At 48.0% G+C, this 1150437-nt stretch overlaps 13 protein-coding genes, 1 long non-coding RNA gene, 1 other non-coding gene and 1 pseudogene across 26 annotated transcripts; 10 read left to right on the forward strand and 6 right to left on the reverse strand.

The window, feature by feature from the left end:
- The first annotated feature begins 41764 nt into the window (after positions 1 to 41764).
- GAS7 (growth arrest specific 7) lies at positions 41765 to 245332 on the forward strand. 3 transcript variants are annotated; one of them, XM_060081685.1, is made up of 14 exons: positions 41765 to 42025; positions 164323 to 164443; positions 187731 to 187811; positions 198570 to 198655; positions 207213 to 207266; positions 213358 to 213447; positions 217591 to 217706; positions 220290 to 220364; positions 225417 to 225495; positions 232188 to 232316; positions 233109 to 233232; positions 237171 to 237250; positions 238528 to 238626; positions 239232 to 245332. In XM_060081685.1, exons 1-14 carry the CDS (start codon positions 41843 to 41845, stop codon positions 239343 to 239345), a joined length of 1431 nt encoding a protein of 476 aa, XP_059937668.1. In that variant the 5' UTR covers positions 41765 to 41842; the 3' UTR covers positions 239346 to 245332. The 3 variants fall into 3 exon arrangements, with proteins under 3 accessions (XP_059937668.1, XP_059937670.1, XP_059937669.1); XM_060081687.1 differs by lacking the exon at positions 41765 to 42025 and adding an exon at positions 99791 to 99926; XM_060081686.1 differs by lacking the exon at positions 41765 to 42025 and adding an exon at positions 149325 to 149403.
- TRNAG-UCC (transfer RNA glycine (anticodon UCC)) lies at positions 183640 to 183712 on the reverse strand. The gene has a single exon. It is a non-coding gene; the product is annotated as a tRNA-Gly (tRNA).
- Positions 245333 to 254006: 8674 nt separating the features above from the next.
- Positions 254007 to 261269, forward strand: RCVRN (recoverin). The gene is made up of 3 exons (XM_060082905.1): positions 254007 to 254387; positions 258133 to 258244; positions 261154 to 261269. The coding sequence occupies exons 1-3, from the start codon at positions 254007 to 254009 to the stop codon at positions 261267 to 261269; spliced, it is 609 nt and encodes a 202-aa protein (XP_059938888.1).
- Positions 261270 to 267721: 6452 nt separating this feature from the next.
- Positions 267722 to 313752, reverse strand: GLP2R (glucagon like peptide 2 receptor). The gene is made up of 13 exons (XM_060081932.1): positions 313564 to 313752; positions 307162 to 307249; positions 305112 to 305216; positions 302535 to 302656; positions 297042 to 297148; positions 294662 to 294815; positions 292030 to 292189; positions 290925 to 290985; positions 290011 to 290080; positions 280629 to 280717; positions 273437 to 273575; positions 269080 to 269121; positions 267722 to 268057 (listed from the first exon to the last, which is right to left on the reverse strand). The coding sequence occupies exons 1-13, from the start codon at positions 313750 to 313752 to the stop codon at positions 267722 to 267724; spliced, it is 1662 nt and encodes a 553-aa protein (XP_059937915.1).
- A 3660-nt stretch (positions 313753 to 317412) lies between these two features.
- On the forward strand, positions 317413 to 332417 carry GSG1L2 (GSG1 like 2). Its single transcript, XM_060081545.1, has 5 exons — positions 317413 to 317707; positions 325977 to 326024; positions 327051 to 327203; positions 328951 to 329062; positions 332159 to 332417. Exons 1-5 carry the CDS (start codon positions 317413 to 317415, stop codon positions 332415 to 332417), a joined length of 867 nt encoding a protein of 288 aa, XP_059937528.1.
- A 6073-nt stretch (positions 332418 to 338490) lies between these two features.
- On the forward strand, positions 338491 to 355194 carry DHRS7C (dehydrogenase/reductase 7C). Of its 2 annotated transcripts, none has more exons than XM_060082484.1 (6): positions 338491 to 338644; positions 346407 to 346519; positions 348732 to 348945; positions 350617 to 350709; positions 353820 to 353975; positions 354986 to 355194. In XM_060082484.1, exons 1-6 carry the CDS (start codon positions 338491 to 338493, stop codon positions 355192 to 355194), a joined length of 939 nt encoding a protein of 312 aa, XP_059938467.1. The 2 variants fall into 2 exon arrangements, with proteins under 2 accessions (XP_059938467.1, XP_059938468.1); XM_060082485.1 differs by having other exon boundaries at positions 348735 to 348945.
- A 6961-nt stretch (positions 355195 to 362155) lies between these two features.
- Positions 362156 to 416850, reverse strand: USP43 (ubiquitin specific peptidase 43). Of its 2 annotated transcripts, none has more exons than XM_060081519.1 (15): positions 416347 to 416850; positions 406722 to 406853; positions 399587 to 399690; positions 394291 to 394383; positions 392216 to 392351; positions 390084 to 390219; positions 388665 to 388800; positions 385986 to 386097; positions 382576 to 382679; positions 381378 to 381455; positions 380460 to 380586; positions 380028 to 380364; positions 377540 to 377698; positions 376415 to 376579; positions 362156 to 363573 (listed from the first exon to the last, which is right to left on the reverse strand). In XM_060081519.1, the coding sequence occupies exons 1-15, from the start codon at positions 416848 to 416850 to the stop codon at positions 362528 to 362530; spliced, it is 3369 nt and encodes a 1122-aa protein (XP_059937502.1). In that variant the 3' UTR covers positions 362156 to 362527. The 2 variants fall into 2 exon arrangements, with proteins under 2 accessions (XP_059937502.1, XP_059937501.1); XM_060081518.1 differs by having other exon boundaries at positions 380013 to 380364.
- Positions 416851 to 418879: 2029 nt separating this feature from the next.
- CFAP52 (cilia and flagella associated protein 52) lies at positions 418880 to 456973 on the reverse strand. Of its 3 annotated transcripts, XM_060081284.1 has the most exons (14): positions 456836 to 456973; positions 450055 to 450254; positions 449532 to 449668; positions 446272 to 446400; positions 443243 to 443342; positions 442080 to 442196; positions 439964 to 440064; positions 437333 to 437503; positions 432673 to 432821; positions 429490 to 429635; positions 426800 to 426951; positions 423179 to 423281; positions 420105 to 420216; positions 418880 to 419175 (listed from the first exon to the last, which is right to left on the reverse strand). In XM_060081284.1, the coding sequence occupies exons 1-14, from the start codon at positions 456912 to 456914 to the stop codon at positions 419000 to 419002; spliced, it is 1872 nt and encodes a 623-aa protein (XP_059937267.1). In that variant the 5' UTR covers positions 456915 to 456973; the 3' UTR covers positions 418880 to 418999. The 3 variants fall into 3 exon arrangements, with proteins under 3 accessions (XP_059937267.1, XP_059937268.1, XP_059937269.1); XM_060081285.1 differs by lacking the exon at positions 446272 to 446400; XM_060081286.1 differs by lacking the exons at positions 442080 to 442196; positions 443243 to 443342 and having other exon boundaries at positions 446253 to 446400.
- A 704-nt stretch (positions 456974 to 457677) lies between these two features.
- STX8 (syntaxin 8) lies at positions 457678 to 705316 on the forward strand. Of its 2 annotated transcripts, none has more exons than XM_060082510.1 (8): positions 457678 to 457783; positions 464913 to 465012; positions 471199 to 471293; positions 480183 to 480293; positions 504767 to 504891; positions 526272 to 526364; positions 608531 to 608632; positions 705141 to 705316. In XM_060082510.1, the coding sequence occupies exons 1-8, from the start codon at positions 457767 to 457769 to the stop codon at positions 705206 to 705208; spliced, it is 711 nt and encodes a 236-aa protein (XP_059938493.1). In that variant the 5' UTR covers positions 457678 to 457766; the 3' UTR covers positions 705209 to 705316. The 2 variants fall into 2 exon arrangements, with proteins under 2 accessions (XP_059938493.1, XP_059938494.1); XM_060082511.1 differs by lacking the exon at positions 705141 to 705316 and adding an exon at positions 701447 to 701565.
- On the reverse strand, positions 516278 to 516917 carry LOC132478431 (ADP-ribosylation factor 1-like; annotated as a pseudogene).
- An 8486-nt stretch (positions 705317 to 713802) lies between the features above and the next one.
- Positions 713803 to 905803, reverse strand: NTN1 (netrin 1). 2 transcript variants are annotated; one of them, XM_060082377.1, is made up of 7 exons: positions 905780 to 905803; positions 903932 to 905013; positions 780468 to 780656; positions 765455 to 765604; positions 762124 to 762177; positions 727923 to 727997; positions 713803 to 714238 (listed from the first exon to the last, which is right to left on the reverse strand). In XM_060082377.1, exons 2-7 carry the CDS (start codon positions 904947 to 904949, stop codon positions 713910 to 713912), a joined length of 1815 nt encoding a protein of 604 aa, XP_059938360.1. In that variant the 5' UTR covers positions 904950 to 905013; positions 905780 to 905803; the 3' UTR covers positions 713803 to 713909. The 2 variants fall into 2 exon arrangements, with proteins under 2 accessions (XP_059938360.1, XP_059938359.1); XM_060082376.1 differs by lacking the exon at positions 905780 to 905803 and adding an exon at positions 905480 to 905722.
- Positions 905804 to 989198: 83395 nt separating this feature from the next.
- Positions 989199 to 1012593, forward strand: PIK3R5 (phosphoinositide-3-kinase regulatory subunit 5). Of its 2 annotated transcripts, none has more exons than XM_060081880.1 (18): positions 989199 to 989301; positions 991065 to 991165; positions 993604 to 993672; positions 994478 to 994616; positions 1001879 to 1001948; positions 1004523 to 1004697; positions 1005258 to 1005411; positions 1006056 to 1006139; positions 1006417 to 1007137; positions 1007266 to 1007428; positions 1007764 to 1007889; positions 1008409 to 1008537; positions 1008715 to 1008808; positions 1009065 to 1009141; positions 1011463 to 1011556; positions 1011660 to 1011742; positions 1012230 to 1012342; positions 1012446 to 1012593. In XM_060081880.1, exons 1-18 carry the CDS (start codon positions 989199 to 989201, stop codon positions 1012591 to 1012593), a joined length of 2643 nt encoding a protein of 880 aa, XP_059937863.1. The 2 variants fall into 2 exon arrangements, with proteins under 2 accessions (XP_059937863.1, XP_059937864.1); XM_060081881.1 differs by having other exon boundaries at positions 1008412 to 1008537.
- Positions 1012594 to 1037687: 25094 nt separating this feature from the next.
- On the forward strand, positions 1037688 to 1072019 carry PIK3R6 (phosphoinositide-3-kinase regulatory subunit 6). Its single transcript, XM_060082228.1, has 19 exons — positions 1037688 to 1037700; positions 1046714 to 1046797; positions 1047401 to 1047492; positions 1048323 to 1048391; positions 1048859 to 1048991; positions 1049136 to 1049205; positions 1050201 to 1050384; positions 1055158 to 1055323; positions 1057404 to 1057490; positions 1058616 to 1059039; positions 1059389 to 1059467; positions 1060164 to 1060286; positions 1063080 to 1063190; positions 1064457 to 1064547; positions 1064836 to 1064906; positions 1065609 to 1065699; positions 1066899 to 1067014; positions 1071186 to 1071298; positions 1071866 to 1072019. The coding sequence occupies exons 1-19, from the start codon at positions 1037688 to 1037690 to the stop codon at positions 1072017 to 1072019; spliced, it is 2271 nt and encodes a 756-aa protein (XP_059938211.1).
- Positions 1072020 to 1074973: 2954 nt separating this feature from the next.
- On the forward strand, positions 1074974 to 1076886 carry MFSD6L (major facilitator superfamily domain containing 6 like). Its single transcript, XM_060082248.1, has one exon. It carries the CDS (start codon positions 1074974 to 1074976, stop codon positions 1076759 to 1076761), a length of 1788 nt encoding a protein of 595 aa, XP_059938231.1. The 3' UTR covers positions 1076762 to 1076886.
- A 16052-nt stretch (positions 1076887 to 1092938) lies between these two features.
- CCDC42 (coiled-coil domain containing 42) lies at positions 1092939 to 1109114 on the forward strand. Of its 3 annotated transcripts, none has more exons than XM_060081583.1 (9): positions 1092939 to 1093083; positions 1093705 to 1093851; positions 1095322 to 1095533; positions 1095828 to 1095933; positions 1096243 to 1096347; positions 1098957 to 1099154; positions 1103583 to 1103804; positions 1103943 to 1104101; positions 1108879 to 1109114. In XM_060081583.1, the coding sequence occupies exons 3-9, from the start codon at positions 1095451 to 1095453 to the stop codon at positions 1108954 to 1108956; spliced, it is 951 nt and encodes a 316-aa protein (XP_059937566.1). In that variant the 5' UTR covers positions 1092939 to 1093083; positions 1093705 to 1093851; positions 1095322 to 1095450; the 3' UTR covers positions 1108957 to 1109114. The 3 variants fall into 3 exon arrangements, with proteins under 3 accessions (XP_059937566.1, XP_059937567.1, XP_059937568.1); XM_060081584.1 differs by having other exon boundaries at positions 1095418 to 1095533; XM_060081585.1 differs by having other exon boundaries at positions 1093711 to 1093851.
- Positions 1109115 to 1109367: 253 nt separating this feature from the next.
- On the forward strand, positions 1109368 to 1111665 carry LOC132478729 (uncharacterized). The gene is made up of 3 exons (XR_009530412.1): positions 1109368 to 1109443; positions 1110848 to 1110941; positions 1111103 to 1111665. It is a non-coding gene; the product is annotated as an uncharacterized LOC132478729 (long non-coding RNA).
- The last annotated feature ends 38772 nt before the right edge of the window (positions 1111666 to 1150437 follow it).

The following is a 1150437-nucleotide window of genomic DNA, read 5'->3' on the forward strand; positions in this document are numbered from 1 at the left end:
GTCCGGAGCCTGTGCTCCGCAACGGGGGAGGCCACAACAGTGAGAGGCCCGCATACCGCAAAAAAAAAAAAAAAAAAAAAAAAAAAAAAAAAAAAAAGGGTGATAAAGGAGGAGTATAAGGAAACTAAAAACAATAGCAGATTAAAACTCACATCACCACTCCTTTCACAAATGGTAGAACTGATGTTACCAAAAATTTTTTTGAATCAGACAATACCATATATTGGTGAAGACCTAAAGCAACTGGAATTTTCCCACATTCCTTGTAAGAAAATGTGTAGAACGGAAGATGCACATAGCCTACAACCCAGCAATTCCACTCCCAAGCAGATACACTAGGGTAATGGTTCCAAACCTGCTTTCTAAAACCCAGATGCTCAAGTCAGACCCTGTACCAATTAAATCAGAATGTCTTGGCAGGTGGGAGGTGAGCCACACCTCAACAGGTTGTTTTTTTGTTAATTCCCACGTGATTCCAACGTGCAGCCAAGTTTGGGAATGACTACTCTAGAGAAATCCTTGTGTGTGTGTGCAACAGATGACATCTACTAGAATGTTCACCGCAGCATTGTTCGTAATTGCAAGAATCCATAAATTTCCCAATGTCCATGGGCAGAATTGACACAATGGGGTGCATTCACACAATGAAACACTACAGCACAGTAAACATTAATTGCAGCCATATCCATCAGTGTGGATGAGTCTCACAAACATTATGCTAGGAAGGGAGGGGAAGCGATTCACAGCAGAGCACATACAACTTGATTGCACTTGCATCTGAAAAAATGCATTAACTAGACAATGTACTGTATAAAGATACGCATGTTTGTTGTACAACTATAAAGAAATGCAAGGGAATAGTAACCACAAACTTCAGTATAGCACTTACCAGAGAGGAGGAAAGAGCATCTACGATACTGGGATTGTTTGATTTCTTAAGCTGATGGTAGTTTATATCTTTTTTTTTTTTTTTTTTTTTTTGCAGTACACGGGCCTCACTGTTGTGGCCTCTCCCGTTGCAGAGCACAGGCTAAGGACGCACAGCCTCAACGGCCATGGCTCACAAGCCCAGCCGCTCCGCGGCATGTGGGATCTTCCAGGACCGGGGCACGAACCCGTGTCCCCTGCATCGGCAGGCGGACTCTCAACCACTGCGCCACCAGGGAAGCCTGGTAGTTTACATCTTATATGTACGTTGTGAATATTATTTTGTCTGCTTTAATTATTTGGTTAAATATTTTTTAAACAATTTTAAAATTTAAAGAGGGGAATATTCATGTGTAGGGACCATCTTGAAAAAAGTTTTCAAAATTCAGAGAAAAAGAACAAAGAAACAAAAAATGATGACAGAAAAGTTTATCTATGGAGGACACTGAATGGCCATACTTATACCTTTTTTTATTATAATACAAAGAAAGTGGAAAGATTTTTTAAAATTCCACCACTTAAAAGTGAATTTATGTAAACTTAGATGAGGATAAGAACTCCCAGAACCAGAAACCATGAGGAAAAAGAAAAAGTCTGAAATACAAACAAATGTAAAACAGCATTAAGATTATTGGGTAAATGTGTTGGATTAAATTGGTTGTATCTAACCCTTTGCTCACGGCCTTGAATGTTTCCTTAAATAAATCATTGGAAGTAGAATTACTGACACATAATTGATGTTCAAAAAATAGTTGTTAGAAGCATGAATGGACAGAAAAGATTCTGTAAAAGTAACTAACATTCATACAGAAGAAAATTCTGTAAAACTATGTCAGAGTTTACTTTTGAAGGGTGGACTAAAAGATGACTTTTATCTGCTTTTTCACTTGTCTGTTTTGTTTTTCCTTTTCAACAATGAATACATGTTACTTATCTAATAAAAACAGATTTTATAAGTAGGTGTATCCACGGTAATTGCAGCAAGGACCCGTCCTGGGTCTTTCCTGGAAAAGCTCATGCATGGTGAAAACAACTTGTCTAATTCTAAAAGAACAAGTTAGGGACTTCCCTGGTGGCCCAGTGGGTAGGACTCCACACTCCCAATGCAGGGGCCCCGGGTTTGAGCCCCGGTCAGGGAACTAGATCCCACTAGATCCTGCATGCCGCGACTAAAGATCCCACACGTGGCAATGAAGATTCCACACGTGGCAATGAAGATCCTGTGTGCTGCAACTAAGACTTGGCGCAGCCAAATAAATAAATTTTTTTTTTTTTTTTTTTTTTTTTTTTTGCGGTACGCGGGCCTCTCACCGTTGTGGCCTCTCCCGCTGCAGAGCACAGTCTCCGGACGCGCAGGCTCAACGGCCATGGCTCACAGGCCCAGCCGCTCCGCGGCATATGGGATCTTCCCGGACAGGGGCACGAACCCGTGTCCCCTGCATCGGCAGGCGGACTCCCAACCACTGCGCCACCAGGGAAGCCCAATATTTTTTAAAAAATAAATAAATAAAATAAAAGAACAAGTTAAAAGAGAGCTTGATTTCCAGCTAAATTCTCACACTGGATGGATCTCAACATGGTAGCCAGCCTCCCTCCACCCCCAGCATCCCTACCTTCTGGTTTTCTCACCCTTAGGTAGCTCCCCTTCCACATTGTATGAGGGTTGGTCTATGAGACCAACAGGATATGACAGGAGAGATGGTATGGCACTTCTGAGATTAGGATATAAAAGACACTTCCATCTTGTCATTCTCCCTCTTTTGGATCAGCTGGTCTGGGGAAAGCCAGCTTCCTTGTTGTGAGCAGCTCCGTGGAGAGGCCCATGTGGGAAGGAACTGAACCTCTTGCCAATGGCCATGTGGGTGCACCATCTTGGAAGTGGCTCCCCCAGCCCCAGTCAAGCCTTCAGGTGATGCAGCTCCGGCTGAGATCCTAACTGAAACCACACAAGACCCCTTGATTCAGAACCACCTAGTTAGGCCACCCCTGGATTCCAGACCCCCAGAAACTACGTGAGAGAATAATAGTTTGTTGTTTTCAGCTGCTACGTTTTGGGGTCATTTGATCTGCAGCAATGGGTAACCAATGTACCCTTGTAAACTGAGTTAGTAGCTCTTAGCACCAAGGAGAAGTAAGGAAAAGGGTCGGGGGACAAAGGGGGATGAGGACCCTGGACAGAGACACAGTGCCGGGCCACAGTCTGTACCAAGCATCACAGCCAAATCCTACCTGGGACCCCATGTAGGTGGATCCAGACAAGTGCACAGCCAGCAGTGGACACTGAGGGCCTGGTCAGGCAGAGAAGCATGGCCTGGCACAGAAAGGAGAGGTCCTCCTTCTCCACCTCCCACGGGGACACCCTTGCAGCCGGCTCGAGGGGCTGCGAGGAGGAAGGTAAGGGAGTGCGTTAATAAACAAAGCTGTCTTAGGCTTCCCAAGCCCAGGACAGGGGCTCTCAACCGAAATGTGATACAAAATAGCAACATCTGAATGTGATGGAATGTTTCCTCGAACTGAAACTATTTTAAACTGGAAGCGGCTGGGCAGAACTGATATTTATAAGATTGGGCTAACTTCAGTTTTTCCACTGGTAAGCGTGAATAGGGTTTTTTGAGAAAAAAGGAAGTAAGTTATAAAAATAAAGCCAACCTCACTGGTGCATGGCTAAGTGGAGGCAGTTCAATCAGAGCTGTTCAATAAATGAACAATGAGACCTGAGGTGTGTACACTGCTTCCTCTTGAGCGTTAAGCTGGTCAAGTGCCCCATGCAGATGCATGGCATACTTTCAAGACCTTCCACCATTATCGATGAAGATATTTTAAAATTGTTTAGAATCTCCTGCCCTTATATTGATAAATACTATTCCTTCTTAGACCAGCTGCCCAATAGAACTTTCTGTGATGATGGACAGCCACTAACCACATGTGCCTATCAAGCCCTTGAAAGGTGGCCAGTGCAACTGAGGGATGGACTTTCAAATTTTATTTAATTCTAATTAACGTAAATGTAAATAATCACGTGTGGTTAGTGCTCCTGCACTGACAATGCAGTTCAAGATGTAGTTGTACACAATTCTTTCTACTGAACTTTTGGAAATCTGGTTTCCTAAATTTCGGGGGCAACTTTATTTGCTACTTCAAACCCCAAAATGACAGGATCACGTTGGTGCAAGGTTTCTGACACTTCCACACCAGCCACCAATTCCTCCTGATATATCCTCAGAACCAAATTTAGAATAGCATTTACAATAATGTTTACACCAGGAAATTCTGAGCGCAGACTGAATATCTGATACTATTAAAGAATTACTAAAATTTCATACTGAAATATTTACAGATAAAATGATGTGACATCTGCAATTTGCTTTAGATAATGGAGTGGGGGGTGGATGGAGGAAACAAGGTGGGTTGATAATTGAGGTGTTTGGTGGTTTTTTTGCTTTTTATTTGTTAATTGTTGGAGCTGGGTGATGTGTTCACAGGCATCCCTTAGATTAGCCTTGTTACTTTTTTTTTTGAAAACTTTAATAAGAGTTTTTAACAAAATGGGGAAGTTCTCATATTATAATATCCAGTGGAAGGAAGAAAAGCAAGCTATAAAATGATAAATATACAATCAAATGGGGAATTTATATCAATGGAAGAAATACACAGCATAGTGTAGTGGTTAGGATCCAGACAGCTGAGTTCAGATTCTATGATACCCACTTGGCTTAGGGGAGTTTTTTAGTTTTGCTAAACCTCAGTCTCCTCATCTACAAAATGAGGATCGTACAAGCATGGACCTCTTAAAATTGTTGCGGAGATTAAATGAGCCTATTTATGAAATACTTAGCCAGCACCTGGCACACAAGTCCCATCACTTAACACCTGGAAATAGATTTATAAGTGGTTGCTGTTGGACCACCCTATTATCCAATTTTTCATAAAAGGGACGTCTTCGGGCCTCCCTGGTGGCGCAAGTGGTTGAGAGTCCGCCTGCCGATGCAGGGGATACGGGTTCGTGCCCCGGTCTGGGAGGATCCCATATGCCGCGGAGCGGCTGGGCCCGTGAGCCATGGCCGCTGAGCCTGCGCGTCCGGAGCCTGCGCGTCCGGAGCCTGTGCTCCACAACGGGGGAGGCCACAACAGTGAGAGGCCCGCATACCGCAAAAAAAAAAAAAAAAAAAAAAAAAAAAAAAGGGACGTCTTCTTTTTATATTCAAGGGGGAAATTTTTTTTAAATAAAAGAACATCTTCTATTACTACTCCTGTGTTCTGAGAAACTGTTAGCAAATAATTATATCAACTATTAGCAGTAAAGCTAATAATTTATCAGATGGTCTAAACTTTAGCAAAAGGAGAATTCCAGTTTATGTCTGAATAAGTGGAATTCCCCATGAAAACCCTGTTTTGTGGCCTTTGTGATATGTGTTAGGAAAGCACGCTCTGGAATTTTCCTCTGGTCTGGGTGGGGGGAGGTGAAGCGGGGCCTTGTTCTGTGGTTCTCCTCATCCTGACCCAAAAGCTCTCCTCCCTGATGGACAGACCTTCTTTGCTGATGATGCTACATAATTTTCCCTTTCTATTAGATTTGCCTTTTTTGAGCAATATATATCCTTCCATTGTTACTTTCTAGTTAGGAATCCCCTCCAAGCAACAGTGATGTTTATGAAATTATATTTTTCTTCTTTGGGTACCATGAAAATCTTGCCTATCCATTCCCTGTACTCTTTGCATTAGGAGATAGACATACAGGACCATAAATAAAGTTCTGGCCCAGTTGTCATTATTTTTGCTTAAGAATAATAGTACTGGGCTTCCCTGGTGGCGCAGTGGTTGAGAGTCCACCTGCCAATGCAGGGGACACGGGTTCGTGCCCCGGTCCGGGAAGATCCCACATGCCGTGGAGCGGCTGGGCCCATGAGCTATGGCCACTGAGCCTGCGCGTCCGGAGCCTGTGCTCCGCAACGGGAGAGGCCACAGCAGTGAGAGGCCTGTGTACCTCAAAATAATAATAATAATAATAATAGTACTGTCTCTATTACTGTGTTTCTGTCTATATCACAAGTGTTATTTTCCATTTTCTCCTATCAGTGGTAGCAAGTCCACAGAAACTACACTAAACCGGGAGGCAGGGCTGGGGGCTGGGGGAGAGAATATTGGTTCACATAACTGAGAAGTCCAAGGGGCAGGGCTAGCCGCAAACATGGTTAAATCCAGGAGCTCTAATGTTTTCAGGAATTTCTCTCCATCATTAGGCTCGGCTTTCCGCTATGTTGACTTCCTTCTCAGATTCATTAAGACAAGGTAGCATTCCGCAGCTCCAGGCTTATAAGGTACCATCTCAGCCACTCTAAGCGAGAAAGAAGGCATACCTCATTACCAATCATTGGAGCAAAGTCCTGGCGACAACTCTCATTGATCCAGATCCGGTCACGTAGCCAAGTTCTGAAACAGCCTTTGAGATTGTGATTGACTTTTTCTGGAGCCAATGGTTGGGATCAACCCTCTTTAGCCACATGGACTGTGAGTTGAGGATGGATGGTTTCCCTTCAAAGATAAAGAAGCTGTTAAGAGAAGATTGCAAACGGCTGCTGAGCAGACAAAAACAGCAGCTGTCCACTCCACATCCCATGACGATCTTTTTAAATGCCCTTTGATACCATTTGGAAATTTCCTGCCAAACACATTCTTCCCTGTCTTTGTGACACTCTCCGTCCTTTGCCAGGAGCCTCCTATTCCAGTATCTTGGGTTCTTGCCCAGGAAACGAAACCCTCGTCAACACCATCAACATCACCAGCTGTTCACTCCCAGTATCCTCTCCTTTTTCTTCCAAAGTCATAGCCATCAGCTGGATGAAAAAATGGAATACCGCCTGTATACTCAAAACCTTCCAAGTCCTTCTCAGAACTTTAAAACTTCCAGAGACGTATTCCAGATTTCTTTTTATTGCACCATTTATCTGCACATGAATCACAAGAGGTAGGCCAGGGCTGGAGATTCTGAGCAAATATCCCATCACATCTTCTATCTGTGCTCCAGATAAAATCCTGTATCTTGTTCCTCCAAGCATGCCACATCTGGTCTCAGAAGGGAGTCACCTTGTTCTGGGAATGAACAAGTTTTTTGGGTTTTGTTGTTGTTTTTTCCCGCCCAGCTGTGGCTGCTTCTATACGTACAGAAGGATAGTACCTGGCATGGTGCTGAGGACACACTAGATGTTCAATGATGCATGTCCTGTTTCCACTCTTACCCTTTCCAAGTGCCCTTTAAAAAAAAAAAAAGCTGAAGATGGGATTAGGAAGGGAATACTGGGGACTTTATCTGTAATATATTTTTCAAGCTAGGTGGTTGGGTATGTGAGTGCTCATTGTATTGGGTTGGCCAAAAAGTGCCTTTGGTTTTTAAGTAAAAATAAAACACAAATTTTTCATTTTCACCAGGAACTTTACTGAACGACATAGTCACCATTTTGTTCCATGACCTCCTGCCATTTTTCAGGCAACTTTGTAATTCCATCTTCCCAAAACTTTTAACCTTTTGAGCAAAGAACTTTTCCAGGTGCCTTTTACAGTCTTCCAGGGAATTTGAAATTTTTTCCATTAAGAGAATTTTGTAAAGACCAAAATAAATGGAAATCCGAAGGTGCAATGTCTGGTGAATATGGCAGATGAATCAGAACTTCCTGGCTAAGCTGTAACAGTTTTCACCTGGTCATCAAAGAAACATGCGGTCTTGAGTTATCCTGATGGAAGATTATGTGTTTTCTGTTGGCTAATTCCCGACTTTTTTTATCGAGTGCTGCTTTCATTTGGTCTAATTTGGAGCAGTGCTTGTTGGAATAAATCATTTGGTTTTCCGGAAGGAGCTCATAATAGAGGACTCCCTTCCAATCCCACCATATACACAATATCACCTTCTTTGGATGAAGACTGGCCTTTGGTGTGGTTCGTGGTGGTTCATTTCACTTGCCCCACGATCTCTTCCATCCCACTTTACTGTACAGTATCCACTTTTCATTGCCTGTCACAATTTGTTTTAAAAACAGAACATTTTCATTATGTTTAAGTAGAGAATCACATGCGGAAATATGGTCAAGAAGGTTTTTTTCACTTAACTTATGCGGAACCATAACATCAAAGTGATTAACATAACCAAGCTGGTGCAAATGATTTTCAGTGCTTGATTTGGATATTCTGAGTATGTCGGCTATCTCCCGAGTGGTATAATATTGTTTGTCCTCAATTAATGTCTCGATTTGATCGCTATCAACTTCAACTGGTCTACCCGACCATGGAATATTGTCCAGTGAGAAATCTCCAGCACGAAATTTTGCAAACACTTTCTTTTTTAAATAAATTTATTTATTTTATTTATTTACTTTTGGCTGTGTTGGGTCTTCGTTGCTGTGCACGGGCTTTCTCTAGTTGCGGCGAGTGGGGGTTACTCTTTGTTGCGGTGCTCGGGCTTCTCATTGTGGTGGCTTCTCTTGTTGCGGAGCACGGGCTCTAGGCACGCAGGCCTCGGTAGTTGTGGTGCGTGGGCTCTAGAGCGCAGGCTAAGTAGTTGAGGCGCACGGGCTTAGTTGCTCCGTAGCATGCGGGATCTTCCTGGACCAGGGCTCAAACCCACGTCCCCTGCATCGACAGACAGATTCTTAACAACTGTGCAACCAGGGAAGTCCCTGCAAACCACTTGTGACACGTTCGATCAGTCACAGCACCTTCTGCATACACTGCACAAATCTTGTTTTGCATTTCAGTTGCGTTTTTTACCTTTCTTGAAATAATAAAGTATAATATGCTGAAAACTTTGCTTTTTTTCTTTCATCTTCAATATTAAATGGCTACACAAAAATTCACCAATTTTGATGTATTTTTTAAATGCATACTGATATGACAGCTGTCACATACAGTCTAACAAAATTGTTTTGAATGAAGTTAAAGACAACGAAGTACTGCTAGAGCCATCTTAATGGAGCAAACTGAACGAACCTTTTGGCCAGCCCAATACTATTGGCTGGTCTTCTGAAATACTTCATAAATGAAAAAATGTGCAGGTTCCAGCTCAAGCTGACAGAACAAAAAGCTAACCTGATCATGTCATCCCTGATTGGTTCCCCACAGCCCAGAGGATGACATCCAAGGCAAGGGCCTGGCACACAAGGTCCAAGATGTGGCCCAGTCTTCCTTCCTCCCACCTGTGATGGACTGAATGTTTGTGCCCCTGCCCCCATTCATATGTTGAAGCTCTAACTCCCAATGAGGTGGGGCCTTTAGGAAGTGATTAGGGTCAGATGAGGTCATGAGGGTGGAAGTTATGAAATTAGTGATGAAATTACTAATGAAATTAGTGTCCTTATGAGAAGAGGAGGAGAGACTGGAGCTTCGTCTCCCCACCAAGTGAAAACACAACGAGAAGGCGGCCTTCTGTAAGCCAGGAAGAGAGTTCTCACCAGGAACTCAATCTACAGGCTCTTTGATCGTAGACTTCCCTGCCTCCAGAATTGTGAGAAATAAGCGTCTGTTGTTTAAGCCACGCAGTCTAAGGTGTTTTATTACAGCGGCCCTTTCACAGCCACCACTTCAGGGTCTTGAATTGCCATGTTCTCTCTTGACTGGGTGCTTTGGAGTCTGTCTCCCTTTTTCCACATGGCTAGCTCCTATGTACTTACTGTATTTGGTAGAGTAGGCTAACAAAGATCCCAGAATGCAGCGGCTTAAAGAATGTAAGTTTCTTTTTGTTCAGGTAGCAGTTCTGAGATGAGCAGTCCAGGTGAGTGGGAAGCTCTGTTCCCTGTGGTCATTCAGAAACCCAGGTTCCTTCCAGTCTCCACTCTGCCAACCCCCAGGCCCTCAGGTCATCTGCATGATGGAAGCGGGGTCACCACCACATGTGGATTCCATGTGGTAAACGAGGAAGAGAGGTAGGAGAAGGAACCCTGAGATATTTTGCAGTCCAGACCCAGAAGTGGTCCACATCATTTCCACTCATGCTATTGGTGATAATATAGTCACGTGACCACAACTAACTGTCGGGGATGCTGGGAAATGTAGTCCTTAGTTAAGCAGCCATGTGCCTGCCTGTAGTTCTCTTAGAATAGAGTCATGAATTTCAACAAACAATTGAAGTTCAGACCTTGATTCCTCTGAAGAACCTTCTCTACCCGCTGACTTCTCTGTCTAGGTGAGATGTCCCTCTTACAAACAGTGTGCTCCATAGCAGCTATCTCAGTAGTTTCTTACCTCTCAGCTTTTCCCATCTCTCTGCCCCCAACTGGACTATGAACACATTGGGTGTGGCTCTGTATCCTCAATGCCTGGCACTTGCTAGACAGCGAATACATTTTGAGTAAAAGTATGGAGGACAGGATACTTAATTTGCAGGGCCCATTAAAAAATGAAAATGTGGGGTTTCTTGTTCCAAAAGGATTAATAATTCGAAGGAAAAAAGCATCAAGCCAAACATGGGGTCCTCCTGAATGCAGGTCCCTGTGCACCTGCACAGGTCACATGCCCATGAAACCAGCCCTGAAAGTTTGAATAAATAAATGCATTGAATTGAATAGCCTGAATCATCCTCCATAAGAAAAGCCACATATCTGTTGTATACTATACAATGAGTGGAGAAGAATCAAATCACGCTTGTGAATATTAGGAAGTCAACCTTTGCTGTCTCTACCGGCGAAACTGACTAGAGGTCATCTCAATGGTGAGGGCATATTCCTTGTCATTGAGAGGGTGGGGACACAGCAGCTGGAGGGCTGCCAGCTCCCTAACAATCCAGATGCAGAGCCCCTTGCGTTCTTTTCATCTCCTTTCAGCAAGTCATCGCAGCAGCAGTAGTCATCGTGGTAATTTTCAGAGATTCCTGGGGTTGGGGAGACCTTAGAAGTCATTGCCAAGCAGTTCTCCGGCATCTGCTCAAACACCTCCAGCAACAGGGAACTTCATACCTCCCCAGGCAGCTCCTTCTGTTTTTCACAGCTCTGTGGATGGAGCTCTTCCTATAGTGGAGCCAAAACCTCCTTGCTCGTGACTTCCACGCACTGGCTCAGAGCCACACAGAGGAAGTGTAATATGGCTCCCATGCCCTTCAGGTGTTTAAAGGGCTCTGACGTTCACCTGAAAGCAGGAGTTGCCAACGAGCAGCACAGAGATGGGATATGGGCCGCAGATGTATTGTGCTTGGCCCAGGCAAAGTTAAATATTTGTTTTGGTTAATTGCCAACACTGAAAAATCTGGAGGGCTCATAAAATGGAGAATCCAAGCTTGTAAAACTTGGAAGCTCTGGCAATACCGAGCTCATGATCCCTCAGTCCTACTTGCCACTAAGGATGCTGAAGAACAGATATTGGGTAGGCAACTGCCACTCTCCACCATGGCCTGTTGCTTTGGCTACTTGATATCTGTGCATACATACTTGACTTACTTTCAGAGTCCTTATATTGATGAGTATGTAAAGGCGCCCAGCCTCCCTACCACAGGAGTCACCAGTGAGATGTAAACCCAAGTTTTTAATTGGTTTCAGGTGTATTTATTTAAAGAGCCTTTTTTTTTCTTCCTGCTCAGAACGCAGAGGTGTTGGCTGGTGTTCCAGCAACTACCCTATGACCATGAGGTAATCTTGAGGATGGAGGCCACATGTAGGAATGTTGAAACAGATAGCAGGATCTTGGTTCAATAATGATTATAGAACTGCCATATCAGCTGTACCTACTTCTGAACTTCTTTTACCGAAAATAAATAAGTAAAAAAACCCAAACATATCTTGCTGAAGCCACTCTTATTTTAAGCAGTTGTTATTAGCCGCTAAACACAGTTCCTACCTGGTATATGATTTGTTTGTCATTGTCTTTTTTTTAATTAATTTTTTTTGTGGAAAACTCTCATATATACCAGCAAAGACTAATATCCACATGCAAAAGAATTAATTGGGCCCCCCTATGTAACATCATATCTAAAAATTAACCCCAAATAGATCATACACCTAAACGTAAGGCTAAAACTATAAAACTCTTAGGAGAAAACGTAAAGTAAATCTTTATGAAGTTGACTCAGGCAATGATTTCCTAGATATCACACAAAAAGCATAAGCAATAGAAGAAAAAAAAATTGGACTTCATCAAAATTAAAAACTTTTGTGCTTCAAACAACACCCTCAAGATAGTGAAAAGGCAACCCACAGAATGAGGGGAAATATTTGCAAATTATTTTCCTGATAAGGGACTTGCCCTCAGAATATAAAGAACTATTACAATTCAATTAAAAATATTTTTAAAAACACAATTTTAAAATGTGCAAAGGATGTGAATAGACATTTTCCCCAAAGAAGATATACAAATGACTAATAAGCACACAAAAAGATGCTCAACATCATTAGCCATCAGGGAAATGCAAATCAAAACCACAATAAGATATCACTTCACACCCACTAGGATGGCTAGAATCAAAAATAACAAGTGCTGGCAAGGATGTGGAGAACTTGGAACACTTGTGCATCGCTGGTGGGAAAGTAAAATGGTGCAGCTGCTGTGGAAAACAGTCTGGCAGTCCATCAAGATGTTAAACATAGAATTACCATATGATCCAGCAATTCTACTCCTAGGTATATATCCAAAAGAATTGAAAGCAGAAACTTAGATATTTTTATACCAATATTCAAAACAGCATTATTCACAATAGCCAAATGGTGAAAATAACCCAAGTGCCCATCAACAGATGAATGGATAAACAAAATGTGATGTATACATACAATGGAATATTATTCAACAATAAAAAAATGAAGTACAGATACATGCTACAAACAAATGAATCTAGAAAACATCATGTTAAGTGAAAGAAGCCAATCATGAAAGACCACATACTGTATGATTCCATTTATATAAAATGTCTAGAATAGGCAAATCTATGGAGACAGAATGAAGATTACAGGTTTCCAGGAGCTGGGAAGAAGAGGAAAGGGGAGTGACAGTTAATGGTATGTGATTTCTTTGGGAGTTGATAAAAATGTTCTAAACTTAGACTGTGGTGATGATTACTCAACTCTGTAAACATACTAAAAATCATTGGATTATACACTTAAAATGGGTGATTTTATGGTATGTAAATTATAATGTAAATTATAGCTGACTCTTGTTAACTGCATGGTCTTCAGCAACATACTGGAACTTTCTGGATCTCTGTTGCTTCATCTGTGAAATGGGGATCATAACCCATCATTTATGTGAGTTGAAAGGATGGCACGAAGATAATTTATAAGGCACCTCACTCAATGTCTGACATGGAATAGCCACTCAACAGATGTAGTTCTCACCATGCCTGCCACATTTATAAATACGAAATTGTGTTAGACCTTCAAGTGGCATCTTCTCAACCATAAAAGATTCAGCTCTTTTTGTTATTGTTGTTCTGATTTTAAGGAATGAGCTCATTTTCCTTTCTAAGTGTACTACTTTTATATAATAATGATAATAATGATAATGAACATTTATTGAGTGCTTGCTCTGCAGCAGATACTGTACTAAGGGTTTTTAGTATCTTATTTCATCTTCTCAGCCTCATTGTGAGTTAGGTATTATCTTAGAGAGGAGAAAACTCAGGTTGAAGTCAATATACTCCCCCAGGGACTTACCTGGTGGAGCAGTGGTTAAGAATCCGCCTGCCAATGCAGGGGGACATGGGTTCGATCCCTGGTCCGGGAAGATCCCACAGGCCGTGGAGCAACTAAGCCCATGCACCACAACTACTTAGCCCGCATGCCACAACTACTGAAGCCTGTGCACCTAGAGCCCGTGCTCCGCCACAAGAGAAGCCACCGCAATGAGAAGCCTGCGCACCGCAATGAAGAGTAGCCCCTGCCTGCTGCAACTAGAGAAAGCCCATGCACAGCAACGAAGACCCAACACAGCCAAAAATAAATAAATACAATAAAATAAATAAATTTATAAAAAAGAAAAATTTACTCCCCCAAGGTCCCACAACAAGCAGACAACTGGGCTAGGATGCAAGGCCCACCAGCTTAGTTCCAGAGCCTTTCCTGTGCTGCTTCCCTATCTGCTCTGAGCCCTGCCTCTGGCTGCCCAATTCCTCTCCTTCCTAAAGAGCATCACTACTCCCTGGACCCACCAAGGTCTGGGGTCATCTTTATCAGGCAGATGGCGTGTAAGAAGCTTCCTGGCTGAGGTAGCCATCACCAAGTTTTACACATTTCCTGCCCTGGGTCATCTCTGCTGCCTGGGCTGCTTGGGGCCAGGGGAATCCTTCCCGACTTGACCCAACACCTTGATTGGAATTCTGACGCCTGCAGATGCCTGATTCCGGGTCACCCCTCTGGTCCTGGCCCGTGGCTTTGCCCTAATAACAGGTCCCGAACTGCTTGCCTGGATGTTGACCCTCGGCCCTCCCTAGACCACTCACGGCCTGACTTTTGTGACCTGTTTGTTCCCTGATTTCAGCTTGACCACTGCAGCGGGCAGCTTCCGAAATGGCTCCCAAAGTTTCTGCCTCCTGGGACCCACCCAGTGACTCCTAAGGAAAAGAGCACCGCAAACGTGATGCTCCTGAGATACAAGAGACAGTGACTTCTGCTTCACTCACACACACTCTCTCTCCTGCTTGCCCTCTCCGCCTCTCTCCCTTTGTCTCCCTCCCCCTCTTCCTCTCCCGCCCCCCTCCACCCACCCACTGTCTCCCATGTTATAGGCTGCCCTACGGAAAGGCCCTTATGGCAGGGAACTGAGGGGGGCTTCCAAACAGCAGCCACTGAGGAATTGAGGTACTTAGTCCTGTAAAGAACTGAAGCTGTAAAGAACTGAAGCCTGCCAATGATCATTCACTAATGAGCCTGGGTGCAGGTCCTTCCCCAGTTGAGCCTGAGATGACTTTGGCCTTGGCCAAAATCTTGGCTGAAGCCTGTGGGACACCCTGAGCCGGGGGACCCAGCTAAGCCTCACCGGATTCCTAACCCAAAGAAACCAAAAGATAATGTGTGTCTTGAGTTGCTTCATTTCAGAGTAATTGTCATGGAGCAACAGATTACCAGTCCAACGACTGACTACTGTCTTCCTGGGTGTGCCCTTCATCTGCACCTTAACATCCAGCGCCAGATTAAAGGGCTCTACTAAACACCCCTCAGAAAAGACTGAAGGGCTTTACACAAGATACACTGGAGCACAGCCAAGGACCACCCTATGGCCAATCAGTGGGAAATGGCCTTATTCTTTTAGGGGTGATTTTGCCAATGAGGGACCAAAAATTTGTTCTCGGGAGGTGGGATAATCTTACCCTTTGTATGTATAAAGCACAGATACGTGTACAATACATAAGCAGACATACAATATATCTGCAGTATTAAAATTTCACGGGGTGGGGGAGGGTTGGTAATGGTAAAAAGGTTGAGAAACCACTGCTTCGGGATGACAAATCTGGCTGCCCTCTGAAGGCTGGGGTGCTGTAGGGAAGTACAAGGCATGAGAACAAGTATGAGAAAGCAGGACAGAGATTAGGAAAGCCCTAATAAGAAGGCTTCTAGAAGCCTGTTTGGGACCTGCCCCTCCTGAGGGCACTTCTGGCACCCTGCACTTCCCCATCCCGGAACTGAGCACACTGTTTTTTTTTTTTTTTTTTTTTTTTTTGCGGTATGCGGGCCTCTCACTGTTGTGGCCTCCCCCGTTGCGGAGCACAGGCTCCGGACGCGCAGGCTCCGGACGCGCAGGCTCAGCGGCCATGGCTCACGGGCCCAGCCGCTCCGCGGCATATGGGATCCTCCCAGACCGGGGCACGAACCCGTATCCCCTGCATCGGCAGGCAGACTCTCAACCACTTGCGCCACCAGGGAGGGAGCACACTGTTTTAATTTCCTTTTCACGGGTCAATAAATCTGTAGAGGGTATGGGCTGAGCCAGCCCAGGCCTGGCACAAGATAGAGGTCAAAGAAAGACCTTTGTCCACAGCTGGTAGTGCCCTGGGCTGTTTCTCCCCAGGCTCAGGGGGCTCCCCAGCAGCACCAGCGGCCCTGCCGCTTTCCAGCCCCGCACTAGCCGGCTCTGCTGTGCCCTGCCCTGGAATGCTGGGCTGGCTTTTATCTCCAGAACAGCTTGGGAAAGAGCTCTCCTCCTCACCGTTCCGCTCCCCGGCCTGGGATCACGCAGGGTTAGAGATGCTCCTTTACGTTTACATAAGACCTTCTCCCTCAGGGAAGATCCACGTGCTGCACCCAGAACCTCAGGCTCCGTGGCTGAGTCCTGCTCCTCAGGCCAGGCTCTCATCCTCTTCCCAGGGTCCCACGGTCTGTGCTAGGGTCTTCCTTCCACGCCCAGGTCACAGGACCTTCCTGAGCACAGCTAAAGCCCAGGTGTCCCACAGCTTGCTGTCCCCATCTCTGGAGACGATCTCTCAGCCCCCAGGTAAAGTGATGGGGGCAAATCCATCCCAGGATGAGTCGGGGTCGCTGACCTCACTGACCCAGTGAATCTAACCATGAGGTCCCCACCCCCCAGTGACCACCACAATTCAAACATGTAAATTCTGGACGATGTCAAAGATCTCATTGCTTTATGGTAATGCTTCATGAACATGACCACTTCTAAGATAGATAAATAGGTAATCAAACAACCACATGGGGCTTCCCTGGTGGCGCAGTGGTTGAGAGTCCGCCTGCTGATGCAGGGGACGCGGGTTCATGTCCCGGTCTGGAAAGATCCCACATGCCGCGGGGCGGCTGGGCCCGTGAGCCATGGCCACTGAGCCTGCGCATCCGGAGCCTGTGCTCCGCAATGGGAGAGGCCACAACAGTGAGAGGCCCACGTACCGCAAAAACAAACAAACAAACAAACAAACAAAAAAATCACATGACAACTCAAACCCACTGGACCTTGAGGTGAGATCAGGAAAAGCAAGATGTTAGAGGTGAGCTGAGCATCCGCCTGGGTCCTGCCGTGAAGACTCAATCTGCTCTGACTCAGATCAACATCTCAGCCCAACACTCATGTGCTGGGTAGCCTTGGGAAAGTTTATCAACTTCTCTGTGCCTCAATCTCCATGTTTATAAAACAAGAATAATAGCAGCTCCTCCTCATAGGGTTGTTGAGAGGATGGAAGGAAGTGATGCGTGTATAACACTTTGAATGATGCCTCGTATACAGTAAGTACTCCATAAATGCTACCTCCATTTAATGGGTCCCCTCATAGTAAGCACTCTCACGTATGTTACGGTGAAAGGCCCAGAATGTGTGTTTGCTACCCCAAAGTTATTCTTCTCTCCTTTCTTCCTTGCTGGTAGAAGTGGCTTCCCATGTTAGCTTTTGGAAATGCTGGACATTCATTTCCCCAGATTCCCTCCCAGCAAGAGATAGCCATGGGCCAGTTCTAGCCAATGAGATGTAAAGGGAAATCTGTGGGAGGTGTTTAAGAAATGTTTCCTCCTTGATAAGAGAGATGTCTGAATAGATTCCTCTCCTCTCATGCTTTAGATGTTCTGGTGTGAAGATGTGATGCTTAGCACTGAAGCAGCCATCTTGTCACCATGAGGGGAGAGTCACATGGAGAGCAGAGACTTGGACTCAATGCCTGATATCATTGATCCTACCGTGGAACCACCTACCTCCTGCCTTCTCTTTGACTAAAACAATTCAAAACCTTTCATTTTAAAGCTGCTATGTCTCACTTTCTGTTATTTACAACCAAAAGTTTCTTACGTGCCTTAAAAGTAGCTTAAGTAGGATCATAAGCTAAGGAATCCTTACAATGTAACTCAATTCTGTGACAGAAGTATTGTTCCTGTTTCATAGGTGGAGAAGCTAAAAGCAATGTTGCAGGAGTTTTGAAGATAAATTACCTAACTTAATCCTCATAAAAACTCTGTGAGGCAGGCTTCCCTGTTAGGGCAGTGGTTAAGAATCTGCCTGCCAATGCAGGGGACATAGGTTCGAGCCCTGGTCCAGGAAGATCCCACATGCCGTGGAACAACTAAGCCCGTGCGCCACAACTACTGAGCCTGCACTCTAGAGCCTGTGAGCCACAACTACTGAGCCTGTGTGCCACAACTACTGAAGCCCATGCGCCTAGAGCCCGTGCACTGCAACAAAGAGTAGCACCTGCTCGCCACAACTAGAGAAAGCTGGCGCACAGCAACGAAGACCCAATGCAGCCAAAAATTAATTAATTAATTAATTAATTAAAATTTAAAAAATATTTTAAAAAAACCTCTGTGAGGCAAGTCTTATCTCTATTGACAGATTTCTTCACAAGTTCAGAAGGTTAAAAAATGCCAATTTCATGCAATTAGTAAATGGAAGAGTCAAGACTTAAACCCAGATCTCTCAAATGTAAATACAACATTCTTCCCAATGTTCTCTGGGGCTATGGCTCAGCACCCAAATCTTTTTGGACATTGTATTCCACTGCCAGTGTTGAATAAGTAAAAATTCAGTAACACTGGGACCTCCCTGGTGGTCCAGTGGTTAAAACTCTGAGCTCCCAGTGCAGGGGGCCCCACTTCGATCCCTGGTCAGGGAACTAGATCCCACAGGCTGCAACTAAGAGTTCGCATGCTGCAACTAAAGATCCCGCAACTAAGACCCGGCACAGCCAAATAAATAAATAAATATTTTAAAAAAAAATTCAGTAACCCTAATTCAGTTCATGTCAACCTGAACATAATTATGTTCGTTGCTTAGAAAGTGCATTTGCTAACTAAATATTAGCCATAATAAAAAAGAATGGTGGCCACAGCTGGATGAAATTCACAGTCCTAAGACCCATGTGCCAATGTATATTTCTGTCTTTAGGCTCTTGGAGAATTTATATTACCAATCCGCACTTCAATTGGTAATTGTCCAGCGACTGTTCTTTTTAAATCTTTATTATTTTTTATTCTCTCCCAGATGTTGAGTTGAGCGGCAATGATTTCAGGACTTCAGTGAGAGGTCCAGCTGCCGGGTTTGGGAAGTGTCCATGTTTTGTTTCTTTTCAGTCCTTCAACTTGAATTTATGATGAGGTTTTGATGAATAGTACCCTTCTCTCAGCCCTGCCCTCTTTGCATGTGTCTGAGTCTGCGATATCGTTGGTCTAATTATGCGGATGTGTCTCTTGTTGGAAAATTTATGTGATGACTGTTGGCTAAGAACTAGGAACCAGAACCAGGGACTTGTGGTCTAAACATCCTTGATCCCACTCTTGGCAGTATATCCAAAGTGAAGTTGGGGAGACCAGGTAGCTTGTTAATTTAGGGCTTTAGCAGGTTGCGAGTTTGAGAAAGTGTCAGCCCTGTAGAGAACAGCAAACCTATGATGAGAATCAAGGATTTGGAAGGTCAGTCAAGATAGGAGCAAATATAGGAGCAAGATAGGTGGAGGGAGAGAAAAGGTGAGGTGCGAGGGTGGCTATATTTACTATATTTACATAGATAGGGCTTTACAGTTTGGGCCTTGGTCATCCAGACTGCTGGCACTGTCTAATAAACTTGGCTAAGTTCACTTACCTCTTGGCTTTTTTCCAACTCGATTTTAAGTTCCCTGAAGTCAAGAGCTATTCTAGTGATCTCCTGCTGCTCCTCCAATATTCAGCAGCTTAAAATAAAGATAGTCATTTCTATGAGTCAGGAATTCAGTAAGTTCTCAGCTGTGTGGTTCTGGCCTTGGTCTCATGCAAGTGCAATCAGACAGTGGCCAGAGCAGCTGAGGGCTGGCTGGGCCTCTCTCTTCAACTAGTCCATAGATGGGCCTCTCCATCTATGGGACTTTGGCCTTCCTCACAGCATGGCGGCCTCAGGACAGCTGTGCTGCTTATAGCTGAAAACCTCAGAAGTTTCAGAGTTTTCCACACAGGTGACAGCTGTATTGCTTGTTACGACCTTTCTGCTCTCCTCCAGAAGATCCCTCATTATCAGGACTCAATGAGAGAAGTCACTTTAACAAAATTCACTGTTCCGTTGGTCACCCTGGGGGCTGGCATTTGCCTGTGTCTTCTAAACGTTGGGGGTACAGACTGGTATTCTTCTGGGTCCTGGTGAGTGACCCCCTGGGATTGTACCGACATGGGCTACCTGTGAAGTCTTGGGGGGAGGGTAACCTGTCAGTCCAGTGGATAGTGGCTCAGGCCACAGCTGATGGGGCTGCAACCAGGGACCCTCTGCCTGGGTGGGAACAGAGGTCAGGAGATACGGGGGCGGGGAGATGCTTCTGTATGTACTTGGGAGGTTTTAATTCTCTTCCGTACCAACCACTTCCAATCTCCTTGACTAACACCATCCTAGTCACCTCCACCTGAATGCTAACAGCAGCCCCCTAACGGGACCTTCTGCCCCTGTTCCTGTACCCTACAGCCCACACAGCAGCCAGAACAATCTAGTCGAAAGTAACATCAGCCTCCTCGGAACGCTTTTGTGGCTCCCAGCCTACTGGAGTGAAAGCCTTTGTCCTTTAAGTCAGGGGTCCCCAAGCCGGCACCGGTCCGTGGCCTGTTAGGAAGCAGGGCGCCCAGCAGGAGGCGAGCGAGCGAAGCTTCATCTGCACTTACAGCCGCTCCCCATCACTCGCACGACCGCCTGAGCTCCCCCTGCTGTCAGCATTATAGGGAGTTGTATAATTATTTCGTTAAATATTACAATGTAATGATCATAGAAATAAAGTGCACAATAAATGTAATGTGGTTGAATCATCCCGAAACCATTCCCCTCACCTTCTGTGGAAAAACTGTCTTCCATGAAACGTGTTCCTGGTGGCAAAAAGGTTGGGGACCGCTGCTTTAGGTGGCCTATAAGCCCTGCTTGGTCCAACCTCCCCTGTCTCTATATATGCATCATAATTGGCTTTGTTAAGGGCTCCTTCTCTCTCCCCTCCCCCACCAGACCGTAAACTCCGAGAGGGCAGGGATTTTTGCTTATTTTGTAAACTGCCTTCACCACTGTTGCCAGGCAGAAGCCCAAGCTCAGTGCCGCCAGAGCTTCTGATTTTTCAAGAGAAATTACATATCTGGATTTTTATGTCAAATCTGATGTTTAAGTATTGGCATGTAATAAAATATTTCAACAACACTATGCTGGCCAAGTAAATTAGAGCCATGGATCTCTAATTTATGGTCTTTGGCCTTGTGTAGCGAGGCAGTGGCCAGGTTGGGAAAACATGCTCAGAAAGGACAAGGCACTGAGAAGGTGGGATGGAGAGGGGGTTGGTGGGGATGACAAACAGCCCCAAGAGGCCCCTGGTTGACATGCTTGGCGATGACCACTAGGGGGGGCTCCCCACTACCCCCCCTCAGATCACACCTGGCCAGTCTCCACCGCCACAGAGGAAACTGTTGATGGAACCCTAAAACACTGGCTGGAGGTCCCCAAAGGGAGGCGCAACTGGTGTAACAAGCAAAGTGTTCCAAGGCTCTGGGGTCCATGTGGCCAGGTCTGTTCCGTCTTCTGTTGGGACTTCTCTTGGGCCCTCCCTGTATTGGAATTTTTCTGGCTCTTCTAGTTGGATTCCTGCCTCTCCAACCCTAGGTGCCCAGATGCACCTGGACAATGTCCACCTGCAAAACCAGGCAGGGGCAGGGCGAGGCCGGGTAGGGAAGGGACAGGAAGGTCCAAGCTGGGATTGGCCACAAGCTTCAGCGAACACACTGGGGGGACTGAATGGCCACTTCGTGAACCAACATCAGGGGGCAGGCCGCTTGTCAAGACTCAGGAACCTGACTCAGGACTCAGGAACCTGGCCCAGTGTCCTTCTGTCTCGTAATTACCAACAACCTCACAAGGGACATGGTATCTCCACTTTTGTGGACAAGGACAAGTGACCAGTGAAGTGACAAACCCAAGACCGCACAGCTGTGAGTGGTGCGATTTGATCCAAACCTGGGGCTGTCTGATGCCAGGCTCTGTCCACCCCACAGCTCTGCCCAGGAGGAAGGCATGAGTGACTCATAAAGGAATCAGACTCCTAGGACTGGAGGGAATTTTAAAGTCTCTGACTTCATCACCCCACTGGACTCGGGATTTTTTTTTAATATTCTAAGTCAGAAAATAAATTTATTTTATTTAAATGCTGTTTGTTATAAACATGATAGTTTGGAGAACATTTATCAAAAAAAATATGGCAAATTCTATATGTTTCCAGTGGTGTTGGGAAAGTTGGACAGCTGCATGTAAATCAATGAAGTTAGAACACACCCTCACACCCTATACAAAAAAAAACTCAAAATGGCTTAAAGATTTCAATATAAGACATGACACCATAAAACTCCTAGATGAGAACATAGGCCAAACATTCTCTGACATAAATCATACCAATGTTTTCTTAAGTCAGTCTCCCAAGGCAATAGAAATAAAAGCAAAAATAAACAAATGGTACCTAATTAAACTTGTAAGCTTTTGTACAGCAAAGGAGACAATAAACAAAATGAAAAGACAACCTACAGACCAGGAGAGAGTATTTGCAAATGATGCGACCAACAAAGGCTTAATTTCCAGAATATACAAACAGCTCCTACAATTCAATAACAACAACAAAAAACAAAACCCAACTGAAAAATGGGCAGAAGACCTAAATAGACATTTCTCCAAAGAAGTCATACACATGGCCAACAGGCACATGGAAAGATGCTCAACATTGCTAATTATTAGAGAAATATAAATCAAAACTACAATGAGGTACCACCTCACACCATTCAGAATGGCCATCATTAAAAAGTCTACAGGGCTTCCCTGGTGGCGCAGTGGTTGAGAGTCCGCCTGCCAATGCAGGGGACACGGGTTCATGCCCTGGTCCGGGAAGATCCCACATGCCGCAGAGCGGCTAGGCCCGTGAGCCATGGCCGCTGAGCCTGCGTGTCCGGAGCCTGTGCTCCGCAACGGGAGAGGCCACAACAGTTAGAGGCCCGCGTATCGCCAAAAAAAAAAAAAAAAAAAAAAAAAGTCTACAAATAACAAATGCTGGAGAGGGTGTGGAGAAAAGGGAACCCTCCTACACTGTTGGTGGGAATGTAAGTTGGGGCAGCCACTATGGAAAACGTATGGAGGTTGCTTAAAAAACAAAAAATAGAGTTACCATATGATCCAGCATTCCCACTCCTGGGCATATATCCGGACAAAACTATAACTCAAAAAGATACATGCACCCCTATGTTCATAGCAGCACTATTCACAACAGCCAAGACATGGAAGCAACCTAAATGCCCATCGACAGAAGAATGGATAAAGAAGATGTGGTACATACATACAATGGAATACTACTCAGCCATAAAAACGAATGAAATCATACCATTTGCAGCAACATGGATAGACTTAGAAATTATCATACTAAGTGAACTAAGTCAGAAAGAGAAAGACAAATACCATATGATATCACTTATATGTGGAATCTAAAATATTACACAAATAAACCTATCTATGAAACTGAAACAGACTCACAGACATAGGGAACAGATTGTGGTTGCCAAGGGGGAGTGCATGGGGGAGGGATGGATTGGGAGTTTGGGATTAGCAGATGCAAACTATTATATATAGAATGGATAAACAACAAATCCTACTGTATAGCACAAGGAACTATATTCAATGTCCTGTGATAAACCATAATGGAAAAGAATACGAAAAAGAATGTATAGGGACTTCCTTGGTGGTCCAGTGGTTAAGACAACACACTTCCAATGCAGGGGGCATGGGTTCGATTCCTAGTCAGGGAACAAGGATCCCACATGCGGCTAGGCCAAAAAAAAAAAAAAAAAAAAAGGTAGTATATATATGTATAGCTGAATCACTTTGCTGTGCAGCAGGAATTAACACAACAGTGTAAATCAACCATACTTCAGGTAAAAAAAAAATTCTATATGCTTCCTGCATAATTTATAGTGAGATCAATCCCCATTTATTATATGTAAATATGTATATAATGTTCAAGCTTCTTTTTTAAAATTTTATTGTTTGAGGCCTATCTTTATTGCTTCTAACTATTGGTCACTAGTGAAAGGTCCTGCGAATAAATCCAGCAAGATGTCCCTCCCCACGTGTCTCTAACCAGCTGGGATCAGAACTCTGTCTCTCTGTAAGCTAGGACCCTAGCCTCTGTACCACTTCATCCTCTTTGCCTGAGGAGGTCTGCTCTGTGTTTGACCAAAGCCCTCAGGGCCCTCCTATCTTCCTGAACAGCACATCTTTCATTTAAAAGGACCCTGTGTAAGGAAAAGACCCCACCCTGGGATTTGAATCAGGATCGCTGGGAGCCCCAGGAGCTGAGCAGGAAAACCCGGGGTGTCCGGCGCCAGCATCTCTGACTCACATGGTAAGCCCCAAGAAGGTCAAGGTCAAAGAAAGGTCATCGGGGGAGTTCCCTGGTGGCCTAGTGGTTAGGATTCTGGGCTTTCACTGCCATGGCCAGGGTTCAATCCCTGGTCGGGGAACTGAGATCCCATAAGCCGTGGGGCGCTGCCAAAAAAAAAAAAAAAAAAAAAAAAAAGAAAGGTCATCTTCAGGCCTCTCACCTTTGGGGGGTTTAGAACAAGCTTCTTCCCTGGCAAGGTTCTCAGTCTTTGGTCTGAGGAAGAGCTAATGCCTAACACTGGTCTGGCTTTCTTCTCGCCAGCTGCAGACCGTCAGGCCTCTGCCCCGGAGCTCCCTGGCTCCTCTGGTCAGCTCTTGTCTGCTTGGCCAAAGGAGACGTCACTTGCTGGTGTCACTGGAGTCAGAGCAGTTACAGGCCCGCGCAGATGCAGATGCCCGGAGGGCGGCGGGGGCGTGGGAGTGGGGAGCAGGCCGGATGGGATCAAAGCTGATGGAGACAGAGACTGTCCCTCCCAACTTGCTGAATTACGGGAGCTCAGTTGATAAACCTTCCTTCCAGAAAGGCTCCCAAGAGCAAGCTCTCGCTGTGCACGCACTAATCAGATCCTACGAGAAGCTGTTCCCGCACCTTTCCCTGAAATGCCATCATCCCCTGTTGAATTTACTGATTACGCAATAAGAAGATGTCTTCGTTAATTTCACAAGACAAGGCCGTTAGTCTACTTCTAGAGCTCATGCTTCCTTGTGAAATCACGAATAGCATCAGTTCCTGTTAATAAATGGAAGGCATAAGGAAAATCGAGAATAAGTACTGTGTTTATTAACATTCGGTGATTAACATTTCAAAAGCAATTTAAATAAATACAGTGCAACTCTGAGAGGGAGCCCCAAGGTAGGGATCTGTATGGAATGAAACCACACTCATTGGAACCTGGGAAATTTTAAAGTCATATTTTTCAGGGTAGCTGTTGCCGAGGTGTGCACCAGGGAATCTGTCCAAGAAGCACAGGCTGTGGGGAATGAATGGGTCCAGGGTTGCCCCCACAAGTGTCTCTTCTCCAAAGGCAACAGGAGCCTGGAGACTGTCCTTCCCCCTGTACATCCCTCTCCTCCAGTGTCCTTAGTGAGAGGGAGATGGGAACAGAGGGCAACATCCATGGCAGCGGGTGCAGACCCGCAGGTGGGTGTATGAATTCTGCAGACAGGAAGCCTCATTTCTTAACTTGCTCTGTTCCAAGTTCCTGTGCCACTGTGATAGGCTGAATAATAGCCCCCTTCCCCCCAAAGATATCCACACCCTGATCCCTGGTGCTTGTGAATATGTTGCCTTGTTTGGGGAGCGGGGGAAAGAAGACTTTCTGTTTTTTGTTTTTTGTTTGGCTGAGCCTAATGGCTTGTGAGATCTTCATTCCCTGACCAGGGATCAAGTCTCCGCAGTGAAAGCACTGAGTCCTAACCACTGGACCACCAGGGAATTCCCAAAAGAAGACTTTGTAGATGTGATTAAATTCAAGATTTTTTTTAATTGAAGTAGAGTTGATTTACAATGTTGTGTTAGTTTCTGGTGTACAGTAAAGTGATTCAGTTATATATATACATATATTCTTTTCCATATTCTTTTCCATTATGTTTTATTATAGGATATTGAATATAGTTCCCTGTGCTATACAGCACGACCTTCTTGTTTATCCTAAATTCAGGATCTTGAGATGGGGAGATTATCCTGGATTATCCAGGTGGGCCCTAAATGCCATCACATGCATCCTTATAAAAGGAGAGGCAGAGGGAGAATTTGCTACACACAGAAGAGGAAGAGGCAATGTGACCAGAGAGGCAGAGATTGGAGTGATGTGGCCAAAAGCCAGGGAATATCCACAGCCACCAGAGACGGTGGGAGAAGCAAGAAACAGATTCTCCCCTACAGCCTTTGGAGGCCGTGAAACTGGACCAGGCCAGTGAAACTGATTTCAGACTTCTGGCCTCCACGACTGTGAGAGAAAAATTGTATGTTCTTGTAAGCCACTGAGCTTGTAGTCGTTTGTTACAGCAGCCATGGGAAATTAATAGAGTCACCTTCATGACTTTTGCCAAGTCTGCACACCAATAGTGTAATTGTTTGCTAACATTTGTCTTCAAATAAATTCTGAGCTAATAATATAGCTTTCTACTTTCACCTCGTGCAAGAAAAAAATTTCATGAAATCCTAAGTTTGATACTCATAAAATTTTCAGTTTAACATCATTTTAAATGCTCATCCCATGCCCCCTACAATTATCTGTTAAGTCACCAGACCACCAATAGAAGTGTCTCTCACTTATGAAACACTGACCCAGTTCTGCACAGCTTAGGAAGGACTCACGGTGCAGCTGGGCTTTCAAAACTGCTCCGTTAAGTTCAAATTTCACTTGAAAATAATCAGAAAAAAGAAAGAATCAGCCCCTTTAAAAATAGAAGCCATTTCTCCAGCAAATTTTCGCAGAGTCAGGTTTTAAAATGCAGAATTTAGCAGAATCTTAAATCATTCTTGGTAGAGTTACTAACATATAGATAAGGACCCTTAAAGGAGAGAGCCATAGAGTGTGCCAGCAGGAGGCTGGATCTGATGGCAGCATCTAGCTAACAGGAATCTTGTTTCCCCACCTCGAACCGGAATTGCTGGTCTCCATGTGTTTCTCTCACTTCTCTGCCTCGGGACAGACAGATACAGGAATTGCTGCACAAGGGAAGGGGCAAGGATTTTTAACGCTGAGGGATGGATGGTGAGGTGGTAGAATTGATAAGGTCCCCAACTGGAGAAGAATATGTTGATGATTGAAGTTTCCCATGACTCAAGCAGGGGAACAGACAAAGCAGGAAAATTTCATCACCAAAGTTGGAACTGCCCAAATGGGCATATCTGGGGAGGTCTCCAAGTCCAAAAAGAGAGTCAGGCTAATCTAGCTCATGCCTGGGAGTAGATATGGATGGATAAGCAGTGGGTACTGACAGTTAAATTCTAAACCGGGCCAGTCCTGGATTTGCACCTATATTTCCCCAGTTTTTTTTAAAGCATTGTTTCATCACAAGTTGTCATGGAGAGGAGGAAGTAATTCAAATGTGTTTGATGGAAAAGCTGATAAGTGGATAGATTCTCTCTTTTAGTTTATACATTACTGTTGGGAAAAGTAATCTGAAAATAAAATTCTCCTTTTTAATTCTAAAAGGTCTGTAGTTTAGATCACAAGCCTATCATCCAGGGTTCCACCAGCCAAGCCTAAGGGAAACCAAGGCCTCTGACCTCACCTAAGTGACCAGTCACATGTTTCCTCCTTTACTGCCATATCTCAGCACTAATCTGGCCCATCTTCTGATCATTAGCATCACCCCAAGGCTCCAGGAGGAACACTCTCCCTCCTGATTCAGTCAAATACTGCCTTGGAGCTATGGAAGACCACTGTGATTTTTACCTTTCTGGCATTATCCCTCTCTTTTCTGGCAACAGCATCCAGGACCTCCCCTTGGGAAGACTTCTTTGAAATTGCTGGATGGAGCTGAGCCAGCCCCCTTAGTTTCTAGGGGTGGCCATATATTACAGATTAAGCCAACCAGCGAGTCCCATCTCCTTGCCCCCAGCGAATGTTCAAGGGAGGGGTCAAAGAGAGTCAGGGTCAGAAGTTTTATTTCAAATACTTGGAGAATCTCCATACCTAGGCTGAATCTGAGAGTCAGTAAGACTGGAGATGCTGGCTGCCATGATGAGAGAGCTTTAAAGAATAAAGTTGACAGAGTTACATCAAATCAAAAGAAAGCAGAGTTAAGATACAGAGAGGTCAGGACACTGTTTGAGACCCTGGATCCAGCCATGCCTGAAGCTTCATATCCCTGCATTCTTCATTTATAGAAATCAATACCATACATTCTTCTTCTTTTTTTTTTTTTTTGTTGTTGTTGGATTCTCTGTTATTTACAATTGAAAGTGTCCTGATAAATTGAGACTGAGGCACAAGCTATACCTTTGTAGGAATAGTGCATGTACCTCTTCTAGAGAGGCACATTGCAAAAAGGCATACCTGCCTGCTCAGGCTGGGGCATGGCCAGCCTATCAGAGTTCAGCCTGGATTGCAATCCCCACTTGTCCCATATGCCTGGTGTCCTTGTGCAGGGATTAAGTTGCACAATATACTCGATAGTCCCATGACTCAGAAAGGATTTTCTCCTTGTTGTAGCCAGCCTCCAAGAGGGCCTCTGGTGAGCCTCCCCTCCTGGTATTCACACCCTTATATAATCCCTCCCAGCCCCACGTAGGGCTGTGTAACCAATAAGATAGTGTAGAAATAAGATGAATAACTTCTGAAGCTAGATCACAAAAATTACTGCGGCTCTGTCCTACTGGCTCTTGGATCACTCTCTCTGGGGGAAGCCAGCTGCCACGTCATGAAGACACTCAAGCAGCCCTTTGGAGAGGCTCCATGTGCTGAGAACAGAGGCCTCCTGCCAACGGCCACCACCTGCTCATCAACCACATGAGTGAGTCATCTTGGAAGTTAGTCCTCCAGCCTCAGCCAGGCCTTCAGATGATGCAGCCCCTTGCTAGTATCTTTTTTTTTTTTTTTTTTTTTTTTTTTTTTGCCGCACCACACAGCTTGTGGGACCTTAGCCCCCCGACCAGGGATTGAACTTAGGTCCACAGCAGTGAAAGCCCAAGTCTTAACCACTGGACCGCCAGGGAATTTCCCCTGCTAGTATCTTGACTGTAACCTCATGAGCGACCCCAAGCTAGAAGCACCCAGCTCAGCTGCTTCCGAATTCCTGACCCACAGAAACTGTGAGGTAATAGATATTTATCATTGTTTCTTTTGGTTTTTTTTTTTTTTTTTTTTTTTTTTGCGGTACACGGGCCTCTCACTGTTGTGGCCTCTCCCGTTGCAGAGCACAGGCTCCGGACACGCAGGCTCAGCGGCCATGGCTCACGGGACCAGCCGCTCCATGGCATGTGGGATCTTCCCGGACCGGGGCACAAACCCGTGTCCCCTGCATTAGCAGGCGGACTCTCAACCACTGCGCCACCAGGGAAGCCCCTATCATTGTTTTAAGACGCTACATTTTGCAGGAATTGGTCCAGAACAGTAGGTAACTAGTGCACACTTCTTTATCAGTCTTCTCTTCCCCAATCCATCTCTTCTTCCTGGCTAAATTCCCTGGTTTCTTCACCAGGTTACCCACCACTGCTCCATGCAGCCCTTCAGTCTCATCCTCTTTCTTCAGCTGCGGTTTTCTCTGTACGGATCACGCTTCGATGCAGCCCCCACGCTGCCCCTCCTCGCCCTCCATCCATCTCTGCCTTCCTCCTCCACCTGAAGAAATGGCTCTTTCTGCTTCCTACATCCCCACTCGTTTTCCTCTTGACAAACATCCTGGCAGCGGTTACGGTTGACAACCCTTGCTCTAAGAAAGTAGATGTCTTCATATATCCCAAGAGACCAGGAAACCTGGGGTTTTGTTTTGAGGCTGCTGTCCCCTGCCTCATTGCCCCATCTTCCCAAAGCACAAGGGCAAAAATCTCCCACATCCCCTTCCTGTGGAGAAGTCCAGGCAGCCTGAAAAGCCCTGTGAATTCTAATTTTTCACAGGGCTTTTACAGTGGCAGAAGGGGCTAGGGAGCAGTATGCCATGATCGCCATGGCAACACGCTCCCTGGCGGGTCCTGGGCTGCACTCCCAGGCAGGGGAAGCAGCTCCCAAGTGTGTCTGTCACTGTGGGCATCAGAAGGCGAGCTGCCCGGGAAATAGAAGGGGCTGAGGCAGCAAGGCTTATTGGGTGTCCCATCTCAAGAGGCACACAGCCAGGTGACAAAGCCAGCGAGTCCGGCGCTAGACGAACAGGTAAGCTTGACCCAGGCCCTAACCGGAGCCCCCCGTAGCCAGGTCTCTGTCCTCCCTGCACTGTCTTTACTCCCGGATAATGCGGTCAGTGCTGGGTCGCAGGTGGCTCCTGCATCTGCAAATAAAGGCCAGCAAAGTCCATCATTCACTGTGTCAGTGGTTCCCAAACTTAGCTCTTCATTGGCATCCCCTGGAGATCTTTACAAAATGCTGATGCCTGGTTCCCAGATACTGACTTACTGGGTATGGAGTGCAGCCTGGCCCTCAGGATAGTTTAGATCCCCAGGTGAACCTAATATACAGCAAAGGGGGGGAAGCCTTGCACTAAGCCAAGGGTCTCAGCCAGGTCTGTGCATGAGAACCACCAGGGAACTTAAGCATGCACACACCCCAGACCTCAATAATGAAAGTCTCCATAGTTAATCCCAGGTATTGGAATTTGTCACAAGTTCCCAGTGATTCCAGAGAACGGTTGGCGTTTCATATCATGAACCCAGCATAACATCAGGCAAAACTTTGTAGAGTGGAGGGTCAACAAGGAATGTGGGAGGAACGGGATGGATTGGAGACTTCTGTGGGCCTCACATTGCCTCTTGGGGGTAGGTCTGGCTGGGGAATGTGGCACTGAAACTGTGAAGTTAAGATTGCTATTTGTATAGACCAAAGATGATCTGGCATTGTTGTTTCTGTGTAGTTCAATCTAATACCAACTCACTAGGAGACAACTGTTTCCAGAGGCTTCTGTAAGGAGGCAGGCACGGTGGGGGCCTAGAGTTTGGTCAGAGTTCAAGGATCCAAGTAGCTCCGCAGGGTTATCTGCATGTGACATACATGCAATTTTAGCACCAGCTGGAGTCATCTTCCCAATGTTAATTCTTGATCCTATCCCGCGACCTGCATAGACCTGGATTCCCCTTCTCAGCAGCCGTTTGCTCAGAGCTTCAAGGCTTGATGCTCCTCTCAGGAGGTTAACGGTTCAGCCCCTATAAGGAGAGCATTGCTGGAAGGCAGGGCTCACCATGGGCTAAAGTGTCCAGATCCCCTACCTAACCTGGTGAAGGGCCACAGGTACAAAATCTCTGTTCATTATTCCCTTGCTTATTATGAGTATTTAATTTTTTACTGTTTTTTTTTTAGCTTTAGTTTATATGTCATATGTGCCCATTGTAAATAACGAAACAATGCCAAGATTTATAAAGAAAGGATCATCTCTGCCCACCCTCCCCTCCATTCCCACCACCTTTTCCCACAAGTGACCAAGGCTAACAGCCACCTCATTTAATTTTTGTTAGGAAGTGAATTGTTCCACATAAATGATTTGTCCAGGAATCAAAACTGTCCCTTTTTTCAAACCCTCCTACACTGTTGGTGGGAATGTAAATTGGTGTAGCTACTATGGAAAACAGTGTGGACGTTCCTCAAAAAACTAAAAACAGTTACCATGTGATCCAGCAATCCCACTCGTGGGTGTATACTCGGAAAAGACAAAAACTCTAATTTGAAAAGATACATGCACCCCAATATTCACAGCAGCACTATTGACAGTAGCCAAGACATGGAAGCAACCTAAGTGTCCATCAATGGATGAATGGATAAAGAAGAAGTGGTATACATATTCAATGGAATACTACTTAGCCATAAAAAAGAATGAAATATTGCCATTTGCAGCAACATGGATGGACCTAGAGATTATCATACTAAGTGAAGTAAGTTAAACAGAAAAAGACAAATATTATATGATATCACTTATGTGTGGAATCTAAAAAAATAATACCAATGAACTTATTTACAAAACAGAAACAGACTCTCAGACATAGAAAACAAACTTATGGTTACCAAAGGGGAAAGGGGAGAGGGAGGGAATAATCAGGAATATGGGATTAACAGATACACACTACTGGGGCTTCCCTGGTGGCGCAGTGGTTGAGAGTCTGCCTGCCGATGCAGGGTACATGGGTTTGTGCCCCGGTTCAGGAAGATCCCACATGCCGTGGAGCGGCTGGGCCCGTGAGCCATGGCCGCTGAGCCTGCGTGTCCGGAGCCCGTGCTCCGCAACGGGAGAGGCCACAACAGTGAGAGGCCCGCGTACCGCAAAAAAAAAAAAAAAAAAACAGATACACACTACTATATAAAACATAAACAACAAAGATTTACTGTATAGCACAGGGAACTGTATTCGATATCTTCTAATAACCTATAATGGAAAAGAATCTGAAAATCTGAATCACCTGAAACATTGTAACTCAACTATACTTCAGTTTAAAGAAAAACCCTGTCCCTTTTACTTGCAAACACTTGAAATAACTTGAGATAGTTTAAGCACTGTGGATGAAGTTTGCCATAGATTGAATGTGCCCCCCCCACAATTCATATGTTGAAACCTACCCCTAGTGTGATGGTGTTAGGATGTGGGACCTTTGGGGTGTGAGTAGGTCATGAGGATGGAGCCCTCATGAATGGGATTAGTGCACTTACCAGAAAGACCCCACAGAGCTGCCTTGTCCCTTCTGCCCTGTGAGGACACAGTGAGAAGACAGCCGTCTATGAACAAAGAAGCAGGTCCCTCACCAGACACTGCATCTGCTGACGCCTTGATCTTGGACCTTGGCCTCCAGCACTGTGAGAAATACATTTCTGATTATAAGCCACCCAGTCTAGGGTATTCTGTTATAGCAGCCAAAATGGACTAAGATAAAGATCATTCCAAAAAGTATTACACAGTGCCTTGACTTGGAAGGAAATGGAAGGGCTCAGGGTCATTGTCACTCTTACAAAGCTTTATATTGGAGAATGTTTTATAGTTCACCAGCCACCTTTCAATGCGTTTCCTACTTTGGTTTTTCCGACGGGACTGTAGGACAAGGCAGACGTCTTTTTTCCTGTAGGATAAGGCAGACACAGATGAGGAAACGGAGGCTCTGGCTAGAAGAGCAGAGCCTGGGCTACCATCCCCATCACTTGCTTTTCAAGCTTAGTTCAGGATCTGCTTACTCAGCTCTGCCCCCGCTGTCTGGGCTGCCCTGTGTGTCAATGAACATCCATCACCAACATCTTAGAAACACCTCTGGGCTAAGGCACTTTTTATTTCCTTGAGCCTTTTTTAGTGATGCTCCCAGATCCCTCTCCCCGCCAGTGTCAACTGTCACCTGGCACTTCCTCCTGCTGTCAAGATACTTGTCCCATATACTATGGACTGAAAAGCTAGGGAAGGAAAATTAGTTTGTTAGAATTGTTTGGAAACGGTGTGAAGATGCTCTCACTGAGATTCTGAAGGACTTTCCTAAGAGTTAGGTATATGGAAGAGGCTCGGGGACTATACCTCCTTTTTTATTATGGAACTTTTCAAACTTATAAAAAAGGAGAGAATAGAATAATGACACCCCACTCCCACCCCCGCTGAAGCAGCCCGCCTTCTACAATTAACATGGTACATGCATTTCTTGCCTTGTTTGTTCAAAATTCCATTTTGCTCAGTTCTTGTTGAATTCTGGATTCCTGAAGTGTCTGCATATTCCTGTACCATTATTATCACTTTGAATACCCAGAGAGGACCCCTGTCACGCACCCTTTCATTTCTTAGCTGTCACTCAAGATGCTGGTATGGGCGGGTCTGAAGGGCAGTTTGCTACAAGGTTCTCAGGAAGCAGCTTGAGTTCTGCCCCATCTCCAGGCTGCACCCAGGGTCCTCACAGAGCAGTTCAGCTTCTCAGGCTCTGACCTCCAGGTGACCACAGGAGAGCATTGGCCTGACTGGGAAATCCTGCCGGGGAAGTCAGGAGGAATGTAAACCTGTGTTCTGTTTCCTCCCCAAGGTTGCTCTGGAAGGAATTTTTATTAGTCTAGAGAGTAAATAAGCATGAATTCCACCCGCTTGTGACACCAAGCCTAGAAGTTTCCACACACCGCTCTCTGCCTTCTCAAATCCCAGATTTGGGTAAAGTCTCTTCCAGTCTGAACCCAGCCCAGGGCACACTCGCTAGAGCTGGACTCTTGACAGAGAACATTCACCAGATGGCCTCCTGTGAGCCAATCCTTCCCATGATTTCCTGAAACAGGTATCACCACCCACCCCATTCCCCACTCCCGTCTTCTGCAGATGAGGAAACAGAGTTTCTGGGAGGTGAAGTCACTTGTCCCAGCCATGTAATTAGTAAGCAAAAAAGTTGGGACTCGGATGAGCCTAATAATTATAGTCATTGAAGAGACTGTTCCTTTCCTGTTGTGATTAATTCCGAATTTATTTTTAGTCTTCAAAAGAATGGAGACTCGTGGTGGGGTTTTGTTCTGAGCCAGAAACTTGCTATTCCTGACAGTTTTCCCAGGCCAGCCCCCTTTCCCACGAGGAAACCAACAACCAGCAGCGAGGTGCATTTTTTCAAAGCTCAAGATTCCCCAGGGATTTGTGTCCGCCTAAGCGACTTTGGAGAACTATTTTCACACCTTGATAAGAGGGACAGCACCTCCCAATGAAAACCCCAGCCTCAGCCACACTGCTGGGGAAAAGGAATTAGGGTGTAGCTTGTCTTTGGGGTAAGAGAAGCAGGCTGGATGGTAATCAAAAGCCCATCCAGTGTGTGTGTGTGTGTGTGTGTGTGTGTGTGTGTGCGCGCGCCAGGAGGGGCAGCAGTTCTCAGAAACCTCTCAAATTTCTTTTCTAAGCTTCCAGAGAGCCCAGCCCACGTTGGGTGGATTTTTCCAGGCTTCACATATGTTAATAGCCGCCATCAAGTTAGAGGTGGGTCTTGGCCCTGGAGGCTTGCTGTCTCTTTAATGTGGCTTTGCCTCTCTCTGCTGGGCTCCTCCGTGGATATTTTGTTGTTATTTACTCCCAAAGGGGAATATCACTTCCTTACTTCCAGCTGCCGCCAGGGTCCTGTGGGAATGGGGCAGACACTCCTTTGCCACCCACCTGCCAAGGACCGATGTAAAGATGGACTTCTATTTCTAAATGTTATTTTTGGTCCCACAACTTACGATTTCTCTGTGGCCTTTCTTTTCCTCTCTCCTCCCCTTTCTCTTTTCTTCTCTTCATGCTTCTTTTGCAAATGAATTTCACCAGGGAAGCGGGGTCTGGCCAGAGTCAGCTCTGCCTTCAGAGCCTGGTGGGTGGGTGCATGTGGGTGGTGGATGGAGTGAGGGAAAGCAGGGCTGTCTTTTCTCTTCCGTCCTCCCTCCCTGGTCTCTCTCCCCCTCCCCTTCTCGCTTCTATCCCATCCCTTTTCTCTTATTCTATAGCCTCCGTCTCTCCCATTCCCCACAATGGCTTCCTCTCCTCATTTATCTATGACGTCTCTGCCTTCCATTTTCTGCCTGCCTCTGGCTCCGCTTCTGCTTCCCTCGACATCTTTTTAATTGGTGGTTCCTGGCCAAATAGGATGCAAATGCAAACGCTTCCGACTTATAAATTATAACGTTCTCCAGTGGTACAAAGACTACCTGAAAATGTGTGGCAACCTTAGTGTTAAGGATGGTGTTTCTCAAAGTACGGTGTAAGGACTCCGGTAGAATAATACAGAGGTTTTAATAAAAACACAGATTTCTGGGTCCTATCATAGACCCAGTAAATCAGAATCTCCAGGAATAGGCATCACTTTTAACATGCTCCTCCATGATTCTTTTCTTCCTTCCTTCCTTCCTTCCTTTCTTTCTTTTTCTCTTTCTTTCTTTCTTTTTTTATTTTTTTGTGGGATCTTTCCTTGCAGCATGCGGGATCTTAGTTCCCTGACCAGGGATCAAAACCGGGTCCCCTGCATTGGGAGTGCAGAGTCTTACCCACTGGACCACCAGGGAAGTCCCCTTGGTGATTCTTATACACACGGAAGTTTCAGAATCTCTGGCTGCACCTCTGGCTCAGACTCCACATGGGAGAAGTGGGGCGAGGATGGATGGAGCTCTGAAAGCTTTCTCTTCCTTGTAGGTCCAATGCCAGGTTTTTCCCAGACTCCAAGAGAACTGGACCCATTTATTTTTTTCCAAAGTCATGATTTCTAAATGCTTATTTTCAGTACATTAACTTTCTTTTCCTTCCCAGTGTCTTCTTAAAGCTGATTCTCAAGATCACCGATTCCCAAGAAATGCACAAAACATCCACTACAGTGCAGGAAGACAATGTTAGAACCTCTAATTGTGTATAATATATATTTTAATATAACTTTAAAATTTTTCATCTTGTGTATTATAAGACACATTAGTTTAGTGGTTCACGTATTTAATTTATAAATAATAGAAATACATATATTTGGGAGTTTTACTGATAGAGGTACACAGTCAATAAAGTTTGGAGAACACCGCTCTAGAATCAAGACACTATATATTCTTTGAGGTCAGGGACTATATTATTTTCTTTAACAAACTGTACTGAAGCATAGCATCCATACAGAAAAGTGCACAGGTAAGTATACAGCCTGGAGAATAGCCCTGTGTAACTCACACCCAGATCAAAAAGTAGATTATTACCAGGATCCCAGATCCCCGCCCTCAATACCCTTCCCTCAAATAACGACTCTCCTGACTTCTAGGAATTTCATATAAATGGAATCATGCTATATGTACTCTTTAGTGGTTTTTTTGGCCAACATTACATCTGTGGGATTCACATACCTGTAGCAATAGTTTGTGCATTCTCGAAGTGTAAAGTTTTCTGTTGTATAACTATGTCATCATTTTATCCACTCTACTGTAGATGGACACTGGGCTGTTTTCAGTCTGGGGCTCTTATGAATAGTGCTGCTATGCACGTTGTAGATGTCTTTCCACGAACATATGAACACAGCTCTCAGCTGGCTCTACACCTAGGAGGGGAATGGATGAGTCACAAAGGAGGCTCCCTGCAGCTGTGCTAAGTATCATGTTTCCCAACGGGCTCCTCTCAGCGGTGCATGAGCGCCCCATGTGCCTCAGAGCCTCATAATACCTGTTTTGTTTTTATAGTTACCACCTGGTGAGTGTATATTGTTACTTCCTTTTGATTTTGATTTGCTTTTTTTTGATGATTAATGAAGTTGAGCACCTTATAATGTTATTGGCCATTTGGATGTCTTCTTTTATGAAATGCCTGTTCAAGTCTTTTCCCTTTCCTCTATTGCGTCATCCACCTTTTTCTTCTTGATTGATAGGAATTCTTTATATATGCTCCATACTTATCTCTCTATCCCAGGCTCAACACACTGTCCATTTGATAGCACAGGCTTAATAGCTCTTCAGGTTGTTGCTGAATAAACTGGCCCCTGGTTATGGAAGAGCATCCTTGTTTTTTTTTTTTAATTTTAAAAATATTTATTTATTATTTATTTTGGCTGCTCCGGGTCTCAGTTGCAGCACGCAGACTTCTTAGCTGCGGCATGCATGCGGGAATCTAGTTCCCCGACCAGGGATCGAACCCGGGTCCCCTGCATTGGGAGCACGGAGTCCTACCCACTGGACCACCAGGGAAGTCCCAGGGCATCCTTGTTGAATGAATGAGGCCTTTGCATATTTTTGTTTAGTTTTTGGTTTATGTTAGCAGCTTTACTGAAGTATAATTTACATACCAAAAAATTTACTTGTTTTAAGTGTACAAGTCAATGATTTCTGGAACTGTGCAGAACTGTTACCACAGCCCAATTTTAGAACATTGTCGTCACCCCAGAAAGAAACCTCCTGCCCCTTTGCTTACTCCCTATTCCCACTTCCATCCTCAGGCAACTGCTAATCTCTTTACTGTCTCTATAGATTTGCCCTTCCTGGACATTTTATGTAAATGCATCACACAATACTGGCTTCTTTCACTTGGCATGGTGGACGTCTTTGAGATGCATCCGAGTTGCAGCCTGTATCAGTACTCCATTCCTTTTTGTGGCTGAGTGAGTAGTCCATTGTATGGGTATACCACATCTTCTCTGTTCATCAGTTGATGGGCATTTGGATTATTTCCACTGTTTGGCTCTTAGAAATAGTGCTGCTGTGGATATTCACTGCGAGTTTTTGTGTGGTTATTTGTCTTCCTTTCTCTTACGTAGATAACCTAGGACTACTGCTGGGTCATACGGTAAATTTATGTTTAATTTTTTTAAGAAATTGAAATCCTTGTATTTCTCTGCCATCCATAGGCTGCTGGCGCAAGGGCATATGAGACTGTCTCCAAGTAGAAAAGAAATATCCACCAGCACATCAAGTGCTCAGTGTTGAGAGAAAGCTAAGAAAAAGGGAGTAAAGCCTGATCTTGGGAGTTTACAGTCTAATCCAGATGTTCTAACACATGTGTTTATAGAGTAACTTGGCAATATGGAAAATCTGAATCTGCACAAAGGTCCAAACTATCTGTGCAAAACGAATTGAGGAAATACTGAATGCCTACTTTTTGCAATCTTAGGCTTTAGGAGGGATAGACGGAAATTTAAAACAAACATGTTATCCTTCCCCTGAGTTACTAAGCATCTAATCAGTAATGTAAGACTTAGTTATCAAATAAGTTAAATAATTAGAGATTTAAATACAAGTTCAAGATAATAATAGAAGATGTGGGGGTGGGGGGGGAGTGGGGGAGGAAGGCAAGGAGGAAAAAAATAAGGGAGAAACTCATCTTTCCTTCAAGATCTTGTGAGAAAACAGAAACCCAGAGTGTGTTCCTTTAAAATTTTTGGCATTCCAAAGATGTAAGGGTTTCCACTTCTATTACTGCCCTGGAAATCTTAGTTCAAAAAGAAGTGTTGAATAATAAATAAGCAGGACCATTGGGCTGGGTAGATAATAATGACTGCTAATATTTGAGTACTTAATGTGCCAGCCATTGCTCTAAACAGCTTACATTTTTACTCACTCAATCCTCTTAATAACTCTATGATAGAAATACTATTATCATCTTCTAATGATGAGGAAAATGAGGCTCAAAGAGGTTAAGTACATTGCCCAAGGGCACACAGCTAGAAGATGGCAGAACTGAACTTTGGATACAGAGTCCAGAGCCTATACATTTAACCACCTCAAGTCCTATAGTCCAGCTATTTGATTCAGTCTCCAATCACAGATGGGGAAATAGACCCAGAGGTGTCAGGGGATTTATCTGAGATCAGGGACAGGAATTCCATTGACTGCTAGCGCAGTCTTACTTCTATCAAGAGTGACATTGGGTATCACCAGAGGGCCCTTTAAGATGCTGTTTGTGGATGAGCCACAATGCATTTTCTGACTCCGGCAGAGTGGACCAGAGGAAGCAGTGCTCCATGTACAATAAGCCAGGTCTGACCTCTGCTGTTGACCAGCCATATAATGGTGGGCAAGTCATGCCCTCTGAGCCCAGTTTTTCTACTTGTAAAAAGTAGAAAAGTAGTACTTGTAGTTTTTCTACACCAGCTCATAGGACTACAGGAATAAAATGAGAGAACTGAAGAAGTTGACAGCCGTGATCAATTTTGGTGCTGCAGAACTGTTTGGGGCCGGTCATTTGGAACTGAAGTGTAGGGCATGCTGTGTCAGCTGAAATTTCACAAGTCCAGACTGGATCACAGATTGTTTACAGGTACCCCAGAGGAGTCTGGATTGCAGGAATGCTCTGGACCAGCCATCCTAACTTGAACTGGGCCATATCATCAGATATGAAACCTGAGGTCAGCCTGCACAAATGCTCCTGATATAGGGCATTTTAGACCCGTTTAAGACTTTGATTAGGTCAGTTACTTTTTTTAAAAATTAATTTTTTATTTTATTTATTTTTGGCTGCGTTGGGTCTTCGTTGCTGTGCGTGGGCTTTCTCCAGCATCCGTTGCGGTGCGAGGGTTTCTCACTGAGGTGGCTTCTCTTGTTGTGGAGCACGTGCTCTAGGCGTGCAGGCTTCAGTAGCTGTGGCACGCAGGCTCAGTAGTTGTGGATCGCGGGCTCCAGAGCGCAGGCTCAGTAGTTGTGGCTTAGTTGCTCCGTGGCATGTGGGATCTTCCCAGACTAGGGCTTGAACCCGTGTCCCCTACATTGGCAGACAGATTCTTAACTACTGCACCACCAGGGAAGCCCAGGTCAGTTACTTTTAGTGACTGTTTTCTGCATCAAATTTTGCAGCTCTGCTTTAAGGGACTCTTAGTGGTGGTGACCGTGGTCAAGAGTTTGTTTCTCCATGATTGTAGACAAGCAAGGGTTTGTGAATTTGCAATTGATGGAATATGATAAACAATCTGCATTTGTCAACTTGCCCATGGCCAGAGGCCAGGCTGAGGCTGCTAGGGCAGATGGCTTAAAGGCAGAATTTGGCTCAACAGTGATTCTCAAAGCTAGGGTGGGCCTGGGCATGAGCATTTAACATTACTCAGGTGACTCTAATGAGAACCACTGATTGAAAGTGTGGAAAGAGATCTTAAGGCTCTCGTAGCCCAGCTGGGCTGGTTTTGTAAAGGGTATCTATGGAAGCATAGTGAGAGATGAGGGTGGGGGAGGTATTGTGGAGGGCCTGAAATGCACAGGCTGAGAAGTCTAAGTTTAATGTAAAAGGTAATAGGGAGCCATGGAAGGTTACTGAGCAGGATGTAAGGGTAGGCAATTAGGAGTATACAGAGAGATTAAAGGGTTCGGCTATTTACAGTTTAGGAAATGGAATTTAAGTTTTCCTATAGAGTAGGAGAACAAAGAAAGCTTTCTTTTACTTCTAGGCCATCAGTTCAAGGTCAGCTTCCTTCAGCACCCAGGTGCACTGGTACCAGCAGAGCAGGAACTTGTCCCAAATGAATTTTGTAGGTACCTGGCACATGGCGTGGAACGTGGCAGCCTCCCACTAAATGTCCGTCGACTGAGTAAATGAGTGTAGACTCCTCAGCCTGGCCCATCTCGATTTCAGGAGAGCTGGTACCCTGGGCCACCCTCCCCTTTGCACGCACAAGCGACGGGGGCTGCTCCTCTCACCTTGCCCTCTTCTCCTTTTATCCGTAATGATCTCCTTCCAATTCTACCAGCTCGGATTCCGACTCCGTCGCCTCGCCGCTCGGTCCCTCCGGTGTAACCCGCTGCCACCTGGCTTCCCGGCTCAGGCGCCCGGCTTCAAATCTGTCTCTCACCCATTGTCCAGTTTCCGGTGAGTCAAGTTCAACCCCAGGTTCAACCCCTAGTGACGGCCACAAACACATTCCTTTACAGGCACCCCGGAGGAGGCGCCCGCTCACCACCGGCCACGAGGCCTACAAAACGCGTAGAGCGGGGCGTTTCTATCCCCGCGGCTTTCAGTGGTGCGGGTGTGAGCCCGGAGACCCCTCCCCAGTGACCCGCCCGCTCGGCTAGGGAGCGCCCGGCCCTCAGCGGGCGTGGCCGCCCCGGTCCAGCCCCCGCCCAGTCCCGCCCCCTCGCGCCGAGAAAGCCCCCGGCAGGCTACCCGGCTGCCAGCCCCTTCTCCACGTCCGCCGCCACTCCCTCGCCGCGGAGCGGGGCCGAGGGGGATGCTCCGGGTCCCACCTCCGCGGGGAGCTGCGCATTTCCGCGCGCCAGGGCGGCCCCGGCTCTGGCCGGCCCTCGCCTCGGCCGCCCGCGTTCCGCGTCCCCGGGAAGTTGTCTCCGGAGCCCGCGGCGCCTGGGTCTCCTCCCCCTGAGCCCCGCCCCCCCCGGCCCGAGCTAGGAGCCGCGAGCCGCCCGGCCCGGGGGCGTTGCCGCTCGCTCCGAAGCCAGCAAGTCTCAGCTTCCCTGCGCGGGGCGCGCGTCCCCCGCCTAGCCGGGGACCCCCGCGCACCCCCGAGACGGCGCGCGCCCAGAGCGCGGGAGCCCGGGGCGCCGGGCGCCTGGGACCCCGCGGAACCGCTGCCCAGACTGCGGGGCTCGGCAGGGATGCAGGCTGCGCTGTGAGCCCGGGCGCCAAGGCCATGTCCGGCGCCCGCTGCCGGACCCTGTACCCCTTCTCCGGGGAGCGGCACGGCCAGGGGCTGCGCTTCGCCGCGGGCGAGCTCATCACGCTGCTGCAGGTCCCGGACGGCGGCTGGTGGGAAGGCGAGAAGGAGGACGGGCTCCGCGGCTGGTTCCCGGCGAGCTACGTGCAGTTGCTGGAGGTAAGGGGCGAGGGCCCGGGCTGGGAGACCGGCGCGCTCGCATACCTGTTGCCCGCGCCCGGGAGGCCGGAGCCGCCCCTGCCCGAGGGGCGCCCCGTGGGCCGCAGCTGCGCGCCCGACCCAGAGCCGCGCGCTCCTGAGGGCGGCGGAGGCGGCGGGCGCCTCTCCGGGCGTGGGCAGCGCGGGGCTCGCCCTCCGAGCGTTCCCCGTGCCGGGCCTCCCGAGTACATCGTGGCCGCCCTGAGGAGGCGAGAACTTGTTGCCAGTGTGAGTTCGGGAGCTGGCGGGCGCGTCCCGGCGGTGGCCGGGGCCGCAGGAGGGTTGCGGCGTCCGGCGGTCCAGGGAAGACGCACGGAGGATGGGGCTGGGAAAAGTGGCACCGCTTGGGCCCCGGAGCCCCGAGCCTGCCGACCCGTGGACGGTCGTGCTGCGGCGGGTCAGCTGCCTGGCCGCCTCTGGGCCGCCCACTTACTGGTCAGCTGAGCATGGCTAGCCACCAGTCCGAGCCCCGTCAGCAGGCTTGATCCAGGGGTGCTGCAGCCCCCGGCCAGCGCCCCGTCCCCTGGCCCAGCTCCCCGAGGCCAGGGTTCAGAGCCTGAAATGTGGTTTGTCCTGGTGTTCTGGCCTGGCCCCGGGCTTCACAGGACCTGCTGAGCCAAGTCGGCTGGCTGTTTATTTTCTGGGTGACAGTTGGGAGGCCTCGATGTCCTCTCATCGCCGAGCTCATGGTCATAGCCTGAGTGGGATTCTAAGTTCCTCAAGTCCTTTGGTGGCGTGTGGGGTGGGCTTTTACAGGGTGTCCCCTTTAGTGAAAGGCTGCCCGACCCCAAGATTGTTGTGAAGGCTGTGAGTAGACGGACGTATTCTGGCAAAACTGTCCAAATCATAGAGACTGAACTGATTAATAAACTACCCTCCCCCCCCACCTACTTCACAAAGAACAAAGTAGCAAATTTTGACTGAAAATGCTCTGTGCAACTCAAAAAAGACAGAAAGAAAGCTAGGTAGCGGTGAAACGGTTATGGGTGAGTTTGCCTGAGAAATATCCTGTGGAAACATTATCAAAATAGAGCCTGGCCTCTTAGAGGCACGTGACGTTTCTTTCAGGTCCAGAGGACAAAATCCCTCCTACATGGATTAGTAGCATTTGACCAAGGTGAGGCTGGAAGGAGCCTTCCTGGGCTGTCAGCTGAGTATATTCAGGCACCTTCGTGGTTCTGTCGTTTGAGAGCCTGGCTGCCTAGGAGAGGCTCAGGTGTTCCTCAGCTTTGCTAGTTCCCTTCCTGAGATTCAGGTGTGGAAGAAAGCAAGTGAATTGCTTCTTACGAAGACCCGGAGCCTCCTTGTTTCTAGCCCAGCAGCCCTGGCAGAGACTCCTGTCGTAGAGTCCTCTGGTGGCCACGCTTTTCCAGGAAACACTGATGTGGAAATTTGGCTGTTGGATGTCTGGTGAGGAGTGTCCCTGGCTGGACTCAGCCAGCTGTGCGTTGGGTGGGGGTGAGACTGGTGGGTTTGTCGGCTGTGTTAGCAAGAGTGAAGCGTCTTTGCTTTTTCTTCCCGGGAGGAAAGGGAGGGTGAATCAGACCACCCAGGGGACAAGCAGAATGATCAGCTAGGGCAGCTGTGGGTGTGTCAGTCACAGTTCGTGGCATGTACGTTGCCTAAGGTGCTTTCAGACAAGTACCCATCTGTGTGAGTCGTACCCCTAGAGGGGCTTACGTTTGTTAAGCACCTACTAGGCACCAGGCATGGTCCATACAGTGTCACCAATTCCCCAGACAGCCCTGGGAAGGGGGAGGCACTATCCCCATTTTACAGGCAGGCAAACTGAATATGAGACAGGTGAAGGCAGTCGGCCAGGGAGTAATGCTTGCGTAGCTGGTTAGCAGCTCAGCTGGCTGAATGCTACTCTCTGTGCCTATGTCTCTTTTAAACCCAATATCCTTGGCCCAGCTGTACCAGAAGGCAAGTAAAGAAAGGGTTTGGATCCCTGTGGGAAAGGGCCAGTACAGCCCCCGAGGTCCGCCTGCCAGTGACCACATCCCTGAAGGAGGCAGGGATGCTGGGGCTCCAGTGAGGGCAGCTGCTCCTTCCTACTAGAACATCTCTCCTGCGAAGCCTGGGGTTTGATTTCACTCAGAGCCCGCTAGTTTCCCCACAGGTGGAGACAGGAGTGGGCCTGAGCTCTGCGACTCTTTTCAGGGCCAGAGCAGATGCATCTTCCACAGGGAGGATCACAGATCAGGCCCTTTTGTCTCTGGGAACCTCTTCCCTGAGCAGGCTGGACCTCAAGGCTGAGGCTGGGGAGGGATGGAGGAGATGCAGGTAGGCTCCCTTGGAATGAGGTGACTCCCCAAAGACAGGCTAGGTTAGGGGGAGAATGCAGAACTCCTGAGGGGGTTGCCGGTGGTGGACTGGCCGGCATATGGCACTGAAGGAGTGCCAGCCAGGTGTTAGTGCAGAAGCCAGGAGGCCAGAGAAGGGCCCACTTACTAGAGCTGGTAAGCCTCTGCTAGTGGGCGCCTGGCACTGAGCTTGCTGGGGGCATGGAGTTCAGAAGGCCAGGGGAGCTGTCGCAGATACAAGTACAGACAGAAGGGGCTACACCAGCCTCCTGCGGCAGGAGTGGGACGGTGGGTGCACAGCTGAGAATGGCACCGCCAGCGTAACCCCCACCCCAGCGCGCCGTTTGCTCTCTGGCGGAAAGAGTGACGTCAGGAAACCCCATCTTGGCAAGAGCGCGCTAAAGATTGAGGGCGGTGTGTGCAAAAGGCGCACGCCCCGAGGATTTCCTCCTCGTTCATGTGAAAAAAGGGGAACTGAGAGGCCCTGGTTTGCAGGAAGCATACCCCGTGGCGGGGAGTTGGGAGCTGAGAGGGCCCAAAGATCCACCCTGGTGGCCTGCCCCTGCGGAGAGGCCAGTTTGGTGGAGGTTCTGGTCCTGGTTCCTGGGGAAATCTCTTTGGTCAAGACCCCAAGGAAATGGGGGGACAGGGCAGAACATACTTGGCTTGCAGAGGGCGGCCTCCAGGAGAGAGAACCTGTGCCAAGCAGAGCTGGGGGGAGCCCTGGTGGGCAAGGACTGGCCACAAGGATCCTGCTATTCAGTGAGTGGGGCAGCCTTCCAGAGGGTGCCAGGTGGAGGGGAGCCAGCTCCTCCCAGAGAAGGGAGGAGGCCTAACTGATAAGACCCACAGCTGCCCACGAGTTATCAAGGCCCTTAGATAAAAGCAGCCAGAAACATCTTTCCTGAGGGTCTGTTCAGCCCTGAAGAGGTCAAGGATCTGAGAGAGACATGGTCTAGGAGGAGCTGAGGTGATGCTCTTCCCTCGAATGAAGAGAAGAAATTAGGGCTCTGGAAGATACTGTAAGGCATCTGCAAAAACCACCAGAGCTTTTGGGAAATAATTCTGGAGGGTAATAAGATTGGAATGCATACACGACAGAGCTTTCCTTGATGGAGGTGCTGTTCTCAGAATCCGCGATCTGGCTGCAAGGTCACTTGCAAGGTCCTCAAGAGGTACTAACAGAATATGACACTGCCAGCTGAACTAGTCAGCTGCAGAGGGTCACCCTTGCACCTCCTCCTCTTCACCTTCTGTTCTCCCATTTTGGGTTCAGGTGATGGTGCTGCAGGCGTTTACAAGGTGTGGCTGGGGCAGAGAGATGCGGGGCTGGGGAAGTGGGCTGTGCTGTGGATCGTTAAGGGATAATATTTTATCCATTGCTATGTAACAAGCCACCCCAAAACTTAGTGTCGCAAAACAACCATTTGTTATTATCTCACACATTTCTGTGGGTTGACGGGGCTCAGCCGGGCACTTCTTCTGCCGGTCGATCTCGGTGTCTCTCGTGCATTTGCAGTTAGATGGTGGCTGCAGCTGGGGTCCTGGAGGCTCAGCTGGGCTGGAACCTCCAAAATGGTGTCTTCACTCACATGCCTGGTGCCTTCCATGTGGCCTTTCTCTCTGCGTGGTGTCATCCTCGGGTGCCTTTCTGCATGGCCTTTCTCTTCAGCAGGGAGTTGGAGTGTTTAACATGCTGGCTTCTTAACACAAAAGTGCAAGTTGCCAGGTCTTCTTAAGGTGTAGGCTCGGAACTGGCGCATCACTTCTGCCACATTCCATGGGTAAAGTGAGTCACAGTGTGGGAGGGAGGTGCATACAGGTGTGTATACAGCGAGGCAAGGTTCATTGAGGCTGTTTTGCAGACTAGCTACCTCAGAAGGGTAGGGAGAACACCCTGGGACAGGTGATCCATTAGAGAGGAAGCGGTGCCAGGCCAGACCGTTGAGAGAGTCTCGGGGTGGGGGGGGGCGGGGCGGTAGAACGAACAGATTTGGCCATTCTGCTAGGAAATTCTCCATCGCCATCCTTGGAGGTTTTTGTTGTTGTTGTTTGTTGTTCGTTTTTGTTTTTAAAGACGCCAGGGATTTCTTTATAAAGGCCACACAATAAATGGTGCAGCTGATTTTGAAACTAGGTTTTCCTGTCCCTGAAGCCTGGGTATGTCCCCTGGGCCACTGACAGACCAGCCCAGCTTCTTCAGGTCGGGGCTACTTGGTGCTGGTTGTTAATGGACATGGTGTATCCGAGCTGCCTGACATCTAGTAGATGCTTGATATGTTATACAAATTGATTTTAATACAGGGCCTTTCTTTCTGTTATGTGGAAATTATCTAAAATGGGTGTGACCTTGTTCCTCATGCCCGTATTTTTTAAGGCGGTCGTCAGCTCTTTCACAAAAGGTATAATTAGGGATGGTGGTTTGCAGAGCATGTAGCTGTGATCGAAAAGATTAAGGTGCTTTCTGCCATCTTCAAGAAGTCATCCTGCCCTTTGATTTGGGGGCTGTGGCCCGCGTTTGTGGCTCCTGTGCCGTGTGAAACTCTACCTTTGGCCCATACTCTGTCTGCCTCTGATCCGGAGGGGCGTCCCCCCCTCTGCACTGCTCTGTGCTGGTCTGGTCAACTGGCCACCCCTCGGGACTTCAGAGCAGTCGGCAGGGCTTGTTGGATTCTCTGGATTCGGGGCATCTTCACAAAAGTTCCCTTAGCAACAAGTCGGCAGGAATCTCTGACATCTGTTAACCACCACGTGAATCCCTGCGGTCCATTACCAGCTAGAAACATGAATGAGATGCTGACCCGCTTGTACTCTCTTCCCAGCCTGAAAACGCCCAGCTTTTATCTGACAGCCTGGTTGACCTCGTCTACGAGGACGGATGCTGGTCCCTACGTGGCTGGTGAAAGAAGAGGTTTGATAAACCAGGAAGGCTTGGACACAAGTTAGGTGTCAGGATTTTTGTCGGGCCACTCCAGGGGACGGCGTTCTCCCAGTTTGCCCGCTTATTACTCCCAGCAGCCAGGCGGCACGTGACAAGCTTTCCAACAGAATGTCAGCACGGGTCCCCCGGTCCTTAATTGCAAAATGAGTAGATTCCGCTCTTTCCTACAGTGGCAAGGCTTCTGGGTGGTGTTTGTCCCCATGGAGAGAAATAGAAATGGTGGCCAGCAGGTCGGCCTGGCTTGTCCTTTGGAGGACCAGAGCATGGGTGACATTGTGTAGGTTCAGTTGCGACAGGTGTGTGAATTGTGCCAGGTTCGTGTGGATTCCTCAGAGGACTCACCCACGTCCTCCCTCCACATTTAGTGTCTCTCCTGTCTTCCATCTGGTAAAGATCTGTTTTATTAGGTTAACTTCCTGGTTCACTGTATTCCCCTCGGTTCTTTTTTTTTTTTTTTTTTTTTTTTTTTGCGGTACGCGGGCCTCTCACTGTTGTGGGCTCTCCCGTTGCGGAGCACAGGCTCTGGACGCGCAGGCCCGGCGGCCATGGCTCACGGCGCTCCGCGGCATGTGGGATCTTCCTGGACCGGGGCACGAACCCGCGTCCCCTGCATCGGCAGGCAGACTCTCAACCACTGCGCCACCAGGGAAGCCCCCCTCGGTTCTTGAGCTGGTCTCCAGACTCAGTCCCCAGGGACTTACCTGTCCAAACTAAACTCTTAATCTCTCCCCTCCTTTCACTGCCTTCTCCCCCCACCCTCCAAACCCTTGTGCGTGTCGCCACCATCCCTCTACCGTGTCACCTGACTCTGCCCCCCTCTTACCTTTTCTCTCCTGTTCATTTGGGTGGCGAGCCTGGTCTGCTCTGCCTTAGAAACATTTCTCAAAGCCTTCTCCTTCTTCACCTGCATTGGCAAACGTTTTCTGTAAAGGGCCAGGAAACATTTTAGGCTTTGCAGGCCAAGAGGCACACTCGAGTTACAGCTGCTTCACTGCGATGTGCAGCATGCTGCAGGCAGCGAGAAGCCGTGAGAGCGCCCATATGGTCTCTGTCCCAGTGGCTCAGCTCTGCCCGCGGAGCACGAAGCAGCTAGAGAGGAGCCCCAAACCAGTGGGTGTGGTTGTGTTCCGATAAAACTTTATTTATGGACACTGAGGTTTGAATCTGTGCCATGAGTTGTCGTCTTCTTTCGCTTTGTTTTCAACCATTTAAGATGGATAGGCCGGGCTTCCCTGGTGGCGCAGTGGTTGAGAGTCGGCCTGCTGATGCAGGAGATGCGGGTTTGTGCCCCGGTCTGGGAGGATCCCATATGCCGCGGAGCGGCTGGGCCCGTGAGCCATGGCCGCTGAGCCTGCGCGTCCGGAGCCTGTGCTCCGCAACGGCAGAGGCGACAACAGTGAGAGGCCCGCGTACCGCAAAAACAAAAACAAAAACAAAAACAAAAAAAAAATGGATAGGACATTCTTAGCTTATGGGCTGTGTGTAGTTGGCCAGTCCCTGTTCAAGAGTTGATCATTCAACAACCCCTAACTGAGTGCCGACGGCGATGGGCTGTGAGCACTGCTGGAGGTGAAGCAGTGAAAGGCATAGAAAAGACGCTTACCTTTTAGTTGGGGAGATGGTAAACTAGCAAAAAAAAAAAAAAAATATATATATATATATATATTTATATATATGTATACTTTTAAAGTGGTATGGGGCCAGTAAAACAGGGTACTGTGACAAATTAGGGGTGTGGGGTGCAGGAAGGGAGGGGTTCCAGAAACTGTCAGAGAAGGCTTCCCCAAGGAGGGTATGTGTGAGCAGAGACCTGTGTGATGCACAGGAGCCAGCTGTGTGAGGATCTGGGTGTGTGTGTGTGAGTATTTGCACTACAGATGCAGATAACCCTGAAGAGCAGCGTATGTTTGATAGATTTCAGAGAACCAGAATATTCCAGAGTGGTTAGAGGGCAGGGAGGAAGAGAGGTTGGGATGTGACAGAGAGGGAGGCAGGTAAGTTGGATAGTTGTCTCCCCCACCCCCCATATATGTAACTTGATTTTTCTCTACGAACTTGTATTTTGAGTCGCTATCCTGCATGGCGGAAGAAATGAACTGTCCAATAATTTGAGGTTGCTTGCCTTTCCCCAGGTTTGCATTTATGGTCTGGGGGACTTAACTGCAAAATCATCATTCCAAGGGCCCAGCTGTTCCTTGATGTCCTTTGGGCATCTGCTGAGCTGTGCTCCCCGCGTGGGTCTCTGTCTATCCATACTTTTGCCAGAGACAGTCTCCTGTCTGAAGGGTCCCTCCCTCTCCTCCTCCTCAGCAGTTTTTGGGAGGACAAAATTGGAGCGTCATTCTCTGACACCGGCTGAAGCTTCTTTTGCCTCCACTGGTGTGTTGGTAAATGTTTAACAATCAGCTTTGGCGGATGGAGGGTGGGAGGTGAAGTGAGAGAAGTTCTGATTTGTCGTGTTTGCCAATTTCTGGGGTGTAAGTACTCCTGCCGTGGCTGATTTGAAGCTACCAGTGGCTTCTTTTAATTGAATTCATTTGACATGCCATCTTGTGTAAAGTTAAGGTATACAACGTGTTAATTTGATACATGTATATATTGTAATATGATAGCAATATTTAGCACCTCTGTCACATTCCCTAATTATCTTTTCTTTTTAGTGGTTGGTAGCTTTCGGTTTGATTGATGGGTTGGCGTGCTCTGATTTGTTTTGGAAAGCTCACCTGGGCTGCAGTGTGGAGGATGGATTTGAAGAGTGTAGGGAGGAAAGCAAGCAGATAAGTTAGGAAGCTGGGAGCAGGCTGGTGGGAGTGTGGAGATGCTGAGAGAGAAGTGGATGGATTTGGAATGTATTTTGAGGGTTGAGTCAAAAGGACTTGCTGGTAGATTGACTGGGGAGGGCGAGGGGGCCTCACCTCTGCAGGTCAGTTGTGATGCACTGTCCCTGTGGTATTGTCCTCATCTGTGAATCGCCCATTCTGCCACCAGAGACCTCTTCCTTTAAAAAATGAAGTAAAAGGCAAATAAAAATTGTGAAAAAGTTAATGTCCTTAATGCAGAAAGTTCTAAGTTATTTTTTAAAAAAGCCAAAAAAGGAACACACCAGTACAAGAATGGGCAATGGACTTGGATAGACACTTTATAGTAAAAGATGCAAAGTCATCAGCACATTCAGTCTCACTAGTAGTCAAAGAATTGCACATTTTTTAAAAAGGTAGCTTTAATGAAAAGTGTCAAAAAAAAAAAAAAAGAATGAGTATTGGCAAGGGTGTAGGAAAATTGCCCTGTGCTTCCTGGAGTGTAATTTGGCAATATATCTTAAAACCTTAACAGTGTATGTGCCCTCTGATCCAGCAATTCCACATCTAGAAATTTGGATTCAGAAAGCATCTGGTAGGTAAGCTGTAAGCCTCAGAATACCCATTGCAGCCTGTTTCTAATATAGCTCAATTGGCCACACCCCACCTGCCTACCAAGAGGAACTGGTTAAAATAAGATTCACCTGTTCTTCACACAAGGCCAGCCATGCAAAAGGGGCTCAGCAGAAGTTTAAGAATAAAACATTTTTGTCAGTGATGCTAAGTGTTTTCATGGAGTTAGCATGGTTCAGATTTCACCTTATGACAAGGCAAAAAGAGATGGTGTTTCCAAGAATGAATTGCTTTTTAAGAGCAGAGACTGTGTCCCATGGATCCTTTTGTGCAAAGAACAGGTTGAAGGAATACTTGCCTGGCCCAGGGCCACGTTCTTTTAGATACCCTTAGTAACAGCAAATCTTTGTCTTTTGAGGGGTGAATTTGATTTTTTTGGAAACAGCCAAAATTCATTTGGATCCACGTCTGGTGTGTCTGTATGTGTGACTGTCTGTCTATCACCTTGTTGAGAAAAGGATGTAAAGCAGCTTACCAAAAAGCATACGGTATGGTAAGATAAAAGCATTAATATGTGGGGAAATCTGGGGAAAGGAGAAAATAAGATGATGGCTGGAGTGAAGTCTGAAGAGTATAGAAGGTAATTGAGTTAAGTAATGCTGTTTGGGATTTAAAAAGAGGTCCTATCCTCAAGTCATGTTGCGTTTAAGCGGATCTCAATGGGGGAGGAACAGAGATGCTCTGAAGATGGCAGTGTTGGGGGCTTACATGCTGTGTCAGTCAGGATGGGTTAGAAATGCTGCCATAACAAACAGCCCCCAAATCTCAGTGCTTAAAAACAACATAGGTTTGCTTCTTCCTCATGCTGCAAGTCTGTTGTGAGTTGGTTTGGGGCTGCAAGACCGTCCAGGACCCAAGATGAGGGAGCAACCGCTGTCTGTAATCTTTCTGCTGATCAACAGCACATGGTTCTTAAAGCGTCTTCCCAGAAGTGACACATGGCATTTGTGCTCAGATCTCATTGATAAAAGCCCAGCCACACCTAACTTCAAGTGGGTGGGGAAATGCAATCCTGCCATGTGCCCAGAAGGAGAGAAGGAGTGAGCTGAATGTATGTGGACAGCTCTGGTGACCACCAGGTGTGTCCTGACTCAGGAGGATGCCCCGTTTTTGTTCCAGTTCAATCTCAGTATTTTATGGCCATGCCTAGAGTGGTGCTTCTCAAGCTGATTTTGATGCCTCTAGAGCAAGGCTTCTGGATCTTGTTGGATGCAGATCCTGACTCAGTAGATCTGGGGTGAAGCTTGGGACTCTGCATGTCTGACGAGCTCCCTTGGACTTCAGCCTCAGCAGGTGCCCATGGCTCCTGAGACCAGGATGAGCTCTTACTGTGCTTTCAAATCAGCTCTCCCTCCCACAAGCTCTCCTGGCATCTAGCGTGATGCAGGGCACACCAGTGATACTTGGCCTGATCCCAGACTTCCTGTGATTTTTTTTTCTTTGTGGTAAATACATCTGTCAACGTTTGGTTCAACAAAAACAAATATTTATATTGGAGCACCTACTGTGTATGCCAGGCTCTCCGCAAGTCTCAGGGGATAAGTCGAGACCTGGAGCCAAGGTCTTCTCTGGAGTGTGCCTCGGGGATGTGCCAGCCCCTCCAGGTGACTCTGGCAGGTGATTTCTCTAAGAGACTTCAGTTTCACACTTGTTCTGTTGGAATGAAAGCCCTTCCAGACATTGTGCATCCATTGTTCTTTCTCAAATGCCTTGATTCCTCCACCTTTCTCATTTGCTCTTCAGATGCCCAGGGAACTCCCGGATTAGTCAACAAAAAACCTAATTAAGTTGTAAAAACTCTTTAGAGATGATATTTGAAAAATTCTACAGAAACGAGTCCTTGTCCTAATTTAATCATAACAGAGGCTCCTTATTTTAGCAGTGGTTCATGGAAGAGTGTCATTTGTTTTTGATTCACAATATAATGTAGAAATAGAAATAGGAAGTTGGAGGCCACTGTTCTCATTTAGCAAGTGTTTTATTGATAAATAGCTACAAGCCTTTGTGGTGTTTGGAGTGAAAAATAAAACCGTTGAGTTTTGGATAATCAAGGACATACTTCACACAAAATCTACTAATCTGGTACTCAGTCTAATATTTTCGTATTATAAAGAAGGTCCTGGATGCCTGGGGCCTCCCGCTTGGTGTAGGCACATAGAATCTACCTGTACAACATTACCATGTAGGACATTAAGGACAGCACATCTCACATATTAAGGTGCATGCAAATCACATAGGGTTCTTGTTAAAATGCAGATTTGGATTCAGTGGGTCTGGGGTGGGGCCTGAGACTCTGCATTGTCTAACTAGCTCCCAGGAGATGCTGATACTGCTGGCCTCTGAGGCACAATTTGAGTAGGAAAGCATTTGAGTACCCTAAGGGGTTTTAAAGTTTGCAAGTCATGATTAAATTCTGGAATTAGATTGGATTTAGTTTACCTTTCTTTTTTCTTCATGGATTATGTGAGGCTACGCAGGGTCATGGAAGGAACACGGGTTTTGGAATTAGACCTCATTTTGAGCCTGTTTAATCCGAGAAGAGAGGTATGGAGATGGTAAAAAGGTAGGATGGGTGAGGGTGGTAGCTGGTGTTCCAGTTTGCCCAGAGGGGTCCCTTGATCACAGTTACGGGGTGGAGGCGGAGCTCAGGCATGTTTTACCATGGCCAGATGAGGAAGAGAGGTTGCGGGCTGAGTGGTGAGTGACATGAGCATGGCAGTTGGCCCAGGGTCTTGACTGCAGTATGAACTTGATGGCAGAGAGAGAGCCCGGGGTGGTCTTGCCAGATACCAACTGTGTTAGGAAAAACATGCAGTGGGGTTGTGGCCACCACATCTCAAGGCAGTTTATTGGTTCCAAGGGGATGCTGGATGCATTGTGTGGTTTGGTTTGTGGGCTGGAACGTGAGCCCTGCGGCTACCACTGGTGTGCACTACTCTGACCGTGTTCAGAGACGGGGGCAGAACCTCCCCGCCATGTGGGCCGCAGAGTGCAGGGCAAGAGTCTGGCAGCTCTGGGTTCAAATCCTGGCTCAGCCCCTGCTGCCTGTGAGACCCTGGGCGAGTTGCAGAATCTTCCTAAGTTTCCTAGGGTTCCTGTGAGGGTAGCTGGCATCTTGTATACACTCTGTTAGTGGAGTTTACATCCCACATGTTCTAGGGATCATGCCAAGTTGAATGCTGAGAGCTGCTCGTTAACTGGGCTTCCATTGATGGGGTGCTGCTGGGTGAGAGAAACCTCTTTCCCTGGGCCCCTCTGAGATCAAGTACAAGGCTGCCTGGTTGCAGCACCGTGGTCAAGGCTTTCTGGACTTCCCTGGCCGTCCAGTGGTTAAGACTCCACGCTTCCCGTGCAAGGGGCAAGGGTTCTGTTCCTGGTTGGGGAACTAAAGATCCCAAATGCCGTGCGGCACAGCCAAGAAAATTAAAAAAAAAAAAAAGGCTTTCTGACCCATGGGTACAGATCACCTGAGCATCTTACTAAATGCAGATTTGGATTCTGAGGGTCTGGGGTGAGGCCTGAGAGCCTGCATTTCTCAAAAGGTCTGACAAGGAGATGCTGCTGGTCTTGGGCCCACACTTTGAGTAGCACGACTGGAGAGCACCTTTGGGGGTGTTTCAGGACACAGATCCTATTATTTAAAGCAAGGGAAGCTGCAGCCTCTGGCCAGTTCTGGTTTATTTGAAACTGCCGCATGACGGTTGCCACTGCTCAGGCTGGGCTAATTAGTCTTAATTGCTTCTTACCTGGGTCAGATGGGCCTCTGGCTGCCCGGACACACCCCGAAGAGGCTCTTACAATGAGAAAAAGGCTGTTTGTCGGGAGAGGGGACACGTAGGAGGTTGCTAAAGGACTCAGACATTCCTTTTCATCTTTGCTGGTCCTGGGCCAAAGGCAAGGTTTGCTTAAAGGGCCTGGATGGAAATTCTCTTCTGAAATTGTTGTTATGGGGCTCAGAACAACGGGGCCGGTGTTCTAGGGCTCGGAACCGGAGATGGTGGTTAGTGCCGCAAAGCTGGCGTCTCCCGCAGCCCCTGGGTGGAGCCCTCAGGTCTACGCTGTTCTGCACTTGGCCTCTCTCCTCTTGCCTGGATTACTGCCGTGGTCCCTAACAGCAGTGGCTGCTCCTTTGGTCCCTTGGTGATGTCCATTCTCCGTAGTGATGCCACAGTGATTTTTCTAGCCAGTTTGACCACGGAACGCTCCTGCTGAAGACTTTTCTTAGCTTTTTGGTTGCCTTTATGATATAATATGACTTAGCTTTGCTTACAAGGCCCTTTATAACCTGGCCGCTGCCTCCGTCCCCAGCCGTGTTTTTAGCATTTCTCCGTATGCGTGATGCTGGTTAGTAGGAGCGTCACCTTGTACACAAGGCGCAGCAAACCCTGCTGGGTCACCCTGAGACAGGAGGGAAGGGGGCAGGGCACAACTGTTAAAACAGTGACGCAGCCGTTGAGGATACGACGTAAACTGGCTAGAACCTACTGCGCCCAAGGTGGCAGATGATTTGACTTCCGGGGCTTAGACCTCGAGCCTCATTATGCACTCATTGTAATATTAGCATGTTAAGGACACGCCCACTGGCACCATGGCAATTCGAGGCCAAAAGTGGGCGGTGCCCCAATTCCTGGAAATCCCCATCCCTTCTCCAAGATAGAATATTCCTCCCACTCATTAGCATATGAAATTACCCAGCCCATTAAGAACTAACAACCCCATACACCCTGGGGCCTGTCTCATTTTCCAGAATGACCCCATTTTTCTGCAACAGTCCTGGAATCCTCGCATGGGACTGTCCTCAGTTTGTAGACAGTCTGGTGTAATGGTGTTCAGAGCTGAGCTGACCTGGGTTTGGGTGCTGGCTGTGTGAGACTTTGGGCCCCCTTGCTTACCTGACCTTGGACCTCAGTTTCCCTATCTTTAAGACCCATATCAGAGAGTTGTTGTGAAAGTTAGAATTGTGTCCTTTGTTGTAAATGCTCTGCAGGGAGCGTGGTGTCAAGGTTCCGGATATGCTGGTGGCCATCCATTACTCAGCGTTTTTGCCATTATTTTCTTAGTAAAAAAAAAAAAACCTGTTTTCCCCTGTCAGTCCAGAACTCTTGGTCACCATTTCTGGTGGAGACCTTGTCTCTCTGGCTCTTGTCACCTCAACTCAGTACCCGTCTTGGTTCTTCCAAGTAAGTCCCTTTCCGTCAGGTTTTGCATCATCACTGAAGATGTGTTTGCCAGAGGAAGTCAGGGCCCTACTGTGGATGGACCCACAGCTTTGTCCTGGTGTATTTCGACCACAAACTTAAGCCAGAAATTCCTTTTTTGAAATGTCAGGGTTGTCTGAATCCCCTCCCATCCGGACCCTCGCTGAGTGTGATAAACCTGCCTGGGTGTGACCAAGATTAGAATCTTAGCTGCAGGTCAGTAATTGAGGGGAATTTTATCTCAGAGCCTGTGGCAGATAAACCCGCCTGTAAAGGCAGATTTTTCTGCAGAAGATTGCATCCTGAGGCCTGTGGGTAGGGTACTGCTCCGAGTAGTCACAGCAGCTGCGGATATTTTCAAGTTGATGTGCTTGCGATGTGGCCGTGGGGCCCTTGGTTCCTTCTTTCAGCCTGCCAGCTGCCGAATTTCTGAGCGTGGCTGTTGTAGGTTCTTTGGGGGCAGGAGGGGAGCACAGTAGCGGGAAACTCTGCCTGTGCCTCTGTTCCCCTCTGCCCCGGCCCTATAATCCGACTGTTCATGGTGGCACTTGTAGGGCTTTCTGCTCGTCCTTGTCCGTCCCCCCTGCCCACCCACCCCCCAACCAGGGCACAGAGAAGTCATCTCTCTGGGCTCACGACAGCCCACCCAGAGGAGAGAGCAGGGAGGGTCTTCCTGCTTCTGACTCTCTTGTGAAAAGAGGAGACAGTCTGGTCTTCAGGAAAAAAAAATATTGGTGTGGATCTTTTTTTTTTTTTTGCGGTATGCGGGCCTCTCACTGTTGTGGCCTCCCCCGTTGCGGAGCACAGGCTCCGGACGCGCAGGCTCCGGACGCGCAGGCCCAGCGGCCACGGCTCACGGGCCCAGCCGCTCCGCGGCATATGGGATCCTCCCAGACCGGGGCACGAACCCGTATCCCCTGCATCGGCAGGCAGACTCTCAACCACTTGCGCCACCAGGGAGGCCCTGGTGTGGATCTTTTAAAGGATTCTTCTTGCTACTCAGGCCGGATGACTGATGGCACGCGGATTGGGAATTTGGGATCAGAGAGACAGCGAGCTGGGGTTTGGGGGGGTTCCTACGGATGGCGGTGGGATGAGCCCTGCTCCGTGTGTGCCCTTAAGGAGCCCTGCGGTGGGCGTGGCTGCGGAGATGCTGCGGGTGTGGAGGGTTTCAGATGGGCTTCCTCTGCTTCCCCCAGGAGGAGATAGCCAGAGTAGAACTGTAGCTGGCTCTCTTCCTCACCTGGGCAGAGTCCCCAGGGGAGCCATGCCGAGCACGTTTGGCGGGTGGGAAGCCCTGCCAGTGGGGCATGTGTGGCGAATAGCCTGACCAAAGCATTATCGGCCACTCCGGGGGGATTGTGGAGCCACCTCTGGCCTGAGCCTCTTGCCCTTTGCTTTTGACTATGTCCCCGGCCCAAGAAGATGGCTTGAATGAGGCGTGAATGGGGGCAGGGGGAAGAGAGCTGGCCTGAAGTCTCCAGATCTCCCAGACCCGGGGTCACTGATACCAGCTCCCGGGGGAGTCTGACACAAGTGCTGCTCTGCTGGCTCCACACGCCCTCCAGGGACCATGGCCGGGGGTGGGTGGGGACCTTGATCACTCTCCTGTGCAGATGACTCCGGGGATGCCTCCAGGAAACCCTAGCGCTCTGGGGGGAGATGGTTTAAAAAGCCCAGTATCGTGGTCCGCTGAATGCCAGCATTCCTCTTTGTCCATCAGCATGGCTCTGGGAGATGCCAAAGCGAGTGCCAATCTGGTTTGTTTTGGAATTGAGTGCCAGGGGTTGGTTGGGGTGCTTCGTTACTCTAGGTGCCAGGTCTGCTTTATTATTAGTCTTGGGGAGAGGATTCCTCGGAGAAGCAGCACAAGGTGTAAATTATGCTTCACTGCAAATCATCAAGACTATATATATTCAGCTACAGTGGCAAGTCTCTTGCAGATGAGGACCGATGTGAAATGCAGGCAAGTTGGAAAGGGTCACCGTGGGGACCTGCAGCTGGCAGAATGGACGGTCACAGAGTCACCTGCACTTGGCTTTCCCCTGGTTTGTCTGGGAGAGAGAAGAGGATAAACAACAGCTGTTCTCGGAGGGCTGCACCCCAAGGGGGACGGCTGCAGGGAAGCAGTTTGAAGGTGCCCGATACCCCCCTGGCAGTGGACAAGTTTTCCGTTAACCTGCTTCTCAGTAAATATTCCTTGTATTTCCACTGAGACAGGAATCCCAGGCTAGGGCCAGTGTCCCCACTGTCCCCTAGCCTTGCGTGACCATCCGCAGTGAACTACTAAAACCTGAGTCTGACAGAGCTCTCTGCTGACTCCCTGTCGTCCTGGTGTCAGGATGCTCCTTGTGGGGACAAACACGGGCCTTCAAGACCACACCTGGCCTCCCGGCCTGACCTCCTCACTTGCCCTCTGTTGGCACACACCTCTACACCCTGTGCCTTTGCATGGCTGCTCCTCTGTCTGGGGTCCTTTCCCCCTCCTGCCTGCCTGGGGAATGATAATCCTCCAGAACCAGCCCAAGCATGGCCTTTGATCTCTCCCCTAGCGAGCTGGTCCTTCTTCCTTGGCTTCCATAGTGCCTCCCACTGTGATGGCACTGACCACGCTGGGCTGCAGTCACGTCCCTCCTGCACTCTAAGCCCCTCCAGGGCAGGAAACCTGCTTCCCAAATCTCTGCGATGGCCTGGCCGGGCACAGCGCTCGGCATCCATGAGGTCTGGCTCGGTAACTATTGGATGGCCGGATGGATGGATGGATGAACTAAAAGGATGAAGAGAGAGCTTGCCCTAGAGGATTGGGCACATCTTGCTGTGATTTTGGTTCATGGCCTAAGCAGTCTTTCTCTGAAAAGATGTGAATGGCCTTGTCATGGTGTGAGGATTGGGGTCACGGGAAGGCCCAGGTTAGAAGGCGGATAGCCAGGTCAGCTCAGCACTGAACATCAAGGTCAGGCCACGGGGTCCTGGAGAACAAGGCACTTTGGGCCACAGGACAGGACACCCCGGAGTGGCAGGGGGAAGGGTGAGCAGGTGTCCCGTGGGCTGGTCCTCTCTCCCCGTCCTGCTTCTCAGCGGGGCTGCCGCAGGGACAGTTAGGCGTAGCTAGGGCTCTGTGGACAGCGGTCGGGAGGGCTGGGTTCTCGTCGTAGGACCCGCACACACTTCTTGGCTCTTTGACCTTGAAAAGTCGTTAAAAAATCTCTGACTTTCAGTTTCTTCACCTGCGCAAAAGGGAGGTGACACCCGCTCTGCTGCCCCTTAGGTTGGAAGACTTTTCAAGGTGATGGTGGGTGTGAACATGCTTTAAACCTCGGGGTGAGCTGGTGATGAGTGTGAGGCCTGTTATCAGAGGTTGTGCAGGAAGTGGTGGTGACGGGGGAGGGTCTGGATCTCCTGGACCCCGAAGTCCCGACTCTCCCTGGCGGCTTTGTCCCAACCGCTCAGCCCTCTGCTCTGGTCCTTTCTGCACTGGACCCTTTGAACTTTTTTTTTTCCCTCATAAATTTATTTATTTATTTATTTTTGGCTGTGTTGGGTCTTTGTTGCTGTGCACAATCTTTCTCTAGTTGCGGCGAGCGGGGGCTACTCTTCCCTGAGTTGCTTGGGCTTCTCATTGCGGTGGCTTCTCTTGTTGCAGAGCATGAGCTCTAAGCATGCGGGCTTCAGTAGTTGTGGCGCACGGACTTAGTTGCTCTGCGGCATGTGGGATCTTCCTGGACTGGGGCTCGAACTCGTGTCCCGTGCATTGGCAGGCAGATTCTTAACCACTGCGCCACCAGGGAAGTCCCCTTTTTTTTTTTTTTTTTTTTTTTTTTTTTGCGGTATGCGGGCCTCTCACTGTTGTGGCCTCCCCCTTTGCGGAGCACAGGCTCCGGACGCGCAGGCTCCGGACGCGCAGGCTCAGTGGCCATGGCTCACGGGCCCAGCCGCTCCGCGGCATATGGGATCCTCCCAGACCGGGGCACGAACCCGTATCCCCTGCATCGGCAGGCGGACTCTCAACCACTTGCGCCACCAGGGAGGCCCGGAAGTCCCCTTTGAACTTAGTTTTGAAGCCACTTCCTCATCCCCTGCTTGGGTGATTAAAAAAACTGTCAATATTCTTGTCCCAGACAAGCTTTAAGCATTTGGAGTAAGAGCTTCATCAGGTTCATCCCTGTGGCCTTTAATTGGGCCCCTCCGAGGCACCAGCTATGCGTGTTCTAGACCCTGGGGATGTAGCTGAGAATGAGACTGATTGGCGTCTTGTCCAAGACTCAGGGGTCCCTGTGGTCAGGGGGTTTGTCACCCATGGGGAACCAGGTGAGTGGCTAGGGAGGTATGCCCCGAGTAGTGAGGGGCCCTAGGAGGCAGTCCAGGGTGGTGGGAGCACTTGGGACCTGTGATGAGCTGCATTGTTCCCCGCCCCCACCAAACTCATATGTTGAAGTTCTAACCTGCAGTATCTCAGAAGGTGACTGTATTCGGAGATAGGGTCCTTTAAGAGGTAATAAGTTAAACGAGGTCATTAGGATGCCTTTAGAAGAAGAGGAGGTTAGGACACAGACACACAGGGGAGACCACATGAAGGCCCAGGGAGAAGACGGCTGTCTGCAAGCCAGGAGAGAGGTCTCAGGAGAAACCAGCCCTGCCGACACCTTGATCTTGGACTTCCAGCCTCCAGAACTGGGAGACAACAGATTCCTCTTGTCTCTTCAGCCTGTGGTACTTTGTTCTGGCTGCCAGAGACAACTCCTGCAGGGCCCTGAACCTGTATTTGGGTGGGAGACTTATTTGTGTAATAAGTTTGGGATCAAAACCTTGGACACTGTGCTTGTCCTGTTTTTCTCCTTCACACGTGTTCCTTGTGAATACGTTATGTTCCAGATCCTTCATTAGACTGTGAGCCCCACGAGGGCAGAGCTGAGCTTCTGGTTTGTTCACTGCAGGGTCCCTAAAATCCAGCACAAGTGAGGGCCCACGTAGGCATTGGAACATGTCTTTTGGATGAATTCTGTCTGAAACAATGGCCTGAAGTCAAATTCCTCACTCTGGGCCTAAAAGAATTTTTAATTAAAATAGCTGGTTTTCCATGTCCAGGTCTCTGCTTGGAGCCCACCCTGTGAGGTGGCTTCCTGCTCTTTCTACAGACTGTGTCCCATGTCTCTCCAATGTCTACCCAGCCACCAAATGTGATTAAAATATATTAAAAAATCAGAGAAGAAGAGTTCATTTATTAGTTTTTCTTTACACTTGGTGGGCTGAGCCACAGATTATATTAAGCTGGGTCATAACGGCCGATGGGTTTGAGCGCTGTTACCCTCCAGAGGGTTAACTCTGTGGGGCCAGGGATTTGATCACTGCAGCATCCCTGACAGCGGTGACAGTGGCTGGCCCAGTGTTGGGGACTTATATTTGGGGAATCAACAGTTCCATCAGTATAAAGTGCAGCAGCTAGTCTTTTTGCAGGAACCTCTCCTCCCCCCGCCCATTGCCTCAAAGCCCCTTTCCTCTCTGCTCACTGCTGTTTTCCTTCTCAGGCTGCTGCTGGTGGTTCTTTGTCTGCAGCCCTTGGTTAAGGCATCTGTTACCTCCTCAGTGTGAGAAGAGACGTCTCCTTTGATACAGCAGAGTTCCCCTGGTCTGACGTGCAGAGAGGGTCCCTGATTTGGAGAAAATCGTGACTTGCCCAAGAATTTCTGACTACTTTCTGTTCTTCCTCCTCTGCATCCAGTTTTCTCATTTTTCTTTTCATATTCCCACCTTTAAAAAAATTGTGATAAAACTCACATACCACATCACAATTTACCGTTTTAAAGTGTACAGTTCAGTGACGTTTAATACATTTTCAGTGTTGTGCAACCATCACTGCTGTCCCGTTCCAGAACATTCTTATCACGCCCCAAAGAAACCCCATACCCATTAAGCAGCCATTTCCCATCCCCTCAACACCCTCCCTCCCCAGCCCCTGACAACTACTCATCTCTTTTCTGTCTACGGATTTGCCTCTTCTAGGCATTTCATATCAGTGGAACCAAACACTGTCTGGTTTCTTTCACTTAGCGTGATGTCTTCGTGGTTCATCCACGTTGCAGCAGGCGTCGGGACTTCATTCCTTTTCACGGCTGAGTAATATTCTATCGTATGGATTCACCGCGTTTGCTTATCCAGTCATCAGTTGATGGGATTGTGGGTTGTTTGCACATTTTGGCTGTCGTGCCTCATACCATTCACTTCTTTTTCTGTCTCCATTTCTACCTCCAAATGCACTTTAGGTTTACATCCAGGCTGCACAGGTTACTGGTGGTGGAAAAAGCACTTGTAAAATGAGAAGGCAGGTTCCCGGTCCTAGCTCTCGCTCCATCTCTGAGGTTTTGTCAAGCCCCAGTTGGCTCATTTCCAAAATGGGGGTAGAATTCTCTGCCTGCCTTACTCAGCCAGCATGTTGTATGAGGCACAAATCATAGAACGTAAGTTGAAGCCCTTCCGAAGCTGCAAAGTCAGATGTCAAGTGAGAGTTACTGATGGTCCTCATTTTTCCTATGATTTTTCTTGCTTTCTGTTTTTCCCTTTGCTTCCTCTTTTCTCTTTTTTACTAATGGCTGCCCTTGGATTCCCTTTTCCTTTCTTCTCATTTCCTCTTTCTTCCGCTGGCCTGGGGATGTAGGAGGTGGTCTTCCGTCCACTGCTATACTGGAGATGAACAGGATGATGGATGTTGTACGGGCACCCTTGGGAAGGGTGGGATGGGTGACAGAGGCAGGCGGTTGGCCGCACTGGCTGGGTGATGGGGTGAAGTCAGCCACGGCTGGACCTTAGCAGGAGAATGTGGGCCGAGATAGCCCTGCCATTCCCTTGGGCTTGGCTTTAGAGACTTCATTTACAGTCAGTTTTGAGGCCTTTTGCAGTCCAGGAAGTAGCCAGCTTGATGGACACTTAAGCAGATATTAGAATCCAAATAAGCAGACCCAAGGGACAGTTGGAGGAAAGCAGCAGATGGAGGTGTTTGCTTTTCTTGGTGTTTTGCTTTGCAAAGGCTACATCCTCTGCAGTCCTGTGTGTGTTGTTTTCCCAGGTGAAGTTTAAGCTTCTTGAAGGCAACGGCGAGGGCTGTCTTTTATTTCTCCCCCCTTGTGCTTTGCTCACGGTGTCCCTCAGAGATTCTGGACATAAATAGAGTTGGATGTATGTGATAAGAACTTCGTTTGTTTAGCCCTATAATGGTTGCGATGGGGCTTCCACACAGGAGTTCTTGTCTGTCTTTTCAGCAGCCTGGCAAGGTGGATTCCGTTTCTCAAATCAACAGACTTAAGGCTCAGAGAGGTTAAGGAACTTGCTCTGGACACACAGCCAGCTAGAGGAGCAGCGGGGGGCGGGTCCCTGCTTGGGACCAGCGCTCCCCACTGCTTCCCGCTCCCTCGCAGGGGTTTTACAACGGATAAGAACCATGTGGCAGCACTTATTTAGGGAGATGAGAAATGAATCCTTGTACAGTTGGACCCCTTTCATCTTGGAAATCTTGTTTTTTTTTTTTAACCTGTTAGAATGTTCAGGTCCAGAAGAAGTTCTGTAGAAGTTGCAGGTGGCCTTCCCTATTACTCAATCAGTACAGATTCCTCTTTTCTCAACAGACTTCAGAGAAGCTTCAAGGATAGCTGATTTCCTGCTACCTTGGTGTGTTCCTCATTTGCTAGCAGAGGGTCTGATTTAAAGAACTGTTGTCTTTCCTGGTGACAGGCATGGGGCCAGCTCTGGATGACATTGCCGCTTGGAACTGGGTTCCGGGTTCACTGCCGGAGCTCTGGGTTGGACGAAGTCGCTGCGAAGTCTGGCTCCTACTGGGTCTTGCGGGAGGGACGGGTTGTGCTGGAGTGAGTGAGCCCGGGGAGAGCGTGCCCGGAGGAAATTGGGTCAAGATGTACGGTTTTAACACTTCTGGTTTTCTTCCAAATCAGAAAAGGAAAAGATTCTGACTTAAGGGATGAAGGAAGTTTGAGGGTTTTCCATGAATGGAGCTCAGAGCTCCACGGAGCCTAGATTCTTCACGGCTCGGGTGAAGCTGTGGAGAGAAAAACAGTGCCTGGCAGTTAGGAGGGGCCCTCTGCTTGGCTGGGCCCTCAGCAAATTGCTGAGCTTAGAAAACATATGAACCGGTGGTGTTTGCTGGCTCAGCCACAGAAAGTACCCACTGGACTTTGAGTTGTTCAGGGACATGTGGGTATGTGTTGGTGGGGAGGTGGTATTTTTAAGCTTAGAGACCTTCGCTGAGGTGACAGAACTGCTGGGTATAATAAAAAGGCACTTCCCTCCCATTGGAACCGTTTGGCACATTAACAAGATAAGTTCATTCATTGAGTGAGAGCTGAACACCTCCAGTGTGTGAGGTGCCACATAAAAGCTGGAGATACAGTAGTAAACAAGGCAGCATAGAGTTTACATCCTAGTTGAAGGCAACAGGCCATAAACAAAACTAAACTGTGTAGTGATTAAGAAGATTTGTAATTGTAAATGGGATGGGCAGGGAAGGTCTTATTAGGAGAGGACATTTGAGCAAAGGCCTCTGGAAGAGGGAGTAAGAGCATAGATTTCTGGGAGAAGAGCGTTCTAGCCAGAAGGCAGAGCCAACAGCCAGTGCAAAGGCCCTGTGGCCTGAGCATACTTTCAGTTCAGAGCAGCAAGATCTGTGTGGCTGGGCCAAGCGAGGGTGTGTGTGTAGGGGTGGGGAGTATTCGAGGGAGGGGTGGGAGGGGCCCAGGGCCAGAGGACCTTGGAGACCCTCAGGAGATCCTAACTTTTACTTCGTGTGCCAGGGGGAGCCATTGAACAGAGGATTGGTGTGACCTGATTTATTGTTTGCAAGGGTCACTCTGCCGCTTTGTTAAGAATGGATGGTGGGGGATGCAGATGGAGTGGGGGGTGAGGATGAAAGGAGGAGATGAGTAGAGAGATTATCGCAGTAACACAAGTGAGGGGTGATGGTGGCTTTGACCAGGGTAGTACAGTTGGATTTGGGCTGTATTTTGAAGGTAAAACCAACGGGATCTGGTGATGGACTGGATGTGTAAGGTTTGAAGAGAACTTGAAGATAATTCCAAAGTTTTCGGGTTAAGCAACTGGAAGGAAGTAGCCGGTACTAAATGAGAAGGTGAGGATCGGAAGACCTGGGTTCTGGGAGAATATCAGGAGTTCGTTTTGGCGTGTCAAGTTTCAGATTCCTACATAGAGTCAAGTCATGATATTGAGTAGGCATTTGGAAAGAGGATGCTTGAGTTCAGGGGGGAAGTTGGCTGCAGTTAAAATTTTGAAGTCTTTCTGGTGTAGGTCTTCAAGCTGCCATACTGGATGAGGTCACCCATGGAGTCCAGTGGATAGAGAAGAGAAGAGGGCCAGGGTTGGAGCCCAGAGGCAACCCAAAGGGGGCGAGGAGGAAACCAACCGCAAAGAAGATGGGTCAGCCACAGGGTGGGTGGGAGGGAAACCAGAAGACCAGAGCAATCTCCCTGGGCTCTGAGACAGCCGCTCAGGGTCATTGGGACATCAGGGCTGTCAAGGACTAGACAGCATTAAGGGACGCTAGGTACATCCCAAACAGTAGCTGAGATGAGACTTGCAGTTTATAGGATGGTTAGAATTTTCTTCTGGTTTTTGAATCCTTTGGGGATCAGCACAACCGTCTTCGTATGGCTAAAGTCATATTTGCATTTCCTGTACTCCCAGGCCTCACTGGCAGCCCCATCTACAAATAGTTTGGGGAAGGAACTTTTAATTATTAATTAAAAAAAATCTTATAGTGTTTAAAAAACTTATTTATTTATTTATTATTTATTTATTTTTGGCTGCACTGGGTCTTAGTTGTGGCACGCGGGATCTTTGTTGCAGCATGCGGGATCTTTGTTGTGGCATGCAGTCTTCTTAGTTGTGGCATGTGGGCTTCTTAGTTGCAGTATGCATGTAGGAACTAGTTCCCCGACCAGGGATCGAACCCGGGCCCCCATATTGGGAGCACGGAGTCTTACCCACTGGACCACCAGGGAGGTCCCTAATTGTTAATTTTTAACCACACAAGTCACATATGAATTAAACTATACATCCACAATGGGTGGGAGGGAATTGGTTCTTGGACGGCAAGGATGTCCTGGGTCTTACTTGTGGTTTGTGACCCTCCAAAGGGTCATAATACACATACAGACCAACAAGTATAGCTGAAGTGTTAAAATTTCATGGTGGTGGGGCCGTGATCAGGAAAACGTCCTCAAAGGCACCTAAGAGAGGGTGATCCTGAAAAAAAAAGAGTGAGAAACCGAATTAGACTAAAGCACCCCCACTTTGATGACCTCCCCAGCCCCTTGTGGAAATAGATCCTAATGATTTGTGGGTTTAGTTCCTCTTTTAAAGAACAAGAGTGTAGGGCCTCCCTGGTGGCGCAAGTGGTTGAGAGTCCGCCTGCCGATGCAGGGGATACGGGTTCGTGCCCCGGTCTGGGAGGATCCCATATGCCGCGGAGCGGCTGGGCCCGTGGGCCATGGCCGCTGAGCCTGCGCGTCCGGAGCCTGCGCGTCCGGAGCCTGTGCTCCGCAACGGGGGAGGCCACAGCAGTGAGAGGCCCGCATACCGCAAAAAAAAAAAAAAAAAAAAAAAAAAAAAGAACAAGAGTGTATTAGTTCTTTATTTCTTTTTCATTTTCACTCAATAATATATCTTGAAGGTATTTTCCTGTTGGTACATATACATCAATGGTTATTTATAAATGCCATGTGGTATTCTACAGTATGGATATGGTGTAGTTCATTTTATATTTTGTGTTGATAGATATTTAGGGTGTTTCTGAGTTTCTCTTTCCTTCTCCCCCGTCCCCCCCTTGTTTTGGCTATTAAAAATACCATGGTAATGCTCTTTTTTTGTTTTTTGGCGGTGCCTCGCAACTTTCAGGATCTCAATTCCCTGACCAGGGATCGAACCCAGGCCCCGGTGTGACAGCGCCGAGTCCGAACTACCGGACCGCCAGGGAATTCCGTCGTAGTGCTCATTGTTTGCACACGTGCCCATGCTTGATGACTCTTGAGGGTAGCAGAAGACGAGGACTTCCTAGGTGACAGGGCCAATGGTCCTCTCACAGACTGGAGTCTTAGGGACGAGGGATGGAGAAAGGGAAGGCTGAACACCCAGCTGGCGTCAGGCTGTGTAACGGGTCCTTGGAGCACGGTATCTCCTTAAATCTCTGTGACAACCCCAGAAAGTGAGTCTTTTTCATGCCCTACTCTAGTGATGAGAAAACTGAAGCTTAGGAAAGTGAAATATTGATAACTTGTCTAAAGTCTCACAGCAGATAGTGGAAAAGTGAAGACCTGGGGCTGAGCCCCTGCCCATTTCATGGGCTGGCAGGTGAGAAGGACTCTGGGGTCCTTGAGGTCTGTGATCACCTGCCGGGGGGTGCTGCCCAGGCCAGAGCTCATGGGAGGCTGGGTCCTGGCTTATCAAGATGCTTGTCTTTTTTGTTCAGTCAGGGGTTCCTTATTTTTTCAAAGATGAGAGTGCTTGAAGTTGTTTTTATTATCTGATGCTTTTCCCTGACTAAGCAGAATAGGCAACATTTTTCTTCGAAAAAAATTAGTTCACCATATATTCAGTTCACCGTATATAAAAGGCTACAAAATATGTACAGTAAAATTCTAAATTTGTGTAAAAAAAGATGTGTGTGTATAAAGTCTGAAAGAAGATTGATCGAAATGTGAGTGATGGTTATTGCTGGCTGAAGGGAATGGATAGTTGCTGAAGGGAATGGATAGTTGCTTTTTGGTCTTTTTCCAGTTAGCCCCTCTCCTCAATTTCCTTCAAATAATGTGCGTGGATATTGTAATCGGAGAAACACCTGAAAATTTATGAAAAGAGAAGTGTCAGTATTTCATTAAAAAGGTAAAGGAAGCTATGTTGAAGAGAGATCTGCACCCCCATGTTCATTGAAGCATTATTTACAATAACCAAGACATGGAAACAACCTCAGTGACCATCGATGGATGACTGGATAAGAGAGATGCAAGACAGACAGGCAGACAGACACACACACAGGAATATTATTTAGCCATAAAAAAGGAAAACCTGCCATTCTCCACAATGTGGATGAATCTTGAGGGTATTATGCTAAGTGAAATAAGAGAAAAACACCTACCATATGATCTCACTTATGTAGAATTGAAAAGAACAAAGCAAAACCAAAAAACTAAACTCAAAAGGAGATCAGATTTGTGATTATCAGAGGCAGGGGTTGAGGAAGGGGGAATTGGATGGAGGTGGTCAAAGGGTACACATAGTTATCAGATAAATAAGAACTAGGGATGTAATGTACAACATGATACCTATGGTTAACACGACTGTCACGACTGTATGATAATAAATGAAAGTTGTTAGTAGATCCTGAGTTCTCATCACAAGGAGAAAAATCTTTTTTCTGTTTTTTAAGTTCCGTGTCTACATGAGATGATGGACGTTCACTAAACTTGCGCGATAATCCTTTCATGTTGTATGTAGGTCACATCATTATGCTGTACACCTTAAACTTATACAGTGCAATATGTCAATTATGTCTCAATAAAACTGAAAAAAATTAAAAGGAAGGAAACCGGAGAAAGGAAAAAGGTATGTCCCTACCTTGGTATGGTGCAAACTCTGGTGCCCATTTGTACAATTTAAATTCTCCCGGGGAGTGAGATGATGGGGGTCCCTCAGAACCTCAGCCCCTAGAAAGGAGCCATGGCCCTGTGTTCCTGGATGCTTTTTGCTGTTAGAGCTCTGGGAGGCTGACCGAGGGCAGAATGGCCTTTCTGTGTGATATTAGGGTGTCTGGAGCCCCTGGGATGGGACAAGGTGAAAGGATGTCTGACCAGGCCCACCTGGGCGTCCTGTTTGCAGGCCTGGATTGCCACCTTGCTGGGGGCTGCAGTGGGAGGAACTGGAGTTCGGGGGCTCTGTGTGGGAAGGGTAAGTGTAGTACGAAGATGCAAGCAGTAGACCCTTTGGTTGTATTTACTTTTGGAGTGCACTTTTTTTGTGTGTGTGTGTGGTACGCGGGCCTCTCACTGTTGGGGCCTCTCACTGTTGTGACCTCTCCCGTTGTGGAGCACAGGCTCCAGACGCGCAGGCTCAGCGGCCATGGCTCACAGGCCTAGCCACTCCGCGGCATGTGGGATCTTCCCGGACCGGGGCACGAACCCGTGTCCCCTGCATCGGCAGGCGGACTCTCAACCACTGCGCCACCAGGGAAGCCCTAAAGGCACTCTTGATAAAAACTCAGCTGGTGGACAAAGCTTGCCGACATGATAAGCAGGCTATAGCATCTGATGGCAGAAGGCATTGCTAAGTAACGAAGACGCTGTGGAGGTCAATGGGGGTACTGCGTTGGTGCCACAAGGTCTCTTTAGCTGGGTGAGAACACAGTGTTTTCCTCGCTAATGCATTTTTTTATACCTGAATATTTTTATTTCTTTAAACCTTGTTCTCGTGTATGTTTTCCTATGTAAAATATTTTTTTCCTTGTCCATTTTTTTATCCATTAAAAAAAAGTGATACTATATACATAACATGAAATGTACTGTTTTCACCTTTTTAAACAGTTCAGTGGCATTAAGTACTTTCACTTGGTTGCACTGCCATCCTCAGCATCCATCTCCAGAACTTTTCACCTTGTAAAACTGAAACTCTGTACCTGATAAACAATAACTCTCCATCCCCCCTCCCCGCCTCCAGCCCCTGGCAACCACTGTGTACTTTCTATTTCTATGAATTTGATTATTCTAGGGACCCCTTATAAGAGGAATCATAGAGTGTTTGTCCTTTTGCGATGGGCTTATTTCACCTAGCATTCTAAAACATTTTTAATAGGTAAATAATGGTTTAAAAAATTCAGCTGAGTAAATTTGAAAATCTAATTGGTTTTTTTTTTTTTTTTTTTTTTTTTTTTTGCGGTACGCGGGCCCCTCACTGTTGTGGCCTCTCCCGTTGCGGAGCACAGGCTCCGGACGCGCAGGCTCAGCGGCCATGGCTCACGGGCCCAGCCGCTCCGCGGCATATGGGATCCTCCCAGACCGGGGCACGAACCCGTATCCCCTGCATCGGCAGGCGGACTCTCAACCACTGCGCCACCAGGGAGGCCCCTAATTGGTTTTATTAAACGATTCATAAATTGGGCAGCATCCTGATAGGTAGCAAATAGAAAAACACTCTGAAGAGCTGTACAAAAGGGGAGGTTTTTATAGGCAGAGTGTGCCTAGGACAAGGAAGCCATAAACGAATGAAAAGTGTTGTTTGGGGGCAAGGGCACCATCCTTTGCCGGGAGGGCTGGGGTCCGTCATGCAGATTACCTCCCTAGTGTTGATCAGGAAATTCCAAACTGATTGGCTGAAAATTCTACTCCTGGGAGAGGCTGCAACTCCATTTAGGTTAGGCATTATGTTTTGGTTTGTTGCCGTGGGGCTTAGCACAAGTGACTCCATTTTGGACCTGTTTCTTTTTCTTTTTGACATCCTTTGTGCTATTCTTTTATACCACCTTGTGGATTCATAGAAAAATACAGATTTGATCAGGTCTGGCTCTGTTTTTTCTTACTTTGTACCTACTGGGGAAAGCAATGTGACAAATGGTCAAAATGGTCAGTGACATGAAAAGATTGAACTTTAAAAAAAAAAAAAATGACCATGGAGCAAACTGGGACCTTTGCAGTTTTTTGAGGTTTTTTTTTTTTTCTTCTTTAAAAAAAAAGAAAAAAACAGAAGATATGAACTCCCCCAGGATGTTTGTCAAGAGTGCCTGGGAGGGGAACCCCAGGAAACTTGAAGGGTAAATTAAGCCCTTCAAATAAATTTAGGAAATGACAGCCAGGCGTGGTTTCACACCATTCATAAAATATGTAGCTCCTTCCTAGAGAGAGAGGATTCATGGGATTTTTTTTTTTTTTCTTCTGAAACAAGTCCCTCCAGCCCTCTGAACACAGACTGTGTCATTCTAACATGGCGCAGCGCCCACTCCCTTGGCCCGGCTGCCAGCGTAGGGATGGTCTTCGGCCAAGGCGCTGCATCAGTTGCATCCTCAGAGGGGCCAGAGTATGCCTGGGGAGTTAGTGCTCAGAGCGGGAGCCCACGAAAGACTCTGCGGGAGACTGGAAGTTGTAGGAGGCCGATGGGCACATTGCCTGCCTGTCTTGGCTTCCTCATCTCTCATTGGATGTTTTTGGCTAACCAGAGGGCATATTTGATTTACATGTGATAACTTAATCACTGAGTGGATTGACAGCTGAAATGTATGAGCCCCCCAGGAAACTCAAGTTCAAAGTCTGTGCCCTTCCTCCAGGGGCCGTGGTAGAATTCTGCTGTGATGCTTGAGTTTGGGGACAAAGATGCCAGTGACTATGTACATATCTGTTCTTTGTTGTCTCTTGTTCTTATTCTGGTCATAGCACCTCAGTTTGTCTTTGGAGAACCCCAGGTGCAGTGGAGGCATAGAAAACAAATGCTTTTGTTGGAGCTGGTGTTGCTACCCGTGAACCCTAAGAGGAGGGACATGTGAACCAGGCTTGACCTGACTTCCCTGCCATAGTGACCCGGGAACGGCCATGTGCCCCAAGCTGGCCCAGGGAGATCCCTCTCTCCCTGGGACCTTTTGCTGTTTCTCTACTTGGAACAGCAGTGTCTGAGTCCCCCTTGCTCCATGTCCTAGTCTGCGCTGGCCACGGCCTTTGGACTTTTAGTCATTTGGGTGAGTGTGTAGTAGTCTCATGTTGTGTGTTTTATTTTTACCTTTTAAATTTGAACAGTTGCAGTGTTTTACTATGAAAAATTGTAAACATACAGGAAAGTTGCAAGAATTTCATAGCGTGCACTCCTGCATCTTCATCTGGAGTCCACCATTAGCATTTTATTATGCTTGCTTTATCACGTGTCTATCCTTCTATCCATCTGTCAATCGTATTTTTGGGGGAAAGCATTTCAGAGTAAGCTGAGAACATCAGTACACCTCCCCCTAAACACTTCAGCATACATAGCACTAACCACAGTACAGTGTTGGCAGTTATTTCATTCTTTTGAGGTTTAATTTACATACCGTCAAGTGCATATATTATAAGAGTCGTTTGTTGAGTTTTGACAACTGCCTATACCTGTGCAGCCCCAGACCCTATCAAGTTACAGAACATGACTGTCACCCAAAGCTCCTTCCCCTCTTAGTCCCTGCCCCCACCCGCCAGAAGCAACCATGGCTCTGATCTTCTTTTCCACTCTAGAACCTCACTGTGGTTTTTTTTTTTTTTTTTTTTTTTTTTTTGCGGTACGCAGGCCTCTCACTGTTGTGGTCTCTCCCGTTGCGGAGCACAGGCTCCGGACGCGCAGGCTCAGCGGCCATGACTCACGGGTCCAGCCGCTCCACGGCATGTGGGATCTTCCCGGACCGGGGCACGAACCCGTGTCCCCTGCATCGGCATGCGGACTCTCAACCACTGTGCCACCAGGGAAGCCCTCACTGTGGTTTTAATTTGCATCTTCCTGATGACTAATGATGCTGAGCACCTTTTAATACGCTTACGGGACGCTGGGGCTTCCTCTCTTGTAACATGTCTAAAGATGACTTTTAATTTGGTGGGGGAAGGAAGGGATGAGGCAAAGAGCCCAGCTGATTGGCGGGGGTACCAAGAGTATATTCCCGTAACAATATGATTCCAAGGTGTCTGCCATTAATTTAAGGTCGACTCTCATACCCTGTAAGACTTCCCAACGAGGAAATGCTGATACGTTAAAAACTCATCCAAAAATCGGTTAGAGCAGTGAAAATTTGAAGCATGTCCCTCGAAGCCTTCTCTTCTAATCATTTCCAGTTATATTACTTTCCTTCCAATGAGTGTCAGTCTAGCAGGAGGACTCAAAATCATTAGCAGATTCATAAAGAGATTTGACCAGCAGCTGCCAGAGGAAGTGTGGCTCTGAGCTCCCCATGTTGGTGTCAGACGTGTCCTCATATTGCAAAGCGAGGGTGCTGGTGCAGGGGTGGAGCTTCTCAGGGCAGTTGACAGAAAGGGATTTTTTTTAAAAAAAATGAATTTCCCTGGTCAGGTCTTGTCCCACGCTTCGTGGGTGAGGACTCTGTTTTGCTGCAGGCTTGTAAGCGGTGGGTATTTCCCCCTCCTCCTCCTTGGCCCTGTCTGTCTAATCCTGCAGCTGGGCACGTGTGGCCTTGTCACGAAGAGTGGGCTGGACTGGGGGAGAAGTGAGGTCACCCACATCCTCGGTTAGCTTTTTGTTTCTCATCAGCCATCATTTTGTGAAGGTGGTGGTCACCAAAATGTTCTCCCAAGGACCCTGTTCTCGGTGGCAGTCGCGTCCGAATTGCGCCATTGGAGGGTGTATCAGGGTCTGGAGGGCAAAGAAACATAATTGTGGAGGTTGAGGGGAATTTAAAGAAGGGACTTTTTCCAGAGGTGTTGGTGGGGTTAGGGGATGGTGAAACAGGCCGAGGGGAGGTGAGGGGAGGGAGCAGTGACAGGAAGCTGGAGAGAGATGTGTAGCTGGAGGGGTGACCGGTGGAAAGATATTACAGCCAACCGCAGACTGCAGAGAGGGAGCAGGTGGAAATGCCTGGACCTCGCTGTCCTCCTGAACCCTCACCTCCCGCCTGTCTCCATCACTGGCTGAACCCACTTGTTAACCAGTGGACAAGGGAGTCGTCAGCTGCAGTCCATGCAGGCCGGCCTCCTGGTGCACAGAGCAGGCAGGAGAAGGGCCGGGTGTAGATCCCCATGGGCAGATGGAGAATAACCAGCCCGGAGGTGTTTCCAGAACTTTGTCCTATGTTAAAGTGGCAACATGTGTGCTCTCGGTGGAGGGCATTTAAAAACCCTCTTGGAGAATTTGGAAGGGAGCTTTGGCCTAGGAACCGATGTGAGATCAAGTGCAAATACTGGGGGGACGGATCTAGAACATAGAGATTCTTCCTCTGCTTGCCTTTAAGTCAGGGAATGGTGGCAGAGGGACACTGGTGGGCCATGGTGCCAAGGGGCTGGGAGAAGCAGAGGCACCTCGGAGGAATTGTGGGTCTAGGAGGTGGGGGGAGCCAGAACGAGCTCCCCGGGGTGGAGGTACCTGGGAAGTCCACTTACTAGGGAAGTATGATCACATTATAAAAAAGAGATGGAGAGGGACTTCCCTGGTGGTCCAGTGGTTAAGACTCAGCACTTTCACTGCAGGGGGCACAGCTTCAGTCCCTGGTCGGGGAACTTAGATCCCGCAAGCCATGCGGCGTGGCCGAAAAACAACAAAACAAAACACCAAAAAGAGATGGCGAGAGAGGGAGGTCGTGGCAGAGCCTAGGGTATACCGAACAAGAAGGAAAAGTCAGGGCTTCCCTGGTGGCGCAGTGGTTGAGAGTCCGCCCGCCGATGCAGGAGACACAGGTTCGTGCCCTGGTCCGGGAAGATCCCACATGCCGCGGAGCAGCTGGGCCCGTGAGTCATGGCCGCTGAGCCTGAGCATCCGGAGCCTGTGCTCCGCAACGGGAGAGGCCACAACAGTGAGAGGCCCGCGTACTGCAAAAACAAAAAACAAAAAGAAGAAGGAAAAGTCAACTCAGTGGAGAAGCAGCCAGGTCAGAGGTTGAGAACCCGCTCTGTAGGCTGGCTTGTGGAACAAGAAATACAAGGGCCAGGAGCACAGGCTGTGGAGTGGGCTGAGCTTAAGCCAGTTGCTGGTGGGAAAGGTTATTCCCCAGGATCTCGACGCCGGGTGATGCTTATCCATGGCTGTGGAGGATAATGGTCCAGAATGCTGGGTTCTTCTGCCACTTAGCTGTGGGATCATGGGCAGATTACTTAACCTCTCTGTGTCTCAGATTTCTCATCTGGAAATGAGACCGTTATAATACCCATCTCATAGGGTTGTACTAAAGTTCCAGCAAGTCAATAGACATAAACCTTAAAACAGTGCCCGGCATGGAGTAATCAGGCAATTAGTGTTACCTGTTAATATGATTGTCATTTAAAAAATATCATTGCTCGGGCCCTGTGAATTAAACCAGCATCCCCTGGAGGTGGAGCCTAGGCATCAGCATATTTTTAAAGCTCCCTGGGTGTTTCTAGTGAGTAGCCAGAAACCATAAGCCACTGTTTTGTGATTTGGTCTTCAGGTTCTCTGATGTTGTCCCAAAGGCTGCCTCTGAACTGGAAAGGACCGAGTGGAGCAGTTTTGGGGTGGGGGGTTGGGGAAGAGTGGTCCCACCAGAGAGGAGAGAGTGGGAGGAAGTCGTGATCCAAATTGATCCTTGAGATAGCGGTGGGGAGTGAGCCAGCTATTTGAAGCTCAGCAGTCATTTACACTTTAGTATGAAAAGGTACTAGGACCTTCTGGTTCTGAATAGGGTGCAATTGGGGGACAGCTTGAGGGCATGGGTAACAGAAGGAAGAGTGTTGGGGGGAGGGAGGTGAAGGAAGAGGAAAACTTTTTACTGAAATGTTTTGTTTCTCATCTTAAAGAGTCAGTGGTCAGTAGGATTTAGTGGCGGAGGTTCCCTGAAGCTTTGTGGAGATGGGTATTAGGGTGTGTGTGTGTGTGTGTGTGTGAGAGAGAGAGACAGAGAGAGAGAGAGAGACAGACCCGGGTAGGGGTTGATGGTGGCTCCACTTTTATGAAACAATGAACATCTCCTTTCAGCTGTAACAAAGACGTTTTCTAGGTGGCTTGGAGCATCACGGATCTGCAGCATCTTACAGTTGTTAAAAGCCCAGGGAACTCGAGGGGCTCAAACTGGGTTTGAATCCCTGCTTGGTCCCTCTGGCCTGCGGCAGGCTTCTCAAACCTCTCACTGCATCCACATCCTCATCTGTAAAATGGGCACAATAACATGGGACTTGTGTCGTAGAAGAGTGGGGAGCATTAAATAAAGGAGTTAGTATATGTAAATAATGTAGCAGTTCATAGATTTTCTTCTGTTATCTTTTTTCCTACTGATTTCTTTTGAGAACGTTCTGAAGCAGTCTAACAAGTGACCTCTCTTGGACCCTGGCTCGGCCTGTCTGGCCCTGCTCGCCATCTCCCTGCATCCTGCAAGGAAGGCCCTCCTCCAGGGAGTCTAACTGCTCATCCAGCCCTCGAGTCTCTCCTTCCTTGGGAAGGAAGTACCTAAGAGGCATCTGCCATACACCGCCCTGAATTGGCACTTTTAAAGCGTGTATGTTAAGATAGAGAGGTCCTCACTTGAAGGCGGAAGCTGTCTCTCTCCTGTGATTTTTAATATGGTCTCTTGTACTTGGGCAGTGTTGTATGAAGCCCTGAGATTCGAGGAATTTGTACTTGGGTTCACATCTTGACTGTGTGACCTGACTGAGTCACTCGGTCTAGGTGGGCCTTATTTTGTTAGGTGTAAAATTAAACTAACAATACTGAGTGCTGTAAGGGTTAAGAGATCAATGTATGGGAAACCACTTCTTCACTGCGAAGTGAAATTACAGAAACTCCAGGGTACTGTTATCCTTCCTCCTGTATTCCACCAGGATGCCTTAGCCAGTGCTGAGCATGTAATAGTTTCCCAGTAAAATCCTCTTGAGCAGTTGATTGCTTTCCAAAGTGCATTGCTGAAGCTTTTTTTTTTTTTCCATTTTTCTATTTTTTTAACATCTTTCTTGGAGTATAATCACTTTACAATGGTGTGTTAGTTTCTGCTGTATAACAAAATGAATCAGCTATACATATACATATATCCCCACATCCCCTCCCTCTTGCATCTCCCTCCCTCCCACCCTCCCTATCCCACCCCTCTAGATGGTCACAAAGCACCGAGAGCTGATCTCCCTGTGCTATGTGGCTGCTTCCCACTAGCTATCTATTTTACATTTGGTAGTGTATATGTGTCCATGCCACTCTCTCACTTCGTCTCAGCTTACCCTTCCCCCTCCCCGTGTCCTCAAGTCCATTCTCTACGTCTGCGTCTTTATTCCTGCCCTGCCCCTAGGTTCATCAGAACCATTTTTTTTTTTACATTCCATATATATGCGTTAGCATACGGTATTTGTTTTTCTCTTTCTGACTTACTTCACTCTGTATGACAGGCTCTAGGTCCATCCGCCTCACGACAAATAACTCAATTTTGTTTCTTTTTATGGCTGAGTAATAGTCCATTGTATATATGTGCCATATCTGTAGCGTTGGTTTTGATCTGCCTCTCATGATGCCCTTTCTCTCATCTTTTGGGGGGAGTCACCCCTACTCTCCCCCTCACCCCCAACCCTGTAGTCCTGGTGGGGCTTGTCAACCACGGTAGGTTGCTAAGCAGGAGGAAGTTACCAATGCCCCCTAAACTAGGGAGAGTCCACCCTCAGAGGAGAGCCAGTTAGAGGGGAGAGATGGCACCCTGTTGACATTGTGTGAGCCCCTGGAGCCAGTCATCTCTGAACTCCACCCAGTAACAGGAGCTTATAAGCCCTGTCCCCGCCCAACGCCCTCCCCATCCTTTTTGGCTTGAACTTGTGGATTACTGAAAGCCCTGTCTCTCTTTTCCTTCCATCCTAGAAGGCAATGATGGTCTCTCTTGTCCCATTAGCAAAAGGGAAAGAGAAAGGGTGTTGCAGGTAAAAAGTCAAAACTGGAAGATTTTATTTAACATGTTTCTACAATATCTTTCTATAATCAAATGCTATGCTGCCACTGAATGATGTAGAAAAATATGTAATAAGGCAAAATATCACCAAGGAACAATGAACATGTGTTAGTTTTGCAAGTAGAAAACAGTCTAACTGATGCAAAAGAAGTTTTGCATCAGGAAGACTGCTTGTAAGTCCAGTCTGGAGAACCTCAGAGCCAGCCCTAGCTGATAGGTTTCTTTCTTTCATTTTCTTATTTATCAAACACTCATAGAGCACTTGCTACGTGCCAGGCATTGTTCTAATTCTTTTAATCCTAACAGAGACTTCATGAAGTAGTTTCTACGATTGCCCCCATTTTACGGGTAAGGAAACTGAGGCCCAGGAGTAAAGTGACTTGTCCACAGTCACAGCGGTGCCTGATTGAAGCCCAACAGCCACTCCCCCAAGTCATGCTCATCAATCCCAGGATGCTGCCTTTCACAGGCATTTATTAACTGCTGTCTAGAAGGAGAGAAGTTATTATTATTTTTTAAAATAGTTCTTTATTTTCTTTATTTTTTTGGCTTCGTTGGGTCTTAGTTGTGGCACGTGGGATCTTCATTGAGGCATGTGGGATCTTTTGTTGCAGCATGTGGGCTTCTCTTTAGTTGTGGCGCGCAGGCTCCAGGGCACGTGGCCTCTGTAGTTGCAGCACGCAGGCTCTCTCGTTGAGGTGCGCGCGGGCTCAGTAGTTGTGGCGTGCGGGCTTAGTTGCCCCTTGGCATGTGGGATCTTAGTTACCCGACCAGGGATCAAACCCGTGTCCCCTGAACTGGAAGGTGCATTCTTTACCACTGGACCACCAGGGAAGTCCTGAGAAGTTATTTTTAAAAAAGCCCACTACCACCTAGATTGCATTCAGTCATTCATTTTTTTTCTTAAGGATGTAACCAGTTAAGGGAGAGAAAGAAATAGAAGAAAAACAGAGAAAGGGAAGAAAAGACAGATGCAGGAGGGAGGAGGTGGGAGGGTGAAAGGGAAAGATAAGGTTAAACGATGCCCAAGAACACGTAGGCTTAGGAGGTTGAAGGTAAGATGACATCAAGTGTATATGTCACACCCGATTTTCTCTTGGGCAGTAGTGAGTAACTCCTGTTAGGGCTGCCCTTTTACATTTTAATAAGTTGGTGAAGCACTATCCTAGCTCTTTGTTTTTATAATATATTTTTAGAATTGAGATATAATTCACATAACACAAAATTCACCCTGTTAAAGTGTGCACCTCAGTGTATATTCACTGTTTAATTCTAGGACATTTCTGTTACCCCAAAAAGAAACCCTATACCCATTAATGGTCACCCCCTTCTTCCTCCTTCCCTCGCCCCTGGCAACTGTTAATCTCCTGTCTGTCCAAATTTGCCTGTTCTGAGCGTTTCGTATAAATGGAATCATACGCTGTGTGGCCTTTTGTGTTTGGCTTCTTTCACTTAGCATGATGTCTTCAGGGTTCATCCATGTTGTAGCAGGTGTCAGCACTTCTTTCTTTTCTATGACTGAATACTATTCCATGTGTGAATAGAATACCTTTATTTATCCATTCATCAGTTGATGGACGTTTGGGTTGTTTTTGATTTGGGGCCATTATGAATAATGCTGCTATGAATGTTTGTGTACCAGTTTTTGTGTGGACAGTTTTCATTTCTCTTGGGTGTATACTCAGGAGTGGAATCGTGGGGTCACATGGCGACTCTTTGCTTAACTTTTTGAGGAATTGCCAAACTTTTCCTAGCTCTTTAACCTCTAATCCTTAAACGTCATTTATGGAAGGTTGTACAAATGTAGGCTGGTGCTTCATCCTCTGGCTGCAGTGTCCTAAATTCTATGAGATGGGTTATGGTATGCCCTTTAAAATGGCCCCTCTTCCGTTGAAGCTGACCTGCCATGTGCCAACCTTCTGCAATAGGGGGTTGGCTTGTGGGTTCCTCCAGGCCACCTGGGGATGCAGTCTCCTGAGGGGGGATCACTGCCTCCCCCATGGTGATTCGTGACCAGCAATAAAGGGTCATCAGAGTGATGGAGTGGAGAAGGGCCCAGGTTAACCCAAACCAACAACGCTACTCCCCATCCCACAAAAGTGACCCCCCAATACCAAGATGCAACTAAGACATTAAAAAAACCCTAAAACAGGTGATCCTGACTCTTTCCCAAGCTGTTCAGTCAAAAATGCCTGTTCTTGGCAATACAGTTAAGTCGCCTACGTACGAATGAGTTCCGTTCCAAGAGCAGATTCGTTAAGTCCAATCTGTTCGTTAAGTCCAACAGAGTTAACCTAGGTATCCAACGAACACAATGACTCTATAGGACTGTACTGTAATAGTTTTATAATACTTTTCACACACATAATACATAAAAAACAAACATAAATAAAAAATTTCTTTAAAAGTTTTATTTATTTTTGGCTGCATTGGGTCTTCGTTGCTGCGTGTGGGCTTTCTCTAGTTGTGGTGAGAGGGAGCTACTCTTTGTTGTGGTGCGGTGGCTTCTCGTTGCGGAGCACAGGCTGTAGGCGTGCGGGCTCAGTAGTTGTGGCTCGCAGGCTCAGTAGTTGTGGTGCACAGGGTTAGTTGCTCCATGGCATGTGGGATCTTCCCCGACCAGAGATCGAACCCGTGTCCCCTGCATTAGCAGGCGGATTCTTAACCACTGCACCACCAGGGAAGTCCCAAGATAAAACATTTTTAATCTTATAGGACAGTACCTTAAAAAGTACAGCAGTACAGTACAACAGCTGGTGCTTCTCAGCAGTACCAGCTACATCACCGCTGCTTTTACGCATGCTAACGGACAACCTGGGCCTGAAATAAAGATACTGTACTGTTGTACTCTATACAGTACTGTACAGTAAAGTATACCAAAACACAATCACTTGTAGAGGATGCATGCACATGACGGTGTACGCCAGACACATGAACTAATTTACGTGATTGGACATGTGACCGCACGTTCACATCTTTGAAAGTTCGCAACTTGCAGGTTCGTATGTAGGGGACTTACTGTAATTAAGGTTTGCGTGAGCCTTAAGGTCTATCGTGTTCTCACATGTAACTCACGGTGGATCCTCAGCAGGACCTTGAGCTTGGGCGAGCAGTGACTCCTCCCATCCTCCTGATTTTACAGCCCAGGACACAGGAGGCGAGGAATTTGCGATTTGCTCCAGGTTAGGAAGTGGCCGTTAGTCAAGAACAGACTTAGCATTCAAACCCTTTGACTCAGAGTTCTGTACTCTTTTATTACGAGCTCTTGGCAGTGTTCACACTCATTTTAAAATCTAGATAAAGGTACTCTGTTTGTTTTTTTTTTTAAAGAATCAAGTTAGAGAGTTCGAGCTTGGTTTGAGGAAGCTTTGATAAAATTCCAGTTGGATCTTTGGCATGAGGGAGAGGGGTGGCCGTGTGTACCCCCAGTCCCACCCTGTGTGTACAAACACAGTTACCCAATATCTTTTTACAAGTTTATTTTCTATGTTTATGTGTGAGGTTTCTTACCCTGCTTGGCTGGTCTTAGAGTCTCACTTTGAGCTCTAAGAGGAAATAGAAGGATGTTCCTGTTATTTTAACTAGCTAGTAAATTCCAAACTGGGAGATAGGTTCAGCTGGGATCAGACACCCTTTACAGAAACTTTTGGGTTGTTTCCTTTTGTCTGAGTGTTTTAAAAATCTACCTAATTGAGGTTGTCTGGGAGTTTTTGCGGGTTTCAGAGACGCAGCTGTATATTTATACTTTGCTGTGATTAAACACAGGGACACATACATGGCCCTCCCCTCAAAAAAAAACAAAACAAAACCAAACCTCACTGCTTGGCTTTGCCTGAAAGTGGGATAACAACTATTTATTCATGAGCCAAAACCCAGGCACATAGGGGATCTTGCACAAGTAAGATGAACAAAATACTTTCAAATGTTTTAAATTGAATTGGGAAGGTATGAATAAGTATTTTGCCATTAACACATTAACAAAAAATGTAAACTGGGTGACTAAGCATTTGAAGAGGGCTTTTTGGTTTCCTCCTTACTTGTAGAAATTCTTGACTTAATAGGTAGATCTCAATTTAGCGTGCCCAAAGGAGCATGGATTCTGGAATAGTAGGTCCTAAAATAAGGACTTTTTACTGTCTCACTGTAGGAAGGGAGTGCTCTTTAGGCTGTTAGCCCTTGACCGTGATGTAGCCTGTTACATACCGAGGTGGTCAGTTTCCAGCCGGGGTGCATCAAAGCAGAATGGGGCCTCGGAGCCCGTGGGAGGGCCTGGGAGTCTGCATTTCTGGCAAGTTCCTAGTGAGGCTGGTCTGTGGACCCCACTTTGAGTAGCAGGGAATCCACTTTCTGTCTCTTGAGAGGATTTTGCTTTGTAAAGCAAGATGTGAAGATCAGTCACAACGTGGGAGACTTGACTAGGACCCCATCCCGGGGCATCTGTTCTCGGGTTGACCCGGGAAGTAGGCTGGGATGGGCAAAACATTCCATTTCTTATCCATCCTTTCTATTTTAATGCGGGTTTTGGTCACAAAGCCTGCTGGTTCAAAGGGCCTGGGGCTCACACTCTGGGCCCTTCCCAGAAAGTCCTGGCTTTGGACCAGCCGGAGCAAGTTTTATCACCGAGGTGGCTGCTCTGTCCCACAGAGACAAAATATAATGTGTCTCTCCACCTCACTGAGCCCTGGGGCTTTGCTCCTTTGAGGGCTGGGAGATGGCCCTCATTTCTGGGGGTCTTAGAAGGCATTGCTCTCACACCCCCCTCCCTGAGCCCCGGCCACACCCACTGACTCCCTGGCTGCTGGTCCTGACCCAGCCACTGTCTGTCCAGCAGCAGGTGTGATGGTGTCCCCGGCAGGAACAGAGGACCCACGGGTGCCTCTCTTCCCCACACGAGGACCAGGCCGCCTATTGGACTGCTACACCTCTAGGAACTCGGAACGTGGTCCTAGGGGCCCTGGGCTCTGCTTCGTCTCAATGCCATCTATGTGATAGACCCCCCAGGGCCAGGGCAGGGCTTCAGCATCTGGTTTTATGGCCTTGAAGGTTTCTTCCAAGCCTCTGCTGCTTCCTCCCTTAACTAAGTTTTCTAATGATCGGATTGGGGGCCCTTCTGGTCTTCGTGCTGCCTGAGCTTCCCTGGGCACCTTTTCCTTGGGCTAAGCGGGGCATGGCTTTTGCTCCAGAGAAACCTGGGGGTTCTGTCATTCTTTCTGCACCCCCTTCCCAGCACTTCTCTGAAATACAGTTTGTTTTCTTTGCTTTGTGAGTGCCTTTGAAGATTCCTTACCAGTACTTGTCCCCATGCCCCTGGAAGATGGCTCTGGACATCAGGGTGTTTGCAGCCTTCAGCTGAGCAAGGCTTTCTGCCAGGGATGGGCTGAGGGTTTTCTTTTGGTCTCCCACCCTCTGCCTGGGGCAACCAGTGTTTCTTGCGCCATCTTGGTGGAACGGCCATGGAATGGCCAGCCACAGTTGAGAACTCCCTTTCGAGACCTGGCTGTGCATCTCCGGAAAACACTCCTGATCGTTGGTACCAAGTGGCTTCTCTTGCTGCAGAGCAGGGCTCTAGGTTGTGGTTGTGGGGCTTCAGTGGTTGTGGCTCACAGGCTCAGTAGTTGTGGCATACAGGCTTAGTTGCTCCGCAGCATGTGGGATCTTCCGGGACGAGGGCTCGAACCTGTGTCCCCTGCATTGGCAGGTGGATTCTTAACTACTAAGCCATGAGGTAAATCCCAAGAAGAGTTATTTTTGAAGCCACAGATAGATGTGGAATTTTATCAACTGATGCCTTATCAGCATCTCTCAAGATAACCATATTTTAAAAGGTTTTTAAATATTAATATGATTAATGATATTAATAGATTTTCTAGCAGGACAGTGTTGAAATCAGAGCAACTTGCTGGAAAGAGCATAGGACAGAGTGTCTGGAAAGCCGGATTCCGGCTCTAGTTTGGTTCTTGGTTACAAATTTGACCTTGGACCAGCCCATATGCTTCCTTATTCCCTCTAACAGTATCCCAATGTTTCCTTCTCTGTCACGTGGGCATAGTTCTGTTTTCCTCCCTTTCTTGCTAGTGAGTTGGAAGGATCGCAGTGGATCAATAATTCTTTCCTTTACATTTGTTTAAATGCTTTCTCATCTGAACCGTGACACAAGTGTAAAATGAGGGGCATCACCATGTTCCTTACTGGACCATCATCAACCAGGAATTCACGTGTTCATTCACTCATTCCTCCAACAGATATTTATGGAGCAACTGCAAAGTGCTAGGAATTGTTCCAGACGCTGGGAATGCGGCTGTCAACGAAGTAGACCAGTTCCCTGTGCAGTAGAGCTGACATCCCAATAAACACACACTTTCACACATATGTCAGCTGAGTGATACATAATGTGAAGCTATATGAAGCAGGGGGAGGGGGTGGAGAGTGAGGCAGATTGAGGGGGGAGGTTTACCTTAAGTGGGGTGGTCAGCGAAGACCGCTCTCATTTGAGCAGAGAATGAAATGAAGATGGGGAATGAGCCACCTGGAGATCTGGGGGAGGGATGTGCAGAGGCCCTGAGGACGGTTAGCCGTGCCCATGGAGCCCGAGTTGGGTGAGCTGGTGGGAGAGGGCGAAGATTTTGGGGGCTGAGAGGTCGAGGAAGGTCAGATGATGCAGGACCTTGTGGCTCTGTCATAGATGCTCTGTTCTTTTTTTTTTTTTTTTTTTTTTAAGTAAGATGGGATGCCCCTGGCGGGGGTGTGGGTGTTGTGAGCTGTGAGCAACATGGTCAGGCTTTCCATCCTAAAGGGTCACTCTGGCTGCCAGTGGAGGATGGATTGAAGCCGGTTGTGAGTCAAGGCCAGCAGACCTGAGGGGATGGAGGTCCAGCCTGGGCTGACACAGCGGAGGTGGTAAGGAGTGTTAGATTTAGGGTCCACATCAGAGGAGGCGCTGACGGATCTGCTGATGAATTGCAAGCCTCGTCTTAGAGACAGCTCCTTGGCTTTTCCTATGAGAAGGAAGTGTGTCAAGCTCCCCTTCTCCAAGACTGGAAATCTGGCCTGTATTTTCCACAGCATCATTGTGCTGAGTTGCGAGAAACCTCAGCGACTCTCCAAACTCCTGGCTGGACTGAGAGATGAAAATAACCCAGGGGTTCGGACGTCCCTACGAGAAATCCTGTTCTGAGGCCAAGCCCAGAAACACAGGCTACAGTTTGATCGGATCCATGGAAGAAGCCTCCGCCTCCCGTGGATCGTGGGAGGTTCATTTGGAAAGGAAGATGAGCAAGCTGGCACCACGCCCCCTGTTACGGTTGGCGGTGGTGGTCACAGGATACTCCGCCACGGGTGACATCGTCATTAATAAAGGACAGAGCGCGTTTGGGAGGCATTTGCTTTAATTCAGGGCGTCTAGTCTTCCTGCAGACGTCCCTTTGTGCTGTCCTGTCTGCAGCCACCCCGTGCTGCTCTGGGGCCAAGTTGCTAATTTATGTCCTTGCCCTTTAAACTCTCCCTGTGACTCTGAACCAGAAAAAGTCTCATCTCTCCTCAAATGTTGCGGCTTCAAGTCTTCCCCCATGGTTTTCTGTTAGTGTTCCTTCCTTTGATCTTCTGTTGGAAATTTATTTCCTTCCCAGAGTTGAGGCATCCAGCTCTGAGCAATGCAGACACCACCCCCAGCCTTGGCTGGCGGGCGCCCCCATCCCCACAACCAGTTCTGAGCCTACATCTTGTGTGCTGATGGGGCATGGAGCTCGGAAGGTGGTACCAGAGCTGTGGGCGGACAGGAAAGAGAATGGTGTCGTGCCTGCACTGCCGGGCTTGTTCCCGCCACGTGGAGACAGGGAAGCACACGTAAAAATCATCTTGAAAGGCGAAGTCGGAAACATAAACAAACGTAAACCAGCAGAGCGTGATGGAATGTTCATAGCTGCTCCCCTGCCTTTATGAGTTTAGGAGAAATCTGGCCAGCTCAGTCCCTGGCCTTCATTGTGGAGAACCTATCTGAGTAATGGGCAGAGAGGGACAGCGTTGGAGCAGTCTGGAAGGGTAGTTTTAGGAAGAAAAGAGAAAGGACTGACCTTGAGGGCTTGTGTATGAGCGTCTGTGAGTCTGTCTGTCTTTTGGAGAAGGAGGTCTGCAGGGGGGGAATGACCCAAGCCATGGGGGCGTGGGAGGAATTTAAAGTCCTCTGGAGAAAGTAGGAAGGAGATTCGGGCTTTGGCTGCTGCCTGCGAGTCAGATTGAAAGGGAGGAGGGGAAGATTTTAAGTTTTGCTACGTGTTGTGAATGAAGTCCTTTTCTTCCTTTTAAAAGAGACTTTAGTAAAGATCAAATTGCTTTTATAACAATTTTTGGTTGCCTGAGTGATGTTTCTTCAAACGTGATACCACGGGGAGGTCATGGCCGTGAAGACAAGGGATTTGATGGTGAGTGGGAGTTATCTGTGTGTGCACGCAAACATGTACATGGATGCACATACGCAGCGTGGGTGGGGTGGATGATCAGGAATTCTTAACCTTCTGAGGAACTGCCAGAGGATTTTCCAAAGCTGGGGCACAGTTTACATTGCTGTCTGTACAGGGTCTTCCCATCCTTGCCAACACTTGTTATTTGTTTCTTTGTTTTTTTTTGGGGGGGGGGTTTTTTTTTTGGCCGTGTTGGGTCTTCGTTGCTGCGCACAGGCTCTTCGTTGCGGTGCACGGGCTTCTCATTGCGGTGGCTTCTCTAGCTGCGGAGCACAGGCCCTAGGCACGTGGGCTACAGTAGTTGCCGCACATGGGCTTCAGTAGCTGTGGCTCACGGGCTCTAGAGCATAGGCTCTGTAGTTGTGGCGCACGGGCTTAGTTGCTCCGCAGCACGTGGGATCTTCCCGGACCAGGGATCAAACCCGTGTGCCTGCATTGGCAGGCAGATTCTTAACCACTGTGCTAACGACTGCACCACCAGGGAAGCCCCCAACACTTGTTATTATCTATCTTTTTGATTACAGGTCTTCTAGTGGGTGTGAAGTGGCGTTTCATTGTGGCTTTGATTTGCATTTCCCTGAAGGCTAATGATGTTGAAGATCTTTTCAAGTGCTTATAGGCTGTTCCTATATCTTCTTGGGATAAAGGTCTTGTCAAAGCCTTTACCCATTTTCCTCATATTGAGTTAAATAACAGATGTCTTTTTATTATTGAGTTGTATGTGTTCATGTACTCCAGATAAAAGTCCTTTATCAGAGAGACGATTTGCAAAAATTTTCTTCCATTCTATGGGTTGTCTTTTCATTTTCTTTGAGAGTGTCCTTTGAAGCACAAAAAGTTTTAATTTTGGTGACATCTGGTTTTTCTCCCTTTGTCCCGTGTGCTTTTGTTGTTTAAGAAACTGTTGTCTAAAAAAAAAAAAAAGAAACTGTTGTCTAACCCAAGGTCATGAAGATTTACGCTGTGTTTTCTTCTATGAGTTTTATAGTTGTAGCTCTTACATTTAGAACTTAGATCTATTTTGAGTTAATTTTTGTAAATGGTGAGAGAAAGGTGGCAGCTTCATTCTTTTGCATGTGGCTGTCTTGTCCCAGCACTGTTTGTTGAAAAGACTGTCCTCTCTCCGTTTTATGGTCTTGGCAGTTTTGTCATCGAGGCATCTTTTAACCATTTAATGTATTTAAGTCATTGGGTAAGGAAATGTCCCATGTATGTCTGTTGACTGTATGTATGACTCACAGGGAGAAATCAAATCAGTCAAGGATCACTTACATTAAAAGATGCCTTTCTTGGAATTTTAAACAAGATTTTGATGAAAACTTTCACTGCAAGTGAAAATAGGCAACAAACAATGCAGTTGAATAAATATGTCATGAAACGCAGAGTTTTGTCTTCTGACCCAGTTAAGGGTGAACAGGGGAAGCACTTGGCTTCGGCTTACTCTGGAATTCCATGGTCTGTGGACCGAAAATCAGAGCTGACTGCATCAAGTGTGAGTCCACGAGCACGAGGGCCCCCACGTCCTGCCACGCCCCAACCCCCCCCCATTTCTTCCTTAGCTACAGGAGGTCAATGCAGGGACAACCGAGCAGCCGTCGTCTGGCGGACTCTGTGCAAGTTGTTTCTTGGCCTTGATTTAGGAAGGGGATTAGCGAATTATTTCCTCTAGAAGCCTCCACCGCAGAATGGAATCCTGGAGCGCTGAGGCCTCTGCCTTCCACGTGTGGGCTGGGTGGTGGAGCCGCCCTGGAACTGCGGGTGTGGGCCAGGAGGATGCATGCATGGCCTTGTGGGGACTCGGGGCCCCGGCTTGGGGCAGGGCCAGGTGCAGGGCTCCCAGGCCTGGCCCAGCTCCCTGGAAACTGGACCCAGATCCCCCTCCGGCTTGGCTGTTTCTGGGAGTCCACCCAAGCTGAAGGCCCCAGAGCCGAGGATTAGCTAAGCCCCAGATGTTTAGAACCCTGACTCAGTGTTTGTGTGTGCTCTGTTGAGAGCTTATGTGGCCCCGGAGGTGGTCCTGGAATCACTCAGATCTTTGTGTGGTTCTCGTGTTTCATCCCTGTTTCTAGGGAGAGGCTCGGGGGTTCCAGAATTTGCTCAGAGCTTTCTGCCCTGGTCCGCTCAGCCTGGTGGGAACTTGCCCAGTCTTGGGGGTGGGGCAGGGAGGTGGAGGCTCAGGTCTTGGAAGGGAATCCGGTCAGAGCTCTGGGCTTAGGGGACTTCTCTGCCCAGGTGCTGTGTTTCCTGGGGTCAGGTTAGTGTCTTTAAGATCCAAGTTCTCAAGTAAGCGGCATGTCCTCCAGCCTGGAGTCTGTCCCTCTGTGAGCTGACAGTTGAAATGCTTTCGGGGGAGCTGGGTGGAGCTGTTGATGATGAGGGTTCTGGAACAAAGAAAAAGTGAGTATTTCATGTAGTGCTTCAAGCCCAGGTCTCCTCAAGACCACGGAGCCAGTAGCAAATGCCCCCCTACCAGCACCCCCCAGCAGCCCCCAACTGCGGGCTGTGCAGTCCCCCCACCAACCCCAGGAAACCACGAGTCCCCCCGATGTAAGCTGGAGCTGGGTCCAGAAAGGGGCTTATGTACAGGGTGGGGGTCACTGCTGCCTTCTTTCCAGGGCTTCCCGAGTTAACCCCAGTGTTCAGAGCAAAGAGGTGCCCACAGTCACGGAATGTTGCGTCATCTCAAGCGGGGGTGACAGATTCAGATGTCAGTAGGTCACTAAGCACCGAGGAATGATGTGCCATCGGAAACAGCGGCCACAGCCAATCGCAGGGAGCATGTGCCCAGCTGGAAATTTGAAATCACCCCGTTTTGTAATGTTGGTAATTGACTGAAACTGAAAACAACAGCTAGCAACCCAGTGTGCCGGCCGGAACTGAACCAACCTCTGCCTGCTTGCAGCCGTCTCCCTGCAGAGGATGTTGGGTTCTAGGGGCAGGGTGACCCGCCCAAGGTTGCCTGGCTGGTCAGGAGCCTGCACTCACCTGGGTCTAGACGCCCAGGCTCTGGTCTGTGTCTGGCCAACGCGGTTAAGGAAGATCACCCAGCTTAGGAAGGGGCAGGGCTGGGGTTTGAACCCAGAACTGACTGGCTCTGGCCATTCTGCTCTCACTGGGATGGGAGGTGGGGTCTTCTGGTCCCTGTCACATTCTCTTCCCAGACCTCCACCCTGGGATTGGTCCTGACCCTCAAAACAGGGCTGCTCTTTGACCAGCGAGCAGCTTCCCCGAACTCTGTGGACTTTTCAGGAACAAGAGGAGATCTTGAGGGTGTGTGTGTGTGCGTGTGTGTGTGTGTGTGTGTGTGTGTATATGTATGTGGGGGGCACGTGAATTCTCTCTCCCTCTTCTCCCTCACACCCATTTATTGTTCCTGGGTTTTCTCCCTGAGAACTCCAAGGAAGAGAACTGGAGAGTTGAAGGAGAAAGGAAATACAGGCACACCTCGGGTATTGCGTTCTTGTTTTTGTTTTTTTTTAAACCAATTGAAGGTTTGTGGCCACCCTGCGTTGTCAGATGATGGCTAGCATTTTTTAGCAATAAAGCCTCTTTAAATTAAGGTATGTACTTTTTTTTAGATATAATGCCATTGCACACTCATAGACTATAGTAGAAACATCTTTTATTCACACTGGAAAACCAAAAAAGAAAAAAAAAAATCTTGCGACTCGTTTTATGGTGGTGGTCTGGAGCCGAACCCACCATCTCTCCGAGGTCTGCTTGTACTTTTCTCTGTCTGGGAAGCGGCTCCCCCTTTGCAGGAAAGGCCCGATTAACTGTGGTCTCCCTGAGTCCCTGGGTCGGTCACTACTGGCGAGCTGGTGTCTGGGGAACCCGAGTAGTGTCACCTCAGGTCCCGCTGTGGGTTCCCCGCGGCTGAGAGGACTGCTCTGAGATGGAGAGGCAGGCGTCACGTGAGTCCAGGCCACAGACTGACAGCACCCTCAGCGGGCAGAGCCTGGGAGCTCACCGCGTCCACCTTGTCCAGGCCCCTCTGGCTCCGTCCGTGATGGGAACTGAGGTGGAACATCAGGGTGGGAAGGGAGTGGGGGGGGGAGTATTAATAAGTAAAGCAGGGGGCTGGGGCTTTAAAAGATTTACTAGTTCAGTATTTTCTGGATGTTTCCTAGTCCTTTAAGACTGGTCCAGAGGAAGGCCAAACAGGAGTTACTCTTAAGTTCTCTACCGGCTCCCACCCTCAGCTGACCCCTCACCGCCTGGTTTCGTTCCCAGCACCACCCTGACCTTCCCACCCCCGCCCCCATCACCCTGTCACCATTCACGCCTCTCTTTCGTCCTACTGGGAAAGGAAGAACAATCTCCTTGTTCCCCCCCCAACTTTTTAAAATAAATTTATTTATTTTTGGCTGCTTTGCGTCTTCGTTGCTGCGCGTGGGCTTTCTCTAGTTGCGGCGAGCAGGCGCTACTCTTTGTTGCAGTGCACAGGCTTCTCATTGCGGTGGCTTCCCTTGTTGCGGAGCATGGGCTCTAGGTGCACCGGCTTCAGTAGTTGTGACTCGCGGACTCTAGGGCACATGGGCTTCAGTAGTTGTGGTGCACGGGCTTAGTTGCTCCGCAGCATGTGGGATCTTCCCTGACCAGGGCTCGAACCCGTGTCCCCTTCATTGGCAGGTGGATTCTTAACCACTGCACCACCAGGGAAGCCCTTGTCCACCCCTTTTAATCATATTATATATGTAATTGTGCAACCTGCTTTTTTTTTTCTTTTCTTTTTTAAGGCATTTAAAAAATTTTTATTTTTATTTTTGGCTGCGTTGGGTCTTCGTTGCTGCGCACGGGCTTTCTCTAGTTGTGGCGAGTGGGGCTACTCTTCCTTGCGGTGTGCAGGCTTCTCATTGTGGTGGCTTCTCTTGTTGCGGAGCACTGGCTCTAGGTGCGTGGGCTTCAGTAGTTGCGGCACGCGGGCTCAGTAGTTGTGGCGCACAGGCTTAGTTGCTCTGCAGCATTTTTTCTTTAAACTTAATATATGTTAAATATCTTTCTGTATGAGTAGGTGTATCTAAAGCATTATTTTTAGTGTTCGCTATTAGTTCATCATTTGGATGAACTATTTATTATTTATAATCCCCTAGTGATGGACACTGAGGTTGCTTTCTTCTTTTTCCTTTTTTTTTTTTTTGGCTTTTGTTAAAATCGCTGAAGCCAGCATTCCTAGTGAGGCATCCTCTCCTGGAAAGAAGCATGCTCTGCGATTACATCTGTGGTGTACATTTTGACCCATGCTATCGTTGCTCTTCAGAAAGGTAGTACCAATTTACAGCCCTTGAGAATGCCTGCCACCCCCTTCACTGGCCAAGACTCGGGTCTGCAGGCCTAAAGGAGAAACGTGTGAAGGAAAATTGGTGGCAGTGCGTTCTACCAACGCCCTTATGCCTGAGACACCTTCACCCTCTCCAACACTGATCCTGCCCCTCCCTGCCACTCCCAGGAAGTGGGCTGCTCTGATGCAAAGAGGGCTGGAGTTGAAGGCCTAGGTCTGAATCTTGGCTCTGTACATAACTGCTTAAGGAAAATCTCTTGACTTCTCAGTGACTCTGTTTTCTAATCTTTAAAATGGGAACTCTGGGACTTCCATGGTGGCACAGTGGTTAAGAATCCACCTGCCCCTGCAGGGGACACGGGTTTGATCTCTGGTCCGGGAAGATCCCACATGCTGCAGAGCAACTAAGCCCATGCACCACAACTACTGAAGCCCATGTGCCCTAGAGTCCGCAAGCCACAGCTACTGAAGCCCGTGCACCTAGAGCCCGTGCTCCGCAATAAGAGAAGGCACCGCAGGGAGAAGCCCATGCACCGCAACGAAGAGTAGCTCCCGCTTACCACAACTAGAGAAAGCCTGCGTGCAGCAATGAAGACCCAATGCAGCCAAAAGAAAGAAAAGGGAACGCTGATACTTGCCTTACAGAATTACATACTTAGCACATAGTGGGTGATGACTAAATATTCATTTCTTTATTTTTAATCATCCCTCAGTTATTTCAGTGCACGTAACTTCTCTTCCATCCCCCTGACCCCTGGCACCTCCCTTGTCACCCTCATCTGTCACTTCATCCACCACGGGGCGCCTTTATACTTGCAGACTTAAGGTATGAGTGGTTTGAGTCTTTGAGTCCATGGTAGTAACCCAAGCTCTTCAGTGGGTTGTTTTTCGGCCCTCAGACACCTAGAAAGTTGGATGAATGCATGTCAGAATCATTGTGTTTCCTTCTGTCAAACTAAAGGGAGGTCTTAATGAGATCTGTTGCTACCTGCAAATGATGTTTTGGGCTAGGTGAGAGAGGGACCCGTATCTGCCAGCAGGAACTTGTGCCTGTGTGTGGGGTGCATAGGATATCTCGACCCTTTCCTTTGGGATTTGGTAACTGTGTCCAGGAGGCTGCATTTCCCTCTCAGACCCGTCCTGTTGGGTCTCACTTAGGACCCATGTGTGCAGGTTTCTGAGTCCTGCCGTCGGTGAGGACCAGTCTGTGCCGGGCTGTACTTTTCCTTGTCCACCTTCGGCCTGGCCTGTCCTTGTCAGAGGCTTGTGCAAGGCCCTGGCACCAGGGGCCAGTTGGAGCCGGGGGCCTAGTGGGGAGCCCTCTCAGGCACAGTGACGGCTCTGTTTCCTCTCCCACCTCGCCGGGGGTGGGGGGGGCGTTCACTGCAAGGAGAGTCACGCATTCCCCCCTTGAGATAAGAATAGAGCCCGACTGTGCCCCGGGACAGAGTCCAGCTTCTTCACCGGCCCTCTGAGGCCTGGCAAGGGCTCGAGATGGTACTGGCATGAGTGGGCCCTGGCCGTCTGCCCCGCCAGCCCCTTGTGCATTGTGTGGCCGGGACACTGGGTGCAGTGTGTGCGCCTGCCCTGCTCCCTGCCCCTCAGAGCCCACTGTCTCCAGGCTGTGCTCAGGATGGAGGGGCTTGGCCTAGAATCCGCTGCCCCAGGGCCCTGCTGTGCCCCGCCCCTTCCCTGGGGCCTAGAACTCCACCCTGGGAGGGAGGAGCTGGGACCAAGGAGAGGATCATCCAGAGGGCTGGGCATGGAAGGCAGCAGCCCGGGGACCCAGTGGTCTCTTTCTGCCCCACCCCCTCCAAGGGACAGGAAGCAGGAAGCAGCCAGGGCCACGCCTCCACCTTAGCCCCACCTGTGTCTGAGGTGGGAGCTGGAACAGGCTTGCATCAGGCCAACAGCAGGACTGGACCAGGAGCTGTTAACCAGGCGCGGGGCATGGACTGTCCCCTGGCTCTTCTGTGATCGTGTTGGGTGATTCCTAGTGTACTTTCTAGTCTTCAGATTCTAAGGCTGGGCTTCTCAAACCGTGGTCCCTGGACCAGCATCACCCCCCCCAGACCTGCTCCGTCAAAAAGCAGGAGTGGGGCGCCGATATCTGTGTTGAACATGCTTCCCAGGGAATTCAGTTGCATGCAGGAACCCCAGGACCCCTGCTCAAAATAGTTTTCAGTGCTTTCTGGGGTCCAACAGGTGACTCATGAGTGTTGAGGCTGTGGTAACCTGGGGGGCATGGCCCCATCTAAGGATATTCAGGTAAAGAGATATTAAAATATGTTTAAATATGGAGTCCCCCATTTAACCTTAAAATGATACAGATCTCAGCCTGCACCTTTACACGTATTTCAGTTAATTCTGCGGCGTGTCAGGTCGTGTTTGGGGTTTACTGGGTGAGGACAACCAGGGCTGATGGCAATCAGTAACTGGTTTGTGCAGTGGAGACGCGGTTGGGAGCCAGGGTTTTCCACTGTGAGCTGGGGGTTTTCCACTCTGCCCCCACCATGGCTGTTAAGCAAACCTGCCACACACATCACCCCAAGTGTTTGGGACGATGCCTCCAGTGAAGGAGGTCTGGGTCCCTATCTCAACACGTGAGGGTTTCTAAGAGATGCTGGCTTAGGCACTAGCTGCTTCTCCAAGGAGAAGGCACTATTTGCAAGTCTTCAGTGGGAGGGCAGGATGAAAGCAAGCACAGCGGCCTACCATTTCTGAGGCTGAACTGTTTGCGAAGCGCTGTCCTTGGCAGGGTGGGTCTGGGCGAGCCAGACCACCGCAGTTCACAGATGGGAAAGCCCACTCTTGGGGTTTGGGTCACATGGCTCATCATTAAGTGGTGTCCCCTGATGTTCTTTTCCCTCCATGTTGCCACCTGCAAGAGCCATGGTGCTGATGGCATTTGGAGCATGGGGCTTTGATGGTGCTGGTGGGGGGTGGATGTTGTGTGGCTACTAGCGTGTCACGTGCTTTGGGGGCTTTGTGTCAGGGGCCCACAGAGCTCCAGGCAGCCCTGGGTCCACTGCCTCCCAAGTCCTCCCCTAAGACAATGGGTCTCCGTGGATTCTGAGATGTCTGTGTTGTGCCCTGGGTGGGAGGGTTGCTGAGTTCCTTGCTGGGGTGCTAGAGGCACCCTGGAATCCCCTGGCCTTCTGAGACTTTGATGGAAAGCATGGGGTTGGAGAAGCCTGGGAGAGGCTGACGAGGAATAAGCAAGCAGTCTCAGTGGTACACGGTTAGATCGTCAGTACTCCCCCCATACCTATACTTTATTTTCTCAACTAATGAACGGGCCTGTGCCCACACAGGTGGATAGGCTGTTTTTTAATTCATTCATTTCAAATTAATTTCTGTGTTTGGTCCCTGACCAGGGATCAAACCCGAGCCCCCTGTAGTGGAAGTGTGGAGTCTTAACCACTGGACCGCCAGGGACGTCCCGTGGTCAGTTTATTTTAAAACAGATCTGTCCAATCAAAAATATTTAATAATACTAGACAGCATTTATGTAGCACTTGCTATTTTTTCAGGCGCCGTTCTAGATGCTGTATCTTTATGTACTCACTCATTTCATCCTTGCAACAAACCTATGAGTACTACCAGGCCCATTTTACCTATGGGGAAACTGAGTCACAGAGAAGTGAAATCATTTCTTCAGGGTCACCCAGTCAGCGACAGGGTTTGTACCCAGACCATCTCTCTCCAGAGCCCATGATCTGACTCACTGGTTGCTAGACCGATTCTGTACCGGCCTCCCACAGAGGGCCGTGGAGCCCCTGAAGCTCCGTGCAGCTGTGAGGTGTGGAGAGCTCAGAGCATCTCTGATGAGTGTCATCACTGTGGTCTGCGGATTGAGTCCTGGTCTAGCTGAACCACTTAGGGGAGACTCAGTAACACGGCAGGAAGGAAAAGCGATGGTGCCCCATCTTCTCAAGTGCCCCCCAGTTTTAGGGGGAAATAAGACTGGAGGGCTGGGCTTCCCTGGTGGCGCAGTGGTTGAGCACCCACCTGCCGATGCAGGGGACACGGGTTCATGCCCCGGTCTGGGAAGATCCCATATGCCGCGGAGCGGCTGGGCCTGTGAGCCATGGCCGCTGAGCCTGCGTGTCCGGAGCCTATGCTCCGCAACGGGAGAGGCCACAACAGTGAGAGGCCCGCGTACCGCCAAAAAAAAAAAAAAAAAAAAGACTGGAGGGTTTATGGCAGGGCAGAGGGAGCGAGACAGTGGCTGGGCCAGCTCCTGGTGGCCTCTCCTCCCCGTTGGTGGCTGTGTCGTCCACCCGGGCCTGGGGCCAGCACTGGTCCAACTGGCTCACAGCTGGATGCAGAGTGGGAGGAGAGGGAGGGTCCAGAGGCCAAAAGACTGTCAGGGATGTGCATCAGAGGCCAGCCTTGACTTTCCTCCAAACAGGAAGAGCCTTTGTGCTCAGTTCGCTTCTAGTTTCCCAGTGGTTAGCACCACTGATAAGAGAGTTGCACGTTGTGGTCAGAGGTGTGAGCTGCCAAACGCCTTTTGTCCCCGTGGCCCCGGGAGTGAGCACAGCCGGCTGAGAGGAATCAGAACCTGCCCGACAGAGGTGCTCAGAGCGGAGGGGAGGGCAGGGCCGGCAGAGCCCCCTGGGGGGTGGTATTAGGGGGGGCTGGTGCTCCTCGAGAAGATGTTGAGTCTGAAACGTGGAACAGACAAGTTCATCCAGAGGCCCTAAAACCAGTCGATGCTTTGGGATGGTGACCGGGCCAGGTGTAAGGACAGTCTATGGGCAGCTTCCAGAGAGACCACTGAGTTGTGGTGTCTACTAATCCAGGTCATGGTGGTGATGGGGACATGAAGTAGGAGGGAGGAAGTGGGTTGGGGACTTGGACCAAGAATCAGACGGTCTTGGGAGGGTCCCCCATTGTGATGGGCATGCTTGCAGGAATCCTGGGAGATGGTCACCCTTCTGGAATTACCAGCTGTCTTAACTTCTGTCTCCTTGAATAAAATGTATAATAAAATGTAATAAATTGTAAAATAAAACGTCTTCAGAGAGCGGGGAGCACGTGGGGCTGCCCTAGGGTGAGCACTCAGTGACGGTTGAAGGGGAAGGAGGGGAGGAAGGTGCTGAAGAGCAAGAAGGATCGTCCACTGTGACTTGGAAGCCTTTGTAACAGTTCGAACTATTAAAAGTTGCTGCCCACCCTCCCAGTCTACCCTGACCTCCTGGTTCCCCTTGCTCTATTTCTTTTTCCTTCATCACTTTCTAATACTCTTTATAGTTTACGTATTTATTGTTTTCATTGTGTGCTCCCCTTACCCCCATGCTGGAATCAATGCTCCACAAATGCAGGGTTTTTTTCCCCTTTTATTTGATCACTGCCATGCCCCAGAGGTCTAGAAGCAGTGCCTGACCCTGGGCAGGTCCTCACTAAATATTTGTCGAATGAATGAATGGATGAATGGATGAAAGTGCCCGGAAAGGGCTTGGCTTGTGCCGTTGGGCCATGGGAATCCAGCTTGCAATAGATGTTTCAGCATGTTGTCCCCTGGGAGGTGCCCCACAGTCTGGCCACCTGCCCTTGACCTGCTTTGTCCTTCTGATTTACTGGGCCCCTCAGGTAGGACCATGCTGATACCGTCCAGTAGCTTGGATACAGGAAGGCTTTCCAGGGCTCATGGGCAGGACACTGAGGGCCCTTGAGGGCCAGGCGGAGACCGACTGGGTAGTGAGGTGAGCCGTCCACAGCCAAGGATCCTGGAGCCTGGCGTTTGACGCCATTCCTGAATCCGTGCCCCGCTCCCCTGACCTTCCCCACAACTGGGATTCCCACCCTCTGGGCTGTGAGAAGTAGAAAGACGCCGGGTTGAGCAATCGAGGACTGAGATGCAATCCCTGTTGACTCAGCCTCTGCCTTCTTGTCTTGCAACTGGTGCCCGACCCACAGAATTAATCTGGGTCATCGTGGCTGGCTCCACACCCCGGGCCGACGTGGGGCCCAGGCGCGTCCCATTACTCTCAGGGTCAAGTCCAGACGCCCGTTCTCAACCTGGTGGTTGGACCCAGCCCAGACCCCTGGCAGCACCCCCACCCGCCGCCCCCATGCCTGCCACAGTGAGAGCCTTCAGCTGTGGTCGGCAAGTCCATTTCCAGTCTTTGCTCAGTTTTGCCCTTGACCTCCTGACCCATATCCAGTTGACATTGCTGTTCAACCTGTGCAAGCATCACGCCACCCGCAGGCTGTCTTGCTCAGTAAATGGGAAGTCCGTCCCTCCAGCTGCTGTGGCCAAAAACCTTGACACACACCACCCCCCCCCCACCGCCTTTTCTCTCACGTCCCATGTTCAGTTTCTCAGGTCAACATGTGGGCTTCTCCTTCCAAATTGATTTTTTAAAAATCCGATCACTCCTCACCACCCCCACTGCTTGTCATCTTGCTCCGAGCCACAGCCGCCAGCCCTGTGCCCTTGAACTAGTGCAGTTGCCTCCTGACGGCTCTGCCAGACCCCAGTCTGTTCTTTTCAAATGATAAGTCCGATCGTATCACGCTGCTCCTCAGAACATCCCGATGGGCCCCCATGATGGCAGAGTAAAAGCCGAAGAAGCCCTCACCGCAGCTGACGAGTGCGACATGGTGGGGCCCGTGACCTCCCTGACCTTGGGGGCCTCTCCTTCCCTGCACCTCACTCATCCCGCTGCTGCACAGTGGCCTCGCTGGCGTTCCTGCGGGTGTTCCAGGCATGCTTCCTCCTTAGGGCCTTGGCAGCCCACGTGGCTAATCCCTGTGGTGGGCTGAGTAATGGTCCCCCAGAGACGTCCACGTCCTAATCCACACAGCCTGTGGATGTTACCTTACGAGGCAAACAGGAGTTTGCAGGTGTGATTTAATTAAGGCTCTTGAGATGAGGAGGTGATTTTGGATTATTCAGGTGGGTCCAGTGTAAGGACAGAGAGTCCTTATAGGAGGGAGGCAGGAGGGTCAGGTCAGGAGTAGATGTGACAGCGAAAGCAAGAGGTTGAGGATGTGACGAGAGGGTCACGAGCCAGGGACTCGCGGGCAGCCTTGAGGAGCTGAACGAGGCAGGGAAGCGGGTTCTCTTCCAGGGCCTCTCGAAGGAACCAGCCCTGCTAATACCGTGACTGTAGCCCAGTGAGACCCCTTTTTAGACTTCGGACTCCAGAACCGGAAGACAGTACATTTGTGTTGTGACTTTAAGCTTCGTAGTTTGTGATAACTTGGTACAGTGCCACCAGAAGCTAACCCACTCTTTCATCTCTGTTGACTCTCTGGCTCACCTTGTCATGCCCACCCCTTTATACTGCGCTGCTCTTTTTCTCCATCACTTGTCCCCTTCCAACAAAACTGGGTCACTTACCCGCCTCTCAGGCTGTGGTGTGTCTGTACTCACAGGGGTGTAAGTTCCACTACATTACGTAGCGTTGTCGGAGTCTAAGGGACCCCATTGATCTCTAAATGCAACCTCTTGTTTCATCAGAGCAAGATGAAGATGACCTGGAGACGGGGAGGGGCCTGCTGAAAGCTAGGGCATTGCCTTGGTAGTTTCTAGAGCCCCCAGGGCTCAGACCTCCTGCTGCTTCTGCTCTCCAGCTGCCTTATCTCTTTGGGCCTCCTCCTCCCCCACTGCCACACCCAGGGACAGCAGGGCCTTGCTCGCAGCAGGTGCTTAGAACTTGAAGGCTGGGAATCAGTCTTGGCAGAGGAGTTGGTGGGTGAGGCAGTGTCTTACAGGAAGCTGGGAGGTTCTCCCCAGGGAGCAGGGATGGGGAAGCCGATAGGCTTGTCTTGTCCCCAGCAGCTTGTGTGGAGTATGGGGTGTTTAGAAGAAGGAAAGGAAGAAAAGATATGAAACGGTAGTGATGGGCAAGCAGGTAGGACAAGCGTCGTGTGCCCACGATGGGCACCTAGACTTGAGGACACCAAACAGCATGGCTCATGGCCAGGGGGGAGCAGAGACGGATAAGGCAGACCTTCTTTCAAGAGGGCCTGGGGTTTGCTTCCCCGGGACACGGCTGCGGGCTGTAGAGGGTGACTGGTTGGCTGTTAGGAAGACTCCTTCCTGCTGTCTTCTCCAGAGAAGACACATTTTGAAACACTTCCTGAGTTGGAGAGGGGAGGTGACATTTGGCCCCCCTCTCCCCAGGCTGCTGATGAAGTGTGGTTGGTGATGAACCTACAGCTGTGTTTTTGCATTGCTCCCCCCACCCACCCACCCACCCCCGCTCATCCACCCACCAGTCCCACCGGGGCTCCCCTCCCTCCTCCCCCTCCCCCCTCCCCCCTCCCCCCTCCGCTGTCCTCCCTCTGCTGGCGGGTGACTCACTCTGCTCTTGTGCAACGGCCCGGGCTCTCCGAGCAGAGCTGTTTTCCTCCGTGCCATAAGCTCCCCTCCTGATTTATGTCTTTCCATTTGGGTTAATGTTTTCCACATTTGTGTCTGAAGATTAGTGTGTGGTTCATGCCTGCAACCACCAAAACTCCAGTGCCCAGCTTGGGTCTGGCCTGGAGAAACCAGCCAGCCAGCCAGCCAGCCAGCCGAGGGCAGCTTGGAGCTTCACCTGGAGGCCGTTCTGTCTCCAGCAGGAAGAGGGCAGAGGGAGGAGTGCAGCCCTGTGAAGGGCACACAGCGTGGAGGGTGTGAAGAGGTAATTGCCCGAGCCTGTGACTTCCCATCAGAGAAGCTGCACCGTCTCGGGGAAGTGAAAGGGACAAGTTGTAGGGCGTGGAGAAGTGTTACGGCTGTGGCTTTGGAAGCTGTTGGACAACACATCGTGTGTGTGTGTGTGTGTGTGTGTGTGTGTGTGTGTGTGTGTGTGTGTGTTTCATTTTCTGTTTGTGGAACAATAATATTACCTTCGTTGCTATGGTGGTGTTGCAGGCGTGCCTAATTGGACACAGACCTGATTCAGGCTGGTGTCCATAGTGATTATCGGACGCAGCCGTGGGACTCGCTTGCATTTGCTCCCCTAGTGTGAGAGGCTGGCGGGGTATCATTGCCCTGGCAGTGGGCGCCCTGGGGTGGGGTAGCACCCCGGTCGGAAATGGACCCAGAAGCTGGGATTTAGGCAGGAGCAGGGCTCTTCCTGGTCATTTCCAAGTCTGGAGCACAGGCCGGGGTTGCTGAGGGCCAGGGCTTTGGCAACTCCTCCTCGGAGGCCCGGGACCACAGGGGAGGTGACACCTGCTACAGGGCGAGGAGACAGAGGCGCCCGTGGCACCCGGGGGCTCAAGGCTGCTGTGCAGCTGGTCCCCTGGGCCCACTCACCTGGCAGGTGCTGTCTTCCCGCTGGGGTTGTAGCATCCATGCAGAAGGGTGTTCACGGGGTAAGTTTTAAACTCTTTGTTGAGTGTACATATCCAGAAGTGGATCTTTGTTAATTTTACTCTTACTGAATAGGTCATGTACAGATGAATTCTGACATTCATTACGCACTAAAAAATATAGAGTGAACGTTGGCCTGCCTCCTACCGTTTGTCCTCTGCCTCTTAATTCCCTTCCCCAGAGGTGAGCAAGTTACCAGTTTCTTGTGGGTATAGAGGAAATCGTGCAGATATTTACGAATATACGTGTGCCTTTATTTCCCTTCACACCTGTGCTGGCTTCCTCTTTCTTCTTCACCTTGCTGCTGCTGCTGTGTTTTAAACCCTGTAACAGTATATCGTGGAGGTTAGTCAATAGAAGGAGTGTCCTCGTTTTTTTAATACCTTCCTGACTCATTTCACGGATGGGCATACAGGTTGCTTCTCATCTTTTCCTGTGACCTTTACCTGCTGTGGATACCCTATGTGTCCATTGTTCTGTACACGGCGGAGTGTCAGGGAAGGATCAGTTCTTGAAGTTGAAAGCCTGGAGCAAAGAGTGTTTGTAAATTTGACAGAAAGTGCCAGACAGCCTCCAGCGAGGCAAATCTATTTACCCTTCCACCAGCTACATCTGCGAGTGCCCATTTACCCACAGCCTTGGCAGCACTGTGCACTTTCCAGTGTTTTTAAAATATATAAATGTATTTATTTATTTTCGGCTGAGTTAGGTCTTCGTTGCTGCGCACGGGCTTTTTCTAGTTGTGGCGAACGGGGGCTACTCTTCGTTGTGGCCCGCGGGCTTCTCATTGCGGTGGCTTCTCTTGTTGCGGAGCACAGGCTCTAGGCACACGGGCTCAGTAGTTGTGGCTCGCGGCCTCCAGAGCACAGGCTCAGTAGTTGTGGCACACGGGCTTCATTGCTCCGCCTCATGTGGGATCTTTCCGGACCAGGGCTCGAATCCATGTCCGCTGCATGGGCAGGTGGATTCTTAGCCACTGCACCACCAGGGAAGCCTCCCACTTTGCAGTTTTTAATTTTCTGTATGGAAAAGTTCTGTGTTTTTGCATTCAGTTGATTTCCTCTCTCCATCTCTCCCCCCACACTATTGCTGCCCTATGGGGACGGTGAGTGGATACCAGGGTATCTATGGCAGATGAAGGTCTGTCCTGCAGACCCTTCTCTGAGCAGTGGTCCAGCCCCTCTGCAGGCTGGCTGTTCCTTTACGTGCTTTTAGATCTCCAGGGAGGCCTCCTTTCGGACATTTGAATTTTCTGCTCGTGATCACATCACTAGAGTCCATTTCCTACATGCTGCTCCCCTTACTTTCCCCTGCTTCTTCCCTCTCTAATCTCCATCCTCCCCACCTCACCCCTGCATGGGTCCGATCTCTCGTTTGCAGTTTCCTCAGCTGCTACTTCTCCTTCTCACTTTCCAATGATAGAGTCTTTTCAACAAAGAATCAGACTTGGACGAAAATCTCTGGACACCATTCCAAGCTGTGCATCTTAGGACACACGCTCAAGAATGAATTCCAGGGTAGAATGGGGTGTGGTGGCTGCATTTCTCTCCCCCTTAGGTTTTCTAGTTTGGGGTCTGGAGCTGCAGCCAAGCGTGTTTGGAGAGATGCTGTCAGACAGCATTGTCCAGTAGAACTTTCTGCGATGGTGGAAACGGTCTCTGTTTGTGCCATCCAATACCGTAGCCACTAACATGTGGCTGGTGAGCGCTTGAGTTGTGGCTAGTGTGACTGAGAGGCTGGGTCTTCATTTTCATTTTTATTTATATTTAAATCATTATATGTGCCTAGTGGCTACCATATTGGACAGCACAGCTCTAAGCCACACACTTTTCAGGATGAGAATAAGAGTCTAAGAAGAAGAGCGTATCTGCCTAGGTTTCCTCGAGTCAGAATACAACAGTAGTTCTTCCCCAAGATGTTCAAGCTTGGTGACCTATTTCTAAACTTCATGTGTTTCCCTTATTGGAAACACCAATGGGGTTAGGCTACCAGGAGCATCGGGGAAGGTCCCAAATTCCAACTTGGAATATTGGCCTTCCTTGAGGATGTGCATGGCAGATCCTGAGCTAGGCCTTGTGGACACAGAGGTGAACGAAGCAAGCCAGCCCTGTCTGAATGGAGCTTCTTGTATCTTTCAATAATGAGTTAAGTAGAAAGTCAGGATGCTTACAGAAAAGGAAGTGTATTAGTTTCCTATTGCCACAAACATAGTAGCTCAAAAGAACGCATCCTCTTCCATAGATCTGAAGGTCTGAAGTCTGAGATGAGTCACGAGGTTAAAGTCAGTGTCCCAGGGCTGGCTCCTTCTGGGGGATCTGGGGGGAATCCATTTCTTTCCTTTTGCATCTTGTAAAAGCTCCTTCCGTGGCTCATGGCTGCACATCCTGTTACCTTTTCTCCCCATTTCTGGCTTCACATTGGCTTTTCTTCCCTCTTTGACCTTGTCTCCTTCTTATAAGGACCCTTGTGATTATAGTTAGGGCCCATCCAGATAATCCAGCAAAACCTTCTCATCCCCAAATCCTTAGTTTAATTACACCTGGCAAGTCCCTTTTTGCCATATAAGGTGACAGTTGTAGGCTCCAGGGATTAAGATGTGGCTCCATTTGGGGGGGCCATTTTTCAACCTGCCCCAGGGGGTAGCTTTCGATACTTGAAGGAGAGCAAGTTTGTGTCAGAGAACGTCATTAACCATGCGGGGCCCTTCCCACGTGTTCCCGATTGGTGGAAATGGGCAAGGCTTGAACCACTCCTGTGGAAGATCTGATGTTGTAAATCAGTGTAGCTCACTATTTACAGTAGCCAAGACATGGAAACCTAAATGCCCATCGACAGATGAATGGATAAAGAAGATGTGGTACATATATACAATGGAATACTACTCAGCCATAAAAAATAATGAAATAATGCCACCTGCAGCAACATGGATGGACCTAGAGATTATCATACTAAGTGAAGTAAGTCAGAAAAAGAAAGACAAATACCATATGATATCATTTATATGTGGAATCTAAAATAGGACACAAATGAACCTATCTGTGAAACGGAAACAGATGCATAGACGTAGAGTAGAGACTTGTGGTTGCCAAAGGGGAGAGGGATGAGGGAGGGATGGAGGGGGAATTTGGGGATTAGCATATGCAAACTATTATATATAGAATGGACAAACAACAGGGTCCTACTGTAGAGCACAGGGAACTATAGTCAATATCCTGTGATAAACCCTAATGGAAAAAGAATATGAAACAGGATGTTTATATATGTATAACTGAATCACTTTGCTGTGTGGCAGAAATTAACACAACACTGTAACTCAACTCTACTTCAATAAAATAAATTAAAAGAAAAAAGCAGTGCAGCTTATATTTTGGTGGGTCTCTGAGTCACCCAGGGAACGTGGGAAAAGGACAGTGGCCCCGATCTTATCCTGCTCCCATAAGCCGTGACCTGTGTGCCCCTTATGAACTCTCCAGGTGACTCCGCTCCTCGGTAAAGCTTGAGAAGCATTGCTCTTAGGAGTCATCTCGGGGATGATCTGTGTGCGTGTACGTGGAAGGTGGAACGTCTTGTCCTCTGTGCGTGTGTGAGTGCCAAAGCCGGGCTGCAGACAGGAAGTGCTGGAGGAGGCCGGAGGAGGGGCCCGTGTCTGCAGAACACCCCCACCTGGGCCACACCTGGGAGACAGGTGAAGGTGCAGCCTCACCGAGAAACAGGGAGGAGGGTGCTCCAAGCAGAGGGAGAGACTTGACAGCAGCACCGAGGTAGGAACAAGCATGCCGCCTCTGGGGACACGGAGGCCGTTTGGAGCCAGAATGGACAGGGACAGGGAATTGATTTGACAGGAGGAGCACTAACAAGATTCACCTGTGGGTGTTTGCAGGCTTGAGGCAGGGCAGAGGCAGGATTCTGTCTGTAGTGCCGTCGGGGTGGCCTGGATGCAGACCCAGGCTGGGTGGTGGCAGGGAAGGTGGAGAAAAGGTGATTTGAAAGGAAGTATGAATGGCATGGGCCTAACAATCAGTGAATACTAATTGGGCCGGTGTGTCGGGCGCTGGAATGCTGTGAGCCAGACGGACAAGGTCCCTGATCTTGGAAGTTTGCTTTGGGGTAAGGAGGCATGTGGAGTTAAGCAATAAGCAGACAAACCCAAATAAACAAGAAGAATATTAGCCAGTGGTAAATGCTGTGCAGAATTAAATTGGTTCATGTGTGCTTGGGAGTAACTAAACGGTGGCTTCTTTAGATCGGTACTTGTGGGGGAACCTCCCGTTGAAGCTGATGTCTGGATCCAGCCGTGGGAATGAATTGCTGGGGGAAGGGCACTTCACGCAGAGGTGACAGTGAATGCCAAAGCCATAAGGCAGGACCAAACTTTCCCCATCCAAGGAACAGCTCAAACGGTGCCGTCCAAGCTTTTCTGTAGTGATGGAAGTGTTCTATATCTGCACTTGTCACGTGGCCAGCGGCCCCGTGTGACAACTCAGCACTTGAAAGGTGCCTGGTAAGACTTGGGAACCGAATTTCACGTTTTAGTTGTCATTCATTTAAATCTAACTTTAAAGACCAAGATACGGCTGTGGTCCACCCTGCGTTGAATGGCACAGAGCAAGAAGGTTGGTGTGGCCGGAAGGGAAGTGGTATAAAATGATGAAGGATCAGGTAAATAGAAGGCAGACTTTATTGCTTTGTGAATTAGGCTAAATAGTTTGGATTCCTTTTTTCAAAGAGGAGTGCAAAGCCTTTGGATGCTTTTAATTAGGTGATATAACCTGATTAATGTTTTGCAAGTTCGCTCTGGCTACCATGTTGAGAATGGATTGTAGGGGATGAAGAGGGGAAGTCGTAGACCAATTCGAAGACCGTGGTAATGGTACAGGGAGTGGTGGTGGTGCCTTGGGAACAGGGTGGCAGCAGTGGAAACGGAGAAACGTGGGTGGATTCTGGATGAGCTTTGGAGGCAGATGGACAGGAGTTGAGAGGGACTGGATTGGGAAGGTGGAGAAGCTGACGATCCTAGATTTGGGGCTTAAGCAACAGGATGGATCATGGTGCCATTTGCCAAAATGAGGCATGGAGAACAGGTTTGGTTTTGCTTTTTTTTTTTTGGAAGCGAGGAAGATGGGCTCTGTTTTGGATCTGTTAGAGATTCCTCCTGAGCATTGGTGTAGCGCTGGCAAGTAGCCAGGTGGACATGGGGAAAGGTCAGGGCCAGAGAAGTGCATTTAGGGTCATCAGGAAATAGAGGGTGTATAAAGCTATGGGACAGGAAGGGTCGGGCCACTAAAGAGAATGAGCAGATAGGAAAGAAGGGTAGGGGGCAGGAGATTGCTGGAACATTTAAGACTGAGCTCAGGGGAAGATCCAGACAGGCAGCTAACTACCTGAGAAAACGTGAGATGCCATGGAAGCCATGAGAAGTCACAGTTTCCAGAAGGAGGGAACGTTGAATGCTGCTGCCTGGCCAAGGACTGTAGAAGAGTCCAAGGTGCCCTTGGATTTGGTAACAGCGTGAAGGTCATGAGTGATACTGGCGATCAGGCTCAGTGGAGTTGGGCTGGAGAGCATTAGAGGTCAGAAAGTAGGGGTCATGACTATAAGTAAGTCTTTTGGTGAAAATACTCGCTGTGATGAGAAGCAGAGGAATAGGCAGGGCCTGGAGGAGTGGGGTCAAAGGATAGATTTATCTCTCTTTTTAAAAAATTTTATGTATTTTAAAATTTATATATTTTAAAGTTTATTTTATGGAAGTATAGTTGATTTACAATGTTGTGTTAATTTCTGCTGTACAGCAAAGTTGTTCGGCTATATATATATATATATATATATATATATATATACACATTCTTTTCCATTATGGTTTATCACAGGATATTGAATATAGTTTCCTGTGCTATACAATTGGACCTTGTTGTTTATCCTCTCTCTTTTTTTTTTTTTTTTTAAGCCAGGTGTTATATGCTGACAGGTAGAAAGCAGGTAGGTTGCCTTTGATAGGAGGAGGGCCTTTTAGCCACTGTAATGGGAGGGCAGGCTAAGAACATGGGTACTGACATGGGTAGGATGGAATTTGGGCAGTGGGTTGATGAGCAGTTGCTGTCAGATTGCTCTTGTCTTTCATGAGAAAGAGTGAAATAGTTGTTTTGAAGATGGAAAACAAGTCATTGCGTAACCATAGTAGGGTTGCTAGATGGCTTGAACTACGCTTCTCAGACACCAATGTGCAAATGAATCACCTGGGGATTTGTTAAAATGCAGATTCTGCATTTCTAACATACTTCCAGGTGGTGGTGATGCTCCTGGCTTTGGATCCCACTGTGAGTAGCAAGACTCCAGAGCACTTCTGCAGTGGGAAGCTTAAGAAGACACAATTTCTCATGTGTCCAGGAGATGCCTAAGTTGTTTGCTCATTGAATTTATTTTTAGGGCAGAGCAGCAAGAGTTGAGCGCCAGTTTGAGATTCGTGGCCGTTATTTAAAGTGGGTCTTCTCAATGTTAGAATTATCTGGAGGACTTAAAAACAAAACACCAGAGCCTGGGTATTTTGATTTTGATTGAGATTCTGAATTAATCTGTGTGGGGTGGATTCCAGGCACCCTACGTTTTAAAAGCTCCCCTGGTGATTCTAGTATTCATCCAGGCTTGAGAAGCATTGATTTAAAATAACAGATCAGGGCTTCCCTGGTGGCGCAGTGGTTGAGAGTCCGCCTGCCGATGCAGGGGACACGGGTTCGTGCCCCTGGTCTTGGAAGATCCCACGTGCCGCGGAGCGGCTGGGCCCGTGAGCCATGGCCGCTGAGCCTGCGCGTCCGGAGCCTGTGCCCCACAATGGGAGAGGCCACAACAGTGAGAGGCCCGCGTACCACAAAAAAAATAATAATAATAAAATAAAATAAAATACCAGGTCAAGGGGATGACCATGGGAGTAGGTGGCCAAAGGTGGTGGCACCATTGCCCTTAGGATGTGTGGGCCCCGTCTATATACACAACTTGAGTCACCCCAAATCAGCATGCCAAAGCTATTCTAGTCACCTAGTCTTACATAGTCACACCAGAGAAATTCCATGTCAGCCAGCAGGAGCAATCTGCTCACCAGGCTGTTCTGGAATCTTCATAGCGTCCTGGGATGACCGTATTGGCACACAGTTCAGAGCTCCTGGGTGCATCTGGTCTACCTCATGTATGTGCTTCATGGGTTGGGGGAGGGACACATTAGGGTATGTAGAGGGTGTTGCTCAAAGGTTCTACCAATCCCTGCTCGTCCCAGGCTCCTTAAAACATTTCGAAAAAGGCACTCAGATGGTGGGGTCCCGTGAGCCTTACAGCCTGGTCATGAACAAGAGCAGAGGAGAAAAACAGTTCAAAAACTGAGAGCCTGGGGGCCTCCCTGGTGGCGCAGTGGTTGAGAGTCTGCCTGCCGATGCAGGGGATACGGGTTTGTGCCCCGGTCCGGGAGGATCCCATATGCCGCAGAGCGGCTGGGCCCGTGAGCCATGGCCGCTGAGCCTGCGCATCCGGAGCCTGTGCTCCACAACGGGAGAGGCCACAACAGTGAGAGGCCCGCGTACTGCAAAAAAAAAAAAAAAAAAAAACTGAGAGCCTAACTTAGAAGATGAAACCTGTCATCCAGTTGCCAAAACTCATAACAGGAGTCATGGTGGAAGTCAGGAACTAAAGGATCTCTGCATGTGGCAAGCAACTAAAACCTAGACAGCCAGCAAGGACCCCAGATCTGCAAACACCACCCACACGAATGAACTTGGAAGGGGATTCTCTGCCAGCTGAACCTTGTGATGACCACAGCCCTGGATTGCAGCCTTGTGAGAAACCCTGGGTAAGGCTCAAAGTCTGGGTAAACTGTACCCAGATCCCTGCCCTGCAGGAACTGAGACCACACATTTGTTGTTTCAAGACCCTGAGCTTTGGGCTAACTTGGTACGCAGCAGTAAATAACTAGTAGCAGAGGTGAAGGCAGTCTCATCAAAACTCTCCATCTCTTGGCTTTACTTTCCTCTGTGTCGGCATCATTTTCTAGCTTAGTCACCTCTTCAGAAAGATTCTAGAAACTCTCAGTAACTCCAAGAGAAAAAAGGAAAATCACTGGGCAGCTTTCCAATGAAGCCTGGGATGGCATAGTTGAGAGATGGGGTCATCCTGACCACACAGACTGAGGAAGGAACAAGAGTGGTACCCAGAGGAAGATAAAGGTCCGTTGGTTCCAGAGGGTGGAGAATGGAAATCTACCCCCAAATGGTAACTGACGAGACGTGGCAGTGATGGAATCCTTGATGTGAGCCTGGATGGAATTTGAGGGAACAGGTCCAGCTCTCAGGCAGAGAGAGGACCAAATGGTTAGTGTCACCAACATCAAGGGAAAAATCTCAAGGAGCTTGGGGGAATGAGGTCTGGGAAAAGTCGTGTGAGAAATGGTGATCCCCGTTTTAACTGCAAGATTTCGTGTGCCCATGCCTGCGTGAGGACATTAAGAAGAGAACACCCTGGTGAGGTGCCGGGCAGGCAGGCAGAGACCGTTCTTTTGAGAAGTCCAGCGGCAAGATTTTGCTCCTCTGTGTTAATAGGAGACAAGGTTGCCGGTTGCAGGGCTAGAAATATAATGCAATTAATCACCAAAGGGCAAGGCTGCCAGGAATCATATAAACCACTCCTTTCATCATCTGTTAAACGTGAGTTATTCCCCCAAGTCTTCTTTTAACCTAAAGTTTCCATTTCCTCCTTCTGAGCCTTCAGAACTCCTAACAAGGAGAGGAATAGTTGGATCCCAGCCATCTCTTTTCTTCTCTCTTTCCTGGTCTCCTGTGAAGGTGCTAAGGAGCTGGACTAATAAGAAGCTGAGAATATTCCTCCAGTCCAGCAGGAGAGAAGAAGAGAAACGTTCTGGCGTGTCCCTGTCCCCATGATATGCCTTTTGGTATGAAATGGAGTCTGATCGTGAGTTTGGGAGGAAGTTAGCTGATCACGCTGTCAGATTTGTGCTATGCTTGGTTTGCAAGAGAATAGCTCTGGGAGAAAGATCTGGCAGAGGCCACCACGTGGACTGGTCACACTTAGGTAGTGCATCCAGGGTGACTAATCTTGCAAAAGTTATGAAGCTGCAGCTTTCTTTTCAAGACCAGGTGTCGTGTATGTAGGCACCATGGCGCTGTTGTAACTGCCTGGGATGGCGCTCTCCCCTGTTGTATCAGGTGTATCTCATAGGGCAGGCTTGCAGGGTGTTAGAGGAGTCAGCTCCTGTCTGACCATCCGACTTGGCCACCTGAGCAAGAAAACGGAGGGAAAAATATGTTGGAGGAGAAATTACGAAGTGCCGGAATTCGTTCCTCACGTCCAGCACCCACATGGGGAAAGCTGGCTGCCTCTACCTAATCCACCCCAGGGCAGTGGAAAGATGCCTCTCTCAGGTCACTTGACACTGTGACCCAGTTTAAACTTTTCACCAGCCAGAGAGGTTTAATACAAGGTGCCCACCTGCTCAGGCTGCCCACTTCAGCATGTGTGGTGGAAACCTAGCAGGGCTTTCTGCATTGCCTTTCCTGGAGCTCCGCAGGAATGCATCCTGACTTTGCAGGGGCTGGTAGAGCAGGCGCTGTTTGGTAAACAGGGGTGTGGCGGAGGGGGAGGGCTGGACGGGCGGGTCCCCAGCTCCCTCTGCTTTTTCCAATGACTCACAGGCTGTGATGTTGGAAGGGGCCTCTGAGATAGATTGTCTGATCCAGCAGGCTTATTTCACAAGCGTGATTTTGGAAACAGGGCTCAGGGAAGGTCCCGGAGAAGTGAGTGGAAGTGGGGGACACGGGACCCATCGCTCACCTCCACGCCCAGGGCCACACTCTGTCCCTCATGTAATCTTCTTTGATTTTATATATATATATATATATATATATATGGCAGGGATGGAGTGGGGAATGGAATTCGGATATGGACATGTTGAATTTGAGGTGTCAGTGGCCTGTGTCTCTGAAGCAGAATGTGGTTTGCCACATGAGTCAGAACCCAAGTTGGGGATCTGGGAGTGGTCCACAAGGATGCAGAGGAAGGGCCGCAAGAGGCTGATCTTGGGCTCATTGTCTTCCGTTAGTGATTAACAGCCTGCGGTCAGTGGGCTGTGTTCTCCTTGGTTTCATGGCTGCTGTTCTGGGCTGTCATCCATACCCTGGAAGGGGAGAGGCAGCCCAGAGTTGTCCCACATTTGCAAGCTGGTTTGATGAGCCCACATGCCCATCCCTTAGTCCATGGGTGAAGGACGTGTTCCCACTTCTCTGCAGAGGCAGAGATTAGAGTGATGTGGCCACAAGCCAAGGAATGCCTGCAGCCACTGGGGAGTCTGGAAGGGTCGAGGAACGAAGCCCGCTAGGACCTGCAGGGTGAGTGCAGCCCTGCTGACACCTTGGTTTTGACACAGTGCAACTGATTTCAGACTTCTGGCCTCCAGAATTGTAAGAGGAAAAAAATGGGTGTTGGTTTAAGCTGCCAGGTTTGTGGTTATTTGTTACAGCAGCTGCAAGAGACTAATACAGTGAGCATTTGTCAAAGTCAGCCTGTCAAGATGCCCCTTGGGGGGAAAAGTGATCCCTGGTCAATGAACTTTGAACGTGGAACAAATGAACGTTCATTCATTCATTCAACTTTTTTTTTTTTTTTTTTTTTTTTTTTGCCGTACGCGGGCCTCTCACCACTGTGGCCTCTCCCGTTGCGGAGTACAGGCTCCGGACACGCAGGCTCAGCGGCCATGGCTCACGGGCCCAGCCGCTCCACGGCATGTGGGATCCTCCCAGACCGGGGCACGAACCTGTGTCCCCTGCATCGGCAGGCAGACTCTCAACCACTGCGCCACCAGGGAAGCCCCATTCAACCCTTTTTTTGAGCACCTGTTGCACTTTAGATGCTGTTCTAAGTGCTGGGCATTTATAACACAGTCCCTGCCGACACTGCTTGGATTCTTCTGGGGAAATCAGACAGTAGAAAACAAATATGACATAATATCAGGTTAATGAGGTTCTGTTTTCCTCTCAGAGCAGAGGGTAACAGGAGTTGCTATCTTCTATGAGGTCAACAGGAAGAGTCGCTGGTTGCTAATATTTGAACAGAGACCCAAATAAAATAAGGCAACAAGCCTGTGGGTGTCTCAGGAGTGTGTGTCCCAGGGGAAGGAAGAGTTGACGCACAGGGGCTCCTCCATTGGGTCTGGAATAGAGGGAGGGAGGGGCTTTCACTCTGAGGAAGGTGGGCATCCACTGGGGAGATTTGATTGGAGGCATGACATGATTTTTTTTTTTAAAGATTGAGATAAAATTCGCCTAACCTAAAATTAACCATTTTAAACTGTATGTATGATTCACTGATATTTTAGTGCGTTTGCAGTATTGTGTGACCACTGCCTCTGTCTAGTTCCAAAACATTTTCATCACACCTGAAGGAGACCTCATGCCCATCAAGCAGTCACTGCCCATTACCTCTCAGGCCCCGCTCCCCCAGCCAAGGGCAATCACTGATCTACTCTCGGTCTCTGTGGATTATCTATTGTGACATGATCTTTGATGGGTTTTTAAGACGAATCACTGTGACTGCTGGGTAGAGAATGAGTGGGAGGTGGTGGCCCCAATTAAAAACCAGGAGAGCAGTTGGCTGAGAGAGGTGGCTGGCGTGAGCCGTGGCCGAAAGTAGAGGTGGGGAAGGAAGATGGTGTGTAGGCTTGGATTCAGGATGTTGTTAACATCATCACTTCAGGCCTCTGAGAAGGCTCGGGTTAATCTGAATTTGACAGCAGAGCATCATTTCAGATAGCTATTCAACGTGTCGAAGGGTCCGAAAAGACATGATATAGTGGAGAGAGTACTGGGTCGGAACTCTGGAGAAGCAAGTTCTGAGGTTACCGCCTCATAGTTTTAAGACTTCAGGCCTGTCTCACTTCACATCCGGGCATCCTCATCCAAAAACTGAGGACACTAACTAGCTGCCAGATTCCGCAATTCAGTGACTTCTTGCCCAAGGATAAATCACCGATATTTGTGAAGATGCTCCTGCATCTGGGGAAGGTGGGTGTCGTTGTGTCAGCACACCTGGATTTCTCCCCACCCCGCTGGCTCTGAAAGCCAAGAATAAACAGAGCTGGCGTAATCGAGTAGGAAGGAGGGCTTAACGTTCCTAGGCAAATCGAATTTCTATGAAAGTGGAAGAGTCAGGTGTTGGAAGCCTGCCTCGTGGCCGGCATCAGGATTTTATGGGACTGCTAGGAGGAGCGGTCCTCTGATGCGGTGGTGTGATGTGCTCGTGTCTCTCCTGGGTGGGAGGTGAGGTGCACAGAGCTGTTCCTAATAATTCTGAAGTTTGCGGGAGATTTACTTTTGTGTATAAGTTTTTTGTTTTTTGTTTTTTTGTTTTTTGGCCGCACAGCCTGCAGGAATCTTAGTTGCCCACCCAGGGATCGAACCCGCACCCCCTGCAGTGGAAGCGCAGAGTCTTAACCGCTGGACCGCCAGGGAGGTCGCTACTTTTGTGTATAAATCTGAGCAAACTCAAAGTTATCCCCGTTACAACACACTCTCGCTGGCCTTGCGTTCTGGCATGTGTTCTTTCCTCATTTTCCATGCTGTACGCTTAAAAGCCTTTGTTTTTATTTGGAGCAAAAGTAATAGCATACATGTGGTTAAAAATGAAAATCAAATAGTACTGGAAGGCTTAGAGTGCAAAGCAGCACACTCACACCCACGCCTCTCCTTTCCAGTCGCATTTGACTTTTAGTTCTCCTGGCAGCTACTTCCACAATTTTAAATAAAGTGCTTACGTGTTGTTTCGGAATTTGTTAACTTTTAACACTGTCTGTTGGTTCCCTGTTATGAAGATGAGGGGTTGTTTACACTATACCTGCCCTTTCCCCAGGTCTTCACTGACACCTGGGTGGTAGAAGCTACAGCTGGAAATTGATACCCAGGGATTGCTTTTTAAGGACCTGGTTCAAACCAAGGGTTAAAATGAACAGCCCTATGAAACTCATGGTCTTTTAAGATTTTTTTTTTTTTTTAACTGTCTTCTTTCTCTGAACCCCTTGGAGGAATTTCTTTCGGCTTTAGGGTAGGAATGGCGTTTCCCTTGAGCAGGTGGCTTATTTTATCTGAAGGACACAGAGGACCCTTTAGCCAAACACATTTCCCTCTTTGCTCTGGCTGCAAAGCTCTGTGCCAGATTTGCCCCCCACCCCGCCCCACCTTGTGCTGGGAGATTGGACTGGAGAGGTCCCTGACCTCAGCCAGATGTCACCTAATTTTTTCTGCTCCTGTTTTCTCTGGATCCAATCTGGCACTCTCGGGGTCTGCATCAGGGAAATGTGGCGTGGGGACTTTCACTAATTCTCTCCCCTCCGCGCCAGCCTCCCAGCCTCTCCCCGCTCTGAAATCAGACCTGCCGAACTTGACCTCCCTCCTCTGGGTTTTGTGCCCACACCGCACTCCCCCCCCACCCCCCGCCGCCCTGCTGCCAGCATGGAAAGCAACCACTCCAGAAATAGGACACGTGGCGGCCTGCCCTGGGTCATTAAGGGTGATTTACTTCCCTATTAGAGACACCGGGCTGGATGAGGATTTACCTGGAGTCCCTTCAGTGCGCCGGGCTGAGCATTGTAAAAAGATGCTCGGTAATCAGGGCCGCCCTGGGCCGGGCCTGTGCTGGTTTAACGCGAGTCGGCCAGAAGCCAAGGAGCTTCATGTTGGCGCGCTTGGTCCCCTTCTTCTGAACCCTTGTCGCCTCAGCTGAGAGGCTCCGGGTACCGGACTGTTAGAGGCGGGAAGGATGCCAGCAGCCGGGCTGCCTGGGATCTTGGACCCATCTCCACCATCCTTCCGACCCCAGCCCGCCTCCCTGGTACCCCTAACGGGGCCGCAGTTAGGCTGGCTCAGTAATTTATTCTTCCTTTTTTCTGTCTTTTGAAGCAGCACATGCCTTTCCCCGCTTTAATCTTACTAAGTTGTAGCTGGTGCGGTTGCCTCTGGACAGTGAGATGGGGGAGCTCCGCTCTGGGTGAAGCCCCAGCAGCCCCCCCTGCCCAGCGGACTTGTCTGCTCCTGGCACAGCCCATCAGGACTTTATTCCCTCCCCTCCTTCTGGCTCTAACCCCTAACAGGTGGTGCATTTCTTTGTTTTCAGTTACTTTCTTTTTGTGGTGGTGGTGGTTGCTTTGGCCCCCGATGCTCGGCTTTGTTGGGATCTTAGTTCCTTGACCAGGGATTGAACCTGGGGCCACGGCAGTGAAAGAGCTGAGTTCTAACCACTGAATGACCAGGGAACTCTCTCAGTTACTTTCTTTCTTTTTTTTTGTTTTTTTTTTTTTTTTGCGGTACGCGGGCCTCTCACTGTTGTGGCCTCTCCCGTTGCGGAGCACAGGCTCCGGAGGCGCAGGCTCAGCAGCCATGGCTCACGGGCCCAGCCACTCCGCAGCATGTGGGATCTTCCCGGATCAGGGCATGAACCCGTGTCCTCTGCATCGGCAGGCGGACTCTCAACCACTGCGCCACCAGGGAAGCCCCAGTTACTTTCTTAACAGAGGATGCTTAGGGGCCTGTGGATTTCAGAACTGGGAGGACCTCAGAATTTAGCCCTGCTTCCATTTCTGTGCCGTAAAGAAAGGGGCCCTCGTTTCCGAGCTCAGCGGGGGCGGGCTGGCTGCCTTCTGAGACGGTAAGGCTCGCTGAATCCGTCTTCTTTACGGCAATGAAGTCTTCCGAAATGCTTGAGGGAACCCTTCAGAAAGCCCTCTTCATCCATCCATCCATCCATCCATCCATCCATCGTGATTCAGTGAACCTTTATTGAATTTCTTCAGTGTGCAAGGCATGTCTGATGGGTGCTGTGGGCAGTGTAGACACCCAGTGTGGACACTTGGCCCCCTGTGTCCCAGGAGCTGACGAGCTCATTGCCAAGCTGGGGCAAGCAGGTGCCAAACTCCAGTATAAACCTTTTCTGGCAAGTGCTGTTGACATGGTGGTGATGATGAATGCCCCTCAGAAAACATCCTGGTCCACTTCTTTACCAGTAATCCCATCTTCCAGGAGAGGGCTGCCTGATTATCAGAAATCGGGATAGTTTATGTATACAGCCCTCCTGGGGAGGCCAGGCCCAGCTCCCTCTGAAATCTGGGTGGGTGGGTGGGATGTCTCCTTACCCTGGACTCTCCCCTCCCTGATAGATTTTCCTTTTTGGGTTTTCCCCATGCACACCTGAGCCTCTTGATGAAATCTCCTGAAACTAAGTGGGACCATAGGTGTTCTCTTTATGTTTAGAGGGGAAAAAAACCCTTTCATGTAACCCTTCGCTGTATCTGCTGGTGCCCTGTAGAGGTCCTTTGTTAAACTGATAGGGTCATTTTATTTATTTATTTATTTATTTATTGCGGTATGCGGGCCTCCCACCGCTGTGGCCTCTCCCGTTGCGGAGCACAGGCTCCAGACGCGCAGGCCCAGCGGCCATGGCCCACGGGCCCAGCCTCTCCACGGCATGTGGGATCTTCCCGGACCGGGGCACGAACCCGTGTCCCCTGCATCGGCAGGCGGACTCCCAGCCACTGTGCCACCAGGGAAGCCCTATAGGGTCATTTTAGTTACTTGGGAGCCGCTGAAGGTTTTCCAGGTTGGTCTGGAGGACTCTTTGTAGTTTCTAGGCCTCCTCTTCCTCCAGAGACTCTGGCACTGGGATCTCTTTGGAATCTAGGCTTCAGCTCTTAACCCTGCCCGCCCCCGCCCCACCCCAGTCTCTCTTATAGTTCAAGTAGCTGTGATGCATTCCCAGGAGCTAAGTATCTTCTAGGACTCCTTTTCCTCCTCCCTGGAAACGTGTATGACCGAACCCAAGTCAAGCTGAGATCAAGCTCAACCCCCAGCAGGATTGCTCAGGCCACCCTTGAGTATCGATTAACAAGTTTTCGTCTGAAATTGGAATTCTGCACCGACCGGCAGTTCTTACTTATTTCAACAGCTTGTGCAACCCAAGTTGATTCACTTTTCGCATCATGTTTAATTCCCTACCCTTGGTTTTAACGGAAGCCCTGCTCCCATCCCCTCTATTTAGAGAGCCCACAACAAACTCAGGTTCCTTACGATAGTTTGGGAGCAGGGACGGTGCCAGGTATTGCAGTTGCTGCGCAAAAACCAAGGAAATGTGATCCCTGCTCTCAGGGCCTCAGAAGGGTATGCAGAAACTCTATTTATTTACCCGCCTTCCGCCCGCCCCACCCCACCCCAAGAGTGTGTGCATTCTCAGCTGATTAGCTAATGACTTAGGACTGGGCTAGTGCAATGCCAAAAACGTGAGTCACTCACTTACAGGTATGGACAGCAGTGAGCATGCTCCGTTGCCATGGGAACGCGAACATGTATTCATCTCAAAGCAGAAAGAATTCACTTCTGCTCCTCAGGGATGTGGATGTTTCCCACAGTGTTCCCCAGGCACGTGTGTTCTCCCTAAGGCTGCAGTGTCCTCTTCAGCCCCGCACCGCATCACCACCACCACCCCATCCATTGTTAACGCTCTCCTGAGTGGGTGTCCTGGCCTACTGTGTGCGTTGCCTGCCCCCTCCCCCCCCACCCCCCACCCCCGCGCTACTTTGTGGATGCCGCCAGCATCCAGTTGTGCCTCTGATGCCTAATTTGAAGTCCCGGTGACCTAACTGTAAACTAGGAGATGCAGAAGCCTGAATGTTTTCTTGGGGCGAGGCAGCCTGATGAAGTGACCAGAGCCAGGCTTGAAAGTTGAACAGAGTTGGCTCAAGTTGTGGCGCTGTCACTTACGAGCTCTGTAACCTTGGGAAAATATTTTTCTTCCTCTTTAGTGTCCTCGTAGATAAAGTGGGTTAATCCCTACATTACCAGGCTGTGGGAAGGACGAAATTAAAGCATGTCAGAGCGCTTAATGTATCACTCAATACGTGATCACTTTCTCAGGCTATGTCCCAGCAGCCTCGGGGGATTGAGACATTGCCGCTGAGAATCCTGAGGCATTAGCTAGGTGGCCGCCACGCCCAGGGACATCTTCGAGAATTCAGAACTCTGGGCTGTGGGCCCCGTCTACCTTGCGCCGGTTGGGTGATGTGTCATGTGGGGTTCTTTGGTTGCACACTTCGGAAACCGATTCTGGCTGATGTCAGCCGAGTGGACTTTATTGCCAAGATACTGGAAGCTCACAGAATGGACGGGAGGCTGGGGAAACCTCCTGAAAGCAGATAGAAACCGAGATGCTCAGCTGTGTGGAGCCAGGCGGTAGGACTCATAGGAACGATCGTATAAAGCAAACAGCGTGTAGTCAGGTGTGCTTGGCTGTGATGGAGGAGCATCTCCCCAGGTGTCAGCAGAGACCACCTGGAGGCAGACACACCTTTGCACTGTGAAAGGGGAGGGACCCCCTGAGACCCCTGAGGGCTTGTAGGGGGAGGGCTGGCACCTGGATTAAGAGATGCGCGGAGAAAAAGGGCCTAGTGGGAGAGAGAGAATTCCCTAAAAAAAGGAGTGGGGCTGTTAAGATACAGGTAAAGGACACTGGGCAGCTTAAACAACAAACGTCTGCAACAGGGATCTTGGACAAATCTCACTTTGGGCTGCTTTTCTGGAAATGAGAGACTTGAACTTGATAATCTCAGAGGACCCTTGGGTTTCTAATAAGACTGCTCCAATGATGAAATAGACAGCTCTTCCACTGGGAAGGGTTAGGATTAGCATTAGTCGCCTTCTTAGTTCTTTATTCTCCCTCGAAACCCCCTGCTCCACAGTATATGCAGTTAATGATCAGAACTTTCTAAAATCCACTTAATTTTTAATAAAATTTGTCTACGAAAAACAGGAGATGATAACAAATGTATCTACTATCTCTATTTTAAAAATCAACTGTAATTTATACATTTTACCATAAAGTATATAATTGACCACAAATAAATAAATAAAATAAAATTTACCATAAGCTATAATTTACCATAAACTAAAATCCCCCCATTCTCAGTGTACAGGTTAGTGACTTGACAAACAGATACACCTGTGCCACTGCCACTGTAATGGAAGTCTAGGACATCTTTCCGGAAAGTTCTCTCTTGCCCATTTGCAGTCAGTTTCTCTCTCCTCCCACTCATCTCCTCAGGTCACCTCTGATTTCTACCCTATAGATTAGTTTTGCCTATTCTAGGTTTTCATAGAAACAGATCATGCGGTGTGTACCCTTGAATCTGGCCTCTCTTGCACAGGATAACGTCTGAGACTTACCCATATTGTTGTATCAGTTGTTGATTCCTTTTTATTGTTAAGTAGAATTCCACTGGTTGAGCATACTAGAATTTGCTTATCCATTTGTCAACTGATGGACATTTGGGTTGTTTCCAGCTTTTAGCTGTTACGAGTAATTCTGTGAACATTTGTGTATAAGTCTTTCGGACATGTTTTCATTTCTTTGGTGTAAATACCTAGGAGTGAAACTGTTGGATCATATGGTAAGTGTATGTTTATATAAGAAACGGCAAAACTATTTTGTGTACTTCCCTCGTCGCTCACAGCAGCATATGAGCTTTCAATTATCCTAGCTCCTTGCCAACTTTTTTTTTTTTGCCATTCTAGTGAGTATGAAGTAGTTTCTCATTGTGCTTTCAGCTTGTATTTTCCTGAGGATTAATGATGTTGAACATTTTTCATGTGCTTATCACCATCTCTGGATTCCACAAGTATCAACACTTGCCAAATGTCAGTCAAAAATAACACAATTACTCGACATTAAAAAAAAAATCCCTGTGTCTTCCTCCAGTTCTATTCCGCTTTCTCCTTCTCTCCTGGGAAGTAACCACTGTTTTGTTGTTGGTGTATCTTTCCCATGAGCATATTTAAAACTTTTATGAGCATGTATGCATCTAAAATAGCATTCACTAATGTCTTGTGTATTTTGAAACTTACATGAAATATATCTTTTGGGGATTGGCTTTCTTCACAGGTGTTTTTGAAGTTTATGCATGTTGGTACATGTAGACCTAGTTCATTTCAACTGCCCTGTAGTTTTCTAGCACATGTGTATCTCATAGTTTTTTCCTGTGGGTGGACATTTTAGACATTTAGAAACAATTGTGCATTTCTCCTTGTGCGCTTGTGTGAGTATTCCTCTGGGGCAGATACCTAGAAGGAGAATATCTGGGTATGAGTATGTACCTTAGGATTTTGCCACTATATTTTCCAAAGAGGTTTTGCAAATATACATATACTGCTACCCACAAATATTACAATATCCACTCCCCTTGCCAACAAGGCACGCTTATTTTTGCCATCTGAACGTGTAAAATATTGCACCTCAGATTTAACTTGTGTTTGTGTTTCCTTCATTGCTAGTGAGGTTGTGTATATTTCCATATGCGTATTTGCCTTTCAGAATTCCTCTCCTGTGAATTTCATATTCATACTCTGTTCACTTTTCCATCACGCTGTCTTTTAAGCATTGCTTTTTCATAATGGTATATTTTGTCATGTGGAATTTTTAAATTGTAGTCTAATCAAATGTATTTATTACTGCATAGACTGTGCTTTTTCTTTCTTATTTAGGAAAACTTTATTGAGGGCATAAGATGGTCCTTCCATCCCCAGGATTTGCTAATGTGTATTTAGGATTTTTATACCTGTGCTCTGTGAGGTTAGGTTAGGCTTTGAATTCTCACATTGTTTCCTTTGAAGATTGGTATCAGGGTATTATAAAAGGAACTGATGGTTTTTCTATTTCTGGGAGAGATTGTGTAAGTGTTGCCTTTTCCTTAAAGGTTTGAGAAAACTTTGTCAGTAAAACCACATAAACCCATTATCGTTTTTTTAAGGTAGTTTTTAGGCCGCAGAATCGATTCCTTTGAAGGTTATAGATCTATGCAGGTTTTCTATTTCTGCCTGCGTCAATTTGAAATTTTTAGTTTTTCTGAAAAATGATCAGTGGCAGGAGATAGCAAAAAACCAGGCGGCCCCAGGACTTGGGGGAAAGCAGCACCTTCCACTGATTCAAACTCCGGACACCTGGAAGGTCACTGGAGGAGATCAAAGTGAAAGCACTGCAGGGTTTTGTATTATGCAGAAGGAGAAAAGAGCTATTGATTAACTTTATGCTTGAAGTCAAGTGTACATGTTAAAAACGTCAGTGTAACCACCTAAGTAGTATAAATAGACTCTATAAATACCAAGTTTGTGGGGTTGGAGGGAGAATAAAGAAAATGCAATCAATCCGATAGAATGCAAGACAGGAGGGAGCAGAAAAAGCAAAGCGAAAAGCCCGGTAAAGAGAAAGCATGCGGTTATGATGGCCTGTAGGCAGCGTTTCCTCCGACGATGCCTTTCTGGACCCCTTGGGTTTTCCCCTTAGCAGTGCACACATCCCTCACTCTGCACCGTGACTGCCTGTCTGCCATCTTTCTCTCTTTGCGGGAGGCACACTCTTCCCAGGACTGGGCCGGGTCGTTTATCTTCTGCTTCTCAGTGCCTGACATTATAGTAGGTGCCCACTAAGTGTTTGAATGAGTACAGCAAAGAAGTAGATAAATAAGTGAACAGATGGGCAAATAAATCTGGAAAGGTTACCCTATCAAGTTCAATGGTTGTGGAGAAACATTGTAATCAGCGATCACCTCAGTTGATCTGTGAGTCGGGAACCGAGGAAGTAGCTGCAGCCTTGAATTTGATGGGGAAAAAAGTCAGTGTAAGATGCCTAAATGGAAACCCCCTATAAAGTTAGCTGTCTGTGTGATTGTTACCTGCTTGATCAGCACGTGGTTAGTGCCCTGAGAGGTACCTTGTGCAGCAGTAAAAGAACCTGTGCTGCAGGTAAGAGCTTCTCAAACATTAACCGAGCACAGTTCACCTGGGGTGCTTAGCAAACCGCAGATTCAGACGCTGGAGGTCTGGGGAAGGGCCTGGATGCTACGTTTCTAACAAGCTCACTGTTGCTGGTGCGTGGACCATGCTTTATATAGAGCAAGGGTCCGTGCTATCATTTTGTCATCTACACCATGGCTTTCCCCCGGGCCTCGGAGATAGCAGACAGACCCTATACTTAGAGAAGAGGCTCAAATGAAAACCATTCTGACTTCCAGGATTGTTAACCAGCGACTGTGAAAGATCCCAGCCCACGCTGGCTGGGGAGAGGTCTTGCTGGCCTCAAAATGTGTTTCACACTCTTCCCCATTTTCCTGTTTCTCAGGCTAAGCCACCTGGCCTGTTTGGACATGTTGCATCCTGGGAAGCTCTCATCTTTGTGATTCACATGTCACTTGTCACGGTTCTCTGGCCCTGTCACACTTTGTGCAATCAAAATCCCATTTCCTTGCCTCATTCCTGCAAGCTTTCGCCTTGCTGTCACTTGGTTCCCCGGGCAGGGAGCATCTCCTGTTACGTCTCCATTGTGCTTCCTGCCCTGGGCAAGACAGGGGCAGCGTCACTCCGTACACCCAGAATCATAATACAGGCTGGCAACCTGTGACATCCTGACACTGGCTTTCTTCTTTTTAGCCCCCGCTTTTTAGAGAAATGGCACAAAACCAGTGGGCCACGCCCCAGATTGCCTGTAAGCCAGTAATGCACCAGTCCTAGGGCCACACAGACCACGGGTGCCAGTCCGTCCCCGAGCCGTTGTCCCCCGGCTCTCCCCGTCACGTCTCAGAAACAGCGCTGGCAAGCAGTCCGCCCTGTTCTTTCGCTTACATTCATTATCGACTCCTGTGGATCCGGGAGGCTTGTGGACAGAAGGATCATTCTGTCAGTGAGTGATGGGACCTGGGGTTTCTGTGGGCTTGGTCTGGCTCCAGGGCTTTACAGAAAGTGTATTTTAAGACAGAAGAACCTCTTATCCAGCAGGAAAGTTGAAACCTGAATGCCTTTGGGGCCGTCCCCAGACCTTGGGCAGGGGAAACCTCCCTATGCGCTTTTCCAGCGTACTCCTGGCCCTCAGGAAGCTTCGGCCTTTGGCTTTTCCCAGGATGGGCAGAGGTGATGCAGCCCTGAGAGGACCCGGGGACCACCCCGGCCAGCATTGCTGCTGTGGAATGATTGGTGGTCAGAGCAGGGGCGGCTGGTGGGGTCTGCGTGATGGCTTTGTGTCCTGGGGCCCCGGCCTTTCCTATTATGAACCTTGGCTGAACAAGCTGTGGGCCGGGTGGTGTCTGATACCAGCCCCCGTGAGGCAGGTAGTGGCCATGAAGACAATCGGGCAGCCCTGTTGGCTGCATGTTAGAACCACCTACGAGCTTGCAGGGCAGCCACCTCCAGGTCTCTCCCCGGGACATCCTGTTTCATGGGCCGGGGGATTACTGGGCATCCAGGTGGCTTTAAAGCTTCCAGATGGGGAGTTCCCTGGTGTCCTGGTGGTTAGGATTCCGGGCTTTCCCTGCCAGGGCCCAGGTTCAATCCCTGGTCAGGGAACTGAAATCCCACAAGCTGCATGGCGTGGCCAAAAAAAAAAGAAAAAAATCTCCCAGATGATTTTCATGGGCAGCCAGGGTATAAACCACTGCATCAGAGGACGGCAGGGAAGATGGCAACGTTTATCTTCATCCTATCAGGGCAACTTCAGTATGACCTTGTTGAGTATTCATGAGATGACTTTATTTTTTCATGGGAAATTTCCTGGTTTTTACATGTAGGCCCCTGACCTGCAGGCTGAGCCCTCACCTCTCTGACACAAACACCTGTGGGGCTGGGCTCCACCTGTCAGGCTGTTCTCTGCACACGGGCGTGAGTACGCCCGCCTTCACACACCCTACCTTTGGCCGTTTCCTATTCTGGTTCTTGGCCTCAGACTCAGAGCCCAGCTCCACAGAAATAAGGTTCCTGAGGCCAGACCCTGGGGGCTTCCCGCTACCCCACGACAGGCCTATGGGGTATGTATGATTTTGATCCCATGTCTCAGATGTGGAAAGTCACTCAGCCAAGGGGATGGTGGAGTCAGGACTCGGGTCTCTTTGTCTCACAAGCCCCAGCTCTCAGCCATCCCACTGCCTTTCTGTGCTTAGGGGTCTTTGGTGCCTTCTGGGCTGCCACCCCTGGATGGCTTCTGAGTGGGACCCTCTGCCTCTGATTGGGTGACTCCTTCGAGCCCGTGGTGGGGCAGGACCAGAGGGTCATTGGGAAAAGGGGAATCTGGATGTAGCCCCCTGTTTGAGACGAATGGCACGTTTCCAACTTCCAATTGCTCTTCCCCCATCCCAGATCCACCCCCACCTTCCAGATGGTGACTCGCCCCCGAGAGTCCCTCTGCCTCTCTCTCCTGGCCTCCTCTTGATTTAGGAAATGGGCCAGAGGGACAGAGTCTTGGCTGGCATTTTCTCTCCCCAAGGTCAGGCCAGCTGAGTGGAGCCCATGGGAGCAGAAACTAGGAACGAGGGCGAACAGGGGGCCAGGCTGGGAGCAGAAGGGGCGGCTGACCCAGGTGGATGCCGATGGCGCGTGACTCCAGGGCACAGTGGCTGCAGAGGCTGGAGAGCAGAGAAGCCAATGGGGAGGAAGGAGCTGGAATATCCTGCATCCAGGTGCGGGCTCAGGGGTGGGGCACTGGAAGCAGGGAGCCCCTGCTTTCCTGTTACCTGACAGTGAGCCCGGCAGGGCAGGTTCCTGTAGTGCATAGGGAAATCGTGTAGCGTTTCCCAAAAGTCTGGGCAAAGGTGAGTCTCAGTGGTCTATGGGCAAGGCTTTCAGTACCATTGAATCAGAAAAGGAGAAGCGTTTTCCTTTTGCAGTGCTCTCGGTTAGGGAAAGTTTCGGGTGGCGCTGGGTAAGAACGGGCCTCAGCAGGTAGTACTATCTACCTAGGATTGAATAGCATTGCTTGGTTTTTTTGTTGTAATTATTTTTGTGCTGTGGATTTCTGGCAGATGTTACTCGTTTTCCATTCAGAGAATACTCTAAAATTTTCTGAGAAATAAAATGTTTTTTAAAGTAAAAAAAAGCGAGTCAACTAAAAATATTAAGTAAACAAGAGAAAGTGGTATGATGTTATGCCGAAAATGGTAATGTGGTCAGTGAAAGACAGGCTCCCAGGGGAAGCTATAGGGTCAAATAGAGCCGAGTTCACACCCATTAAAATGGAATCTTGGGCACGTCCTCACATGCCTCTAAGCCATCGTTGATGCCATGGTAAACCGTGAATATTATATTAAATGAGCTCATGTATGTCACGTGCTGGGCCCAGTGCCTGACATAGAGCGATAGTAAGTAGTGGTTGTTGTTATATGAAGGGTTCATCAACGAGAAATATTGCACTTGGAGGCCAGTGTTCCTGGGAGAACAGCGCTGTCGGTGAGCACAGGCCAACCATGGACCAGCACACTTTGTAAGGGAGTGAGCTCTCCATCAGCACAAGCGTTTCAGAGACTTGTCACCTGCCTAGGAGTCCGTGGCAGGAATCTGCCACTGAATGGGCCAGAGACAGCAGGGGAGGTCCCTTCTAAGGAACATTCTATCAGTATACCCAGTGTGCAAAGACCATTCACAGAGCCAGCCTGAGATTGCTATCTCTTACAAAGCTTGCTTGCATTGTTGGTCTTTGGCTGACGTCCGGGACCTTGAATTTAGGGAGGGTTCCCACCATTCCCAAAATGATAAGGGTGGCTCTTATGGAAACTGCTCTTAAAGACAGTGTGGTTTATGCTGAGCACCTGCTTTCCTTCTGGGAGTCTGGGGTTTTGCTGTGTGTCAGGCAGAGGGTGCCTATGGGACCAGCCCCCCACAAAGCCCCTGGACTCTGAGTCTCTGAGCGTCCCTGGTAGACACACTTCCTACCGCTGTCACAGCTCATTGCTGGAGGAATTCAGTGCGTCCCTGTGGCTGCACTGGGAGGGGGACTCCTGGAAGCTTGCGCCCGGTTTCCTCAGGGCTTGGCCCCAGGCACCATTTCCCTTTATTGATTTTTCTTGTATCCTTTTGCTGTAATAAATCATGGCTACATACCCAGTGCTAGGAGTCCTCCTAGTGAATGACAAGACCTGGGTGGTCCTGGGAACCCTGACACAGCCGGTCTCTGCCTTCCAGTTGGAGGAGAACCCAGGCTCCACTGGCCATTTGAGGGAAGGGGTATGGGGGCACTGATACCGCTCACAGGAAGAGCTGGGCTATCAAGAGTGTGTTGGGGGCTGCCCCTCCGGGGTGCTGGTGTGATGTTACTGAACTTCTCATGTGGCAGCTTAAGAGGTTTGGGAGGAACTGGTGGGTATTTTCATGTGAGGCCTCAGTCTCAACTGTGGGGTGTGTTAAATTCTGAAGGAAAGATCACAGGCCCAGACTAGTTCTTGCAGAAGTGACCAAGGTCAAGACCACTCTTTGGTACAGATGGTGTCAGAGACAACATACCCTGGCTCTTTGTAAAATGTGAGGTGACCACACCTCGGGATCAGCATCAAGACAAGGGATGTTGCTGTCAGCTTCCCTCGGTTACAGAATCAGCGTCTACTAATTGGGGTCTCTCTAAAGACTTACAGGGGATGGTTTCTTACCTCGGATGAAGGCCACCGCAAGCCAGGGCAGAGCAGGGCGTGCAGTACCCAAGTTGTATTTTCAAAGAACTGACATGATTGCGGGTAAACAGACATCCTGGCTTGAGGCTGGTGAGGGTGGCCCGGTCCTCTGTGTGGGTCTCCAGGGAGGTATTCAGCCAGAGAGAAACTCGGGGGCGGGGGCACTAGTCTGCATGGAGGAGTAAAGGGGAGGCTTTCAGTGAGCCCCACAAGGAACCAGTCAAAGCGGATCATTGCTGCCCGTGCAGAATGAAAGTGACCACACACTCCTTATGTGCTGGTTGTATATGGGTTTCCCTAATAGGCCTTAAAACGAGTACGGCACTGTTTAAAAACGGGCCTGTTAGCCCTTCCAGGTCATCTTGGGCACCACCTACGGAGTCGTCTTGGGTGTTGCTAGTGTTATGGGAATGCCTGCACTTTGGGGAACCCTACTTTGCCTCATGAGCCAGGTCTGCAGACCGCAACGGAAGCTCAAAAGTCCCTTTTGGTCATTGTGTTTCCCTAGAGATGTGGGCGTGTCCTGACGCAACTCCCCTCGTGGTGGGAGGCTGCTTCCGGTTGTGGTCAGGGGGGTTGGAGGACCTTCCCCAGCTGCCCGAGTCCTGTTGGGGGCGGGGGGGGTGCGGGTGGCAGCAGTGGACACCCCACGTGGATCCGGGTCCACCCAGACACCCTTATGGGCGAGGCCAGCCTCTGTTCTCCCGGCGGTGGGGCGCGGGGACACCCCAGAGGCAAGGCCCCACCCTTGCCCGGCTGGTGAGCACCTGCGTCCACACCTTCCATTCTCTCCAGCTGGTGGTCTTTCCCTTCCTTTTCTCTGGTGCTGGGGCCCCCTTGACAGCAGGTACAGGCCAGACTCACCGCAGCTGTAAGAAACAGCCCATCTGGACGTGGCTTTCCGTCACACATCATACTCCCTCATTTCCCCTCCATCCCTCCTGCTTCCGTTACAGAGGGAACCTCTCCCCCCGTGCCACCCCCAGCCCTCCTGCTCACTGGGGACATTGGAGCGCACGTGCGGGGTGTCTTCTAATTATCCTCATCTTGCTCTGAGGTCAAGTTGCATTTTACCGTCAAGCAGACAGGCCCCTGACTCCCGCTGCCCCACATGTCCCTGAACAGACCTCATCCTGGGGGCGCCAGCCCTGCCCGGCCATGCCTGGCACTCCACTCCCTTGCATGTCTTCTACTCTGACCCCGTTTTAACGACTCTCTGGTTATTTCTTCTCCCAGTGCCACTTGGTCTGCCGAGCAGACCCTGTGAGGCCTCGGAGGTGTGAATGGTGACCTGTCTCATTCGCATGCCTGTAACGGTCTGACTTGGCCAGACTGGGGGTGGGGTCTGGGGCAGACAGCTGAGAATGGCTCCCAAAGATGTGTCCCTATTCTAATCCCCAGAACCTGGGAACGTTATCTGATTTGGTAAAAGGGTCTTTGCAGATGTGACCAAGTTGCAGATTTTAAGATGAGGAGATTATCCTGGACGATCCAGATGGCCCTAAAGGCAGTCCCAGTTGCCCTCATTAGAGGGAGGCAGAGATTAGGTTAGATTTTGCTCTGCACAGAAGAGGAGGGGTATGGTCAGAGGCAGAGTGATGTGACCACAAGCCAAGGGAGGCTGGCAGCCAGCAGGAGCCGGAAGAGGCAAGGGATGGCTTCTCCCTTAGAACCTCCAGAGGGAACGTGGCCCTGCCAAAACCTTGAATTCAGTTCAGTAGTACAGATTTTGGACTTCTGGCCTCCAGAACTGAGAGAGAATATACTGCTGTTGTTTTATGCTACCAAGTCTGTGGTACTTTTTTACAGTGGCCATAGGAAACTAATACAGAGGATCTTTGGAAATGCATATATCTTTGGGAGCAGACTTTACCACAGATGGAGGCTGATGGAAGGGGCTGAATCTCTAATACTCTCTGCTTTATGTTGTTTAAATTTTGCTGCTGTTGAGATTATGCTCTGGCCTGTGCCGAGAGAATGTTAGGCACAACTCTTTCTATCACATCTTACAGAAACGCCAATCAAGGGCTTCCCTGGTGGTGCAGTGGTTGAGAGTCCGCCTGCCGATGCAGGGGACACGGGTTCAAGCCCCGGTCCGGGAAGATCCCACATGCCGCGGAGTGGTTGGGCCTGTGAGCCGTGGCCGCTGAGTCTGCGCGTCTGGAGCCAGTGCTCCGCAACGGGAGAGGCCACAACAGTGAGAGGCCCGCATACTGCAAAAAAAAAAAAAAAAAGAAAGAAAGAAAGAAATGCCAACCAAATTGGCTTCAGGTAAAAAAGAAATTTATAGGTTGGTGTAACTGAAACAGTCCCAGGATGTCAGCTTCAGGCATGGTTTGATCAAGGGGCTTACGCAGTGTCAGCAGTCTGATGTCTCCCCTTCCCCCATCCCCATCTCTTCCCTCTGTCCCTCACCAGCTCCTTTTCTGTGTGTCTTCTATTCTCAGGGAGGTTTTGTTTTTATTTTTTCCTGTAGGGTGTCAAGGTGACCATCAGCAGCTTCAGGCTTATATTCTATATAACACTGCTTCTTCTCTCCAGTAATTCCAACCGAAGTTCAGGGATTGAGCCTCTGGGTCACCTGCCCATCCCAGAACTCTAGTCACTTTGCCAGGGGGATAGACTAGGCTCCTTGGAGAGGTGAGGGCTACCTGTCCCCACAAACCGTGATGACAGAGTGGGGGAAAGGTGCACCCCCCCAAAAAAAATCAGAGTGCTCTCACCAGAAGCAGGGGTGTGTGTAGCTGCGGGACAGGCACACAGAGCAGGTAACTGTCACGAGTTGCCTCTGGCCTCGCAGTTCCTGAGGCTGGGAAGATGCCGTTGGAGCCCATGGTGGTTTCCAGGCCCCTAGATCACTGTGCTTGGAGATGCCAGGTCATGCCTTTGAGGCTTTCCCTCTGCCACAAGAATCCAAGTGTGAAAACCAGCCCCACATGTTACAGGAGATGGAAAAGCTGACTCCGGAGGCCCCAAAAGGTGGGGGATCCGGTAAGAGAGCGGAGAAGTTGAGAAGTTCTGTGTCCAGCGGCAGCAGCTGCTTGTATTAGAAAATCCCATTATCAAAGCATCTTTGAACTTCTCTTGGCATTTGCATGACTAATGTTCGATCTGGTGAAAGCCGTGCTTGGGAAATGGAAAAGGGAAGCGGGGGTGGGCGCTCCTGCTACAACAGGGCTCTCTCTTTGGCAACGGTCTGTGGAGGGAGGGACTGAACCACAGAGGAACTGCTGTGGCCGCATGAAACTAGCACTCCCCCTGCCCCCTCTGTACCCCTTGGAGGTGGGAGCCATAGGCCCCGGGTCTTGAAGGAGGCTTTTGGCCCGGGAGGATGCCCAGCAGTTGAGCTGTGCTGGGCGGTGCTCAGGAAGCTGCCGCAGTGAGCAGGTGAGAGGAAAGCTGACTGGCTGAGAGGTCCAGAGCCAGACGTGCAGGTTCAGCCCTCCCTCAGTGCCATGTCTTGTTAATGGTGCGACCTTGGGCTTGTCACCCTGAGAAAGCCTCAGGGCCATCTGGCGTCCAGTCCCAGCAAGCGCTGCCACTTGGGAGCTGCAAATGCATGCCCACCCCTGGGCAGATGGCTGTTTGAACCTCAGTTTCCTCTCCTGCCTGTTCCTGCCGGGGAATTGCCAAGAAACCATCACCGACTCGCTCTCTGCTGCCTCTTCTTGACTCTGGAAAACCCAGCTAGCAAATGGCCCACGCGGCGGGGCAGAGGTTGCCTTGGCTGGGGCGCATCCTTTCTGGGTGGCCCCTGCCATCTGCAGGGCTGGGTAGGGCCCCCCTGCAGCCTCGCCCATGTGGGGGTGCCCCTGGGTACCCACAGGAACCCAGGGGCTGGAGGGCATTTGGTGTGGGGTCTGAGACCTGCAGCTTCGTTAGGGATCCTCATCAGCTGCTGGTGGCACAGCCCTCCCTGGGGGGAGGGGAGAGAGGGCATGGGGCTGTGAGCAACTCTGGTTTGCTGTTTCAGGGATTTCTGAGACCAAACTGCATGCCCGACAGCAAAGCAGAATTAGCCATGTTATTTGAAGTTATTTACACAAAGAGACTTACATGATCTATGTCCAGTGTGTTCATGTGCCTTCAGTGGGCAAGATGTATTTTATTTGTTTTAAAAGCCTGTGTATATTTTCTGTGTAGCAAAGAAGAATCATTTGAGGATGACTTTGAAATAGTCACAGAATCTACTTTAAAATATTTAACAGGATGGTAAATATTCCTCCTTAATCACGTGTCAGAGCTTCTCTATGATCTCCAAAAGTCCTGCGGTTAGTCTCTCCGTGGAAATAGACTTGAGTCAGGTTCACTGGGAACCAATTAAGACCTGCTCTGTGGTAGGCTGTACCAGGGTTTCTTAGCCTCCGCGCTGTTGGCATTTGGGGATGAATCGTTCTTTGTTGTGGGCCTGGGGGTCCTGTTCATTGTAGGATGTGTAGCAGCATCCCTGCCTCTACTCATTAGATGCCCCCTGCCCAGATGTCCACGTCCCCGTGGACCTGTGGTAACCTGTGAGTATGTTAGGTCACATGGTCGGGGGACTCGAGGTTGCAGGTGGAATTAAGATTGCAAATCAGCTGACTTGGAGGTGAGGAGAGTAGCTTGGATTATCCAGGTGGGCCTAATATAATCACAAGGGTCCTTATCAATGGAAGAGGGAGACAGAAGAGAGAAAACCAGAGAGATGGCAGCGTGACAGAGACTCGACCCACCATTGCTGGCTTCGAAGATGGAGGAAGGGGCCAGGAGCTAAGGAATGCAGGTGGATTCTAGAAGCTAAAAATCAAGACAGGGAAACAGATTCTTCCCTGGAGCCTCCACAAGGAACGTGGTCCCGCGGACACCTTGATTTTAGCTCAGTGAGATCCATTTCTGAAATACAGAACTCTAAGAAATTTGTGTTGTCTTAAGCTACTAAGTTTGCAGTCATTTGTTACGGCAGCAATAGGGAACTGGTACGCCTGCCCATCTCTCCCACCCCCATTGTGACCACCAGTAAAGGTTTCCAGACATTGGCAGATGTCCCCTGTGGGGCAAAATCGCCCCTGATGCAGAAACACTGGCTACGGGGACCACCATGCTGTTTCCCTAGAAACTGGGAAAGAGTCTCTCTGTGATGAGAATGAGGCCAGGAGTGGGTGCACCCAGCACGGTTGGCTGTACACCCAGCATGGTTCTCTCTGGGAGGAAGGAACCAGTGGTGTAAAAGGGAGCGGGGGTGGGGGCCACAGCTGCTCCCCCCAGCCCCTCTCCGAGGCTCACGGAGTGGCAGAGTGTGCTTGTGCATATCTGTACGATACTAGAAAAGAAGCTGAACTATCTTCAACTGCACCATAAAAGAGGCTGTAAAAGCTCGATAAATGTCAGCCGAAGCAGCACTGCTCACAGAGTTCTCGGCAAGGAGGGCCAGCACGCCGGGCACCCCTGGCACTGTTTGTGGGTGTCATGGGCGGGAAGGAGAGGCCGGGGAGCTCAGCCCGTGCTGGGGGCCACCAAGCCCAGGCTCTGGGCCAAACATACAGCCCCCGGGTTTCTTCGTCCCAACCCCAATGCTGTAATTCTGTTTGTTTTGCCGACTATGAAATCCATATGGTTCTGATTTCTTCTTTGTGATCCGTCATCTCTGTGTGGCTTCGGAGCCAGAATCCATGCGAAGCGGCTTTGAAGTTGTTGTTCTGGGGGAAGCAGGACATGGTGCTTTTCCAGGGATTGATTCGAGCGGTGCTCTAGGAGTTGAGAGTTGGGAGGTGGGCGGCTGGGTCAGAAGGGAGGAGCGTTTGCAGAGCCTGCTGAGGATTTGTGCAGCCCAGGGTTGCTCCCTGGTCCTCAGCTGAGGTCACAGTGACTCTGCCTTCCAGGCATCTCAGCTGAAACAGCACGTGAGTCCATGTCAATTGCCGCCTCGGGGTGGTCAGACAGAGTTGTGGCCCCTGGCTCCTCCGTTCAGGGCAGCTGCTGGCCTGGGGGCAGAGTAAAGGCAGAGGCAGGGAGAGAAGAAAAAAGAGGGAAAAGTCAGTGAGCAAGCGGGGATATGGAGAAAGACATCACCTGTATCCATGCTTTTCATATTAAAGGGCCAGACTGTTCTGTGATGGGCTGGCCTTAGCTGGGTCTAATGGGTGTATGGAGGCCAGTGGTCCCCAAATTTCAGCCTGCATTGGAATCACTCACCCAGAGGGCTTATTAAAACAGATTGCGGGGCCCCACCCCCAGAGTTTCTGATTCAGGAGGGCTGGGGTGAGGCCCAAAAGTTTGTACTTTCAAACAAATTCCCAGCTGATGCTGGTGCTGATGGTCCAAGGTTGAGAACAGTTGGTCTAGAACAAGAAGAGTATCTTTGTAATTAAAAGTGGTACCAGCAGGGCTTCCCTGGTGGCGCAGTGGTTGAGAGTCCGCCTGCCGATGCAGGGGACACGGGTTCATGCCCCGGTCCGGGAAGATCCCACATGCCGCGGAGTGGCTGGGCCCGTGAGCCGTGGCCGCTGAGCCTGCGCGTCCGGAGCCTGTGCTCCGCAACGGGAGAGGCCACAACAGTGAGAGGCCCGCGTACCGCAAAAAAAAAAAAAAAGTGGTACCAATAACTAATAGTTCTCAGGACTTTACAGTTTATTGGTGAGGACCCCACTTTCTTCATTGAAGTGTAGTTGATTTACAATATTATATTAGTTTTGGGTGTACAACACAGTGATTCAATATTTTTATAGATTATATTCCATTTAAAGTTATTACAAAATAATGGCTATATTTCTCTGTGCTGTAGAGTATATCCTTCTTGCTTGTGAGGACCCAACTTTTGATCTGAATAATCCTATGAGGAGATAGTGTCATCATTTGTGATTTTTTTTTTTTTTACTTTTTCAAGGTGAAAATAGCATTTATTTTAATTTTTGTCAGACAGTAAAATTGACCTTTTTGGGTGTACAGTTCTATGAATTTTAACACATAGTATAGATTTATGTAACTACCACCTCAAGCAGGACATAGAAGAGTTTCATCACCCCAAGATCCTCCCTCCTACCTTCCCTTTGCATTCACACCCTCCCTGACCCGACCCTTCATGGGTCATCCATTCTTGTAGCTTTGTTTTTTTGAGAATGTTGTATAAATGGAATCATACAGTAGGTAACCTTTTGAGACTGGCTTCTTAATGTAATGTCTACGGGACGGATCCAGGTTGTGGCCTGTGTCAGTAGTTCGTTCCTTTGTGTTGGTAAGTAGTATTCCATTGCATGGATGTCCCATAGTTTGTTCCTTAGTCCCTGTTGAAATCTTTTGGGTTGTTACCAGTTTGGGGTTTTTATGAATGAAGCTGCTATGGGCATTCGTGGATAAGACTTGGTGTGGATCTGTATTTTCATTTCTTCTGGGTACATACCTGAGAGTGGGATTGATTACTGGGTCATGTGGTACGTGTATGTTTGACTTCATAGGAAACTGCCAGGCTGCTCTCCGGAGTGGCTGTACCATTTTTTTTTTTTTTTTCTTTTTGCGGTATGTGGGCCTCTCACTGTTGTGGCCTCTCCCGTTGCGGAGCACAGGCTCCGGACGCGCAGGCCCAGCGGCCATGGCTCACGGGCCCAGCCGCTCCGCGGCATATGGGATCCTCCCAGACCGGGGCACGAACCCGTATCCCCTGCATCGGCAGGCGGACTCTTAACCACTGCGCCACCAGGGAGGCCCGTGGCTGTACCATTTTGCATTCCCACCAGCAATGGATGAGGTTTCCAGTTGCTCTGCAACCTTGCTAGCACTTGGTATTGTCCATCTTTTAAATTTTAGTCACTCTAGATCATGTCTGATTTTGAAATGTGTAAACGAGTCTCAGAAAGGCTCAGAGGGTTGTCTAAGGCCCTTGGGCTCTTGGTGGCTCCTTGAATAACTAAAATCCAAACCTTTTGACTTGACAGCTGTGTACATTCTGGGTGATGGCTGTGCTGAACAGGACTGATAGAGGCTTATTCCACGTGACAGAGTAGGAACCAGTAGCTTCTGCGTGAGGTTGGGGGCTGCAGCAACATCAGGGCATATGTGGCAGGGTTAGGGCATATGCCCAGGGACTAGGGAAACAAGGAAGTGAAAAAAAAGGAAGAAAAAACAGAGAAAAGATTCACATCCTAGAATCACAGAGGTGGGAGGCACTAGGCTACTTCTCCATCCCTTGTCCCTCCTATTTTTTTTTCTGTTTTTATTGGAGTGTAGTTGATTTACAGTGTTGTGTTAGTTTCAGGTGTACAGCAAAGTGAGTCAGTTATACATATACATATATCCACTCTTTTTTAGATTCTTTTCCCATCTAGGCCATTACAGAGTACTGAGTAGAGTTCCCTGTGCTATACAGTAGGTCCTTATTAGTTATCTATTGTATATATAGTAGTATGCTCCCTTATTTTTAAATTGAGGCTCAAAGAGGGAAAGCAGCCTGCCAAATGTCACTCAGCTCACTGGTGCCTCTTGACTCTTTGCCTGTGGCCGACGGTTGGCAGAAACCCCCTTTGTTTCCAGAAGCATCCTTGGGAGTAACTCCAGGGCCACAGGCTGCTTCCTCTTGGTGCTTGAGGAGTAGAGGTTTTGCAAATTGATACACCTGGTCAGGGTCATCATACTCCTTCAGTGTCTTGGCCTCAGGTCTGTTCTGGGTAAGGAGTTGGCTTCAGGAAGGAGCTTGTGCAGGGGGCCATGGCCACAGCTGAAACCAGAGCTGGTGACTTCACAGGGAGGAGGTTTATGGAGGACCAGGCCCACCTACCCTCGCGGGGGAAACGGCGCGGCTGTGCTGGAAGGCAGTGGACATGCTTACCCGATTGCAGAATACTTCTTGCGCTTTGAATACCATTTGTTTGGTTGCCACAGCAACGTCAAGTCTCTATTTTAAGGCTAACCTGCGTGGCTGCAACTTTCTATATATAAGTGCTGCTTTGCACAGTGAATTAGCTGAAGCCACGGGGGAAGCAGTGGATGTGGAGACGGTGGCAGAAGATGACCAGTGGGTCAGCTTTGCAAGAGGAGGGACTGCGGGGCTGAGGTGAGCGGGCACGGGGGGCATTGCTGCTCATCCATAGGGCAGGTTGCTCGAAGCTCATTGGAGCAGGGTGAGAGCGGGAAAGGCAGCCCCGCACCTGCGGGCGGGCAGGAGGGAGGGAGGGAGGGAAGCCCTGCTCGGGTGGCCTCCTGCTGGGCCGGAGGGTGATTCTTCTGTTTCCCCACGGGTCGCCTCTCCTCACTCCTTCAGCACGTCTGGGCCGCCCGGGGACCCGAGGCTCCGGAAAGGGGAGCAGGCCACTGGCCAGGGTGGTGTCTGAAGTGAGCTGAGCGCGGAGTGAGTTTTCCTCGTTTCCTTTGACTTGGTTCCCCGGTCTGGATCTTCGCCTCCTCTGTTTTGCCTTTTCTTCCTTCCCAGGTGTGGCTCCCGGTTGGGGCCAGATGGCTCCACATGGTGCAGGTAGAATATTCAGGAGAAGCCTGGAAGGACCTTGGGAGTTGGTAGGTTCAGCTCCCTCCGCTCTAGATGAGAGAGAAGCCCAGAGAGGTGCACGCTCTGCCAGATGTCACACAGCCAGCCAGAGAGAGAGTGGGACGGGAACCAGGTCCCCAGGGGACTTCTGACTCGGGCCCCTGTGTCTCGTGTGGGCACTTGTGTGGTGGGGTCAGGAGAGCTGTGGGTGTATACCCTAGACTTACGGGGGCTGCAGAGAGGGTGGCCCACTCGGAGGCGCTCCTTTCTTGCGTCACAAGTTGGAAGGCATGTGAGGAACACAGGATTATGTAACAGGATCAGGAGCCATGAAGGCTTCTGGAAAGATCATGGAAGTTGGAGTCTGGAAAACGGATTCATGTGGATTCAGCCGCTTCCCGTGTGACAACGGTGTCCACTTCACTGAGGCTCAGTTTCCCCACTAAGTCCTGGAATCTCTTCCCCAGCACTGTGGTGGAGGGTCAGTGTCACAGCCAGTGTGAAACTGTCAGCAGCAGCATTTGGGTCCTGATGGGAGTGTGATGCACCTCAGGGCTTCTCTGGAGATTGGGTTTTGGGTGTGCCTTGAAATGCTACAGTTTTATCATCATTTAGAAAAGTCTCAACCGGCCTCCCTCTTCTATAATATCAAACATTCGACAGATATTTTAAGTGCACTGGCTCCAAAGACTTGGACCCAGTTTTGTTTTGTTTTTTCTTCTTTGACGTGCCACGTGACTTGCGGGATATTAGTTCCCCAACCGGGGATCAGACTCGGGCTCATAGCAGTGAAAGCGCGGAGTCCTAACCACTGGATGGCTGGGGAATTCCTGACCCTGTCTTTTTTTTTTTTTTTAATTTTTATTGGAGTATAGTTGCTTTACAATGCCGTATTAGTTTCTGCTGTACAGCAAAGTGCCGACCCTGTTCTTGAAAAGAGAAAATTTGTACCGTTGGAATCTAGGGCCTGTGAGTGGTGTACAGTCTGTGGGGCTGGAAGATTGGGAGCACTCACCCCTGCCTGGGCGGGCCAAGGAAAGTGCAAAGCGAAGGAATCTCTCGCAGGAATTTATGACGGAGAATGGGGGGAGGGGTATAAAGGGGGGCGTTTTAAAAACGGAGATCTCGGGACCAGATAAAGTGGTGTTTCTTAAAGCAGGAGTCACCAGCCACAACGTGTCTATAATCCGTATTAAGCGGCATGGAAAATAGAGTGGGAAAACAGCAGAGTGCATTGCACGTGGTAAAGCATGTATTGCCGCGTGAAACTTTTGCTTTGCATGTATATTGGGTTGTGAAGTAAAATGTGCTTTTTACCGTGGGTCAGACTTTGGGAACCAAAAAATGACACCTTCTGGCCTAGAGTGGTGACCCAGTGAGCCTGAAATCTCCTGTGGATGGCTGGGGATTTCCTTTCCAAGAAAAAAGCTGGAAGGAGAAAGGAAGGGTTCTCAGTGCGGGGAGAGCCTCACGCAAGCATCGTTGTTGAGAAGCTGGTGTGATGCAGCGTGCAGCTCAGACAGGGACAAGCAGGCTGGCTGGGAAGCATGGGGTCTGGGGACCAGGGGGGCCTCCCCTTCTCCCAGGGCCTGTGATTCTTCCAGCGACTGCCTGCTCCCCCTGCACCCTCCCCAGCGGTCCCCAAACACACATTCCCCTGCCCTGGAGCCCTGCACTGCTCCGATGAGGGATGGACCCAGCCATCCTCCCCCGCAGGCACTGTGCTCCGAGGGTGCTGGCTTCCAGCTGCTCAGCACCGGCGATCCCATGGGGATCCCTCTGCCCACTGCAGCAGCTGTGTCATCTTACCTTTACACCCCATGGATGCGCGTCTGTCCTCCGAGGCTGCTGTGCCCGATCCTCTTTCTCCTTGGTTCCCGCTCTGTGCACGGCTTTGCCTCTGACCACCTTCTCTGCCTCCCTGCCCAGCCGGTGGTGCATGCCTCACTCCTTAAGCTATATCAGCTTCCTCACGACCGCCCCCCCCCCTTCCAAAGCTTCTCATCAGCTGTTGAGGCACCACTCTTCCATAGACAGAGTAGGACAGACTCTCCAGGGTCCCTTCTGGCCCCCAAACCTTGTCCTATGCTTCCCTTCCAAGGAAGGTGGGACCCAGGCTGGGGCGCTCAGCTCCGGGGTGAGATGGAGTTGGCCACACATTTGCAGCCCTTGGAAGGTGTGTACTGATACCCGGAAGCTGGTATTCAGCTCACCCACCAGGAGATGTTGGTAGTAAGAGGTCTTAGCAAGAGGATGGTTGATAGAGGGTAAAAGTACTGATTGTACTTTCGGTCTAGGACGGTGGTATTCAGTTCTTTAACACGAGGGCGCCCTCTCTTCAAGTGACTGCTTATGCAGATCCCCAGCAATGAACACCAGGAGCTGTACACTGGTGGCCACTGGGAAAAATAAAGTGCAAAGCTGCAGGGGGGGTTTGGTGGTGGTTTTGTTTTCGTTTTTGCCCATAGTTTCATTTTAAATTTTTTGAGTTGGTTGCCAACCTCTAAAAATGAGCAGATGTCACATTAAAAATTCAGATTTCCAGCTTCTCTTGCAAAAATGAGTAGCTTTGGTGACACTGAGCCCACTGTCCTGCCCGGCAGCAGTATGCTGCTGCTGATGCATGGCGGGGTTTCCGTTTGCTACAGTCCCTACCCATCACCAGCGTGGAGAGCAAGGATGGAACAGTTGCCAATACTCGCATGATTTGTGATGTTTTTCTTACGGTTAGGAAATATGAAATAGACCCGGTGCCCATGTCTGTGAAAAGAGGGAAAGTGAGAGGGCTGCAGTTTTCAAGAAGATGTTAAAGAATCTCTTTCTGCAAGTGAATTTGTTGGTCTCCTAAAAATTAATTTTTAAGGAATAGTGGTAGATTTAGAACATGTGCTGTGTTTTTTTGTTTGTTTTTGCCTTGAAATCAGTGGTTCTCAAAATGTCATGCCTGAACCAGCAGCAGCATCACTTGGGATCTTGTTAGAAATGCAGACTGTTGGGTGCTACCCAGACCCGCTGATTCAGAAATGTGGAAGGTGGGGTCTGGCAGTCTGTGTCCTGACGGCCCTTCTGATGCAGCTGAAGGAGCAAAGGCTGAGAACCACTGCTCTGAGGCTCAGAGCACAGACAGGATGCCAGCACCCTCTGTTGTCCCTTTCCATCCTTTTAAGACCCAGAGGGGAGGAAAGGCCGGGATCCCTAGCCGAAGAGACGTTGAAGTTCTCACCCGACACCACTCCAGGCAGACTTCTGTTCATGTCTGAGGGCTGGCTACGGGAGCTTAGCAAATTCCAGTTCGCTTTAGTCCATTGCTTCCATCCGTGGGTCCTGATGGTGCAACAGGGGTGGAAGAGCCCTGGTGCCTCTGACAGTCCTGGGGAGATAGATGGTCACCAGGCTCTCTTCCCAGGGGAGCAGCAGTGTGTGACCCTAGCAAACAAGGCCGGGGAATGCATCACATGGAGAGGGACCAGGTTGGCTGCTCAAGCTTATCAAAGATGACTAGGCATTCATGGGCTAGGAGTTCTTGGGTGAAAATAATTCAAACCGGTTCTGTCTTGTTGGTGGTAAGACCTTGGTTTATTCGATTATAAAATAAAAATGATTTGATTATAAAATGAATACTTCTCTCCCAGGATTCTTGTAAATGTCAAATAAGCTACAACAGATAAAAGTTACTGGCCCACAACAGACAGCACTTCAGCAAGGAAGAACCACGGAGAAGATTAGGACTGATATCAGGTGAAGCACAGACAGTGGGAATCGACTTTGGTGGGAAAAAGAAATCTTGTCCTTTGTCCTCCTGATTATCCAACCTGTCTCATTTTTAGGAGCTTGAAGTCGGGGTTGGGAGTGTTCTGTTGGGGTGTCCTTGCTGGTGTCAACAATTCAAATGAAGTCATGGGCTTCCCTGGTGGCGCAGTGGTTGAGAGTCCACCTGCCGATGCAGGGGACACGGGTTCATGCCCTGGTCCGGGAAGATCCCACATGCCGCAGAGCGGCTGGGCCCGTGAGCCATGGCCGCTGGGCCTGCGCGTCCGGAGCCTGTGCTCCGCAACGGGAGAGGCCACAACAGTGAGAGGCCCGCGTACCGCAAAACAAACAAACAAAAAAACAAATGAAGTCACACGCGGGCTGCTTTAGGAAGGTTGCCAGGCTTTGCATTGGTTGGTTCACGGCTGTTGTGCACGGCTGTGTCTGTTTCTCAGTCTGGTTTTCAGGGGGTCACCAGCTTCCCAGCAGCCCCGGTGGATGTGGATGTTCTCTGGCCCCTTCTGCTGGTCCCCGAAACCCCAGTCTTGCCCACAGAGTGGCCTGATTCCAAGTCACATGCTGTTCCTCTTTCTCCGGTCTGTGTCAGGAAGGTCAGAAGGTGTCACTCTGAGAGGTTAGCCCACAGGCCGTGCAGCACAAGTGACTCAGCACTGGGGACCTCAGCTAATGAGTTTCCTAGAGGCTGCTCAGTGATTTAACGGAGACGGGACGGTATGGAGCACAGCTAATATTTACGGAGTTTCTTCCATCATTTCGGCCCTCGTATTTAGTCTTTGCAAGAATTTTGTGCAGTGGGTGGTGGTATTTGCATTTTTACATGTGGAAAAGAAAAAGAGGTTCAAAGCAGTGAAGTGACTTGCCTGAGATTATGTGGCTGGTAAGAGGTAGAACCTATACCTGAACTTCCTCTGCCCTGGCTGAAGGTTAGAAGCTGGGTTTGGAGACAAGCAAAGGGATGTCTGTGGGCATTCGAGTGGCTAGTGGGGCTTGCGTCTTCTGTTTCTAATCCCCGCCCACATCCCTTACGCATCGTGCATACCTTATTTTGGGAGCCCCTGCTGCAGAGCAGAGGCTGTGGTTCCTCGAAGCCTCTGGAATCTTCCAGGCCCCCTTGTTGGAATGGAGCTTTGCATTTCAATGAGTGGAAAAAAAATAAGCAGAAGAGGATTTGCCAAAAGAGAAAATCAAGTGCGTTTATGACTCCTCTTTGTGTGCACAGATGTTTCCTCCCTGGGTCACCCCCGCCCCCCTTCGCGGGGGCTCACTGGCCACAAACAGATGGGAAGTGGCTCATGGTTGAGCTGAGAGCCAGACTTACTGGCAAAGGTCGCCTTGCACTGAGGCTTGTGGGGGTCAGCCTGGGGAGGGGTCCTAAGTGGGGCTTGGTTTCTGCCATGCCATCTGGCCAGAGCTACTCCTCCAGCCATGATGGCAGCATCAGCACCAAGGTTGAGGGCCAAAGAGCGAGGAGAAGAAGACTCTGCATTAGGACTGGGAGACTTGGTGTCCAACCAACCCCCGTCTGTCTCTGAGCCTCGGTTTCCCCATCTGTAAAATGGCAACATGGGATCAAGTGATCTCTGCGGTCCCTTCCATCCCTAATTTTTGTGTCAGCGCTGCATTGGTTAAGTTCTTTACTGTTGATCATTTTGTCTTAATTCAATTTGTTTTCCTAAAAATAAAGCCCCCCCCCAGTCTCTGTGCCGTTTGAAAGATAATACAATGAACCTTAATCTGATAAACAGTGTTCATTTTAGGGGATGGCAAGTGAAATGGGATATGTCAAGGGGGATTTTATTAGCAAATATTATCTAAATATTTTACATAAGGCTATATGCATGTATTAGCTCATAATGGAATCCAAGTTAAAGATTTTTTTAAAAGAATGCACTAAAATGAATAAATGAATATGCTCATTATAGAAAACTTGGAAAATACAGAAAAGCAGAAATAAGAAGAAATATTTAGCATGCTTGTCTTTTTTTTTTTTTTTCGGGTCATATTTGTCTACATAATTGGGATCATATGGTATATTTAGAATTGTACATGCGGATTCAGGGGAAGGGCAGTATATACGAATACATTTTTAAAATAAAGAAAAATTAAAAATTTCATTTTTAAAATTAAAAAAGAACTCAAAAATTTAAACGTGATAAAAGAAATACAATTACAACAGCCAGAGGAATCCCACAGTACAAAGATAACTTTTGTTAACATTTTCGCGTGTTTCCTTCGTGCTTGGCTTGGGGCGGGGAGAGCATTATTTTCCATAGTTGAGATCATGCTGCGTACACTCGTTTCTAAAACAGGAACCACTCTTAGAAGATGATGTACAAGAGGGTTTAGAAGATGATATAAAAGAGGGTTTTGATGGCAGAAAGCATTGGCTACTGGGTGGTTGATTAGTCTTTCCTGTTTTGAGGGGGTGGGGGAAGACTTGGTTCATTCAGTATGAGTTTTAAATACACAGAAAATCATCACTCAAGTTCTTTGGCAGAGAAAGTGGCCGCTGTGATGTTCTGCATAGTGCAGCATTGCTCTGGTGGACAAAGGAAACAAAGACTTTTTGTTCGGTGACTCTCCCAGCACAGAATCCACAAAGCTTGAACAGTCCCTCCACGGTCGGCATGTTCTTGGACAGAAAAGGAAGCAGCAGTTACAAGTGCGCCCCACACATGGCTGGAGGCTTCGTCTGTACTGGCCTTGGATGTTGCAGGAGAAACATGTATCCTGGTTCCAGGATGGGAGGGGAGCAGCAGCGGAGGACCAAGGGAAACACTAGGCACCAAACCTCAACCCTAACCCTAACCCTAACCCTAACCCCAGGCAATACAGTTTGCTGGATTTCTGAGTTGGGGGAGTGCACTAAGCAATGCATTTATATGGTTACTTCCCCAGCATCATCTTCCTAATTTTGGTTTCTCTCAGTGTCTGAACAGTAAGTGTGTGGTCTCTTCACTTGCATGCCTACAAGAACCTTCCTGTTTCTTTCATGTCAAATAGTAATATGACTTGGCTGGATATGTATGTCTTGGATGTCAACCTTTTTGGACAGAAACTCACGTTTGCAGCTCAGCCCGTTCCACTGTTCAACAAACGTTTATAGACACCCACAGGGATGAACAAGATGATGGCCATGCCCCTGAAGCTTTGACGTCAGTGGCATTTGTCTTCTGGCACTTTCAGATGGGCGATGCCCAGTCCTTATGAGCTGTGAGCAAAACAAAGTCCCCGCCTCACAGAGCTTTTATTCTAGTGGGAAGTGTTCTCTAGCTGTTAGTAGGAGTAGAGGAAAAGTCTGAGGAAGGAGTGATTTCCTAGATAACTTTTCTCTTTGCCTGTTGGTGTGCATGATTTTTTATTATGTTTTACTATTTTTGTCATTAATTGTTGATTTTAGTGTATTTGATCTGGTCTTTTCTAATGGAATACTACTTAAACCTACATTGATTCATTATTTCCTTGCTTTTTTTAGTTTGCAATTTGGGGAGATACTTTTAAGTTTACTCTGTACTTTACTGATTTAACTTTTAGTATTTTTATTTATCCACAACTGTTAATGTGGCTTTAAATGAGCAATTTTCATATAATACTGACCTTATCTATTTTCTTCTTTATATCAACCTTTCTCTTTTGCCTGGTTTTTTCCATTACGAATTTTCTGTTCCTCTCTCTAAGAGGTCACAACTTCTTACATTCTAGCAGTTTCCTGACATTTTAAATTATATTCTGAATTACTTTCTGAGATGTGCTCTTCCTTTGAGCATTTAGGATGGTGTTTCCTCACTCATTTCCCATGTGTTCCGCCCCCCCCCCCCACTGGCTTTTCAAACTCATTCTTAACAAGGCAGGATCTATGTAGACACTGCATTACACAAGAAGAGTATAGGTCATCTGTCACTGGCTTTGGCACTCTGTGCACTTGAGGGAAGGTGGGTCCTTTTCACATTTGCTCACCTGTAGGTTCAATGGTACATACATCTCCCAGTCCTGTTCTTGTTTTCAAATTGACTGTCACCTGGTGCATCGTTCTTTTACTGCCTGGCTTGCTGATATTCCGAATGGGTGAAGTGCATGAGAAATCACAGTTCTCCTGGCCCCATCCCCACTCACTGCTGCCAGGACATTCTCCAGACTTGACCTGTGGGATCCGTACCTCTCTGAATGACTAACACCCCTCCCCAGGCCCTGCACCCACCTTCACTGCCCGCTGGCTTGTTTTCCAGGAATCCCTGTGCAGAAATGGGTGGTAGGGAGGGAGGGGCAGATCTCAGGCTGCTTCTGAGCCACAGGGGCTGGCTGTTTAGTGCTCGGGTGGTTGCAGATCCTGTATCTCACATCGGGGTCTGAGAAGGGCGAAGGTGCCAAGTGCATCTCAAATTAGACACAGAGAGCAGTGAAGGTGTGAAGTGCTGTTTCCCCTTTCACAATTAGTCTCCGTTTTGTAAAATTTTCTCCGTTTACTCCACTGGCCTTAAAGGTTCTGGAGGGTTGTTCACTCAGATTCTGATTGTCCACTATTTTTGCTTTTTTTTGTAGCGTGGTAAGTGTTATCTTTTCCTCTTACTGCCACTTTAACCAGGATTTGACAGAGGTGTCCACAGGCCTACCGCCCGGAGCCCCTTTCCACAGGAAGTCCCTCTGCACCCCTTTAACTGTCCTCTTGGTCCTCCCCGTGGTGATTCAGGCCCACACTGGGGACCTCATTCCTGCAGTTGTGGGTATGTGGTCAGTCACAAATTCAAGTTTGGTTTTCTGGGATTGAAAAAAGAACCTCGTAAACCATTGCCTGGATGCTGCGTGATAGTTTTACACATAGCCTGAGACTGTTGTTTCTCCAAGTGGGCTGAGTTTACAACTGAGGATATGTGAGATGATCTTAGATCACGTGGAGATAACAGTTTTTAAGTTCCATTTATTTTCGTGTGTAATAGAAAAAAAAAACCCAACCCAATCAAATCCATGGTTTCATAGATATTACTGCTTAGGGCCAGGCTTAATTCAAGTTCCATGTAAGTCAGTTAAAAAACAAGTAAATCATAGTGTAGCTGATGCATGACAGTGGGAAAGTTCTGAGAGCAGAACATGAGTGACTGAGGTCTGGGAGACGCTGAGGAGGGGATCCCATAGGTCTGGAATGGGGCCTGTAAGGAGGTTTTGAAACCAGGTGCCATTTCTGATATGTCCACTTGATCTTGGGACTCTTTTATGATGGGGACACGTAGAAACCTTATGAGGGGCCTTGGACCCCACCACGCTGAGTGCAAGAAACTGGCTGCCAGTCACTCCCAGGGGCCATCGCTTAGCTTGGTGGGCCAGATCCAGCCACTACCTATATACAGCCCCGTCCCTTAGTTTCTTTCTTTTTTTTTTTTTTTTGCGGTACGCAGACCTCTCACTGTTGTGGCCTCTCCCACTGCGGAGCACAGGCTCCGGACGCGCAGGCTCAGCGGCCATGGCTCACGGGCCCAGCCGCATGTGGGATCCTCCCGGACCAGGGCACGAACCCGTGTCCCCTGCATTGGCAGGCAGACTCTCAACCACTGCGCCACCAGGGAAACCCCCGTCCCTTTCTTGCTTTCTTCTGAATGGGCATCTCTCTGAATGTCTTCCCTTGCTGCCCTGTGCCTCTTCACACTCCCCAGCCCCTTGTGTGCCTGGGTTCAGATTTCCACACCCACCTCACTTCCATATTCCTTTCTGAGATTAGCGGAGGAAACCTCCTCTCTATAGTCAGTAAGCATTTTCTTCATTATCTCGTGTGGACACTAACTATGTATTTCGTCTTAAGATCCCATCCTCGTTTGCTTCCTGTGACTGATTCTCAGAACCCACATCTGTTCATTCCCCATCACATAGTCCCTGAGTATGAAGTACTGGACTGGTTTGGAGGGGAAACAGATTAAGACCTGGTTTGGGGGGTTCGGTTTTTTTTTTTTTTTTTGCCTTTAAGAGTACTGAGAGGGGCCCAGGAGGTGCTGCCTGCATGAATGGAGGGCCTAGGGGTGGGATGGATTCATTCTCCTGCTACTTGAATGCACTCACCCCCTCCATAGGTTCCACTGTGCATCCTTTCTGCATGAACTCAGCATTGACCTCTAGGATTTCACCACCATCTCCGTGCAGATGCTCCAGCTCCATGTGTCGAGGGCCAGACTCACCCCAGCTGCCCAGTGATCACTTTGAACTTGGATATGCAGGCAACAAACTCCACCACGTCCCCGCAAATGGCTCCCACCATAGCTGGATCGCTGGGCAACTGGTTCTAGCTTCTCTTGTTCCCTTTGGCGTTGACTTTTACTTTCTCCCATTCCCCCTGCGTCTCATCAGTCGCCAAGGCTTATTCTGCTTCTTACTTAGTGTCCTCCTGCTCTGGTCAAGCCCTTTCTTTTCATCCCTGCTGTCGGGCCAATTCTGTATCTTCTGAGGAACTGCCCCTGCCTGTCCCAACTGAAAAGGCTCTGCCCTCCTCAGGACTCTGAAAGCTCTTATTGTCTACTACTTATCAGTCAGCATTCCTTGCAGACTCCTCTGTATGGTTATCCCTCTTTTTTTTTTTTTTTTTAACACTTGTGTTTGTGCCTTGTCTTCCAAATTTTAGAAGTGAAGTCATATATATAAGACTTGCCAATATCTTCCACAGCATTCAGGAAAGCGGTCGTTAGTAACTTGATTCGTTATGAACTTGATTAGTTATTAGTTGCTGATTGATTGTGTAGCCAGGGGGCTGCGTATCAGGGGGTGGGGCTGTCTTTGAGACCCTGTACCCTGGAGACTGCACAGGCTGGTGAACAATTTTTCCCTTCACTCCTCTGAAGCATTTAGAAGAAGTGAGTCATCGCCATCCAGATGTTCTTTCTTAATTATCATTATAAGACAACACAATTTGTCCAACGGAGGAGGATGAGGTCCCACAGCAAACGTGGCCTATTTTTGGTTGACAGTTTTCAACTCAACTGAAACAAAGAATAATCAATCACAGGAGGGTTGGTTGCATCTGACTCCATTCAACTCGGGAAAAGGAAGCTTAGTGGAAATGATTGCCAGTCTTTTTTGCTTTTGGATCATGGGTTTCCTGATGTCTTTTGTTTGTCCATGTGGCCCCATAGTTAGAAACATACCTGTTTTCAGAGACAAAAAAGGAGGTGAACAATTTGTGCTTTTCCCCAGCCAACTGTAATGATAGAGGACTATCAGTAAAGCAGAACAGAAGTGACTTCTGGATTAGAACACTAGGATAACCCCAAACAGTAGACCCACTGGAATGTATATGCGGGTCTTAACACACCCAAAAATGTTAACTGGGTGAATCCTATAGAATAAAACCTCTGCAGTACTGGTTTGTTTTGCTTTAGTTCAGGTCAGCGCAGATCAGCCTCCTGGATTGTAATGGCCCAGAAAGGCCCCTTGCCATTGGCTGGAGGCCTTACAGAGAACCACCATGATGGTGATTTCTGTGTTGCCTACCACAGGGCATTATTGTCTATGATTTTATCTACTCGTCTGTGTGCTGCAGGGTCAGAGTGGTGTCAAGGCTGAACGGCCTGAAAACCGTCCCCTCTTTGCTATTATTAAAAACAAGAAGGCATGGGCTGTGAAAGCTTCCATCGCCATTTTAATTCCACAAAACCAGAGGGCCTGAAGATGAGGGTCTTGGCTGTCTAGATGCACATGAAGTTTTGTTCTCATCTTCTCCTGGGTGGGAGCCCATTTCCAGGAGCAGAGAAGGACCTTGCTGTGTATTCCAGGGCATGGCTGGTCCCACAGTTCAGGGTGTGAGCTTGCATCTGGCATCCCTTCCCACACCAGGGAGAAGATAACCCAGCAGCCACTGGAGGACTCTCACCTCTGGATACGTACGGTGCTCACTTCTTCTCTTAGTGGCTGGTTTGGGACCATTTTACAACTGTAGATTTAAGCGTATGTATAGATCTGTGTATAGACTACATTTTTTTTAATCCATTCATCCATCTCTGGACACCTGGGTTGTTTCCACCTTTTGGTTATTGTGAATGATGCTGCTATGAACAGGAGGGTACAGATATCTGTTTGAGTCCTTGCTTTTGATTTTCTTGGGTATATAGCCAGAAGTGGAATTGCTGGATCATATGCTAATTCTATGTTTAATTTTTGGAGGAATTGCCTTACTGTTTTTCACAGCATCTGCACCACCTTACTTTCCCATCAGCAGCGCAGAAGGGCTCCAGTTTTTCCACATCCTCATCAATATCTGTTCTTTTCTGTTTTTTTTTTTATAGTAACCATCCTAATAGGTGTGAGGTATTATCTCATTGTGGTTTGACTTTGCATTTCCCTAATGACTAGTGACACGTGACATCTTTTCACGTGCTTATTGGCCATTTGTAAATCTTCTTTGGAGAAATGTCCTTTGCACATTTTAAAATTGGGTTGTTTGTTTTTGTTGTTGAGTCTAAACTTTTTTGAGTCCAGGGAAACTGCAGCACCTACTCTTTCAGCCCCTGCAGGTAGTGACAGCAGCAACAGTCATAACTCACGTCACCCTCGCACTATACTAAGTGTTTACATGGATTACTTTTTTCCCCTTTAATCCTTACAACAATCTTTTGGGAAAGATCATCTCCATTTTACACTTGAAGAAACTGAAGCTTAGAGGCCTTGCCCTACGTATCACAGTGGTGAACCAGCAAAGCCCTGACCCTGATCTGACTCTGTCCCTGAATGACAGTACTGATGGCCTGGCCCCCACCCAAGGAGCTGGCATTGAAACCTTCCTAAGCAGACACTTCATCCATGCGTTTGAGAGAAGTGGTAGTTTATAGGAAACCACGCAGTCCTCAGGACCTCTGTTCCTCCAGGACACCGTATTTACTTCGATGTAAAGAATCAGTTCCTAGGGGCTTCCCTGGTGGTGCAGTGGTTGAGAGTCCGCCTGCCGATGCAGGGGACACGGGTTCGTTCCCCGGTCCGGGAAGATCCCACATGCCGCGGAGCGGCTGGGCCCGTGAGCCATGGCATCCCAAAGGTTTGCATCTGAAAGCAAACCCAGAAATGCAGGGCACTTCAAGTGCTAAACCTTCAGCTGCTCCGAAAAGCTTTCTAAGCGGCGGGATAGGATATATTCACCGAGGAGCCAAGTACTTGCTGAAACTCATTTCCTTGGTGGAGGCAGTATTGCTCTCAGGGTCCAGTCCTTTCTTCCCGTGAACCTAACAGCTTTGTGATTCCCCAGCCTGTTTTCACCTGAAATGCGCGGCATTGCCTCCCCTTTTCCTGCTGTCTGTCCAGGTTTGGAGGTGACAGGGGCTGAGTGAGGCAGGGGACCCTCATGTTGCCCTTTTGGGAGCGGCAGCTTTCCAGCCCTGGACAAGTCCAGCACAGTGGTTCTTTGGGGGAGAATTCTCCATCCTTTTTATGTTGGTTTTTATCTGGCCTTGGGTTCGCACAGCTGGGGCCAGAGCCGGGGCCAGAGCTGTGACTTTGGGATGGGAAAATGTTGGCGGAACATTCCCCAGCAGGGCTTGGGCAGGCCCAGGGAGTCCAGCCTAAACTACAGTGGACAAAGGAGCTCTTGTCCACAGGCCCGGGGGTGGAAGGCATCTGGTCAGTGACACAGGCTTGGCCATTGTATGTCGTGACCTCAGCCAACTTTTTTTAGCTGAGGAAGGAGAAAAAGAGAGCGTGCAATAAAGAAAAAAGAAAGAGAAAGAAAGGAAGAGAGAGAGAGAGAAAGGAAAGACGAAAGAAAGAGTGAAAGAGAGAGAGAGAAAGAAAGAAAGAAAGGAAGCCCCCAGATCCTTTGTATCTGGAAAGTCCAGAAGGCATCGTTGATTTCCCCACAGGAGCTGGAGCAGATTTGGAAGGAACTGTGCAATGTAGTGGGTTCTTTGTGAAAGAACAGCGATGAGAAAAGCCACAGAAACATCCTCCGGGGTGCCCAGAGCCCTGACCCTGGGGTAGCTGTTCGCCTGGGCCTCATTTCCCGCAGAGGGGCCTGTGGAGAGGAAGCTGGCAGGGGCCTGGCCAGCAGCCCGGGCACTGCAGACAGGACCCACGACTCTGAGTTAGCGGCCCCCAAAGAAGATGAGCCCTCCTCCAATGGTAAGAATCGTTCTGCTTACCTGCCAGCGTGTGTGCAGCTTGCCTTTCTCCGCATGCTCCTAAGATGGCTTTGGCATTTTAAAGAGGCACTTCTGAGAACCCTCTGAGATACGGGCTCCCAACTGCTGAGCTTACAAAGTCTGGTGTGTTGGGGGCACCTTTCCCGGGCCCGAGGCAAGAGGAGGGGAGAAGATGTGGCCTGATGTTGGAGAAACCAGGAAGGGAGGGGGCAAAAGACTGAAAATGTTTGTGGAGGGAAAGGGTCTTGGGTCCCCCTCGGTTACCTGGGGAAGCAGTTAAGTTCAGTGTGACGGAGAAGCAGAGTGGTGACATGTGGATTTTTCTGTGGTGGGGATTGGAGTCCAGATCTGCCTCTCCCAGTAACTTGTCCCACATCCAAAGCTTGGCTTCTTCCCACCCACCTACCTTCTACTCCACGGCCCAGTTCCAGATGGGACACTGGATGGTGAAAGCCCATTAAAGGACACAGTTCCCCAGAAGGTTGTTGAGTATCTGCCCAGTTAATCCAGTATCTGCACTGGGGTTCCAGGCTGGGCTGGATGTCTCTGTCCAGTTTGGTGGTGGCAGCCGTGGCAGCCCTAAAGGTGATGGACGCTCTCCTGAGACTCAAGAGGAGAATAGCCTTACTTTGCCAACCGTCCTGCCTCTGGAAGTTAGACTCCCCCCTTCTTTGGAAAGAGGGACCAAGAGGGATCAGCTAAGACTTTAGTGGCCGCTCTGTTGAGGTTCTGGACAGCTGAAGGAGGTCCAGTTTCTGTGGCAAGTCCCGTCTATCTCTGCACATAAACCTTCCCCCAGGACATTCTATCCCACTGGCTGGGTCAAAATCAGCCTCTCTGATTGTGGCGTGGCTTCTGATCGAGGCCTGAACCTGTACCAGGAGCAGAGATGGTGCTCATCCTCCTGCAGCATCCTCTGACTCCCAGCTGGGCTTCTCAAAGAGCCTACCGTGCATCTGAATTGCCCAGAGACCTTTCAGACATAGAGCCTGGCTGTAGGGTGGGGCTTGGGACCCTGCGTTTGAAACCAGCTTGCAGAGGACGCCTGGGCTGCCGGTGCAGGGACCACACTGGGATGATGGCTATTGTAAAGAACCCAGACCAGTCAATCCAGTGCTGACAGTTACAGCTGCCCACGACGTGGCTGCAGATCACTGGGCAAGTCTGGCCCTGGCTGTGGATGGCGGCCGGGAGGTTTACGGGGAAGATGGGATTAGCAAGGGGATGAACGCTGAGGTGCATTCAGGGAGCAGGGAGGAGCCCGGGGAAGCTCTTGGCAGAGGCTGAGGTGTATGGGGTGCGGGCCGTTGGCGGGGTGCAGCGTGAGTGGTGAGCAGAGGCGCTGTGTGCCAGGAGGTCTGGAACTGTTCTTCTGGAGCCTGCCTTGGGTGTGGGGAGAATTCTAACTTCGGATACAGGGAATCCCAGGACGCCAGGTGGTCGTCTGGTTCTTGGCAAAATAGAGAGCAACCGTGCGTGGCTCTGGGAGTGACAGGGAAGGGGCGGACACAGGTCCTCAGGACAGAAGAACTCACCAGAACTCCCCATGGTGAGAGGCGGAGGCACTGAGCTCCAAGGTAGCGAGGCAGAAGCCCAGGTGTTTGGGGCCCAGGCAGCGTTCCAGGACCGCCTCTGAATCCTGTGTCTGCACTTGAATGTGCCTTTTTTCCCTCCGACAAAAATGGCACGTCCTTAAAAGAGAGATACTAACATCCAGAATCATTGAGCATTAGGCTATACCTTTCAAACAAAAAATAAACAAAAAAACAACCCTGGAGACCATCTGGTCCAACTTCCGTATTCTTGAGATGAGGAAATTCTGTACCAGCAGAGATGAAGTATGTTGCTCAAGGTTCACAGCAAGACAGCGGCAGCTCTTGTGTCCGTGTTCTCCGCATGGTGCCCCAGAGCAGTGGTAGATCTGAAACCTCGATGGCCATGTCCTCGGCTGTCCCATTTGTCTAAGTTTTTTTTTTTTTTTTTTTTTTTGTTTCGTTTTGTTTTTGCGGTACGCGGGCCTCTCACTGTTGTGGCCTCTCCTGTTGCGGAGCACAGGCTCTGGACTCGCAGGCTCAGCGACCATGGCTCACGGGCCCAGCTGCTCCGCGGCATGTGGGATCTTCCCGAACCGGGGCATGAACCTGTGTCCCCTGCACCGGCAGGCAGACTCTCGACCACTGCGCCACCAGGTAAATCCTGTCTAAGTTTTATACGCACCAGGAGCTCAGGCTCCAGAAATGGCAGCTGACTTGGGTTGGTCGGAATCGCACCCTTTCTGACTCATAGAAACAGTACCAGTCTCTCTTAGTCTTAATCTCCCTCCGGTGCTCATGGTTCAGGGCCAACTAGGGATCTCTGGGAACCAGCTCGCAGAGTTAGAAGTCTTTGATTGGAATCACTGGGACCCCAGGCCGTTGGCACTGCAGAGTAACTGGAATGCGTCTCCATGGTGAGAAGACTGGCCGCCCCTGGTTTCTTTTGGTGCCTGCAGGCCTGCGAGTAGCAGCCGTAAAGCTGGATCAGCTGGATCTCGGCCAGACACCGGCCGTCAGAGACACCCATCTTTGTGCCCTAATGAGCTCTAGTCTGCCTCCCTTTAAAACGGTACCCACTGCCCACGAGGAAGCCTGCTTTTACTCCCGGAGCAGCTGTGGACAACAGCTGTCTTTGAAGTTCCTTTCTGGCGGGCAGGCTGCTTTCCATGAGGTACCCAAGCCTCTGACTTCCCCGGGCTAGCAACTTTCAACTCCCTGCCTCCCTTCTGAGCTTCTTAAATCCCATTTCGAACAGAACATAATGCTTGGGAAATTTGGTTATGGGGTTTTCTTCAGAGTCATAACAACTTATGAAAGTGCCAGAAATGGCATAGGCATTTTGGGGTTTTGCACCTTAATACTAAAGAAAGGCTGTGTTTCTTTTTCCCCTCCCAATACCAAGCGTTGGCAAAACTCTTATTCCCAGCCTTTTTCCTCTGCAAAGGGAAACTGGACCCGGAATCATCTAGAGGGGTCTTCACCCTACCAGGAGTTCCCTAGGGAGAGTGTTTCTGGTGACTGAGCCTCAAAATGTCCTGCAAAAAGCATCTTCTAAGGCAGGATCATTGATACCATTATAGAGGTAAACTAGTATAGAAAATCTAGGATGCGTTTTTTTGTTTGTCTTTTTTTTTCCTCTCCTAGGATGTATCTTGAGATCCTTTACAACTATGGAAATGGTGAAACTTTACCCCAAGTCCTTCCTCTCACAGATAGGGACATTTCAGCCCTAAAGAGGCCAGAGCAGTGCCCTGGAGCAAAAGGGAGGAGAATTCAGTGTTCAGTCTCCCCACAGTGGTTTGAGGTCTAATGCCCACAATTTTTATAATAGTATCCTGGTTTGGGCATAAACTTAATGATCTACAATGTTTGTTAATCACTTCACTGGTGTCTTTCCCACCAATCCTGAGTCTGGAGTGAATGAAGTGGTATCTCTAGACCAAAAGAGTTTCAGACTGCTTCCTCTTTGGACCCCAAAAGAGTTTGGGGGAATCATGCAGAAAAAAAAGGGTAATGTTGGCATGACTGTTTATGTCCCTCGTCAGGAGGTCTCTGCTACCTCTTTATGCAGCAGCTGCTTTTGCAAGTTTGCGCTGGTCATTTAAATGCCTTGAAATTTCTCTCGTGGAAGTTTTGGGTTCTGTTGTGAAAGACGTGCCTCAGGTTGTGGAACCCCAGTGGTCTCTTTTATATAAATTTATTTAGTTAGTTAGTTTTGGCTGCGTTGGGTCTTTGTTGCTGTGTGCGGGCTTTCTCTAGTTGCGGCGAGCAGGGGCTACTCTTCGTTGCGGTACGTGGGCTTCTCATAGCAGTGGCTTCTCTTGTTGCAGAGCACAGGCTCTAGGCGCGCGGGCTTCAGTAGTTGTGGCACGCGGGCTCAGTAGTTGTAACGCGTGGGCTCTAGAGCGCAGGCTCAGTAGTTGTGACGCACGGGCTTAGTTGCTCTGCAGCATGTGGCATCTTCCCGGACCAGGGCTCGAACCCGCGTCCCCTGCATTGGCAGGCGGATTCTTAAGCACTGTGCCACCAGGGAAGTCTGCACCCCAGTGTTTGAGGGCTGGCAGCCCTTGGTTTTATAGACGAGGAGACACATCCAGAGAGGCAAAGAGGACTGCGTAAATCACAGCTCGTTGCCTGGGAACACAGTCTCTTTAAGCCTAGACCCCTGTGCTTTCTGCCGATGCTCCCGACAGTGGAGGTAGGATGTCAGAACAGCCCCTGCTATTTTTATCTGCTAGGGGAGGGGTAGGAGGAAGGGAGCCAACATTCTCAACAGCCCATCAGGAAGCTGAGTCTGAATAAAAATGTCTTCGTTAATCACAAGTGAGCAGAATCACTTGGGTTTTTCCTGCTCAGAAGCCAGAAGTTGGAACGGGCTGCCGGGAGCTCACTGCCTTTTCCTTTATAGCTCCGAAGCATCAGGATCAGACACACCTGAGAAACAGGACAAAAGTTAGGGGCTTTCTCTGGGGTTCCCCAAGCCCCTCCAGACTCCAAGGTGGGGAAGCAGCTGTGGCTTCCCATCTTACTCCCGGAGCCGTTCTCTGTATTTCAGGAACATCCACGGGAACCCCTTTCCCCCTGTGGCCCTCAACACGGCCATGAGGCCTCTGAGTACCTGCTCCAAACCTCTTAAACAGCAAGAGTGACTGTGATACTCGGTGACATGTTTATGCTGTTTGGTCAACGTGGAGATTCTCCCAGGAGATGCTGAAGAGAGGGCATCTCTCAGATCCATGTCATGCTGGATGGTGTCACCAGGAAAAGTACCAGCCATCCAGAGTTCCTCGTTCCTTGCATTGTCTCCTCTTAAACCCTGTTAATTGGCCCTTCTGTCTTATATCTGTAAGACGGTGCAACAGTAATAAAATCTCTTTCCTCCAGGGTTGGTGAAGTGGGGCCCATGCAGGAATGTGTGCCAGGCCCACGTAGAAGCCACGTTCTACCCTCTACTGCTTGGCCCCCAGACACTTCAAGGCCATGAAGTGGCCTCTGAACCAGGAGGGTTCATTCATCCAACGCTTTCTTGTAATTCGCAGTATCACTTGCAAAGCTTTTCATCCACCCTTGCCCCGCTGGAGACCCCATGGTTTCCAGTTGAGCAAGTTTTCCTGCAGAGGGTTGACTTCCTGTATCCCTGCATGGGCTACATTGTAATTGTGTTAATCAAAATTCCTGGTTCACCAGATCACTCCCTTCCTTTTCAGGGTCAGAAAATACAGAGTTTATTGTTCTGTGTCCTCTGCCTAGTCAATCCTAAGAAACATGCCCAGTGAGTTGACTGGCCCCCAGGGAGGCACTGGGGGGCTTGCTGATGGATATTCAGAGTGGCCAGGACTTGCGCTGAGTCTTCAGGAGCCAGACACGCCTGCAGTGCTCACAGCAGTTCAGCCTCCAGGCCCAGGGCTGACAGCTTTGTGGGTGCCAGGAGAAAACCCCCATGGCACTGATGTCCACCTCTCAGAGTGGATACCAGTGGCAGCCAGGATGTGAGGCTTCCTCTAGCAGCATCGTGGATGGAGGACAGTACTGGAGCCAGTGGGGGCATTGCGAAAGGTCGCTGATGCAGTCAAGGAAAAGCAAGGCAGACGCCCATGGGGAACGGGGCTGGCGAGTCCAGGTGCGTCACCCTCTGGCCACTGGTAGATATCATCCTGGGAGCTTTTCGGGGATGGGGTGGGTACAGGTCTGGCATGATCAAGCAGGGGAGTCCAGCCAGAGGGATGTGGATCATTGCTGTGAAAGTTACCCCATCCATCTATCCATCCACCTACTCTGAGCAATGAGGCCTGAGGACACTTGGGTATCAGGTTTAGAAGAGTCCTGGGGGCTTTTGCATTTAAGTGATTAGAGCCTGGTTTGGAAATTTCCTTTAAAATGGACTCAGAGACACAACATTGTAAATCAACTATACTTCAGTAAAAAATAAATTTAAAAAAAGAGTAAATGTGGTACAATAAAATAAAATAAAATGGACTCAAAGAAGCAGCCCTGCCAACCAGGTGATTTCTAGTAAGAGGGGTGTGAGTATACTCATGGAGAATTCTGGCAAAACCTCTGACGAGTCGGTCACATTTACCGAGAAATTCTGCACATAGAGAAGTGGAAGGGAGAAAGACATCCTGTGGCTCTGTGGCTCCTGACTGGTAAAAGCTAGAGGTGAGCCTTATGGTTTGACCCCCTTTCACACGGGGTCCAACCAGAGTGGATCAAGGGAAGCAGAAAATCTCAGACTCAGGCTGGGCAATAGTGACACTCTTCTCTGAGTGCTGAGCCCAGCTTTGGCCTTGAGGGCTTCCAAAGGCAAACAAGAGGAACAAATGAGATATTCTAGAAGCCCTGGGTTCCTGAGCTTTCCCTCATCCAGCAAAGTGCTTTGGGCCCACCCTGTCCGCCTTCATGGATTTCAGGGCTCAGGGCTCCCTGTGGAAGAAAGTTTGTGGTCTCCAAGGACCCTTCCCTTCTGCCGTGGTCCCTCTGGCTGGAAAACCCGTCCTTCTCTAGAAAATAGAGGAGGACAGATACCAGATGCCAGAGGATGGTAGCGAATTGCGCAGGTACCTGAAAGTCTTGGCAGGAGGGAGGAGAGGAAGAAGGGGACTTTCTTTATCAGGAGGGGAAGGGAGAGTGGGATTCTGCTTCCTGTCTCTCGGTGTCCACACTTTTTTTCTCCTACCTCCTGATCTTTTCTAGTATTTTCTGGAATTTGTGATCCGGGTTTTTATTTCTTTTTTTTTTTTTTTACACTATGTATTGAGAATAGTCACCCTTACACATGTTCTGTAACTAGGTTTACGATGATTATTTACACATTTTTTATAAGCTGCTTTCAGTGTTCAGCCCTGGTCCTTTTTACCTCGAGGCTTTCATTCTTCACCTGTAATTGTTTTAATCTTTCAGGCAGTTGGAGTACATCTTTCAAGCACTTGATTGGTAAATATCCTGAACCCTTGTCTGTAGAGCAATGTATTTCGCTCCATTTCACTCATGAAAGACAGCTGTGGCGACATAGAATGGGCTCAGCATTTTCTACCTAGCGGTCCAGGGGTGTCTTTGGAAATGTGGTCACAGAAGAGCCAAGAGCAGCTTTATTTATGCTCCTTTATCGGAGACACCCTCCTCCCACTTAAGGGGTTGTAGGACCTTTCTTTGCTGTGCAAATGTGTTGTTAGAGGGTGTCAGCTTGTTGTTGGGCTTTTAAAACCCATTTTGCCTGGAGCACTGCTGGACCTTCCTGTGTGTCTCTTTGAGCTGAGGGAGGTTTTCTTCCCTGGGCCCCCCAATCAACCTTTGTTTATAGTTTCTTTTCTGCTATGGCTTTTGTTCTAGTTTCTTCTTCAGGAACACCTAGCATCTTGGCCTGCTCTTCTGTCGATTCAGTTTTCATGTTTTCCCATTTCCTTTGCATTCTGGGAAAAAAATTCTTCAGTTTGTTTTGTACATAACTGACTTTTTTTTTCTTTTTACAATACTGATTTTATATTCTATTGCAACCAATGTGGATATTCCTTTTATCACTACCTTTTAAATTTCCCTACAGTTTTGAGCACATCCTGTCCTTTTTTTATATCATTTTTTTAAACCAACTTGCCTTTTTTCCATTAGTTTGTTCTCTCCTTATGACTTTGGCGTTTGTATAATAGATGCTGTATCTTCCTGTCCTCTTTTGAGGTTGCTAAATGGTTTCCTGGAATTTTTCTTCTGGAGACCAGATGAGCTCATGAGTAGAAGTTTGTGCTGCTCCTGAGGCTTCTGGATGCTGTTCCTCAATTTAATTTCTGCACTTAAAGAAACACTGTATTATCTTGTGTCCCCCACCTCCCTGTACTCAACGTTGAACAGTCTGTTCAGTCAGTCCATGAAGAGCTGGGATTTATTCACAGGTGGGGCACATGCATTGCTTGGACAGCCATTCTCTGTTTACTTGTTTGGGGAAATAGCCTCTCAAATCTGTTTGAAGCCCAGTTTCTATTACAATTCCCAGTTTCCATCCATGCATCCATCCATCCAATATTCTGGATACTGAGCTGAGACTAAAGCTAAGAACAAGATGGACATGGCCTTGCCTTCCTGAATCTTATACTCTGTTTCTCTGTTGTGTGGCGCCCCCCCTCCTCCTCTTCCTCTGCCCTCTGGCTGGATCTCCAAATCTCTCACCCCTAGAAGAACATGAAGATGCTGTCAATGCCCATCCTCTTCCCACCAGCCTATGAAACTACTTGGGAGGACTACACTTCCCAGAATGCACTGTGCTGTTGTCATGGGTCCCCTCCTTCCTCCCCAGCTATTTTCTCTCAGTCGCTCTCCATGGATAGAAGGGCTGCCAGAGCCTGAGAGAACAATACTTTCACCTGTGAGACAGAGGAGAAGCGCCCAGTATTCTTGTGGACACAGACCCTGAGGCTGGCGGCATCAGTGTGGGAAGTGGGGCCCTGCTTCATGTCTTCTCTCTTACCCTGTAGCCAGAGATGATCTTTCCTTGGGTAGCTCTTCCCAGCTCTGTCTGGGAATCTCTCCACCCTAAACAGGTGTCGGCAGAAAGGTGTGGGGTGGATGTGGGTCTCCAGTCTCCAGCCCCGCTGGGCCTTGAGCTTACTTTTTTTTTGGTTTTTTGTTTGTTTTAAGTTTATTTTTGGCTGCGTTGAGTCTTCATTGCTGAGCGCAGGCTTATCTCTAGTTGAGGCGAGCTGGGGCTACCCTTTTAAAGCCCGTTGCGATGCACGGACTTCTCATTGTGGTGGCTTCTCTTGTTGTGGAGCACAGGCTCTAGGCATGCGGGCTTCAGTAGTTGTGGCAGGTGGTCTCAGTAGCTGTGGCACGCAGGCTTCAGTAGTTGTGGCTCACGGGCTCTAGAGCACAGGCTCAGTAGTTGTGGCGCACAGGCTTAGTTGCTCTGCAGCATGTGGGATCTTCCCGGACCAGGGCTCGAACCCGTGTCCCCTGCGTTGGCAGGTGGATTCTTAACCACTGCGCCACCAGGGAAGCCCCGGGTCTTGGGCTTCTTGGTGGCTCCCTTGCAACCCTGTCCCTAATTGGTTGACCCATACTGAGTGACAGCGGAAGCCGCTTCTGGCCTCCGGGTCGGGGACTGCTCAGCGAGCACCTGTAACAAACTGGTTCCCGAGGGCTGATGGCTCCCAGGCACACCTGGCCACGTGCTGGCTGCTCCCGGGTGTCCCAGCTGGCTGTGTCATTGGGAAGGGAGAACTTGCTGGCGAGTTCTTTATGGAGATACCTTCAGGCGCTGCCAGTTAGGCACCAGACTCATTAGCAGTCATTGCCATGGCAACGGGTCTGCCAGAAAGTGGCTCGTTAGGCTGACAACTTCAGCGCTGTTATATATAGATCTGGGTGTGGGGGAGGGGGGCTGTGAGGGCTGTGGAAATGCCTTTCTTTAGCGCTCCTATTGCTTCTGGGTTTGGGGTGTGAGAAGACGCGGAATGGGGGGACCTTAAAACCGTCCGATCCGGCAGCAAAATCAAGTGTCTGACGGCCCCCCATTACCACCGGCGAGGACCGTTTGCTCACACCTGCGGAAGGTAAGAACCAGGTGCTTCCGGAAGTCTCCTAAGGGGCAAGGGGTCCTGGGTTGAACTTGAAGAAACTGGGGGGCGTCTGAGTGTGGGGTTCGTTCTGCCTGGAAGCTGCAGAGGCAAGATAAGTTCTCTTGGAATAGTCTATCTGAAGGGTCTGGGCTAGGGGACAGGAGTCTCTTCTTTGTAAGTAGCCAGGCAGCCAAACACTGTCTTTTTATAAATTATTAATTTTCTGTTCCCAGTTTTGATCTCAGAAGTGATGTTTTCTCTCCATCACCCCTTCTAAAGAAAGCTGCAAACCATCTCTTCTGAGTTCATTGAGTATGAGATTTAAGCATACATGTTAAAAAGCAGCTTTCTAGGCTCAAGGCTGATTTGGAGTCAGAGCCCCGGAATCTGCACTTTAACCCACATCGCTGGTGACGGACGGGGTGTCCCAGGGACCACACTTTGAGAAACACCACTGTAGGGGGATTTGTTTTTAATCTCTAGGTGACTTCCCTTTGTTTGTCTGCTCTTATTTTCCCCCTCCGAGGAGGGGATCAGTAGCCACCATTAAGAGGAAAATTTCTTTGCTTGTGCTGTTCTAAGTAAGGAGACAAGGAAGTCAGCCCACAGGCAGGGAACGTGACTGCTTGGACGTGGGCGGTGATATTTCTGCACGTCTCCTGGGAAGACATATGCTCGTTTGGAGACCGTGAGACAGGCAGGAGAAGCAGGCCTGAGTTACCATCCTCCTTGTGCGGGGAGCTGGGATGTCAGGTGGTCCAGGTGAAGATACAGAGCTGATCACAGACAGCTGGGGAGAGATGAGCTGAGGGTAACTAGGATTTGGGTAACTGGATAGAAACAAAGCTAATAGTTTAAAGTTCGGTTTCACCAGTTAATTAGCTGTGCAGTGTTGGGTGAGATATTAAACTCTCTGAGTCTCAGATTCCTCCTTGTAAAATGGGGAAAAAAATGGCATCTCTGTGGCAGGCTTGTGGTAATGGTTAGAGATGAGTTTGTGAAGCACCTGGCCCAGTCCTTGGTGCACTGTAAACATTTGGTGAAAGTCATTATCCATGAGGGCAAATGGGATCTGAGCTCAGATGTTTCTTGAGTACCTTCTCGACTAGGGTTCTGAAGTGGTCTGGAAACTCTTGATGTTCTATAGGAAATAGGGTGCGTGAGTAGGTGCACACATGCCTCCATTGTTGGGGGGCAGAAGAGCCATAGTTTTCTTTAGATTCTCAGAGGACGGGCCGTCATGTACAGTTGGGCAGGTTGTTTACTCAACAAGGGGGCCCAGATTGGGGGGAGTCAGGGGCAGCTGAAACCCAACCTTGCACTCAGGGGTCTGGCCCATCTGGGGAAGAGGCAGCGTTTTCTCATTCCCACAAAGCAGTCCTGTGCATGAGGTTAAGAATTTATTAGTTGGAAGAAACAGGCTTCATGTCCCCCGATTCACAGTCCTTCGGCTCATGTTCATTGTAGGTGGGGCCCCCAACCTCACCCCCCACCCCTGCTTCTAGTTCCTATTCCCATGGGAAAGAGCTGCTGAAATGGAAGGGGAGAAGCCACAGGACTAGGGAAGGCAAGGGAAGGATTTAAGTTGGAAGGAAACTAATTAGAAGAATAGGTTTGGCAGAGACCTTAATTACTGGGTAGTTACGCTGCATCCTCTTGATGGCTGTGGGGCAGCTCTCCCAGGAGGCCTGTCCCTCCATGACCACGAGGAATGAGGTAATGGTGGTAGTTTGGGCCTCTTAGATGAGGGCCTGCAGGTGGGAAGGCCAACTCTGTGTGTGTGTGTGTGTGTGTGTGTGTGTGTGTTAAAATACACCTAACATAAAATTTACCGTCAGTGACATTTATACCTTCACAGTTTTATGCAACCATCACCACTGTCTAGTTCCAGAACATTCTCATCACCCCAAAAAGGAATCCATGTCCCCATTTCCCCCTCCCTCCAGCCCCTGGCAACCATGAATCTGCTTTCCGTCTCTACAGATTTTTCTGTTCTGGATATTTCACATCAGTGAGATTGTATGATATGTGGGGTTTTGTGTCCAGCTTATTTCATGTAGCATGATTTCAAGGTTCATCTGTGTTGTAGCGTTTATCAGTATTTCATTCCTTTGGATGGCTGAATATTCCACATTTCGTTGGTCCGTTCATCAGTTGACGGACACTTGGGTTGTTTCTACCTGTCGGTAATTGTAGATAATGCTGCTGTGAACATGTGCGTACAATTCTGTGGTTGAGTGTTGTTTTCAGTTCTCTTGGGGATGTAGCCAGCTGTCTGCACATCTTTTTTTTTTTTAATATTTATTTATTTATTTGGCGGCTCTGGGTCTTAGTTGCGGCATGCAGATCTTTAGTTGCGGCATGCATGTGGGATCCAGTTCCCTGACCAGGGATTGAACCCGGGCGCCCTGCATTAGGAGCACAGAGTCTTAACCACTGGACCACCGGGGAAGTCCCTGTCCACGTGTCTTTGACTCCTGACTTACTACAGGCCAGCCAACAGGAGGAACTTCTTTCTGGAAGAGGGGAGAAAACAAGGGGACTGTGGCTGCCTGGGGGGCAGGGCGGAGGCAGAACACAGTCAGATGGTGAGCAGAGCGGGGCCCCGTGGCCATGCTGGAGGGGATGTGGAGACCTCTCTGCCACGTTGGCCAAATTAGGAAGTAGGCTCAGTTGGCCTGGGTGTCCCCTTCCCCTCCTTCAGCACCTCTTGGCCCTTCTGGGCTCAGCATCAGGGATGCCTCCCCCCGGTACCTTCCAAAGGGTCCTGCATTTCCTGGACGGAGGAGACCTCAGAGCCATCATGGCCCCGACCTGGTCATCAGTGTCCTCAGATGGAAACCTGGGCTTCTTCTGACCCTACAGAGTTAGGCAGATTAACCAGTCATTCTAAAGAGAAAAGCACCATGCAACTGTGGAGACAGGACAGATGTCACTGATGCTGTTTCACAAGGGGGACCCAGAGGGATGGAAGGTTCGGTCCACTCTCTCCACCAGTCCAGCTAAGGAGAGATCTTTTCACCAGAGTATGTGAGTCAGCATCTTGACCCAGTGGCCTCCCCTATAGGTCTGTGTTTGCCTTCTAAGTTGAGGAGTCCTGGAAACAGAAACCTCAGAGAAGGGACTGTTAATGGTGACATTTGAGCCACAGTGATGGGGAGGGTGGGGCGGAGGCCAGGTGTGTGCCCCTGAACTTCACATTATAGGAGGCAGGAGCTGTGTAAAGCCTGGTCTTGCTCAGCGTTCAAGAGACCCCATTCCGCTGGGAACGCCCATTGGGCACAACTGGTGACAGATACTGTCCTAGGTGACCAGTTTGTTATTAATCTCCATGGCATCTTCCACAACTGGGCTGATGTTTCACAGATGTGGCAATAGACGCAGCTGGTTGAGTCATTTCCCCAGGTCACGTGGCAGCTAAGGGGCCGTGTCAGGATTGAGTGAGCCTGAGGCCAGAGGGCTGGTTTTCACTGTGCTTCTGGGTGCCTCTCTCCTCTGCAACCTATTTCTGGCCACGTCCGTTTCTGAGCCTTGTTTAATACCTCTTAACAATTTCTCATTTTTTACCAGGTTATTTAGACAAGCTGTAATCTGGCCTTCCCTTCTTGGATGCTCTAATTTACCTGAACTCAAGCAGAAGCAACCTGGGTCTATTGATAGAATGTTCCTCTCTTCAGCCAACCTCCTGACCTCCCTGCTCGTCTTTTACTTCCAACTCCACTCAGCCAGAATGTCTGTCTCCTGCCTGTGGGATATGTTATCCACACAGACACTGTACTCATCACAGGGCTTGCATGTGTTTCGACCACCTTCCAATCTGGAAGAGTCCGGAGCAGTGTCTGGACGCCTAGGTAAACGTGCACAGTGGTGTGCTTGGGCTCAGTGGACATGCTCTGCTGGTGAGGACGCCTCCTGGCTGCTCTCTGGCCCCTGGTAGTTCTTTTAGAAGCCAGCGCACGGAATCAGAGAGGAGCCGTAAGTTAACAGATGTGGGGACAGAGCGATTGGGGCGTGGGGGGAAAGCTCTCAGTTAAATTGTGAAAATTCATAATGAAACGTACACCACCATTACTCAGAGGGCCACGGGGTGGCTGTGTTTACTCGAAGTCCCAGGAGAAGCTAGGATTGATCCCATCCCACTGAGGGTGTGCAGGGCACCGCAGGAAGCAGAAGCACGTGGCTTTGCAGCTTCAGAAAAGCTGAGCAGTCTGGGAGCTGTGTGTCTCTACTGCTCACTTTCAGTCTCTTATCTTCCTAAGCGGGGGTCATCAGTGATCAGAACCTGCCTCCATGGGCATGGCTGGGGGGTGCTGAGGGCACTTAGGAGCTGACGCGTTTTAATATTTCTGAACAGGGTCCAGCTTTGTCGAGAAATTCACAGCACCTCTCCTCGTGTGGCTGGAATTCTGATTTTAGTCAATTTACTTTCTTCACAAGGAACAGCAATTGTATGACGGGCTAACCTGGACCTTCTTTCCTTACTTTTCAATGTTCTTTAGCTAATAACTTTTGCTTTTGTGTTTATTGAAGAAAATTTAGATGAGAGAGAGAAGCAAAAAGAAAAGAATAAAAATTCCCCAGAATCTCACCACCACAGATCGCCTCTGTTTTAGCCTTTGTGTCTGCATCTTGTTTTTCTGTTCTATGCTTTTTCTCTGATTTTTTTTTCAAAGTACTACCGTGCATAGCTTAAAGAATTAAACCGCACATCAGCGCGTACGATGGAAAGGAAGTCTGTTTCGACTCAGATTCCCAGCTATCTTTGCCAGAGTGATTTTGGACACTTGACTAGAAAAACCCCACCTAGATCGTCATTGATTCCTGGCTTTATTATGGAAGGTTTAACATCTCGCTGTGCTGAGACTTGCATTAATTACTCCTGGTCGGTTCCCACAGCAGGCCCTGGGCCTTGTCTGCTGCTGTATTTGGTGGTCCTGAGGATTTTCAGATTCCACAGTGGGAGCTGGAGAGTGACCCGCCTCCTCCAGGCAGGTGCAGCACCCCTGTGAGTGGTTTTCTGGGGGCCCAGGAGGAGAAAGCCCAGCTCTTGTGTTAACTGACGGGCATCTCCCCCGTCCTCTGGGGGGTGCTGTCCCTTCTGCGGTGGTTCTGAAAATCAAGGGCTGCTCACACCTCATGCTCAGGCAACCCCCGAAATCACACCTGCAGCCTGTAACCTCCCCCAGGGAGACCCGTGGGCCACGCGCCCCCGCCAGTGTCGAGCCATTCCAGGGAGACTTCATCTGCCTCTGACTTCCTGGTTGAAAGACAGTTGCAAAAATGCCACATGTGTGTGACCTTCTCTGTCTTCCTCCACAGAAGCCTGGAATGGTGCCCCCTCCACCGGGAGAGGAAAGCCAGACCATTGTCCTTCCACCAGGCTGGCAGAGCTACTTGTCCCCTCAGGGCCGGCGCTACTATGTCAACACGGCCACCAATGGTGAGTCCCGCTCTGGGCAGCGTCCTGCGCCAGCCCCGGGGTCCTGTCCGTCTGGAGGGGTGGTTCTCTCCTCCCTCCTTCACCTCCTGGGCTTTAGACTTTTCCTCCCGAAATCTACCTCAGAGGCTGCAGGGGAATCTTGCCTTCTTCACAGGGCTGGGTGGCAGGGGGCTGAGCCTGGGTGGGGAAAGCTGCCTTCAAAGTTGGGGTCATCCTTGGAACCTCACAACCACCCGGCATCTTTGTGGAACCCAGCCTCATGGTCTGGGGCTGTGTTTTCCAAACTGAGATCGCCAGAGGGTCTGCAGTCCACAGCTGGTTTAAATCGAATCAAACAGGTTACGCTACTGCATGATTTCTTGGAACTTGGAATGCGCTGATTGATACCCGAACAAGGGTTATGAGAGTGGGATTTCCCTAATTTCATCACAACATCGCTCTCTCTTCCCTGAAGTATCTCACTGGCTGGAGTTTCTTAGGATGTTTATTGGGAAATTCTGGGGCTAGTTATGGATTCTTTATTCTAACCGGTAATTGGAGGTTCCCTGTGCATTTCTGAGTTGGGTCAGGACCCACATCTCTTTGCCTCCGATTATTGTAGGCATCCTGAGCCTTCACAACAACTCCAGGATCCTAGCACGTAGGCTGTAGAATGCCCTGCAGGAAGTCTGGAGCAGGGTCACAGAAGGAGGTGTGGCGGAATCTATAACAAGGTGGACAGAGCCGTGTACAGGCTGTGGTCTTGGGCTGGGCAGAGCGAAGCCAGCCATCAGCTCTGTCTCTTGACCCCAGGGAAGTTGCCACCAGAGAACGGAGAGGATGGAAACCCAGAAAGTTCGATTTGGTGGGAATCACAGGTGTGTGTGCCAAGGCAGAACACGGATTCGGGTAGGATTTCGGCACCTCACTTCCCTCATCTGTGCCTACCTGGCTTACCTCTTCCCACCCGACAGGACCATTGATATGGTTTATGTTTATGAACCTGCACTTGGCTGGAGAGGGATGGGGAACTGGTGACAGGAGAGCCAGCTGCTGTTTAGAGGAAGCAACAGAGAAGGCAGCTGACAGCTGCCACTTGGGGCATCTGGTTTGTTTATATTCCCTGGCAACCTGGCCTTCCGCTCAAGAAGTGGGGTGTTCTTGTTGAAGAGGTGACCAGGGGTTTCTAGGAAAAGGGAAGTGAAACTATTTCTGACCATTCTAATCCGAAGCTTCCTCACAATAAGCATGTGAGCAGCTTTGTACTGTTATCAGACTTTGAAGTTTCGGAGGTGAGTGGTGTTTATCGGCGTGCCCCATCTGTAAAATGCAGAAGTTGGACCAAATGATGCTGAGATCATCAAGAATTCGGCTCCATTCTTGTCCTGAATTAGGCACTCTGTTACAAAGGGGCAGAAGGGTAAAAGTAGCTTCCTAAAATCTAACTGATTTTTTAAAAATAGCTGTGTAACAAACAGTCCGTTGCTAGTATATGCTCTCATTCATTTAACTAGCCCTCTCTTTAGTAAGGGGATAGTTAAATCCCATTTTATGTTACCAGGCAGTGTGAATTTCCAATAACTTGCATGTCAAGGAATAGGCTTCTTTTTTCAACCATTTAAAAATGTAAAAGTCGATCTTAGTTAAGGAGTTCCCGAGCTGTATGATGACATACATGTGTGGGCCAAGGGCCATATTGGTTGCTGTATTCCTGGCTCCTTGGTCTCGCATTCTAGACACATGCCAGCTTTTTTTAAAAAATCAATAATCAAACAATTACATTTATTGTAACTATATTATATGTCAAAATGCACTAAATTACCCATAAATAATTTTACTTAGCCTACTCAACAATCCAGTATAACAGCGGTTCTCAATAGGGACAATTTTGCTCACCAGGGGGCAAATCTGAAAAGCATTTTGATTGTTCCAACTGGGGAATATACTGGCATCTAGTGAGTAGAGGCCAGGGATGCTGATAAATATCCTACAGCCCACTAGACACATGCCAGTTTTATTCATTCATTGTTTAATTCATTCTTCATCTGGTTGATTGAATTGTTCATTCAACAGACATGTGTTGGGCCTCATGTATGTTCCAGGCAGAGTGTTGGATGCTGAGGATATAATGATAAAAAAGCAGCAGCCTCAGCCCTCAAAGTACTTAGCTTCTACTAATGGAAGCAGATTTTTTTTTTTTTTTTTTTTTTTTGTGGTACGCGGGCCTCTCACTGCTGTGGCCTCTCCCGTTGCAGAGCACAGGCTCTGGACGTGCAGGCTCAGTGGCCGTGGCTCACAGGGCCAGCCGCTCCACGGCATGCGGGATCCTCTCAGACTGGGGCACGAACCCATGTCCCCTGCATCAGCAGGCGGACTCTCAACCACTGCACCACCAGGGAAGCCCTATTTTATTTTTATTTTTGGCTGTACTTTTATTACATTGGCCATATTTTAAACTTTTGATCCAGCTTGCAGGGTCTTAGTTCCCTGACCAGGGATCAAACCTGGGCCCTGGCAGTGAAAGCGCCAAGTCCAAACCACTGGACCACCAGGGAATTCCCAGAAGCAGATTTTAAATGAGTCCATATTTGATTGCAGTCGAGAGCAGGGCTGTGAAGGAGGAGTCCACAGTGTTTTGAGAGCATGTCCCAGAGAGACCCTGGGGAGGTCAGGGGAGGCTCCTGGAGGAGGAGGTTCCCTTCAACTGCAATGAGAAGCATGACAACAATATTGGTCATGTTTGGAGGGATCGTGCAGACCCTGAACATCACGTTAAAGATTTTGCTTTTTAGTTTTAAGGCACTAGGAAGACCAGATATCTTTCTGATTCTCCTCTGGAATCTTAACCCCATTTTGTTTGGCTGCTGGGCTGCTTTGTAAATTTTTTAATCTGACTGCCTTTCTGCAGGAAGGTGCTTATCAGAGCAGCCTCTTGCTCTACTCACACCCACGTTTATCTGACCCCTGACTCCTGGAAGCATGTGTCTCCTCACAGCCGGGCCAGCTGCACCCACCTTTCCGCCCCAACTCTTGGATCTCTGCTGCCCTGGGACTCTGGCCAGAATAGCGCACCACTGCCCAGGAAGCAGACCCCCTTCTCGCAGGCGCCATGAGCCATTTCTTTCTTCTTCTTTCTGTCTGTCTACCTTTCTTCCAAGCTCTCCTGGTCTGCCTTAATCCCTAATTGCTTCTTTTGCAGAGGGCGCTGGGGTACCATAGACGTGCTGTCCCCGTTTTTACACCATGTACAAATGTAAGGAGTTGAAAGCCCAATCTACATTTGTATTACCTTGCTCTGGCTAATCTGCTTATTTTCAAATCCGTTTAGGATTTTCTGCATGGGGACTGTTACAGGGCTGCTGTGCTGGGCTGTGGGATACAAAATCAAACCAGAGGCCGTCTCCACCTTCAACGACTGCAGGTGTGATGGAGTCAGAAACACGGAAACCAATGAGTGTTTCGGGTGTTAACGTGGAAACCTGCAGGCTCAAGGAAGGGGGTCGCCAGCTTTATCTGGGTATCAGACAGGTCTTTGAGAGCGGGGATGCGGGGTCCTTGCCTTGGGCGTTCTCAGCTGCAGTGGCAGCACGAGCAGAGGGGCGGCAGCAGGGGGAAGGCTGATGTGGCTGGCGTGGGTGCGGAACAGAGAGGGGGGGACTTGGAGGGTCTGATCCACTAATGACCCCCATGGGGCAGTGTGAGGAGTTGGGGCTTTGCCCTGTGGGCATGGAAAGCGATGGAAGGGTTCAGAGCGCCAGCTTGACATCCTCAGAATATCGTGGCGAGATTGCTCGTGCAGCAGAGTGATGGGTTATAGGATGGTGAACAGGAACCTGACAGGCTCGATGAGAAGTAATGAGCTCAGCTCCGTGTCTGTAGTTGTGGCCGGAGAGGAGGAGATAACGATCTGTCAGACAGGATGTGGCAGGTCCAGGAAAGAAGAACGCACAGATTCCTTTCTGCCTTGTGTGCCGGAGCTGTTCAGTGAGAACAGGGAACTTGGGAGGAATGGCTTTGGAAGAAAGAAGATGATTCCACGTTGAGCATACCGTTCCTTGGGGAACATTCAGGGAGAGATGGGCAGTGTATGTTGGACGGATGGGTCTGTGACTCAGTGGTCGTCATCTGGGCTAAAGATGAGAGGCTGGGGAGCTGTGTGGGTGCACGACGTGGTGGGCAGAGAGCAGGCTGGGTTACACCCCCACTTGTCCCTTGGCCTGGCTTCATCATGCAGGGACCGACCTGCGCAAGCCCAGGTAGCGGCCCCGGAACTTGAATTTCATCAGCAGAGAACTGAAGTCAGGAGCGTGCAGGAGGTCACCCAGGGCAAGCCTCCAGGGGGAAGAGAGCCCTGCAGAACCACGCTTAAGGGAGGGGCAGAGGGGGCTTGGAAAGAATCGTCAGAGATGTGAGGCTTCCAGGAGCAGGCAATGTCCTGAATGGCAAAGGAGAAAAGATTGTCAAGACAGACTGAAATACAGGTCAGATTTATGGTGGGGGAGGGGATATTTTAAGTCTTTGGGGAAAGCACGCATTATTTAATAAATGGTGTTGGGCCAGATGGCTAACAGGAAATTTTGTTGGGTAAGTTAATGCAATGACACTATTGTTTTCGTAGAAACTCAGCAAGGCCATCAGAGCATGAGACTTCGGGAAGCATCTTTCCCCCACCCATCTCCCCTTATCGCCTCACGGTTTATGGCTCTCTGTCAGGGTGGTACTGAGTTCAGGCCCCAGGGTTCTGGTATCAGGAGATTGCTTGTGCTGCACTGTCCTGAAAAGTGCTCCATTCCACCCAAAGTTGACTCTATTGCCAAAAATGAGAGTGTGTTTAGTTTCTGATTATTGAGCTATTATCAATAGCCAGCCTATTCAGGGACCTAAGCTAGTGTTAAGCAGGACCTCTTATTTCCATAACAAATAATTGCATTTCAAGAAAACAGCACAAAGTTGTTTTGTTCCATTTATAATTGGAAGCCCAGATATGCACATTTAATCACTTAACAGCGAAAAGGTCAGAGATATTCAGGTCTTCTTTTTGGAGAGATGCTGGCTTTTTAGATATTATTTAAGATGTATTTTTACAATTTGGACCTCGAAGAGATATTTCAAGCCAGTAACGAAGGCCAAGATTAGTTTTGCTTAGTGTATAAGTCAGTATTTTATCTCTTATATATATTAATCTTTATATACTTTAAATCTGATAGTTTCATTTATCTGTCTTTCATTTCTAAAGAAAGAGGATCAGTTGAAGAGGGTGCTTTAGTCCTGTTTCCCTAGAAAGCAGAGCCTGAGGCAAGGATTAAATGTTAACACCTTATTTAGGAGGTATAAGCCCAGAATGGTGAGGGTGGGTGAGAGGGGGAAGGGAGGCAAAGGAAGATGCCATGTGATGCTTTCTAGCCTTGACAGTGAACTGACAGTGAGCAGGTTGCTCAGCAAGTGTGTTCACTTCTCTGGAACCAGGTTTGCAGAGAGGAGTCATGCCTTTGAGTAGTCCACGGGAGAGCAGAGGTGTTTTGTCTGCTCACCTCCTTCTCATCTCCTGTTTCCCATTGGCCACGCTTCTCTGCTTGAGAGCCATTTCCCCCCACTTTGGGGTGTATCATCTGACCCCCAGCAGCCTCTTGGAAAGCCTTATTCCACCCCCACAGAGTGATGCTTCAGCCAAGCCCAAGGCGGATGGTCAGTGGAGCATGGGTGAGGTACCAACCAAAATAGGAGGAGGCAGTCGATGGAAATGTGAGGAAGAGCCCAATGTCTGTCCCAACCTGGAGGCTCCTGTCCCACTATGTGCTGGGCTGTACATCTGTCTCCACTGTCAGACCTTGATGACTTGATTATTTACAGGGTTTCGGTGGCCAGTGACTTTTACTCAGTCATCCTAGGGGGAACCTTACAAATCATTGAACACAGCAGTTGGCAATCTACAGCCCTTGGGCCAAATTCAGCTTGCAGCCTATTTTTGTAAATAAAGTTTAATTGGAACACAGCCATGCTCTTTTCTTTTTTTAATATATATTTATTTTATTTATTTATTTTTGGCTGCGTTGGGTCTTTGTTGCTGTGCGGGTCTCATTGTGGTGAGTGGGGGCTACTCTTCGTTGTGGTGCGTGGGCTTCTCATTGCAGTGGCTTCTCCTGCTGCAGAGCACAGGCTCTAGGCGTGCGGGCTCCAGAGCACAGCCTCAGTAGTTGTGGCTCACGGGCTCTAGAGCGCAGGCTCAGTAGTTGTGGCACAGGGGCTCCGCAGCATGTAGGATCTTCCCCAACCAGGGCTCGAACCCGCGTCCCCTGCATTGGCAAGAGGATTCTTAACCACTGCGCCTCCAGGTAAGCCCCTCTTTTATTTTCTTATTGCCTAAGGCTGCTATTGCCCAAAGATGGCAGAGTTGAGTAGGGTCCATATAGCTCACAAAACCAAAAATGTTTACTCTCCGGCCTTTAAAAGAAAAAGTTTGATGATCCCCAGCCTAACAGATAGAACCCATTGATTTTACACACGAGGAAGGGAGTCCCCCATGGGGTAAAGGGACTCAGTCAAAGTTACCTGCCCATTCAAAGACCAAGCTATGCTTGGATCCCCTGTCTTCTAATCTTTTCCTTTTTACCTCAGTATACAGGTGGATGGGCATGGGGGAGGGCAGTGACTTAATCTGCAATAAGGGTAACTGAGCTCATGGATTAGTAGCAAAAACAATCCGAAATAACTTTTATTTTTAAGGGAAACACAACTATCTTCTGAGAGCATCAGCTGAAACCCAGGAGAGCTGGGAACTGTTTTTAAGCTCTTTTGACAAAGAATTCATATGTATAAATGTTTTATTATGTTTGTGAGCCAAATGTGGAGGATTAAACCGGGATTTGAGCTTTTGGATTCATTTACCAAATAATAGGCACTTTTCTTGATTTCTGGTTTTAATTTTTCTTTAAGTGAGTAGATTCCCATTTAACTTTATTACAGCAGGAGCTAATGTGAGTTTCTGGATAAGTTTTCCAGTAGAACGCTTTTTAAAAGCATTCCTTGAGCTTTTCTTTGTTACAGATAATTGGATACTTGAGAGAGCAGCCCTGATCATTCTCAGTTAATAAAAGTTGCCCTGAGAAACTTCTGCACCCAAAAACATCAGTCTATTTTCATCTGTCCATCTGTGTTGAACAAATGTGAGACTAAAACGATGCTTTTATTTGGCACATTCAGTTGATTGAATGTGTGTGTGCACGTGTGCGTGCGTGTGTGTTCATGTTTTTTATTTTAGCTGTATTATTTTTCTTTAATGGACTCTTTTTTGTGTGTGTGTGGTACGCGGGCCTATCACTGTTGTGGCCTCTCCTGTTGCGGAGCACAGGCTCCGGACGCGCAGGCTCAGCGGCCATGGCTCACGGGACCAACCGCTCCGCAGCATGTGGGATCTTCCCGGACCAGGGCACGAACCCGTGTCCCCTGCATCGGCAGGTGGACTCTCAACCACTGCGCCACCAGGGAAGCCCTAATGGACTCTTTCTTAATGGAAAGCTGTGAGACCTTAAATCTTACTATTCATCTGTTTCTGTGGGGTTGTTTTTTTCCCTTCCAGAGAATTCCTTTTAATCTGTAATATTAAGGTAACACTTTAGTACACAACACATCTCTCATTTCTCAGCAGTTTTTAAGCAGTTTTAAATTCTCCTAGAATTTTGGCAGGTGCCAAGTGGGTTAGAGGGTCATTCACGCTGCCAGGAAGTTGAAGTCCCATAAAAATCAAAACACAAAGGAGACAGAATTTTATTGTTTGCTAGTGTTACTTTGAAAAAGACGACTTATTGGTCAACAGTGTAAGAACTTTCCTCATTGGATGTTAGGTGGAGTCACCAGTTAGCAGCAAGTGGTTCAGATCTGAAATAAAATAGAATGTATGGCATAGGACCCAGCAGTTCCACTCCTAGATATCTACCCAAGAGAACTGAAAACGTGTCCACACAAAAATTTATACATGAATGTTCATAGCAGCATTATTCATAATGGCCAGAAGCAACCCAAATGTCCATCAGCGAATGAGTGGATAAACAAAATGTGGTCTGGGAATTCCCTGGCGGTCCAGTGATTAGGACTCCACGCTCTTACCCCCAAGGGCCTGCGTTCAATCCCTGGTCGGGGAACTAAGATCCCACAAGCCGCTCGGTGTGGGCCCCCCCCAAAAAAAAATTAATATCCAAAACAAAATGTGGTCTGTCCCTGCAATGGGAAGTTATTCAACCATAAAAAGGAAGCAAGTACTAATGGGTACATGCAACATGCATGGGTGAACCTTGAAAATATCGTGCTAAGTGAAAGAAGCCACACACACAAAGCCATATGTTGTGTGATTCCATTTATATGAAATGCTTAGAATAGGCATATCCATAGACCCAGAGAGTAGATTCGTGGTTCCAGGGACTGGGGAGAAGGGGTGACTTCTCACGGGTAAGGGGTGTCCTTTTGAGGTGATGAAAATGTTCTAAAATTAGATAGTGTTGATGGCTGCACATCTCTGTGAATATACTAAAAGCCCCTGTAATGTATGCTTTTAGAGAGTGAGTTTCATGGTATATGAGTTATATCACAATAAAAACAGGCATATTGAGGTAGGTGGGTGAGTTGGTGACTTTCCTGGTATCCTTCCAGAACAAGTCCTTAGATGCCTCAGTTGGGCATTCCTTCTGCCTGATTCCCAAACTTTGGTGGGCATTGAAGCACATAGGGAGTTTGTTTAAAAATATTGATACACAGGTCCTGCCGCAGGCCTACTGAATTGGAATCTACTATTTGGAGCAAGTAAAAATTTCTGCTTTATATTTTTAATTGTTTACTGATAGTCACCACCTATTTTTGACTTCTAAGGAGACAACAAGATTGATGATGGCAGGGTCAGTGGATCAAATATTCTGAAGCTGAAGAGTCCATTGAAATCCAGTTTTCTCTTTTGGAAATTCAATGAGAAAATACAATTTTCTTCGAACAAGTAAACATGCATTATAGTCCCAAGGTTAAATAAATGGTTTATGGTTTATTTAACCATAAACCATTGTAGTTAAAGTAGAATCTCGTGGAAAAACTACTTGAAGACAAATAACTCAATTTTACAGTGACAGGATATAGAAAGAGAATAAAACTACCAAGAAAGGCCCTTCACCTGGCTAATGTTTATATTCTTGTGTTGTCAGGGTAGCAGACTTGCAGATATCTCTAGCCTTTATTCTTGTCTACATAACAGGATGTAGTGGCAGGTCTTATCATTTCAAAGCTTTTGAGTCAATAGCTCAAAAAAATTTTTTTTTGAATCTCAGTATTTTTGCCATTAAAAAAAAAAAGACGTATGAACTCTGGTGTCAACTTTGTTTCTAGCTGAAACTAAGTCAAAGGATTTGGGGCTTCTACTATTTTCATTTTCCCATTCTCTGTAGCACTCTGACATCTAGACAGCATGAACACCATGCTTGCCTTCAAGGAACTTGGAGTCTAGTGAAATAGTTCAGGCCTTGGAGATGTAAGAAAGCTGTGAGTTTTTCTTCCTTCATATTTCTCTTCTCTGGAGAACATTATCCCGGGATGTCCTAGCTTGCCTCTGCTTTGCTTAGGACATAAGTACCAGTGTAGAGTCACCGTGCCCTCATCAACACTTTGCAGAGCCCAGTGGCCTAGTGAGTGTGGTGGGATCGGATTGTATCCAATGACTCATCCAGCCCTATCACGCTAATCCATCCATATAAAGTGGTAGGATCTTTACCAGGCATTAGATCGACCTGTATTCATTACAGGCCAAGAAAAGTACAAGGTGATCGTGAGCTGTGTATCCATAAGGAATGATGTTTGCTTGGTTTGAACTCTGGTGTGTGCTGACTGCATTCCTAGGGCAGTCGTACTGCCCCTGGTGGCGGTGGGGCAAGGCAGGGTCAGGACCTCTAGATCCAGGTGAGCTGTCCTGCAAAGATTCAGGTAGAGTAGATGTCTCACGGTGGATTGTCTTGAGGCCAGAGGCTGTCCACAGAAGAAGTTTATTTTGTGTTCACCATCCTTAAAGATGTTGAATGAGTTGCCAACATTGAAAAATTGGGAAATTTTTCATAACCTCCCAGATACTTGTCTCCTGTTGAAATATTGTGAGGTATGGCCACATGCGACCCGCCTTCCTGCCTGAACACCACCGGGTGGATCTGAGCAGGTTGCCACCACTCCTGATTTTTCTTCTACTCGAGTCTGCTTCATGCAAGCATCTTACATGTCCAGAGCTTGTGGGGCCTTGAGCTTTGACCTGTGTTTGGACATAGCCTCATGGCTTTACAGCAAGTATTGCAGGGGAGAATTAGCATTAGGCATAAAGTCGGGAATCTATTTTATAAATGCACTTGGAAATAAGAGATTATGAAAGGGGACCAGGCAAGAGATGAAAGAATCGGGAGAAAGGACTGACCAGTCCACTTCAAGAAGAACTTTCAGACTCATCCCATACTCTGCCTTATTCCTGGAGCTTTTATGTGCACCCGGCCTATTAGTGCAGGAAGCATTAACGTTCGGGGGCTTCTGTAAAGCCTGTGTGTGTGCGGGGTGGGGGTGGGGCAGTGGGAGCGTGTGGCGTAGCAGGAAGTTGGGGTCCACAGGAAAGGGCAGTCTGGACAGGGATAGCCATCAATGCTGTTTAAAGGGTTAGGTCCCACGGAGTCAGTGGAACTCCTGGCCAAAATGAAAATTATCCATAGGTTATATTCTGATACGTGAGTGGGCCAGGACCACGTGAATTGATTATCAAGCCACAAGCGTCTGCTCAGTGCCTCCTCTGTGCCCGGCTCTCATTATGCACTTGGATGGCTCCTTGCAGGGGTGGTGTGGGCGAACACAATGCAAATGGCTTTGAGAACGCCTCCTGGTGGAGAGGAGATTGTTAAAAGAGACTTTCCTCGTGGGTTGCAGTCCATTTTCTTTCCTGCCTGAATAGACCTCTGAAGGCCCCTTCCGGCTCTAAAATCCTGTGCAACAGGGAGTCGCCACACCGCCGTGCTCATCACCCACCACTGCTGGGGAAGGTGCCTCCATACGGAGAGCTGGCGTGGTGTCCCGGCGATCAGATCTTCACTATTGGAGGAAGATCTCGGAGCTGAGGAACAGCTTTTTTGTAATTTCAGTCCAAGATGGATTCCGGAGTAGGCAGTGCTCTTCCAAGAGGTGTGGGAGGAGGATGGGGTGAGAAGTTAGTGGCGCGGGATGAGTGTTGATCGCGTGCGCTCCCCGGCAGCGGGGTGCTGGGCTGGGCACGGGGCTCTGGGAGCCTCCCCTGAAGGGTTTTGCTGTCCTTGGAAGGTCATGGGCTGGGCCTTGTACCCAGAAGGGCTCCTGGACATTCCTGTTGAGTGACACGCTGCCCTCTTGCCGGCTGTGCTTAGCGCCTGTGTACCCAGCCCGAGAAGAAATAGCCCCTATAATGGGTGAGAGCAGAGGAAGTTACCGAGCGGTTTAGCACAGGGATAGACTGTGGGAAGAACGTGCTGGAAGGGGATTCTGCCCCCCGCCCCCTCCCCAGGCATTCAGCCTTAATGGCCATTGTGGGGATCTAATGGGGTTGGGGGGGGTCTCGGGGACTGGGGATACTTGGGGTAGGGAGGTCAGAGCAGGAGCAGTTTTCCAACTGGTACAGAAATTTTTCACTGTTTGAACAAGCAGTCTGACTGCACTCGCGCTCTGCCTGGCTGCCTGCTGGGACATGTACTAGGGCTGGGGCTTAATTGTCCCCTGGTCCCTGGTGGTCCAGTTCCTTGCTGCCCCTCTGGGCCCTGCCACAGACCCGGACCCTCTGCTTCTGAATCCCTGGACTCCTCTGTCCAGACTTTCTGGCCCCAGATCAACACCATAGGTTAGCGTGACCTCCATCCCTGCTGTTCCCAGCCAGCTGCAGCCTTTTGCTGCCTGATATGGGTTGAACTGTGTCCCCCCACCCCCCGCAAAGGAAGTTTAAGTCCTAACCCCTAGGATCCTTGAATGTGACCTTGGACATAGGGTCTTTGCAGACGATCAGGTTAAGATCCTGGAGCTAGGGCTTCCCTGGTGGCGCAGTGGTTGAGAGTCCGCCTGCCGATGCAGGGGACGCGGGTTCGTGCCCCGGTCCGGGAAGATCCCACATGCCGCGGAGCGGCTGGGCCCGTGAGCCATGGCCGCTGAACCTGCGCGTCCAGAGCCTGTGCTCCGCAACGGGAGAGGCCACAACAGTGAGAGGCCCGCGTACCGCAAAAAAAATAAAATAAAATAAAAAATAAAAAAAGATCCTGGAGCTTGCTGGGTCCTCATCCAATATGTCGGATCCTTACGAAAGGAGTTTTGGATGCAGAGACACACACACATACAGGGAAGACGATGTGAAGACACAAAGAGAGCCCATCTATGAGCCAAGGAATGACTGAGGCCACCAGAAGCTAGGAAAGAGGCCTAGAGCAGATCCTCACAGCTCTCAGAAGGAAGCAATCTTGCTGCCACCTTGGTCTCAGACTTCCAGCCTCCAGAACTGTGACACAATACATTTCTGTTGTAGTCGAAGCTGCCTAGTTCGTGGTATTTTGTTAGGGCAGCCCCAGGAAACCAATACATTTCCCACGCCCAGAGTAACATGCCATTGTGGTCTCTTTGGGCACTGCTACGCCAAACAAGTGGTGTTTTGTCCTCCGCGATGCTGTGGAGAGGCGCAATCTGTCATCTGTGTGTCCGACACCTGGCCTACCGGGCAGTTAGCACCAGCAGCAGGAAGGGTGGCCCGCTTTCCTGTTACGTTGCCAGCCTATCAGTGAATGTGGGGTACGAGCTCCGGCTTAGAATAGCTGCCAGGGTACCAGAATTCTGGTAATTCCAAGAGATGTGCGTGCAGGAAAGCTTTAATACAAGCTGCAGAAAAGAGACACTTTTTTTTCCTTCCCCATTTAAGTGGATTTCCTACTACTTTTTTTTTTTTAATTAGAGTAGAGTTGATTTACAATGTTGGGTTAGTTTCAGGTGCACAGCAATGTGAGTTGAGACACTTAATAAAGCAGTTGATTTCCCGATACTTTTGATGCTTCTCTTGAATATACCAGAGAGGACTTGGCTGGAGGTCATGTTCTTCTCTGGTTTAGCCAGATTCTATGTGCGTTCCCAGCATCCTGGTCTTGAGCCCCCATCTGGAAAAGAGAAGGTTGGGCTGCTTTGGAAAGCCTTTCAAGCTTTGTATTTCCTAAGGACAGACCCCTGTGGCCATGCAGACAGGACCCAGCTCCCCGCCACCACCTGACCCTCTGTCCCTGATTCCTGCTGCCTGGGGTGCCCTCCACTCTCATGACACACCATTGCATTTAGATGTGGAGGGAGATCCTTGTTCGCAGGGGTTCTTTCTGAGCAGTGGGATTAGGGAGGATTTTTATTTTCTCTTTTGACTTTTCTGTTTTCCGGTGTTTTCTCCCTGGACCTGTATTACTTGTCTAAGTAGGGTAAAATTAGTTTCTCTGAAATAGAGGAGTGGATGGGAGCTGGGCACCAAGGTTCTCTCTTACTTTGCCTTCCCCAGCACAACATCCCCACCCTCCTCGGTTCCTCTGGAGAGGTGGTCTCATGTTCTGGGGATCCTTCTGGGGCTGAGATGCACAAACTGGAGCCTGAAAGGGCCCCGGTCTTTTTTATATGGCACAAGGAGCATCCAAGGATGCCGGGCCACGTGATCTCTGCCACAGAAGGAGGTGTGTTCTGGGCTGGGAGTCAAGGAGACCCCATCCCCTCCTCCCCCTCCCTTCTCTTCCTCTCCTCCACGGATAAAGACTTCACTTGCTTTCTGCTGCTGGTATGTAAAATTAACACGTGCCGATGGGGGAGACACTGCAGAAAAGGTACGGAGAGAACAGAACAGGGGCACAGCCTTGGGAGATAGGACAGAAGGGGCCAGGGAGCACACAGTGCTTTTGGACACCACGTCCCCACCCAGCTGGCTCAACTCTCTGTGCACAGAGTGTGAATTCCTCTTACCAGGTGTGCAAATGCAAAGCCTTCTTAGTTAGCGGGCTTTAGGGTTGGAGAGGAAATCCTCAAGAGGCTTGCATGACAACCCAAACATTTGTGGTCCCGGAGGATTTCTGCTTTGCTCTCAGAGCATCTGCCCCGTGGGGTTCGCTTTTCTTTCTCCGCATCTCTCGGGCCAACTTGACTATTTGCCGCAGTTTTCAGCCAACAACACCCGTTCAGAGGAAAGGGGTGAACAGTGGATGCTTTCAAGTCAGGAGTAATTCGTGGGTTGGTTTGATTGTTGTACCTTTCAAAAAAAAAGACTTATTTTTTATAGCCCTACCTCCAACCCCTGGAGGCAGGGTGAACTGTTGCAGAGAATGCTGTTCGTCCTTGTCTTTCTCTACGTCTATGGTTCTCAAAGTGGGGTCCCTGGACCAGCAGCATCAGTATCACCTGGGAATTTGTTAGAAATGCTGTCTCTCAGACCCCACCCTAGCCCTCCTGAGTCTGACCCTCTGGGGACGGGTCCTGCAATCTGTGGTTTAACCATCCCTCCAGGTGATGCTCATATGCTCTAAAGTTGCAGGAGGCTGCCTCTGTCCCCAGCATTTTAGCATTTCCCTAATTGGATGAGGCTTTCAGGCTTCTTTGCAGAGAGGGTTTTCTTTGTTTGTGTTTTTGCTTTTTTTTTTGTTTTTTTTTTTTTTTTCTTTTTGCGGTATGCGGGCCTCTCACTGTTGTGGCCTCTCCCGTTGCGGAGCACAGGCTCCGGATGCGCAGGCCCAGCGGCCATGGCTCACGGGCCCAGCCGCTCCGCGGCATATGGGATCCTCCCAGACCGGGGCACGAACCCGTGTCCCCTGCATCGGCAGGCGGACTCTTAACCACTGCGCCACCAGGGAGGCCCTGCTTTTTTTTTTAAACGTACTCATGCACTTTCCTAAGGAATCTTGTTTCATTCAACTCTACCCATTTCTTCCCCATTTTGTGTAGTCTTCTCTACCCAGAATGCCCTTTCTTAATGTTTGAGGAGAGCTCATTTTGCCCAGAATTTCTGTACCTGTTTTGCAGTGTTGGTTCTTTGTGCCTCGGGCTGGCCAGCCTTCCTCGGGGACCCAGTGGCCTTGGAAGTGCCTCTGTGGCCGCACCTCAGAGATGATTGCCTATTTCTATTTCCCAAAATAACCAGAGCTCTTTCTGACAGTTTCCTCTGGCTTGTGAAAAGCAACAGTCTCAGTGATTTTGAGCATTATTTATAAAATGTAAAGTCACACCTTTTACTGGAAAGTCTTCTAAATCTGGATTAGCGGTGCAGAGCGATTGAAGTCCATAAATGCTGAGTTTCTGAGAAAACACAACAAAAAGGTGACGTATGGGTGGAAAATACCACTTCGTGGGTAGAGAAGCTTCTGAACCGCTGAGCGGTGTGACTTTTTTCCCAGGAGAGGTTATGGAAGTCCTACTTGGGGGGAGTGTTTAGAAGTCACACTTCAGCCTGGTCACAGAAGGAGATTCCAGATGTGGATCTAATGGCCTTGGGGCTGGCGTTGACCATTACAGGGCAGTGCATTTGGGGGATTGTCCAAGGGCAGGGACTACCTTATTATAGGAATAGAAGCCCACCCAAACTAGCTTATGAAAAAAGGACCTTTATTAGAAGGATATGGATCATCTCACAGAAGCCCCCGCTTAAGGACCGGAAGGAAAATCAGCCGCGTTGTTTGTCCCGGATTTCTGGGATCTCCTGATGTCTTCTTATGCGCATTTCTGGGCCTGTTTCATACATATTTTTCTCTGCAGACTTGCCTTTTTTCTTTAGTAGCCCGTTAGCAGAAAATGATCCAATGGGTGAAAAAAATAGTGTCTTGTCATCTTCATTTGCACTTCTCCAATTTTGAGTGAGAATCAGCATCTTTTCTTCCTTATTGGTCATTTGTAATTGTTTTTCTGTGACCCACCTGTGTACGTTCTGGGCTTTTTTTTTTTTTTTTTTTTTTTTTTTTCTTGCGGTACGTGGGCCTCTCACTGCTGTGGCCTCTTCCATTGCGGAGCACAGGCTCCGGGCACGCACCCTCACTGCTGTGGCCTCTTCCATTGCGGAGCACAGGCTCCGGGCACGCAGGCTCAGCGGCCATGGCTCACGGCCACGGGGGATCCTCCGGCACCAGGGCACGAACCTGCGTCCCCTGCATCAGCAGGCGGACTCTCAACCACTGCGCCACCAGGGAAGCCCTGAGCTCTTTTTGGATTGAGCAGCTTGCTTGATTTCTACTTCATACTGTGTGAAGGGAATTGGTGATCCGTCTGCTTTCCCTGCCCCTTCTTTGTCTTTCTGTTGTCTGTTTATCTATCTTTTTATCTACACACACACACACACACACACACACACTCACTCACTCACTCACTCACTCACTCACTCACTCATCTTTAAAGTCAGCCATTGGCAACGTAACCAGACTTGCTGCTGACTGTGCTTTGAATCGAGCCTCCATTCATTCCTCAAACATCTGTTGAGTGCCTGCTGTACCGGGGGCCAGGGAGACAGAGATACATTTATCTGATACAGTCCCAGCCCTTAGAGCACATCTCCTGGAGGATTGGATTTGAAAGCACGTGTTACAGCTGAGTTAGGAAGAGCTCATCCAGCTCCCCGGCTGTCAACTCCCTGAGGCCAGGGACGATATTGTGAGCTCTCAGAGCCCCTCCCCAGCCTGGTGCCTGTTCACAGGGCTCAGAAAACCTAAATGATGTTGGCGGGGAGCGCACAGGGCTGTGAGTGTCCCAGGCTTTGATTTGATAAGTTTCCAGCTGAGAATATCCCACTGGCACTGACCTGTCTTCTCTGTCCGTGCCAACCACGTGGGACCAGGATTGCATAAAACTCATCTTTCTTGTCCTAATCAGGACTTTGCCCTCAGGGGCTTAAGATAAGGCCTTGTGCTGGAGCGCCTCCTCCTCCAGGCTGCCCACTCACTAGAACCTTCTCCTGATACCTTTTCCCTCTGGGCTTCCTTCACTGCAGTGCTTTGTCCCCTCTCTTCTTCATCAGCTCCTATTCTAGGAAAAACCCTAAGGACTCAGTTGTGCTAAAGGGTTTGTGACAGTCACTGTAATTCCTCAGGCTCCCTCAGGAACTAAAATAGATAACAAAGCCACAAGTCAAAGCAGAGGCTCTTGGGGACAGATGTTATGAAGCTGGTATTTTTAGAACATTGGGGTAGACATGGCACCTTGGAGGGTTCCTTAAGTCACCCTATGTTGCTGTCACACATCTTGCTTTGTACTATGCCTGATCCCATGTCTGATCCCTCCCCTGGGTTTTTTTTTTTGTCTCATCTAGGTCCCTCCCCGTCTGTGGCTGGTTCCCATCGTTTACTATGGACTGTACCCGTTTTTCTTACATCTGATTAACCCCTGAGACTGCTTGTTAAAATGCTGACTTCTGGGTTCCACCCAAGACCTGCTAAACCAGAGTCTTCGGGCGCAAGGTCTGGGAATCTGTAGCTTCAGATTGAATGATCTGATGAGAGACCAAGCTTGGGAAACAAACCTGGAGCTTTGCTTAATAGTGGTGCTTAGGGTCTGGATCCTGAGTGTTCAGGCTTTGATGTGATAAGATTTCCTTCTGGGGACCCATCTACAATTTTCTCAGCCATACAGCAGGGGTTGTAATATCTGTGAGCTGGCAGTCAGCTGCCCATACTTGCTGGCTCAATGACATGACCCCCTTTTTCCTATGTTGCATCAGCCCTCATCATTCCCCAGCCCAAGTTGGGGGATTCCCGGTGTGTTTGACCAAGTCTACACTCTATGGGGAGGTTGGTATGTCGGGGATCCTAAAGGGATTGAAGGACAGGCTCGGGGTGTTCCAGGCGGACCACCCTCCCTACTAGAATTTCTCTGGGAACTCCCCACCCTGCTCTTCCAGGCCCTTTGTGCCAGCTGGAGCCAGTCCAAAGCTTGGCTCAGGCCAGTATCCAAGGGCCAGGGCACTGGCGGGGCTGCTGCTTCATCCATTGGCATCACCAGCCTCTGTATCATCTGTAGAGCAGGCGTCAGGGCCCCTGCCCTGCCTGGATCACAGGGTTGCATAAGGATTCTGTGGGCTGCTGTGCAGGGACCCCCTTGCAGCTCAGACATGCTCACAAAGACCTTCTAGCCCCTCTTCCCCCAGCCCCCGAGAGGGAGCCCTGCCCTCCCTCTCCCTTTGGGAGCTGTGCTCTGTGAAGGCAGGAAGAGGAGGATGGGGCAGGGAGGCAGCTGGTGGGGTGGAAGTTGGGAAGCAGAGAGGAGGAAGGAAGGAATGGAGAGGGTTTTGTTTCCTTCATATTGTTACTGTTGTTGTTTAATGTGTTTGAGGGCTTCCCCTGTCTCCGAGACTGTGCTGGAAGCTGTACGTGCCCACTGACCGTGCATCCCAGGACCACGAGGCTGCAGTCGTGTTATCCCCACTTTACAGTGAGGAAACCGAGGCCGAGGACCCAGTAGTAAGGGGTGGACCTGGGATTCGGACCTCTGTCTGTGTGACACCTGAGCTCTTAGGAACATCTCTAGGCTGCCTCAGAATATTTGAGGGGTGTTTTAAACACCTGGTCCAGGTTCCTTTCCATTTCTTGCCTTTCTTGTGCCACTGGAGTCCTGGTATCCCCAGCTCTCCTATTCCTCAATGCTCAGGGAAGCACCCCAGGACTGTGTGTGCCGCCTGAAGGCTGGGAGTTGGTGGGGTGTTAGCTGCCACCTACTTACCCCCATCCCCCCGCCACCCAGGCTTGACTCCAGCCAGCATTTCCCGCTGAAGACCTCAGGTCTCCGAGCCTGGGGTCCGTGTTTGCTGAAGCTCAGGCAATAGACTAGATTCTGGGGCAAGTGGCCGTGGTGCGACCTTTCTAGACTGCCTGAGACTCAGGGTCTGGCCCAGGCTCAGAAGCCCTCCCACTGGTGATCAGACCTAGATGATCCTGCAGAGCAGTTCTTGCCCCTGCAAGTGGGTGTTGTGTTTTATCGTTTGTTTGTTTAAATGTACAAGGCTATATTTTATTCAGTTAGGTACAGTATTCTACATATCTCCAGTTTTTATGGAATTTGTTAATCCTGTGTTTCAATTCTTTGATGTCATTTTAAAAATTTTGTGCCTGCTTGATTTTTCAGTTTTGACAGAGGTGCTTTAAAGTCCTAGTTTTGGAGGCATGTCCACTGCTTGCAATTCTGAAAGTTTTCTTGGCCACACCACGTGGCTTGCAGGATCTTAGTTCCCCGACCAGGGCTCGAACCCGGGCCCTCTGCAGTGGAAGTGCAGAGTCCTAACCACTGGACCGCCAGGGAATTCCCTGCAAGAGGGTGTTTGCGAGGAGCTTTTGCGTCCTTCTGTTTCCACATGCTCTGTGCCTGCCAAGGGCATCCGGGGTGTGCGTGATCAGGACCCAAGAACCCAGTTCCTCCTAGGCTGGTACCTGTGGTTATTTCACCTGATAGCCAGTGGGGGCAGCAGAGAGCTACTACTCAACCAAGAAAACTGACCAATCATGAGCCAGGAGTCCACTGGTGGGTGGGGCAGAGTGTGGGAAGGGGAGGGGGAGAAGGGTGGGGGACAAGGCTCACAGATCCGCCCAAGGCAGATGAGGGCCAGGGGCTCGCTGACTTTCCCACTGCAAGCTCGTACCTTGTAAAGCATGAAGGATGTAGTCTTAACAAAGGGAAACGAAGTCTACAAGTGACTTTAAAGTTAATAACTCCTGCCTTGCTTACTGTTTTTTAAAAATAATTATAATAATAATTATTCTTATTTTAAGGAAGGGGCGTCTGTGCTCTGAAATCACAGTTACATCACTTTCCACCTTTCAACTATACTCTCTCTTTAAAAGTTTTATTCTACATGGGGCAGCCACTGTAATCCACTGATGGGGAAATGGAAATTTCTGGCTTCTCACGTGGATGGCTAGAATAGCAACCTCCCTTGGTCCGATTTGATCCACGGTCGACAGTCAGCTCATTTGTGTGTATCTGTCTCCCCTGGTTTCAGCGGAAGAGGTTCGAGTTGAGTTAGAGTTGCCTTTAGGAAAAAATGTGTTTCTCCTGAATTGGGTTGGACGGTCAGAGGCTTTCCAAGCACGGGTCTCATTCCTTCCACTCTGTCCTCACTGGTCCCCACCCCACCCAGAGCCTTTGGGGCCTGCATGGCAGTGACTGTTAGCAGTCTGGGTGGTCACCTGGAATGACCTAGAACCCCACCAGGATGGAAGCCCGGAGAATGCAAGGGGGCCTCAATCCAGGGTAACTTGAGCCCCGAGCTGCCACTTCAGTTTTGCTTTGGCTCTATCAGGGAGCCTGGTGTGCTGTAAATAGATTAGGGAGTCTTTTATTGAAAAAGACCTGGAAATGGTTTCCTGCCTGTGTGTGGTGTGGTCATCTGGGGTGATTTTTCCTGCTGCCGATGAGGTCACTCAGCCAGAGCCCCGGGGGCTCTCTGCAGATGTCCGCCTGGCCTGCCCCAGGCTCACAGTGGCTTTGTATTTTGGGCTGACCAGAGCTGGCTAAGACCAGGAGGTGGGCTGGGCGGAACCCTTCAGGCATCTGCATTGTCCCTGATGGAGTCCTGGCGGAGGTTGGATAGAGAGATGAGATACAGGAGAAGCGATTCCCGCCTCTGGAGGCCTGTGAATGACCCAGGCCGGCGAGTACAGGGCAAGGGGCCTTCCTTTGGGCCCCAGCATCTAGAGCGTGGTTCGGACTGCAGGCAGCATCTCCCTGTGATTTCAGAGCCTTCTCCCGCAGTCCGCTGGGAAGGCTGCATGGAGGAGGAGGCGTTTTAGTTGGAACTTGGCAAACGAACATGATCCTGACATGCAGGGATGGTGGGGGCAGGAGGTGGTAGGGTGTGTAAACAATCAGAGCAAAGACATGTTCCGAGACCAGCAAGTGAGTTACCTGGGCTGGAGTGAGGTCAGTGGGAGTCAGTCTGGACAGACAGACAAGGTTGCTGTGCTGGAGCCTCGCTGGCCGAGAGGTGGGCGTGGGGATGACAAAGCTTGGACTTTGTTCTCTGTGCTATGTTGGAAAGGAGGCTGCAAGGGATTCTCCAGGTGAGCGCTGATCCTGAGTGGGGAGACGCGTTAGGGGTGAGGTGGGGAGGAGGAGAAGAAGGTGATGGAGGGGGCACCTCCAGGCCCCGGGAACTGATTGCATGTGGGTGGTGGGACCCGGGAGGAGCTGGTGAAGCCGTGGAGGTTGGTCCCCGGAGCCCCAGGGGGCTGGGTTGGAGGGGAGAGCCTGAGCTGGGCGCTGTGGATGTGGAGACAACAGTGTGGCCTCCAGGTGGGGCCGATCCAGCGGGCGGAAGAGAGGCCTCTTCAGGAAGGAGATGGAGGCTGCAGGCTATGTCTGGTCTCTGCTGGAGCCCACCCCACTTCGTAGGAAGGCTGTTTTCTCATCTGACTTCCGCGCCCCCCGCCATTTCTACATCCAGCCTCTCTAGTCTGTTTGCTTTAGTTAACTCTGATAAGGCACTTACTGTGTGCCCCTGTCATCCTAAGCACCTTACATGTAATAACCCATTTCATGCTATTACAGCCCTATTTAGGTACCATTTTTATCCCCATTGTACAGTTGAGAAAAACAAAACACAGGGTTAGGTGGCTTCCAAAGGTCACTCAGCTCATGAGTGCCCAGGCCTAGGATGCTTTCCATTGCCCTCGGCCTCAGAGCAGTCTGGTGGTCTTCATGTAGATTCTCCAAGTCTTGGTGCTCTCAGCACCAGCCCGAGTGTCCCTCCTTCTCCAGGGAGGCTGCCCTCTGGTCACCCCTCCTAGAAGACCCTTCTGCTCTCTTGTTCCTGGTCACATCCTCCCTGCTGCTTGCCTTGCTCATCCTCCTTTTTCTCTCCCTTAAGACATGAAGGGACCGTATTACCACCCGACTCCTAGAGCCATAAGATCCTAAAACCCAAACAGTAGATCTTAAGGTTTTGAGACCACCAGTCAAAGCTGGAGGGCAAGAGTACTGGGACCTAAAGGACCAGTCAGCCCAACCCTTTCATTTTAGTTGAAGAATCAGAGGACCAGAGAAGTAGCATGACTTGCCCAGGGCTGCACAGCAGATAAGAGTCGGAACTGAGGGGAAACCCCAGTTCTCTCGAATCTTAATTCACAGAAGCCATTGAAAGATTGTGTTAGGTTTTGCTTTAAACATTTGAGACAATTGAATTTTCAGTAAGAGAATTTTGGACTAAATAATGTCATATCCATATATGGGACTAACTTTAAAAATAACTTGATGCTAAAAGCTTATAAATGGGCATTTGGCATGAACACAACAGCTGCCTTGGGTGGATGCCATTATTGATCTCATTTTACAGAGGTGGAAACCGAGGCACAAAGGGGACAATTAACTTGGTCAAGGTTAAACTGGTGGTGAGATGCAGAGCTGGGATTCAAACCCGGGCATCTGGCTCTAGACTCCCTGCTGTTAATCCTAACCCCTGTGCTATCCGGCCCTTTTAATGGTTTTGGAAAGATACCCACAGACGTCCATAGGTGAAAAGAATGTACAGTACGATTTTGTTTTGTTCCAAACATGTACATATGCCTAGAAAACAAATCAACACACAGGTACCCAAAGGTTTAGGGATGACCTCCGAGTTGTGGGATTATGGATGATACTTTTTCTTCTTTGCACTTTTTTCTGCATCATCACGTTGTGAATAGTGAGGAAGTATTATTTTTATCACTAGATAATTTTATGAGAAGTCTCTGCTCACAGCAGTGAGATGGGTAAAGTAGCGTTCGGGGGATGATCATATAGCTGCAATATTAGCTTTATTTCTGGCTGGGTATTGGAAGAGAGAGAAGTGTTCAATCAGACACAGCAGCTGTAATTCACACGAGATGTGGAGTTATAGAACCAGGAAGGAAGTCACCCCCCATCACCCAGGTCTCTGTACAGACCCCTGGCCGGGGCTCCTTCCTCTGGGCTTTGGGGTTTCAGATGACAGTGTGCATTTGGGGAGTGATGCCCGGTTGACAGCTGGGGTCCCAGGACAAGGGACCGAAGCGGAGATGCATGAGTTGGCAGCCTCGGAGGAGGAGAGGGGCCATGGGGACTGTTTCACAGGATCCCAGCCAGAAGGCCACCTCCTTCTGGTCCCAGCTGCGTGGAGAAGGGTCCCCAGCAAAGAGAAGCTTTGTCGTCATGGGAAGGCAGGAGAGGAGATGGATATGGGAGCAGAAGGCGGACTCCTGCTTCCCGGGTTTAGGGAGGGAGGTGACCCAGTTCTGCTCTGTGACACTCGGAGCTTCTGCCCTAGCAAATTCTCAGCGCGATTGTGTTTTTTTCTTTCTTTGACCAGAGACCACCTGGGAGCGTCCCAGCAGTTCTCCTGGGATTCCAGCCAGCCCTGGCCCTCACAGAAGCTCTCTGCCTCTGACAGGTACCATCCACGCACTACTTTGGGGCACCTTGGGGGTCGGCTGGGATCCACACACACCTTCAAGGGGGAGGCCACGGCTCTGGAGCCTGGGTCTGAAACCTGGCTGCAGATCGTATGGGCCAGACCTGGGGAGGGGTCTAGAGGGCTTGGAGGCCCCGTAGCCTGTTGCCCCGTGGGATGGCAGCACCCTGGTAGTGCCGGCAGCAGCTCTGGTCCCGCTCACTCCCTCTCAGGTGCTCAGGGAGGTGGGGGCGTGGCTGGGTGAGGTGAAGCGTCAGAGCTCTTAGCTGTCTGCCAGTGTAGGGACCCAAACCGAGGGCAGACTTGGTCCACCTGGTTCCCGAAGGCCTCAAGGAATAGGAGTTAAGGAGGCAGATGTTTACAGGGCAGCTTTCAAACAGAATGTCTGGAAAGCAAATGGATTCCTTGCAAGGATATGAGTTCTCCATCAGCATAGGTAATGACGCAGAGGTGGTCAAGGTAGACATTCCTGTAATAGGTGGCGGGTTTGTTACTCTTAGGATACATCTCCTTCTGGGATCCCAGGAGGTGGGTTGCAGGACACACACCAGTTGGGGGAACACCTTCTGCCTTCTTGTGGATAGACCTTGCATTAAATGTCACCTCCTCTGAGAAGCCTTCCCTGATGGCTCAGTTTACAGTCCTCTCCCATCACTCTGGATCCCCGCTTCCTGCTGTTTCACTGTCCTCAGAGTACCCCTCCCTGTTGGTTGTCACTCTCCCACCCCAGACTGTAAGCTCCCTGAGGTGGGGACTCTGTCTCTCCTTTTCTTTCGTGGACTCCTCTGTCTCCAAATGGAGCCTGGCCTCAGCTTTGAGTGAATTCACAAATGTGGCGTGTAAACCTGGAATTTGAACATCAGTAGCATTGACAGTGTGGGACAGAGTGGGGGGGCACGGGCTGGGGGAGAGGGGGTGGGCAAAAGCAGCAGTGACATCCTCTGCTCACGTGGAGGGGAGGGGAGATGAGAGCCCCGTGCCCTTCTTGGAACACAAATAATTTACCGAACGCATCACAGGAAACCAGAGGAAGAGCTGTAAGTCATAAGAGGACTCTTAAACCCTGGATTGGGAAGGGAGCCGTGCCCAGTGTGAGTGGGTCAGGCCCCACCTTTCCCAGTGGGGGGTGTCTTTCAGTCTCCTCCACCACTGAGAAATCAAAGTGGGATCCAAGCATGTTATTTAGGGCTGTGAAGATTGCCAGCCACAGAACTCAGAACCCAAGTGGTGGCAGAACAGACCTGGAGAATCCAGAGGTCTGGGAGAGGGGATTGGGGGGATGCTTCCCACGGAAAGTTCTTCTAGACTTTTAAAATGTTTTTATTTAGATTTGTGTGTGTGTATATGCATGTATACACACACGCACACACACACACACATTTTTTTTTTCGTTAAAATTTTTAAAAAGGAACCCCCTGTGGGGCAGGGAAATGGGACATTTCCTCCTGGTTTCCTAGGGATGCAGCCAGTGCTACATTCTCAGACCAAGTCCTCAGAAATGGGGCCGTTCGGCCTTCCTAGCTGTCATATGACAATAGGCATTTCCTGGCACGCTGCCTTGTCTTTTGTTGCTGTTCTTGTGATTTTTTTTTTAACAATAGAAATGCTAGTGTGAATAGTGTGAGGTGTGGCCCTCTATCCTGGCTGGCTCCAGGCCACCCAGACGCTAGAAAGAAAACCCAGCTGTCTTTTCCGGCCAGAGGGGTCCACGGAGCAGGACAGGGCCATGACACAGGCAGGGGGAGGCTGGGTCGTGTGAGATGACAGGTGACAATGGCCCAGCCTGCCACCCTGCACAGCCTGCTACACTGGGCTGCTGGGGCTGGTTAGGGAAGTTGCCCTCTGGTCAGCGGGGTCACCTCTCCAAAGCCTGCTGTCACTGTCACTGGCCCCAGCAACATCCTGTTGGTGGGTCCATCCCCCAGAAGGAGGACTGAAAGAAGCTGGCTCAGGTCACTAGCCCGGAGGCCCTGGCGTGACAAATTCCTGCCTTCACATCTAGCACGAGAGCCACGATAACCCAGCACTGCACTGGGTGCCGGGGCTCTGAGGGGCTGAGAAAGGTGGGAGATGGTGGAGAGGGTCAGATCCGGGGATGAGAATTGCCAAGGTGGCCAAGGCATTAGACAGACTTAGGTGGACCCCCAGGGGCCTAGGGCACCTGCTTCCCACGTCCCTGGTATCCCAAGTCTGTCCATTTCTCTGCGAGAAAGGGCTTTGTAGTCAAAGACAGTTGGAAATCCTGTCTACTTTCTTCCCCTTTGGAGAGCACACATCAGCTCAGAGGAGGCCTGAACTGAAGACCCCGTTTAACTTGGTGCTTCTGTCCTTGTGTGTGTTTGTCTGCATCACACGTACACACTTGTTAAGCCTCCCTGGCCCTAGTGCAGTGGTTGTCAACTCGGGGGTGATTTCGCCTTCAGGGGACATTCGTGGCTGTCACCAGTCTGGGGAAGAGCTCTAGGCATCTAGTGGGTAGAGTCCAGGGATGCTGTCAAACGTCCTACAATGCACGGGACGGCACAGCCCCACAGTAAAGGGCTGTCCAGCCCTGCTCATCAGCAGTGCTGGGGTTAGAAGCTCCGTTCTAGAAGGACTCAGAACCTCGACTCAGCACTGCTCTCTGTCGGATGATGGACGACAACCCATGACAGTGAGAAGCGGCCGCAAAACATGCAGGACCGCAGCTCATTGACTCTCAGACCCACGTTTTGTTTCCCAGTTTTCATATCTTGGAAATCAATGGTGTGTCCTAGTCTAATTGGAAGCATCTTTTTTTTTTTTCTTTCTCAGTACTTAAAATAAGGGTGACTCTAACAGTCAGTGACATCTTAGATTTGTGAAGTTGCAGCTCCTTAGACAGGGGCCTCGGGCACACCCCTTCTCCTTGCCAGGCCTCACTTTGTCCATTTATAATGGGAGGAAGGCCATGGCTGAGGTCCTGTTCCACCCTCCGTGGTTATGATTTGTGGTCCTCTGTACCCTGGGGCATGAACCCACGTGTCAACTCTCCATCCACCCTCTGGGATGGAAGCGAAGAGAACACACCTGTGAGGGTGTAGCAGGATCTGAGGTATTTTGACATCATCTTTTCTGGTTTTGGAACTGAACCTTCTGTCTAAAGAATAGAAGAATCACTGTGTTGGTATTTCTCTCTACAGGAGAGCACTAGGATTTTTCCAGCCATTCTTTCCTTCAGTTTTATAAGCAGCTTTCAGGAGATTGAATTTTATTGTGGGGAGAGAAATAGACTTGAGGAAGACATGAGGTAGCTTCAAAAACTGACTGTCCCCGTCCTTGGGCTCCCGGGGCTGTGGGCGCCTTGCCTGGAGACCACTCAGGGCCCTGGATCTCAGCCTCTTTTGTTCTGCTACTGCTTCTGCAAAGCAACAGTGGTGGAGTTGCAAACATTTTCATTCAAAAAATATGCCAGACATGGTTCTCAGCACTGGGGATACAGCCACAGACAAGCCAGTCCTTGTGTGGTCCCTGCTCCCGGGAACCTACATTCTAGTGGCAGAGTTGGACAAACAAGCAGACATGGAATACGTCAGATGTTCGTTGCATGGGCAGCAGGACAGAGTGTGTGACTGGGGCGTGAGGGGTGGCCTCAGTGAGGAAGTGATGTTTCGGTCAAGCTTTAAAGACAAGGAGAAGACGGTATGTGTGTGGGGTGGTGGTGGAGTGTTCTAGGCCAAGGAACAGCTAGTGCGAAGGCCCTGGGGCAGGAGTGACCTTGGCATGTTTGAGAACAGAAAGAAGACCAGTGTGGCTGGCGGGTGGGGGACAAGAGGGAGCGTGGTAGGCGATGAGGGGAGGGGGAGCCAGCAGGGACCAGAGGAAGGTGTTGGGATTTCATTCTGAGCGTGATGGTTGGGATGGGGGTGAGAGTGAAATGCAGTGGAAGTGTCTTGTCTTCCTGGGAAGCTGCCTTCCTGAAGCAGTTGGGTAGCAGTGGTGGGGTTGGGGGTTCCCTGCCAGGAGGTGGGGCGGGGAGGTAAGGACGATGTGGAAGGAAAACTTGACCACATTTATTAACCACAAGCATCCCATATGGTCGTTCCTGAAGATCATGGAAAAACAGGTCAAAAAGAACATGGGCGGGAACCACAAATGAACCCAGCCAAGCCAAGCTTAAGCAGGTCCCCTTTGAGGAGGCCGAGGGGTGGAGGGTTTACCCATGGGGCTCAGGGTTACTTTTGAGTCAAGCTTCTGGAGAGAGTTGGAAGGGCCACCCATGAACAGGACCGGTTCGTTCTCCTCAGTGCAGGTTTGTCAGATGCCTGAAGCACAGCCAGCCAGGTTACCAGCTGGGGAGAGAGATCTGGAAACACACCCAGTGCCCCCACAAATGGGATTCCACTCTCTGAATGTTGGGGTCAGCACTGGGCCCAGGACTTTCCCTACGTGGCTTCCTCTCAGATCACAGTGGGAGCTGTGTTTGTTCAGTAACTTTATTGGAGCCATTTAATGCCAGCTTTCTGGGGGAGGTCTACGTAAGTCAACTTGAAACCCAGACAGAATACCGAAGGCTCTATTCAGCACGTGTTAAAAACCTTCTTTGGGCCAGTTTAACATACACTGTAACGGTAATGATTTATATGGAGAGAAGTAGTAAGAGGCATATGGAAAGAAAATATGAGTGAAAAATGAAGTTCTGGGATTTTCATGTTATGTGTTACTGGGTAACACCAGATGACACCGTAGACCAGTTCTGTCCCCTAGAACTTTCTGTGCTAACAGAAATGTTCTACATCTACACCATCCAGTATGGTAGCCACTGGCCAGCGGATGTGATGCTCGGCCTGAGGAATGAATTTTTAATTTTATTTAACTAAGTACTTTTCAAATTTTGGAATAATTTTAGGTTTACAAAAAAATTGTGAAGACAGTACAGAGAGTTCTTATATTCCCTTTACTCAGTTTCAGCTAACGTTAACGTTTTACATAACCGTGGTCCAGTTGTCAAAACTAAGAAATCATTGTGGTACAGTGTTATTAACTAAACTAGATTTCATTCGATTGCATAAATTTTTCCAGTATTATCCTCCTTCTGTTCTAGGATCCCATCCTGGGTACCACCCTGCATTTAGATTCTATTTCAATTTCACTTGTTAGAATTTGAATAGCCACTTGTGACTAACAGCTGCCCCATCAGACCGGGCTGGGCAGGTGTAGAGAGTAAGTTCCTTTCTGAGCTTCTGGGCCTGGACGTGTGTTAAGTTTGCATTTGTGTTTCCCTTTGGGATGGAGGAAATCTATCTCAGTGTATTGAGTTCCCCTGGGAGTGGGGATGTCGGGGAAACCTGGGTTCCGAGGCTGGCTTTGCCTGGCCTGGGGCCTGACTCCGCTGAGGGCTCATGCTTGGAGAAACAGCCTGCCTCCAGGGAAGCCAGATCACAGGGGAGTGAGTTCTTCTTTTGGTCAGGGAGGGCCTGCCTTGGAATCTGGACTCTGTGCAGACAGACAGCTGTGCTTCCCCTGAGCAGAGCTCCCCAGGAAAGGGGCTCCAGAACCCAGGGCCCTCACCCACCTACTTTCTTCTCCAGATCAGGAAGCCCTGGCTACTCCCACATAGGAGCAAACAGGCACTCTCACCTACTGCAGAATTAGCAAGTTACCAGGCCCAGAGTGGCTGCCATAGCCCTCAACTAGGAATCACTGTTGACCCCAGGGAAGGCCATAGGGGGCCGCCTTTTCCTTTAGGGGCATGTGCCTGTTGGCTGAGGCCCCAGGGGCCCTTACAAAGGCCTGTTTAACCTTTGACGCCCTGGAGAATAGATGCAGGTTTCCAACTCTTCACAGCCACGCACACGTGTATTGTGAGTTCTCTTTGGGGGAATACAGTTTACATCTTAGACAACCAGGGAGGCAGCAGGGATTGGGCAGCCAGACAGACATTTCAAGACCAGAAGGATTTCCAGACCAGAAGGCTGTAAATGTAAAACCACTCCCCTAAGCAGACCCCGGCAGGTGCAGCGCACACCTGGGAAGGTGAATACGACAAAGAGCATCCTTCCAAGGCCCCACAGGGCGTGGTGGGGCAGTGAGGCAGAGATGGTGCCTATTGTGCCTTCAGAGGTGCTGAGTACAGGTCTGGCTCCGGTGTTTGCCTTGGTAGCCTGACTTCAGAACGTGCTTTCCAACGACCCCGGCTGCGTTTCCCAAAGTGGGTTCCACGGTACCCACTGCTTTTCCCGCCCCCGTCCGGGTTCTTTGTCCATGTAAGTGTGGACTGCCACACTGCTGCCTTGATTGAGATTCACAGAGCATGTCAGCATATTTTAAAAAGGCCTACCGTAAAGAAACCAAGTTAAATCTGAGCAACAGGAGGCATTTGTCCCACACTCTTTGGGCCATCAGACTCTGCCCTTTGCTGTCACCGCAGAACACTTGTAAGGAACGTCCTGCAGAATTGGTGGTTGCATCACATGCCTGGGGAGGGGCTCCGTTCCGCCAGGCTTAAATGTCGTAGCAGGGAGGGAAGAAGGATTTCCAGAACAAGGGCCCTGGAGCTCCCAGGTTTCTTCGAGTTGAGGAAGGAAGTTACTCGTCTATTCCAGAGAGAAGGGAGATGAGGCTGGACCCACAGGAGGCAGAAGGAAGGTGTCCAGAGCTGATTTTCTTGTTTGGAAGAAGAAAGTCTTGTCTTTGGAGTTTTTTAGAGAACAGAACCTAGACAGTGGGGCTTGGAGGATGGACTGTCTTACAGGGAGGATTGGAGCTGGGCGATGGGGCCAGAGCTGTAGGGAGCGTGAAGTCTGGGCAGCGAACGATGCTCTCTGTTAGTCTTCTTATTTTCCGTTTTTTATCCCCTCCGCCCACCCCTGCCCCCGCCCCCAGCAAATGACTTCTCCTTTCTACCAAATATCCGGCCCCTTCTCTCATTATGTATCTCCCAAGCCCTCTCTTTGTCTGTTTAACTGCCCATAAAGAGGAATGAAATGTGTGCGTGCGTGTTTTTATACTTGTATTTGAAGTTACTGAAGTTACGAGATAGAGCTTTCTGTTCCCTTTTCTTATCTTAAAAACAGCTGAATTTGGGATTTTACGTTTTTTTCTTGTATCCCCAACTGAATTATGGTCCTTATGGTTATGAGTGATCCTTGACCATATTTTATTTTATTTTTTCCCCTGGGAGGCTGGAGGCCTCTAAGGCACCCACCTCTGGCCTTGTTCATTTTGGGTCTCACCCTCAGTAAGCTGAGGGCCCAGTGGTGTGGGAGTGCCCATCAGGACCGTCGTGGGTGAGCTGTAACTGTTCAGATCCCCACGGAGGACTTTTCCAAAGGTGCCGGAACTATTGAAGTAAAGTGCAGGGAGACAGGGTGTCAGGGGAGAGCTGCTGTATGGGGAGAAATGGTTGAATGGAAAATTTGTTTTTCTTTCCCAGTAATTGTTTTGACATGAGCGGTAATTAGCCAACAGCTGACAGACCAGAACTGAAGTGAGAACAAGAGGATGGATTAGGGGCAAATGCCACTACGTTAGATGGTTCCCAGCAGCTGTTAGCATGGGGGCCGCCAGGCTGGGAGAGGCTGCAAATAGGAGAAGGGTGTGTTGAGGGTGCACTTTTGAGGTGCTGTGGAAGGAGAAGACGGGGGTCGAAGGGCAGCCTCTGCCCTCAAGAAGATAGGGATCACCTTGGGTTAGAGGGACCCAGCACCATCAAAGGTAGTGACTGGTTCTAAACTAAGGCCTGTTCAGGTAAGAACTTCGTATTCCATTTTCGTAATCAGCTGAACTGTGGTTGCATTTTTTGGGTTGTCGATAGATTTTAGGATCAGGGTGATGCTGGCTTTGTGTAATAAACTGGGAAACTCACCAGGTGTTTCTGTACTGTGCAGTCTGGGCCTATGTATTTCTTTTAAGAGTTTGAACCACTTTGCCTGTAAAACCATCTGGGCCTGGTGCCTTTTGGAGGGGAGGTCATTTTTCAAAGGTTTTACTCATTTTGGTGTTTCTGGTTATCCTTTGAAACCATTTTGATCATTTGAATCTTATGGAAAGTTTTGTATTTATTAGCATAGAATTATAAATAATATGCTCTTGCATTAAAAAAAAAACTCAAGTCTGTTTGCCGTGCGTATGTTTGCTCTCTAATTCCTAATTCTAAGCATTTGTGTTTTCTCTCACTCTCAAATTAGGATGATCTGCCTTTTTTAATCACTGTTAGTTTCCACTCCCCCTCACCACTGACCTGCCCTGAACCAGCCAGGGTTGCAAATGTTATCCTGTCTCCTAACTCATCAATTTCTCTTGCCATATTTATATCCTTTTCTCTCATGTTTTCCTTTCCTTTGATTTATTTTATTGGGTTAAAAAAATTTTTTTTCTAATTTCTTAAGTTGAATGTTTAGTCTGTTTATTTTTATTCTCTTGGCTTTGGTAATGAAATAATTAAGGCTATGGATTTTCCTCCAAATATAATTCAGGCCCTATCCCATTTGTTTTGATAGGTTTTTCCTCATTATTTTCAAAATATTATGTAATTATAGTTTTAAATTCCTCTTTGACCTGAGATTATTTAAGAGGGTGTTTTCTTAAATTTTCAAGTGTTTGGGAGTCGGGGGGGATGAGGACCTTGTATATTTTGTTCTTTCATTATTAGTATCTACTTTTATTGCTTTCTGGTCAACGAATGTGCCTTGTGTTATTTATGCCTTTTGCAATTTATCAATACTTTATTTGTGGCTTAAATAGTCCCAACATTTTTTTTTTTATGTTGCCTGGATTCTTGGTAAAAGATATTATCTCTGTTTATAAGGTATGATGTTTAATCCATCTAGTTCAATCAGCTTTTTAAATTAAATTATTAAGATATTCCACATCCTGACTTTTGTCCACGAATCAGTCCTAGACTGAAAGCAGTATATTAAGATTTCCTACTGTTGTCTTTAGGTTCTCCAGCATTTGTGTTTTATCTATTTCAGCGCTATGCTCCTTGATAAGGAAAATTTCTCCAATGTTTTGCCTGCCTTGTGGGTTGTATTTATCAGCAGTCTAGTGCCCTTCCTGGCATGGCCTGCGCTGACCTGAGTAGATTCTCCTTGGCAGCCACAGCTTCTCTGATGCCCTTGGAATCCTGGCCCTCCCTCCTCAGCCCCCTTTTAGCTAGAGGATTCCTGCATAGAATCAGCAGTTCAGCAGCCTCTTGAGGGCCCTGGGTGTAGACCAGGAGCGTGGCTGGCCACGTGGGGTTAATTTGTTGTTTCTCCTTGGGTCCCTAAGCCACTGCCCTGGGGGCCAGCTCTGTGGACAGTGTTTTGTTGTCCTGGTGTGTCTGTGCCCACCCTTCTTCCGGAGTGTCCGGCCAACGGGCAGATCGGGAGAAACCCAGCTACCCACAAGAATCTGCTGAGTGCGCCTCTGTTCACAGGTGGCCCTGGATTTTTCGCTGCAGTTGGGGGAGAATGGGGGGCACTCCCCAGCATGAAAAAGGTTCTCCATGGGGTGGCCTTCATACCCCATTGCTTGCCCCCAGCCCTTGCTCTGTAAATGGGTAGCTGATAGTAATTTCGGCCTCTCCACCTCCTCCCTCCCTGCAGGGTGGTGTCAGCAGGAACCACCAAGAGCTGGACGTGGGTCTGTGCATCTTTCTCCAGGCCGACCTGCAGTTGTCTGTGTTGTAGCAAATCCTCCAAGCCTGGGGCATGAGGAAGGCATGCTTTCCTGGTGTCCAGAGATCAATGCAGGCTTGGGGTTCAAGGCCAGGAGATTTAGGAGCAGAAGCAGTGGCCTTCCCTCTCTCCATCCTTCCCCTCTCTGTTCATGAAGTACTGTATAACTTTACAGATCTCTTTTGCAGTTATTGTCTCGTTGGATTTTCATCCCAACAAAGTAGAGAGAGACTAGGTAGAACTGTCCCCATTTTACAGATACAGAAGCTGAGGCTCACGTAACTATATCCGTGAGAGGGCAGCGCCACCTCTGGGAACTGAGGATGCATGGGCTGCGGTGTGTACGTGTGATGTCAGGACCAGGCAGCAGCGTCGGGGGCTTCAAATCAGCCCCGATGGGAGCCTTGAGGCCATAGAAATCGGCAAATGCTACAGACCAGAGCTTCCCATCCCCCCCTGGAAGGGCAGGTGTATCAGCTCATGTTGGGAGCATGAGTGAGTGTCATAGGGATAGAGTTTTAGAGGCTTGAATTTTTTTTTTTTTTTTAGACTTTAGGAAAACTGGGACTCAAGAAGGATGTCATATGATCCCCTGGCTATTAAATGGCAAAACCAAATTTCATGGAAACCAGTGAAGCCCATTCTCTTTCCATTATACTTACATTACAGTGGGTGAGGGTGACAAGGTCCTTGGGGGTGGGGCGGGGACAGGATTTGTAGGAAGCTGTGGGTGGGGCCACCTGACTCTGTAGAGAGATTGGACCCTTAATCAGCACCAGTGACCACAGCTGATGAGGTATTTTTAGCAATGGCTGTTGGACTATGATGACCTCACCTCCTACTAAGCATCTTTCTTTTCTTCTCTGGTTCGAAAAGAAACTTGGTCCCCCAAGAGATAGGTAGTTGGGTGCTGGGGATTAGAGAGATGCTCTCAACCCACCTCCAGCTCAGCAGATACAGATGAGATCCTAAGAGGTGGTCCTGGCCATGCATGACCCCTCAGAACCAGACAGTGTGTGTGGGGGGGAGGGGGCTGCAGCTGCCCCTGTGGTCTGCAAGGTCGGAGGGGCCTGTCTGTGGCCAGCGCAGCATCTGAGCGGTGTTTCTGTCCCTGCAGTGAATGGATACCACACGTCAGGGACCCCAGCGCACCCTCCTGAGACTGCCCACATGAGTGTCCGAAAATCCACCGGTGATTCCCAGGTAAGGGGTCCTGTTACGGGATGTAGGGGCAGCCATTTAGGCAGGCCCAGGGAGGTGTCATTAGGATGGGGATGCCATGGGGGTCCAGGTGGCTACAGCCCAGTCCTGCCCCAAGTAGAAAGTGGTCGGTATCTGGGTCATTCCAATGTACCATGATGTGGGAGAACAGGCGATTGTGGTTTGGTTTTCTCTAGAAGTTGAAGATGGATTTTTCGGTTGTTTTTTTGGCTGCGCCAGATGGCATGAGGGATCTCAGTTCTCTGACCAGGGGTTGAAACTGTGCCCCCTGCAGTGGAAGCACAGAGTCCTAACCACTGGACCGCCAGGGAAGTCCCTAGAAGTTGAGGATGGTTTTGATGGGGTGATGGTGAAGGGATTATAACTGTTCTTGGGGCAGAAGGTTCCATCCTGCTGTCTGGATTCCTAATACAGAGTCCAGATTTCCCAACGCTTTAAGAATATGGATGAGGCCAGGCCATTTTCCTTTTCTGCACGCCCTTTTCCCACCGCCTGACTTTACCCAGAATGAAACTGAGTCAGACATTTTACCACATTTAATCATCTAACAGAGGGACAGCTACGGTGTGGAAGGACATGGGAGGGTGTTTTAAGTTTCCCAAACTGCCTTCTCATTTGTCATCTCAGCTGACACTTGTGCAAACGCAGGAGGGAGTTGTCGGTACGATTCCCGTGTCACAGATGAGGTCACGGAGTCTCAGAACGGTTAAGTGACTCGTGAGGGTTGACACGATTACCAGGTGGTCAGACTGGACTTGATGCCGAGTTCTTCCGGTGTCATTAAGCTGTGTCTGAGGAACTGAGAACTGGTCTCATGTGGTCCATCCGTGAATTATCCAGAAGGTGTCCCTAAGCAGAAGCCTCCAAACCAGCCCTTTCCAGGAGTGAAAATGCCAGGCCCCAAGGATGGTGGTGGTGGTGGTGGTGATGATGATGATGATGATGATGATGATGATGATGATGATGTGATAACAATAGTTGCTTGTTGTCACCAACAGTGGGTTCTATGTGCCAGTCACTGAAAGAGAGACCTTGTGGTCTGTGACAGCAGGCGGCTTCAGTGTGACACTTAGCTTTAATGCAGGCAAGAAGGTTAAACCTCAGAAACCTAATTATGTTCTTGTCTTAGGAGGCTGGGCATTGGGCTCAGGTCAGTTCAGTTCGAACTCTGGAAGAGAATTGGGACGTCTAGGTGGGCAAAGGCTCCTTCCATGTTGATGGGTTGATGAATCTCCCGGGCCTCGTGTTAGAATGCAGATTCTGATTCAGGAGGTCTGGGGAGGGTCCGGAGGTTCCCTGATTCTAATGAGCCCCCTGGGGGATGCTGATGCTGGTCGGGGAGGGGGAGTGGACCGTGGCAGGACAGGCGAGGATCCGGGCACAGTTGGTCGTGCCAGCACGTGTGTGTCCCCTTCACCCCCTGCTCATGGCACACATCACAGCCCTGGCTCCGTGTGTTTCCTGCAGAGCCCCCCCCCTCAACACAGCCTCTTTCAGTCGTTTAAAATGAAGCTTCTTTGCCGCCTAACTATGGAGTGTTTTCTTAAGACGTCAGCCCAAGCTCTGCTGTGGTTTCCCAGCAACTAGAAAAGCTGGTCTACCCTGGGCAAGAATATGGGAAACAACCCCTTCCTCCCCGGACCCCCCCATCATTCTTCTCTTGTTCCCTAATGGAACATGGCTCCCCCATCCCGAAATGCTGTGAAGCTGTTTCTTAACCACATAAAACAAAATCTATCCTGATACATATAACATCCTGGGAAGCCAATTGGACAGTGTGCTGCCATAAGCCTTTGACCCATGAATTTCCTTTCCTGCATCTGTTCTTGGGATACATTCAGGGATTCTGATCTATGTATGAGGCTGTTCACTCAAGCATTATTTACAGCCCTGCCACCTTGGACCCAACCTAATTATCCAACAACAGGGGATGGGTAAAATGGATGGCACTGAACACTGTCCAGCCAGTGAGACCACGCAGCCGTGAAAATTCCACCTTCCGAAGAAAATGTCGTGATTCCGGAAAGTGCTGAGACATAATATTGAGTGAGAAAAGCAGAACAAAGCTCCACGTATGGTCAGTCTTATCTGGGGGGAGGAAATCTATCCACATGTGAAGACAACTGACTGGAAGAAAAAATAAACCCGAACATTGTTGGCGTTGCTGTCTGGTTCTCAACCAGGGGACGTTTGGCAGTGTTTGGAGATATGTTGGTTGTCACAGCTGGTCAGAGGGTGCTACTGGTATCTAGTCAGTAGGGGCCGGGGATGTCACTAAGCATCGCACCAGGCCCACGGCAGCCTCCACCACAGAGCATTACCCAGGTTGAAAAGGTGATTGGTGCTGACATTGAGCAACCTTGGTCTAAGGTGATTTTTATTCTCTTTAGACTTTTGGGTGTTTTTTAAATTTCCTAAAATGAACACATTTTACTGTCATAGAAGGCGTTATAAAAACAAGGAGTTAGAGGCGAGGTACTGGGGATGCAGGGAAGGTCAGCTCTGGAGACCCAGGCCACGCCTGGGCACTGCTTCAGGACAGGTGGAGTCCAGTGCATTGTTTTTGGATGATAACATCGAGAGGGGGAGGTATCATCAAAGTAACAAGAATACACAGTGCAGTGCATGGAGAGAGCAAATATGCATTCGTTCACTGGTTCCCCAGCTGTGAAAGCGTTTGGGAACCCACAGAGCTAGCTGGCTGTCCTAAAAGGCGCCAGAGGCCAGTCATAGAAGTGGGTTAAGAAGGGTTGATATTTCCATAGAGCACTACTGACAAATGGTCCCCAGAGTGTATATAGCACACTTCAGCCTGCATAGCATTTACTACCCCATCCCAGGTTGTCAACTCTAATTAGTGACAATTATCACCTAATAATATTGAACGAGTGAATGAATGAATGAACGAATGAACAGACACACGGCCATTGGAGAGGCAGGGTTGGGGGTGGATAAAGTAGCTCGTCACACCCCTGTTGTGCTCCTTTTCTGCTACCTGCCCCCTCCTCGAGCAAGCTAATCAGGAAAATTAGAATGGTGGGCAGGTAGGGGGCAGGTAGGAAGATTATCTACTCTTCATGGAAACCGGGAGTGTGTCTGTACCGTCGTGGGTGGGACTGATGGCTGGGTGCCCAGCACCCCAGGGGTGGTGCCCACCCAGTTCTGGGAGACCTGGAGGGCCAGGCACAGGTGATGGTGATCTGGCGCCACTCAGTGGATGTTTGCAAGTCTGCAGCTCTGGGGGCAGGCTGCCTGGGTGCTGGATGCACGGGGCCCACCTGATCGGAGGTTGGGGCATCAAAGCCTGAGGATAGTCTTGCTGGCCATGGCAGAAGCACATCTGAGCCTGTCCCCTGCCTGTCTGCCCGCCCGCCCGGGGCTAGGGTGGTGTGAGCCCCCTCTGCTCCCTGTGCAGGTACTGGGAGGGCAAGGAACCTGCCCACCAGAGCCCAGGCCGTTTTAGCTGTTTTAGATTCCCATGAACTGCCCCCCAGGAAGGCTATCTTTAGACACAGGAGAGAGGAAAGGGAATGGGACTGCGAGCTTGGAAACTTAAGGAACCCATTGGCAGTGAGATTCTGAGAGCTCATTTACTTAATTGGGCTCCCCCTCCCCTACTTGGTAAACAGCACATGTTCTATTGAGCATCTGTTTATTTACGAGGCACTGAGTCATAGACAGATGTAGCCCTTGTCTTTTTTTTAAATTAATTAATCAATTAATTTTTGGCTGCGTTGGGTCTTCGTTGCTGTGCGCAGGCTTTCTCTAGTTGTGGCGAGCGGGGGCTACTCTTCGTTGCGGTGCGTGGGCTTCTCATGGCGGTGGCTTCTCTTGTTGCAGAGCACGGGCTCTAGGTGCACAGGCTTCAGTAGTTGTGGCACTCGGGCTTCAGTAGTTGTGGTGCACGGGTAGCCGTTGTCTTGATGGAGTTAATAGCTGGGACTGGAGAAAGAGATAAATGTTTATTTCGTTTTGGCAGTGACAGGGGCTGGAGGGAGTGTGTGCTCTGAGGACCTGACCAGGTCGTGGTGGAAACATCGAGATGGGCTCTTTAAGAAAAGCTAAGACTGGAAAGATGAGCAAGGGTTTAGCTTGGTAAAGAGGTGGTGGTAGGGGAACAGCATTCCGGGTGGAGGGGACAGCATATGTGGATGCCTAGAGGCAAGATTTCAAAGAAGCCATGGAGTCCGAGTGGGGCTGTGGTTTACTATGTTAGCAGGTGTGGGGAGGGCACAGGAGGAGGCTGGAGGAGTCCTCAAGGCTGCTGTGAGGAGCTTGGGTTTTGTCCTAACAGTGCTGGGAGCCACTGAGAGGTTTCATACTGTGTCCCGCTTGCTGAGGGTGTGGGACCCAGACTCCTCACAGGGTAAGGAGACAGGGTCAGGAAGACATTGCAGAGTCCAGGGGCTCGCTGAATTGGCTGGGAATGACACACTGCCTTCTCCCAGGCACTGCCTCGTCTGTCACCACCCTCAGTGGGTCCTCACAGTGACAGTAGAGCAACCCAGGCGAGGCCAGGAAACCAGGCTGGGGAGGGGTTTTTAAAAAGAGGAGAAAAACCTTCTAGAATCATAGGAAAAGGAAATTAAAAAAAAAACAAACTTTTGTTATGGACATGCGTAAATGTTTATAAGAGTAGAAGGACTATTATAATAAAGGACCATGGACCAATCATTTAACTTCAATTATTCAGCCCATCTTGTTTCATTTAAACTCCCATCACAGGACTTCCCTGGTGGTCCAGTGGTAAAGAATCCACCTTCCAAGGCAGGGGACGTGGGTTCGCTCCCTGGTCAGGGAACTGAGATCCCACATGCCACGGGGCAGCTAATCCCTTGCGCCACAACTACTGAGCTCACGTGCCCTGGAGCCCACACGCCACAACTAGAGAGAAGCCCACGCGCTGCAACTAAGACCCAATGTGGCCAAAAATTGAAAAAAATCAGTAAAATAAAATAAATAAAATGAATGGGTTATATATTAAAAAAATTTTTTTTTAAATAAACTACCATCACCTCTCCCTAACTTCCCACTGGATTCTTTCAAAGCAAATTCCTCACATATTGTTTTAACTGTAAATATTTCAGAATGTATGTCTAAGGGCGAAGACATAACATAATACCATCAGTACACTTAAGAAAATGTTAGTTCAGGGCTTCCCTGGTGGCGCAGTGGTTGAGAGTCCGCCTGCCGATGCAGGGGACACGGGTTCGTGCCCCGGTGTGGGAAGATCCCACATGCCGCAGAGCGGCTGGGCCCGTGAGCCATGGCCGTTGAGCCTGCGCGTCCGAAGCCTGTGCTCCGCAACGGGGAGAGGCCACAACAGTGAGAGGCCCATGTACCGCAAAAAAAAAAAAAAAGAAAATGTTAGTTCATTAATATCATCCAATATGTATATATTATATCTGTGGGGTGATAGGGTCGGGCCACGTGCACATAGTTTCCTAACAGCCTTTGCACTCAGAGCTTTGAGCATCCCTGATGATTGGGCCTGAGTCTTTGACATTGGGGTTTGCCAGTGGTGGTTTTCCCAGATTTGGCTTGTGGGAGCCTCTTTGGGTTGGCGTCTGTGTCCTTTTGTTATGTCACATCATTTGTTAAACACTTTCTTACCTCCTCGCACAGATGTTCCAGGTCCACCTGGCATTTGGAATTAGCCAATTCTCCAAGGAGCCTGGGTCCCTTTTAGTGGGGAATCATATTAGAAACTACTTCTACCTAGTAGGTGTTCTCACTGTGACTGAGGTGTCGTTCCTTCTGGGCCCTTTCAGTGGAGTGCTACGGGGTGTGTGTGTGTGTGTATGTGTGTGTGTATGTGTGTGTGTGTGTGTGTGTGTGTGTGTGTGTGATAATGTTTATGTATATGGCATTCGAATAATGGACACAGGTCTTCAGCAGCAAACACAGAGCGTGAGAGCACCTGGAGGAGCCTGTGACCCCCGTGTGCAGCACTGCCTGAAACTGCACAGCTAGGAGAGCAGAGACTGGCACCCACACTTAGAGCATCACCCCCACCCCCACATGCTGTTACTTGCACTCCCGTCTTGGCCCAGATTATAGGGAGGAGGGTGACCTCTGTGTCCAGCCTCATTCCAGACAGCCTTGGACACAGTGGCCCCCAAATCAGTGTTTGTGGATGACGGAGATGTTTTCTGGCCCCTGCAGAGATACCTGGAAAAACAAGAGATTGTCCCAGGTCTCAAAGTGGAGAGATAGCGGGAGACAGAGAAAAGGGTCATTCAGGTTTGGGGATCAGTTTCCTCTGTTTACTTGCCTTGTGACCCTGGACACCTTAGTGTCTGCAAGCCTCGACTTCCTCATCTGTAAAATGAAGACGATGCCAGTAACTTGGTGGGGTTGTGAGGACTCAGTGAGACTATGGGTGTTAAATGCGTGCCTCATGGCTACCTCACAAGGTAGCACTCTGGGTAGAAGCTCTCCCAGTGTATCCTTCCCCTGGGAGTTCCCCTCCCCCTCCTCCCTCTCGTCCTCCCCATCAGCAGCAGCATTGGTACAGAGACTGGAAGGCGATTGCCAAGGCTCCCGGAGCACTGGTTGCACTTCCTAGGGGGTGTAATGGGAGCACTGTGGTGGGTCCTGGTGGTGATGATGTGTGTCTGTGGTAGGGAGGCCCCTGCAAACTGCAGAATCCATCCCAGGGACTTCCCTGGCGGTCCAGTGGTTAAGACTCTGCACTTCCAATGCAGGGGGTGTGGGTTCGATCCCTGGTTGGGAGCTAAGATCCTACATGCTATGCGGCCAAAAAAAAAAAAAAAAAAGAATCCATCCCAAAGGTTCCCCTTGCCCATCGCGGTGTGTATTTGCATGGACGAACCTGTAGGAGGAGCCCAGCACCTGTCTGTTCTCCTTGGAGACTGGTACCTGGGCCCCTGCCGTGCAGCCTCGGTCTGCCTTCCTCCCAGAAAGCCCAATCTTGGCAAGTGCCCTGGGCAGAATTGATAGTTTGGGAGGGTCCAGGGTGGGCAAGCTGCATGCGTTGATGCATTTAACACGTCTAAGGAAGCTATAGTTGGTCACAAGCGTGACGTTGCCCCAGAACCTGTTGGGTCTGCTAACAGAGGTGCTGTAGTTAGGGGGGCCTCAATGAAACGACAGAACAGACATCCTCCATGGAGGCCCCCAGACTCTTCCTTAAAGACCCTGGACCCCGGAGACCTGCTGGATCAGCAGTTCTGGGAGGTGGGCAGGGGGACCCGATGGAGGGGAGCTAATTCTGATGCACTCCAGAGCCTGAGGACCGTAGGTGACAGATGGTGAAACTGAGGCTCAAGTTAACTTGGCAGGATGTCAAGGCTCGCGAGTTCATCTTCTTGTCTGTGAAACGATGACATCTAAAGGTCCCTTTTAGCTGGACAGTCCAAGGATGTCAGTTTTCATTAGCTGACTTTACTTACCTGCCAAAGTAGGTCCCGATGGGAACGAGGGACTGAGGGGGCGTCTGGGCGGGGGAGGCAGGGAATGAGGGGACCATGGGCAGGAACTCCATCAAGCTTCTTATTTTGCCCGATGAGCAGTTGGGTGCCTGGGGATGGGGGGCTGCTGGTTCCCTGAGGCTTGCTGGAGAAGCCTCTTCATGCTTCTTCTGGGCCTTTCTCTGTAAAGTCCTAGCAGCCACTTCCTTCCCTCCCACTAGAGACAGAATAAGGCCACGAGTCCCAGGACACACATGCGATGCCACTGCAGTGCCTTAGGGGCGAGCCTGCTTCCCAGCTCGACATGTGTCTCAGGACAGGAGTGGGCATCCCACGTCCTGCTCAGGGACCCTATGGAGTCCCTGACGTCACTGCCGATGGGACAACAAAGACCCAGAATTGACCCTCCCCTTTAGGGTCATAGGCTCTTAGGACCCATATGGTGTTTTCAGCTGGCAATCCTTATTTTCCATTCCAGGACCATCCTAGGTCTGGGGCAAGCTGCTGCGGTCCTGTGGGCTTGGTGGTCCTTGGGACGATGGTTTTCTTGCTGGCAAAGGGAAGACATAAAAAGGCAATCTAAAGTCCGAATGGAAGCCGAAACAGAGCCTCCCTGCTCTCGGGGTTGGGAAGGTGACACGTCACGGAGGTGGCCGAGCACCCCAGGCCACACTGCACGTATCTGGGGTGTGATATGTCGGACCCGGGGGATTTGGAATAAGATGTCATGTTCTGAATCCTCAGTGTGAGGAGGTGGTGGCCTTAACTCTCTGCTCCCCGGGTGGATTCTGCAGGTTAAGGCAGCAAGCAGCGTGCAGAACCACTTACCAGCAGAGGGCAGCTGAGGGGTTAGCTCCCCCAACCGCCGACGGGGGCGAAGAGGAGGCAGACCTGCTCTGGAGCAGTTTTCTCAGAGCCTGTGCTGGAGGCACCTGCCTGCTCTCTCCCAGACTATGGTGACTTGGGGGTTAACGGCAGCCGGAGCATCCCCAAACTTCCCCGGCCCGAGGCTTTTCACCAATCCCTCCACCTTCAGGGAACCCGAATGAAAGAGGATGTCCAATATGGAGAACAGCTTTGACGATATTTCTCGTGTTTCTCCCCAGAACCTGGGATCCTCGTCACCAGGCAAAAAGCAGAGCAAGGAAAACACCATGACGGTAAGCGGCTCCTGCGGAGCGCGCACATGTTGGGTGGCAAGCTGGGGCTGTCTCTGGTCCGTGGCTCCGCTTTTGCCATGGCAATGCGGACCGCTGAATGGAAGCGTTGCCCAGCCTGGTACCTGGGAAGTTCCAAAGCTTGGATTTTGCCGAGGGCTCCCCCCTTGCCTCCCCCTACCCCCGGCCCTTCTTCTGTTGATTTCTTATTTCACTTTTTCTCTTGGGGCAAACAAGTAGAAGGATTGTGGTTGGAATGGTGCAGAAGCCATTTTTGCAGGGCAGGCAGGGGAAGGTACACGTGCAGGAGTGGGTTGGAGGGGGTGGGCTGTGCTCTGCGCAAGTGACATGACGTGTAAATTACAGCCACGGCAGGGTGGCTTTTGTGCAGGGCAACTTCTGGAAGACATCAAAGTTAAAAGGAAGAGAAAGCGCCCTAAGAATAGAGTTCCTGGGAGTTCCTGATGGGGAAGCAGGCAGCCTCTGCCCAGAGCGGCCAGACAGCCTCCCAGGGCTCTTCCAAAAGCCCGCCGAGTCCCCACGCCACCCTGCCTCCGGCTCCACATCAGCCCTGTGCTCAGGGAAGGCGGGCGCTGGACGTCTCTCCCCCTCCAAGTGGAGAAACAACTTGTCCATCTGCTCAGCTAAGAACCTGGAGCTGGGAGACGTGTGGTCCTAGGTGTGCAGTTTTGACCCAAGTGCAGCAGCTCTGGGGCCGGAGAAAGGCTCCCTCAGGCTCTGTCACACAGTCCTCGTCATGCTGCCCACCCCTACGGAGGTGGAAGCAAGACGGGGTCCCCTGCCCCGGCTCATGCAGGCTGCAGATCCTGCTTTGAAGGATTTGGGGAGGAAAAAGCGGTAGGCAAACAATGGCAACAGTCGTAATTGCTGCCCCTGTGTGTACATTTATTAGGCACCAGTAGGGTTCTGAGCACCCATTTCATTCTCCGCTCACTGAGAGAGGGCAGATGGTTGGACCAGGGTAGTGTGGGGACTGGGGACTCGGGCTCTGAAGCCAAGGGGGTCAGCACAGCACCCACCAGCTGGGCAGCGACCCGGCCTCTCTGGGTCTCAGCGTCCACATCTGTACAATGGGGAGACGATGGGCATGTGCACCCTAGGGGTGGTGTGGAAAGCACGTGGAACAGCCTGGCACACAGTAGGTGCTCAATTCACACTAGTCTCCTCATCACCGTGTTTATAGATGAGGAAACTGAGGCACAGAGCAGGACCTGGCACAGAGCAGGACCTCGCCCGAGGTCACACAGCTGGGAAGCATCAGGACTTGAGACCTGCGCTGTTACCCACCAGCAATGCCCCAGGTGCAAGTTGCCTCCCGAGGGTGGGACCAGGCGGCTCAACCCTGGGCCAGCAGCAGCTTCCTTGTTACCGGAGCTGATGCGGGGAGGGCGTGGACAGGCCCCCGGGGCAGACGTCCTGAGAACACAGTCCTCAGGTTCACAAAAAGCCCCAGAGTACTGGGGCAAAGCAGGAGCTCCCAAAGTTCCCTGAAAGATGGAGAAAGAGGGAGAAGAAACTGCAAGAGAGGGAATACATTAGCATTGTAGAAGGAACGTGAATAAGAGAAAGAAAAATTGAAAAGCAGAGTGTCATGCCTCCCATGGGTGATGGACCCCAGCTCACGGGGTGTGGCCTGGGTCACTGCTCTGGTCTGCCTTTCAGCCAGAGCCTGGGGCTTTGTCAGCGTGGGCGTGGCCCTGGGTCTCCTGGCAACACACCTCCTCCATCCCTGCCTCTCTGCCTTCCCTCCTCCTTCACGCTGCCCTACAGCAGTGCTTCTCATCTGAAGCCTTGGGGATACTTGTTTAAAATGCAGATTCCTTTGTTGGTCACTCTGGGGCAAGGCTGGAAAGTTTGCGTTATAACCAACACCCCCGCACCCCAGAGGTTTTAAATAAGCACTCAAGCCTTGGGGACTTTTTGCTGGGAAAACTGAGAAGGGGCACAGAGTGAGTGAGGACCAGAGCCCCGGACTTGAACCTGGGTCTGCTGACTGCCAGCCCATGCGGCCCTACTCTCCAGGCTGGAGATGGGCATCCTCGCCGGCCGGCCGACCAGTGGGGCTGAAGAGCTCTGTACCATGGTTCTTTCCTTTCCCCGGAGCAGTCACTCTCCCACTGCGGCCCCTTCCTCTGAGTCCTGATCCTGCAGAGCTCGTGGCTTCCCTGGAAGGAGATGCTGGGGGGAACGATGTGGGGAGGCTGGGGCCCAAGCTTCCCTCGCCCCGGTGTGCGGGGATAGGGTGAGCATCCTCTTACCTGGTCTCACCCAAGCAGCAGAGATTTGCAGGCGGCATCTGAGTCTGGCTCACAGTGTGGCCGAGAAGCAAGGACCGAGCTTGATTCCGACGCTCCGGCTCCCCGACCTGGGCCTGGAACAAGTTTTGAAGAGGCCGACACGTGGGCTGCTTGACAGCAGTGGGGCCCCGGGCAAGGCTGGCAGTGAGTGGGTTGCTTGCTTGATTGGAAGTGACGGGCGCTAATGGCAATTCACAGCCTCGGCACCAATATGATGCGACAGAATCTGGAGGATTCCAGAAAAGATGACAGCAAAGCCACCTAGCCACACTCCTGTCCTAGAAAGAAGAGTCTGGGGACTCCTCTAGTCTTCAGTCTGAGCTCCCCGGCATGGCCCGTCTGGGGGCCCCAGGTGGGAGCTCGGGGACTGGATGTGAGTGCTTGGGGGCATTTCTGTTCTGCTTCCACAGGTCCCAACTCTGGCTTTTGCCTCTGTCACCCCCTCCCAGAGTAGCCTCTCCCACCAGGAGGAAATTCAGGGCCCGCTTGGTTGTGAAACCACTTTCTCTTCTATGTTGCAGGGCGGCTGTCAGAGAGGAGGGCACATAGCTGCGGCCTCTGCCTCCAGGGAGGCCTCCGTGCTGCGCTGGGGCCGGGGCTTGCGCCGGGCCTCCCCACGCCAGCCCCCTTGGGTGGGTCACACTTGTGTTCAGCGGCTCTTGTGCCATGGCCAGATGCCTGAGTGGTGGCTGTAGCCCCCCCCCCCCGCCAAGAGAGTTTCTGAGGGCAGCTCTTGTGGTTCTGGCTGCCCCCATGCAGGCCGACCCTGGCAGAACCTCTGCTGCTCAGGGGGCCCCCTGGCCGTCAGGGGCAGAGCGGGTGTTACTCCATTTACTGAGGGCTGGAGAGAGCAGAGTTGGTGCCAGAACGAAGACGCTGTTGGTTGAGGATGGTCATCTTGGGAGCGAGAGTGGGAGGGGCTCCTGGAACTTCCCCCAAACAGTACATAGTGGGGGCATTCCCCCGTCTCCTGCTTCCTGTCCAGCACCCCTTCCTACCTGAGCCCCTGCCTTGGGTGGGGACATGGCATGGCTACGCCTAAGTGTGTTAGAAGGTAGCATGACATAGATTGAGTGTGACGTAGATTGCCTGGCTTCTGACCCTGGCTCCGCCATTATACACAAAGAATTGCAATTACATATTTACTTGTTTGCCTTCTTCATTAGGCTGTAAAACCGTCGAGGGCAGAGACTACACCTTCTATCTCTAGCCTCCATTCATTGTACCAAGAAACATTTACAGCTCCCATCCCATGGCTGTGCTGGGCCAGGTACTAGGGACACAGCGGGGAGGAGGTGGGCTTCCTCCCCTCCTGGGACAGACTGTCTGGCAAAGGAAGAGAGATGCTGAGTAAGCAGTCACGAGAAATACAAATGCACCTGTGCAAAGTGCTGGGAAGATCTAGCCTACTGCGTGGCACCAAGTAGCCGTTCAACAAACGTTTGCGTGGACCGAGCATGTGTTCCATGGCACAGCATCGTGGGTGAGGGCTCGAGCCGTCAGCCCAGACTAGATGCAGATATTTCTGTGATCCTCAGTTAATCAAATGAGGCCAGTGTGACCCAGCTTGTGGGGTTGCCGGAAGGATGAAGTGAGGATGCACGCAAAGCTTTTGCAGAAATTCTCCCAGGATGCCTCCCACGATGGGGCCGGTGAGGTGTAGTTCTCGAGATGCCCACCAGGGGGTGCAGGGCTCTGCCAGGATTCAGGGAAATTCCTATGGGATTGCTGGGGCTGCGAAATCCCAAAACCAGAGTTGACAGGGATGGAGACGGGCACCCTGGGGCCACTGGCCAGTCCATCCAAGGGCTGGTGTCCTCAGAGACTGACATAAGCCCCAAGAGGGATGAAGCCTTGTCCTCCCCCAACCTCTGTCCCCCCAGCCCCGCCAGCTTTCACCTTCAGTGGTTGTTATAGGGCCACTTGTGGTACGCCCCTCCCCTGTCTCCTAGACCCCAGACAAGGCACTCTAGAAGACCTTTGTATCCACTTCTGAGTACCTGCTTCCACGATGCTTAATGCCCAGTGTAATGTCATAGTTAATTTATCATTAAATTTGCTTGGAGTTTTCATGGATTACATTATTAAACCAAGTAAAAATAGGCTGTGGTCATCATTGTTTGTTGAGGCAAGAACAGCTGGAACATGAAATAAGGAGTATGTGAAACTGTGGAATCCAGCCCTGGTTTCCAGAAGGAGGCTCATCTCTGGACAAACTTGGGGGTGTCAGCCCAAAAAGAGGGTTTGGGAAGACCATTTCCTGAGCTGGGCATTGAGAGGCTGGCCACCCCCAAGCAGACTCCTGCAGGCCAGCGATACCTCGGGTGACTGGGGGGTGGGGCATTGGGAGAAAACATCTCATCCCAGGGGTTCCGTGGGCCTCTACCTTGACCTTGGTGGAATTCCATGCTCCCTGTCTCCAGGGCTCCCAGGGTCATTCCTGGCCCTGATCCTTCCTTCCTTTATTTTTATTTATTTTTATTTTTTTTATTAGTTTCTGCTTTATAACAAAGTGAATCAGTCATACATATACATCTGTTCCCACATACCTTCCCTCCTGCATCTCCCTCCCTCCCACCCTCCCCATCCCACCCCTCCAGGCGGTCACAAAGCACCGAGCTGATCTCCCTGTGCTATGCGGCTGCTTCCCACTAGCTATCTACCTTACGTTTGGTAGTGTATATATGTCCATGCCTCTCTTTCGCTTTGTCACAGCTTACCCTTCCCCCTCCCCATATCCTCAAGTCCATTCTCAAGTAGGTCTGTGTCTTTATTCCTGTTTTACCCCTAGGTTCTTCATGTTTATTTATTTTTTTAAAGATTTTTTTTTTTTGACTGCGTTGAGTCTTCGTTGCTGAGCGCAGGCTTTCTTTAGTTGTGTCGAGCGGGGGCTACTCTTCATTGCAGTGCACGGGCTTCTCATTGCGGTGGCTTCTCTTGTTGCGGAGCATGGGCTCTAGGCACGCGGGCTTCAGTGGTTGTGGCTCGTGGGCTCAGTAGTTGTAGCTCGTGGGCTCTAGAGCGCAGGCTCAGTAGTTGTGGCACACAGGCTCAGTTGCTCCGCGGCATGTGGGATCTTCCCAGGCCAGGGCTCAAACTCGTGTCCCCTGCATTGGCAGGTGGATTCTTAACCACTGCACCACCAGGGGAGTCCCCTCCTTTTTTTTTTTTAATTAAAAAAAATTTTTTTACACTAAGATAGCAAACAGTAAATACTATTCTACCTTTTTTCCCCCCGCCACCCACCTACTTAACACTGTATCCTGCCACACCTTCCTTATCAGTACAGAAGAACATTCTTGTCATGTCTTTCACCATGGATACGATGCCCATACATGTCTGTCTCATACTTTTTAACCATTCTTCTGCTGATAGACAGTGGAGTTGGGTTCCAGCCTTTTGCTACTACAAACCGAGCCGTGGTGAAAACCGTGTATGTATGTCACTGCACCCGTGTGTAGGTATCTGTAGGATAGAATCTCACAAGTGCAGCCTCTGGGTGGAAGGCTGTGGACATTTACAGTGTTGCTAGCTTCTGTTGCACTGCTCTCTAGACAGTTTGGACTGATTTCAGCCCCTCTGGGGTGGGGGTGAGTGCCGGTTGCCCCTCATTTGAAAGGCCGACTGCCAGAGCATCCCAGGACCCCAGTGCATGTTCTCTATCAAGCTAGCCCTGTAGGGGGACCTCTTCAGTGCCATGTCCTAGGACCGAAGCTTCTCCAGCTTCTCCCAACCCTCCAGCCAAGCCGTGTTCTTTCCTGTTCTGTGTCCTCCAGATAAACTGCGTGACATTTCCGCACCCAGACACGATGCCGGAGCAGCAGTTGCTCAAACCAACCGAATGGAGCTACTGTGACTATTTCTGGGTAAGTGGTGCCTTGGCATCCCCTGCACTGCAGCCCCGGGGACCAGGAGTGGACACCCGGGAGGGGGGCGATGGCTTGAGCTCAAAGCAGAGCGACCTCTCTGGGTGAAACCTAACGGGCTGGCAGTCGATTGAGCACTGGAGGCTGGAAACTTAAGTCCCACTTGGAGTCTAGATCATTCCATAAAGCTCAGAAAGTCCACAGGGCAATATGGAAACTCCAGGCAGAATGCAGGTAAGCTGGAGGGTCCCCTTGCCGCTCAGTGGTAGCAGGAGACCAGAATCAACTCCAACCTGGCCTCCAGACCTGCTCTGTCACTCTTGTAGGTGACCTTGGACAGTGCTTCTCCTCCTGGACAGCCTCCCTGTTTCCATCAAGGTCACAAGGCAGTCAGACACAATCTGTAGGGGACTCCAGTTTGAATAATTCTGTGGTTCCAGAGCTTTTGCCTATTGTTCCATGGGTACGGAGTTTCCGTTTTGCAAGATGAGAAAGTTCTGGAGGGGGATGTGGTGATGTTTGCACAACAGTGCAAATGTCCTTAATGCCACTGAACTGTGCACTTAAAAATGGTTAAGATGATGGGGCTTCCCTGGTGGCGCGGTGGTTGAGGGTCCGCCTGCCGATGCAGGGGACGCGGGTTCGTGCCCCGGTCTGGGAAGATCCCACATGCTGCGGAGCGGCTGGGCCCGTGAGCCATGGCCACTGAGCCTGCGCGTCCGGAGCCTGTGCTCCGCAATGGGAGAGGCCACAACAGTGAGAGGCCCTCGTACCACAAAAAAAAAAAAAAAAAAGGTTAAGATGGTAAATTTTGTGTGTATTTCTCCAAAATTAAAGAAATATCTTTTGACAGATTCAGGGTCCTACTCAGAAACTCTGGGAGTACTCCTGGACATTTGCATTTTAAAGTTCACAATGGCTTTTAAAATGAAATCACCCCGTTCTGGAATCAGACAGTGGTGATCGTTGTACGACCTGTGTATATATTAAAAACCAGTGAATTGTACACCTAAAAAAAGTAAACTTTGGCAGAGGCCCCAAGGAACCAGAAATTTAAAAAATCAAAACTTTTTTTTTAACCACCAGTCAGAATGGATTATCTACCCTTTTATAGATTTGCTAACCAAGTACTAGACAAAAATGCTTTTGTCTTTCTACCAGATCTCTTGCCCTTCAGAAGGTAGCCAAAGATTCCTATTGCTGTGTTTCTTCCAGATCTTCTGAGATACGTGCAGAGGCAGCAAATATTGTAGAAAGGGCTCTGGCTTTGGCGGCAGACACACCTCGGGGGCGGGGGTGAGCCCAGGGGTGAGGGTGAGCCCAGGGGTGAGGGTGAGCAGGGAATCCGAGTGTACGAGACCTCGCAGGCTCCAGAAGTATGCTGGGCTTTATTCTGTTTGCAGCAGGAAGGTGGTAGAGGGTTTAAGCAGGAATTGGATGTGATCTGATTTGCCTGTGTCATGCAGGGAAGGCTGTAAACAGGCAGAAGTGCCCGTGAACCTGTGGGAGGCCAGGAAAGACGATGGCAGCTGTGGAGATGGAGGGGAAGAGCTAGGTTGGAGACACCATCCTAAAGGGGGGTGGGTGCGGGAGAGACGTCATCCATAAAGAGGGGAGCAGGAAACAGAGCACGCGGGGGAGACCAGCTCAAGCCCCGGGAATGGGCACCCTGGGAGCCGGAGGTCAGCGGGTGGCGGATGGTGGGGGATGGTAGGGAGCCAGGGGGAGTGGGTCATCCTGCTGCCTGTCAGCGTCATCTGGGTCCCATCTTGATTCAAGCCCTCCTGGGACTCTGATGCTTACTCCAGGGTTTTTATCTCTCGGACCATCAAGGCCTTTTCCCCTCATAGATATTTTTCTGCTAACACGGTTATGAAAGCCCACTTCCTTGGGCTGGTTTTCCCAGTGTGGATAAATCACTCAGCATATACATCCTCTCAGGGAGTCAGATTGGGGCTCAGTATTTCAAATAATTTTTCTTTGGCCTTTTCATCAAGATGTAGCATTCATACAATGGAGGGCACACGTCTTAAATGTACTTGGAGTAACTTTTCAATGGCCAGAGCAGCCCCCTTGTGACATGGTGTGCCCCGTGTGGTGATGATCTCCCCATCAAGAGAGGTATTACAGTGTGGCTCAGAGGGCCCTGGGTCAGGGCAGCTGAGGAAGGGATCCTGCACCAGGAGGGAGTGGGGAGGTAAGTGGCATTCTCCAGGCGTCGCCAGCCCTTTTCTTTTCCCCTCTCGTAAAACAGCTGTTCTAACGGGATGTTAGAGGTGCAATCCATTCTTATTTTAGGGCGAGTGGTGGGAGACACAGCCTAGAATTGGAAGGACCTGACCGCTTTGCCCAGTGGCTGAGATGAGAGAGAGCCCAGGTCTTTCCAGATCCTGGGACAGGGTTCTCACTGATGCTCCTCTCTGTGGTGGCAAAGGACCTATTTTTTTGCTGTTCTTTTCTTGTTTTTTAAATTAATTAATTTATTTTTGGCTGCATTGGGTCTTCGTTTTGGTGCGCGGGCTTCTCATTGCGGTGGCTCCCTTGTTGCGAAGCATGGGGTCTAGGCGTGTGGGCTTCAGTAGTTGTAGCAGGCGGGCTCAGTAGTTGTGGCTCGCGGGCTCAGTAGTTGTGGCTCACGGGCTCTAGAGCACAGGCTCAGTAGTTGTGGCGCACAGGCTTAGTTGCTCCACGGCATGTGGGATCTTCCCGGACCAGGGCTCTAACCTGTGTCCCCTGCACTGGCAGGTGGATTCTTAACCACTACACCACCAGGGAAGCCCTATTTTGACCTGTTTTTAACTCCTCCCTTTAAGTATCAAAGCATTTGACTCTGGATTCCTGGTGGGAAAGGCTGCCTTAGAAGGGGGACAGCTTTAGGAGTGGCTCCCGCCAGGGTCCAGGAAGGCTCTGAGGGTTGATCTGCAGCCATAGCTGTGGGAACAGATGCTGGATGCTTGTCTGGCAGGGAAGGCCGTGCTCGGGGTACCAGAGAGGCAGGGAGGGCCGGGGGAGAGCAGGAGAGAGAGATTCAGGCGTCTTTGAGGAGAGTCAGGCAAAACAAAACAAAAAGCATTTAATTTTGAAATTTTAATATTTGCTTGCAAAATGAATTGGGTGCTAAATTCCCATTTCATTGACTTGGCCATCTTCCCCGAGTCCTGATGTTTCTTTAAAGTAACTAATTTAAATACCATCCACTGAAGACTTGGTATTTGCTGAACACTAGGCTAAGCTGTTTCCATGTGTCATTTGTGCTGAGATGACCACGTGAGGTGGTTGCCAGTATTTCCCCAGTTTCATGGAATGAGCAGCTCAGATTTAAAGTGAGGGAACTTAGGACTTCCCTGGTGGCGCAGTGGTTGAGAATCCGCCTGCCAATGCAGGGGACATGGGTTCGTGCCCCGGTCCGGGAAGATCCCACATGCCGCGGAGCGGCTGGGCCCGTGAGCCATGGCCGCTGAGCCTGCGCGTCCGGAGCCTGTGCTCCGCAATGGGAGGGGCCACAACAGTGAGAGGCCCGCGTACCGCAAAAAAAATAATAAAAAATAAATAAATAAATAAATAAAGTGAGGGAACTTGCTTGGGATCCCCCGGCCGGGATGTCAAGCCTGGAAGCGGGCCCTTTCCCACTGTGGCTGCCCTGCAATCCAGCTTCTCCCCAGAAGTCACTATGATCTTTTATGCATGTGCGTTGGAGGATGCCACTGCCCAGCCAGTGCAAGAGAGGATGGCATGGCTCAGGGCTGGGGATACCTGCCCCTGAGGTTACACACTGTCTCCCAGCTTAGTCAAGATGCCGAGACTCCACAGAGGGTCCAGCCAGCCCCAGCAGCTGCCTGGTGCCTGTGCTCTTGGCCACATACCCTTCCTCCTCTTTTCCAGGTTGTGGGGTTGAGGGGCACGGACATGGGGTGGCGGCAGCGATCAGGGCTTAAGCCTCAGAGAGCACGTGGGGACAGGAGCGCCAGGAGAGGCGTGAGTTGAGGCAGCCGATACTCCTGCCCTTGTCCTCCCTCTGGGGCTGAGGACAGGGTTACCCGGCACATCGGGGTCCCTTCTGGGGTCTGTCTTCCCTGCACTCCATTCCTTCTGGCTCCAGATGCTGATGTCACCTAAACGCTGCCGCTTCTCTTTCCTTCCTAGGCTGATAAGAAGGACCCCCAAGGCAACGGAACCATGGCGGGGTTTGAACTGCTGCTTCAGAAACAGCTGAAGGGCAAACAAATGCAGAAGGAAATGTCAGAGTTCATCCGGGAAAGGTGAGGCCTAGGCCCTCCCAGCTCCAGGGACTGGTGACAGCACCCACCTTGGTCCCTGAGCCCGAGGGAGTGAGCAGCCAGGGTGAGCACTGCACACCAGCACTGGGCTTGGTTAGCACTAAGGGGAGCACAAGACGGGAGTCACAGGCTTATGGCCCTTGGGACAAGTCTGGCCAGCAGTTGTGTTGCTTTGGCCTGTGTGATGTTTTTAAAGATTTGAACCACCAACAGCAAAAAAAAATTGGTGGATATTACATTAAAGTCTGCATATCTGGCATCTCTGGGGAAAGAAGAAAGTCTGGCTCCGTGGCTTTGCATCCCTCATGCAACAATTGGCTGGAGCTGAAGAGCAGCCGCCCCTGTACAGGGAGTGGGTGTTTCCAGTTTGCCACAGTCCCCACCGCTCCCTAATGTCTCCCCATGCAGACTGCTTGGCCCCTTTGCTTATCTACGGATGCGCCGCCCTCATTTGAAGCGCCATTCCTTAACATAACAAAAAAGGAGACTGTTAACCTTTCAGTTCATCTTTGAGCCAAAGCCATATCCCAGGCCTGGGCATCCAGAAACCCCCACCCTCCCATTCCTGCTTTCAGGGAGCTCAGCCTACTGGGAGAGTCAGATAAGGTCATTACGGTAAGTGCAGGGATTATAGTAGTGGCTTGCCTGCCTGTAGATGAAACAATAAATTCAGCCTAATGGAAGTGGGGAGAGCTACAGAGAGAAGTTCCTTCTTCATCACTCCCCTCCTCAGTCTCTCCAAGTTCTGAGACCCTGTAAAGCACATACCCACACACCTGCACACTCATACAGGTGCACATACCCCCCCCCCGTTCCACATGTGTGCACACACATATACACACAGCTTCCCGTCTGGAGTTTCCAAGGCAGGCACACTGGAAATATTGACAGTAAATGGCAATATATTTTTTAAATGTTTCCTTTTTAATTATAGCAACAATAATCCAGTAACAATTCTATGGCATTTTAAGGCATCTGTTTTCCTTAGGAGGCCTATTTTCTGTTGGTATAATCAAATCTTTATTTTATGACCCATTAAACTGGTAGGAGATTGAGAGATTCTGTAGCTCAGGTGTGAGAAAACAACAGTAGGAAACAGGCCAAGAGGAAAATGGCTAGAAAAGCCTAGTCTGAACATGCTTAGGGTTTACGCTTTCATAAAGAGGTCGTGTTAACAAATAAATGGAACCTTCCACGTGAGACCACTGGTCTTCCCCGGGATCAGGTGGACTCCTATGACTTTTCTCAGTCCACCTGGGGTCTTGTAGAGGGGGACCTTTCAGAGCCGGGAGAGGTGGGAGCTGAGGTGCAGAGGTGAGAGCTGGGCCGGTGCTAGGGAGTGGGGTGGGGAGGCATGGCAGACATCTGGTGAACCACGTGGCCACAGCTTAGGGGAGTGATGCCGGCTCTGGAGGGGACGGGCCTTGTGCCCGGTGTGTGCGGCTGGCATTGATGAGCCTTCGGGGGTTTGAAGCTGAGAGCGTGACATGGTGAGATCTGCTTTCTCCAGAGACCTCCTGGCTGGAGGCTGGCCGTCCGTGTCCTCCTGGGGAGGGGAGGGACTAAAGGCTGAGTGGATGGAGAGGAAGTGATGGAGGCAGGCGTGAGAGTATGTGAAGATGGTGGAGCTGGTAGTGAGAGAAGGAGCGAGACTGAGCCTCTCAGCACCGAAGCAGGAAATGACCATGACTCAGAACACTGCCCTGGGACTCTGTCAGGCCACGCTTCAGCTCCTGATCAGCCTGGAAGCAAATGCTGCAGCCTTGGGAGCATCTGTGGGGTTTTATTCATTTGCCAAGTGATGGACCAGGGGCCTCTCTGAGGCCCCAGCCCTCTGGCCAGCTCTGGTCGTCACAAGCACAGCTCCTCGGGGGACCACTTAGGCAGTGACTAATACCATGACAACACATTTTACACGGTTGTGCCAGATAATACAGAACACTCCCCGGAGAGCTGCCTTGAAAGTGTGTCAAGGGCCTGCCTGCCGGAAGCGAAATCCAAGGCAACTTCCCTCTCCGGGGAAACTTCCCTCTCCGGGGAAGTGGAATCCACCGCAGAGCTGGGCACTGCTGGTTTCCATGGAAATGCTTGCACCCTGCAGGCTTGGAAGTTGGGGGCCCTGGGGTCTGGGAGAACGTAGAGAGGGGTTCTGTTCCTGCTTCAGAGGGGCCAACGCCGCCTTGCAGGCTCTCAGCCCAGAGCTCTGGGGCTGGGAGAGGGGGCAGCCGTGGTCCATCATGAGTTACATTTCTTGGTTTAAGTGTTTGCTGTGTGTCCAGCCCTGTGCTAGGAACTGTGCAAATGACCACTCTTCTCTGCACAGCCTAGGACACAGGTGCATATGCCTCACTTTGCAGATGAGGTTCAGACAATTTCGTTCATTTATTCATTCAACATGTATTGATTAAGCACCTACTGTGTGTCAGGTGGACAGACAAGAGCCATGTACTTGCAGAGCTTATGGTCTGGCGGGTTCGTTTACATGGTTAATAAGTAGCAGGGCTGCAGGTCAGACCCACAGTCTAGTGCTGGGGAGCTGACATGTTGGATTTTCTCCCTTTGCAGGATAAAGATTGAAGAAGAATATGCAAAGAACTTAGCTAAGCTCTCTCAGAACTCCTTGGCTGCTCAGGAGGAGGGGTGAGTAGGGAGGACAGTGATGGGAGTGGGGAAGGAGAGGGGACACTTGGGGGGGGTCCCTTTTCACTGATCACTGATCGTTGCCATGGTCCCATATGGATGGAAAGGTCTCCATAGACCTGGCTGAAGGTGGGTGCCCATGATTCAGGGTGGGCATTCACGATTCAAGTTGGGCATTCATGGTTCAAGGTGGACATTCATGATTCAAGGGGAACATTCATGGTTCAAAGTGGGCATTCATGGCTCCAGTGGCCAGCCATGATTCCAGGTGTGAGCATTCACACTCAAGGTTGGCACTTCCATATTATCTACTGTCGAGCGGCCAAGGGCCTCCTGCCAGATGCTGGAGTATGTCAGGACCCCCTCTGCCCTGTCACCTGGTAGCTGGGAACCAGCCTCCAGATGCCAACCCCTGCTCCCCTTTCTCTGAGAGCAGGCTGGTAGGAAACTAGGTGACAGGATTCCACACCCAGCCCCCTTGTTTAGAATTCTCTCCTGTGGGCCTGAGGCCCAGGCTCCCCTCCCCCTCCTGCTGTGACAGTCCAGACCTCCTTGGGTGGGACCCGGGCTGGGAGAGGCTCAAGCCCACCCTCCCGGCCACAGAAAGATCCCTAGTTGGGGAAAGACTGTAGTCTTCTCCGCTCCATCTGTTAACAAAGGGTTTCAACCTGTTGGTGGGAATGCAAAATGGCACAGCCACTACGGAACACAGTTAGGCAGTGCCTCAGAAAACTAAACATAGAGTTACTGTATGATCCAGCAATTCCACTCCTAGGTTTATATCCAAAAGAATTAAAAGCAGATATTCAAATACATATACACGCATGTTCGTAGCAGCACAGTTCACTATAGCCAAAAGGTGGAAACAACCCAAATGTCCATCAAAGGATGAATGCATAAACACATTGTGGTCCATCCATGTTGGATATATGGATACATGATGGAATATTATTCAGCCATAAAAAGGAAGTAATGATCCACATTACTATGGGGATGAACCTCGAAAACATTATGTTAAGTGAAAGAAGCAGGACACAGAGGTTGCATACTGTATGATCCATTTATATGAAATGGCCAGAATAGACAAACCCATAGAGACAGAATGAAGATGGGTGATGGCCAGGGGGCGGGAGAAAAGGGGACTGGAAGTAACTGTTTAATGGGTACGAGGTTTCCTTCTGGGGTATGTGTTCATCTGCTTGGGCTGCTGTAACAGAATACCGTAGACTGGGTGGCTTAAGCAACAGAAATGTAATTAATCACGGTTCTGGAGGTTGGGGAGTCCAAGGTCAAGGTGCTGGCAGGGTTGGTGTCCGGTGAGAGCTCCCTCCTTGCATTGCAGGTGGCTTTTCCTCAGTGAGGAGAGACAACGAGCTCTCCGGTGTCACTTCTTCCCCACCCGTATGACCTTATTTAACCCTCATTACTTCCTTAGAGGCCCCATTTCCAGATAACAGCCACACTGTGGGTTAGAGCTGCAACGTCTGAATTTGGGCAACACATTCAGTCCATCACAGGGTGATAAAAATGTTTTGCAACTAGAGGTGATGGTTGCACAAGATGGCAAATGTAGTAAATGCTTATCCTCTTTATAAAGTGGTTAATTTTGTGTTGTGTGAATTGCACCTCAATACTAAAACAAATACAGAGTCTCAGGAGTTGAAAGGTCCCCCGAGGTCCTCTCTCTAGTCCGACCTCTCTCCAGTGCAGACTCTGTTCGAATCCCACCTATAAGGGGAAGTGAGCCCCCGGGGATGGAAGTCATTCTGTCATGGGCTGGCTGTGGTCGTCACAGAGCTGTGATGTTGAACAAGGCCAAATCTGCCTGCATGGCTTGAATCCTTCAGGCGATGGGGCTTTGCCAACCAAATGTGGCTTTGATTAGGGCCTCTGTGTGGGCTCGCTGTCTAGCCAAGAGGCCGCCTCGGAATGGTTTTCATTGACCCAGCAGGCCACTGGGTGGTCCTTCACGGCCAGTGTCTCTTCCAGGGACATAAATGAAGTTACCTCTGGCTTCCTCCTACTCCCTGCACCGGGCCTGAGACCAGGGCAGGAAGGGAGCTTCTCGGGGAGTCTCCCCTCCGGCCTGGGCAGGGGGCTTTCCTAAAGTACCCCCATGCCCCGCAACGCAGAGCTGCTCTGGAAGAGGCTTCCACCTCCTCGGCCTGAGCTGCTGCCAGGGACACTCCGTCCAGCCAACACGCACAGCATATGCTCCCAGCTGCACGAGCCAGGAGTCGGCCCTCGCCATCATGCCGTACACACGTGCACCCACAAACACGGGGCACCTCGCCACACGCTCACGTTCCGGCATCAGCGCAGCTCACGTGCAACACGGCCAGGAACACATAACCCCCCATCTCCCCTGCGTGCACGCACCACCCCCAGACACACGCTCCTTCTGGAGGCGCATGGGCCCGCCCCTGCTCACGACCTGCAGCTACACTGTTTTGCATTCACACACAGCTTTGCATGGCAGCCCGTCCACCTGAAACTTTCGAAGCGCGATGCCGGAGCCTAGAAATGTGGGGCAGCCTGGGGAGACGCGGATGGGGAGACTTGAGTTGTGCTGTGTCCAAATTAGATTCCACAGGGTGTGTGCACATTGGTAAATAAGCAGCAGCAGGTGATTTGTCCTGCCTTCAGTTTTGCTATCCTGTGGTGCTTGTGATAGTGACATGTGTTTTGATTTGGCAGGCTCAGACGGTCTGCTGGGACCGTGTGAGAAACGGTATCTCGGGTTTTGGGTTTTGTTTTGTTTTTTCATTAACCTCTTATCAGATGAAAAAAATCTCTCTTCAGTGAGAGAATTTCTAAATGGCCTTTTTTCTAACTTGTGACGTGGCTCCAAGGCAGCTGGAATATTGGGAGGGGGGAGAGGCCTGCTTGGGGCTGGCCCAGCTCAGACAGGCCCAGCTGAGTGTTTGGAGTGATGTCCTCCTACTACTGAGGGCCCAGCCTGGAGGCAGGGCCGAGGACATTGTCCTGAGCATGAAACTGTGCTTTCCCCTTTCCTCCCGATGACCCTCAGATGACAGTCTCAGGCCAATGTCACTGTCCCTGGGCCAGTTACTGACCACGTGCTCTGCTGGCAGCAGACTTACAGTCTCTCGGCACCACCAGGGCTTCTGGGCTCTTGTTTGTACCTCCTGCGGGCTGGCGAGTAGCTCAGCTGCAGGGAGAAGCCCCCTCCAGCCCCCTGTCATCAAACTCCCCCTCCTCCTGGGACTGCTTCTGTAAGCTTGTTGGCTTTCACTGTAGCTGTGTGATCCATCTTGAGATCATCTTTGTGTGTGGCATAGGTCAGGGGCAGGATTCCTTTCTTCCCTGTGGATGTACAGTTGTCTCTGTGCCATTTCTTGAAAGGCTGTCTGTTCTCCATTGAGATACTTGGCACCTTTGCTGCAAGCGCATCGCCTGTATCTGGGCGAGTCTCTTTCTGGACCTGCTGTTCTGATCCCATATCTGTATGACTATCATGACCGCTTCCACTCCCTCCTTCCCCCACCATGGACCCCCTACCCATCTGCCCAGTCAGGTAAGGAGCCAGGCCACCCAGTGTGGGCCCAGCCCAGCTCCCGGGAGCTCAGGCCCTTCAGGCCAAGACAAATGCCAGCAGCTTGGATCGCTCCGATTCTCACTCGTCTCTTCTCAGGTGGGCCCCCCAGCTGGGATCACCTGAGGGGACCTTTCTTTGCTGCCTGACTCCAAGATAAAATCAATCAGTTGTTTCCCATAAACAGCCGCCTCAGCCTGAGCCAGCACCATGACCAGACAGGCCCAGACTCTGACCACAGAGATCTGTTCTGTTCTGTTCTGTTCTGTTGGGTAATTCTCAGCTGCTGGCTGCTCGGCTCAAAACCCAGAAGCCTCGCAGCATGCTGTCTTTGAATCAGCTTTTTTGCCCCTCAAGTTTAATGAATTCTCTGGGGGAAGTGGCTTTTTTTTTTTTTTTTTTTTTTTTGCGGTACGCGGGCCTCTCACTGCTGTGGACTCTCCCGTTGCGGAGCACAGGCTCCGGGCGCGCAGGCTCAGCGGCCATGGCTCACGGGCCCAGCCGCTCCGCGGCATGTGGGATCTTCCCAGACCGGGGCACGAACCCGTGTCCCCTGCATCGGCAGGCGGACTCTCAACCACTGCGCCACCAGGGAAGCCCGGAAGTGGCTTTTTGATGAAATTAAGTCAACTGACCATTCAGCCCGGGTTTACCAGCTGGGTGGAGAGGTCTCAAGCAAACGTGCAGGAGTATCATTTTGAAGGTCATCAAGGTTCAAGAATTCCGAATCAGGGAGACTGGAGCGCGGGGCCCTGCATTCAAAAGTCTGGGAGACTTCAGGAGATTGCTTCTATTTGGAACATCTCCTACCAGTGGAAAAGTTATTTAGCTTAGAGGACTTTGCCCTTCTCTGGTTGGCTATGGGCAGCACTGGGGTTCACAATCCAGAACAAGTACTAGCGGGGGGTCATGCTCCTGAGGATGGTGATGGCGAGCCTTCTCTGCTGGGTGGGCATCCCTAAGAGGTTCCTACACCCAGCTGGTCCATTTTTGCCCTCCTTGGAAGTCAGGCCGCTGGAGGTTTACCTGCAAGCAGGGCTGTGTGGTGCCTTCTGTTTGAGAAGAACTTCTCCCTGAAAAGGCATCCGTTCTCCTTCCTTGGCTTGCCAGCAGGCATTTCCAACCCTCAACAGTAAACCAGGGAGGAGCGACAGGAAGGCCGGAGACAGTAATGGGCCAGGTATTAGGGTCCTCACGGCACTGTGCCCCACCTCCCTCTCACATCTCCCCGGTCCTCTGGGCTTCTGGATATTTCCCCAGGCACTCGACTGTCTGCTGCAGTCTGTTCTCTCAGCTTGGTTCGGGAAGGCTCCTCTGTGGTCCTCAGGTTTGTTTTGTGCCTGGCCTCTGCCTCATCCAAGTCCACGGTCTCTTGTGTCGTACGCTCCCCCGGGACTCGTGGTCAAGACCCACCATCCTGTCTCAGGGAGGGCCGTGGCCTCTGACCTGAGGTCGGTGTGGCCTCCCCGAGCCTCATCGACTCCTTGGTGTTGCAGCTCCCTGGGAGAAGCATGGGCGCAGGTGAAGAAGAGCCTTGCTGACGAGGCTGAAGTTCACCTCAAGTTCTCCGCCAAGGTAAGCCCTCCCTGGGTTGGTCCTACAGACCGGTGTGGTGTTGCACAGTTTCCATGGTGTAAATTTCAAGAGTTGGGAAGAGATGCTACCCTTAGACCGTGCTCCCCCTATACCAACAAAATAGCATCAGTAATCATACACATCCATCAAGAGCGTGGATAATAGTCACATGTAGTTAGGAGGGTATGAGGATATGTATTACCTTTGTTTTTAATGTAGTTTGTTAATTTTAAGTTTAGATCATTTAATGTTTAATACTGGCTGTCTTTAACAACCAACTCACAAAATGCCTCCAGATTTAACCCTGGGCCCTGATGAGCCAGTGCGAGTAACCCCAGCACACCTCTGTGAGGTGAGGGTAGATGCCCCTCAGTTTCTCGGGTGAGCCCCTGAGGGATGAAACTGCACTTTTGTGTGGCTTGGCTTTCAAAGGAATGCATTGGCATTTTCTATCTCTTCTTAGTGTCGGGAGAGACTAGACTCTTTCGAAGGGAGAATGTTTTTGTTTTGTTGTGTTTGTTGTTACACAGTTTCAGACTAGGTAGCTGACCCTTCTTTCCATTGGTCCAGAAGACTCTAGCGCCGTGCCCTCGGACAGTGATGTTTCTCTCCCACTCACTGTGTCTTCAGGACTCTTGAGTGGTGCCTGATACATAGTAGATGTCAATAAGTATTTTCTGAAGTTACGAGTGAATAGGACCTCTGACGATCTCCTCTCGACCCCCTAGTCTTTTCAGGCCTACTTTCTGCCAAGATTTCTCCGTGTTTCCCAACAACCCTCTCTTCCCCACTCCCTGTCTCCTGTCTCCAAATTCCCTCTCAGGCTCTTAGCTGCTTTCCAGGTGGAGAATAAACCAAGAGTCTAAGGGGGAAATTCACACTAACGTGTGCGTGACTGATGGGGCCGCCCACTAGGATGCTTGCCTTCTAAAGGACGAGAGCCCCTGGAGAGGGGTACCATTCCCGGTGACCTTTGCCTACTGGGTCTACGCTCTTTCTTCTGCCCTCCCACAGTCACCAGCCCAAGAGGACACTGGGACAAAGCGCTTAAACCCTCTGAGCCCACATTTTAACAGCAGGGTGTACACTGCCTCCTTTAACATCAGGGTGTCAAGGAGGAGGATGCCACTTGAACGTGGCATCCCACAAAGATGGCTGCTCCTTCCCGTGATTTCCACACTTAGCGCTCCCAGGTCCTGTGTCTTTTCTAGCGCTTCGTCCACAACAGTTGGATTTCTGGGCTTAGTGTGCTGTTGGAAGACAGGAAACTGACTTTGTATCCAGGTCTCCACCCGTCATGGTTCTCCGCACACCGAGGGCAGGGTGAATGACTCGTACGGCTGAGATGTGTGAAGGAGCTTTATAAAGAGCTGGGCTGGGAGGAAAAACAGTGTGTTACCAGCTCCCTGCTCCCGAAGGATGCTGGAGCCCCAAGACTGAGTTGACACCCAGATGCGAGTGAGAATTCCTGGGCCAGCAATGGCACACTAACCTCAGACACCACTTGGCAAGGAAGTTGCCTCTCAAGTACTGGGAGAGAAGGGAGCTCCGTGAATGGGTCTCTTTTGAGCCTTGCGTACAAAGCAGGGAGTTGTTTTGAAGCTGTAGATCATGGTAGTGTTCCCTTTAGGTCTCCCTTCTCCCTCCTAGCCCCCAGCAGCTCCAGCTTCTGCGGTGGTGGAAACTTCCGTTGACTGTGAGATACATGTAGAGGCTGCCATTGTGATGGGACTGGGAGCCGGGTCTGCGAGCTTCTGAAGGGTCGCCTGCCGGAGCCCCAGAAATCCTGGTGGCATTTGCTCTCCATCAGCAGGCCGCCTGATTCTCGATTGTTCGTAAGGTACCCAGCGGGTGACAGTACTCCCCCATGCAATGTTTTCCTCTAATCTTTCCTTTTACTACCGCTGCTCACAGCAGCACGTCTGGTCACCAAACTGGGTGGGTTTTCCCCACACCAACCAATTCCCTGACCCCAGCTGGGGGTCCTACACTTTAATTCAGCTCTGACACTAACTCCCCCAGGGTCAGCATAGGATCCTGCAGGTTAAGGACTCAGTGCTACAGGACCAACCCTACTTCAGATGGCTATCGTAAGTAGTGGGTCCCCAGGTTACCCACAACTTCTGTCCAACTTGGCTACAAATCAGGGGTTCCCGTGACCCCCTCCTCAGGTTTGATAATTTGCTAGAACAGCTCACGAAACTCAGGGGAACACTTATTAGGTTTACCAGTTTATTATATATTAAAGGATAGGATAAAGGCTAGATATGTGTGTTCACCAATCCAGAAGCTCTCTGGGCCCTGTGACTGACAGGTTGTAATGGAGGTATCATCACATAGGCAGAATCAATTATTAACTCAATCTCCAGCCCCTCTCCTCTCCCCAGGGGATGGGGAGGGGGCTGAGAGTTACAAGCTTCTAATCATGGCTTGGTCTTTCTGGTGACCAGCCCCCGTCCAGGAGCCCAGGCAGAGGCACCTCATTAGAACAAAAGACTTCCTATCACCCAGGAAATTCCAAGGGATGTAGGAGCTTGGTATCAGCAACAGTGGCTCAGAGACCAAATATTAGACCAAAGGATGCTCCTGGGACCTTTGTTGTTTAGGAAGTTGCAAAGGCTCTAGGAGCTCCAGCCAGGAGCTGGGGACAAAGACCAAAATATATATTAGTTATTATATCACAGTATCACGGTAATGTAAGTGTTAGGTGTAGGATATCATTCATCTCCCTCAATTTTATCAGCTACTGTTCAAGACAGCATCTCCGTTTCACAAATGAGTAGGAATAGAGGGGTTAAATCACAGCCAGTGGTTACACAGCCAAGTGGGCTCAGCTGCTGAGGAAGCAAAGGCGAGGACTGAGTGAATTGCAGCTTTGACCCCCAGACCTTTTCTCCGGGCAGACCAGTGGCATTTAAAACACAGAACCCTGTTCTGAGGAGCACTCTGCCCTCTCTTAAGGACTGTCCAGGGCAGTACAGTCTGGCCCTCCAAATGCCGGGATGTTTTAATTCAGGGCTGACTTCAGGTAGCTGATGGGAGGCTTCTGAGGAAATGTTCACACAAAATTCACACATAGATTTTTCTATAAGAATGTCTGCTGCCTCCAGCCCGTCGGTCAGTGTCGGTGTCCTCAGGCAATCATGGTGGCAGCCCAGTGGTTGTATGACAATTCCTTGAAAAGAAAAGGCTCCAAGGACTATCCGTCCGCCCTGGATAATACGGCTGCATATGTGCGAAATCCATTTTACCATCTGCTCCAAAAGGCTCGTTGAAAAATTCCACCCTGAATGTTCTGTGTCTGGGGCAAGAGCTCTTTAAGAAATGCAATCTCATTTCAGGAATCGTTTAGGCTTTTCTAGTCTCCTAGCTCCAGCCACTGTTCATAGCAACAGGCTGTTAAAGAAATAAGATTGCTATATATAAAGGAAGTTATACCCGCTTCTGGGTGCCGAAGGGAGAACAGAAAAATTCCTTCTGATGGGAGAAAATCTAATCCTGCAGTCGAGGCCGTGCGTTCAGCCAGAAGATTTCGGGGGGCACAGTGAGCCTCAGGAGACAGGACTTTTATGTCATTGCCATCACTAACAAGCTTTGTGACCTTGGGCAAGTCACTTAGCATCTCTGAGCTTCCATTTTTTTCATGTGTGAAATGAAGAGATTGGACCAGATCAGTGACTTGAACCTTACTTGACTGTGACCCACAGTTATACGTTTTCCATGGCCACCTGGAACACACAGGTATCCACATCCAGATATCCGCATACAGATACACATGCACGTGGCTAAAACAACTGTTTGTGAAACTACTTAACCTTCTGCCTAAAATGCACTCTGATATTTTCTCTTTGTGTCTGGGCTATGGTCATCTAAAAGCAGGTCCTGACCCACTAAAATGATTTCACAACTCTTAGTAACCCACTGGACTAGATACAGGCATACCTTGTTTAATATAACACTTTGCTTTAGTGTGTGTGTGTTTGTTTTGTTTTGTTTTAACAAATTGAAGATGTGCGGCGACCCTGCGTTGTCAGGCGATGGTTAGCATTTTTTTTAGCAATAAGTATTTTAAAAATTAAGGTATGTGCATTTTTAAAAACTTATTTATCTATCTGTCTATCTATTTATTTATTTATTTATGGCTGCGTTGGGTCTTCGTTGCCGTGCGCGGGCTTTCTCTAGTTGTGGTGAAGGGGGGCTACTCTTTGTTGCAGTGCGCGGGCTTCTCATTGTGGTAGATTCTCTTGTTGCGGAGCACGGGCTCTAGGCACACAGGCTTCAGCAGTTGTGGCACGGGGGCTCAGTACTTGTGGCTCGTGGGCTCTAGAGTGCAGGCTCCATAGTTGTAGCACACAGGCTTAGTTGATCCACGGCATGCGGGATCTTCCCAGACCAGGGCTCGAACCTGTGTCCCCTGCATTGGCAGGCGAATTCTTAACCAGTGCGCCATCAGGGAAGTCCCAGTATGTGCATTTTTAAGACATAGAGCTATTACACACTTAACAGACTACAGTATAGTGTACACATCACTTTTATGTGTACTGGGAAACCAAAAGAATCCATGTGACTCGATTTATTGCAGTCTTCACTGTATTGTGGTGGTCTGCCCCAAACCCACAATGTCTCCGAGGTCTCCCTGTGGTCTCTGAAATTCCCGCCAACTTAAGTTTTCTCTTACTCTCTTCTGATGAGTGACATGAAAGGAGGAGACAGGAATTCTGAAAGGCAAACCAAATGGCTTCAATAGCCTGTGGCATCCAAGCCAGGCCAGCTCAAGTTCATGAGGACAAGCTTCCAGGGAGGGCTTCTGCCTCCTGGTTAGCCAGAGATGCTTAAACGTTAAGAATGAGTATAAAAAAACACCCAGCCGACTTTCTTAAAGAAAAAATTAGCTTTATTTTCAAAGTACTTAAAATACAGAGGGAGAATCCATGGGTCTTCAATCCACGGGGTTGAATCGCTTCTGACAGCCAGTAGCGCGATGTTTCCAGAATGTCATTTGGAATTGGGGGAGAGCGTTTGGGTGTGTTGGCAGGATCCTGGGGCCCTTCTCCAGACCACAGAATCTGGGGCCGGCGCCCAGGACTCCTGAGTATTGATAAGCCTCTGCAAGGTCACTCCTGGGTACATGAAGTATGGAAATCCCTCAGAAAGAGACCGCGGAGTTACGGGGTCAACAGGCTGAGTTAACCCACGTAGAGCCCCATCAGGAGCCGGTTCCCACGGCAGCCAATTATGCAGCCCCTCCCCCTCCTCCCTCAAAGCCATTTAATCTGTGTGCGGAAGGTGTTTCCTTGTTCTCAGCAGCGCTCAAGTTTGTGGCATCTTACAGACTGCCACCAGATGGGGGTGTTTTCCTGTGCAAGGAAACTTCCAAGGGCTCAAAAAAATGATAGCAGACGTTACAAGCAACGGGAGGAAGAGAAGGGCGTTTGTGCAGCCCGCTCTCTGTTAGTCTTTGAAGGTTGTCCACCAACAGAGCATCGTCTTGTCACCCAGGGCATCGGGCCCTGAAGATCTAAGTAGAGAAGGATCACCCACTGTGCACCAGCTCCGGCCAGATGCTGCGGACACAGCAGTGACCAAGCCAGCGTGGCCCCCACCCTCCTAGAGCTCACAGTGATGTGTACTCGGTGCTTTAGGACTAGGAGCACCTCTGTCCTTGAGGTCTCTGGGGAAAAGATAATGTGGGAAGAAGGGGCCTGGTGAAGAGGAAGAGGGGAGCGATCACAGACCCCAGAGCTGGGATCTCATCCATCCAGGGAAGTTCAGCTCTGCTTCCCAGAGGGGCGGATGGAGGCTGAGGGGCCCTGGAAGGCAGATCGAGGGGGCCCAAGGAGGCCAGTGGGTGGGGCTCTGAGAGGCTGAGTCGGGGGGCTCTAGGCTGTGACTCTGACCACAGCAGGTCCACATTTATCTGTTTTCTCATCAGATACATCTCATGTTCACAACCCCCCCCAAAAAAAGTTTTAAGTAAAAATTCTCCTTCCAAAGAGAGTGGAGTGGGAAAGAGGGAAGGAATAAAAGCGAAGGAAAAAGCTTGAACACCAACCTCACCCAGCACCTCTCAGAGCATAAAGAACCCTTCTCTGTCCCTGGGGGTGCGAGGCCAGTTCGTTCTGGTGCGGTGGGGTTGCGCCAGCCTCCACGCAGAGACCAGCAGGCACAGTTCAGGAAGAGGGGGCCCCTGAGCTCCTAACAAGACCTCCTCGACATCCAGACCATGAGCAGATCCTCTGTGGTCTCAGCACCTGGCACGTGGTAGCTGTCCAATAAGTAGAGCTGACCCGAGATCACCTGATTAAATGTCACCCACGCAGCAGTCCCTCTGTTAAGTGCTCGGAGACACAGAGATGGTGGCTTGGGTTCTGCCCCGAGAAAGCTCCCAGGTTGGAAGGAAAGGGAGCCGGACACCCGAGCAAAGCCCTAGAGGAAGCTCTGGGGACTTAGCGCAGGAAGGGGGTGCCCGCAAGGGACTCGAAGGCTCCAGATGCTAACCTGTCCATCGGTGTGAACATTGGGACGTGGCCAGCTGAGGTGACTTCCTTGACTGCTACCAGATAAGCAGCCACTTGTCTCTGACCTTCCGGTGGGAAGGTCCCCCATCCTCGCCTGCAGGGTTGGGGGCAGCGCCCCCCTCCCATGTGCAGCTGACACCCCGGGGGTCCTGAGTGTGTCTCCCCCATCGACAGCTTCACAGTGAGGTGGAGAAGCCCCTGATGAACTTCCGCGAGAACTTCAAGAAGGACATGAAAAAGTGTGACCACCACATTGCAGACCTCCGCAAGCAGCTCGCCAGCCGCTATGCCGCGGTGGAGAAGGTGAGGCCCAGGATGCCAGGGCGGGAGGGTGCCGCTGGAGGACAGGGGGCTGGGAACCAGCAGGGGCTCCGTGTGCCAAGGCAGAGGCTTTTGTCCCCCCATGGCAGGATCTGGAGGGGTGGGGAGTATGAGATGCCCCTCCCCCAGCCAAAGGGTAGGTGGGCTGCTTCCCCCTGGTGCTCAGATTCTGAGTGGGAGTGGGTGTGGCTGCACCTGCAGTGGAGGGTGTAGGGGGCCTCCCTCCGGCACATGAGACAAGGTACACCCTGCTTTCGTGGGTCTCGGAGCCTGGACTTGCTGCCGGTCCACATGGGGCCCCTTTGCCTGGGTCTCACCTGGCAGATTCCCTCCTGACGGAATCCCCCACCTGCCAGCAGCTGCCACCAAAGGGCCCATCCTGCCCCAGAACGGGGAGCCTGGTGCTACCAGCCGATAAGCACTGCTGGGAAGTGATGTCGACCTTTGTGGTCCCTGCCACCCCGGAGAAGCTGTGATTTTAGGACCGCTTGGGTCCCCAGTACGTGTACATGCTCCAATGAAAACATGCTCTGAGAGGCTTGCTCTAGGCCAAGAGATGGGGATGAGAGGATGCTTGGCAGCCTCCACGTGGTCCCTAACTGGCCGGGTGATGCTGGTCTAGCTGCTTAGCCTGTCGGAGCCACTGTGACCTCATCCACAAAAGCAGGGAAAAGAAAGGACTCTTACCTAGAAAAGGGGAAGCCAGGCCCCGTGTGCCCCATAGGCCCTTCCTGGCTCTGAGCCCATGAATAGCTTCACGTCCTTGGACCCCAGGCCCGGAAAGCCCTCACGGAGCGGCAGAGAGACCTGGAGATGAAGACCCAGCAGCTGGAGATAAAGCTGAGCAACAAGACGGAGGAGGACATCAAGAAGGCACGGAGGAAGTCCACACAGGCGGGTGAGTGAGGCACCGTCGCCCGCTGCCCCTGTCCGTCCTCACCTGGTCACAGAAACACAGGAGGGGCTGAGAGATGGGGTGCCTGTGAACGTGCACCCCACAGGATGAGGCTGGGGTGTGGGGCTGTGGGGCGGGGAGCAGACCCGGCTGTGTCCAGGCTGTGGCAGGGGACAGGGCTCCCCACACCCTCCCTTTGGGCCAGAGGGCTCCTTCTGGTCCAAGCCCTGGGTCTCTGGCCAGGAGGTGGACAGACTCTTCCAGGCACCTGGAATTCAGGGGTCCTGTCGCTGCCTGGAGCTCCTAGGGGAAGTGCAAACCACACCCACCCAAGCTGTCCCACCTCCCCGGGGAGTGCTACTCCAAAGGTTCACCTCTGGTGATGGGCTTCTGCGCCAGAACAGAGGTCAACATTTTGTTTAAAGAAATAGCCATATTTCAGATTTTCTCCAAAAGATTTCCCAATGAGTCAGCTTCTGCTTCCACCTAGAGGTAAAAATTAGCTAATGCACAAGGAAGGGGGAGAAAAACCAGTGAGAAACAGTAATCTAAAAAAAAATTGTTAAATATTTCTAAAAAACCAGTTTCATGGTGTACAAGGACAGTGCGTTTTGCTTTCTGGGATTAAAATATGTGCTGTGGGATTAGGGTTTGGATTAGATGGTCTCTAAATCCCTTTCACCCCAATTTCTGGTGGACCTGGTATAATTAGTTCATTATAGGATGAAACAGCCACCTTAGTGACATTTTGAAATAAGGTGGTATAAAAATGTCATAACAAAATAGTGTAATATAAATACAGCATTTTATATAAAGAACTTTAATGCACAGTGGTAAAGTATTGGATGCAGAAACAGAAGGCACAGTATACTTGTTGAGAGTAGGAAAGGGATGGGAGAGGCACATTTAAATTAGTTTAATTTATTAAACTATTAAAAAATAAAATTATATTACAAAAACAATATTGCTGCTTGACAAAAAATTTTAATCAACACGTAAGAATATAAAATCTTATTCCCCAGATATAATCACCATCAACACATCCTAGTGTTTTAATTTTTTAAATGTTTTTTAATATGTAAATTTATAGGGACTTCCCTGAAGGTCCAGTGATTAAGACTCCGTGCGTCCAATGCAGGGGGCCCGGGTTCGATCCCTGGTCTGGGAACTAAGATCCCACATGCTGCACAGTGCAGCCAAACAAACAAACAAACAAAAAATTCATATACATAAAATCATATTATGCTGTGTTCTGAACTTATATTTTAATTGATATATCTTAGAGATAGCTCTATTCCATCACCCATAAATTTATTTCCCCATCCATTCATGTACATCAGACTTATTAAATAGTTGAATAGCGAGCAAGTGTATGATCGTATCCAGATTTGTTTCATCATTCCCCTAATTGATTTTTGTAAGACTTTTAGATTGTTTCAGAGTTTTTGCCAATGCCAGCGATGCTGTTACTATAAATGCATCTCAGGGGTGGGGGGAACAGAACCTGCATATAGACAGTATAGAGATGGGGTCGGGGTTTCTGGGTCAGATGCTTGTATTCATTTTGATGGATGTTTCCAAGTTGCTTTCCAGAGAGGGGTGCCCACCAATAGCTCTGTGAACGCTTGTTCCCTAAACTCTTGTCAGCACTGAATGCTCTCAGATTTTGACATTGTAACTATCTGGTAAAAAATAGTATTTTGTTTCTAATTTAATTTACACTGCCTTTTTTTTTTTTTTTTTTTTTTTTTTGTGGTACGCGGGCCTCTCACTGTTGTGGCCTCTCGTGTTGCGGAGCACAGGCTCCGGACGCACAGGCTCAGCGGCCATGGCTCACGGGCTCAGCCGCTCCACGGCATGTGGGATCTTCCCGGACCGGGGCACGAACCCACGTCCCCTGCATCGGCAGGCGGACTCTCAACCGCTGCGCCACCAGGGAAGCCCTACACTGCTTTTTGAGTGGAGTTGAGCATTTTAAAACTAGACTTATAAATCGTCGTGGCTTTTTTTTTTTATGATTCACTCATATGCTCTCCCCATTTTTTTTTTTTTTTTGCAGTACGCGGGCCTCTCACTGCTGTGGCCTCTCCCGTTGCGGAGCACAGGCTCCGGACGCGCAGGCCCAGCAGCCATGGCTCACGGGCCCAGCCGCTCCACGGCACGAGGGATCTTCCCGGACCGGGGCATGAACCCGCGTCCCCTGCATTGGCAGGCGGACTCCCAACCACTGCGCCACCAGGGAAGCCCAGCTCTCCCCATTTTTATGTCAAATGGCTGGTCTTGTTCTTATTGATTGATAAAGAAAATTAACTTTTTGTCATTTGAATTGCAAATACTTTTCGTAAGTTGTTTATCTTTTTATTTTGTTCTTTGTGTTTTCTTTTTTATTTTTCTTTTTTTGGGGGAGGGTGTGCTTATTTAATCTTCACCGTGGCTCTATGGAGGTACCATTATTATCCCCATTTTACAGATGACGAAACTGAGGCACAGGCAGGGTGAATCAACTTGTCCAAGGTTGCACGGCTAGTAAACAGTGGAGCTGTATGACAGCCCAGATCTGGTTCCAGAATCCATGTCCTTAACCTGTACTGTTCAGAAGGGCCTGATTTCAAACCCTTGGGATGCCTAGAGAAGAGACACACCTACCTTCACCTATACTATTTCCTGATGTTGCAGAAGTTCCTGAAGCATGTTGTCAAAATCAGGATCAACAAACAGGGCTTTGGGAGTTTCATATTGTTTATAGGGTGACCCCACCCACGGTCAGGCGCAAGCTCTTGGTGGGAATGCATCTGCAATGAAATATCCACTTTCTTCCCTATAGTTCAGTCTTTCTTGGGATCAAGGGCCCAGTCTTGGCCTTGAACCAAGGGCACAATGAACAGAGCCTTGATTTGGGTTCTGTTACTCAAGGAAGGCTTAGTTCCCAGCTAATGGTGTATGGTTCACTGGGGAGGGGGTCCTGAGCCAGGCCCTGGGTCATGTGGGCATAACTCTGCCCACTTTCTTTCACTCACTTTCATATCTGAACCCACATGAGCAAGGTGATGCCATTATAGGAATCCCTTTGAAGAGTTCATCGTTACCTCTGGGTTCACTCATGAGTTTTCCCATCGTGAGCAGAGACCATGATGTCTTCCTCTCTCTGGCACCCTGTGATGATCAGGAAACTACATGCAGACCAAGCTGTGCTTCTCCAACTGTGATGTGCACGGGGATCACCTGAGGATCTTGTGAAAATGGTTTTTGATTCACTAGGTCTCAGAAACATCCTGAGATTGCATTTCGAGCAAACTCCCAGGGCGCACTGACGCGGCTGGTCCAGGAACTGTGTTCCATGTAGCAAGGGTCTGGGATGCTGGGACCTTAGTAATGTTGCAGTTACTTGCAGTTTGTTACATAGTTTGTTTCAGATCTCTCTCTTATGAAATAAAATACTATAGAAAGAGCTCATTCTCTTCCCACCCACCCTTTGCTGCTGCATGTATGTACACACACACACGCACACACACACACACACACACGTGATTTGCAAACTTCCCTTCTTTAACTCTAACTAGTAGCAAGTTGCTTGAGTCACATGTTTCAACCAAGCAGGACTCTCCAATGTGAAATGAAACTCCCATCTTTAGAAGAGGAAGCATTTCTTGGGCTCATGATAGAGTTGGGGGTCCTAGGAGTACTCCCCCCACCCCTACCATACATACATTCTTACTGAGAAACCCCCTTCCTGAGTTTTTGGTGTCTGGAGTCTAGTTCAGATGGACACTCTGAAGCCGGCCTCTCGTAAGGCTGGGTTGCCCCCTTCTCTTGCTCTGCTCATCCTCCCCACCCACCAGCTTTCCGGTGGCCTCCCATCACCCTGGCTGTGGGGTGCAGGTGGGAGAAGGCGGCCATGGTGAGGACAGCTCAGAGTATGACAATGACCTTGGCCCTTCCAGGAGATGACCTCATGCGCTGTGTGGACCTCTACAACCAGGCCCAGTCCAAGTGGTTTGAAGAGATGGTGACCACCACCTTGGTGAGTGACCAGAGATGCATACGCTTGTCCATGAAGGGGCGGGCGCTCAGGAATCCCTGGGTGGATGGTGGTGGATGTGCAGGCAGTGGGGTGGAGGTGACCATGGAGATGGTCATTAGATCTGCTCTAGTGTTGGGACTGAGACCTGAACTCCAGACCAGCCTGTGTGGATTCAGATCCTTGCCCTGGCACTTCCTAGCTGTGTGAACACAGGCAACAATGGGCTCGTGCTGCATCCTTCTGAGGGGTCAGGGTCAACCAAGCAGACAGTGGTCCATTTAGGAAAAATAGCCAAGTTGAGTATTTCTGTGAAGTCAGCACCCACTGAGTGGGTTGAAGCGGGGTTGGCACGTGGGTCATGGGGCCAGATGAGAAAGGAGGCATCATGCCAGGTGCTTATCACACCGTCCCACTGCCCCCAAGCCACCGCCGTCCATCTGTCTGTCCAGCATGAGACTAACCCTCTGCCTTCCCCAGGTGCCAGTCCACCAGAGCAGATTAGAGGCCTCCCCCGGGGACAGTGACCTAGTTTTCCTCCTGGTTAATCTCCTAATTAAACTCCCTGCTTTACTTCCTACGCCCTGGTTAATCACCTGAACAGTGACCTAGTTGTGCACAGAATAGCAGCCGGATCTCCTAAATTCCAAAGATGCAGAGCCACCTAGGATCCAAAGGGCAAACGCCTTCCGCTCTTCCCTTTGACAGTGGCCACCCTGCTCCCGGCCCTCCTGGCTCCCTTGACCTGCCCCTCAGCGCTTGGGGTGGACAGAGGAGACGAGGCCGCTCAGCAGAGGCCCAGGGACAAAGCCCCAAGAGTTGGAGGTGCAGAAGCTCCTGCACGTGTTCCATCTCTCCACGCCATCAGGGGCTGGGGCTGGGCTGCACTGGTGCAGACGCATGATTAAGGGCACGACAGACCCTGGTGCAAATCCCGCTGCTCCCATAATTCCCTGTCTCTGTGGGCAAGCGATGTTACCTCTGTAGGTGTTCATTCCCTTGTTTGGAGAATGTGGGTAAGAAGAGAACCTCTTACGATTATGATGAGGACAATGAAGCAGTGCCCGTAAAGCTCTTAGCACCCACCACGCCTGGCAGAATGAGAGTCGGGAGACTACGGGGTGGGTTCCTCGTCAGTCCCCAGAGGGTCAGGCAGGCTGGGGGATAAGCGGGCAGCATGTGTGCTTTGTGTATAGGGGGGAGTGGGACCCGCATGGTGGGGAAGGTCCCCAGGTGGAAGGGACACCCCCAGAGGTCTCTGCCGCTTTCCTCCTCTGCAGGAGCTGGAACGGCTGGAGGTGGAGAGGGTGGAGATGATCCGGCAGCATCTGTGCCAGTACACGCAGCTGCGGCACGAGACGGACATGTTCAACCAAAGCGTGAGTTCCCCAGGCCGAGGCCAGCGGGGCCCCTGGGGGGCGTGGGGCCGGGGAGAGCCAGGGCCCTGTGCCGTGGTGGCAGGTCAAGTAGCCGCTACAGATGAATCTGTCCGGAAGGTGGGCACGGGCTCGGGCCTGCGGGTGACCTCTTGGGATGGACATGTCAATTACCCTGGCTGTCCATGTGAATCCATCCCGAGCGCGTCACATAGATGCGTCACGATAGTTAAAATAGCTGGAGATGTCCTTGCCTCCCCTGGCGAATTTCTTACGATGCTGGAACTATTCAAAACCTCTCAAGCCGACGTTCCATTTGACCTGTTCTCAGGTGGTGAATGTGGGGACTGATGGAAGGAGGAACAGGTCACAGACCCTTGGGCCACCTGCCCTTTCATCCACTCTGAGGTCTGGAGGGTCACATGCACGAGGGAAAGCAGGGCAGAGGCCAGAGCTTCAGCCCCCCGGGTCTCCCAGCCCCCCCCCCCACGTCTGTCCCTCGCACGGGCCTCCCCGGGGCCTCACAACCCTCTAGAGAGTGGTTCAGAGGATGTGTCCCTGGCTCAGCCGCTGCCTCTGAAGGTATCCCTCTTCTCCATCCCTTGCAGACAGTCGAGCCTGTGGACCAACTGCTTCGAAAAGTGGACCCAGCCAAAGACAGGGAGCTGTGGGTCAGAGAGCACAAGACGGGTAACATCCGCCCCGTGGACATGGAGATCTAGACACACGGCCTGGGGGTTCCTGCCGAGGAGGGGCTGGGGTCCCACGGAGAGGAGGTAGCACTCCTGCCAGGGGGGGACCTGCTCCCAAGCGGAGCTGCCCTCCCACCCGCTCTCCTGGTCCACTGAGGAGAGGGGACAGTGAAGCCAGAAGGGCGGCCCGGATGGCCCCATGGGGAGCTCCCCAGTGTTCCCAGGCCGAGAAGGTGGATCCGTAGCCCTGCCCTTGTCTCCGAGGCTGAAGCCCCCCAAGTCCCATGCCGTGCTTGCCACTTCGAGAACAAACCGAGGCCGGGACGTTGTGGTCCCTGCTGAGCACCAGAGAGGTCCCCTCCCCACCCAGAGCCAGCTGTGTTACATGCTTATGCCCCTGGAAGCCCCAAGGCCCTTCCTCCAGCCAGCCCACTTGTCTCCAGGGCTTTGGAGGGGCGGGGGAGAGAGGTCTCTGTCTCCAAGCCAAGTGTCAGGATCAGAATCATGGAGAGACGGCACCTTTCAGCGCAACAGCCCGCACCCAGAATCCTTTGCAGCAGCCCTCCCTCTTTGTTTTTTCCCATTGCATATTCTGGGAGCCCACATCCTGGCTCTTCTCGGCTACTTTTCATCCTTGGGAGTCTTGGGAAGAATGCCTGGCTCCTGTTGTCCCAGACTGACCCTGCCTGCAGAGGTCAGGATGGAACTACCTCATTCAGCAAATTCGCCCCAAGTCGGAGCGTTGAATCGCGTTTCCTATTAGATCAGGCATCAACGGTCATGTGCTCTCTCTGGGCATCCCCGTCCACCCAGCCCACAGCCGCTTCCTCGGGGGAGCTCCCTCCTCCACCCTCGCTTGTCCCGGGGGCTGGGTCAGTCCCATGTTGGAGATGGGTTGGGGCCAGTGTCTGTCACCCCCCAGATGGCTCCACCTGCCTACGCACAGCGGGGTCGGGACCACTGTCTCATGTATGGCTCTCACTGGCAGGCACTGCAGACTCCCGTGGCCGCAGTATGTGTCACCATCCAGGCAGTCTGGCACCGTGGCCTCTCAGCTCCTGCACGTTTCAAAGCCCCGCACGGAGCCCCTGCTTGGTGCTGCTACGCCCTTGCCCTTTCCCCATCTCCCCATTCCTGGGAGAGCCTGGTCTGAGTGTGACCTGGGAAGTTTGGGCACTGCCATCGGGTCCTCACTCATCACTTTCTCCCTTACATGTTAAATCTTGAGAATCAGCTCGAGGCCACGGGAAGAAGAAAAGGGCTGAAGGAGGTCAGACAACTTGCAAGGGGCACATTCTAGCCTGGAACCCACACCCTGAGAACCCATCTTTCTTGTTCATCTTTCCCTTGATTACTTTGGATTCACAGGACTCACATGTTTCTCGTAAGGGCAGACGTCTAAGAAGATAACTCCCTAGTCTTTCTCTCTGTCGTCCATGCTGGTAACTGATGACTTGTTATTCTTGAATCCTTTGGCACCTCTGCCTTTTGAGTCAGTATGGCGCCCTCATAGTTACAGTAGAAAGATGCCGAATAGCCTAAAGCAAACCAGCCTTTGCCAGTTTTCTTATTGAAACATCCCAACCAGAAAGGTCAACAGGAAGGCCTTCACCAACATGAAGGCCATCAGGACGGAGCTGTGTCTGGCATGGAGAACCACTCCTTCTGGTCTGCAGTTGGGCCATGACACCAGCTGCCAGTTTGGGGATATCATTTCTTTGGTTTCTTTACAAAAAATCGGTGCTAGTAGTAATTGCTTTGTGGCTTAGTAAACTAACTCGTGGATGATTTTCCGACATTCAAAGCCAATAGCCTTGTTATTAACACAGATACTTTGAGTGTGATATCGCTCATGGATTTTGTTTTCTCATCCCCATCTGAGGATTCCAGACTCTTCTGTTCTTCCCTGGGGCTCTCTTGCCTCTTTCAGGGTAGCCCAAGTCGGCCCTGTGTGGGCCAATCTATTTTCTGAAGTCATTCTTTCCCCCTCATCCTTTTCCCTCGGTTTTATTAGCCCCTCCACATCTTTTTCTTTTTTCTTCCCTCCTTTATTCACTCATCAAGCATTTAGCTGAGCCTGGGCAGTGTGCTAAGACCTAGGGACAAGGTATGGCCCTGTCATCAGGGAAGCCCGCAGTCTCTTGTTTTGTATAGACTGGTCTTTTCTCCAGGGGTCTTGCAGGTCAGTAACTTCGGCATTCACATACAGGTACTCTCTGCAGGATTTAGGTTTGCAGAGATACTGCCTGTTGTGCTGATAGCTCTTCTTTCATTCATTCACTCATTCATTCATTTAATCAGCAGACACTTGGGGCAAGCCAGGCATTGTGCCGTACTAGAAATGTAGCTGCATACCAGACAGGCACTCCGCCCCCGGCCCCCCTCTATTCTCCATGTGGAAGGGGGATGTTTTCAGACCTTTCTGGGGAAAGAGAACCTTGCACCCCTTCCACATTTAACCCACTGGGAGCCTGTAATCATAATACAAACTACTGCCATGTGGCATTTACCCAAGGATGGAAAAGCCAGGCAGCAACAAGAGTATAATCCCCTGGTCCGCCAGACCCTCAACGGCTTATATCCAACTCAACTTTCAGAGATTTGTTTTAAATAATTCTTCTCACTTTACAAAGAGGAAAAATGAAGCCGGAGGATGGCCAGTGAGAGCCATGAAATGAACAGCGAATTACAAGCAGGGCTGGAGTCCCTATGTTAACAGGACTCCGCCTGTGGGTGAAATCAGTTAGGATGAAGTCTGGAATACCTAAAAGCGTGCTTCGGAGGGGCCCTCGGCCCCGGTGGTGGTTTGGGTTTGGGCTTTGGCGTGTAGGTTATAGGAGGGTCTGCCTGGCTTGATTCAGGGTGAGTGGCCCCAGGCCATCCTTGAGCCCATCCAATTGTTCCATTTCTGAGGACAGGTGAGCCTCTTCTACCTGGGAGACACGGATGCACTTCGTTTTGTCTGTGATAGCCTGATTTTTTACAAAATAGTCTCTAAAACAAAAGTGAGTTGCCACGAAAACCTCCAGGAAAAGCTACTTGTTCCTCTCCATTTTTTTTTTTTTTCTGTTGCTTTTGATCAGTATTGCAAAGCCCTGGCCAGCTGAGCCACAGGGACGGCTGCCCTGAGGTTCTGCCCGTGGGACTGCCTTGGGCCTCCTTTCACTGGTGAGGGTGGATTGGGTTTCTGCAGTAGGAGACATTTCTCCCTTCACTGGGGCTGATTAATGATCGAAGCAAATAGAAACCCTACAACTCAGGAACCAGGGGTTTGTTTCTGTTCCCTTTGTGAAAACCAATCAATTACGAGATTAGGGGATGGGTGCAGAGAAATCTTGGCGGAGCCAAAGTCCCTTCTTGGAAATTCAAGCCATGAAATTCAAAGGACGTCAAAGACCTCAGCTTGTTTAAGTGATTTTACTTCCAGCTGTGAGTGGCCTTGACAAGGGGAGTTTAAACAGGATTCTGCAGACCTGCTTGGTGATTATGTAGGTAGGGAAAGCCTTGGACAAATGTTAAGTAGGGCACAGATCAGCCAGCTTCCTTAGCCAGCATGCTGTCTTATTTCCATAAACCTCCCCGCCCGAGTCCCCCTGCCTTTTCTTTTTACAAGTTTATTGCGATCTTTGACATTTGGTGTTGGGGGTTCACTGACATACAGTAAAATTTACCCTTTTGAAGTATAGTTCAGTGAATTTTGACAAAGGTACACAGCCTTGTAACCAGCACCAAAATCAACGTGATATTTCCATCATTCCAAAACATCCCCTCAGGCTCCTTTGATGTCCACCCACTCCTCCCACCCCCAGCACCTGGTGACCACTGATGGATTTTCTGACCCTGCAGATTTGCCTTTTCTAGAATGTCATAGAAATGGAGCCACACTGCAGTAGCCTTAGAGTCTGGCCTCCGTCACTTGGCTTATTGCCTCTGAGTCACCTTGCGGCTGGATGTCAGTAGCTTGTCCCCTTATATCGCCGAGTAGCGGTCCATTGCATGGGTGCACCCCGCTGCTTCCTTGCTTTTAAAGTGAGTTGTCTGCCCCCAAAGTTCCTGGCCTGGGGTCTTAAGCTCGCTTGCACGGCTACTTTCAGCCAGCTGCGTCCACGAGTGGTTCTTGGGGCTCACACTTGCATTTTCGGATCATTTTAGGTCTTTGACAGTGCAGAAAGCTGCTGGGGTCGGGGGGAGGGAGTGGGGAGGGTCTCCACTGCCCTCCACTTCTGCTGGCATCTCAGCTGGCAGTTCTACTTGCTTCTGGGGACCCTCCCTTCAACTTGCCCAGTCCCTGCCATTTGGTGAGGGTTAGGGGGTGTGGAAGGTGGGTGAAGGGGGCGTGGAGGAGAAGACAGGGAGCCCATCACCACCCTTTCCTGAATCTCTGTTCCTTCATCGGCAAACTGAAGGTGTTCATTCTAGACGGGTCTCCCAGGCTTCCTCCAGCTGCTGCATTCTGTCTCCTCCCCTTGTCACTTCCAGTTTTGTACCCTGTGCCCACGTCATGCCCAGTCTGTGTCCCGTCAGCACGGCTGTGTGTGATGTCACCTAACGCCCTCACGAGAGGCATACCCAGGCGCTTCTCTGTTCAGACACAAAAATGTAATTTCATGAGCTGTTGAGAATGAGGTAGTTCCTCTTTGGACCCCTAAAGAAAGCAGAAGTCATTAATTTTCATCCACCAAGTTTTGACAGCATGTCCTTAAAGTCACTTCCAAGGAGCAAAAACAGGCATGAAGACACAGCCCCCTCCGTTCAGGTTCTTGTCGCTGCCGGAGCCTTGCTCACCTGGCCTGTGCCCTCACCGTACTGGATGGTGGCAGAGAGAGGACCACACCCAGCTGACACCAGTCAGCTCTGGGCCTGACCCCCAAGGTAACAGCTCCTCCAAGCACATCTTGATGGTGCCCTGCTCGGTGAAAGTTGAGCCCCAGAAGGCAACCAACCAGGCACCTCTCCCAGCAAATGGAAGACATTCTTGGGTCCAGGCCAGGTGAAGGTATGGGCCATGGAGCCCAAGTCACAGGGTCCCACGCTGCCAGGGACCACGAAAGACTTTCACACCGTGAAAGTCATTTCTGTCGGGCCTTTGCTGAAAGTGAGGGACCCAACTCCCCTTTCCTGGTTTGGGTGAGACCAAGACAAGTGACAAAAACCAATGTTCCATTTCCCCTAACCCTCTAGATGCTGGGGCGTGGCTGTTGGGTGCCTTTGTTGGGAGGTGCCTCTGAGGGAGAGGGGTTGTGATGAACTTGGATCTCTATGCGCTGTTCAGGGGAATTGACCCTTTGTGTCTGAGGGAAATTCCTAATGGGATTGCAGCGGCGAGATGCAGGGGGCCAGGCACACGCGTGCTCTCTTGGGGACAGTATGACGTGGGGATGAGGAAGGAAAGCATATGGTACCAGGGCAAGAGCACCGGACTGGCCCTGCTCTGCTGTTTCATGTGTCCCATAACCTGAAGTCAAGTCACATCCCCTCCCGGGACCTGTGTGTTACCGAGTGGAGATGCTCCCTCTCTGGGGCCACACGCGGCAGCAGACTGGCTCTCGGGACTGTGGCCTCCAGGCAGCCATGTGGACCCAGGGACAGTCATTCAAAGGGACACCAGCCATCCTTGGTGACAGGGACCCCAAATTTGCCTCTCTGCCCTTAGGAAGGAGATGAAGGGGGCGGGCAGCCCTTTCACAAACATGAGCACATCAGCAAACCCCATGAAAGTGGAATTTTCTAACAAACTTGCTTGTTTGCTCTGTTTTCTGTAACTTTTGCTAAATACTTTATACATTTTTAACGTTTAAAAGCAGTGTCTCCTCCAGCATTCCTCATCCTAGAATGAATGTGTTTACTCCACATTGTATATCCTTCCATCCCCTGGCTGCCTAGATCAGTAAATAAAATGGATGTACTATAATTTATAAGTAACACTCTTGAAACTCTGATCCCTGTGGAGGCTGTAATCCACCCTTCCCACCCTGTCCCCACCCCACCCCACCCCACCCCAGCCCCGTAATAGCATTTGCGTGTATTAATGCTGAAAAATTAAATGTTTAAAGGGTTTAAATTTTGAAGGCGTTTGCTATATATAATTGTTCTGCATTATTATAAAGCGTTTTCAGGAAGTTAAATGCTCTCATTTTTTTTTTCTTCGGCTCTGTGTGTACACTTGAGATGCTTAGATTCATCCCATGTAAAATAAACTGTCCAGAGACACTGAGTCGTCCCAGTGGGCAACCCTCTTTCCTGGAGGACAGCCACACTCTCCTTTGTACAAATGGGCTCAGCATTCCTCCCATACTCCCAGGCTTGGTGATAATTTTACTCCCAATGACTTAGCAGAGGGATAAAGGGCACCTGGGCATTGACCCCCACCCCCGATGGGTATCACGCTGCCAGACCCACACCCCTGGCCCCAGTCCCCTCCCCTGGAGACTTCTGTCCTTGTGAACAGAAGAGGCTCCTGGCTGTTATTTCTTTTCTTATCCATCCATCCATCCATCATTACTGAACACCACTGTATGTCAGACACTGCTCTCAGTACTGGGGACACATCAGAGATGAAAACAGATCAAGAACCCTGACCTCATGGAACTTATTTTCTAGCTGAAAGAGAGTAATGAAATGATACAGTGTGTGTGAAGATGTTAGGTGTTACGGAGAAAGGGCGGGGGGCGGGGATGGGTAGTTTCAGGGGTGAGGGTGGGTGAGTTGCAACATGAAATAGGGTGATTGGGGTGGCCTCACTGAGAAGGTGACATTTGACCAACGTCGAGGAGACCTGGGAGGGAGCCTGGCAGGTAGCTGGGGGAAGCATGTTCCAGGCAGAGGAGGTAGCCCCTTTAAGGGCCGGAGGCACCTAATTGTTTGAGGCCAGTGTGGCTGGAGGGCGGGGCGGGGTGGGCAGACTCCGCAGAGCTTGGAAGGTCTTGCAAGGCCTAAGACTTTTACTCTGGGGGCGTGGGGTGGTCCAAACTGGGGAGCGCGCAGCCTAATTTCCTTGCTGTGGGGCTCGCTAGGGGGTCAGGGGACCAGGGCAGCCGGAATGTGGGCAGAGGGGATGGTACCTGCAGGGGTGGCCACGTGGAGGTGGAGAGAATGCTCAGGTTCTGGATGTGCCTTGAAAGTGGAGCCAGCACGATTTCGAGCCAGATTGGAGTGGGGTGTGACGGAAACAGAGGCGCTGGTGATGACTCCGAGGATGTCGGTCCAAGCAACCCTAAAGACGGATCTCTATTTACCGCGATGGGGACGCCCTTGGGAGGGGCGTTCCTTCCCATTCTCGGCCTCCCACCCGCCCTCTCCAAACCCCCTTTCCTCTCTGCTTCCTGGCCGGGGTCGAAGGGTCCGCTTGCCATTCAGCTCACGGCAGGGGAAGGTAGAGGAACGGGATGGGGACTGGGGGACTCCCAGCTTGGGGTGGGACAGGGCCAGCCTCTGGGAAGAGCCTGTGTCTTTCAGTGAAGGCCAGGCCGGGAGGGGAAGACACAGAGTCACTGGCCAGAGACGAGGACTTCTCCCCAGTGGTCTTGGGGGTTCGGGGGCAGTTTATGGCCCCGGCTCAGACTTAACAAATCCGTTCACAATACATCATCCCCAACAACTTGTTTGGCTAAGGAGCATAAACTCTCCCACTGATAGAAGATGTTTATTCAGGTTTTCAAACAAACCTCCAGGTCATGACCCCTCTCTCGGCAGCATCAACACAGCTGCCTGTGGTCCCCTCCCACGGTCGGGCCCCTCCTGGGCACAGCAACCTGAAGAACGTGGACAGTACCTGCTCCTGCCTCCTTGCCCTTGGGAAGGGCAGAGGGACTGGGGGAGCTCTGGCTGCCTTCTGTGTTAAGCCGGGGCCCTGCCTCCTTGCCCACCTCTTCCGTCGTCATGGCAACCCAGGTCCTCACCTTCAGAAATGCAGCTTCTTGCCTCCTCTGCTCAGGCCTCCTTGAGAAAGGAGGCGGCTGTAATGTCTTGAAAAAAATGTCATGAAGAACCTAGGGGTAAAACAGGAACAAAGACACAGACCTACTTGAGAATGGACTTGAGGATATGGGGAGGGGGAAGGGTAAAGCTGTGACAAAGCGAGAGAGAGGCATGGACATATATACACTACCAAACGTAAGGTAGATAGCTAGTGGGAAGCAGCCGCATAGCACAGGGAGATCAGCTCGGTGCTTTGTGACCACCTGGAGGGGTGGGATAGGGAGGGTGGGAGGGAGGGAGATGCAAGAGGGAAGGGATATGGGGACATATGTATATGTATAACTGGTTCACTCTGTTATACAGCAGAAACTAACACACCATTGTGAAGCAATTATACTCCAATAAAGTTGTAAAAAAAAAAAAGATTCACATCTCTCTAAATGGACTAAAGACTTAAATATAAGACCCGAAATTGTAAAATTCCTAGAAGAAAACATAAGGGAAAAGCTTCTTGAAACTGGTCTTGGCAATGATTACCTGAATTCCACATCAAAAGCACAGGGAGCAAAACCAAAAATTGACAAGTTGGGATGACATCAAACTAAAAAGCTTCTGCACAACACAGGAAATAAAACAGTGAAAAGGTAACCTAAGGAATAGAAGAAAACATTTACAAACCATTTATCTGATGAGGTTAATACCCAGAATATACAAGAAACTCCTACAGCTCAATAACAACTACAACAACAAAATAATCTGTTTTTAAACATGGGCAAAAGACTTGGATAGACACTTCTCCAAAGAAGACCAAAAATGGCCACCAGGTGCATGAAAAGGACCCAATATCACTAATCATCAGGGAAATGCAAATCACAACCACAATGCTATACCACTTCATACCAGTTAGGATGGCTATCACTAAAAACAAAAGATAAGTGTTAGCAAGGTTATGGAGAACAGAGAATCCTTGTGACACTGTTGGTGGAAACCTACATGGGTACAACCCTTATGGAAAACAGTATGGAGTTTCCCCCAAAAACTTAAAATAGAACTATCATGTGACTCAGCAATCCCACTTCTGGGTGTATATCCAGAATACTTGAGATCAGTATCTCAAAGAGATACCTGCAATCTCCTGTTCATTGCAGCATTATTCATAATAACCAAGATAGGGAAACAACCTAAATGTCCATCAAGAAACAAATGGATAAAGACAATGTATGACATACATTCAATGAAATATTATTCTGCCTTAAAAAAGAAGAAAATCCTACCATTTGTGACAACATGGATGAACCCGGATGACATTATGTTAAGTGAAATAAGCCAGTCTCAGAAGGACAAATATTGCATGATTCCAGTTATATGAGGTATCTAAAATAGTCAACTTTGTAGAAGCAGAGAATAGAATGGAGGTTGCTAGGGGCTGGAGAGAGGGGAAAATGGGAAGTTTTTGTGTAGGAGGTACAAAGTTTCAGTTATGCAAGATGCCTAGGTTGTAGAGACCTACTCTGCAACATGCACCTATAGTTAACAACATGGTATTGTGCACTTAACTTTTTGTTAAGAACGTAGATGTCATAATAAGCGCTCTTACCATACACACAAAAATGAAGACACAAGGAAACTTTTGGAGGTAATGGATGAGTCTATATGTTTATTACGTTGACTGTGGTGGTACTATCATGGGTGTGTGCATATGTCCAAACTCATCAGATTGTATTCACTAAACATGTGCAGGGTTTTGTGGGGTTTTTTGGTATAGAAGTTATACATCAATAAAACTGTTTTTTAGGGGCTTCCCTGGTGGCGCAGTGGTTGAGAGTCTGCCTGCCGATGCAGGGGACATGCGTTCGTGCCCCAGTCTGGGAAGATCCCACATGCCATGGAGCGGCTGGGCCCGTGAACCATGGCCGCTGAGCCTGCATGTCCGGAGCGTATGCTCCGCAACGGGAGAGGCCACAACAGTGAGAGGCCCGCGTACCGCCAAACAAACAAACAACAACAACAAAAAATTGTTTTTTAAAAGAAAAAAAAAGACAAGGATGTCCACTCTCACCACTATTATTATTATTATTATTATTATTTTGTGGTACATGGGCCTCTCACCGCTGCGGCCTCTCCCGTTGCGGAACGCAGGCTCTGGATGCACAGGCTCAGCGGCCATGGCTCACGGGCCTAGCTGCTCCGTGGCATGTGGGATCCTCCCGGACCGGGGCATGAACCCGTGTCCCCTGCATCGGCAGGCGGACTCTCAACCACTGCGCCACCAGGGAAGCCCTCACCACTATTATTCAACATAGTTTTGGAAGTCCTAGCCATGGCAATCAGAGAAGAAAAAAAAAATAAAAAGAATACAGATTGGAAAAGAAGAAGTAAAACTGTCACTGTTTGCAGATGACATGATACTATATGTAGAGAGTCCTAAAGATGCCACCAGAAAACTACTAGAGCTAATCAATGAATTTGGTAAAGTAGCAGGATACAAAATTAATGCACAGAAATCTCTTGCATTCCTATACACTAATGATGAAAAATCTGAAAGAGAAATTAAGGATACACTCCCATTTACCACTGCAACAAAAACAGTAAAATACCTAGGAATAAACCTACCTAGGGAGACAAAAAAACCTGTATACAGAAAACTAAGATACTGATGAAAGAAATTAAAGATGATACAAATAGATGGAGAGATATACCATGTTCTTGGATTGGAAGAATCAACACTGTGAAAATGACTCTACTACCCAAAGCAATCTACAGATTTAATGCAATCCCTATCAAACTATCACTGGCATTTTTCACAGAACTAGAACAAAAAATTTCACAATTTGTATGGAAACACAAAAGACCCCGAATAGCCAAAGCAATCTTGAGAACAAAAAACGGAGCTGGAGGAATCAGGCTCCCTAACTTCAGACTATACTACAAAGCTACAGTAATCAAGGCAGTATGGTACTGGCACAAAAACAAAGATAGATCAATAGAACAGGATAGAAAGCCCAGAGATAAACCCACACACATATGGTCACCTTATCTTTGATAAAGGAGGCAGGAATGTACAGTGGAGAAAGGACAGCCTCTTCAATAAGTGGTGCTGGGAAAACTGGACAGGTACATGTAAAAGTATGAGATTAGATCACTCCCTAACACCATACACAAAAATAAGCTCAAAATGGATTAAAGACCTAAATGTAAGGCCAGAAAGTATCAAACTCTTAGAGGAAAACACAGGCAGAACACTCTATGACATAAATCACAGCAAGATCCTTTTTGACCCACCTCCTAGAAAAATGGAAATAAAAACAAAAATAAACAAATGGGACCTAATGAAACTTAAAAGCTTTTGCATAGCAAAGGAAACCATAAACAAGACCAAAAGACAACCCTTAGAATGGGAGAAAATATTTGCAAGTGAAGCAACTGACAAAGGATTAATCTTCAAAATTTACAAGCAGCTCATGCAGCTCAATAACAAAAATACAAACAACCCAATCCAAAAATGGGCAGAAGACCTAAATAGACATTTCTCCAAAGAAGATATACAGACTGCCAACAAACACATGAAAGAATGCTCAACATCATTAATCATTAGAGAAATGCAAATCAAAACTACAATGAGATATCATCTCACACCAGTCAGAATGGCCATCCTCAAAAAATTTACAAACAATAAATGCTGGAGAGGGTGTGGAGAAAAGGGAACACTCTTGCACTGCTGGTGGGAATGCGAATTGGTACAGCCACTATGGAGAACAGTATGGAGGTTCCTTAAAAAACTACAAATAGAACTACCATATGACCCAGCAATCCCACTACTGGGCATATACCCTGAGAAAACCATAATCCAAAAAGAGTCATGCACCAAAAGGTTCATTGCAGCTCTATTTACAATAGCCTGGAGATGGAAACAATCTAAGTGTCCATCATCGGATGAATGGATAAAGAAGATGTGGCACATATATACAATGGAATATTATTACTTAGCCATAAAAAGAAACAAAACTGAGCTATTTGTAATGAGGTGGATGGACCTAGAGTCTGTCACACAGAGTGCAGTAAGTCAGAAAGAGAAAGACAAATACTGTATGCTAACACATATATATGGAATTTAAGAAAAAAAATGTCATGAAGAACCTAGGGGTAAAACAGTAATAAAGACACAGACCTACTTGAGAATGGACTTGAGGATATGGGAAGGGGGAAGGGTAAGCTGTGACAAAGCGAGAGAGAGGCATGGACATATATACACTACCAAACGTAAGGTAGATAGCTAGTGGGAAGCAGCCGCATAACACAGGGAGATCAGATCTGTGCTTTGTGACCCCCCGGAGGGGTGGGATAGGGAGGGTGGGAGGGAGGGAGATGCAAGAGGGAAGGGATATGGGAACAGATGTGTATGTATAATTGATTCACTTTGTTATAAAGCAGAAACTAACACACCATTGTGAAGCAATTATACTCCAATAAAGTTATTTAAAAAAAAAAGAGCCCTAAGTGGGGAGTCTCGCCTCCCTGGGCTTTCCTACCGGCTTCGCCATTTGGCAACTGTGTGACACAGGCAGGTGACATCCTTTTGGAGCTTGGTTTCTTCCTGTGACATCGGCCTCGCCTCACCTGCAGTCTCGGTGTGGATACCCAGGAGGCACTTCTAATCACCTCCCATGCCAGGTTCAGAGGCCAGGGTGAAGGCCTCTGGCCTCACTTTCATGGCCTGGGTTGTGTTTGTTTGTTTGTTTGTTTTTGAGTTCACTGACTGTCCTGTTTCTAACTGCTCTGGAGAACAAATGCCTTGCTGCAAGATAGCGAAAGTCTAGACAAAGAGAAAGGGCTCCTTTCGAGAAATAATATGCTGTCACAAACTGATGGGAAAAAATAATGACACATACACACACACCCCACCCCCTAACATTAAGGCCTCCTGAGAAACACTCTGGACCCGCAGTGGGTGGGGTGGGCAGGAGGGACAGGTCCGCACATCTGTGCCTGAACTTCTGGGGCCTTTCTGAGCAACATCAGGGGAGGCTGGCAGGTGGCTTTCTCCCAGCAGCGGGGACCTGCTTTCCCCTGCCATTAGCCTGTTACGAAATAGGATAAAAACCCCAACTCACCCGCCTAGACACTGTGGGCTTTATTCTTTATAGTTACCACCCCTGGACAAAGAAGAGACATCTCTCCCATCCAAGATGGCGATTCTGGGGTTCCAGGCGTTATGCTCAGCCAAGCAAGGGCACCACCGACCTCTCCTTTGGGTGATGAGATTTCAGGTGCAAACCTACTCACAAGGGCTCTTCCCTGTGGCTTGTTCTGGTGACTGAGCTGACCGCAGGGGTGGAAGCCTCCCCTGGTGGAGCTCCCTAAGCCCTACTTGTCCATTCACTCACTCAACAAGCATGTACTGCTGTCTGCCAGCTCCTGGCACCAGGCTTGGTTGCAAACTGATGACCTGCAGCTGAAACTGAGCCACAGATAAGTTATATTTATCCCACCCTGTGTTTCTGAAAACTTGGAAATGACTCTTAAAGTTTGGAAATTACAACTGAAAATCTGATTTCTGGATTTCTTTTGGCTTACCAAAAAATCTAGTAACGCCAGGCCATAATCCCATCTGACCACATCCAAATGGACTCGAACACTGGCAGCCCCTGCCATGTAGGCATGGGCCTCACCACTCCTATTGCCTCCCTGACCCCCCAGCTTCACTCACACACTCCACTTGCTGGCCCCTGTAGGCAGTTTAGTTTTTGATCCCTGTCGTAGAAGAATAATGGCAAAAACTAACATGTGTTCAGCTCTTACTACGTGCCAGGCTCTATTCTAAATGCACTGCACGTATTAACTCGTTTCAGCCTCACAATAACAGTGGGAGAGACGCTATTATGATGCCAGTTCACTCAAAGAATAGTCACTGAGGGCCCAAACCCGCCAGATACCCTTCTGGCAATGGAGATGCAGTGGGCAACAAAACAGATAGAATCCCCGCCTTCATGGCGCTTTCATTCTGGTGCGATCCCAGGCAGCCGGCAGAATAAATAAGCAGTAAGTCAGAAGGTGTACATGCAATCAAGGAAGAGCAATCAAGCAGGATAAACAGTCTGGGGCGTGCTGACAGTTGGGGGTGCTCTTGTTAACAGAATGGTGACTATAGGCCTGGCTGAGAAGGCGACATTTCAGGAAAGCCGTGAAGGAGGTGAAAGATTAGGAGAAGAGAATTCTAGGCAGAGAGAGGTTAAGAAACGCACCTGGGGTCACACAGCTAGTAAATTGCAAAGCTGAGATTTGAACCTGGGCTGGTTCCAGAGCCTGGCTCCTGACCCCTGCATTACAGGGCCATGCCTGTCGCTGAGACCCTCAGATTTAGGGCAGAAGGCAGGCAGGGAACATCGTTGCTCTTAGAGAGCTAGAGCTGGTGGGGTAAGTTGGGGCAGGGATGGATGAGGGGCAGTGGGAAAGGCCTCGGCTCAAGGCTTCGGCTCTGAAGATTCTGATCACCTGTCCTATCCTCCCAGAAGGCCAAGATGGATTGACCCCCTGCTGTCAGCTCTTTATTTTAATCTCAGGGGGCTTCTGGGAGCTCGTCTCCCCACTCAAGCTCCAGGCCCCTCCTTCCTCCAAGTACTGAGGTGAGCCAGCCACAAATCCTCCTAATCCACCAGCATCTCAGGGTGCAACCGCTTCCAGCAGCGCCCAGCCAGGCAACCAGGAGACCTCATTGCTCCCACACGCCCACCCACCCAGCGGTGACTGACCGGCTGGGCCCACACCTCCTCACCCATGGGGAACAGCAAAAGCGGAGCCCTGTCCAAGGAGATCCTGGAGGAGCTGCAGCTGAACACCAGGTTCACAGAGGAGGAGCTGAGTACCTGGTACAGGACCTTCCTGAAGGAGTGTCCCAGCGGCCGCATCACCCGACAGGAGTTCCAGACCATCTACTCCAAGTTCTTCCCTGAGGCCGACCCCAAGGCCTACGCCCAGCACGTGTTCCGCAGCTTTGACGCCAACAGCGATGGCACCTTGGACTTCAAGGAGTATGTCATCGCCCTGCACATGACCAGCGTGTGCAAGACCAACCAGAAGCTGGAGTGGGCCTTCTCCCTCTACGATGTGGATGGCAACGGGAGCATCAGCAAGAACGAAGTGCTGGAGATCGTCTCGGTCAGTGTCAGCCTCTGTGCTCCCGGCTGAGCTGGACGGGGGTCACCCGGGATCAGGACCCCCTCCCTGCTGCTGCTTCTGCACAGGGGGCCTGGCTGGGGGCGGGGCTGGAGGGGGGAGTGGGGAACCGCGCTTTGTGGGTCAGTGGCTCTGACAGCGTGGTCAGGAGGGGTCTCCAATAGACCAATATTAAGAGAGGGCTGGGGCCTCCCTGGTGGCGCAGTGGTTAAGAGTCCGCCTGCCGATGCAGGGGATACGGGTTCGTGCCCCGGTCTGGGAGGATCCCATATGCCGCGGAGCGGCTGGGCCCGTGAGCCATGGCCGCTGGGCCTGCGCATCCGGAGCCTGTGCTCCGCAACGGGAGAGGCCACAACAGTGAGAGACCCGCATACCGCAAAAAGAAAAACAAAAAAAAAAGAGAGGGCTGGGTGTGTTCCCACAGCTTCATTTTCCTCCTGAAGAAGAAGAATCTCGGTATTTCCTATTATTTACCTATATTGTTTCCCTCTTTCCCTCCCACCTTCCTTCCTTCCTTCATTAAAATGTCCTTCAAGGGGCCTCCCTGGTGGCGCAGTGGTTGAGAGTCCGCCTGCCGATGCAGGGGATACGGGTTCGTGCCCCAGTCTGGGAGGATCCCATATGCCGCGGAGCGGCTGGGCCCGTGAGCCATGGCCGCTGAGCCTGCGCATCCGGAGCCTGTGCTCCGCAACGGGAGAGGCCACAACAGTGAGAGGCCCGCGTACCGCTAAAAAAAAAAAAAAAAAAAAAAGTCCTTCAAAACCTTCCACAGGACATACTCAGATTCTTTCACAAGTCATTATATATATATATAAATATATATAAATATATAAATTTATAAATATATACATATATATAGATATATATAGATATATATATATATATCCACACGGCTTGTGGGATCTTAGTTCCCCAACCAGGGATTGAACCCAGGGCCATGGCAGTGGAAGCTCCGAGTCCTAATCACTGGACCACCAAGGAAGTCCCTCACAAGTCATTTTAAAGACACATGTTTCAAATACATTGGCCCAGGATAAGATCATCCAATAAGATTTTTAGATGTCTGAAAAATAGTTTCATTTAATATATAAGTAATCCATGCAATCTAGAAACCTACACAAAAGAAAATGAAAATTGCCTTTCATTATAGAGAGAAAACTACTGTCAACATATGGGCATATACCTTTCCAGTCTTCTATCTGTAGATTTAAAAATAATTTTAGAACTATGACATATTCACATATAGTTTTTAGTATACTTTTTTCAGCCACTATTTTATTATGAATGTTTTCAATATCAAACTGTTTTTAATAGCTGCTTAGAATTCCATCTTATGGACATGCCATAAAATTAGTTAGCCATCCCTATATTTTTGGACAATGAAGATGCTTCTATTTTTTCCTATTATATAATTTCTATTTCCCTTCATTTAGTATCGTTTTACAGGATCTTTTTTGCCCCACTACTCCATGCCATTAGCTTTATTTCTCTAATTCCATTCCTGTTAAGAGAGAATATTTTTCATATTTTTTTTTTTTTTTTTTTTTTTTTTTTGCTGTACGCGGGCCTCTCACTGCCGTGGCCTCTCCCGCTGCGGAGCACAGGCTCCGGACACACAGGCCCCGCGGCCATGGCTCGCGGGCCCAGCCGCTCCGCGGCACGCGGGATCCTCCGGGATCGGGGCACGAACCCGCGTCCCCTGCATCGGCAGGCGGACCCCCAACCACTGCACCACCAGGGAGGCCCTTTTCATATTTTTTGATGCATTTGCAATCCTGCTTTCATTTGCACAGTTCTTCCACCCTTATTAGGAGAAACCATAAATAAAATAGCTAAGCATGCAGCTTGTGGTTAGTGGACTCTGCTTGGGCCTCCCATTAGGGGCAAGTGTGTGCAGGAACCTCGCTGGCCTCTGGGCACGGCCTGTAGAGCAAGCTCCCCTGGATTGGCAGGTGGCCTGGGATGGGGACCACTCCCTCAGAACCACCTAAAGGATGCCAGGCCCAGCAGAGGCCTACAAGTTGGTGCTCCTTCAGGGAAAGGAGGAGCTGGGGGAGGAGAGAAGGAGGGGAGCATCCACAGCTGAGGCTATGCAAGATGATGCCGAGGGCTTCCCTGGTGGCGCAGTGGTTGAGAGTCCGCCTGCTGATGCAGGGGACACGGGTTCGTGCCCCCGTCCGGGAAGATCCCACATGCCGCGGAGCGGCTGGGCCCGTGAGCCATGGCCGCTGACCCTGCACGTCCGGAGCCTGTGCTCCGCAATGGGAGAGGCCACAACAGTGAGAGGCCCACATACCTCAAAAAAAAAAAAAAAAAAAAAAAAAAAAATGATGCCGAGCCTCTACTATTCACCAGGTTCAAGGTCACTGGCCTGGGAGTCAGAAGTTAGGGATTCTAGTCCCAACTACTTCACCACCAAACTGCATGGCCTCAAGAAAACCATATAATCTCCCAGCGCCCAGGGTGAGGATGCAATTGTTCGTTCTCGGTCCATTCACCAAGGCCCTGACAGTCCGTCCTTGGCGTTAGAAGCGGGGTTGGCCGGCAGCCAGTCACTCCCAGCCTTTAGCCGTCCAGCGTGCACATGGTTCCCTGGCTCAGGACAGACGGAGGAGTTAAGGGAGCTGCTGCACTTCAGTGCCAGGAACCTCTGGGCTCTGAGCGCTGTCAGCAAGGCTGCTGCCCCAGCTGCTGGGTTTGGTTTCCTTGCTTCTCTTGTTACAGCACAGGGAGCTGAAAGGGGGCTTCTAAAGCTGCTGATCTTCCCTCCAGGTTAATTTCACAGGCATTACTGCCCCTGCCTGGCTGGCTCCCCGATGTCTCCAAGGCCTGGTGGAATCCTAGTAACCTGGAGCTGAAAGGGCACATCGAGACCACCCTGTCCCTTTCCCTGATCGCAGGTCGGGAGGCACTTCCTTCTTTGCTGGATATTGTCCATCCAACTCCTTTATTAATGAGACTAGAGGGAGGTGAGACGGATCCTTGAGCTTTAGGCTAAATCTCTCTCTGGATCCCTCCCTGAGCAGGAGGGTAAATGAGGGGCTTCCCGAGAACTTCCCCAGCCCCTAGAATGCAAGTACAGAGGTTCTAGAACCAAACTCGCCTGGGTTAGAATCTCCACTCTTCTGCTTCTGGCTGGGTGACTTCTAACAAGTTAGTTGACTCAGTTTCTTCCTCTGTGAAATGGGGCCAATAACCCCCACCTCATAAACTTGTCATGAGTTTACAGGTAAAAGCGCTTAGAAAAGTGGCACACGTTGATCACTTAACAAACATTAGCCCTTACAACCAAGGTACCGCCTGGACCCAGAAGAAGCCGTTTGATATTCTAAAACTTCTGGGGAGTGGGGTTAAAGGTACTACCAGTTCCCAAACTGCAGCCTTGGGATTGCTATGGGATTATCATCAGTAAGTTTTTGATTCTTATCTTCATTTTTTTAATAAGATGAAAGTAATATGTCTACAGGAGCAGGAAATTCAAACAGTGCAGAAAGGGACAAAATAAGAAGGGAAAGCCATCTTCACCCCTCCCCCACATTCCCTGTCCCTTCTGAGGACCTCAGAAGTACAGATGCCCCTTCCCCATCCCCAGGAACTTGGATTCAGTAGGGCGGGCTGGGGCCTGAGCATCTGCATTTTAACCTCTGCTGTGGTGCATCCTGGTAAGCGACATGGGTTCCCCCAGAATTACTCCCTCTCATGGGTTCTCCCTCTTGATTCGGTGCAGGCTATTTTCAAGATGATCAGTCCTGAGGACGTGAAGCATCTTCCAGAAGATGAGAACACCCCGGAGAAGCGAGCTGAGAAGATCTGGGGGTTCTTTGGCAAGACGGATGATGGTGAATTACTTCTCCTTCCTAGGCTTTGATTTCACAGTCGTGGGCTGTGTCCTAGAGATCCCAACAAGATCGACCCTTCCGAGTCCAGTGCCCACGCAGGACCGAGGACCCCTCCTCCTGCTGCGGGGCTCTCGGAAGGGCTTTTGTGGGGAGTGAGCAGAATGGTCAGTGGGCAGTTGTGGGACCCCTCTGGAGCTGATGGGAAATGGAACCACGTCCCACCACTCATAAAACTCCATCCCTGCCTGAGATCTCTGGGGGGAGGAGGAAGGCTCTAAATGATGGTGTGCTTTGGAAGAAAAAAACATCTTTTGTTATGACAGAGTTAACCCACATTGAAGGAATAGTAAAAAGTCAAGGCAACAGCCCATTAGCAGTTTGTATGCAAACGGCAAGTTTAGAGGCTTTGCAAGCAAACCACTTTCTTTTTCAATGGAGTGCCTGTTTTTTTTAGACACTTTGGTTTACTTGTTTATAAAAATGCCTTCTGCACGGTTGGGACAGGGTAAACCTCACTTCAGAATAATCTGAAAGCATGGAGTCCCAATAAGTGGGATCTCAGTTTACATGGTTTTTCCTTTAGGAAGTTAGTTTGGGTCTCTTGAGAAGCATGGCCAGATGGGATTAGATTTCAATTAGATTTCAAGAGATTGATGGGGGGAAGGCATATGAGGGAAAATGGGGAGGGGTCTGGAAGAGGCAGGGATAAGCCATCAGACTGCAAAGCAGATGAAACATTTATGCGCAGAGGCAAGGAAAGCGGGTTGGGTAAGAAAAGTCTTAGACTGCAGTGCTGGGCTAGGACAGTCTTGGCAAAGCTGAGGGGGTGTCCTCAAGCCCCCTTCTTCCAGGAGCTGGCCTGTCTTGGCTCCCTGCCCTGTTCAGTCTGGCTGGGAGCAGCCTGTGGGGAGCACGGCCTTGCATTGTAAGCACAGATGGATTCCACAACTGGGCAGCGAGGGCTGCTGGTGCATGAGGCCCATGTCCAACTCGGGAAGGACACAGGAGAGGGGCTGGTGTCAGATGGGGGCTGCAAACTTGAATGACCACAGGGGCCGTGATGATGAACGAGACAGAAGTGGACAGAGGCCCTACTAAGTGATAGATAGGGACTGGCAAACAGTGTGGGGCCTGAGGGTCTGTCTGGTCTTACAGCCTCTGGTCAATTGTTGCCACACTGGAATACAGAGCCACTGGGGCCCCACATCTGATTTGTTAAAAAGAGAGGCCAGCAATCGAGATTTTTAAAATCCGAAGTGCCTCAACTGATGAAACACTGCGTGGTCCAAACACATCTGAGGAACCAGCATTGGCCCCTTTTGTGATCTCTGGGGCAGTCTCTTACCAAGGTTCCCAGGCACAGGCCTGAGCAGGCTGTTAAATAAGGACCTGCTAATCTGCAGTCTAGGAAGAAGGCAGATCAGCAACCAGATCTTTTGACGTTAGGGCCAGAACTAGGGCGAGGCAAGTGAGGTGCCCTGGCACAAAATTTAAGGAGGCACCCATTCTCAGGTGCCAGCCCTGTGCTCGCAGGACCCTAAAAGTGAGAGCCTCCTTAAATTTGGGAGGGTAGGCACCTCCCTTGCCTCACTCAGATGCCACCTCCCCTTTGAGCACCTTCTCTTGGCTGCTTAAGATGCCGCCTGGTGGCACCTTACCCCACTGGCTCTTTCACCTGCTGAGTCCCTTGTTCTGCTATGTGCTAAACTGAAAACTGACCCAGGTGAATGTCACAGGGGGCAGTGGTATTGAGAGGCTGAGACAGGACTCCTACCACGTGATTCCGTCTGGAGGCAACGCCTCACTCCTGGGAGGAGTTTCAAGCTATGTGTGAGGCTGATAGGGCAGCTGGGACTTCTTTTTTTAAATATATATACATTTATTTATTTATTTTTGGCCACATTGGTTCTTTGTTGGTGTGCGCGGGCTTTCTCTAGTTGTGGCGAGCGGGGGCTACTCTTCATTGCGGTGCCCGGGCCTCTCATGGCAGTGGCTTCTCTTTGTTGCAGAGCACGGGCTCTAGGTGCGAGGGCTTCAGTAGTTGTGGCTCCCGGGCACAGACTCAGTAGTTGTGGCGCACGGGCTTAGTTGCTCCACGGCATGTGGGATCTTCCCGGACCAGGGCTCAAACCCACGTCCCCTGCATTGGCAGGCAGATTCTTAACCACTACACCACCAGGGAAGTCGGTGGCTGGGACTTTAAAACCCAAATGTCACCATCCTGACCTGCACAGGGAAACAGCCTGGATCCTAATCCAGGAAGGATTAAGGTTGCCGAAAAGGCCTGGAACATAAGCCAATGGCGAAACCCTAATCAGCTCAGCCAAGCTTTATTGAGCACCTACTACGTGCAGGACTATGAGCATAGCCATGAGCAGGAAGGAACAGCTGCCTCATTTTAGGGTCAGTTCTACAGGTGACTGTCTCCCCATCAGACAAGCAGTTTCCTGGGCCAGGGGACATTATCTCACTCCTTTCCATGCCACACCCTGCCCTCTGGCCCCTGCAATGACCTCAGCCCCAAACACAGTGACTCTGGCACAGAGGAAGGGCTTAGTGAGTGCATTTCACTGGATAGAACTGAATTCAATAGTTGGGGACAAGGATCTCTCTTGTCCTAAATGGGAAGGTAGATGAGGGATGCAGAGAGCCTAGGAAAGGATCACCAGCCAATCAGAAGAGACACAGCACACTTCCTGGAGGCCCGGCAGTGCCTGAACTTAACCCTCTTGTTGCTGGTTTCTGGGGAGGTCCAGGGGTCCTAGGGTGGAGTCAGGGGTGGGGTTACCCTCAGGGGCACTGAGACTCAGTATTTTCATAATAGATCCATCTGTACTGGGTATGCTGGCCGACGTCAGCTTCATTGCAGCCTATCCTGACTGTAGTAATTTCTTCCCCCCCGTGCACAGATAAACTTACAGAGAAAGAGTTCATCGAGGGAACCCTAGCCAATACGGAAATTCTGCGACTGATCCAGTTTGAGCCGCAAAAAGTGAAGGAGAAGTTTAAGGAAAAGAAACCCTGACGTCAACTGCTCAGGTCTCCTCCCCGTCCCCCGCCCCAACATAAACACGCATGTGCACACGCGCCCCCCGGGGCGGGAGAGCCTCCAACCCGCAGCGCATTAACCCCGCAGCACATTAACCCCGCAGCAGAGCTTCCTGCCAAAAGGAAGTGTCTTTAGCAATTCACCAAGTCCCGCCCACTATACCTGCCTGCCTCCCCTCCACCTGCCCGCCAGCCCAGGCTTCTGCAGTAATCCCAGGCTTAGGTCACAGGAGCCCTAAATATCCCCACCCCCTACCTGTAAGCTCCTTTGTGGATTGTTGGGTAAGCAGGTTCCAATAAATGCAAGAGGAGCCGGGCACACAGCTGACTGGTCATTCTCGAACTGGAAGAAGAAATTATTTCTGTCGGCTCAGCCTCAAAGACAAGGATGTGTCGCAGTCGTAGGCCAGGGTGCGGGGACTGTGGTGCTGAAGGAGAGAGACAGCACAGGCCTGTTCTCGTGCAACTCAGGGCGCAGAGGTGACCACAGACCTTGAAGGAGTCGGCTGAGGTGATGAGGTTACCGCGGAGACACGCAAAGCACTGTGGGAAGGCACAATGGGAGGGGCCGACTAGCCTAGAGATGTGGCAGGTGTTCCTAATGAAGAGGCATTTCAATTAAGACCCAGCGGACTGTCGTGGGGGAAGGGTGGTGGTGGGAAAGCAGTGTGTCTCAGAGACCCTGAGGCAGGAATGAGCATTTTGAGTTCTAGGACCCTGAGAAGGCCAGCGTAGCCAGAGAGCAGAGAGGAGGGAGAGCGGATTGTGAGATAAGCATCCAAAGCAGACAGGGGCCAGAGCACGCAAGGCCTTCCCTGCAGCCCCAGGGAGATGAGGGTGGTGAGTACCGTGTGGGGTTTCAAGTAGGAAGGATTTATGTTTGTCAGAGGACCCTCTGGCAGGGTAGAAATAAATCAGAGGGGCAAGACCGAGGCCTGGAGATCACACTCTTACAGTCGCCCAGGTGGTCTGGGCCAGGGGAACAGCAGTGGGATGAAGAGAATGGGACCTGCTCAGGAGATATTTAGAAGGTAGAATCCACCTGACTGGTACAGGGGAGGAGGGAGGAGCAAGGATGGCAGCCAGGTTTGTGGCTTGGGTGCCGGGTGAGTGGTGACGTCATCCACCGAGATGGGAAACACCTGGGAGAGACGCTGGTTTCAGGAGATAATGACAAGGTCAGTTTTGATACGCTGCGAGGTGAAGACAGATGGCCCTGAGGCCCCTATTTTTAGGGACAAGGAAAAGGAGACGCAGAGACAGCAAGCAGCTCGCCCAGGGTCAGCTAACGAGCAGAGGCCAGGCCAGCGCTGCCCACTGGCCCACACTGCCTTATCAGAGCTCTAGGGCCTGGGACACCTCAGAGCTCCACTGGCGGGTTCTCAAGAGCATTGTGTTCATTGTTTTGAAAGTTCATTTTTTCTCCAGGCCTAAGTTCCAAGATGAGGTTAGAAAAAGGCAGGACATGCAGATGTCCTGGACACTTGAGCAACCTGTGTGCAACCCTCTGAGGCTGGGGCATCTCCATCTGCTGGCATGGGGGGGATCACCCCAGCTTTAGCAACAGCAATGGCACAATCACCGCCGCCAGAAAGTGCTGCTCTTTGTGGAGGGTGAACTGGAGAGTCATCATAACACTCAAGGATGGAGCGTTTCCTATGAGCATCCTGCCGGGTGCTCGGCATTATTTCACTGATGGAGGTGTTATTATCCCCACAGTATAGATGAGGACACCAAGGCCACGAAGTAAGAGTAGGATTTGGTACTCAAACAGGAGTCCCTTTGATTACACCAGGCTGCCTCAATAGTTTTCACCTGGACATGACAGGACAGAGAATTCTGGGATTGCACAGCATCGGAGCTGGAAGTGAGAGGGGACTACACAGCATCTGGTCCAGTGGTTCTGGGGGGAGGACAGTAATAACCTGCCCAAGATACCCCTCCAGTATCAGGCATAGCGGGCCACCCAGGAGCCACGTCGGAGGGAGACGAAAGACCCAGGGTGGTCTAGGGATAGAACCAAAGGGCTCAATGCCTCACTCCAGTGCTCTTTCCACACACACTGCCCCTCCATGACTGAATCTGGTTGACTGGGGTGTGAAGTTGGGAGCTTTTCACTTCTCTCTGAGGTCAAGGTATCCTTGTCACTCGAGTCTAAAAGGATAGACACTGCATAATAACCGTGTTGGTTTGTGGTTCAATAAGAGACATAAAGGGGCCACTGGACCTTCTGTTGGCCATGGAGGACCCAAGAGTCATAACCTAATTAGCACATCCTCTGTTAGCTTGGGGTGGCAGGGCCACTTGGGCTGGGATCCTGTACAGCTCTAGGGCACCCTGTGGGGAAGATGCTAAGAGAACTCAGAGGCAGTGTAAAGTCCAACTTGACTGAAGAGAAGAGAAGGAGGTAGGGGTGGTAATGAGCTATGTCATCAAGACTCTTCCAGATGCAAGGAACGGAAGACCCAACACCAGTTGCTGTGGCACAAATATTATTGACTCATGTAACTGAAATTCCAGGAGTAGCACCAACTTTAAGGTCAGGCTTAATCCAAGGGCTCCAGAAAGGTCTCAGGGCTCTTTCTCCATCTCCTGGTTCTGCTTGCTGCTGTGGAGTCTCCATTCCCAGCCAGGCTTTTCCCCCAAGAGGGGTACCAGCAGATCCAGGCTTACTTCTTTGTGGTTCCAATTTCAGCAAGAAAGAAAAAATGCTTTTTTTGTCAGGAGTCCCAGGACTGTCTTTCACTGGCTCTGATTGGTTCTACGTCCATCCCTGACCCAATATCTGGTGCCAGGAGGATGTCATGCTCAGGCTGGCCAAGCAGATTTTCATGCCCATCCTTGGGGCTGAGGATGGAGTTGGAATGACTCAAACTTCAAGGACTGAGAGTGGGAGATGTGTGATTTCCAAAAGGAAAATTTTGGTGCTGTTAGTATAAGAGGGGTGGATTGTAAAAATAGATGTCCACTGTAGAGACTTTGTGGAGGTCACTTCACATCTCTGAACTTCTGCTTCCTCATGTACATGGAAACTCAAGGGCAGAAACAAACTCGTCAAGAATAACCCAAACTGCTCTCACAGGGTCCCAGCCTCTTGTGCAGTGGCTCTTGGGCATTTCTTAGCATCCCCAGGAGGCACCCCAGACAGATTCATCAATAGGTCCCTCAGTGCCAGGTACCATTGCTGCCACCAGTCACATTTCCACCACAACCAAGGCTACAGTGCTTCTGACGTGTCCAAGCTGTGTGCTGGGCTGCTGGTGTGCTTTCTGGCCTCACCAGCCATCGATGTTTCTAGAAAGTGTCCCAGGTGATTGCAAAGCCAGGATTGAGACCCACTAGGCTGCATCTTTAAGGCAACAGTGAATGATCTAGGGAGTGGTCTAGAAGAAGGCAGACACTTGCCTTCCACCCTTTTGACCTCTGACCTCTGCTTCTCTCTCCGACCTCTCTGCCCACTCTTCTTGGTCCCTGAGACAATGGACCACCCAGGTTCCCAGGCTTAACACTGCAGCTCTTTTTCCCACTTCTGGCCAGGAACAGTGCACCAGATTCTCCAGGGGCAGAGACCTTCAGCTCCGGTGTGAAACCAATGTAAAAGAATCAACAAAATACAAATCAAATTAAATAAACTTATGTTAATCATTAGCAGAACAAGAGCAAGCAGCAGTGTGTGTGTGTGTGCCACCCCATTTGTGGAGTAAGCGGGGAGGCCATATTTACAAGTGCTTAAAAAAAAAGTTCCTTCTATCAGTGGCCGGGTCCTGGATAACTGACCCTCGACAGCATCTGATGCTCCCAAGACGCTTCTGTCTTGTCTCCTTTGATGAATGTGTTCTGAACCTGCTCTGAACTGGCTATGCTGGATACTAGCTGGGAATACGACACGGCCCAGCTTTCTAGGTGCTAATGGGTTGATGAGAAACAGCAGAGATTTTTGCAGAAAGGAAAAAGTAGGACATATATTTTAATGATTGAATTGTGGACAATCTGGGCACCAAAAAACAAACCTTTGCTTTGTTATGTACTTGCCTAATGTCATTGCTTCAGTTTCCCCTGTTGCAGAGCAGAGCCAGGAATGGGGGGAGGGCACCGGCCTCAGGTGCGAAATTTAAGGTAAGCGACAAAAAGCTCAGTAATCAAGATAAATAATATTTTCATGCAATCGTTTAAAAATAAAAATTAATGTTAAAACGTCCATGATGAGCAAAATATCAAAATTTTATACAGTCAGGACCAGACCCTTTATTTGCATCTCATGGCCTCACTTGCTTCACCCTCATCCCAGCCTTGGTTCCAATAAAATGTCTTTTTTTTTTTTTTTTTTTTTTTTTTTTTTTTTTTTTGCGTATGCAGGCCTCTCACTGTTGCGGCCTCTCCCATTGCGGAGCTCAGGCTCTGGACGCGCAGGCTCAGCGGCCATGACTCACGGGCCCAGCCGCTCCGCGGCATGTGGGATCTTCCCAGACCAGGGCACGAACCCGTGTCCCCTGCAGCGGCAGGCGGACTCTCAACCACTGCACCACCAGGGAAGCCTAAAATGTCATTTTTATAAGTGGCCCGTGGGCTGTAGCTTGCAGATTTGATTTTTTAAAATATTGCATTAAAATATTACTTATCTTGACGACTGGGGGTTTTTTAGTACTCTCTTAAATTTTGCACCTGAACTGAGGTCTGCTTGCCTCACCCTGGTCTCTGTCCTGCTGCAAAGTATCCTTGACAATGGAGTTGCCAGGACAACTCCAGGATGAAATACAGGATGTGCAGTGGATTTGGATTTCACGTAAAGTATATCCCGTGGGATATACTTAAACAATAATAATATTCATTTATCCGAAATTCAAATTTAACTGAGAATTGTGGATTTTTTTAACATCTTTATTGGAGTATAATTGCTTTACATTGTTGTGTTAGTTTCTGCTGTATAACAAAGTGAATCAGCTATACGTATACTTATATCCGAATTGTGTATTTTTAATTGCAAAATCTGGCACCCCTACTTGATAAGTATCATATCACGCCTCCCCCTAATATAGGACTTGGTCCCACAGCATCATACTCCAGCCACCCACGTACACATACATTTTACACGCTGTTAAAGTGACGCTCCTGAGAACTGACATCCTGTTTCCATAGAACATTCCTCCCTTGACCTTCCTCAGCCTCTTGCCTTAAAGTTGCAGCCACTGAGCCTGACCCTAATTGCCTGGGCCCTCCTCAGCCTCCAGAAGCACCCTCCACTCAGGGTCTGGGCACAACGTACTCCCCACCTGCAGACCGGGTCCACAGCCCCAGTCCCCTCGGTGCCTCCTCGGTATGTCCAGATCAGCCACAGTCCTCTCATTTCAGCTGGGTCCCCTCCAGCTCTCAGCATCCAGTTCCATACGAGTGGGACTCTTATCAGTGGGGGACTCAGGGCCGGGAGAACAGTGGGCAAACCTCTCAGAGCAGAAGGTACAGCCATCCAGGTATCAATGGCAAACCAAAAATGGCAGAGAATGGTAGGCAAGTAAGGCTTGAAGAAGCCAAGCTCAGAAAGGCAGGTGGAGCCAGAAAAGTGAGAAAATGACCAAGAGCAACTTTCAGAGGGGCCCTGGGTGCTGGGGCCAACCCTCCGAGGAAGGATGGGCTCGTTACAGATCAAACAGAACTGCTGCTGCCCACGGATGAGAACTGAGATGGAGAGAGGGAGGGAAGACTTGACAAGAGAGGAAGAAGAGAGAAGGGAAGGAGAGGGCTCTGGGGGGCGGAGTGCGGTCCACCCTGTCAGAGGAGGGCAGGCGTGTCACAGCTGAACTGCTGTATGCAGAACTCCGGCGGTCTCTCCCGCCAGCTCAGAGGGGCTTCTGGCTGCCGCGCATCCTGCCCCAGGTTTTCAAAATGTGGGCTCGCATCCGAATTACCTGCGATGCTTGTTACACAATTCCCATCACCGGCCATCGTCCCAGATGCACCCTCTTAGAATCTCTGCCATGAGTCAGACTCTGCATTTAAAACACTTCGCAGTTGGTCCTTGGACACACTGAACCCGACTTCAGATCGACACCTTGTACCATGAAGGGTAAAGGAAGGATAGCGGCTGGCCTCTATTTCATAGCAGACATCTCTCTGTATCCTAGGGCTCCATTCACTCGAATATGGGCCCAGCCCGGGAGGCTGGTGGCATTCTGGAAAACACACCTGCGGGGGTGATGAGGATGACAGGGCACGCAGAGGCGGTGAGTGTACGCAGCCTCTGTCGTACAGAGCAGGACAAGCCTGGAAGAGACGTCCAAAGTAGGCGGGGCGACGTCACGTCGGAGTGGGCGGGGTGCGCGGGAAGTGGGCTGACTTTGCACCCGCGAGGTCAGCAACGTGCAGCTTGTCCGCCTCCTCCGTCGCCCATCTCAGGAGTCTCCAGGGTGCGGAGCCAGAGATGTGGGCTCCTGCCTAGATCTCGCTCTCCTGGAGAATCTCCTCCATGGTGTGGACCAGGGTGAAGTCCCCCTCGCTGCTCTCCGACACGCTGCTGCCCCGGGGCCAGGCTGCGTGGCCTTGGCGGGGCAGGGCGCCCGCCACCCCCAGGCCCTCTGCAGTCAAGTGCAGGAGTTGCCCACCGTGGGGCGAGGGCCGCGCCTTCTGCAGCTTGCCGGAGCCGGTCCCCTCCGAGAGCTTCTTGGGACATTTCTCTAGGAATCGGAAGTTCTTCCCCAGGGCCCAGGCTCTGCAGCCCGAGTGGTGGGCTAGCAAAAAGCGGGCCCACTGCTTCCGCAGCTCGGCCTTCACCTGCCAGGTGAGAAGAGGGCGGGGTTACTGCCTGGGAGTCACTGAGTCCTGTGTCCACTCAGCAAATGTGTATCGAGTGGCTACTCTGGACCACCCTTGGGAAACCTACCTTCTCACTAGGGGAAACGAACAAAGAGAAGCAAACAAATACATGTGAGCAGAGCAGACGATAGTGACACGGTGAGGCCTTTAAGCAGGACAGTGGGGTGAGGAGACTAAAATCTGAGATAGGGTGTTCAGAAAAGGACTGTGTCGAGGTGACATTTGAAACCTGCCTGGTGGATCATGGGTCCCTGCTTGAAGATATAGAAAAGGCAGCAGTGAGCAAGACGGAAGAGGTTTTGATGTCAAGAGGCTTACATTCTAGCGGAAGGAGACAGAAATCCATATTTAAACCTGGGATGGGGGGAGGGGAAGATGAAAGGGAGCCAGAAATTCCACCAACTCCTCAAGTCAGGAGAAAACTGCTCTGGCCTCTTCCCCTCCCCCTTTCAAGCCTCTTTCTGGGGGAGCAAAGAGTTGGTTGGGGGCTCTGCAATAATATTAATAATAAAAATAATCGTTGTTACCACGCATAGGACCTTTACCATGCATCCCTGGGGTATCACTGCAGGGTAGGGACCATTGTTATTCCCATTTTACGGACGAGGAAACTGAGGCTCAAAGAGCCACAGTGACCTGACTAATGCAGATCTCCTAAGTGGGTGAGTCATGGCTTGAATGCAGATTTTTGGACTCCAGAGTTACAGCTGGTAACTGTATCACAGTTTGATACTCCCAGTGCAGCTCCAGCGGGGCCATGGTTGGGTTCTGGAAAGAAAACTCATCCCAATACCTTTCCCCATTGGTCTAAGATGCCTGCTGCTCTCTCTACTGGATGTCTGTGGTACCCATTTGTCCCAGGACGTGCTGGTCACTGCACACCCCCCCATGGCACCATCATGTAAACCGAACTCTCCAGGGGCAGTAGGATGCCGGCCCCAGCCTCGCAGGGAGCCAGGATGGCAGCATGGAAAACGTACCTCTCCATTGGCAAAGCAATACTGCAAGGCCACAAGAAGTCCCTGGAATGAAAGGAAGAGGTGGCGTGAAGCTTGACTCAGTAGAAGGTGTGTCTGACGGTCACTTGGAAAGTCCACAGAATGGCCCTAGTCCTAGTGGCCCCTACAAGAGGCAGGCAGCTACTTGCTTGTACTAACTAGAGTGAGTCATAATGATTACATTAACTCGGATTTCCATGGGGTCTCTTCCTACTTTGACACTCACCACCCACATCAGCCTAGGCATTTGCTTACATGCTCACAGGTCAATGATGATTAAACCCTAAAGGTTCTACATCATTCATTCAATTATATAAATACTGTACAAGGTGACTGTCCCATTTCTATTTGTCCACAGTGGGCAATGGCTAAATTTTTTTGCCTGATTTGCATCCTTTCCTGACCCTCCCCTACTCCCTGGGCTTCTGGCAGGGCTGTCAATCATTTGGTCCTCATGTTCTAGGAGGGCCATCACCACAATAAACAGCCCAAATGGTCATGTGACCCAAGCAGGCCCAATCTCAGTTCTTTTCACCAGGAAAGAAGAGAAAGTTGCACCCTCTTCCCTGCTTTTGCCAACTTTATAGTCAAAGTTAGTCTGGAGACACTCAAGGGCATCTTCCCAGCTACGTGGGGAGCACCTGTCTGAGGATAAAGCCAACATAGAGAAAAGCAGAGGCTGGAGATGGTCAGAGACAGATTTTGATGATATTGTTTGAGTACCTGGATCCAGCTATACCTGATCCTGAAATTTTCATTTTTGTGAGATAGTAAATACACTTTTCTCTTGTCAGAATATTTCTTTTGAAAAGATAGATCATTTCATGCCTGGGGTTTACCATCACACTTAGATTAAAATACAATATCCTAACCACAGGAGGAGCTAAGGTGATGTGGCCTTGTACAAGTCTGTGTCACTGACCTCACCTTGTACCACGCTTCCCCTCAGCTACTATATTCCAGCCACACGGACCTTCTGGGTGCCTTCAGCATCTCAAGCTAATGTATTAGGTTGCTGTATAACTAAGTGGATCAAAACAATAAAGATTTATCATCTCACATACTTCCTATGGGCCAAGAATCTGGCCATGGCTTAGCTGGGTATTCCCGCTCAGGGTCATTCTTCTGGTTGCAGTCAAGTTGTTGGCTGGAACTTCAGGTATCTGAAGGCTTGACTTGCTTCCAAGACAGCTCACATGCCTGGCAAGTTGGTGCTGGTTGTTGGTAGGAAACCTCCATCTCCCTCCATAGAACTTCTTATGTGTCCTCAGGACGTGGCAGCTGGCTTCACCCAGAGGGCGTGACCCAAGGGAGCAAGGCGGAGGCTGCAACCCTTTTTATGTCCTAGCCTCAAACATCACACACTTTCACGTCCACAACACTCTAATGGTCGCACAGGTCAACCCTTTTCTGTGTGAGAGGGCGCGACTTAAGTCTGTGAAAACCAGGAGGCGAAGATGACCGGGGGTCATGTTGGAGACTGGCTATCGGCTCATTTCTTCCTCAGGTCCCGTGGCCACACTTTCTGTTTTCTGGACCATTCTTTCCTCAAATCTCTGCCTAACTGGCTTCTCAAAATTCAGTTCATAGCTCAAATATCTCCTAAAAGAGAAGTCTTTCCCCACCACTCAATTTTTTGGTAGCCGTTCTAGTCACAATCACAGTTCTCTATTTTATAGTCTTCAGAATATAAATAACCAGAATTGTTCTTCATTTGTCAACTTGGTTATTATCTGTCCCTCCCTGCCCCCTTCCCCCAACCAGAAGACCACCTTCATCTGGTCTCTTCACTGCCAGATATTGGAAGGGGGTTGGCGTGCTTTCAGTGTGCCAGACGTCTCACAGATGAGTTGGGTAAAATAGGATTCCTCATCACAAGTGTGTCTTTCACTTCTTCAGGTTCTTGAGTCATGGTTTGAGGGACATCCTGGAGTCTGGTTGACTCTCATTCTAGATGAAGCGAGTGTGAAGGTAGCGGTCCCACGAACAGATGGCTGTCACTCGGTATGTCACCACCACTTGGCAGTCTCTCCAAAGATCCCTTGACAGCAGGAGGCTGGTGAAATACTCTAAGCAATAGGCCCTTGGGAGAGTGAAGGGTCCCCTAAAGCAGCAAGGAAAGGAAGCTGTTGGGTCCAGTGCTAATTTCTATGGTGGAGTCACTAAGATACGACCCACTGAACGTACACCTGCACACCTGCCCACCCATGCTCTCACCTCTGCCTGGCGGGCTGGAGGGGAACAGCGTGGGGGTGTTCAGAAGGTGCGTGGCCTCTGTCCAGGCACAAGCTCCTACGTGTGTTTCTAGCTCCATCTGCAGAGCTGCTCTGATTCCTCGCCTTCCTCGGTGGTGCCTGGTGGGGAACAGAGCTCAGGCTGCTGCAGGACCAAACGACCAGTGTGGTAGCTGGTCTCCAGAGACGGCCCCAAGGATTTCTCCCCTCCTGGTAGGCATATGGGACCCTTCACATCAAGAGATGGACCATAACTTCCCTCCCCTTGAATCTGGGATGTCCTTGTGACTCCTTCTACCAGCACAATGTGGTAGAAGTGACATTCTGGGACTTCCGAGCCTTTGCCTTAAGAGGGTTGGAAGTGTCTGCTTCCTCCCTCTTAGAGCACTTGCTCTTGGGATACTACTAAGAGTCCAGCTGCCACGCTCTGAGATGCACAAGATAAGTAGAGAGGCCACATGGAGAACTTAGGTTCCTAATCGCTAGCCCCAGCTGAGCTCCCAGCCAACAGCCCATGTCAACGTCCAGCCATGTGAATGAGCTGTCTCGGACGTTCTGGCCCAAATCAAGCCTTCAGATGTTTGCAGCCCCATTCAAAGATGACATGTATCAGGCTTCCCTGGTGGCGCGGTGGTTGAGAGTCCGCCTGCCGATGCAGGGGACACGGGTTCATGCCCCGGTCCGGGGAGATCCCACGTGCCGCGGAGCAGCTGGGCCCGTGAGCCATGGCCGCTGAGCCTGCGCGTCCGGAGCCTGTGCTCCGCAACGGGAGAGGCCACAACAGTGAGAGGCCCGCGTACCGCAAAAAAAAAAAAAAAAAAAAAGATGACATGTATCAAAAGGTTCACCCTGCAGAATCATTCAAGATAATAACATAGTTTCTGATTCAAGCCATGAAGTTTGGGGGGAGTTTGCTACACAGTAATGGGTGACCCAAACATGCTCCCTTGCCAGGGAGTCTTGATAGGCTAGGATCTGTCCTACAAAGAAATCTGTCCCACAAAGCTCTGTATGAGCGTCTTATCTTCAACTGGCCTTGGGTGTGTGAGATCAGCTGATCAAGGGGTCACATGACCGATCAAGTCCTCAGAGGAAAAAAGGCCACCAAATACTACTGACATAACAGCTGTAATTTTTTGTTTTGTTTTTTGTTCTTTCTAATTTGGGATTACTTTTTAAAGAAGATTAAGACCAAGCAACATAGGAAACCCAAGTGACTAAACTTTAGCCTTTGAAATCCCCCAAAAGACTGAAGTAAATTAAACATGGTTTCAAAATGAAAAAATGTTACCAGTGGGCGCTCTGTCTGCATTCAATTCAGCTCTAACAGAAGGTAAAAAGAGCCATTGTCCAGTTGACCCTACCATACCTCAGGCTCTGTCCCCTGGGCCTTTGGTGAGTGTGGGGGTTCGATGAAATTTATTTTGACCCAAATAAAGCCACTCCAGCCAGTCTCAGCCATCTGAGCCTTCACAGCTTAGGTTCCAGACATATGAGTGGAGAAGTCATCTAGAAAGTTCAGCCCCGGCAAGCATCCCTGGAGCAGAGGTGAGACATGCCTACTATGTCCTACCTGGATTCTTGACCCCCAGAATCATGAGAAATAATAAAAATTACTGTCGTTTTAATCTGCTAAGTAACGGATGACAATTTAAGCCCTGGATAACCAAAACACCAAGGTACCTTAACCACAGGTGGCCTCCTGTTTCTAGTTTCATCCCACACACATCTGTCAAAGTCCCGAGAGCCTCCTGGTCTCTACTCACTGTTCATTTTGCACAAACTGTGCAGAGAACCCAGCAAAAATAGGTGCTGAATAAAAGGCTTCATGCTGACACGGTGAATATGATTGTGAGTCACACCAACTGTTATAGTGCAGGAAACAAACCACTTTTCCCTTCTTAGTCACCGAGTCACGCTGGCAGGATTAAAGCAACATTTCCATCTCCACACCCTTCTAATGCCAAAGGCTCTCGCTGATCAATCCTACTGATAACCGGAGCTCTCTTTCCATCTTCGGGCCCTCGCAATTTCGAGTGTGTTTGGATCAAGGGCATTTTGTTTTCTCCAAAGCCAAAGGCATCCTTGTTCAGACGTCTACTTACGTGGAAGGAGCTCAGAGTCAGCTGAATGAAGAGTCGTATATATCTTGGAAATCCTTCAACTTGATCATCAGTGATGAAAGAGAAGAGAATCTCATGAACACCCAATAAAGGAATGAGGACCAGCGTGGACTTGGCCAATCTGCAAATAGCAATCAAATATGTGTCATGAAAGCCACCTTGGGAACAGGCAACATTTCCTGCTCTTCTGTGCATCCTTTATTGTAGCTCTAATGGCATTGATAAATAGTTGATTTTCCCGTTTGTCTCCTTGGCTACACGTTGAATGCCTTAAGGGCCAGTGTGGTCTTGTTCACTGATGCATCCCCACACCTGACTCATGGAAGATGCTCAGAAAACATGAATTGGATGAATGAATGAATGAATGGATTCCTCCATATAATGATATACCTACAGATCTTAACGTTTTCCTTGATGGATAGATTTCCATGCACATGGCTGTCACCATAGGACATTACATCCCTTACCAGGTTTGGCAAGTTTCCTATTACCTGGCTAGCAGGTGCCTCTACCTCTTTCTCTATTTGGGACTTCCAGTGTCAGTGCTTTACGAAGCCTAAAAAGAGAAAGAAAATGACTTGCCCAGGGTCACGCAGCCACTAAGTGGTACCTCCCAGCCTGGAAGGGGGGCTTCTGACCTCACACTCAGGCCTTGCACACTCCAAGCACGATTTCATCATCTGCCCCCAAGCTGCCCCCAACCCTGGTGATAGCAAGGGCAGCAGGAAATGAGAAACTGATCTTCCTCGTAAAAAGTGCTGTGTGGAAGCTTGCTGTTGTATACACTCTACACAAAAATGACAAACATTCCTTTGTACCACCCACGTGCAAATGCACAGCTGGGACCCAAACATCCCATACCGCATACTGGTGGTTCCCAAGTGGACAGACTATTAGAATTCCTTACAGAGCTTTTAAAATATATATTTTTTTATTGGTTGGCTCTCTCTATATATAGCTTCCTGAGCCCCAATGTCAACCCCCTGAATCAAAACCTCTGGGGGTTGGATTCTGGGAATGAGAATCCTTAAGGGACTCCCCACAGGATACTGACAAGCAGCCACGTTTGGGAACAACAACTCTTCACCATTGAGCTGCTTCTTGATTTCAAACTAACTACATCAGCAAAGGTGACATATTCAGGGCATAAACAAAGCTACTGTCTGAGATACATTAGGAAAAAAAGAGCTTAAATGTGATGATTTTTTTAGCCCAAGTCCTTGTCTTAAAGGGCCAAACTAGGAGAAGTTTCCTCCCCACTGAATAAAAACCCCGTGGAGTTAAAGATGTGGAAACAGAGAGGGTCAGCAGCCCCTCATGGGCAGTATCTTCAAGAAGGTTTAACTTTATGCAAGGGAAAGTGCTTACTAGGAAACTTGCATCTGTGAGAGTCATTCAGATGCAGTGTTATCCATGAAACAAAAAACCTCACCTTCGTGCCCTAAAAGGACCCAAAGCCTGTAACAGTTCAGCAGGAGTCACCAAGGAGAGGGACTCCCCCGAGCATAGGGGCTGAGCGTCCCAGGGCCTCGCTGGTCAAGGGGAGGCCGAGGAGTGGGGAGTCTGAGACACAGGCCCTGGTTACGTGGTTCTCCTGAGCCGAGCTCACACCTACTTTCACACCCACACTCACCCGTGCACACTCACTTGGCTGAGCAACATTAAGGTGTTCCCAAGGAGAGACTATTTCAAGAGTTCTGGGTTTTGCTTGTTTGTCTAATTTCCAGGAGTGTTTTAAAGCCCTGTAGCTCAGAGGTTGCCAAGTGGCAACCATGGGTTATAGTTGACCTGCAGACAGTCTTTGCTTATGCTAGGTAGTGATTTTTGCTATTGGAGCCATCCTTAAAAAATAAGGTGATTTCAAGCAAAGGGGTCCAGATCTTCAGCTTCCTTTGAATGGGGAGATCTGGCCATGCTGGGCCCCAGTTCCTGCTTGGCAATCGTTGGTTACAGCCTTTAGAGGGAACACGCATTCTCCAACCCAACCAGCCTCCTTGGCCCTTGCAAATCTGTGAGTCTGTGACCCTTGCTCTGCGTTATATGGGTTTTAATGACACATACTTACATGCAGACCCATGTCTTACCATCAGCTTATTCTTGGGGCCATGCTACTACATTATGCTTTTAAAATAAACTTTTCATTTCGGCATAATGTTAGAGCTACAGAAAAGTAGCAAAGATCATGTAGCGAGTTCCCACATACCCTTCACTGAGTTTCCCCTAATGTTAAAACCCTACAGAACCATGGTACCTTCAGCAACGCTAAGAAACTAACGTTGGCATATGGCCAATAACTATACTCCAGACTTTATCCAGATTTCACCAGTTTTTCCACTATTGTTCTTTTCACATTCCAGAATCCAATCCAAGATCTCACACTTAGTACAGGAGAATTTTTAAGGAATGATCATCTTTTTATGAGGTTTTGGGCCATTTTAGTAACTGCCACCTCTCTGGGTGGATGTCAGAGGAATTTCCCACTCCTCACCTGACTCTAAATTCTCCTTGGACAAAGGACTATTTGCGTCTCTGTTCAGATGAAAATCCATAAATATCTATAGGAGCATCCTCTTATGAACTCTGTTTATGCCTGTTTTTCATCTACAGTCATTTGTTTATTTAAATGCTTTAGTTTATTGCTGTCGGTTAGCTCTTCAACAAATATTGGGCATCTGCTCTGGACATATGAGCGAGTACAGTGAGGAGGAGGATCTGGGGCCAAAGGTAACGGAACATGGGGGCAGAACCTGGGGCCTGGGTTCAAATCCCAGCACCGCCAATGACTAGCGATGTGGCCTTGGGAAAATTATTTAACCTCTCTATCTGTAAAAATGAGGATTATACTACTACTAATATCATATGAAATGTTAAAATAATAATAAAAATATTAGTAGTAATAACTCCTGACAGTGTCATTGTAAGAATTAAATAACACGGGGCCAACCCTCAGAATAAATGGTACCCGATACATTATGTGCAATCAATAACACTTAGCTATCACCATTTTTAAAGAATCTGTCCCTGTCCTCAAGTTGCTTACAACCTCAGTGACTTGGATTATTTTTCTTCCATTTGTGACGTTTCTCTGAAAGTTCTTTCAGAAAGGGGTCTGGGGTTTAGCGTGTTAAGAAATGATTCTCCTTTATAAGTTCCTTAAGAGTTCTGCCCCGTGCATCACACGGAAAGTTAAGATCGTTTATCTAGGAGGAGAGCGCCACCTCCATGCTGGGAACCACAAAGAACAGAGAACTCCCTCCAAGCTGAGGGTCCACTGGTGTCTGTCCACAATCCAGGGACATTGCTCTTTCTCCAGGCTTGGCTCAGCTGTCCCTGTCCAGACCAGGCAGGCAGCTGGACTGGTTACGGTTTCCTTCTTGAATGACAGAAGCCGGGGCATGAGGGCTAGGACTACAAAAGTTCTCCAGCTCCTAGCCACTTGCCTCTTTGGCAAGGTCTAAGTGTGTTTAATTTAAACTTTCCCAAAATATACTCCTGGGTGGGAGGGGCCACAAATCTTGAGAACTACATTCTGAAAGTTTTCAAAATCTGGGAGAGTTGTAGGCCGGGCTGTTCCTACCAGTTAGGACAAAATGCATTTGGGCCCCATTGCCCCTTCCTCCTTACCCTAGCAGGGGGCCCTAATGGAAGGGGACGTGGAAGAGGAGAACCTCTCAACGTGGAGGAGGGCAGTGTGAGCTGGGGGTGCTCATGACCTGTTGGGGTGACGGGAAGCAGCCTTCCCAGAACTTAGAAATGAGGAAGTTAGCACTGCTGTGACAAGGAGATGGGCAAATGTGCTTCTCGACACTGTAGGATTCCCTGGCCCAGAGAGTAAAATAAGGTGGCCTGGGTGTGTCCTAAGAGACAGAGCCCTGCCTTTTTGCTAATTAATAAGCATAAGCTAATCAATTGTATTGCACTCTGCATGGAGAAAGAATAAACAGAAAGCAGATGGCCAACCAGAATGGCAGGAAAAGTCACAAAGCAGGAAGTTCTCGGTACTCATCTGGCCCTATGGGTGGAGACTCTGGGGAATGAACCTCCCTCTCACCGGGACGGGTGCACCACAGGGCAGTGGTGGTTTCTCAGTCCACCGTCAGTGATCCTTCAACACCAACCACCTTGCTTTGATGACATGATCACCAAGCAGCATTCTGGTGACTGCTTTGGATTTTGGGATCTTCTGGTGTCAACTTTACGAGGAGTGCAGGCACTAAAGCAGGAAGGTCCCACTCCCACTTTTCACAGAATCTAAGAATGAATAATTGTATAATCTGGTTTGTATATCAGTCTCGTGTGAGTTCAGTTAGACTTAGCCCTCCAAAGTCTCAGCCACTTCGGCCACTCTCAGCCAAAGTCTCCCCAGGACAGTCCCCAGGTGGTAGATATCAAACTCACCAAGGTGAGGTGTCTCACGCTGGGAGGCCTCCAGGTAGGCAGGCACCCAGGTTCCTCTTTTCAAGATTTTGCCTTGAATAAGGATGGGGAAGTTTCCAGACAGATTGTTTATGCCAGGCAGGGTTACTGTGTCTCTCCCCAAAATAGCTGGCCTGAATCACTGCTCAGCCATGAAGGTCTCCCCAGTATATTGATTTACACTTCCAGAGATAACTGCCTCCGAACTGGGTGTGCACACTTCAGGGCTGTACAAGGAAATCCATTTGGTGTTGGAAGAATATATAATAAGAGAGGATAATAGAAGTTCTGTGTATGTTAAATTTTTATCTATCCTTTATAATTTTCTTTATTTTGGTGTATCACATGTAATAGTTCAGTAGACCATTTATATATATGATGAGTGACACCATGCTTTACTAATAGAGACACGTGATCAGAAAAATTTGAAAGGGACTTCCCTGGTGGTGCAGTGGTTAAGAATCTGCCTGCCCATGCAGGGGACACGGGTTCAAGCCCTGGTCCTGGAAGATCCCACATGCTACGGAGCAACTAAGCCCATGTGCCACAACTACTGAGCCCGCATGCCACAATTACTGAAGCCCCATGCCTAGAGCCCACGCTCCTCAGCAAGAGAAGCCACCACAATGAGAAGCCCGCGCACTGCAACAAAGAGTAGCCCCCGCTCGCCGCAACTAGAGGAAGCCCGTGCGCAGCAACAAAGACCCCAACACAGCCAAAAATTAATTAATTTAAAAAAAAAGTTTGAGAGCCACCGTCTTGGATAACTCTAGAGAAGAGCCTGGAAAAGAGGATGTCAAGGCTGCTTAGAAACACATTTGCCATGACCTGACCAGAAAACTCCATGCATTATTTCACTAGAACATCTGGTCCCGTGGTGCCCCGACTCTGGCTATGTATCAGAATCTTCTAGGAACTCTCCTGTAAGAAGTCCCTGTGTGGGGCTCCAACCCTCAGTTACTGAATCAAACATCCAATAGAAGAGCTCACACATCAGGGCTTTCGGCCGGCTGTCTGATGATGCTTAAAATAGCCAGGATAGAAAACTATCGTAGGGGCCACTGTGGGTCTGAAGCTCGGGGATGGCCCCAGCAGTACATGGTGGGCTTTGGAGGCACAAAATGGCAGGGTTTAGGCTCTCAGTCTGTGTGGAAAGTGATGCCTTGGCGTTCGTCTTCCCCGTTTCTGTCTCTCGGGAGTGCTGTCCTCTGTTGGGTTTCCATGGTGCCTGGGTTTCCCCTGTGCCTGGTTAGTGAGAGGATTCCCTCCCTAAATGGACCCAGGCAGGGTAGGTGGGAGAAGCCCTGCTCTTGGCCCTGGACCTCCATCCTCACAGAGTGGTGAGAAGCTGAGCCTTGGGAAAAGGGCCAGAGAGCCTGTCAGCCACTTGGAGGCTTGGCCAGAGGCGCCGAGAAAGACAGCGTAGCTCTGTGTGGTCCAGGCCAGCCCGAGTGTCCCAGGGCCAGGGGCAGGTTGTGCAATATTAGAGCTGATACCGTACATATTTGCCTGGTCCTGAACGGTGTTGTTTACCCTTCTGGAACTCCCGGGGGTGGTGGGAGTTAGGTTGATAGAATTTGGGGTCTGGACACCTGGGGCAAGTACCACTCACCACATCTGATTAGCTTGGGGGAGGTGTAACTAGGACCTCCTTTAATCCTCATCACAGGCAGAGGATGGGTCTGGGGTGACGCTCCCATGTGACATACCAGAAAGCAGACCCGGGGAGGCCAAGCAACTTGCCCAAGGTCAGTCTGGGGTCAACGGCAGCATCAGCCCCCCTGACTCACGTTCCACACCCACATTCCGGTCCTTGGCGAGTTAGAATGTGTGATCCTCACAGATGGGGTCCCCCTCCTATTTACCTTTTGTTTGAAGCACAGTGCCAAGCGCATTTTAGACATTCATTAAATGTTTGTCAGATAAATGGAAAATCTACCTTCCCAGCACACCTGGCTCGGGCCCGTTCTGGCCTTAGAGAGGGAGAAGCTGAGATAGAGCCACCCTCACTCACACCTCCACCCCTACCACAAGGACTAAAATCTCTACCAGGGGAGAGGAACTCTGGGTTAAAATCCTCTGTCCCCAAGAAGTGCACACGTCCTACAGAAAGCAGAGTAACTGGGAAAGGGGGGAGGGAGCCCTTTCTCTCTCACTCATCCATCATTTGAGTGACAGCAATGCAGAGCTCAATAAACACCCATGACCTGACTTACTCTGCGATGGGACCGCTGTCACCATGGAAAGCAGAACCCGGGATGCAGCAAAGGCAAGTCGCAAAGAAAGCGTGACTGTGTGAAGAATGTATTCCCTTGGACTCCAAAAGTTTGTGGTTGTATTACTCCAGGTCTTAAAAATACCCAAAGACTCTCTTCTGAGTTACAATATATCCTTTATTCTGCTGCGTCAACTCCTTCCCGAAGGAAGGCAACTGTCAAACTCCCCTTCATGTGACTCGTTCCTGTCCCCGTAAAGCACCCATTCTTAGGAGCATTTGAACAGTGTCCTGCTGGGGAATGTGTGTGCCCTTTACTACTCACCACTGACTTCATTTTCATGGGCTCAGAAGGTCCTCATCTTTGGCAAAAGCCCTACATGATCCCACGACACCTTTTTCAGAGGGGCTCTTGCTGACACCCTTGTGTCAGGAGATAAACGTACTAATGCAATGTTCCCCCCTTCCTGGGACATTAGCCACAACAGCCAAAAGGGGTAAAAATAACCTCGCGGTCTCGGGTACTGACCTCAGGCCACTCACCTGTATTTATAATCTCTGAAGCACATTTGATGAGCTTTGAGCTTAGAAATGAGAAGCTTGAGAATTTTCAAGAAGATGAAGAAATTGACCTTGGGAAAAAAAAACAGATATGAGTAAGTGATGGACTCCATATGGCTAGGAATATCAAGGTCACCCTGGACCCGCCATCAGATCCGTGTCCAGGGAAATCAGGGGCAGTCTGGTAGTCAGCTGGTCAGGTGGCAAGTGGTCAGGGTAATCCCCACTCACCCTAAGGCCATCTCAATTGAGAGCCTAGAAAGGACCCTAAAAAGCCACCTAGTTTATTCTTCTGCCTCCAGGAGACCCAACAGCTGTCTGAGAAAGGCAGATGGACATTTACATTATTTTTTTTTATTAGTTTCTGCTTTATAACAAGTGAATCAGTCATACATATACATCTGTTCCCATATCCCTTCCCTCTGTGTCTCCCTCCCTCCCACCCTCCCTATCCCACCCCTCCAGGCGGTCACAAAGCACCAAGCTGATCTCCCTGTGCTATGCGGCTGCTTCCCACTATCTATCTACCTTACGTTTGGTAGTGTATATATGTCCATGCCTCTCTCTCGCTTTGTCACAGCTTACCCTTCCCCCTCCCCCATTATTATTTTTTAAATTTGTTTTGTTAACGTCTTTATTGGAGTATAATTGCTTTACAATGGTGTGTTAGTTTCTGCTTTATAACAAAGTGAATCAGTTATACATATACATATGTTCCCATATCTCTTCCCTCTTGTGTCTCCCTCCCTCCCACCCTCCCTATCCCACCCCTCTAGGTGGTCACAAAGCACCGAGTTGATCTCCCTGTGTTATGCGGCTGCTTCCCACTAGCTATCTATTTTACCTTTGGTAGTGTATATATGTCTATGCCACTCTCTCACTTCGTCCCAGCTTACCCTTCCCACTCCCCATGTCCTCAAGTCCTTTCTCTATGTCTGCGTCTTTATTCCTGCCCTGCCCCTAGGTTCATCAGTACCATTTTTTTTCTTTAGATTCCATATATATGTGTTAGCATACGGTATTTGTTTTCCTCTTTCTGACTTCACTCTGTATGACGGACTCTAGGTCCATCCACCTCATTACAGATAACTCAATTTCGTTCCTTTTTATGGCTGAGTAATATTCCATTGTATATATGTGCCACATCTTTATCCATTTATCTGTCGATGGACACTTAGGTTGCTTCCATGTCCTGGCTATTGTAAACAGGGCTGCAGTGAACACTGTGGTACATATATATATATATATTTTTTAATTTATTTATTTAATTTATTTGTTTTTGGCAGCATTGGGTCTTCGTTCTGTGCACAGGCTTTCTCTAGTTGTGGTGAGCAGGGGCTACTCTTTGTTGTGGTGCACAGGCTTCTCACTGCAGTGGCTTCTCTTGTTGCGAAGCACGGGCTCTAGGCACACGGGCTTCAGTAGTTGTAGTACGTGGGCTCAGTAGTTGTGGCTCGCAGGCTCTAGAGCGCAGGCTCAGTAGTTGTAGTGCACGGGCTTAGTTGCCCCACAGCATGTGGGATCTTCCCAGACCAGGGATCAAACCCGTGTCCCCTGCATTGGCAAGCAGATTCTTAACCACTGTGCCATTGGGGAAGCCCCCTCTTTGTGGTTTTGATTTGCATTTCTCTAATGATTAGTCATGTTGAGCATCTTTTCATGTGTTTGTTGGCCATCTGTATGTCTATTCTGGAGAAATGTCTATTTAGGTCTTCTGCCTATTTTTGGATTGGGTTGTTTTTTTGATATTGAGCTGCATGAGCTGCTTGTATATTTTGGAGATTAATCCTTTGTCAGTTGTTTCGTTTGCAAATATTTTCTCCCATTCTGAGGGTTGTCTTTTGGTCTTGTTTATGGTTTCCTTTGCTGTGCAAAAGCTTTGAAGTTTCATTAGGTCCCATTTGTTTATTTTTGTTTTATTTCCATTTCTCTAGGAGGTGGGTCAAAAGGATCTTGCTGTGATTTATGTCATTGAGTGTTCTGCCTATGTTTTCCTCTAAGAGTTTGATAGTGTCTGGCCTTACATTTAGGTCTTTGATCCATTTTTAGTTTATTTTTGTGCATGGTGTTAGGAAGTGTTCTAATTTCATTCTTTTACATGTAGCTGTCCAGTTTTCCCAGCACCACTTATTGAAGAGGCTGTCTCTTCTCCATTGTATACTCTTGCCCCTTTTGTCAAAGGTAAGGTGACCATATGTGTGTGGGTTTATCTCTGGGCTTTCTATCCTGTACCACTGATCTATATTTCTGTTTTTGTTGCCAGTACCATACTATCTGGATTACTGTAGCTTTGTAGCTTTCTGAAGTCAGGGAGCCTGATTCCTCCAGCTCTGTTTTTCTTTCTCAAGGTTGCTTTGGCTATACAGGGTCTTTTGTGTTTCCACACAAATTGTAAAATGTTTTGTTCTAGTTCTGTGAAAAATGCCATTGGTAATTTGATACGGATTGCATTGAATCTGTAGATTGTTTTGGGTACTATAGCCATTTTCACAATATTGATTCTTCCAATCCAAGAACATGGTATATCTCTCCATCTGTTTGTATCATCTTTGATTTCTTTCATCGGTGTCTTATAGTTTTCTGCATACAGGTCTTTTGCCTCCTGAGGTAGGTTTATGCCTAGGTATTTTATTCTTTTTGTTGCAATGGTAAATGGGAGTGTTTCCTTAATTTCTCTTTCTACATTATTATTTTTAATCAACAGGTACTGAGTATTTACCATGCCAGGCACTGGGCTAACTTTCCATACATTATTTTATTTAATCTTCACAACAACCCTCTGAGGAAGCCACACTATTTTAATGCCATGATACAATGAGAAAACAGAGGCACAGGGGAAACAAGTACTATTCCCAAGCTTGCACAGCTAGTAAGTGGCTGAGCTGGTAATTAATTAAATTCAGATTTGTCTAATTACAACCCTCCCTTCACTTAAACAGAATCGCACAATGCCTCCCACTGTAAAGAACTCCAGGTCTACTGGTGTTGAACTTGAGGACCTGTTGCTGCCACGGAATTCACTGGAAAGCACACGTTCTCCACCCTCTAGATGACTTTCCACAACTGTCATGAACTGGGAAAATTCGACCCTTGATTATCATCAGCTTTGGTAGAAATTTTTAAATATGTCTGCAGAGGACTTCCCTGGTGGCGCAGTGGTTGAGAGTCCGCCTGCCGATGCAGGAGAGATGGGTTCGTGCCCTGGTCCGGGAGGATCCCACATGCCGCGGAGCAGCTGGGCCCATGAGCCATGGCCGCTGAGCCTGCACGTCCGGAGCCTGTGCTCCACAACGGGAGAGGCCACAACAGTGAGAGGCCCACGTACCACACACACAAAAAAAAACGTCTGCAGATTCTTCGACACTTCTCCCTTCAAAAGGCAGAGCCTAATCCACCTTTTCTCTCTGGGATGTGAACTAGGTTTAGTTATTTGCATGTAATGAAAAGAGTATGGTAGAAGTGATGCTGTGAGTTCTGAGGCTAGGTCCTCAAAAGGATGGCTTCCACCTGGTTCTCTCTCTCTCTCTCTCTCTCTCCCTCTCTCTCTGGGGAAAACCAGCCACCATGTTGTGAGGACACCCAAGCAGCCCGTGGAGAGACCCATGTGGGGAGATTGAGTCCTCCGACCAACAACCAGCACCATTTGCCAGGATGTGTGTGAGCCCCTTGGAAGCTGATCTTCCAGCCCCAGGCTTCAAATGGCTGCAGCCCTGGCCAACCTCTAGACAGCAACCTCATGAGAGGTCATGGACCACTGGAAACGCAGAACAGCAAGTGGTCAAACGTAAGTAGGGCTTGGAGAATGAGAACAGGGTTTATGAGACGTGAGACTGGAGAGGGAGGGAGGGCCAGGTCCTGCAGAGCCTTTCATGGCCACACTAAGGAGTTTGGGTTTTCTTCTGAAAACAGGGATGACAGATTTCAAGCTGGCAAGTGACCTGATCAGATTTGCATTTCTGCATTTCAGAAAGCTCATTTTAGCAGCAAGCGTGGAGACTAGATTGAATGAAGGCAAAGCTGGAGGAAGGGAGACCAACTGGGAGGCAGTTTCAGAGTTCCTGGGGAGGATGATGGAGGGGTGACGTAAAGAGCAGCCCTGGTGGTTCAGTGATGGAGCGAGATGGAGTAGAAATTTTTAAGGAGTTTGAGTCAGATGACCTTTGTTACCGGCTGGATGGGAGATCAAAGATGACCCCAAGGTTTCATGGTAGATCTCAATGTGTGGTCGTGCCATTCCCCAAGAGAATGACCACACAGAGAAGGAACAGAACTCGGGGGAGAGGGACCTAGTAGTTTTGGACACAAGAGATGTCCCAAGGCAGTGAGATATTTACATCTGTACCTCAGCAAGGAGGTCCCAGTCAGAGCATGGAGCCATTGGAGTTGGTGAGATTGTCCAGGGAGGCTGTGGAGACTGGGAGAAAAAGAGGGTTCTGAGAATTACCTTGTAAGGAAGGGAAAGGTAGAGGAAGTGGAGACATCAAAGGAGATTGAGAAAGAGTAGCCAGGGCAGTCGGAGTGAACCACAAGGACGTGGTTTCCTGGAAGCTCACAATGGGTAGAATTTTAAAAAGGTTTAAATGCTACAATAATTTGAAGGCGAAATAAGACCACATTTAGCAACAGGGAGCTCACTTAAGAGAAGCTGCAGGAGACAGGAGACAGCAAGTGGAGACCACATTGAAGAGACTTGACTGCAAAAGGAAGCAGACTGATAGAACAGTAGTTGGCAAGGGCTGCGGAATGGAGATAATGTCTCTCAACTGAATTGTAGGGCTAATAGTGGTTTTGGGGTACAGTTGTTTTTAAAACTGAAAAGACTTAAAAATGCCTCTATGCAGTGGAGAAAGAGCCCATAGGGACGGTGGTTGGGTGACAATTAATGGAGTAAAGTCTCTACAGACATTGAACCAGCACAATACTGATGTCCTTGTCTTAAACCACAGATTGAAACACGAGCTGCAGAATCCAGCACGTACCTGTTATTACTTATCTTATTGGCCTCGGGAGAGTCAATGCGCAAAGCTAAGAGGATAGAGTTTCAGGCAAGAGGCTATTCATCCCGTCCACAAGCCAACGGGGATAATGGAGATCCCCAGCCAAAAATATTGAGTAACAGAACACTTAAATACAGACTAAGTGTAACCAAGTAATTTATCCCTTTAATGGGATATCTGTTTTCCTTAACAAAGAGAAAACGCTGTGTCCTTGGCTTCGTGACTTGTTGAACTCAGGCGCTTTTCCTACAAAGCAAGCCTAACACGGGAAAGGCACATATTTCAGTAAATTAATTTCAACCAGGACTGTCTCCTAGGAAACGAAGGCTTGTGATGAGAAGCGTGTTGATTCACTGCTCTTTGCGTCTTCCAGAGACCAGAGAAAATGGGCTAGATGGAGAAAGCACTTCTTCACTGCCATGGAATGAAACACCAGCCTGGTGGACCACAGAACCTCCATCCATCCAGGTGCCCCAGAAGACAGGGGTCGGCAATCACATTTGGATGGGGCTGTTCATGATTTGTGTACCAGCAGGAAAGGGGCTGAAGGAGGATTTTTTTTTTTTTTCAGCAAACAGAGGGTTTACTTGCAAGGCAGCCAAGCAAGGAGACAGGAGAACACATCTCAAATCCACCTCCCCAAGGCAAGAAGCTTGGGGTATTTATATAGGATAACCAATAAAGAAGCAAGGCGGTCTGAGGACTGGGGAGTGCACGGAAAGGTGATTAGAAAAAGGTACCAAAATCCTCGTTCTGCGCAAGCGTCGGAAAGTTTTAAAGAACCCAGCCAACTCCTCTTGGATTCTGTGACCAGATGTGGGGCACTTAGGACCCCAAACGTATAAGGCTCCTTTTCAGGTCCTAGATGATACAGAATGCATATGATCAGATGTACCATTCTTGGTGACATTTCTTCGGCACCACGCCAGCTGCCATGTTCATATCGGGGTCTACAAGTTGGCAGAGGTGGGTGCCAGCACAGTGGGGACTCAGAGGTAGGTCTCGTGTACCCCTAACTCCTCCATCTCCTCCCAAGCCCCTCCTCCCCTGGCCCGCTATATAGACAAAAATGCCTATATTAGAGCTACTCCTTTGGGTTAAAACCCTCCGTCCCCAGGAGCCCTGCTGAAGGGCACATGCACTTAGCCTTATTAAAGGGTTCAGTCTGCAAGGAGGAAGAGCTCACCAGGCAGATGCAGGGCCGTCAGGTGGGCATTCCAGGCACAGAGGCAGCGTGTGCAAAGGCACGGGAGGCATGAACATCAGCATGGATTGGGGGGAACTGTGCATTTCTCCATATAAGTGGAGCACGGGGTGCTTGTGGTTGGATGGGAACGACAATGTACCATATGAAGGACTTTGGAACCACGCCCAAGGGCAGTAATGAGCCATTAAAAAGTCACACGTAGAAGAGAAACATAGCCAAATTTTGCTCAAGAAAGACCACTCTGGCTGCCATACAGAGGATGCACTGCCCCGGGCAGGAATGAGGAAGGGAGACCAAACAGGAGGCTTTTGCAAAGGTCTGCATGAGAAACCCCAAGGGGCTGAAGAAGAACAATGACAATGGATTGAGGAGAAGGAGAAAGCTTGGAGTGACCTTCAGAGGAAGAACCGACAAGACTTGAAGTCTGGCTGGAGGCTGTAGTGAGGCAGGAGATAGAAGCTAGGAGGGTGCCCAGGTTTCCGGCTTGGGTGCCTGGTAGATGGATGGTGGTGTCATTCACCGTGGGGTGAACAGGAGGAAGAGGGGGTGTGGATGGGAGGACAAGGAACCACTGTGAGCTAAGGTGATTCTGGCCATTTCTGTGGAGCTGGCCACAACTGGAGTTGTAGAAGCAACAGCATGTGAAGGTCATTTCATCCAAGATGAAAAGACAGAGCATATTCTCTGGTCCTGGCAGGAGAAAAGGTGGCTCTAGGAAAGAGGAAGCACCTGGAGAAACCAGCACACAGGTCAGCCAGCCATGGACAACCAAGCAGCGAGGTCCAGAGCAGTTGTTCCAGCCCTGGCCACGGATTAGAATCACTGCCCAGGTACCACCTCCAGAATTTCAGATGAAATCCTCTGGGGTATGAGCCACCACGATGTTTCTAATGCACAGCCAGTTTTGAGAACCACTGGTGTGCGGGCACAGAGCTTCACAAACATTCTTGTGAAGCCAGTGCCCAGGAATCCTGTTACAATGAAGATTCTGATTTTGCAGGTCTGGGGTGGGGCCTGGGAACCTGAATTCAGAACAAGCACTCAGGAGACCACACCTGAGCTTCTCCTTACAATCCTTAAGCCACATCTGAGATCAACGAAACACAAATCTCGTGCAAGAAGAATTTTTCAAGATACCCAGGTGATCCCAAGAGCAACCAAGATGGAGAACCAGTGAGGTAGCCTCTGGAAGACTGCACGCAGGGTAAGCACCAGGGATCCAGCTGGAGCGAGTCTGAACTGCATCCTAGGGAGGGCCATCCTGCTTCATTCTGCCTGGTTCACGAGAACCTTCCAGTGCCCAGGAGTGTGGGTCACAAGCATTTACTGAGTAAGTTTCTGCAGAGCCTGCCGTATGCTTGGGCTGGCCGCCAGGATGAATAAAACACAGGGCTTATAGTGACAGCACACGGGCTTCAGACAAATACTTGCAATAAAACATTGCTGGGGTCATAGCAGAAGTTGGTACAGGATCTGGGAAGGACACAGAGGGGGGTGTGACCATCTCTACTTTGTGGGGTGGGTGTCCAGGTAGAGTGGCCAGGTGGATGAGATGGCGGAGGGAGGCGGTTCCAACCTGAGGAGGGTCCAAAGCAAGGTACTAATGCGTGAAAAGCCCACAGTCCTCCAGGCATGAGGGCTGGAGGCAATAAGTATCTGGGGGCAGCTGCACGATGCTGTGGTTGCAAGCGCTGGTGTCACCCGATCAGGCCGAGATCTGGCCCCCGCTGACTAACTCTGTGACTTCAGACCAATCCTCAGCATGCTCACCAATAAAAGAAACATAATAATAGCGCCTACCTCATGGGTTTGTTGGGAAGATGACATGAGTGAATACGCACAGAGCGCTCAGAAGAGCAGGTATGTAGGAGGCACTCCATAAATGTCAGCCAGCTGCAGCGGAGGTGGCCAGCCAGGAGCTGCGGCTGGGACTGCAGTGGGGCAGTGTGGCTGGAGAGGAGAGGATGTGGGGAAGGGAGGGACGGGGTGGGCGAGGCAGGGCAGGAGGCCGCGCCTGGAGCGGGCGTGGTCAGAGGTCATTCTGAGCATCCGCTCTCAGCTGCGTGTGGCAGGACCGGAGGGGACATCCCCAGTAACATCCAGGCCACCGCTTAGAGCATCTCTACGCTCTTGGTTTTCCTGCCCTTTCTACGAACATCTTCCCCTCCCAGGCACACTCAACGCTCAGGTCTGGGAGGAGAGGGCCCTTCGATTATTGACAAATATTGACATTCTTCTCTAAAAATAAGCCCTTTTGCTTTCACGAAACCACAAATGCCAGGTTATTTCTATAAAATGGCAAAAACGGAATGCCTGGCAACCCCTTGGAGAGGAGAGTGGGTGGTGCCTGGCTGGTGGGCGCCCAGGGCTGCTGGCCCTGCGTCCAGGCGGGAAGACCTCCAGCCTCCTCTGGGATCTTTGCTCATCCTTCCAACTGTCTGCTATCTCCCTGCCCCTCCCCCGACCTTCTTTGGCAGATGTCTTCCTCACATGCTACCATCTAAAGGAGCTTTAGGTCTCCGGCTTGGGCAGTCCCTCTGCACCCCCCAAATCCTGGGCCTTAAGGAATAAAGGGCCTTCTTCCACAAGGTCTCAGAGTAGCATCATCTCCTGACTCGAGCCCCCATCACAGCTCTGGGTTAATAGCGATTGCATGCTTTCCTCCTCTAAAAGACGCTTCCTTAGTCGCCCCTCCCTCCTGCTGATGGTGGTAAATCCAAGCCCATAGCTTTGCTGTCCCCGGGCTCGTCCATGACCGAAGGCACCTGCATCCCCAGGGTTTGTGCACATCACAGCCAGTTGACATGAGGTCACTGAGCTGATTATGGGTTTCTCTACATAGTTCGAAAACCCAGAGAAAAGGAGGCTTATAGTGTAAGCCTGGATTTAGGTACTGAACCAGAATAAGGAGAAGTTTCTTTTTGGGGGGTAGGGGGGATAATATGGCACACTTACTTCTGCCATGACATGACACCAAGGAGGAGTTTCTTACTTGCTTCTCATTCAACAGATCTTACTCACAGCTCAGCGTCTCCATCTCAAGGGATCTGGCCCAGGTTTATTCTGAGCCAGAGAATCTGGTGAGTGGCAGGGGAGGGGACAGGGTCCTCCACAGCTGCTGAGCTCAGAGAGGAAAAAGGGTAGGTGGGACGGTCCTCACCGTTACACAAAGCAGCATGGGTCCTCGGATGATCCACCAGATATTCTTATTCCTGTTGGTTCCCCAGCACCTATGGCAAAAAGCGAGCAGTAAAAGAAGACTTACATCTGAGACAAGGCTGAAGGTAAAGGGCCTGTACCCTCGGAAGAAGGATGCTCACACTCAAGACTCAGATGGGAGGGGGTGGGAGGGCCCAAATCCCTTCCTATTAGGTTGATACTGTGGACTATTTTTTTTTTTTAACCAGGAAAGTGGTCTTCATGCTAATAGCTTGGTGTGTATCCTTCCACATTTTTCTCTGTGTTCATACAAACATGAATTCTTAATTCTACAGGCACACCTCATTTTACTGTGCTTCACTTTATTGCACTTCGCAGATATTGCGTTTTTTACAAATTGAAGGTTTGTGCAACCCTGCGTCGGGCAAGTCTGTAGGCACTATCTTCCAACGGCATTTGCTCACTTCGTGTCTCTGTGTCACATTTTGGTAATTCTTGCAGTATTTTAAAGCTTTTCATTGTTACTATATTTGTTATGGTGATCTGTGATCAGTTATCTTTTTTTTTTTTTGCGGTACATGGGCCTCTCACTGTTGTGGCCTCTCCCGTTGCGGAGCACAGGCTCCGGACGCGCAGGCTCAGCGGCCATGGCTCACGGGCCCAGCCTCTTCACGGCATGTGGGATCTTCCCGGACCGGGGCACGAACCCGTGTCCCCTGCATCGGCAGGTGGACTCTCAACCACTGCACCACCAGGGAAGCCCTGATTCTTTTATCTACATACTTAAGTATATCCTGGATGGCCAAAATGGAAGGGAGTGGATATTCTCTTTGGGAAAATAGTATATTTCCTTACATTGGGGCCTATCTGGGAATGGCTAGCTCATGGAAATATAAGAAGAGGTGAATTACCTACCCTGTGTTCTCCAGCTGAGCACGGGCGAAGCTCCAGGGTACAACAAAGAGCACTGGGAAGGCTGGGAGAAAACACGGAAATGGAGTCAAGGGCTGGCCAACCAAACTTGCCTATTGCCTGCACTACCCTGATGGGCCAAGCACAACTGGTTGAAACTGATAAAAAACCCAAACATCATAGAACTGTGGACTGTGAGAGCTGGAGAGGCCTACGGTGGCACAGGGCCATTGACTGTTTGAGAAACCAGGAAGCAGAGAGGAGAACAGATTTGCCACATGTCACGGAGCAGCTTAGGGTAAATCCAAAGACAATGATCAAACCTCCTGAATCACCGGCCAAAGTTATGCCCTCTGAATGCCGCAGCCTCAACTTCCCCAAGAGTTTGTGGCAACAGGGGTTCCAGGCCTCATCTTGGAGACTTAGTTGGCACATGGACTGAATGTGTGTGTCCCCTCCAAATTCGTATGTTGAAGCCCTAACCCCCAATGTGATGACATTTGGAGATGAGACCTTTGGAGGAAATCAGGTTTAGATGAGGTGTGTGTGGCAGGGGTGGTCATCGTGATGTGATTAGTGTCCACACAAGAGGAGACCAGAGAGCTCTCTCTCTCGCGTGCTCTCTCTCCCCCCTCCGCCATGATGGGAGGCTACAGCAAGAAGGCAGCTGTCTGCAAGCCAGGAAGAGGATCTTCATCAGAACTCAACCATCCTGGCACTGTGATCTCACAGTTCCCAGCCTCCAGAAGTAAACATCTGTGTTTCAAGCCACAGAGACTATGGTATTTTGTTATGGCAGCCCTAGTAGATGAATACAGCCGGGGACAGGGTAGGAGGAAGGTTATCTGATTCTACCAAAACCTTCCCAAGTTTCGAATGTGTGCATTGGGTCTAGAGCACTTATGTCTACGTGCATGTACACATGTGCATGGGAGTGCGTGCACACTCACACACACACACCCCTCTTTTCAGAGTCTCTTGTGATTGAGGGGTTGTCTGTCCCAGAAACCTCACTCCAGTTGGTCCCTAACTCCAACCAAAAGCTCTATTGGGCTCCCACGTTCTGACAGGTCCCCAGGAGAAGAGGCTGGGGGTTCAGGTCACTCACCCCAACCCACCAGCAGGTATCTGGGCCACAGCCGCCTTTCCGAAAGCACTATGGGCTCCAGGAGCGTGTGGAGGTAAAGGCCTTCAACCAGCAGCCACGAGTAATTGGCACCCACGAAGTAGTGCAGGAGAACCTGGGCCGAGCGGCAGGAAGTGGACACCTGCAGAGGACAGAGCACATGGGGGTGAGTCCAGGCTCCCTCAGCATCTGGACCCCACCAGGGTGGAGAAGGGCCTCCACGTGCACAGCCCCTCCGTCTGAGCTCCCCTCTCTCCCAAACCCTTGCTGACCATCTCAGAGAGGTTGGCAACAATATAAAAATATGGGGGCTTCATGTAGGTTTTAAAGCCCAGCTTCTTGACATGCGAGACATTTTTAGACAAAGACAAGGAGAATTCATCAGCAGCAATTTCCATAAAGAAAGCACTGAAAAAAATTTTTTTAAGTTAAAAAAAGAGTGAAGTAAGTCAGAAAGAGAAAAACAAATACCGTATGCTAACACATATATATGGAATCTAAGAAAAAAAAAAAAAGGTCATGAAGTACCTAGGGATAAGACGGGAATAAAGACGCAGGCTTACTAGAGCACGGACTTGAGGATATGGGGAGGGGGAAGAGTAAGCTGTGACAAAGTGAGAGAGTGGCATGGACATATATACACTACCAAATGTAAAATAGATAGCTAATGGGAAGCAGCCGCATAGCACAGGGAGATTAGCTCAGTGCTTTGTGACCACCTAGAGGGGTGGGGCAGGGAGGGTGGGAGGGAGGGAGACGCAAGAGGGAAGAGATATGGGAACATATGTATATGGATAACTGATTCACTTTGTTATAAAGCAGAAACTAACACACCATTGTAAAGCAATTATACTCCAATAAAGATGTTAAAAAAAAAGAAAGTTAAAAAAGAAAGCACCGAAAGGTATGTCTTCTGATCTCAGTTCAATTAAGCAAGGTATCAATAATTTAAAAATCTTCATATGACTAGAAATGAGGACATAGACTTCTAAATAATTCATGAATCAAAGAAGAAATGATAATAGAAATTAGAAATTATTCCTGAACTGAATGTATGGAGAATACTGCATATCAAAACTTGGGGCACGCAGCTAGGATGAATTTTACAACTAGAATGAAACTTACCTACTCAAGTGCATTTATTAAGAAAGAAAAAGGCTGAAAGTCACTTACCTTAAATATGTCAAAAATGTTAGAAAAAGAACAGCAAAATAAAGCCAAAGAAAGTACGTGGGAGGAAATAATAAAGATAATAGCAGAAATCAATGAAATAGAGGACATAAAATAAAGAGAATCAACAATGCCAAAAGTTTGTTCTTTGAAAAGTCCAGTAAAATTGAGAAACTTTAGCAAGGATTATCAAGGGGGGAGAAAAGAGAGTGAGGGTACAAATAATCAGTATCAGGAATGAAAAAAGGAATACCACGATAGATGTAACAGACCTTAAAAAGATCTTAAGGCAATATAAACAGTATGCCAATAAATTTGAAAAGCTAGATGAAGTAGACAAATTTTTAGAAAAACACATTACTACAGCTGACGCCAGAAGAAATAGAAAATCTGAATGTAATAGTCCTAATTAATCCATAATTAAAAGACTAGCAATAAAGAAAACTCTGGGCCCAAATGGCTTCACTAGGGAAATCTATCAAACATTTAAGGAAGAAATAATACCGATCTTAAACAAATTCTTCCAGAGAAGTGAGAAAGAGAGAATTTGTCTTGAGAAGTCAGCATAAACTTTATGCTGATGAAGGCAGTACCTGATAAAACCTGATAAAGGCAGTACAAACATACCTCGTGTATTGTACTTTGCCTTATTGGGCTGCTCAGATACTGTGTTTTTTACAAACTGAAGGTTTGTGGCAACCCCATGTTGTCCGATGATGATTAGCATTTTTTAGCAATGAAGTATTTTTAAATTAAGGTATGTGCATTATTTTTTTAGACACAATGCTATTGCACACTTAACAGACTATAGTATAGTGTACGCATAACTTTTATATGCACTGGGAAACCAAAAAATTCATGTGAGTTGCCTTATTGCGGTATTTGCTTTACTATAGTGGTCCGGAACCAAACCACAGTATCTGCAGGGTATGCCTGTACAAGAAAAGAAAATTACTCCTGAACGTAGATGAGGAACTGCTAAACAAAGCACAGTGTTAGCAAACAGTCCAGCAGGAGGGGAGAGAGATTACTATCTGAGGACCTAGCTGGATTTCTTCCAGGAGTGCAAGGTAGTTTGAGAGGTTACTGCATTCGTTATTAACAGGATAAAGGAAAAACCATCTCAACAGATGTAGAAAAGCTTTACTGCCGTGAAACACAGTAATAATTTTAAAAGGTTGATCTGGTCCATTTCTTTTGTCTACAGGTAAAGCAATTTTCCACCCATTGGGTATAAAGCAGCCTCTCAGTGACATTTTCCGCTACTGATTTCCTTTACCTGCCCCATTCTCGGGAGGTTGAATTTTTTTTTAAGTTAGGTGATGCAGCTCTAACCAGAGAGACTGACAGTGCTTTCTCTCTCTCTTCTCCTCCCCAGCCTCACCTTCTTGCAGTTCCCAGTATTGATCCACCAGGTCGAGGCCAACGGTAAGGAAGGACATACCTCTGACACGTAGGACATCCACTCTTTCTCACTGTCGGGCCTCTTAGAGTAGGAGTTGTAGAAGATGACGTCTTTCACCAGCACAGCCAGGGCTCTCAGGATGAAAGAGGCAAACAAGTTCATGTGGATATAGTTGCGTGTGCAGTGGAGTTTTCTGTGCAAGGAGAAAACAGAGTGTCTTCCCTCAGAAAAGAACGGCTCAGACCGACAGGTGTGTGCCTGAAACCCGTGTATCTGCCACTGAAGGCAGATATGTTCAGAGTGTAGTCTCCAGAGCTGGATAGCTGGCTTAAAGGATCTTACCCCTCTGTGCCTCATTTTCCTCATGTGTAAGATGGAGAGAATAACAGCTATCATCTACAGCATGCTCAACATGCCAGGCTATGTTCCAAGCTACTTGCCTGTGGGTACTTATGGGTATCCTTACTCCTCACAGCTTCCGACATTACAAATGGGGGAACTGAGGCAGAAAGCTTAAGTCCAAAGTCCCAGAGCGGTAAGTGGCAGAGCTGAGATTTAGACCCAGAAACTCTGAGGTCAATATATGGCTCTCCGAGACCCTACTCCCTGTAAGAACAAGGGCACTCACCACAGAGGGCTACAGGAGGATTCAGCCAGTTAATGGGTGAAAAGTGCTCACACAGTACCTGGCACTCAAGTGCCTGGAAAATATCAGCTCTCATGACCTCCCTCACCCAGCTGGAGCCTCCTGTGCCAGCTGATGTAAAACTGCATCCTCGGGCTTCCCTGGTGGCGCAGTGGTTGAGAGTCCGCCTGCCGATGCAGGGGACGCGGGTTCGTGCCCCGGTCCGGGAAGATCCCACGTGCTGCGGAGCGGCTGGGTCCGTGAGCCATGGCCGCTGAGCCTGCGTGTCCGGAGCCTGTGCTCCGCAGTGGGAGAGGCCACAACAGTGAGAGGCCCGCGTACCACAAAAAAAAAAAAAAATCCTGCATCCTCGGTCTCTCTAGTGAAAGGACCCTTTTCCAGCACTGTGCTCTCAGAGCCCTGCCTGTGCCCCTGTGCGGCATATGTCCGTCCAGTCCTGCCTTGCTTTAGGGCTATTATTACTTTTTTAGTTTCCAAAAAGATTTGAGCAGGTCCTTGTGTTTTACTATTTATGCATCCTTCTCCCTAGACTGGGCCCAGAGCCAGAGACAAAATGGACACGTAGTCAACCCAGGCTCTGCTAAAGTTACTTCCTCCAGGGCCAGGCAGTTATTTTCTCCTGGCCTGGTTCTGGGACTTTGGGAAGATGAGTGGAGGAGGTCACAGATAGCAGTGGGCACAGGCTGTGGAATTCTCTCCCATTGTTCAATAATTGTTCTCCCAGCGGGGTAAGTGGTCATAACTCTGCTCTCTGCTCTAGGGCCTCAAGAGCATCATGGGATTGAGGGGTCAGGTGGGGCCAGCCCTGGGCCTCGCAGAGCCCAGGTGGGAGCTGCTCTAGAATTAGCATCCAGGTCTCCAGGGTCCCCATCCAGGCCTCCACATCTGCATCGAATGTTCATTCTGCCACATTACACTCCGTTATGTTCCTGAACGGACCAAGACCAGGAGACAGCCTTGGAGGGCTCCCTAGGGGGTCTATAAATATCTCACTTGGGTCGTTTCTAAAACCGTGATTTAGTAAAATGCATTCAGGTTTTGGATTCTGAAACACAGTAGAAGGGAGTGAAAATGCTCAGGCTCTGGACCGCCCGGTTGTGATCCTGGCTCCATCACTTGCCAGCTGTGTGATTGTGAGCAAGTCACGTCATCTCTCCATATTTCAGTTAACTCACTTATAAAATGGAGTAATAATAAGGCTAATCTCCTAGGGTTAGAATTCATCTTAATTCTGATTAGAAAGAGACTTAAATGACTTAATGCACGTAATGTGCTTAGAACAGTACCTGGCACCAAGGAAGCACTCCAATGATTGACGGCTAATTGGAGTCCGAGGGCCCTGGATTAAAACCCCAGCTCTCCCACTCACTCATTTGTTTGGGGGAAGTTTTTTAATCTCGTCCATAAAAACAATGCATCTGGTAGAGTTGTGGGGAGAAGGGGCTGTGGTAGTCATGGGTGTAACTAGGGATTTAGACCAGGGCTGGGCAGAGGTCATCTAATCCAAAAGAGGCAAAAGCAGAGTTAGGAGTCCCAGATTCCAGTCCTAGCTGTGCTTTGCGACCTGGGGTGACTCGGTGTCTTTCTCTGGACCTCTGAGATCCCTTTCCTCTGCCTACGAAATGGGATGGATGGACTGGAGACTCTCTCGGATCCCTTCCAGCTCTGAGGAGCCATGAAATCATCCAGCCCAGTCTCCTGCCTTCTAAAGGGAGACAACGAGCGCATGCCTGGGTACCTGTCTGCACACGTGACAGCAGAAGTTCCACTCACCGAAGAAACAGGAGGAGGGTGAGAGCCAGGAAGAGGGAGACAATGGAGAGGGAGTACCCCACAGTGTACAACAGCTGCAAGGTCGACAGCAAGGCGCGGTGGTCCACCTGAACGCAGAGAAAGAGCAGGTGTGACCGCCAAGCCGGGCAGCTATGGTGTCCAGCCCCCTCTCCAGGCCCCGAACCCTAGTAGACCTGTTTATACCACAGCTCTCTGGCACATCTCAGAGTTCAAGGAAGCTTCAAGAGTCAAGAGCCCACTGGGGGTCTCACCTCCATGGCTGGTCCCACTGCCCAGCAGTGATGCACGGAGATTCACGATATCATAAGAGCATTGTGCCCAGGACAAGAGGACATCTTGGGAATGAGGACAGGTTCTTTGCCCCCAAGCGTGCTGTCCCTAGAGCATCGGGGTCCCTGTCTCTGGAAGACAGGGCTGGGTTTCCATCTGGATGTCTCCTTCCTAAAGTAACTTTTCACAGATGATCTCTTTAACAAAGACCCACTTAAAACACTGGAATATTTCCCCTGAGTCCCAGGATACCCTGATTGCGAACAGAGGTTAGTTTACTGGCAATTCTGTTATTAAGTGTGATTTTCCAAAGGAAATCCCAACTTCTCACTCAATCCACTGTGCATATAGCCATCAAGATTATGTTTCTGAGTAAATTTTTGCACAAGAACCCACAGTAAATACGTATTACCTGCTAGGTTATGCCTAAACTTCTCTGCATAACTCTTTCATCAGCTTTACTGGAGTATAATTGGGGTACAATAATCTGCACATATTTAAAGTATAAACCTTGGTGAATTTGGACATGAATATATCTGTGATTTCATCACCACATTCAAGATCATGAACATTTCCATCACCTCCCGAAAGTTTCCTTGTGACCCTTCGTAATTCACCCCCTCTCACTATCCCTTGCCTTTAGAGGGTAGTTTGCATTTTCTAAAATGTTATATAAATGGAATCTTATAAGTATTCTATTTTTTGTCAGGCTTATTTCCCTCAGAATAATTATGTAGAGATTCATCCATGTCATAGCATGTACCAATAGTTCATTCCTTGGCTATTATCAAAAAGGCAAGAAATAACAAGTGTTGGTGAGAATGTGGAGAAAAGCAAGCCCTCCTGCACTGTTGATGGGAATGCAAACTGGTGCAGCCACTATGGAGAACGGTATGGAGGTTCCTTCCAAAAATTAAGACTAGAACTACCATTTGATCCAGCTATCCCACTTCTTGATATTTATCCAAAGAATACAAAAACACTAATTCAAAAAGATATATACACTCTTATGTTCATTACTTACAACAGCCAAGCTATGGAAACACCCTAAGTGCTCAGCAACAGTTGAGTGGCTAAAGAAGATATGGTAAATATATATAAGAATACTACTCAGCCATAAAAAAGATGAAATCTTGCCATTTGCAAAAACATGGATGAACCTTGAGGGTTTTATGGTGAGTGAAATAAGTCAGACAGAGAAAGACAAATACTGTATGATTTCACTCATACGTGGAATATAAAAAAATGAACAAAAACAAAATAAACGATCAAACCAAACAAGAAGAAACACGGGGGCTTCCCTGGTGACGCAGTAGTTGGGAGTCTGCCTGCCGATGCAGGGGACACAGGTTCGTACCCCAGTCCGGGAGGATCCCACATGCCGCAGAGTGGCTAGGCCCATGAGCCATGGCCGTTGAGCCTGCGTGTCTGGAGCCTGTGCTCCACAACGGGAGAGGCTACAACAGTGAGAGGCCCACATACCAGAAAAAAAAAAAAAAGAAAGAAACATGTATATACAGAGTAGTGGTTACCAGAGGGGGAGGGGCAGGGGGATGGTGAAAAGAGTAAAGGGGATCAACTATATGGCAGTGGATGGAAAGTAAATTTTTGGTAGTGAGCATGCTATAGGGTATACAGAAGTAGCAATAGAATGTTGTCTACATGAAACTTAAATAATATTGCAGACCAATATTACCTCAATAAATAGTAAATCTAAAATTCTAAAAAATTTAATAGTTTGGGGCTTCCCTGGTGGCGCAGTGGTTGAGAGTCCGCCTGCCGATGCAGGGGACACGGGTTCGTGCCCCAGTCCGGGAAGATCCCACATGCCACGGAGCAGCTGGGCCCGTGAGCCATGGCCGCTGAGCCTGCGCGTCCGGAGCCTGTGCTCCGCAATGGGAGAGGCCACAACAGTGAGAGGCCCGCGTACCACACACACAAAAAATTTTAATAGTTTATTCCTTTTTAATTTCTGAGTAGTATTCCATTGTGAATACACCGCAATTTATTTATGCACTCACCCACTGATGGACATTCGGATTCTTTTCAGAGTTTGGCTCTCACATATAAAGTTGCTCTGAGAATTTCTGTACAAGTTTTTATGTGGACATGGGTTTTCATTTCTCTCAGATAAATACCTAGAAATAGAATGATGCGGTAGCATGGTGTACGTTTTAACTTCTCACGAAACTGCCAAACTGTTTTCTAAATAAGTTGTTATCAACTGACATTCCCACCAGAGTGCCAGCTGCTTGAGGGTCTACTACCATTTCCTACAATCAGTCTTTTACATTTGCAAAAACAAATGTGTAGTAGTATCTTATGGTGGCTTTATTTGCACTTCTCTAATGATTAGTGATTTGAGAATCACTCTGTGTGCTTATTTGCCGTCTGTACATTTTGTTTAGTACAGTATCTGTTCAAATATTCGGCCATCTTTTTTTTTTTTTGCGGTACGCGGGCCTCTCACTGTTGTGGCCCCTCCCGCTGCGGAGCACAGGCTCCGGATGCGCAGGCTCAGCGGCCGTGGCTCATGGGCCCAGCCGCTCCACGGCACGTGGGATCTTCCCGGACCGGGGCACGAACCCGCGTCCCCTGCATCGGCAGGCGGACTCTCAACCGCTGCGCCACCAGGGAAGCCCTCGGCCGTCTTTTAAATTGGACTGTTGGTCTTAATTTTGAATTGTGAATCTTCTTTATATATTCTAGATATAAATCTGTCAGATACATGTTTTGCCAGTATTTTCTCTCATTTTGTGGCTTGCCTTTTTTTTTTAACAGTGTCTTTAAAAGAGCATAAGTTTTTAATTTTGATAAAGTCCAATTTATCAACTTTTTCTTTTACAGTCGTTTCCCGTTATCTGCAGTTTTGCTCTCTGTGGTTTCAGTTACCTGCTGTCAACCTTCGATCCAAAAATATTAAATGGAAAATTTCAAAAATAAACAATTCATGAATTTTAAATTGTGCACCATTCTGAGCAGCGTTGTGAAATCTCACACCGCCCTGCTCTGCCCTTCCTGAGCCATGAATCATCCCTCTGTCCAGCATATCCTGCCTGTTAGTCACTTAGTACCCCTCTTGGTTATTAGCTAGACTGTCTTGGTACAGCAGTGCTGTGTTCAAGTGACCCTTATTTTACTTAATCATGGCCCCAAAGAGTAGTGATGCTGGCAATTCGGATGTGCCAAATAGAAGCCACAAAGTGCTTCCTTTAAGGGAAAAGATGAAAGTTCTCGACTTAATAAGGAAAGAAAAAAAATCATATGCTGAGCTTGCTAAGATCTACAGTAAGAACCAATCTGCTATCAGTGAAATTTTAGAGAATCCTGCTAGTCTTGCTGTCACACTTTAAACTGCAAAAGTTACGGCCACAGTGCATGATGAGCGCACAGTGAAGATGGAAAAGACATAGTGTGTACAATTTTGAAAGACAGAGACACACACACACAAACACACACACAATCTCCTTAAAAAAGCACCAGTTAACACGCATAAGGACCCCCAGTGAGCTGTCAGTTGGAAGAACATAACATATCTCGTTTGCCAAAACTCCAAAGGGCATAGATTTACTAACACTAGCCTTTTTTGGGCAAAAATTCAACCCTCTACTAGAAACACAGGTAAACATGGCCAGAAACTTTTTTTTTAAGTATTTGATTTCTTGGAAATATGGCCATTTGCAGAGAGGGGGAGGCAATGCCCGTGTCCTCACTGCTCTAAAGAGAGAAAACTTTACTGCCTGTCTTGGAAAGTGCAGTTTTCCCATCTTGCTTTGCTGTCCCTGTTGGCAGACCTCAGCCCAGAGCAAGCAGCAGGCATCTCACACCTGCTGGTGAATTCGTTGTCACCACCTCTGTTTCCAGTCTCTTCAGAGTCACCTGGGGAGCTTTCCCATCAGTACTGACACCTAGACCCCCACCACACGCCCACTGACTCAGAATCTGTGAAACCATTCATTCAATATTTACTAAGTGCCCACTGTATGTAAAGGCTTTTGTGCACCTTTAGCAGCACTAGGCCAGGGGGTGGCATGTATTCTGATATAACTCTGACTCTGTCATTGTTCTCAAGCAGCTTCATCCAGGAGGGAAGATAAGAAATATACACAAAGTGCCCAGTTCACGGCATGCAGTTAGCATGAGTTTGGCACTGTGAGAAACGTCAGACAAATCCTTGAGATAAGCTGAATCCAAGTCAACCACAGGTATGATTTTAATACCTTTAAGAGGTGTGACCTGTCACATGGTCTAGGGAACACAGACTTCTGCCAACTCAAGTCAAGTAATAAAGTTAAAAAGAGGTTGAGAAAAAATTCCCTGCGGAGGTAGAGGTTCTGATGGAAGGTTCTTCATGCCTGATGGGAAGATGTGATACATAAGAGAGCCGAGGATGGGCCAGTTCCCACTGGGAAGGAACCATAGACATGATATGATGATCTACTGCCCAGTGAACAGGCTGGATCCTGGTGACGGAGCCGGCACTCTTACTTACGTCGTGGTGACGAGGGGTCAGGCTCTCTCCAGAGAACTGTATGTCTATCAACTCTTTCAACCCTCACACAGTACATGCAATAAATACACTCTGCTGGGGATGGACGGGGAAGCAGAGGCACAGAGCAGTGAAGGGTGGGGTATAAAGAGCTAGGGAGCAAAGACTCTGGACGTGAGTCGGGCTGCCAGGCCCTTGGCCTTGAGCTTGTACCCCGGCTGCTAGGTGTGTGTCCCTCAGGACACACTGTGTCCTGCCACCACCAAGTCTACATTCTAGGAGGGGGCGGATGCCAGAGAGTGTCAGAGTGACAGGTGCCGTCAAGGCTGGGGGGAGTGGTAGAAAGTGACCATGGAGACCGTTCCCCACGGGGTGGCCTTGGAAGACTTCACTTGGAAGGAGACATTGAGCTTGAAATGTGACTAATGCAAAGGAGAAGCCACAGAAGAGCTGGGGAAAGTGTTCCAGGCGGAAGGAACAGCAAGCACAGAGGCTGGGGTGCCTTCCCGGAGACGTTCACATCTCATCCCAGCAGCAGAAGAGATTCTGTGGCTGCCGTTCGGGTTGCTGTCTTGGGTGACGGAGGACCTTCCCAGGTGAGTCTGGGGCAGGCGCACTGGGGGTAGGCTCTTTGTGTGGCCCCTATTGCGGGGACCCCGGCAGAGGTTGGTTTGGGCCCCAGGGCCTGTCCTCACCGAGCCCAGCTGACTCACTTTTTGTTTGAAGCTGTGGTCCTCGGCGCATTCGGAGTTGTCCTGCCAAACGTCTGTGGAGTTCTCCAGCGTCTGCCAAGTGCCCTGAGAAAGGCAGTATCTGTAGGCCCTTCCTGAGTTCTCTGAAAGTAAACACAGCTCTGGGGGAAAGGTCAGAACACGCAGCCCGTTCCCCGAGCACGTGGGAAGGCCCTCATCCTCACCGCAAAGCTGTGGAAAATCCCAGGGAAAAGGAATTTTCACTTCCCCTTCTGGGGGCTCATAGCATCCTTGCTGTTTATTTAGGATGGAAAGAAAAACACGGAAGCCTCTACATCTCATAACAAACCATGTTCTGTTAATGTCTGCTGTGTTTAACCAAAGTCCCCGGAGCTGGAATGGTCCCTGGTGACTCAGAGATATGACAGCCCTCCAAGGTGTGGCCCAGCTGGGAGACGCAGACCTGGGGCTTCCTGATGCCCAAGAGGCCGTGCCATGAAGGAGAGAGGGTGCTGGACCAAGCCGGCTCTGCCACCTATGAGCTCTGTGGCCTTGGGCAGGGCCTTACCCCTCCCTGTCCCTCAGTTCCTGCTTCTGATGACAAGTCTTGACTATTCGACCTCCAGTAGTTTTCTTCACTCCTTCTTCTTCTTCCCAACCTCTTGCCTCTGCCTGTATCCGCATCCTCATCCTCTCTTTTTCTGGACCACTGCAGGAGCTTCCAAACTCACCTCTCCGATCCCCCTCCATCCCTCAGTTCATCAACCGCAGGCTACCAGCATCACCTCCCCAAACCACAAACCCTGCGATGTCCTTCTCATGCCGTAACACCTTCACTGGCTCCACATAATCTTTCTCTACAGAGGGGAGTTTAAAGCCTGTAGCATAAAGCACGGTCGGCTTGGCGATCAGGCTCCAGCCTCACGGTCAGCCTCCTGTGCCTGTATACTCTCTCGCTTCTCATATTCTGACGCTCCTTCCTCTGTTCTCATCCACAAGAACTCTGCTCCAGCCTTTCTTCTCCAAACCCCTCCACTGGTGCTAGGTCCTCCTTTGACATCAGGCACCCCACTTGGATTCTAAAAATTTGACGCACACAGTGTGGAGGGGAAGAGTAACTTCCTACCTTTTGGGACTCACACTCGCGTGAGTACATTTCAGGAGCCCAGAACCCCCATTTTTCTTAAAAGGCCTTTAACTCAACTTCTTTGTAAGTGTGGATTTTTGATCGCTTTTTCTCTTAAAGTGGAATCGACCTGTGTTTTTAGCTCTTGGGAAGGAACAGGTAGACGGTAGAGCTGGGCGATGCAGATCCGTTCCATGTGCCCTCAAGGAGTCGCAGACTTTCGGGTCCTTAAAGCCCTGAAGGAATCCAAGGAGTCTGACCTTAGTGGGGCTCGGCCTCAGCTCCCACTTATGAAGCACCTGCTGTGTGGTGGACCCAATGTGTGCCTTCCCATTCACGCCTCAAAATGCCCTTAAGAAGCGGCTGTTATTCACTTCACTTTACAAGGAAACCACAGCTTAGAGGGCTCTGGGAACTTTCCCAAAGTCTCTCTAGTATCTTCCCTTCAGCTTCACATCCTCAGGCCTTCTGGGCTGATTCCCACTGAATTTCCCCAGATGACAGTTCCATAGAATATGTCACTACTGCTCCCAGCCAGAAATGCATCTCCCTTCGAAATTCTTTCTCTTTGCACTGGAGGCATCAAAATATTGAAACCAAATTTTAACTGATGTGATGCTTTCTTGGGCTGAAATTAAGTACAAAATATCACCATGTTGCCTTCTCAGAAACCCATTCTCAGGAATCCCCTGGTGGTCCGGTGGTTAGGGCTCCATGCTCTCACTGCTGAGGGCCTGGGTTTGATCCCTGGTCGGGGAACTAAGGTCCTGCAAGCCGCGTGGTGTGGCCAAAAAAAAAAAAAAAGAAAGAAAGGAACCCATTCTCATTTTGCTTGGCCTGGAAATTTGTAATCACTGATGTTCCTTGAGAATAGCAGCCCGTTCTTAGATTTGAACTGTTTCACTCCCCACCCGTCCAGAATCACACAACCAGGAGGCTGGGCTGCTGGGGCAGGTGGAGGTGGGTTCTAAGTCATGGTCACTTCAGGGCAAGCTAAGGGTAAAATTCCCCATCCAAGTCCCATGGGGCTGAAAAGCACCAATTCCTCCCAACGCTATTGCAAGGGTAGTCTTGATGGCCTTCCTCTCCATCTGAGAAGCAAGAACTGCATGGATGTGAGCATCCCAGTCTTGCTCCCCATCTCCTTCTCCTCTCCACGATGGTGATAACTCTTATTCTCACTGCAGCAAAGTCTCTGGTGGCCAGACTCGGACTCTCAGCTCTTCAACGAAAAGAGGACTCTGATATAAACAGAACCTCCAGACACAGAAGACTTGCAGGAAGACAAGAGAAGCAGCAGAGAGGAAAAGGAAGATGTGTTACTGACAGCTTAGAAGGAGACCTTTCGTGGGAGAAGAGGGCTGGAGAAAAGAACCTGGTTGGAGCCTTCTAACCGCCCCCTTGGCCGGTCTGCCCAGGAGGGACCAGCCATAAAGGAAAATGTTAGAAACTGGTACAATAAGACTTATTACCTTTGCGCCACCAAGGTAAGTATGAAGGGCAGGGAACAGAGACGTTTCCTGCAGCGGAATGAGGCCAGCACACATACTGATCAAAGGTCCCGTTACAGACTGTGCCTGCAGAAGGAAGAGGACAAACTAAACGGAGGGAGCCCAGAACCCACCTCCCTGGCGTCAGAAGCTGGTGCAGGCTGCACAGGGCCCAGCAAGGGGCGTCACACTCTCCAGACGGACCAAGGATGAGGAGCCATGTGGAGCGGACAGGAATGCTTCATGCAGCCCCACACTGTGGCTCTGTCTACCCAATTTGACCCCTGGCGGTGGTCCAGTCTTTTATGTCAATGTGCACGTCACACTGATTTTGGTTTACTTTACATGAGCTGAACTCTCACAGAAACTCAGGGTCAGGAGGACACTTGGATGTTCAGCCAGCATCTTCTGTCCCATAATTAACTAAATAATTGTCAAACCTTCTCCAGTTAGATCCTGGAACACCCTTAATATGAAATGTGCAAAATGACCGGTGGATATAAGGGGATTTGCAGGATCCAGGTTCTTGGTCATGTGGACCTGACGCAAGCACTCCCTGGTCAGATTTCTCTGTTTGAAGATTAATCCAATGATCATTATGAAATATTTGGGCACCTCAAGCTCAGGGTATGATTTACACCCTGGCGCTTGGCAATGAGATATGACAAATGTGAGCCCCACCCTTATGGGCCCCCCAGAGTCAAGTGAGGGGTTTCAGGCTGGACCCCAAACATCCGTATTGCAAGCTCCTTACTCCTGGTTACCAAGCATCATTTCCTACCACTGGCTCCCTATTAAGCTAGAACTCGGGGGCCACTCAGGGTGAAGACCCAGGTTGCTGGTATCGGGACCTCTGCTGGGTTCTGGGCTGGCTCGGGGCACCCTATGGACCTGGTTGCCAAGTGTCAGCACCCAGTGTGTGGGCGCTCACCTGGCTGAGCTGCCCAAAGCATGGCACCTGATCAGGAGGACCTGCCCTACTTTGACCTCAGAAAGCAATATTCCTCTAGGTGGGAGTGGTTCCTGCAATGAATCAAGCCTTGGTGGCCACCCACCTGGCTGAAGGACTATTTAGAGGGAGGAGGGCATAGCTTGGAGGCTGGGACTGCCTTCAGGTCAGGAAAAGGCAGAGAGAGTTTTTAGTGTCCTGTCAACCTCCGGGTCCCTGAATGAAATGATCTGAAAGAAGCCAGGAGGACAAGGAGGAGGTAGCTTTCACCCACAGTCCCCAGTCTCAGAGGCAGTGGGCCAAGTCTCCTTATTCCTTTCTTTTCTTTAAAAAAAAAATAAAAAAAAAAAAAAGAATTTGCATGTACCCAAAGAGTCAGCATGTAGTAGGCAGGAGAGGCTATGGGCTGACCAAACTATTCACATATTAGCTAGAATGCTCTAAACCTAATGTAGACCTGGATAAGAGAAGTGTTAACACCATGGGAGACCGAAGGACACCCCCCTCAACACACAGTAGATTCCTGGGTTAATCTACAACAGCGGCTCATGTCATGTGATTAGGTGGTCAGTGTGCTGTGACAGATGGCTTTTATCACAGATGGCCACACACATATATATCCCATCTCGCATGCTCTTTTACAATGGAGGCAGGTAGCCTTTCTAACTGTCTGACCCAACTGAACATGGCAGAAGTGACTTCCAAGGCAAGGTCACAAAAGGCATCGTGGCCTCTGGTCATGTTTGTCCTTGCAACCCAGCCACCATGCTGTGAGGAAGCCCAGGCCATATGGAGAGACCACATGGAAGTGTTCCGGCCAACAGCCCCAGCTTGATTCCCAGCATCAACCAGCACACATGGGCGTGAACCAGGCTTCAAATGAATCCAACCCCTGGCCTTTGAGTCTTCCAGCTAAACTCCAGACATTGTAGAGCAGACACAAGCCATCTTCAGTGTGCTCTGTCTGAATTCCTGACCCACAGAAACTGTGAGAGATAATAAATCATTGTTATTACTGTTTTAAGCCACTAAGCTTTGGGGCTATTTGTTATACAGCCATAGATAACTGATACATGTACTTACCAGAAGTTTCCTTGAGTAAGTCTCTCAGACACTTCTCTTTGTACTGAGCCCACTTCCGAGTTGTCTCCTCCAGGAGAGATCCCGTAACCTGAGCGGAGAAAACCATGGTGACCCCCAGTTAGCAGCAAGCACAGAGGTGGCCTTGTTATCATCTCACACCATGATTCTCAAACCTTCCCACTGATGAGTCCATAATGGCCTGCACCTCGAAACCATTCCTTTGGTAACTTATGTCCTATCTTCAAGATACATACACATTTCACATGCACTCCATAATCTAGTCATATTGGGTTTGAAACAAACACAAAAGATTTTTTTCAAAATCTTCAATGAGCTTGACATTTCAAGAGGACGCAATGTGCCCATCCTGACGTTTCACAACCAACCAGAAGAATAGCTGCACGCTTCTAAGACCCTGTGGATCTCAAATAGAGGAGCAGCATGCTAAGAGAGCTCAGCGGTGGTCAGAGAAGAGCCAGAACGATTGCAGGGCCTGTACTGTCCCACCCAGCGGCTGTGGGTCCAGAGTTGAAGACATTGGGTCACAGATGTTCTGCTACTGTACCGAGGCTTCGGGATCTTTTTTCTTTCCAACATCCCATAGAACCTTGGATATACAGCATACATTTTGGGTCTTTCCAGATAATTGGGCTATCTAACAACTTCTAATTGTGTGGCTGAACTATTTGTTTTGGGTTTTTTTTTTTTTTTTTTTTTTTGCGGTACACGGGCCTCTCACTGTTGTGGCCTCTCCCCATTGTGGAGCACAGGCTCCGGATGCACAGGCTCAGCACAGGCTCCGGACACACAGGCTCAGCAGCCATGGCTCACGGGCCCAGCCGCTCCACGGCATGTGGGATCTTCCCGGACCGGGGCACGAACCCATGTCCCCTGCATCGGCAGGCGGACTCTCAACCACTGCGCCACCAGGGAAGCCCCTGTTTTGGTTTTAAAGGGGCTTTCCCTTCTTCAATTTACTCATTTTAATTGAGAACTTACTGTGTGCCAGGCTTTCCATTAGGAAGGAATTAAGGGGGTACAAAGATGGGCAAGACACAGTCTCTGCCCTAAAGGACTTAGCGTCTGCTAAAGATAAGGCGATTATATAAGCGGCTGGCCTAAGTCGAGTGACAGTCTCACCCTGTCTTCCTCTGCTTCCAAACAGGCCCCTCCCCTAGTGGCTCAGTTCTGGCACCATCGTCCTCTCAGCCACAAACCAGAAGCCAGGAGTCGTCCCCCACTCCTCCCCTCCCCCCCCACATCCAACTATGCACCCGAGTCTGTCCTCCTGCGTTTCTCTCCTGTCCAAGCCGGCCTCCCATTCCCTTCACCTCCTCACTGGTGCCACGTCCCCGCTCCATGCTGTTCCAGGGGGACAGGTCCCCAGGGCTGACCTGAGAACGGGGGGTCCCCTGCCTAGTCTTCCCCTCAGGACCCCTTGGCTCAAGAATGAACTTCTCAGCCACACCCATCCCAAGTCTCTCAACCCCCATTGATCTCCCACGACTTGGGATCTTTGCCCTTTCCGTCGGCACCTCCTTTCCACACTCACTTCCCCTGGCTCACTCCCAGTTCATGTGTCAATGCTCAATTCAAGCTTATGGCCGCTGGTCCCATCTGGCCACGTCTCTCACTGAAGCCTGGAGCTAGTAGCCCTCCGCAGTGCCCCGGGACCCCACACACAACCCATCAATTTGTACCGTCATAGGTGGGTCACACGTTCATCTCACTCACTACCCGTATGTTCCTGGAGGGCCGAGCTAGCCCTTCACCTCTGAACACCAGCCCTTAGCACAGGGGCTACTGTCCTCTTTCTCCCACATTTTCCAGCTAAAGAAACAGAGGCTCAGAGATGGGGTGAGGAGGGGGCTGGGATGAACCCGGCAGGGGTTAAATATGTGATCTGGGCTAAGGTCGCCCAGCAAATCAGTCAGCTTTGTGGCTTTGTCTCCTCTCACAAGGGGTAACAAACTCAGTGCTTTTCTGGGCCAGGTAGGTAACCTGAAAGAATGAGGTGGGACAGGTGATGGTGGGGCTATTGTAAATTGGGGAGATAGTCCACCAAAAGGCATTCAGACACACACACACACACACACACACACACACACAGAATGAAACAAACAAACAAACGAAAACCATCTAAGAGCCCCACAGGTAGCTAGTTTTCACCTCCTGAGCAATTAGTCCAATCTACCCCCTCCCTCCTCTGCCCACCATGCCCCCCTGCCCAATCCCATGGCATTCACATTAGGGTCTGTGAGTAGTTGCTTTGCAATTTTTCCAGAGAATCACACAGCCAACTTTCTGAAAAAGAGCTAGTATGGCCATCATTGGACAAGAGGTGCCCAAACTTTCTCAGCTCTCGGTGTCTTTCGTGTCTCAATAATTTTTCCACAGCATCCCCAGGCCAAAAGAAATATCTAAAGTTCCACTAATTAAGTAGGTAGGCCCGAACAAACTTAGTGCCTGCTGGGGACTGTAAAACGTCTCAGACCTGAGAATCAGATTGGCCATCACCACCTGTGCTCCTGTCCCACACTGATTTTTGTGCAGTGCTTGCTTTTTATCACAGCAACTGCAAAGAAGCCCAGCTTTGCAAAGACACAACATCATCCAAAGGAATGGCTAATAATAATGAAGCGCTGCTTCCCTCAAAAAATTAAAATATCTAACAGCACCCCTGCGAGTTCACAGCGGTGCCCTGGGGCACCTTAGCACACAAATTGGGAACCATGGGATTAGCCAATAAGTAGTCATCATGATGAAAATGATGACGAAATAATTGGCATTTACCCCTTGGTTTCAGTTTCCAGTGCGTTTTAAGTCTCCAGTAATAATCTCTCTCTCAGTTATGGCCCAAGAGGCACAATGGAACATAAGAACACATTGTTTAAAGAAATACACATCCTAATGGGACCATAACTGACTATATTATTTTTACAAATTCAGCAGAGATGTTGATAACCAAATCAACAGCTTCCACGTTCCTCCACGTCACCAAAGAAAGACCCTTTCTTGGATAAAGTGCTGTTTATATCCACCAGGACCCGGCAGAGGAAGAGATAATAAAATCAATTGTATATGTGAGCTGTCCCTGGACTAACATTCTCCTATTCCCCTACTCTTTGCCATGACTAATAGCCATGGTCAAAAGAAAAAAATAGAACCTAAGAAGCACTGAATCTGGTCAGTCTAGAAGAGCTGGACAGACTCAGACTGTCTTCCCAGGTATTTGTCCTAACGACACCAAAAACACAGGAGGCAAATCCAAGTTCAGTCACAGCCAAATCCAAATAAAGTAATGATGAGTGGATGTTTTCTAGCTGGAAAAGTTCAGCTTGATCTCGATTCCTCTTTTCCTTGCATGGGCAACCGGCATCACAACACACTTGGCTGAGAAGGGAGCAGGGAAAAGGGGGGAAAAGCCGCTGTTGACTTGCTTTAAATAAAACTTCTATTACTCTTTGTTACTGAAGGAATAGACTTCACTGTAAATAAAATACAAATGAACAGACAAGCAAAAAGGGGAGAAGATGGAATCTTAATCTTTTTAGTCAGAAATAACCATCTCCTTCCAGACTCTTCTCTCTGCACTCACATACATCCTTTTTCTTTCTTCTTTCTTTTCTTTTTCATTTTCACCCAAAAGGAAATCATACTGTTTTGTAGCCTTTTTTCCTACTTGAAGATATATTGTGACTATATTTCCATTTCAAGAACTACACTTCTAAAACACCATTTTAAGAGCTCCATAATCTTCTATGGATGAATGTGATATAATTTATTTTTTAAATCCTCTAGCATTGAACATCTACATTGTTTAGATGTTTGGTAATATAAATGATGCTGTAATGAAAATATTCTCAGCTAAAAATTTGAGCACATCTTTGTTTTCTTAAGAAAAATTCTTTGAGTTGGAATTTCTGGGTCATAGACTATACATTCTTAAAAGGTTTTGACAAAGTACTGCCAAACTATCTATCCTAGCCAAAAAAATAATTTTTATTTAAAAATATTCACCTTTTTACACTCTCATCAGCAAAATATGAAAGAGCCACACATTCACTTCTTAAAGAGCCTTAGAGCGTTTATATTTTTTGATGCCAAAGCAACTGCTAATTAACTGAGTTATGGGGAGGGGTAGGAGAAGTGAGGAGATAGCGCCATTTCCCAGCTCGAATTTAGAAACTAAACCATCCCTGAGACTTTCTCATCAAGTGAATTTTATGAAGACTTCCAGCCAAAAAGCACATCGCGGTCATTTATATCCATGCAGGGCCAGCGTCGATGAGCAAAACTCATCGTGGCAATCTATGCAAAGCCTTGTAACATAAACATCTAGAGAAAGAAGATGGGTTTTAAGATGGGTAACCAAGAGGAGGGTCTTCAGAATTATATACACACACACCACGGGACAGACAGAGGGAAGAGGTTCTGAAAACAGACGGGGTGGCGGAGGCGGGGAGGGGACACTCCTCACAGGCACGTTATCAATTATGAAAATACCAAGGTGTGGCTTGGTCAGTGTCATAAGCCAGCCTGGGGCACTGCAGATTCTGCTGTTGTCACATAGAAATATTCGTATGTCAACAGCTTCCAAGGAATGCTGGGGATGAAAGAACACAGGACTGCAAATAGATGGGGGTAGGTGCGACGGCTCCACTGCTCACAAGCTATACCATTGCAGGTGATTGTGTAACTCCCGTGAATCTTAATTTCCCCATCTGTGAAATGGGTTCAAAGGCTCATTATGGGAGTTTGGGCAAGATGATTTAGGATAAAATGCCAAGTGCTGCAGCAGAGCTTGGCACCTGATAGACAGTTGACACATGGTTGTGGATAGGAGGTGAACAAAACCAGGCAATTAGCTGAATATACTCCGTTTGAATATGAGCTAGAGAATTGAAGCAAGGGTGAGAGAACTGTATCAACTCTCCCAACAACGGCCCTGCCACTAAGTAAGTCTCGGGGCAGGCGGCAGGCCAGGCCACGTCCCCTCAGGAATGTTCTGGTCACTCACAAGAGGCAGCCACCATGGCAAGAATCCCATGAAACCATGGTCTGCGCTCACATCTACCATTTGTGAGGGTTTGAAGCCAGCCTCTGGGAGGACTTGGATACAGAGAATTTGGTAGGGGTTTTCTGCCTGTCTGGTTCTGGACCAGCACCAAAGAAAGTCTGATAAGGTGAACACTTATGAGAGCCGGCACCCAGCCCTCCCACCATGGGAGCAGTAGGCATTCAGAATTCCGAGGCTGCAAACAGAGCCTAACTCTGCCCATGGACCAAAGGAAGAAGAGAAGCATTTCTCAAGACACTTCCTTACTCAGGTGAATGGAACTGAATTTCCTTCACATCATGGCCCGGTATAAAAAAGGAACCTTGAAAAGGGAAGGGGCAAAGGTCTCGTCTCCTTGGATAAGAATAAAACAAACTACCAAGAATGCCCAACTAAAGAAGATAGTTACATACATTATGATACATCCCTGAAGACCTTAAACATCATGCCATGGAGCTACATTTTCTGACGTAGGAAGAAAGTTCAACCTCCTTGAGACTCAGTTTTCTCATCTGTAAAATGGGGTTAACAGGAGAACCTCCCTCCCCAGGGTTGCTGAGTGCATGAAATGAGATAATAAGGGCCCCGAACCTGGCACCAGACCTGGGGCATAGTAACTGTTTCATGAAAGTGTTAGTTTGTGATATTAGTGTATTTTGTTAAGGAAAAAAGCATAGTGCAAGAAAATATTTATAGGATGAGTCTATGTTTGTTTTAAAAAAAACTATACATAAATAAATGGTAGAAAAATGTCTTAAGTATAAGTCAAAAAATGTGAATGAGGGTGATCTCTGGGTGGTGGGATTACAGTCATGTGTAGTTTCTATTTATGCTTTTCTGGATTTGGTAAGTTTATTTTTGTAAAAAATTAGCATTCTGTATTTTCATAATAGGAAGGAAGGAAGGAAGCAATGAAGGAAGGAAGGAAGGAAGGAAGGGAAAAAAATTCCACCCATTCAATTTAAATAACTCAAACCTGAAAGAAAGATGAAAGTGGACAGGAGGAAACATGCAGGAATTCTAAATGCTCTTTGCAGAGTTCACGCTGACATGGGAAAATGCTTACAATATGATGTAAAGGGGAGACCAGGATACAACATGTTTTCTGCATCCTCATTCCAGCTGTGTAAAAAAAAATGCATAGAAAAAGGATTTGAGGAACATATGCCAAAATATGAACAGTGATTACCTCTGAATGCTTGGATTATGGTTGATCGTTATTGTCTTAATACTGTTTTACATTTTCCAAATTGCCTACAAGAGGCCTGAAGTGCTTCTACAGTCAGAAAATACATACAACTGATAATAATAACAGTAACAATAATAATACAAACGGCTCTTACTTGCTTGATGGAAACCAGAAGCAGCAGGGCCAGGAAGGGCCTTGCAGGGGTCTGGAGAGCCCGCTTCCCAGGGGAGGGGGGAGGCCTGGCCCCCCGGGTGGCAGGGATGCCCGTGGGCAGTGTGTGGGCTCCGGGCAGGGGTCCCACTCTCCTACTCCTGGGCCCTGCCCGGCTCGGTTCCGGCCTCATCTTCCTCGCTGTGTGATCACAAGTGCTGGCACATTGCTTGAACGGTCCAAGATGTACCACAGGCGGCCTCCTCTTGCATTCCTCTTCCTAAGGCGAGAAAATGTTTGCACAAACCCTCTGGACGCCGCCCCAAGAGCGTCTGCCCCCGTCTAGAGCCATCTACCAAATCTCCAAAGTTTCTCAGCTGTGACGACTCATCCCCCGTCCCGGCCCCCCCAAAAGGCAAGGCGATTTTTCCCAGACCTCCCCCAAGTCAGCTGTGCTCCTGGGACTTCCTGGACAGAGGCCGCCCAGGAGAAAAGGCAAAGCAGTCAGTGGGTTCCACCCCCGAAGCCCCGCTCTGTGCACAGGACCAGGGTGGGACCGGCTTGGGTTCGAGCTGCTGAGGACCAGTGGCAGGGAGGTTGGGCCCCTAGCCAGTTCTGAGGTGGGCAGCTTTGTGAGGGGGACAATTCTTGCTAAGGCTTTAAGTTTGTCCAGGTTGGGCTGAGCCCAGCCACAAAGGCAGAGTCTCCTCTGGGCCCTGTTTATGCCAAGACTTCCAGAAAGACAGCTGCCCAGCCCAGGAGATAGCAGCTCCTGACCCAGGGCCTGAAGCAAAACCTCACTCAGCACCTCGAGTTCCTGCTACACAACAGCCAAACAACATCCTAAAAATTCACAAATGTGCATGCCTCTGGATTGCCCCTACTTTTTGTGAGCAAAGGTTGCTCAGTCCACCTGGCAGATCCTTTGTCAGAACCCATGATCCACTATTGCCATCTAACGTGTGTGTACTTTCTCACCACACCTCATATATATCAAATGTTTTCGCCTGGCATCCTATTTCATTCATCCTCACGACAACCCTGTGAGGGTATGATTATTTCTCCACTTGACAGCTGCAACATTGAGTTTCAGAGAGGTTAGGTGGCTTGCCCAAGGCCACACAGCAAGTAAATGGCAGAGCCAGGATACCCAGGTCTTCTGACCAGTCACCTGACCACAGCTACTTGGTAAGGTGCCATATCTGACCCTAACCCTCTAGGTGAGTTCCTTTTCTCTAGTAGGCTCAGCACTGTGTCTCTGAGAGGCTCTGCTTGGCCCTTCTCACCCTCCCCTCCCTGTCCAGCTCCCGGCAGCCGCTTCCAAGTTCTTTCCAGCCTCCTGAACTGGAGTCCCAGCAGAAGGTGTCCTGACTGGATGAAACGCTGGTCAGCAAGAGACAGGAAGACCATGTTTCCATTTAGGGATTTTTTTTTCCACCCATAAGTTGAATGAGAGGAGCTTAACCTGGTTAAGTTACCCAGGTGAGTGAATTCTGAACAGGTGGAGAAAAACAGGTGAGCGTCACTTAATGGAAATTCTTGGAAATCTTTAAAAAAGTGGCAAGACTCTAAATGTCAGAAGTAAAACACTCATAATGAACATAGACGCCACCCCCCGCCAGATGGACTCATATAATGATGGGACCTCTGGCATCTATGTGCCCATCTCTTTGGGACAGCAGAGAGAGGGATGAAGTGACTGAGAGGAGGAAAACTGCTCATGTGATAGCGATCCTGTGTGGGGCTGTAAAGCTAGTCTATGATGCACTTTACAGACTATCTTCCTAGTTGCCTGCTGGCAAAGACAGTGCCTGTTTGATAAGAATATTCTATCTAACCTCTCTGAACTTTTTCTCAAAAACATCCTTTTTCTGAAGGGACAGGGGTTGGGGGACTGCACACGACTTCCCAACCTGTTGGATGGATGCCATCTAGTGATAAAACGAGGTAACTCCTCTTCCCACAAGACAGGCTGGCAACCAGGACAAACGGACACAGCTCAGAGGCCACCCACGCACAAACCACAGTCCTCCGTCTTTGCCAGCAGCAAAGTCCAGACAGAGTAATATGGACCCAAATGACACTGGCCTTTTTCTCCTACCTGCCCAGGCTGGCATATTCTCCATTATATCTGGGGGTCTTTGGAGGTGTCTAACATGGGATGGAGAACCTGTGTGCTCCAGATGCCATGTGGAAACTTCTGCTACCCTCCTCTGGCCCTCACTGTTTCATCAATGTCCTCTGCCCAAGAAGCAGCTTAAGTCTCCTCGGCAACACCGCTCCTGCAGTGCCCCCTGGGCAAGGGCATGAGTGATAATGAGACAGGAGGTAAGGGGGCAGGGTACAACCGTTAAAAGAATGTCACAGCCGTTGAGCATACGACAAAAACTGGTTAGGACCAAGATGGTGGAAGATTTTACTTCCCGCAGACTTTGAGCCTTATTATACGCTTATTGTAATATATTAGCATGTTAATGACACGCCAACCAGCGCCACGACAGCTCGGAGACAGACCATAAGAAGCCAAAAAGTGGGCAGTGTCCCAATGCCAGGGGAAATCCCCACCCCGTCTCCAAGATAGTTAGAATATTCCTCCCACTCATCAGCATATGAAATTACCCAGCCCATAAAAACTAATAACCCCACACCCCAAGGCCCTCTCACTTTCTGAGAAGGTCCTCATTCTGCCTACGGTATGCATGTCCCTCTAAATAAACCTGCTTTCATTTCACTATGTCTTGCTCTCGAATTCTTTCCTGTGCAAACCCAAGGACCCTAACTTGGCCACCCACCCCAGGGACTCCCCTGAGACCTGGGATGAGACCATTCTCTCGCCTCCCCCCCGCCCCCGCCCTTCTCCTGCAACAATATGCCAGGGCCTCTGCCTGCCAGCTTTGGAGGCCCCAGGGTGGTGCTGAATGCACCCATGTGGGGTGCATGCCCCCCTCCCCTCTGCGTAGCACTCAGGCCCTGAAGCAGGCTGCCTAGACTTGAGCCTCTCAGAGTCCCTGGGCCAGAAGTTGTCCTCAGCAGCAGCCCCTTTCTCTGCAGAGCTGTGCAGGCCTCAGCCTGAGGACCCTGCCCAAAGCAAAAGGCAAGGGTGGAGCAGTCTCACCCAGACACCCACCCAAACCACCCTGGACCTCCGTCAGAACCCAGCGTCCTTTATAACAGCCATAAAGTGGAAACAAGTCAAGTATCTATCCATCAGTGGATGAATGGATAAACAAATTGCGGTGTGTCCACACAATGGGACATTATTCAGTCTTTAAAAGGAAGGAGATTCTGATACCTGCTACAACACAAGGAAACTTGAGGACATTATGCTACATGAAAAAAAGCCAGTTACAAAAGACAAATTCCATGTGTAGCTAGAGTGACCAAATTCATAGAGAGTATCGTGGGTGTTGCCGGGGGCTGGGGGTGGAGGAATGGGGAGTTAGCATTTAATGGGGATAGTTTCAGTTTTGTGAGATGAAAAAAGCTCTGGAGATTGGTGGCCGAATGCAAATGTACTTAAGTGTGCACTTAAAAATGGTTAACATGGTCAATTCTGTGTTACGTGTATTTCACCGCAGTTGAACAAAAACAGAAAACTGGCGCCTCCAGCACCTCTCCACCGTGGGGAGGACCGAAGGGCTGACACTGTTAAAGCAGGCGCATCCCAGCGCTGTGCCTCCTCAGGGTACAGGTGCGCTGAGGATGCTACGCGCTGGAGAGCACCGGTTTCCCAGGGGGATGTGAGGGAAGATGTAAGAATGCCAGATGGTGGGCTGAGGAGGGGCAGGTGCCATGACAAGGCAGGGGAGGGGGGCCCCACTGCTCATCCTGCCTCTGCACCCCGCATTCGGCCATGGACCGGGCCAGGCGACAGCGGGTGCTGGCCCTCCTCCCCGTCTGCCTCGCCCTCGCCTTCTCCCTCACGGCCGTGGGCAGCAGCTACTGGTGTGAGGGGACCCGGCGGGTGGCAAAGCCGCTGTGCCAGGACCATCCGGGGGTGCTGCACTGCATGCACTACAGCAGTGGCAGCAGGGACAACGGGACCCAGGCCGTCCAGTACATTTGGGAGATGGGAGACGACAAGTTCATCTGGCGCAGGTTCCACCTGGGGCTCTGGCAGTCATGCGAGGAGAACCTCGGCAGCACAGGTGAGCACGGCCTGGGGGGCCGGGGGGGACAGGTGCGGGATGGCCACTAGGGTTTGAACCCCAGCTCTGCCGCTGACTACCTGTGTGTCCTCGAGCAAGGCTCTCCATCTCTCTGAGCCTCAGTTTTCTCATCTATAAAACAGGAACAATAGCTGTACCCATCTCTAGAGTTATCATAAAGATGAAATGACCGAATCCACTAAAACACAGCACCAGATACAGGGTAAGCGTTTATTACACATTAGCTTTTACCATTTCCTAGGGTCATCCAGTCTCTGGTGAATCTCAAGTGGCCCCCCACCCAACCCTAAACTGCATCCCCGCACGTTTAAGGGGTCTTGGAACAGAAGGTTTTCTTTGAAAACAAACTCTTATCATCATCGGTGGGAAGGGGATCCCCTGTATGGAGCACATACCAGAAGTAAAACCATGAACAAGTCAGACCTTTATCTCAGGCAAACTTGAAATAACCCAGCAAAGTAAATATTGTTTTCTCAGCTCACAAATGAGGAAACTGAGTTTCAAGCTACATAGCAGCAAGCCCTCCACCACCACCATTACTCAACCCTGATTCGTTGATGTCTTTTGAACTTCAACGGGCTTGACAGGGTGGTGGGGAGGGAAATGGTGAAGGAAGAGGACAGAGAAGAGGGAAGAGAAAGTTATAATTTGGAGGATGTATTTCAGAAAACGGTGTTTTTACCTCGTGAGCAACCGAGGAAGGAGGAATTCGGCAGCCTGGCTGCAAACCCAGCCCCATGCTCGGGGCCAGGATGTTCTTCCCTTCCTGCTGGGAGAACACAGCCCTCAAGGTGGAAAGGAGAGGACCCCCACCCCGCAACATGCCCATCCTGATCTCAGGCTTATTACATTACATCCTTGTACAGTTTTTTGCTTTTCCTGAAGTTTCTAATTGCCTTTTCTTTTCCCATACCCGTAGCATTAGTAGTTTATTCCTGAGGTCTAAGTAAAAGGCAACAAGCAGGAACCCTCTAAGATGCTGTGTGCCCCTCCCCATCACTGCCCCCGTGGTCACTGCAGAGGGGCAGTGCCAAGCCTTGCCCTCCCATGTATACAGGCCAGTGCCTGTGGTCTTTGCTCTAAGTGTGGTGAGGACGCTGCAGCAGTACAAGGAGCTAAGGCTACTGGAGGGGCTTTCCCCACCTCTCTCCTCTGGGAAGTGCACTCTCTTCCTGTCAGTCCACTCTCTCTACCCTCATGGACAGACACAGGAGGCTCATGACCCTGCATCCTGAAGGGTCCTCAAGATAGTCTCAGGTTTGTGCTTTGGAAAATACAATCATCATACCCCTAGGCAAACTGCTTGAGAATTACCATTCCCTTTCCAAGTCCCCATCTGAGGGTCGCCTATTTCTATTTCCACAGCTGCATATAAAGCATCACACCAGCTATCAAATGGTGCACATCACAATCACCCAGGGAGTTTGTAAAAATCCAGATACCCAGCCCTGGAGTTTCTGATTCAGCAGGTCTGGGATGGGGTCTATAAACCTGCATTCCTTTAAAAAAAATATTTAACCAAGGCTTACTACACACACACCCGTCTTCTCACGGGTCACACGACTGAAAGGTTTTTCGTATATGATCAGGAAGACGTGCTGAATTCTAAGGAGGGTTGATGTTTTCAGTGACTCATGGACAAAGCCAAGGAAAAGTAAAGAATGTATTTCTTGATGCTTTTCTGATTTATGTTTATCTTATATACTTGATGTCAAACCAGAAGGAGGCTTTACCAAGGGCTTCGCTGGGTTTCCTCAAAGATTACTCCACAGAGGTGTCGTTTAAGGTACTCTTTGTAAAATTAAATACAATGTTTTGATAGTCAAACAAATTCGGAAAATGTCATAGATTAACTTTCCTTCTTGGAAATTCACAATGCACATTAGCACATTAAAATCTCAATAAAGAAACCTGTTTATTCTTACATATCCCAGTGTTTCCTAAAATTAGTTGAACTAGTAAAAAATATGTCTGTGTAGAATAAGGATTAATATCCTGTGAGACTAGTGTTCAGTGGAACACTCTTTGGAAAAGGCTGATCTAGAACATCAGACTCATTTCACAGATGGGAAAACTGACTTCTAGAGGTAGATGGGCCCCACTGAGGATTGTATAGCTAGATTCTGATAGAGCTACACATGCAACGCAAACTTCTTAACCCTGAGCCCAGACTTTCCCTACAGACCCACAATACGCAAAACTTAACTGAAGGGCAATGGTCTTATAATTGTCAATGAATAAGTTTGCGCCCATCAATCTAAAGATAATACTCCACTCACACTTTTATATATTTGGGGGTTTTTTCTTTTTTTTTTTTTAAAGGCAGACTGCCACGTGCAGTGCCTCATTTGGATGTGTCTGGAGTCTTGGAAGCTTGACGACCCTACGTTCTTCTACAAATGGACCTTGAGAGCTTGTTTGGAGGTTCTAGCAGGGGAGCGCAGCTACTCGTATACCCTTGACCAAAGAACGGTCCTCCTCTATTGGGGAAGGTCGTCCTCTTCAACAGAGTGTGCAGCTTCGGGAGGGACACACGTGGAGCGGTGAGGGAGGAAGGGGACACCCGCCTAGCCAGCCAGATCAGCCGAATCAACCCTGGAGATCAAAGGGGTGACAGATGTTGCAGCCAGATCGCCCTCACATCCTACATATTTCTTAATATAATAAGGTCGTGCAGGTAAACTGAGGTGTTTAAATATTGTCATCACTTTATTAAGAAGGAAGAAAGGAGGACATTGTCCTCAGAACACTTTCTCCCCCCCCGGAAACGTGATCACTGTGCTACAAGATGCCCCTAAAACAAAAAAAGTTAGAATTAAATTTTTACTAGATAATAACTAAAATAGTAGCAAACATATAAGGAAATAAAGCAAAAGGGCTACATTAGGTTGCAAATAAATGCCTACAGAAGGTGGTAAGGGGGCCTCCCTGGTGGCGCAAGTGGTTGAGAGTCCGCCTGCCGATGCAGGGGGATACGGGTTCGTGCCCCGGTCTGGGAGGATCCCATATGCCGCGGAGCGGCTGGGCCCGTGAGCCATGGCCGCTGAGCCTGCGCGTCCGGAGCCTGCGCGTCCGGAGCCTGTGCTCCGCAACGGGGGAGGCCACAACAGTGAGAGGCCCGCATACCGCAAAAAAAAAAAAAAAAAAAGAAGAAGGTGGTAAGGGCTAGCGGGGAATGCCAGTGACCTTGAAGCCTCAGCCTTAGCTGAAGGGGGCACGTCTTGTTCAGCTCAGCCTTACGGGCTTGTGGGCTTATAAGCTCAATGTCATCAGTTCCTCTGGTTGTTCAAGGGAAGCAAGCTATCTGGCTTTCCATGTGAAAACACATTGCCCAGGCCCAAGAAAGCACGGCTGCAGCAGACCGCAGCCTGGGGCCCCCTCGGGGAGATTACTCCGTACAAACATCTGCTATTTAGTCTAATTTAGGCACCACTTGTGCCTGGGAGACTTGGGGGCAAAACAAAGGAAAAGACTGCAACTGGAGGTGGATGGAAGGCACCCACCCGGGACTTTAGAGAGAGGGTCAGGAGAGGTGAGGGGGGCTGAGTAGATCTGGCCGTAAGGACTCCAGCCTGGGGAGGATGCTCCTTGGCCCTGAACAAGCGCAGGAGAGGAGCCTCGGGCTGTCCGGCCACCCCCAGCTCTGCTGCCCCCTGAGGCTTCCTGGATATTTTCCTTCTGAATCAGCTCCATCTCCATCCCCCTAAAAGCTGACCCTCCCGGGATCCCCTACCTGGAGTGCTGTTTCAGGTCATCCTCTGTTACGTCACACCGAATAGCTCTGCATCTTCTTCCTAATGCCTTTAAAGAGAGACAGCACCTCCGAAATGAAGATTTAAAACAAACACTCCTGGGCCTCCCTGGTGGCGCAGTGGTTGGGAGTCCGCCTGCCGATGCAGGGGACACGGGTTCGTGCCCCCGTCCGGGAAGATCCCACATGCTGCGGAGCGGCTGGGCCCGTGAGCCATGGCCGCTGAGCCTGCGCGTCCGGAGCCTGTGCTCTGCAACGGGAGAGGCCACAACAGTGAGAGGCCCGCATACCGCAAAAAAAAAAACAAAAAAAAACCCACTCCTGGTTGGGGCAGCGCTTCGACTAAATGTTCTTTTTCTTGGACGAATGAATTAGTCAACAAAATGTGTTGATTTCCAATACTATGCTGTTCTGCTAAACTCAGAAAGTTCAAGGACAGAGGGACCTGGGCACCCCATAGTGGGCGGGGGCTTGGGGAGAACAGCAGACAGGTTTCCAGAGTCTGTCCCCAGGACTACGACACCGTTTCCTAGGCTGGCTGACTGTACGGCTTGGCTGGTAAACTTCTGTCAAGCTATGTAACACCTGCCTGTCTGGCTTTGTGGGATTTATAAAGATTTTTCCTTTTAATCCTGCTGGGCTTATTCAAAAGGAACATCATTTCTGAGGATTCATATTAATCAAGGGGTCACTGTGGTCTGACCCTTCGCCCAGGCTAAACTCACCCTCCTAAGCTATTGGGAATTGTCTTAATCTCCTTCGCCGGCCTCCATTTTCACTTTGCCCTGCCCCTGGCTCTGTACCGGGCCTCCTCTTTACTCCTGTTGAGATAAGGCAGCCCTCTTCAGAAGACAAGATAGACCCTTAGGCCTCCGTGCATTAAGTATAAAGACAGCAGGTGGTGATGTTGAAAAAGGCACTGGGTCTCGGGTGAGAAAATCCAGTTTCAACTCCTGATTCTACCAACCTGTTTGAGCCTGGCCTCCAAATCTGTAAACTATGGATATCTGTACTTGCCTTTATCAATAATTAAACACACCAAAAAGTGGAAGGCTGTTCTCAAAATACTTTCATAACTTTCTCATTGGAGGACTTTGATAATACCCATTTTGCAGATGAAGAAAGCAAGGCACAGAGAAGTCAAGGAACTTCCTATGATTCCTGACTGGGGCGGAACTGGCTTAGAAGCCAGTCCTGTTGGATTTAAATGCCACATTCTGTCCATGATGTCCATCTGCTACTCTCACTCCCAGCCTGGCTCACAGGGTTCTAGTGAGAAACTGATGAGATGATGTGAAAAAAGGACCCCCATCAGCCCCAAAGTGCCTTGCAAGAGAGCAGGTGTGAGTGTTGAGATTTCCCCAAGGCTGTGACCTCCCTAGTAGAACTGGGGCGACCAGGACGAATGTTGAGCTACCATGGCCATAACACTGCTGTCAACCAAAAAAAAAAAAAAGCACAACCTAAAAGCTGAGAATTATGTTTTATCTGGGGCATTACTGAGGACTTAAGCCTGGGAGACAGCCTCTCAGATGGCTCTGAGGGACCATTCCAAGGAGGTAAGGGGGGAGCCAGGATATATAGGAGTTTTTGCAAAACAACAGGTAATCAAACATTAAAAGATTACTGCTAATTAAAGTAAAACCAGGCGTCTCAAGAAAATGAATGCAGCACTTTTCTATGTATGGGAAGATGCAAGAGTCTGGGCTTAACGAAATTCTTCCTTTGATGTGCATCTTCACTATCTAGGGCCAGTAACCCGGTTTTCCGCAACATCCTTTGTTGACTGATACGGCAGCTGACATTCTTTGTCCACACCACTACTGCCACCAAAAGCAGAGAATCAACCAGGAAAAACGTCCCATTGCACAATCCAAAATGGACTTAATTAGAAGGCTGCAGAGGCCACTGTGGCTGTAGATTGGCAGATAGCTCCCTGATTCTGTAGCTCTTGGTCCCAGGCGGTATAAATACGCTCCTTCGGGCCACTTGGTGTGGACAGTTAGGTGGCAGATGAATCCCTGCTTCCGAATCAAGCCAGAGAGTATCCCAGCAGGGCAGCTCAGCCAAATGGTGGTATCATAAACCCAAACTTTATTTCTCTTCCTCCTATAGCCCAGCAGAGGGGCAACGCAGAAGCATGAAGGAATGAGGCCCCAGGGCACTTGGAGGTCGAGCGTGGCCAATCTCAAGGGTTATGGCCTTTGGGCATCTGTACCTTCCAAAGCATGCAACTGGCCATACATAGCGTCCTTGATGAAGCAGAAGGTGAATGCTGGCTTGCGCTAAGGAAGCAAAAAAAGGGTTCTGCATTGGGAAGTCAGCTTGCTGGAGAGAGGACATGAAAGAAGAAGAGAGATTTAGACGTGAGGCTGGAGGAATGGGGGGAGGCTGTATGAGGTCTTGAATAGGAAAGTGATCTGGAATTTTCTCTTCTATAAGAGAAAATATATTTTCTAAAGTCCAAAGATTCTCCTCAACGTGACTTCTCTTCCTGAAAACTTCCAGAAAAGTTGGCTGACGTGATCTTTGCCCTCAAGGTGCTTACAGTCTAGTAATAAATAATGATTTATGCTAACTATATGCAAAAAGGCCCCATTAGAACTCATTTTTTAAATTTATTTATTTATTTATTTATTTTGGCTGCGTTGGGTCTTCGTTGCTACACGCGGGCTTTCTCTAGTTGCAGTGAGCGGGGGCTACTCTTCCCGATGCGGTGCAAGGGCTTCTCATGGGGGTGGCTTGCCTTGTTGCGGAGCACGGGTTCTAGGCACGCGGGCTTCAGTAGTTGTGGCATGCGGGCTCAGTAGCTGTGGCTCGTGGGCTCTAGAGCACAGGGTCAGTAGTTGTGGTGCACGGGCTTAGTTGCTCCGCAGCATGTAGGATCTTCCCAGACCAGGGCTCGAACCCGTGTCCCCTGCATTGGCAGGCAGATTCTTAACCACTGAGCCACCAGGGAAGCCCCAGAACTCATTTTATTCCATTTAGGTTTAGTAACAAGGAGAGCAGCCTTCCTACCTAGTATCTCATTTAATCTTCAAAGCAAGGCTAGTGTGGGGACTGTTGAACAGATTTTAGAAATAGGAAAGCCATTCCTTTGAAGAGTTAATGATCTATGCCCCTAACTTCACCTCTTTTAGCTCCGACCAGCCCACACTGGGAAGAGCAGGATGCATCTCTGCTACAGCCGGCTGGGCTGCATTAAATCAGCGACATGGCTGGACCGCACAGGCGGGGCCCCTGCAAGCCCAGTTCTAATGCTGAAAATGCCTCTACCTGTGTTTTCTTTACCATTCTTTCCTCTCAGATGTCCTTGGATCCACTCTTCCTAACTGTGCAGAGAAGACTCGGGCAATTTCCCAGGCTCCTCCCACTCTGCCACCCACGATTCATTTCGGGGCTGAAGTATGGAGAAATTGGCACACCCACCTGGGACAGGATCCCAGAAGGTGATTTGCTGTGGCCTCAATCATCCATCTGTCACTCACCCCAAAACCAGAATTTGGTGACATCCGTCCACTCAGTATATATTTAAGGACTTAGCTCCTTCAAAGGGACTACGCATCAAAAGTAGCAACGCAAGGTTTTCTAGCCAATCTGTGCAACATGACAGATGATACAGGCAAAGGACAACCCCCAGAGCACAGAATAAGTCTGGTGGTGGGTTCTGCCCCGTACCTGGTACACAATCTGTGCAACGTGACAGATGATACAGGCAAAGCACACTCCCCAGAGCACAGAATAAGTCTGGTGGTGGGTTCTGCCCTGTACCTGGTACACACATAATAACTGCTTCCTTTCCTTTCCCTTCCAGAAAGCAAAATGGAGTACGAGTAATTGGCTCACTCGGTAGCAGAGATAGTTCTGATGTCTGCTCTAATTCATTTTTTTTAATGATTACAAACATTGTCACTTTCCCTCTACCCAGAAAGAAATTATTTGCGACCCACATCACCATGGATGCTGTTTGGGAACTCAAGTATCCCTGGTCTAAGGCTTGCAGCAACAGTCCAGATGGGCTAAGTTATGCTATAATAACAGACAACCCCCAAGTCCCAGCAGTTTAAGCCAACAAATTCATTTCTAGCTCTTTTGCTATTTGTACTTTTCAGGTCTGCAAGCAGCGTCTCCTCACTGGAGCCACTCAGGGATCTAGGCAGACAGAGACTCCATCTGGACTTGTGCTTCTGTGATCACGGAAGCAAGAAGATAAGAACCTTTAGACGACAAAACACTGGCTCTTAAAGCTTCTGACCAGAAGTGACCTCCGCCCCCCATTTCCACTCCCAATTCTTGGCCAAAGAAAGGCACATGGCCTAGCCTGGATTCACTGGAGCAGGACTGTATCATGATCCCCCAGGGAGGGACACCACCTGTTGGGGGGCAATAAAGCCACACTCCCCAATCCTTGCTCAAAGCGACCTGGGATCTAGAAACACAGTTTCCCCTAATAGTCAAGGTTCACCCTACTCGGGCTCTGTCCTCTTTTTCTTCTAGGTGAAAAGTGCAGGAGTTTCCAGAGTCTAATACCAGCTGAAGAACAAGGTAAATACCTTCCTCACGTTCTGTCCACCAGCCCTCCTCGCACTTTGGACAATTTCTATGGTTTTGGTTGGGTTGGGGGAAAAGAGGAAAGAGTTATGGTTTTTCTATGAAGTCAAGTCCAAAAGCCAGAGCCACTGGTTCTTTTCATGTGCCCTGTAGTCAGTAATGCTAGAAAATGTTAAACCACCAACTTTGCGGAGGAGAGGGGAAGCCCTGATCAGTAGTGTTTTCAACTTTCCAGGGTGTAAATGCTCCCACCATGGCCGACTTCAAGCTATCAGTGTGAGGTAACCACAGAACAGGAAAAAGATGAGTCTAGCTCATCACTTCCTATAGCGTTTTTTCTTCTCTATAACACTCACCAAATTTGTACTTACTTTCTTCGTATGTTTTCCCAGCTGGAACATAGCTTCTGTGATGGCATGGACCACATCTGTCTCATTCATTGCTGTGTCTACACAGTACCTAACTACCTTATAGGAGGCCTTTTGCAAATAATAGTTCCTCTCCCTGCCCCCTTTATTCACTCCCTTCCACATCCAACCCAGTTTCTTGAAGCTGCAGATGAGGTCCCACCCAAAGGGTAAATCATAGGCTCACACAGAAACAAATGAGATTTTGGTATCTCGAATCAGGGCTCTTCAATGCTCAGATTCCTTTGCCCACCCTGGTTAAGTGGATCCTCTCCTTAAAAAGACAAAGATAATGTCTTCTGGTGGAATCAAAATAACACTTTAACTTTTGAACTAGGCCATGGGACTTCCAGTATCCCTCAGGTCCCCACATCAGAATTTTGCTTAGTGCTTTTTCCCTTCCAGCTAATGACAATCTTTACAAACTTCTCTTTCAAGCCCCAGGACCCCCCTTTCATTCTCAGCTTTCCAAGACTCTGCAGAGGTATCTGTGGTTTTTCACCCCGCGGTGCTGGTTTTGTTATTTTTTGTTTTAGAAGTGAACTAAATCAAAGGACTAAATATCCTAGTACTTCTAAGTTCCCAGCGTCTCTGTCATCCTTACATTTTGCAGGTGTTTTGTGGCTGTGCATTGGGGCTGAGGTCCTGAATATCCTTCTGACATTGACAAGTGCCATTCTCCTGGGCTCCAGAGTGAGTTATCACAGCTCTGGATTCCACTGGCTCAAGGTGGATGCCTCTGTAGCCATCCTCATGGTGCTTGCAGGTACTTTCCCCAACAGCATCATCAGAACAGGCAAATTCCCCACAGCCTGCCCCAGAGGGAACTGGCAAAGCTCCAGGCTGGCTCTTCCTGTCGCTAGCCCATTCAGCAGGACACCTGGTCCACAGGAGAAGCTACTGAATTAATCCCATTGGTGGAAGCAATGGGTGACTGATGAAACAAAAGGGGGATAGGCACAAATGGAGAATAAAATTTATCAGTATGTCTTTGTCACAACCCTGGGAAGGGGGTCCACTGGCTCTGAGAACAGAGATTGCTTTGTTTAGTACAGTGGTTAAGCATGAGTCTGTGGAGAAATCCTCCCTGCGTTCAGATCTCTCCTACTTAATGGCTGTGTGACCCTGGGCAAGTGGCTTAACTTCTCCAAGCTAGCGACCTCAAAAGGCTATGGTGAAGACTAAATAAGAATGCACCTAGTATATAGTAAGTACTAAAAAAAATGGTAGCTTGTTAAAAATTATTATCCAAGTTTGGGGTCAATATCCCAAAGGAATAAAGAACTCCTCTTTTTGGTCTTACTTCTGTGCTCTCCAAGCAACTTTTAGAGCAACTTAATTTGGTCCCCTAAGTGGGCCTTTCCACCCAGGAAAGAACCCTGAACAAATAACTTCCTTCATTTCTCTGGCTGGATACATAAAACACTGTTAACTTCATAGTGTATCAGCCCAGTTTGTAGATCACTTCTGTGTTTGTATAACGCATCTCTCCCAAGTCTTATCATTAGTGAAAAAGATGATAGAATCCAATTTCTGGATCTTCATAGGAAAGAGTCTTGGAGATTTCTCCCCAGGTCCTAGCATCCTCCAAATCACCCAATCATGAGTACGCTTCTTTCTGGATATCTCTTTAGTTTCATCTGTGTGCATGTGACCTCAGGTGGAATGTTTAAGGATTTATAACTGCAGATACATCATAAGGACTTATAAATAACTGGCCCCACCAGTTAAAACTAGTTTCTATTTGGACCACTGAAGATGATCCCCAGTTGGTCACTGCCTGCCATACATTTATTAAATAAAAACATAGATGTAATGGGAGTCCCTGAAAAAGAAAGACAAAACAATAAGACAACTAATATTTAAAAGCAAAATTCAAGGAAATTTTCTGGACCAAAGACCAAAATCTGTATATAGAAAACTCCTTCCAAATACCTGAAAAAATTACACAGTACATTCAAGTCCTAGACATATCCCACTAAAATTGTTAAAGGAAAAAAAATCCTCTGTATCTCCAGGCAAAAAGATCAATTCACCTACAAAGGACAGAAAACCACATTGGCAACTGACTTCGGTTCCCACTAATTATTTGCCATGTAAGTCTACTATGGCCAGAATATATTCAGATTCTTATGCAACGTTTTTATGTGTTAGCAAACAATCCACATTCTAAAGAATAACGTGAAAGAACTTAGTAAAGTATGGCTTAGGGCCAAATGTAGCTCAAGGACCTCCCCTATGTGCTGGGAAAGAGAGGATAGAAAATTGATGCCTCTGAGCAGAGTGACACAGGGACATGATAAAATAGAAAGATGTGGTCTTGGGAGGGATGACATGGCAAAGGAGCCTATACCACTGCGTAGATCAGGGACTCTAAGAAATTAGTGTACATGTAAAACATGAAGGCTGCTTGGAAGGGCTCAAGGAGGAGGCTAGTGGGCTCTGGACATCCAACTCATGTACCGTAGAGAAACTACATTCTTCACTGTGGCTCACAAGCTTTCCTTGTGCAGGGCTCCTAGCCATGGTGGCCCACATGATGTACACAACCATTTTTCAAATCACTGTGAACATTGGACCGGAAGATTGGAAGCCTCAGACGTGGGACTATGGCTGGTCATCCTGGTGAGTTGCTGGCCATGGTGCTCCAGCCCCCAAGGACCAGCAGGGAGGCACACAGGTTTTGTAGGACCACTGACCTTGGTCATGGTTCTGCCACCTGCTACTCTTGGATTAGTTTCGTAATCTTTCTGTAGCCCAGTTTCCTCATCTGTAAAATGATGATACCTGTCTCAGTTGTGCTTATGGGAATATAAAGAGGTTATGTTTATAAAATTCTTGGCACAGAGTAAAGTGCTCAAGAAATAGAGATAGTGCTGTTACTTTCTTAAACACAGCTTCAGGGGAAAAGTCCTGCTATAATTCCTAATAAATACTTCAATGAGGAGAGACCCAGCCCCTGATTCTATTGGAAAGACAGGCCATGACATAGAAGTTCTAGCTCTACTAGAAAGACTCGACCATGTCACACAAGACCACAGGAGTTCTCTTTGATGTGGACCTCCGAATCCTGGCTGCATCTTAAAATATACATATACATATACTTACATTTTCCTCCTCTATAACAACCTCTCGTGTTACTTTCTCTTTGTAAAACAAGTGGCATGTTCAGGGCTCACTCCCTCATCCTACTATATTACCAGGGTTTGGCAAATACGTCTATGTTATGACTATCCATAAACTTCATGATGTATTAGGTTTTGAACTCTTCTTCATCTTCGAAATCTGAAGAAGTTAATTTTTACAAATGTTTCTCTTTACACCATTTCCTCCACTTGTTTGTCACTTTAGCTGTCTCCCTCTGAGCAGGTGCCATTGGTCCTGAGGTGACCTCACCAGCACTGCACACAGTCAGGAGTACAGCTGCTCTAGAGCTGAGAGGGATGTCAGGTGGGTCAGGATCTGTGGCCAATTTATATTGAGGTCCTACTGCTGTGGATGTAAGCAAGTCCCAAACATCACAGGAGTTCGAAAAATGGCCTGTTTCCAATATCATTTTGTTTCCTATTGCTTTCAATATCTTAATTTTCAATAAAAGAAATATACACCTAGTTTTTAAAAATCAAATGGTACGAAACGTAACAATCTCTCAGTCCCATCTCTCCCTGATCTACTCTTCCAACCCACCAAAACCCTCTGTCTTCCTGCTCCGCTCTGGAATGGAGCTGTCGAGTGGAGATTTCCCTTTGCTAGTCCCTTGTTTCCTTGTGTCCTAGGTCCTGTATCATTATCCTAGTTAGTTTACATCCACTTTTTTGTGGGAGCACATTCTCCAGTAGTTGTTTTTTGTTTTTTGTTTGTTTGTTTGTTTTGCGGTACGCGGGCCTCTCACTGTTGTGGCCTCTCCTGCTGCGGAGCACAGGCTCTGGACGCGCGGGCCCAGCGGCCATGGCTCACGGGCCCAGCCGCTCCGCGGCATGTGGGATCTTCCTGGACCGGGGCACGAACCCATGTCCCCTGCATCGGCAGGCAGACTCTCAACCACTGTGCCACCAGGGAAGCCCCCTCCAGTAGCTTTTGAAGAAAGGGTTCAATGAGAGATAAATTATTTTATTCCTTGCATGTCTGGAAATATATTTTTTCAATGTTCCATCTTGATTGATAGTTTGGTGGCATGTAAAATTCTGTGTTGAAAGTCATTCTCCCTTAGAATTTTGAAGATGTCTCTGTTTCCTTCCAGAATGTATTGTTTCCATCAAGAGTCCAATACCATTCTGATTCATGTTCTATTACAGGTAATCTATTGTTTTCTACTCTTTATTTCTGGAGTTCTGAAATGTCATGATAAGGTACCTTGAAGGGGATCTTCCTTCCTTCACATTCATTCTTCTTTCATGTGCTTGGTGAGCCCTTAAATTTGAATATTCACGTCCTAGAATTCTGAGAATTTTTCTTGTATTATGTCTTTGATTTTTCCATGCCTCAGTCTTCTGCTCTCTTTTCAGAGAATTTTTATGAGTTAGATATTGGGTCTATTGGATTAATTATCTAGATGTTGTTGCACCCCTTATATTTTCTATCTCTTTCTCTTTTTGGTATTTCTGAACATTTTCTTTCTATTTGTCTCCAACTTTTCTATTGAATTCTTATTTTGAATCTTATTTGACTTACCAAGATCTTCCTTGTTTTCCAGTTGTTCCTTTTTCATATACCCTGATATCACTTTATTGATGCAATATCTTCTCATATTTCTCTGAGGACATTAATCAGAGTTTTCTTTTTGTTGCTGTTTTCTTCTGTTCCTTGTGTTATCTTTCTCCTTCAGATTCCTTTCTTTCTTTTTTGGGGGGTGGGATTTGGGTTTTTTTTGGCCGTGCCCCATGGCATGTGGGATCTTAGTTCCCCAGCCAGGGATCGAACCCCGTGCCCCCTGCATTGGAAGCATGGAGTGTTAACCCCTGGACCACCAGGGAAGTCCCCAGATTCCTTTCTTTTCTGTTTGTTGTTGGGCCTTTCTCCTAGATCCTGGTATCCTTGATTGTCAAGTCATATTTAAGGATGATTGGAAACCCTGGAGTGGGGTTGGAACCTAATAACTGGTAGGGTTTTTATAGCTGATTGGATATGGAGCCATTTATTTTACCTGGGAATTCCACCCCATGAAAACATACACACACGTCAGTTTGTAGAGGTTCTTTCTCAGCAGCCACTCTTCTGGGTTCTGTGAAAGATGAAAAGTGTAGACTATCAACTCAGAATGCAATAGGCTTCCAGAGGATAGGGATATAAAAATAACCATGCCCAGTGCCAGTGTCCTAGGTTAGAGACAACAACAAAAAGTAATGCATGTTAGCAGATACTGTGCTGAGTACTTCCCATGCCCATGTGAATTCCTCACAACCATCTGGTGTGCAGCATTGCTATCATTCCAGTTTTGCAGATGAGGAAACTGATCCAGAAAGATGAAGTCACCACTTCAAGGTCACACAGTTAATAAGAGATGGGTACAAACCCACAGTGAAAACTCAGCACAATGACTCCAGAATCTGTTCTCTTAACCATCAGCACGTTGCCTACAACAACACATTGGCTGTTCTCTGAGATCTGTGCTGCAAAACCCAGGTCCAAATTGGGTAGAACCAGCAGCTAATGTTCCACCCCAGCAGGAAGCCCTGGAATCATAGCCCTACACCCTTTCCTAACTGTGCCTTTTGTTGACAGCCTCGCATGGGGTTCTTTTGCCCTGTGCATGGTTGCATCAGTCACGGCCACGAGCAGATACACGGCAGCCCGCGTAGAACTGGCAGAGAAGAAAAGTGTACGGAAGGGCAGTCAGCTCTCTCAACACAACTTCCAGGAACCCAAGTCTTCAGAAAGTGTTTGGGAAACAGAAGCTGCTCCCAGCCCCGCTGGCTGTGCCCTCGTCAATATATCTGAGCACCTGCCATCAGATGCCAAAGGCAAGGTGTCCACGTGCTAGCCAGGGTTCATGGCTGCCAGACCTGCACAGGCAGACAAGCCAGGCACTTATGTCCACAATGAACATCTTTGGAGTGGGCTTCACAAAGCTGTGGTCCAAGTAAACCTTCCACCTTCCATCTTACCCTTCACTAAACACCTTTGGCTTCAGTTTCTGATTCCTGTTAAAATGTCAGTATCTTTAAGTGACATAATATTTATAGACTATATCAACCATTGATACTCTAGTATAAATGAGCATCTCACGCTTTCCTGACGGTATAATAAGGGTGACAAAAAAAAAGGGGGGAGCATGTGTGTGCTAAGAGTAAGAGAAGCTGAAGAAAAGGGAAAACAGGCTTTGACTACAAAGGATGTAAATTTGTTGCCCACACAGTTTTGTTGATAGAAGAGTCCAGAAAGTTTTTTCCTTAACTGACACACACAAATTGATAGTGTGACTATCCCATATTTTCTTTTTTGCTTTAATCCAGAATAAATGAATTTAAAAATTAGTTTTGTGTTATTTTTAAAACATATTTTCTTCTAAACTTTCTAATTTCCACCTTCAGGAAAATCAGTTTGGAAGGATAATCAAATGATAAAACAAAATGAGAATGGTTGAATGGAATGACATCTTGTCACAGTTAAGTGGAACAAATATTTGAATTGGTGTGCTTAAATTAAATTGCCAGGCACTTCTGCTTCTAAAAATAAACATTGCAAAACATGCAAGTCTCGTGTGAAACAGTGGTGTGCTGCATGTTTCCTAACTTGTTCAGTTACAATTTTATATAAATTTATCTTGTATTTTAAACTAACATGTTATTGAGGCCACAGGTTGTTAGACACATAATTTGGGTTATTGAAAAAAAAAAAGGACTGTCATATTCTAACAACCCTAAATGCATCCTAGCTTAGACTCATTTTTCAAAACTGTATTTATGTTTAGTGAATATATCATTTCTGAAAAAAAAACCTGAATGTTTCAAATAAAATCACTCAATCTGCTTATGCTGAACTGTAACATTTATATTGTCATAGAATAAGGCACAGTTCAGCTAATTTCTTCATGTTTGGGGCTTCAGTTGAGTACCTGCCTAATGAATGATGGTCCCATGGAATTCTGTGTTTTGTTCAATCACGCATATCTAAAGTGATATTAAACGAATTTTCACTGGAATGAGCCCAATGCAGAGAAGCTGTGCTGAGATCCTCTGGAGCAGAAGGGTTTGTACACAATGACCCTTGCCCTCCACAGTGTACATGTTCTGTTATATGATTTGTCACCCCTGGGTGTCTATGGAGGTAAATCCTGTGTCGCTGATGTCTGGGGCTGGGGGAGTCAGTGATCAACTAGACCCCGGGCAGGGCAGGAGGCGCTTGGTTCCCGAAGCTCAGGTCAAAACCGATTCTTTGCTACATTCTGAGTTTCCAAGGCCCTCTGCTTCCTTTTATAGATATATTTTTTAACATCTTTATTGGAGTATAATTGCTTTACAGTGGTGTGTTAGTTTCTGCTTTATAACAAAGTGAATCAGCTATACATATATATATATCCCCATATCTCCCTTTATATTTTTGTGTTGATTTTATTCAAGTACAACATATATACAGAAAAGTACCCAAACCCTAAGTGTGCAGCTTAAGGAACTTTTAGACAACGAACACAGCTGTGTAACCATCCCTCAGTTCAAGGTGTCTCATTTCCATCTATCTTTGCTCTTATAAAACAAATTCGGGTGGATTTTAATTCCTCCGTATATTGAGGAATTACAGGTCTGTTCCCCTCTTATGAATTATAAATTATTTCTTTGCAACATGAACTGTCCTCTGTACATTCCAGCATCTAAAACAATCGCTGGCAAATAGAACCCCCAACACACGTATGTGTATATGTATGTGTATACATACACATGTATGTTTATACAAGTATGTGCACACACATTACCTGACTTAGCCCTGGCATCCTTCACCTCTGAATCCTGTCCAGAATCCTAAGGAACGGGTCTTGATATGCATTAAGGAAAGGCAACAAAGAAAACCAACACAGACTAGGAAAAAATTGTCAGAAAGAAGAGAGAAACCGAAACCATCAGGCACAGCAATGGAACAGACCCATTCTGGGTGTTGTCCACATGTCACCTCTTATATTCTAACTCTACACTGTGGTGCAGCGAGGAAGATAATAGCATTAGTATCCTCATTTCCAGGTGATGGCCATGACATTCAGAAGGGTTACATGTGTGCCTGAGGCTGCACACAAGTCAGAAGCAGAACTGAGGTTCAGACTCAGGGCTGTCCAACTTCAAACCCATCATGCTGCCTTTCTGGAGGCGTAGTGGGAGCAAAATTTTTTTCTCCCCTTCTCCCTCCCTAAGTGAGGCTGTCAAAGGGCAGGGCGCTGGGGCATTTTATGGAGGAGTAAAAGGGTTGTAAACGCTGTGGTGTAGCCATGGAGGGAACACTCTTCTCTGATTCACAGATGGATTAGGGCGAGTGCAAGCTACACTCGGCTTGAAACTAGACGTGGTTCCAAGTGTAGCTTCTACTTGGAACCGAGGAGACTGAAGAGGCCCCAGAGGTGAAGGCAGGCTGGGACTAGCTCTGATCTAGACTGTGACTTTCACATCCCAGGTTTCCCAGAATGGTCCCCGACCCCATAAATGCATTCATACTGGTCTTAGTTCTCAATTCTTGGACTAGAAAATACCATTATTTCAGGTGAAGGTTCAGGCATCTTTCTTAAGTGGGGCAGTAAAGTAGACAGGGATTTGGAGCAAGAATCTCTTTGTAGACTAAAGATTGTGTTTGGGTTGGAATAGTCCTTGTCTGTGGCAATTAAGTTGAAAGAAAAGGAAACTCCGACCACCCTTAGTGGATATGAGTTTTTGCAGGTACAACTGAAGCTCCCGTGAGAACTTTGAGTCCAAACTTAATTCTGCTCCAGAGAACCCACGCCCCGTCCTGCCTCTTCCTCATTACTAGGGCCATGGGGCAAAGTTGAAGCTGCCTGACATTATTCAACGAAGCTCTGAGGATCTTGTGGGCTGGTGGCTTCAAGCATCTTCCGGATTTGGCGAGGCTGTCGTCCAAGATCAAGGTGGAGAGAAGGTTGTGCTTTCAAAGTGTCAGATGTATGGAGTTGGGTGGATCATGGACCACCTTGCAGGGTTGCTCATTACAGAACCACTGACAATAAGTTTGAAGGAGAACTGAATCCTCATGGTAACCTTCACACAGACATTCCCGTCAATAGCACCAGTGACTCCACTTTGCTAATACCCTTGAACAACACAGGGGTTAGGGCTGCCAATTTTCTTCTTTTTTAAAAAAAAATTTATTTATTTATTTTTGGCTGCACTGGGTCTTCGTTGCTGCGCGCAGGCTTTCTCTAGTTGCGGCAAGTGGGGTCTACTCTTCGTTGCAGTGCGTGGGCTTCTCATTGCGGTGGCTTCTCTTGTTGCGGAGCATGGGCTCTAGGCGCGCGGGCTTCAGTAGTTGTGGCGTGCAGGCTCAGTAGTTGTGGCTCGTGGGCTCTAGAGCGCAGGCTCAGTAGCTGTGGCGCACAGGCTTAGCTGCTCTGCGGCATGTGGGATCTTCCCGGACCAGGGCTCGAACCCGTGTCCCCTGCATTGGCAGGCAGATTCTTAACCACTGCGCCACCAAGGAAGCCCAGGGCTGCCAATTTTCAGTGGAAAATCCCAACATAATTTCAAAGTTGGCTCTCTGTATGCACGGTTCCACATTCACAGATTCAACTAACTTCGGATCGTGAAGTACTGCAGTATTTATTGAAAATAAGTGGACCCACACAGTTCAAACCCGTGTTGTTCAAGGGTCAACCACATACGTTATCAAAAGTTAGAAAGTAGTCACCTTTAAGGCTGGAAAGAGACGTGATGGGGGGATGTCGGTAATGCTTTGTTTCTTGATGTGGGTGCTGGTTACAGGGATGTGCTCAGTTGGAGATCCAGGAAACTCTACACTTAGGATATATACATACTTCTATATGTATATCATGTGTCATTTAAAAAGTTGGGTGTTTAAAAATGTCCCTGGACATTCTCATTTCCAAGGAAGAAATGCAGTTTCTCTGTCCCCACCTCCAGTGTACTGTTCCTTGCCCTGCCTCCTGGTCCTCACCACACAAAATAGGACATTGTTATGACCTGTCTTCTGGTTTTTGACGGTTTGAGTACTTGAACTGAATTTTGGCTATTTATGTCTCTCCATTTCTTCTTCTTTTTTTTTTTTTTTTTGCAGTACGCAGGCCTCTCACTGTTGTGGCCTCTCCCGTTGCAGAGCACAGGCTCCGGACGCGCAGGTTCAGTGGCCATGGCTCATGGGCCTAGTCGCTCTGCGTCATGTGGGATCTTCCCGGACCGGGGCACGAACCCATGTCCCCTGCATCGGCAGGCAGACTCTCAACCACTGCGCCACCAGGGAAGCCCTTGTTTTTTTAATATAGATGATTTACAATATTGTATTAGTTTCAGGTATACAGCACAGTGATTCAGTTATGGGGTTTTGTTTTGTTTTTTGCAGATTCTATTTCATTATAGGTTGTTACAAGATATCGAACATAATGCCCTGTGCTATGCAGTAAATCCTCGTTGCTTATCTATTTTATGTATGGTAGTTTGTATCTGTTAATCTCATACTCCTAATTTGTCCCTTCCCCCCCTCCTTTGGTAATCACAAGTTTGTTTTCTAGGATTGTAAATCTGTATTGTATATACATTCATTTGTATTATTTTTAAATTCCACATATAAGCGGTATCGTATGGTATGGGTCTTTGACTTATTTCACTAAGCATAATAATCTCTAGGTCCAGCCATGTTGCTGCAAATGGCAATATTTCTCTCTATATATATATCACATCTTCTTAAGTCAGTCGCCTGTTAATGGGCACTTGGTTTATTTCCATGTCTTGGCTATTGTAAATAGTGCTGCTATGAATCTTGGGGTGCATGTATCTTTTTGAACTAGTGTTTTCATTTTTTTCTAGAGATATACCCAGGAGTGGGATTGCTGGATCATATGGCAGCTCTATTTTTAGTTTTTTAATGAACCTCCATACTGTTTTCCATAGTAGCTACTATCTCTCTCCATTTCTAATCCTACTGAGTTTCCTTAAGTAATTAAAATATTTGACATTTGGGATACATTCTTAGTATTCTCAATCACTAAAAATAACAAGAGTGATCTTCTCAGAGTCTGTTGTTGAGATCCAGTATATTATTTTGTTCTCCCAACAGTCCTGCAAGATGAGACTGTTGTGCCCATTTTAGAGATGAGCTAAGGCTCAGAAATGTGGAAGCACTTGACTGAAGAGGAACAGCTCCAAACTGCTCTTTCCCATAGTTCATGTCACACTTCCAAGTGTTTCGTTCTGCAACAGGCTCCATTCTGTTTAACAGATTTTCTGTGCTTTTCACCCCCAACCGGAAAGGGAAGGCCAGATGGCTCACTGTCACACCAGTCTGAGCTACGTGGAAGCTACCTGATAAGAGGGTTATAGGAAGAGAAGGTGAGGGTGTTTGTGCTGAAATCCCAGGTCCTAATCCCTAATGCCCAGCCCCAAACTGCAGAGGACTCTCTAATAGTGAGGCACCCGGGAGAGCTTTAAAAGGCTTGGCAAGAACTCTGAAATCAGACCCGGCCAGCATGTGTTCCTGAATATCAGAAGAGACACTATATTTACCCCGAAAGCCCTTTAGTGCACAGAGGGCTATAAATAGCCATTAGGACCCAAGCAAGTGGCCTTAACACATGGCTTTCCTTCCAAAAATGCAGACACATTTTAATTAAATTTGTAATTAACCTTTGGGAGGGCAGGCCGGATTCCATTTGCTTCTGGAGACACCGTGAGTAATTTTCTCTGCATTGACCATTTGGGGATTAGCGTGCCGGCCAGGTGTTCTAGGAAGCAGCCCTCTGGGAGTCCGCACAGAGCCTGGCTCCCTGGACAGCGGGCTCCGGGCTTGGGGCATGAGTGCGCCCCACAGCCTCAGGCCTCCCCCTGCCCCGTGTCCCGATCAGAGCCTCTTTGCAAAGCGGATTCCTTCTTCCCATTTTCCTCCAGCGCAAGATGGGAGTCCCAGCTCTCCTCATGCTGCCCCTGCTGCTCCTGGGGATCAGCGGCCTCCTCTTCATCTACCAGGAGGTGTCCAACCTGTGGTCCAAGTCAGCCGTGCAAAACAAGGTGGTGGTCATCACTGATGCCATCTCAGGACTGGGCAAGGGTAAGCGAGCTTTGCCCCCTCTCGTGCCCACTCCTGCCGTGAAGGACGAGAGGCAACAGGGTGGCGTGTGGCTGAGCCCGCTGGGCAGGTCGGGGGTGCATCGAGGCTGTGTTCTCTCCCAGCATCTGTCATTAACCAGCATGTGTCTTCTTTCTTGGAGGCTGCAGCTTTCTCGCCTGAGAAATGAGGGGACTGGAATATCTGGGGTTGCAAACTCACAGTCTAAGGGCCAAAATTGGTCTGCAGACATGATTTGTTTTGCCTCCAGGGGGGCTTCTAGAAATTTTGAAATGCAAAGCCCTCAGCCGGGCCAGTGAACTGGTGATGAGGCCAGACTTGGGGGTGGGGTTGAAGTCTTGGCTCCACCACTTAGCTGGTGACGCACTGCTCAGCCTTGGGTTTCTCATCTGAAAGCAAGGATACTAATGCTTTCTGCCTCATAACGCTGTTGTGATGAATCAATGAATTAATAGATGGAAAGCACTTAGAACAGTGCCGGGAACTAGAGTGGGCACCTCTCAAGTGTTAGCAACGGTGATAATTATGCAGAACGTGCAAACGCCAGTGTGCCACACACCCCACTAATCCCTATTGTCTCACACTCGGCCTGATTCTCTCAACCACATCATCTCCTGGCCTTGAAGGCATTTACGTTTGCAACTCCTGAATTAGATGGTCTCAGAGGGCCCTTCTGCTGGTGGCATGTGTGACATAAGAGACAGTCAATGCCCTCAGGTTTTTAAGATTCTCTCTCATCCCTAACAATGGTAGTGCAGCACCATGTGTCACATAATTTGGGTATCATTTTTGCTGTTGTTTTTGTTTTGTTTTGTTTTGTTTTGCGGTAGGCGGGCCTCTCACTGCTGTGGCCTCTCCCGTTGCGGAGCACAGGCTCCGGACGTGCAGGCTCAGCGGCCATGGCTCATGGGCCCAGCCGCTCCGCGGCATGTGGGATCTTCCCGGACCAGGGCACGAACCCGTGTCCCCTGCATTGGCAGGCGGACTCTCAACCACTGCGCCACCAGGGAAGCCCTGTTTATTTATTTTTAAAAGTCTCATTCTATTATAAGCAAACATTGTACAAATCAGGTGCCCAGGAAACATATCTCAGGAGCACAATGGCATTTTCAGAGGAATATGGTCTAGTCTCTGTCATGACTAGCATCACTGCTCTTTTTCACTGTCTCTTACGACTCACCTTAGAAAGAAATGCAAAGCAGAAAAAAATAAAGTCCGAGTATTTAGAAATAACTTGAGAAGCTGGGCGTGGGTGACCTTAAATCAACGCTTAGCCAGGACACGCTGCTGACTACAGCGATTCTGGGTTCAAACTGCTCCGTTTCTCAGGTCCAAGGCAAGAAAAAAGTGAGGGGCACCAAGCGGATGATGTAGGCTACACACAGCCCACAGTATATGCCCAGTCCACAGAACCTGACTGAACTCAGTGGGTAGCTCTGGGCAGCAGCAAGGAGCCCAGTTCCAAGCTGTCTCCTAGGGAAACCAGACAGATAGAGATCAGGACTTCTAACCCTCACCCCAAACCCGCACAATTCGGCCAAGTCAGGGATGGGGTCGCCTTGGACCCACTATGTCTGCAGCAAGAGTGACTCTCAAAATACTTAACCCCTGTACTTGAACTGCTTCAGAGATCACAGAGCCTGCCTGTTTCATCACCTCTAAGATGCATGGTTTTTCCCCTTTCAACGTTTCTGAAATTGAGCTAATTGTCTCTCAGTCAATGGTATCCTACAATTGTCATGGGCCATCCTTGTGCATTTTAATATCTGAAATCAGAAAGCCTCTTGCAGGTGGGTGGCATCTTAGGTTTGAGGAACTATGGAAGTAAGGGCTCCGTGTATTAATATGTTTGCTGAGTGAAAAAGAACAAGCCTGGCATCCACGTGCTTGATACAAGATATAGGTTGTGCTGAGCTGATAAAGAATAAAATAAGAACACCTGCATATTATACCTAATGCCTGGCCTTGGCAGAAAGGACCCATTTGGGAGCGTGGCTTTGGGCTGCACCAAAGCGGTGATGCACCACTGGGGTCCACCTGGCAAAGGTGAGGTGTCAGCAGAGAAGGGGGGGAAATGGGTGATGGTAACAAACACCCATGGCTGCCTCTCCTAAGGAGGTCAAGGCCACGGGTTTGGTCTGGCTCCTGGCCACAGACCCTCACCCTGCCCCAGTGGCCAGCCTGTAAGAGTGCCCGTCATCAGGGACAGCAGAGCCCCAACGTGCTCCTTTGTCAGCAGCGGAACAAGGGACCCAACGGGAATGTCAGCACTTGGGGTCCCTCCTGGCTTCACCACTGACCAGCGGCGGGGTGGTAGGTGACCCCGCTCCGCTCACTGAACCACGTCCCTCGGGTTTGTGAAACACGACCTCCACGAATGCCCACACCCAGCACAGCTGCTGCCGCCACTCAGAATTACAGCCCAAACGCAGGGAGGCTAGGCATTCTCCCTCCACGTGAAGTTTCTTTTAGCGAATTCTGTCATTATAGAAACCACATATATTAAAGAGGATTTTTCAAGAAAAGAGAACCGAAAACACACCCAGAACCCCACCCACTCGGGAACTCTTCATCCTATTTCCTTCCAGTAACTTTATGATGCTGAGATGTATAACCATCAGGGGGCAAGCACACATGCGGGGGGAGGGGTATAGGGAGACAGCCCACCCCGGTCTCTCATGCAGAAGGGAAAGTCTTCCTTTGCATCTTGATTAAAAAAAAAAAAATCAGATAGTCTCATAGCTTTTCTGATTACTATTAGATTATACCAAACCCTTTGGTCACGATAAATTCCCAAACATAGCTTTGATTCAGAAACTGCAGTGCCCAGTCCAATACATTGATAAACGTGTCCGTGTTCATTAAGTTCAAGTTTCCTTCTCCCTTCCCATCCCTGCCCCCAGCGAGGGCAAGTTGCCGGCCAGTTTGCTGCTCTTTCTGACCCTCTGGGGGTGGAGGGGCAGGAAGGAGAGGAGAGAAGGAAGACAGGAAAAATTCTCAGCTGACTGACACTCCTAGAAGCTTGCTTCGAGCTCCACGCCTGGCACACATTTAAAACCGAGTGGATTCTTTCTCTCATGGGCTCTATTGTGGGTCCTTCAGAGGCACCCCCTGGGATATTCACCCGCACTTGTCGCGGGGCAGGTGCACTCCCCTTGCTCAGTTCCCTTGCCAGCCCTGGTTTGGGGCAGTCTGCTGCCCGTATGCCCCGTGTTAGAGTAGTCCCACTGCCCTTCTCAGAGGTCTTCTTGGGCAGAATTCAAGAGCTCCCAGCCAGCTCATGGTTCATCTCTGGTCCAAGTGGTTGTGGTGGATGGCAGGGTCCTTCAGTAAAGAGACCAACCTCTGGGGCAGCCCCAGCTCTCCTCCCTCTGCTCTGGGATAGTTGGCGATGCTCATGAGATTTCCCAGGTGCAACTCAGACATCACTCCGGGCTCCCGGCTGCAGGGAATTCACAGCGTGTGTTCAAATGGTCCATCTCTTCTCTCTAGGATGGACATAAGGGGCAAAAACTCACCTAACAGTGTTCTCTCCACAAACACCCCCTTTCCAAGTCCCCTCTCTCCTCTGCCTTATCCGTTTGCATCCTATTAGGAGTAAAGGGTATTCATGAAACAGGGTTTCAGTAATTTTCTTTGAAAATCTGCATCTTGGACTGTCACTTTGGAATTTTATATCTGATCTTGGAAATCCCAATTTTAAATCTTGTTACATAATCATAGGTGCAATTTAATGACCAATAACACACACAGAGTCAAGTGTTATGGCACTGTGTTAGACACACTGTTTGAATCTTTTTAAAAAAACTTACTATATTGTGACATTTCCATGTCGGTAGACCCATTTCTGCAACATCAGTTTTAAAGACTTTGAAATAACTGATATATAGATACACCATCATCTACCTAACCAACATCTCCAACTCTTTATTATTACAATATTGAGAGAAATAATATTTTAACTATTCCATGCAGACATTCTTAATTATCTCCTTAGAATAAATGCCCATAAATAAAATAACCGGGCCATGCTGACTTCCAAGGATTCTTTTAATTTTTCTTCCAAAAGACTGTAGCAATTTACACTACAACCAGCAGTGAATATGTGATTATTACCAATTTTGTTTTGATTGTCATCTGTTAATTTGCATTTCTTTATTATTGGCATTGAACTTCTATCTTCTGTGTATTAGCTCTTTGTGTTTTTATGAATTGCTTACACATCTCACTAGCCAATTTCTTTATTAGGGCCTTTATTGATTTACAAGAGTTCTTTGTGGATTAAATAAATTAACCCCTTTTCCAACATATGTATTGTAAATAGGTTTCCTCAATTTATCTCCCTCTTAATTTTTATTTATGTTTTCTTCTGTAAGGAAGGATTTTTTTTTTAAGGATAAAAACCTGTAAATAACTTGTATTATTTCTTCCTTCAGTGCTGTGCTTAAAAGCTCTCTCCCCAAAGCAATATATCTCTATTTTCTTCTAGGTCTTTTATGGTTCTTTTTTTTTTTTTTTTAATTTATTTTTGTCTGGGTTGGATCTTTCTTTCTGTGCGAGGGCTTTCTCTAGTTGCAGCAAGAGGGGGCCACTCTTCATCGCAGTGCACGGGCCTCTCTTGTTGCGGAGCACAGGCTCCAGACGCGCAGGCCCAGTAGTTGTGGCTCACGGGCCCAGTTGCTCCGCGGCATGTGGGATCTTCCCAGACCAGGGCTCGAACCCGTGTCCCCTGCACTGGCAGGCAGATTCTCAACCACTGCACCACCAGGGAAGCCCTATGGTTCTATTTTTATGTTTAGTTATTTAATACATTTGGTATATTGTACCTAGATTTTTTCCCTCTCAAATAGTTATCCAGTGGGTCAAAAACCTCTTTTAAATAATATGTTCTTTTCCCGCTGATTCAACGTGCTAACTTTACCATATGCTGAACTCTTATGAATACTCGGCTCTATTTTTTTTTATAAATTTATTTATTTTTTTACTTTTGGCAGCGTTGGGTCTTCATTGCTGTGTGTGGGCTTCCTCTAGTTGTGGCGAGCGGGGGCTACTCTTCATTGTGGCGTGTGGGCTTCTCATTGTGGTGGCTTCTCGTTGCAGAGCACAGGCTCTAGGTGCGTGGGCTTCAGTAGTTGTGCCTCGCAGGCTCTAGAGTGCAGGCTCAGTAGTTGTGGCACATGGGCTTAGTTGCTCCGTGGCATGTGGGATCTTCCCGGACCAGGGCTTGAACCCACGTCCCCTGCATTGGCAGGTGGATTCTTAACCACTGCGCCACCAGGCAAGCCCACTTGGCTCTATTTTTAATCCGTATTTCTATCTATACTGGAAACACTAACAATGCTTTCATCTCTGCCGCTTTGTAATATATTTTAATAACTGATAGTCCACTTCCATTATTGTTTATCAAAATGTTCTTTGGTTTCTTGCATATTTATTATTCCAAGTAAAGTTTGTAAGTTATTCCAAATAAAGTTTAGGATCTGTCTGTCACTTTCCAAGACATGTTGGGATCTTGATTTACTGCATCAAATTCACTTGGAGATGGATTGACATCTGTATTGAATTTTGCCAGTGAGAATCATCAGGGACAGCCCGTTTCTCAATAAAACACCTACATTTAGAGAAATCTTCCATTCTCTATGATCCTAACAATTCAAGGTGCCATTGTTCACACAGTTATTTCTTTTTTATAAATTTTATTTATTTATTTATTTATTTATTTATTTATGGCTGTGTTGGGTCTTTGTTGCTGCGTGCGGGCTTTTCTCTAGTTGCAGCGAGCGGGGGCTACTCTTCGTTGTGGTGCACAGGCTTCTCATTGTGGTGGCTTCTCTTGCTGCAGAGCACGGGCTCTAGGCGCGCGGGCTTCAGTAGTTGTGGCATGCAGGCTCAGTAGTTGTGGCTCGTGGGCTCTAGAGCGCAGGCTCAGTAGTTGTGGCGCACTTAGTGGGCTTAGTTGCTCCGTGGCATGTGGGATCTTCCCAGACTAGGGCTCGAACCCATGTCCCCTGCATTGGCAGACAGATTCTTAACCACTGTGCCACCAGGGAAGCCCCACACAGTTATTTCTTGATTCAAGTTTCCCTCTGTCAGCAGAACTGACCACAGCTTCCCCCGACCACATCTGTTTCTAGACCTCACTGAGACCTCCCCTCCCTAGAGCCTTCTCCTTTCCTTCTCCATCAGCCCCTCCTGCCTTCACTTCTGCTCCCATCTGGCTTAGACTGAATGGTCCAGCACATCAATTGCTCCCTCTCCAATACCACAATTCCCCTGCCCACAATGCCCACTTATCAAACCCCTGCCAACTGTCCTGTCCAGCTGGCCCCCTTCTCTCCACCTGCTCCAGCTGTTGTGACTTGCAGGAGAAAATCACACAAACATAAGATCATTTAGAGCCATGGCACACAGGATTTCCAGCCCCTAGTGGGCACCCAGTGCTGCCCAACTACCCTTTGGCATCCCCAGGCAGCCCGGGTCACCAATGCTTGGTGTAAAAATGGGACAGTAATAGCTACTCCCCTGTAGTCGGTGTTGTTGGTACCCCTCCTAGATTCCTGTACCTGGCCGGTTCATTCATCCCCAGGTCCTAGGAGTGTTGGTGGCCATGGCTCATAGACTTGCCCTCTGCCAGTGGACACCCTTTGTACCCACCCCCGGAGGGAGCAGCACACCATCAGTGACTGGCTGACACACGTGTACGAAAGACAGTCCCCTTGCATCCAGGTGGGACAGTCTTGCAGCTGGGTTTACAGTCCAGAGCCTTCCTTGGGTCCAGCCAAAGCTAGACTTTATCCTTCCCCTTCACCTACCCCATGCCCTTACTCCCTGACAGATTTTCTCTGAAGAGCACTCCCTGAATTAATCCTGGCCACCGGAATCCCTGTCTTAGATTCTGCTTTTAGGGAACCCAACCTAAGAAACTGCTGCATGGGATGACTGTGAGAATTAAGTGAGGTAATACATGTAAATCCCTTTGAATAGCTACTCAAGCAAGTAAACGGTCAAAATCTGTTAGCTTTTATTGTTCTTAAATATCATTGTTATTGCCACATAAGAATACTTGTATCTACCAACTACTTCCCGGTTAAGAACACTGGGTGAGGGACTTCCCTGGCAGGCCAGTGGTTAAGACTCCACACTTCCACCGTAGGGGGCACAGATTCAATCCCTGGTTGGGGAACTAAGATCTTGCATGCCGTGCGGTATGGCCAAAAAATAATAATAATAAAGAACACCGGGACATTTGGTGAGTCAGAAATTCGTCCAGAGTAAAACTTACTAGACAGCAGGCAGGTTTCCTTTCTTAATAAAAAGAACCCTGGCTGGAGTATCGACCCACAGAGAAAATGTGGAGGAAACTAGTGACATTTGGTCTGAAAAAACATGGCAGCTGTCTCCAATATCTTCAGATTGAGATATATTTGGAGCTGTGCTCCTGGGGGTCTTGTTTGATGGAGTCATCTTTCTGTCCAGTTTAAGAAAGAATGTCCTAATAATCAGAACTACCCAATGGAGGAGGGGTTATTTCACACCCCTGTGAGGTGCCCTTCACAGGAGGCAACCATGCTGAGGCTGGAAACAAGAAGAAATTCCAGAGGAAGTTGAATGCAATGACCTCTAAAGGAACTCATGGCTCTAAGGCTTTTGAATTCTTTGAACCCTTGAATTTGTAAGAAGGAGGGGCTCCCCATCAGTGGTTTCACCCACAGCGTGTCCTGTCCTCCTTCCTTCTTCCCCTCAGAGTGTGCTCGGGTGTTCCATACCAGCGGGGCCAGGCTGGTGCTGTGCGGAAAGAACTGGGAGAGGCTTCAGAGTCTATATGATGCCCTGATCAGTGTGGCTGACCCCAGCAAGGTAAGGCCTTCTGGCAGCCGGCATGGGCAACCCCTGGACACCCTTAGCCTTCGTTGCTTGTTACAGAGCAGCTCTTTCGGTGAAATTTGGGTGAAATTTTGCTTTGGGGAAATGTAATTTTCTTAATGTATTTTTTAAATTTAAATTTAATTTATTTTTGGCTGCATTGGGTCTTCATTTCTGCACGGGCTTTCTCTAGTTGCAGCGAGCGGGGGCTACTCTTCATTGCAGTGCGTGGGCTTCTCATTGCAGTGGCTTCTCTTGTTGCAGAGTACGGGCTCTAGGTGTGCAGGCTTCAGGAGTTGTGGCTCGCGGGCTCTAGAGCGCAGGCTCAGTAGTTGTGGCGCAGGGGCTTAGTTGCTCCGAGGCACGTGGGATCCTCCTGGATCGGGGCATTGAACCCATGTCCCCTGCATTGGCAGGCAGATTCTTAACCACTGTGCCACCAGGGAAGTCCTGGGGAAACGTAATCTTGACACAGGTAAGTCTGCCAACTTGGGGGTTGGCTCATTTTGACCCCTCATCGTGCCTCTAGCCTCTGAGCCTCCTCCCACCCATTCTATTTAAGTCAGACTCAAAGAGGATCCAGAAAATATGGCATGTCACAGATATGGGCTCTGTTTATAAACACTCATGGCTGATTTTTAAAATAATACTTCAAATAATATTTCCTTCAAAGAGGGAGTTCCCTGGCAGTCCGGTGGTTAGGACTTGGCGCTTTCACTGCCATGGCCCAGGTTCAATCCCTGGTCAGGGAACTAAGATCCCGCAAGACAAAAAAAAAAAAAATTTCCTTCAAAGAAATCAGGGAAGTGAAGTCCCCTTCCATGAAGTTACACAGGAGGTGAACACATTTCAATGCAGCTGGGGTTTTCAAAGCATTTCTGGAGCATTGTTTAAGAAATTGCTTTCAGGGGCTTCCCTGGTGGCGCAGTGGTTAAGAATCCTCCTGCCGATGCAGGGGACACGGGTTCGAGCCCTGGTCCGGGAAGATCCCACATGCCGCGGAGCAAATAAGCCCCTGTGCCACAACTACTGAGCCCGCGTGCCATAACTACTGAAGCCCGCATGCCTAGAGCCGGTGCTCCGCAACAAGAGAAGCCAAGGCAATGAGAAGCCCATGCACCACAACGAAGAGTAGCCCCCGCTCGCCGCAACTAGAGAAAGACTGTGCGCAGCAACGAAGACCCAACGCAACCAAAAATAAATAAATAAATGACTTTATTTGAAAAAAAGAAAAAGACATTGCCTTCAGAGAGTTCTCTTCAGGATTTTTTTTTTTTGATCTTTTCCCTTGATGTTGAGTTTGATTTTGGAACTAGTCAAAAATCATTCAGAACTAACTCTGGTATTTGAGGAGATGGAGCAACCAGGATAACACAACATACTCCAAGGTATGTTTCTTGGGATCTTATTAGGTATTGGTTATTAAGTAGTAAAAACGAGGTTCTGAAGTCAACTGTGTGGGAAATACTGAGTTAGGCCAAGCTTGTCTGACTAATTTCTTTACTGCAGGACTTTTCAGGGCCTTTGCTATGCAAATGTGCATTGTGTTATCTCCAAGAAGAACATATGATAGTCTGCATCTCCTAAGCAAATTTGACCAGGGAAACTTTTTTTAAGGCCATATCAGGGCTAGTGTTTGTCAAACACAGGGATTGCATTCATCATATGGTAACATCAATTTTTCCATCTGTATCCCTTCGAATCCATGAGAATCTTGACGATATCAAATGTTTAGGGCTGAACACAAATGCCTGGCACATAGATGGTGCTCCAAAAAAATTATGCTGACTGTATGATTTTGGCCAAAAATTAAATGTGGCTACAAAGTACTGGGAAGATTCTCTTGTGGCTTGGAAGCCAGTTTGAAAGAATTCCCAAAAAGGAGCTCAGAAGTGTTACAAGAAATGACATCACCAGCAGAATCAATGCATGGCCTCCACTTGGATTTCTCAGGTCTGGCCCCTTGACCAGAAGTTCAGACTTATGACTGCATGTTTGCATGTTGGGAATGTTGTTGTTGCTCTGGTCCCCAAGGATGCATCTTCTCCATCAATTTCCTTCCTCCCAGAGCCATCTCTGCTTCTTCCTCATTTGTTTGTAGTCATTCCATGAGCTCTGAGTTTCAAAAGGGGCAGCTCTTAGACTGAAGGGTCCCAAGGTCTGAGGGGATGTACCCACATGTGCCTTGACTCTCTCATTGGTCCAGCAGACATTCACCCCAAAGCTGGTCCTCTTGGATCTCTCGGACATCAGCTGTGTCCAGGATGTGGCCAAAGAGGTCCTGAATTGCTATGGCTGTGTGGACATCCTCATCAACAATGCCAGCATGAAGGTGAAGGGGCCTGCCCATAAGATTTCTCTGGAACTCGACAAAAAGATCATGGATGCCAATTACTTTGGACCCATCACACTGACCAAAGGTCTCGTGAGTTTGACCTTCCCACTGGCTGCTAGAGAGGGCTCTGTTATATTTCCAGACAGTCACCCAATTCTGGATGGAGCCTCAGCCCCTCTTTCAGAAAAATCCCTGCTTATTTGGTGAAAGCTTTCAGCATCTGACTGTACATGTTGATGAAAGAAAAGGGATTGTGAAAGTCTCTGACTGGTATATTCCAACCTGCCTCTCCATTAAGCCCCCTCCCCACACCCTGCCCTTTTCTCCTCTTTTCTTACTCTTATCCATGGCTCCCCTCCAATCCCATTCCACATCTCTGGACCATTGTCTTCATCCCCTGCAAATCTTTTACTATAACGACCCTGTGGTTGATCTGCTCCTAATGATAACAGTTGGTCCAAGGTTGAGAAAGAGTTGATCTGCAAGAGACCCAGAATACTGTCGATCCCTTTGCAGAAACAGGAAGGCAGGAGGATGTCTTCCTTTTAAAGATAAAATGGTGGTTCCTGTGTGGAGATTTCTAAGGGTCAAGTTCAAATGCAGATCTGAAGCTGGGGTTAGGGGTGTTGCTAGAGATGACATGGAATAGAACCAAGAGTTGGAAGCCCTCCTCCCACCCCAAATAAAGCTTATCAAAGCAGAAGCACAAAAGGGAGAATATAAGCATGGAGAACGTCTACACGTAGGGAGCAGTGTGTTTGGCAAAGGCTGAGAAAGCATGATCTTAGAGCTGCCTTCTCTAGGGCCAGAATCTCCATGATAACGGGACTCTGAGAGCTGTGACAGCTGGAGGGAAAGAAGTACTGGGAGCAGAAAGATGACTCCCCAGAGCTTCTAAGATGATGCCCAGAGATTACAGTTTCCTCCAGCCCAGTCGCTGTGGACACACCAAGCAGGCCAGCCAAGGTGTGTCCTTCACTCAACCTCTGAGAGCTCAGGTTCCCTGGCACCACGGTGAGGAATGCAAACTTAAGTCTTCTGATATTTTTTGCCATCTCCCTATTCAATCTGTGCTATTATTACTCCATATCTTTTTCTAAATTTCCTCATTTGTAAATTAATTCAATTCAGGAGGAAATCTTTACCATAAATTAAAAACCCCTTTCCCTCTCCATCAATACAAGAAAACCTGAAATCAGAACAAAGCAGTAAGTTCTCCCAAGACAAAGGGCTGAGGTCTTTCTTCTCTTTTTTTAAAAAAGATTAGCACATGCAAGAGAATTATTAAAGACCCATTGGAACCAACTTTCCTACTGGAAGCAATAGGACAATTGAAAAGGGATTACCTTTCTCACTATTGAAATCAGTGTCACTCCATGCACATGGATGGGTCATTTAAAATCACCCAGAGACTCCCCTGGGGGTCCAGTGGTTAGGACTCTGCACTCCCACTGAAGGGGGCCTGGGTTCCATCCCTGGTCAGGGAACTAAGATCCTGCATGCCACATGCAGTGAGACCAAAAAAATTAAATAATAAAATAAAATAAAATAACCCAGCAATTCCCCAGTCGAGCCCAGCCCACTCTTAGGAAACACTGGATAAGTGGTAACCAGGGTCCATTCCATCTGTGTCCCACTGTAATCTAACTGTCAGGGAGGTAGAGGAGCCCTCCGTGATGAGGGGAAGGGCTCTGCCTGATGTTGCCTGACTCAGTCTCAGGTTTGTAACCGTGACTCTTTGTCCTGTGCTTTCCAGCCCTGCTCCCCAACATGATTTCCCGGAGGACCGGACAAATTGTTTTAGTGAATAACATCCAAGGGAAGCTTGGAATCCCATTCCGTACAGCCTGTAAGTTGCTAAGACAAACATGTTTTGTCCTATGTTATGTGTCTTTTTTGTGTGTGTGTGGTATGCGGGCCTCTCAGTGTTGTGGCCTCTCCTGTTGCGGAGCACAGGCTCCGAACGTGCAGCCTCAGCAGCCACGGCTCACAGGCCCAGCCGCTCCGCGGCACGTGGGATCTTCCCGGACCGGGGCACGAACCCGTGTCCCCTGCATTGGCAGGCGGACTCTCAACCACTGCGCCACCAGGGAAGCCCTGTTATGTGTCTTATAAGACAAGAGATGTGTGTCTAGGACTAGGCATAGGGTTATACTGGGGAAGAGGGTCCAGAGATGAAAGCATCTGTTGGCTTTTCTTTCATCCCTTCAGCTCCTATTTTTGACCATCTACAGCGCACAGGTGACTATGGGAGATAAAGATAAGCCCTCCCCTCAGCCCCCAGAAGCTCACGTCTCACAGGCGGTCAGGGCATGTCCTGGCTGGACACAATCAATGCCAGATCAAGGGCACGCTCCTGACATGGGTGCACAGCCCCAGCTCAGATGCCCCCTTCTCTGTAAAGATGCCCCTCGAGAGACAGGAACAATTACAACTGGGAAAGAAAGGAGGGGTGCACATCCCTAAAGGGGAGAGGGATGGAGAGGGTCTGAGGAAGGAGGAAGCAGAAAAGGAAAGGGACACAATTCCAGGGGAGGTGAGAGAGAGAATTCCAAAGGTGAGACTCCTCTAAAAAGTCCAAGGAGGAGAGGGACTTCTCGGTCTATGTTCCTGGGACCCAACTGGGAGAATTCTGGAGACATTCCCACCTCCCGTGAGGTAGGATGTGGGAGGGTGGGGGAACATGTCTCATACATTTCCTTATGGCCCAAAGTACCATGCACGAAACCGGAGCTGGGTAAGCAAGTGTCTGGTGGGTAGAAAGGTGAGAGGGAGAGAGGAATGAAGAAAGGGGGGTGGGGTAGCCTGACGTAGTCTTCTGGGGCCACCACAACAAAATACCCCAGGGACTTCCCTGGTGGCACCGTGGTTAAGACTCCCTGCTCCCAATGCAGGGGGCCCGGGTTCAATCCCTGGTCAGGGAACTAGATCCCACATGCATGACACAACTAAGGGTTCGCAGGCCACAACTAAGGAGTCGGTGAGCCGCAATTAAGGAGCCCACCTGCCACAACTAAGACCTGGTGCAACCAAATAAATAAATAAATATTAAAAAAAAAAGCCAGGTGGCTTAAACAACAGAAATGTATTTTCTCACAGCTCTGCAAGCTGGAAGTCAAAGATCAAAGTGTGGGCAGGCTTGATGTTTCCCGAGGCCTCTCTCCATGGCTTGCTAATGGCCTGCTCCCCGGGTCCTCACATGGTCTTTGTGTGTGGGCACCCCTGCCATCTCCTGCTCTTCTTATAAGGACACCAGTCCGTTGGATTAGGGCACCACCGTAACAGCCTCATTTTAACTTAATTATCTTTAAAAGGCCCTTATCTCAAAATACGGCCACAATCTGAGATACTGGGGTTAGGACTTCAACATATGAATTTGGGGGTGGGATACAATTCAGCCCATCATATCCCCCTAATAGTGTTTCACTTTCCTTTTCTCGATTGCATTAGTTAGGCCAAGCCGACGGTGCTGTAAAAACCTTTATTCCTCCTCCATATAACTGTCTAAATGGCATGGCCCAGCTCAGCGGGCATCACTGTTCCTCACGGTCACTCGGGGGCCCAGAGTCGTGCCAAGTCACAGCTTTGCCATCATTTTCCACGTGGTCAAAGCTAGTTCCCACCCCACATGGGTTCCTGCTGGCAAGAAGAGGGCGTCGTGCCCATACAGCACTGCTCACATCCTGTTGTCGAGAAGCCAGTCACATGCTTACCCCCTTGCTGCAAGGGATGCTGGAAATTGCAGTCTGCCTGTGGGCCCAGGATAGGGAGAGGAATACATCTGGGTCTTCACAGGGCAGTCTTTGCCACATACCTCATTCCGTCTCTGACCCAGCCCATCTAGAACCTCACCACTATTCCTCCTACTCACAAACATACTTGTCATTTTCAGCAGGTGGATTACTTTCCACTTGCTCGCTGCCTTCGTTCATTTAACAAACAGCAATCGAATGCCTAGAACCAGGTGCTGGGGACACAGACAGCAGTGACATGATACAATGTGGCGTGGGCAAAACAACTGGCCCTTTGGCCTCCAACTAACAGGGAACCCAATGTACTGCTTTCCTTGGAACATTTCTTTTTCTTTTTTTAAAATTTATTTATTTAGTTTTGGTTGCATTGGGTCTTCATTGCTGCCCACGGGCTTTCTCTAGTTGCGGAGAGCGGGGGCTACTCCTGGTTGTGATGCATGGGCTTCTCACTGCGTGGGCTTCAGTAGTTGTGGCTCGTGGGCTCTAGAGTGCAGGCTCAGTAGTTGTGGCGCATGGGCTTAGTTGTTCCAAGGCACGTGGGATCTTCCCGGACCAGGGCTCGAACCCGTGTCCCCTGAATTGGCAGGCAGATTCTTAACCACTGTGCCACCAGGGAAGTCCTAGCTCCTGCATTCTTAACCCTGATGGCTTCAGGACCTTGGAGAAATCACTCCCTCAGGGAATCAGCCTTCCTGGCTGAAATGTTTTATATACATTTTCTCACTTGGATAGGGTGATATTATCCCCACTTTATTTATTTATTTATTTAGCCCATTTTATTGATTTTTAATTTTACTGAAGTATAGCTGATTTACAACATTGTGTTAGTTTCTGCTGTACTGAAAAGTGACTCAGTTACACATATACATCCTCTTTTTCATATTATTTTCCATTATGGTTTATCACAGGATATTGAATATAGTTCCCTGTGTATTATGCCCATTTTAAAGATAAGAAAACTGAGCCTCTTCAGGTAAAAATGAGTCACTTGCCCAAAGTCACACAGGGGTCCAGTGGCTAAGTTGGATTCCGTCTCATCTCTGCATCTGTCCACTGCTTCACAAGGGCTCTCTGTCCTCAACTATGAAGTGAGGGGCAGGTGACTTGAGGCCTCTCCCAACGGAGCTCGCAGGGATGTGTGTCCCCAAGGCCCCTCCTGGGAAGCACAGCAGGACCCACGCCCACCCCCAGCTGGTTTCTCTTCCAGATGCCGCCGCCAAGCACGCGGTGCTCGGCTTCTTCGACTGCCTGCGGGCCGAGGTGGAGGAATACGACGTCACCGTCAGCACCGTGAGCCCCTCTTTCATCCGCTCCTACCACGTTCATCCAGGCCAAGGAAACTGGGAGGGCTCCATCCGGAAATGTGAGCTTTTGGAGCGAAGCCTGAGGGACAGGGGCTGCGGAGGGCTCTGGGGGAGGGGGGGTCCAGGGGGGTGTTCCTGAAGCATGAGACTGGGGACGGTGAGGCCCCTGCACCCAGCTAACAGTGGGGAGGGACCCCAAAACTCAGGTCCTGAGGCACCAGGTAGATGGAATCCTAACCTGCAATCAGCAGACCGAAGCCACGTTGGGCTCCGTCAGTCACAGGCTCTGTGACCTTGGCCACTGGGACTGCCCGCCTCTGGGCCTCAGTTTCCCATGTGGAATAGCCAGGATTTGGTCTTCGAGAACTTCCTGTTCCCCTTGCCCTAGAAGGCAGCACAGAGAAACTCAGAGTCTGGCCCCAACTGCCTGCATATGAAGTTCGCCTCAGTCACATATTAAGCAACTCCCTTCATCTCTCTGCCTCTGTTTCCCCTTTGGGAAAATGAGGGCTAATGGTAATACCTAACTTGTAGATTCACAGGGAAGACGGAAAGTTCCAGCTCATAGAGGGGTTGGAGCAGCGATCAGCACATCCTGAGTGGTCTGTAAATGCACCTATGATCAGTATTCTAGAATGCTCTACACAGAGCAGCTACCCCCTGCCCGAGGCTCTATCTACATTAGGGAATCAAGATGAATCAAGACGTGGGCAAGAGGTTCCAGGAGGCTCTGGACACACACAGCTTCGCAACAACTGTAAACAACAGCCCCTTCATACATCCGGCACTTTCCTATCTTCTAAGCTCTTTCTCATCCCCTCCGACGGCTCATAACCATCCTGGGATGTTAACGGGGCAGAAAACTGTGCCTACGTTACAGATGTGGTAGCTGAGGCGCAGCGAGTAAAGTGCATCCCCAGGGCGCACGGCCAGCAGACGGCAGAGTTGGTCCCGAGACTGGGAATCCAGAAGCGCACACCCGTCCCCACCCTCGGGGTGGGGGTGGGGGCTCTGACCACACCCCTCCTCCCGAGGCTATAAGCCCTGCCCCCTCCTGGGGGCTTTTCAGTCTTTTTCAGGAGACTGACCTACGGTGTGCACCCCGTGGACGTGGCGGAGGAGGTGATGCGCACGGTGAGACGCAAGAAGCAAGAGGTCTTCCTGGCCAACCCCATCCCCAAGGCCGCCGTGTACCTCCGCACCTTCTTCCCTGAGGTTTTTTTTGCCGTGGTGGCCTGTGGGGTGAAGGAGAAACTCAACGTCCCAGAGGAGGGTTAACTGCAGGGGGCCAAAGGGGTCACCCCGCGGGGAATAAAGGCTTCACGGGCAGTTGCGGGATCCTCTATTCTCTCAGCACTTGGGGCCCCAAACAATTCCCCAACCTGCGCACCAGCTGTGGGAGATGTGCACCGTCCCAGTGAGGATGGCCTGGCGTTCAGCCCGGTCGCCCTGGGCCCCTGGGTGTCTCCCACGTGACTTTCCCAGGACTCACTTCCAGAAGCTTCTAGACCCTATAGAGTGACAGCCCGGCAGAAAAACAGGAACCATAACGGGTCCAACTCCCAAATACTCGCACTCCCACTGTGGTCATCAGCCTGCCCAGGACCTCAGAAAACCACCTCCATTTTACACAAGGGTGACCTGCCCACTCTGCCCCCAACCACAAAAGCTGAACTTGGCAACTCCTTAGGGCAGCGCTGTGAAACTGAACTTTCTTGAATGAGGGAAATAGTCTATCATCTGCAGTGTCCAGTATGGCAACCACTAGCCACATATGGCTGTTGAATACCTGAAATGTGGCCTGTGCAACAAACAGAATTTTCAATTTTATTTAATTTGAATTAATTTAACTTTAAATAGTTGCATTGGGCCAGCGGTTCCCAGGCTGGCAACACAGCAGAGCTGTAATCCTCGGTCCTGGCAGAATCAGCCCTTTCCCTGGATTTAATTGGTCCAAAGAGGAGCCCAGGCACAGCTGCTTAAGGTGCAACAAATCTTGAGAACTTCTGCCCCGGGGCATCCAGCTCATTCAAGCCTCTTACATTCTCAAAGCAAAATTCATTTAAAACTGCCATCCTTGTTGTTGGTGGGTGTTTCTGTTAGTGTTTCTTAAACAAAACTGTTAATGATTCTTGAAATCTTGGAAAGGGTAGGGTACATTGTTTGCACTAATAATTGTACCTACTGATTCAAACTTTTCTAATATTTACAGATGAAAGAGGGCTCAAATTTCCTCCCTGAACCTAAGCCATTTACGAAATTAACACACATGGTACATGTCTGCATATATATATATATATATATATATCCCTGAATTTAAAAAGCAAAATGTCCAGGATCACATGATCACCAGGGAACCCAGGCTACCTCAGGATAAGGCTGCTGGTCGGGCTGCGTCGCCAGAACTTAGGAGGGACAGCTGAAGCAGGGCAGGCCTTCTATGTTATTACTGCTGTTGGGTGTTGGGACGCTAGAGGTGCTTAGGCCAGAATGATGGAGGGTCGGTAGGGGCTGGGAGGTGGGGGACAGACAACAGCATCGGGAAAACGACTGAAATGTGATAGGTGGCTAGAGACAGAGACGGCAGCTTTGGGGCAAGAAGGGCTGGAGCCAGGGCCGCAGGCAGCCAGTCCTGGGGTCGCACCAGGGCTGGGCTCCGGGTCTAGCTTCGCCACGCCCCAGCCCCGGGCCTGGGGTCCTGACCCGCTCTCTTTGGGGCCCTGCCTCCTCTCAGGTTGGAGCGGGGCTGAGGGAACCATCCTTTGGTGATGGGAGTAGGGGTGGACGGGCAGAGAGCGACTGCCTCTGGGAAGCATCCACACGGGCACCAAGCCGAATTCTGGGAAAGCAAAGACTGGAAGACTCCAAGGAGGGGGAAGACCTCAGACCCCTGGGATTCCCCCCAAAAAACCACGTTGAATGATGATTCAGGAAGAAGGACCTTCGTGTCAGTGGGTCTGCTCCGCTGTCCCTGCAGCCAAACAGGGTCAGAGACCTGCAGGTGGACGCAGCCACAGCAGGACTGAGTGGCTGGCCCCCCAAGCTCCCTTAAGCTGAATTTCCTGTCCGTGGACTTTGGTCTCCCTCTGACTGGATACCCCCTATTGCCTTTAGGATGTTCCTGTGTCCACACAGGCCCGCTGCCCTCTCAGGATGGGGCATCTCACCAGCCTAGCAAATGAGAAAACCTACAACCCTTAGGCTGAAACATATGGGAAATTTTATTTAAGTTGGGGGTGGGGAAGCATCATGCAATAAGAGGAATGGCCACCAGGTGTCAGTGTGGCTCCAAACCTATTTTATAGCTTCCTCCTCTGAACAGAAATCCAGCACAGCAGAGCAGTAACAAGCCCACAAAACTGCATGCAATTCATCATCTCCAACGAGCATTCCCCTCCAAGATCCCATCTGGTCTTCACATCAACCCTGAGTCACTGGAACAGCCGACAAATCTATTTCACCGATGAGAAAAATGAGGGTGGTCATGCTCTGTGGGATACTCTTGGCAGAAGGAGGGCAGCCTGAAGGCGGTTCATTGGCCCCTGGGGACACAGAAGGACTGGACCTCAGAGGCCAGTGACCATCCCAGACCACAGAGTGAACCAAAACACTGATTCACCCAAGTAACTAGAAAGTTCTATTTCAGGTATAGTTAGATCTAGGCGTCCAAAGGATGCCACCAGGATTCAGGGTTTTTGTTTTGTTTGTTCTTTGTTTTGTTTTGTCATCTCTCAACAACGTATTCTACTGGGCGGGCTTCATTCTCAACAGGCTCTCCCCATCTTCACGACAAGATGGACACTAATACCTCCAGGCTCACATCCTATAGACTGAGAAGCCAGATAGAAAAAGATTCCTCTTTCCCCCTAGTTCCAACGCCCACCTGGTCATGTAGCCATCTTGAAACCACCACGTGTGTCTGATTGCTCAAGCCTGGGCCACGTGCCCATTCCAGGGCTGGAGACGTGGGGCAGCTCTGTCTGATGGACAGAGTGGAGAGGGAGTGATTTCCCAAGAGAAAATTAAGATGCTCTTACAACGGGCTTCCCCAGTGGCACAGTGGTTGAGAATCCGCCTGCCAATGCAGGAGACACGGGTTCGATCCCTGGTCCGGGAAGTTCCCACATGCCACGGAGCAACTAAGCTCGTGTGCCACGACTACTGAGCCTGTGCTCTAGAGCCCGTGAGCCACAACTACTGAGCTCGCGTGCCGCAACTACTGAAGCCTGTGCGCCTAGAGCCCATGCTCCACAATGAGAGAAGCCACTGCAATGAGAAGCCCGCACACCGCAACGAACAGTAGCCCCCGCTCACTGCAACTAGAGAAAGCCCGCATGCAGCAACAAAGACCCAACACAGTCAAAAATAAATAAATAAATGATTTTTTTTAATTAAAAAAAAAAGATGCTCTTACAAAAAGAAAGGGAGAACATACTTTCGGGCAAAACAGGCCTTTCTATGTAAATGCTTATCTCTGGAGAAGACAAGGGAACTTCTGAGCATTTACCACCTACCTGCTACCTTATGAGGAACTTTAACACGTCACCTTATGCAATGCTACCAGCAAGCCTCCAAGACCGGTATTAATGGCTCCATTTCTACTGGTGAAGAAAATAGGCTCAGAAAGCTGGGTAGGTAATTAAGCCCAAATCACAGAGCTGGTCAATGGCAGAGCTGGGACGTGGCTGGAGATGGCTGGAGCCCTTGCAGCTGAAGAGGACCAATAACCTATCAGTCCCTTTCTTCTTAGAACTGGGTGAGGTTTCCAAATGTAGGGTCAGATCACCCCCACCTTCCTGGTGTACCCTGGTCAACAGTGGTATTGGGGGAACTCTGAGTTGCAAAGTCAGTCAAGGAGTTTCCATTACAAAGGCTGAGGTACAGGGGGGAAGTTTGGTCTGGATTAGGTGGTGCTCTGCTGCCCAAAGGGAAATGTCCAAGTATATAAACAGTAGAGGAATCGGGAGGATTTAGCAGATGCTTTTGGTGCCCTGTGACCCATCTCCCCACCCCCTGTCCCCAGTGTCAGCGGTAGCTATGACGGAAGGCTCCCACACCTGCCAACAGCATTCCAGCTCACCTCTCCACTTCTCTGCCCTGGGGGACTTTCTCTAAAGCCTGAGGGTCCCTTCAACCCTTGCAGGTGCAGTCCTGAATTGCACAAGAGTTAATGTCCCTGGGGGGGGCATTGTTCACCCAGCAGAGGACAGGAGTTGGTGGGCAATGACCCAACCTCTCACATTTCAGAGGACAAATCTGAAGCACCTTAGAAGAAGTGTTTTGCACACACAGCAGGTGCTATCGAAATGTTCGTTAGCTGCAACTATTACATGTTACCTTTTGCAGTAAGAGAGGTAATCAAGTCAGCAGGAGCTTGGTTAACTCACCATCCCTGTGTCTGTTCACGACAGGTGGTGTCCTGCTGACAGGATCTGGAAAGCAGGATGGAGCCAGCATATGCCTCTGTTTGTTCCCAGAACTGTAATTCTGTAACTTGTATAGATTACGATCTCCTCTCCTCTAGATGTTCTTTCTCCTCTGGCCCTTGGAGCTTCTGACATCGCCAGTATGACGTCCCAGCCCAAGATTCTGGACTTGCAAACCCTTCCTTCTGCTAGTGGAAGAGAGTGGAGGATAAAGCAAAGCAGTCTCAGACCTGGAGAACACGCTGGGAGCCAGGAGGGAGTTATCACCACCAGATCAGGGTCCAGACCTCAGGAGCAGGGAAAGGTCCAGGCAGGGTACCTGGGCTTCCAGAGGAGGATGGGAGACCATTTCTGCCAGGCTGAGCTAACTCAATCGCTGGCCATGCTCGTATCTGACTCAATGGCTTTCAACCTGCCTCAAACTCCAATTTACAAATGTCCAAAAGCAGCTCTGTAGTTTGAGAAAAGCATCCAAGTATTTCTGCCATGCTTCCTCCTGAAACATCCCTTGACCAGATGGCCACAGCGTACACTCAGATGCACGGTCAAGGTTGGAACCATGCCTCCAATCTGGGCAGAAATGTAACCCAATCTTTTCCATGCTGTGTTCTCCCAGCCTTCCCTACCAGGTCCCTGTCGACAGGGAAGCAACCTCAGGGAAAGCGTTACCAAGGAACTTCAGGCATCCTTGTTGAAGATGTGGGATGGCAGATATAACTACCAGAGTCTTTCGATTCCAAATTCATAGCCTAGGGCAAATGCTCCAATCTGTGGTGTATTACAGAGAAAGCTGCTAACAATTGGGACCTGCTCATGATATCCAAAGGTATTCGAAAGGGAGAAGCCTGGGGATGCACATCTGAGTCACAACCCAATGCCTTAGGGGACAAAGAAAGTGAGGCTGGGCTTAGGAAGAGCATGGGAGTGAAAGATGACACATGAATGTCAACAGAGGAAAAAGAACCAGATACAGCAGGAGGACTCCTAGACTCCCATCACCCAAGAGGGCACGGACAGCTACGTCCTCCCCAGCATCAGTTAAGACTTGAAGAAAACACGGACTTCTTTTGAAATGCAAGCATGTGGGTCTACTGATACACACATTGCCCTCTGGGGTCAGGTGGCAGGTCCCCCTGCTTTCTCCTTCTGTCATCTCGGTTCCTTCTATCTTGGAACTGTTGCTCAAAATTATGTAGCCTTTTTCATGGGGAATAAAAAAGAACCTCATTCTTCCTTCTTAAGAAAAGAACAGTAGCAGAGACACACCAATGAGTCGTGCCGTGCATATGAGGAAAAACTTAATTTTCGGAGTCGGGTGTCTTAAACAAATGGTTCCTATCAGAAAGGAAGTATTTCTAGAAAATGGACTGTTGAACTACAGACTCACCAGTAACCTCACCTATCGAGCCCCAGGACTGGGATCAGCCTTAGCAGCTTCCCTGTAAGAAGTGAGGGGATATTTGTTAGAAGAGCTATTGAAAAGTGTGCAAAGCTCTAGGAAACAGAGGACAGTCAACCTGAGACAGGCTGGGACCTGGGACCCTCTACTGCAGGGCTTGCACCTGGACAAACGTCTCCTCCAGCAACAGAATACAAAGAAACTATAAGAGACTAAAATTACCTGCACGCAGGCGCAGGTGGGGCAAATTATGAACAAGAAGATACAAAAAGGTCAAAACCCAACTGCCACTTCTGAGGGGCGGGGAGGAAAAGCAGGGTCCTGCACATGATCCCTGCACACGGCACCACCAAGGGGGTGGGCAGACCACCTGAGCCACCGCTCCGGCCTGACCCACTGATCTGCCCCCAGCCTCCCCCATTTAAGGGAGCAGCCCACCCTCCTCGGAGAGTGAGCAAGGGCACCTGTTGCTTGTTTTCGCTCCCTCCTGCTGCTGCACAAGTCCCAGTAAAGCCTTGCCTGAATTCCTCCTCTGGCCTCTCATCAATTTCTATTGATTAAGGAGTCCAAGGACCCTAGTCGGTAACAAAGTGAGAGTCCCTTGAGACAGGCTCAGACTCTCTAGTCCTTGAAAGTATATGCCCTCCAGAGAGAGACCTGGGGAGACTTCTGTTTCCTTAGAGAACAGCAAATCATTTTAATTAAAAGTACTTAAAATTTTCAGAGACAACTCAATCAATGGCTTTCTGATATCAACAGCAACGAGTTTAGATAACAAACAAGGACCTACTGTATATACAGGGAACTATACTCAGTATTTTGTGGTAACCTATAAGGGGAAAGAATCTGAAAAAGAATATACCTATCCATCTATCTATCATCTATCTATCTGTATAACTGAATCATTGTGCTGTACACCTGAAACTAACATGACATTGTAAATCAACTATACTTCAATGTTAAAAAATGGTTAAATGGTAAAAAAAAAAAAGCAATGAGCTAAGTTTATGCAGCAGAAACAAGATCATTTGTCTAACTTGAATAATTCAGACAGTCATTTGCATGTTTCACAGATGAGCTTTTATTAAAATTGTACATAGATCTCATAGTTAATTTTTTTAAAAAAGAACTTCCTTTTTTCCCAGTATCAAAATAGTTATCTTTTTTAAATACCTTGAAAAACTTTTAATACAATTATTTTGTTATATATTAAATACTCTCCTAAAATCTCAACCATTTCTCTCCCACCTCATTACCCTAGAATCCTGCTTTAGTGTCACTATCAGGTTTTTTTTTGGCATCCTTAATGCTTTATCCCAGAGAAGAATCAAGAGGAAAAGAAGATTTTCCTGTTAAGTCCGCTATGCCCCCCCCCTAAAAAAAGTTTAAATAGGAGAAACCAATAACAATATTTGATTTGATACTGAAGATTCTTATTAACGAGGCTTCCTCACGGAGTTATGCTCTATGTTTTGCCCACAACCAATCACTCCTTAGTAGTAAGTACTCAGGCCCTGAAATTTAAACAAAACAGCAGTTCTTGCCTCAAAATGGTTATGCTGACCCACCAACGCCCTCTTGTGGTTCTGGTGGCATAAAAGCAGCCAATAAGGTATTTTTGGAATTAGGTGTTGGAAATCTAGATGCGGAGACCAAAAAATTTTTATTTTCAGGGGTCACTAGACAACTGTCTTCCCCAAATCCCACTCTCAACACAGGCTGCCTACAGGTGCTCAGCGCAGAGTCACAAGGATACCAGCTCCACACGTCACTGGAACACACACCATCAGAAGCTGGACTCGGGCAACGTTTTCTTCCGACCTAACGAGAGCGTGTGGTACTTCACCTTTGGCAAGGTGCCGAAAGAAGTCTGCTCCCCGGGGACACTCCTCTGTGATGTGCCAAGGGCAGCGGCCCTCGGGAGCCTGCCGGCCTTGCGAGGGAGGCGCAGAGAGCTGGGCGCTGACCGGACGTCCCTCTCCAGGGGGCTGGTGGGGCCCCTGGCCGGGCTCTCTCGAATCCTGAGGGATGGAGACGAGCCCCGGGCCTGCTCATCCACAGCTGGGCTCTGCCGGCCACTCGCCGCCTCTGCCCTGTCACTCTTCCTGCTCTCCCTCTTCCAAAACACAGACCTCAGAAAGGTGAGGCTTCCCTGTGGGAATCTGTCTGTCTCGGGGTCCCTTCTCTCCACATTAGCCCTCATCTTGCCAAAGGTATTTGGGCAACTGTCTGCACTGTTTCTAGATAACGTCGCAGCGCTGGGAGCCTCCTTGGGAGAGGGTGTTTGGCCACTGCTCCCCGCCAGGCCACTTCCCTTACAGCTTGTGGTCCTCTGGCCCTCCGGCCGGGCTCGTTTCCCTCCGTCCATTGAGGACATCACTGTGAGAGGCAGGTCAGACTGTTTGGGCAGCCTGATATCCTGACTTGCGTTTTCCTTGAGCTTCCTTGCTGTGTTCGGGCCATGTGAGTTGCCAGGGACCGTGCAGCGGCCGGGGTGGCCCGAGGGGCAGGGCGCTTCGGCCAGCACTCTGTCGCCGGCTCGCCCACTATCTTCACCCTTAGCAGAGAGGGTGGCGTTTGACTTCTCATCCCCACCAGCAGTGCCCGTCAGCAGCGGCACGATGGACCGGCTCGTGGACCGAGGTCTCCGTCTGGACTCCAAGTACTCTACCAGCTCGATGGATGCACCCAGGGGTTTCTCCCTGGGGCCAAAAGACCACCGGAGGGGCAAGGTCTTGAAGGTCCCCTGCTTGGCTCGGGAAGGGGTGGGCACCTTCATGCTGATGCTGCGGCCTTGGACACCCCGTGCCAAAGGCCTGGACTCCAAGCCTCCTGAAAGAGACACCAAGAGCATCAGTGCCCTAGTATCCCTCCAGCTGCAATAAGAGTAGCTGCAAGGCCAGTCCGTCTAACAAGCACTGACCATGCACCTCTGATGGATCAGGCACTGTCCTGGGTGCTGGAGACACAGCAGTGAACAAGACATTATGGTTTCTGCCCTCAGGAGCATCACTGTTTTCACCCACTGTTCCACGGAATCCATTTATATATTTGAAGCCACAGGGCAAGCCAGTGCCAACGAAGGTAGCTGCATGCCAGGCAGTGCAGACTCCCGAGAAAACTCAGTCTCTGAGGCAGCTAGCCTAAGATTTAACATCATTTTCATTCATCTTTATATATGGCCATGAAACAGAATACTCAGCAAAAGTCCCTGCTTTTTCAGGTCAAATTAGGTGCTTGTACTTTTCCAATGCACAAGTCTCAGATATTCTACCTTGGGCTAAAAATAAGAAAAAGAAAAGAATAGAAAAAGAAAAGTATTGTGTGTTTAATTCTATCAGAACTGCCAGCTATACCTCCATTGTGTGTTTTGCAACATCTGTATATAGGTAGAAAGATGTTTTTGATATATATTGCTAAGGGCGAAATAGAGTCTAGAAAAACACAGAGTAATCCAACTTGCAAAAATATATATACACGTATATGTGTAGATGTGTGTGTATGTGCATGATGCGTGCATGTGAAAACATACAAAGAAGTATGGAGAAATAAATACTCCATACTTAAATAAATAAAATGAGAAGTGTAGAGGGAACCATGGGGGTGCTGTGTATTTCTGATTGTCTTCTCAAGTCTTTCTTAAATCTCAACATTTCTAAAGGGAACAGACATATACCCAGGTTGTGTATTTTTTTTTTTAAGACACAGTCAATCAGTTACCCCCAAAAATTCTATTTACAATAGCATCAAAAAGAATAAAATACTTAGGCATTAACTTAACCAAGGAGGTGACTTGTACACTGAAAACTAGAAAACATTGCCAAAAGAAATGAAAGACGACGTAAATAAATGGACACGCATCCTGTGTTCGCGGACTGGAAGATTTAATATTGTTAAAATGCCAATATTACCCAAAGCCATCTATGGATTCGATGCAATCCCTATGAAAATCGCCGTGAGGTTTTGGACAGAAATAGAAAAACCCATCCTAAAATTCATATGGAATCTCAAGGGACCCCGAATAGCCAGTCACCAAAAAGACACATACTATATGATTCCACTCTATGAAGTATTCTGAGCAGCTAAAATCAGGGAGACAGAAAGTATAAAGGTGGTTGGGGAAGGAGGGAATAGGGAGTTGGTGTTTAACACGCATAGTTTCAGATTTACAGATGAAAAGAGTTATAGGGATGGTGGCGGTTATAGGCCACACGACAACGTGAATGTACTTCATACAACTGAACTGCACACTTAAAGATGGTTAAGATGGCAAACAAAGTCTGTTATGTGTTTTTGGTTGGCTTTTTTCCCCTGGCTTGTGGGATCTTAGTTCCCCGACCAGGGATTGAACCCGGGAACCTCGGCAATGAAAGAGCAGAGCGCTAACCACTGGACCGCCAGGGAATTCTCTTTTATGTATATTTTAACACAATTAAAAAGAAAAAAAAAGTTAAAAAGTCATTGGCCATTGTACCATTAAGGCACTTGATTTATGAGATGCCTGCCACCACTGAGAAAGAAATCTTCAGCTGAAGCCCACGTGGCACAAGGACAGTCAGCCTGGGTCAAGGGCACCAGCCTCTCCACTCTCATCACGGAGCACAAGTCAGCTTCCAAAATGAGCCAGGACCACGACCACCAAAGCCAACCTCTGAGCTGTATGGAGAGGGACCGGGGTCCTCGGAGGCACAGGCAGGGGGCTCAGGAAGTCAAAAGAGCAGGTACAAGGGGTCCCCAAGGCGGCGGCAGGGAAAGCGCACAGATGTCAGCCAGTAGAGGTGCCAAGAAGGCGAGGGCGCAGAAAGCCCATCAACTCCACCAGGCGTCTGACAGCATCTCTGAGGTTCCGCGGATCTTGCCTTTCAGGTTTTTCACAGATAATCTTTGGTATTTTTCTTTTTCTTTAAAGTACTTCTTCAGATTAGCCATCAAGAGACACAATCTCACCCCAAATACTTTGTAATTCCAGTCCCGATTGACGTGGTTGCTCCATCATTAAATTCCCACACCTTGGAAGGAAAAAAAAAAAAAAAACTGTTCTGGGGGCTGAGACATGTGGGAAGGTTTTGTTCCTGGTCCACAGCCCTGGGAAGGGCAGAAAAAGAGGAGCTTTGTATTAGGAGTCACAAAGCGGTGACGTTCAGCCTTTCAAAACAGGAGGCCCAGCCTGCAGCCCGGGCAGGTGGCAGATGACTTGGCCACGGCCTCAACCCACTCTCCATCCTTCTTCCCGGGCACCCAGCACCGGGCAGCAGCTCATGTTACGGGAAACACAGGTGCCCAGCAGCACCCAGCTCCTGTTTCTCAAGATGCAGTGAGAAAACACCTTGGCCATCATGATTTTATTTCATCCTGTTTGTTGGATCTGAGAGGGAGCAAGAGCTTTGGCTAAGAGGAGAAACGAATGGGAAAGCACCCAAGCAGATGCAGCACTTACTGTTCACCGAGTATCTTGCTTCTGGGCGGGGGGGTGGGGGGGTGGGGATGGTAAGCCCTTCCCCTGGGGAGCCAGACCTCCAGGGAGGCTGGCAGCTAGAGGCAGAGGTGGAGTTCAGAGACCCCTGAGCTATGCTTCCTTTCCCACCATGGAATCCGTGGCCTTGCTCACCCCCAGCCTGGCTTGAGAACCAGCAAGGGCCTAGAATCTGAAGCCACATTGAGGACATGAATGGTTAAGTGCTTCCTGAGGTTGTATAAGCCCCAGGGAGCCAGGAGGAAGCCAGGAAGCCCCTAGGAGCTTCCCAGGTCCCCCAGAGCCCTGCTCAACACAGATGGCTCCGGGGCAGCCTCGGGGCACAGACCCCACCACACAGGGGCCCTGGAGCCGGTGGACGCTGTGCTGAGAAATGCCACATCTGCTCCTCTGTGACTTTTTCTCCTGGGCTAATGAAATCGGTCACCAACCTGTCCTCACTATGTGTGCTGTGAGCAGGGGGTGGGGGCTCTTCTCACCATCCTCAGCCCACCTGCAACAGGACAAGACTTTTCCTCGTCCCGTCAAGGGTGTCCCCGACTTATGCACTCAATAAATATTTAATGAGAGCCTACTGGGTGCCGAGGACTGTTTGCAGTGCTGGGGATACAGCTGTGGATAAAGTACAATGTGCCTTCCTTATTGGGCTTGACAAAAAAGCAAAAATAGATCCCATGGGATGTAGAGATAAGAGCTAGGATGAAGAAGAAGGCACAGTAAGGGAGAAATAGAGGGTCCTCAGTGAGGAGAGACCTGAGAGAAGGGAGGAAGCTGCGTGGAGATCTGGGGATAACAGGTTCCAGGCAGAGGGAGCAGCAAGTGCAAAGGCCCTGAGGCACAGGCAAGCTCGGCGGGTCAGGGAAGCAGCAAAGAGCCCTCCAGGGCTGTAACCAAGGGAGAGAAGGGCCCTAACTAGGGGCCTTCATCTTCTAAGCCCCAACCTGTATTTGGAGACATCTCTGTCTCTGGTTGCACAGTGCAACCTGCGGCAAGCCCGACCCCTAAACTTTTCTCGGGTCCCCCAGAAAGTAAGGAGAAGCTGCACAGAACAGAGCCTGGTCCACTTCTGTGACTGAGCTGGCAGGACAAGGCTGGCGAGGGGAAAGGTTGCCTCAGGAGCCAAGGCCACTGCCCCGTCCATCATTCCAAGAACCACGGCCACTCAGGAGAGGGTGGAAGGAAGCCCCGACAGGCAGAAACAGACAAATAAAAACACACCTAAGGGGGTCTGGCAGTCAGAGAATAAGAATAAGCAGAACCAGGGGCTTCCCTGGTGGCGCAGTGGTTGAGAATCTGCCTGCTAATGCAGGGGACACGGGTTCGAGCCCTGGTCTGGGAGGATCCCACATGCCGCGGAGCAACTAGGCCCGTGAGCCACAACTACTGAGCCTGTGCGTCTGGAGCCTGTGCTCCGCAACAAGAGAGGCCGCGATAGTGAGAGGCCCGTGCACTGCGATGAAGAGGGGCCCCCGCTTGCCACAACTAGAGAAAGCCCTCGCACAGAAACGAAGACCCAACACAGCCCAAAAATAAATAAATAAATAAATAAATTTTAAAAATAAATAAATAAATAAATACTCCTGTTCTCTGCTTAAAAAAAAAAAGAAAGAATAAAGAGAACCATCAGAACAGGGCCTTTTGAGCCATTAAAGAAAAACAGACAAAATAAAACTGTCAAGGAGATTCAAGTGTAGAACAACAGGAGACTGAAGAATGTGATTTTCAGGTTTTAAAATTCAGTAAATGAACTGAAGGCATGCAGGGTCACTGTGAAGACTCAAATCAGTGGCCTGAAATGATCTTGAAATTGATGACATTTGGTAAATTTCACAAATTTTATAATTGTGAAAGCAATGTTTCATGCCATAGAGCAAAATGACAAAGCAATAGAAATCACAGGGAAAAGCTAGGAGACTTCGAGGACAGATCTAGAGGACCCAAGAGGCAAATAATAGGAATCTGAAAAGTAGGCAAGACAGTAATTAAACAAAAACAGCATTTCCCTAAAGAAAAGTCTGCATCTGTAGAAGGAGAGGCCTCCACAAGTCCCAGGCAGGTTTGATGAAAAAACACAGACCCAGGCAAATTCTGGTAGAATTTCTAAACTCCAAGGTCAAAGACAGAATTTTAAAAGCTTCCAGCCAGAAAGAACAAGTGACTCTCATGTGAAAAAGAAGAACTTCTCACCTGCAACCCTGGGGCCTCATAGACCGTGGGAAAACATCCACAAATGCCCGAAAGAAAAGGACTGCAACCCAAGAGCCCTTCACCAGTCTATCTGCCCCTTCACTCCCCAGGAAAGGAAAATATTCCTGGCTCTGCAGAGGAAGAGCATGTTATGCATACCTGAAAAGAATTCTGACCAAACACTAAAAATCAGCACCGAGACCTGAAGACAGAAGGTGATGAAAAGAAGACAGACAGCGGTGTCCAGTGCAATCGTGTACCATCCACCCTCGCAGGGGACAGGTGGTCTTAGGATGTGTTACATGAAGTTAAGTTGGTGTGTTTGGGACAGGAAAGGGACAGCAAGAGTAATTCTGATTACAGTCTGGAACAGAGGAGGAAACCATCTCAGCAAAATCTAAGAACTGGGGACTGACGGGGTGGGGGCTGTTGCAACAGACCAGAGAGAACCTGGGAAAGCAGCTCAAAGCTCTCATTTGCGGGGAATGACACGGAAGCATTAAAAGGTCTCAGCAGGGGAAAGAGAGAAGGCAGTGATGAAACAGAATGACTCGCAGGAAATAGCAGGCTTCTCGTATCCATATAATAATTGGAAAATGCCTTTGATTTTAAATATAGGGAAGCATAAGGTAAGAATTAACAAGATGGAAAAGAACAGCACTTCCCACCGAACCAGGGGAAAAAAAGGGAACACACAGCAACATGATCAAATCAGTAAAAATAAGAAAAAAGAATCAGTGGTCGAAATTTTTTTTAATGAAATGAATGTATATACACTACTATATATCAAATAGATAACCAACAAGGCCCTACTGTATAGCACAGGGAACTGTATATTTTGTAATAACCTATACAGGAAAAGAATCTAAAGAAGAATATATATATATATAGGACTTACCTGGTGGCGCAGCGGTTAAGAATCCGCCTGCCAATGTAGGGGACACAGGTTCGAGCCCTGGTCTGGGAAGATCCCATATGCCGTGGAGCGGCTAAGCCCGTGCATCACAACTACTGAGCCTGCGCTCTAGAGCCCATGAGCCACAACTACTGAAGCCCCCGTGCCTAGAGCCCGTGCTCTGCAACAAGAGAAGCCCACACACTGCAACAAAGAGTAGCCCCTGTTCACCGCAACTAGAGAAAACCCACCCGCAGCAACGAAGACCCAAAGCAACCAAAAATAAATAAATAAATTTATTTTTAAAAAAAGAATATATATATATAACTGAATCACTGTGCTGTGTATACCTGAAACTAACATGATATCGTAAATCAACTCTACTTCAATAAAAAAAAATCTCGGGCTTCCCTGGTGGCACAGTGGTTGAGAGTCCGCCTGCTGATGCAGGGGACATGGGTTCGTGCCCTGGTCCGGGAAGATTCCACACGCCGCGGAGCGGCTGGGCCCGTGAGCCATGGCCGCTGAGCCTGCGCGCCTGGAGCCTGTGCTCCGCAACGGGAGAGGCCACAACAGTGAGGGGTCCGCGTACCGCAAAAAAAAAAAAGATGCTCAACATCATTAGTTATCAGAGAAATGCAAATCAAAACTACAATGAGGTATCACCTCATGCTGGCCAGAATGGCCATCGTTAAAAAGTTAATAAATGCTGGAGAGGGTGTGGAGAAAATGAAACCCTCCTTCACTGTTGGTGGGAATGTAAATTGGTGCAGCCACTATGGAGAACGGTATGGAGGTTCCTTTAAAAACTAAAAACAGAACTACCATATGATCCAGCAATTCCACTCCTGGGCATATACCCTGAGAAAAAGCTAATTTGAAAAGATACATGCACCCTTATGTTCACAGCTGCCCTATTTACAATAGTCAAGACATGGAAACAACCTAAATGTCCATCGACAGATGAATGGATAAAGAAGATGTGATACATATATACAATAGAATACCACTCAGTCATAAAAAAGAATGAAATAATGCCATTTGCAGCAACATGGATGAACCTAGAGATTATCATACTAAGTGTAAGTCAGACAAAGACAACTATCATATGGTATCACTTATATGTGGAATCTAAAATATGACACAAATGAACTTATTTACAAAACAGAAACAGACTCACAGACATAGAATACAAACTTATGATTACCAAAGGGGAAAGGGGGTGGGGGAGGGATAAATTAGGAGTTTGGAGTTAGCAGATACAAACTACTATATATAAAATAAACAACAAGGTCGTACTTTATAGCACAGGGAACTATATTCAGTATCTTATTCTATATTCAATAATGGAAAAGAATATTAAAAAGAACATATATATATGTATATTTAAAACTGAATTACTTTGCTGTACACCAGAAACTAACACACTATAAATCAACTGTACTTCAATTAAAAAACAAAAAGACATGGGGAAATTGAATGCAACAATCAACTCACCTAATTTAATAAAGCTCACATTCCTCAGAAGACAATGTACATTATTTTGTGTACACACACAGAACACTGACAAAATAATCATCATGTAGTTACTTGATCACAAAGAGGGAATCATTTTTGAAAACCACATTTTTGGATCACAATCCATAAAATTAGACATAAAGAATAAAAGGGTGACCAAAAACTCTTAAATACTTGATACCCAGATAACCTTTAGATCAAAGAGGAAATCAAAATTGAAACAACATATTATTTGGAAAGCACTGAAAAAGAAAAACAAAACCTTTGAGGCTCAATAAAGCCATAGAGGAAATTTACCATCAGGAACACTGACACTGAAATGCTTTAGTCCCAGGGCCCCTCCTCTGCAAAGGACTTTAGCAATTTTTTCACATGGTCATGTTTTTACAACAATTGCAAAAGTAAGGTATTTCTTTGTCCTTTTTCTTACAGAGCCTCTCCCAATACCCATCCCCAGTTATTTAAGTTGCATACCCCACAAAACTTGGATCTGTTCATTTTCGTTTTAAAATGCCTTCGTTATTATGAAGTCCCATAACCAGAGCTACCAGAAGGATGAAGTTGCCAAGCTCTCAGTGTTTCTCTACAGGGGACTGCTGGCATTTGGGAAGGACAGGTCTGTACCACATGGTACCATCCCTGGGCACTGCAAGACATTTAGCATCCCTGTCCCCTGGGGACTAAATGCCAGTCATGCCCTCTACTTATTTCGACAGTAAAAAAAAAAGTCTCCCACATACTCGTGGGGAGAGGAGTCAGTACCAATCATTGTTGAAAGCCTATGTGCTGGATTTTGATCTTGCCCTGGGCTTAGTATTAACAGTAAAATAAAGCTGGATTTTCAACCATCTCAGAGCTTCTCAAACAGGTTTCAAATCTATCACCATTATATTCAGACTCCAAGAGGGAATGCTCCCTTTGGAAGGGAGGCTCTGGCAGTGTCTGAAAGGAATAGCCTTGAATTTGGAATTTACATCTAAGAGCCACAGAGCCAGGACTCTGGCAGCCAGAGGGAGCCAGTCTATTTGCAGCCCGATTACTTCCCAGGCGAGCTTGTGACTGGTTACGTCGGAGGCTCAGCTTTCTCCTTGGTAAAAGGGCTAACATTTCACCTCTCCCAGAGTTCTGAATGAAGTAGATAAGTAACATGCCTGCAAGGGTCTGGAGGACAGTTATTCTGCAATATTACTTCTCCTCCCATCCCAGCCCTCTCTGTCTCTCTGGGGAGTTTTCTGGAGCTGTGCCTGACGCCTGTCCGAGTACCCTGTTGAAAAGTTGGCCATCTTTTGAAGTTGCCTTCTTAAGGGGTGTGAAACACATTTCTTCTTGGGAGAACTGAGAAATGGCCCAAGGTCCTACGCCTCTGGACAGAACTGGGATGAATTTATGAGCTTGTCAGTGGCTCATGCTGATGGGGGATGGACATGCTGGGGAAGGAATGCCTTTTTTTGTTCACCAGACGCTACCCTAAATGTGCAGTCATAAAAATGTGAAGGGAAAAGAAACGCCCAGACAGGGTGAGTCAGAATATAATGCATGAAATAGTACGCCAACACAGAGCAGATTCTAAGGAAATCAGACCACTGTGATTTGCAGGGGGCGGTGATGCAATCAGCATTCTGTCTAATAGTGAGATATTGGGAGCCAAAATACTGAACATGGAGGAATAATTCACCAAAATTTGATACATAAACCATAATAACCAGAGGGTTGGAGTCCATGACAATCTAAAACCACCTGCCGCTTTAAAATTCTATCATCAGGGGACTTCCCTGGTGGCGCAGTGGTTAAGAATCTGCCTGCCAATGCAGGGGACATGGGTTCGAGCCCTGGTCTGGGAAGATCCCACATGCCGTGGAGCAACTAAGCCCGGGCGCCACAACTACTGAGTCTGCGCTCTAGAGGCTTTGAGCCACAACTACTAAGCCTGTGTGCCACAACTACTGAAGCCCATGCACCTAGAGCCCGTGCTCCGCAACAACAGAAGCCACCGCAGTGAGAAGCCCACGCACCGCAACGAAGAGTAGCCCCCGCTCGCTGCAACTAGAGAAAGCCTGCCCGTAGCAATGAAGATCCAACGCAGCCAAAAATAAATAAATAAATAATTTTATTAAAAAAAATTCTATCATCATATTTATTCCCTCCCGAATATGTAACAGGAGCCTGGGACACACCAGGAACTGTGTTAGCTACTTTGATAGAACAGTAACTTAAAGTATAAAGAAATAAGTAACTGACGAATAAACACACAAACACCCCAGCAATTTCACTCCCAGGTAAATAGCCAACAGAAATGCAGACATATGTACAACAGAAAGGCATGAACAGAAATGGTCATAGCCGTACTACTAGAAATAGCCCCAAACGGAAACAACCCCAATATCCAACCACAATGGAATAAATAAGCAAAATGTAATCTATTCCTACAATGTGGGAGGTTTTGATGAGGGAAGTGGAGCATCCCATCAGGGTGCAGAAGGACACCAGCAGACGTTTCCCAAAGACACTCACTCTGTCATGAGTCTTCACCACAAAACTTGTGTGGATTTTTGGAGAATCCACAAATAACTCAAGAATCCGGAAATCTATAACAACTCAAAGTGCTTCCCCTGACAATCAAGCCAAACTTCGCCAGGTCAGCCTCTGAGATCAAATCCAGCCCATCCGTGAACCCCTCGGAAATACGGTGGTTCTCCCCACCCTACCCATCATGATTTCTTTTCCAAATGCCTGCTTTTGCTTTTTTATTGACAATGGTCAACAGTCAACAGACAACGATCTCTCTTTTTCTCTCTCATATGTACAATTAAACTTGCGTGCAGAGAACCTGTAACGGAGAACAAACATGACTCCATGTTGGATCTATTTCTTTAGCTGTAACCCTTGTGCTCTGTTGTCTATCTCAGTCATGCTGGCTCTGCACCTTTTGTAAAAGAATGTTGCCTAGAGCCTGAAATATACCTGATAGCCCATTTTCAAGGCTCTGACCTTTAAAGGTATAACACTTTCCCATTCATGTAGAGATAAAAAGTTGCAGAACAGAAAATAACAATTCTCTTGTTGGAGGTTTATAGGAACATTGTGACCAGACCTACCTGGGCAGCTGCAAGTACAAAGGATTCCTGCCCCGAGAAGTGAGCAAGGACCAGCCACACCCCCTCCCCTTTTAGTATAAGGAAAGCTTGAATTCTGCCTTGGGTAGATGGTTCTTTGGGGCACGAACCCATCATCTTCTCGGCCTGCTGGCTTTCCAAATAAAGTCGCTATTCCTTGCGCCAACACTATGTCTCTTGATTTATTGGCCTGTCATGCGGTGAGCAGTACAAGCTTGGACTCGGTAACAAACTTTATGTGTCTGAGTTGTTTTGGGTTGGTTTGCGTTTTTTTGTTTTTTGTTTCTGACAAATGGAATAAAATGAAAAAAGCACTGATACATACCACAAACATACATCTCACCAATATAATGTTGAACAAAACAAGTCAAAGAAAAAAGAATGTGACTCCATTTACATAAAGTTTCCAAAGAGGCAAAACTAATCAATGTGTTAGAAGTCAGAATAATACTTCCTGCTGGAAAGGAGGGAAACAGTAAAGATTGAGAAGGATATGGGGGTGGGGTGGGGGAGGTAGAGATGACCTAGAACTTTCTATTGCTTAATCTCAGTGATAGTTACATGGGTATGTTGTATGATAATTCATCAGATGTACACTTGTGATCAGTACACTTTACTGTATATACGCGGTACTTCAATTAAAATTTTTTTATTTAAAAAACCAAATCAGGAGCTAATAGGAAACCTGGAAACTAAAAGTAATTAGAATGCGCTGCCACTTTCTGATGGAAGGAACACAGAGGCTAAAGATGCACAGACAGACAGACACACACGCGTTTTTATGAAAACGTTTGTTTCTGTAGTTACTGCCTCTACCTCCTGCATGATCATCACATTTTCCCTCTAGTCGGGACCATCTGAATGCTAACATGCTCCATTATTTCTTATTTGGCAAAGAAAACCCCAAAGTGCTGTCAGCCCACGTTCCTCTGCAGCAACTGCCTCTTTAATCACAGTCTTTGATGGGACCCATATCCACTGTCAATTCTTTAACCCAGTCTCTTTTCCACCTGTTACTGACAGCTTCCATTCTTTCCAAACCATGATAGATGCTCTTGGCAAGTCACTGGTGACCTTCCAGCCCGATGGTCACGTACCCATCTTCATCCTACTCCGCCTCTCAACAGTATGTGACACAGTGGCTTCGTCCTCCTTGAAAGATTCCCCTTTTTTGCATCTGTGACCCATGTTTGCCCAGTTTTCTTCCTATTTCACAGGCCACTCCTTCTCTGTTTCTTTGCTGTTCTCTCTGCCTTTGCTCAACCTCTAGATGTAGGAGAGCTCCAGGGCTGGTCTTAGGTCTTTACTTGTTTCTATCTGTATAATTTCCCTACGAGAGCTCAGCCAGCCCCGTGGCTTTAAACTCCATCCGTGTGCTGATGACCCTCAAATATTTTTCTCCACTCCTTAGTTATCATCTTGATTTGGATGTCTTACCAGAGTCTCAAAATGACCATGTCAAACATTTGATTTCCCTGTAAAATTGACCCTGCAGCCTAGCCAACCAAGCCCTTCCCATCTCATGAACTGTACTACTACGGGTCACCTAGTTATGTAGACACCAAGCAAAGAGTCCTCCTTGGTTCCTCTCTCCCTCACACCCCAAACCAGCAAATCCTGTTAGCTCTATCTTCAAATATACCCCGAATCTGACCACCTCGTACCTAACCCACTAATCCAAGCCACCACCCGCTCTCGCCTGGAAAACCACAGCCAGACCTCCCAGCTGGCCTTCTGGCTTCTTACCCCTCCTGTGATGCATTCACACAGCAGCCAAAGTAGGCTTTGTAAAAGTATCAGATTGATTACTTGCTGCTCAAATTTCCCAGTAGCTCCCAGCCACCCCCGCAATTGGAATACAATGCAAACTTGGTACCATGTGCCAAAGGCACGCTCCCACCTACCTCCTATCACTCTCCTCCTCATTCACTGTGCTCTGGCCGCAGCTCTGGTCTCTCCTGCACCCCCCTACCCCCCACCCCACGCTCACTCCCACCTCACAGCCCTCACCCTGATAGCGCGGAGCACACGCCCAGACTTTACATGACTCACTCGCACTCAGGCCTCTGCTCCAAACTCACCTCCTCGGAAAGGCCTTCCCCACCCGCCCTACCGAACGGGCCCTCTGCATCCCTTCTCCCCCACCCCTGGCCTAGATATCTTCTTCCCTTGATGATTTACCTCTTCGCCCTTATCCCTGCTTTACATCCCGTCATGAAATTCATTCACTTGTTGACGTGTTGTCGGGCCCCTTGAGATGGTCAGCTCCAGCGAGCACAGAAAGAAGGTACCTGCAGCCAGAAGGTAGTGGGCAGGGGGCGGGCCAGGTCCTGAGAGCCCCGATTTGGGAAATAAATAAACCTCTCGTACCAAGGGACTCTATACACTCCGAGCCATGAAGTGCCAGCACCTTCCTAAAGTTGAGGAGTGACGGTCGTTACAGAAAATGAAAGTAAGATCAGCAAGTTTAACCGTGATCGAACGTACCCTTTCCTTGGCTGGGGAGGCTCTTGGTGCAGAAGGCGGGCCCAGGCAGCTGGGGCCGGGCAGGGCCGGGGGTGGAGCTCCAGGACAGCAGGCTGCCCCTCCTGCTACCATCACTGCTTCCAAGCCGGAGGAGCCAGTGATCGGACAGGGAGGAACTGGTGGAACCTGCAGAAGGAGCACAGAGAGGGCAGGCGGGACCTAACTCCAACCTTCGGGGACCCCCGGGCACCTCTCACGGCCCGATCCCCATCCCCGAGCCCGGAGCTACAGAACCAGAGTAGAATTACAGAAACGAGACTGAATCTCTGGAGGAGAACCTATAACTGACGAACCATGAGACCAAGCCTACACATTTAGAGAAAGGCACTTGGGCACAGAAAGGACAGAGTGTTGATGAGAACTGAAAGGCTTTTCGTGAAATTACTGGTCGCCAAGTCCAGTTTTCTAAATGTGGCATGTTTTTCACTCTCGCCACATCTACCTTCTGTGAAAAGAAGGCAGACTTTGCATTACGGTGGGTTTAGACCTGCTGGGGCATCTTGGTCTTACTTGGCCATTTTCCAACAATCTGGGCGCAGAAGATCTGAGTCATTTTTTTTAAAATGTTCTTTCGCTCCAAAGTAAGGACGGCTAGTTTGCAGAGTGAAATCTGTCATACCGAAAGGTCCGTTTTGACCCTTCTTTTCCATCTCCAGACTGCCAAGCAAGTGTGAGGTTGTCTAATAAACGTATCTCTGGGGTGTGGTTAAGTAGCTATTTCCTATTAAGGCCCCTCATCCCTTATAACTGCTCTTCCCTTTCTACCGGGACTAATGCAGGGTTATACTACACAAGCTTAATTAAGATCTGGCTCGATATGGGTGAGAGTGGAAATATGGAATCCCATGCTCCCAAGAGCCACCTGCCACAGATACAAAATCTTATTCCTTTTCCCTTTCTTGCATTTCAGTATGTCCCTCCCACGTCCTTGCAAATGGGACACTAGTCTGTAGGGCTCTACACACTCTGTAGCAGCAAAGCTTCCTCTTTCAGATCCTTGCCGACCTCTCCCGGTCCTCGATGTTTGATAGAGCATCCTCCCCATTCCCAATCCTCCCCTCTCCTGTAAGGACCAGCAAAACCTACCTCTCATGGAGCTGCTGGCTGACCAGGGAGGGATGCTGTTTCTCTTCTGGTAAAACAGGATGTAAGCCCCTCGCGTATTGACCTCATCTTCTAGAAGCGGTTCCACCGTGCTGTCGTCATAACTGTACCACTGGCCATCCAGAGAGTTCCGGCAGTAGGCTGCGAAGGTCCAAACCCCAAGTCCCCATTATTGGAGCCCCCCAAGGCAGGGAGACATTTCCCACTGGCATGGCTGAAAAACGGACGTTTGTAATAGAATGAGAAACATTGGACCATTTTTAGCCAGAAATGGATGGGGCAGAATCAGCAAGGATCACCAGTTACACACCCAGATGCTCACTGATCAAGTGAGCTGTTACCACCCAAGCTGAATCCTTACGTTGTAGAGCTTGTTCAGGCAAAATCTCCACTAAGAGGGAGTCCCGATTTATAATATTTATGGGAGTCCCAGGCAATAAGGCCAGTGTTCACCCCCGTTCTTTTGAGGACCTTGAAAATGCATGTCTCTGATTCAGTATGCAAGGAAAAATATGCAGTTGGGATTATGGTACACTTCTTTCCTACCTAAGAACTGCAGTCAAACATTTAAGAAAATGTTCATAAATAAGATTCTCACCACCTTCTAAACAAGTACGAGAAAAAGTCCTCTCTTTTCCCTCCACACCTCAGTAAATGGCTCCATAACTATTCCATAACCATAATTCGGAAGTCAGCCAACCTTTTTCTGTAATGGGCCAAACAGACAATGTTTTAGGCTCTGCAGGTCCCTGATGGCCACATACGGTCTCTGCCATGTATTCTTGTTGTTTTGGTTGGGTTTTTTTTAAATGTAAGAACCATTTTTAACTCATGGGCTGTACAGATACGGGTGCCAGACTGGATGTGGCCCACAGCCACACTTTGCTGGCTCCTGCACCAGCCCAAGGCAGGCACGGAGAAGTTCGTCTCTGCCCCTCCTTTTCTCTTCCACCCCACGCTGAGTCCAAAAGCCAGTCTCACTGATCCTCTTTCCAAAATATGTCTTGAATACCCTGTCATCACCCAAGTCCCAGCCAACACCATCTCTCACTTGAGCCCCAGAAACTTCCTCCTAAGTGGAATTCCCACTTCCACTCTTGCTCTACCCAATTCTCTGCTCGAGCTAAGACCTCAGTTTGTGAACTAGATTATGTCTTTATGCCTCTTGCCTAAAACCTTTAATGGCTTCCCATCACCCTCTGAAAAAAGTGCAAACTCTTGTCCGTGGCCCACAGGGCCTTCGGACCCAGCCCCATCTTATGTCACGTTCCCCTTCAGCCACAACAGGCTTTCATCAATTCTTAAACACGCAAACTCCACCTCAGGGCCTTCACACAGGCTAGTAGCTCTGCCCATGTTGTCCTCCCGTTATTCACACAGCTAGTTCCACCTCAGCCTTCAGCTCTTGACCTAAAGGTAACATCCTCAGGGAGGCCTTATCTGTATCTCAGACACATCAACCAATCACCTTTTCATGATACCAAGTAGGGAAAGTACTAAAGGGACAAGCACCTTTTTATTGTCTGTGTCTGAAATTAGTCCCATGAGGGCAGGACTCCTATCTGTCTTGTTCACCACTGAGACTCCAGCACCTAGCCCAGGGTTTGGCATAGAATGGGACTTCATAAATATTTGCTCAGTGAATGAACGAGTGATGATCCTGGATTTTTATACAGTCTGGTGCTTTCCAAATTGCAGGTTCATTAGTACACTAGGAATAGAGCAGTTTTCAAAAAAATGAAATATTTTCAAGCATTTTTTCACAAATGAAATACTTTATATTATTGTAGAAGAGACCAAGGTACACGATTATGAACAACTGAACGAGCTGCCAAGCTCTTTGTTTCTGTCCTTCCAGCCTTCATTCTCTCCAAGTTCCTCCGAGGCGTTAACAATTAAAGGTACCCCGTAGAAATAAAAAATACCAAATCTGGGGCTTCCCTGGTGGCGCAGTGGTTGAGGGTCCGCCTGCCGATGCAGGGGACACGGGTTCGTGCCCCGGTCTGAGAGGATCCCGCGTGCCGCGGGGCGGCTGGGCCCGTGAGCCATGGCCGCTGAGCCTGCGCGTCCGGAACCTGTGCTCCGCAGCGGGAGAGGCCACAACGGTGAGAGGCCCGCGAAAAAAAAAAAAAAAACCAAATCTGATAAGTAGAAGTCCCTGTGTTGAATCACAGACGTGGATAAATGGCACTCTCTGGGTTCCAACAGCTACCCTCTGGTATCCGACACAGTCAAAAACTCGGGCTATAACTAATTTTCTATTCCAACCCCCCACGGAACTCCGCTTGACGCTTGGACCAGACGCCACCACCCCACCCACGGCAGGTGCCCGGTGTGCGCCGGGTCAGGGGTGAGCTGGTGCCGAGTGCCCGAACGAGCTCAGCATCCCAGGGCTGCCCCTTCCCCGGGCACCTGGAGGCCCGGGCCGCAGCCACGGGCCGTGAGGCAGGCTCACCTGTGTAATGCCCACCTTGCAAACTGCCGTGGTGGTTGCAGACCGCGTACAGGTCGTACAGGAAGTCTGGTGGGTAGCTGGTGGGCAGGCAGGCCGGCTGCTTCCAGGAAGGAGGCCAGGGGTCCGGGGAAGCCTTGGGGCCCGTGCTTCTCTGGGCCACATGGGGAGCCATGTCGAGGCCGGCGAGCGGGAACTTCACCAGCGTGGAGAGCTTGTTTCTCCTCTCGCCCACTTGGCAGAACCGTTTGAGGTGGATGATGAGGATGTCGGGCAGGGTCCACAGGCTCAGCTTCACCACGCCCTGCTGCAGGGCCTGGCAGTGGGGACACCGCCACGCATCGTCCTGCGCCAGCTGGAAGGGAAGCCACCGGGACCGTCAGCCACTCCCCCGCCCCGGGGTCGTGACCCTCCCCGGGCCGGAAGGGGCGTGGACCCCCAGGGCGGGACCTGCTCCTCCTTGGTGTAGAACTGGAAACACTCGTCCAGGGTGCAGCTTTGCTGCTGGTGGGCTTGCTGCTGCCTGCACACGCTGTCCGCGTCCTGGACCCGCTCCTCCTGGATGCTCCCGAACAGGCTGCAGGAGCAGACAGAGGCCACGTGGGGTCTCACCCCTGAGGGGGCCCTACTCCCAGCTAACGGGGTGCAAAGCATCTGCCCGGGAGGCAAAGGCCCCCTTCCCAGGACTCCCGGGGCACCCACTCGCTTTTACTGGACTTCTCAGACCCCCCACGGACCCAGAGAGGGACCGAGCCCTTGGCTTACTCATTTTTGTTTCATGTCGTGGTGCAGGGCCCGGCACCTAGTAGGAGATTAATAAACACTCGCCGGCCTGAACAGTGTCCTTTCCCGAAGTCGGGCAGACGCACTCGGTGTTAGAGAAGCAGCCAAGCTGAGTGATTAAGCGCGTGGACTTGAGGCGACAGTCTGGGTTCAAAGCCCGGCTCTGCCAGGCACAGGCTGTGTGACACTGAGCAACCGTTTAACCTCTCTGTGCCTCAGTTTCCACATCTGATGATGTGGATTCGGGTCGGACCTACCGCACAGGAACTGATGCATGAAATAAACGGCATGGATGTAAAGTGCTCAGAGCAGTGGCTGGCACGGGGTGAGTGGGTGTCACCTCACCATTTCCAACTGTGACTGTTACCACCACTCACACCACCCACAGCCATCGTTATTACTACTCCTGTCGCTGTTGTTTATATACAGACAATTGCCATTGGGGCTTCTCTGAGGAATGGGCCACACGGCATCCGGGGGAGCATCATACACCCCACTGTCACATCAGGGGAGCTGGCACAGGAAGGTCCACTTGCACGGACAGGCCCTGTCTCCTCTGCCAGAGCTGGGCTCTGCTGGACTCACTGTTCCTTGGTGCCACTGTCCCACTCCACGGCCAGTTTGATGTGCGGGGGGCCTCCCGGCCTCCTGAGGTGCAGAGCCCTGATGAGAGAACAGGGAGCCCATCAAAGGCATGGAGGCTGCTTCCCACTCTCTCCTCCACCCCCAGGACTGATGTTCCCAACAGAAATGTCCAAAGCTACATGGAAACTGAGGTCGGAGGTCTGGGGAGGTGCTGTCTGCAGAAGACTTGGTCCTCAATCTACCCCTGAAGACTCTGTCCTTGCTCCCCTGGGAGCTGGCGAGCTCCGAGGATTTGGTGGCTGCAAGGCCACGACTCAGCCCTCCCACTGCAGCCCCAGCCATCTTCTCAGTGTCGAGGAGGCCGTTCTGCTTGAACGTCCTCAGCAAATACCCAGTTCCGATGATGCCTCAAATGAGCTGCTAGGTTTTCCTCCACTGCACAGTGAAAGGAGCACCTTCCCGTCCACCTCCACGACCTAAAAGGTCTTCCCCTTCCAGACCCTCCCACGCCCAGAAAACCTCAGTGTGAATCAACCCATTGCTGTTTCCAGCTGCTTGGGCTCAGCCCATTTCAGAAGAGGTTGTCTGGCCTTAATGCGGAAGAGACAGGACAAGGAGAGAGTGGAAGATGTGAAATCAACAAGACACATATGGGGACTTCCCTGGCGGTCCAGTGGTTAGGGCTCCATGCTTCCACTGCATGGGGCATGGGTTCGATCCCTGGTCAGGGAATTAAGATCCTGCAAGCCGCGCGGCGTAGCCAAAAAAAAAAAAAAAACAAACCAAGACGCATATATACGAGTGACAGACAGGAGGGTCTGCACCTAAAAGAAAGTTTTGAATGTACTGCAAGAAAAAAGTGGAGATGTCACATGCGTCCCTAACTGTCACCAAGATGATTCAAAAACAGGTTCTGAGTTCATGGAAGTACACAGTCCTTAACCAGCCGCGTGAATGTGCGTAAATTCACTAATCATTGGGAACCTCAGTGTCTCCCCATCTCTGAAGTGGCCGTCAGTCCCGCTCTAGACATGAGGGTTGAAAGCACAGAATGTGTATAAGGACCTAACCCAGGCACTGGTGCTGAAGACCAAGGGCAGCTAAGATTGTCATAAGTCTTACTGATACACAGCCTTGAAGGAGTCTAGTCAGGTAGGAACGTATGCATTCTCTTACCACGTCTGGAACATCCCCTTACCTGTCAACTGCCCAGTGATAGAGGGGCTGGCTGTCCTTTGGGGACAAGTAGCTGCAGGCCAGGGACAGCCCCACAACCCGGATGGAGAACAGTGACCCCAGGTTCTGCCAGGCCGAGAACAGGAAGCAGGTCATCCCACATGTTGGTGTGAATCAGACGGTTAAGTGCAAAGAAGTTACTCAAAAAATGTAAGCTTTTGCTTATAGTGTATTTTGGATACACCCTTAATAATTATTTCAAATCCAGAGATATAAAGGCTTCAGTTTTTTTAGAAGATACACCCTATACCTTTTAACATAGTGATCTAATACCGTGTAACACGTTAAATTCTCCAAAACAATGAACACAGTGATTTAAAATAACACAGGTTTAATTGGAGCAAATGTTGGCACAGTTAATGGGGAATTAAACCAATTTTGTTCATTAATTATTAATGCTAATTTACTTTATTAAGATGATTATTATCGTCACCAGATTACCAAAATGAGGCAATTATCTAAAAGCAAGTTAGTGTACATTTTACGTCTCAAATGCTAAATAAGTATTTATACATGTCAAAATAAGCTGCATAAAAGAAATACCACCTATGTTGTTATTCTAAGATGGACATTTTTTTCATATTTTAACTTTTCTGAAATTGAAGTGAGCCTTAAACAGCCTTATTCACAATAGTCAGCAGGTAGAAGCAACCCAAGTATCCATCAACAGATGGGTGGATAAACAAAATGTGGTTTATATGCACAATGGAATATTACTCAACCTTCAAAAGGAAGAAAATTCAGATGCATGATACAACATGGATGGACCTTGAAAATATTTTGCTTAGTGAAATAAGCCAGACAGAGGAGGGCAAATATTGTATGATTCTATTTATATGAGGTCCCTAGAGTAGCCAAATTCATAGAGACAGAAAGTAGAATGGAGGTTCTCACGGGCTAGGGGTTGGGGCAACAGGGAGTTGTTATTTAATGGGTATAATTTTTGTGGGTATGGTGAAAAATCTGGGGAGTATAGTGGTGATGGTTATGCAGCATGGTGAATATAATTAATGTACATTTGTGAACGTTTACAATACACATTACATACATTTTACCACAATGTCTAAAAAAAAAAAAATCAATGGTCTCTTCAAGCAATGGAAATACAGTTCTTAAAATTGTCACTGATGACCTTGGTCACAACTAGAAAAAAATGAAATGTTCTTACAAACTCTGGCAAAGATAAGTGGCAGAAATCTCTACTTAAAAAACACTAATGAAATGTAGGTTGAATTCAGGCAGGAGAAGAGAGGGAAAACATTATAATTCAAAGAAACAGGAACAGGGCAAAGACCGTGTGACCCAAAACATACTCAGTCAGGGAGCTGTGAGCCGACTCCTGGGCTGTGGCAGCTGATGGGGGGAGGGGCAATAAGTGTGACATTTGGGGAGTGTGGACGCCTCACTGGACTATACCTACACTCTAGCTGACCTGCCGCTTCAACAAACACAAAACTGATGGCTGGAAGCAAGCTGACTTCAGGGGCTTGGATTCAGGGCTGGCCACGCGAGGGTGTACTTCCCAAGAAGTTAGTTAAATCTGGGGGGGAAAGCTCTTTTTCCTGGCACCCCTAATGGAGCCTTGCTGTTTGGATGGCAACACAATAAGGCACCTACACTGCATAGAAGCAGCTCACCCTGCCTGCCCACAAAGAAAATTTACAAAGGAACCAGAAAAATTCCTAGGCAATGATCAATCTCTTTTCTTCATAATTCATGCAAATTAATCCCATCCAGCAAATTGGTCATTTTTGTAAGAGACATTTTCCTGTCCTTCATTCTTGGCTAGGGAAATTCACTTTGGAACCTTCAATATATGTTCACTGCTTTTAATCTCTTTGGTTCAATGCTGAGAAGGCTGACAGGATTCTTTCCAAATTATTACCAATTCCTTTCAAATTCTTTTCAAACTCTTCAAAATATAAAAGCCTTGGGAATTCCCTGGCGGTCAGGTGGTTAGGCTTCGGCGCTTTCACTGCTGGGGCCAGGGTTCGATCCCTGGTCGGGGAACTAAGATGCCGCAAGCCACGCAGAGTGGCCAAAACAACAACAACAAAAAAAACCAAAATATAAAAGCCTATGGGTTAGATGGGTTAGCTAACCTGGGAGCCTCACAACCACTTAGAACACATTATTCTTACATAAAACCATGGGCATCCACACATTTGTCAATGTATCTATGGACAAGCGGCCGTAGCTGAGTTGGAGGTTGCCTGTATTAGAATTTTGCAGGCCCCACTGACTGCTTCATCGGTCTCTAAAATTGAAATGACTGGAGAGATGCAGAGGCAAAAGCACATGGGAGACCAGGGGGAGAATAAGAACAGCTGAGTTCAACGTTTGCATGAAAGCCATTTCATCCACTCTCGACAGCCAGGAGCACGGGGTTTGGGGAAAGCTAAAGCTATTACTAGATATTCTGACCTACTTGGGGAGAAGTTCAAGTTTCTAATTTGGGCACCACGGCACATCTGCTGGGCAGTTCATGAAGCAAAAATCCTTTGGAGATAAAGATTTGGTGCAAATGTAGAAAAGGTCTTAAACAAACTGGTATCTCGTGTAAATCCCGAGTCAGATGTATGGTTTTCCCTAAGCAGGAAGGCACGTGAATTATGAAGAACTCTGCAGAAATCACTCTGAAATGTTTGGTACATCCCCCAAATGAAAAGTTCTTACTTAGAGTGTAGTTGGGGGAAAACAAAATTCTGAGACTACTGACATGTCCCTAAACACGTTAAAGTCTTCTATGCCAAGCAGCCATCAGAACAGTTTCTGATACTATCGGGGTTGAAAGGAATGGTTTTAGAATTTGTTGTTTTTATTTGGAAACTACCAGTCTGAGAATAAATAAGTGAGCAAGGCAAAAAGGTGCTTCCCCTTGAGTTTTTAACCTGTTTTTTGAAAACTGGACAAAATTGTGGTAATACCTAGGTTTTCATATTTGGACATAAACATCGATTTTAATTTTCCACAGAAGTTATACCTCAAGTCCCTTGAAATTTTTGATCCAAATGTATAAGTTACAGTTTATTACAATAAGCTCCCCTCCGAGAAGAGCTATGGGAAGCCATAAATATACAAAACTGAGATGAATGATGTAAATCCCACTCTTTCTTCCAATGATGTTTTGAAAGATTTAACGAGCAAAAGCTCCGTCCATGAAACGTATTTTGTAATGCCACAAAGAGAGGAACAGCACGGACCATAAAACAGTTATTTTCTTGCATATAAATCAAAGTTGTTTGACACGACAGTGGGAACACTGTCATTGACAGAAAATGCTTGTCTCTCCTGAGCTACCACTAGATTCCTACACCCCTCTCTCCACACCCCACCCCCCGACAACACACACACACACACACACACACTGACCTGTAGGGGAGCCTCGCTCTTCATGAGATAGCGGACCTTGCTGAGAATGCACTGATGGAGCTGGACCCATGAGATGGCTCTGTCTTCCCTAATCAGGAAAGGTGGCCCAAACCTGGAAATCCAAGGAAATGAGGTTATTTCGGCAAAAGAAAAACCAACAATACCCAACAGTCAAGAGCATTGGCTCTACTCATTGGCTTCTCTCAACTGGATAAGAGTTGAGCACAAAACACAATACAAAATTGCCCACCTGAGACCCTCGTTATGAATGGAGACATGACAGTGTAAAGAGGTGGCTGGGAAACCCTCTTCCCCAGAGAAAGAGCAGACTAAGAGAACACAGGACCCAGAGGAAAGCCAGGCAGAGGTAAGCCCAGTGGACACATCGATGGCTTTGTGTATCAGGAATATTCTCGCAGCTGGGAATGTTTTCCATATCCCGATCCGATGAGCACGCAGCAGTGAGCTTCTGGTGCCCAGACTGCCTGCTGTCAATTCCAGCTCTGCCCTGGGTGCCTCTGGACAAATCACTGACCTTTGACTGCTCTCTGGCCCCACCTGCAAGGCTGTGTGAAGATCCAATGGGGTGAGAATGTGCTACTGTTGAATTAACTTTGCGAAAGTACAGCACAAATACGAGCTGGTGCATTGGATGGGCAAGGGCACTGGGCGTCAATTGTTGAACAGACAGATGGGTTTACTTACCTTATCCTCTATTACTAGGCATTTGGGTTGTTTCCAATTTTTTATTTAAGCAATGCTTGCTCATGGCAGGAACTATACACGTTCTTTTGCCTACGCCTTTGGGTGCACATGACTAATTGTTTCTTTGGGATAAAGTTCCAGAAGTGGAAATAAGACCAAAGTTATTTATTTCCAACCTGCCCTCTAGAAAAGCCACACCAATTTACCCGTGAAGCATGTGCCCCATTCTCTTGACACTTGCCCAGAATGAGTATTATCAATTTTTTAAAGTTTTTTAATAGTCTGAAAGGTTAGGTATAGCATCTCGCTATTGCCATCAGAATTTCTTCTACTACTAATGAAGCTGAATATTTTAACCTATGCCTGTATTTCTTCTGTGAATTAATGTTCATCTCTGTGGCTCATTTTACTAAAAGAATACTACGTCTCTGCCTAATCTGAGAGCTAGGTTTTATATGACGGATATGCATCCTTCAGCTGTCACATGATGTAAATATTTTTCTTCGTTTGTGCTTTGCCTTTCAAATTTGCTTTTAGCTTAGCATTTTAAATGTATTTAAAACATTAGACTTTTCCTTGATAGCCTCCTGCCTTAGGTGTTAAAATAGCCCCCAACTCAAAGATATAAATATTCCCCTATATTACCTTCAAGTAATTTTATGGTTTCCTTTTCTGTAATTACCTCTCCAATCAATTTATACATGAGAATTTATGGTGGGAGTAAAAAAATTGATTATTTAAAATAAAAAGAAAGCAAAATATCAGTTAGCCCATGCTTAGTATTAAATAATTCATTCACTGCTTACTATTATGAAATACACCATTTTTATCATATAACAAATACTGAAGTACATACTCTTCCGCCTATATCAGAATATTTTAATAATTAAAACTTTATTCTGTTTTACTAGAACAATCCCTCTTCCTTCTTTCTCCTGCCCCCAATATTTTCTGGCTACTCTTACGAGTTTGTTCTTCCAGATAAATTTTACAAACATTTTATCCATCTAAAATTTTTTCATTGGAGTAGTATCTTTTAAACATTTTATTTACATTCTATAAGAAAACTATCTGGTTTTGTATATTTGTTATGCAACCAGTCACTTTCCTGAACTCTTTCATTAGTTCTAATTACTTTCAAGTTCTTGGTTTTCTGGATAGAAAATAATATAATTTGCAAATAGTGGTCATTTTACCTCCGCTTTCCAATAGCCAGTTTCTTTTTCCTTTGTCTTACTGCACTGCCTAGGCCTTACAACACAGTATAAAATAATGGTGGGCTTCCCTGGTGGCACAGTGGTTGAGAGTCCGCCTGCCGATGCAGGGGACACGGGTTCGTGCCCCGGTCCGGGAGGATCCCACATGCCGCAGAGCGGCTGGGCCCGTGGGCCATGGCCGCTGAGCCTGCACGTCCGGAGCCTGTGCTCCGCAGCGGGAGAGGCCACAACAGTGAGAGGCCCGCATACCACAAAAAAAATCAAATAAAATAATGGTGAGAGCAAAAATCATTGTTCCTAAAACCAATAGGGAAACCTCTGATGCTCAACTGTTAAGGACAATGTTAGCCATGTGCTTAAGGCAGTTATTTCTGATCCTCTTTTTTTATTTTTATTTTTGCGGTACGCGGGCCTCTCACGGTTGTGGCCTCTCCCGTTGCGGAGCACAGGCTCCGGACACGCAGGCTCAGCGGCCATGGCTCACGGGCCCAGCCGCTCTGCGGCATGTGGGATCCTCCCGGACCGGGGCATGAACCCGTGACCCCTGCATCGGCAGGCGGGCTCTCAACCACTGCGCCACCAGGGAAGCCCTTTCTGATCCTCTTGATCAGGAAGTACCGTACTCCCTACTCCTTGTTGATCAACTTTGAGAATGGATATTTAATTTTTTTCAAATTAGAATTATTCTAGTGCAAATTCCAAGTACATGTTGACACAACCCAGACATCATGTAAAAGAAGGATGAAGTTAAGCATACCTGCTGGCCTGCTGCCCTGAGCCCACCAAATTACAGAAGAGGATTAGCACCGTGGTCTCACTGTGGACGGGCGGGGGTAATCGCTGACCCTCGCGGACTGCCAAGCGTGGGGAGATGGGTAGACCAGATGGACGAGCTGAAGGGCGAGAATTACATTTGTGTTCTTAAAGGAGCTGCTGCGCTGGGTCAGAACCCTGGCTTCTAGCCCCTCTTCTCTTTGATCATCCATTAACCACCCTTGGGAGACACTGGAAGGCTTCAGGGGAAGTGATATTAAGGTTCATGGCACTTGTTCCATCAGGCACCTGGCATAAGATGATATACATGGTAGTGAATTTGCTGTTGTGGTCAGCCAATTTTAAAGTATAGGCAGGGATTTTAATTAATACTTTTCAAAGCCAATCTGAAAAATACACCAAAATGATTTTGGTTGCTTGTATGCTTTGATAAGAGAGCTGTAGAGTATCCGCTGTCTTAGAACGCCAATGTAAGGGGTACAGAGAGAAGGTAAGAATCTTTATTGTTGAGGAATTGGACCATCCTCAATTTCCAGTCAGCTCTGAAATTTTACTTTTAAGGCACAGATGTGTCCTGTGATTGAATTTGAAAAGAGGGCTATTTCACTGAGTTATCACATAATCAGGGCCTGTCAATGTCCTGTTCCAGGCCCAGAGTCTCTCTGTTGACTCACAGCAACTGCAGACACTTGGTTCCCACAGCCTGCCTGCCACCTAGGCTGGCCAAGGATATGGTCCAGGGCATAGGATTCATCTGGGGTATGTGTGTAACACTGGCACAAGGTCCTCTAAATATGAGCCTTACTGACTGGCTAATTGGACTAAAATGGATACTGACCTACAATGAAAGGCTGTCAGAAACTGACCATCTCTGCCTATCCAAAGTTTAGGAAAAGTTAACATAGGGAAGTGGGACTGTTAACAAAAAGTCATTTAATAACCTCTTTGGCCATCTATGCTCCAGTTTGTAACAGTTTTACTTCAGGCACTGACCTTGAACCATAAGAGTCCTGAAGACAAAGATTACCCCAGCACCTATTCTGAATAGTGGTTCTCAAAATGTGGTCCCAGGACCCGCAGCATCAGCATCACCTGGGAACTTGCTAGACATGTAATTTCTCCGGCCCCACCCCTGGCCTACGGAGTCAAAAACACTGTGGGTAGGGCTCAGACATCTGTTTAAACAAGATCTCCAGGTGGCTCTGATACTAAGCCTTCAAGAACCCCTGTCTTAGTTCATTAACTTTTATAATCAACCATCTGTACAACAAATATCAGAGAAAATAAGCCTGATATTTCCAAGTACTAAAATTAAGTGTCTTTTGCCTTAGCACCCAATGAGTATCCTCTCCAACCTATAACTCATAATATCCAAATAAAATTATGCAAAGCACTCTTGTACCTGAGAGCATCTCCTGGCCAGGTGAAGGAGGGGCTTGGAAGGCATACACATTATCTCCCTCTGCAATAGTATTCAAGTCCTCTTCATCAAAGAAAGACCGCTGGAGTCCACTGGGATGAAGTTCAACCAAGATCACCTGGAATGAGGAAGATCACTTTTCCTCTAGTTTCTCAAAGGGAACTTAACAAACACATCATGCCTTTTATTTATTTATTTATAAGTCTTTTTTTTTAAAATATTTTTTTATTTATTTTTGGCTGCATTGAGTCTTCGTTGCTGTGCACGGGCTTTCTCTGGTTGCGGTGAGTGGGGGCTACTTTTTGTTGCAGTGCGCGGGCTTCTCATTGCTGTGGCTTCTCTTATTGCGGAGCACGGGCTCTAGGGTGCGGGCTTCAGTAGTTGTGGCTTGCGGGCTCTAGAGCGCACGCTCAGTAGTTGTGGCGCACAGGCTTAGTTGCTCTGCGGCATGTGGGATCTTCCCGGACCAGAGATCGAACCCATGTCCCCTGCATTGGCAGGCAGATTCTTAACCACTGTGCCACCAGGGAAGTCCCCTATAAGTCTTTTTTTTTTAAATTTATTTTTGGCTGTGTTGGGTCTTCGTTGCTATGCGCAGGCTTTCTCTAGTTGCGGTGAGTGGGGTCTACTCTTTGTTGTGGTGCACGGGCTTCTCATTGTGGTGGATCTTCTTATTGCAGAGCATGGGCTCTAGGCACATGGGCTCCAGTAGTTGTGGCACGCAGGCTCAGCAGTTGTGGCTCGGGGGTTTTGAAGCCCAGGCTCAGTAGTTGTGGCACCCGGGCTTAGCTGCTCCGTGGCATGTGGGATCTTCCTGGACCAGGGCTCAAACCCATGTCCCCTGCATTGGCAGGTGGATTCTTAACCACTGCACCACTAGGGAAGTCCCCATCACGCCTTTTAAATTCCTGACAGTCCTTTTACTCTCTTAAAGTTTCAAACTCTACCTCTCTTACACTTCTCCCCTTTTGATCTTTTATTACTGCTATTTTTTCCCCCAAGACTCTCTCTCACCCACTCTCCTACTCTCTCCCTCACTATAGATTCCCATATAGCACTTTGGGTTTACAAAGCAAGATACACACATTTTTTTCCCCAGTTGAGATCCTCATTAAAATTGTGAGAGAGATCAGAGGGATTGACTGGGTGGGGGCAGGAAGGAGACCACTGGGGTGAGGGAAAGCCTCAAGAATCATGGTGGTTACACGTATGTACACGCATGCAAAAATTCAAGTTATAACCCTAAGACATGGACACTTTCTTGTACCTATGTTATTCCTTAACAAAAAGGTTAAAAATACTCTTTAATTAGAAAACAATCCCACGAGGTCACCAGGGAAGTGTAAAATTTCCATTTTACAGTTAAACAAACAGAGGACTAATTACTTTGTCCAAGGTCAGAAAACTAGAAGGGACTGAATCACAGTTAGAACCCCACTGCGAGCCCTTCTCATCATACTGCATTGCTTTTCACCACCATCACTTCTACCCTGTCCTTTCATGGGGGTCCCTGTTAGGAGTCTGCCCTCCAAAGTCAAGTGAATCCAAACTCTTTACCAAGACGCTAAAAAAAAAAAATTGGAGCACGTCCATCCCACTCTCTTCCAAATTGCCTCTCTCATATACACACCACAAGTTACTTCAGTAGTTCCTTATATTTCATTTATTGTCCCTTCAGTCTCCTGGCTTATATTCTCGGGAGTGAAAGTATAGAATAGTGGTTGTGAAATCAAACCATCTGCATTTGATTTCAAATCCTGGCCCAGCCACTTACCAGCTGTGTGACCTTGGGCAAGTCACTCAACTTCTCAGTGCTTGCTGCTAAAATGAGGATAATTGTAATATCTACCTCACAGGATGGTGGTGAGGAGTAAATTAGCTATAAAGTTCATAGAATGGTACTCAGCTGAAAGACAAAGGTGGTATCCTTTTCTGGTTACTCTGTGAAAATGCAGGGAGAGGTCAAGGCCCCGTCAGCACAGACACCAGGGACTATTAATCAAACGGAAACTCAGGAGCCACTCAGGAGTCACCGGGAGCCAGAAATTAACCTAAACACCCTAGACAGCCGGCCCAGTTAGCATCCATCATCCCATCACCAGGCCCCATCACACCTCATCCACAGGGATGCCACCTTCCTCTGCAACCATCTTCCTCAGGGCTGCCACCGTGCTGAGGATTGGCACGGCCAGGCCAACCCGCAGGAACCGCTGGCTCTTAGAGGGGAAGACCAAGGTGACGCTCAAGAATCTGGAAAATAGGAAGGAGGCCACATCCTTAAAGGACTGACATGGATTGTTGCCACCATCACTGATAATGGGTCAAGCTCAGCACTTAGGCAAATCTCTGCTTCCTGGTCGGGTCATTGCCCTTTAGGTATGCTGTCACCAGGTGGCAGTGGAGAGCCAAATCTCCAAGGGTCTCAGCTGAGTGTACTTTTCCAGCAAGTTAAAAATAAAAGATATTTGATTAAGAATCACAATACAGACCTTCCTCAACTTACGATGGGATTACATCCCGATAAACCCATTCATTGTAAATTGAAAACATCTTAAATCGAAAATACATTTCATAAAACTAAACTACCGAACATCACAGCTTAGCCCCGCCTACCTTGAACGTGCTCAGAACACTTACATTAGCTTACAGTTGGGCCAAATCATCTAACACAAAGCTTCCGTGCTAATAAAGCGTTGAATCGCTCATGTAATATATTGAATACTATACGGAAAGTGAAAAACAGTGATTTTCAGTGTATCGGTTGTTTACCCTCGTGATCACCAGGCTGGACTGGGAGCTGTGGTGCTCCCCTGCCCAGCCTCACAAGAGGACCATACCTCATACTGCTCATCTGGGAAAAGATCAAAATTCAAAATGTGAAGCACCGTTTCTACTGAATGCGCATCACTTTCGTACCATTGTAAAGTCAAAATATTGTATACCAAACCATCGTAAGTCAGGGGCCATCTGTACAGATCTATACAGTCTCAAGGTTCTGTTTGTTAAATAGATAATCTTAAGCAAAAGGAAACTTCGAAGTCTGAGAAGTAGAGCAGTCAAGCTTCTTCCAGGACCACTCACCACTGCTGATGAGGCTCTCCTTTCCTCCTGAAGTTCTCCCTTGGTGATGGGATACAGCCCTTCTGCCCCCCAACCTCTCTGGACTCTCTCTCTGGTTCTACTTCCTACTACCCCCAGCAGCACACCAGGGCTCACCCCTCCAGCTCCTGTTTCCCCTGCTCTATACTGCAGTAATTATCTAATTCATACAACTAATTAGCAGAACTGGGACTTGAACCCAGGCAGTCTGGCCCCAGAGCCAGTGGTCCTAACCACTGTACTATGCTGCATCAGGCCAGGTATCACAGCTCATATCTAACAGTAGCTGTCATCTGATGATAGGATAAGCCAGTGTTATATTTGTGGCATAGACAATCAGCAGCACAGGAATTCAGAGCAGAAAGGGGGATTAAGTTGCCAGGAAAGGCTTTACAAAGCCATCATGTCTTCACTGCATCCAAAAGATGGAGAATGTCAACAGACAGAGGGCAAGAGAAATGGTTTTTACAAAGGTGAGGAACCCAGAGAAGAAATGCCACCTTCTGTGACAGTGAAGGCGCCCCATATAGTTCGCTAAAATTCCATGAGACTGACACTGGCCATTGCCTTGACAGTCACTGCTAAGCCCTGGACTTCTGGGACACTTGCACTACGTGCTTCTTACTTTTGCAGTGACCACACCTCCTACCTAACCCTGCCTCCTCTTTTCTTTTTTTTCCTCATATCTCCCAACAGCCCTTTTCCTTTTTCTTTGCTCCTTAAATAAACCTTTTCCTACACCTTCACTAAGAAGAAAAAGGATTTGGAAATAAAGCAGGGGAAAGCAGAGGGTGACAGATTTTCTCCAGTTCGCCCCTGTCTGATTGAGTGGTACCAACTGGCCGGTGCTGGCTTCTAAATGGGCCAAAGACGTAAGCCTGGCAACAGGGCTGATAAACAAAAGCATGTTTATAATTCCTTCTTTGGCTAAAGAAGGGACTCTGTAACCTTTCACGTAAATTGTCACATTCAATCATTGAATGTCCCCAAGCTGCAAAGCTTGGCTGAGAAGCAAAAGAGAAAATGCAGCTGCAAGCCCAAAAGATTCCCAAGGATGAACATCAAGTTCACGGGCATGATGCTCACGTACCTCGTCTGTCGCAATGGGATAGGCAGTGACACACACAGGAAAGGATCGAAGGTGTTGCTCTGTTTCAGGCAGTGGGGACAGGTCAAGGAAGATCTGTGAGGGTGGAGGATACACATTAAAGTTTAATCACACTGAACAGTTTGGCAGTTCCTCAAAAAGTTAATTAGAGAGCCACCATTGCAATTCCACTCCGAGATCTATACCACAAAGAATTGAAAACAGGTATTCAAATCCTTGTACACAGAGGTTCACGGCAGCATTATTCACAATAGTCGAAGGGTGGATACAACTCAAGTGTCCATCAATGGGTAAACGGGTAAACAAAATGTGTTATAGACACATAATGATTACTATTCAGCCACGAGGTCCTGACACTTGTTACATGAATGAACCTCAAAAACATCATGTGAGTAAAAGAAGCCAGGCACCAAAGGCCACATATTTATGATTCCAATTATATGCAATATACAGAGTGGGTAAAGCCATAGGAACAGAAAGCAGATTGGCGGTTGTCAGGTGCTGAGAAGAGGGAGGCCTGGGGAGTGACTGCTTCATGGGTGCCAGGTTTTCTTCTGGGGGTGACGAAAATGGTTAGGAACTAGAAAAAAGTGGTGGTTGCACACCATGGTGGGTGTACATTCTGCTGAATTGCACACTTAAAATGGTTAATTTTATGTTATGTGACTCATCTCAATTTCTTAAAAAGGATAAAGTTTAGTCACATGTATGAGTGCACTGAGTATGGGAAGGGATGCTGTAACCCCTCCAAATCGAAAGATACTGTGCCAGCTTTCAAGCTTAAAGGTCTCAGCCTCACTGGGCCCCAGAATCACAGAGGATGCTTTTTTCAAATGCAGATGTCCAGGTCCCACTCCTCGAGATTCTGTTTCAAGGGAAGCAGGAAGAGAGAGGCACAGTCATCAGAATTTTAAAAGCTCCCCAGGTGACTCTAGTATTCAGCCAGGCGGAGAACCACGGATGGAATCCACCTGCCTTATTGTACGGCTAAAGGAAACAAAGTTCAGAAAATAGCAGCTAGTAGTAACAGCTAATGGTGAAAGAATTTACTAAAAACTGGGCATTGTGCATGGATTCACCCGTGTGCTAGCCATAATCACCAGGACGATCCCCATTTTACAGAAGAAAAAACTGAAACACAGAGAGGTTAAGTCACTTGCCCAAGGACACACAGCTCTTAAGTGTCGGAGCTGGTTCAGGTTCCAGAACGCCCATCATCATTCCTTCAGAGTCGTTAGTACAAGCAGATCCACATAGTTTATTTATATTCTTTAAGCTCTTTGAAATTTAACACTCCCATATTTAGCATGTATCTCTGAGAGGGAAAGGCAAGTTTTATACTCCACCCGGGTGCTCTTAGTTTATTTCCTTCATCATATAATGCTCCATATTCTTCCAAGATATAAGGGGTTTCTGGATGCTACATTCCTTCTCCTAAAATCTACATGAATTTCCTTGGGAATAGGGGAGAATACTCCGCCACAGGTCCTGCTCTCAGCACTGGACAGCCCTAGGGTAAGTCAGCAAGAAAACCGGAGCTGGGATCAGAATCAGGTTTCCTGAATCTCGACAGAAAGCACCAGTCCTGCTGGATTGGTTTTCCATTGAGCAGACAAAATAGAAAAAGCCAGGGCCCAGCAAGAACCCCTGAGGTTTCCAGGGTGTTGTCCCAGGCAACCCTCAGTGCTCTCTGCTCATAGCAAGTAGGCTTTCCTGGATACAAGTTAATAGAATGCCAACCATGACTTTAGAAAACAGACCGGAGTACAGACCGGAGTATTTAATGTTCAATCACTCTCTGGTAAATTTCCCTCTGGGAAAACCATAGCAATATTTTGGTAAAAAGAATGCATCAGACATCAAGCTCCAACCAGCAGGGGGACCTGCCATTTGTGGGGGTCCCTCTGCCACCCCAGCTTCTCTCCCTCCCCTCTCCTCCCCTCACCCATCACGTACCGTGGCGTAACATAGGCCTGACACATGTATTTTTGTCCTTAGGAAATTTCCAAATCCCTGTTTCATATTTAAGTGAACAAATGAGAAGGAATATTTTTCTTTGACTTATTCATTTTTTCTTTAAAGCTACTAAAACTAAGCGAGGCTGCATTTTTTCTCGCAGATACATCATAGTCAACTGATTCAGGGATATGGCCTTTAGATTAAGCCATGAATCTCTGGCAGGGAGCAAGAGATGTGTAGTTTGGCGAAATCACAGAACAGCCTAACTTTGTATTTAAAGAATGGGGAAAATATATTGTTTTCATAATAAACCACAGAGAGGACATGAAACGCACCTGTTCCTCAAAGGATGAGAAATGAGGACAGTGAGTGTGACCAACAGATCAGGGGGAAGGGCGGTGTCACTTTCACAGAAAACTCCAGATGTTACCAGGCTCCATCTACACCTCAAATGTGGCCTGGGGGTCCTTTCGTCCTTGCCGTCTCCCCCAGAGTTTCACGGTCCTGTCCTGCTATCTCCCAGGTACTCACAGAGGAAAGAGACAGAAAAGCACCCCAGTGCCCTTCAATGTTCACTTGCCCATCTCCCTGAGCTATTCATCCTCCTTGTCAAATTGCTTCTGTCCCAAAGCCAGCCTCTCACCTGCTGCTGAAACTCAGAACTGCTCTTTGCTCTCCACTGGTTACAAATGTCCCGAAATGGCACTGCTCGTGTCACATTCTGGCCTCTCACTGCTGCTGAATATACGTCTGACACCTCCAACCTGGCCAGCTTCACCTGCTCGCTGGCTGGCGAGACGGATGTCCAAGTCGGCAAGGTAATTATGATGACACACAAGCAAAATGTCACCTCTCCAAGATCTGTTCTGAGGAAGCCTTCCAAAACATGCTCTGCCTAAAAGGGAATGCTGCCTGTAACGGGGACCAGAGTAGGCTTTCTGTGAATAAAAGCTATGAAGAGATGAACACACACACACAATCACACCTGTAGCCCAAACTCCAACGTTGCAACAATCCTTGGCTATTAAACTTGCAGATGTTTCCAGGCTGTGGTAATCATCATATAGAATAACGAATTACTTGTCCTCTAGTTTATAACCTCCAGCACCCCAGTACTATTCTTCTTCCTTCTCTCCTCCAGCCAAAGGCAAAAACTCAGCCCCCTAAAAAGGAGGACAAGGGAGATGGAGGGAGAATCTCAGCGAACAGGGATCTCTGAATTAACCCATAATAACATTTCCAGCTTTCAATTTCATAAAGGCCGATGCCAGGGTGGCCCTCCATCCCAGGCAACCTCCCCCCGAGGAAAAGAGGCTGAAGAGGGTCCAGAACAGCAAGTACCACCTTCAGGGGCCCCAGTGTGGAGCTGGTGCCCACCGACGGCTACAGAAAATCACTTTTCAGACCTCAGAAGTCCTAGCCTAGATGGACGTCTCTAACTATATTTTTTCTTAACTCTGGACCAGCAGGCAGAAAGCAGCTATTTTTAGCTGTCACCAGTCTTTTTTTCCAGCATGAATATCTTGCTTCTTACTCATCATTCTATAGTAATCGACAAACGGTCCTTGCGGTCCTTAGTCTCGGATCAGCTCAAATGTCACTTCTTCACGAATCCTCCCCTGACTCACCTTACGCCTTATGATACTGTGATTTATAATAAGAAATATATAATTGGTCTCCAACAGTTGTTCCAGGCACAGAGCTCCTACAGCTTTTGGAATTTCCTAAGTGATAAGAGCAAGAATGAAGGTAAAAGGAGCATCTTTTGCTATTCATGACAAACCCCATCCCACCACACCTGAGTTTATGCTAACGAGGTGATACCTGGAAAGCCCCCAGAGAAAACCACAGGAGGGGGGCTGGTTGCCAGAGAGACCAAGCATGGGATTAGAGGGCTAGGACTTTGGGCTCCACCCCTACCTCCTGGAAAAAAAGAACGGGGTCAGAGGTTGAGTTAACCACGTATGGCCAATAATTGGATCAATCATGCCTACATAATGTTGCTTCCATAAAAACCCCAGCAGAAGGGGCTGGGAGAGCTTCCAAGTTGGTGACCGTGGGGAGGTGCTGGGAGGGTGGTGCACCCAGCGAGGGGTGCGGAACCTCGCCCCTTCCCACAGACCTTGCTCTATGAATCTCCCATCTGGCTGTTCCTGAGTTATACCCTTTCCAAATCAACTGGTAACCTGGTAAGTAAACGGTTTTCCTGAGTTCTGTGAGCCACTCTAGCAAATCATTGAACCTGAGGAGGGGGCCGTGAAAACCTCCAATTTATAGCCAGTCAGTCAGCAACACAGGTGACGACCCGGGACTTGCAATTGGTGTCCGGTGGGCAGGCAGTCCGGTGGGACTGAGCCCTTAACCTGCGGGGTCCGTGCCCACTCTAAGTAGGTAGTGCCAGAATTGAGTTAAATTGTAGGACACTCAGTTGGCGTCCAGAGAGAATCGCCGAATTGCTTGGTGTGGGAAAAACACCCACACGTCTGGGGTCAGAAGGATTGTGAGTGTGGAAGTAGTCAAGAGTAATGCAAAGGGAAACGAGTTTTTTTCCTCTTTCGCATCCATAATACGCACTTCAAAGCTCCCTCCGGGCTTCCCTGGTGGCGCAGTGGTTGAGAGTCCGCCTGCTGATGCAGGGCACACGGGTTCGTGCCCCGGTCCGGGAAGATCCCACATGCCGCGGAGCGGCTGGGCCCGTGAGCCATGGCCGCTGAGCCTGCGCGTCCGTAGCCTGTGCTCCGCAGCGGGAGGGGCCACAGCAGTGAGAGGCCCGCGTACCGAAAAAAAAAAAAAAAAAAAGATATTGGGACTTCCCTGGTGGCACTGTGGTTAAGAATCCGCCTGCCAACGCAGGGGACACGGGTTCCAGCCACTGTCCGGGAAGATCCCACATGCCGTGGAGCAACAAAGCCCGTGCATCACAACTACTGAGCCTGCGCTCTAGAGCCCGCGAGCCACAACTACTGAAGCCCGCGTGCCTAGAGCCCGTGCTCCACAACAAGAGAAGCCACTGCAAAGAGAAGCCCGCGCACCGCAATGAAGAGTAGCCCCCGCTCACCACAACTAGAGAAAGCCCACGCGCAGCAACGAAGACCCAACGCAGCCAAAAATAAAATAAAAAACACAAAAAAATGAAATACTGAGGGTCAGAGACAATAGAAGTTAGTGGTTAATTGGGATTTATAATGGGAGAGAGAAGGGTGTTTACGGTTTCTGTTGTTTTGTAATCTCGGGGTAAACCTGGCAAAGGGAGGTTAGTTACCAGCATAGCAGTTTGCTGAGCCCTTAAGGACAGATTCTAAACACACCCTATTCTTACCTGTACTGTGCTTGAAAGTGGCTTTGCACAAAGCTTTGGCCTAGAGGAAGCTGAGCTGATGGCGACAGGAGGTTCTCGGAGGTCTTCCTGGCTTCAGACTGAAGCTGCAAAGAAATGAGGAGAGGAAGCAATATCAGATGTGCCTCTCATCACTCCACTGTGTTCAGACCAGCGAACCTACACCTCCTCCTGGGTCCTCAGCACCACTCTATGGACCTAAACCTGCAGAACCAGGACCTTCCATGTTGTCTTACCGTAATCCACCTCTCCTTCAATCCGCTGGACCTCCCCAATTCCGAGACAGAGACAGAGAGACAGAGAGAGAGGAGAGAGAGACAGGAGAGAGCGTATGAGAGTGTGTGTGCGTGTGTGTGCTGAAAGGTCATGAACCTTGGTGGAGAACCCCGTTCCTTACCTCCATCCTTCTAGGCCCCCTGTGTCTAGATGCCTCCTGTACATTTCAATTGGGTGAGCTGCCATCACTTCAAATACATCCACACCAAATCTGCCCATCTTCTGCTAAGCTGTTTCTGTCCACATTTTCCAGGGAGCCAGTCTTCACACAAGCATTGTCTTTCACAGACAGACCAGGTTTGCACCTTAGAATAATGAATGCATGAGCCTCCTCCCTCCACAATCTGTCCTATTGTATCCTTCTCTACATTCCCTTATGTATAAGTGTCCTGTTGCTGCTGTAACAAACGACCACAAACCAGTGGCTTGAAACAACAGAAATGTGTCCCCTCACAGGTCTCGAGACTGGACGTCCAAAATCAGCATCATGGAGCCGAAACCAAGGTGTCAGCAAGGCTGCACTCCCTCTGGAGGTTCTGGAGGAAAACACGGTCGTTCCTTGACTCTTCCACCTTCTGGTAGCTGTGCGAATTCCATGGCTTATGGCCACATCACTCTCGTCTTTAAGGCCAGCATCCTCAAAGAGCCAGGAGAAAGGACCACAGGGGAAGTGTTTGGGGAAAAATGTACTGATGTCTGAAATTTAATTTTAAATGCATCCAAAAAAAAAAAACGATGAGAAAAAGATGGAGTGATGAGTGGACAGACGGATGGATAGGTAGATAAATACATGATAAAACAATTTTAGTAAAATGTAAATTATAGAATCTAGGTGGTGGGGAGGAGATATTCACTGTATAAGGAATTCAACTTTTCCATGTTTGAAATTTTTCATAATAAAATTTTGGTACAAATAAGAGTGACAAATACTAAGAACAGTCAGTCCCACTATTTCATTCAACCCAATTTGACCAGAATACAGGATGTACAAAGGGGAGTAGAAAACAGAGCTAGAGAGGAGAGTCTGGTACCATGTTGGATGGGGTCTTAAATGTCCTAAAGAAGATTCCTGGTTCAGTAAACAGTATAGTACCAGGGTTAAGGGTTAGACGCTGGAGTCAGACTGCTGGGGTTCAAGTCCCTGCACTGGCACTTAGCTGTGAGTTTCTCAACCTCTGATCCAGCTAAATCAATTACTTAAACTCTTTGTTCCATGGTTTTCCAATTTAATAAAGGGGTAATGAACGAGAGTACCAACGTGCTAGGGATATTTTGAGATTAAAAGAGTTAATATATATAAAACACTTAGAATAGTGCCTGGCACACAGCAAGCACTGTATAAGCGTTTGCTGTTGTTACATGATGGGGAGTGTCTAATGGGTTTTGAACCTAAGCGGTGGCTACATGCACAGAGACATGCTATAACCTGACAGGCATGGGCATGATGAAGGAGGGGGCGTCTGGAGTTAGGACACAAATTATGAGGCTCAAGAGTCCGGGTGCCAACAGAGTGAACTAGAGTAGCAGCCATGAAAATAAAAAGGAGGTAGGAACGCAATCAAGACACCCTGTGTGCACAGCTCATAACTGAGCACCTGATGGGGAAGGAAACGGAGACAGAGGGAGGGATACACAGGGCCAGCTCCAAGCTTCCAGTCTGATGCCTGGAGAACCACTTTCCATTAACAGAAGAGGGAAAGGCAAAAGGAGAAGTGGGTCAGGGGAGGAGGGGAGGGCAAGCCAAGTTCGAGGCAGAGACACGGCAGGTAAATGAAGGGCTCGGAGGAGAGAGAGAACTTGGATACAGAGCAGATACTGGCATCTGGGCCTGCTCAGGACTGACCCTTCTTCTTTGGCAGTAGCCTCAGTCCAAGGGGAGGTGGGGGAGGCTCTTTCCTCGGGGGTCCTGTCCTCCCTGACCAAGAGACAGGCAGGCACATGACCCAAGCTAGACGGATGAGATGTTCCTGCCCTGCGTGTCAATCATGGGCAGAGTGGCCCAAAGGCTGCAAACAGCGACTCTAGCAGAAGTGTCCAGGCTGGAGGATTGAGCTGTTCCTGCCACTGAGACACCCTCCCCCCAGAGCTGTCTGGTTCTTGATGGTTCCAAGCCTGGTCTTCTGCCTTCCTTTCGATTCTGCACACTCCCCCTTGGCCTTCCAACGAATCCCCTTCTTGTTTGGGTCATCTGGTTGGCTGCTGTTCCTCGCAACCAAAGACAATGATCCAGGCTGCTTCTGCATCCAGATGAAAAGGCAGCACGTGTTGAGAGAGGCTGTGGATGTGACCATCCAAGGATGGGTATGGAAAGTGAAAATCCCAAACAAGGCTGGGGTAAGAGGCAGCAGAGAGTCACTCACAAAGCATGGTCCATCAGGTGAGACCCGGCTGGCGCTACCCTGCTAACTAAGTGACCCTAAAACCCTCCCTGAGCCTCATTCCACATCTAAAAGGAATAGCAGTATTACATCCACCTCATGGAGCCATCATTTAAACCAAAAAAGATGTGGGTATCCTGCCTGGCACATAGTAGGTGCTTGATAAATGTTAGCTTCCTGGTCCTCTCCCCAGCCTCATCCCTTTCTTAATTCTGCAAGAGTGGCATTTCCTATAAGATAAACTACCCAAAAGGTTGCTAGTGTCACAGTGTCTACAGGATAGTAAAAAGATGCCCTATTCACCAGACAAAAACATTTATCGTTGCATTAACAGAGAAGAAAGTGGTCCTTATGTTTTCTATTCTAGTTTCAAATAAATCGAACTACATGGCTTTTATATGTTTTGAAACAGAAATAACCTCAGAAAAATTGTTCAGAGTTACACAGGGGACAGTCCCTTTCCTTCTTGGAAACAGAAAATGAAGTTTGTGCCCAAGAGTCCAATAGCTCTGCTCTTTTACCTTCAAGCGTTCACAGCCAGGCCTCCGCAGGCAGCCCGATTTTCAAAGGCGTCTTAAAGAAAGGTTTGGGGGTGGTGAACTGTGGTTGGGAGCAAAGGCTCCAGAGCAGAGGTTCTCAATGGGGAAACGCTTTTCCCTCCCCCCGCCAGGGGACATTTGGCCATGCCTGGAGACATTTTTGGTTATCAATCACAGTTAGGGGTACCACCGGCATCTGGTAGGTAGAGGGGCGCTACAAATGCTACAACGCACAGGACAACCCCCCTCCCAGTAAAGAATTACCCAGCCCCAATGTCAAACGTGCTGAGGCTAAGAAGCCCTGTTCTAGAGTTGAATTTTCTAGATCTAGATCCTGGCTCTCCGACTGACTTGCTGTGTGACTTAGGGCAAATTACTTAACCTCTCTGTGCTCTTCCTCATCCTTAAGTCCAAAGACCTTTCCCACAAAGGCGCAAAAGAGGAAGTCTGAAAGGTAATTGGGAAGGCTGTTTATCCTTCCTACTTTCCAGGTAGGAAGCACTGCCTGGCACAACCAGGGAGTGGAAAACAGGACAAAAAGCTTTTTTTTTTTTTTTTGGCTGTGCCACATGGCTTACGGGATCTCAGTTCCCTGACCAGAGATTGAACCGGGGCCATGGCAGTGAAAGACTGGAATGCTAACCACTAGGCCACCAGAAAACTCCCAAGAAGCCTTTCCTAGATGCAGCCAGAAGGAAGAGGCACCCAGGTCTCCTCCCTCCCTCTGGTGGGAAACAGAAGGCACAAGAAACTCAGGATAAGGAAAGGGATCCAGCGCACTGGCTTTGAAATAGACAGACTCAGGTTTGATTCTCTTTCCACAGGTAGAAGTTGAATGACCTTGGACAATTTAACCTAAAGTTCCATTAACTGTAATATATGAATTAACCTTATTATGAGTTACTTATTATTATCCTTATTATGAGTTATCAAATATTAAAGCATGATAACTACTTAATTTATTCAACCATTCAGGGGTTTATTGAGTGTCTCCTATGCATCAGTGAAATGAGTCATGAAAAGCATCATATGAAACGCCTGGCACATAACACACTTCAATAAACAGTATATCTTTTTAATACATCATTCTGATTTCAAAATGTGTTCACGCTAAGATTATGGAACACAGTGTAGTGACACACTTGTCATCTCAGCATTCCTTTCCAACGTGCCCCAGCTCTACAGAAACCTTCCTTACCCATGTGATTTGGGTGGAGTTCACCCCACAGGCATGGAACCCATGTGCCCAATCAGAATATTCCATCCTGCTGGCCACCTGCCCAGGAATGGACATGTGAGCCACGCTAAGACAATCGGACTCTTGCCTGGGCTTTTTCTGGAATCCCAAGTGAAAAAGGCTCTATGAGCATTGCAGGGGCCCCTCCTTCCACTAGATGGGCAGAGTCAGTCTGAGAATGAAGAGAAAGACAAGAGATAAAGAGACCTTGGATCCAGCCTTACCTGAAGCTGGATCAACCCTTGGACTCACAAGTTCTAAAAGACAATAAATGCCCTCTCCTTACGTTGGACCAAGTTGCAACTAAAAGGGTCTGAATTAGATAAACAGGAAATCATTGTACATATAAGAAAAATCACCCATAATCCCACAACCCAGAGAAACCACCATAACCTTTAAGTGTCTGGTCCTCCCAGGTTCTGTTTGGTGAAGTTTTTGCTTTGTTTCATTTGTGTGTTTTGGGGGTGAATGGAGTGGTTCTTTTTATTTTTCTATCTTTTTGTCATGCGGGATCTTAGTTCCCCAACCAGGGATCGAACCTGTGCCCCTTGCAGTGGAAGGTGAAGTCTTAACCACTGGACTACTAGGGAAGTCCTGGGATGGTTCTTTTTAAGATAAGAAAACAGGCTTTCAAGCCAGACCTCCCGTGGATTTGAATCCTGACTCTACCTCTTCTTAAGCTGTGCTGCTTCAGGAAGGTTACATAGCTTCTCTGATTCTTGGTTTACCCATATATAAAATGGGGATAATAACTCTAACAACACCCCACAAATGATAGTAGCTACTCATACTGTGTATAACACTCCAAGATGTGCTCTGAGGAGTACAGAATACTGTACAATCATTATCTTCCCTGTTCCATGCATTTGGCAACCTGATGTCTCAGACATGAGTACTCTTTCTGCAGCTCTGTCAAGCTCTTAGCTTCTACATTATATTGTTGTTTAAAAGAGGTCTATTCTTTATTCAAGACATAGATGGTTATGCCCTCCTTTTCTTAAAGTTGCCGCTTGTCATTTTTAAAAGGGAAAGAAACAAAGACAACAGCTGGCTGTGTGGACAAGTTAAGAAAAAACATGACTCAGCTTCTTGAGCCATTTTATTTTTAAATAAACATTGTATGTATTTAAGGAGTGCAACATGACGATTTGATACACATCTACATGGTGAAATGATTACTTCAGTCAAGCCAACCAACATATCCATCTCCTCATGTAGTTACCTTTTGGTGTGTGTGGTGAGAGGACCTGAAATCTACTCTCTTAGCAAATTTCCAGCACTCAATATGGTATTATTAACTACAGTCATCACGTTGCACATTACATATCTCGATTCATTCATCCTACAAACTGTGACTGCCATTCAATCTCCCCCATTTATTTATTTATTTATATTTTTAAAATTTATTTTATTGAATATAGTTGATTTACAATGTGTTAATTTCCGCTGCACAGCAAAGTGATTCAGTTATACATATATGTCCCTTCTTTTTCATATTCCTTTCCATTATGATTTTTCTCAGGATATTGAATATAATTCCCTGTGCTATACAGTAGGACCTTGTTGTTTATCCATCCTGTATAAACTAGTTTGCATCTGCTAATCCCAAACTCCCAATACTTCCCTCCCCCAACCCCCTCCCCCTTGGCAACCACTAGTCTGTTCTCTATGTCTGGGAGTCTGTTTCTGTTTTGTAGATAGGTCCATTTGTGTCACATTTTTCCATTCAATCTTTATTACTCTAGAATAATGGTCTCTGGGCAGATAATGTAAGGATGGGAAGGTAACGGGTGAAAGATTGAAACACTTCCAGAGGGCTTTTTAATTGATTCATGAGGGGGATGGGAAAAAAATGTCCAGAATTAAAACAAACAAAAAACAAGTAAAGCAGTTCTTGTAGCTGCATCTGGATCAGTTTTGAGACACATAAAAAGTAATATGCGACTGATTAATTACCAAAGCTTGTGAAACATTTTTTAAATTATAGCAGATTATTCATGGATATTGTTGTAATAACTTTGCTCACTGATGGAATAATAACTGCACTCGTTTTTACTTTCTTAAGAGAGAGAGAAAAGGATAGGATTAGAGTAGAACCCATCACTGATCTTTATTTAGCAAGGCCCCTAGAGAACACAGCTGATTTATCAACTAGCGGTGGCTACTACAAATGATCGTAGGGCTTTCTTACTCCCAAAAGTTTGAGGTTTCATCCAAATCTGAGACTGCTGAGTGCACACATGTAAAGATCATCCATCCTGTGTCTTGAGAAAAAAGATTGGGAATCGCTTGCTCTGTAGGATAAGTAACTAAAAAAGCAAGGGTGGAGTTAAAATGGAAGCATCTAAAAATAATAAGCAATGGCACTCATGGCCTCAGATGACCATACTAAGGCATAGGATATTGACAAAAAGGAGATTTTTTTTTTCAAACTTTAAACCAAACAGAAACCCTATTCACCATATCACTGGGATTAAAGAGGATGAGGAACAGCAATGGGAGGAAACGTCTGGTCTAAAACAAAAGAGGCAAAGAGGAAGGAGCAGGGAACGGTACCATGTGAACAGCAGCCAGAATACACAAAAATCTACGGATCCGAATTTCAAGATTTAGTTTTGAAGAGCTGAGTAAATGTGCAAGGGGAAAAAAGAAAATCAAACACAACGTGTTGTTTGAGGGCGACTGACCTTGTCGGACCCCAGCCCCCAGGCCGCGCCCTCCAAGTCCTCGTGCACACGATCCAGCAACCAGAGCAGGAACTCCAGGGCGTCGTGCTGGGAATTGCCTTGGAACTGAGAGCCGTACTTGGAGACCGCGTTCTGAAAGGAACAGAAGAATGTTTACATTAGCCAAGACATGGAAGCAAACTAAATGCCCATCAACAGACAATTGGGGACTTCCCTGGTGGCGCAGTGGTTAAGAATCCGCCTGCCAATGCAGGGGACACGGGTTCGAGCCCTGGTCAGGGAAGATCCCACATGCCGTGGAGCAACTAAGCCCATGCGCTGCAACTACTGAGCCTGAGCTCTAGAGCCTGCGAGCCACAACTACTGAAGCCCGCGTGCCTAGAGCCCGTGCTCCGCAACAAGAAGCCACCGCAGTGAGAAGCCCGCGCTTTGAGGGGCAATTTGGCCCTTCAAACATCCAAATAAGGGCCTGGAAGCACCAAGCCTACCCATGGTCGTGCTTCAGCCTTGATCAGGATGACAAGTCAGAAACAACGTGGGGCAAGAAATGGTCTTTCCTGCTAAAGCCTGTCATTTGGGGGGCAGTGTCCCCAAATGCTGTGAGGGTTCTCTGTATAGGAGGAGGCATCGTTTTTTCCAGAAAGACTACCATTGTATATCCTGTCCTTTGAAAACACACAGGGTTGTCTGTTGAATATATGTATATATATATTTTTTTTTAATTGAAGTATAGTTGATTTACAATATTGTGTTAGTCTCAGGTGTACAGCATAGTGATTCAGTGTTTTTGCAGATTCTATTCCACTATAGGTTGTTACAATATAATGGGTATAATCCCCTGTGCTATACAGTAAATCCTTGTTGCTTATCTATTTTATGTATGGTAGTTTGTATCTGTTAATCCCATACCCCTAATTTGTCCCTTTCCCCTTTGGTAACCACAAGTTTGTTTTCTATGTCTGTGAGGCTGTTTCCGTTTTGTTTTGTTTCTTTTTTATTTTATTTTATTTTATTTTTATTGAAGTATAGTTGATTTACAATGTTGTTAGTTTCTGCTGTACGGCAAAGTAAATCAGTTATACATATACATATATCCACTCTTGTTTAGATTCTTTTGAGTAGAGTTCCCTGTGCTATATGTTTCTGTTTGAATATAGATTCATTTGTATTATTTTTTAGATTCCACATGTAAGTGATATCATATAGTATTTGTCTTTGACTTACTTCACTAAGCATAATATTCTCCAGGTCCATCCACGTTGCTGCAAATGGCAGTATTTCATTCTTTTTTATGGCTGAGAAATGTTCCATTGTATGTTTATACCACATCTTCTTAATCCAATTGTTTTTTTTTTAATGATTAATAAGATTTTTTTTTAAGACTTAATTTTATTTATTTTTGGCTGTGTTGGGTCTTTGTTGCTGCATGCTGGCTTTCTCTAGTTGTGGCGAGCGGGGCCTACTCTTCGTTGTGGTGCGTGGGCTTCTCATTGTGGTGGCTTCTCTTGTTGTGGAGCACAGGCTCTAGGCATGTGGGCTTCAGTAGTTGTGGCAGGTGGTCTCAGTAGTTGCGGCACGTGGGCTCAGTAGTTGTGGTTCGCGGGCTCTAGAGCACAGGCTCAGTAGTTGTGGCAGACGGGCTTAGTTGATCCGCGGCATGTGGGATCTTCCCTGACCAGGGCTCGAACCCGTGTCCCCTGCATTGGCAGGCAGATTCTTAACCACTGCGCCACCAGGGAAGTCCCCAATTGTCCGTTGATGGGCACTTAGCTTGCTTCCATGTCTTGGCTAATGTAAATAGTGCTGCTATGAACATTGGGGTGCATGTATCTTTTCAAACTAGTGTTTTCATTTTTTTCTAGAAATATACCCAGGAGTGGGATTGCTGGACCACATGGTAGAATGTTTTGATAGAGGTGACCATCTCTCCTCCCAGAAGCTCTGGTCCTTGGATTGCTGGGGGGCATGCTCACCTGGCCCCCCACCCACACCCTCAGTCTATTTCCACGCTGTCTCTCTCTGTTCACCCCAAAGGTGGACAGCTTCTTGTCCTTCTCTCTCCACGGCAGTTTCCTTCATTCCCACAGCGTCAACTCTTTTTGAGAATGACCACATGGCCCAGTGAAGTGGGCTTCCTTAAATACCACGCATGTGGTTCCTTCACTGCCTCTTCCTAAAATGAATGAAACTTGAGAAGTACAAACATCTCCTTCTGTGGTTAGATCACAAAATGTTTGGGCCAGTCCTTAATCCCTTTAATAAATACTTATTTGTTGAGTGCCTACTAGGGGCCAGGCACTAGTCTAGGGCCTGGGGCTACAACACCGAATGGCGATATGATTCCCTGCCCTTGTGGCACTCACATTCCTGCACCCTTCACGCTGTCCTGTTAGACGAGGTGACAGCTTTGCCATTTTCTGGGTAAATGCATGTTCCAGCTTTCAAAAAGTTTATTTCAAAGGGTAATATATGTACCTACTTTAAAAAAAAATAATTCAAAATATAAAAAGAACAGTAACGAAAAGTCTTCCCAGGACTGGGTGCCCCTCCCCTCCCCAGAGGGAGGACACTTTGAACATTTTCTCACGTAGCATCCTTCCAGGGTCTTTTTTGTGCAAGCACGAGCATCTGAATGTAAGCAAACCCCCTTTTCTGTGTTGAGTGCACAGGGCAGGCCTTGTGCCCTGTAGGTCTGTCCTCTGCTCATGCCCACCCAAGGCAGCTGTGTGAGCAAAGCTGTGAACCCAGCAGATCTCACCAAGGCCAATCTAATCAAAGGCCCTGGGCTTTTTATTCTTTTCCTTTTTTTCATCTTTCCTTGGGACTTAAAGGAAACTTTAGGATGAGCCGAAGCGAAATTCAAGATTTAATTAACTGAAACGCTGGTTCTGAGTCTTTATTTGAAACACACTAGCTTGGGTGCACCGGAGGGTCTAGGTTTCTCTGCACTTTGACCCCCAAGCAGGGCTGCCCAATTAGCAAATAAAATGAACCTTGAATAAGCAGTAAATAATGGTAATGTTTGTGGTGTAAGTATGTCCCAGGCAATATTGGGAATGTATTTCTACTAACAAGTTATATTGCTTATCTGAAATTCAAATGGAGCTGGGCATCATGTATTTTCCCTGGCAACCCTACCTCCCAGCCTCCCTCAAACCTACACCCTTAGTCCCAACATTCCCTCCCAGGGGGGCAGCCAGCCCCTCCAGCTTGAAATCTCTAACATCAGCTCTTTCTCTTAGTGTCAGGGTCTTCTTGCAGCTTCCGTCTCACACCCACATCAGTCAAGCATTCTGAGTCTGCCTTCCCAACTGTTTCCATCCCACCCCTTCACCAGAGCCCCTTTCCCACTGTTGAGTCCTAACTCCCACTGATCCAGACTGCAATGCCTACCTCGAGGGGAGCCCGGCCCCCAGCACCTCCCCCTGACCACCCACTGCCTGCAGGACAGGACAGACCCTTCTTCCCACAGCCCAGCTGGTAATGTCGTGTCCCCACCCAAACCCTTCCCGGCTCGCTGACTCACCACCTAATAATCCAGATTCCTCCAGTCTGGCCCCATCCATCACTCACCACTCCATCTCATGTTTCAAAGCTCCAGGTAAATGAGCCACTCGGGTGCCCCAAACATACTTTCCCACTTCTATGGGCTATACCTTTACTTATTCTTCCTTCCATGTGAGAACCATTCCTCTCCTGCTAATCAGGCTAATCCTTTAAACTGACACTCTTGTCCTCTTAGTCTGGCCATAAAGCCACACAACCTTTCCAGAAAGAATATGACAACTTCAAGAAGACAGACAAGATAAGGCCTTAATAATGTCCCTCTTTATAAACATAGTGATTCCACTTTAAGGGGTTTAGCCTAAGGAAATGAGAGATCCAAGCAAAGATATCTCAAAGTTATCTTGGGAGAACTTACTGCACACTTATATCAGATGGCCTTAAAAATTATGCTTGAGGAAATACTAATGGGAAAAGAAGATAAATAATTCTGTCGTTAAAAAAAAACAGCAAAAATATATATTTGAGATTTTAAAAATATATTTATAGATAGAAAGGTAAAAGACCAGAAAATATATGGCAAAATATTAGCAAATGGTTATAGAAAGATGGGACCACAGGTAATTTTCTTTTTCATTTTAACTTGTACATTGCAAATTTTTTTAACAGTGAACACTATTCTTTATTGGTCTTTTCCCAATTATAACAGTATCTGTCAGGTATTTTACAGAGTTTTTTAAGATAACTTTACCTATTGATTCTACAGAAAACATTCCCATAGAAAGTCTACTGAAATGTAACTAGAACTGCATTAAAGCTAAATCCCTGGGATTTAACTTGGGAGAGATGAATGGCAATATTTGGTATTTCTACCCTGCAATATGGCATAGCTCTATCCGTGTGTGTGTGTGTGTGTGTGTGTGTGTGTGTGTGTATTTCTTCCTCTCACCACTGATAATTTATAACATATTTGTTTTAAGAAGTATTCCTACTTATTTCATACATTGGGTTGTTTTTAGGTATGAAATCTCATTTTTATATGTTTCTAAATGGGTCTTGCTTTTGACTGTCTATGTTGTACCTGAACCCATTAGTGACAGCAATCATGCTAAAATAAGGATTTCTACAATGATTTAGTAATTTTCCTTCTGTTCAACATATTTTTTTTCCATTTCCACTTCATGTCTTACTGGTTTTGTCCAGAACTTCCAAAACATACAAGTGATGAAGGTATCCTTGTTTTTAAAAAGCAATGCCTCCACCGTATCACTTGAGGCATACTGTATGTCTAAAATTGTTAGTCTAAAATTGATCCTCAAGCACATGAGCTATGATAAATTCCAGATGGCTGAAATTCTTAATATAGCCATAGAAAAACTAGAAGTACATAACATAGACTGTTTATCAAAAGGTATGAGATAAATAAATCTAAAACTTTCCATAGGGAGAAGGAGAGAGTTGGGAGAAAATATCTGCAGCAAATATGACTAGAGTTAAGGAACTTACAGAAACAAGAAAAAAGAACATTAAGACCAAGGCAGAATGGATAGACAAACCACATGAACAGACAATTCCAAGAGCAGTCTTACAACTAGTAAAAAAAAAGCATAGAAAAATCCAACACCTCACTCCTAATCAAAAAAACAAATGTAAAAACAAGATGCTATTTCTTTTTGTTCAATAAATTAATAAGAGAGAATAACCAATACTTAGGAAAATATGCATTGCTGGTGTATCTACAACTTGATATAATTATTTGGAAAGAAATCTGTCAGTGTGGGTACTAAAAATAATCAAGCCCAACAAAATTGAACTAAAAACTAAAAAACAATAAATACTTAAAATTGGGATGTGATTATAAAAGTACATACATGTCAAAACTCATCAGATTCTACACTTAAAATTTTTACTCAGCCCTGAGAAAAGAAATTCTGCCATTTGCAACAATGTGGATGGACCATGAGGACATTATGCTGAGTGAAATAAGTCAGAGAAGAACAGATAGTGTATAATACCTCTTACATGTGGAATCTAAAAAGAAATCAAAATTGGAAAAGCAGAAAATAAAACAGTGGTTATCAGGGGCTGAGAGTGGAGGAATGGGACAGATGGTGTGTAAGGGTACATAGTTGTAACTAGTAGATAAATAAGTCCTGGAGACTAATACATGGTACAGGCAGACCTCAGAGTTATTGTAGGTTCAGTTCCAGACCATCACAATAAAGCAAATATCTCAATAAAGCGAGTCACGTGAATTTTTTGGTTTCCCAGGGCATATAAAATTATATTCACACTATTCTGTAGTCTCTTAACACTACGATATTATAATGTACAATAGCTTTGTCTAAAAAAAAAACCTACAGACCTTAATTAAAAAACAATTTATTATAAAATAAAATTCAAAAAAAGGCAAAAATAAATAAGTAAATAAATAAATAAAACAATTTATTGCTAAAAAAAATGCTAACCATCATCTGAGCCTTCAGCGAGTCTAATCTGTTGCTGGTGGAGGGTCTGGCCTTGATGTTGGTGGCTGCTGACTGGTCAGGGTAACTGCGGCAATTTCCAAAAGTAAGACCACAGATGACATTTGCCGCATGGATTGACTTCTTTCACTTGAACACTTAGAGGCCATTGTGGGGTTATTAATTGGCCTAATTTCAATATTGTGTGTCTCAGGGAAGAGGGAGGCCCAAGGACAGAGAGAGAGGTGGGGGAACAGCCTGTTGGTGGAGCAGTCAGAACACACACATTTATTAAGTTCACTATCTTATATGGGCGTAGCTCACGGCAGCCCAAAACAATTATAATAGTAACATCAAAGATCACTGAGCACAGATCACCATAACAAATATAATAACAATGAAAAAGTTGTAGATACTGTGAGAATTACCAAAATGTGACAGAGACACAAAGTGAGCAAATGCTCTTGGAAAAAGGGCACTGATAGACTTGACCAATGCAGGGTTGTCACAAACCTTCAATTTGTCAAGAACACAATATCTGCAAAGTACAATGAAATGAAGTGTACCTGTACAGTGATTATAGACAACAAAACTGTACTATAAACGATAAACTTGCTAAGACACTAGATATTAATTTTTCCCAGAGCTAAAAGAAATAATAATTACATGACGAGATAGGGGTGTTAACCAATGCTACTATTGGCAATCATACTGCAATACAAATGTATCAAACCAATGTATTATATACCCTGCACAGTGTTATATCTCACATATAACTCAATTTTTAAAAATGGGTGCCTTTCACTGTACATAATTTATACCTCAAAAAAGTTGATTTAAAAAGCAAGAAAACATAAAAAGAACAAAACAGTCATCTTTGCTTTGACCATGTCGTTTCACTTCAAGGAATTAAGCTTATGGAAATGATCAGAGCTGAGGACAATGATTTAAATACAAGAATTTTCAATGTAGCATGATAGCTGGAAAATTGTACAGTGCATAAACATCTCCCTAGGGATTGGTTCATTTAATGAAATATTCCACAATCATTAAAAATTAAGTTTTATAAAACATTTTAATGACCAGGAGAAAGTCCTATGATAATACTTAACTGAAAACAGCAAGATACAAAACTAAAATTGCCAATTGTTTGTACACAATTTGAAGCACATCAACACAGTAATGATGGTTATCTCCAGAGGGTGGAGTTCCAGATCTTTCTTTTTTTACATTTTAACATTTTCCAATTTTTTATAGGTATATACATTGAATTACATCATTAGAAATCAAAGTATTATGAATAATACCATGGACAGGATTTTTTAAATGTATTTATTCCTTTGCTCTTAAGTCCTACTACCACTGGGACGCCGGGTGACTCAGGGCCCAGGGAGGGGGAACACCACAGACCCATCCTTTTTGCGTGGCTGGGCTGGAGTAACTCACTTATCACCAGTTCTAATCGTGGGTCCGTGGTATGACTTCACTCACATCCATCTCTCCCACTGGACCGTAAACTCCAGGAGAGGAGCCCCAGGATCAGGTTTTGCACTCATCACCCCACATGTGTTCCAGGCTCCCTGTATAGTATCTAGACACTCAATATTTGTTGAATGAATAAATGTTTCCTCATCTGTAAAATAAGAGGAGCTCACCTAGATTTCAATCCCCAAGGTTTAAAAGCACAGATTTTTAAAAATCCTTCCCCACTCTCTCCAAGGCTGCCTACCAGGAAAGTTCCAGGAACCCCTGGCTTATAACACCCTTACTAACATATTAACAGTTTGATTATCCTTCAGCTCCCCGAGGCTCACAGGGAGCTTCTTGGCTCTAGGGATTTGAGAGCAGGCAAGAGAGACAGGAAACGCCGGTGAGTCATGGAGGGTGATTACTAATTTGGAAGACTTTTCAAGCTACTCCTGTCTCTCCCATTGCTGCAGTAACTGGATGAGAATGCATGGAGCAGTAGAAAAGGTACACAGGATTACCTCCCTCCCTCCAGGTCTCTGCAGGTGAGGAGTTATGTAATTAGCTCATTTTACCCTCACAACAACCTATAAGAAGGTAGGTACCACTAGAGTCCCATTTTACAGATAAGGAAAGTTGAGGCACAGTTGAGATTTTAGTAACTTGCTCAAGGTAACCAAGACCTTGCTCTGAACCACTAAAGGATACTGCCTCTCACATTTAAAAAGCAAATGATGCCAAAAGGAGATATTACTGACACCCATTTGACCCACTGACGCCTGCAGAACAGTGCTTCACTAGTGGAAGCAGGAGAGAGGATGGCGGGGGTTGGCATCCTCGTGGGTCACATGGCAAGGATTGCTTTCTCAGGCTGAAACTCAAGAGCGGTGATGCTTGTGGAATGAACACTGACAAGTTCCCTCTCCCCCAAGAACAACAATCCCTAGTCTTTGGGGAGCTTCAGCTCTCTGCCCAGAACTGTGGTTTTTTAGCAGGAAGCCAGCCATGCGCGTCAATTATCAGCACTCTTTAATCCAACTGGGACCCCAAACAAATGCCCGGCTTTAATCCTGGGTGAAGTGATACACATAACTTCCAAAGCCTCATGACCCTGCAGCATACCCGGTAAGTAGACCGTGACCCCAGGAACAAAGGATACAAACCCACGCTAACGCATCCTAGGGGATTTCATTCACACTAAGCAAAAGGATGCCACCTCCAATATAGCACACCCACTGCCTCTCCCAGGCCCTCAGCGCAGTAGCCGGCACACAGGTTCTCAGCTTTCGATGGGCTTAGAATAAAAGCCAAACTCCTTACCGTTGCCTCCAAAACCTTACATGATCTGGCCAACCTCATCTCCTCCCCACTCTACTCTCCTGGACAAGAGCCACCCGAGTTTTTTTCATGCCTCCAGTTCTCAGCTCCTTCAGGCCTCTGGTCTTTGCACGTGCTGTTCCCTCCCCCTGTGGGGATTACTCCTAGATCTTGGCCTGGCTGCGTCCTTCTCATCATTCACCTCCTTCCTCCTAGACCTTGGCCTTCGAAGTCCGACTCCCCGCACCGCACTGGAAATTAGAGTGGAAACTCTCTATCCCTGGCGTTAGAACAGTCCTCCGATACTTCAACTAATGTTTGCTGAGCGCAGAAATGCTGAATACGCTCAAATCTACCAGCTCCCTGCACTCACCCGCCTCAAGCGCTGACACACTAACCAACTCAAAACAAAGGCGATGGGCTTCCCTGGTGGCGCAGTGGTTAAGAATCCGCTTGCCAATGCAGGGGACGCGGGCCAGAGCCCAGGTCGAGGAAGATCCCACATGCTGAGGAGCAGCTAAGCCCGTGCACCACAACTACTGAGCCTGTGCCCTAGAGCCCACGTGCCACAACAGCTGAAGCCCGCACGCCTAGAGCCCGTGCTCAGCAACAAGAGAAGCCACCACCGCAATGAGAAGCCCGCGCACCTTAACGAAGACCCAACGCAGACAAAAATAAATAAAAATGTAAAAATAAATTTAATTTTAAAAAGAAGCGATAATCCGAGGCTTAACTGGCAAATGCCATCTAGAGAAGTCCCCAAGAAACCCCTTTCCTGGTGGAGCACCCAACGGTCCAGAAGGGAAACCCTAAAGACCGGAACGTGGCTGCCGCCGAGCGGCCAAGGCTGGAGGCAGCCCGGCGCTGCCTACCTTGAACGCGGCGGAAAGTTGGGGCGTGTATTCGCGCGTCCAAAGCGCGCGCACCAGCGCCGCCAGCTGCTCGGTGACCTCGGCGCGGCCCGGCGCCGCCCGGTAGCGCCCCAGCGCCAGGAACTCGGCCAGCAGGTCGGTGTTGCTGAGACACTGCACCACGGCGTTCATGAAACAGGTGTTGCCGTGGTTCTTCAAGCCCTGAGCTCCCGGGATCCGCGCCCCGTCGCCGGCGGGGAGCTGGGGCTGGAGTCGGGGCGGGCGTTCCTCCCCGGGGCTTCCGGGCGCAGCTGGATCCGGGCCCGGGGGGCCAGCAAAGCCTCCCTCCCCGTCGCCATCGCCGTGTCCCGGCTGGGGCTGGGGCCGGGACGGCGAGTCCCCGGGGCGGGAGCGGCTGCCCAGCGCCAGCAGGAAGCGGCCAAACAGGCGGCGCAGGGAGCGGCGGCGGCGGGGCCGGGGCGCGGGCGGCCCCTCTCCGGTCGCGGCCCCCGCGCCCGGGTCCATGGCTCCCGCCGGCGCCCCTCCCGGAGCGGAGCCCCCAGCCTCCGGGCGCCGGACAGACGAGCAGCCAACAGGCCCTTCCAGGCTCGGAAAGGCGCCCGGGCGCCGGCTACCTGCGGGCCAGGTGTGCGGGGACCGGGCGGAGGCGGAGCCAAGGGCGGGGCCGCCCCGCCCCGCGCGGGAATCAGGCCTTAGGGCCCGCCCCGGGCAGCGCCCTGCCGCCCCCACCCCTGTCTGGTCCCGCCCCCGCCGCTCGGACCACGAATAAAAGCACTGGAGCACAGAGTTCAGGTTCCCGCCCCCTTCCTAACCCCTCCTAAACCTATCGACCTGAATTTAACCTCTGCTCCTAGTCCCCTCCCAGCCTTCAAGCTGTGAAAATAATAGAGGAATGATAAATGTGAACGCCCTAGTGGCTGTTGCTAAGTTTCTTGTAATTACCTCCAGGCGAAGGTGAAGAGAAGGGAAAGGAAGATTCCCCAGAGGGCAGCCTCCTGCGTAGCCAGAGACGCGCCCTGGGGGCGGTGAACGGGTGGAGAGTACCTTGGTACAGCTGGTTCCGCCGCAGGCTCAGGTGTGTGCGGACAGGTGGCGCCACCTCCTTCCAGCCCGTCTGCCCCGCAGGGGAGGCAGAGCCTTTGTGGGACCCGCCATCCTGGGACCCGAACTGGGAGGAGCGTGTAGAAACACCCGGGATGGTTGTGGTTTGCTTGTTTAAATTACAGACTAGGTTACAGAGTTTATCAAAACTTGCAAGCGAGACTTGACCGTCCTCGGTTTATTTGGTGGAGAAACGGGCTCAGAGAGGTTAACGCAATGGGCTGAGGCCACACGACCCGTAAGCAGAGAAGCCGGAACTCGAGGAGGGTCTGTGGACTGCCAACCCCGCAGCTTAGATCGTTCCAGCCTCAGTATTTGTTCACCAGGAAGTTTTCCAGCTCCCGGGCGCGCCCCCTAGGAGGTCTCACGTTCACTCCTTAACGCAAAATCCCAGCTGAATTGTTGCCCAATAAGAATTGACTTGGCATTGCCTTGCCCTTGATTCCCTGGGGACTTCCCTCACTTTATCCTGTAATTGTCACGTTTATAATTAATCCGGCAAAGTCTCGCAAAGTGAATTTCTCATCAATTTCTAGCTCAACAAGAGATTAGCAGGAGGCATTATCACATGAATGCCCTAAAATGTTACTTATTATTTGATGAATAAGTGGTCATCATTTATTAAATATCCACCTTGATATGTCAAATAGGGCAGCAGCAGGTTACCTGATGCAGAAAAAAAAAAGCATTAGGTAAAGGATAAAGAATATGCGCAGAATAAAAAAGACTGTCCTGTGAATTAGAGACTTGAAGTGTTTCTGGGAAATGCCGTTATTTACCCTCCCTGGAAAAGGACACCGTCCCTGGTTGGACGGTCAATACACAAGGTCCATTCCATCGCCCTTCTAATGGTAAGCAGAGGAGAAAGATTTTATGGTTAACTCCAGAAAAGCATCTATGAAATTTCACCTTTGATAATTACCCCCAAGATCCCCGACACACATTTTCTTTGAGAAAGCACCATAACTCATATTGAAGTTTCTACTCTGTGTCATGAACTCTGCCGATGCTTTAATACATTATTTCACTTAATTCTCACAATCACTTTTTGAGCAGGTATTCTTGCTTTACTAAACGGAGTATCAGAGAGTTCAAACAAAACAAAAACCCTACCCAAGATCTGAATCCAAACCCACGTCTTGCCCCAGGCAGCTTGACCAATGAAATGCTGATTAAGAAGGTAAATTCACCTTCCTTATTTTTAGAGACTAACAGCAATGGTTGTCTGTGGACAAATTATGAGGAAGGACTGTGGGTTTTGCAGAGTCATAGAAGGGAGATTATGACAGGAAACCAACAACTGGGAACTTATTCATAATAAAAAAAACTTTACAGTCTGGATGAATTATTCTTGAACACATCTCAGTTTTAATATACAATTCGAGAATGTAAAATGCATTCTATAAAGGAAAGGAGAAACTTGTAGATAAAATATTTTGACCAAAGCACAGAAACACAGATGTGAGAAAGAAAGACTAGTCGTGGAGTTATCTAAGCTCAGCCTCCAACAGGATGGTATTCAATGCTGTGAATCCAGGAGGTCTCCAATGCTTCATGAGGGAAATGGGTACTTCCATCTCAAAATGGCCCCATCGGCACTCACGCTAACGATGTACTGATTTCCTGGACTTATCCGGATGCGGGTGATGTTGCCACTGTGTCCCACCCCAACATGAGTCACTTCACCCTCATTGTAATCCCAAACTTTGACAAGACGGTCATTTCCACCTGAAAATGACAAAGCAGTTACATGGCACTGCTGCAACAGAACAGAGAGAAACAGTCCTGATTTTAAATTACTGGATCATTTTCAATACATTCCCCATGTGCTGATTTAAAGGAAGAAAGACTTATCTTTATAAACACTCTTTTCCTTGATTATAAAAATCTAGATCTGGTGTAGTTAATTTGGGGGGGGAAATGTAAAGAGGTGACATCACCCTTGATCCCACCATCCAGAGAGAACCACTAGTAACATCTTGGTTTAGTTCCCTCTGGTCTTTTCTCTGTAAGTTACACAGATATACATCTGAATATGTGATTGGAATCATACTGTGTCTAATTTTATAACATGCTTCACGTAAATGTGTTTGTGAAACTCTTATTAATTTGGAACATTAACTGGTTACTGTCCAGAAGAATCAAAGAGGCTGCAAGAAATGAGACTGATGCTGTTGCAATGGGCACATTGTGTGGCGAATGCCCCCTGGAAATGCTGACTGATAAGCCTGGCATTTAAGACTTCAGTAGGAAATAGCAGAGCAAGGCAGACTGGACAGCCCAGCCCATGTAAAGGCCCATTTCTTTCTTTCTTTTTTTTTAATTAATTAATTTGTTTAAATTGAAGTATAACTGGTTTACAATGTTGTGTAAAGGCCCATTTCTTTCATCGCTGCCCACCACAAAAAAAGCACGCAGTGGAAGCTTAGGTTTATATTTGTGCCCCTAAGGCTCGTGAGCAAATGTTTCCTCTCACTGAAATATGACTTCTGGATTTTTCTTTCCCAGCCACACCGGCTGCAGTGTTCAGGCCTGAATCTAACCACGTTGCCCTTTAGACCCTTTTGTGGTCACTTCCAGTTGCCTCCCACCTGGGAGTTCCACATTCCCATTTAAATAAGCTGGGCTTGGCTTTCTTCTCTTATCCCAGGACTAACCTGTGACAAAGTGCACTCCTTCCACGGTGATATCCATGCCATTGACAGCCCCAGACAAGGAACCATCCAACTCTCTGATTACTGACCCATCAAACACTTCCCAGTAAGCAATCTGGAATTCAAGAAAGAAGCATGAGGCAGGGTTCAGCTCAGTGAAATCATCCACACGCATGCTAACAAAAGAAGGTTCTACTTTATATAGCAGACAGCAAAAATACACCCTGGGATGATATACCAGCTGAAATTATAAATAGGCTAAAGCAGGGGGTGGAGAAATCATTTTAATATTTTTAGTAGTGGCTTTTAAATTTGCATTCAATTTAAAGAGGTGTTGATATGCTGGTAAACTGGATTGAGACAGAGAGTACTTTTGGTCAGATGGAGCAGATTGAGCCTGAAGGAAGCTGTAAAGGAGAGAAGAAAGCGGCCACGGCATCCACTTTCCCAATTCTGCTCTTAAGAGGAGGAAAGTGAAGCTTTCTTTAGGCCTGGCGGGAGGGGAAAGCATTTCCTGCCTCCAGCTTGGGGAATGAGTTCTGGAAAGTTCTGGAGACTGGGCCTTACAAAGTGAGTTCTCACCGTGGCTGGCCCTCCCTCTTCCTCACCCCACCCTTATTCCAAACCTTCTCTTCTGCCTCAAAGCAACAGAACATTCCGAAGGGCTGGGTTTAAACAGAGACTGATCATATTCCACCCCCATCCTCACAGCCCCCCCGCCCCCTCCTGGGCCAAGGAACTAGGTTAGGGGTGGAAAGGAGACAGGGGCTCAAGGAAGGAAGATTTTTCTCTGAATATACTGCTTTTATACTTTTTGAACTTTGAACTTTGTAAATGTACAACCAATTCACAAATGAAATTTATTTCTAGGGCTTCCCTGGTGGCGCAGTGGTTGAGAGTCCGCCTGCCGATGCAGGGGACACGGGTTCATTCCCTGGTCTGGGAAGATCCCACATGCCGCGGAGCAGCTGGGCCCGTGAGCCATGGCCGCTGAGCCTGCACGTCCGGAGCCTGTGCTCCGCAATGGGAGAGGCCACAACAGTGAGAGGCCCGCGTACCGCAAAAAAAGAAAAAAAAAAAAGAAAAAATTTCTTTATAAACATAGAGCCCTTGACCAGGAATCGGGAGTGGGAACTTGGGTATTTCACCCAGAACTTTCTCTCTGTTTCATGTTGATGGCAACTTGCTGTGTTCCTGTCATTATGCCAGGAATCTGTATTCCCCTGAATTTAGCTAGAAATGGCGTATGCTATTTAAAATTTTTCTTTTCTTTTTATTCATTTATTTTGCTTTATAATTTCTATCGATGCTCGGTCACTTTAACAATAAAGTTCTGATTTCATAGTAAAAACATAAAGGAGTATGAAAGCATGCCAAAATCCTAGTTTCTCAGGAATCACATCGATGTAAGTCATTGGTGCTTGACTACCGGCTTCCTTGACCAGGGAAGTCAAAGTGAGCCTCCCCTGGGCTTTCCCAAGTGACCTCTGCCAGAAATGGTCTTCCCTGAGATCAAAGCATGGCTAGGTCCTCCTGGCCCTCAGCCCTCAGCTCAAGTGCCACCTCCTCAAGGAGGCCTCGCTGACCATCCTTGCTAAGACAGCTTCCTTCTCCCAGCCACTATCCTATAGCCTGTTCTATATATTTTTTAGTTCCTTCACCATCTCGTATCATCTTGTTCACTTATTACTCACTGCTCTTTCATGGACTCATTTACATGTGTACTATCCAATTCCATCTCCTCCTACCCAAAATTAATACAGAAGGTAGGTAAGCTCCATGACAGCAGGGACACTGCCATGTCCCCAGCACTTAGAGTAGTTTGACAGATTTATGATTTATGGTTGGAATATTCTGGTCAAAATTCAAATAAGAGGGAAATAGACTGTTTCAAGCCTCAAAAGCTGAAACCTAGAATACGGCAGATATCACACTAATTTAGAAACAATATGAACCATCCATCAAAGCATTTATAGTGACGTGGTGATTAACACCCTAATATCCATCCCACCCCAGTGCCAAGAGGAAGCCCACTTAGACCACAAGTCAAGCACAGGTTGGGGGATGGGCAGGCATAGGCCAGTTTGGGCGGATGAGACACAAAGAAACCTAACAACCTACAGAGACTGGAACACAGAGGCAGTTCTTCACGCCCTCCCAGAACATTCTGTCTGTGTCGGGCAGATCCCGGTTGGACCAGGCAGCATTCCTTGGGTTTTTATGACAAAGTGTCTCAGGCAGTCGTTCCCAATCACCTGGGAAGCTTAAACAGGAAAAAGCCCCACTCCTAGATTCTAATCTGGGGGGTGGAGGTGGGGAGGGAAGATACCTTTTGTATTTTTCCCTCAATACTTTTAACTCCACTAACTTAGCCTGTATCTGGCAAAACAATAAATAATGCAAACTCTTCTTCAATTATCTCAAAGTCATCTCAAAGTCTACATTAGGGGTATTCAAACCCAGTAATTGGATGTGCTGGTCATCAGGCCAAGATCTGGCTGATCCGATGTGGCTGGCAGGGTGGAAGACACCCCAGCTTCCTTGCCCTTCCGTATGTCTCTCTCCTGAAGCCTCTTGCTTGCTCCAAGGGGGAAATGTTCCCCCCCCCCAAATAATGGCCAATTTTCACTGAAGGACATTGACGCCCTAGCTAAAGCGATTTTTAATATATTGATGAAGTAGGGTGGTGAGAGATGAGCTCTATTGTCATTCAATTTAAATTTAATCAAAGTGACAGCTCCTTTGGGCACAACACTTCCAGCCTTAGAAATGTCCTCATAATCAAAACCAGTACTTACTGAGTGCCAGCTATGTGCCAGGCTCCCTGCTTTTAGCATCATATTCAATCATGACTTTAAGCCCCACAGCAACTGCATGAGGTCAGTGGCGTCATCATTTCCATTTTGCAGACGAGGAAGCAAAGGCACCCCAAAACGTTAGGTAGCATTTCCAAACTGACACGGCAGATCACCAGCAAACCCATGGTTTGAACTGGCATGGCCTGACTCCAGAGCCAGTACCCTCAGCCACAAGGCTTCACTGCTCTTCTCTTGTACCAGAAAGATCTTGACTCTTACCTTTCTGTCTGTCCCGCTGGTGATGATCTGGAACTCTTCAGGGTGGTAACAAACACACTGGAATAAGGTGTTAGCCAGGATCATCTGATTCCTCCTAAGATGCCTGAAAAAATAGATTCCAGAGCTGTGAAACATGACTTTCTCTTCCTGAGAAACCTTATTCACTATTTTTTAAAATTTATTTATTTATTTATTTATTTATTTATTTATTTATTTACTTTTGGCTGCATTGGGTCTTCATCGCTGCACGCGGGCTTTTCTCTAGTTGCAGTGAGTGGGGTCTACTCTTCTTTGCGGTGCATGGGCTTCTCATTGTGGGGGCTTCTGTTGTTGCAGAGCACGGGCTCTAGGCGCACGGGCTTCAGTAGTTGTGTCTCACGGGCTCTAGAGCGCAGGCTCAGTAGTTGTGACTCATGGGCTTAGTTGCTCCGCAGCATGTGGGATCTTCCCGGGCCAGGGCTCGAACCCGAGTCCCCTGCATTGGCAGGCGGATTCTTAACCGCTGCGCCACCAGGAAAGTCCCCCTTATTTACTATTCAAACTGGATTTGGTAAAGCGTGGATATGGGTTAGTTGATTTATCCCCAGTAGACTTCCGGTGAGTCTGCCCACTCCACTCAGCATCCTCCCCTTGCACCTATTGGGAACAGTCAGAAGACACTGACAGGGGCCCTTTTCTAAAGACGAAGCACAGAACTCAACGGGAAGCCTCAAGTTCCAGTGAGAAGGAAGTAGGAGAAGCTGAACTCAGTATCAATCTTCTGTCTTCCACATTCGGGACTTTATTCCTGAGGCCACCATTCCGAAGTGAAGGTCCCTACAAGCTGAGTAGCAAAGTGTTGGGGAGGGCTTTTTAAAAATGGGTATTCTTGGGCCTTACCTCTCCCTAGATTTGGATCAGTCGGGGGGATGAGGCCAGCAGATCTGCATTTTTAATCAGCATCCCAGTTGATTCTGCTGTGCACAGTGGGTTGAGAGCCACTGCTTCAGATATGATACCGAGACATATGTAAATATCCCTTCTCCTTCCACAGACCAGGAGGCTGGGTGGTCATGTCACAGGCCAGGAAGTTTTCAAACACGGAAGCTGAGCTGAGCAATTCTAAAGATTTTGGCACAAATGAACCAGATATTCCTGCTACACACAGGGAGGATTTAAGGATTTGAGCTGGTCACAAACCATCCACAGAAACAAGTTCCGACCTACCCTTCTAGTTATATATTTTCCCAATGGGAAGTTCAAGTGTAGGCTAACATCTTCTGCAAGTGTGACCCTGGGACAAGCTCCATCACTTGGGAGCTTGTTAGAAATGTAGAGACTTCAGGACTTCCCTGGTGGCGCAGTGGTTAAGAATCCGCCTGCTAATGCAGGGCACACGGGTTTGAGCCCTGGTCCGGGAAGATCCCACATGCCACAGAGCAACTAAGCCCATGTGCCACAACTACTGAGCCTGCGCTCTAGAGCCCGCAAGCCACAACTAATGAAGCCCGCGTACCCAGAGCCCGTGCTCTGCAACAACAGAAGCCATGGCAAGGAGAAGCCCGCGCACCGCAACGAAGAGAAGAAAGAAAGAAAAAGAGAAAGAAAGAAAGAAAAAAGAAATGCAGGGACCTCCCTGGCAGTCCAGTGGTTGAGACTCTGCTTCCCCCACAGGGGCCGCAGGTTTGATTCCTGGCTGGAGAACTAAGATCTTACACGCCGTGCAGTGCAACAGAAAATAAATAAATAAATAAATATTTTTAAAAAAGAAAAATAAAGAAATGCAGAATCTCAGGCACCACTCTAGACCTACTGAATCAAAACCTACATTTAAACAATATCCCCAGGTGGTTCGTATGCATAGAAAAATTAGAGACACACTGAGCCAGAAGACAGAGCCTTGCTTTGGTTTTTGTTTTTTAATGTACTAAATAAAAAGTGTCCTGGGAATTCCCTGGAGGTCCGGTGGTTAGGACTCCACACGCTCACTGCCAAGGGCCTGGGTTCGATCCCTGGTTGGGGAACTAAGATCCTGCATGCCGTGTGGTGCAGCCAAAAAAATTAAAAAATAAAAAGTGTTCTGCCTTTGCCTTTTTAAATTTACCTTTCTAAAAATTTTATTGAAGCATAGTTGATTTACAATGTTGTGTTAATTTCTGCTCTACAGCACAGTGACTCAGTTATACATATATATTCTTTATCATATTCTTTTCCATGATGGTTTATCATAGGATAGTGAATATAGTTCCCTGTGCTACACAGTAGGACCTTGTTGTTTATCCATTCTATATATACTAGTTTGCATTTGCTAACCCCAAACTCCCAATCCTTCCCTCCCCCACCCCCTTTGCCTTTGCCTTTAGTTCCATTGTTTTCTCCCCAATCTAGAACATTTCATATCCTTTTGCAATATCTCTGTATAGACATCTATCTGTCTATCTATCTATCTATCTATCTACCTACCTATCTCTTTTCTCCCATCTCTGTACTTATTCAAGTCTCTCTCATGTAGTTATATACAGGAGTGAGGCATATTAGTGGTAGAGGGGTGCTCGGCTGGGAGAGGGGTCGGAGGAATAGGGTATAATTCTAAATAAAAGACACAGAGCGGGCCTCCCTGGTGGCGCAAGTGGTTGAGAGTCCGCCTGCCGATGCAGGGGATATGGGTTCGTGCCCCGGTCTGGGAGGATCCCATATGCCGCGGAGCGGCTGGGCCCGTGAGCCATGGCCGCTGGGCCTGCGCGTCCGGAGCCTGTGCTCCGCAACGGGAGAGGCCACAACAGTGAGAGGCCCGCATACCGCAAAAAGAAAAAAAAAAAAAAAAAAAAAGACACAGAGCAAACATGCTTATAGTCAAAAAAAAAAAAGCATCCTTGGAAATCCTGTGAATTACTCCAACAGCCACGTTCACATGCTTTGGTCCAGTTAGGTCAGAGTCAGGCAGTCTACGGGGGTGACCATACACGCACAGAACAAGAGGTCCCTGAGAACGTGGCAAGTAGACAGCACTGCCCCACTCCCACCCCCATGGCAAGCTCACTCTGGGCTCGACTGGACTGCGAGGAAGGGCCAGAGGAAATGCTTGCATTCTTTACATTATTGCCTTTCTCCCCCTTCTGGAAAATTCTTAGAGTTGCATTAATGTAGGTTAAACCATGTCTCACCCTGTATATCCGGAAAGCTACTTCCCTATCTGTCCAGAAACTTCTAACATCCAGCTCTTCCTGGAAACTCTACCCTTCCCACCAGTATCTGTGAACTCTGAACAGCCATGGAGATGAATGGCTTCTGAGGAACATCCCTTTCCTGTTGCCCAAAGTAAGATTTCTACCTTTTTTTTTTTTTTTTTTTTTTTTTTTTGCGGTACGCAGGCCTCTCACTGTTGTGGCCTCTCCCGTTGCGGAGCACAGGCTCCGGACGCGCAGGCTCAGCGGCCATGGCTCATGGGCCCAGCTGCTCCGCAGCATGTGGGATCTTCCCGGACTGGGGCATGAACCCGTGTCCCCTGCATGGGCAGGCAGACTCTCAACCACTGCGCCACCAGGGAAGCCCTCTACCCTTTGTTTGAGTCTTCCCTTGAATTCAATAAAATGCCGGGATTGAGCTCTGCATCACTTGGTCCTCCCCATCACTGGTACCTACACAAGGTCCCATATGATGCAGGTGCCGTCCGTGCTGGCCGTGACGCACTCCTCGTTGCTCTTCTTCACCCTGATGCAGGACACGGTGGACTTGTGTTCTTTCAGTGCCTCCTCCAGCTTCTGGGTCTGGTGGCCTATCTGCCACACCCTCACCTGGAAGCCACAAAGCACAGGCTCTCAATTCCAACTTGGGAATTTTTGAAGGAGGTTAAAAAAAAAATAAAAAGATGCCAAGAGCTTTCTCACCTCCTGGGCTGACTTGCTTTTCTAATTCCCTGTCCTCATCTCAGTTGAGTGAGGTAGGGATGCCAAGTTGCAAGGCGGGAATATTCTTCCATACCAGGGAGATGCCTACCAGGGAGCCTACACCTGTTTTTACTTTAGGGCTGAGAAATATATCAGACACCCGCTGCTAAAACCAGTAATGCAGGGCCTGCTGCTAAACCAAGTGAAATAACATGTCTGCTCACTTCTGCTGAGCATTTTTCTCAAATTTCTGCTGCCATCAGGGAATCTCTTGGGTACCCAGAGCCATATTTAAACTTTCACATCAGCTGCTCAGTCTCAATCATTTAAAATCAGTGGTTCTCAACTCCATTGAAGCCAACACCCACTTTCAGTAGCAAAGATTGTCTAATATCCCTTTGCTATCTTGAAATGAAGTGCAGAGGTGATACAACTACCTACACACAAAATTTCAAAACTGGCGGTATGATGCCCTAACTGTAATAAAAAGGGTAGGTAAAAAGGAAAGTCATTTGGTTCTAACAGTAGGTCCTGTAATGGATAAACGCTCTGTCACAACTATACCAGAGAACATAATAATGTAGTCAGATGCCTCTTATAATGAATGTGTTGGACGTCTGAAACATAAGAAGAGCAGAAATTATTTTGTGTAAGTGATATAAGACAACAAAGGAGCCATAGTCTAGCTGAACACTAAACTGGAAAATAGCATTGGGATCAGTAGTAACAGACTAACTTATTTGCACCTGACAAGAGGAAAATAACCTTAAATGAAGTAAGAAAAACATTCAAAGACACGTTCTTAGTCAAGAAGATGAGGAAGCATGAGGTTATCCCAAACGAGCCGGGCCATCTTCCTTGCTAGGGTGTTCAAATAACTCAGTATGTCTTGACATGGGACAGGGTGAGGACTATTGCCAGAGAAAACAAATCCCCAATCTTGAATGTATGGAGGCAGGCAGTGGCTCTCTAGCCAGGGTGAGATGCAGATGTTCTAGCCAGTGTGGTGTGGGCACCAGCCAAACAGCACAGGACTGGAGCCTTGGATGTGCCGGCCATTAGCTGTGGGATGGCAGGGAGGTTTGGGTATAAAGTGGTGGTATTAGGGTCTTCACAACTCAGGTAACAGCCATTTACCAGTGAAAATGGAAATAAAATACTTAAGAGTACCTTAGCAACCCCAGTATTCAGACCGGTGCACCCCTGCGGACCAGCAGCCCTGGTCTCTAGTACTTACAAAGACCTCGAAGACTATGTCTCTTGGAAGAAAAGGTCTGGAGTAGCTGTGGGGAATGGGAGCGGGCATTGTGAAAAGACTGCTGATCAGGGCTGGGGCGACGAATCCGTTTTGTGCGATTCCCTCCTGTAACCCTCCTCAGCAAGGTCGATGCCCCCAAAGGCTGAGGGAGCAAGCAAGGATGCTGTGGGTGTTAGCAACAGCGTGGCTGAAGGGATGAGGGAAGGGAACAGAGCCGCGAGGGTGGTAATGGGCAGAGAGCAGGGGGATGGTCTAGGACTAGGTGTGTCTGTGGAGCATCTGCAGGGTTTCGTCCACATGGAGATGTGCTCTGAACGTGAAATGCACACCAGATTCTGAAGACTTCATACAAAATAAAGAGTGTAAAAAAAAACCTCACTAATTGGAGTATTGCTATCTTCACTTTACACTTTACTTTCACAGGAAACTGAAGCACAGAGAGGTTAAAGCACACACCCTAGGTCACACAGCTGGGAAGTGCAGAAGTGAAATCTGAGCTCAGGCGGTGTGGCCCCAGAACCCAAACATTCAGCCACTAACAGGTTTGATCCAAACTCTGCCAAAGGCTACGTGAAGATGCTGTATCTTTCTTCTCCCTGGGTTATTCCTATGATAGCATGGGGAAAGGAAAGGAAAAGGGAAATGTCCTACGTTGAGAGAGGGAAGGCTTTGGGATAGGAAGAAAGCTGGAGAGTAGGGGAGGGGAGACACTGAGATGAATTTGTGAAAGATGTTTTAGGCTCCTTGAAATGATGGAACGAAAAGGTTGAGTGTAATAATTTTGAAATGATGGTCGAAGCATCTGGGTAGATTAAAGAATCAATTCTAAAAATAGCATCTCCCTTAAAAGATAAGATAAAGACAATTGATATAACTGGTTTTTGAAGGGGAAAAAAAAGTATTCTAAAACTCTGGCAAAACACCAACTTGGATTCCTAGCTCAATTCCCTGTAGAATGATTTCATGTCTGTATCCTAAACGTCCTTTCTGGGAACAAAAATATTGATATGTGTATTTATATTATTAGAACTTTAATTTATGATGTATTTCAGAGTTTCATCAAAAATCTTAATTTGGTCCTGCCTGATTCCTAGTACAGGTGAAAAACTCAAATTAGTGGCCTGCTATGAGGCAGTTGCTCTAAACCAAGGGTTATTTTAAAAAGATTCTGCCTTCGAGAATAATACCTCTCCTTCCCCACCGCCGCTGATGACCCTTTTACAGTCACGGGTGGTGGCGATGGCCGTCACTCCAATCCTGTGGGCGTTGTTAATGACATACATCAGTCGGCCTGTCTCTGGGGCGAAGGCTCGGATCTTACCGTCGTCCCACGCTGGCACGAAAGGGAAACAAAGGCAGGCAGGATGAGTATACTCATGGTCTCTGCAGACTGCGGCTCTCTTAAATCATAAGTGAGAGACAGGGCTGGGGGCAGTGGTGGTGATGGAGGCAAGAGGCCGATCTCCCACCAGCTGCCAGGAATCGTAGCCCCCTTTTCCCTGATTCCCCAAACTGGCCACACCTCCTGAGGGAAATGAGTGGCTTGCCTTAGTTGAACCTGCCTCCAGGTGAGCCCCATCCCAGGAGAGAGAAGCGGGAGGCCACCTCCCACCTCTCCCACGAGCCGCAAAACTCGCACATTCAAGCAGCTGGTTGATCATGCCTCTGGGATGCAAATAAATGTTGGCTTCCCACCCCTCACCCCCGCTTTAAACCTGATGCTTCTCCTCCCACTCCCATCATCTTCCCCGTCTCAATAAAAGTCGCCACCACCCATCCAGCCGCTCAAGCCAAGAACTTCAGAGCCATCCTTGATTCCTCTCCATGCCATCCACCCAGCCCAACCCAACCTCCCATCCATCACAAGTCCCATCAGCATTACAATTTGAAGACAGTAAATCTGGCCACATCTCAACCCTTCCCCTGGGACCACCTTTGTCCAAGCCACCAGCATCTCTCTCCTGGATTATGATAACAGCTTTCTCCCTAGCCTGAGACTCTTGCCCTCCTGCAATCAATTATTTTATGCAGGGGCCAGGGTGAACTTCTTAAAATCATGTCACCTCCTTGATCAAGAACTTTCAAAAAGCTTTTCTAGGTCTTCCCTGGTGGCGCAGTGGTTGAGAGTCCGCCTGCCGATGCAGGGGACATGGGTTCATGCCCCGGTCTGGGAAGATCCCACATGCTGCGGAGCAGCTGGGCCCGTGAGCCATGGCCGCTGAGCCTGCGCGTCCAGAGCCTGTGCTCTGCAACGGGAAAGGCCACAACAGTGAGAGGCCCGCGTATCGCAAAAAAAAAAAAAAAGTTTTTCCCACTGCACTTACAATGAAAACCAGCTCCTTAATTCTCTACAGTAACTAGTCTCTGCTGCCTACCTACCTCTTCAATTTCCTCTACTACCACTCTCCCTCAGCCCTGACCCCAACCTTACCCTCTAAGCTTCAGACACACTGGTCCTCTTTCTATCCCTCAAACACACCAAGTGATTTCCCACCTCAGGGCCTTTGCACTTGCTGTTCCCTCTTCCTGCTATGCTCTTCACCTGGCTGTCTGCTCCTCATCACCTTCAGCATCAGCTGTGGACCTCAGCAATTTTAAATAGGATGCTCAAGGTGGATCCCATTTCAGCCAAGACTCGAGGCAGTGAGGTGGTGAGGGAGTGAGTCATGGGGTTCTCTGGGGAAAGAACATTCCAGGCAGACTGAATAGCTATAGCAAAGGCCCTCTGTGTAGCATAGGAAGAGCAAAGAAGCACGTATGGCTCGAGGGGCTGGGCAGTAAGAGACAAAAGTCAGAGGTAAGAAGGTGGGGCTGCGGGGAGAAAGAAGTCAGGGGGGACCTTGCAGGCAATTGCAGGGACTTTGTCTTTTTTTTAATTTTTTTATTTTTGGCTGTGTTGGGTCTTCGTCTCTGAGCCAGGGCTTTCTCTAGTTGTGGCAAGTGGGGGCCACTCTTCATCGAGGCACGTGGGCCTCTCACTGTCGCGGCCTCTCTTGTTGCGGAGCACAGGCTCCAGACGTGCAGGCTCAGTAGCTGTGGCTCACGGCCCTAGTTGCTCCGCGGCATGTGGGACCTTCCCAGACCAGGGCTCGAACCCGTGTCTCCTGCATTGGCAGGCAGATCCTCAACCACTGCGCCACCAGGGAAGCCCTGTCTTTTATTTTTAAAAAGGAAGAGACCGTTGAGCCCTAGAAATGGCACGATCTGACTTAACACTTTAAAGAGTTTTCTGGCATCTGTGTTGAGAGCAGATGGGGGGAGAAGAGTAATGGGCAAGAGCAGAAGCAGGGAGTCCCGGTAGGAAGATACCAGAATAATCTAGGAGAGAGAAGGTGGTGGCTGAGACGAGGGTGGAGATTATGAGATGGATGGGATCTTGGATATACTCTGAAGGGGGAGCCACTGGGGGGAAATGGGGGTGGGGCATTAGCGGAAAAGAGCAGGTGATGGGGACTCCAAGGTTCTTGACCCCAGGGTTTGTTAGTTCTAAGTGTAATGTAAGCCAGGAGCTTCCGGTGACTGCTCTGTGGAAAAGACACGCCCCAGGGGAGAATCCAACACGAGGAGACACAGCCAAGAAAAGAGGGGATGAGATGGGTTTTATTTTATTTTATTTATTATTATTATTATTATTTTTTGGCTGTGTCGCAGCATGTGGGATCTTAGTTCCCCAGCCAGGGATCAAACCCGTGCCCCCTGCAGTGGAAGCGCAGGGTCCTAACCACTGGACCACCAGGGAAGTCTCCAGATATCACTGTTTAAATAGCTGCCCCTAAAGACCCACTTGACTTTTCATTCATGTGAACCAGTGAATTCACTTTTGACCACTGGGGAAATCTGTATATGGATTGAACATAAATAATATTAAGAAATTAGGATTTTATAGGAAAATATTTTTAGAGATGCATACTGAAGTATTTAGAGGTAGAATATATCATGGTGTCTCTAATTTATGTTAAAATATTTTGGCATCACATAATCAACTGAATTAAAAATAAATTCCCTTGGAGCTATAACTTAGTTTAAGTAGTTTTTAATCTCTTGAACAACAAAAAAGGTTCTCACTCAAGTGCCCTGGACTCGCTAAGGCCTCAAATCCACTTTGTAAATGAGTCACTGAATTTCCTTGCTAGAGAGAAAGCAACATGCTCTATGCAGCAGCGTGGGGGAAGAGAGATTGCTGCTTGGTAATTCCTAGCTCAGAAGGAATCCCAGCTGGACGGGAATTCCAAAGAGAGGCTAGATGAGAAGCAAGTGGACAGTGGGAGGCTGTTCCAGGTCATCCCCATGTCGAGCCTGGTAGGATAAGAATGACGAGAACCAAAGCCACAGCCAGAGCCCGAAGCCAAACCCTGGCACACCGACCTTACCGGAAATGATGCTCTTGCCATCCCTCATGAAATCGATGCCATGGCAGGTCATGTTGGGCACAGTGATCCGCAGCAGCTCCCTGTTGGACAGCGTGTGCCACACCCGGATGTCCTTCTTGGCACAGGTGGCAAAGAGCTCAGCGGTGCCACTGCAAAGAAGCCACCAAGAGGATAAGGGATGCAGCCATACGAGATGCACAGTGTTTCTCAGGTGCCGGTTTGACACTAAAATGGCCTTCACGAGGAGGTAGGGAAGGATGCCTATAGACACCTATTATCTCAAGCTTGATGGCCTTACAGATTTTTTGTGTAAAATGGCATGTGATACCCTCAAACCATCTGTGGACAATCTTTCATAGTCTTGGGACTTCCCTGGCAGTCCAGCATTTAGGGCTCTGCAATTCCATTGCAGGGGGCACGGGTTCAACCCCTGGTCGGGGAACTAAGATACTGCAAACCACGCGGTGTGGCCAAAAAAAAAAAAAAAAAATCTTTCATAGTCTTTTTTCTTACAAAGGGTTGGGACAAAGTTGCTCAAAAAGAAAATGCCAATTTAAAAGTCTTTCAGTGTCCTGTTGATCGCAAGTAACACATGAGAAGAAATACATCTGTGGAATATTTATATTAAAAGAGACCAAGGGCCTCCCTGGTGGCGCAAGTGGTTGAGAGTCCGCCTGCCGATGCAGGGGATACGGGTTCGTGCCCCGGTCTGGGAGGATCCCATATGCCGCGGAGCGGCTGGGCCCGTGAGCCATGGCCGCTGAGCCTGCGCGTCCGGAGCCTGCGCGTCCGGAGCCTGTGCTCCGCAACGGGGGAGGCCACAACAGTGAGAGGCCCGCATACCGCAAAAAAAAAAAAAAAAAAAAAAGAGACCAAACAAACCTTTTCCTGTAAAGGAGACAATCTTGTTAAAATTTCAAAGAAGAAAACGACAAGGGTTCTAGAATTCATGTTTGCAGACAACCCAAAATACTCTTTGCTTAGTTATGAGAAAATATGAGATTGTGAACAAGGAAGAAAAACCCATAGTAATTGGTCTGTTGGGGTTTTTTTCCCCCAACGGACAACTCATAAATATAATGAAAAATGTCCAAAAAATTACAGATTATTCCAATTTGAGAAAAAGGAGTCATACCAGGGTACAATAAAGACCATCTGCTTTATAAGTATGCATTTCTAGGGACTTCCCTGGTGGTCCAGTGGTTAAGACTCCCCGCTTCCACTGCAGGGGGCACGGTTCCATCCCTGGTTGGGGGAACTAAATTCCCACATGCCACAGGGCGTGTCCAGAAAAATAAAGTATGCATTTCTAGCTACAGTCCTTGTGGAGACTGGGCTTTTAGATTTAAATACTTCTCAAGAAATTCCTACCTATCAGCATAAGCACATCCATAAAAAGAGAGTCCCTCTCTCTTAGGTTAAGATCTACTCACTTTGGAATGAGTGGAAAAATAAGTGGATCTTTTCCACATATTTAGCTTTGGGGCTCAGAGGTAGAATTATGATGCTGGACTACTACCTAGAAACAGCAAGTTCTGGGACCCTCCTGGTGGTCCAGAGGTTAAGACTCCACGCTCCCAATGCAGGGGGCCCGGCTGGGTTCGATCCTTGGTCAGGGAACTTGATCCTGCATGCATGCCACAACTAAGACCCGGTGCAGCCAAATAAAATAAATAAATAAAATTAAAAAAAAAAAAGAAACAGCAAGTGCTGGAACAGGAAAGCAGGAGCTCCTTGCTCCAGGCAATTCTGATTAACAGAGATCAAATCAAGCCAACGTTAGAGTGGTAATATTTATTGAAATAAGAAATGTTTTATGTCAGACACTGCCTTCAGTGAATGAGCTCCTCCTTGGGGGAACATGAGCTCTTTTTTTTTTTTTTTAATTCATTTATTTATTTTTGGCTGTGTTGGGTCTTCGTTGCTGCTCGTGGGCTTTCTCTAGTTGTGGTGAGCGGGGGCTACTCTTCGTTGCGGTGCACGGGCTTCTCATTGCTGTGGCTTCTCTTGTTGCGGAACATGGGCTCTAGGCGTGCGGGCTCAGTAGTTGTGGCACGTGGGCTCTAGAGTGCAGGCTCGGTAGTTGTGGCGCACAGGCTTAGTTGCTCTGTAGCATGTGGGATCTTTCCAGACCAGGGCTCAAACCCGTGTCCCCTGCATTGGCAGGAGGATTCTTAACCACTGCACCACCAGGGAAGTCCCAACATGAGCTCTTAAAGAAGCATATGGACTCCTATGAAAATCAAGTATCATGGAATGAATCTACCTAGAGAACTTTCCAAATTCTCCCTCCCCGAGATGGACAGTCCACTTCCTCAGGAATTAAGCCTAGTCCAAAAACGTCCTGAATTTAAGATCTGAGAGGTTAAGGTCCAAATTGATGGGATCAAGATGGTACACTAAGTATGTGTGCTCCTTCCCACCCAGCTAAAATCCCACTCCTGGGGAGTTCCCTGGCGGTCCAGTGGTTAGGACTCAGAGCTTTCACTGCCGTTGCCCAGGTTCAATCCCTGGTCGAGGAACTAAGATCCCACAAGCTGCACGGCACAGTCAAAAAAATAAAATAAAATAAAATCCTACTCCTGGGCATATATCCAGAAACATATGCTTGTAATGTTGGAGCAGTGAAGTGGTCACACAAACTTCCCACAGATAACATTTATAAAAGCCAGATAAAATGAACAACAGTAAGAACCAAAAATCCTGAAGACAGGGCTTCCCTGGTGGCGCAGTGGTTAAGAATCTGCCTGCCAATGCAGGGGACGCGGGCCCGAGCCCTGGTCCGGGAAGATCCCACATTAGGCGGAGCAACTAAGCTCGTGAGCCGCAACTACAGAGCCTGCGCTCTAGAGCCCACGAGCCACCACTACTGAAACCTGCGAACCTAGAGCCCACGCTCCGCAACAACAGAAACCAACGCAAGAGAAGCCCGTGCACCGCAACGTAGAGTAGCTCTCCACAACTAGAGAAAGCCTGCATGCAGCAACGAAGACCCAACGTGGCCATAAATCCATAAATAAATAAATAAATAAATAAATAAATAAATGTATTTATTAAAAAAGAAAAAAGAAATGCAGGGACTTCCCTGGTGGTCCAGTGGTTGAGACCCTGCGCTTCCACCGCAGAGGGTGTAGGTTCGATTCCTGGCTGGGGAACTAAGATCTTACACGCCGTGTGGTGCAACAAAAAATTAATTAATTAATTAATTAATATTTTTTAAAAACTGCCCAAATTACTGTGTGCCAGCTGAATTCTACATGGAGGGGGAAACCTCAAAAGGAAGAAGAAGCAGGCAGAGACCAGAGAGGATACTATTTTTCTTTTTAAAAATTCTATTGTTTTTTTTTCTTTCTTTTTTTAATTTTAAGATTCTGTTTTTGAGGACAGAGCTCATGGGATCAATTGGAGAGTTTTTTACCTTTTTAAGAGAGTTTTTTACCTTTTTACTTTTAGCTGAGCACAGTACATTCACCAACTGTGCTCAGTTGGGTGGCTGAAAACTGAACCTTATAGGCTTAAAGTGACTGCTAGTATGTTTCTTTGGGGGATAAAAAATGTTCTAAAATTAGTTTATGGTGATGGTTACACAACCTTGTAAATATGCCCCTAGAAAAACCATTGAATTGTACACTCTAATGGGTGAACTTTATGATATGTAAATTAAATTTCAGTAGCTCTGTTAAAAAAAAAAAGAAAGAAGTATCAAAACCTAAATAAAGACTACATAAGAAATTGAAAAGGTATTTAAAAACTTACCCTTACAAAAGGCACCAGGACCAAATAATTTTACAGATTGATTCTACCAAGCTCCTTAGAAAAAGAGAGGAAACGTGATACAGAAAGGAAATGACCAATTTTCAAATAAAGATTCACCTAATGGGAGGCACCAGCTATTTTCACTATTAGAAATATTTGGAAGAACCTAATCACAAAGACTCATGGAACCAAAACTACATTTTGTGATCTTAAGGATCAAGGTTTCAAAGAGAGCCTTGCTACCTACAGAACAATGACTTTGAGTTTTGTAAATTCAAGTGAAACACTGAGGAAGTTCAGAGCAAAAACTGTGACCAACCTCATGGAACAAATCTCACCAAAGACAAAAGAGGTTTCAAATTCAAATAATGGCAAACTATGACTGTAGCTCTTTTTGATATTAAAACTGCTGATGGCTATTTGTTTCACTGGGTTTGTGAGGGATTTATCAAGATATACAGCAACGAGATCCAGAAGAACTCAATCTTATGACCACTGCTATCGAGCATGCCAAATCTGGAAGACCCAAGAGGTGCAAACAAATGACTTGAAAGATGTTTGAAAAAAGGCACTACTAAGCTTTTCTCCAGACAGCAGTGGGAAAACATAGAAACGTTTTGCCAGTCTGTTCACCATTTCCATGATGGATTTATTAGAAAAGCCAACATTCTAAAGAGGCCCAAATTTGAATTATGAAACGAATGTAGCTGCTTGGTAAAGGCAATAGAAAGCCTATTAAAATAATTCGCTACAATAGAAAAATTTCAGGAGAAAAAATAATTTATTATGACTTATCATGATCAAGTATGTTAGTTGGTATTGAAAGTATATTAATAAAATTACATTTGCTTGCACACAGCACCAAATCTCCACGTTCTTATCATTTTTACTGTCTTCTACTTACAATGGAAAGACAATGTCCTCAACAGCTTCAAAGTGACAAGTTGTAATGAGAGTCTCTTTGAAATCTGTGAAGTTGACACGATAAATGTGTGACTCTTCTGTTCCTACAAAGAACTGGTGTCCTTCCCCTCGAAGTGTGATAGAAGTGATGCCACCTTGTAACTGGATTTTCCTTTAAGGAGAAGCAAAAGGAGAAGCAGATTTCCTCAATCGATGAGTATTTGTTAACTGTCCGAAGCATTACAGAGGACACATATCAGACGTGTGACCTGGGACATGCCTTTGAGGAGGTGGCATAGTTGGAAAGGCAGGGGTTACAATATTAAGTGCCCATGGTCAGCAAAGGGAGAGGCCCACATGGCTGACTATAGTCAGAGGACATTGTCTGTGAAATGTGGTCTGAAATGCGTCATGTAACACAGGTTGGATTTAGATAGAGGGAACATTCCAGGCAAGCAAATGGGCACAAATGACCATGCCAATTAATTAAACACTTTATTAATTCCATTTCTGGGAAATAATCCTAAAATCAGGGGGAAAACGCTTTATGTCAAAGAATGTTAGTATAACCTTATTTAAAAGAGTAAAAAGTTGGAAACAACCTAAGTATCCAATTGTATTGGAATGGTTAAATGATCTATGGAGCAGTGACTTCAAAAAGTATTTGCCTGGCCACTAAAACCATGTTTAAAAGGTTATGGAGTATACATATTTTACCACCATAAAAGATCATGTAGTAATACTGAGACTATTTATGATGTTTGCATTAAGTAAAAGACCAGAATACAAAAGTTTATATATTAAAAAAGTACAATTCTTTTAAAATGTATATGAATAACACAGGCAAGAAGAAATAACAAAATGTTAATAGTGTATGTTTGCCAGAACTTTCAGGGGGTCTTTTTTCTTCTTCCACCTTTCAGATATTTCAGATCCCCCTGCTCCCCAAAAGTTTACTGAGTATGAGCTTTCTTAAAAAAAGAATATATAAATGAACGAGGCCCTCGAAACCCAACCTTGCTCTGCAACTAACTTAGTTTTGACAGTGAAAATACAGTGAGGGTTTTTGTGCAGGGAATGAGCATGGGAAATGCAATATTTTACAAAGAGTCATTTGTTGTTGGGACACAGAACAGTTAAGGGGGAAAGGACGGAACCCAAGTCATATCCCAGCTCCTTCACTAACTAGAGCTCTGTGACTCTTGGATAAGTTAGAAAACTCTGGGCCTCAGTTTACTCAACCACAGAATAATTCCTCCTTTACAGGGTTGCAGCTGGAGATAACGGAGGTAACCCTACATGAGCCCATACAGGGCAGCTGAGAAACACTGGCCCTTGGCATCTGGGCTGCAAAGAATACGTGGTGCTAGGGTTCCCAGGGCTATAGGGGCAAGGGCAGGACCTCTGACCCCCAGCCGTCTGTACAAGCATCCGAGTTCCCTTTCTAGCCTCCATGACCTCTCCTGGGAGCTGCTTCCTCAATCTACATACCCAAGGAGAAGGAAATCACAGTATCCAATTTGAGCCTTGCTGGCACACAGGGTTATTCTGGAAACATTTATAGCACCGACCTTGTAATAATTACTTTGAGTCTAATTATCTTCATTACAATGGGACCATTTGTGTATTAAAAACAAGGGGTTAAAAAATGAAAGGGTTAATTTCCTATACTCACTTCATGGGTCCAGAGTCTACCCAACACTGCTCTGAAGTTGCCTCCCCCTTTTTTTATTCCCCTTCATACAAACACAAAACTGGTCCCAATATATTCTCCATAAGACCTACACTGAGCACTGAATTTAAAGTTGCAACCTGTCCCATCTGCTTCAAAACCTAACCCCCCTCCTCCACAAGCTACTCATTTATCCCCATGGTACTCATCACTCTCTAATACCATGTACTTTACTTGTTTATTATTTATTGTCGTCTCCCTCCTGCTGGAATGTAAACTCCATGAGGGTAGGGATGGTTTTCTTCCTTCTTTTTCTTTGCTTTATTCATTGATTTCCCAAGCACCTAAAATAGTGCCTGGTACATAGCAAGCGCTCAATACAGATTCATCTGCATGAAAACAGGTGATGCTCGTTTCTCCAATGTATATCCATATACATAGAGCTCAGAGGCCATGTGGAGCATGTCTAGGGGTATCTGGCTTCTGTTGAAGCTAAGTTCAAGTGCTGCCTCTGCTCCTCTGGGAAGTGTCTTTCCATCCCAACAAGATCACTCCCTTCTCTGATCTTCTCTGCAACATTCATTATATATTTTACTTTATCTGGACCATGAGATTGTGTTTATATATCATCTTGTATTTTAGTGACTTTTTCCCCAAACCAGACTGTAAGTTCTGGGAGGGCAAAGACACAACTTACTTTTTCTTTATTTATTTTCTTTCTTTCTTTCTTTTTTTTAACATCTTTATTGGAGTATAATTGCTTTACAATGGCATGTTAGTTTCTGCTTTATAACAAAGTGAATCAGCTATACATATACGTATATCCTCATATCTCCTCCCTCTAAGATGAGATTCTTTAACCTAATATCACTTTGCCAATATCACTTAGTTCCCAGCTATAAGCAAACCTCCCTCTAGAAGGTCTCTCCCCATTCAAACCCTCTGGAGTCTGGAACTTACTTGATGGGTTTGTAGCTGGGGCTTTTACAGAAGACCAGCAATCCGGCTCCAGAGCCCACCAATAAACCCCCCATCTTCAGGCACGTGATAGCTGACACCCCCTAGAGGGAGAAAGAGCATTAAGAAAAAGGCCAAATGGTTTCATCATTAAGAATCTATGTGTGACCTGACACAATGGGCATGGCCAGGGCCATGCTGATGCTGCCCTGGATGAAGCTAAGGAAGGTATTGCCTGTGATGTACCCACAGGCTGGCTAAGACGCCTCGGTGCCAACAACAAGCTCGTGTGCCAGGAAGTAGCCCTCCTGGTCCTGCAAGGAGCAAACATGCTGCACCAAGCTTCTTGCCTTTAAAACCACCTGTGCATTCTGAATATATTAAAAATTAACACTTTATATCCACCCAAATGCAGTTAGCACAGAGACATAAGCACGGCCACAGCAACATCAGTTCCTCAGTTGCCACTGCTTTCACCAGAACTTAATCCTTAGAATGCAAAGAGACTGTATTTGAAATCCAAAGAAAGCACAGGAGACTCCTTATTGTTTGGTGACTATATTTTCTGAACTAAAGCATTCAGTTTGTAATCTTACCAGTAATAGGAAACACATTTAAAGTCAAATCCATCTTCAAAGTTTGGGGATGTATGATGGTCATTTTATATCGCCCTCTATGAAGTTCTAATCTGAAAATGTGCATGACCAATATCTTCCTTTTTACAATTTTTTTTTTTTTTTTTTTTTTTTTTTGGCCAAGCCACGCAGCATGCAGAATCTTAGTTCCCCGACCAGGGATCGAACCCATGCCCCCTGAAGTGGAAGCGTGGAGTCCTAACCACTGGACCATCAGGGAAGTCCCCCAACATATTATTTTAAAACACTCAATAATAATATAGCTAGTGACTTAAGAGGTTTGTGTCTTAATGAAGTTTGGATATTATAAAACAAATATTATGTCCCTTCAAGTTACTTTAAATTGAATTTTGCCTGTTCTGGCTCAAAAGGCATTCCATGACGCTTGAGAAGGGAAACCAAGGCTCAGGAATATGAAGGCATGAACCAGAATGGCATGCTGCCCTCTCCTGCATCCCACCCCTAGCTCCAAAAGTGCTGGAGCAGGACCATGGGATGAATGCCTGGCCCTTGAGGAGGCAACCCTGAATGCTAAATATTTTTAGCATTTGTTCAGGGACTTAGGGAAGCAAGGGATAGAGTTTCACAGAGCTTCGAAGTTACATATGTGTAATTTCTAAATAAACTTTTTTGAGACTATAGATGATATTGTTCAAGTGCACAGGTTCTGGAGCCAGTCTGCCTGGCTTCCAATAGCAGTTCTACTACTTGCTAGCCATGAGATCTTTTATTGTTGTTTTTTTTTTTTTGCGGTACTTGGGCCTCTCACTGTTGTGGCCTCTCCCGTTGCGGAGCACAGGCTCCGGACGCGCAGGCTCAGCGGCCATGGCTCGCGGGCCCAGCTGCTCCGCGGCATGTGGGATCTTCCCGGACCGGGGCACGAACCCGTGTCCCCTGCATTGGCAGGTGGACTCTCAACCACTGCGCCACCAGGGAAGCCCGTAGGCTTTTTATTTTAGTTTAAATATCAAAATCTCTCACTGGACTTTTAACCTGAATTGCTAGGAATTCTGCAAATATAAACAATGAACAATTTCTATGTCTTGCTCATGACTTAAAATGTCAGCTGAGGCTAAAATCTAAGATCTGGTTATTCGATTAGAAAATAAAATGATATACAGTCTTGTAAATGAAAGAGCACATGTCTCTTACACATGGCAACTAGGCTGCCCAAATGCTGGAACCAATGTGGTTACAAATCACAAAGCCACAGGCCCTGAGCTTTGAAGATAAGGGAAAAAAACGTGTGATTCTGATCCCTAATTGAGGACACGTAGGAATACCTCTGCCCTGAATATAAACCAGGGAGGAGGGCTTGAGCGAACTAATCAACTTAACCTTGCAAATTTAGGTGTGGCCTTGGGTCCACCACAGACTTGTCATTTTTTCTCCACAGACACTTAACAGAAGTCTGTGTTCACAGTGGCAGGAAGAAATCACTAGAAAATGTCAGGGCAGAGCAGACTTTGATGGTCTCTACTCACCAGACTGAATCTGTCCTTGGCAGGCCCAGTGTCTGCCAGCAGCTTGGTCCTAGGGCTCATCTTTAGAATATCTCCAGTGGTGGTGCCGAGGTAGAAAAAGCTATCATCATTGGCCATCTGGGGATCAGAGGGAAAACGAAATCTGAAGAGCTGGTTTTCCCCAGTGATGTGCAAAAGCCCCTGATCAGGGAGGGGATGAGCTTTCTCTGAACCCCACTGTGACCTACAAAGGGCACAGGGAACTCTGCTCAATATTATGTAACAACCTAAATGGGAAAATGTATAACTGAATCACCTTGCTGTACACCTGAAACTATCACAACATTGTTAATCAACTATACTCCAATATAAAATAAAAAGTTAAAAAAAAAAAGACCTACAAAGGTCCTTATGGCAACTCCCGTTTCCTCAGACTCAAAGATGGGTAAGAACAGCTTCGAGGGGAGCACAATAGGGCCAAACTCAGAACTGGAGGAAACATTAGACTCCAAGCAGCCTGTGCATTTCACTGGAAGTTGACCTGTGTCTGTTGTTAGCCTGCACATCCCGAGACACCTCCGAAGGGCTCCTAGGGAGAAAGTGTGCTCCTCCAGAGAGAATGTGCATTTGCTTTATCTCCTATTTCAAAGTCTACATTCATAAAATGAGTATGCATTAAACAAGAGGAACAAGTCAGTGGAGAATGGGGTTATATGCATGAATATTTGAATCCACCTTAAAAACATACGAATTATTCCTCCTTATGGAGGAAACTGCATTTCAACAAGGAGTTTCATTGTCAGAAACTTTATTTCCGGTGCAGAAATAACATAAGTGGCGAAGGGAGGTGCTGGGGGCTCTGAGTACCTCCTGGCTACGTTGCTTCCCTCCAGGTGAGGCAGGTTCCTGGGGTCTGATGGCAGTTCAGGTCCCACTGAAACAGATTTCCCCAGAGCTGCGTCTAGGCAGCCTCTCCAGCTTCTCACAGGAGCTCCCTCACCTGTGCCTCCTCAGTCAATGTCCCCCATGTCCAGACCTCACCTCCCCACCCCTAGCCCTAGGTACGTGTACCTACACACACGTACACACACATGCGTACACGCACAGACACCTATCTTGGTCAGTACTGTTAACAGGAATGTGTACTAACAGCTACCTAAAATAACACTTAGAGTAATACTCACTGAGATACTCATGACTATTCTTTTCATTTGTCCTGTTTGGCACTCAGTTGGCCAGATCTTTCTATTTGGGAGATCCAGTTCCCATACTCGAATTGTCCCACTGGAGAAAAGAAACCCACAATCAAATGGATACCCATTTAATAGACATGTCATCTCTTCTCTGTTTTCTGCAGTGCCTTGAAGGAGAAGCTGAAAGGAAGAGAACTAGGTATTTCGGGGGATTTGTTACAGCCTGGTGCTCTACCCAAGATACAGTCGTCCCTTGGTATCCACGGGGGATTGGTTCCAGGACCCGCCAGCGGACACCAAAATCCACGCATGCTCATAGCGCATAGGTGCTCCTCCTCGGTATCCACGGGTTCTGCATCTGCTATTCCGCACTCGCAGATTCTACCAACTGCAGATCTAAACATGGTACGTGACCCACAGTTGGTTGAATCTGCGGATGCGTAACCCAAGGATACCGAGGGATGATTGAATTCCATTCAATGCTCACAAACACCCTGTGAAGTAGGATTTATGATCCCCCCACTCTCCAAATGAGGAAACGCAGAGCCTACACACAGCAGAGCAAGGATTCACACCCAGCTCTCTCTCACTTTGAAGCGAATACTCTATCCACTGGTGAAAACAGAGACATACGAATAAACAAGTAAGTAAAGCAAACCAAAATTCATCAAGTTATGTTTCTTTCAAGGTATGGAGTTGTGAGGAAAAATTTTTTTTTTTTTTGCGGTACGCAGGCCTCTCACCGCTGCGGCCCCTCCCGTCGCGGAGCACAGGCTCTGGACGCGCAGGCTCAGCGGCCATGGCTCACGGGCCCAGCCGCTCCACGGCACGTGGGATCTTCCCGGACCGGGGCACGACCCCGTGTCCCCTGCATCGACAGGCGGACTCTCAGCCACTGCGCCACCAGGGAAGCCCTGTGAGGAAAAATTTTAAAGGGAAGGACTACCTTATGGAGAGTAGTCTACAAGGAAGGAGAAACGAGACAGGGGAACTAAATGCCAAACAACATCAGCACCTCAGATGAGACTCGGCACATACTTGCTATTTAATCATTGTATGTTAAGTTACTCTGAATACCTGTATAAAAATATCATGGTTAACATCACAAAGACTTCAGCTAATATCTTAAGGCAGAAAAGATTAATGCTAAAATATAGTTCATCAAGTTTAGTTTTTCTTTTTTATTTTTTTAGCACCCAGAGTCACACACATATTAGTAAGTGCTCAATAGTATTGATATTTTGAATGTACTTTGCAAACTAAGAAAAAAAAATCAGCTTTTCCATGGCCTCTCTGGTAGATGTCATTTGGATGCTGAAATACTGGAATTTGCAGGACATCTCATGAGGGTCAGTATAATGGAATACCTGAAATTGGGACCATCACGGAGAATCCAGTGTATATGGGTACATACCAGAAATATTATTTAAGAGTGCTAACTTTTTCTCAGTTGCCAATGTCACGAGAAATTAAAGCAGACCTATAATAAAGATGGTCCTAAAAAATTTTTTTTGGGGGGGTTTAAATTCAGGTTTTGACTCCTGGAGAAACATTATCAGCAGACATCAGAACTGGCTGATGCCTGCTGCTCAGTCACCTGTGGAAGAGCAGATAGACCCCCCCCCCATAAAAGTTTTAGGCAAATGACTCTGCAAACCTGAAGAGAGTTGAAGAGCTTCACGGCCACCAGTGACCCCCCGAAGTCAGGGTAGGACGTGGTCAGCTGCTTTAGGATCAGAGAACTGTCCTGATACGATTCTCCCCTTAGGGGCTTCCCTGGTGGCGCAGTGGTTGAGAGTCCACCTGCCGATGCAGGGGACGCGGGTTCGTGCCCCGGTCCAGGAAGATCCCACATACCACGGAGCGGCTGGGCCTGTGAGCCATGGCCACTGAGCCTGCGCGTTCTGAGCCTGTCTGCAACAGGAGGGGACGCAGCGGTGAGAGGCCCACGTACCGCAAAAAAAAAAAAAAAAAAGATTCTCTCCTTAGGGGCTGGCTTTCATGCCAGCCAGTTAGTTTCATGGCCTCTGAATAAACCCTTCCTCGTAATTAGCCACGGAACAGATGCATGCCGGATGTCACAAGGTGGGGGCAGGAAACAGCACAGATTCTTTACTCTGGATGGAAAAGTAACAAATGACGTGCGACTTTCACAGATGGGAAACCACAGGTGGGCTGAAAAGGATCGTTCCAACCAACATATGCTTCAACCCTACCTTCAGATTTCTGACCTATTGGTATGTGACATGAAAGAGGATGCTTTTATATAGGTTTAACCTTCATGTCCAACTCCAAACAGGGCTCTGATAGGTGAACCTGTAAATTAAGTTCTTCTGTTAGACAGATGCAGGCCTCTGTTCAGACCTTCAGCTTGGTACCCCACCCCGCTTAGCTTCTTGATGCTGACCCTACCAGAAATGATCGCATATGGCTGATAGTCAAATGTTTGAAACTTGCTGGTGCAGTTCATTCGCAAACTCTCATTTCACGAGATCTAAATTAAGCGCAGGTGGTAAGAAACATCAGCCAGTAAGTGAATCGGTGCTACTGGGCAAATGACCCTGGGAGCACTGATTGGGGGCAATGTGTTATCTGTAACAAACAGACCAGAGCCTGAAATGGGTTTAGCACATCGGCAGAACCTTTTCAGTAGGAAGCACAGAACGGTCAAATAACCATATTTAAAAAGACTTTCACGGGCTTCCCTGGTGGCGCAGTGGTTGAGAGTCCGCCTGCCGATACAGGGGACACGGGTTTGTGCCCCAGTCCGGGAGGATCCCACATGCCGCAGACCGGCTGAGCCTGCGCCATGGCTGCTGAGCATGCGTGTCCGGAGCCTGTGCTCTGCAACGGGAGAGGCCACAACAGTGAGAGGCCCGCGTACCGCAAAAAAAAAAAAAAAAAGCAAGTTCTTTTTCCAGGATAAAAGCCACGTTCACCCGAATTGGAATGACCATGTTTTCTGTGCAAGCAAATCGAGTGATTTACAAATTCTGGACACCTTGACAGCAGATGCATACTTTCCAGCAGTGACAAACATCTCATCGCAGCATTTGGAGAAGATGACCGTGGTGGCATTGCCGACGTTGGGGCCGGCAGCAAGGCTGCCACAGATGGCGTCCCTCTTGGCTATGCTCCACACCACCACACTGCCCAGAGAAAGGACAAAGAGAGTCAGGGGAAAACAGGCTTTCAAAATAAGAAACGGCTCTTTTAGCGGTTCTAGAGGGGAAAAAAAGGTTACTTACAGAGGAACAAAAGAATTACACTGCCCCCCTGCCCCCCAGACATCTCCTCAATCACACTGGGTTAGAAGATAAATGGGTGACATTTTAAACGTTTTGAAGGAAAATGATTATGAGGCTGGAAAACCATCAAGTTTGGTGCTAAATCTAAAGAGATTTTCAGACAAGCAGGGCGTAAAAGTTTACCACTCATTTATCTCTTGTAAAAAAATTTCCTTGGGGAAGTACTCCAGCAAAAAAAAAAAAATTCATTAATTAGAAGCAATAAAGGGGATGACATAGGCGTGTTTTCAAACTTGAACATGCAGCTGATTCCCCTGGAGGGCTTAGTAAAACAGAGAGTGCTAGGACCTACCCCCAGACTTTCTGATTCAGTAGGTCTGAGGTGGGGCCTGAGAGTCTGCTTTGCTAAAAAGTCTCAGGTGACACTGATGCTGGTGGTCCGGGGACCACACTTGGAGAAGTGCGGTTGTAGGTAACCTTTCCATCTTTCTGAGTACAGTCATAGTTTAGTCCTAAACTGAGTAGTGTTTGCTTAATGATATCAAAAATGTGTGTGGGGGGGTGTTACATTAAACACTGGGATCAGAGTATTAAAGAAAAAGAATGCAGATGGTACAAACCTGGTTAATGTAAAAACATGCCTACCTATGTTCCCCAAATTTTCTACATGTGGAATGTAGAAGTGGTCTACAGGTGGTCTAAATCAAGATATAACCAAGATCGCCAGGAAGGGGGAAGGAGGAAATAGTATAAGAGCTATGAATTCTTTTTCTTAGTAGGAAGTTGATAGATACCACCTAACGTGGAAAAACTGAGAGGCATGTCACTTAAAAGTTGTAAAAAACTAGAGGAACCAATATCAAAAAAGACTGTTAAGGGCTTCCCTGGTGGCGCAGTGGTTGAGAGTCCGCCTGCTGATGTGGAGGACACGGGTTCGTGCCCCGGTCCGGGAAGATCCTACGTGCCGCAGAGCGGCTGGGCCCGTGAGCCATGGCTGCTGAGCCTGCGCATCCGGAGCCTGTGCTCTGCAACGGGAGAGGCCACAACAGTGAGAGGCCCGCGTACCGCAAAAAAAAAAAAGAATCCAAGTGCCTCTGGACAGTAGAACTCTTCATGGTGGAGGGGATACAAATTTTGAATCCTTCTGCATAGTAGGACAACACACTTGCTTTATAAACCATGAACAGGTATAGCTTTAATTTTTCAAAAACAAGTTTAAGATTTAAAAATAAATAAAAGGCACCAACATAGATAGCTGGCCAAATAAACTCCAGCATATCCATACAATTGAGTAGCATACAGTTGTTGCAAAGAGTGATATGTATGTCTAAATATATATACATAGAAGATATCCTTGGTATAAAGTTAGTCAAAAGCAGGTTGTAGTACAACACTGATAGTACAATAACATTAATGCAAAAACTTCACAGATAGGTTACAAAATATTCAAAATGTATGCATATGCAAATTCTAGAGTGTCCACTCTAGCTCCCAGCATCCCTTCTGTTTCTCCCCCTCTGTGGAGACGTCAGGTGGTTTGGGTAGAATAGACCCGCCCACACGGTCAGGGTTGACCCATGACTATCCAAAAGCAGTCAACAGGACCCCATGCTCCTCACCACCGTGACTATTCAGAGATGGGCATGTTGCATTTTCCTAGTACAGCAAAATTTGTTTTTCTTTCGAGAAGAAACTTGCTTGAGAATGTTTTTCTCAACATCTCCAGTTTTCCGTAAGCAAATCTTCGATAGCCTAAAATCAAGCTTAAAATTACAGAGGAGATGACAGTTTTGCAGATTAATCTTGGTTAAGGAGCCATTTTTTTCTCCCCCCAAGGCCTAGCCTTGGCAACTCTTCGGCAGGGTCTGGGGTGGAGGTGATAATTACCAAGCTTAAAAAGCCTCTGGGGCTGGGACCCAGGCATCAGGGGTCTTATTTCCTCAGGTGATTTCAATGTGCACGCAAGATTGAGAACAACTGCCTTAAGTTGAGCTAAGAATGTTAATAGCTGATTTCTGGATGCATTTCTTACCAAAAAAAAAACCAAAACAGTCAAATGGGGATAAGCCAGGGAAGTCTGATTATTTACATGGCAAGGGAATGACTGTGAAAGGAGGAAATCTCGTGACGATTTTGTTGATTTGCTATATATTAAGAGAACTGTCAATATACAACGTACATACAAATGTAAATTTCCATTGTAATTAACCTGTGGATCTCAAACAAGAAAATATCTGTGAAAGTGCACCAAAGTATTAAATCCTACACAAACCTCAGGTGTTATTTTTCTTCTATAAATGATGTTCCTTTAGCATTAACACAGGAATATGTACTACATTGATTTTTATTCCTAATATAATGCTTTGAAATACTTCCCCCCCCCCATTTCATTTGTATGTATTCTCTCCCTACTAAACTTGACTGTGAGATCCTTGAGGGCCAAGATCATGTCTTGGTGAGGCAAGTTAAAAAATTTAAAATGCCACCTCTGGAGTCACACTGCCAGGGTTTGTCCCCCAGCTCTGCTACTTAACAGCTGGTGAGTTTAGTTCCTCATCAGTCATACAGTCCCAATAGCTCCAACCTCATGGAGTTGTCATGAGGCTTAAATGAGATAATGAAGTTAAGTTACTCAGCACACACCTGTCCCATAGTAAGTGCTCAAAAAAAAAAATTAGCTGTTGTCTAGGATGAGAATGATGGTGACAAGATGATGTCATCTTTTATAGCAATGGTTGTCGATTTAGTTGCACATTAGAATCACCTGGGAAGTCTTTCTAACTCTTAAAGCCAAGGCCAAGTGATCAAAGTCTCTGAAGGTGGAGCCAACCATCACTAATTTTCTAAAGCTCCCAGTTGATTTCAGTGCACTGCCAGGTGTGAGAATCAGCATCCCATGGTATTTTCGTCATAGCCTTTTCACACCACACACGCTCTATAAATGGGCAAACAGAATGTGAGAAAGGAGAGGGTACTTAACACATCTAGAAATATGCATGGCGGAAAATAGGTAAATATGCTTAGTTCATTACCTTCCATCATCCGGGCCTCCTAGTGATACTAAGTACAAATCATTTGGTGAAAAGGCCAGAGCTTCAATTTTGCCCTTGTGAAGTGATAGCCGAGCAATCAGCTCCCTTTTCTTAAAATGCCACAAAATGATATCCGCCTGGGGGCAAGAATACACTGTCAGATCATAGACAGGCTTTGAAAGAACTGGAAGAGATAGCTACCCCTCTCGGTGAGAAATAATCATTCATCACTTTTCTAGAAATTAGAGCAGGTCTTACAAACATGACAGGAACAAGATGGAAACAGTTGTAAGCAGGGACATTTGTTTCTGAGCATTACTGGTCACAAGTCGCAAAATCGGCTATAAAACCACCAGGTTCCTCTGCTCTCAGCCTGATAGGATGAAAATGAGTTCTGAGAGAGGTCAAAGGAAGAGGAGGAAGGGTATAAACAGGGTAGCACAGAGCTATTCTGAAGTGGGCAGTTTTTCTTGGGAGGCACTGCTAAATCTATTCAGAATGAATGATTTTTTAGTTTATTCACCTTGAAGCCCATGAATGTGACTTGTCCGGAAGCAATGTAAACTCCGCTCTTGGAGATGGTCACACAGGAGACATTGTTGCCATGACCATGTAGGAAATTCTGTTCCTGAGTATTTAGTGCCTGAATGAGGATGGTGCAACCCAGAGGGTAAACCAGATGCTCCTGGTCGGGATGGCATTTTAGACCAGTGGGGACATGTCCTAAAAGAGAGATTAAAAATAAGAGTAAAAAATTAAAAAATAAGTCAGGGGCAGAAGTGGCTGGTGGTTTTTATTTTAATTGAGCACAAAAGAACGCTTTTGAAATAAGCCTTAGTTCAGCTAAAATATGTGTGTGTGTGTGTGTGTGGTGTGTGTGTGTGTATCAGGGAGGGGTGATAGATAATTTTATTCCACTAACAAGAAGGTTGATCTAATAATATATAAGCTTCTCAAACTTTAAGGTGCATAAAAGTCCCCAGGGGCCTCCGGTTAAAATGCAGATTCTGATTTTAGGTCTCGGGAGGGGCCGAGATACTGCATTTCTGACAAGCCCCCAAGTGATGCTGATGTTGCTGATGCTGGTCCAGGAACCTCACTTCAGACCTAGGTCCAGTGTTTGTAATTCTGATAAGCACAGAGCACATGAAGCAGGAGAAGCCTGTCTGGGTGAGTGCATAGCCATAGGGAGAACGTGAATTCACTGCCTTGGGCAGAAGTTTGGTAAAGATAAAAATTGGGGTTTTCGTTCTAAGTCTCTGGCAGGCTGAAGAATCCCAGGACTTCTCATAGTGAGACCCCAATCCTCCAGATATTTGCCAAGAACCATCTCAACAATTATAAATCTTTGTAATATGTTCTAATATGAAATAGACATGAGTCCTCCCTTATTACTCATCTTTGGTCAGAATTGTTTTGGTTATTCTTCATATTTATGTTACAATATACCCTTTAAAGTCAGCTTGAGTACTTGAAAAACTAATGTTTATATTTAGGGGAGTGGCATTAAATGTATAGATTAATTTAAGGAAAAATAATTTTTATAATAATACATTATATTTCCTTTCTAAAAGCAGGGTATGTTTTTCCATGAAGTCTCCTTTTATGTTCCCTGGCGGCATTTCTAATATTTCTTCATAAAGATCTCACACATTTATTTTGTTTACTTCTTGGTAGTTTAACATCTTTTTTTTTTTTTTTTTTGCGGTACACGGGCCTCTCGCTGTTGTGGCCTCTCCCGTTGTGGAGCACAGGCTCTGGACACGCAGGCTCAGCGGCCATGGCTCACGGGCCCAGCCACTCCACGGCATGTGGGATCCTCCCAGACCGGGGCACGAACCCGTGTCCCCTGCATCGGCAGGCGGACTCTCAACCACTGAGCCACCAGGGAAGCCCTAACATCTTTTTTTTATTGCTATTTCCTTCCCCATCAAAAGAGTCACAGATATTTATTAATATAGTTTTCTGGTCCTTAATGAACTCAGCTTTTATATTTAACTCCCTCTGGAATTTAGTTTGATGCATAATGTGATTCCAGTAGCTAAACAGATTTTTTTTCTTCAAACGGCCAAATATATTAATTGAATAAATGATTTCTTTCACTTTAATTGTGATCATCGTTCCTTTTTTTATGCAGTAAGTTCTCATAATACTAAGGTTTGTGTCTGGGGGTGATCTTGTCCTTGTGAAATGTACACTTAGTTTTTCTCATTGCAGCCTCCTTATAAACAATCATATGACTGGCCATATGGTAAAAGTAAAATTAGATCCCTACTTCACACCATCCACAAACAATATATTCCAGATAGATCACGGACCTAAATGTGAAAAACAAGACTTAATGTACATACAAGTTGTAGGAAATGACTTGAACATGACGCAAAAGAGCAAATCCTAACAGAGAAGGCCAATGTGTGCATCCAGTTATGTTAAAAATCACAAACTTCCTGGGAGTTCCCTGGTGGCCTAGTGGTTAGAATTCTGGGCTTTCACTGCCGTGGCCCGGGTTCAATCCCTGGTCAGGGAACTGAGATCCCTAAAGCTGTGCGGCACAGCCAAAAAAAAAAAAAAATTAAAAACTAATGACAAAAGACTAAATGAAAAGAAAACCCAAACCAGGAGAAGATATTTGCAATGTCTGTAATAACAGACAGAGAATCATACCCAGCAGAATATACAAAGAACTTCCATGAAGCAATAAGAAAAACACAAACTGCCCGACAGAAAAATGAGCAAAGGCTATGAAGAGGCAATTTATGATGGAGGAAACTCAAAAGCCAGAAAACACATAGAAAGACATGCAGCTGCACAAGTAACCAGGGAAATGCAAATTATATCCAAAACGAGATACCATTTCATTTCCATCCTAATGGCTAAAATTAAGTAGGCGGACAATACCAAGCATTAGTGATGTGTAGCAAAGGGAACACTCACAGACTGCTTAACGGGAGGGTAAATTGGTAGAACTGCTTTGGAAAATGTGTCCGTATTGAGTATTGTTGAATATGTATGTATCCTAGGACCGAGATCTACCCTTCAGTATATAACCTAGAGAAATACTTGCAACTGTGCTTATGGGCCATGTACAAAGGTACTCACTGTGCCGTTGTTTATATTAGTAAAAAGGTGTAAATGAATGAAAAGCCCATCAACAGGGAAATAGATATTTAAAGCAAATTAAATCATCACCCAAGTAATGTTGGGTGAAAAAAAGCAGGTTTCAAATGTGCAATAGAACAGAAGATTAATCTTTTTAAAAGATTATAAAATATAAGAACACATAAACATATAAAATTTATATATAGTATATTTACTATTTTACATATATAGTGAAATTTTAAAACATAGCTGGGAAGGGTACACTAACTTCAGGATAATGGTTGTCTCTCTAGAGGGAGAAAGAAGCAGACAGTGTTATAGGAGAGAGAACTTAAAATGTATAGTAGCTGAGGGGCTTCCCTGGTGGTGCAGTGGTTGAGAGTCCGCCTGCCGATGCAGGGGACACGGGTTCGTGCACTGGTTGGGAAGATCCCACGTGCCGTGGAGCAGCTGGCCCCGTGAGCCTGTGCGTCCGGAGCCTGTGCTCCGCATTGGGAGAGGCCACAACAGTGAGAGGCCCGCGTACCGCCAAAAAAAAAAAAAAAAAATGTATAGTAGCTGGAAGATTCAAGCACACTTACATATTTACACCCTCAAGTTAAAACTCATAAACTATAATGTAACTCTACAATGAGTTCTAGTGTCACCATGATAAAAGGGGCTTTGCTTTTGCTTCTGATTTGTTTCCATGTGAGAGCTACTAAACTCCATTACCTGGTGTTTAAGGCCCCCAAAATTGAATCCCAGGCTCTCTTTACTGTATTATCCTGCCAGTCCACGACACTGAAGCCAGCCAAGTGTTTGCCATTCCCCAACTGACCCCACACTCTCCCCCTTCCTCCTTGGCTCACCCTATATCTGTTCCCTGGGATATTTACCCACCGACTCCTACCCAACTTTAAAGACTACTTGAGGGCTTCCCTGGTGGTGCAGTGGTTAAGAATCTGCCTGCCAGTGCAGGGGACACGGGCTCCAGCTCTGGTTCAGGAAGATCCCACATGCCGCGGAGAAACTAAGTCTGAGCACCACAACTACTGAGCCTGCGCTCTAGAGCCCTCAAGCCAGGGCTACTGAGCCCACGTGCCACAACTACTGAAGCCCGCACGCCTAGAGCCCGGCTCCGCAACCCGCAACAAGAGAAGCCAGAGCAGTGAGAAGCCCACACGCACCACGATGAAAAGTAGCACCCGCTGGCCACAACTAGAGAAAGCTGGCGCTCAGCAAGGAAGACCCAATGCAGCCAAAAAAAAAAAAAAAAAAAAGACTACTTGAATTAACCTTTGACCCCATTCAAACCTAGAATAGAAGCCCACACTTTCATAAAACTTTGGTTATTTTCTGACAAGTAGTATAGCCTTTTTACGTAAACGTGTTGCATTGAAGGCAAAATTACGGGAAACTCAGTCACTTTTTACCAACAAACCAATATAACTACAGCCCAGATCAAGAAGCCGATTATAACCACACCCCAGACATTTCCCATCTGCCTTCTCCCAGGCTACATCTCCCCAAAGGTAATTGCTGTTTTGACTTCTATTCCTGTAAATTAATTTTCCTCATCTTAGAACTTTATATGAATGGAATTACACTGTACAGTACGTATTCTGTCACATCTGGCTTTTTTCATTCAACATTCTTTGTGAAATCTATCCACATTGTTGCGTGTAGCACTACAGCGGTCCCTCTGCATCGGTGGAAGATTGGCTCCAGGACCCCTGCGGATACCAAAACACGCGGATGCGCGAGTTCCTTACATAGAAGTGTGTACTACAGTTGGCCCTCGGCATCCGTGTGTTCTGCCAACCGCGGACAGATTTTTCTGCCCTCTATATGTAGTTCATTCTTTTTCATTGCTTCAGAATAATCCATTCTATGAATATACCAATTTATTGGTCCTTTCTACTTTTGATGGACATTTTGGTTGTGGTTTTTAGCTATTTGAAATAATGCTACTATAACCATTCGCATATATGTCTTTTTGGTATGCATTTTGTATGGCATTTGGAGGATACATCAAAAATCTTTAAGATGTACTCAGAATTTATCCCAAGGAAAAAGTTAAAGAGTTAAAAGATTTAGCTGTGCAGGTGTTCTTTGTAGCATTTAAAAATAAATGCAAAAAATGTAAGTTATACTAAATTTTTAAAAACAGGACTGGTTAAATAAATGGGGCCTATCTATGCAACAGAATATTATATTAAAATATATTAAAATTATGGCATAGAGTATATTTACTGCTAAGGAAAGATTTGCATGGCATCCTAGGTGGAAAAAAATCTGATTATAAGAGAATATATCAGCATGAGACCACTTTTGTGAAAAAAATTTATATGTCAATGTATATTTGAAAGGATCATACCAAAAGTTTAACAGTGATATCTTTAGGAAATGCAATGATGGCTGATTTTTTTTCAGTTTCACTGTATTTTTCCAATTTTCTAAATTCTTGTTCTTAAGTATGGCTATGGATTTACCCCTGTATTACACTGTATTCTCAGTGCACAGCATACTATTTGGCATACAGTAGTTCTAGATAAATGCATATTTGACTCTATGAAAAAATATAAATTGTCACAAAATCAAGAAGGTAAAAACAATTCAATTAATTTTATTCAATTTTAAAAGGCCGAGATAATTGCCATGGGAGACACTGAGGTATAATTGACCATATATTTGGTCTTTGAGTGCCACAAAATATCATGAATTCAGTAGCAGGGCTCTCTGCTGGTCACCATTGTGACCCTTTGCCCTCATAGCAGGTCACCCACATCCTTTACCAATGACCTGGTGATCAGCTCTAAAGATGGCCAGTATCTCGGATGCACTAAATGCCCACTTTCTATCAGAGACTGTTAACCTAAAGTGAAGACTCAAGAGCCAAGTCCTAGAATGTGCTAACGCTTTAACCATTGATTGTTCTGTGTCTACATTACCACAATTTTAAAGATTTCAGACATCACAGTGCACTTTTTTTTAAAGTTTGCTTTTTTTAAAAAAAATAGATCTTTATTGGAGTATAATTGCTTCACAATACTGTGTTAGTTTCTGTTGTACAACAAAGTTAATCAGCCGTATGCATACATATATCCCCTCTCTTGAGCATCCCTCCCACCCTCCCTATCCCACAACTCTAAGTCATTGCAAAGCGCAGAGCTGATCTCCCTGTGCTATGCGGCTGCCTCCCACTAGCTAACTCTTTTACATTCGGTCGTGTACATATGTCCATGCTCCTCTCACTTCGCCCCAGCTTCCCCTCCCCGCCGTGTCCTCAAATCCATTCTCTATGTCTACTTCTTTATTCCTGCCCTGCCACAAGGTTCATCAGTACCATTTTTTTTTTTTTAGATTCCATATATGTGCATTAGCATACGGTATTTGTTTCTCTCTTTCTGACTTACCTCACTCTGTATGACAGACTCTAGGTCCATCCACCTCAGTACAAATAACTCAATTTCATTTCTTTTTGTGGCTGAGTAATAGTCCATCGACAGATGAATGGATAAAGAAGATGTGGCACATATATACAATGGAATATTATTCAGCCATAAAAAGTTTGCTTTTTAAAAAATGCAATCCATTGCTTGTTTTCATCCTTCTCAGAAAACCAAACAGCATTTCCCCCCTTCATGTTGCAAATAGGAGGGGGTCATAAGTCAGATTTAGGCAGAACAACCAGGCCTCCTCTGACCAAAGCATCTCTCCTCTCCAGCTCCCCCTGGCGTCCTCTTCGCCTTCTGTCGTGGACTGAAATCCTCACCATTAGAATACCCCCTCCCCGCCAGCCCCTTCTCATCAGTACATCAGCTGGGACTTTAGAAGGTAGTTGGTCCCAGGGGCCTACACGGATTCTGTAGGTGGTTACTGAGGGGCAGGCAGTATTGCGGGTTGTGTGGGGCTTAGAGCCAGGGGAGAGCTGACTAGTGGGAGAAGGCTTTCAAGTCACACTTACTTACCCTTAAGGAGGAGGAGGCATTTCGTTCCTTTTAGGTCCTGGCAAAACCCATCCCATTCTTTGAGGCTTGGAGTGAGGATGTGACTCTCTAAGATTTTTGGGGAGGAGAGGCTCTCTGGGTCCCCAGTGCTTCGCTCATGCCAGCGTCCCAAGCCGCCTTCCAGGTGCTACCTGGGGTCTCACTCTCCCTGTTTGCACTACGCGTCCCTGGGGGTTCCTAAACCGCCCAACCCAGACATGCTTGAGGTCTCACCATTGAATCCGATCACGGCCTCAAGCTCCAGCTTGGCCACCTCAGCCACCTCATCCTTGGGCGAAGTTTGGGTCTCCATCACCCGGAGACTCCGCTCACGTTCCTCTCAGCCTCCAGAGATGCAGCGTCTTCCGGCCGTTATGGTAACGGACTTGCGCATGCGCACCAGATCAACGCCTGCGCTGAAACCCAGCCGAAGGAGTTCGAGTCCTTTTGCTCTCTTGCAAATGGAAAGAGCGGTTCTTTTTACCTTCTAGTATTTCTCTGGAAATTTAAGGGGCACTAAATGCACAGAACTAATTCCCTGCTGTCCCATGTAAAGAGTCTGTGACCTTTGGAGTAACTATATAATCAAGCACCTAATGGCATTTAAAAATTAAACATAAAGGATTGCCTCTGATGGGAATGCTGCTGTAAGACAATATATAATTGATACTTCTTTGGGTCCCTTGTTTAAAGCAGGACAAAAAGTTTTTTTTAACTATACTGAGGTATAAATTAAATATAGCATTTACTTAAAGTGGGCTTTAGTAAATTTATATAGTTGTGCAACTATCACCACAATCCATTTTTTGTTTGTTTGTTTGTTTTTGTTTTAAGCAGGATAAAATTTTAAGTAACTGCTAGAGGTCTTGAGGGGCTCCCACCTACCTGGGAAAAATGCTTAGATTTTGTTCAAAAACAATTTTATTTTAATTGCACCCAACTGTTCGCGTCTCTTAGTGGGACCCGATTGCTCCAACCTACAGTTCCCCGGGGGAGCGCTTTCCTTTCTTCATCACAGTTTGGAGGCCTTGGGGTATGTATATTCACTGTGCAAACTCCTGGTTCCGGTCGCGCACGGGTCGAGCCGCGGGGTGTGAGCCGCGCGGGCCGCCGTAGTCAGCTGTTGCGAGCAGGAAGTGTCCGAGGAGTGGGTGGAGACTGCACCATGGCCCCGGACCCCTGGTGAGCTCGGGATGAGGGAGGCTGCACGCGGACCGTCCCTGGGGAGGCCGTGCTGCTGGGGAGCGGGCGATCGCTAGGCATTAGGGCTGGAGGCCTTTCGGGATGAGGGGAGGGGGAGCAAGGCCCCTTCCCCTGCTGCCGGGGGCGGGGGTTGAGGGGCTGGGCTCTGCCGCATCCCGACACCCTCGGTCCTGACAGGGGTGGCCGGGGCGGGAGACCCGGTGGACCCCTGGGGAGCTGAGTTCCAGTGCCGAATCTCTGAGCATTCCTTTAGCCCTTCTTGGCTGCATCTCCCGGATTCCCGCCCATCGTGGTTGCGGAGACGGCTGATGCAGTCTTCCCTGGACTCCTGCGAAAGTGAAGTCGGAGTGACCTTTTTGTGGAACGCCAGTGTATCTGGTGAACCTCCTTATTTCCCAAGTGGAGAAACTGAGGTTCAGAATTCATGGTTATCAGCGAGTTAGTAACCAGTTGGCGCTAGCATCTAGATCTTGTGGGCCCTTCAAAAAACCTATAGGAATCTGGGAGGGAAATTATGCCGTTGATAAGGTATTTTAGTACCAGGAAGACTGTTTCTACGGCAGCAACTTCTGCAGTAAAACAATAGGTGATAAGGGTCTTTTATTCAACAGTTAAGTCCCAAGGACTGAATGGTGAAAGACACAAGTTCTGATACGAGGAACCTATTCCTATAGCGTATTGGACTTGAGCTTTTTGTTTACTAATTTAAAATGCTATAGCTCAACACAGTTCTTTGGGACAATATGTCATATTAGTGCTTCTAACATAGTTTATTGTTTAAGTTGCAGATAGTCTGGATATTAAGAGATTAACTTTGCAAGATCAAACTTAATCTACCTGGGATCTAGATTATCTGGGCCAATGGCTTAATTGATTTAACACTAATTTTGTTTCACCTAATTTTAACACCCCAATAGAAAATTTAGAAAATATTGAATATTTGCAGAGGAAAAAAACCCCATCTTTAACTCTTATCATTTAGAATAATTGCCACTGTTGATTTTTTTAAATTAATTTATTTATTTTTGGCTGCGCTTTCTTTTTTGCTGCACGTGGGCTTTTCTCTGGTTGTGGCGAGTGGGGACTACTCGCGGGCTTCTCACTGCGGTGGCTTCTCTTGTTGCAGAGCACGGGCTGTAGGCGCGCGGGCTTCAGTAGTTGTGGCGAGTGGGCCCTAGAGCGCAGGCTCAGTAGTTGTGGTGCACGGGCTTAGTTGCTCCGCGGCATGTGGTATCTTCCCGGACCAGGGCTCGAACCCGTGTCCCCTGCATGGACAGGCGGATTCTCAACCACTGCGCCACCAGGGAAACCTGGCACTGTTGATTTTTAAAATGAATTTATTACTTTGTATAATATATGTGTGTGTGTATATATATATATATACACACACCCCTATATATTTTACAAAACAGGGAACATTCCTCCATATCATTAAATACTCACTGAAAACACAATTTTTTTTTTTTTTTTTTTTTTTTTTGCGGTACGCGGGCCTCTCACTGTTGTGACCTCTCCCATTGCGGAACACAGGCTCCGGACGCGCAGGCTCAGCGGCCATGGCTCACGGGCCCAGTCGCTCCGCGGCATGTGGGATCTTCCCGGACCAGGGAATGAACCCGTGTCCTCTGCATCGACAGGCGGACTCTCAACCACTGCGCCACCAGGGAAGCCCTGAAAACACAATTTTAATGGTGCTTAATAGTGCATCATATGAATGACCATGATGCACTATGATTTAATCATTCCCTTCTTTGTACCCTTTAAAAAATGTGAGGGATTTTTTGGCTTTTTTTTTTTTTAATTACAAAGACTGCCCTTTTGTTCCATCTCTTATTTCCTTGGCTCACTCCCTAGAAGTGGAACTACTGGGTCCAAGGGCTAAGTTGCCCTCCACTTCCTGGAAGCTAACTCCCTCATTTTACACATAAGGTAGGAAATAAAGCTTAGAAATAAGGTAGAGGCCCCAGGGTATCCATTTAGGTTGGTAGAAGCTATCACTGAACCCTAGGCCTCTTCCACAGGTAATGTTGAAAAAGCGCTGATAATTTTTCCTGTTCCTCTCAAGTAGTTTGACTCAACAGCTTTCTCATTTGTTGAAAGTGAAACAATGAGGGACTGTGCTGTGCTAGGTCAGCTTCCTTGCAAAGTAGGTTGCTGATCACGGGAGCAGGAAAGGAGTATGGAATAGGACTTTGAAAAATCTATAAAACAGACTTGACTACAGCTTTGCTCTCCTACTATTGAAATAGCATAGCTCAGTGATGCTTTACTCTTTTTTTTTTTTTTTTTTTTTTTTTTTTTGCGGTATGCGGGCCTCTCACTGTTGTGGCCTCCCCCGTTGTGGAGCACAGGCTCCGGACGCGCAGGCTCCGGACGCGCAGGCTCAGCGGCCATGGCTCACGGGCCCAGCCGCTCCGCGGCATATGGGATCCTCCCAGACCGGGGCACGAACCCGTATCCCCTGCATCGGCAGGCGGACTCTCAACCACTTGCGCCACCAGGGAGGCCCGATGCTTTACTCTTGAGTAGTGTTCTACTGTTCAGAAATGGAATATGGCTGTTACTATTTTAATGGCATATCAAAGCCAGTGGTAAGCTCACTGTGTACTAGAAGTAGCCAGTGGTGACTGTCTCCGAATGAGTTCTTTGCTAAAGTTAATCAGCTTTACCACTTTTTTCTCTCTGTTCCAGTTCCACAGCCTCTGTCATGGCATCACCATCCTCTTAGTCACTTAGGCCTAAGAACTCTAATCATCTACTTTTTCCTCACTCTTCCTATCAGATTATTCACTAATCTCCAGTATTTTTTTTTCTTTTCTGCCATAGTCCAATCCTTTATAGCCTTAGGGCTTACAGAGAGTAAATATTGGTGGTTGGTTACTGCGTTGAATAGCTGGAGAAGTCTTCTACTGGTCTCTTGCCATTCTTCTCTCATCCCCCCAGTGATTTATGTACGTGGAGTTCAGGTTACTTTTCCTAAACTAGTATTTTAGGTACCTGTGTGCTTGATTCCATCATGAGGTTGCCCATTACCACTAGGCCAGTGGTTCTCAAGCTTTGCTACAGATTGGAATCACCTGGGGAGCTTTACAACTCCTCACGTCCAGGTCAAACCCCCTGCCAATTCAATCAGAATGATGCCTGGGGTAGGAGCCAGGATTTTTTTTTTTTTTAAGTCTTCTCTGGTGATTCAACTGTGTAGCAAAGCTTCAGAAATGCTGTTTTAGAGCTCAACTGAGAACGTGAGGATTAGGAGCAAGACATCTGGGGTTTTGGCCATCAGCGTTTCATGTAACCTCTTCCAGGCCTCACTCTATGTGTACAAGTATCCCCTACACCTCTCAGATTCTCTGCTGAGTCAAACCTTGTTCTGCTGTTCAAGGCTCTTGCAGAAACTAGCTTCGACTCATCTCTACCATTTTATACTTTACCCTCCTACCCAGGACCACCACTCAGCCCACCATGCCAGGCTCTTACCCTCCCTTCCATCTTTGCTTGCTCCCTGTGCCTCTCACCTAGTCTAGAATGTGCTCCTCCCTCTTGTTGGAATGAGAAGCCTGCTTTGACCTTGTGGTTCAGCCCAAGGTGTAACCTCTTGGCCCAGCCTTATCAGGTCTGTCTCGGCCAACAGTAATTTCTCTCATTTCCGAACTCCAGAAATATGCACTTGCCATTTATACTCCGCGTTTGGCAGGAGGTGTGTTGTACCTTGTTATTGATTTTCATACGTGTGGTCTGGGACCACAGAGCCAGACCTCAGAACCTCTTTTCATAGATGACAATATGGAGGGAAAAAGGGGAAAATGTGGCAAAGCTGGGACCAGGACCCAATTTTTCTTATCAGCCTCCCTCCTACTTTCTTTTCCTTTCTTTTTTTTTTTTTTTTTTAATATTTATGTATTTATTTTTGGCTGCGTCAGGTCTTAGTTGTGGCCCCCGGGCTTAGTTTCCCCACGGCATGTGGGATCTTAGTTTCCTGACCAGGGGTCGCACCCGCGTCCCCTGCGTTGGAAGGCGGATTCTCAACCCCTGGACCAGCAGGGAAGTCTCCCCTCCTACTTTCTTAATTGTATATTGTCTTATATCACCTGCTCTTTTGGTATGCATGAATATATGTATATGAATGATGCTACTTTAGATTATAGTGGTGAGTTGCCAAGGATCCTACTGTTAGCAAACCGAACTTGGGTTGACTCGCCCGCATGCAGTAAAGCCAATCTACTGATACCAGGTTGTGGTGAAGGAAAGTGCAGCATTTATCGAAGAGCACCAAGCAAGGAGTCTAGTGCTAGTGCTCAAAACATCCGAATTCCCTGATAGCCTTCAGGGAAAGGATTTTAAAGACAGGGTGAGGGAGGGGCGTTGTGGGGTCGTGATCAGCTCGTGGACACTCTTCTGATTGGTTGGTGGAGGGGCAATTAGGAGTCACTTTCTGGTTCCAGTTGGTCTGGGGTCTACGTGCCTTTTGGGCAGCATACAGTTAACTTCTCCCACCCAGCGGGGGTTTCGGTATCTTCAAAGCAGCTCAAAGGACGCGGCTCAGAATATTATCTACAGCCCTTGAGGAGTAACCAAAGGTCCTTGACTTTAATGGCTAAACTATTATTATTTTGTTTTGCTTGACTGTTTTCCTGCTTCTCACTTCTCTGATTAAATTTACTCTTTGGAACTCAGGGAAGCCCTAGGAGACTAAAGCTTTTCTATAGACAAGAGGGCAAGAGGAGGACAAGGGGATGGGGGTCTGTTCCAGGAAGGCCCCACAGGGTCCTGCTCGGTTACACTATCTCATTGGATCCTTATTGAATTTAAAATGTACAGCTCTTAACATAGGACCTGGCCCAGATCAGGTACTCAGTTGTTAGCCACAGCTATAATTACTGTAGTAAGACTCGTAAGGGAAACGACTGGAGATTGTTTATTTTTCCTTCATTCAAAGACATTTGCCAGGTCCCCTCATTGTTCAAGTGATATGTGGGAATTCAGAGATTTTAAGAAATGGATTGCTTATTTTTTCCAACAAAAATTGGAACATTAGGTTAAACAGCAGATTTTAATATTTTTTTGAAACTTAAAAATATTTATTAATTCATTTATAATAACAATAATCAACCTATTACATGTCAGCATAAATCACATTTTTAACAGAAAATATCTATATTTTCCAAAACAAGAGAAAATAAGTGAGAAGAGTGGCATTGTTTTACATTAAGTTCTTTTTACATAAATTTACATCACATTTTTTTTATTCAAACAGAAAGCCACAAAAATTATAATCATCCTCATCAGTTCACTCAGTCCCATGTAATTAATTCTTTTTTCATCTTGATCTTTTGTTAGCACTTTTATGAATTCACCAGTTTTCCATTAGAGTTCTGAAAATGCTTATTCATTCAGTTCAGCAGTATAGTCAGTTACCAGAAACCTGTACTTGTCAGAGTCTTTTCCATGAATTCCTTGAAGATGAAACCCTTTTATAGGAACATTTTTGCAAAAGCATCAGAGTACACCCAGAACTGTCTGTAAATGACAAAAGACTTAAAAATGACCACGGTTAAAGATTTGATGAAAGTTCATAATAATGCAATTGACAAGGAAATTTAGTTATTTCTGAGATATACATTTTAAAGTAATAACTAGAATTATGACTTATAACATTATACCAGAACATATAAGATTTTTAGGAATTTCATGTAATGTCTGAAACATTTATATTAACATATTTCCATACAAATAACCCAAAGAAAGTTTAGTATTAGTTAAAAATTTTTTTTAATTTAATTTTACTTATTTTTTTATACAGCAGGTTGTTATTAGTTATCAATTTTATACACATCAGTGTGTACATGTCAATCCAAATCGCCCAATTCAGCACACCACCATCCCCACCCCCGCGTGGCTTTCCCCCCTTGGTGTTTAACATTAGGTTAAACAGCAGATTTTTTTTTTTTGTGGTACGCGGGCCTCTCACTGTTGTGGCCTCTCCTGTTGCAGAGCACAGGCTCCGGACGCGCAGGCTCAGCGGCCATGGCTCATGGGCCTAGCCACTCCGCGGCATGTGGGATCTTCCTGAACCGGGGCACGAACCCGTGTCCCCTGCATCGGCAGGCGGACTCTCAACCACTGCATCACCAGGGAAGCCCCTAAATAGCAGATTTTAATATTTTTTACTGGGCACTCCTGGAAAACAGGTTCGTCGTATATTTATAGTCCCTGCCCTTTAGGAGAGATGAAATGTGTGTACACACTTAAGTATTTTCTGTAAAACAGATAAAAAGTAAAAAGGCTGTAAGCGAAGGAAAAAATAAGGGACTATTGGGGATTGATTGTGAATCCTCCAAAACCCCCAACACTATTGAATAAGAAATAGAAGCTCAGGACCTGCTTTGAGAGAATTCTGGTAAGCTTAGGTGTCAGGTGGGTGTGTGTCCTTTGACCGCAGAGCATCGTGTTACCTGCTGATCTGTGTAGCTCTTCCCCAAATAGCTGCTCACCTGGCCTGTCACTCTCCATCCCTTTATCCTGCTTTATTTTCCTTCTTAGCCCATAGCAACACCTGACATACTATGTTTTGGTTTGTTTGATGCCTTTCTCCCTTCACTAAACTCCTTGAAAGCAGGGACTTCGTCCATTTTGTTCCCTGCTCTATTCTCCAGTGCCTGGAGCAGTGCTCAGCACAGAGGCGGCCCTCCAGAAATGTTTGCTGAATGTTTTGTGAATGAACGAATCTGTATGCTTTATCAGCGGCCAGATAGCACAGTGGCTAGGAGCAGAGACTCAGGGCCAGGCAGCCTTGGTTTGCAGCTGGTGGTACCCATAGGGCAAGTCGCTCTACCTCTTTGTGCCTGATTTTCTCACGTGTATGATGGGGATGGTGACCCACCTCCCAGTGTTCTTGTGTGGAGTAAGTGAGTTATTACAAAGGAAACTTTGAGAATTGAGCCCAGCCTGTACTAAGTACCGTTCAACCCCTGTTGCCATTACTGTTAAAATTATCATCCTCCCTTCCTGTTTGCATTTGTGACTAGAATTACAAACTGAAACTTAGATTATGCAGAAATTTCCTTTAAAGAACCTTCAACATTTTTCTCCCTTTATGACTTTGCTGCAGGTTCTCTACCTACGATTCTACCTGCCAAATTGCACAAGAGATTGCTGAGAAAATTCAACAGCGAAATCAGTATGAAAGAAATGGTGAAAATACAACCAAGGTAAGACCAGGAATGAGTACTTCAAATGATTTGTTTGAGCTCTGAGGTCTCAAAACCCTCCCCTTTCTGACTCTGTGTGTTTGTGTGTGTGTGTGTGTATAATGGCCTTTATGCTTACACATGTCGAATTGACATTACAACCAATCAGTTAATAGTTATTTAATCACTAGGACTAAATGAAGCATGGCATCTCTATAATTTCTCCTACTTTACCTTAAAAAGTTTCTAACAATTTCATAGTGTAGTTCCAAGCTTGGTACACTTTCCCCCAGATGGTAACTCTGTCAGGCTTTGCAGGACAAGAGGCCAAGTTCTCACCTCATTGAGTACCCATTCTCGACAAAAGAATAATAGACTTTTTTGGTTTTTGTTTGTTTGTTTGTTTTTGTTTTTGCGATATGCGGGCCTCTCACTGTTGTGGCCTCTCCCGTTGAGGAGCATAGGCGCCATACGCGCAGGCTCAGCGGCCATGACTCACAGGCCCAGCCGCTCTGCGGCATGTGGGATCTTCCCGGACCGGGGCATGAACCCATGTCCCCTGCATCGACAGGCGGACTCTCAACCACTGCGCCACGAGGGAAGCCCGACTTTTTTGGTTTTTTACATTTTACATTTAAAAATGTAAAAAATCATCCTTCGCTTGTGGGCTGTAAAAAACAATGGTGGGATTTGGCGAGGAAATATGGTTTTAGAAAACCATGAGTCCATGCCAATACTTTTGATTCTAATCCAACATTCACAGGTTTCTTTGTAACTTCCCCATTCTAAATTAGTATTTTCCTTCCTTCTCCCACAGTGAGAACCCAGGTTTCCAGAAGCATTGATATGTTTTTGCTCATTTGGTTTCTCTTAGAGTTTATAGAAAATAGTTTCAGAATCATTACACAAGGGCCACTACAAACAATAAGTAAAGTTTGAGTCTTTATTATTATTATTTTTAATTTAGAATATCCCCCAAAGGATGCTGAGGTTATTCTGTTCTAAAGCTATTAGAATTGTTTCTTTTTTTTCTGTCTTATGCTCTCCTTTGTATCTATTGATATTCATTTTCAGGGTTTGCTTTTCTTCCCTACCCTTGCTGATACAATTTTTAATATGTAGAACATTTACATAGTTCAAAAGTCAATATTATATACAACGGTATACTCAAAGTCTTGTCCACATCCCACTCTTTTCCATGCCTTCTTCACCTGCTTCTTAGAGGTAACCTTTTTTTAAAATTAATTTCTCATTTATTCTTCCTGTGTGACTTCTTGCAGAAATAGGCATTCAGGTGTGTGTGTGTGTGTGTGTGTGTGTGTGTGTGTGTGTGTATTCTCATTTCTGTTCCTTTGACACAAAAGTTACTCTTTTGTATCTTGCTCTTTTCATTTGATAATATATCATAGAGATCTTAATTCACTGAGATCTTCTCAGTTTTTCTTAGGGCCTTATAGTCCTCCATTGTGTATACTCTAGTTCATTAACCTGTCTCCTAAGAATGGGCATTTAGAGTGTTTCCAGTCTTTTGCTGTTATGAATAATGCTGCAATAAATAGCTTTGTGATTTTTTTTTTTTTTTTTTTGTATTTGTGGAGGTTCTTTTAAGGGTGAATTCTCAGAACCAGGGCATATGTGATTTTTTTTTTACCTGTTGCCAAATTCCCCTCCACAGGAGTTGTCACCTTTGGCTTCACAGCCTGGCCAGCAGAGGGCGTTGTCAATTTTCTGAATTTTTGCCAGTCTGATAAGTGAGAGAAAATATTTTAGTGTAGTTTTATTTTCTTCATTTTTTTAATTGAAGCATAATTGACTTACAATATTATATTAGTTTTGGGTATACAGCATAGTGATTTGATATTTCTGTACATTACAAAATGATCATCAGATAAGTCTAGTTACCATCTGTTACCATATGAAGTTGTTACAATATTATTGACTATATTCCCTATGCTGTACATTACATCACCTTGACTTACTTTATAACTGGAAGTCTGTACCTCTCCCTTACCTTCCAGTGTAGTTTTAAATTTGCGTTTTTCATACTCTGAATCAAGTGAAGTATGTGTTTTCACATTCTTAAACACTAGGTATATATTCTGTAAACTAACTTCTTATCTTTTGCCCATTTTTTCTATTGGATTGTTGGTCTTTTTAATGTTTAAGAGCTCCTCATATATTAGGGAGATTAGCTCTTTGTGATATATTGTAATTATTTCCTCTCCTTTATCATTTGCTGCTTGACTTTGCTTATGGTAGCTTCTGTCATGTGAAAGTTTTAGTTTTTTTTAAATGAAGTTGACTATCAATTTTTAATTGCTTCTGTATTTTCACTCATAGCTTTTGCTAGTTGTAGGTTATAAAGGAATTTATTTATGTTTTCTTCTAGCAAATGTATGGTTTCATTTTTTTACATTTAGATCCCTGATCCATTTAACCAGTATCATCTTCTTGGACTGTTAGATTGTTTCTAATTATAAAAATGAGTTTTCAGTATGGCTGAATTATTGCCCAGGTTAGAATAAATTCTGCAATGTAGGATTTCTGGCTTTAGGTTGTATAAAATTTAAGCATTTTGAAAATGTCTCAGAGTCACATTTCTACACCAATTCTGATTCACTTAAAAAAAAAATCTTTCTCTGTTAGGTGAAAGTATACAAGAGTTTAATATGCATTCTTAAAATCACTTATGCCATTGAAAGTCTTTTCATATATTTATTGGATGTTTGTATTTAGTTCTTAACCTAGCTTATTATTTCTTAATCTCCAAGTGTTCCTTATATATATGTTAACTAAGCTTTGATTAAGCTTTGATCTGGCATATTTGGTACAAATATTTTTTCTATTAATTTGGATTTTGATTTTATAAATGACTTTAAAATATATATATACACTTTTTAAAATTTTTATTTGAAATTATCACTATTTTTATTTATGGCCTTTTCTTATAGGAGAAGGGGAGATACTGCTTAGAAAGGCCTTTCACACCCAGGGATTATAGAAGTACTTTGCCTTATTATCTAAATTTTCATTAAGCTTTTCTCCTCTTTTTTATCTTTTTTAAAACTCATAAATCTTTATAATATTTGAAATTTATTTCATGTATTGTAGGCATCTAATTTTTTTCCCATTTGCTAAATTATTAATCCCCCCAAATATGAAATAGTCCATATTTTATTCACTAAGTTCTTACACAACTGCACTGTTTCTGGACCTTCTGTTCTGTTGCACTAACGAAGCCATTGGTAACTGCCAGCATCATACTCTTGTAGTTTTTTTTTTTTTTTTTTTTTCCTTTTTGCGTTATGTGGGCCTCTCACTGTTGTGGCCTCTCCCGTTGCGGAGCACAGGCTCCGGATGCGCAGGCCCAGCGGCCATGGCTCACGGGCCCAGCCGCTCCGCAGCATATGGGATCCTCCCAGACCGGGGCACGAACCCGTATCCCCTGCATCGGCAGGCGGACTCTCAACCACTGCGCCACCAGGGAGGCCCACTCTTGTAGTTTTTTGTAAAGATTTAATATCTAATTGTTTAAGGCCCCCTTTGTTACACATATCCGTGATCTTTCTATATGTCCCTTCATTTATCCTCCTTTTAGAGCAATTTTGCATAGCTTTATTAAAAAGAATTTTGTGCTGTGCCTCAGTTACCACCTCCTCTCCAATAAAAGGACTCCAAATAGCATTTTGGGTAGATGTGTAGTATATTTATAGACTAAACTGGGGAGCATTTACATTTTTGCAGTATTGCATGTTTCCTTTCACTCATTCCATCAGCAGTATTTCCTGCAGTTACTATACACCAGGCACTGTGCTAGATATTTTTTAGATTTTGTTGATATTGTTAATGATGTTTTAAAATAATTTTTGAAAGTTTTCCCTATTACTTGAATTTAGGAATGCCCTAGATTTTTTCATTTTGTGATTGATCACCATCCTGAATTCTTTATGTTTCTAGTCATCTTTTAGGAGATCCTCCTAACTTTCCCAAACAGACTATTATCAGTCTGCAAATAATGATAATTTCATTTCCTTCTTTCCAGCCCTTATGTATTTCTTTAACTTGTCTTATCATGTTGGTTAGAACTTCTAGACCAAAGTTAAATAATATTGTAGTTAAGGCAGCACTGACTGATTTTTAGTTTTCTTTGTTTTTGTTATGTTTTTAATTAATTTCTCCCATGCTGTATTAATCATATGCTTAGTCTGTTTTTAGTAATTAACACTGTTAGCTTTATTATTAGATTTTCTAACATCAAACTATTCTTAAATTACTCAGATAAATTCTACTTGGTGATGGTATATTGTCATTTTTAATGTAATTCTGAATTTGCTTTGCTAAAAATTTTTAAAGACTTTTACATTTATAACCTTAAGGGAGATTGGCAAGTAGTTTCTTTTTTTCTGTTATCTCTGTCAGCGCTTGTTACCAGGGTTGTGTTAGCTTAAAATATGAATTAGGCTTTCCATCCTTTTCTATGCTTTGGAAAGCTTCTGTTAAATTATCGTAATGGGAAATTTCTTCTGATTATGAAAGTAATAGTTTTCTTATAAAGTATTAAGAAATCCCACTACTTAGAGATAATTACCCTTGATGTTTTGATGTCTTTAGGTCCTGGGTTGTTTTTTCTCTATGTGGATGGCACTTCTTTTTATGACTTGATTTCTTTTTCTTTTTTTTTTTGCGGTACGTGGGCCTCTCACTGTTGTGGCCTCTCCTGTTGCGGAGCACAGGCTCCGGATGCGCAGGCTCAGCAGCCATGGCTCACGGGCCCAGCCACTTTGCGGCATGTGGGATCTTCTCAGACCGGGGCACAAACCTGTGTCCCCTGCATTGGCAGGCGGACTCTCAGCCACTGCGCCACCAGGGAAGCCCTCTTTTTCTTTGAATAAATTATGATGGGTATCTTTCTATGTTAACAAATATAGATTTCAGTCATACTTTTTTTTTTTTTTTTTTTGGCCACGCTGTGCCACATGTGGGATCTTAGTTCCCCAACCAAGGATTGAACCCGTGCCTTCCGCACTGGAGGCATGGAGTGTCAACTACTGGACCGCCAGGGAGGTCCCCAGTCATACTTTTTAATGGCTACATATTCTTTCATCTGTTGAATGCTTTTGATCTTTAATTTCGTAGATTCTTCTTAGACCTGGTGTGTGTGTTTGTTGTTCTTTTGTTCATTTGTTTGTTTGTTTTGCTCTTTACTTCTTGAATGAGGAGGGATCTGCTTTCCTTGGCATTTCCCCATAAACGTTGTGGGTGGTTTTTCTGTGGTTCCCAGAGGTATTAGAATAGTTAAGGTGAGATTTTTCTTGGCTGCTGATACCTTTGAGGGTTGCTTGACGTGTGTAGCCCTTGGCCAGCCTCTGCTGTTGCGCTGTATTTTCTTTTTGTGACCCTGCTAATCTAAGGAGAGAGCCCCTGCTTCCACTGCAGTTGTATAATTGCTTCTTTTAACAAGGTAGCAAACTTGTGAGAGTGCCTTTTTAAACATATCTCCAATTATATCTGTGGTTGACTATGTTTACTTTACATGGGCGATTCTATTTTTCATATTTTTTAATTCCTAAGAGGCTTCCTCCCCACCTCTCCACCATCCTTTAAGGCAGCACTTAGAGTCACAAACAAAACTTTACTCTGGGTTTGTAAACTGGAGAAAATTCACACCTCCTGGAAAAAGAGTCCTATGTGGTCAACATTCCTCTTGTATAAAAAGGACACCCTGCTCTAAAACTTTTAATGGGTTGTAAGTATACCAGTGTGTTTAGGGAGGACTGGCCGGGATGGCAGTGGGACTTGACGTCTTGTTCTTTGCAGCATGGTTGAGGGAACCGTGGGGCTTTTTCTGGTGAACAAAGACTGGGGACATGCAATTTCCTGCGTGGCTCCAAGGTAGACAAATAGGATCCGAGGGTAGATGCTCAAGGGACAGAATTCAGCTGATTGTGAGAGCAAAGTGACAGTTTCCAGTCAATGTCAGGGTTCAGGTATGGACCGGCTTACCAGCTGGTCAGGTCATAGGGCTGGGTATGAGCATTAGGTGGGTGGCTGGCCCAGGTGACTGTTAAGATTCCGCACAACCCTGAGGTTGTCGTTGCAGCCCTTCCTTGATTGAATCATAGTTTGTAAAGCAACGTGTACATAATATTTTTAGGAGACCTCACACCTTTGGACTAGCATACTCAGGCTGTGTTCTTTTCTTTTCAGCTTACGGTGACAATCAGAGCTTTGTTGCAGAAACTGAAGGAAAAGATCGCCCTTTTGAAGGACTTATTGCTAAGAGCTGTGTCAACACATCAGATGTATCCATGTAAACATTTCCACCTCTTGCTAGAGTGGGAGGACAAGCAAGCAGTCTTATTTTAAGAAAGGAAGGAATCTGGGCCACCCAGATTTTTCCACAGCTTGAGGAAGACCTGGTTTCCAAAATATTGCCTATAATCTCAATTTCTATTTTAAGCGTCTGTTACATGTTTTACAGTGAATATGCTGGCAAAGCAAGACACGCGACAGGAATTAACTTAGTTGGGTGTAACCTTAATAGTGCAGGAAGCTCATGCTTTCTGTCAGTGCTGTATTTACACCGAGCCCCATGTTGCTACCTGTCTAGACTGCCTTGAAGGTGGTCCAGCAGGAGAACTTCCATGACACCCTTGAGTTGTGATTCTGCTTCTGTAGTTCCCAGAGTTTTGAACGATTCATTTTCTTTTCTGAGAAGCCAGTACCAGTAGAAAAGATGCATTTTTCCCCCCAATTATGTAGATTATTGAGATGTGACTTCTTTGCCTTATTGTTCTAGAGGTCCAGACAGTACCCCTGTTTTGGGAGTTTTGGGGGGTGGGAGACACTTTTCTGAAGCAAGTTATGTCATCACCTCAGCCTCCCACCAACAATGCCAAGAATTAAAATATTTCTTTCTTTTTTTTTTGGCCACGCCATGCAGTGGCTTGTGGGATCTTAGTTCCCTAACCAGGGATCCGACCTGGGCCCTGGCAGTGAAAGTGCGGAGTCCTAACCATTGGACCGCCAGGGAACTCCCCAAAATATTTTTTCTTTCTTTCTTTCTTTTTTTTTTTTAGAAATTCATAATCTGATCAATTTAGGAAAATACACTTGACCTGTTACATAAACTAATCCTTTAAATCCGAGTTTAAAACTGACCTCAAGCTGGTCCTCTCTTACCATTCCTTTCTATTGTCTTTAGTTTGTACCAAACTTTGGTATCTCGGGAAATGGTTGTTATTGCCCAATTTTAAACATGGGAAAATGTAGGAATATAGCTTTTTAGATAAAACAATAGAAGTTGTTTTAAAAATGTTTTTCTCCAAGTATCACCACTGTATGTCACCAGGGAGGCTGGTTTAGATAGTTGCATGATTTCCAGTGTGCACTTATTAAAACACTAAGGTTTTAAATATAAGTTTAATTTCAGTAAACAATTGGGCCCTTATTTTTAACACAGTTGGAATATTCTGATATGTTTAGTTTGTAACTTTACCCTCCATCTGGCATCATTTGTTACTGCACAGTCTATTATATAAGGAGTTTTTATTTTATCAAAATGCACAAGTCTTAATATATAGACCTCAAGTTGGCAGAGCTGTGTTCTCCACTTTCAGTACTAAGTACTTGGAATTCTGCACATGGGATCAAGGTGTGCAAACTCATTTTAATATTACCTAAATCGCATGTATTAGAAACGTAGTTAAATATTGTTTCCCAGTGTAATATTAATAACTTTATTTGCTAACAGGTAACTGATTATTATGCATCTTATAATATTTATGTGCTAAACCTATAGGGCAAGAAGATATAAATTAATAACTTTTACTTTTTTCTATTAATAATTTCTGCTAGTTATTAATTATGGGGTGCACCAAGCACGCTACAGTAATAATTGACTTTGTTCTTCTAAATGCTTGCAGTCTGACCATATTTTGAAATCTCATAGACTCTGGCTTTGTGGTGATCTCAGAATTTGCTGAATGAAACACCAGGCATTTGAAAACACCAGAGTTATTAAATACTCTGAAAATATGAAATATTTATGAAAATATTTAAGGACCATCATGTGAATAATTTAGAATTTCCCAGGAGAAATCAAAAACTCGTCTGGAATATAACAGCTTTCTTTAAAATCTAATTATTTTTTTCAAATAATTGGGTCTATTTCTACTGGAACTGCAGCCAAAACTAGGAATGGAATTCAGATAATCCACCCCATGGGGGCGCTCATAAACCTCTGTATTTTCAGGGAGACCATTTCTTAGATAGAATGGAAAGGAGGCAGCTTCCACGTTACAAAGGCCTCTATTTACTTCCCCTCTTCTTCCTCACATCTTCCCTTTCCCTGACCTTCCTCTTCCCAAACGTATAAGATAATTCTGTGGCAGCTGTCATTCCAGATTTAAGATGTATCAGATACCAACTGGTCAGGCCTAATAACCTCATATTATGAAGTTGTTTGGGTGGTTCATTTCCTTCTTTACAAAATAGGTATTGAGGCCAAGGTAAACTTGTACCTCAAGTCACTGATGAAGTTGGAAAGAAAGGACAGCATTCCAGCAGAGGAATTTTTTCACACCGAGGAGGAGAATATTTAAGAGCTTAAGTAACTTACCCAGACCCCACTGCTAAGAAATGGAAAGCTAGGATTCCAATGCAGGGCTGTCTGAACCCAAAGCCACTTGTTTAAAAGCTGAATTCTACTTTAGTGATAGAATACAGTCCACTGTCACGTGGCCTGTCTTCAACTAGAGTTCCCTATTGCTTGGCATGTTGCCGTAATGCCAAGACAAATCTTGTTTATAATGCAAATCCTCAAGACCCTTCTTAATCATCAGAAAGATTAAACAGTCTTCACTATGGTTTATTAGGTATACTTTATGATGTTGTAATTCTTAGAAAAATTTGTGTCCATAAATCGCCAGGAGAGTGACTTTTTAATCCTTTTTCTTGAGGCATAATTAATGTTGGGTGACTTTTTTAACGTGAATATTTGAAAACCGCATTTCCTTACTGTGTTGGGTAGTTGAGTTTATGGTACCTTACTTAATAAATTTATGCCTTTCTGCATTCGTGAAGTTTTCCAGAGAACACTAGGAGTTGCTGGAAAGATAAGTCCTATGAAAATGCCTTCCAAACAGTTAAATTCTGGGAGGTTAGGCCTAAGATGTTACTGCTCTTTCCTGAAGAAGTATTTTTCTCTAGCAAGAATAAATGTGAAATTAAAATGAAAGTGGCGTGCTTTCAAATTGATTAACTTGCAATTCATAATTGAAAGTCCTGCAGCCAGAGAGTTGAAAATTGCTGAAAAACATTAACTTCTGTTCACAGTGCTTCTTGGAGATAGGGATTATAATGGCCTCACCAGCTGAGAAAAGGTGTGTTTACAGGAGGGCGCATAGGAAATTTCAGGGAATACTAAAATTATTCTTAGAATTAGCTTTAAATGAAGCTTGTCTTTTTGTTGGGGTTTTCAAAGGCAGCACTTCTGGTACTTTTAAAAGAATTTTTAAAAATCACTTTACAGAGGGGTTCAGTATCAAAAGGTATTTTGGTCTCTTGGGAGAAGTCCGGCAGAAATAGTAATAATTATTATTTTTTGGTTGTGCCATACATCTTGTGGCATCTTAGTTTCCTGACCAGGGATTGAACCCAGGCCCCCAGCAGTGAAAGCACCGAGTCCTAACCACTGGACCACCAGGAAATTCCCTAGAAATAATTTTTTTAAATCCATAAATAACTCTGCTCCACTTTGTATTTTTTTGGGAAAAAAAAGATGCGTAGACAGATAGGTAGATGGCAGGATAGATGCCCCAATCACCGTGTAACAAACCTGGATACATGGAGGTGTGGAGAGGCTCACTGGATAGATTTTAGGGAAAGCCCCTCGGGGCTCCAGTGGAGGTGAAATGGTTCTAAAACACTGCACCTGGCCATGAAAGTTTTCACTGGTGTCTGCTACTGTAAGAAAAATAAGGACAAGATAATTCTTATTTCAGTAGAAATTTTCTGATTTATAGTCTGTTTACATGGTTCTCCCTAGTTTTGGGTATTAACATCTGCTTGCTTTTTCACCATGATAGTAAAAGTAGATAAGACTTTTGTCTGTTGCGGGTTTTGGAATGTCCATAGATGGCAAAATGTATAATTGGTCCATATAAATCCCCCCATCGCCATCCCCACAGTTTGTTTGGAAATAATTCTGCTCCATGAAATCCAAAAGTCTGGGCACCGTTGGAATACTGGGAACAACACTGGCTTTGGAGCCAGACGGAACTGAGGTGGAAGACCAGCTCCATCACTTCCCCAAGGCCAGAGAGCAACGTAGCCTTTCTTGACCTTAGTTTCATTAATCTGTAGAGTAGGAATAATCATACTTGTTTTGCAGGTTGTTGTGAAAGTTGAAGAAAATATATTTAAAGCATCTCACAGGACAAGCCACCCCCATAATTGTGGGTGTTAAATAAAAGATAGTTATTAACCCTTTGTGGGCAAGTTACTTCTTTGTGCCTGTTTTCTCATTTGTGAAATAGGGATAATCAAAGTACACCCAGCTTATGGGATTGTTGGGAGGATTAAATTATATGCATAGAAGGTGTTTCACATAAAGTAAGCCCTCCTCGAGGATTAGCTGCTACTTACTATTTTATCATTGTTAAAATTACAGCCATCTTGGAGAATTTACACGTAGTCCTTTTATGGAGTTTATAATCAAGAAAGAGGGTATATCAAAGCACACAGGTAGTGATAGTATTACGATACTACTTGCAAAATATGATCAGTGCTTTGAGGAAGATAAGGACCTGGCCAGGTATATAATAGATATTCAGCAGAGTTTGTTAACTTAAAAAAAAAATAGTAAAATGAAAGGAATGAAGTACTATGTGAGTCAGAAAATTTTTCTGGCCTCTGGGACCTTACACTGTCTCTGTGCAGTCCTTCTTGCGGCAGTGGGAAGTAATTATGCTTCTCCAGAGCAATTAATCTGCACGTAAGACTTGCCTAAATTCTTAAGCCTTTTACCAAATAAGGAGAAACTCCAGGAGCTAGAGCGGGGGTGGGACGTCCCCTGGATCCAGCACCATCTTCAGCCCACTCCATCGTAGGTTGGAAGTGCTTCCCAGGTTATAGCAGAGAAGCTGGGCTGAGGCATGTTGGTCATGGGTATTGGTGATACGAAATCAGGACCCAGTTTCATTTGCAGCGTTGCATTGCCATGAACTGGTTATAATTACATGTAACATCAGCCTAGCCGATGAAAAAGTACTATGGTAGCTAGCTCTTCTGTTTCCTTATTTGTCTGTTCTCTGACCTTCTTCCTTGGTTACTCACCACGTTGGTGGAAGAGGAGGTCCCAGCTCTGGCCACTGACTGTGTGCCCTGTGTTCTGCTTGTCCTTCCTTACCCTGTCCTCGCCTCCCCCAACTACCATGAGACCACATCCATGCAGCGTCACCACTGCCTAGACGATTCTTTGACCTCTCGTTAACAACAGCTTCTGTATAGTAAGTGTGCTATGCAGAAGGGCTGTGCATCTATCTACTCTCTTCAACCTCCCCTACCCTCCCCCCATCTCCTTATGCTCTGTTCTCTTAATAGGTTAAAATAAAAACAGAACAAAGAGGTAGAGTGAGCGTTCCTAACTGGACAGTTTTCCAGTTGTCCCAGATTTACAGGGAGTCTCTGGGAATATTCTGAACTAATATTACCAGTATTGTTATTAACAGGATGCTAAGAAGTGGCAAAGTTAAGTGAGCAGTACTGGGGGCCTCAGGGTGGAGGAGCCTCTGGAACGTTTGGTGGTCAAGCCCCACACGAGGTGGTAGGAAAGCCCTGACTTAGACTGGAAAGAGCTGGGCTCTAGCCCACTATTGTCATTACCAGCTGCACAGGGCCCTGGTTTCCTGGTCAGAAGAACAAGAGACTCGGATAGGCCTCTCCTAGCATCAGCTGTCTGTGATTCTGTTCTTCACTTACTAATCTTCAAAACATAATCACCAAGTTTTATTGCTCCTAAAATTGATGTTCTTTTAATTTATTCTCAACTAGTTTATATCTAATACCTGCTAAATTTAAAACTTGCCTTTATTGTTTTTATTTAAAAAGTACTTTCTACCTGTATAGTTCTTATTTTTTCTTTTTTTTTTTTGCGAAACGCAGGCCTCTCACTGTTGTGGCCTCTCCGTTGCAGAGCACAGGCTCCGGACGCGCAGGCTCAGCGGCCATGGCTCACGGGCCTAGCTGCTCCGCGGCATGTGGGATCTTCCCAGACCGGGGCATGAACCCGTGTCCCCTGCATCGGCAGGTGGACTCTCAACCACTGCGCCACCAGGGAAGCCCTATAGTTCTTATTTTTAACCAATGACTCTTCTCTCTCTTCCCCATCCCCATCCTATTCCAGCTCATTCTTTCATAGTTAATGTGTTAGTGGTTGGTACCTGCCATCACAGACTTTTCTAGGCATGAACAAATATATACACATGTAAATATAAAATGCTTTTGACTACAGAGGGATCATATTATACGTTTGGTTCTGAAATTTTTTGTTAATTAGCATTTGATAGAGTCAAACAGTCCATAACAATATTGGATGGGAAGTAAGTCTCCCTTACACCCTGAATCCCCAGTTCCTGTTCCTTAGAGGCAACTCTTTTGTGTATCCTTCCATAAATTTTAAGTGTATATACAAACATATATGTTTCTCTGATTTTTTTTAGTGTATGCAGTGAGAGCATACTATTCACTGTTTAGCTCTTTGCTGCTTTTTGTTTTTGTTTAACACTATTTTGGAGATTATTCCATACCAAATAACTTATGTAGCACTTAGTAAGTGCTCAGAAATGTTAATTATCATTATCATCAATACATAAAGAGCTTTCCTCTTCTCTCTCTTTTTTGGGGGGCTGCAAAACATACCATTGTAGAGGTGTTCTAGTTCCTTATTGACGGACCTTAGAATGTTTCCAATATTTGGCTATTATAAATAATGCTGCAGTGAACATCTTTGTTCCTCCATCTTTGTATAGACATGTGAATATATCTGTAGGAGAAATTCCTGTTGAAAGAATGTGCCTTTTAAATTTTGTTATGTATATAAAAGGGAGAGTGGCAATTGGTTGAACCCATTTCCATTCCCACCAAGGATGTCTGAGAGTGCTTGGTTCCTTGCCCCTTTCCAGAATCGCCCTGTCATAGTTTCTTACCTGATGGGTGAAAGTGATAGCATGGTTCAATTTGCATTTCTTTTACTAATGTGAAACTGCATTTTTTTTCATTTGATTAGCATTATTGTTGTTTCTTTTTTCTATGCCCTGTTATATCCTTTGCTGTTTTAAAATTTGCCACTATTAATTTGTCACTTGTAATTTTACTTTGCAGATATTTAAAATTTTTATAGAGCCAGATTTAATGTTTCCTTCATGGCCTCTGGGTTTTCATTCTTTACTAGAAAGATCTTTCTTACTCTAAGAGTATTAGAAAGTTCTCCAAAGTCATCTTCTAATGATATGTAATTTTACTTTTTATGTTTAAACCCCTGAGCCAGTCAGATCTGTGCTTAATTGTAATATTGGATTATCGTTCAGCTTATGCTCGCTTGGATGGTTGGATAACTAAAATCCCAACAAAACCACAGATTGCCAGAGTAGGTTGAGCGTAGAACAGAAGACAAGGCTAATCAGCATTGTGATATAGTTAATAGTGTTCCATGATTAAAATTCAGTTTTGTCCTGTGTAATTCATGACATAGGTTCTGTCTCTCCCCACCCCCAGGAGCGTTTTTTTAGATAGAAGAGGCTTCTGCTTTATTGACAATTTGCCACTGATTTGAAACACATTGATATTTATTCTTGGCGTTGCATTGATCAGAAGGCTAATATTTGGCCCTTTTATTAGTACAGAGGAAGGACTTAAGCTCACTGTTTCTTAGTTACAGTTGCTACTTCATGGTTTCCAAGATGGGTTCTTAATGACTTTAGTCAAGCAGGAAGCGGAAAAGCGATGGTAGTCATTTTTCTCAGGAAAGTGTGGCATTCTGGAATGTTGAGAGAATGTATCCATTATTATTTTTTAAGTATTCAAAGTCACTAACACTCCTTAGTTACGTTGGTTTGGGGGGGGGTTTATGATTTTTCTAACTAATATCTGTTACTGGGGAACATTTTTGATGGGTTTATTTGCTTTTTTTGCTAGCTGGCCAGCTTTTTCTATTCAAAATTATCAACAAAAGTAGATTCACTGGGCCGTGGTTTTCCCACCCAGGGAAACTTATTTGATTCTGCCAAGTTCTCAAACTTCTGGGGCCTAAATGCAGGGTTTAATATCCCCTCTTGAAAGGACAAGTATCAATAAATCCAGAAATCCAAAGTAGTAGTCTCACTTTTACTGGAACCAGGAAAACTGGGGCCATGGATTATGCCGGAAGAGGTGTGAGAGATTATCTGGGTGCCATATAAAGGAACAAATACAAAAAGGTGAAGTAATTGGTTCAGGATCATAGGTAATGATCAAAATAGGACTAGCCGGCCTTTGGACTCCTAGTCGAGCATGCTTAGTAGATTAACACATTAAAATATGATGATTTCTTTGTAACTTTGTTGAGAATTAAAGCTCATGCAATGTATTTAATGAGCCGATGATAACAGCTTTTTAGAGCAAATCTGTTACATAAAGTAGCCCTTTACAAAATACATTCCACGTGTGTTGATAGGTGTTCATTAACATGGAAGAAAGGGGGCAACATAGAAAACTTGTCTTTCCCTTTTTCCTTTTTTAGCAGAGTATCTTAGGGTATTAGTGTCTAGGAAAAACCCTTGACCACTGTGACCTAAAACTCAAAGCCTGATGCCTTCCTGAGTCACATTGCCCTGTTGAGAGGAAGGACATTTCAGGGGTGGCCGCTGGGAGGAAAATCGTGTTGACCAGCTGTATTTCTCAGTGAAGGATCTCATGTGGCGGATGTGTCAGTGTTTGTAAGTCCCTCTGCGATGGTTCTGTCTAGGTCCTTTACTGGAAGTATCAGTGAAGTCTGAGGTTAGAGCAGGAGGAGAAGGTCGGTTCAGGCCTCTTCTGGGTAGGATTGATCAGAGTCTGTAACAGTCCTTTCTGACTCGGAGAGCTCACTTAATAACGTAATAGGTCAAATGAGGTAATTCACCTGCTCTTGGACCTTAACGAGATGCCTGCAGAACGCAGCTCGAAGGAGACCGAAGACAAAACCTTTTGGATGATCTTGTAACTCGAGAGAGACTACTTCTGACATCCTTTAAGAACGAGGGTGCAGAACCAGATGTCATCAGGTACGATGTTTTCCTTTACAGGGTTTGTGTGGTGGGTGAAATTTATTTGCAGAGATTACAGCTATGTCCTGAATGGCTTAATTTCTTTCTTTTTTTAAAATTTCTTTAACTAGTAAAATATAGTCTGTTCATTTATAGTGTTTGACTGTCATTTTCTATGCAATGTAGTTTTCATTAAATTTCTAGATTTAGTAAACCAGATATGTTCAGCTGAATCCCATCTTGGAGGAAGGCTATTTAGGTATAATACAAAGTCAGACAATGTCTTTTCATTCTTGAGGTTGAGTTTTCTGCTATGTTAGCTGCCTTTTAAACTCTGGAAGTCATGTTCTTATCTGTGTTGGAAAATGATTTTTTAAAGATTTTTTTGATGTGGACCATTTTTAAAGTCTTTATTGAATTTGTTACAATTTTGCTTCTGTTTTATGTTTTGGTTTTTTGGCTACGGGACATGTGGGATCTTAGCTCCCCGACTAGGGATCGAACGAACTGGCTCCTCCTGCTTTGGAAGGCGAAGTCCTAACCACTGGGCCGCCAGGGAAGTCCCTGAAAATGGTTTTTTAAACTGACTTGTTATTAAAATGTGTCCTAAAGGTTGTAGTCCATGGCTCATAGAATTAGAGGCGTGGGGCCATTGGATTCTTCTCTCTGTTCTTTGCTGGAGAGTAATTCACACTCTACAGAGTTGTCAGCTGCTCTGTACCCGGCTCTGCTGGAAGAACCCAGAGAAGCGGTCCGGCCTACCCAGATGAAGTTAATGAAGTATAAATTGTGACATCTTTAGAACTGGCCTCCCCCCGGCTTCTAGAACTCTCTTAAGGTCATTGTGGGAACCATCACAGATGAGATGAGGATAAGGGTGGTGTTTTTGTTTTTTAACGAGGCTCAGCCTCAGACAATTAAATCCAGGGGCCTGGAGGGCGTGGTCATAGAGGGGCCCCAGGTGATTCTGATCTGCAGCCAGGCTTGAAAAACCACTGCCCAAGGGCAAGCCGAAGAGGATGCAGCGGCTGCCTGTCGGGAGCGTGGAATCCAAAGTTTGTAGAAAGAAACGCTGAAATTCGGGAAGCTAGATGAAACCTTGGAGCTGTTCGTTTGGAGAAATAAAAGCCAGGAGTTAGGGAAGGAGGGGCTGTGTCCTGGGCAGGGTTTGTAAGCGGACGCGGAAGACTCCGGTGAGCTTGCTGATTTATTGTGGTGCCAGACACTGCTCGGGTGGATGCAGGAGTGAAGTGGGAGGGTGAAGGTGGTGATTCAGGGCTGGTGAAAAAGAACCGGTGAGCAAGGGGATCCAAGGTGAGGAGAGAGTACCCTCTGTCAGGGCGGGTCTTCACATTGAAGTCCAGAAATGTAGTAAAGGTATCGTGGGGCGGGAGAAGCAAATTTCGTAGGGGAGGAGGGGCCAAGTAGAGGTGATGGTTGGAGGAGGAGAAGACCCGGACATCCTCCTCTGTCGTGGAGGTGGCCGTTCTGACGACTAGTGATGGTGACTGTTGGGGGAGAGCCTCCTGTGTGTCAGGCTCTGCTTCTCTTCATTGTCGTTTAATGATATTGAGGGGCCCACTTGGGCCTTAGGTCTTTTTTCCCCCAGGTTTTAAAACTTGCATATTAAAAAAATTGTGTATTCCAATAATTAAAATCATTTGAACAACAACAAAAAATGGCACTCTAATTAAACTGCATTTTACAGCCCGCAGGACACCTTGGACCAGCTTACTCTTTATTCTAGATTTCACTGTCATCCCAGCCTCCTCCTTCACCAACATGCAAGTTCTTTTCCTTTCCTGCCAGCCAGACAGGTGGATGGGAGAGGCGGGCGCGGCCTTCGTTGTCAGTAGTTTTCCATCCTTTGATGTGAAAAGGGGCAGTACGGTCATTTAAACTTGATCCAGCCTCTTTGCATCTTACGAAGTTAAACAGCTAAAAGAAGTAAAATAAGAAGGTAGTGCTTGTGAAATGTACAGTGTATATTGGCAGCGCACGCCCCCTTAGGGCTCGCCTGCTTGCTTCTTCTGTTCAGTCGTTTCTTTTGAAGGCAGTGGATTTTTCTCTTTCGTTTCTGTTTTCTTTAATTTCGACTTACCGAATTTCTCAATCTCAGCCCTATCGAGTTTGTCCGACTATGGCTGCAGAGGAAGAGGAGCGAGTTACCAGCGGGCGAGGTGCGGCCTGCGCAGTGGTCGCTGCCGATTCTGGGCCTTAGGTCTTCCTGGGGGGTGTGGTTGATTTTTGGTCCCCCTCTCACTTGGGTCGACAAAAAATAATAGTAAGAATAGAAGAGTCTTATTGGAGCCCAACTGAGGACTAGCCTGGAAGCCGGCTTCCCAGATCACTCTGAGAAATAGCTCCAGAGAAGCAGGGTTTTTAGCACAGTTTTATATCTTGTTAGAACAAAGTACATTAAACGAGTCAGGGATACATTTCTTCAAGGTTTCAAAAAAACAGACCAGGATGTATACGTACGGCAGGATGGACTTGGCACCTGGGAAGGGAATCTTATCAAAGGAGGATTAACGTTGGCGTCCCAGAAAGAGGGGCCTTTAATCTTTATTTTTAACATGGACAGCCTTTACTTCTGGTCAGTGTGCCCTTTTCTTTAGTAATTAAAACAGGTGTACAATGTATGTTTGATAGGCCACAAACAGGCTGTTTTAGGTAGCGTAAAATTCAAGTTCACTCGTGTATAAGCCAGAATGACTTCTCTAGATCTCAGTATGTCAAAGTTACTCCTATTGTTTGTCACCCCCATCTCTTTTTGGTCACCCCTCTTCTCTCCTGTGATAATCTGTTTGCTATTTAAAGCAGGACCTGTTCAGGTTCAGCATCACCTGGGTTTGTGTTTAGAAATGTAGTCTCAGACCCCGCCCCTGCCCTACTGAATCGAATCTGCATTTGAACAGGATCCTCAGGTGTTTTGAATGCCCCTTCCAGCTTGAAATATTGCTGTATATTGCTTGTTCTTAATTGTGGCACTCAGCATCAGAATCACCCACGAGTCTTAAAAAAAAAAAAAAAAAAAAAAAAAAAAGAAAGAAAAATACAAGCGTCCAGACCATATACTTGCAGAGTCTGAACGAGTAGTCTGGCGGGCGGCCTGGGTAGCAGTAACACGGCGGGGAGCTCCTCGGTGGTGGGTGGCAGGGTGAGAACCACTGCTTTCTCTCACGAGGTCCGAGAGATGAGCGCTAACGGCTTCCATCTGCGTGTTTTCTGTGTGCCGGGCACTATGCTAAGCTGTATGTGCCTGCGCTTCGATTTTTATAACATCCCACTTTACAGGAGAGAAGCTGAGGCTTGGAGGGGGTCAGGTAACTTGCACATGATTCTAAGACTCATCAGTCTCAGAGTTTGGATTTTCTCTAGATCTGTGTGTCTTCAGCTGGGAACTCTTAACCGTTGCACCATAAGAAGAGCTGGACCAGGAATTAGAAGGACTCTGCTCTGTTGCTTCCTAGTCAGTCATCTGGGCTTCAGAATCATTGACTTGAAAATGAGGGTGTGTGTTCTGCCTCTTTTTCATTGTTTGGACCAGGTGAGGTGATTGGAATGTGAAGGGCTTTGTGAACTCTAAAGCCTTTACAACTACACGATGTTACTCCGGCGGGGAGCGAGCTCCTGTCACTTCCTCTGTTTCGCGGAGACCCCGTGTCCCTCCTGTCCCAGCCCTGAGTGCTTGAGGGGGACCTGGCCTCCCTGACCAGTCCCGTTTCATGTTCCGCACCTGTTCTCCTCCCTCCCATTCTCACCTCCCACGGCTCCTTCTGTGTCCCTTTTCTCAGTGGCCGGCTTGCTGGCTGTGGTCTTGATGGTGAACAGTCGCACATCCATTCTAGCAGTGGAATCCATGCTGGCAGTGACTTCCTGGACGTATTTTAGCTGAAGCCTCCTTGAGCCCAAAGTAAATAAAGCAGTAGGAAGATTTTAGGGAATTTAGCAGGTCAGTAGCAGATGTGTTTTGGATGGAGGCCCACCAAGGCCTCTGAAGTCCTATCACCAGGACGCCCCCTGCTCCTCCTCTGTTTAATTTAAGGCTGATCCACCTGGTAGGCCTGCAGGTGTTGCTTATTGGTGAATGGTTGGCCTGGCCAGGGACAGAAAGACCAGCCTGAGGGGAAACTGAAGCAGGGGTAACTAATTCCTCAGGGTTTGACATAAGGAAGGTAACCGGCCAGGCTGGTTTCCACGCTCTCAAGATGAAACTTTGAGGGAACCATATGTTTTATTCAGACACAGAAATCTAGAGTAATTCAAAGTAAGCTTCCAGAAGAGTTTAAAAGTGTGAGCCCTGTAGAGGAGACATGACTTCTGAGGATTGTCTTGATGAAGTAAAATGGATAGAACAGACCGTGATGGTCCATTCCAGGCACCATGGAATGTGCCCAAGAATGAGAAACCAGTGTGGCAGTTAGATATTGCTCACTGTAAAGAAAGTCTGTAAGTCACTGAGGTAGAAAGAGGAAAGAGAATGGTAGGTGGCCTGGAGGGTGAATTATTGGTGAATCCTAGTTGGGCTAGGATTGCTTTAGACCTGCTGGACCCATGTCTGTGTATACATGTCTGTATTAGTTTGCTAGGGCTACTGTAATGAAGTACCACAGACCGGGTGGCTCAAACAACAGAAATGTATTTTCTTACAGTTCTGGTGGCTGGAAGTCCAAGGTTAAGGTGTCACCTTCAGAGTTGGTTCCTTCTGAGGGCCATGATAGCAGGATCTGTTCCAGGCCTCTCTCCTCGGCTTGTAGATGGCCGTTTTCCCCTCTGTCTTCTCTGTCATACCCGTGTGTGTGTCTGCTGTGTGTCCGTGTCCAAATTTCCTTTTCTTACTGCATTAGGGCCCACCCTCGTGACCTCACTTTAGCTGCCTCTTTAAAGAACTTATCTCCAAATATTGTTCCATTCTGGATTACTGGGGGTTAAGACTTCAACGAATGAGTTTTGCCTGGGGGTGGGGGTGTTGGGAGGGATGGACACAGTTCAGCCCATAACTGTCCAAAAAAGTGTAAGTCCTACACACATTCTAGGAGAATCTAATCAGTAAGGAAATTCATACAAGGTAAAACCATTCTCAAATTCTTATGTAGAGGAAGCCCTGGGAAATGTACTCAAGGGCTGTGAAATGAACACCCAGATAGCACTGCCCAACCCCAGCTCATCAGGGAGGCTGGCAGCAGTGCGGAGTTGATAGAGTCAGGCAGTACGTGTATGGATGAGTGTGTGCACGAACACAGGTTAAAGTCGAGGAAATTGCTAGAAGTAGACTGTCTTAGATTTGAGGTCAGAGTTTCCAGTCTTTGATTTCACCCACCTGCCCATGTCAGAGTGTTATTTTTGCCTTTTTTTTTTTTTTTTTTTTTTTAAACCCTGAATCCCCACCTTTGAGGCCTCTCCTTCCTTCCCCAACCTCCCATACCCAAATAACTCTTGCTTGGACCTAGCCTTCTGAGGATCTGAATTCAGTTGTAGACATGAATTGGATTTGGGTTCCCAGTTCGACCTTGCCCTCCCACCTCCTGACTGTCAGGCTGCCCGGTCATTTCTGAGACCTTGTCGGGGACCTTACAGCTCTGTCCCTGGAGAAACCTCATTCCCTCCCCTGCCCGTCGGTTGCTCTTACGGTCTCCAGTGACTCGCAAAGATTTCTTCAGTCCTGTAGATTCCTAGTTCTGGGCTCCTCCATCGTTTTTGTTTGCTTCCCTAATCTCTGGATTCCTCCAATATTTTTGATGGCTTCTGTCATTCTTTTTTTTTTTTTTTTTTTTTGCGGTATGCGGGCCTCTCACTGTTGTGGCCTCCCCCGTTGCGGAGCGCAGGCTCCGGACGCGCAGGCTCAGCGGCCATGGCTCACGGGCCCAGCCGCTCCGCGGCATATGGGATCCTCCCAGACCGGGGCACGAACCCGTATCCCCTGCATCGGCAGGCGGACTCTCAACCACTTGCGCCACCAGGGAGGCCCTGTCATTCTTGATATCATTGTGGGTTGCTTTGTCACTGGGGGAGGCAGGGGATGGGGGGGTGGCTCATGTCTTGCTTTTAGGTCACAACCTACAGAAACACATTGGTCAGGAAGCCTTATCAGAACTTGAAAATGTTACAGACCTGCTCTCTCTGGCACATCTTGTCATTCATGCTAGATCATCACCACACATGCTGTTGGAGAACTGGGGGTGATCTGCTAATCGGTAGTTCGAAGCCCCATAATAACTGGCGGTAACAATGCAAGATCAGTTGACCCAACCAGGACTCCCTGAAAACTGTCGACCCTCTCTGTCCTCCTGAGCTCTTCCCTCTTCTCTGGTTTCCTCTGTGTCCTCCTCCTCTTCTCACCCCAAGTCTTTGCTTTCTCTCTCTTCCCCATCCCTCATTCTCGGGAGTCCTTCTGCCACCCCCTGCCCCCCAAAACTTTCCTCCTCTTTCCTCTTCCTCGTCATATGTGGACTTGTTAAGGAGAGGAGAGTATTGTCAAACTTCAGTCTGGATTAGCATTTCCTTTAAACAGGCACGAGTGTAGAAATCCCATAATTGAATGCGTAGCTGTCATGTGACGGAACCTGAGTTTTACCTTACGGATTACTGATCCTTATTCTAAAGCAGTAAGCCTTGATGTGAGACTTGGTCTCAGTAAGCAATGGTTGACTAATTGAGGGCATTTGGAAATGTGTTAAAGAAGTCTCTGTGTAACAATGTCTCTTGGAAGAAGATAAGCCCTAATTTATAAAGCAGTGACACAGCTTCTGATTGAAAACACTGTTGCCCTTTATATTTGAGAGCACTGCCAATTCTCACAATTAGTTAAATCTTTGTAAAGAGAGAAAAAATCATTGCATACTTCAGTGCTCTGTGACCATCTGAGATTATGTGATTAACTCGGCTGTAGTGGGTGGCTAATTGGGTGAGCTTTAATCTTCACACCACCAAGTATATTGAGGATTATAGGAAATCGGAAGTTATTTAGAGGTTGAGATGGTAATGTGTCAGGAATGCTCTATTAACAAGCAGACCAACTGCTAACTTCAAAAGAATAGAAGATAATGAAATGTTCACATTTTTTTAGAGTGAGCTTTACATTTAATTTCAGATATTTACTCTTCCTTGGAGCTGCTAAAATATATATATATGTATAATTCCAATTTATATTTCATTTCACTGTATTGGCAGCCAAGGGAGGCAAAAGAAATTTACATTGAATATTCCATTAAAAGTATTGCCCCTCTACCATTTTAGATCCTTGAATGTTTTATTTCAATTTAAAACTTGATTTATAAGGATGATTTCCATCTGATAGTACTGAGATTTCCTAAAAAATTATTCGTTTATACTTTGTTGCTTGAAGTTATGAACACATGACGAACCGACTCTTCCAGAAGTAGGAAATCTCTGAGGAATATACCCCTGCATCATTAGCTGTGAGACAACGGATAAGCCATAATAATTTATCCTTTTTATTTATGCCCCAGAAATACACTAACTTTCTGGGTCATGTGGCATGTAAAGGATATGCTGAAATCAGTAAAGATGTGCTTCTCTCTCTCTTTCAGTGACCCCAAGGATAATTGAACTAAGGTGGTATTAAGTGCAGTCAAGAATATTAAATTTTTCTGATAATTTAATGAAAACTAGTTAAGGAATAAAAAATGGTAAATGGAAGCTTTTCTTTTGAGTGCCTGTTATTAGTGGTGGCAAAAAACCCTAAACAAAACAAAACAAATCTAGTTTTTGCATTTGAGCTCTTTACAGTTCAACAAGAAAGACATGAATTAAAGATTCATACAAATAAGTAAAATCAGTTCAGCAGAAAAATATATTGTGCTTTGAGGGAATATTAGTGGGAGCTGATTTAGCTAGGGAAGCCATGTGGTTTTAATACTTTTTTTTTTTTTTTGCAAGCGTATATTTTGTTTCTCCATCTAAATTTTAAATACCTTGAGGACGGGAACCAAAACCTAACACAATGGTTAATAACTGTTTGCTCACTGAATGAAAATCTTTTGTTTTTCCAGTATCTTTTATAAATACCTAGTGGCAGTTTGGTATATAGCAGGCGCTCAGCAGATTTCTGTTGATTGAAAGGTAGACTGAGTCGGGATGTGATAGGCTGGGCTCTGTAAACAAACCTGGGACCCTCAGGGGAATACCAGATGAAAGCATTTTTTGCCTGCCTCATATAAAGCCTGGTGGTTCTCTGGGACAGCTCCCTTCAAAGGGTGATTCAGGGTTTCCCACCATGTGGCTGTGCTGTCTTTGACACGAGACCTCCATGCTCACTGTGAGAGCAGAAGAGAGAGGGTATGGAGGTCTCACCCCCTCATATGCCGTCGCCTGGAAGTTGCATATGTAGCAGCCCGTTGGCTGTAACCAATCACGTGGCTCCAGCCTGCCTGCGGGGGAGACTGGGAAATGTAGTCTTTGACTACGCTTACAAAGGAGCATGAAATGGTACTTGGGGCAACCCGTCGCTTTTTGTCTGCATCACTGATTATTTGGGGGTGGTTTGATGGAAAGATAAGTAACTTTGGTACATAGACTGCCTACTTTCTTAATTAGCGGAGATTAGAATCAGAAGTTAATAGAGGCACATGAGGTGGGCTGAGAGGCGACCCTGGTGGGGTTTGTTCACCTTTTATAATGCTCATTCTGAAAGAGTTCAGTCAGGCAGGGGAAACATAAACACAAGACAGAAATTCGGTGCAAATGGGTATATACTGTGTAGACTAGAAAGGGAGGTTGTGTCTGCAGCAGTCAGAGGAGAAGAAGGACCAAGGAAAGCACTAAAAAAAAAAAAAAAAAAAGGTCTGGAACAGACGGTGTTTATTGTTCTTACCCTCACCAAGGGGGTGCCTGGTTTAGCTCACGCATTAGTACTACAGTCACGATGCCCTCAGCTGCAGGGAACAGGTAACCCTATTCAAAACCACTTACATAAGGAAAAATACCTCCGTATAATAAATTCCAAGTTAGAGAATTGAGAGGGATGTTTAATTCTACAGTCGGTGACGATCCAGGTTCTGGCCATGTCTTTGTTTTGCCTTCGTCTTCAGACCGACTCCTCTTGGTCGAGAATACCTGTAGAAAGTTCCCAGCCACACTCCAAACCTCAGTAGGAGAGGAGGGTATGTCTTGCATAAGTAATGTATTCACGTGGCTGAGACTTTTTTTTTCGAAATTTTCTATTTTTTTGGGGGGGGGGAAGATGTTGGGGGCAGAAGTTTATTAATTTATTTATTTTTGCTGTATTGGGTCTTCATTTCTGTGTGAGGGCTTTCTCTAGTTGTGGCAAGCCGGGGCCACTCCTCATCGCGGTGTGCGGGCCTCTCACTATCGCAGCCTCTCGTTGCGGAGCACAGGCTCCAGACGCACAGGCTCAGTAGTTGTAGTTCATGGGCCTAGTTGCTCCGCGGCATGTGGGATCCTCCCAGACCGGGGCTCGAACCCGTGTCCCCTGCATTAGTAGGCAGATTCTCAACCACTACACTACCAGGGAAGCCCGTGGCTGAAACATTTTGAAAGCACTTAAGAGTGTTCAGTGAAAAGCCTCCCTCCTGTGTGCCCCCTCCTCAACAAATACCAGTGTTAATAATTTTTGGTATATATTTCCAAGGTTCTCTTGAATATATGCTAGCAAATAGGAATATTTTCTTATTTCCCTCCACCTTTTACACAAACGGTAGCATACTACACAAATTATTCTACAGCATTCTTTTGTCATCTAAATATCCTGGAGATCTTCCCAAACCAGCACATGAGGTTTTGTTATTAGTTTTGGGGTTTTTTTTTTTTTTTTTTTTGAAATATGAGGGTTGATGTTGTAATTGAATCCTCTGTCATTAGTTTTTTTATAGCCTTATATTTCATTGTATGCACTACTATAATTTAACTAGTCTCCTATTGATATGTGTATTGTTTCCACTCTATTACATTTGTATATATATATTACATAGTTTTTTTCTACTACAAAAATATAGTGGTGAATAACCTTATACGTAAGGGATTTCATATGTGTGAAGGTCTAGGTCTAGCTCTAGATAAGTTCTTAGAAGAAGGATGGCTGGGCCAAAGGATATGCATTTATAATTTTCATAGAACCAATTTAGCCTTGTGCTAGCAACTTATGTGAGTGCCTATTTCCATACAGTCTTCTCCAAAGAGTTATTAAATTTTGTATCCTATTTCAATCTAGTATATGAAGATAGTTCTGATGTTAAATTTTTGTTAAATTTGTTTACTCGGTTAAATATTTGATCCATCTGGAATTTGAAGAGTATGAATCACACTTTTTTCCTATTTGACTATTTTTGTGACTGACTACATTTTTTTTTTACTGAGTCATCCATCTTTTCACAAATTCTGAGATGAGATTTATCGTATAATACATTCCCATATATGTTTAGATCTATTTCTGGACTTTGTAAGGCATTTCATTGATCTCTGTGCTAATACCATTAATTTTGTGGCTTTATTATAAGCTTTAGTACATGATAGGGCTAGTCTTCTGTCATTGTACTACTTTTTTTAAACAATTTTCATTAAAAAAAAAACTCGGGCTTCCCTGGTGGCGCAGTGGTTGAGAGTCCGCCTGCCGATGCAGGGGACGCGGGTTCGTGCCCCGGTCCGGGAAGATCCCACATGCCGTGGAGCTGCTGGGCCCATGAGCCGTGGCCGCTGAGACTGTGCGTCCGGAGCCTGTGCTCCAAAATGGGAGAGGTCACAACAGTGAGAGGCCTGCATACCGCAAAAAAACCCCCCACAAAATCAGCTAATCTAATTCCAAAAAAGAGAAATAACTTGGTTTTTTAAAAATTGGGGTTACATGAAATCTTAATCCTTTATAATGTTGAATTTTCCTACCCAAGAATATGGGTTTTTTTTCTGTTTGTTCAAGCCGTCTTTCAGGCCTTTTAGAATGTTTTCAAATACACATTTCTGGTTTAATTTATTTTGAGATATTTTATAGTTTTGGTGGTAGTTTTAAATTCAGTTTTTCATTTTGTCATGCTTTTTGATGTTTATATGAAAACTGGATCTCTGGATGCTATTATATGTAAACAGTCTAATTCTGATTGTTTTCAGTAGTTTTTCTGTTGATTCTCTTGTATTTTCCAGTTATTTTTCTAAGAGGGGGAAAAAAAAACCACATCCTGGAAGCTTCACAGTAGACTTTGACTCAAAACAAATAGGCTAGGATTGTATCACATGCTACGTTATACCAAGAGCCATGGTGGAATGGAGTTGCCATGATTGGCTTGGTTTATTCAGGATAGATACATCCCTGAACTGAAACTGAGGACAGGCTTATGTTCCCTGAGCAGTGGAGCCTTGAACAAAATTGAATTCTGATAACAAGGGAGAAAGGACATAGAGATGTTGGTAGGACTGGTGTACCACCCTTCCTCCGTGTTCCCTTAGCAACAGTGACTCTTTTCATCTGGAAATTTCTTCTGACACCAGAGACTCCAGGTTCCTCACTACTGTGACCTCAGTAAGTTCTTGAAATCCCAGAGAAGTGGTAGCTCACTGGCCTTCTGGGTTATTTTATTTAGGTTCAAGGGGAACTTGGATAATTGCCTTATATCTCTAGTTCACTGTTTAAAGAAGCTGGGCTATTTACTCTTACCTGTATTCCTGAAGAGGTTTAGGGGAAGTGCTTTCGAGGTAGAACCCAGTTTCAATAGCAACACATTTATACAGTTTCATAGAACTGGCTTCTTCTGTAGACAGATGATCTTGTGCATTTTATGTTAATTATTGTTTAATTCCATTTGGGAGGTAATAGCTTCTGACTTTGTCTCCATGTTCTGGAGAAACATCGGTTAAATAGGTTAATTTGATGCAGGGACTGATACTTAGGGACAAGAAGGAGTGTTTGAAACATGGACCGACCTGAAAAATCTGCAATATATGTTGCCTTAGCACTTTTTTTTTTTCTGTATTAACTACTGGTCTGATACTAGGCATGCAAAGTGTACGGTGACTATTCTTGGGGAGAAAAACTGGATATGTCATATGACCAAGTATTTCTTTTGACTTCTTTTCTGGAAGAGGCAGTTTGGTTGATAGTGTCAGGCCAAAATGTTGATGCTTTGGGATATTCCAGTGGTTAATGGGAATGAATAGAATACTTGCTTTTGAAAAAATTTAAAACATAAATTTACTTTTAAAGATGTTTATCACATTGTAAACACCCAACTGTACAAAAAGGTTATCGAAGAAAACTGGAGTGCCCTCCCACTTCTGGCATGCATGTTCCCTTTTCCTCCCTGGAGGCAGCAACTTCTAACAGTTTTGTGTATCCTTCTAGAAAGGTAATACACATGTATAAGGATACACATACATCTCCAATCACTTCTCTCACCCTTTCAGTTTTTAATGGGAATTACAGTGTAAAATGTCCTCTTTACTGTGCGTTATCTTTTTTGTCTAGCAGTATATCTCAGGGCTTATGAAGTAGAATGTTTAAATAGTACTCTTAAATATCTTGAAATTGTCTCAAACGTGACAGAGTAGCTCTTTTGAAGTGTTTCAGTTATGTGTACTAACGAGACTGATCATCACTTGAAGGTCATTTAGCCCAGATTTTTTTTTTCTCCATGGGCTAGGAAAGGAAGCTCTGTTAGCAGCCTGACTTCCAAATAGATACTAATGGTAAAGAAGGATTATCCATTTGGATGACTGATCAAGGGAGTGAACCCAGAAACGTTGAGACCTAGGTCAATATCAGTTGTTGCAATCCCACACTGTTGCTCAAGTCAGTGAAGGTGGCCAGTTGTCACTGTGTGGATGTGATAAAGCATAGTCTGTCCATGAGCTCACAGCAGCAACCTGGTAGTTCCTCTCCTGGGAAGGTCTTGAAAGCTGGACAGCAAAGACATACCAAATTAAAACAAACTTAAAAGATGCTATTTATAATAGTATTTTAAAAACAGGAGATATGTAGGAATAAGTCAAATAAAAGAAGTATGGAACCTCTATACTAAAAACTATAAAGCATTTAGAGAAAGGAAGGAAAACCTAATAGAGGGATAAGCATGTTCACAGATTAGGAAGAGTCAATACTGGAAAGATGTTAGTTCTCTTAAAATTGATCTGTAGATTCAGAGCAAACCCGTTTAGATTCCCCAGCCGGTTTTGTTTTTTGTTTGTCCCTTAAGCTGATTCTAAGGTATATATGGTAATTTTGAAGAGCCAAGGCAATTTTGAAGAACAAAAGTTTTGAACACTCACGTGATCATTTATCAAGACTTAACCGTAAAGCTACAGTGTGGTATTGGCTCAAGGACAGGCCAATGAACCAGTGGATCAAAATAGTCCAGAAACAGCCCTCCATACACATGTTGTCACTTGATTTATGACAGGTGACACTGCAGTGCAGTGGAGAAAAGATCTTTTCAATAAATAGTGTTAGGTCAGCTGAATGTCCACATGGAAAAAAAAACAAATCTTAGCCTCTACAGTCAACCCTCCATTAAAATCAATTCCAGAACGATTGTAGACCTAAATGTGAAAGGTAAAATAAAACTTTAAGAAAACATAGGAAGATATCTTTATGACCTTGGGAATAGGCAAAGGTTTCTTAAACAGAACACAAAGACTGAATGTGAAGGAAACGCATGGTAAGTTGGATTTCATTAAAATAAGAAATTCTGTGTATCAAAAGATACCACAGAGAGAGTGAAAGCCAAGCCATAGAATGGGAATCTAGATTTGCAGTGAATATATCTGACACATAAGTCATATCTGGAATATATAAAGAGCCCCCATAAATCAAGAAAAAGAAAACTCTTTAGGGAAAAAATAGGCAGACAGCTTGACTTTGTACTTGACAAAAGAGGATGTCCAGTGGCTGAACACATGAAAAGGTGTTCAGCCTCTCCAGTCATCAGGAAATTGCAAACTAAAACCATACTGTCGTACCATTACGCCTTCCAGATCGGCTAAAATTAAAATTACAGATGTTTCAGGAGTTACTAAGATGTGGAGCCACTGGAGTTCTCATGTCCTGCTGGAGGGACCATCATTTTACAACCACTCTGGAAAACTCTCTCTGAAAACTGAACTGTACTGAACTCTCTGAAAACTGAACTGTACTAAGGACATGTACATGTTTATAGCATCCTTCTAAATAGTCCCACCTGGAAACAGCCACTGAACACCAACACTAGTGGATAAAAACATGATGGCGTATTTTATACAGTGATCCTAATGAGAGGAAACGATCTACAGCCACATACCACACACTGGATGCATCTCACAAACACAACACTGAGTGAAATAAGCCAGGCAGAAGCGTGTACAAACACAACACTGGGTGAAATAAGCCAGGCAGAAGCTTGCGTACTATATAGATTCCATTCCTATAAAGGCAGACCTTGTATATGGTGTTATCAAATGAAAGTGGTTCCCTTTGGGGGAAGTAGTGACCAGAAAGGGGCATGGGAGGTCCTGGGGTTCTGCTTATGCTCTGTTTCTTATCCTGGGTAGTGATTAACTGTGGGTGTTCACTTTGTGAATTCTTTGAGCTCTACGCTTTGGTTTCTTTGTCTATATGTTCTACTTGAATTTCAAAATTCGTAAATACACATGTATACACACTTATGTAATACATATGTATATATACTTATAAGTATACTTACATATACATGTATACTTACAATATATAACATAATGAATACATTATATATGCTTAGTGTGTATATTACATATGTATGTGTATGTATACGTATATAGCCATGTATAATTATGTATAAGTATACATGCATATATACACTGAGACGCATACGTATCCATCCGTACGTGTGTGTGTATGTATGTATGCACACACATACATAGCTATGTGTTGAACAGGCCACAAGATGGAGATGTAAGTCAATAGAAGGGGAGACATACTCAGACCTTCCCAGTTTCTAGATTTTTAAAAGTTAGCGTTCTCCTCCCTTATGAGTGAGGAGAGAAGGGTTGATTGCTTGGACTGTCCAACTTCGGAGGAGGAATCGCTTACCTTTCAGTTCTCTTTCATCTTTCCCCCCCTCCTGTGTGTCACCGCAAACCCATTTGTCATGTTTAAACTTCCTCCTCAGGGCCTCTCTGTAGACTTTTGCCCCATCCATCTGCAAGCTGCTTATTCTTGTTTCTCTCCCCCTCTTTCATCTTCCTTCCTTGACTTTTCCTGTCATATCTTTCTCTTCCATGACTCTTTTCCCCCTGGAAAAAGATGTTTGGTTTTGGCATTTCTTGGTTTTAGTTTCTGCTTCCCATTCTTAATTTTGAAAGAGAGGAACCCTTTCAGTGCTTCTGATAGTCTTCACTGAAGTGGTCTTTACTTTTGTGGGTCTTTGCTGCCTTATTAGCTCTCCTTCCCTGGTTCTCCCACCCTATGGGGAAATGACTCATCTTCTATTGGATTTAAAACAAATTATCCACATGATACACACTCATTATAACAAATCAGTCTACACTGAGGTATGACCCAAAGTTAATACCCTCTCCCCCGCCCTTCCCTCCAGTGTCATTCTCCTGATGGAACCTGTGTTAACCTCCCCACATTTATCTGTGCTTGTACAAATATTTACAAGTGTAGTTACATGAATATGTATTTTCCTATTTTGTGAAAAAAAGAATTTTACATATTACTCTAATTTAGTGTTTTTCATTTAAATTTGGGCATTCCTCCAACAAAAATAGATTTAACAAAATTCTCTTCAGTAGCTGCATTTATTTCACAATAGAAATAGGCAGTCACTTTTCCAGCCACTCCCCATTTGATGAATATTGGGTGGTTTAGTTTTTTGCCATTACAAACAATGATGTGGTAAATATCCATGAAGAATGTGGCTTCTACCTCCGTAGGACAGATTCCCCTAAGTGGGTTTATTGGGACAAAAGGTATGGGTGTTCAAAATGTAACAGGTTCTGCCATGTCTGTTTCTTAAAAGTTATAGTGCTTTATGTTTCCTCTGACGGTATATGGGAGAACCCATTTCCCTACACCGTAGATGTCGGCGGGTGTTACAGAACTGGTTGGGTTATGCTGATCTGATGGGTGAGAAATGGTATCTTGTTTTGAATTGCAGTCCTTAACTACTGACTGGTACAGTTGTGACTTTTGATGGGGAAAATAAAAAGATTTCCTACTTCTGCATGATTACTTTTATTATTTGTTTTTTGGCTGCGTTGGGTCTTCATTTGCTGGGTGTGGGCTTTCTCTAGTTGCGGTGGGTGGGGGCTGCTCTTCTTTGTGGTGCGGTGGCTTCTCGTTGCAGAGCACGGGCTCTAGATGCACGGGTTTCAGTAGTTGCGGTGCACAGGCTCAGTAGTGTGGCTCGCGGGCTTAGTTGCTCCACAGCATGTGGGATCTTCCCGGACCAGGGCTCGAACCCGTGTCCCCTGCATTGGCGGGCAGATGCTTAACAACTGCACCACCAGAGAAGTCCTCATGCATTACTTTTAAATGATAAAACTCACTTGGGAATTGAAAAAGGAAGCAAATTCCTGGCAGTGAATAAGCAGGAAGAAGAGGAGTTACCTATACACGCTGTATTGTAAGTTATGTTGATTTATTTTTTATTTTTTTTAATTTTTTTTTTTCTTTTTTGCGGTATGCGGGCCTCTCACTGCTGTGGCCTCTCCCGTTGCGGAGCACAGGCTCCGGATGCGCAGGCCCAGCGGCCATGGCTCACGGGCCCAGTCGCTCCGCGGCATGTGGGATCCTCCCAGACCGGGGCACGAACCCGTATCCCCTGCATCGGCAGGCGGACTCTCAACCACTGCGCCACCAGGGAGGCCCCTTGATTTATTTTTTATAAAGCCTATGTAATACTTTCCAACTTGTGCTTCTTATAAGTGAAAATTGTAAAGAAACTGAAGAAAAAAAAAAGGATTTTCTTGTTTATTAAGAAGAGAGGGACTTCCCTCGTGGCACAGTGGTTAAGAATCCGCCTGCCAATGCCGGGGACACAGGTTTGAGCCCTGGTCCGGGAAGATCCCACATGCTGCAGAGCAGCTAAGCCTGTGCGCCACAACTACTGAGCCTCTGCTCTAGAGCCCGTGAACCACAACTACTGAGCCTGTGCTCTAGAGCCCGTGAACCACAACTACTGAGCCTGCGCTCTAGAGCCCGTGAACCACAACTACTGAGCCTGTGCTTTAGAGCCCACCAGCCACAACTACTGAAGCCTGTGTTCCACGACAAGAGAAGCCACTGCAATGAGAAGCCTGCGCACCACAACCAAGAGCAGGCCCCGCTCGCTGCAACTAGAGAAAGCCTGTGCGCAGCAATGAAGACCTAATGCAGCAAAAAATAAAATAAATTTTTAAAAAAAGCTTTGTTTCTCCCTCCCCCTCTTCTGTATTTGCCAAGCACTTTCATACAGATTATTTTATTTGACCGTCATAATAATCTTCAAGGTAAGCAGAGAGGGATTACTTTTTTGGTTTACAGATGAGGAAACTCTCATTGTGCCCAGGGCGGGTTAATGGCAGAAGGAGAGCTAGAACTCAGCTCCTTGACCTTGGCTATGGGTTTTGTTTCTCGGGCCTCCCTTTCTCTGAATTTTGGTCCCTTGCAGGGACCCTCATCATCTGTTCCTTCTCACTAGCTTTGAGTACTTTGTCCTCCTGTTCGCTGCACTTAGTAGAATCCAGCCAAGGATGGCTAACTTTGCACACGTAATTCAGTGGATGGAGCAAAGGGTTTACAGTTAGAAAACCTGGGAGTGAATCTTGACTCCATTTCGTTTTTTGTAAAATGAAAATAATCATGACTCCTCAAAATGTTGTGAAGTTCGGATGAGATAAATATTTGTGAAGGTGTATATTTATGCTTTTGTGAAGTGGTCTATAAACATTCCAGAGCACTTGGCTGTCACTGATCTTAGCAGAGGGGAATTCAGAGGTGGCACATCTTTCTATCCTGCTCAACATAATTGGAGAACAGTCCGTGATGGTTTATAAGTAAGTGCTAAATGATGTGGCCTGGGCCATAAATGGTCCAGGAGATTGGAAAAGAGAGAGATCCATGTGAGGTGGAGGAAGTTGAGAAGAACTGGATGGAACGAGACTTGAGATCGCCCTTGTAGAGCGAGTAGGGTTTGTGCCGCTTACGGTTTCCCTCGTTCTTTAACCCTACTCTTTCCAGACCTGTAATTTCCATACCCATCTGTGTATTGGTGCCTGGCTGGTTGCATAAAAATCACCTGAGGGAGACTACAGATTTCTGGGCCTTGGCTCCAGAGGGAGAGGATGCCATGGTTATTATGAATTTGAGTTTTGGGATATGAACTAGATTAATTGATAAGAAACAAGGTTATTGAGGTGGAAATGATGACTGTATAGGCGGTGCTTGGCTTTTGTGCATCTTGAGCATATATACATTATTCGTTCACACCCTTCAACAGTCTCAATGCCAAATTTGGATTTTTGTACATCAGCTGACAAATATAAAATTCTACTAGCATAGAATTTTTAACACTGTAGAGCATTGTAGTGTTTAATCCTACTCCCTTCCAGCCAATAATTTCATTTTACTGGACTTGCATCTTTGTCCAGAGAACAGTGTTAATTTGCACAATTAATTGACTATTTTAGTGCCTTGTATCTTTAAATGAGTGAGAATGGAAATAAATATAAAGGGGAAAACAGGTTGAGGCAAAGATGGAAATCACTGGGCACTCCTAATGCCCAAATGCAAATTGTCAGCCTCATTGGGTTCTCATTGGATTTATCATTTAAGTGTGTTTGGTCATGCAGAACAAAGTGAAAGAAGGTGTAGAACATTTGTTATTGAAATGAGTGTCGAAAAGGCACAACAGAAACTCCCTTGTAATATGTAAGCATATTGTTGACTTTCACTCTTTCTGTTTCTAAATGTGTTTTCAAGACTCCACTGTGTAATAAAGTAAGGAGCTACTTGTAATAAATGGTAATTATTGGATTGCTTAACATTTATTTTGTACTTGAACTTTAATCGCTAACCAGCAGATGGCGCTCAATCACCAGACATCTGGCAGAGCAGCTAATTCATCTTTCACTTAGAAATTCTTAGGTTTCTATACACCAAGGTCGTAATATATAGCACAGAAAACTATACTTAGTATCCTGTGATAAACGATAATGGAAACATAAAAAGTCTACATGTGTATAACTGAGTCACTTTGCTGTTCGGCAGAGATTAGCACAACATTGTACATCAACTATACATCAATTTAAAAAATAGTCAAGGGCTTTCCTGGTGGTGCAGTGGTTGAGGGTCCGCCTGCCGATGCAGCGGACACGGGTTCGTGCCCCGGTCTGGGAAGATCCCACATGCCGCGGAGCGGCTGGGCCCGTGAGCCATGGCCGCTGAGCCTGCGCGTCTGGAGCCTGCGCTCCGCAACGGGAGAGACCACAGCAGTAAGAGGCCCACGTACCGAAAAAAAAAGACAAAACCTAAGAATTCTGTGGGTTTTTTTTTTTTTTCAATCACCCGTTCCTGTCCTCCTTCGACTTTTCAGGTACCACGACAGTGACATTAAGGTAAAAGTAAAGAATTGTTCCCTTTGGTTTTATTTGCTTGATTTTTAGATTGCCTGGATGACTCGAGAATAGCACACAGAGGTTTCTCAAATTCAGGTCAGAGGCCAAAATAATGACTTCTGATGGCCTTTTCCCCCCCTGCATTTGTGTTCTTCTGTGAACTGTTTTGTTAAGTTTTAATGTTACATTTAAAACTTCTTACTGGTAACTTTTAGCCAGCAGTGAATAGGGAGAAAAATGAGAGTAGTTTACAATTAAAAAATTATTTGCTTGTGGTAGATTTTAAAGATGCTGTTGTGAGACTTTCCTTGGATGACATGTAAGTAAGAGATTTTCCTTGCTTGAGGTCTTACTGTTCTGGACTAATACTAATTAGTCTAAACAAATTGAATAATCTTTATTCAATTAGTTAACAACAACAACCAAAAATTTGAGTACTTTGCAAAAGGCACAGTGTTAGGCATTAATTATCCCTGGAGTACCAGCTCCCTGAGGTCAGGTACTTGTCTCTCGTTCTCTTCCAAGTCCCTAGATTCATGCTGGCACATAGAAGGGACTCAGTAAGTGTGTGTAGGGAGGATGGTTGGATGAATAGGTGGATGGGATACAAAAACAGAATTGGACAGAGTACTGGACTTAAAGAAGTTAGCTGTCTAGTAAATATGGCCACAAGTAGCCACAAATCCATAGCTTATGATCTTGACAGTACTTTTACTTTGGGGTTGTTACAGGAGTTATGTCGAAATTTGAGAAAATCCCAAAAGGAAATGAAACATTTCCCTAAGTTGTGTCAATTCTCCAAGTCACCCAGTTTGGAAATCTTCATCCTCTGTCTCCATTCTACTCACCAGCACTTGCGGAGCTTTCCTTTGAATTGCTCGGTGAATTGTCCCTTCCCTGCCATTCCATCTTGTCATTTCCCTCATCCAGACCCTCATCCCCTTCTGCCTAAATTGCACTAGCCTTCTGGTCTACCTCCCTGACGGCGGCCTCTCCTCAGTGTAAGCCAGCCTGGATATTGTTGCCAGATTTTGCCTTTAAAGAATGTATGTCAGAGGAAACTATTTATGATTGAAATTTGAGCCTCTGTGCATCTTTATATTCATGGAAAGAAACTAGCTGAGAAAGCTTTGAGAAAGGAATCACCCTTTCAGACCATAGTAGCATTTTCACACCTACAGGCAAGTCTAGTTACAAAGCTCTGTAGACTCGATTCAACTCACTGACACCCTGGAAACATCATCTCTAGTCCTGACTGCAAACCTCTCTGTGGCCTGTGAATACTCAAACACTGATGTTTTTTCAGACAAAACAAACATTTTATGGTCACTTTGACATCTTTTGGAAATGCTAAGAAAAGCTGCTTCTTGGAATTCACTGCTTTTTCATTTCTATATTCGGTTGATAAGAACACCCTCCCTGTGAACTCTAACAAGTTTCAACTACATTTGTCAGCAGAAAAACATGGATTAACTGCATCCCCCCCATATTGTCATAATTTAATAATATGTATCACTTTCTTTTGGGGATAAAAATGAAATATTTTTAGTGTCAGAAGGGACTAAAACTTTTTGGTAAAATCTTTTTAAGACAGATATCTAACCTGTTTAGTAATGTGGCATTTATTTGATAAGTTCCATTTATTAGATAAGTTCCATCTTGAAAATATGGGTAAAAATGATGGATTTATTTTTTAAAACATTTCAAGTCTACCCTAACCTCAGAAGCATAGTATTTAGCATTTCCTTTCTTTAACTGACTTTTCAAAGGAGAAACACTCCTTCATTGTCCTTCCAAAAGTGGGCTTGAGCTGCAAGGTGTTTTAGTGACAGAATTCCCGTTCAAGTTAAAATTCTCTCCCATCTGCTTGAACAACGTCAGTCTTTGCTGCTAAACTCTTGAAGGCAGGTAGCAGTTAAGATTGCTTTTGCCTTTTTTTTTTTAATCTCAAGATAAATGTTAAATACTCATTTTGTCTCTCGCTTAAAAAGCTCAGTGGTTTTCTTAGTTCTGTTTCATAAACATGAACTGAATGCTTCTCCAGCATACTCAGAGGAACTGTCTTTCTGGTCCTAGGGATATAAACATGACTGTCATGTGGCCTCTTTCCTTCCAGAGCTCATAATTTAGGAAGGGAGACAGATGAGTAAATAACTAACTACAATCCTGCTTGATAAATGCCACGTTGGAGGTTTTGCACGAAGTGCCATGAGAGCACCAGGAGTGATTGATTTAAGGGAAGAGGGGGGTGGGGACGGGAATCAGGAAAGACTAAACAGCAGAAGTGACATTTGAGTTGAGCCTTAGGGGATGAATAGAATTTTGCCAGATGGACAAAGGGGTGTGGGGGTGGGGACCCTCCAGACTCATACAAAAACATGAGAGTGTGAAAGTTTGTGCCTTTGTCTGAGATGTGGTAAGTCTTAAGGCTGGAGGAAGAGTAGGGTATGGAAGGGGGTGTCAGGAGATAACGTTGCAGAGATCACTGGGGCCATGTTGTAAAGCTTAAGTTTGACCTGTAGCTTCTAGGGGGTCGTGACAGTTTTAATATAGGGGAGATCTCTGTTCTAGAAAGATCGTTCTGGCAGCAGAGTGTAAGGGGATTTGAATCGGGGTGGCTGGGAACAAGGAGACCAGTTGGAGGCTAAGAGCATCTTCTACATGAGAGATGAGGAGGTTCTGAGCTGAGGCAGCAAGAGCGGGGATGGAAGTGGGGCATGGGCTTGAGAACCAGCTCCAAGGGAGGTCTTGGGAATTGATGAGATGTGGCGGGGCGGGGGTGAGGGGGGATGACTTGTGAATACAGTGATGCCGCTCGAGAGGATAGGAGAAGAAACAGCTTATGAGGTGAAAGTAGTGAATTTGATTTTGGGTGTGTTGAATTTGGAGTGGAGTTCCCAAATGGAGAGTCCTAAAGGAAAATCCATAAATGTAGATAGAAGAGCCTGTAGGGAGATGGTGTGGGTAGAGAAATTTGAAAGTCAGGGATTTTTTCAATCAAGATGAGGGGTGGGAGGACCTGCCTCGCCTGGATTGTGATGTGTGGGGTTTCTTTTTAACTATTTGTATGCCATTCCTCCCCCACCGTCAGATTTCTGATAGTGCCCTGCCAGGGCGGGAGCCCCCAGGTAAGAATCCACCACCATGATGACTCAAGAGAATGTGGCCTGTTTCATTCGTATTGGGGCGTAAAAATGGTCTAAGCACTGCTAGCATCTGTCCTTACAGCCTGAAACCACAGATAAAATTGCCCAGGGAGAGACAGTATAGCAAGAAAAGAAGATCTAAATAGAACCCCTGAGGCACACTTCTATTTAAAGGGCAGATGGAAGAAGAGGTACCTGCAAGTTACAGAGGAGGACCTGCCCGTGGGAGAGTGACGTGGAAGGAGCTGAGGGAGGAGGGCTTTCCTGGATACTGGAAGGTCAGCAGTGGCCAGTGAGGCCTGGAGGACGGGTGAAGTGAGAACTGGGATGAGGTTTTGGTTAAGAAAAGTCTCAGCAGAGTGATGGGGTAGAAGTTGGATCACGGGGGCTAAAGAGTGAACCCCGAGGGCCAAGAAGTAGAGCTGGTGGGCACGGTCCGTTCTTTTTTTTTTTTTTTTTTAAATATTTGTTTGCTTTGCGTCTTTGTTGCTGCTCACGGGCTTTCTCTAGTTGTGGCAAGCGGGGGCTACTTTTCGTTGTGGTGCGCGGGCTTCTCATTGCGGTGGCTTCTCTTGTGGAGCATGGGCTCTAGGCACACCGGCTTCAGTAGTTGTGGCTCGTGGGCTCTAGAGCGCAGGCTCAGTAGTTGTGGCGCACGTGCTTAGTTGCTCCGCGGCATGTGGGATCCTCCCGGACAGGGCTCGAACCCGTGTCCCCTGCATTGGCAGGTAGATTCTTAACCACTGCGCCACCAGGGAAGTCCCCCATTACCATCATTTTAAAACAAATCCTATGCGTTATACTATAAAGTGAGTGGCTGTTCCCATCTGGGTAGAAATGGTCGGATATGGTTTCATCCACAAGATGGTCCTCACAGTTTGGACAGAATGCGGGCAGGTGGAGGCAGGAGAGGAGATACCTGGAGTGAGAAGGATCCTGTAAACATGGGACTGAGGCCAGAAGTGTGTGTTCTGTGTTCCTTGGCCAGCAAGGAGCCCAATATGTCTGGTGCAGAAGGAGCGTATGGGTTATGAGAGGGAGTCAAGATTAAGATAATTCAGAATTTATGTTATAAATGCTACGCTATATTCATAGAATTGGTTTTGAAACCCTGCATGTGTTTCTATCTGAGCAGCCAAAATACCCTCTAACAAGAAAGTCAGTGGTCTTTTTTTTTTTTTTTTTTTTTCCTTTCTGTACGCGGGCCTCTCACTGTTGTGGCCTCTCCCGTTGCGGAGCACAGGCTCCGGACGCGCAGGCTCAGCGGCCATGGCTCACGGGCCCAGCCGCTCCGCGGCATGTGGGATCTTCCCGGACCGGGGCACGAACCCGTGTCCCCTGCATCGGCAGGCGGACTCTCAACCACTGCGCCACCAGGGAAGCCCAGTGGTCATTTTTAATGTTATAACCTGTAGTGGCAACATTATATCTTCTCGAGAAATAATATTTGTGCCTTTGGTGCCACCTGTGAGACAGACTTTGTCCTAATAGAAAGGCCGCTTCCATTTGGCCTTGTGTTTTGAAATTTAAGACCTTCATTTATGATTATTGACTCAGATGTCTCATGGAGGATTAGTAAAACTATTATGCGCTGCCACAGTCTCCTTTACAGGCTGTAATTCTCCTGGGGACCAGGCTTGGGCTTTATTCATCTGCGTATCTCTTCCAGCACTGAACACAGTTGCTGGCATAAACTAAGCATGCAATAAATTGGAGTCGAATTGAATTTTCCAAGCAGGCGAGGCTAGCTCCCTCTGCACTCGTGGGAGTGAGTTGCAGCAGAGCTATATTTTTCGAGTTATGTAACGCCTTTAATCTTGTTCTCAGGTCCAGCCTGATGACTGGAGGGGCCAAGCGAGGAGTACCCAACCCTTGGCTCTTCGAGGAGCCGGAGGAGACCAGAGGCTTGGGTTTTGATGAAATCCGGGAACAGCAGCAGAAAATTATCCAAGGTACTAAATACCCCAAGAGCGTGGGCTCATAAACATTGTCAGATTTTTTACCATAGCCTTGGGTATTCCTTATACTCACTGAAAATCGGAGGTAAAACTGTTGGTCTTTGAGAGCTCTTGGCGCTTTTGTGCCTCAGGATACCTGAAGATTAGACAAACACTGTTGTCCATCCAGGTAGCTCATGGAAGTCGGGATTCTCTCCTGGGAGAGGGACAGAGCAGTTCTGAGTCTGATCCGTCCAGGTGACTCTGAGGCATGTGCCCCCTCCCTGTTCTCCACGATTGGGGATCATTCTCCAAAGAAAAAGGCTCCATTTTTTTTCATATATAAGTCAATTTGTTTTATTTTTTACTTTATTTTTTATTGGAGTATCGTTGCTTTACAATGTTGTTAGTTTCTGCTGTACAAAGAAGTGATTTTGGCTTTTACCTTCAAGTTCATCTTGCCCAGTGGCTTTTAAAACTGCTAATTTCTTCTCTGTTAATTTCAGAAGTAATGCACATTTGTTATACAAAGTTCAAACAATATAGGGATATATAAAATGAAAAGCTGTATCGTTTCTCTGATCTCAAACTGTAAACAGATTAACAATATATTTCCTCAGGCTTTGTTTCTATACATACATACTGTATATTCAGTATAAGCACACACATATTTTACATAAATGAGATCATGATATAGATAATTCCACAGCTTTTTAAAAAATGTAATATGTGTGATAGACATTTTTCATGTCAGTGTTACAGATGTTCTACTTTTTTAAAAACAGCGTTATGGAGGTGTGGTTGACATCGTAAATAGCACATATGTAAAGTGTATGCTTTAGTAAGCTTTGATACGTGTATACACCTGTGAAACCATCAGTATAATCCAAATAATAAACATAATCATTACTCCCGACAGTTTTCTTCATGTCTCTTTGTAAATCTTACTGTTGTCCCTCCCACATCCCCAGATAGCTGCTGATCTGCTTTCTGTTGCTATAAATTAGTTATTTTTGTGTATAAATGGAATCATACAGTATGTGCTCTTTTGTTGGGGGGTTGGGGTCTGGCCTCTATCTCAGTGTAACTATTTTAAGGTTCATCCACGTTGTTCCATGGATTAGTATTTCACTCTCTTACATTACAGAATAGTATTCCCTTGCATAAATTGACCACAATCTGCATATCCATTCACCTGTTGATGCGTATTTTGTATTATACAAATAAAACTGCCATGAACATTCATGTGCAAGTCTTTGTATGGACATACATTTTCACTTTTCTTAGGTAAATACTGGTGGAATGACTGAGGCGTATGTTTAACTTTTTTTTTTAAACATCTTTATTGGAATATAAGTGCTTTACAATGGTGTGTTAGTCTCTGCTTTATAACAAAGTGAATCAGCTATACATATACATATATCCCCATTATGTTTAACTTTTAAAGAAACTGCCAGACTCATTTCAAAAGTGGTTGTACAATTTTACATTGCCACCAGAAGAATTTATGTCCCAGTTGCTTCAGGTCCTCACCAGAGTGTTACAGAAAGTCTTTTTAATTTGAGACATTCAAGTAGGTGTGTAGTTGCATTTCATCGTGTTTTTTTTTTTTTTTTTAAAGATGTTGGGGGCAGGAGTTAGTAATTTATTTATTTATTTTTGCTGTGTTGGGTCTTTTGTTTCTGTGCGAGGGCTTTCTCTAGTTGTGGCAAGCGGGGGCCACTCACTATCGCAGCCTCTCGTTGCGGAGCACAGGCTCCAGACGCGCAGGCTCAGTAGTTGTGGCTCACGGGCCTAGTTGCTCCGCAGCATGTGGAATCCTCCCAGACCAGAGTTCAAACCCGTGTCCCTTGCATTGGCAGACGGATTCTCAACCACTGTGCCACCAGGGAAGCCCCATCGTGGTTTTAATATGTATTTCCCCAATGACTGAATCTTTGCATGTGCTTATTTGTCATCAGCGTGTTTTCTTCAATGAAGTATGTGTTCAAATTGTTTACCTAATTTTTTTTTTTTTTTTTTTTTTGCGGTACACGGGCCTCTCACTGTTGTGGCCTCTCCCGCTGCGGAGCACAGGTTCCGGACGCGCAGGCTCAGCGGCCATGGCTCACGGGCCCAGCCGCTCCGTGGCATGTGGGATCTTCCCGGACCGGGGCACGAACCCATGTCCCCTGCATCGGCAGGCGGACTCTCAACCACTGCGCCACCAGGGAAGCCCCTGTTTACCTATTTTTAATTGGGTTGTTCTTCTTTTATTATTGAGTTTTAAGAATTAAAAAAAAAATCCTTTTATATGTTAGATATTTATGTTTTAGAAATATTTTCTCCCCATCTGTGGCTTATATTTTTGGTTTTCTTAATGTCCTTTAAAGAGCAGAGGTTCTTAATTTTAATGAAGTCCAATTAGAAATCTTTGACTACCTAAAGCCACAAAGATTTACTGCCTTTTTTTTTCTAGGAATTTTATAGTTTTAGGTTTTACAATAGGTGTATGGTCTACTTTGAATTGATTTTTTTTTTAATGTAGCAAGATGAAATGCATTTCTTTTTTTTCATTTGCATATCTATTTGTTCCAGCACCATTTGAAAGAAAAGAGTATCCTTTCTCTACTGAATTACTTTACTGTTCTCAGAAATCAATTGACCGTATATGGTGTGGGCCTATTTCTGGACTTTCCATTCTGTTCCATTTGTCCATTTATCTTTACATCAGTGCTACACTGTCTCCATTATTGTACCTTTGCCACAAGTCTTTAAGTCAGGTAGTATAAGTCCTCCAACTTTGTTCTTTTTCAAAATGTGACTGGCAATTCTAGATCTTTTGCATTTCCATATGAATTTCAGAATCTGCTTTCAATTTCTACAAAAAAGCCTCGTGGGCTTTTTTTTTTTTTTTTTTTTTTTGTGGTACATGGGCCTCTCCCTGTTGTGGCCTCTCTCGTTGCGGAGCACAGGCTCCGGACGCGCAGGCTCAGCGGCCATGGCTCACGGGCCCAGCCACTCCGCGGCATGTGGGATCTTCCCGGACCAGGGCACGAACCTGTGTCCCCTGCATCGGCAGGTGGACTCTAAACCACTGCGCCACCAGGGAAGCCCCCTTGTGGGCTTTTGATTGGGATTACATTGCATCTTTAATTTGGGGAGAATTGACATCTTAACAGTATTGAGTCTTCTGACCCATGAATATGGTATATCTCTCCATTTATTTAGTCCTTTAATTTTTCTCAGCAGTGCTTTGTAGTTTTCACTGTACATCTTATACATCTTTTATCAGATTTATCCGTAAGTAATTCATATTTTTTTGTTCTCTTATTAATGGCATTTATAAATTTCTACTTCTGATTGTGGCTAGTATATAAAAATACAATTGATTTTTGTATACTGACCTTGGATCATGCATCCTTGCTAATAAACTCACTAATTTATTAATAGCTTTTGGGTAGAATCTATAGGATTTTCTATACAAATGGTCAATGCCATTTGTGGATAAAGACAGTTTTACTTTTTTAAAAAGACTTTTTTTTAAGAGCGGTTTTAAGTACACAGCAAAATTTAGAGGAAGGTACAGAGAGTTCCCATATAACCCCTTTCCCCACACATACATAGTCTTCCTCCATTATCAACCACCAGAATGGTATATTTGTTATGATTAATTAACCTACATTGATATTCTAATCGCCCAAAGTCCATAGTTTATCTTAGGGTTCACTGTTGGTGTTGTACATTCTATGGTTTGGACAAATATAAAATGACATATCCTTCATTACAATATCAGAGTATTTCCACTTCCTTAAAAATCTTCTGTGCCCTGCCTGTTTATCTCTCCCTCCTCCCTCAACCCTTGGCAACCTCTGATCTTTTTACCATCTCCACTGTTTTGCCTTTTCCAGAATATCAGTAGTTGGAATAATACAGTATGTAGACTTCAGATTGGCTTCTTTCACTTAGTAGTATGTGTTTAAGGTTCCTCCATGCCTTTTCAAGGCTTGATAGCTAAGTTCTTTTTAGCACTGAATAATATTCCACTCTCAACTTGTACCAAGTTTGTTTATCCGTTCACCTTCTGAAAGACATCTTGATTGTTTCCATATTTGGGCAATTATGAAAAAGCTGCTATAAACATCTGTGTGCAGGTTCTTGTGTACATGTAGTTTACCAACTCTTTGGATAAATACCAAAGAATGCAATTGCTAGATCACATGGTAAGAATGTTTAGTTTTGTAGGAAACCACCAAATTGTCTTCGAAAGTGATTGTACCACTTTAAATCCCCACCAGTGATGAATTGAGAGTTCCTATTGCTCTGCATCCTTGTCAGCATTTGATGTTGTCAGTTTCCAGGGTTTGGTCATTCTAATAGATGTGTAGTGGTATCTCTTGCTTTAATTTGCATTTCCCTCATGACTTATGTGGAGCATGTTTTCATATGCTTATTTGCCATCTGTATGTTGTCTTTGGTGAGGTATCTGTTAAGACCTTTGGTCCATTAAGAGTTCTTTGTATATTTTAGGTAACAGTCCTTTATTAGATGTTTCTTGCAAATATTTTCTCCCAGTCTGTGACTTGTCCTCTCATTTCCTTGATAGTATCTTTCACAGAGCAGGAGATTTTAATTTTAATGGAGTCCAGCTTATCAATTATTTCTTTCATGGATTGTACCTTTGGTTTTGTATCTAAAAGTCATTGCCAGACTTCTCGTTTCCTGTTCTGCCTGTAAGGACCTTGGAAGTCACCACTCCTTGCTAACAATCAGTAATATAATAAGCTGAACAGACTGAAAAAGTCAACAACTCTTCTTGGATCTGTAAGAGGAAGACACAGGGCAAATCACTTCCTGCAAGATTGGAGACAGGAGAATACAGGGAGTCACAGCTTACTGGAGCAGAGACTTCTGAGCAGAAACCAGTGTGGGAACCAGCTGGGTAGGAAGATCTGAACTGTAATTGATGAGTTGCTGGAGGCTCAGTGTGGACAAATCTGAGAATTAAAAACTCCAGGGGACCCAGTCATAGTGGGATCCTCACAATTGTGTGAGATTCACCTCTAGGAGCTCTACCAGGTTCTCACAGTAAATACCAGAGAAAAATCCCCTCTTGTTTCTGGTGGAGAGAGGGGAAAAAGGAACCTTTTTGGAATATGCCAGAGCACTCTGTTCTTCTTCTTTTTTTTTTTTTTTTTTAAAGAACTAGACAGGGTCTTTTTCTTTTTTTGGGGGGTGGGTGGGGGGGTAGGAGTTTATTAATTAATTAATTTATTTTTGCTGTGTTGGGTCTTCGTTTCTGCGCGAGGGCTTTCTCTAGTTGTGGCAAGCGGGGGCCACTCTTCATCGCGGTGTGCGGGCCTCTCACTATCGCGGCCTCTCCTACTGCGGAGCACAAGCTCCAGATGCGCAGGCTCAGTAGTTGTGGCTCACGGGCCCAGTTGCTCCGCGGCATTTGGGATCCCCCCAGACCAGAGCTCGAACCCGTGTCCCCTGCATTATCAGGCAGACTCTCAACCACTGCGCCACCAGGGAAGCCCCACTCTGTTCTTCTTAACAAGGTTTCATCCTCAGGAGAAACTACTTAACCAGGACCTAACTTGCTAAATTACATCAGTCTAACTGACCTGGGGGAAAGGAAATGCCTAACTCTAGCCCACTAGCCATCCTGTCCCACCTAAGTGGCAAGGGGAGGAAAAAACTTTGAAACCCTTGTGACGTTCAGAGCCCAGAGACATAGACTCACTAAAGACTAGGACCTAATGACAGGACTTTAGAACATTCCCTTAACACCCACACTTTACCACCACCTTTTACTAAAGGTCTTTTTACAGCAGTTCATTTTACCACATACATCCTGTCTAATAAGAAAACATTACAAGGCACACCAAAAGGCAAAACAACATAAGTCGAGGAGACGGAGCAAGCATCAGATCCAGACATGTCAGGGATGTTGGAATGATCAGACCAGGAATTTAAACCAATGATTAACATGCTCAGGATTCTAATAGATATAGTAGATAGCATTGAAGAACAGATGGGCAATGGAAGCAGAGAGAAGGAGCCAAAAAGAAATGCTAGAGGTCAGAAACACTGTAACAGACATGAAGAATGCCTTTGATGGCCTTATTAGTAGACTAGACATGGCTGAGGAAAGAATCTCTGAACTTGAGGATGTCTCAATAGAAACCTCAAAAAGTGAAAAGCAATAAGAACAAAGATTGATATAAAACAGAACAAAATATCCAAGGACATTGGGACAACTGCAAAAGGTGTAGCAGATGTGTAATGGAAATACCAGAAGGAGAAGAGAGAAAAAAAACAGAAAACATATTTGAAACAATGGCTGAGAATTTCCCGCATGTTAATGGCAGACACCAAACCACAGTTAGGAAGCTCAGAACACCAAGCAGGATAAATGCCAAAACAGTTACACCTAGGCATGTCATTTTCAAAGTACAGAAAATCACAAAGATAAAAAAAAAATCCAAAAGAATCTAGAAGTAAAACAACACAAAACAAACAAAAAAGAACCCCTCCGTTCTAGAAGAACAAATGTAAAGATGACATCTGACTTCTCAGAAACCATGCAAGCAAGAAGAAAGTGGAGTGCAATCTTTAAAGTGTTGCCAAAAAAAACCCCTCCAAAACAATCTTACCAATCTAGAATTCTGTACCTTGTGAAATTATCCCTCAAAACTGAAGGAGAAATACTTTCTTAGACAAATGAAAATTGAGGAAATTTGCCAGTAGACCTGCCTTGCAAAAATGGTTTAAAGGTTATTTAGAGAGAAGGAAAATAATATAGATTAGAAACTTTCTACATAAAAGAGCATGAAGAAGGAATGACGTGATAAGAAAAAAGTCATTGCCATACTCAAGGTCATCTAGGTTCTCTCCTAGGTGATCTTCTAGTAATTTTATAGCTTTGTTTTACATTTAGATTTATGATTATTTTGAATTTTTGTCAAGAATGTAGGGTCTAGATTCATTTTTTCACATGTGAATGTCCAGTTGTTCCAGCAACATTTGTTGAAAGACTGTCTTTACTTTGTTGTATTATCTTTGCTGTTTTATCAAAGATTGTTGACTGTATTTATAAGGGTCTGTTTCTTGCCTCTCTGTTCCATTGACTAGTACCACACTGTTTTGATTACTATAGCTTTATAGTAAATCTTGAAGTCGAGTAGTATCAGTCTTCTAACTTTGTTTTTTTCCTTCAATATTGTGTAAGCTCTTCTGGGTCTTTTGCATCTCCGTATAAATTTTAGGATCAGTTTGTTAATATCCACAAAATAACTTGCTGGGATTTTTATTGAAATTGTGTTGAGTCTATAGATCAAGTTGGGAAGAACTGATACCTTGACAATGTTGAGTCTTTCCATGAATATGGAATATTTCTCCATTTATCTAGTTCTTCTTTGCTTCCATTCATCAGTTTTGTTTTTTTCATTTAGATCTTGTACATATTTTGTTTGATTTATACCTAAGTGTTTCACTTTTAGGGGTGCTAATGTAAGTTGTATTGTGTTTTTAATTTCAAATTCCACCCATTCATTGCTGGTATGTAGGGAAGAGATTGACTTTTGTATATTAACCTTGTATCCTACAACCTTGCTATAATGGCTTTTTAGTTCCTGGAGATTTTTTGTCAGTTCTTTTGGATTTTTTACTTAGGTGATCATATAACCTGCAAATGAAGTTTTCTTTCCTTTTTCCCAATCTGTATGCCTTTTCTTTTCTTTTCGGATTGCATTAGCTAGAACTTCTAGTACAAGGCTGGAAAGAAGTGGTGAGAAGGGACATCCTTGTCTTTTACCTGACCGTAGTGGGAAAGCTTTGAGTTTCACATCACTAAGTATGTTGTTAGCTGTGGGTTTTTTTTTTTTTTTTTTTTTTTTTGGCTGCATTGGGTCTTCATTGCTGTGATCAGGCTTTCTCTAGTTGTGGCGAGTGGGGGCTACTCTTCATTGCGGTACATGGGCTTCTCATTGTGGTGGCTCCTCTTGTTGCAGAGCATGGGCTCTAGGCACGTGGACTTCAGTAGTTGTGGCACGAGGGCTCAGTAGTCATGGCTCACAGGCTCTAGAGCGCAGGCTCAGTAGTTGTGGTGCATGGGCTTAGTTGCTCCACGGCATGTGATATCTTCCTGGACCAGGGCTCAAACCCATGTCCCCTGCATTGGTAGACAGATTTTTAACCACTGTGCCACCAGGGAAGTCCAGCTGTGGGGGTTTTGTAGGTATGAAGTTGAGGAGCTTTCTCTCTATTCCTAGTTTACTGAGAGTTTTTATTAGTAATGGACGTTGGAATTTGTCCAGTATGTTTTCTGCATCTGGTGATATGATCATGTGGTTTTTCTTGTTTATCCTGAAATCCTATGTGTTGGTCCGTGGTTTCACCCATTAGCTGTTTGTAAACAATGCATCTGTATCCTGAAAAGCACCACATATCATAGCTGATGGTTGATGGGGAAACTCCTTTGATGTGGTATAATTTTGATGAGATGATTTTGGAGACATGAGGATGCCCTAATGACACTGATTGTCATGGTTGCAGCATTTGAACTTGTTGTATAAAAAGGAAATCTGTAGGTCTATAACCTGGCAACGTTTTATAACCCTGTATATGTTTGTTTGTTTGTTTTGATGGTACGCGGGCCTCTCACTGTTGTGGCCTCTCCCACTGCAGAGCACAGGCTCCGGACACGCAGGCTCAGTGGCCATGGCTCACGGGCCCAGCCGCTCTGCGACATGTGGGATCTTCCCAGACCGGGGCACGAACCCGTGTCCACTGCATCGGCAGGCGGACTCTCAACCACTGCGCCACCAGGGAAGCCCAACCCTGTATATTAAAGATGGCTTTCTCATAAAAACCAGAACCACACAGCCCTATGGTCAAATGCTTGTGATGTTTGTGCCTCTGCTTTTAAAGGTGCTGTGATGGACAGTTGGCATGCCAGGGTTTGAGAAGAGTGGATGGTTTGAAGTGCTTGCATATACCTGTGCAAAATCAACTGGCTGCCTCTGTTCCTATTTTACTGTAAATTTTATGGTACTGTTCCTGTTGTATTCTCCAGGGAGCTTCTCTGTAGACAGACACCCACACACACACACACCGCCCCTGCAAGTGGTGGAGATGCTGGTGTCTAAGTTTCCTGGTGTATCCAGGAAATCATTTTAAATCAACTATACTCCAATAAAAATTAATTTTAAAAAGTTGCCAGGAACGAAAAAGTGGACATCACTGCTATTTACAATGACGTGTTTCTGCTTACTTTTTCATTTCTGATTTTAGTTGTTTGTGTCCTTTTTTTTTTTCATAGTTGGCCTGACCAGAGGCTTATTGAAGTTATTGATCTTTTCAGAGAACCAGCTTTGGTTTCTTTGATTTTTTTTCTCTCTTGATTTCCTGTTTTCAGTGTCATTGATTTCTGCTCTAATTCTTAATATTTCTTTCCTTCTGCTTATTTTGGATTTAATTTGCTCTTCTTTTTCTAGTTTCCTGAGGTGGGAACTTAGACTATTGATCTTAGATCTTTCTTTTTGTCTAATATATGCATTTGCTGCTATAAATTCTCCTCTATGCACTGCTTTTGTTGTATGATAAATTTTGATAAGTTGTGTTTTCATTTTCATTTCAAAATATTTTAAAAGTTCTTTTGAGACTTCTTTGATCATGTGTTATTTAGAAATATGTTGTTTAACGTCTATGTATTTAGGGATTTTCCAGCTATCTTTCTGTTGTTGATTTCTAGTTCAATTCCATTGTATTCCAAGAGCAGAACTGTATGATTTCTGTTCTTTTAAATTTATTAAGGTATGTTTTATGGCCAAGAATGTGGTCTATCTTGGTGAATGTTCCATGTGAGCTTGAGAAAAATGTGTATTCTGCAGTTGTTGGATAAAACAGTCTGTAGATGTCCAGTACATCCAGTTGATTGATAGTGGTGTTGAGTTTAACTATGCCTGCTAGATCTGTCCATTTCTGATAAGAGGGGTGTAGAAGTCTCCAACTATGATAGTGGATTTATCTCTTCCTCCTTGCATCTCTATCAGTTTTTCGTCTCATGTAGTTTGCTCTGTTAGGTGCATACACATTAAGGATTGTTACATCATTTTGGAGAATTGACCCCCTTATCATTATGTAATACTCTTTACCCCTGATAACTTTACTTGCTTTGAAGTCTGCTCTGTCTGAAATTAATATGGCAACTCCTGCTTTCTTTTGATGACTGTTAGTATGGTTTATCTTTCTCCATCTATTTACTTTTATTCTTTTAATAGTTAAGAGATTTTATTCTAATAGCTGTAACTACAGTGCTTGTTTGTCAAAATGAAAACTGAAAACAAGTATACAAAACAGTTGATTACTAATTGTGTATTGAAAGCAGTAAGAGGTTCGGCAACACCACGTAAACCAGTTCTGAGGTTTTCCCCAAGGTAAAGGTTAACAGCTCCAGCTTCTTTAGTGTTTATCAAAATACAAAAGAAAAAAGTAGAGGTTATTTTCGATGGCAAATCTGACCCTTGCAGGCCAAGGGAGTGAAAGCACATGTAGACAGGGGCTCCGAGGGGCTGGGGTTCAAGGATGACCACCTGTGCTCATGCTGGTGGGACCCCAGAGAGCCCGGAGCAGGCAAGCAAGGAGACTGCAGGGCTCCTGCTCCAACCAGAGCATTCCAGCCAAAGTGCCCATGCTGACCCAAGAAAGGCTGGGGTTCCTCCAAAGGGTCTGAGAGAAGTGGCTGCAGCCTCCAGTCCATCTCCTGGGCGGCCATGTAAGCACAAATGCTATGTGGTGTGGGATGATCCGAGACAAATCAAATCACAGGGACCTTACTGTGACCATGCAGAATGGATCATGGCTGGTTCTGCCCCATTTCACATTCCCAGTAGGAGGTAGACCACCGGTGGACTGGACTCAGGCCATTACTACAGAACCTACACTAGGCACATTTCTCCCTTCTGTGTTCAAGTGTGCTCCTTATCTTGTAACTATTTTAAAAAATGCACCAAGTTTGGGTTAAAAACCAACCACCAAAATGGATCTCAACACAGATCTAAAGCCCAAGAGGAGGAGCATCCAACTCATCTGAAACAGCGACTCCTGGATGACCTGTGTGCCTAAAATCCTTTCTCAGTACTAAACAGTGGGTCGATTTTCTTTTTACAATAAAAAAAAAACTGAGTAATATTGCATTAGGAGTACCAGAAACTGCCTCATTGGAAACAAGAACTATTTAGATTAAATAAAAACCCAGTTGCAGGCAGCGTCTGCACATTTACAGCATGGTGTGAAGCACACTGTGGCTGACCATGGAGACAGCTTCTGGCACTCACACCCCAGGGGCACATTTGCCACATGAGAGTAAAGCGAGGGCAGAAGGAGGGAGTGAATGGGGAGGAGAGAGGAGTACAGCTCACTTCTGGTTCTGGAGCTGATTGGACAGCCAGTCCAGTCCCTCATAGAGCCCATCCCCACTGGTGGCACAGGTGACCCGAATGTACCAGTTCCTGTGCCTCAGAGTGTAGACCCAGCTTGTCCGTGACCTCAGCTGCATTCATGGCATTGGGGAGGTTTGTTAGCCAACACGAGCAGAATGGCATCCCTGAGCGCGTCTTCTGCCAGCATCCTCATAAGCTCCGCTCGGGCCTCATTCACATGCTCCCTGTCTTTGCTACCAACCACAAAGGTGAGACCTTGTGTGTTCTAGAAGGAGTGGCACACAGAGGCTGGACCTTGTCCTGGCTGTCCACGTCGCACACAGTGAAGCTGATGTGCTTGTATTCCACGGTTTCCACGTTGAAGCCTGTAGTGGGAATGGTGGTCACGATTTCACCCAGCTTCAGTTTGTGCAGGATGGTGGTCTTTCACGCAGCATCTAGGCCCACCACGAGTATGGGCGTTTCTTTTTTGCCAAAAAGGCCCTTGAAGAGGTTTGCAAAGATATGCCCTGTGCTGTAGACTGGTGGGAGCAACACTGGGCACAGAAACCCTTGGCGGCCGTGGCATAGCTGCTGCTCGAAGGCAGGCGTTGTTTTCGCTCCCACGCCATCCATTTACTTTTAATCCATATATTTCTTTATATTTAAAGTGAGGTTCTTATAGACCACATATAGTTGACTCTTGTTTTTTGATCCACTCTGACTGTCTTTGTGTTTTAATTGGTGTAGTTTTACTTCTTCATTTCAATCTGGATGCCTTTTTTCTTTCTTGCCTTATTACACTTGCTACAACCTCCAGTACAATGTAGGAATTATGAGAGCAGACATCCTTGCCTTGTTTCTAAATCTTATGGAGGAAATATTCATTTGAAAGCCAGATGTGAGTTTTTCTTTGTTCAGTTACTAGATATTTCTCTCTAAAAATATTCTTGAGATTTTTTTTTTTTTTTGCTGGGATACAGTTATTTGGGTCTTGCTTTGTCAGGTGGACCAGAGCAGTGTTTATTTTAGAGTGAGGGTCAGCAAACCATGACCTATGGGCCACATCTGGCCCACCACCTGTTTTTGTATGGTCTGCAAGGTAAAAATGGCTTTTCCATTTTTTAATGGTTGAAAAGAGTCAAAGAATATTTCATGACTTGTAAAGACTGTATAATATTCAAAGTTTAGTGTCCATAAATAAAGTTTTATGGAAATATTTCATGACTTGTAAAGACTGTATAATATTCAGAGTTTAGTGTCCATAAATAAAGTTTTATGGAAACACAACCATGCTTATTCATTTATTAGTTATGGATGTCACAGGAAACTGTGACAATGGCAGGGTTGGGTAGCTGCACTGGAGACCATATGAACCAGAAAGCCTGAAGTATTTGCTCTCTGGCCCTTTATAGAAAATGTTTGCAGACTCCAGTCAAGAGGTGATTTCCCTCACTCCTGTGCCAGAGCCATTCTGCATGCCCTCTCTGATGCCCTTTGAATTATGAGGTGACCTGGTGGGAAGGGATAGGAATTATGTGTGCAATTCCTGTGAGCTCAGAGAGTTATTCCTTCTAAGGCTTTCAGGTGGTTCTTTCCCCAGCCTTAACTTCCTCACACACTTGCCCGGATCAACACTCACCTGAAGTCTCAGGGTGGACCCTGTGCAAATCTCCAGCATTTTCTCTCTCTGCAGCTCTCTGGTACTGTGCCCTACGACTGTAGCCACCTGGAACTGTTTCTCGGATTCTTCTCAATTCGGGGAGACTGCTGGGCTCTACCTCGGATCTGCCTTCCCCACACCATAGCCTGGGAACTCTCTCAAGGTGATGGTGTGGGGCAGAGAGTTCATCTCATCTGTTTCCCATGTCTCAGGGACCACTGTCCTTCATTTCCTGATGTCTGCATCTTGAAACTGTTGTTTTGTATATTTTTGCCTGTGGTTTTGTGTTTTGTTCTCCAGTTGCTTGGGGCCAGAAGTAAATCTGGTCCCTGTCCATCCCTCTTGGCCAGAAGCAGAAGTCTAACTCTGTTTTGAACTCCCTTTTCACAGTGAAATTATCTAGTGAATGAAGCACTGTTCCTCCCATGTCTCTTGAACTCTACATATTTCGCCCGTTTTCTGAAGTAAAGTGAAGAAAGTTAGAACAAGGCAGATTTTACTTTTCAGGATTCATGGTCCTTGAAAGGAGTATCTTACTAGCCAATACTGATGAATTTTCTGGGCATTGTTGCTTTTTGCCAAGAAAAACTTTTCAGTCAGGAAAAGTATCCCTGCCCCGGAGGAGGTGCCTCATCCAGAGATTGCTGTAGGTCTAGGTGTGAGAGGACGCCACGTGCCACTGTTTGTATTGTCTCCAAAACCGAGAGCATCCTTACTGAGATGCCCACCCTTTGGAAGCCGGCTGGCTTTTGGGGTTTGGTGGAGGGGAAGTAAAGGAATGGAGGGAGAGGAGCAGCATATATTATAGATCAGGATGTTTTTCTACTCCTCCCTTTGTGTTTTGAAATGCTCTATTCCCACCCCCCCTCCTTGATTTCCTAGCAAGCTGTTTTTCAGGGATAAACACAAAAATGGAAGTCATTTTTACACGAAACCCTCATTCGTCCTTTCTCTGCCCCAGGAACCTTGGTGATGCGCTGAGGTTACCATGGCTTTGCTTCCTGGCCAGGTCCCGCACTGGAAAAAAAAAATACACAACCACAAAGGGTTGCTTCTAACTTCCCTTTTGCCCGTGGAATCTGTTAGCCTTTCTGTACTTTCGTTGACCTTTAGAAAACACTTGGAAGATCATCCTGAATAACAGTTTTTTGGTAGAGCTTAGACTCGAGGCAATGAATGCCTTCCTTCCCTGACCCGGAAGCTAGGCCTCGTTACAGCCAGTTAGCCGGCCTCAGCTTCTGTGCTACCTAAGCCATAATTTGAGGCGCAAATGGGCGTTCAGCAGAAGATGGGTGAGGTGATGACAATAACTGGATCACCTCAAAAATCCCTGTGAGGGAATTCCCTGGCGGTCCGGTAGTGAGGACCTGGCACTTCCACTGCTGGGGCCTGGGGTTCAATCCCTGGTCAGGGAACTAAGATCCTGTAAGCTGTGGGTTGCGGCCAAAAAAAAAAAAAAAAAAAAAAAAAATCCCTGCGCTAAAACAAGGGAAGGTGCTTTTTTGGTCTGTACAGACCCTTGTTTCTGAGTCAGCTGGCGGGTGGTAAACACTGGAGAATTGTTCTACCTCTACGCAGGAGGTCTCTGTTGCTGGGGCTTCTTAATTAGCTCCAACTATTCTTACCGTAGTCTATAGATGTTCTTTCTAGATTCTAGCAGAAAGTTGTGCATTAGTTCTGGGTTTCTGTGTTCTTAGGTCTCTAAGTATTTTCATAGAAATAGCGGTGGGGAAGGTGGCTGGCCGGGCTGCGTTGTACCCTGGCACATCTAAGCAACTCATCTTTGAACACTTGCAATCATAACCTCACAGATTTTTCAAGATAACCTTTCTTGCAGCTGTCACCTAGACCAAGATTCCTTCCCCCCAGATCTTAAAAACATCTGTTCCTAGAACTTGCTCTAAGAGTCTTTCCAATGTAGTGATTATCTTTACCCAGCTTGACCTCATCTACTTCCCCTTCTTCAAGGAGAGCTCCTATATATCAAATGTGGGAATTTCCATCTGGGCACTGGACAACACAGCATCAGCTACTTTTTCTATTACCTAAACTCAGAGAGCTGTCTAGTATTAACGAGAAGTCCTTCCGTATATATGTAGCAGAGATTGTATTTCTTCTGTCTACAGACCTAGAGAGTCTTCTGTGGTCATTCCTTGGCTTAAACACCTTTATTAAATACTTGTTCTGTACCACCAGTTGGGCTCTGAACCAGTTGGGCAAAAACATAGGAAAAGAAGACACAGCCCCAGCCCTTGGGGCTCTTGTCATGTGCTCAGTCAGGGTCCTGAAGTTGCAGTTCTTAAGAATGTTCCTTGGTTTTATTTACTTGTTAAAATGTTGGTAACTTGTTGCTTTTGACAGTTTCAAACATATGAAAGTGGAGAAAGTAAGATAATGATTCTGTCTTACCCATCACTTGTTTCAGCAATTATCAACCCATAGCCCATCTCGTTTCATCTATATGTCTACCCACCTACCCATCCCTGGATTGTTTTTGAAGCAAATCCTAGACATTGTACAATTTCATTGGTGAATATTCCAGAATATAACTCTAAAGCATGTCTGCAAAAGATAAGGACTGTTTTTAAAAAACAAAAACATAACCACCATGCCATTATTACCCTTAATAAGTTAACAATTCTTAATCTGAACACTGACTGGATATATGATTTCCCTGATTGTCCCATGATGGGTTTTTTTTCAGGTTGTTCAATTCAGGATCTGAATATAGTCTGTACATTGCAACTAATTGTTATGTCCCTTAAGTTTTGTGGGTTTTTTATTTTTATTTTTTGTGGTACGTGGGCCTCTCACTGTTGTGGCCTCTCCCGCTGTGGAGCACAGGCTCCGGACGTGCAGGCTCAGCGGCCATGGCTCACGGGCCCAGCCACGCCACGGCATGTGGGATCTTCCCGGACCGGGACACGAACCCGTGTCCCCTGCATCAGCAGGCGGACCCTCAACCACTGCGCCACCAGGGAAGCCCCCCTTAAGTTTCTTTAGTAGGTAGGTGCCTTTGCCAACTCTTTTTTCTTTGCTGTTTCTTTGTTGACGAAACAAGGGCATTTGCCCTACAGTTTCCCACTATCTAGAATTGCTATTTGTATCCACACACATTGTTTAATGTGTTCCTCTGTCCACATATTTTCTGTAAATTGGTAGTTAGATTTAGTGGCTTGATCAGAATGACGTCTGTTACTTTCGACAAGAATACATTATGATGACTGTCCCTTTATTTTTAATCTACAGCCACCAGATTGTCCTCCCACAATTACATGGTATTTAGTTAGAAGATGGTTTTTCTGCATGTCTTAAGATAGGAAGTAGTCAAACACCTAACTATTCTGAAGCGATTTTTCAAAAAATGATTGTATTGGTTTTCTACTGCTGCTATAATAAATTATCACAGACTTAGGGACTTAAAATACAAGTTTATTATCTTATAGTTCTGTAGCTCAGAAGTTCCGTACAGATGCTACTGGGCTACGATCCAAGGTGTTGGCAGGGCTGGGTTCTCTTCTGGAGGCTCCAGGGGAGAATTCATTCCCTTGCCTTTTCCAGCTTTTAGAGGCTACCCACATCTTTTGGCTCCTGGACACCTTCTTTAGTCTTCAATGCCAGCAAGTTGCATCTCTCTGACCCTTCTTCATACCTCCCTCTGACCACAGCTGGGAAAGATTCTCTGTTTTTAAGGACTCATGTGATTAAACTGGGCCCACCTGGATAATCCAGAGTCATCTCCCATCTCAAATTCCTTACCCTTAATCACATCTGCAGAGTTGCTTTTGCCATGTAAGGTCATATATTCACAGGTTCCCGGGATTAGGATGTGAACATCTTTAGGGGGCCGTTATTCTGTGTAGTGCAGTGGTCATCCAGTTTTTAAAGTCAATACCATTATAAAATTGAAGAATGATTAATAAAGTATGGTATGTTGCAAATGATCTATTGTGATATCATGATTTAGGGTATCGATAAGGTAGGATAGATTATAGTAATGAGCTGTGATTACAACATCGTAGTAGTTTTACATGGTTCTGGATGGCTGTCTGCATGGGTCTTGATAATCGTTGATATTTTTGCAAGTAGCAACATTTTATTTTGTTCACTGGCTCTAAGATGACCACACTGCCTCCCCTTAGAAATGCTGCTTTAAGACTTGTAGAAGCTCAGAAAATGGTACAAATGAACTTATTTACAAAGCAAATAGTTACAGATAACAAACTGTAACAAATTTATGGTTACCAAGGGGGAAAGGGAGTGATAAATTGGGAGATTGGGATTGACATATAGGCACTACTGTATATAAAATAGATAACTAATAACAACCTACTGTATGGCACAGGGAACTCTACTCAATACTCTGTAATGACCTATATGGGAAAAGAAGTCTAAAAAGGGGCTTCCCTGGTGACTCAGTGGTTGAGAGTCCACCTGCCGATGCAGGGGACACAGGTTCGTGCCCCGGTCTGGGAGGATCCCACATGCCGCGGAACGGCTGGGCCCGTGAGCTGTGGCCGCTGAGCCTGTGTGTCCGGAGCCTGTGCCCTGCAACAGGAGAGGCCACAACAGTGAGAGGCCTGCGTACCGCAAAAAAAAAAAACCTAAAAAGGAGTAGATATATGTATATGTATAACAGATTCACTTTGCTGTACAACAAAAACTAAACATTATAAATCAACTCCAATAAAAATTTAAAGACTTGTAGAAGCTCAAGTCATCAATATTATTACATACACAGCATCTCTGTTGTCTGGACCTTCTGTGTTTCTGAATTATAGGATGAAAATTTATTGTAGCACTTAAACATAGCGAGGAGATACTAAGTTCTTATAGAAATGATTTGAGTAGAGCAGAATTTTTAGGCCTCTTTCCGTTTTGCATTAGCAAGATAACCTTTAGGTAGTTAAGTCAGATAATGAGTCAAGGTTAAGTGAAAAGTGTAACATAGGTATTTTTCCTTCATAATCTATGTCTATACTAGGTAAAGCAACTTCAGGACTTTAATGATTTTTTTCCTAATCGAAAACCATAGAGGAATCTCCTTTTCTCTTTTTATATTGTTTTACCTTTTAATTCGCATTGACACTTGACCATCAGTTCTACAATATATATAGTTTATTTGGGGGATGCATTTGGAATTTTACTGTAACATTGGTCATCCTATAGCAGCACTAGGTTGATGATAGATTTTTCTTGGAGGCCATCCAAGAGGTTGTTACTAAAGACCAAAAGGACCTCATTATAAAGTGATTTTGCTATAAAATGGTCCCTTGGAATGATCCCTAGAGACAGCAGGTCATTTGTACAGTTAAAAGAGCATGTAGTGTCAAAAATCGTTACTAAGGGGTCCTTACTGTACACCATTAGTTTAAATAAATTCCAGATGAATTAACAAGTTGTGTAATGGCTTAATTCCATAAAAAGACTAGGAAAAACTATATAAGGAGATGTTAATGTGATCCGGGGCAAGAAGACCTTTATGATTTCTGCTTTTGTAGATAGCCCTTCATGTGAAACAGACATAAAAAAAAAAACCATCAGCAAGTGGAGCCACGAATGGCATGTTACCCTCACCCAGCAGAGTGCTTGGTGGAAAGAGTCGTTAGACTCAGCCTTGGAATGTTCTTTCTGATGCACCTGCAAGCAAAGGGAAAAAGTATTTATAAAGAGATTGGGACTGTCTAGAGTTTAAAAAAAATTTTTTTTAAATAAAGGATCTTGAGTAACTTGAGTTCTTTTTAAATTTTCAAAAATTTAGAAAGGTAACACATTTTTTAAAAGCAAAAATGCGGGCTTCCCTGGTGGTGCAGTGATTGAGAGTCCGCCTGCTGATGCAGGGGACACGGGTTTGTGCCCCAGTCTGGGAAGATCCCACATGCCGCAGAGCGGCTAGGCCCGTGAGCCATGGCCGCAGAGCCTGCGCGTCCGGAGCCTGTGCTCTGCCACGCAAGAGGCCACAACAGTGAGAGGCCCACGTACTGCAAAAAAAAAAAAAAAAAAAAAGACAAAAATGCTATTTTACTATACATTGTTTTGTATTCTGCTTTTTTTTTAACCCAATAATGTATCATGAACTTCTTTTGAAATCAAAATATACCTGTACGATATCACTTTTCACGGCCATGTAGTGTTTTACTCTATGGCTGTACTCTGTGTTTCGCTTGTTTGTTTTGGCCTCACTGCATGGCATAGTGGGATCTTAGTTCCCTGATCAGGGATTGAACCCAGGCCCCCCGGCAGTGGAAGTGTGGAGTCCTAACCACTGGACTGCCAGGGAAGTCCCTATACTCTGTTTTTTTTTTTTTTTTTTTTGCTTGTTTATTTTATTTTATTTTATTTTTTATTTTACAAATTTAATCAGTTATACATATACATATGTTCCCATATCCCCTCCCTTTTGCGTCTCCCTCCCACCCTCCCTATCCCACCCCTCCAGGCGGTCACAAAGAACCGAGCTGATCTCCCTGTGCTATGCGGCTGCTTCCCACTAGCTATCTACCTTACATTTGGTAGTGTATATATGTCCATGCCGCTCTTTCACTTTGTCACAGCTTACCCTTCCCCCTCCCCATATCCTCAAGTCCATGCTCTAGTAGGTCTGTGTCTTTATTCCTGTCTTACCCCTATGTTCTTGATGACATTTTTTTCTTAAATTCCATATATATGTGTCAGCATACAGTATTTGTCTTTCTCTTTCTGACTTACTTCACTCTGTATGACAGACTCTAGGTCCATCCACTTCATTACAAAGAGCTCAGTTTCATTTCTTTTTATGGCTGAGTAATATTCCATTGTATATATGTGCCACATCTTCTTTATCCATTCATCCGATGATGGACACTTAGGTTGTTTCCATCTCCGGGCTATTGTAAATAGGGCTGCTATGAACATTTTGGTACGTGTCTCTTTTTGAATTATGGTTTTCTCAGGGTATATGCCCAGTACCTATACTCTGTTTTTAAACAAATCCCTGTGTTTGGGCATTAGGTTGTTTCTAATTTTTCACTATTATAAATGTATCCATCTGGGTCCAATCAGGAGAAAGAAATTTGAACATGGAAAATGTAGTGTACGGAATTATTAACTATAACGGGGTTAGAGTAATGAGGGGTTAGCCAGCAGGAAGTAAAGAGACAGAAATAGCAGGTAGAAGGTGTAGTCGCTCCCCTGTGGAGACAGAGCGCCCACAGCAGTATCCCCAGGGTTGAGGTGCAGATCGAGTTGAAGAGGGCACAGCTGGGATTCACTGGATTTCAGAGAAGTCGCTGTGGTGCCGAGCTGGCGGCGCTGCCTGGAGATCGGTCCTTAGGGTACTAGGGAATACAGTGCACAGGGAGGCGTCTAACTGGAGGCCCTCTATTCCGAAACTGCCCAAGGAGGGGGTGTGTTGGGAGATGTTGCTGGCCTTGGGGTGCTGTTGGCCACTGCACACCAAAGGAGCTGTCAGCATGGCAGCAGTCTGTCAGGACGGCACTGGAGCCAGGAAGCAAAACCCGTTTCCCCTGCAGTATCTCTGCAGTCTCCTCCACCGCCCAAGCTGGCAAAGGAAAAATTATTTAAAGGACCCAGATCCATTTTCACAGAGCAGTCAAAAAAGGGTGAACTTGGAGCTGAGAGACGATAAATTGGAAAGCAGCAAAGGAAGCAGTGTTTCAAGGAGTATCCTTGTATATACATCATGGCATACCATCCAGATGTTTTGTTGCACACATTTCCTAGACATAGAATTGATCAAGAGGTAGGCACGATTTGCTCTCTAGAAAGATGTGTTAACTGTCCTCCTGTGACTTAGCACTTAGAGCTTCTTCACACTTTACTTAACCCTGGGTGTTAGCATTCTTTTTAATGCTTACAAATCTGATAAGTCAGAAAAAAAAACACCCCAGTATTGTTTTTTGTTGATATTTTTAAAAAATTAGTGATGTCAGAGCTTTTGTTTTCCTTTTTTATTCTTTTGTGCATTTCCTATCTATATCCTTTGCCCATTTAAAAAATTGGAAGATTAAGTCTTTCTCATTGATTTGTACATGCTCTTTATGTATCAAGTATCAGAATGTTTAAATGGTTATATAGTCACATCTTACATTCATTTGTAATGTTTAAAATGTAATTCATCTGGAAATCATTTTAGTTTAAGGTCTGAGGGTTATAAGTGTTTAACTTTTTAATTTTGTTCCAATTGTTCCAATAATGTTAACTATTTTCTCTTTTCCTGACTGATTTCAAATGTTACTTTGATCATATATTGAATTGTGTCTATTTCTAGACTTTAAATTGTTTTCCTTTGGTTTTTAATGAGTTAATTGTCTCACTTTTTCTTTCAGAACAGGACGCAGGCCTTGATGCCCTTTCCTCGATCATAAGTCGCCAGAAACAAATGGGGCAGGAAATTGGGAATGAACTGAATGAACAAAATGGTAAGAACACGTCTGAAATTGACCAGATTTGCCCTTTAATATAAATGCTAAAGGCTTGTGTAATTGTTAAATGATTTTAATATTACAAAACACCTGAAGTAGTTAAACGTCAATGGATTTTTATATTGATCGTTTAATGCAATTGAGGGTGGTTTGTGGCAGATTTAAGTTACTAAACACTAGGAAAAGAAATTTGGTTTAAAAATGTCCAGTTTTCTGTAGCTGCTTTTAAAAATGCTTTGTTTTGTGATCTGTTTATCCTGTGGGCTCTCCTTATGTGGTCACGGGGTGAAGTGGCTCAATGCAGAGGCAGGGCACACTGAGTTGTCCTCTACACACCGGGGGGCGGGGGGCGTTGGCTCCTCTCTGTCATAAATACCAGGCTGCAGGGCAAAAAAATACTTGAAGATTTTTTAATTCAGTGCTTGATGTGACAAACCTGCCTGGAGAAAGATTAGTTTGCAAACCCACAAGCAGGATGGTTTGGGAGAGACGGAGCTTTTAGTCAGGAGCCTGCCCAGATGGCTCTTGTGCTTGAGGTATGCGGTTGAGGGTACGGGGGCATGAATGGAAGATGCAGCAGTAGGAGTGGAGAAGAGGGGATGGAAGCAGGGGACTGATGGTGCTTTTACCACATGGACCCTGTCGGGGGAATGTGGGGGGGGTCGCTGGTTTGTGAGTGGAGATCCTAAGTCCGGTTTGGACCCGTCCAATGAGAGATGCCAGTGAGGAATCCGAGTCACAGCGTCGAGAGGACAGTGGGAGATAAGGTACTAGAGCTCGGTGAGAGGAGAGGACCAAAGGGAAGAGATGTGAGCAGCTTCAGCAGAGAGGTGCTGGGTGGAAGCAGAAGAATAGTTGAGTTTCAGTGAGGCGAGTGTTTATCGAAGGCCCCTGCTAGGTGCTAAGCCCTTTAATCTGTGCCATTTCATTTAATCAGCGCATAGCACTGTGAAGGTGATGTTATTGCTGTTTGTCAGAAGTGAAGCCCAGAGTGGCCGAGGGACCCCGTAACGTCACCTCAGTTGTAAGGGATAGAAATGAAATCTCACACTAGCTTCCTCTCCAAGGAAGACAAAATGGGGAGAGAAAAGTAAAAAGTAAAAGGTTTCAGCTTTTGGTCATGGTATCATGGAGGCTCACGGTGGAACGGCTTTCAAGAAAGGTTACCCTGTATGGGTGAGCATTGGAGCCCTGGGAGTGGGCACGTGCTCGCTCCAAAGGGGCGCTGCACCTGTCAGGTTGTACAAGTCCCACTTTTCTTCATCTCTACAAAGACTGAGTTCATCTGTTGCCACAGTACTATTCCATTCATCTGTCATAAATGAATATAAAAGTTAATTCTATCCATCTGCCTTCTGTCATAAATAAATAGATCACCAAAGCAAATGGAGAAACCCTCTAGCTTTACCATCCTAATAGAGGTTCTTAATGGTTTAAGGACAGGGAGGAGGACAATTCAGTCCTTTCCTGATAGTGCTGATGTGAATGTACTAATTCATGTATTTGCATCTAACTCAGTTATTGACCAGTTCCTTCCTTGAAAGACAGTATTCATAAGAAAATTAGCTCTGTAGGAAATCTGCCTGTCATAGGTATAATTGTTCTTTTATCCCAAGGAAACTTAGCCTGTTGAGTGGGTCAGTCTAGAAAGGATGCTAGCCACACACTGTAAAGCACGTCCATCCTGTGATGTGCTCAGATAAGCCATGTCTAGTAACCGTGGTCCGTGGTCAAGCATGGATGGTGCCTACTTTGGTGAGGTGACTTGCTGACTTCCCGGATGAAGTCTCCGTGCATTTTCTTGCATAAGCAATCACACTGGCATGTCCTTATCTTGTTCAGTAGCCACCATACTTTGCTGCGTATTAGAATCACCTGAGGACCTTCTCAGCCTCCAAAGCCCAGGCCGTACCTGAGCTGGTTTTCTGTTGTTGCTGTAACGCATTACCACAAACTTAGCGGCTTCAGACAGTGCAACCCCCTTCTCATAGTTCTGGAGCTCTGAAGTCTGCTGTGGGTCTCACTGGGCTAAAACCAGGTGTTGGAAGGGCTGCATCCCTTTCTGGAGGCTCTGGGGGAGAATTAATTTCCTTGCCTTTTCCAGTGTCTAGAGGCTGCCTGCATTCCTTGGCTTGTGACCCCCTTCTCCACCTTCAAAGCCAGCAATGGTGGATTGAGTCCTTCTCACATGGCATCACTCTGACCTCTAGCTTCTGTCTCCCTCTTCCTGTTTTAAGGACCTTTGTGATTATGTTAGGCTCACACGGATAATCCAGAATAGTGTTCCTATTTAAGGTCTACTGATTTAGCAACCCTAATCCATCTGCAACCTAATGCCCTTTGGCCGTGCAACCTAACATTCTCAGGTTCCAGGATGTAGATGTCTCTGGGGTGGGGGTGGGGGTGCTGTTCTGTCCAAGCATCAATACTTTTTTAAAGCTCCCCAGATGATTTCAGTAGGCTGCCAGGTTTGGGAACCAGTGCCCCTGTTGAATACGCTAAGGGAATGTATTTAGTACTGTACTTTTCCCTTGCCTCTCGGATGCTCACATGACAGACGGAAAGCCCACCCATGCACAGACCACTCGCCTGGTTACATATTACACATCTGCCATCCTAGTCAAGGAGATTCTCTCTTCCCATCACACGTTTTACCCCCATCCTTTTCACCTCTTCCTCCGTGCCTCCCCGGTCCTCATCTCCGTTCCAGACCCGGATGCATATATGTGTACATAGACAAACATGAGGTATTTTTCCATGACTTGCCAAAATAAGCTGGGTTTTCTCTGTGGTGGCCTCCCACTGAGATTGCAGCTATGCTGGTGGTTTTCTGTTGTGCACATTTGCTCCTCAGAAATAGGGCAGAGTCAGCCATTTTCTTTGATAGGAACAGAGAGGCTCTCTGAGGATAAAAATGATATCCCTGCTAGGACTGTGATCAGCCTTTATTCCTTTTGTCAAAGTCAAGAAGGCCATTATGTCTAAAGGTGTTGAGAACAGGCTTGCAGCCCCATCTGGATTTTTACTGTGACCCGAGTACATAATGAGGCGTCAGGGACCCGGGAGAAGGTTTCCACTTTTGGTTGTAAATATCTCTACTTGGTTTATTGACCTACTGAGTTATTCTTTTGGTTTTCACTAAATGAGAGAAACAATAGGCTAAGATAATGGCCAGCCAGGCCATTTTTGGAATCAAGTATCCAGACCTTACTAACAAAATACAATACATGGTACTGAGGGCACAACCACAAAGCCAAAGGGTCGAATTATCATCACTGTAGGAATCTTCTCATAGAGAGTTAAAAAGGGCCTGGCCCACACCAGTAATTACCCTGTTCCTATGCCAGTGACCAAGCCTAATGAGGAAGAGGATTGGCAGTTCAGTGAAAAGGCGGGTGATGGGAGACCTGCAGGTCTAATGGATTTGGGGGGTTGACAGCTGGTGAAGGTGGGGGGATGCAGGAGAAGAGGGGTGGGTGGAGGGCCGAGGCAGGGAGATTGCCCCATGGGACCACAGTTCACAGTGAACCGTACGGATGGCTGGGGGCAAAGGGTTCGTGTCAGGCTGACTGCCCAGATGCTGTTCCGAAGTGCAGCTGTGATACAGTTTTACTGAAAAATCCCTTAAAGCTCATGCTCAAGAGGACAAGGCCTTTGGGAAGGAACACTAAAACAAAATGAATGGGACTGACTTGACTGAAGTGTAGATACTTCTGCGACCTGATTTGGGCATTGGCCAAGCTTTGAAGTCAGCCCTGAGAAGAACCACAGAGGCCCGGTTCCGAGGGAGGAAACAGCACCAGGAACAGACTGTCATTAACCTCTGCCAGTGTGTGCTGGTCCTCCCCATTCTTTTTAATGTTCAAATATCCCGAATTCGGCCAGTCCTTTCGATGTTTCTCTGTCAATCTTTAAACCTTTCCTTGCTTTCTGGAAGAACCCACAGTGACAAGGAAGGCCACTCGTCTCTACCGATGCATAAGTACTGGGATTGAGGAGACCAGGGTGTCCTTTGAAAGAGCTAGACAAAATGATCAAAGATTTCACGTACACATCAGTGAATTACCATTGTAAGGGTCTGTTAGAGCTCCTAGCTGCATTTTCATGTTGAAAATAATGTGGCAGGCTGAGTAATAGCCCCCAAAGATACCCACATCCTGATCTCTGGAATCTGTGTTTCCTTTTATGACACAAGGGACTTGGCAGGCGTGTTAATCCATTGAGGATCTTGAGACGGAGAGCTTATCCTGGATTATGTTGTTGGGGCCTAAATGTAACCACAGGTGTCCTTCTCAAAGGGGGAGGCCAAGGGACTTCCCCGGCAGTCCAGTGGTTAAGACACTGCACTTCCACTGCAGGGGGTGTGGGTTCAATCCCTGGTCCGGGAACTAAGACCCCACATGAAAGAGGCCGAGAGAGCTTTGACATGGAAGCGCGGCCATGTGATGACTGAAGCAAGGTGCTATGATACTGGCTTCAAAGATAGAGGCAGGGGCCACGGGCCAAGGGATGCAGGGAAGACAGCTCTAGAAGCTAGAAAAGGCCAGGAAATGAACTCTCCCCTAGAGCATCTGGAGGGACACCTTGATTTCAGTTGAGTGAAACTGATTTTGGACTTCTGATCTCCAAAACTATAAGGGAGTGATTGTGTATTGTTTTAAGCCACTAAGTGTAATCATTTGTTAGAACAGCAACAGGAAACTAATGTAGGTAATCACTGTCTTTCTGTCAGTTGTCAGTGAACTCAGGTTAACCCTCTTACCCTAGAAAACATGTATTGACTCCTTCATGTGTCTGACTACTCTTCCCTCTTGAGGATCTTTCTTTGAAGCGGGCTTCACAGAAGGAAGTTTGCAGTTCTAGTGCCCCAGTCAACCTCTCAAACTGCGTAGCACTTTAATAACAGAATTTAATTGCAGACTTTAGTCTTGTACTGGTGAAATGTGTGGGCATTTGGGCGAAAGAATCTCTTTGAGGAATATCTGGTGTCAGAATTTCCCAGAGTCCAGTAGGCCAGCTGATTTGAGGTAGTATGGAGAGAAGCAGTTTAAACTTAAAATATGCAACTATTGGGCTTCCCTGGTGGCGCAGTGGTTGGGAGTCCGCCTGCCGATGCAGGGGACATGGGTTTGTGCCCCGGTCCGGGAAGATCCCACATGCCGCGGAGTGGCTGGGCCCGTGAGCCATGGCCGCTGAGCCTGCGCATCCGGAGCCTGTGCTCCGCAACGGGAGAGGCCACAGCAGTGAGAGGCCTGCGTACCGCAAAAAAAAAAAAAAAAAAAAAAAAGCAACTATTAAAATATAATGTGTGGTAGGAATAAAAGTGACTAGCATTTGAAATCTGATTTCACAGCATTACAGAATCTCCTTATTCAGTTAACTTGTGTGAGCAGGAAAATGATAGTGAGTTGATAAGAAGAAAAACATTGAGCAAAAATGGTGCAGGTGAAACATGAGCACGGCAGAAAGTTATGAAGGGGGCGGGGCACTTGAAATGCCGACAGTCGGGAAACACCGTTGTAAGAAGACGATTTGTTCAAGCCAAGGGCGCTGTAGAGTACTTCATTCTGGGCCTTGTCCTGGTTCGGTGCTCTGTGATGTAACACAGGCACCTTCTCCACTTGGCCCTCCCGATGGTGAGATCACAGACTAGCCGAGCTCAGGGATCAGAAGATGTGCTGAAACAAGGCCTCCCAGCTCTGCCAGTGTGTCAGATGGTGGTTGTGGCGGGGATGATGTCTGATGCTGCACCCCCAGAATTTCAGTATGCTTGCCCTTTGGAGGAAGGAAGACAGACAGAAACTGCTTTTCTTTAAAGGAAATGTACAGTGGTTTGAGGTCCAGGGAGTTTGTGGTACTGCTTGGCAAGTGGTAAGTGAGCAGGGCCACACCCTGATCCCACTGCCCAGAGCTCTATCCCAGGAGAGCTGAGCCTAGGACTTGGAGCGCATGTCTTTGTGCCATCAGGCACTTTATGGACCAAGCAGGCTTTTATGAATTGGCGAGGGAGCCTGACCGCGGCCCGCCCCGCCCCCAACTTTGGGATATAGACACATACCTGTCTGGTGGGGAACGGTTTTCTCCAAGTGGCTGTGCTGATCTGGGTTCAGATTTCCTTTATTGAGATTTCATTCAGCTGCTGGGATTCGTGGAGTGGCTTCTCAAGCCTGCATTTCATTCATAAAGAGATTTGTGAGTTCCTTAGTCTCAGGGACTCTTAGGATGGAGAGGAGCTTGTGAGGTCGCTCCCCTCCCCCGCCCCCTGCCATCTCTTCATCTTTGGGAAGAACTGCACTCAGTCGCCCCGACCTACGGCCATCTCTGCTGCCCTCTGGTCACTTGGAGGCACTGTGAACCCTCCTGCTGTGCAGAAGCAGCGGCAGCCGTAGCCCATCTGTACACACATGTGCACGTTTTACTCATTGGCTCCGTAACTTTATCTGGATTAAATCATCTTTTGTTCCTAATAAAAAGAGGCCTCATTAAGCCTAGTGAGGTCTGTCCCAAAATCCGGAGTAATATTTTTCCTTCCTTAGTACATTCTCTCTTCATTCAGCATACCGAGTGCCGACTATATGCTCAGCTCTGTGCTAGAACCCACGTATCAATCAGCTGTGGTGAGACTTGGTTTCTGCCCTCTGTTCTAGAGGGAGAGGCAGACGTTAGACAGCTAAACGCACAGATGCCCAGTTAGAGACTTACAGGGCGCCATTACAACATAGAACAGAGGACCCTGACGTGGATTAGGATTAGGAAAGCCTTCCCCAAGGACATGATCTATGTACTGAGATTTAAAAGACCATTTCTAACAGAGGGAACAGCGTATGCAAAGGCCCTTATATGGAAAGGAGGGTAACACGGTTGAGAAACGTGGGAGGAGGGCACTGATCCCAGAGTCCAGACAGCCTGGGAGATGAGAACTGTTAGCAGGCTGGAGGGGAAGGTGGGAGTCACTGTGTAGGTGTGACCTTCGACCTGTCTATACAGTGACCTAAACATCCATAGGGTTGGTGTCATCCGTTATGTAAAATTACTCAGTTTTCTACTTTATCAATCCTGTAATTTCGTCTGTGTAATTTACTTTTAAAAAGGGAGATACAGCTCTATCTCTATACTGTTTGCATTGTCCCGTAGCAGTTAATGCATCTAAACTGAGAGTTTAGCCACTTTTAGGGAGAAGAAATAAGTACATTGGCAGTGGGGCGTTTATTCATTCAGCAGATGTTGACTGAGTACCAGCTGTGTGTATGGCCCTTTTATATCGAAAAGCAACAATTACAACTCAAAACCAGAGCCCTTCCCTTACTGTGCTGAAGTCTAGCTGGGAGTGACAGACATGAAACGAACACTCCCCCAGATCAAGGTGTTTTCTCACATCGTGGGATGTGCTGTCAAGGCAGAGACCAGGCTGCCTGGGCAGGGGATGGCAGGGAGATCTGGGTTCAGTTGGTGGCTGAGGTTACAGGACCTGGGCCAAGGTGGGCCAGGGAAGGGGGGAGGGCAGGTGAAGCATTCCAGGTAGTGCCAGGACCTTTCGTGTGAGGCCTCAGAGGCTGTGGAGAGCCTTGCAAGTTTGAGAAATCCGAAGAAGGCTTTTGTCGCTGGTAGGGTGGGTGATGAGGCAGACGTTCCAAGATGAAATTGCAGAGGGAGGGGTTCAGAGCAGGGCTGGGATGCTTCACAGCGTGAGTACCTAGTAAGCCCTGAAAATTACGGAGAATTTATATTTTCCTGGGAAGGGCAATCAACAGTCTGAGTCAAGAAACAGTTATGTTAACAGTCATTTTCTTTTCTTTTTTTTTTTTTTTGGCCACACCATGCGGCTTGTGGGGTTTTAATTTTATTTATTTATTTATTTATTTTTGGCTGTGTTGGGTCTTCGTTTCTGCGCGAGGGCTTTCTCTAGTTGCAGCGAGCGGGGTCCAGTCTTCATCGCGGTGCGCGGGCCTCTCACTGTTGCAGCCTCTCTTGTTGCAGAGCACAGGCTCCAGACGCGCAGGCTCAGTAGTTGTGGCACACGGGCCTAGTTGCTCCACGGCATGTGGAACCTTCCCAGACAAGGGCTCAAACCCGTGTCCCCTGCATTGGCAGGCAGATTCTCAACCACTGCGCCACCAGGGAAGCCCGGCTTGTGGGATTTTAGTTCCCCGACCATGGATTGAACCTCAGGCCCTCAGCAGTGAGGGCATGGAGTCGTAACCACTGGACAGCCAGGAAGTTCCCTGTTAACAGTAATTTTGAACAGCACTGTGGCTCCATGCTAATTAATACCATTTCTTTTCAAATATACGAAAGCCTGTGTCCATCCTCCTTCAAATGCCACTTTTACCCTCCACAGATACTGATATTTAGTGCTGTTATTTTAATTTACTCTATTACATTTTATAATTGCCATTGATTTTGCTTTTTAACTCATTGTTTCTAAATTTCCAAACATGTTTTTTAAACCATCTTCTAAAATATTTTTCCACTTTTATTGAGATATAATTGGCATACAGCACTGTATGAGTTTTAGGTGCACAACATAATGACTTGAGTTACATTCATCATGAAACGATTACCACAGTAGGTTTAGTGAACATTCGTCATGTCAGAGAGATGCAACATTAAGGAAGCAGGGAAAAAAATATCTTTTCCTTCTGATGAGAACTCTTAAGATCTACTCTCCTAACACCTTTCATATACAGTGCACAGCAGTGCTAAGTATCATGTTGTATATGACATCCCTAGTACGTACTTAGCTTGTAACTGAAATGACTACCTTAAACCATCTTCTTTTTTTTTTTTTTTTTTGGTGGTATGCGGGCCTCTCACTGTCGTGGCCTCTCCCGTTGCGGAGCGCAGTCTCCGGACGCGCAGGCTCAGCGGCCATGGCTCACGGGCCCAGCCGCTCCGTGGCATGTGGGATCTTCCTGGACCAGGGCACGAACCCGTGTCCCCCGCATCAGCAGGCGGACTCTCAACCACTGTGCCACCAGGGAAGCCTGCTTTGTATTCTTAACAATCATTGAGAACTCCTAAGAGCTTTTGTTTACATTGGTTATATCTATCAACACGAATTGCATTAGAAATTTAAAACATTTAAAAAATATTTATTCATGTTTAAAATAACAATAATAAGCCATTACATATTAACAGAAATAAGTTAACTTTTATGAAAAAGAACCTCCAATTATAAGTAGCTTAAAATAGAAAACACGTGTTTTTTGTTTTTTGTTTTTTTTTTTAATCTTTCAGTATATTTCTGTTGTGGGGTCATTGGTGGGCACGGTTACTTAAGAACCCTGATGGATAGAATAGCCACCGTTTCAAACATTGATGGTCACTGTGCCGGAGAGTCGGAGAGCTCTAGAGGGTCTTGTTCCTGAAGTTAAGTGCTCTGGCCCAGAAGTGACAAGTCAGTTTTGCTCAGAGCTCCTTGGTCAGAGCTAAAACCACTAGGAGGTGTTATCCTACCCCTGCGTCTGGTTGAAGGGGAGGAGGACTGGACACACTGGGTGGATGACACAAGTGACCGTCACGGGGCAGTGTTTAGTAGTTAGGCGCCAAAGGGCCTCTGGTACTGACTAGCCTTAGGACCCTCCTCTTTCTCTGTCCTTAACTTCCTTGTCTAGAAAATGGGGATTTTAGTGCCTATTTTAGAGTGTTGTATGAAGGTGAAATGAATGGCCACGTGTGATGCTCCGAGAGTTGGGCCTCACACATTGTAAGGGATCTAAAAGTGTTTCCTGTTATTAACTCTTTATTCATAGTACAGGCTGTCAATCAAAATGGTAGACTGAGCTGATGGGGAGCCCCTTGCTCCCTTTCCCAAACACATGGAAATGTTAGATGAAACATTTTTTAAAATTGATTTATACTTCTTAGATGAGCTTGAAAGCAAGAAAGAGTTTCTCCGGGTGTCAGAAATGAAGTATTTTATTAACCCACAGCCATGAGCGGAATGGAAGCCTCGTGGCCCTCAGAGATAACTGAGCGAATATGCACACTAGGGACTAATGTTTCAACACCCAGGCAGAGATGGAAGCCGGGGCTGTGGTCCCTGTGCATTCTGAGCACCTGAAAGCGGGCTCCATACAAAGCCAGGGGCTGAGAAATGACCATTTTATGGGAAAACGAAATTCCCCTATCTCCACCCAAGAATGAGATGCTCAGCGAGGCCACCCACCTTGGGCCACAGCCACTCTTATGTTTTTAACATGTAGACTTAAGTTTACACATTTTTAACAAAGTCAAGAGCAAATAACTATCTCTGAATCAATCAAGTTTAGATTTCTTAACTTTGCTTCAAAGTCTTCCTCTATAATGTTTTAAACTGAAGCTCTCTTTTTTCTTTTCCTATGGTCAGTGTTTTTTTTGTTTGTTTGTTTGTTTGTTTTGCGGTATGCGGGCCTCTCGCTGCTGTGGCCTCTCCCGTTGGGGAGCACAGGCTCCGGATGCGCAGGCTCAGCGGCCATGGCTCACGGGCCCAGCCGCTCCGTGGCATGTGGGATCTTCCCGGACAGGGGCACGAACCCGTGTCCCCTGCATCGGCAGGCGGACTCTCAACCACTGCGCCACCAGGGAAGCCCCTATGGTCAGTGTTTTTATTTAGATTTACCAACATGTTTTACTGATTTCTGTTATTGTATCTATTCTGTGACTCAGCTCTTCTAACAGATTTTTTTTAAATTTTGAGAACAATACTTTTAAACACCATTAAAGCTTATGCTTTAATGCTTACGATTGCTTTTCCCCCCACAGAAGTATGTTTTTAAGGTTGTAAAGTCTTTTAAACCTTTGAGTGGTACTAATCAGAAGTTTACATTTTCCTTCGGCTCGTGGCGGTGTTTCTGTGTCCTCCAGGTAAGTTTTGGTTTGTTCATCTCAGTCTTTCTCACGCTGTTATAGGATGAATTATGTCCCCTCAACATTCACAGGTTGAAGTCCCAATTCCCAGAACCTCAGAATGTGATTGTATTTGGAAAGAGGTGAAGAGGTGATTAAGTTAAAATGAGGTCATTAGGTTGGGACCTAATCCTATAAGACTGCTGTCCTTATAAGAGGAGGAAATTAGGACACAGACACACATGGAGGGAAGACCATGTAAGGGCATAGGGAGAAGACGGCCGTCTGCCGGTCAAGGAGAAAGGCCTCATAAGAAACCAGTTCTGGGGGTTTCCCTGGTGGCACAGTGGTTGAGAATGTGCCTGCTAATGTAGGGGACACGGGTTCGAGCCCTGGTCTGGGAGGATCCCACATGCCACGGAGCAACTAGGCCTGTGAGCCACAACTACTGAGCCTGCGCGTCTGGAGCCTGTGCTCCACACAAGAGAGGCCGCTATAGTGAGAGGCCCGCACACCGCGATGAAGAGGGGCCCCCACTTGCCACAACTAGAGAAAGCCCTTACACAGAAACAAAGACCCAACACAGCAAAAATTAATTAATTAATTAATAAACTCCTACCCCCAACATCTAAAGAAAAAGAAACCAGTTCTGCTGACACCTTGATCTCATACTTCTAGGCTCAAGGATTGTGAGAAAATACATGTCTGTTGTTGAAGCCCCCGCTGCAGTCTTGGTACTTTGTTAAGGCAGATCCATGAGTCAAGGATCATATTGATGAGTATAGGTAGCTGATGTAGGCTTTGTTGGTATTTCAGCAGGTTTATTTACCCCCAGATCTTCTCTCTTGAATGTATTCTATATGGGCAGGCAGGGTATCCCAGCAGGCAGCTTTCCCTTTAGGGTGTGTGCTTAGGGTAGAAGAGGACACAGCAGGTTCAGGACCCTTTGCTATGTAACCCTTACCCCCAAATCACTAAAGGAAAGGGAACTTTAACCTCAGGGTGACGTCTTTTTATGTCTTTTATTTTTTTTTTCACCTCCGTGTCTATCCTAGAGGCTCCTCTTTGACTCATTTGCTAGCCTGGACACCAACACCATGGGCGCTCCTCAAGCAAACCCTCCTCTCTAGAGAGAGCTGTCCTGGGGGCTGCAGCTGGGATTCAGTACTGCAGACTCCAGTCCCCATGGGACAGGGGCAAGGGCCAGGGCCACCTGGCTCAGCTGTTCTCTAGACAGCGCTCCCCTCAGATGCCCTGGCTCCTGCCTCACAGCCATCTCTCTGTAGGCCATTCTTTGGCTCCCAATAGCCATTGACTCCAAGCTCAGAGCTTCTCCAGGGTTCTATCAGAAAGAAAGAGCTCCTATCTGTAGCCCTGAATGTGTATTTCAAGTTGCTTCCCCCACCCCCAGTTTTGATTTGTCAATACAGTCCCAACAGTCTTCTTTTTTGAAAGAAAGCCTTTCAAATGACTTATTCACTGATAGCACTCCTTCGTGTTTTCAGGGCCACCATGGAATGGATTTATTCTTTCAAAAAATATTTTTACTGGCATTTCATTGTGCTCTTGGGAAGGAAGCCATGTGTGCTTGCTCTGCTGTCCTGAGCTCAAAGTCTCTTTTATATATATATGATTTTTACAAGGTCTCAGTATCTATAGAAATCGTTTTCCTGAAAAAGCTAGTGTTCTGGAAGCTTCAATTAAACACGTTTTTAATACAGTCTGTGAAAGTTGTTTTCTAGGGCTTCTGTGATTGGAGTGATACCTCTAAGTTATCATCTGATGTGTTCATAGATGGATTTGCCTAAAGATAAGACAATTAGAGATACGGAAGGAAGGTGATTATTTTCCATGCACTTATGGTATTAAATACTTGGTGAATGTAAGATCAGCTCTTTCTCAGAACATTCATTATTCACCTCCAGGAAGGGGCTAGTTTATAGTAATGGGGCTAGTTGAGGGGCAGTGGGGGGAGAGAGAGAGAGAGGACACCAGTGAGAGCAAGTATGTTGTTCCAACAATAATTGTCCAACACCACCTGGTGTCCAATAATTTAATTCCATTTTGACACTGTTTATGTGGAGTTAACGTCACACTCAGACTCCACAGGTGTAGGGGCTCCATAGGACTGCCCTCACTTTCACAAGTCCTGAGGATCCCTAACCACTTCTGCCCCATTGGCTGCAAATACAGGGTTCCCACACCCCGCTCCCCCACCACTGTCAGGATTCCATAATTTGCTAGGCTGACTCACAGAACTCAGGAAAATGTTTACTTTACAATTTCAGTTTTGTTATGGAGGGTGCAACTTGGGAAAGCCAAGGGAAGAGGGACAGAGGGGTGTGGGTGGCGATGCCCACGGAGCACCCGTGCCCTCTCCAGGCACATCCCCCTCCCAGCACGTCCATGTGTTCACCAGTCCAGAAGCTCTGCAAACCTCATTGCTCAGGAATGTTTATCGCTGCTTCGTTATATAGGCAGAGACTTCGTTAAATAGGTGTGATTGATTAAACCTTTGGCCACGTGAGGAACCCAGATTCTTTGAATTTGCTGGCTCTGCAGAAAAGATACTCAGACACATGCATGATGTTTGTCATCTGGCTTCGCTGCTAGCTTTAACTCTGGTGAACTGGGCTGGGCCCACTTTGGGTCACAAGGACTTATTTTGTTGACTTCTCTCTGGTCTAGTGCCTCCTTACCCCTTTCTTCTAGGCCAATGTCTTGGTTTCTACCTGGCTGTGAAGTCAGCTGAGAGGTCATCTGATGAGAGAGAGGGGCGAGGATTTTCCAAAGGAAAAACTGTGGAAACACTTGTCGGGGGAAATGTCATTTATCCTCAGGCCCTAGGACAGCTGGCCCATGTGATTCATCAGGCTTCCCTTCCGCTGGGCTGCACCATAGTTCCTCGTTGACTTCCAAGAGAGGAGGCTGTCAGACCAACATTAGCAGCTGGAGTGGGGAATAGAGGACAGAAAGGCCAAAACCAGAGACCGGAGAGAATCTCAAAGGGAAGAGCAAAGCAGTCACAGATGCAGGAGCAGGTCACACTGGGAGCTCTGCCTTCTGCCACTTCGACCCAGGGATAATGCACTTCCTGCTCCCTGGTGCCTCTGCAGGAAAGGGGAACCCAGAGCTCCCTTCGGAGGTTATGCAGGTGGGGAGGTGTCTCAAGACCCTCCCCTCAGGTTTGGCGCTTTGCTAGGACTCACAGGACTCAGCAGATAGTTGGCTGCTCACTAAAATTTATGTATACCTCCGCCTCATCAATACTTGCAGTGCTTTTGCAGTTATTCATGGACATGTGTAAAGAGGTGAAAATTTGGGGTTACCTGATGAACACATTCCCAGCCAAGGTCAAACCAGGTGACGCTCTGCCTTTTTATTTCTGCTCGCATACGGAGGTGGCCAAAGGATGGAGACTGCGGCTCTGGGGCCAGTTGGATGGGGTGTGAATCCCAACTCTGGCTCCTGTTAGTGGGGCAGCCTCAGGCAAGTCACTCGACACTTCGGAACCTCATTTTCTCTCTTTTTTAAAAACTGAAGTATAGTTGATTTACAATGTTGTGTTTCAGGTGTACAGCACAGTGATTCAGTTACTCAGGTTCCTTTCTCTTATAGGTTATTACAAACCAGTGATTATAGCTCCCTGTGCTATACAGTAGGTCCTTGTTGGTTATCAGTTTCATTTTCTCTTTTGAAAAATAAAATAGAATCTACCAGGATGAGTTGTTTTCAGGGTTTAAGATACAATCTGTGTTATATCTATATAGAATATATATGCACGCGTACACATTTCCTTTAGGGACAGTGGTTCCGTATTCGTGAATTCAGTGTTCATGGTGACTTTGTAGAACAGAACTACCATGAATAACAAGAATCGACTCTAGTTATACTCACGGTTATTACAGTTGATTACAGTGAAAAGAGTACAAAGCAAAATCAGAGAAAAGTCACAAGGGGCAAAGTCCAGGGGAAACCAGGCACAAGCTTCCCGCGGGCCTCTTCCAACAGGAGGAGGCGCACAGGATGCGCCTGCGTCCCCGAGTTGTGACAACACCTGTAAAGTGTTGCCAACCAGGAAGCTCGTGAGGAAGTCGGGGCCTGGGGTTTTTTTTTTTTTTTTTTTTGAGGGAGTTGATATGTTCCCCGATTCCAGAAGGAAAGCAGGCGTTCAGCATAAACCAGACTGTTTATACAGTTCAGGACTAGTGACCACACTTATCAGTTAACGGTGGGAACCCTCCCCAAATCCGAGTTCCCAAACACCAGCCAATTTTGTAAGCAGGCCTTTCCTAAGAAAAGCAGTCGAGCCTGGCATGTTCACTGTTTTCCGCACAGAGGCCTCCACCCAATGTGGTTTGTTTATCGTATCACTACACTTCTCTTTGATTGGACGATCTGTGGGAGAGTGAGGACGCTTGATTTCTGAGATGGATAGACATGTGCTCTTCAGAAGGGAAGGGGGTACAGGAAGGAGGTGGAAGCTGCCGGGGACCCATCCTTGCGCCTCAGTTTCACCTAGAATGTGTGAGACTGGCTCTGATATGGAAGACCTGCTGAGCTTGGCCTGTCTTTAGGGGTCGCAGAGAATGTGCTTTTCAAAGTGGAAGTTGTTTAGCATCTGGGGTGGTGAAAAGGATTGAAGCACTTGGTAATAAAAACCAAAGCAGCAGGAAGGAAGTGGTCTGATTAGAACCAAGTGCTTGGGCTGGGGGAGACCGCAGGAAAGGAACTCAGGTTGCAGGGCAGTGCTTTTAGACAGTTCAGAGTCATTAAAGGAGCTGGAGCAAGAAGGTAGCCCGGTCGGGACTGTGTATTTTGGGGGAGGAACACGATGTTCTCCTTCCATCTGGACAGTCCTGCCAGGAGAGAGGAATTTTAGAGGAAACCTTCTCTGAATGCAGTGATAAAGACCTTCTATTTTATTTTTTATTGTTATTACAATAGTTTTAACTATTTTAACAGTAGTTTAGGAACTGGGTTGACATCAAAGGCAAAGTAGCTCTGTGAGCCAGTTTGGTTAGTTTGAAATCCATAAACACAACTTTAAAAACATTTCTATTGTGTACTGAAGAATTAACCAGCCTTTGAAGTGTGTTTCAGCGTTAAGTGTTGTGTACCCACCAATAAGTGAACTTAAGGAGACCCCAGTGTGTTTCTGTACCCTGGGGGTCATTCGGGTAGGATCATTTGAGGCCCGGTGTTGAGAAGGGACCCTCACTGTTTCTGGATTCACTCCTGACTCGTAGGATTTGTGCTACTAAACTCATCCTAAGCTTGGCCCGTCTTAGAGGTGGGAGTGAGCGGAATACTCATTTACTGCTTTCTTTCATCATCCAATCAAAGAGCCTAAGAGTAGCCATTTTTGTTTTTCTTTGTTTTAAAAAATAATTTTAAAAACTTGTGCTTTTTCTTGCGGGAAGTGGGCAGAGAGTCTGGGGAGTAGTAAGTAGTTGTGATTGTGAGGAATGTTTCAGCTGGGCTCATGGAGAGATTGGGCTTGAGGTGGTGGTTTGGGATGTAAATTGATGAGGTGATTATAATCGTGTTTCGCCTATCACTTATGTACATGTAACCTGACACCACTATAGTTAGGCCTCAGTTTTCCACATGAAGGAAGAGAGACATGGAGCATCTGTGTATGTGTGCGCGTACACGTCTGTGTACAAGAGAGACAGAAAGACGTGTGGACTTAGACTCGGATGTGAATAGGAATACTTCTGATGGTCTGGGAGTTCACAGCGTATTATGTACCAGGTGGCGATGCCACTCAGGGGAGTTTGTGGGCCGACCAAGTACCTCAGCTTGCCTCACCCAGAGTTCTGTTGTGCTGCTTTGTCTGACTGCAGTAATGCAAAGACCAACCCAGGGAGAGCTGCTCAGTCTTTTTCTAGGTTGAGTTTTAAAGGCCTCTGGAGTGTAGGTCACATAGAGGAGGGAAAGTACCAAGGTAATTATGAAAGCTTTTTTCCCAGCTTCTTTTCTTGTGTCACTTACCCTGAAAATTGGATATCTTTTTCTTCTCCATAGAGGTTTCGAGTCACAGGTTGGATACTGAGCAGCCTCAGGAGGGAGTTTACTATGCAGGATGTGTATTAGGGAGTTCCTGTGGGGTCAGCATCTGTGGGAGGGAGGGAGGCCACAGCAGCCGGATGGGTGGAGGGAGAAGCTGAGTTTTTGAAGACAGCCTCAGCCAACACCATGGGAAGCTTTGGAGCCTAAGTGGCCTGTGACAGTTGGCCCATGTTGAATTCACGTGACTGGGCCTTTAGACCCGCATCTTGATCAGTCATTGGATGTGGACTGCCCTGGGAGGATCATGTCCTTGGGCAAGACAGCTCCGTGCCCTTGAGACAATCCCTAAGGAGGCTGATGGCCAAAGGCCACTTGCTGAAAGCACTCCCAGTAGCTGGGGCACCAAGTCCTTCCTTGAAGGAGGACCGAGGTGGTACATCTCTGTTGGGTCCACCACACATTGGATCAGTTTTAAGTCTTTGAAAATTGTTAGGTCTATAGAATAAGAAATCAACGGGTCAGATGGGATATGTGTTAACTAGAATGCAAATCTCTGGAGATGATTGACCCATACCTAGCATTTTCAAATGATGTTTATAAGTCTTTGGAATTCAACCAGTATATTGCTTCTACCCTATTTCTAACCATGGCTTTGTTCGTACTTAGGATAAAAATATGGAACATTGTGTCTTTTCACCTTTTGTAGTTAAATGTGTATCATTATGGGAGCTGTATATTTTAGGGCCTTCTGTTTTTAAAAACTGTTGTTCAGTTATAGCTTGTTCAGAAATAACTGGAATCTGTCAGCAGATGTAAAGGGTTCTCTTCAAGAACTTGGGAAATAATAAACTCAAACCCAGTAGAAATGATGATTTGCTTTGTTTTATGTGCACCAATGTCCTATTAACTGCACCTTCAGCATCATACCTCTTTTACTTAAAAGAAGAAAACCAGTTGCAGACTTTATAGTTTTATTCTTTTAAAAATTTCACACTTCGTGGGTAATTCTTACTATTAACTAATTAATTAAGGGAAAGATGAAATGGGCAGATTTTTAATTGGAGAGAGAAACCACTTAAAGAACTCAGCTCTCTCAGTTCCGTGGGAAATAAGATGGTTTTCCTTGGGAATTAGTTTGTATGCTCTCTCTACCTTTTATGGGGCTTGTTTTTGTTTTGGTGGAGATGCCAGGGACCTACCTTTTAAAATAGAACGAAGTAATAACTCCTTCTCAAGAAGTGTTTTTTCTGTATCTCACATCAACTCAAGCTCCATCCTGAATGAACGTGGGTTAAAAGCGCGAGGGGGCAGTAATGACCGTGTTGGATGAAAGGCCTTGACGTGACCAGGACAGCTGGGAGGGTCAGTGCAGGTGACCCCTGGGCTCCAAGAACTGGAGTGGCTTCCTGGAGCCTTCCCACGCCCTGAGCCCCTCTGGAGAGTGGGGTCAGCACCGCGGCTTCCCCCTCCTCCAGGGAGGGGTGTCCTGCATTTCAGGGAAGCAAGAGGGAGTGGAACGTGTATCTTTATCTTTCCATGATGCTCACATCTGGAAGGGTGGGGCTCTTTCACCCTGCAGAGCCTGCAGTGTAGCCTTAGAGATTAGGCCAGAGACTTGGGCAAATGACCTAACTCCTCTCTACGCCTCAGTCATCTGGTTTTTAAAGCAGGGAGATAATAGTGCCCACCCCGCAGGATTTCTGTGAGGATTAAATGGGATAAAACACATGCTGGGCACACTGCCTCGCATACAGCAAGCGCTCAACAGCTGTTCGTCACAGTCGTCATTACGATGCCTCATGCTTCATAGGTGGTCAGTGAAGGCTGGTTGAAGTGAGTTTCTGTGGGTTCTCATGGAGCCGCCAGGCCACCCTGATCGCTGTCCCCGTTACCCCTCGGGCAGAGGAAGATGGGATGAGGGCGTACTGCACACAGGTCGGTGTCACTTTGCTGTTGGAAACCAGCATGGGGATTTAATCCCCATGGCTTTTTAGGATGAAACTGACTAGGAGTCTGTAATACCCCTTTTGAGTTTTCATTGTTTTACGTAGAATTTGAAGAGCTAGCAAATGTCTCTGCAGTGCTTGTTTCCACGCTCTCTGTTGAAAGGTCACTGTTAGAACTTCTCAGCAGCCAACATGTCTTTCATCTTGGAAATAGTACTTAATTTATTGCCCAAGGTGATTAATGTATTTCGTCCATTCTTTAGAAATAGGTGCTCCCCACATATTTTCCAAGACCATTTTGTACAACCTCCTTCTGTCCAGGTTTTGATATTTCTTAACGTCTAGTTTTCCTCCCCTCCCCTTTTCTACAAACATCAGGGCATGAGGAAGGGGGAGAGAATATTGAAGAGTACAGTGGTTAAGACCAAAGGCTTTGGACTTGGAGGGGGAGCCCCCCCTCTAGCTACGGCACCAAGAACAGTTCTCTTAATCTTTCCAAGCTTCGTCCCCCATATGTAGAGAAGGGATGATAACGCCTACATTATGGGCTGTGGGATTAAACTAAATAGGATCCTGCATCCGCGGGGCTTAGCCCAGCGATGGCCCCAAGCTAAGCCCTGGAAGCCCTCAGTCAAGGGCAGCCCTTGTTGCCCCGGCAGCGCTGATACCTCCGCGGGCCGCTCCGTTTTTCATCCTTGGTGATGACAGGCGTGCTGCCTGAAGAAATGTTTGAACTCGCCTTCTTGAAAGTTCAGTTTCTCCAGGTGATCCTGCACACCTGTGATGCGGCTGCTCTCAGGGTATAAATTTCTCCAGCGCACAGAATTTCCTTTTCACCACGCACAATTCATTCCCAATATTAGTCATTGAACTTGGAGCCTTCTGGTTTTGATTGGCCAGTCAGGGTTCACTGAGGCAAATTCTTTGCCGAGATCGTTCCATATGTTCTGGAAAGGGAGGGAGCGTTTGCGAGCTGCACAGGCAGTAACGGAGATGCGAAGCCAGAAGACAGCGTTATGTTGCCATTTTCAGCGACTCCCGGCAGACAGCCGGGCAGGATGATTAATATTTGAGCATCTTTGTTCTTGATGTTCCGTTAGAACATCAGCGCTGTTTAAATCACTCTGAAAATAACACGCCTGACATTTCTACAGTTTAAAAAAGAAAAACAACCTGGAGAAATAATCCTCTGCCTTTTACCGAGGAAGTGTTTTTGGTGAGAAAGGACAGAAAATTGGATGACTTAGGGGAGAAGACTAATTCCGAAGAGCTTCGTGGTGGAGAATACATTAAAACCTATACAGCTCAGAGGCGTGACCCAGTGTGTGTATTTAAGAGGCTGAGATTGGCATCAGAGGCACTTAGGCTCCATTGCTGGTTCCCGTGTCCGGCCACCGAGCTTGTTTTGAACATTTATTATGCGCCCACTGCTGACACTCTTTGCTTAAAACACGCACTTGAGATTTTTCAGCGCATAGAGCCGTCCGGGAATCTCAGCGTTGTACTGAGGCAGTACTGGAGGCCAGAGATCATGGTTTAACTTCATATTTAAGTACTTTTCTTTCCTTCTTGTGCTGCTTTGTAAATCTAAAGGAAAAATACAACCTACTTTGTGTAAGGCATGCAGCTAAGTTTGAGACTTGCTTTAAGGATCACACCGAGCAGTGGACTTAGAGGTATAAACGTTTGCCTTGTGTCATAGCTATATTCCTAAAATAATCGCATGCCGTAATTGAAGGATCATAATTGCAGATCCTAATTTAAATCCCTCAGCATACCATTCTATTTATAGGAATGCCTTCGTTGCTTTAGAAAAATGATTTTCTACTCTTTGATAATTGCCTCTTGTAGCTGCTGAGTTTTAAGAATCAGATTTAAGAAAGCTGTGGAGCACATATGATAAGTATCTCCAAACACACTGTCTTGGGCTCTCCTTTGTGATGCTGGAGCCGGCACTCTGCAAGCCACATTCTGCCTTGCCAGCTGGCTTCCTGTTAAGCTCTGCCAGCAGGAAGTGCTAGAAGGATGCTGCAAGGTTGGAGGACAAAAAGGGACAGGCACCGTCCATTTTACTTCCTGTCTGTTGCATCACACCAGCTATGCCTCTTCACCCTGGTAGCAGCAGCAATGCCTTCCTGAAGCAGCAGCTGGATGCAGTTGGCAGTTTCCCAGCAGTCACAGGATCAGCCTCTTCAGGTGCCCTCCAGACACTTGCACCAGCTGAGTGGCACCTCCTCCGCAGAACTTTGAGTTTCATTTCCATAGAGCCCACCTCTAGGCTCCTAATTTTAATAATCTTAACCTATTCCTTTTGCTACCGATACTGCTTCCGTGATACCTTAGGGTTGTGCTTTTACCCTTTCAAGTACCTAGTCCACAGGTTTCTATCGTGTTAACAGTTCTCTATATTAAATTCTCTCTGTTAAAATAACTGGTATGGTTTCTGTCTCCTGATTGGACTTTGACTGATAGACCTATAGAATTCAGACTTCTGGTGCTTCGCTGAGCTTCTTGTCCTCATATGCCATTGTCTTCATTCTCTAAGCAGTCTCTAAGGCATGCTCATACTGCATCGGAAATTTCTGACAGCCTTTGAGGAGAGAGAGCATGACAACGGACTCAAAGTTAGGACTTGGAGTCTGTTTTCTAGCAAGCCATAGGGTGAACTTCTTTTTTTTTTTTTTTTTTTTTGTGGTACGCGGGCCTCTCACTGTTGTGGCCTCTCCCATCGCGGAGCACAGGCTCCGGACGCGCAGGCTCAGCAGCCATGCCTCATGGGCCCAGCCGCTCCACGACATGTGGGATCATCCCGGACCAGGGCACGAACCCGTGTCCCCTGCATCGGCAGGCAGACTCTCAACAACTGAGCCACCAGGGAAGCCCAGGGTGAACTTCTTTAAGTCATGATTACTTTGGACGACACTGTCATAGCATCAAACTTGAAACACAGATTTCAACTCAACTCTCCTGTCCTTAATAGACAGCAAATCTACATCTACATCTCTATATAAAATAGTATAAACAGAAAATCTATAGTTAGAATAAATAGTAAAATTCAAACTGAGCCTTGGTTTTCTTGGTAAGATTGAGTTAACGCCTACCTCACAGGGTGGTTGGGAGATTAAGCTAGGTGACACGTAAAACATCCACCTCAGGGCTGTACCTTTAGGTGTAAGTGTTCTATACATAGTGATTATATTCCCTTCTAGGTATTTGCTACACTATAGCGAATATGATGGCTGACTCTGACAGCCATCCCAAATTATCAATCTATGCCGATTACAGTGAACCCCTTCCACTTGTCAAAAATTGGATTGATTGGGCTTCCCTGGTGGCGCAGTGGTTGGGAGTCCATCTGCCAATGCAGGGGACACGGGTTCGTGCCCCGGTCCAGGAAGATCCCACATGCCACGGAGCGGCTGGGCCCATGAGCCATGGCTGCTGAGCCTGCGCGTCCGGAACCTGTGCTCCTCAACGGGAGAGGCCATAACAGTGAGAGGCCTGCGTACTGCAAAAAAAAAAAAAAAAAAAAAAAAAAAATTGGATTGATAATGGGCCAGTGACTCGTCTCAGTTAAACATGAAGGAGAAGCACTTCTAGGGCCTCTGGCAAAGGTTTTCTCTCCCTTCTAAGAAAGAGGTGGCTCACTCTTTCCTTCCTCTGGAAGGTACGTCTGCACGTGATACTTGGAACTGCTCTAATTACCATTCTGTGACTCTGAGAGGAACCGGCTGGAGGCCGAAGCCCTCGCTGAGGCTGGAGGAGCAGAGATTGTGGCAGGCCGAGTAATGGCCCCAAAGATCATGTCCTGGTCCCTGGAACCTAAGACTATGTTACTTTTACACAGAAAAGGGGGACTTGGAGATGTAACTAAGGCTATGGGCCCTGAGATGAGAAGATTATCTTGGACCATCTGGATGGGCCCAGTGTAATTACAAGGGTCCTTAAAAGTGGAAGAGGAGGCAAGGGAGCCAGTGTCAGAGTTGTGTGGTGTGACAGGACTCCACCAGCCATTGCTGGAGTTGGAGATGGAAGGGGCCACGAACCAAGGAGTGCAGGCACCTCCAGAAGCTGGCAAAGCTGGGAAATGGGCTCTTCCCCAGAGCCTATAGAAACAAATGCAGCCCTGCGGACACACTGATTTTAACCCAGCGAGACCCAGGTCAGACTTCTGACCTCCGGGTCTGTAAGATAATGTGTTGTTTTAAGCCACTAAGTCTGTGGTAACTTGTTACAGCAGAGATAGGAGACTAACACAGAGATGGAAGGAACCTGGTTACTTAATGACTTTTCTGAACCTCTAATCAGCTGCCCCTGGAGGTACTCCTGAATTTCTCATCACGTGAGACAAGTTTCTGTGTTTAATCCAGTCTGAGTAGGACTTGCTGCCTCTTGCAGCCTAAGCTGTCCTGATTGACACATACATGCTTCACAGAATACTGTGTATAAGGTAGACTCTAAGTGAGCATTTGTTGAATTGTGAAAAAATGTTGGAGAAAACCCCCAGAATCCACATCTAAAGAAGAGCAGGGCTCTTTTCTGATTCATACTAAGTGTAATAACTTAGAACTTTTTTTTTTTTTAAATGAAAGACACAAGAGATGTTTGGAAGGATGGATGAATTATTTGAATACTGAGAGGGCCTGGAACTTCAGCAGGTGCACTTTCAAATTGCCAGACTCATTTCCTCCTGTGACCTCCGGGCATCCAAATTCTCGTTTCCGAAATAATATTTCAACAGACTCTGTGAACATGCCAAGAAGTGATTATTTTTACAAATCCAGATGACTTCCTAATTTAGGATAGCTCCAGCAGAGGTAAAAATGAAGGGAAACATAGGCTCTTTTTCCATCTCCACAGAGTGGGAACAGCCCCAGTCCTGGCTCTAACCAAATGTTGCTGACAACTATGAAAGCGGTTATCGTTGGACAGCTGCTCAGTGGCCCCAGTGAACTCAGCTGGGGGCTCAGCCCACTTTAAGATCAGAGAGGCCAAAGATCAAATGCTATTTCAGTTGGTTTCCCAGCCTTTTCTCCACCACTTCTGGGTTTCAAATTAGTGTTTGTAGTTGCTGCTCCGAAGACCATCCTGAGACCCACAACCCTCTGCACTCGCTTCATCCCCCCCTGCCCCCCGCCAAGTACACGTGCTTCCTCCTCCTCCTCCCCCCTTCACCAGTGAACTGGTTTTCTGTGGCAGATAAATCTCATCCACGGGAAAACAGTACTTCTCGTATCATGGCACCCAGCCCTGCCTGTCTAGCAAGGACCTCCTCTAAAGGTTGCTTGGTTAATATATTCAATACTTAACATCCTTGGTCATGACAGTCCTTCCCAGCATCTGGATTCTCTGTGGACCACCGTTGTATTGTTAGGGCAGTGAGGAGGCTGTGCTGGGGATAGTAAACTCTACCCCTAAATCCCAGATGGGGGATGGAGCAGTGTCCCCCAGAGGACTCTACAGTTTTTCATATGAGAAATGGTCAGAACCATAATGAGACATAGTGGTCATAGACTTTCCCTTCTAGTTGCAAGCTGTAAAGTTTTGTGAATAATTTTAAGAGCGTCTTGGATAAAAGGCTGCGTGTGTATAGTTATCCCACTTTGTGAACAGTGTTGTCACGTGGCGTCTGCAGAGTACATTGACTGTGTTACTAGAGTGTCTGTATTCCTGTCCACGTTGGGCTCCTCCTCCCGTATCCTTCCCTTCATGATACCATAGTCAAAATCGTCCTATTTTTTCTTCAACTACTATTTTAATTCCTTACTACATTGTGTTCTTTTCGTTTGTGCTTTTTTTTCCCCCTACCAACATGTCAAAATATTTTCCTCACCATGCCTTCTCTGGTGTGTCCCCCAAAGCTTTCACTCTCATTTATCTATGCTTGTATCCCTGAATATAAGATAATTCCTGTATTTCCAAAAAGAAGACCCCACCTTCCTACCAAATTTCTTGCCCAGCTTGGAATATATATTTTAGGGCTCTAGTTGAAATAATCAGTTGTCTACTTATGACATTAAATTTATTATATATATTTGAAATAATTTGGAAAAATATTTAGAAATGTCTTTTTCCCTTTAATTTCATGAGACAGTCTTATTCAAACTTCTCCATTGCATCTTTGACATCAGCGGTTTTGTCACCAAAAACCATATTAGAGCAGTGTCTTGCAGCCGACCCATTCTTCTTCAGTTGCAATTCACACTCCCCTGTATTCCCTCTTGGTTGGGACTGGCAGATCTTAACAGTCAGTCTTTTCAGGAGAGCAAGAGACTCATGGCACGTTTTATTTATTGATGCAACAAACATTTATCCAACATCCACTAGTCGCGCTGTGCTAAGTGCTGGGTACACAGATACATTGGAATATGTCCTTTTGCCCTTCTGACCCACATCCCCTCCAAGGAATTGACACTCTAGTGGCAAAGGCAGCATTGGGAACAGAGAATTACAGTATTTTCTAAGAAAGGAGAATAATAGGAGCTGTAAAGTGCTGTTTGGGGCTTCCCTGGTGGCGCAGTGGTTGAGAGTCCACCTGCCGATGCAGGGGACACGGGTTCGTGCCCCGGCCCGGGAGGATCCCACATGCCGCGGAGCGGCAGGTCCCGTGAGCCATGGCCGCTGAGCCTGCACATCCAGAGCCTGTGCTCCACAACAGGAGGGGCCACAACAGGGAGAGGCCCGCGTACCGCAAAAAAGGAAAAAAAAAAAAAAAAAAAAAAGTGCTGTTTGAAGGTTCTCTGTAGTGTCCATCTTCCTATCTGATTCAGATCTGAACATGTATATTTTTCATGGTCTGTATGACCGCTAGAGCATTGTCAGTGTTAATAGTGTTGATATTTTCTCCACGGAAGTCAACATTTCTTTCTTTTCTTTTTTTTTTTTTTTTTTTAACTATTCCTGTGGCAGCTAAGCTGATTCACAGTTACTTTTCTTGGTTTTCCCTGAGTTTTACAGTGCATTGGATGAACCTACACGATGAACCGGTATCAGTGATTTTCAGGGCTTAGGAAATTAACCTTTTGGATCCCCACCCCCATTTCTAGCCACATTGGGCCCTAGAAATGAGGTCCAGCCCACCCTGCTGGGAACCTTAGTGATTTAAGAGTTCCCGAGTCGGTTTTATTTTTTTTAATTAAAAAATTTTATTTATTTATTTATTTTTGGCTGCGTTGGGTCTTCATTGCGGTGCCCGGGCTTCTCATTGCAGTGGCTTCTCTTGTTGCGGAGTACGGGCTCTAGGTGCACAGGCTTCAGTAGTTGCAGCATGCAGCTCAGTAGTTGCACCACGTGGGTCCTAGAGTGCGCGGGCTCAGTAGTTTTGGCTCGTGGGCTCTAGAGTGCAGGCTCAGTGGTTGTGGCGCATGGGCTTAGGTGCTCTTTGGCATGTGGGATCTTCCCGGCCCAGGGCTTGAACCCATGTCCCCTGCATTGGCAGGCGGATTCTTAACCACTGCACCACCAGAGAAGTCCCCAAGTGGATTTTAAACTTGAAGTCATCAGCAGCTGAAGGGGCACAGAAGTTCAGACATCGGGAATGCTCGTCAGGGAACGGGACCTTGTACCAGCTGATCTTTCTACGTGCTCACTTATATCCAACAGGCCCTAGTTGTCTGCCGCTGTCATCCAGAGAGCCGCTGTCATCCAGAGAGCCACTGTCATCTGGCAGGGCCGTGTGCCCCGTGTGTCCATTTCTTTGCTTGTACTTCATCAGGCTCAGCATCAACCCCCAAAGTTGGGTACTCCCACCCATCTGAACCTTACAGAGCTGCAGTGTGTTTTAAAGGACTAATTCCCTCTCCCAGGAAGCATCATACTTGACTAAGAACGAGTGTTTAGAAATAGAAACATTTATATTTAACTTCTAGTTGAGCAGAGACATTTTTTCTTCTTCTGTATTTGGTATCTAAATTCCACTCAAGATTGAAGAGAATTTTTTCCCCTCTTATCCCGCCTTCTTCCAGCATCAGTTTTCTTCCCCACAAGCACTCTTGTGTTTGAAAGAAGGGAAGATAGAGCTAATCGTTTCAGGTATTTCTTGGCAAGACAAAGCCTCCACCAAGAAGCTGTCAGGTACAGGAATGTCTGGGTTAAAAATGATTTAAGATACTTAGAATAAAACATCAAAGAAGACACAAGATTGAGTTATAGTTACTGCTGAGTAACTAGAATTTGAGTCACATACCAGCCCGGTCATAATGATGAAATTGCCATCAGGACATATCTTATAGTTACTCATTATTATTTGACCCCAACAGAACAATTCATGCCCCTTGTGTTAAGAGAGATTGCAGTCAGTTGCTTCTGTATTTTAAAGGTGAATCATCAAGGTAACTTAATCGGGTTAAGAGAAAAGCATGCATCAAATATAGCTTGAATTAAACCAAATAAGAAAAAAGAAGCAAACCATCAAACTCAAATTGTCTAAGCAGTGAAACTTTAGTTTTTTTAAGAATCCAGGGATTCTTGTGTGTATGTATCTGTGAGTGTATGTATGTATCTGTATATTTAAATTATGCATTTGTTTCTTATGAAGTAATCAAAAGTCATTGATTTGTTTGGTGGAAAAACCTAACACCTTGGTTATTTTTCCATTCTTCCTTAAATACTCATTTTTCATTGAAAGGAAAACTTAGAGATGGGTTTGTTTATAGAATTATAAAAATAATTTGGACATATATATTATGGGAACTAAATTATAACTCTTGGAATAGAGGTTCTAGTTACTTTTACCTGTCAGAAAGTATATAATATTTTAAGTTCTACAAGCCACTAGAAACCATGAACTCTAGCAGGGGCCAGATACATGTCAGAGGCACCATTTTATTTAGAAAAATTATGAAAACCATTGTACCCAAGGGGAATTACTGCTTAGTTTGGAGATTACATCAAACATTAAAATAATACCTTGTGTAAGTTCTCAAACTGGGACTGTCTATCTCCATAGTGACGAAGTGTGAGATGAAAAGATGAGATGACATTGACTTGTGTGACCCTGTTTTTTCTCCACAAGAAGATGAATTTAAGCAGAATCAGCTTGGACTACTTTCAGTCAAACTTTAAGAAGTTAAATGGGATTACAGTGAGAATTAGATCTGGGAAAAGTGAATAATTCAGAAGATAAATGCTGGGAGAGATAGTATAAACAAAGGAGAGATTTCTAAAATCTAACGCCAGAAGTTTTGAGGGATGAAGGTCACCCTTGCTTTAAGATACAGTGAGGAAGTGAAAAAGGCAGGCTGTCTGATTCATTCTTGAATCCCCAGTGCTGAGCACAGGCCTGGTACACAGCCTCTGCTTCCAAATGTTTGTTCTGTTGTTGGAAGCGGGGCGAAGGTTTTTCTCATAGTGGAAGGCCACTAAGAGGCCTTGTTTCAGGGTGTGAGTTGGTTTTCCTCCATTGGCGGTTAAGAGCAGATACATGCACGAAATACTGAGGCCACCGAGAAATAAAACTGCTTCGTGAGAAGTGCTGCTGCAGGAGCTTAAAAAAGATGTGGATTTGAAGCTGATGAAAGGGGTCTTACCTTGCCAAATCATCATGCTGGTCTTTGCTGGAGTGGCAAAATGCATCAGATTTTTTTAAAAAACAAAGCATCCGTCTGTGTGATGCTAGGTAAAGTGTGCCTGTGAACACTGGTAAAAACCAGAGGAGAATTTGAAGGAATGTCTAATGTTAAAGCATTATTGTCTTTTGTTACCTTTGTGTGTGTGTTAGGTTTGTTGAGTACTGATTTACATATAGTAAATTTTGTCCTTTTGGGGGCAACAGTTCTTTGAGTTTTGATAAACATGTATAGTCACGACACGGAGCAGGTCCATCACCCCAGAACATTCTCTCGTGCCCCTTTATGGTCAGCTCCTCCTTCCATCCCAGCCCCTGAGCATCGCTGATGTGTTTTCTGTCCTTACAGTGTTGCCTTTTCCAAACTGGAATATAAATGGAATCATGCAGTGTGTAGCTTCTGTATCTGCTACTTTCACGGAGCATAAAGGCATTTGAGCTTCATCCGTACTGTTGCTTGTATCAGTAGTTTGTTCCTTTTCACTGCTGAAGAGTATTCCATTGTATCCCACTGTATCGCTGTACCACAATTTCTCTTTTAAAAAATTTATTTTTTTTGAAGTGTAGTTGATTTACAATGGTGTGTTAGTTTCAGGTGTACAGCAAAGTGATTCAGTTATATATATATATATATATATACACACATATATATACATATCTCAGATTATAAGTTATTACAAGATATTGAATATAGTTTCCTATGCTATACAGTGGGTCCTTGTTGTTTTATATATAGTAGTGTATATCTGTTAATCCCAAACTTCTAATTTATCCTTCCCCTCCCCTTTGGTAGCCATAAGTTTGTTTTCTGTCTATAAGTCTGTTGCTGTTTTGTAAATAACATTTACAAAAATTTATCATTTTTTTAGATTCCACATATAAGTGATATCATATGATATTTGTCTTTCTCTCTCTGATTTACTTAGTATGATAATCTCTAGGTCCATCCATGTTGATGCAAATGGCATTATTTCCCCTTTTATATGGCTAAATAGTATTCATCTGTTGGTGGACGTTTAGGTTGCTTCCCTGTCTTGGCTATTGAATAGTGCTGCTATGAAAACACAATTTGTTTTTTCATTCACCAGTTGAAGGACATTGGGTTGGTTTGGCAACTTTGAATCAAGCTGCTGCAAACATTTGCATGTAGGTTTTTCTGTGAATGAATGTTTTTACTTTTCTTGGGATTTCTAGTTTATACCCTTAAGCATATGTTTAGTTTTCAAAGAAACTGACAAGCTGTTTTCCAAAGTGACTGAACCATTTGCATCCCCACCCACAGGTGTGAATTTCAGTTGCACCTCATTCTTCCCAGCACTTGGTATTGTCTCTTTACAAAAATTTTAACCATTTTAAATGTCTTTAAACGTTGGTTTTGTTAATACTTTTTGTAATGTAGAGCATTTACCCTACCCTTCAAAGGCAAAACGTTTCTCTTAAAGGTGAAAATTTCGTATTAAGATCATTTCTCATTACCGTATTTATGGTGTTTGTGGTCTACAAAGTCACCATGAACACTGGCTGGTGATTACGGAACCGTTGCCACGGTGGGGGTGGGGGTGGGGGGGGTGGATACCAGGTAGGGTTCCCAGGAGACTCTGGTCTCGACATTTTTGTCAGCTGATCAACATGTAATATTGTCTTCAGTGTGTTTCTGTTTAAAGACACATTATTTAATATATTTTGTTCATTCATTAACATTGAACTCACGGTCAACAGCCCAAACAAAGCTGATCTAATACATGCATTTTCTCCAGAAGGCACATCACAGCCTACGCTTGGGGGCCATTCCAAACAAGCAAAAATCACCAACAAAAAGTGCAAAAAATGTGGAGAATGTGGCACTAGGTAGACCGGGATGCAGACGCTTGTTTACAGTATGAGAGCTAAAACAAGAAGGCAGAGTATTGTCTTGTTTCACTTCAGCTGGGGACGTCCATGTCACACGCCTCAAATTTTTCATTCTACGCATGTCCAGGAGTGACTGGGGACATGCCCTGAATATTGTTTTGGTGCAGGGGGTTACGAGTAAATTTTAGCAAGTGGTCAGATTCACCTATATTTTTATACTCTAGAAAGTGCTTAAATTTAGTTTAGTTTAAATAATGATTTGTAGTAATTACCAAACACAATTAAATTTTGCTTTAATAATTAACTTGCCAAACCAGGGCCATTCAGCATGAAGGCTACTTTAAAAACACCTCAAGACCTTCCTAAGATTTTTACCCCCATTGCGAAGACATACTCTTGATTTATGTTAGATTTTGCACACCATTCAGACATACTAAGCACACACTTCATTCCTGAAAAGTAATATAAAATGTTGAACTCGGAATTTTATCATAGTTACAGCTATAGGATATGTGTTTAAATTCACCGAGACAGATTAATGCACTTACCAAACCCCCATTGCCTAAAAGTAATTATAAGTTTTCTAGATTGACTGCCAATATGATATAGGCCCCAAAGAAATCACCCCTCTTTACTGAGACAGAACAATAAATTGTTTTTCCTGAATACAGTGGGTAAAGAATCCAAGTTCCTGACCTTGAATATTTCACTGGTAGTGTTCTATGCAGTAGGGAATGATCAGGATGACATTTGCTGAAATGTTTGAGATTTATAACATAATAGCTTGAGCATATGTGCCAAAAAATAAAAATCTTAAAGCCTATCCAATCAAGATTAATTACCTATTAAAATGCTAACAAATAGTATAGTACAGGTGGTGTAATAAGCTGTCTCTCTTCATATATTGTTACAAAACAAACTTTGGCGGTGACATGAAACATCATGTATCTTCTATCTCACTCTCAGTGGGAAAATGGAAAAAAAACGACTCGGTCATTCTCGGTGTGGATTTTGGCATTTCATGAGGAAGTGCTATCACAAACCTTCTCACCGAAAAGCATATGCAACTCTCTGGAAACTGCTAAATTTCCTGGCTTTGTACTCCTGCCAAAAAGCTGTTGCTTCTCCCCATCATTAACTACTACATATTTATTCCTTTCTATCTTTGTGCAGAGTAAACCCATGCAGCACTCCCATGAAAAGGAAAACAGTAGTTTGCTTCCTCCCTCTCACTAGCTTTGAAGAAATTAATCCCATGGGCTAAATGTCTTCTTTATATTCAGCTTTAATTTAGTAGTTTCAACAGTGGACCAAGTGGTAATAGCAGAAACGGTACAGTCATGACGGTGTTTTCTTCATTGAGATGGCTTTTGAAATTTGTGGGACAATTGCTGATGGAATTTTGTTGGTGAACCATCTATTAGTAAGTAATGGTGTTGTAAGTTGGCTTCCAGCAAATAGTCAGTCAGCAAATATTCAGTGAGGATCTACTACATGCCAGGCATTCTTCTAGGCTTCAGCCATACTCTGGTGAACAAGAGAATCCCTACCCCTGTAATGACAGCATTTTTTTGTGCTAATTGTCTTTGGTTAAAATGTCTGTTATTGGAAGCTGATGGAAAACAAGTGCAGGAAACAACTATTGAAATATTAAGGTACCTAAAGTATCATTGTGGTTTAAAAAGTAGTAGGTGGGAAGCATGTTACAGTTTTTTAAAAGTGCAAAATAATTGGAAAATTTAATAAACTTACACAAAATAAAACTCATCGCAGGTTGATCTGTTTTTCCAGTGTGTCACTTGGGTACCAGTTTTCTTAAACAAGTAAATATGCCTTGCCTGCTTGCTGCGTGGTGCTTTAAAGCTCTTTTTTGGGGGAGTTTGACTCTCCTCCCCATCCTTAAGGAATCACAGCAACGTGTGTTCTTTTTCGAGACCCTCGCTACAAAGGGCATAACAAGCTGTACTTCTTCATTTGTTTTTGCAAAGCAAACTCTTTAACAGGGACATGAAATATCTTGTCTCTTCTTTCTCACTCTCAGTGGGAAAAGGAAAAAAAAAAAACCTGCTCCTTAGTCATTTCTCTTCATGGATTTTGGCATTTCGTTGGAAAGTGCCAGTAGGTACTCATTTTTTTATGTTGCTCTGGAAGGCTGTAAGCAGCCTTCCAAGTCAGAAAGCAAACTCAGGCCCTCACGGTTCTCCAAGCCCAGGTCAGAAAGGTGGGGAACTTGCATTTTTCCAGGCAGGGAGTGCGTGAATAATACACTTTCAACCTGTGTAGCGTCCCTGAGTTCTCCTCTGTAGCCAGCTTCTCCGCTCGAAGAGTTGCATGTCAGTCTGTTGCTGATGGTCATCAGAGAAGCAAAGAGCCAAAGTTTTTGTGAACCTACAGCAGGATGACTTGCTTCCCAGCTGGTGATCAATCTGTGTTGGACGGCAGCATGTTTGCCTCTACAAATGAGCTGGACCCCTCTGCCACGTATCTCTGCCAACTTTTGAAAGAAAGAGTCTGTTTCCATTCTTTCGGGGGTGGGGGGAGACAAAAAGTCTGTCTCCCTTTACACAGCCAGCTATTGAAAACTCCAGGCAAATATCCATAGCCGGTATCCTAAGGAAATTGTTCTGAGCTGTCAGGAAGTTACCGTCAAAGAAGAAGAATCCATTTGTGTGTGTATTCACACACCAACGCAGCAAATACCTCTGTTTTTCTTTTGTCAAGATGATGTGCTCATGGTACTTGTTTATAGCATCTCTGGAGACTTCTCACTTCAATATAAAAAGAACCTGGGGTTTAAGATTTTAATTAACTTCCCCAGGCTCCAGGTGAAGCCAGGCTTTGTGATAATGCTGTGAAAATGGCTACAAAACTTTTGAGGTTTACTATTATTATTATTATTATTAATTAAGGTGGACTGACCAGGTCTAGGCAGCAAATAATTCCACTGAATCCATGCTAATCGAAACGATGTGTGTTAGCAGTTGTGAACTCTTAAGAGATTTCTTCAAGTTCACTTGGGCAAAGAGGTGCCAGTGTAGCCCAGAAACCAGGCATAGGAGCAGGGCTTTGAGTTGGCAGAACTGAAGAAGTAGCTAAGAATGTGTGAAAGGTTATGTGGATGAGGAACAGAGTGAGGACCTGTGGATGGAGAGCAGAAGCATTAGGAAGGTCTTCTGGGGTTGTACTAGCGATGCTACAATGCTATGGTATATTTAGGGTAGGTGTGAGCAAATGGATGATAACAGGGTTGAGGAAAATATTTGTGGATGGGGGAAGCAAAGTGGAAAACTTTGTAAAGAAGGGTGAGAAAGAAAAGCTGTCTATCTTTTGTGGGGGGAATTTAGTAACACATACTATTCTTTCTTGTCTACGATCATGCTAGCACACTGGATAAACAGATTCTGTGGCCACTTAGTACAAGAAGTATAAAGGAGTAATGGGGTGTTTTGCACCTTGGTCAGTGTAGGTGGGGTACCTCATTACTCCCTAGAGAGTAGGACACTCCAGACCCATGGAGCAGCTAGCAAAAACAAGGTAGATGAGATAGAAGGAAGGGGGCGAACTCTGGGAAGAGTAGAAATCACTTTGGCCTCAAATTTCTGCTCAGCTGGGCCATTCTCCTTGAGCCGTAGAGGGGCTTCTGGTACATTCCAGTAGCATATTCCACGTGAAACTGAAGCAGACTGTACCACGTTGCTAGATCTCATGTTCCTTTAGGGTAGAGACTGTGTGTGGCCCATCTTTGTTCTCTCCGCATACACATAGTAGGCACCCAGTATGTGCTTCATAAATGAGTGAATCAGTCTTTAGTTCTGTTTTGGCCAAGGGAAAAGAATCAAAGACCCTACAGCTGCTTTCAGTAGTTGATTTAATTATTCAAACACGAATATTCCCAACTCCTAAGAGGAGTGGTGTTGCCCTCTTGGGTGGGATATATGATCCTCCCAGTCCCCAAGCCTGCCCTCTGAAGGTGATGTACAAGGATCACAGAAGGGAATGATTATCTTCTTCAATATTAACTGCTGTGATTGTTAGTATCTTATCAAACATCCAAGTAATTCTCCATAGCCACATTGGCTCTTTCATCTATGGGATTATCTAAGCAGTTATCAGTCTATAGCCAGAACATCTCCCAATTTCACCAGCTTTTGAGTATAAATGAACTTACATTAACATTAATGTCCAAATCTCCCTCACTCCCATCTTTCAATATTTTGGTGCGTCCCAAGAGGATATTTCATGTCCTCAGGAACCTGATCCACTGATACACCACCACTGCTGCTTGCTTATACCACGTGGAGACAATGCTTACGTCCCACCACGCTGACTTTATTCCCTCTGTTGCTCGAAGATGACCATAAAGGAAAGATGATTTCTGGGTAGCATGGATGGTGGGCAGCAGGGGGTCAGGATTATACAAAGGGAAACCAGCTAGGAGATAGTTTGAAATAGTTTAATCATGAGCTGATGTTGGGCTGGCCTGGAATGATTGGGGTTGAGGGAAGATATTGAGAGAAGTGGACAGATTTGAAAGGAGGTAAAGTCAGCAGGACGTCAGGATTGATTGGCTTTTGGCTTGTGCAGCTGCAGAGAAGCCAGTACCGTTTACTCTGATCCAGGGCACACGGGAAGGAGAAGTTTCATGGAGGTAGAGGGAGAAGACATTGCGTTCCAAGGTGCTTGAGTCACTCTCAAGTTGAGGATGTCAGAAAGAGTATGAGCAGGCTTCCCTGGTGGCGCAGTGATTGAGAGTCCGCCTGCTGATGCGGGGGACACGGGTTCGTGACCCGGTCCGGGAAGATCCCACATGCCGCGGAGCGGCTGGGCCCGTGAGCCATGGGTGCTGAGCCTGTGCGTCCGGAGCCTGTGCTCTGCAGCGGGAGAGGCCACAGCAGTGAGAGGCCCGCATACCACAAAAAAAAGAAAGAGTATGAGTTTCTCTTGAGTCTGGAGCTCAAGGGAGAGCTATGAACTTGAAATTTACATCTGTGGGTGTCATTGTACGCATGGTGGTCAAGGTCACGGTACTGAACGTAGATAGGGCAGAGTTCTGAGGATCACTGTTACCTGTTGGGTAGACGGTGTGGAGCCGCAGCCAGAGAGGTTTGAGGAAAATCAGGAGAACAAGGTCCAATGATGATTAAATTTCTTTTTCTTTCTCTTTTTAACCTGTTCTATTCTGTCATACCCCTATTAGCATTTGCCTTTCCCTGGTCAGGATTGTTAACTATTTGAATATGTCTTTGTGCTTCCTTTTTGGTCCGAGGTGGAAATGTTGAGCCCAGCTTGGGGGTGAGGGAAGCAAGTGGGAAGGGTTGAGGCACAGGAGTGAAATCTGCCCCTGGGTGCTGGAGACGGAGAGGAGGTCAGTCGTAATGCTGTGAAGGAGGACGGGGTGATGGCTTTGGGAGGACTGGAGAGCACCTACGACATGGGGCTAATGTTTTAAGTATTGGGAAACTACTGAAGATTGTTTAGAGTGACAGTAAAAAAAAAAGGGGGGGGGTTGGTTATTGCGGATTTAATTGAGCAGTGTTGTGCAATACTGTGGACACCAGTGTTCAGTTGGAGATACCTGCAGTAAATTCGGGGTGAAGGATTAACTAGGATGATGGTGGTAAGAATGGAAAGAGGGGTACATTCGAGAGGGAGAAAAAGGAGGAATCCACAAGCTTTGATGATGGGTCTGGTCTGAAGGGAAGTCTAAGGGCAAGGGATGAATAAGAGATCACTCCCAGACTCTAAGCCCATCTAACTAGGTACGTAACAGTATTGGTGTCAAATCCTCACATTTCAGAGTTAGAAAATATCTTTAAAGTCATCTACTGCAGTGTTTCCCCCTTTAGGATCTCATGGAGCAACTCAGGTTGGGAAGCCATTAGATTGTGAAAGTAACTCTCAACTCTTTCCTTCCTGAGGTCCCTTCTTTCTGTCCCTTTCCTGCTGAGATTTTCCAGGGTTCTGGACATGGGCTAGTTTATGTTTGCACCATACTTAGCCTCCAGCTTTCCCTTATCCATCCTGACCAGGGTGTGAAAAAAATCCCATGTGCAGTGGAACTTAACAGAATACCCTTTGCCATGTGTCTTTATTTTTCATGGACACGGGGGAGACATTTTGGTGAGAATTTTTTTTAATGGTACTGTATGGCAGTACATTCCAGCTCCAGGCCTCCCTCTCATCCCATCAGGAAGGAATATCGATGGTGCTTTCCTGGTAAAAATTATAGAATTTACGTGGAGGAAAATATAGTCGTGATAGGAACTATCCTTTTTTTTTTTTTTTTTTTTTTTTTGTGGTACGTGGGCCTCTCACTGTTGTGGCCTCTCCTGTTGCGAAGCACAGGCTCCACCATCAATTATTATAGTGTGGAGAAGATATGACTGTTGAAGATAAAAGTGCAGTTTGCAAAATGATAAAAGCCTTTATCATCCAGCTGTGTTGTATGCTGCTATGTTAAAATAAGTATTGTGTTGAGCATTGGTCTACGTTAGAAGAAATACCTTGTTAGAATCAAAAGAAATAATGGCCTTGCTATTCTACTCTGTGTTGTTGACAGAATCATTCGTTGTATTCGATTGTTACACATGCCACATTAAGGAACTGAAATGCATTACCTAGAGTTGGGGACCACGCCCTGGTGGAACTGGCAAACAAAGTGCTGTGAAGCACCAGGGCACTGGGTAAGGCTCAGCAAACCAAGGCCCACTGCCCGGTTTTGTACAGCACACATGCTAAGAATGTAGGTTTTTATATTTTCAAATGGTCATAAAGACCCAAAAGCAGAATACTCTTTCATGACATGTGAAAATTATATGAAATTCAAACTTCAGTGTCTATAAAGTTTTTTCTATTTTGAATACAGCCTTGCTTGCTTGATGACACATTATCTGTGGTTGATTTTGCGCTATAACTACTCAGAGTTGAGTAGTTCCGACAGAGACATATGGCCTGCAAAGCCTAAAATATTTTCCATCTGGCCCATTGTAGAAAATGTTGATCAACCCCTGGGCTAAAGCAGTGTTTCCCAAACCTTAATGTGCATGTGGATTACCTGGGAATCTTGTTATTATTCAGGTTCTAAGTCAGCAGGTCTGGGGTGGGGCCTGAGAGTCTGAATCTCTGACAAGCTTCCAGAGATGCCAAAACTTCTGATCCTTGGATCACACTTTGATTTGCAAGGGCCCAGGTATTTAAGGGGGGTGGGGGTGGGGGGAGTGCATTGTGAAGGAGAGATTATCAACTTTTTAAAGTAGAAATAGGCTTTGTTTTACTTTACTCCAGAAGCCAGGGCAGGACCCGTGGGTACCAGCTTTGGTTTTTTACTTAGGAAGCACTTTCTAATGACTAAAGGTAATCATAGAATCATTGCAGTGGCTGCAAGTGGAAAGGAAGCTAGGAGCACTTGAGAGAAGATTCCTAGGTTCCGCAAGTGGCTGGACTTTCCCAAAGTTGCAAAGTGGTGACTCAGAGCTCTTCCAGCTGTTTCTTTGATTGACAGTGAAAAGGTGAAGAGAGAATATGGAATTGGGAAGACAGAACTGATTGCTCCTAGGTTCAAGGCCTGGTCTAACAGATATGGCATTCATTGGATTCATATCTCTTAAAGGGCACAGTAGCTAGTTTACCTGTGTAACAGGTGTGACATACTAACCAGGCCTAACGTAAAATAAATTTGTGAAGAGTAAACATTTAGCTATGATTTATATAACTTGTACTTAATATTACTTGAGTCAGCTCTGGTGTGTGCCGAAAAGGCTGCTGTTTTCAGACTCACACAGTTTTATTCGTTCACTGAAAAAGCAATTAAAAGGTCATCCCCATGCTTCTTACTCTCCACTTGGGCCCATTTCTCCCCACATCCCTTCCCTGTAATCCTTAATACCTTACAAATGAATCCATGCTTGCAGTTGGATCTCCCAGCTGCAAGTCATTTGAGGCCCTGACTAGTGAATCCTCTCGTTCATGGCTCCTCTAAGAAGTACTTTAAAAAAATAAATAAATAAGGAAAGAAACTAGCAGTTTTGAGCCAGCGGATAAATGTTGGGAGTCTGTAGCACATTTTGACCGATGAGTGAGTCATGGACCCTTGAAGCAACCTGATACTTAGCTATTGAGGAATATCTTCAAAACCATAAAACTCATTAAGTTAATAGTACAGCTCTATGCACAGAATTCAGTGAGGAGCTGTCGTAGTGGCCTCATTGTATTCTTCAACTTCTAACGCTTTTCATTTCAGCTTGTCACGGGCCTTTACAGACATGATTTATGCTTCCTGATACCCCAGGGAGGTTAAGTATTTTCATATTTATTGCACGGAAGAGCATTCTGTGCTTGCTTGCCTGTCCTAAAATCAGTTTGGCTGGAAAAGGACACAAGAATTCTGACCTCAGCTCTATATTCAAACCAGGAGTCAGCCCGTGAAAAATGTGAACCAATATCTTGCACAGACAGTGCATTTCATTTCTGCTAACGTGGGGGAGGGACAGATTTTAGGAGGCAGCGTCCACACAATGCCGGTTTTTCTTTCACAAGTCCGCTTGTATCCCCACGTCCCAGGGCTCGACCACGGTGATACAGGCCAAACATCTTTCACCTCTCAGACTTTTCAGACCATTCTTCGTCATCCACCGTATTATGTTCATTGCCACCATAATTGTTATCCTGATGATTCAAACCTGCATAGCACAAAGGGTCTAGATTCTGTCCTAGGCATGTAGGTGATCTTACCCTCAGCAGCTGTGTGTGTGTTGATATTTTTCAACATCATAATCATTTTAGATGCCCACCCCCTCTTCCTTCTATCCGTGTGTGTACCAGGTCTCTCTTACAGCTAAGCAGATATCCTGTTCCCATTCTTGTTCACCTTTCATGCAGTCCTTGGGTTTATTATGGTTATCTCTTTTTTGGCAAGGCAGAGGGTGGGATATGTTTTAAGACAAACATTTTGGGAGCTATGCATGTTGTTCTATTCAGTTAACTGGATGGATTATATCCCTTTTGGCTTTAGTTTTCCCTGGGACCAGTGGCTCAATTCCCACAGTTAATTCCTAATGGGTTCCGTTGCTACAGAATCTCTATTTTTCTTCCAACCTACTACCCACTCCCTCATAAATCTTTTAAAGCTACTTTTTTTTTTTTTTTTTTGCATTATGCGGGCCTCTCACTGTTGCGGCCTCTCCCATTGTGGAGCACAGGCTCCAGACACGCAGGCTCAGCAGCCATGGCTCACGGACCCAGCCGCTCTGCGGCATGTGGGATCTTCCCGGACTGGGGCACGAACCCATGTCCCCTGCATCGGCAGGCGGACTCTCAACCACTGTGCCATCAGGGAAGCCCCTAGAGATACTATTTTTGTTTCATGACTTCAGTAGTCAAAAAACTGCTTTCTTATTACCTGATGGATGACACTAAAATTCCCAAGGTCAATATTTAAGGCCCTTTTTAATCCAAGCCTAATTTTCGACTCGGTGTTAGTTTCTTCTATTTCAACTCCATATGTGTCTTTTACATACCTATTACTGTTCCGGGCACTCTTTAAGCAGTGGGTATAAAGCATTATGTTTTTAATCTACTTGGGGAGACAGTGTGTTTTCACGATGCCAATAAATAATGATAAAAGGCAGCATAGAATTGAGTACAGACTGACTCATACAGGTGAACATCCCTTAAATCCTGGGCTCTTCAGGGTCCTGTCTTTGGTTTTCTCTTACTCTGTGTGCACTTGCTGAGCCTCATCACCTCTTCCAATTGGCTAATCCATATCCTCCTCCATTCCTGTGGCTTCAGCCTTTCGTAGGTGCTGAGCGTGTTTCAGGCTGTATTTCTCTGCAGTCCCAGATCTGCATTTCCAGTGTCACCCGGCATCCTCACTGGGAGAGGTGCTTGCAGTGTAGTATGTCTGCAACTCAATTCATTTTCCTCCCCCACAAACCTCTTCCACTCCTTACATTCTTTCTTAGTTGTTGTTATCATCCAGCTTATCTTCAAGGTTAGACATCTGCAGCCAGTCACTAAATGCAGTCGATTTCACCTCTGAAACTGTCTCTCACATCTTTTCTTTCCGCCTCTACCAGCTCTGCTTTCTTCTGAGGCCCATCTTCTGCCTTTGAGAACAGCGATGATAGCCTAGCAGGTTTTCTTGCCCCCGGTCTTTCTGTGCTCCAGTCTGCCTTCCCCCTGCTGCCACAGTTAGCTTCTCAAAAGCAAGTCTGAGCGTTCTTCATGCTAAAAAAAAATCTCTAGTGACACCTTGTTACACTTAGGAGAGAATAGCGACTCTGAGAGGCTGGCACACTGCAGCCCGTCTCTGGCCCTAGGCAGCCTCACCTGTGGGTACCCACGGTGGCTACAGCAATCCATTTCACACCTCTGCCCTCTCACACATTGTTCCCTCTGCCCAGGGTGCTCTTCCTGCCTTCCTTAGCTACAGGCCACAGTCCTAGTTCAAATGTCATCTTCTCCATAAAACTCTTCCCCGTTGGCAGCTTTCTCTGGGGCCCCACGATATTCCCTGCAGCCACTAAAGTATTCACTATTTTGGATTTCCCCCTCATTTTAGTATCTGCAACCCTCAGAAGCTCTTGGTGTGATCCTTAGCAGAAGGGACTCTACCTGATTTGTCTTTTCCTCTCCAGGAAAGCCAATAGATGCACTGAGTGAATGAACGGATGTGTCATGAGCAACATTGTGGGAAAGGCTTTGTGATGGGCGATCTTTGACTCCATCTAAAACCACTAGTCGAGCATCTGTTCAGTGCAGGTGCTCACAGTAAACCTATGAGGGATGATTTCCGCAAAAGTATTTGCATTTTGCAGAGCTGGAAACAAAGCCTTGGGTTAAACGATTTGGTTAAGACTATGTAGCTCATAGTGGTCGTACCATTTGACATTCCCACCAGGGTTGTACAACAATTCCAGCTGCATCACAACCTTGCCAGCACTCAGTATCTATAATTTTAACCATTCTGATGGGCATCTAGTGGTACCTCATTGTGGTTTTAATTTGCGATTCCCTGATGACTAGTGATGGTGAGCAGCTTTTGTGTGATTTGTACCCATTCATATATCTTCTGTGAAGTGGCTGTCAGGTTTTTTTTGCCCATTCTCAACTGGATTGTTTGCCTTCTTATTGAGCTGTGTATTCTAAACGTGTATTTGTGTATTCTAAACAAAAGTCTTTTGTAAGGTTAAAAAAAAACCCCAAAAAACTATGTAGCTAATAAGCAAAGGAGTCATGATTTGAACCCAGATCAGTCTGGGGTCCAAGCTCATGTCTTGTCTTCCAACGTCAAAATGCTAGTGTCAAAAAAAAAAAAAAATCTTAGGAGGATGTTCCTAGGCCCTCCACGAGGATAGTGACTCTGATGGTAAGGCATTGGGAGCTTGCAAAGGAAACCCGTGGTTTTGTAAAGGACTAGAACTCTTTTTACAGCTGGTTTCCCTGACGGCATCCATAGCTGTGTGGCCCAGATATTGTTTGACTCTCAAAGGAATATTGTTGATCCAGAGTGAACCAGTTCAGTGGTTCTCCTCCTCCATCTCAAGAGTCTTCCAGGGAGGAAAATGCTTTAAACCTCACCTGAGCTATAAACAATTTATTTTGAAAGTAACAGTGTTAGTACTGCAGTATGTAAACCTTTAGCTAATAAAAATCAGAGTAGCCTCCTTTGGAAAGTACACAGAAGGTTAGAGGGAAAGCTTGTAAACGTTTTCAAAGACTCTGTATTTAATTCTATCACCAGCTAGCAAAATAAATAGTCCAGCTGCTAGCTCTGAATTGGACACGTGTTGGAAATGAATTGTTAATAGTTTAAATGCGTCGGTCATTAGCAATCAAAAGGAACACGAAGTACACTTTCTAGTTTATGAGAAACAAGGTGAAAGTTCCCAAAACACATTTGTGGTAACTGGGTTTAAAATTGCTTCCACAAAAAAAAAAAAAAAATTGCTTCCACATCTTTTATTTTAGTGGCTAATACTTACCATGGTGTATGTGTGACCATGAGGGCATTTTCCCCCCTATTTTGATGCAAAGATTTGGAAATAAATGGAGGGTGGAAATCAGGAGATGTTAAATTCCACTTTTCCACGTGTCCAAGCTGTCTGCTGTAGATGGCAAGCTGCGTGCCAGACTCTTCTGATGAATGGGAGGTTACTTTCAATATTGTGCTCAGATTGACCTGAAATATTTAGCCAACACATCTGCTTGCAAGTACTGGCCTGGTGTGAGGAGGTTATACTGGAATTAATTACCCCGGTTTGGTACTCTGACATGTTTTCTCCACATCTCGTTTTACCGTAATAAAACTTTAAAAAATCAATTGGAACTTCTTTATTTTTCCTTGAGAACTTACGAAAGAAAGGTTAGTGAAAAAAAGAATCTGTAAAGCAGCGTTTTCTTGCTTGAAGCAAATGTTAAAGAAGAACATTAGGGGCTTCCCTGGTGGCGCAGTGGTTGAGAGTCCGCCTGCCGATGCAGGGGACATGGGTTCGTGCCCCGGTCCGGGAAGATCCCACATGCCGCAGAGCGGCTGGGCCAGTGAGCCATGGCCGCTGAGCCTGCGCATCCGGAGCCTGTGCTCCGCAACGGGAGAGGCCACAGCAGTGAGAGGCCTGCGTACCGCAAAAAAAAAAAAAAAAGCATTAGAATTTGAATTTTATTTCTTCCCATCTTTGTTTTTAGCTTAAAATTAGAGTGGAGTTATATCCCTTTCATCCATTACAGTAATGGCATCTTTAAAATGTTTGATGTTATCGTTAGAAAACCAGGAGACTGTGTCTAGGGGAGCAGACAGTGTGCTGAGGTGCTCGCAGCCTTACAAAACACTTTGTGAAACTAGATGTTACCTTAGGAACTTTCCACCTTCAGAAAGGGGAAGGAAGGGAGGTTGCTGGGAAATTTCTGCCAGCACAGTGCAGCACCCCTGGTCCTGACACCGTGATGTTCGTGGCAGGATGTTTGGCGTTATTATTGCTGTTAGCCTCTTCATCTGAAGTTGACTTGGCCTTAACACTTTTCTCAGTAAAATGGAGAGGAGGCCCGCCTTCGAGGTGTGGATGGTTAGCGTTTCTGTTTGAGGTGATGAACAGGCAGTGGTAAGGATTGTACCACGTTGGGAATGTAATTAATGCCACTGAATTGTACACTGAAAAATGGTTAAAATGGCAAATTTTATGTTTTACTGCAGTTTAAAAAAAAGAATAATATACCAAAACCCATTGAATTGTACATTTTAAATAGGTGAATTTATGGTACCTAAATTATACCTTGGGCTGTTTAAAAACAAAACAGAACACCTGAGTGTGTTCTGCTTAACTGTGTGTTCAACGTAATGAAGGACTAAGTACATTTGCACTGAAAGTAACAAATGAAAGGCACCCTTTTGTGGGATATAAGAATATGAACTTGAAAAACATTTTTTGTTCTTCACTGGGTTGTATATTCTTTTAATTATGTGTCTTTAGAAATAAGTTCTTTTTTCCATTTTTTGTTTAAAAATTTTTTTTCTTTTTATTTTTTTCTTTTGTTTTTCTTTATCATTAGAAACATGACACTTTGCTCTCCACAGAGCATCTGAGTAGGACCGTGTTGTCCAGTGCAGTGGCCACCGACCACCTATGGCCATTGAGCACTTGAGACGCGACTAGTCTGAATTGAGATGTGCTGTATGTGCAGAGTAACAAGGAATTTCAAAGATTTGGTATGACAAAAAGAATGCACAATATCTTGTGAATAACTTGTATATTAATTACACATTGAAATGATAATAGTTTTGATATGTTGGGCTATATAAAATATACTGTTAAATATATTTCTGTTTCTTTTTACTTAATGTGGCTACTCACAATTTTTGAATTGCCTATGTGGCTCATATTGTATTTTTTTGGTCTTTTTTTTTTTTTTGCTGTTCTACTTTTTTTTTTAATTGGAGTACAGTGGCTTTACTCATTGTGTTTCAATGGGACAGGCTGGTCTGGAAATCACACCTACCCACTTAGGATTTACATGCTTTGAGACAAAGAATCACTTCTGATGATTAGGCAGAACGCAAAAGAATTCCCTGAATTGGCATGAGTGTCAAGGGAATTTACCTCCCAAAGGGTGGCTTCCTCTTCTCCAATGCAGAGGTTCTGGAAAGGGCAGACCTAGGGAAGGTCCTTCTCCAGCCAGGAGGAGCGCACTGGGGAGTCGGTGAATCCCTGGTCCCAGTACAGTTGATCTGCTCCAGCATGTGGATCCAGAACACAAGCTCATTCAGTTGAAAAGTAGAGCGATGTCAGTAGACCCTGGAGGATGGATTGGTTCAGAGGCAGTTTTCCTTTGGCCAGAGGAGCAGGAATACCAGGAGGAGAATTACAGCCTTCGACGAGAAGGGAAAGAGCCCTCACAGCCTGCAGGCGCCTCTCAACTGGATTTTAAGAAGATAAAAAATGAGCACCTGCACCCAGGGCCCCCTCCACAGGGAGGGCACCCTCGGCCTTGTAGGACTCTGGGCTCCTGGAAGGGGTACCCCTCTGCGTCCAACTCACCAGTGACCCCCTAACTCCGACCCTCGCTGTGTCTGCCAGCCAACCTCCCCACTCTGCTGTCCTGTGCGGGTTTGATATCCCCTAAGGCAGCTGCAGCCACGGCCGAGCTGCTTGCCTGGGCCGTCCAAGTCATTTTCCCCAGGTGTTTGTTCTTCCTTTGGTTAGTGCTCTGGTTACAAAGTGACATAGGTTTCAAGGGGTCTGCCCCAGTGGTGTTTTCCACCATCAGCCCTGTTATTTCGAGAGTGTGATTTTTGCAGGATGTGAGGTTTTCCAGGAACACGTCCATCACAGTACAGCAGAAACACCCACGTGAACTTTCTCCTGCTCCTTTGGTAGACGAGTCTCAGGATGCCAGGGTGACTGCCACTGCCACACTGGGAAGATGTGTTTCTGGCATTTCACAGTAGCCCCAGGTTGAGACCATTGTATACGGTAGTCAAGTATGGCAGGGTGAGTACCATTCCTCTTAAGATGTGGTGGATGTAAGTCTGTGGGCTGCCTGGGAACCGGTCTTTCAAACGTGCATTATCTCTATGGGAAAGTGTATTCTAGCATCCTTGACTTGAAAGCAATCAACTAGCTAATACCCTTCTGGAATTCATTCTCTTTGCAAGTTGGCAAATGCCTGTAAGCCTCTAGAAAACAACACTCACCTCCATCACCAGTGAGTAAGGAGAAAATAGGAGATGCGAACTTGGGGAAGCTGAAGGGAGTTGTGAAAATCATAGAAATTAGAAGATCATCAGTGGTAAAATATGAATTTCAGACTGCCTTCCCCACCTCCTAGCTAATAAATACATTGAGACCTAACTTACATTGAATTATTTTCTATTCTTAGGTCACAACCTCTGAAAATATTCAGGGAATAGATTTTTCCACCCCAGTTCTTTACTAACATAGGAGAAATCCTTCAGAATGTCAAAATTCAAGATTTGGGGTGCTTTGGCGCTTTATCAACTTAAATGACAGCTTGTCTGGGTTCTGCTTAGGGTGGATTTCAGTGGTTGGCTGATCCTACTTGAGAAGAGTGGGAACAAGTATTACAGGGTAAAGCCTGTGACCTTGAAGCTGTATTTCAGCTCCGTGTGTGTGTGGAAGTGTAAGAGAGAGGGGCAGAGATTGAGACTGACTTATCCATAGCAGTACTGGCCTTTCGGGGGATGTGCTGAGCCTTCCTGCAGGGGCCGACCTGCATCACCCAGGGGTGCTGGGCATCTGAGCTGACAGCCCTAGCCCACCGGGCTTAGTAGAGCGCCTGAAGCTGTACCATTTACCTGTCACTTAACCAGAAGGAACAATGAAATCCTGCACTACAATTATTTTGCAAGTATTACTGAAGGTAACAGCTTAATAAATTAAAACTTTGATCATAATGGATGGTAATGACGTTTTGAAAAACGGTTTACTTTTCACTGTGAAAACCTTTAGGTGGTAATGTTTAGCTGGCAGCTATTACCATTATTAAGTGCAGTTATTAAGTGCAGAGTTCCCCCGCCCCAGCCCCATTTCAGGCGCACATCTTTGTTTTCATGACATTCGGAGGAATCACGGCATTTATCATACAGATATTAACAGTGTACATAATTTAAAAATACAATGAATATATGAAATATAGTTAATTAGGCTGTTGAGAAGAAAGAACCCAGACGGGGGAGTGTGTGATAAATTGAAAGTTTTTGAGATTTCGTAAAGGGTTGAATGCCAACTCCCTAAAAGATTTTTTTTTCCTCTGTGCAACTTCAGATAGAGTGTCTCAGCTGATTAGAAAGAACATATTGACAAGAGGCCACATTGGCTCATTACTTATACACGGGGTTTGAAAAGTAGACTGGGAGAAAGTCTATTTTTCAAACTTTCTTAGAAACGATGGCCTGCATCCCACCCCGTAGAAATCTTGATCATCCATCAGTATCAACCGCAGAGGCTGCCTCATTCATGAATCTTTTCCTGTGCTTTCCCAGCCTGAGATGATCTCTTCATCCTTTATACCCCATGGCACTTTACACCTCTTTTGTGTCCTGGAGTATGCTTTGTGCTGGGTTATTTATAGTTATTTCTGAATTTGGTGTTTTTTGGGGGTTTTTTTTTTGCTAATTTCCAACTCGGAAGAGGATTGTCATATCTTTGCATCCTTAGAAAGAGAGACAGAGTGCCTTGTGCATATGCAACATCCAGAAAGGTACTATTTTCAGTTTGGGGTTGGTTCCTCAGTTCATTTTATTTGTAACTTTGAAGAAGATACACCACAAGTATCCACGGTGCCCCAGTGACGTGCGCAGAATGCTTCTGTGAGCAAGCTGATAACTAGGGCTCATTAGGGCTTGCTCCATAGTTGGTCAGGCTTAATCCAGAGGGAGGAGGAGTAAGGATTCAGAAAGCAGAGTTTCACAGTGGGAGGAGAAAGGAGCTCCTAGCTGTAGGCCAAGGGAAGAAGGCCGGCCGCTCTACTTGAGGCCTCTCACAGGGGACCCCAGGCACACAGAGATCCTGGGATGCACGGGCCGTGCAGTGTTGGTCCGTCTGGGCGTCTCTGGTGGCTTGATGGTTGACAGGGAGCTTCAGCAGCAAGTTTTGGGGACCTGACCAAAGGGAGCAGACTGGTTGGGAAACCAGGCACAGCTCCCGTCTCGCGGGGACCCAGAACAAAGCAGAAGCTTAAATCCCGGGGAATAAGGATCGGGCAGGCTCCTAACACCGGGGCACCAATAGCCAGGACTTGACAGGTGAGAAAGTGCCCTGCTGCTGAGCTGCTCCACTAATTGTTCTCTCGTCCAGGCTCAGGGCTGGCACCCAATCGGCTTCAAAACTTCGGGGGTTACCCAACCCGAGAGCCCAGGGGCGTTGCCGTAGGGATGGGAAAAATAGTCTTGGAGCAATTCTTTCACAGCTTGTGGTAGGTAGCAGTTTTATGAGGTCAGCACATCTGGAAAATGTTTAGGGCCCATCAGCATACAGAGAGAAACCCTACCAACCCACCTGTCAGGGCTGACTTGTGTGCTAAAGCCCAGGTCACCACCGTACCTAGCTCGGTGGCGGTAGAAGATTTCAGTGTCCTGTGTCTGACACGTATGGTATGCTTTCCAATAACTATCAGTGGAAAACTAGGATCAAACCTAGTGGACTGACATGGACGGCATCTGAAAAGATCATCTCGTGCAGTGTCTAGCTTTCTGGCAGATAAAAACCCAGCCTGTGGTAGGGGGTTTTTCTTTTTTCTTTGGAGGGTCACTGACCTGCAAGGGGAAAAAAAAAGTGAAGTCTCGTAAAAAACATAACTCATAACAGGTTTTAACATAGTATTTTGTTTTGATTTGTTAAAAATTTCCTCTTCAAAAAATGTTTTTGATCTTTCATTATAATATGTAAATAAAGAGATTTATAAAGAATAAAAATAAATGGGCCATAATTTCCTCTTTAGGAAATTACTTAGCATCTTTTTTTATTGTTATTATAATTGCTTTACAGTGTTGCGTTAGTCTCTGCCGCACAGCGAAGTGAATCAGCCGTAAGCATGCACACATCCCCTCCCTCTTGGTAGTTAACATCTATGGACAGTGATAATAAATGCATGTAAAAGGTTGGAAATTTCAGGCAGTACAGGAAGGTACAATATTGGTAAGTGAAAGTTTCTTTTGACTCTCAGGGAAGTTTTATGCAGATATGTATATATATATACGTGTATTTATGGCTTATTTTTTTAAGAGAAGGGGAGTATATGCTAGACATATTGTAATTCTTTGCTTTTTAACCTAATCAAGCACAGAGATCTTTCCCTATCAGCATGTATGCATTTACCTGATTCTTCTGAGGAGGTGCACAGTATTACATAGTATGGATTTACCATAATTACACCAGTCCAATGTCTAACAGTAGACATTTTGTTTCCAGTATTTCTCTGTTCCAAACAGTGCTGCAGTGACCATTAACAAACTGACTCTCAAAACCACTGCTTCTGAAGCTCAGGGCATGTATAATCTAGGGGTTGGCAAGTTTTTTTTTTCTATAAAGAGCCAGTTAATATTTTCAGCTTTACAGCAGGCCATACAATCTCTTGTAACTACTCACCTCTGCAGTTGTAGTACACAAGCAGCTCTAGTTGGATAAACAGATTATAGTGTATGCAATGGAGTATTACTCAGCTATAAAAAGGAACAAAGTACTGATACAAGCTGGCACGTGAATGAACCTCAAAAAAGTTATGCCAAGTGAAAGAAGCCAGACATAAAGGCCTTGTATTATGTGATTCCCTTTATATGAAATGCCTAGAAGAGGCAAATACGTAGAGACAGAACTCAGATTGATGGTTGCCAGGGGCTGGGGAGGAGAGGGGGCAACCGGAAGCAACTGTGCACGGGGTTTCCTTTTGGGGTGATGGACGTGCTTTGGTGCTAGATGGAGTGGTTGTGAACGTGCTAAGAGCCACTGAATTGGCCACTTTTAAATTATTCATTTTGGGTTATGTGAATGTCACCTCAATTTAAAAAAAAAATTCACACCTTAGGGGAAAAAAGTCACCCTAGTCAGTATATATGTGAGTGAGCATGGCTGAATTCCAGTACATTGTATTGTAAACTTTATGGTAAGGGCAGGCAGGCCAGATGTGCCAGCCTTTGGTATAATCTGAATAATAATCTTGATCGTAATGTGAAGGTTGGATTAGGTAGGGATCAGGTAGGTAAAAGGGCTGAGTGGGCGTAAGGACGGGAGGTGGGGAGGCTATTACCATAGTCCAAGAGCGATTCTTCACGTTGGGGGAGGGGCAGGTCATCAAGTCCCGAGAAGCTCGTGAAGCTATGGGCCTCTGGGTCCCACCCCACCCCCAGATTTGTTTATGTGCATGCAGACGTTTTGATCATGAAAATGCCTGTTCACAAGCCCATGTCTGGTTGGAGAAGGCGAGAGCTCAGACTCTCCAGAGAACCGCAGTGAGGAAGTGGGGAGTCCAGGCTTCTGGGAAGTTCACGTTCTGTAGCGAAGTCAATCGGGTGAAGACCGAAAAGAAGCCATTGGAGTCCTCAGCCCCTTGACTCACCTCAGCAGGAACAGTGTCCCAGGAGTCATGGTACCACAAGCCCAGCTGTGACGGGTTGAGAGCGAGTTAGGGGTTCAAGCCGTGGCGGCGGCCCCGTGGATGAACTTCTCGAGAGGGTTGGCAGTAAAGGAAAGAAGGAAGCTTTAAAAGCCTGAGCTGAGGGCTGGTGTTTGATAGGAAGGGAAGGATTTCAGCATGTTCGCAGGCTGCAGAAGGGGCCACCTTCATCTCCTTGAAAGGCGCTGGACAGAGCTGAGGGTGGGGCACGGTGCAAAGAAGGTGGATATATTGGGATCCAGCAGGTAGGGGGCAGGGCTCTCTTGGAGGAGAGTGGACGTGTGGACAGAACTGATGGGCGCCTCTGGGTAAGCGTAGAGGTAGAGGGGAGCGCTTGGTAGAGGTTTTGCTAAAGGACCTCTCTCTGTGGAATAATGGGTGAGAACCCCTGCTGAGAACGAGGAAGGAGGTGGGTGTACCAGCAGGGGCTTAGGGGAGTGGCAGAGGTTTGGGGCAACGGCTGTGGGCAGGAATTTCTGAGTGTCCCAGAAGCTGATGTCCAATTGATGAGTTCCGAGGATTCATCCAGTCAACAGACGTCTGCCGAGTGTGCAACGTGTGCCGCGTGCTTACCCATCTAAGAACACTGGATGCATGTTCTTAGGTGCTTTTCTAATTTTACATCAAAAATGTTGTGAGAGAGAATATAAGAATTGTTACTAATTCTTCATCCATGCCACCCAACTCTCTTACCACAGCAGGGGGTTCATTGGGTTGATTCATAATAGTTTAGTTCCTTTGTATACAACTACCAGAGCTTAGTCAATGGACAACAGGGCAGCCCTTACACAATTGTCAAAAAGTCCACCTATACTAAAACAAAAGATAATTCCTCATTCACACACAGATAATTCCTTTGCATCTGGAGTTTTGTGAAACCCATGAGATAGAGCAGCTAGAATGCACATGTGTTCCTCTCATCTCTCTCCCTCCCCCGTTTTGTTTGTTTGTTTGTTTTAGCAAAAATCAGGTCCCGTAAGAGCGAGACAGATGTCTGTGAGCTCAGAAACCAGTCTTCTCTGTGGAGGTGTGAGTGGCCCCTTAAGTTTGGGGTGAGGCCTGAGGGCCATTGCCTGTCTAGGGCCCAGTGACCAGATCTCTGATAACAGCAAGGTTTTCATTGTCCAGGGTGAGCATCCTTGGATAGAGCAATGTTAGTGCTGAAGATCCACCCCTGTTTGTTATCCCTGTTGCTGCTGGAATTCAGTGTCCTCCCTCCTCCTCCCACCTATGAATGATCCTAGCTGATGCCACGTATTTCCCATCAAGGGGGGGCAGTGCATAATCCATAGCACACCCCCCTTGTTAAAAAGGTGGTTGATTGGGCTTCCCTGGTGGCACAGTGGTTGAGAGTCCGCCTGCCGATGCAGGGGACACGGGTTCATGCCCCGGTCTGTGAAGATCCCACATGCCGCGGAGCGGCTGGGCCTGTGAGCCATGGCTGCTGAGCCTGCGCGTCCAGAGCCTGTGCTCCACAACAGGAGAGGCCACAACAGTGAGAGGCCTGCGTACCGCAAAAAAAAAAAAAAAAAAAAAAAAAAAAAAAGTGATTGATTATTAACAGGCTTTTGTAAAGTAAGCTAGACGCTGTTAATACTCGACAACTCTCAATTAAAACATTTTCCAGAAAACTGGGAAGAACGTGGTAAAAGAGCAAAGCTCTGAGGAGAAAATAGTCCATCGTGTTTAATTTCTTAAATAAATCCTCTTGGGTTTGTCTTTCCTGGTATAGTGCTAGAACCATCTCCTGACGTGGATTTGTCCTATACATTATTTTTTTTTAGTGCTTCATTTTTCTTTAGAATAATATTTGTTATATTGACTTGATTCTTAGAACTCTGAAAAAGTTGATGCTGCTTAGTGGAGGAATGGTCAGTTTTATCAATTATGATGTGAAAACTATTTTTCTTTTTCAAAAGAGACACTTTAAAAACGTCAGATTTCTCTCTGGGCGGGGGGAGGAATATCTACATTAAGATTGCTCTTCTAGATTCTGCAGCCATAGTTAATAATTAGTGTAAAAAAGAATTAGTGTCAAAAAAAAAAAACCACACAAAGAACCACGATAGCTATCACAGGAGAGAAGAAGTGTTCGATTCAGTTCTTTCTATCAAGAAATCTTCACGTAGCAAGGGGTTAGGTTTAATGCTGCCACCTGAAAAGGAATATGTAATTGTCAGTATGTGCTGAGTACCTGCTGTGTGCCTCGCAGGGTAGTTGACAGCGTGGGTGTTGGGGGAGAATTATAAAACGGGGTCAGAATCTTCCAAAAGCTTGCATTACAGTCAGGGAAGACTAGTACACTTAAAACAGCACGTTATACAGGTGCTGTACAGTTAAGCACAAAGTCGCATGAATTTAAACAAGATCACTGTAGCTGGGAAGTTCAGATAGAGTTGAGGCTCAAAGGGAAGATCTCAGTTGGCGTGAAAGGTGAGTTCAGATGTAGCACATTATCTCGGGCAGTGGTTCTCAACTTCTGCTGTGTATTAGAATCACCTAGTGAGTTTTTGGGTTTTTTTTAAATCCCAGTGTCTAGACTGCATCCAGTACCAAAGAGAGGTTTTTCCTCCTGACACCAAATACATGGTGTCTTTCCCAACCCCAGTTCTCGGATTCTCTGACCTGACTCCAACTGGGTGTCCTACAGTTCAGTTCTAACACTAATTAGCATCAGACCTCACAGGTTTAAGGGATCCGTCCCACAGGACTGTCCTCACTTTTAAGGCACCAGTTGCAAGTATCGGATCCCCTGGTGGCCAGCACTTCTGTCCAGCTTGGCTTCAACTTCGGGGGATGCTACAACCTCCTCCCACTCAGGTTTGATGATTTGCTAGAAGCACTCAGAGAACTCAGGATAAATGCCATACTTGCTATTAGAGTTTATTATCAAGGATACAGATGAACAGCCAGTTGAAGAGGTTCGTAGGGTGAGGTTTAGAAGGGTCTTGAGTGCAGGAGCCTCTGTCCCCGTGGAGTTGGGTGTGTCACCCTCCCAGCAGGTGCATGGGTTCACCAATCTGGAAGTTCTCTGAATCCTGTTGTTCAGGGGTTTTGATGGAGGTCCCATTACATAAGCATGATTAATGAAATCTTTGGCCATTGGTGATTCAGCTCAGTCTCCAGCCCCAACTCCCCCTTCCAAGGGTGGGACTGAAATCTAATCCCATGATTACTTCTGGTGACCCACCCCCATCCTGAAGCTCTGGGGGGCCACCAAGAATCACCTCCTTTCTGAACTCTGTGCCAGAAACTGGGGGCAAAAACCAAATGTCTTTTGCAGAGTAGGAACCAGGCATCTTTATTTTTACGGCTCCCCCAGATGATTCCACCGTGTGCAGCCAGGTTTGAGAAGCATTGTTCTCCGACAGTGGTTTTAAAAGCTTAGTGTTAAAGAAAAAAAGCCTAGCCCCACCTCCAGTCCCATTAAATCAGTCTCTGAGTGTGAGGCCCAGGGATGGTCTGCCTTCCAAGAGCCCCAGGTGCTTCTAACTTGCAACCAGGCCAGCATGTAAGAGGCAACAGTGGTACCTTCACTTAGACGTGGCTCCAGAGAGACTTGGAGATACAGGGAATCAGAGCTCAAGGGAGAAGACTGCCCGGAGTTTTCCACTTGAGGGCCATTGTCAAGTTGTTAATGAATCCAGGAGAGTCGTTACCATTGCAAACAAGAGGGACCCAGGACACAGACTTGGGGAAACACCAAAGGAAGACAAGGTGCCAGCGAAGAAGTTAGAAGGCTAAGGCAGACACACAGGTGGTATGTTTTCAAGGGGTTTGTAGAGGAGAGGTGGGCAACGGGATTGAAAGGCCGTGGAGAGGCGTGTAAAGTGAGGAAGAAGAGAAACCAATGCTTTTGTAATAGTTGTATCTCAAGGTGGCTGATGAGGGACCAGTTTCGCTAGCATGTGTTGGGGTAGAAGCCGGGTTTGGTTCCTTATCTGAAGAGGCCATAGACGTCACAGGAGTGAACCCCAGGGGCCAGGAACCTGTTAGTGCAAGGAAGGTGAAAACCAGGACAGGAGAGAGTGCGAGTGAAGGATATTTGAGGTTTGGGTGATCATAAGATTAAGACACAAGGAGGGGAACCCAGACCACGGTGGGCATCTACAGGCAGAAGGAGAGGTGCCTGGAGAAAGGAAAGGAAGATGAGAGATGCTAGAAAAAGAGGCTGTGGCCCACCAACCTTGTCCCAAGTCTGCACGGAGGCCTCTTGTCTTTCCTCGGTGTGGGAAGGGACGGATGCAGAATTCAGGCACCAGGTGACAACACGAGCGTCAAGAGCTGGGACAGGGGAAGATCTCAAAAGACGCAAACAGATCTGTGCCTCACTGGTTCTCACGGTCAACCTTGGTTACAGCTGTCTGTCCCCCTGATGCCATGATGTCAGCCGGAGTTCTAATCGAGCACTTTGGAAGTTACAAAGAGTGTTTTTTGTGTAAACTCGGCTTCAAGCGGGCCACCTCGCCCAAACTGTAGTTACGGGACCAGAGCCTGTCCTGCAACTGTTTGTTACCAGTGCACAGTGAGGTTAAGTACAAGAATTCAGACTTACACAGCATTTTGGCATTGCCATGATCTCCAAATGCTCTATTAGTGGGCTTGCATTTTGTGGATTTTTTTAAATTTTCATTTTACTTGTAATTCAGTTTTATTGTATTTTATACAAGCATTGGTCTGTGACAGACTGGAAATTTAAGAAAATTTAAGAATCCTACACCACAGGGAGCTTGAGAAGCAGAGTCCCAGCCCCTCCAATCATGCCCCTTTTATGGAAACTCTGTAGCTATCACTTATGTCTAGGAATTTCTGCTGAATTTTCACCACTTCTTGGATGTTGGCATTTGCTTTCATAGATGGATGGATGGATGGGTGGTGGATAGGTGGATGGAGGGCTGGATGGAAGGAGGGACAGGGGCATGACCCTCTGTCCACGTTGGCAGCCCCCTGCCCACAGCCCCGCCCTCACTCTTGTCCTTGGGCTGCTTTGTATTCATCTGTTCAGTCAGCACATATTCCATGGATAGATGTGGTGTTGGGGTAGCTTAGTTTGACCCATTGGAAACTTGGTGGCGGTTGCTCTGGGACTGAGACTTGTTTCTTTGGGTCTGGAAAGGCCCTGGCCGAGGTAGATAGGAACAGTAAAGAAAACAGCGGGGAGACCAAGGCTACCTTCCCAAACCCTCAGCTCCGTCCTGTGGAATTACAGTTTGAGGTTCTGGAAGACCCCTTCTGGGTGCTTGGATGTGACTGACCTCCAGATCTCTGGAAGCAAGTCTCCAGCCACAGCTGTGCTCCCTAGATCACGGCTCCGAATCTAATCTGCCATGCCGCCCACGCCCACCCTTTGGACAGTGCTCAGCAGTTGACGTACAGCCGCAGTGTAAGGGTTCCCAGTGCCTGGAAAAGATCCACTTAGCCTGGGTCAGTCTGCCTTTGAGCAGAGACTTTCTTCCCATTGTGACAAGGTGGGTGAGTTCTGCTCCCCATTCATTGGCCCTCCTCCCCCATCGCACGCCACTGGCCCGGTTCAGCCCTCGTTACTTCTCAGGGCTCCTGCTCAGCCCCTCGCTGGTCTGCTGCTCTCCAGGATAGACTGCAAGCTTCCTGAGGGCAGGGGTTGTGCCTGCCCTGGTCATGCTTGTAGTCCTAGACCTTAGTCCAGTGTCTGACACGTCGTTGGGGTCCAACACCTATTTATTATTCAGGTGCCGTTTGTCCTGGTGTCTTTTGTTTTTCTTCCTAGAACAAACATCTAATCACATCCTGAAACTCCTTCATGAGCTTTTCCATGATTGTGCCCTCTCCCTACTTCCTCTACACCCCTTAGTCTGTGGTTCAGCTGCTCTCAACCTATCTTTGTCACCTTCTGTCGAAACTCCAAAGACAAATCATGTTTGCATGCAAAGAGCACTCTACGAACAAACATCTATTTTGGCAAAAGCTCTCAGAATGCTCAGGGAAGTGGAGCTCTGAGATAAGACTAAATTGCCCCCATGAAGGATGCATTGGTTACGGTGATCTGTGACACAGAAGGGAAACGCTGGGTGTTAGGAAATGCAAGAAAGTGGCCCGTTTCAGGGCTAACCTCCACTCTGCTTTATGTAAAGTAATTTGCAAATTTTGGTGCTGTGATTAGTTACAAATCACTTTTATTTTAAGTGTTTTGTTTTCCACTAATTTTAGATTTATAGAAAAGTTGTAAAAACAATGCAGAGTTTCCTTAGATTCCTCACTCCACTGTCTCTAATATAACATCTTATCACTATTCCTTAGACTGTGTATTTGTGTGGTTTTTAACTCAAGTTCGCCGAAAGCTCAGTTATTACTTTTACAACTTATTTAATGTTTTCTTTTTTTTTTTTTCCCAAGAAGATGTTGGGGGTAGGAGTTTATTTATTTATTTATTTATTTTTGCCGTGTTAGGTCTTCATCTCTGTGCGAGGGCTTTCTCTAATTGCAGCGAGTGGGGGCCTCTCACTATCGCAGCCTCTCTTGTTGCGGAGCACAGGCTCTAGACGCGCAGGCTCAGTAGTTGTGGCTCACGGGCCTAGTTGCTCCACGGCATGTGGGATCCTCCCAGCCCAGGGCTCGAACCCATGTCCCCTGCATTAGCAGGCAGATTCTCAACCACTGCGCCACCAGGGAAGCCCCTGTTTTCTTGAATAAAGCAAAGATATTTAACTTTTAGACTCTTGGGTTACATATACTTGTATTCTTTTATAGGTAATCTACAATACATTGCTCTTAACACAGTGGCCTCCAACGTTTTTAGATCATGCATTGCATTAGGAAAAATTCTGAGCAACCCTCCAGAATTTGTTTTAATAACTGCATTTATAAAATTACATATACTTCTGTTCTCCATAAATATGGCTCCTAAAATTAGAAATTAGAAAAGGTTGAGGTTAAATCCAGCGTATTAATAGAAGTTTTAGTTTTTCCTTTCTACATTCTAACAAGTTGTTTTGTGCTCCCCAGTTTGTAGATTATTGGCTAAAATTACGGTCCTGGCTTAAATTTCTCCCTCCTTTCCCAACAGAAATGGAACCCAGTGAGAAGGCGATACGGTTTTGTATATTTTTTTTAACATTGACTATCTGGGACTGTGTAACGTAGGAATTTTCTGATGCACAATTTGGAAACAGCTGAACTGCTTCTGAGAATTGCACAAACGGAGAACTTTGAACTTGAGAACTTTGTGATTAATAAGGTAGAACTATTTCTCTTAAAGCAGAGCTATGGATTAAGTCTTTCTTAGGGTTAAGAGAACATTCGTCTTACAACCAGGGATTTCAGTGTCTTTATACCGGAACAAATGCTTTTTTTCAGATCTAGACACAGTATGAAAAATAAGACTCTGCAAGGTGCTTGGGAAAGTTCTAAGTAGTTCCCAAGTGGGGAGGCCTTTGTTCTGGAGGAAGAGGCCTAACTTCAGGGGTGAATCGGAGGGACGCTGGGCCCATCATTCACTGCTGGTGTAGGTCAGAGAGAAAAGTTCACATCTGGGTGTTACTGACCACCAAGCCCTTTCTTGTGGTCCTTTCAGAAGTGATATATTGTCAAGCATCCCAAGAGCACAAACCTCTAGTATAGATTTATTGGAGGAAAATGCCCCTTGTCCATATGATAAAGTTATATATTTATTTTCTTTGAAACTCAGGGTAGGTAACAATTGAAGACTTTGCGGTAGTTATTTGAAGAAATATACTAGCTGAAGTGTTTAAATTTGCACATAACACAGTGCCTGGCATATAGTTTGTTGGTTGCCTGGTTGAGTGAGTGACTTTAGATTTTTCTGAGGTTGATGGGTATTATATTGGGCGAGTATTTGAAGGTGATACAGTTTTTGCTTTGCAACTGTTAAACTGTACGTGTCAGTCAGTTGCTTTTTCTCTTTGTACATGGCATTTCATGATAAAAATGTTTTTAAACACTTTAGGAGAAAATGTCATGAAGTAAATAGCCATACGTGGACTTTGTTTCCTTTAGAGGTTTATGGGTATATGCTTCAATTTCCCTTGTCAAGTTGAAGCATAAACATTAGAGGGTTTGCTTGTCAACACGTGGAATTTGGTAATTAATTTATATTTAGAAAACCCTTTCCAATTTTGAACATTTTAGGGAACAGGGTTTCCAAGTGTGTCTCGCTAACAGCCAAGAACAGCTGCATTTATGCACAGTTTTCAACCGGCTTCTCTGTGACATCTGTAAAAATAGACAGCTTCAGTAACTACGCATGCCGTGATTGCATGGCACGTAACAGCGTTTTATGATGTATGGGGGGGGCAGAGACCCTCTGTAGCTGGACAGTATGCTGACCTGTACAAAAATACTTAATTTGACTTCCACCTGAATTCTAAATTGACCTGTGTTAAATCAACGGTAAGGGTGGAAACTTCAATTTTAACAAGAAGTGTAAACTGCAGTACTTAATTTTGGTTTATATGTGCTTAATTTGGAGAATAAAAAGATGATTCCTTATCAATAAATCTGATTTGGAATGGGAGTTAACAAATCAGTAATAAACAATGATGGCTTACCTGGCAGCATTGTTATGACCAGTATTAGTCAGAAATACAAGAGAAGTTCAGAGTCAGTGCCAGTCACGCAAGCGTGAAGCAAAACTGAAGGTATTTGGGTGCAAGGGGGGCGGGGAGCAACACCTCCACACCAACCGCTTGGGTCTGTTCTCCTGCCAAAGTGTTTTTGGGTTTCTTTCACTCGAGTTCCGCTTCTCCCTCCCCCAACCCCAGTCCTTCCGTATGTACATTTCCCAGGAAAAGACAAGATCAGTCTTTTAACGATCAGTTAGTTAATTAGGGGCGATCACGGGACAGTTTGTCAGTTTATAGATGTTCAGATTAAATGTGGCAAAGGAGATTTTCTCTGGCTCTTGTACAGACTCTCTTAGTTTTTACTAATAAAAAGCATTCACTGGAGAGAAACCACGGACCGATTCCACCCCCCCGCCCCCCTCCCGCCGCCGTGCTTCCAATTAGGGATCTATTATCTCATTCCAGATAATTGGAAAAGGAGATTCAAAATACTGCTTCGTGTAAATATGGCTTTTGCCTGCATTCTGTTACTAGGAGTTCCGAACACATCTGGAGTGAAGGCGGCCCCAGGGGCATTGAAGTGTGCTGTTTGGGTTGGCACAGTGACATTGTAGTATATGCCAATTTGTAATGGCTTTTGGAAGCAGGCAGTTTTAAACTCTCCCTGAACTATTCCCCCGAGAAATTATTCAATTAAGTACAACTAAAATTAATGTTTAGCATTTTTTGCTTAAATAAAAGAGGCAGCTATAAAGGGAAATCTGTGGTTCATGCTTGTGTGTTTATTTTAGTCTAAAATCCAGCGGCTAAGAAATAATTGAGTAGCCGGGAATCGGTGCATTTTCTAGAAGAGATGTAGTTGCCAGGCCCCCTTTACCACTTTTGCACTGCACACATGTCTCTGTTGCTGCCTGGGTGGGTTTAGACACCCGTCCAGCACCAGCCAGGGGAACCATGGGGAATACAAAGCCGGAAGGACTCTCTCTCTATTTTCCTAATCATTGCTTCTCAAACTTTAAATGGGCATAAGTATCACCTGGGGGTCCTGTTAAAATGCAGATTTTGATTCATTAGTTCCGAGGTGGGGCCTGAGCTTCTGCATGTCTAACAGTTCCCAGGGGATGATGCCCTGGCTGCTGGCCCGAGCACCACACTTGGAGTAGCCAGGTTCTAAGCAGTAGTGGGGTATATATTGGGAGTAGGATACCTGGACTTGACTTTGATTTCTAGTTGGTGACTTGGCTCTGTGTGCATTCGGTAGGTATGACTCTTACTTTTCTTCTTGGTATATTCTTACTTATTTCTCAGAATCCCTGATTCTCCTGGACTTTCCTAGGGCCACCCCTACTCCCCGGACTGTTATGTGAAATAGGAAACATTTCTGATTGATTAATCGCAAGAGATAATAGCTTCAGTTCTTCTGTCATGTGTCTTCCTGAAATCCGGGTATGTTGTCTACCTGGTCTTCTCTGGTCCATCTTTTTGTAGCCATGTTACAAAGAAGGGGGGAAAAAAAGTTAACCTGATGTTCTTTAGTCTCTGTCCCTAAAAATGGAGGCCAGAGCCCTGGTGAGTGAAAGGGTATATGAATAGATGGGGCTTTGTAGGTTTTAACCAGGCACTGTTACTTGCAAGGTTTGGTCCCTCAGGCTCTAGGTTCAGGGCTTTGATGGTCAGCTTTTAAGGGTGGTCTGATTGGGGCATGGTTAAAATCCACACTAGGTGAAATCTCCTGAAAGACTGATTCATAACCCAGGGTGGTTCTTTATCCTTATATGAGAGGATGTTCTACAAGGAAGACTCTAATATTTACATCTAGTGGACTGGCTCATCCCTTCCTTGTGTTGAATACTAATTTATACTCATAACTACCAGATAGAAAAGAATTGAGACATCCTTGTAGTGGCCACCACTTACACCCTTCTGATCTTCCTACCGCAAACGGAGCCCAGAGTGCTAGTATGGTGTCTAGTAGAAATTTCTCACTTTTTTGTTTGTTTGTTTGTTTGTTTTTGTTTTTGCAGTACGCGGGCCTCTCACTGTTGTGGCCTCTCCCGTTGCGGAGCACAGGCTCCGGACGCGCAGGCTTAGCGGTCATGGCTCACGGGCCCAGCCGCTCCACGGCATGTGGGATCTTCCCGGACTGGGGCATGAACCCATGTCCCCTGCATCGGCAGGCGGATTCTCAACCACTGCGCCACCAGGGAAGCCCTACTTTTTTTTTTTTTTTTTTTTTTTTAACCTTAAAACTCTCCCTCTTTCGGTCCATCCTTGGTTTTTTCTATCTCAATAACTTTCTTTGTACAGTTCCGATCATGTCACTTCCTTGCTAAAACCCTCCAGTGGTTCTTTGCCTAAGCAGTGTTTCCAGACCCTTCGGAAAATTTGTCACATTCACCTGTAGTGTTAGTCATTTAAAGTTCTTCTTTGGACTTAATTTTTTATTTTTATCAAAATAATAAATTTTGATTTAAAAATCAGAATTAGAAGGCTTAAGAGAAGCAGGACTCCTCCCCATCAGCCTTCCTCGCCTCAAAGTTCTATCCCCCAGATGCAGTGCTTCTAATTCTTTTAGGCGTTTATGTGTCAATATCTATAGTACAATATCTATATTTCAAAATAATGTGCTCCTGTTTGTTTGTTTTCAATCTTAGCCCCTGTCGACATCCTCCTAAGGAAGATGTTAATTGAAGCCACAGCAATCCTATACATACACACGTCCCCTCTCCCCCATTGCTCACACATTTTAGTTAAGTCAGTGTTGATGGAATCATGACTATGTAATTGTTGTTCATGACCGAACCACAGTGGGTTCTAGAATTAGATTTTATTTCATTATACCCTTTTCCTCTAAAGTCACTAATTGCCTCTTAATGTTTTATTTGCTTAGTTATCTTTATTGATGCTTTTTCATCCCTGCCCCCAGTTAACAGAATTTTGAAATTCCTTTCAATATAGACAAACTCTGTTGGTAGCTGTCTTAGTCTGTTCCAGCTGCTGTAACAAAACAGCACAGACTGGGAGGCTTATAGACCACAGAAATGTATTTCTCACACTTGTAGAGGCTGGAAATCTGAGATCAGGGTGCCAGCAGGGTCAGTGAGGGCCCTCCTCTGGGTCGCAGACTTCTCGTTGTGTCCTCAAGTGGCAGAAGGGCCCAGGGAGCTCTGTGGGGTCTCTTTTATAAGGCACTAATCCCATTCAGGAGGCTTTTGTCCTCATGGCTTAAGCATCTCCCAAAGGCCCCACCTCCTAATACCATCCTCTTAGGAGTTAGGATTTCAGCATATGAATGTTGGGGGGACACTACTGTTCAGCGGCTTGTCAGTTTCGTCTTTTGATTGGAGTCCTTTGTCTCCCTGCTCTGATCTGGGCTGGCTGTGCTCAGGATGCGTCCACACTGTTCTGGGGTGCCCTGCATCTCCACGCTGGGAACGCAGCGCCCTCTGCCCCTCCTTGATGTGTGTTCCCTGCTTTCTGGATCTCAATCATCCTCTTTCTTCCCCCATCCGCTTTTTGGTGCAGCTCTTTCTCCAGTAACTTCCAAGCAAGGATGCATGGGAGGTTAAAAAAAAAAAAAAAAAAAAGTAAGACTGTATACATTTGAAAATCACTTTATTCTCCCTTCATGTCTGATTGGAAGAATGACTGCATCCTGGGTTGGAGTTTGTTCTCTCGGCATTTTCAAGGCCTGCCTCCTTTAGCCTCCAGCCTTCAGCGTTGCTTTGGGAAGATCTGCCATTCTGATTCCCATTGTATATGAGCTATTTGTTTTACTCCCATCTCTGAAAGCTTTTAGAATCTTTTCACCTATAGTGTTCTGAAATTTCACAATGATAAGGATGTGACTTTTTTAAAAAATAAATTTATTTATTTATTTATTTTTGGCTGCATTGGGTCTTAGTTGCTGAGCATGGGCTTTCTCTGGTTGCGGTGAGCAGGGGCTACTCTCCATTGCAGTGCGCAGGCTTCTCGTTGCGGTGGCTTCTTGTTGCGGAGCACGGGCTCTAGGTGCGCAGGCTTCAGTAGTTGTGGCGTGCGGGCTCAGTAGTTGTGGCGTACGGGCTCAGTAGTTGTGGCGCGCAGGCTCAGTAGTTGTGGCGCACAGGCTTAGTTGCTCCGCGACATGTGGGATCTTCCTGGACCAGGGCTCAAACCTGTGTCCCCTGCATTGGCAGGCGGATTCTTAACCACTGTGCCACCAAGGAAGTCCCTTTAAAAAAAAAAAAAAAAAAGTCATTGCTCTGAGCACTTGGTACTTACTTTTCATCTGGAAACTTACCCTTAAATTCTGGGAAACCTTATTGTATTATTTCCTCCACATGATTTCTCCTCTCTCTCTCTCTCTCTCTCTCCCCTCCCCCCTTCCCTCTGTCTCCCTCTCTCCCTCTTTCTCTCTCTCTCTGTTCCTGTTGTCAGCGTTGGGCCACAAGAATTAATCCTCCATTTAATTTAAATTTTTTCTCTCATTTTTCATTGCTTTATCTGTTTGCTTGATTTCTTTTCTTTTTTTTTTTTTTTTTTTGCGGTACGCGGGCCTCACACTGTTGTGGCCTCTCCCGTCGCGGAGCACAGGATCCGGACGCGCAGGCTCAGCGGCCATGGTTCACGGGCCCAGCCGCTCCGCGGCATGTGGGATCTTCCTGGACCGGGGCACGAACCCGTGTCCCCTGCATCAGCAGGCGGACTCCCAACCACTGCGCCACCAGGGAAGCCCTGCTTGATTTCTTGAATAATGTCCTCAGCTCTGTCTTCCTTCTGTTTCTTTCCCCTCTTCCTCTCTCACTATCCTGTCTTTTCTCATTTTGAAAAAATGAAAGGAAGTTGTAAAGATAGTACCAGAGGTCCCATGTCTTTCACCCAGCTTATCTCAACTGTTACCGCTTATATGATTATAGTGCAGTATCAAAGCCAGGGATTTGACATTGGTACAGTGTGTGTCTGGTTCTATATCATTTTATCACAAGTGTAGATTCATGTAACCATTACCATAACCAAGAATTAGAACTATTATTGCTCTCCTAATTTCTGAGAACTCTTTCTTCTTCCCTGAAAGCTCCTATTTTACCCTGTGTGTTATAGTTTTGTACATACATTGTCTTCTTTTAACTCTCTAAGGAGGTGTGTGCATGTGTTTTGTTTGCTCCAAGAAAGATTTGCTTTGGAGTCATTTTTCAAATGCCTGATGATTCTAAATGTTCATGTTTGAAGGTGAGGCACCAGAAGTTGATTGGAAGGACTTTATGTTGGCTGAAGTTTAACTGGTGGGCCTTTACTTTAGGGCAGTGGAGGGGGGACCCAAACATTTCATTATAGGAGTTTCAAGTATCAGAGTATATCCATCTTTTCTCTTGGACCCTCCAGTCTCCTCTTGGGGGATACCTGCAGCTGGAGCCTCCAGATGCTGACTGGGGAGAGATTCAGGGAGAAGGGGTGGTGGGCTGGAGCTCATATCTCAGTAGGCACACTTGTATTCAGTACTCCTCTTTCTACTACACCACTCCCACTTCCTCAGTGGTGCCCAGCATCCCAGGCCCAGAGCTCCCCAAATGGGATTCAGGCCTCCCTGGAGAAGGTGTGGGCTTCTCCACAGCCTGCTGGATGGCAGAGGGAGCCCACTGGTTGCCAGAGCTGGTCCACAGAAAACGTTGCTCTTGGGGCCAGCAGACTGAGGAACCACAGTGAAGCTGGGCAATTAGGAAACACCCCTCAGGGCTGGGGGCTGGTGGGTGGACAGAGAGGAGTCAGGGCATTGGGAGTGGTTCCCTGGCAGGATGGTATGTGGTGTCCAATTCTGGAGGCCGGGACTCTGAGCTCACTTGAGGGGGCGTTTGCTCTGGGCTCACAGCTGGGACCCAGCACCACTGGATGTTGTCCGTATCCATGGTCACTGGGACAGGAGCAGCAGCAGGAAGAAGAAAAAACACTAGCACACCTGATCCTGGAGTGGCACTTGCCTCTGGCTTTGTCCCTCCAGTGCCCTCTGCCCTCTGCTGATAGGCTTAACATCACATGAACTACAAAGGAGAGATGCTTGGAGTTTAGCCCGCAAGTGCAGAGTTAGCACTGAAGGGTGAATCTGGAGCTGAGAGGCAGTGCACTGGTAACTGGCATAAAGGAGTAAAATATAATGCAGAGTATCAGTCTACTGATACATTGTATAAAATTGGGACATTTTCAATTTTAAGCTGTTATTTAATTAGTGGGACTCCCCCACCCCCCATTTTCAGTAGTGCTTTTAAAAAAATTTTATTTATTTATTTTTCCTGTGTTGGGTCTTCGTTTCTGTGCGAGGGCTTTCTCTAGTTGTGGCAAGTGGGGGCCGGCCACTCTTCATCGCGATGCGCGGGCCTCTCACTATCGCGGCCTCGCTTGTTGCGGAGCACGGGCTCCAGACGCGCAGGCTCAGTAGTTGTGGCTCACGGGCCCAGTTGCTCCGCGGCATGTGGGATCTTCCCAGACCAGGGCTCGAACCCGTGTCCCGTGCATTGGCAGGCAGATTCTCAACCACTGCGCCACCAGGGAAGCCCAGTTGTATTGTGCTTTATACAATACTTTGCATTTGGATTTCTCTTCTGTACTTGGAGAGTTTAAAAATACATATAGAGTAAAACACAAGGATTCTTAAAAATATATGAATAATCAGATAGCAAAGATAAGTGGGTGAACTGTGGCTCCAGGGGACCTGTCTGTAGATAACCTGCCTTGGACCTTTACACCCCCTTTTAAGAATGTAGATGCACACCTCAGATAGGTCCACAGTGTTAAAACTGATTGGAATAAAGGGAGGTAACTTTTTTTGTGAAGGAGGAATGTTCTCTTCTAAAGTGGAAACATGTTTCTTTTTCAAGTTATTTGTTTTTTTAAAACAAGAGTGCATGGTTAGCTTCAGCTTTCTGACTGATAGATGTCATGGTACCGAATCTCTCAGAATCTATGTCTTAACCGACTCTCTGGGCTTCATCAGACATCTCCTATAAGAAAGGGAAATACAGAGAAATCAAGGTGATGGTCCTCTGGAATGGGAAAAATGCAGACTATGTTTAGTCTGGAGGTAGACACAGACCTGAAATTTGAGACATAAGAGGCATGAGCTACCAAGTAAAGCTTTTGAATTGAAATCCAGAGACCCGTCTTTGTGTCCTACTACTTATTCGTGGGGTAATTTAGGCAAGTTGCATAATCTGTGTGGGCCTGTTTGGACATCTGTAAAATACTCTTAACAGTTTCCCTATCTACTTTTCAGGATTGTCAGGAGGATCAGACAAGATAATAAATGGTTACAGTTCTTTAAAACTGTATTACCATCATTAATACAGTATTTTTAAAACTCTTCATTTATATGAAATCAGACTGAAACAGGGAATGTAAGCCCTAACTTAGAAATAGTGCCATTTTATGGATTTTATAAAAAGCTTGTCTGTTTTGTTGAGCTCTAAGAGGAAGAACCCAGAAATAATGTTTAAGACTTTCTCCATTCCTCACGTTTTCTTTTTGGATTTATCTATTTTGTTCTTACTGTGCTATAAGAACTTGAACATGCTGTAAACACTCAGTAGCTGGGGCAGATATGGAAATGCAAGGCTGTGATCCTGTTGGCATTTTTGAGTCCCAGAGGAAAAGTAATTGCTCAGGCAGGCAAATCCTGTTGGATTTGAAAGGTAGGCTGTTTCTCAAAGGGAGCAAAAATCCAATGGTTTGGGTCTAGATATTTCATGAGAGACTGTCTAGAAGCTTAAGTGATAAAATGGAGGTAGGTAAAAATTATCCATGATTTTCTTTTATTTATTTATTTGTTTGTTTGTTTGTTTGTTTATTTATTAAATTAGTTTCTGCTTTATAACAAAGTGAATCAGTCATACATATACATCTGTTCCCACATCCCTTCCCTCATGCATCTCCCTCCCTCCCACCCTCCCCATCCCACCCCTCCAGGCGGTCACAAAGCACCGAGCTGATCTCCCTGTGCTCTGCGGCTGCTTCCCACTATCTATCTACCTTACGTTTGGTAGTGTATATATGTCCATGCCTCTCTTTCGCTTTGTCACAGCTTACCCTTCCCCCTCCCCATATCCTCAAGTCCATTCTCAAGTAGGTCTGTGACTTTATTCCTGTTTTACCCCTAGGTTCTTCATGACATTTTTTTTAAATTCCATATATATGTGTTAGCATACGGTATTTGTCTTTCTCTTTCTGACTTACTTCACTCTGTATGACAGACTCTAGGTCTATCCACCTCATTACAAATAGCTCAGTTTCATTTCTTTTTATGGCTGAGTAATATTCCATTGTATATATGTACCACATCTTCTTTATCCGTTCATCTGTCGATGGACACTTAGGTTGCTTCCATGTCCTGCCTATTGTGAATAGAGCTGCAATGAATATTGTGGTACATGACTCTTTTTGAATTATGGTTTTGTCGGGGTATATGCCCCGTAGTGGGATTGCTGGGTCGTATGGTAGTTCTATTTCTAGTTTTTTAAGGAACCTCCATACTGTTCTCCATAGTGGCTGTATTAATTTCCATTCCTACCAACAGTGCAAGAGGGTTCCCTTTTCTCCATACTCTCTCCAGCATTTACTGTTTGTAGATTTTTTTTATGATGGCTGTTCTAACCAGTGTGAGGTGGTATCTCATTGTAGTTTTGATTTGCATTTCTCTAATGATTAGTGATGTTGAGCATCCTTTCATGTGTTTGTTGGCAATCTGTATATCTTCTTTGGAGAAATGTCTGTTTAGGTCTTCTGTCCATTTTTGGATTGGGTTGTTTGTTTATTTGATATTGAGCTGCTTGTATATTTTGCAGATTAACCCTTTGTCAGTTGCTTCGTTTGCAAATATTTTCTCCCATTCTGAGGGTTGTCTTTTCGTCTCGTTGATGGTTTCCCTTGCTGTGCAAAAGTTTTAAGTTTCATTAGGTCCCATTTGTTTATTTTTCTTTTTACTTCCATTTCTGTAGGAGGTGGGTCAAAAAGGATCTTGCTGTGATTTATGTCATAGAGTGTTCTGCCTGTGTTTTCCTCTAAGAGTTTTATAGTGTCTGGCCTTACATTTAAGTCTTTAATCCGTTTTGAGTTTATTTTTGTGTATGGTGTTAGGGAGTGTTCTAATTTCATTCTTTTACATGTAGCTGTCCAGTTTTCCCAGCACCACTTATTGAAGAGGCTGTCTTTTCTCCATTGTATATTCTTGCCTCCTTTATCAAAGATAAGGTGACCATATGTGTGTGGGTTTATCTCTGTGCTTTCTATCCTGTTCCATTGATCTGTATTTCTGTTTTTGTGCCAGTACCACACTGTCTTGATTACTGTAGCTTTGTAGTATAGTCTGAAGTCAGGGAGCCTGATTCCTCCAGCTCCATTTTTCTTTCTCAAGATTGCTTTGGCTATTCGGGGTCTTTTCTATTTCCATACAAACTGTGAAATATTTTGTTCTAGTTCTGTGAAAAATGCCATTGGTAGTTTGATAGGGATTACATTGAATCTGTAGATGGATTTGGGTAGTATAGTCATTTTCACAATGTTGATTCTTCCAATCCAAGAACATGGTATATCTCTCTATCTGTTTGTATCATCTTTAATTTTTTTTCATCAGTGTCTTATAGTTTTCTGCATACAGGTCTTTTGTCTCCTTAGGTAGGTTTATTCCTAGGTATTTTATTATTTTTGTTGCAGTGGTTAGTGGGAGTGTTTCCTTAATTTCTCTTTCAGCTTTTTCATCATTACTGTATAGGAATGCAAGAGATTTCTGTGCCTTAATTTTGTATCCTGCTACTTTACCAAATTCATTGATTAGCTCTAGTAGTTTTCTGGTAGCATCTTTAGGATTCTCTATGTATAGTATCATGTGACAGCTTTACTTCTTCTTTTCCAACTTGGATTCCTTTTCTTTTTCATCTCTGATTGCTGTGGCTAAAACTTCCAAAATTTGTTGAATAATAGTGGTGAGAGTGACAATCTTGTCTTATTCCTGGTCTTAAATGGAAATGGTTTCAGTTCTTCACCACTGAGAACGATATTGGCTGTGGGTTTGTCATATATGGCCTTTATTATGTTGAGGTAAGTTCCCTCTATGCCTGCTTTCTGGAGGGTTTTTTATCATAAATTGGTGTTGAATTTTGTCGATAGTTTTTCTGCATCTATTGAGATGATCATACGGTTTTTCTCCTTCAATTTGTTAATATGGTTTATCACACTGATTTGCGTATATTGAAGAATCCTTGCATTCCTGGGATAAACCCCACTTGATCATGGTGTATGACCCTTTTAATGTGCTGCTGGATTCTGTTTGCTAGTATTTTGTTGAGGATTTTTGCATCTATGTTCCTCAGTGATATTGGCCTGTAGTTTTCTTTCTTTGTGTCATCTTTGTGTGGTTTTGGTATCAGGGTGATGGTGGCCTCGTAGAATGAGTTTGGGAGTGTTCCTTCCTCTGCTATATTTTGGAAGAGTTTGAGAAGGATAGGTGTTAGCTCTTCTCTGAATGTTTGATAGAATTCACCTGTGAAGCCATCTGGTCCTGGGCTTTTGTTTGTTGGAAGATTTTTAATCACAGTCTCAATTTCAGTGCTTGTGATTGGTCTGTTTATACTTTCTATTTCTTCCTGGTTCAGTCTCGGAAGGTGGTGCTTTTCTAAGAATTTGTTTCTTCCAGGGTGTCCATTTTATTGGCATATAGTTGCTTGTAGTAATCTCTCATGATCCTTTGTATTTCTACAGTGTCATTTATTACTTCTCCTTTTTCATTTCTAATTTTACTGATTTGAGTCTTCTCCCTTTTTTTCCTGATGAGTCTGGCTAATGGTTTATCAATTTTGTTTATCTTCTCAAAGAACCAGCTTTTAGTTTTATTGGTCTTTGCCATGGTTTCCTTCATTTCTTTTTCATTTATTTGTGATCTGATCTTTATGATTTCTTTCCTTCTGCTAACTGTGGGGTTTTTTTTGTTTTTTCTCTAATTGCTTTAGGTGTAAGGTTAGGTTGTTTGAGATGTTTCTTGTTTCTTGAGGTAGGATTGTATTGCTATAAAATTGCCTCTTAGAACTGCTTTTGCTGCATCCCATAGGTTTTGGGTTGTCATGTTTTCATTGTCATTTGTTTCTAGGTATTTTTTGATTTCCTCTTTGATTTTTTCAGTTATATCTTGGTTTTTTAGTAGTGTATTGTTTAGCTTCCATGTGTTTGTATTTTTTTACAGATTTTTTTCCTGTAATTGATATCTAGTCTCACAGCATTGTGGTCAGAAAAGATACTTGATACTTTTTTCTTTTCCCCTACCCAGGTACATGGGGAGTTTCTTGCCTTTTGGGAAGTCTGAGGTCTTCTGCCACTGTTCAGTAGGTGTTCTATAGGAGTTGTTCCACATGTAGATGTATTTCTGATGTACTTGTGGGGAGGAAGGTAATCTCTACGTCTTACTCCTCTGCCATCTTGAAGGTCTCCTCCTTAACATTTTTTTTAAGTAGATGTTTTTCTTGAAGGGCTAGGAAAACTGGTGAGGTCAATATTTTTATGCCTATTGTAGAGCTGTTTAATGAGTAACTTAAGGTAAGAAATGTTATGCTTTTAGCATTCTATATTCAAATTAGGACCAATGGTGCCTTCTCTGAGCTCTGCGGGACTTTATTTTTTTAATGACTTAAAAATTTTTTTCTCTCTCTACTATTGATAATCCAGAAAATCCTTTTGATTTTTAAATATTGTTGGGATGACCACTGTATTGTGTCTTGCCATGCAATTCTAGCCCACATTTGTATTTGTAATTGTCTTAGTAATCCTTGGCTGATGAGAGAAGAAGGTATACTTAATATGTAATGATATATTCACTTGCAAGAGAAGGCCAAAGGCTGTCACTGTGCAATGTCTGAAAGATGTCTCCACAATTGGAATAAAGACTAGCAGGACAACCCCAAAGGACCCATACTTTAGTCTGTATCATATTCATGTTTCAAGCAGCAATTTACTACTCAGAAAACAGACTGTCTCTGTCAGCATGAAATTATTGTTATTAAACAGAATTTTAGTTTTTATTTTTAATATGAATATTTTTAGAACTATGGAATAAAGAGATATAAACATAAATAATATATACTACCATTGATGTTTATATTTAATTAAATAATTTAAATAGAATAACATATTAATACTGTGGGGTATAGAAGAATTGTTTTTCACTTTATAATGAACTAGATACAACTCAAGATTTAAAAACAGTGATTTAGGGGCTTCCCTGGTGGCACAGTGGTTGAGAATCTGCCTGCCGATGCAGGGGACACGGGTTCGTGCCCCGGTCCGGGAAGATCCCACATGCCGCGGAGCATCTGGGCCCATGAGCCATGGCCACTGAGCCTGTACGTCCGCAGCCTGTGCTCCGCAAAGGGAGAGGCCACAACAGTGAGAGGCCCGTGTACCGCAAAAATAAATAAATAAAAATAAAAAAATAAAAATAAAATAAAATAAAATAAAAACAGTGATTTAGCACCTGGCAAGTTTTCAGTAAATATTAGTAGTTAGTGTTTTGGTTTTACATTATAAGAGTTTTCAGTAACACACTAGGGTCCTCTTACCATCTTCCTTTCCCCACACTTCGGCTGCATTCAGTCCTGCAACTCAGGCAAATTGCCCCCTTCTTCCCCCACCCAAAGCGGCTCTCAGCACAGTCCATGGCAATGGCCTGATTACCAGTCCATAGACATGGTATATGCCACCCTTTTTTCTGCAGCACTGCCCTCTAGGACAGCATTCTCTTCTGCTTTTTTAGCCTCCTCCTTTGTTTCTAGTTTTTGTTCCTCTTGTTCTTTAAACACTAGCATTCTCTGATGTTCTTCCTTTACCCATACCTCTCTTTGTTCATTATATCTTTTTTAATTTGAATTTTTAAATTAACATACAGAAAAATCGACTGTGTGTGTGTTTGTGTAGTGCTGTGAATTTTAACACATGTATAGATTTGTGTAACCACTTCCACAGACAGGACACAAAACAGTTCCATCACCCCTTGTGCTATTCCTTTGCCGTTGTTCCCTCCCCCATCCCTAACCCTTGGTGATCACCAGCTGGCTTGTTCTCCATCAGTATAGTTTTGTCTTTTGGAGACTATCATATAAATGGAATCACACATATGAACTTTTGTAGTATTCCATTTTAATTTTTCTGTTGAGCTTTTTGCTATATATCTTTGTACAGATTGTATTTGTGGTTACTAGGGATGACAATATATATACTTAACATTCTACAGTCTGCTTAGAATCAGTATTTTATCATGTCTATTGGGGGTATAGTAACCATACCACCATAAAGGTCCCTTTACCCTTCCCTCCCATCAGTATGGTGTATGATACTCATGTTCATTGAAAACCAGATGTTGTAAGTTTTGCTTTCAACTGTCAAATAATTAAAGAACTTAATTGGAGAAGGATCTATTATATTTACCCAAATGTTTATCATTCTGTTGTTCTTCATTTCTGATGTACCAGATTTTCTGCTGGTGTGATTTCCTTTCTGTCTGAAAAATTGCCTTCAGCAGTTTTTTTGTGTGGTGTCTGTAAATTCTCTTAGCACTTCATCTGAGAATACCTTTCTTTCACCTTGATTCCCAAAGGGTATTTTTGCTGGATATAAACTTCTGTGTTGACAGTTTCCTTTCAGCATTTTAAAAATGTTCTTATACATTCTTCTGGCCTCCATGATTTCTGGTGAGAAATCCACAGTCTTTCAAATCTTTGTTTTCCTAGAAGTAATATGTCATTTTGGGGGGTGGTTTTCAAGATTTTTTCCTTTGTTTTTAGTGTTCAACGGTTTGGGTTTGATGTGTCCAGACATGGATTTCTCTGTGTTTATCTTTTGGGGGGTTTTCTGAGCTTCTTGAATGTATAAGTTTATGTTTTTTGTCAAACTTAAGAACTTCAGCCATATTTCTTCAAATATTTTTGTGCCCCACACTCTTTTCCTCTCCTTCTGGGACTCTGATGACATGAATGTTTGACCTTTGGCCATTGTCCCGTAGGTCCCTTAGGCTGTGGTCATCCCCCTGCCTTTTCTCCTCATTGTTCAGATATGATCGTTTCTGTTGACCTGTCTTCCAGTTCACTGCCTCTTTCCTCTGTCATCTCCATTCTGCTATTGAGCCCATCCAGTGAGTTTTTCTAATTTTGATTCTTGTAGTTTTCAGTTTTGCAATTCACATTTGGTTCTTCTCTATATTTTCTGCTTTTTTAAAAAATTTTTTTCTGAAACTTTTGTTTCAAGAGTGTTCACTTTTACTTGTTGGGGCATTTATATTATAGCTGCTTTAAAGTCTTTGTCAGATAATTCCAACAGCTGTGTCATTTCAGCATTGGCATCTGCTGATTGTCTTTTCTGATGCATCTTAAGGTTTTCTGGTACTTCATATCCTGAGTAATTTTGGATTTGATCTTGATTATTATATTATGAGACTCGGGTTCTGGTTTAAGAGGAAAATTTATTATTTACTTGACCGCTGTTTCTCCTTCTGTTTTCCTGGATGTTTATCCCTGTCTCTTATTTTTTTCCTTCCATATTTTGTCCTCTGTAACCTCTTTCTGTGACTTCTGGGAGATTATTCCAGTTTGTTTTCTAACTAAATCTTTTATTTAGATTACAATCTGTTTAACTGCCTTCACTGCGGTTTTTAATTTGACAGGTGTGTTTCTACCTGGAGCACTGTTTCTAGTAACTTAGGTCGGTCCCTCATTGTGGCTCTCTGTTCTGTTGTATTGATTTAGTGTCCTCTTGAACCTTGTTTTAAAAACAGAAACCAGTTTCTCAAGTTTTGTCCTTTTCTGGAAGGAATTGTGTTTTCTAGGGCAAAAGGGGTGAGGGAGGGGGAGCAGATGCTCCCTCTTTATTTACACCTTTTGGCTCTTTGCTCATCTTCACACACACGTCAGTGTCTGTCTGTTGTTAGAAGTTGGGAAGGGTTCTAACTCAGCATAGGCCTCTGTTACACACGTTTCAGCCTGGATGAAGGAAGACTGAAAGGCCGTGGGGTTGATGGTGGGGAGGAAGAAGGAAAGGAGCCTGTGCTTTCTGCGCAGCCTGGCCCACCTGTTCCTGCTTAAAATGGGAGCAGGTATGGCCAAGGGGCTTTCTCCTAGGCCTCTGAAGCTTGAGTGCTCCCAGAGGCTCTGCTTGGGTGCCCTGCCATAGGGTGCCTTGGCCAACGTGTTACTTTTCCTTTGCTGAGTCACAGATTGGTCTATCCTTCTGTTCCTGGTTTCCTAGTGTACAGAAAAGTGTATTATTAGAGGTTATCACCCACCCCATGTTTAGTTTCCATTGTAGGGAATAAAGGGAGTTAAACTAATGCCCTCAAGAAAAGATCTTTATTCACCGTTTGGTTTTTTTAATGCTTGTCTTCAAATGTCATTAGCAATTAAGTGAAAGGCATAACAACATAATGACTTTGCAAGTGCCAGCATCCATTATGAGTGCAAAAGGCACCAAATTTATCTGAAAATATGCAGCACACTCTCTGCCCTTATATAGATTTTACTGAGACTGTAACTGAGCCTAGAAGAAAATTAAATATATTTGGAGCCAGCTATGTTGGCACTGTATAATATTTCTCACCGCTTTTTGATGAGAAAATACTTTCTATTGTCCATTTTTTTCTTTCTGTGTTGGAATGGCACTTGGTATCTCGAATTAACATGTGATAGAAACATAAGTTCCTTCTTGAAACCAAGTGCAAATACTTACCAGGAAGTAAAATACCAGTTGCTCTTTGGAGGCTGTACTTTGAGGGATCTGAAAGAGTCAGCTGGTTATTTCTTAACCTGTATTCTGAAACCTGTGTTTAATGTACTCGTAACTGACTGTGGTTGGGGGAATTCCCCCCCTTAGAAGCTACTAGGCTGCAAGGTGGGAATTCCCCCAGGCTCCCTGCTCTTGGAAATCGCCTCCTGAGGTCATATTGATGAGTGAATTTGATCAAACCAACCAACAGTAGTGGCAGTGCAAACCTTTTAAAAACTGACTTGGCGGTATGTTTCAAAGTCCATGTGGCAGTCAAAATCACGCTTAATTAAGAAAACAATAATATCACTGATGAACATAGATGCAAAAATCCTCAACAAAATACTAGCAAACAGAATCCAACAGCACATTAAAAGGATCATACACCATGATCAAGTGGGGTTTATTCCAGGAATGCAAGGATTCTTCAATATACGCAAATCAATCAATGTGATACACCATATTAACAAACTGAAGGAGAAAAACCATATGATCATCTCAATAGATGCAGAGAAAGCTTTTGACAAAATTCAACACCCATTTATGATAAAAACCCTGCAGAAAGTAGGCATAGAGGGAACTTTCCTCAACATAATAAAGGCCATATATGACAAACCCACAGCCAGCATCGTCCTCAATGGTGAAAAACTGAAACCATTTCCACTAAGATCAGGAACAAGACAAGGTTGCCCACTCTCACCACTCTTATTCAACATAGTTTTGGAAGTTTTAGCCACAGCAATCAGAGAAGAAAAGGAAATAAAAGGAATCCAAATGGGAAAAGAAGAAGTAAAGCTGTCACTGTTTGCAGATGACATGATACTATACATAGAGAATCCTAAAGATGCTACCAGAAAACTACTAGAGCTAATCAATGAATTTGGTAAAGTTGCAGGATACAAAATTAATGCACAGAAATCTCTGGCATTCCTATATACTAATGATGAAAAATCTGAAAGTGAAATCAAGGAAACACTCCCATTTACCATTGCAACAAAAAGAATAAAATATCTAGGAATAAACCTACCTAAGGAGACAAAAGACCTGTATGCAGAAAATTATAAGACACTGATGAAAGAAATTAAAGATGATACAAATAGATGGAGAGATGTACCATGTTCTTGGATTGGAAGAATCAACATTGTGAAAATGACTCTACTACCCAAAGCAATCTACAGATTCAATGCAATACCTATCAAACTACCAATGGCATTTTTCACAGAACTAGAACAAAAAATTTCACAATTTGTATGGAAACACAAAAGACCCCGAATAGCCAAAGCAATCTTGAGAACGAAAAACGGAGCTGGAGGAATCAGGCTCCCTGACTTCAGACTATACTACAAAGCTACAGTAATCAAGACAGTATGGTACTGGCACAAAAACAGAAAGATAGATCAATGGAACAGGATAGAAAGCCCAGAGATAAACCCACGGACATATGGTCACCTTATCTTTGATAAAGGAGGCAGGAATGTACAGTGGAGAAAGGACAGTCTCTTCAATAAGTGGTGCTGGGAAAACTGGACAGGGACATGTAAAAGTATGAGATTAGATCACTCCCTAACACCATACACAAAAATTAGCTCAAAATGGATTAAAGACCTAAATGTAAGGCCAGACACTATCAAACTCCTAGAGGAAAACATAGGCAGAACACTCTATGACATAAATCACAGCAAGATCCTTTTTGACCCACCTCTTAGAGAAATGGAAATAAAGACAAAAATAAACACATGGGACCTAATGAAACTTCAAAGCTTTTGCACAGCAAAGGAAACCATAAACAAGACGAAAAGACAACCCTCAGAATGGGAGAAAATATTTGCAAATGAAGCAACTGACAAAGGATTAATCTCCAAAATTTATAAGCAGCTCATGCAGCTCAATAGCAAAAAAACAAACAACCCAATCCAAAAATGGGCAGAAGACCTAAATAGACATTTCTCCACAGAAGATATACAGACAGCCAACAAACACATGAAAGGATGCTCAACATCTTTACTCATTAGAGAAATGCAAATCAAAACAACAATGAGATATCATCTCACACCAGTCAGAATGGCCATCATCAAAAAATCTAGAAACAATAAATGCTGGAGAGGGTGTGGAAAAAAGGGAACACTCTTGCACTGCTGGTGGGAATGTGAATTGGTACAGCCGCTATGGAGAACGGTATGGAGGTTCCTTAAAAAACTACAAATAGAACTACCATATGACCCAGCAATCCCACTACTGGGCATATACCCTGAGAAAACCATAATTCAAAAAGAGACATGTACCAAAATGTTCATAGCAGCCCTATTTACAATAGCCCGGAGATGGAAACAACCTAAGTGTCCATCGTCGGATGAATGGATAAAGAAGATGTGGCACATATATACAATGGAATATTACTCAGCCATAAAAAAGAAATGAAATTGAGCTATTTGTAATGAGGTGGATGGACCTAGAGTCTGTCATACAGAGTGAAGTAAGTCAGAAAGAGAAAGACAAATACTGTATGCTGACACATATATATGGAATTTAAGAAAAAAATGTCATCAAGAACATAGGGGTAAGACAGGAATAAAGACACAGACCTACTAGAGCATGGACTTGAGGATATGGGGAGGGGGAAGGGTAAGCTGTGACAAAGTGAAAGAGCGGCATGGACATATATACACTACCAAGCGTAAGGTAGATAGATAGTGGGAAGCAGCCGCATAGCACAGCGAGATCAGCTCAGTTCTTTGTGACCGCCTGGAGGGGTGGGATAGGGAGGGTGGGAGGGAGACGCAAAAGGGAGGGGATATGGGAACATATGTATATGTATAACTGATTAAATTTGTAAAATAAAAAAAATAAAAAAATAATTAAAAAAAAAAAGAAAACAATAGAAAAGAAGGAAGATGATAACGGAGGAAAGAATTCATTGACTCATTATATGGAAATATAAAAGAATTCTACATATACCATAATGGGCTATTTTTAATGAATGTTTATTTAATGGCATGAATATTTTGTAACCATTAGAAATTATAACTGAAGACTGTGTAACAAGATGAAAGCATACAAATGATATGTTAACAGGGGCAAAAGGCTTATATATTGCAATTATATAAAAATGCGTATGTGTATGTCAAATCTTAGAAGGGAATCCATAGGAGTGATTACTGGGGTGTGTGGATAATCTTATACTTTTCCCCCTCTCATTTATAAACTGCTATTAAATGATTTTATCACCTAAAAATAGAGGGATTTTTGTTTGTTTGTTTTTAAAGCAAACAAACTAGTAATCAGATGAGGTTTACCAACCAAGATGAAAAACTCTGTGTTTGGTCTGAGATTAAAACATTAACCCCTTCAGTGTTGACTGCTGATTTTTGCTTAGCTAATCTTCTACCAATTTTGTATTTACCTCTGTTATGAATATTTACAAATTTAATGAGAACTCTATCCAGAAACCCAGTTAACATATAACAGCTGACATATTGTATTTAGTATTTGACAAGGAATATTTTGCACTTGACTTTCTTATAGTGCTAGAAGCTTATTAAGTCTAAATTTTGTTACATGTTGTGACATTAAAACATATCATGCAATCTCAACTGTAATCATTTGCATGAGAACAATGGACCAAGCAACTCTAGGAAGCATAGCTGTTACTATGGAATATCCTGATAGGACATAAGGAATGGAACTTAAAAATACTGACTTTTATATATGCTACTCTGTCGAAACTCAGTGTGTTCTGTGCTGACTGGACAGAACCTGAAACGATGGATCCAAGTCCTCGCGTCACATTTTAGGATGAATACAGTGCATCAAGATGTCACAAGATCTAGAAATCGCTTCCTCTGACAATCTGTTAATGTTCAGAGCTAAGTGTCTGTAGCTGAGAAGACAAGACTAAGGAGTTATACGAGGAGAATTGTCTTCTGGAAGGAAGAACACTGGAATTGTGTTGTTCTAGAAATAGAAGGTGAAAGTTAAAAGCAGGCAGATTTTCAGCTCGAAATATAGAAACTTATAATTACAGTCCCCCTCCAGCTCAGCCGTGGAATTGATTTTCTCACGAGCTTCCCTGTTACTGGCACGGGGTTGGGTGGGGGGTTGTTAAGGGGGAGGAGGTACAAGATGATCCCCTGACTTCTTGCAGCTGGAAAATTTTGTTATTCTAAGTCATTTGCTTTGTCTTTCCAACAGGTCTCCCTGCCTGCCTGCCTTCCTCCCTCCCTCCCTTTTTTCTTCCTTTCTGGAAAATCCTAGAAGTATCATGATATTGTAAACTTCAATTTTTTTTTCTAATTTATATACATATGTATTTTTTTCAAACAACTTTTTATTGAAGTATAGTTGATTTACAATGTTGTGTTAGTTTCAAGTGTATAGCAAAGTGATTCAGTTTTTTATATACATATATATATATTTTTCACATTCTTTTCCATTGTAGGTTATTACAAGGTATTCAATATATTTCCCTGTGCCATACAACAGGTCCTTGTTGTTTCTGCTTTACATTTTTAATTGAGGTATAATTTACATACAACAAAGTGTACAGACCTTAGTGTTCAGTTCCATGCATTTTGACAACTGCATACATTTGTGAGAATATTTAGAACATTTCCATCGTCCCAGAAAATTCCCTCTTCTCCCTTTCCAGTCAGTCCCCTCCATCCCCACCCCAGAGGCAACTGCTTTCTGATTTCTATCTAGTAGATTAGGTTTGTCCTCATACTTTATAATGGAATTATTAAGTATATATTACTTTCTAATTTTCGCCAACAAAATGCTTTTGAGATTTATTTTTTTTATTATTTAGCCAACAAAGTAACAGTTGTTACAGTTATGAGAAGCTCTTTGTTTTTTATTACTGAACAGTACAGTTACCACAGTTTGCTTATCCATTCGCCTATTGATGGATATTAGGTGGTTCCTAGTTTTGGGTTCTCGTCAGTATCGCTGTTGGGTATATTTTTGTACAGGTCTTTTTTTTTTCTTCCGGTACGTGGGCCTCTCACTGCTGTGGCCTCTCCCGTTGTGGAGCACAGGCTCCGGACATGCAGGCTCAGCGGCCATGGCTCATGGGCCCAGCCGTTCCGCGGCATGTGGGATCTTCCCGGACCAGGGCACGAACCTGTGTCCCCTGCATCAGCAGGCGGACTCTCAACCACTGTGTCACCAGGAAAGCCCTGTACAGGTCTTTTTGAGAAACATGTTTCTATTCCTGTTTGGTAAATTCCTAAGGGTGAAATTTCTGGGTCATAGACTAGATATATGCTTAGCTGGAGTAGAACAGACAAATACTACTTCATTTAACTTTGTGCCAAATCATCCCCAACAATTAGTATTGTCAGTCTATTTTTTAAAATATAAATTTATTTATTTATTTACTTATTTATTTACTTATTTATATTTGGCTGCGTTGTGTCTTTGTTGCTATGCACGGGCTTTTTCTAGTTGCGGCGAGCGGGGGCTACTGATTGCAGTGCACGGTGGTTAAGAATCCGCCTGCCAATGCATCCAGGAAGATCCCACATGCTGCAGAGCAACTAAGCCTGTGCACCACAACTACTGAGTCCGTGTGCAACTACTGAGACCCATGAACCTAGAGCCTGTGGTCTGCAACAAGAGAAGCCACCACAATGAGAAGCCCATGCACTGCAACAAAGAGTAGCCCCTGCTTGCTGCAACTAGAGAAAGCCCGTGCATAGCAGTGAAGACCCAATACAGCAGGGAAAAAAAAAAAAAAGATTTCCATCTTGGGCAAGCAAAAATGAATGGTGGTGCCATTAACTGAGGCAACGAAGATAGGGGAGTCCAGTTTGAGGGAAGATGAAGAGTTTAGTTTTAGAGACCTTGAGAGTCAGATATTTGTAAGAATTTCAAGGTAGAGTTAAGTAGTAAGCAGTTGGTTATATGAGTCAAGGATCTTTGGGGCGCTATGTAGAGCAGAAAAAAGTTTTTTAAATTAAAATTTTAATATTTAAAATATTAAAAATATTTAAATTTAAATTTTAGATTTAAAACTGAAATAGAGTAGAAATATACAGAATTCTGGGGATCACCAACATTTAAGAGGAAGAGGAGACTAGACAGAGCTTACAGATAAGTGAAAGGGAAACTGGGAGAGTATGTCATTGAATACAAGGAAATAGTTATGAATGGATCGTTAAATAATAGTGAAATATTTTCTAGGCAGGTGTTGTACAGATAATATCGGGCAAATTTGGCTTAGATCCACTTTTCTAAGAAGCAGCAAATTATTCAATGCTTTGAAATTATTCAATGCTTTTATCTTTTACACTCCATTCACGGCCTTTATCTTGTAGTATTTATCTTGTTGTATATTAAGCACTCTCCTAGGGATGGGAGATACAGAGATGAATAAAAGTTAGTGTCTGTCATACTCTTTCTGTAAAAGAAAGACATGCAAACAGATAATTCAGTACCAAAAAAAAGGGTCTCTAAGTAAAAAGATTGTAGGAAGTGCTGTAGGAGCTGGAAGAAAGACCTCCCAACTCTTCTGTGCCTTTCATATGCTACTCTTTTTGCATGAGTCGCACTATTCTTGCTTCTTCACCCACATACATGGCCATGAAAACTGAGCTCAAACAACTTTCTGAAAGCTTTCTTTGACTTCCTTGTGGGTTTTATTTCATTCTTTAAGAAAAATGGTAACGTATTGGACGACATATCTCTAAAGCAATCACTAAAAAGGGAGAGAGGGAAGGAGGGAGGAAAAAGAACCAAAATTTTAAAAAAATAGTATATAGAGTTCATTATAAGAAATTCAGATAAAACAGATAATACAAGGAAGATCACCCAGGATCACACCACCTAGAAATAGTCATTATTAACATTAGGTTAACATTGGATATATCTTTACAGGTTCGTATGTATAAAAGGAGGGATAGAAATAATTTTACATAAGTAGGGTCATATTATATATGCTATTTTAATATTAAGTGCTTTATTTCATTATTAAAAGGTAAACTTCAGGGGCTTCCCTGGTGGCACAGTGGTTGAGAGTCCGCCTGCCGATGCGGGGGACACGGGCTCGTGCCCCGGTCCGGGAAGATCCCACATGCCGCGGAGCGGCTGGGCCCGTGAGCCATGGCCGCTGAGCCTGCGCGTCCGGAGCCTGTGCTCCTCAACGGGAGAGGCCACAGTAGTGAGAGGCCCGGGTACCTCAAAAAAAAAAAAAAAAAAAAAAAGATAAACTTCACATGAAGAGTTCTCTCCAGGAGGTAGTAGTTGCTAAAAGATCCATTTAAGGTTAACAAAATAATAACATAAAACATTGAAGCTTTGGTGATTTTTACAAAGCTGTAAATCTCTATGTTTTACTTTCCAACAGCTTGATATGACTCTGCTGTGAGTGATGAAGAAATTAACATCTTAGCTGTTGCTTACCTTTCTTGCCACCGCCCCCCAAGTGCTTCCTGATTTTCACTTATAATTCCATTGTCACTGTTTATTATGTTTGTCTACTTTTCTGTAACCTAATCTATATATTTATTTGATCTCAGCTCAGTATTTAAAAGGATTCAGTTCTCACCATCATCTCTTATGTCATGGCCTCTGGCTTCTCCAGCCCAGAGTTCTGTATTTTTATTCACCTCTTGGTTGGCTAGATTTCATCATCAAGTAGTTTTCTTAAGAAGGATCCCAGTGGTCCCTGAAGTCCTCTATACCGTCTGTCTGTCGTCTTTATACTCCAGTGACAACTTGGCTGGGCATAAATTTGTTGGGTCATGCTTTCTTTTCCCTGAACTTTTGACATTTCTCCTCTGTCTCCTGGAATTGTGTTGAACTCGTTTTTTTCTTTACTACTCCTTCCCTCCCGACCCCACCCCCAACCTTTCATGAATCAGAATTGCAGTTTTCAGAGAGTATACATGAGTTCTTTAAAACCTTCTCACTCACTGCAGTTGAGAGAATTATTACTAGGAAGGACCACCACAGCTATGAGACTCTGATGTGAGCCAAGGTATTTTTGGAGTATTAACCATGCATCTTTGTTTTCCTTTATAGAGATAATTGATGACCTTGCCAACCTGGTGGAGAATACCGATGAGAAACTTCGCACCGAAACCAGGCGTGTGAATCTGGTGGACAGGAAGTCCACGTCTTGTGGTAAGAGATTGCTGTAGCTACAGCTCTGCCTCTCTAATCATTTGCGGATAAGCTTCCCAGGTTGGTCTAATTTTACCGCAGGGATTTGGTTGCTTTTCTAGTACAGGCAGTTTCAAGTGATGAAGCATTGAAATTGCTAGAAGATCCCTAAATCTTGTTAAAATGAAATGAATTGTTATGAGGGCAGGGGAAGTATAATGCATTGTTAACTTTTTTTTAATTTAAAGTAAGAAACCTTCCTGTATGCTTACCGAGAATAATAGTTTGGGAACTTCTATGACATCATGCAGACTGGTGGTGGCAGATCTCATGGGTTCTAAAGGCGATCTTGCTTGTTTTGTGCCTGTTTTAGTCTCTTCATTGTTGAAGCTTGAGCCATAGAGCAGTTAAGAGTACAGATTCTACAGTTCAAATGAGTTTATATCCTGTTATTTAGTGAAGTTATCATTTCTTAATACCTTGTACGTAAAATGAGGAAACACAGGCCAAAATAAGAATCACTGGGAATGACTCTTAAAGTGCTGATTCCCTGGCCCTCCCGTCGAGATTCTGATTGAGTAGGGCTAGGTTGGGGTTCAAGAGTGTTCATCATTTAACAAGCGCACCAGGCAATCCCGATGTGGGTCCTTGCTCTTCGGCAGAAGTTCTGATGCACGTGTTTGTGGGGTTTCAATGATCTATTGCTTGTGCACAGTGCCTTGCCCACAGGTAAGTGACAGTGAATGGTGGCGACACTAGCAGTAATCACAGTCATTGTTATTTGATGCTTCATCTCACAAAGATAACTAAGTTTATAAGGCTAATAACGTTGTTATAAATAGAAGTGCAGTAGCACTAAAAAAAACCTAATGATCTGAGCACAGGCTTTGCCTGACTTTCAGCCCTTTCAATACGAAAAATACACTGGACCCCTCCCATCTATCCAGTTTTAGAACAAGGATCTCTGTGCGAGGGTAATCTGGGATGCACAGCTTGAGAAGTGTTACCTTCCTTGCCTGTGTGTGTGGTTAAACAGAAATCTAGAACAACAGGGTGGACTGGGCAAAATGGACTCTGGAATCTCAGAGGAAGTGGAACTTGGAGGCGCCCACCTGCTGCCCTTTTATCACCTGTCTGCTCCCCGTAACCTGGCAGTTCTCATCCACCAGATACCAAGCCACTCTGTGCTTCTGCGCCTGTAGGCATGCACTTCTTTCTACTTCCTGCGCAAAGTAAAGCCTCCTTGATTGTGCTTTACCAGCCTTCTCCTAACTTCTAGCCATAGGGATGTTCTTTGCACCAGATCCTGAAACTTTGGCGACAGAGATAGATGGGTTCACTCTCACCTCCATCTGTTATTATCTTCGATTCTTATATAAACTTAATCTTTCTGAACTTTAGTTTCCTCGGCTGTAAAAAAAAAAAAAAAAAAATGACCTGGTTATCAAAATGAAATTGTATAAAATATGTAAAGTGTCCACTCGCCAGCGTCCCTGAATTTCCATATTTTATTCAGAGAGGCGATAAAGCATGATAGTGAAGAACATGGGCCCCAGAGCCTGGGCTCAAATCCCAGCTCTACCATTCACTGGCTGTGTGACCTTGGGAAAACCCACTCCCCTTTGCCTCGATTTCGCCATCTCTGAAATGGGAATAATAATGGTACATACCTTAGAGGGTTGTTGCAAGGAATAAATGAGTTAATGTAGGTAAAGATATAGATGATATAGAGATAGGTAGGTGAGTAGATAGATAGGGATATACAGCACTTACAATAGTTGTTGGCACATAATAAGCAGTGAGCAAGTATTAGCCATTATCTTTATATGTTGAAAGTAGGAAGAATCTTCCAGTTAAGAGACAACTTTCCTGAGGTCTTTTTTTTTTTTTTTTTGCTGTACGCGGGCCTCTCACTGTTGTGGCCTCTCCTGTTGCGGAGCACAGGCTCCGGACGCGCAGGCCCAGCCGCTCCGCGGCATGTGGGATCTTCCCGGACCGGGGCACGAACCCGTGTCCCCTGCATCGGCAGGCAGACTCCCAACCACTGCGCCACTAGGGAAGCCCTCCTGAGGTCTTTTTCATGCACTAAGCAATCATGCACTAAGCAAGTAAGATTTTGTATTTGCAACATAGAGGCCCTCACCACATGCCATTTATGACGTCATAATGGAGAATATTGCCTCTACTGTTGCCAATTTTTTATTTTGTAGTTTTACCTGGTGTTGCTCCTTATAGCCATAAATGTCCATAAAATCTTCTGAGCTGAGCTGTTTAATTTTTTTTTGAAAACAGGAGAAATTTAGAGATGCCCAGAATTACTAAAATGCATGTTTTTTAAACATGTATTGGTATCTTAAAATGTGTTAAGTGTGAATTGATCTCATGCCCCCTTTATATTTACTTATAAGTGTATATATTATCTGTATTAGAATTATATGTAGCAATTCAGAAGGGGGAGGTACAACAGTACAACAGATGCTGAAAGAAGAAATTTCTCCAATTTTTTTCAATGGAAATACTTTAGAGAGAATTCTTTCTCTCATCCCTTCAATTTTTCCCCTAATATTTATTTAGCAGTTCTGTTGATAGTATAGCAACACCACATAACTATCCTTATATCATTTGTGGTGCCTGATAACTTTACAGAAAAATGTTTTGCATTTGTATTTGTTCAAGGGAACTTTGCAATTATGTACATGTTTGTCGACAAACACTGCTAGTTTTGCATATTGATGGAGGTTCAGCATGTGGCTCCAAAGGTCTAGGGAGGTTAGACTTGTATTCATGACCCCCAGCAATTAACTTCTAAGTCTTCCCCTGATCAGTATTAAGCCTTGGAACACAGGGTATATTGTGCAATTTACTGATTAGGTCTAGCAGCCCTTAGCAACATTAGCCTGACCTTTTAAAAAAAAAAAGTTTTTATTTTGGTAAAGTATACCTAACATAAACTTTACCATTGTAACTCTTTTTAAGCATGCAGTTCAGTGGTGTTAAATACATTTACATTGTTGTGCATTTACCACCACCATCCATGTATCTCCAGAACTTTTTCATCTTCCCAAACTGCAAGTCTGCATCCATTAAACACTAACTCCCCATTCCTCGCCCAGCAGCCCCTGGCAGCCACCACTCTGCTTCCTGTCTCTACAAATATGACTACTCTAGGTACCTCATATAAGTGGAACCATACAGTGTTTGTCCTTTTGTATCTGGCTTATTTCACTTAGTGTAATGTCTTCAATATTCCTCTTTGTTGTACCACGTGTCAGGAATTTCCTTCCTTTTTTAGACTGAATAATATTCCACTGTTATGTTTATGCCACATTTTGTTTATCCATTTATCTGTCAGTGGATTCTTGGGTTGTTTCCACCTTTTGGCTATTGTGAATAACGCTGCTGTGAACATGGGTGTACAATATCAGTTCCAGTCCCTGCTTTTTTGTGTACATACCCAGAAAAGGAATTGCTGAATCAAATTGTAATTCAGTTTTAAATTTCGTGGGGTAACTACAATACTGACCTGACCTTTTGTTTTGCTTTCAGCCTTTAAACTCTTAGGTACTTTCTAGTAGTTTCTTTTTTTTAATCTAATAAAGCCCATTTGCAGGCAGGAGTCAGGGGCTTCCGCAGCCTGAGAGGGATAGGCGAGTGGAGTTGGAAGGTAAGGTCCTGGGCCCACCCTAGTTGGGAAGTGTAATAGGAGACCCTTTTCCCGTTAAAGTGGGGCCCCAAAGAGCTATACCCTTGGGATAAAAGTGAACCAGAAATAAATTGTCCTTGGGGATTGTGGAGAAGGCAGCCTTGGCACTGAACAGATGAGAAGAAGAAAAAGAAAGGAAAAACTATCGTTCCTGACAAGTTGCGGTCACAGAAAGGCTCTCCTGTGCATTTTGTATCCTGGGTAGCTGTATGTACCTGTTGTAGCTCAAGGTGCCTGGCAGAAATAATGAAATACCTCTGTGGAGGAGAGCATGTTTATCCTTGGTCTCTAGGAATCAAGCAAAAATAAAAATTTCAAGGCAATGACCAGCACGCACTCAAAGATAACGTAGCATATTGGGAAACCACACAACATGAGCAAGGATCAGCAACAGACCACAGAAACCAATCTGCATAGACTTGCAGTGTTAGAATTATCAGATGTAGATTATAAAATCAATTATGATTATATTTAAAGAAGGACATGACAAGTTTGGAAGTATCTTCAGAGAATAGGAACTATAAAGAACAACATAGAAACTTTGAAATGGGATCAAACAGAATTTCTAGAAATAAAAGGTAACTGAAACTCAAGTCTCAGTGGACATATTTGGGGCCAGCAGGAGAGAAACTCAACCAGAGGACATATAAGAAAAAAATAAACCATATTCCCTTTCCATAAATGCTAACATTTACGAAAGGATGTCCAAACGCCATGGAAGTTAAATTACGGCCTGGGGGCAAAGGCTTGGTCCAAGAGCCTCATGACATAGCAAAGAGTTAATCACTTGCTCTTCCCTAGTGCAAGGCCAGGTTGATCACTGATATGTAAACACAGACACATAGTACATGATACTGCAAGCCAGGGTATGTTTTAACTATTTGGGGGGTGGGAATTAAGCAACTCACTCAGGGTAACTCAGTTACTGTTAACTCCATGACTGTTTAACTAAGAGAACGTGAGTGAGCTGAGAATAGCAGCAGCACATCATCATTTTACTCAAGGGAGGGCAAAAATAGGCTGTGAACCGTGAAATGGTCTTTTGTTTTCCTTCCGCCACCATATCGTCCTCGCCCATCTGATATATCAGTCATAGATGCTTTCCCAGTGAGGAAATTTCTCGTTAAAAGGACAGACCCAATTGCAAGGGGGCCACACAGAACGGCCCGATGATGAATTTGTTTGTTCAGTTGTTAACAAAGGATTCAAGCACCTCTTTGTGAACCTTTCACTCGGAAGCCTGGGCTTTAAAATTTTTTTTACTGGGATCTTTGGGTGGTTTTTCCTCCCTTTTCTTCTCCTGCCCCCACCCCAATAATAGCATCAAGTAGAAAACAGTATTGTCTCTCTCCAGCTTTTAAACACAAACTAGACTGATATTTTCCATTGGCACCTATATGTACTTTCAGATCTGTTATTTGTGTTAAGGACATCCACATAAAAGCAGGATCTTTGTAATTGCAGTTTAAATATTCATTGTGCCTCGTCCTCATTAGAATTCAAAATAGAGCCTCGTCTGAGTCTGAGGGACGCAGCCGATTGTGAAAGGCCAGACTAAGGGTTCTGAATGACTCGGGTTGAGGGACAGTGCTGCTTCTCAGTATATTGACTATTACATAATGTTGTCCAAGCGCAGTTACTGTGATTTTAGCAGCGTCTCATTGATGTTGTTAGAAATCAGCCCAACTGACATTGCATTGACACGATCTCTATCTGGAACCATTGGATTTGCCTTCCACTCCTTGGAATGGGGTCGTCTTAAGGAGGTGGAAGAGTTCAGTGGTTGAGAAAGGACAGTACCGCATGGGCGTGGAGCCAGGCAAAGGGGGGTCACAATCTGGGCTCAGCCACTTACAACCTGGGTGACTTGGAGAGCCGCCTGCCCTCTCTATGGCTCAAAATGAGGGTACCATGGCTATTCTGCAGACTGCATGAGAACAGTCTGGGTGGTATCGTGACTGCTAGTGAGTCCTCGGTAAATGCCAGCCGACGTTAAAATGTGGCTTTAAATTGGTCGTCGAGAGCCACCTTAATAAGTAAGACTCAGAGGCTCTTACCTCTCTTTGAAGCCAGCTTAGAAAGGTCTTTAAGGAGAATAGTGATGGTTTGAGTAAGTTATGCAGGAATATTACGGAGCTAGGAGGTTTGCATTCTCATTTAATCAGAAATGGAGTCGATTTTTTTTTTCCAAATAAACCGAAATTTATAATCTTGTGGATGAAGCCATTACCAGTCATGAAGTTAGTCAAAGCCACCTCTAGTGCATATGCGGGATGGTGGTGAGGCTGCCTTCCTTTTGTATTGCACAAAACTCACTTTTTCTTACGTTAGCTGTTTTGAACTGAACACAAAATAGGTAAGAAACTGAATTCCAAGTTGTCTAGCTTATTTAACTGACCTTAGAGACAACTTAATCTCTCAAGGAATTGTTTTCAAAACCTTACCACAAACACAAACAATCTGGAGCAAGAGAATAACTCTGCGAGTTCTTTTATTTATCTTACTGTTTATCAAGAATATTCTTAGCTATTGTTTCCTTCCTTCTTACCCTTCTTCGTTGAGATAAGCTAGTTTTGTTTTTTTTTTTTTTTTTTTTGCGGTACGCGGGCCTCTCACTGTTGTGGCCTCTCCCGTTGCGGAGCACAGGCTCCGGACGCGCAGGCTCAGCGGCCATGGCTCACAGGCCCAGCCGCTCCGCGGCATGTGGGATCTTCCCGGACCGGGGCACGAACCCATGTCCCCTGCATCGGCAGGCGGACTCCCAACCACTGCGCCACCAGGGAAGCCCTAGAAGTTTTTATGATAAGCCTGTATTACTTTGTAATTTGAGAATTAATTAAAATTTTAAGGAAAATATACTTTTACTATTAATATTTTGGTACTTTTTAAATAAACTTTTTAAAAAATTTATTTTGGGCTGCATTGGGTCTTCGTTGCTGCGCATGGGCCTTCTCTAGTTGCAGCGAGTGGGGCCTTCTCTTGTTGCAGAGCATGGGTTCTAGGTGTGCGGGCTTCAGTAGCTGTGGTGCACAGGCTTAGTTGCTCTGCAGCATGTGAGATCTTCCCAGACCAGGACTCGAACCTGTGTCCCCTGCATTGGCAGGCGGATTCTTAACCACTGTGCCACCAGGGAAGTCCCTTAATATTTTGGTACTTCTAGTCATTTTTTCTATACATAGTATTTTGACGAGATTATGATAATCCTGTATTTTTAACCATTCTTTTTAATGTTTTATTATGTATTTTTTAAACTTTTTAAGTTGAAGAACAGTTGATTTACAATGTTTCAGGTGTACAGCAAAGTGATTCATATATAGATATATACACATATGCATATACTTTTTCAGACTCTTTTCAATTATAGCTAATGTCTTATTATAAACCTATTTTTCTTTCAATACCGTTAGTACCATCCCATCAGATAGATGTACCATCATTTACTTAAATACTCTTGTTTGGGGGCTTTTAGATGATTTCCACAATTTGCTGTAAAAGTAATTCTGTATTAGATGCATAAAGCTTTTTTCTATATTTAGGACTTTTGGGTATTGGTTAGGATGCTTCCAGGGTCAGAATCAGAGACCAGCTCTGGCCGTCTTATATCAGCGGTCTCCTTCGTATATCAGCGGGCTCCTGAGTGGAAGATTGTTTGAGGCCCAGAGCAGTGACAGGGAGCTGGAGGGCCGGGGGCAGAGCTGCCGTCCCTGGGCAGGGAGAGCGAGCTCGGGATGCCACCGCCAGAGCTGCCGAGTGATGCCGCTGCCTCTGACCGTCTCTCCCTCTCTGGGTCAGTGAAAGGGTGCCGAGCTGGCCAGGCCTGGCTGCCAAGGCTGGGCAGAGGAAGAATCTGGCTGTGTTAGACTTCACATGATGGGCATTCCCTCAGAATGGAAATGGGGGTTGGAGCTGGACATCCAGGGAAAAAACAAAACAAAGCACATTATCTATTACAGATGTATTTCTCAAGTAGACTCATTTAGACCCAAGGTGGGAGCAGCGTTAAGCTTTTTTCAGTGTACAGGCGTACATCATTTCATTGCGCTTTTCTCTTATTGTACGTCACAGATGATGTGGGTGTTCTTTTGGTTTGTTTGTTTTTTTACAAAGTGAAGGCTCATGGCAACCCTGCGTTGTCAGATGACGGTTAGCATTGTTTTTAAATAGAGTGTTTTTTTAATTAAGTTATGTACATTGTTTTTGTAGACATAATGCTATTGCACACTTAATAGATTACAGTATAGGGTAAACATAACTCATATGCGCTGGGAAACCACAAATTTGCGTGACTCACTTTATTGTGATATTCCCTAGAGCAGCTATTCAGGCAGGATGGGACCAGCTCATGGAGAGCCAAGGGGCTAATCCTGTCCCTCTTTGTCTTTCTTTTTTTCCTTTTCCATCTTCTATGGAAGACATACTCAGGGCTCAGTCCTTTGCTCTTTTTGGGTGAGGGGGGGTGGGGTAGTTCTTCCTTGACCTACTCTGTCGACTCTTGGATGGTTTCGTGGGCACCTCACAGCTCTGCATCTCAGACCCCAACTTCACCTGAATCACAAGGTCTGTGTCTTCTTCCACTACCACTCAGTTTCTCTTGACTGCCCCCAACATGCTCTCAGTTTGTGAGTGCTCTTCATAGGCTCCTTATCTTTGGCCCCACATAAGCTCCCTCTTCCCATTGCTTCCCATTTCTTCAGGCTAAAAACTTCCTTCATCCCCTCAGACACTTTCGGAAGCCAGACAGGAAACCTTCATGAATGAAGTGGGCCCCTGTGGTTCTCTCCAGTGGCAAACGAGAGAGGAAAGAGCAGAGCTTTGCTGAGTGGGAATGCAACGCCAGATCATCTCTGTGTTTATTTTTTTATGGGAAGCCTGAAATCTGGATCTTTTAAGTGAAATCTCCCAATATTTCAGTGTTGACAATAAATAAACCTTGTTAAAAATTCCATGTGGGCCAAATAAAACATGTGGTGATGTCCTACACTTTGGGGCCTCTCTTTCACCTCTCTCTGGTCAGTCCCTAGGCCTGTTTGAGAATAACTCTGCAGTAAATCTCTCTCTTCCCCGTTCATCACTTTGTGTTCTCACCACTCTGTCTCAGGCTCTTGTCACGCTTACGTAGCCATTAAAAATAATAATGAAGAAGTCTGCTTATTGGGTGCAGAAAAATGTGCGTGATTGTAATGTTGATCATATTTATATAAGCCGTTGCTCCCATCTTGTCAATTTGGTGTCTGAATGCAGCTAACGTCTATCTGGCTACCAGTATTACCAAGATAAATAAGATGAGTCCCTCTCTTTAGGGCTCCCTTATTTTGTAAACATGCTCTTTTCAGTTGATTTAAAACTGTTTCCCTCCCAAGACATATCTGCTATAGATTTTAGAGAAATGACTTTTCTCCATTACAGAGATAATAGATACCAGGTCGTGAAACCATAGAGCATAAAATTCTTAGAAGACCTGCTTCTAAAATCCAAGCAAGTACTGGGGCGCTCCGATGAATATATTGGAATTGCTCGATATTCATTTTAGGAGCTGAAATGTACAACTCGCAGACCTGCCCTTCTCTTGGCACTTCTGAATACCCCCCTCCTGGACCCTGTGGGTGCTCGTGGTATTTGTATAATGCAGGTGTGACATGTTTGTGGTCAGATGTCTTTTGTATGTGACCACATCACTGTCGTCTGCTTTGGTGTTGAGTTCCTACCGTGGAAAAGCCTGGCTTTCTGCTAACAGCATTTATCTGGGGAGTGAGAATAGGAGCAGGGCGTTCAAATGTTGATGCTTCGGCTTAATCCAGGCAAAATGAAGCCTTTGAGAGAAGCACCAAATTGGAAAAGCTTTATTTAATGGAAAGTGATTGATAAGGGCTGACAGCCCCAGAACTGTCACCATGACCGCCTCTGAGGCCACCACACTTTTTCTAATCCGTTACGAGACAGTGACTTTTGCTATCATCAAGGGGTCAGAAATGATCACAAAGTAGAATCATTTTTTGATTATTGTTTTTGCTCGGTGTGGTTTGGAAAGATAAGGTGTGATTTCCAAGAGCGGCTTCTGTTGTTACGGAGTAATAATTACGCTGAGCAGGCTTGGCCGATACCACTCCCCCGTACGTGTTCCTGCGTGTTTTCTGGTAATATTGGTTCGCCACTGAATTCATCTGCTTTCAACCAGCTGTGTGGGACCAGCAAGTATCGGCTAGGTTTAGAAGGCCCGTCAGTGGGCTTGGGACAGAGCATGTTTTGCTTAATCAAAGTATGCTTCACCTCTGTTGTGTGTCTACTGCTTAAGCAAGTGAGAACCCCAATGCGTACTCAAGGTATTTTGCCACCCCAGCCTGATTTTTCAGGAGTTCACCATTATACTCCAGTGCTTCTCACTCATACATTGATTTGATTGTATTTGTAAATTGAAATGAAATGAAGAATTGGATTCTAGTTGTGACCGAAATTACCCAAATTGGGAAGTTGCTTGATATCTTTTTTACATGTGAAATCAATGGCTTGGTAATGTTGACCATAAACTCATTGGAGTCCAATTAGTTTATGGTCAACATTACAAGGGTTTATAATTGGACTGTAATCCAATTATAATTGGACATCCTCAAAAGAAGTTGGGCATTTTCCTTTTAGCTAATAAATTCATCCACATCTTCATGAGGTCATATGGAAAGGCAGGGGGGAAAAAGTTAATGGCTTAGACTAGATGGTCTTTGAGGTTCCATCCAACTCTCTTATCCTCTTTTCATACCCCTTTGAAGAGAATTAGACACTTCCTTCTACCTTGCACACGCATGCACACACACACACCCCAAATATGAGTCAGGGGTCTAGGCCAGAACTTTGTTGATCTCATTTCATACAGGGTGGTTGGCACCAGGTTAGATGCTTGCAGAGTTAAATCCTACCTGAACAGGGACCTTGACCTTCAATGTTATGTATTCCTGTTTGATTGAAAAAAATTTTAGCAGACATGTGTTAGAACAAAAACAAGGAAGATAGAGAAAATTTTTAATGGAAGATATAGAGAATGTTTGTTGGGTTTTAGTATGTGTTTCTTTAGGAAAATAAAGAAATGCGGTTATTGAGCATAACTCCTGGGTTCTTTGTTCATAAGTAGTTGGTAGAGATGCCTCGCGCTTTTCTCTCAAGTTGGTGTTATAGCTCTAGGGCTATTTTTAGTTAATTAGTTAATTTTTTTTTTAAGTGAGCTGTATTTTTTGGAAAACATCCCTACAATTTAAATTTTGGGTACAGGTTTTCATGCCTCTCGCCCATCAAAAATTGTAACTATAAAATGGAGTAAATGGACACGTAGCTGGTTTTAGGGTTATTTAAAGTCACAATGGTTCGCGAGTGGATTATTTTCTCTGTGTATTATCAAAATGGAAATTCAGATATCAGCTGGCCTTTCTGAGCTTCTAGTGCTTGCTACTCTGTTGAAGAGGCGCCCTAGCCCAGGCCAGTTACTGGTGTGTGCTCAGAGGATGAGATCGTTTTACTTCAACATCAGCTGTGATGCCCGTGTGCACGCTTCTGAGAAACAATAACCACTGGTAAATAAAGTTGAATAGAAACAAGCAAAATTAAAGGAGTTGTCATACCTTGGGAAATCGTTATAATTAATACTTGGCTGCAGCCATTTCTCAGTGTGCAAAGCATCTCTGTCAGCCCCATCTGCCGATCTGTCCACGGGTAAGTCCCTGCCCGTACTTCTCACCTTACAGCACACTTCACACTGGCACCAGTGTGAAAAGCTGCTCAATCGCAGGCAGTGCTTCCAGCCCAGAGCCCTGACATTTTTTAAAGAAGTTGACTCTGGACCTTGTTGCATTCATGAAAGTTTTTATCAGCCCTAGGGATCCATTCATTGGCTCCAAGAGAACCTCATCAGCCACATGGTTTTTATTTTTCGGCTCAACTTTTCTATCTGTCTCAGAGCCAAGCAGTCATGACACGTTTGAGTCATCGAACCAGCATTAAATTCCTGAGAAAAAATGATTTGGGGCTCATCTGAAATCACTGTTGGGTTTTCTCTGTCCAAGAGTGTGAACACTGAGATCAATTTCTCCGGATTAGCAGCAAAATGATCTCTGTATTGGACTTGGGCATCAGTGGTCCGTGACACGGACCTCTGTGCATGCCCAGTACCGAAGGCTCTCCTGCATCTCCCGTTGTGCTGCTCCGAGCCGACTGCAGCCAGCAGGACGCACTTCGGTGGCTTCGGGAGGGCACGTGTCTGCTGAACGGCTCCCCCCGCCTCCCCCCACCACCCCATTCTTCCACCAGCTGATTTATGGTGATAGAGCCCTTCTTTCTCTTTTGGCCCTCCAAGCGATCGTTCCTTTCAAAATGACTTGGATTTCTGAAAAGTCTTATGTAAAAAAATTTTTTTTGCAAATATGGAATTAAGATTCTTTGTCATTGTGTTGGCATTTGGCTGGTATAACTTCTTACCTGTAAATCCACAGAGAAATGGAAATAAAATTGAAAAGGGTCACTTTTTTCTTTTTTTTGGCCACGTAACACGTGGCATGTGGAACTTCCTCAACCAGGGATGGAACCCATACCCCTTCAGTGGAAGCGCAGAGGCTTAACCACTGAACCACCAAGGAAGTACTAAAAGGGTCACTTTTTTTTTTTTTTTTTTGCGGTACACGGGCCTCTCACCGTTGTGGCCTCTCCCGTTGCGGAGCACAGGCTCCGGACGCGCAGGCCCAGCGGCCATGGCTCACGGGCCCAGCCGCTCCGCGGCATGTGGATCTTCCCGGACCGGGGCACGAACCCGTGTCCCCTGCATCGGCAGGCAGACTCTCAACCACTGCGCCACCAGGGAAGCCCGGAAAGGGTCACTTTTAAAAATGAATGAATACAGTGGTGGTAGCAGCACAATAATGTGAATTAATATTTAATGCCACTGAACTGTTCACTTAAAATTAAGGTGGTAAATTTTATGTGTATTTACCACAGCAAAATTTTTTTCTATTTAAAAGATGAGTAAATACTTGGTGTACCCCTTCCCAGTAAATTATGGCAAAGTTAGAATAAAATTCCTTGGCATCTTTGTAAAATAACGTGCAGTATTGTTCCATACAACCATTTTTTGTGTGATGTGGTAACAGATTCTTAATTATATCTATATAGATTTGCACAAGCAAAATAGAGAAAGAGGAACAAAGATAGCTTCAAAAACTAGAGGGCATCTCAAAAATAAACATAAGTGAATTAAGCATTATGGTTGCTGTATATTATTCTTGCCATTCTTAGTAATACTAGCAAAGCACAGTTAACTGATCAGTGATATATTCCTACATCCAAAATATTGGCAGTTTATTTTTGAAACCTGGAAGGAGCGTTTCATGCTTGGAATATTTGATTTGCAGAGACTTCTCTATTCCTGTTATCAGCTTTCTGACACTATACTTTTTGTATAACTTCAGTAACATCTACTCTTTTTAGCATATTTATACCCATGATGAATCAGGTCCATTTTAATCCATTTCACTAGTCCTATTTCCATTTTGTTTAGAGATAATGAAGCCTCTAATAGTCCCTCTAGGGGGTGTGCTTTTCATTTTAGGTAGACAGCAGGCACATCTTTCTGTGACACTGGACTTGTTTTATATTTTCTGTTCCTTAGAAAGAAAGGCTAAGCTCCCAGTCTTTCCAAAAATGGTTCTTCCCTTTGCGATCCACATTGACATCTCTTTTCCCTGTTTTTCAACTCTGCTTTTCTTTCTTTTTAAAAAAATGTGATCCGGGACTGCTTCTTAAGTACTTCTTAAGCCGTGTCTTGCATTGATATTTTTGGTGGCCTGTGATGGCTGCAATCAGTTTAGTAGTCAGAATGTGCCAGTGGTGTAAAATGCCGTACCTTGGGCCCATTTTTCAGAACTAAAGCCTCTTTAGCCTATCAGTAGTAAATTATTTCTAAGCATTTTTACAAAGTGAAGACTATGATTACGATATAATTTTATATATAAAGGGAGTGGGGAAAGGAGAACAACCAACTTGTTACAATACTGTTGGAACGATCGAGAGAATAAAAAGAGGAGGGCAGAGTGATCCAGACATGAGTAGCTGTGTGAAGCAGCTCCCACCCGTAGACCCGAGGGAAGGAAGTGTGTTCCAGAGCCCCCTGGAGCATAGTCACTGCTGCGCTCCTGGGACCGCCACTCAGCCAGTGCTGGAGCTTCCTCGGAGGGGCCCCCTGGGCTGGTGTTTCGACCACATGGAGGTGCCCCCAGACCAGAGGAGGCCTGCCTTGCTGGTTGTGGGACGGCCAAAGAGAGTCAGTCGTGGCTGCAGCCGGGATCACTGAGGGAATGTGGACACTTGCAGAGACTCTGCTAGAAGCAGAGGGGGAAAGAGAGGAGGAAGACCAGCTTCATCCTTCATCTGGCCTTCTGGACTCCTACCAGGACCTTCTCCTGGCAGACGGTAACAGGGAGCTAGCTGGCGAGGGAGCCTGGGAAAAGTAGTTTGCAGACTCCAAGCCCCAGGATGCCGGAGCAGAGAAGGGCAGGTGTGGAGCTAGGAGATAGCAGGTAGTACCTGGTACACAGCTCTTCACAGGGGGACCATTGAGATGTTCTGTATATATTTCACTGGAAATCATCTGAGATGTTACCCCAGCCTTTGCTGTTTCTTTCAGAATTATTAGGTTCCTCATGAACTTGTTGAACTGGGAAAGGTTTGTACGTACTCTAAAGGACTGTTTGGTTAGAGCTGTTTATCCCAGGCAATATGAGCTTTAGAAAACCCAAAACATGTAGTTTGTCACTAACAGAAGAAACAGGGCTGTTGTCACCTTGAACCACTGGAAGAAATGATGCTGTTTCCACTGACTGGCCAATGGACTTACCACCTTCGCAGTAAATAATTACAGATATGAACAAATGTGCAACAGTTGGACTTAGTATTTGATAATTAGATTGACTTCCGGCCTTCAATTATCTCCTATCTGTTTGTGAAAGAAAGAACTATGAGAAGTCACCTGTGAAAAAAGTGACAAATAGAAAGGACCACTGGGCACCCCTGCAGTTTTAAAGTTTGGAAGGTAAAGTTGAAGAAATCTTCCAGAAATTAGAACCAAAAGACAAGGGAGCATATAAAAATTAGAGAATTGGTTCAAGATCCAAATAATAGGAATGTCACGATGAGAAAAACAGGACCAAGGAAATTTTCACAGGAAACAATGGAAGAAATTTCTCTAGAACTGAGGGACAGAAGTGACCATATTGAAAGAGTTCATTATGTACCCAACTTAAGAGATGAAAAAAGACCCATTCAAGTAGTGGAGGGTAGTGGAGTATTGCAGGAAGCTCCTAGCAGATGTACTTTCCCTAAATGAGAAAGCAACTCTAGAAAAGAGATCAGTGATGCCAGAAATGAGGGAGAGAAGTAAAGAGAATTCCCTGGATGATAGCAGTGGGAAGACCCAGGATATCAATTGTGCAACCGATTGAGAGAACCACCATTCCCGAATAGAGCTGGAAGTTAAGGGAGAAAATAGAATGATCTGTTTTCCTGCAGAAAAAACTGCACTGAGAGGCTGCTGGAGAGAATGAGATTTAGTAGGAGGAAATCTAAACAATGAAAAAAGAAAGGCAATTATTACCTCCAGGAAAACGAAAAGTAACACAAATGAGGAATCATAACACATTACTGATTTTGTAGGTAGCCAAGGTAATGTAGACATTAGCTGTTAATTAGTTGTTAAGATCTAACTATAAGGAAGACGGGAGAAGGAAGAGGTGTAGCGTAAAAGAGCTAAATCCCCATAATGAAAGAAGAAATGACAATGTATCTAAAATAGATGGAATTGAGAAGTTATAGTGTGAGCAAGTCATTTTAAAATGGGGAGGGGTTAGCGATGCAGTAGTCAGAAGGGAAGGGCAGAGATTCCTGTTTAATAATTATTATAAACCTTTCTAGAATTATTTGAATATTTGTCATGAATCATTTTGATGCAATAATTTTCTCTAATGTTGAGTTCTTTAAGTTTGTAGGTTCTGTTACAACTTGAGGGATAAGCTTGTAAATCGTAAACAGAAATCTGTGAATTGAAATAATAGTTTATTCAGTAAAAAAGAATTCGAGTAACTTTTAAGAAGTTTTTTTGTGCGTACCTTTAGTTGTATGTATTCCCAAGATGATGAACTGCAGAAATCTCTAACACTACTAAGCAGGTTTGTTGTCGGGAATGATACTGGTAGAGAAATTCTGAATCTACTGCGTGTGTTAAGTAGGAGAGGGTAAGTGAGTAAACATACGGGTGGTCTTAGGAACTAAGAAGAAACAGATAGCAAATGGGAAAAGTGAGAACGAACTTTATGGTGTTAGATCTGAATTAGAAGTATCATTGTAGATTTATGATTAAAAAATAATATCTTACCTTTAACCACTGAAAGAGCCTGGAAGCAATGATACTCCAGTATTTGAGCACAGTTAGCACCCAGATCTTATGTTCTAAATACTATTCACCACGAAAGAGAACCAAGGTTCCTTGCAGAAACAACTAATTCCAGGTCTGGGGCAGAGAAATTATAAGGCAAGGCCAGAACTTCTTGTATCAGAAGTCAAGCATGCAAACAATGATGCAGGCATAGCAAAAGGACACAGGTGCTGGCTTGGAGGGATTCTTAGTCAAATTTGGGGCAATTGAAGTAATAAAAATAATGATGATGGTAATAAACACTGAATTATTATTATTATTTTTTTTTGCGGTACGCGGGCCTCTCACTGTTGTGGCCTCTCCCGTCGCGGAGCACAGGCTCCAGACGCGCAGGCTCAGCGGCCATGGCTCACGGGCCCAGCCGCTCCACGGCATGTGGGATCTTCCCGGACCGGGGCACGAACCCGTGTCCCCTGCATCGGCAGGCGAACTCTCAACCACTGTCCCACCAGGGAAGCCCTAAACACTGAATTTTTAAAAATGCATTTATGAGTCCACATCAGTAGTGAAATAAAGGCAGAGGTGAGGCTGAGGGAGAGGGTCATCTTGCCAGTAAATGTGGAAGAGTGATAAAAGTGATCAAATCATCATTTTGCAGCCACCAGTGTAATTCTTCAGAACCATCAGTGGATACTAAACTGTTGGGTGGAAGGTTGTGGGAAGTAGGATACTCACAGTCTCAGAATATCAAATTACTAATATCAAGGGAGGGAAGAAACTTGCACAAAGTGATCCCACTCAGCATCACCAGCATGAGGGCCAACCTCGCATTGTAGAGCTCCAAACATGAAGCGACACATCATCACCTCCAGATCTAATCGAGAGAAACGATCAGACTAGTTCCGATTGATGGACAGTATATGAGACAACGTCCTGGGCCCTTTGAAAGTGTCATTGAAGAAAGAAAAAGATGGGAGGACTGTTGTAGATTAAAGGGGACTGAAGAGACATGACAACCAGATGTCTGTGGTTTTGACTGGATTCTGGATCAAAGTACACCCAGCCCTAAGGATGTTATCGGGATAATCAGGGATGTTTTTTCCTACTTTTCTGTAGGTTTTAAATCTTTCAAAATAAAAGGTTGGGATGGGGGAAAATATAAACAGTGGCGTTTCCCCTGGATTAGTGTCTTAGTTCACATTGTAATATGTTGTCTAAGGAGGGGGATGAAGACCTGGTGAAACGTCTGGGTGTGCCACCAGTAAGCTCTTTCCAATCAAGTGCGAAACCAGAGGAAGATCTTGAAAGATGAAGGCGTCTTAGTGTGAGCAAGATGGTGCATTAGGCGAACATAGTAGGTGCTGCACAAACAGGGTCATGAGGCTCCAGCTACGCAGGAAAGCAACACTGGTCTCATTGTGGCTTTTCTCTGAAGACCCAAGCCATCAAGGAGGTAAGAAGCAAAACCGAAGCATCGCCTACCTGCATATTAAGCTTATGTGCTTCCTCAGCTGGAATACCTGGTGAACTTGAAACATCACAGTTTAGCTTCCCATCCTGAAAGTCATCACGCTGTGGTGAAGTTGTTTGGATGTTTATCTTCTCACTAGACCTTGAGCTTCCTGAACTCTTTTGACTGTATCTTTAAATTCTGATTCCCAGCAAGTAGCACAATGATGGGCTGTGAATGGGATTTATTTGAAGGGGAACTGAAGTCATGTGGATGAGGATTTTCTTTATTTATTTTTTTTTTACTGAAGTATAGTTGATTAACAATGTTGTGTTAGTTTCTGGTCAGTTTTGATATCTAGAGCTATTAAAACGAAATGCCACCTGTCACATAGGTCCTTAAGTTTAGTAGCTTGCAGCTACAGGCTACCCAGCCACCATTATCCATTTTGCAACAGGTCCCCCACACACCATACAATGGAATAGTATTCAACCAGACACAGGAATGAAGTACTGATACATACTACACTGTGGATGAACCTGGAAACATTACGTTAAGGGAAAGAAGCCAGACCCTGAAGACCATTTATGTGAAATGTCTGGAACAGGCAAATACATAGAGACAAACCGCAGATTAGTGGTTGCCAGGGGTTCAGGATTTGGGAGGAAGCAGGAGAGATTGCTTGATGGGTATGAGGTTAACTTCTGGGGTGATGAAAATGTTCTGGAAGAAGATAGTAGCAGTGGTGGTTAGAACATAGTGAATGTAATTAATGCCAACGAATATACATGCTAAAATGGTAAATGTTATTTTACCACGATTATTTTTTTAAAAGAAAACCATTAAAGATAAGGAGTAATTTCTCTGGAATCATATGGTCTCAAGCAGCACAGGCAATTTGGCAAGGCTGAGGGTTTCCTGCTTTTATATAAAATGACAGTAGGTTATTAAAATAAACTAGGTTAAGTTGGGGCACATTTAACTTTTTTTTTAAACATCTTTATTGGAGTATAATTGCTTTACAGCGGTGTTTCAGTTTCTGCTGTATAACATAGTGAATCAGCTGTACATATACATATATCCCCATTTTTCCTCCCTCAATTCTCCCTCCCACTCTCCCTATCCCACCCTTCTAGGTGGACACAAAGCAGTGAGCTGATCTCCCTGTGCTTTGTGGCTTCTTCCTACTAGCTATCTATTTTACATTTGGCAGTGTATGTATGGCCATGCCACTCTCTCACTTCGTCCCAGCTTACCCTTCCCCCTCCCCATGTCCTCATGTCCATTCTCTACATCTGTGTCTTTATTCCTGTCCTGCCCTAGGCTCTTCAGAACCTTTTTTTTTTTAAGATTCCATATATATGTGTTAGCATATGGTATTTTTCTCTTTCTGACTTAACGTCACTCTGTATGACAGTCTCTAGTCCATCCACCTCACTACAAATAACTCAATTTCGTTTCTTTTTATGGCTGAGTAATATTCCATTGTATATATGTGCCACATCTTCTTTATCCATTCATCTGTTGATAGACACTTAGGTTGCTTCCATGTCCTGGCTATTGTAAATAGAGCTGCAATGAACATTGTGGTACATGTCTCTTTTTGAATTATGGTTTTCTCAGGGTATATGCCCAGTAGTGGGATTGCTGAGTCATATGGGAGTTCTATTATTAGTTTTTTAAGGAACCTCCATACTGTTCTCCATAGTGGCTGTATCAATTTACATTCCTACCAACAGTGCAAGAGGGTTCCCTTTTCTCCACACCCTCTCCAGCTTTATTGTTTGTAGACTTTTTGATGCTGGCCATTCTAACCAGTATGAGGTGATACCTCATTGTCGTTTCGATTTGCATTTCTCTAATTAGTGATGTTGGGCATCCTTTCATGTATTTGTTGGCAATCTGTATATCTTCTTTGGAGAAATGTCTATTTAGGTCTTGTGTCCTTTTTTGGATTGGATTGTTTGTTTATTTGATATTGAGTTGCTTGTATATTTTGCAGATTAACCCTTTGTCAGTTGATTCATTTGCAAATACTTTCTCCCATTCTGAGGGTTGTCTTTTCGTCTCGTTGATGGTTTCCCTTGCTGTGCAAAAGCTTTTAAGTTTCATTAGGTCCCATTTGTTTATTTTTGTTTTTATTTCCATTTCTCTAGGAGGTGGGTCAAAAAGGATCTTGCTGTGATTTATGTCATAGAGTGTTCTGCCTGTGTTTTCCTCTAAGAGTTTTATAGTGTCTGGCCTTACATTTAGGTCTTTAATCCATTTTGAGTTTATTTCTGTGTATGGTGTTAGGGAGTGTTCTAATTTCATTCTTTTACATGTAGCTGTCCAGTTTTCCCAGCACCACTTATTGAAAAGGCTGTCTTTTCTCCATTGTATATTCTTGCCTCCTTTATCAAAGATAAGATGACCATATGTGCATGGGTTTATCTCTGTGCTTTCTATCCTGTTCCATTGATCTATATTTCTGTTTTTGTGCTAGTACCATACTGTCTTGATTACTGTAGCTTTGTAGTATAGTCTGAAGCCAGGGAGTCTGATTCCTCCAGCGCTGTTTTTCTTTCTCAATATTGCTTTGGCTATTTGGGGTCTTCTGTGTTTCCATACAAATTGTGAAATATTTTGTTCTAGTTCTGTGAAAAATGCCATTGGTAGTTTGATAGGGATTGCATTGAATCTGTAGATGGCTTTGGGTAGTATAGTCATTTTCACAATGTTGATTCTTCCAATCCAAGAACATGGTATATCTCTCTGTATCGTCATTAATTTCTTTCATCAGTGTCTTATAGTTTTCTGCATACAGGTCTTTTGTCTCCTTAGCTAGGTTTATTCCTAGGTATTTTATTATTTTTGTTGCAGTGGTTAGTGGGAGTGTTTCCTTAATTTCTCTTTCAGATATTTCATCATTACTGTATAGGAATGCCAGAGATTTCTGTGCATTAATTTTGTATCCTGCTACTTTACCAAATTCATTGATTAGCTCTAGTAGTTTTCTGATAGCATCTTTAGGATTCTCTATGTATAGTATCATGTCATCTGCAAACAGTGATGGTTTTACTTCTTTTCTGATTTGGATTCCTTTTCTTTCTTTTTCATCTTTAATTGCTGTGGCTAAAACTTTCAAAACTATGTTGAATAATAGTGGTGAGAGTAGGCAGCCTTGTCTTGTTCCTGATCTTAGTAGAAATGGTTCCAGTTTTTCACCATTAAGAATGATGTTGGCTGTGGGTTTGTCATATGTGGCCTTTATTATGTTGAGGTAAGTTCCCTCTATGCCCACTTTCTGGAGAGTTTTTATCATAAATGGGTGTTGAATTTTGTTGAAAGCTTTTTCTGCATCTATTGAGATGATCATGTGGTTTTTCTCCTTCAGTTTGTTAACATGTTGTATCACACTGATTGATTTGCGTATACTGAAGAATGCTTGCATTCCTGGGATAAACCCCACTTGATCATGGTGTATGATCCTTTTAATGTGTTGTTGGATTCTGTTTGCTAGTATTTTGTTGAGGATTTTGCATCTATGTTCCTCAGTGATATTGGCCTGTAGGTTTCTTTTTTTGTGACATCTTTGTGTGGTTTTGGTATCAGGGTGATGGTGGCCTTGTAGAATGAGTTTGGGAGCTTCCTCCCTCTGCTATATTTTGGAAGAGTTTGAGAAGGATAGGTGTTAGCTCTTCTCTGAATGTTTGGTAGAATTCACATGTAAAGCCATCTGGTCCTGGGCTTTTGTTTCTTGGAAGATTTTTAATCACAGTTTCAATTTCAGTGCTTGTGATTGGTCTGTTTATGTTTTCTGTTTCTTCCTGGTTCAGTCTCAGAAGGTTGTGCATTTCTAAGAATTTGTCTATTTCTTCTAGGTTGTCCATTTTATTGCCATAGAGTTGCTTGGAGTAATCTCTCCTCATCCTTTGTATTTCTGCAGTGTCAATTGTTACTTCTCCTTTTTCACTTCTAATTCTATTGATTTGAGTCTTCTCCCTTTTTTTCCTGATGAGTCTGGCTAATGTTTTATCTATTTTGTTTATCTTCTCAAAGAACCGGCTTTTAGTTATTGATATTTGCTATCATTTCCTTCATTTCTTTCCGATCTGATCTTTATGATTTCTTTCCTTCTGCTAACTTTGGAGTCTTTCTGTTCTTTCTCTAGTTCCTTTAGGTGTAAGGTTAGGTTGTTTATTCGAGATGTTTCTTGTTTCTTAGGTAGGATCGTATTGCTATAAACTTCCCTCTTAAATCTGCTTTTGCTACATCCCGTAGGTTTTGGGTCGTCGTGATTTCATTGTCATTTGTTTCTAGGTATATTTTGATTTCCTCTTTGATTTCTTCAGTGATCTCTTGGTTATTTAGTAGTGTATTGTTTAGCCTCCAGGTGTTTGTATTTTTTACAGATTTTTTCCCTGTAATTGATACCTAGTCTCATAGCGTTGTGGTCAGAAAAGATACTTTATACGATTTCAATTTTCTTAAAATTACCAAGGCTTGATTTGTGACCCAAGATATGATCTATCCTGGAGAATGTTCCATGAGCACTTGAGAAGAAAGTGTATTCTGTTGTTTTTGGATTAAATGTCCTATAAATATCAATTAAGTCCATCTTGTTTAGTGTATCATTTAAAGCTTGTGTTTCCTTATTTATTTTCATTTTGGATGATCTGTCCATTGGGGAAAGTGGGGTGTTAAATTCCCCTACTATTATTGTGTTGCTGTCGATTTCCCCTTTTATGGCTGTTAGCATTTGCCTTATGTGTTGAGGTGCTCCCATGTTGGTTGCATAATTATTTAGAATTGTTATATCTTCTTCTTGGATTGATCCTGTGATCATTATGTAGTGTCCTTCTTTGTCTCTTATAATAGTCTTTAAGGTCTATTTTGTCTGATATGAGAATTGCTACTCCAGCTTTCTTTTGGTTTCCGTTTGCATGCAATATCTTTTTCCGTCCCCTCACTTTCAGTCTGTATGTGTCCCTAGGTCTGAAGTGGGTCTCTTGTAGACAGCATATATACAGGTCTTGTTTTTGTATCTATTCAGCCAGTCTGTGTCTTTTGGTTGGAGCATTTGATCTTTTACATTTAAGGTAATTATTGATATGTATGTTCCTGTTACCATTTTCTTAATTGTTTTGGGTTTGTTATTGTAGGTCTTTTCCTTCTCTTGTGTTTCCTGCATAGAGAAGTTCCTTTAGCATTAGTTGTAAAGCTGGTTTGGTGCTGCTGAATTCTCTTAGCTTTTGCTTGTCTGTAAAGGTTTGAATTTCTCCATCGAATCTGAGTGAGATCCTTGCTGGGTAGAGTAATCTTGGTTGTAGGTTTTTCCCTTTCATCACTTTAAATATGTCCTGCCACTCCCTTCTGGCTTGTAGAGTTTCTGCTGAAAGATCAGCTGTTAACCTTATGGGGATTCCCTTGTATGTTATTTGTTGCTTTTCCCTTGCTGCTTTTAATATTTTTTCTTTGTATTTAATTTTTGATAGTTTGATTAATATGTGTCTTGGCATGTTTCTCCTTGGATTTATCCTGTATGGGACTCTCTGCACTTCCTGTACTTGATTGACTATTTCCTTTCCCATATTAGGGAAGTTTTCAACTATAATTTCTTCAAATATTTTCTCAGTCCCTTTTTTTTTTTCTCTTCTTCTTCTGGAATCCCTATAATTCAAATGTTGGTGCATTTAATGTTGTCCCAGAGGTCTCTGAGACTGTCCTCAATTCTTTTCATTCTTTTTTCTTTATTCTGCTCTGCGGTAGCTATTTCCAGTATTTTATCTTCCTGGTCACTTTTCCGTTCTTCGGCCTCAGTTATTCTGCTGTTGATTCCTTCTAGAGAATTTTTCATTTCATTTATTGTGTTGTTCATCATTGTTTGTTTGCTCTTTAGTTCTTCTAGGTCCTTGTTAAACATTTCTTGTATTTTCTCCATTCTATTTCCAAGATTTTGGATCATCTTTACTATCATTACTCTGAATTCTTTTTCAGGTACACTGCCTATTTCCTCTTCATTTGTTTGGTCTGGTGGGTTTTTACTTTGCTCCTTCAACTGCTGTGTATTTCTCTCTCTTCTCACTTTGCTTAACTTACTGTGTTTGGGGTCTCCTTTTCGCAGGCTGCAGGTTTGTAGCTCCTGTTGTTTTTGGTGTCTGCCCCCAGTGGGTATGGTTGGTTCAGTGGGTTGTGTAGGCTTCCTGGTGGAGGGGACTGGTGCCTGTGTTCTGGTGGATGAGGCTGGATCTTGTCTTTCTGGTGGGCAAGACCACATCCAGTGGTATGTTTTGGGGTGTCTGTGACCTTATTATGATTTTAGGCAGCCTTCGCTGCTAATGGGTGGGGTTGTGTTCCTGTCTTGCTAGTTGTTTGGCATGGGGTGTCCAGCACTGGAGCTTGCTGGTCGTTGAGTGGAGCTGGATCTTAGTCTTGAGATGGAGATCTCTGGGAGACTTTTCACCATTTAATATTATGTGGGGCTGGGAGGTCTCTGGTGGACCAAAGTCCTGAACTCAGCTCTCCCACCTCAAAGGCTCAGGCCTGACACCTGGCTGGAGCACCACAACCCTGTCAGCTGCACGGCTCAGAAGAAAAGGGAGGGGGAAAGAAAGAAAGAACGAAAGAAAAAAATAAAATAAAGTTATTAAAGTTAAAAAGTTATTATTAAAAATAAAAAGTAAGGGCTTCCCTGGTGGCGCAGTGGTTGAGAGTCTGCCTGCCGATGCAGGGGACATGGGTTCGTGCCCCGGTCCGGGAGGATTCCGCATGCAGCGGGGCGGCTGGGCCCGTGAGCTGTGGCTGCTGGGCCTGTGTGTCCGGAGCCTGTGCTCCGCAATGGGAGAGGCCACAACGGTGAGAGGCCCGCGTATCGCAAAAAAAAAAAAAAAAAAATTAATTAAAGAAAGAAAGAAGAGAGCAACCAAACCAAAAAACTAATCCACCAATGATGACAAACACACATTTAACTTTTGAAGCTGCTCACGAAGAGAGGCATTTCTTTCTGAGGACATTCCTCCTTGTCAGTCAGAACATTAGGTCCAACTCAGGCTGTTCCTATGGTGTCACTATTGCCAGTCAGCAAGCTTTGAAGCTCCGGGGAGCCTGTTTACTTCCTGGCCTCCTGGTTTCTGAGTTTGTTTTCTTTTTCCTAAAATCCTGGATTTGGGGGCATGTGAAATCCACCCTTAGACCCGCATCAGCCAGAAGGCCCCCCAGTGAGTGTGTGATAAAGCTTTTGAGTTTTGTAAAGAACAGCAACCAAGTGCAACTAGTGTTAGTGGTTTGTGTTCATTGCTTGCTGAACTTTTTCTTCCTGTGGTGCTTCTCATAAGTTCTTCATTTTCCATGGCATACCAGAGTGCTGAGGTTGAGGTTCAGTGCTGAGATTGAAGTTCAGTAGCATGGATAGGCAGACTATGGGAAGATGTGTGCTCCTGCGGCAATGCAGGCTCGAGTCAAGGTGAGGGAGGGGGAGGGGGAGGGGGATAGAGATGGGGAGGGCAGGGTAAAAAGAGAGGTGAAAGAAAGGAAATTTAAGAGCTGAGCGATGAGGCGTAGGAAAGAGTGGTATTGAAAGGCCAAGAAGAGAGATCCCCTGTTTGGAAAGCCTCCTGTGCACCCCTTTGGAATCCACTTCCTGACTGTGATTCCTTTTCTTTGTTTTAGTAGTGGAGGAACCAACAGTTGTTTGTAGATTCCCTGAGTCAATTATAAATGTAAAATGTATGGATGTTTAGATGAGGCATTGCAGATGGCCAGGTCTGTAGCAGAAACTAGGAAAGACGGACCTCAAAATCTTCTCACTTTCCGTGAAATCCTTTCATTAGTTGTGCCATCATTTAGAATGCCATGAAGGCCACGTGTCACAAATCTAAACTCCAGACAGGTAAAGAAACAGAGAGTTGCAGTCCAGGTTATGTAACAGTTGGGAGTGACACGTACTGCCATGTGCTGGAGCACATGTGCCCGTCTGGACAGCGTGCTTGCCCTTCAGCCCCTGCAACTTGCTGCCTCTGAACTGTGGTCCCTGGGTGCCCAGGTCAGCTGCCACCTTCTCTCTCTCTCTTTTTTTTTTTTTTTTTAAAGAAAAAGAGAAACTGATTTTATGTGAAGTTTGCCGATTTTAAAACCTCTGCCCAGGTCAAAGCATAACTGCAGACCAGACTTGGCTCCCTGACTGCTGAGTTATGGCCAGTGATTTAAGTCCACAGATTACTAATATCAGGTGCAAAGGCTGGATATGATGTTGGTGGGGAGGGGAGATCAAAGAGTTCGTTGCTCACCTTTCAGAATAACATAATTTGATTTTTTTTAAAAAATCACTAGAAGTTATCCATTTTAGGGAAATTAGCACTTTGATGGAGAAATAATTTTGTACCCTGGGTGGGGGAGGGTGGGTGGAGCGGGCAGGCCTGGATGTGGTGGGACACTACAGACCTTAGTAGGCCAGGGGCAACAGCGTTGGGGTCTCAGGGTACCTGGGTGCTAGGCAGAGGAGGACCAGATGGTGGGAACAGAGTACAGAAAGGAAGAAGTTTGGTATCGAAGACAGACTGTCCGACTTCGCATTTTACCTGGAAACCTCCTCGTCATCCAGACCCCTGCTCCACCATCCCCCCCAGTCAAGTGGGAAACACATCCTTTGCTTAAAGATGAAACCTACACAGAATTGCAAAGGAGAGCCCTAGCCCTATAGCTGTGCAGCACAAATACCCGGGCATGAACAATTAGGCTAACTTTGCTTTTAGTTGTTATTTTTACATTGTGTAAGTTATTTCGTTGTGGCACTAATCAGTTCTTGTGTTGGGCCTCATCGTTTGTTGCTCATGTATGTTTATCTGCTCCTGAAAAAAAAAAATTTTTTTTGAACGTTAAGGGAACCCAAGTGAACATTCACTTCATTTTTTAATTAGATAGCATTGATTGTGATATTGTTCAAAAAAGAACCCAAACCAAGATGAAACAGGAGTGGAAGCATTGTTCCCCCAACACAGGAGTGAGCAGAGCTAGAAGTTGGTAGAGAGGCCTGGAGTTGGCAGATGGAGAGGGAGGGAGGGAGGGAGGGAGGGTCGGTCGCTGGGTGAGTGAGAATCTGCGGTGTGTGTGCTTATCTGTTCCCAGTTGGGGACCACACTTTGCTCTTCCCACCCCTGGTCTGACATCCATCACCACCAGGCCTGTCTCCCCTGATCTGATAGCAGAATTTATAGTTAAGTTCTGAAAATGTGGAAAGGGCATGGAAAGGGGGTTGGTGCATGGGAACCAGTTGTAAAATGATAAATCAGGGCCTCTTTAAGGTCTAGGATTATTTTGGCATCTTTCACTGTGGGGTTCTTTATATGAGGGGCTTTGAGAAGTAGGAATATGGCTTAAAATGTGTGGAGTCCCCCCCCCACCAAGAGAAAAAACCAGTTACAGTGATCAACTTGGCTGTTTAAGTAGTCAAAGCTTCATCACGGCCTCATGGTAGCTGTTTTGCACCCAGCAGTAGACAGCACAGCTGTCATTAACCCCTTCCATCTGATTTTACCGTCTCTGGGTAAACTGAGCCCCATCCATCATGCCAAAGGCTCGGTTAAAAACCTAGAGTGGTTTGGAGTCTCCAGCAGTTTGATTCGGTTTGTAAGGCTGCGTATGGAAGAATTGAATCTCCAGTGTTCCTTGAAAGGGAGCAGAAACAGTACATGATCCGTGGTGGAGATTGTCCTCAGACCTCTGTTCTCCTTTCTCAGAAATCACCTCTGCCCCTCGGTCCCAGTGGTCCTCGCCACTCCGTGCCTCCGGCGTGTGACCCCTTATCCAAGCCTCTGCCCCCCTCGACCGCCCTGTCCTTTCCCGGCACTTCACGTGTCTCAGACCACACTCATAATTTACGACCTCGTACCCACCACCTACAACACACACCACACACACGCTTAGATACACTTGACACCAAAACAAAGAGCCGACCTCTCTCCAGTACTTGTGTTCGTCTCCACTGCTCCTCAGCGGCTCAGGTGGACAGTCGCTTTCCTATTTGAGCCCTTCCTCTTCCTCCCAGGCCATCTGCTCCCCAGGCCACAGCCTTTCTCACGTGCTCGGTCGCCCCCTTCTGCATTCTCACCATCACTGCTCGCCTGCACCCGAGCTGCTGCCGCTGTACCTTGTTGCGTAGGGCCCCCAGCGTCCCTGCCTCTGCTCCCACCTCTCTCCTGTGTGGCTTAAGCTCGGCCACCCCCTTGATCACTCTGAAACACCGCTCTGTTTTTGCCAGGCCCTTGGTAGGAAACCTTCCGGAGCTCCAGCCTGCCCCAAGAACAGAGCACGCCGTCCTCGGCCCTGGACCTCAGGCCCTCCGCGGTCTGTCTGCCCTTCATGTCGTCTGCGCCTTCATCCTGTCCCCCTTGGGAACCACCCACTCCAGCCAAACCAGTTACCTCCCCTTCTCTGGGTCTCGCTTGTCGGTTTCTGCCTCTGGGCACTCGCACTGGTGGCCTTCCCTCGGCTGCTGTCCTCCTTCCAAGCATCTTCCTCCAGCTCCACTTAAGACTTGGGTCTGATTATAGCTAATACTCTATTTCCCCTTTAGGGCACGCATGTTTTGTTTTGTTTGTTTGGGGGCTGCGTTGGGTCTTCGTTGCTGCGCGCGGGCTTTCTCTAGTTGTGGCGAGCGGGGGCTACTCTTCGTTGCGGTGTGCGGGCTTCTCATTGCGGTGGCTTCTCGTTGCGGAGCACAGGCTCTAGGTGCGCGGGCTCAGTAGTTGTGACTCCTGGGCTCTAGAGCGCAGGCTTAGTAGTTGTGGTGCACGGGCTTAGTTGCTCCGCGGCATGTGGAATCTTCCCCGACCAGGGTTCGAACCCATGTCCCCTGCATTGGCAGGTGGATGCTTAACCACTGCGCTACCAGGGAAGTCCCCACGCATGTATTTTTACTCTTCAATTTGTGAACATAAGTCTTTCTGGGGAGGGAGCCATCCCTTCCTGTGTGTGGTCACCACGCAGCAGCGGGATCAGGCCGCTGCAGAAAGGAGCAAGCCTGGGCGCAAAGGGCTCTCTCGGAGGGCTTGGCCCGGGCTGAGACTGTGAGGTAGCCAGGTGGGCCCACCTTGATTTTTTTTTTTTTTTTTTTTTTTTTTTTTGCGGTACGCAGGCCTCTCACTGCTGTGGCCTCTCCCGTTGCGGAGCACAGGCTCCAGATGCGCAGGCTCAGCGGCCATGGCTCACGGGCCCAGGCGCTCCGCGGCATGTGGGATCTTCCCGGACCGGGGCACGAACCCGCGTCCCCTGCATCGGCAGGCGGACTCTCGACCACTGCGCCACCAGGGAAGCCCTCACCTTGATTTTTTTTAAGGAAAGCCAGAAGCCCCGAATTTCCATGTGAAATTGCTTAATTAACATTTTTCACGTCATGCTTTAAAGGTGGTGCCTACCAGGGGAACATAATCCCTTAAAATGACAATTTAAAGACTATTTCACATGCAAAATGGTTATGAAACAGTAATACATTCTGTGTACAAATACAAAATGGAGTTGACAGTTCGGCTTTTCGGGATGGCTTTGGGATCCGTAAAGGAGATTTTCTGGGAAATTAGGAATTGGGATCTGTAAAAGTATTGAATGTTCATCCATTGAACTTGGGATTTAAATGACAGGAGAAAAATATGACAGTGGTTTCACTCTTTTCTTTTACAGATGAACTTAGTAATATAACATTTCTGTTAATTAACGTAACCCGATGCCTTTCAGAGCTCCTGGTTATGTTCATTTTGTGAAAATATTCCAGTGCAACAAAGTTTTAAATGGAATTTTTCCAGATTGACCTTGAAGGAGCCAGGTCTGTTTACTGGCGTTATTCTGTGTCGAGAGGGTCGGTATGCTGGGGAAGATCAACAGCCCCTTCTAGGTTAGATGAATGAGGAAAGGTCACAGGCAGGGATGAAGCAGCTGCCCTGATTCATAGGCTGAGAAAACAGGAGTAGCTGGCCTCGGCAGGTGTTCAGAGAATTACCACACAGGTGCAGATTCCGAATGAACCATGATTTATTGCATTTGGGCTCCTGTGACATAGTCATCTGTCATCCATCTGTCACGTTTTTATTGAGTCCCTTCAGCAACGCTGAGCTACAGGGAGGATCCCGAGATGTATCGGCCATAGTCTGGCCTGCAAGTTGCTTAAAGTCTAGTGGGAGAGATAAAGAAACCTTACCACCACAATAGTACAAGAGAGAATGTGATTAGTGTTTCTTAGTTCCTAAATGCCCAATGTGAAAAGTTAATAGTAATAAGAGGAAGAAGTTTCCACAGTACTCTCAAAAATACATAATCTCTCTTACACTCCTTATGTCACCTCTGTGGGGAACTTTGATTCCAGTCTTGTCTCTCTTAGATCCATGATGAGAGAACCCAGACACATTCCTGGCTCTTGGGGGAAAATCCCCTCTGAGCACTGACCAATAGAATGAGTACAAATCAGGAATGATGGGGTAGTTCTCTACTGTATTTAATTAAGTTCCAGTAAGTTTTCTTGGTTTGTTGTTTAATCGTGAACCAGCAGACAGGGGAAGTGAAGACGCTTCATTTACTCATCCTCCTGACTCATGGCACGCCAAGGTTGTACACAGAGATGTGCAGAGTCAGGTGCTAGGATTCCTGAGATGGCCCCGGATCTCAAGGAGACCGTAGGCTTATACTCCCGATTCTCACCTCCGATGTCCTGAAATAGGTGGTCCTTGGGAACTGTTCTTTGAAAAGCTTTGGTCTACAAGTACAATGGAAGAGATAAGACAGTAGACAAAATAGAACTGCAGAAACAGCAGCTGTGATAAGGGCCAAATGGTGGTCCATCCATGGTGCTGTAGAAGGTGAGGGTGGGGAGAGAGCTCATTTTCAGCCTCGGTGCCTGGAAGGCATTTGGGTTAGTGCAGAAAAGATGGGTGGGATTCTGATGATTTGCAGTGAGTAAGGAACTTCAGGCTAAGGGAGTAGAATGGATGGAGCAGTGAGGCGGGGAGAGCAGTGGGTCTTCAGGGGAATCTGATCAAGTCTCTCCCCAGCTTATGACCCTTCAGTGGCACCTGGGCCTTCAGGATAAAGTCCAGACTCCAGAGCATTATTTCGTAGCCTAGCAGATCTGGTCCCAGGCCTTCAACCACAGTGCCCCCGCCCCAAGCACACGTGCGCATGCACACACACATGAGCGCGCACTCTCTTCCTCACAGAATACTTGTCCTTCCTGTTCCTCATTCTCCTTTGCTGCCTTGTTAGGCCTTCAGCATTCAGTGTTGATGGCACGTCCTCCAGAGCAGCTCATACGTAGCCCCTGGGGATCTCCTGAAAAATGCAGGTTCTGACTCCGTGGGTATGGAGAAGGGCTCAAGATTCTGCATGTCTAACTCACTCCCAGGAGATGTGGATGCTGCTTCTCCAAGGACCACGCACTGAGCAGGACGGGTCTAGAACAGCAGTTCCTGACTCAGCTACACATCAGAATCATCTGGAGAGTTTAAAAACTCCCAGTGCCTGGGTTTGTCTTCCCTATAAATTCTGATTTAATTGCTCTGGAATATAGAACATTGGGATTTTCAAGTTCTCCAGGGGATTCTAATGTTCAAGTTGGGAACCCGTGCGACTAGAAGGTCTTCCCTGACTCCCCAGGTCTGGGTTATGATGGACACCCACCGCGTGCTCGTCCTCAATCTCGTACCCACTGTGTCCCTCCTCTGGACACTTAGCTGCCTCAGAAAGCAGGGGTTGTGTTGTTTGTTCTTTCGTTCGTCCGTTCGTTCAGGAAGGGGCATCTGTTCTGTACTCTACACTGTGCAAGGTACCCAAGATGCAAAACAGACCTGGTCCCTGGGCTCAGAGAATCTACAGTATAGAAGGAAAACCATCATTCAGCACAGTGCGTGGCATGGTGGGCCCTTCATAAGTATTGGGTTGGCCCAGATGTTCGTTTGGGTTTTTGCAAGATGTTACAGAAAAAACCCGAACGAAGTTTTGGGCCAACCTAATATTTATTGAATGAAAGAAGGATGGCAGGGGGGTGCCTTTCATTGTTCTGGATTCATCTCCCTGCCTCCAGTTGTAGGAATGAGTGGCAATGAACAACAAGTGATGCTGAAGGGGAAAATCCTTGATGAGCAAATATTATCAAATGTCCCATTTCGCCCTCACGCTCTTTGCACCGGATATGGTCCCTGCCCCTCTAAGTGCCCGATTAGACATTTAAAGCAGTGTTCTTGCTACTTCCTGACTCGGTAGTGTGGGACCTGTAGGACTAAGTCTTTTTTGGCAGCTGGGTCTTTAACATCCCTTTTGGTTACCACTCCCTAACAGAAAAGGGTTTTCACCCTGGTTTGCACTCAGCCTTTGCTTTTCTGCAAGGTGCTGAATCCTCGTACTGAAGAAGTTAGAAGGGTTTTGAAATGCTAATGCACAGCTGTTGACAGGTATGAATACCCATCACCCTGGAATGTCACACCTATTCAAAGTAATTGAGCATCCTTGAATATAATCTCTTTTAAAACCCAGAAATGTGACACCAGGTTGCTTCCAGCTGAGAGAGAGAAGTTCTTCCAGACTCCTATAGCAATTTTGTCTCAAACTCAAAAATAAATAAATAACCACAGCCCCTCGCCCACCACACACACACACCACACACACACACACACACACACACACACACACACAATGTTTTTGTATAGCTCCAGGCATGTACATCTAGGGAGCGTGTATGTGTGGGTGTGTGTTAAGACACACCAATTGAGTGCCTGCTATATTAATTTATAACTTATTTTTCAAAACTCTTCAGGCAGATTTAGCTCATTTACTGATATATTTCCTTTTAAAAAATGCTTATTGAAGGTTTTTTTCTGATTTTAACTTTAATAGATTTACTGTAGCAAAATGGTAAAATAGAGAACACTAAACAAAATAAAAACCCACCACCTACAAACCATCACTATTAACATTTTGGGTATATCTTTCCAGTCATTCTTCTGTGCATACATGTAATATGTCTACATGTATTACTTTTTTAACCCATTTGGGATTATATTTTACATACCACGTAACTTGCTTTTCACTTCGCAGAGTCTGAAAAATTTCCCTGTCTTTACATAGTTTCCAAAACAACTCTGATGACTGTATAACTTTTTGAAAAACTGTGTGTATTATCTTTTTACATGACCTCCTGCTTTAAGCAAGAGTAAAAGCTTTCTAGCACTTATATTATTATATATTATCATGCACTTGTATGTATTATAAGATACATTTTAATTTGGAATTTGGGAACCACAGGAAAACAAACTCTTATATTCATTCTCAGTGGAGAAATACTGCCCTTGAAGTTCTGCATCTCATTCCTTTGGGGAGTGGCAGCTGAAAGCTTTTAAAGATATGGTGTATTTTCCCAAAGGCAGACAAAAAATAATATCAGCTCGTTTGGCAAGGGTCTTGGATTCTGGGTGCTGTGCTGGGTGAGACAAGATAGGACGGTGCTTTCCTCCGGGAGCTTATGTTGCATTTGTAGTGGAGGGTGGGGTGGGGAGGAGAGACAGTAAACAGTCAACAGACACATAAATGTAATAACTACCATTTGTGATAGTCTAGGCAGCCAGAAGTCCCTCTGAATCTAAAGGCTCTGAAAAAGGATCCAGTTCTGCATTAGTGATTTTATTAGCATCATTCAGATTGTCACCAGAGAGTGGTTTGGACAACACAAGTGCCTTTAGGTAATTATGACATGAATGAAATCCAGTACCATTAGCTCGCTTTGAATGTGTCATAAAATTGTCTCCAGCTCTTCATCAACGTGAGCGAGTGAAATGTCATTGACGATCTATAATAGATCGCTAGCAGAAGAAAGCTGCTATTTTTGTTCTTCCCTTTTGTGAATCTCATCCTCTTGCCTTCGTGGATGATGCTGTTTAAGTTAACCAAAGCTGGCACCTTGAGCTGACGATGTGTAAAATCGGTCCTCATTGTCCATTGGTGCTTTGGATGAAGGAAAAATGATGCGATCTCTGATTCTCATTCTCCCTGACTCCAGCCCAACCCGTATTCCAATTCACCCTGTTCCCATTATGAAGCAGAAAAGACTGCTTAAGGCCTGGTTTATTTACCTAATAAACTGGCTCTTGTATTGCCTGGGAAATGCTAAAATTTTTCAGCCAAGAAATCCTAGTAACAAGCAAACAGAGGTCCAGCAGTCAGGTTCTGAAGCAGCAACAAAATGAAGGTCAGCTAATATGGCCATTATTCTCCTTCCTGGTGGCCATGACAGCCCTGGGGTTTATTTGAAGATCCCAGACTTCGAATCCTTGCTCGCATTGTTAGCTGCCCAAGTATTTCAGGCTGTGCCAACAGTTTCAGATATTAATGTATTCGAGAGATCAGTGAATGAAGAATTCCTCTGCACTTTTTTTCCTTTTTAATTTTTTTTCCCCCTTGCCATACACTTTGTTTGTAGTGTCTTTGTCTGCCAGACGTTGCCGGGCATTTCTAATGAGAGAGCAAAGAATTGCAGAAGGAAAAAGGCAAGGGGCGGGGGGGAGGGGGGGCGGTGTAGGGAGAAGAAAACAGGCGTGGAGAGGAAAACAGGAGAGGAAACACAGGGCGTGTTTAGCACTTTAACGGCAAGGTGACATTTTTACAAGCTAGTCAGGTGCACGGGACTCGTTGGGGACAACAGCGTCCGGGATGCAAATGCGGAGTGGAGCGAGCAGTTTTGGGAACAGCCAAACTTATTGATGAGCTTCTTGCCACAAAAACGCACTTTTATTTTTGAGCCTCATTTTCCCCGCAGGACACCCAGCCTCGGTGCTGCTTTAAGCATTCATCCCAGCTGCATTATTGCGGCCACCTTACTTACCCACCCCGGGCAGCTGCTACCAGGGGGGAAAAAATTAAAGCCATTCCTACTCCCGGTGACTCAACTGCTGCCGAATAATTGGTTGCTGTTTGCAAAGAACATTATCACAGCACAGCCCAGGAAACAGAAAAGTCTGTCTGAGAGAGGGTCGCTGAGGCTAGGCTAGAAAGTGGGGAGTGCTGTGAAAATCACATTTTTGCAAAGGCAATGAGCTAATAATCAATTTTTTAGTATCGCTCGATCCACGGACTCGTCCTCCCTGCTGTCCGTACCGGGGCTGGTTTTGCAGCTCGTCCTTTGATACCTCATGGAAATGTTAATGAGACTAAACCAGCTAAAGGGGCTCTTTAGACAGCAGCGTTTGGGGGAAGGCCGAATGAAATGCAGACCCTCGGAGGGCTTCTCCTCCACACAAGAAGTCCCTTTGTTTCCTGTCTTATAAACCAGAGGCCTGTCTAAAATTGCAGGGAAAGTGAGAGGGGCCAGAGAGTGGGCTCCGGAGGCTCGGCTTTCTATATTTAAAGAGAGGAAAAATGGTTCTCCAGTTATTCGCGCCCTGATTTGATAGGCAGCGCAGGGTGTTTTTGAAGTTCCGAAGGAAGGTTCTCTGAAGATGTGAGCAGGATCTGTCTTTCACTTGGGCTTAATTAAGAAACTTGCTGGCTTTGTCTGCAGGGGGCCCATTACGCGCAAGCTGCAGCCCCCTCTGAATAGGGGCTCAGCCTGGAAAGTGTATACACGCCACGCCGCCTTTGTGTCGTGTTGCCAAACTGGAGGCTGGAGCGAGTGGGGACGGGGCTCTGCCAGAGGCCATCCCTTGTTGCCCTGCGAGTGCGCTGGCATCCCTTGGGGACCTGGACCGAACGAGCCTCTTACAGAGTGAATCTCGTGAGCAGACAGGTGGCTGGAGCCCCGATGACGGGCTGGAGGGCGAACGTGGGAGGCAGATGGCATCCTGGGAACGAGCGCTGGGTCTGTAAACCCGGGCTGGCGAGAGCCCGGCTTCGGGCACCACCTCTCCCCGGCTTGCTTCCACCCAGCCCCGGGAGAAAGTCGGCCTGGTCGCTGTTCTCGTAACCTTGAGAATAATTTCCCCCTGGTGGGCTACTGTGGCCGACCCTATTTAGAACAAAGTTGCTGAATGCTGGAGGATAAAGAACAGTGGGAAGGCTGTGAGCAGTGGTTAATCAGCTAATTCGCATTTCAAAGGACACTAATAAGAGGTGATCAATTCAAATAAAGCCCCGGGTATGAGTACTTTCCTCACCCTGGAAAGCCTGCCGAGTGGCTCTCCCTCCTGTTTCTCTCTCCCTGCCCGTCTCCTCCCTTTCCCTTTGAAGCTGTCGGGACCTCCCAGGGTACCTGCACCTCCGCCCTCGTCTTCCCTCCGAGCAGGGCCCGGCAGACCTTCGCCTTCCTCTGGAGCGCGGCCAGCTGCGCCCTCTGTGGCAGGAGCGGGCACCGCTGGGGCTTAGCCGCTCCCAGTAACCCCAGCCCCGGCCCTTGTCTGCCTGGACCCTCTGTCCTCCTCGCTGTCGCGCACCTCATCGACTCGATGAGAGCCCGTCTCTTCTCTCCCAAATGCACGATAACTGCCTTATTCACCCATCTCCGCCTCTCCTGATCTGTGACAGCTGGCAGCCTTTGGCCAACTCTGTCCAGTTGCCACTTGCTTGGCTGTGATGGGAGGGACCCTCCTCACGACTCTGGCATTAGGTGTCCTGCCCCGACACCCACTTTGTGATGACCTGAGGGGTCTGATGGGCCTCCAAGTGGCTCTGCATCTTGCCCACGTCTCTCACTGCAGCCCTTCTGTGCCCTCCTCCCATGCCTGCTGTTCACACAGAGCTGGGTGGGCTGCATCTCGGGCTTTCTAGTGCGAGACTCCTCATAACTGGGCCTTCCTGCTGTTGCAGACTAATGGCCCTGCCCTGGAACCAGTGTTACTCACCCAGTGACTGGAAAATCACCCAGACAGCCAAGTGGCACTGTAGAAATAGAGCTGTAGTGTCAGCGGTCATGTGATTTTGTTGCAGCCAGGAGTTCAGGTCAAGTGTTGGGAAATAAGCCTGTTAGAGCTTTCTTTACGCCTCCTCTCCCAACCCTTGGCAAAATGTAGAATATTGTTGCCATTGATAGAACACACCTGTAAAAGCGGGGGGAAATGTCCCGGAGCATCCTTGACTCGCATGCCAGAAGCAGCATCACCATGTTCAACACTTCTGTTTTTTTCTGCGGCCGTAATGTTCGTATGGGGTCTTTCGAATGTGGTCCTTGGTGTTCAGAATCCCAGAGCACTTTAGGCCCATCGTGCTCCAGAGCTCCATTAAGGAACTCAGCTGCCGTCTTAATTACGTACTCTGAATGAATGACATTTCATCTTCTGGCCATGAGTGATATGGAATTTCCCTGAGCTCCGTCCCTGACAATTTGACGACAGTTAGGAATATCCTAGCAAGTCCCAAGAGGACCACTGACCTGGAAAGGTAGGGGAGGTGGCCAGTCTCAAGGTTTGTCACCCCATGATAAAGGCTTCCTGCTTAGCATACGCTCTGGTTTTCAGGAGCATCTTTATTTGCATCTTATTTTGACTCTGAATCATTCTGAGAGGATCCCTGCTTTCAGAAGGAGTGTGGACCACAAGACCTGCAAGGTCCCTTCCATGTGGGCAGGCACCAGCACTCCTGTCACCACCAGGGGCACGTGTTCCCACAGGCTTTGCCTTGGGACACAGGACTCATGTGCTCTGTCAGCTGAGGGAGCATCGGGGTAGACTCCATGACGGAGTCTAGCTTAACAACAGAAAAAGCTCTGGGTTATGAGCAACGGAAACCATCTCTGATTACTGAAGTACAAAAGGAATTTATTTAAAAAGGATATTGAGTAGTCTGAAAAATCAATCATGGAGAAGGCTGAAAAATCAGGCTAGAACATGGGGAGAAACCACAAGTGGCTGGAACCATCACCACGGTCCCACCACAGAACCATCTAGCAGAAGATCTCATTGCCGCAGCTGCTAGACGGCTCCCCATTAGCTAGCCCGGCTGGTGCTGGCCAGCAGAGGCTGTAGCTACGAGGGCTGCCTCTGACGTCCCTGGAGTATCGATGTTGCTGCCACCACTACCAAAATGAGCCTGGCTGTGCCCTGGTGCTCTCAGGCAGGGCACTGCCAATGTTTGGCCCTTCTGGCCTCGCCTTCTACCAAGACTCATATAGCTAAGAATTCGTCCTTTGTTTTGTTTTTTTTTTAAAAAAAAAAAAAAAAAACAGAAAAAGGGTTCAGATGCTGAGCAGCTGAGAAACTAACTTGTATCCACTACAAACTTCCAGCTCCACTGGGAGTTATTTGCCAAAGATGGACGTCTTTTCCTGGATTCCTCTCATTGATCCACGGAGCTTTATCCAAGACAAGCTGTGTAATTTGTGGGGTCCAGTGAGAAATGAAAATGCAGGGCCCCTTGTTTAGAGATTATTAAAAATATCACCATGGAGTCAGCATGGGGGCCCTTCTAAGCATGCGACCCTGTGTCACTGCTCAGGTGGCTTTACGTGAACAGGGCCATGGGTCCACGGTTGGGTCTTGGGGCCCTTGTTAAGGTTTTGTAAATGCATTCTGATTAGTCAGTGTTATTTCATTTTATTTCCTACCCACAACTTGAGGTGTGATTATGATTTCCCCCATTTTCCAGTTAGAGCAGATGGGGCTGGATAACAGTGGAGCTGTGTTTCCAACCCAGGTCTTCTGACTCTTAAGTTCCCCTTTCTCTATACCGTGTCACACTGTGTACCAGGAGCTTACCAAGTGGAGAGCTGTGTGGCATTCCCTGGAATGTATGCCCTTGGGGCATCGTCTCCAGAATTGTTAATGTGAAAAAAAGACCACTCACTCAACGTAAAATAAAATTTGGTTTTTCACTTTCAAGAACTACATTATAGGGAGGGAGGGAGGGAGGAAGGAAGGAACGAAGGAAGGAGCAGTGCTCACCAGCCAGTAGCCAGACCACCACTGTGCACCAGTTCCTTAATTAAAACAAATACACCCAGGCTTTCTTTTACATACAAGTACATCTGTGTGTGTGTGTGTGTGTGTGTGTGTGAGTGAGAGAGAGAGATTGATGCCATAGGACCTTGAGCAAGTCATTTACTCAGCTTCCCAGGGCTTCAGTTTTCTCATCTATGAAAATCCTTGACCTTCTTTCACAAGGTAGGGTTGATGCCTCTCTGCGCTGCTTGCCCAGCAGACATCTCATTTTTGGGATCAGCGCCCCCTCCAGGGCCCACGTGCACTCCCACTCTTCCCTCTCCCATTCTGCCACCTGCTCTGGCCCTCAGTGTCCCCCTTGGTTCCAACCCCTTGAATGCCCAGCCTGTACTACCTGCCAGCTCCTACTGGTAGCGCCCCAGTGCCCCGTCTGTCCGTAAAGTACTCGGTGCAGGCTTCCTGTGTTCACAGGCCTGATGAACGCGGTCTCTTCCAGCTTCCTCCGCCTTCTCCCTTTCTCTCCAGCGTTGTGTGTGTGTCCTTTCCCCTCCTGGAGAGCCTGCCGCGGTGCCTTCTACGGAGTGGGGTCTATCCCACCGTGCTTATTGCTGTCTCCTCCACTGTCTCTTTCTCCTTTTCTGTTTTTTTCTACCCCTTTCTCAGTTCCTTCCCTGGACACAATGTGAGATTAAGGCTTTTTTTTTTTTTAAAGAATATTTATCATGTTTATAAAAATACAAGATTATTTGACGTGTTTTTAATTTAAAAATCATAGCTCTCAAACAAAATATAGCTGTCTTTAAAAAGCTATTATGAATTTGTTTTTTATTGCTATGTAGTCTTTAATTGATTTTTTTTCCTCTTAAAGGTTTTTTTTTTTCTATTTTAAACCCAGGGAAGGAGAAATTTCCAAGGATTATTAGTTCATTAGCTGTTAGAAGGAATAATTGATCTGTCAACTCAAAGGATTTATAAGGATTTGGCTCACAGGATTCATGAAAGCGGTAGCATATGTTTAAGTTCTGCCTCAAAAGAAAAACATTTCAGAAGGGGCTTCCCCTTACTTTCCACGAGATAAAAATTAGCATCTCTCTAGTGATGAAAAGGCCCCCTATTTTTTAAGATCCTCCCAATCTTAAGGCGCTGCAGCTGCGGCATTTGCACCTATACCTGAGATAATTGGATGTGTATTTCAACCAACCAAAAGGATGGATTATAAATAAATAGTATAAAGTTTTGAGTTTCTTCCAGTGGTTTTTTTCCCCCCTAGTAAAAGGAATGGAACACAACTAACATTTCTTCAACCTCAAATGGGGTTTTGCTTTTTTTTTTTTTTTTTTTTAAGGCAAATGCACCCAAATTGCTTTTGGTTCACAAAGGAAAGACTGACTGCAGAGCTAACAGACCCATCATTAGCCGTCCCTGCCCTCTCAAATGGCCCGTCCATTCCTCCGCTCACAATATGGGGCGAAGGCCGTAAACAAGGGATCCAAGAGAGCTCTGGACAAGAAACATACAATGGAGTGGGATAAATTTCTTTAGCATAAATAGCAGTCTCCAAGGGTGACTGGTGTGAATGGATTCCTGCTGTGAGGGTCTCTGTGCCTACAGAGGAGATCTGTGGCTTTAAGAGCTATGGTCCCACCCCCTGGGCTGTGGAAGTGCTCAGTCTCCCCTGCTGGGCATGGTCCGAAGGCCCCCTGTGGGCCTCCTCTTTCCTTTCAAGCTGTGAGTCCTAAGGAACTCTGTGACAGCTCCTCTTTCATTCTGCTGTGCAAATCCTTGAGCTGTTCCTAGTGCTTTCAAAAGGGAAATATAAGACATTTTACTTATTCTGTCCAGCAGGAGCATTGGAAGTCTGGTAAGACCCAGGGTTATTCCGGCAGTAAGCCTGGGGGAGATCTTCCTCTTTGTAATGACTCGAAATTCCCTAAGATGACCAGTAATCCACAGTTTATACTTCCTACCTCCTTTACATCATGCCCTGTGGGATGCCATCTGTGTTCTGTTCCCCCCCGCCCTCCACTGCCCAGGACTTGTGTACTGCTAGCCAATGTCTGGATACCCAGACAGAAACTAGTAGAATTAAGTGTATCCAGTAGTACATGTCAAAGGTTAATTTCTTAGCAGCCATGAGCCAAAATATTCAGGTTCCAGAGTAAATAATTACTTTAAAAGAATTAAATAGTGCATGTACACAGTTAAAAAAACAAAACAAAAAAAGTGTCCTGATGCATCCATTCTTATCTCCTGTCCTGATCCCAAGAGTCAGTCACTTTGAACCGTTTTTGCTTCTCCTTCTTCAGGTGATTACTTGCATATTACTAAATGATGTCTTGATACACACCATTTTTTATTTCTAAACTTCAGACATTACCTATTGATTTCCTGATCTGATACATAGGGTTTCACTCACTCTATATTCACCTCTCTGTTTCTAATATCATTGTTTTAATTCCTCTGTGTATTACAATTGTAACTTTCAGTAATGTACTTACATCTCCATTTCCAGTTCCATTGATCATAGACAGTATGTTTGTCTCACCTTTTTTCGACCTCTTCTCATCTCACGGCCCTTCACTTCTGTCAGGTGTTGATAATTTACATTCCATTTTGACCACAATTAAGATTTCTAAACTGGTTTTAGGTTGTTTCTAAGTTAAAAGCCAGTAAATAGCTTTCAGATTATTATATCTGATGAATACTGTACACTGAAAAACCAAGAAGTGCACTGTAGTTGATTATATTTCCATCTCTATAATTCCTAACTCATAATCCATGTGTTAGTCAAAGGAGAAAGTTCAAGTCTATTCTTCTTTCTGACATTCCATCATTGCTTTAAAACCATGCCACGTTTTGGCTTGCTAAAATTTTTTTCAGATTTTTTTTTCTGGTTATTTTTGTAATTCTTCTGATTTTTTTTCTTTTTTCTTGTCAGGAGAAGAAGCATGTCTTTTTCACCATACCCCTGATATCTTTTGAATCCATTCTTCTAAAAGCCCACAAACTTCCTGTTTTAATTGATTATTCTAAATTTCTTCTTACCTGCACCATACAAAATTAATAATGCCCTTCATATTTCCTGGAGTTTCTAATTGCCTTTTCTTTTTTCCTTACATTCTTTCCCTTTATTTCTCTTGAAGTTTTTCTAAACCGAATCTCCCTTTTTTCCTGGAAACCTACATCCTCAAGCCCTCAGGCTTCCTGTTCCAATCTGGATAGGATTATGACTCTGTAAGTAGTGTTTACTGCTGAATCAAGTGGTATGCCACTGCTCTATTTTCTGTTTTGTATATAACTTTTTGATTTCCCAGGTAATTGGTAATTTCCCTTTTTTCTTTTGTTCACTTTTCAATGCACTTGCCCATAACTCTTCCCAATATGTCAACATCTCTTTAAAATGCCTCACAATACTAATTTCCATGATGGAAAATTCACCAGATAATCTCTCAAGGTTTTTGTTCATTTATCTTTTGGTTTGTTGTTTGCTTTTTGTTTGTTGTTTTTCCTGGAGGTTTTCCTTCTAGATCCCCTTTCTGCTTTAATCTAAGCTAAGTTATTTTTGTTTTGTTTTTTTCTGGGCTTTTTGCCCTGTTTGTCATCATGGTATTTCTATTTGCTGTTATTCTGTGTTCTTATACTGTTTCTCTGATCTCTCTCTCTCGAAAATTTTAGCCCTCATTTTGCTGAACAACATCCTCAACTTTCTAAGAAAGGGGCAAAAATGGTATGCCTTATAAATTCTCACATGTAAAAATGCTTTATTCCATCTTCATGCTCAAATGGTAGCTTGTCTGGGTGTAGAATTCTAAATTCTAAATTACTTGAGAATTTACTTTAACATCTAGTAATACCCACTGTTGCTGATGAGAAGTTCACCCAGTCTATTCTTGTTCCTTTGTTTATGACCTGCTTTTATTTATCTTGTCATTGACATAGTGTTTATTACTCTGGAAGCTTTTAGGGTCTGTCTTTTACTGTTGCTAACAGAACAATGCATCTGGTTATGGGTCTTTTAATTTGTAAAAGCTCTTTCTTGACTGTTCCTTTTTTGTTGGATTCTGTTCTTGTTTTTATGGGTGCAATATCTTCCCCAAATCTCTTCAAGAATACTAACTAGAGTCTTTCATCATGTTGTGTTTCATTTTTAAGTTCTCTTCTTTTATCAGAATTATCTCTCTATCCTCTTGAGTCAGTTTTTCTGTTTATCTGTGCTTTCTTTATTATGCTATGGGCTTTGCTTAAATGCTTGATGAGTCTTGGGGATGAGTTTGTACGAATCTGGAAGTAGAAAGGCTGCTGGGAAGCTCTTTGTAAATGGATGGATCTGGTTGACTGATAAGCCTCAAAGCCAGGTTGCTGGGGAACCCCTGACCCCCACAATATGCCAAAAAGCAGAGGACTCTACTGTAGGACAGCAGCACCCACACTAGCAGCTCTGGTGCCCCAGAGAGCATTTTCTTGATTGCTTTTGAGAAAGCACTCCACTTTTTTATGTAGGTGAAAACACTTGGCTGCTGGTGGTTTTGTCACTTGGTAAGTGGGAGGGTCTGTATAAAGATCTTCAGTGGGTCCTGTCTTCAGCTCCATTTCTCACTCTCTTGCTGTTTTTCTGCCCGGAGCCTCCCAGGAATTGTGCTTAGCAAGTTGGCACCCTCTTCAGTTCTGCCTCCTCCTCATGTTTTCTAAGCCACTGCTTCCCCCTCAGTTTGAGTAGTTAGCCCTTCCCCATTTGTCTTCTGTCATCCAGAAATTTGTGGAAAGCTCTCTTTCACCAGTGGTTCCTCTCCATTTCTCCTCGTTGTGGTGGAGCTGTGCCTCTCTTATGCCTCTCCTCTTAAACAATATCTCCTCCAGAGTAAATCCGACCTGATGTCTGTTATTGCTATTCATCTGCCCAAATATATCATACAGAGATCTTAGTAAGTAGACATCTCGAGTAAGATAAAGTTCAGGGCCCATCCACATCTGGGACTTAGGTCAGCAAGCATTCTTTGATTGTGTACTACAGTAGGGGTTATGGGGTATATAAAGATGTAAAAGATATATTCCCAATCTCATAATCTAGAGGGAAGCCCATAGTTTAGGTAGGGCAAGGCCCAGAATTATGAGCATCTTTAGACGTTTTGCATTTTGGTCAAAATGAACCTCAAAGGCTTGCCAGGATCAAACCCGGCAATCCTTTTCCTCATAGAAATTGGGAATCATCAAATGATACACTGAAGGGCATGTGATAGCTCATTCATTCTTCATTCATCAAAGATTTTTAGAGTGTAAGGAACTGTACTAGAAGTTGATCAGATGCATACCCTGCCTCAAGGAGAGCTAGGACATGGATCTAAATGGTTCAGTAGAGGAGATAAGACACATGTCTAAGTTAACTCTTTAATACACAGCAAAATGAGGTAAATGGTATAAGAGGAATACAGGTAAAATGTCACAGGAATTTAAAGTAAAAGCTAGAGAGATTACTTCCTGCACATGGGCATGTAAAGGAAATTAAAACAGGCTCATGGAAAAATGGCTCATTGAAACACAACAGATTTAGACAATGGAGATGAAGGGGAGGAGAGGGAGTTACTTGGTTGAGTCCAGGGTACAAGGAGAAATTCATCTCGAGTGGAGCCAGAATTTCAAAGATGCTCATAAAATGTCATCATGAAGTAATATCCCCTCCCTAGAACATTGCTTCTTAATTGAAGCATAGATTTCCTCTGACCACACCTTGTTCAGTTGAGGGTCTTTATTCTTCCACCAGCTTCATGTCTCAGAACCATAAAAATACAGCCCTCCTGCCCCCGCCCCGGTCCTCCTGTTATTCCACCCAGGAGGTCTACGCCAAGTCAAGTCAGCATCTCCTTTCCAGCCTCCTCCCTGCCACCTCCGGCAGATAGTTTTGATGGGCTTCCCCACCACCCACTTCAGCCCCCTCCTTCCTAACTTTCCTCCCTGAATTACAGAGGTTGGAAAGTTAAAAGATACATTTCTCAGAGATTCCACACGTGGCCTGGCTTCCACCTTAGAAGACATGGAGATAGCAGTGACCACCATGAGGTCTCAGCAAAGCACAGGGAGACCAGGTCTTCTGGTGGGCGCAGGGGTTGGGAGCGTTTGGCTGTTGACGGGGAGCTCAGCAAAGGTTGTAGCACCAGTTCCTGTTGTCCTGCGTGTCACGTGGCAGGCCACTGCCACGGTGGTCCCCAGCTGTCCCCTTGTGTGCTTGGCTCTGTTGGTTCTGGTTGTGCTGAAGATTTGCTAAGCTCCTCAGGACCCTTTTCTAAAAAATCCCCCTTTGCCTAACCTAGCTTGAGTGGGTATTGTCGTCAACAAGTGAAACCCCACTGATGTGATGTGCTTGGACTCTCCAGTCACCCACCCTTGTCCCTTGAGGATTTGGATGCTCAATTCCCAGTTCTCGCTCACTCTGCTTCCTGCCATCCCGAGAGGGGATGAAAGACTCAGCCTTGGTGATCCATCCAACATTCTAGCTTCATGCTTTCTCCATCTCCATGGCTACAGCCCAGAGTCCACATATCTGGAGCTGATCACCTCTAAAAGTTCCTCTGTCTGACTCCAGCCTCCCCTTATCCCACTTTCCCACTCCGTTCAGACCTGCCCTCTAACCCCAGAGTGACCTTCAGTCTCACCAACCCTCTCTGTTCTGACAAGAGAGGGGGAGGCTTCCTTTCCCTGGAAACCTCAACCCTATGGGTATTCATTTCGACTACACTCTTACTAGTGCTCAGTTTCCCTCCTTTTGGACCTACCTGTACATTTATTGTCTCTTACGATAACCTTGAAAATGTGCCCAGCTGGTATGGGCTCCCCACTGCATATTTATTAACAAGAATATCATATCAGTTAATGCTTAGAAAGTGCTTACCATGTTCCAGGCACTGTTCCAAGCACTTTAATGTATTAACTCATTGAATCCACAGAACAGTCCAAGGAGATGGGGACATTTAATATCCACATTTTAGAGATGAAGAAACCAAAGCACAGAAAGGCTAAGTGATTCACCCAAGGCCACACAGCTAGTAAATGGTTGAGCTGGGATTCAGACTGTCCGTGTTCTTAATAACCATACTCTGTTTGCATTCCCTTAGTCTGTTTTAAAGGATGCCAAGATATCTGTGCATCTTTACATGGATATCAAGAACATTTTTTTTCTATTTAACCATAAGTGTGATTACTATCTCAATGTTAATACCACAAATTGTGGTTTCTAAAAGCTGCATCCCATTAATATATCTGCCAGGGTTTTTTTTGTTGTTGTTGTTTTTGGGGTTTTTTTTGCAGTACGAGGGCCTCTCACTGTTGTGGCCCTCCCGTTGCGGGGCACAGGCTCCGGACACGCAGGCTCAGCGGCCATGGCTCACGGGCCCAGCCGCTCTGCGGCATGTGGGATCTTCCCGGACCGGGGCACGAACCCGTGTCCCCTGCATCGGCAGGCGGACTCAACCACTGTGCCACCAGGGAAGCCCCTGCCAGGTTTTTTTTTAATGAAAAAATTTCCTTTTTCTCTCCCATGTTATTTCCTTGCTATGTATTTTGAGACTCAATTCTGTTGTGAAATCTAGTGTTGTACTATTGCAGCTAAGAGTTTCGGGCAGCTGTTGAATAGCTAGGGTGATGGATTGTCTATACTACCCTACTGACTCCTCTTCTTTCAAAATATCGATTCTGCTACAACCAGCAATGCATTCTCTTATAAATGAAGTATAGCAATTGGGGATATCAACTAGTACTTCTTTCCCCTACTGTCTTCAAGATAAGTCTAGTGTAGTAGGATTAGTCTTTGGGTTCCAGAATCAGACAGTGGAGATTTGAACGCCAGCTCAAGCATTGAGACACCTTGGGCAAGCTACTTAACCTCTCCAAGCTGCAGGTGTTCCATCTATAAAAATGGGGGTAGCCCTACTGTAAATTGCATGTGAACAGATTACCATGGTACAGCCCCCCAGCCATCCCCAGCCCACACACAGTTAATCCCAGCACATCATGCTACATTCTCCTCCCCCAAACTAACACATACCCATCACACACACACATAACAGCTTCAAGAGCTTTGATCAATTATAGAATTTACTGAAGGTTTCCTGTTGAGGCAGAAAGACAGGTTGCATTGCATTCCACAAAGCAGATCTTCCCTTAAAAAAAAAAAAAAAAAAAAAGGCACTGCTTTGTCATCCACTGCTTTTTCCCCAGAAGCCCCCTTGGGCTCCTTGGTTGTCACCCTCCTGGCTCACCCCGGCTCAGGCAGAATCTCTGCAGACAGGTGGGAGGGAGCCTAAATTCCTGGGAGTCAATGACTATTCATTGATAATAGGGTGAAATACATCTTCTCTTAAGTTATTCCACTGGAAGCTTGACTCAGAGAGTTTACAGTTCCTTGACTGTTTCCAGGAGTAAAGATGAGTGAGTACACTGCTCTGGTTTGGAATGCCTCTGGTTGCAGCTGTACTCCTCAAAGGGAAATGTCATGCCTGTTTATACCGGCCATTCACAGTTCAGTTGCTGAGAGCAGAAAGTCAGTACTGATGCTAACAGCCTCCACCACCAAGTTCTCTTATTTAGATTTTGGTTATCAGAGCTCCCAGTTGGTTTGTTGGTTGGTTCGTTTTTCCCTCCTGCCAGACAGTAAGGGTTCATTTTTGGCCTCCAGCTCATGGTTACATTTATTTACATTACTTTCCTGGGCAATTTTTTCTGAAACATCATTTCAGGCTCTTCATCAATTTGACTAATAATAATAGTCAACTTGGTTATTGACTAGTGTGTGCTAGAAGGAAAACTTCCAACAGGGAAGATGTATCTTGTCACAATAGACGTGAACATGGCTATTCATGGCTATTAATTGAATATGAAATAACTTCTACCTATATGGAGTTTATGAAGTTAATGCAAGGAGGTCAGGGAGACCGTATTTTCCTAGAGTAATCATTTCATTGGCTTTAGTGTCTGCCTCTACTATTTTAGAAATTTTAAAAAATCTTACAAGTCTGATAACCTATCCCCCTTTCCTTTCATTTGCTTCATATATGGTGAATCTCACCCATCAAAACTAAAGAACTCACTGTTTGGAAAGTTAAATGAAAATTCAGCGGAGTCGGAGTATTTATTGCTTCCAGCGAAGGTTCTTCATTGTAGATTATCCAGGAGCCAGTAATGAATGTGTACTATCAGAGGCCAGGGATTTCGGGGGATGAATTTCCCAGGGTTTAATCATTTCATAAGGCCTCTGAGTGTGACTTTTTCCCCAATAATCTACTTATCTCAGTAATTTACCCCTCCTACTGCCTTGCAAGGAAAATGAGTCTCCCAGGTTGTTTGCATGATAAGTAGCTGGGAATTGTGTGAGCCTTTCAAGAAGCAGCCCTGAGTTAATTGTAGCAGCCTGAGCTAATGGTTTCCCATGTTAGTTGGCAGGTTAAGTGAAGAAGAGGGCTTGAAAACACCCTTTATCACAAGTACCACGCATTTGAAAAGCTGAAATCTTAAAAATGTTTGCTTCGTGGAAGATATTTTCCCTTGCCGTATAAATGGGTGAGAAACATGTCCTTCCAAAGATAGGACTAGCAGTTTCTCACATAGCTCTGGAGGTTGGCGACTGGGAGGGGTTGGGAGGTTTTGGTTTTTGTTTTTCCAATGGATTGCGCTCATCTGCCCCCACCCCCTGTGTTTTTAGTTAAGTCAAAATTGAAGAATAAGCTGCTGACTGCAAGCAAACAACTAGAAAAAAATCACTTGGGAAAAAATAAAAATACGCTTCCTAGTATTTTCTGGTTGTATTTTTTAAGATATGTTTCACATTTATCTTTGAGGTTTTTAGTATCATAACACATCAGCTAGCAAGTACAAAATGGATTTTCTATTTAGGAAAAAAGTTACAATACAGTTTTGAAAGGAGGAGACCAGGAGGTTCTGCAGAGTATCCTCAGAGGACAGGGAGGGTTGCACGCCCTCTTACTGAGGGTCTGGAATTGTGATGGGATTGAATCAAACTTGGGTCAGAACAAAGATACTGTGTTTCTCACATTACATGACGACGAAAACTACATAAGTACAGAAAGTTTAGATGGAGGAGGGCAAGTTCCTGGTGAGAAGAAGCCCCCGGAAGAGGGAAGAACCAGAAACAACTGCTCTGCACTCTGTGCATCCGCTCTGCTTGGTCAGTGCCCTCCCATCCTTGAGATCTCTCTCTCACATCACTTCCTCCAGGAAGTCCTTTGTGATTCCCAGACTAGGGAGTCTTGTGCGCTCTTCCGTCTTTCTTTTATAGCATTTTCACAGTTGTAATTGCACATTTCTTTGTATGGTCCAATTATTATCTCTTTGTCTCTACAAAGTTTAACCTCCCATGAGTACGTAAGGACCATGTCTGTCTTTTACATACCATTATAATCTCAGTATCTGAATTCTCAAAAACTATTTGCTGCATGAATGGCTGGATGAATACGAGTACAGTCGTTAGAAGTATTTCAGTGAAGGGACTTCCCTGGTGGCACAGTGGTTAAGAATCCGCCTGCCAGCGCAGGGGACACGGGTTCAATCCCTGATCCGGGAAGATCCCACATGCCGCGGAGCAACTAAGCCCGTGCGCCACAACTACTGAGCCTGTGCTCTAGAGCCTGATAGCCACAACTACTGAAGCTCGCTCACCGCAACTACTGAAGTCCGCATGCCTAGAGCCCGTGCTCTGCAACAAGAGAAGCCACCGCAATGAGAAGCCCGTGCACCTCAACGAAGAGTTGCCCCTGCTCGCTGCAACTAGAGGAAGCCCATGCAGAGCAACGAAGACCCAACACAGCCAAAAATTAATTAATTAATTACTTTTAAAAAAATCTTACTTAAAAAAAAAAAAGTATTTCAGTGAAGGCTCTCTGGGGGAGTCCACGGGTTAACTGATGACTATACAGGAAGCATTTAAGAGGCTTGTTAAGAGGAAGAAAAGAATCACAAACCTCAAAAGTAGAAAGATACTTGGGGGCAAAAGAAGTGTGTGTGTGTGTGTGTGTGTGTGTGTGTGACATATTCCATGAATAAACTGGCCTTGGGATATAAAGATGAAAAAAGAACTAACTTGAGTGGTCTAAGAAACAGATGACTGGATATATCCGCCAGGTTTCCAGCGTGAAACAGATGGCATACTGCTCTGGGTGATTTACAGGGGTGTAGGTGGGGATGAGGGACCCAGCAAGAGGTACTGGGGCACCTAGGGACCAGCACTAGTGGAAAACTATTACCCACATCCGCCGACTCCCATCCCAAAGGAGCAAGGGGAGAAAACAGTGTTCCTGAAGCTTACTGAGTAAGAGCCAGAACCGTGGAAGAGGGCAGCAGACAGAGGAGTGTGGCTATAAGGGGATACAGCCATTGCCAGAACCGCAGTGCTGAAGCCAGGAGAAATACGCCAGCCTGTCTCCCCGACCTCGGATCCAGCCAGTGCCTCCGTCAGCCAAACCCAACAGGAAGCCAGAAGGCAGGAGAGCCCAGGTAAATGTGGTATGTGGAGATCACCGCCCCCAACCCCCCAATCCACAGAGTGCAGAGAAGAGGTGGGAAAGGGATCCAGAGAGGCTAATGGAAAATAACCAGCCTGGTGAGGGAATTTAGTCTCATGGTTTTTTGTTCACTTTTGTTGGTAGTGGTAAAGATCTTTGTAAGTTCAGAATTATATATTGTAGTGACATTGATTATTTAGGACTGTGTCAAATGAGTTTTTAAAAGGTCAACTTTTCCAAATACCTACCTGCAATTTTACTTTTTAACTTTTCAATTTACTTTTTCTTTTGAATATATATTTTAACCACCAATACAGTGAACAAGGTGTACCGTTAGAAATTTCACTCTTCTATCTGCTTCACTCCCCACTTCCCCACAGAGGTAGCCACTTTCACCTGCTTCCCATGTCTCCTCCTAGTGTGTCTTTCTGCAGATACAAGCAAATATGAAAATATATATATATATATATATATATGTGATATCCCTATTCCCCCGGTATCTAATGTACCTAACACATACATTGTTTTATTTGTGTATAGGTATATCTGTTAAGGACTGTATGGTTCAGTCTTTCCAGCAGTATCGTACGAGAGCATTTACCCACAGCCTTGCTGAAAGCGTGTGTTTTGGAATTTTGCTCAGCTTTTGGAATTTTGCCAATCTGATCGATTGGGGGAAAAAAATTCATCGTGTTAGGTTGAACAACGTGAAATTGCAACTTGCGTAGGTCAGAAATGGTAGTCCATCAGTAATTTCATATGGTTCGACCTAACAGCTTTATTGTGTTTTTTCTTATGAGTGAAACAACATATTTTGATATATTTTAACTACAGTTGTATTTCTTTTTCTTCTGACAGTCTGTTGATGATCTTGGTGCATTTTTCTATTGCTGGTCTGTTTCTTATCAATTTTAAGGAGCCCTTTATGCATTAGGGAAAAGAATCTTTTGTGATAATGAGTTTCAAATATTTTTCCTAATTTATTTGTCTTTTGACTTTGCTTAGGATTTTTTTGCCACTAAAAGTTTCTAATTTTTATGTAACTAAATATCAATCTTTTATGACATTTATGTTTTGAGTCTTGGTAAGGTTATCTTCACTCCAGTGACATGAAGGAATTCTATGGATTTTTTTCCTAGAACTTTAACGGTTTTGTTTGTTGCATTTAAACTTTTGATCCTCTAGTTTATCCTGTTAAGAGGTATAGGTTTAACTTTTTCTTTTTCCAGATGGCTACTCAGTTGTTTCAAAACCATTTATTTAATAAGTCCGTCCTTAATCCTACTGATTATGGAGGTCATCATGATCATATACTAACTTGGAAGATTAATTTTAAATCCTAGCAATTTATTTTAACTTTTTGGCTAGAAATATTTTAAGGAATGTCACAGGATTTATATATATATATATATATATATATATATATCTTATTTTACATGTTGTAAAATTAATATATGTTTGGAAGAATTAATGCATATTTACTGAATAAATAAGATGAACAAAACTTAGAAAATGAAATAACCCTAATTCTATTATTTACCAATGTTCATATTTTTATATGCATATGACATACAGGTACACATGCACACACACATGAAGTAAAGCTACTAGACAACCATATTGGAAGAATATAGTGGCTTATACAACATAGAACTGTGTTTCTGTTTCATGAAACAGCCCCTGAGTGAGCAGTCTAGCTTAGAAAGGGAGGTCTCTTCTCCATTGGGTCATTCTTTTTTTGTTTTTGTTTTTGTTTGGTTTTTTGTTTGTTTTTTGTTTTTTAGTCAAGTATATTGAGGCTTAACTTACATTAAAATTAAACATTTTTATGTGACCAGTTCTATGAGTTTTGACAAACATAATATAGCTGTGTAACCACCATCACAATCAAAATACCAAATATTCCCACCACTCCGAATAGTTCCCTCATACTTCTCAGTGGTCAGTCCTCCCCCACACCCCACCCCCAATCACTGATCTGAATTCTGTCCCTAGTGGTTTTTTCTTTTCATGGGGTCACTCTTGGCCCACTCCCTCTCTGTCTTATCTCTCCCCTATGCTGTATGGATCCTCGTCCATGTGGTCAAAGCAAGGTCATGGGCACATCAGGCTACACTTTAGAAGGAGAAAAGAGCATTAACATGCATCGCTAATTTCAGGCCTGGAAATGGGACCCATCACTTCTGCTCGTTTTCCATTAGTGAGAATTTAGCTGATGCCCACCTACCTGGGAAGTGTACTCTGTTACTATTGAAGAAGAGGAAAGTGACTTCTGATGGGCTGATCTAGCAGTCGCCCTGCAGCCTGGCCACCCACATGTCCACAGCCATCTGTTGTCCACACAGAGGACACACCCTCCCCACAAGGAGACAACCCCAGACCCCATCTAGTTACTGCATCCAACTCAAAGACCAGGGTTTCTCAAAGGCCAGTGATGGAAAGTCTTCTCCAGTAGGTTCGAGGTGGCTCCCTGTGGTCTTGTGACCTCAAAACTAAAACACAAGCTATTTGTCTCTCCCCCCACTGTCTCCTTCCCAGGATTATGGTTTGTTTCAAAATTGATGGGACTCTCGTTCAGTGTGCCAGGAACCACATCCAAGTTCCACTTCTGTACATAGTTCTGGCTGATTTTCTTTTTATTCTTTTTTTTGTTGTTAATAAATTTACTTACTTGTTTATTTATTTATTTATTTTTGGCTGCATTGGGTCTTTGTTGCTGCACGCAGGCTTTCTCTAGTTGCGGCAAGTGGGGGCTACTCTTCATTGCGGTGTGCGGGCTTCTCACTGCAGTGCCTTCTCTTGTGGAGCACGGGCTCTAGGGCATGCGGGCTTCAGTAGTTGTGGCTCGTGGGTTCTAGAGCATAGGCTCAGTAGTTGTGGCTCACAGGCTTAGTTGCTCCAAGGCATGTGGGATCTTCCCGGACCAGGGCTCGAACTTGTGACCCCTGCATTGGCAGGCGGATTCTTAACCACTGTGCCACCAGGGAAGTCCCTGGCTGATCTTCTGACTTCCAACTAGACTCGTACGGTCTTCCCCATTTGAAAAGCAGCTGCTTTGGGGTTACCTGAAATGATAGATTTAGGAGGAAGGGCAGTAAACGTTGTCTCCGCCATGGGGCTCAACCCCTTTCTTTGGCTTCATGGGAAAGAAAGGTTCTGAACACCCCCAGCCTCATCTCCTGCTGTTTGAGGTACAGCAGTACTTGGCTTTTCCAACCAGTTTTCTAGACTTTTTCCTTCTGTGTCTGCTCGTAAATTGGCCAGTTCTTGCCTGAGTTCATCCCTTCCTTGTAATGGCTTGCTAAAAGTTAACAAATTAGGTATAAGCATTTATCTCTTTAACTACTACATGTGCGTTACCTCGAAACATATAAATATTATTACAGCTATTTTAATAGAGAACTGTTAAGTAATTTTTACCACCTAATTTTCAGGATTAAGTTGGGTGGGTGTGAATAAATTCCTTAAAAAACAGACCTGTAAAATCAAACCTATAAGGGAATGTTGTGAACAGCACAAAAATCAGCACTGCCAGCACTGTTGGTGGGGGAAAGAGATATAGAATATTGACAGAATGGTATAAATGCACTATAAAAATGGGTGAAGACAGAGAAGATACAGTATTTACCAAGTCTTTTTTCTTTAGAGATTAGAATAGGTCAGATGAGATACAACAGCATGGAGAATGTAAACGTAATAATTCTCAGTCAGAAAAGGCTAATTGAATAGCACAGGGAGATCAGCTGGGTGCTTTGTGACCACCTAGAAGGGTGGGATAGGGAGGGTGGGAGGGAGGGAGATGCAAGAGGGAAGAGATATGGGGACATATGTATATGTATAACTGATTCACTTTGTTATAAAGCAGAAACTAACACACCATTGTAAAGCAATTGTACTCCAATAAAGACGTTTAAAAAAAAAAAGGCTAATTGATAGCTTTTAAGGAGGGTGACCATTCAGTGCATTAGAAAACATATAAATAGTAAATTTGTTAATATCAAACCTGTCTATTTGAAAAGGCTAATTAAATAGGTAAATGTATGTCAAGTGTAATGGCAAAAAAGAAAAAGCATATCTCCTGAAAGATGCTAGGCAGTTTTGTAGGCACATTCTTTCCAACTTCTTAGGAGAAATAACTTTCATGTTAGGTAACCTGTTTAAGAATACGGAAAAGAAGGAAAGCTTCCCGTTTCACTTTATGAAGTTAAAATAACTCTGATATCAAAACCCAACAAAGATATCGTATACTCACAGCTCCATTGGTCAGTCTTGCTTATGAATATAATTATCCTAAAAAGAAAAACCCTAAGTAAAACACAAGCAAATTGAATCCAGTTCTCTACTAAGAGAGTGAAGCGACGTGCCCAAGCCAAATTAATCTCAAGAATGCAAAGAGAGGTTAGTATTAGGAAATATATTAACATGATTCATCACATTAATAAATGGAGAAAAGCCATATGACTACCTTAGTAGACTCTAAAAAGATATTTAATAGAACTCAGTGTCTGTTCTCAGATTTTTTAAAAAGCAACTCTTCAAACTATAAATTAAAGGGTACTTCATTATCCTGCTAAATAATAACCATCACAAGCTAAACGCTACCATTATGCTAGAGGATAAAAAAATTAGAAGATCAGGTCAGTGGTAAAATCAGAATGTCACCTCTCACTGCTGATACACATCATTAATTTGAAGACCTAACCTCTGCAGTATGCAAATTAGTTATAAGGAGAAATTTAAATGACCATCATGTTTGTAAATATTTACAGTCTTCTACGTGGAACATTCAAGAGAATTAACTGGAAAATTAAAAAGAAAGCCCAGCCCTTTGCCCATTATAAAATAAATATGCAAAAGTTATTTTCTCATACAGCACCCTTAACCAGTTAGAAAATGTCAGAGAACAGAGAAAAGGTCACATTAACAAAAACTCAACAAGAAGTAGAACCTATGAAGAAAACTATAAAACATTACTAAGGTTCAACACCTAACTCTAACTAGCTTAAGCAAAAGGGGAGGAGGTATTATCATTCTAATTGGGGGAAGTCACAATTCAAAGGAAGAACTGCAGGCATCAAGTCAGCTCTGAGGCCTTAAGCAGTAGCACATGATTCTCAAAGCTCCCAGGACTCTTTCCGTTAGGACTGCAGGGTTCAGTTGTTCAGAGCGTGCACTGAGCAAGTCTAAACCTCCGGGCTTGCAATTCATAGGCAGTCATCATAGATTGATTTAGGACAGCAGATTTATGGCATGTTGTCATAGGAAGGAGCACTTGTTTCTAACACACACAAAGCCACCATTCGGATTAGTGATGGGGCTGCATCCCCCACCCCTCCTTCATGTCTGTTTTGGCTTCATCTTTCCAGCCACAGACTGGCTTTCTCCTCCTGGTGGAGAACATGACCACCAGCAACCCCACATTCAAGTCCTTCTCACTCTGTGGCAGGGTTCCTTCCTTAGAACAATGAGGAAAGTCGTGGAGAAAGTTTCTCTTTGATCTAGTCTTGTATCTATCCCCAAAACATGGGTTATTATGTTTGGCTTAGCCTATGGTCCAGAGCACAGGCAGGCTATTTTCTCTGAAGGGTGTGGAGGTTGGTTGGGGTGACTATTGCTAGGCAGGAAAAATTATAGCTACAGACAGAAAAGATTTGAATAAATGTAGGAATAGCTGTAGTCCCAGATCGATTGGCTTAAATTAAATTGCAGAGATGTAGCTTTTCCCCCAAGTTCATATATAAATTCCACATAATTTGATTCAGAATTCCAAAGGGAGTTTTGGGGCTCTTTGACATCACGATTCTCAAGTTCGTCTGGAAAAACAGACATACGTGGTGAGAATAGCTAGGAAAATTCTGCCCAATGAAAGGGAATCACCCTAATTTATATGTTTTCATCAGTATTATTTTATCATCTATCCCAGACTTAAAATCTGATCCAGTGTTGACACCAAATTTTTAAAGCTTTCTCCCTGAACAATTTTTATACAACCCAGGCAACTCTGAATTAGGTATCCAGAGATCTAATATATGATAGTCTTAACATCACTCAAATTATTTTGTGTATCCGCTGTGCACGAGGTGCTGTGGGGTTTCGTTAGACCCAGCAGGCTACTACTTATTAGACCCACCCATCACTACTTATATTAGTCTTTTCCAACCAAAGAAGGGTATTAGACATTTAAGTTTGTCATTCTTAAATATGATTCAGGGAATAAGTTTGCCAGAATGCAGAGAGCAGAAAGAAGATGGAAAAGATCCAATATGAAATTACAAGTATACAAAAAAACTTGGAGGTTGGTGGGTGAAGAGCTTTAGCTACTGCACACCGTTGAGTGGGGTGGTGGATAACGTGGGTTTTAAACAAAGATACTTGTGGAATTGTAATAAGAACCTGAAGTTGGGCAGAATTTTCAAAGATGCTGGAGCTGACTTGAGCAGGACAGCGTGTACTGATCACCCTAGCCAAAGGAGGGATAAAGAGATGGAGAGGAAATGTCAGTTCAAAAAGTGTTTGCCTGGGAAATAAATGCCGGTCAGAAAAAGTGACATTTGTGATTTTGTTTTGCATTTACAAACGGTGCTTTCTTGGGAAAGTAAACCCATGATTGAAAAGGAAAGCGGATGTGTAATGCATGAAAATGCCTTTGTAAATACATGTCAGGTCTCATTTCTTTGGCTTTTGAAACAACTGGGGACTTTTCAACTCTGGAAATTTGTAAAAATAGGCAGGATAAATGTTTATCTTCCGTGATTTATGTTCATACCATGCCTGGGTTCAAAGTTCTCAACTAGATAACCACTTCAGGGTCTCTTCATCTCCAAGTGTTGGCAAAGTTAATTGATGGAGGCAAACCTGAGCTTAAAAGTAAAGGAGTTTACATTACATTCAGGGTAACAAAGAACTTGAAAGGAGGACTTCTAGAAAGAGAAGTAACCCTGCTCCACTGGCTGGAAGCAGAAGCAGTGTAATCAGTGTTAAATAGCGTTAAGAATGAATACAGAAACGGGCAGCCCCCCTCCTCTTCCCAAACCCTGGGGGGGCGGTTTGCAGCTAAAACTCAGTTCCTCAGTTGTAAAGGAAGGGCAGATATGGTAAGATTCCGCATTTCTCTGGAGCATATGTTTGGAATTAATCCTGTAACCACATTTGCCCCAGCTCAAGTTGAAGATCAGGAAAATGCGGACAACCCTGGTGAGAATCTGAATCCAGGAGAAAAGGTCACGGGGCCTGTTCTAAAACGCACATCGGAGAAAGCCCTTGCCGGCCACCAGGCCACCTGAAGTCCCAGAGCAGATGTGAACGCAAGGTGGCCGGCCTCAGACAGTGAACCCCCAGGCCCCAGGGAAGTGGCTTTCTTCAGCTAATGGGGAGCGAATGAAAGTAAAAGCTCGCAAAACACGACCAGAGAAAACCCAGGTGGGGAGGTGAGCCCATCTGGCTAATTGGTCACAGGCTGTAAATTCCCAGGAAGCATCTTTCTCTTAGGCCGCATCTGCCCTCGCTCCTGAGAAGGACCTGGATCTTCAGAGGAGTGGCAGATGTTTGCAGGGATGGGTGCCATTGAGGCTTGGGGGGCGTTTTGGCTTTTTTAAGTTGATAAACAGAAGTATGTCTGCTCACAGAGAGGTACTTAGAAGGAAAAAACGGCAGGAGTGGGGCGGGGTGAGGGAGATGTCGGAAAGGCACTTAGGAAAAGCTGGCCCCGTTGCTCCACCCGCCTTTCCACGACCAGAGACTCTCCTGGGACCATGGGTTCCAGGGCTGGCCCAGGGCCAAGGACAGAGCAGGAAGTTCCTCTCCTGCATCCAGCCGGTCCCCACGCTCCTCCACTCACCCACAGACGCTCCTCCGTCAGCCGTTTCAGCCTGAGCCGTCCACCCTCTTCTGCTCTAGAGCACAGGACTCCTCTGAGTTCATTCACGCTCAGATTGTGGGGACGGAAAGTGTTTCCCTAGCTCAAATGGGAGCAGAGTGAGAGAAGGACCGTGACATAAACAACAACCCTCCGGTGGTGGGGTTTTGGGTACCCTGACCTGTGCCGAGAAGACAGCTGGGAGCAGAAAGGACTCTTTTTGCTCATCAGCCTCTCTACAGTCGGGTGACCCTTTGCCCTGGCCTTGTTAGGGACGTGAAGGTAGCCTTGTTGATAGGGATGCTGGTTAACATACACTGGGGTCCCACATGGTCCTTCCTTCGGGAGGGGTCTCTGGTCACCTTCCTGCTAGTAAGCGTGGCTGAGTACCTTGCCTGGCGCTGGAACCCTTGCCCTGCGGGGCTGAGAAGTCACGTGTGCTGAAAGGGTTTTCCTCTCTCACACACATACCAACCGAGGCGGATGTTCCAAGCCTATTCCATTGCCTCCTCTAGTCCCATTTATAGCTCTAAGCTTGCTTGGCATTTTAAGCAGCTGAAGAATCCCTCCTTTAAACTGGAGTGGCAGGCAGGGTGGAGGAATGAGATTCTAGCGCTCAGTTCTGCTGGTGAATTTCTCCATTTACAAGTGTATCGGAAGCAGGATTCACGTTGCCCCCCTTACGTCCAGGTTTATACTATCGGGCTGTATGAAAAATGATACAAGGTTTGAACATCTCTGCATCAAGGGTAGAATTCCGGTTAAGTGAGGCACCCAGAACTGAAGGACGGCTGGCGCTTATGGAGGCTTAACTGTGTACTGGGCACCTGGCTGCGTGCTTCAGGAGTGTTTTGTCATTAAACCCTCACACCTACCCTATGTGACAGATACTGTTGTTATCCCCCACTGACAAGCTAGGACAACTAGAAAATTCATTGAGTGCTTAACAACTTGTGTACTTTTCTGTATATGTGTTATACTTCAGCAAAATGTGTGTTTCAAACAATGAGGCCATTTCAGCCCAGAGAAGTGAAGTAACTTTCCCAAGGTCACCTCACTGGTGTCAGCAGAAGCAGCGTTCAACCACCACATCTCGCTTTGGAGTCCACTCAGCCCCTACCCTCCACCACCCTTCACATTTCATTGTAGATGGTAATCATGCCACATGGTAAATAGTTCACCCAAGTAACGTATCTGCCTGCTCTTACACAGCTAATCTTTCTTTTATTTTTTCCACAATTGATTTCTTTTATTTTTTACTTACTGCCTTCCACAAGCATGCACTCTTCTCCATAGTTACAGTCACGGTGAAGCTGACCATTTGGAACTTTCTACTCCCTTTTTTTTTTTTTTTCTTTTTGCGGTATGCGGGCCTCTCACTGTTGTGGCCTCTCCCGTTGCGGAGCACAGGCTCCGGATGCGCAGGCCCAGCGGCCATGGCTCACGGGCCCAGCCGCTCCGCGGCATATGGGATCCTCCCAGACCGGGGCACGAACCCGTATCCCCTGCATCGGCAGGCGGACTCTTAACCACTTGCGCCACCAGGGAGGCCCTCTACTCCCTTTTTGCATGAGGTTTTGAAGTAAGTCTCCTGTGGTTCTTGGAGACCACCATGCCCCTGGTCCTGTATCCTTATTAACATCAGCACTGTTTGGAAGCCAGAGGTGCCTCTCTGAGGGCTGGTTTCTTTCCAGGCAATAATATTTTCCCCTAAACTCTTCAGATTTGCCCCACTCAAGGGAGACTTTTCTCTGGGAAGGAGCTGGGCTGGTCTTAAAGAAGCAGGACCTACCACCCCTCACCCATCTACTCCAGCCCTCTCCACTCCCCCCGGGGAGCATCCTCCTTAGAATCCTCTTATCTCCCTCACAGAATCCCTCTCCTTCCTTCACTCTGGCATGGGTGGGACAGGGGTTTGCCCCAGATGAGGGGAAAGAGAGGTTAACACAGTTTAGCCCCGTCATCCACGCATCTTATTTGGTTACTTTCCTTAGTCCCCCAAAGACAGCTAATCCTTCATTTTGTCATTTCTTCGTTATCTAAGAAATGTCTCTTCTTTCAAGGGGTTCAGACGAGGGGCAGACAGACTTAAAAAAAAAAAAGTCAATAAAATGTTATGGGTTCTAAGAGGAAATCAATTTAGGTAGGGGGCACATCAAGGGAGGAAGTGGCCAGGGTAGATGAGCCAGACCTCACAGAAGAGGTAACTCTTGAGTGTTGAAAGGTGAATAAGTGCTGGCTGAGGGCCAGGGCGTGGCAAGGTCAAGGCTCCCTGTATCAGTCTGCTTGGGATGCCATAACAAAACTCCACAGACTGGGTGGCTCAGACAACAAAAATGTATTGTCTCGTGGTTCTGGAGACAGGAAGTCCAAGGTCAAGGTGCCAGCAGAGTTGGTGTCTGGTGAGGGCTCTCTTCTAGACTTGCAGACAGCTGCCTTCCTGCTATATCTTCATGTGGCCTGTCCTCTGAAAGCGAGCCGGGAGAGAGAGAGCAAAGTCCTCTTCTTCTAAGGACGTCAGCCCTTTGAGATTAGGGCCCCACCCTATGACCTCATTTAACCCTAATTAACTTCTTAATTTGGCCCGATCTCCAAATATGGTCACATTGGGGGTTAGGGTTTCAACATGTGGACAAGGGTGCGTGACACAATTCAGTCCATACCACCACTACCCACACATTCCCTGGCCCCCCAGTTCCCCCTGAGCCCTCCTCACTGAGGTACCCCAGATTCCCTCTATCCATGCCTCTTAGGAATCCTTTCCCATGCATCCTGCCTGCCCCAAGAAGTCTTTAAGGAGCAATGCAATGTTTCCAGTCTGCTCCTTGACGTCTGTTCTAAAGAGCATGAAACTGCCAAAACTCTTATTTACAAAACATTGGTCTTCAAATGTTCCACCACCATCTGACCAACTGCTGGAGAAGCAGCAGTTGCCCTTCCACCCAGGAGTCCTCTCTTTCAGGGATTCTGTTCTGTCTCTGGCTCTCCTGAGCCATAGGGCCCAGCAGAGAGTTTGCACGTAGCAAAAAGCTGAGCTCTCCTCCCCTTTCTCCTGTCACACCCCTCCCTAGGCCCTCCAGTTGGAGTTCTGGGCCCTTGTTTCTTGTGTTATGTCAGCCCCTCACTCACAGTTCTTTGCTGGCCCTGGGGTCAGGTCAGTGAGACATAGTGGCCAATAGCGCGCTGCACTAGGTGTCAGGAGACCAAACCCTGGTCCACCTTGGCCACATGATCTTCGTCTGTCAGAGAAAAGACTTGCAACAAGAGGCTGTGACAAATTAAAGAGTTAAACATGACATCCTGGAGTGACCGCAAAGCTCAAAATGGATAATATAGGTGAAGTAGAAAGTGCAGTATTCATTTCAAAACAATCCTAATGTTTTGTTTCTATAAGAACATTTTTGGGGTGGATTGTCGGAGCTTCTCACGTCTCCTGTCTCACTGCAGTTATATCGCAGGCTGCTGAGAATTCTCCGAAGCTGCCTCAGAAACCTAAACCATCCTTCTCCCATGCCCAGGTTTTCATGCTCTCGTTTTTTACAAGAGTCCCTATAATTCCAGGCCTCCTATGAAGGCTTCCTACGCTGCGTAGAGAGTAGTGGACGCCTTCCCTGGGAGACAGTGCAGCGTGGTGGTTACAGGTGAGAGTTCTGTGGTCTCTTCCTGGGTTTGACCTCAGCTCTGGGACCTTAGGTATTCCTACCTGGAAACCGAGGATATTAATGATACCCTAATACTGGGAGATTTGTAGGGAATTAAATGACTTAAACGTGTAGCCCTTGGAACAAGACTTGTCATGTAACAGGTGCCGACTGTTCCTTGTTATTTTCCACCTTCTGTCCGGTAGACATGGAGGCCTGTGGCTACTGTCCCCTAACGGTTATTTAGGGATTTGATTCAGTCCAATAATGTTGGGGAATTGAATGTGAGTTTGCTTAACCCACCAGCACCCAACATGAAAGCTATCAAACATTCACGCTTGAGTCCATTCTGTGTCGGATTACTTTCATCTGTCTTGAAAATAGTCTCCAAAGAGTCAGCTTGCTGGCCAAGGGTAAGGCCATGTGCTTGGGGAGAGGGTCGGGGTCGGGGGTGGGGCAGGGGGGGTGTGACCTTTGAATACCTAGCGGTGTCCAAGGATTTGGGGCACAGGAACTGAGAGAGAATTCTGAAAAAGAAAAAAAAAAAAAAAAAAAAAAAAAACCTGAGGATGGCCAGCAAGGGGAAGCTTTGCTGGCTCAGAAGGAAATTCTGCCTTTTCCAGACCAGCTTGGGGTAGTTAAGCGCGATGATTTTGCAAGCCCTGGTCAGCTGAAGCCAGCAGTGAGAACTGTGCTCCCAAGGAGTTCAGTGGCCAAGTTAAGGGGGGTTCTTTTTGGCTGGGGGTGGGAGGAGGAAACATCTTCCTGTAGGCCTCAGAATAAAGCACGAAGAGCTTAGCCCTTTGCAGGTAGCTCGAGAAACCTCTGAGTGCCTTCTCTTTATTGTGTCTGCTATATGATCATCTTTCCGAAGTCTGTGTTGTGTTATGGAAGAGACACGTTGAATAAACAGATTCTATTTTCGTCCGGAGCCACGGCTTGGGCAAGCGTTCTGAAATCTCTAAACCAAGATCCATCTCTGTCCTGCGTGCCTGTTAGTCTCTCTTCCGCCACACGGTGGTGACACACCTAAGCCACGGGGCAGGTCTCAAAGGCAGTTAACACGGAAGCCCCAGCACTGGGCACCAAGGGTGAGAGTGTGTCACTGACTTTCAAGATGCTTTTGCTCTTACCCTTATAAGATTCAAGTTCAGTGCCCATTTATTTGTCTCATGTTTTCCTTTGACCACGTAGAGGAATTGCCCAGTGGGCAGGGGCAGCCTCCATCCCCCGCTGGCCTGGTCCTGGAGCTCCTGGATTCACACTGCCTCTGCTCCCAACTCTAAGGCCCGTTCCCGGATTCTGGTTCTGGTCTGCTTAGCTGGCAGCACCCAGCACTCAGGAACACATAGACATGTGAGAAAAACAACCCTGCTTCCCCTGAGTTCAACTAAGGCAAGGCTGGAGGATTTCAAAAAGAACTTTTCCTTGGAAACAACAGCATAATATACACAACAGCTTAAAGAGGTGGATAAGTTCACAGAGATTGGCTTGCAGACCAAGACTTGGGGATAAAATAGCAAAAGAGTGAGCAGTTAAGACCGGCTGGCAAGGCTTGCAGACAATCCAAAGCCCAATTTCTTCCCCACCTTGGAATCTAAGAATCTTGTAGAGGAAACTCGAACAAAGATAGCCCAACTTCTATCCCAGGATAGATTTTATGTATAATTTGTAACCTCTGTTCCAAAGACGATGTGGAGTGGCTTACAATAAAATGGTGTACACAGCTGTGTAAAATCTTAAAGCTACTAAAGAAGAAATTAAAAATGTTCAAATGTAGATGAGAATATAAATAGAATATATCAGATTGATAAACAAAGACCATGTTTGAGCCTCAAATTTAGCACCAAGACTAGAATCCGGGGAAACCAACACAAAAAGGGAGACAGGATGTGTGACACATGGACGCCATCTAATAGAAAAGAAACAGACTTTTTCCAAGAAAGGCAAGCTTGCTCCTGGCATGGGATATTTATCACAGTAACCGGAGCATATAATTCAACCGTGATTTTATAGAACACACAGAAACTCTTCCATTCGGTTGATAGCTTAGATCTGACGAAATCCTCACATCTTCCTGGAATTTGTTTCCACGCCCACCACACTGTGTAGCATCTCCTTCTTGAGATCTCAGGTAAAGTGGGGAAACTCCCCAAAGCTCCGCAGCAGAGGACCCTGGAGAGGGATGCCCGGGAAGCGTTAGCACAGCCTGACAAGAAGGGTATGTGTTCTGGACTGTTTCCCATCTCCCCTTTCCCAAATGGGAGCTTTTGGTAGATGGTCAAGGTGTTTATCTACAAGTATACGTTGGACGTATGGGAGGTGATTAATGACAAGTCACAACATGGAGAACTGTGTATGGCCTAGACTGAGAAGATGCCCGTCAACCAGAAATCCGGGACTCCTAGAGCAGAGCTTCCATGACTTCTCCTTTGTGCACAGTAGCAAGATGTGATTTGAGATTTTTCTCCCTTTGGGAAGGAAGTGAATGCAGGTTGGGTTGCACTTGGGAGGCTTGTATTGTGACGTGTGTGGTGTTAGATTATTGTGATTTTATAGGTGTATGTGGATCTGTGTGCACAGGCACACATGTGGTGGCTGATCAGCTCAGGGGAGGCTGTCACGGACCTGTGTTTCTCTTCTCTCTCTCACCCCCAATACCTGCTTATTCCATGTGGTACAGATGCAGGTGACACTCATCCCCGTTGCATCCACACCTGCCCTTGATCCCTGTGCCAGGCCACAGTGGTAGGCATTTAACACAGACTCCAGCCTGGCGATGAGTCAAAATAACACCTAAGCGTAGTTTATGAAGACAAATAGTGGTACAGGGTGCATTTCACAGCAGGAATAGGAGACCACCCATTGCCCGCCCCGCTGGCCTTTCCACTCTTCCGAGGAAAGTACTTTCAGCTCTCTCACTTGTTTCTTCTGGATTTTACTTTCTTATTTCTAAATAATGTGCTTATACTAACATGACTTGATTTGATTGCAGTTTTGGGTGTTAGCTGTTAACTTCCTACTGTGGAAGACCTTGCACTTACACTTTCCCTCTATGCTACCAATAGAGTTCAATCACAGTTGTTAAATCGTTACTCAGCATTTTCATTTTGACTATATCAATATTTTTAGCTGAGCCATGTAGCTTACTAGAATCAGATTTCCTTTCTTACACGGTATTTTGTTCTTCCTAAACTTACTGTCATTTTTTCCCCTTTGCTTATCATAATTCTTGCCCTAACTTACTTCAGAGCTGAGAAATTCCTGTGGGTATGGTGAAAAGCACATCAAATGATCTGTCTTTATAATGTTTTCCTTGGGGGTCGGCTCTCCTGAAGTCATCCTGGAGCTGAAAAATATCTTTATTCTACTCCTTGCAGCTGAGTGATTGACTGCATATATAGAATTTTAGGTTGGAAACAATTTGTGATCAGAATTTTGAAGGCATTTTTCATCATCTTCTAGCTTTCCTTGTTGATATTGAGAAGTCCAGTGCCATTTTGATTCCCGAACTTTTTTATATGTCCTGCTTTGCTTTTGAGAGCTTCCCTTTAGCTTCAGTAGTCTAAATTTCACAAAGAGAAACCATCTAGTGACTTCTCCCCTCACCCTACACTATTGTGTTGGGTACTTTGTAGACCCTTCAGTCTGGAATTCATTTCCTTCAGTTCTGGGCATTTTTCCTTACATTAAAGCTTTGATAATTACCCCCTCTGTTTTCTCTCTTCTTTTCTTATGGTGCATTCCTTAGTTGGAAATTGGGCTTTCTGGTTTAGTCCTCTCGCTTCCTAATTATTTTCTCTCCTGTTTTTCCTCTCTTTGTCTTTTTGTTCATTTGGGGGACATTTCTTCAGTTGCACTTTCAAATCCTCCCATTGAATTTCTTTATTGCTGCTGTCTTATTTTTAAACTCTCAAGTTTTCTGATTTTTTTTTTTTTTTTGCAGTACGCGGGCCTTTCACTGTTGTGGCCTCTCCCATTGCGGAGCACAGGCTCCGGACACGCAGGCTCAGCGGCCATGGCTCACGGGCCTAGCCGCTCTGTGGCATGTGGGATCTTCCCGGACCGGGGCACGAACCCGTGTCCCCTGCATCGGCAGGCGGACTCTCGACCACTGCACCACCAGGGAAGCCCAAGTTTTCTGATTTTTAAGTTATTCTGGGGACTTCTCTGGTGGCGCAGTGATTAAGAATCAGCCTGCCAGTGCAGGGGAAATGGGTTCGAGCCCTGGTCTGGGAAGATCCCACATGCTGCAGAGCAACTAAGCCCGTGCGCCACAACTACCGAGCCCACGTGCCACAGCTACTGAAGCCTGCACACCTAGAGCCCATGCTCCGCAGCAAGGGAAGCCACCGCAATGAGAAGCCCGTGCACCGCAATGAAGAGTAGCCCCCACTCGCCACAACTAGAGAAAGCCAGTGCACAGCAACAAAGACCCAATGCACCCCCCAAAAAAATGTATTCTGTTCTAGTTTTATAGATATAAAACATTTTATATCTCTGAGCATATTAGTGTTTCTTTGAAGTTTTCTTCTGTTTGCATTGTATCTTTTTGCTGAATTCTTTTTTCTGTTTTTTTTTGTGGGGGGGGTATGATTGGGGAGTTTTCTTCTTTTTGGTCAAATATCCAGTGATGCTTGGCTACCCATTAAGTTTTTAAGAATGAAGCACTAAGGAGACATCTGGAAGTTTTATACGCATGGGTAGGATGTGTTGAGTTGTAGGTTTCACAAGCGATTATCAGACAGGAAGGACCTAGTCATTTTATTGGGGGCCCCAAATGCTAGTGTCTATAGGTCTTTTCTCTTTGGTTAGTCCCTTTCTGCTGAGAAGGGGTCCTGTGGTCTCCTGCCTGGAGAATAGAGGCTTAGCTGCTAGCATCTGGGAGCCTAATGCTGGAGGGGGCAGCAAGCTCACCATCCCATGTGAAAATATGTGTTTAGTCTCCTATTTTCAGCCTCTCGCCTTATCCCTTCCTAATTCTGCACCCGTTGCCCCACGTTCAGGGCTCCTCTGGTCCCATTCCTCCACTGACCCTCTTTCCTGAGCGGACAGTGCACAGGTAGCGTGGCTGGTTGTGGGGGGTGATGGAGGAGGTCTGAGGTGGAATTGGTTCTAATGTAGTCTTTAAGCAGTCCCCCTGTTTTGGGCTCTGCCCTCAGAAGTACCTGGTGCCTCCCATCCCTGAGCCTTGCCAAGGATCTGGCCCAACAGCCAAAGCCCTCTTGGATTCCCCACCCCCCCAACTTGTTTGTTTCAGCACCTACTCTCACTCATCCATCATTTACCCATGTGCTTTCTGTCTTCCAACGCTGTATTGATACGTCTGTTTGGATATCATTTTCTCCCCTATTCTTTCGGGTTATGGCTTTATACCATTTGTCCCCCTCGAGGTGGAGTCGGGGAAGGGGCACAGGTAACCACGGGTGTTTCATTTGCTGTGTTTAACGGAACCAGCATGTCGCATAATCGTGCCCTACAGTCTTCATTACAGCCCTGAGGTCGATGGTGTTATTCCCATAAGGCAGATAGGGAACCAGGACCCCCCAGAGGCGAAGGCCCTTTGTCAGGGTCACTTAGCTAATCAGTAGCCGAGCAGAGATTTCAACCCAGGTGAGCCTCAAACTCACACTCCTCCGCCCACATCACACTTCTTCTGATTCTCCAGGATTGCTCGGGGATTCCTTCTTAGCACACTGAACAATATTCATCAGGACTGCATACCGCGCACAATCCCAAGGGACAATGTAGTTCGGCTAACGGGGCTTTTTTTTTCCTCCTTCCCTTTGTTCCCCGAAGCAATTATTTCTTTATTTCATTTAAAGACTCGGCCTCCGCAGCTGCTGCGGACAGCTTAGAGTTGTCTGAAGGTTGAAGACAAGAACGAAGCCGTGAGCTTATGAGCCATCAAACTTGAAAGATGTATTGAGGTGAAATACCGCTGCAAAGCCTCCCCACCAAACCTTTTTCTTAAGTGCTTTTTTTTTTTCTTTCCAAAATGAAAAAAAACCATTTGTACTATACATGCATAAAAAACCCTCCAGCTCACACACATAAAAATCGTCAGCTCTGGTGCTGTTCAAGACAAGATTTTTTTGCTAACTGCCCACCCCACCTCAATAGAGCAGACAGTGTAGTCTTCCGAAGCCAAAATAATTGCGTGTCGTACACTGATATTTAGAGTCAAAGATCGGTATATGTGTGTGGGCCCAAACACCCCTTCCTTCTCTCCTTCGGAGAAGAATCCTGTGCTAACAGTTAAATAACTTTGTTTTCATACCGACTATTTAAGTTGCAAATGTGAGCCACACGGGCAGAGGTTTGAAATCAAGACAGCAGAACTGCCAAGGTTACTTTTGGAGTTCAAGTTCAACCGTTTGGATGAAACGTAAACTAACTTCACTGGGAAGCATTCAAGTGGAGTTTTTCATCCCATGTATGATCTTGCCCTATTTATTTATTTATTTTTCTTCCAAGCCTTCCTGGGTCTGGCATTTCCCTTGGCATCCTCAAAGAGGTCCGTATAGTTATTGGCCAGTGTGAAGCACGGTAATGCGGGGATTACAGAAGAAGTTCGTTGCAACTTTTCAGTATGGAGCACATTAGTCACTTTTGAAGGGAAAATGTGAAGGTATTGTTTGTGTTTAAAGTGTTTGTTTTCCTAAGCACAAGTGCCTTAGCAACTGTACGTGAAGACAGGTTTATATCGGCAGAATTTGTAGTAAATAAGGGTGTTCGTTTATGACCAGGCGATGGTACGTGGAATGGTCTCATTTGCAATTCGCAGGCATGATATAACCAGGCCACAACCTTTCTCAGAGAGAGTTTGCCACTGTGTGTTTCCCTAAGATGATTCCTGCTGCAGAGTGCCAGAGGTACACCATTAGGCGTCCTAGTTCTGCCTCATATAGGGACAGGTGGGCACCCTGTGGTCCAGAGTGCTTTGGGCTAAACCTTGGGTCCTGGAGGCAGGCCTTTGAGAAGTGGCCCATCAGGGTAGATGAGGAGCCTCAGGAAGCAGCCTGGGCCCGGGGAGACCGAGATGTCCCTGATATCCCCCTTTGAATCGTTACTTTGGTGTCTCCTGATTCTGGTTGTTTTTTATGTTCGTCCAGAGTCAAGTTTGGCAACTTATTAGCAACCAGAGAGATGTTTCTGTTGACCAGATGTTGCCTGAGGCGCTCATTAAAAATGCAGATTTCGGAGTCCAACCCCAGGCTTTCCTGAACCTGGCTGGCTCTCCGGATCCTGGGGCCTGGGGACCTGCTTAGCCCTCCCAGCTCCAACGACCTCCACCCCAGTTCTTAGGCAAATCCTATTATCCAGGGCCATATTTTCCAATTTTCCTTGATGATAAGGGTCACATGATGCTCTTACTAAACATACAAATTCCTGGGCCCCATCCCGGAACCACTGAATCAGGATCGCCAGGGGTGTGGGGCCTGGGAAGCAGGGAGAGCGGAACCTAGTATTCCAGAAAACTTCAAATCCTAAGGCCAAAGTTGCCTGCTGGAAACCATCAGAGGGAAGAAACCAAGCCCCATCCGTGCCTTTGAAAGACTTTGCATCTGTTAATTAAAACATAAAACCAGCATGAGGAATTCCTTGGCGGTCCAGTGGTTAGGACTCGGTACTTTCACTGCCAGGTCTGGGTTCAGTCCCTGGTTGGGAAACTAAGACCCTGCAAGCCATGCAGTGCAGGAAAAAAAGAAAAAAAAAAATCAAAACAAAACCAGCGAAAGACTGAGGACAACCCAGGGTCTTTGGGCCCCAGGCAAGTCACATCAGAAATTTTCATAAGTTACTTTTACCTGTCCCATTTCTAAGAACTTCTGAAGCTTTCTAATTCTGCTAAGTTGAAGTCAGGATCTAAAATCAGTCCTTATTCTCCTGGTTAAAAGATTAGGGGCAACTTTAAATTTATTTTCTTTTCACTAATTATTTCAAAAAGTGTGTTTCGTTTGCCATGATTCTTCAAAAGCAAGCATCGCTTTTTATGCTTTTAAAGGAAAAAATTTTTTCTATACCTGTCATCTCTCGTATCTTCTGATGTCTTCAACTTCATCAATATGTAAACCGTGTAAACCGTGAGCTTCTAAGTTTATTTTCTTTAGCTAATACTATCACAGTTAACCTTTTTTTGTGTGTGAGGCCTCTGACATGTGGTTGATTATTGGTTTATTAATTTGAAGATTTATGGGTGGCAAAATGCTGATTTTTCTTTTAAAAAAATGTAAAACTGAGAGACAAAACACAGAATTGTATATACCTGAAAAGAGATGTCCAGATCCCCTGTATCCTGCCGAGGAAATTTCATTGCATAAATGGGTTACTATTAGTTGATGGAAAAACTAAGTTAACTGGAATCCCCAGTTCACCAATCGTGCCAGTTAACTGAGGTATTTGTCCTGTTTAAACTCTCAGAGCTATTAAATTAAATGGTCATGACACAAAACCTCAGAAAAGTCTTATTGTTGTCTAGAAAGATTGTGTACAGGTGTTACTAGCCTGCTTTAGAATAAAAAAGGCTTCAGTATTCTCAAAAATCATTTCCTCTCCTGAGGAACTGCACCATAGTAAAATAGCCTTCTCCAGTGCGGTAATTGCTGGCTTTCCTCTTCAAAAGAAAAATCCTTGAATGTTATTCAGGTTACAGTTTCCATCAGACTTTTCTGAATAGATGATAATAATTTTGTGTTGGATTAATAAAATAATTCTAGAAAATAAAAGGAACCATAACCCCTACAGACAGAAGTTGTGGGAAACATCTAGTTGCTTAAGAACATCATTTTTAATTTTAAAAGATGAGTACAGTTGAAGCCTAGGAAGTGAAAAGCGTATATTCTATCCATTGTAAAAGCTCTACATTTGAAGCTGGTCTGGTGAATACTTTTCTTGTGTTTACACTTTAACACCATGAAATGAGAATTCTGTTTCAAACGCAGAAGGTTGACTATTGATCGAAAGGAAAAAACCTCCTTCCTTTAAGAAAAGTCATTTCTCATTATCCACAACTTCTTGTCAGAGTAAAAGATATTATTTGATGGCAGCGGGTTTAGAAGTTACTACAGGCAGTCATGTGAGCTTCATAAAATACATTCTCTCAGATGCTTATCACCTGGGGTCATGTTCCATTTGGGGGTCTAACTGTGCACCCCTTTTTCCCTATTGAGGATACCTGTCTGATTTCCTGGACTACCTTATCCCCTGACACCCCTAACTAGTTTCTACATCAAGCACCTAAGCTCTCTTGCTTCAGCCTGTGCTGGTTGGTGTCTTAGACATCCCTTAGGTACATGCAGTTCTTTATTTGGGTAAAGAAAGACAAATTCATCTCTATAAAGCTACTTTCTCATTTCATGTATTCGAATTTGCAAATTCGGCTCTTGCCCGGCTATTTCCTCTCCGAATCTCTCGTTTACCTGGTAGGCTGCCATAGGTGAGCCGGGGATCTCAGCTCTGCTCTTCTTGGCCAGAGAAGTTGGCCAGAGGCATGTGGAATAGAGAAAACAGCTTTCCTCTGCCTGACCTTTCTTCCCTTTTTTTTTTTTTTAAATAAATTTATTTTATTTTTGGCTGCGTTGCTGCATGCGGGCTTTCTCTAGTTGCGGCGAGCGGGTGCGGGCTCCTCATTGCTGTGGCTTCTCTTGTCACGGAGCACGGGCTCTAGGCACGTGGGCTTCAGTAGTTGTGGCTCATGGGCTCTAGAACACAGGCTCAGTAGTTGTGGTGCACGGGCTTAGTTGCTCCGTGACATGTGGGATCTTCCCGGACCAGGGTTCGAACCAGTGTACCGTGCATTGGCAGGCAGATTCTTAACCACTGCACCACTGGCTAAGACCCCGGCTGACCTTTCTTCACACTCTGATCAACAGCTAAGTCTAAGGATCAGGGAAATGTGGTGGATCGTTACGTTAATAAAACAGACACCTGGAGACACTTTCATTAATTAAAAAAAAGGGTAGGGCTTCCCTGGTAGCGCAGTGGTTGAGAGTCCGCCTGCCGATGCAGGGGACACGGGTTCGTGCCCCGGTCTGGGAGGATCCCACATGCCACGGAATGGCCGCTGAGCCTGTGCGTCCGGAGCCTGTGCTCCGCAACGGGAGAGGCCACAACAGTGAGAGGCCCACGTACCAGAGCAAAAAAAAAAAAGGATAGCTTACAATTACATGCTTTCCTGTTGAAAACTTTCTTACCAGGCTTTAAAACAATGTAATGTTTGAAGGAATGTAATGGAATGAGTATGTGTAGCCTAGGATGTCAAAGAGGAGGAATTATAGTGAGAAAATATCATCAAGTACAAACCGAAATATTCTTAAATGTACAAAAACATACAATAAATGTCTGGGAGTCTTGGGGTAGAGGGGAGAAAAGGCGGAAGCAGCTTGGGGCTTAGTTTCTGATGCGAGTGTGGGCAGGACCCCAAAGAGGGCTTTGCCAGGGGAAGGGGGTGGAGCTCTACCAGCCATCTATGCTAGACCCATACCTGAGCCTTTTTACTACTGTTAGAATCGCTCCAACAGACTGTATCTGCTTCATATTTGCAATCCTTAAAGCAGATTGTCGGTCTGCCTCCAAACCCCCCACCAAAATAGGAAATTTTCCCCAATGACTGGTGAGTCCAACAGACAAGTTTTATATAATCCCAGTGGAAGAAAAGCAAATATTATGCTGTCAAAACTTGCTTGAAATAATACCCAAGATGTCCAGAACTAGGCTCGTGATCTTCTCCAGCCCCGCTCTTCTTTCTCTATTTTCTAATTTGATGAGCAAGACCACCAAGCGCTCAGTTTTTCCAGCCAAATCCTCAGGAGTCGTTCCTGGCTCTTCCTTCCCAACCCCCTGCATCCAATCTGATGCCCGTCCCTGTCGATTCTGCCTCCTGAGTGTCTATGGAAAAGCCATGCACGTTTCCTGCAGATGCCTGCCCTCCTCTGGATCCCTCCTGTTTCCTGACCCATCTCCCTGTCTCCCTCCCAACCCACCCTCCACCCTGAAGCCAGGGCGTGCTTTGGAAAAATGTGAATTTGCTTTTCCCACCCCTTCCACTTCACCACCACTCCAAGGAGACCTTTCGGAGACTCTCTCCATTGCCCGGATTCCTTGTGACGACACTCAGGGCCCTCTGTGACCTACTCTTCCCTCATTTCCTGCACATGTGTGAGCGCACACACACACATAGCTCTGCAGCAGCAAATGTCGGGTGATGATTGTTTGTGCCTCCACACTGATTGCCTTAGATGTATTTCTTCACCTCTCTAAGCCCTGATTTCCTTATCTGCAAAATAGGGATAGTCCTGGTGGCCTCGCAATAATTTGGCAGGTTCCTGAGACGTCTGTTGCTGTTTTTATTATAACTGAATTAAATGTTTATATTGATTTGGAGAGAAGGGACATGCACACGGCATGGAATCTTCCCATCCAGGGATATGATTATGGCTCTCCTTTTATTCGAATTTTCCTTTTATGTCCCCTCAGTATTATGGCATTTTCAAAATATCAATCCTGTCCATTTTTACTAATTTCTTTGTTCTCTGTTTATTAGCTTAGTTATTGACCAGCTTTTTTCATTGTGTTTTCTGATTGATTGTGACTGGTTCCTTACGAAAGGGTTAGTATCAGTCTCTTTGTTAACCGGCCTCTTTCCTTTAGTTCATATAGGTTTTCTGTTGGCTGTTTAGTTATTTGCAGGTTAGGTGTTCTCATTTTCTGCAAGTGATAATTTTGTCTCCTTTAGTTCTTTTTTTTTTTTTTTTTTTTTTTTTTTTTTTGTGGTACGCGGGCCTCTCACTGCTGTGGCCTCTCCTGTTGCGGAGCACAGGCTCCGGATGCGCAGGCTCAGCGGCCATGGCTCACGGGCCCAGCCGCTCCACGGCATGTGGGAACTTCCCGGACCGGGGCACGAACCCGCGTCCCCTGCATCGGCAGGCGGACTCTCAACCACTGCGCCACCAGGGAAGCCCCTCCTTTAGTTCTTGAAGGAAAATCAAGAAATATATGTGGTTAAGCTTTGAATTCACAGTTGACTTGGGCAGCAAAGGGCGACTGTTGACCCTGGGTAGTTCTGGAGCGGGGGAGACAGCAGGGCGTCCACGATAGGCTAGTCTTTGTTTGTTTGTTTTTTCCCCCACACTGCATGGCTTGTGGCGTCTTAGTTCCCTGACCAGGGATCGAACCCCGGGCCCTCAGCAGTGAGAACGCAGAGTCCTAACCACTGGACTGCCAGGGAAGTCCCACGGTAGGTTAGTCTTGAGCCAGGCAACTGGCTGTGGAAGCAGAGAAGATGGTGTGGAAGTTGTGTTGTCGGTATTCTTAGGTCTTTCTGTACTTCTGTACAGTCTTAACCTTATTGCAAACTTTTGACCATGACCATTGGATAGTCAAACCTGGGTTCATGCCCAAGGCCCAACACCCAAGAACCTTGAAGCCTTAGATAAATTGCTTCACCTTTCCGAGCTTCGGGTTCTGTCACCATCAGCACTGTCGTCACGATAATAGTATCAGTTTACAGGGTTGTTACGGGGCTTTGCGTGTTGTGAAGAAGACAGTGAGCAGGGTGCCTGGCCCATGGTAGACCCTCAGCCGACGCTCCCCGTGGCTGCTGCCGCCGCTCCGTCCTCATCAGATCGAGGCGGAGCCAGACTTCCCCTCCGGTCCCCCTTCTCCGGCCCTCATCTGAGAAGTCCCTAAACCCAGAGTCCCCTTCCCCCACCCACCCGTCCTAACCCCCTCCTGCGGCTGCTGCCCTGCCCTGAACCTCCCAGGATCTTTCCTCTCTCAGCCTCCCTCTGGCCTCTCACCCTGTAACCACTGCGGCCTCGCCGACCAAGACCGTCTTCTGAGCTCCAGGTCCAACTGCTTATTTGGTATCTCAGTTCAAACCGCTCTGCAGTGTATCTAGAACCAACCCCGCCCCCAGTTTCCTCTGTTTCAGTAAATGACACCACTGAGCCAGTTATTCAAGTAGAAATCTTGTTTCCTCTCCTTGTGCCACCCCAGCCCCCTTTCTCATCAAGAAGGAAGCCCTGATAATTCTGTTCTAAAGTATATCTCCAGCCCCTCCATCTCCACTGCCGCCACCCCATTCCCCCTCACCCTATTGCCTGGGTGCTGTGATATAAGTCTCTCGAAAAGGACGTGTTGGCTTTACTTGCCCCTGGAGACTGGACCCTCCCGTCCGGTCTCCACACAGTGGTGTAAATGTCTGTGTAACGTAAATGACACATCACTGCTCCCTGCTTAAACCCGTCAATGGCTCTCCTATAAAATCCAGCTCCTTGCCGTGACCCCCAAGGCCCTACAGAACTTAGCTCTTGGTTCTCTCACTAAACTCATCTTGATTTCTCTCCTTCTCATTGGCCAGTCTAGCTACTGCGGCTCTCTTTCCACCCTGTGAAATCCCCAAGTGCTCTGTGCTCACTGCTCTCTCCAACTGGAATGGTCTTTGCCCACTTTTTAAGACTGAATCCATAACTTTTAGGTCACCAGAAGGAGGCGCTGCAGTAAAGCAGTTCTGATCCTAGCACCTTGTTTCTTTGTTTCCTTAGCACTTATCCGTGATTTGTAATTGTCTCATTGTGAGATCATTTGGATCTGTTTCCTCCATTAGCACGTAAGTTCGGCGGCGCGAGGTATCACGTCCGTCTTGACCGTTGTTGTAGTCCCAGCATCTGCCGTGGTATCCGGTACAGTGTAGGTTCGTGATGGAGGGAGGATGACTGGCTACAGTACTCTCTTTGCTCAGCCGAGACCCAGTCATGAGCCACGTTAAGTCCTGCCCTCGCTGGCCTACACTAGCTCTTCCTTCTCTCCAGAAAGCTCCACGATGTCTCATTTGAGAAATAGTGGTTAGGGATATTCTCCAGAGTGACAAGGAAGTTAACCAGAAAAGAGTTCGCTCTTTACTCATCTTAAGTCACAAAGACGTTAGTCCTGATTATACCTGCAGACCCTGAGAATCTGGATTGGAAATGGGGGTGGATGTTAAAAGGTGACTCTGATGAAAACCAGTTTTGTTCATGTCTTAGATATCTCACTGATGGCCTAAAAAGTCTAATTTCAAAAGGGACAGAAAGCCTTCCAGCCATCTTGCTGGTGACCCAAAATGTTTCAACTAGAAATGTATTCCTTTAGTCAAACTCTGTCCTTTGTTTAAAGTGCATATATCTTTAGTATGAGATATCAGTATATAGTAATTCAAACTTTTGTTCTTTGGGAGATCTTTTGGTTGGGGGAAAGAAACAGAATCACTCACATTATCACAATAATAAATCCAGGTGAGTTTATCATAAGGACCTGGGTTACTATTGTTAGGAAGAAAGGCAGACCTGGGGAGCCTGTATTGCTCCTAATTTCCTAGTGTAGCTCCAGAGAAAAGAACCTGTTTCCCAACTCAGCTTCATGTGCTGGGCTAAAATGGGTTAGGGGCTGCTGGCCAGCCGGTGAGTTGACTGACCTCTCTGTATGCTCATGCCACCGTGGTTTGATGTGTGGCATCATGGGGTATACACAGCTGACTTGGGCCACCCTTCCACCAGAGCTTTGGTCTAAATAGATCCTATTTGAAGGGGCTCTAGGCACACCAGGAAACTTGTCTGGTAAATCCGCAATAAAAGAAAAAGTGAATGTTTATCGTGCACTTACTGTGTTACAGATACTATTCCCAGGGCATTATATATACTACTCTGAATCTCATTTTACGGGTGAGACCCAGACAGGTTAAGTAGCTTGCCCATAATCACACAGATGGAAAGTGGAGTGGCTAGGATTTGAACCCAAGCAGTGTGGCTCTAAAGCCATGGGCTTAATTAACCGTTCCTTCCATGTCACTGACACCGTGGGTAGATACAAGGAGATGGAGCACATAAACGGGGAAGGGTGGGCAAGGCAGAATGACCAGGGAGAGGGCACTAAAGGAGGAGGCCTGGTGGTGCAGTGGTTAAGAATCCACCTACCAATGCAGGGGACACGGGTTCAATCCCTGGTCCGGGAAGATCCCACATGCCGTGGAGCAACTAAACCCACGCTCCACAACTACTGAGCCCATGTGCCACAACTGCGGAAGCCAGTGCATCTAGAGCCCATGCTCCGCAACAAGAGAAGCCGCTGCAACAAGAATCCCGTGCACTGCAATGAAGACCCAACGTAGCCAAAAATAAATAAATGAAAAATAAATAAATTTATTTTTTTAAAAAAAAGGAGTAGGCAGAGAGTAGTGGCGGGTCCTGGCGTCATGGGGCCAGGCCTCTGTTGAGGAGTGATGGGGAGGAGTTCAGCCCAGGAGGTCAGAGCTGAGGGAAAGAGGTCCCCCCAGATGCCTGCAGTGAGAGTGGGCTGTACTGAGGAAGAGACCCCGGGCATGTGGGTCAACCATTCAGTCCTGATACACTGGAGTAAAGAGGATGTCTGATCACCAGAAGCTGAAGAAATGGACGTTGTAAACAGCCCATTGACTGTAACAGTCAAGTAATGAAGGTTTTGGTGGTTCCTGACCTAGGGACCTTATAGATAAATTGTTGTGCTTTAGAGGACTTTGAACAATATGGATCTCATGCATAAATTTGTTTTTGTTTTCCTTTGGACACTTACTGGTAGAAGTGATGAACAAAGCAAAGCTGGTGTCAGATCCCTTCTAACACATTGGTCGAGACCTTAATGTCATCCGGTCCAGCGAGCAGGTGTGACCCATCTGAACAGGAAGGCATTTCTGTCCTATAACAAAACCCAGTTAAGTTGAAATGCGAAGTGGTAGAGTGGCAAAGTGAGATCGGTTGGCAAGTTTGACAATGTTAATGAGAAAAGTTACTCTCTTGCCCAACTTTCTCGTACAAAAGTCTCACGAACAGCCACTCACGGCCGTTTCCCCAGAGCCAACGTGAGGCCGTGATGATGAACGTGTGGGTTGTGGTTCATTTACTCTAGTCTTACGTTCGGTACCCGAATTCAGCAAGAACAGAAGAACAGCATCTCATATCCAGAAAACTGTCCAAAGGGACCACTTGGAGCAGATGGCAGAGGCTGCCAGACGACACACAGGCCGCCTAGAGGTCCAGCCACGTGAACCCCCAGTGGCTCCGCGGCCAGGCTGAGCCGCTGAGGTTTCCATCGTGAGATGAACGGGGCCTCCCCAAAGCAGAAAGGCCTCAGGCCAATTACGCAACTAGCCAACAGCCTCTGGCGGCCTCCGCATTTGTTTAGATAAAACTTGAAATCATCAGCGAGCTCTTGAGCCAAAGTCTGTCTCTGTGAGGAGAAAGTCAGACTGTGTAAACCTGCCTAGCGCCACGCTGTGTGGCCTCGGGACAAGTTCCGTCACTCCACCCCCCCGAGGCAGGAGCAGCATCGTCCTTAGAGAGACCTCTGGCTGTGTGTGGCCTGGTGTGGTCCTCCCTGGCGGGAGGAAGGGTCACACTGAGGGTGGCCACCGGAGCCAGACCCAGTGGCCCGGCTGCCTTAATCTCACTGCCTTCCCGGGCCCTGTCCCCAGCCCCATGTCAAGCCCCCGCCCCGCCCTTGAACCTGTAGAGGGGACGCTGATTAGCAGAGACTGGAGCTCAGGAGAGAAGGGGCATTGCTAGCCTCTCCGTTCCAAGAAGATGACCTTTTGGACCCAGAAAGGGTAACTGGGCTCCAGCTGCCTTTATTCAAGGTGCTCAGAGTGCTTCCCACGTATCTCGTTTATCCTCCTGATGCCCCGAGAGGTAAGTTTGTTTGAGATTTCTACACAGTTATGATTACGCCTATAGATTCGAGTTCCTGGCTCCGTGTCATTCTAAACCTGGAGTCTCATCCCCATCTCACTTTTCCTAACATAACTAAACCCTTTGGGGAATGAAATGTCTCAGGCCTTAGCCGAGCCAAAGGGTGATTCCCCCCCTCCCTTTTTTTGTTGTTGTTAAGTTTGATTTATTACTTCGCCTTCTAGCCAGGCTCAATGGATGGTCAGAATATTATAAATAATGTGGATGGAAAAGATCGTGCTGAAACGTTTATTGCATTCTTAGAGCACAGGGGATGGTGTGGAGAGCGTGGCCGTGGGGAAGGAGGGGCGTGGGGGGTGGGGGGAAGGCAAATCTTGTTCCGAGGCCGTGTTGGTGTGTCCACAAAAGACAGCGCTCTGAAGGGAAGGCTCGTATATTGCAGCCCGGCAATCAAGAATGCAGAACTGTTCCAGCGGGTGTAAAGAATATTCCTCAAGAATGCCAGGACCATAAGGAACTAATCATTAGACATCCCCCCCTCATTTCCTCACCCACAGTTCTCGAAGGGGGCTGCTAACAGAGCAGCCACCATGCTTTATAACTAGCTCCCCAGCAGCATCCTGGCTTTGGGGCGCCCTCCAGGATGGGGCAGCTGTGTGTGCCTGAGAAAGTGCCTCCTTTGACTGATTCAGCGTCCAGTGCTTTAGCATCTTGAATCTCTGTCCTTCGGGTCCACTAGAAATACAAATGTTATCCGAGGTCAGGACCCCACCCGCACACGGGAAATAAATGTCGCATCGGCCCATTGGCATCCAGTGATCACCTGTGAAGCTGAAATCACACCAGGCTCTTCTTCCTCTCTTGGGCCTTTCCTCAGGCTTCTGCGAGGAAGAAGGAGGGTCGAAGCTCCTTAGCAGCTAACACCATCTGGGTCAACCTGATTCTAGATAGAAAAGTCTGGCAAACTAGTGAGATGGTTCTTTGAGTTGCTCTCTATTCTGAGCAAGGCCGTCTTTGGGCCACTCCAGGTGTGGTCCCCCAGGTCTCAGAACGTGGCTCTCTCTGTCAAGAGGCCGAATAATACTGGTGTGGGACTGGGGGCAAGTGGGACTCGTGCGTCACATACATCCCAGGCTGCTCTCCTTCTTCACGAGGCTGTGTGTCGTCAGCGGGGCACCCCGACCCATCGTCTTTGCGGCCCCCAGAGAAAGCCATGGCTCTTCCTGTGCTGTTAACAGATGATACTTGACTTTGTGGTGTGGAGAACTGCCAGCGAACTTTTAATCCTGATCTCTAAGCCAGTGGTTCTCACATGTGAGCGCCAGAAGAATCACGTGTGGGGCTTGTTCACATCCAGCTTTCCGGGCCCCACCACCACCACCAGAGACCTAGACTCAGTAGGCGCAAGGTGGGGCCCCTGAAATTGCATTTCTAACCAGATCTCGGGTGATGCTCCTGAGATCATGCCATGAGTAGCACTGCCCTAAACATAAACGTAGCATTTCCGGCGTTAGGTAGTTTTTGGTAATAACTTTCTCAGGAATATCTACAAATGGCAGCTGAATAAAAGTTCCAGGGAATGAAGGAAATGTGAACTTGGGCTGTTCAGTGTGAAACAAAGAGGGTCCACTTGGCTGAAAATTGAGTCTAAATCATCTGTGTTGAAAGAGACCCATAAGCATCTGGTAAAATCCCAACATTTCACCAAAATGTAACTCTATTCATTTACTTGAAAGATAAGTATAGGATATATTCTCTCCTAGAAGTTTATATTCAGATCACTGACCACTAATGGGCAATATATTGATTTTGAGTTTGGCAGTACCAACTGCACTTACTTTACTCGTACCCCCTTGCAGTTCTTTAGAACCAGTATTTTATAATAGCCTGTTTTATTGAGTTTATACTCTTTAATGCATTCATTCACTCATTTCTTTTCAGCACACGTTGATCACTTACTATATGCCAAGTACTGTTGTAGCTGCTAAGATGTCCCCATTAGCTACCACCAAGTAAAAATGCATTTGAAATCCATACTACTGACTCTTAAAATACCAAGCAGTATTTGAATCTAAACAATGAGGTGCTATCCAGTCAACCAAAACAAAAATACGTACGTGTCGAGCACGTATTAAGTGACATCTGTCCTGGGCATCCGTGGATAGCATGCTGGGGACACAGACATGGAAACACAGGATCTGTCCTCTCAAAGCATTTCAGACCATCAGGGAGGTAAACCCTGAACCCAGTCAGTTGTTAATTTCCCCAAGTATTAAGTCAATTTCTTTAAGGCATGTGTTCAATATGCAGGAGCCGCCCAGGAAAAGCGGTCCACAGACCGCCTTGGGCACGGGAGAGGTGGTGTCCCTGGGGGAGGGGATGGTTTTGAGCTGAGGCCCAGCACCGGTGTCGGGGTGCCGGCGGCGTGGAAGGTGGCGGAGGGCTCCGAGGCGATGCGAACAGTCCCTGCCAAGGCGCAGAGGTGTGAGAGAGGGCGGCATGTTGAGTGAGAGGCCAGGGTGGGAAAACGGGATCATTTCTTTGGGAATGTGTCAGAATTCCACTTTTTTATTTTACTTTGAAATGATTTCTGAAGTATCTGACAGACCATGTTGCATGCAAGCCAACAAATATTTCAAAGCCAAATCCGACATTTTGAATGGCCTATTGTACTTTTTATCAGAAGAGTGGAGAAGGAGAAGTTGATGATATCATTTCAGTATTGTCCTCAAACACCTTTTATCATCTGCGCTCACAACACACAACTGAAAGGCAGACACCCTGTGTGTTTGTGGACAATGTGTGAGAGGCAAACACCCAGCACTGGCCTGAACAGGTTCATGACACTCCGTGGCCATCAGGGTGCCTTTCTGTGACTGCAGTTTTGTGGTCTCTTTAAGCCCCTTACACACCGACCACCTTCAGAGGAAGAAAGAAGGCGAGGACTTCTACCTGGATTCCTGGGCTACTGGGTTGCCTTATCCTTAAAACGACCTTGGGCCCCATGTCGTAGGCCACCCCTGCAGGCCGGTCCTTCAGATGAGCTGGTTCCCAATCTTTGGGCTCTACCGCCCTGAATCCTTGAGCCTCAGATACTTCTGTTCATTCTTCTTGCCAATAGAATCCTTGCTCAACAGTTTTTAGGCTGACCGTATTCTAGAATGTATGGCTGGGGATCTTGCCCATTTGTTTGTTTTTTGAGAAGTAGGATCTTTTCTTTATTTTTGGCTGCATTGGGCTCTGTTGCTGCCTGCTGGCTTTCTCTAGTTGCGGCGAGCGGGGGCTACTTTTCGCTGCGGTGCACAAGCTTGTCACTGCGGTGGCTTCTCTTGTTGCAGAGCACGGGCAGTAGTTGCAACAAGTACTAGTAGTCTTAGTAGTTGTGATTCGTGGGCTCTAGAGCACAGGCTCAGTAGTGGCGCACGGGCTTAGTTGCTCTGCGGCATGTGGGATCTTCCCGGACCAGGGCTCAAACCTGTGTCCCCTCCATTGGCAGGCAGATTCTTAACCACTGCGCCACCAGGGAAGTCCCGCCCGTTTTTGTTTTTTGTTTTTTGTTTTTTTTTTCAGTTGGCTGATTGGTGACCTCATTGACCCTGGGCACCTGTCAGAGCTGCTGCATAGGGGCTTGGAGGGCACCAGTATCCACCCCACGTGTTCACGTAGGAACCCATGGTTTCCTGCCTCACTGACAGTTGGCAGTACTGAGATGGCGCCTTCCATCTGTGAAGGTCAAGTTTTATGGATCCTCAGATGATACGCTGTTCTTAGAAGGATGTCTTGGTCGTGAAGAATGTTAGAGAACAGTCCTGGGTGGAGGGGGTGTTGTCGCGGGGGTCCCCAAGATGGCGGGGAGGGCACCTTCACTCCACAGAGTGAAGAGTCCTACGGTGAGACCGTGCCTTGGGTGTGTGAGCTCTGCATCCTGACTGGTCCTGGGTATTTCCTACATTGAACTGCAAGCCCAGTGCTGCTTTGGGGAAGAGGCCTTTTTCCATGACCCAGTGCAGAGTGGCTTCCAAGTCTTTGTGGTCCTTATACCACCCATCTTGGCGATGCCCGTGGGCTCACAACTCTCCTTCTACTAATGGGAAGCTAGCAGCTGACCAGGGTGCTGGATAGTTTTCACTCCATCCCTGCGGCCAAGCATCTCACTGCAGTGACAATTCATTAAATTCATGTCCCAAAGCTGAAAGAGGAGGCCATTGGGGGCACTCTGGGTAGAAGACGCACATCCCTTCTGATAGAGCAAATATGAGTTACATTTTATTGAAGAGCTCTTAATCTATTATTTGTTAATAAGTGTATTTTTATCTTTGTGCATATAGGCATACACGCTGTTGGAGAATTTTGCAGGAGCGTAAATTTCAAAATCTGTTTTCCTGGTAGATTCTCTGAAGAGTGACGTAGAGATTTTCAAGAACAGTGTGGGAGCCGTATCTGGGTCTCCCTGAGTGGTCATGCCTGAGGGCAGGTGGCTGGCCACATACCCCTTGGAGGCCCCTTTCTCCTGTGTGTCGGTGGCGTGCATTGGTGGGGGGATGTGGGCAGCACTGGAGGCTTCAGGGCTCACGGACGGGGCAGGCCAGAGTGCCTTCCATCCGAAGGTTGAGGACCGTGAGTGCCACGTTTGTAGCAAAGCCAGTCTCCAGTAGGTGACAACAGCAGCCAGCGTCGATTGAGCACATGCCGTGGGCCAGGTCGCGTGCTCAGCACTAAACGTTTTTACCTTGTTGCGTCTCCATGACAACTCGGGGAGCTCAGGGTTAGCATTCTTCTGATTCCAGGCTCGGAGAATTGGGTTCCTTCCCCAAGCGACAGAGCTGCGATTTGAACGCGAGCCATCTGGCGTCTCAGCCCACGTGCGGCTCTGGCTGTTATACTCTGCGGCCTCCCAAGGAGGGAAAGCGTGTGTTCACGCACACGCGTGTACACCCTCGTCTTCCGTCCCTTTGCTGCACCACTGGGAAGTGACACGCACGGTGCCGGGGGGTAGTGGAACAGAGAGCTTACGATCACTTAACGGTGATCACTTGAAAGCAGGGGTGACCGTCAGATCACAGTAGGGCTCGTTTTTCTGCCTCGATGTTGGGGACAGGCTTCACAGCCAAACTGAGGAACCAGGACATATGTTCTGGTTCTCTGGTAAAAGACTCGGCTCTTCAAGCGAAAGGACCACGTCTGGCTGCTCCCCTCAGCCCTTATTTTTCTTTTCTGCCACAGCTCTTAGCAGCCATCTTCCTTCTGCCCTCCCCACTCTGGCTCTTGGTTATATATAGTCCCTGTCACCTTGGGGGCCAGAGGAATGCTGAGACTAGGCAGGGGGCGGATACGGCCTCTAAGACACAGAGTGACTCTCCTCCCAAAGCACCAGGCACAGTGCTTGCCATCCCCACGTCAGCCAAAATGGATTTTACCGGCTCCTTCCAAACTTTGGGTGACATCTTGCGTCTACTCTGTCATCCGATTCCTACCACCACCCCCTGGCTTCCTCTCGCCTTCAGCCCCCAGCTGGTGGCCAGCGCTCTGTAAAGTGAGAGGGCCCCTGGTCGAGGCAACAGCCCTCTGTTTAAGAAGCACACTTTCCACTGGGGCGTGGAATCGTCAAAACCGGCCCCCCGAGGACGCGTGGCCACCCAGGCAGCAGTGCGCCGCCTCGTCACCCGACCACACTTCCCCGCAGACCAAGCAGTGGCAGAGCACGCTGACCAGGGTCCCCCTGCCCTGGCAGGTCCTTCCTCTCCAGCTCGCCTTTTCTACACCCCACAATAAGTCCCCTTTCTGTTTCCACTTGTCATTACATCACCCTTCATTCCAGCAAAGTCTCGTCATGTGTTATTTCTAAGCTTACATATTACTAACATTCAAGGATGGCAGTTTCCTGATGCCATGTAGGAAGGCACCTTAATCTCACCCGCAATAGGTTTCCAGATGCCACCGTGGGATGGCCGGTTTCTGGAAAGTATTAGTACCCCCTCCCCCGTGTGCTCCTGGAAGCTGAGGGAGAGGAGGGTATGCCTTTGAGGCCCCCCTTAGCCTGTACGACAGGAAGAGGTGGGCTGTGTTCCTCTTTATAGCACTTAACCCCTTCTAGCTTTGGGGTTTCATCTGTCTTCACCTGCTGCGCCCCCGACACACACACACACACACACACACTCTCCCTCTCCCCTCCCCTCCCCCTCCCCCTCCCTCTCTCACACACACACAAATAGCAACTCAATGAAGGCAGGAATTTCTGTCTGTTTTGTTCATTGCTGTATCCTCAGTGCCTGGTACCCTGCACATGTTCCATCAATGTTTGTTAACTAAATCAGAAGCCGAGAGAGAGAGAACCCCGAGGACATCGGCATCGTTTCTGCTTTCCTAACCAAATCGGGAGTAGGGACCATCTGTTTCATTTGCGGATTAAACACTGATGGAGCCGGCTCCATGTGGAATGTGTATAAAGGATACACATGCCCAGCAGCAGTAATGGCGGCACAGGTGGCTCTTGTTAGGACTGTGGTGGCCGGAACAATGTGTGCTCGCCCGGGACCTGCTGGATCCAGATGGCCCATGGGCCCTACATGATGTGTCTGGGGAGGAGGGGTCCCCAAGGGGGAGGCTCTGAACACCTAGTTCTCCCCATCCACGGTGTTCTTTCTTGTTAGCCTTGTTTACAGCAGGGGCTCTCCTGCCCTGATCTTTGCTCTAAGTACCTCTTGCCCGAGAACTTGAGGGCAGCTTTTCTTCACTCTGATTCCTCAAGACATCTCTAGCAAATCAGAGAATACTTGCAAGATAATAGGATATGTGACTGTGAAAGAGAAGAGTTTGGTCTCTTAATGGTGACAGCTGTTTCAGGTGGGACCTCGGCCCATTCAGAGTAAGGTTCTAGTTGCAGCACAAGACGGTAGGCTCCCAGGAGCTATGCCTTTGCACCGTCCTTTCAACACTCAGCCAGTAAGGTGAAATTGTTCTCGTGTGACTGATACTTTTACAAATAATTAGAGACGAACAGTTGTTTTTGCTGATGGTGTCTTTACTGAAAAATCTTGGTTACAAGTAAGAGGAAATGACTCTGGCTCGTTTAGGTTAAAGAACATGTAATTTATTTGAATGACGTTGGGTTACTTGCAAGAATCTAAGGGATGATGGGGCCAACCAAGTCTCAGGAAGAGTCGGAAGATGGGCAGGCCTGGGACCTTCCAGCCGGAGTTGGTAGAGTGCCCCTCTGGAGCGTCCCCTTGACTGTGGCTGAACCCCATCTCTGTCAGTCCAAAATCACAAAATTCCTGGAGAAGAAAGCGTGGTTCGCTTCACTGGCTCCACCGCTAGACCCACCAGCTGTGTCTGTAGGAGCAAGTTGAACAGACATGACCACTGCTTCCTCCCCTGCCAATATGTTCCTTTGAGGTTTGAGACTCAGACACTCAGTTCAGATCCACCACCAAGTAGCCTTTGCATCTTGGTCAAATGATTTGCTTTAAACAAAACACAACAGATGGGTAAGCATTTGATGTATTGAGAAAGCGTCCTCCTGATGGCCGTCCCTCCCTGCCTTTCTCTACCTGAGTTAGAAGTTCAGCAGCAGCACCTTCCTGTCACCTTGCCCGTTGTCCCTAATAGATGCCAGGTGATGTTTCCGAGTTCATAGGGCCCAAATGAAGGTGTTTGCAACGGTGAATCCATAGCCTGACTGGAGCCATCCAGAAATCTTCTGATACTTCATCAAGAGGGAATTGTCAAAACGAGGTATCCATAACCGAGCTCCTGACTGTGTTTTCAGAGACACTTGAATTTCTGCCAGACTCTAGCCAGATGCACATTCCCAGGGGTAACAGTGCAGCACAGTGAGAGGATATTGCTTAGCAAATGTTGATGCGCCAGAGAATTGGCATTAAATTATTGACTTGACAACTCATAATAAGCTGCTTTGGATTGCTGATATGAAGGATTATCTATTTACAGTTGAATCCTGTTGAATTATGGCAATTGCCGGGCTGAACTTATTTTGGGGACAGGAGATGAATAACACTTTAAGAAACAAAGATGGGACCTAGAAACTAGTCAGCACCTTCTGTGCAGGAAGCAACAGTAATGGCTGAGTTTTTACATAGCCCCTCCAGGGAACGGTGTCTTCTGCGGGGGTTTTTTGTTTTGTTTTGGGGAGGCAGGGGTGGGTCGATTTTCTGCCTTTCTCATGAGACCGGGAGACCCGTAAAGAGAGGACATGTATCTTTTCCCTGTCGGACCTGACCCGCAGTAAGGACTCAGTAGATGGTGTTGCGTTTGGTTCTGATGTGGGTAAATCTAACTCGCTTGGGCAGTGCCCTCTGCCAGGGCACTTGACCAGCAAGTCTGACCCCTCCATTGGGATCTGATTTGCCCCGGGCCAGGGAGATGAGCTCTCAGGTCCTCACGCTGGGTCTCCGTGAGCCGAGCGTCAGCCTTATCACTCCCATGGCTGTGACAGGGCCACCTGACGCCCAGCAAGGCCCTCATTCCTGGAGCCCAGACCCCGGGAGCCCGCCTTTCACTAGGCCTCCATCCGGCTCCTCTGCCCTGTCTCTGCAGTCCTAATTCTTTTTAATTTCCTGTTTCTAGGCAAGTCCTTCTCCCCTCCTCCCCACACCTCCTCTCGGGTCACCCTCCCTGCTTCCTGCTGAGAACCGCGCTGCCTCTGGCCCCCAGATGTGTCTCTGCACCGCTCTCCTCTCCCCAGTCAGCTTCCTACTCTTCAGCGTTGCTTCTTGTCGAGTTTTTCAATTTACACAAAGCAGGATCTCCTGTCCGCATTGAAATGGGGTGCCGGCCTGGGGGCGGATGAGCGCTCCCCACGGGGCCTGGGCCCTCAGAGGACAGGGGTGAGATGCCAGTGCCAGGAGGGTGCCTCTCCCCTTCCCATGTCACCTCAGCACAAATCCAGCCCAGGCACACCCAGGGGCACCAGGTTCATCTCTTCAAAAACTCACTTCGGAGAAGACCCCAGCTCTCACCCTCAGGAAGCTGGCACTTTCCAGAATGGAGGCAGTGTCAGCACCCATGTGTGCCAGGCCCTTGGCCGGGGGACGTCACGTAACCCTCCCTGGGGACACGTGTGTCGGCCCTGTGGACGTGGAACACAGGCATTGAGCGGCCAGCTCGCACGGGCCAGCGAGGGGCCGGGCTGGGGTCGGCAAGTCCTCCCCATGCCCTGCGCTGTGTGTGTAGGCTGTGACCTTGTCGAAAGGCAGAGACACAAACGCCGTCACAGACACATTCCGTTGGCGTGACATAAAGCCGCGGGAAAGTTAAGATCTGTGTAATTCCAGTTTTCTTTGTTTTCATTCAGAACCAAAACATAGGCACATCCTAGGCCTGATCTTTGCCTTCTGATGTATTTCTCTGACGGGTTGTGCCGTCACGGCTGGGTCACAAGCCCTGGCTTTCCCCCTCACGCGGTAGGACCTCCGAGGGCCCCCAGGTCGCCTCTTCCCACCCTGATGCTCTATCCCAGCCGGTCCTGCGGCTGCTCCCGCCCTCACGGGCTCTCATTCACCCCTGAGCCCCGACTTTCTCACCCAGAAACTGGGGGAAATTGTTGTTCTACCAGCTCATTGCCCAATGGTGAGAATAATATTGGGATCTGAGCACTCTAAAACTTTCAGAGCGGGCTTCCCTGGTGGCGCAGTGGTTGGGGGTCCGCCTACCGATGCAGGGGACACGGGTTCGTGCCTCGGTCTGGGAAGATCCCACATGCCGCGGAGCGGCTGGGCCCGTGAGCCATGGCCGCTGAGCCTGCGCGTCCGGAGCCTGTGCTCCGCAACGGGAGAGGCCACAATGGTGAGAGGCCTGCGTACCGCCAAAAAAAAACAACAACAAAAAACCCTCTCAGAGCACACGCACCCCGTGGCAGGACGGGAGCTCTGACTTGTGTACTTCCTGCCATGCTGTCATTTTCATCGTCGTTATCATCATTTGTGCCCCCACAGCTAGAGTGCCCAGGCTCCCCAGCCCCCGAGTCCCGCTCTGCCCATCCCACTGCATGGCAGGATGTTTCCCGATGCCGGGCACATCTTTGGAGCTCCCTTGGGCCCCCTGCACACCGTCTGGGTCCCCCTTTGGGCATGCTTTCACCGTCTCCCGCTGCTGCCGGCAACCCTGTCCTCAGCGCACGCCCTTGCCCTGCCCCTCCTCAAAGGCCTTTCACGTTCCACTTTCCTATGGCTTCTCTCGCCTGGTGCCCACAGCCAGTGTTTGCCCGGCACAGCCGCCCTTTGGCTAATAACCGACACGGATGCTGCCAGATACTCGCGTCCCACCTTTCCTGGATGCCCGTCATCGCCCCCGGGCCTCAGCTAGAACTGGGCTGGTTCTCAGCTAAATGCCACCCAGGCAGTCCCCTGTGTCTGCCCCGCTTCCTTCTCTTCTGGAACGAATGGCATTTTATTTCTGTTGTTAAGCCAGGAGGCCAGCTTGCTCATCTGACGCACACGAGGCACCAGTCTTGGGCCGTGGGTTGTACAAGGAGTCAGGATCACTGTCATCACAACCGTCATTTATGGAGTGCCAGTTATGATCTAGAAGTTTTATGTACCTCATTTTATTGAATCCTCACAGCAGGCTTAGGAAGTTGATATTTTTAGGCTTGTTCTACAGATGGTGGAACCGAACTCAGAGTTAAGGAACTTTCCCGATGTTTCATAGCTAGAAAGTGGACATGTTTGAAGTCAGGTCTCCCTGAGTCCCCAAAGCCGTGCCCCTTCCGCCACATCAGACTGCACAGTGCCTGCTTTTGTTTTGTTTTGTTTTGTTTTGTTTTGTTTTTGCGGTACGCGGGCCTCTCACTGTCGTGGCCTCTCCCGTTGCGGGGCACAGGCTCCGGACACGCAGGCTCAGCAGCCATGGCTCACGGGCCCACCCGCTCCGCAGCACGTGGGATCCTCCCAGACCGGGGCACGAACCCGCGTCCCCTGCATCGGCAGGCGGACTCTCAACCACTGCGCCACCAGGGAAGCCCCAGTGCCTGCTTTTGGAGATCCTGTGACCTAAGGAAAGAAGCGTGAATAATTAAGAATTGAAAGATGGAGGCCAGTCATTGGAAAGCAGTGGCCTGGCTGTGAGCGCCTCTCTGACCCCAGGGCGGCGAGGTCTCTGTGGAGGAAGTGGACTCCGCCCTGGGGTGGGGTGCGCAAGGGATGAGGGTGCAAGCAGAGGGGGCAGGAGGATGAGGAGGATGGGTGGAAGGTCTGTTGAGGGGATGGGGGAGCCCGCTGGAGCCGCAGAGGAAGGTTTACCCACCAGCGGAGAAAGGAGAGCCTGGCGGGGTGGGTTGAGTGCCAGATAAGAAAAGAACCCGATTCAGCAAATCAGAGATGACGTTTGCCACAGTATTTTGATGAAAGCATAGTTTGGGGAAAATTCAAATGTGGAACTGTGGTGTGAAATAGATTCACGAGCAGGGAGAGAACAGAGGCTGGTCTCCGCACGGTGTCTGTGCAAACGCAGGCCCCCAGCCCAGCCAAGTCGCCAGGTGGGCTGGAGGAAGGCGGCTCGTGCCCGCACCCCGCGGCCGACTAGACGCAGACACAGCTCCCAAGCGGGCGGGTGTGGGCCGAGGGGTGAGCTCAAGGGGAGCTGCCATTCTTCAGCCCTTCGGTTTAAAGTCAGAATGTCAATACGTTCACCCTCTCCGCACGGCCTCTACTCTTTTCTTAGCTTGTTTGCCTAGTAACGGGATTAAAGGGAACATTTACATGAACTTTTGAAAGCCAATATTCTAGTTTTGTCTTTCCTTCTGCTATTCCCTCCCTCAACTCAGGAGCCTGCTGCAGAAAAATCTGTTTGATCAGTGAGAACCCACTGGTTAATACATAAGCAAATGTCACCTATTGGTGGGCACAACTGGGGGGAAAAAACAGCTCCAGGAGTCTTTCATAAATGTCCTCTGTGGGTCTTTAGAGGCTGTGTGAGAGCTGTTTGTGGGCCCTGATGCTTCCAGTGTGAAGAACAAAGCAGACAATAGGAGGATATACAGTTTGGTTCCAAACAACCAACCACAGCTGGCAGCCAGTATGGCTTTCCTTGTGATGAGCAAAAACCAGATAAAATGGCCTTTGTATCCCCCTCCCTCCCGCCACCTCGCCCCTGCATCCCCCCTCCTCCCCTCCCTCCCCCTCCCCTCCCTCCCCCCTGCTCTCCCCTCCCTCCCCCCTGCTCTCCCCTCCCTCCCCCACTCCTCTCCCCTCCCTCCCCCTCCCCTCCCTCCCACCTGCTCTCCCCTCCCTCCCCCACTCCTCTCCCCTCCCTCCCCCTCCCCTCCCTCCCCCCTGCTCTCCTCTCCATCCCCCACTCCTCTCCCTTCCATCCCCCTCCCCTCCCCCTCCTCCTCCCCCTCCCCTTCCCCTCCCCTCCCCCTTCCCCCCTCCTCCTCCCCTCCCCCTTCCCCCTTCCCCCTTCCCCCTCCCCCTCCCCCTCCCCCTCCCCTCCCCCTCCCCTCCCCTTCCCCTCCCCCTCCCCCTTCCCTCTCCCCCTCCCCCTTCCCCCTCCCCCTCCCCTCCTCCTCCCCCTCCCCTCCTCCTCCCCTCCCCCTTCCCCCTCCCCCTCCTCCTCCCCTCCCCCTTCCCCCTTCCCCCCTTCCCCCTCCTCCTCCTCATCATTGAGCACCAGGAGCCGTTACCCACGCTCCGCTGTGGCAGAGGTGTTGGCATCACAGCCTCCGTAATTTGCTGGTTTCCAGTGTTTCACTGGAAAAAATATGGACCATGAATCCCGATGAACAATCTTCCGCAAACACAACACTGTCCCTGAGAGACCGTGTTTCACATCCTTTCTCCGTCTGCAAAGGAGTTTTTCTTACATCTTTTGGTAATTGCCATGAGCTGGACTTGTAAATATTATTAAGTGGTTGAGTAATACTCATCTGGTAAACTGACCAAAGGAAACGGACGGTGTTTTTCCACTCTTGGAACTCTGGCATCCCAGGCCTGCCCCTGAAAGGGGCACTTGGGGATTGGAAGGGAAAATCTGCCCTGCCAGGTGCCAGCAGGCCCCGCGCAGAGCTGAGTGACGTGTGCAGGAAGGCTGCCGGCATCCGCAGCCTCGCCAGGTGTTTGTGTGCTGGGTTTGGGGGCAAAGAGCATTCATTGTTTCAGAAGTTGGTAGGTTCCCAGAAGTTCCACTGTCTTTCCTGGGTCTGAAATGTCCAACATTTCCTTAGCGGGGGGGGGGGGGAATGGATGACTAGACCCCCTGAGGTTTGAGCCCTCCTCTGAGGCAAGAGAAAGAAGTTCTCTCTGTCACACACGGCGGAATGCTTTTCCTGTTCTTCCCTCCCGTGGCCAGTGGCCATCGGTGGCTTGGTCTCCCTCGTCCCCTAAGCTGGAACCACCTTCCTATATCTGAAGTGTTGGGGGCTCTTCCCTGCCTCTCTCTGTCTTTAAGGAATAGCAACCCCTCTGTGTTTTGCGTGGTGGTGGTGTGGTGGATTTTCTGATGATGCCTTTTGGTGATACTTACTGAAGCATCTGTAGATGAAACGTGTGGGAGTTGCTTCCAAAATATACACCAGGGACAGGGAGTGGGTGAGGGTATAGATAAAACCAGATTGGCCACGAACCGCCCCCTGTTAAAGCTGAGTGATGAGAGTTTATCACAGTTCCTTAGCCTCTGCCGTCTACTCTTGTATTTGTTTCAATTTTCCCACTATAAAAAGTTGCCCAGGGCCTCCCTGGTGGCGCAAGTGGTTGAGAGTCCGCCTGCCGATGCAGGGGATACGGGTTCGTGCCCCGGTCTGGGAGGATCCCATATGCCGCGGAGCGGCTGGGCCCGTGAGCCATGGCCGCTGAGCCTGCGCGTCCGGAGCCTGCGCGTCCGGAGCCTGTGCTCCGCAACGGGGGAGGCCACAACAGTGAGAGGCCCGCACACCGCAAAAAAAAAAAAAAAAGTTGCCCAAAGGAAGAAGGAAAGAAATGGGAAAAGGAAAAAAAAAAAAAAGAGAAGAAACTCTTTATCTCAGTTTTCCAGCCCAAAGACACCTGGGCCTCCCTCCCTCCCTCTCTCTCTCTCTCTCACTCTCTCTCACTCTCTCTCACTCTCTCTCACTCTCTCTCACTCTGACTCTGATAAACCCCATGCTGTGTCGGGAATCAGGATCCCCCCGAGACGGGCCCCAGGGGTAAGAAAGGGTAAGAGCGTGGCCCGAGGGGTCCGTCCCACCTGGATTCCAATCCCAGCTCTTCCTCTCACCAGCTGTGGGGCATTAGGCAAGAGAGTGAGTTTTCTAGAACTTCAGCTTCCTCATAAAAAAACAGAGACAAGAATTACCTATTGCTGAGACTCTGAGCAAGGCAACCTGGCCTGCTTTGAATAGTCCACGCACGCCGTGGCTTAGCTCTCCCTGGCTTTGAAAAGACCCTTGGTTTCTCTTTCTGAAGCATCCTTCAGAGGGGGGAGACTCCATTCAAGGAAGGTGCTAGAGCTCTGTTCACATTCCAGAAAAGCCCAAGTTCTACTCTTTGACCCAAACGAATCCACAAGGCTGCAGTTGGCTTTGGCTTATCCATGTCACCTGCCTCCTCAGAATGACTTCCTCAGTTGACCCAGGGCGCACCCCAGTGTACTTAAACCTGCTGGAAACCTCCTACCCAGAGGACCCCTGTTTGCTCTGAAAGGGTTTGAAATGTCAGTCTTATTTGTCGTTGATCTCAAAGTCCCACTTTTCATCTTCGGACAGGAAACCAGTTTATCACATATTATCAAGTTACCATCTCTGGTGTCGGCAGGTGAAGTGCGTTTCATTTTTCACAGGTCTTGTGGACCCCATCGTACCTTTCCTGTGGCACCATTTGTAGAACTCACGGTTTCTGTGGTAGAATAATCAGCGGCTGAAAGAGCAATCACCGTATTGACAATGGTTCCGATAGGCCTCCGCCCTCTGCCCACGCTGCGCTGTGAACTGTCTCCGAAGTGCGGGAGCTTTTCCCCGTCCCCCTGGGGTCTCTGCAGGGTTTGTAATTGGGATTGACCATCTTCTGAAGTTTCTCTTGGACTCCTCAGCGCATCTGCCCAGCTCCCCTCTCCCTGCCGCCTGCCTCTTCCGTGTCCTTCTCGTTGGCTCCTGAGGTTACTTCCAGATACTCAATGCATTTATTGGTTTATAGCAAAAAGAATGTCTCGTGCCTCTTTCGTGTGCCAGGCTCTGCTCCAGGCACAGGGGACGTGGTGGTGAACACAGTCCCTGCCATAGACGCTCACGTGCCAGTGGCGGATGCAGATAGTAACTGACTGAGGACCCAAATCGTGGTTTAAGAAGGGTCACTGCGGAGACAGAAGGAACACGGTCCATTGCAGGTCACGAAGGAGTTCCTGGAGGATGGGAAACTGATGCTGAGCTTTGGAGGATGAACAGGGATTAGACTGAGAGGGGCAGGAAAGACAGCACGGGTCCAGGCCGGGAGGCAGGAGGGTGCGGGGCACACCGGAAGAACCGAAGTCAGGATGGCCCGAGCACAGGACACCGTGGGGCTTCAGGGGTAGCAGGGGGCAGAGGACGCAGAGCCTTCAAATGCCATGAGGAGTGGGGATTTTAAGCCGTTGGACGGTTTTGAGCCAGGAAGCAACCTGGTCTGATTTCCATTCCAGCTCAATTGTGGGGAAAGGATTGGGTAAAGGGAGCGGCTGGTCAGTCCTTGCAGCGACCCAAGCAGGAGATGGTGGTGACTGTGATGCCTGAGGCTGCTTCCATCGGACCGCAGGCTCCATGCATAGAAACTCAAACCCAATGTATGGTTTCTCCTTCCCAGCCAGTTACTGCTCCTGATTTCTTTGTCCTGCTTTTCTCATAATCGCCCTGATTTGAAAATTCAGGGCCACTCATATGGGCCTCCCCTTGGGCCATCACAGCCTTGGTCCAGAACCCGGGCCTCACAGGCAGCCTCTCAGCCCCACGCACCCTCCCAGCCCCAATCCTGGCTGAGCGTCGCCGGCAGGACTTCTTCCTGAGCCACCACTCAGCCCGCCTTCTCCCCTTTCCTCAGAAACGCAGTCCTCCCCCTTGGCTTCAGGATAAGCCTGGGCTCCGTTGGGCCAGCAGTTGCCCCTGACGCTTCACCTTGGACTGTCTGCTTCCCTCGTTTTCACTGTTTTTTAAGGAAAAAGGTTGCACAATATAAACCTTTCCCCCAGCCAAGAAGCAGTGGGATTCCTGCCCAGGTGGAGCCTTTGGTCAACCTGAAGATGTTTCTGGAGGCAGAAATGAATGAAAAGATGTGTTCTTCTGGCTCTGGCAAGAAGCTGGACTGAGAGAATGTTCATTCAACAGCCACACACACCCCCACCGCCTTACTACAAGCATCTTGAAATGCTAGATGAAATATTACAACACCCCCTAGAGTGGTAACGGATGGCTGAATTTACAAGGAAGAAAGGAAATCCCAGATGAAAGAAATGGAGGGAGAGCCAGAGACCAGCACCTAAGTGACGCCATCCATGGCCACAGTGACATAGAGCAGGGTCGGCAGATTCTGTGAAAGGCCAGCCAGTAAATGCGTTAGGCTTTGCAGACCCCAGACAGTGGGACACATCTCCTTTTTCTTTTTTGACAACCCGTTAAAAATATAAAAACCACTCTTAGCTCATGGGTTATATAAAGCAGGCCACAAGGGACTTCCCTGGTGGCGCAGTGGTTAAGAATCCGCCTGCCAATGCAGGGGACGTGGGTTTGAGCCCTGGTCCGGGAAGATCCCACATGCCACGGAGCCCGTGTGCCACAACTACTGAGCCTGCGTGCCACAACTACTGAAGCGTGCACGCCTAGAGCCCGTGCTCGGCAACAAGAGAAGCCACTGCAATGAGAAGCCTGAGCACTGTGATGAAGAGTAGCCCCCGCTCGCTCCAACTAGAGAAGGCCCACGTGCAGCAACGAAGACCCAACACAGCCCAAAATAAATAAATATTTTTAAAAAAGGGGCACACTTGTGGCAAGGCTAGAGAAAAAAAATGGATGCACGAACAGGTGGTGTGAGAAATAAAAAGGACTGAGGTACAGCATAGTGTTTAAATTATAGGAGAATATAAGGAACAATCTTATACCAGTACTTTTGGACACTCAGAAAAAATGGGCAATTTCCCAGAAAGATATAATTTAACAAAACTGACTCAGGAAGAAGGAGAAGCAGAACTCCCAACGTGGGGAGCTGTCCAAGTGTAGCCTGAGTGTCAAAAACACCTTGAGCGGCTATTCATTCATTTATTCAACAATTGCGTATTAAGTCTCCACACCAGGCACTGTTGTAGAAAGCTGGCGATGCAGCAATAAATAAAATAATCAGAACTCCACACGCTACGTCCATTCTGTCCAGCAGAACTTTCTATGAAGATGGAGATGTTCTCTGTTGTCTGATAGGGTAGCCATTGGCCACAGGTGGCTCTTAAGCTCTAGAAGCCTGATGTGGCCAGTGGTTATCTGGTAGCCAATAAGATCAAGAATGTGTTAATGGCTTCCTATAAGAAAATAAGCTGCTGAACTCTGGGGACCCTGAGCTTCCCCGAAACAGCTCCTCAGTCTGACGTGGGCAGTCCTGGTGGCCAAACAGCCACGTGACCCTGACTCCTGTTACTTGTAGAGCATTTTCACGAGCTTCACCTCACCTCCTCACTCCCCTCTCGGGGCCTTCATTTAGCGAGCGCTTGCGCCGTCGTGGCCGGGCCCTGTGTCTGATACGCCACCACCGTGCTGGCCTCCGGGGTGTAGGAGGCACTCATCACCCACCAGGGAAGTCAGCGTGGAAGGTGGTGAGCGCGTCAGGCGAAGTGGCCGAGTCCTCCTGGGCCCTCCCTCTTCATCAGCGTTGCAGGGATGGGCGTGGTGAGTCCAGCCACGTCAGCGGAGGGAGACGGGGCGGGCTTGGCAAGCAGAGCTGGACACAGGGAGCAGACTGGCCAGGAGGGCTGATGCTCTCTCCTTTTGTGGTCCCCAGTCAAGAAGTTGAGGAAGTAAAACTAGAAAATGTTAATATAAAAAAATTTAAAGAAAAAGTCTCTCTCTCAGAATTTTTTACAGAGGGCTGACAAGTATCTTGGGCTCAAGAAGGAAAGCTAAAGCCATGTGGATAGGGGAGGAAATGGATTCTAGAGTCAGTATTTCTTCATAAACACCAAGCCCTTTGCTTTGTCAAGGCCTCATCCATGCAAACAGAAAACGGGGCCGAGCTGCGCACAGAAGCCGGAGCGGGGGGCTGAAAGGGGAGGCCCCAGCAGGTCAGGAACGCGGGCACTTTTCGGGCACAGCTCTCGAGGAGGCGAGATGGCAGCTCTCCGGTGTCCCTGGAGCCCCTCCCTTCCGCAGCCTCCAGCCCGCAAAACCAGAGGCCGCTGACAGCCCCCCACACCGGGGCTCCCTGGAGACCTGCATCCACTGTCTCTCGGAAGATACTTCACGGGAGGGGTGACGCTCGTCTGCTGTGAATCCTTACAGGGGGTCTTGTATGCTTCTGTTTTTCAGGGATGATAATGGTGATTGTGTTGCTGCTTGTGGCTATTGTGGTCGTTGCAGTCTGGCCTACTGACTAGTGGCCGTCAAGGGACCACCAGCCGGGACCCCTGCCAGTGATGGAGTCAAGCTCAGCATTCTCTTGGTGCCTGCAAGGCACTCTCAATAAATTCCCCCAAAGCTCTGAACTGCTGACGTGCGTTGCTTCGGCAAAGGCAGATCGTGTGGCAGCTCCAGAGGGCTGCCGGGGTATTGGGCAGGGTGGCCCTTTTGGGTTCTGCCTTGGTCATTGGGCTGCTAGCCCAAGGTCCCTTGGTGGTCACTGCCCTGTGGCTGCTGATGGATTCCAGCCATCCCACAGCGTGCTGGGCACCCTGGGGGGACGAGGCCGAATTCCTAGGCAGCTTGTGACTTCAAGTGTCTAGTCTGCTCGGGGAAGTCACATGCCCATGTGGGAGACCAGTGAACAGCCAAGGCCACGTGTGTCCAAGAGGGAGGAAGGAGTGACACGAAGGAGAGACATGCAGACAGGTGTCTCTGGGCAACTGCCGCCCGCCCCACTGCCCAAGTCCCCCCGCAAGGCTCGCCACTCCTACTGGTGAAATAGCTCAGGACTCTAGTTTAGGAACTACCTTCAGACCTAGAAGCATGTTCTTGTTTCCTCCTTCGGTGCAGCAAACCCGTCTTCCCAGGCTGAAACATCCCTATAAGCAGCCGGAATCAAGTCTGATGAATCTGATCAGGCAGGAAGGTACCGTTTAGGGTGCAGAGGAAGGTGTGATTGATTATGCAGGCAGGAGAACATGTACCTTTATTTGGCTCCTAAACTGGCCCTGACAACCTTGTGTGTGTGTGTGTGAGTGTGCACATGCATGATGGCAAGGGCAGACGCGTGGGCTAGGCCTGCGAAGGGTGCCAGGCCCGCAGGAGCGGCGGTGAGTCCGGGTTGGAAGGGGCAGAGGGCCAAGCTCCGTGCCCTCCCTCCTGGCCAAGTGGAAGACGGGCTGGGCCAGCGGGCCTTGCTTTGCCCTCCGTGGCTCCAGGGGAAAGAATTGGTGTTGGTGATGAAAACCTAGGGCAGTTTCCAAGCACAAGATTTCCCTGGAAGAGGAGAGATCGGGCAGCTGGGAGGGGAGTCCTGGGGGGGTCTCCTGTGGATTTCCTAGAGACTGTGGGCGGCTGCTCTCCAGAAGGCGTGACCTGACCCATCTCACCGCACCCCCCTCCCTGGGGAGCCGAGATAGACACCAGGAGGACCGCGCTGCAGCCTGGCGACCTGGAGACTCCAGCGCACAGGGAAGACCTGGCTCCAGACCCCAGGCCTCCGTCAGGGGAGTCAGGGCTCTGTGCTCGGTCAGTTGTAAGTCGCCGCAAAGGCTGGGTGACCCTATTCCCAGCAGCTCCCCCCTAGAGGGGCCAGGTCACTACCAGGCCACCTGGGCAGCCCCGCTGCCACCCGATGTGTGTGTGGCGGTGACACACGGCGCTCTTCCGGGAGGCGGTCTAGCCCTGGACTCCGCTCCGGCTCAGCCGGGACGGCGCTGCAGTCACAGTCACCCAAATCCGAACAACCTCGCTCCATCCCCAGCGTCGGTGCCTCCCTCCTGCTGCCCGTCCACGCAAGTCGGCTGGGGGCCCAGACCCGGGCCGCTGGGACAGCCACGCGGGCTGTGGCAGGAGAAAGGGGACTCTGGGAACGCTCTGCCCAGAAGGGAAGCTGTCGCCTCTGCTTGCAGCTCCCTGGCCGGACTCACCTGCCCTGCTCAGCGAGAGGACCAGGAGGCACCCAGAAGGTAGAGAGCCTGAACTAGGCAGTGACAGCCCCGGTGACAGCCACGCCCCTCGCCAGCTGTGCGAGTGCCAGCCAGATACCCTTCCCGTGCCTCCGTTTCCTCCTCTAGAAAATGGAGAGAATGCAGCCTCCTGCCTCCGGGGGTGACTGCGAGGGTCGGGTGAGCCAGCACGTGGCAGCACGGAGCACCCCGAGGGCCTCAGCTGACAGCGGGTTCTCCCTCTACCCCAAGCCTACAGCCGCCCCCCGGCCCAGGTGGCCTCCACATCCAGGGCTCGAGGATCCTATCCCCTGCTTCCGACCCGGTGCCCACTGACCTCCAGGGCTGCCAGCACGTGCAGGGCAGGCGAGGCCCTGGGAGCCGTGTTCAGACTGGCGGTGGCCCAGGGACGAGGGCGGGAGCGGGGCAGCCATGAGCATGAGACACGCTGTCGGGGGTCGGGTCGGGGAAGCACAGGAGAGAACACGGAGGCAGGCTTGTGTCGGGAACCAAGACGGTGTGCTCCCGAAGGGGCTGGGCCGGGCGGATGGGGGGGCCAGGCGCCTCTGCGCACTAAGGTGCCCTGGGAGGCACTTTCCGCGGCGGCAGGGCGGTTGCTAACGGAGCCCCCAGTGGAAGATCAGGCATCCGCAGAGCACAACGTTCAGTCTTGTGCCAAACCCCGAATCTGTATAAACAGCGTCTCCTTGGAGCCCCTCACTTTGGGGCTCACGGGAGGGGGCACTGGAGGTCTGTTTGACTTTCTCACCTCCCCTTGACTTGCTCAGCATGGAGCCCCGGCAACTCGTGGGGGGTCTTTGAACCAGAGCCACGGCGGCCTGGCTCGGCCACACGGAAAGGCCTTTCCGAGCCAAACACTCAGCCGATGTCCACACACAGCGGCTTCTGTTCTTTTGACTCAGTGGGCTCTAAGCATGGCCCAGCCCTACCTAGCTGGGTGACCTGGACCAGTGACTTCACTTCTCTGGACCCGCAGGCAGGGGAGGGGGTAAGAAGCTGGTCGGGTGAGACCGTGTGGACCTGCCGTCCAGGCCTGGGGTGGTGCCGGGCAGGGAGGCTCTCTCTTTTGGGAGATACCCACCCCACTCTGAACTGAGGGGCAGCCCAAAATTGGCAAGGCATCCCGAGCGGCTGGGATGGGCCACTCGGGAACTGTTGTTGCATCAGGAGCCACCCTGGGGTCATGTGGCATTTTCCAGCTGGATTTGGCCAGGCCTGGTTTCCCCCTCCAATGGCGTCAGGCCCAAGGTCCCAGGCGGCCGGCAGGGCTCTGGATCGGTGGTGTGAGCAGTTAGTGGTACCCCAAGCGTAGGGAAGAGAGGCACGACCCGTCACCTTGGGTGACTTTTTGATGAAAGTAAACTTTATTAAAATAACATCATAAGTACTGTTTAACTGAACTGATGATTAATTATAAGCATTTAAAGTCTGGATACTATATAAAGAAATCCAGATACCTGGTTACGACGGGTACTTTTGTTCCACTGAAACGTCATTATAATTAATAACTGTAACCAAACCTTAGTTTTCATTAGCCCCAGGACACTCCGCTGTGCTCCCGGCAGAGCCCTGGACCCTCCTCGCACGGGGCTGCTGCAGGATTCCCGACCGTCCCTCTGCTCCGAGGACTGTCAGGTTCTCTCCTGATCAGTGCTCTGAGAACCACCAGCCGGCCTGTAGCCGGTACTCCTGCCTCTCCAGTTCCGGGCAAAAGAACCGAGAGTTCTTTGTGTAGATTAGTGAAAGATCATCTTTTACCTAGTTGGGTTTTCTAGCCTAGCCCTGCTGAAGGTAAGTGTGGTTTTCCCCCCTTTATTTTGAAAAGTGGGCCAAGACTCATCTTTCCTCTAATTGCTTCTCACGGCTTCAGAGTTCTCCCACCTCTGTGCCAGTAACAGAAAGCATTGCCTCTTTCCAGAAGTGACTTGCTGTCCTGTTGAGTCTCCAGTCTGATACAGTACTTGGATGGATTAACTCATTGCTTTATTTCTCACACTGGCTCTGTCCATCCTTTTTTTTTTTCGTTTTTTAAATTATTTTTATTGTGGGGTGCATTGGGTCTTCATTGCTGTGCACGGGCTTTCTCTAGTTGCAGCGAGCGGGGGCTACTCTTCTTTGCAGCTCACAGGCTTAGTTGCTCCGTGGCATGTGGGATCTTCCTGGACCAGGGCTCGAACCCTTGTCACCTGTGCTGGCAGGCGGATTCTTAACCACTGCGCCAGCAGGGAAGTCCCTGTCTGTCCTTCCACGCCTAGTTTTTCTTGGCATATTTCTTACACGTCTTTATTTAGTCTCAAAAGAGTATAGACAGAGCTATCTGTTCAACAGAATCGGAAACCTAGGTGCGTCTCTGCCACGAGCCAGCAGCCCCCATCCCCAAGCGCCGTCTCGGGCCAGAGGGGAGGGATTTACAAACGCGGGAGCCTCCCCAAGAGCCAGCCCGACGCCGGGGGACTCTCCTCCAGCGAGGTCTGGATTTTTGACTGGACTCTGCTGGCCCCCGAGTCCCCGATGGGAATCTCTTGGTTTCCTCATACCTCGGCATTCCGGTCTCTAAAGTGGACTTTTCCAACCACCTTGGGTCAGGACTTGGCAGCAAGCTGGCTGATTTCCTGCACTGGGTTTGGCAGATGTCTTAAATCCTGCAAAGAGTCCAGCTGGGTCTGAACTGGCTTTGAGGGGAGCCCGAGGCTGCGGAAAAGGCTCGCTTTCGCCTCAGCCTGTCCAGCCACCTGAGGCCTGTAACCTGTCCCTGCCCACCCAGTGTCTGGCGCTGCCGCCCCTGGGTCTACCCACTGGGCTTTGACCCCTGGTTCTGAGAGCACACTTCCCGTTCCTAGAGCCGGACCCCCTGAGGAGGCTGGGCTAGCCCTGTTTCCTTCCTGCGCCGCAGCGAACAGCGTCTCAGCCTGCTCTCCACGCAGTGGGGACGGGCTTTCCGTGCCTTCCAGGGGCGGGTTGAATCTGCGTGGCTGAGACTTGTCTTCGAAACAGCTGGGTGCAGAAATTATAGCTTCCTGGTGACGATCGGCTCCACTTTGCATGGTAACGCAACATATTCCTAATGACTGAATTGTTTATTTAATAGAGAAATCACAACCATTTGGAAGTTTAAATATAGCCTCCAGAAAGCCAGCAAGCTCAGCTCCTGGTGGCTGCGTGGCGCCGGCCCCATCCCTGCGCCGAATGAAGCCTCAGCAATGGCTTGAAAAAAGTCTTGAACGTCACTAACCCTGGTGTCTTTGCTGGTGAGTCTCCCCTTAGTTGTGAATAGAAGAAACTGGTTACATGCAAGGCAAAAACTCTACTTGTAGGTTCTGAGTCAGATGCGGAGGTTCAGAGGTGCACTCTGCCCCACCCCTGGAGTCCCCCTGACCCGGAGCCCAGGGAGTGGCCAGGATGGGCCCCAGGGATGGTCTCTCGGGGACTAAAATAGAGACTGTCCAAATCGCATTTGGAGCCAGCCTGCCCCTAGGACCTTCCAAGCAAAGCTGTCCTTTTCCTGTTTTTTTTTTAAGTGGGTTGTTAGGGTACCGTCTCAGGCTTTGTGAAAAACCCAGGGCTCTGTCGTGCTGGGGAGTTTTTAAGACCAGAAACCATATTCCTTAAATGGCCTGAGGACTCACCATCCTCTCTCCCCACAGGCCGACCACCCGTAGCTCAGGCCACCAATAAAGACTGGGAGACGGAGAACAGTGTACAAGAGTTTATTTAATTGATATCTGAATTTAGTTCTATCATGTGGGGCCCATGTTACAAGTTCCATCTGGGTCCATTACAACTCTAACCAAAAAAAAAAAAAAACAAAAAAGAAACAAAAAATCCACAACTTTTTCCATGTCATTAAATATATTCATATATAATAACCATAATATATTAGTATGCATTGGAGAGGAACACTGACCCAAACAATATGTCATGGTCACAACTAAACATTTACAATTCTGAGTGAACAGAACTCCGAACGTAGGAGGCAGTCGGGGGGAGGACGGGAGGTGCCCTGGGGAGGGGGGCTGGCTTGGTTCTGGCAGGGGCAAGGCCCCACGAGCACACATTTCGATACCCCTAGGGTATGGCATGGCTGTGGCCATGAACCGTGGCCCAGTAACCCCATCCATGGGTCTGGTTTGTCCACTCTTCCTTTGAGCATTGAAACCCTAACATTTTTCAGTTTCTTAAAGGGACCATCTCCCGATCCCTCAGGGTCTCCTTGATTTCAGTCTTATTCCAACCTGGGGAGACCCCGAGACAGTCTGTACCCATTTCCTGCAGCTACTGTGGAGGCAGAGTGCCAGGCGGGTGCGAGGGGCCACCTGGGGCAGCTCCTGGCCTCCCACTTGCCAGGACCTGAGGACGCTGCCTCCTGCCCTGCTTGCTCAGGACAGAAGCCACAGCCTGCAGGTGAGTCCAGGGGCAGGCCCCCATCCGCCCCCCTTCCCTCTGCCCCAGTCTTCAGCATTACCGTGTGTCAGAAACGCAGGGACCCTGCTGTCAGGGGCTGCAGACCACCCAGCAGGTAAGAAAGTGGGCAGCTTGGATTTTTTTTTTTTTCCCCTAAAAAGACTATTCTGGTATGTTTTTCTTCAAACACCTACAATATCACAACTCTGGTTAATACACTTTTCAAAATCTAGTTCCATTTTATATCCTTTCCTAACTGTACAAGCCGGAGCACCTCAATTCCTATTTCCATATCTCCCCAGGGAGGGGGGTGGTGCGAGGGGAGGAAGAGGGCTGCTTTCCCAAGGATGGGTCCTCACCCCCAATTGGTGCTGGATTCAGAGGACCGGTGGGCTGGCTTCTGGTTGGATCCGTGAGGTGGGGAAGGCAGCCTGCAAGGACTGATACCCCAACAGCGTCCTCACCCCATGCTGGCTGATCTGGTCACCCTGGCATTCCCTAGAGGCCAAGCTACTTTGCTCTCGGGGTGCCGAGCAGGAGGGCGAGGCTGGGTGAATTTAAAGCAAGATGCAGTGCTCCTTGGCAGGCCGCTGGCTCCAGAGCCCGAGGGGCCTCAGAGACGACCAGTGCAGGCCCCTGGTGATGGGGGCTGAGACTCAGGCCCTTCTGGGTATGAATAGACTCCGGACAACTGGGCAGGGCCTCTCCAGGCCTGTGGGCCAACTAAGTGCACTCGGACCGCGCTGGACGGTGTTGGAGGGCCAACTGCGTGGAGAGGTCCGTACGCTCCCAGCCTTGGGCTTGGATTCAGGCAAGGCAGATACCCCTTCCCAGGGCAGTTCTGTCTTCCCCCTGCCCCTGGGGGCATCTCTGGAATCCCTCCAACCACCCCCAGGCAGCCTTTCTCCCTCCACCTTAGGATCAGCCACGGCCTGCCTGCCCACCATCTGGGGCTTCCAGGGGCTGCCCCGGGGTCAGTTTACACCAGGCCTCACCCACAGCCCTGGCTGCCACCTCTGAAGACGTGACTGTGCCCATCCCTGCCCCCACTTCCTGATCTCTGTGCTCTAGGCCAGATGCCATCACCAGGGCCAGCATCTCGGGTGACTCGCCCAGAAGCAGCCGCTGTGGCCTGCGAGGGAACCGCAGAGAGTCAGACAGCCCGGCTCTGCCACTTATCTGCACGGGGACACTGGGGGTGAGAACCCCTCTCTCAGGGCTGCCATGAAGATAACAGGAGATCCCAGGGCTAAAGTGCCTGGCGCAGGGCGGGTGCGCAGTAAACGGCAGTGGCGATGGGGGCCGAAGCAGGGAAGCCAGGCCACGGGGCCCGAGGTTCATCCTTGGTGTGACCCTTCTGAGCGGCCAGGCCCCAGCAGGGAAGATGAAACCCATTTCCTGGCAGAGGAGCCGGGCCTCGACTGCAGCGTGCGGGTGGTGCAGCGGGGGCCCCCAAGCGACAGGCGCTGGCCCCGTGGGAGGCCATCTTCGGGGGCCTGGGAGGCGTCCACAGAGGGGGCCGCCAGAAAGGGGTGGGCGAGGTGCTGCCAGGCGGTACCAGGACAGCCAGGTGGGCAGCCCCGGCGGGCGGCCCCAGCAGACTTCCCCAGCTTAGCGGCCTCTGTCCCTGCCCTGGTGGAGCCAGGAGTGAGGGCCGCAGCAGGCACTGGCTACGGCTTCCTCGGGACCCAGCACCCTAGCAGTTCCTGCCCCTGCCAGCCCGCGGCTCAGGCACGCTGGCACCTCTCCCCCCTCCGGCCAGCCCCCTCCCCCGCCGGGCGCAACGGCCTTACTCCAGGCCCTGCCCAGCTGTGGACACTGCTCGGGGCCTTGTGGGAGCTGAGGTCATCACACAAATAGCGTCACTGCCGTGAACCCTGCCCCTTCGCCGGAAAATGTCATGAAGGGGACGCTGCCAGCTTGCCAGAAAGGAGACTCTGGGAGCTTTCGCGTTCGCGACGCCGCCTCCGTCAGGCACCTCCGCGGGCTTCTCAGGGGTGGCCCTGGGCCCACCCGTCAGCTGGGCGGGGGCTTCCCAGCCGGGGGGGACCGAGGCGGCGCGGTGGAGACCACAGGCCGCCCGGGGAAGGCTGCTGGGATAGGCTCCTGCCGCCCCCCCACCCCCGCATGTCCCAAGCAGGGCTCCTGTGGGAATTCCCGAAGAAGGGTGTGGGTACAGGACGGGATTTTCTGTGTTGGGGGTAGCGGGAGGGGGTGGGGTTGGCCAGGCGGTGGGCCTGGGGGTTCACAGTTCCCCTCGTGTGCCCTTCTCTACCCATCGCTGCGGCCCACCTGCGCCCGCCTGCCCCGGCCCCGGGGGGATCGCCTCTGCTCTGGAGGGAGCCCGTGAGGTAGCTAAATCTCGTCCTCAAGCCGCCGGGCCGGGCGCGCGCGCGCGCGCGCGGTAGGGCGGGGCCGGGGCGGGGCGGGGCCGCCGAGGGCCCGCGCCGGCCCCGCCCCCACCCTCCCCCAAGCTAGGAAAGCCCTCTCGGGCCAAGTCCACGCCGCCGCGGTGGCGGGTCGCCCGCTCCCGCTCGCCGACCCCGGCGCCCAGCCCGCCCGGCGCGCCGCTGCCCCCCACCCCGCGCTAGGCCTTCTTGCACTTGCCCTTCTTCTCGCGCTGCTGGAACTTGCGCAGCCGCCGCGCCCACGTGTCCCGCCACTGGATCACCAGGCTGCTCTTGTCCGCCACGATGCCGCTCTGGTCGGGCGAGTCCTCCGCGTTGCCCAGCAGTAGGTACTTCTTGAGGGGCTTGATTTTGGGGCACTTGCAGGCGATGTCCCGCGAGCGGATCCACAGGTTCTGGTCACCGCGGCGGATGCGGCTGGTGCCCTGCTTGTACACGGAGATGATGTTCACCGTAAACTTCCACCAGTCCCCTGCCTTGTCTGCCTTCAGGATGTGGATCTGGACGGCTGCAAGGAAGCACAGGCAGGAGGGTGGGCCACGGGTGCCGCCTGGACCCCGAGCTCCTGCAACCAGGAGGGCCAGGGATGGGGCGGCCTATTTGATGGAGAAGGAAAAGAAGACCCGGAGCTGGGAAGTGACTGCACGCCGTACCCGACAGGGGAATGGGTATGTGGTGGCAAAGCTGATTCTGGGGCCAAGGCCGCTGTTCCAGGAAGCCTTATGTCCTGTGTTGAAGGTGCCACCCACCACTGTCTTTGGGGACAAGCCCCTTTAGGGTCCGGGAAGGTGCTGTGGGTAGGTACTGACCACATCCCCAGAATTCTGGGCAGAATCCAGCGGCTGGGGCAGGTGCCCTCCATGAGCATAGCACTGGCCCCTCGGCACAGGCTCAGGGAAATCTCCTCCGATGGTACCCCCTGGGCACTTCCAAAGGCCCCGTCACTTAACATCAAGCCTCATGACACCCCTAGACATACAACCTTGCCCTTGATCCAATCTCAGAAAACCAGAATGGAGTGTCAGTGCCCAGGTACAGTGCACGCTTAACAGCCCTTCAGGGTGGCTGCAGCTTCTTTTCCAGAGTCCAGGATCCTTGTACTGCCCGCCTCCCATCCCTGCCAGACTGCCTTATCTCCCTGGCCTCCTGACCCTCTCCCAATCCTCAGGCCCTTCCCCTCCCTTTCAATTCTCTGCTACTCTTTCCCTGAGTAGAAGGGGTTTTCAAGCTGGAGCAGGCATCAGAAGCCCCTGGAGGGCTTGTCAAACACATTGCTGGCCTCACCCCAATTTCCGATTCAATAGACATGGACTGGGGCCCAGGACCGCACACCTCACACATTCCCAGATACTGCTGATCCAGGGAACACACTTTGAGAATCAATGCTCTAGTAAATGTTAACAGATGTTCTTTCTGCAGGATATTAAGAGATACTTCATAAAAGGAGGACATACTTTTTTGTTTTAAGGGGGGGGATTTTGCTCAAATATGTGAAATACTGGCTTAAACAAAGGAAGTCACCTTAGTGCAGGACTTTTCTGAGCCTTTAATCTACAAACTGTGTGCACACACGCGTGTGTTGGCTTCCCAAACAACTCTGACTACAGGACCCTTTGGCTGGTGCATCTTAAGGCACCAGAGCCCCATGGAGCCTATCTGGGGAACTTCTGGTCGTGGGGGCACACACCCATTCCAGGGTAAGTGCAGAGGTCTCTGCTGTACTAACCCCTGTCCAAGGGAAATTTGGCCTCCTTCCCCACGGTCAGAACATGGTGCCTTCCCCTTGCCACCACGTCCTATATACCCCTGGACAGGCTGAAGATCGTGGACCGAACCCGCCTGAGAAAGGAGCTTGTCTCCCCACATTACAGGTGAAGAGACCGAGACAAGGTGCGCTCCAGCCACGAGGACATGTCCCCAGGGATGCCAAGAGGTCATCACCTGCCAACTTCGCTCTGGGTACTGAGCCCACCCACAGCTTGGCCTGGCCGGCCTCTCTCAAGGTCTCTGGGGGCCACTCTGCCACCTTCACTCCCCAGGCCCTCCCCGTTCCCCTCCTGTGCCCGCACTTAGCCCGGGGTGATTGGAAGGAGCAGGGACGGCTGGGCCCTCCATCGAAGGCCATCTGACTCATCCTTCTGGGGTGAGGGAAGTGGCGGATTTTCCCATATTTTCATTTCAGCTGTTCCTGGGCATCCTCAACTTTGCACTCCAGTCTGAGGGCTCCAAAGAATGGCTGCCATGGCAACCGTTTCCATGTTTTTGTCACCAAGGGACTCAACACTCAGTGTGAACTCTGAGGTGGGGGTGGGGAGCCCTCCAGCCTGGAGAAGTGGCTGGGCTGTGTGTGTTTGCGCAGATAGAGGTCACCGTGGCAACTGCGTGCCCCTCAGCTAAGCAAATGGGGAGCCGCCCCCAGCATCCCCGAGAGCCCCGGTTTCCTCTCCTTGGGACTGAGCTGAATACAGAATGAGCCTCCTCCCCTAGGATGCAGCTGTTTGCCTGTGCGGGACCTCAGACCCCCGGCCCAGCCACAGTGTCCCCCCAACCAGGGTGGGCTGGGGTGGCCAACAAGGATGCTGCAGAAAGCACCTCTGGCTCGGGCCCCGGGAGAACGTGGCTTTGATCATCTGTTGGTGTTAAGAGCTGAACTGTGTATCTCCCCCCGCCGGCAAAATTAATACATTGAAGTCCTAACCCCCAGTACCTCAGAATGTGGCAGTATTTGGAGATAACTTAATTACCTCTTAATGACTTTAAGAGGAAGTTATAAAGGGTGGGCCCTAATCCAATATGACTGGAGTCCTCATAAGAAGAGATTAGAACAGAGACACACACGGAGGGAGGACCACGTGAAGACACAGCAAGAAGACGGCCGCCTACGAGCCCAGGAGAGAGGCCTCAGAGGAAACCAACCCTGACGACACCTTGATCCTGTACTTCCAAACTCCAAAACGGGGAGAAAATGAGTATCTGTTGTTGGAGCCCCTCAGTCTATGGTACTTTGTTCTGGCAGCGTAAGCAAACTCGTGTCACTGGAATCAGAGACTCGGGATCTTGGGCCTCAGCTCAGGGCCAGGTGGGAAGGCAGAGCTGGTGAGGCCAGAGAGCTATCTGGACAAGGGCTGGCCCCCCAGGGGCCCTTCTCACTCCCCAGCCCTGTAGGAACGTGACCCTTCCCCGTAGGACCCACCTTCCCTGCCTGGTCTGCATTTCCGCCCCCCCTTCTCCCTGGCACATCCAGAGCAGCCGCCACCCTGCTTCCCCAGCCCAAAGGGGACCCACCTAATACTGAGGACGCAGCCCGGAGGGGGATCTGGCCCTGGACACCTTGCTGTCCTCAAGCATCCAGGGGCCGAAGCAGTGGACACAGGTCGATGGGGACGAAGCACTGGTCCTTGTCCTCCTTTCAGCGCCCTGGCAGCCGGCTGGGACGGCACGGGGCCGGGGGCAAGGGCGGGTGGTGGTAGATTCATGTGATTATGCTGGAAAAAGTCCACATTTCCGCTGCCCTTGGCAACACCTCTGCATATTACACAGCCCACCAAGTATGAGCTGCACACATAGTGCGCAGGCCAAGTCCCCGCAGTGCACACACGGCTGAAAATACTCAAAATACACATAGAAACTGTGACCTCAGGCAGACCTACTCGGCCCCCTCGGGGAGCATGCAGGGCTCGGCGGCCACCTCTGATGCCCTGCTGCCTGGGAGCCAGGAATGACCGGGGTCTCCTGGGGGCCTGTGGCACCGCCCAAACGGGGTTGGGGGGGGCACTTGGTGCGGCGGCGTGGGCCCCTGGTCCCCTAGGGTGTGCCCCTTACACCCACACGACGCTCACTACAGGCCAACGACCCTCAGTCCTAAGCCCCACATCCCGGCACCGATGTCCTAAGCTGGCCTCACAGGGAGGATCCCCCATCCCTCATTCAGAAACGAGGCAGATGAGACGACCCTCAGAAAGACGGACGGTGAGATCAGACCATATCAGACCGGGCGGTAAGAGGCGTGCCGAGACCCCCCCACCCCCTGCACAAAGCCACCGGGGCCAGACTGAAGCGCAGTTGAGGGAGTGGCTGAGGCCGACAGGCCCGGAGGGGAGGCTGCCCACACCTCCTGGGGCCCCGCACTCGGGATCAACGTCCCCGTCTCAGGGTCCACACCCTACATGCCTGCCCGCCCTCCCTCTGAGCCCTGCTCACCCAAACAGTGAGGGCTCAGGATGGAGCGGGCGCCCACAGGAAAGCAAGGGTGCGCGCAGCCTCCGGAGAGCAAGGAGTCAGCCCCTGGATCCCAGGGGCCAGGCTGCACTTAGTCTCCTGGCCTTGGGGTCCCTGGGCTGCCAGTTTCTGCAGGAAAACCTTCCTGCAGCGGGCCCCGGGGCTCTGGCGAGGCTGCAGACGGCCCTGAGCAGCTGCCCCCCTCAGCAATTCCGGGGCTCACGGGAAGGCCTCCTGTGCCAGGAGCCCTCCTCGGCTACCAGGGCAGGGCCGTGAGGGGTGATGGTCCCTGCTCGCCCTCCAGCCAGCCTCCTGGCTACTAGGGGCATGCACCTCTCCAGCCCTAGGCAGAGGCCTGGCCCTCGAGGGCGAGCCGTGACTCCAAAGGGGAGGGGGGGCACTGAGGGCCAGCCCCCGGAGGCCAGGGCCAGTGAGAACAGCTGGTGCCAGCACCGGGCTGGTTCTGGCCACGGGGCAGGGGGCTGGGAGGCAGGCAGGAGGCCTCAGCCAGCCCGGGGGGTCCTCTCAGCCCCATTCGTGGCTCAGCCCGAGGCCCCAGTGTGTCCTTCCATAGGCGCAGACCTCTCTGGCCATCCTTCCCAGGGTGCCTCAACCTCCACCGAGTCCCAGCGCTGGGAAAGTACCAGGCCGGCAAAAGCAAGCTGAGAAGTGGGGAGCTCCAGGGCCCATTGGGGCTTGGATTCCTCCAAAGGGGGCCACGCGGCCCCATGGCAGCCCCCTCCTCAGTCCAGAGCCCCTGTTCTTTCAAATCCTCCCTCCCTCCCCAGCTCCGGCCCAGGAGACCGAGAGTCTGTCAGCTCTGGGCCCTTCGAGGACCTGGCGTTGCCACCACCTTGGACAGTCTGTGACAGGCAGCGGCACTGGGCTGACTGATGCCCACGCCCCGCTTACAGGTCTCGGGGATGTCCCGCTGGGATCAGAGCTCCTGGCCAGCCAGGTTCTAGGACGGCTGCTAGGTCAGCGAGGAGTACACAGTTAGTGCACATCCATCGGCCGGCGCAGCCCGAGATGGAATGGATGACCTGCTGGGCGGGGCCTGGGGCAGTGGCCGTGGCTCAGACCCCAGGGGGATAGGGGGATGGCGGTGGGGGGGGCCACCCGTCGCCTCTCCCCTCAAGCTTGGGACACCTCTGCACGGAGGCTTCCTGCCTCCTGGAGGTCTCCCAGATTTATGGGCTGCTCGGCATGGGTCCCCGGGGGCTTCCCAGCAGCTGCCCCTCCCAAGGAGGCTTGGGTGGTCAGCCGTACCTTCCTGTTGGGCCCGTGCAGCCAGGGAAGGCTTGTCGCCCATCTGCCTCTGAGACGGCAGCCAGGACGAAGTGGGGGAGGACACTAGCCCCACAGAAACCATTAGAACCACGCGGCCCCATAAATCTCCCGGCACGGAAAGCGTGTCATGAGTTGCAGCTGCTTTCATAAAGTGCAGCTCTGACCACATGTTTCCCAGCCCCCCGTGCAGGTCAGAAACGCCGAGCAGGGCCAAGCCTTGTTCGCGGGGATGCTAACCTGTGGCGGGGTTGGGGGGTGGCGGGGGTGGTGGCGGGGCACAGCAGCCGCGCCCGGTGGAGGGCTGGAGGCGTGCTGTGGTCAGACCCCCCCCAGTCGGAGTCCTCAGGAGCCTCGGGGCTGCCCCGCCCACCAAGGCCCCACCTCAGACCTTGAGTAAAGTGCGGACACCCAGCTCGGGGCTGGTGAAGGCTCCCCCTTTCCCTCCTAAGCCAAAGAAGCAATGGTACGCCCCTCTCTCTGAGACCACCAGCAACACAGAGGCAGCCTCAGCTTCCCCTGCTGGGTCCCAGTGCTCGGGCTGTGTTCTGGGGAGGGGAGGGGGTGAGGTGCCTGGGACTGTCTGATGCCGGGGGCCCCCTGGAGGAGGGGCCCTCAGGAGAGCTGGGAATCAGAGAGCCGGGCTCCGGGGAGGCTATTGGCCCTCTGTCCTAGGAGATGGTCCTGGTCTGACCCTGCCAACACCCCTGGCCCCCAGGCGAGATGCGCTCAGGAGACTGGCCGCCTGGCTTTGCGAGAGGCTCGGGCAGGAGAGTGGAGCTGGGCCCTGCCCTGCCCCAGCGGGGTGCCCTCCTCTCGGAGGCTGGTCTCCCCTGCAATCAGCCCGAGGGAGAACGCCCCGGGTGCCCCCCTCCCAGCCAGAAGCAACCGAAACAGCCCAGGCAACTCCTGATGCAGTGCATGTGCCCACACCCATCATGGGCACGGCCCCAGTTGTCACGGTGCCACCCTGGAGGATGGCCGAGGCTCCCCGCCCTCCCCCGCGGGCCTCACACGCCTCAGGAGATGCCCCACCACCCACACCTGCCCCCCATGCTGCACGCGCGCACACACACAGCAACGGTGGGGCTGGGGAAGTCCCCCAGGTCGGTTCCCATCAGCAGTGGGGTTCGGCCTCTGGAGGAGGGCAGGCAAGAGAGTCAGCCTCCCCGCCGTGGCCTCGGCCCAGACCCCGCGCCTCCAGGGCTCACATCCTGGCTGCAAGTTCATACCCACTCCTCAGCGGGGCCCCCGTGCACCGGTTCTGCCACAGCCGTTGGCAGCAAACCCTCTACACAGAGCAGCACCCCATCCCGCGCTGGGCTGGCACCCAGGACACCGTGCGTGGAGCCCTGTCCTGGAGGGCGGGCGTCCAGCAGCAACTTTGGTCGCCTTGCACCCTCTGAACACGGCACTCGCTCGGCTCCGAAGGGTCAAACCACCCTCAACGGGTGTAAGCTGTTTCCCCAAGAACACCCAGAGAAGGGGCCTCAGGCCCGGAAACGGAGGCCAAACCAGGATCCTAACCAGAGCCCTGCTGGTGGAGGCGCCCACTCCGGGGGTGACCCTTCGCGAGCCTCTGAAAAGTTGTTCTGACCTTAGGCCAGGCCCGCCTCCCCGCAGGTAACCCAGGCTGCTCAGAGGCTGTGGAACACTCGGGGCATCCCCACCTCCTGTCAGCCTGAGCCTCACACAAGCAGGTAAAGCGGCAGGTGTGGGAAGACCCCAGGAATAGCGACAGTACTGGGGTCCTCGTGCCAAAGGCTCTAACCCCAGGGAAGTAGGGTGTCAAGACCCCCGAGATCCATCCCACTGGGGAATGATGCCCATCCAAGCCCCACATGAGTGGGAGAAGTGCTCTGTGATCCTGGAGACAGGTGGCTGGTGAGCGGGGACAAGTGTTGCCCGTCTGTAGGGGAAGGCGGCCAGTGTCCCCGGGCACCTTGGACAGATCCCCGCCTTCCCCCACCCCCGACTCCAAGCCTTGGTGTCCCAGTCTGTGAGATGGGAGGAGACGCCTTCCATTAGACAGCCTTCCCTACCCACACCTCCTTTCTAAAAACAGGATGTTCAGAGGAGAGGATGCTCCAGGGAGGGGGACAGACGGGGCGCCAGCAGGTCCCTCTGGAGCTTGGCACCCTGCAGCTGCTGGGGCGGCAGAGGTTGGAGGCCCAGGCTCTGGGCTCCCGTCTGTGGGGATGGGGAGGGCTGCGGCCCGTCATCCCCTTCGCGCGGCAGGAGGCCCCGATCGGCGCAGCACCTTGCGGGCTCAGGGGCCTTTGTCGAGCTGTCACCGGGGCCCACTGGCCCTCCCTGCCCAACCTGGTGGTCACCCGCATTCTGCGACCTCAGGCTGACTCACACCGACCCAGCTCCACATCTGGCCTCCATATGGGGCTGGCACTCTGAGGGGGAGGTCACATCTAGCTGGGGAAATCGGAGGATCCCCATGGGGCCAGTGACCCCCCCCGGGGAAGGGTCAGTGAGCCCCTGAAACACCATGCCACGTGCTGCCAGCTGGGCTGCGTCCTGCTTCCCGGAGCTGGGGACAGTGCTGGGGCAGGGGCGGGGGCAGCTGGCCTCTCCCAGCCATCACCACCAGCTGCCTTCCGGCCCCTGCTAACTGCCCTGAGGGGGACAGCCCCCAGGGTGCCCCTCTACCATCTGCCCACCCCCAGGCCCTGAAGTCACGGCCCGCTGCAGACACGGGAGCCAGGCCCCCAGGATGGGGTTGATAACCTGCCCCGTGTCCCGTACTTGAAGGGACTGATCCCGATCAGGAATAGCTATTGACCCCAAGGTCGAGAAAAGGAAGAGCACGGGGTGTCGAGAGGGGGAGAGGCCGTCATTTGCCTAGAGGCCCCACGTCCCTGTCGAGGCCTGAGTTGTGAGGCTCTCCGCATCACCCCCGCTCACCTCATCCCGGCCTGAGCAGCCAGACAACAGCCCACAAGGGCCGTGCCCACCACCTACACCAGCTCCACGGGAATCTGCGGTCACTCCACGACCAGCATCGTCTCCACTGCCGGCTCGGCCTCCCCAGCCTCCATCACAGACCCGCCCGTGACCTTCCTCCACAGCACGGGCCTGAGCCCACGGCTGAATGGCCACGCCCACCCCACCACTGTGCCCGATGTCTCCGCCCCACCATCTTGTCTCCGACAGCCCCACTTCCCCGACGCTCACCCCAACACCACGGTGACCACTTCTGCTCCTCCCCACGGAGATGTCTTTGCGGCTTCTCAGGAGCCAAGGGTCCCGTAGGGGAACCAGTCCATGAGCCTTCGAAGGGGGGCTGCACCCACTCTGCTGCCCAAGGCTCAGCGCCCTGGCACGGGGGGCGGGCTGGGAGCACAAGGACCTCAGGCCTCGGAGGCCCCGGTCTGGGGCGTGTCCTTTACCTTGTTGAGTCTCAGCATCCCGTCGGCAGGAATAAAGAGCCCTCCCTCACAGGTGTTTCTGAGGATTCGCTAAGGGTGAGAATGAAGGCTGTGAGGTGCCCATCCGGGGCCTGCAGGGCAGGGACAGACACCGGCCTGGCAAGGCCTCTTCTCTGGGGTTTCCACTGCCCCAGGAGGTACAGGGTTCTCGGGGGCGGGATCCGCTTAGGTCCCCAGGCCCGCCTCTGCCGGGGCCCCCAGGAAAGCCCACGCGTGCACGCCTGTGCACACACACAACCCCACGAACCCAGCTCCTTCCCACAGATGCCAACAGAACTTCCGCTTCGAGCTGTATCCTCAGAAATCATCCTTGAGGGATCGCGGGAGGAATGCTCGAGACAAATCATCTTATGAAAAGCATTCTGATTTTCCATCTGGTGGTGCCAAAATGTCTTTCAACAAAAGGGGTGACTAATAAACATTTCTGGGAACGAATCCTTTTTCCAAGAACTGGCAAAAGTGAGATGATCTCACCTTTCAGAATGCGAGCTGCCTGTCTCCTCCCGCCTCCCCCCACCGCCCCGCTTCTGCATCCCAGTGAGGAAGAAGAGACGGGTGGCAGCCCCCGTGTGCCAACGTGAGCGGGACTGGCTCTCGGTGGCCTCAGAGAGGCTCCTGCACGCAGACCTGAGCCCGGCTGCCGAGGCCCACAGCAGTGTCTCTCCCAGCCTCCCTGGCCTCCAGCCCTGCACCCAGCACCTCCACACTCCCTCTTCTCCCGTTTCCCCAGCCGGCTCCTCCCTCTGTGCTCAGACACTTTGCTCCCTCTGCCTGGGAGCCCTGCTTTGCCCCGTGAGCACCGGCTACCTGTGCTCCCTCCTCCAGGAAGCCCTCCCTCCACACCCTCCCTGGAGGAGGGACCAGGCCCCACTCTCGTCCCACCCCAGGCCGGACCCTGGCCACACGTCTCCCTTCCATGCTATCATTTGTGTGTGCACCTCCCCTCTGATTCCGGAAACTCCCGGAGGGCTGAGCCTGTGTCTCCTCCATCTCTGTAAGCCCAGCACCCGGGATGGGATGGGGCACACAGCAGGCTCCTAATTTGAGCGTCCGAGGAGAGACTGGCTGAGGTGGGGACGCCGTGTGAGGGGGCAGGACTTCCTGGGACGTGTGTGCGGTGCCCATGCAGAGTGGCCACGGGAGCCGAGGGGAGGTCACGCAAACACCAGGAGGTGAGTGGGGACCAGACGGTGCAGCCTCCCAAGGAGCACAGGGACCAGCGAAGAGGAAGCGGGGGAGGGAGGCTGAGGGGCAGGGGCAGGGGCAGGCCGGCCCCACCCGGGCCAGGGGTTAGAAAGTCCACTCCCCACACCAGCCGAGGGGTGTCTCGGCCTGAAGTCATTGCCAGGCCTCGGCCAAGAGGTGCAACATCCCTACAGTAAGTGCCCCGGGGACAGCATCACCTGCGTCCCGTTGCCTGACTCTGTACACACCGAGTTTCTGGAGCCCCGGGCTTCTAGGTAGATGCGCCGCGGAGCCAGCGACTCCAGGAGGGACACACGCGCTCTGCCTGCGTGGGCGCTGCCGAGCGGATGCAGCCTTCGTGGATACGCTCACACGTGCACGCTCATGCACGCACACACACATGCACACACCTATGCACGCTTGTTGGGAGCACTTATGCCGAGGAAGGGCCCCTCTAGGCTAGGTTTTCCTGGAAAGTCAGCAGGAAACGCTAACACGCTAACACCGTCTTCCATGTGCAACTGCCCCGCCCCAAGCCTTCCCACGAGCGCTTCCTCAGCATCTGCAAGGTGAGCCGGATTCCCCTAGAGGGCAACAGAGGACTGAGGTGGGCCCAGGAGAGGGGGGCTGTCAAGGACAGCACCACCACGGACCCCTGCCCCTTGGAGATGGCCCGGTGAGGCCACCATCCTTGCCACGTCTAGAAGGACGTCGTGTCCCCTTGATCTCACCACCACGGGACAGATCAGGAAACAGGCCCAGCCTGGTCCAAAGTCACACAGCAAGTGTGGAATCTGCCCCCGGATTCTGGGGCCAGTGCCCCATTCCCTACAGATGGGACTGGAACAGCTACCCTTCCCTGTCCCGGGGTCTCCCCAGAGCAGAGAGACATGGCGGCTCGGCCCTGAGGCCTCCCCCCACCTACTGGGCCCTGTCTCACCGGGAACACGGGCAGGACCCAGACCCCAAGCCAGCCTGGGTGATTCCTTGCCCACCGCTCCCCACGGCCTCCTGCCCACTGGCCACCGCCCAGCTCAGCAGAGACCCAGACCCAGGTCCTCCAGCTGTACAACATCAAGACTCCCGAGCTGGCCTCAGAGGAGGAAAGGGGCCTGGGGCCTGCTCTTCACTACCCACCCCCACCAGGTTCTAATTAGCAGCTTCTAGAACGTCCAAGTGCCCTGGCTGTAAAGTGAAGGAAATGTGTTTCCTAATTGGCTCCCTGCCGGGGTGTCAGTCCGAGAGCAGGGATTATGCGGCCCCTGTAGCCTCCCTCCCCGGCCTTCCTGGGCCGTCCTCCTGGTCACCTGCCCCAGGTCTGCTCGGGCGTGGAAGGGACACCTCCACTCACACCTCATCCAGGGGCTCAGGGGCCCAGCAGGATGTGAGGAAGATTCTCCACAAGGTCCGCAGACCCCGGTGGGAGACCTGGCCTCCGGCCTCAGAGCAAGGCCTGTGGCTGCTGCCGGGCTGAGCCCCCGATGCCCCCGTGGGCCCCTGCCCAGCCCCTGTGGGTGCCAGTCACTCCTCCCTCCACAAGCCTCTCCCTGCCTGCCCCCACCCTGCTGGGGTCTGCCAAGCCCTGCCCGGAAGGCCCTGTGATCCCCTTCCTGGCATCTCTGTGTCCTGTCTCCTGCCTGAACACGCAGGCCTGGTTGCTGAGCTGGGGTGGGCTGCTCCCCAACTCCGAGGCAACCCCAAGAGTATCACGGACGGTGCTAGGGACCAGAACGCCCCTCCGAGAGTCTTTGGGGGATGGGCAGGGGCAGTGCCAGTCCTGGCCTCGGGGCAGTGGGCCGGGGGTCAGTGATGAGGACATTAAAGCTGATGGCACAACAGCTCCGGACGCCGTCAGCGCTCTACGGGGGCACCCCGCTTCGCTCCTGCATCTGCTCTCCTCAAATCTCTCCCCGCAGCAGAAACGTGACGCCTGGGCAGTGTGCTAGGAGCAGTGCAGGGCCAGGAGCTGGGGGGGAAAGTGGCACGAAGCCGCCGTGAAGTCTGGGAAGGTGGGCATGCCGGGCGGCTTCTCACCCCTCTTGGTTTTGGGACACATGGGGCCCTGGGGATAAACGTGATGGCGGAGAGGCAGCCAGGGAGGCTGGGCCTCTGCTGGGCAAGTCACCTCAGCCAGCTGGGCTAGGGGCCCTACCTAGGACACCAGCTTCCCTCGGATAATCCAGGAGGAAGTCAGGAAGGGAGGACGGAGTCAGGCAGCAGAGGACAAGGGGGGGCCAGAGGCCGAGCCCCCTGCACCACCGCCCTCGTTCCCTGGGGGGCCCACAGCGGGAGCAGGGCTCAGGGGGGCCCCTCTGGAAATATAACAAGAGGGGGCCAGGCCCCCTCCTGCAGAAAGAGGGACCTGCCTGCTGCTGGGGGCCAGTACCCCCAGGAGACAGGAGATCTCAGAGGGGGCCAAAGTGTCCCCCACAACATCAGGGGTAGGGGAGGCAGAATTCAACGGAGGAAAAGAAGTCAGAGAGAACAAAATGAGTCCCACGGAACCAGGGGGCAAACGGATCCATTTGGGTAACTGTAAACAAAAGTCCTATCTTCCCTTTCTGGGGGTAGGGGGAGCTGCAGTCAACACCTCACACAAAGTCTGCGCGGCGCCCCTCCTCCCAGGCCCCTTCCGCAGCGTCTGCAGAGAGGATGCTTCAAGACCGAATTCAAACCACCCTCCCCCCAGGCGGCCCACCTGTTCCTTCCCACCCCACCCCCGCCCCCCTCTGGGTGGGGAGGAAGCATTGGTGGCAGAGTGACAGGCCCAGGGCTCTCCTCCGTAACCCTGGCTCTCTGGGCCTGGACAGCCTGGATGGGCCCCCAGCCCTAAGCCTGGGACACCGCACGACCCTTAGGCCCTCCCACCCGAGTCCCACCTCCCGTCCCCGGCAGACGCTGAGGGTCCTGGGCCAGCAGCGTGGACCACACAGGCCTCATCCAACGCCACCTGGGGCCTCTGGGGGCCGCTGTCACCCTGGGTCAGAGACAACGCTCCCTTTACCTTGACACCACCTCGACGTCTGTTTTCAAAATCAAGGGTGGTTTTCCCGTGAAAGTCAGAAGTTTCTGCACTGCCTTGGGATGCACGCACTTAAAAGAGGCTTTTTAGGAATTCACTGTGGACCCAGAGGGCTCCGGGACAGGATGCCCACGGCGTGGCCGCTTCGGAATTGACACGCCAAACCCACCAGCCGCTCCGACCTCATCCAGAGGGGAGTGCAGCTGGATCGTGGTGTCTGGCCAGCCCAGGCCTCCAGCCGGGTCGGACACCCTCGGGGCCCAGAAGCCACAAAGCCAGCTCCTCACTGCGCGGGGCAGGGCTGGCGAGGGCGGATTTGGAGAAGGGGTGCAGGGGTCCCCACCGTCAGTGCCAGGGTGGATGGCGCACGGGGAGACTGGGGGACGGACTGGACACCCTATTCCCAGGAAGGGAGCCTGAGGCCTTCAGTGACAGGGAATCTCTGCAGCCCCCCCAGCTCCCAGCTGGAAAAGGCCCTCAGGGATCCCGAGGCTGTGTTCAAACTTCAGAATTACCAGCGAGCCGTTTTAAATGCAGATTCTCGACCCAGCTCCACCTTGTGGAGTCAACCCTTGGAAGGAGCTGGCTTCTGGAATCGGCATTTTAAACACACCATGGACGCTCCCTCCCTTTCTCCAATGCCCGGAGGACCTCTGTTTGAGCTACAGAGCCTTAGGCTGAATGCCCATAAGTACGGATGAGGGCACTGAAGACCAGAGAGGTAACGTGACTGGTCTGCAGCCACACGGCCCCTCAGGGGTAAGAGTGAAGCCTGGGAATCCCAGACCTGTCAGGCCCCACTGGCCGGGATGCCTCCCTGCAGGGCCAGGGGGAGAACCCTGCCCACACGCCTATGACCCCTCACACCACCTGCCGCCAAGGGGGAAGAGCTGGGAGATTCCTGGACGTGGGACCCATCCCACTCGGCTCCCGTCCGGTCTCTGTGAGCAACACCCACGCAGGGCCACCTGCACCCCAACCCCTCGCTGGTCACGTGGTGCCCTCCCCTCCCCCTCCCCAGACAAGGGGCTCTCACTCACCGTAGTCCTTCTTGCAGTATTTTTTCATGTTAATCTTCAGCTTCCCTTTAGAGGCCTTGCAGTAGGAATCACAGTCTGCAGGGGAGGGCAGAGCACAGACAAAACCTCATTAGGCGGGCGAAGAATAGGCTGCCAGGCCGGGTGGGAGGCCACCTCCCTAAATACCCAGAAGCCTGTGATACCCAAGGGGCCGGGCCGCGCGGGCGGCCATTCAGGGCGTCCTGGCCTTCTCGAGAGGCGCTGGGACAAAGGGCCCCCGCCTGACCACCCCCGCCGGCCCCCTGGCCTCCGTGAGGGACTCTGGGGGGCTCCCGTATTGTGCCACCCAGGGCTTTGGAGCGCCACACAAATTCCCCCTGTTTTTAAGATGCACCCGGAGCCTGATGAAAGCCAATAGAGGCCTCATTGTCACCCCACACCCCGGGTCTGTGTCAGGCGCTGGCTTCCGTGGCGAGCAGCCTCTGGTTGGGGTCAGGCCCCAACAAAAGAGGTCACAGAGGAAATTAGCAGCCCATGAAGCATTAGAAAACCCCTTTGGTGTCCACTCTACTGGAGTGTGCAAATAAAATGCCCCACGAAGAAGAGTTCAGTTCTAATGGGCCCTGCTGCTGAGAGGCAGGGCCGCCGGCCCGCGTCCGCTGGGTGTCAGTTCGGGGACGTCCCAGCGTGAGCCGCGCAGGATGTGTGACGCCCTGGGACCTGCCTCCCCTGGGGGTGGCCTCTGTCGGCCCAGCAGATGCAAACCTCCAACACAGGTCCCCCCGGGCCCCCTCCCTGCCAGCTCTTGCTTCTCTTCAGATAAGGTGATGCAATTCCTTTGCCAGATCTGTGTTCACACATCAGCTTTTGGCGTGATGGCCAGCCCACGACAGAGGCCCAATAAATCACTCCAGCCAGCCCTGCACCACCACTCAACATGCTGGCTCACTGAATTCTCACAACTGTTCTTTGATCTGCGAGCATTATTCCCATTCTACAGACTAGGAAACGGAGGCCACCTGCCCAGTGCATCCCAGACAGCTAGCAAGTGGCGAGGCTGGGCCTTGCACTCGAGTCTGAGATGCCAAGATCACTGTACTCGTGGTTATGCTACGCTGAGTTTCAGTAAACACAGACAGGTTCTCCCTCGATAAGAATGAGGCATTCAGCTCAGAGCTGGGGATGCACAACGCCTGGCATTCCAGCAACTCCCAGACACGGAGCGCCAGCCAGGCCAGCCCCGGGGCTGCAGAGGGCCCAGCCTGTGTTAGGAGTAGTGACGGTGCAAACAGGCTGGGGGACTAGAAAGGGGGAGGGAAACACACACACACACACACACACACACACGCACACGCGCGCGCGCGCTCCAGGAGCAGGTGTCAGCCCCTCATCCTGCAAAGGGGAAAACCAAGGCCAGGGTGGGGGTGAGGAGTGATCTGTGTGGGAGCACAGGACAAGGCCAGGGCAGGAGGCCACCTGTCCCCCCAGACCGTCACTTAGATCTGTAGGGAATATTCAGAGATCACCCCAGAGTCAGCCTCTGGCCCATGGGAGGTGGCTGCCTCCTTCAAGGTCCTAATTAAAGCTGAAACAGCTCCATCCTGTTGCCCTGGGAGCCGCAGGCCTGGCAGCCCTCTGCTGCCCCCCCAGCCAGCTTCCTGGGGCACCCCACTAGGAACCAGTCTCCGGAAGTGGGGAAAAACAGCCCCCCTTGCTGCCCCCAGGGGTCAGAGTCCTTGGGCCGCTCCCCCCCACCCACCCAGATGCCCTGCCTGGGGGCAATGGAGTCCACAGTACCAGCCCCTCCTGCCAGCTGGGTGGCTTACTGGAGTCAGGACCTCGTGGAAGGCAGGGGCTGGGGCATCCAGGGAGAGCGGCCTGTATTCCACTGGGGCCAAGCCCGAGAGGTCGACGCATGAGGTGACAGTGAGTGAAGTGGCCCAAACCCACAGGCAGTGGCACTGCCCCCCCCCACCCCGCATGGCACTGCACTTCACTGCTGGGAACGGCCGCTCTCGGCCACATCTCTGCCATCCCAGGGGCAGATGGTGCTCACGGCAAAGCCACTACTGGGGCTGAACCCAGGCCGTACCTAAGTCTTGGCGTTCCCCAGCAAGCTGGCGGGAATCCCTGCCTGCTGTCTTCCACTCAGGAAAGAAGTGGAATGCCAGCGATGCTGGTGACGTCACTGCAGGGACGGCCTTGAACTCACTCTCATCGCTTTCTCATTATTTTTCTTTTTGGCCCCCGTCAGTACTTGCATTCCGGTCAATCACCTGCCCTGTCTCCTCTGTGGGGTGGAGACTCAGCCCTGGAGACAGCCCCTAACAGCACGTCAGCTCCTCCAAGCCTCCAGGCAGCCGGGTGAGGAAGGCACCGTGATTCCCATCCTCAGGACAGCAGAGCTGAGAAAGGTGCCAGGGTGCCAGGCCCAAGTGCACTGTGGGCTGGAGGGGAGGCGGCCCCTGGGAGGACCTGCCCTGCACCCCCAGCCCTCCCTTCCCTCTCCATCACTCTCTCCTAGCAGCATCCACAGCTCTTCTTTTCAGAGCCAAGTATCCACCTGGGCCAGAAACCATCCTCGAATGTGTGGCATCCATCACTGCCTAGTTAGATCCAGCTCCAGACCCCACGTGACAAATCACAGTTGCCCCCGTGAATATCAAGTCTGCTCCTCAATAACGAGAGCCACTCACAGGGCACTGAAGAGGCATGTGGCACTGCTCTCAACCCTGCCTGTGCTCCTAAGGGCCTGGTTCCCAACCCAAGCTTCTGGAATGACCCAGAAGCTTTAGGACAACACTGATGCCTGGGTTCCACCCCCAAGACATTCTGATTTCACTGGTTTAGGGGGCAGCCTGCGTGTCCAGATTTTTAAAGTTCCCCAGGTGAGTCTAATGTGCAACCAGGGTTAGAACCACTGTCTGAGCCGACTGTAGTCGGCTGGTGGGATGGTGGAGACAGTCTCTGCACCCAAAACTTATATGGAGGACCCAGGCTGGCAGAGGAAAGGCTCAGAGGGGTGACTGCTGACTCAAACTGGAGTCTTAGGGCAACCTCAAGCCGCTCGCCCTTACGGGCAATGGTGCCAGCCTCAACATGTGCAGATTTACAGCTGTATTTGGTTTGTTGTGGTGGTTGTTTATTTTTTATGTGGGTCTTATGTCTTTCCTTTCTGTCAGCCAGCAGTTCTCATCAGGTCAGTGTGCTTGTTGTAAACTGTCCCCCTCCCTTCCGATTTGCTGATTCTGATTTAGTTGTGAGCTAGGAAAACAGAAAGACTAAGGTTATTCGAACTGTATGTAAAGCACGGGTCAACAGGCCTGGAATGAGAGACTCAACTGCTCTCCTCTGGGTACAGTGAATAACCTGCAGAGCACGGACACCATGGCAGCTCTCTGGCTGCGTGCAGACCCTTTGGGTGTATTCCAGAGAACTGAGGTCACTGGACAAGAGGTCCCTGGATAAGGAAAGTGTTCCTGCATTTTCTTCTTTCATCAAATACACACACAGCTACAGAGACTGCCTCAAGATGGACCAAACACAGCTTTAAAATGCATCTTTGACTCCTTCAAGATGGCATCTACTTGCAGCTACCCACGTTTCCTCTCCTTGTTTTGTTCCAAAAAAGCTATACAGACAATGAAAAGAAAAAAAAAAAAAGAAAATTCACACTAATGTCAAAAACTAAACTGACAGATGACCCAACGCTGGAATCTGGGAGCAATCTCTATTAATTAAAGGCAGATGGTGGTAGAACAAGCAAAACCTGTCCAGGTTTTACCTCAGGACAGAGCTCTTTGTCTGATGAACAGAAAAATCCTGGGAAAAAAAGGGAACATGACAGGGAGACAACAACCGGAGAAAGAATGGGCAGGAAGTGGGTGGGGGCCCTGTGGTGGAGCCAGATCCGGAGAAGGGAGGCTTAAGGAAGGGGATGGATGGACGGGAAGGACTGTGTTTGCAGTGGGTACGTGAGCTCACGTTTTTATCTAAATGACTGATGCAGAGAACAAGAAAGTCAGGCAGTGGAGACAGAAGGACACCACCTCCACAGAGCAGAAGCGAATTGAGGAAAAAGGCTGGGAGGGATTAGGAATTGGAGAGGGAGCTGGATACATTCCCTTGCCATCCAGCTTGGGGCTGGAATGGGAATCCAGCTGTCACGCTAGGCCAGGGATCTGCAAATCTTTTTGCAAAGTCTCAAACAGTAAATATTTTAGGCTTTGCAGGCCATACGGTCTCTGTCACAACTATTCAAACTGTCGCCGTAGCTCAAAAACAGCCGTAGACGATATGAAACTGAATGGGTGTGTCAGACTAAAAAAATTCTAAAAAGACACAGTCTCTATGAAGTAGGAGAGAAAAAGCCATACGGGAAAACGAGGCCGAGCTGAAAAGGCCACGTGATGATACAAAAAGGGTGACACACGAAAGGAAGAAGAGCTGGAAAAACCCAAACCTAAAAGCCTAGGAGCACAATTAAAATCAACTTTGGAAGCAATCAAGAGAAATAATACTGTAGAAGACAGATTCAGAAACATGGAGAGTAAATTGGAGAGATTCTCACAAAATTTAGAGGAAAAGGATAAAGATGTGGAAACCGTCAAAGAGAAAATGATAGGGATAGAAGAGGGAAAGTGGAGAGATGGCATATAATTGGGAGAAAACTGCAGCAGAGACCAAAGATAGGATCCCTGAGCTGAAGGCCAACCTACGTATGAAGGAAAGGATGAACTGAATTTTTGGAAAAAATCAAGGAAAAAAGACCAACACACCCATGTACATCTTTGCAAAACATATGAAATACCAGGATGAGGAAAAAATAGATACAGATTTAAAATCAACAAGCAGCTGGCCAGATGACAATGGAGCAATGTCTATAGGTTGTGAGGAGAGAAAACGTTGAGATCCAAGATTTTTATACCTAGCTAGACTGTCTTCTATGTATGAAGGTCACAATAAACCAAAGACATTCTCTAGTGTGCAAGGTTTCAACCATGTATCCTTTTTGAGAGGAACACTGGAGAATGTTATCCAACCAGCTATGAAATGGATCAAAAATAAGAATGTAAGAGGGGAAAGTCATGGAATGAACACGCTGGTGATGAGCACGGAAACCAGCAGACATAGAGGTTTCCAATTTGGTTCTAAGAGTGAAGGCAAAGATCAAAATAATTTAAAATGTTTGAAAGGGAGCACCAGACAATGTATAGGAATGTATAAATAAGTATACAGATTTAATCTGCAACTTTAGATGATATTAAAAAAACTGAGAATGAGGCGGCGAATACAACTTTTTGTCTTAAGTAAGCAGAACACAAAAGATGCTATTTCATGCTTGACTCTGATAAATAAGAGCTATTAGATCAAACAGTGCTTTTGAAAAACCCAAAGATAAGCACAAAACACCAGAGAAGAGAAGAAACAGGGTATAGGCAACTGTGATAAATTCAAATCACAGAAGAGCCACTATCTCAAAGCAAAACAATGAATGTAAATGGATTCAACACCTCTATTGAAAAACTGATTTGAAAATATTAAATGACTGTTTAAGAGAGACAACGAAATAAAGCAAGTTTTAAAAAGCTTACAACTTTTAAAGAAGTTTTAAGTTTGTCACTAGGTGACAAAGAAGTTCAAAAGTTATAAAAAAATTTGTGTGGAATAACATGTTATTGAAACACGTTATGCAAAAAACTGTGAGAAAGACAAAAAGGAACAGACAAAAACACATAACTAGTAAAAGAATGCTAAATTAATTCCAAAGAGCCAAAATTACACAGGCCACATTTCCTGACCACAATGTAATAAATATTATTATTAAACAAAAAAGAATGAAAATAAATGAAGTGCATTCAATTCTAATTTAGAAAATAAGGAAAATAAAACCCAAAGAAAGCAGGAAGAAAGAATTAATAACAACAGGAGTAGAAATTAATAAAGTAGGATACTGAAAAAAACTCAAAACTTATAAACACATCCAAGAATTGATTCTCAGTAAAGCCTCCAAACCAACAAACTAACACAAACACACCCACACACACACACTGTCATGTCTAACTATGAATGAAAGAGAGAAAACAGACCCATTAGGAACTAATGAGAAAGGGGTGTAACCACAATCTAAAGAAGATTTTATAAATTACAAGGCTATTGTATACAGCTTTAGACTGAAATCTTGGACATCTGAATGAAATGCATTCCTTCTTAGGGAAACATAAGGGACCAAAGTGAACTAAAGAGATATCAAATCTGAATAGATAAAGAATCTTAAGAAATCTCTGGATCCAGATGGTTTCAGAGGCTGGCTCCATGTAAACATTGAAAGGATGTTTCATGCTATTTGATCTGGTTAGAAAACAGAAAAAGAAGGAACACTAATAGGATGAACCACATAAAAGTGCCTAAAATCGATCATTCTTCAACTTTAAAAGAAAAAAGCAGTTTCATATGGTTTGATCTTAAATAAGCGCTGGCATGAGCTTAGACACACACACACCCTGTGGACCAGTTGGTCAGCCTCACTGACTAATCGGATCCGATATTTTATGCCCCGAAGGTCCCCATCCTCCCTGGACCCAGGGCCCCCGCAGAGGAGGAAGGGGTGAGCAGGAAGCTGCCCCTGCTCTCTCAGGAGACCCTGTGGGGCTAGAATTGAGGGTGCAGGTAATACCAGAAGATCTGCTGGGGCCCCTGCACCAGGGTCACCCTCCATCTCACCCTCCTCCCCAACGAGAGGGGAGCTGCCAGGGACGGACGCGGGCACCGCCTGGCTGCCCACCTGGATGCACTCTGTCCCGGGGAGAGTGCAGAGACCCGAGGCCGCCATCTGCGACTCGCAGCAGGCCCATCCTGGCTGGCTGGCATCCTGGCTCCTCCTGGGAGCAGCCAGCCCTCCCTTTATTCCCCCCACCTGCTCCCCTGACCAACCCGAAGCCAAGAGCCGAGAGGGGGCCCCCCCGCAGGCCCGATCCCAGTGGCCGAGCCCCTCCCTCCTCTTCCTCCACTTGGGTAGCTTGCCCTCTGCTCCGCCTCCTGTGCCCCAGGTGCCAAAAGTCCTGCTGGGCGAGCCTGCTCGCCCGATCGAGGCTGGGCTCCGAGCATATGGCAGGCGGGGCCCAGCGTCCCCGGGTCGGAGCCAGGGGCGCTGCATCTGGTGCCTCCCCTGGAGCAGGGCGGGGAGCTGGCCAGGGTCTCACTCCCGGCAGCACCCCAGCCTCTCTGCTTCTGGGCTGTCGGCTCGGGAAGGTGGGGCAGTGGGGATACAGAACGAGGGACACCCAGCCACCGAGGTCCTTCCCAGGGCAGAGACCTGGAGGCTGGGGGGGTTTCGGATTCCGCTGGCTAGGCACAGGGGAGGGGCTCCTGGAACCCCTCACCCCAACCCTGCCGGGTGAAGAGCTCAAGGGGGTGGCGCCAGGAAGGACACCCAGCCGGCTCTGTCCATTTCGGCTGGGCCACCCTGCCCACCAGCAGGTGACAGATGACAGGTGAGGCCACTCTGCCCAGAGAGCCCTGGCTTTCCCTGACCCAGAGCCACAAAGCCACTTGGAACTCCTCAGGCCAGAGACCAGCTTTCCATGTGTGTCACTTTCACACACAGTGGGTCTCCGTGGGTTTCATACTGAGCAAGTTAAGGATCGAGGAGGCACGCCCCACTAAGCCAACCCTCACCTCCTGGTCCTAGGCTGTAGGTGACTGACCCACTCCCCCTGCTGAGACACCTTCTTAGAACCCCCATCACAAGCACTTTGCCCAGGAGAGAGCCGGGATCCACAGGCAGCTCCCGAGTGCCCACGCGTCTCTCCAGGCCTGTGCTGGTCTCACCCACCCCGTCACCTCCCAGCCCTCCTTGCCTCCACGGCATGACGTCCATTCAGCTCTGGGCTCTGAGGCAGAAAGGCCAAGGTCACCCCAGATGAGGCAGCCCCAAGCAAGGACGGGCATGAGGTACCTCGTAAAACTTTTGGGAGCAAAGCCAAAAGTGTTTGCAACATACAGAGCAAAGGGTGGGTGTCTTTAATATATAAAGAACTCTTCTGAATCAATAAGACAAGCACCCTAACATTCAAAGAAGACAAACAGGCAATTCACAAAAGATGGAAGAAAGCGGACACGGAGATGTAACAAGGCTCAACCTCAAATAAGCAAAGAAACGCAACCTAAATCAACAGGAGGGACTTCCCTGGTGGTCCAGTAGCTAAGAGCAGGGGACCGGGTTCAATCCCTGGTCAGGGAACTAGATCCCACGTGCCACAACCAGGAGTTTGCATGCTGCAACTAAAGATCCCGCATGCTGCAGCTAAGACCCAGTGCAGCCAAATAAATAAATAAATAAATATTTTTAAAAAAAATCAACAGGGGACTTCCCTGGTGGCGCAGTGGTTAAGAACCTGCCTGCCAACGCAGGGGACACGGGTTCGATCCCTGCTCCAGGAAGATCCTACATGCCACGGAGCAACTAAGTCCGTGCACCACAACTACTGAGCCTGCGCTCTAGAGCCCGCGCGCCGCAATGACCAAAGCCACCGTGCCTAGAGCCTGTGCTCTGCAACAAGAGAAGCCACCACAGCGAGAAGCCCACACACTGCAACCAGGAGTAGCCTCCACTTGCTGCAACTAGAGAAAGCCCATGCACAGCAACGAATACCCAATGCAGCCAAAAATAAAAAGAAATAAAATAAATTTATTTTAAAAAATCAACAGAAATGTAGGGCTTTTGCCTGGGGAAGTGGTAAAGCACACACACACACTCAGACAATGCAGTTGGGGGTGCAAATCAATACCAACTCTCCTGAGTGCAATTGGCTTCGAAGGTCAAAACCCTGGAGAACACACACCCTTGCTGGAGCACCCCGACTTCGAGGAATTTATCACCCCTTCATCCACTTAAGTTTTGCTACAAGATTTCCACGTGGCTGGTTCTGGGAGGTGTGGGTGTACCCTGGGGCTCACGGAACAGTCAGGGTGGCTTTATAGCAGGAGGGGACATGTCAATGATAGGAGTGTAACCACACTCAGCAAAGAGTGACACTCACAAAATGAAGACAAAGGCCAGCATGCGTTGGTAGAGGACGGGGACGGTGGGGGGGGGCAGGTGGAGACCTCCCTAGATGTGAAGGCCTGTCTGAGGAGGCGACATTTAGGAGGCCGAGGAGGAAGCTCTGTGAAGCAGCCAGGGCAGGAACAAGCCGGGCAGGTGTGAGGAACCAACAGAAGAGGGGCCTGGAGCTGGGGGAGGGGAGGGGTGGCCAGAGATGAGGCTGCATGGTTCATGGGGGTCCCTGGGTTCTTCTCAACCATGGCAGGGGTTTGAATTTTATTCTAGAAGAATATACTATGCACCGAAAGGTGGGGTGGAGGAAGTGTGGCTGGTTTTTATACTCTTGCTTTGTCTTGTCTGTATATTTAATTTTACTATAATGCGTATACCATTCTTGTATTAAAAGGAGAAAAACAGGGACTTCCCTGGCGGTCCAGTGGTTGAGACTCCGTGCTTCCATGGCAGGGGTGCGGGTTCGATCCCTGGTCGGGGAACTAAGATCCCACATGCCATATGGCACAGCAAAAAAAAAAAGAGAAAAACACTAAAAATATTCTGAGGCAAGTCTCTTCTTCAGTGAGGATGGGGATTGGATGGGGGGCCTCCCATAATGAGGTGACATCCCTATTCAGTGAGGTGATATGTGTATTCCTAATCCACGGGGCTTCTACTCCTAGGAAGGGCTACATCTTCCTAGGAGATGGCGGTGTGTGTGTGCGTGTGTGCGTGTTTGTTTGTTTACACCCTCTCCCAATTCCACAAACATTAATACCAAGGGACAAAAGAAGCGTGAGTGGTCAGCGAACTGTGTGTGTGGTGACGTGGCTAGGAGACAGGGTGCTGCTCTCTCGAGGGTCTGAGAAAGCTCCCTGAGGAGGTAACACAGCGCTGAGACCTAAACTGTGCGAGGGAGGCAGGGCAAGAAGATCTGCGGGAAGAGGGTTCCCGGCAGGAAGAACAGCCTGTGCAAAGGCCCTGAGGCAGGATCGAGCCTGGCAGAGTCCAGGGCTGAATGCAGGCCGGGGAGCCTCGCACAGAGTTGAGGTTGAGGAGGAACAGAGACGAAAACGCACACCAGCCAGATGGGCCAGGTGAGGCCGGATAAGGTTTGAAGTCTGTTTCAATGTAATGCAAAGCCACCCAAGGGTTCTAGCCAGGCCTGGGTCGCCCCCAGGGAAGCCCTGTCCTTTCTTTCTGCTCCTCCCCAGTACGGCCACCTTCACTCAGAGCTTCCCACACAGCTCGCCTTGCCGTGCCAGCCGGGGGGGAGGCAAGTTCCTGCAGGACGGCACGCTGTCACAGCCCACCGAGGGCCCCCCACTTTCTCTCAAAGAGCCCCCACTGTGATAGCTCCACCACCATCAGGCCTGGGTCTGACAGATCTGCTGAGGCCACCCCAGTATCCATCTTTCTTCTTCCCCAAGTAGCAAACCCCAGTGTTTCCTACTTCAAATCTTCTTCAAAGACTCCCCTGCAGCTCACATGGCCATGTCCCTCACTTCTTGCCCCGAGGGTGTGAGCGGAAGTCGGCTGCGAAGGGCTCCAGGGAAAGCAGTTGTGTCCTGTAAAAAGGGATCCCATCACCCGCGCTCTGATCTGTGGCCCTTAACCATTCCAAGCCTCAGTTTCCCCATCAGTAACATGGGGTAGTGGTGCCGATAATAACTGTCCTGCCCCTTCCTAGGAGTCAGGAGGAAATAACCTTGGTGCAGTGAGACAGGTAAGGGATGCTGGGGGTGGTCTCTCAAGGAGATGACCTTTCAGCTGGAACCTGAAGGATAAGAAGGGGCTGCCTTGGGCTTCCCTGGTGGCGCAGTGGTTGAGAGTCCGCCTGCCGATGCAGGGGACACGGGCTCGTGCCCCTGGTCCGGGAAGATCCCACATGCCGCGGAGCGGCTGGGCCCGTGAGCCATGGCCGCTGAGCCTGCGCGTCCGGAGCCTGTGCTCCGCAACGGGAGAGGCCACAACAGTGAGAGGCCTGCGTACCAGAAAAAAAAAAAAAAAAAAAAAAAAAGAAGGGGCTGCCAACAGGGTGTGCTGGGCTCCAGGCGGCCTCAGAGGCCCCGGCTCAGTGACCGCGAAGAGGGGGTGAATGACGGTGGAGCAGTGGGAAAGGTGGGGCCTCGCGAGGTGAGGAGGAGAGCTCAGACCTGAGATGCAGTGACCCAGCTCTGGTCCTCGGCAGAATCTATAAAACTCACTGAGATCTGGGCAACGGAGCCCTGTCTCCCAACAGGAGCACGTCTGCCTCCAAGATCCCTTCTTGGGCTATACTATGGACCCAGAGCCGGGCAGAGGGAGAAAGTGCCTGGATGCAGAGGATATCAGGCCCAAAGTTAGGACCTTGTTTTTGCCCGAGGCCCACAGTCTGGGGACATTTTTTTTTTTAACTTTATTTATTTATTTTTGGCTGTGTTGGGTCTTCGTTGCTGCACGCAGGCTTTCTCTAGTTGCGGCGAGCGGGGGCTACTCTTCGTTGCGGTGTGCGGGCTCCTCATTGCAGTGGCTTCTCTCATTGTGGAGCACGGGCTCTAGGCGCGCAGGCTTCAGTAGTTGCGGCACGCGGGCTCAGTAGTTGTGGCTCGCGGGCTCTAGAGCACAGGCTCAGTAGTTGTGGCACACGAGCTTAGTTGCTCCGCGGCATGTGGGATCTTCCCGGACCAGGGCACGAACCCATGTCCCCTGCATTGGCAGGCGGATTCTCAACCACTGTGCCACCGGGGAAGCCCGGGACATTTACTCCATTCTCTGTAACGTCTTCTCCTCCATGTGAGTGAAAGTGGGTAAACCCTATCATGCGCAGAGGATCTGGAAAGAACGAGACCTAACCCCACAGAGACTGGAGAAGCCAGAGGCTCTGCAGGGGGCCACTCACAGGTTCAGCCACCATGCCTTGGCCTTGAGCACCGGTCCCCTCGGCAAACTTCCTTGGACCCCACTCCTGGGTCATCTCGCTGTGTGGCCTTCCTCTAGGCTCCCAAGCACAGCGGGGCACCCTCTACCCTCTCAGAACCCATGCCATGGTCCAGAATTATCCGTCTGCCCCCTTACCCAGTGGGGAATCGGACCTTGGTCCCAGCACCTAGCACAGGATGGGTCACCACTGAACACCCAAGGAACACACTGGAACGTAAACTCTGGGTCCCCCCATGGCCACAAACATAGTGTAAAACAAGCTGAATGCAGATGCCCTGTGAGATACCAAGACTGCTCAGAAAGACCTACAAATCAGGCTCCCCAAACTAAAGACACAGCATCCCTCATGATTATTCTGGTGACACCCGTGAGAAAGCCCAGGTAAAGTGCTCAGGCATCTTTTCAATCTGCTAGGACCTTTGACAACAAAGAGGGCATGATTTGGGCTGGAGAGGGTTTGAGTGGCACCAGAAATCAGGATGCCTCTGTCGGGACTCGCAGCTGACACCTGGAGGCAGCATCCCGACCTCTGGATGTGCGGGCTTTTCTAAGGGTCTTTGCCTGCTTGCGTTGGGGTGTGGAGCGTCCATGGGACAGACTGCCTCCCCCTGGACCCTGGGATACAATCTGGTACACCGGTGGGAATGGCCTATCTCAAAACATGGATGGGAACACGGATGGGCTTCAGGGCTGTGGGATGGGGGAGCAGTTGGCAGGTAGGCTACAGAGGAACTCAAAACACTGGCTTCTCGACTCTTAAGCTGTGTGTCCTTGGGCTTGTGACTGCACGTCTCTGAACCTCAGATTCCTCATTTATTAAATGGGGTAAGAACATGTAATCCTTTGACGCTCTAGTGAGATGAAGCCTGACAAACTAAAAAATGTTAGCTGTCATTATCTTTCCTATAATTTAGGAGCCATGACAAGAAAACCAATCTCACTATATTCCTGGCATACCGATTTAAAAAAAAATTGTTTTTCAATTTCTCACTCGATGTATTGCATGTACCAACTGATGGTTGGCTGTTCCCAAAAGCAAACTCATCTTTAGGGGGTCTGGTTCCTTCCTAGCACCTTGTCACAGTGCAGTTTTACATTTTTTCAGCATTGTTTGTTTATTGTCTGCTTCCCTCCCTGATGGCAAGGGCCACTGCCCTGTCCACCGCTCTCCCCAGGGCCCGGGACACTTACAAGCTCTCAATACATATTTGTCGAATAAAAGGGGGACAAAGCTGTCCCCACCGTGTGGCAAAGTGACCCGACAATTCCCGCACCCCTCCCCCAGTCCAAGGGCGGAAGACCCCAGGCCCAGAGGAGCAAGTCTGTGTAAACAGCAGGAAAGCAAAGGCCTGAAGCAGGATTCAGAAGGGCGGAAAAAGAATTTTGGAAAATGCTGCGAAACACAGAAAGCCGCAGCTTGGCAAGAACGGCACCTCGCCTGGGGAGGACAGTGGAAGCCGGCAAACCTTCCCCTCTCCAGGGATGTTTGAGGGGCTTTGGTGTTTTGTTTGGACTTTAATAACAGAGATTCGAAATCTGCTGCCTTATTATGAAAATACATTTGCAGACTGAACATCCCGGGCCTGGGATTCTGAGGGCAGCCCTTGCTGGAGAAGCCAGGGATGCTGAGCTGGGTGGGGAGGGCCCTGTGGGAAGGAGCAGCCTCGTCCCAGGCCACTGCCTCGGAAGCCGCTCCTCTTTCTGTCCTGCCTGGAGCACCGGGACCCCCAAAGGGCACGGGCTGTGGAGCGGGGCGTGGAACAGGCAGGCTGGGCTGGGCTGGGCGTTCATGAGGGGGACCCGCAAGCCGGGCTTTTTCCCCTCCCGCAGCCGGTGAAAGCGGTTGACGCACCCAAGCTCCCTCCCTGCCGGCCAGGGCTGCCTGCAGCCTGTGTGGGGGTGGGGTGGCCGGGCTGGGGAGGCCGGGGGGCTGCACCGGCCACGTGAGGACAGCAGCTCCTCTGGCCCACTGGGTACAAGAGGTGCCAGGAGTCCCCAGCACGCTTTCTTCCTGCTGAACAAGATGGATTGGAAAACAAATTGGCTCAAATAAAGCATGTAATTAGATTAAAGCCTCTTGCCCAGAGCCTTGGGGACTGCAAAAGCCCTCCCGACTCGGGGCGGGAGACCTCGGCTGGCTCAACCAGTGCCTGGCCATCCAGAATCTTCTCTTGACCCTCAGCTGCCCATCCTCAGTCCTTCCCAGCTGGGGTAAACTACGCTGAGGGAATTCATTCTGCCCTGGAGATGGTCCCAGGCCCTGCTCGGCCACCAGCTCCACAGGCCTTGGGGTCCCCCTCTCCCCTGCCTGCAGATCCCGCCTCAGCCTCAGAGGGCGGGTGTGTCCAATCCATGAGCTCACACCGGAGCTCAGCACGAACAGCTGGGATGGTGATGTATACATCTGGGCAGCTCCAGCCAAAGCACTTTCCACCCACGACCCCATTTGAGCTGCACAATGACCGGTAAGGAGGCCGGGTAGGTAGCATTAGGACCACCATTTTCCATCACACACATGAGAAAACAGGACCACAGTGTTCACTGTCCCAGGTCATGGCCACTGGGGACACTTTCCCTATCACCAACCACTCCTCACTCTAGGCCACCCAGAGTGGTCTCTGCCCCCAAAGCCACGGGCAACCTGATGACTGAGAAATGAGCCTTAACCTCCCCCGACCCCAATGCAGGGGATGCCCCTTCTCAAGGGACCATCCTCTCAGCTTCCTGTCCTCAGGCATAAGCCCTGTGTAACTGCCCCCTCCCCCAGCCATCCTCCCATCACAGCCCTTCCCAAAGAGCCAGCTTCTGTCACCATGCCCCCTGTCCTTCCTCCCACCAGCCACGCCCTTAGGAAATATGGCTGTGATCACAGGCTGCCAGAGAAAGGCAGGAGCAGGTAGACTGCAGTCAAGAAGCTGCTGCACCCAGGGATTAGACTCCTCTTCCCAAAACTGTTTCTGACGTACTTCCCCACCAAAATAGCAGATGAGCTTCTGGCCCTTAGAAACGAACGACAGCCTGGGCAGAGAAGAGGAGGAGGAAAAGGAGGAGAGCTGGTATGACACTCTGGAGTCCTAGTTTGAAAGGCCTGATGAGGAGCAACTTGTCTCTAGAATAAAACACGATGGCTGCCGGAGGAGATGCTGACTGGGAACAAGTGTGGAGGCAGGAAAAGCAAGCAGGCAGCACGCACACGTCCAGTTTTCCAGTCGAAGCTCACGGCAGACATTACTAATCAACCTCAGCACCCAAGGGACCCAGAACTCAATCAGGTGCTTCTTGTGGCTCAGCGGGAAAACTGTCACACTCTTGCCATCCCTGGTTTATTCTGTCATTTGCCACCGACTGACAGACTGGACACAGGCCATGGAATCCACCTTCTGGGAGCTGAAAGGGGTCTTAAAAGGCAGTTCACCCTTGCACCTCCCTTTGCCATCCCACCATCTGAATCAGCCCCACCACTAACCCTAGGGTTGGACAGGACATCTATCACCTGAGCCTCACCTGCTTCTGTGACTTCCCCCCACCCCCAAGACATCCTTAGATCCATCGTCTGCAACAGCCCAGCACAAGTCTACCAACCACCTGTTTAACCAACAGATCAGCCCTCAAGACTTTCGGGGGAAGCGCCCCTCCTTCCCAAGCTTCTTGGTTCCTTCAAACTCCAAGGACATGGCTTTCTGAACCCCCATGATGCTGGTCCCACTTCTTAACCTCTCTGTTCCTCAGCCATCTGATGTGAGAACTGAAGAGGCAAATCCAGTATCCTCTACTTTACGGACATCTATGCTGAGTGTGGAAATGCTTCCAGACGGTAAAACCCTACCTACCTGGAGGTCCCTTGTCTGTTTCTTTCAGTTCTCTGGGATACAGGTGAGAAGCAGGAAGGAAGAGGTTAGAAGCAGCCAAGTAACTATCACAAAGGAAATCCCTTTAGATCTTCATTCACAGCTTAATTATCTTTTACTTATAAACACGGATAATAAATGTCATTATCACCATTCCCAGAACATGGTACACTGGGACCTATATTTAGGTGGGGGGACCTTCTGGTGAGCTACCCATTGGCAGGAAGAAGAATGGCTAGCAGAGAGCAAGGAAGAGGCAGAAAACTATGAAAAGCAGATGTAGAATACCTAAGGACCATTTTGAATAGAGGCCAACAGTCCTAAAACGGCTGAAAAAGCTTGTTTACAGTATAATCCCTTTTTTGCAATGGCTGCATCATCCTGAGGAGTTAAATCACGTTCAATGTACGTTGCTTAACATGGCAGGAAAGCTGGCAATACATTCGGGAAAGATTTCCATCCAAAATGGTTAAAAAAAAGTTACGTGGCATTATAACGAATTATGGCATCTGGAAACCGTATTTATGGGGGCCACTCATTCCACAAAAATGCAAGAACCACAGCAGATACGGAGACCCTCCCTGTCAAGTCCAGACTCCCTACCCTCTCAAGTGGAGAACGAAGGTACCACGTTTGCTTTGGGGAAGGAAAGAATTCTGGATATACTTCGGGTCACCATAGAGCCCATGTCCCCCAGGGAAGGTGCTGGAGTCGTCATGTTCCAGGCAGAGGCACGGCTGTCCTCCCCAAGAGCCACTGCAGGGCCTAGAGGATGATGGTCACCAAAAGGCCAGTGGACTTCACCCCTGCCCTGCCCTGCCCTCCCCACCTGGACATGTCTAGGTTTTTTTTTTTTTTTTTTTTACAGGCTCTGGACGCGCAGGCTCAGCGGCCATGGCTCACGGGCCCAGCCGCTCCGCGGCATGTGGGATCTTCCCGGACCGGGGCACGAACCCGTGTCCCCTGCATCGGCAGGCGGACTCTCAACCACTGCGCCACCAGGGAAGCCCCATGTCTAGGTTTTAACAAGACAGCCAAGGCCATCTTTTATACCAGGCTTCTGTTTCTTACTCATCTCTTCTGTCTCCAGGAGCCCCCCAGACACGAGGTTCCCAGCCGGAGCTCCAAATCTGTCTCACCATTTTACAGGGCACCCTCTGAGCCTGTGCTGCCCGAACTCGCACCCACCGTCCACAGACCAAAGGGTATCGGAGCCAGAGAAGGGTGTGTCTCAGGGGCTCGAGCCAGGCAGTGGCTCCCACACATCCCCCCAGGGCTGCCCTGACCCGCCACTGGGAAGTTCACACTGGGAGAAGCTTCCCGTACAATTCTGGTGGTCAACGGACTAACCAGCTCTCACCTGCAGGCGAGGCCATATTTGTGGGAGGCACCCCTCAGCTGTGTTCCCGGCACCCGCAAGCACCAGCTCCTGGTAGAAGCTGGGAAACAGCTACCTGGGCCCTGGGACAAGTTAACTCAGAACCTTCTAATCTCATGTGCCTCCACCCTTGGACGTCAGGCTTTACCGTAGCCCTGAGGTCCCAACCACCCGCTTCCTTCTCTCCCCACTACAACGTGCACGTTGAAACCCCGAGCCACATAACAAGTTCCAACACCTTTTGTCAAAGATCCAAACGCTTGCAGGAGGTGAAGCCTGTAAAGCCTGGTGGAGAACACAGGTAGAGATTTCTGCTCGCTGGCAGATGCGCTGCCCAGCTGGATGAGGGATGTCTGATTGGGACAGACGGGGGCAGGGTCCCCACCTCTATGAGGGAAAGACGTAGAAACCAAATCCTCATCAGAGCCAGAGGAATACAGCCCCTGGCCACTTTCCAAGATGCAAGTTCGGCCACTTTCCAAGATGCAATTTCTGCCACATGAGCTGGACCTTCCAGAGGTTTTGCTTGAGGACCCCAAACTTCTAGCTCTGCCACTGGTTCTCCCTATCTGCTCTCGGGGCCATTAGGAGACAGCCGCCCACCTGGAGGGGTGACGAGCCACCGGGGACTTGAGGCTTTGAATGGGTATGGAACAGACCCAGCAGGCTCTTAGCAGAGCCTGACATTGGGAGGCCTGGAGACAGCCCTGGGGGTATCTGCTGACACAAGCACACTTGGTTCTGCTCTGACAGGTAGCCATCTGACTTAGAATCATCTATTCGGGCATCTTTCTCACCTAGTAAACCGCGGTCCCTTGAACTCAGGACTCCACGTTCTATCATCTCTGGAACCCCAGACCCCCAAACCAGGCCCTCAGGAAATGTGCATCTGATGAATGAATGAAAAAGAAAATGTATAAACGGACAAGTGCACAAATCCTCATGTCGGAATTCCCAAGGAATGCTAGGAGCTGGGGGGTGGGGTGGGAGACTCAAAACCGCTCCCAAGCCTGGCTGAACAAGAAATCCCCATTTTCAGGCTGTAGCCCGGATGAGGCCAAGGGAAGGATTTATTGAGCACGGGATCAGTATTTCATAAACCCTTCCAAACTGCAGAAAAGGCTGCACCTGCCTCCGTCAGTCTGCGGCCGCTAATCCGCTGTAACAGCTCTGTGCCCTCCTTTCTGTCTCCCGCTCGGAGGGCAGGGTTAGCCTGTGTATCCGCCTTTAATAAGCTGAAGCCATTGGGGCGCTGCATTCACTGCTCTCTGCTCCCACAGGGCCGGCCCCACAGGGTCTCCTTGTCGGCTCTCCGAGTGAACAGGGGATTTTGTGTTCGGCAGGGGAAACAAAGCTGTCCCAACGGGGATCCAGTTGGCTATGGATACGCTTCTCCAGCCAGAGCCAGCAGTGGACACAGCCTGGAGCTGCCGTCGGCGCTGAAGGGTGACTCAGTGGCACGGGGGAAGGAGGCGAAGCTGGGCTTCCTGGGAAAGTCATGAAAGAGAGGGAAGCTGGCAGTCCTGCAGTGTCCACCCCACTGGCTGGTTGGCTGGTGAGCCCAGCTGGTTAGGCCAGTGCCGATGAGGTCTCACCTCCGCTGAGTTCCCTGGGTGGGCTACACCCCAACCTGGGCAGCTGTCGGGCAGGATGGCCACCCCCCGGCCAAGACTGCGCTAAATGGCTTCCTACATAGAGAAAAGGCCCTCAGAGCTCACCATCACTTTCTGATGCCAGTTAACTGTGGCACCCTGATGCCAGGTGGCCACAGACACCCCAAAGTCAGCAGAGTGAACAAAAGGTCTGTGGCGAAGACTGTATATAGTTTCCAAACCCCATTTTAGTTTCCTCCTGGGCTGAGAGACTAGATTACCCAGCCCCCCTTGTGTGAGGTGTGGTCGTGTGACCGAGTCCAGCCATGGGATGTGGGTAGAGGCGATGCAGACGCTTTCAGTCCTGCCCGGAAAAGGGCTCCCATAGGCACTGTCTTTCCAAACCAATGACTCCAAGGCCCCAGGGGATGGCAGAGCCACATGACTGAAGGAGCCCGGGCCTACTCACTGCCTGGAAGGGAGCCGCCCAGCCAGGAACACCTGCAATGGACCGTCGGGATGCTTCTTACAGAGCCTACCCTGACCAATACAGCATTGGTGAGAAGTAAAGAGAGTTTGACCTAGGACAGCAGCAGCAGTGTGTACGTGGCAGAGAAGAGAGATACGAGAGAGATCTCAATACTGTCTTTACTGAGTGACTGGCTTGGTGTCAGAGGGAGGACATGGGCCCCAGAGAAAAACCACCAGGCCTTTCCACAGCATAGGCTGTTGGGGAGTGAACAAAACAGAAATCCACAGGTGGTTCCCAAATCCCAATAAAACTTGCCTTCCCCCCCAAATAACTTACCAAGTACAGCAGACGTGGTGGGTGCCTTGCCCAGAGCCCCTTTCCTGGACCAGTACACCCACCTAGAGCTGCTATGGGAGGTGGCAGCCACCAGCCCACACTTGCCCTTCCTCTGAAGGCCTGCCCTTGGCTCATGGAAACTGCTCTGCTTGGAAACATCCACACGCCCCATCCCAGTGAGCAGGCCACAGCCAGTGGCCAGCTACGTGGGCAGGCACCCAGCCCTTTTGCTTGTAAGCAGGACAACTTCTCTGGGGTGATTCACTGTCTAGACCGCCCATGGAAACAGGCTGAGGCCAGACTTTTGAACCCGCATGTTTTCCTAGCTTCTTCCCCTGGCCTGCCCCCCTCACCCCCTTACTAATTTCTCCTGAGAACATCCTCTCAATAAATCATGTCACAAGAATCCCTGTCTTGGGGCCCCTGACAACCCAGATGAACGGCTGGCACTGCACCTCTTCCCCCATCCACAGCAATACCTTTGCCACAAAGAGGAGGAAGGACAGGGATGAAGTCCAGAGCCAAGACAATCCTAGATTATCGGGCCTGAAAGCACCGCCACCTTCTCAGAGGTCTCTCCATCTGGTGAAGATGTCCTCGCCTGCAGGGCGATTTTAGATGCTGGAGTACAACTTTCCAACCCTGGGACTGAAGGAGGTGACCTCACGGGACAGAAGGAATGCCAGGAAACTAAGGCTGTGTCCCACCTGCTGGGGGAGTGGGTAGGGTGGCCATAAGTGGAAATCTAACCCAGCCTGGCTTGGAGGAAATTTTAAAGCAGCTTTCACTAAATCTGCTGCCCCAAACACTTAGGAATTTCTCACCTCTCTTCAGCAAGAGGAATCTTTTCCAAGTCCCCATGTCTGATTTCTCTCCACAGGGCACCGCTTGAAAGGATGCTGGCTTGAGGCACTATGGTCCACGGAAACTTGGGCGATGGGAGACCTGGGTCCTCACCTAGGCTCTGCCATCCACCCACTGTGTGACCTCGGCCAGGTCGCTGTCCTCTGGGCCTCAGTCTTCCCATCTGTCAAATGTGGTGGCCACATCGGATGAGCTATCTCTAGGTTTCCTACTGGTATCAAGAGACAAAATTCCACTTCCAGGATGCCTTTCAGGAGAAACACTAAGAAATGTGTAACCACCTGCTCTCTGGGAAGAAAAAGCCTTGATTCGTAGCTTGTGCCGATTTCCAAGGTGTAAATATTCCCAGCGTGGCCAATTTCAAACTGCCAGCAGGATGCCCTGAGCACAGAGCTGGGAAGAGATACTGACAGTCAGCTCTTGGGAGCAGGTGTGCGCCAGCCCCAGCGCGCCACTGATTTTCAGATACCTCTTAGCACAGGATAAATTCGTTTCAGACCCCGATTTATTTCCGATCTCTGCAAACGAAACAGCTCTCTCCTTTCCTCGATCCTACAACACACTTTACTCTTGAGCAGAGCCCACAAAACAGTGCAAATCACACTGGCCATCATCTTCCCTGGGGAGAAGCTGACCTCTCCCATGGAAGGAACTGGAAGGAGGCAGTGCCCCACTGTGCCTCCCCAGATGCAGATCCACTGTTGTAACTGAGATAAAGCCCTGTCCTGGGGAGAAAAGACACAAGGCCCCTGATCTGTGTGGTCACGCCTCAGGGCAGAGTGGGACTAGTTTCATAGGCCACACCTATAGCTTTAGGAGCAGCGGGACAGGCGGCAAGAGAGTCCTGCTCCACAGGAGGTAGGTTGGGGGGTGGGGACAGTCTGTGCTGCGTATCACGTGGTAGGGGGCAGCTGGTAGCCTCGTCCACCTCAAAGCCACGTTGGTCCTTCCAACACTGAAGGTCCATGTCCACAGCAGGGAGGACGCCTGCATAGTGGGCAGACAACATTCCCCATCCATTCTCCTCTTCACCTTCCCTCCCCTGGGTCTGGGCACCATTCCTGGTCCAAATCCCTCAGGGTCCCCTCAACACAGCCCTGAAAGAGCCCCCAAGGCACCATCCGGGTTCTACGACCATAAGGCCCCGCGATCACAGTTTCCCAACCAGCCTTCCAACTAGCTGGGACCTGGAAACACTGAGTGGGAAGGGGCCGAATAGATCATTAGCCCAACACCTTCATTTCATTGAGAAGACTGAGCCCAAAGCTATCAAGTGGCCTGCAGGATGCTTTAATTGGGTCACTGGGGTGGGGGGAGGGTCATGAAAAACTCAAAATCCCTGCTCTTAACGATGGCATTTAACACCTGCTGTCATTACCACTTGCCATGGATGGAACTGTGTGCCACCAACACTCCCATGTTGAAGCCCTAACCCCCAAAGTGATGGTGTTTGGAGGTGGAGCCTTTGAGGGGTAATTAAGGTTCTATGAGGTCATGGGGGTGGGGCCCATGAGGATGGAATTAGGGCCCTTATAAGAAGAGACCCCAGGGCTTCCCTGGTGGTGCAGTGGTTGAGAGTCCGCCTGCCGATGCAGGGGACGTGGGTTTGTGCCCCGGTCCGGGAAGATCCCACATGCCGCGAAGCAGCTGGGCCCGTGAGCCATGGCCGCTGGGCCTGCGCATCCGGAGCCTGTGCTCTGCAATGGGAGGGGCCACAACAGTGTGATGCCCGCGTACCGCAAAAAAAAAAAAAAAAAAAGAAAGAAAGAAGAGACACCAGAGAGCTCTCTCCCCGCCAGGTGAGGACACAGTAAGAAGTCGACAGTCTGCAAGCCAGAAGGGGGTCCTTGCCAAAACCCAACCATGCTGGCACCCTGATCTTGGACTTAACACACTCCAGAACTTTGAGAAAATAAATTTCTGTTGTTTAAGCCACCATTCTACGGTCTTTTGTTACGGCAGCCCAAGTGGACTAATGTATCACTACTACTATTATTATCAAGTCTGGAGTAGTCTTAAATCCAGCAGGTATTTAATAAATCAAAGGGACCACCTCTGGGGTTGGGGGTGGTGGTCTTTACTAAGTTCAGTGGCATCTGAGGTTCTGCAGGGGCCGAGCCCAACAGCAATCCAGAGAGGGGACAGACTGTGACGCCGGCACAGTGTGTTACTGTGTGTCCTCTCCCACCAGCACCCAGCCCACGACCTGGACAGGAATCTCAAGGGAGGTTCCGGGCACAGCTTTGGGCAGGGGGCCACCCTGCAGGGTGGGGATGGGGTCTCGGCATCCACCCTGCCTCAGCCTAGCTCTGCAGCCTGCACGCCCCCAACCCCCAGCCTCTGCAGTCAAGGACCCTGTGACATCCTCGTGACACAGGGCGGGTCCTGGGGATTCCAATCCTCTCTCTCACTGACACCTGTCACTTGCCCCATTCCCATCTGCCATCCCCCTTGAGTCCCCGGTGGGAAGAGCTCCCAGAAGGGCTAAATATTCCTCCCCCAGGCTTCTCTGGCCTCCCAGCTCATCCCTTTATCCTCCTCCAAGGCTGGTGGCAGCTCCACCTGCAAAAGCCCAGCCACAGGGGAACAATGCGGGTCCCAAAACCCCCCATGCAAATGGCTTCCTTTGTGCTCCCCGGGGGAGGCCCCCAGTGGCTCTCTCCTGGCCCTGCTCACCCCAGCCTGACCTCTGCCCTGGCCCTTTGTGCAAGCCCCAAAGAGGGGAGGGAAGGGAAGGGGGAGGGGGAGGAGATGGGGAAAGCGAGGGAATAAGGAAGGTGGTGGGGAAGAGAGACAGAGACAAAGGCAGAGGGAAGACCCAGAGATAGAAAGACAGTCTAGAAAATCAGAGCGAGACAGACAGGCAGGCAGGCAGGCAGACTGACAGACAGAGGGAGAAACTGGTTCATGCAGGCTGCCCAGAGCAGGGTCTCCTGGCTGAGTGGATGGAAACACAAGTCATACCATGTGAAACTGCCGTTTCTGTGGGTCACAAATGGTCGAAGAAAATGACAATTCCATTTGGTCCAACCTAACACATACGGATCAGTCTGGTCTCCAGCCAGGGCGGGTGGAGTGGGCAGGTCCCGCTCGAGAGAAGAGCCTCCATGTGCCCTGGCTCGGCCTCTGCTCCTTTCCCGGAGGGTTCTGGGGAACTGGGCTGATGTCAGGAAATCCGGGCTTAACAACCAGAGGCTGTTTTGCCCCCAGAGCACATCTGATGAATGCAACCGTCTCGGGGACAGGCCAAGAATGCTGTGCCACACCAGAAACACAGAAGACAGCGCCACAACCGAGAATTCTCCGGCCCCGCTGGCACCTACCTGAAGTCACAGCTGATCGGCTTTTAGCTCCAGCACCCTCTGCTTCCCACGGAGGGAAGTGGCAAGGATTTATGATGGTGACTGGCTCCCTTGTCCCCTCTGCTGTGGAGGTGCCCCTTCCTTGGGGACACTCCCCTAAAGGAGGCCCGGAGCTCTCACCCCACCCCCAGCCCCAAAGCCCAAAGTTCAGGCCAGACGTGGCCATGCCTTTTCCTTTAGACCATGAAGTTAACAATGGTGATAGGTAACACCTGGGTAGCAATTTTCATCCGACACATCACTCCACGTGCGTTCTAGCCTCAGAAGCAGCCCAAGCCTCCCCACCTCGAGGACCCTGATGCGCTTCTAAATATAATACCTTGTGTAGCTCACGACTGCAGAATGCTTTAATAATTAAACCATGGAGTAGACCAGCTGTAAAAGACATTTGGGGGATGACCAAGAAAGCTGGAAGGTGGACTGGGCATCAGATGATATTAAAGAATTTTTGTTAGTTTCGTTAGGTGTAATAATGCTGTTGAGAAGATGTAAGAAATGTTCTTTTTCAGAAGAGGAATTCTGAACTATTTAGGGGTGAAATGTCATAACGTCTAAGCTTTTCTGGGAAGATATTTCAGCAAAAAAAAAAATTGTTGAAGTAAATGGGACACGATGTTAAATCGAAGTGATATGAATGTGGAGGTCTAACCACTCTATTCTCACCACTGCTCCGCGATTTTTCATGATAAAAATTTTAATAAACAATTAAATACACTAATTGAAAATACAGTAATATATAGTAAAGCTCAGAATTTTGGATAAATGTCGTATTAGGTTGGGCTAAAATTCACCATGGAAAAAGGACCAGGCAAACACTTGGCTATATGTGAGCACAGCACTTCCTGTGATCGTGCAGGAAACGTTTGCTGACTTCAGAAAACTTCACTTTCTAAGCCCTCAGCGGCATCTACTTCAATATGATGCATAGCTAATAAACGAGCGGGTCCAATGCAGCAGTAGCATCCTGCCTTAATACTTTTGGAGAGAGCACATGGATGTCATCCTGTAAAAATACACCAGGGTTTCTCAACCTCGGCACTACTATTAGCATTTGGGGCTGGATAATTCATTGCCATGGGGGCTGCCCTGTGCGATGCAGGATATTTAACAGCATCCCTGGCCTCAACCCACTAGATGCCAGTAGCACCCTCCCCCTAGTTGTGACAACCAAAAGTATCTCCAGTAATGTCCAAATGTCCCATGGGGGCAAAACAGCCCCAGGCTGAGAACTACCGGAATATATGAGCACAATGAAATAGTTTCTTTGAAATGCTCTGTAAGCCAGTCTTTTCATTAAAGTGGACCCTCCGTGTGTAATTAGATGTATAATCTGCTTTGGAAATATACTGTATCTTTTCATTTCATATTCAAAAATTCTCCTACAACATAATTATATGGATATCCCATAAGTGAGTCACTAAAATGCTACTGAAAGACATTTAGTCGTTTCCCTCTTTCGTTATTATGATCAATGCTGCAATAAGCTACCTCTGGAGCAAAGTCTTGCGACACATCACTATTCCCTTAGGCTAAATTCCTAGAAGTGAAAGGATGAGGCTAAAGATACATTTTGATACATGATGCTAAATCGCCCTTCATAAACTTGGCACCACATTGCCCTCCCATCACCAGAGCAGGTGAATGCCTGTTTCCCTAACCCTTTCAACACTGGGAATTACTTTTTGTTTTCTAAATAGTGTCAATTTAATAAGGTTTTTATTTTTTATTTATTTTTTAAATTTATTTATTTATTTTTTGCTGTAAGCGGGCCTCTCACTGCTGTGGCCTCTTCCGTTGTGGAGCACAGGCTCCGGACGTGCAGGCTCAGTGGCCACGGCCCACGGGCCCAGCCGCTCCACGGCATGTGGGATCTTCCCGGACCGGGACACGAACCTGTGTCCCTTGCATCGGCAGGCGGACTCTCAACCACTGCGCCACCAGGGAAGCCCTAATAAGGTTTTTTAAATGGTATTCTTGTTAATATTATTTCTTTATTACTAGTAAGTGTAATACTTCAGATGCTTATTGCCATTTGTACAAATTCTCTGAATTTCTAGTTCATTCTCTCAGCTCAGTTTTGTTTTAGGATCTCTTTTTCAGTGAATTGTAAAAGTTCTTTATTGAGGATATTAATCTTTGGTCATCCATGTTAAAAATTTATGTTTTTCAGCTTTTAGTTTGCCTTATGTTGCTTATAGAGATTTGAGGTATAGACGTTTTCTATTTTTATCTAGTTAAAATCTTTCCCTTTATGATTTCTTGCTTTTGTATCCTATCTAGAAAGCCTTCCTTACCCCAAGATTACACGGATACTGATATACTTTATTCTAGAACTTTCAAGAATTCATTTTATTTTATTTTTTTAATTATTATTATTTTTTGGCCACACCCCACAACATGTGGGATCTTAGTTCCCCAACCAGATATTGAACCCACGCCCCCTGCATCAGAAGCGCGGAGTCTTAACCACTGGACTGCCAGGGAAGTCCCAAGAATTCATTTTAAAGATACATTTCATACATTGGGATTTATGAGTTCACAGCATGAAGTAGAACTTTATTATTATTTTAAAATAAATAGCCATTTTCCCAGCACCGTTTACCAATGGACTCATCCTTTTTCTCACTGATTTATGATCACAGCTTTATCATACACAAGTTCTTATGTTTATATTTGAGTCTATTTCTGGACTTTCTACTCAGCTTTTGTGATTTCTCTATTCCTATGCCAGGATCACACTAACGTAAATATCCTGTTTACAATATTTAAAAAATCTGTTAGGGCAAGTCACCCGTCATCACTCTTCTTTTTAAAAACATTCTTGGCTATTAAGAATCACATCCTATCCAACTGAGATGTTTTGAGTAGAATTATGTTAAACTTACAGATTTCAGGGAGAACTGACATTTTCCAATTTTGAGTCTTGCCCTCCCGGAACATGGTAAGATCTTTACTGTCCCTTGGGAAAGTTTTACCCTTTAAAAAAAATACCATCTGTACTTTTATTGCTACATTTATTTCTGTTTATTTGATATTTTTGTTGCTGTTCTAATTGGGAGTTTGTTTCCATTATCACTAAAAAACTGACATTCATCGAACACTTAACTACAGGCCAGATATCCCATTCTATGCTTTTCACTTGCTATGACATGGTTCTGTAATTGCTGATACATAGGAAAAGTTACTGACCTTTGTATGTTAATTCTGTAATGGTCCCCCTGCAGAATTCTCTCACCAGTTTTAACAGTTTTCAGCTGATTCTCTATAGGCACGTTACAAGGCTCTGAGGAAGGCAGAGAGGCCCTTCCCACCTCCATCCTCCACCTGTTTTCAGGTATAAGCTGATCCATGTGCCCGTCTCCCTCGGCTGCCTTGTGACCAAAGGGACGGGTCACTGCTAATTGGTTCTCCCAAGCCCAGACCCTGTGGCCTCAGCCACGCCAGCGCCCCTAGCCAACCACCCTCCTTCCCAGGGGCCACTTTAACGGGCACCTGTGTAAGACAGTGGCTTTTAACTGGCTGTATCTCCATCTCTACCTTAGTTTCAGGTCCCCTGCGGACACGCAAGTTTGTCTTCTCTTGGTAGGATGTTACCATGCAGTCAGGTGTGTGTGTATATATATATATATTTATATATTTTTAAATTACCCTAAATTGACCAACCAGCATGACTACTGAGAGGCAGAATGATGATGGGGAGGTTAAGGTCAGTCACAGACTCTGAGGCCAGGAGACCTTGGCTGGAATCCCAGCTCACTGCCCTCTCTGTGCCTCAGTTTATCCTATGTAAAATGGGGTAACAACAGTATCTACCTCATCTGGGTGGAAGAAATGATTAAATGGCTAAGCATCAGGAAGAGTGCTGAGCACATAGCAAGCATTATATAAATGTCGTCTCCTCCTTCATTTAGCCAGAATCGATCTATCTTTACTCATGGGTCTGGTCCAAACACTTCCCGGGATAATACTTAGCTGACAGCCATTTATTCATACAGCTGATCCCAGACAGCCCTACATCCTGGGTCACACCATTTTTTGAAAACCAATCAGCACTCAGTCAATTAACAGTCCTCCTTCTTACAAGTGGCACAAGCTGCTTACCAGTGTTATGGTCGGTGATCCTAGCTCCCCCGCCATGGATGCACAGGTCCCTTTCTCCTATACCAAGAGTACCAATGGCTCCCTTACCTGGGACCCAGGGAACCACAACCTCCTCAGATGACCCTAAAAGGATGCAGGCTGTGCAGTCAGACCTTTTCAACCTAACACTAGGCAACACGGCCACTGCCATACGTCTGGAAGGCAACAGAGGGCGTCCGCCATTCCCCCATGTTGGCTGAACTATTTCTGCTTGGAGACGAAGTGGGGAGGTACTAAGTGGCCCCCCAGCCTCAAAAGTCTCCCAGGGAGCAAGAGGTCAGGAAGGCAAGCATGTCCCCCACAGTTGCCCAAGCCCCAGCGCCCTGTCCCCAGGGCTCCTGCTCTCCACCCAGTCCACCCCAAACAAACCAGATTCCCTGCACCCTTGCACTCTGACCTCAAAAACTCAACTTTTAAAAAATTGTAGTAAGGGGCTTCCCTGGTGGCGCAGTGGTTGAGAGTCCGCCTGCCAATTCAGGGGACGCGGGTTCGTGCCCCACTCCGGGAAGATCCCACATGCCGTGGAGTGGCTGGGCCCGTGAGCCATGGCCTCTGAGCCTGCGTGTCCGGAGCCTGTGCTCCACAATGGGAGAGGCCACAACAGTGAGAGGCCCACGTACCGCCAAAAAAAAAAAAAAAAAAAAAAAAGTAGTAAAACACACATAAAATTTACGATTTTTAAATGTACAATTCAGTGGCATTGAGTATATTCACAATGTTACCCATCACCACTCTCTAGGTTCAGAATTTTGTCACACCAAAAGGAAAGCCTGTACCCATCAGACAGTCACTCCCCATCCCTCCCGCCTCCCAGTCCTTGGCAACCACTAATCTTTCTGTCTCTGGATTTGCTTATTCTGGGCATTTCATATAAATGGAATCATACACTGTGTGGCCTGTTGGCCTTCACTTAGCATAGTATTTTCAAGGTTCATCCAAGTTATAGCATGTGTCAGTACTTATTCCTTCTTATGGCTGCCTGATATTCCATTGTCTGGATATACCCCATGGAGTTTACCCATCCTGCCACCATCCATTCTGTCCCAAAGGTAGACAATGGGCTGTTTCCACCTTTTGGCTATTGTGAAGTCAAGCCCTTGAATTGATTTCCAGTCTTTAACAGGGTCTTACAGTCTGTGAGGAGGCCATCTTCTGCCTTGGGCAGCCCCACCTGTTTCCAATCAAGTTCTTCTCACGAGCCCTCCCTCTGGCTGACTCTCTACACCTGTCCTCACGCAAACCCACATCCCTGGTGAGGGGCTAAGAGACTTCAGCTCAACCCTTCCATACGCTGCAGTGTTTGTATTTTCCATGGCATTCCATTGTTTAAAAAAAATTTTTTTTTCATTTTTATTTATTTTTGGCTGCATTGAGTCTTCATTGCTGCGTGTGGGCTTTTCTCTAGTTGCAGCGAGCGGGGGCTACTCTTTGTTGTGGTGCACAGGCTTCTCACTGCGGTGGCTTCTCTTGTTGCGGAGCATGGGCTCTAGGCACACGGGCTTCAGTAGTTGTGGTTTAGCGGGCTCTAGCACGCAGGCTCAGTAGTTGCTGTGCACGGGCTTAGTTGCTCCGCGGCATGTGGGATCTTCCCCGGCTAGGGCTCAAACCCGCGTCCCCTGCACTGGCAGGCGGATGCTTAACCACTGCGCCACCAGGGAAGACCCTCCACTGCTTTTTTACTGAGCACTTAGGATAAACCCGCCACTGAACCAAAGGCTTTACCCAGAGCATCTCATTTAATCCCCACAACAACCGTACACCACAGGGTTATCATGACCGCGGTTCACAGGGGAGGAAACAAGATCAGGCAGAACTCCCAGTTCAGTGCCCTTCCCCCCACCCCCACCGCCCGAACACTCGGCCAGTACTGCGTTCAACTCTTATCAGTTCGTTTCCTCTACTCACCCAACCTACCCCCTACCCTGGAAAACCAAAGCCTAAAATGAGAACAATCCAAGCTTATCCAGCAGCAGGTCTATAAAAACCTAATTGTCTTCCATGAAGAAAATGGAGGTGCTGCGAGGCCCCCAGAGGTGACATCTCTCAGCCCACTCCCACCCCACACCTGGGAGCACCTGAGGCGGGGCGGCTCCCGTAGGTTCAGCCGCCAGGCTCCCCCGAACGGCTGCCGGGGGGCCTCAGAAGCCACCCCCACCCCCCGCTGGACCACTGGAGCAGCTGGCAAAGGGCACCACTTGGGGCCCCAAAGGGGGTGAGTGCAACTGGGCCAGAGGGTGGCCCCCAGACCCAGGTGGGGGCGGCGGAGAGGAGCCGGTTGTTCGCTCTCGTACCTGCATCCTGGGTCCAGCTTCCACTCGGACGACAGCCGTGCCCCTTCCAGCCCAGGAGGCCAGCTCAAGTCAACAGCTTTCTGGCCCCGCTCAGAGGCGGCCCTTCCTCCCTCAGGCTTTCTACGTTCCGTGGGAGGCTCACGTGGGCTCCCACGTGGGAGCCGTTTACACCAGGGAGAGCAGCAAATGCTATACATCGGGCCCCGCCCCAGCCAGGTGTTAACTGTTTACCTGCGTGCCTCTGCTCATGAGGACCTGCAAGGCCCGTGGAAAAAGCTGGTCAGCAGAGGGGGGAGGGGCGCAAGCAGGCATTTACAAGGAAGCAGAAAGCTTATTAGCAGGAGAAGTTCAATCCTCCCAGGAGAAGCAGGGCGGGGAGGGCCCAGGACCGTTGGTCCCACCCCTTCATCCCTCAAGGAAGCAGAAAAGAGGTCTTTGCTCTGTCCAAGGCCTCACAGCCAGGGGAGAATCAACCCCAGATCTCCCGGCTCCAAGACGGTACTGCTGCTAAACCAAGGGATCTCCACAAACCAAACAATATGCCCCCCACAAACCGAACTCCGACAGCTACCTCGGAGTTGATGCAGGGCAAGGGAAGGCAGGCGGTGGAGGTCTCTACAACCACAAGTATTTAGTTTTAGAGCCAGTGGCCCCATCTGCCTCCTGGCCCCAGGGTTCCTTGCCTCCCTGCCCCAAGACGGGGTACCAGCCAGCTTAGCGAGCAGGTGGACAGCATTCCCGGAGTGAGCTGGCCCTTCAAGGGGATGGGTTCAGGGTGAGGTTATGTCCATCAGCTTTCAGGACAAATTCTTGGTTTATTAATTCTCCTCTGTTCCGCAGGCAAAAGTAAACAAGCTTTTCTCAGGCAGCCCAGCACGGAGGCCTTCCCTATTCAAACACTGCAAGAATCGACAGGCTTGGAAGTACTGAGCTCCCAGGCCCCGCTTCCCAGGGGGCCCCCTGGCCTCCTGCCCACAATGTCCCTCCTGCTGAGATGAGAGCAGGGCCTCTTTGTGGTGGCAGACCCCAGAGTCCCAGCGCCCGCAGTCTAGACCTGGCCCGAGTTCTCCAGAAAAAGCATCACAGATCCTGACCATTCGGAGACCCAGAGAAGGTCACAAAGGGTCTAGACAAGGACACAGCAGCCCAGCAAGAATCACACCTGCTCACTTAGCCCCTCTGTGGAGAAAGCACTTTGTTAAAGGGTGTTCATTTACTGTTTGCATCCATTTAAACCATGTTTTTAAACGTCCAGAAAGAAGAAAGGAAATAAACAGTGACAGAATCAAAAGGAGTCAGGAAAGTTAACTGAGTTGATAAAGACTTTTCAAAGAAAAAGGCTACAAGTGTTTGTTAGTTGCCCAGGAATCTTTTGTCTGGTTGAGCGGAGATCGTTGCATGTTTTATACCAGCTTCTTGTGGTGTGTACAGAAATCTCATGAGTTGTTTTTTGCTTCTCCTCTATTTTTGTTTCCATTTGCCCATTTCTAATGTGGAAGGAAAAAGCCAAAACCACTGCAAGAAACCTAAAGACAAGGTTGCAAGGACCAGAAAAATGGGAGGTGAGAGAAAGAGAGAGGGTGAAGATATGCCTTGGTCTTGGATGAGCTGTATTCTCAGCCCCGGTGAGTTCTGATGGGACTCATGTCACAGCAAGGAAGCAAGAATCGCGACGTTAACTGGAAATGTCTTCTCGCTTCAAAACTGCTCTACCCGAGGGCCTCCCTGGTGGCGCAGTGGTTAAGAGTCCGCCTGCCGATGCAGGGGATACGGGTTCGTGCCCCGGTCTGGGAGGATCCCATATGCCGCGGAGCGGCTGGGCCCGTGAGCCATGGCCGCTGGGCCTGCGCATCCGGAGCCTGTGCTCCGCAACGGGAGAGGCCACAACAGTGAGAGGCCCGCATACCGCAAAAAGAAAAAAAAAAACAAAAAAAAAACTGCTCTACCCGAGATGAACTAACTGGGCTGTTGCTTTTATTGTGTTTTTACCAAAGAGCTTCCTCATCTTGCCTCCCAGGCACCCGTGATGATGCTTCCTTCATCCCCTTCCCAGCACTATTTCTCCTGTAAGTGTCCCCCGGGGCTCAACCAAAGGTGACAGAAGACTCTGCCCAACAACCCAAGACCAAAATATCTTTGGTTTTCCCCGGTGTAGCCTCCAGCACTCCCTGAAATTTTCCATCCTCTCCTCTTTGAGGGCTGTTTGGTGATGGTGCACATCCAAGTTCTGAATCTGTTTTCTCTCAAGTTCCCAGGGCATGGCCAATATTAAAAAAAAAATCCAGTCTGTTCTAACGTATTCAGGTGGGGACTTCCCTGGCGGTCCAGTGGTTTAAGACTCTGCACTTCCACTGCAGGGGGCGCAGGTTCGATCCCTGGTCAGGGAACTAAGATCATGCAGGCTGTGCCACGTAGCCAAAAATAAAAATTTAAAAATTTAAAAACTAAAGTATTCAGGTGACCACATGGGTGCACAGACCTCCCCAACAGGTGGATCTGGGGAGGAGCAAAGGGGTTCCCAGAGCTGACACCAATGTCCCTGCAGGGCCCCACTGTCACCATTCCTGCCCCCCATTCCCACTCCTACTCCAAGTACCAGTACACAAAAGCCCCATGTGACCGCAGGCCCAGGGCGCTGGGTACAGCATGGCCTGCTCTCCTGGTGCCCCCTCCAGCCAGGCTCCGAGCCCTCTCTGTACCCAAAGCCAGGACTGGGTGACCCTTCTTGTACCAAGGACGTCCACGGACGTCACAGTGATATATTTACTTTCTCACAGTAATGTTTTTTTTTGTTTTTTTTTTTTTTTTGCGGTATGCGGGCCTCTCACTGCTGTGGCCTCCCCCGCTGCGGAGCACAGGCTCCGGACGCGCAGGCTCCGGACGCGCAGGCCCAGCGGCCACGGCCCACGGGCCCAGCCGCTCCGCGGCATATGGGATCCTCCCAGACCGGGGCACGAACCCGTATCCCCTGCATCGGCAGGCGGACTCTCAACCACTTGCGCCACCAGGGAGGCCCTCACAGTAATGTTTTTAAATGCAGAAATAAAATCCATAGGACTACAAAGGAAAATAATCAATACTGAAATACACTTAACCCAAATATTTCCAAAACCCCGGGTTTATGGTACAGTTACGTAATGTATGTGTTTCTTTATTAATGATTATAAATCAGGATCTAGCAGCAGGTCTAGTAACTTCCATCATTCTGAAGCAATTTAGTGAGCATAAATAATATTCCATGATAGCTGTACCAACTCTAACGTGATATGAAAATGGCTGGGATTTCTGCTGGTGGCTAAATCACTGATGTTGCTGGCCTGGCTATGGTTTGTGGCCCATCTTTGCAATAAAGGAAACTCTTTTTTTTTTTTTTTTTTAGGTCCCACCACACAGCATGCAGGATCTTAGTTCCTTGACCAGGGATCGAACCCGCACCCCCTGCAGTGGAAGTGCGGACTCCTAACCACTGGACCACCAGGAAAGTCTTTTTTTTTTTTTTTTTCCCCAGGAAACTCTTGATTTCAGTTAGAAGGAAGGGACAGTGAGGGGGTGAGTCTCTTCCTGTCCCAATTCATGCCCTCTCCCCAACTCTGTTTATGGACCCCAATGCTCTAGAATGCCTTTTTCATCCCCACCACCCATTTTCTTCCTTCTCTGCAACCCCGAAAGGAGTCACCCTCAGCTCAGGTGGCCCTGGGCTGGAAGGCAGCTTCTTACCCTCACTGGCTGAGCAGGAGGAACGTGGCTTTGAGGGTCCCAGGCTTGGGAGACAGGCTAGCCTTAGGCACCATTCTTGGAAGGGACATCGCAGAAAAATGCCCTGTGGCTTCATCATCCTCAATCCAGCCCAGGGGTACCACTCATACCAACCAGTGCCTCGATGGTGGTTCAGAGGAGTCTGGTCCCTCTAACCCCCTTCCCCAGGCCCCAGCCCACCCCATGGCAAAAGCAGGAAAGCAGCAAAGGGGGAAGCCTACCTTCGGGCTCCTCCACGCTGCTGGCTGCAGTGGTCGGTGGTGCCACGGGGATCTCTTTGTGGGGTTCAGGATGGGAGGAAGGGGAAACAATAAGAACATGTTAGAGAAGAATGAGCACAGTGCAGACTCCTCCCAACCTTCCTGGGCCCTCCCTCCCAGCCCCACTCCTCACCCCAGGAGAGGATGGTCAGGGAGGAAGGGAAAGCCGGTGTGAGGGCCCGGGCACCCTACCTGTTCTCTTCTGGAAGCCGTCCCTCCGCCTGGCAGGGACAGGAGCAAGGGGAAGGCAGGACCCTGACCCCTCTGCTGTCTGCGTCTTGTTGGCTCACCTCAGCCCCTGGGGCAGAGAGAGGGGTCCCCAGGCCCCTGCTCATCACGATGGGGCTGCGTGGCCCGGTCTGACCTTGACTCACTGGTGGGGAAGGGGTCCATGGCAGGGGTGGCATGTGAGGGGCTGGGAGGTGTCTTCCATGTGCAGAGAAGGGCCTGCACCCCTGGCCCAAGTTCCCCCGGGCTCACATCTCACATCTCACAAGCTAAGGCATTTTCTCGGCGGGCAGAAAAGACTGACAAGACAGAAAAACGTAGGGCCTGACAGAAGCATGTGCTTTTTTGTGACCATTCCTCTCCTACCTAGAACGGCAACTAGCTTCTCTACAAGCTCCTGCCCGGTGCTCAGAAAAGGTGAGGAAGTTCAGCCAGACTCTGGGAAGACCCAGGCTTCACGTCTCCGGCTTCCTCTTTCTAGACGAGGCCAAACCACGAACCGAAAGTCCCTGAGGGACAGGGACTCACCTCCCCTGCTGAGTGACCATGTGAACGGCGGGGGGGGGGGGGGGGGGTCACAGAAACCTCCACGAATCCCACTGATTCTGGCCACCATCTGACTATTAGGGGTAAGACCTCCCTCGGACCCCCAGACTCTAGATTAGCTGCGATCTGAGGCTTTGGGGGGTCGAGATGGAATACCCGGGCCTGGGGGCAAATGTGAGGGTCACCCACAGAAGCCAGCCTCTGCACGTTCAGAAGGAACAGGCAGAAGACCCAGCCCTCGATTCGGAGTCAAATCTTACTCTCGGGTGATTTTATCAGCGACAACAAGCCGCAGGTGCCCCGTCACAGCAGCTCATTAAGAAGCCGGGCCTTGTACCAGGCCCTCTCTAAGCCTTCATGAGCTACCTCGCCCAGCAGGAACATTCCAGAGGGAAATCCAGACAGCCCAGCCTAATCTTACAAGTCCAGGAATGGGGCTGGGGCCAGTGGCCATGGAGGTACCCTGGCTGCCCAAGCCCAGCTCCTTAGGCCCGGCTCTGGGACGTGAGCAGAGGGCCCCGGGGCTCCCAGAGCTGTTGCGAATCAGACACAAGTGTCCAAGGCACTGTCTGGGCACCTGTAGCCTGATGCCGGCAGAAAGAGCTCACAGAAATCCCAGGATGGAGACCCGGGTCTTCAGGTCCTTGGTGGGAATGCTCTCCCCAGCATCAGCCCGCCCTTTGCGAGAGGAAGGGAGAGGGTACAGAGCGTGTTGGAAAGTGACAGTTCCAGTCTCCCAAGGTTTCTGTCCCTAATTCTGAAACATCAGCTCCAATTTCAAGGCCTTTCCCCCTGGGGATTTGAAATGTTGGTTTCAGCCATTTCTGGGAAACCCAACAGCTCCTGACTCCCTTTAAAAGGGAGACCTCACTTGCTTCCTCCATGTTTTCATAAGCCCAGATGGTGGTGCTAATTTCCTCCCAGCTTTCTAAAAATGTTCACTGTGCAGCTTTTTGGATGGACGGAAAAGAAAGACTCTTGCAAGCTGCGAGACCCTGACAATTAGATGTCGTGAAAACTCATTTCAACCTTCTCTGCCCTGGATGGATCCAAGCTCAATTTCCCATGGCTTGAATTTAGGTTATCCGCTGTTACTGGACCCCTGCCAACAAGGAAACATCTCCTGATGTAGAAACTGGTCAGAAAAGCTGCTGGAACCCACACAGCTCGTTGTGTCCTGGACATGAAGCCGCACCCAAGTCGGGCAGCTGAGGTGTTGGGGGTTTAAGGCTCCTGCCTGGTGTGAGAACATTCCCTGCAAGATCTAGGGGGGTCACTCCAAGAACCCCAAGCAGCTGCCGGGCTGAGGGGTCCCCACTCTCCTGCTTCTGCCTCAGGTTGTTTGTTCCAAGCCCCTTGTGCCTGACCTGAGAAGCCAGTGCCCACCCAGAGCTACAGGACGCTGAAAAATCTAAAGCAGGGGTCGGCTGACTTCTCCTGCCAAGGGCCAGCTAGCAAAGATTTTAGGTCCTGCAGGTCGTAGGGTCTCTGTTGCAGCTACTCAATTCTGCCATTAGAGCCCCAAAGCAGCCACAGGTAGCACGGGCACAAGTGGGCATGGCTGGGTCCCATAAAACTTCATTTATGGACACTGAACTTTTCCTTTCATATCATTTTCACGTCATAAACTAGTAGTCTTTTAATTTTTGTTTCAATCATTTTAAAAAGGTTAAGAAAAAACCCCAAACCCCACTGAGCCACACAAAAACAGGCAGTGGGCCAAATCCCTGAGCAGAGCGTGCTAACCCCTGCTCCAGAAAAACAGCCTTATCCTTGGTGTCTGCCTAGTAGGCTAGGATTCATGCCTCCTTCCCCCTCCTTTCTGGGTGCGGGTCAGCCCTGCACACGAATTCAACGAGGCTGAGGCCAGGGGCCAGCACCCAACCAGGCCTGACTTCCATCCAGGGCTAATCCAGCTCATAACACCTGCGCAATCCTACCAGTTGTAAAATATTAAAACTCTCCGAGCCAAGGCCCCTGAGCAACCCCTCCCATCTTGCTCACGCCCCTCCCCAAGTTCCAGCAACTAAGGGGCCGACAGCTGGCCTGCCGGGGCCTCTAGGACCCTCACAGAATGCATGGGAGCCATGCCGGCTTCTCTCAAAAGCCTTGTGGAGCCCGTCCTTTCAGTTCTGAATCTGCCAGGGGCTGGGGATCCTGGAATTCCTGCAGCAGCAGTGGCAGCCCCTGACCCAGGCCCCCCAACCCAGGCCCAGGCCCAGGGTCAAGGTGGAACATGGGAACAGGACCTGGGCTGAGGAGAGGGGCTTGCTTCCCCCACCACACACACACCCTGGGAGCAGGAGACTCTGTCTTTTCAGGACAGAGAGCCACAAATGGGCTGGCTCTGCAGAGACCCCCGCAGCCTTGGGGGTCTCACACGGGCTCCCCGAGTGCAGAGGCCCACCTCAGTGAGCACTACCCCCACTGGATGTGGGTGACCCGTGTCCAGGAAAGGCCCCCCAGCCCCAAGCCCGCACCCCACCCCAGCCTGCAGGAGAAGGGCGCCCTGGCATACTTATGCAGGGGGCGATGGGGGAGCGGCTCTGTTGGTAGCCCTTGGCACAGCGGTTGCAGGTGATGCCGGTCACACCATCCTTGCAGGGACACTGGCCCGTGGTCTGGTTGCAGGTTTTGCCAGCAGCGCCCACAGGGTGGCAATCGCAGGCTGTGGAGAACACACGACAGGGGGGTCAGAGGCGGGGGTGAGGGTGGGGAGTGGCCAGAGCACACCCTCCCCCCAGGGTCCTCCCCACCCAGTGGTGCCCCGGACCCCATCCCAGGGGAAGAGCAAGGCTGGGGGAGCCAAGCCCGCACACATTCCAGAAGCTCTGATGCCTGACCACCTGCCTACCTGGAAAGAGGGGAATGAAAATCAGAATGGGCCGACTTGAAAGGACCATCTGGGGGGCAAGGGTGAAGTGGGGGAGCCCTTCCGAAGCCCCGGGAGGAAGGTGTACACAGCCCACGGGCTGAGCGTGAGTGCAGGAGTCAGAACTGGGGGTACGCCTGCCCCTCACAGGCTGCTTTGTGCCCTGTCACTCCTCCGCCCCAGCCAGCTCCTGACCCTCTGCGTGGGAGGGACAGAGAGTGGGGCGTGATGGAGCCCTGGGGTTTGCCAGGTCAGGGGAGTCACCGAGGGGGTGTGACCTCCCCCGCCCAGGCTGCAGCCTCCACTCTGCTCTGTCCATCCACCCTGATCTGCAGCCAGGCAGAGTCTGAGACACAGGCTTCTGGATCACAAAGCCCATCAACTGTAACGCTAGGAAGAGTCCCAGCGATCATGTAAAGACCCCCATTAAATGCGAAGACTCGAAGGTGAAGGAACCCCCAGGACCTTGCAGAAAAGGAATGGCCAAGCTGGGAGGTGCCGTGAGGCCCTGATTCCTAGGCCAGCCGCTGCTGGACCCCACACCCCTCCTCCTAATTTGGAACAGGCTAAAGAGCTGGGGTTGCCCACCCTATCACACTGCACCCTGAGGCTCCCTCCCTGTGTCCCAAGGACCCAATCCCAGTGAGGAAATGGCCAGAGGAGTTTGAGGGAACATCCCCCCTATTATGGACTGAGTGTGTCCCCATCTGCAGATTCATATGTTGAAGCCCTAACTCTCAATGTGATAGCATTAGGAGGTGGGCCCTTCCCTTGGGAGGTAATTAGGTTTATTTATTTTTTTAATTATTTATTTATTTATTTATTTATGGTCGCTTTGGGTCTTCATCGCTGCGTGCGGGCCTTCTCTAGTTGCATTGAGCAGGGGCTACTCTTCGTGCGCAGGCTTCTTACTGCAGTGGTGGCTTCTCTTGTTGCGGAGCATGGGCTCTAGGCGTGCGGGCTTCAGTAGTTGCGGCACGCGGGCTCAGTGGCTCGCGGGCTCTAGAGCGCAGGCTCAGCAGCTGTGGCGCACGGGCTTTGTTGCTCTGCGGCATGTGGGATCTTCCCGGACCAGGGCTTGAACCCATGTCCCCTGCATCGGCAGGTAGATTCTTAACCACTGAGCCACCAGGGAAGCCCCCCGGTAATTAGGTTTAGACGACGTCATGATGGGATTAGCACCCTTATGAGAAGAGGAAAGAGAAAAGATCTCTCTCTACACAGCAAGAAGGCAGTGGTCTGCAAACCAGGAAGCAACTGTCATCAGACACTAAATCTGCAGGAACATCGATCTTGGACTTCTCTGCCTCCAAAACTGTGAGAAATATGTGTTGTCTAAGTCACCCGGTCTATGGTGTCTTGCTATGTTAGCTAGTGGACTGAGATTGCCACCAACTCCGTGATGCTCGGGCAAGAACTGTGGGACCTGCAGACACAGGTCACCTGCCTCCCTGGACTAGGCAGTGGACTCAGCGCGGGTAGGGAAGCGGGGGCAGGATGAAGGAGGGCAAAGTTCTCCCCGGATCCCTGGGGTCCCCCTTGCCCTCCCCCCTCCCCCTCCCCAGGGAAGCCTGGAGCGGGTGGAGAGTCGTCTGCAGGAGCGCATCCTGCAGCAACTTCACTTGGTACCAGAGCTGCTCTGTTTCTTTTCCCAATGGGAAAAAACTATGCTAGGGAATCAGTGAAAGCAGAGCTCCCCAAGGAGCTAAACTAGCACCTCCCCAGCTGCACTGCTCAGCGTGGGGCAGGAGGCCGTGGGTGAAGATGTGGCCTCTCCCAGCAGGCCCAGGAGTGGCTGAGGAGGAGAATTAGGAAGAGAAAGGAGCGGGGAGGGGGCAGAAAGGAGAGGAATGTGAGGAATTGTTTGTCGAAGTTGTGTCTGGACACGTGAGAGCTTCCGGAAACTCTGGGAGTGGGGGGTCCCGGCCGCGGGGTGCTCCGTGTCAGGTGAGAGGATGGCAGGGACCACAGGCCTGGGGGAGGACATGGAACTGTCCCAGTCCTGCCCCTGTAGACAGCAGCAAATCCTTCTGTTAGAAACTTGTCTAAAACCTGCTCTAAGTTCAAGTTCATTTCCTACTGTTTTTTTCTTCTTCTTCTTCCCTTCCTTCACTCAGTCTCGATGCATGTTGTGAATGATAATGTGAGGAGAGGATGGTGGGAGATGACCTCTGACCTTAGATCCATCCCTGTGATGGGAAGGGTGATGGGGCACAGACAGCGTCTCTGAGCTGGCCTGGTGACAGCAGAGGGCCACAGCACAGGACCGCTGGCGTCCCAAGCCCCTGCCGCGGCTGTGGGCACCAGGCAGATGTGGAGTCCCGAGGCTCCTGCCGGCTGACCTCGCTTGGTTGGCCTCGCAAGCCTGCTGGTAATCCTAAAACCCAGGCCAAAACGTCCTCCCCTCCGTGCTGACAGAGCACAGCTGCGTGCCAGTAACTTCTGGGCCTTGGCCTTGGCTGGGAGATCACCAAAGGTTGCTTGGTCACTGGAGGGTCAGAGTCAAGTCACCCACGGGCCCAGGTCGTCTTTACCGAGGCAGGAGCCAGCCCAGAGCAGAGTCTGGGGGGAGCAGCGTGCATCACCCTCACCCGAGGCCCTTCGAAGCTGGTGACCCCTTAACCCCCCAGGCTGGTGGGCTGCCGGGGAGGAGCCAGGCACCAGCTGAGGTCAGCAGAGCTGAGGGCCACCCTGGGTGATGGCAAGGCAGAGTGTCTGCTTCATGGAGCAGGCACATCCTTAGGGCCATCCTTTGGTTAAAGGAGAGGGCACTTTCCACATCTTTCTCCCAGGATTCTGCAAAGACTCTGACCGACTGGCCCTTGGTCTCACAGAGGCAGAAGGCTGACTGTGCTTCCTTGAAAATCACTGTTCCAGGAAGAGAAGCCAGCAGGGTCCCACAGGGTGGGGTGCCTCAGGAGGCTACTCAGGTCACCTCCAGGGCGGTGGGACCATCCCCAGAGGTGGAGCGCTCCTGCAGCACTGGCCTGCCACCCGGACACCTGGGAACACCTGAGCACATCCACTCTCTCATATGTAATCCTTCTGGTCCTCACACCAGCCTGTGAAATCAGTAAGACCACACAGAGGAGGCCACGGACCGGGAGACAGAAAGCGCCTGATCTCTGAGCACATCACCGAGGGCCCTCACCCTCTAGACTGCCCCTCTGCGCTTTCTGTTCTGCAAGGAGAAATACACACTTCCCTGTTAAAACCAAGGCCAGGTGACATCCCTTACGTGCAGCCGAATGCAGCCCCAACACAGAGACTTGCACTGCACTCATTCTCAATTCCAAGCTAAACGGCCCCAAAGTAAAGACTTTTCCCAAAAGCCCATGAATAAGGAAAGCCTAAGTTATACCCTCTATGCAAAGAAAGGTGAGCTTCAAGGTGTGAGGAGAACGGATGGATGACAACAGCCCGCAGAGGGTCCTCTATAGCCTTGGACCAGGGAATCCAGCTGGCAGTGTCATAGGAAGGGGGCCTGAGCTGCCCACATAGGAGGCCCCAGCCCTGGTCCTTAGGGAGAGAAAGCCAAAGAGATCCTGCCGTATCCCTACAACCCCCAAACACACCCAGACATACAAACACACATAGATTCCTACAGGCTCTCACGCACACACACACACACAGCGCCACAGTGGGCAGGGGAGCAGATGGGGGCAAGCTGAGCTGGGAGGATGCAGATGTGAGGTAAGGGGAAGTCTTTTCCTTGGCAGGGGGTCTGGTTAAGGGGACAAAGTGAGAGTCTCTCTGATTCTTGCGAGAACGAGGTCTGCGTCAGAATGTCTTCTGCCACAAGAAGCCCATTTGGTGACTCCCGTTTCCTGGGAAGTCAGCAACTCCTTTACGGAGGAGGTCAGGCCCTTCCCCGGCAGGTCACCCGTGTGCACGCAGCAGGCAGCACCTGGTCCTGGGCAACAATCTACCGGAGGGTTTGTCCATGAAGAGGACGGTGAGACCAAGCGGAAGCCCAGGGCCCTGAGAAGGTGGCCGGATTAGGTTTCTCACGAACACATGGGCTGGAGGGCCTCTCCTCCATAGGAGAAGACAGACTGTCCTTGCTCTGGGTCATCGGCCAGAAACGGACAGCTCGGGACACACAGATGGTTTCAGATGAGTGTCAAGAGACCCAGGTCTGACCCTGCCCTGCCAGTAATGCTGTGTGACCCTGAGCTAGTGCCTCACTCTTTCTGAGCCTCGGGTGACTCATCTCTAAGGCAGGAGGTCTATACTTGCACTGAAGTTGCTTCCAACTCAACAGGCTAAGATCCAGGGTAGTGGCCTGTTCCCTGGGCCCGTCACCCCGACTGCCACAGTCCATTGCAGTGTCCTGGCCCAGGGGTCTAGGAAAGTGCTCTTGCTGCCAGGCACACACCAGGCCCTGCCTCCACACCCATGGGCCACCCCACCCGACACCATGACCTGCTGCACTGGACCAGAATCTCCTCTCTGAGATTCGGGTCGTCAGCTACGAGAAGTGTACCAGGGTTACCGAGAGCCCCTGCAAAGCTGACCTGGAGGAGTTATCAGGACCCCCGTGATGGCTAGAGACCCTCTCAGCTCTGATCCCTGGAGGCTGGTCCCAAGCAGCTGCCTTTCCTGGTCCCTCTGACGCTCTGTCCTGGATCCCTGAAGGCCCACAGCTCCCATCAGGAGGAGAGGCATGCCTGCGGCTGGGCCCTCTCCACTGCAGCTCAAGCCCTGGCTCTGGAAACCCATCCTGGGTTCCTAACAGGACATCTACCTATTTTTCCAGAGGACCTGGCTCCAGGGGCCCTCAAATGGCAGTGATCCCAGGACACATGCGTGTGGAGGAGAGGGGCGTGGGCCTGGCACCCAGACCCTCTGGAGCAGCTCCAGACAGCAGGGGGAGAGAGAACAACCGCAGCACCAAACCTCACCTCAGATGTCTTCACGGCCACCACCCAGGCCTCCAGCCGGTTGTGAACTCATGTTATGAACTGAATTATACCCCCCCACCAGAATTCAAATGTTGGAGTCCTAACCCCAGTCCCTCAGGATGTGACTGTACTCACAGACAGGCTCTTTAAAGGGGAGATTAAGGTAAAATTCAGTCACTGGAGTGGGCCTCAAGCCAGTATGACTGGTGTCCTCGTAAGAAGAGGAGGTGAGGACACAGACACACCCAGAGGGAGGCCACGTGGGGACACAGGGAGAAGACGGCCGTCTTCAAGCCAAGGAGAGGCCTCAGAAGGAAACAGCCCTGCGGCCACCTTGGTCTTGTACTTCCAACCTCCAGAACAGTGAGAAATAGATGTCTGTTGTTTAAGCTCCAGGCCTGTGGTACATTGTTCTGGGCCCCTGAGCACACTCACAGCTCGTGTTCAGCCTCAGGAAAGCGTCTTCTTCCCGAGGGGCTCTGCCCAGGCGCGTCCCGGGCCTCAGGAGAAGGCAGACCGTCCTGTCACTCAACCAACCAGCCTGGGGGCCCTTTCACGCCTCGGCTCCCCTGTGGAAGTCGCTGCCTCTGCTGGGGGATGGAAGCTTTCTCCAGGTAGGCCGCGTCTCTGAGGGCCCCTGACACCCCAGCAGGCCGGTGCAGCAGATATCAGGACCTCTGTGATGGCTACGGTCCCTCCCAGCTCAGATTCTACAACAGTACCTCACTGACGCCTCAACGTGAGGGCCATCTGCAAAAGGGCAGCCCACGCAGGCCTCAGGCGGGAAGCGCGCTGGGTGCCCGGGCTGAGCGGGAGGCTGGCACCGGGTCAGAGGAGCGAGGCTGCACCGTGAGCTTCTTCAGGGGCCCTGCCCGTGGGCGGCCTCGTCCTCGCCCGCCCCATGCGTGCGGGGAGCCTGCCATTCCCGTCCTTTAAGAAGCGCCAAACGCCAGGTGCTGGAAGCAGCGCTGCCCAGCCGGGGTCTGACAGAAACGCCCCTTCCGGTGCCCACAAGGCCTCGGGGCTGCAGAGGAGCGCGTTAGGGAGAGAAACCGCCCGGCCCTGAATCTGGGACACTGCCGTCCGTCAGCGAGCATCGCTAGAGACAGTCAGGGGGTCCCTGGGACTCCAAGGTCTACAGCCTATAGGCCCAAGGTCCTCCTCTGCCCGTGGCACTGGGTTAGGGTGAAACACCCTTCTCTGCTTGGAGTGACGCTTGTCTGTGTACCTGGACACCATCCACAAAGAAAGCGGGGGCAGGCGGGGCCCTGTTATGTGGACCAGGCTGAGCTCCTGCTGCTGTGGGGGGAGGCGGGGGGGGATAGGTGGGGGGAGGGGAAGGGAGAGCCACATGCTCTGCGCCGGTGAGAGTTTGTGCGTGAAGACAGAAAGGGCCAGAATCTCCAGAGAAAATCAAGTTCAGATCCAAAGGCTTCCCATATCTCTTGCATGTGTGCTGGGCCTCTTTGGGGAAGCCTAGTGGGACCCCCCAGAGGTGGCGCTTGGGGGAAGGACACACGTCAGGCACTAAGGGGTGTTCCCTGCTCCCCAACAGGGTGAGGAGGATGGACCCCGAGAGAAAAGGAATGTGGAGGCTGGCCGAGGTGGCTGGGGACTCCAGAAGGGAAGGGCCTCAGGTATGGTGCAGACAGTGGGTGGGTCTCAGAGAGGCGGGCTGGGGGCGGGGCAGGGAGGAGGAGTGAATGCTGACCCCAGGGGGACTGGTCCCTTTGTGAGCTCAGAGCCATAAGGAATGGGAGACAGGGGACCAGGAGGTCCAAAGTCAGCATCACAGAGCCCTACGGAAGCAGCTCGTCATCACCATCATCAGCAGCATTTCATTCACACACGGTCAAGTTCGCTTTTTGTGGTGTCCAGTCCTAGGGCTTTATCACATGCACAGGGTCCTGCAGCCACTACCACACTCAGGACACAGAGCAGCCCAACTCTCCCAGGAATCCCCTGCACTCCTCCTTTGCAGTGAGCCCCCCATCCCTACTCCTGGCAACCCAGGATCTATTCTCGGTCCCTACAGCTTTGCAGACCATCTTATTCTGGGATGTACTGTATGTAAAATATATGGAGGTACCGTATGTTCGGTGAGGTCATACAGTAGGTAGTCTTTTGAGACAGGCCTCCTTTACACCCAACGAATTTGAGATGCGCCCATGTTGCTGTGTCAATCAACAGCACATCCATTTGCATTGCTGAGTCGGATTTCACAGTACGGGTGCACCACTGGCTGTCCATTCACGCCCTGAAGCATCCGTTGGGTTGTTTCCAGTTTTTGGCAGTTGCGAATAACTCTGTTATCAACATCCGTGTGCAGGTTTTGGTGTGAACACAGATTTCGTTTGTCTGGGATAAATACCTAGGGGAGGCATGGCTGAGTATTATGGCAGGTCTATGCTTAACTTTGTAAGACACTGACAAACTGTTTTCCGGAGCAGCTGTGCCATTCTGAATTCCCCAGCCGTGTGCGAGAGTTCCGGTTACTACACACCCGCGCCAGAGCTTGGGACTGTCAGGACTTTTTATTTTCAACATTCTAATGGGCGGGTGGTGGCATCTCGCTGTGGTTTTAATCTGCATTTCCCTAATGCAGACAAATGATGGTTTGGGTATTTATTGGCCATCTCTGGATCTTTGCCAAGTAGCTGTTCAAGTATTCTGCCCCTTTCTAGCTCAGTGTTTGGTTGTCTTATCGTGGAGTTCTGAGAGGCCTCTACACAGCCTGTATTCAAGTCCTGGGTCGGATATGCGACGCACAAATGTTTTCTCCCATCTGCGGCATGTCTCACAGCAGGAGCTTCTTACAAGGTGAGCCAGACGCATCACTCCAGTCCCTGACCCTCAGCCCTCCGGTGGCACCCACTGCTCTTGGAACGGCCCCCTCCTCCCTGCCCTCGTCGCCTCCCTTCTGACAGAGAGCCCTCCAACCCTTACCTGCTTCCAGGCAATGGTACTGCTCCTCCCTCAGTGCCCCCATGGCTGTTTGTTTCTCACACCCCAGGTCTCATCTCAAAGTCCATCCCATCCCCAGAGGTCCTCCCGGGACACTCTGTCCTTCCACCTTATTTATTTCCTCCATGTGCCTCACCACAATCTGTAATCATCCTCTGCTTACTTTTTCTTCTCTATCATCAACCTCCCTCCAGAACACAAGCTCCAGGGGTACGTGTCTGTCCTGGTCACCACTGTACCCCCAGTTCCGCGTGGAGCAGGCGATCCATGAACGTGGGCTGAATCAATGCACATGCTCAGGGCCAAGGTGCCGCCCTCTCCGCGGGGAAGAGCTCCTTTCACGGACCCTGTGACTCTGGAGGAAAGTAGGAGGGGCACAAAGCAAAGACCTTCCCCTCACAACCGAGGTCACTGGCCACCTTGACGATGATCACTCCCCACTCCTAAATTCTCCGTGCTAATGAGGGGCCGAGGATAATTTAAATCCACAGATAATCCACAAACTTCATCTCAGCTGTTTGGGTCCGCCTCCTCCTCCGAGGCTCCGCTTTTCTTTCTCCCAGCAGTTGCTAACGAGGCACAAAAGAAACGTTTCAAGCTGCACGACCTCTCTTTCGGATCAAGGTGCAGACGGCAGGAAGTGGAAAGGGGGAGGGAGCCCCATCATCCCAAACTGGATTACGACCCTCCGTGATCTAGTTAACTATAGTCTTCCTGCACCTGATTTATAGCTGAGGCAAAAGGCACAGGTCCTACAGGTCGGGGTGTGTGTGTGTGTGTGTGTGTGTGTGTGCGTGTGTGCGTGTGTGTGTGTGTGTGTGTGTGTGTGTGTGTGTGTGTGTGGTCTGCATGCACAGGCTCAGGTAGGCGGGCAGGGGCTGGACAATGCAGTGGGGGAGGTGCTAGAACACCTGATGACCAACAGTGAGGACCAGTTGGGGCCTCGCATCCACCTTTCAGCCCCAGACCCATCGGGAGCCCCTCAGATGCTGCAGGTCTTTCTTAGCAGCACCTTCAGAACTGCGTCTGGATGCACACAGCCCTTCCCCACCTTCTCCGCTCAGGGCCTCCGCCTGCTGGCTGCCAGGCACCCATCTCTGCCGTTCCAGTCGTTTGTCAATTTTGCTCCCAAAGCGTGTAAATCCATTATCAAGGGTGTGCAACGGCATTAGGGCAAATCCCTGGGGCCCTGCCCAGTCTCTGGTGGGAATCGGTCTTCAAGTACACCCTGGGGCTGAGACTCTCAGGTGAGAGGGGCCGGCTCTCCTGTGCACCGCACTCACCGAAAGAACTAAGGCCATGGGAAGCCAAAGGAATGGTCTCCATCCACTTGGTGTGCACACTGGCAATGGCTGGGGCTCTGGTTACTCTCTTTTTCTCCGCTTGTACTAATAATCATAACAGCTCACCAGTGTGGCGTGCACGCCATGTGCTGGGGACCTCCTCTGCATCATCTCCTTTAAGCGACGCCATAACCCTAGGAGGGAGGAGGGACTATTATTATCCCCATTTTCAGATGGGAAAACTGAGGCACCAAAGACTAAATACCTTGCCTTGAGGTGGAATCTGAACCCTGGTCTCAATAACTCCAAGTTCCATGCTTTTAAAAGCTCTTCATCCCTAGCCCGTGGCTGGGGTAACCTGCTGCTCTTCTGGTAGCAGAATTTATTTCCCAAGTAAAATGCCCCCTGTTAACTGGGGGACTGCAAACATCAGGAGGCTTTTCTGTTCAGACCGGGGACCCCGGGGATCCTCTAGGAGAGTTCATGTAAAATCAGGATGAGAGCAAGCTTCACAAACAAGGAGACTGACACCCAGGGAGGTAAAGAAACTGGCCAAGTAGGCCCAGGGGAATGAGACGGAGGGCTGGGCCTGAAAGACCCCACTTCAGGGCAGGGCACCGCAAGGGCCAAGTCACAAGATGGGAGATTCTCTTCATTTGTAAAGACCTTAGGAGAAAACCACCTCCACCCGATTTTCTGGCTCTGCCAGCTTTTCCAAGTTCCCGGGTCACAAACTTCACTTACACAAGAGATTGTCCTATTGGATCAGGGACCCATAAAATTTTTTTAATTTATGATTTTTTTTAAAAAAAGAGGATGCGTTATGTGGAACGTCAAAGGTGTATGGGGCTCAGAGGCCGTAAATCTGAATATGATTTTATAGATGAGGAGACCGAGGTCCAGGAAGGTCCCATGACTTGCGTGATGCTCTCCGGGCTTTGAGCCTGGAGCAAATCTGGAGATCAGAATTCTGACCCCCACGTTCCCAGGGAACAAGGAAGCCTGCACCAACACAGGCCACAGCTGGAGCTGAGCCCTTCCATGAGGATTTCCTCTCCTCTCACTGTCTCTCTCCCCGTGGGTGCTGGCTTTGTGGTCTCTGCCCTCTGGGAGCCGCTCCAGCCACTGAGAAGCTTCCTGCCAAGATGACCAAGCCTTTTCCCTGTACCTCCCAAGATGATGCTAGGAAAAGGAAATGTGATGCCCACACATCGAAAGGGCGTCTCTGAGGCTTTCAGGCTTTTGTCCACTGCATGGACACTAGCTTAGAGTCAGGAAGGGGTGGAGGTCCCAGGTTCCTAGCTGTGCAGTGACTAAATCCTCAGACCACCAGATCTAGACATACACACATGTATATACACACACACACACACTATGAAGCAGTAATGACTGTCCAATCCCAGCCTTCATCTGGACACTGGAGCATCAGGCTGTATAACTAAGCTCCCAGCCTTACCAGCAAGATTTAAATTTTCACAATTTTAAACACACAGCCCCCTCTGCCCAGTTTTCATCAAGAGAGCCATTAAAACATAAGGCTCTCCCCTCTAAAGAATAAATCCTAGGTCACCTGTGAATATCCCCTTTCTCAACACAAGAGCAGATCACTGTACTCATTTCTTCTTCTCCCACCGCCCTGGTTCTCAGCCTTGGCTACACATCAGAGTGGTTGGGGAGGCCAGGGCGTGGCCCAAAATGCTCGATTCCTCCCCAACCCTTGGCAGAGCTGCTGCAAGAAACAGGGGTGGATGGGAACGGCAAGCAAGCCCTGGCAAAGCTGGTGTGGACCATCTCAGGCTTCTGCCCACTGCCGCCCGCATCTTCTGAGGACTCGGGCACCTTCTTAGCAGCCTGAGATCAGCCACGGTGACTGTGGACTTGAAGGGGGCAGGTCAACCAGGGAAAGAAGCAGGCCGCTCTGAGCGGGGGCGCTAGATGCGGTGGGTAATTTCTTCATTCTCCTCACAATTCAGTTCACGGGAGACTCCTGGAATGTCTTTATCCATCACAGATAGTTTGGGGAGATGATAAATTAATATCGTTTAAAGGAAGGCATGGCTGAAGTGGTTAAATGGTAACGTCTTCTTTGCCGGCTCTAAAGAGAAAGAGCCTCCAAGTCCATAAAGAAGACAAATGGTAAACAAAACCGCCTATCGTTTGACAGATTCCAGAACGAGTATCATTCACACACCCTTCTGCAGAGAAAGGGGAGAAATTCATCTCGTCTGACTTTGTATAGGACAACAGCCCACGCCATAATGAGGCCTTCCCAGTGCTGTGAAATCGCGCTGAATAGCGGAGAGTGCAGCCGCCTGCTCCCTGGGCATGTTGATTACAGCCCTTTGTGTGCACCGGCCCTGCCAGCCCCAGTCTGGTAAACTAGGGGAGGAGAGAAAGTACCCAACAAATTTGTTGCTATGAAACTTCGCAAATGGGGGAACGGCATTATGATGTTTGGGATGGAACACCCTTGCTCCAAGCTGTCCGTGTCTGGGTCCACCCCTGCTCTCAACTGAACAAGGTCGGGAGTCAGCCAATCACCAGCAGTGTATGGGTGGCCTCAGCCCCTGCCCGGGGCTCCTCCCGGACCCTGGGAAGTCGGGTCGGGGGTGGGGGTAAAGGGGCCCCAGTAGCCATTCCCAAGCACCCTCAGGTCAACGGCCAACTTGAGTCAAGAGGCACTGCTGTTTGTCCCATGTCCCCCATGAAATGCATCTGAAACAGAGCAAAGAAGTGCAGCCTTCACCCGAGAGCTACAATGGGGCCAGGGCTGGGGGTGACTCCGCATCTACATGATTTTGGAAGCCCCTGAGAGCAAACCATCTGAGATCAAAATGCTGGGACCAAATGCTTCCACTAAGGGAACCATTTCCTTAAACCATCCGGCCCTGGGAAGACAAGACAGTGGACTTCTCGGGGGCACGGTGATGGAGAGACGCCTGTCTGAAGATCTCAAGGGTACACATCCCCCTGCCGGCATGTGAACTCCTACAGCTGGTTCCCACCAAGATCTCAGGGTCTCTCTTTGGTGGGGTTCCCACATCCCCTAAGGGGGTGACACCAGGAAAAAAAGAGCTGAGGGGAAAGAGCTGGAACTTTCAACAGATGACTTTCCTCGCCAATGAAATGGCAAGACCTTTCAGGTCACATTCTTCTTCTCACCAATCAGAGAGCAGATCTTTCGGGCATTGTATTTTCTCACCAATCACAAAGCAGGGCCCTTCAGGCAATGCTCTGGCTCACCAATCAGGAGGCAGGATCCTTGAAGCACTGTCTTTCCTCACCAATCAGGAAGCACTGAGAGTCCCACCCTTTCCTGCCACATTTCCCCAGAAGGATAAGCGAGTGTCCTTCTGAGCAGATTCCATCCCTACATTCTCTCCTCTTCCATGGGTTCTTCTCCCAGCGTTACCACCAAAGCAGTTGCTGTCCGGGGCTGGGAGAAAGGACCCAGTCACCGAGGCTGGCCAAAGCATTTGAAATAAGACAGGACCACACCCTCATCTGCCTGCATCTGTCCCTCCTGGAAACCAGCAAAGGAAGCCGGCAGCTCCACACAATTTAACTAGAGTGGCAGAGCCCTGGAGGATGATCTGCAGGTTCCCAGGACCCCGTGGCCTCCTGACAGCTGGCTCCCAGCAGTGAAGGGCCACACACGGCCCTCATCCCTCCCCACGGCAACAGAAGAAAGGGAGAGCAGGCAGATGGCAAGATGACCAAGGTCCTGCTCCTTCCTGACTCTCCAGGGACATGCCTTTCCTGCTCTGACAGAAGAAACTGGTATGGCAGGAAGTGACCACTGCCTTTCCAGACACAGCCCAGACCTTCTCATCTGCGGGCACAGGGCTGCCCACCCGACTGGCCCCTGTTGATTAAATTTTCTTGGCCAAATTCCCACGAAATCTATGCAACCAGTTGTTTACAAGACCCTGACTTCAGTTTCTTCAGTAGAAGAGAGACAACAAACACTTGGGCACAAGGCGTTGGCTACCTTCCAACTACATTCTCTGAAAACCCAAAGCCCTCCTTCCATGGTGCCCCTGCCTTCCTGCCACCGTAGACGTTTCTTGGATCCCTTTGCCCAGGTCACTTTCTCAGTCCCTGCTCAAAGGCTCCTGGGGGATTCTCACCTGATCAGTTGTTTTTTTAATGTGGAAACAGCCCAGCTACCTTTACGCTTAAATTTCTCTCGGCAACCACCAGAGGCAGCCTTAAGTCCACAGATCTGGAAGGAGAGCTTGCTTGTGTGTTGGAAGCCATCCTATTCATCTCTGCTAATTTGGAATCCAAGGGATTTCTCTAGGAGACAGACTGGGAACCTGTTTTTTGGAGAACAGCGTCCTGCACAAGCAGGGCCGGCTCATGGGCCCCACACTCAGAAGGGCACGCGCTTGGTTGAAACTCTGCTTGCCATTTTGAAATTCTTAGCAATTCCCGAACAAGAAGCCCCGTATTTTCATTTTGCACCGGGGCCCACGAATTATGTAATCGGCCCTGCACACAAGTGCCCAACATCTGGTGGATTTCCTGTTAAGAGGATGATACTTTGGCTTCATCCAAGGCTAAGCAGTAGCCATAGGAGGGTTTCCCTGCTGCAGCTCATCATCTGGGCCTAAGTCTCCCATGGCTTGTGTCTCTCCGGTGTCAGGGTCTTTACAGGCCCATGTGAGGACCCCAGCCATGCTGGCTTGTGGCCCAAGAGCCCTCGGAGATAAATATGTTCTCGGGAAGCCATGCTCACAGGAAGCCGTGGCGCTAGGCCTCACGTTTTGGACCCGGAGAGTCCTGGTTCCTGGAATTCCCAAAAGCAAATGGGGGTGGGGGGAGAGCACTTCTCCCCTCCCCCAATGTCACTAAATTCCCTGGCATTTCATCAAGTCCTCTGAGTCATCTGACCATCGCTTCATTTTTGTTAGTGGGAGAAAACAAACAGCAGAAAGTTAAAACATTACTGCTTGCTTCAGTGAACAAAAAATAGAGTCCCCCATCTCCCTTTAATTTTTTGTCCTGAGAAGTGAAACTATTTGCAGGTGGATTAAATGTTCCTTCTGAGCCCCGCCCGCCCCCAGCCCCCCAGTTGCCGACATCACAGTGAAGGTGCGCATCTGTGTCAGTGTCGGGGGCTGGAGGCGGGGGAAGCGGTGCGCACACATCCAAAGAAATGCATCTGCTTGGTTTTGGTGAAAGAGAGTCCTTTGTGCCGACGGTAAGCCCGGTGAACATGACCCCCGCCCTGTGGTATGCGGCACACCTGTGCCGACGGAGGGGGCGGGGCGGGGCCCGGGAGCCCTGCACCCTCGCGGGGACCCCACCTCCTTTCTTCTCCCGGAGCCGTTTCTCCACTGCCCCTTTGTTCCGACTTACACCTCCAGATACCTGGGAGGCGTGCGTGCGTGCGTGCGTGAGATGATCTCAGCGTGGGGACTAGAAAAAAAGAAACACCGGAGGAGGAGAAGCGGGGGCGGGGGGGGGGGAGAGGGAGGGGCGGCCCAGGCCCGCCCCGCCTACCTTTGCAGGCCTTGCGGTGGGTGATGGGCTTGCCCAGGTCGCGGTAGTAGCCCTCCTTGCAGTAGTGGCAGTGGCGGCCAGCCGTGTTGTGGCGACAGTTGAGGCAGACGCCTCCGCTCTTGCGCCCCGACAGCTTGTAAAGCTCCATGTTGAAGCGGCAGCGCCGGGCGTGAAGGTTGCAGTTACAGGCTACGGGAGACAGGGACGCGGGTCAGGAGCGGAGTCAGGAGGGGCGCCGGAGACCCCGTCCCCCCAGCTGCCCCTCCTCCACTGCCCGACCCTGAGGCAGCCTTTCTTCCGGGAGCTTTTTCCTTGGCTCTCCTGTTTGCATTCATCAGCGAGTATTGACCACCTGGCAGTACCTGAACCGTCGCCAGCCGGCTGCTTCCCTCTCCAGTGGAGAGCGTTCACTTCCTTCAAAGGATCCCCACTCCCCCCGGCCCGCACACCCATCACACAAGTCAGAGCTGGGAGATGCAGCTGGCATCCTCCTGGCGCCCCAATCCTGCTTGCTGTGGGCTGAACTGTGTGTCCCCCCACCCCATTCATGTGCTGAAGCCCGAACCCCAGAACCTTGGAACGGGGCTGTATTGGGAGACATCTTGGTAGAGGACCTATCTTGGAGATGGGGCCTTTAAGGAGATGATTACATTAAAATAAGGACATAAGGGTGGACCCCAGTCCCATCTGACTGGCGTCCTCTTTTTATAAAGAGGAAGTTTGGACACGCAGAGAGATGGCAGGGGTGCAAGTCGAGGAGAGAGGCCTCAGGAGAAACCAACCCTGCCCACACTTTGCTCTTGACTCCAGCCTCCGAATTATAAGAAATAAACGTGTGTTGGTTAAGCACCCCGGTGGCTGCCAACTTATCACCGCAGCCCGAGCAGACACTTGAACTGCTTCTGAGCAGCACCTCTACCCGCGCACGCTCCCCACTTCCCTGAGCTCCAGCCACTGGGCTGGACTCTCCTTTTCCCACGCGTCCTCCTGCCACTGAGGGCTCGGGGCCCCGCTGCACCGTCTCCCCTCCCACCATCAACTTGCATGACTTCCCACGGCGTGGTGGCCCACACTCCTGGCTGCTGGGTCCTCTGGACAGGCCCTTAGCATCCTCCCCCGGGGCCTCCTCCTGACTAATCCTGCTTCCCTCTGCCTGTTCCCCACATACTCCTCTGGACTCAGCAACCCTTTTCCCTCTGCTCTGACGCTGTCCCCAGTCTGCCTCGTTCACCCCTCACGGCAGTGCCCACCTCTGTGCTCCTGTCTCCCAAATCCACATTGCCGGCTCCTGCTTTGGGGTCTCTATGTGGACCCTAAGGCGCCTTCCCCAAACCCATTCACTGCTCTCCATCCATCAGGCCTTGGCCCCTCTGTCACCTGAGCTGAGCCCTCCAAGCTCCCGACACTCTAAGCAGAGCAGGAGTTCTAAGCACGTAGCTGAAGATGTCCAGCACCTGTTTAAAATCTTTCAGGGGCTCCCCACTGAATAAAATCTAAATCATTTAACACGGCCTCCCAGGCTCTGAATAAACGGGTCCTGCTTCTCCCCCCCCCCCGCTGTCATTCTGATCATCCCCCTCTCTCCTCTTATGCTTCAAGCTGTATCAAACTTTGGCAGTTTCTGGAGCATGGCACGTGTGAGGACCCCTCACCTGTCCCCTCTGTGGCTTTGCATTTGCTGTTCCTTGCCTCCTTGGACCCTCTGCCCTCAAGCCCCCTCCTCATCGGCCTGCATCCTTCTCAACCTCCGTGTCTTGGTTTCAATGTCACATCCAGGCTCATCTTCACCTCCGGCCAGCCTGGCTTGCACACAGTGGGGGTCTGAGCTCCCTAGGGATCCAGCACAGCCCCTACACAGCCCTCTTCATACCACCCTGTGACACTGTTCCCTGCTTCCTCTTTAGGCTTCTGACTCCAGCTTCAATCTGGCCTAATCTCGCTCACTCTACAACACGATTTGCCCTTGCTTTTGTGCCAAGCTTGTTTTAAATCACATTTTATGTAATTGTTAAAGAAATACACGCTTAATACCAGACACTTGAAAAACAAAAGCAGAAAGGTAAAAAAAAAAACAAAAAAAAACCACACTCAAATCTCCACCAACTGCTGTTAATGCTGGGTCTCTCCTTGCAGGCTTTAATTAACATGTGCTCAGCTGTGGAGCTATTTAATTCTTTCCTACACACGTGGATCATACTTGTGCCTCGCTTCCAAGCCAACTTTCTCATAATGATGAACATTTTTTTATGTCAGATAATGTCCTTCATAGTTTTGAAAGTCCTCCCCTGTATGCATACACGAAATGGGCTCCTTGGAATCAGAAGCTGATGCAGTTAAAAGCAGGGTCTTCCCAGGTTGGGCAGTTATGTCCAGTTTTTCACTATTACGAACAACACAGTGGTAACCACCTTTGAACATGCACATCTGTACTCTGCTCTGATGAGTGTCGTACGGTAAATTTCTCAGGGCAGAATTGCCAGGTTAAATTTTGGTGTTCTTAACTCGGGATCTCAATTGCCCTCAAGAAATGCTGTCCTAGTTTACTCCCCCACCAGCAGGATATGAGAGTTCCTATTTCTCCACACCCTAGAAAAGAATAACAATATGCATTTGGTATCAGCATTCTTTTTTTTTTAGCCTTTGCCAATTCATCTAGAAAACACACACACACAATTTTAATTTGCATGGCGTGTCTTTGATTACCAGTGAGATCGGACATTTCTCCATGTTTGTTTTTCTATTTATATTTCTTTTTGTGTGTGTATGCATTGCCTGTTCATGCCATTTGCCCAAATTTCAAAAAAGGTGGGGGTTTTTCTTACGATGTCTAGTGCTCTTATAGACAATGGATTAAAAACCATTCGTCTTTTTTATATCCAAGCTGCAAATATTTTTACCAGTTTCTTATTCACATATTCCTTTTGTGATTTAAAAAAATTTTGCCTCTTTAATTTTTCTCTCTGATGTTATGATAAGCTTCTTTAAATATTCTTCCTAGAATCACCCTCCAAATCACACACAGTTTACAAGTAGAGATGGATGAGGGCTCTAGAGGAGATGCTGTGTGTGATACAGGAGAAAAGACCTCAGCTTATGCCTGAAGTCTGGAAGAAGCATCCAAAAGCCAAATTAAGCCAGATAATGGACTCCCAAGAGCCTTACAAGTATCCCCTCATCACCTCCGGCCCTAGGGGCTGAGTTCAATCAGGTGCAAAGAAAGTTCAGCTACGCCCTGCCCACCAGCACAGGGAAAGATGCAAGTTCATTGTCACTGTGGAATCACTCAGCCAGCCTAGGGTGAGAGGGGGCTGCTCAGAGGGATCAAGCAACCTAGGACCACCAAGCCAGTAAACAGGGGTCCAGGACAAGAACCCAGGTCTCCTGGCTCTTGGCCCACTGCCCCAGAGGAAAGGACCCACATCACTGGAAGGAACAGCTGGCCCTAGACTACAGCTTAGAATCTGGATCTTTCCTACTAGGACAGAAGTCACAAGGATCTGGAAGAATCACCGGGGCGTCACTTCCTCAGGCCTTTTGGGTACAGGAAAGGCCTCAGTAGCTGCATCTTTTGACCCTTCTCGGAGGCAGATGCTAAGCCTGCATCCACATCTGTCAAGTCAGTCCAGCTGTTCCCCCATTCCCTCCTCGGAGCTCAGCAACCCCCTTCCCCACCCCAGGGGGAACCTCTGGTTGGTGTCTCTCTTCCATAAGCACCTTACACCAGCAAAAGCTCTTCCCAAACAACTGGTCACACAAAAGAAAGCTCAGAGGCCGAACATCAAAAGACAGGGCTCCCCCCGCCCCCGCCCCGTCCCCCTCTTCTTGGAGCTGTCAGGGGACATCAGTGGCAATTGCCCACGCTCAGCCTTCTGCAAAGTATTTTACGGCTTGTTTTCTTTTCTCTTTGTTTTATTTTCTCTGCACAAATGGAAAAATGCATCAGGCAAAGCAGCTCACATCTGGATCCCTCGGCTCCACACAGAGCGTCGCCCAGCTCCCAGCCTGTGCCCTGCCCCTTCCTGGGAAAGACACCTTAATCCCTCACGCCTTCCTGTTTATCTGCTGCCTCTCTTGGAGGCAAAAATATTGGGTATTAGTTTCATGATCAGATTTCAAGGCGGGAAGGAAAGGGAACGAAGAGGTCAGCCCGGGAGAGGAGGGAGGGCAGAGGGCAGCACAGCTTGTAAGGAGCCCCTCGAGGTGCTGCGTCCTGTCCAGGGGTCTCCCAGCCACCCAGAGGGAGCTGATCTGGCCTGGCCCCCAAGCTCTGTGCCCTCCCCTTCAGCTGTCACGTGGGGATCGCCAAGGACACATCACGCGTGGCTGCATTTCAGACCCAGGGGCAAAAGGTGGGTCAGGAGAGACGGAAGCGAGCTCCCCATCCCCCCAACCAGGAACCTGGCAGGGAGATTTTCCTCTCCCCTCAAAAGGTCCTCTAAGTCTTCTTTTAACATATGCCCGTCACCACCATTCTTTAAGCGTCTACGAACGTCTCCCACAAACCTGGATTGTCCAACCCCTCACTACCCCCAGGGAGTTCAAGCAACACACATGCAGGCGCTCCGGCTTCGTGCCAGGTCCTGTGCCACAGGCCGTGACGGAGACAGGGGCTCCCAGTCTCACAGAGGGAGGGGCAGGTGAGCATTCGCAGCAGCAGCTCTTAGATAAAACGGGACAGATGCTCCCCTCAGCCGTGTTGGTTCCTGGAGGACAGCGACAGTGTTTGCCCTTATCCTCCAGGCCAGAGCAGACCTCGATATATTTTCATTATACAAATGAGAGAGAGTGCAAAAATAAGAAAGCAAGAGAGAAGATGGATGGGTGGATGGATGGATGGATGGACAGGTGGATGGAGGAGTGGGTGGCTGAGTAGATGGATAAATGGATGATGGATGGGTGGGAGGATAGACGGATGATGGGTAGATGAATGGGTGAGTGCATGGGTGGATGGGTGGATGGATGAACGGGTGGGTGGGTGGACAGATTAGGTTGGTAGATAGGTAGAAACATAGGACAGATGGAGGACTGTGTGGTCTGCCAGGATGCCACCCTCCACCAAGGCACAGCCTCGTGGCATTTGTGACTTTTTTTTTTTTTTGCTTTGAACTACTTTAAACTTGTCCTGCTGCTTTAACTCATTGATTTAGCTCCTGTCTGCTCAAGCAGACTGCAGGAGAAGAAGCCACATTAGGATGCCCTGGACTCCTCCTGGGACCCCGTACACAATGGGGACGGAATCCGCATCCACTGGTTTGATGAGTTTACCAGACACAGATGCTGGCCCTCTCCTGAAAGGCCTGATGAGCTAAGCCCAAATCCTGCCAGGGCTCTCCCAGGCCCAGAAAGAATCGGCAGACGTTGCTAAGCCGGATCCTGGCCGTGTCTCTCAGCAACTCGGGCCCTGACTCCCCTAAACTTCATGTGGCTCAGGGGTTCTTGTGCAACAGGACGGGCCTTGGGCGATGGGCCCCCTCAGAGCTCTGGGCTTGGTGCAGGGCCCTGCCCCCCCTCCCCGCACACAGGATCGATCCTAACATCCTCCCCTGCCTTCTAGGCCAATTCTTTCAAGAAGGTCACCCAGGTTAGTTCTGCCGCCCAGCAGGGAACTTTGGACTTCTATATCTGCAGCCGAACCGCCCCACATAACTGGCCCACGTTTGCTCCATCTGCAGGCTTGGGGGCTTTGTAGGCAAGAAACCAGCCCCCAGCCCTGGGCTGCCCGAGTGCCCGGGAAAGCGCAGCTCTCAGACCTACCGTGATCAGTGACGCATTTCCACAAGTCCAGTCCACCGGGGCGGGTGGGGACACAACGGGAGCTTACAGGGTGCGGGGCAGGGGCCGCTTCCCTCACCAATTCCTTTGCTAATTCGGTCTGTGGCTGCCGGGTGAGGGCCACAAGACCTCCTCAACCACACAGAATGTTCTGAACATTCTGGGTAAGGGATTAGAGCAGCGGTTCTCAACCACGGGCAGTTCTGTCCCCCAGCAGACATGTGACAATGTCTCTACAGACATTTTTGGTTGCCACAACTGCCAAAGGAGGTGCTACCAGCATCTCGGTGACAGAGCCCAGGGATGCTGCTGAACGTCCCACCAGGAACAGAACAGCCCAGAGTTACCCCGCCCCAAATGTTAATAGCGCCAATTTGGAGAAAGCCTGGGTTAGAGAGATCGTGACTCCCCCCCGCAGGGTAGGCAAAGCTTTACACCCTGTGCTGCCGCCTCTAAGAGCAAACTCAGCAGCTTCAAATGCTGCCCAGGGAGTGACAGACATTTGTTTCTTCAACAAACACCAGCTGAAGCCTTTAAAAGGGCCAGATTCTGGGAATTCCCTGGCAGCCCAGTGGTTAAGATTCTGCACTTTCATTGCCGAGGACACGGGTTCAATTCCCGGTCGGGGAACTAAGATCGCCCAAGCCGTGTGGGGCGGCCAAAAAAATAAATAAAAATAAATAAAAGGACCAGATTCTGGTGTGTGCATGCAGGGGATATGGCGGCAGACAAGACAGACACTTGCCCTCAGGGTGCTTCTGTCTCAGAAGGGAGATGGACAGCCGTCTGGGAACCACACAGTAGACCTGGAATTTCCAACTGTGCCCAGAGCTGTAGGGACTGATGGTCGAGAGGCCATTCTGCTGGAACCAGGTGGACAAGGCAGGGCCTGAGAAGAGAACCAGAGCACAGACCAATATTCTTGCTGGCCTTGCTCCAACTGCAACATGCAGATGGGACCCCTAGGAAACCTGTTCCAATGCAGATTCTGATTCAGAAGGGCCAGAGCGGGGGCCTGGGAGTCTGCATTTCTAACAGGCACCCAGGCACTGCCACTGGTGGTCCACAGACCAGCAGCAAAGGTTGGTGGAATTGGCACTAAATTGAAAAGAAATCAGTGGGAATGGAAGGCACTTTGGAGAGAGAGCCCACGGGGAGGTAAAGGGGAGAGTTTACAGTGGGGTGTACGTGATGGAGCAGTGGGGAGAGGTCTGGTTTCAAAAGAAACTTCTGAAATGATTAGTTCAGAATAACAAAAATATTTGGGTTATTTTTAAGAGTTTGGGGCCGTTTGTATTTCCTTTTATTTATTATTTTGCTACTCTACTTGGTATACTGTTTATTTAGAAGTTGTTTGACCCTTGTTTATAAATGTTAAGTATTCCGCCCCAGTGGTGGCTTCTCTGAGCTCAGTTTCAGCGTCCAGTGAGATGACCAGGCTGAGATGTCACCGCTCCCCACACACCTGGCTCCCGCCAGCACCTGCGGACACTGAACTGGGCTCTCAGAGGGCTCCTTTTGGGACAGGGGCTGAGGCAGGACCCACCCAAGCATTTCTGGGGCCCCTACCCTTTCATGTCTTACAGGTGAGCTGGGCATAAGAGAAATGATCGCTCATGTAGATAAATCTGCAAAACAGTCAAATCCCCGACTATAGGTTTCATTTTACTAATGGCAAATCTGGTAGCTCATGGGTTTATTTATTCACTCAGCTGATATTTACTGAGCACCTACTACGTTCCAAGCACGAGGCAAGGTGCTGGAATAGAACAGTGGGCAGGACAGAGGTGGCCCCCACCCTTACAGAGATACCTGGTATGAAAAAGTCCGGTTAATGCTGCTGTCACTGTCACTTCACTCCAAGGACTACCCCTTCCCCCTGAAAACAGGGCTTAAAGGTTGTCACCAGAGACATCAGCTGCCCATATAATGCAATGGTGACCAGCTGGGGTGAGCCAGGGAGACTGCGCGGCCGCTAAGACACTAGAAGCATCTCACAGGAGCCATTTGGTTCCAGCCAAGGCTCAAGGGCTTGCAATCATTTGTGGAGTGCCTCGTGTCAACTTCAATCTGAAATAGTGTTGGAATGCACCACCTAGACATGGCCAGGAGAACTGGACAACTCGCTTGTCTAGAAGAAAAGTCAACAAGTCCATGCTGGGTGTGACAGTGCCCAGGTGAGTTGAGGATGTGCCATGGGACTCCAGGGAATTCCCAGAGAGAACACGAGAGGAAAGACGTGACACCTCAAGGCATAAGACGGGGCCACCAATGATACCCCCCGACATTGCATGCTTCGCACGATTGCTTGTTCATTTCTTCATTCAACGAATATTAACAGAGCTCCTTCGATGTGCCTGCCTGAGTTGGGAAGCACAGCCGGTATAGGGCTGATATCACTGCACTTCACCCTTTCAAGACGATGCCCCCCTCTTCCTTCTCTCCACTTCTGGTTTTCAATCCAAGCCACCAATCCCCTCCCAAGACCCCACCATGGGATGGTTCTCAAACATGGGTGCGCAGAATCACCGAATTGCCTGCCCAAACAGAGACAGCTGAGCCCCAGGCCCACGGGTTTCTGGTTCAGTAGGCTGTAGGTGGGGCTTGAGCACCTGCACTGCTCACAAGTTCCCAGATGATGCTGATGCTGCCTGTCCCAGGGCCACACTTTGAGGACCACTGGTCCAGAACGTGCAGAGGAGAAAAAAGATGTGTGAAGGCAAGGACCTAGAGTCTCACACGTGAGTGTAGTTATGATTAAACGCAAATGGCACACAACTGATACAACATCACAAGGCTGCAAGGACGAGAAGCAAGAGAACTGGACCTGATTTGGGAGAGCTGGGACCTAAGCGCTAGTCCTGGCTCTGCGGCTCACCCAGGTGTGTGCCCCCGGAAAGCCCCCTTGGCCTCTCTGAGCCTCCGTGTTCTCTTTGGAAAATGAGGACATTGGGTCTGATGATCTCTGAGTTCTTCCCTGGCCCTAAAAGTCTATGGCTGCGTGACACCAAAACTCCTGGAGATAAGGGGCAGATTCTAGCCAGCAGGGAAGCTTTCAGGAGTTCAGGAGGAGTGTGCTCCAGCTGCAAACTAGCCACAGGTGTGGGACTGAGTGGGGCGGGTGGCAGGATGGCAGGAAGGACAGTTAAGACCATTCTCAGCTGGCGGGCAGGTCAGAGACGGGGCATATGATGGAACCACAGCCCTGAGGGGTCATCCTGCAGATTTCCACAAGTTCAAGGTAGAGATGGATGATGGGGGCCTTCAGCAGGGGAGCAGCCTCAGAAGGGGACTAGCTGATAGGAGTGCTGACCACCTGGTCCAGAAGGACTGAACCTCCAGGGTACTGGGCAGAGGAAACCATTCTGAGGGAGAAGGTGGTCCACCTCGGGGCATGTGGGTTGGGTGGTGGGTTGATGGGGGCACCTTGGTGAAAAGACTTCCGGGAGGGTAGTTAGCCAGAGGGAACTTCCCTGGGGGTGGCTAAGAGTCCCCCTGAAACCAAGTTCTCACAGGAGGGGCCCACCGACCTCTCTGGAAGTCTCTTTGATGGCACCTCCTCTTGGGAGACAGAAGGCCTGCAAAGCCACAACACTTTTTTTTTTTTAAGCTCCAACTTGAAAACAAAATCTCTGACTCCAGACCTGTGCTTTATCTCTGATATCAGAAACAGAATGGACAAGAGGTGGATCAAGGTGGTAGGAAAAATGAAAAGGAAAGAAAAACTGGGAAATGCTTTCAAAACCCAGTCCCCGGTGTCCGTCCAGGAGGCTGGAGCTCCTAGCAGCCAAGGAAGGCTTTAGATGGTTCCTGATAAAGTCCCAGGAGAGAAGTGGCCTGTGTTTGTCAAGGGCTTAGAGAGCTTTAGCCGAGCCTGCACACAAAGGGACCCTCTGTCAACAGTCCTTCAGGCCACTAATAGGGCTGAACAAACACCAGGGTAACAAGCTCTTCACACCTGTGGGGCTTGGGAAAGTCCCGGCTCCTTTGTCAAGACAGCAGACAAAAGAGCTGCTGGGAGCTGTCGTCCCCACCCAGCCAGACCCTCCTGGGCTTCTGGAGCAGGGACTGGGGCGGGAGCCGGGGGCGGGGGCGGGGGGGGGGGAGGGGGATGGGGGAGGGGGGGAGTGGACTACATCTGAGGTCTGCGAGCAGAAATGTGAACTACAGTTCACAGTGAGACGGCGGATGAACAGGATCCCCGTGCACAGGCGGCTGGTGAGCGGACGGGAGGGGGCGTTTCGTGGGCTGGGCTGGGGCCACGGCGGGATGCGGGGTCACAGGGTGAGAGGCCTGGTGGCTTTCTCCCCCGAGGTCTGTGCAGGCGACCGGCCCCTCCCGAGGGGACCGCACAGGGCCATCCCCCGAATCAGCTTGACCTCTCCGTCATTTTTTCCACTGACTTTTTTTCCTCTGTAAACATCGTAGCTTTTTCTTTCCCCTGCCCTTTTTTGGCCGCTGCACCTTCCCCGAAGGCGTCTCCTAGGCTTTTTGCTGCCGAGGGATAACTCAGGGCTCCTGCCGCACAAACATCCTTCTCTCGGTGGAGGAAATGCCGGGGACGCTTTGGTGAGCCGGGAGGAGCCGTCTCAGTTCTTTGTCTGCAGCCCAGCGCCTCACATCCTCCCTTCCCAAGGCCCCGCCCCGGGCCGCTCCCTCCGGGACCTGAGCCCCGGCCCACTGTGTGGCCTTCCCAACCCCAGTCACCCCACCCCCAACCCCAGATCCCTCTTCCAGCCCTCCTCTCACCTTGTCACTACCCTGTTCTGGAACCTTCCGCGGCCACCCACTGACTACAAGATGCCAGCTCCCTTGCCCTCAGGGGTATTGGTTTCCAAAGAAAGGTCCAGAGACTAAGAGTCTTGCTTCTCCCTTCTAACAGGGCCGGCCCTGCATGAACACCTCACCACCACACCCCCGGCCATGCCCAAGATCCACCAGCCCAGTAGGGAAAGGAGATGTCATCTTCCGAAGGGCTGCTGGGGGCTTCCAAGTTTTACTAGTTTACCCTCTTGTCGCAGAAGAAATGAGAAAAACGAGGCCCCAACAGGCAGAGAGACCTTGCCAAGGACCTGGAACTCGTTAGGGAGCTCTTTCCAGACCTCCAGTGCTGTGAGGTGGCATGGCCGTGGGCAGAAAGAAGCCCGATAAACCCCGTGGTTGCTGGAATTCAGTCCCCAAGGCCGAGACTTTTCAAAGGCGCAGAGGGTGAGCAAAACTCCCCCAGCAGCTCTGCTTGCTGCGTGAGACTCTCTTTCCTTGTGGCCTCCCCACCCTGCCCAGATGCCTGTCTAGCAGCACGGGGGCTGCCTTCCAACCCGTGTTCCCCAGAGGTGGTGTACACTGTCCCAGTACTTTATTAAACAGACGTATGAGGGCTGATTTGCCGGCCGCGCCAGCCAAGCCTGGCCCCTACTCCTCGGGGTCATTTCCCATCTGTAATGGGTCCCATCGCCGAGTCTGGTACATGCCAGGCTGCAGACTCCAGCGGCTGGCAGCAAGGCGGTTTAATGACTTGCAGCCGATTCTATTCCCCTGACACCAGGCAGCAAAACACGCGATTCCCGGTACACCTTTCCCACTTCCTTCCCCACCGTGCCACGGCCGTGCACTTCTCTGCTGGACCAGTTTCTGAATTCAACTCTACAGTTAACTTTGACTTGGGCTGGAAGCTCCGGAGACCAGCCTCGGCTGCAGCCTACACTGCTCCCAGGGATGCGACACTGCACGTGTGAGCCCAAGAGATGGAGGTTCCTCCAGTTTGTGGATGGATGGGGACAGGCTGAAGCCGGGGTCCCCGTGGGCCCCTTCTGGTCAACACAAACGTTATTTCTCGTTTCCTAATGCACTTTCCAACGAGGGTTGCCAGATTCAGCAAATAAAAACACAGGACGCCCAGTTCAACTGGAATTTCAACAAGCCCTTTTGAGTGAAAGTCTGTGCCAAGTATTGCAGGGTGGTCCTATCCCTGTCACCTTCCGGATCCCCATCAAACTTGTGCTTTGCCCAAGATATGTGATTCAGCACAACAGCTTTTTATCAAAGGTAGCTCTGATCTTCTTGGCACCTGAAAATCCCGGAAGAGGTTAAGAGGGTCCCTCGATTCATCAGGACCAGGAGGGAAGGGGACTGTTTGGGCTTTTCTGAACTCCAAGGGTTGTCTGATTCTCCAGTTCCTGTGTGGTCTGTGCCAGCCTGTCCTGCCCTAACCACTTCTCTTTCTCCATCAGCTCCGTGGGAACAGAAATCCCCTGCCTGAGACCACGTGGAGATGTGAGAGAAGGGAAAGACCCTGCCCATCTGAACCCCGACCAGGGTTCTTGGCCTCCTTAATCAATAGAATTTGATAAGAAGCCAGACAAGAAATGCAGACAAGGCATAGCACAGGGAGATCAGCTCGGTGCTTTGTGACCACCTAGAGGGGTGGGATAGGGAGGGTGGGAGGGAGACGCAAGAGGGAGGAGATATGGGGGTATATGTATACGTATGGCTGATTCACTTTGTTATAAAGCAGAAACGAACACACCATTGTAGAGCAATTATACTCCAATAAAGGTGTTAAAAAGGAAAAAGAAATTCAGGCAAGGCTTTATTGGGACTCATGCTGTAGCACAAGGGATGGAAAACAAGTAACAAGGGCCCTTGCTCGCTCCCCGAGAGGGAGGGCAGGCCGGTTCCTCATATGGGGTGAGGGTGGGGATGGGCCCAGGGGTCGGGCCAGAGGGGTGGCTTAGGTAGTCCTCCCATCCCTTTGGGGGTGCTGTGTGGAGGGGGCTTGTGCAGTGCCCTGCTTTTGCTCCCCACTCTTCAGAAGTGGCAGTTGGGTTCTTTTGGTCTTTTTGTATCTTACTGTCCATAATTTGCCCCAGCTGTGCATTCGTGCAGTTATTTTTAGTTCCTTATAGTTTCTTTGTATTTTGTTGCTTGAGGAGTCCAGATGCAAGCACTGCAGCAAAGGGTCCCAGGTCCCCAGCTGTCTCATGATGACCCAGAAAGTGCTCCTGATGGACACCACCACCAATGCTGAGCAGACAGGCCACCGCTCTGTCCCCACGAGGCTCTCCAGGGGCCCGGTGGTCCTCAGCATGCCCCAATATCATATGCAAAGATCCCACGTCGAATCTCGCCACCGTCCAGGGAAAAACAGGAGGAGAAGGCAGTTATGATCAGAATGGCTCAAACTCTTTACCCAAAAAGGTCCATTTTCATCAGAACATGCTTTGTGGTAGAACCGATTAAACTCTGGACCCCAATTCTGAATCCAGTTATTTTAATCAAACCAGTGGGTATAATTTGTTTAGACACCAGTCAAGAGTTGATGAGATCACAATTAAAGACTTTAAATAAACACCAGGTCACTGGAGGATGTAGGTGGCCTACCACAGGACAGAGGGAGTGACAGGGAACAGCTGATTCCAGCTGACCTAGAATGGGCCGCCCCCAGGAGGGAGTGATCTTGCTGTTTCAAGGCAAGTAGAGGCATTCAAGTAGAGGGACACAGTACAGGAGACTCTGGCTCTGAGGAGGAGGGCGAACCAGGTAAAGTCCCTTCCAACTCAGCAACCCTAAACGGAGACACAGTTCCACCTCTGGGCTTGGGAGATTCTTCCAGGTTTGAGGCTCCAACTGGACTTGTTAACGTTCTTTTTTTTTTTTTTTTTTTTTTGCGGTACGCGGGCCTCTCACTGTTGTGGCCTCTCCCGTTGCGGAGCACAGGCTCCGGACGTGCAGGCTCAGCGGCCATGGCTCACGGGCCCAGCCGCTCCGCGGCATGTGGGATCCTCCCGGACCGGGGCACAAACCCGCGTCCTCTGCATCGGCAGGCGGACTCTCAACCACTGCGCCACCAGGGAAGCCCATTAACATTCTTATGTGTGAGTTAGTGGAAGGGGTGTCCTGAGAAATCCTCCAGTCTGTAAATGATCCTGAGTCAGAAGGAGACAGCAGAAGAACTTTCAGCAAACGTGGGGGATTTATTTGCAGAAAACAAATTCAAATGGTCCTTCTGAAATGAGGTCCCATGTTATCAGCTATAGCTCGGTAAAACAGCCCGGGGATGACAGCCACCTCCTCCTCGCGGACAGATGACGGCTCCGCAGCTGAGCATCTTCTGAAAGGGCTCTCGGATCAGCACAACGACAGCAGGACAGCAAGGGCTTAGCTCAAAACCAGCCACTCTCTCGGGGTCTCAAAGGCTTTAGGGCAGACCGATCTTCTGCAGAAATGCACCAATGCAGCTGTCTGCAGCTGGCATCTCTGTGACGGCTGGTGCCAGGAAGTTCTTGTTGTTGAGCATTTTAAACATCTCCCCTGGATTTAGGAATAATCCATCCCAGTGGCTTGCTGGCTCTGTTGTGCTGAGGCTCCCAAGGAAGGATCACACAAGAGACTGGCCCTTACAGGAAAAGGGAGGGAGCGCCTTCTGTCTCCTCCTCCAAATTGTTTTCAGTGCCAGTAGTGTGGCCGAATGCCTAGCTCACTAACAAGCAGAGAGGTTCTGCTGCACCGCTCTGTCTCAGCACCCAGAAGGCGTGGCTGCTGAGGGTCCCCCAGATGTGTCAAAAACCCCTTGGGAACTCCAGCCCCGCTAACCAGCAGGGTACAGGAGGCAGGAGGTGGCTGAACTCTTTTGCTGCTTGGCTTCAGGACTGAGTCCCACAGTGTTAACACAAAAGGCTGTCCCCTCCTTCAGGCCTCACCCCCAGGTGGGCAGGAAAGAGGGTGCTAGAGCACTGATGTGTCCAGAAGGGGTGAGGGAGCCCTGGGAGCTCCAGAGAACAAATGCCAGGCCACGGCCTGAAGGATGAGGCGCACAGGCAGAGGGGCGCAGAGGGCAGGAGGCAGAAGTTGAGGGCGGTACTCAAAAGATGGAATGGCTTCCACCTGGCCATCGAGAAGCATTTTGGCCACTACGACTGTGACAGGGGAGTCTCCTGGAGCTGTGTCTATGCACCAAAGTAGCACCAGACACCCACAGCTGTCATGACTCTTCCCAACCTCCCCCGAGGCAGGGATCACGAAGTCCCTCCTGGCACCTTACTAAGCTGTGTCCCCCTTACTTCCTCATCGTGGAGCAGCAACACTGCCCTCAAGGCATGCCACGGAGGTGAGGGATGCGCGTGCAGGGGCGTGGAGGCCTCCAGAAGGGGCCCCAGCCCTAGACAGCCCAAGCTGCCCGACTAGTGACTTCAGAAACCATCTCCCTGAAAAGGGGACCCTCCAACACTGTTGGTGGGAATGTAAATTGGTGCAGTCACGATGGAAAACAATATGGAGGGTCCTCAAAAAACTAAAAATTGAGCAATCCCACTCCTGGGCATATACCTAGACAAAACTATAATTCGAAAAGATACAGCCCCCTTATGTTCATAGCAGCACTATTTACAATAGCCAAGACACGGAAGCAACTTAAGTGCCCATCAATAGATGAATGGATAAAGAAGATGTGGTACATATATACAATGGAATATTACTCAGCCATAAAAAAGAATGAAATCATTCCATTTGCAGCAACATGGATGGACCTAGAGATTATCATACTATGTGAAGTAAGTCAGACAGAGAAAGACAAATACCATATAATATCACTTACATGTGTAATCTAAAATATGACACAAACGAACTTATTCATAAAACAGAAACAAACTCACAGACATAGAGAACAGACTTGTGGTTGCCAAGGGGGAGGGGAGGTGGGGGAGGGAAGGATGGGGAGTTTGGGATTAGTAGATGCAAACTATTATATATAGGATGCTAAACAACAAGGTCCTACCGTAGAGCACAGGGAACTAAATTCAGTATCCTGTGATAAACCGTAATGGAAAAGAATATGAAAAAGAATGTATGTATATGTATAACTGAATCACTTTGCTGTAGAGCAGAAATTCACACAACATTATAAATCAACTATACTTCAATAAATTTTTTTTTAAAAGAAAGAAACCAGGCTTCCCTGGTGGCGCAGTGGTTGAGAGTCCGCCTGCCGATGCAGGGGACATGGGTTCGTGCCCCAGTCTGGGAAGATCCCACATGCCGCGGAGCAGCTGGGCCCGTGAGCCATGGCCGCTGAGCCTGCGTGTCCGGAGACTGTGCTCCGCAATGGGAGAGGCCACAACAGTGAGAGGCCCGCGTACTGCCAAAAAAAAAAAAAGAAAGAAACCATCTCTTTACCCCCCTTCCTCTCCACGGGAGGCGCGGATGGAAAACTAGCACAAACCTACTTGCTCTTCAAAACGCCCCACAATGTACAAAAGTCACAAAATAAAAAAGTGAAGGACTAGGTCCCTAATCTTACATACTTTATCCACCTGACATCTCACAAAGAGCACATGAGTCAGGCCCTCTCATGCCCATTTTACAGGTGAGGATGTCGAGGCTCCAGGCTGAGCCCCCATGGCTCCCAGAGGGGAACTGGAAGGGAACTCTGATTGGCTCCAGCTCAGAATCCTGGCATCGTCCTGCTTTCCCAGCTGCAAAAGGTGGGGTTTAGCTCTGCCCCCTGGACTTCCACCAGTGATTTGATTGGCTTTGTAACCAGAAGAGAACTATTTAAGGCACAAGCTAGGCTGGGCTGGGCAAGGGTTGTTTAATGACGATAGTTCCCCTCAGGTAAAGTCTTTTGATGTTTCTTCTTGCCTTAAAATTAGGGGGTTTGGGAACCAGACAGATTTCTTGTACAAGTGGGAGGGGGACCTGCATGTAAACACCCCACATTTCTTGGCCCTGTCGCTTCTGGCTGCTTTGGATTTGGCTAATTCCCCAGGCGTCCTCTGTAATTCCACAGTAATGTGGCTTTAATTGTCCCCAAAGCGGGGCATTCTTCCTTTATTGTGCAGTAAATTTCCCTCCAGAGTTCGGATTTCATGCGCCTGCTCCAGCCCGGGAGCTGGGCGCCCCCTCGGCCCCCGGGGGAGGCCGCTGTCCTCACACAGGCCCCTCATCCTGGCCACCAGCCCTTCTCCTGCCTCAGCTGAGCCAGGGGCTGGAGGCGGCCTGGGGTGGCTGTCAGACCCCCGGGATGGACACACTGGCAAGGAGGTAGGGACACTGGTCTGTGGTTCTGTCTGGAAAACGAATTAACTAACAAATGCAAACAAGCTGCCACACCGGGATTCATTAGGCCGGGTTGAGACTGGGTTTCATCCGTTTGTCTCATCAGCACGGAGGCAGAAGCTTGGGGTGCTAAGAAGGAGCTCGGGGTTTGCTCGAATCTTCCACATGGACCACCTGGGCCAGACGCCTGCATCCTTCCCGGCCAGCTTTGCCCATCTGTAATGAACAGTAATTATGAGCATCCCCTTATCAGATGAGATAAGGCTCATAAAACAGGTGAGGAGGGTGAGGTGCAGGAGGTCAAATCCCGTCTGTCACACGCTAGCACGTGTACTTGACAGTGGGCATGTGTGTTAAGCACTCTGTCTCAGTTTCCTTACCTGGATGAGGACAATAATGGTGCCCACCTGTCAAGAGCAGCTAACGCAGAGGGCCCAGTACCTGAAGTTACCGTTATCCTTCTGATAAACTGTTCCAGGCATCCATAAAAGATCTGGATGCAGGGACACAGGTTAAGAGATGGTCAGAGCCCTGTGTGGGCTCCTCATGGGGAGACAGAAACAAAAGCAGAGAGCAATATGCTCACACATGGGGTCACCTCAGGGGAGACCCTGTCCCTCGAGAAGCAAGGCCGGCTCTTCTCCAAGGGCCCCTGCGGTTTAAGGTACGACTGTTCTAGCAGTGGCCTGACATGGTTTGTGCCCAGAGTTTTAAGGGATTCTCATTGTGACCATCTTTCCTCTCCAGAACCTAAACCATCTAGAACAGAGCCAAGAACAATACAAAAGGAAAAAAAAAATCTGAGCAGCCAAAACAGTGGTCACCACTTTTCTCCACTAAGAAGGATGCTCTTTAGTTCCAGAAGGTCCCATCTCCAGATCCTCCTCTCTCTCTGTTTACACGGAATTCTATCACAGCAAGAAGAGGAGGGAGGTGGAGTGTGGCAGGCAGGCGGAAGACACAACAACAGGCAAGGTAAGAACCCAAAGCAGCATGAGGTGTGAGGGCAACAGAGGGGGGCTGCGGTATAGATGTACCACATCTTCCTTATCCATTCATCTGTCGATGGGCACTTAGGTCGCTTCCACGTCTTGGCTATTGTAAATAGTGCTATGAACACTGGGGCACACGTATCTTTTCGAATTAGAGTTTTCTCCAGATACATGCCCAGGAGTGGGATTGCTGGGTCATATGGTAGCTCTATTTGTAGTTTTTTAAGGAGCCTCCATACTGTTCTCCATAGTGGCTGCACCAACTTATATTCCCACCAGCAGTCTCATACTTTACATACTGATTCTGCTTTATTATATCATCTTACAGCACATACATGCTTTACATATTCATTCATTTACTACGTTTCCCACATCTAAAAGGTAAGTTCCATGAGGGCAGGGATTTTGTTTTTCCTTTTTTGTTCACCGAGGTATCCCCAGGGCCAAAACACAGTGCCTGGTACAGCGTCGACACACAGCCATATTTGTCAAGTCAATAACGAATGAATGAATGGATGGATGGATGAATGAATGGGCCCTAGAGATAGGTCAACCCTCTCTCCCACCCCTTGGAATGAGTCCCTTTTCCAAACACTCCCCACTGTCTTTAAACCTCCAGCCCCCACTATCTCCTTCCTCACCTCCACACGTGCAGTCGGTGGCCTCACCTCCTGCTTCTCAGAGGAGATGGAAGCAAGGACTCTCACAACCCACTGCCCCCCACCTAGAAGCCCCCTCCATCAGGGCCGACATCCTCCCTCCTCCCGCTGTGTCAAGCCAGTCACTGCGTTTTGGACCCTAACCCTTGGTGCCTCTGCAGGAAACATACACCATCAGGAGTCCCTTCTCTCTCAGATACTCAGCTTCTCCCTTCTGTCCGCCCCGTCCTCCCATCCTCCTGGCAATGATGCTCACATCCCTCCCCCTCGAAAGCCCTCCCTCCAGCCCACATCTCGCCGCAGCCGTCCTCCCTCTGGCCTTCGCAGCTCAGCTCGCCAGTGCTTCACCTCCCTCTCACTCTCCATCTGCCTTCTTTGTCCCCTTGTCCCACGGGAACACCCATGCTAAGGCCACCCACAACTGCTATACTGCAAATGCAATCGATGTTTCCATCTCTCCTATTCGACCTCTCAGCAGTTTTTTTGTTTTTGTTTCTGTTTTTGTTTTGGCCGCACCTCGAGGCATGTGGGATCCTAGCTCCCCAACCAGGGATCGAACCCATGCCCCCCACAGTGGAAGCGCAGAGCCTTAACAGTGGACGCCAGGGAAGTCCCGATCTCTCAGCAGTTTTGACAGCCCTCTCCACGTCTCCCCTGCAACCCTCTCTTTCTTGGATATTCACGGCAGCATCCACGCCTGGCTTTTCTCCTCCTCGACCTGTCTCCCTTCCAGGCTTGCCCTGAGTCAAAGCTGGAGCTCTTCCAGGAGAAGTGGGCCTTCTCTCCTCTCACTTGACTATTCTATCTCCCTTGATAATTTCGCCCACTCAATGATCATCTTCTTGGAGAGACGGCTCCCAGATTTATAGTTCTGGTCCAGAAATCTTTGAGCGTCGGATACGTATATCCAACTCTATGCCCCGCACCTCGGACCTCTTAAAGGCAATTCAAACTTAGCGTGGTCCAAGATTAAAGTCTTCATATTCCCTCCCAAATCCAGTTGTCTTCCAAGACAAAATGCTGTCATCCACCCACCAAGGCAAGCAAGACACGTAGGAGGCACCTTTGTCACCACCCGTTTCCTCAACGCACAGTCTAATCCATCACCAAGTCCTGTTTACTTTTTTTCTTTTTTTTGCGGTACGCGGGCCTCTCACTGTTGTGGCCTCTCCCGTTGCGGAGCACAGGCTCCGGACGCGCAGGCTCAGCGGCCATGGCTCACGGGCCCAGCCGCTCCGCGGCATGTGGGATCTTCCCGGACCGGGGCACGAACCCGTGTCCCCTGCATCGGCAGGCGGACTCTCAACCACTGCGCCACCAGGGAAGCCTCCTGTTTACTTTCGAATTCCCAAATCTCCCCCAGATCTCTCTGTTTCATTCCTTAGTGCAAGTCACCATCCTCCTTGACCTGCCCGGGGTCATGAATTTGGGCTTTAAACCCACCTGGGAGCTGGTGTGGGGTTATGAATTCTCTGGAGAGACCATCTTTCCCCTCCATCCAATGAAAAGGTCAAAACAGTCTGGTCTCCTGGGCTCTCCCCTCTGCACAGCAGGCCTGTGTCTCGTGGGCCTTTACACCGACCGACAGTGTAGCCCTACAGGGTCTGAGCTTCATGTGCATCTCCTGTTAGACTCCCTGCCTGCATCTCTGGTCCTGAGTCCCACGAAGCCGAGGCTCCAGGTCACGAGGGTTTGACCTACGCCTTCCATCCAGAGACAGCTCTGTACTCACCTCCATGATCCCACTTTCACTCTGTGGGCCTCAGCAGGTGCCTTTATTCTCTTGCCAGCTCAGTGGTGCTTTTTTTTTTTAAGTTTGTGTTTTCGTTTGTTCCTTTAAAAAATATTCCGTCCTGTACTTGTTTCCGTCGCCTTCAGAGGCAGGGTGTCCGTTCCACCATATGCAGTGCAGATACGCTGATAGACAGGATGCCACCGTGTGTCCGGCGAGGACCTTCCCTTTCCTGGTGACCCAGAGCACACACAGTCCGCCCCGCCAGACGGATCTTTTAAGAAGTGCGCAACTCTCCTAGACGCCGAAAACGCTGATGTTACAACCCGTCAGCGCATCACGAGATGGGCTTAGTGGGTTGTGGGACAGGGTTACAAAAACAAAAGCGAATAGGAAATATCAGGGTGGACTGCTCATAGCCAGCGTTCATTAAAGTTTTATTTTGGATGGACGGGTGGATGGATGGATAGAGGTAGTGGGTCATGATTCATATGGTAAATGTATTTTTACTGTGTGTCACAGTCCAAAAATGTTTTATTTAAATTCCGTTGAATGTGGTTATGCTTAGTCTGTGAGGACGAGGGCCGTGTTTTCCTCCTTCCCTATTCTCTTGCTGGGCATAGAAGCATGCTACGTGCATTGGAGACTCTTGGCAAACACAGAGCGACACGGGATTGAGTGAGCCTCTGGACAGAGCGAGGGAATCCCTGGGAAACTGACGCCCTGAGGTGTAACGTGGACCGTTTCTCTTGGAACTGGAATCTGCTCGGTCCCAGAAAGCCTTGCACCTGGACCTTGCCAGGTGAAGGCCAAGTCCAACCTTGCAACAGCTTCACCTTTGACCCCAAAGCCTGGGTTCAGTGGAAACTGAACCCTGGGGAGGGTGATAAATGTGGGCACCAGTGGCAGATCTGAGAGGTCGGGGCTGCCCATGGTGGGGGGGGGCTCTCCCTCTGCCCTCATTCTGCTCACCTCTCACCCCCGTGGTGTCAGGCCTGGGCTCCTGCCACCCCGCTTCCTCCTGTACCCACTGCCTGACCGACGGGTCTATAGTGGCTCTTCTATCAGGCCTCTTGTCTGATCAGAAACCTGCCCGGTTCCACAGAACCTAAAGGACAAGTCTGGACTCCTTAGTGCGGCGTTCAAGGCTCCTCGTCACCTCCCCGATCCCTGTGCCGGTGTCACCCCACGACTCCCCTCCACCGTGAGCTGGGTGCCAGCGCCGCCCACCCTACTTACTCCCTCTGAAGACCCCGCCCTCTGACTGAACCTTCTCCTCTGTGATGGCCACACACTTGACCCAGAGCAGCCGCTCAAACGCCTCCACCACATGCCACTTGAAGAAACAGGACAGTCAGGTGCCGGAGGGGGCTGGAGACCCAGACGCGTCTGCCCATCCGTGGGAGGCCAGCCGGGGCTCCCAGCCACCCGCCGCCTGGGGCACACCTGGTGGGAAACTCAGCCCTACAGGGTTCCTGGCTCTTCAACCTTCAAGACCCTCTTCAAGTCCCCAGCTTCCCCCTCCAGGTCCCGAGTTCTCTCCCCCCAACCCCCCACACTGCCCCCAAAGCTCCGACAGCCCGGCCCCGGGCCTGGCACCGAACACAGCTGCCTCCTCCTGTCCGCACTGCCCCCCACTCAAGGGTCTTATCTCCTTGCGTCTTTCGTTCCGCCGTCTCCCGGCGGCAGTACCCAGCTCCTGGCCGTCAGTATGACAGTCTCAATAAGTCGGTGCGGATGGATTGACTGATGGGGCGGGGATGCCAGGGCCCAGGTGGGAGCGAGGGTCCATCTGGCCTCTGCCTCCCTCCCGGGCAGGGCCTTGGGTGACCGTGTGCAGAGAGAGCGGGACAGGCCAAGGTCAGGGACAGCCGGGGCTGAGCCTCCTTCCTCGGCCACTCTTGCAGGAGCTGGTGCTGAGGACCCGGCCTGAGAAAATCAGCAGACACGCGTCTCGGCCAGATCGAGACCCTGCTGCCCGTCTCTGCTGCCCCATCATGAGGTCTGTTTGAGCTTCCCAGGCCTGGGGCAATCTCTCACCACTAAAATTGATGCAAATGAAATAACGAGCAATTCAGGGAAAGGAATGAAATGCCTAGCAGGATCCAAATCACCCCAGAAACGCGCCTGCAGGGGTTTGTGAGTTGAGCAGTCATTTTAAAGATGGTTTAAAGTCACTCACTGGGAAAAAAACACACCGGGATTCCTGCAAACCAGCAAGCCCTGTGGCTTCAGGGGGCCACTGGCCTCACTGTGGGGAGTGGGGGAGGGTGGGCTGGGAGGGGACGGGGAGCTGGACCTCAAGGGGGCCGCTGTGAGTGAACCACAGGGACGTGGCCCAGGCATCCCACAACGCCCAACTCCTACCAGAATCAGACTCGGGGAAAGATCCAGGTCCAGGTCTGAATGCCAGAAATGCTCACCGAATCTTGCTAGTGGAGACAAGCCCGCCCCAGGGATAGGGCCCTCTGAGTGTTCCTTCCTTCATTCATTCACTCATTCACTCACTCAATTAAATCTTCATGCACTGCCCACCAGGTGCAGGATCTGCTCTCGGTGCTGGGGACCCCTCAGGAAACAAATATTCGCTCAGCAAACATTCCCTGCACTCCAGTTTCATGTCATAACTGATCTGGGCTGGTGGTGGGGGGCGGATAAAAGAAGTGAACAGGAGACACTGTCACTGGCCTCCAGAAGCCTACAGTCTGGTGGGAAGGGGACAAAGCGTGGATGAAACTCAGATGCCTGGTACCGATTATGCGCAAAGAGGGCTTAGAAAATGCAGAGATGCTTTCCGGCGGGCCGGCTGAGAATCTTCCTGGAGGAGGTGTCATCTGAGCTAGGTCTGAAGGAATGGATAGGAGCTGGGTGTATGGCGGAGGGGAGGCAAGCTCTCCAGGCAGAGGAAATGGTACAGGAAAAATATAAAACAACATGGGGAGTCTGGACCACTGGCCTCTCTCCTGACCCCTGAAGCAGAGAATTAGATGGAGCCAGGAGTCACTGTATTTTTTTCTTACCATCCACGTACATTCCTTTTTGCACACTAAAGAGATGGGGTCTCCCTTTGCACACACTCTGCCCACTTTCTGCCCGCAAGTGAGGAGCAGGGCAGGGATGAGCTGGGAAGGAAGGGTTAGAGGGAGCTGGGCCGCCCCTGCAGAAGAACCCTGCCTTCTCTAAGGCAGGACTAGAGGGGAGCGCCTGCCCGCTGGTTCTGGGTCCTCACCCTCACCCCACAGTGCACGCCCCCAGCTTCCAAGGCTGGAGTCGGGGGTGAACGTGGGGGCTTTATCAAGACCAAATGCTTTTTTTAAACAAAGGGATAAAGCAAAAAAAAAAAAAAAAAAAAAAAAGCACAATGTTGCAATTTGATAAAGTTGGAGGCATTTATCACAGCATCCTCTTATCGTAACAGTGTTATTATCCTCTTAACTATTTCGGAGAAAAATACATTTCGGTTCGGTTGGTTTGGTTTTGTAAAGACTGTAGCATGGAGGTGAGTGATTATTCCACTGACCTCAGCCGGTGGCCTGGTGCTGGAAAACTTCCTGCCCCTCTTTTCAGGGAAAGCTGTCCCTTCCAGGGTCTATGATAGCTTCTCCTCAGGGGGATCTGGCTCTAGGGAGAATCCAGAAAGCAGCATGGGTCAGAGCAGCAGGAAGATGTGAAGAAACAGGCCCAGAGCTTGCAGGAGGGAGTGAAGAGAAGGGTTGCATGCACATATCCATGTAAACTCTGGAAGCCAAATCGATTGCCAGGGGCGTGATCTACAGGCAAGGGCTCCAAGCGAATACCCCAGGGGCCTGCAGAACCTCAACTGTGGATGGGACCATGGTGCCAGGACAAATCAGTCTAGTCTCCACAGACAGAATGGGCTCCACTGACTCCATGTAACCCAGCAGTGCCGGGGGTCTGTACCACCCAGGAGGAAGTATGATGACTCCAAGGAATCCTCTGCTTCGGGATCAGGAGGGAGTCTGATGGTCATCGGGAAGGACTATGTATCAACAGTTGGCCCCTGTGAGTTGCTAAGGAACTACCTACTTCTGCGAGGAGGGGACAAGCTAAGTCTTCCAAGAAGTCGGGGCGGGGGGGGGGCGGGAGGGGCGGGGGGCGAATGTGCAAAGGCTCAGAAGCAAAAAGCAGCCACGCGTGAGAAGGATGTCCGTGCTGTCAGCAGGAAGGCTGCATGGGGGCAGCGGCTGGAGACAGGCACAGAGGTAGGCAAAGGTGTACTGGGGCCCGGGCACATTCAGGCCCAGGTGGTAGCAGCTGTCACACACTTTCTGATGCAAGCGGTGCTCTGGTGACGAGTAAAGGCCAGATGAGGTGGGCGATGAGGGTGGAGATGAAAAGACCTGGCAAAGGTCAAGGAGTGGGGACGGAGATCGAGGAGGGACCAGGGGGAGTCAGGAGTGGGGACATCCTGCTCTCCTGGGTCCCTGTAGTGGATGGGGTCACCAGTGTCCAGGTGGAGAACTGGGAGGGTTTGGTTCAGGCTTTGAGGGTTAGAGGTGTTGGAAGGGAGCATGCGGGTGCAGTGCCCATTCAAGAGACAGCACCCCCTGAGCCTGGAGCCCCCCAGACTCGGCTGTCAAGTCCTGGAACACGTTTTCTCACCTCTCTCAGGACCCAGCACTGAGCGGTCCTGGCAAGGTTCATTTCAGGTCTGCAAAGACCCAGCAAGCAGACACCATGAAAAAGACCCCAGGCCTCAGGCTTAACCTCTGGGCGCTGTGATGTAGGGACTGGCGTGCGTGCTCCCCTCACACCCGGAACAGTCCAGGCAGGGCAATGGGCGCGAGCATCTGTGCACCGACGGGGACCCCTGAAGGCACAGGGCTGCACGGAAGGAATAACTGGGTTTTGGAGGAAAGCGGTCATCTATTCCGAGAGTTCTCCAGTTCTGCAGCGCATCACCATCACCTGGAAAGCTGTGTTTTTTAAGCGTGGTTTCCCCACCCCCCGAGACTCTGATTAATTAGTCCAAGTGTGGCCCTGGCATGGGTGGATTTTAAAAGCTCCCAGGTAATTTTAAAAGACAAGGAGTGAGACCCCCTGATCGTCCAGCCTTTGTTTCTCAAATGTGATCCAGAGAGATTGGTCCACGGGAGAGGTGGATGCCACCCCTAGCGGTGCAAAGCCCAGGGAGCAGGGTGTGCACACAGTGATCAGTCGCCAGGGAGGGGCTGGCAAGAAATCAGTCATTTGAGGGAGAGAGGAAAGCTCTTTTCGGGAACAAAGAGGTCCTGGTAAACGTATTTTAGGGAGATCTCTGTTTCCGGGATTGGTGGGGCTTTAAAAACATTTACTAGGAAGCCAGGGCCCAGCTCACAGGCCCCCCACGGTCACCTGGAGTCCAGAGGAAACCCGTGGAATAAACCTAAGGCCCAGGCCCAGACACAGCCAAAGGCCTGGGGATGAGGGGGGATGGCCCTGCCCCTGCTGGGCTGCCCGGGGCCTTTGGCACCAGGTCCTCAGGTGGGCACACGACTCAACAGGCCCGGCGAGTGAGCACTGCAGCCAGACCAGCTCCCCAAAGGCCGAGTCGGCACAGGAGGACACAACAGCTGCCGGCTCAGTGCCTGCACCTGCCTTCGCAGAGGCCCCCAGAGGACGCAATTCGCTGTATCCCTTGGACTCCGACTTCCCCACTGGAGAGGTGCAGTACCAGAGGCTCCTGGGGGACAGGAAGGGACTAAACAGTTGTCCAGGGCTTGGGAGAAGCTGGCACCCCTCTTGGTGGTGAGCGTGTAGTCAGCAGTATGGGAGAAGGGAAACTCCTCTCTGGCTATGAGCATTTATAATGTTGCAGGGATTCAGTCAGATCCCTTAACCAATGGCATTTCAAATACTCCAGGAATAAAGAAGATGTGGTACATATATACAATGGAATACTACTCAGCCACAAAAAAGAACGAAATGATGCCATTTGCAGCAACATGGATGCAACTAGAGATTATACTAAGTGAAGTAAGTCAGAAAAGGAAAGACAAATACCGTGTGATATCACTTACACGTGGAACCTAACATATGACACAAATGTACTTATCTATGAAACAGAAACAGAAAAACGGACATAGAGAACAGACTAGGGGTTGCCAAGGGGGAGGGGTTTGGGGAGGGATGGAGCGGGAGGTTGGGATTAGCAGATGCAAACTATTATGTATAGAATGGATAAACAACAAGGTCCTACTGTTTAGCACAGAGAACTATATTCACTATCCTATGATAAACCATAATGGAAAAGAATATTTTAAAAAAGGATGTATAACTAAATCACCCTGCTGTACAGCAGTAATTAACACAACACTGTAAATCAACTATACGTCAATAAAAATAATAATAATTAAAATACTCCAGGAGTCGGGTGGGACCACACTCATTCTGACCCTCAGTCACACGGAGCTTTGTGTTATCAATGTGGACGCATCATTCATTTCTTTGCTGATTCACTAAACATGCAGGTCAGCCTCATGCCAGATACTGCGCCAGGCCCAAGGCACAAAGGGGCACGGGATGTGGTAGCTGGCTTGAAGAGTTCATATTCTAGCAAAGGAGGGAGGCATGATCTAGGGAGTGGGCCCCTGCTGGGGGGACGGACGCACCGGAAAGAAGGGTTCAAAGCAAGTGAGGGATGCCTAGGAGTTTGCCAGGAGGCCAAGGGCAAGGGCATTCCCAGCAGATGGAACAGCAGGAACCAAGGCTTGGAGGTGGGAATGTATCATGTCCATGAAAGCACACAGCTTTATCAGTGGGCAAAGTGAGAGCATGATGAGCCCCGAGTGTGAGTGTGGGGTGCTGGGGGTGAGGGAAGCAGGGCCCCAGCCGTGGCTAGGTGCCAAGGGACTGGGTGGGTATACAGAAACCACCCAAAAAGTTAGCCTTTCAAAGACCAAAGTGGCATGCTCAGAATTCTATTCAGAGAGAGAATTCCGACAGAGGCGGCAACAATCATTCATCAAAAAGGCATCAAGGATACATGATGGCCAAAACAAACAGAACAAGGCCCGGCCCTTCCCGAGGCCAGAATCTAGTAGAGAAGCCAAAATGGACCATTTAAACATGGGCTAAATGCACGTCATTCATTCATTCATTCAGCAAGTATTTGTTGAAAGCCCACGTGCCAGGCACCGTGCCAGGCACAGGGTCAGCCGTGAACACACAAAATCCCTGCCACCAGGGATTCAGGAGACACGATCCACAAGGCACACGAGAGATCATAAGGAGTGTGAGAAAATGGTAACTGTTATGAAGGAAAATAAAGCAGGAAAGGACAGGGTGTCGGAGAGGAGTGCTGCGAGCACCACAGAGATGGTCGTGGAGGCCTCACCCAGTAGGTGACAGCTGGTGCGTGAGCCATGTAGCTACACAGGGCAAGAGCACTGCAGGAGAAGCAGCAGCCTGTGCAAAGGCCCTGAGGCAGGAGTGTGCCTGGCAGTTTGGAGGCACAGCAAGGAGGCCACAATTGGAAAACACACAAGGAATTCCAGCAGGGACAGAGGAGGGGTACCCAGCCCAGCCCCAAGCAGAGGGAGAACAGAGAAAACTCCTCAGTGGTTGTGAGCCTAGATTCAATATTAATGGGAGAATAAAGAGTTCAAGACACTAAGATAATGGGGATAACGCGGCCATGACAGGTGAGAACAACCACAAGGCCCTGCAAACTTGGGTGGGATGGTGCAGGCTGGGGGCCTGAATCGGGGTGGGACAATGGGGAACGGGGAAGGACAGCCCACTGTAGGGGTGGTTAAGCAGCCTTGGCGTTGGACGTCAGCGTGTGAAGAAGGGGGAGGATCTGGGATGCCCTGAGGTCTTCAGGGACCGAGGGGAAACCCAGAGTGGGGGCAGGTCTGGGGCAGCAGGCGGATTCAGCCCCAAGTGGCTGAGTTTGGGAGGCAGCAGTGGGAGGCCTGCCCAGGAGGCAGGTGGTCACCGCAGCTATGAGTTTGGGGGACAGACAGGTCTCCAAACAGGATCAGAAACTCCTGGAGGACGGGCACCTGCCCAATCTGTCACCACCTCCCCCAGAACCTAGGAGAGGAAGGGAAGGATGCACATGGCCCTTGTGAGCTATTACCTGTGAGCAAGGCACGGGTCTCCCTGCCTCGTCCCTTAGTCCTCAGGGTAACCTCCGTCTTATAGCCAAGGGGACAAGCACACGGAGAGCTGACCTGTGGGAATGGCAGGGCGGGGAGGAAACCCAGGTCTGTCCCACCCCAGCCCCTGCCTCCCAGAGGTGAGAAATCCAAACTTGCTAGCTTGACTCATGTCAAGATAGGGAACAGCAGAGACAGCCATCGACTGGCCTGACCCAGGAGTCCCCAGGCCCCCACTGTGGGTGTCCGAGCCAGCCCCCGATGGCTTTCAGGCACAAAGGCATAACTGAGCACCAGCACAAATATAAACCTGCTCACAAATGAGGCATCTTCTTCTAGAACCACCCCCAAGCAGCGAGGTCACTGAAGGAGGGGTAGACACCATTGCTGGCCCAGTGAAGTCACAGCTTCCAACTCTTGTTGGACCGAGATTTTCTGTATTCTGACAATCTGAGATGCACACTTTTCTACATTTTGGCATCTTTGGAGCCACCGTCGATCAGGCAGGAGGGGCGACTCCATAGTCACAGGCCACACGTGAGCGTCCAAACATGCCGCGTGGTAGGAAGGTGATGGTGTAGAAGATGGGGGCACCAAAGACCTGAAGTCACTGGAGACTGGGGGAGACAGACGCTGAGCAGGACGCTGTTTGCGGGGGGGTTCCCGATTTCATTTGCATTTTCCTGATTGCTTACGCACAAACCTTAGACCCAGGAGAACCTTAGCCGTGGTGAAATTCACAAGGTCACTCCATGCTGGGGCTTGAAGGGACCGTTTCCTCCCAGAGAGGAAAAGCGGTCAGGGGAATGAAAGTAACCAGAGAGCAGCAGCGCGGGGACCCCGGGGCACACCTGAAACTCACAATTCGGCATTCTTTCCACTGCGCCCGCCCACACGGCTCCACCTTCGCGCGCGTGCGTGCGTGCGTGCGTGCGTGTGTGTGTGTGTGTGTGTGTGTGTGTGTGTGTGTGTTACGCAGGCCTCTCACTCCCGTTGCGGAGCACAGGCTCCGGATGCGCAGGCTCAGCGGCCATGGCTCACGGGCCCAGCCGCTCCGCGGCATGTGGGATCTTCCCAGACCGGGGCACGAACCCGTGTCCCCTGCATCGGCAGGCAGACTCTCAACCACTGCGTCACCAGGGAAGCCCTCCACCTTCATTTCTGACTCTGCTCTTCCCTCCTCAAGGACAGGCTTCCTGGGGTCTTCCAGGTAAAGTGCCTTTTAATGAGGCTCAGGCTCCCTGGCCGCTCTGGAGCCTTACAAGTCGTGATCCCCTGAATGGTTTCTCCAGTGGACCCACTGTAAACCCTGTTCCACGCTGGCTGGAGTGTTTTTCAATTTCCTCAAGTCTGAGTTCTGCAGAGACGTAACAGGGTGTTCACCTCGGCCCTCGCTTTATGTGGCATCGGGTAGCGTTACTGCCAGAAGGGGCTGGGGGAATCACAGAGCCAGCACCCTGATTTTTCAAAGGGAAGAAACCAAGCCCTGGCTGGAGTCTCACAGGGCAGCATCCAAGACAGGGCTGCAAGCCCTTGGTTAAGTTTTAGATTCTTTTCCTTCTGGTCCAGAGCATCTCTGAAAATGTCAAATGGGATTTTGGTTGTTTTATTCTATTTCTTTCAGTGCCTGGAAATTCCATGAAGATTCTGATTTTGGTCACGATTCTGTGCTCGGTTTACGTAAACGTTAGCCACACAGCCTTGGGGAGAGGGTGGAAATGGAACATTCTAGAGGCTCTGTGGGATGGGTAAGAGGACTCCCTGGTGGTATACCAAAGGGACCAGGCATGCCAAGGCCCCTGGGTTCTACCTCCTCCCAAGATTTGAATCCGAGGAAAACCAGGTGCAGCCTTAGGTTTAGATGGAGAAAATTAGTCCCATAGCAAGAGTCTAAGGTGGGGGGATGTGAGAGAGGATGAGGAGTATTTCCTCTGCCTTGCACTGGGGACAAGCGGAAAATTCATGGCCAAGTTGAGATGCCAGGCTAGGGAGCCACCTTCACCTCCACTCCCCTCCCGCTGGCTCCCTCGGTCCAGGGCCGATGGCCAGGAACATCATGTTCACGGCCCATCCTTAGACATCCTTCCACTTCATCGGTGAACCGCAGGAACAGTGCTTGAGTGGGTGGACTGGATCAGAAGCTCCTGCTGCTGGACCACAGAGGCCAGGGCAGGCTGGGATACCCTTCGATGAACTTGGGCTTTCTCCTCCTGATTCTGAAAATTAACTCCGCCCCAAACCACTCTTGTCTCACTCATCAAAAAATCATTGGTGGCACGTTTTCTCAGGAGACTTTCCACCGTTCCCCAGGGCCGGGCTGCAGAAAGCCTGGGGTCCCTGAGACTTGCCTCTCCACCCCTGGAGCCCATAGTGGTTTTTAAGGTCAAGCGCGCCCAGTGGAGGCTGAGCACAGCCAGAGAAACTGGGTGACAAGGTCTGGTCTTCCTTCTCTGCATCTGCTGCCCCCTCTAACATCCTGCTCCCCAGCCTGCACGATGTTCCCAGTGCCACAAAATGGGGACAAAGAAACCAGTACTCTCGCCCTTCTGCATGGGACCCATAGCCTCTGACAAGTGCCACCAAGCTCCGGAGTCACACAAACACTTGAGAAGGACTCACGCACGGGTCCTTCTCTTTCCTTTTGCTCCCACGAGCAATCTGCCAAGTCCTGGTGGCATGACCGCCAAATGGACACGGGTCCCAAACGTGTCCACTTCTCCCTATCATCCTTTCTACACCCCAAGCCTCCATTATCTCTCACCTGGAAACCCCCAAGGCCTCGCCCCTGATTCCTCCAAAGCAGCCAGGTGATCTTACGAAAATGCAAACAGGATCTGATCACCTCTCAGCTCCACACACACCCTGAGCCTCCCTCCACACTTGGAATGAAACCCAAATGCCTTCTCTGGCCTCCCATCACCCAGCCCCTGCCCACCACTCTGACCCCGTCCCCCTGCCTGCCCTCCTTTTACCTGCTGCACCTGTGGGTGCCGTGTCCAGCTCCTCCAGGGTGTACGTGGGATGCACGCAGCCTGCTACATGGCCCCATTCCCCCAGGGGAAAAGGAGCCCCTCCGAGCCTTACCCAAACACCCACCCTGGCTTCGCACTGCCTAAGCACAAGCCTCCTCATCTAGCTGAGATCTGTGGCCTCTGCAGCGTGAAGCTCTCGGGGCTGGGACACCCTGATGTCCCCTCCTTCCCCCTGTGTGAGCTTGCCTCCTGTGGCTCCCGCCTTCCCGTCTGACCCCAGATCGCCTGTCAGTCGTCTGAGCCCAGCTCTGAGCTGTCCTCCATCCTCTCACCCCCCTACAGCCCCCATTCCCGAGCCAGACAAGCCCAAGTGGGGGCCAAAGTCACTGTCCAAGCCCCTTGTCATGCCAAGCTCTTTGCACACCCCTTGCTGTTCACTTCCCAAGCAAACCAAACGACGTGAGGTCCACACACCTCCCCTCCTGACTGCCCACTAGCCCTTCACCCCTACGACACCCACTTCACTAGATCCTATGAAATTCCTTCAATGAACATCATTCTCGACCTCTTTCAAACGTGTCTCCCTTGCTCCTTCCCCCCCCCACCACCCCACCCCTGTGCCATCCATCACCCATCCTTTCACCCTGACTCTGTTCTGGAACCAGGCTGACCACAGACGACTCCTGGCCCTGCCACTTGTCAGCTGGACAGCCTCTGGCCAGTGACTTAAGACTCCCCTGAGCCTCAGGCTTCTCATCTGTAAAACAGATGTAACACTTAATTTAAACATTTTGCGAAGATTGGATCAGATAATGTGATTGAGCCCGGCACACTAAGGGATGCCAATAACTGGCATCAGTGTTATCATTCATAGATATTTGCTGAGCATCTACTCTGTGGCAGGCTGTGTGATGGCAAATACAAAAAACAACAGAGGACATGATCCAGCAAGCCCACTCCTGAGCATATACCCAGACAAAACTCTAATTTGAAAAGATACATGCCCCCGCTATGTTCATAGCAGCACTATTCACAATAGCCAAGACATGGAATCGACCTAAATGCCCATCGACAGATAAATGGATAAAGAAGATGTGGTACATATACACAATGGAATATTACTCAGCCATAAAAAAGAGTGAAATAATGCCATTTGCAGCAACATGGATGGACCTAGGGATTATCCAATTAAGCAAAGTGAGTCAGAAAGAGAAAGACAAATACCATATGATATCACTTATATGTGGAATCTAAAATATGACACAGATGAACTTATCTACGAAACAAACAGACTCACAGACATAGAGAACAGATTTTTGGCTGCCAAGGGGGAGGGGGTGGGTGGGGGAGAGATGGATTGGGAGTTTGGGATTAGCAGATGCAAACTAGTATATATAAAATGGATAAACAACAAGGTCCTACTGTGTAGCACAGGGAACTATACTCAGTATCCTGTGATAAACCATAATGGAAAAGAATATGAAAAAGTGTGTGTATATATATATATATATATATATATATATATATATATATATATGAATCACCTTGCTGTACAGCAGAAATTAACACATTATAAATCAACTCTACTTCAATAAAGTTTTTTAAAATACAAAAAAATAAAAATAAAGGACAAAGGCTCTCACAGAGCCTGCAGTAGCTAGAAGTGTAGGAAAGACAGGCACATACACAACTACCACAATAATACTAACCGTAAACACGAAGCATGTGCCAGGTGCTGGAAAACGTCCACATAGACCAACCCATTTAATCCTCACATCACCCATTTTACAACCCTATTTTACAGATAAAGAAACTGAGGCACAGAAAAGTGAAGTCATTTGTCTGAGTATCACAGTAGAGGCAGAGTCAGGGTTCACACCGCAGGAGCCAGGTCCCAGGGTCTGGTTGTAGCTAGCAGGACCAGGCACTGTAAAAGCAGGTTTCTTTAACTCCCCACAACATCTCTCACTGTTAAGGGCACAGGGTGGTGCTCAGTCATTAAACTATGATCTGTGAACAGGAGGCCTCTGCAGGATTTCCTCTTCATTATCCGGCTACTGCCCGGTCATCACCGAGGTCACTGTCATCGTCAGCATCATTGTCGGAAAAGAAAGCAGGGCTGAGCGTGGTCGGAGTGTGGCCCAGGCCCACATTAGGCCCTGCCCAAGGTGTGGCCACAGAGCTCTTGGGAGTCTGGGCAAACCACCCAGCAGGCTTCCATCCACAAGCTCCCTGCAGCTCAGGAAGTGGAATCCGGAGAGAGGCTGCTGGGAGGAGGGCACCAGGGGACGGTATGCCCTGCCGACGGTCAGGGCAACGGCCCAGGGAGGGGAGCGGGGAAGGGGCATCCTTCACTCGCTGGACCTCCATGTCCTCCACCACATCTCCACCCTGGATTCCCTACCTCGGGAAGGAAAAAGCAAGGATGGTGCCCGGCACACCCAATTATGGAAGAAAAGCATCTAAGAGTCAGAGAACATGAGTCAGCGGAGTGGGACTGCTGATATTTAAGAAAAACGGATGTGATTATGAGATGTGGGAACTGAGGGACCCAGGGTGATACCGACCCGCCTTTCCTGGGGATCAGGCGCTGTGCGAGGCTGAGGGGCAGGGGACCAAGCGCTGCCAACACACTTGAGCCCTCGCTGGCTCAAAAGACAAAGTCACCATACTCAGGATCCCTGGAGACTAGCTTTACAAAACTACAGATGGTTTACTCTCACCAGCAAGGTTGGTGATTGTAAGTATATTCAAAAACTTGGTACAACAACATGAATAATCCTTTGCTTCTTGGTGCTGGTGTACAGATCACCAAGCCTCCCAAAGCCCCAAGAGTCAAAATGGTAATGAACTGGCATAAGAAGAGAGAAGAAAAACTAATCAAATAGAAGGTCTAAAATAAGATCTCTTTATATCCAAAAAAACGGGGAGAAAGTTGAGGCAAAAAAGACGGATGAGGTAGTGAGTGGTGTTGAGGCAACTGGCTGACCATCCAGGAAGTATAATAGCTACACTCTGCTCCCTTTCCTTCTACCAAGGTATCTCAGACAGATTAAGTTTGCATGTAAGAAATGAGGCTGCAAAAATTACTGGAAGAAAAAGTAAGTAGTTATATACTCTGGGGGTCAAGATTGCTTTTCTACAGGATGACACCAAAAGCAAACACTGCAAAACATGTATCTGACTATATGACAATTTTAAACTTGATGTCAAAAAGCACCACAAATTTTAAAATTTCAATACAATAAAATCAGTAACAACCTGAGAGAAATATCTATAAGACAAAAGATGGACTAAAAGTTACAATCTTTCGCATATAAAGAGTACATTAAGGAAAAAGATGAACTCTTACTGAAAAATGTATGAATGCCCCAATAGGTAATCCACAAAGTATAAACTTAGGGAAAATGTTCAACCTTTCTTGTAAGTTTTTGAAGACATACAAATTAAAACAATCAAATACCACTTTTCGTCTTCCAGGTTGGCCAACATATTTTAGAGTAATTGGTGCCCAATACATACGAGTAAATAAGGACAAGCACTCCACATGCTATAAACTGGGATGATTTGGGGGACATCCATGACACAGCACGTATTAAAACAACATGTGATACAACATGTACTTACTGTGGCCCAGCAGGTCCACATCCGGGAATTTATCCTAAGGGAACACTGAGAGTGGCACAAAGATCCACTCAGAAGGATACTCGACGCAGTAAAGCTTAGAGCGCAAAAAATCTGAAAACAGCCCCAAAGTCCAACTTTAATGCCTGATTAAGTCGTGGTACATCCACAGATACCAATACCATGCAGCCACACAAAACTACAGAGTATGAGACTATTCAACAGCACAGAAAGACAGCAACAACATATTAACTAAAAAGCAGTATGACTGCATATTACAGAAACATAGATGCATCGATAAAGGTCTAACAAGGTGGCAGACGCTCTGGGGCGTCAACAGTCACTCGGGCTGATGGGATTAACTGTCCCTTGCATGTCCTTCTTCCTTTCCTAGTCTCTGTCTTCCAAGTTTTCTACCATGAACAGGCATTGCCTTTGTAACATGAGTAAGTAAAACAAATAGTTTAATCAGAAACAACAGCACAAGACTGGGAGGCTGGGGTTATGCCCCGACAACCTGACCACTGCGTGGTGTGTAAGGCTCCCCTGGACCCACCCTCTCGCCTGCTCTCCATCAAAGGTCACAGCATCCTCACAGTCTGATCAGGAGGCTCACTGGGAAATAAAAGCCACTGTCCCGTCGAAGTCACCATTTGCTAGTTATGAACCAAACTTGAGGGGATTTCGGGGTGTGGGGAGAGTGAGTGTTGCTGCTAAAAGAATGTAATTCTGAAACTCCTTAGGAACCCAAACGCATACAGAACAAGAAAGACAACACGCCCTTGACCCTGACGGGGCCGGTCGTATTCCAGATCTGCCGAATCAAGAGAGGCACTGACACGTTAGGAGGTGTCAGGGGAGGTGACTGAGACCACGAAAGGTCTGGAAATGGTCACACACAGGAGGGTTGGTTTGAGGAAGTAGGTGCGATCGTGTCGGGTGGGGAAGCAGAAAAGCCTGGGGCGGTGGAGGGGAGGATGTTTTGTGAAAGCAGAGGCAGCTGTTCCGAAGTGTCCGGGGAAAAACGGTTCCTGACCAGAACTGCCAATCCTGGGCTGGGTCCTGGTGTGGCGGACCAGAGGGGTGGGATGCTGCAGACCGCATTCCTATAAGGGGACGGGGGGTGGTGCTGGCTGAATGACTCACAGGCACAAGAAGGAGTGGGGGGGGGGGCAGCAGAGCCTCTGCCGAGCACACGTGAGCAAGCACAAATTACCCCCGTGCCAGAATGATCGTGATCATAAAAATGCTGAGAGGTCTCAGAGAGAAAATGAGGGCCTGAACGGAGCGGGGGGAAATCAGAGAGGAAGCACGCTTGGAATAGGCACGGATGAACAGAGAAGATGGGGGAGGAAACCAAAAATAGGATGAGGCACAATTGTCAGATATTATACTGTGGAATGAAAAATTAACTCTCCCCAGCACTGCGGCGCTGCGGAGGTGCTAGTTCAAAGGGAAAAGGAGTGAAAGCCACGGGGAACTAGAATCTGAATATACATGGCCTCTAGGAAAAGAAGGAGAAAACCATCCTTAGGAGCAGACAGGAGTTTTATCACCAGTGGGGTCATTAACAAGCTGGCTGTGGGGACCTGGTTCACTCATGGGAATTTTAATTACGACATCCAGCTCTCTACCCGATGTGTCCATCTGGACCACTGGTGTCCTGATTTCCCCTAGCCCTACGTGGCCCTGTACTGAAACAGGACCGATCTCCCTCCTGGTCCCACCACCTGGGATGACGTAGAGCCTGGGGGCTTAATCCTTAAGGTCCCCGATGGGCTCCTCCCTTGAGGTTCACACAGGTCTCCAGGGAGGCACAGAGGATGTACTTGAAGTGCTGAGGTTAAACCAAACCTGACTTCAATCATCACCAAAGGGGCTTCCCTGGTGGCGCAGTGGTTGAGAGTCCGCCTGCCGATGCAGGGGACACGGGTTCGTGCCCCGGTCCGGGAGGATCCCACATGCCGCGGAGCTGCTGGGCCCGTGAGCCATGGCCGCTGAGCCTGCGCGTCCGGAGCCTGTGCTCCGCAACGGGAGAGGCCACAACAGTGAGAGGCCCGTGTACCGCAAAAAAAAAAGAAAAAAAAGAAAAAAAAGAAAAATGATCACCAAGGATGGATCAACTCTCGGAAAAACCTGAGTATTTTTAAGAAAGAAGAAAAGGAAAAGGGAAGCTTATACAGGGCCCAGCGGCCACCTGAGCAGCCAGCAGCTGGTACACAACAGCACGGGGATAACGTGATATGATGGAGGGGGATAGGGCAGGACTCGGGGCATCTTGATGGGGCTCCCATCACTGCCAATACCCCTACCAGCAGACTCTTGGGGGCTTGAGCATGAACAGAATCCAAAACCTGAGCAGCAAGGAAGTCACTGCCAAAGGCAGCAAGTGTGGGCAGCCAGGTGCCCTGCCAGAGGGATGTGGGAAAACCCAATTAGAAAGGGGCAGGTGGGTATTTGGCCCATGGCGAGTTGCAAATGTTCCAGCCTCTCCCCAAGTGGGGGAATATTTGAAGAAAACAGAAAGCCACCCACTACTGCACACCTGGCCATTTATGCAGCGTCACCACCCCACCTCCATCCCAAAATCCTGCTCACAGGTAGGTGAGGAGTCTGGCATGCCAAGCCCTGGGGACTCTCCCTAACAATAACTTCCACAAGCCTCCTCCAAGCACATCTAAGAACTAACTTACCAATTAAAATGGGCAAAGGATCTGAACAGACACTTCTCCAAAGAAAATGGACAAATGACCAATAAGCCCATGAAAAGAGGTTTAACATCGCCGGCCATTAGGGAAATGCAAACCCAAACCACAGTGAGATACCACTGCATAGCCACCCGGATGAGGCAAATATTAGCAAGTGCTGGCGAGGATAAGGAGAAAGTGGAAGCCTCCTGCATTCCTCCTTGTGGGCATGTAAAATGGTGCAGCCACTTTGGAAAACAGTCTGGCAGTTCCTTCAAAAGTTAAACATGGGGCTTCCCTGGTGGCACGGTGGTTGAGAGTCCGCCTGCCGATGCAGGGGACACGGGTTTGTGCCCCGGTCCAGGAGGATCCCGCATGCCGCGGAGCGGCTGGGCCCGTGAGCCATGGCTGCTGGGCCTGCGCATCCGGAGCCTGTGCTCCACAATGGGAGAAGCCACAATAGTGAGAGGCCTGCGTACTGCAAAAAAAAAAAAAAAAAAAAAAAAGTTAAACATAGGGTTATCATGTGACCCAGCAATTCCACTCCTGGGTATATACCCCAGAGAAATGAAAACACATGTCCACACAAAAATCTATTCACAAATGTTCATAAATAGCCAACAAAGTGGAAACAACCCAAGTATCCATCAGCTGATAAACAGATAAATAAAATACGGCATGTCCATACAATGGAATATCACTTGGCCGTAGGAAGGAATGAAGTTCTAATACATGCTACTGTACGGATGAACCTGGAAATCAGGATGGGAAATGAAAGAGGCCAGTCACAAAGGACCACATAGTATATAATTCCATTCATATGAAATTTGTCCAGAATAGGCAAACCTATAGACAGAAAGTAGATTAGTGGTTGCCTAGGGCTGGGAAAGGGGGTTGATGGATGGGAGAAAAAGAGGAGTGACAGCTGGTGAGTACTGTATTTCTTTCTGGGGTGACGAAAGCTGACCGTAGTGGTTGCACAACTCTGAATATACTAGAAGCCATTGAACTATGTACTTCAAATGGGTTCATTCTACGGTATGTGAATTCTGCCTCAGCAAAGCTGTTTTTAAAAAGAATTAACTTAATCCTCACATCCTTTTGAAGGAGGCACTATTATTAACCCCCTTGTACAGGTGAGGAAACGGAGGCACAAAGATTAACCTGCCCACCCACCCTGGTCACTTGGCAAGTGGCATAGGCAGGATTTGGAGCCGGGGGTATGACCCATGATCCTCGCTCTCAGAAACTGCTGGAAGCTGCTTGCAGCCTGAGATGTGACACCTACCCCTCTTCAGTTGCAACATGGAGGGGACAAAGCGGGGCAGAGCCCAGTCCTCTCAGTCCCTTCCAAAGGGGGTCTTGGGCAAGATGGCTCCTTCTGTGGACCCTGTTCCCCACCCCAAAGGTTTGTGGGTCAAGGGGGACAATGAGCCCTGCACAGGGAGGCTTCCCAAGGCCACAGTCGCTCCTCTGGGCACAGACCAAAGTCCAGTGGCTCTGTCTGAGGCTCTGCCAGTTCTCATGCTTCAGAAATGTGCAGCCTGACTCCTAGCATCACCAGCTATTCTGCAACCGCTCTACCCCGATGCCCGGCCTTCCCTCGGGGAGCAGAGTGCCCTTTACCACTTCCCCTCCAGGCAGCAGCCCGGCCTCTGCTGCCAGGCAGCGCCTTTCCTCGGCTCTGGATGACAATCTGCTTTATGTCCTCTCCGCCTCCCTGCCCTGTCCCCCGGCTTTCTCTCTATTCACGCGCTGTTTCCTTAGACGCTGCATTTTTTCCTATAACATCATGTCTGATCCAGACTTTCCGAAAAGCACCCTTTCAGGCCTTGCAGCTTCCCCAGTGTGGCTCCTGGCTGGGCTGGACCAAGGCCCCTCCTCTGTCAAGTGAGGGGGCCGCCCTAGCCTCTCTCCCACACCCCATTCAGGGAGCCACAAAACACATTTTCATATCAAAAGCCACCCCCTGCACCTTGGCCACAAATCCTTCCCGAAAGCAGACAAGATATCCTCCATCGACAATAAATAAATAGGATGTACTCAACACTTAAAAATATTGATATCCCATACTTGTATTTTAATATATTGGAATGTTCTCTCAGCTTCTACTTCTTGTCTAGCTTCAAAATAATACATTTCTAACACTTTTTCTGGGGAGGACAAGGGGTATTTTTCCACCAGCCCTGTGAAAGGCAGTCCCCCAGGCAATACAAATAAGACTCTGTACTGAGGGGCGATTGGAAGCTGACCTTCTGGGACCTTCTAACGTGACAACGAGAATGTGATGGATGGGGAACGTTTCCTGGCCCCGGTTTTCAAGCTGAGGCAGAGGCACCGTCTTCCTCGCCTCCACAGCACAGCCTGGGATTTCAGCTTCGGAAATAAAATAGGGGAAAGTCGGAGAGATGGGGTAGAGAAAGGGGGGCAGGGGAGGAGTGGGGCTCAGGAGGAAGCCTCCACCATCCCGGCGGCCCCTGCAGTGGTTCAGGGAAGCAGACAGCCAGCAGAGATGCCGGAGACCATCCAGCTGGACCTTATGGAGCAAAAGCGGGGCCGCCAAGGCCCAGGGAAGTGCAGGACCGCAGAGGCCACACAGCTAGTTGGTGGGCAGGTGGGTCATAACTCAGGGATGCTTCCCGACCCTGCAGGGGCCCTGCCGCCACGCCTCACGGCCTGCCCTCACCAGGGAGCACCTGCTCCCTCGCTCTGAGCTCTGCAGGGCCGCTTGCCTGTGCGGACAAGGGTCTGAAAGGCTCACAGCCTCTTCTCCAAAAACAACAGAGCCCTCGCCAGCACCAAGAGGCCATGGCGCTCGGTTAACCAAATGAGATGATCCAAATAAGATGATGAGACCCACAGGCGGCTTTCCAGGCCTCTGAGAAGCTTCCACGATCTGCCCCCCGGAAAAACAAATGCAGAGGTTGAAGGAAGGGCCACCCAGCCTGTCCCTGGGGCCTCCACCCATCAGCCCCTGTTTGTTTTGTTTACGAGCCGAAAATTCTCCCACTGTCCAGGGAGAGGAGGAGAGGGGCCCCTCCAGGGCTTAGGACCCAGTGGGTACCTGGCCCCCACTTGCCCCGCCGGCTCTCCTTCATCACTGCGTCGGAGGCTGCTGGGTCCAGAACCTCAGCACAGCCAGGCCTGTTGTCTCTGGGGGCTGCGGCCGCGGGAAATGTCAGAGCCGTGTGTCACCACCCCGGGGAGGCGATGAGTCAGCACGCAGACCTCACTCCCGCCTGCCTTCTCTCCCTCAGAGGCCTCCTGGCTGTGTTTGTGAGGCCGGTCTTTAACTGAACTCCAGCACACACGAGTGGGAGCATTTAGAGCATTTATCAAACCCTTGTCCCGATTTCAGCTGCATCTGTCCAGCTCCAGCAACTTCTGTGGACAAGGACACCCTTTCAGCATGACCTCCTGCTGAAGGTCATGACCTTCTCTCGGAAGCTCTGGGACAGGTGAGCAGGATGCCCGGTACCTGGGGAGGTGTGCTGAGCTGACACCAACACAGGGGACCTTTGGCCAATCCCACCACACGACCTCCAATTCCCACGCTCCATCCGAAACTCCAAAGGTTTTCTCAAAAGCCTTGAAGCAGCCGCTACACGACTTCTGGTCACCAGAATGAATGAGCTCGAGTCATTAGCTCCTCATCTTCCCACTTTGACTGGACCCACCCAGGTGCTCCCACTTGGAAGAAGCTCAGGCTGGCGGAGGGAGGGAGGGCTGTTGAGGCCGAGGCAGCCTGGAGCATCAGGAGGATGCAGTGGCGGGGGGGGGGACTCCTCCCCCAGGAAGAATGTTCTGAGCATCCTACACGAGCTGCCCAGTGTGTCGGCTTCTAGAAATACAAAGACTGCCCCCTTAAGTGGCTCACTGTCTAAAGAGGGAGACGGGCACAGACACAGATGGTCCAGCCATGGGATAAATAACTGTCAATCAAGCGGGAACCAAGAGATAACAGAGGATGAAGTGCTTCCCAGCTTTAATTTTTTAACCCAAGTTAATTAACCCAATACATTTATTTGCAATAAATCAAACACTACAGAAACATATGCATGTTATATACTAAAAGTAACCTTTATCCTACCCTAAATACCTTAATATAGTCACCCAGACCTTTATAAATAAGTACATATACATCTTTAAAAAATTAAGAATTATCATATGCTTATACTATTTTAAATACTCTCTTTTTCCCTTACTCCTTTTAAGTCAATAAGTAATATGATATAGTGTAATTTAATTATATTATATATACTATTATACAATAACTTAATAGCTGAATCATACACATTTCACTTTATAGCCATAGGAGAGTTGTTTTTTTTTTTGCGTTATGCGGGCCTCTCACTGTTGTGGCCTCTCCCATTGCGGAGCACAGGCTCCGGATGCGCAGGCTCAGCGGCCATGGCTCACGGGCCCAGCCGCTCCGCGGCATGTGGGATCTTCCCGGACCAGGGCACGAACCCGTGTCCCCTGCATCGGCAGGCGGACCCTCAACCACTGCACCACCAGGGAAGCCCCATAGGAGAGTTTTTTAACTCATCTATTGTTGGACACATTTTTTTCTCCTTACTGCATGCTAAATGGATTTGGATCCTGCAATGAACATTTCAGTTTTCTTGTCATCGTTCCTTATATTCCATCTCCACGTCCATCTTATCCTGCTGCCTTTTAATCTCAGACTGTCCCCGACTGAGGAGTGTTGGCTTTGGCTGCACAGAGAGTATCTTCTTGCCATCTGAGGGTGCCAACTTCCTGACATTTGCTCCTAGATCCTATGGTTTGATCCTTTTCAGAGGCGGACTCTTTCAGATACAATTGACTCTCTTCTTCACGGTGGTCACGCTTTGTAAGGTTGCGGGAACACTCAATGTGCAAACACTGAACCATTGCTCCTAAGGGAAACACAGCCTTAGGTTCCTACGAGCCTCTGGCCGCAGCGTTACTGTAGATCCATCAATGCTGAACCTTGTTGCATGTGTGTATCTGTTTAAAGACACCTATTTAAAATATAGTTGAGTCATTAGCCTGGAACTCACAGCCAACAGCACCGTAACTCATGCCTGAAGGAAGCTTATTCAACACACAGATTTTCTCCGTGAGGCTCATCTTGCACTTACAACACTAGACAGCACTTCAGCCCTACACTTGGGGGCCATTTTAAACAGTGAAATCGTCAACAAAAAGCTCAAAAATTCAAAAAATGTGGCACCAAGTAGACCGCAAGAAGGACGCTTGTTTACAGCATGAGCTGAAACAGGAAGGCCGTGCGCAGCCTTGTGCAACCTCAGCTGGGAATGTGCCCTCGGGGTGACTCAGATTCCTCCCCACTCTGCTCATCCCAGGGTGACTGTGAAAGGGCCGTGAGGACTGTTTCTGGGGGTACAAACAAATTTTAGCAAGTAGGTAATAAGGAATCCACAAATAATGAAGGTTGATCAATGGTACTCTTTTTTTCCCTTGGTTCTGCTCTGTATTTTCTATGGGTCCTGTTTGTTTTCTTCGATCTTCCAAAGGGCAGGATCTGGACAAGTTCGATATCTGTTAATGGTCAGAGTAGCCCGTGCTGGGTCCCGTCTCAGCCCACTTTTGCAGGGGTGTGGCCACCTGCTCAGCTCTGTTGTGGGCCAGGTTTTGATGCTCAGCCAGGGGGCATCCTCCTTTATACCCACTGCCTGTTTTCTGGGACTCTGAACAGATAGAAAATGTGATAAACTACGATGTCCAACATGTACGGCCACTCCTCTCTGGGGAATGGCACCTCACAGAATATACTGCTCCTCTGGGCATGTACTTTTCATCTTCTATATCCTCCCAACACTGAACCCTCTTACACACACACACACACACACACACACACACACACCCTGATCTTAACTGCTTAACCTAGCTGTTCTCTGAGATGTAGTGGATTGAATAGCCCCCCAAAGATACGTTCATGTCCTAATTCCCAGTCCTGTGAATATGACCTTATTTAGAAGCAGGGTCTTTGCACATGTTACAAAGTTAAGGGTCTTGATATGAGATCATCCTGGATTTAGGGTGGGCCCTAAATCCAATGACAGGTGTCCTTATAAGAAAGAAAAGGAAAAGACACAGAGTCACACAGAAAAGAAGGCCATGTGAAGACAGAGGCAGAGACCAGAATGACGTGGCTACAAGTCAAGGAATACCAAAGGTCTCCAGCAGCCACCAGAAGCTAGGAGAGAGTCAGGAACCGAATCCTCCCTCAGAGCCTCCAGAAGGAATCAACCCTGCCAACACCTTGATTTCAGACTTCTGGCCTCCTGAACTGTGAGAAAATTAATTTCTGCTGTTTTAAGTCACCCAGTTTGTGGTAATTTGTTAGGGCAGTCCTGGAAAATGAATACACCTAGACAGAGAAAGCTGTAGGGGGTGGGAAGGAGGGAAAGGAATTCTGCTTTCCCTACCTCAAGGAGCAGCTCCTAAAGGGATTTCAGGTTTTCTCACTGTTATAGACACTGAGGTTCTGAGTCAGGCAGCACCCAGTAGGGAAACATCAGTCTGCCCTCATTCAAGCATTTGCATGTGGCAAAACCACATCAGAGGATACAAAGGACAGAAGTAGAAAAGGACCACGACAGACTGGGGGGAAACAATGGCAGCGCACATAACAAAGGATTGGTATCCAGAATATATAAAGAACTCAACAAATAAATAAGAAAAAGACAAACCAATAGATCACACACATACACACAATAGCTATGAATATGCATGTTACAGAAAAGGAAACCTGAACAGCCAAAAAAAACATAGGAAAAGATGCTCAACCTCACTAATAAGCAGGCATATGCAAATTAAAGAATGATGCAAATGCAAATTGAAACAATACACCCACTGGACTGGCAAAAATATACAAGTCTGACAATACCAAGTGTTAGTTACGGCAGGGAGAAATGAAATCCTCCACGTAGAGCTGGGGGAAATTGGTGCAATCATCTTGAACAGCTATTGGGCAGCATCTAGTAGTGCTGGAAAGAGCCAAATAATTATGGGTTTTGGTGTCCATCCTAGAAAAATCCCACACATGACTCCAGGAAGTACAGACAAAGCTGCTTATTGCAGCAATGTTTATAGTAAGAGAAAACAGGGGAAAAGGGTAAATGGCCATCAATAGGAAATGGATAAATGAATTGTAGCTTGTCTATAAAATGTCATATCACATAACCTTTAAAGTGAATGAGGTAGGACTTCCCTGCTGGCACAGTGGTTAAGAATACGCCTGCCAATGCAGGGGACACAGGTTCGAGCCCTGGTCCAGGAAGATCCCACATGTCGTGGAGCAACTAAGCCCATGTGCCACAACCACTGAGCCTGTGCTCTAGAGTCCGTGTGCCACAACTACTGAAGCCCACGTGCCTAGAGCCCACGCTCCGCAACAAGAGAAGCCACTATGAGAAGGCTGTGCACCGCAACGAAGAGTAGCCCCCTCTCGCCACAACTAGAGAAAGCCTGTGTGCAGCAACGAAGACCCAACGCAACCAAAAATAAATAAAGTAATCAATTAATTTCTTTAAAAATGAAGCAGAGCCCAATGAAGCAACATGGATCCATCCTGAAAACATAGCGAGTTATAAAATGATACATTTAGCATTTAGATAAACTCATTAACTCATAAAACAACACTCTGTATTGTGTGTAGACACTTATACGTAGTAAAAGCTGAAAAACCATGGGAAGACAAATCAACTATACAGTTTGTCTCTGGGAGGAATGGAGTTTAATGGAACTAAATAGGAGAATGTAAGGTACTTCAAAGGTACTATATCAGCAATATTCTCTTATTTAAAAAATAAAGTCAAGGGCCTCCCTGGTGGCGCAAGTGGTTGAGAGTCCGCCTGCCGATGCAGGGGATACGGGTTCGTGCCCCGGTCTGGGAGGATCCCATATGCTGCGGAGCAGCTGGGCCCGTGAGCCATGGCCGCTGAGCCTGCGCGTCCGGAGCCTGCGCGTCCGGAGCCTGTGCTCCGCAACGGGGGAGGCCACAACAGTGAGAGGCCCGCGTACCGCAAAAAAAATATATATATAAAAAATAAAGTCAAAAAGAAAGACATGGAAGAAAAAACTCGGAAGCACATTAACTATCAAATAAAGGAGAATATCATAACTTCCTAGAGAGTGGGCAGATAAAGTGTTCTGAGAATGCAGAGGATAGAGACCTCCACCTTGGGAGGAAGGCTTCCTGGAGGAGGTGGCACAGAGCCTTGAAAGAGGGATGGTTGAGATTTGGAGATGGGTCTGAGAATGTTTTCCATACTACCCTAGGCCTGCTCTCTTGGGCACTCTGGGTCAGTCTATTTGCTATGTTTACTGAATAATGTCTTAAGTTCTCAAATTTAATATAAAAAGTGACAGACTTGGACACTTTCTGTTTATCTTTCAAGGCAAAGCTACCAAGGTGGTGGCTGTATATCTTCTGATCCACAGCCAGGGGCTGGAGAACAGGAACCCTTCCCTGACTCCCTTGCAGCTAGGCCTGTGTGTGATTTAAGCTCTGCCAGTTAGGCTCCCGTATGAATCTGCAGGGAGAGGGCCAGGGCAGGGGGCATCCTTCCATGGGGTGGGCAGTGCGGGGGAGGTGTGGTTCTGGGGCTGCAGCAATGCCTCCACTGCCTGGTTCTGCAACTTCCTGATTGTGGCAGAGACAGTGGCTCCCTGGTGGCTTGTTCTGGGAGAGATTTGGGGTCTTTGTCCCTGAAAGTCCACTTAGAATCTTTTCTTCAGCCCTCCCAACAATTCTGAGAGTTATCTAAACTCTTTAATGAATCCCTTTGTGCTTGAGTAGTGGATTCTGTTATTTGCAACTAAGAACCCTGCCCAATGCAAGTTCACCAAATGTTTCTTGGTATCAAGCCTAAGGACTTAGTTTGCCAACCGACCTCACCATAGGCTACAAATACAATAAACAATCAGCCCAACCTGTGGAGAAGTTGGGAGAAGTCAGTCACACCCTGGGCATCGATGTCCAGCTGAACGGGTCATAAATCTAATCCAATGTCTCCATGTTCACACAGGGCCCCCCCCACCCTAGACCCCCAACTTTCTCTTTCTCTTAAAATGTATAATCTGGAAACAGTCATAACTAGGGACATAGTACTCACATGTCCTTCACAATTTTTTTGGCAACAGCATAAATCACATTTTATTTGAGCACTTAGGATTCTTTTCTCTCAACTAGCTGAGATATATAGAATTTCCATTTCAGTCTGTAATTAAAATACAATTAAAATGCATTTGGAAACTTAAACCAACATAGACATTTGTGTTTATATTTTAAAATGTCTTGATACACTTTAACATACGGTAATAATAACAAAACAAATTTGGCACTTACAGGATAACTTCTGCCCCAGCATCACAGAATTTGGAGTATGTCACAAATACAAAAACATACTACAGTTTTACCTAACCTCCTGAGTTTGTAAATAAGTGTGATGTTGGAGTCACATGGGCCCCAGTCCAAATTCCATCTCTTCTATTTTACAGACGAGTGACTGTGAGCACATTACGTATATATCTTTCTGAGCCTCAGTTTCCTCAGTTTTAAATGAGATTAGTACACAGTTGGTGTGACAGGTGAGGTAACCTGTGTGTTAAGTGCAGGGCATGGATCCCAGTAAGTGCTTGATAAAGGGTCAGTGCTGTGATGATGATGGTGGTGGTGGTGGTGATGATGATGATGATAGTGGTAGTGGTGATGATGATGACGATGATGGTGATGGTGATGATGTTGATGGTGATGATGATGATGACAGTGGTAGTGGTGATGATGATGACGATAATGGTGATGGTGGTGGTGGTGATGGGGATGGTGGTGATGGTGATGGTGATGATAATGATAGTGGTAGTGGTGATGATGATGACGATGATGGTGATTAGTGGTGGTGGTGGTGATGGTGATGATGTTGATGGTGATGATGATGATGACAGTGGTAGTGGTGATGATGATGACGATAATGGTGATGGTGGTGGTGGTGATGGGGATGGTGGTGATGGTGATGGTGATGGTGATGATAATGATAGTGGTAGTGGTGATGATGATGACGATGATGGTGATGGTGATGGTGATGATGTTGATGGTGATGATGATGATGACAGTGGTAGTGGTGATGATGATGACGATGATGGTGATGGTGATGGTGATGATGTTGATGGTGATGATGATGATGACAGTGGTAGTGGTGATGATGATGACGATGATGGTGATGGTGGTGGTGGTGGTGGTGATGATGGTGATGGTGATGATGATGTTAGTGTGGTGGTGATGATGTTGATGTTGATGGTGATGGTGATGGTGATGGTGATGATGATGATGATGATGATGATGGCGGTGATGACAGTGATGATGGTAGTGGTGTTGGTAATGATGATGATGAAAGAACAAAGTATGTTTTGAAATGTCAGTGACTGGATGTCAACTCAAGGATCAAAACCAAGCCCACGGCCCTTAGGGTATTCAGCTCTGTGTGTTAACTCAGAGGCAGGTGTCCAACTTCAAAACTTTTGTCCCCAAGATACAAAATGCAAATGGATTCATCCAGGTGCGGAACCCTTAGCACCAAATGTGAGATACTACTCCTCCATCTCATCTAAACAGCAGGGAGAAAGTCCCATCTCTGCGGTTAACCACCAGTGGGCTCACAGACAAGCCATTTCACATCTCTGGGCCAGGAAATGTGGCCCAGTTAGTGTCCCCCCCAAACTTAAAGGCACATATGAATCACCTGGAGAATCTTGTTAAAATGCAAGTTCTGATTCAGTGGGTCTGAGAAGGTGCACAGTACTCTGCATTGCTAACAAGTTCCCAGGTGCTGCTCTTGCAGCCTGAGACCACGCTTTGGGAAACAACGGCCTAGAAGATTTCTCAGTTCCCCCACCCCAGACTAGCCAGCTTTGATCAGAACACAAGGGCCCATCTGCTCACCATTCATTCTTTCCTTTTTCCTTCTCTTCAACCCACTCCCCTCCACCTCTGGGCTGCCTCCTTTTCTACCCGACTCATGCGTTTGGGGGGGGGGTGAGGGGAGGACTCCCACAGTTCCTAAAGAACCAGAGATAGGTTATCTGTTCCCTATCAACAGGATGAATAGAAAAAGAGAGAGAGAGAGAGAGAGATACCAGATCCCAAGGAACCAAAAAAAAAAAATCTTTTAGGTGCAAATCCTGTTTCTCCTTAGCATGGAGTCCTCACCCCCAGCCACTTTCCATGCAGAAGCCAGGGATAATAACACGAGCACCGAAGACCTCCCACATTTCCATAGATTTATAACAAAACCGTCTCAGCAGGAAAAATTATTCTGGATTTATGCCTCCTACATCCACCTGCTGGCTGAGTGCGTTCTTTTGTATCCCAGAAATGTTCCTAAGCCTTTCCAGGCCACCAATGCCATACCTCTGGCTCCAGAGAACCCCCCAGAAAAGGCCGTGGAGAGGCAGCTGTCCTGGGACCGGGAGAGTGACCTGAGCTGACCTGCCAGGCTGGCTCCAGAAATCCAGGTGTCGGGATGCAGCTTTTCTGAGAACCCTGTCCCTGCTGGTGAATGAGTTATCACCACGCCTTCCCCCATTGCAAAGCGGACACTCAAAACTAAACACCTGCCCATAGCTCCCCAGGGTTCTGGCCCAGACAGGAAGCAGGAGTTCTGCCCCCAGGGGGCCCCCCAGCTCAGACCCAGAAGCTGGGTCTCTGGCCGCCCACACGGTCAGCAGGGCCTCTGCCCCACAGTGAGACCCAGTGATGGGTCACCACAGCCCTGTCCCACTTGGAGGCACTCACTGTGACCGGGGCCTGGGCCTGGCACGGTCCAGCCCTTGGGTGGAAGAACTTGACTCTGAAATGTCCTGTGGGCAGCAGGCCCTGGCTGTCACGTCAGGACTGTGGTTCCAACCTCTCACTCCACAGAATAAAGCCCACGTGGGAAATCCTGCCCTGCCACGGCCCAGATCGCCTTCTCGGAGGTCTCCCAGTCTCCAGGACCTACCAGGAATGCTACACCGAGGTCAGAACACGGCCAGACCCGGGCGCCGTGGGGGCTGACACTGGGCCAGATGTGCCAGCGAGAGGGAAGTTTCACTCAGGCTGGCACAAGCACCCTCCAGTGTGACAGTTTCGATCTGTCAGCCTCCTTGCCCGGCGGCTCTGACCCTACTACCACCTCCAAGGTCATGTCAGGCCTTCCCCACCCCGGGAGCAGTTTCCCAAGCCCCTCTGCGCTCAGAGCTCCCTTCCTGGGCCTCTCACGGGCCCCTCAGCTAAGCCAGCTTTGTCCTGTCAATCGTTATTTGCATCTTTTTTTTTTTACTGCGGTAAAATACACACCACATAAAATTGCCCACCTTGACCATCTCTGAGTGCACAGTTCAGTGGCATTAAATACATTCATAATGCTGTGCAACCATCACTAACCATCCCTCTCCAGAACGTTTGCACCTTCCCAAACTGAAACTCGAAACCCATGAAACAGTAACTCTCCAAACCCCCCTTGTCCCCGCAGCCCCTGGCAGCCATCCTTCTAGTTTCTGTCTCTATGAATTTGACTGTGCTGGGCACCTCATGTAAGTGCAACCGTACAGTATTTGTGCTCTTGTGTCTGGCTTATTTTACTCAGCATAATGTCTTCAAGGTTCCTCCAAGCTGCAGCATGTGTCACAAATCCCTCCTTTTTTAAGACTGAATAATATCCCATTATATATATAGACCACATTTTGCTTATCCATCCGTCTATCAACGGACACTGGGGTTGCTTCTACTTTTTGGCTGGTGTCAGTAACGCTGCTATGAACATAGGGGCACAAATATCGATTTGAGTCCCTGCTTTCAATTCTTTGGGGGGGTATATACCCTGTCAATTACGTTTTAACTTGTTCCTGACATACAGTATTTGTCAGAGAATTGCTCAGATAAGCATACAACTCCGGGAATTTTCTCAAACTGAAAACTCTGTGTAATCAGCACCCAGACAAAGAACCAGAACACCACCCTCCTCCTTAGAAGCCCCCCAACAGTCACTACCCTCCACTCAACCAGGGTAACCAATATCCTGACAGCATACATTAGCTTTCCCTGTTTTTTCACTTGACACAGTAGAATCATATAGTATGTGTGTGACTTCTCTTACTCAACATTGTGTTTTCATGACTGCTGCATGTAGTTGTGAGTTATTCACACTCACTCTTGTATGACCTTCCACTATATAATATATCACAATTGATTTTTCTATTTCATTGTTGATGGGGGTTTATGGCTAGTGTCCAGATTGGGACTATCACAGATAGTGTTGCTATGTACATTCTAGCACTTCTCTAGGTGAGCTTATGTACACATTTCTGATGATTCTATACCTAGGAGTGGAATTGCTGGGTCACAGGGTATACACATATCAGCTTTAGTAGACAAAGCCAAACAGTTTTCCAAAATGATTAGACCACTTTATACTCCTGCCACCAGAGTATTTTATCAACACTTGGTAGTCTCTTTTTTTATTTTGGCCAGTTTGGTGGCTATGTAGTGGGAGTGCCTTGTGGCTTTAATTTGCATTTCCCTGATGACTAATGAAACTGAGCACCTGTCATATGTACTATCTCGCCTTATGTTTTAGGGACAGGTCACAACCCCCAACAAGAAGACACAGCAGGGATCTCAACGTCTTACATGGCTGGGTCTCCAAGCCTCCCATCTAGCCAGGGCTCATGATGAAATCCAGGCTTGATCTGTGTTACATAAGATAAGGCTAAGTTTTCCACTCACCTGGCCAGGTCACTGTCATGGGCCATGGGCTGGATTAGACACGGCCGGCCTGCTCCTCAATCACTGTTTGCTCAAAACAGTGTCCCAAGGGCCAGGCCTCTTGCCAAACGTGCCAGATGTCACTGGGTTGGCACTGGCTGATGCAAAAAGCCAACAAATATAAATGTGCAATTCTTAGGGACAATGAGTTCCTCTTCGGAGCATACACCACAAATATGGAGAATTCCGCAATCAGTAAAGGAACTAAAAGTAACCCATGTCTGGTCTTGCTTAAGAGTCATTCCAGGGCCTCCCTGGTGGCGCAAGTGGTTGAGAGTCCGCCTGCCGATGCAGGGGATACGGGTTCGTGCCCCGGTCTGGGAGGATCCCATGTGCCGCGGAGCGGCTGGGCCCGTGAGCCATGGCCGCTGAGCCTGCGCGTCCGGAGCCTGCGCGTCCGGAGCCTGTGCTCCGCAACGGGGGAGGCCACAACAGTGAGAGGCCCGCATACCGCAAAAAAAAAAAAAAAAAAAAAAAAAAAAGAGTCATTCCAGCCAACTCCCTGAACTAGACCTGCTCTCTGTTGGTCCACTCAAATTCAACTTGATCCAATCTAGCAATTATTATTGAGGCCCTACTATGCACCAAGCACTGAGATCATGATGCTGGGGTCATAGACGTGGGAGATGGTTGTAGCCTTCTGACAGATTATAGTCTACAGGAACGTAACTATACCATAAGGCAGAATATGTTTGTTCTTTTTTTTTTTTTTTTTTTTTTTGTGGTACGTGGGCCTCTCACTGCTGTGGCCTCCGACGCGCAGGCTCAGCGGCCATGGCTCACGGGCCTAGCCGCTCCGCAGCATGTGGGATCTTCCTGGCCCGGGGCATGAACCCGTGTCCCCTGCATCGGCAGGCGGACTCTCAACCACTGCGCCACCAGGGAAGCCCAAGGCAGAATATGATAAATGTCCTAAGTCAGGTATGTACAGAATGCAGGTGGGACATCATGCATTTAACGGAGAGCAAATGTCTGGTTACAGAGAATCAAGGCGGCTTCATGGAGAAAGAGGAGTTTGAGATCGATTCTGAACAACAGGCAGGGTATCTCAACAGCTGGAAACTGGTAGGGAAGGCCCTCTGGACAGGGGGAACAGCATGAACTAAAACAAAGAGGTTGGGGTAGTAGAGATTGGCTAGAGAAAGTTTTAGCTTGGTAGTAGAATGACAAAGGCAAAACTCATGAAACAAAGTACTGATATGATATAAAAAGTAACCTCTATATTTAAAAAAAACCACAAACATAATTCAAAGGCAAATATCACACTAGAAAAAATTATTTGCATCATAAGGTAAACCAAGGGGGTTGTTTATGTGAATGCTAGCAATCCACACAATAAGCCATTAAAATGATGATGTAGAGCTTCTTTTGACCAGATATCTATGACATATCGCTGAGTAGCAAAAGCAGATTACTAAACGACATGGAGTTAAATGTATGCAAAATTACACACAGCAAGATCCCTTGAAGAACTTTGATCAAAATGTTAGTGGTGATTATTTCTAGGTGGAAAAGGAAGGATGGATGGACGGAAGGATGGGAGGAAGGGAGTCAGGGAGGGAGGGAGAGAGGAAAAAACTGGAAACAGCCTAAGTATCTAATAATAGGGACTTGGTTTTAAATAAATTATGCTATAGTTCTCATAAAGTGAGATTGTGTGAGACTACTGAAAAGTCACAGGATATTTAAAAACATGGAAAAAACTTCCAATGAAGCAAATAAAAAGCACAGATTACAAAAAGTATGTATAATTCTGTTCCGCTTAAAGATTCATGTATAAAGGAATAGGAAAAAATACCAGAAGAATGTATACCAAAATGTTATCAGTGTTTTTTCTCTAGAGGACAGGATTTCAGATTATTTTTTTCTTTGTATTTTCTATATTTTCTTAAATTTCTCAAATTAGCACTCGCTGCTTTTGGAACCAGAAAGAAATGAATATGAGTGGTTAACGAAAGCTGTCCTGCCTGAGGGAAAAGTGAGAGAAGAATTGCTTATCCATCAGGAAACCCTAATCTCCCCCACGACCTCGATCCCCAGCAGCATCTCACTAAAACCTCCCTGGTCCACATCCCAGTGATGGATGGTGCTTATTTTCTTTGTGTGCAGGTGTGGCTGGAAACACCCAGCATCATCTCACGAGCTGCTCCAGCCCAGGTCCTGTGAAGACATCTTCCGACCCCATGTCTTCGTAGATGAGGTTCCTGCCTGATGCTCTGGCTCCACCCGAGTCTCTCTGTTTGCACCTGCTGCATCAGGTGGGATACTCTGCAATGACTCTTCCCACATCCTTCAAGACATACTCCACAGTTTCCCCTTCATCCCGCATCACTCAAGGTTCAGCGCCCTGTGATTCGTGACTCTCCCACTGCACAGGTGCCTCCCAGGGCACCCAGCTGCATCGTTGGGGATGCTGCATGGCCAGGTAAGGCTCATCTTGCCCGTATATAATGCTGGTGGAACTGAGAATAAATGACAACTATGGTGGATGCAGGTCACATCCTGGTTGGGTCAAGATCGACCTCATCTTTGGGGATGGGGGTGGGAGGGATGATTTAACTGGCAAACTCAGAAGTAAACAAAGCCGGGTGACAATTTAAAAAATGAGTACAACATCCATTTCATAGTCACAACAAACAATACCAAGTCCTTGACTAAAATCTATTCACTTTGCTCAACAGACTCATCAGACCCTCATTCAGAACCTATTTATTCTCAGTTTACATTCAGTGTTGAATAGTTCATCTATTTCCTTTCCTGACGGGGTCAGAGTAAGTCAATTAAGAGCAGAAAATCAGGAAAGGAGAGAAAAGGCTTATATTTATACAGATGTTCACTGTAGCTGTTTTTGTTATAGCAAAAGACTGGGAAAACCTAGGTACATCAGGGACTATCTAAATAAATTATATCACCTGCATTCAGTGGCATAATAAGGGATCCATATGTGCTGGTTTGGAAATATTGTCACAACATATTAAGTGAAAAAGGGCACTTAATTGTATGAATAGTGTACTGCTATTTGCATTAAAAATACAAAGATATATATTCATAAATCTCTTGGTACATGCATCAAACATATCTGTAAGGATACAAAACATTGCCTTTTTTGGAGTGAACAAGCATTTGGTGTGAGAGGGAGACATTTTTTATTGCAGTGTTTAAAACTTTTGCTTTTGAATTTTTACTTTTGTAATGCTGGGAATGTTATTCCATGCTCATGGATTATGACTGTAATCAAAACAATGGTTTAAAAAAAGAAAGAAGGGGAGAGGGATAACTTTTGGAAGCAGAGCCAGTGACAGCAGAAATAATTGATAACAGACAGCTTGGGAACAAGGGGAGAGATCCAAGGAAAGTTTCAGTAAGTCAGTAAAGCTAAAGAAAGAGAATGAAGGTAAGAGAAAAGTAGAAGTTTGGGACCCACAAGTCAAACAGATAAGTAAGATCCATTGACCCCAGGTGATATTACTGTATTAGAGGATGATTTTTAATTATGTACTAACAATGCCTCTGAAACATCAAAATAAGATTAGGTTGCACTTAACACTCTTTAGGCAGAGAAATTTGAAACACTAGCGACATTCCCATTTATGTCAGAATAAAGACAAGGATGCCTGCTACCATCCTTACTATTTAAAGTTGTTTTGGATAGTGTAGCCAATGCAACAAGACAAGAAAAGAGACTGAATAGCAGAAATGCTGGAAAGAAAGAGACAAAAGATGCTATGAAGGTGCTATGATGATCTACCTGTAAAAAGCAGGAAGAGAGACTCTCTGTTCAGTGAACAGACCAATTACTATATAAACATATGAAAATCAATTTCTTTTATATACACCAACAGCAAACAATTAGAAAATAACTGGAAAATGATACCATTCACCTTTCCTGCAAACAATTCAAAATACCCAAGAATACACTTAAGAAATGTGCAGGGACCTACATGAGAAAACCATGTGAACTGCTGACGGACAAACTGAACTTCCAGGTGAGAAGATCCAATTTTATAAAAATTCCAGTTCCCTCAGCATTTATCTATAAACTTAATGCAATTTCAATCAGAATCACAGAGGAATTTTTTCCAAGTTGACCAAATCATTCTAAAGTTCATTTGGAAATAAAATGCAAGCACACAGCCAAAGAAATTTTATAATTGTGGGAAGCAGGCCCTAAAATAATTAAAATATTAAAACAGTGTGGAACTGGCAAAAGAACATAGATTCCTATCACTGGACAGAAAACTCCAGAAACAGAACCAAGAATATGTGAGAATTAACACATGACATAGGTAGTGTATGGAACCAACAGGAAAAGGACAATGTTCAGATAATGTAAGGCTGAATTCTTTACCTTACATTAGACATCAGATCATTTTAGGAATGGATTCAAGATTTAAGTGTGAAAAATTAAGCTATGAAAGTGCTAGAATAAACTAAAATGTAGATGAGTATCTGTAACACTGTACGTTGCTAAGAATGACACCAAAGACAGAAGTTAAAAAGAAAACATTTAGGGCTTCCCTGGTGGCGCAGTGGTTGAGAGTTCGCCTGCCGATGCAGGGAACACAGGTTCGTGCCCCGGTCTGGGAGGATCCCACATGCCGCGGAGCGGCTGAGCCCGTGAGCCATGGCCGCTGACCCTGCGCGTCTGGAGCCTGTGCTCCGCAACGGGAGAGGCCACAACGGTGAGGGGCCTGCGTACCACAAAAAAAAAAAAAGAAAAAAGAAAACACTTAGACATGTCTCTATATGAAAGTAAAAAGCTTTTTCTTAGTATCAACGAGCACTAAAAGCAAAACTTAGAGCCAAACGGCAAACTGGGGTAAAACTGTTTGCAATTGATATAACAAACAATTTACATCTTTGATATACGAAGATTCTTACAAATTAATAAGAAAATATTAATCCCCCCATGGAAAAAATACACAAAGGCCATGAGTAAGCAATTCCCCAGGGAAGGAATGCAACTGGCTAACAGATATATAAATAAAAAATGTTCAAAGAAATGCATGCTTTTTAAACCAAGATGCTGTTTTTCACCATTCAAATTGACAAAGATATTTTTAAAGGACAATACTCAGGGTCAGTGAGGGTATGGGGAAACCCTCTTCAGTGCTGCTGATGAAAATATAGATAAGCAAAACTCATCTGACAAGCAATTTGCCAATACACGTACATGACTCAAAAGATTGAAGAAACACGCACACCCTCTAACCCACCAACTGTGGTTTTAAGAATCTACTCCAAAGAAAGAATTAAACACGTGTGCAGGGACTTCCCTGGCAGCTCACTGGTTAAGAATCCACCTGCCAATTCAGGGGACACGGGTTCAAATCCTGGTCCGGGAAGATCCCACATGCCGTGGAGCAACTAAGCCCGTGCACCACAGCTACTGAGCCTGCGCTCTAGAGCCCAAGAGCCACAACTACTGAGCGTGCACTCTAGAGCCCATGAGCCACAACTACTGAACCCGCGTGCCACAACTACTGAAGCCTGAACACCTAGAGCCTGTGCTCCGCAACAAGAGAAGCCACCACAATGAGAAGCCCACGCACCACAACGAAGAGTAGCCAGCGCCTGCTGCAACTAGAGAAACCCCACGTGCAGCAACGAAGACCCAATGCAGCCAAAAATAGATAAATAAATAAATAAATATTTATTTATTTATTAAGGGGAAAAAAAAAACCACGTGTGCAGAGGTTTGGCTCCAAGGATGCATGTCGCAGGCTGCTGGTAACAGGGAAAAACTGGAAAAGTAGCAGGAAACTGGTTGGAATTTGTGGCACATTCATGTACTAAAATGCTCAGCAATTGTGAAAATTATGTTGCAGCCAGAATCAAGATAGCAGTAAGTTTAAAAAAGCAAGTTACGAAATAGCTTATGTTTGAATATAAAATCCTGTTTTTAGAAATTGAATGTATATATATATATTAATACGTGAAACAGAAGTACATATACTAAAATGTACACAGGGCTTCCCTCGTGGCGCGGTGGTTGAGAGTCCACCTGCCGATGCAGGGGACGCGGGTTCGTGCCCAGGTCCGGGAAGATCCCACATGCCACGGAGCGGCTGGGCCCGTGAGCCATGGCTGCTGAGCCTGCGTGTCCGGAGTCTGTGCTCCGCAACGGGAGAGGCCACAACAGTGAGAGGCCCGCGTACCGCAAAAAAAATAATAATAATAAAAATAAAATGTACACAGATGTACACCAAAAGTTTCCCTGGATTATGAAATTATGAGTGATTTTTTCTTTTAACTTGTCTACATTTTTTTAAAGTTTTAAATGAATGTATTTCTGAAAGGAGAAAAAAGATTTTTTAAAGTTTTTTTTTTTTTAATTTGTAAAAGAAAGCTTGAGTACACTCATATTCACAGCAGCCCTATTCCCAGTAGCCAAAAAGGTGGAAGCAACCCAAGTGTCCATCGACGGATGGATGGATAAATAAAATGTGGTATGAACGTACAAGAGGATATTATTCAGCCTTAAAAAGGAAGGAGATTCTGACGCCTCCTACAACATGGATGAACCTGGAGGACATTATGCTGAGTGAAATAAGCCAGTCACAAAAGGACAAATACAGTATGATTCCATTCATACATTCCTATGACATACTGGAGTGGTCAAATTCATAGGGACAGAAAGGAGAGTTGGCGGTTGCCAGGGGCTGGGGGAGGGGAATGGAGAGTTATTGTTTAATGGGGACAGAGTTTCTATTTGGGAAGGTGACAAAACTTCTGGAGAGGGATGGTGGTGATGGTTGCTCAGCAATGTGAATGCACGTAACACTACTGAAAGTACACTTAAACACGGGTTAGGATGGTGGGCTTCCCTGGTGGCGCAGTGGTTAAGAATCCGCCTGCCGATGCAGGGGACACGGGTTTGAGCCCTGGTCCGGGAAGATCCCACATGCCGCGGAGCAACTAAGCCCGTGTGCCACAACTACTGAGCCTGCGCTCTAGAGCCTGCGTGCCACAACTACTGAAGCCTGTGCACCTAGAGCCCGTGCTCCGCAGCAAGAGAAGCCACCGCCATGAGAAGCCCGCGCACCGCAACGAAGAGTAGCCCCCGCTCGCTGCAACCAGAGAAAGCCAGTGCACAGCAACGAAGACCCAATGCAGCCGAAAATAAATAAATAAATTTATTAAAAAATACAAAAACAAACGGTTAGGATGGTAACTTTTATGTGATGGGTAATTTAGCACAGTTTTTTTTAAAAAAAACTTGACACACAAAATAGCTCAATTTTTAAAGTTTGGGGGAGGCGCTTCCGTGCTTTAGAAAAGTCGCTGAGGAAGAATAGCTCACGCTCTGATAATGCCAAATAAAGGAGGTGTTATTATAGAAAGTGAGACATAACCAACACTCTAGAGACCTTTAATTTGGCACCAATGACTCCTCCGCCTGGCATCAAGTGCCCTGCTCGAGCTGGCATTTTTTCAACCCATTTCCCTTTGGTCAGCCCCGCCCCACTGGACTGGGGCTGAGGTCCCACTGGAGAGCAGGGACCCCCACCCCCCTCCCCGCAGCAGCCTCAGGATGGGCACCACCCCCCAGATGGGCCAGCACCCCTTCCCCCGCCCCCGGTGTGGCTGAGCCTCCGCCAGGCCCACCAGCCTCCCTGCCCCCTTCTCTTGGCTCCCATGCATAGGAGCATCTGACTTTCTAATTCTTTCCTCCTCACAACAAAAAGCTAAATGTTCCCCAGGCACTTGGCCTGGTTTCTGTCCCCGGGCAGAAATGGCCGATGGCCGGAGAAGGCAGGCAGCAAGAAGCCAGCCCCAGTGAGTTCCCAGAGCAGCGGGCCTCACACACCAGCCGCCTTCCTAAACCAGCACCGATAGGCCCATCCTCCGGCTCATCAACGGCCAGAGACATTAAGTGACTTCCTTGCTCAGTGACCCCGACCGAGTCCTTCCCTGCTTGGGAAAGGGAGAGAAATCAAGTCAGCCTAGGGCAGCGGCCCCCGGTTCCTACGAGATGAATCAGCGCCTGACATTGGAAGGAGGCAGGTGTTACCACCACCCTCTGCTCACGACCCTGGCCCATCCTGTGGCCTGGGCAGGTCCCCACCGTGTCCTCAAATGCCCACCTCCCCACTGGGCCTCAAAAGGATGGGCGGGCACGTGGGCTGCAGGATTTCTCAGCACAGAAGGGAGCAGTGTTCGTTTTTGCTTAGTAACTAGTGCCTGTATCCAGATAGCTTTGTTAGTGTTACAAAAAATCTGTTTGGTCACTCTAACAAGTGCTTGCCGGAAATGGCAGGAGGCTGGTTGCGGGGAGCCAGGTTCTAAAAGGGAGATGAGGGCTTCCCTGGTGGCGCAGTGGTTGAGAGTCCCCCTGCCGATGCAGGGGACGCGGGTTCGTTTCCCAGTCCGGGAGGATCCCACATGCCGCGGAGCGGCTGGGCCCGTGAGCCATGGCCGCTGAGCCTGTGCATCTGGAGCCTGTGCTCCACAACGGGAGAGGCCACAACAGTGAGAGGCCCGCATATCGCAAAAAAAAAATAATAATAATAAATAGATAGATAGATAGATAGATAAGAGATGAAACCCCCAACTGGAACAAGATGATCACAGGCAAGCGGCTTGTAGCTGTGAAAAGAGGCCCCCTCTCCGGCGCTGTGGCGTTTAGGGTGAGCGGAAGGAGAGGGTCCCAGCGTGGCTGAGGCAGGGGGGTGACACAGCAGGGCTTCCCAGAGGGGGCGATTAACACTCAGGGTCAACCAGCAGTGAGCAACCCACCAGGGACATGGAAGGAGGAGCATCTGAGAAAGACATCGGCAAAAATTTCATTCCAGTGTGTGTTCTCGACAAGGAAGGATCATCATCAGAACTGGCTGCTGCAATGTGTTTATCAAGGCATAAAACTGGAAAGTAACCCAACTATGTGCATTAATTCAATTATAAAGAATTGGAGCACAAATTGGACTTCTCGTGCCTGGTTTTCTCGGTCCTCCACAACGGAGGAGAGCCTGTCCCCCGGGCTGGGGGCCCCGACTCCACATCTGTCACCACCTTTCCGGTGGCGGCCACCCAAGATCCAGGCATGGGGCTGCAGAGAAATTAATCAGTAAACCCAACCGTTTAAAATAATTCAGACACATCCCGCTTTGCAGGGTGAACAGGTGCGAGAGAGGGTTTCATGATGGTTGGCCACACGGAACCCGGAGAGAGGTCGTTTCTCTGGATTTGAAATCGTTCAAACTCTTGGGAGGACAAGAGCAGATTTGCAACCCTGAGGTCCTCCACTCTGCTCCCAGCCAGCTGAGAAACAGTCACCATGGCTCAGCCAAGCTGCCAGCCGGCCTGAAAACCCAAAACCTGCAAAGAGGGTAACTGAAGCAGAAAAAGCCTCCATCTGCGACGTCTGAACGTGGTCCAGGCTTGTGGGCCCGCCCTGAGGTCTCAGTCCTCAAATGTGCATCACCCCCTCACCCCGAGAGTGGTGAAGGGGTCCGAGCAGAAGCCTGTCCATCCATCTGTCTGGGGTCGCCTACCTAGGACGGTCACTGGAGTGCTAGGAGCTTCAGAGAGCCTCAGAGGACTTCTACAGCCAACCCTTTGTTTCTCAAAAAGGCAGCTGAGGCCCAGAGAGCGGAAGGGTTGGCCCAGTATTACCCAGTGAGCCAGCATATAGCCTGGCCTGGGACCCAGAACTCCTGACCCCAACTTACTAGAGACCCCTCCAAGTCTTCAAGAGCAGGACGCCAGGAAATTTCAAGTCGTAGAACAGGTGGCTCTTGAGGCCGGCCTGCAGATGGACACCCACCTGGGGCCTGCGGGACCCCCTCGGCACGGCCTTCAGCTGTCCCCTTCCCCCTGCCTCCCACTGGGGCTGCCTGTTCACCACCAACGCCAGCCTGACGGAGCTGGGGTTCTGCTCACTCATCCAGCGAGGCTGTGCAGCCCTCAGCTCTGGACACAGCAGCTTCCATGCTCCTGCAGCGTCAGCCAAAGCCGTGCTGCAACCGCAGGGGTAGAGGGGACAGTGGCAGACAGCAAGGGACAAAGTGGCTTCGTGCAGCCTCCTGGTGTAGTGGGGGGGTTGCTACATCTGCTCCTGGGTAGAGGGTAAGCTCCCTGGGACAGGATGTCCAAGGAGCCGTCATTATTACCTGGGACCCTGGGGACTCTGCTGGGTCCTCCTGGGCCAGACCCTCAGCCTTCAGAGGAGGGGCTCAGATGCGCTGCCCTCTCCCTGGACCCAGGACCAGGTTCAAGGGTCACATGACCACAGCACAGGAGTAGCAGGGAAGTACCCGGATCTAAATCCTTCTCTCCCGTGTTCTACGAGGTCACCATCCTCAAAACGGTCAACTCTATAGGAAGCACGAGTCTGGCTCAATGTGGACCCTTTCCTCAGCCTTCACGAAGGAAGTTACATAAAAGGCAGAGCTATGGCTTTCTTCATCAGATGGTGAATTCTTTGGAAAGCTTACTGGGCAAACAGGGCACAGACCCAGAGCCCCATACAAAGGGAGGGGCCGCTGCCCTGAGAGAGGAGAATGGCGACCGGGACTCCCCAGCATGGGGGAGGACACCTGGACGGACTCTGAGGACGACCGCCTACTCAGAGGCGTGCCCCCTCTTTCAGCCCCAGGACTCTGGCATGTGGCAGGTAGACAACTTCAGACGCTCCCCCGACTTCCATCTCTCTGCCCTGGTCCCCCCATCCTCGGCTCCACTGTTCACTTGGCGACCAGGGTGGTCCTTCCACAGCACAAAGCCAGTCATGACGCCCTCTCGTTTAAAACTCTTCAGTACCTTCCGCCTGCTGTCATCAGATAAAATCCAGATGCCAGACACGGCCAAGGAGGGCTTGCGGATTGGACCCTGCCCTTCCGTGCAGCCCCATCTCTCATCCAGCCACACAGAGCCTCTGTGAGTCCTCACTGCCCCCAGCTCTCTGTCATCTCCGCACCCTGTGCCTGTGACTCCCTCTCCCTGCATTGCTCCTGACCCCATCCCACCTGGCCAACTCCCGCTCATCCTCCAAGCGTGGAGGGTCAAATAAGACCCCGAGGCAGACAGCCTGGGATTGAACGCTGAGTCTGACACTGACAAACTCACTGTGTGACCTTGGTCAAGCTGCTTAACCTGTATGGGTCTCATTATCCCCATCTCTGAAGTAAGAATAATAACTTCTTAGGGTGACAGTGAACGTGAAATGAGACAATGCCTGCAAAGAGCACAGTGCCAGGCATGCAGAAGATGCTCAATGAATGCTAGCTGCCATGGTGATGGTGAGTGTGATAGGGAGTGTGATGATGGTGATGAGGAGGAGGACAGTGATGATGGTGATGGTGATGGTGATGATGAGGACAGTGATGATGATGGTGGTGGTGATGGTGATGATGATGATGGTGGTGGTGATGGTGATGATGAGGACAGTGATGATGATGATGGTGATGATGATGGTGAAGGTGATGATGAAGAGGACAGTGATGATGATGATGGTGGTGGTGATGGTGATGATGAGGACAGTGATGATGATGATGGTGGTGGTGATGGTGATGATGAGGACAGTGATGATGATGATGGTGGTGGTGATGGTGATGATGAAGAGGACAGTGATGATGATGGTGATGATGATGGTGATGATGAAGAGGACAGTGATGATGATGATGGTGGTGATGGTGATGATGAAGAGGACAGTGATGATGATGATGATGATGGGGAGGGTGAGATGGTGATGATGGTGATGGTGATGATGATGGTGATGATAAGAACAGTGATGATGAGGAGGAGGAGGAGGAGGACAGTGATGATGGTGACGGTGATGATGAGAACAGTGATGATGGTGATGATGACGGGCAGTGTGACGATGGTGATGATGATGGTGATGGTGATGAGGAGGACAGTGATGAGGGCAGTGATAGTGGTGGTGTTGACAGTGAGTGTGATGATGGTGATGACAACGATGGTGATAATGAAGATGGTGATGGTGCTGATTTGTTTCATGATGCTTTCACTTCCTCCTGGAAGCCTTCCCTGATCCTGCCTCACAACTGGCCCAGGTGCCTCCTCTTCCTACTTCCCCAGTGCCTGTTCTAACCCCTCCTGTGACACTTATCACCCTCTACTGTAACTGCTGGCATGCATGCCCCTCTAGAGTGTGACTCCCATGAGGGCAGGCCCCATGTGGTGGTCTCCACTGTATTCCCATCACTAAGCACAGAGACTAATGCATGAGACAGATGCTTAAGAAATAGTAACTGAATGATTTTAATGTTTGTTTGTTTGTATTTATGGAAATACCATGACAATTCATCTCCTTACACCTACTTTCTCTTGCTACCATTAAAAAATTAAAAAGAGCCCTCATAAAAAGAATGAGGAAAATAGTGATTTTTTTAAATGAATACAAGTGGGGTGCTACCCGGTTTTTATGAAATGGCTTTAATAAAGTATCAGCAGAAATGCATCTCACATGGGCTCTATTACTAACTGCCAAAAACCACCTGGAAGACTCTTACAAGGAGCCCTGACTTGGATACACCGTGTTTGGTAACAGCGAGAGCCAGGAAGGAGAGTGGTTAGAAGAGCTGACAATTCTCCCCGACTGGACACCACTATCACCCCACTAGAATGTGAGCTCCCGAGGACTGGGCTTCTGTCAGGTTTGATGAATATCTAGAACCTGGAACAGATAGTAGGCACTCCAAACCTATTTGTTGATTGGCTGAATAAAAACAGCCGTAATGGCAGCTCCCTTCTGAGTACCCAACTATGCGTGGGCACTGGGCAAAGTCCTTTCCCATGTGTCATTGAGGTCGGCACTTTTTTGTTATTCCCATTTCACAGATGAAGGTACTGAGGCTCAGAGGGGTTGAGGCAAGGGCTGGAGGGACTGTGGGTGCTCCTGTGGACCCTGTGGATGCAGGAACTGGGGCTCTGTAGCAGAGAAGCCAACTGCCCTCAGTACCCATTGTGCCCCTTCTTTTTTGTCATGGAGGCACATGGCCACTCAGCTAGAGACCCTGCTTCTCAGAATACCTTGCAGCTATGTGTGGCCATCTGACAGAGTTTGACGAGCTGGGAGTTGAGTGGAAATGGTACGTAGACAGGGTGCTGGGGGACTGGTTCCCACCATGAAGGTGAGGGCAACACCCCACAGGAAGGTGGAGCAGCGAGACAGAAGGCTGGGTCCTGTCCTGGATGACGCCATGGAGCAGAACTGCCTGCTCAACCTGGCTCACCCCCTACCTCCAAGCAATTAAGTGAAAGAGAAAGAAACATCCGCTCTGCTTGCGTCAGTGTGTGCTGAGCTCCCTGTGCTACGGAAACCAAGCTCTCAGCTAAGCACGAGGTCCCTCTCCAGGTCACATAGCTCATCCCTCTCGTGTGTCTCCACAGCACCCTGATACAAGCAGCCACACTGCTCTAAAGGAAGCATCAAAGTGCAGGGAACAAGACCAAAGCCACAGAAGCCCACAGGAAGCCTGAGGAATGAGCTGTAGGACGTTTAGAGGTCTCCTCCCACCAATGCTCTGTAGCGTGGCAGAAAAGAAGAGCCAGTGGTCCAGGGATGCTACCCCCCAGATGGAGATGTCCAGAACAAGTAACTCCCCGCTCCCTCAAGGGCCACACGCTGACAGCGTCTTGTGAAAGCAACACTCTGGTGGCTGTTTCTACACTAGAATGATGACAGTTTGGGCTTTGGGCTTCCCTCCCACAAAATGACTAGACGAGATGGCTTCTTTTCATTCAAATCATCCCATGCCTTTGTGAAAACGTTCTCTTGCTATTCCCGGCATGTTCCTGGAGGCTACAAGTACATCTTGTCTCATGCAACACATGTTCTCCCAAAAAGCTAACAATTCCGCGTTGCTACAGAACCTTATCCTTTCAAAAAATGTATGTGGTGAGCTTTCCATTTAAAGAAGTGCTATTAGGAATCTACACATAAAAGTGGATTGTCACCCCCATTGTATATGCTTTTTAAACCTGGATTCCATATCCCTTCCCCAGCCTAGAAGCTCTTTATGAGCCACTCTGCACGCAGTTCCTCAATGTGCCTCTAAAAGACCAAGGCCCAGAAGCCAATGCAATATTCCACACATATGTGTCACCCCTGTAGGAAGCAAGGGCTCTCATCTCCATGGCAACTGAGATTCTCCATGTGCCAACTCAACTAAACTCAAAATGGCTTAAGAGAATGTTATGGGTTTGGGTGACTGAACGGTCAGGAGGTAGAGCTGGTTTCATTCAGGGATGTCATCAGGGACTATTTTCCTCTATCTGTTCTCTTGGCCTTTGTGGCATCAGTATCATCCTTGGGTGGGTTTCCCTCATGGTGACAAAAAAGATGCAGCAGCTCCGGGCTTCACAACCACACATCACACCATCCAAGGTAAGAGAGAGGGCCAGCTTCCAGAATCTCCTCCAGAAGAGGATAAGAGAAACAGGAGTAACCTATTTTAAAAATGCCTCCAGCCAATGTCCTCTCATGCTTCATTAGACCAAACCAGATCACCTGTACATTCCTGAACCAATTCCTACAGGCAGGGCAATTTTTTGTGTTGATGGATTATGTACCAAGAAGGATGGAGTCACCCAGATTGGATTAGACAAATCATGGACAATCTCCCCAGGGCTGCATGGCTGTACAGAGAGGAAGAGGGATGAACAGGTACTGGGGAGACGGTCAGTGATCGAAGATTACATTAGCTTCCTTGGGCAGCCACATCCCATGGGTGACTCACATCAACCTTTCCTTCAACTAAAATACTTAAGTCTCCCTGATAACATAAGTATCCCTCACAATGTAATGATGCCATTCATTTTTTAGACCTACGGCAAAGACTTCAGATTTATCCCCCAGATGTTCCATCTGAGAAGGTTGTCTCAGTTGGTTGTCATCCAAACAGAAAACAGAAAACCTCTCATGACCCATCTCAACTCAGTGCACTCACCAGCGTAGCCTCCAACCAGCATCCACGGCAAGGTGAGTGCCGCTCACGGTGGCCTGGTTCTCACCGGCCAGATGTGCAGGTTCCCCGCCCACTGAAAACAGCATGAGAAGGGCCGAGAACAGCTCAACTGGAAAGACTCACCAAAAGTAAGCCGCTACATTTACAAGAGAAGTGCTGTCAACTGAGCTGTGGAGGAGATATTTGGAAAAGACCGAGGAGCAGTTATAAAAAAACAGGAGATGCTTAACTCAGATAACTGCACAAGCTTCTCTGAGGCATGCCTTCACTTTAATGAAACTGGAGACGAGGTACCACGGGCAACGTCCACGCCAGAAAGAACGCAGGACCAGCAGACGCACCCTCAAAGAAAACGTCTTGGCCTCGCATCAAAAGCTTGGCAAATGGACGTACATTTACAGGTCTGAAGTTAAAATCAAATATTTAAAAGTTTATCTGACTTACTTGATTATCCAGCCAACTCCTGCCTTCCACTGTGGGACATTAAAGGACTTCCCCTATGGCCATCCCACCCCCAACACCCCGGCTTCCTGCCATTCATAACTTTACCAGCCTGGCATCCATCTTCTCCTCAAAGGAGTAAAAACGTTGAGAAAGGCAGGCTGAGCCCTAGAACTCTGTGCCAGCACGTCTGCTTCCTCGTTGATGTCTCATGATGGAAGGAGGTGCTTTATGACCGTGAGTGTGGATGTGGGGCCCGGGGGATTTGGTGGGATGCAGGGGGTGGGATGCCGGGGGGGGCAGGTAAAGAGACTAGCTGGGGGAGGGGTAGTCACATGTCCGGTAAACAGAGCTTGGGTGATGGCAGTGTGAGGGGAAAGGAACAGGTGCAGATGGGACATTACAAAGAGATAATCAACAAGATCAGGGGATTGCTTGAGGGGTCGAAGACCAAGATGGGGCTCCTGGGTGACTCTCGTTGGCAAAAATGGAGAAGACCACAGAGGAAGTACGTTTTGGTTTATGGATGAGATCTCAAATGTTCTAAGTTCAAGATAGCAATTTCTTATGTTTCAAGAGAGGCCAGAACATGGATGGATAATTTGGAACCATTTCTGTCTCAGCTCTAAGGATAAATGGAGTCTTTGCAATAAGAAGTATGGAGGGCTAGGTGGGAAGCAGGATTGACCTCAGGACACACCCAGGGGTTAAGGAACGAGGGCGACAAGGAGGGAGAGAGACAGGCCTGAGCAGGGGTGTGGGGAGAGACCGTGGTCATGAGGCCAAGGGTGGGGAGTTTCAAAGGGGTCGGAGAGGTCAAGCAGGGCCACCTGGTTTAGTCATCAAGGTCACTGGATTCCTCAGTTAGATCCAGGGGTCACGGCTGCCTGGGGGAACCACTCCTTCACCGCCCAGAAGCAGCTAGAAGGTGTGAGGGGAAGGGGATGGTGTTCATGGAAAAAGAAACACTGCTTACCCTGCAGCCATGAACACGGTGGGAGAAGCCACGCTCCCCAGCCAGCCTCACTATGCGGGGCACTCTTCGGAGGCCTTGGAACAGGACCAGAGCTCGAGGAGAAGCGTCTCAGACACTGAAGAGGCGGCCGGGGTGGGGAGGGGGAGGAGGAGGCGGGGGCGCCCAGTCGCCCTTGGCTCACCCCCAGGCCCCTGCTGACCCCACCATCCTCAGCAGGAGTGAGCAGCCCCAGCAAGGCGGTGGGGGCCTGCAGGGGAGGCCCTTCCATCAGGACCTCACTTCCAGCAGCACAAAGGATTTCACGAGCTGCTTTGCCATTTCAGGCCCTGCTTTGGGTGGCGGGTCTCCTCTCCCAGGGCCTGAGGCTGGTGTGTGGCAGTGGGAACGCTGGGGAGCCATTAAGACCACAGAAGCCACCAGAAGCATCCCTAGATGTGCAATTTCTTTCCAGCTGGATGTACCCCAGACCTCCTAAGTCAGTTTCTATGTACCCCCAAGAAAGGGTTCACAGGGAAACAGGAAGGGAGGGAGGGAGGGAAGGGCAAAAGTACAAACAGAATACTGAGTGTTGACAAAGAGAGCCTAACCACTGTCTGGGGATGGGCATGCCGAGTTGAGTAATGATAATAAAACCTGTTATGGAAAACATCTTCCTTGGGATGACTTCCACACTCCTCACGCGAAGCCCAGGGCCCCAAAAGCCTCCACAAATACTAACCACCTACAGCCCATGGCGGGGCTGCCGCAGCCCTGCCACACCCGCTCTCCTGTATGGGGGAGGGTTTGGATGACTTGTCTAAGACCAGAGAAATGGGTGGTTCATACATCATTTCTTCTGCCTTTAGATTTCCTTCAATGACCCCTCCGCCATCTTCCCAATCTTCCTGGATATTTTACTGGCCGTTAAAGCTCACCTGTCCAGCCTTTCCCCACTTCGTTTCTACCAGATACACTGTCATTATTATTACTAGTATTCACATAACACCTAAAAATAAAGTGCGTCGTCTTCATCTTCTCCCTCATGAAGGAGCTGGGGGTTCTTATCTCCATCTCACAGGTGAGGCCCCTGAGGCTCAGAAGGGTGAAGTGACCTGCTCAACATGCTAACATGAGCTGGTGGTACGGCCTGAGTCAGAAACCAAGTCTTCTGACTCCCAGCCCAGTGCTCCACCTCCAGTACCCTGTTGCCTCTGGATGCCCTCCCCGTCACCACGAATGCATCTGAACTTATGTTCTCCTGGGCCTGCTCCTCACACAGCATGGAGCCCAAACCTTGTGCCCCTTCCTGGCCAAAATCTACACCATTTCTTCCACTTCTGTTCTTTTTTTTTTTTTTTTTTTTTTTTCCATTTCCAACTCAAGAGTTGGGGCTGGTTGCCCACATTTCGGAGACAATTTATCTCCAGCTGTTATCAGTTCTTTCCTCTTGTCTCTCCCTTTGTTAATTCCAAGATGCCCAAAACAGGAAAGAAAATGATAACACCGCCGATCCTCTGTTCACCCAACTGTCTGATCATTGCCTACTGCAGAACAGACAGAGCAAGGAGCATTTCCAGGAAAGAGGGGGAGAAGCAGCAGTGTGGCCAGAGTTTCAGCTTCAAAAATGCCGCCTGCCCCCCACCCGAGTGCTATGCAATGTGAGCAAAACGCTGAGACCCACACCTGGGACACAAAACTCTGAATCGGGTACTTGAAATCACCACCGTTCGGGAAAATATGATGGGTCCACACCGGATCTCCTAGAACAAGTGCAGGCGAGCCTCATTCCCCAGCAAGAAAGCACCTCTGACAGTGTGAAGCCATGACACCTGAGCCCTAGCTTAGGGAAGCCCTGCCCTGGATGGTGGCAGGTGGTTGATAAAGTCACACAGGAGATGAAAATAACTGATTGTCAAAATACCCTAAAAAAATCACTTGAATCACCAATAATAGCACAAAGTGCACGGTGCTGTGTATTCACTTTGGACTCTATTTGTTAGATGCGCTGAAGGACGAGTAACTGTGAACTAGTCTAAAGTAAAGGGGATGGGTCTGAGCACTCCCATCACTACGCCTGGAAGGAATTCCCAGCTGAGGTCGGTGCATGTGCATGTGAGGTGGGGTGGACAGGGGACTCTGCAGGCTGCTCACCAGGGCTGATTCCATTCCACTTTGATATGAAGGACCCCTTTCATTCATGGACGATGTGGCCCTCACGAGAATCAAAGCACACAGTGGGGGGCTTCCCTGGTGGCGTAGGGGTTGAGAGTCCGCCTGCCGATGCAGGGGACGCGGGTTTGTGCCCCGGTCCGGGAAGATCCCACATGCCGCGGAGCGGCTGGGCCCATGAGCCACGGCCGCTGAGCCTGCGCGCCCGGAGCCTGTGCTCCGCAACGGGAGAGGCCACAACAGTGAGAGGCCCGCGTACCACAAAAAAAAAGCACACAGTGGGGTCAGGCATCATCCACAGTGTCAGGCGCCCCCATCAGCTCCGTGAGTGAGGCCAGCTGAGTGACCCTGGGAATCATTTCATCTCTTTGACCAGCAGTTTCTAAAATACCTCCAGGGGCCCCAGGATTTGCTGGCATCACCTTGAGGGCTACTCTGGGGTTGAGGGATGGCCCAGCCCATGGGGTCTCCCTAACTTCAACCTGAGAACTCTGAGTCACCTACCAAGGCCAACTCATCCTAATACCAAGCAGATAGGCCTCCTACAGAGCCTCATTTTATATGATGGAAACACTAGGGCACACAGAGAGGAGATAACTTGCCCAAGGTCATGACCATCGTTAAGTGATGGGGCTGGGATGTGAACTCAGGCCGTCCAGCTCCAGAGTCCACATCCTTAATCACTGTGCTACACTGCCCCTCAATGCGATTCTTGGTACACAAGCCAACTGGGCCCGACCACAACACGGTGAGGCCTTTTTAACAAGCCGGAAGATTCTACAATCACACATTCCTTTGAGTAAGACCCTTGGAGGCTGGGGGAGACAGAGTGGGGCCTGCTCATTTATTCCAACACTTGTTTTAGGGAGTTGCCCTCGGGGCTTCTGAGTATCCCAGGTGGCAGCAGCTTCAGCCCGGGACCTGGACAGCATTTTCACGTCCAGCCTCGAGCTCTGGGTGTCCAATCTAGTGAATGGGCTCAAGGGACCAAGCTTGGGTGATGTTGCTGTTGGATAAGAACTAACTGTGACTATAAAGGTGCGAAACTGGCTTTGCCCCACAGGGCCAGTCAACGGCTCTCCGGGCCAGTGGAAGAAGTGTGACTCCTCCTGGGGGGACCACTCCAGTGGACAGGACACTCCTCTGGACCTGTCAGCTCAGGTCTGTTTGGTGCAAAACAAAACAGTCGGCTCCCTCCTTAACAGTCACACCTCTCAGGCCAACGAGTCATGAACTTGGAGTTATTTTTCCAGCACTGGAGATGAATTTCCACTGATGTGCACACCCACTCACCAGCTCCACGGCTCGGCCTCATAAAGAATGACACATTTTTGAGAAGGCCGGCCAGGTGAGGGGTTCAGCCCAAGGCCGCGCACAGAGAGACACTCGGTGACCCTTGATGGGAATGAGTCACAGCCCCAAGCTCCAACCGGAGTGAGCTGGCCGAGGCCCATCCCTATTCCTTCTGAAAAATGCAACTGCTGAACTTACATGGCACCACCGTCGCCAGCCTCCTTCCTTCCTGTGCTGGTTCAAGGTCAATGCCACGAGCAGCCGGCACCACTGCCTTCTCTCTGATGCTCGCCCTGGTGCCTCATCGTTGCCCTCTGGCTCTCGGTGCCAGCAGACCAATCTCCTGAAGTCTGCACTCAACATTTCCACCGATTCCTGGGCCTCTCGGGCTGGTCACTGTCCCCGAACAAAGAACTCAGGGTCCTGGGCCCCTGGCAACATGAATCAGGAGTCTTCCAGGTCCTGTTTCCAAATGGCTTCCCTCTTTCCTGTTTCCCTTGCAAGACCGATGAAAAATGAGGGAGAACCAGCTTAGGAAAACAGACAGGGTGGGGAGTGAGGGAGCTGAACCCCCTGCACCAAGGAAAACTGAGAACCCCAACAGGCTGGCACACAGAAGACAAGGCCACGGCCACGTTCACGGCAAGCACCGACTTGCCAAGCACCTACTTGGTGTCAGTCCCTGATCACCCTGGACCACTGCGCCCCATGTTCCCGGAAGGCACACCCGAACCAACAGGTGCAATTCCCAGAATCTCTCTCCAAGAACTGGCCTCGGAAGAGGGCACACACACACCACTGGAGGGGATGAAGCAAAGCCTGAGCGTTCCTCGTTGGGGTTAAATGCAAAGGGGATTCCTGCAGTGAGTGCGAGGTCAGATGCTGGATAATCTGGAGCATCCTCTCCACCCCTAAAGTGTCACGAGTCTGTGAAAATCTAACCCAAGGAAAGACACATACGTGCCCCCAGCCTAACACCAACGGGACATCAGCACCTTCCTTGAGAAGACTGAGATTTCCATCCCAGGCTATCCCGGTGGGAAAGCTGCCCTCAAATCCGTGCCCTGATCTAATGAACTCCCAGGGCAGGAGGTGATGGAGAAGCCTCATGGGGACTTGCTTTAAGAGTTCAATTTCTTCCCAGATGACTCACTCTTGGGTTCAGCTCTCCGAACCAGCCCGCAGGCTCCTTCGGCCTCTCCCGCCCCCGTTCCCTGCACTCGGGAGGCAGGTGCCGGGGACCCAGGTGGGAGAGCTGGCCCCTCCAGGCCACTGTTTGCAGAGCCGGGCCCTGTGCACGGTCCCTGCAGCCTCCTCCTCGCCCGGCCTCCCGAGCAAAGCGCCGCTGCCAGCCTGCTTTCAATATCCGCTCGTCCCTCGCTGGCCTACCAGCCAGACGGTCCCCCCACCCCTTTCTCTTTGAAGAAAAGTGATTTAATTTCATGAGACTTTGGGGTAATCATGTTATGATCTTCAACATTAACCAGAACCAACTCCCTGCTATGGGAGGGTGGGGAAGGAAAGGGGAAGAAAAAAGTAAACAGTCCCACTCGGGATTGCCAGAAATGAGAGGAAAAAGAAAATCACAGCAGCTGCTTTGCTGGTTCCTCTGATGAGGACGGGCTTCTGCCAGAAACGGGGCCTCTGTGTCAAGGTTTCTGGAAACAGGGAAGTTGGGCTTGGCAGGGCCTCCATTTCTACAGGTTAATCAGCTCAATTCTGGGAGGGGGAAAGATTGGTTTTCACTCCTAACCTTCCTCTTGTTCCCACACCACCCCCGCTGCCACTCATTCCGTGGTGTTCCGCACCGACCCGTCCCCTGAAACTACCTGACCACCCTTCTCTGCCTGACTGCAGAGCTGCTGTGGAGCCCAGGTCAAGCAGCCACTCTAGGTTTCCCTGGAGGGCTTCACCTCCACACCCCTGCCTGCCTCTTAAAGCTTTTCGGACAACAAAAGGAGGCTTGATGAGATGCCACGTTGCGGAGAAGGTAAGTCAGGAAGAGGGGGGCTTAGAAAAGACAAGGAATAGCTCAGGGCCCAACCCCAGAACAGTGCATCTAAGGGTTAGCTGGAACTTGCAAGGAATTCTCATGAACAATGGTCCTTCTTGGCAGACAGTCCAAGGGTGTGGTGCTAGCTTGAAAAAACAGCAAAGAACCCAGGCTCCAGGGCCACTGGGAGGTGGCTGGTGTGAGGCTGGAGAGCTGGAAAGCTGGGGTGAGGGTGCAGACACCCAGGAAGTGACGGGTCACACGGAAAGGTGCTCCCCTTGGGACCAAGAGACACAGACCTTGGCTGGGTGAAGGGCACACAGCTCCGGGTCTGCCCTGGCTTCCTTCCCATCTTTCAGGGTTGCCTGTCTGCTCAGACCACACACACGCCCACCCCGAGGCCTCTCCAGGTTCTCTGATCTCTCCTCAGGGAGGATGCTGAAATGGCAACCTCTTCTAGGGGCTGTGACATAGAGGGACCACATAAGGCGACCTCTCACACCCCACCACTTGGTCAAACCTCAGTATCCATTCAGATTTCAAGCCGGGACTCAGAGAGTCTCAGGAATTCTGGAGGGAAACAAGGCCCAGACGTGACTTTGGAGACATAGGTTTGCAGTTTATGTCCCTTTCAAGGGTGCAGGGAAAACAACACAAGTGAAATCGGCCCCCGTGTGACTGCGGCATCGCCCCCAAACCTCCACACCAGGCTGCTGGCTGGAGGGCATGCATGGGGGTCTCCCTCCGCCCTGGCAAGCAGGTGGGCACATCCTTAGACTGAGAGTCGGGGCTAAGCAAAGTCTTTGGGCCTCTGTGAGGTATGACAGTGCCGGACATAGAAACTATCATTCATTTTAATACATTTTTGTCTTTGCAGGCACCTCAAAGGGGCTTTGTTTGTTTTCCCACCTCACAGAAAAATTTTAATTTAAGATAAAGGTCAAACAGAGTAGAACAGAGGGATTACGAAGTCTAATTAGTGAGAATGTGAAGATATCACTATATTAGAAAAGTGATCAAAACAGGCTTAGAGCAAACCTTGGACCACGTCCGGAGCTTAATGTGGTGGTTCCAGAGACTGCTCTTCACATGCTTGAGAAATACTAAAGAAAAATCACTCCGTCCAAGGGTATCAGTGTTCAGTCAATCCCTATCACATCAAAATGAGATCTGTGTCCCCCGAGAGCAGACTCCTTCAGGCAGCTGACGGAGGTGGAAAAGAGCTGGGTTCACGAGCCCTACAGCCATAGTGGTTTGTGGCAATTCTCTCCATTCAGAAAGTTCCAAGAGGTTGGAGGAGCTGAGGTCTGTGGGGTGCAGGGTAAGCAGGGGATCACAGGAGAGCTCTCAGGGGAAGCAGTGTGGCTGTCACATACAGCAGGAACATTTTGAAACAGGGCATCCCAGAAGTCTTGCGAGGCCCCGATGGTGGGTCTAGCCTCCACAAGGTGATACACAAAGCACCTTTCTCTTAAAAGTGAGCTCCAAATCCGTGGCAGCTCAGATCAGTGGTAAACACACTGGACGAGGAGGTAAGAGATTTAGGTTCTAATTCCAACTTTTCATCACAAGGCACTTTTCCAAAGTTTCAGGGGGTCAGGCTAAAGGGGCCGGGATTGCAGTGTGTCAATCTCCCTGTCTCTGTGACCTCTCTAAAGAGTGAAGTGAGTTAAGACAACACCTCCTTTCCGGAAGGGGGGAAACCACTACAGACGAAATTTTCTGAGTCGTCCTAGCCAACGGCTCAAGTAAAATCCACCCAGAAGTCTCACTGCCAACATTTATTGAACGCCCGCTGTGAACCAAATACTGTCCCAAGCAGTAACTCACTTAACTCACAGCAACCATCTGAGGGGGGCATTACTATCACCTCCAATAGTTAGAAGGAGAACCTGAGCCACAGCAAAGCTGAGACACTGGCCCAACATCACAGAGCTAGTACGTGACAGAAGTAAGGTTCGAGCCTAGACATTCTGGCACAGAAATCCTACCTCTAAGCCCACGAGACCACACAGCCTACTAAGAAGATGCAAGTATAACATTCCCCATGTGCTTTGGCCATAAAAGCTCTCGACCACGTGTGTGAGAACATAGCTAGACTAGCTCACTCTTTTCTCCCGAAAGGCTGCTGGCTTCTGTCTGGGTTACCCACCAATCCCTTCCCAGGAGGATGGTCCATTTTGCCAGTGGCATGACACAGGGTCTTGGTGCACTCAGCCAGGGAGGCAATGGTGGAACATATTAGGGCCATAAATAGGGGAGCAAACTTCAAACATTTTCTTAACGTTGGGGGGGTCAACCTCACCAGTCTTTCTTCCTCAGGAGTAACTGGGAGCCCCATGCAATACTTCTGCTTGGATTCTTAGACATTCTTTTTTTTATTCTATGTTAAGTAATTTATTTAAGACCATCTGTAAAGAAAACCAAAATATTCAACCTCTAGTACCTATCTTAGGCTTACTCTTTTTCTGCAGTTACTGGCATTTTTACAAATTGGTTCCAGCTTAAGAGCTAATACCTGAATTATTCTGGCTTTTCGAGAGTTCATGCATTTATTTTTTCTGTTAATATGTTTATTAATATTCCACAAAAGAAAAAAGAATCAATGTTCATCTGTTACGAGCAACACATTAAGCCTCATTACTACATAAGTGATTTTTGTCACTATCCTTAATATTTGGGGGGGATTGAATTCATGTTAGTAATTAAGAGTAGTATTTTCCTTTAATAATTTTTTTATTTCATACTTTAAAAAAATATTTTATTCATTTTTATTGAAGTATAGTTAATTTACAATGTTGTGTTAGTTTCAAGCGTACAGTAAAGTGATTCAGTTATATATATGTGTGTATATATATATACATATATACGTATATATGTATATATATACATATTCGTTTTCAGATTCTTTTCCATTATAGACATTCTTACTTCAAGATGCCTTTTGGGGAATCCCCTGGTGATCCAGTGGTTAAGACTCTGCACTTCCACTGCAGAGGGTGTGGGTTCGATCCCTAGTCGGGGAAGTTCCACATGCTGCACAGTGCAGCCAAAAAAAAAAAAAGATGCCTTTTGGTCCTTCTGTCCCCAAATCCCTGTTGGTGACAAGAAGCTAGGTTCCTGAGACGCAGTCAAGGCAAGACCTCCAACAAGGAGAACGTGAGAAGTTTCAGGAAGGATGCCACGCAGAACATTCAAACTCTTCTCAAAAAGGAAATGACCTCCTTGGCTCCATTATTTTGTTTGTAACAAAGTGAAAGTGATTAATCCATACTCAAACCAAAACAGTTTATATGCAGAGTCTGCTGAGGGCTTTTTAATTATGAAATATGAAAGAAAAAGAATGTTCATTCTTCTGCTTTGGAATAACAAGCCAGTAAAGTGGAAATTCAACTTATCTTTCAAGAAGACCAGAAAGAAATGTCCCAAAAACTTAATTTCCACTCTTTTTTTTTGGTCCATATTATTATCCCATTTTGTTTATTTATTTATTTATTTATTTTTTGCGGTACGCGGGCCTCTCACTGTTGTGGCCTCTCCCATTGCGGAGCACAGGCTCCGGACGCGCAGGCTCAGCGGCCATGGCTCACGGGCCCAGCCGCTCCACGGCACGTGGGATCTTCCCGGACCGGGGCACGAACCCGTGTCCCCTGCATCGGCAGGCAGACTCTCAACCACTGCGCCACCAGGGAAGCCCCCATTTTATTTTTTTAAAGTGATTTTTATTGGAATATAGTTGCTTTACAATGTTCTGTTAGTTTCTTGCTGTACAGCAAAGTGAATTAGTCATACGTATACATATATCCACTCTTTTCTAGATTTCTCCACTCACTTTTTAAAAAATTCCCATAACTATAACCTAGTTGAATACCCCTTTCAAATGTTTTAATAGGAAATTTCCTGGGAGAGGAAGTGAGGTTTTGGCGTCTAAGAGGTTCAAATTTAACAGTTGAAAAAAGTGTCAGCAGCCTAAAATTCCTAAAGGATTGTGAAATCCATCAACGTGGAGCTCTTGGTATGGGGTCTTCGCAAGCAGTGGAAGAAGCCAGGCTGGGAAGCCAGAGGCTGTTTGTTTATTTGTTTTATTGAAGTATAGTTGATTTTCAATGTTGTGTTAATTTCTGCTGTACAGCAAAGTGATTCAGTTATACATATATATCCATTCTTTTTCATATTCTTTTCCATTATGGTTTATCACAGGGTATCGACTATAGTTCCCTGTGCTCCACAGCAGGACCTTGTTGTCAGAGGCTGTTTCTGAAGATAGGAAAAGTCAGCGTCCTACTCTGAAAGGCAGACTCACTTACGCCTCTAGTCACGGAGAGGTGGGTACTTGTCCACATGTGGGGCATCAGCCAGAGAGAGAACTAGGCATCTGTCTGTATTGCAGCCACGTGATCTGGAAAACAGCCACTCCTCCTTCCTGCATCTCAGATCACCCTCTGAAAACTTGAGGTTGACACTCTGTTCTTCCCCAAGGCTCTAGAGTAAGAAAAGCCTATTAAAAAAGGCCTTACCCGTGAGCCATGGCCGCTGGGCCTGTGCGTCCGGAGCCTGTGCTCCGCAGCGGAGAGGCCACAGCACTGAGAGGCCCGCGTACCTCAAAAAAAAAAAAAAAAAGGCCTTAACTAGGGAATAAATCTGACTCTATTCACACCAGAGGTATTAACATAAGCTCATCAATCCCTTTTTACCTTGGCCTTTATCCAACCAATATGCCTTTATTACGTGTCTCCAATGAAACACTAAGACTTTGCGCTGGGAGGAGGACCTTCAAGATGGCAGAGAGGTAAGACGTGGAGATCACCTTCCTCCCCACAAATACATCAGAAATACATCTACATATGGAACAACTCCTACAGAACACCTACTGAATGCTGGCAGAAGACCTCAGACTTCCCAAAGGACACCAGAGGGCGACCTACCCGCAGAGGGGGGGCCAAATCCAAAGCTGAACCCCAGGAGCTGTGCGAACAAAGAAGAGAAAGGGAAATCTCTCCCAGCAGCCTCAGGAGCAGCAGATTAAATCTCCGCAGTCACCTTGAGCCGTGTAGCTGACAGGGTCTTGGTGCTCTGGCCAGGTGTCAGGCCTGAGCCTTTGAGGTGGGAGAGCCGAGTTCAGGACATTGGTCCACCAGAGACCTAGCCCCACATAATATCAAACGGTGAAAGGTCTCTCAGAGATCTCCGTCTCAAGGCTAAGACCCAACTCCACTCAACGACCAGCAAGCTCCAGTGCTGGACACCCCATGCCAAACAACTAGCAAGACAGGAACACAACCCCACCCATTAGCAGAGAAGGCTGCCTAAAATCATAATAAGGCTACAGACACCCCAAAACACACCACTGGATGCGGTCCTGCCCACCAGAAAGACAAGATCCAGCCTCATCCACCAGAACACAGGCACCAGTCCCCTCCACCAGGAAGCCTACACAACCCACTGAACCAACCATACCCACTGGGGGCAGACACCAAAAACAACAGAAACTACGAACCTGCAGCCTGCAAAAAGGAGGGCCCAAACACAGTAAGTTAAGCAAAGTGAGAAGACAGAGAAATACACAGCAGATGAAGGAGCAAGATAAAAACCCACCAGACCAAACAAATGAAGCGGAAATAGGCAGTCTACTACCTGAAAAAGAATTCAGAGTAATGATAGTAAAGATGATCCAAAATCTTGGAAACAGAATGGAGAAAATACAAGAAACATTTAACAAGGAACTAGAAGAACTAAAGAGCAAACAAACAATGATGAACAACACAATAAATGAAATTAAAAATTCTCTAGAAGGAATCAATAGCAGAATAACTGAAGCAGAAGAACGGATAAGTGACCAGGAAGATAAATAGTGGAAATAACTACTGCAGAGAAGAATAAAGAAAAAAGAATGAAAAGAATTGAGGACAGGGCTTCCCTGGTGGCACAGTGGTTGAGAGTCCGCCTGCCGATGCAGGGGACACGGGTTCATGCCCCGGTCTGGGAAGATTCCACATGCCACGGAGCAGCTGGGCCCGTGAGCCATGGCCACTGAGCCTGCACGTCCGGAGCCTGTGCTCCGCAATGGGAGAGGCCACAACAGTAAGAGGCCCGCGTACCGCAAAAAAAAAAAAAAAAAAAAGAATTGAGGACAGTCTCAGAGACCTCTGGGACAACATTAAATGCACCAACATTCAAATTATAGGAGTTCCAGAAGAAGAAGAGAAAAAGAAAGGGACTGAGAAAATATTTGAAGAGATTATAGTTGAAAATGACCCTAATATGTGAAAGGAAATAGTCAATCAAGTCCAGGAAATGCAGAGAGTCCCATACAGGATAAATCCAAGGAGAAATATGCCAAGACACATATTAATAAAACTATCAAAAATTAAATACAAAGAAAAAATATTAAAAGCAGCAAGGGAAAAGCAACAAATAACACACAAGGGAATCCCCATAAGGTTAACAGCTGATCTTTCAGCATAAACTCTGCAAGCCAGAAGGGAGTGGCAGGACATATTTAAAGTGATGAAAGGGAAAAACCTACAACCAAGATTACTCTACCCAGCAAGGATCTCATTCACATTCAATGGAAATTAAAACTTTTACAGACAAGCAAAAGCTAGAGAATTCAGCCCCACCAAACCAGCTTTACAACAAATGCTAAAGGCACTTCTCTAGGCAGGAAACACAAGAGAAGGAAAAGACCTACAATAACAAACCCAAAACAATTAAGAAAATGGTAATAGGAACATACATATAGATAATTACCTTACAGGTAAAAGGATTAAATGCTCCAACCAAATGACATAGACTGGCTGAATGGATACAAAAACAAGACCTGTATATATGCTGTCTACAAGAGACCCACTTCAGACCTAGGGGCACATACAGACTGAAAGCGAGGGGATGGAAAAAGATATTCCATGCAAGTGGAAATCAAAAGAAAGCTGGAGTAGCAATTCTCATATCGGACAAAATAGACTTTAAAATAAAGACTATTACAAGAGACAAAGAAGGACACTATATAATGATCAAGGGATCAATCCAAGAAGAAGATATAACAATTCTAAATATTTATGCACCCAACATGGGAGCACCTCAACACATAAGGCAAATGCTAACAGCCATAAAAGGGGAAATGGACGGTAACACAATAACAGTGGGGGACTTTAACACCCCACTTTCCCCAATGGACAGATCATCCAAAATGAAAATAAATAAGGAAACACAAGCTTTAAATGACACATTAAACAAGATGGACTTAATTGATATTTATAGGACATTCCATCCAAAAACAACAGAATACACTTTCTTCTCAAGTGCTCATGGAACATTCTCCAGGATAGACCATATCTTGGGTCAGAAATTAAGCCTCGGTAAATTTAAGAAAATTGAAATTGTATCGAGTATCTTTCCCAACCACAATGCTATGAGACTATATATCAATTCCAAGAAAAAAACTGTAAAAAATACAAACACCTGGAGGCTAAACAATACACTACTAAATAACCAAGAGATCATTGAAGAAATCAAAGAGGAAATAAAAAAATACCTAGAAACAAATGACAATGAAACACATGGGGCTTCCTTGGTGGCTCAGTGGTTAAGAATCTGCCTGCCAATGCAGGGGACACAGGTTCGAGCCCTGGTCCAGGAAGATCCCACATGCTGCAGAGCAATGAAGCATGTGAGCCACAACTACTGAGCCTGTGCTCTAGAGCCGTGAGCCACAGCTAACGAGCCTGCGTGCCACAACTACTGAAGCCCATGCTCCTAGAGCCTGTGCTCCGCAACAAGAGAGGTCACTGCAATGAGAAGCCTGTGCACCACAACGAAGAGTAGCCCCCGCTCACCGCAACTAGAGAAGCCCCGCACATAGCAACGAAGACCCAGCACAGCCAAAAATAAATAAATAAAATAAATTTATTAAAAAAAAAGAAAACACGACGACCCAAAACCTGTGGGATGCAGCAAAAGCAGTTCTAAGAAGAAGTTTATAGCAATACAACCCTGCTTCAAGAAACAAGAAAAATCTCAAATAAACAACCTAACTGTACACCTAAAGCAATTAGAGAAAGAACAACAACAACAAAAAACCAAAGTTAGCAGAAGGAAAGAAATCATAAAAATCAGGTCAGAAATAAATGAAAAAGAAATGAAGGAAACAATAGCAAAGATCAATAAAACTAAAAGCTGGTTCTTTGAGAAGATATACAAAATTGATAAACCGTTAGCCAGACTCAGCAAAAAAAAAAGGGAAAAGACTCAAATCAACAGAAATAGAAATGAAAAAAGAGAACAACTGACAGCGCAGTAATACAAAGGTTCATGAGAGATTACTACAAGCAACTATACACCAATAAAATAGACAACCTGGAAGAAATGGACAAATTCTTAGAAAAGCAAAACCTTCCAAGACTGAATCAGGAAGAAATAGAAAATATAAACAGACCAATCACAAGCACTAAAATTGAAACTGATTAAAAATCTTCCAAGACCTAAGTGTCCATCAACAGATGAATGGATAAAGAAGATGTGGCACATATATACAATGGAATATTACTCAGCCATAAAAAGAAATGAAATTGAGTTATTTGTAGTGAGGTGGATAGACCTAGAGTCTGTCATACAGAGTGCAGTAAGTCAGAAAGAGAAAAACAAATACCGTATGCTAACACATATATATGGAATCTAAGAAAAAAAAAAAGGTCATGAAGAACCTAGGGGCAAGACGGGAATAAAGACACAGACCTACTAGAGAATGGACTTGAGGATACAGGGAGGGGGAAGGGTAAGCTGGGACAAAGTGAGAGAGTGGCATGGACATATATACACTACCAAATGTAAAATAGATAGCTAGTGGGAAGCAGCTGCATAGCACAGGGGGATCAGCTTGGTGCTCTGTGACCACCTAGAGGGGTGGGATAGGGAGGGTGGGAGGGAGGGAGATGCAAGAGGGAAGAGATATGGGGACATATGTATATGTATAACTGATTCACTTTGTTATAAAGCAGAAACTAACACACCATTGTAAAGCAATTATACTCCAATAAAGATGTTAAAAAAAAAATCTTCCAAGAAACAAAAGCCCAGGACCAGATGGCTTCACAGGCGAATTTTATCAAACATTTAGAGAAGAGCTAACACCTATCCTTCTCAAACTCTTCCAAAATATAGCAGAGGGAGGAACACTCCCAAACTCATTCTATGAGGCCACCATCACCCTGATACCAAAACCACACAAAGATGTCACAAAAAAAGAAAACTACAGGCCAATATCACTGAGGAACATAGATGCAAAAATCCTCAACAAAATACTAGCAAACAGAATCCAACAGCACATTAAAAGGATCATACACCATGATCAAGTGGGGTTTATCCCAGGAATGCAAGGATTCTTCAATATATGCAAATCAATCAATGTGATACACCATATTAACAAACTGAAGGAGAAAAACCACATGATAATGTCAACAGATGCAGAAAGAGCTTTCAAAAAATTCAACACCCCTCCCTGGTGGCGCAGTGGTTAAGAGTCCGCCTGCCGATGCAGGGGATACGGGTTTGTGCCCCGGTCTGGGAGGATCCCATATGCCGCGGAGCGGCTGGGCCCGTGAGCCATGGCCGCTGGGCCTGCGCATCCGGAGCCTGTGCTCCGCAACGGGAGAGGCCACAACAGTGAGAGGCCCGCATACCGCAAAAAAAAAAAAAAAAAAAAAAAAAATTCAACACCCATTTATGATGAAAACCTAGGCATAGAGGGAACTTACCTCAACATAATAAAGGCCATATATGAAAAACCCACAGCCAACATCATTCTCAATGGTGAAGCACTGAAACCACTTCCACTAAGATCAGGAAAAAGACAAGGCTGCCCACTCTCACCACTATTATTCAACATAGTTTTGGAAGTTTTAGCCACAGCAATCACAGAAGCAAAAGAAATAAAAGGAATTCAAATCAGAAAAGAAGAAAAACTGTCACTGTTTGCAGATGACATGATACTATACACAGAGAATCCTAAAGATACTACCAGAAAACTATTAGAGCTAATCAATGAATTTGGTAAAGTAGCAGGATACAAAGTTAATGCACAGAAATATCTTGCATTCCTATACACTAATGAGGAAAAATCGGAAAGAGAAATTAAGGAAACACTCCCATTTACCACTGCAACAAAAAGAATAAAATACCTAGGAATAAACCTACCTAAGGAGACAGAAGACCTGTATGCAGAAAACTACAAGACACATGAAAGAAATTAAAGATGATACAAACAGATGGAGAGATATACCATGTTCTTGGATTGGAAGAATCAACACTGTGAAAATGCCTATATTACCCAAAGCCATCTACAGATTCAATGCAATCCCTATCAAACTACCAATGGCATTTTTCACAGAACCAGAACAAAAAAATTCACAATTTGTATGGAAACACAAAAGACCCCGAATAGCCAAAGCAATCTTGAGAAAGAAAAAGCTGGAGGGATCAGGCTCCCTGACTTCAAACTATACTACAAAGCTACAGTAATCAAGACAGTATGGTACTGGCACAAAAACAAAAATATTGATCAATGGAATAGGATAGAAAGCCCAGAGATAAACCCATGCACATATGGTCACCTTATATTTGATAAAGGAGGCAAGAATATACAGTGGAGAAAAGACAGCCTCTTCAATAAGTGGTACTGGGAAAACTGCACAACTACATGTAAAAGAATGAAATTAGAACACTCCTTAACACCATACACAAAGATAAACTCAAAACGGATTAAAGACCTAAATGTAAGGCCAGACACTATAAAACTCTTAGAGGAAAACATAGGCAGAACACTCTATGACATAATCACAGCAAGATCCTTTTTGACCAACCTGCTAGAGAAATGGAAATAAAAACAAAAATAAACAAATGGCACCTAATGAAACTTAAAAGCTTTTGCACAGCAAAGGAAACCATCAACAAGATGAAAAGACAACCCTCAGAATGGGAGAAAATATTTGCAAATGAAGCAACTGACAAAGGATTAATCTCTAAAATATACAAGCAGCTCATGCAGCTCAACATCAAAAAAAACAAACAACCCAATCCAAAAATGGTCAGAAGACCTAAATAAACATTTCTCCAAAGAAGATATACAGATTGCCAACAAACACATGAAACTGCTCAACATCACTAATCATTAGAGAAATGCAAATCAAAACTACAATAAGGTATCACCTCACACCAGTCAGAATGGCCATCATCAAAAATCTACAAACAATAAATGCTGGAGAGGGTGTGGAGAAAAGGGAACCCTCTTGCACTATGGGTGGGAATGTAAGTTGATACAGCCACTATGGAGAACAGTATGGAGGTTCCTTAAAAAACTAAAAATAGAACTACCATATGACCCAGCAATCCCACTCCTGGGCATATACCCTGAGAAAACGATAATTCAAAAAGAGTCATGTACCACAATGTTCATTGCAGCTCTATTTACAATAGCCAGGACATGGAAGCAACCTAAGTGTCCATCGACAGATGAATGGATAAAGAAGAGGTGGCACATATATACAATGGAACATTACTCAGCCATAAAAAGAAACTAAATTGAGTTATTTGTAGTGAGGTGGATGGACCTAGAGTCTGTCATACTGAGTGAAGTAAGCCAGGAAGAGAAAAAAAAATACCGTATGCTAACACATATATATGGAATCTAAAAAAAAAAAAAAAAAGCTTCTGACGAACGTAGGGGCAGGACAGGAATAAAGACGCAGATGTAGAGAATGGACTTGAGGACACGGGGAGTGGGAAGGGTAAGCTGGGACAAAGTGAGAGAGTGGCATGGACATATATACACTACCACATGTAAAACAGATAGCTAGTGGGAAGAAGCTGCATCACACGGGAGATCAACTCGGTGCTTTGTGACCACCTAGAGGGGTGGGATAGGGAGTGTGGGAGGGAGACACAAGAGGGAGGGGATATGGGGATATATGTATACGTATAGCTGATTTACTTTGTTTTACAGCAGAAAGTAACACAACATTGTAAAGCAATTATACTCCAATAAAGATGTTAAAAAAAAAAAGATTTTGTGCTGGGAGACATAATCTGAGCTCCATGGAGGCAAGCAAATGAGTGGGTTTGCACCAGAGGATCTAGCACCTGGGCAGGAGCATCCTGGCTGAGGAGCCATGGACATCACATTCTTCCCCCTCCCGCATCTCTCCTGTTGAGGGGCTAGCCAGGCGGAGCCGCCTGGAAGAACTCCAGACCCAGGACCGAGGGGGCCTGTGCAGCGCAAGCCCAGTGGGACACAGGAGGTAGCTAATGAAGTTAGAAAGATGGGCATTTGGGAAAGACTGGAAAGGGCTTCCAATTCCACACAAAAGACTTTGGACGTGATTCTGTAAAAGACTGGGATGGAGAATCAGAATCTTAGAGGAAGGCAACTCAGATGGCAGTGTGCCAGTGCACAGTGGGTGTGTGAATGAATGCACGCAGCATGTGATTCACTCGAACGTGCCTTACTCCGCTAACAAACGTCTTTATTATAATGAAAACCCTAAGAGTCACTGCCATGTCCATCTGCAACCCTGCCAACACTCCATTCTCCAGACTATTGACTTACGATGCATGGGTTCGATTCAACGATTCTGAATATCTGCTATTGCATTTCCTCTGTTTGAGCTACATGGAATGCAACCAACATCAGTGCAAGTTTGTGATGTCTTTAATACAACAAGCGATTTTCTTAATCAGACAATAAAATATCTTACAGCATTTTACCCGTTTTTAAGGTCTCATGCATACATCCACATTAAGGTGTCTGTTTTACTGCATTCCTCTACAGGTATCTATTTTCTCCCTTTCTCCAGACACAGACGAATGTACATCATCTCAGGCTACAGGTAGATAACTGAGCAGGGAAGCCGGGATTAGCAAAATGATAAATGAGAAGTTTGTGCATTTATGGTCAACTGTGTATATTGTCATGATTTGTTTAAATCCAGCTCTCATGCCTTTCTTGGAACTTGGCAGTAAATGATAAAGTATTTAAATGCCCACATACTTCCCTAGCACTGGGCACAATCCACACGTTGGCAGGCGCCCAGCGCAGCGTCCTGCTAATGGCCATTCACACCTTCCTTCCTTCAGTTAGCGCAGATTTTTACTGAGCTCACACGCTGCACCCAGGCCTGGTCCCAGGACGAGGACACAGAGACCTCAAAGTAGACTCAGCGGCTGCCCTGATGGCACTTTCAGTCTAGTGTCAGGAGACAGGCATCAAATGAACAAATATGAAAATGAGATAATTTCAGATGGTGAAAACGAGACACCCTGACAATCTGGGTGCGTGGGGGTCAGGGAAGGCCTCTCTGAGTAAGGCATTTGAGCTGAAATCCAAGGAATAAGAAAAAACAGCCAAAGGGAGAGAGAAAATGGCAGGCTGGAGCTCAGCGAGTCTAAAGACGGGAGGCCAGCAGGGCTGCAGTGAGGGGAGGGCACAAGCAGACGCAGGCTGGCGTCACACCAGCAGGGAAGGGGTCTGAATGGCAGTACCACGGCAGCCACTCAGGGGTTAAAGCAGGGGGGTCACATTTTCCCTGCTGCAGTTGTAGAAATGGATCGAACCAGGACAGGAGAGGAAGCAGGAGAACAAGGAAGAGGCTTTGGGCATAGCCTGAGAGATGACATGAAATACACGGCTTAGAAATATTTTGGAAAGTACTGATCAGACTCAGCGCTGACTTGACTGGAGGGTGTGGGGTGAGAGAGAAAGAGGAATTGAGATTTTTCTTTTTTTCTTTTTTTTTTTTTTTTGCTGTACCTCGCGGCTTATGGGATCTTAGTTCCCCAACCAGGGATTGAACCCAGGCCCTGGGCAGTGAGAGCACGAAGTCCTAACCACTGGACTACCAGGGAATTCCCAGGAATTGAGAACTGAGGATAACTCTCCTATGTAGTCTGCACAACCTGAGGTCCCTATTAGATAGCCAAGTGGAGGTGAGAAAAAGGGGTGGTGGGGTTTGGAGCTTGGAAGAGAAGCCAGGCCAGAGAGGTAAAACTGAGAGGCTTTACATGGCTTGCCGTAAAGCCAAGAGAAAGTTGGAGGTCACCTATAGAGAGAACGCGTAGCACACAGAGAGGAGAGAACTCTGGGGTGAACTCCTAGACGTGGAGGACAGTTAGAGGAGGAGTAGCCGGGAGAGAAGGCTAGGCAGGAAACGGGTGGATGTGTGAATCCACAGATGCATGGATGCATGCATGGATTTATATGCAAACAGCCCTAACCCATTACTGTAATCAGCAAGGTAAATAGGACTATTTACTCAGTACACTCATTTTCCTCCCCAATGACTTGGTTTCTACAACCCTACAAGACAATATAACCCCTCTTTCCTACTCAACCGAGGGCAGCAACAAACCACAACTACCCACTAGATCCTGAACAAGAAACAGCCAGATGAGGGGTCTTGTAACTCAGGATGCTCTGTATTACATCCCATTAATGACTGAAAAAAAAATACAAAAATCATACTGGAAACCCCTGGGCAAAGTGACCAGATGGATTTCTCTCATTCCCATGAGCACTGGGCTATGACAATGGCTCCTTCAGTCTTGGCTAAAAGAGATTCTTGGGACTTCCCTGGTGGTCCAGTGGCTAAGACTCCACGCTCCCAATGCCGGGGGCTCGGGTTCGAACGCTGGTCAGGGAACTAGATCCCACATGCCTCAACTAAGACCCAGCGCGGCCAAATAAATAAATAAATATTAAAAATATATATATAGAGAGAGTCTTTGCTCCACTAAACACACAGGCTAACTTCCTTCACAGCAAAGCATGGAACCTTTAGATTGTGGACTAAATCCCGCCTTTGAGCTTGGACCATGAAGAAACACCATTTTGTACTTTTTGTGGCAAAATATCTAAAAGCTTTAAAAGGCATTAATGACATCTATAAAAGGCATTAATGACATCTATAAAAGGCTACAGGATGCATGAAAATTAGAGTCTTTCCTTTAAAACAAAAAAAGGCCGTGATAGCCTCATCTCTGGAACAGAATTTCTCAGTTGAAATAGAAAAGTAGAAGTTCAAAAAGATGTGCTTTTGGATTTTAGATAGGCGTGGAACAAATTCTGAAAATGTTCGTCACAACCCTGTATCTTTTTTCTAACAGAAAGGCAATGCTGGCAAATCTATTAGATTTCTACTATGAGTTGACACTGTCAAACCTACGGATATACTGGGTGTCAGATATCCTCATCACGTGATACCTGAAATGTAATGCCTGCACATAATTTTATGTGCTATTTTCCTGAGCTTTCTCATGAAAAGCAGGGTGACTTCTTGGGTAGCAGCAATTTACCTTTCATACTACTGTAAGAAATCAAGGTGCCTGATGGCCCTGAATAAGGCTGTCAGAATATTTCAGGGCTACGAATTAGCATTTCAAAACCTTTTGAAACCAAGGGTAGGAGGGCTTTTTCCCTTAGCTACAGACTTGGCTGGCTGCAAAGAAGCAAGCGTTAGATGCACACCTGGAGAAGCTGTATTTCTGTAGGAGGATATCGGGTGGGGGCTGGGGGTCTTAAAAATGTGTCCAAAGTTCGAGAAACATTCTGACCCAATAATCACTGACATTTCCAGAAAGGATCTGAGTTCAAATGTCTCAGCACTTTAAGCACAGAAACAACATTTTTCTAGACTGCTTCTCCAGCCCTGGAAGGGACATAAAAATCTCTTGTGAGGGGCTTCCCTGGTGGCGCAGTGGTTGAGAGTCCGCCTGCCAATGCTGGGGACACGGGTTCGTGCCCCGGTCCGGGAAGATCCCACATGCCACGGAGCGGCTGGGCCCGTGAACCATGGCCGCTGAGCCTGCGTGACTGGAGCCTAGGCTCCGCAACGGGAGAGGCTGCAACAGTGAGAGGCCCGCGTACCGCAAAAAAAAAAAAAAATCTCTTGTGAGGCTAGAGCCCCTAATGTGGAGTTGGGGAAACTTCATACCAAGAAAGTCTGTGGTTGTCAAAATATAACAGTGACCTCGAAGATTTTTTTCATTAGCAGGTTGAACATATGGGGGCTAAAGATCTACTGAGACTTGAGATTGATTGAGCAGGAAAACCACCTGATTTAACAAGTTGCTGCTCTCACAGCCATACCCAGTGGTCACCAGTGGTTCCCAAGTTTATCCCTTACTAACAATGGGTCCTGGTTCCACACTGCCTGTCATTGGTTCTCTAAGTGTGGTACCCAGACCAACAGCACCAGCATCATCTGGGAGCTTGTTAGAAATGCAAATTCTGAGGCCCCACCCCAGACCTACAGAATCCTGGGGAGGGCTCCAGCCATCCGTGACTCTGATGCCTGCTGACACGTGACAACCACTTGCCCAGGTAAATCCCACATTCCTTAACCTGGCCTCCATCTTGCGCCATCTTGCCTGTTGCCACCTCTCTGCTCCAGCCCTACTGCTCTCCCACTCCCAGCCTAGGTGCTAGCTGGACTCTCTCACTGACTGGATGTTCCCTGAAACTGCCAGCTCCACCTTTTCCCTTGGGGCCATCGCCATTCACTGCACTCACCTGCCTAGAATCCGCCACCTTCCACAGCCCATTCTCCCACTGCCACTCAAGTCTTCCATGTTCGAGGAAAGGGAACTCAGTCACCCAGACTGAGCCCTCCCAGGGCTTCTCCCAGGCCTTCTCCACTTCCCTGAGAACTGTGAGGCTCTCCTGGTTGGCCCGGGTGGTCTTTCCTCAGTGCAAAGCAACCTAAGGTGACTCAATTAAGGTAAATGCAGCAGAGTAATTAGTGGCAAATGAATTTTCTCCATTTTATGCTTTGAATATGACTTTCTCTGAAACCTTTGTTGCCCGCTCCTGACTACCCCACTTGAAGGCTGGCTAGCTGACAACAAAACAGATGAGCAACCTGGGGTCCTGCAAAGAGCACTGTGATGGGACTTCCCTGGTGGTCCAGTGGGTAAGACTCCATGCTCCCAATGCAGAGGGCCTGGGTTCGATCCCTGGTCGGGGAACTAGAGCCTGCATGTGTGCCACCACTAAGGAGCCCGCATGCCACAACTAAGAAGCCTGCGTGCCAACTAAGACCCGGTGCAGCCTAAATAAATAAATATTAAAAACAAAACAAAACTGAGAAGTATCCAAGAGTAGACGAGTTTACAAAAAAAAAAAAAAAGCACTGTGACACCCTATGTTGTCGGTGGCACGTGTCCCGAAGCCCATTGTTGGTACCATTCACTTGGCAGTTAACAAACTGTGGAAAAAGAATGTTACCTGCCGTATCAGTAAACAAAGGATGTTGCGGCTATCAAGCCATCAGGCACTGCAGCCACCTGCCCCATTCTGACCGTGCACCATGAGGGGATTCAGACTGGAGAAAAAGAGCAGAGTGGGGACTTCCCTGGTGGCGCAGTGGTTAAGAATCCGCCTGCCAACGCAGGGGACGTGGGTTCGAGCCCTGGTCCGGGAAGATCCCACATGCCGCGGAGCAACTAAGCCTGCGTGCCGCAACTACTGAGCCTGCGCTCTAGAGCCCGCAAGCCACAACTACTGAGCCTGCGTGCCACAACTACTGAAGCCCGCGCACCTAGAGCCTGTGCTCCGCAACAAGAGAAGCCACCGCAAGGAGAAGCCCGCGCACCACAGCGAAGAGTAGCCCCCGCTCGCCGCAACTAGAGAAAGCCAGCGCAAAGCAACAAAGACCCAACGCAGCCAAAAATAAATAAATTAATTAATTAATTAATTTTTTAAAAAAAACAAAATACTGGCCCTAGATGGTTAAGGTGCATATCAAAGGAATGATTTCAATGAGCCCAGACTCTTGCATCTTCCCGTGCATAGAAAAGTGCTAAATTCATTAACTTCAGGTGTCTGTTTTTCTTTAATTATCAGTTATCTTTTGATGTTCCGACTACCAGTTTGTTTTGGGTTTCTTTTGCAAAAACTCCTATATATCCTGAGTCTTCGTTTACCTCTTTGGACCAGTCACTCAGAACTATCTGAGAGGATGTCTTCTGGGCTTAAATCCTTAGACAGTCCACCGAAAAAAAAACATAATTCTCAACTTTCAGGTTGTGCATTTTTTTTCAATTGACATCTTCCACATTAAAATATAGTTTTTCCTTATTTATCCTACCCTAATCCAAATGGCTAGTATTTTATATAAATATACACATACACATTGACACACATGCACTCTGAGTGCAGTGTGTCCTGTTTCCTCTGACCAATGTCATTCTGCCACCCTGCCACTCACTCCCCTCCCTGGGCCTCAGTGCTCACAGACACACTCACTGAGTGGCACACAGCCCTGGAGGTTTGGACTTACCTTCTGGGGTCTTCCCATCTGCATGAATCTTTTTTTAATTGAGGTGTAATTCATATAATATATAATGAACCACTTAAAGTATACAATTCAGTGGCATTTGGAACATTCGCAATATTGTACAACCATCACCTCTGTCTAGTTCCAAACATTTTCAACACGCCCAAAGGAGACCCCATACCCATTAAGCAGTCACTTCCCATTTTACCCTCCCTCCCTCCAGCCCCTGGCAACCACTAATCTGCTTTCTGTCTCTATGGATATTTCTCATAAATGTAATCATATAATATGTGACCTTTTGTATCTGGTTTCTTTCACTTAGCGGAATGTTTGTGGTTCAATCCACATAACAGCATGTGTCAAGACTTCATTCTTTTTTTTTTTTTTTTTTTTTGCGGTATGCGGGCCTCTCACTGTTGTGGCCTCTCCCGTTGCGGAGCACAGGCTCCGGACGCGCAGGCTCAGCGGCCATGGCTCATGGGCCCAGCCACTCTGCGGCATGTGGGATCTTCCCAGACCGGGGCACGAACGCATGTCCCCTGCATCGGCAGGCGGACTCTCAACCACTGCGCCACCAAGGAAGCCCGAGACTTCATTCTTTTTTGTGGTTGAATAACTTTCCATTGTATATGTATATATATATATATATATACACCACATTGTGTTTATCCATTTATCCACTAATGGACATTTGGGTTGTTTCCTCCTTTTTGGCTATTGTGAATAATGTTATAAACTTCAGTGTATAGGATTCTGTTTGATTCCCTGCTTTCAATACTTTGGGGTACAGACCTAGGAATGGAATTGCTGGGTTGCATGGTAATTCTGTTTATCGTTTGAGATACCTGCGTGAGTTCCTCAATCCGGATCAGCTCCGTTTCCCCCAGGGTTATTTGTGGGCAGGAACAATGCCTCAGACACCTTCATGTTCTACCCAGTGGGGCCTGGGCCCACCACATAGTAGGTAGGCATTACCACATAGTAGATAGGCATTACCACATAGTAGGCAGGCATTACAACGAATGATAATACCGAGGCCTTACTGCTTTATGTGTATTACCAAATTTAATGCTCATAATAGCCCTGCCAGGTAGGTACTACTGTTATCCCCATTTTTCAGATGGGTAAACTGAGACACAGAGAAATTAAGAAACCTGCTCAAAGCCACACATCCAGGAAGTGACACAGCCAGGATTAGAACTCAGGCAGTCAGACTCCAAAGTGTGGGCTCTTAAGCCACTACACCAACAACCTCTCTCACATTCACTTGCCCTCAACTCCTTAAAGACAAATGCTTTGGGATTGGGGTGGGGTTCCTGATACCTGGGGCTCAAAAACCAAAATCAGGTCAAACACAGTAAAATGGAAAACCAGTAAGTTGGTTTTCACAACGGAAAACATCTAGCCTCCTTAGCATCTCTTGCCGTTCTTTTCTATTTAATAAATTTATTTATTTTATTTTTGGCTACGTTGGGTCTTCGTTGCTGCACGCGGGCTTTCTCTACTTGTGGCAAGTGGGGGCTACTCTTATTGCGTGCACAGGCTTCTCATTGCAGTGGCTTCTCTTGTTGCGGAGCATAGGCTCTAGAGCACAGGCTCAGTAGTTGTGGTGCGAGGCCTTAGTTGCTCCACTGTATGTGGGATCTTCCCGGACCAGGGCTCGAACCAGTGTCCCCTGCATTGGCAGGAGGATTCTTAACCACTGTGCCACCAGGGAAGTCCCTGTTGCCATTCTTTAACCTTTTTTCTTAAGCTACGTTTCTTTTTTTTTTTTTTTTTGAGTGCCTACCATGGGTCAAGTATCCTATACGGGCTCTAATCCTCACAAAAATCCTGTAAGTCAGGTATAAATATACCCATTTTATGGATCGGAAAAGTGAGGCTTTTAACATATAACGCTAACTCTTAAGACTTGGCCATCCAGGGCTTCCCTGGTGGCGCAGTGGTTAAGAATCCGCCTACCAATGCAAGAGACACGAGTTCGAGCCCTGGTCTGGGAAGATCTCACATGCTGCGGAGCAACTAAGCCCATGTGCCACAACTACTGAGCCTGCACTCGGAAGCCTGTGAGCCACAACTACTGAGCCCATGTGCCGCAACTACTGAAGCCCATGTGCCCTAGAGCCTGTGCTCTGCAACAAGAGAGGCCACCGCAATGAGAGGCCTACGCACTGCAGTGAATAGTAGCCCCCGCTCTCAACTACAGAACGTGCAGCAACGAAGACCCAACGCAGCCATACATACATACATACACACACACATAACAGACTTGGCCATCCAGGACCTTTTAGGGTCCAACACGCTTCTGTACACTGCATTCAACATAAAGCAATAAACGACATCTGTGCAGATGACTTGAGTCATTATGAAAAGCTAGATTGGGCTTCCCTGGTGGCGCAGTGGTTGAGAGTCGGCCTGCCGATGCAGGGGACACGGGTTCGTGCCCTGGTCCAGGAAGATACCACGTGCCACGGAGCGGCTGGGCCCGTGGGCCATGGCCGCTGAGCCTGCACGTCCAGAGCCTGCGCTCCGCAACGGGAGAGGCCACAACAGTGAGAGGCCTGCGTACCGCAAAAAGAAAAAAAAAAGAAAAGCTAGATTGTGCTTGCGGGGGCTCTGTCCAAGAAGGCAGATGAGTATAAGATGCATTTCAGAAAGACTGTTATTCAAAATGATTAAGATGAAATTAAAAGTGTTGCACTTAAAGGGGCCGTGTGTAATTTTCCAGAAAATTTTCCTACATAGGTCCTCTCAAACCTGATCATGGCAAGTTGGTCCTGAGCCTGCCTGTCCACCTGATGGCTTCGTGGAGATGTTTTGTAAACTGCAATCAGCAGGTGAACTGTAAAAACAAGGAAGGAACAGCAGGCCAAGTATTCTGGAACGGAAAATACCCAAGAAATCAATGAAGGCAGGAAGATGTGCTAAGAAGAGTGAAAATGGGTCACCCAGAAAGAGGCGGACAGGTCACACTACTACCCCTGGAAAGCAGATCCTACCCCGACAAGAAAAGCAAAGAGTAAGCAAGACAGTGATATCCCTGGGAAATCACTAGGAAACAGACTCGAGGGTCGCCAGGGATCTGTGAGCAATCAAACCAGTCACACGTCAAATCGAGGATCAAGTGATGAAATTATTTCAGCCAACATACCCCAGGGCCTGCTGTTTATGCAGTAAATTCAGTGAGGTCAAAATTAAACGGTTGTATAAGTTGCTCCTGGGCGGGCCGCTCTTTACAAACTGTATCCCCCAGGGCCCTACACGTCCTTCGGTCCTTTGGGAGGGCGGAATGGGGGGGGGAGGGGAAATGAAAATGATACACCCCAGCCCCCCCTTCACCAACACCTCCTTCAACCAGTGCAGCTCAACTTTTACACGGTTTCCACACTGTGTTTCCACATGAGACTTTGTATGAAGAAAGAATCCTGGGAAATTCTCTGGTAGGTCCAGTGGTTAGGACTCTGCCATTTCACTGCCGAGGGCCTGGGTTCAACCCCTGGTCAGGGAACTGAGATCCCACAGGCCGCTCGGCACGGCCAAAAGCGGGTGGGGAAAGAAGGCAAAACCTATCATATCTCAGAGGGTCTTTGCTTGACGGCTGCAGCAAGCACCCTGCTCTGTCCGAGTTCTCTGGACTGTCTTGCCAGCTTCTCCATCCTTGATACTGGACTGGCCCCAAATCCTAGCAGTTCCTCTTCAAAAGACCACAACTCTTCCTTCCCAGCCCTTCTGCCGCTGACCCAGGCCAGCCTGCCCCCTCTCCTGGATCCCAGCCTTCCTGCTGCGAGCTCTCCCGGCCTCCCGTCTACCCTCCACGCTCCTCACCTGCCTGAAGCATGCTTTCCTGATGTCACGAGTGACCCAAAGGGTCAAAGCATCCTCACTGACCTCAGAGAGGGTCCCAGGGCACTAGGACCAGGCTAACTCCTTAACAACCATCTGGCCAAGAGCAGAGGCGTTCCGAGTATTCCCACATCTCATCGAGAGCTGTGCATTTGTTTGTTTTTGGCCACGCCACACAGCATGTGGGATCCTAGTTCCCCACCCAGGGATTGAACCCCAGGGCCTCTGCATTTGAAGCAGAGTCTTAACCACTGGACCGCCAGGGAAGTGCAGCTGAGCATTTTCTTTCTCCCAGGTGCCCCACACTGAAACTGATGAAAGGCCAATGAAGAGAACCTGTCCAAGTTACATTCTGAGGCTCCACGAAGCACCCTGAGCCCCTCCCTACTGGCCCATGCAGGTGCCCTGTAGGGCAGGGGGTGTCTGATAGAAACAGGGGCTGAGGTGCGAAGAGAGAGTTGGACGGGGCTGCGGGCTGGATCTGCAGGTGGGATCACCCTGACCTTCACTTTCAGCAAGAGGCTCCATCAATGCTTGATAACTGCTCCTACCAAGTGTGCCCTGTGGGCTCTGGCCCCAGCAGCTGCTTCTCATGGGGTGGGAATCCTATTTCTGGACTCTGGGCAGAGCCTAGGCAAGCTGGGTTAAGTGCTCGCCTGTTTCAAACTCCGTCATCACGAGCATGTTCCCGATGAGCTGGGCTAATGGCCTCACTCCTCCTCTGGACGGTGCCCCGAGCCACGAGAATGCCCTTCCTTGGCCCCACGCCAGCCCCGGCATCACTTGCCCCCCTCCACTCTCCACCTCAGGCTGAGCAGCCCCTGGTTCAGAGCCATCGGACTGTCCAGCCCAGGTCCCTTCCCTGCTTCTCCTTTGCCCTCCTTCTCCCCCAGCAGCTACCTGAAACCCTCCAAGAGCTTCCCACAGTCCTCAGAATAAACTCCAGGCTTCTGACCGCAAAGCCCATCTGATGGCGGCTCTCCTGCCTTCGTCTCCCACCCCACCCCCTTCCTTCCCACTGGTCTTTTCTCTGCTCCTCAAACATGGCAAGTTCCTGCCCGAATTCTCTCTTCTCTTACCGCCAATCTCCACAAGGCTGCCTCCTCTTACTCAGGTCTCAGCTCAAAGGCTCCTGCTCTGGAGGCCTCCCCAGGCGCCGCCCTCCACGCACTCCCTGCCATGATCTCCCATCATTTACTTCTTTGCCGTCTGCCTCTCCCATAGACCATTCACTTCACGAGAGCAGAGACCCTGTTTGTCCACTGTGGTTTTTGCAGCCTTCAGAACTGCCTGTGTTTCCGAGTCCACGCTCGCTCTGTTTGCCGCACGACAGGCCAATGAATCGGAGACAAGCTGCTGAGGCAAGGAAGACGAGTTTATTCGGAAAGCCGGCAGACCCAAGAAGATGGCAGACTAGTGTCTCCAAAAAACCATCTTATCGGGGTCTGGATGCCAGTTTCTTTTACAGAGTTAGAGAGGGAGAGGCGGTGAGGAAGTAAAGTAGAAGGGCCATCAGTCTTGCAAAACATCTGGAATAACCAGCCTCCATGAGAGTGTTAGTTTCTTCTTTCTTGCAGCCATCCACAGGTGGGCAGGGTCAGAGCGGTACAGCAGAGGGGCAGGGTTCCCTGCCATTATGTATGATTTTAATAACAAAAGCAATGAAAAGCAAAGGTTAAAGTCAAGGAAACAGATCCATCGTGGAGTCCGATTTAGGTCTTCCCTGTTATACCTGGACACAGCGTTCAGCAACTAATCATTGGCCAGATGAATGAATGAGCAGATGAGTGAATGAGAAAATGAATAAGTGAGGGAATGGGCAGAAAGAACATGTGCATGCATGGGGGACTGGCTGCATGAATGCAGCGAGGCAGGGAGAAGGGCCTCAGATCAGGCGGGCACCCACCCAGTGGTCCTCAGCTTAAACCGCTGCCCTTTGCTAGGGGTAGGGGAGGGGGTCCCTGATACCCAGCAAACTCGGATCCAGCATCTGCTGATCCGCATTGGTACTCACGTAACCCAACCAAGATGCTGCCAAGAGGACATGTGCCCTTGATTCTTCAGTTTTCACAGCACAGATCAAACTTGTACGCTGTCCATTTAAACCCTCACTGTCTGGTCCTCCCCCAAGGAAACTTCAAAACTAAAATTTCTTTCTCCGCTCATTTTGCCCCTTCGTGGAGACCGAAATGCTCCATTTAGCATTCCTAAAGGGCCATTAGCATCCCAAAGCTCTTGTGTGCTGCCCGGCTGGAGGTGGTCCCTGGGGAAGGGGGCCGTGAGCTGCTGCCTTGGGGCCGGGCCCGCCGCTTGGGCTGAAACGCAGCCCCCGAACCCCCAGCCACTTGACAGAATCTCCCTCCTCCCTCGCCAAACCCTGCTGGTGCTCTCATTTCAGATAGTCAGCGTGTATTCTCCTTCTCCCACTCTAGTTCCGAAGAATTTCTTTCTCCTCCGCTTTCTTTTGATAAATACTGCACAGGAAACTTTTTCATCCCAATGAAAGACCCCCCCCCACAAGGCAAGATGAATATCCTCATTATAGAACAAACGGGGGGGGGAGGGGGTTAATCCTTCTCTCGCCGCCCCCTTACTGTGCCCTCCATCCCTGTTCCAAGAGAAAGCAGAAGCCATGTCCCCGCGAGGCAGGTGGGACAGACCTGGGCGGGAGGCACACGTAGCCGTGTCTCCAGGCTCCAGAGAGGTCTGAGTAAGTGACTCCTCCGAAGTTGACATGTCAGCTCATCAGGGACGTCACTCTGTGGGGCACATTGTTCTAGATAACCACCCTGCTGCTGAAAGTAGCCTGGGAGTCGGACAAACACCCTTCTGAAAAGGCTACCCCAGTTGCTAGCTTCCTGGGGAGAGAGACTCATTCGTGGTCAGTCCCTTAGCTCCCATCCAGCGGGGTTCCCCTTTCTCATGGCAGCCTCACATTTTCTATATCCAGCCTAAAACATCAGGATGTCAGGTGCCTGATGGAGATCCCCGCTAAAGCAAGCAGGTGACCACAGGTCCCTGGAGAAAGCACAGCCACAGCCTTGAAGAACATGATGGCCTGTGTGTCCTGGACCTGGGGGGGCCAAGGCATTCATGGCAAGATGGGCCTGCTTCCGCCTTCATCTGCCCCTGGGTAGAGGAGGCAAAACGCTTCTTTTTTACCCAGGAAGCACTAGCCCTGTGAGCCATTTGCTTGGTCATTTCATTTAGGGGAACAGATTTCCTTAATTTCTTCTGAATGCACTCAGAATAGGCCACCCCAGGGGCCAGAGACTGAAGATGACTATTTTTTTTAACACTTGTCATTGATAATTTATCCACTATAAATTTATTAAGCACCTGCTAAGTGCCAGCATCCTGCTGGGCCCTGAGGACACAAAGATAACAGCCAAAGGCCTGTCCTTGGGGGAGGGATGAGTCTGCTTCAGGGGGCTACCTAGGAAACAGTGCATTTCAGAAGTCCCTATAGCTAATGCCCACTGAGGACCTACACTGGATAAGGCGCTGCTGCAGGGCTGTGTGTGCTGGAGAGGCGAGGGGAGGCAGTGACTTTTGTAATGATTAATTCATAATAAAGTGTCCGTTAGTCTGGGCTTTTACAAACAGCTCTTCCAAACCCCACTGAGTTATACAGCGGCAGAGGGAAGGGCCAATTCCTCTCAATATCCCCCAGGTCGTGGAAGAAATGGGGTGGTCTGGGATAAGGGTTTAGGATGAGGTTCAACAAACTTTCTCTGTGAAAGGGCCAGATAATAACTATTTGAGGCTTGGCGGGCTGCAGGGTCTCTGCTGCAACTACTCAACTCTGCTGTTGTCCCGAAAGCAGCCACAGACAACTTGTAAGCAATGCGCGTAGCTGTGTTCCAATGAGAATTTATTGACAAAACAGGCAACAGGTCCACAGACTGCAGTTCGCCAATGACATTGTCCAGTTCAGCACCAAGAAAGAATCAACTCCGGGCCTGGTTCTTCATTAATTTAATAAATGAAATTAATAATCCACATAATAACAACAAACTCAATTAAGTCACGAATTTCCTGAAACCAGTGCTATTCCAAAAGCGCCAGAGCTATGACAGGGCTAGACAGAGGAGGAGGAGGAGGTACCCACACTTCAGAGACGGGTGAGGCAGGATCTTGTTTTGATACCTAAATGGTATCATACTGTATATTATGCAGTCCTGTCCCTGGGCGCATGCATACATTTATGATTTTACCCACAGCATTATATTCTAGGGTGTGAGTAGACCAGTTTATTTAGCCATTTCCTTACTGATAGACATTCAGGCTGTGTTCTCTCTCTCTGTCTCTCTCTTTGTGTGTATGTAGAAACAGACATAAAGAAAGGAAGGGAGGGAGGGAAGGAAGGAAGAAAGAAATAGATCTAGATTAGATATATACAATAGATATATAGAGATTAAAATAATAAAGATAGAGATAGATGATAGATAGATGGATAGATGATAGAAAGATAGACATGATAGACAGATAGAGATGCAGATCTAGATAAATCTGGGACAAACACTTGCAGGTACCTTTCTGTGCCCTTGTGTGTTTCTCTAGGGTGGGCATAGAGAGGTGGAATTGCCGGGTCACAGGGAGAGTACATTTAAAATGTCCTCAGTCCTTCCAATGTTCTCTGATCGTGTCTTTAACTCTGGCTCACCGGTGGGGGACCCAAGTGACAGACCACGGAGGATTCTATGTAAAAACAGGGACTGAAAAACTACCTAAAGTTCCCGACCCAATGGGAAACTAACACGACCTGCTTTGTTTTATTTTAAAATAAGCCATTAAGAAAACCACGCCAGCACAACCCACCCACGTGCTGCAAAGTGGGGAGAGTCAGAGATGGAGGCAGGTGGAAGGGGCACCACCTTTGGGCCTGTGGCCGGGTCTCAGCTGTCAGCAGAATAAACGCCTGCAGGGAACCGGCTCTTACTTTACTCTAATTAATTTGGACCGGGGGTCAATGATGGGAGCAGGCCTGGGAGAGGAGCTCTCTGGAAGGTTCTTGGCATTCCTGGAGTGGGGGCAGAGCTACTGGGATGGCCTGGCCTGTCTGTGAGCTCTGAGGACTTGGATTTCTGAATTCGAATGCCAAGCCAGGCCTGGCACTGGCCAGGTTGAGCCTTCCTTTGTGTCTGAAAACCCTTTGTGTTTGAAGTTGGTGTAACTTTAAGCAGCCTGCCAAGGGGAGCCTGTGAGAAAGCTCCCCAGGCCGACTCCTTCCCCATCTCAACCCTGGTCAAACCGCCAGCCTCCTCCCGTGATGCACCTTTTCTCAGGTGCCCAGCCAGGGTGCTTAGACTCCCTGCCCGGCCAAACAGCCCAGCCCAGAGGAACGATTCTCTCGCTCCAAGTCCAGAGAAGGACTTGAGGCTGATTGAGTGGGAGAATCACTCTGAACCGTGGGGGAGGGCTGGCATTTCCTGAGCAGGTGATACAGGCTGGGGCTGTACTTAGTATTTTGCTTACATCCTTTCATTGAACCCTCCAACAATCCTAGGGCACGGACGTGATTAATCCCATTTCTCAGATGACAGGCTGACGCTGAGAGGCTCAAGATGTAGATGGCAGGTGATGGTAAGGGTATTCAGCTGAGGCCTGTCTGATTCCAAAGCCAGAAATCTTCCTGCTACACCAATGCCTTTCAAACTGAGAATCATGACCCTCCAGGATGGTGGTTTCTTGTTAATTTCTCAATTTGAATTAATTCTAGACTTACAAAAAAAGTTGTAAAACAGTGCAAAGAATTCCTGTGTCCCCTTTACCCGGCTCCCCCAAATGTTAATTTCTTACATGCCCATCCCATAATGATCAAAACCAGGAAACTGAAACCTAATCTATAAACTTTATTCAATCTTCACCAACTGCCCCACTAATGTCCTTTTCTGGTCCAGGATGGATCTGATCCAGCATCGGACACTGCATTTAGGTCTCCTGTCTTCTTTTTCTCCTCCAGCATATGACAGTCCTCCAGTCTTGCTCTGTCCTTAATGACCCTGATACTCTACACGGGCCTCTCACTGTTGTGGCCTCTCCCATTGCGGAGCACAGGCTCCGGACGCGCAGGCTCAGCGTCCATGGCTCACGGGCCCAGCGGCATGTGGGATCCTCCCAGACCGGGGCACGAGCCCGTGTCCCCCACATCGGCAGGCGGACTCTCAACCCCTGTGCCACCAGAGAAGCCCGACCTTGATACACTTGAAGAGTACTGGCCAGTTACGTTGTAGAATGGCTCTCGTTCGGGATTATTTGATGTTTCTTCAGGATGAAATTCAGGTTCCATATTTTTAGCAAGATCCCATGGAAGCAATGCTGTCTCCCTCTCAGTGTGTATTGGGTGACACATGATGTCAGTCTGTCCCATTATTGGTTCTCTTAGTTCTGATAACTTGGTTAAAGTGATGTCTGCCCGATTTCTTCACTATAAAGTTACTATTTTTCCTTTTAAGATTGTGGAGAGATACTTTGACACTATGTAAATTTTCTATGTCTCATCATACTTTCACTCAGTAACTGTAGCAGACATTGTGATTCTCTATGACTATTACAGGGATTTTTTTTCCCAAGGAGTGATTTTCTATTTCCATCACTCTTTTTTTTTTTTTTTTTTTTCTTTTTTTTTTTTTGCGGTATGCGGGCCTCTCACTGTTGTGGCCTCTCCCGTTGCGGAGCACAGGCTCCGGATGCGCAGGCCCAGCGGCCATGGCTCACGGGCCCAGCCGCTCCGCGGCATATGGGATCCTCCCAGACCGGGGCACGAACCCGTATCCCCTGCATCGGCAGGCGGACTCTTAACCACTGCGCCACCAGGGAGGCCCTCCATCACTCTTTTTTACATTTATTAATGGGAATTCTACTAAAAGTAAAAGTAGACAGTGATTCTTAAACCTCCCTGTGCACTGGTTGATTCATCTAAAGTATTGCAGATTTCTAGACCCTACACCCAGAGATGTGACTTCATTAATCCAGAGAAATGCTTGGAAATATACATTTTAATAAACATTCGACTCCACACAAGTTTTTAAAAATAAAAATATCATTCCCGGGCTTCCCTGGTGGCACAGTGGTTGAGAGTCCGCCTGCCGATGCAGGGGACATGGGTTCGTGCCCCGGTCCGGGAAGACCCCACATGCCACGGGGCGGCTGGGCCCGTGAGCCATGGCCGCTGAGCCTGCGCGTCCGGAGCCTGTGCTCCGCAACGGGAGAGGCCACAGCAGTGAGAGGCCTGCATATCGAAAAAAAAAAAAAAATATATATATATATATATATATCATTCCCATACCACACAATTTACCCTTTCAAAGTGTACAATTCACAAGGTTGTACATCACCATTATCTAATTCTAGAACATTTTCATCACCCCAACAAGAACCCCACACCCATTTAACAGTCACTCCCCACTCACCCCTCCCTTCAATCTCTGGCAACCACTAATCTGCTTCCTATATGGATTTGCTTATCCTGGACATATCATATAAGGAGAATCATACAGTATGTGGTCTTCTATGACTGGCTTTCAATTATCATGAAGTTTTCAAGGTATATCCATGTTTACACATGTATCAGTACTCCATTCCTTCACATGGCTGAGTAATATTGCTTTGTGTGGGTATACCAAACTTTATCCATTCATCAGTTGATGGATATTTGGGTTATTTCCACTTTTTGGCTATTATGAATAATGCTGCTGTGAACATTTGTGTACACTCTTTTGTGTGGATCCGTATTTTTATTTCTCTTGAGTATATACCTAGGAGTGGAATTGTTGGGTTGTATGGTAACTCATATGTTTAACCTTTTCAGGAACTATTTTCTAAAGCAGCTACATCACTTTACATTCCCACCAGCAGTGTATGCATGAGAGTTCCAATTTCTTCACATTCTTTTCAACACCTGTTATTATTTTTTTTGATTCTAGCCACCCAAGTGGGTGTGAAGTGGTACTGATTTATATTTCTCTGATGGCCAATGATGTTGATATCTTTTCATGTGCTTGTTGGCCATGTGTATATATATCTTCTTTGGAGAAGTATCTATTCAAGTGCTTTGCCTGTTTTTAAATTTATTTTGCCTTTTTGTTGTTGAGTTCTAAGATTTCTTTATATATTATATTCTTTATATATTCTGGACCCTTTTCAGAGAGTTGATTTGCAAATATTTTCTCCCATACTGTGGGTTGTCTTTTCAGTTTCCTGATGGTGTCCTTTGCAGCACAAGTTTCAAATTCTGATGAAGTCTATTTTATCTGTTTTTGATTTGGTTCCATAGAAGACTGTGATGTAGGTCGTCTAGTTACAATTCTATGAGAAATACTCCAAGGGTTTGGATCAAGATGCTAGAGGTTACACTTTTTAAATTTATTAGCATAAAGTTGTTCATAGTATTACCTTATTTTTTTTGTCTCTGCCAGATCTCTAGTTATGCCTCTTTTTCGTTCCTAATGTTGTTTATTTGTGCCTTCTCTTTTTTTCCCCTCTACCAATCTTTCCAGATATTTGTTTATTTTATTAGTCTTCCCAAACAACCAACTTTTGGCTTTGGTTCTCTCTGTTGAATATCTGTTTTCTAGTTCACTGACTTCTGCTCTTGTTTTTAATCTCCTCCCCACCCCCACTTTGTTCTGGCTTATTCTGTTCATTTTTCCCTAACTTCTTAAATTAGATACTTAACTCATTAATTTTCAGCCTTTCTCATGGTCCTGGTATCCTGTGAAACACATGCCTCTCTTCACCTTCCCCTCTTTGTTCAATGAATTAATCATCTCTTGGCAAGAGGATGAGGGGACACAGAGGCAGTCATGGAGCTGGGTAACCTGCCCGTTCCTGCAGGTAGCTGTCTATGGAAATGCTCTTTCCTAGAGCTGAGAGCTCCCGGGGGTGGGGGAAGGGGGCATATTCCAGAGCCAAACCCAGCCATCAGGGTCATATTTCATTACAGGAGGTGGCACCCCATGTCAGGGAGTCCTTGTGGCCTCACCATCTTGTCCTTGCAGACTGATTTCTATTTTAGCACATCTCCTTTGCCAGGCCAAGAGGCAATGAGGCAGATGCTCCTGTAAAGACAGGAATGAGCCAAAGCAATAAACCCAGCCCCAGCTGTCAGCTCAAACTGCTCCAGTCTCAACTAGGAATCATCCTGTTCTATTCTTTGCTTCTAGTCATTAACTCCCGGTTAATTCCTTTCCTGGCACCACTGAGGAGGGAAGCCCAAACCGTCCTCATGGAATGAGAGCGCTGGAAGGGACTAGGAATCATCTGCTGAAAAATCATCTCTTTTCACCACCGAACCAAGGCCCAGGTGATTTCCATTCAAGTTCATGATATGGTGCAGTTTTTCTGATATCAGTATAAAACAACCAGCTTTACCTTATTAATGCATTCTGCTCAGAACTCCACATTTCAGATACTATTTTGTGACCCCTGCTTTTACTTTGTGTTCAAAGCCTTATATGGCTTTGCCCACCTCTTAGTTTTTAAAAGTTTGGATGACTTTGTCACTTAAGTTGTTAAACACTTAGAGTGGTATGTCAGTCTCCCACTAATATTGTCTTTTTGCTCCAAGTAGGCAAAAATAAAACAAGGATACAGAGTATCTGAAGAATATAATCAGTAAGATCGATTTTAACAAATATATTGAACTCTGTACCCTAAAAACAGAGTTCTCTTCCAGTTCCCATGGAATAGCAACAGAAGTGACCTTAGGTACACACATGAGATTATTTAAAAATGAAACAAAACAAAAATTGTATTAGTTGCAATAAAATGAAATTGGACATTAATAACAAAATACATATTTTGAGGACTTAATACCCTGGAAATGAAAAGCCAATTCATAAATAACTCCAGAAACAAAAAGAGTATCACAACTACAATGACACAGTCACTGGAAAAATAGTGACAATGAGAGCAGTACAAATCAAAACCAAGGGTAAGTGGTCAAAGCTACTATAGAAATGAAAAGTCATTGCCTAAATTGTTGTACTGCTAAATAGGAATAAGAAAAAAATAACGATATTAGTTGAACTGAGCATTCAACTAAAAATATTAGTAGGGGGCTTCCCTGGTGGCGCAGTGGTTGAGAGTCCGCCTGCTGATGCAGGGGACGCGGGTTCGTGTCCCGGTCCGGGAGGATCCCACATGCCGCGGAGCGGCTGGGCCCGTGAGCCATGGCCGCTGAGCCTGCGCGTCCGGAGCCTGTGCTCCGTAACGGGAGAGGCCACGACAGTGAGAGGCCCGCATACCGCAAAAAAAAAAAAAAAAAAAAAAAAAAAAATATTAGTAGGACCACAAAAGCCTAAATAAGAAATTAATAAAGATAAAACAGAAATTAGAAACAATTAAAAAAACATTAAAAAGTAAGTGGCAGGGCTTCCCTGGTGGCACAGTGGTTGAGAGTCCGCTTGCCGATGCAGGGGACACAGGTTCGTGCCCCGGTCCGGGAAGATCCCACATGCCGAGGAACGGCTGGGCCCGTAAGCCATGGCCACTGAGCCTGCGCTCTGCAACGGGAGAGGCCACAACGGTGACAGGCCCGCATACCGCAAAAAAAAAAAAAAAAAAAGTAAGTGGCAGACTAAAATAGCATATAAGAGCTCTGACTGAGAACAGTAGAGAAATCCTGTTTGAATTACAACTCTGGGCTTTGTAACTGTGTGACATCAGGCAAGTTAAATGTCTGAACTTCTTAACCACCTGTAAATGTGAATAATAGTACTCAACTCACAAAGTTGTCAAGATTCTGAACATTAGACAGTGCATACAAAGTACTCAGCACAGGGCCTGGCACACAGTGAGTGTTCAACGGATATTATCAGGTGTTATTATCATCATTTTCAAAAATGTCAAACAAAGAAATCTAGGCAAAGTGAGAGTGAGAATAAATATTTCATTATTAGAAATTAGAACGGTGACATAGCCATATATGAAAGTTTTAAAAAACATTTTTAGTGATTACTATATACAACTAAGCTTAAAAAATGAAAATCTGGGTAAATCATCATTTTCTTGGAAAATAAATTACCAGATTTGACTCAGAAAGCAGTTGAAAAATTCCTGAATAAACATATAAGCATGGAAGAAACTGAAATGGTTATCAAATAACTCTTTCCAAAAATGGCACAGGGCCCAGATGGGCTAATTCTAGCAAATCTTCAAGGAACAGTTATTTCTCACGCTACTTAAATGATTCCACAGCATAGAAGAGAATAGAAACTTCTCACTTCATTTTAAAAGGTCAGAACAGCCCTGATACAAAAGGCAATATACGGAGAAAAAAGTTCAAACAAATTACACTTTTGAACAGATACAAAAATCAAAAATAAAATATTAGCAAAGAATAATAATACATAACCAAATAAACTTTATTCCATGAATGCTAGAATAGTTCCAATTTAGAAAATCACAAGACCACAATGAGATAGCACCTCACACTCACCAGAACAGCTATAATCAAAAAGAAAGAGTGTAAGCATAGATGAAGATGTGGGGAAACTGGAATCTTCATACATTACAGGTAAGAATGTAAAATGGAATAGCTGCTTTGGTAAACAGTCTGACAGTTCCTTCAAAAGTTAAATATAGAGTTACCATATGACCCAGCATTTCCACTCCTACATACATACACAAGAGAAATGAAAATGCATATTCATACAAAAACCTGTACATCAATGTTCATAGGAGCATTATTCCTAGTAGCCAAAAGGTGGAAACAATCCAAATGTCCACTAACTGAAGAATGAATAAATAAAATGTGACATATCTATACACTGAAATATTATTCAGCCATAAAAAGGACTGCAGTACTGACACATGCTATAACATGAATGAACCATGAAAACATTATGCTCGTTGAAATCAGTCAGTCACAAAAGGCCACATATTGTATGATTCTATTTATATGAAATGTACAGAATAGACAAATCCATAGAGATCAAAAGTAGATTAGTGGTCGCTTAGGGCTGGGACAGTCATAAGAGGGAATGGAAAGTGACTGCTATGGGTACAAGGTTTCTTCTGGTGATGACAAAAATGTTCTGGGATTAATTTTAGTGATGGTTGCACCACTTTATAAACACACTAAAAACCACTGAATTGTATGTGTTAAATGGTAACTTGTATAGTATGTAAATTATATTTCAATAAAGCTATTAAAAATTTTATAAAACAATTAATGTAATTCATTATTTAATATAATGAAGGAGAAATATTATATGATCATTTTGATTGATATCTAAAGGGTTAACATTCCACACATTCTTGATTTAAAACAACAAAAAGGAGCAAACCTCCCAGTAAACCAAGAATAGAGGTCATTTCGTTGAGCACAATAAAGATCTATCTGAAACTAGTAACAAACAACATACTTAATGATGAAATTTTAGAAACCTTCTCACTCAAGTCAGGATCAACACAAGGGTGTATCTTACCATTATTATATACCATTACTTTGAAGTTCTATCCAATGCAACAAAACAAGAAAAATAATAAGTCCAAGCAACGGAAAGAGCTAAGATATTCATGATTTGTGGGCTATAACTGAATATGAAAGAAATTTGAGAGAAGAGAATGAATGGAAAAACTATGAGAATTCATTTTAAAAGAGTTCAGTAAAATTGCAGGTTGCAAAATACTTATATAAAAATCAACAACTTTCCTATGTCAGCAATATTGTTAGAAAATAAAATGAGAAAGGAAAAAAATTCCTTTCATAATAGTAATAAAAATTATAAATACACAGAAATAAATTTTCTGTTAAAAAGTATAAGGCTAATATAAAGAAATTTATATACGCTACAGAAAGGCATAAAAGAAGACATGAATAAATGAAAATGTTCAATGCTTCTGGATTATAAGACTTAAAATTGTAAAGGTTATCTACTCTATAACCACTGAGATGGCTAAAATTAAAAAAGACTGACCGTATCAAATGCTGCTGAGGAACTGCAGTTGGAGACACTGGAATGCTCACACACTGCTGGTATGAATGTAAAGTGGTACAACCATTTTGGAAAACAGTTTGGCAGTTTCTTAAAAAGTTAAACATATACTACCATATCACACAGTCATTCTGCTCCTAGGTACTTACTCAAGAGAGATGAAAGCATATGTCTGTGCAAAAATGTGTACAAGAATGTTCACGGCTGCTTTACCTGTAAAAGCCAAAAACTGGAAACAACCCAATGTCTATCAGCAGATGAATAGATGAGTTTTGGTATTTCCATTCAATGGACTACTATCCAGCAGTAAAAAGGAGTGAACTATTCAGGTACATAACATCATGAATAAGTCTCAAAATAATCATGAAAACTGAAGAAAACCAGACAAAAAAATACATACCATATTAGTCCATTTATATAAAACTCTAGAAAAAGCAAACTAATATAAAATGATAGAAAGCACAGTGATAGAAACAGCAGAAGGTATGCAAGGAATTACCCAGGAGCATTAGGAAACATTTGAGGCTGATGGATATGTTCTTTATCTTGACTGTGGTTATGGTTTCATAGGTAAATACATATGTCAAACTTTCCAAATTACATTCTTTAAATATGTGCAATTTATTGAATTTCAACTAATACTGTTCTAAAAATTTATCCAGAAGACAGTCAATCTATGATTTTATTTAGACTTAACATCCTACCCTTTTGGTATCCTAACAACCCTAACGGAGACATTTAAATAATGAAATCATTAAGTACAACAGTCATGTTGATTATGGTTACAATTTTTTAAATGTAGGGACTTCCCTGGTGGTCCAGTGGTTAAGACTCCGTGCTTCCACTGCAGGGGGCACGGGTTCGATCCCTGGTCAGGGAACTAAGATCCTGCATGCCACGCGGTGTGGCAAAAAAAAAAAAGTTATCAACTATCACCAACTTCATTTTAACTACAGTGCCACCAAATTACCAATGGCGTTTATATTGAAACTTGATAAACTCATCTAAAGCCTATACATGCATGCATACATACATAAATACATAAGAATAGCAATGAGAATAACCAAAAAGAACAAATGAAAAAGAATAAATGAGTAAATGCTGAGCACACCAGAAATGAAATGCACTATCCAAACAGATAGGCAGTGGAAGGAAAACAGATCAGTGAAACAAAATGGGAAATCTAGAAAACAGATCCAAGTTTATATAATACTTAAGCATTTAATAATATGGCATCTCAAATGGCTGAGAATAATTTTTTTTCAGTAACTGTCATTGAATAACTGGCTACATGTTTGCTAAAAAAAAGGGATCCTTACCTCACACCGTATGTCGCAATTAATTCCAGGTGGACAAAGATTAAAATATAGGACTTTGAGTTCTGGCAACAAGGTATACTGAGCTAATGCAGAAGCCCGACCACTGCAGAAATACTAGATGAAAATAATTTTTAAGAATATGTAATGCATGGTATATCTCACAAGCAATAAAAGGAAATCCCCAAGTGCTAGAGGAACCATGGAGTGTTTGTGAGTGAGGAGGGAAGGGAAGGAGGAGAGAGAGATAAGGGGAAAGGAAGACTGGCTATCAGACCTGGAGACAGGCCTTAATGGCTTTGGGCTTGAGTTTTTAACACCTGCACACATGAGATGAGACCTTGGGTCTTAAAAGGCCAGGAGTTAGAAAGGAGGCCCTGCATTCTTTTTCTTCACCATATTTAATGAGCACCTACTATATGCCAGGCTCCCTGTGAACAAGAGACAAGGATTCCTGCCCTTATGTAAATTAACAAGTGCCTTAGAACAGAGCAAGTGGCAGGATGCGAAGATAGTTAATAAACACAATAGATAACTAAATTAAATATTGGGCTGGCCAAGAAGTTCATTTGGGTTTTTCGTAAGATCTTTCGGAAAAAAACAAACAAACTTTTTGGCCAACCCAATAGTATGTCAGGAGATAAGCATTGTGGGGGGAAGAAAGGAGAAAGTAGAGCAGGATAAAGGTGATGAGAAGTGTAAGAGTGTGTGTGTATGTGTGTGTGTGTGTGTGTGTGAAAGAGACAGACAGACACGGATGAGGGGGCTATTTTAGGATCATTAAATAGGATAGTCAGGCTGCACTGAGGAATGACAGCTGACCAAAGATTTGAAGGAGTCAGGGAAGCCATCCACTGGGATATCTGGGCAGAGGGAACTACCAGTAAGAACAGACTGGAAGCTTGGGGGACAAGGATAGAGGCAGGGAGACCCATTAGGGTCAGTAATCCAGGTGTCAAAAGCCTGGACCTTCCAAATGCACCCTAAGTGAAAAGGGGACTAAAAATCGGACAGCAAAATGTGTCTCTACCCAAAATTTTTTTTTTTTTTTTTTGGCTGTGTCGGGTCTTAGTTGCGGCACACAGGATCTTCACTGCAGCACACAGGCTTCTCTAGTTGTGGCGTGTGGGCTCCCACACACGTGGGCTCTGTAGTTGTGGTGCGTGGGCTTAGCTGCCCCGTGGCATGTGGGATTTTAGTTCCCCAACCAGGGATTGAACCTACATCCCGTGCATTGGGAGGCGGCTTCTTAACCACTGGACCACCAGGGAAGTCCCCCAAAACTCCTGAGTAAAGGAAGAAAGAGTCTTCAGTGAGAAAATGAAACCGCAGGTCTGAAAATGATTGGAGGCCAAATACATACCCCTCATTTGATAGAGGAATTTCTGAGATAATTAATTAATGGAAAAAGCAGTCCCAAGCCAATGATACCTCCAGGATGTCTGGCAAAATCAAATGCAAAATCACTCAGAAGGGACATTTCCAGAACGAAGACCCGTGGGAATTCCACAAAATCCCAAATAAAGAAAAGCTCACAGTCAGTGCCAAACACATGAGGAAAGTCATTCACCATGAGCAAAGGTGAGCCGACAAAACAAGCAGAAGGATCAGTACCTCCAAGAAACTGCACTCATCCATCAAACTAAAAAGGACTAGAGGGTAAGTTATGATTAAGACTACTTATTGGGAAATATTGCTGAGCAAAAGAAGGCAGGTATTGAAGAGAACACACAGTCTGATTTCATGGATGTGAAGTTCAAGAACAGGCAAAACGAAATCTATGGTGTTAGCAGTCAAGATGGTGGCTACACAATGCAGTGGTGGTGTGAAAGGCATAAAAAGAGGCCTTCTGGAAATATCTAATTTCTTGATGGCTGAGCTAGTTACACAAGTGAGTTGATTTTGTGAACACTCATTCAGCTGAACACGCATGACTGAAGAGAGAAGCCTGGGTGGCTGACATGCCAGAGGGCAAAGATGGAACAAAGGTCCCATGTCTCCCGCTCCCCAGTGTAAAAGCTGGTGAGTGAAAGATGAGGAAATTCCAGGAAGTCTTGAAGGGCAGGCCCAAGTGAGTCCTCCAATCAGAGCCTGCGCAGTCTCCTGAGGGCATCCCAATGGAATGGAGGTGGTGGGAAATAACATTGCTCACACTGTAGAGCTGCCTCTGGTGGAGATGGGAATGGAAGGGGTGGGTAATGTAGCTGGGAAAAGTCCTCAGGAAGGAGGTGTGTCCACTGGGGCACAGAAATGTGAGTGCTCAAGACGGTCTTCGTGGCCCAACCCCTCATTTTACAGAAGAGAAAACCAAGGCCCAGACAAGTGAAGGGACTGGCCCAAAGTCACCTTTGCCCCCAGTATTAACAGTTTTCCTTGACAGGGTATATACAGGTTAAAGAGAGAGGCAGCCAGGCACAGTGGTGGAAAACAAGACACCAGAACCACACTGCCTAGATTCTAACCCCAACTCCACCACTGCCGGCTATGAGACCCTGGGCAAGGCATGTACCCTGTGTGTGCCCCCATTTCTTCACCTGTAAAATGGTGTATACATGTAAATGTGTACAACCGCTTTCTACAAAACGTGTGACCAACAGATAAACACAATGTACTAGAGCTGAACGGATACCTACCCTAGGACACGAGATTCCACTTCTAGACACATCCCCAACAGAAATGCATTCAAATAGGCATCAAAAGACATGAGTAAGTACAGCCACGGCAGCACTATTTTTAATAGCTAAAATGTGGAAACAACCCAAATATCCACCATAAATGGAACAAATAAATTTATACATGGGTATCATGGAACACTACAGCATAGCAATGAAAACGAATAAAACTACTACTACCCATGGATAAATACCACAAATGTACTACTGAGCCAAAGCAGCCAGAATATGATTCCATTTACATGAAGTTCAAAAACAGTCAATTCAACACATGGTGGGTAAGGGGCGTGGTGACTGGAGGGGCACTCAGGGCAGCATCTGGGGTGCTGGTTATGCAGGTGTGTCTACATCATGAAAAGTTTTGACCTGTGCACTAAGCATTCGTGTGCTTTTCTGTACATTATGTTATACTTCAGTGAAGAAATTGACTTAATTATAGTCATAATAGAACCCACCTCATAAGGCTGTTATGAGGACTAAACAAGATAATATTTGCAGAATGTTTAGAAGAGAGCATGGCAGTAGTGAGGGTGCTGATAAAAAGCCCCAAGTCTGGGCTTCCCTGGTGGCGCAGTGCTTGAGAGTCCGCCTGCCGATGCAGGGGACACGGGTTCGTGCCCCGGTGCAGGAGGATCCCACATGCCGCGGAGCGGCTGGGCCCGTGAGCTATGGCTGCTGAGCCTGCGCGTCTGGAGCCTGTGCTCTGCAAGAGGAGAGGCCACAACAGTGAGAGGCCCGCGTACTGCAAAAAAAAAAAAAAAAAAAAAAAAGCCCCAAGTCTAATTTTTCCAAAGAGGAAATGCAGATGGCCAACAGGTACATGAAAAGATGCTCAACAGCGCTAATCATCAGGGAAATGCAAATCAAAACCACAATAAGCTATCACCTCACACCTGTCAGAATGGTTATCATCAAAAAGAACACAAATAACAAGTGTTGGCGAGGATGTGGAGAAAAGGGAACCCTTGTACACTGTTGGTGGGAATGTAAATTGGTGCAGTCACTGTAGAAAACAGTATAGAGGTTTCTCAAAAAACTAAAAATAGAACTACCCAATAACCCAGGAATGCCACTCCCGGGTATATATCCAAAAAAAACAAAAACACTAATTCAAAAAGATACATGCACCCCAATGTTCATAGCAGCATTATCTACAATTGCCAAGGTATGGAAGCAAACTAAGTGTCCATCACCAGATGAATGAATAAATATATGTATACATACAATGGAATATTACTCAGCCATAGAAAAGAATGAAATTTTGCCATTTGCAGCAACATGGATGGACTTGGAGGGCATCATGCTAAGTGAAATAAGCCAGACAGAGAAAGACAAATACTGTATGAGATCCCTTATACGTGGAATCTAAAAAAATACAACCAACTAGTGAATATAACAAAACCAAACAAAACAAAACAAAGCAGACTCACAGATATAGAGAACAAACTAGTGGTTACCAGTAGGGAGAGGGAAGGGAAGGGGCAATTTAGAGGTGAGGGGTTAAGAGGTACAAATTATTAGTTATAAAATAAGCTACAAGGATATCTTGTACGACATGGGAAATATAGCCAATATTTTATAATAACTACAAATGGAATATAACCTTTAAAATTGTGACTCACTATACGTACACCTGTAACTTATATAATATTGTATAGCAACTATGCTTCAATTAAAAATTTTTTTTAAAAAGTAACAAGAAAAAAGAAAGCCCCTAGTCTAGAAGGAGCACCCTGCCTTGGGGGTCTCCTTCTTATGCCCCTCTTCTGAGCCCCCTCCCTAGCACAATGCAAGGGCCCCTCTCACTCGGCACTGTACCCCATATACCAGCGTGGTCTTCAGTGGAGCCCCCCAGGGCACAGAAGGCATTGAAAACACAGAGAATTTCAATAACACGCCCAAGGTCACACTGCGGGGGTGGAGCCAGGACTTCACCCCAAGCAGTCTGAAGCTGGAGGTGGGTTCTCTCAACCATAACGCCTAATTATACACACATCTTGGTATTTCATATATTATTAAGTAGAACGCTGTGCTCTCTGATCTTGATTTTAGAACTGAACCATTTCCATGCAGCAGGAAAATCAGAACTTGCTTTTCACTTCAACGTGGGTCACATTCTTCTGCAGACACCTTCGATTTAAAACAAGAAACAGGGAATTCCCTGGTGGCCTAGTGGTTAGGATTTGGCACTTTCACTGCAGAGGCCCAGGTTTGAGCCCTGGTTGGGGAACCATCCCGCGTGCCGCACGGCGTGGCCAAAATACCAAAAAACAAATAAAATAAAATAAAACAAGAAACATCTCCCTCACCTCGGTTCCAACAACAAACTGGGGTGAGAAATGCAGAGGATGTCCAGTCCCATTCTCCCCTGGCATGTCTGGGTAGCAATGATGGCAGATCTGCCCCCACTCCTGGTTTAAGCACGATGGGTTTCTGTGGATTGGAGTGAGAAGCAATTTCCTTCCTCGTGGCAGCTGGGCAGGTCGAGCACTTTCTCACAATGAATTCTCCCCAGGTCTGAGCTGTGGAGTGAGACAGGGCTGGGTCTGGGAAGAAAGAGCTGGCTTCGACCAACGTGCCCACCTCTGAGGTCTGGGTGAGGGGAGAGGAAACGCGTTGGCCGCAGGACTCAGAGCAGGGGCGCCGCTGTCCAACAGCCCTGCCCTGGGGCACCCGATCCAAAGGTACTTTCTTGTTTCAGAGGCCAAGCTCCGTATCTGTAAACACAATGTGTTTCCTTTTTCATGCTGGGACTGGCGCTGTTATTGTTCGGCACTTTCTGTGTCAGCCCAAATGTAAGCAGAGCCCTTGCCTGTGTAGAGTTCTGTCTCCCGATGCCACGCAGACCTGGTGTGGGGTCCAGGGCCTGACTTCTCAGGTGGGAACAGCCTCAGGCCCGATGAGACTGCATCCCACCTGTGGTGAGGGCATCACTTCCCACTGCTTTACATCCCCAGACCCAACAGAGCCACCTGACCACTGATTGCTCCAGAAACGTCCACTTACAGTGTACTTCTCTGCCTGCAGGCTGGGGGAGCAGGGGAAGGTCTCCCGGGACCAAAACTGTCTTAGTTTTTATCTCCTAGGCTAACTCTAAGGAGTAACGGCTGCCTAGGATATTATATTGAAAAGGAGTCTAATACCCTAAGACTATTTCTGGACTTAGGAGAAAAGAGTGCTGTGATTGATTAGTGATGTCTGCCCTGGTTTCAGAATTGGGAAGGGGTGATGCGTTTGCCAAGTACTCACCACAGCCACTCCAAGCAGGAACAGACAAAATCAGAAGCCCCAACAACCATAATCAGGCAGCGGAAAGTGTCCATCCCTTTGGGATGTGCCATCAAATATGGAACGTAATGCAACATATTGGTGCTCAGGAAACTAAAAGAGAATCTACCTTATTTCCTTGTTACCTAAGACTCATTTATTCAAACCCAGCCCCTTTAAAGGTGCCTGTGGTCCTACAGATTGTCTAATTTTGGTGTGGAGCCTCTGGAATGTGTGAAAAATTGGACATGGCAACCAAAAATCTCTCTTATCTGGAGGCAGTAAAGGACCGGGGAAAATTTAGAAAATCTAGCCATAGCACCAGCCAGGAATGGGCATGAATGGGCCCTCAACTAAAACTGGACCACCTGCACAGAAGGCTGATACCTCACACATCTTACATAGGCTAGTCCTGAATCCCCCACAGAGACAGACTTCTAGAGCCTCCTTCTAGGCTGAGTTGGGAGGATTCATTGATTATCAGTTGATATAGTGACCTTTCTGTTCCTCTCAGTGTTACTTTCTACCTTTCAAGGTTCTCACCCAACAAATTTACTTTGACCTCTGAAAAACTCACCCCTTCAAATAACCTAGAAGCCCGCCATACCTACAAGGAAATCTTTCTTCTGGATTGTCTTTATATGCACAAATGCACTGCAACGTGATTATAACCTTACCTCTAGCTAATACAATGATCTTGATGGCAGAAGACTCAGGATCTCCAGGAATGACCCCGCCAGAGGCAAAGGGAGAGCACACTTCTCCATCCCTTGGCACTACTTCTGAACTACTGGTACACCCGTCCCCTTGATGACATCTTCCCTTGTTCTCTGAATGCCAGTGGATGCAGCAGATAGAAACATCCATCGCAAAGGAGGCTTGGGGCAGGCGCTTAAATGTTGGAAAAGGCTCAGACAAGAGGCATTTCACTTCTCATCCATCCCATGACCACAGTCCCTTCTCTCTGTCAGAGAGCAGAACTGGCACAAAATAATATAGTCAGGGCTAAACACACACCCAGCCAAGGTCTCCCAGGAGCTGGGGATGGGAAGGAAGTATTATCTCTACAGGCAAGGAACTGACAAGTGGAATGGGTCTCTGCCTTCTGACTTAGGGGAAATTCACATAAATTATATAACGTTCCAAAGGCAAATGAAAATCTAATTCTGAGTTTATAATAGAGCTACATTTTTGGAATAAGACCACAGAAATGCGATCCTGAACTCCTCACGTGCTGTACACATCAAACCTCAAGACAGCAGACAGCGTGGAGGCAAACAGCCCTGTGTCCAAGGACTGTCGCAGGCAGCTCAATGATTTCAGGCATCGTTCGGAACCATCCCTCGGAGATGGTTAAAATAGGGCATGGATTTTATGTGATCAGCCCCCGAAACAAGTGCCACTGATACCCCCTGCTCTCTGTGTATGCAACAGCGTCACTGAATGAGCCAAGATGTACCCCGTCTACATTCAGTTTTGTTTGTGTAAAAACTGCCCTTTGGCTCGGTGCTTTGTGACCGCCTGGAGGGGTGGGATGGGGAGGGTGGGAGGGAGGGAGATGCATGAGGGAAGGGATGTGGGAACAGATGTATATGTATGACTGATTCACTTTGTTATAAAGCAGAAACTAATAAAAATTTAAAAAACCTGCCCTTTGGTGGCAGTGACATCGGGTTTCGAAAGGCTTCCTTCATGGAAATCTGATTCACTGACATAAGGCACATGTAAAGCACCTAGTACGATGCCTGGCACTTAGTAGGGGTTTGTGGTCTGCCTTCAGGATGCAACCCAACACCCCCCGGACAGGCATTCTAACTCCTGGGCCACCCAAACCAATGCCACATCTTCTGAGGCTTCGGAGACCACAAGGGCTGATGTGTGTCTCTCCAGATGACAGGCAAAATGCTGTAGGCCACTCTGCAAGTATTAGGCTTAAAACCTGAGCATTTCAAAAGCTCTCCGAGACCTCCAGTCTTCCTCTAATGAAAGGCACTGCAGAAACCCAAGGTATGATTATCACTTCTGAAAGGAAGAAAAAAAAAATACTGGCTCACAAAAATACCCGTACTAGAGCATCGACAGATAAGACCGTTTTATAATCCAGTTCCCTAGAGAGCCATTTATTTTGGTGAGGCCAGTGTGCATAGCAGACGCTGTGGAAGCCATCAAGATAACACGAATAACAACCCAGTGGACTTTTGAAGTGTAAACATAAAAGTCTATTAAGAATACAATGTTGGTTTAATCCCAAGACAAAAAATTTACTTAATGAAAAGCACAACTCATCTCAAGAAGGAAATATCGATACCAGCTGTGAGCAGAAAATGAGGGGATTCCTTCCAGGGAACATCTGAATTTCAACCCACTGCCTTTCCAATGTTTACTCTGGCCATAAAGTCTCAAATACTTTTCCGAGGATCTCATTTTTCTACAGGAGAAGGAAGTCAGGGAGAAGTCTGGGCAGGGCCAAAGGAGACCTTGGCAAAGCCTTGGAAAGGCACAGACGCACCCCAGAAGGTGCACCTTGACACGGCTTCTGTCTGGCTTCTCGGGGTAGAGCGGGGAGCAGCCTCCGGGCCCACCAGGTGCTAATGAGGACCCCAGCAGAGACCCTCACTCCAGCCGCCATGGGGCCAACAGCGATAAATGACAGTCCTGTGCCGCTGACACACACGCCCGGCACCTACCAGCACCACGCCGGCAACCAGGATCTGCCACTAAACCCCCCTCTTTAACAACAACACTCCCTAGCCACTTCCTAGACTTTTTTCAGTGTGTTCCAGAGAAACAACGGGATACTGAACACTAGGGACAAAGGAGAAGGGCTTCTTAGAAAGGATTTTCTGATTACGAGCTCTGTTCCACCACCTTTGAGAGGGATCATGGGCCCTGAAATCAAGAAAGACTTGGCCAGGACTTCCCTGGAGGTCCAGTGGTTTAGACTCCGTGCTTCCCGTGCAGGTTCGATCCCTGGTCCGGAACTAAGATCCCACATGCTGCTCGGAGCGGCCAAAAAGTAAAAAAAAGAAAAGAAAGGAAGGGTGCGGCCAAAAAGTAAAAAAAAGAAAAGAAAGACTTGGCCATCAGCAACACCTGTGCACGCTGAGAACCCACACAAAGGTGCTTAAACCCTCTTCACTTACATTCCTAAAAACTCCCAGCTCCCACTAGGCCTGATGGCTACAATCAAGGACGACTTCTTATATACAATTTCATATTTAAGTATGTATGAACATAATAAATATGAGTATGATATATGATATCATATGGCATAACGTCATGCAATACAACACACCTCCAATTCTAGCAAGAGGTATCAAGCTTGCTAAATAATAGGCTGTTCTGACTATTCTCCTCGAATTCTCCTCTACCAGAAGACCTCACTTTACTGCACTTTGCTTTACTGAACTTCACAGATATTGTGTTTCTTACAACTTGAAGGTGTGAGGCAACCCAGCCTCGAGCAGGTCTATTGGCGCTGTTTTTGCAACAGCATTTGCTCACTTCATACCTCTGTGTCACATTTTGGTAATTCTTTGCAATATTTCAAACTTTTTCCTTATTATTATGTGTGCTATGGTGATCTGTCATCGGTGATCTCTCATGTTACTTCTATGACTCTCAGAAGGCTCAGACGATGGCTAGCATTTGTTAGCAATGAAGTATTTTTTAATTAAGGTATGTACATTTTTTTAGACATAATGCTATTGCACACTTGACAGACTACAGTATGGTGTGAACAACTTTTATAGGCACTGGGAAACCGAGAAATTCGTGTGACTTGCCTTATTGCCGTGGTCTGGAACTGAACCCACAATATCTCTTAGGTCGGCCTGTACATGTAACTGCCGTTCATTTATCCATCCATCCGCTCTATGGGGAGGCAGCACAGAGGATGCAATAAAACCAGGCATAAAGCATCTGACTGGAGTCTTAGCTCCACCACCTACTAGCTATATGGCTTTGGGTAAACCATTTAATATCTCTCGGTTATGGTTTCCTCCTCTGTAAAATAAGGACAATAATAGGGCCTATGATTAGCATAGTCACAGTGATTAAATGACTAAATTAATCTGAGTGTTTGGCAAAAAATAAGCCCGCAAGGGTTAATCATAACTAACATTATTATTACATTATGTAATTATTATGACAATAATTACAATAATTACTAGGAGTATAAAAGCATTCACTTATCTATCCCTATGTACCAGACTGAGCAGCAAATCATTTTAGCCTTCTGATTTTGCAAGAGTCTTTATCGGGGCATAGATTTCTCAGGGCAACGCCTCCCATATAACCTCCCTCTCCTGCCGGGGAAGGTGATGGTAGGCCCAAGCACCAGAGCCATTTACAGCCTGAGGAACCCCTTCCCAAAGCCATGTTTAAACAATTACGAGCATTATGTTGCAGGTACCCATCACCATAGGAGGCCAGCCCAGCACGGTGCTCATCTTGCAGAGACGTCTTTTGTGTGGGTTTTGGGTTTCAGCTGGGCAACGCCAAGCCATAGAGTGAGTCGCAAAACGAGTTTTCATAAGCTCACCCTGTCACAAACCAGGCAGGGGTTCATGCTGACATCCCCACAGTAAGATTAAACAGCATGCTTCATCAGGCACTAAATACTAACACAGCTCCGACGTCAGGGGGACACTGATTAAAACTGATGTCAATAATTTATGAAACACAATATGGTCTTCAGATGCTCTTTTAAAAAAAAAGGAAGAGGGGTAAAAGGGCCTAGCAACCCAGGTGGTTTAAAACTGTTCATGCATTTTCTCTTGAATGTACACCCCCCACCACCATGCATGGATGCTTCTTTACACAATGAATATAAACGCACATGTGTATAAGAGCATGTGAACACTGCTGATACATATGGGCGGAAGAAAGTATTTAGTTATTCCACGGAGAGCTGTCGAGGCCGTAACGTTATACATAGTCTTCTCTTTCATATTGTTTTGGGTTTTTTCTTCTCCGGAAGAAGTCCAAAATTGCATTTAAAATAAAATTGGACCTTACAAAAGTTCATGTTTATTCCATAGAGAACTTAACCTTGAAACAACCCCAAAAAGAAAGCTGGACCAAAGAAAACCGATAGGATGTATGCATTTCTTAGTAAACCGAAAGCACCTCAGCCCTGTGTAGAACCATTTAGTCAAATAATAATATCGATTTTTTCCCAAGTTTTAGGACTGGGGGAGGGAGCGGGGATGAGAGGGTTAACCTAGGGAACGATGCCACTTTATTATGTCATGTCTCATTATTTTAGAAAGGCAAAGACAGTGATAATGCTTCATTTTTAATCAAAACTCATTTTGAGAATTAAAAATATACCTCGCCTTAGTTGTAAATAATCTGGGTAGCTTGACTTAATATGTCAACAGTGTGAAATTCACAAGATGGGATTATGTTGGGGAAAAAAATCTGAGCCGCTGAGAGTACAAAAGTTAGTGTTTGAAGGATTCATTAATGCTTTTTCCTAGCACAGTGCCCTGTAGTGTCTCAGAACACCTGTCAAATACTAATTCATTCACATATCTCCACTTCAGGGCCTTTTCATAAAAAGCTCGACCTTTAATTGTAAATCACTTCTAAATTGTCTTTGCTGGCTTTCTCTTTTGCGGAATGATGGAAAAATCACTAAGACTTCAATTAAGACTTTATGGGAACTTCAACCTGACATTCCCGAGGCTATATCTACAAGGTATCAGAACATCTATTCAAAAAGGAAACTATAAATAACTTTAACATCGTTGAATTGGCTTGGCTTTTATGAGATGACTGAATAATTGGCAAGATTTAAAGATACTTTAACTACTGAGAATTAAAATAACTTCAGTAAAAACCAGAAAATATTGCTAGCCGATTATTTGTCATGTAGATTATGTACTTATTAGGCCTAATTAAACTTTTTGAACAAAAAGGCTTACTAATTACGTTAGTTAATATGTTGATTGCTCAATTTGGTTTTTTAAAAAAAAAAACCCCGGTCAATCCAATTTGTGCACAGAGTTAGTGCTTTGGTCAAAAGACAAAATCCTCGACTATAGAAATTATTTCAAGTACATGGCCATTGTTATAACAATTGCGGGTTACATAAACTGACAGGGAGAGATGGGGGTGGGTGGTATCTGAACAATACCACCCCTGCTAAGAGAAATCTTCAAGCCAGTAAAATGCTACCTTCATAGCCAGTTTATCTGCCTCAATGTATTCACTTGTGTTTTTTCCAATCAGATCCTGCTGGTGACAATGAGAAGTTATCTTTCATATGCACATACATACTAAAACTGATAGCAAAACCCTGGGAGGCCTTTTAAATGTCAATAAAAGGTTTTTACGCACAAAAGGAAGAAAAGAAAAGAGGAAAGGGGAGAAGAAAGAGAAGAAATGGGAAAAACCAACAGTTCTGAAGGAATGGAGCAGATCAAAGGAGTTTTAATTCTCCAAGACGACTAAGCTGGGGTGTAACCACTATCTCGCCACCGAATCCTGAAAAGTCTCTTCCAACAGGCAACCAGTTCCGTCCCTTAAAGGAGGGGGAAGGACAGTTAGGTCTGCAAAAGCGTACACTTGGAGTGCAAAGATGGAGGCCCTGCCACGCAACAGGAGAACAGCCCTCTTCAGACCAGGACGCCTGCCTGGGCCTCAGTGCCGACCGGGCTTCTCCAAAACATGTTTTCCATTCCAAAAGTCTACATCCACAGTCATGAGGCACAAACTATTCGACAACAACATGACACAATTAATCAGAACCAGACCTCAAAACGTGTGTTTGTGGGGACCAGCAAACTTTGTAATGTGCCTCAGAGGCCGAAGCAATTGAAGAGACTCACACCCGCTGTGTGGGGCTGGGGGGAGGGGGAGGAAACATCTATATTCCATGAAAGATGAACACCCAACAGGGCATTTACATCTCATACTGGAAAAGCAGAGTATGGTCTTACTACCTTTCCCCTCTTTTTTTTTTTTTTTTGTCCTCCTGGGGAGAAACTGATGCCTCGGAGTTTCTACAGCAGCAAAGTCGTATGATTCAGAAACAGAACGGATCCTTTTTTTTTTTTTTTTTTTTTTTTTTTTTTTTAAAGCCTCATTTCCGACCCAACAGTATCCGCCAGTGCTGGTTTTGTCAGATTTCTCTTTCAGGAACTGAAACCCCATGAAATCGAGAATCTGGGCCCTTAGTTAATTCGGAACTGTTTAATTTCACCGAACCCTGACTATAACAAAAAAAAAAATCTGGTATACTTCTTTTTTGGAGCGGAATTGAATTAGCTTAAAATAATTAGTGAACTCTCTTTTGTAATCTGTAGATAGTAATTAATTTAAATCACATCATTCTTTTGCTAACACAAACACGCTGTCCAAAAGAAAAAAATGTATCTATTTTCAAACCATGAAAGACAAATGGAGGACGCAGGAGTGATAGTCGTCGTGTACCGAATTGGCCCCAAACTGCAAATCCCTTTGCCATCTCCCAAGGGATTTGTGGTCGTGGAGCTGGAACTTCCCGGGAACCGGGCCGGGGTCGCCAACAGCGCGCGCAGCTGCAGGGGAGGGGGGGTGGGGCGGAGGTGGACGCCAGGGTCCCGCCAAACTGAGGGGAAGGCAAAGAGTGTGTGCCTTTGGATCTGGGGTTAGGGGGACCGGTCGGCAAATTTTCGGCAAAGCCCTCTCCCCGCATCTTGGCTTCGCACAGCACAGTGAACGCAAACCCGAGCGTCCACGGCCGGCGCCACGAGCGCGAGCGGACCAGCTCTCTGCGCTCCGCGGGGCAGGATTTCCAGGTACGCGCCTCCCACCATCCCCACCACATCCACGAAGCGGGCGATCCTCGGGAACCTTCGGTTGCGAGGCCCGGGAGCAGCCGCCCGGGTCCCCGCCCGCCGCCCGCGTCCCCGCGGCGCCCCACTCACCCACGCACTCGTTGGCCTCGCGGGCTGTGGCGCGCTGCCAGGGCCGGTCGTAGTGGAAGGGCTTGCAGCGGTCGCACTCCGGGCCGGCCGTGTTGTGCCTGCAGTCGCACACCAAGCTGTCGTCGCGGTCGCGCACGCAGCGGGCCGCGTGGCCATTGCACTTGCAGCGGCCGCCCACCTGCAGGTCGGACACGGCGTAGAAGTACGAGTCGCGCGCCAGCTCTGAGTCGTCCTCGTTCTCGTCGCCGAACGTGTGCAGGCGGCTGAAGGCCACGCGGATGTCGGTGGCCGTGACCCAGTCTTGCAGCACGGGCGAGTTGTCGAAGTCGTGCGCCGAGGGCCGCCCGTCCAGCGTGCTGAAGGCGATGAGGCCGCCCGAGAGTGGGCGCATGTCGGTGTGCGAGTCGGTGCACACGGCCTCCTGCTCGTTCTGCTTGGTGATGGGCGCACGGTGCGGCCGGTTGTACATCTTGCGGCACTGAGTGGAGTAGAACTGGAAGGGCACCCACGTGCGCCCGTAGTCCATGGACTTGTAGATGGCCATGGACTCGGGCCGTGGCGAGCAGAACTGCAGGCTCACATAGGTCACCTCGAACTTCTTGCCGAGCGACAGCGTGAGCGTGACGTTGTGCGGGAACTGCAGGTAGTTCTCGGACTGCCAGCACGTCAGGTTGTGCGGGTTGTTCAGATCCGTGAGGAAGGCGGGCGGGTGCGCCTTCTTGGGGTCCGACGCGTTGCAGAGGTGGCAGGAGCGCAGCCGCTCCTCGCCGCGCTCGCTCACCACGCAGTAGCGCCCGGCGGGCCGGCCGCAGGTGCTGGACACGCGCACGTCCTTGCCGAAGGCCGCGTTGACAAAGTCCGGGATGCAGCGGCGCGGGTGGCCGTTCTCGTCCGAGCAGGGGTCGGGCTGCGCCGCCTGGCCGGCGAACATGCTGAGCCCGGGCCCGCCGCGCACCGCGCCCACCAGGCACGCCACCGCCGCCAGCGCCGCCAGCGCCTCCCACACTGCGCGCATCATGCTGCGTCCAGCCTGCCCCGGCCCCGCCGCGCCGAGGAGTCGGTCCGCCCGCCGCAGAAGGCGCCTGCGGAGAGAGGGGAGCCGCGCTCAGCCAGGCCGCCCCGCGCCCTCCACCCCCCGGCGGGGCGGCGAGCGGGGACGCGGGCGAATGCCCGGCTTCCCCCGCACCAAGCCCGCGGCCGAACGAACTCCCGCCTCGCTCCCCCGCGTCCCGGAGGGGGCAGGCGAATCCGGGGGCCCCAAGCCCGCACCACCCGCGCCTCTCTTTCCCGGCCGGCGGCGAGCCGGGGCCGCGGACCATCGCTCGGCTTCCCCGCCGCCGCCTCCACGCCGCCCGAGGGTCCGGCCCGCGCCCGTCCGCCCGTCCGCCCGTCCGCGGCCGGCCGGCCAGCACCCCAAACTCGGATGCAGGACAGCTCGTGGGCCCCCCCGAGCCCGCACGGCCCGCGCCCCCTCCTCCCGCAGCCCAGGGTCCCGTTCAGCTGTCCCAGATCGCACCCCCGCCGGCGAGTCCGCGTTCGGGACTTTACCTCAGGAGAGGGCAAAAGAGAAAGAAAAGTTTGCCCGGCCCCGGCCGGGGAGCCCGCGCGCCGGACGGCGGAGAGCCTCTCGCTGGCTGCTAGCAGGAGCGCCCTGCCTCAGCGCGGGCTTGCCAGCTCCATGCCCGGCGCGGCCGCCGCTGCCCCAGCCCCGGCCCGGCCGCCGCCGCCGCCTCTCCCGCCCGAGTGACGACGCGGCCGCCCGGCTCCCGGCGCTCCCGCCGCGGTGCGAGTGCCGCCCAGCCCGCGCCCGGGGCGCACACACACTCCCGCTGGCTGGCGCGCACTCACACACGCACGCACGCCCCCGAAGGCTCCGCCGCCGCCGCCGCCGCCACTCGCGCAGGGAGTCGGGGGCGGAGGGGAGCGCGGGGGCGGGGGGCGGGGCCGCCGGGCGGGGCGCCGGCCAATAACGTCGGCGAGCAGCCGCCCGCTCGCTAGCAAAGTTTTAACCCCGGGAAAGAAGAAAGTTAAAGGGAAGCGGCCCGGGACCCGGAGAGAGCGAGGACACGAGCGGGTGGGAACCGGGGCGCCCGAGAAGGAGAAGCGGAGACAAAGGGAAAGCAAGGAGAGCGCCCGGGGAAACCCCGGAGAGGGGGCTGGGCCCGGCGCGCACCCCGCGGAGGGAGGAGGGGCCGGCCGCGGTCTGTCCGCGTAGCCCCGGCCCCGCGCTGCGCGGCGAGCCCCGCAGGTTTCCGCCGGCCCCACGCCCGGGGGAGCGCGCAGGCCGGGGGGAGGGGGCGATTTACTCCCTCTTGGTCCCAGGCAAACACATCTGTGTTTGTTTTCTTTGCTGCGCCGGGGTCGGGCCTTCCTCTAACCCGGCCTGATGGCCCCGGTGGCACCGCGCACAGGGCCGTGCCCCGTGGGCAGACAGCCCGGGATCGTAAGGAAGAGCCGAGGAAGATGGAGCCTCCGCTGGCTCACCCCTCCCGCCCGAAGCCCCTGGGGTCCGGAGAGAAGGAGCTGCTCCCCCGCCCCCCTCCCCCCCACACAGTTGTCACCGTGCGGTGGGCCTATCTGTCGGGAAAGCGGCCCTTTTCCTGCCCGGGGAGCTGTGGTGGGCTGGAGGGTGAAGAGGGAAAAAAGCGGGACAGCACCTGGGCACTGGCCAACGCCCCTCCCACACGGCTCTGTCAGGCTCAGGCTGGGGGCAGCCTAGCCCTCCCCAGATCCAGAGGCAGCCCTGTAGGTACTTACTGGCTCAGTGTTTAAGGGTGCTGTGGCCCATACTATCTTGTGGGAGCCCACAACAGCTTTGCAGAGTAGGTATTAAGCTTCATTTTGCAGATGAGGAAACTGAGGTCTCAGGAGGTGAAACTTGCCTAAGATCTGCTACCTAGTAAACATCAAATTCAGGCATAGAAACTTGGCTCCTTCCTCTCCACATTTGTCAAATGGATAATCCCACCCAATTCGAGTCTCATGGGGCATCCTCGGGGCCACCCAGCTTCTCCTTGCCTCCTTCTCTGCCACCTTAACGAAAGGGGGGAGGACAGTAATAGCATCCTTTGACCATCTTGCAGCAGCAGCCAAAGCACTTTGGGGAAAGAATACACAGGGCTCAGAGTTTGGAACTGAATTGCGGTTGTTACTTTTAGATGAGTGAGCTAGTAATAGACCTGGCTTGAAAGCCCAGAGTCCTGGTTCTGGCCCAACAGCTGACTTGCTGCATTCACTCCATTGAGTGCCTCATTTTGTCTTACTGGTATTCTCATAAACTCTGGGAATCTAAGAAGGGGCCTCAGGGCTAGTCTGGCCCAGCTCAGTCTCTTTGGACCTCGGCCTTCCCCAGTCTCCCTGAGAGACAGCCACCCAAGTTCACTGCACCCTTGGGCTGCGGTGAACTTCCAGGGATGGGAGTTCACCTCAGCTCAAAGAAAGAAATCCACTCCATTGCAGGACAGCCTGGACTCATCCCCTACCCTGGGGTAACATTTTAACTTTGCCTTCTTGTGCCATGTACCATTCTCTACACTGTTTATTTATGCCTTGCCTCGTGGCAGAGGGGGATTTCAGGTGACTTACAAGGCACTTAAAACAAGGCAAAATAACATAAATTAGAAAGTGAGGTGGAAGGAGATAAATGTTTCTTTTTTTTTTTTTTAATGTTTAACCCTGTGGACTGTGAAATCCCAATGGCATACTGAAAGGCAACACAGCAGTTAAGGAGCACAGGCTTTGGAGCCAGAGCGTGACCTTGGCAACTTTTGCATCTTTCTGTGCCTTGGTTTCCTCATTTGTAAAAGGGTGACAACAATCTCTATCTCACTGGGTTGTGAGCATCAATGAGTTAACACATATGAATATTATAGCTTAGAATATGTGTACATAAATATTGTACTTAGATCATCTACATGGGTGTACTGTCATATAAATTTATATGTGAATGTACATAAAGCCAGGCACACAGTAAGGGGATGTAGAAATGTTAGTTGGTAGTATTGCTAGCTTTTCGTAGAAATTTCAAGTTATTTAAAGAAGAACATTTAATCACATGGAAAGACGTTCGTGACATATTATAAAATGAAAAAAGGAAATTACAAAACACTATGCCCCCCAAAAAACACTAGGCACAGTATACTCTCATTTTTATTTTTTTTAAAATAAGCATAAAAAGACAACATTGCTAATTGTGGGTATCTCTGGATAGTGAGATTACTGGTGATTTTTGTTTATTTTTGCTTGCCTGTTCTTGATTGTGTACAGTAAAATAAGGAGAGCCAAGAGAAGAAAATCCAAGAGGGAAGGCAAAGTAGAGATGGGAATAAAGGTAAAACAGTCCCTGGGATGCCCTATTCATCTTCTGGGAGTGGGCCACAAATTTGTGCCTAAGCTTTCCCACAGCCAAAGTGAAAAGGAGACTACGTCAGTTACACAATTTCAAGTGTCCATGAGATAAAAACAGACCTATTACTCAAGAGAATTACTACTCTTGGTACTAAAATCAGACAGGAATTTCTCCTGGGGGGCCTCATAAAGAGAACACAGTGTGAGGTAACAAGCAAACATCCTCACCATCCCTGAAGCTCTCGGAGAGTTTCTGTGATGGGCCATAATGTAAGCCAATGGCATCGCAACAAAACACAAGTCAGGAAGACACCCTGACAAGGATGGGTCTGAAAGAGGTACATTGGGGTACCCCACTCACTGCCCACCCAACTTGGTCTATTTTGGAGTATCTTCAAGACTGGATTGCCCAGCGTTCTGAAGCCTTCTTCTTGCTATGTTGTTTCTGTCCCAGAGCTTTTGATGGACCTTGTGTGGCAGCAAGTTCGAAATTATCCTCCCTGGGGTGCACCTTGCCAGCTGAGCTTAGGTCAGTGGTCTTCAGGAAGCATGTGTGTATGTGAGGTGGGGCACTTTCCACTTTTATCGTGATCACTTAGGTCTAAGCTTATCTTCTGCAGTGGATCCTGGTGGGTAGGACTGTCACCTTGCGTCGTGGACGTCCACAACGTTCTGGGAAAACCCTCCTCCCTGCCACTTGTACAGTTGGTTCCATTCCAATTCCACACAGCTGCCGTGACCAAGGCTCTAACTCTTCACCTCTTAGAATGTTGGAAATCAGCCATCTATCATCCCTCAGTTTTCTTTCTTCTAGGTAAAATGTTCCCAGTTCTTTTTTTTTTTTTTGGCCACACCATGCGGCATGCGGGATCTTAGTTCCCCAACCAGGGATCAAACCCGTGCCCTCTGCAGTGGAAGCGTGAAGTCTTAACCACTGGACCACCAGAGAAGTCCCCCAGTTCTTTTTTTTTTTTTTTTTTTTTTTTTTTTTTGCAGTACGTGGGCCTCTCACTGCCGTGGCCTCTCCCGTTGCGGAACACAGGCTCCGGATGCGCAGACTCAGTGGCCATGGCTCACGGGCCCAGCCGCTCCGCGGCATTTGAGATCCTCCCGGACTGGGGCACGAACCCGCGTCCCCCGCATCGGCGGGCGGACTCTCAACCACTGCACCACCAGGGAAGCCTCCCCACCCCAGGTTCTTTTAATGAGTTCTTGCAGGACACTTTGCCAACCACTCTGCAGCCTCTCCTGACGCCTTCTAATTCATCGGTGTCCCTATAGCATACTGCCCTTTGAGGGGACAAATGCAAAAAAACAGATGTCCAAGTGTGGTGAGAGCTTCTCAAAGTGGGGGTTATAAATACACACCCCAAAAGGCGTGTCAGGCTCTGAGTTGTGGGATTCACAGTACAGACTGGTGTTTCAAAACACAACGGTGAGGCTCTTGGGTGAGAAAACACATTCCCAGGTGTTTGGGCTAGGAATGCAATCAGGAGGCGGGGCCCGCGTTCTTGGCACCAAGCCTTCCGTGGGAAGCCTGAGGATCGCCTTAGGGAGACAAGAATGTGGCCGTTTCATGAAAACTTAGAAGTAGCCAGAGTAGGAGGGAGAAAACCAGGAGACTCAGGCGTCCTAGACAACAACAGGCAAGTTCCAAGGAAGGAGGGGCGGTGAGCGGTGTTGCATGCCTTCAAGGTCAAGATAAGATCTGAACGAGTACTTTGGATTGAACTACAAGGAAGTCCTTGGTGACCTTGCCTGGTAGTGGCAGAGGAGTGGTGGGGACAGAAGCCAGACAGCCCCAGGTTATAGAGTGAACGGGAGGTGAGAAAGTGGAGATAGCAAGGGTAGACAACTTTCCAGAAGTGTGAAAACAAGTGGCAGGAAAGAGATAGGGTGATTGGAAGGTGACATGGGATTGAGGGAAGGTTGGGATTTTTTTATTGTTGTATATAAGATAAGGCTATTTGAACATGCCTAAATGTTGATAGGAAGCCAAAGGAGGTTGAAGACGGATAAAACTAGCCTTGGTCAGGTGGTCCGAAAGCATCTCTTGTTACAAAAGAATAGGAAGTAATGCCACCTGCTGAGAGCGAGGGAGCAGATTTGGAAAGGCAGGAAGTCTTGACTGGGTCATTATGGAGAAGGGGATAATGCTTGCTGGGCAGAATTCAAAGACCTACTGCAGTTGGTGACCATCTACGAGAGAGAATGCCACCCAGCAAAGTCATGCCCCAGCAGTGCTCACCGGCCCCTGTGTAGACCTGGAGAAAGCAGAACCGTTGGATTAATCCAGAGTTGAAGGTTTTTTCCAGGAGGTGGGACAGAGGGACAATGTGGCTGATGTGATGGACCATGGAGACAAAGCTCAAGAGATAAGGTGGTGACGACAGGCCACTGAGGGGAGAAGAAACAGAGAGGCCGGGGGCCAGAGCCCACGCTGTTCAAGACAGTAGCCAATAACCACATGTCACATGTTCCATTTCAGCTTGAATGAGTAAAAATTCAATAAAATGTAAAGCTAAGTTCCTCCGTTGCCCCTGACTTGGACAGCGCCAGTAAAGAACTTTTCCATTGGGATGTCCCTGGTGGTCCAGAGGTTAAGACTCCGTGCTTCCAATGCAGGGGGCACAGGTTCAATCCCTGGTCAGGGAACTAAGATCCCATGTTCTGTGTGGACAAAAAAAAATTTTTTTAATTAAAAAAAAAAGATCATTTCCCATCATCACAGAAAGTTCTGTTAGACAGAGCTGGTCTAGAGGGTCAGAAAGATAGAAGTGATGAGGTGGGAATAACTGAGGAGACCATGGTCCCAAACTGGATGCCTGCACCGAGGATTCCAGAGGTGGAACAAAGCTGAACTGTGGGTGATGACAAGACCCGCCAAGGGCAAGAGGAGGGTTTCTGCTGGGAAGCAGAGGGGGAGGTGTCTGAAGATGGGGAGGTTGACCAGATGGCCTGCCCACCAGGGATAAAAGATCCTCAGGACCAGCATCTGGGCTTGCTGACCCAGATGCTGATCTTGAAACCGAGCAGCACCCTGTGGGGCTCCTGGGCACCAGAGCCTTTCTGTTCAGCCTCCACGACCTCTGAGTTCCAAAGGGCAGGTTCAAACAGTTGCTAATCAGGGAAGGGAGGGGATGCAGAGACAAGGGGTAGCAGTCAAGAAAAAATAGTGCAGCCTTGGGACACGTTCCTGGTTTCGCCTCAAGGGATACACATAACAATATCTTCGCTCTTTTGCAGAACTAAACCCCCAACAAATGGAAGACGCTAACTACTTGATGAAGCATTCTTCAGAGATCAGATTACCTGAGGCCAGATTAAAGGAATACAGGCCCTGCACAGAGCCTGATCCTTATCAGTAACCCCACCCTTGAACCATTGCTGTAAAAGTCCTCACCATATTCCCCCGGTTGGGACACACAGTTCTTGAAGGGCACGAACCCGCTGTGTCCCCCTTTGCCTGGCAAAGCAATAAAGCTATTCTTTTCTACTTCACCCAGAACTCTGTCTCTGAGATTCGATTCGGCACCAGTGCACAGAGGCCGAGCTTTCGGCATCAACCTCTTCAAAGAAAGAGAAGAGTGACCTCGATGGGGAGGAGATGGCATGGATGAGATGTGGATGGGGGAACAACTGTGTGGTTCTGGCCTTAAAGGAGCAGGGGTTGCCATCGTTTTCATGAAGATGGAAAGAATAATGGGGATTGAAGAGGAAAACAGCTCCCCCTCCCTGGGCACTGGGTGTGTGTGGTGTGGGTGAAGAACAGCCCCACTGAACAGTGTGAGTGGGGCCCCAGGGGAGGGCCAGGCTTGGGGGTAAGCATGAAGGCGGCTTGGGGATTGGGGACAACCAGTGAACAGGGTGAGGATGCAGGGGAGGGAACATCCCATAATGGGGGGGGGGCGGGCACCAGATGGCACAGGCTAATGGTTTGCAAGGAAGGAGGACAGGAAGAGAGTCCGGGCTTTGGAGAAATGAGATGACCTGAGGGACCTTCACCTTGAGCATGACTGAGGGTTTTACTTTTTTTTTTTTTTTTTCTTTTGCGGTACGTGGGCCTCTCACTGCTGTGGCCTCTCCCGTTGTGGAGCACAGGCTCCGGACGCACAGGCTCAGCGGCCATGGCTCACGGGCCCAGCCGCTCCGCGACATGTGGGATCTTCCCGGACCGGGGCACGAACCTGTGTCCCCTGCATCGGCAGGCGGACTCTCAACCACTGCGTGAGGGTTTTACTTCTGAAGTCAAATATTTATATAAGGCTTGCTGTGTGCCAAGCCCTCTTCTGAGCACTTTGTCAGTCATGAACTCATAATCCTTGTAAGAACCTTATAAGATAGGGATATTATTAGCTCCATTTTACAGAGGAGGAAACTGAGACTCAGGAAAGTAATTTGCTGAAGCTCATATCACTGATGAATAGAAGAGCAGGGATTTGAACTGAAATGGTCTGTTTCCAGCATTTGGAGCTCTTAGTCAGCACCTGGGGGCAAGACGGGCTTGGCTGACATTATCTGATACAAATGGGTCTCAGCCATCTCTAGACAGGAGAGGGGATCCAGGTCTACCAGAAGTATGAGCTGTGACCTGGCTTGACTGTGCTTCTGAGCACACCTGGTCCAGTTAAGAGAACACACATTAAATGAAGTGGTTCCCAGGACTTCCAACATAGACTGGAAATTGTAGCAGCAGAGGAAATTGATGCAGGCACCTGGCCTCCCCAGAAGGTTCAATGGAGTCTGGATTGATTGTGTTACTTTCGGAAACAGAAAGAACTTGACTTCGACAAACCTTGATTCCAATTCACAACTTAATTGTGTGACCCTGAGCAAGTTGCTTCAGCCATCGAGGAGGAAACCCATCAGTTTTCTCACGGTGAAATGGGGGTCATCACACTTACCTTATAGGCTTGACAGGGTGATTAGAAAGATGCACCTGTAAAAAGAAAGAAGCTGGCAGAGTAGATGCTCAATATATGATGGTTGAGGGTGTTTGGGATTTTTTTGGTTTTTTACTACTCATAATCCTCAGATCACTCACCCCGGAAGAGTTTAGGGGCCTCCTCTCATTTCGAGGCTTTGAGAGCCCAGCTCCCCTGATCAGCCTCAAGGAGATTGCTCAAGGGATCCCAGGTTCCTCGATAGGAATGTCAGGAGATGCGACTGTTCTGGAAAGGGTTTTAGAGCATGTAAGAGCAAGCGGGTATAGTATGTAGGTTTCCTGGGGGGTTTGTCCATTGCGTCAGTGCTGTTTAACTGCATCTTCGCTCAGGCCCTCCCCTATTGCCGGCTTCTTGGCTGAGGATTCCAGAGTTGGGCAGAGAAACCCATACAAACCCCAAATCCGCTAAATCCTTTAATCTACCAGAGCTCTTTGAAGGGGTGAAAAATGCCTGTGGATAAGGGGAACCAGCAGATGTAATTTATTTTCATTTGCACAAAGCTTTTGACAAGGTCCCACCCTGAACACTATTACAATAAAGAAAATGGGTCACCGTCTGGGGAAGCTTTGTCATGGGTGGAAGACTGGCCTTGGAGGAAGGAAACAAAGGGTGCAAATAAAAGGATGATTCTCTGGGTGGGGAAAATTGTGGGGGACCTCTGAGCCCAGAGTTAGGGCTTGGCTCACTGAACATTTACACAAAATCTGAAGGAGGGTGTCCCCTCAGTGAAACCAGCAAATGTAGAGGTGGGCCTGGAGTGACATCAGGAGGAAGACGGTGAATTGCAGGATCTCTAAAAGTTGTGCAGGTGGTTCGTGGGACACAGGTTTAGCAGAAGGTGATGTATTGGGGGAGAAATAATTTGAAATACTCTTCTAGGGTGAAAGGTTATCAAGTGCAATTGAAAAATACTATTTTAGGACTAAATACAAACTCTTTCCTTAAGACAGTTTCTCCGCAGAGGTGCTGTTGGCATTTGGGGCAGAATAGTCATTCAGCATCCCTGACTCCTGTCCACTAAATGCCACTCGGTCACATTCCACCCCCCCACACACACACATCTCATTGTGACAGATGAAAAATGGCTCCTTTCATTTACAAATTCCTCCTAGAAGAAGCCCTACCCCAGCCCCATCCTGATCCACTTGAAATTTAGCTCAATGTCTTACTAAGGCCAAAAAAGTAAGACAACGGGCAATATGAACAGGATGCATTTGGGTTTAGGATCTTCTGGGAAGTTCTGGTCATCACATCTCAAAATGCTTGTGGAGGTGGTGATAAGAGCTAGGAACACAAATAAAGCAAAGGAGGTGACAGAGTGCCAGGAGAGGAGGTGGATTTTAGACAAGGTTCTTGGGGGTGGGGGGCTCTCTGAGAAGGATCCAGTAGAGCTGAGTTAACTGATGAAGGGAGCTTTGGGGATATGGTGGGGGGACAGGGGGACCATGCGTTCCAGGGAACGGAAACAGCAAGTGCAAAGGTCCTGAGGCAGAGCTTGACTTGTGTAAGGAACGGGAAGAAGGTCAGTTTGGTGGGGGCTTGGTGAGTGAGATGGGGAGTGGTGGGAGGTAAGGTCAGAGAGGTCCATACAGGCCAGAGTATGCAGAGCCTTGTAGACTTTGATAAGGAATCTGAACCCTTAATGATGAATTCTGGGTACCTCCAAGGCCTGGGAGGCTTTTCCTATGGCTCTTAATATCATATTGTTTCCCTGAAGAATCCGTGAGCTTCTTAAGACAGGAACTGTGTCTTTTCCCTTTGAATCCCCAGTGTTTAACAGACTGCCTGGCACAGAATAGGAGTGCACTACAGATTCATTAAAATTAATCAAAGCACAAAATTATGGACAATTGATGTGACCAACCGCAGTAGGCTGAAAAATGTTCCCCACCCCCCAAGATATCTATCTCTTAATTCCTGGAACATTTGAGTGTTACCTTATGTGGCAAAAAGGGGTCTTTGCAGATGTGATTAAGGTAAGGATCTTGAGATGGGAAGATCACGGTGGATTTTCTGGATGGGGCCTAAATGTCATCACACGTCCTTATAAGAGGGAGGGAACGGGAGATCCGAAACAGTAGAAGAGGGAAGGCCACGTGAAGACAGAGGCAGAAATTAGAGTGATGTGGCCACAAGCCAAGGAATATTGGCAGCTACCAGGAGCTGAAAGACGCAAGGAACTGATTCTCCTCCAGAGCCTCTGGAGAAACCACAGCCCTTGATTTTAATCCAGTGATACTGATTTCAAATTTCCGGCCTCCAGAACTGTGAGAGAATAAATTTCTGTTGTTTTAAGCCACCAAAGTTCGTGGGAATTTGGTACAGTGGCCATAGGAACTAATACACCACTAAATCCTAGGAATGCCAGGATTCAGCGGGTCTCTTGCAAACCTTAAAAGGCGAGCTTGGGTTAAATGAAAGGAACAAAAAGAGGGAGCGCTAACAGTGTGGTTTTGAAACATTCCTGAAGTCTTCCTTTGGGTCTTCTTCCCATGGGCTGTGAGACCACATCGCCCTGTTCTTTACCGCCTGCAAGGCTGAGTTCAGTGCCTCCAACATAAGCTTGCCAGGTGCTTGCCGTTTGTATTAAGGTAGCATAAACCCCCCTTTCTGGAGGCCAGGGTTGCAGAATCCCTTTACAATTCAGAATGCAGTCCAGAAGCAAGTTAAGAGTCTCCTGGGCCTTTGAGAGAAGAGTTGCCATGATATCCGGGGATTTCAGTCTGGAGGGAAGCCAGAGTTCTTCACTTAGAAGTGTTTATGACGTCAGGCATCTTCTGTTCTTCCAGGGTCACTAGAGAGCCACAGACCAGGATCCTAGGGGAATGGGTGACTGGGGGACACTGACACACTGAGAAGTGACAGCTGACAGGAGAATTCATCCCAGCCACCACCCAGGGGTCAGGGCAGGTCTTGTAACCACCCAACTTACCAAGGGCATTACTGTCTGAGAGCCCAGTGGAGTTAGGAAAGTGTGGGAGCAGCTCGTAGAGAGCATCCATCCAGTGCTCCCCTGTTTACAAGTAAGGAGACTGAGGCAGGGAGGCTGAGTGAATTGCCCAGGAGCCGATACTCCAAAAGACGTCTCCTGAATGACTCCTCAGAATGGATCGTGGGTCACCCCTTCAACCACACCTAGGGAACACCTGCTAAATTCAGTTCTGCTAAATTAGGTGGGAAAAAAATCATGATTTTGTTTTGTTTGTTTTTTGGCTGTTCTGCGCACATGGGATATTAGTTCCCCAGTCAGGGATGGAACTGGCGCCCCCTGCATTGGATGCACAGAGTCTTAACCACTGGACCACCAGGGAAGTGAAAAAAAATTCATCATTTTGGAGGGGGAAATGATTACCAAAAAAAGTTTCTATGCTTCAAGGAGTAAGCTTCTGTTATCTGCAAAAGTCAATTACGTGGAACACCTTGTTTTCCCCACATGTCAGTAAAATGAGGTATTACTGGTCTACACGTCACACAGGGAGAAAACTTAGGGGACTAATTCCAAGAGGTGGTGCGGGATAAAAACAGACATGGACTATTGATTCCAAACAGATTGAGTAAGTGCATGGATTATTGAACTAAAATAAGGTATTACAGGAAAGCAGGAGTGGCAGGGAAGGAGGCGACTTCTCCTCCACCGATGCTACCATCAGGCAGGGAGTACCACCATGCTAGCCCCCAGAACGATGCCAGAAACTAGGCACAAGGCTGGATGGACATGACCTAGCCTAGGGAGCTACCTCCTTGCCTCTGGCTGAGCACCTGGCTTATGAGGCCTCCCAGGGATCCCAGGTCCCTAGACCTGTTTGCCAGGAGCTGTTTGGGTAGGCGGTAGGGTGATGCAGGCTTGGATTGTGCTCCAAGCATACACACTTCCTGACCTTCACAGCTCTGTGACAGTGGTTGCTAGGGACTGAATGGTTGTGTCCCTCCCCCCAAATTCATTTGAAGCCCTAATCCCGAATGTGATAGTATTTGGAGGTGGGGCCTTTGGGAGGTAATTAGGTCATGAAGATGGGGCTCTCATGATAGGATTAGTGTCCTTATAAAAGAGGCACGAAACTAATATAATGTGACATGTCAATTATATCTAAATTTTTTTAATTAAATTTAATTACAAAAATTTTTTTAAAGAGACATGAGAAACATGACCTGTTTCTCCCCCATGTGAGGACACAGCAAGAAGGCAGCCATCTGCAAACCAAGAAGAGAGGCCTCACCAGTAACCAAATTGGCCGGCACCTTGATCTTGGACTTCCCAGCCTCCAGAACTGGGAGAAATGAACATCTGTTGCTCTAGCCACCCAGTCTATGTTGTTCTGTTTATAGCAGCCTGAACTGACAGTGGGCAAGTCATTTCACCCCTCTGAGCTTTGACTTCCTCTTCTGAAAAATGTGGATGGTAAAATTATTTGTCCCTTTCCTTCCTTCTTTCCTTCCTTCCTTCCTTCCATCTCTTCCATAGATATCAAAGCATATACAAAAGACCCTGAAGTGTCCAAAGCCCTAGACAAATATAATTTTCATAAAGTCCTGTGGAACCAGTTAACCCAGTGCCTCCACCATCACCATGGTTACGACAGGGATGCTACCCTCTTGAGAGGATGACAAACTGCCCCCGGCAACAGAAGCTCATGTACAGGACGGTAACAACTAGCACTACAGAAAGACTGGACTTTGGTGTTAATGCACATCAATAATCCTTTCCTAATTACCAATTAATATTCATAATAAGTCAACAAGCATGAATAATAAGTATCAATAAAAAGTATCCACTTCAGCTTGGGGTCAAGGTAGATCCCTCAAGAGTGGAGTCTCATAACAGCAACCACAGTCATAATCACAACCATAATCACAGTCACAGCCATAATCACAACCACAGCCATCGTCACGACCACAGTCGTAATCACGATCAGGATGGCAGCTCCCATTTACAGAACGCTCTGCTCGCTGCCAGGCCTGGCCTGGGAACTGGTCTGCTGGGTCTCAGCCAGGGAGCTTGTTGAGGCAATGGTGGTGGTGGAGAGGCTAGAAGGGAAATTGTGAGAAGTTTCTCTTCTTGGGGAAGATGGGGGAGGGAGGGAAAGGCAGACTGTAGGCTCCACGACTGGGGGTAACATCTTTCTTGCTCACTACTATTTGCCCAACACCTAGCACAGAGCTTGGTACATAGTGGACACTCAAGAAATGTTTGCTAAATGAACACCGAGGGGCCCACACAGGGCGTCCCTGGGGAAGGAGCGGAGACTTCTTGGTGTCAGAGGATCGAATTGTCTCTCCATGAGCCTTTGATTCCCAGTAACTCTCCACCCACATGAAGAAGATTCACACTGCAGGTCACATTGGGCTTGCTCAAGAACTCAGATGATCCTGGCATCGTCGACATACCCTAACCTGTGACACACACACACACACACACACACACAACACACACACACCCCACGTCTCCTGGCTGCAGAGTGGGAGCCAGGCCTCTGCAGCCGGAGCCAAGGACCCCCTGGGCTGGGTGCCCTCACCCTGGATCCATAGGGCTCAGGAGGCGGCTGCCTTCTGCCTGGGCCCCCTCGGCTAGGATCTGATTTTCTCATCATCTGGATAGTCTCAGCAACTCGCAGCACAGGGATGAACCAGCCTGACCTTTCTGGAGGTTTGTTTAAAGCAGAACAATGTTTGTCTTGTCCAAACACTATGAATTACTCCAGAGAATCCTGACCAGTTTTACAATCCGCAGCTACAAACGGCTTACATAAATAGGGACCCGTCCCCTCCCCGGCCCCCCTCTGTTCCTAACAGCTTCTCCCCCGCCCCCCCCCACTTTCTTCCACTCTTCCAGGCCTTCCCCCTGCGCCCCTTCACACCTTCTCTCCTCTGAGCCCCAGCCTGGTGAAGGGCAGGTGTCGGCTGTTCTGGGCTACGGCTCACACCTGGGTTGTTGCTGGCACAGCTGCGGACGGCTCAGGACGGGCTGCTCTGGCCCTGGCGTGGGCCGGGTTTGCCTGGCTAAGGGGGTGCCTCTGGGCACATTGGTACTGTCTGTGTGGGGCCTGCCGTGCACAGAGTTGGGTCCAGCTGTGAAAGCGCGTTGGTTAGAGGAGCCCCTAGGATTGGGGGTCCAACACCCAGTCAGCCCGCAGCCCACTTGGACCATTCCTCGTCTGGCGGAGTCCTCAGCTTCCCTGCAGCTGACGCCGCCTAGGCTGCACATTCAGGGGATCCCGAGGCATCTCCTAGAGGTACACCACACCCACCACTGGCCTCCAGTGGGGGTGGGAGACAGTAAAGGCTGTTCTGCCCATCAAATATGAGCCACAGAAAGCAGGGGGGGGTGGGGCTGCGGTCCTGGGAGGGAAAGGGCTGCTGAGGAAAGAGCCCAGTTTGGGCTGGATTTCCCTAAATATAGTTTCTGTCCCAACAGCGTGGAAAGGCTTTGGGAAGTTTGTGGAAAATGTAGATTTCTGGGCCCCTCCCCATGGCCTACAGAAGCTTGGGGGTGGGAATGGGGGAGCTGATGCTCAGGGTTTGAGATTCACTTCTCTGCATGAAAATCTTCACCAGTTCAAGTCCTCTGACTGACTAGCTGGATGACACCTGCCAGCCACTTTGGGTCTCAGTATCCCCATCTGTACAATGGCCCGAGAATCTTTGAAAGGCCCCTTCCAGCTCTTAGAATGTGTGGTTTCAAGGAGAGTTGGCTACCAGAACCCAGAAGCAGCATAGGTGAGAGCAGCCTGAGAAAAAATCGAGGGAGTCCTTAAACTCCGAGGAGAGGTGTTGGTGAATACTTGGGGAGGTGCCCGGGGAGCGTGCTGCTGGTGGGCTGTGAGTGGTGTGTGGAATCCTTCCACCGAGGGCCCTACACTTGGAGCCAAGTGTGATCTCATTTCATCCTTGCTTTGCAGACAAGGAAACTGAGACTCAGAAGGGAGGAGGGACTGCTCAGAAGTTGGTGAGTGGCCGGGATTCGATCCCTGACACCCATCTGTCCATTCCAGAAACGTCTCTTCCCGCCAGCTACTTCCCTTGTTGTTCCAGCCTCTCAACCCCGCTGAGGTTGGACCTTAGGGCCAGAGCTCCTTCTCTTCCCCCGACGGGAAGGTCCCACTAGGCGGAAGGGCCCAGGGCCAAATCGGCCCCGTGAGCTGGACGCGCGGTGAGTCCCCCCACCGCAGGAAAATCAAGCGCCAGGAGCTTCACCCTGGAGAGAGCCAAGTCCACCCTGCCCACCCCGAGGCTCCGCAGCCGGGCTGGGGGCGCCGTCGGGGCGCCGTCGTCGCGGTTAGGGCTGCGTCTGCAGCGCACGACCCTCCTTCGCCGGAGGGAAAGGGGCGCCGCCAGGGGGAGGCCCCAGTTTTCAGAGCCAGCAGACGTTTGTGCTCAACATTCGCCGGGGCGACTCGAGGTCAGAGGATAAAGCCGCCGTCACCCGCTCAGCAGGGTCTCCGGGGCAGACCCTAGGGTCCCATTAGGAGTGGCAAGCTGGAGGCGGCGGAGGGCACGGTGTCACGTCCCCAGCCCCGCAGGCGAAGAGCTGTTGTCGCGGGGAACCCGGAATCAAACGTCTGGTGAGGGTCAGGACTGCACCAGCGGGCCCTGTCTCTACGATCTCGGCTTGTGCACTGGATTCCATTTGCAATTTGGGATCCAGAAGCTTGCTGTGTGACGTCAGGCAGCCGCGGACGGCTCTGGGCCGCGGGTCCTCTTTTGCGAACCTCGGGGTTTGGGACGGACGCTCTCCCAGCTCAGCTCCAACGTCCGCGCCTCGGATTAGCTGCGCCTCCTTCTAGTGTAGCATTTGATTTTCTAATCAAGCTCTTTGTCCCCTGCGGCCTTAACCCGAACCCCCTGCTTCCCCGTTTCCCCTAGGGCCCCGCCTGGGTCTCGCTCTCGCTCGACTTTCCCGTCGAAGGCAGTCGAGTGAGTGATTCCCGGGAGCCGAGGCCGAGGCCGGCGGGTCCGCGGCGCGGGCCGGGCTGTATGGAAATGGCCAGAGGAGCCGGCGGGCGCGGCGGCGATTTATTCAGGGAGTGACAGCCCCTTTGAGAGCTCAGCGAATGGCATTTTCTGTCTGTGAAAGCCTTTCTTCCCACCTCTGTTCAGATTAGCCCGGGGGATGAATGCGCCCATTATCCAGCCCGCTGACCATTCTGAAACGCCAAATTAATTACTAAGCACTGAATCAGGCTTCGGGGCCGGGGCACCGGGAGGTGTGAAAATAGCGAGCGACTGGAGCTGGGGAAGGCGAGGGGCGCAGCGCCGAGAGGCCGGGCGGGGTGGCCCGGGGCGCGGGCGCGGGCGCGGCGGGGCCGGGGAGGGCTTGGCCGGCCGCCGAGCGCGACCTGCCGGCGTGACCGGGCGCGACCGCGGGGCGAGCGGGCTGCCGGGGCCCCGGGCGTGCGGCAAGGCGCGGAGCGGGGGTGGCGGCTCCAGCGGGCTGGGCTCGCCGGGGGCGCGGCCGGAGCGCGCCAAGTGAGCGGGGCGCGGGGCCGAGGCTGGAACGTGCGCCGCGCGCCGGTAACTCCCCGGCATCATCGCCAGGGACGGCCACCCCCAGACGTCCCCGGCCCGCGGCCGCCCCTCCGTCCCCTACCAGGCGCTCGCCGCTCCAGCTGCCCTCCGAGGCCTTCAAACAACTTGGGTGCCGCCCGGCCACCGTGGCCCCGGCCGAAGCTTCCCGAGCGCGGAGGCCCGGGCCACCCCACCGGGCCCCGACTCCGGCTCGGCGGACCGCACTTACCTCCCGAGGCGCCGGGCGGGAGAGGGAGGCGAGCTCTCGGCGGCTCCAGCTGGAGTGCGCTGGGCGCGGAGAGCGCGCGCCTTTAAGACTCCTCCCCGAGACTCCGCCAGGTGGTGTCAAGCCGGCTGGGCCCTCGCGGCTCCCTGCTCCCCACCCCGCCCCGGGCAGAGCCCAGCCGCTCGTTCCCACTCGGAGCCCCGCCGCGCCCGCTCCAGCGGAGAACAGGATGGGTGTGATTTGGGACCCAAGGATGCTCAAGAGGAAGGCACCCATCCTACCCACTCCAGCTTTGGTGGATGGAGGAATCTCTCTTTGGCCGGATGCTGAGGGTGGCGGAGGGAGAGGCGAGGACTGAGAAGTCTTGTCCGAGGACTTCCGATTCGGTCCCCACTGTCATCACGCCAGGACGCGCCTTAAGTCCGCGCGAAACTGGTCCTCTCGCCCTTGATCCAAGATGGCGAGTGACACGCCTCCCCCAGTCACCGCTGAAATGACTGAAGCGATAAAATAGAGAACTGTCGCCACTTAAAACTAGGGAAATGTGATATTCACACTCCTGAAACAAAAGTTTAAGAGGACCCGAGGGAAGGTTGAAGGAACTCCACCTTCAGCAGGCGAGAAGCAGGGGTCGGCCCGGGACGCGCAGAGAGTAACCCTCTCTCCCGGTGCCTCCTCCGAGCTCAGGGGGGCGAGTTCACGCGCGCGGCCGGCACCTGGAGACCCTCCGCCGACCTCACCGCCGCTGCAGGGCACACGTTTGCAGGCATAAACTGCGATTCTAGCTTCAGGCCATTATTAAAATTTTACATCATGTGTCTTCTCTTTCAAAAATTATTTTTTGACATTTGTTGAGATTTCAAACTGCATTAATAGTTAACTCAGGTTTTCTGTCTTCGTTATTTTATGTAAACGTCTTCCTCATTCCTGAGTTGCTTATTTTGATTAATTTCTCACACAACTGAAACCGATTCATCATCTTCTGATTTTTATAGTTGCAGAAATTTCTCCTAGGTTTTAGAGAATAACATCATTCAGAGCCTTTCATCTTTGGGGGTCCAGCTGGCTTTAGTTTACTTTCTTAAAAGAAAAAAATATATATGGGCTGTATTACAGCCTTCTTTACTAATTGTGCCCTAGGGTTAGTCCCTTCTCTCTTCACATTCACTGTGTCACCTGTAAAATGAAGAAATTGGGCTACATGATTGCTGTGGTCCCATCCAGCTTCAACGACCTGGGAGTCTAAAAAGCAATGGCCCTACCACAGTGAACTACCACTTCACACCAACTAGAATGCTATAAAAGAAAAGACAGATAATGACAAGTGTGGGCAAGGATGTGGAGAAACTGGAACCCTCATTCATTCCTGGTGGGAATGGAAAAAAATGGTGCAGCCATTGGAAAAGTCTGGCAGTTCCTCAAAAGGTTAAACAGACAGTTACCATAGGATCCAGCAATTCAACTTCCAGGTATATACTCAAGAGAAATGAAAACATATGTCCACACAGAAACCTGTACACAAATATTCATAGTAGCATTATTCACAGTAGCCCCAAAGTGGAAACAATCCAAATGTTCATCAACTGATGAATGGACAAATAAAATGTTGCATATCCATATAATACAATATTATTCAGCCATTAAAAGAATGAAGTACTAATACATGCGACAACATTGATGAACCTTGAAGACAGTATGCCAAATGAAAGTAATGTCACCAAAGGTGACATATTATATGGTTCCATTTACTATGAAATGTCTAGAATAGGCAAATCCATAGAGGCAGAAAATAGATTTGTGATTGCCTGGGGCTGGGGGTTGGGGGGAGTGTTAATGGGAGTGGGCTTTCTTTTGGGGATAAAAATTGATTGTGGTGATGGTTACACAACTCTGTGAATACACTAAAAGCATTGTATTGTACACTTTAAATGGATGAATTTTTATGGTATGTGAATTGTATCTCAATACAGATGTTATATTACAAAATACTTACCGTGTCTGTGTTCTCATGAAGCTTACAGTATAATTTGGGGATTCAGAGCCCTACTATCTGCCCAAGGAGTGAAGCACCCTCTTCACACTTATGCACCAAGATTTCCATGGCCCATACAAAGGCAAGACTTTTCTGGATCTGTCCTAAGACAGGTATTAACTTTCTACTCTTCTTCCTCTCTTTTGGAAATCCTCCAAATGGCTGCAAATAGCCCTGCAGACTCAGTAGTCTGACTCTCAGATTAGGGTCTTCCAAGAGAGCAGTCACTTGCAAGGCCATAGCACAGTAATTAAGAGTAGCAACTGTAGGGCTTCCCTGGTGGTGCAGTGGTTAAGAATCTGCCTGCCAATGCGGGGGAAATGGGTTCAAGCCCTGGTCCTGGAAGATTCCGCATGCTGTGGAGCAACTAAGGTCGTGCGCCACAGCTACTGAGCCCACGTGCCTAGAGCCCGTGCTCCACAACTACAACAAGAGAAGCCTGCGCACCGCAACGAAGAGTAGCCCCCGCTCACTGCAGCTAGAGAAAGCCCGCAAGCATCAACGAAGATCCAATGCAGCCAAAAATAATAAATTTAAAAAAAAAAGGTAGCAACTGTAGAGCCAGGCCTCCAGGGTTCAAATCCCAGCCCTGCCTCTCACTAGCTACCCGACATAGTCAATTGACTTACCTTCCCTGTTCCTCAGTTTCCCCCTGTGCACAATGGGGATAACAGTGCCTATTTCATTAGGATTATGGTAGGATTAAATGAGTTAATATATGTAAAATGATAGCACGTGGTAGGCTATCATAAGTGCTAGCTGATGATACTACTGGGGTATTACTGTTATCCATCGGCAGGGTCAAGCACAGACCTGCTACTTTCCTATGTCCCACTAGGTGGCGCAATCGCACCACTTCGGACAACCAAAGTGGCCCCCTGGGTCCCTTGCACGGTTAACTCTGGACTTTGATAAACCATGCAAGGAGAGCTGCGGTTGCAGTTCCATCTGTGAACTATACATAGTAATATCACCTACAGTGCGGCAAATTTCTCTAATCGGTGCCACTCACTGGAAAAAAGTTCTCTCCTATCCAGAGAAACCAGCGCATGTGTACAAATAAAATGCATGGTCTGGGTAAAATGTTAGATCCATACCAGCCCAGGTGCTGCCATCCAACCGAGGCGGTGAGGCCCGTGTGTGTTTTCCCACAGCATCCTCCTCCTTTTTATTACACGTATCTGGTAACAGTCCCCCTTATCATCCTGAAATGAAATTTATAGACAATACAAATAACACACATAATTTCTCCTCTGTGTCAATACCATGCCCTGATGGTAATATAAGGAAGAAAGAAAAAGAAAGTCAGGTAGAGTCAAATAACTGCATTTCAATGGGCAAATGCTCTGAATAGAATTACCAAGAAGACCGTGGGAACAAATGGTCCCTGATAGGGGTGTATTGCTCTGGTGGTTCAAACACCTTGAGTGGCGTTGCCCTGGGCAACGTGATTTTCCAAAGTGGTCAGCAGTTGTGGGTCAAGTTGCCTTCCTGGAAATGTTGGTGTGTGTTAAAATTGTGAATCAAGACAAAACAAAACAAATCCTTTGCGTTCATAGACAAAATAAAATTAGGCTCGGGGCACAGATGTTTTTTCGTCTTTATGAATGTCCAGTGGGACATTTAAAAGTTGTACGGGAAGTTGTGTTGTGATTGTCCCCAGTGTGCAGTGCAGATGTCTGCACCTCTGGTTTCTGACTACTAAACAGTAGTAGTGTCCCCCATCACTGTGACAGCCAAAACCACTTCACCACAAATTTTCAATTGAACAATAGCATCTCCACTGAGAACCACTGGTCCAGGGTCAAAATTGCTTTGGGCATTTCTAGCAAAGCTAGCCCTCGATCTGCTTAGGGCTCAACTTGTAAAAGGCATTGGCTTTTCCCTAGTCTACACAAACACACTTGTCTGGGACCAGAGTGGGGACTCGAAGGGGGTTCCAGAGAGAGGGAGGCTGTGGGATGCGGCTGTTTCCTCTGAGTGTCTCCCTTCTTTGTCCGGGAAGAGGCCTGAGGAGGGAGGTTGGTCTCGCCTGCCAATCTCGGCCACAACCCAGTGGTCTGTTTGAGGCTTTTCCTAAAACCCAGCTGGGAAGTCAATCAGCGGAGACATAATCCTGATTTTAGCCACAGGGGCCAGGGCCTCTGAGCAAACCCCTGGCTTAGGAGAGTTTCCTGCTGTACATTTGCTTGGCATGTCAATCTCAAGCTATTCTTGCTCTGCTCTCTCAGGGATGGGGCCAGCAAGCCCAGGGCTCCTGGGGACAAGATTTTGACATACTGGCATGTACAGGCTTGCTCACTAGCTCCATTAATTACGTCCACCTCCACCTGCTATGGGGCATTTTCCGGTCCTTGCACCTGGCCCTTCCTTTCTCTCGGCAGCTATGGCACCAGCCCCCGCCTCCCCACCCCAACTTTCAGCTTGTTTGTCTCAAGAGGCAGGTAAGACATGACCCAATCCCCCTGCTGGTATTCCTGGAATTCAGCTGGTTTAGCAAAGCAAGACTGGATCTCTCCTGAGCAGGGCAGCTGCATCTTTCCGTACACATTCCATCACTCCTGTCGATTGATGTGTCGGGGCCAGCTGGTCATCTACGACACAGGTTTTGACGCCTCAAGAATTCCCTCCCAGACTCTCTGGTCTTAAAAGGGCAGCTGAAGGGCCCAGGAGCCTTCCCGTCATCAAACAAAACTGTCAGAAGCCTGTAACTCTGTGTATTTCTGCTCTGCAGAAAACAGTCCAGATGGCTTCTCACTGAGGCATCCGTGCACCTGCAGCCATAAGCCTTCATGGTGTGTCCAGTGACCAGACATTCGGTGACCACCTCCTGTATGCCAGGCATTCTGGGTGCAGTGGGAACCTGGCAGACACAGTTCCTGTCCTCCTAAGATGTACAGTCTAGGGGGACAAGATAGGCATTCAGTAAACAATAACACAAACAGCTATGTGATTGCAGCTGAGATGAGAATTACAAGTAATACAGGAGCCACGTGAAGGAGTATATCACAAAGGCTGGGGTGAGACAGGGGACTGGGGACTGGGGCATCACGGAGGAGGTGACATCATGTTGAAACCTGAGGGTTGAGAAGGTGTTAGCCAGGTGAAGATAGAGGGGAAGAGCCTTCCCAGTGGCGGAAACAGCCCAGGTGAAGGCCTGAAGTCAGACAGCAGGTTGGAGTGGTCAGAAAATCATAACAATAGCCAGCACTTATGGATCATTCACTATACGCCCAGCCTGTTCTAAGAACTTTACAGGGATTAGTTCTTCTAATGCCCACAATGCTATGAAATAAGGTATTGTCAGCCCCATTACACAAAGGAGGACACTGAGGTATAGAGAGGTTAAGTAATTATCCCAAAGTCCCACAACTACAAAGTGGCAGAGCCAGCATTTAGACTCAGAAAACTGTATCTTTCTAAAAAAAATAGATCTTTATTGGAGTATAATTACTTCACCATACTGCGTTAGTTTCTGTTGCACAAGAAAGCGAATCAGCCATATGCATACATATGTCTCCATATCCCCTCCCTCTTTTTTTTTTTTTTTTGCGGTATGCGGGCCTCACTGTTGTGGCCTCTTCCAATGCGGAGCACAGGCTCTGGATGCACAGGCTCAGCGGCCATGGCTCACGGGCCCAGACGCTCCGTGGCATGTGGGATCTTCCCGGACCGGGACACGAACCCGTGCCCCTGCATCGACAGGCGGACTCTCAACCACTGCCCCACCAGGGAAGCCCATAACCCCTCCCTCTTGAGCCTCCCTCCCACCCTCCCTATCCCACCCCTCTAGGTCATCTCAAAGCACAAGCCAGTCTCCCTGTGCTATGCTGCTGCTTCCCACCAGCCAACTATTTTACATTCGGTAGTGTACGTATGTCGATGCTATTCTCACTTCACCCCAGCTTCACCCTCCCACCCCATGTCCTCAAGTCCATTTTCTATGTCTATCTCTTTATTCCTGCCTTGCAAATAGGTTCATCAGTACCATTTTTTTTTTAGATTCCATATATATGTGTTAGCATATGGTATTTGTTTCTCTCTTTCTGACTTACTTCACTCTGTATGACAGACTCTAGGTCCATCCACCTCAGTACAAATAACTCAATTTTGTTTCTTTTTATGGCTGAGTAATATTCCATTGTATATATGTGCCACATCTTCTTTATCCATTCATCTGTCGATGGACACTTAGGTTGCTTCCATGTCCTGGCTATTGTAAATAGTGCTGCAATGAACATTGTGGTGCATGTCTCTTTTTGAATTATGGTTTTCTCAGGGTATATGCCCAGTAGTGGGATTGCTGGGTCATATGGTAGTTCTATTTTTAGTTTTTTAAGGAACCTCCATACTGTTCTCCATAGTGACTGTATCAATTTACATTCCCACCAACAGTGCAGGAGGGTTCCCTTTTCACCACACCCTTTCCAGCATTTATTGTTTCTAGATTTTTTGATAATGGCCATTCTCACTGGCGTGAGGTGATACCTCATTGTAGTTTTGATTTGCACTTCTCTAATAATTAGTGACATTGAGCATCTTTTCATGTGCCTCTTGGCCACCTGTATGTCTTTCTTGGTGAAATGTCTATTTAGGTCTTCCGCCCATTTTTTAACTGAATTGCTTTTTTGATATTGAGCGCCATGAGTTGTTTGTATATTTTGGAGATTAATCCTTTTTCTGTTGTTTCACTAGCAAATATTTTCTCCCATTCTGAGGGTTGTCTTTTTGTCTTGTTTATGGTTTCCTTTGCTGTGCAAAAGCTTTTAAGTCCCATTTGTTTATTTTTATTTTTATTTCCGTTACTCTAGGAGGTGGGTCAAAAGAGATCTTGCTGTGGTTTATGTCAAAGTGTTTTTCCTACGGTTTTCTCTAAGAGTTGTATCTTTTTTTTTTTTTTTGCGGTACGCGGACTTCTCACTGTTGTGGCCTCTCCCGTTGTGGAGCACAGACTCCGGACGCGCAGGCTCAGCGGCCATGGCTCACGGGCCCAGCCACTCCGCGGCATGTGGGATCTTCCCAGACCGGGGCACGAACCCGTGTCCCCTGCATCGGCAGGTGGACTCTCAACCACTGCGCCACCAGGGAAGCCCAAGTTGTATCTTTTTTTAAAAAAATTAATTTCCCCACAGCTTTATTGAGATATAATTGACATACAACATAGTGTAAGTTTAAGGTGTACAATGTGATGATCTGATACATGTACATCATGAAATACTTAATCACAATAAGGTTAGTTAACACATCCTTCATCTCACACAATTACCATTTTGTTGCTATTATTGTTGTTGTTATGATGAGAAAATTAAAGCTCTACTCTCCTAACAACTTTCAAGTATACGATAAAGTATTGAGAACTGTAGTCGTCTTGCCCTACCTTAGATTCCCGGAATACATTTATCATATATTGAAAGTTTGTACCCTTAGACAAAATCTCCTCATTTCCCCCACCCCTCATATAGTACTTTTATTTCTAATTTTTTGAATACTGTTTCCCATAGTGGCTGTACCAATTTAAATTTCCACCAACACTACGCCAGGGTTGCCTTTTCTGCACATTCTCTCCATTTGTGATCTCTTGTCCCTTTGACCGTAGCCATTCGGACAGGTGAGGGGTGTTATCTCACTGTGGTTTTGATTTGCATTTCCCTTATGATTAGTGATGTTGAACACCTTTTCATATAGCTGTTGGCCATTTATTTATATGTCTTCTCTGGAGAAATGTCTATTCAAGTCTTCTGTGCATTTAACAAATCTGATTGTTTGTTTATTGCTATTGAGTTGTATGAGTTCCTTGGATATTTTGGACATTAGCCCCTTTAAAGATGGGTGGTTTGCAAATATTTTGTCCCATTTTGTAGGTTGTCCTTTATGTTTGTTGTTGTTGTTGTTTCTTTTGCTGGGCTTTTTAGTTTGATGTAGTCCCACTTGTTGATTTTTGCTTTTGGTGTTTATACTTTTAATGTCATATCTAAAAAATCATCCCAAAATTTCCAAAAATCCAAGACTGATGTCAAGGAGCTTTCCCCTATGTTTTCTTCTAGGAGTTGTATGGTATCAGGTCTTATGTTTAAGTCTTTAATCCATTTGGAGTTATTTTTTGTGTGTAGTGTAAGATAGGAGTCCAATTTCATTCTTTTGCATGTGAATATCCAGCTTTTCCAGCACTATTATTGAAGAAACTATCCTTTCCTTATTGATTATTCTTGGCTCCCTTGTCAAATAGTAGTTGACCATACATGTGTGTGTTTATTTCTGAGCTCTCTGTTTCATTCATCCACGTGTCTGTTTTTATGCCAGTACCATACTGTTTTGATTATTATACCTTTGTAATACATTTTGAGATCAGGAAGTGTGATGCCTCCAGCTTCATTCTCCTTTCTCAAGATTGCTTTTGCTATTTGGAGTTTTTTGCAGGTCCATAAGAATTTTAGTATTTTTTTTCTATTTCTGTGAAAAATGCCATTGGTTTTTTGATAGGGATTGCACTGAATCTATAGATGGCTTTAGGTATTATGGACATTTAAACAATATCAACTTTTCCGATCCATGAACACAGGATATCTTTCCATTTATTTGTGTTTTCTTCAATTTCTTTCTTTTCTTGTAGTATCCCTGTCTGGATTTGGTATTAAGGTAATGCTGGCCTTGTAAAATGAGTTTGAGAAGGACTGGCATTAATTCTTCCTTAAATGTTTGGTAGAATTCACCCATGAAGCCATCTGGTCCTAGGTTTTTCTTTGTTGGGAGGTTTTCAATTATTGCTTAACTCTCCTTACTAGTTATTGATCTGTTCAGATTTTCTACTTCTTCATGATTCAGACTTGGTAGGTTGTATGTTTCTAGAAATTTATTTATGAATTCTAGGCTGTCCAATTTGTTCATCATAGTCTCTTATGAGCCTTTTTATTTCTGTAGTATCAACTGTAATGTCTCATCTTTCATTTATAATTTTATTTGAGTCATCTCTCTTTTTTTTCTTGGTAAGTCTAACTAAGCAGTCTTGTTTATCTTTTTAAAAAAACAACTCTTAGTTTTGTTGATCTTTTCTATTGCTTTCCTATTTAATTTATTTATCTCTACTCTGATTTTTGTTGTCTCCTTCCTTCTGATTACTTTGGGCTTAGTTTGTAAAGTTAGGCTGTTTATTTGAGCTTTGATAAAATGTAGGCATTTATCACGATAAACTTCCCTCTTATCACTGCTTTTGCTGCATCCCATCACTTTTGGCATGTTGTGTTTCCATTTTCATTTGTTTCAATATTTTTTTATTTTTTATTTCCCTTTTGATTTTATCATGACCCACTGATTGTTCAGGAGTGTGCTGTTTAATTTCCACATATCTGTGAGTTTTCCAGTTTTCTTTCTGTTACTAATTTCTAGTTTCATACCACTATAGTTGGAAATGATACTTGGTATGATATCAGTCTTTTAAAATTTGGTAAGTCTTGTTTTGTAACATAACATCCTGAAGAATGTTTTATGTGTACTTGAGAAGAATTTGCATTCTGCTGCTGTTGAATGGAATGTTCTGTATATGACTGTTAGGTCTATTTGGTTTAAAGTATAGCTCAAGTCCAGTGTTTCCTTACTGATTTTCTGTCTGGATGATTGATCCATTGTTGAAAGTGGGGTACTGAAGTCCCCTACTATTATTGTATTCTTTCCTACTACTCCTTTCAGGTCTGTTAATATTTACTTAACATACTTAGGTGCTCTGATGTTGGGTGCACATATATTTACAATTGTTAAATCCTCTTGATGAATTGACTTCTTTGTTATTATATAATGATCTTCTTTGTCTCTTGTTACAGTTTTTGACTTAAAATCCATTTTGTCTGATATAAGTATGACTACCCCTGCTCTCTTTTGGTTTCCATTTGCATGAAATATCTTTCTCCATCCCTGCACTTTGAGCTTATGTGTGTCCTTAAAGCAGAAGTGAGTCCCTTATAGGCAGAATAGAGTCTGGTGTTTTTTTTTTTTAATCCATCCAGCCACTCTATTCCTTTTGATTAGAGAATTTAATCCATTTATATTTAAAGTAATTATTGATAGGTAAGGACTTACTATTGCCATCTTGTTAATTGTTTTCTGGCTGTTTTGTAGGTCTTTTGTTCTTCTTCCTTTATTGCTGTCTTCCTTTGTGAATTGATGATTTTTTTGGAGTAGTATACTTTGATTTCCTTCTCTTTATCTTGCATGCATCTACTATAGGATTTTGTTTTGTGGTTACCTTGAGGCTTACTTGAAACATCTTACAGATATAGCTGCCTATTTTAAGCTGTTAACAATTTACCTTTAAATGCATACAAAAACTCTACCCTTTTACTTCCCTCCCCCCATTTTAGTTTTCGATTTCCTCATTTACATATTGTAATATTCTGTATTCATTAACAAAGTATTGTAGCCACAGCTATCTTAAATACTTTTATCCTTTAACCTTTACACTAGAATTAAGTGGTTAACACATCACCATATTACAGTATTAGAGTATCCTGAATCTGACTATTTATTTTACCAGTGAGTTATATATTTTCACATGTTCTCATGTTACCAATTAGTGTCCTTTTGTTTTGACTTAAAGAACTCCTTTAGCATTTCTTGTAAGGCAGATATAGTGGTGATAAACACTCTAAGTTTATGTTTTTTGAGGAAAGTCTTTATCTCGACTTTATCAGCTTTGAAATCATTTGAGAGGCAGTGTGAGTAGTTAAGGAACAGACCCCAGCCCACCTGCTTTAGAAACCCCAGCCCTGCCATGTACCTAACATTTGAATCTAGGCAAGTTATTTAGCCTCTGGATGTCCATTTCCTCATCTCTAAAGTGGAGATAATAATAGTTCTGACTTTTTAAGGTTGTTAGTGGATTAAATGACATGTTACACAGAAAGCACTTAGAAGGCTACTGGTCCTCCTTAGATTTCATCAGATGCTGCCCCTGTGAGGCCTGGCACCCCACCAGCCACAGATGGATAGATGGCAGGGCCTGAGCAGCTGGCACTGGAACCAGAGACTGTGATATTCCTATGGGTTATTTTTTGGCCCTGCTGGCCTGGAGTCAGGACTATCAGTACAGCCAAGGACCTAGACCCAGGCGGCCTTGAGTGGCACCCACTGTGTTGGCAAACCCCTCTGAGTGCTGGCTGGCAGGTGGTTCATGCCCAGGAAGCCTCTGTGTGTGTCACAGACAATTACACCAAGAGTTATACCTCCACTGTCAACCGAGTGTGCCTGTGAGGGTTTGGAGGTGGGTGGAAGGCGAGGAGGAGGTGGTCTGAGGCTGTGAGGTCTGGGCAGAGAAAAGGGCAGGAGACTCTGTCATGGGTAGTTTATACTCTCCCTCAGCTAAAGGCATAAACTCCTCTTTCTAAAATAACAGCACCCTCTAGTGGGAGTAAGTCTCCATTCACACTTCAGGGTTCTTAACCTGGAGTTGCTGAATTTAGAGGGGAAAAATATACATCTTCATTTTCAATCACTGCCAACTGAAATCAAGCATTTCCTTCAATAATGGATGGATGCAACAAACCACAGGGGTGCCAATAAACAGAAACTGTGACTTTATCACCAATAAATTAACAAGTATTTTTATATCACATTACACTTGTTGCAGATAACATTACAGTTGTTGCAGAAATATCATTTACATTTATCACTACTTTGAAATTATGCCAGCTATTATCTCTGTCCCTGGAGCATGTTATTTAGCACATTAATAAGGAAGCACATATGTTATCAGATTTCCAATTTGTTTTTATTTATATTGAAGCTGTAATACAATATAATTGTTTTCTTTTGAGTCCTATGTGTTTTATTTTATGCACTGCAAACTTTATCCTGAAATAGGGTCCATAGGCTTCATTGGGCTGCCAAAAGGGTCCATGTTTTGCAGATTATATTCCATTATAGGTTATTACAAAATAATGGGTACAATTCCCTGTGCTATACAGTATATCCCTGTTGCTTATCTATACCTGATTCTTTTTTTTCTGAATCCAGATGTTTTTATTTCAAATTTACTCTTCTTGGCAACATTCGATAACTCATTAACTACTCTTTCAAAAACAGCTTTAGGGCTTCCCTGGTGGTGCAGTGGTGGAGAGTCCGCCTGCCGATGCAGGGGACACAGGTTTGTGTCCCTGTCCGGGAAGATCCCACATGCCGCGGAGCAGCTGGGCCCGTGAGCCATGGCCGCTGAGCCTGTGCATCCGGAGCCTGTGCTCCGCAGCGGGAGAGGCCACAACAATGAGAGGCCCACATATCGCCAAAAAAAAAAAACCCCAAAAAAACCCCCCAGCTTTACTGAGATAAAGTTCACATGCTATACAACTCACGTATTTAAAGTATACAGCTAAATGTTTTTTTGTATATTCACAGTGGTGCAACCATTACTAAAATAGACATTTTCATCACCCCAAAAGAGAAACCCCATACCCATCAGCAGTCAATTCCCATTTTCCCAACCATCCTACCCTTAAGCAACCACCAAGTTACTATTTTCTGTCTCTATGAATTTGCCCATTCTGAACATTTCATATAAATAGGATCACACAATATGGGATCCTTTGTAAATGGTTTTTTTCGCTTAGAATAAAGTTTTCAGGGTTCATCTATGTTGTAGCTTCTGCCTGATTTTAAAGAGGATGTTTCCAATATTTTCTTATTAAAACTGTTTGTTTATTATACGTATTTGATAGATACCTTATTTCGGGTTAAGGAAGTTCTACTCCTAGTTTTCTAAGACCTTTTTTTTTTTTTTCCATGAATTGAGAATTTTACCAAATGCCTTCTCAGTATCCAATCAGATAATTACACAATGTTTCTCCTTTTACACTGTTTAGATCATGAATGACACCACAGAATTTTCTAGTGTCAAATTACCCTTGCAATTCCTGGGATAAATCCAAGTGGTCATAATACATAGTCATTTTCAGCCTCCTAATATCTCTGCATCTAGATTCACAAATAAAACTGGCCTGTAATTTTTGTTTTTTCTACTATCTTTATTGAGTTTGGATATCAAGGTTATGGTGCCCTTATAAAATGACTTGGGGACTATTCCTTCTTCTTCAGTTGTCTGAAACAGTCGGTATACATTTGGAATGAACTATTCCTTGGAAGTTTGCTAGAACTCACCTGTAAAATCACCTGGGTCTGAGATTGTTTTTGTGAAAAGATTTTAGATTACTGCTTCAATGTTTTAATAAATTACGGAATTGTAGGCGTTCTATTTCTTCTTAAGTTGGTTTTATTACTTTTTCTAGGAAAAAAATTCCCATTTCATCTAAGTTTTAAAATGCATTAGCATGAAGTTATTGAACAATTGTATCATATTATAATTTTCATAACCTTCACTGTGTCTGTAGTTACATCTCCTTTTACAATCCTAATATTATTTTCCTGTGCTATTTCTTATCTTGCCAGATGTGTGTTTGTCTTTTCAAAGAACCATCTTTTGGTTTTATTTGGTTCTCCCTGTTTTCTATTTGATTTTGGCTTTTATTTTTATCTCTCTTTTTAGGGGCAGGGTGGGGACTTATTCTATTATCCTTTTTATAACTTCTAAGAAACTTAGCTAATTAATTTCAGCCTTTCTTCTTTTCAGATGAGCACTTACTATAAATTTCCTTCTATTTACCACTTTTACTGTATCCCACAAGTTTTGATATGTAATATTTTCTATTATCATTCAGTTCTAAATATTAAAAAAATTTTTCCATTGTGATTTTTTTACTGACCAAAGGGCTATTCAGAAATATCAAGGTTTATGGTAATTTTAAACTGTCTTTGTTGTTGATATCTAACTTAATGGCACTGTGGTCTGGGAATGTGGTCTGCATGACATCAATGCTTTGAAATTTGTGAAGACTTGCTTTGTGGTCTTGCATGTGATGATTTTAGTCATTGCTGCATGTGTGCTTGAGAAGAATGTCATTTTTAAATTATTGAGTGCAGGGTTCTGTGTTCATCAAATCCAGTTTGTTTTTGATCAAATCTTCTACAGCTTTATTACATTTTATCTTTTGAAGTAGTAATAACTCAGAGAGGCTTGCTGAAATCTCCCACAATGATGGTACATTTCTCAATTTCTCCATGAGGTTGAATTAATTACTGTTTTATATATTATTTAGATTTTTAAGATTAGTTTTGTACAGGTTTAGATTTATCTGTTGGTGAATGAAACGACCAGAATGTATTACTCTAATAATACTTAAGTCTATTTTAATCTGAATTTAAGACAACTAACCACCTTTCTTTTAGTTAGTATTTGCTTGGTATTTCTATTTTCATCCTTTTACTTTCAACCTTGGTGTCTTCATACCTCAGATATTAATATAAGCTGCAAGTAACTGGATTTTATTTCATCCAATCCAACAGTCTCTGACTATTAATAGTCACCTTGTTCCACTTACATTTGTTATGGTTACTGATATCTTTTAACTTGTTTCTACCATTTTAGCTTGGTTTCTATTTGTCTCACTTTCTCTATGTTTCTTTTTTCCTCTTTCTTGTTGTTTCTTGTAGTGTGTGTGAGTTCTATTTTGTTTTGTTTTCTTTTGTTTTGTTTTGTTTGTATGTTTGTTCATCTGGGATATTTCATTTTATTGGTTTTTAGTTTGGCTTTGTATTTAAATTGTTTGCTGTTAGACTTTACCCAGTATTTCTTTTTAAAAAAATTTTTTTAATTATTTATTTATTTTTGGCTGCGTTGGGTCCTTGTTGCTGCATGCGGGCTTTCTCTAGCTGTGGCAAGCAAGGGCTACTCTTTGTTGCTGCACGTGGGCCTCTCATTGTGGTGGCTTCTCTCATTGCGGAACTCAGGCTCTAGGTTTGTGGGCTTCAGTAGTTGTGGCTCGCAGGCTCTAGAGTGAAGGCTCTGTAGTTGTGGCTCATGGGCTTAGTTGCTCCATGGCATGTGGGATCTTCCCGGACCAGGGATCGAACCCGTGTCCCCTGCATTGGCAGGGGGATTCTTAACCACTGTGCCACCAGGGAAGTCCTTACCCAGTATTTCTGTATTATTAAAAAGGGAGGAAGTATTTCCTAAATGGCAGTACTGTCTGCCATTTTTATCTAGAAGCCTACATATGTATGTACACACATACACACACACATTCTCTCTCTCTCTCTCTCTCTCTCTCTCTCTCATATAAAAGAATTTTTGTGAGACTGATTCCCAGAAATGTAATCTTTAGGTCAAAAAGTTATATACTATTTTGAAACTACATTTTAAACTTAGTATTTCATGGACACCTTTTCATGTCATTAAATATTTTTCTATAATACTATTATTTAATTGCTCACAATATTTTACTGTTGTAAAATTAATCATATTTAAAACTAATTCGCTATTTTTAAACATTAATTTTGCTTATAATTTATCACTTCTTATAATTATAAGCAAACTGATGATTAATATTCCTGGGCATACAAGAATGAATTATTTTTTTCTTCACATAAAATCCTACAAGCAGAATTACTGAATACTCTTTAGAGTACATGTTCTTTAATATGTTTCAATACCAAATTTATACTTAACAGTGAAAGTTTATGAGAATTTGGGGTCTCCAAATGTTTGAAAACTCTGGGTAATATAATTTCTCTTATCTGTGCCTGGTTGTCAGATGGAAGTTTATATCTCATTGTTTAAATTTACATTTTTTCCTTATAAAGTTAAACATTTTTCACATACTTACAGCTACTTGTATATCTTTGGTGAATTGTCTAATCTGCTCAGACCACTTTTATTTGGGGTATGTAATCTTTTAATGTAAAAAATGTATTTTACATTTAGGGTGGTATGCTTTATACTCGCTGCAAACATTTTGCCCTAGTATATCATTTGCCTTTTAATTTAATGTTTATGTGATTTTTCACGTATAGAAGTTACTTTTCTATATGCAAATCAATATTTTCCTTCATAATTTCTGATTTTGGCATCACACTTTAAAAGGCCAGCTACAATTCCAACGATATATATACATTTCCGTTTTTTCTTCTGGACTTCCCTTGTTTTAACTTTTACATATGGATCTTTAATTAGGACTGGGGGGAGGTATAAGATTTGAGGCAAAAACCACACTTGCCTTTTTTCTCCTAATGTTTAATTAGTCGTCCTAGCTGATTTATTGGATAAATGATCTTATCTTCCTTATCATATATTAAATTCATTCAGATACTTGTGTTTGTTTCTAACTGATCAATTTGGCCCCATTGATCTCTTTACTTCCTGCATCAGTTCATCTGGGAGATGTCACTTTATTGGTTTTTAGTTTGGCTTTGTAGTTAAATTTTTTGTTGTAGATTTTGACCAGTACTTCTGTATTATTAAAAAGGGAGGAACTATTTCCTTTATCAGTACTGTCTGCCAATTTTTATCTAGAAGCCTATGTATGTATGTACACACACAGGTGCGTGTGCACACACACACTCTCTCTCTTTCTCATATACAAGAATTTTTGTGAGACTGATTCCTAGAAATGTAATCTCTTTCATTCTGTGGTACATGGGACACCTTCATATCTCAGATGGCAACTCCTCCCTCAAGACTGAACTTTTGAGAGAGTTTCTTGGCTATTCCCACACAATTATTCTTCATGATGAAATGTGAAGTCATTTTGTCAATCTCCTTCTCCTCTTCCCACCAAAAGCTTTGTTTTGATTGGAACTGTTTTATGTTTATATACTCCATCGGGTAAGAATGGATATCTTTTATAGTATCATTTTCCAATCCCAGAACATAAAATGTTTTTCTGTTAATCAAGGCTTCTTTTGTATCCCATAATAAAGTCTATAGTTTTAAAAAAGTAACACTTTATTGAGATATAATTCACATACCATACAATTCACCCATTTAAAGTGTACAATTAAATAGTTTTTAGTATATTCAGAGTTGTACAATCATCATTGCAGTCAATTTTTAAACATTTTTCCACCACAACAAAGAAATCCCATACCCATTAGCATTCACTCCCCCATTTTCCTCCAATATCCCTGTGCTAGGCATCCACCAATTTGATTTGTCTCCATGGATTTGCCTATTCTGAACATTTCATATAAATGAAATCATTCAGAATGTGCTCCTTTGTAACTGGCTTCTTTCACCTAGCATAATGTTTTCAAGGCTCATCTCTTTATGGTCAAATAATATTCCACTTTGTGAATATGCAACATTTTATTTATCCATTCATCAGTTGATAGACATTTGTGTTGTTTCCACCTTTTGGCTAATAAATAATACTGCTATAGATATTTGTACATACATTTTCATGTGCATGTTTTCACTTTCCTTTGGTATACACCCAGGAGTGGAATTGCTGGATCATATGGTAGCTTACCTTTTGAGGAATTGTGAGACTCTTTTCCAAAGCATCTGCACCATTTTACATTCCCACCAGCAGTGTATGCATGAGGGTTCCAAATTCTCCACACTCCTGTCAACATTTGTTATAGTCTTTCTTTTTGATGGGTGTGAAGTGGTATTTCCACTGTGGCTTTGATTTGCCTTTCTCTGATGACTAATGATGTTGAGCAATTTTTTACATGCTTGTTGGTCATTTATATATCTTCTTTGGAGAATATCTATTCTTATCTGTTGCTCATTTTTCAATTTTTTTTTAATTATTGATTTATAGGAGTTCTTTATATATTCTAGATTAAAGTCTCTTATCATATATACGATTTGCAAAAATTTTTCTCCTATTCTGTGGGTTGTCTTTTCTTTTTTTAAAAAAATATTTATTTATTTATTTATTTGGTTGCACCAGGTCTTAGTTGCAGCAGGCAGGCTCCTTAGTTGCAGCTCCAGCGCTCCTTAGTTGTGGCTCACCAGCTCCTTAGTTACGGCACATGGACTCCTTAGTTGTGGCATGTGGACTCTTAGTTGTGGCATGCATGTGGGATCTAGTTCCCTGACCAGGGATCTAACCTCGGCCCGCTGTATTGGGAGCAGGGAGTCTTATCCACTGCGCCACCAGGGAAGTTCCTGTCTTTTGTTTCTTGATGGTGACCTTGAAGCACAAAAGTTTTAAATTTTGATGATGTCCACCTTATCTGTTTGTTTCTTTGGTTGTTTGTGCTTTTGATGTCATATCTTAAAAACCATTGCCTGGTCCAACGTCATGAAGATTTACACCTATGTTTTCTTATAAGAGTTTTATAGTTTTAACTCTTACATTTAGGTCTTTGATTCCTTTTGAGTTAATTTCCATGTGAAGTGTGAAGTAGGAATTCAGTTTCTTTCTCTTTCTTTCATTTTTTGCTTTTTTTTCTTTCTTTTCTTTTTTTTTTTTTTTTGGATATGGGTATCCAATTGCTTTGCATTTTTGAAAAAACAATTCTTTCTCCCTTTGAATTGTTTTGGCACCCTCATCAAAAATTGATTGTAAATGTGAGAGTTTATTTCCAGACTCACAATTTTATTCCACTGATATATATCTGTAGCTTTGTGTTAAGTTTTGAAATCAGGGAGCTTGAGTCCTCCAACTTTTTTCTTCTTTTTCAAGATTGTTTGGGCTATTCTGGGTCCCTTGAATTTCCTATTCTCAGGCTTTTTTGCTGCTGGGATGAATGAGCTCTCTTTTCGATTTGGTCAATGCTGTGTACAGAAAACTACTGAAAGTCTTATATTTATTTTTTGTGTCCAGCTACTTTACTCTGCTCTCCCATAAGTTCTAAATGTTCCTCAGTCCATTAGCCAGTATTTCTCAGCTAGACAATCATATCTTTTGTAAGTAATAGTAAGCTTGACTCTTCCTTCCCATGTTTATGTCTCATTTATTTTTCTTCTCATTGTTTTTTCTTGAATTTCAGAATATGGTTGACACTATTCACAGTGTGACATTCTTGTTTTGCTCCTCGTTTTCATAGGATTGCCTGTTATTAAGGACTATATTATCCATTCCAGGTCATCACTAGGTATCACACTGTCTGTTGAATTGGAATAAATACATTTATCGTCTTGAAAAAGTCTTTTTACTCCCAGTCACTAAGAGTTTTCATCAGGTCGCATCACATTAGGATAATTATATGGTTTTTCTCCTCTGTCCTATTCATATGATGAACAATATTAATAAACTCTTAACATTGACAGCCCCCTGTGCTGGCCCCTTGTGTAAACTGTATCTCCTGAGCCAGTAGGAACAAATTAGCTCACGCTAACGGGAATAACTCAGGTCTTGCTGGTGCAGCTCCCACCTGTATAATATAGAACAGATGTCACAAACTGAAAGTCAGTAGGTCATGTCTGGTTTGGCCTGCAAAGCACTTTAAAATACTGTTTTGAATTAGTTTCCAGCATTTAAAAATCAGGAGATTTCATATTAAGAGTTCCAGTTTTTGGTTTCTCGTTACAAATTATAAAATCTGATCACACTAGCCCTGCATTCTCACATGATCACAGTGAGCTGAAGTTGCCCCCCTCAGTGGGGGGTGCTTTTTAGAGGTCTCCTCATTTGCATTCTTTCCACACCCTATTGTCTCCATACTGTATTGTCCCCAGACATCAAGGTCAAGGGTCAGTTGCCATGTTCTGTATTTGTGCAGTAGTTTTTCTTATAACAGAATTGCGTAAAAGTGAAATATGCCTTGTAATCATGTCTCTAGCAAATGTGGAAAAATAAAAGGGGCCAAGAGGGGGATGTGCTTCGGGAGACATGGGAGCATGCATATTTCTTGGCAGAAGTGAAGAATATTCCTATAATGTTTAATACACAAAGTGTGCCTGTTGAAAGGATACAATGTGAGATGCCACCAGATAAAAAACTCATAAGAAGAATATGGAAAAGATGTGTAGGGGAAAGAAAACCTTACTGAACTGGAAGAAAAAAAAAAAGGACTGAAATGTCAATAGGGTTTGTTTCAGGAGGCACAGAGCATCAACAATATTATCGTGAAATGCCATAATCTAGTTAAGTGAACACCATCTCCCCAGTTCTGTCCCTGAGTCTGAGCTGTTTGGCTCTTGGAGACATTTGAGTGTCTAACCCCTGCTCCAGTCCTGGGTGGCTGTAGTTCTAAGTCCTGGATAATAGGTGTCAGGTGCTGATTATATTTCCCAGTTGGTCTGCCCTCTTGGGACAGGGAGACACAGGTGGAGCTGAGTGGGAGAGTAGGGGTGGGGTGGGGGTGGATAACAGGCAAGCTTAACACCTGGGTCACACCTGCTGGTGGAGAAAGAGAATGTCCACTTTTGATGTGGGATGGGACCAAGTGGTCTTCATGGGATGCTCAGCTCCCTGGTAGTGAACCTTAATGGGCACCTCTGTTTCGGCTTTCCTCCACCTTCAGTTTTAGGAACACCAAAGACATGGAAGAAGGCAAGGATGCCATAACTTCTCTAGCACTCTCTGTAGCTTTCAAAGTGCTCTCAGAATCCACCACGTCAATCTGGCACACGCCATGTCGTTCTCACTACTCAGTTCCTGCTTCCAGAGCCGTTCTACCCCTTCTTCCCTACTTGGCCATGTCTGGGCTGTCTCCATCTTCCCCCTTCTCCTTGTTTTGTGGTGGAAAAAGTAAGGACAAGGGAGACCAGAGCCCTTGGCCACCCTTCTCAAGTCGTATGACCTCGGGCACATCCTCTCACAGCCTTTGTGACTCTGGTTCCTTATTTGTAAAATGGTGGGTGTGAAGGTCCGGGTGGTGGATGAGGAGTAGAAGTACTAGATGGTTCTGGGCGCCTTCCCATCTCTAACTGTAGGCTGGAATCAATTCTCTGCGTTCGTCCAAGAGTACTTTCTGTTTCTATGTTTTTGGGGAAGTTGCTTTTTCTTGGTATTTAGCGAGTCAGGAAAAGAAAAATCATTGTCGTTCACATCTCTCAACGCCTCAGGTAGGGCTGTGGCTTTTGACCAACAATAACGGCTGATCTTGTGGCCGATTTTGAACGCCTCTAACAGATATTGTGACACAGAGTCCCGTTCAAGAGTGGAAATGGAAATTCCAGCCTTGCCCTTTGCAAACTCTGACATAAACTGCGATTCTTTCGTTTCCAGGGCTGTCAGCACAGTAGCCAACCTTCTCATTCCCAGTTTGCAATGAGAAAACGGAGGCACAGGGTAGTGCAGTGACTTCCGGGATCCCACGAAGAGTTCTTCCAGCTCCGGTAAAACTACATCTGCCGCGTGGCCTGTGGGGAGAAAGGGGGCGGCCAGAAAAGGGCCTCGACTCTGGAGACTACCCCAACCCGCCTTCAGGAGCCGAGAAATGGCTGAAGTCACAGCCACCGGTGGTGGAAGAAGAGAAAGTCAGACCAGAGGCTGGAGCAGCAGTGCGCAAAGTCTGGATCGGCTGGTATTTCTAGGAAGGTTTCTGCCGAAGGGTGAGGGTCACGGCACCCGTCTGCACAGCAGGGGTGCAGACATTTTAAATGTTAACAACACCCCAAGAAAATAGAAGTAGGAGGAGGAAGTGGGGGCGCTCGGTCGCAGTGAGAGAAGGAAGCAGCTCGTCGGAGCTTCCCCTTTCTCCTCTTTCCCCGAAGCCCTCACCCCAGGCCCCTCTCCTGCTCCGCCCACCCATCCAGCCCCGGCCAAAGCCGCGCTTCCGCTCCCCCGGGCTCACCTCACCTCATTCCTGGGGGGTCGCTGGTGCTCGCTGCTGGCGTCCCTTCTGCCGTGCCCGCCCCCTGCCAGGGCTGTTCCTTCCGAGGGCAGACGGGCTCAGAGCTGGGGCTGCTTCTCAGGCGCGCGGCGGGCTCTGGCCAGACTCCGAGGACGCTTGGGTCAGGCCGGCGCCTCGCCTACGCTGCCCGGCCACCAGGTGGCGCTAGAGGCCGGCTGGGCGGCCAGCCCCGCCCCGCTCCCGTCCCGAGCAGGCCCGGCCCCGGCGTGGCCCCGCCCCCAGCCCGCCGTCGGAGCGGAGCCCGGATAGATGCTGGGACTCACCGCGCGCGTCTCCAGCTCGGGCGTGGTGGTCCCGACGGTACCCGGAGTCGCAGGGAGTCGCCGCTGGAGAGGGGCTCGGCGCCCAGCGGGGACTGCAGGTGTGTGGCCGGGGCGCGGGGGCGCGGAGGGCACGCGTGGGGGCCCGAGGCCGAGACAGAGTTGCCCGCGGACCGTCGGGGAGCCCTGCGCCCTCAGAGCATCAGCTGCAGCGGGTGGGCTGGACAGAGCCTGCTGTCTTCTGGCTCCATGAATAGGGTCCACTGCCGGGGACGGGATCCGCATAGACGTGTGCCCAGTAATCCCGGAGATAGAAGGGCGTTTCGGCGACTGTCCATCCTTATCTAAGTAGCCACTGCTGGCCGTGTCTGTGCGGTCCGGGCGTGGCCACAGCCTTCTGCTGCCTCTTTTAAGGCCGCCCTTTGTCGTGGGGTCAAAGAGTCTGCCCTCCCGTCTGAGAGCTCTCTCGGTGAGCCTTGGCAGAAGGGGTCCTTAGCCACCAGGACCTCTAGCGAGCGCGGGTCCCCAGACAGTGGCTGCTGTCAGCGGATTCGTGTTTACACCCCGGGTGTCCCTGTGTGACTCTGTGTGCGTGTGTGCATGTGTGTGCGCGTGGGCGTGCGTGCTGGCCTATCCCAGGCCTGGGGTAAATAAGCAAGAAGTTCAGGTCAGTAGGAGGAAGGAGATTGTTCAGAGGGAAAAGGAAGGCGAGATGAAAGCAGCAGGATGTGGTATCAAGTGAGTTACAAGCCTCCTGCAGAGAGGAGAGGGTTTAGGCGAAATGCGGGCCAGAAGTAGGCCAGGTCTGCCTCCAGGGTCCTGTCTGGATCCCCTTCTCTTCCTGCCTGTGTGGTCGTTCTGTCTTCTCCTCCATACCGCCCTTCCTCCTGGCCTGGGACTACCCAGTAGGGCACTGGTTCCCAGCACTTGTTAAAACACACATTCTCCAGGCACCCCCTACAGCACAGCTTTCCAAGGGTGGGGCCTGGAATCTGTGTTTTTCTAAAATTTGAATAAGCTCCTGAAGTGATGGGGCTGGTGCCGTAGCTTGGGAACCCTGTGTGGTGTGTAAAGGAGGCCGGGGGGCCCCAGCCGGGCCCGGCTGGCACAGGGAGCCGCTCCCTGCGTGTTTGCAGAACAAGGGAGTGGACGTCTTGTGCTTACCTGCTTCCTCAGTGTGGCCACCGCGGTGTGGGTCCAGGAAGACAGAGAAGACAGTTTCAAACGGTCCAGCTCTCTCTTCCTGCTTCAGGATACCCTCCTCTGCTTTCTGGAGAATAACTAGCTGGGACGCTGGGTAGGGACAGCTCAGGGTCTTTGTATGCTGGGCCTCATTGGGGTTTTAAGACCCCTGCCAATCTCTTAGGTGAGGGATGACAAATTATCTTCTCTCCACAAGCTGTAGTGGAAGAAGACCTTCTGCCTCCCCTCCCTGTCCCTCCCTCCCTCCCATGCACCCCTTTTCGTTTCTTTCGAGAAGAATCAAGTGGAAGCTAACTGGGTGAAAAGCATGTTTGGGGTTACTGGAAGGGTTGTGATGGGGAGGCTCCACACTGGAGGCTGCTCCGTAGTCCCAGGTTAGTGGTTGATCACAAGTTTACTGGCTGAGAAGTGGGAGAAGGAGAGCCAGTCGCCTTTGCCTGGGCAGCCCAGCGTTGGAGGCCCCAGCTTGGGTTCAGACAAGCACTCAAATAGTGTTGACTTGGTCTTAGTTCAGAGAGGCTCATCCCAAGAAGCCGAGCTGGCCAGCCCTGTGGGACCTCTATGAACCAGAAGGCTTGTCTGGTGCTTGTCTGTGGGTGGGCTGAAAGCCTGGATCAGCTTCTTAAGAGAGGAAGCTTCTGGAGGGGCAAGATAGGGTGGTCGCCAGCAGCTCAAGGGAGAGGTGTGAAGTTTGAGGTTTGAGCTTCTGGCATAGATGGGGTGGGAGGCGGACAAAGAAAAGACTACATCTGACTTCTGCCCAAAGGCAAGATGAGACACTCCCACAGCAAACATATATTACATATTAGGATATTCCATCAATTTGAAGATGTACATATTTTCGCTTTTTTTAACAATTCTGAAATCAAGATGCATCTTACCATCAGTGGTATTTTACCATTATAATAGGCAGCAATATTTCTTCCTTAATGGCACACAAAATAATGGTGCATCTTACAATTGATGGCATCTTTTTTTTTTTATTTACTAAATCAGAGTTTCTAAAACTGTTCCATCTGTCCTGCAAGATGTTCCACAAAAAAGAAGAGGACTCCTGTCTAAAAGTTCATGAAATAGGAAACCCTATTTCTTCCTTAGAGATTTATCAAGCACGTTAGCACACTAGAGTCTGTGAGAAGTCCTATAGTCGAAAAAGTGATTTAATTTTTTAACATCTTTATTGGAGTATAATTGCTTTACAATGGTGTGTTAGTTTCTGCTCTATAACAAAGTGAATCAGTTATACATATACATATGTCCCCATATCTCTTCCCTCTTGCATCTCCCTCCCTCCCACCCTCCCTATCCCACCCCTCTAGGTGGTCACAGAGCACCAAGCTGATCTCCCTGTGCTATGCAGCTGCTTCCCACTAGCTATCTATTTTACATTTGGTAGTGTATATATGTCCATGCCACTCTCTCACTTTGTCCCAGCTTACCCTTCCCCCTCCCTGTATCCTCAAGTCCATTCTCTAGTAGGTCTGTGTCTTTATTCCCATCTTGCCCCTAGATTCTTCTGATCTTTTTTTTCTTTCTTTTTTTTTTTAGATTCCATATATATGTGTTAGCATACGGTGTTTGTTTTTCTCTTTCTGACTTACTTCACTCTGTATGACAGTCTTCAGGTCCAACTGATGGCATCTTATTCAATTCTGTTAAACACGATGTGTGTTTTACAGATATGGGGGGATGCTTTTGATGTACACAGGTACACACAGAATTATGTCATTCTTGTAAGTGAATTTGCACACATCACCTTTTCCAGTAGCTCTACCTTCTAAACACCAAAACCTTTCATGATATCCAGTTTTTGTGGGGTTTTTTTGTGTTACACAGACCTCTCACTGTTGTGGCCTCTCCCGTTGTGGAGCACAGGCTCCGGACGCGCAGGCTCAACGGCCATGGCTCACGGGCCCAGCCGCTCCGCGGCATGTGGAATCTTCCCGGACCAGGGCACGAACCCGTGTCCCCTGCATCGGCAGGCGGACTCTCAACCACTGTGCCACCAGGGAAGCCCCATGATATCCAGTTTTAAAGGAAATCTTTGTAAAATGTGTTGCTTGCCTTTGTAAATCTAGCACACGGTATGTGATTTAATAATTTCTTGAAAATATCAAATGGTTCTACCTGCCATATTGTACCTTGGGTCTGCTCGGGGCAGAACTTCTGTCATCTTTCTTTTTGTCCTTTCCCCCTTTAGCTATAATTTCATGGTGTTGGGCAGTGGGCTAAGTACTTCTCCATTTCCTTTAATCTTCACAGCCACACTCTGAGGTCGCTACAGCTGTTATCTTTATTTCATGTGGGGGGGAAACTGGGGGCCGAGACCGCACTGCTAGGAAGCACCAGAGCTGGGCTGATGACCAGAGATGACCCAGCCCAAGTGGCAGCCTGTCTGTGCCTGTGGAGATCGTGGCTTGTAGGGCATGACTTTGGGGGCCTGAATCGTGGCCGTCTCCAGGTCTTTTCTGTTTGCTTCCAGGCTAGTGGCTGGGAGGTTATGGATAGTTGGGTTATCAGCTAAGTGACTTCCGGATATGCGAGGTATAGCTGTAGCAAGGTGCATGCGATTGGAGGGTGGGGGCCGGCCGATGAATGGGAAAAAGTGGGTGCCTGGTGGCACAGAGCAGACACTGGCTCCTTCTTGTGTCTAGCGGGTCTAGCAGTTGGGGCACATGGCCTTGAGCTTTAGAGTTTGTCCTCAGTGGGAGACGCCTGCCTCCAGCCTTCCCCAACTCCCAGTCCAGCCTCTCTCCTGTTGCCACAGTGATGTAAGGCAACCAATCTGAGCAAGTCGCTTTTCAGCTGCAGATCCTTCAGAGCTGCTCTTGCCCTCTGGAGGAGGTCCGTAACCCTTAGCGTGGCTAGCAAGGCCCCCTGCCCCCCAGCCCTGCTCACCCTGCCTGCTTCACCTCCTGAAGCTCGGGCAAACCTCTGTACCTTTGCACGTGTTCTTCCTTCCCTCCACGTTGCCCTTCCCTTCCTCTGCCTGCCCAGTGGACCGTGAATTCATCCTTGGATGCCCAGCTCCAACCTCATCATCTTTAAAGTCTTTCCCAGTCCCCTCCTCACTCCATAGCACTGGCCACCCTATCCTTCCGTCCTCACCGTGCCTTTCATGTCCTACCAGAGCACTGGCCCGTCTGGCCTGCAGAGTCTGACCAGTGACTTGGTGGCTGGCTCACCAGAGCCACCTGATGCTCAGCCTGGCTGTTCAGCCATCACCACCGCAGGATCTCTCCCCGGGATCTCTCAGGTGAGAAATCCCCGCGTAGCAACAGTGGAGGATGCGAGTACAGGGTGGTGTGAGGGGCAGAGGGTGGGGTCCGGAGGGAGTGGTGCACTTTTCATTTTCGTGTCCTCCAGTCTTGCTGCTGTTGTTGTTGACCTAGGCAAATGAGTCTGTGTGGTTTCCTCTTGCGGGGCAGGGCTGAGCTGTGATGACTAAAGGCAGCTTCTGCCTCTTGTGGAGTCAAGGGACCGCGTTCCTGCCCGACTCCTCCGCTCCCAGCCCTGTGACCCTGGGTGAGTCCGTGTACGTCTCTGGGTGTCAGTTTCCCTGTCTCCCTCCAAGTGCACAAGAGATGGTTTCCACGGCCCCTTCCTCACCTCCAACGTGTCGTTCCTTGGCTTAGCACTTCTGCACGGAGCACCTTCCGGGTGCCAGGCATGTGCTGGGATCTGAGGATCCTGAGGGCGACAGATAATGTTCCTCCCCTCGTGGAAATTAGTCTAGTGGGCAGGACACTAGACACATATCACGTAATAACAATCGTGACAATGATGGGGTCCTCTGAGAGTACAGAAAGGGAGCCCAGTATAGTTTGGGGGTTAAGGAGAGGCTTCCCTGAAGAAGTCACATTCGAGTTGAGACTTGAGAGATACAAAATAGAAGAAAATAGCAATGCTAAGAAAAATAATTCCTAACACTGAGTAGACACATGCTAAGCGCCCTTTGGGTGCACCCTCTCAGGTATTCCCTTCGGCATCTCTGTGGGGTGTGGGGTCCTCCTCTCCTGCGAGAACCAGGTGAGATAACTCTGGCATAGACCATGGGCTCATCCCCTGTGCCCCATCTCCTCCTTCCTTGCCCCTCCCCCATGTTCCAAGGTCTGGCTTCACGACATTAAGGCCATAAGCCCTGTTAGGGGGCGCCTCCCTTTTCCTTTGCACTGATCATCGCCAGAGAACGTGTTTCGTTGCTGCTGCTGGGGCTCCCCGCAGGAGTCCCCTGCACGTGTGCTTTTATGTTGGCCATCCACAGAAAACCACCGCGTAGTCCACTGGCCCTTCATTTTGTCTGTCTTGGAGCTGCTGTCCTTGCAGGGTTAAGCAACCCTGATTTTGTGTATTCTCTAAGAAGTCACCTCTTCAGCCTTCACATCCTTCTTCTTCATCCCAAGTTTTCTTCCCAAGACCACGAGGTCTCTGCGGACGTACCTCTGGCTTTTGGGTCTGAGCATTTGTTCCTGAATGGCTTGGTGGTTTTGACTCGTGTCAGGCAGTTCTCCCCACAGCCATTTCCATGCAGCCGGGCTGAGGCCACCCACCTCCTCAGTGCATTTTCTGGGTGAGATCACATCCACACCTGCAGCTCTTATGGAAGAGTTTCGAACCCTTTCTCAATAACGGGCCTCTTTGAAAAACTGATAAAGTGATAGATCATCTCCTCCACCCCCTGGCTCCCTGGCAAAAGGCACACGTGTGCACACACACACGCTCTTGCAAAGTTTTGCAGAAAACCTCAGGGTCTTCTTAGACCTCTGCTGTCCACCACGGAACCCAGGTGAATAGCCTCTGTTCTAGAAAACAGGACTTTCTCTTCACTGATTTCTTCGGCTAACGCCCAGCACAGCTCCACGCAGGAGTCAGCTGTTGTCAGAGGCAAGGTGGGGTGATGATGGGTAGTGAACACATGCAGGCTGCAGAGGAGGCCACTGGTGACTCCCTGGGGTGATCTCGGGGCTCCGTGCAGGGACCGGTCCCAAGCCACATGCATGCTTTCTGAGTTTATTGTCAAGTCTTGAATTCAGTCCGTTTCCAAGATGATTAAAGAACATTACTTTGGCTAGTGGTGTCCTTAAAAGAAGCCCTCTGATCTGCCCCCCAACCAGGGAGCTAGATTAAAGGCTCCAGAGAAGCCAGAGACCATGAGACCAGAGAAGGTGCGTGTTTGTGCCTATTCGCACAAATAGACACTGTCCAGGAAGCAGAGAGGCGGCCACTGCTGCTATTTTTGCCGTATATATTCTCATGGCCTCCCGCATGCCCAGGGACCGGCGTGAGCCTGAGGCTTTGTTTCACTGATGTGGTCACAGCTCTTTAAGAGCCGATGCCTTGAAGTCAAGTGTCACGTGTGAAGGAAGTTTTCTTCAATTCCTCATTTCTAAGGATTTGTTAAAGCATGAATGGAAGTTAGGTTTGTCAACTACAACTTGAAGCATCTACTAGGAAACTCTTGTATTCTTTCACCTTGAGATAGATTTGCATGACATGTTATATTATTAACTTCCTCCTGTTCTGCTTGCACTTCTGGAATAAACTCTACTTGGTCAAGGCGTTTTGTTCTTTCAGTACAGTGCTAGGTTTGATTTGCTGCGATTTCCTTTAGGATTTTTGCATCTATGCTCGCAAGTAAGGTCGGCCTATATTTTCCTTTCCTGTACTGCCGTTGTCAGGTTGTGATGCACTGGTTTTGTGACGTGCTGGGTTTGGAGGCATTTCATCTCGTCCTGCACCCTGCGGATAGCTTGTAGAGCTGGGAATGATCTGTTCCTTGGAAGCTGGGAGAACAACTCTGGTCTTAGGTCTTCCACTGCTGGATTCTTGGTTTCCCAGCCCCCAAACCTTCCTCTCCTTTTCTCTCTTCCTCAGTCCTCCCACGTACACACCTAGCACCTCAGTGCTCCCAAGTTGGAACCTGAGAGTCATCTTTGATTCTTGGGCCTCCAGCAGTCAGCCAGTAATTCCCATGAGTCCCAACTTTCTCTGCCCCTTTGGCTAAGGGAAGGCCCATTTCCACTCTTAGATGCTTCCATCCATCTGGAGAGCAGTTCAAGGCCAGGTGCTGCGTTTAGTGGGGATGCAGATAAACCACCTTATACCCGGAGAAAGGTAACCAAGATAGTGATGGCATAATACAAAATGTTTACAGATGGAGAGATGTTTTTCTCTAAGAAAAGGATGTAAGGGAGAAGTCATATCTATCTTTAGATGTTTGAAGGGCAACATCCTTTGGAAAAGGTGAAGACCTGCCCTGTGGAGGTCATTCTCCAAGAAGGAAAAGGGACTAATGAAGGGAAATTATAAGGAAATAGACCTCAGCTCGCCACAAGGAAGATCTTGGAGAAAGTCAGACCAGATTAACAATGGAATGGGCGGCCTTGTGGTAGTGAGTTCCCCATTGGGAGAAGTATTCAGGGAAAATACCTGTCAGATGTAGAAACTAAAGCCATGAGAATGGAGACTGAGATCACGTCATTTCTAAGAGTTGGTAGTTCTCCAAATCACAGTGGCTGTGTCATACTGGCTGTAGAAAAATTGGTTGTTCTGAGAACATAATTTGAATTTAAGAAATTCAATGGCCTTGAATAAACAGATCCCAAAGCTGGGCAGTTCCCTTACGAATCCCACAGCCCTACTTCACAGCCCGTTTCCCCAGAGCAGGAGCCTGTTGGTGGTTAGAAAACCAGAGCCATCCATGGTGAGACCCTGGAATCATGAGTGGACACCAGGATGCTTGCCCATATCCTGTGCTGGAGAAGGGGCTTTTGTGATGGTGGTGGGGGTCTCTTGTTCTTGACTCCTTCCAACACCTGGTGAAGTAGACTACTTCAGAGTCACCTTCCTGTGTGGCTGTCGCAGATAAACTCTCAGGACCAACCTACCCAACCAGGTTGCGCTGGGAATTAATGGCCTCTTGTTCTTGGGGTTTTCGAACCAACGTTTTGTGGGCCTTTGCATTTTGCATTCACTTCTGTACTGACATCTTGGGAGTTTCATTTTGAGAAAACCCAAAACTCAGAGCTCTCCTTGGCCTGTTATTGTGCTTAAGAGAACACGGGGGCTGTGGTGTGATGTTCAGGCTCCAGGACGGGGATAGAAGATGAGCTGTCTCATCCTAGCTGTCCCCCACTCACCTCCTTGTCTCTCTGAGCCTATTCCCTCTTGGATCAATGGGCTGTATATTCTGACACCCCATGAGTTTTCAAAGTCTGCTGTCCAAGAGTGCATCAGTAGGAGCTGCCCTGATGGGCTGAGCAGAGAGGGGACCCACTCCTTCCTTCATGGTACCCATGTCATGGCGAGACTCGCAGAGACGAAAGTCCTCCTGCTCACGGTGGTGCCCTGCCCCCCTCTGCCCAGGCTTCTCTACTGGATGGCTTCCTCTGAGGTCATTGGTGGCCTTGTAATGGCAGATTCCAATGGCCTCCTCCCAATTGCATCTCTCTCTGCAGTTTCCGTAGCATTTGCTGCCCAGCACCCCTTCCTAGAGCCTCTTCCTCACCGTGTGCACCTCCTGGCGTTCCTCTGCACATTTCTCTTCTTGCCAGCCCTGGATGTGCTTAGCTCCCTCACCCCAGACCCTTGTCTCCAAGCCCATGCTGGTCATTTTCACCATTTCAACATCAACACACGCCCACAGCCCAACTCTTCATCCACAGAGCAGGCTTCCTCTCCAGACTTCCCCATTTGGGGGTCTCTAGTGAAACCAGACTCCTGGTCTGGAGATGTTTCAGTCACCTCTGAGTCCTTCCTCCCTCTTCCTGTCTCCACTCTCCAGCCAGCCTTGATGGCGCTTCCTTTCCCCCGGGGTGCTCGCTTCTTCTCATTTCCCCATCGTCCTCCTGGCCACCCCACTCAGCTTTCGTCACCGTCACTGTAGGCCTGCTCATGGGCTTTCCGGGCCCTGCTCTCTTCCTTGCTTCCCCAGGAGATTCTTCTAAAGAAACTCCTTCGTCACCATACTCAGAAGCCTTTGGTGCCACCCGCCTCCTAGGGAAAGTCCAAAGTCCAAGGTCTTGTGTTCTAGTTTCAAAGCTGAGTCCTGTCTTCGTATCTTCTCCATGAATCCACACCCTCTCCTCCAGCCAGACTGCCTGACTCAGGTCCCCCAAGACCTGATGGGTGTTCTTACCTCTCGCATCCCCCTCCTGATGAGGAAAACTTCCCAACCATCCTGTTCAGTGCCAGCTCCCCACCGCAGGGCCAGCATCTGGTGGTGCTCGGTTTGTGTCTGGTGAATGAATGATTGCCTGGTACATCAGCCAGTACAGAGGAGGCCTGGGTCAGCCCTGGTGGCTAATGTCTGAGATCTTTGTGGGGTTCAGTCATCCTCTGGGGATGCACCCTCCAGGCATCTCCCTGGATTCTGTGGGCATCTGAAGGGGCAAAGCCCTGTGTCTTTGCACTCCAGTACGGGCAGGACAAGGCAGATGTCCTCCTGTGGGGGGCTTCAGACCCCGGAACCCCTGGCAAACTCCAGCTGCTAAGCCCTGCCTCCTTGGGAACGTCTGTCCCACCCTCCAAGTTACTCAGATTCAAGGCAGCAGCTCTCTAAGTCAGGGAGCTGGGAAGCCCTGGGGAGCTGCCCGGGGACAAGCCACTCCCAGGCTGGTGACCCCGCCTTACACGAGCCTAGGGAAGTGTCTGTTTGCAACATGGTGTTTACAAGGCAGAGGGGCTTCCTGTCAGCCTACCAGGCAGGCTGTGGGGCAATCAGGAGCTGTGTCTTAAGGGGAGTCGGGCAATGAAATGCTTGGAGGATTTCTGAGGATTCTTCAGACATCCCAGGGGGCGCCTGGCCATGCTGACCCTGGAAGACACCAAGGGTGAAGTGGAACGAGGTCAAGTTTTTAAACTGGGAGAAAATTAAGTATGACTGATAATTATTATTAATTTGCACATTGCCCTTTACAGCTTCTAAAGCATTGTTAACAATCGTGGCCCTGCTAGTCTAATGTGCAGCCCATCAGAGTGAAAAGTGATTCCCTTCGGTCACTCCAAAGCAGGGATGAGCTTCTTTATCCTTTCCTTTTTTTTTTTTTTTTTTTTTTTTTTTTTTTTTTGGAAGGGAGTTATGCTTTGGGGAGGAAAGAAGGCCTTCTGGGGGAAGGAGAGAGTCGTGGAAAGGCCTCCCCAGGAGAGAGAAGCTTTTCATTCTACTTCCGAGTTCATCCAAGGTGGAGAGTGATGCGCCTCTCTGTGCCCACCTGAGAAATGGGCTGAGACTGGCCCACCCACCAACCTGGAACCAACCGGCATGGCACCCACAAGAACACAGGCCTGTGTCCAGGGCCCCTGGCTGTCTCTAGTTTCCAACATAAGCACCTGGAAAGGTCTGGGAACGTGCCTCATGATCTCTTGGCTCTGGGGACAGGAATACTCCAAGTTCTCTCTCTAGTGAGTGGGTGATCCAAAGATGGGGCTCACCCTCTTTACATGACTTCTGAGGACCTGAGATTGTTTTCTGTGGTGAACTCTTTCTCTGAACCCATTAGAAAAAAGATGCAGAACGTGAGCTGCCCCTCCCCCCACAGGGCAGAGGTGCAAGGGACACCTGTGCCAACACATTAGCCTGCTGGTCATGGTGCGATAATCCTGGTTTGTGTAGGGAGGTTCGCTGTAAAGTGCAAAGGAAGAAAACAATAAGGGCACAGCCCTCGAAGAATCTGATACTCAAACCTCCTACTTGAAAGTGGCAGAGGTTGGCCTGAGGGCTGGGGTTGAGAAGGGAGGTGAGAAGTTGAGTTGAGCAGGGACTAGCCTTGTGTGGCATCAGGAAAACACATTTCTGAACAAGTGAGGCTACAGAACTCGGGTCCAAGGCGTGTGAGCTGTTCCGGGGTTGGGAGAGGAGGTCGTTCTAGAAGGCACCTGAGTCAGCTGGAAAAACAAGATGGCGGGGACGTGTGGGAATTGACAGAAGCAAACCCTCAATACTGGGCCAAGTACTGGATGCCATGGATGCAGAAGGAAATACCACCAACTTCCCATTCCCCTTATCCTCCCTCCCCGGCCCAGGTACCATCACTGTCCCACATTCTCCCTGAGATGGGTGTAGCGGCTGAGAACGCCCCTTCTTGCGCCAGCCCTCATCCCTACTGGGTTCCCGTCAAGGCTCCTGTAGAGGGAATGTTGGAGGGGTTGGGTTGGCCTCATGGTTGGGTCCAGAGCTCAGTCCTCTCAGAGAGTCCCATTGCCCCTCCTCCCACAACCCCATCCAGTGCTTTTGAAGATGAGATTACTTCCCATTGACTGCATTACTCCTAAGACCTGCTCAGTAGATGGAGGTGGGAACATTATTATTTTTTTAATTAAAGAGTTAATTTTTTAGAGCAACTGTAGGGTTACAGCAAAACTGAGAGGAAGGTACAGAGATTTCTGCACATGCATAGCCTCTCCCATTATCAACATCACTCACTGGAATGGCACTTTTTTTTTTTTAACCAAGGATGAACCTACATTTTTTTAAAAACTTTTATTTTATATTGGAGTATAGTTGATTGACAATGATATGTTAGTTACAGGTGTACAGCAAAGTGATTCAGTTATACCCACACAAGTATCCATTCTTTTTCAAATTCTTTTCCCATTTAGGTTATTACAGAATATTGAGCTGAGTTCCCTATGCTATACAGCAGGTCCTTGTTGGTTATCTATTTTAAATATAGTAGTGTGTACATGTCAATCCCAAACTCCCAGTCTATCCCTACCCCCCCCGCACCCTTTCCCCCTGGTAACCATAAAGAATGAGCCTACATTGATACATCATAATCTTCCAAAGTCCATAGTTTACCTTAGGGTTCACTCTTGCTATTATACATCCTATGGGTTTTATAAATGTATAATGGCATATATCTATTATTATAATATTATACAGAGTATTGTCAATACCCTAAAATTCCTCTGGGCTTTGTCTGTTCATCTCCCCCCCTCCCCCTCCCCCAGGAAATCACTGATCTTTTTATTATCTCCATAGTTTCATTTGGAGGACATAATTTTTCACTAAATTATTTGATCTTGTCTAGGGAGGAAGAGTTTTGTAATACCCATACTTTATTCTCATGGTACCTTCTTATCAACCCATAAAAGATTATCTCTGGGGGCTTCCCTGGTGGCGCAGTGGTTGAGAGTCCGCCTGCCGATGCAGGGGACACGGGTTCGTGCCCCGATCCCGGAAGATCCCACATGCCGCGGAGCGGCTGGGCCCGCGAGCCATGGCCGCGGAGCCTGTGTGTCCGGAGCCTGTGCTCCGCAACGGGAGAGGCCACAGCAGTGAGAGGCCCGTGTACAGCAAAAAAAAAAAAAAAAAAAAAAAAAGATTATCTCTAATTCATTTACCAAAACAGTACCCTCTCAACCTGAATTGCTTCAGTGCTGGCCAGTTAATCCAGTTTGCTCTGAAGAATGTCTGACCTTTAAATAACTCAGTCACTGCTGCTCCCCACAGAGCGGGATACACAGAGGTGGGCACACCATATGGGAAATGTATGCTGTTTCTCTAGAGCATGACTTCAGCTTTACAAGGGAATTTTGGGTACATCATGTAGTCTCTATTTAAGGTCAGACCATAAAACATAGTCTACAAATTTGAGGAAAATCCCACCCGCTGTATCTAAATGACACAGTGATGGACAAACAAAAACATAATTTTGCATCTTAGATAACTCAGTGTTGACTGAAATATTAGTTAGTATATTGGTGTTTGTTATTTCGGAGAGACCCAAAATGGTAGTGGCTTAAACAAGATAGAGCTTTATTTCTCCTTCATGTAACTATCTGAGCATAAGTGGTCCAGACTTTACATGACAACTTCATAGGCTGGGAACCTATGCTCCTTCTATCTTGTTTTTGTCTTCCTCAACATGTAGCTTTCATCTCACGGTGCATGATGGCTACTCTAGCAGTTGCCATCAGATCTGCATTCTAGCTAGTAAGAGGAAGAAGGAGGAAGAAGGCAGCATGCTTATTCCTTTTAAAAGCATGATTTGGAAATTACACTTATCAACGTCTACTTATATTCCATTGGCCAGAAGGTAATCAGATGGCCACACTTAACTACAAGAGAATCTGGGAAATATAATCTAAATTTTCAAAAAAATTATATTACTACAGAAGAAGGGAGAATGGATATGGAAAGACAGTTATGAGTCTCATCCACATTTGAACTTTACTAGTTTGAGATCTTTCTGAATCTTCACTGTCATATAACAGTTCTTTATCCCTTCCATTGTGCAGTAGCCTACCTCCTAAGCCCTATTGAAAACCGTTAATAAAAAATGGCATCCTATACCAAAAGGTGGAGTCAGCCCAAATGTCTATCTACAGACAAATGAGTAAACAAAATGGGATCTGTACGTACAATGGAATAGTATTTAGCCTCAGTAAGGAATGCAGTTCTGATATATCTTATAATATGGATGAACCTTGAGGAGAGTATGCTAAGTGAAATAAGCCTGTCATAAAAAGACAGTATTGTCTGATTCGACTTCTGTGAGGTACCTAGTGTAGTCACACTCGTAGGGACAGAAAGTGGAATGGTGGTTATCAGGGGCTGGGGAAAGAGTGAAGTGGGAAACTAGTGTTTAATGGGGACAGAATTTCAGTTTGGGAAGATGAAAAAGTTCTGGACGTGATGGTGGTGATGGTCACACAACAATGTAAATGTACTTAATGCCACCGAGCTGTATATTTTGAAATGGTTAAAATGGTCAATTTTATGTTATTTATATTTTACCACAATTTTTACCATGGCATGCTCTAAAGGATCAAAAGCAGAGTTCTCCGGCATTTTAGGAGAGGTGACCCCCAGATGAAGACCCTTGGCTCTCTCTTTTTTGTGTGTGTGTGGTACACAGTCCTCTCACTGCCGTGGCCTCTCCCGTTGCGGAGCACAGGCTCCGGACGCGCAGGCTCAGCGACCATGGCTCACGGGCCCAGCCGCTCCGCGGCATGTGGGATCGTCCCGGACTGAGGCACGAACCCGCGTCCCCTGCATCGGCAGGCGGACTCTCAACCACTGCGCCACCAGGGAAGCCCCAAGATTCTACCTTTTTTAAAGTTTTCCAAAATTGGGACAACCTCTTCTGGGGTTTGTCCCCGTCTTTCTCTCATACATCTTTCATTTTCTCTGATCCTTCAGAGATTATTGGTAGCAGTTCCCTTTCACAACCTCAAGTTTCTTTATGACTCTGAGAGGTATTTATATTCATCTGCAATCCTCAACTCATTTTAAGCAGCGGGCTCCCTATTTGACTTCAGAGCCCTCTGTGTTGGCGGACCCTTCTCCTCCCAGGCTCTCGCGACTCCCTTGCTGGTGTGATCATCTAATTCCCAAGGCCAGTGTGACACTCACCCATTGAAAATTTTGCAATAGCTCCACAGGGCCCTGGAGTAAACCCTTAAGCACTTCACTCGGCATGTAAGGCCATTCTCAGTCTGACACCCCAGCCCGGGCATCTTCATCTCCCAATGCCCGTGTCATGCTTTATCCTCCAGTAGTTCTGAATGCCTGGTCGTTCCCTGCAGGAACCAAGCTGTCTCACATCTCTTGCCTCTGTCCATTTTCCCATCCCCGTGCCTGAATCCCAGGGCAGCTTCTTCCTTTAGACTTATCTCGGGAGTTACCTTCTTGGAGAAGTTTTGCTAATTGACCTTGTCCCTCCTCCATCGCACCTGTCCCCTGTTAACCTCTGCCGGGATGCCTCGCCCATTGGGGAGGGTCTAGTTGGAGGTTATTTTGAATGGTGCTGCTCTGAACTTTCTGGTGCATGTCTTTTGAGCGTGTACCCGGGGGTGGAATTGCTGTGTCATGGGGTAGGTTGTGCTGTGGTGGGTACCGCTAAACGGATTTCCATGTGGAAAGTGGCTGGACCAATTCACACCCCACCTGCAGTCATGGGGGTCCAGATGCTTCACATCCTCACAGTGTTCTCCATCTTTTTCCTTTCAGCCATTCTGGTGCATGTCTAGTAGCATCGCATCGTGGTTTGAATTTGCATTTCCCTGGTGACTGATGAAATTGAGCACCTTGGCATGTTTATTGGCTACTTGGAGATCCTCTTTTGTGAAGGGTCTATTCAAGTCTTTTGGCCATTTTTCTATCGGGTGATCTGTCTTTTTCATATATTTTTTTTCTTGTTGGTGGTCCTACCACATTGCTTGGTGACCTTCAGAAGCCCATCTTCCCCTCTGACCATGAACTCCTTGAGATTTCTGGACCCACCCCCCGCCAGTACCTAGTAAGACCCTCAGATAACAGACACTCAGTACATGTTTGCTGTTGACTACGTAAACCATCTTTGATCCATCCTTCCTGGTAGGATAACTGTTCTCCTTGAGAAAAAAGATGGAGGAAATAGCCACGGAGCAGTTCTGCTTTCTCTCCTGCATCTGTAACTGTGCCCCCATCTTTCCTGAGTGGCTAGCCTAATCTCTCCAGGTTTAGGCTCTGACACAACTCTGTGGGCCCTTTTTGACGTCTTCTGTGTTTTTCTCAAGCCTCCCTTTTGTGACATGCTCACTCTCACTCTTTTGTGATTTTTCTTAGGGACCTCACGTCCCACTTTCACACACACCCCACGAAGTCACGCTGGCCCCTGACATCCCCCCTCTTTTCTCTTTCATGAGACTCTGCAGCTTGCCTTCAGAATGTAATTTTCTGAGTTTCTCTCCCTGCTAAGCCATCCTCTCCGATTCCTGGCCTCTTAGGAGTCTGCTTCCTTAACGTCTAAGACGGGGGTCTGACTGTCTAGCATTTTCTTCTGGGATTAGTCCAAACTTTGAGATGAGGTGGTCATTTCCCCCTGTTTTCCCCTCACTGCTATTTTACAAACCTTCCGTTATTCTCGGTCAGAATTAAAGCCACAAGATGGAATAGTAGTTTTCCTCTTTGCTTCCTTGCCCTTCCAGGAGATGAGATGATCAGAGGAGCAAGACTTTCTCAGGTGGCCTGGTTTTAACCTAAGTCTCTAAGGAGACATCCAGCTGCCATCCAGGTGAAGCACGCGGCCATCCTTAGCCTTGCAGTGGCTCAGTTCTGTGATTCATACGAGGAAAGCAGCATCCTCATCTCAGTCAAGCTAGTGTGCGATCCCACGTGCTTCTCTCTTCTGTTTTCTTTCTTCAAACCTCTTGGTCATTCACTTATTCATTCATTATTTGTTCATTCATCCAGCAAATATGTGCCAGGCACTCTTCCAAGTCCTCATGGAATGACATTCTGATGGGGCTGGAGGAGAGAGACAGACAATAAGCACGTTATCATTTATTATTTATATAATAAGTAACATGAGTAGTGTGTCCGCTGGTGATAAGAGAGGCGGAAAGGGCTTCCCTGGTGGCGCAGTGGTTGAGAGTCCACCTGCTGATGCAGGGGACACGGGTTCGTGCCCCGGTCCAGGAAGATCCCACATGCCGCGGAGCGGCTGGGCCCGTGAGCCATGGCCGCTGAACTTGCGCATCCGGAGTCTGTGCTCTGCAACAGGAGAGGCCATAACAGTGAGAGGCCCGCGTACCGCAAAAAAAAAAAAAAGAGAGGTGGAAAAATAAAGCAGCAGGTGCCAGAGGTTTACCAGAAGATTGCATTAAGAGCGTAACATAAAGACCAGAAATAGTGAGGGAGTTAGCCAAGCAGACACCTGGGAGCACAGCACTGCAGTCAGAGGGAACAAACAGCAGGTGTAAAGGTCCTGAGGCAGGTGTGTGCCTGGCATGTTGCCCTGGTCATTCTAGTCCATAGAATGTGGCAGCCACCATGCTGGTGTCAGTGTCACTCAGTATCTGAAATGAAGGACAGTGTATCAGTCATATTTGTATCTACCACAGCATCCAGCAAAGTATCTTGTGGTCATATATACTCCATAAGAGAAGCTTCTATTTGAGTAAGTGAGTTTAGGTTGGACACCATTAAGGACCCTTTCATCTCTGAATTGCTGTGATCATCTTAGTTGCCTGGTGGCTTGCACCCATCTCTGCGTAGCTTGCTTTCTAGCTGTCCCATCTGGGCTCTTCTGAACACATCGTCCGGTGGCTTCTGGTCATGTTGCCTGGTCTCTGTCAGGGTGTGGGGTCTACACCGGATATGTATATTCCAGATACTATTGCTTGTAACAAACTACTCCAAAACAGAGTGGTAGAAGACTCTCACCATTTTAATATGCTCATGGATTCTGTGGGCCAGGAATTTGGGCAGGGTACAATGGGGATGGCTTGTCTGTGTTCAGTGATGTCTGAGGCCTCAGCTGGGAAGACCTGAACAGCTGGGGCCTGGAACTCTATATCAGAGTGCCTGCAAAGTGGCCACTCCATGTGGCTTGGGCTTCCTCATATCATGGCGACCCCAAATGGGTAATTAGATTTCTTACACAATGACTCAGAGCTCCAAGTGCAAGTCTTCTAGTACTTGAGGCAGTAGCTGCATCACCTTCATGGCACAGCTCGGGAAGCCACACAGTGTCACCTCCACCGTCATCTATTGGTTGAAGCAGTCACAAGCCTGCCCAGGTTTAAGGGGAGGGCATTAGATTCCACCTCTTGCTTGGGGAAGTGGCAAGGCTGCATTGTAGAAGAGGCCGTGGGATGGGAGATGTTGTGGCCGTCTTTGGAAAGTACAACCTTAGGATGTGCCTTCTATTTCCCTGGGGAGGAATTCTCGTTTTGTGTTGCCACTGGGCTGTGGTGGATTTTCACATGTCTGCTTTGTACCCTGTCCAGCGTAAACTACCAGTGTAGGAGGGTTGCTAGGACCGGCAGCCGTCCTCCTCCCACTTCTTAGCCCCTGGGCGGATGAGGCTCCCCAAGGCGCCGGGGTGGTGGGTAGTCAGGCACAGAGCAGGTGGTCTGCAGGAGTATACACACCCCTGGGGCAGAGCAGTCGAACCTGTGTAACTGTCATTCTTTTGCTCAGTCTGATAATGGTCTCAGGTCGGAGAACGTCCTTGTCCTTAAGGGATGCATGCTAAAGTCTTAGATTGAACCATAGGAACTTGCTGACATCTGCTCATTTGTCATGATGTCCGCAACCTGCACCTTACTTTCAAATGGTTCAGCAAAATATGTATGTGTATGGTGTCGACCTGAGAATTGGGTCTACCCACTGGAGTAGCAGCCAAGTAGGAGTGAAGGCTGAAGGCAGAGGGAGCGGGGGGGGCACTTCTGTCCCCCCTCCTCCATCCACAGCCCCTACTGGTAGCCTCCTTCCCAGCCCTGCCTCCGGGGGGGGGGAAGGGGTGAGGGGGGTGTTTCTGGTGGGGCTCAGTGGGATCTCTGCAGGGGTGGGGGAGGGATGGCAGCCTGCGGCTCTCGAGTTGTCTGCTCCCTGGCACGCCCCACATACTCCTGACCGGAAGTTCTCAAGGATTCAGACCTGCATGGGAGCAGCCCATCCACGTGCATCCTCCGAAAGGGTCCTCTGAGCCCCACGGACCTTCTGCTTCCCTGTTTCCCAGGCAGCGTTCCGCTTCCGAGTGTCCTCGAGCTGCGACCTTTCGGGTGGTTCTGCCACATCCTGTGCCCGGGTACCATTCTCGAAGCACAGCCAGATGTGCAAATTCTGCGGCTGTGCCCGGGGCCGAGCGCAGCACAGCTTGCTTTTCTTGGAAGTCATTGGTGATTTGTTAGAAAAACAGGAAACATTGGGGCTGCTGGTGTACATTCTGCCTTTTTTGTTTTTGTTTTCGAACCGCTTTCATCCGTCTCAGTCTCAGGACGTTTTAAGGGCATTTATGCTCTACCCGGCCCTCCAGGCCTCCTCCTTGACATTCCTCCCCATCCTGTGCATCCTCTTTCTCTCTCCCTCTCGCCCTCTGCCGCCACCCTCCACCCCACCCCCAGTCACTGCTACGGGGACGAGGCAGGTTTAGGGAACCACGGACACAGGTGCCGCATCTCGGTGATGTATGTAACTTTGGGCACGTGCTCCTGGGGAGTCTGGCTTCCCCGCACCTGCCCTTCTCCTCCGTCCCCCACCTTTGTCACGGTGGTTAGACAGGAAGCAGAGTGGTCTCTGCCCACCGGGACCTGCTGGGGCAGCTTCCTGCTGCTGACACACGGGGGCAATGTGGCTGGGCTGGGAAATCCTTCATCCCTCCTGGGTCAGACTGGAGCTGGAGGTGTCCTCGGAAGTCACTTTATCTCTCTGGGGACACAGAGGCCTGGAGGGGACTCTCCAGGGGCCCCAGGTTGGATGCCTTGATTAAAGAGGAGGGACGGGACGGGGTGAGGAGGTCTGGGTCCGTCTCTGGCCTTGCCCCAGATCATCCCCTCCCTGGCTGTGTCTCAGAAATGTAGGGGTGGGGCCTGTGGTCATTTTGTGCATTGAGCATTGGTTAAAGTGCCAGAAAGTGCTGCTGCTTCTTGGTGTCCCTTGGCGAGTTTTTCCTGGGTCTCATCTTGTCAGGGGTGAGCTCTGAGCATGCCCAGTGCTTGGCTTGGGGGTGTACTCGAGCCTTCTTGCTGTCTGTTCCCCACCCCATAAGATATCATGATGGAGAGGCTCGTTTCCCATTTTATGGATGGAGAAACTGAGGTCCGGAGAGGTTATGTGGCTTAACCACTGTTCTCCGCTCCGCAGGCAGCCCCACGAGACGAGGCCTCTCTGCCCAGGGAGCCCCCCTGGCTGGGCTTTGCCCTGGGCTCTCACCCAGTGCCTCTGCACCACGCCTGCAGCAGGGGCCTCCCCCTCTCCAGGGGGAACCGAGCTTAGGGGCTGCCCTTCTGAAGTCATATGAGAAATGTTATATGAGAGATGAGAAACTCCCCAAACCTCTCAGGGGCGATGTTTGAAAAAGGCATTAAACTGTCCGGAGAGAGATATGAGTGGTAAGACAGAGACTAAGATGGGAACCAGCCCAAGAAACTGAAACACTGTTTAGGGAGCTTCCCAGAAAAGAAGTGGTTTTGAGGAATTCTGGGCTAGGGACGGAGAGTGGGTGGGAAGGCAACCCCTCATCACACAGGGACTCAACATCCAGGGCAGCAACAGGTTCTGGGAGGGTGGGGCAGGGGCAGGAGGGGTGGGCCCTCCCTCTTCTCCTGCCCACATTCCCAATCCTCCTGGTCCCACAGCTTCTGGGGAGCAGAGACTCTCACCCAAGGGTCTGTGAGCTTGGCTGGGAAAGATGTGACATCTTTATTGTCACCCACCTCTAACTGAAGTTGAGTGTTTCCTTCCATGAACAACGTAGGCAACAAACCAGTTACATTATTAGTAGCACCTGTGAACTGATCACCAGTAGAAATCCAGATGTTTTCCTATCACTTTGCAGTTGTTGTATGTACTGCAAACATCACTTATGCCTTTTATTACTTCAAAGTGATGCTAATGATTAGACCCACTGCTGCAATTTGTTATTTAATGTGTAATGAGAAGAACAGATATTACCATGTTGAAAGTCTGATTACTGAAAACAATTGATAATTATATTTCAGTGTAATTAATTTCCTCTGCAGTCCCATGCATTTTATTTTGTGCGTTTAAAACATTATTCTGAACGGGGGGGGTCTGTAGACTTCTCCAGTGGGTCTAGGGCATAACGAGGTTAAGGATACCCACTATTGGAGCATTTAGGTAAAAAAATTCTAGGTGTTACCTGACAGCTGATGAGGGCTTTGGTGTTAGGCAGACCTGAGTTGGCATCCTTGCTGCAGACCCTGAGAAAATGGCTTTATCTCTCAGACCTATAGTTTCCTTATTGTATATAGAGATAAAAGAAGGTCTATCTTGAAGGACTGTTCCATGTGCAAGTGCCGGGCAGGCATTGGGAACCATGGTGGATAGTAGCTGGGGGTAGTGGCAGTGGTTTATTCAAGCCCATGAGACTCAAGCAGGATTCTTTTTTTCTTTTTTTTTTTTTTTTTGCGGTACGCGGGCCTCTCACTGCTGTGGCCCCTCCCGCTGTGGAGCACAGGCTCCAGACGCGCAGGCTCAGCGGCCATGGCTTACAGGCTCACAGATCTTCCCGGACCGGGGCACGAACCCGCGTCCCCTGCATCGGCAGGCGGACTCTCAACCACTGCGCCACCAGGGAAGCCCCAGGATTCTTTTTTATTACAGAGGAAACTCCAAGCTAAGTTCATTTCTTACTATCCCTCATACAGAATGGAAAACTGTATACCTGGATAATGCCTGTCATCTTTTTCTTTTGCTCTGGACTGGGAGCAGCTAGCCCCCAGGTATCCAGTGTGAATCTTGGTCCATAAATTGAAGTATTTAAGAAATAACCACATCCATGCAATGAAATATTATTGAGTCATAAAAAGGAATAAGTACTGTTACATGCTACAACATGGATGCACCTAGAAAACATGCTAAGTGAAAAAAGCCAGATGCCAAAGACCACATACTGTATGATTACATTTCTATGAAATGTCTAGAATAAGAAAATTCATAGAAACAGAGAGTGGATTAGTGGCTTTCAGATGATGGGGGAAGGAGAATGGGGAGTGACTGCTAATAGGTATGAGGTTTCTTTTTGCGATGTTAAAAATGTTCTCGATTTAGGTCGTGTTGATGGGCATACAATATCATGAATATGCTAAAAACCACTGAAGTGTGCCCTTTAAAATGATGAATTTTTTTTAATGTTTTATTTTATTTATTTATTTATTTGGCTGCACCAGGTCTTAGTCGTGGCATGTGGGATCTAGTTCCCTGACCAGGGATTGAACCTGGGCCCACTGCATTGGGAGCATGGATACTTAGCCACTGGACCACCAGGGAAGTCCCAAAATGATGAATTTTATGTTATGTAAATTATATACTATTGGGGCTTCCCTGGTGGCGCAGTGGTTGAGAGTCTGCCTGCCGATGCAGGGGATACGGGTTCGTGCCCCGGTCCGGGAAGATCCCACATGCCACGGAGCGGCTAGGCCTGTGAGCCATGGCCGCTGAACCTGCGCGTCTGGAGCCTGTGCTCCTCAACGGGAGAGGCCACAACAGTGAGAGGCCCGCGTACCGCAAAAAAAAAAAAAAAAAATTATATACTATTACTAAGTGGGATTTATTCCTGGTATGCAGGCTGGTTCCACATGTGAAGATCAGTTAATGTAATTCATTACATTGATAGGCTAAAGAAGAAAAATCATATCATCAGTAGATCATCAGTAGATACAGAAAAAGTATTTGACAAAATCTAACACCCATTCATGATAAGTTCTCTTAGCAAACTAGGAATAGAGGGGGAATGTCCTCAACTAGGTGAAGAATATCTACAAAAACCCTACAGCTAGCATCATACTTAATGGTGAAAAACTAGATGCTTTCTCCCTAAGATTAGGAATGAGGTAAGGCTGTCCCCTCTTATTCCTCCTATTCAGCATTGTACTAGAAGTCATAGCTCATGCAATAAGACACAAAAAAGGGGGGGGGGGAATGAAAGCTACACAGATTGGAAAGGAAGAAATAAAACTGTCTTTGTTTACACATGACATGATTGCCCATGTAGAAAATCCCAAAGAATTAAGAAACTCTTGGAACTAATAAGCTATTATGGGAAGATTGCAGGATACAAGATTTATTCAAAGAAATCTATTGTTTTCCTATGTACCAGCAATGAGCTATGGGAATTTGGAATTAAAAATACAGCACTATTTACATTAGCACCAAAAAATTTTGCACAAGATCTACATGAGGAAAACTACAACACTCTGATGAATGAAGTAAGGAAACATCTAAATAAATGGAAAGATATTCCATGTTCATGGATAGGCAGACTCAATATGCCAGTTCTTTCCAACTTGATCTATAGGTTAAATGCCATTCCAATCAAAATTCCAACAAATTACTGATTCTAAAGTTTATATGGAAAGGCAAAAGACCCAGAATAGCCAACACAGTATAGAAGAAAAAGAACAAAGTAGGAGAACTGAACTACCTGACCTAAAAGACTTACTATAAAGCTACAATAATTAAAACAGTGTGATACAGGTAGAAAGAACAGGCAAACAGATCAATGAAACAGAATAGAGAGCCCAGAGATAGACCCACGCAAATATAATCAACTGATTTTTGACAAAGGAACAAAGGCAATTCAATGGAGAAAGGATAGTTTTTAAACAAATGGTGCTGGAACAATTGGACATCCACATACAAAAGGAAAAAAAAAGAATCTATATACATACCTTAAACTTTTCCAAAAAATTAACTCAAAATGGATCATATACCTAAAGGCAAAATGCAAAACTATAAAACTCCTAGACCATAACAAGAGAAAACCTAGATGACCTTGGCAATGAGTGTTTAGATATAATACCAAAAGCATGACACATGAAAGAAAAATTTGATGAGTTGGACTTCATTAAAATTAAAAACAGTGAAGTATTTGCAAAATGTTTATCTGATAAAGGACTTATGTCCAAAATATACAAAGAATTCTTAAAACTCAACAAAAGAAAATAACTAACCCATTTAAAAAGTAGGCAAAACAAACAAACAAACAAAAAAAAGTAGGCAAAAGATCTGAACTGCTCACCGAAGAAGATAAACAGATGACAAATAAGCATATAAAAAGATGCTCAACATCATAGATCATTAGGGGACTGGAAGTTAAAACAATAAGGAGATAGCAGTATATACCTATTAGAATGGCTAGAATCCAAAAAACTGACAGCACCAAATGCTGACAAGGATGTGGAGCAAAAGGGACTCTGATTCATTTCTGGTAGGAATGCAGAATAGCACAGCTACTTTGGAAAGACAGTTTGGCAGTTTCTTAGAAAGTTAAGACTTAGAAGGCTAAGTCTTGCAGTCGTGCTTCTAGATATTTACCCAAATGAGTTGAAAACTTATGTCCACCTACACACCTGCACATGAATGTTTATAACAGCTATATTCTTTTTTTTTTTTTTTTTGCGGTATGCGGGCCTCTCACTGTTGTGGCCTCCCCCGTTGCGGAGCACAGGCTCCGGACGCGCAGGCTCCGGACGCGCAGGCTCAGTGGCCATGGCTCACGGGCCCAGCCGCTCCGCGGCATATGGGATCCTCCCAGACCGGGGCACGAACCCGTATCCCCTGCATCGGCAGGCGGACTCTCAACCACTTGCGCCACCAGGGAGGCCCTATAACAGCTATATTCTGATTGCCAAAAATTGGAAGCAACCAAGATGTCCAAGATGTAGGTGAATGGGTAGACAAACCAGGGTACATCCACAGAATGGAATATCCTTTAGCAATAGAAAGAAATGAGCTATGAAGCCATGAAAAGACATGGAGGAGCCTCAGATGCATATTACTATGTAAAAGAAGCCAGTCTGAAAAGTCTACATAATGTAAAATACCAACTGCGTGACATTCTGGAGAAGGCAAAACTATAGAGACAGTAAAAAGACCAGTAGTTGTTAAGGGGTGGAGGGAGGGGAAGGGATGAGAGCATTGGGGATTTCTAGGGCAATGAAACGATTCTGTATGATATTATAATGGTAGATACATGACATTTTTGTGTTTGGCAAAACCCATAGAATGTACAACACAAAGAGTGAACCTTAATGCAAACTGTGGACTTTAGTTAATACTATTGTATCAATAGAGGTTCATAAATTGTGAAAAATATACCACACTAATGGAAGATATTAATAATAGGGGAAATCCTGGTTGTGGGGGGAAGGGGGGCAGGGGTGTGTATGGGAACTCTCTGTACTTTCTGTTCAATTTTTCTGTAAACCTACAACTGTTCTAAGAAAGTTAAAGTTTATAAAAAGAAGAAGAAAAGGGCTTCCCTGGTGGCGCAGTGGTTGAGAGTCCGCCTGCCGATGCAGGGGACACGGGTTCGTGCCCCGGTCCGGGAAGATCCCACATGCCGCGGAGTGGCTGGGCCCGTGAGCCATGGCCGCTGAGCCTGCATGTCCGGAACCTGTGCTCCGCGGCGGGAGAGGCCACAACACTGAGAGGCCCACGTACCGCAAAAAAAAAGAAGAAGAAGAAGAAAAAAATAACCATTTCTTTATCTTCTTACATCAGCTGAAATCTGGCCCAGAGCCCCACCTATTCTGCCAGGAGCTGTCCAGGAGCTCAGAGTTTTAAACTTTCCTGCCACAAACTTTCCCCAAGGTGGTTGCTTTATTAGCATGGGGACAGAGCCAGGGGAGGGAACAATGTCCAGAAAGAAATAAATTAATAGCACCATAAATTGTCCTGTATTTGTACCCTGTGGCCTGGGGAACAGCTCCTGGAAAGCTTGGGTTCTGGCCTGAATCTCTCCCTTCGGCCTCTGGCAGAAGACATACAGGAGGAAGCAGGTCTCCAAGGCAACTTGCCCCACACTGTGGGTGGCTAGAATTACTCGATCAACACGTCCCTCACATGACTGACTCATTGAGAAGTTTCAAGAGATGTGATTTCCCCTCGAGGCCTGAGGAATATCCCCTGTTGCTCATAGGGTCACAGCGTCATGGCTACACATTTGGGTGGGGCTTTGGGTTGTAGCACATTTGCAAACTCACCTAACTGTCCAGGGAGACTCCGCCTGGCTCTTGCGCCAGGCACTGGGGTTGGAACAGTGTGCATAGTGGACGAGCCACTGTCGTCAGAGCTGAAAGTCCAGCGGAGGAAACAGTTACAGCGCAGGCGAAGGCAAAGCAGAGCGGGAGGGGGTGGGCACCCAACCCAGCCTGGGAGTCTGGAGGCCTTCCCTAAAGAAGTGACCAAAAGAATGTGTATTAAGAGCCTAAGAGCCATATTGTAACGAAAAAGAATCTGAAAAAGAATAGATATATATGTATGTATAACTGAATCACTTTGCTGTGCACTTGTAACTAATGCAACATTGTAAGTCTTCAGTTTAAAAAAAAAAAAAAGAATCTCTAGGAGGGAAAAAAAAAGATACAGTTAAAAAAAGAAAAGAGCCAGATCAAAAGCAGGAGGATGGTGGAAATGTTTCAGGCCGAGGGAGCACAGGCAGGAAGAAGTCTCTAATGGACAAGGAAGGTAGGGTTGTGAGACTGGCCAGGGAGGAAGGGCCCGGACTTCCCGGTGACTTATAGGCAGGGTTAGGGGGTCGAACTTTGTCCTAAGGCAAAAAGCTTTAAGAGGCAGGGAGGTAATGACAGTCAGATGTGCTTTTTCAGAGGCAGTTCTTTATAGAACAACATCTATGCTCTGATGCTGTGTGTGTAAGAAAAAAATGTGTGTGGGGGGAGGGATGGGGTATGTTACATAGGCATGTAAGTGCATTAACAAGACTGGAAGGATAACAGGCCAAACTGAGTGGAGAGTGTGTGTGTTTGAAAAGGGAAAGTGGGGTGCAGGTAGATGGTCAGGCTAAGAAAAACTTTCAAGGTTTATTCTATACACTTATGTATTATGTGAGTCTTTAAAAACACATTTTTATTGGGGTATGTTTACATACAGTGAAATGCACAAGTTTTATTGTACAGTTTGATGGGTTACGGAAAATATGTAACCTTGTAACTCCTATCAAGGTATAGAATATTTCCATCATCCCAGAAAGTTCTCTCATGCCCATTCCTGGTCGTCTCTCCTTGTACATTCCAGGGACAACTACCATTCTGATTTATTTCACCATAGATTAGTTTTGCCTGTTCTAGAACTTCTTGTAAATGGTACCATAGAGTATCTATTTTTTGGGGGGTCCAGCTTATTTGCACAACACGTTTTTGGTATTCATCCATGTTGTTACACACATTCATAGTTTGCTCTTTTTAATTCCTTCCATCACCTAGTAGTAATGGATTATATGAATACACCAAATAGGTTTATTCACTCACCTATTCATGGATTGGGTGGTTTCCGGCTTGGGGCTATTATGAATAAAACTTCCATGAACATTTTTGCACAAGTTTTTTTGTCGACACGTGTTTTCATTTATTTTGGGTAAAGAGGTGGAATTACTGGGTCAAAATGGTAGGTATTTGTTAACTTTATGAACCTGCCAAGCTGATTTTCAGAGTAGTTACACCAATAATGTATGGTTGCCCTATATCCTCACCAATTTGGTAGTGTTAATCATTTTACTTTTAGGTATTCTAATATAGTATAATCTCATTGTGATTTGAAATCTGCATTTTCCTGATGACTAATAATGATAAACATATTTTCATGTGTTTATTGACCATTTGGATATCTTTTGTGAAGTGTCTGTACTTATTTGTTCAATTCTGGAATATAAGTCATTTATCAGATATATGGATTGTGAATATTTTCTCCCAGGCTGTGGCCATTCTATAATTTTGTCATTTAAAAATATTACATAATTGGAATCATACATTAGATAATCTTTGGCTTTTTGATTCAGCATAATTTTCTGGAAATGCATCCAGGTTTTTGTGTGTATCAGTGATTGTTTCCTTTTTATCGCTGAATAGTGTTCCATGGTATAGATGTGCCATCATTTGTTTAACTGTTTACTCACTAAAGGACATGTGGGTTGTTTCCAGTTTGGGGATATTATGTGCAAAGCTGCTGTAAACATGCACGTGCAGGTTTTTGTGTGAACATAAGTTTTCATTTCTCTGAGACAAATGTGCAGGAGTGCAGTTGCTTGGCCATATGTTAGTTCTAATGTATGTATTTACTGCTGTAGATTTCCCTCTCAGAACTGCTTTAGCCGGGTCCCACAAATTTTGATATGTTATATATCCATTTTCATTCTGTTCAATGAATTTTTGGATTTCCCTTGAGACTTCCTCTCTGATCTATGGATTACTTAGATGTGTGTTTCGTTTTCAAGTGTTTGGAGATTTTCCTGGTATAGTTCTGTTACTGCTTTCTAGTTTGATTTCATTGTGGTCATAGAACATACTCTGTATTATTTCAGTTCTTTTAAATGTGTTGAGGTTGGTTTTATGGCCCAGGATATTGTCTGTCTTGGTATAGGTTCCATGGATAATTGAAAAGAATGTATATTTTGCTGTTGTTGGGTGGAATGTTCTATAAATTGATTAGATCCTGTTGGTTGATTGTGTTATTGAGTTTCTATGTGGTTGTTCTATCAGTTGTTGAGAGAGGGATGTTGAAGTCTCTAAGTATATGGATTTGTCAATCTCTCCTTTCCGTTTTATCATTTTTTCCTTCACAGATTTTGTAACTCTGTTGTTTGATGAAAGCATGTTTAGGATTGCTGTGTCTTCTCGGTGGATTGACCTTTCTGTCATTATATAACATTCCTCTCTGTCTGTGGTAATTTTCTTTCCTCTGAAGTCTGCTTTATCTGATATTAATATAGCCACTTCTGCTTCCTTTTGATAAACGTTTAAATGATATATCTTTACCTATTTACTACTTTCAACTTGTCTGTATCATTATATCTGGAAGTGAGTTTACGATAGACAACAAATAGTTGAGTCATGATTCGTAATCCACTACCAATCTCTGTCTTTTAATTGGTATATTTAGCCCAATTAAATTTAATGTAATTATTATGTTAGGGCTTAAGTCTGCTATTTTATTATTTGTTTCGTGGGGTTTTTTTCTGTGTTTTTGTTGTTGTTTCTGGGTTTTTCCCATGCCTTTCTATAGATTACTTGAACTTTTTTTGAGAAATCATTTTGATTTATCTATAATGTTTCTATATGTATCTCTTAATAGCTTTTTTAGTGGTTGCTCTAGATATTACATTTTATATACATAACTTATCACAGTTTACTTATGTCATAATTTTACCAGTTCTGTTAAAGTATAGAAACCTTACTTCTTTTTAGGCCCCTTTACCTTTTTCCCATTTATTATAAAATTGTCTTAAATATTTACTCTGCATTTATTTATTTATTTATTATCTGCACACATTTAGAATTGTATGAGACAAGTGTTATAAGTTGTTATTCAACCATCAAACATAATTTAGAAAACTCAAGAGAAGGGAAGTCTATTGTATTTACCCAGATTTTTGCTTGCCACGTTCGTTCTTCAATCATGATATTGCAAGATATTTTTCTTTTATCATCTTCTTTCTGTTTAGAGAATTTCCTTTAGCCATTCTTTTAGAGTAGGTATGCTGGCTACAAATTCTCTTAGTTTGTCTTCATCTGGGAACGTTTTGGTTTCCCCTTCATTCCTGAAAGGTATTTGCACTGGATATAGGATTCTAGGTTGACAGTTCTTTTCTTTCAGCACTTGGAAAAATGCTGTTCCATTCCTTTTGGCCTTCATGAATTCTGATAAAGAATCCACTGTTATTTGAATTATTTTTTGTCTAAGAGAAGATGTTGTTCCTCTCTTGATGCTTTCAAGATTTTTCCTTTGTCTTTAGTTTTTATAAGTTTGACTATGATGTATCTTGGTGTGTATTTCTTGGCTTTATTTTGTTTGGGATTCATACAACTTCTTGAATCTGTAGTTTTATGCATTTTGCCAAATTTCCAGCCATTATTTCTTTGAGTAGTTTTTTTAGCTCTGTCTTCTCTCAGTGGGACTCAGATGACACGCACGTTAAACCTATTTGTTATAGCCCCACATTTCCTTGAGGCTCTGTTCATTTTTCTTCATTTGATTCTCTCTCTGTTGTTCAGATTGGATAATGTTATTGTTGTGTGTTCAAGTTCATTGATTCTCTCCTCTGTGCCCTCCATTCTTTTTTTTTTCAATTCTTTTAAAAATTTATTATTTTTGGCTGCGTTGGATCTTTGTTGCTGCATGCAGGCTTGGGGCTTCTCTTGTTGCAGAGCACAGGCTCTAGGCATGAATGCTTCAGTAGTTGCAGCATACAGTCTCAGTAGTTGCGGCACACAGGCTCAGTAGTTGTGGCACATGGGCTTAGTTGCTCCACAGCATGTGGAATCTTCCCAGACCAGGGATCGAACCCATGTCCCCTGCATTGGCAGGCGGATTCTTAACCACTGTGCCACCAGGGAAGTCCTGTCCCCTCCATTCTACTGTTGAACTCATCCACTGAATTTTTTATTTCAGTTGTTATATTTTTCAGTTCTAAAATTTCCATTTGGTACTTATTTGTGTCTTCTGTTTCTTTGCTGAGACTTTTCTAGTTTTCATGTGTTTATAGTCATTCATTGAAGCATTTTAAATAATGGTTGCTTGAAAGTCTTTTTCAGATATTTTTAACCATCTGTCATTTTGGTGTTGGCATCTACTGATTGCATTTTTTCATTCAGTTTAAGATCTTCCTTATTCTTGATATGACTAGTTATTTTCTATTGAAATCTGGACATTTGGGGTATTTATTACAAGAGTTTTAAGGCTCTGGATCTTATTTAAACCTCTGCTTTGCTGAGCTTCTCCAACACGTCCCTGAAAGGGAGAGTGGGGCAGCGGGTGGGGAGGGGGAACTGCCTTTTTACTGCCAGGTGAGGGTGTAAATCCAGGTTCCATTCTCAGCTTCCACTGATACTGAGGAGATGCTTCTTATTACTGCTGGGTGGATGGAGTGGGAATTCTGGCTTCACACTAGGCCTCCACCGATACCTCCCTGGCTGGGAGGCACAAGAGTGCCTCATTACATTGACACCATGGAGTAGAGGAAGTGACCTCATTACTGCTGGGCACCAGTGAAAGCCCTGACTCTCACTACACTTCCTCTGACACCACCCCAGAGTGGGGGGAGTGCTCTTTACCATCTGGTGGGGCTGGACATCCAGGCATCCCAGTGGTCTCCGTTGAGACTGCAAGGTGGAAGGGGGCTTATCACTGCCAGCATGCATGGAACGCCTGGCTCCCAACTTGGCTTTCTCAGACACTGTCTACGGTTGGGGGAGGGGTTGGGGCACCTCATCATAGCCTGGCCAGAGCTAATAAATGGTATTCATGAATGGGACAGAAAGAGAGAGAAGGCGAGAGATTTTTCTTATATAACTGGGCAAGAGCTGAAAGAGAGTGAAAAAGAGACTAAAGAAGATGGACATGCTGGTGTCTGAGAACAATCACCTGCTGTTGGATTAATGGAGGGAAGATGGATGGTGAACGGTCTCCACTCTGGGAGGGAGGAAACGATAGTCAAGGTCAGAGATCATGAATTAGACAGTCTGTCTCAAATTTATTCCAATGGCAAAGCATCTATCTGGAAGTCTCAGTGCTCCATAAAATCTTCTTTGCCCAAAACTATGAAATATTCTTGTCTGTCTCACAAACTGGAAATGATTCTGCAGAAAGTGAGCAGCTATAAGGAATGCAGTTTGTCAGAACCACAACCTTTTTCCACATCCAAAAAAATCAGAAAGCTGCCAGTATATGTGTAATTGGCCTTTCTGGAGTTTCTACATTTGCATTCATTTGCTGCTTTATTACTCCGTGAGCATTTGCTGGCAAACAAGACAGGCTCTAAATTTGAAAGGTGGCGAGATTAAACAGCCTCCAGTGCCAGGTGCCGGGGTTTGGCCCAGGGGCCCATAGAATTTGGTTGCTGCCTGGAGTTTATATCTTGGTAAATTCTTACAGTCTTTCTCTGGTTCCCCATCTTGGCAGTAATTTCATTTTGCCCATCTCTGGCTCCATTATGGTTTCCTTTATGTACACAGAGAAGCTAAATTGCCTAGGTCCTGCCAAGAAAGGACATGCCTCACTTAACCAGCTGAGAGAATGCTCTGTGCCTCAGTCTTCTCATCTGTAAAATGGGAAAATGGAGATAAGAGAGTGTCTACCTCATATGGGTTGAATGAGTTAATTCATAGAAAGCACCTAGACAGTGCCTGGCACATAGTAAGCCCTCAATTAGCATTAGCTGCTGTTATTATAATTATTACATACAAAGGCAACATGATGCCTCCCATTGTCTTTCAATCTAACATGCATACGTGTTAGCATCTTTCTCCTTCCCCTTTTCCACACGTCTGCTTCATCCGCTCCCTACTGTCCCACGCCATCACCACCCACCTTTTCACATGTCCTACCTCTCCTGGCGCTAGAATCGTTCCACTGCCCACTAGCCACTGTCACTGCCGTCACAGACCTGTTTGTTAGTTAAACATCCCTCCAGGAATCTTATATCTTGAAAAATAAGCTAGGACAGAGGAAGTGAGCCACCCTAACCCGGGGAGATTGAATCACTGACAGTGAGGACTGAGGCAATTTTTGTGCAGGGTGTCTTCCCGGGAAGCCTCAAATGATAACACCGAGGTGAAACCGCATACTCAGCCTTTTGGGTGTCTAGAACACAGTAGAGATAACTTCCTATGAACATGGTGTAGGTGAGAATGTGGGCTTTGGGAGTCAGGCCAACTTAGGATGTGCTTCCAGCTCAGGCCATAAGAACTATGACCACAGGAATTTGGCCAAATAAATGGCACACCCTCCCTGAACTGCAGGAATTGTACACAACTGTGAATATGTCATGGGGTCATTATGATCATGAAACTAGACAGTCAGGGGCTTCCCTAGTGGCACAGTGGTTGAGAATCTGCCTGCCAATGCAGGGCACACGAGTTCGAGCCCTGGTCCAGGAAGATCCCACATGCTGCGGAGCAGCTAAGCCCGTGCGCCACAACTACCGAGCCTGCGCACCTAGGGCCCATGCTCTAAAACAAGAGAAGCCACCGCTATGAGAACCCCTCACACCGCAACGAAGAGTAGCCCCTGCTCGCTGCAACTAGAGAAAGCCCTCACACAGCAACAAGGACCCAATGCGGCCAAAAAAAAAAAGTAAATAAATAAAATAAATCTATTAAAAAAAAAGCAAAACTAGACAATCAAGTGGAAGTCCCCAGCCCAGGACCTGACATGAACCGGCCGCCCTGTACTAGGCAGTCTGTCCTCTTTCCTTACCTCCCGTTCTCTAGGCTGAAACTGATAGAGAATTGACATTCCTATGTAATATCACAAAGATGTTGATTAATTCTTCTTCTTTTGTTTTTTACTCTTTTTAAAAATTGGGGTAAAATACCTATGACATAAAATTTACCATCTTAACTGTTTTTAAGCGTACAGTTCAGTAGTGTTGTTTTTCACATTGTTATGCAACTAACCTACAGAACTCTTTTCATCTTGTAAAACTAAGACTCTGTACCATTAAACAACTCTCCGTTCCCTTCTCCACCAAAACCTGGCAACACCATTCAGCTTTCTGTCTCTATGAATTTGACTACTTTGGGTACCTCATAGAAGTGAAATCATACAGTATTTGTCTTTTTGTGACTGGCTTATGTCACTTAGCATAATGTCCTCAAGATTCATCCATGTTGGAGCATGTAACAGGGCTTCTTTCATTTTAAAGGCTGAATAATATCCCATTGTATGTATAGACCACATTTTGTTTATCCACTCATCTGTCAGTGGGCACTTGGGTTGCTTCTACGTTTTGGCTATTGTGAATGCTGCAGTGAACATGGGTGTATAAAAATATGTTCAGGTCTCTGCTTTCAATTCTTTTGGGTATATGCCAAGAAGTGGAGTTGCTGGATCATGTGGTAACTCTGTTTTTAATATTTTGAGGAATCACCAGACTGTTTTCCACAGCGGCTGCCCCGTTTTACATTCCCACCAGCAGTGCACAAGGGTTCCATTTTCTTCACATCCTCACTAACACTTATTTCTGTTTTATTTTGTTTTTCATAATAGCCATGCTAATGTGTGTGCAGTGGTACCTCACTGTGGTTTTGATGTGCATTTCCCTAAGGATTAGAGCTGTTAAGCATCTTTTTATGTGCTTATTGGCCAATTATATATCTTTGTGGAGAAATGCTTATTCAAGTCCGTTGACCATTTTTCTTTTTATTTGCCTGCAGTGGGTCCTAGTTGCAGCACACGGTTTCTTTAGTTGCGGCACGAGGGGTCTTTAGTTGTGGCATGCAGGGTCTTTTAGTTGCGGTGTGTGGGATCTAGTCCCCTGACCAGGGATCAAACCCGGGCCCCCTGCATCGGGGGTGTGGAGTCTTAGCCACTGGACCACCAGGGAAGTCCCACTTTGACCTTTTTTTAAAAAAAAATAAATTTATTTATTTATTTTTGGCTGCATTGGGTCTTTGTTGCTGCTAGCAGGCTTTCTCTAGTTGCGGTGAGCGAGGCTGCTCTTCATTATGGTGTGCGGGCTTCTCATTGCAGTGGCTTCTCTTGTTGTGGAGCATGGGATCTAAGTGTGTGGGCTTCAGTGGTTGTGACTCACGGGCTCTAGACCGCAGGCTCAGTAGTTGTGGCGCACGGGCTTAGTTGCTCCACGGCATGTGGGATCTTCCCAGACCAGGGCTTGAACCCATGTCCCCGCAGACAGATTCTCAACCACTGTGCCACCAAGGAAGCCCTTTGACTATTTTTTAATTGGGTTTCTTTGTTGTTGTTGAGTTGTAGGAGTTCTTTATATATTCTGGATATTACCTCCTTGTCAGACATATGATCTGCAAATATTTTCTCCCTTTCTGTAGGTTGCCTTTTCACTCTCTTGATTGTTTCCTTCGATGCAATTTTAAATTTTGATGTAGTCAAGTTTATCTGTTTTTTCTTTTTTTGTCTGTGCTTTGGTGTCTTTTCCAAGAAATCACTGACAAATCTAATGTGATGAAGCTTTCCTCCTGTTTTCTTCTGAGTTTTGTAGGTTAAGCTCTTTATGTTTAGGTCTCTGATTCATTTTGAATTAATTCTTTATGGTATTGAATCTGCCTGTCTACCAACAGGGTGTGTATTTCCATTTATTTGCCTTCCTTTGTGTCCCTCAAAAGTTTTATTTCATTAAAATCCTGCAGATTTTAAAAGTTTATTTTCTCTTCTTTTATTCTTTTTGTTGTTATGTATGTGGGTCTTTTTTTTCCAACACCATTTCTGTTTTTCGTCTGTATGACTGAACGATATTAATTTCTATTTTAATTTGCATCCAGCCACCTTACCTAATTCTCTTCTTTGTGAGAGCCATTTTTCAGTGGATTATTTTGGCTTTCTATAAACATTTTGAGGGTGGAAAAATGATGAATTATGCCAAATCTGTAATTGGCAAAGCTGTAATTCATAGTGAGCCTCCATGAATAACACACGACACATAAAGTCTCAGAAAGTACTTCACCCTCACACTGTTCTTGGAGTTACTCGAAATACCCTGGCTAAACAAGAAATGAATTAAAATAAAGAACTCTTAAATAGGAATGACATGGTACAAAACAGCAAGCAATGAAATAAATGAAACTTAAAACCACTGTCCAGAAAAAACTATTATTATTATAGTTATGATGTTTACTGTAAATTTCAAAAAAATAATCATTTCAGGAATTGTAATGCAGCATAAAAATATTTAACACAAATACAAATATTTTATCTGTATTTTAAAAGAAGACGTAATGTTACAACATTCAGATTAAGAGAGGGGCTAAAATCACAGATTAAAAAATAACTTAAAGAAGTATATAGGAATTCTAGGGACTTCCCTGGTGGTCCAGTGGGTAAGACTCCACACTCCCAATGCAGGGGGCCTGGGTTCAAACCCTGGTCTGGAAACTAGATCCCACATGCATGCCGCAACTAAGAAGTCCACATGCCGCAACTAAAGATCCCGCGTGCCACAACTAAGACCTGGCTCAGCCAAAATAGATCAATAAAATAAATAAATATCTAAAAAAATTATATAGGAGTTCCAGATCCAGATTCTTGCTAAGAAATTTAAAAATCTGACTCGAATGATACTGTCAGAAAACCTAAATTTACAAAGATGACATGTGAAGAAGTTGAATACCTACACAGCCCAAAAACTCTGGAAGAAATTTGAAAAAGTATTTAAAATTAATCTTGAGCAGAGGAGCTGAGGTCACTCACTGCCAGGCAGTGGTGTCTGATTCTCACCCAAGCCAGAGGATGCCATGACTGTCCTGGGGTTCTAGACTCAGATTCTAGTTATAGATTTGCCACTTTCTTTTTTAAAAATTTATTTTATTGAAATATAGTTGATTTATACTGTTGTGCTGATTTCTGCTGTATAGCAAAGTGATTCAGTTATGCATATATATATTCTTTTTTTTTTTTTTTTTTTTTTTTTGCGGTAGGCGGGCCTCTCACTGTTGTGGCCTCTCCCGTTGCGGAGCACAGGCTCCGGACGCGCAGGCTCAGCGGCCATGGCTCACGGGCCCAGCCGCTCCGCAGCATATGGGATCCTCCCGGACCGGGGCACGAACCCGTATCCCCTGCATCGGCAGGCGGACTCTCAACCACTGCGCCACCAGGGAGGCCCCATATATATATTCTTTTTCATATTCCTTTCCATTATGGCTTATTACAGGATATTGAATATAGTTCCCTGTGCTCTACAGTAGGACCTTGCTGCTTGTCCATTCCATATAGATTAGTTTGCATCTGTTGATTCCAAACTCTCAATCCATCCCTCCCCCACTACCTTCCCCCTTGGCAACCACAAATCTATTCTCTATATCTGTGAATCTGTTTAGATCCCACATATAAGTGATATCGTATGATATTTGTCTTTCTCTTTCTGACTTACTTCACTTAGTATGATAATCTCTAGGTCCATCCATGTTGCTGCAAATAGCATGACTTCATTCTTTTTTATGACTGAGTAAATTCCATTGTATATATACACATCTTCTTTATTCATTCATCCATCGATGGACATTTAGGTTGTTTCCATGTCTTGGCTATTGTAAATAGTGCTGCTATGAACATATGGGTGCATATATCTTTTCAAATTATGGTTTTGTCTGGATATATGCCCAGGAGAGGGATTGTTGGATCATATGAGATTTGCCACTTTCTAATCTGAACAAGTCCTTCATTGCTTGGAGCCTCCATTTTCCTATCTGTAGAATGGGAGAGTTGTACTAGATGGTCTCTAAGGTGCTTTCCTAGTCTTATAGTCTAGTGTATAGTCTAGCATGTGTGTGGTGGGGATATGGGTGTGAGTGTATTTGTAAAATAGAAAACGCTACTATGCATCAGAGTCATCCAGGGAGTGTTTTATTTCTTGGCCTGATCTCAAAGCCACCTGGAGTTGAAATGTATACATTAAGAAGGCACCCCGATAGCTAATAGATAGCATTTATTGAATGCTTATTATGTACCAGGCACTATTCTAAACATTTTCCACTTATTAACTCATTCTGCTCAACCTTCAGCTCTCGCAGACCCCAGGAACACACCTGGCATGCCCTGTCCTTTTAGGGGACACCAAATTGGTGATAGACGCAAATACATCAACTTTTTATGGTAACATTTGGTCATAGTGTTATCAAGATATTCCAGAATATATTAACTACTAACTTTTCCTAGATTGCCATCAAAATGAAAATACGGTTTAAGCGTTCTTCCAGAAAGCCCTCAGAGGCCCTCTGAAAGCCCCAGAGATTCTCACCCCCAGTCTAGGAACATGGGGTTAGGGGATTTTGAGGCAGCCAGCTCTGTACTGGTCCACCCACCAGTAATTAGGAACTGTGACTCTTCATTAAATAACAATTAAATCAAGTTCATGAAGGGCAGTGAAACGTTGGATAACCACCTGGAAAGATACGGAAAGGGTATATAAGGCTATGTAACTATATGAAGGGTTATATAGATCCAGGTATATACCCTTCACCAAGCTTCCCCTAATGTTAACAATTTATATGACATTGTACAATTATCCAAACCAGGAAATGATCATTGGTACAAATCCTTATTTAGAGTTTAGCCAGTAGCCCCCTAACCTCCCCTTTCAGTTCCAGAATCCAGTCCAGGATCCCACGTTGCATTTAGTTTTTGAGTCTTCTTAGTCTCCAGTCTGTGACAGTTCCTCAGTCTTGCCTTATTTTTTATGACCTTGACTCTTTGGTGAGTTACCGGTGAGTTATTTTATAGAATTTCTCTCCATTCAGTTTTGAATGATTACTCATGATTAGATTGTGTGGTTAGGAATTTTTGGCAAGAATCCCACAGAAGTGATGTTATGTCCCATTCAGTGCAGCATATCAGGATATCAGGGGATATGTGATGTTGATATGTCTTATTATTGGTGCTATTAAGTTTGGTCATGAAGTTAAGGCAGTGCTGGATTTCTCCACTGTGAAGTTATTGTTGTTGTTGTTGTTATTTTGTAATTGATCAGTTTTGGGGGGGAAATACTCTGAGACCATGAAATCTCTCATTTTCTCTCAGATTTTCACCCACAGATTTTAACATCCACTGGTGGATCTTGCCTGCAATAATTATTACCGTGGTGTTTGTCTAATGGTCATTTTGTATTTCTCTCATTCCTCCCGCATTTACTAATTGGAATTCTTTTGTAAGGAAGACCTGTCCCTTCCCCTCCATTTATTTTTTTTAGTTTATTATTTATGACATTAGTGTAGACTCGTGGGTATTTATTTTATCCTATGAATTATAATCCAACACTTTCATTATTGAGTTGTTCAAATTGTCCTGGCTTTGGCCATTGGAAGCTCCTTTAAGCTGGCTCCCGTGTCTTTTTTTTTTTTTTTTCTGCGGTACGCGGGCCTCTCACTTTTGTGGCCTCTCCCGTTGCAGAGCACAGGCTCTGGACGCACAGGCCCAGCAGCCATGGCTCACGGGCCCAGCCGCTCCGTGGCATGAGGAATCCTCCTGGACCGGGGCACGAACCCGCGTCCCCTGCATCGGCAGGCGGAGCCCCAACCACTGCACCACCAGGGAAGCCCCCATGTCTTTTTGACATTCCCCATCCTTTTTCAAGTACTGACTTATTTTTTGACTCTACAAGATGTTCCAGGTCTTCAGGTTTAACTTCTGTATTTCCTGTCCCAGTCCTAGAATCAGCCATTTCTCTAAGGAGCCCTGGTTCCTTTGATTGGAGAATGATGTTTAGAAACGAGGGTCTGGGCACTAGGTGTGCTCATCGTTACTGGGAAGTCGTTGTTTCTAGGCTCTCTACGCAGACAGAGCTAGAAAATATATGTATGCATATTAATCCAAGCTCACACACATCTTTTTTTCACTTCTGTATGTATCTGAATATGCATGAAAAACCATGAGTTGATACTGATTTCTCCAATTCCAGTCCAACACCATAAGGTGGTTCAGTCTAGACTTCTCCCTTTTCCTTATCTGTAACTTCTTTCTCCAACAGTGAGAAACTGGCTCTCATTGTCTGTTATCTGTTTACTTATTTGTTCAGTCCTAGCATACACATGAAGAAGTTGCAGGATTTTTAACCCACATCCCTATAAGAAACAGATTTAGTAACTAGAGCACAGTATTTGTATGTGGTTCTTTTTGTCTTTAGCCTTACAGTATCCAGTGAAAATACTACTTTCCAAAGTTACTCAAGGCAGGTGAGGCATACCCCATTCCTTTCAATGTATACCCCATTCCTTTCAATGCGGTTATGCTAATCATTTATAGTACAGTCAATTTGTTGTTTGTTTCCCATTTTTGTCCCCCGTACCTCCCCATATCCTGGTCGATTTATTTATTTCATTTGGGATATGTAAAATATTGCTGTGGTTCTAAGAGTCAAAGCCATATATGAGGCTTCCCTGGTGGCGCAGTGGTTGAGAGTCCGCCTGCCGATGCAGGGGACACGGGTTTGTGCCCCGGTCCGGGAAGATCCCGCATGCCGCAGAGCGGCTGGGCCCGTGAGCCATGGCCGCTGAGCCTGCGCCTCCGGAGCCTGTGCTCCGCAACGGGAGAGGCCGCAACGGGAGAGGCCCGTGTACCGCAAAAAAAAAAAAAAAAAAAAAAAAAGCCATATATGAAGGTATCCCCAGAAAAGTGCTGTTCCTCCTCACCCCCCATCTCCTTCCCTTACCCTCCCCCCATCTCACCCCAGTCTCTTTGGTTTCTGGTGTATCCTTCCTGTATTAGAAATGAAAATTTTAAAAATTAGTTTGTAGAAGAGATTCTGCCTTACGAGGAGGACAGTGGTAACCGAGAAGGGAGGACAAAAGGGGGAGAGGGAGGAGGGACCCAGGATTGAAGCGAGTGGGGTCAGCGTGGGACCACATGCCTTAGTGCTTCTCTTATGTCCACCTGTGGGACTGAGTCTTCAAAGCATGGGCCTGGAATATTCCAGAACACCAGGGAAGCAGTGGGGGGTGCTGCCAGACCCTGGCCCATACTTCCCTCCCTAGGAGATGTGGACCCTCCAGTTCTGCCGTTTTGCACTAAGTCCCCAAAGAAAAGAAGCTTTCTTCCCAGCTGCATGGGGGGCTGCATCAGGAAGCTGGACCCAGGCAGGCCCTGCCCCTCTGACTAGCCCTGCCCAGGAGGGGAGATGACCCCTGTCTTGCATCACAGGTCATGTCAACGTGTGAAGAGGCGGTCTCCCTCTGCCCTTGGGCACCCCCTTCCCCCAACCCCCTCCCCCTCCAGCTCCAGGACTCACTGTCCTGTTCAGGGTCCCCAGTAAGGGCTCATCCTTACTGGCTCAGAGGAGGAAGTTGGAGGTGGCAGCGGGCCCCGTTGTGGAATGTCTCAACACTACCCCACTGTGGCGGGGGGCATTCCCATTCCTGGCAGCAGCTGGAATTTCACAACTCGAGCTCCTTTTAGTAAGGTGGCAATGGGGGTTGGGAGGGGGATGCCAGGGGAAACCAGGCCTTGCCCACCAAGGCTTTGAGAAAAGGCATCCTCCTTGGGGAGGGAGAGGTGCTACCTCTTCCCCATTCATCTCCGCCCCAAAGCCACGGGGGTTCTGCTGACAAGTCACCAGAAGCAGCTGATGACTGACTCATCAAACAGAAATGAGTGTGCCAGAGGGCCAGGTGGCGAGCCACGGGGTGCTGGCTTTACCCCCAGGACAGCTCAGCTGAGGCTCCCCAGCCAGGCTCCCATCCCTCGGCTCCCACGGCCCAGCGCCTTGGGCAAGTCCAGCCTCTCTGAAGACCCAGGGCAAGCTCTAGATGGCCTCAGGATGCCAGGGAAGTGGGGGCACACCGGGAACTCTGCTCAGTGCCTGAGGATAAGGTCTTGATCATCTCCAATGAACAGCAGAGGACACTGAGGCCAGGAGATGGGAATGTTGCTCGGGGCCCAGAGAAGGGAGGATGCGTGGGCCACGGGCATTGGGGCGGGTGCTGGGGAGCAGCCTTTAGCCTGTGCAGGCTGCTTGCGGCGGCCCCAGGACACTGCTCTAAGGAGAGGGCTGCAGCAGAAGTGAAGTCGGCTGAGGATGTGCTTTTGCATCTTGCCTTTGTATCAGTTACACTGCGACACAATAGGGCAGGATGACTCATTCCTGCTTTGTGACACAGCCAACTTGTCTGTCGCAGCAGAGACTGGGCAGAGGGATCTTTAAACCTAGTTCACGGGGTTCAGCCCTCGCTCTGAGCTAGAGAATGACTGGGCCCCTCAAGCCACCATGGTCATCGCCCGGTCCAGCCTAGATTGTTGCTTCTGTGGGCCCTGGTCCTCTTTCTGGAGGAGGCAGGGCTGCAGTGGCCAGCTGGCGTAGACAGACATGGCGGGCTCAAGATTCCCAGCAACTGGGAATGCAGGGCTCCTAATGAAGTTAGTTAACTGAGCCTGCACTCGCTGGGGTAGAAACATGAATTAGTTTTATTTGTCTCCCAGGAACTGCATCTGACTGTGCCGAGCGGCAGGCAGAGCCGGACTCCCTGCGTTGCCGCCTCCTAGCTGTGTGACCTTAGGCAAGTTGTTTAACCTCTCTGTGCCACAGAGTGCCCACGCTCCCTCCAGCTTCCCCCAAAGGTGGTCCAACCTTCAGCCTCTTCCTGGTACGTTTCCCTCACCCGGCTGGGGGCCCTCCCGGTGAAGAATGAACAAAACAGCTCAAGTCTAGCTTTTCATCCAAGTATCTACCGCCACCTCCACCCTTCCGCAAGGAGCTCACATCTTTGCCTTACCCAGCAGGGAGCCTCCCAGCCGCCCCTTCTGCTCCTCTTAGCCCTCCCATGGCTCCCAAGTAGCCCAGAAGTACGTTTGCTGGCTGGATAGAGAGTGAGCTGAGAACAAAATGGCAGCATCCCCTCCTGGCAGGTGACCCGTCTGAATAAGGGATTGTTTTTAAGCCCCTCTGACCTTGGCCTTGGGGAGAGAAAGGAGGACCCTCTGGAATGGTCGACAAGCCCTCCTCTCTTCCCGGTCCTCTTGTATTGACGGGGGTCGCGGAGTGGGCAGCTGTACCTGTTGTGAACGCTTACCTCCCGGCAAGCCCCCCAGCGTGGTTGCCGACCCCCCGCCCTGACAGCTCACTGTGACTCTTAGCACTTTAGCAGGTGGGTCATTGAGCACCTTCTGTGCTTAAGAGTTGTGCCTCACCTGCCATTTGGGATTTCGGAAGTCCTGCTTTATATCCTAGTTGATTTTTTCTGGCCTTGATTCTCCCAGCCCCACCCGGACCCGGGGCTGCCCCTTAGGCTCTCTGGGTCTCACCTCCTCCTCTGAGCACCGCCCCGGGGGCTGATCGGGGATGAATCAACCTGTGGGGACCAAGGCCTGCTGATGACGTCTGGGCCAGCCACTCACGCTCTAAACTCATCCTTTTGAAGGTGCCTGGTCTTCTAGCTCCTCCAGTGGGTGCCGTCAGCCCTGAGCCTGCACAGGACCGAGCTCAAGAGGGTCTTGCACTTGGGTGGCCACTGCAGGCAGAAGGGCGAGGCCACATCCTGAGTGTTCACGCCCAGGGACTCGCATGCGTGCTGGGCACTGGCACACCCAGGGAGGAGGGGCCTGATGTCTGCCTGGTGTGGCTCAGGGTCCACAGACGCCCTGTCTGGACTGCACACAAAGATTTGGCCCACAGAAGGCCCTAAGGTGACCATGAAAGTTGCCCTAGAAGGGCCCAAGGACGTCTTTGGACATCCAGGTGCCACTCATGGAAACACCCAAGGTCCATGGTCCTGAGTCACCAGTGAAAGTTTTTCTGATCTCAGTCTGCCTCCTCAGCCGCAGGAGGGTGGGTGGCCTGGGGGGCTGGTCTGTCCTGGGCCCTGTGCTCCAGGTCTCAGCCCTTGGCAGGTCCATTCCTGCACCCAGACCTTTGCACCTGCTACCTCCTCTTTCTGGAACATTCTTCCTTCCCCCTCACTTCTCTCCTGGCCTCCTCATCCAGCTAAAATGTCCCTTCTGAGAGGCTCTCCTGACCTCCCCATGACCTGGAGGGGGCCCCCCCACTTGGCCCCCTCCCAGCACCATCACTTTCTTCTCAGCGTATATCCCTCTCTGCCGTGACCTCTTTCTTTGTCTGTTAGATCGTTCTCTGTCTCTGTCTCCTACCACGGGCACACCTGCTTCATTCACTACTGTGTCGTTAGTGCCTGGCACACAGTAAGGGGTTAGCAAATCCATGGAAGAATGAACGCATGTGCGCTGCTTTCCGTGTGCCCACCCCCGTGCCATCCCAGGGATATCACCGAAGTGAAGTAATGCTGGGCAGCTCACAAAGGGCTTCTGTTTCTCTGGGTGCCTGGTTCCTCCCTGGCTGGGGAAGTAGGAGGTTTTGCCTACTGGGTCCGGGGTAGGATTTCCTAGCTCTTTGCATGTCGTTTGCATGGCTCAGCTCTGAGCTCTGTGCTTCTGCTTGTGGTTTCCTGGTCCATCCCCTGTTCCACAGAGCTGGACCACTGCTTCCTCGACTTCCTTCTATGACCTGGCCTGACCAGCCAGCCATGGGGGTCTGCCTGGACGGGGTGAATGCAGTGAAATTCCCAAGGGAAAGTGGGCTTGTGACGAAGACTGTAACGGGAGCTTTCATGTCTTTTTTTCTTTTTTTAAATGTATTTAATTTATTTATTTTTGGCTGCGTTGGGTCCTCATTGCTGTGTGCGGGCTTTCTCTAGTTGCGGTGAGCGGGGGCTACTTTTCGTTGCAGTGCGCGGGCTTCTGATTGTGGAGGCTTCTCTTGTTGCGGAGCACGGGCTCTAAGCGCGTGGGCTTCAGTAGTTGTGGCTCACAGGCTCTAGAGTGCAGGCTTAGTAGTTGTGGTTCATGGGCTTAGCTGCTCTGCAGCATGTGGGATCTTCCTGGACCAGGGCTCGAACCCGTGTCCCCTGCATTGGCAGGCGGATTCTTAACTACTGTGCCACCAGGGAAGTCCCAGCTTTCGTGTCTTGAAAGCTCGCTCAGCGCATCCACTGTGGCATTTAATCTTTCCAGCAGCCCTGGGGGGTTAGTACCATCGTCATACCCATTTTACAGATCAGTAAACTGAGGTTCAGAAAAGTTTAAAGAAATTGCCCATTTGCGTGGCTATCAAATACCAGAGTTGAGATCTGAATCCAAGTCTGTTGATGCCAGAGGCCAGGCTTATTTGCTGCACTGCACTACCTGTCACAGCTTCCTGAGGGACCCAGGAGCCCTGACACATCACTGTGAAGCTGGGCTGGCCCTGCTGGAGGCTTTCAGAATGTGGCCCTTGGCATGTTTCCCCACCTGGTGCTAAAACCCCTTCTTAGATCTCCTCCTCAGCAGCCCTCCAGCCTGAGCTAAACACCCCGGCTCTCTCCTCAGTAGGACGGGGGGAGGAGGGGGGTTCTCTTTTTTTTTTTTTTTTTTTTTTTTTGGCTGTGCCGCGTGGCTTGTGGGATTTCAGTTCCCCAGTCAGGGATTGAACCCGGGCCCTCGGCAGTGAGAGCGTGGAGTCCTCTAACCACTGGACCGCCAGGGAGTTCCCAGAGGAATTCCCAGAAGGGAGTTCTTTGAAAGACCAAGCCAAGCAAGATCTTTGAATAACTGGTAACATTGCTAAGCCTCAGAGACAGCAAAGAAAAATGGCCAAAGTGGAGGTGAGGGCAGAAAAGGACCAGGGGCCTGTGGCCTGGGCACCCAAGCAGAGGGTGTGGCGGAGTGGAGGTGTGGCATGTGTGAAGGCAGCCCCTGCCGGGCCCGAGCCTCAGAGCCCCCGGCACACTGGCGGGAGCTCTGTGACCTTGTCAGCAGGAACAGGCTCCCTGGCCATCCCTGAGGGGTGGGGCACGCAGGCCTGGAAATTCAGAGAAAGTCCCCCACGTGATCCTGATTTTTCCTTTGAGGTCCTCCTGCCCAGCACTGGGGTCTGGTCACGCCACGGGCACTCCCTGGGCTGTTGCAGCCACTCACCCCTGCCGGGGGTGGGGGCGGGGAGGTGGGGGAGGGCCGCAGCTCTCCACTCCCCCTGCCACCCCTCACTTCCCGTAGCCTGTGCTGCTGGGCCACAGGCGTGCCCCGTCCTGCCGTTCTGAGCGGCACTGCCAGTAGCCCAGGAGTGGGTCCAGCCCTGGAGGCAGCTGGCTGATGGCACCGGCTGGGAGTGCCCACTGTCTCTGCCAGCTGCCCTGCTAGGCCATGTGCTTCTCGAGTCCGGGGTTCTCCAGACTGACCAGCGTCTGTCCCCCATGCAGGCGATGACTCAGGATGCAGCCAGGGGCCACGACGTGCACGGAGGACCGCATCCAGCACGCCCTGGAGCGCTGCTTACACGGGCTCAGTCTCAGCCGCCGCTCCACCTCCTGGTCAGGTAGGTCCCAGGGAGCCGGGGAGGCGCATCTGGGGCCCAAGGGAGCTTCAGGGGCTGTGATGAGCACTGGTTCAGGCACGGAACTGGCAGGTTCTGGTTCCAACCCTGTGTGTGTGACTCCGCGGACCTCACTTGGGCAGGTGCTCAGCACAGCACCTGATGGAGAGTTGCCCTCGGTGGGTGGCAGTTTCTCCTTTCCCCCATGCTGCCTTCCTCATCCTCCTCATGTGCTAGAAGCTTAGCTCCCTGAAGAAGGTATTGGACCAGCTTAAAAATGTCACACTGCTGATTTCAAAAGAGCAGCTGGACATTTATAGACAGTTCTCCCCAGAATTCTCCTGTTTTCCTGATTTCTAGTTTTTTCCACAGCCCCATCCTCCTCTTCCCCATAGAACAATGGAGAATCTCAGCAGAACTTCAGGGAATAGGAGGCCTCCATGTTCCATGATCCCCAGGACTGAGAAACAGGCATATCTGCAGGCTGGGGCAGTTGTCTCCAAGGCTAGAGATTAATTTAATAACTCCTTATGCTCATAAAGATTTTCCGCATCTCACTTGCCTCCCTAACTACCCCACGAGATAGATACCCATGCTCCTTGAACATCACTGGTTCCTTCCTACCTCAAGACCTTTGCACTTGCTGCCTAGAATTCTTCCCTCAGAACTACACAGAGCTGGCTCCTTCTCATTCAGGTCTCAACTCAAATGTCACCTCCTCTCAGAGGCTTTCCTTGGCCTCTGGAATTAAGCAGATCTGACTTAAAACTGTCTCTCACTGGCTGTAGGAACTTGTGCAAGTCCCTTAGCCTCTCAGGACTCACCTGCCTTGCCTGTAAAATGAGAATAATAACAGCAGGAACCACCTTCCCGAGGTGGGGGATGGGAGATTCAATGGAGGTGATGTGTGAAAGGCCTGGTACCTTAGAGGTACATAGTAGGTGGTCACTAAATGGCAGTTTTCTTCCTTCTGGCCTCCTACCCAGGTTTTAATGAGACTAAGCTTCTAGAATTGAGGGGCCATCAAGTCAAAGAATACAAAAATATCTGACTATAGCAAATTTCACTAAAACCTGTGACCCTATGAACACACTGCTTGGGGCCTGCAGCACTTCAGAAGGAGCTCGTGCACATGAGGGGGCCACTTCCACCCCCACTGTTCTCATTCCCCATCACACACACACACACACACACACACACACACACACACAGAGACCACAGACCTCTGTGACTGCCCCTTTAATTAGGGGGAGTTTACCCATGCTGACTGCAGGGAAGCAGAGATTGACAAAATAAGAAAGTCTGGGGAAGTTACAGAGTGACAAAGTGCTCCTCATAGCTTTCAAAATAGAAATGAATGGCGCTTCCCTTTCCCGGGCTCCACTGCCCAGCAGTTCCGGGAGGTCCCATGGCTGTTGCAGACTCAGCCTTGTGTCCTGGGGTGGCGATCTCTGCTTCTGTGCCCCCTTCCCTGCATCTCGGAGGATGTGGGAAAGCTGGTGCTCTCCAGAGCCACAGGAAGCAGAGTCGTGGCCAGTCCTTGGCTTCTGAGGGAGATCCCAGCCCCTCTCTGTGTCTCTTGAGCCTCCTGTCTATGCAGGAAGAAGAAACTTATCACTATCTTGATGGGGCATAATAGGGTCGAGTGTGTTGATCCAGAATTTCCGGAGACTCTGACTTCAGAAGCGAAGGCCCCAGTGCAGCCCCAGGAATTGCCACTTCCCTCCAACCCACAACTGACCCCTGGCCTCTCCCTCCCTTTGCAGCTGGGCTGTGTCTCAACTGCTGGAGCCTGCAGGAGCTGGTCAGCAGGGATCCAGGCCACTTCCTTATCCTCCTGGAGCAGATCCTGCAGAAAACCCGCGAGGTGAGGGCTCGGCCTGGGTTAGAAGGGCAGTGCTGGGATCAGCCTCATAGAGTCGAGAAATAGGTCCCCACAGAATGTCAGTTCTGGGGTGTCTGGACCACCAGGGGGGCTTGGTGGAGGCACTGGCAGCCTGAGTTCTCTGCTTCGGTGGTGTTTGTGGATTGAAGGCCTCAGGAAGGGGCGTGGTCCTTTTGCTATGAACATGTGCTGGGTGAGCCAGGGTCCCCAGTTTAAGCTGTTTCTTAAGACAGACATTGCCTGTAAGTCAAGGTGTCGACTACAAGGGAGGGAGGACGCGCTACCGAATTCCTTTCCCCCAAAAGACGCAGAAGAACAAAGATGCAAAAGAGAAAACTGATTGGAGAGGTAAACCGAGACCTCCTCTAACAGTTCAGTAAACAGGCTTTTATGACTCAGAAGAAGAGAGTGTTTAAAGCTGATCTGGGGGACTTCCCTGGCGGTCCAGTGGTCAGGACTCCGCACTTCCACTGCTGGGGGCCTGGGTTCGCTCCCTGGCCGGGGAACTAAGATCCCGCATGCCGCGTGGCCAAAAAAAATAAAAAATAAAAAACAAGAAAACAAACCTGATTTGGGCTGGGGTTCCAGAACAGGCATGAGTCCCTAAAGATGTTTTACTTTTTATTTTTAAATACATGACTGAGTTGGAAAACACATGTCTTTCTCAGCTGTCCCTTTACCTCTAAGAAAAAAGTCTTGGTTTATCAAGACACCCAAGGTTTCAATTCTGGCACCACCATTTACCTGGTGCTTTTATACCCTGATCACAAGGAGGCCAACTCAGAAGAGCTAAACCACCTCTGAAGTGCTTATCTTATCAACCCAAGTATAAAGGAACAACTACTGTATAGCAACAGGGGAGGGTTTTATAGAAGGGGCCAAGCAGCAAGTGTACTGGACACATGGTCTATTCAGGACCATGAAGGAGAATTCTATTTGATCCTGCTGCCGTCACCAGGCACAGCAGAGGTGGTGGGGCTTTCTCTGCTTCAACACCCATGAATTCCAGAATGGGTTGGGAGACCACTAGTATTTTGACCAAAGAATTCTAAATTGTGTCTATACATGCTTGTTTGTGGTGTGGTGGGTGAGCTCTATCAAAGAGATGATTCACAAAAGAATAAATATAACTTTTAAACAATATGGAAAATGTTGCTTCAGTTATAGTAAAATAAATGTAAATGAAAACCATAATGACACAGCTTTTGCCTAGCAAATTCGCAAAAACATTATAATAACCAATGCAGGGAAGGGTGTAGTGAAATGGCACTTTCATACATACACAGTTTTATAAATGGCAAAATTATTTTGGAAAGCAATTTGGCGATACATTTCGAAGATCATAAAATATGTTTACAGTCTGGTATCCACTCATTGCGCTTCTTGAGCTCTATCCAAGATAAATAATCCAAATTATAGAAAAAGGAGTGTGCACAAAGATTTTCACTGCACAGGCACTTAAAATGCAAGAAAATAATCTCAAGTGTCTAAAGCTAATAAATTATGGAGATCTACCAGAAGGAGTATTATATAGGTAATAAAAATGATGGATAGTATCCAAGGGTAGAAACAAAATTTAATATATTAAAAAATTGCAGGGAATTCCCTGGTGGTCTAGTGGTTAGGACTCGGCACTTTCAATGCTGGGGCCCGGGTTCTGTCCCTGGTTGGGGAACTAAGATCCTGCAAGCCCGCAGAGCCGCAAAAAAAAAAAAAAAAAAAAAAAAAAAAAAAAATTGCATCATTAAAATTTATTAAATGGTTTAGGGAAAATTGATTAAACGTTTCCAAAAATATGGAGTGAGATTCCAAATTCATATTATACAGAACTCTAGATGGATTAAAGGTTTAAATTTAAGAAAATGAAGCTTCCAAGAAAAGAACAAAAAACATATATGAATATTTACATGAACCTTGCATGCAAAAGTGAAAATCCATAAAGGAAAAAGCTAACACTTGTAACTTATGTACATAAAAAAAAATCCATAAAATTCAAAGACCAACAACAAACTGGAAAACATATTTACAATACAAATAATAGATAAATGTATAACTAGGAGGGGGAAAAATATGGTCTTAGAGATGATGTAGCAAAACAGAAATCCATTTATAATATTATACGTAAAAGCCATGAAGCGTAAAAATATGCACCCAATGATTACAACTTTGCAGAGGAAAATACACAGAGAAAAATGGTGTAAGGAGAAGTACACTGAAATATTAGTTGTGGCTGAGTTTGGAAGGGGGATATCGTGGGTTTTTTTTTTTTTTTTACTTCTATTTTCTAAATGTTTGTCTTGTGATTATATTACTTTTCACTTAAAAAAGAAAAAAGAAAAAGAAAAGAAAGGAATAGAGAAGAGAGCAGTGCTCGGTTGTGCACCTGTGATGAGCCTGCCCCCCTCCTGTCCCCCACACAGGTCCAAGAGAAGGGCACCTATGACCTCCTCGCCCCCCTGGCCCTGCTCTTCTATTCCACTGTCCTCTGTGTAAGTTCCCGGCTGGGCCAGGCTGGGGGAGGTTGGGGAGGAGAGGGAAGAACAGCCTCCATGGAGCGGGCAGAGCCCTCACAGCTCAGAGGATAAACACACAGAGAGAGAAACTGTCCACCAGTGACACTTCAGGTGGGTGTCACCCCTCTGATGGCTTCCGATTAGCCATTTGAGAGGCCTCCAGTAACTCCACGCGGACGCCATCATGCCTGGAGTATCTGGGCACCCACGGAGGGGATGCGGTCACAGCCCTTTCACAAACCACAGGAGAGATTCTGTTAAAGACGTGGGACGTCCACCTCCTTTTGTACTGCGGTGGTCAGTTTCCCCCAGTGCCGGTCACCCCCCGTTCACCAGACCGGTGGCATCAAATGACTCCAAGTACACTGAGTCAGTCCACTTCAAAGAAGAAACATTGGCCTCTCGTGAGGATATTTAAATAAAGGCAGTTTAGGCGTCGAAGACCATTCCTCAAAAGGAGTGGTAGCAGTGGCATCATTTAGGATGACCTCCAAGGTGACAGCTTTTCAGAGAGGCCCTCTTGTGTATGTGCTAAATTGTTATGTTCGGTGAAAACAAGGCCCCTGTAGTAGAGACATCCTTGGGCACCATCTTGCCCATCTGTAACTCACTTCCTGTGGGTAACTTTCAATTCGGCCTGCCCTCGTCCTGGGACACACTGCTGCCAGGAAAAGTGTGCCCTTTGTGGAACATTCCAGAAAGGAGCAGGGTCTGCTCTGGAATATCAGTGAGCTTTCTCTCACCCAGACCTCTCTGCTTTGCCGCTCCCTCTCCATCCCAGACTCCACACTTCCCACCAGACTCAGATCTCCTTCTGAAAGCAGCCAAAACCTACCACCGATTCCTGACCTGGCCCGTTCCTTACTGTAGCATCTGCCAGGAACTGCTCACCTTCATCGATGCTGAACTGAAGGCCCCAGGTAAGTGTTGAGGTGGTACGCACGTGGGGCAGGGACCATGCGGTCAGGAGGTTTCCAGCTTTTCTGAAACTGGGCTTTGGCTATGACCCCCCTCACTTCATATCGTCCAGCTCGTCTCTGCCCGTGGCCTGCTTCACAAGCCTGGAGTCCCTTTTCGTGGTTCTAGTGCTCCATGTCTGCATCAGCATCAGATGGCTGAAGGCAGCAAACACCCGAGTAACTCAAGGAGGAACTCTTAGGGGTATCTGAGCAGGGGTTCAGGGCAAGGAGACCCCACCTCCTGTCCTGTGCCTCTGCTCTGGTTAGCCAGGGGGTCTCTGAGGCTGCCCAGGTCAGACAGAGAAGCCCACACAGTGTTGACAAGAGGCCCTTGTTTGTTCTCTTTACCCCGGAATATGTAGGGGAATGCATGTGTGAATGGACTCAGTTCTGGCCAGGGAAGGTGGCTGGTACCAGGAATAAACAGGTAGATGGACAGCACGACAAGTGTGGGCAAGGGCCAGGTACTGTCCAAGTTTTCATATGTGGATTCTGAAAAGTGGCTCTTGAGAAATTGCAGGTGCTATAGCAGACACGAAAATGAGGTCTAACAAAACTATTGTAGAGCCAGAAAAACACAATCAAGTATGATTTACTGAGAGGTGGCCCCATATTAGAGTAATTCATCACATCAGTAGCTCAAAGGAATAAAGTCATGCAAACATCCCAGTAGATGCCTCTGAAATGTTTGATAAAATTCTACTTCCATCCATTCCAAATAAAAATATTTAAGGTAAAAAAAAATGAAAAAAAATTCAACATCCATTCCTGATATTCAAAGCCCCTCTAATATGTGGTAACTATTAATATATGGAAGGGTCCTTAATAAGGTAACAATCCACTAGCAGCATTTCCATTATTAAGTCAGTAATCTTCCTCTTCGTGCTTATAGGTATTTTGCCCATGAAAAAAAAGAAAGAAAGAAATAATATTTCCTCTTTCAGGAAGATAAAATTTTAATTACATAGAGATCAAACAATTGCTTATCTGTCAAGACTAAGAGAATAACCCAAAGCACTGTCAGACTAGTAATCAGGTAGCTAAGAGCTTTCTTATATAATAGCATCAACCAGTAAGAAAACATAATGTGGAAAAAAACAATTTACAATAGCAACTAAAAATATAAGATAAAGAAATGTGAATAACCTACATAGAGAAAACTAACTTTACTGAAGGATAAAAAGTTTAAGAGACATTGCTGGATTGAATCAATATTGTAATAACATCAGGTATTATGGAAATAAAAGTAACTGCAGTCAAAAATACCAATAATATTTTTTAAAATTTAACAAAATAAAGTCTATTGGACAGAATAAATGCTCTACAGTAGGATTTATTATGTACTTATGTATGCTTAAGGAAGAGTAAGAATGGGATAGTTCTCTACTAGGTCTTTAAAAGTACTGTAAGGCTACAGTTATTAAAATAGTACACTGTTGGTATAAGAATAGAAAATTAATGGAACTAAATAAAATAGCAAGGGACAGATTAAATGTATAAAAATGTATTATCTGACAAAGCAGCATCCTCAAATCAGTGATGTAAACAATTGTCATTTTATAAATGGTATCAAGATAATTGACAGACCAAAAAAAAGGAAGGGTTTAAAATTCTATCTCAAAAAAAAATTGAGTTCTATTGCAAACATAAAAATAAATTTCAGATGGATTAAATGTTTAAGTGTGGAAATCAAGACCATAAAATTTTTTAAAAAAGACCATAAAAGTAATGGAAGAAAAATAGGTTACATGAGCCTAGCTACAAGAATGTTCATTGCTGCATTCTTTTTAATAATCAACCAATTCCAAAAACTTAAATATTGTACATAGTTGAATATATCGTAGCAAAGTCATTTGGTGGAATCCGCCTCACTTATTAAAAATGAGATCATAGAAATAAGGTTACTGAGATGAAAAGATGTTGAGTAATGTGTTGAGTAAAAAAGCAGGCCCGGGGCTTCCCTGGTGGCGCAGTGGTTGAGAGTCCGCCTGCCGATGCAGGGGACACAGGTTCGTGCCCCGGTCCGGGAAGATCCCACATGCCGCAGAGCGGTTGGGCCCGTGAGCCATGGCCACTGAGCCTGCGCGTCCGGAGTCTGTGCTCCGCAACGGGAGAGGCCACAACAGTGAGAGGCCCGCGTACCGCAAAAAAAAAAAAAAAAAAAAAAAAAAAAAAAAAAAAAAGCAGCCCCCCGGCCCCGAGTACTAAGTATGTTGTAATCCCGGGTTTTTTTTTTTTTTTTCTTTTAAATCTGTATATGCACCAGACCCTGTTTAGTATTGGGAGTGTCTAAGTCTCATCATGTGCATTAAATACACACAGGACAGAAGTACCAAATCTTATTCCCTAATAATTCAGGGGCCCTAGAAAGCGCAGGATTGAAGCTTTATATGAAAATTCCTTTGGAGAGGCTTATGACTTCCTTCCCCAACTGATCATCTGATTTGTCTGCCCAACCAATCAGCTGATCTGTTGTCTCCCAACCAATCAACTGATCTGTTTGCCTAACCAATCAGCTGATCTGTCTTCCCCCAGCCAGTCAGCTGTCCGTTGTTACGAAGAGCTGAACAGGCACAGGCTAGGGTAGCCAAAGTCTACCCATTACATGGACCTTACCTCCTGGTAGAGACTTGGGTGGAAGAATTAAGAAATCAGGAAGGCCTTCAGGAGAAGGGGTTGGACTAGGAAAGGTGCTGAGGCACATGGTGAATAGACAAGTCAGGCAACCTAGCTTTCCAAGGCACCCTAAATGAACAAACCAATTGAATCTCTTTCATTCCCTTGCTCCCCTCTACCCGCCCCCCAAACAAACAGATCTAGATCACTTCTGGGCTTCTTGCTGGTGACCAGAATTCCTTTAACAAGAACGCAAAGCTTTTCTTCCTTTTTATAATGAGACAGAAAGGATTTAAAATGCAAATGCCTTGGCAGGACTTTCAGTCTCTTCCAAAGATCTAAATGAGTTTACTTCGAAATGGGTAAAGGCGAGGTTGTCCTGGGGGAGGGCTGTCTGTCACCTGCGTGCAGGGGGACCGCTTCCCAGTTTCAAGTGGAACCAGCTGTCTCCCCTCAGCTGGATGCACGCTATGCCTTGAGATGTTTTTGTGGGCAGCTGAGCAGGAACTCAGCTCTGAGCAGCCCCCAGTGAGCAGATGTGGGGCCAAGGGGCAGATGCGGGCTGTGGGGAGGCCCGGACTCGGGGATGTGGGGTTCTAGGCTTGGGGGAAAAGAGTCAGGCAGAGCAACAACTGGAGATGGAAATGGAGTGAGGATCCTTGGACTCAGAGCAGGGAGGGCTGCTGGCACCCTGGTCATTCACTGCTGAGGGTCTTCCCCTGGACCTTGCCCCTGGGACCATGTGAGGGCTCAGGTATGCTGGGGACCGAAGCAAATGCCTGGAGGGGGACGCTCAGGCCAGGCTGCTCAGGCCAGGAACGCCTCCTCTTCCAGGGAAAGCAGAACCGAAATAGGAAACCATTAGCTCTTTCTTGTGTCAGAGAGTCATTTTCAAACAGTTTAAAAAAAAAAACCTAGCACTCATACAAATGTATAGCGAGCCTGTGTCAAAACGCATTCAGTTCGTTACTGAGGGGACCAGCAAGGTGGGAGGGCTGGTTTAAAGGAGGGTATGAGAAACTGAAATAAATTTCTCATCTAAGCCACAAAAAGATGGCAGAATTAGATACAAAATTAGTTAACATTATATGGGGGAATAAAACATCATACAGGGGAAAAAAACCTTTGAAGTTATCCTTTATAGTGAGCAAAAATTACTCATCTCACATCCACAAGTGAACCTCTAACTTCACAGAACCTGAGCTCTCATGAATAGCAAGTAGTAAATTAAAGCAAATTAGCTCCTTTTACATAACCCTTAAGTGGGCTAGTTAGGAAGTGCTTTGGTGTGATTTTTGTAAAGGCACGTGGTAATAGTTTTGCCTTGTTACTGAGTAGCTCCATCCCCAGTAACCCCAGCTGAGAGAGGCAACAGGAGGAAGGGAGAGGGGTGGGAATGGAGGCCCGGGCGACAAGCTCTTGGGGAGAGGCTGAGGCTGAATCACTTGGTGGTTACCAGTACTTTGGACTAGCCTATCGCCGTTTCAAATCCTGGGGCTGTGGGGCCTTTGGCAAGACACTTAACATCATAGGAACCTCAGTTTCCTCATCTGTAAAATGGGAGTATAAGAATGTCTCCCTGGGCCTCCCTGGTGGCGCAGTGGTTGAGAGTCCGCCTGCCGATGCAGGGGATACGGGTTTGTGCCCCGGTCCGGGAGGATCCCATATGCCGCGGAGCGGCTGGGCCCGTGAGCTATGGCCGCTGAGCCTGCGCATCCGGAGCCTGTGCTCCGCAACGGGAGAGGCCACAACAGTGAGAGGCCCACATACCGCAAAAAAAAAAAAAAAAAAAAAAAGAATGTCTCCCTGTCAGCAGTTTGTGAGGATGAATGCTGGCCTATGTTGATTTCCCATTGCTGGGGACAGTAGGGTTTGGGGTGGTATTCGCTTAATAGATGGATTTTGGCAAGGTCACAGGGAGAAGATGACAAGGGGCCTGGGGAGCTGGGCCCTCCACCCATGGAGCCTTGGGGAGGCAGTTGCCATGGAGATGAGGGAAACAGTTTATCCCACTTTGATGTGGCTGGGTGGCAGAGGAAGCGGGCAGGTTATCAAGCCTGAGGGCCTCCCCCTTCTTCCTGACTCCACCCCAAGTAGGGTCGCCTACTGCCTCCATCTGGGGGTGGCAGGAAACCTCACGTCAGTGCTTCCGGGTCCTGCCCACCACACCCCTCTTGGGTTCAGCCCGTATGTTTGTTGAGTATTTACTCTATGCCCACCCAGCTGTGCAGACCATAATACTTGTCTGCAGAGAATTGGTCTGTCATCCTGAGAGGAGACAGTGAGCATCATATGTGTGAGTCACTCTGCAGTTTTCAAAGCACCCAAAGCTCCATGATTGTATCTCACCCAGACCACAGTCCTGTGGAGTAAGAGGGAAAAGCAACATTACTCCCATTTTGTGCGTGAGGCAACCAAGACTCAGAAAAGTTTGATGATTCTTGCTTTAGCTATAAAGTCAAATGTGAGAGAAGGAACATGGGCTTTCGGATAACAAAGACCTGTGCTTTGTCACTTATTAGCTGATGACCTTGGACAGGTTACATAAGGTCTCTGAGCCTCCTTGTCAAAAGTAGGACTGCGTTCATAGCAGCTCTATTTACAGTAGCCAAGACACGGAAGCAACCCAAGTGTCCATCAGCAGATGAATGGCTAAAGAAGATGTGATACACACACACACGCACACACACACACACACACACACACTGGAATATTACTCAGCTATAAAAAAGAATGAAATAATGCCATTTGCAGCAACATGAGTGCACCTAGAGATCATCATACCAAGTGAAGTCAGACAAAGACCAGTATCACATGATATTACTTATATGTGGAATCTAAAAAAATGATACAAATGAACTTATTTACAAAACAGAAACGGACCCACAGACATAGAAAACAAACTTATGGTTACCAAAGTGGAGGGGGATGGGGAGGGATAAATTAGGAGTTTGGAGTTAGCAGATACAAACTACTATATATAAAATAAACAACAAGGATCTACTGTGTAGCACATGGAACTATATTCAGTATCTTGTAATAGCCTATAATGGAAAAGAATCCAAATCACTTTGCTGTACACCTGAAACTAACACCACATTGTAAACCAACTATATTTCAAGTTAAAAAAAATAGGACAAAATCAAGCAAACAGCAGCTCCCAGCGCTAATGATGCCATAATCCCCAAATGAGACCATTAAAGCATCCTAAGATACGCAGGTGGAGAGATAGAGGATGTTAGCGAATGTTCCTCGTCATGGAGACTAAAGGGAAGAGCAGGTTTCAAGGAGAAAGTGGTCAACTACCCCCGGGAGTGTGGGCGGGGCCGGCAGCTGGTCAGCAGGGCGTGGGTTACCCGTTAACAACATTAGATGGTAAAAGAAAAGTGTGGACGGGTCAAGAGAAGACTTTGCTCTCTGTGTGTTTTGGGGGTCGGGGAGATTGGGGGGCAGGGAGACCTGGGGTGCGGGGGACACTCCTGCAGTACTTTGTTGGGCGTTGAAGGGGCAACGAGGGGACTTTTCTCTCTCATGTCTGTGAGCGGCCACCAGATGGCGTCCTGGGTCCTGATAGTAATCCCTGTTTCAGGGACTTTTCCTGTCAAAATAGACGTAACATTAACATCTAAACGTGTGACAGTTACATGGAAGGCACACCAAATGAAAGGCCCCCAAAGCAAAGCAATTCGGCCCTAAGTTGGAATACTACAAATTGGAAATGTTCGGCTATTTACTAAACAACAGTCACGGCCCTTCTGTTTACAGCCGTCTCTAACCCCAGTCTTGGCTTTGACTCCTCCAAGAGGCTGCCTTGCTGCTCCCAGCTCACACCCCGGTCCACACCCGGCAGGGCCCCTGTGACGATGTCCAAGCTCTAACAAGGAGGCTGCCTGCCCCCCTGACTCCCAGCCTCATCAGTGAGCAGCACGAGCTATTGTGTGACAGCCTCACCGTAGTTGACGCAGAACTGAATACGTGCTTTTCCAGCTACAGAATTGAGTCAAGTTGCAGGGAAAAAGGGAAAACTTTGGCTAGTTTCTTCTCAGCACATTTGAATCAGAGGTGACAGAGAGGTGGATGAGGCCAGAGAGGAAGGCGGGGAGGGGGTCTTTGGTGCAGAGGGTCAGCCCTAGAGAGGGACAGCGCCAGGCAGTACCATGGGCCCCTGAGGGCCCCCCGAGAGCATGTGGGAAGCGGGGCCGGGAGGCCGAGGGGGAGGCTGGGGGCTGGCCGGAGCTGAGGCTGAGCTGAGGGGTGCCTGGCACACCCACTGCAGGAGGGCACCCGGGCCCGGGTCTGCAGGGACAGAACCAGGACCAGCTGGATAGCAGGAGACCCGGCCGCTTTAGGGGCCTCCATCTCCTCCCAGGGGGCCCTGCCCCGCAGTCTCTGAAGAGTGAAGCTTTGCAGGGCGGGTGGAGCCTGGGAATCAGACTGTTAAAGACCCTGGTGGCAATGGGCCTAATCTGCCCCTTGTCCTGACCCTCATCCGGGAACTCCCAGCCAGATTCTCCAGTGCCAGGCTCCTGCGAGGCGCAGGACCATGGCTGCTGAAGGAACAGGTAAGTCCGTGAACTGTTTCTTTGTGTTTGTTCTTTTGGCCACAGGAATCTCCTACCAGCGACTGGTGAGGGCCGAGCAGGGCCTGTCCACTAGGAGTCATCGCAGCTCCACTGTGTGAGTGCTCTTGGGGAGGGAGGAGTTTGGGGGGTAGGGTCATGTTTTGTGCACAGCCTCTTTTTTCAGGGCTAAGGGTCCTTCATCAGATTCCTAAATGGGTCTGAGACTTAAAAAAAAAAAAAAAAAGGAAAAGGTTAAAACCACCTGCCTTGATTGTGCCAGGTGCTGAGCGAACATACATTACCTTACTTTACCCCCATTTTGCAGATGAGGAAACTGAAGGTCAGAGAGACCAAGTAACTTCCCCAAGGACACTCAGCTAGTAAGTGTCTGAGTCAGGATTTGAGCCTTAGACTTCCTCAAAAGCCGAGGCTCTTTCCATAATGTCTTCTGCCTATTAGTAAAACAGCGTTTTTCCAAACCTTTTTGACTGGGACCTACAATAAAAAATGCATTTTATATGAAAGCCTGGTGTACATACATACACACACACACAGACACACCACACACACACAGAGCTGAGACAAGTTTTAGGAAATGAAAGTCACCCTCTCCCAAGGATGAGCTCTGGTCTCTTCTAGTCCATTTCACTTAAAAGGCTGTTCTGGTTGTGAATCCCTGAAGTGATTTTGTTACCCACTCTTGGGTCCCCGCCTGTTGGAAAAGCATTAGAGAGGAAGCCTCCATTCCAAGGACCCTCCGGCAAGCCTCCAGGCACGTGGATGCCCGAAGACCCCAGCCTCCAACAGCTCCGAAGTTCTAGTCACCCCAGCCCCTCCTCATCCTCAGTCTGAGGGGTTCACAGCACATTCACTGAGCAAACATTGGTTGAGTTCCTTCTCGGTAAAAACAAACAGAAAAGCTAGTGGTAGATTTTGAGAGAGACGGAAAGGGCATAAAAACTGTCTTGTAAATGTTGGCTTAGTAAGTAAGCAGGACCCTGCCAGAGGGCTGAGGCAGGTGAACTGTGGATTATCGCCAACGCCCTTCTAGGTACTTCCTGAGCCCCGGGCACTGTTGCAGGCATCACTCCATCACGCAGGTCTTTTGTTAACCCTGCGAGAAAGGTATTTTTTAGATCAGGAAACCGAGGCACGGACAGGTTTGTAGAAAGAGCTACGAGCAGAGAGTCGGTCTCACCTTGGTTTTCTGTAGGCTGGGAACAGGCGTGCAGAGGAGGTGCAAGTGGTGAGGGCCCGGGTGTGGCTGGCCTGGTCCTGTATACAGTGGAGCTCAATGCATGTCCATGAGGGGATGATCCAGCAGTCGGTGAAGGAGGAGGGCTCAGTGAGGGAGCGTTTACTGGAGCCCGATCCCTTTTTCTTACAAATAGAGAAATTAAAATGAGTTCCTCCCTAAACCCTGGGAACTCTGACAGAGCCTGGTCCCATTCCTGAGCCCTGGCCACAGGGCCGGCTCTGGGACCTCTGTCCACAGACCCTGGCAGGAAGGCCACCTGCCTGGTACTTCTTGGACTGGGTTTAAACACAGCACAGATTTGTGAGAGAACGAGAGCAAGTGTGAGCAGTTCATACTAAAAGCCTTTACAGGTATAATACCGCGATGGCGGAATACCTTCGAGAAAATGCAGTGATCGGGGGTTGGCCGGGGTGAAGTGCGAACAGACGTATGTTAACTGTTAACTGAGTGATGGATCCTCGGGGTTCACGATTCTCTTAACATTTGTGTATGTTTGAAATTTTCCATGATGAAGACATTTAAACACTGGGATCAAGAGGGAGCCCAGGGGCCAATCTCGTCTTCTGAGATGGACCACATTCTGCCTGTGGAATGTGTATCTCTCTCAATAAACCTGCTTTCACTCAAAAAAAACAAAAAACAAAAAGAGGGAGCCCAGGGTCCAGGGGAAGAGGAGGTGGGGGTGGGGCGTGGCTGGCTGCACACTCCCTCCCCCAGCCCGATGCTGGCCTGCATGATGGCTTTGGCAAGTTAGAAAGGGCATCCCCTGTAAGCAGAGGAATCAGATGCAGCCCTGACTTCGCTCCCCTTCCTCCTGGCAGATGCCACCCCACACCCTGACCCTTGGCTTGAGGAGCAGGGCACGGGCTGAAATTGCAGGCCACACCGCACGACGGCATGTGGCCGTCCCCTCCCAAAATGACCGCCTGGCTTCCAGTCACCTCACCTAAAATACAATCCTTTTCTGCATCAAATATCCTGTAGGAAAAATGTTTTATGTAAAAATGAAGGTAGAATTTATTTGTGAAAATTGGGTTCAGTTTTTAAAGATTTTTTTGATGTGGACCATTTTTAAAGTCTTTATTGAATTTGTTACAGTATTGCTTCTGTGTTTTTTTTTTGGGGGGACGGGTTTTGGCCCCAAGGCATGTGGGATCTTAGCTCCCTGACCAGGGATCGAACCCTCACCCCCTGCACTGGGAGGAGAAGTCTTAACCACTGGACTGCCAGGGAAGTCCTGAGTTCAATTTTTAAAAGGTCTTTGAAGACCCCAGCTGAAAACTACTCAAAAGTAGATCATAAGCTTTCCCCTTGGAACTGGGACCCCTGAGCCCCCAGCCTCTCTCCTGGCCTCCGGGCCCACATGGGCTCTGTGGATGCCCTTCCCCGCCCCCGTGCCCAGTACCCATGGCCGGTCCTCTGTGTCCCCAGCACCGTACTGTTGCTGAACCCGGTGGAGGTGCAGGCCGAGTTCCTCACCGTGGCCGACAAGCTGAGCACGCCTGGGCACTCCCCACACAGCACCTACACCACCCTGCTCCTGCACGCCTTCCAGGCCACCTTTGGGGCCCACTGCGACCTCCCAGGTCTGCACTGCCAGCTGCAGGTATGTGTCTGGGACCCTGGGCTCGGCAGGGTCCCCTATCTGGTCCCTCTCCGGTCCCTCTCCAAGGCCCGGGTCCATTGGCCTCCCTCGCCCCGAGTAACATGGCGGGGAAGTCGCTGGAGGGCTGGTCTCATTGAGAGGTTTCTGTTGTGCTGGGTCCTAACCCAGGTGGGTGGCAGCCTAGACAGTGGGACTGGACACAGAGCCTCCAAATCCAGCGTGGGCTGGGTGGTACAGGACTGAGCTTTAGACTGAAGCTGGAAGCCCTGGGGTCTAGTCCGAGCTCTGTGACAGGTCAGCTGTGTGGCCCTGGGCAGCGCCCTCCCCTCTCTGGGCCACAGCAGTGAGCTCTGAAGTCCCTCCCAACTCTGCAGGGCTCTGGCTCTGGGCCTTTCTTTCTGACCACTTCTGGAGAATAGGGGCTGAGTGAGAGGCCTGGCTCCCTGCTCAGCCGTGGGTGGTGGCAGGCGATGAGGCTGGGGACCGACTGGTCACCGGGAGCTCGAGAAGTCGGGCGGCCAAGCCGTGGTTCGGGAGCAAGCCTGCCCCCTGGGTTTCAGTCCAAGACCCTGGCAGAACTCGAGGACATCTTCACGGAGACAGCAGAAGCACAGGAACTGGCATCTGGCATCGGGGATGCAGCTGAGGCCCGGCAGTGGCTCAGGACCAAGCTGCAGGCGGTGGGGGAGAAAGCTGGCTTCCTTGGTGCCTTAGGTGAGGCTCTGGGGTGAGGCCCATTTCCCCCTGTGGCCCCGGCAACCCCCCGAGGTGAGCAGCCCCGGTCGGCCTGGTGCTTCTGTTCCACATAATCATTCGGGAACCCAGGTTCTCTGACACCTCCTGGCTCCAGCACCCCCGAGGGTGCAGTTCCCGTCTGCAGGGTTAGGGTTGGGCTGCCAGGATCGCCACTGGGACGGCCTCGGGGAGGAGGAAAAGAGTGCTGATCAAGGGCAAGGGGCTTCGTTTTCACAATGAGGACAGTGTACCCCTTTGAGCCACCTTAGTCACATGGCCCACCTTGCCCCAGTGGGTCCAGGAAACGTCTATTATAGAAGAAGGATGCCTGATGAGATGGTGCCACGTTTCTGTTCGAATCAGAGGCACAGAGGCTGAGACTGGGCCACGTTCGTGCAGCTCACAAAAGGGCATGGCATCTACCTGGTGGGCTTGAGAGAAGCCCTCTGGCTGTGGGCCAGGCATCCCAGCTTCCAACTCAGCCTCAGCCCACCCGGCTGCGTGTCCTGTACCGGTCCTCTCCCAACTCTGGCCTCGCCTCCAAGACGGGGGGTCTGGGCTGGCCCATCTGAAGGCCTCTACCCAGCCCTCACCTCCTGCCCCTCCCTCCCCCGTTCCTGCAGACACTGCAAAACCTGGCAAGCTCCGTACCATCCCCATCCCTGTCGCCAGGTGCTACACCTACAGCTGGAACCAGGACAGCTTTGGTGAGCAGCCCGCTGGGGCCCTCGTGGTGCCCACCCCCCAAACTGCCCGGGCTCTCTTCCTCTGCAGCCGCCCCTCACCCCACCCCCTTGCCAGCCCTCCCACCTGAGCAGGCTCTGAGCACAGCCGGGGGCAGGGCACTGGGCTGCCCTCTGCCCTCCTCCTGCCCTCTGCTCCCCAAGTTCATTCTGTCTCAGCCTGTCACCCCGCCCAAGGGTGTGCAAGAGGGGTTCCAAGGGCTCAGACACCCAGACGGCGTCTCCCCTTGCTTCCCTGCAGACATCCTGCAGGAAATCCTGCTCAAGGAACAGGAGCTGCTCCAACCAGGAATCCTGGGGGACGAGGAGGACGAGGACGGGGAGGACGAGGAGGACTTGGAAACCGAGGGGCACTGTGCCGAGAGGGACTCGCTGCTCTCCACCGGCTCGGCAGCCTTGCACGACTCTACCCTGTCGCTTGCCTCATCCCAGGCCTCGGGACCCAGCCTCTCCCGCCGGCTGCTGAGCTCCTTTGTCTCAGGCCTCTCTGATGGCGTGGACAGTGGCTACGTGGAGGACAGTGAGGACAGCTCCTTCGAGTGGCCCAAGAGGCCTGGCAGCCAGGAGCGCCGGGCCCAGCGCAGGCCCAGGCAGAAGTTCAACAGGATCTATAAACTTTTCAAGAGCACCAGCCAGCTGGTGCTGCGGAGGGACTCCCGGACCCCGGAGGGCGGCCCGGACAGCGCCCCGCCCCTGCGGCGGGCCGGCAGCCTCTGCAGCCCCTGCAGCCCCCTGGCTGGCCCAGCGCAGCCCCCGTCCAGGGCGCAGCGTTCCCGCTCCCTGCCCCAGTACAAGCTTGGCCCCCAGCTGTCCGGCTGGCCCCCGGCCCCCACCTCCCATCCCCGGCGCCGCTGCCCCTTCCTGAGCGGGGACGAGGACCCCAGGGCCTCCACGCTGCGAGTCGTGGTCTTCGGCTCCGATCGGATCTCGGGGAAGGTGGCCCGGGCGTACAGCAAACTGCGGTGAGAGCCGAAACGGGGCATCAGTCTGCCCTGGGCAGCAGGGGGGTGCTGCTGGCGGCATCTGGGCTCCAGGGCTGGGCTCCCAGAGGGACCAAGGGCCTCCCTTCTCACCATCTTCTTCTCAGCAGGCGGCTGGAGAACAACCGTCCACTCCTCACACGGTTCTTCAAGCTTCAGTTCTTCTACGTGCCCATGAAGCGGAGCTGCGGGCCCAGCGCCAGTGCCAGCCCAGCCCCCCGGAGCCAGATGCCACTGCTCCCCACAGACTCCCCGAGGCACCCCGGCCCTGCGGTAGGTCCCCAGCCCTGGACCCAGCAGGGCGGCAAAGTGAGGAGATGTAAGCAGGCCCCAGTCACCGGAAGGGGGCTGGTCGGAAGTCACCAGCAGCCCTGTGTTTAGGGGCCGCCGCCTCCTGCCTGGGCCTCCCTCCTGGACGTGGTCCCTGCCCTGCACTTGGCCGGACGGTGGGCGGGGGCACGTTTTGCTGTGTGACACGGACTGAGAGTTGTCAGACCTCTCCAAGGGCGCAGAGAAGCTCAGGGTGGGGCTGCAGGTGCCACCCAGGGCCCCGAAGCTAGGGTGGCAGGCGTCCGGGTGGCTGGGAATGACTCTCGCCCCCACCCCAGGAGCTGGGTGCAGCCGCCTGGGAGGAAAGCACCAATGACATCTCCCACTACCTCGGCATGCTCGACCCCTGGTATGAGCGCAACGTGCTGGGCATCATGCACCTGCCCCCTGAAGTCCTGTGCCAGGTAAGCGGCCCCTTTCCTGGGTGCAGGTGGAGGGCCCTGGCTGTGGTCACCCAGCCTCGCTTTGAAGGCCCTAGTTTGGGGGATCCAGCTTGCAGCCCCACTGGAGGACCAGGGCTCACTTGGGACCAAGCAACGAGGGTGGGTGGAAGCAGGGCTGAGCTGAACCCAGGGCTCGGGGGCCCAGGGAGGGGTCACCGCACCGAGAGGGAGGGGCCCCAGAGGGTCCAGTTGCCTTAGGCTTCAGCTCCCTTCCTCAACTCCCAGCTTTGTCTAGCTCGGCCGGGGCCTCCCTGGAGGCCCATGGGCCGGTGAGGGAGGGGCGGAGGCCAGGCTGTGGGTCCTCCCTTGACCATTCTGTTTCCTGCTCCCGTCTCACCGTGCCCCTCCCTGGCCCTGTCTGCCTCGGGATCTCTCCTCTGTGTGTCTGCACCTCTGTCTCTCTTCCTCTCATCCTCCCTTTCTCTCTCCCTCTCTGTCCACCTGTCCCTCGGGCTTGGGCTCGCCCCTCCCAACCCACAGCAGTCTCTGAAGGCTGAGTCCCGGCCCCTGGAGGGCTCTCCTGCCCAGCTGCCCATCCTGGCGGACATGCTGCTCTATTACTGCCGCTTCGCCGCCCGGCCGGTGCTGCTGCAGGTCTATCAGACCGAGGTAAGGCCTGCCCTGCCGCCTTGCCCCACCTCTTCCCCCACACTAGCTGCAGGGCTGCTCCCACACCCGGGCAGCCAGAGGAGCCTGTGCTGGGGGGTCAACCCTGTGCTGGAGGAGCCTGTGCTGGGGGCCCCTCCTGGAGGTCCACGCTGATGCCCACGCTCCTGCCCTCTCCAGCTGACCTTCGTCACCGGGGAGAAGACGACAGAGATCTTCATCCACTCCCTGGAGCTGGGTCACTCTGCCGCCACACGCGCCATCAAGGCTTCGGGTGGGTGCCGCCTGAGCCCCAGTGGAGGCGGGGCTGGGGGGTGTCACACCGGAGAGGGGGACCCTGGGGTGGCGGGGCGAGAGGGCGCCAGGAGGTGGGGCCCGAGGGAGGTGGGCCGTGACCTGGGGCCCTGGGGAGGAGGGGTCCCAGGGCGGTGGGGCAGGAGGGACAAGAAGCGGGCCGCGAGGCGGAGCCCAGGGCCTGTGAAGGGCACTGGAATTAGAAAGAGCAGAGGGTCTGTCTGTGTGTGACACAGGTCCTGGCAGCAAGCGACTGGGCATCGATGGTGACCGGGAGGCCATCCCTCTAACACTACAGATTATTTACAGCAAGGTGAGCCTGATGCCGGCCCCTCCCCTCCAGATCCGCTCCCCGTGCCGCCTCCCCAGAGCCAGCCTCCTGTGTTCCCAGGGCGGTCTTTAAGCTGGAAGGCCGCGGCAGGCTCCCCAGGCTCTCCTGGCTGCTGAGAGAAGGGGGAAGGAGAGGCGGTGGACCTTCCTCTCCCCCTCTGCCTCCAAAGCTGCCCCCGCCCCGGGTTCTCCCCACTGCTGAATGTGCTCAGCCCTTCCGTGAAGCGCTGGGCCCTGGCCTCAGGGCTGGGGGTGAGAATGGGGCAGAGTGAGGGACAGGCCAGGGACTGCTGTGCCTGGTGGGCGTGTGGGAGTAGGTTTGGTGTGAGGGGAGCTGGAGCGGGGAGCCTATGAGCACACCCCGGCTCTGGGCCACGACAGGCCCACCTCCCGGACGGGCAGCCTCCTGCCTTCTTCCCTGCCTCCCTCCCTCCCTCAGCAATTTGAAAGATATTTATTGAGCACCTACTTATGTCAGGTTCTGTGCTGGGCCAGGCCCTCCCTCTTAACTTCTCTAGAGGAGGGAGACAGACAATAAACAAGGAAACAAAAAGTGCCCAAGGTAATATTAAAGAGTGGCAAGTGATGACAAGGCAACAAAAGGGCTGGTGGGATAGAGACAATAGGATTCTTTCCATGTAGTGGCCGAGGAGGTGGGCAGGGGCACTGACATTCACTGGGTGCTGTGTTCCGGGTGTTTGTTAAACACCCACTGTGTCCCGGATGTTGTTTATGGCACAGGAGCGTTCACGAGAGTGAACAAAGCTCTTACAGTCTGGAGGGGTTAGACGATCCCACAACATGTATAATTACAACTGTGACGAACAGATGAAGGAGAGGTAAAGGGTTCTGTGAGAACCCTTAAGGGGATTGTTCAACCCAGTGAGGAAAGTTAGACAAGGTTCCTTGAGAAGGGCCATTGAGTCAATGTTGGAAAGAAAACCAGGAGTTAGTTAAGTAGGAAAAGAGAGACGTGCCCTCCAGGTAGAGATAATAGCATGTGCAAAGGCCCTGTGGTGAGAGAGAACATGAATATCAAAGGGCACTGAAGGAGGACCAGAGGGGCTGGAGCAGAGACAGTAGGGGGCGGAAAGGATGATGAGGTGAAGCTAAAGAAATTGGCAGGGCTGGAATGCCAAGGGCCTTGGTTCAATGAGAGGAGTCTTATCCTTGTCCTAAGAGCAATGGGTATCCTGTGAAGGGCTTTCAGTTTGGGGTGTGGCAGGATCAGATTTGAGGTTTGGAAGCCACCTGTGGTGGCTCTGTGGGGAATATCGGAGGGGACCCCAGCGGGTGTGGGAAAGCCAAGTCAGAGGCTCCCGTGGTTGTCCAGGCAAGAAACATGGGCACCCTGCACTAGGGAGGTAAGGAATGGGGGTTATATGTGAATCACATAGCAGCAGGGCTTAGGGATGGATTAGAAAAGGAGAGGCTTCAACTCCTGGATTTCAGCCTTCTGTGACTGGCAGGACCGTTTTGTTAGAAGAAGCCCAGCTCCAGTGGGGGAGTGGGTGTGGGGCATAGTGGTTTCGAGAGGGAAGGAGAGACCAGAAGAGGCAGTGGGAGGGTGGGCCTGAGCTCAGAGGTGAAATGTGGAGATGGGTGTATAGGTGGTCATGGAGAAAGGGCCATGGGTGAGGCTCCCTCAAGGAGAAAGCAGGAATAACAGAGCGGAGGCCCCAGGAGAAGCTCCTGAGACCTGTGTCCTGTGATGGGGGCAGAGGAGGGTGATCGTGCAAAGCAGAGGCCCCAGCCAGGCTGGCGGTGGGGAAGCCAGGAGCGTGCCGCCACGGACGCCCAGGAGAGGGGAGGAGTGAACAGGATGGCATTCTCCTGTAAGGTCAAGCAAGCCGAGGACTGAGAGTGCTTGTGGGTTTGGCAACGTGGAGGTCCCTGATGAAAGAGACATTCAGGCAAAGACCCAAAGAGGGGGCTCTGGCCTAGCTCTGCCTGGGACCCCCTGCCTGTGAGCCTGTCTCTCCCTCACTCGGAGTTCAGAAGATCCTCGGACCACCCCTTGAGATGTTCTCAGCACTCGCACCCTATGACCCAGTCACCAGGCTGACCTGTGAGCCAAGCCAGTGACCTGATGCTCCTCCCTGGAGCCAGTAAGGTCTATATAGGGGTCAAGGGGCTCTTGGTGAAGAAGCTGGCAGGCTCGGGTGCATGAGAGCGAGCTTCCTGGGTGTGCTGGCTGCAGGCGGCGTCCTGTCGCTGGCCGGTCTGGAGCCGCTTCTTCAAAGAGAAGGCAATAGGCACCGGCAGGCATGCCACTGAGAGGGTCCGGCTTTGCTGCCTTCCCAGGGGGCCATCAGTGGACGCAGTCGCTGGAGTAACATGGAGAAGGTCTGCACCTCCGTCAACCTCAACAAGGCCTGCCGGCAGCAGGAGGACCTAGGTGAGGGGACAGGGGGGAGGGTGGGGCAGGGGGAGGGGGAGGGGGACGGGGAGGAAGGGGAGGGGGGTTCCTGAGCCTGGCCTGAACCACCCTTGCCCTTCAGACTCCAGCACGGAGGCCCTGACGCTAAACCTGACAGAAGTGGTAAAAAGGCAGAACCCTAAATCCAAGAAGGGCTTCAACCAGGTAAGACCTTTCCTCTCCTCTCTGTCATCCCCTCGGGAGACTTACTGGGCGTGTGTGTGCCTGCGTGTGCGTGTGTGTGCGTGTGTATGGGGGCGTGTCCAAGGGCTGCACTGGGGCCTGTGGGTGGGAGGAGAGGCAGGTGAAGGGTGTGCACACCTGTGGGGCTCCGCGGTGGCCTCCAGGGGAGCCCCGAGTCCAAGGTGGAGTGGCCTCTGTGTCAGGGAACCCAGGCTGTCACGGTGAGGACAGTGGGGTTTCTCCTCCCAGGACACTTGCTCCTTCCAGACTCAGGAAAGGGCAGAGGCTGGGGAGGAAGCAGGGCCCGATGGAGGGCACAGTCCCCTGCACGCCCATCGCGCCTGGAGAGCTGGCAGCCGGCCTCCTGCCCCACCCCCTGGACCCAGTCGGGCGGTTCCAAGGGAAGAAGCTGCCGAGGGCTGGCGGCTCTGGGGCCAGGGCTCCCGGGTGACCCGGGCCTTCCTTCTAGATTAGCATGTCGCAGATCAAAGTGGACAAGGTGCAGATTATCGGCTCTAACAGCTGCCCCTTTGCCGTGTGCCTGGACCAGGACGAGAGGAAGATCCTGCAGAGCGTGGTCAGGTAGGAAGGCGGGGGCCCCCAGCTCTGCTTCAGCACCCACCCAGAGGCCTGGAGGGAGCTGGAGGGATGGGAGGCCTGCCCTGACACTTGCCCTGCCCCACAGGTGTGAGGTCTCACCCTGCTACAAGCCGGAGAAGAGCAGCCTCTGCCCCCCACCCCAGAGGCCCTCCTACCCACAGGCGCAGGCTGCACCCGACCTCTGCTCCCTCCTCTGTCTGCCCATCATGACTTTCAGTGGAGCTCTGCCCTAGCGGCCCGGCACCAGCCTGGACAGCAAGCCCGGGGGCAGCCTCCTCGGAGCCCCCTCCCTCTCAGAGGGCCTCGCTCCCCGTGGAGAACTGGACGACCCTGTGCTGGGTCAGGGTCCCGCTGTGGGCCCTGCAGCAGGCAGGGGGCAGGGGTTAGGGGGTTGATGGCGCCTCCGGGCTCTGTTTGGGAAAGAAACAGGCATTAGGGAGAGGGGCCTGGCCCTACAGCCCCTCAGATCCCTCAAGTAGAAAGGAGAAGGATGGGCGGGCTGGCCTCTGAAGGCCCTGGCCTCTAGTGTGGTCTAGGATCCTTTCTAGAAGAAAGATCTGAGGCTCTGGTGCTCTGGGGTGTGGTTTAGGCCTCCTCCCCCAACCCTTGGCCAGGCCCACCCCTTACTTTGTCAGGGACTTGGGGAGCCCTTGGAGTCTGGAGTTTCAGTCCCCCTACTCAGGGGTTCAGGTGGTAGAAACGTACGTGCGACTTTTCTGACCTCAGTTCCGTCGCCCCCATCCCACGCCCCTCTCTGTCTCTCTCTCTCTCTCTCACACACACACACACACACACACACACACACACACACACGCACGCACGCACGCACCCTTTCTCTCTCTCCGATCCAGAGCCTCCTTCTGGATCGAGATCCTTCGGAGACAGGACGAGCTTAGATTCAGTGGCGGCTCAGTTACCTTCTAGCTAAATGACCAGAAGCAAGTGAATTAGCTTCTTCGAGCCTCCCTTTCCTGAGCACTAAGATGGGGGGATATAAGACCTCCTTAAGAGGCTGAGACAAAATTGTCTGCAAAGCGCCTGGCTCAGCCGCAGGCTCATAGCAGGTGCTCAGTAAAGATCAGCGGCGTCGCCCCTTAAGCCCCGACTCACGTGTCTGGCAGCGGGTGGGGAGGGGATGCTGTCGCTGCTCCCGCGATGCTCTTCATTCCCTCCTTTCCAGTTCACTGATGGGGCAGGACCCAGACCGAGGGGCTAAGGAGCACTCACTTCTACCCTCTGAAGGAGGAGTTGCCTTCGCCAGGGTGAGAGGAGGGTTGCACACGTGCCTTCACCTCCTCCTCTCCCAGGTTGGCCCCTGTGCCCCACTTCCCGTCTCACTCCATTGTGTGTGAAATCTTCCAGCCCCAAAGTTCACGGCACCATTGCGCCTGGGCAAGTTCCCAGAGGGGTGGAGGATGGACAGCCCAGGGGAAAACGGCTGATACAACATGAGAGCCCAAGTTTTTAATTACCGGGTTGCAGTGGTTTGAGAAGCTGGAAGCTGATGTGGGCTAGGATGGTAGGCGGAGGGCGGGCCTGGGCCCGGGATTTGGGCTCGTAGAGGTGGAGAAAGTAACCACGAAAGCAAGACAATTGTATTCTGCACAGAACCCCTCCTTCCCGTCCTGCTCCGGCTTCATCTGCTCCAAAGGTTCTGGGCTGCCCAGAGTACTCAGGACCTGAGAGAAGTGGACAGAGCGTCTCTGACCGCATATCGTCACCCTTCTGCTGTCAAGGCCGTCTGTCCTTGCTTCAGGCCCCAGACGGTGGTTGGCAATATACCTTCAATATTTTTTGTTGTGTGAGCTGGCTGTCCTACTATTGACAGATGTTCATGATTGACAGGTGTTCAAGAATAGACGAGTGGAATTTAATATTATTGTCAAATAAAACTTGGTTCCTCCTGGATTTAATGACTTACAGTTATTTTCCTGCTAGTTGGCTAGTTCACGTAAATCACTTCACATAGAGTGGAAATAAGATTCTTGGGGGGTTGTTTTGTTTATCTTTTTGTAATTTTCCTCTCTATCAAAAATACACTTGTGCTGAAATTTTCTGTGTAATCCTCATCGTGCTGCCAGGAGGAAGGGAAGTGAGATCCTTGCTGACCCTCTGGACCTGGGGCTGTTATTAGACTTGGCTCATAGGGAGGGAGAGAAAAGGAGGTGAAGGGATGGTGGAGGACACCTGTGACCTGGGAGAAGTAGGTAAGCACCGGGCTTCCAGCACAACCACATGAGACGGAGGAAGAAGGAACCGTGAGAGGCTCTAGCTCTATCAACTAGCTCTTGCAAACAGGAAAGCACACCTAATGCTCGATGGACTACAGCTGTGATCGTGTATTCTTGCTCGTACATCTACAGGACATGTAGGAATCAAGGTGGGGCTCAGAGTGGCTTGGCTCCAAGCTGCAGGTTGGGTTCAGGTCTGCTCTATGGGTTCCTTGGGTCAGCATGTTAGCATAGGAGGGGTAAGCAGAGACATGTGATGCCTCCTAGGGCCTCAGCCTGGAACTGGCACAGTATCTCTTCTGCCAACATTCAGTTGGCCAAAATCGATGAAGGACATCAGCCCACAGAGTCAATAAGCTCGGCAAACCTCACACAAGAGAAAAATAAAACTACATGAGAAGAGCACTTCACCTCTGATATTCTTTCCAAAACCCTATGACCCAAGACTAATAATGAGGAAAATGCCAGAAAAACCCAGATTGTGGGACATTCTACAGGGTAATCTGACCAGTACTCCAGTGTCATGAAATACAAGGAAGGACTGAAAAATTCACAGACTGAAGGAGACCGAGGAAACCTGAAAACTAAGTGCGATGTGGGATCCTGAAACAGAAAGAGAATCTTAATGGAAAAACTGCTGAAATCCCAATAAAGTCTGGAGTTTAGTTTAAACACACACACACACACACACACACACACAGGTACCTCCTTGTCAAACTTCTGAGGGAAAAAACGTTAATGAGAAAATCTTAAAGACAGCCAGAGGAAAAAAATACACTTAATCTTCAAAGGAGCAACAACTAAACTGAGAGCTCCCTTCTCTACGGAAACAATGGAAGCCAGAATACAATGAAATGACGTATTTAAAGTGCTGAAAAGAAAAAAAACAAAAGCTGTCAACTTAGAATTCTATACCTACAATTGTTCAATGATTTTTAAGAAATTATACACTGCTCACAAGAGAAATGCTTTAAATGTAAGAACACAGAAAGGCTGAAAGCAAAAGGATGGAAAGGATAACACCATGTACACATGTCCCCAAAAGATGGTGGTGTTACACCAATATCAGACAAATATTTTAATGTCAGAAGCATTACAGAAGATAAAGAGGGACATTTTATAAATGTAAACTATAAAGCAAAAATCGACAGAATTAACATCTTCACAACCATAGTGAAGGACTTGAACACATTTTTCTCAGTAGCTGATAGAACAAATAGACAAAAAAAAAATCAGTAGAGTTATAGAAGATCTGGACATCACAATTAACAAATTTGATCTCATTGAAATAGAACACTGTGCTCAACAGCAATAGAATTCACATTGTTTTCAAGTACGAGTAGAATATCAAATTTCAAATGATTGAAATCAAACAGTATATTCCCTGACTACAATGAAATTAAACTATCAATAAGGTAAAATTTACTAGAAAATCCCAACTGCTTGTAAATCAGGCACTACATCTCTAAATAATCCAGGGGTCAAGAAAGAAATAAAAGTGGAAACTAGAAGATATATTGAAGTGGTTAATAATGAGTATATGTTATTGAAACTCTCAGGATGCTTAAGCAATACTTAGGAGAAAACTTATTGCCATTAAAAAGCATATCTTATAATAGAGCAAAAGCTAAAAATCAGTTATTTACATTTACATCTCAGAAAGCTAGAGAAAGAATAGTAGATCAATCCTAAAGAAAGTAGAAGGAAGGAAATAAGTGTAATAGCAGAAATCTATGAATTAGAAAACTAACATACTAATTGAAAACCCCCTAGCAAGACTGATGAGAGAGAGAACAAATTATCAATATCATGAATGAAAAAGAAGACATCTCTACAGATCCTATACACACTACAAAGGTAATAAAGGGATATTATAGATTTACCAATACATTTGGTAATTTGGATAAAACGGAGAAGTTTCTCAAAAATACAGTTTGCCCATCTGACAGAAGAAATGGATATCCCAAATAGGCTAATATAATTAAAGAAATTGAAACCATTATTTTCTTAAGCAGACTGGCAACCAATCATCTTCTTACTGTCTCCATAGTTACAAATTTTCCAGAATATCATATAGTTGGAGCCATACAGTATGTAGCTTTTTCAGATTGGCTTCTTTCACTTAGCAATATGCATTGAAGATTCCTCCATGTCTTCTGGTTTCATAGCTCATTTCTTTTTGTTTGCTGAATGTTTCATTTTGTTGATGTACCACAGTTTGTTTATTTGTTCACCTACTGAAGGACATCTTGGTTGATACCATTTTTTGGCAGTTCTGAATAAAACTACCATAAACATTTGTGTGCTGGTTTTTGTTTGGACGTACGTACGTTTTCAACTCATTTGGGTAAATACCAAGGAGCACAACTGCTTGACTGTGTGGTACAAATACATTTAGGTTTTTCTGTTTTGTTTTGTTTTTTAAATGCCAAACTGTCTTCCAGTGTGGCTGGGCCCTTTTTTCATTCTCACCAGAAATGAATGAGCGTTCCTGTAGCTCCACATCCTTAGTAGCATTAGGTATTGTCAGTGCTATGGGTTTTATCCATTCTAATGGGTGTGTAGTGATATCTCATTGTTGTTTTAGCTTGCAGTCCCCTAAAGACTATGATGTTGAGCATCTTTTCATGTGTTTATTTGCCATATGTACATTTTCTTTGGTGAGGTGTCTGTTCAGATCTTTTGCCCTTTTTTTCTTTTTAACATCTTTATTGGAGTATAACTGCTTTCAACGGTGTGGTTTTGCCCATGTTTTAATTGAGTTGTTTCCTTATTGTTGAATTTTAAGAGTTTTTGGTATATTTTGGATACCAGTCCTTTATCGGATATGTGTTTTGCGAATATTTTCTGCCAATCTATGGCTTGTGTTTTCATTCTCTTAACAGTGCCTTTTGCAGAGCAGATGGTCTTAATTTTAACGAAGTCCGATTTGTCAATTTGGTAGCTTCCTCTGGGGCCCAGGCCATAGTGGTCTGGTACCCTCCTCAGACCTCTTCCTATGGCCCCTGACATCCAAGTCACGCCTCCTCCAGAGGGATGGCTCTCCCACAACCCCTGTGTCAAGGAACGCTTAGAGCGCCCTCAGTCTGCTCAAAGCAGAGGCGTCAGAGAGTTTTCCAGCCCCTGCAGCTTCACCCACACGTGTGTGGACCTGGACTGCTTGGCACCTGCCCTGGGGCTTCAGACTTCCCATCCCCCACTGTCACGCCCACCCCACCCTCGAGCACTGGGAGGTTAGCCGCTGCCCTGGGAAGAGGGCTTCTTGGTTTTCTTGGGGAAGAAGCTACTCCCTCCTTTACCCAAATCTCTGAATCCCTCTTTTCACTCCCCTAACCCTAACCGGCAAAGCGGGGTAAAGGGAGCCGGCTCCCCTGGGAAAGAGTGCCCACCCCATCCCCCTGGAGCAAAGACAGGCAGCTGGCAGGCTATCCCCATCTGTGCCCTTTATTTCTCTCTATCCCGGGCACCAGGCACACCTGTGTCCTGGGCCAGTCCACAGCCCCCAGGATCTCAGTCTGCTTGGGCTGCTATAACAAAATACCATAGATTGGGTGGTTTAAACAACAGACATTTACTTCTCATAATTCTGGAGGCTAGGAAGTCCAGGGTCAAGGTGCTGCCAGGTTTCGTGTCTAGTGAGAGCTCTCTTCCTGGCTTGCAGACGGCCGTCTCTCACTGTGTCTTCACAAGGTGGAGAGAGGAAGTGCTGGTGTCTCTTCCTCTTCTTATAAAGACGCAAATCCCATCATGGGGTCCCCACCCTCAGGACCTCATCTAAACCTAATTACCTCCCAGAGGTCCCACCTCCTAACACCATCACATTGGGGGTTCAACATACGAATCTGGGGAGGACACAGACATTTAGTCCATAATACCTGGCAATTCTGAGCCTGTGGTCCCTGGAGAGGCGGCTGTGGTCACGGCAGCCACATGCGTGTGCCCCTCTCTGCACAGGGCGAGTGGGAAGCAACAGGACCCATTCGGGGAATCTCAGAAATTTAGAGCTGGAGGCCAAGCCTCGGAGTCATTGCAGCCGGACCAGGGAATCTCCCCTGAACATCAAGGTAGCACAAACCGAGATACTAGCAAACACTTATCGTGCACGGGCCCAGCACTGTCCACGCGCTTTACGTGCTTACGTCATCTCGCTTATGCTTCCCAGCACTGTCCACGCACTTTACGTGCTTACGTCATCTCGCTTATGCTTCCCAACACTGTCCACGCGCTTTACGTGCTTACGTCATCTCACTGATGCTTCCCAGCGTCACCACTGTTACCGACCTGGGTTCCTGGACTCTTTAATCAATAGAAATTGATGAGAGGCCAGAGGAGGAATTCAGGCGAGTCTTTACTTTGACTCGTGCTACAGCAGATGGGAGTGAAAACAAGCAACAGGTGCCCTTGCTCACTCCCTGAGGTGGCGCGAGCTGGTCCCTTAAACGGGGTGAGGGGGGGTTGGGCCGGAGCGGTGGCTCAGGTGGTCTGCCCACCCCTTTGGTGGTGGCGTGTGCAGAGATCACGCACAGGATCCTGCTTTTGCTCCTGGCACCTCAGAAGTGGCAGTTGGGTTTTGACCTTTTTGTATCTTCTTGTTCATAATTTGCCTAAACTGCGCATGCGTGCAGGTATTTTTAGTCCCTTTTAGTTTCTTTGTATTCTGTTGCTGGAGGATACGTTTGTCCAGGTGCAAGCCCTGCAGTAGAGGGTCCCAGGTCCCAGCCTGTCTCATCATGAGGTAGGTACTATTGTGCCCCATTTTACAGATGGGGAAACTGAGACAGAGAAGCTAAGGAACTTGCCCAAGGTCACAGAGACAGTGAAAAGGGGAAGTCAGTACTCAGCCAGGCACCAGAGTCCCTGCTCTTAACCCCGCTCTTAAGCTTTGCTGCTCTCTCAACCCCCTCATGTGAGCTGTGGGGAAACTGAGGCCCAGAAAAGTAAAGTTCACACAGATCTGAGGGGGATGGCTTCATCCTAATGGAATTCCAGAGGAGCCCTGCTGGTTTCACGGCTACCCTCTTCACACTCCCTGGGGATGGTGGTGGGCGGGGTGTGGAGAAGTGGAAGTCGGGGATGGGGGGTGGTGAAGGAGGAGAGTATAGGGTTGGCAGGGCTCCGGGAGAGTCTGTGTGGCCACTGCTGGGCGGGGCGGGGGAGTCAGGAAGGAAGCCCTTGGTGAGTGAATGTCGCTTCAGCCCCCAAAGCTGGCCCTGGCCCCAAAAGGGTCCCCTGAGACCTCGGGAGAGAGGAAAGTTTGGGGAGGGAAGGGAGCAGTGCAGCCTTCCCCACGCCCAGCCCCTCCCCCACCGAGGAAAGGGGCCTCTCTGAGCAAAACTGTAGCCGCAGGTCTACAGAAGCAGGACTGCCTGGGAAAGAAGCCGGAGAAAGCTAGGAAGGCTTTGCAAACACACGCTCCAATCCCTCGGGTTACAGATGGGCAAACTGAGACCCAGAGAGGAGGGGACGGAGCAGAGGCAGCTAGGACCAGAGCCCGGCCAGGACACTCTGTCTCCTGCCCGAGTGCGTGTGCGCGCATGTGCACAGACCAGGCAATTTGCACAGGTAATAAAGGATTGGGCTCTTCGGGTTTTCTCACTGATGTCCTGCTCCATCCTTAGCCTTTCTAGGTGCGAATTTTATACAGACAAGCGCCTCCAGCTCTTCCTCCGAAGCTTGCAGACCTGCCCTGGAGGAACCTGCCTTATTAGGAAGGTAAAGGGGGGTGGGCGGTGAGAGGGTGCTGGGGCAGGGAAGGATGGTCTCCAGGCTGACCTGAGAACAGGGGGAGTAAGAGTATCCCAGGCCCTGCCTCCAGAGCAACCCCAGGTTCTCTCTGCCCTTGACCCCATTTCAGAGGGGCCTGACGGGCCTGAGCATTTTGGAGGGGGCACAGGTGCAAAGGGAGGCCTGGGCAGAGAACTTTTCCTCACCAACTTGAAGGATGGCTTGTGCAAGAAGGAATGGTCTGGGTTTCTCTGTATCTTTCCCATCTTGATCCATGTAAATGTATTACTAGTCCAGAAAATATGGATATTTAAATTTAAGAAAGAATGTGTTTGGTCCTTAGGTACTGATAATGATTTCCAAGAAACAAAGCAAGCTGAAAAACAATTTGTATAAATCACCCCAAGCTATGGATAATGGTGGTCACTGGGAGGGGAGGGTAAAGAAACTGGGAAGGGGGAGGAGGATTGCTTTTTTTTTTTGCAGTACGCGGGCCTCTCACTGTTGTGGCCTCTCCCATTGCGGGGCACAGGCTCCGGACACGCAGGCTTAGCGGCCATGGCTCACGGGCCCAGCCGCTCCGCGGCATGTGGGATCTTCCCAGACCGGGGCACGAACCCGTGTCCCCTGCATTGGCAGGTGGACTCCCAACCACTGCACCGCCAGGGAAGCCCTGCTTTTTTATTCTGTATACTGCTGTATAATGTTTGTTATTACAATGAAAATATATTTTTGAATTGCTTGAGCAATTTTTTAAACACTAAAATTTTTAAAAATGTTGCCGGTGTTTAAAATCAAAATTCCTTCTCCCCCCAAAATAAGAGTGGCTGAAAGGTGAGGGAATGGATAAAAACATAAATCAGCTTCCTATACATGTCACCCCATTAGCCCTAACTCTGCGTGCTCACACAACCAACAAAACCACGCTGCTGGAAGTAAAGGGTGCAAAATTCCTGATACATGTACTGTTCCTCACCAGACAGTACTAGTTGCTAACAAGGTCCCAGGTGATACTGATGCTCCTGGTCCAGGAACCATACTTTGCAAAACGCTGGTTTAGGGCATGATGTTGTTCTGCTGCCTTGGAGGGAATTCACTAGAAGCAGAGGTGCCCACCAGGTGAGTGCCAGCCTTGCCACTGCCTTGGTCTTCCTGCAATAGAGTTGAGAGCCAAGGAACACAGGCCAGGCTTCAGGCTGGCTCAGCCTGCAGGTCCTCCCTGTGGTCCTGCAATGAACTCGCTGGACTAGGTGTTTCCTGGTTCAAGTCCCATCACCTGCCAGTTATACGAGCCTTTAAACTCAAGTTTACCCATCTCCATAGTTGTCCTAACTCTTGAAGTGATGGTATAGGTAAAGTAAAATGTGTTTCTGTAACAGCTGTTTTCTGGTTTATTACCTCTCACTGCTTTCTAAGGATGGGTCCTACCAACCAGAGAACCATTTGTTTTTTGGTTGTTGTTAATGAGTTTGGGGTATAAAAACTGGGAGGCAAGGATTAGAATGGAGTTGAGGTGCTCTGAATGCACTTCAAGAGTCCTTTGATATGTCTGTGAAAAAATCTGGGTGGGAGGAGCCAGGAGTTAGTGAGTTGGGGTCACGGGGAGAAAAGAGAAAGGAAAACAAAAAAAACTCCACCAGTCCAACAGCATGGCCTGGAGGAGGGCATCCGGACAACAGACGTATCCACGGAAGATTTTTAAATAGCTTGTTAAGAGATAAGTAATATCCACTTCTTTTCCATCCTCCTAATGTAATCGTCAGTAAAATCTACATTGCTTATTAGGATTTTCTGAGAGTGAACTCCTTAGAAAACTCAAAGAGATGATGAATTCTGCATCGGCTGCTGAATGATCCCAGAGGGGACCCCTGCAGAAGATGGGGCTGGAGCAACGCACAGGTGGCCCTGGGTTTCCTGTATCCAAAACAAATAATTCTTCCCTGACTCCAGTACCCTGGCCCTCTAGAGTGCCCTGATCACAGCACTCATCTCCCTACCAGCACAGTTACAAGAGGATTTAATTTGTTTTAATTTGTTTAAAATTTTTGTTTCATTTGTTTAAACCTCTCAGCTGCTTAGTAATAGACAGGGAAATAAGTAAGACATATCTTTCTGAATAAAGGGGGCTGGAAAGAGGAATGAGGATGGAACAGAAGCAGTGGATTGTCTGCAGGAAAGATAAGTAGCTTGGCAGCTCCAAGGTGAATTAGTGAACAGACTTCCAAACGCCCAGGCTGGGATACAGGAACCTGGGAAGCTATCACAGCTGTGCCCAAAGGGCCCATATATGTTGAGCCTCTGCTTCTGTATCTTGGGCATTGATCACCCCAGAGTGGCTTTTCAACCATTAGCTAACCAGGTGATCTAGGAACCAGAACAGTAAGTGCAGGGAACCCTAACCCTCTCGAGTCTGATGCTTATGGATCATGTGGTCTTGGGGGAAAGGGCTGTTCCTGAGAGATCGGTGCAGATGGGAAACTTGGCAACAGACGGCTTGAAAAGCCCAGATTAAACAAACCCTAAGAAGAGCATCTGGAGGGACACGGCGTCACTGGGAACAATCAGAGGGGCAATGCCACCCCCTTGGTGATGGTAGGCGTGGTATGCGGGGGGCAGGTGTGGGGTCTTGGTCCTTCCTCTGTCCACCTCCTTCACTCTCTGTCTCCTGGCTGGCTATCAGCTGCGTGCCCTCAAAATGAGGGCGCCTCAGCTTCTCCTTGCAGGAGACAGCTCCCAGGCTGTCCACGGTCACCAAGCAGCCCCTTCCGTGGCTACCACACCCACGGTAGTTGCAGAGACATCAGCCGATGATAAGAGGAGCAGGGCAGCCACAAGAGGCGGACGTCACCTTGTGATTTCCGACTCAGTCAGGCCAAAGCTGATAAGGAGAAGGGGCTGCCCGTGATGGCCACACTGCTGGCTGCCGCTGAGTCCTGAACCTGCAAGGGCTGAGTTCTCGGTCCTTTATCCTGTCCTGGACTTACTCACTTCACTCATTCATTCCCTTATTCATTCGTTCAGCCATTCATCCCTTTGTTTTATTTACTGCACCAAACTGTCTCTTAACATTCTCTTATCCTGTGATGGATAGAATAATGAATAAGACCTAGCCTCTGCTTTCTCAGAACTTGCAGGGGGAGGGTTGCGGCAGACATGTGACCTAAGAATACAAAGATGCAAGATAAAATGTGAGTTCAGTCACATGAGTGGGACCAAAAAGAAGTAGCTATGAGAGGAAGCTGGGCTCTAGAACAGATGATTCAAATTTCTGGACTTTTTTCTTTTTTTCAAATGGCCTCTTCTACCAAAGGAAGGGATGGAACAGAGCCCACTCAGCCCTTGCAGGGAAGGGTCAGTGGCTTCTCCTTTGGTTGCAAAGGAGAAACCCAAGTGACAGAAACCCAGTGCAAACAGTCTGAATCGAAAAGGAGGGGGCATTTACTGGATCACATAGTTGAACAATTAAGAGAAGATCTAGACATCAGGGTTTCAGGCACAGCTGAATCCAGGCATTCATGCTGTCTGCAGTCTGCCTCTCTCCAGAGCCATTTAGGCATTAGGCCAAATCGGATGACACCATAGAGTGTGTGAGTTTTTCAAAGGTTTAGAAATGTGTTGGAGGTTCCCCCAAATATTGCTTGGCTTCAAAATATGAGAAAAAGGGGCTTCCCTGGTGGCGCAGTGGTTGAGAGTCCGCCTGCTGCCGATGCAGGGGACACGGGTTCGTGCCCCGGTCCGGGAAGATCCCACATGCCGCAGAGAGGCTGGGCCCGTGAGCCATGGCCGCTGAGCCTGCGCGTCTGGAGCCTGTGCTCTGCAATGGGAGAGGCCACGACAGTGAGAGGCCCGCGTACCACACACACACACACACACAAATATATATATATATGAGAAAAAGAAAGAATAAGACAAACTAGCAAACATGTCACCTTGGAGGTGACCTGCTCCCCAGCACTGCTCTCTCCTGATCATCAAGGTCAACAGATGCTTTTTGGTGCTCTTCATCCATGTCTTCTCTGCAGTCTTGGACACCGTTGACCATCAAGTCCTTGACACTGTCCCATCCCCAGCTTCCATGGTACTCCACTTTTCCTCCTGACCTGTTTTTCCCTCTTCTGTACTGAAGGAAGGATGATTTGGAGTGATCCAGGAGAAGAGTTGGGAAGAGAATCCCAACTTCACTGCACATGCGAAGGCCTGGAGGTGGGAGACGGCCTGGATCATTAAGGAACTGCAGTCGTTCTGGAAGGCGTCAGAGCAAGGGGATAAAGCCTGAGGTTGGGGATCAAGGAAGGACCAGATCAAGAAGGGCCTTGCAAGTCATGCGAAGGAATTTGGCCATTCTCTTGAAGGTAATAGGGAGCTATTGAAGGTTGTAACAAGGTGTAACACGATCAGATTTGTGTTTCACTATCAGAAAGAGACCTTTGGCTATGAGGCGGAGGCAGAGAGACATCAGGCAGTTGTAATAATTTAGGAGAAAAACTGTGGTGACCTCATGACAGCCATGCGGGATGGAAAAAAAATGGGACGATTCATGAGACAGTGACAAGACTTGGTGCTGTTTATGTGTAACAGTTGAGGGAGGGGGAGGTGTGAAGAATGACACCCAGGTTTCTGATTCTGAGCTGAGCAGCAGAGAAGTGGGTTTAGAGGGTGAAACGAGGAACTGGCTTTGCACCTGTTGAGTCGGAGGAACTTGGGGCCATCTGGCTGATGGTGTTGGGGCGGGGTTGGGGGGGGCGGTTCTTGGTGTGTCTGGAGCTCGAGAAAGAAGTCAGGGCTCCCTGCATCGCTGCCCAGGCAGCACCAGCGGGGGGCCCACAGAGGTGCCACCCTCCCACCCAGTCAGAATAAAGAACCTCCAGTGGCCAGTGGCTGACCACAGACACTTCTCTAGAAAGCAACCTCGCAGCAGGATGTGCTCTGGGAGGAGCTTTGAGGGCCATGGGGAAGGGGAAGGAAGAGGAGGGGACAGGGCCAGGCCTGTGCGACACTGGGCTTTTCTCTGCAGGTCTGGAGGCTGCAGACACCGGTCAGGGCTCGTCTAAGACATCAGGTGGTCCCAGTCTGGAGGCCTCCCTGCGCAGGACTGTGGACAGCTGAGCTGCAGCTGAGCCAAGGTAGGCGCTGGCTGGGGGTAGGGTCTCCAGGGAGGGAGCCGGGAGAGGCAGATCTGAGCAGAGCAGATCGAGGGTCCAGGAGGAGGGGTGCTGGAAGGGGAGCCCGTGAGGGGCAAGACACCCCTGGCGCTTACGAATACACGCCCAGCCTTTCTGAGACGGGTTGCCCAGATGTGGTAGCTACTATGACCATTCTGCCAAGTTAAGATTATCCAACCCAGGCGGTCCAGTGGTTAGGACTCCGCACTTCCGATGCAAGGGGCACGGGTTCGATGCCTGGTGAGGGAACTAAGATCCCACGTGCCTCGAGGTGCGGCCAAAAAAAAATTAGAAAAAGATTATTTAGCCCATTTTCACAAGAAGAAAGGGCGCAGGACCCTGTGAGAAGACCTCTCCTTTCTTCTCCGAATCCTGTAAATGCCAGTAATAACAGGACTAATTATTCACGCCTGGTGCTATAGAATACATTCATTAGCCCATTGGATTCTCATGGGCAATTGGAGGAAGGCTGGGTATGTTTATAATGCCCGTTTATAGGTCAGGAGACTGAGGCATCTTACTTGCCAAAGACTACAGAGTGGGTAAGCAAGGCACAGGGCTCAGAGAGAATCTTCTAGGTCCCCATCTGTGCCCCTCCTGGGACATCATCTGTCCATCTCTGTCCCGGATCTTGGCCATTCTCTGCACACACACACACACACACACACACACACACACACACATTCACACACACACAGATCGAGCATCTTCTACATGTGCAGCCAGCACCAGAGTCCAACCAGAGCCGTGTCTCCGTCCTTGAGAAGCTGCCCGGCTGGTGTGGGGTTGAGACACGGCTGTGAGTGACTAACACAGACAGTAACAGGCGCCGGGGCCGCTGGCGAGGCGAGGTGTGCGCGCAGGTGGAGAGAGCCCCGCAGGTGTGGGATCAGGGAGGGCTCCGCGCAAAGTGGCACCTGGGTCTTGAGGGAGACAGAGGGCTTGTGCGCAGAGATGGAGCAGCGGGCGTCCCAGTGAGGGGGACAAAGTGCGGAAATCCAGAGTAGGAGAGCGGGTGTGAACAGCGAGAAAGAACAGCTAGAGATTCAGTTTGGCTGCTAATGCATGGGGTTTGTGGAGACCTTAGCAGCTCGGGCCTGTCCCGTTTCTTTATTTAGCTCTAAGTAAGCGGCTTCTGAATATCATCTCACTGAGTCCTCACAGTAATCTTACGAGGTAGGTGCTAATATTAGGTCTCCTTTAAAGACAGGGAAACTGAGGCACAAGGGCTCTAAGCAACATGTTGCCATAGCAACAGAGAGGCTTGGAACCCGGGCAGTCCAGCACCAAATGCTACCTGCCCGGCTACTCTGCCACTTTCCTGTTACCTCCTCGGCTCTCATGGTGGATGTGAATGCCAGGCTGGCTCGTGGCTTCCTGGTCTGCATCCAGGCCCTGTCACATTCCTCCCAGGCTCCCCCTGCCCCCCCAACAGGCACAATGCTCTCCTCCTCCCCCCTCGACCAGCCCTCTCGCATCCAGGTGTTTCCTTCCTAGCCAGAGGCAGACTCAGCGAGGAAGTGGGCCTGCCCGGTCCTCAGGGGACAGCTGGGGAGCAGGGCCCTCGGGAATCTGGAAAGCCCAGCGGGCCTCCTGGGATGAGGGTTGACAGGGGCCCCCTCAGAACCCCAAGCTCTGCCTTTCCACCCCTCACTAATCACAGGCTCTAAACCAAAGAGCTGGGCGTGTCTTATGGCAAGTCTGTCTCTACAGAGAGAAGAACTCAGAGTCCTGGAAATGGCATCTGCCCCAATATCCTGGGGGCGGCCGGCTGGCAACGCGGGTGGGAGGAGAGGGGAGTGGTTCAGTGGTGTGTGGGGGGGTCCCTTCTCTCTGTGCCAGGGCGGTGGGCGCAGGACAGGAGGGAGGCAGGGGTGTGGTCCTGGGAAACTCCGTGTCTTTCTTCCCAAGGGGTGGCTTCTCCTGTCTGAAGAGTCTGGCCCGGGAGCCAGCCATGGGGCAGGCAGGGGATCTTCACGGCCAGACACTGACCCGGAGCCAGGCCTCCTCAGTCCTGCTCTCTGCAGCCCTTCCTCCAGCTGGGAAGTCTTTCCCACAATCTCTTGCACAGAGAGAATGGGCAGCAGCAGCTGCAAACAGGGTCCCATCTGCTTCTTCCTGCTGCGTGTCACAGAACCACCTCTGTGGCTCTGTGTCTGGTCCTGTGGCCTATTTTACCCCAAGGCAGTGAACAGCCATGTGTTTGCACCCGCCCTGAGGACTGTTCATTGCTAATGTTCTCTGTTTAAGGAGGAATGTCCTTTTTATCCCAATTCATTCATTCACTCGTTCATTCTTTTTTTTTTTTTTTTTTTTTTTGTGGTATGCGGGCCTCTCACTGCTGTGGCCTCTCCCGTTGCGAAGCACAGGCTCCGGACGCGCAGGCTCAGCAGCCATGGCTCACGGGCCCAGCCGCTCCGCGGCATGTGGGATCCTCCCGGACCGGGGCACGAACCCGTGTCCCCTGCATCGGCAGGCGGACTCTCAGCCACTGCGCCACCAGGGAAGCCCCACTCGTTCATTCTTTGTTTCTGGTCTCACCCCTCTGCTGGAAGGGGTCTAAGATTTTACCCTCCTTGTGACTAACAGGTTAGCGTGCCACAATTTTAGGGATGCTGGCAGAAAACACGAGATTCTAGTGTCAGAGACCCAGGTGTTTATCACTCACGGTGCAGCAGGCAGTGTGAGCGTCCTGCCCCCAGGTCCCCTGGGAGAGCGGGGAGGTGGCCCCAAGTGGATGCTGTGCTTCACGGCTGAGATTAGCCCTGAACTAAGGAAACCCCCAGTGTTCACAGTGGGCTGCGAGCAAACCTGCCATCTTTGCCCTGGAAGGAGACATTGTGTCTATCATACTGGTCAGCAAAGAAATCCACCCTTGGCCCTGGAGGAGATACTTGCTGTCTGTTCCAAGGCTGTTCACGATACAAACCTTCTTGAAGAAATGATCTGGAACAAAAGCTCACCAGACAGGCACAAACCCCGGAGGACTGTCTGCCAGCATCCTCCTACTGTCCCCTCGCTGACTGCACCCCAGCTGCACTGTCCCTTGAAAACCCTCGGGCACCTCCCTCGTCAGCGCTTGGGTGGCTGTTCCCTTTGTATGGCACATGTTTCCTGCAGACATTGCCTGGCTTGCTCCTTTCCTCCCGCAGGCTTCTACTCAGATGTCACCTCCTTAGGGAGACCTTTTAAAATCGCACCCCCAACGCTGGAACCTCACGATCCCCTTCTCAGCCGTATTCCTATAGCACTTCTCAGCATCTTGTATACAACTTAATTATGGCACTTATTGTCTTCCCCCACTCCCACCCTCACTACACAGCCTCAGGAGTGCAACCTTGATGAGAGCAGGTATTTTTGTCTACTTTAACTTATTGCCACATCCCCAGGAGCTGCAACAGTGTCTCACACTTAGAAGGGGCTCAAAACATATTCGTTGCGTGAATGAATGAATCCATCCACTTATATGATCTTCAGCTGAAGACCTGGTTCTCCTACCTTGAGTCTGTAGGACAGATAAGGCTCAATCACTATTGAGCAAATGAGACAAGGAACGAATAGCACTGGCCGGGGATGGGGGTGGGGGATGTATGAGAGGCCGCAGTGCTGTGACCGTGGGGCTGCCCCCAGGTGGCTGGGATTCGCCCCTTGGCCGCTTTCCGTGCTGCTTGTACCAGCTGCTGGGAATCTTCCCAGCTGGTGGCAGAGGCTGGTGTGTTTCTATCCTGTGATGTCGCATTCTTGCTGTGACTGGGGGAACTGGGGGAGGGCAGGGGCTTGTGAGCTGAGCTTGGACGTGCCATTTGCCTGGTTAGCAGCACAAAAGCCACAGTCGGTCATCCGAGTGGGAGCCGGAGACCAATGCCCCGCACAGAGCAGCGTCCTTACCACTGTGTCTGGGACCCCCTTCCCATGGGACCGCTGCCTCTTCACCAGTATTTTGAGCATCAGCATCATCTCTGTTTCCTGTGCCACTTGCCATAGCAACCATGCTGAACAGACTTGATTCCGTTCCCTAGCCTGAGAGCGTCTTGGGGACAGGGACCCGGTCTTGTCTTCGTACAAGTGCTTGACATTCACGATGCAATGCATCAGGGGCTACGGAGAAGTAGAGAAGTGTACCGTAAATGCCTGTCAAATGACTCACATGGCACCTCGGGGCAACCCCAATGCCCAGCTCACATCAGGCGTGTCTGTAATGAACTCTCCTCTCTGAGAACTGGGACCTGGACCACAGTGGACAGTCCCCAGCTTACAATGGTTTGACTTAAGACTTTTCGACTTTATGATGGTGGGAAAGCAGCGTGCATTCAGTAGAAACCATATTTCAAATTTTGATCTTTTCCCAGGCTAGCGATATGGGGTACAATATGCTGGGCAGGGCAGCTCCTAGCCAGCCACATGATCACAAGGATCAACGACTAATACGCTTACAGCCGTTCTGCACCCAGACGACCATTCTGTTTTTCACTTTCAGTAGAGTATTCAATCCATTACGTGAGATAGTCAACACTTGATTATCAAGTAGGCTTTGCGTTAGAAGATTTTGCCCAACTGTAGGCTAATGGAAGAGTTCTGAGCTGGTTTAAGGTAGGCAGGGCCAAGCTGTGATGTTCTGTAAGGGTAGGTGTGTTCAATGCATTTTCGACTTACAATATTTTCAACATACAATGGGTTTATTGGGATGTAACCCCATCATAAATCAACAAAGATCTATATAGCTTGTGGGTTGCCAGCTTGTCTGCCTCAAAGAGCCCAGCAGGAAGCATGAATGATGCCACAGACCAGCTGACAGTGGTGGGTGCAGTCGGAGGGGCGGGTGCCTGGCCCTTCCAGGGGGGCAGCTGCAGTCCAAGCCCACTGATTGTTGCCACGTGGAATTATGGGCCCAGTGTTTCCCAATCTTCAAGTAAAAACTGAGAATCTTGATTTTTATGTGAAATCTGACTTTTAAATGTGGGCTACAGAGTCAAATTTTCTAGAACCATGGCTGCTTCTAGGGAAGGAGGATGCTTGCTTTTTCACTGTATAGCATGTGTACCTTTCAGACATTTGCCATGGGCAGAGTTTTTAGCGTGGGCAGTGAATTCTAACAATATGCCAGGAAGAGCAAGTCTCTGGTTTTGCAACAGAGAAAGGGTTTATTCATGAGGCAGCCAATCGAGGAGACGGGAGAACAAATCTCAGATCTGCCTTCCTGAAGGCGAGAGGGTGAGGGGTACTTATGAGATAAAGATGAGGCGTGTGGAGCATGGGGAAAGGTGATGGGGACAAGAAAAGGTGAGGTAATCATCCTGTGCAGGTGCAGCTAAGCTACAGGCTTCTTCAAGGGACGCATGCTCAGAAAATGGTGCCATTAGCATGTTCTGAGGGTGGAGGTATTGGGCCCCTGACGCCAAATGGTCACCAAGTGGACATTTGCGCCTGCCCAGATGGAGGGTCGGTGGTCTCAACCAGTCTTAATGGGCTCAAACTCAAACTGGACACAGCTTTGAGTTCCTAAAAAACAACTTGGGCAAAGGTCTTATTGTTCAGGCTTCATGACACTTGGAGGACACGCAAGTTTTTGTAAAAATAATTAAAACGAGACTCATCAGCAAAGGCAGTTTATTATCTATTAATGGCTAACTGATAACTACCCTTGGTTTCTGTGTAATATGTGTGTCATCAAGCTTGCTGTGGGCATGGACACCAATGTGCCAATCGTGGGCTGAGAACGTGGCGAGTAGGGCCACACCGCAGCCAGTGAGAAGTCACGGGCTGGTAGACCCCCAGCTCCTAAGGGCAAGGACTGTGTCTCATTTATTTACCTCTAAACGTTCAGGCCTGGCACGATTTCTGCCACATGAACAGTGTTCCATAGGTGCTGTTTGATTTACTCAGCAATCTCAGTCCCTCGAAACACCGCCAGGAGCTAGGAAGAGAGCCAGAGGGCCTCGGAGCAGCCCAAATAGATGTTCCAAGAGCATGGGAGTTCCATGCTCTTTTTTCATAGATCAGTTTCTCGGGCTTTGTCTCCATATTTTACATACAAGACAATGCCATGTGTTTTTCTGGCTTCCCAGCCTTCAGCAAATTGGAAGTCTGGTGAAAGAGCAGAGGCAGCAACAGGGCAGCCACCAGCACAGAGGAGCCTTTGTTCCAATTGAAGAGAGGCATCCCCTCTGAACAGACAGATGACAGCAAGCGCCCTTTTGGATGGACTACAGAGCCTCGCCCTGCCTGGCTGGGAGGGCCAGTGAGGCGGTGGGCCAGACGGCAGCCCCGTCCACCCACTTTGTGCGAGGTGCAGCCCCCACTGCTGAAACGGGATTCATACCTGAGAAAGTAGGAACCTTTCAGCATAGGATGGAGGCTTCCTTCACCTACCAGCAGCCCCTGAAATCTTCACTGTGTTACGGTGAGGTAAGTGCAAGTCAACTCCCATGAGATTCATCGAGAAAACCTCAGAGGCCAGTTTGGCTGCTTAAAAGGGCAAGGTTTATTTCCTGAGAAATCCACATCATCCTGAAGTGAGACAACTGAGCTGTTGCTGCGTTTTGCCAGAATGACCTGGGTTCTGCCTGTTTCCATTTCCTGTCTGGTGCAGGCTTGACCCCTGAGGGCTTTGCCCCATACTCGTGTGGTCAGCAGCCCCAGAGGACAGGAAATAGATTACAGAGGTCCCCTGCAGAGGAACAAGGGGGTGGCACGGCGTATACCCGGGACCTGCACAAATACATACGGGCACCGAATACATGGTTGATGAGTGAATAAGTGAGCGAATGAATGAATAGAAGAATGAAGGAGGCTTTCTGACAGCGATTGTTCAAGCTTCTTAGAATTTTGCTTTCCATTAAACATCATCCCAGACCACCCCCAGCTTTACATAGTTAAGTCCTGAGAATACACTCCTCTTTTTTTTTTTTAAATATATTTATTTGGCTGTGCTGGGTCTTAGTTGCGGCACATGGGATCTTTAGTTGCGGCATGTGGGCTCTTTTAGTTGTGGTATTTGGGCTCTTTTAGTTGCAGTATGTGGCCTCTAGTTCCCTGACCAGGAATCAAACCCGGGCCCCCTGTGTTGGGAGTGCAGAGTCTTAACCACTGGACCACCAGGGAAGTCCCTACTTCTCTTTTTTTTAATTGATGTGTACTTGATTTACAATATCATATAAGTTTCAGGTGTACAACACAGCAATTCAGCTACATATATTCTTTTTCAGATTCTTTTCCCTTATAGGTTATTATATAATATTGAGTATAGTTCCCTGTGCTATGCAGTAGGTCCTTGTTGGTTATCTATTTTATACATAATAGTGTGTATATGTTAATCCCAGCCTCTAATTTATCCCTCCCCCGACCCAACCTACACTTCTCTTTTAATCTATATCTTTGTGGTTTCTTTTCCTTTAAGGCTGCTCAATGGTCATTATTAGCTGATTCCTCCCCGACAGAAGTTTAACTGTATGTGTACTTTATTTTCCTCGGGCAGAGGGTGCTCTGTGAGGTTTGGAGCAGGGGAAGAATGGGTACGGAGGGAAGGGAGGGCGCCGTGACTGGGCATCCCAGGCTGAGATCTGAGCTCTAGCCCTGGTTCATCATTCACTGGACATGTGACTTCAAATATTTCTCCAAAATATTTATTCACTGTCTCCTGGGTGCCGATAACTGCCTCAGGCACTGGGCACGCTGCAGTGAATAAGAGACACTCAAACCCACTGTTTGTGGAGCTCACATTCTAATGAAGAGCCCAGAAAACTAATCATTACATGGGAAAATTTCTGATCCTGATGAAAGCTATGAATAAAATAAGAGTGTGGGGACTTCCCTGGTGGCACAGTTGTTGAGAGTCCGCCTGCCGATGTAGGGGACGCGGGTTTGTGCCCCGGTCCGGGAAGAACCCACATGCCGCGGAGCAGCTGGGCCCATGAGCCATGGCCGCTGAGCCTACGCGTCCGGAGCCTGTGCTCCGCAACGGGAGAGGCCACAGCAGTGAGAGGCCCGTGTACCACACACACACAAAAAAAATAAGAGTGTGCTAGAGCATGACTGGGAAAGCTATTTTAGAAAGACTGGTCAAGGAAAGGCCTCTCTACGGAGGTGACATTTCAAATGAGACCTGAGTGTTGAGAAGGAGCCAGCTGTGAGGAAAGCTTGGGAGAAAGGTGTTCCGGGCAGAGGTGTGCAAAGGCCCTGAGGTAGGACTGAGCTTGGCAAGTTAGAGGAACACAGAGAGCCATGAGGTGAGATCCTGGTGAGCCAGAGGGAGAGCGGGATGAGATGCAGCTGAAGAGGAGAGCTGAGGCCAGATTGGGCAAGATGTAGGCAGGATGAGGGGTGTGGACTTTATGATAAGGTCTAAGGGAAGTCATTGGAGGGCTTCAGTCAGGGGCTAGGTTGTAGGGGGAAGAGTGGAAGCTGGGAGACCCACTGGGGGCACTGCCATAATTTGAACAAGAAACGATGGTGGCTTGGACCTGGTAGGGTGGTGGGGTTGGAGCAGAGGTTATGACCATCCTTCTGCACAACCACGTAGCCGATAGAGGGGGACTTGAGAACACAGCTTCTGGGATCCCACTGGGAAGCTTCTCTTTGTCTCCCTCCACCCCTGGATTTGGGGATCTGCCCTGTTCCCACTGCCTGTCCACCTTGGGCGGTGGCTCTGTGTTGCCATTTTCCAGCTCCTCCGTGTAGACTGGGAGCACCCCAAGGTCTTCCACTCACAGTCGAACTTTCATGTTTGAAGTTTCATAGTCCATTTAGATTTCAGTGTCTAGTCTTGCCCACCAAAACATGCCACTGCGCATTTTTAGAGAGAACAAACAGCATGAATGCCTGACACCTTCCTCTCTTGAGTGGAGTTTTAGTTCCCCGACCTGCATGCCTAGCCCTTGATCAAAATGTCATCATGAAATAGTCTGACATTCTAGCTGGTTCTTCTGGGTGTCCATCTCACAAAGAGAGGAGGAGACTGCAGCTCAGAGAGGCCCCCAGTGGGCCCCCTGGGGATGGGGGTGCTGGGACTTGAGCCAGATTCCTCAGACTCCAGAAGTCATGCCCACAGCTCAGCATGGTCAGCCTTACAGTACAGCAGTCCCAGAGACCCAGGGAGGAAGAGAAGAGCAATTATTTTAATAGTTTTACTGTTTTTTCCCTGCGATTATAAGTTACACGCAGAGTGTAATTCAATGGCTGTGTCCTTGAGTGATGAGCTCACAGGTGTCTATTTTATTATGCTTCCCAACTTACATACATGTCAGCTCTCTCTTTTGTGTGCCCTCTGGCACATAATAAAAATAAAGTCAAACCTATTTCATATTAAGACATCAGATGTAGAAATGTATTAAAAATGAAAACCAGTGCCTATGGGTAAGTGATACCACTTTTTTTTTATAGTTTAGTGTGTATCATTAAAAGATAAAGGACTCACATATATATACACCAGGGAAATCTGAATAAAAAGGTATCAATGTCAATATCCTGGTAATGATATTTGAACTGCAGTTTCACAGGGTGTTACCACGGTGGGAAACTGGATAAAGCACACGTGAGATCTCTGTGTTATTTCTTACAGCTGCGTGTGAATCTACAGTTACCTCAACATTGAATGTTTAATTTAAGAAAAGACAACAGCTGTTACTTTTTTTTTCAAACAGAACTAGAAAACTATTATCTCCCTCCACCCAAATTTTTGTGGTGTTCAAATTCCCAGGTGCCTTGAATGTCATAGTTTTTTGTAATAGTTTGAATTAGGATCAAAATAAGATTCACTTGGTTGATAATGTCTCTTAAATCCTGTTAATCTGTAGCCCCCCGCTTCCTTTGGCTTTACGTCTCCCCTCCTCACCTTCACCCCATCTTCCCTGCAATTTATTTGTTAAAGAAAACAGAATGTTTGTCCTGTAGGGTTTCTCAAATGCTGGATTTTGCATCCTGGTAATATCCGTATTTCCTGTAAATTGGTAATTAGATATAGAGGCTTATTTGCATTTAGAGTATATAAAATATGCACAAGCTTAAAAAAATTAAAATGGTAAAAAAAAGGGTATATATTAAAATGTCAATTATTTTCCACTCCAGTTCCTTGGATGTTTTTCAAGAGGTAGCTGTGCCTTGTGTGTAAATGATCTGGTTTTTTAAAGATGTGAGAGCACCATTGAACAAACAGTCCTTTTTCTTGGTAGATACTAGAATCTGGTAAAAGCCAACTAAGCACACAAGCACGTGATACCAGTTACAAATTAAGATGTGGGTTTCTGGGCTTCCCTGGTGGCGCAGTGGTTGAGAATCTGCCTGCTAATGCAGGGGACGTGGGTTCGAGCCCTGGTTTGGGAGGATCCCACATGCCGCGGAGCAACTAGGCCCGTGAGCCACAACTACTGAGGCTGCGCGTCTGGAGCCCGTGCTCTGCGACAAGAGAGGCCGCGATAGTGAGAGGCCCGCACACTGCGATGAAGAGTGGTCCCCACTTGCCACAACTAGAGAAAGCCCTTACACAGAAACAAAGACCCAACACAGCAAAAATAAATTAATTAATTAATAAACTCCTACCCCCAACATCTTAAAAAAAAAAAAAAGATGTAGGTTTCTCTCTTTTTTTAATACTTTTTTATTTTTTATATTTACATACAGTAAAATTGACTATTACTGCTATGCAGTTCTATGAGTTTTAACACATATCGATTTTACCACAGGATACAGAGGAAATCCATCACCCCAAAAGTTCCCTCTAGCCCCTCTGTAGTCACCCCCTCTCCCTATCCCAAACCCTTATAACCACTGATCTATTTTCTTTCTCTTTTTTGGTAATATATTTATTTATTTATTTGTTTGTTTGTTTATTTATTTTTGGCTGTGTTGGGTCTTCGTTGCTACATGTGGGCTTTCTCTAGTTGCGGCAAGCGGGGTCTACTCTTTGTTGCTGTGCATGGGCTTCTCATTGCAGTGGCTTCTCTTGTTGCGGAGCACGGGCTCTAGGCGTATGGGCTTCAGTAGTTGTGGCACGTGGACTCGGTAGTTGTGACTCGTGGACTCTAGAGCGCAGGCTCAGTAGTTGTGACACATGGGCTTAGTTGCTCCGCAGCATGTGGGATCTTCACGGACCAGGGCTTGAACCCGTGTGCCCTGCATTGGCAGGCAGATTCTTAGCCACTGCACCACCAGGGAAGTCCCTTCAGTTGTATTTCTTTTTTTAGTAGCTATCCCAGTGGATGTGAAGTGCTTGCTCTATTTTTTTAAACTATCCTCATTCGATTTTTGGTACCAAGGGCTGGCTTTTTCAGAGAATCTTTTCTTCTTTCTCTATTCTCTGGCACAGTAAACTCTGTGCTAAGTAACATAAAAACTTGCTTCACTCTGTAGGTTTGAGAGAACTTATCAAAGGAACCATCTGAGCTAGATACCACTTTTTAAGAGCTAGTTACGTGACGGCTTTCTCTGTTTCCTCACTGGTTACTAATAAAGCAGTTTTTCTAACTCTTCTAGAGCCTTCTGAGTCATTTTTATTTTCCTAGAAAACTGTGTATGATACAGAGGGTTCAGACTTTCTTTATACAGATAAATGTCCTATGGGATGTTTATCATTCCTAATATTGTCTCTTTGTTTTCTCTTTCTCAATTAGCTTTCCCAAGTGTGTGTGTATGTGTGTATTTTTTTTTTCTTCAAAGAACAATGTCTTGGATTCTTTCAGAGTTCCTCTGCTTTTCACTTGTGGAGTGTGTTGCTCTGGGAAGCAGACTTTGAGCATCCCTCCCTCTGGGATCACAGTGGGGCAGCCTGTGGTCATGACTGAGGGCATGATCTCTAGAGGCAGATGGTCTGAGTTCAAGTGCTCATTCCTTTCCTTACTAGCTATTTGACCTTGAATCGTTATCTATCTCTGTGTTTCAATTTCCCCATCTGTGGAATGGGGAGAAAATAGTGCCCACCTCATAAGGTTAATATTAAAGAGTTGATAGTTTTTAAGTGTTTAGAAGAGTGCCTGGCACATAGCAAGCACCATAGAAGCACTTCTTAAATAAATCTAGACTCCCTCCCCTCCAGTTTGGGAGAAGCCTCGGTCCCCTGGGAGCCTCTCCATTCCACAAATATGCTTAGTACACGTCCCACCACTTACACTAACTGTCTCTTCTTTTGCAGAACCAGCTCTTTGCAGGAAAACAAGCACCTTACTTTCCATTCTGCTGCCTGAGACAATCACATCCTCCTCACACTTACCCCAGGCCCCCATGGAGAGCTCAGGTCAGTATGGTCTGGGAGCGGGGGTCTGGTGTGCCTGTTTGCAGAGTGGGGAAGGCCCATCTGGCAGGTGAGGATACCCCCAGGGCTGGCAGGACCACCTCTCCCCAGCGGGGCTGAGAGACCCGCACTCAGCTCCCCAAATGTGAGACCATCTTGAGAGATGGACATCTACACGCTTGTATGAGCCCCAGCTGCCGGCAGATCACTGAGCTGGACAGTGGGAGTAATGACAATAATAGCAAATATATATTGCCAAACATTTGCATTTATTTAACAAAAATCTCTATGGCACTTACAATATATCAAGTAGTGGGAAAAGCACCTGACAAATATTAATTCGTTTAGTCTTCATAAAGACCCCATAAGATAGATATTATTATTACTTCCATTTTACAGAATATGGGAGGGGCTTCCCTGGTGGCTCAGTGGTTGAGAGTCCACCTGCTGATGCAGGGGACACGGGTTCGTGCCCCGGTCCGGGAGGATCCCACATGCCGTGGAGCGGCTGGGCCCGTGAGCCATGGCTGCTGAGCCTGCGTGTCTGGAGCCTGTGCTCCGCAATGGGAGAGGCCACAACAGTGAGAGGCCTGCATACCGCAAAAAAAAAAAAAAAAAGAATATGGGAAAGTGAGAGAAGACAGGTATTGTCCCAAGGTCACATAGATATTATATGGTCAAATCAGGATTTGAACCCAGCAATCTAGCTCCAGCATCTGTGCTGCGAATGACTTCTCTACGGGTTGCCTCATGCAAAACATCAGAAGGATTCTGCGAGGTAGGGATATCAGTACAATTGTCCTCATTTTACTAAAAGGGAAACAGGCTCAGAGAGGTTAGGTAATTTGCTCAAAGCTACAGAGCTAGTAAGTGGCAGATCCAGGACTGGAACCCACGTCTGGCTGATTCCAAAACTTAGACTCTTCTCCCTACACCATCCTGGGACAACAAGCAGAGATGACCCTTCCCCCAAGATGTGTATCAACTAATGTTCACCTGGCAAGTCAGAAACCACCCCTCCGGCCACCAGGCATAGACTCCAATACTGTTGAAGATCCCTGTCCCAGGGATGGGTAGGGGACACCCCGAGGCAGGCACAGCCACCAGCTTGTTATCATTCCTAAGACAGCATCCTTTCCACACCCCCACTCACCCTCAGAGAGCCTCACCCAATCAGAAGAAGCTTCAGCCAGTGAATCTTGGTGTCCCAAGGTTCCTGGTCGTCTGTAACCAGCTGGGGTTTGGGCTGGGAGGGTAAGGGTGGGGACAGCGCTGTGAAAATCTCCTACTGAACATTTCAAAACCAACTTACTTTGCACTCACTTTAATTACAACAATTAAGACACATCGGTATCGTGTTTTAGGAAGGGAGGTATACCGATAAAGGTTCTTTGGATACAAGCAATAGAAACCTATATGGTTCATTTAATATTCAAAAATAAAAAGTGGCTGAGCATTGAAGGAACAGCTGAAGCACCAGGCACCAGAAAGGGCAGGGAACAGGGTGGATCTGCCACCAGGACAGGAAGAGGGAGGCTCTCTCCACTCCGGGCTGTCACCCACACAAAGGTCACCCAGAGGGAGAGAGAGTCCGTTGGCCAGCTTGGTCCCGTGCCACTCCAAGGCCAGGGCAAAGCAGGGCACCTGGGTCACAGTGTCACCAGGGTTATAGTGAGCAGGGAAGGCTACAGGGCAAGAAAGACCACCAACATCCACCCCCAAAGATGTGACAGATGACCCCCCCGACCCAAAATCCAGTGGGTGAGGGAAGCATCCCCAAATTAGGATGCTTGCCCTGAAAACTCCGAAAGGGAGTTTTTCCATCAGGACCAGGAACTGCAGTTGTCCTGGCTGGCTTTCCAAATTATAGTTGTTTTTAACTTTTCCCACCTTCCTACAGCCCTTAGAGTCCTCTCATCCTAGAGTCAAGAAGAGGGGCACCTGAAAAGTAAGACGTTTATCTTGAGGGCTGCAAAAGAGCAATGTTTCAAGGGCACCAAAGGTATTGTTATTTTGCCACTCCTGCAAATGGGCAAGATCGCAAACCTTTTTAGAAACATCTGAGCCTTTATACCGCATGGGGGGAAGGTGGGAGTCAGGCACGGGATGGAAGAAAGAGGAGCATGAGCGTGTTACTCCAGCCAATGGTGCATCTGGGTCCTGAGCACAGGATTTCAATGAGCGGCTTAGATGCAGAGACAGAGCTGTCTGTTCACCAGGGGATTCTCAGACAAGCCCTCGCCCCTGGCAGGAAGGGCGGCCGGTAAGGTCCAGGTGGTCAGTGTGTTGGGGCCCCATGGGCTCCGGGAAAATGGAGCCCAGCTCAAAGGTCAAGGTCAGGTAAAGGTCATCCTCCAAAATGGAAACTAGTGAACACAGCACGTACCAAATGACATTCACCTGTACAGAGCTAAGCTGCCTCGGGTATTCCAAGGCTGAATTGGAACAGACACAAACAAACCATATTCTTCTCAATTGTATTATGGCTCACCTGGCATGAGGTAGTGGGACCCCCGGGTTAGTGATTTTATTGTGATTTTAGAGGGAAGGGACCAGAAAGAGTTCATTGGTATGTTTCCATTTCCATTCCAGGGAGGGGGTTCTGATTCTGACAGCTGATACCTAGAGAGTGGAAAAGGACAATTCTCCACAACATCCTAGTTTGAGGGAAACACCCCTTGAGAATTATGAATTCATCTCTTTGGTAGTAATTTTGTGTCCCTGTAACCTTCTCATCTGGGTGGTTATGTGCACCAGCTGGGGCAGGCTGAGGGAATTTTAAGTTTGATTATACCACCAGCTTTCCCTATACTGATGCCAGGGTCCTCTCTGGGCATGTTTGTCAGGGTTCTCCAGAGGAACAGAACCAGTAGGAGGTATATACATATAGAGAATGAGATTTATTATAAGGAATTGGCTTACATGATTATGGAGGCTGACAAGTACCAAGACCTGCAGTCAGGACAGCCAATGGTATAAATTCCATAGAAACCAGCAGGCTCCAGACTCAGGAAGAGCCAGTGTTTCAGTTCAAGTCCAAAGGCAGGGGAAAACCAGTGTTCCAGCTGGAAGGCAGTCAAGCAGGAGGAATTCCCTCTTCCTTGGGGGAGGGTCAGCCTTTTGTTCTATTCAGGCCACCACTGATTGGATGGGGCCCACCCACATTAGGAAGGGCAATCTGCTTTACTTGATCTATCGATTTAAATATTAAACTCATCTAAAACACCATCACAGATGCAATCAAAATAACATCTGACCAAATATCTGGGTGCCCTGTTGCCCAGTCAAGTTGACACGTAAAATTAACCATCACAAGAGGGTATGGGACAACTTCAAGAAGACAAAGACTGGTCTGCTTGAAAAGAATCTTAGGAGATTTTATTCCTGTCATGGCTGGACACAAAGAGAGTCAGAGCACTGGTGTCTATAAGGGTTACATTTCTAAACAAAGGTTATATCTTTTGCAAACAAGCTAACGGACAACAACAAAAATAATAGTAATAATAATAAACTTTCTCCAATTGTATTCTTTTAAATAAATTTATTTATTTTATTTATTTATTTTTGGCTGCGTTGGGTCTTTGTTGCTGTGCTCAGGCTTTCTCTAGTTGCGGTGAGCGGGGGCTACTCTTCGTTGCAGTGCATGGGCTTCTCATTGCGGTGGCTTCTCTTGTTGGGGAGCTCGGACTCTAGGGGCACAGGCTTCAGTAGCTGTGGCTCACGGGCTCTAGAGCACAGGCTCAGTAGTTGTGGCACACGGGCTTAGTTGCTCCGCGGCATGTGTGATCTTCCCGGACTAGGGATCGAACCTGTGTCCCCTGCGTTGGCAGGTGGATTCTCAACCACTGTGCCACCAGGCAAGCCCCTAATTGTATTCTTTTACAATAAATTCTCCCACCACTGTGAGAGCCAGGGGTATTGCCAGGGAGGGGCCATCCTGACCCTGTGACTTAATTCAGGGATGATTGTCCTCTGTGAACTCTGAGCATCTTGTCACGATCAGTTATTCATATCTCCAAACTTACCGCCTAAGGCAATAATTCTCACTGAATTAGATTAGTTCTGTAATCCTGTACATTAGATTCTCCTGGGGAGATATTTTTTTAAATGGATTAATGGGCCCCACCCTCCGATATCTGATTTATTTGGTTTGGGGTGGGCTCTGCATCGGTATTTTTTTTAAGCTTTCCAGGTGATTCTAATGTGAGCCAAGGGTGGGAAGCAGGGGAAAAGCAAACATCTAAGAGGGGGTTGGGGAGAGATTTGACTGTCTAGGATCGCAGGACAGTGGAGAGCTGCCTTTGCCAAGTCCTGGGTCAGCTTTGAGTGGCTGGACGTAGAAGAGCAAACCCTGAACTGTGCGCGTCCTGCCGCCGCAGGACCCCGTCAGCCTTTGTTCTCCCTTCCTTCCTCCCTGTTGTCTCTTTAGCTGTAATAACATCTACCCTGGTTGGAGAGCGGGGAACCCTTTTACAGCCAACTTTATCAGGGGCGTTTTTGTCTGCATTCAAGCCCCAGGCACACATAGGTAGACACGTGCTCACAGCCTCACCTGGGTGTCCCCTCTTCCCTTCCCCCAGTAAAGAGGTGAACGGTCACAAGTAAGATGACAGCTTTGGACGAAGTGCATTTTGGCAAACAGAAAGCTCTGCTCCGTCAGAAAGTTCCGTGACCTTGTGGAAGTCGCCTCTCCCCTCTGAGCCTCATTTCCCGCTCTGTGAAATGGGAAGAGAGCCAGCCTCCGAGGTCCCTCTGGGTCTGACCTTCTGTGGTTGGAGAGGCGATATGGGGCGACTTTCAATCTAGATTCCACAAAACAGGGAGCACAGTAATTGTTCTGCCAAACTCACAGGGCTCTGCTCAGAATCCAGTGAGACAATACACACACTTGGTGTGTCCCTGAGTCAGAGAACAGTGGCTGCCGTAACAGATGACCCCAGTGTCAGTAGATGAACACAACAAATGCTTATTTCTTACTCATGTCACCACCCAATCTGGGCTACAGTCTTTCAGGGACAGAGGCTTCTTTCCTCTCGGGGCACCATCATCTTACACATATATATTCCAGGCTCACGGAGGATAGGGCGGAGGGTTTTATGGCCACGCCTGAAGGTGGCACATACCACCTCCACCACGTGCCATTGGCCAGAACTCAGCCACATGGCTCCTGTCAAACAACAAGGGAGTCTGGGAAATGTAGTCTTCTCATCTACCTGCGACAAAAATGAACTTGGTTTGATGAACATGTACCACTGTCTTGCTACGCCTACATAAGACTCTCTACATGTGTACCATTCAAGTGCTATTTATTTTATTATTTTTTTAATGTATTTATTTATTTTTGGCTGCGTGGGTCTTTGTTGCTGCACATGGGCTTTCTCTAGTTGTGGCAAGCAGGGGCTACTACTCTTCGCTGCAGTGCATGGGCTTCTCATTGCAGTGGCTTCTCTTGTTGCGCAGCATGGGCTCTAGGCACGCGGGCTTCAGTAGTTGTGGCTCGTGGGCTCCAGAGCACAGGCTCAGTAGTTGTGGCACACCGGCTTAGCTGCTTTGAGGCATGTGGGATCTTCCCGGACCAGGGCTCGAACCTGTGTCCCCTGCATTGGCAGGCGGATTCTTAACAACTGTGCCACCAGGGAAGCCCTCAAGTGCTATTTAAATGTTAGGTATTAATAGTAATCTGGATACCTGATAGTTATATCCTATTCCTGGATGGAGGGGTGGATAATGAATGTTATTTATTTAGTGGCTGTTCTGGATCAAGAATGCTGTTAGACATTGCATATCATGTATAAACAACCCTGAGATACTTGAGGCACGAGAAATATTATTTCTTTGGCTTAATCAAATCAAATCCAGCTTCAAGCTCTTGTTTTCCAAGGTCCGTACAAATTCCAATGTCATTCACTTGCGGTACCCACCTCCTCTCCTTGGGATCCTGTGAGAAGGCCAGGGGTTACAACGTCTGGATGATGGGAAGTGTCTGTGGTCTTCAGTGCACTATGGCTGCAGCCCCCAGAACAGCTTGAATGGTCCATAAGGAGACAGAGGGCTCCTTTGGGGACATTCTTGTGCTCTGGCAAAGGTGGCCCAGGAGACCACAGCAGTGGCACTCAAGCACACAGAGTTTAGTGCTTAGCTGCCCTCATCTGAGATCTTTGCCACCACCGGTCAGCTATGTCCCAGCCAACCCTGGTCTTCCTCCTTCCTGGGTCCCCATAACCCTCACGGTCTTGGGAGTCCAACCTTCCACCCTTGAATTGCCACGCCCCTCGTCAACTAAAAGCAGCAGGCTTCACCCCCATCCCTTGGAGACAACCCAGCTTGATTGTCTCAATCAGACAGCCAGGGGTCTCAAAGTCAAGGGGCCGGAGAGAGGATGTAAGTAAGGGAAACAAGGAGAGTGACCACTCTGAAGCCTTAGGGGAGCTGTGCCCTGTCTCAAGGGGCAGCTGCTCCCCAGCCCCTGTCACTGTCACATGTAAGAAGAATGCACGCCCAGTGTCGACAGACTTTCAGGAGATGCCAGAAATCTGAACTTTTATGCAAAATCTCCTGATTTGTGAATGTTGGCAGCTAGTTCAATTTTTTTTTTCCAAGACACTCTACAAGCCCAAACAAGACACGTCTGCAAGCCAGATGTGGACCAAAGCCTGAGAGTTTGTTCCAGCTGCCCAGACTTTTGAAAACAAAGTTTATTTGGGGTTGTCTCCCGGGGCTACTGGCAGAGTCTAACTTCTCCATTTTTCTCTGAAACATAAAAACTTAACTCCCTCTGCAAAGCAGGAGAACCTAGGGCTCAGAAGACAAAGGTTTGGCTGCGCTTCTAATGAGGGGGCAGGGAGGAAATCACAGTTATCACAGTTTTAAGTCTTTTGTGTAGTCCATGGTGGGGAGGTGGGCAGAAGAAGGGAAGGGAGAAGGAAGAAAGAAGGAAAGAAGAAATCGGACATAGCATTATTTTTTCATAACTCACCCTGTGTTAACTCATTTATTTTCATGCCAGGTGGAGCTCGGTAGATGGAAGGATGGCTTGTGACAAGACTTCTTGCCAGGCTAAATAACTTCCTTGCCAGTTTTGGGAGATGCTGCACTGCCCAACAGAGTGGCCGGGTGGGCAAACGTGCGCTGTAACACCTGCCCACTTCCTGCCCGCTCTGAACCTGAAGGAGACTCAGATTCAGACCTGGACCTGGTCTGGGCAGGGGAACAAGTGAGAGGCAGGAGGAAAGTGAGGGTTTCAGAGATGCTGGGTGGCCCCAGCAGACGTACAAGGGCCCACGCCAGAGCCATGGAAGGGCCAGTCCATGAGCACCAGGGCATGGGGTGCCTTGACCTAAACAAATTCTAGCTCCTGGACTGCAACCTGCTGGTTTTTTAGATTGGTCCTCTCTACCCTACCTATTTCCAAAGGAATCTGAGGCAATTCAGATATATGCTTAGTAGAACATGAAGCAAGCGCACCCGAAAAGGAGCAAAGGAGAGAGGTCTCTGTCCCTTGAGATGAGCTGATGTTTGAGACGGGGCCCCAGTTTGGCTGTAAGTTTCCTGACCACCAAGGCAAAAAGGGAACCTCTGAGGCGTGTGGTTTGTACTGTCTGACAACAAGAGACTGCACCCTCGCCTGTAAAAACAGCTTCTTGGTTGGAGCTGATCATAAAGGGGAATTGATGGTACAGGGAGTGTCTCCCGTACTTCCTGTGTTGGTCCAGATCCTCTAAGAAGCAGACAGCAAGACAAGATTAGACATGCAAGGCTTCATGTGGGGAAACACCGTGGAGAAAATGGAGATGGAGCTGGTGAGGGCTGGGAGAGCGAGCGCCCAGACTGTGATGAAAATCCAACTCTGAAAGAAGGAGGAAGGGATGCAGGATTGGGTGGAAATGTGCTGGACTGATGGGTCTTGGGTTGGGGAATCCCTGAGCCACAGAGTCAGCCGCCTACAAAGCTTCCCGAGCTGGCTTTAGAATTCCTGCTGCTGTCCCTATTGGCTGGGAAGTGTGGCCTCGGCAGGAGGTGATGGCTTTCACAGCCCAACAGCACAAAGCTCCTTGGTTCCTTAAACTCGTTGTAGGGGGAGGTCAGTGAGGTGCATTCTCATGGCTCCGTGCTTTCCAAATGTCAGTTACTGATTCGTGTACCCACCTCCACAGCTCTGCAGTGTCAATGCTCTGCCGTTAAAGAAAAAAAAATGATTTTGACACTTGTTAAACCCTAAAGAAGACTTTATTCAAGATTATTGCAATAGAGGAGAGAGATGGGCCTCTGCTCTGAATAAGGCAAAGACAGCTGGGGATTTACAGCCGACAAACAGAGGGAGGGGTCAGTGGATGGAAAATTCCTAAGAGGGGACCTCAGGGGTGGGAGATTCTTACTAAAGTGACCTAACAGGATTCTTGCTGGACACAGGTCAAGAACTTACACGTCAAAGGTGGGGAATAGAGAACTTGATCAGATATCAGGGAGAGGGACTTCTCTCGACTGACAGCAGGATTCTTGCTAAAACTGGGCTTGGAGACCAAAGACAGGACAGGGGCTACGCTGAGGGCCTAGTGGAGAACAGGGCTCTGAGGATCCCGAGTGAAGTTTGGTCAGGGAGAGAGTTCTTGTCACCTCCTGGTATTTATCTGATATGTGTCTTTAAATTGACTTTAAATTTTAGCTCCATACTAGTTGAGGAACTAGTTATATGTTTTTTCTATACATTAAAATAAGTGCATAATTACTCAAATTTTAGAATCATCTGTGTACCATCTAAAATTGTCTCGCGTGTCACTGGCAATATACGTACCACACTTTGGGGAATGTGGATTTTTCAAAGAACACAGAAATGCTGATTGAAAGGCTGTATTGCAGTCCTGGCCAGGATGCAGGCTGCCAGCTCTAAGTTGATTACTTCCGGGCACCTCTTGAGGCTCAGAGAAGAGGCTAAAGACATTCTCAGGGAGAGTGGGGGTGGGAGCGAGGGTAAGGCCAGGGGCTCCTGGCCTCAAAGCTTCCCCACCCTGCTGCCCAGATGTGGATCTGGACCTCCAGCGGAGCGTGCACGCCGTGCTCCGAGAGCTCAGCGCCCAGGCCCCTGCCCTGCCGAGCAACCAAGGTAAGAGCCGGCAGGCATCGTCTGCTCTCTCTGCCTCCCCCACCCCAGCCCAGCCAACTCTGCCCACGTGCTCTCAGGAAGAAAGTGCCCCAGCCTGGAGCTCACAGAATGAGGGGCTTCCAGCCAAGCCCCGTCCTCCTGGAAATCCTTGGAGCCTGAAGGACCCAGAAGGCCTTCTCTGCCCCCTGGCTCACCCTCCAGGGACTGTGGCACAGCCCATCGGGGGTCTGCCGCCCTCTTTCTTAACCGCCTTCTCCAACTTGCCTTGCAAATAAAAGTGCCCTGGCACTCCAGGCCCGCATGACTCCCAGGAACGTGGCTTGGGGTGCTGAGCTGTCAACATCGCTGCTCCAGAAGCCACGTGCACACACCTGTCCCCGCTAGCGTCCCGCCTCCCTCCTTTCTGCCCCGGGAATTCACCGCCCACAGGGGCTGCAGATCAGAGAAACCCCCCCATGGACGCGGAGCTCAGCACCTGGCAGTGGGGGCGGGGGTCAGACCTGGGACTCCAGGGCTCAGGGTCCTGCTCAGAGGGGATTCCTCTCAGACCACACCCCCCCCGCCCTGCCTGGCTGGGCTGGGCACCCCTTTCTCCTGACCCAGGCATGTGGAGATGGTCCCTGCACAAGAAGGTCGAGCGGGATCCTGGTAAGAGTCCGGCACTGGTCCGCATCCTGCTCAGAGAACTGGAGAAGGTGAGTCCTCGGGTTTCGGGCGGGGGACAGGCAGGGACAAGAGGAAGAGGGGCCATTCCCGCTGGGGACTCGGGCCCATCCACCCCGTGTCTCACACACTTTGGTCGTTTGATTTCTACCGTATTTCTCCCTCTCCGGTACTTTGCTATAAGCAATTTTATCTTTACGTTGACTCCCGCTCTTTGACCTGAGTTAACGTCTTTCAAAAATGATCTCGGGGCTTCCCTGGTGGCGCAGTGGTTGAGAGTCCGCCTGCCGATGCAGGGGACACGGGTTCGTGCCCCGGTCCGGGAAGATCCCACATGCCGCGGAGCAGCTGGGCCCGTGAGCCATGGCCGCTGAGCCTGCGCCTCCGGAGCCTGTGCTCCGCAACGGGAGAGGCCGCAACGGGAGAGGCCACAACAGTGAGAGGCCCGCGTACCGCAAAAAAAAAAAAAAAAAAAAAAAAGGATCTCTATAACACGACCGTAAATGGAAAACCCATATCACTGTACAGAAATGGAAAGTACCTGTAAACGTAAATGCCTAACTACGAAAAATTTTCAAAATTATCCTCATAATTACCCTCCACACCACCCAGTGCTCTACGTTTGGGAAACGCTGCACTCAGGGGAGCCTCCAAGCTGGCACCTCACCTGTCGCTTTGCTACCGGCTCCTGGGCTCCCGCACCTGTGAGCCCCCCACCTTCTTCTACCAGAGCAGACTATGGCCCTTTTCCACTCCCCTCGGCCTGCTGGGACACTGCCTTCCACCCCATCTCCCGCTAGGATGTGGCGAGACCCCTGCGACCCCCAGCCCCATCCATGTCCTGCGATCTCCTGTTTTCCAGGCAGAAAGTGAGGACGCCCGGCATGTCATCATCCCCTTGCTGCACACTCTAATGTACGTGCTCACTAAGGTGAGCGGGGACTGAGGGTGAAGGGGGTCGGGGTGACCCACGGCTGACGGGGCTGGACACTCAGGAGACAACCGGTCTCTGCCTGGCGAGCGAGCCTAGAGGAGCTCTAGGAGCGCCTGCCCCTAACTGGCTTCTCCCCATAGCCCTGCCCTCGCCCTGATACACGAAGAGATGAAATTGGGGAGGTAGTGGCGGTAAATTTGCAACCGTGACAGAGCAGAAGGGCTGGGAGGGGAGTTGATCTGCTGGCAGAACAGGATGGCGATGAGTTTCCATCTTGATAAGCCTGAATGTGGTGTAGGAGGGGAGATGTCTTAGAGATGCTGGGAGAAGAGGCTGAGGTGTAGATTTGGGAGGGAAGTGTGAGCCCAGGTCTGGCTGCTCTGCCCGCCCCCCATCACCCCGCCCCACCCAGGACCCTTCGAGACCTAGGTCTCTGGGCACCCTGATTCCTCCCTCTCACCCAGGCCACGGGCATCACAGAGGAACTCCACCGGAGGACCTATGCCTTTTGCACGAGGTTGCTGACCCTGCCCGCCCCCTACTGCACCATCGCCCTGGACTGCGCCATAAGGCTGAAAACGGAGACGGCCGTCCCAGGTAAGAGCCACTTCAGCTCCGCCCAAGGTCTTGCCTTCCTCTCCAGGATTCCAGGGAGCTCAAAAGCCCCAGCACCTTCTGGGAAAGTGGGGAATGGGGGTCAGAGACTCAGACGCTGGTTGGCTGAAGTGGTCTGCCCTGCAGGGACGCTGTACCAGAGGCTGGTCATTGCCGAGCAGAACCTGACGAATGAGCTGTACCCCTACCGGGAGAGGTGAGTGGCCCCAGCGAGGGTGCTGCCCGCAGGACAAGTGAGGATTCTGGGTGGGGAGCAGCCCCTCCCATCCGTGGCATTTGTCCAGCAGCGGGACGTCCTCCGGGTGGATAGGGCGTGTCCTTCCCTGGAGATCCCTGAAAGCAGTTAGGACTTTCTTCTTGGGCTGGATTCAGAGCTCGCCCGCTCACATGCAGAACGTGGACACGAGCACTGGACCATTCTGCAGGTCCATGGTTCCACCTCCATTCTGCCCTTGGCCATGGTGTTGCATCAAGCAGCCAGAGGCACCTCTAGAATATCGATAATTCAGGCCACAGTCACACCGTGAGATCTGGGGTCTTTCATCTGTGTGTGTGTAAGACTGAGGACACGTCCACTGCTCGTGCTGGGGCGAGAGGCTGATGGAGTCGGGGGTGAAGCAGGGGGGTGTGTAGCCTCCTGCCCTGCAGGTACCTCTGCTCACCTGGCACTGAAAGGTGTAGCTTGCGGCTCTGTGTTCGTGGAGGGTACAGGGAGGGGAAGGGATCTAGAGGACTTGGCATTGGAGAGGTTGAAATGACAGTTGAGTACGGAAGAGAGGTTGGGTGAGGTTGGTTTTCCGGTGTGATGAGGGTGATGAGAGGAGAAGGGGCTCACTTAGGGTTCAGAGCTCGTTTCAGCAGGAAGGATTTAGGGTCCCTCCTAGAGGGCTATGGACTCAATGGGCCACGACTCTGAGGGAGGGAGTGGCATTTCAGCTGGAACTTACCTAGACATGAGAGGGACCCAGAGGGACCAGCTGCCCCCCTGGAAGGGCCGTGCCTGCTCTTCTTTGCCGCAATCCCCACCACTCCCTAGTGTTGTCCCCCAGTAGAATTTTGAATTTGAGGCTCCTGTTTTTGGAGGAAGTAAATAACTTGGGGGGGAGTGATGGGTGCTGCAAGGCTCTGAGGGTGGCCCTTCTCCCTGTGGTCCTCCTCATCAGCTCCCGGTCCCCCCACCTTTGCCCTCAGAGTGTTCCTCTTCGTGGATCCTGAGCTGGTGTCTCCCTCCGTGTGCAGTGCCCTGCTGCTGGAGATCGAGGCGGCCCAGGGGCAGCAGACACCAGAGGCCTGCATGCGCCACGTGGTCTCCCACGCCCTGCAGGCGGCGCTGGGGGAGGCCTGCGAGGCAGGCGTGCTGCAAAGGAAGCTTCAGGTAAGGTCATTGCCCTGCCCCCCCATACCAGTGCTCACTCTCCTCGGCTTCCCCCTCCTCCTGTTTCCATATCACCTTTTTTCCCAAACCAAAAATAAAGACACATTTACTAAGGAAAATTTGAAAAACAATACAGAAGGGCTTCCCTGGTGGCGCAGTGGTTGAGAGTCCGCCTGCCAATGCAGGGGACGTGGGTTTGTGCCCCGGTCCGGGAAGATCCCACATGCCGCAGAGCGGCTGGGCCCGTGAGCCATGGCCGCTGAGCCTGCACGTCCGGAGCCTGTGCTCCGCAACGGGAGAGGCCACAGCAGTGAGAGGCCCGCGTACCGCAAAAAAAAAAAAAAAAATACAGTACAGTGGAGCCAAGAAAGAAAATAAAAACCACTCACACCCCTCTACCCACACACATTAGCAATTAACATTTGGTATGTTTCCTGAATAATGACGACAGTGATCATCACAAGAGCCACTGTTTACTGAACATCTGCTGTGTTCCAGGCACCGTGTTAAACACTTTACAGGTTATCACCTTAAAAAATTCTCACCACAACATTGTGAAATGGATATACTTATCAAAACAAAGGCACAGAGAAGCCAATTACCTACGTGTGGTGACAGATAGGAAGTGGCTGTGCCTGGATTTGAACCCAGGTCTATCTGACTTCAAGCCTATGTTCAATCGCCTTCCAGCCCCATCTGCAGCCCCACTCCTTTTTAACAATTGAGCTATCAGACTCTGTATACAGTTTATATACTGCTTCTCTATGTGCATATATATAATATCTATTTTTCCTTGCCACTGGAAATATGCCATATGGAAATATTTTCCTTTGAAAACATGTGCTTCTGCTGGTGCAGAGAATTCTCTCTCGTGAATGTGCTGTTATTTCTTTAACTATCCCCTGCTCCTGTTGTGGGCATTTAGTTTGTTTCCAACACTTGCCCGCTTATTTCCTAGCTTTTCTCTCTGACTCAGCCTCTCCCCTGTCCACAGCCAAGACTGCAGCAGGTTGCAGATTCTCTGGCCACGGTGGCCCCAGGTGCTGGATTTCTTGGGTGGGGGAGGATGCCAGTGTGGCCAGTCGGAGTCTGCACAATAGCCGGAAAGGCGCCTGCCCTGCGGGAAGGGGGGTTGGAGGATCGCTCAGGGCTGTGGTGCCCTAGGAGGGGCCGGCTCCTGAACGGGGTGTGCCCTTGAAGGGTCCACGATCCCCTGCCCGTCCTGCCCCCAGGAAGTGGGTGTCTGTCCTTTCTCCATCCCAAGGCTCAGGCCCTGCTTTGCTCATCAAAATGCACTGGAGCTGTTGCTCTTCCTTCTCTTGTTTCCATCTGGAATTCTCCACACCCTGAGTCTTGGATCCTTCCTTTGATGGGTGTCTTTTATGTGCGGCTGGGTTCCTCCTTAAACCATGTTGGTCGTTTTCTGTCATTCCTTTTCTCTAAAAGGACCATCCACACCATTCCTTTGTGGTTGCCCACCTGCTTGGACCCACTGAGGGTTCTTGACTCCCTTCCCCCACGCCGCCATCCGGGACACCCCTCCTTCCATAACAGCCCCTTTGGGGGCTCACAGCATACCGACGCGTGATGGAGGAATGCCCCCCCACCCCGGACTCGTACCTAAGCCCCAGGCTGGTTTTAGCACAGGCACCTATGGCCCCTAATGTGTCTCATGTGCCTGTCCTGACGTGGGCTACTGTCCCCTCTCCCTGCACTTGGCCGTGGCTCTCGGGAAGGGGGGAGAGTAGTTGCCTTCCTGACCAGAGTTTGTCAGCTGACCCGGCAGCCCCTGTGTGGCCACCTGCGGCTCTGGAGATTGTTTCTGGCTCACCAAACAGCCCATGGTCAAGGCGCCATTTTCACACAATGCCAAACATGTAAGTGTTGCAGAAAGGGGGTCCGCTTCCAGGGCCCGAGAGCGGGCTCTTCTCTAGCACTCGGAAATGAATTGTCCGAGGAGACCCACGTGCTGACAAAGCAAGAGACCTTATTGCGAAGGGGCGCCCGGGCAGAGAGCAGCAGAGGGTCAAGGACCCCAGGAGAACTGCTCTGCCACGTGGCTCGCAGTCTCGGGTTTTGTGGGGGTGGGGTTAGTTTCCGGGTTGTCTCTGGCCAATCATCTTGCTTGGTCCATAGTCTGACTCAGGGTCCTTCCTGGTGGCGTATCTCTCAGACAAGGTGGATTCCAGTGCGATGGATTCTGGGAGGTTGGTCGTCTCCTCCCTCTTTTGGCCCCCTCCTGAATTGTCGGGACCTCCTGTTGTGAGACAGCTCAGGCAAGTGGTGATCATCGCGCCTGGCCAAAGTGGGTGGTTTTGGTCAACAGTTCCCTAACATTTTAAGCTCATTGATTTTTGTTTCTCAGCGATGCAGGCATTAGAGGATCCCCAGCCTCACTCCATCCCCGAGTTGGATGTGGCTGGAGTTCAGGGGTTGGCTTGGAAGTGAGGCTGGGCTGGGTTTGAGGGCATCAGGAATGGGGTAGGATTGGGAGGTGCTGGGTCAAGAATGGGGTGGGGTTCAGGGCTGAAATTAATGGGTCTGATGCGTGCACTACTTCGCTATAGAAGAAAGAAATGCTGAAAGTGAAAGCTGTATTTTTTAAGCATAGTCAAAATCTTATGCACCCTCCGCAACCTCGCTTTATCCGGAGCTCACGGCTCTAAGTCTCCATGTTTGTGAAAAGGGAATTGTGGGGGGAGGGACCAAAGAAGCGCCAGGAGAGACCCAGGGAATGCGTCACTGATCTGAAGTTAGAGACCCTTGGAAGCTTGGAGTTAAGGGGTCCTCAGTGGTCCCCCGGCACCCCCCTCCCCTTTTGGGTGCTGGGGCTCCTAGACCTCAGCCTGGCCTGGGGCTCCCCGCCCCGTGAGACCCTAGCCTCCTTATCTGGAATTCTGCTTGAGGGATGCCGTTCCCAGTCATACCTGCTGGCTCGAAGGCCAGTGGGGCCTGGGAGAAGTGGCCCAGCCAACGACGGTCTGATGGGTAGGCCTTATCTGGCCACCAGCCCACATCCTGTCTGCTGAGGGCCTGGTCCGAGGCCCAGGTAGGAGGTGGGGGGGGACATAGAGTGGTCTCCCCACGTGTCCACAGGATCTGACAAGGTCTTGAGACTGGGAGGGCAGCCTGGGACAACCCGGCTCTCGGACACTCTGCTCTGTGTTCTGGGTGCTAGAGATGGTGTCCAGGTGGGGCTGCCCCATGGCAGGTTTCCACATGACTCGACCCTTCACTTCCTTTAGGCTTTTAGTCAAAAGTCACCTTTCAGTGAGGCTCCTCTGGTCACACTATCTAAAACTTCAGCCCCTCCCTCAAATTGCACATCTTCCTTCCCTGCTTTATTTTCTTGTCATCACTTTACTGTTATTTATCATACTATAAATTTCACTTATCTTATTTATTATTTCACACACACACAAACACACACACACACACAGATACCCTATAATATAAGCTGCATGCAGACAGGAATTTTTGTCTGTTTTGTTTACTGCTGTACCCCAGCACTTAGAACAGTGCCTGGCACCTAGTGGGTACTTGATAACTATTTAACTAATTCACTTATAATCAATTTATAAAATGAAGCAACAAGACGAGATGGTCCCTGTGGCCCCTTCCAACTCTGATTCCTTGTCCCTCTAATTGCTCGTGTTCATTCAGCTGGTCATTCAGCAAATATTTACTGGAGCCCTAGCTAATCAGAATGACCACTGTCCCTTAGCCCAGGAAGTTAAGACCCTGCTTAGCGGACCCCTAGCACAAAAAAGAGATCAGAGCAAGCCCTGCTGTGCCTGCCCGTGTCACTCGTTTGGGCCCCGCATCCTCAGTCATGAGCTGGGATTAGCTGGTGGTGAGTGGGGGTGAGGGGACACAGCCAGAGAACAGTGATCCAGGGGAGTTCTCAAGGTGTCAGAGAGGTACCCACGGAGACAGGAGCCTTCGGTGCTGGAGAGCATGATGAAACTCAAAGAGTGAGAAGCTCTTCAAAACCTGTTTGCGTTAAGGAGAAAGGCTCAGCTTGGTGCTTTACCCTTAACCTCTTGCACGCTTGCTAATCTGCCTTTTTTAGAAGAAAAAGCAAGCTTCCAGCTCTGAAGCCTCGGCAGGCCATAGTACCTGGCTACAATTTAATAACAGAGTTTTGTGATCATTATATTCATCTTAGTTATTTTCTGTTTATGACAAGTGACACTAGCCGTTTTACTTAGAGCAGCAATATAAAATTTGCTTTTGAAATAATTTTGAACCAAAAAAGTGCAATGATTTAAAGAAAAATAATGATTTATAGGTGGTATGTCAAGGCAGTATAGGAGTGACAGACGTTTAGGAAATAGTCAACAAATATTTATCGAGCACTTACTATGTGCCAGCAGATGTTCTAGGTGTTGGGGATGCAGCTGTAAATGAAACAGACGAAACTGCTGCCATCCTGGAGTTTACATCCGAGTGATGGCAGAACAGTGATCCAGATACTTAGTGACATTCCAAGGAGGGTGGGCGCCAGAGGCCATCCCTGCCCCCAGCTGTCCCCCCACACCACGGTGTGAGGGGCCTAGGGGACCCCTAGCTGCAGGCGGCATCGGGCAACAGCTATGGCAGGGCAGGAGCGGAGCCCTGGACGTGGGAAGGCCTTCATGGGGAAGCTCCTGCCGGAGTCCCGGGCAGAGGGGAGGTGCCCCTGAGCTGTCCGTGCACCTGCAGGCTTGGCGTTGGAGCAGGGGTGGGTGGGTGCAGAGCCGGAACTCAAGCTCTGATGCTCCTCCCCGGCAGACCAGCTCCCGCCGCGCCCTGGAGCACTATTTCCACGCCGTGGTGGCAGCCGTGGAGCAGATGGCCAGCGAGCCCAGCCCGAGCCGGGAAGGCCACCTGGAGAGGCTGGAGGAGATTTACTGCTCGCTGCTGGGGCCGGCGGCGGCCGCCAGGGGGCGCTGCGGCGGTAAGCGGCAGGCGCGGTGAGCTGCGGTCCGGGTACCCTGCAGGGGGCGCCAGAGACCAGCGCTGTACCTGCTCCGAGTCTGCGCGCGTGGCTGAAGCGGGGTGGGACACGCAGCGGCTCCCAAGAGCTTGAAGGTCCCGGGCTAATTAGAAGGTGGGTAATTAGGATCATGATAACAGCTGACACCTACTGGGCACCTACTGTACCCCAGTTGCTGTTCTCAGCAGTTTATATATATTAAATCAATTAATCCTCACAGTTGACTCCTTATGAGGTAGAAAGCATTAACCCCATTTTGCAGGTGAGAAAACAGAGTTAGAAAGAGGCTATAAATCTTACCCAAGATCACCCAGTTAGTAAGTAGCAGACCTGAGATTCAAACCCAGGCTGTCTAACCGCTATACTATAGTAACCAAGAGCATCCAAAATAGCATCTGAGTCCACATCACTTACATCTGGTCTCACAGATTTTTATTCCAACTCTTCCTTTCTGCTTGCATATTTATAAAACAATGCCATACATTGATGGGAAGCAAGCCCATGTGTGTTGCAGAAACTCCAAAGAGCCCAGAGAAATGTCTGGAACATATATTTTCTGGCTTTTGGAGGACGGTTCTGATTTGTGTCCTGTTTCATGGCCGCTCAAAGCACCCGTGGAGTTTGTCAGCCTGCATGCCCAGAACACACGGTGCACAGCACTTGCCTGAGGACTGGAAACCATGCGCAGAGGCCAATGTGCCAGCCCTCCCTGGGCTTGACCTCGGCAGCCCAGGGAGGGTGGAGACTGCAGAAGTCAGGGTGAGGCAGGCAGGTTGGGTACCTACTTAAAACCTCCTCCTTCTTCCCAGCCTCCTCTTATTTTGCTTTAATATTCTATACTGCCTCTGATTGCCACATGGAAATGTCTGTTCATGAAGCCTCTCCCCTCCCAAAGCTGGGCCAAACCCTGGGGCAAATCTGGCTTTGCTCTCCTTGGGTACCACTTGCTAACTCAGCAGTAAATCTGCGTGGGCAGGACAAGACCAGTCTGGGCTGTCCCCACCATCCCAGACACATCCAGGCACCTGCCTCCCGCCCAGACTTGCCCTATGCATCTTAATGGCCAGCCAGCACCCCCGTTGAGCCCCTGCTGCTGGGGGCCAGCATGGGACAGTGGTTATGGGCACCATGTCATGGGTAAAAGCATGGACTCTGTAGCCAGGCTGCCTGGGCTCAAATTCTGGCTCTGCCACTTGCTGTGTGACCTCAGACCAGTTACTTAACCTCTCTGTGCCCCTGACTCCTCCTCTATCGTGAAGATAATGTTACCTGTGCCCCAGGATCGCCAGTAGGACCCGGTGAGCTGATAGCACTGTGGGCATGGTGAGAACAGTAGTAAGTGTTCAGTGACCGTGGGTCGCTCTCCCCTAAGGAAGCTTGCAGCCTTGTTCAGGAGGGAGCTGTGCTATGTGGAAGTTAAATCCTAAGGCTACATGTTAGGTATGCCCAGTGTGCAGCCAGTAAGGTCTGGGGAGGGGATGACTCCTGGGCTGGAGTCAGGAAGGCTTCTGGAAGGAGGAGAGGGGGTTGGCTGGCCCTGCTCTCTCCCCTGGATGCAGGCTTCCTGCTGCTCTTCGTACTTGGCCGTGACTCTTTTCAGAACCAGGAGCAAACGTTAATTGAGCATCTACTGTGTGCAGGCTCCTGGAGGAGGCCCTGAGAAATACGAAGGCCTTTCCCCTGGTCTGCATGTGGCCAGGATGTCTCTGAACAGTGGGAAAGGCAGCATGGCTGAAGCGGGGCTGGGGGGAGGGAGAAAAGGTTGGGAATGATGCAATGAGCTGGCTTGTGAAGGGTCCTGAAGGCCCAGCTAGGAAGTTTGCAGGAAACTGGGAGCCGCTAGGCATTCTTGGGCAGGTGTTAGGCCCTGGATGAGCTGATGGTGGCAGAGAGGCAGAGGAACTCGACAGGGCCAGATACGGGTGGGCGAGGGTCTCTGCCACCCACCCCCATAGGCCCCACATAGGAGCTGGGGGTGGGGAGAGGGCAGAGAAGAATCCCACAGTCCTCTCCTCCATGGTCTCCACAGCCTGTCCTTCAGGTGAGCCCCCCCAGGACCGGCTGCCAAGCATCCCTCTGCCCAGCCCCCACATCACCTTCCACCTATGGACCGATGAAGAGCAGCTCTGTAAGTGCAGTGCCTTTGACCCCTCTGGGGGGAGCAGGCTGGAAATAGTGGTGTACGTGTTTGTGCGTGTGTGTGTGTGTGTGTGTGTCTGAGCATCTGTGTGTGTGTGTATGTCTCTCAGTGTGTGTGCAGGTGTCTTTGTGTGTCTGTGTGTCTACATGTTGGCATCTGTGTGTGCACTGTGTGTGTCTCTCTCTATGTATATTTATTGTGTATCTGTGTGTATGTCTACGTCTGTGCCTCTGTGTGTGCCTGTGTGTATCTTTGTGCATTTCTGTGTGTCTGTGTTGTGTCTTTGTGTCTGCCTGTGTATCTGTTGTGTGTGTGTCTGTGTGTGCTCCTTGTTCCCTGAGTTGTTTGCAGTATCTGAAAAGGGGATACATTTTCTCTATGTCAGAACACTCCGTGCATTAGCCACTGGCCACATGTGTCTAGAAAGTGTCTAGAAAGTGTCACATGCCATGATGATGCCAACAGACAATACATGTCCCCAAGAAAGAGGCAGGCACAAAAAAGTTATGGTTTCCAGAGCAGGAGGGGGCCCACACTTCCCCTCCACGCTGATGTCTGTCCCCCAGTCCCCCTGGCTCTTCTCAAGGGAAGGGGGAAGATAGAGCGGCAGGTTGTGGTGGGAAGTGCCAGACTGGTGAACCGGGTTCAAGGCCCACGTGTCCTTTCGCGTGCTGGGTCACCCTAGACGGACTCAGTTCCCTGGGGGCCTCAGTTTCCTCATGAGCAATAAAATGAAGGTCAATTAGAAAAGCCAGGAGCTGATGCTCTGTTATCTGTGTCCCGGGGGAAACTACAGGGGAGCTGGAGAATGGAGGATGCTGATGAGCAAGTATGGAAAAGAGGGCTCTAGAGTCAGCAGGCACCGCATTAAGCTGATTTCTTTGCTACAGGACTTCTCAGAGCCTTTAAGATGTTCACTTGTGACAGGAGTGTGTGGGGTTCTTAGTCTCTGTTGGCCACAGAACCTCTGTTCCTTCATGGAGCATCTCATGGGGCTCCTGTTCAGCTAAACGTGTGTGGGAAACACGGAACCACCCGCCTTGCCAGGGTGGGGCCCTGCCAGCCTCGTGTCCGCTCTCCGCCCTGATGGTCCCCTTTGTCTCCGCGTCCCAGGGGAGGAACTGGTGCTCTTCCTGCGCCCGCGATCCCAGCTGCGCCTCAGTGCAGACTTGGAAGCCTTGAACCTGCAGGGCCTCCTGCCAGACCGGGAGTTGGCCCGGGCATCCATGCTGTCCACCGACAGCGGCATCGAGCGGGACCTTCCTTGGGGGGCCGACGAGCCGCCCACACCCGGCAGCCCCGAGGTGGAGAGAGCCAGGCTGCAGCGCAAAGGTGGCATCAAGAAGCGGGTGTGGCCCCCGGACATCCTGATACCCGGCAGCTGGGATGGGTCCCCGGGGCTGCACCAGAGGACTGGCAGGCCCAGCGGGGATAGGGAGCTGCTGCCTGGGGTCTCCCGGCTGCACACGGCCCGGGTGCTGGTGCTGGGGGACGACCGGATGCTGGGGCGCCTGGCCCGGGCCTACCACAGCCTCAGGTAGGGCCCCGAGGGGCGGCTGGGGATGGTCGGGGCACAGGTGGGCCCAGCCTGTGCTGGTGAAGGATGGAAAGGTCGGGGTTGGGGGGCGCTCAGGAGGCCAAGGCCAGGGTGGGACGGCAGAGGATGGTGCACAGTGCTCCCCCTGCCCCCGCACCCGGCCACCACGGAGCACTGTGCTTCCTGCTTTACTGCACCCATTCTACAGATGAGAAAACAGAGGTTCAGAGAGAGTAGGTCAATTGCCCCGAGTCAAGAGATAATAAATAGCAGAGCCAGGACGTGGAACCAAGGCTGTCTGAAACCCAAACCCCTGCCCTCATGCCTGTACTCTGCTCCCCCCTGCCAGGAAACGCGAGACCCAGAAGTTCTGCCTCACCCCCAGACTCAGCCTGCAGCTCTACTACATCCCTGTGCTGGCACCTGAGGTGGCTGGATGGGGGGGCGGGGCATGTGGGGGAAGAGATGGAAGGTGTCAGGAGCGGGAACTGGGATCATTCTTCCTTAGGATGTGGAGCTGGGAGAGACCTGGAGGCTTTTTGTCCCAGAAGCCACAGACCTGGGCCCTGGGGGCTGCATGTGGCCAGAGAGAGATGCTCTCTCACTGGGAGCATCGTTTTGCTTTTCTAACGAAATTAATGGCAACTTCTCAAACGGGGCTCTCTCTCTCTCTCTCTCTCTCTCTCTCTCTCTCTCACACACACACACACACACACACACACACACCCTCACCCACATACACACCCTCACCTACATACACACCACCCTTCCTGGGGGGCCGGGAATGAAGCCGCACGGGCAGTTTTTCATTTCTGTTGCCCACTCTGCTTCTGATTGGACAGCATTAAATTCAAGGCAATACTTGTCTCTCGCCTTTTAAGGCTGATGATCATTTTTCAGTGTCCCTGGCAGGCATCCTCAGGGAAGGGGATTCCAGCTTCATCTCAGGTGTAAAACCAGTCTTCACATGGCGCAGAAATCGACGCCCCAAGAGGTTGAGTGATTTGGCCACATTCCCAAAGCTAGTTTGCCTGGGACTGGTACCTGGGGACCCTCCGAGTAGGAAGAGAGTGCCAGAGAGGGCCTGACGGGTCTGCCCTGTCCCCTTGTCCCTTTGTCCCCAGAAGCCCACAGCATCCAGGCATTCGGAGCTCGGAGAGTTGGCTGCGTTCCTGGGCCGCGCAGACCCGTGGTACGAGAGCATCGTCAACACCCTGTGCCCCGCCATCCACAAGCTGGCAAAGATGGTAGGGCAGTGAGGGTAGGAGGGCGGGAGGGAGGTGGTAGGGGGTGTTTTCTTGACCCTTGACCTCAAGAGTCAACCCAGGGAGCCTCATGAGGCGTGAGGCAGGAAGGGGTACGGAAGAGGAGCCCTAACCAGCTAGTGGCTGGAATTCACTTGGAGCGCGTACCAGGCACCTATGGGAACGCTATGGAGAAGATAAAGTAAAACATTCTTAAGTGTGTAGGCCAATTATATGCCTTCTTTTGTGAGTTTCTTGTGCTATTTTCTCTCCAACTGCAACAGTTCATGCTTCCTGAGCACTGCCACATGCCAGGCACTGTTCTAAGCACTTATACGCAGCAGCCCTACCAACCAGGTACTCTTGTCTGTCTACAGGTGCTATTGCCACTGCATCCCCATTTTACAGATCAAGCAGCTGAGACACAAAGAGATTAGGTCACTTGCCCAAAGTAACAGAAGGAGTCCCACTTGGAATCAGGCAGCTTGATTCCAGAGCATGTTCTCTTAACCACAAGCCATAGTGCCAAGCCCCCACCCCAGGCAGCAGTGGGGGGCAAGAAGAGCTCATCTTTTACTGATTTGAAAGGCCTTCCCTTTCTGCTATCATATGTGCTGCAGACATTTTCCCCCACTTTTTTATTTGCCTATCAATTTTTTCAGAGTGTTTTATTTGACTTACAGAATTTCAATATTTTTACCCTTTATGGTTTTTCCCTTTGGAGCCATGCTTTGAAAGGCGTTCTCCACTCCAAGATTAAGTAAATATTTACTGATAATTTCTCTAACAATCTTATGGTCTCAATTTTTACATTTAAATAACCTATCTGCCATTAATTTCAGTATGTAATTTTATTTTTTCCAAGTGTTTAACCAGTTGTCCTAAAGCTATTTATTGCGTAAACCGTCTTGCCCCATCAATTTGAAATGCCACTTTTATCATTTACTAAATTGTCACACATGCTTGAGTTGATTTCTGGATACCTATTCTTTCTGATTCATCTATTCATTTTTGTATAAATTAGCACTTTTTAATGTTAATATTTGGCACGGTACATCTACCCCATTACTCGTTCAAAACTTTCCAGACTTGGAAAGTCTTGTTTCTTTATCTTTCCAGATAAATTTTAGAATCCCTTTGTCAAGTTTTATTTTTAATTCCCTTGGGATCTCGATTGAAATTTGGAGAATTAACATCTTTAGCACATTATGTTACACTCTCTGGGGGTGAGGTATAACTCTTCACTTATTAAAGTCTTCTTGTATCTCCCTCAGGTGAGTTGTACAGTTTTCATCATATAGATTTTACCCATTTCCTGCTAAATTTATTCCTTATGTTTGATGGTTTTTTCTTATAGTTGTGGATTTTTCTCCCATTATATCTGGGTAGTAGTAACTGCTAGTATAAAAGGAAGTTATTGATTTTTACATAATTACTTTCTAACTGGCCACATTTTGCTTCATTGCCTGATTGATTAGGGCATCTTCTTATATCTTATATTCTAATAAAGATATTGGAGATAGGCATCTTTTCTGAATTATTACTTATCTGAAAATGTCTTTGCCTATATATGAAAGACTGTTTAGCTGGGTATTAAAATACCTTTTCCTCGAAACCTGGAGGATACTAACAGGAGAAACATCTGATGCAGGGTCTCATTTATACTCCTTTGTTGGTAGCTTTTTTCCCTGCCAAGACACTTGTAGGATTTTTATTTTCCCCTGCTCTCTTTCCCCTTATAATTAACAATTTATGTGGCCCTTACACTTACTCCAAAAGCAGTTTCCACATGAAGAAAATGGAAATAGTGTGAACAACGGCAGCACTATTAGAATAAGTTCATCGTTCCTCACTGTGAGCTTTTTGAAAGGAACAATATTTCAATAGACCAGATGTGAAAGTTAGAAGAGATATTATAAGATTGGATATGGGTGAAATACTCTGAGCTTCTTTCCAGCTCTGATACTATCAGACATTATATAGACGTTCTGTTTACCTGAAAAACCCATTACGCTTTATAATCATATGGGGTTGGGGAAGGCCTGTAGGACATGGCACTAGTCATTTCCCAATAGCATGTAAACATTAGCTCATTTATTAACATATTCAGATGCCACAAGAACTCAAAGAGACATCAGATCATCTGGTTCCAGCTCTCATGCCCAAGGTTACCTGGCTAGTGAGTAGCTAATGCAAACTAGAACTCACTCCAGTCTCTCTCATCATTACTTACATTCTTAAGCATCTTGTCTACCCCAAGCATCCAGCACAGTGCCTTATACACAGAGCTGCCCAATATGTCTGTGTGTGATTGAAATGAATCAGAGTCCCTGAGATGGGGATTTAGACAGGCATCTTTTGATTAGGAGCAGAAATTGGGTTGTGGGAGAGGCTTGGACTATTGAAGGACCAGCTGGGTTAGTGTATCACAGAGGGCACATGGGGGCTTTGGAGTTTCTCTGTTAAGAAAGTGGTGGCAGAGTGGCTAGGCCTGTGAGCCATGGCCGCTGAGCCTCTGTGTCCGGAGCCTGTGCTCCGCAACGGGAGAGGCCACAACAGTGAGAGGCCCGCGTACCGCAAAAAAAAAAAAAAAAAAAAAGTGGTGGCAATTCCCTGGTAGTCCAGTGGTTTGGACTCGGCACTTTCAGTGCCAGAGCTCAGGTTCAGTCCCTGGTCAGAGAACTAAGAGCCTGCAAGCCATGCAGCATGGCGAGAAAAAAAAAAAAAAGAAAGTGGCAGCTCCCACAGTAGGATGGAGGAAGCTGGCTGAAGACAGTACCTCTCCCTCACTCACAGCCTCTCTCCCTGGACACATCCCAGACCGTAGACCCCTTCATCCTGGATGCCATCACCTACTATGTTCGCATGGGCACCCAACCCATCTATTTCCAGATCTACGCAGTCAAGGTAAGCTTCGCATCTGGGGCTCCAAGGAGACCATGGCAGCCTGCTGGACCCCAGGACCCCACAACCTAAATACCCTGGCTCCAGGGAAACAGGGGGCCAGGATGCAAGTCATAAACTCATCCAGACATTCTTGGTTGTTAACTTTCTCTTCTTACTCTCTGGATGAGTCAGATTATTATTAACTCCTAAGGCCTCAAGTTCAAGCAGAAGCAGGTCTTCTTCATGTGGAAGGTTCTCTCCCTTACCTCACATCCTCCCCTTCATCCTTGCCAACCCTCACGTCCTACAGCAAAACTGCCCTCATCTCTGCTCCTCTCAGCCCGATTGGGTGCTTCTTCTGGGTGCCCTTGTGATGCCCTGGGCATCCCTCTGACACCTCACTGCCACTTTGTCATATACCTGCAGATGCCTGTCCCTCCCCACCAAGACTCTGGGTCCCCTGAGATAAGAGGCTGTCCTTTGTTTATCTTTGAATGTCCTGCTATTAACATCATAAAGTATGTGTGTGAGTGTGTGAGTGTGTGAGTGTGTGTGTGTGTGTGTGTATGTGTGTAAACCAAAGAGCGGGTCAGTGTGGGACTGGCTGGGTGCAGTGGGTGTAAAGTTAGAGCCAATGTGAGGTGGTAAGAAGTTCATGGCTTTGCCTCCTGGTCCCCCCACCTGCTCACTGTGGGATCGCGGTACCTCTACCTCTCTAACATTCATTTTCCCCATCTTCAAAATGGGAATAGGGACTTCCCTAGTGGTCCAGTGGTTAAGACTCCGCGCTCCCAATGCAGGGGGCCCAGGTTTGATCCCTGATCAGGGGACTAGATCCCACACGCGTGCCGCAACTAAGAGTTTGCAGGCTGCAGCTAAGAGTCACAGGCCACAACTAAAGATCCCGCGTGCCACAACTAAGACCCAGTGCAGCCTAAATAAAGACAGAAAGAAATATTAAAAAAAAAAAAAAAAAAGGTGGGGCTCTCTCAATTGGCACAAGCCTTTCTCCTTTCTGGAAGGCAGGTGCAATGTAGGAGGTGGGGCAACCATTTAAAATAGGAATAATAATCTTCACCACAGGGTTCCTGTGAGAATTCAACTGAGTAGAAAAATAAATTAAAAGATAGGGGAAGATAAGGGCAAGGAAGTCGGCCCATGCAAGATTTGAGGGCAGCAGTGGGCACTTGGATTAAAAGCCTGCATCCCGGGCTGCGGGGGTTAGCGGGGAGCTGCCTCTGCTGGGGACGGCCTCCTCCAACCTCCATCCTCCCTGCCTCCCTCCAGATCTTCTTCAGTGACCCGAGCCAAGACCCTGCAGAGGACATCTTCCTCACCGAGCTCAAAGTCAAGATCCAAGACTCCAAGCTCCCCAGAGGTGAGCATCTGTCTCCCCTTTCCCACAGCTTGCCCTGACTCAGCTCCTCAAGGCCCACTTCCAGAAAGTCCTCCCACCTCTCACCTAATGGTTCCCCCCAACCCCCATCCCACCTCTGCTGAATACCGGGGGGCTTTGCCCGACTGAAGGGCAGCCTGGCGCCCCTGGGGTGCTGCCTTTCCATCCCCCGACAGATGCAGCTTCAGCTCCACCTCAGGGAGGTGGGGAGCCAGGGTGGGAGGGACAGGGACCTCCCGCCTTCATTCAGCCTCTTCTCGCCCCCTGCAGATAGCCCTTCACCCAGGAGGAGGGGCGTGGCTGAGGCCCCAGGGGCTGAGCTCTCCGTCTGCTACCAGAAGGTCAGTGTGTGTGGCGTGGTCAGCAGGTGGCCCGGAGGTACAGCTGGGGGGAAGCAGATGTCAGGGACGTCAGGGGGAGCAGATAGAGCCAGAGGAAACTTCTGCCCTTTTCTCGTGGCTGCCCCCAGAGTTTCCCAGCCTCCAGGGAGTTTTGCAGGGATGGGCGGGTTACAGTTGGCCTTCCGCACAGCCAAGGAGGCGATCTGACCTAAGGAACAAAGCACTGTCCCCTTGCTCAAAAATACCCTCCTCGGGCTTCCCTGGTGGCGCAGTGGTTGAGAGTCCGCCTGCCGATGCAGGGGACACGCGTTCGTGCCCTGGTCCGGGAAGATCCCACATGCCGCGGAGCGGCTGGGCCCGTGAGCCATGGCCGCTGAGCCTGCGCGTCCGGAGCCTGTGCTCCGCAACGGGAGAGGCCACAACAGTGAGAGGCCCACGTACCGCAAAAAAAAAAAAAAATACCCTCCTCGCTAGCTGACCCAATGTATGGGGGCATAGTCCTTGGTCTGGAAGGCTGATGGCGCTCCCTGGGCTGAGTGTTCTGAGCCTGCATCCTCTGGCTCCTTACGGGACGGTAGTGACACGGCCAACACTCAGGGCAGGGGCGGGAAGCGGGGGATGGGGGGAAGGGGACAGAAGCAGGACTGTTGACGTGGTGTTGTGTACCTTGACCCCCTTCCGTCCCCGCATCCCCCTCCCCAGGCCCTGCTCAGCCACCGCACCCGAGAGGTCACCGTCTCCCTGCGGGCCACTGGGCTGGCCCTGAAGGCCCTTCCAGCTGGTGACACTGAAGGTGAGGGGCTGGGCATGCAGAGCAGAGACAGGGAAGGCCACGCACGGGAAAGCTGGGGCGCGGAGGAGAGAGGGCGGAGAGAGAGGAGACAGGTAGAGCCACGGGAAGGAGCCTCCCTCCCTGTCCCTGGGATCACAGAACGTGGTCGAACTCCTACCCGTGCTGGGCCCGGAGCTGGGCGCCAGGCTGCCTGGGTGAGGACCCGCCTGGCCTTCAAGTTAGTCACCATCGAGCAGCACTGGGTGATGCTTCTGCTGCCGGATGAGCCTGAGCTGGAAGGTGGAGGGACCACGCGGAGGGGTATACGTGGCCTCGTGTACATGAAGGAGACGTGTGACTTTGGCAATAGCTCTAAGACAAGAGGCGGTCATAGAGCAGTGGGTCAGGAGCACAGATTCTAGAACCAGATGGCAGGCTTCGAAGCGCAGCTTTGCCACGTTTCCACCTGTGTGACCTCAGGTTACTTGTGACCTCTCTACCTGTTTGTTCATTTCTAAAATAGAGACAAGATGCTAACGTATGGGCACATAGTAAACTGTAGCGTCAGCCCTTATTGTTAAACTTTGATTTCTTCTGTTTCCTTTACAAAACTCCTGCCCCATCCATCCCCGCTCTAACTCCTGAATCTCCTCCAAATTTTCCATCACACAGTCCTATCCGAACTGTTCTTGGATCTCTGAAAACCCTCCTTCGTCGGCAGGGAGGGGTAAAGCCGGGCAGCAGTCACACAATAATGATTTTTGACACATTATACGCTGTGAGGAAAGTCAAGGAAATGCTCTCGACATGTTGGGACAGATGCCCTCCTACAGGCCTCTGTCTTACACACCATCCTGGGCTAGGTGTTCCTGCCATTCTGAGCATGCCCAGTGGCTGCAGAAGAACTTCTTCCCATTGGAAACGGGTACAGGAGAAGGTGAAAGAAAGGGTTTAGGTTGCTGATGGCTGCTATGCCTCAGGATATAGAAATGTGGATTCTCCAGGGGAGGGAGACGGATGATCTGGAGGGAACTGAGGCTCGTTGAGAACCAAGGTGGAGTCAGGAAGTAGGGGCTGAGCAGGGTGTGGGGAGGGGTTAAAAGGGGGCGGGGCGGTAGTCAAGGTGGGTTTGTGTCCTTCTTGGGAGGTGGAGTCTCAAGCTCCCCTACTTCCCTAGAGGCCCATTCACAGCCCCTCACCCACCATCTCATTCTTCCCAGTTTCAGGGCCCACCCACTGCCCCCCAACTGCTGCTCCCGAGACAGACCACACATGCCTGAATATTAGCGTGACAGAGGTTGTCAAGACCTCCAACTTGGCCGGAAGGTCCTTCTCTGTAAGTACTGGGTAGAGTGAGAACTGGGGAGATTCAAGCAGGGCAGGTGGCGGGGAGCCCAGGGGGAGGCTTTCAGCGAAGGGGGAATGGACTCTTGAGCCTTTCTGAGCCTTTGCTGTTGAAGTGGGTCTTCCTGTTGGAAAGAATCTGCTTTCCAGTCAGTCTGTTTGAAATACTGAGCACCAGCTGGCATAAGTAAGGCAGTGGAAGAGTTAAGGCCCCGCCCTCCACCTCCACCTGGACCATCTGAGGACCTAAGACGTACCCAGAGAGTACAAAATGCACCCGAGTTCTGGCGTCCCCTGCACACAGCAGCCAGACTCCCAAACAGCAATGGCCCAGCCTTTGACCATATCAAACGAGCTATTTCAACCTCATCACCCTACCACCACCCTTTGCCCTTTGCCTTAACCCTTACTGATACTCATAGAGAGTCCCTTATTAATACAGACATAGGACCCGCCCATTTTCTCCCTATCTGATGGCCTCTCTGGCCTTCCCTGCCCTACTCGGCTGGGCTTGGAGCCCGTGATCATACCTGAACCACGTTCTCAAGACAGCCTCAGCTTCCCCACATCGCCTGCCAGGCAGACACTACCTTTAGGTCAAGCCGCCTACTCGGCCTGATGCTCAGGTGTCTGAGTGCTTCCGCGATACCCTGCATCCGTGAGGTCAGGGCCGCTGCACGCTCGTGACCTTCCACCTCATCCCGATCCTTGGCATCACTGAACCCTTTTCTCTGGACTCTTTTTCCTAAGCCAATTCCTTAAATAGCTAATGTTCTCCGCTTCAGTCCATGACCCACTTCTTTTCTTATTCCCTGGACTCTCAAAACCACGTCCATGGCTTTAGTCCAAGTTGTTAAGGGTGCCCAAACCTTTATCTCCTGCTCTGACATTCATCCTTGAGTGTCTGACTCCTGCATTCAACTAAGTTAGCATGACCTCAGTGTGCCACGACACCCCAAACTCAAGATATTCAAAAACAGAGCCAGTGCTTTCTAGTAGTTAAGAGCTCTCTAGAGCCAGACTGCCTGGGCTCAGATCTGGGCTCTGTCATTTACCAGCTACATGACTTTAGACAAGTCACTCCAGCTCTCTGTGCCTCAGTCTCATTATATGGAAAACGGGGGCAATAATGGTACCTACCTATTCGGTTGTTGTGAGGATTAAATGATGGTGACATGTCAAGCTTCTAGAAGAGTGCTTGGCCAAGTCAGAGCTATATATGTATTAGCGGCTGTTTTTATTTCATCCCCTCCTCCCCTGTGTCCTGTCTCTCATTCAGCGGGACCATCATTATCCAGTCACCTGTCCCAGAAACCTTGGAGTCAGCTCAGATGCCTCCCCTTTCTCACCTCCCCGTGTCCACTGGTTTTCTCTCTCAAACACTCTCACACCTCTCCCTTCCTCTCCATCCTCCTTCTTGTGGTCCAGTGAGGTTGACGATCTGTCCCAATTGGCCAGGGACTAAGGGGTTTCCTGGGACGAATTGGTCACCCTTGGGCCAGACCTTCCTCCACCCCCTTCTCCTGGACAATCCCTACAGCCTCCCAGCCGGCCTCCCCGATGTCATTCCAGTGCTCCTCCAATCCACCCTCCATACCTCTGCCTGCGTGATCTTTCTAAAACAGAACTCGGACACGTGACTCTGTGCTTAAAATCCCTCGACCATTTCCTACTCTCCAGGGCAGGAGGGTGGAGAAACTTCAGTGTTGCATAGCTTGGTTCCTCTTTCTCTCCATCTGCAACTCTGGCCACCCCTGCATGCACCTTAAACGGGGGTATCTGTGATACCGAACCAAACCTGGGTCCTCTCGCCTGTGCTCAGCAAAGCCCATACACTGACACTGGGTCGTGGCGAAGGAAAGTGCAGTGTTTATTGCAGGGTGCCAAGCAAGGAGTCCAGGGCAGCTGGTGCTCAAAACCACCAAAGTCCCCTATGGGTTTCAGCAAAGCACTTTTAAAGGCCAGGTGAGGGAAAAGCGTCCCAGTGTATGTGATCAGCTGGTGCACAGCTCTCTGATTGGTTGATGGTGGGGTAACAGGGCAGTGTCACAGGGGTAAACATCATCAATCCTTAGGCGCCAGTAGGTCTGGGGGCTACAGGCTCATGATCATCAAGTAGTTAATTTCTTCCACATGGTGGTGGTTTTAGCATCTGTAAAACAGCTCAGGAAATGTGCATCAGATACTGTTATCTAGGTCCTTCAGAGAGAAGCTACAGAAGAGGATATGGAGGAGGAGTCTGTCCGGGGAAGGTCCCGTAGTGTCCCGCTCGGTTACATTTGGAGGTGTACTGGCAGACCTTCCTCTGTGCCTTTGATCATGCACTTCGCTAGGCCTGAAACCCCATTCCTCCCTTTCTCTTCCCCATCTTCCTTTCATAACCCCTATTTCTCTTTCAAGATGAAACTCAGGTGTTATCTCCCCCCCAGGAGGCCCTTCCCTCCACCTCCTCCACCACACTCCCCATCCCCCACTCCCCAGAGAGCTAGGGACCCCGCCTCTGGGCTCCCTCAGAGCCCTGGGGACACAGCCACTGAAGCATTTGCAAAACAGTCAATGCCGTCATCTCGTGGCTCAGGCCCTATGTCTGTCTTTCCAGCACTCACCGTGGGAATGGCCCACAGCAGGAGCTGGCTAGATGTTCCCTGATCATCTGACCCAAGCCTTCACCTATGCAGGATCTCACCTCTAACCAGAGTTCATTTTTTCTGGGGCAGCCTATGCACTGGAGGAGCACTCTGACAGGCTGAGAGCTTTGTGCTGAGATCTTCCAACAGGACAGCTCTGTATTTGAGCTTCAGGTTCCAGGGTGGACCTATTTACCTTTATGTATTTCCTCTTTCAAAGTCAGTTCCTTACCACGGTTTCTATTTTTAATGACCTCTTTAAATAACCTGGTTGTGAGCTTTTCAAAAATCTAAACTTACCACCCTAGCGAGTTCCCTTTTACCTCTGTACTGTCTTGCTACCTACAAGGTAGTTGCAAAGGTGAGAAACAAAAGCACAGAGTGATTAAGAATCATGTCCAAGGTCGCAGGGCTAATAAGTGGCAGAGCCAGGATGAGAACCCCGGTGGTCTGGGTGTAGTCTCCCGGGAGATTCTTGCACACTCTGCCCATAGACTCCTGGCCGCCAAGCCCACCTTCCACCCCACAAAAGTCCAGCAGAAATGCCTGGACATGCTTGACTGCCCCCCGCCCCAGGTTGAGGCTCTGTTTGTCCCTCTGCTGTCTGACAGCAGGAAGGTGGATCAGCCCTGCCTACAACAGGGAGCTTATGAAAAATGCCCAGGCCGGGGCTGGACTCCAGACCACTTAGATCAGAATTTCTAATTTTATGTTTTGGAAAGGTGACTCCAGGGTTGAGAATACTTGAATGAGATGGAGGCTAAGGCTCTAGAAACTCCAATGCTCTGTGGTGGTGAGTCATGCAAAGCTGCTGTCCACGTGTGCTATGGGCCAGTGACCGGAAAGGCCCTCAGTGCCCCACCTGGAGCCCAGGATGCTCTACATTCTCTGTCCAGGGGGAGGGGTCTCTCGGGAGCAGCCCCCTCAGGTCACGGGTTGGAGGGCCGCCTCGGGGCTGCTCTCCTCTGCTCCTGGGTACTTTCTGGAGAAGCTGCGCAGGGCTGTGGGTGTGGAAGGTGGGAACACCTTGACCCAGGTTCCCCGTGCAGAGGACGTAACTAGCCCCAGGGTACAGACTGGTACAGGCTTAGTCTGAGTCATGGGGGTAGGTGGCTGTTTTCCAGACCCTCTGTCTCTGCCCCAGGGAAATAATTTTGTATGCAATCCAACACTGAGTACAGGGGTCAGGGCTTATAAAAACCCTGAAGTAGCCCCAAATTACATACATAACATGCCTGTCAAATAGGAGGTGCTCAGGTCACTTCAGCACCTGGCAAGCTCTAGCTGTAGCATCCCAGGTTGTGTTTGAAATTAAGGACAACAGGTGGGAAAAAGAACTGCGGAAATGATGGGAGAGCCAAGGACCAAGGCAGCCTAGAAGCATCTTATGCAGGCTTGTCACTACTCAGGGTCACTTGCAAGAAGAGGGGCGGGACCCTTGTGTACTGAACTGAAACACACAGGATTCCAGGGTAGGAGGCGTTGGCTGGGCCATCCGTTACCAAGGTGATGCTCCCCAAGCTGTCTCTGTTGCAGACGGTGACAAACACCTTCCGGTCAGCTAACGTCCAGATCCAAAGCCAGGACCAGAGGCTGCTGACACTGTTGCTGGACAAGGACAGTTGCCGCACATACAGGGATGTGGCCAGGTGAGGCTGGGCTCCATGCCCCTGGGGCAAAGCTTCCCGGCTGCTGGCCCACCCCGCCTCTTGCCTTGAGCCCTGAACGCCTTGTCGGGGTGGATCGTGGGCCAGGCAGGTATCCCTGATGGGTGTGGACTCAGGTGATGACTTAAATCCAGGAAGAAAAGCAAATGACGGTTGACCTTGGGCAGTAGCTGAGATTAAGTTTTCCTGAGATTCTTCTACAAATGCTCAGCCTGCAGCCCTCCTGATCCAACCTCCTGTGCTGGCACTGGCCCGCCAACACAGGCTGCCCTTCTGTGGCAGCTGCGACCCAGTTAACACGACACTTACTGGTGTCCCCTGGGGAGGTGTATTTGGGTCAGGCAGGCGCACAGGGTGACCCGTTCAGGCGTCTCCTCCTCTCCGTGCGTGCGCCCCCGGCTCAGGGTGCTCTTTCCCATTCTCACTCTTCCTCTTCCCTCTGCAGAGCCCCCTTGTCTATACCCGACAATAAAGGGGCTATGTTTAAAATGCCCAGGCAGATCTGACCCCTGAGATGGGTCTCCCGAGCTGGCCTCTCTCCGCCCACAGGTTCGAGGTTGCTCCCTGCCCAGAGCCGTGTTCTGGGGCCCAGAAATCCAAGGCGCTGGGGCTCAGCTCACACCGGGAGGAGATGGAAAGGACCAAAGCCAAGGCCAAGCCCCTTCGAATGCCCATCAACACGTTCTCTGGCATCGTCCAGTGAGCCCAAAGGGGCTGCAGAATCGTTGAGTCTGAGAGCGGCGGGCCCGAGACCAAGGTTACACTACCCCACCCGCCCCAAACACTCACAGCAACGACTAGAACAAGGCTCCCTGGGGCGGCTTCCAGCCGCATATGAAAGCCAGCGAGTCCCAGGAGCACAGGGAGCTGGCCGCGGCAGGTGCGGCGGGGCAGGGCCCACACGAAGGGCCGAGGAGGCCCTGGCCAAGCTGTGCGCACAAAGCCCAGCCCCTTGCGCCTGTGTCCACTCCCCTTCGTTGATTTCCAATCCCTGCCTCTCCCACTCAAGCTCCTCACCCGGCCCTTAAAACCAAGGTGAGAGCTGCTGTCCCATGGCCTGGGGCCCCGTGGCCTGGGGCAAACAGGACGTGGGCAGCGGCAGCCCCTCCCGCCCAGTCTGTTCCCTTCCCTCTAGCGGGCCACTGCCCACCTCGCCCACTCCCAGGCAGTCGTCCCTCCCAGTTGAGAGGGAATGTCAGATTCAATAAATACGCACTGCAGTCTTCCTGCTCTCATCTATATGGAGCAATACTTGTGTTTTAGTAGAGAGCAGAGGCACTGCATAGTCTAACCTAACGACTCTGCTTAGGCCCAGGTAAGAGCTTGGTGAAACATTCACTGGTGTGTTCTGTCCACCTGCCCGGCCCCCTCCTCATTCACGTTCACTGAGGGCCTCCTGCTCAGAGATATCCCCAGAACGGAGGTGGGAACGCAGGCTCATTTCAGAGGAGCCAGAGATGAAAGACATCAAAATTCTTGGCTTTTGAGTTCAGATGTTAAGTCCAGATGTTATCCAGATGTTAAGTCCATACCTATCACCTGGACAATCCCAGGGGATGGTGGCAGTGGGATGGAAGAGTCCCTTCCAAGTTTGGGACCCAAGAGTGGAGAGGTAGGCACTTCACTTTTGGCCTTATTGCCCTGGGAGTGGGGGCAGGCCTCAGAGCACGTTCTCAGAGCCTAGGGGCATGGTGTAAGAGGGGCTGCCTGGGGGCCTAGGCAGATGGGCCCAAGAGCAAGCTTAAAGAGAGTCCCTGCGCCTCTGTGGGCACGGGAAGCAGGTACGGTTTCCCCCAGGTAGTTGAAAGCAGACAAGCCCAAGGTAAGAGGTGCAGCCGTGAGTGGCTACAGGGACCACAGGACCTGAAGCCTGGTTGTGGACCGCAGGCACCTTTGATGGACACTACGTGGCGAAATCCCTGCCCCTCAGTGGTGATCCACCCTGGACAGGTGAAGACCGAGAAGTTGATGGATGTGTGGTCCTCCACCGAAGCTGCCCCTGCGGAGCCTGGGGAGGAGAGGGACTAGGGACAGCCCTGAATGTAACGGAGATGGTTTTAAACAGGAAGTGACTGATGTCACTGAATTTGAGTGAGTTTATCTGAACATGGCTAGACTTTCTTCTTCTGTCATTGGGGTTATGTAAATTGATTCATATCAATTTGGACAACAAGTACTAGGTTCTTGAAATAGCTGCAGGGTTTACCAGCTGTTAGCGTTAGGAGAGGGTTCTGGGCCTTCTCCCCCAACAATCTCTCCACCAGTTTACAAAGAAAGTACGTCATAGACCAAATTCTGCTGCGCACTCAGAGATGCATTGTTAAGTAGCCCTCCTCATCCCCACCTCCAGTCAAATTAGGTCCTCCGAACAAACCTTGCTTGAAACATTCACGCAAGGACACTGGGTGGCTGGACACTGTAAAGTGTCCATCTCAAAGTAAAGTCTTCCCTTCCGAAGGGTCTGGACTGCTGGAATCTCCGGATTCTTAATCCTGTTCACCAAGGGAGGAGATGCCTCCAAAAATTATAAACAATCCACGTGACTTGGACACCACGAATTTCACCAGCGAAATTTTGCCAATATCTCTCGGGATAATTAATGAATCCACTTCCGTTGATCTGAGATCATTAACGTGCTTGTAGTCACTGCCTCTGGAGTGTGACTTTTGGATGAAGTGTTAGCTAACCACCTCTGGCGTGTGTATTCCCCACATGGACAGCTAAGCACTCTCAGGTGTCGATTAAAACGATCCAGTACATGCATAACGTTGGCCGGGGGTGGGGCTGAGGGTGGTTGCTGCACGGGGCTGCCTGGAGGAGCTGCCACCTCAAGACCACCCTCAGCTGTCAGTCCCTCTCGGGGGATTGTCTCCACTGAAGAAAACTGTGTCACCTAAGGTCGTGCCTCTTAAGGAGGCAGCTCACATCCAATCAAACAGTTCTAGGCCCTGGGGACAAAAATAGCACTTTGATTCCAATGGAGACAGACAATCAACAAGATAGACCCGTGAAACAGAAACCGGTAGAGTGTCTGATAGCGATGCGTACCACGGAGGAAAACAAGCAGGGAAGGGGAGAGTGTGAGTCTGGGGAGGGGGCGGGGTTTGTCAGCGAGGGTAGACAGGGACGGTCCCTGAGGGAAACAGGGTCGTCCTTGATCAGGGGGCCCATGAGCAAAGACCTAAAGAACACGGGGCAGGGGGGCATATCATGAATTCCACTCTCGCTCCTCCCCAGCCAAGTTTTACTTGCCTAAAGCAGTTCAGGGATCTAAGCACCGTGGGCTACGCGGGGGCCCTGGGGGTGGCCTCGAGCGCACCCTGCAGGCCTCAGCCCGCGACCCTCCTGCACCTGCGCACATCTGGCAGGTGCGGCGGCGAAGGCCGTGGGGCGTGGCAGGTGCGGCCCACAGGTGCGCCGACCCCGCCCCTTAGGGTTGGTGCCCTCCGGGCGGGGCCACTTCCGGGTCGGTGGCCGGACGTGGGCGGGGGGTTGGGCGGCCGTTGACCCGGTGACCGCGGCGCCGCCGGAGGCTGGAGGTGCCGTGCGGCTCGCTCCCCGCCTCCCTTCAGGGGACATGGCCCCGCGCCCGCCCCGCGCCCGCCCCGCGCCCCGCCGCGCCCTCCGCCCGCCCGGGTCTGACGGAGCCGCGCAGCCATGAGCGCCAACCCCCAGTGGGACATCAGCAGGGCGCTGGGGGTGGCCAGGTTCTTCCATCTGGTGTGCGGGGTCCGGGATGCCTGCGTGACCCCGTTCCTGACCCTCTACCTGCGGCAGCTGGGCTTGGCCGCGCCCTGGGTGGGCATCCTAATGGGAACCAAGCACCTGATCGCAGCCTTCTGGGCTCCCTTCTGTGCCTTCCTGGCCAAAAGCTACCAGAAGCGGAGGGTGCTTCTGATAGGCTCGCTGCTCGGCTCGGTGGGAGCCAGCCTGTTGATGGTCCTGGTGCCGCCCTTGGACAGAGACCCAGGGTACCGCTCGTGTAATGGAAGCCACGGTGTGACCGCGACGGTCCCACCACCGGGGGTCGCACTCACTGTGAACGTCACCTCCGCCCCGGAGCCAGCTCCGAACTACCCAGCGCCCAGCCTCCCAGCCGAGAGGAGTACTGGGGTCGCCCCAGCCGATGGCTTCAGAGAAGGGCCTGGGGAAAGTGGCCAAGAACCTTCCAGTCGTCTGCCCAGCTCCTTTGTGGGCTCCATCCAAGGAACCAGGACCACATCCCGAGTTGTCCTCCATCCTATTACTTCAAGAGTGAAAGATACTCCCCAGGAAGGTGCTTTTAGGGTGGTCAGTCCTGCCCTCCCTTTGCTTGCTGGGGGTACGGCGTTGGCAAGTCCGGCCAACCAGTCGGCAGCCAAGGGGATGGCGGGGGCCCTCGACCTCTCCTTGGAAGGGTTGCGGTGGACTTTCATCCTCTCCCTGGGCTCCATGGTGTTCTGGGAGCTGCTGACATCCCCTCTGGAGCAGGTGGCAGATGACAGCCTTTATGAGTACCTGGATTTTGTGGACGCCACTGACCGCTACAGAAGCCTGTGGATCTGGAGGCTGCTGGGCATGTCGGCAGGCGTGTGTGGCATCTCAGCCTTGGTGGGGCAGCTGGACTGCTTCCTGATGACAAATAGCCCCCGGGGTGTAGTGCACTTCTACGGCTACTCACTGGTCAGCACCCTGGCTTTACTGGTGAGCATTGCCTTTCCCGTCCCCGTCTGCAGGCGGTGGGAGCCCAGCTACAAAATGGTCAAAGCCCTGTCTGTTGTAAGCGGTGACCCTCGCCTCATCACCCTCGCCCTCACTGTCTTCTTGATAGGAAGCGCCACCAGCAGCGTGCAGAACTTCCTGTTCTGGCACATGAAAGACCACGACAGCACCGAGCTGGTCATGGGCTTCTCAGTGGCCCTGGGCTTGCTGGCGGAAATTCTACTTCATCCTCTCAAAACTCCATTGCTTAGGAAGCTGTCCAGGGTGGGCACGGTGGGGCTAGGGCTGGGCTGCCTGGCGGGGCAGCTTCTGTATTTCTCTTTCCTCTGGAGCTGGTGGTCTGTCCTCCCCGCTCAGATCTTGAGCGCCATCAGCCACGGGGCTCTGTGGTGGGCAGTCGGGGCCTCCATAGAGCATCTGGCCACTCCCGGAACAGAGAGACCTCTGAGTGCCATGTTCCGAGGCCACTTTTACGGGGTCGGGGCCAGCCTGGGCAGCTTCGTGGGGGGCTTCGTGGTGATGCGCTTCAGCTTAGCTGTGCTCTACCAGTCCTGCTGCGTGGTCCTGTTGCTCTGGCTGGCCTTGTTCCTGTCCATCCAGCCCAGACTGCCCCAAGAGCGGAAAATCAACTACTCTAAGCTGCTGGCCGTGGAGGCCAGTGACACGAGTGATTCTGAGCAGGGGACCGAACGGGACTGGCTTGTGAAGGCCATGAGGGACGAACACTCAGACTGGAGGGGCTGAGAGACAGTCAGGAAGCGCTGATCTGGGGAGGAGCCAAAGGGATGGACAGCACTTAGCCTGCTGAGGGCAAACCCCACGAGTCCTGCCAGGAGTGCAGGGAGCCTGGGGAGAGAGAAGCATGTCTGTGCCAAAAACCCCACGGGATCATCTCATCGCATGATTTTCTTTACTTTTGTAGTAAGAGGAGATTTAACTTTTGGCTGTTCAGTCTTTTTAAAATAATGGAGCAGGAATACATTTGCTAAAAAACAAAGAATTTCCCTTTGTGGTCACTCTTTTTTGGCGTATGTGGTTTGCAAGAGCTGTGCCTGGTGCTGTTGATTTCAACCACGGCTGAACTGCTCAGGTGAAACTGACGGGGCTGGGAGGGCGATGGAACTGCAGGACTCAGTCGGCGGAGGGGGCAACAGGCTTCGGTGAGTCATGTACATTCCTGTGGATCTTAAGGCTTGAGCCCGAGCCTGTAAAAGCCATGCCATGGGCAGGTAAGCATGGCCATGAGAACTGAAACTCTTCTCTCTGTCTCTCTCTCTCTCCACTGATATACAGGTGCCCACACTCACACCCAGGTACTTAAGTCTCCAATAAGAGAAAATGATGGGAAGCGTAATGTGTGTTTGGGGGGATAGGGGGTGGAGGTGAATAGGTTTTCATTCTTACTCTCAGATGTGTGCATCACCAAAATGGGATCCTTAGACTCGTCTTCCATACTTAGATGAGAGCAAGAGCCATTTCACGTCCTTTGGACTCCCATTTTGCAGGCTCCACCTCTCAAGAGCACATGGAGACTTTTTGCATCTGCTTCGTGAGGGTGCGGCAGCCTCCTTAGGGCTAGAATGCTAGTACCTGTGCCATTGGACCTCCCACAGCAAACCTATGAATAAATCAAAGTTGTTCACTGCATTTGACAAGCAAGAAAACAGAGTCTCAGAAAAGTCACACATTGGGTCACTGTCGGAAACACCTCCAGAGCCTGATCTCCTTCCCGCAAATCTGGTGCATTTTCCGCTATGCCAGTAGTTCCCAAGGCTGGATTCAGACACCAGCCACAAATTCAGGGGTCCCCAGGGCCACCCTCACTTCTGACCAACTGGCTACAAATTTGGGGTTCCCACTTTCCCCCTCAGGTTCAGTAATTCACTAGAATGGCTCACAGAACCTATGAAAGTACTACACGAATGATTACAGTTTTATTATAGCCAAAAGAAGAGACACATAGAGTGAGGCCTGGAGGGTCCCTAACGTGAAGGGGCCATGTGCTCTCTCCACGGAGTCAGAATCCACCACCTCTGAGCCACGGATGTGTGCACATACACGGAGCATCGCCATCCCGGGAGACTCTCGCATTCGTGGTCTCCATTGCATCAGCACATGGTTCATTGAGTCATTGGTCTGAGACTCAATCTTCAGCCCCTGTCCCCTTCAGTCCCAACAGAAGTCAGGCTGTTGTCACATGGCTCAAAGCCCCAAACTTCTATTTAATCACGTGGTGGGTCTTTCTGGCACAGCAGTCCCCTTCCCAGTTATCTCATTAGCATTAGGGTCCCTCACTAGTTACTTCATTAACATAAACCAGGGGCCCTCCCAGAGTCACGCATTAGCATAAACACAGGTGTGGTCCAGAGAGACCCACCAAAAATAACAAAGACACTCTTATAACTCAGGAAATTCCAAGGATTTAGAGGCTGCCTTCCAGGAACCAGGGACAAGGGGCAGCCAGCAGGCCCAACAGAAAACACACACACACAGAACAAGACAAGCTGAATGTCAAGTGAGAAGTTCAAACAGTGTTTCAGGAAGTGTGGGGCAGGCGTGATGGTTGAATGCTGGGAGAAAACCTCATGGAGATGATGAAATAGGCCTGCATATTGAAGGAAGGACCGGGTCACAAAGACTTAGACCTCAGAGGTGTGACTTTTACGCTAGTAACCAGCCACTAGATCAGTTCAGCATCATAAACTTAAAAGCAAATGAAATCCTTAGCTCGCAGCCTCGTGGCCATCAGAGATACTGAGTTCTGACACATCTTAGTTCCTGCTAAGAGGAAAGTAAATATTGGATTAGCCATTCACCTTTCTGCTCAGCCTTACTTAAAGCTTCATTTCCCAGGTGAGTTTGCAGAATACTTGATCCTAGCAGGGATGGGGGTGGGGGCATTAAGAAAGAATTCTGTGCCAAACAATTTAAGAAATTATGTAAATGATGTCACCTCTTAGAAACTTACAATACATATTAGCAATGAAAGACTCTGGAAAGCCCTATAGCCAACAAATTTGTTTAACTTTGTTGGCCCTGTAATTCCCCTGACATAACACGTATCACAACCTTCTTCCAGGTACACAAATCACTATCTTGCAGAACTAGTGTTCCCTAGAAGAGCCTTGGAAAACACCAATGTTGGTAGTTTTCTGTGTGACCTTTTCAACTCAGGGACAAATCTGGGCTCCCACACCCAGACTGGCAAGAATCGAGGATATCTGTGCTACAAGGCTATCTCATTAAGTCAGAGCATCCACTCATTTTACAGGTGAAGCAACTAAGGCTCAGAAGGTTAAAATTCAAAACCAGATCTGTTTGAGCCCATCTGCTCAAACTGTATGTTGAAACTGGCTCAGATAAGTGGAGAGGCTATTCTACAAGGGTAGCGGGTGATAACCAGGCAGGGGCATGGCGGGGACGAGACACTAAACTTGCTTGTGGATTTTGTATGAGGAGTTGTGGAAAATAGGCTGGAGACATGGGTTGGAGTCAGATTGTGGACACCCTCAATATCACCCTAAGGGAAAGGGAATTCACACAGGTTCAACCATGCCTGCCCCCTCTGTGCCTGACACCTGCACATGTCACGCTCATAATTCTCACCACACAAATGCTCATTTTACAGCAGGGGAAACTGAGGCTCAGAGAGGTTAACCGACTTAGCTGCTCAGGGTCATGACTACTGGATGGTGGAACATAGCTTGAACCCAGATCTGACCACTGCCAATCTCATGGACCTTCCTCTGAATATTCACGCTGCTTCTGGAAGTGAAGATTTTACCAGCCAGCTGAGAGGCACTGAAAGTTTAGACTCTCTCTTGCGGGTTGCACTGTGAACAATGGGTCTGGGTTGCGGGAGCTCCGTCAGGGCTGGGACGTCCGTTTTGGACAGACCATTGCAATTGTCTGGGCAGGAAGGGGGCTGCATCTCAGAAGCATGTGATGATCTAATGATGTGACAATGTATGTGCCACGGATAGAATTGTGTCCCCTCCAAAGTCATATGTTGAAGCCCTAACTGCCAATGTGATGGTATTTGGAGATAGGGACTTTGGGAGGTAATTAGGGTTAAATGAGGTCATAGGGTGGGGCCCTAATCCGATGGGATTGGTGTCTTTATAAGAGGAAAAGGAGACACCTGAGAGCTCTCTATCCCTCTCCCTCTCCCTCCCTCCCTCCATCTCTCCCTCCCTCTTTCTTTCTCTCTCTCTCTCCCTCTCTCTCCACCAGTGCAAGAAGAAAGGCCATGTGAGGACACATCGAGAAGGCCACTATCTCCAAGCCAGGAAGAGAGGCCTCACCAGAAATTGAATTCGCCAGCAATTTGACCACGGACTTCTAGCCTCCAGAACTGTGAGAAAATAAATGTCTGTGGTTTAAACCACCCAGCCCATGGTATTTTATTATGGCAGCCGGAGAAGACTAATGCAGTATGCAAGGGAGTTTCAGAGATGGAATCAACAATATAGCCCTTGGTTATTGATCGACTAATGATGTGGAGGCTAGGGAAGAAGGAGATATCAAGGATCACAGATGATTTTGCAATTTTGAACCCACGTGATGAGGGGAAAAGTCTGTAGAAATGGCAGAGTCCAGAATGACAGAAAACCAGTGCCTATATCATAAAAAAGAAAGACAATACAGAAAAAAAATGACTCCTAAGCCTGCTAGGTCCCTTCCACAATGGATGACTGTCACCGAGACCAGGGATATGGCTGTTCGGTGACACTTGTGATGCAGGGCAGAGCAGAAGACATTTCCAAAATCAGAGGACTTTTCCAGAGCAACGTTCAGGAAACCTGACTCTCTTTTCAAGTCTGGTTGGGAAATAGCTTGGAGACATGAGTTTGGCCTGGACTGCAGTTCCTCTGGATCCTGGGAGCCTGTGATCTGTGATGGGAGGGTGATGTGGTGAGGTATCTTCTGTTACAGAAGTGAAGCTTAAGATGTGACCCCTTGGGCAAACCACTTACCCTTCCAAGGTCTCACCTTCCAAGTCTGAAAAACAAGGGCCTTGGCCTCCATGATTTTCCAAATTGTGCCGTTTGACTGGACATGATCCGTTCCTTTGAGCCTCGGTCCTTCTCACCCGGCAGAACGGCATGGCATCCTGGAACCCGAGGGGAGTACTGAATGAATGTTTATTTCCTTCCCTGAACCTGGCACTGAGCCCCTGGTCTGCTGTGCAGCATGGCCACGTGGAGCCCCAAGTCCCAGCCCTAGACTGACCCTCTGCCCTCAAAACCAGGGCTCCAGGGCAGTGATGGGATGAACCCGAGGGGCAGTCCCTGGGGGCTAGAATTGCGAGCCTGTGGGTGGGGGTCTGTGGCGGAAGGGGGAGCCCCAGGCAGGCACCTTTAGCACAGGGAACTCCCTCCTAGCAGCATGCGAATTCCAGCTCTGCACATGTCAACCATCATAGGCTGCAACCTTGGACTCCTGCATCCCCTCTACCCTGTGCCAGGGATGAGGGCATCCTCTCGGGCCAGAGAAGCCATTTTCTACCTCCACATGGAGTGCGAGGGCCATAAGCTGAGGGCCATGAGCTGGGACCGAGGAGAACAAACCAGGACTGGCAGGGAGGAAGGGAGTCGGCCCGCAATTCAGAAGCGTTCCACCAGGGGGAACCAAACACACGGAGAAACACCCGCCTGGCTTCCTTTGGCAAACATGGGCCCGGGCCCTTCCCAAAGCTCCAGTTCAGGGTGAGGCCAGCTCCCTGAGGACCCTTTAGATCTTGAAGGTGGGAACTCCAGGGGGAAAAAAAAAAAAAAAAAAAACCGAGGATCAGGTGCCACTGCTGGCTGGCTTTAAGTGAGAGATAGAACTCCTCCAGGAGAAGGACTTGGGAGAGGGGATGCTGCAGGGTTTGCAGTGGACTTGGCAGGTAAGAGACACGGGTACCAGCGGCCCTGCCAGCTCAGAGCAGCCGCTGGTATTTCTTCCTGAGGAGACAAGCTACCCTTATGCTGCTTTGGTCTTGGTCAGGGTGGGTGGGAGTCCCTGTAAGTGTGAAAGAAACAGGACAAGTGGCTGCATGTACCACTTGAAGGTCCCAGGGCTGAGGGGGGCCATATGGGGTCAGAACCTTGATAGGAATAACATCAGCTTCACAGGTCCTCACCTCCTGCTTCTCAGCCCCCATCCCTCCAACCCTGGCAGCCCCTCGAGTCTCACCTGTTTATATCTGGATGCCGGCAGTGAGGGCCTCACCAGCGTTTACCAATTACTCTGCTTTCACCAGCCTTCGCCCCCTACCGATGGAAAAAGATGGGAGGATTTGTCACCTTTGGGAGAATCCTGAGACCCTCTGATACCACCATGATACGACCTCTTCCTTTCTCTCCGGAAGCAGATGGCATCGACAAACTGCCTCTTTCTATTGTTCTTGGCAAGATATATTAAAACCTGTGTGCCCTTTTCCCAGAAAAGAGACTAGACTTCCAGTAAGGAGAGAATCTTTTTTTTTTTAATTAATTAATTTATTTATTTTTGGCTGTGTTGGGTCTTCGTTGCTGTGCGTGGGCTTTCTCTAGTTGGGGCGAGCGGGGGCTACTCTTTGTTGCGGTGCGTGGGCTTCTCATTGCCGTGGCTTCTCTAGTTGTGGAGCACGGGCTCTAGGCTCGCAGGCTTCAGTAGTTGTGGCACGTGGGCTCAGTAGTTGTGGCTCGTGGGCTGTAGAGCGCAGGCTCAGTAGTTGTGGCATGCGGGCTTAGTTGCTCTGTGGCATGTGGGATCTTCCCAGACCGGGGCACGAACCCGCGTCCCCTGCATCGGCAGGCGGACTCTCAACCACTGCGCCACCAGGGAAGCTCGGCAGGTGGATTCTTTTTTTTTTTTTTTTTTTTTTTTCTTTTTGCGGTATGTGGGCCTCTCACTGTTGTGGCCTCTCCCGTTGCGGAGCACAGGCTCCGGATGCGCAGGCCCAGCGGCCATGGCTCACGGGCCCAGCCGCTCCGCGGCATATGGGATCCTCCCAGACCGGGGCACGAACCCGTATCCCCTGCATCGGCAGGCGGACTCTTAACCACTGCGCCACCAGGGAGGCCCTGCAGGCGGATTCTTAACCACTGTGCCACCAGGGAAGTCCCAGGAGAGAATCTTTTGCTTGGAGGTTGTAGAGGCTTTCAAGGTTTCCATTGGAGAATAATGAGATGCTTGCCCTCAGTGGGGTGAATTAGGTGAGAGAGCTATGGTTGGGTGGTGTCACTACTGAACCTGCCATAAATAATGGCCACGGGGGGCCACCATTTCTAAGGAAAGTTGTGAGAGGGATCTGAATGCCTTCCCCCCTCACAACAGCTGCCACCATGCCAGTTGTGGGCAGCAAACATACCTGGCTGTGTCTGTCCCAGGGGCTGGTGAGCCAGACCAACTCGGGGGCTCAGGATATTTAAAGAAATACTGTCTTCCACAGAGGGGGTAATATCTGAATATGCTTGGCATTTTCTTGGTTAGAGACTAAAGAAGCATTTAGAAAACAAAACCATTTTTTAAAATGAACTCTTCTGTGTTACTTGGTGCCCAGAAATCTTTGCCTTACTACAATCAAAGGAATCTAAGCAAGGTGACCTGGGAGAGGAGAGAAGAGATACCGGGTACCATTACTACATCCAAACTGGGGCCCACCACCAGCATGATGATGTCCACCAGTGGAAACGTGATGGGGTTTACAGGTGGAGGACAAAGTTTGCAAACAGGCACGTGTAGCATCAAAGCACACAATCAACAGAGCAAAAGGCAACCTATGGAATGGGAGAGAATATTTGCAAATCCTACATCAGACAAAGGGTTAATATCCAGTATAAAGAACGAACTCCTACAGCTTAACAACAAAAAACAAACAACCCAATTATAAATATAGGCAAAGGACTTGAATAGACATTTCTCCTAAAAGTATATACAAATGGCCAACAAACACATGGAAAGATGCTCCACGTCTGTAATCATTAGGGAAATGCAAACTGAAACCATGATGAGATACCCATTGTGGATGGCTGCTATCAAAAAAAAAAAAACAAAAGACCAGAAACAAAAAACTCAGAAAATAACAGGCGTTGACAAAGATATGGAGAGATTGGAACCCTTGTACACTGTTAGAGGAAACGAAAAATCCTGCCTTTTTCTGAACATACGTCTCATGAGGAAGCCTGTAACTTAGCTGCACCTGCACCAGCGCAGAAGGCTGACTGCCTCACCTTTTTCTTATTTCCAGTCCCCTTTCCCCACCTCCCCACACCTCAGACCACCCTGCTTCTTTATCCCATAAATACCTCGAGGCCCTTGCCTTCAAGGAGGTGGAGCTTAGATCAGTTCTCCAGTCTCCCGGCCTCGTGAATAAACCCTTTCTCTGGTGCAAACCTCAGCGTTTGGCTCGCTGCACGTCCGGCAAACAAACCTGGCTTGGTGACAACATGAGGTACATACAGTGGTCAAACTCATACAGACAGAAAGTAGAACGGTTGTTACTAGGGCTGGGGGCAGGGGGAAATGGGAGGTGGTGTTTATGGGTATAGGGTTTTAGTTTTCCAAGATGAAAGAGTCTGGAGGTTGGTTGCACAACCGTGTGAATGGATTTAACACTACTGAACTGTATATTTACAAATGTTTGAGATGGTCAATTTTGTTTTACCACAATTAAAAAAAAAATTTTTTTTAAAGAGGTAGGTCGGGCTTGCCCTGGTGGCACAGTTGTTGAGAGTCCGCCTGCCGATGCAGGGGACACGGGTTCGTGCCCCGGTCTGGGAAGATCCCACATGCCGCGGAGCGGCTGGGCCCGTGAGCCATGGCCGCTGAGCCTGCGCGTCCGGAGCCTGTGCTCCGCAATGGGAGAGGCCACAACAATGAGAGGCCTGCGTACCGCAAAAAAAAAAAAAAAAAAAAAAAAAATTAGCAGTCTCAAAGCTGATGGAGAAGTCTGATTTCCCTTGGAGTTCTGTTAAAAGCCCATTCCTAGAGCACAGTCAATATTTTTTCCAAGTTAGAAGCTACCTGAAAAATCTCCATTCCGAGGTGTTATGGCTATTTGATTTGACTCACAGCTGGGGGTAGTGGGGGGAGGGAAGGTGGTATCCCTAGGGCATTACCGAAAACAATAGCAATCTTCTAATAATATCTCAGCTGCCTAAGGTTGTGATTTTGGTTGGAGCAAACAGCAGCCTGGCCAACAACAACAAAAGTTTTAAAGTAAGCCCTGGAAAACTAGAAAACCACAGGGAACTTTGAAAACTCCACCATATTCCTAGGGATCTAGAAGGCTGTGCACATGCACATGGTTAGGAAAGGCCTTTGGGAAAAGGCTGCAGGCACTCACCTCTGACTGACCTTTAGGCCCTGTGTACTCAGGAAGTGAAAGCTAAGTCTGTTCTGTTAACTGCCTGAAGTTTGAATGTGTGTCTTCAGACACAGATCTCCTTGTCGAAGGGTAGGAGACATATAAGCAAGGCATTTAGCGAAATCTTTAGACCGATCATTGGCTTACCACTAAATTATACTGAACCAGGAGTGAACCCTAGGAAACCAGACTTTAAAATACGAAGTTAAAAAAAGAGGGGGTGGTGGTGCATAACAGAGAACTCAAGTGCTATACACTTCAGGGAATACAGAATCTATAGAATTAATTGAGGAAAGTCACTAACAAGCAGCAACTAGAAAAACAATAACAAAAAAACAGCAACAACAACAAATCTGAGGAGAAAGAATCTGATTTCAAGTTGTTACAATATATTATTCCAAATATCTAATTTTTGACAAAAATTTACAAGACATGCAAAGAAACAGAAAAAGATGCCACGTAATAGTAAACAGCCAGCAGAAAATATCCCTGAGGGGGCACAAGTGTTTAATTTAGTAGACAAAGACTTTAAACCAGCTACTACAAATATGTTTAAAGACCTAAAGAATACCATGCCTAAAGAATTAAAGTATGACAACAATGTCTCACCAAATAGAGAATATCAACAACAACAACAAAAACAGAAATTACAAAAAAGAATCAAATAGAAATTCTGGAGTTAAAAAGCATAGTTACTGAAATGAAAAGTTTGCTAAAGGGTCTCAATAGCAAATCTGGGCTGTAAGAAGAAAGAATCAGCAACTTGAAGGTAGGTTAATAGAAATTATCCAATCTAAGGAATAAAAATGAACAGAGCCTCAGAGACCTATAGGATATCATTAAGCATACTAACACACACATAAGAGGAGTCCTAGAAGGAGAAGAGAAAAATGAAGAAAAAAAGGAATATTTTTAAACATAATGACTAAAATCTTCCCAAATTTGATGAAAAGAATTAGTTTTGTTGTACTATGTCTAGGTGTGGTTGATTTTTTGTTTTGGGGGTTTTGTTTTCTCCTTAGATATGAACTTTTTTCAATTTGAGGTCTCTTCTGGAAATTCTTGGTCATTTTTTTCTTCAAATATTTCATCCCTCTCCATTTTTTTCTTCTTATGAAATTTCAATTATTACCTTAGATTTTCTATTTTTTACTTCAATCCTCTGTATCTTAGCTTATTCTTGATATCTTTCTGATGCCTTCTGGGAGAGTTGCTAAAAATGGTCTTCCACCTACTAATTGTTCTTTGTCTATATGCATCTACTCTTCAATGCATCCATTAAGTACTTCACTCAGTTTTCATATCCAGTATGTCCTTTGAATTCGTTCATCTTTTATGCTTGCTTCCAGCTTCATGTTTCTGATATCTTCCCTCCTCTCTCTGAGGATATTTGTTATGTTTATTTTAAATGCTTATTCCTTTAATCCATTCGTTCTGTTTCCCTTGGTACAGGGAAACAGGTTCTTCTGTCTGTTCCCTTTCTTTTATAACAGTTACCCTCCTCAGACATCCCATTATTTTCCCCTCTGAACTCATGTGTCCTTGGAACCACCAATGACCTTGGCCTGGCTGTGTGTACTTGGGCAGTCAGAGAGTCTCTGTGTTGCTGTCTGAAAGCAACCACTCCCCCTTCCCTCTCCCAACCAGGCAATATTCTTTCTCAGTAAATCTTCCAGAACCTCCTCCCCAGACATTGCTCTTTTCCAGGGGCTGCCTCCCTCTTGCAACTCTCTGTCCCTTGAAAGAGGGAACATTTAAGTGTGTCCAGCCTGGGTGCCCCTGTATCTGCTCCAAGGCTGCCTCCCCCTCACCTCACTGCTCGGGGCTGGTATCACATTGGCACTGGGCTAATGCTATTTCCTTGCCAAACAGTGGAAATAGGGTGTGCAGTGATCTTCCCAGCAATGTAAAGGAGAGAAATGGCATGGTCCGAGCCCCCCTAACTTTTTTTTCTTTTTTTTTTTTTGGTATCTGGCCCTCTTCTGCTCTAGGCTACCATGAGAGAGAGAGAGAGAGAGAGAAAGAATTCCAGCCACTTTCTGTTTCCCTAGGGTTTTCTTCTTAGTTGTTTTTTTTTTTTTTTTGCGGTACACGGGCCTCTCACTGTTGTGACCTGTCCCGTTGCGGAGCACAGGCTCCGCGGCCATGGCTCATGGGCCCAGCCGCTCCGCGGCATGTGGGATCTTCCCGGACCGGGGCACGAACCCGTGTCCCCTGCATCGGCAGGCGGACTCCCAACCACCGCGCCACCAGGGAAGCCCCTCTTCTTAGTTTTTATGTTCGGTTCTGGTATCCCTCAACCTCCCCCCCATCTCTGCAGCATCTCAGGACAGGAGCAAAGAACCTCTCCTGGTTTGCAATCTTGTGGGAAACCTGAAGTCAGCCTCATGTGTTGTGGCTGAAGATGAATTTTAATCTCCAAGCCTCCATTCTTTTCTTGTCTGTAATGAGAAGTTTGGAACAGATGATCTCAAGTTGTCCTAGCTCTAAAATTCTGTGATTCCATGCAGTACACGCAGAGGCGGCAGGTAAGAGACATTGAGATATTTTAAGACCACACAGTTTCCAAGGTGATATAGAGACATAATGGCGGGGACACCCAACGAGAGAGAGTTATTAACAAAAATGAATGTCAAGTTAGAGGGTGGAATGTCAATCAAGTTTCAAGGAATGAGAAGGGGAGGATATTGACAGAGAAAGAGAAAGATGTCACAAGAGAAAGGGAAAAACCACTGATTGGAAAAAGGTCTGGAGGAGAATCAGCAAGTGTTGAGAATGACAAATGCGATTAACCCACCATGGGAGCAGATGCCATCTTTTCTTTCTAATTTATTAGGAAATATTTCTGACTTACCAATAGTACACAGAATAACATAATGAACACTTGTGTGCCCAGTGCCCAATCTAAAATATTACTCACGACCAATATATAGCAACCTTCTCTCCACCATCACCAAGAGGTAGTAGCCATTATCCTAATTCAGTGTTTATCATTCTCAGTAGTTCTTTATACTTTTACTTCATATATGTATGCAAGACAATATTTTGCCTTTGAAAAATCAGTTTTCATGTTTGAAGACAGAAGTATGATGACTATGTATTGAAATACTTGTTTGAGGTTAAAAAAAAAAAAAAGAAAGCATCAGTGCTGAAGGAGTCCCAGGTGAGGGGAATAATAAAATAGATGGAATAATTTGGATCAGAGCATGAGGAACTTCTTTCTGCTCATTAGGTCTCTCCAAGGTGATGACACAGTGACTGGCAGAAGCTCCCGTAGCTGGACTGAGAGTGTTGGCCCCCTTCCTAATGGAGAGAGCCACACTCCTAGAACATCAAGATCAGAAGGAAAGAGATGGTTTCAGCTGCTGCCTAGCAGAGCCGTTCATTTGGATCAGTGGTAGTTCACTTCTCAGAAACACCAGCGTTGGGAAATCAGACATCAGAACACAGCAGGGAGTCATTTATCATTTCAGAGACAAGCCCAGGAGCAGGCTGAGGTTTGGGGCCAGGCACCAAGGTCAGAGTTGGCCCATGACTATTCATTGAGATGAATACAACCAAGGTTCTGCCTCATCCTTTCCCTGTAAGAGGCCCTTGAAACTGCCTCTGAAGGGGCCTGTCATCCTCAGCCTCAGCAGACTGCCAAAAGGGAATAAGAGAACCATTCTGTGAAAAGATGCCTGGGATCAGGGAGGCCCTGGCTTTGCAAGATCCTACTAGTGACAACCCAACTGGGCCATCTGTAGACAACCCAACCCCGCTGGGTACATCACTCAGCCCTAAACCCTGCTGCAGCAAAAGATTAAAAACGCACTCCCATAGACGCTAAGTATAATTTGCATCGACACTAAATATAATTTGGGGGAAAAAAAGTGAGAGGATTTTTGTAAACACACTTTTGAAATTTTTGTCTATAAATAACTCATTTAATTCGCAATTTGCTTTGATTTTTTGCCAAAAATCTGTGCATAATTGGGAATTTTTGAGAAATGAAGAAATCAAATCCACAGATTACTTTCAAATGTGTGAAACACTGTATGAATGCTAAAATTAACACTTCATGAAGTTGGAATACCATGTTTGTATGCATTTAATTAAACATTTATTCTTTATTTTGTGGTTTTCTTTCCGTATTCTAGAGCCAACAATCATTTCCAGGCTTCAAACATTGTTGCAAGCTCTTGAAAAGCTCATAGACCCTGGGCCCTGGGCCCACAGGGCCTGGAGGATAAACAACCCAGTTGGGGAGATTTGATGGGAGGTGCCTGGGTCTGTGGGCCTTGATTGGCTCCTTTGTCCCAACTCCCTACTCCTCCCCACTCATGGTCCGTTGTGGCGGTAGTAGGGGCAGCGTCCTGAAGACAACATTCTCAGGTGTAGTCACCAGAGTTTATTTCCTATTTTCTCCCCCAGTCACCGTAAGATTGGGAACCTTGTTTTGTTCACTGCTGTATCCCCAGCCTAGAATAGTGTCAGGCACAAGACAGGTACTCAACATATTTGTTGAATGCATGCTCATTTCTGGGAAATGGGATTGGATGGTGGATCACTAGGGCTCAATAGGGCTCCAGCTGTATCAATTTTGTTTGAATGATGGACAATGAGAATATATTCACTCATTACCCGTCTAATTCAACAATAACATATTTTCACAATGAGATATCACTTCATACCCATCAGGGTAGCTTCTTTCAAAAAAGCCCAGAAATAACAGGTATTGATAAGGATGTGGAGAAATTGTAACTCTTGTGCTTTGTTGGTGGGGATGTTACATGGTACAGCCGATATGGAAAACAGTATGATGGTTCCTCCAAACTGAAAATAGAACTACCATATCAATCATTCCAGCAATCCCTCTTCTGGGTATAGACCCAAAGGAAATGAAATTCGTACCTCAAAGAGATATCCGTACTCTTATGCTAACTGCAGCATAAACACAGTAGTCAAGATATGGAAACAACCTAAGTGTCCGTCAGCCAATAAATGGATATAGAAAATGTGGTGTATATGTGAACAATGGAATATTATTCAGCCTTCAAAAAGGAAGGATATCCTGCTATTTGCAACAACACGGGTGAATCTCGAGGACACTATGCCACATGAAGCAAGCCAGACACTGAAAGATAAAAACAGCATGATCTAACTGATCTATGGAACCTAAAAAAGTTGAATACAGAGGAGCAGAGAGTAGAATGGTGGTTCGAGCAGTGGGGATCTGAGGGGAATAGGGAGATGTTGGTCTAAAGGTACAAAGTTGCAGTTGTGTGGGATGAATAAGTCTAGAGATCTAGCGTACAGCATGATGACTATAGTTAATAATACTGTACCGAATGCTGGAAATTTGCGAAGAGAGTAGATTTCAGGTGCTCTCACCAGACACACAAAAAATGGTAACTATGTGAGGTAGCTATGTTAATTAGCTTGACTGGGGTTATCATTTTCACTATGTAGATGTATATCAAATCATCTTGTTGTACTCCTTAAGTATATACGATGCTTACTTGAAAAAGAAAATAAATTTGTATATATTTTTCTTTTTTCCAAATAATTAGCTAGTTACCCCAATACCATTTGTTTAATAATCCACACTTTCTCCACGGGTTGAATGCCACATTAGCATACAAAGCATACTTATATAAACTTGGGTCTATTTCTGGGCTTTCTATTCTGATTCAGTGTAGCAAGGATCACAAACTGTGGCACTGTGGGTTCAACAGACCTCCAGATGTGTGTTTCAACTTGTTTTGGTTTTGGCCGGAGGTGTTTTTTAAGCCTGTGAATTTTAATACCTTTAGGGCAGTGGTCCCTAACCTTTTTGGCACCAGGGACCGGTTTCATGGAAGACAATTTTTCCACAGACAGGCAACGCGAGCGATGGGGAGCGATGGGGAGTGGCAGATGAAGTGTCGCTCACTCGCTCGGCCGCTGCTCACCCTCTGCTGCGCAGCCCAGTTCTTAACGGGCCGCGGACCGGTACTGGTCTGTGGCCCAGGGGTTGGGGACCCCTGCTTTAGGGGGTCTAGAGAGTCAGTTCTGTCTTAGACCAAGTTATTCGCCCAAGCTCTCAGGTTATTGAGTTTTTTCTGTCTGGAGTGACACTGGCAACATTAATATTTTATCTTTATAACATATTTTAGTATGGAGCAGTGGACATTCACTCTTGTTATTCTTCTTTTTCAATATTTAAGTGCTCTAATTCTCCAAATAATTTAGACATTATTTTGTCAGCTTCTGGGGAAAAAAATCTCTCTGAGATTTTGATTGCAAGTACATCAAGTTCTTAAATCCATTTGGACAGAATTTACCTCTTTACAATATTGAGTCATTATTCAGAAATGTAAGTCTCTACTCAGTTCTTTTATATCACTGAGTAAAAATTTAAATTTTTCTTTTTGAAGATCCTGCATATTTCTCGCTAAATTTATTTATTTCTAAGAATTTCTTTTGTTGCTGCCAATACGGATGGATATCTTTTTCTCATTTTTTTTCAAGATTACAAAAATAACATGTGGTCATTGTACAAAAAGAAATTAAACAATATAAGAATATAAAGAACCATCACCCCACCCCCATGTCATTGTGTCCCCAGAAATATGGTGCTATCCTTCTAGGGCTGTGCTTAACTATACACACACCATAGGCACACATGCACGCACGCGCACACACACACACACAGACTACACATTCTGTTCTGCATCTTGCTTTTGTCACATAGCAATTTATCACAGAAACCTCTCCATGTCCATGCATATAAATCAACCTCAATCTTCTTATAAATAGCATAGAATTACATTAACTTCTAATTGTTTTTCACTAATTAACCATTCTCTTGGATTTTCACAGTACATGATCACAGCATCTGTCATTATGAAAAAAAGAAAAAGGAAAAATAAAAAGAAAACTTTTTTTTGTCTTTTTGCAATAGCATCCAAAACAATGTCAAATGACTGTAGTGACAGAAGAAAACCTGTCATGTCTCTAACTTTAACAAAAATTACTTTAATGTAAATTTTAATGTTATCTGTTGGGTTCAGATATTTTTTATCATGTTGATAAAGTGTCTTTGTGTACCAATAATTTGGAATTTTAAAAATCAGGATGGATGTTGAATTTTTCAATGCATCGTTGGCATATATCCCAATGATCATAAGTCTTTTCTCCTGAGACATATTTATAGAATTAATTTTATTAATAGACTTCCTAATATTAAACCATTTTTGTATTCATGGTCCTGGTGAATTATTCTTTTAACATTACACTAAATTAAATTTGATAACGTTTTCATTAAGATTTTCTTTTTTTTTAAATTGAAGTATAGTTGATTTACAAGGATTTTCATACTTGAGATTGTGACTGGCCTGTTTTTTTCTTTCTTTGTCTATAATTAGTTCTTCTATAAAGCTCTGCTTTCAGCTTACTTCCAAACATTCTTTTAATTCTAAAAGAAGTACAGCACAAACTGGTCTGATGCTCCTGGGAACACAGCTAAACCACATTGCTAGTCCCTTGCAACATAACTAGTCATATGACTGGTTCCCACCAGAGGTCAGTGAATAGACATGGCGCTGGGTTTGTTAAGAGCAGAAGGACCTTTGCTTTCTTTCTTTCCCTTCCGTAGCGACCTTGGAGGTCACGGAGCTGCGAGATGGAAGGGGCTTACACTTTTCACTGCTTGGAAGAGAATCTCCCAGGAGAGCTGCCCCACTGAGAAAATCCATATTGGACCTTGGTAAGCTATTGAGATTTGAGGTTGTTTGTTACAACAACTAACATCAGCATAGTTGACCAATATAAGGAATTTCCATAACGTCCATTTTGAAATGTATTTAATATAGTTTATCTGTGTGATTCCACTTACATGGAATCTAAGACATGGAAAATAACATAGACAAAAAGTGGTTTCCTTACACCCAGTACTCTGTGTGTACCTAGCACTGTGCTGGTCTACATGGCAGGAAATATTTTTTGAGACATTAACCTAGATCTTTTTTCCTCCTGATATTTTCCCCCCTCTCCCTTTTCAAACAGATAATTGTCTCAGAGGGAGGATGGGACAAGACAGAAAACAGAAAATATTATGCCTATTGGTTCCCAACAACCTAAATCCATCAGATTTTCCTAGATGCCTCAGAGGCAAATATCAAGATGGAAAAGTGGAGGTAGGGGCTGAAGGGTGGTAAGAAAGCTGGGCTCACCCAAGGAGGGAAGAGGAGAGGAGTGGGGGAGAGCACAGGCTTCTGTGGATCCCAGACAGCCCTGCATCTTGACCCACAGCTCGGGAAAAGGCAGTGAGACCCCAGGGAGGGATGGTGGGTGATGGGGATGAAGATTCTCATGACTTTCCCACAAGGTACAGAAGCAACAGAAACGCTACACGGGCACGTACACCGGCAGGAGAAGAAGATGCCTTGGCAGCTGCCTGTATGCACCAACCTGGCCCTGGACCACCCGATTCGTAGATGCAACCAAGGACGTGTCAAAATACCAGGGCAAGCAGGTGATTCGAGAAACAGAGAGCCTCCTCCTCAAGGCCGGGCATTACACACACACCCTCTTGTGGGAAAAGGGAGGGAAACCCCCGCTGTGCCAAACTCTAGGGAGTAAAAAGGAGAGGGTCTGTTTCTTGCGGGTGCTCCCGATGGAGAACCCTCTCGGGTGGAGGCGCTGAGGGTGGAGTGGGATGGTGAAGGGGTGTTTGGGGGAGGGGGGCCGTCAGGTTGCCTCTGCAGATCCCGCCGGGCTGGCTCTGGAGGCGAGACTTGGGGGAGGGAGTGGGAAAGGGCGGGGTGGGCCGCGCCCCGCCACGTCTCCTCCTCCTCCCCGGCCGGGATTGAGGGCGGGCTCGGGCAGCCAGCAGGGGGCGCCAGAGGACAGGCACTGCCTCGCGGAGGACTTGCCGGGCTTGGGACGCTGCCCCGCCCGAGACCCCCGCCCCACCCCGGCTCCGCATCCCAGACCCGGAGGGGACCCGGGCCGCGCGGCCGGCGTGCGCGGGGGGGAGCAGGGAGAACCCAGCGGAGCCCCGAAGCCTGTGCCCGGCAGCGGCGGGCTCGAGGTCACGGCTGTTACCTCCGGGCGGGGCACCTGGGTGTCCGCCTCACACTCAGGGTCTCAGATTTAGACGCTGGACCTCGGGCCAGATGAGCTGATGCATAATGCCCTGATGGGATCAAGGAAGGCAAGCGTCATAAGGCAGACGTGTAAAATATCTGACATTTATGTTAACACATTTCGGCATTTCTTCCTATTTTAATACTCCGCCAACCTCAAAACATAGCACTGGCCCTGAGTCTCTTAGCCTACGAGGGGCCCCGTGCTGGGCCTCCTCCATCTCTCCGGGGGACATCCTCTTTCGTCCCCAGGCTTATCGCTTATCTGCACCCCACCCCAGCCCCCTCCCAACACATACACCCCTACACATCCGTCGCCGACTACTTGTCTCTCAACTTTGGGCCTCCTCCCCTCCTCCCACAGGCCCCATGCGCCTCTGTCCACCCCTACCCCTGCCTCAGCTAAACAGCTTCCTGATTCAGTTCTTTTCTTCTCGACCATCTGTCCCAGCCCCAGCCCCCTGCCTCGCCCTCACACACACACCTGAGCCCAGGAGGGAGCCCCCCACCCCGGGCAGGGCTACCCTGCAAAAACATGCCTCTACCAAAACCCCCCTTTCTCAGCCATGGACGCCCAGCCCCTGCCTCCCCGGCTCCCGGCACCAGCATCAAATCAGGCCTCAAATCAGGCCGAACTTCTTCCCAGAGTTCCTGAGGGATAAATGCAGGAGCAGAGAGCCAGACCCCAGCCAGAGTGGGGTCAGTGTGGACAGGGGTCAAAGGGCAAAGTCTGGGTTCCGCTTGTGGTTCACAGAACCCAGAGACCTGTTGCTAGGTAACCAGATCTCCCAGCACCTTCCCGACACATCCTGAGCTGCCGATAGGCAGCCTCTAGCCATCTTCCCTGAATCTCTCAGACACCCACCCTCTGTGGGACCCTGAAAAGCAGGAGGAGGGGAGAAGCAAGCCCTGCCACCATCCCTGAGCTCCGCCACCCCCGTTTCACTGTGAAGATTCGGCCGCTGGGCCGTTAGGTCACAGCCGCCATGAGTCTGGGCATCATGGAGGAGGAGGATCTGGCCGAATACTTCCGGTTGCAGTATCGGCAACGGCTGCTGCAGCTGCTGCAGTGAGTGTCGGAGGGCCTGGGACCACTGTGCCCACCCGGTGCCCCACCTTCCCGCCTGTACCCCTGCTCCTATAACCCAGCACCCCAAATCACGCTGGCACCAATCCCGCCCATCCCCGGCCCCAGCTTGCTCCCCAGCACGGCCTTCTCTCCCTCTCAGCACACCGTTCTTTTCGCTTAGATGGGGCAGGGCACATTCCCTCCCCATGGGTGCCTGTCTCCATGCGTTCCTCCCATCCCGGGCTGCCCCAGGCGCTCAGAGTCTACAGTCCCTATTGCCTGTGTCTTGGGCAGGAAGTTCCCCAGGATTGAGGACCACTCAGACTTCCCATGCATCCGGCTACTGGAGAAGAAGAAAGAGGCCAAGATCATGCACGATGCCATGGAGCAGAAGAAGGAGGTGGGAGACGCAAGGGTTGGATGAGGGGAGGGCCACAGGGCTCAGGGAGAGCCTGAGGATGGCCCTCTGTTTTGTGGGTGGAGGTGGCTAGAGCCAGGCATCGTGGGTGGTGATCCTGTGTTTCCTCTGCACAGCACAGAAGGGATCCGAGTCTTGGGGTACCAGTGTCCTGCGATGCTCTGCTCTGAACCAGACGTGGGGTGGAAAGTGGGCACCTGGGGACAGGGGCTTTAGGGCAGGGGATGCTGGGGCCTTCCTCAGTTCCCATTCGGGGGTCCTCCTGACCTCTCTGCTCCCCCTCACCCCTAGACATTTCAGCGCAGAATGGAAACCCTGAACCTGCGCTGGGAGGAGCTGGGAGTCAAGGAGGCCCAGCTGAAAGCCCACATACAGAAGTTTGAGCAGTTCATCCGGGTACGAAGGGGTGTGGCCTGCTGCAGCAGGGCTGCCACACTCTGCAGTTGGTCAAGTTGCCCCTCTTCACACTCCCCACCTCTTCCCCCCCGACCCCCCCATCCTCGATTTCCCTGACTCCATGGCCCTGGATTAGAGGTCTCCTTGGTGCTCACCAGTGCCTGGGGCTTTCCCCTTTATCTTCCCCTCCTACTGCTCTGTTTGCATTGACAGTTTCCTGCTGCCCTGTCAGTCTCTGCCCCCTCTAGATTGCTGTTTCCTAGTTCCTTGTCTGTGGTTGGCACATACAGTTTATCCAGTGAATGAATGAATGATGGATGATGAATAAATGAATGAATGTGCCATGGTTAGGGCCAGGCACTTGGGGATACAAAGATGAATCAGACAGGGTTTTATTTTTTATTTTTTTATCTTTTTAATTTTTTTTTGCGGTACGCGGGCCTCTCACTGCTGTGACCTCTCCCGTTGCGGAGCACAGGCTCCGGATGTGCAGGCTCAGCGGCCATGGCTCACGGGCCCAGCCGCTCCGCGGCATGTGGGATCTTCCCGCACCGGGGCACGAACCCGTGTCCCCTGCATCGGCAGGCGGACTCTCAACCACTGCACCACCAAGGAAGCCCTATTTATTTATTTTTAAAATAGATTTTTATTTATTTTATTTATTTATTTTTGGCTGTGTTGGGTCTTCGCTGCTGCACATGGGCTTTCTCTAGTTGTGGCAAGCAGGGGCTACTCTTCGTTGCGGTGCACGGGCTTCTCATTGTGGTGGCTTCTCATTGCGGAGGCTTCTCATTGCGGAGCACGGGCTCTAGGCATGTGGCCTTCAGTAGTTGCAGCACATGGGCTCAGTAGTTGTGGCACACGGACTTAGTTACTCTGCAGCATGTGGGATCTTCCCGGACCAGGGGCTGAACCCGTGTCCCCTGCATTGGTAGGCGGATTCTCAACCACTGCGCCACCAGGGAAGCCCCCAGACAGGGTTTTAGTCCCCCCAGCTCAGCCTACCCCTCCATCCTTGCACTGAAGGCCCAGGCAGGGGACATTGAAGAACCAGGTACTGGAGTCCCCTCTAAGACAACCCCTCTTAGTGTGTCCTGAGAGGAGGGATTTAACCATTTTAAAATCCAGATTTCTCCAGACTGGCTCCAACTGGGCACCTGCCAAGCCTTGAAGGACTGGCCCAGCCCCAGGGGGTAACCCCTGGCCTCTGCTACAGGGCAGTCCTGTTCTCAAGCATCTTTGTCTCTCTCTCCGCCTAAACCAGGTGGGAAAGGAAGCTGATGGACCAGGCATTATTCTCCAGAGGTCCAGTCTTTCTTACTGGCCAGAGAAAAGCTCATGGAGTGCTTGGGGTGGCAAGAGGTTGGGGGGTGAGGGCTTCCGCAAATCGTCGGAATCCTGGAGAGCTTGTTACAGATACGGGCCCTGGGCCCCTTCCCTCTCCTTGCTTTCAGCAGGCCTGAGGTCAGGCCCAGTCGACTGTATTGTTAAAAGTATCCCCAGGGGATTGTGATGCCCGGCTGGACTTGGAAACCAGTGGTTTGGGGCCCCTCTGTCCTCTCCTGGACCCACAGGGCAGAATGCAAATCCTCCGGGAGCCTTCGTCCATGTCTTCCAAATGCCACCACCACAGGCACCCATCTGGGTGGAATCACCACAGCCCCTGAAGGGGGAAAGGAGCCACACACATGCAGTGTGAGAGGTCTGCCCCTCATCTTGGGAGGAGAGCTTGTTCTCCCAAGGAAGGAAGGAGGATGGGATCAGCCCAATTGCAGCAGCTGAGCCTCATGTCTTTCTTTCTGGGCATTGAACTGCCTGTATCATCTCCTCCTGTCCCCACCCGATGCCAGTCTTGAGCTACAGGAACAGCCTCTCCAGGATGGCCTTGCCCCACCAGGCCCTCCGGACTGGCCCACCTCCTAGCTCGTCTCCCTAGAGCTCCAGCAGGGTTGCCCCAGCTTTTGAAAGGAACAGAGAGGCTCCTGCCTCTCATTTCTACAACTGGAGAAGCTGAGGCACCAAATCAGGAGAAAATTTGGGCTTCCCAGGTCTGGGCCCAGGACTCTGCCCTGTGACAAATGGCCACCACTAAGGATAGAGATGAGGGATTTCCCTGGTGGTCCAGCTGTTAGGACTCTGCGCTTCCACTGCAGGGGGCTCCGGTTCGATCCCTGATTGGGGAACTAGGATCCCGCGAGAGGAGCGGCGTGGCCAAAAAAAAAAGAATAGAGACGGAAACTTTTATCAGAAGATTTTCCCAGCCTTCCCCGGGTTTGAGTTCTCTACAGACACTGAGCCCAGTGGGGCGTGGGGCTTCCAGAGCTCAAATCCCACAGAGTCAGGATCACTTCCTGTCTCGTCCCCATAAAGACACCTTCTGATGTTGGATTAAATCTCTGTCCTCTCAGCTTCCTCAGTCCATAGAAAGCCCCTCAACCAGATTCAGATAACCCTGGAGATGTGCTTCCTTACACCTCATGTGCCACATGGGCAGCCTGGCCACCCCCGTCCACCCTCAGGGTGGACAGAGGCCTTGTGGGAGCCCCACCAGCCTGGGCCCCAGGGAGGGCAGGACCCACTCCTGATGGTCATCACCTCCCTGGCCCCAGGAGAACGACCAGAAACGGATCCGGGCCCTGAAGAAGGCCAACAAGGAGCGAGAACTCAAGAGTCAGTGCATGCGCGAGCTGGCCAAGGCCAAGCAGGAGATGGCGGCCCTGCATCTGGAGCACCAGCGGCTGAGCACCAAGCTGCAGGAATACTCCATCTTCAACAAGTACCTGGAGAAGGTGGTGGAGAACTCTGAGGTGCATGGAGGGCTGAGGGGGGTGGGAGGTTCCTCAGGCCCACCTACTCTTCCCCAGGGGCCTGGGATGTGGGGGGACTGGGGCAGGGATGGTCACCTGCTCTGGGGAGAGGCCTCCAGCCAAGGAGGGCAGCTGGCAGAGGCCCCTGGCGAGGCTGGACTCATTTCTCAAGGGTGGGGACCTGGTGGTGTATCTTTGTCTGTGTGCCTGACATCTGTGGACCTGTCTCTATATGGGTCTCGTGTCTGTGTCTAGGAGCGAGGTTTTGTTTTGGAGCACCAACGATCAGCTTGGCCTGTGTCGGATGTGACCCACACTCTCCCTGCTTCCCCTCCTCCCTGGTGTTCTTTTATTTCTCCCTGGTGTTCTTTAGTTTACTTGAGAGTAGATGGGCAGAGAAAGCGCCAGCCTTGTGCAGAGCTGGGCACTTAGCATGTGCTGGGCCCTGGGCTGGGTGGGTGCTGCAAGCGTAGCCTTGCTGAGTCCACTCACTAGCCCCCCGAGGACAGCCATCATTTCACCCTGTTACGAGGAAGAAGCGGAGGCTCAGAGAGGTTAGGTAACCTGCTCAGGGATGCACAGCTTATAAGTGGCAGAGCCCTTGCTTCTAACCACCCTTCGGTGGGCCCCACAAAGCCACTGACAGCTGCTCTTCATAAAGTTGCCTTGTTGCCAGAGCTAAGGGAACTTGTCTGCCCTCTGCCCACCCATGCTTTCTGGAGCATTTGACACTGTCCATGCTCCTGCTTGAAATATACCTGTGCCCTTTCCTCTGGGACTCCTCCCTCCTTCTACTTTCAGGCTACCTGTGGCCCTTCCTCCTCAGGCTCCTCTGGGGCTCCTCCTCCTCAAGTTCCTCGGGTCTTTGTCCCACACCCTGCACTCCTCTCCCTGAGGAATTCCCTGGGCCTCTGATGGATGTCACCCATGTCAACGGCCATCCACCTACGTCCCCCATCCTTCCACGTGACAGCAGCAGGGCCCTTCACCAGGGTGGAGAGAGGTATGAGGGATGCCCTCTGGGATGTGAATCCATGTCCTGTGGGGGGCCCAGGGAGACAAAGGATGCACAACTTTTTAAAAAGTCCTGGCAATTTCCATATAGAACCACTAACCTAATTTATTTATGCGTGAGTCCCAAGTCCGTGTTACTTCCTGCATTCTAAGGTACTACCTACTGTATGATAAATTGTTCCTTTCATAATTGGGTTTCGGGGGAGGTGGGGGAGTGAGAAAAGACTAGTATATTAAAGCAGCAGATAGATTATAGGACACGACTCAAATTTAGAGCTAGTAAAATGTGTCTTAGAATGGAGGAGATTGGCCTGGATCTCTCTGGCCTGGAGCTCCCTCCTAAGCTTCAGGCCCCTACTTACTGAGTCCACAACTGCTTCCTGTCATCCCCAGGCCAGCGCTGCTGCTGGTGGGTCCGGTGCTGGTGAATGGCAAGACCACCCACCCACAGCCTCACCAGAACTCCGGCTTCTTCCTGGACTCTCTTCTTCTCCCTCATTCCCCACAGCCATCCATCAGCAGATCTGGTCTATTCTGCCTCCTAAGTATTTCTGGAATCCAGCCCCTGCCCCTTCCTCATCCAGACCACCAATGTACCTCATCAGGAGTTCAGCTCTGCGTTATTCCTCGCCACCAGTCTGTCCAGCATTCTACAGCCAGGGGGATCCCAATCTCTCTTTCTCTTTCCTTGTCCTTTACTTCTTTCAAAATATTTTAAGTGTACTGAAAAGTATACATAAATATATAACAGCACCCAAGTACTCTCCACAGCTTCATCACATCTTAATATTTCCCCCAATTTGCCCCTTTTTTTGCTAAAATAAAACACAACTGGTAATTGAAACCACCAGTGTGCCCCCCTTCCAAACACCATTCTTCTCTCTTCAGAGGTCACCAGTAATCCAGATTTTTAAGCTTCTCATTCTCAGGCTTGTTGTTATTATTTGGGGCCACAGTTTACATTATCCATAAACTGTGAATAGTGTGTACATGTCCTTTTATGGCTTTTTTCCAATCAATGATTTAAAAAAAAAAACAAAAAAAGCTTTGTATCATGGGAAATTTCAGGCGTATACAAAAGCAGAGAAAATAGTCTATTGAATGCCCATTACTCATCACCTAATTCCAGCAATCATCAGCTCATTGTCAGATCCCCATTTCTGCCATTTTGAAGCAAATGATATTTTTTTCATCCATAAGTATTTCATTATATGACTCTAAAAGAGCTCTTTTTAACATAGCCACAATACCTATATCCAGCCGACGTCAACATTTCCCCAGTTATTGCACAAATGCTTTTTGTACAGCTGGTTTGTTCCAATCAGGGTCCAAATAAGGTCCCCAAACTGCATTTGGTTGATGTGTTTCTCAAGTGTCCCAGACATTATTACTATGCTGATCAAAAGAAGCCAGACATGAAAGAGGACATACTGTATGATTCCACTGATATGTTTAAAAACAGGTAAAATGAATCACTGGGGATAGAAGTCACAATTCTGGTTTCCTCGGGGCAGATACTGACTGAAAGGGGGCCAAAGATCCTTCTAGGGTGCTGGAAATGTTCTAAGTCCCCCTCTTCACATATTAGTTAGAATACTACCATCAGGAAAAGGACTTCATAAAGAGACTCTTCCCTTCATCAACTATTTGATGACTAGGTGGGCCTTAAAAAAAAATCTTGTTAAATGCTTGACTCTTTTTTTTTTTTTTTTGCGGTACGCGGGCCTCTCACCGTTGTGGCCTCTCCCGCTGCGGAGCACAGGCTCCGGATGCGCAGGCTCAGCGGCCATGGCTCACGGGCCCAGCCGCTCTGCGGCATGTGGGACCTTCCCGGACCGGGGCACGAACCCGTGTCCCCTGCATTGGCGGGCGGACTCCCAACCACTGTGCCACCAGGGAAGCCCCATTAAATGCTTGACTCTCTATTACAGTCTTCAGAATAATGAGTTGGTACTCCAGCATCCTCTGCAAGTGCCCTGTAATCTTGTTAGTATCACTGCAAACAACACATTTGATATGGTTCAATCCTTTGCACTTGTTCTTACTGATGTTCAAAGGGTCCCATCTTTGGACAGCGGGAGCCTCTTCAAGTTGGCACCTGAGACCTTTTGACATCAGCATTTAGTTTTGGAGAGGTGCTCCTGGTTGCTCTGAAGTATCCCATTCGTTTTAGCTGTTGTGCACCATTGCATCTCTCAGAAATGCAGACAGGAAGTTCTCTCTCTGCTCTCTCCTTCAGTGGATGAAGTTCACACTCCTCAGGGTTTACTGGGCACTTTTTTAACTCCTCCAGGGTGATCTCTCCCTCCCCATCTTGAACTCAGGCCGTTCATATTAAACTCTCTTGCGCATCCTGGATATGCCACACATACCCCATCATCTTTACCCAGGCTGTTCCGTCTACCTGTACTGCTTCCTTGCTTTCCCACACCTGCCTTTGCCTGCCCATCTTCTCTTCATACCTCCGGTCTCATTTTAACCATCCTTTTCCTGAGGAAGCCTTTTCTGGCTGTCCCCATCTCTAATGCTGGGTTAAGTGGCCCTTGCCCACAGAGGATGTATTTGGGGAAAGGCCAGTTCCTGGAACACCAGTCTATCACTGGAAATGTCATAAGATGGAGAGACAACTCAGGGAGTTTCCCCTGGGTGGCTGGAAGTCAGGTGCTGATAACGCCCCCGGGACGTGAGTTGGCATCCTGGAGCTGGTGCTCACAGCGCCTTCTAGTAGAGGGAGGGTTACAGGGCTTCTGTTCTGCTGAGTTAGGGCCAGAGCAGCGTGGCCCTGCACTGTGGCAGACGGGGCAGCTGAGCCTGGCCAGCCACCTGCCCCACTGGTACCCACCCTCTCCAGACCCCGCTGGAGGGAGGCCTCAGCCCCTGTTGAACAAATACCAGAGAGCACCAGGCTGAAGATACGACCCAACAGTCGCCTGCAGCCCATCCCCCAGTCACCGAGAGGGCTTATCACTCTGTGTTGTAACTGACTATTTACTTGTCTGTCTGTCCTACCCCGCCACCCCAAGTTGTAAGGCTTCCTAAGAGCAGGGTCTGGCTTTCTTATCTCCTGTTCAGCTGGGGAACCTTCAGAGCGGTTTATTAATCCGGGTCTCTGAGGGTGGAGCCTGGCACGTATCTTTGTTAAAGCTCCCAGGTGATTCTAATAACCTGCCATCAAGACTGAGAGCCCTGGGTCTAGATGCACGTGCTCCCAACACGTGGCCCATGGCCCATACCAACTCAGGAGGAGCGCAGGGGGACTCCAAGGGCCTCACAGCCTCTGCCCCTTGGCCCAGGGCCTCACTGCCGGGCAGAGGCATCAAGGCTGGGAGTGGAAGGCGCAGAGTGGGGTCGGGCCCCCGGGGCGGCGGTGCACTGGTCCGAGTCCGTCCCACCCCCCGCCCATCCCCGCTGCAGTTCGAAGAGACCCACGAGGTGATCACGCGCTACAAGACGCTGGTGAGCATGCACCACGACCTCATGCTGGTGGCGCAGGAGGGCCAGGAGGAGGTCGAGCGCGCCAAGGCCCGGCTGGCGCGCTACAAGGAGGAGAAGCAGGACGAGATCCTGCAGCACAACGACGAGCTGGCGCGCCTGCAGGTGCGCTTTGACCGCGCCCGCAGCAACGTCATCATCTGGGTGAGCGCCCCGGGGCGGGTGGTAAGGGACACACACACACACACACACACACACACACACACACACACACACACACCCACACACACACCCACACACACACCCCTAGCGCTCACGGCCCGCCCTCATTCTCCTCCCCAGGAATCTCGCTGGACACACATCCAGAACACCGCCGCCAAGAAGACCCTCTTGCTTGGCACCATTAAGATGGCAACGCTGAACCTCTTCCAGATCGTGAGCAAGCAGCTGAGGGAGGCGAGCTTCGTGTCCCTGGAGGACACGCACAAACAGCTGGACACGGTAAGAGGAGGCCCAAGTGCCTGGCCAGCTGGCTCGGCTGAGCCACGATGGTTCTCCATGGGTTGAGCAGAGGCGTGATTCCTACAGAGTAGTGGTTCTCAAATTTTCACAGCATCAGAATCACCTGGGGGCTGGGGCGTATCGCTGAATCCCACCCCCAGAGTCTCAGACTCGGTGGGTCTGAGATGAAAAGCCATGAATTTCCATTTTCAGCAAGTTTCCAGGTGATGGTGCTGGTCTGGGTTCCACACTTTGAGAACCACTGCATTAGGGCTAAGGCTCTGTTGGCCCCAATCAACACGGGCAGTAGCAGGGACCCACTACTGCATTCATTAGTTACACAAAACAGTCTTATTAAGTTCTAGTGAGATGCTGAAGGCTTGTGACTGACCCCCACGCTTGGGGAAAAGAGAAAATCGGCGGGTGGTGCGGGGGGGAAATCAGCAAGGGCAGGGAAGTGTCAGTCATATTAGTACCATTCTGAGATTTTCTCTTTGAAGTAACTGAAAGGAAATGACTTTTTCACTGTATGATTCAAAGCTATTGGATGCCATGTCCGTGTGCCACCTGAAATTGTCTTACTTCTCACCAAAGGTACCCGCATCCCACGATTTGGGAAACTACACCAGCAGATGCATTAGCCGTGCTTCTTGTGACATGCAGAGAACCATGACTAATTATTTATCCTTTTTGGCAAAAGCCTTTAGCTCTGCCATGAAATAGTAGAAAGTAGGCTCCTAAAGGCTGGGATTTCTGTTTGCTTTGTTCCCTGCTGTATCCCCCGCATCTAGAACAATGCCAGGCAGATAGCAGGCACTCAGTAAGTATTTGGTGAATGAATATGAAACAAGCCGATAAAAGCAATTGACTGAGAGGTGCTTCCTCTGTTTAAAAAAAAAAAAAAGGTGAAACTCATGAAATGTAAAGAATTTCACCCACTGACCAGCCAGGAAGTAGGATTTCCTTAAAACAAAGAATCAGCCTGCATCATAAGGCATATTAGAGCAGAATTATTAACAGTCCAAAGACTGTAAAGGGAATTTGTAAGAAAAGTTGTTCTGAAATAGTGATCCTCAAACTTTTTTGGTAGCAGGATACCTTTACACTCATAAAATTTATTGAAGACCCTCAAAGAGCTTTTGTTTATATGGGTTCTATCAATTGATGTTTACCTTATTAGAAACTCAAGCAGAAAAATTAAAAACAATTCATTTTAAAATGACAGTAAGAAACACATTAACACAAATAGCTTTTTAAATTTTTTTATTTATTTATTTTTGACTGTGTTGGGTCTTTGTTTCTGTGAGAAGGCTTTCTCTAGTTGCGGCGAGCGGGGACCACTCTTCATTGCGGTGCACGGGCCTCTCACTGTCGCAGCCTCTCTTGTTGTGGAGCACAGGCTCCAGACACGTAGGCTCAGTAGCTGTGGCTCACGGGGCCCAGTTGCTCCGCAGTATGTGGGATCCTCCCAGACCAGGGCTCGAACTCGTGTCCCCTGCATTGGCAGGCAGCCTCTCAACCACTGCGCCACCAGGGAAGCCCCCAAAATAGCATTTTTAATGAAAAACACATTTTCAAAAAGTATTTTATGGGACAAGTGGCATTATTTGACACTTGCAAATCCCTTGAATGCCTGGTTTCCTGGAGGACAGGTGGATTCTCACACCTGCTTCTGCATTCAGCCTGTCGTGATAGCCTACGTCACAGGAACATCCCACTCTGGTAAAAAGCCCCTGTAGACTCAAGAAAATAAGAACAAAAAAGACAAGTAACGTCTTAGTATTATTATAAAAAGAGTTTTGGCCTTGCAGACCCCTCTCCCCGGCAGTAGGGTCTCAGGACGCCCAGCCGTCCTCAGATCCCTCTCCTTTAGCTGTTGTAAAGAAAGATGGGGCAGGAGGTGGTGATCTCCAGCCCATGGGCCCTGCCTGAGCATCCCCTGCTCAGACCATACCTTACAGTCCATCCACTCCAAATTCTGAGCTTTCGGACTCCCTCTCAACCTCTTTTTTTTGGTGGGGGGGCGCTGCACGGCTTGTGGGATCTTAGTTCCCCCACCAAAGATCGAACCCAGGCCCCCAGCATCGAGCAGTGAAAGTGCCAAGTCCTAACTACTGGACTACCAGGGAATTCCTGTTCTCAACCTTGATTTGCTTCGATAGGAATTCCTCACATTGCCCAAATGTTATTTTTATATATTCCACTTCATTCCTGTAGGATATGAGCCTACACACACATGATTAAGTAGCCTGAAAAAAGAAAAATAAAGACCTAGGAAAATATAAGTTAAAATCTGAGGTCAAGGCAAGAGAGAGATATATGGACTCTGGATTTTTGGATTATAGAGGACAGTAGTTCAACAGGGACAGTAGTTGGCTCTGAGCTTCCTGGTAACCAGAAGGAAAAGCAACACGTAGTTCTTGTACCAAAATAAGAAAACACATGGTTTCTTCAGAAAGAGCGAAACTTTCCCAGCACTTAACATCTAGCTGAAAATTTTCAAGGAGGCTTCAGAGACACTCAGTGAATGAGGTTCTCAGCAGTGTCCCTCCAACGGATCCACGCATGAGCTTCAGAAAACAGCCACCTAAGGCCAAGATGATTTGCGTTCAGTATACTGTGTGTGGAAGGTCGAGCATTATTGTTTCTGAATAAAGCCCAAACTGGAGCAGCATTTTCCAAACCGTGCTTGACAAAGCCTAGAATCCCAGGATGGTAGTAAGTCTCCTCCAGGGAAATAAGCGGGCTCTACGGTCTACAAAATTTAGAAAACTCAAGTTAAACAAAGGTGGCTGGTTTTAAAATAACAGGACTTCACAGTGCCTTTGCTATGGTTCTGCCCTTTGGTATGGTTCCAAGCAGATAAAGTTTCTAAAACTTACTTGACCACAGACCCTTTTTGGGGTAGGTGATTACTTACTACAAGAACATAGTTTGGGAAATACTGGACTTGTCATCTCTGTAACCTTGGGAAAGTTGCTCTAATTCAGTCACTGTTTGTTTCTCTCCTCTCTTGCAAAATAGGAATTATGTTGGTAATAGTAACAGTATTAGCAACTAACTGGGCTTTTGAGAGTGTTGAACAGTCTGTGTAGCCCCATCTTTAGGAACATTCTTTTTTTTTTTTTTTTGCGGTATGCGGGCCTCTCACTGTTGTGGCCTCTCCCGTTGCAGAGCACAGGCTCCGGACATGCAGGCTCAGTGGCCATGGCTCACCGGCCTAGCCGCTCCACGGGATCTTCCCGGACCGGGGCACGAACCCGTGTCCCCTGCATCGGCAGGCGGACTCTCAACCACTGTGCCACCAGGGAAGCCCCTAGGAACATTCTTGAAAAGGAGAAATTTTAGGACTGAGATCTTAAAGGCCATCTAGGCCAACCTTTTCTCCCTCTTCCCCTTTTAAAGATAAAGAAACTGAGTCCCAGAAAGATGAAGTGATTTCCCCAGAGCTGCATCAGGGCCCCAGGTCGTCATCCTTTTTTAAAGTGAAGTATAGTTGGTTTACAGTATTGTGGTAGTTTCAGATGTATAGCAGAGTGATTCATTTATACATATATACGTATATATCCATATTCTTTTTTTTCCAATTCTTTTCCATTATAGTTTTTTATAAGATATTGAGTATAGTTTCCTGTGCTCTACAGTGTATCCTTATTGTTTCTCTGTTTTATATATGATAGTGTGCATCTATTAATCCCATATGCCGAATTCATCCCTCCCCCAACTTTCCCCTTCGTTAACCATAAGTTTGTTTTCTATGTCTGTGAGTCTGTTTCTGTTTTGTAAATAAGTTCATGTGTACTGTTTTTTAGATTCCACATATAAGTGATATCATATAATATTTGTCTTTGTCTGGCTTACTTAGTATGATAATCTCTAGGTCCATCCATGTTCCTGCAAATGGCATTATTTCATTCTTTTTTATGGCAAATCATATTCCATTGTGTGTGTGTGTGTGTGTGTGTATGTGTGTGTATACACCACATCTTCTTTATCCATTCGTCTGCTGATGGGTGCTTAGGTTGCAGGACCCCAGGTCTTCTGACTTGTGAGCCTGTGCTTTTTCCACTGTGTCATACTGATTGCATGTTCTTTTTTTTTTTTTTTTTTTTTTTTTTTTTCTTTTTGCGGTATGCGGGCCTCTCACTGTTGTGGCCTCTCCCGTTGCGGAGCACAGGCTCCGGATGCGCAGGCCCAGCGGCCATGGCTCACGGGCCCAGCCGCTCCGCGGCATATGGGATCCTCCCAGACCGGGGCACGAACCCGTATCCCCTGCATCGGCAGGCGGACTCTCAACCACTGCGCCACCAGGGAGGCCCTGCATGTTCTTTACAACAAAAGTTAGTGAATAGAATTTAAACTTCCCTTGATGACTCAAGATTATCATAACAAGCATCAGTTCTGGGTTTCAAGCAAATGACCTCCTTGAAGGCTTTTAAATAGTGGAGAGCCGTCTGCCCTGACCCTGGCTGACCCCCTCCTGCTAAGTGCGTGTAGCCTCAGTCCGCTCAGGATCCTCCCTTTGTCTCCCTTTGTTAGACTGTCAGCCTCTACTTCATCCTCTCACTGCGTCTTCCTCTAGGGGTTCCCAGCTCCATCCATGTTCATCACTTCTAGTCTGCTAACCCTCAATCTCCATGTCAACTAGAATAATTGTCAAATGAGGGAAAGTTGGTCACAGGAAATGGTGACTCCTTACAAGCAGGTTATGCCAGGACATTTTTGGGTGGGTGGCCTGTTGCCTGCTGGGATTAACTGCGGTCCCTGGCCTTGTTAGATCCAGCAGTTTATCCAGGACCTGTCAGACATCTGGGCAGAGGTGAAGAAGAAGGAGCAACAGCAAGTCCGGGTTTAAGGAGCAGCCATGGTTCCAGAATGTTCTGAGACAGAGAAGGGAGAGAGAAAGTACCTGGTGACCTTGCCGTCCAGTCAGCCCAGTCCAGCCCTCAGGGACCCCTGTGCCTTTCGGAAATCCCTGTTTTTCCCCTCAGGCCACAGCCCGCCCCATCCCTGAAAACATTAAATTCTATTAGAAGTTTGTTCCTAAGTTCTCTCTCTCTTTTTGGTGGTTTATTCACGGGGAAGAGGGTCCGCTGAGGGGAGAATCCCCCAAAGCACCCCCTCTTGAAGCTGGTCACTTAGGCTGCCCAGGTCTGGTATCTCTTAGGCTTTGCAGTTTACACAGGAAGTATCCGCGTGGCAACACACAGCAGGGTGAGTACACAGGACCCTTTTTTCCTCTAACACTTCCATTTTTTTTTTTTAAGTCGGTGTTTCCACTTGGGGTGCAAAGACTCACTAGAAACCATGAAGGCAGCTTCCTGGGTCAGAGCACCGAAGTGGTAAGTTAGGAACTCTTTCTTCCCTGACCTCGGGAGGAAGCCCTGCTGTCCTGCCCCCGCTGGACCCTAAGACACACAATATGGTATCAGCAATGCTGATGTAGGAATAGCAGGCAGGCTGCCAGGCGACAGCATCTTAGCAGGCTGGAATGATGGCTTCAAACCGACAAAACAGTTTAGTTGAGTGGAGGTAAATGTGAAGTCTCGGACTTAACGGTCAAAAACTCAATGGCACTGTTATCAGTTGTCAATGGCAAAAGGCAGGTCAGGGACTGGACTGAAAGAGCAGCATTTATTGAGCATATGTTTCACATACGTCATCCCAGTGAGAACCGTGTGGTACCACTAACACCTGAACTACCAAACAGGACACTTGCCCAAGGACACTGGCTCCAGCCACAGGGTCGGGAGTCGCATTGGGTCTGCCTGCCCCCAGCCTGTGCTCGCTCCACCAGGCTGCTTTCCCCTCCAGGGGCAGATGCCGAGGGGGCGGCCTGAACAGGGCTCCTTGTTTCCTCCTTGGCCCTGTGATCCCAGAAGCCCTGCGGGGAGACCATCACCTCCAGGGGAGTCTGCTGCAGCACCCCTGCCCGGATCCTGCTGTGGGCCGCCGTCACCCCTCACCTTTGTGTTCACCATCTGCCAGTAGCGTTAGCATCCCCTGGGAGTTTATTAGAAAGGCAAATTCTCGGGCCCCATCCCAGACCCAAGCATTGAAAGCTCTGGAGGTGGGGCGAAGCCCTCTGGGTTTTAACAAGGCCTCCAGGTGATTCGGATACAAGCTCAAGTTTGAGAACCACCACTTTAGGGTAAACCAAACACTTTCAAGGACCTGGGATCTCACCATGTGAGGTCATACCTATCCGTAATCCCACCTGTAGAGTCCACGTGCAGTCAGAGGAGCAGAACCAGCAGAAGGGAGATGCAGACAGACATCCGCGGCTTGGCTCAGGGGATTGGACCCCAGGCAGGGAGGCCACCAGTTGAGCAGTCTCTGCACACCTGTCGTCTTCCCACTGATGCTGGAGCTTGAAGCCCAGGGACGGGGAGTAGTTGGGAAAGAAATATGGACGTAAAGTGGGGGAGATGGAGAGTGAGTCGGAATCCACACTCACAAGCTGGGCCCATGAGGATGGACAGAAGCCCATGGTAGTTCTTGTGGCCTCCAAGCTGGGAGGGGTGGGCGTCTGTAGAAGCTGGACCTGGATCACGGAGCTGAGCACCCACACACCCACACTTGGCCCAGGAGCCGGAGACGCTGCAAGAGGGTCCAGGGAGGGAGGAACAGCTGGGGCCATGGCCTCCCACGAATGAGGGGAGTGGGCAGTGCAGGGACAGCGGGTGGGAACCTCCACCTCTGCCCTCAAGCCTCTCACTGGAGCCTTTGTGACCCCTGCTCCTTAGAAACACCCTGGAAAAGGAATTCTGGGGAACATAGCACAGCCTGGCCAAGCTGCCACGTCCCCAAGCCTCCACACGACCGTCATCTGCTTCACAGGTGAGGGAAAGGGGAGGGGAGTGGGGCTGGCTGTCCCCTGCCAAAGGGACTTCTCTCTGGAAGGGGTTGGAATGTAACTGAGCAAGGGATCCTGTGCTGGCAGCACAGAAAGCCAAGCTTTGACAGCGGGTGTTTGCAGCAAAATCAGGGTTTATTTGCAGGACGTCAAGCAAAGAGAACGGGCAACTCATGCTCAGAAAACCCAAACACCGATGGCTTTCAGGCAAGGGTTTTTAAAGACAGTGTGAGGAAATGTAACACTGGACACTATAAAACTCTTAGAGAAAAACACAGGAAGAACACTCTTTGACATAAATCACAGCAAGATCTTTTTTGATCCACCTCCTAGAGTAATGGAAATAAAAACAAATGGGACCTAATGAAACTTAAAAGCTTTTGCAAAGCAAAGGAAACTACAAACAAGATGAAAAGACAACCCTCAGAATGGGAGAAAATATTTGCAAACGAATCAATGGACAAAGGATTAATCTCCAAAATATATAAACAGCTCATGCTGCTCAATATTAAAAAAACAAACAACCCAATCCAAAAATGGGCAGAAGACCTAAGTAGACATTTCTCCAAAGAAGACATACAGGTGGCCAAGAAGCACATGAAAAGCTGCTCAACATCACTAATTATTAGAGAAATGCAAATCAAAACTACAATGAGGTATCACCTCACACCAGTTAGAATGGGCATCATCAGAAAATCTACAAACAACAAATGCTGGAGAGGGTGTGGAGAAGAGGGAACCCTCTTGCACTGTTGGTGGGAATGTAAATTGATACAGCCACTATGGAGAACAGTATGGAGGTTCCTTAAGAAACTAAAAATCGAATTACCATATGACTCAGCAATCCCACTACTGGGCATATACCCTGAGAAAACGATAATTCAAAAAGAGTCATGTACCACAATGTTCAATGCAGCACTATTTACAATAGCCAGGACATGGAAGCAACCTAAGTGCCCATCGACAGATGAATGGATAAAGAAGATGTGGGGGACTTGCCTGGTGGCGCAGTGGTTAAGAATCCACCTGCCAATGCAGGGGACACGGGTTCGAGCCCTGGTCCTGGAAGATCCCACATGCCACGGAGCAACTAAGCCCGTGCACCACAACTACTGAGCCTGCGCTCTAGAGCCCACGAGCCACAACTACTGAGCCTGCGTGCTGCAACTACTGAAGCCCACGAGCCTAGAGCCCGTGCTCCATAGCAAGAGAAGCCACCGCAAGGAGAAGCCTGCACACCACAGCGAAGAGTAGCTCCCGCTCGCCGCAACCAGAGAAAGCCCGCGTGCGGCGACGAAAACCCAACACAGCCAAAAATTAAATAACTAAATACTTATAAGAAGATGTGGTACATATATACACTGCAGTATTACTCAGCCATAAAAAGGAACGAAATTGGGTCATTTGTAGAGACGTGGATGGATCTAGAGACCGTCATACAGAGTGAAGTAAGTCAGAAAGAGAAAAACAAATATCGTATATTAATGCATATATGTGGAACCTAGAAAAATGGTACAGATGAACCTGTTTGTAGGGCAGAAATAGAGACACAGACGTAGAGAACAAACGTATGGACACCAAGGGGGGAAAGCGGTGGGGGTGGTGTGATGAATTGGGAGATTGGGATTGACATGTATACACTAATATGTATAAAATGGATAACTAATAAGAATCTGCTGTATAAAAAAATAAATAAAATTCAAAAATTCAAAGAAAAAAAAGACAGTGTGAGGGGAGAGGGTCGTAGGGTGCCCAATCAGCTCATGGACCTCCTCTTGATTGGTTGGTGGTGAGGTTACAGGGTGATGCTTTGGGAATCTCAGTCATCGACCTTCTGGTTGCAGCCAGTCTGGGGTCTACGTGCTTGTGGTCAGCACATGGTCACCATCCTCCTCGGGTGGGGAGGTCTTAGCTTCTGCAGAACAACTCAGAGATGTGTCACCTTGTTATCTGTGTCCCTTTCAGGAGGACCTAGGAGTCCTGTGACTATGGTCCTGATCATTAACTGCTTGAACCTGCTCTTTGGAACTTGGGGAAGGTCTAGGAGAGTGAAGCCTTTTTTCTACAAAGAAGAAACAGGGAATACAGAGGGGCTTTTGTACCAGGAAGGCCCCGCAGGGCCCTGCTTGGTTTCATTCCCCCCTTTTCTTTGATCCTCCTCAATCCTGGGAGGAACAGGGGCAGGACAAGAAAGGGAATAAAGTTTTGGATAGAGAGGTTAATCGTAAACTCGGCAGGGGAGCTCAGTTTTTGGGGGCCTGGGGTTTCAGGAGGGCAGAGGTCATCCCGCAAACCCAGGAGGGCGAGTTCTGGGGGTGGTGCTGAGAGGGGGATGGGCAGAGTCTCTCACTGGAAGGAGATGTCTGGGCCTCCAGAACCAGGCTTGGGGGTGAAGGATATGCCTCTAATACAGCTTCACCTCACCTTTGAGCCTCCTGGGCTGTTTCCTGGGAGGCAGGAAAGGGCGCAGGACAGATGGTTACCCTAACCCCCATGCACACAGCCCCACCGTGTTCTGCTGTATCTGTGAGGTGTTGTTTGAGAAGTTCAGCCTCTAAGGGCTGAACGCACTTCCCGGGAGGCCTTGGGGTGGCGGGCGGCCCAGCCCTGCCCCAGGCCCCTCCCTCTCTCCCTCTTTCCTCGCTCCTCCGTCTTGGAGTGTCAAGTTTCCCCGAAGTGAGGAATTGTGAAGAGTCACACTCAGGATCCCTGTGATCACACACAAGCTCACCCTAACCCACACGGCTTTACACACGTGTGCATAACTCACTCGGAGACTCCTTGCGTTTTTCAGGCTTCCAAAGGGGCCCCGCCCGGGAGCAGAAGAAATTCTGTGGATCTAGGCAGATTTCTTGATTCCAAGCGAAGCCACAGATCCGCAGACTCATTCCCAAACCCACAGAAAGGGGCAGAGCCGCTCCAGGAGGGCCAGCGGTTCTCCCGAGCCTGAGCGAGAGGGCTTCCCCTTGGAGCGGGGACAGGCACGGGTCGCGGACAGACCCTCACTCCGCTCCCCCAGCCCCTCAGCCTGTCCACCCCGGGCCCTGGACCCACAGAAAGAAGCCCAAGACCGCCCACTCAAGAGGGATTGGGGCTCCCAGATGCAGGAGAGAGTGTTTCAGGAAAAAAAAAAAAAAAGATGGAGTTAAGATGATTAGAGTTCTCCCAGCAAGAAAAGACACCAGCTCATTAAAGCAGAAATAACTGATTGGTTCCAGAAATGAATGGTTCTCATCAGCACAGGCAGGAAGTAGGGTTCCGGGTGTTTTATGGGTAACGGTAGGCAAGAGGAGGGAAGACCTTCAGGGACTTACTCCCAATGCTGTTAGTGCTTCCTGATTGGGGACGGGGCAGGGGGGGAAGGAAAAAGGAGGAATAGGGCCTCGGGGCGTGAAAGAGCCCAGCCTGCCAGCAGCCAGGTAGGAGGACATCTCCATGCCACACACGCAACCCCCAAACAGCAGTGTCCCGAAGCTGCTGGTGAGGAACGGGCTTAGAACAAAGAGCTGAAAGCTTTCGGAGTGGTATCTTTGTCTCTGGAGTAGTTGAAGAGGTCATGCTTCTGTAGCATTAGCTGTTGGTCCCTGGGATCACACCCCTCCCCCACACCCCTTTCTCAGACTCCAGGCTGGGGTCCCACATCTTACATCCAAGGCTTTTGGGCAGCTTGCGGGGGCCTGGAACCTTCCTCCTGTCATTTCAAGCCATCTTAGTTAGGGGTCATCCCTCAGGCACCCCTGGTCTGAAACTTTCGATCCAGTGATATCTATCAGAAGTGTCCACAGCAGGGTGTGGAAGGCAAGCAGAGTCCCAGGAGGCCCCAGGCAGCTCCCTCCCCTGGGAGATGAGCTCTCACTGACAGCCATGGGCCTCACCTCCACTTTCCTCGCCTGCCCCGACACTCCCCGCTAGCTTTAACTCTTCGAAACTTTTAACTTTTTGAAATCGAGGTCTCCCACTGCAAACCACAGAGTTGGGGATGGTAAGAGCCAGGCTCAGAGGCATCCAGAGCATGAGGATTCCACCTTCCGGGGAGGCAAGTAACCATTTTAGGAATTTTAGGAGCAAACAGGCTGGATCTAGAAACATCCAACAGAAGCAAAGCCAGCTGCACAGTGACGTGAAACTGATTGTATTAGTTTTCCATTCTGCGTGACAGATTGCCACAAACTCAGAGACCTAAACCAACACCCACTGCCTGTCTCACAGTTGTGGGTCAGAAGTCCCTGTGGACTCAACTGGGTTTTCCACTCAGGGCTGAAATCAACATGTTGGACAGCCTGGGCTCTTGTCTGGGGAGTTGAGGGAACAATCCACTTCCCAGCTCGTCCAGGTTGTTGGCAGGATTCCTCACAGCTGGGACTCCGAGGTCCCCAATTCCTTGCTGGCTGCCAGCCTGGAGCCACTCTCTGCTCCTAGAGGCTGCCTGCCTTCCTTGTTATGTGTGATGTCCTCCATCTTCAAAGCCAGCAATGGAGTCATTGTCACTCTTCAGATCCCTCTGACTTTCTCTTCCAATACCATCCGGAGAAAACTCTCTGCTTTTAAAGGGCTCAGGTGATGAGTTTAGGCCCATCTCCCTTTTGCCGTACAACGAGAGAAACACGAGGGTGTGAAGGTCATGCAGGCCATCTTAGAACTGTACCTACCCTACTGATCAAGAAAGGATGTGGATGGGTGTGGAATGTCTAGCGTGGTGACCATCGTTAATACTGCAGTGCAGGGCTTCCCTTGTGATGCAGTGGTTAAGAATCCGCCTGCCAATGCAGGGGACATGGGTTCGAGCCCTGGTCCGGGAAGATCCTACATGCTGCAGAGCAACTGGGCCCGTGCATCACACGGCTGCTGGGCCTGCGCTCTGGAGCCGGCGAGGCACAACTACTGAAGCCCGAGCACCTAGAGCCCATGCTCAGCAATGGGAGAAACCACTGCAATGAGAGGCCAGTGCACCACAACGAGGAGGGGCCCCTGCTCACCACAACTGGAGAGGGCCGCACGCATCAGCGAAGACCCAATGCAGCCAAAAAGAAATAATAAATAAATAAATAAATATATATTAAAAAATACTGTAGTGCGTATTTGACAGTTGCTAAGAGTGCAGATCTTAAAAGTTCTCATCACAAGAGGAATAAATGTTGTAACTGTGTGGTGACAGATGTTACCTAGATGCATTGTGATGATTTTGCAGTATATACAAATATCAAATCATGTGGCACACCTGGAACTAATGCAATGTTGTATGTCAGTTATACCTCAATTGAAAAAAAAGATGTCAAGACAGCTTGAAGAGGAAGACGAGGAGAAGGCTAGGAGGGACTGTGACAGGGGTGGTCCAAGGCCAAGATAAGGCGTGGATGGAAAGGAACCTTCTAGATGTGCAGCTGACCTAACATTTACTCGTGATAGTTTCATCAAGACAGGGTTCTCCTGGGGCTGTTAACCGTCCAGGGAGGTAATAAATGGGCTTTAGCCAATCTGGGAGTCTCCTGATGTTTTATGAAACTTTTATTTACATGTGCATATGGATTTTTCATGAGTGAGGGGGTGGGGTGGGGGCAGGAGGAGGTCCATGTCTTTCAGTAGATTCTCCCAAGAATCTTAACCCAATGAGGTTAGGAACTACTGCCTTTCTTTCTTTCTTTTTTTAAATTAACAGCCTTATTGAGATATAATTCATATACCATACAGTTTACTAATTTAAAATGTGCAATTCAGTGGTTTATAGTATATTGACAGAGTCGTGCAATCAACACAATCAATATGAGAACATTTTCATCACCCCCCCCAAAAAAAACTCATACCCATTAGTAGTCATTCCTGTTTCCTCCCAAACCCCCAGCCCTACCCAACCACTAATCTACTTTCTGTTTCTCTGGATTTGCTTATTCCGGACATTTCTTTTTTTTTTTTTTGAATTAAAAATTTATTTTATTTTAATTCTAATTTTTATTTTTATTTTTCTTGGCTGTGTTCAGTCGTCGTTGCTGCACATGGGCTTTCTCTAGTGGTGAGCGGGGACTACCTTTTTGTTGTGGTGCGTGGGCTTCTCATCGTGGTAGCTTCTCTTGTTGAGGAGCACGGCTCTAGGCACATGGGCTTCAGTAGTTGTGGCATGCAGGCTCAGTAGTTGTGGCACATAGGCTCAGTTGCTCCGAGGCATGTGGGATCTTCCCAGACCAGGGATGGAACCCATGTCCCCTGCATTGGCAGGTGGATTCTTAACCACTGCGCCACCAGGGAAGTCCCTGGACATTTCTTAAAAATGGAATCATACAATATGTTGTCTTTTGTGTGGCTTTGTTCACTTAGCATGTCTTCAACGTTCATCCATGTTGTAGCATGTATCAGTACATCACTGCTTTTTTTAATGGCTGAATAATATTCCATTGTATGGATTTACCACATTTTATAAATCCAGTCAGCAGTTGATGGACATCTGGGTTTTTTCTACCTTTTGGCTATTATGAATAGGGCTGCTATGAACATTCTTATACAAGGTTTTCTGTAGATGTAGGTGTTTGTTTCTCTTAGGTATATACGTATATATATGTATATGTATTTAGGAGTGGAATTGTTGGTTCATGTGGTAACTCTGTTTAACCTTTTGAGGAACTGCTAAACTGCCTAGAACTACTGCATTTTGAAATACTCTGGGAGCACTTTCATTTCAGGGATTAATGGCAGATTAGCAAAAAGGAAGGCCAGGTGGCAGGGAATAGTCAGATGGAAAAGCAGGATTTGATGAAGCAATGGTCTAGGGACAGTTCAAGATTGATGACTGTGATATCCAATTACAGGCTGCCCGAACTCAAGGGAAGGAGGCTGAACCATGAATTAGAGAGCAGGCAGCTGTCCCAGCCCTACCCATAATTCACTTAGAGCCCCCCTCCTCCCCCGTGTGTCCGTGCCCCTCCCGCCCACCCTTCCCATCCGCCACCCTCACACCTGGGCGTCAGCACCCTTCTGTCAGTCAACAAATAGTGGTATAATGGGTGCCTCCTATGTGCCCAGCCCTGGGTGGGGGTGGGCAGAGGGGACAGATAAGCAAACAGTTGATATGGTTCCTGAATCCTGGAGCTTGTGGTCTTTTGGGAAAGAGAGATATTAAACCAGTATTTATAAATAATTGAATAATTATCACTGCAAGGCTGTCAGGAAATGCCGGGTGCTGAGATCACATAACGGGATGGAGGCGGGAACCAACCAAGTCTTTCTGAGGAAGCTGTGTAATGTTTATGGAGAGACTTATACGATGAATAGGTGTTTTTCTTAGCCAGACAGTGGTGAGGAGAAGGAGGGAGGAGGGTCAGGCTGTCCTAACACAAAACAGGAGGCCTCCGGGTCTGGAAGAGATGGAGCACAAGGCCAATGTCCCGGGAACAGAGCGAGTGAGGGGAGGAGGTGGGCTAGAGCACGCAGGGCCTTTCGGGTGGGCCTCTCCAAGGATCTCGTGCTTTATTCTCAGGGAACTGAAGAGCACCAGAGGATTTTACTAAAGAAAAAAAGCAAAGGCTAAGAGGCCAAAGGTTGGGCTCTGAGTAGAAGTTTATTTGGTTTTTGTTTTACAGTGACAAGCTTAGGAAGCCAATGTGGCCCATCCCTGCCCCAGGAGCGGGGGCGGGGGGGTGGGGTGAGGTTTGGGGGAAGAGAAAGGGAGTAGATCTTTAAATCTGAAAAACAGAACAAAACAAAACTCAAAACCCTCTCCGTCCTGTGCTAGGAAGGTGTCTGCGTGCTACAGGTGAAATCTGGGCTTAATCAGGTGGGCGCAAGGCCCCCTGAGGGGAGATCCTTCCTTGGGGGCTGTCCCACTGTTTGATGCAAGGCAAGGTGCCCGACTTGGGGTGACGGCACGCAGTTGTCTTAGAAGCCAGACCTGCACTGGTGTCAGCAGGCAACACAGCATGTCAGGGTTGAGCCAGGGAGGAGCATGGTGACATTTGCCCTTGGAAGAGATGGCTTTGGCTGCTGTATGGAGAATGGATAAACAGGGTGCCAGAGAGGAGGGAGGCCAGAGCACCTGCAGGGAGACCACCTAGCTAAAGGAGATTTTTTTAGGTAGAATTGTAACTTCCGTATAAATATAAAATGGACACGTCTTAAAGATTTTACCGAACTTGTCAATGGAGTGAACCAGTGAGACATAAAACCCAGTTCAAAGGAGAATCCAAAGAACAGACGTTCCAGAGAGACAATTTGGTATGCTGAAGTTAAGTTGCTGATAGATGTAAAAATGATCTCCGCCACAGGGCAGAAGTCAATTGCATCTTCCCTGTATAAAATTCATTTGAATTTCTATGAGTAGAAATCATTGGCATCACCTCTGTAAGTTTCCTGTCTCTACAGAGTTGCAAACTGGAAAACAAAAAAGAACAGAAAGGTCAAACCCCTCTAGAATCAGATAACTCTGGAAGGGTCCTCTAGAGACAACACTGAAAGGAAAACTAGTCATATTTTTGCCTATTTCAAAGCCTTTCACAAATTTCCCGGCCAGTTTGGAGCTGCTGCAAGTGGTCCGTGCAAACCTGGACCTAGGCAGAGGAACAGTGTGTGTGGAACATATCTAAGTGGTGTGCTGTGGTTGAATTGGGGTGGTGAGGGTCCCCAGATCTCCCTCCCTCCTGCCAGCAGAACCGGAGACACCCCAGGAAGCCTGGGACTCTTCAGAATCCAGTTTGAAAACTTGGGCCTTGGTATTTCCTAGGTTCCTGCCTGCTGAGCATTCTTTGGGCTTTCTAGTTCCCCAGGTCTTACTCTGAATTTTTTATGTATATTTAAGTACCACCTCCTGCTTGCAGTTAGAGATCTTAAAACATTAAAGAGAAATTGTGCAGTTGTGACGAGGCAGTCCAGCATAGTGCTTTTAAACGCAGACTCTTGGAATCAAGACTTTGTACTCTGTCACCTTAGGCATGTCTCTTAGTCTTTCTGTGCCTCTGTTTCTTCACATGTAGAGTGGAGACCATAGCAGCTCCTAGGGTTGCTTTGAGGATTAAATCAATTAGTATATGTACATCATTTAGTACAGAACCTGAGGCATGGGAAGTATTAAGGATTTCCTATCATTGTGATTCTGAGACAATCCTGGGACCTGGGACGCTTTGCTGCAGTGCTGCAGTACTTGCACCTGGACACACCTCTCCTCCAGCGACCAAATATAAAGAAACCATATGGGACTAAAAATGACTGCATGCATGCACAGTTGGGGCAAAATTATGGACAAAAGATACAAAGAGACCAAAAAAACCCAACTGCCACTTTCGAAGAGCCTGGAGCAAAAGCAGGGGGTCAGGAGCAAAATCAAGGTACTTCGCATGTCCCCTGCACACACCACCACCTAAGGGGTGGGCAAAACACCTAAGCCACCCCTCTGGCCTGACCCCTGGACACACCCCTAGCCTCACCCCATATAAGGAACAAGCTCGCCCCCCTCCACTCAGGGAGCGGAGCAAGCAAGGGAACCTGTTGGTTGTTCTAGCTTCCCCTGGCTGCAGCAGGGGCCCCAATAAAGCCTTGCCTGAATTTCTTGTCTGACCTCTAGTCAACTTCTATTGCCTGGGGAAGGCCAAGAACCCTAGTCATTATCAATTCTAGTGGTTGAATGAATCCACAAGCCATCATTCTGCTTCACTCTGCTCATGAGAAGCCCGGTGGTTGGGATCACGACGTCAAGTGTCTCATCAGAATTGTGATTCTTAACTAACCAACAAGCCTCAGAAGTGAATACACAGACAGGTAGCAAGATTCAGCTGTATAAACAAAGAGCAAATGGGTGAGAATCTTCAACATCATCATCATCATCAAATATTTATTGAATGCCTGCAAAACCCAGTGTGACATGTAAGGCATCAGAGAAGGGATGCTGAAGACCATGGATGCCCACCTAACCACACTACCCAAGCCATCCTTGAGAAAGAATCACAGAATACTTGGAGGTAACTCCTCATAGCCTTTTCCTTCCTGAGGCACAGCAGATGTGGTGAACGGAGAGGTTAAGGGCTGTTCTCATGCTGAATTTTTGCCCCGTCTTCTCTCCTCCCAGAGAATGCTTTCTCAGGCTCCTGTCAGCCCCCTAATTACAGAGAGTTGAGGACCAGTTAGAGGAAGGTCTATGTACTACCTCTCGTCTATGGGAGCTCCCAGCAGAGTTAAATATATTGATAAGACTAATTATTACAACAGATCAGGTATAACAGTTACAAAGAGTATTCTTTGACACTCTGCTCTTCTAAGAGGTGGAGCGACTTTCCCTCCCTTTGAGTGTGGGCTGGACTGAGCAACCCTCTTCTGAAGAATAGAATATGGCAGAAGTGAAGGTGTATGACCTCTAAGACCAGGTCAGAAAAAGCATTGTGGCTTCCTCCTTTCTCTCTCTCTGGGTGCATTCAGTCTGGGGGAAGCCAACCGCCATGCCATGAGGGCACTCACACAGCCCTATAGAGCCGTCCACCTGGTGAAGAACTGAGGCCTCCCACCAACAGCCATGAGGGTGGATCTTGGAAGTGGATCCTCCTACCTCAGATAAGCCATCAGATGCCTGCAGCCCTGGTCAATAGCTTGACTGCACTTCATGACAGACCCAGAGCCAGAATCAACCAGTGAAGCTGCTCCCAGATTTTTGACCCTCAGAAATCATGTGAGATAATTATATTATTGGGTTTTTTTGGTTGGGGTTTTTTCACCTCACTTTCTCAGCCCTTTCTTGGCTGACACCCTAATCTAAAGTAGCCACTCAGTCACTCTCAAATATATAAGCCCATTGTATTTTTTATGTAATTAAAAATTAATTACTACTTGGGAATTCCCTGGCGGTCCAGTGGTTAGGACTCCGTGCTTTCACTGCCAAGGGCACAGGTTTGATCCCTGGTCAGGGAACTAAGATCCGACAAGCTGCAGGGCATGGCCAAAAAAAAATAATTACTGCTTAATTTTCATATTTGCTCATTGTTTAAATAACTTCACTATAAGCTCCATGAGAGCTGGCATAGTTTCTGTCTTATTCAAAGATGTGTCTTCATTGCCTAGTTAGTGCCTGCTACATAGGAAGTGCTCATTAACTGTTTGTCGGGTGAATAAAGTGAATGAAGCATATATTCTATGTTGATCTTTGGATCTCTATAGTTCTGAACATAGCAGCTTGAACGTGATTGGAGCTCAACTAACATCAGTGACTGAATTAATATACTTTATAAGACAGTAAAGAAGTGAAAAATGAACAGAATGTGTGTGATATTATTGTTTTATGCCCCTAAATTTGAGGTAACTTATCACTCGGTAATAGATAACTATTGCAGATAGCTAGGTTTTTTTCTTTTTTGCCTAATCGTTTGAAAATAAGTTGCAAACATCATGACCCTTCATCTCTAAATATTTCAGCAAGTTTTTTGAAGAACAGTGACACCCAAGAATTTTATTTTGATTTATTAGGAGTTATCACATCCATAAATTTGAATATTGATTAAATGATTTCTAATATACAGTTCATACATTTCTCCAATTGTCCAGTATATCCCAGTGGCCTCCCACTTCATACAGAGTAAAAGCCAAATCCTTACCAAGGCCACGAGGCCCTTTTTGATCAGCTCCGCCCACCCCGTCATCTCTCTGACCTCATCTCCTACCCTCCCCCTTGCTCACTCCTCTCCAGCCTCACCAGCCTCCTCCACGTTCCTCCCACATCACGGCCTTTTGCACTTGCTGTCCCCTGGGTGCGGAATTTGCTCTCACCTCCTTAAAGTCTTGGCTCAAAGGGCCCGGATGTCTCTTCCTCCGTGGGGTCTACCATGGGTACCCATTCTGAAATTGCAGTCCCCACCCCTGGCACGCCCATTCCGTTGCCCTGCAGACTTTTCTCCATAAACATACCACCTTCTAACATACTGCATAATTCACTTGTTGACTTTGTGTAACATCCGTCTCCCCTATTAGAATGTCAGCTCCACGGGGGCACGGGTTGTCATCTGTGGTCACGGCAGTATCCCCACTGCCTAGAATGATGCCTGGCACAAACGTCAGTGGAGCTGGTACATCCATCAATGGATGTTTGTAGGATGAATGAATGAACGGAGGAGTGAACTGAGAGAAATGCCTCCCGTGGACACTGGCGAAGGGGACATTGGCGAAGGGGATCCAAAGATCAACATAGGTCCTCCATTAAAGAATATATAATGAACTGAACACCTGCTGGGGAAGCCTGCCGCGTTTGGGGCAGAGTCAGCAAAATGAGGGTGAGCCTTGCCAGCCAGAGAGGGACCCTGTGGCGGATTACCTGTGTTCTGGGTTACTTCCGGCATCTCAGAACATCCCTCTTATCTCAGGACATTTCTATGCTCTCCTTTAAGAAAGAGTGAATAATACTAATAATTGCTGGCCTGTCATATTGAAAGCTTACCATGTACCAGTCATGATGTCAAACACTTCAAACCCAGTGTCTCATTTAAGCCTCCCAACAATCCTACAAGGCACGTATTACCATAAATCTCATTTTCTAGACACAGATGATTCAGAGGTTTCACTGACTTTTAAAATTAATGTTTGATTTATTGGAATTACAATTCACAAACCCTGGTTCTTCCTTAAGCTTCGGCTTACAAATCTTACTGTTATTTGTGGCCAACATATTTTCACAATCACTTTTATAAAGATGTGGAATGTTTGATTCCGGTTACAAAGTTAAACTCCCTTAAACATTTCAAATAGCATTTAAACATTTATTGTGTTTGGTTTCCTTTTATGTACTTTAGTGGTCTGACTTAACAAACAGAACCTTTCCAAGTATTTAAATTTAAATTATTCTTCCAATAAATTAAACTGATAAATATGGTGAACTTTGAGTTCTCTTAAATGTTCCCATACTCTAGGAGTTTTCAGTTTAAAATTATAAATCTGAATCAATTCCATTCCTACTGATTTTCCATTGGAAATTCAGATTTTTACTCTAAATAGGCCAAGTCCTATTGAGCTATAAATACGTAAATATCAAATGTGCACAGATTCTTTTACATAAAAACATTAATATCATGATTTGGGTTCCCTTAAACTTTCTATACTTAATTTTAAATCTGTAAAGATGCCCACTCACCAAGGAAACTGGAATAATTTCACATCGTTTTGGGGGTTGCCTTCTCGACTCTTCTAAGATGACAGAACATCTTCTCTGCCCTGTCATTGCTGTGTCAGTGACCCCATAATTCAAAGGAGGTGCCACATGGCCTAGGACACCTAGATTTAAATGACACATTATACCCCTACCAGGAAACTCTACTGACTGATTTGAATTTGCACCTTTGGCTTTTAAGATTAGTCAAGCCATTTTTTTTTTTTTTTTTCCCCAGTACGCGGCCCTCTCACTGTTGTGGCCTCTCCCGTTGCGGAGCACAGGCTCCGGACGCTCAGGCTCAGCGGCCATGGCCCACGGGCCCAGCCGCTCCGCGGCATGTGGGATCTTCCTGGACCGGGGCACGAACCCATATCCCCTGCATCGGCAAGCGGACTCTCAACCACTGCGCCACCAGGGAAGCCCAGTCAAGCCATTTTTTATCTAAAGCTAAAGAGCTTCAAACCAGATGGAATCCTGCATTCTTTCATATTCTATTGTCTCTTTGGACCATGCAAACGTTAGAGATATTAAACCGATATCTGATTGAATTATGGCCTAGGAATCAGCTATTTTCCATCTAGAAGTGGAACCCCAGGCATCCGTCAACAATGGGAATGGACTCGAGGGGTTATCAGTTCCTTCCCAGGTCTGTGACATCGCACCCTGTACTTCCACACCTGCGAGGGCAGCCAGCTCAGGGCAGGAAATAGGGAGACTTCCTCCAGGGGCCCTATGTTGGATTCTCTCCTGCTGTAAAGGTTCACACATGAGACTAGAAGACAGAAGCAGCAGAATTGCAGCTAGATGCACTCCTCTGGAGGAAACACAGAGATGCCTGAGTCCTTCTTTACTCATCTCTTTATAAATCACAATAAGCCTGGTGAGGCTAATAAGGCAGGTGGCATTGTTCCCATGCTTCATTCATTCATTCATTCATTCAACAAACATTTATTGCCCATGTATTATGGGCAAGGTCATTGCCTTTGAGGTGCTCACAGTCTTCGAGGGAGACCACCAGCCAGAGCTCAGGGCTGAATGAAATTTACAGTTTGGGAAGTGCAGGGGGGCCCAGGAGAGGGAGAGTAATGTCCTTCAGGTGGAGGCCATCAGGGAAGGCTTATGAAGGAGGGGGCATTTGACATTCATCTGTGTTTACTGGGTACCCGCTGTATGCCAGGCACTATTGGGGGAAGGGTTTGGGGATGAGTAGGAAAAAAGTAAACAGTGTAATTTCAGGTTCTGGGGAGCCATCGTTTGTTGAGTGCTTACAATGTACTGACACTAAGTGCTTTACATAGATGGACTTGTTTAATCCTCCTGGCCCTTCTGTGAGGCAGGAAAACATTAATATCCCCATTTTGTCAGTGAGGAGACTGTTTCACTGATCTATGGCTGCATAGCAATCCACCCCAAATGTAGTGGTTGAAAAGAGTCATCGTTTTCTTGTGTCACGAGCCGGTGGGTCAGGAATTCAGGCAGGGCTCGGCAGGGGCAGCTCGCTCCTCTCTGCTTCACCGTGTTAGCTGGGCTTGTGGCTGTGGCTGGAGGATCCAGATGGCCTTGTCCCTTGCCTGGAGTGTCAGGCTGCCCGTCAGCTGGGGCACTCTAGTTGTCCTGTACGTGACCCCTCTCTCCAACAGGGTGGCCGGGACTTCTTTACTCTTCTTCCCAGAGTGCAAACACAGGCGCTGCAAGTGACATGGCACCATGGCCACCGCATTCAGCTGGTCCACAAATGTCACAGAGCCAGCCCAGGTTCAAGTGGAAGGGAAACTGACATGGGGGGAGTGGCGAAGTCACAATGCAAAGGGCATGCAGGATGTAAGGGATCGCTGTGTCTGTCTTTGGAAACGATCTCATGCAGACACTGGTTTAAATAACTTGCACGTGGTCATACAGCTAATAGGCTGTGGGGGTCAGTAGGGTGAAGGTCAGACATGCAGAAATATGGAGGACATCTCAGATAAAATGATGCTGTGAGCGAGGGCCCAGAGTCGTGAAAACCTGGAGAGTCATTGCTCTGTTTGCTGGAAGAAGTAGGTAGACAAGAATGAAGCCATAGGGCTTCCCTGGTGGCGCAGTGGTTGAGAGTCCGCCTGCTGATGCAGGGGACGTGGGTTCGTGCCCCGGTCCCGGAGGATCCCGCATGCCGCGGAGCGGCTGGGCCCGCGAGCCATGGCCGCGGAGCCTGTGTGTCTGGAGCCTGTGCTCCGCAACGGGAGAGGCCACAGCAGTGAGAGGCCCGCGTACAGCAAAAAAAAAAAAAAAAAAAAAAAAAGAATGAAGCCATATAGGGAATTCCCTGGCAGTCCAGTGGTTAGGACTCGGCACTTTCACTTCCGTGGCCCGAGTTCAATCCCTGGTTGGGGAACTAAGATCCTGCAAGCCTCGCGGCACGGCCGATAAAAAAAAAAACTGAAGCCGTGTGTGTGTGTGTGTGTATGTAAAGTGGAATATTCCTCAGCCATAAAAAAGAATGAAATAATGCCATTTGCAGCAACATGGATGGATCTAGAGATTGCCATACTAAGTGAAGTAAGCCAGACAAAGACAAATATCATATGATATCACTTATCTGTGGAACTAAAAAAATGATACAAATGAACTTATATACAAAGCAGAAATAGATCACAGACATCGAAGACAAACTTATGGGGAATTCCCTGGTAGTCCAGTGGTTAGGACTCCACACTTTCACTGCCGTGGGCCCGCAGGAAAACTAAGATTCCTGCAAGCCTCTCGGCCAAAAAAAAGAACAAAAAAAGAGACAACAAATTTAGGGTTACCAAAGGGGAAAGGAGTGGGGAGGGATAAATTACGAGGTTGGGATTAACATATACATACTGCTGTATGTAAAATAGATAACCAACAAGGACCCACTATATAGCATGGGGAGTTATACTCAATATTTTGTAATGACCTATAAGGGAAAAGAATCTGAAAAAGAATATGTATATTCTGAATCACTTTGCTGTACACCTGAAACTAACACAACATTGTAAATCAACTATGCTTCAATAAAAAAATTTTTTTTTTAAATAAAAGAATGAAGGACTTCCCTGGTGGCGCAGTGGTTAAGAATCCGCCTGCTAATGCAGGGGACACAGGTTCGAGCCCTTGTCCGGGAAGATCCCACTTGCCACGGAGCAACTAAGCCCGTGAGCCACAACTACTGAGTCCGTGTGCTACAACTACTGAAGGCTGTGCGCCTGGAGCCCATGCTCCTCAACAAGAGAAGCCACCACGATGAGAAGACGGCGCACCACAATGAAGAGTAGCCCCTGCTCTCCATAACTAGAGAAAGCCTGCACGCAGCAACGAAGACCCAATGCAGCCAAAATAAATAAATAAATTTATTAAAAAATAAAATGGTTATGATGATAAATGTTAAAAAATAAATAAGTAAATAAAAGAATGAAGCCAAAGAACGTAGGCTGGGGCCAGACCATGGCTGACCTTGAACACCAGGCTGAACTGTTTGGACTTGACTCTGTAGGCAGTGGGCAGCTATGGAAAGGTCCAGAGCAGGAGAGTGACTTGATCAGTAGGGAGACTAAGCCGGCCCTGCGTCCCCATGTGCGGGATGAATGCAGGCAGCTGGATAAGGGAGGAGGCTCCTGCCGGTGATGAAGACCTGACCCGGAGAGTACACGTGGGAGCAGAGGGCCGGGTCTGAAGGCAGGAAACCCCACAGGGGTGCACCTGACACAACTTGGCATCTTGACATTTTACAGATGAGGAAACTGGCTCTGAGGGGTTAACACTCCAGGATCTCCTAGCAAAGCAGACGGCAGAGGCGTAAGGTAAGAGGTCTGTGGGCAAAAGAATAAGAGGAGGGTGTGGCCTGGGATGAGGTCTAGGTCTTTGGACCCCTCGTCCATTAGAGCACAACGGGAGTGTTGGTGGTGGGGGCCAGAAAAGTAGGGGCTCCGGTGACTTCTCTGTAGGGCACGTTGGCATCAGCGACACGTGGTGTCAGTGCCTTGAATTGTCCAATGAGGAGATGACTTGGCTTGAACCAACAGAAAGAGCCCGCTCTGGTGGGGGACCCGCCCTCTTCCCAGGGCGAGGAGCCCACTCATGGGGAGCGAGGCCTGGTCCACTGGGTCCAGTGGGGGCCGGTGTGGACGGGGAAACAGGGCCTTGAATTGCCATCTCCGCATGCACCCTGAGTTGCTTCGAGGGTCTTTCTGAGTAGTACATCTTTAAGAAAGCAGCAGGGAAGAAGGAAGTGGGGACACGATATAAAGTTCTTTCAAAGCTCTTAGTTTTCAGACACTGAGGTTTTTTTTTTTTTTTTTTTTTTTTTAAAGAGAGCCTGGTTGATCTCATTCTTAGCATCTCTGGCTGAAAGGGGCCTCCCCGCCCCCTCTGTGCTGGTTGCTCCCTGGGATTTGTATCTTTTCTTCTGACATACTTCATGCAGGGAGAACTCATTTTGGCTTCCTCAAAAATTGGACGCTAAATTTAGAACTGGCCTCAAAACTTCTGGTCTTTGAGCTCAACTTGTCTGGCTCAGCCCAGCCCGCCACAGCCGTCTCTTATCACCATGAATGTTGTTCCTATTTGGTTCTCCAGTTGTCTTAGAAACGTGAGTTGGCATGATCGGTCACGGCCAAGAAAGGGAAGCTGGAGCCCACCGGTCTGTCCGGGTAGGACACTGTCTCTGCTCTTCCCTTGTAAATCATGTTCTCTCTGAGCAGAAAATATTTGCCCCTCGTTTATGAGAGCTGGGCCCCTTGGGCCCATTCCAAATTCCTCTGGTCTCCCTTCCATCTGTTGCAAGTTCCTTCCCTAACTTCTCATCCCTGGAACCACCAGAAAGGGGAGGAAGCAGGCCTTCGTTTGTGCCTGGGCCCATCTGCTTGCCATCTGGACTCGGGCCTATTAACCCCTGACCTTCAGCCATAATCCCTCCTTTTAGCTCCTTCTATAAATTCACTTTGGGAGAAGGAGCCAGGAGCTGAGGGACCTCCCAGTCCCCACCAAGTGGTCCTTCCCATGCCCAGTTCTAACGAAGGAGACATCATCTCCCTTGGAGCCTAACGGCTGGTTCTGAGCTCTGGGCTCTGCCCCTCACTTCGTATGTCCTTGGGCAAGTCACTTGACTTTCTAGCCAAGCCTGTTTTCCCATCTATAAAACGAAGAGTGGAATAAGTGGGCCTCTAACCTTAGGGTGCATCCCGCTTTAAAACATGCCATGCCTCTATGACCATGACCAGTTCTTACTGGAGAAAGCGTCCTTTTAGCATTAAAGAGAGGAGTGTCATACAGTGTCACCCACTGCATCCCCGCAGAGCATCACCCCAGAAGGGCACTGGAGAGTGCCAGCATCCCTCGCTGAAATGCAGTCATAACCGCCCCTACAACTCAACTCAGAACGATTCTGCAGGAGGCCATGGCCAGCTGGATCTCATCTGTGATAGTTCAGAAGGTCCACAGCATTCTAAAGATAAAAACTAAGTTCTCTAGAGCAGTGTTTCTCGAATTGCTTTCCATGGAACACTGGAATCCCATGTGGGCTTGGGCTTTGCCAAGCTGTTGTCCAATAAATTTCGGGAAAGCTGGATTTCTTTACTGCAGGGTTTCTCAGAGCCTTGAACTCAGAGCCACCACTACAGACATTCTGCTTATCCTTCAGAAGAGCCTCTGTTTTTGCCCTTTTCCTAGTTCCATTTCACACATGAGAAGATGAGGCTCAGAGAGGTTAAATGATCTGCCCAGAGTCCTGCAGCTTGGACGGTTGGGATCTGAACCTACAGCCGTGTTCCTAACACGAGACTATTTTCATCCCACGTTACGGGCTCTGAGAGGCTGCCTTTGTCCCAGCTGAAACCTCTCAGAAAAAAACAGAGCAAAAGGCAGCTTTCTGGGGAAGGAGAGGAGACAGTAAGGGGGCGTGTTACGGGTGTATTAAAGCCTCCGGTATAGGGACACTTAGCTGCTTCCTGGGGACAATTCGCTGGGTTGCAGGGGAGTCACAGGCTTGTCTGCTGCTCCTCGCAGCTGTAACTGTCTCTGAAGTAAGTCACGGGAAGGAGTGTCATCCCCTTTACAAGGTTTCGCAGAGATCTGTGTTGATCCAGAGATGCCGGTTCTAGGAGTATCCATTGTTGTATGCGGATTAGTACCACACAACTCCCCTCGCCGACATACCTGATTTCACGGGGTCAGCAGCAGCTCCCAGGTGGCCGGCTGCTGCCAGGGGATTCTGAGAGCCTGAGTTAGTTACTGGTCACCTGTTCATTCTTCCCCATCTCTAATGAGCACTCACTGAGCACACTGCTGTGCGTGGGAGACGCAGTGGTGAACGAGTTCAGTGTCCCTGTTCTCCAGGAGAGACAGACTTTACACACAAAGGTCCCGAGGGGTGTAGTTACAACCGAAGTGAGTTCTCCGAAAGGAACATCGTTCTGTGACAATAGGTATCACGGGAGCGTGACCTAGTTTACGAAGGCATGTGTGGCCGTGAGGGGCACCACTCACATGTCCTTCAAGAGACCCTCTTCCTGGGGCTTCCCTGGTGGCGCAGGGTTGAGAGTCCGCCTGCCGATGCAGGGGACACGGGTCCGTGACCCAGTCTGGGAAGATCCCACGTGCCGCGGAGCGGCTGGGCCCGTGGGCCATGGCCGCTGAGCCTGCGCGTCCGGATCCTGTGCTCCACAACGGGAAAGGCCACAACAGTGAGAGGCCTGCGTACCACAAAAAAAAAAAGAGACCCTCTTCTGAGGAAGCTGCTTGGCTGACAGCCGCATCTTCAGGTGTTCACACCAAGGCCACGCCCTCCCCAAGTAGCTTGTAGCCAATGGCAGCACAGCAGAGACGCCACAGCTGGGCCGTCTCTGCTGACCCAGGACCACTCCCCCAGGCGGGCAGAGCTTCCCCCAAGCTGAGCTGCCCTGGGGTCCACGCCTCCTTCCCTGTCTCCTTTCACAGGGCTCAGACCTGAAGGCTCTCCCCACCTGCTTCTGCTCCCTCACGCCCCCTCATTCCATTTTGGCATCTGCTTCTGGTTTAAAAAAAGACATAACTGAGTAAAGATTCATGACCTTATTGGCTTTATTGAATGATTCATGAATCGGGCAGCGACCAATCTAGCAGGTAGAAAGGAGCTCCTAGGAGCTGTACAAAATGAGAGGCTCTAATAGGCAGAAAGGAGCAGGAACAGGGAATTTAGACTTGGCAAAAAAGCGAGTTGGTAATTGCAAGGTCATTTTCCTTTAGGGGATGGCGGGGGTCTACCAGGCAGTTTATCTAACTAATACCGATCAGGTGATGCCTGACTGGCTGGTTTAAGATTTCATTTTGGGGGACTTCCCTGGTGGTCCAGTGGGCAGGACTCTGCACTTTCACTGCCAAGGGCCCGGGTTCAATCCCTGGTCAGGGAACTAAGGTCCCATAGGCCACATGGCGAGGCCAAAAAAAAAAATTTTTTTTTCATTTCTGGGAGAGCTGAAACTGTAATTAAGTCTCAGTTTAATGGTGACACGGGGCATAAGCAACTCCATTTTGGACCTGCTGTCTTGTTTTTAACACAAGGAAAATTAGAAATTAAATATTTTGAGCTGAATGATCAATGAAAATATAATCTATCAAAACTTGTAGTATACAGGTAAAGGAGTGCTTAAAGACAAATATTAAGTTTATTAGAAAAGAAGAAAGATATAAAATCAATGATCTAATATTCCATTTCAATAAGCTAGAACAAGAAGAGCCAAGTAAACCCAAAGTAAGGAGAAGGAAGGAAATAATAGTGATACAAGCAAATATCTGCGACATAGAAAACATACAAACAGAAAATTAACAAAGCCAAAAGTCGGTTCATTGGAAATATAAACAAAATTGGTAAATTCCTAGCTAGACTGATCAAAGAGACAGAGAAAGGAGGAGAATAAACTATGAGTACAAGGAATAAAAAAGGAGATATCACCACAGAACCTGCAGACATTAAAAAAGAATAATAAAAATAATAAGACAATTAAAAGAACAATAAGAAAATATTATAAACAACTTTATGCCAATCAATTTGACAACATAGATGAAATGGACAAATTGCTTGACAGATCGCAGCTTACCAAAATTGACACAAGATGAAATTGAGAATCCAAGGAGTTTTATCTATTAAAGAATTCGAATTCATTATCAAAACCCTTCCCTCCAAACAAACTTCAAGCCCAGATACTTTAACCAGTGAATTCTATCAAACATTTAAGGAAGAAATAACACCAATACACACATTTTCAGAAAATAGATGGGGAGAGAACCTTTCCCACTTCATTTTATGAGGACAGCAGTACCCTGATACCAAAACAGCTAAGACATTATAAGCAGATTGAACCCAGATCTCAGCACCATAATTAACAAGACTTATTTCTTAGTAGGCCGCATGTCCAGAATGGGTCATCAGGAAGACTGTGCTTGTCACAGACACTCAGGGACCAGGCTGATGAAGCTTCTGTCTCAACAGAAGCTTCCACTGTGATTAAGTCAGAGAAAGGAGACATAGCGAATTGCATACTGACTCTTAAAAGCTTCTGCCCTTAAGGGACATGTGTCACTTATGCTCATGTTCATGACCATGTCCCAGGGGGGTGGGAGTGTCCTAACATGCTTTTGGAAGGAGAGGAGAATGGATAGTGATCATCTCAGGAGTCATAGATGTATATATAGTAACAGAAGAGCCGAAATAAGTAACATGAATGACCTGCCCAGTGAGAGTACAGAGTGGACCAGGGGGCCCTGGGGGCCTGGGCTTCGGAAATCCCACCAGCCCGAGAGAGGGGGAGAGCCTGGGAAGGAGGCTGAGATAGAGCAACCAGAGGGAGGGGAAATATCGACTGAGTCCATGAAGGGACTGGCCAACGGTGTCTCGTGATTGAGCGGTCATGTAAGAGGAGGATGCGGACCTCCAGGATGTCACTGGTACCCCGGGCAAGATTATGTCGGTGGAGTGATGGTGGTAGAAGCCAGAAAGAAATGAGTAAGAACTGAGTGTGGGGTGAAGGAAAGCGGAACATGGACACGTTTTAAAGAAGTTGGTTGTGAAGGGAAGGAAGGCAGTCACTGGAAGAGGATGTGTTAAGAGAAGGTTTGTTTATTTCAGTGGGTGAGCCCAGAGGATGTTTAAATGTTGATGGGAACCATCTAGTTTGGAGGAAGGGATTAAATGTATAAGAGAAGGGAGTCAGGGACAGTAGAAGGTTCCTGGAAGGTGGGACTTGAAAGCCAGCAATGAAGGATGCCGTGAGGTGGAACAGGGGTGTTGTGGCTGAGCCACTATGAGGGGGGGCAGGCAGGAGGGGAGCCAGAGGGAGAGGAAGGTGAGCAGAGCGAGCACACGGTGAGGCAGAGAACTGAGCGGGAGAAAGCCTGCAGTAGAGTCTTGCTGGTCCTTTTACTTCTTTTTTTCTGTTTTTTTAAATTGAGGTATAATTGACTTACAGTGTTGTGTCAGTTTCAGGTGTACAGCAAAGTGATTCAGTTATACATACATACATACATACATATATATATATATATATATATATATAGTCTTTTTGAGATTCTTACCCCTACAGGTTATTATAAAATATTGAGTAGAGTTCCCTGTGCTATACAGTAGGTCCTTGTTGTTTACCTGTTATATATATAGTAGTGTGTATGTTTTAATTCCAAACTCCTAATTTATCCCTCCCCCCCCTTCCCTTTTGGTAACCGTAAGTTTGTTTTCTATGTCTGTGGATCTATTTCTGTTTTGTAAATAACTTCATTTGTATCATTTGTCTTAGATTCCACATATAAGCGATATCATATGATATTTGTCTTTCTCTTTCTGACTTACTCCACTTAGTATGATAATCTCTAGGTCCATCCATGTTGCTGCAAATGACATGATTTCATTCCTTTTTATGCCTGGGTAATACTCCATTGTATTTATATTCCACATCTTCTTTATCCATTCATCTGTCGATGGAGCTGGTCCTTTTTCTTGAAAAGATTTCATTCATTCAGCAAATATTTATGGAGCACCTGCTGTGTGCCAAACCAGGTCCTGAGCACCATGGGTAGAGCAGTCAACAGCACCAGTGCCATCCTCGTCCTCAGAATCCATGCCTGTATCCAAAGAAACCAAGTGGCAACAACCTCTTTGGCCAGGCAGGTGCCCTCAATTCGGACCAATTTCTTGAATAGCAGCAGATAGACACAACAGATATGGGGGTCAGAGGTAAACAGACTTCCCATAATAGGAAGGGGCTGTTGGATAAGGCTTGTCCTCTGGAAAGTCTTAGGGACTTTGGGGAAGGGAGGTGTGTGTGTCCAGATACATCTCTGGAGCAACTTGGTGCAGAGGACCCCTCTGTGCTTTGAGTGTGTTGGGATGTGTTGGTGGTTGACTCTATATGTGTTTGGAAGAAAAAGAGCCAGACCAACAAAGTGGCACCCTCCTAGGAAGCATGCCCATTCTGGTTCTCTGTTGTTTTTTACTTTTTGTTATAGAAATTTGAAAGCAGATACAAAAATGGAGAGAATAGTACAGTCAACCTCCACGGCCCATCATTCTCACCACCACTGACCGCTTCCTCCTCCAAACACCTCTGACTTGTCCATGCCTCCCATTTGGCAGTTAATAATGTACTTTCTCATGAAATCTGAGTTTCAGCTCCTCCTGAAACCGGCACTGTTTCTGGGCTTTTTCTGTTATGTGAGCCAATACATTTCTTTCTAGACTTCATTTTGAAGTGATTTTTTTCTCTTTTTTTCTCTTGTGATGGAAAGAATCCTGTCTACTCTAGAGACCCAACCTTATTGGCCCAGCTCCCTGGGCCCAGGTACCCTTACAAGGGCATCCAGTGCTGTGTTAGTTATCTACAGCTGCATAACAAATGACCCCAAACTTAGTGAGTATGGTAACCAGCCTCTAAGAAAGCCCTTAAAGATCCTCTCCTCCTGATATCTGTGCCCTGATCAGTCTCCTCCTATATCCTGTTGAGGTTACTCTGTGAGACCAACAGAATGTAATGGAAGTGATGTGACTTCCAGGTCATAAGAGACTTGAACTTGGCACCTTGCTTCCCCCAGGCATGTCCCACTGCATTGTTATGTCCGAGGGGCACACAGGAGGGTCCCTGGCCTGGCCCTGGGGAGCCAGGGAGGGCTTCCTGGTGGAAGCAGTCGCTGAACTGCATCCTAAAACCTCATCTCATCTCCCCTCTGACTGCTCAGTGGACACAGGCCTCTGAAGGCATATTCAAGGATGACCTCACCCCTTCAGGACAGGCTCTCACGCCTCCCAGGACGTCAAGGGACATGTCTGGATGTATGCATCCTCGAGGGGAGAAAGCCAGACAAGGCCCCCAGACCCTATTTCCCAGCTGGGCCTCACAGGAGCACTTTCTCAGGGGCCGCCCGCCTCCAGTGCCCCAGCCTCTGCGGTCAGTGCACATAAAGGGGGGAGCCACAGTCCCCACAGGCAAGGCAGGGCGGGTGGTGGAGGTGAGGGTCGGAGAGGAGGTGTTGACCCCCTGCCACCATGCAGACACGTCCTGAGCCGCGCTGTCGGCGGGGGGAGGCTGGCTACTGGCTGGTGCTTGGGCCCCCAGCCCCTCTGCTGGCCAGCTGTCTCCATGCCCAGCCTGTGCCTTCCCCAAGGGGCGCGGGGAGCAAGCCAGGACACCTCTCGCCTTCCATCAGCAGCTCCTGTCCTCCCGCCGCCCACGCACTTCCCACTCCCACAGACGCCCTTCCTGGCAGAGCGCCTTCACCGGGCCTGCGTTCTCCCCCAGCTTCCCGTTTGTGCTTCATTGTTCTCCTCTTCCCTCTGGCTAAAGGTCCTTGCTTATATGATGTGGCAGTGGGTGGGCATTAGCATGGGTCTCTGTGAACATTCCTGTGTGTGTGTGTCTCTGTGTGTGTGCGTGTTTACCACTGGATATCGGTGTGTAAGCTGGACCTGGCATAGGGGTATGCACATATGCTGGGGGGTCACAGGCTCAGATGTGAGAGGAGGCGGGGAGACAGGCAGAGATCCAGACTCTTTAGCACTTCCTGGAAAAGACCCCCAGCTGCTCTAGCCCCCTGCCTTCCTCCCAGCCTTAGCTCTCACCACCCCCTCCAGAACTCACCCAGCTCCTGCCCTCTCTCTCCCCTCAGCCTAGGGTTTCTGTTCCCAATCCCCATCCACTACTAGGTAAACTACTGCCTGACCCTTCAGGCTCTTCTCGAGTGTCACCTCTTCCCAGGAGCCTCCTTGAGCCCCTGGGTCTGGGCTGGATGCCCCTGCAGCGGTCGCCACTGCCTCTTCTCTGCCCAGGGCAGCTGCTGGAGGCCAGGACCTTGCCTGTGCTGGTCATCTTCCCTCAGCATCCCACCTGATACCAGGCCCCATGTGGGAACTCCCTGCGGGGGGGTGAATGAAAAGAAAATTATATATATATGTATATAACCATAGCCAGAGAGAGAGAGAGAGAGAGAGAGAGAGAGAGAACGAACTTTTTTCCCCCAGCTAAGCAATCTAGACTGAACTTTTCTCCTGGTGGCTTAAGTAAGGTTCAGGCATATTGTAGGGATGTTGGGGAATGTGGGTTCATTTAATCTTTGGAACTGGGGGTGCTGTGTGCCCCTCCACCCTGCTACCCACATACACGCTGGTACCGCACCAGAGGCTGCTTTCCGAAAAGAATGTGTGTTATCACTCAACCTCTAATCTCGCTGGATTAAAGCCAGCGTCAAACACCCTCAGCCATCATCCTCCCCACCAGAAACAGACTTTGAAGTCTGTCTGGGCCTTAGAGGGGGCAGAAGCCTTCTGAGGGAGGGAGGCCCCGCCCCCTCAGCCCCCACCCCTGCTCCCCCCAGCCAATCACTGAGCCCGTTTGGTTTCCGGAGCAAGGGTTGGGGGCGGGAGGCAGGGAGCGGGGCTGGAAGGGCTTTCGAGCCCCGCAGGCTGCGTGCTCCAGGGGCTGACGCAACTGGAGAATTTGGCTTCTTTTTATCACATATATCATTTTGCCATATATGGTCACCGAGAGCTACTGGCAGCGAGGCTCGGGCCCAGATGGTGGGCTCCCAGAGTGAAGTGAGCTACATACCAGCCCAGAACAAACAGACCATCGCTCACCCGCCGGACAGGTGGGTGGGCCAGCAGGGGGGTTCTGTATAGTTCTGCTCACATTCCTTCACTAATGCATGTTGGCCCCCAAAGGCGCAAACAGTCTCCATTTCTGGCTCTTTTTACTGAATTTGCTAATTGCTATTCTTCTATAACCAGGGGAACGAAAAGAATTCCAGGAGGAATGTGGGGAAAGAGATGTGCTGGCCCTTTCCCTCGCTTCATCCTCTGACCCTCCCCTCCCCTCCTCCCGCTGCCCTTACCCCGCAGCCCCCCTGAAGTCTTTCCCATCCCAGCCACCCCCAGAGGGCCTTTTCTGCTGGCTCGCCTCATTTCTCCCCTTGCACCAGAATCCCCTCCTCGCCTGCAGCCCTTCAGCCCAGGTGAAGCTGGCCAGGTGCACATGAGCCTCTGAGGCTGGGCGGGATGCAAAGAAGTGTGGAGTCACAGCAGACAAGATGTCCCAGCTCCCAGAACCTGTCCCCGCCAGATCCTGGCCTGGCCAAGCAGGAGGTGCTGCCCCAGCCTTCCCAGGGGCCTGAGGTGGCAAGAACGGCAACCCAGGAAGCCAACGGCTAAGACCCTACGAGGCCCACGTACATATCGGCGATCCCCCAAGGCCACTGTCAGGACCTCACTTTACATCACCAGCCTGAGGCAGTCAAGATTTCCGGGGTTTACACCTCCAGCCCAGAACTCTTCAGAGCTTCAGAATCACGGGTCGGAGGTGGCACTGTTACACGCCAGGGTGGTGGCCCAATCCTAAAGCAAAGACAGATGGAGCAAGGTTAGACCCGGTCTGGAGTGGTGGGTGCAAGCTTAAGGGTGTTCACAGGAGCGGCTGAACCTCTGACATCCAGGGCTAGGAAGGCAGGCGGCCAGCCTCTCACGTGGTGTCCAGAAGCATCCTTAGAGAGTACACCCTGCGTGAAATGCGGCTTTGGTGATCCCTGTCTTCTAATTCGCTCCAAGTAACAGGGACTGATTCTTCCAGCAGTGCACCCCGTGTGCCTCTAGCACAGAGCGGGAGCTTGACCCTGCTACACAGAGAAACACGAGGGAGCTTTTACAAGCTACTGGTGTCCGGGCCCGGTACATTCTGACCTAGTGGCCTGGGGTAGGTCTCGGGTGTGTGATGTGTTATATGTCAGTCCCTCTTGGTGTCCCTGGTGATCTGATGTGTGCACAGCTGCAAACAGGGTGGCTCTTCCTGGAGTGTCTGATGTGAGCCCACCAGCTCCTGACCCCCCTACCTGGGTCAGCCTCAGGTCCCCCAAGCAAAGCCCCTTCCCAGGGAGCTACGTGGTCCAGCTGGCCGGTAAGGATGAGCCCTGGCCTGGAAGTCAGAAGCTGACTCCCACCGGGCTCTGCCCTGAATTGCCAGAGCCCCCTACTCAATGCTCCAAATGTCTTAAAACCCCAGTTTCTTCCACCGCAAAATCAGGAGGTAGAGAAGTTCTAGAAGGACCAGTGAGATTATTTACAGAGTAGTAATGCTACTAAATAATTACTATGTACCCCACCATGCTGGGTGCTGAAGGCATGCTATTTCATTTGGTTCTACTACTCTGCCCACTTTAAAGATGAGAGAATTGAAGCTGAATTGTCTGGCCAAAGTCCCACCACCGCTAACTGGGAGGGTGGGCGTGGGGGAGCTGGAACCGGATTCCAGAGCTTGCAGGTCTGAGCACCGCCACTGGTTTACACACCAGACGAATATGAAGGGACTTTTCCCTGGCTGTCTTTCGCAGGATGTCAAGGCTAAACCTGGCAAGACAGGCTCTGGGAGGATGCTTCAGGTCGTGAAGAGCAATGCCCTTGGCAGGCTCCTGATTCTGGCACAAGCAGTGTGATGCTTCCCCTGCCCTCCATCGTAGGCTGCCAAGGAGTGGGTTTCAAAGCCGGCCTCTTCATTGACCAAGAGCACAAAATAATGGTTGGCCCAAATATGAAGTGACATCAGTCAGCTGAGAGGGTACGGCAACCCCTCTCTGCCCAACAGGAGGGAAAGAAAAAAAACAAAATGAAACAGGAGGAGGGTGGCTGAGTGGACAGCGGGCCTGTCTCCAGGAAGCCGGTAGCGTGCAGGTTCTGGTCTCCTCCATCTCACCTCTACCTTCCACCTTCTTTTGAGCAAAATCAGAAGGAAAAGGAATTTGAGCTTAGAAGGTCAAAGATGATGTTAACGTCGTGAGGGAGTGAAGGTAGAAGCAGCCTGAATCAGGAAACTGGGCTGTGGTGACTGGAATTGGCAAGTCCAGGAAAAGCCAAGAGGCCAAGAGACAGAGGTCAGAGAAGTGGCTTTGTCCTTGCGTGACCTTTGTCGACTTAATGGAAGTTGGACTTGAGACATGCAAGTTCAAGAGGTGGTCGATTGCCTCCGAGGTACTTTGCCTGGATTTAGGGGAAGCTGCCACTGGTGGGACTTGTGTCAAGGTGTTTGAATAGTCTGACTACAGTCAGAGCATGGATAGCTGTACAATCAGCATCCTTCTCGTCTCATCGTTTTTATTAAAGACACACACATACAACTCCTAAGTTAAAAATCAAGAAAACCGAGTTTGAAAAATGATAACTTTATAAGACAAAATAGAGAGAAACCAGCCTCCGGGTGCCTTCCTTTCCACTAAGGCTGGACTCCGGTGGTTCTGGCTCTTCTTCTCAGATGGTTTCGGTGAGAAAACCTTGCCTTTGTGTTTCACCTGCTTGATTGGATGCCACACTCCCCGTCCCCTGAGAGGTGTTTGGGGCTAAGCTCTACACCCTTAGGCAGGGTTTGAAGGTTAGGAGGGAAGAACGCTCCCTGAAGCTCTGACGACGAGGCTTCCTGCTCCAGCGCTGATTTTAGAAAATGTGGAGTGTCAGTGGCAAAGCATCCCTCCGGATCTAGTTTTCCACTTCCCTGTGAGGCAGAAGAAGCAGGTAAGGGACGTACAGGGAAAGCTGGTGTAAAGCCTCTTGATCCAATCAGGTACATCCAGAGAAAATAAACCACCAAAGGGAGATGCTGACAAGGCCCAGATGAGGCTGGGTCAGGAAAACCAGACTTGAGAGGAGCCTAGGTCTTCAAACCCTTATGATGGTATCATTCTTTTAAGGTGTTTTCCTTATTGAAATTCTCAAACATATACCAAAGTAGACAAAATAGTACAGAAAACCCCCCTGTACCAATCTCCCGGTTTCAACAGTTGGCAACACTCTGCCATTCTTGCTTCATCATTTCCTCCCACATTTTTTTTTTCTGGAATATTTAGAAGCAAATTTCAGATACGTTATGTTACCCCGAATACATCAGTATTTATCTCTAACAGATAAGGACTTTGTGTTTTTAACACAACAATATCACATCCAACAAAACTAATAATTCCTTAATATAAAGTAGTTTCTGTTTGGTTTTCTCTCCTTGTCTCAGAAATGCCTATTTTTAGTTTGTTCAAATCGGGATCCAAACAAGTCCACGCATTGCATTTGGGTGTATGTTTCAAGTCTTTTCGTTTATAACACGTTCCACTCTCCTGCTGTTTTTCATGTCATTTATTTGTTGAAGAAACTGGGTCATTTGTCCTTTAGAATTAGTCACATTGGCTGACAGAATCCTCTTCGGTGGTTTAATTGTTGTTCAAGGGTAAAGCCATATGTCAAGATTCAAGACCTGGGTATTCTCAACCCTGACTGCACATCAGTATCACCTGGGGAGATCTTAAACGTTTCAGAATTCCTGGCCTTGCCCCTGGTGATTCTGATTCAGCCAAATCTAGGGTAGAGCCCAGGAGTCTATTTTTTTTAAGCTGCCAAAGCGATTCTGCTGTGCATCCCCCAGTTGAGAACCACTGACCCCGATAGTTGGGCTTTTCTCAAAAGGGCTACTGATTATTCACAAGGAGGAGGGGAAACAGGGAGAAGGGGGAGGGGGAGAAAGAGGAGGAGGAGGAGTTGTTGACAGATACTTACTGAGCCCCAAGCACTAACTTAGATTGGGATGGTGTTGAGAGAGAAATAAAAGAGGTTCAACTTACTGGTTTAAAAGTTTAGACCAGGGAACCAACTCTGACTAAAAATGCAACAGACTTCAAGTCTGAGACCTAGCTCATGTTTTTGATTTTTGTTTTTCTTTTTTTGCGGTATGCAGGCCTGTCACTGTTGTGGCCTCTACCGTCGCGGAGCACAGGCTCCAGATGCGCAGGCTCAGCAGCCATGGCTCACGGGCCCAGCCGCTCCATGGCATGTGAGATCTTCCCGGACCGGGTCACGAACCCGTGTCCCCTGCAGCAGCAGGCGGACTCTCAACCACTGCGCCACCAGGGAAGCCCCTAGCTCATGTTTTACCTCCCTCTCCCCCACAGACAAATATAATTGGGAGATACCAGATTCTGGTGGGACTCAAGGAAGTGGTGAGAATCAGTCCCTCTGCCCAGAACGGGAGGCTGACCTCCATGGGCCCTGTAGGTGCCCATCTTTCTCTGTATTCTGGGTCTGCTGCCTTGAAGCTGGCGTTCACTTAATACTGCAGATCATTTTCATCCTTGGTGGGTCTACTTGTGAACAAGAGAAAGACTAAAATGAAAGATCATGCCAATAAAATGTTCTGTGACATTCAGCTCATGGGATAAATCCCTTATTTGGCATATAAAGAAAGCCATATTCCACTTAAATTATAATTTCTAACAAGTAACGAATATCAGTTTGAAAGGTTACTCTTTATGCTTGAATATGATAAATTTCTCATTATCCACAGAGGTGAGTCAAGAGATATTAAACAAGATTCAAATTGGAGGGAAAAGCATAAAGGAAAGACGTAAGTTTGATTCATTAAAATATAGCATATTTGGGGAATTCCCTAGTGGTCCAGTGGTTAGGACTCGGCACTTTCACTGCCAGGTCCCGGGTTCAATCTCTGGTCAGGGAACTAAGATCCTGCAAGCCATGCAGCCAAAAAAAAATATCTATATCTATATATTTATTTATTTACTTACTTATCGTAGACTAAAAAGATAATATAAACAAAGTTAAGTTAAAAACAACAGGTTAGGGCTTCCCTGGTGGCGCAGTGGTTAAGAATCTGCCTGCCAATGCGGGAGACACGGGTTATGAGCCCTAGTCTGGGAAGATCCCACATGCTGCAGAGCAACTGAGCCTGTGCTCTAGAGCCTGCGAGCCACAACTACCGAGCCCACGTATCACAACTACCAAAGCCTGTGCGCCTAGAGCCCGTGCTCCACAGCAAGAGAAGCCACTGCAATGAGAAGCCTGTGCACCACAACGAAGAGTAGCCCCCCCCTCACCACAACTAGAGAAAGCCCACACCCAGCAAATGAAAACCCAACTCAGCCAAAAAATTTTAATAAATTAAATAAAATTAATTAAAAATATATATATATATAAATTTTTTAAAGCAACAGGTTAGGAGAAAAAATGGTCACATATTTAACAATTTTTTTTCCAAACTAAATAAAAATCTCCCACAAGTCAATAAGAAAAACACAAGTAACTAAGTAGGAGTAGGGACAAAAAAATAGGAACAAGTAATTTACAAATAAGAGTTTCTAGGGGCTTCCCTGGTGGTGCAGTGGTTGAGAATCCGCCTGCCGATGCAGGGGACATGGGTTCGTGCCCCGGTCCGGGAAGATCCCACATGCCGTGGAGCGGCTGGGCCCATGAGCCATGGCCGCTGAGCCTGCGCGTCAGGAGCCTGTGCTCCACAGCGGGAGAGGCCACAACAGTGAGAGGCCCGCGTACTGCAAAAAAATAATAATAATAATAAGAGTTTCCATGTGGCCAAGAAACAAAAACAGGATCAATTACAGTAGTAACCAACGAAATACAAATTAGAACAGCAGTAATATACAAGTTCTCTTGTATATTATTTGTGGAAGTATAAATCAGTCAGATTGGAGGTCAATTTGACTATATCTATTGAAATTTTAAATGCCTGGATCCTTTGACTGAAAGCTCCACTTCTCGGTATCTAATCTGAAGAACCAATAGCCTGTACACCCAAAGAGCCATTTGCAAAGATGCTCTTTCATTCATCCATTTATTCAGTGAATATTTATTGAGTGCCTACTGTGTAGCAGACACAGTTTTAGGCACAGCAAGAACAGAGCAGGAAATGTTTTTCTTTAAAGAAGTTCTAGTGGGAACAGACGGAACAATAAACAAATGAGCAATCTAACAAATGACTAAATAGGATAAATTCAGGCAGTAATAAATGCTATGAAAAGTGTTTAATGTAGCATAATAATGAAGAAAATTTGGAACCCATTTAAATGCCCCTAAATAGGAAATAATTTTAAATATATAAATATAAATATATATAAATATATATATATATATCCATACTATGGACTATTATATAGCATTTAAATAGGATGAGATAGGTCTGTGTGTACGGACGTGGTAAGTTCTCCAAGACATAAATTTGCTAAGTAAAAACAACCAAAAAACCCACAAAACACAAAACCTTGCAATTCAGTATGTGGAATTTAATCCCATTTCTGTAAAAAAAGAAAAGTACCAAATTATATAGATGTACGTGTATATATGGAAATGAAAAGGTTTAGAAGATAATGTGGTCAATTCTAGGCAGGGGATTAGGATTTGAAGGGAGAGTCAGAGAGAATTTTTGCTTTTTTCTGTATGGTTTGAATTTTTTTTACGATGAGAATGTTTTTATAAATGCCTCACATATTAAAAGGAACAAAATAACTGTTACAGAACATAGAAGATGGAAAGCTTCCCATTTCAATTTATAGAACTAGCATAACCCTGATATTAAAACCTGACAATGTTAGCACAAATAAAGATGACTGGAGATCAGTGTCACTTATGAATATGGATGGAAAATTCCTATGTAGAACATTAGCAAATAGAATCCAGCAGTATATAAAAAACCATGGCTCAGCAGGGTTTATTCCAGAATCACAAGGATGGATGAATATCAGAAAGTCTATAATATAATTTATCAAGACAATCAGTACTACCCTTGGACCTGGGCAGCAGGGCCACCTACCTTGGCCCCTCTCCAGCCCTGCTTCTCCCAAAGGGTAAAGGATTCCTCTGGGTCAGGAAGACTTGGCCTGTGTTCCTCTTTCCTAATAGACCACACTGTCAGTACCAGGACTCCAAAACTGCCTGCCCAAATGGCCCCAAGTCCATTTCCAGGGCCTACACTGACCTCTCCCCTGGTCCAGCCCATCAAGGGTGGATCTTTCCACCAGAATAGGACACACCCCAAGGCCTCAGGGGCGATGGCCAAGGTGAGGCTGTTTGTGTGGTAGGGTAGAGCTTGGATACTTGGGCTGGGGTGTCCATAGGTGTGCATATGAGGTTCCGGGTATGGGATGGAGCTGGGGGTGGGAAGAAAAGGATGGTGGGCTGCAGCCCGGGGTTGGGGATGGGCAGCCTCTCTAAACTTCCCTATTCTAGCACGATATTCCAAGGAGTGCGAGTATTCTAAGTCCAAACCTGGCCTGCCAGGTTGTTACGAAGGTAAATGTCAAGGTAGGAAACAAGAACATATTTTATTTAACAGTTTGACATTCTGGTTTGCAGTTTCTAAATATTTACAAATATAACAGGCCCCACAGTTGTTAAGGGCAACTTGGCAATAATAGAACCCAGGAGAAAGAAGCATGATACCAAACATAGAAAAGACATTGGAAAGATGAATGGAGACGAAGAAGAGACTGAGTAGTGGGAAGATGGAAATGGAGATGTTCTGAAACGCGGTCACTTGGTCCTTAATATGTGCCTTCCTCTGCTAGGTGGTAAAAGGAGTGGAGAAGAGATCCCGTGGATTTTGAAACTTGGAGGGGATGAGAGTGGTGGCTGTAATTTAAAAGTTGGGAATAATTTTCTGTCACTAAAGATGGAGTTTTACATATATCTTTAAGGCCAACTGTTTTTATCATTGTTTGTCCCAGGCCCCAGCAGTGAAAGCAGAAGTCCTAACCATTGGATCCCCCAGGGAACTCCTGATTGTTTTTAAACAAACTGTGAAGTCAACACAACCTGAATGCTTGTGTTAATTGTAATGATTTCCTCATGCTGGTCTCAGTGTATGCTGTATCAGAGTGTATAAGAATGTGCCACTACTCCAGCTTTTTCTGTGGAGAGGTGGTTTTGTGGTTATTTTTTAAGGGAGGTTTGACTTCTGGAGATGAGAATCCAAGGAAAAAAGCACAAGAGAAGGCACTCCAGGTTTTCTAAATTTCTGTCTTTAACTTTGCCCCCTACCCCAGAATGACTTTTTTTTTATTTTTAAATAGCTTTGTTAAGGCATAATTTACATGTCATAAAATTCAACTATTTTAAAGGTACAGTTAGACAAGTTCTAGTAAATTTATACAGTTGTACAACCATCACCAGAATCCAGTTTTAGAATATTTCCATTACCCCAGAGATTTCCTTTCTGCCTCTTTGCAGTCCATCCTTGCTTCCAGCCCCAGCCCCAGGTAACCACTGATCTGCTTTCTGTCTCTATAGTTTTGTCTTTTCTGGAAATTTCGTATAGATATAATTATACAAAATTTAGTCTTTTGTAGTCTGGCTTCTTTGAGTTAGCCTAATATTTTTGAGAATCATCCATGTTTTAGAGTATATTAGTAAGTCACACTGATACTGTATTCTTACTACTACTGAATAGTATTCCACTGCGTTGATACATCACCCTTTGTTTATCTGTCCATCAGGTGATGGACGCATGGGTTGTTTCCAGTTTGGGGCTATTATGAAAAATGTTGCTGTGAACATTTGGTATGAGTCTTTGTGTGGACAAAGACTTTGTATGGTTTTTTTTTTTGTGTGTGTGTGTGTGTGTGGTATGCGGGCCTCCTACTGTGTGGCCTCTCCCATTGCGGAGCACAGGCTCCAGATGCGCAGGCTCAGCGGACATGGCTCACGGGCCCAGCTGCTCTGTGGCATGTGGGATCTTCCCGGACCGGGGCACGAACCCGTGTCCCCTGCATTAGCACGCGGGCTCTCAACCACTGTGCCACCAGGGAAGCCCAAGACTTTTGTATGTTTTAATTTCTCTTGAGTATATACCTAAGGATAGATTTGCTGAGTCCTATGGTAAGTTTATGTTAAAAATTTTAAGAATCAACCAAACTGTTTTTTAAGGTGGCTGCTTTATGTAAATTCCCACCAGCAGTGACTGAGGGTTCCAGTTTCTTCACATCCTTGCCAACACTTAGTATTGTCAGTCTATTGGGTGATAGCCATTTTAGTGGGATATTTCATTCTTGTTTTAATTTGTATTTTCCTAATGTCTGTTGATGTTGATTGAGCATGCTTTCATGTGCTTATTTGCCAGCCAAATACCTTCTTCGGGGAAGTGTCTATTTAACTCTTCTGCTCATTTTAAAAACTGGGTTATTTATCTTCTTATTAAGAATGCTCTGTTAGGGGCCTCCCTGGTGGCGCAGTGGTTGAGAGTCCGCCTGCCGATGCAGGGGACACGGGTTCGTACCCCGATCCCGGAGGAGCCCACATGCCGCGGAGCAGCTGGGCCCGCGAGCCATGGCCGCGGGGCCTGTGTGTCCGGAGCCTGTGCTCCGCAACGGGAGAGGCCACAGCAGTGAGAGGCCCGCGTACAGCAAAAAAAAAAAAAAAAAAAAAAAGAATGCTCTGTTAAAAACGTCAGTTGAGGGACTTCCCTGGTGGCGCAGTGGTTAGGAATCCGCATGCCAATGCAGGGGACAGGGGTTCGAGCCCTGGTCCAGGAAGGTCCCACATGACGCAGAGCAGCTAAGCCCGTGCACCACAACTACTGAGCCTGCACTCTAGAGCCCGTGAGCCATAACTACTGAATCCCACGTGCCACAGCTACTGAAGCCCATGTGCCTAGAGCCCGTGGTCTGCAGCAAGAGAAGCCACCGCAATGAGAAGCCCCCGCACCGCAACAAAGAGTAGCCCCCACTCGCCTCAACCAGAGAAAAGCCCACGTGCAGCAACGAAGACCCAACGCAGCCAAAAATAAATAAATAAATAAATTTATTTTTAAAAGTCAGGTGACTCAGATTACCTTCTTTGCTGAACACTTTTCAGTGATTACACATTTACCTCCCCCACCACCACTTCTTCTCCAGATTAATTCCCACTCATCATCCTCCCTCAGCTCACATGTCTCTTCTTTAAACTAGTCTCAGGAACCTCCAGTATGATATGCTTTGTCATGGCCTCCTGGGTGTCTACTTCCTAGCACTTGCTACCATTGTAATTAAATACTTAAATGTGTAATTTAAATCTTTGTCTCCCATGTCCTTCAACAGGGCGTGGGCGCCATCTTGTTGTCCCCCTGCATCCTCAGTGTTGAGCCAGTGCCAGGCACACAGTGGGCATCTCAAACACATTTGTTAAATAAGTAAGTGAACAAAAAAGGTCCTGCTTCCTTAAGGGGCGAGGTCTCTGAAAGGCCATGTTCATTCCAAGCCAGGGACTGACAGCTGGGTGAACCCCCAGGGCACTCAGGAGGCCGTAGTGGAGCCCGGTATGGTCAGGGCCACAGAGAGGAACTGTGCACTGAAAAAGTAACAGGCTGGGGGCAGGGGGCCGGGGGAGTTTGGGATTTACTTACACACACTCCTATACATAAAATAGATCACCAACAAGGACCTACTGTATAGCACAGGGAGCTATGCTCAATGTTTTGTAATAATCTAAAATGGAAGAGAATCGGAAAAAGAATACCACCACCACCGCCGCTTCCCACCAAAAACAAGTAACAGGCTGTGTCTGAGGAGGACTTGTAAAAGGCCAAGTGTAAAGAGCCTGTCCTACGGATGGGCCTCCACCTGGACAGAATTTGTGCTCTCAGAATTCCTTCCTGGGGAACAATAATTTAGCTCTTGAGAGATGAGGAATGACAGTGGATGTGATAAGGAAAAAGCTCTGCTGTAGAAGAAGCTATGGGGAAAGGCCTTTGTGACTCCATGTTGAAAGGAGAAAGTCCCTCTTTTCGACCAAGATTGTTTTCTTTTTAAAAGGGAACTTTATTTTTATTTATTTTTTTTTATTATTTTGGGGGGCTGCGTTGGGTCTTTGTTGCTGTGCGCGGGGTTTCTCTAGTTGCAGCGGGCGGGGGCTACTCTTGATTGCAGTGTGTGGGCTTCTCATTGCCGTGGATTCTCTTGCTGCAGAGGAGGGGCTCTAGGCACGCGAGCTTCAGTAGTTGTGGCACGAGGGCTCAGTAGTTGTGGCTAGTGGGCTCTAGAGCGCAGGCTCAGTAGTTGTGGCGCACAGGTTTATTATTTGCTCCGCGGCATGTGGGATCTTCCCGGACCAGGGCTCAAACCCTTGTCTCCTGCACTGGCAGGCGGATTCTTAACCACTGCGCCACCAGGGAAGCCCCCAAGTTTGAGTATAAAACATTAACTGGAGACCAGTATTTCCAGGAGACACAACAGTTCCCCTCCCCCACCCCCATGGTGCCTGGCCTCTGCTTGAAATTTTGTCTCAGCCTTTTTCTCTTCCTCACAGTTCCCATGTCTCTCTTTAGTTCTCTGTCTTTACTTAGAATGCAAATGTATTCACTGGTAATTGTATTTATTTGAAGTAAACCAATGTTAATCAAGCTTTGGATGCATTGAACATTTTGAAGTATCACCCTCAAAGAAAATCTAAATGTCCCCAAATGAGGTTCTGACATATTATATGTTTCCCACAGGTGGGTGGCTTGGGTGGGTGAGCTATTTGAACAAGAATCATTTTATTTCTGCAAAGCTGCATGACTTCTGTTTTTCATTTTTACCTTTTGTAATTCCCTTTTTTGTTTTTTTAAAAATTTTTTAAATTTTTCTTTTTATAAATTTATTTTATTTATTTATTTATTTTGGCTGTGTTGGGTCTTTGTTGCTGCGCTCAGGCTTCCTCTAGTTGTGGCGAGCGGGGTCTACGCTTCTTCACATTGCACAGGCTTCTCATTGTGGTGGCTTCTCTTGTTGAGGAGCACAGGCTCTAGGCGTGCGGGCTTCAGTAGTTGTGGCACGCAGGCTCAGTAGTTGTGGTGTGCGGGCTCTAGAGTGCAGGCTCAGTAGTTGTGGCTCATGGGCTTCGTTGCTCCGCAGCATGTGGGATCTTCCCGGACCAGGGCTCGAACCCCTGTCCCCTGCATTGGCAGGCAGATTCTTAACCACTGTGCCACCAAGGAAGTCCCTCTCTTTTGTTTTTTAATGGAAGTGTACTTGATTTACAATGTTGTGTTAATTACTGCTGTACAGCACAGTGATTCAGTTTTACATATATATGCATTCTTTTTTACATATTCTTTTCCATTATGGTTTATCATAGGGTATTGAATATGGTTCCCTGTGCTATACAGTAGGACCTTGTTGTTTATCCATTCTCCGTATAAAAGCTTACATCTGCTAACCACAACCTCCCGTTCCACCCCTCCCCCAACCCCCTCCCCCTTAAAGCCGTATCACTTTTGATGAGAGAAGAGGGCAAGAGGACGAAGAATGCAAGTTGCCGTCCTGGTAAGGTGAGCCATGAGAACAGGGGCTCCGCACCCCCAGACTGGGCATCCCCAAGAGCTGTGGGGCTGAGGGGCAAGGTACCCAGAGCTGGGTCTGGAGCCCTGGCAAGGTTTCAAGATCCTCTAGCAAATTGTGATTCAGAGATCCCTCTATTATAGAGTTCCTCTTAAGTTGTGGCCATTGGATTATTCATTCTTATATATACATTAGAAAGAGAATCTCTAAAGAATACATTAGGCCACCATCACCTTGATACCAAAACCAGACAAGGATGTCACAAAGAAAGAAAACTACAGGCCAATATCACTGATGAACATAGATGCAAAAATCCTCAACAAAATACTAGCAAACAGAATCCAACAGCACATTAAAAGGATCATACACCATGATCAAGTGGGGTTTATTCCAGGAATGCAAGGATTCTTCAATATACGCAAATCAATCAATGTGATACACCATATTAACAAGTTGAAGGAGAAAAACCATATGATCATCTCAATAGATGCAGAGAAAGCTTTTGACAAAATTCAACACCCATTTATGATAAAAACCCTCCAGAAAGTAGGCATAGAGGGAACTTTCCTCAACATAATAAAGGCCATATATGACAAACCCACAGCCAGCATCGTCCTCAATGGTGAAAAACTGAAACCATTTCCACTAAGATCAGGAACAAGACAAGGTTGCCCACTCTCACCACTCTTATTCAACATAGTTTTGGAAGTTTTAGCCACAGCAATCAGAGAAGAAAAGGAAATAAAAGGAATCCAAATGGGAAAAGAAGAAGTAAAGCTGTCACTGTTTGCAGATGACATGAT

The sequence above is a fragment of the Mesoplodon densirostris genome, chromosome 18 (assembly GCF_025265405.1).
Source record: "Mesoplodon densirostris isolate mMesDen1 chromosome 18, mMesDen1 primary haplotype, whole genome shotgun sequence".
In the NCBI taxonomy this organism is placed as follows: domain Eukaryota; kingdom Metazoa; phylum Chordata; class Mammalia; order Artiodactyla; family Ziphiidae; genus Mesoplodon; species Mesoplodon densirostris.

What these genes read in the sequence shown, in the direction of transcription:
- CFAP52 (XM_060081284.1), bottom strand. Translation starts at nt 456,914, where the DNA reads ATGGAGACCCAAACTTCGCCCAAGGATGAGGTGGCTGAGGTGGCCAAG. An exon ending in TGGCAAGAGCATCATTTCCG is followed by an intron (nt 429,636 to 432,672) that starts GTAAGGTCGGTG and finishes CTTTCGTGCCAG; the next exon opens with CGTGGGACGACGGTAAGATC. An exon ending in GCGGCGGTGGGGAAGGAGAG is followed by an intron (nt 426,952 to 429,489) that starts GTATTATTCTCG and finishes TGTGGCTTCCAG; the next exon opens with GTGAGGGTGTGGCAGATAGG.
- GLP2R (XM_060081932.1), bottom strand. Translation starts at nt 313,752, where the DNA reads ATGAGGCCGGAACCGAGCCGGGCAGGGCCCAGGAGTAGGAGAGTGGGA. An exon ending in ATACCTGCTGGTGGGTTGGG is followed by an intron (nt 290,986 to 292,029) that starts GTGAGTGACCTG and finishes GTTTTCTCCCAG; the next exon opens with CCTTCCCAGTGCTCTTTGTT. An exon ending in TGACTCTGAGCTCCTTCCAC is followed by an intron (nt 269,122 to 273,436) that starts GTAAGTAGACGT and finishes CTTTCATTCCAG; the next exon opens with GGACTTCTTGTGGCCTTGCA.
- MFSD6L (XM_060082248.1), top strand. Translation starts at nt 1,074,974, where the DNA reads ATGAGCGCCAACCCCCAGTGGGACATCAGCAGGGCGCTGGGGGTGGCC.
- PIK3R6 (XM_060082228.1), top strand. An exon ending in CGGGCCTACCACAGCCTCAG is followed by an intron (nt 1,059,040 to 1,059,388) that starts GTAGGGCCCCGA and finishes CCCCCCTGCCAG; the next exon opens with GAAACGCGAGACCCAGAAGT. An exon ending in AGACTCCAAGCTCCCCAGAG is followed by an intron (nt 1,064,548 to 1,064,835) that starts GTGAGCATCTGT and finishes CGCCCCCTGCAG; the next exon opens with ATAGCCCTTCACCCAGGAGG.
- RCVRN (XM_060082905.1), top strand. Translation starts at nt 254,007, where the DNA reads ATGGGGAACAGCAAAAGCGGAGCCCTGTCCAAGGAGATCCTGGAGGAG. An exon ending in AAGTGCTGGAGATCGTCTCG is followed by an intron (nt 254,388 to 258,132) that starts GTCAGTGTCAGC and finishes GATTCGGTGCAG; the next exon opens with GCTATTTTCAAGATGATCAG. An exon ending in CTTTGGCAAGACGGATGATG is followed by an intron (nt 258,245 to 261,153) that starts GTGAATTACTTC and finishes CCCCGTGCACAG; the next exon opens with ATAAACTTACAGAGAAAGAG.
- PIK3R5 (XM_060081880.1), top strand. Translation starts at nt 989,199, where the DNA reads ATGCAGCCAGGGGCCACGACGTGCACGGAGGACCGCATCCAGCACGCC. An exon ending in CCCCTGAAGTCCTGTGCCAG is followed by an intron (nt 1,007,890 to 1,008,408) that starts GTAAGCGGCCCC and finishes CCCAACCCACAG; the next exon opens with CAGTCTCTGAAGGCTGAGTC. An exon ending in CCGGCAGCAGGAGGACCTAG is followed by an intron (nt 1,011,557 to 1,011,659) that starts GTGAGGGGACAG and finishes CTTGCCCTTCAG; the next exon opens with ACTCCAGCACGGAGGCCCTG.
- GAS7 (XM_060081685.1), top strand. Translation starts at nt 41,843, where the DNA reads ATGTCCGGCGCCCGCTGCCGGACCCTGTACCCCTTCTCCGGGGAGCGG. An exon ending in GCTACTGTGACTATTTCTGG is followed by an intron (nt 213,448 to 217,590) that starts GTAAGTGGTGCC and finishes TTTCCTTCCTAG; the next exon opens with GCTGATAAGAAGGACCCCCA. An exon ending in GCTATGCCGCGGTGGAGAAG is followed by an intron (nt 232,317 to 233,108) that starts GTGAGGCCCAGG and finishes CTTGGACCCCAG; the next exon opens with GCCCGGAAAGCCCTCACGGA.
- CCDC42 (XM_060081583.1), top strand. Translation starts at nt 1,095,451, where the DNA reads ATGAGTCTGGGCATCATGGAGGAGGAGGATCTGGCCGAATACTTCCGG. An exon ending in CGGCTGCTGCAGCTGCTGCA is followed by an intron (nt 1,095,534 to 1,095,827) that starts GTGAGTGTCGGA and finishes TGTCTTGGGCAG; the next exon opens with GAAGTTCCCCAGGATTGAGG. An exon ending in CCATGGAGCAGAAGAAGGAG is followed by an intron (nt 1,095,934 to 1,096,242) that starts GTGGGAGACGCA and finishes CCTCACCCCTAG; the next exon opens with ACATTTCAGCGCAGAATGGA.
- GSG1L2 (XM_060081545.1), top strand. Translation starts at nt 317,413, where the DNA reads ATGGACCGGGCCAGGCGACAGCGGGTGCTGGCCCTCCTCCCCGTCTGC. An exon ending in GGAGAACCTCGGCAGCACAG is followed by an intron (nt 317,708 to 325,976) that starts GTGAGCACGGCC and finishes TTTTTCTTCTAG; the next exon opens with GTGAAAAGTGCAGGAGTTTC. An exon ending in GACTATGGCTGGTCATCCTG is followed by an intron (nt 329,063 to 332,158) that starts GTGAGTTGCTGG and finishes TTTTGTTGACAG; the next exon opens with CCTCGCATGGGGTTCTTTTG.
- DHRS7C (XM_060082484.1), top strand. Translation starts at nt 338,491, where the DNA reads ATGGGAGTCCCAGCTCTCCTCATGCTGCCCCTGCTGCTCCTGGGGATC. An exon ending in CATCTCAGGACTGGGCAAGG is followed by an intron (nt 338,645 to 346,406) that starts GTAAGCGAGCTT and finishes TCTTCCCCTCAG; the next exon opens with AGTGTGCTCGGGTGTTCCAT. An exon ending in GGAGGGCTCCATCCGGAAAT is followed by an intron (nt 353,976 to 354,985) that starts GTGAGCTTTTGG and finishes GGGGCTTTTCAG; the next exon opens with TCTTTTTCAGGAGACTGACC.
- USP43 (XM_060081518.1), bottom strand. Translation starts at nt 416,850, where the DNA reads ATGGACCCGGGCGCGGGGGCCGCGACCGGAGAGGGGCCGCCCGCGCCC. An exon ending in AACTTTCCGCCGCGTTCAAG is followed by an intron (nt 406,854 to 416,346) that starts GTAGGCAGCGCC and finishes TGTTCCTTTCAG; the next exon opens with AACGCGGTCTCCAAGTACGG. An exon ending in GGGGGCTGGGGTCCGACAAG is followed by an intron (nt 399,691 to 406,721) that starts GTCAGTCGCCCT and finishes ATTTCTTTGCAG; the next exon opens with CTTCAGTCTGAAGCCAGGAA.
- NTN1 (XM_060082377.1), bottom strand. Translation starts at nt 904,949, where the DNA reads ATGATGCGCGCAGTGTGGGAGGCGCTGGCGGCGCTGGCGGCGGTGGCG. An exon ending in CGAGGCCAACGAGTGCGTGG is followed by an intron (nt 780,657 to 903,931) that starts GTGAGTGGGGCG and finishes TGTCTCCCGTAG; the next exon opens with CCTGTAACTGCAACCTTCAC. An exon ending in CCCCATCGCCCCCTGCATAA is followed by an intron (nt 762,178 to 765,454) that starts GTATGCCAGGGC and finishes AACCCCACAAAG; the next exon opens with AGATCCCCGTGGCACCACCG.
- STX8 (XM_060082510.1), top strand. An exon ending in GCTGTGTCAACACATCAGAT is followed by an intron (nt 471,294 to 480,182) that starts GTATCCATGTAA and finishes AGATGCCTGCAG; the next exon opens with AACGCAGCTCGAAGGAGACC. An exon ending in TGAACTGAATGAACAAAATG is followed by an intron (nt 526,365 to 608,530) that starts GTAAGAACACGT and finishes TTTCCTTTATAG; the next exon opens with AGATAATTGATGACCTTGCC.